Source organism: Rana temporaria, chromosome 10 (genome assembly GCF_905171775.1).
Source record: "Rana temporaria chromosome 10, aRanTem1.1, whole genome shotgun sequence".
Lineage (NCBI taxonomy): Eukaryota > Metazoa > Chordata > Amphibia > Anura > Ranidae > Rana > Rana temporaria.
In genome coordinates, this window is record NC_053498.1 from 104790473 (window position 1) to 105819229 (window position 1028757).

A 1028757-nucleotide genomic window follows, 5' to 3' on the forward strand; every position below is an offset into this window, starting at 1 on the left:
GGGGAGATGTTGTGTTTACACTGACATCTCCCCGTTCATCAGCTTCGTGACACGATTGCGGGACACCGGCGGACATCGAGTCCGCGGGTCACACAGGCACGTCACGGAGCTCGCGACAGGGTCGAGAGAACGCAGCCGTCGGCGTGCGCGACCACACGGCGGCAAGGGGACGTACCTTTACGCCCATTTTCCCAGCCGTGCCATTCTGTCGACGTAAATGATAGTGCGGCGGTTAAACAATATTTAGTAAGTGTAAATAAATTTGCACTTATATGTATATTTTCAAAGGATCATATGGGAAATTTTTAAATGTGGTATAATATGTGGAAGTCCTGGATCACCAGCCAGCCATGTTGGCAAAAGCAAACAGTCCTTTTATTTTTATTTTTAAATGGGCAAACAGGAAAAATTGCTTATCCTCAGCAAACACAAATAATCCATAAATTTTGATAAAAAATAAATAAAATAGAGTCATTTGTTTCTTAACAGGGCTTTTGAAAGTTGCTGTCTGCCTCAGGGGTTCCATATAGGAGGTCTCCACAGTTCAGCAACCGTGTCTCAACAACAAACTATCCCACCCTGCTTACTCCACACAACTCTCTGTTCTCTCTACCCCACCTCATAGACAGGGGCTGGCTGTTTCCTGTTCCTGTTCTGGACTCCTCTTTAGATGGTTTAACCCCTTCAGACTCAAAGTACTGTAATCAGGGTTTGGAGGTTCTTTTCAACCCAAAAGTCTCTTTCTGAACCTCTGAATTCCGGGTCTCAAAGGGACTTACTAATTCTAAATCAATCCTCTCCAAGTGGACTACTCCAGAACCCCCCACCCCATATGGGTGAGAGTACTCCAACTACATACAGGTTGTCCCCCTCAAAGAGAACACAACCCAAACAGAGGGGAAATACACCTGCCACCCAGGACACATCCCTGGGATCCTGTACAGTGGCTATAGTCATGTTTTAGTGAATTAGGACCCTCTCACTTATCAGTTAATTTGAAAAGGAACATGATTGGTAAGGCTTATTTTACTTTTTCAGAAACAAGTAAGGCTCTGCAATAAAGTCTTCAGAAATTCTTACACTTTGTATAGCTCACCTTGAGGGGATTCAAGGGGTTGTAAATGTTCGTTTTTTTTATTTTCTAAATAGGTTCCTTTAAGCTAGTGCATTGTTGGTTCACTTACCTTTTCATTTGATTTCCCTTCTAAATGTTTTTTTTTCTTTTTCTGAATGTCTCACTTCCTGTTTCTCCTCAGCTTGCCCCCATCATCCATGGGGGTTAGTCAGCCAGAAAAGCTTACTGAACAGATTACTGAGGAGGAACAGGAAGTGAGAAATTCAGACAAAGAAAACAAAGAAAAAAACATTTAGAAGGGAAATCGAAGGAAAAGGTAAGTGAATCAACAATGCACTAGCTTAAAGGAACCTATTTAGAAAATAAAAACAAACATTTACAACCCCTTTAACCACTTCCCGACCGCTGCATGTAAATGTACGTCCACAGAATGGCACGTACAGGCAAATGGGCGTACATGTACGTCCTTGCCTTCTAGCGGGTGGGGGGTCCGATCAGGACCCACCCCGCTACATGCGGCGGTCGGATTCCCGCGGGGAGCGATCCGGGACCACGGCGTGGCTATTTGTTTATAGCCGCTCCGTCGCGATCGCTCCCCGGAGCTGAAGAACGGGGAGAGTCGTATGTAAACACGGCTTCCCCGTGCTTCACTATGGCGCTGCATCGATCGAGTGATCCCTTATATAGGGAGACTCGATCGATGACGTCAGTCCTACAGCCACACCCCCCTACAGTTGTAAACACACACTAAGTGAACACTAACTCCTACAGCGCCCCCTGTGGTTAACTCCCAAACTGCAACTGTCATTTTCACAATAAACAATGCAATTTAAATGCATTTTTTGCTGTGAAAATGACAATGGTCCCAAAAATGTGTCAAAATTGTCCGAAGTGTCCGCCATAATGTCGCAGTCACGAAAAAAAATGCTGATCGCCGCCATTAGTAGTAAAAAAAAAAAAAATAATAAAAATGCAATAAAACTATCCCCTATTTTGTAAACGCTATAAATTTTGCGCAAACCAATCGATAAACGCCTATTGCGATTTTTTTTACCAAAAATAGGTAGAAGAATACGTATCGGCCTAAACTGAGGAAAAAAAACATTTTCATATATGTTTTTGGGGGATATTTATTATAGCAAAAAGTAAAAAATATTGAATTTTTTTCAAAATTGTCGCTCTATTTTTGTTTATAGCGCAAAAAATAAAAACGGCAGAGGTGATCAAATACCACCAAAAGAAAGCTCTATTTGTGGGGAAAAAAGGACGCCAATTTTGTTCGGGAGCCACGTCGCACGACCGCGCAATTGTCTGTTAAAGCAACGCAGTGCCGAATCGCAAAACCTGGCCTGGGAATTTAGCTGCCTAAAGGTCTGGGGCTTAAGTGGTTAAACTGTTTTCCAGGTTTTAATAACAGACACAACGATTTCAGGTGTAGGGATTTGAAATGAAGTACACCTGGGTTTCACACATGTGAGTAGAAAGTACAATTATTTTTTTGTTTAAAATTCTTCTGTGCCTGATGGAAGTTTTAGGAGCCCACAGGTGCACTCATATTCGCCCTCTTTATTAACTTAGTTTAGCAGACCCAGTTTCACTTCACTTCATCAGGTTCCTAGAGCAGATAAAGAATTTTGAAGTAATTTTTTTAAGAGATATATGTAATAATGGTTTGTACATTTGCTTGGAATGTTTCTTTAATATGTATAAGCTCCAGTAGTTTCTCAACACAGTTTTCAGAAATGTGAATACAAAAGGGCAACCACATGGGTTTGTACAGCGTATCAAGTTCTGATGTCTTGTTTAGACAAGAGGTGTAAGTGTTGTATGTATAGAGAGCTCCACAGTTCTAATTGTGTGTCTTGGGCTGAAATACTTACTGTGTAATATTTTCTTTATAATGTTTGACAACAGAAAAAGTTATGTCTTGATCAGCTAATTTGTCACTTGTGTCCAATTACAGCAGCCGGTAATAGGCATACATAATGGCAGTAATGTCTTGCGGCTTTGACGTTCATTATATTCACGCCGAATAAAGGACTGAACCCAGCAACAGATTATACTGTAAATAAATTGCATCATATTCTTAATTAAGCTTTTTTTCTTTCTTTCTTTTTTTTTTTTCTTTTTATGCACGGTAAAACTACAAGTAAACAAATTGTTTGTTTCCCTGCAAATGTTTCTGTAGCTAAGGTTACGGAGAAATTAAAATTTTAGTAGTAAGAATATCGCCCAATATAGGTATATATTCTGTAGATGCCCCTTTCCTGTACAGTAAAACCTTGGTTTGCAAGCATAATTCGTTCCAGAAACATGCTTGTAATCCAAAGCGCTTGTAGATCAAACTTTTTTTTACAGGGTATAAAAGAGAAGAGAGGCACCTCTAAGTGTAGCAATAAGTTACTAAATGTTGTACCTTCATTAAATGTAACCATATTGCTACACTTAGAGGCGCCTTTCTTTTTTATACTCAGGTGAGACGTGACGCTACTCTTATATCAAGACATTGCTTGTATATCAAGGCAATATGTATTAAAACATTTTGCTTGTCTTGCAAAATGCTCTCAAACCAAGTTACTCTCAAACCAAGGTTTTACTGTACAGTATATGTATGGGAGGATTTTTTTTTGCATGCAGCCAACATGTCCTAATATTTTGAACCCTATATTATCAAAATTTGGAAGTAATTAGTATCTGCTTTTGCAGGACAACATCCCTCTAATGTATGGAAACACAGCTTTCCCCTAGAGATGGTACTTTAAAGGCACATGAGTGAAACAAAAAATAGTATAAAATTAAAGTTTAATGGTATCAAAAAAGTATATATAGTAAGACAAGAATATAAAAAGACAATTGTGGAGCTAACACACAAAGGGGTAGCAATGTGAACCATGTATATCATAACATGAGGCAATATATAATAAAGGTCTGCATTCACAGTTCCAACGCGTTTCGGAGTGACCTTGACTCCTTCTTCCTCCTTCTTCTGTCCCTGAAGAAGTAGTCAAGGTCACTCTGAAATGCATTGGAACTGTGAATGCAGACCTTTATTATATAGTGCCTCATGTTATGATATACATGGTTTACTTTGCTACCCCTTTGTGTGTTAGCCCAGCACTTTCATTTTAAATTGTCTTTTTATATTTTTGTCTTACTATATGTACTTTTTTGATAACATTAAACTCAAATATTTTACTATTTTGTTACACGCCTGTGCCTTTAAAGTTCCATCTCTAGGGGAAAACAGTGTTTTCATACATTAGAGGGATGTTGGCCTGAAAAATAAAATAATTACCTTCAACTTTTGATAATATAGGGTTTAATAGGAGAAAACAGGGTTTTCAATATTTTAACACTGGAGCAATGTGATCTTAGGTTGAGCGAGGTTCTAAATATTAGAGGGAATCCTATGACACTCAGTTTTTGATCAATTTAGATCTTGTTTATCTCACAGTTGAATAAGAACATTTTTCCTCCCACCTATTAGACACGTGCATTCGTTTTCGTCCGAATTCATTTTCGTCCGAATTTCTGGTATTTTCTCGTTCGTTTTAACAAACGAAAACGAACGCTCAGAATCCGAAATCCAAAAGATTTGACATAAAAGATGCTTTATTTTCGTTTCGTTGCGACAACAGTTTGATATAGATAGAAGATTCGACATGACGGTGACAATAGCGATCTGTGTCTATTGAATCTGCGGTTGAATGTGCCTAACCTAACTCTTAGTCCAAGATTATTCTACACAGAGAGGAAAGATTTGACGTAAGAATAATTAATAAATATAATTATTACTAGTCATACAACATTAGAATTCTACTATAGCTTGTGGGCGGTGCATTTGACCGGAAATGTACGATTGCGGCGTTGTACAGTTTAGCTGCTTTATCGAATCTTCTTAGAACATTTGACAGACACCATAAGCCTTCAATTGTCAGATTCTACCTTAATTTGGATTTTTGGATGAATGCATTTTTTTAACAAAACAAAATACAGTGGAACCTTGGATTGCGAGTTACGCGGTTACCGAGCGTTTCGCAATACGAGCACTGTATTTTTAAAAATTCTAACTTGGTTTGCGAGTGTTGTCCTGGGGGGTGCCGGAGCCGGAAGGAGCCAAACGGCGTTCTGAGCCGTTCGGAAATGCTCGGAAAGACACAGTAATACTTCATTCCCGCGCCTTTCTGAGGTTTGCCAAGGTCAGCGGAGCTGTCCTCTAGCCTTTCCGGCTGTTTCCGAGGCTCTTCGGCACCCCCCACCTCTGGCCACATTTGGTATTGCATGCTATTGAAGTCATTGCGGAAAAAATAATTTTCGTTTCCATTGACTTCAATGGGGAAACTCGCTTTGATATGCGAGTACTTTGGATTACGAACGGATTATGCTTGTAATCCGAGGTTCCACTGTAAATTAAAACAAATTTCGGGAGTAATTAAATACATTTATTTTTCGGACGAAAACGAAATTCAAAAAAAAAAAAATTTCAGTGTGTACATGTCCACCACCTAATATTATTATTATTATACATGATTTATAAAGCGCCAACAGTTTACACAGCGCTTTACAATGTAGAGGAGGGACAGCACAATTACAATACAGTTCAATACAGAAGGCAAAGGAGGGCCCCTATCCCAGTCTAAAGGAAGGGGGAGGTGGTACAAAAGGTAAAGCTGGGGATGATCTGATGGAGATGACTCGTGTACAGTTCCTAGGTAGAGGTGGGGTTGCCTTCCCTGAATTAGTGAGTTTTCAGGGATCGTCTAAAGGCGCACAGGGTAGCGTCTGACCGGACATGTCTGGGCATGGAGTTCCAGAGGATGGGAGAGTAATCCTGGAGGCAAGCATGGGGAGAGTAACAAGGGAGCTAGAGAGCAGGTCTTGGAAGGAGCACAGAGGTTTGGGCAATATCTGCAGATGAGGTTGGTGATGTAGCTGGGGGCGATGTTGTGGATGGCCTTGTATGTTGTGGTTAATATTTCGCATTTTATACGGTAGGGTAGAGGAAGCCATTGAAGTGATTGGCAGAGAGGAGTAGCTGTCTGTCACGGATCGGTTAGTAACGTGTATTAGACTAGCAGCAGCATTCATAATAGACTGAAAGAGAATAGCCTGTGTAAATTTAGGCCAGTAAAGAGAGAGTTGCAGTAGTCAAGGTGGTAAATAACCAAGTTGTTTTAGGGTGTTGTGAAATTGCGTTTTTCCTTTTTTTTAATGCCTCATTTTTGAAGATGTGACCTTTGATATTTGTATGTACATGTTCTTCTGTGATGATTATTAGTAAAGAACAAAAAAAACACGTTGTGGTGCAAATAAGAGATCGGGGAAAGACATAAAGAAAATGTATATCATGCCAGTGTTCTATTGGTAATCTTTGATTCAGGCTGGTGGCAATGAGACTTTGGACATATCATTTTTTCACATAACTGAGACTAGAGCTATTGAATTCTATGGTAAAAATCTAATTTTTTGGCTTAAACAGTATATAAGTGCTTCAGTAAATGCATCATATAGTATTAACAATTGATTCATGTGTAGACTATGGTGATAATTCCCAATGAGAGCAGACATGGCACAAACATCTCCAAACGGCAAAACTCTGTTCATGATATAGAGAAAATTAACCAAGGACGTTGGTTTTCTTATGAAAAGGGCAAAAATGACTCATCAAATTCAGTTCATTATTCAGGGCTGGCTGAAAAACTATTTGAAAAAAGTAAATAAATAAAATTGACGAGATGTGTTATTTAACTGTTCTAAAAATACTGCATGGTATTATAACAGAATTTAAGGGTATATTCTAAATTTAAGATATAAAGAAGATCAAAGAACTTCACAGTCACAAAGATAACTTGTCATCTTCATAATGGTTGTATAAAATAGATGATTCTGACACCTTTTCCACACGCTAACTGCGAGGCACAAATATGTCTAGATTCCCAATCTTACGTGAAAGGAACACACTATACTGATCAGCATGCACTGCAGAACATGAGAAATAGGGTTAAAGGGGTTGTAAAGATTTGTTTTTTATTTTCTAAATAGGTTCCTTTAAGCTAGTGCATTGTTGGTTCACATACCCTTTCCTTCAATTTCCCTTCTAAATGTGTTTTTTCTTTGTCTGAATTTCTCACTTCCTGTTCCTCCTCAGTAAGCTTGCCCCCATCATCCAAGCCGTTCTGAGTGGGGGTTAGTCAGCGTGCTCGCCCCCTCCTTTGGGTCTACATCCATGCGGAGAGACGCCACAGCTGTAAAAAAAATTATTATCGTTTCTGTTAATAGATTTTGCAAATAAATAATATTTCTTTACAAATTTAGGCCAAAATGTATTCTGCTACATTTCTTTGGTGAAAATAACACAAATAAATGTTTATTATTTAGTCTGTAGGAAAGTTCATAAACTATGGTATATGTCTGATAATTGATCAATTCTGATATACTGGCGGCCTATGTCATTTCTTAAAGCGGAATTCAATCTAAAAGTGGAACTTCCACTCATCTGATTCCTCTCCACCTTTGGTGCCACATTTGGCACTTTTCCGGGTAGGGGGGAGGGGGGACAGGATACCTGTTTTTTATAGGTATCCTATCCCCACTACTGGGAGTCTGCGCCGCGGCCCTTGATGTCACCGCTCGGCTCCCTCCTCCTTCCCCTGCCACCAGGCCAATAGGAGAGAGAAGCGGAGCCTCACGCATGCGCAGTAGGTTTCCCGATGTGAAGCTGTAACGCTACACTGCCAGGTTCCCTTGCCCGCAATGGCAGTGGCAGCACCCGACAGCTGATGGAAACATCAGCTGCAGGTGCTGACATTGCTGGACTCTAGGACATGTAAGTGTCCTATTGTTAAAAGTCATCAGCAGTATGTGCAGCTGCTGCCTTTTAATTTTTGAAGCAGTGGGTGGACCTCCGCTTTAGGACCCAAAAATGTCTGGACAGTACAAATATCCCCCAAATGACCCCTTTTTGAATTTGTATTTTTTGTCATAATTTTTTGAAAAATTAAGATTTTTTTTTCACAATTGTATTTTTTACATACTGTCACCAGTGCAGTACAGAGTCATCATATAACTGATGTGGCAGTGAACAGGGACACTGGTGACAGTATGTAAAACATTTTTTTATACAAATGAATTTCATAATTTTTACGAAATGAAACAGATTAATTTAGTATGTATTGTTGTGATTAGCAGTGATTGGCCAAAGCTAATCACATGGTACATGTGGACTGTGATTGATAATGTCTGTTCCATGTGACCACTGTGACCAATCACATCTAGCAACACAATTGTACACAATGAATGGCAAAAAAAAATCCATATGGGCGCTGATACAGTCATCGGCTGTGTCCAGATTGGGCTGTTGCTTGTGTATTTATTTTTTATATTTAGCTTGGCTTAAAGTAATTACAAATGCTAGTCTCTTAGCTCTTGTTCTGGAATCCCTCGCTAGCACTCTCAGCTCCTTCTTCTTCATACATAGATCAGTCTGAATCAGTCTGAATCAGTAACCAACAGATGGACAATAGCAAAAGCTACATAATATTATGATTTGGAAGTAAACAATATTAGAGGACATTGCAATTTTACAATTATATTTTTTTCCAGAGAACAGGACATGATGAAACGGTGATCAGATCAGAAAAAAGCACTCTGAGCCCCTGGATTTCCTGTAAAGTGCCCACGGTCTTCATTGGCTGACCCTGGCATCATCATTTACAGTCTACCATCTACTGCATAAAGGAGTGGATCCCTATAGAATTTCCATTCTTTGCCTACCATCTTAACGGTTTGGAGTCCGGATACCGTCACCTCATAAGCCTATATGACTCATTAAGTATATGCTTATTTGAGTCTACGTTTTCCGGTAAGCCTCCCATCTTTATTTTGGTGGTGAATATGCTATCAATTTATTTCTCACATTAGTCACGTTTATTTGGACTTTCTGGATTTGGAATCATCATTGAGACTCATCCCTTACTTATTAATTAATTTCTGCACTTTATCACCATTTATGAACTTTGAACACTTGGTGTTATATTTATATGACTTTTTATATCGTTAAATATATTGACACATATTTTTAGCGCTACACTTTTTGCTGTTTTTGAGTGCATTATGTTTACTGTGGCGAATTCCCACATTATTTTGCAGGGTCCGCACACCTGAAACGTGCAGAATTGACTGTGAACCCATAGTAGCAGTAAACCCAAACTCCATCCCTAATCAGCAATGGCGGCTTCTATGTTAAGTAAAGGCTTTCTTGTACGGGCCTAGAGGGCCATAAAGAAAACTCCCAATTGTCTTCCATAGACTCTTTAAAATGAATCTGTTATTTTACACATTCAGGGCAAAGAATGAGGTTCTATTTATGACCCACTACCTCTGCTACTAGTAATTACCTTCTGTGTTCTAACCTGCTACCCTGATCATAAACTGTCAATAGTTGAAAGTCTTGTATAGACTCTGTGTTGGAGCTTACACATGGCCTTATTACAAGGATCTCCTTCGTGGCCCCCACATGACAGAGTTTGGTCCTCGGGGATAGCCTTTCCAACCTCATGCAGATCATAGAGGTAGAAGGAGGAGAAGGTCACATGCTGCCCTATAACCAAAAGTAGTACAGATGTTTCCAAGGGCTTTTGTTTAGTGATCAAGGTGTTGGGGGGAGGGGATAAGAGGAGTAAGACTGCAAAGAAGAGCAGTTAATTTACCCTGAATGGGTACATTTTAATGTTAACCTCCTGCCTTGTCAATTAAGATGATATTCATGGACTTTTTTTTACACTAACCACAGCATTTCAGGCTTTAACCAAACTGATATCATTAAAATATTTTCACAGGGTAGACTGGGGTCTCATGATTCAAACCCTGGAAACGATGGGCTTAGGACCTAGGATGTTACAATGGATTAAAACACTGTACCACCACCCAATGGCTAGGATACGAATAAATGATAGGCTATCCCCAGTATTTGAAATGGAAAACGGCCACTCTTGTTTGTGCTGTCTTTAGAGCCCCTTCTGGCCAGTATCCGTAATAGCCCAGACGTCAATGGGATTAAAGTGGATGAAGAGGAGCATAAATTATCCGCCTTTGCGGATGATGTATTGCTCTATATAGTCAACCCTACAACGTCAATCCCAAATTTATTAAAAATACTTAAACAGTATGGAGATACCTCAAATTTAAAAATTAATGTAACTAAGACCGAGATCCTAAATATAAATATTAGCAAGTCAGAAGAACGGCTCTTAAGGGCGGAGTTTGAGTTTCCTTGGCAGAAGGAACTTAAATATTTAGGAATTAAACTTGCCAATTTAATCAAGAAAATATACAAAATATACAACAGAAATAAATAGGATGTTAAACAGACCAATTTCTTGGATTGGTCGAAATAATATCCTGAAGATGGTCCTGCTCCCAAAAATTCTTTATAAATTTCAGATGATACCAATCGCATTGCCGCAGTCTTTCCGTCGAGTACTTAAAACTATGTTAATGAATTACATATGGAAAAATAAAAAACACAGAATCTCCTTCCTGGTTTTAAAACAGGAAAAAAAAACACAGAGGACTTGCGGTCCCGGACATTAGAAAATACTATAATGCAGTGGTCCTGTCTAGGGTTGTGGAGTGGGCCAGAGATAATAAGGAAAAAAGATGGGTAAAGATAGAAAAAGCACTGTCCAAGGCAAAAATGGGAAGCATAATTTGGAATCCCCCTCAGTATAGAGCACTGGATGTGAATACTCACGAGATAACACGTAATGCACTTAAAATATGGGACATATTGCACAAACAAATAGATAAGGAATATAATTCACCTCTTATAGAGTTAAAGGAAAACTAATATTTTTGCACCAGGGAAAAAAACAGTGGATGGGAATTGGATAAAAAAAAGAGAAAGCACAGTTAAGGGACATAATAAAAAAAGGGAAATTAATAACACTATAGGAGCTAAAACACAACGAGGAATTAATGGAAATTGATGAGTGGAGATGTAAGTTGTGCCACTTTGTCCAAAAGTTACCCCAACTATTAAGGTCAGGAGAACAGCTTACACCATTGGAAAGGTTATGTAGTATCGGTAAATCTAACGGCATTATATCAAGGCTCTATAAGATATTATTAGCAGTGGACGAACTGAAGATGCCTCCATTCATCAAAAAATGGGAACGGGAGATAGGAACACAAAAGGATAATATCACAGTAGGAAAAATTTTAAAACTGACCCACTCCTCGGCCGTGGACAATGGGACCGCAGAAATTAATTACAAGTGCATAAGGGGCTGGTATGTAACACCAGACAAATTGAGCAAATTTAAAGAGGGTCAGTCGGCCGAGTGTTGGCAGGGCTGCAAGTCCCTGGGCACAATGGCCCACCTATGGTGGAACTGCCCAAAAGTTAAAAAAATCTGGGAGAAAACTTTAGGTCTGATAAAAGACATCACCAGGAAGGAGATAAAAAACGATCCATGGATAGTATTATTCCATGGAGGCATGGAAGCGGTGAAACCCTATAAAGAATCCCTGATACCACATCTGTTAAATGCGGCCAAAAGGCTGATCTCAAAGAAATGGCAGGAGGTGGAGTGTCCATCTATTTGAGAGTGGATCGACTCGGTAGAAGAAATGTATAGTATGGAAGGACTAAAGAACAGCATAGAGAAGGGAAAAACAGGATACAAAGAGAAATGGCAAAAATGGAAGGAATTTAAGAAAACCTGGAGCTATGCGGAAAACCTAAGGATTAAGACTTGAATAGGGGCCAGGATAAGAAGGAACAATATTGTATGGTTGTAAGTGTAGCAACGTGGAGGTAGCAGGGGAAGGGATGGGGGGGGGGGGAGGGGGATAAAATAGGGAGCAGTTTATTTAATATTTGTTTTTTCTTCCCTAAATGTCTGTATATGGTTACATATTTGATATTTGTATACTTCGGAACCAAATGGGAGTGTTTACGACTACCAGGAAAAAAAAAAGAAAAGAAAAAAAGAGGAGAGGAGGAGGAAAAAAAAAGGGAGGAGAGAAAAAAAAAAAGCTATAAGGGGGAAAAAAAGGAATAACCACAAATGATGCGAAATAAAATGTTTGCAAGTCTCGTGTATCTTTTTGGTGGAGTCTGAAGTGGTTGAAAAAAAAAAAAAAAATATATATATATTTTCAATACTGCTTGTTGATTCCTTTTAATTACCCTAAACATGACCTTTCACTTGTAATAAATGAATATGACTTTAAGAAATGTTGTGATCCATAAGTGTATGTGGCGTGAGTGAAATCAGAGACTTATAGGGTACAATGCAATATATGTTCTTGATCCTAACAGCAGATGTGTTGGCCCACTCCTTAGAAGTGTCCACTACAATTAAGTTTGCATGGTGACATCAACATGCATTTATGTAATAATCCTGCCTTAACATGGAATGTTCTTGGTGATGGAGCAAAATGGTGAGCATACTGGCCAAATGCTGGCTGCAACTTCTGCAGCATTAATTCCCAGGAGTATGGTCCTGGGCCAATGTCCCAGAAATCACCTTTTCATATGTTTGGATGGCACACTTGCATTATTGGTCAAACTTTCACTTGAAAAGAAAAGCCTTCTACTCATAATCCAGGTTTTTATTGTCATTGACTGTCTGCGCACCATGGATGTATTGTCATGGGGGCTCGACACAAATATACAACAGTGATTATACCAGTTTGTAGTTATATTGGTGCTGAAAGAGATGAGTTAATTTACTCTAGACTCTGATTATTTCACTAGACTCCCAGACTTAAGTAGATTTATATTCCCACAGATACAATTCACTGAGCTGTTAACATTATGAGAATCTGTTGTTTGCATTCTCGTCTCTAGAATGGCATCCTGTTAGTAGCCGTCCAGTCATTGTAATAGAAAGCACAGACAGAAGGAAAAAGACGTGTTCTTACTTGCAATTATGATGAGGGATGTGACTCTGGTGGTGAGGAAGTGCTCTTCTCGGCACTAATCTGTGCTGTTTACCATGTTCCATTCCAGTCTTGCTTTCTCTACTAATGCGCTAGCCATGAGTTCCCCCAATAACAAGATGCTTGGAAATAATTCCCTTGTTTATACAGATATCAATGTTCCTGGATGAAATACGAGGACAGATTTTTCCCTACGTCCTCTTTTCATATAATGTTCTGAATGCTGCTTGACAATGTAGTGAACAATGTGGCAGGTGGGTGTGGAGGAGGAAGAGAAAACAGTTTGGAAGGGGGTGTTAAAGTATGGAATATCCACATGCAAATCAATAAAGAAGGGCTACTTGCTTAGCTTAATAAAACAAACTAACACTTTACCTTCTGGAATATTTAGAAGAGAAGAGATTCTAATACTATTAATGGGTCATTACTCCCAAAACTTACTATGCAGTATTTGGTAGATTTAAATGGTCCAACTGCAGAACACTACCAGGTGGTCCTATGTTCTTTCTTGTTTTTTTTTATTCATTTTATATTTGTCACACTCTTATGTAGGAATACCTCCAAAATGCATGTGGACCCACATACAGAGACTTTAGATGAAACAGTAAAATAACAAAAATGGTGCTGAGCTCTTAGAAGTGCCCTTTCTCACTGCCAGCTTCGAGGTGTCGGTGGTAAAGTGCTGATGCTCCCAACGCCTTTAGTTTTAGTGGTGCTTTACTGTAGTTTTTGCAGCTCTTTTCGGGCACTAGCGGAGCACTTTTAACACTCTGTAAGAGGCCAAATAAAGGGTTGAAAGCGCCCACAAAGCACTGCTCTTGAGACACTTTGAAGGTGCTTCAGCGGCTCTGCCCATTGATTTCACCACTCCTAAAGGGCCTTAAAGAAACTGCTTGTAGGACTTTTTTTGACGTCCTGCCAGCACAGTGCCCCAGTGTGAAAGCACTCGGGTTTTCACACTGGGATTGCAGATGAGGCTTTTTTCAGGCACTTTACAGGCGCTATTTTTAGCGCTAAAGCACCTGAAAAACGCCTCCAGTGTGAAAAGGGTCTTAATGTGGAAAGGTGAAGCAAACTTCAAATGTGAATAAGTATATAAAATAATACATGGCTAAAATATAGATGCCTGATGTGACATCTCACAAATATAGATCAACTACTAAATAAAGGAAGTATATCTATCCCTCCTACCATATGCAAATCTTAGGATGGAGAAAAACAACAACAAGAGCTGGTGATGAACATAAACAATGTGACTCAGTAAATAATCAGTGTAATAAATCCTAAGAAACAGTCCAATATAAATGATATCAGAGAAGTGCTTGGTGATGAAGCATGCAGAACAAAAAACAGGTTTATCCAGTGTCTCTTCTTTCAGACGTAATCAAAGTATCTCCCTCATTTGCATATTTGCAATGAGGCGGCCAGCGTAAATATGCGCCCACGATACGCCGGCATAGGAAAGTTCCGTTGGTCGAATGAAGCCTATTTCCAGGCGTATCTCGGATTGTGGGCACGGCGCATAGATACGATGGCGCATTGATAGACTTACGCGGCGTATATCGAGATACGTCTGCGTAAGTGCTTTGTGAATCCGGGCCTATTTCAGTGTCAATCAAATCTCATAATGTGAAAACACAATAAAACCATGGCTTCAATCAAATTGTTTAGCTACAAAAGGCAACCGACATACATTCTCTCTAAAAGTGCAACATCTAGCCCCACAATTAATTTTACTTGTTTATTTTGTTGAAATATAGAGTGGGGAAAATGATCAGAGCAGCTTTGCAATAGACAAGACTGTTGGACCTGACATTTCCCTTCAATAATGTTGAAATATTAGATTTAACCTTTTTATAGGTCCCTGTATTTGCCATGCAGAGTTTGTGAATTATTTGATATCAGCCCAGTTTTGTACATCCGTTTGTGAAAAACAAAAGTTTCCCTTTAAGGTCTAGCTGCAAACACTTCCTAACAGGAGCCATCGCTCCCCTGGGAGATGTTAGTGAGAAACTTTGCATCCTCGTCTCCTGGATTAGACCTAGTAATACGCCTCTAATTTCGATCTTACCATGGCCGTCTTCATTATGGTGCCTTCAGGAAGCTAATGAGATGTCTTGCTTTCTATCTCAGGGTATTCTAATGAGATATTTTCCCTATCTCCTGTGACAGATAAAAGATAACATCACAGCAAACCTCGCCCCTTTCACTACCATTAGGAGAACTATAGATTGTGACCTCGTTACGGTCAATCTATTTATGCATATATTTTTTGTTGTTTAAGTTGGAAGGATGTCGGTCCTTGCAAACCCTGCAATTATGTTTTTTTAATGAGAAACCTACCCAGAAATCTATCATTTGGCATTTATTTTTTTAGCTTCCCGTTCTTTGTTTGATACACAATGCCAAAATGGCATGCTTTTACTGCAAATAGTTTGATATACTATCAATTCACGGATTTGAAGATATCTTTGAGGGCATCTAGAAAGAGCTGGGGGTTTAGTATTTAAATGGCACATAATCAAGTGTAAAAAAGCGACAGGGAAATGTCCACTTAAAGTTGAACTCCAGACGAACAGCTACATACACACATATGTGTGATAAAATACATTTTTAGGGAGATTTTTAGCCATCCAGTTCTGATATTTTTTTAAATCAGATTTTAATTTGAGAATGGTATTTTTGCACTTTTGTAAACAACACAGAAACAACCTGCCACACATGGCAGAACAGACAGTAGTAAGCGATAAAGAAAGGAGAGGTCAGAATCTTACAGTTTCCACATACATAGTCAGATAAACAGAACTTAACAACTCCAACTAGCCTTTACAGGTGACTGTAAATTGAACCTTTAGTTCACAGTGGGTAAGTAACAAGTTTGTGTTACAGGAGAAACAAAACCCTGACAAATGCCATCACCCTGTACAGTGACAGTAACAGTTAAGTTTAATACTCAACCCTATGATTCTTTGATACGATTTTCGAAAAAGAAAATTCTTTCAAAATTCAAACCGTGTATGGCCGGCTTTAGACAGACTGCCCAAAACGAAGGAGAAGGGTAGTGGTAGAGGATGGTAGTAAAGGGGGCAGGGGAACAAAGGCAGGTTGCAGAATTAATATTACAGGAGGGACAGTCCTTTGAGATGTTCTTCTGCTGGCTACAGTTGGGACCCTTTAAGAGCATTGGTGTACAACAGTCCCAGTTAACATGCATGCAGTATAGGTACAGTAAAGGTATGGTATAGTCTCAGCACAGGTGCAAGGTAGATGTGGTTCAGATGTGGTAAAGTTTTAGTATAGGGTTGATGTAGGTGCAGTCTAGGAATAAGTGCAATATAGAGTGCAGTATGTGTGCAAAATTGATTAGGTACAGTTGGTGTCCTGCTCTCAGTGGCTTAGTCCCCAATAGCAATATCAGAAATAGGCAAATATCCCTCTCACCAGTCCCCAGGATGCTGAGGTGACCTTGTGCTGTAAAAAGAGGCATCCTCGGTCTCTCCCTTAAAGCTTCCAGTGATTAGTGGTGGGAAGCACAGGATGAGTGGACTCTCCAATCTCCCTGTGACAGTGGTGATGCGGGTGGTTCTGCACTGCTCCCCGGGTGTTCTTACTCTCAGTCTTAGATCTCCACTGGTGTGGTCTCCCGCTGGCAGGAGAATATGCAGAGAGAGACGCTCTCTCTCTAATTCTCAAGAGAAAGAATTTTCCCAGGCAGTTTTTTTTTTATCTCTTTACTCATACATCAAAGTGCCTATTGGAATCTGTACTGTAACTTTTATAGTGTAGCCATTTTATGGCTGCTGTCCCAAACTACAACTCATGCGATTCTCAGTGCTCTGCATAGAAGTCTATGGGTTTAGTTGGCTTTAGCCCTCCCCCTGCTGGCTGAAGGAGAATGGTGCAGCATAACATCGGTGTCTCAGTAGAGGGAGAGCAGAATAAAGGGCAAAATCTCCATCTCCATATTGTTGTAGCCCAGCACCTGGCTACACAAAGAAAAAAAAACACAATCCAGCAGTGAATTTCTAATACCCATGAAGGCCTAGTCTAACCTTGCACATGAATTTACTCATCTTTAATTAATATGTATGATATATAAAACTACAATACGTTAAATGGTTTGTATCCCAGCATCCCGAAAAACACAGTGTATCCCCCTGGGATCACCTATTACAGATATCACTATCAATATCTCTTTCCAGCAATAACTGAACATCTATATTAATTAACCCCAACCACCACAGACAAATGGATGGTAATTACATTAAATGTAAGCTGTCACTGTGCTGTTCTTACAACACTAGATTCAATCTATTCAAATATATTTAAATACATTCAAATGAACAATTAATTGTGAGATTAAAGAGCCATCATACACTGTAGCAGTAGAGTATTTTAGACCTCTTATTTATGGCACTGAGATCTTGTATTTAACATCTAGCTTTATATGAAATAGACATTATGTTCTATATAAGCATTTTTACACCTAATGAAATTTCCTGAATTTTTACTTATATGACCATTTGGGGTTATCTGTGCATATTTAATTTGTCTAAGGTGGTGTAGCTAAGAGCTCTTCAGCTATGAATAAAAATGTTATCACTTAAAGCCTAACTGAAGCCACGAAAGTAGATATGCAGGTAGAGCGATTTTGTACTACTAACCTCTTTTCATAAGGATAAGTTCACTTTAAAAAATAAATGTACATTTTTTTGCAGGTAAAAAAATGTGCGATTAGGAGCCTGGAAAGCATTGCACCAGCGATCAACAGATCCCTGATGCCATGCAGGTCTTCTGCAACTATTAGTGTAAGCTGTCTGGCCATACATTGTACAGTCAAGCAATTTCACACTGACTGGAAGACTTAGTGAACTACCACAGCACTCAACAGCACTGTGGTAATTAATTGAAAACTACAAGCCGACAACCGAAAAGAATGTTGGGACTTGTAGTTTATTCATACATAGAGCTCTGCACTATTTAAAAAAAATGACAGTTTGAACGGGGAACTTCTCCCCATACTGCTGTCACAGGTAGAGTAGGCATCGGTGGAACATGTAACATGTTACCAAAGGTGAACTTGTCCTTTAAAGCCACTTTCCTGTTCTGGCAGTTTTTCAGGATGTCTAAATCTGACTGTGCAGTCTGGCGCAACGCTGCTGTTTTTTTTTTGTCAAAGCTTAAAGTGGTTGTAAAGTCAGAAGGTTTTTTATCCTAATACATTCTATGCATTAATCACTTAAGTACCCCTTCACGCCGATATACGTCGGCAGAATGGCACGGCTGGGCACATCCACGTACATGTACGTGGCTCTTTAAGCCCAGCCGTGGGGTCGCTCACGCGCCGCCGGCATGCTCCCACGACCCGGTCCGAAGCTCCGTGACCACGGCCGCGGGACTCGCGGACCCGATCGTCGCTGGAGTCCTGCGATCGGTCCCCAAAGCTGAAGAACGGGGAGAGCTGTATGTAAACAAAGCTTCCCCGTTCTTCACTGTGGCGCTGTCATCGTTTGCGTGTTTCCTAATATAGGGACACACAATCAATGATGTCACACCTACAGCCACACCCCCCTACAGTTAGAAACACAGATGAGGTCATACATAACCCCTTCAGCGCCCCCTGTGATTAACTCCCAAACTGCAATTGTCATTTTCACAGTAAACAATGCATTTTAAATGCATTTTTTGCTGCAGTCACGAAAAAAATCGCTGATCGCCGCCATTAGTAGTAAAAATAATTAATAAAAATGCAATAAAACTATCCCCTATTTTGTAAACGCTATAAATTTTGCGCAAACCAACCGATAAACGCTTATTGCGATTTTTTTTACCAAAAATAGGTAGAAGAATACGTATCGGCCTAAACTGAGGAAAAAAAATGTATATGTTTTTGGGGGATATTTATTATAGCAAAAAATATTGCATTTTTTTCAAAATTGTCGCTCTATTTTTGTTTATAGCGCAAAAAATTAAAAACGCAGAGGTGATCAAATACCACCAAAAGAAAGCTCTATTTGTGGGAAAAAAAGGACGCCAATTTTGTTTGGGAGCCATGTCGCACGACCACGCAATTGTCAGTTAAAGCGACGCAGTGCCGAATCGCAAAAACTGGTCGGGTCCTTTAGCTGCCTAAAGGTTCGGATCTTAAGTGGTTAAGATAAAAAAAACTCTATGTGCAGCAGCCCCCCTCAGCCCCCCTAATACTTACCTGAGCCCACCTCGATCCAGCAATGTTGCAGGAGTGTCTCGGCTGCTGTCTCATTGGCCTGGGACAGCAGTGAAGCGCGATTGGCTCCTGTCAATCAAAGTCACTGAGCCAATGAGGAGAGAGAGGGGACGGGGCCAGGCCATGGGTCTCTGTGGCTGAATGGACACAGGGAGCTGTGGCTCGGCTTGGGTGCCCCCATAGCAAGCTGGTTGCTGTGGGGGGGGGCACTGAACAGAAGGGAGGGGCCAGGAGAGCTGAAGATGGACCAAAGAAGATGAGGATCTGGCTGCTCTGTGCAAAACCACTGTACAGAGCAGGTAAGTATAACATGTTTTTTATATATAAAAAAAAAAAAAACAAGACTTTAGTATCACTTTAACCACTTGCCGCCCGCCAATGACATATTGACGGCGGCAAAGTGGTTGTAGAATCCTGACTGGACGTCATATGACGTCCTCAGGATTCTGAGCCGCTGCGCGCCCCCGGGGGCGCGCATCGCGGCGATCGTTGTTGCGGGGTGTCAGTCTGACACCCCGCAACACCGATCAAGGTAAAGAGTCTCTCACGGAGACTCTTTACCACGTGATCAGCCGTGTCCAACCCCTGCTGATCACGATGTAAACAGGAAGAACCGTTGATGGCTCTTCCTCACTCGCGTCTGACAGACGCGAGTAGAGGAGAGCCGATCGGCGGCTCTCCTGACAGGTGGGGTTTGCGCTGATTGTTTATCAGCGCAGCCCCCCCTCGGATCGCCACATGGACCACCAGGGAAGAAAAAAAAAAAAAAAGGGTCTGAAAAAAAAAGATGCCAATCAGTGCCCACAAATGGGCACTGACTGGCAACATAAGTAAATCAGTGCCGCCCCATGGTGTCCATCAGTGCCGCCCCACAGTGTCCATCAGTGCCGCCCCACAGTGCCCATCTGTGCCACCCCACAGTGCCCATCTGTGCCACCCATAAGTGCCGCCCATGAGTGCCCATCTGTGCCGCCCATGAGTGCCCATCAGTGCCACCTATGTGTGCCCATCAGTGCCACCTATGTGTGCCCATCAGTGCCACCTATGAGTGCCCATCAGTGCCGCATAACAGCACCGCCAATCAGTGCCACCTCATCTGTATCAGTACTACCTCATCGATGTCCATCAGTGCCATCTCATCTGTGCCCATCAGTGCCGCCATATCAGTGCCCGTAATTGAAAGAGAAAACTTACTTATTTACAAAAAAATTACAGAAAAAAATAAAAACGTAATTTTTTTTCAAAATTTTCAGTCTTTTTTTAGTTGTTGCGCAAAAAAAAAAAATCGCAGAGGTGATCAAATACCACCAAAAGAAAGCTCTATTTGTGGGAAAAAAAGGATGCCAATTTTGTTTGGGTACAGTGTAGCATGACCGCGCAATTGCCATTCAAAGTGCGACAGTGCTGAAAGCTGAAAATTGGCTTGGGCGGGAAGGTGCGTAAGTGCCTGGTATGGAAGTGGTTAACTGAACAAGCTGAAGTTAGGAGCTCCCATGCAGAGCTGCACCAGATTTGCACCCTCCAGTTTTAGTAATTGAGCCCCAGGGCTCTCAGAGATTAGCACTTAGTAGTAGACCTGCTCTGGTCTGCCTCCTCTGCAAAGCAAATCTGTGAAAAGGAAGCTTTGGCCGAGAAGTGTGGCTGTTACTTAGCTCTGCCAACACAGAGCATTGAAGAGACAAAAAACAAACAAGAAGTGCAGAAAACAGTATGAGGTAAAGCATTTTAAAGCTAAAATCTGTTTGAAATCATAACATGCACAGGGCTAATAAACATAAAAAGTGCAAGACTTTAATTGGGCTTTAAAAAAGCTATAAGGTTGCTTAAAGCGGAGGTTCACCTCCGCTTTATTACCAATCAGTGACTTCATTGGACTAATTTTGCACTGCAGACATCGGAGGCAGGGCCATTCCTAAAAAAACTGAGCAGCCTAACAAAACCTCAAGAAAACATATTATGAGAAAATGTGGAGGCTGCCATTACTGTGATTCTTTGTGAAAATGCTATTTGCCTGGTTGTAAAGCTATTCCTCTTTCTTAAACAATTTCAGGCATTTTAAGCTGGTGGTTTTATATACTGTAACAGCATGACACCTAGCATTTTCATAAAGTGGTCAGCAGTGACAGAATATGTTTTTTAAGTGGTTGTAAATGCTCAAGGTTTTCTACCCTTATGCATTCTACACAAGAAAGTAAAACACCTTTGGTGCTCAGAAGCCCCCCCTTGTAATACTTAGCTGAGCCCCAACTTGATCCATCAATGTGCACAAGAGCAGCGGTTCTTGGGGGTCTCTGCCTCTTCATTGGCTGAAACAGTAGCAGGAGCCATTGGAGCCAACTCCTGTCAATCATAGCCAGTGAGCCTATAAGGATAGAGCAGGAACGGGACAAAACTGTGCTCTTTGTCTGTATGGTCAGACAGAACAGCGGCTTGGGAGCCAAAAAGTTGCTTACTAAGGGGGCGTTTTGTAGGAGGTAGGGCCCAGGAGCGCCAGCGGATCACCCGAGAAGAGGAGGATCGGGGCTGCTCTGTTCAAAGCACAAAGCAGGTAAGTATGACAAGTTTGTTATTTTTTTTTAAATATAAATCAACCTTTAACCCTTTCATGACTAAGCCTATTTATGACATTTGGTGTTTGCAAGTTAAAATTCATATTTTTTGCTAGAAAATTATGTAGAACCCCCAAACATTATATATATATATATATATATATATATATATATATATATATATATATATATATATATATTAGCAGAGAATCTAGAGAATAAAATGGCAATTGTTGCAATATTTTATCTCACGTGGTATTTGTGCAGCAGTGAGAGAATATACCGCTCTGAAAACTGGTGATCCCTTAACTTTGCTTCCGTCCCACTGAACCAAAAGGGTGCTGGCTGTGCACAGGTGCATTGGATAAAAAAGGTCCTGGACCGCCGCACTCCTTGATACGATGTCTTTATTTAGCAAAATAAGTAAAAAAAAAAACGTATTTTGCTAAATAAAGACATTGTTTCAAGGAGTGCGGCGGTCCAGGACCTTTTTTATCCAATGATTTGTGCAGCAGTGTTTTAAATGCAACATTTTGGGAAAAAGACACTTTCATGAATTAAAAAAAAATGAAACAGTAAAGTTAACCCAATTTTTTCATATAATGTGCAAGATGATGTTATGCAGAGTAAATAGATACCAAACATGTCTTGCTTTATAATTGCAAATTACGGTACCTAAAAATCACCATAGGCGACGCTTTAATTTTATTTTTACGGTTACCAGGAGTAACAGAGGAGGTCAAGAAGCTAGAATTATTGCTCTTGCTCTGAAGATCACGGCGATACCTCACATGTGTGATTTGAACACCATTTACATATGCGGGCGCGACTTCCGGATGCGTTTTCTTTCGAGGGGACGGGGGCGCTTTAAAGTTTTTATTCTTATTTATTTTATTTATTTTTATAATATTAAATTGTGTGCTTTTTTATTTGATCACTTTTATTGCTGTCACAAGGAATGTAAACATCCCTTGTGACAGTAATAGGTGGTGACAGGTACTCTTTATGGAGAGATCAGAGGGCTAAAAGACCCCAAATCCCTCATTTACACTTCAAAGTATTCAGATTGCCAAAAACAGTGATTCTGAACACTGTATATTTTTTTAAATCTGGCGCCATTGGCAGCCGAGTAAACCGGAAGTGACGTTGTGACGTCGCTTCCATGTTCACATTCAGGAGACTGGATCAAAGCCGCTTACATTCCAGTCTGTGGCTATGCACCGGAGGTGGCGCTACGTGGATCTGGTCTCCTGGTGGGACGGGAGGCCCGGTAAGACCGGCGGAGGCGGTGGGAGAGGGGGATGTCCCCTCCCGCTCCTCCAGTATAACAACTGAGTGGCTTTTAGCCGCATCGGTTGTTATGCCTGGATAGCCAATCGCCCGCTCTAAACAACGGTACTGGGATGAAGCCTGCAGCTGTGGGCATCATCCCGGTATAACCCCCAAAAGCCGAGGCCGCATATGTGCGTACGCCCAGCGGCAAGGGGTTAATATATCTTTAATTTCATGATAGGCTTAATTGGCCTTTACAATTAGCACATGGGCAATAAAACTAGTAATTGTAGGGGATTAGAGTGATCAAGACACAGATTCAAACCTCCCATATATCTTTTTGATTAAGTTCCCTTTAAGACAGTCCTGACTGGAATGCAACTCTCTAGTACAATCTATTGGAACCCACTCATGGCTAGACAGCAGCTTCAGCCAACCTACATTCCTAGTTTGGAATCTCTGGAGTCTGGTTACACCCCTGGAACATATTAAGAGATAGAGACCTAGGCAGAGTCCAGAATATGATTACATTCAATGTTTATACACTTCATTGTTTGAGGTCTCTGCAGCCAGTGCCTTTAATGGCTGACAAAATCTTACAGTGGTATTAAACCCCAAAACTAAAATGTAGACTATTACAGCTTACCAATCCTTAGGCTTCATGCATGCTGGACAGTTTACATCTTTGAAAAAAGAGGCTAAAAAACACAAATGCTTAAAAAAAGAAGCAGGAAATCACATTCTACAGCTGACGCTATGGGCACGAGGCCTTAGATGTGGGGCTGCTTTTTGTCTTTTTTTTCCATTTTATTTTACCTGGTTATCCTGCCAGCAACAATCATCTTGTCTTATGCCACGTACACACGATCAGAAAATCCGACAAGAAAACCGTGGATTTTTTCTGACGGAATGTTGGCTCAAACTTGTGTTGCATACACACGGTCACTCAAATCTTGTCGAAAATTCCAACTGTCAAGAACGCAGTGATGTACAAGATGTATGACGAGCCGAGATCAATGAAGTTCAATAGGCAGTTTGGCTGTTCTGCTTGATTCTGAGCATGCGTGTTTTTTTTTGCTTGTCGGAATTGCATACAGACGAGTGGATTTTCCGATAGGAACTTTTTCCGTCTGAAAAATAGAGAACATGCTATCAATCTTTTGTTGGCAACAATTCCGACAGAAAAGGTCCGATGGAGCATACACGCGGTCAGAATTTCTGACCAAAAGCTCACATCTGACTTTTCTTGTCGGAATTTCCGATTCTGTGTACACGGCATAAGTGTGTCTGCATTTGGGGTGAAGTAGTAAAGCAGATGGGGGGTGCATGCGCGAAGTCATCCCGACAAGACATGCTTGCTTAGAGCTCCGTGACTCCAGAGATAACACAGCCCAATAGCGGTGCTACCCGTCCCGCTGCTGGGTCTATTCAGCCAGCATGTGTAGCTTTAGTTTTCCATTCACAAGTTTTCCAGTATCTCTGTTCATCCTCTTTTATGGCAGTGACTGATTCCCATCAGATGGTTCCTTTAGAGGTTTAGAGATTTCAGTAAGAGACAGCTGTACGCTCCATAGTGCTCTGGGAATACTTTATCATAAAATGTTTGTAATATTTGTAAAACATTATACTTTATATACAGTATATATATATATTTTTTATTGAATCAAGCTTGCTCATCCATGTCTTTATTGACCTTGCTTTGTGCACTAAGCCATCCCCAAACTGTTCCCACAAAGTTGGGAGCATGGCATTTTCAAAATGTCCTGGTTTGCCAAGCCCAACCCCTGAAAAACAACTCCACACCATATTCCCTCCTTCACCAACTGATTTGGACCAGTGCACAAAGCAAGGTCCATAAAGACATGGATGAGCGAGTTTGGGGTGGAGGAACTTGACTGGCATGCACAGAGTCCTGACCTCAACCTGATAGAACACCTTTGAGATAAATTAGATTGGAGACTGCCAGCCAGGCCTTCTCGTCCAACATCTGTGCCTCACAAATGCGCTTCTGGAAGAATGGTCAAATATTTCCATAGACACACTCCTGAATCTTGTTGCTGTTATAGCTGCAAAGGGTGGGCCAACTCAATATTGAACCCTACGGACTAAGACTGGGATGACATTAAAGTTCATTTGCATGTGAAGGCAGGTGTCCTAATACTCTTGGTAATATAGTATATATATATATATATATATATAGATATATATATATATATATATATATATATATATATATATATTATACTATATATATATATAAAGTATATCTTTTTACAAATACAAATGTTTTATGATAAAGTATTCCCAGAGCACTATGGAATTCACAGCTGTTTCTCACTGAAACATCGAAAGGAACCATCTGATGGGAAAACCTGTGAAAGGAAGACTAAGTCCCCATTCACACCTAGGCGTTTTGTCGCCTGTAGTATGACGCCACTGCCGCCAGAGGGCTGGAAACACATTGCCCTCTATGGAGATGGTTCACATCTCCACGCCGAACGCCTGTCACCTGCCGCCTGAAAAAAGGTCCCGGACCTTTTTTTCAGGCGGCTTTCGGCGACATCTCCATAGAGGGGCACATCCTAGGGGCACATCTAGGCGGACAATCGCGGCGTTTTGTCGCCGCAAATCGCGGGACAAAGCGCCGCGATTTCGTCCGCCTAGATGTGAATGGAGCCTAAGGCTACACCTGCTGGCTGAATAGAACAATGCATAAATCAGCATTTAAAATGTCCTATTCGTGGTATTTAAATACTTTTTTTCTTAAACTATGTCAATTAAAGAATGTACAACATCACAATATGGTCCCTTTAACCACTTATGGACCAGAGCACACACATATACGTCAACAGAATGGCACGGACAGGTAAATGGGCGTACAGATATGTTCACTTTAATTTGCCGCAAGCTCTGTGACAGTGCACGGGAATGTCTGCCGGTGTCCCGCAATCGTGTCACAGAGCTGAAGAACGGGGAGATGTCAGTGTACACACAACATCTCCCCGTTCTTTCTAGTGACTTGTCACTGATCCTCTGTTCCCTGTCATCAGGAACAGCGATCAGTGACGTGTCACACGTAGCCACGCCCCCTTACAGTTAGAATAACTCAATAGGACACACTTAACCCCTTCGGCTCCCCCTACAGATTAACCACTTCACTGCCAGTGTCATTTTTACAGTAATCAGTGCATTTGTATAGCACTGATCGCCGTAAAAATGACAATGGTCACAAAATGGTGTCAAAAGTGTCCGATTTGTCCACCATAATGTCGCAGCCACAATTAAAATCGCTGACCGCCACCATTACTAGTAAAAAAAAAATATTAATAAAAATGCCATAAAACGAACCCCTATATTGTAGACCATATCATTTTTGCGCAAACCAATCAATAAACGCTTATTGCGATATTTACCTTTTACCAAAAATATGTAGAAGAATACGTATTGACCTAAACTGAGTAAAAAATTGCTTTTTATATATTTTTGGGGATATGTATTATAGCAAGGAAATAGATTTTTTTTTCATAATTTACACTCTATTTTTGTTTATAGCGCAAAAAATAAAAACCGCAGAGGTGATAAAATACCACCAAAAGAAAGCTCTATTTATGGGAAAAAAGTACGTCAATTTTGTTTGGGAGACACGTCGCACGACCGTGCAATTGTCTGTTAAAGCGACGCAGTGCCGAATCGCAAAAACTGGCCTGGTCCAGGGCTTAAGTGGTTAAATGAAAAAGTCCTATGTCTGTATGTGGCATGCATGCCATCATACATGAGGCCCACATTTCTATGCAGAGCCATGAATAAACAAATGAATTGATGAATAATGAATCATGAATGATAAATGATAAATGACTGTGGCGAAAGATGACAGAAAGAGGAATGAATATGTGAAAGAGAATAAATCAATTAATATAATGAAGACAATATTTTCATTATTACTCTATTTGAATCAGTACAATAATACCACAAATGGCATTCCTTTTACTTTGCTGTTTTTTGTGTTTTTTTTTTCTTCTGTCTTTGGTTCTTGGTTTTGTACTTAGCCATACATTTAGCTCCGAAGCACAAAGATGTATAAAGTGATTTACCAGAATCTTCGCAGCTCCTATTCTTACATGGATTGGCACAATAATTTCTGATTACTTTGACCATAAAAACAGTGATCCCTGGTCAAGGAGTGCAATGCAGTCACAAATCACTGCATTCAATTACCGCTGCTTAGTAAATCTGGCTCTTAAAACGAAAAGACTTGCTTTACAGGCGCAGAACATGTGACCTAATTCTAGATGGCCAGTGGATAGTTGTAAACTTGCCTCTCAGTGCTGAAGGGGAGAGCAAAAATCAATTCCTCTTTATTACAAGGACTTCACAGATTATCTGATTTGACTGTGATGTCCACTGCAAAGGAATGGCTGTTCCTTGTGATACTACATGAGAACCGTATCGCTATTAGAAGACGCTACAGGCAACACTGATGTCAGGGTAATAGGTTACCTGGCTCTGCTTGATGTGAACAAAATGGGTGCCTGAGGACCATTCCTACACTGCTAGAAATTGCTCCAGTATAATTTGTGTGCAAACCAGCAAGTGTTCAGTCTCACCTAATGTTCAGGCTTTGCTATAGCCAGCGTACCAGATTCAGCGCAAAGAGAAAATATGTAATAAAATAAAATAAATGCATATTTTGTATTATTTGCTGAATTTTTTCTCTGCTTGATTTTTGTTGATATACCGCTGAATGCTTTAAAAAAAGAACCAAATGCTTTTTTTTTTTAAAGGGGTTGTAAAGGTTCGTTTTTTATTTTCTAAATAGGTTCCTTTAGGCTAGTGCATTGTTGGTTCACTTACCTTTCCCTTCAATTTCCCTTCTAAATGTTTTTTTTTTCTTTGTATGAATTTCTCACTTCCTGTTTCTCCTCAGTAGGCTTGCCCCTATCGTCCATGGAGGTTATTCAGCCAGAACAGCTTACTGAGGAGGAACAGGAAGTAAGAAATTCAGACAAAGAAAACAAAGAAAAAAAACATTTAGAAGGGAAATTGAAGGAAAAGGTTAGTGAACCAACAATGCACTAGCTTAACCCCCCTGGCGGTATTCCCGAGTCTGGCTCGGGGTAAGATTTTTATACCAAAAGCGGTATCCCAGAGTCAGACTCGGGCTCGCCTCGCTGCAGCCACAGACAAAGTTACTTACCTTGTCCCTGGATCCAGCCATGCCACCGCGCTGTGTGAGCGAGCGGGACCTCGCTCGATTCACACAGTGTCCTCCTGTGCCGCCGATCTCCGTTCCCTGCGACGTTACGACGCACCGGAGCGGAGAACGGCGCCAAATTCAAAAAGGTAAACAAACACCTTACATACAGTATACTGTAATCTTATAGATTACAGTACTGTATGTAAAAAATACACCCCCCCCCCTTGTCCCTAGTGGTCTGCCCAGTTTTAGAGCAGCTAGAAAACAGCGATAATAAATTATAATCACTTGCAGAATTGAGCGATAGCGATTTGTGGGGAAATTCGTCATAAAAAAATAAAAGTAATGACAGCGACAATTCTGCAACTGAGCAAATTTCAGTGATTTTGAGTTGATTACATTATTGAATAATTTTTATCAGAATTATATTATTACTTGTTATAATTATTTATAATTTTGTTTTTAAAAAAATGTCATACCCGGGATGCCTACTAGACTCTTGTTTGGACAGATTTAAGTGAGTTATTCCTAAGAATTACAGGCCTACAGTATAAAACGCCAAATTTCCTTGCAAAATAATGGTACCGCTTTCAGCACCTTTTTTCTGAAATAATCATACCGCCAGGGAGGTTAAAGGAACCTATTTAGAAAATAAAAAAACAAACCTTTATAACCCCTTTAATTTTGGATAGTATAAAAGAGGTATTTATCCCTTTATTTGTAGATGTGCAGAACGGAAAAAATTGTTTTGTTTTGTTTCGTTTTGATTATTTACATAAATTTGTTTAGTTAAATTTGTTTAATTCTATTTCGCGAATTCGTTTTGTTTATTCGTTTTAGAATTGAAAAAGTTTTTCAATTTCGAATACTTGTTGATGCATGTTGAAATAAATGTTGAAATCTACATGTGCATGTGGATCTGCAATCCAAGCATTCCCTAACAATTTATTCTTGTCCTCTTTATGTCTAGAGCACAGGTGTCAAACACAAGGCCGCAAGCCGAATCCGGCCCTCCAGGCCATGTCATGTGGACCTCGCACCTCTCCTGCAGCTGCAGAAGAGCTCCAGCCCTCCTCTGGTCCTCCTTCAGACCCTTACTTTCTGCTTTCAAGCAATGCATCCAGCTTTGATGTAAAGGAGAGTAGGGGACTCAACTTCTGATGGTGGGTGGGCTCTTGACATCTAATGTAAGGGGAGGGGATGCACTGGACATCTAATCTTACAGATACAACGGGCCCTTTTGAGGACAATCATAATTCTGATGCGGCCCACGAGGAAATTGAGTTTGAAACCCCTGGTCTAGAGGAAAAGAGATTTAACCTCCACATAAGGACAGGATTTTTCACAGTAAGGCCTCGTACACACAACCGAAGAACTTGTCGGAAAAGACACATCGTTTTCCTCGACGAGTTCCTTGTTAGGCTTGTCGAGAAACTTGACAAGCTTTCTTTGCGTACACACAGTCAAGACCAAATCTCCTCGTTCTCAAACGCGGTGACGTACAACACATACAACGGCAGGGGAAGTTCGATTCCACTGGCACAACCCTTGGGGCTGCTTTTGTTAATCTCATGTTACTGCGTGTTAAGTAAAAGTTTGGTTAGAGACGATTTGCACTTTTCAGTCTGTTACAGCGTGACGAATGTGCTATCTCCATTACAAACGCTACTTTTACCGAAGGTGCGCTCCCATCTCATACTTTATTCAGAGCATGCGCGGGTTTCTAAGCATACACACGAACGTGTTTCTAGTCGAAAACCAGCCCGACGAGGAAATTGAGACTCCCGTCGAGGAAAAAGAGAACTTGTTCTCTTTTTTCCTCGTCGAGTTCCTCGACAGTTTTCTTGATGAAAAGCATACACATGACCGTTTTCCTCGGCAAAAAAGCTCTGCCACCAAGTTTCTTCATGGATTCTGTCAAGGAAAACGGTCGTGTGTATGAGGCCATAGAGCTGTGAAAATGTGGGATAGATTCCCTTAAGAACTTTTTCTGACCAGCACATTAGATTGCTTTAAAAAAAAAAAAACTGGATGCATTCCTACATGCCCAAAATATTAACATTTGTAGGTAAACAAAACAGAGGTTTTGGATCCAGGAAATATTTGACTGCCTTCTAGGTGATCAAAGGGATTTTTTTTTCTCTGCTGGAGCAAGTTGGCACATGCTTTATAGATTATTTACCTTTCTCTGGATCAACTGTGGGTATGGGATTCTGTATATGGTGGTTTTCTTCTTTATTTCTTGTAGTTGTTTATTTCTGTTGGTTGTTCTCGATGGTCTTTAAAAAAAAAAAATTAACCAGACTATCTATGTTACTATGTTGTCATTAATTTGCTTTAGTAAATCAAGCCTACGGTGTTGTGCCTCACAGTGCCATCACAGAGAGGTCTCACTACAAACAACAGGTGTGATATAGAACAGTTTCTATACAGTTGCCCATATGAACTCTAAAAGCCAGTAGGTCACATTAATAATAAAAGCTAGTAGGTCAAGTAAGCACAGTTTGTAAGACTAAAGGCCACTAGGTCACGTAAGTGAATTTGCGTTCCCAGGAAGCCTACTAAAATTGTGTCACACAAGCTAAAAACAGTTAATGAAACTGGTATTGTGTTCAGCACCATGGAAATGTAGAGGAAGTTATCAAGTTACTGTATTTATTACCATGATTTTTGATATGTATCCCCAAATGGTCCTATATATTTTACATTAAGTTTCTTGTCCTGCCCAGATGTTCCTTCATGGCCTGACTCCAAGAGGAGAATCCACATCTTTCTAAAACTTGCTTGCCGTTAGTTCCTGCCAAGTGGGATCTTTGGTAGATGGGATACAAACCTTGTAAAAAAAAAAAAGTTTTGCCGACTTTTCTGTCAATAATGACATTGTATGCTTGGAATCCTTCACTGCAGCTGTTCAATGATTTTGTAGCGAAATAATATATTTATCCAACACTATCTGAGCCAGCAATACATTGTGCCTTTGGCAGAGGAAAGAAAATATAATGCAAATGTAGAAAATAAGCCTGTCATAAATTTTATAACACCCCTTTTATTCTCTAAAGGATGTTTATATACTTACTGTCCTGTGTAGACTTCATGGAAGAAACCTAGATGGACAATATCACTCAAATAAATGTAGTATACATCATTTATCGATAGTGCTGTAATTGTTTTAAACATTTGTATAGCTAACAAATTACTTTATAATATAATATACAATTAAATGAAACAGTATCTTATCTATTAGGATAATAGAAACCACCTACAATTTACCATATCTCATTGGATTCTCTTGGTAAACTATCTATACTTGATTTTTCCTGTCTGCATACCTGCTATGGCTAGTTTGAGAGGTTTATTTTATATTGCAAAAATAGCAACAGGAGGTGCTAAAATACAATAAAACATGGGTAGAATGATCCAAGTCTCCCAGGTGAATAGATACAGAGGAACACACAAAGCCTGGGAATGACTCAAAAGCCACCATGTCTAACCATAAGTAAAATATCACTGTTGAGTGGACTAGCCTTTTAAGGTGTTAAAACATAATATGGGCACCCATATTACAATATGACTGTACACTGTCCTTTAGATTTATCCATATTCCATTCTGCTTTGTGTCCAATCAGGTAAGCCAGCTTAAGGAAAAGTGGCAAAGCACTTTCTCGATTGGAAATTACAGCTAGCAAGGCAAGTATGTATTTGGTGGTTTCCTGATTTCATTATGTATTTAGAATGAACTCAAGCATCCTTTGAGTTAAACTTTGAAAATCCCCCCATATTTTCTTTAATTTATGGTTAGGTTCTCCTCCCAGTCTCAGGAATCCTGGACATAACTCAGACATGAGATGGAGTCTTTGGGACATTGTCAACCAGCAGCATGTCATACACTAGAGATCATCAAGATCTAATCTTTTTATATCTGATTGCAGTCCAGGCCAAGCCCAAGTGCGACTGCCCAGCAATTTCAAAACTCTTGGCAGCTTTGCCATTGTTTGTCAATACATTGCCAAGCAACGCGCTAATCTAAGCCGGGCTCTTTCTGTGCACAGTTTCTCTGTAAAGGTCTCATAATTGCTACAGCTGATAAATGACTAGCATGCATGCTCACCCACAGCACACAAATACTTTAATTTCTAAATTATTAATGAAAGCAGATAATTGCATTAGAACATCAGATCATTTGGCCATGTGTGTTTTTTCTTTTAAGGTCAGTGGTTGGTAAATGAAAACAGAACTTCTCAAGAGACTTGACCTCAGCGTATCTCTGATGCACTACGCCGCCGTAACTTATAGCGTATTTTCCTTATCCTGAAAGAATTTGCGCTGTAAGTTACGGCGGCGTAGTGTAACTTTGGTGGCGTAAGGGCGCGCAATTCAAATGGATGAGATGGGGGCATGTTTTATGTTAATACGTCTTGACCCAACGTAAATTACGTTTTTTTTTAACAGCGCATGCGCCGCCCGTAGGGGTATCCCAGTGCGCATGCTCGAAATTAACAAGCCAATGCTTACGACGTGAACGTCATTCTACGCAAATCCCTATTCGCGAATGACAAAGGCCCCGTACACACGATAGAATCCATCCGCTGAAAAATCTCAGCGGATCGGTTTCAGCGGATAGATTCTATGGTGTGTACATTCCTGCGGATATTTATCCGCGGAAATTTCCCAATTCCAGCAGATAAAAATTTGTAGACATGTCTACAAATCTATCCGCTTGAATTGGCTCCCGCGAATCGATCCGGTGGTCTGTACAGACTCACCGGATCGATCCGTCCGAAGGGATCCCCCGCATGCGTCGTAATGATTCGACGCATGCGTGGAATTCCTTATATGACAGCGTCGAGCTCGTCACCGCGTCATCATCGCGGCGACGGCGCGACACGTCATCGCGAGGGGATTTCGGCGCGGATTTTGATCCGATGGTGAGTACACTCCATCGGATCCAAATCCGTGGAAATCCTCGAGAGGATTTATCCGCGGATACGGTCCGGTGGACCGTATCCGCGGATAAATCCTCTCGTGTGTACTAGGCCTTACGCAAACAACATAACATTTTCAAAATTTGACGCGGGAACGACGTCCATACTTAACATAGGATACGCCTCATATAGCAGGGGTAACTATACGCCGAAAAAAGCCTTACGGAAACTACGTAAAAAAATGCGCCGGCCGGACATACGTTTGTGGATTCGCGTATCTAGCTAATTTGCATACTCGACGTGGAAATCGACTTCTTTGAGCATCTGGCCCCTAGTCTTTTTACTATCAATAAAAGTTAATATTTTTAGGGGAATTTCTCTTACTCTCTTCAGCATTTTGAATTTTATATGTTTGCCAGCCTGATTTCCTGATTGCTAAGACACATATGCACTCAAATTAACACATACCTATGTATCTCTAATTGTAAGCCCTTGCCCTACTAACTACACAGACAATGTTAATGTTGTAAAGTCACAGCTTAATTCAAATAAAATAGATTACAATGAATGTCGCAACCAATAACCATTTTAATATAACTTTTTGTGCCAATCACAGCTAAACTGGGAGCACCAAATTATCACAAAAAGCCAAAACGCCACAAGTCTTAACCACAAGTTCCAGACAAATGTCTGACTAACCAAAATCCACAGGGACCATGGCAATGCAAAACAGGGACCATGGCAATCCTGGCAAGGTCGAAAGGCATGACAATAGCAAAAGACAAAAAGGGAGGATAGATGGCGGATATTTTAGATGGCTGCTCCATCTTCTAGTCGGTAGACCATCCCTAACTTTAATTCTATTGACTGAGGATCCTATCTCCAAATGCAGCCGCAGCCATTAGTGACCTGAATAAAGGTGCTAGGGACGACCTAAAACCAGCAATGTCTCCAGTAGTCAAGTCCTGTTATTTTAAAGTTGCAGCTTTATTGTATTCTTTGTAACTCTAAATAATGAAAGTGTTACTTCAGTTTTATGTTTAAATGCCCTTTTCTTAATGTTTATGGCTTTTAACAACAGAAGCAAATCACACAGATTTTGTTTTATCCTTTTAAAGGTATTGCCTAATGGAATAAATAGTGCAATGTGTTTACATAAAAGCAGTCTGAATCATTTTACTCTATGTTCTGTTTTTTCCTAATGTTTCCTCTCAATTTATGTTTTAAAGAGAAGCCATCCACATTTGGAAATTGGTCTCTTTTAAAATGAAGTGTTTTTGTCTTTCCAGCATGTTCTTGTTGTTTACAATTTAGATTAAATTAAATCATGTTATGTTCACTGCTGTCTAGATTTTCCTTTATATCAACATTAGTATTGAGTTCTGCATTGTTTGTGATTACCAGATCTAAGAAAGCTTCACTTGTACAAAATGTATAAAATAATTATTGAAAACATTTATACACTAATCTCAGGGTAGTTAAAATCTTCTTTTATTATTACTACCCCAGCTTGTGCATCCCTAAGGAGTCCCTACCTCATATATTTTTTTGGGGGACCAGTAACATACTCCTGTAATTAACTTAGCAGCTATCACATCCATTTGTAAATACATTCATAGGGCCAGATTCACAAAAGAGATACAACGGCGTATCTCCTGATACGCCGTCGTATCTCTGAGATACGATTGTCGTATCTATGCGCCTGATTCATAGAATAAGTGACTTACTGTACACCGTCGGATCTTAGGCCCCGTACACACGACCGAGGAACTCGACGTGCCAAATACATCGAGTTCCTCGTCGAGTTCAGTGTGGAAGCCGCCGAGGAACTCGGCGGGCCGACTTTTGCCATTGAACAACGAGGAAATAGAGAACGTGTTCTCTATTTCCTCGCCGAGGTCCTCGTCGGCTTCCTCGGCCGAAAGTGTACACACGGCCGGGTTTCTCGGCAGAATTCAGCTCTGAACCGAGTTTCTGGCTGAATTCTGCCGAGAAACTCGGTCGTGTGTACGGGGTCTCAGGCTGCAATTCTAGGCCGGCCGCTAGGTGGCGATTCCATTGCGGTCGGCGTAGAATATGCAAATGACTAGTTACGCCGATTCACGAACGTCCACTTTGCCCGTCGCTGTTAATTTACGTAGTTTCCGTAGAGATACGCCACGTAAAACTAAAGCTGCACTCTAGGTGGTCTAGCCAATGTTAAGTATGGCCGTCGTTCCCGCGTCGAAATTTGAAATTTCACGTCGTTTGCGTAAGTCGTCCGTGAATGGCGCTGGACGCCATTTACGTTAACGTCGAAACCAATGACGTACTTGCGATGTCATTTAGCACAATGCACGTCGGGAAATTTTAGGGACGGAGCATGCGCAGTACGTTCGGCGCAGGAACGCGCCTAATTTAAATGGTCCCCGCCCCATTTTAATTAGGCGGGCTTGCGCCGGGCGGATTAAGCTATGCCGCCGCAAGTTTACAGGCAAGTGCTTTGTGAATCAAGCACTTACGCTGAAAACTTGCGACGGTGTAACGTAAATGTAATACGTTACGCCGCCGCAGCGTAGGGCGATTCTACGTGAATCTGGCCCATAATGCCTAACCACCTTTGAACTCCCCATCAACAAGTCCATCTTTCACACTCCCTTCAAAAGAGGTTTTGAAGAAGCAGCTTTGTGCACTAGCTCTGAAATGCGTCACCGCCCCTTTCCTAATGTCACCTCCGGCATGCATTCCACCGTGGTACCGGAAAATGGTCGCCTTCTTGACTATCCTAACCTCCCTTTACAGCTGCTGGTCGGCACGGGGAGATGAAAAGACAGTGACAGGTTCCCCTCCAGGAACATATCACTATGATGAGCCTACCTTCTGCTTATTTCTTGTGTTTTTATACTGTGTTAAATAATAAACTGCTGGTATTCTGCACTCAGAGGCGCCTTATCTGTTTTTTTTTTCTGCCAGAGACGCTTCTACTCGAATGCCGCGTACACAAAGTTGGAATTCCGACAACAAATGTTTGATGTGAGCTGTCAGAATTTCTGACAACAAATGTTTGAGAGCTGGTTCTTAATCTTTCCGAAAACAAAAGTTCTTGTCGGAAATTCCAATAGTCCGTATGCAATTCCAACGCACAAAAATCCTATGCATGCTCTGAATCAATTTGACGCATGCTTGGAATTATTGAACTTCATTTTTCTCTGCTCGTCGTAGTGTTGTACGTCACCGCGTTCTTGACATTCGGAATTTCAGACAACATTTGTGTGACCGTGTGTATGCAACACAAGTTTGAGCCAACATTCCGTCCAAAAAAAAAATGGTTTTGTTGTCGGAAATTCTAATCGTGTGTATGCGGCATTAGATGAGCTGCCTTAGTGCTACTTCCAGCTGTGTGAACACTCATTGTTACTCATACTGAAAAGACCCATTAGGCAGAAGTGCCCTACTTTTCACTTTTCCTTTACTATTGTAAGCCCTCCTGCCAGTGTTTAATGGGATGCCTTAACTCTCAATTTTCCCCTTTTAATTCACAGTATTTTCTGTTAAAGAAAGTTGAAAAACAGACTTACTGGCAGGATCACAATTTGAAAATATTGGAAAATTCTAAAAAAAAGAATCCATGCAACGACCACATCTAAGGTTTGGAAAGCTGTAATATATTAATGTTTTGCTTTTGAGTTTAGACATCTTTGGGTTTAGATACAGATTGTACAATACCTATGAAGTCATAATGCCCTTCATTAAAAAATATGAATTGCCAACTGATTTCTCTTAAGAAACTGACACTTCTAGATCTGTTGATCTGTCGTCTACCCCCCGGTTCCTCCAGCTGACATCTACATCACTACTGCATCCTATAGTGATGTAGTGGTTGTAGGGGGAACTAATGTGGGCAGAAGGGCACCAAGTAGTGGCAACCAGTTCATTAGGGGCGCATGGACGCCGCTCCCTATCCATGTGTCCGGCCCCCTAATCTACATGCGGGGCGCCAGACGCATGGATTCAAATGGGCTCTAATAGGCTTCAAAAAAGGGTGGGCTCGAAAACGGGCCTTGAAAGCGATCCCCTATTGGCCGAGGTGGAGGGAGGAGACCCCCATGAAGCATGGGAAGCCGCCAGGGGGGTGCAGGTGACCAGACTGACTGGGGGGTGGCTGTGCATTGTTTGCTGCTAGTATACAGTAAAAAGAAAAGGAAATGTAACTTTAATGATTCTGGACTCAAAAGCATAAACACCCCCAGTCTAGAAGAGGTTAAACAAGTATGACACCTTTAAGGAACACTCATTTTACTATAAAAACAATATACTGTATATTTTTTAAGATACAAAGCAGATTGTATAATGGTATCTGCTTTGTTCAGTTATGACTCATGGCTAACAATAACCTGCTTCCAATTTAGCTCTACATGTCTAGTCGTGTATTTGCACAGATACTGTTCATTTGCAGCTGTAGATCTGGCAAAGCTTAGTTACAGTAATTCTTAGCATACAATTCAGTTATGAATTTCCAGAAATAATATCAATGCACTCACTTGACATTCTTATGCCGCGTACACACGATCGAAAAATCAGAGAATTCCGGCTCAAATTTGTGTTGCATACACACGGTCACACCAAATTCCTCCTGTCAAGAACGTGGTGATGTACAACACGTACGACGGCACTATAAAACGGAAATTCCATTCCGAGTCTGCCACCCTTTGGGCTCCTTCTTCTAATCTCGATTCGTGCTTTTCAGTCCATTACTGCTGTTCAGTTTGTGCTTGTGGGTTTGTATCTGTTTTTTAGTGCATGTAGTCAGTTCGTATCTGGTTTTCAGTGCGTTCTTGTCTGCTCATTTAAGATTTTCAGCTAGTTCTTCATAGGCCTTTCTGTTATTCAGTGCGTTATGTTAGTTCGTTCTGACCAGCCAACCGTTTCTAGCCATACTTGTCGTAGAGTTCGTGCTGTGCGGGGGTTTGGTGTTGGGGTTCTTGCTTTGACCCAAGCCTAGTCCATGAACAGGGTGGGGAGGAGATCATGGACGAAGAATTGGTTGCTCCAGCGTAACTAACTTTCGCATATGCCTTTGCTGCGAGAGATCCAGGAGAATAATCCCGATGATTTTATGAATTATCTCCGGATGACAGACCCCTATCTTCACTGTCTGTTGTCTTTGCTGTCTCCTTATATCATGAATCAGGACACCTGCATACGCCAGGCCATCGCGCTCCTGAGCAAAGGCTAGTCGCCACGTTGCGGTACTTGGCGACAGGGAGAAGTCTGCAGGACATCAAGTTCACAACAGGCATCTCCCCCAGGCTCTGGGGATCATTATTCAAGAGACCTCTTCTGCCATTATACAAGTCCTGCAGAAGGACAATATTAAGGTACGTTTTCTCCTTTAACAGCACATTCTATGTATTTAATGTATGCTAATATATTGTATTTCTTTCATCATTCCCTAATTACCATGATTGTAATAGGTTGTGAATATGCCCTTTGTAAGCTGTAATGCTCCTTTTTTGGCCTACATGCATATTTGCCTTCACTATCCTCTCCAGCATGTTATCCTGGGCCCATACACACCTAGCCTAGTCACTTAAAAATGTATTTTGTCAGCTTCATTGTAGTGCTTTACCCTAAACACCCCCTAAAATGTGTACAAATGTTATTGTTGTCATTAAATTCAGGCAGAGTGCCAGAGGCTTTTTTAGGGGGGTCCCAAACTCATTTAGAACCCCCCTAAATTTTTTACAATGGGCCATTAGAGGGGGTAAGGAATCTGATAAGTGGACCTTATAAAAGTACACCACCCCAATCGGGGTCATACTATTTTAACTATAATGGGTTTCATAGTATTGTGATGGTAGTGGTGGTGTCGGCAACATATGAGTTTTTATGTGTGGACGTGGGGAAGAATGGCCGGATGTCAGATGGTGAAGTCTTTGCCCAGACCAAGTTTTGCAGACAGTTCCAGAGTGGTGGCTTTAGATTGCCACCTGCTGAGGATAATGTGGCTGGACTGCCATTTGTCTTCGTCGTTGATGAAGCGTTTGGGCTGGGTGAACATGCTGTTTCATTAAAGTAGAACTTTAACAATAATAACTCTAAGGCCCTGTACACACGATCGGACCAAACCGATGAAAACGGACTGAAGTTCAGTTTCATCGGTCCAAACCGACTATGTGTGGGCCCCATCGGTCAGTTATCCTTCGGTCCAAAAATTTAGAACTTGCTTTAAAATTCAACCGATGGACGCCTAACTGATAGGTCAAAACTGATGGTTAGTACGCAAAAGCATCGGTTCCAAACCCACGCATGCTCAGAATCAAGTCGACGCATGCTTGGAAGCATTGAACTTCATTTTTCTCTGCACGTCGTTGTGTTTTACGTCACCGCGTTGGACTCGATCGGTTGGACTCGATTCGGAACGTTCTCATTGGATGGACCGACCGTGTGTATGCGGCCTAAAAGTGGGGAAAAAAGACCTTTCCCCAGATCTTAATTAAAATAAAAAAAGGAAAAAAGATGACTATTAAAACAATAAAAAAAAACATTATAATGGAGATCTGCCTTTAAAAATTAAAAAGATTATTCATGAGATCACGAGAAATAATAAAGAAATAAGTTTGTCAGAACTCTGTGTGAATATCAGCAGCAAAACAACTTGATTATTCTAGCATTATAAAGAAGAAAAGAATGTGCTGCATTAAAAGATGCTATCATTTGCAGCGTGACAAATGTGCTATCTCCATTGCGAACGCTAGTTTTACCAGACCGATCGCTTCTGGCTCGTACTTGCTTCAGAGCATGTGTGTTTTTTTGCGGGGCGGAATTGTATACAGACGATCGGAATTTCGTCCAATAATTTTTCCTGTCGGAAAAATTGAGAACCAGCTCTCAATTTTTTTTGGGCAGAAATTCTGATGGAGCCTACACATGGTCGGAATGTACGACCAAAAGCTCACATCTGACTTTTTCTTGGCGGAATTTACAATTGTGTGTACGTGGCATTAGAGAAAGACATATCACTCTGGTAACATTGTGAGCCCTTTTTCCTAGGACGGACTGACAAATCATGTCTTGTTGTTCTGTGCTGTATCAGGCATTTTACAGAGGAGCAGTACTTTCCTACTCTATGCCAGACCTGCCCTCCTGTTAATTGGCAATCTGATGACTAGTAAATTACTCATAAAGAAGCAGGAGGAAAGGTGGGGAAAGCACTGATTTAAAAAAAGACTTTCACTGCATATCTTCAGTTACAGCTTCCTCTCCAGCAAGCCCTCAAAAGAACTGCCAGAAAGATGTTAGTATGTAGTGGTGTAGTAATGATTATCAAGAATTTGAAGACTGTTTCATTAAAGTTGAACTTTAACGATAATAACTCTAATGCCGTGTACACACAATCAGTTTATCCGATCAAAAAAGTCAGTTTTCATCGGACAAACGATCGTGTGTGGGCCCCATTGGTCTTTTTTCCATCGGTGTAAAAAAATAGAACATGTTTTAAATTTTTCCAATGGATAAAAACCGATAGGAAATTCCGATTGTCTGTGTGGAACTCCATCGGAGAAAAATCCATGCATGCTCAGAATCAAGTCGACGCATGCTCAGAAGCATTGAACTTAATTTCTTTCGGCTCATCGTAGTGTTTTACGTCACCGCGTTTTGGCACGGTCGGAATTTAGTCTGATAGTGTGTATGCAAGACTGATGAAAGTCAGCTTCATCGGATATCCGACGAAATTCTATCAGAAATCCGATCGTGTGTACAAGGCTTTAGATTGGGGACAAAAGACCTTTCCTCGCTGTCTCATAAACTAGAAAAAAACATTTTGGCTAGAACTACTCTTTATCAACTAATCTGTTAGTATCAGGTTTCTGATAAAGTGGATGAGAGAGAAGGTACTTGGCACATACAGTTGGGATACATTTCAAAACTTGCATCAAAAGACTGTAGTTGTAACCCCTGGGAGAAATAATCAATGCTGAGCCCTCAGCTTCAGGCTCAATTTTGTACAAATTGTACATAATATACAGTTTATAAATGCAACATGAGCCATTTTGTAACTTATTGTAGTCATCACTTTTTCAAGGCTGGGTGACAATATTCTGACAATTTAAAAAAAGGATGCACATAATATTCAGTGTGTAAAAAACTGTCAGGGACTGAAAAGTGTGGATGGCTCAATGCTGTGGAATACTGATGGTCAGAGATTGTGGATATACTATTGTAGACAAAAGACTGTAGACATATTATTTTTGATCAGTGGTCTCCAAACTGGGGCTGGATGCAGCCCTTTGCATGCCTTATCAGCCATTGGGGCACCATTCCATCCAATGACACCAGCAATGGGGCACTATTCCTCCCACTAACGCCATCAAAAGGGAGAAAATCCTCCCACTGACACCAACGATGGGGCATGATTCATTCTATTGATACCATTGATGGGCCACTATTCCTCCCACTGAAGACATCTAAGATAGGGCATTATTTTCTCTCACTGGATGCCACAACATTTTCTACTCCCATTGGTCTTATGCTGGCCCCCTAAAGTCTGAAGGACAGTAAACTGGCCTTTTGTTTAGAAAGTTTGGAGAACCCTGCTGTAGATTGCCAGAAAATGTGGATATACTACTGTAGATAGAGACTGTGGATATTCTACTGTGAATAGTCAGAGACTGTAAACATACCACCCGTCCAATACTGTTAACATATTCTTGTATTTATTCAGAGACTGTGAACATACTGCAGATGGTCAGTGACTGTGGACATACTACCGTAAATGGTCAGAGACTCTGGACATACTACTGAAGATGGTCAGAAAAATGTGGACCTTCTTCCGTATGTGGACAGTGCTAAATGAATGGCATTAATTTAAAGGGACCAGGTATGACAATGTCTTCTAGGAAGGTTGCTCCTTAAAAAGGACCATTTAGGCTTACAATTGGACACCAGATAGAGGGATGTAATGAGAGAGTGGGTAACCGCTCAAAGAGAACCAGGTAATCTGATTCCTGTGGTCCGAGCCAAGGGTGCAGGCAGTGCAATCAAAATGCAGGTTAGGATGAAGGAAAAAAGCTGGGACAGCCGCACTCCAAAAAAACTCCTCCTTTAATTAAAAATCACAAAATACATGCCACAGCAAAAAACAGCACAACAAAAGAAAAGCTGACGTTTCGCACTATGCCTTAGTGCTTCTTCATAGCTCATGAAGAAGCACTAAGGCATAGTGCGAAACGTCAGCTTTTCTTTTGTCCCAGCTTTTTTCCTTCATCCTAACCTGCAGATAGAGGGATGTGCTGGTGATACAAGGGTGCAAGGAAGCACCATTCCAAATGCAAGCTGGGCAAGAGGGTCCTTGCCAAAACTCCAAGAACTGTTCAGGGGTACCCTGGGCCACTCTTATGTTGTCCCTGCTCCTCAAAAACCTCACCCTGCACTCCTCCTAACTTTCCCTAGCTAATGAATGTCTGCCCCTATCTCTCACCCCCCCCCATATTGCACTTTACCCAATATCCCAACATGACCCAGCAGGGCCTGTATATGGCATAGTAAACTGGGTTAATATGGCTGCCCAAATCTTGGGAAAACTCTGTGTACAATCAGACACAGACTCCCCCATGATGACCCCAGTTCAGAGAACATGTCAGTGCTCTGCAGGTTTACGCTAATGCCAGAGGTATGCAGCAATCTAGTGACTGCTGTGATCATTTCTGGCAGATAACCGGAAAGTGAGTAGGCAACATATGGCACAGCGCCTCACTCTCTGTGCTGGCACCTACACAAAGGGCATCATTGCTCAGTTTGAGACTGTGGACATAGTATTGTAGATAGTAAGATACTGTAAACATACTATGTAGATAGTCAGAAACCATGAATATACTACTAAAGAGTTTCAGAGATTTTGAATATACTACTGTAAATAGTCAGTAACTGTGGACATATTACTGTAGATGGTCAGGGCCTACTTACATATTGCAGTAGATGGTCAGATACTGTATACATACAAGTGTAGATGGTTGTAGACTGTGGAACTATTACTGTAGATGGTCAGAGACTGCGAACACCATACAGTTGGCAGTCAGAGACTGTGGACATACTACTGTAGATGGTCAAGACTGCATATTTAATACTATAGATTGTCATCTATACTGTGGATGTTTAGAAATTCTGGACAGAAAACAGTAGACGGTCAGATACCACAGATATGGTAAAGGTGTGGTTTGGGACTGAGGATTTACTGCAGGAGACAGACAGAGTCTGGAGATTGTTAGAGATCAATGCTAATAGAGAGGAAAGTTCCAGGAAGGCTGATCCTGGACTGGAGCATCCCAAAAGGGACGCTCCAATGAGTGACATTGTTGAAACCATTCAGGGACCAGCACTGCTGGAGCTGAGGGACTCTCCTAGCTGCCAGGGGAAGAACTCCTCCAGTGAGAGTGGGGGGAAACGAAGGGAAAGGATTGACAGATTTTGGTGTTAGGGGAAAGAAGGAAAGAGAGGGAAATCTGTTAAAAAGAACTGTATGCTGTCTACCGGGCGCTCGGGTTCGGCACATCACTGATCTGGTGGACAGATTACTGGGAGGAGCTGGAAAAGATCCAGCTGTCATGGTGCACGTTGGCACCAATGACAAAGTCAGAGACAGATAGAGTGTCCTAAAGAATGATTTTAGGGACTTAAATTGAGGAAAAGGACCTCCAATGTAGTGAGAAAAATATAAATCGCGCTACCTCTAAACCATGTGAAACAAATGTTTGAATCACAAAACACACGATCCTTAACAATGGGTTATTTTTTTACTGCATGTTAGTAAGTGCAATACATCTTTAAATCTTTTTTTACTCATTTAATACTCTATGTGGAGCTGTTATTGTTTTTTACATGATGGGCATTGATGTTGGTGAAGTTTAATCACTTGTGGATGAGACCCAATGTTAAGGATCATATCTGTCTAAACTGCAAGACTGGGAGTGACTACCTATTATATGCTGTTCATTATCCCCTGTCATAAGGGTTCATGGCAATTTGGTAAGGAGCCAATCTATAGTTCAGTGGAGGATACATCACTTTTCTTTGGACACGTTTTCAACTGATTTTGGAACTTGGCACAGAGCACGGGTGTTTTTTATTTCATGTGTTAAACATTTATGGACTTTATTGCTACAATATTTGTTTTATTTATATATGTCTATATATATATATTTTTATTTGATTAATATTTATTGATCTAATGATATGATCTAAAAAAAAAATTTTGATGTTCATTTATCACTGTTTCACTGTTATTGAGGGACTTGAGAGTGCTATATAGTGCCCTCTAGTGGCTATCAACCTCTCTTGTTTTTTGGTATATTAGTGATGTATATATACCATCATATATCACATAGTTTATGATTTATATCAACATATATCACATAGTTTTGTGTGTTTTGTGATTCAAACATTTGTTTCACATGGTTTAGAGGTAGCGCAATTTATATTTTTCTCACTGTTTGTTTTTTGTATCTATTGTTTACATGGTAATCGCAGCTCTCGGATTGAATAGACTGTGATTTCGTTGCAGTTTTTCTTTCTTTCTTTCTTTCTTGTTTGTTTAGTATTTAGCGCAGTTTCTTTTCAATTTTCCACCTCCAATGTAGTATTCTCAGGAATTCTACCGGTACCTCGAGCCACGCCAGAAAGGCAGAGGGAGATTAGGGAAGTAAACAAGTGGCTGAAGAGCTGGTATAGTAAGGAGGGGTTTGGGTTCCTGGAGAACTGGGCCGACTTCTCAGTCGGTCCCCAGTTCTATAGAAAGGACAGACTGCACCCAAATGAGGAGGGTGCAGATCTGATGGAAGTGAAAATGGACGAAAAGTTAGAGGGGTTTTTAAACTAGGCGAGGGGTAGGGGGTCCAGCGATAGAGATATTCAGTAATGAACATATTTCAGAGGGTAGTATTGGGGGCATTAAAGCACATAAACATGAGGTAAGTATAGTAACATGTCCAATTTGCAATTTCGGAACACCCAATAAGAGGACAATATGCAATGGGTCTAAACTATGTGGCATGTTCACCAATGCCAGAAGCCTGGCAGACAAGATGGGTGAACTAGAGATACTGTTGAATGTGTTGAATGAGGAGGATTTAGATTTTGTGGTAATTTCAGAGACCTGGTTCAACAGCTCTCATGATTGGCTGGCAACCATTTAAGGGTAATCCCCTTTTTACAGGGATAAAGAGAGTAAGAAAGGGGGAGGGGTATGCCTATATATCAAGAATAATGTGAATGTGAGAGATGACATCAATAAGGGAGCTAGGGAGGAGGTGGAATCCTTATGGGTAGAGCTCCAAAGGGATGAAGGGGGAAATTATACTGGGAGTATGCTATAGACCCCCTAACCCAAGGAAGGAGTGGGAGACGGACCTCCTATCACAATTTGGATTAGCAGCAAGGATGGGACGTGTTATCATAATGGTGAATTTTAATTATCCAGACATGGGCGGAGGGAACCATGCATTTGTCTAAGGCTTGCCAGTTCCTAAATGTCTTGCAGGACAATTTCATGGGTCAGATGGTAGACGCACCAACTATAAGCAAGGTGTTACTAGATCTACTGATTACCAACAATACAGACCTGATCACGGATGTGGAAATACCGGGCAATTTAGGAAACAGCGATCACAGGTCAATTGGCTTCAGTATAAATTACACAAATAAGAAACAAAAGGGGAACACAAAGACACTGAATTTCAAAAGAGACAATTTACCTAAACTACGAACCTTAGAAGATATAAATTGGGATAAAGTCTTTAGAAACAAAGAACATGGAGGATAGATGGGTTTGCTTTAAGAACATATTAAATAAGGGCATTAGCCAGTGCATCTCATTGGGAAATAAATTTAAAAGAGCGAACAAAAGTCCTGGATTGCTTAACTCCAATGTAAAAATGCATTTAAAAGCAACGGAGAAGGCCTTCAAAAAATACAAGGCTGAGGAATTATCATCAGCATTCAGACTTTACAAAGAATGCAACGAGATATGTAAGGGTGCAATTAGGCCAGCTAAGATAGAACACAAAAGACACATAGCGGAAGAGAGCAAAGAAAATACCATGAAATCCTAAGAAAGTATATACACAGTAATAAAGGGAAGACAGACCACATTGGCCCCATAAAGAATGAGGAAGGACATCTGGTTACAAAGGATGGGGCGATGGCGAAGGTGTTGGATTTATTCTTCTCCTCAGTCTTCACGAGGGAATCAGGGGGCTTCAGTAACCAAAACTGCAGTGTTTGTCCACATGGCACATCATAGGAAGCACCCTCAAGGCTAACAGAGGACAGAATTAGAAATATACTTGGGAAACGTAACATTAATAAATCACCAGGACCAGATGGCTTGCACCCGAGGGTACTTAGGGAACTCAGTCAAGTAATTTCCAGACCATTGTTCCTAATTTTTACTGACAGTCTACTTACTGGAATGTTCTGGCAGATTAGAGAAAAGTCAATGTAGCACCAATATTTAAAAAAATAACAAAATACATTCCTGGGATTTACAGACCAGTTAGCCTAACATCAATGTATGCAAGCTCTTGGAGGGGATGATAAGGGACTATATACAAGATTTTAGTAATGAAAAGGGTATCATTAGCAGTAATCAGCATGGATTTGTGAAGAATCCTTCTTGCCAAACCAATCAAATAACCTTCTATGAGGAGGTAAGCTGCCATCTAGATAAAGAAAGGCCCCTAGACGTGGTGTATCTGGATTTTTCAAAAGCATGTGACACAGTTCCCCATAAACGTTTACTGTACAAATAAAGGTCTGTTGGCATGGACCATAGGGTGAGTACCTGGATTGATAACTGGCTAAACGAGCGAGTTCAGAGGGTAGTGATCAATGGGGAATACTTGAAATGGTCAGGGGTGGGAAGTGGGGTCCCCCAGGGTTCTGTGCTGGAATCAATCCTGGTTAATTTGTTTATAAACGACCTGGAGGATGGGGTAAACAGTCCAATCTCTGTATTTGCGAACGACACTAAGCTAAGCAGGGCAATAACTTCTCTACAGAATGTGAAAACCTTGCAAGAAGATCTGAGCAATTTAATGGGGTGGGCAACTACATGGCAAATGAGGTTTAATGTAAACTAATGCATTTGGGTGGCAAAAATATATATGTGCAATCTACTCACTAGGGGGTGAACCTCTGGGGGAATCTAGGATGGAAAGGGACCTGGGGGTCCTTGTAGATGATAGGCTCAGCAATGGCATGCAATGCCAAGCTGCTGTTAACAAAGCAAACAGAATATTGGCATGTATTAAAAAGGGGATTAACTCCAGGGATATAGCGATAGTTCTCTCACTCTACAAGACTTTGGTCCGGCCTCACCTGGAGTATGCTGTCCAGTTCTGGGCACCAGTTCTTAGGAAGGATGTACTGGAAATGGAGTGAGTACAAAGAATGGCAACAAAGCTAATATAGGGTCTGGAGAATATTAGATATGAAGAAAGGTTGCAAGCACTGAAATTACTCTCTCTGGAGAAGAGACGCCTGAGAGGGGATATGATTTCAAGTTACAAATACCATACTGCCCACAATAGGGATAAAACTTTTTTGCGGAAGGGAGTTTAACAAGACATGTGGCCACTCATTAAAATTAGAAGAAAAGAGGTTTAACCTTAAACCGTGTAGAGGGTTCTTTACTGTAAGTGTGGCAAGTATGTGTAAGCAGTGGTTTCAGCGGGGGGGCATCGATAGTTTCAAAAGACTATTAGATAAACACCTGAACGACCGCAACATACAAGGATATACAATGTAATACTGACTTATATTCACAAACATAGGTTGGACTTGATGGACTAGTATCTTTTTTCAACCTCACCTACAATGTAACTATGTAGCTATGTATGAAGCCCCTATACAAATCATTGTTTTCACATTTGTGTTCTTTACAGCCCCCTAGAAAGTTACTAATGCCACATTTGATATTCTGCTTAGCAAGATCAGTTATAACAAATCAGATTAAAAATTTAAGAAAATAAACCAAACCACTTAACTAGCAGATGACAATTTAATGAGTATATATTCTTATATTCAAATAAGTTTCTGTTCTACCAGTTTCTGTGTCTAGTAAAAGAAGTGGGATTTTATTTATAAAACATATCATACATTTATCATTATGATAGTGCCAAAGTTCTAATTTTCATTTTCACTGTTTAAAAGAATTCCTCAATTTTGTAAACAGACTGGCAACAGTGATTGTGGGCAATTGACAGGTACGCTATGAATGGTGATTTCAACTGCTTTTAAAAGACAAGATCATTTTTTTGTGATAAAAATCTGACGCAACAGTATTAACCTTCTCTATAAATGTATCATTGACTCCTAATTTACTTCCTTGACTGCTCTGACAGTCATTTGATGCAGTCATTAGTACATCCCATTCTTAGTAACCTGTAATCAGAGGACACTGCTTTAAACTAGAATGAACTCTCCAACGACTTACTTTATGCTGTAGGTTTAATGTATCATTATTCTGGGTTAAAGCAGGTAGTGTGCAAATTCTTCATCCAGAAACATCCAAAATCATTTCTTGAAAACACAATATTTTGTTATTATTCAGTTAAGCCTGCAGGGCCATATTTAGACATCAAGACCTCTTCTGCACGTGGTTTACTTGGATTTTGCAAAAGCGTTCGATATAGTTCCCCACACACGGCTAATGTGTAAGGTAAAGTCTACCGATTTGGAAATATCAGTATGTAAATGGATAGAGAACTGTCTAAAAAACCGAATTCAGAGCGTAGTGGTTAATGTTTCCTACTCTGAATGGTCTAAGGTTATCAGTGGTGTACCCCAAGGTTCAGTGTCGGGACACTTACATTTTAATATCTTTAAAAATGATATAGGTTCTGGGATTAAAAGTACAATTTCTGTCTTTGCAGATGACACTAAGCTATGCAGTGGAATAACGTCATTACAGGATACATCCAATTTTCAAGCCGTCCTCAATACACAGTCTAATTGGGCAACTATGTGGTAGATGGGTTTTATTGTTGATGAATGTAAAGTTATTCACTTGGGGGCTAAGAATATGCATGCATCATACATACTAGGGGGAGTACAACTGGGGAGGATTTGTAGTGGGGGTATCTGGGGGTATTGGTAGATAAGCTTAATAATAGCATGCAATGCCAAGCTGCAGTTTCCAAAGCGAGCAAAGTCCTTTCTTTTATTAAGAGAGGTATGGACTCCAGAGAGAGAGATATCTTTTTGCCCCTGTACAAATCATTAGTAAGACCTCATCTGGAATATGCAGTTCAGTTTTGGGCACCAGTTCTCAAAAAGGATATCGGGGAACTGGAGAAAGTGCAGGAAAGGGCAACCAAACTGATAAGTAGCATGGCAGAACTCAGCTACTGTATGCGGATAGATTAGAGGAACTGAATTTATTCTCTCTTGAGAAGAGGAGATTAATGGGGGATATGATCAACATGTACAAATATATAAGGGACCATATAGTGAACTTGGGTACTAACATTTATAGGTAAAGTTGATCCAGGGAAAATCCAATTGCCTCTTGAGGGATCAGGAAGGATTTTTTTTGCATAATTCTGAAGTTCGGTGTCTAGTTTCTCACCATAGAGTAGTGTCATGAGGCCTTTCTTAACTGCAGATGGTAGGTGGATAGGAGGTAGTCTACACGTTTAAAATATTCTTACAGCCACAAAGAGGCAAAGGTGGGTCCATGGAGATATATAAATTCTGGGTTCATTAGGGCACAGCCGCTTGGGCAAACACTATGTTACACATAACAGTCAACCGGTAAGTTGGCCTCTTCGATCACTTTTTACTACTTAATTCTTAGCCTGGACTAATAATAACAGCTGTTCCACTGGACATTTTTTTATTTGTCCACACGTGATTGGATATAGATTCTTTAGCAGAAGCTATCAACTGAAAGACTGATGGTTGCTTTAAACATTTAGTCATCTGTAGAAAGCATTTCTGTTTTTAGCTGGTTGTGTCTAACGTTTAATATCTTGAAGCTATATACCCAGCAGACAGTCAGATATTTTATTTTTATTTTTCAACCACCCCCTAAAGGATGAAAAGGAGAATCTGGCAACCACGGACAACACAGACATTTCAGGCACTTTCATAAAGAAAGCTCCGTTACATTAGTTGCAACATGCTGTCAATGTAAGCCAAAATGTCTCTTTTCAACGTGAGGTATGTTTTTAGAAGGCCCTCCCAGTATCAGTGTTTCCTAATTTGTAAAACCGCTTGGGACATTTTCAGCATTGTAAATATATGTGGGTTTAATAAGCCACCTGTTTTCTTGTTTACATAGTGCTTTTTAATTAGATAGTTTTTGAACCATATAACATTCAGTTCTCAAGAGACTTGCCTTAAGGAATTGAATTTTTTGGTAATGTGCCGATTTTAGTAATTAAATTCTGAACAAAACTCAAGCCCATCAAATGCTAAGCTTGGCTGAGTACGATTCACATGGTTTTGTGTATTTATATATTTACTCTTTGCTGGTTCTTTTGTTGTATACCTAACACTGAAAATATACTTTGGTTGACAATAAAAAAAATGTAAACTTTTCGTTTGGTGACAGATTTGTCATTGCGAAAGCAATGCCATCTACCAGTTTTTAGAATAATATGTGTTTTATTTTGGGTGGTTTAACTTAAAGAGAATGTCTCACACAGTGAGTTATTATTTTTAATGTTAAAATGCACTAAAGACCTCAACACTTCTTTTTTTATTTTATTTTTATTTTTTTCCTAAAAAGAAAATCGAGTTGAGATTTCAGTGCTCTGCTTGGCTCTGCTGTCCCAAACAGATTAGAGGACACTTTAGAATCCTAAATGTCAGAAGTTCTCTACTTTGGAACTCCAGATGTAAGTCCCAGCTGCTGTTTCAGCAGTGGAGTTTTCAGGGATTGGTGAAACCATCCACACATAAAAAAATTAAATGACAATTTTTCTTTTTTTTTTAATAAGTAAAAATCTGTGTATTTTTTTTAAATAAACAAATAGTTTTATCTCAGTGGACCTGAACTTTAAAATGAAATATTTGCTATATAATTGGGGAAATTTAGAAATGTTAAGTAGCACCCTGAAAATGAACCATTTGTCTTAAATTAGGCTTCATGCACACAAGACGTTTTGCTAGCTCTCCTGGAAGCCTTTCCTCCTGACCAGGGGCGGACTGACAACTCATGGGGCCCCCGGGCAATAGGAGATTATGGAGCCCCCGGGCAATAGGAGATTATGGGGCCCCCAGGCAATAGGAGATTATGGGACCCCCAGGCAATAGATTATGGGACCACACAGTATGTACACACACACACACACAATATACACACAGTAAACACACACAGTATACATACACACAGAATACACATACAGACACACACACACAGTATACACTGAGAAGGTACTAGAGAGGCGAGGCAGATATAATATTGTGATTTTTAGACCAAAAGGATGTAGGTAAGGGACATTTCAGGGACAAATGTAAAAAAACACAGATTTTTACATACTTTATTTTACTAAGGCTGGCAACCGTGATGGGGCCCCCTAGTGGCATGGGGCCCTCGGGCAGTGCCCGAGTGCCTGACTGGTCAGTCCACCCCTGCTCCTGAAAGCAGCGTTTTGGCAGAATAAAAAGTCTACGCGTTATCTAATTTAGCCTAGCCTAGTTTACATGCGTTTAGAAGCGTCATACTTTTTTTCCAAAACTCTGCTGCTCTTGGACGCACGAGCAGTGGATTTTTTCCTGCCTCTATATGCCTCTGAAAAAAAATGCAGACAATCCTAGGAGTAGCTGAAAATAATCCAGTGTGTATGAGGCCTTACTTTTGAAAAATAGTAGTACATTTCCTGTGTCTTGATTGTTGGGCTTCTGCTTCATTAGTCCCCTGATCTTCATCTACTCTCATAATATTCCCTCATCTTTCTTGCATTTTTCTGAATACCCCCTTCATCACTAGTGATACCTAGGTATACGTTGTTCCCAAGCTCTGCACTTCTTCTTTTTTCCAAAAATGCTTTTATTGAAAGCGTGAATGGCAGTTTACAAAATATAGTCCAAATGAAATTTCTCATGGTATAATCAAAGATATAACAATCATAACAGCAGAAAGTTATACGAACAAAAGGTGGACATGTCTAAATAGATGTGCATTTCAACAAGAGGAGCTTCTAACTTGCCTAAAGGTTGAATTAAGTTATACGCCCAGTTACTTAACTATAAGGTATAAGTGGAAAAAAAGGTGCAATAGAAGGATGAGATGGAAAGAATGAAGGAGAAGGAAATGGAAGGAGGAGGGAAGGGAGAGGATAAGGGTAGAGAAAAAAAGAAAGGGAAAACGAATAAGGGAGGGGGTGCAAGGGCGTGGAAAGGAGTCTGTTTCACTAGAGAAGCATCTTGCCTCCCCCTCCACCATTCCTTATGACCTGGCAAGAGTGAATCACACGAGTATATCCCCATCACAACAGCTTCACTATAAGTTGGGAGGTCATCGGAGAAAAAATGTAGATACAGTATCTGTGAGTGATACCTTATCCGCATTCCTCGTATTTTTACGTTCCGTGGTTTTAAAATGGGACCAGCAAGACAATGTGACTGCAAATTTATGCAAGTGTTCATGTGAGATGTGTATGTGTTCTTCCATCTCTTCTATTCTATTTAGTCTAGCAAATCACTCATCTGTTGTTAGAACATGCGTTGATCTCCAATGAACTACAATACAGAGTTGTGCTGCATTTACCATATGCATAGCAAGAAACTTATTGTATTCCCATTTGGAGAGGGAAGTATGATGTAGTAGGTATTGGACAGGAGAAAAATCCAGGGGGTATGAGGTTACGTGAGATATGGTATCGTGGATAGTTTTTCAGTATGTTTGCAGGAGCTCACAGCTCCACCAAATATGTAACATGGTACCTTCCACTAGGCTACATCTTCAATACAGATTGGAACAGGCTGGGTAGCACTTATGTAGAAGGGTCGGAGTTCTGTACCATCTAGTTCTGATTTTATAAGAGTTTTCCTGTATTGCAAAATTGCAACATTCAAAGAACCTTTATGGACATATTTATTGACATTTTCCCAGTAATCGTCAAAAAGAGTAAGTTGTAGGCCATACCTTTGACTAGTGCTTTTTCTTTTGTATGCTTTTTATTGGTCACAATTCAGGTCCTCTGTAGTGTCCAGCAGAACAATGGACCCTGCCCAATTTCACTAAGTATGAATAAATATATATTGGGTGAAGCTGCACTTGAACAAAAAGTATAGGTAGCAGGATATGAGTAAAGTAGAACACTTAATAGAAGCATCCACGGATACTTACTAGAAGGTTCAACAATCACAAACAGTACGGATGTCATCTGGTGAATACTTTCTGGACTAAAATATTTGAGATATATAAGAAAGTATCGAGAGTAGAGAAGACTCCAAGTATAGAGATTTCATTGTTATCTCTGATGACAGAATCAATAAAAAAATGTTAAAATGGATATTCTTTACCACATGACAACGTGAACCAGAACAATAATAGCTCGGAAGTGGAATGGAACTAAAAGTCCTACAATAACAGAATGGATATGTGAAATGAACGAAATACAATATATGGAAAATCAAATAAGAGAAGAAGGATATATAAAGAATCAAATGCCAGGATTATGGCAAACATTGGATGAATTTCGGTTCTCTACGGATATGATAGAATACCTATAAACGGAAAACACTAGGTAACCCCGTATGGGGATATAAAATGAAAGAAGAAAGAAGAGGAAATAGGGAGACAATTTATAGAATTTCTTTTTTTGGTATGAATGGGTATAGTAGAGAGAAAGAATATGTGCGAGTGAATGATGTAGTTATTTATGAATAGAGAAGTTCATAGATACTAATCAAGGTTCTTTTTTAATGTACACTATAACAAGAACAAACAAATGTATATTGTAATGAACCTTGTATAATTGTAAATATTTTGTATAAATTAATAAAGAGAAATTGAAATACAATCACAAACAGTACTCAATTGAAGGTACAACAATCATTTTTTTTGTATATTTGCATAACAGTAATTAAGTAATTTTACAAAAAGAGAGAAAGGGAACGCCTACTAAATGTTGCATTAAAGTTATCCACTTTTTTAAATTGCAAATGTCGACTCACTGGGTAAACAGATAAAAGGCATATCTCCCAATGTTCTTCTTGTGCAGCCTCCATTCTCTATGTAGAAGGCCCAAGATTGCTGGAAACTGAAACAGCAAGTGCCAGTAACCATCCTGGAGTGCACAGGGGAGCAGGTGCAGAAGTAATGTCGTGAGTTGTCCTGTGGGCATGGCTACATGTTTCAGAAGTTCTTAAAACATGTAGCCATGCCTTCCACACAGAGCCTGGTGGCTGCACAAGCCAGATGAGACATTAGTGGTGATGACAGCATGTTCTGGGGAGATATGCCTTTTATCTTTTTTACCCAGTGAGTTGCCAATAGTATTTTAATAAAGTGGATGATATTAATGTTACAGTTAGTGAGCGCCCCCTTTCTCCCTCTTTGTTTCATTACAGAGGCTGCTTTCTACTCTGGGATGGCTGCCCTAAATGAGCCTGTAAATATTATTTCAAGACTATTTTTTTCAAATTGGACTTTTATGGACTTGGGCTGCTTGCCCTGTTAGTGCCATTTATCTCTCTCTCTTTTTTTTTTTTTTTTACAAAACCTGCAATAAAAACAAATAAGTATGGAAGTAGACATTTTGTAAGTAGACACATACTTACTGTAAAAGTAAAAAAGGTCGAAAAGCAAATTCTGTAATAACCATTTGGCAAATAATAACATAATAAAGCCATTTTTGCTGAATAAAAAAAACAAAAACAAATACAGTATTCAAAGATTAGTGACATGTTGATATTTTATGTCCTATCATATTGTTATTGGTGTTTTATATTCTTATGCATAATAATTTTCTCTTTACTCTGCTTTTACTATCACATGTGAAATATAATATACATTTATCAGCAATAGCTACTGGCAAATGCAAATTGTTTCTAGACCTTGTGCAATAAAAATGTTTTACTGTCACGAGTATTCAAGCAAGTGTGGCAACAGAACACCGGAGAAGCATTAGGAATGATGAAACAACTGTAAAAGAAATAGAAAACACATGCAGGACTGTGCCACAAAGGTTACCATACTAGTTTAAGGGCCCTTTCACACGGGGCGGATCAGTAATGATCCGCCTCCGTGTGTCGGTACAGCTCAGCGGGGATCCTTCGTAAAATCCCCGCTGAACCGTCGGCTGACAGGGCGGTCCCCGCACACTGGTCAGGGACTGCCCTGTCCTTCCTCCGCTCTCCCCTATGGGGGGATCGGATGAACACGGACCGTATGTCCGTGTTCACCCGATCCGCCAGACGGAAGAAAAATAGGATTTTCTTCCGTCCAAAAAATCGGAGCTTTGCGGAGGCGGGTGATTTTAATAATAATAATAATTAAAAATAGGTTTTCTTCCGTCTGCAAATGCGGATCTTTGCGGAGGCGGACAAATTACGGGTGTCAGCGGATGTTCATCCGCTGACACCCGTAATCACATAGGGACCTATGTATGTCCCGTTTTCATCCGCAAACGGACGGATGAAAATGCAGACATGCGGTGCGTACGGTTGAAAGGGCCCTTAGCATTTTTTTTACCGAAGACATGTAGCAGAATACACTTTGGCTTACATTTATGACAAAATTAGATTTTATTGGATCTCTTTTAAAATAGAAAGTAGAAAATATTGTTTTTTTTTTTCAAAATTTCTGCTCGCTTATATCACAAAAAAAAAAAAAAAAAAAATTCATGAATAAATACCACCAAAAGAAAGCTCTATTTGTGTGAACAAAATGCAAAAAAAACCATTTGGGTACAGCATTGCATTGTCATTGAAAGTGCGAGTGCGTTGAAAGCTGAAAATTGGCCTGGGAAGGAAGATGGCGAAAGTGGCCAGTATTGAAGTGGTTAAATTATTTTTGGCCAATGGAAAGTTAGGCATTAGGTATAACAAACATGTGGTATGTGCTGTCCCATTTATAACACAGTGCCCCTTTACATTACAGTGCCCCAAACAATCACAGTCCCCCGTCACAGTGCCCTTTGCATTCATGCCCCCCCCCCTTTTCTCACTAATCACAGTTCCCCCTTTTACTCTCTACAATGTACCCCTGCCCATTCACATAGGGTGGGTCTGGGATCTGGGGGTCTCCTTGTTAAAGGTGGACCTGAAGGGCCTGGTATTGATTTTGCCATTTTTCGGCAAACAAATGTTATTTGTTTTGTGAACTATTAGTCCCATAAATGTAATAGACCATGTAATAGAGATGGACAAAGGCAGACATGTTTGAAGTCCTTTCTGTGGGGTTGATTTACTAAATCTGGTACAGCTGTGCATGGTAGCCAAGCAGTTTCCAACTCCAGCTTGATCATTTAAGCTTTGACATTAAGCCCAGGTTCACACTGGGCTGCGGGAGTGAAGCCCTGCAAGTTCAGCTGAACACGCACGATTTCACTCCCGCTGGCAGTCCCGATTTCGGCCGCGATTTAAGAGACATTCTGCACAGATGTCAATGTAAATCGCAGCCCGAAATCGCAAAAAGTAGTACAGGAACTACTTTTTGAAATTGGTGCAGCGCCACAGATGCGGCGTCGCACCGATTAGGACGGTGTCATTGCCGACAATTGCCGGTTTGCTGCCGATTTGAGATGCGATTTGACATGTGAAATCGCATCTCAAATCGTACCAAATCGTACCCAGTGTGAACCTGGGCTAAAACCTAGAAGCTGATTGGTTTCTATGCAGAGCTTCACTATATTTTCCACTCTCCAGTTGTAGTAAATTAACTGCAGTATGACAACCAAGGATAGTTACATAGGGCCTAATCCACAAAAACCCAGCGCAACGTAATTTTTCCCATTTAAGTTACACCGCCGCAAAATCTCTACCTAAGTGCCCGATCCACAAAGCACTTACCTAGAAATTTTGAGCGGTGTAACTTAAATCCGTCCGGCGCAAGGCGTTCCTAATCTAATGGGGCGAGTCCCATTTAAATTAGGCGCGCTCCCGCGCCGGACGTACTGCGCGGGAATTTTTTTTTTTTAAAAAGACATTTGACAGCGTCGCGGGAAAGAAGGGTCTACTTTTACATGGTGTACTAACTTTACACTTTGTAAAAGCAGCCCTAATTTTGCGACAGCAAACTAATACTTACGGAGAAAAAACGAAGCGTAAAAGCTTTGTGGATCTCCGTAAGTGCTAATTTGCATACCCAAAGCGGCATTTCGACGAGAAATGCCCCCAGCGGCGGATGCGGTACAGCATCCTAAGATCCGACAGTGTAAGTCCCTTACACATGTCGGATCTTCTGCCTATCTATGTGAAACTGATTCTGTGGATCAGTTCCATAGATAGAAACAGGGATACGACGGCGTATCAGTAGATACGCCGGCGTATCCCTTTTGTGGATTAGGCCCATAGATATCATGGAAAATTAAGAGTGGACTTGGGACAGGAAGTGTGTTATTCGCAGTATTGACATAAAATAAAGGGAAAAACCCTTAAAAAAGTCAAAAAATGTCTCTGCATTGATAGGATTCAATATATTACATTTCTGTTTTTTGATTTAGATACACATTGTGCATAAAGTCTATAATTAAGATCTGGGCGAGTGAAAATATGGCTTTGTATGAACTCTTAGTATAATAAAGTTTTATCACAGGATTGAACTCCAAAATGCAGTCTCTGTAGTAGTGGATCAACCCTGCCTTCAACCAACATCGGGTTGAGTTCACATATGTATGAATTGGATGCAGATTTCACTGCATTCAATTCACATGACACGTGAGTGTGATCGGCTCTCAATGGTGCCGGTTCACACGTGTCTGGGGCAGCCGTGGTGCAATTTCCAAAATTCAGACCAAAATTCAGACCTAAATCGCACCTGAACCGGTGAACCGGACCTACACACCGGACCCGGGCTGAAAACTGTGGTTGCAAATATGTGAACCCGGTCTTATACTAATCACACTGCTTGCCTTGGAATCCATCATATTGAAGCATGTGAAGACTGTATACATGCTATAGATATTTATTGATGAAATGAGGGCAGAGCTATCAATTTGTTTTTACTCCTTGTAAGTTTAAAGCCTGTAAAAAAACAAACTGCAAATATTACATTTTTGAATGGAATTTTAAACTGTTTGTTTGTAGTAGGAAGTTCTATCAGGCGTCCAATCATAGCAGAGGAGGGGCGGGTAGGAGAACACCGCTCGCTGCCTGCCGCCATCACCTGCTGCCCACCTGAGACAAGGTACGTTTCGGGCAGATGGGGGCACAGTGGCAGAATTTGGGGCACAGTGGCAACATTTAATGGGAAAAGTGGCAGCATTTGGGGGACAGTGGCAATGTTTGATTGGCAAAGTGGCAGCATTTGGGGCACAGTGGCAGCGTTTGGGCACAGTGGCAGCATTTGGGGCACAGTAGCAATGTTTAATGGGCAAAGTGGCAGCATTTGGGGCAGAGTGGCAGCATTTGGGGTACAGTGGCAGCATTTGGGGCACAGTGGCAACGTTTGATGGGCAAAGTAGCTGCGTTTGATGGGCAAAGTGGCTGCGTTTGATGGGCACAGTGGCTGCATTTTATGGGCACAGTGGCTGCATTTTATGGGCACAGTAGCGGTGTTTGACGGCACAGTGGCTGTGTTTGATAGCACAGTGGCTGCGTTTGATAGCACAGTAGCAGAGTTTGATGGGCACAGTGGCTTCGCTTGATGATACAGTGGCTGCGTTTGGTACAGTGGCTGCGTTTGATGGGCACAGTGAGGCTGCAATTGATGTTTTTTTTTCGAATTTGCGCCCCCCAAGAATTTTGCGCACCAGCTGCCACTGACACTGAAAGTATTTTTCTTCTTGCTTCACTCCTATCAGCTTCTTTTTCCTTGGCACTTAGGTCCACCTCTCAGCCTGAGGATGGATCCTGTAGTCAGAACCTTGCTACATAGATTACCAGTAATTCTGATATAGTTTTAGAACATTTCCACGAGAGAATATCTATTTTGTATGTATTTTTCGTACCATTTTTTATAAATCTATGTAATAAAAAGTGTCAGTAAGGTGAAAGAACTAAGATTACATTAACACTCTGTTCAACAAAAGAAATTAATACAAGGCATCTGTAACCAGAAAAAAAGAGGAAAATATATAACTGAATAATATGTGGCAGATTACCAAGGGCATCGCTCCAAAGACTGCCATCTGGGGCATAAGGATGGAGCGAAGAGGGGGGATGGGGGGATGAGTGATGAGGAAGGGGGAGATGGCGGGGGATTGATAACATTATGGAATGTTTGGCACACTTAATTTGGAGCGCTTTCTGCAATGAGAGACTGGGCTGCTAAGAGACCGTGAATTAAGCTAGTGCCGTCACTGGCCAAGCTGATGGCTGTTTGCCAGTTATTCTACGCACACACGTAAAAAAAAAATTGTTTGCATTATTCATTTTTTTTAATATACAAGATGGCATATTTATATGACATCTTATGGTACAAGAAACATTTGCAAACAAACCACAACCTACTACTCCAATATAACTTGTTGAAATGCTTGTTTAAAGGTGAACTCCAGGCAAAAAACAAAATTTTCGAAAATGTAAAGTGGTAAGCTAGTTCAATGTGTATTTTTGTTGATGTGTGAACATTTTCTGTGATATCATCTTGCTTCTTTGTGTTCCAGACATCAACAAAGCTATCAGACGGATAAAAGTTTCAACCAGTATGGAAGCCACATAAACTACCACATAAAAGTATCATGGATCAGCTTTGTGATCTAACCTTAGCTGCTGCAGCTCATAGCTGGAAACCACCAAGTGCACATGGTAAACACTCACCTGCCACTTTATTGAGTACATTTTGCTAGAACCGGGTTGGACCTCCTTTTGCCTTCAGAACTGCATTAATTCTTTGTGGCATACAGTAGATTTAACTTGGTTTTGGAAACATTCCTCAGAGATTTTGGATACATTGACATGATAGCATCACACAGTTGCTGCAGATTTGTTGGCTGCATGTCCATGATGTGAATCTCCCATTCCATCAAATTCCAAAGGTGTTCTATTGGTTTGAGATCTGGTAACAGTGGGGGACATCGGAGTACAGTGAACCCATTGTCATGTTCAAGGAAAAAGGTTGAGATGATTTGAGTTTTGTGACAGTTCCCAATAACCCACCCATACCAGTGTTGCCACCACCCCAGATGGAAGAACAATATCCCCAAGAGTCAGTTCCATAGGATCCGACGCAATTGTACCAGAGATGAGTATTTCCAGACCCAAGGCCAATTCTTAACCGAAAAATTTCTGGACAAAGGATACTCCCCCCCCCTCTCGTACATAATGCTTTCCATCAGTATCAGGCTAAACCAACACTCAAAGCCAATATGCCAAAAGGGCCCCAGCCAACAGGGTTTACCACCAAGTTCCATGACCACTACAAACAAATGAAAACAATCTTCATCAAGAACTTGCCCATCCTGCTGAAAGATCCTTTTCTGGGTTCCACCCTAACATCAACAACTAGTTTCCTACCGCAAGGCCAAAAATATCAAGAGCCGAATTGTGCCAAGTAAAATTTGCAAACCCAAGCCAGATCCCACCATCCACACCCCCCTGATCCCACTGGTGGGCATGTTTCAATGCAAGAAAAAATTATGCATGATGTGTAAATTTGTCGAGCATGGGCAAAAAAGCTTCTCTACAAAAGGAAAAACGTAACCTTTAAAAGAGTTTCACAATTGCTCCAGTGATCATGTAGTATACTGTCTGACATGTCCTTGTGGCCGCCTATATGTTGGCAGAACCATCTGTCCCCTTCGCCAATGGTTTAGCAAGCACAGGCAGTTCATTGAATAGGAATGTGATGAGCACAGTGTGCCAAGACATTTTTTGACTGAACATCAAAAGTCCACCGAAGGCCTAAAGGTGTATGTCATAGAGGCCATCTCCAGAGGTTTGCCTGCTGCGAAGCGATTCAAACTACTCTGCCAGCAGGAGACTTTCTGGATATATTCCCTTAATTCCCTCTTGCCAGGGGGACTCAATGAGAAGTTAGACGCATACACCTTGTTATAACAGATCACACGCCCATTTGTGGTTTGTTTTTCCCCCTCCTTCCTCCCTTCCCCTTACCCCTGTCTCCCCCCCCCCAACTGGTCTGTCTCTGCTCTACCGGTCGAGAGTGGTAGAGTAAATTTATTGTTTACATATATATATATATATATATATATATATATATATATATATGTATATATATATATATATATATCCATCATTAGGTGCACCCCACTTGGTATCCACACCATGAGGGGACACACAAACATATACATCCCTTGTATACTAATTAGGGGGAACGCAGCACCAATTTTATTATTACTGTTCATTATTATTTTAACTCTTTACACTACTGCCTGTTCCCTCTCCCTCACCTCTTTATGCTTACATGCATACTAACCTCCCTTTTCTCCTTATTTACTTGCCTGGCCCTTCATACATCGTTAACCTCTTCAGTAGGCTTCTATACATATAGAAGAGAATTATGCTTCAAATATTTTCATGTTTATCAGTTTAATTTCTTTAGCCAATCTGAGACTGTTAACCCCTGCTTCACCTGTCCCTTGCTATAATTTTTTTCCCCTAAATTGTTTACTGATTGGTCTTCTGGTCGTTCTAGTTCCAGGGCTACGCCAACGTGCTCTCCATTGTGTATATATAGCTGTTCTCCTCTAGAGGGCAGAAGGCCAATAGAAGGAGCTTCCAGCTCAGAGTGCATAGCCTTCACCACTGCAGCCCTGATTGACAAGATTCCAGCTCTGCCTTGGTCCAATCAGACGCCAGTGACATCACTTCCTATTCCATGGTCCATGTTGGTCAGAACAGTAGTGGGACCCGCAGAGCCATGTGGAATGCCAAGACTGCACTTTACTTTGTTGAGCATTAATATTTTATCATCTTGTAAGTGTTTTTAATCTTATTAAAGTCATAATTTTATTACTACACTGAGGTCTACGTACGCCTCCCCCACCCTGTGATTTCATCCCACCACTGGGTCACTGTGACTTGCAGAGCTCTTGCTGTAGACTGACCACTGCAACTTTTCTTTTGCTAGAGACTTGCCATGAAAATGTGCTACAAATTGGAAAAGTGTCTAGAACTAGAACTTGTGCTTCAAGTGCTCTGAAAGTGTACAACTTGCGAGTAAAAATGTGCAGCATGTCAATAAGTCTTACAATTCAACACTGCCATAAATTGTTCACAAGTTAGCCTTGCTGTCTGGGTGGCTACCCTGCTGGTGCCTAGTTATAGTCAGCTGTGTATCTATTAAAGGGGACATTGGCTGGTGTCCTAAAGAGCTCTTTCCAGCTACTTTATTACTTAAAGAGACTTTGCTCTACCAGCTCTTCTTCTACTACTTTAGCTACAGGAAGATTAAGTCCTCAATTGTACATAGTTCTTATTTTTGCAGTATCCCACCAGTTTCCTCATCCCTATCATATTTCTCCAACAATAAAAAGAACAAAAACAACATCCCGTAGACTGGTCTTTGGAGAAAGAGTGAATGAGACCGATGTGTGCCTGGCTGCGGGGCTGAAGTTGGGAAGACCTGGACTAGTAATTCCTGTGGCTCCTACGGGAGTAGCGCTACATGACATTCACCAAGCCAGTACTGCAGGTGAACCTTATAGTTGTGTGTGTTTCAAATTACAGCATTTAATTCACCACCAGAGACTGTGAAAGTCACTTTTAATGCTATATAAATAAGCTGGTATGTAAAGTTACTGGTAAAGATCAGCATATTGATTTACATAAGCTGGGATCTGACCCTCTCAGTGGTTCTCACTCATGCAGCGTGAGGGGTTCCAGGGTGATCAGATTGAGAGGGAAAGTTGCCACTTTTCCAGGATTATTAAGTCTTTATATGGGACCTAGATTTTAGAGGATCAGAGAAATTTTTTGGTGGGAATAAGCCTCCAATACTGAATACAGGTTCTGTGCCCTTGATTGGATTAACCCGCCTGCAAAAGAGGGCTGAATAGGGCAGGAAGCAGTCAACCTGTAAGGTGTTGAATGAAACAGGATACAGTTGTATATGGTCTATTGATGCTGCCTTCGCTCCTGTGTCCTTTTTCCGGAACCTCAAAGCAGGAGGGAATCTTAAACCATGGTTTGGGACAAGTTGTACTGGCAGTGAGGTGTAGTTTTATTTTCTGTATACGAAAGTTAGGTTAGTTCATTTTTGTTTGGTATGCTGAAGAAAGCTGTGTTTGTTTGGATGTTTTTGGAACAAAAATAGACTTTGTTTTTTACAATCAGCGGATTGATGATCCAGAACACCATTATATAGCACTGCATTCAATATGTAAGCATTGCGTACTTTGCTACCTATGGCCCACTCCATGAATGAAAACACTGTTTTTAATAATGTATCCTTTGCTTCAGTAAAATACGCTATGCTTACTGCTAAGTGATTTTAGTACTAACCCTCATCCTCTTCAGTTACATCTCTAATACCTATCCGTGTTCTTGTCATATAAAGGTAAACCCTTCCATGCCACAATGATCCTCTTAAATTTGGAGGGCAGAAGTCATCCTTTTAGAAATTTGCTAGCGCAGATCTTCAGGATCTTCCACACAGGCTTACTTCTGCCTCATTGAAGTTGGCGGCAGCAATGGCAGTTACATTGTTGCACAGCTCCTAAGAAAAATCCTCTATGTTCTGTGCTTGGCTCCCAATGGACACAACAGTACAGACATTTCTTACAATTTTCCAAGTTGGCAAAAGGTCTTGGCACAGTCAGGAGTGTCTTCAACTGCTCAAACAAAATGTTTTCCTAACCGACTTCCAGAACACTGAATTGTAATTTCAAACAATATTATCAGCCTTTTTTGCTTACTTCTGTAAACTACAGAACAATTTGTAGGCAGGAAGTGATCTCTACTGCCTCAGCAGGAATTTAGGGATTAACTACATTCCTGGATTTTTATAGGCAGGTTTTTCTTGGGTTTGACCCTCTGGTCCTGTGTGCTATAAAAGGGACAAGGGCCCAGATCCTCAGGTTCCTAGAGCGTAGAAGGGACAGAGAGAGGGGGGAAACTTACACACACACAGTCTGTATGGGAGTAAAGATGCAGACAGCCAGCAAGATGTAGGATGATTGTGAGGACTTGAAGTCCTCCATGAGCCCACCAAAGTAGCGCCTTAATGGATTTTCCTGATCATGGACTCTGCCAAGTAGGGGCTCTTTCCTGTGCAGGTATGCTGGGGCAACCACAAGCTTTAGTTACCAAATAGGGTTTACTAGGGGATTGTCTGCACATTATTCTGAATTATTACCTGTGATAGTAAATTACCATGAAAACATGATGACAATTTAAGTAAATCTTTTGCAACTTTGTCCTTGCCTGGTCTGAAGTGACTAAAGTAGTGCAATGTAAGTAACCGGCACATATAGTTTACAGTTCGGGTCACTAAACAAATTGGGGAATGACGACATCAGTATAAAGCCCTGTACACACGATCAGTCCATCCGATGAGAACGGACTGAAGGACCGTTTCATCGGTTAACTGATGAAGCTGACTGATGGTCTGATGTGCCTACACACCATCAGTTAAAAAAATGATCGAGTCCAACGCGGTGACGTAAAACACAACGACGTGCTGAGAAAAATTAAGTTCAATGCTTCCAAGCATGCGTCGACTTGATTCTGAGCATGCACGGGTTTTTAACCGATGCTTTTGCATACTAACCGTCAGTTTTGACCTATCGGTTAGGCGTCCATCGGTTCAATTTTAAAGCAAGTTCTATTTTTTTGGACCGAAGGATAACTGACCGATGGGGCCCACACACGGTCGGTTTGGACTGATGAAACGGTCCTTTAGTCCGTTTTCATCAGTTTAGACTGATCGTGTGTACAAGGCCTTAGAGTTAATACAGTGTGCAGATAAAAGGTTACCAAGCTTAAAGGGTTTGTAAAGGATTTTTTTTTTATCTTAATAGCTTCCTTTACCTCAATGCAGTGCTGTTTTCATGTCCTCATTGTTCGTTTTTGCTCTCAAGTTGCTGTAATTCTTCTCTGATCTCCACACTTCCTGGTTGTCTGTTTCCTGATAACCACAGTGTCGGGAGCTTTCTCTCCGTGGTCACGAATCAAGGAGATGTGATTACTGTTTGTCTAAAACCCCACAGCACCTCCCCTTTGGATCAGTTTCATTTTCCAAACCATCACTGCTCTGTATGGCTCTGTGGCTCTGTATGCTCTGTACAGCAGAGAGGCAGGAAACAACATGCAGAAATGAAACTAGAAACTACAGGTACATTATATGATTGATTTTTATCTATTTTTAATCGGTGTTAAAAGAATTCAGTTAACTATTATGTCTCTATACCCTGTAAACAGTCATTTCAGCATAATTTTTTTTTTTATTTACAACTCCTTTAACAAAGGGTTTTCTAGCAACATGTACATGTAACGGGTAAAATAGCCTCTTGCAGCAAGGTAGATGTTGTTGGCACTCCTTCGCCAGTGATCTGGCGCCCATAGCTACGGGAGCAGATCTGCACCTTAAAATTCCTCAACCTGTCACAGGTAAGGAAGACAAAGAGTTAAGTGAAGTGCACGCATGGAGTTCGCACTAGGTGTATGACAGGATGTCATACCACTACTGAGAGTAAGGTACAGTAGTGGTGATACGCTGGACAGATGGAGAGGGCATTAGCTCAGTGTGTCCCTCCTGAATGCACAAGTAACCGTGGTAAAGTACATTACCTTAGGAGAGTTTAGTAGAGTTCATTCATGTTTGTCATCTACCAGGTTTTGAGTGTGGCTCAAGTAAAGGTTTCCCATGTGTACGGCAGTGACCATGTACAAAGCATAGCCCAGAAGAACCCACTCCGGGGTAAGCCTCTCATGTGACCCTTGCTTGACGCCCAACGAGAAGGGAGACATGGAGGATGTGATGACCACCCCGCGATCTTACCCCCTTCCCCCTTTACAACCTTGTTCTACATCAAAGAGCGATGTGAAGTGATGGAGATGTTTGGGGTCCAAATAAGTAGAGCAAAACGATTGTGCATCCATTGATTCAGTACAGTGAATAAGCATTGGTATGCTAAAGATGGCCATAGATGGTAAGTTACGGAAAAAAACAACAACAAATAAACAGATTCATCTATCCACACAGAGTGGATGGAGGAATCCCCCTGCTGGGACATTGCATTCTGATAGCAGAACCTTCTGCTCAAGAAAAAAAATATACCAACATTTCCCTTCGACAGAAATTGATCCAAACGACTTCTGTTGAGCAGAAACAGCAACACACTATTTGACTGATCCCTGCTGAAACAGCCATATTTTGATTTATCGATGGCCAGCTTAAGTGTGCTATACAGGATCTCCAAGTTAAAAAATAAATACATAAAAGCCTAAACAAGAAAGTTAATGAAGAAACTACATCTAAAAACTTGTAAACTATAAAATATTACATCTTGGAGGTTTATATTTGGGTTGTGTGTTCCTGAGTCTTTTCAGAAAAAAAGCTACAACGTATATCAGTATAAAGGACTGCATAACTGAGCTACATAATTCGCTCAATTTTTAGATTCAAGAAAATAAATTAGAATTTAGGTAAAGAGACAAGGGAGAAGACCAGGTGCAACGTTTATCCCTTTATGTGTGATACCTGTTTGGGGGACACTGTGTAGGAGGAACTGAAGAAAACTCAGGAAAACTGCGGGAAAAAAGAGAACATGTTTACTTTTTTCCCGCCAGGATTCCCGACTGACTTTTTCCCATCAGGAAAACCGGTCGTGTGTATGCCATTCCGAGGGTAGAAGAACTTGCATGCTCAGAATCAAGTATGAGATGGGAGCGCTCGTTCTGGTAAAACTAGTGTTTGTAATGGAGATAGCACATTCTTCACGCTGTAACGGACTGAAAAGCGCGAATCGTCTCTCACCAAACTTTTACTAACACGAGGATCAGCAGAAGCAGCCCAAAGGGTGGCGCCGTTTGAATGGAACTTCCCCTTTATAGTGCCGTCGTACGTGGTGTATGTCACTGCGCTTTGGATGGCCGGCATTTGGCCTGAACATGTGTATGCAAGGCAGGCTTGAGAGGGATCCCGTCGGGAAAAACATTTTTTTTTCGTTTTTTTTCCTGGCAAGAAAAATGGTAGTGTGTACAGGGCATTAGGCCTCGTACACACGACCATTTTCCTCGATATAATCCATCAAGAAACTTGGTGGGAGAGCTTTTTTGCCAAGGAAACCGGTCGTGTGTACATTTTTCATTGAGGAAACTGTCGAGGAATTTGACGAGGAAAGTCTAAATTTCCTTGTTGTGTTCCTCGTCGGGCTGGTTTTCGACGAGAAACGCGAGTGTGTGTATGCTAAGAAACCCGCGCATGCTCAGAATAAAGTATGAGACGGGAGCGCACCTTCGGTAAAAGTAGCATTTGTAATGGAGATAACACATTTTTCAAGCTGTAACAGACTGAAAAGTGCAAATCGTCTCTCACCAAACTTTTACTTAACACGCAGTAACATGAGATTAGCAAAAGCAGCCCCAAGGGTTGTGCCAGTGGAATCGAACTTCCCCTGCCGTTGTATGTCACCACGTTTGAGAACGAGGAGATTTTGTCTTGACCGTGTGTACCCAAAGCAAGCTTGTCGAGTTCCTCAACAAGCCTAACAAGGAACTCGTCAAGGAAAACGATGTGTCTTTTCCGACAAGTTCCTCGGTCGTGTGTACGAGGCCTAAGAGTATTGATGCTGACTGATCAGCATGACATCCAAGCAACTGGTATTTTCAAGAGAGGCCAGCAGATTCACATTGAAAGTCTTTGAACATAGATTTCTTTTAGGAAGAATTTTTTTTTCAACAATCATATATGGAGTAAATGAAGAGATAGTGCAGACATTTGTATTCCTGTGCAGCCCTTTTGTGTGATGAAGATGATGAATGTTCCAATTTGTTCATTGTATATGCAGGTCTCTGTCCTTAAAACTTTTGCAGTTTGATCACAGCCTGGGTTTGCAGAATAATACGTGGAATTACCAGCAGTGTTCAGAGTACTGTGATCAGATGCAATATCACGCAGGATTTCCAGGAAAATGTGCACCTGTTTTAAACTTTATGCACCTGTCAAGCAAAAGCCTTACCGTATTAAAGGATCTGATGGATAATTTAAGCTACTGGATGTGTCTGTAACACATTATTAACTCTTTATACTCACAAAGTAATTAAAGGAAACGTACAGTCCTTTGAGTTTTATTGATATCAATTTGCCTGTGATCAGCAGAAGATAAGTTATCTTATCAGCAAGTGTTAATATTTTAGAAATGTTTAGTTTGCAAAAATATACATACATACAACTTAGGCATGCTTAGTAGGGATGCACTATTATTAAAGGGCAAGAACAATTTTTACTACGAGCCTGTTTATTCTGCAAGAATTTGGTCATTTCTGAATTAAACAAAGAAATACATACATTGTTTTTTGGGGGTCAAACTAGGCTTTCTTTTTCCAATATTAAAACAAAAAAATTATTTTATTTTTCTATGTATTGTATAGACATAAGGGCATACAAAACTAAAAAAATATATACATTTTTCTTTCTGTTTGACCAGTGTTAAAGGGGTTGTAACGGTAAAAAATGTTTTCCCTAAATAGCTTCCTTTACCTTAGTGCAGTCCTCCTTCACTTACCTTATCCTTTGATTTTGCTTTTAAATGTACTTACAGTATTTCTTCTGAGAAATCCTCACTTCCTGTTCTTCTGTCTGTAACTCCACACAGTAATGGGAGGCTTTCTCCCTGGTGTGGAGAAAGCCGCTTGAGGGGGGAGGGGTTGACCAGGAGAGTCAGGACGCCCACTAACACACAGCTCCTTTCTCTATCTGCAAAGTAGAGAGCGTCCTGACCCTCCTGCCCCCTCAAGAGGCTTTCTCCACACCAGGGAGAAAGCCTCCCATTACTGTGTGGAGTTACAGACAGAAGAACATGAAGTGAGGATTTCTCAGAAGAAATAAGGACATTTAAAAGCAAAATCAAAGGTTGAGGTAAGTGAAGGAAGACTGCACTAAGGTAAAGGAAGCTATTTAGGGGAAACATTTTTTACCGTTACAACCCCTTTAACACTGGTCAAACAGAAAGAAAAATGTATATATTTTTTTAGTTTTGGAAGACTGCACTAAGGTAAAGGAAGCTATTTAGGGATTTTATGTTTTACCTTTACAAGCCATTTAATCTTAACATTAGTTTTACTGTAAATAAAAAAAAACTATACCTTTTATTCTATAATTTACAATTTAAAATAACACCGAAATTATGTTTCTGGTTACAAAGCATGACAAAGTTTTAAGCAGGCTGCCCCTTACCATACACATTATTATTATTATTTTTATATTATTATACACGATTTATACAGTTTGCGCAGCGTTTTACAACATGAGGGCAGACAGTACAGTTACAATAAAATTCAATACAAGAGGAATCAGAGGGCCCTGGTCATTAGAGCTTACAATCTAGAAGGGAGGGTCAAGTGTTACAAAAGGTAATAACTGTTGGGGATGATCTAATGGAGAAAGTAAAAGTACAGTTGTTAGGTGGGGGCCCGAATAGGCTTCTCTGAAGAGAAGGGTTTTCAGGGATTGTCTAAAAGCAAGCAGAGTAGACGCTAGTCTGACAGATTGGGGTAGGGAGTTCCAGAGGATGGGAGAGGCTCTGGAAAAGTCCTGGAGGCAAGCATGGGAGGAGGTGACAAGGAAACTAGAGAGTAGGAGATCTTGGGAGGAACGTAGAGAATGAGTAGGTTGGGGTTTTGAGACTAGTTTAGTGATGTAAGTAAGGGCAGAGTTGTGGGTGGCTTTGTAAGTTGTCATTAGAATTTTAAATTTAATTAGTTGGGTGAGTGGAAGCCAGTGGAGGGATTAACAGAGAGGGGTAGAAGACACTGAGCGGTTGATAAGGTGGATGAGCCTGGCAGCAGCATTCATGATGGACTGAAGGGGGGATAGCCTATGTAAAGATAATTCTGTCAGGAGGGAGTTGCAGCAGTTGAGGCGGGAGATAACCAGGGAGTGAATTAGTTTTGTGGTGTTATTGGTTAGGAAGGAGCATATTTTGGAGATGTTGCGTAGGTTGAGATGGCAAGATTTGGAAGGTGTTTGGATGTGGGACCGAAAGCATAGTGCAGAGTGCAGGGTTAAACCTTGGCATGCGGGGATGGGCTGATAGTAGTGTTACTGATTTTGAAAAATGAAAAAAAACTGCGCTAAAAATACTACACCTATAACACAAATTACAGTATATTAATTTCAATCTCAGCTGAGTCCGGTGTAACCCAAACAAAAACCGGACTCTGAGAGAGGACGCAGTACCGAGCTCGGGTGTTACGGCTGTAGAAGATAACAGGACTGCATGTGAGGACACCATAACCCAGCATGTGATGATCAACTTATTTAAAGGTTGTAGTAGCCTGAGCTGCATTGTGGAGATCGAGACTTCTAACTACACACGCTTAATGATCCCCTGTCATAAGGGATCAAGGCAAGTCGGTAAGGCGCCATCATTATTCACTGGTGGAGGATTGTTTGGACACGTTTTTTATTAGATTGTGGATCCTGACAGAATAGAAAAAAAATATAATCTATTCTATTCTAATCTTTTCTATTCCAATTCGATTTCATTCTATATGAAATTCAAATTTTGGAAAATGTGGTAGTTTTTTTCTAATTTTATTAGATTTTTTTCAAATGTGGTAGAATTTTTTCGAATGCAGTAGATTTTTTTTAATCTAATTAAATTTTTCAAATTTGATCGACTTTTTAGGAATTCGGTCAAATTTTTTTCAAATTCTAATATGAAACTAATCTTTTATAATCTTTTCTATTCAAATTCGATTTCATTCAATATGAAATTAGAATTTTGGATAAATGAATTCAAATTTGAATAGAAAAGATTAGAATGGAATAGAATGGAATAGAAAAGAAAAACAAGAGAATATAATAAAATATAATATATATTATAATTGATTCTATTCTGTTCTATTGTTTTTCTAGTTTATTAACTTTTCTATTATTTTCTATTCTATTCTAATCTTTTCTATTCCAATTCGATTTCATTCTATATGAAATTCGAATTTTGGAAAATGGTTATATGTAAAAAAAAATTGAATGTGGTAGTTTTTTCTAATTTAGTAGATTTTTTTTCAAATGCGGTATTTTTTTCTAATTGAGTAGATTTTTTTCAAATGCGGTAGAATTTTTTCGAATGCAGTAGATTTTTTCTAATCTAATAAAATTTTTCAAATTTGATCGACTTTTTAGGAATTCGGTAAAAAAAAATCAAATTCTAAACCGAAACTAATCTTTTATAATCTTTTCTTCAAATTCGATTTCATTCAATAAGAAATTCGAATTTCGTATAAAATGAATTCAAATTCGAATAGAAAAGATTAGAATGGAATAGAAAAGAAAAACAAGAGAATAAAATATAATATATATTATAATTGATTCTATTCTGTTCTATTGTTTTTCTATTCTTTTATATTTTAGTTTCCATAAATTTTTATTATTTTCCAATCTATTCTAGAATTTAAATTTATACTATCCAAATTTCGGAAGACTGTCATGTTCTATTTTATTACATTATATTAACTTCTATTCTATTCTTTTTGATTCTATTGCTTTATTGTTTTATATTCTATTTTATTGTAGTTTTTAGAAAATCGATTTCTATTTTTTCAAATTCGATTCTAATTTGTTTTCAAATTCGATTCTAATTTGTTTTCGAATTCGATTCGAATTCGAATTTCGTTCGCGTTTTTTCGAATTTGTTTAAATTTGTTAATTTTGTAATTCGGAAAATGTGTCCAAATTCATAACGAAACGAAATGCACATGTCTAATAATTAATAAAAATGCAATAAAACTATCCCCTATTTTGTAAACGCTATAAATTTTGCGCAAAGCAATCAATAAATGCTTATTGTGATTTTTTTTACCAAAAATAGCTAGAAGAATACGTATCGGCCTGAACTGAGGAAAATTTTTTTTTTAAATATATTTTTGGGGGATATTTATTATAGAAAAAAGTAAAAAATATTGCATTTTTTTCAAAATTGTCGCTCTATTTTTGTTTATAGTGCAAAAAATAAAAACCGCAGAGGTGATCAAATATCACCAAAATAAATCTCTATTTGTGGGAAAAAAAGGACGACAATTTTGTTTGGAAGCCACGTCGCACGACCGCGCAATTGTCAGTTAAAGCGACGCAGTGACGAATCGCAAAAACTGGCCAGGTCCTTTAGCTGCCTAAAGGTCCGGGTCTTAAGTGGTTAATGAATAACAAAAAACATACAGTAACATTAACCCAACTTTTTTGTACAATGTGAAAGATGATATTATGCAAAGTAACTAGATACCTAACATGACATGCTTTCAAATTTTGCACAAGATGGACAAAGTGGTTATTCCTGCACTACAGTGGAGACTATGGCCCAGATTCACAAAGCACTTACGCCGACGTATAACAAGTTACGCCGACGTAAGTGCAAATGTGCGCCGTCGTATCTGTGCGCCAGACCCACAAACAGATATGTGCCTAAAACCAGGCTACACCCGCCGACGTATCTTGCTTACGACGGCGTAGGGTGGGCGTGGATTTAGGCTGGGAGCATGATGCCGCTCCCATTGATTAGCCATTCAAACATGCAAATGAGGGAAATGCGGCGATTCACGAACCTGCGTGCGCCCGACGCAGGCTACGCGAGGTGCGCGGAAGTTGTACGTCCGGCGTAAAGTTATTCCCCATGAAGGAGGTGCAACCCAGCAGCAGACATGCAAAGGTCTGCACCAGGGAACACAAGCCGGCGTATTTTACGTTGGGCGTGTGTCTGGCTGATCGTACAGTAGGTGACCGCGATATTGTGTCAATCTCGCTCCCTTTCTCGGCGAGATTGACCACCTACGAGCCCCATCGCGGGAGCCAGCGATGAGCTGGCTTGCCGCGATGGTGATAAAGCCGTCATAGAAGCGACAGGAGATCCGACTTGGATTCCCGCCAATTCTAGCTGCGGCGTTTGGTATGAATCCTGAGAGGGAGAACTTCCACGCCAAATTTTAAATAAAAAAACGACATGGGTTCCCCCCCCAGGAGCATACCAGGCCCTTAGGTCTGATATGGGTTGTAAGGAGACCCCCCTACGCCGAACAACCGACTAGGGGGTCCCCCACAACCCATACCAGACCCGTATCCAAAGCACGCTACCCGGCCGGCCGGCCAGGAAAGGAGTGGTTAGGTACCACGTGGGTAGGTACCGGAGCATGATGGGACTGTGACATCACAAGCGAGGCCTATATAAATCACATCGTGCACCGGACACCCGGCATAACAGCGGGAAGAAGCGTTGTGTCAACATGGGAAGAAGAGAAGAAAGCAGAAGAAGACAGAAGAAGACAGAAGAAGAGTGGGCTGGCCGCTGCTAGTAATCGAGCTAACAAACGAAGATAGCGGCGGCCAGCCCTGAAGAAGAAGGCACCGGAGAGCGAGCGGGAGAAGAACCGGGGCCGAGATGACAGCGGAGAAGATAGGAGAAGACCCCCGGTGAGCGGAAGAAGACCCCCGGTGAGCGGAAGAAGACCCCCGGAGAGCGGAAGAAGAAGGCCCCCCCCCTGCTAAAAGAGTTAAAGAAGACAGGGGGGCCCCCCCGAAGCTGACTAATAAATTACTTTAAAAACCCTGTGTTGTGTGTTTTTTTCTTTTACACTTTGCCTCCAGGTAAATGGGTAGGGGTACGTTGTACCCCATATTCATTCACCTATGGGGGGGGCCGGTATCTGGGGGCCCCCTTATTAAAGGGGTCTCCCAGATTCCGATAAGCCCCCGCCCGCAGACCCCGACAACCAACGGCTAGGGTTGTTGGGAAGAGGCCCTGTCCTTATCAACATGGAGACATGGTGCTCTGGGGTGCGGGGGCCCCGCAGTGCGCCCCCCTGCCCCATAGCACCCAACCCCCCCATGTTGAGGGCATGCGGCCTGGTATGGCTCAGGAGGGGGGGCGCTCGCTCGTCCCCACTCCTTTCCTGGCCGGCCGGGTAGCGTGCTTTGGATACGGGTCTGGTATGGATTGTGGGGGGACCCCCACGTCGGTTGTTTGGCGTAGGGGGGTCTCCTTACAACCTATACCAGACCTAAGGGCCTGGTATGCTCCTGGGGGGGAACCCATGTTGGTTTTTTATTTAAAATTTGGCGTGGGAGTTCTCCCTCTCAGGATTCATACCAAATGCTGCAGCTAGAATTGGTGGGAATCCAAGTCGGATCTCCCGTCGCTTCTATGATGCACTCGCTGGAATGTGCTTTGTCTATTCCAGCGAGTGCGAGATGTCGGCACCCTGTCGCCGAGAATCAGCGCGCTGTCGTGCTGGAAACACATTCTCGGCAACAGGTACTGTAGGTTACGTTCACGCCGTACGCGGTGATCCGGCGTAGTTTAGGCAGTTGTTCTGACGTTGTTGTAAGCAGGCGCAGGGGGATGCGTCCACGTCACGGCGCATGCGCAGTTCGTGATACGTATCTGTCTGGCGCTCGGCCCATCATTTGCATGGGGTCACGCCTCATTTGCATGGGTCACACCCACTTCCACCTACGCCGCCCTGCGCCCTCGAAACCTACGCCACGCTGACGCAGCGTTGGAAGCAATAGCTTGCTGAATACATTGCTTGCCTCTCTGCGCTGCGTTGGCATAGCGTACATTGGTTACTCTACGGCAGCGTAATGTGCGCCTGCTCTCTGTGAATCTGGGCCTATGTATGCAAAGGTCAAAGGTGCGGCAACTACTGCATGGGTCAACTACTACCCACAATAAAATATGGTAAAAATCAAAAGATAGTGTTGCGCTTCAATTATAGTAAATGGTGTAAATAATAGAGTATTAAACAAATAATCAGATATTATGCATAAACGTAGGTAATGTAGTCCGATTGAGGGATAATGTGCAAACTTACAAATAGAGTGACTGGAATATATAAATACTAGAACACAGTCATCCTGAATCCAACAGTGAACTGGATAACAAGTGCAAGCAATGCAAATGAAGTGACTGCAGTGAAATAAAATAATAAGATCTATATAAAAGTAACTGCAGTGAAATAAGAATAATAAAATCACAGCATAGCAATGGTCTATGCAATATAAATGTCCAAGTATATAAAGGTGCAACTGGTGGAACTATGAATCTGTCCAGGAAGTAATGCTATCTTCCTAACCAGAAAAGTGCAACGTGCAGATCAAATAAGGGGTGCTGGCTGACATCAACAGGTGGCAAGGTGATTTTAGTGGCTCTTCGCTGTAAAATGACACCCGTGGGTGTCCTAACTTTTTTTACCTTACAGCTGCAAGGTAAGCAGCATTCAGTAAAACCAGTGGGGTCACTCTGGGGCAGAGGGGAGGTCTCCTTGCCGTTCTTCCACTGTGTGTGGCGTTTAGGGGGTTAAGGCTTTTTCTTCCAGGGCTGGATAAACAATAAGGTAGACACTCCCAACGCAGCAACCATATCGGTAGAGAAACACAAAGGAGGCTCTCTGGTGTAGTATGTTAACACTCAGTAATATTTATTCGACATAAAGCAAAAGAATGGCGTACTCACATTTAGATAAAATAGGCAGCAAGTCGGTAAGCTGATCAGTCATGAGCTGTGTCCTGTGTACAATGTTTGCAATGTACAGTCCTACTAAAAATCACTGATCGCCACCATTACTAGTAAAAATAATCCATAAATAGTTCCCATAGTTTGTAGACGCTATAACATTTGCGCATAACAATTAATATATGCCTGTTAGATTTTTTTTTTTACCAAAACGTAGCAGAATTCATATTGGCCTAAATTGATGAATAAATTTGATTTTTTAGAATTTTTTTGAATTATTGGATGTGTTTTACAGCAGAAAGTAATCTTTTTTAGTTTTTTCCGTATGGGGGTGGGGGGTTATTATTTATGTTATTAAGTTAGGAACATGCATGACAGAGTCCAGTGTTAATTTTGACATCAAATTTCTATTTAGTTTTAGTCTTATGCCTTGTACACACTATCGGGTTTCTCTGCGGTCAAAAGACCGCCGAGAAACCCAAGGGGAAAACCGAGAACCGTCTAGGTCACTTTTCCCCGTGTACACACGGCTGGTTTTCCCGACAGGAAAACTGCCTGAGAGCTTTGGTCGGGAAAACCAGTCGTGTGTATGCTCCAGAGCAGTGTTTCCCCATAGGAAAACTGCGGGGAAAAAAACGCTGTGATTCGCGACGGTAAAAAATAGAACATGTTCTAATTTTTTCCCCCGCAATTTTTCTGTCGGGAAAACTGCTAGGGAGCATACACACGGCCGGTTTTCCCGACCAAAAGAAAGCATGACAGTTTTCCCATCGGGAAAAGCCTCGTACACACGCACGGTTTTCTCGGCAAGAAAACTGCTGGCAGAGCTTTTTGCCGAGAAAACTGTTCGTGTGTATGGTTTCTCGTTGAGAAAACTGTTGTGAATCTCGAGGAGAAAAAGAGAGAACCTGCTCTCTATTTTGTCGTCGGGCGTCTCAATTTTCTCGTCGGACTGGTTTACGACAAGAAAAAACGTGTATGCTTTTCCTAGTCTTAAAAAAACACGCATGGTCAGAATCAAGTATGAGATGGAAGCGCACCTTCTGGTAAAACTAGCGTTCGTAATGGAGATAGCACATTCATCCCGCTGTAACGGACTGAAAAGCACGAAGACTGAAAAGCGTGAATCGTCTCTCACCAAACTTTTACTAACACGCAGTAACATAAGATTAGCAAAAGCAGCCCCAAGGGTGGCGCCAGTGGAATCAAACTTCCCCTTTATACTGCCGTTGTACGTGTTGTACGTCACCATGTTTTAGAACGACAAGATTTTGGCTTGACAGTGTGTATGCAAGGAAAGCTAGACAAGAATCCCGTCAAGCTTGACAAAAATCCCGTCAAGCTTGACAAGAATCCCGTCTAAAAAAACAATGTTTTTTTTTACGATGGGATTCTCGCCCGTGTGTACAGGGCTTTAGTCTTTTGACTAAAATGGCATTTTAGTTTTAGTCCCATTTTAATCTTTTGACTAAAATGACATTTTAGTTTTAGTCATATTTTAGTCATCTCAATTGTTTTCGTTTTAGTCATATTTTAGTCGACTAAAATGGTTTAAAGTTAGTCGACTAAAATATTTTAGTCAGTTTTAGTCGACAAAATTAACACTGGCCTGAACAAGGACCGTCATTGCAGGATCACCAGTTTTTCTTTGAGAGCCGGTTCACACTGGGGCGACTCGTCAGGCGGCTCAGCCACCTGACGAGTCGCGTCCCATTCAATGCAATGGAACCGTTCTAATAGGAGCGACGCAAGTCGCTCCGACTTAGAAAAAGGTTCTTGCATGACTTCGGGGGTGGCTCGGGGCGACCTGCATTGACTTCTACACAGAAGTCGTTTTGCAGGTCGCCTCTGAAGTCGTCTTCAGGACGACTTGCAGAGTCGCCCCCGAAGTCGTGCCGCGGAAGTGTGAACCGGCTCTTAATCAAAGCAGCAACTTCAAAAATATTGAAAATTCCATTTGAAATTACATCAACATGTTAAATCTTCTGAGATTTTATTGTTTGGGTTTGCATACAATATATTTTAAGATCATTATCACATCCAAAATGTTTTATAATACACAAGCTAGGGTTCAGTTTATCAATCACAAGGTAAATACACTTTAACTGTAATCCTTTAACAGATATTTTGCACATGCTTGTCCGCTTCCCGATGGCACCAGCTCTGCTCAGTTGTGTTAGAATAATCACAAACAGCCCCAGTAGGATACTTGTTCTGCTATTCCTGGCATAACATATGACCAAACTAATTGTCACCGATTAAACTAATGTTCTCTCGTTACTTTCTGCTGCCTCTGAGCTCAGAACAACATTTCTGCTATCGGGTGAAACTGTGCTTTTTTTTTTTTTCCTCGCTTTTAAGAGCGTCTTTTCAGGCTACGCACAAATTGCCTGCATACAAGCTGGAAGTGTGGACGTGCTGTTGACAGGAGCTTTGCATGTTTGTTTGAAACATATTCAATGCAGATTTGCAAGCGGTGTAGCAAATCAGAGTCATAATCACTTTAACCCATGCCCATCACATTTCAGTCACTTTTCTTTCATTCCGTCACTCCACGTTTGATGTTTTGCGATGGGAAGAAATATCAGAATTTCCTCTTCGGAGGGGAGAAAACAGATTTCTGTGCTCTTCAATTGTAAGAACACCAAGGACTTCTGAATGATTATGCCTTTTTATAAAAAAAAAAAAAAATGCTAGGACTGGTGTTCCCATATTCCTTTCTTTTCAAGACGAGGTGCTACCAATGTGCTATTTCAATCTGGGGGCAAACAATGAATCTCCATGGAAACACATATTTTTTTCTTTTCTTCCAGACAGCTGAAGTATATATGGTATCTGTATTTGCAAAGATCCAGTTATCTCTGGTGATCAGTCGCCCTGGGAAAGTGACAATAGCAATTACTGCTGGCCACACACATCCAGTAGGTGACAGGGAATGTTCGGAAGTGATGGTACTTGTTATCCTGTTTTCCAAATGGTTTCAAATGTCAAAAACCAGGGTGTGAACAATGTTTGGATTTTGTTATGCTGTCATGAAAACGAAATGAGAAAGTCTAAAGAATAAAAAAATTCATTACATCTAATTAGCATACATTACTGGCAAAGCATGCCGTTGTTAAATGTGGCGTTGCTATTTAAAAGCGGTGAATTTTGTATTAAAATGTGGAACTTTCATTTTCAGAATTTAAGGGTAAGTCTACTAATATTCAGTCTGGATGATACTGTGGTTTGGCAGAAAGCAGTCAGTTTAAATGGACTGTCCTTTCGAATGAAAAAAATTCTCAGTAGATTTAACCAAAATAAGTGAAGTAAAAGCTAAGGAGTTAGCAACACTTCTCTCCATACCTCCATTCTTAAAATCCATCTAATCAAAAGTGCTTCTAATGCTGCTTACACACGATCGGAATTTCCGACAAGAAAAGTTTGATGTGAGCTTTGGTCGGATATTCTGACTGTGTGTAGGCTCCATCAGACATTTGCTGTCAGAATTTCCGACAACAAATGTTTGAGAGCTGGTTCTCTATTTTTCCGACGGCAAAAGTTCCTGTCATCTGTATGCAATTCCAAAGCACAAAAATCCTACGCATGCTAGGAATCAATTTGACGCATTCTCGGAATCATTGGACTTAATTTTTCTCGGCTCGTAGCAGTGTTGTATGTGACTGCGTTCTTGGCGATCGGAATTTCCGACAACATTTGTGTGACCGTGTGTATGCAAGACACGTTTTAGCCAACATTCCGTCGAAAAAAATCCACGGTTTTGTTGTCGGAATGTCCGATCGTGTGTACGCGGCATTAGTGTGCTTTTTGCTCCAGTCCAGCACTAGAATTACAAATCGTGACTACGTAGTACATTTGAGTAAATTTACATTTTGTCTTGAATACTTCCTGAAAAGTAGAATTTATGGGCCAAATCCTCAAAAGGGATATGCAGGCGGATCTGCTGTTCAGCCTGCGTATCCCTGTGCCTATCTTTGGAACTGATCCTCAGAAGCAGTTTTCCAAAGATAGGCAGAAGATCCGACATCTGTAAGAGACTAACACTGTCGGATCTTAGGATGCAGTACCGCATCCGCCGCTGGGGGCATTTCGAGTCGAAATGCCGCTTCGCGTATGCAAATGAGGACTTACGGAGATCCACAAAGCTTTTCAGCTTTGTGTTTTCTGCGTAAGTTTACGTTTGCATACGTAAAATTAGTTCTGCTTTTACAAAGTGTAAACTAGTTACACCTTGTAAAAACAGACCTTTTTTTCAATCGCTGCGATTTTTTTTAAATTTTGAATTTTTTTTTACCCGACGCAACTTTATTGTCCCGTCGCAATCCACAAAGCCCGGCGTAACGTAATTTCGCGCGCTGCCCGTCGGGAAAATGATGTCACGAGCATGCACAGTACGGCCGGCGCGGGAGCGCGCCTCACTTAAATTGTCATCGCCCCCTGCAGAAGAGGACCGCCTTGCGCCGGAGACATTTAAGTTACACGGCCTGAAATTTCTAGGTAAGTGCTTTGTGGATCGGGCACTTTGGTAGAAATTTTAAGGCAGTGTAACTTAAATGGGAAAAGATAAGTTAGGCAGGATTTTTGAGGATTTGGCCCTAAATTCCTATGCTAGGCATTTCTGTGCCTTGAGTCTCATAGCTGTATATCTGCAGTGTGAAGATTATCTTCGGCCTCTGACTTTAGCTTCACCACTTTTTCAGTGAGATCTGATAAAGTCCTGCTTAAGCTGGCCATAGACAGATCGAAATTTGCCCAGTTCACCAGGAATTGGCTGATCTTTGATCCATGTATGGTCTGGTTGTTTACACTGAAGCTGATCTATTGATCAACTTCAGTACAACCAGCCTGTCAGGTTTTTTTATTCAATCACTGGTGGCAGCTATAGCTGCAAGTAGTGATCATTGAATTCTGATGGCTGGCAAACCTCCTGCTGTCAGAATACGCTGATATAATATAGTCAGAATAAAAAACGCTGATAATATAGTTTTTGTGCCGACTTGTAGTAGCGTTTTAGTAGCTTTCAGAAGCGTTTAGGTGTGTTTAGGAACATTTAGCGTTTTTTTGCCTGAAAAACACTTCCAAAAACGCTACAATTTTTTTTAATGCTCCTAAACGCTGAAGCTTGAAACATGCTTCTAAATTAAAACAGTGTGCATGGACAGTAACATAGGATAACACTATTAGCGTATAGTTGCACAAAACATGCTCATGATAGCTTCTAGGAGCTTAAAAAAAAAAACACTAGTGTCACTTGCTACAGACTCTCTTAATTCTTCAATTGACAGATGGAGCCCATGGGTAGATTGGTATGAGAACTATGTTCACAGCACAAGCTGATTATATTATAAATGACATGCTTTCGCTTTCTGATAGACATCCTCTGACTCATGTTATTTTACTTAATTTTATTTGCCTGCATATCTTTGTTAAGTTCTCTTTGTATGCTCTTGAATATTAACAATATATACCAGGCATGTCCAAAGTCCGGCCCGGGGGCCAATTGGTGCCCGCGTTTCGGTTTAATGTGGTAATTTGGATATATATATATCTTTCGTGTCCCCCAACGAATCGTTGGGGGGCCACAAAAGATATATACCGTATTTATCGTTCTTGCAGCCTCGGAGAGGACAGGTCAAGTGCCGTCAGATTACATACAGGAGAATCTCCTGTTTACTCGATGGCCTCTGTAATAGGAAGTCCCGTCTCCTGGGCTGGCATTGGACAACTGTTCTGTCCATCATAGGAGGCGGGACTTTGTATTAAAGAGGCCGCCGTGTAAACAGGAGATTCTCCTGTATGTAATATTTTGGCACTCATCTCGCCCCCCTCCCTGTCCCCTCCGAGGCTGCAAATGGGCATGGATCAGGCTGCATTCATCACAACGGTGAGGCTGCATTCAGAGGCTACATTCATGGCAATGGTGAGGCTGCATTCAGAGGCTGCATTCATGGCAATGGTGAGGCTGCATTCATGGCAATGGCGAGGATGCAGATGGGCACTCATAATGCTGCATTGATGGGCACTGACCCTTATTTTGCTTCACAGTTCTCTATTTAAAATGTTATATTTTTCCTGAAATTTGCCTCTTAAAGTGAAAGTGAGTGTTATACGCTGATAAATACAGTATATCCAAATAACACGCCTGAGCTCAACCTTGACCACACACAGCCACAAAGGCAAGAGAATTCTTGTTGGGCAGTGTATTAGTTAATTTGCATTTATTTTAATGGTTCGAATGTCAGGCAAAATGGTCGGCCCTCACGCGTGTTCACTTAATCAAATCTGGCCCTCTTTGAAAAAAGTTTGGAAACCCCTGATATATACAGTATAATGTCTTCCACATACGGGCCTTGGCCTATTTTTTGTGGTTATTTGGAAGCCTATGTACCAAACTAATGTCTTTACTATGTGTTAAACTCAATATAAATTATTAAAACTTAAAAACACTAGTGTGCATGGAGCCTGACTGTGTTGAAGGGGGGGATCAAGCAATTTTATTTCCTTCAACCCATGGTTGAAGGTAAAAAAAAAAGGGAATAACGTTTGGCTTGCCTTAGGGTTTCTGCTGAAAAGAAAGCTGTAGTTGAGGACCTGCAGTGCAAGAATCTCCCTGCTTCTGCTTTAATCATTTTGCAAATCTGTTCTTTCTTCACCTCACCTGCTGTTTCTTGAATATCCCCTAACATTTATAAGATCAATAGTCATTAGGGGGACAACTACAAGGAACCAAAGCCCTGCTCCTCTACCAAAATGACCATCTTCCCATGGAGACACAGAGATTTACTAAACCTGGTGCACTCAGAATCTGGTGCAGCTATGCATGATAGCCAATAGGCTTCTAACTTCAGATTTTTCAATTAAGCTTTGGCAATAAAACCTGGAAGCTGATTGGTTTCTATGTAGAGTTGTACCAGATTTTTCATTCTCCAGTTTTAGTAAATAACCCACAGGGTGCAGAACAAAGCATGGTAAGTCAGTGTAGCGACACCCCAGTTAAAGCCACTGGTGAATACAATCCTATTTCCCACCTTGGAGCACACACAGCCAGGCACAAAGCATTTTCTTAAATTTTCCACTGGCTCAGAAAACAGTTATTTTTAGGGTTTTATTGGGAATTTTGAACTGGGATAGGGAGAGGGAGTAAGGGATACCCCAAATATTGTAGAACTGGATAACTTGAGGAATCCTCAATTTCTGGCTGCACTGCACATAACTGCATACAAGCTGCTGAATGTCTCACATGATCTCTATGCTGTTGGTAACCTGTACTCTTTCTAGAGTGCAAAGCTACACAGAGTCACTTTCGTTTAGCACTGGGGGTCATCTACTCATTCGGTCACAGGATCATCGGTTGCCTCTTGCCAAAGTTCACCAGGCTCTTCCTAGTGAGGGAGATGTAGACTCACACCACCACAGGACAGCAGGACTCTTTCCCACCAACTTCCTTTTGGCTCTCTCCAGTGAGCTTCTCCAGACCCTAACTTGATCACTGGACACAGATCTACAAATAGGTCCCCCATGTAAGCCTATCTGGGACTTCACTGTCCTTCTAGAGGCTTTCTCTAGGATCCTACACAAGGGGAGCAGAGCCCCCTTACTGGGGTTTCCTCCTGCAGGACTGGTCCCAGGAACACTGCACCTACTGCTCAAGCCTCTGATTATTTATGGGCTCCATCACCACCTTCTGGGCACACCTTCCAAGGGATAAGCTGGAGTCCCAAAAATATTCAGGCTGCCTGATATGTTCTTCCTCCCACTACATGTCTAGAATCCTCTAGAAGATGGGAGGAAGTAACAGAACAGCAGCCTGTGAAAAACTGAGCAGCCCTAATAATCAATTCATGTTCCAGGGGAGCCAGGTTAAATGTACCTAGCAGCCTTCTGTCTCCTTAAAGACAAACTAAGGAGAAGTGCTAATGTTCACAATTTTTTTTACTTAGATATGGTGCACTGAGATGAATTTACATTTGGCAGCGTGTGGTGTTGAAGACATGTTGGAACATGCCAACGTTGCATTTTCTTATTTAGCACAGGAAATGGCATAGTCATAATAAAATTGCATCTGGCCCAAAGGGAAAGATAGCTGTTGAGCCAACTGCATGGGTGCAGACTGCCAGTAGGAATTGGTTGAGTGGGAGATATCAGCTTCTTAAAAGTTAGAATACTTGCTGACATCCCAGAACCAAGATGTATGATTTCATTGACAATGGTTAGTTTCTAGACACCTTTTAGTTGTTTTAATCTATTGTTAATAAAGGCAGCATGTTTCTCCAATCATACCTGGATATCTTTGCAAAGTATTATTTTCTACTTTTTTTTCCTAACTAGACTTTCAGACATTTATTTTGAATGCAAGCAGAGTAAAAACTTTAATCTAGTATCATCCTTTACTTTCAATCTTTTTATTGAAAAGATGTAGCTGTATAGAATATACAGGAATATAGCAAAATACAATCTTACGGGTGAAGAACATACCAGTAGGGCATACGGAACATTGCATAAATTGTATCAAGTAAGGTAAACAAGAAACTCTGGGTCATCAACTATATAAGTTGCTTTGAAGTGGATAAAAAAAAAACTGCATCAATTGTTGGAGGAAGAGATGAGAAAAGAATCACCATCATATATATCGACTTAAAAGACCCTTAATGCGGTACAATGACAACAAGGGTATGAGATAAACAAATTTTGTCTTGTCCCGATCGTAAAAACCTCAGGGGAGGACCAATGGAGTAGCTTCTCTAGGTTTAAGCTGATGGGGAAGTTGAGCCAATATTATAACCAGAATAAAGGCCACAGAAGAGAACAACCATCAGCAAAAGATCAATTTAGTAATTAGACGAGTAATGCTTATTGGGAAAAGTTCAAGACATCCTGAAATTGGTATCATCCTTTTGCAGCTCTTTGTACAGTAGCGCTCTGACTACGGGAGGGAGAAGCAGCACAAGTTGTCAACCAGTTGTGCAAAGAACATGCCGATAGGAGGAGAGAGCAGAATGACACAAGAATGAGCTTCTTCTCCTTTCACTGGCTGTCAAGTTTCTGATGTGAGGCCGGGTGGCAGAGGGGGCACCCCTTGCAGCTAAATGCAGTGCTCCCCTGGGAGTGATACAGGGGATACGGTGCCCAAAGGTGCACGGGTTGCCAGTAATGCTGCAAACAGGCTGGTAAGCAGGACGTGGCTGTGGTGCGTTGGGTAGCGATGTCAGTACCTGTGCAAGAAGAAGTCCTGAGTACGCGGTTGCATGATAAGTGTTAAAATAAATCCGCGCAAGTATATTTAAAAACACCAGTGACAGCAAAAGTATTTGGTATTGGACTAGGCATTACCGATCCTGACCTCCCTGGGGCCCTAAGCAAAATTACATGTCACATTAAAGTTGAAAAGTGGGGGGGGGGCACTGCCGACAGTGACATGTCACATTAAATATTAAAGTTGAGAAGCAGGGGGAGGGGGTGTTCTGCTATCGGAACTGACATCTTACATTAAAGTGAGAAGGCGGGGGTGCTGACTTCTTACCTCTTCTCCTATGCAGCCAGCAAGTTGAGAAGCGTGGTGAAGGGCCAAAAATGACTTCTCACCAGGCGGGGCCTCTAGTAATTTGGGCCCCTGTAGCTTTGCGGGGCCCTAAGCGGCTTGCATAGTGAGCCTATAGGGTGGATCGGCCCTGGGACTAGGTATGGTTGAAGGTGATCAGTGGACAGCTGCCTCTACTAATTGCTTTCACCTAAGTGGAGCAAGAAAGTGTTGAGAAGAAAAAGAAAGCAGAGTTGGCGCTGGTCCTGTGGAGCTAGATGCTCCATAAAAGAGGCTCTTGGTGTAAGGTGCAGTGTGCAAAATATACACAAGGTGCTAAATGATCCAAAGTGCCAAGTGCCTGTGTAAACTACTAGAATGATTCCATAGTATATATCATAAATGCAGCTATAAAAATAAATACAAAATGTAATAATTAAATAAAATATATATCACAGTGCTGTGCAAACTAAAGTGTTAAAGTGCCTGTGTAAACACTGCTATGTAAACAAAATGTGCAAAATGTAAAGTTCCTGTTCCATTAGGGTACCTATGTTAACCCTTTAAAAGATGTGCTGATAAACAGTGCAGTGCAATATAATGTCCTTATAGGAAGTAAACAAATCCAATTGCCAATTGCCAAGTGCTGAGTGATTCTAAAAGTGCTACATGCTCTTGTTGTAATCACTGCAACCCGTGCTCTTATACAGCCCACACTCACCAACGTTTTCACCCCTTCTTAGGGTCTGGTGCATTTACAGTATAGGCCACTGTGTAGCCCTCTGGCCAGGTTGCAGGATAAACCGGGAGCAGGGTTCGCAGCCAGGCCAGAGTTCATATACCGGGAGACAGTCCAAGAACAAACAGGAGCAAGCCGGGTCATAAACATTGGGCAGTGGATTGAAGAATAGTCAGCCAAGCCAAGGTCAGAGCGAGGAGATAATCAGGAGCACAGGTCAAGCCAGGAGCAGAGGTCAAGCCAGGAGCAGAGGTCAAGCCAGGGGTTTCAAGGTAAACAGGCAAAGGAACACAGGAAGCTAAGGATAATCCAGCAAGCTTGAAGTGTCAGTGGCAGGTTTAAATAGGCTGGGGGGTAGGGTGACCAGACATCCCCAGTTTCAGGGGACAGTCCCCTGATTGAGGACACTGTCACCAGACCAAGTCTGTCCCTGGTTTTGTCCCCAGATTGGATTTAATAGGGGGCAGGGGCAATTTCAAAGACAATCAGTGCAGAATTAAAATAAAAAAAATAGAATTACACCCCCCCGCTCCGCAGTGCCTACTAGCATAGGGGGTTGTATTTTTCCCATTATCTGTGCCCCTTTCTGATGATCATGTGCTGGTCGAAGCGGAGGGAATATTTCTTCAGTTTTGGGCGCATGCCCATTCAGCTCCGCTCGCATGTTCTTCTGCCTTGGCTCAAATCCTGGCCAGCCACCTGCCTATCTCCTTGCCCTCCCTGGCAGAGTGATCTTCCTCTGCTCCCCAGGCATCCAGTAGTAGTCGGGGCCCGAAGACTAAGACTTGAGAGGCTGTGAGGCGGGCAGGGACGGGCAGAGAGTCGCTGATTGTTGCCATTACTAGTAAAGAAAAAATATGTCCCCGGATCTCATTTTAAAAATCTGGTCACCTTACTGGGGGGTGCACCTACAATTGTCACGGCGTGCACGTTCGTCGGCGCGCTCCTGGATAGCTGTATTGCGCATCTATGGAAACATGTCTGGCGCCACCATGATGGTTACTGGCGGAATTTCCCACAACACGGCCATTTCCCTGACACTGGCCAATCACAGACTGGAGATGGGGAAGAGAGTTACTAAACAGCAGCAGAAAAAAATAGGTCTGCCCTGTCAGGTAAGGCTGTGCGGTGTGGCAGAGCAGCTGCTTAACACTTAGCTAAGGACAGAGGATTTAAGCTTTTGACACCTGACCCAATTATACATAATTTTTCAGCAATTCCAAACTTCTTATTCTTCTTCTTCAGCTGCTACAAAATGCTCAGTCTTTCTAGGTATGAGGGAGTATTTAACACTGTCACATGACTGGAAGCTCCCTGACAGCTGTAATTTTCCAACAGCTGCAACAGAAGAAGGAGTAGTGTGGGAATACCATGAAGGTGAAACAGAAGTAGGTTAGATGGTGGGCTGACAAGGTCCCTTTAACTGAACCAACATTAAAGTGATAATCTGATTAGTTTCTGTAGGTAACCACACTTGATTTGTCTTTATCCAACAAAACAAAACACGCCCTAGATTTAAAATGTAGGCCTGTAATAAAAAACAGTACGAAAGAGCTTCACCTTCACTTATGTTGTCATTCAATTAGTATGTCTCAACATTATATAAAATATACACTGTAATCTGTCGTCTCCATGCCACATGGGGGAATCATTTCTTCCTTGCACTCTTCACTTACAAAGTGATGTCTACGCAGACTTCTACTTTAAAAACTGCTAAGGGGATGAAAAGTAATGGGATCCAAGGCCGTAATTAGATTTATATTAACATGATACTGTACTCGTAATTTGCCCGATAGCAGAATTTGGAAAGGGCACTATACATCATTGCTTGAGATCTCTCCACGGTGTGATTTGTATAATTACATTTCTCAGGTGGTTGAATTTCTTCAGTCTTGAACTTCATGCTTCACGGCACACCTGAATCTAATCATAACACTGCAGTACAACACAGGCCTGATCATGCCCAGAAGCTATCATGACTTGCAGCCTCTTTACACTGAGTATGTGAGAGGAACAGACAGGTTGGCTGTGAAGCCCCTGATGGTCTTCCCGTACTGAGTGAATTTTTTTTTTTTTCATTTGGCTCACACCTGCGGATTTCTTACTAAGCTGGTGAAAACACCACAGAGTCTGTACAATGTCGTTGAGGTGACCTCAAGTAATGAAAACATGTGGGAAGAAGCCAGGAGCTTTGCTTCTGCCTGCTGTTTACTTTGCAAATGGAGTTGGCAATACTTGGAACAGTTGTACTACACACAGATACATTATTAAAAATTCTTGCTCCTATTGTACTGCACATAAAAAAAAGTAAAGGAGCACATTTGTTATTGTAATCAAAGTTTCTCCTATCCATTTTCAAAGGGGTAAAATCCATATATTTATGGAAAAGAGTTATAAAAACAGCAGTAGTGATATGGATCGTTCAAAGCACAAATGAAAATATTCCAGTGGAATTAATTACAATACTGAGGAATTTCTTATCGTATGTGAAAAACACAGGACTCAAAAAAAAATAAAAAAAAAATGTTCCACAAGTGAAAATAGAATTTTTCAAGTTATTGCTGTCTAGCATTTACATAAATAGTTACATAGTAGGCAAGGTTGAATAAAGACAATAGTCCATCCAGTTCAATCCATGTAGGTGCACATGTGTCAGTATCTATAATTATTTCTCATATCACTGTATGTTGCATTCATTAGGCTCCATTCACACCTAGGCGTTTTTACGCCCGACGCTATTGCAGCCTGAAATACGCTGGAGGGGTGATTTAACATTGTCGGCTATGGAGATGGTTCACATCTCCACGCCGAACGCCGAAACGCCGTACGCCTGAAGCTCAAAACAAGTCCCTGACCCTTTTTTTCAGGCGGCTTCGGCGTTCGGCCATAGCCGACAATGTGTAAATCACCCCTCCAGCAAAAACCGCGGTAAAAAACGCTGCGTTTTGTCACAGCAAATCGCGGGACAAAACGCTGCAATTTGTCGCTGCAAATCGCGGTACAATACGCCGCGTTCAGGTGTGAATGCAGCCTTAAAATGCACATCCAAGAGTCTCTTAAAAATATCCATACTCCCCTCAGCCACCACCAATTGTAGAAGAGAGTTCCACATTCATATTAGACAAAAAAAGTGTAGCGCTAATCAAATGTGAAATGACTAAGAACAAATGTGAATAAGTCTCAGAAGCATATATAAAATACACCAAAACGTGCTCAAAGTCCTTAAATGAGAATCACAATTTCACTGGAATGATAAAGTCCCATAGAAGATTCAAAAATTGAAAGAAGTCCAACAATTGTGATCTAATGTTGAAGACATAAAGTGACGATGTGCAAAAAGATCCACCACCAAGGTAAATTGGAGGCTTACCTGATAATGTGGACCCAAATAAGCGTATACTTAATGGGTCATGAAGGCTAGAAATAATGTTGTCCTAAATCCAGAGGCGTCTTGAGTGAGAGGCAGGAAGATGATTTCCACTACTAAATAGTGTATGATATCCAGAGGCAGGAATTATCTCAAAAACAGCCAATAGTAATGAGGGTTTGGGCCACCATTATGAAACAAAAATGCTCTGGCGCTGTGACTGGGCAGAACAGCGATGACGTCACTCCCACACATGCGTATGAGAGCTGTCAGGGACGGCACGATCCCATTCATTAACAGCACGCTCATTGCGCCTGCGCTGTTGTCTATGGCGTGCATGCGCCGTAGACATCGGTGCAGCCTTTTCTGCAAATATCTCCTTAACCATGTAGGTTATGGAGATATTTCGTGCACTTACAGGTAAGCCTTAATCTAGGCTTACCTGTAGAGCCAACTAGTCTGTAAAGGTTTACAACCACTTTAAATTGATCGCTGAGCTTAAATCAATGACAAAATCAAATAAAATAATTAGAAAAAATAAGGCAAAGGAGTTATTACCCAAAGGGCTAACAATCAGAATTAAAGTACAGGTTCCTAACTGACCCTGATCGCCCCTTATGCAGTAGGGAACAGTAGGCCTTTCTCTATGTTTTCCCCTTCAACAGCTTCCAATTAACTGACACTATGGGCTAGATTCACATAGCCCGCCCTAACTTTGCGGCGGCGTGGTGTATCGTCTTTACACTACGCCGGCATAGGTTAGCGAGGCAAGTACATGATTCACATAGTACTTGCCTGCTATGTTACGGCGGCGTAGCCTAAAGCGGGCGGGCGTAAGGGCGCCTAATTCAAAATAGGCTGAGGGGGCGTATTTAATGTTAATTTTGTTTGACCTGACGTGATTGACGTTTTTTTGGAACGCGCATGCGCCGTCCGCCTACATATCCCAGTGTGCATTGCGGCAACGTACGCCGCACGGGCCTATTGGTTTCGACGTGGACGTAAATGACGTAAATCCCTATTCACGGACGACTTACGCAAACGACGTAAAATTTTTGAATTTCGACGCGGGAACGGTGCCCATACTTAAGATTACTATTCCAGCTATTTGATGGAATATGTTTAGGCCTGATAATGCGTTACGTAAACAGCGTATCTGTACTGCGTCGGCCGGGCGTTCGTTCGTGAATAGGCGTATCTAGTGATTTACATATTCTACGCAGACCGTAATGGAAGCGCCACCTAGCGGCCAGCCTAAATATTGCACCCTAAGATAGGACGGCGCAAGCCGTCGTATCTTAGATAGGTTTAAGTGTATCTCTGTTTGAGAATAGACTTAAACTTAGGTCGGCGCAGATTCCGAGTTAGGTCGGCGTATCTACTGATACGCCAGCCTAACTCTATGTGAATCTAGCCCTATGGCTTCTCTCTGCCCTCCACAGAGGGAACTGTCCTAACCAAAAGTCCTCTTACTGTCATTTCCAAGCCTGCTGGTGATAGTTCAAAGGTCATGCAGTATATTATTATTAAAGTTTAACAAAATTCTGCAGAGAAAATCTGCACATAAATTTGCCAGGACTGCTAATCTTGAAACTCTAGGATTCTCCTTGGTAGCAGAAAACCTGAACTTAGCCCTACTGTTGCTTATCCAGAATTTCCTCTTGCTGAAGACTAAAGAGCCTTAGTATGTCAATATGATCCCTCAGGTAGCAATGAAAATACACTAACTATTATTATTATTATTATTATTATTATTCGGCCATGTTTTATGAAACCTACTTTGAATTTCAGAGCATGTGAATATCATAATGAGAGTCTGAACATAATTTGATATGCACAATTCTGCTCACCACTTTCACATTCTTTCCCTGCACAATACATACACACAGAGAATCCTGTATTTTCTTTACATCTTGCGGATGGTGAAAAGGTTCAATCAGCCACGATAAATTTGGGAACAAAAGTGAAGAAAAATAATGAGGAGAAAAATGAAACGTGCTGCTCAAGAAAAAAAAAGAGCAAAGCAGGAAGAGAATAGAGCAGAGTTACGGCGGAAGGGTTTACTATGCCTCATTTGTTATATAAATTGTGATGTATATTGTTCATTGGTCTAAACCCTTTGGATGATGGTCAATCATTTTAACTTGTGTCTAAAAAATATGCAGTCTATAGCTGATGAAAAAAAATTCTCTTCTAAAAGCTTCTAAACAATCTTTTTTTTTTTTTGGAATTCCTGTTTCAGCCAACCATTAACAAACTCAGTCAAACCAGAACTGGTATTTCAGTTTAGGTACATACAACCTGGTTTTAGGTACATGCAACCTGGTTTTAGGTACATGCAACCTGGTTGAATTATACTGCAGCTTTACCGTTATATATCTCGGAGGGACATCTTTTTTGTCAAGACCACTTGATGTGTCTATGACAAGAAGGTAGCCTAGTAAGAAGGTTGTCAAACTTCATACTAGGTGGTATCTGGCTCCCAGCAGGGTGCACCGGTTCTACCCACTGTTTCCAGATACCTGCTTTAGGGGTTGTCAGACAGCCGGAACATTGCTCCATAATTTTTAGAGCTGCCCGGCTCTCCAACCACTATGGTAGAAGGTACCCTCTAAGACAAGCCAAAAAGCTGGTTCCTTGGTGACGCTGACCGCTCCGATGTGCCTTCTCTTTGCGCAAGTGCAGGAGGTGGCAGGGCCAGCTCAGAAATTGGCCTACACGCTGTTTTGCGCAGTTATGTGGGCTATAGCACTGAATTGGAGGGCCCCTACGGTGCCGTGGCCTTAGGTATTGCAGAGAATAGAGGCCATTAGGCTTATGGAAAAGATACAACACACAATTTTGGACAAAATGCCGGTGTTTGATCGTAAATGGGTCCACTGGAATTCATTTGAGTGCAGCTAAGTTTTGGGAAACGTTTTTTTTTACCAGGATGTCCGCTGGGAACAAAGCGCATCTTCCTTTTTGTTTCTCTTCTGTTTTGATTTGACCCTGTTTTTATATATATATATACTTTGTTTTATGTTTCTGCTTTCTTTGTTTATTAAGTTATGTTCTTTACCACTATACCAATATGGTAGACTGAGTTTATTAGCGGTAATATGAGCATGTAACGGTCACCACCGTTTACGACCTTCCATCAACTACGAGCTTATTGGACACTCCAACCATCCAACAGTCATCAGACATCCCATTTCCCAGAATAACGAGACTTTCTCTGTGTTCTGGTTTCAAATGCAAGACAACTTTAATGGTTATCTCTCAAGTTTATATACAGTTCAAGCATAAAAGGAACAATCAAACTCTCCACCCACCCATCACACCCTGGGGGGCTTCAATACACCTTCAGATGGCTAATTGCTAAACATTCCAGACTTCTCGGCGCCGGTCTATAATTAACATGACCTAATCACTGCACCTGAGAAGTCACATTCCTTCATTAACAGAATTCAAACAAAACACCATCACACAATGTTTTCCTCTCAATCCACATCTTTAGACAGACGGTCTTCACACCTGAGCATCAATAGGCTTTAAACAGTGTTATCACACAATAAAAGGCCTTTCAAGAGCCAGCCTCGTTTAACAACTCACTAGCCTGGTCTAATCATTGAATGAGTCATTATTGACCGGTAGGATCAGAATATTCTTTGCAGACATTTAAGGAATATATGGTAGATTACTGTCTATGCTAAAACAATGATGATATTTATTAAATCAAAAAGTAAAATATTGTGTTTTTTTTTCAAAATTGTCGCTCTTCTTTTGTTTATAGCGCAAAAAATAAAAAAACACAGAGGTGATCAAATACCACCAAAAGAAAGCTCTATTTGTGGGAAAAAAAGGGTGTCAATTTTGTTTGGGAGCCACGTCGCACGACCGCGCAATTGTCATTCAAAATGCGACAGCGCTGAAAACTAAAAACTGGTCTGGGCAGGAAGGGGGTGAAAATGCCCTGTATGGAAGTGGTTAACTAGGGTGAAAAGATGAAAAGTGCCACCATCAATTGGGCAAGTGCCTTTTTATTCTCTCTATATTTTATGTTTTTTTTTATTTTTCTCTTTGCCCCCTTTCATTTTTCTTCCTAAACAAGTTTTATTACTCATTTATAATTTGAGTGTTACTCACCCCCAAGTAAAGATGATTTATCTGCCCCCTGTTTAACTTATACTACCAAACATGTATTGTCAAACACTTTCTGCCCAACACTAGAAGCTGACCTTTACAAAGAAAGACAAATTTTCTCTTTGTAGTTATTCAGTCCTCGAGAGTTACCACTCTGGTACTGTGTATAAGGTAGAAGCTGCAGGCCTGACACCCTGGGAATTTGCCTTGAGACCAGAGACCAGTGCTTCAAGTGCAAGGGCCAGAAATGCACCAGTACCAAGATTTGCTACAGATCTCTGTGTTGGGAATGGTGGAAGAGTAGGTCAGGCACTTGTGAAAATGTAAATATTCACTTTTATGTGGACTTAACCCTTGAGGTTAATTTGACAAAAAAAATAAAAAATACAGGGTTGTCCTTATGCCTTGTACACACGATCAAAATTTCTGATGAAAAAAGTCAGACGGAATTTTTTCATCGGATGTTCCGACCATGTGTGGGCCCTATCGGACTTTTTTCCGCCGGAGTTTAGACATTGAAAAAAATCCTATCGGAAATTTCGATCGTCTGTGTGGAACTCCGACGGAGAATCAAGTCGACGCATGCTCGGAAGCATTGAACTTCATTTTTCTCGGCTCGTCATAGTGTTTTACGTCACTGCGTTTTGGACGGTCGGAAATGGGTCTGACAATGTGTATGCAAGACAGCTTGAACGGAATTTCGATGGAAAATTCCATCAGGTTTTATCCCAGCGGAAATTCCAATCGTGTGTACAGGGCATTGCTGACATCTTTCTGAAAATTCTGGTTGACTGGCTGTTACACTGAACCATTTACTTATACGCTGAGTGATTGAATCAGAACAAGTTTGGAAACAGAAAATTCTGAGAACAGGCAGAAGTGGATATCTAGGTCAGTTATTTAAAGAGGGTTTGCATGAATGACTTTCAAAAGAAAGAACATCTCAGAAATTACAGATCCCATTTTTATTTTATGACATTCTTTTAAATGAATATTTGTACTATAGTCAGATCCTAACTCATGTGGCCATTGTGAAAATTACAGTCTGGAAACTTTTATGGGATGAAATATGGAGTGTGCGTTTGCAGCTAATCTCTTCTACATTTAAACAACAGAATCATTTAATTACTTTTAGGAATGGTTTCAATTGGCTTTGGGCTTGTGTTGTTGGGATCACTTTGACATATTTTTGAGCATTTGATGGATAATACAGCATTTACAGGTACATTTGACCTGCAGGACCTGCTTCTGACCTGCACTTGACCTGCTTCAAGTGGGTTTTGCATAGACTTGCATGTGAATGCAAAATTCCACTGAAGCGAATAGACATCCCTGACCAACCAGCCACTGAGTATATATATATATATATATATATATATATATATATATATATATATATATATATATATATTAAAGTGTATTCCTCTACGCGTTTCGAATACTTAGATTCGTCCTCAGGAAGGCTTCCTGAGGACGAATCTAAGTATTCGAAACGCGTCGAGGCGCTGGGGTACCACACATCTTTTTTCACGCCACACGATCCTTGACCCCTGGAACGATACCGCACAGGCATTTTCGTCCGCTGGAACGCATCACGGTTAAGGCTTGGAACGCACGCTGGGAAGGTAGCAGTGACGCTGGACAGGCTAGTGCCGGCTTGGGCACAGGAACATGTGAGTGTAAAATTCGTTTTTAATGTTTCATGAATAAAACTTGTTAAAACGTACTACACCATATGGGCCTTTTTTTTTTCTTCTTGGGAGTATAAGAGAACCCATAGAGAGTTGGAGCGCAGAGATTCGGGAACCAGAAGAGGAAACCGTACACTATATGATTATATGCAGTTTACCCTTTTTGAATCTTGTGAGAGCATAGCGCAATAGGAGGTGGTGGTGACACTATAAGGTGGCAAAGTCACAAATTTTTTTTTGCAGCAAGGCACAAATTCCTGCACTTACTGGAGGCACGCTTTTTGAGGACATTATATTAATGCACGATTGCACTGGACTATTTAGTGTATTTATAGTTCCGTATTTTGATTAATAGCGCAGACGCGCTTAAGAGTTTGCAGGGGAGAAGGGGTTCATATATTTTGTGTTTTATATAATTTTTACATTTTGTTTCTATATATGCGAATGTATCACAGATTTAGAGATAACGATTCACAAGAGCTGGTGTATGAATGTCACGGATATATACATATTCATTTATATTTTAAGGTCAGCGCAGGAGTACAAACTGTACGAATACACTTTAATATTTTGCACAACTGCACCACCTGGTTGAGTACACCACAACTGCAGCAGACCAAATAATTTAATTTATATTAACACGTAATATTTAATATTTATTTGCGCCGGTACAACCACTCACAACCATATATATATATAGCAGCAGGTTGGCTCCCCTGCACGGTACGGGTATGTCAGTCGGTGCATGTTAAACTGTGGGTACGCACCCGCTGCACACCGTGGGAAAACACCTGCGGGTCCCGAAGACTTGATGACCTTGATCGTGGTGAGTAGAGGCAGAATGTGGATCTGCCTATGTAAATAAGGTGGATCCCCGTCCTGTCAGGGGACAACTCTGAGATTTGCTGTTCCTAATGATCGGGAACAGTGATCTCTTTATTGTCCCAGGCAGCCCAGCCCCACACAGTTAGAACACACCCAGGGAACACAGTTAACCCCTTAGTATTAACCCCTTCCATGCCAGTGTCATTTATATATTGATCAGTGCATTTTTATAGCACTGATCAATGTAATAATGTCACTGGTCCCCAAAAAGTGTCACTTGGTGTCAGATTTGTCTGCCGCAATGTCACATTCCTGCTAAAAATCACAGATCGCTGCAATTACCAGTAAAAACATTAAAACAAAACATAAAAAAGTCCATAAATCTATCCCCTATTTTGTAGATGCTATAACTTTTGCGCAAACCAATCAATATACGCTTAATGTGATTTTTTTTTTTACCAAAAATATGTAGAAGAATACATATTGGCCTAAACTAATGAAAACATATTTTTTTTGGATATGTATTATACTGTAGCAAAAAGTAAAAAATATATATTTTTTCAAAATTGTCAGTCTTTTTTTGTTTATAGCACAAAAAATTAAAACCGCAGAGTCGGTCATATACCACCAAAAACAAAAGCTCTATTTGTGGTGAAAGAAAATGACATTAATTTTGTTTAGGTACAGCGTCGCACGCCCGGGCAATTGGCCTGGCCATTAGGGAGAACAACTTCCGGGGCTGAATTCTGCGAGGACAGAAATGCTACTATTGCCGATTAGTTTTTAAAGTGAACATGTACCCAATTTTCAATTTTTAAAAGTAAAATGTGCCATAAAATGGCTTTTATCTTTAGCCAGAAATGCTATTGTGTGCCCTCCTTTCATTTACCTTTGCATTGTTAATTAGGCCTGCTTTTATTGCTACGCTTCATTGAATGCCAATGAAAATTCTCATATAGGGCACTAAGGCTGACTGGAAAAAAACAAGTTGCCATTTCTTAGCCATGAAGTCAGGCAATGTCAACCTCCATTACAAAGTAGTGTCTGTCTTTAGGACATTGCTTTTAAACTTTAAGATGTATGTAGTATGGGCTCAATTTACAAGTTCAGGCTCCAGCACTGTTATCCTAATTCTAGTGAGTAAGTAGTAATGTGAAAAAATTTGAAAATCCGCCAGAGTTTGCTTTACAATGCACACTATACAGTATATGCTCAATGTAGCATGTATTGGTGAACTAGTAATGCAATCTGTTGATATTTGCTCATCCCAGAACATATTCACAATTTGTTCACTGTGGGCCAGATTCACAGAGAGAACCGACGGCGGATCTCCTGATCCGCGGTCGTATATCTCTGAGATCCGACGGTCGGATCTATGCGACTGATTCATAAGAATCAGATCCGCATAGATCTCCCTTAGATCCGAATGGTGTAAGTGACTTACACTGTCGGATCTTAGGCTGCAATCTCCCGCCGGCCGCTAGGTGTCGCCTCGGTATTTTACGTGTCGGATATGCAAATGAGGAGAACCGCCGATTCTGAAATGAACGCCCTGAAGAGTAAGACTTGAGAGGCTGTAAGGTGGGCGGCGACGGGCAGAGAGTCGCTGATTGTTGCCATTACTAGTAAAGAAAAAATATGTCCCCGGATTTCATTTTAAAAATCTGGTCACCGTATTCTCAAATAAATATGCAGGGCAGGAATTTAGATTTTTTTTGTACTTCTCTTGCTGAACACTTGTTCAGAGATAGCATCCCATCCAGGGCAATTATGACACTTGGCTCCTACATGTAAAAATCTACTTTTTTTGCTAGAAAATTACTTAGAACCCACAAACACTATATATAAATATATATATATATATATCATTTTTTTTTATCAGAGACCCTATAGAATAAAATGGTGGGTGCAATTTGTTTATGTTACACAGTATTTACACAGAGGTATTTAAAACACATTTTTTGGGGGGAAAAAACAAACACTTTCATGAATAAAAAAAAAAAAAAAACACTAAAGTTAGCCCAATTTTTTTGTATAATGTGAAAGATGTTACTCCGAGTAAATAGATAATACCTAACGTTCTTTAAAATTGCATCTGCCCATGGAATGGCGACAAACTACGGTGCCTAAAATCCTCCATAGGCGTCACTTTAAATGCCTTTACAGGTTACCAGTTTAGAGTTTAACTGGAGATCTGCTGCTAGAATTATTGTTTTCGCTCTGATGGTCACGACAATACCTCACATGTGTGGTGCAATCACCATTTACATATGTGTGCAGGAGTAACGTAATGCATATGCATTTGCGGGTAAGCATGGCAGGATGGGGGTGCTTTCCTTTTTATTTTACACTTTTTTTTTGTACTTACCTTATTGCTATCATAAGGGAGGAAAATAATCCCTTGTGACAACATGGGCCGTGTCAGGTCCTCTTTATAGAGAGATTTGGGGTCTATTAGACCCAAAATCTCTTCTCTGGCCTCCCATGCAGCCGATCAGACACAGATTTGTCTGATCGGCTCCTTTCCTTGCCACTGGTGGCCAGGTAAACAAAAAAGGCGGAATCCAGAAGTAATGAACTAGTCGTCGCTCCTGGTTTCGGACGTTACAGAGAGAGATTAATGATGTCAGTTCCTCTCTCACTGTTCAGGGCAGCCATCGCCAATGGTCACATCGCTCCTGGGATCCGCTATGGGACATTTGAGCCCAGGAAAAGTGGCGGTGGGTAGGACCCGCATTTGTCAACCGCAGAAGTGATCGAGTAGCTAATTAGCCACTTGGATCACTTCTGCCTTGAACTGAATCGTCAGCTGAAAAGATACATAGTAGGATGATGCCTGTAGGTGAAGGCATCAGCCCGGTATAACCACTTAAACCCGAACATGTCCATGGACATCCTATGGGCGTCAAGTAGTTAAAATGGCTAGCAATTTTACTTTAGCTACACTGACAATATTTTGCAGGTACTGTAGACAACATGTGATAGAAGAATTGTATTTATAACAAAATGGCAGTATTAGAACTTACGGTAGACCTACTTCCTTTCCCGCAGCCTTACTAAATTCTAGATACTAGATCATTGTTCAAATTACAGACAAGGTCACCAGCTGGGATTTAACACTCAATTCAATTATTTTATATTGTACCTTCAGGCTCTATTCCAAAGTGACTCTTAAAGAATAATCAGACTTACTCAATAGGCAATCAAAATGAAATCACTTTATGTATGTACAACAAGGTTACAGACAGACTTGGTAGAAGTCTGTAAAGCATACATTTCTAATCTTTTTCTTTTTTACCTGTTTCCATTAAAACTCATGCATATTTAAAAGGGATGATTGAAATTTTTTTAATCGTTTTTAAGTATTAAAGGAATTTAGAGAAAAGGTAGGGTTTCTGCAAAGAAGGTGTATGGATTGTAGACTTTGTAGAAACAGTGGTATTTTATATGCAAGTATATCGCATCACAGTATGTCACGCTACTGGTGGGCTGCAAGTCTAGTGCTGAAGAGCGACTATTTACTAATAGGGGGCAAGGTATGATTACCTGGAGGTCAGTACTAATGGTTTAAATTGCAGCATGCAGTGCTCATAAAAGCTTGTAGAAGTCATGGAAGACACAACCAGTATCAAAGAATTTTTTACATTTACAGTATTTGAGCAGAATGAAATGAACTTGCTCCAATTTACCAGACTGCCTGATCCGTTGTCTTCCACCCCCTTCTGCTTTGCTCCTTGTCACCCTGTTCATCTGTTGGAGTATAGTAAAAAAGACAAATCTTTAGCCTTCCTAGGGAAAAAAAAGGTTTTCTTTTTTTCACTAAAAATATTATATCCAATTGACATCAAATAGTGATGACCAGAGTTATTCTGCCACAATGTCCCATAATCTTCTGTTCTGCCATAATGGTCACTGGAGCAAACCTAGAGGGTGAATCTCCGCAGTGGAAACACAGACAGAAATAACAAAGTGAAAACGTTTTCAGCACCTCCCCCTCTCTCCAAAAACTGTAAATGCAACACATTGGGGTTAATTTACTAAAGGAAAATTTATTAGGAGGAATTACTAAAGGAAAATAGACTGTGCACTTTGCAAGTGCAGTTTTAAATATATTATATATATATATATATATATATATATATATATATATATATATATATATATATATATATATATATATATATATATATATATATATATATATATATATATATATATACTGCTCAAAAAAAAGGAACACTTTGAAAACATATCAGATCTCAACGGGCAAAAATCTCATGCTGGATATCTATACTGATATGGACTGGGTAATGTGTAAGGAATGAAAGGATGGCACATCATTTGATGGAAATGAAAATTATCCCCCTACAGAGGGCTAAATTAAAAAACAGCCCAAAAATCAAAGTGAAAGAATTATGCAGCAAGCTAGTCCATTTTACTGAAATTTCATTGCAACAACTCAAAATGGTCCTCAGTATGGAGTGCTTGTATGCATGCCTAACAACATCAGGGCATACTCCCAATGAGACGACAGATGGTGTCCAGGGGTATTTCCTCCCAGATCTGGACCAGAGCACCTGAACAGACTGAGGTGCAACCTGGCGGCACCAGATGGACCGAAACATAATGTCCCAGAGGTGTTCTTTTGGATTTAGGTCAGGTGAGCGTGGGGTATCAATTTTTTCATCCTCCAGGAACTGGCTGCATGCTCTCTCCCCATGAGGCTGGGCATTGTCGTGCTCCAGGAGGAACACAGCACCCATTGCACCAGCACCTAATACCCGATACCTAATGGCAGTCAGGTTGCCATTGTGTAGCCTGTGTGTCCCTCCATGGATATGCCTCCCCAGACCATCACTGACCCACCACCAAACTGGTCATGCTGAATGATGTTACAGGCAGCATAAAGTTCTCTGCGGCTTCTCCAGACCCTTTCAAATCTGTCACATATGCTCAGGGTGAACCTGCTCTCATCTGTGAAAAGCATGGGGCACCAGTGACGGACCTGCCAATTTTGGTGTTCAATGGAAAATGCCAATCGAGCTCCACAGTGTCCGGCAGTGAGCACAGAGCACACTAGAGGACGTCAGGCCCTCGGACCACCCCCATGAAGTCTGTTTCTGATTGTTTGGTCAGAGACATTCACACCAGTGGCCTGCTGGAGGTCATTTTGTAGGGCTCTGGCAGTGCTCATCCTGTTCCTCCTTGCACAAAGGAGCAGATACCGGTCCTGCTGATGGGTTAGGGACCTTCTACGGCTCTTTCCAGCTCTCCTAGAGTAACTGTCTGTCTCCTGGAATCTCCTCCATGCTCTTGAGACTGTGCTGGGAGACACGGTAAACCTTCTGGCAATGACACGTATAGATGTGCCATCCTGGAGGAATTGGATTGCCTGTGCAACCTTTAAAGGTCCAAGTATCGCCTTGTGCTACCAGTAGTGACACTGACCCTAGCCAAATGCAAAACTAATAAAAAAACAGTCAGAAAAGATGAGTAGGGAAAAAAATGACAGACACCTCCACCTGAAAAAACATTCCTGTTTTGGAGGTCATCTCATTGTTGCCCATCTAGTGCATCTGTTGTTAATTTCAATTAACAGCAAAGCAGCTGAAACTGATTAACAACCCCCTCTGTATACATCCCTCCCCCTCTGCTACTTCAGTGGTCGCAACCTTTCTTCATAATTAATATCCTCCAGATCCTTTATTAGCTTTGTTGCACTTCTTTGTACTCGCTCCATTTTCAGTAGTATCCTTCCTGGACAGCATACTCCAGGTGAGGCCGGACCAGAGTCTTGTAGAGTGGGAGAATTATCACTTTATCCCTGGAGTTAATCCCCTTTTTAATGCATGCCAATATTCTGTTTGAAGAAAAGGAAAAAAACTGTGCTAATATGTAAATACCTAAATCAAAAAAGGGGGGGGGGCAGCAGCTAGCATGCGATACACAGAAACAGAACTAAAAACAGAACAAAGCCGCACCACAAAATAAGTGTAAATCAGGATCTGATATGAGTCAAATCCTATGCATAGTCCATAAACCACAGTCCATAGAGAAACATAAAGTTGCTTTTTTCATAAGATGTAGTTCATACAGCTAAGGAATCCTAAAGGTTGATACCACCCAAGTGACATGTATCAATACAATAAGTGATCCCTTCACCGAAGATATGAGGCCGCTTACCAGAGGGCAAGCTTCTATGTGCAGTCGGCTATCGCCCAGCCGCGGCCTTTAAACTCACAAGATCGTTGGGGGAGACAGGTCCCGGGAGAAAACCGCCAGGCACACTCTCAGATTCATCCGATAGCAGGAATAGAAGAAAAGTTACACCATAGCATAATTCCATTTGAACAGGGACATTTATTAAAACGTAAATATATATTGATGCGTTTCGTCATCAATAGGAAGTTTTAAATGGGAATTGAAAGCGTCCTATTGATGACGAAACGCATCTGGTAGGACGTGCAGTGACGTCACCACGCAAGGGAGGAAGGGTTCCTAGTATCTGCCGGCCGGCACACTGTTTTTACATGCTGTTTTTAATCGTTTGTAAGTATATTTACATTTTAATAAATGCCCCTGTTCAAACGGAATTATGCTATGGTGCAACTTTTCTTCTATTTCTGCTATCAGAGTCTGAGAGTGTGCCTGGTGTTTTTCTCCCGGGACCTGTCTCCCCCAACGATCTTGTGAGTTTAAAGGCGGCGGCTGGGCTATAGCCGACTGCACATAGAAGCTTGCCCTCTGGTAAGCGGCCTCATATCTTCGGTGAAGGGATCACTTATTGTATTGATACATGTCACTTGGGTGGTGTCAACCTTCAGGATTCCTTAGCTGTATGAATTACATCTTATGAAAAAAGCAACTTATGTTTCTCTATGGACTGTGGTTTATGGACTATGCATAGGATTTGACTCATATCATTTCCTGATTTACACTTATTTTGTGGCGCGGCTTTGTTTTTAATATTCTGTTTGCTTTGTTAGCATCATCTACTTGGACCCCAAGGTAATTTTCCATCATAGATTCCCCCAGAGGTTCACCCCCTAGGTGAGTAGATTGCATTCATATTTTTGCCACCCAAATGCATTATTTTACATTTTTCTACACTAAACTTAATTATCCATGTAGTTGCCTATCCTATTAATTTGTTCAGATCTTCTTGCAAGGTTTCCACATCCTGTGGAAAAGTTATTGCCCTGCTTAGCTTAGTATCGTCTGCAAATACAGAGATTGAGCTGTTTACCCCATTCTCCAGGTCGTTTATGAACAAATTAAACAGGATTGGTTCCAGCACAGAACCCAGGGGGACCCCACTTCCCACCCCTGACCATTCTGAGTATTACTCATTTATCACCATACTCTGAACTCACCCTTGTAGCCAGTTTTCAATCCACGTATTCACCCTATGGTCCATGCCAATGGACCTTACTTTGTAAAGTAAATGTTTATGGGGAACTGTGTCAAATGCTTTTGCAAAATCCAGATACACTACATCTGCGGGCCTTCCTTTATCTAGATGGCAGCTCACCTCCTCATAGAAGGCTAAGAGATTGGTTTGGCAAGAACGATTCTTCATGAATCCATGCTGATTACTGCCAATGATACCGTTTTCATTACTAAAATGTTGTATATAGTTCCTTATCATCCCCTCCAAGAGCTTGCATACTATTGATGTTAGGTTAACTGATCTGTAATTCCTAGGGATGTATTTTGGCCTTTTTTTTTAATTGGTGCTACATTGGCTTTTCTTCAATCAGCTGTTACCATTCCAGTCACTAGACTGTCAGTAAAAATTAGGAACAATGGTCTGGCAATTATTTGACTGAGTTCCCTAAGTACACTCGGGTGCAAGCCATCTGGTCCCGGTGATGAGGATAAACATTGCAGTTTTGGTTACTGAAGCCCCCCCGATTCCCTCGTGAAGACTGAGGAGAAGAATACGTTCAATACCTTTCCCCATCCTTTGTAACCAGATGTTCCTCCTCATTATTTATGGGGCCAATATGGTCTGCCCTCCCTTTTTTTACTGTTTATATACTTAAATAATTTTTGGGGATTTTTTTAGCTCTCCTCCGCTGTGTGTCTTTTGTGTTCTATCGTAGCTGCCCTAATTGCACCCTTACATATCTTGTTGCATTCTTTGTAAAGTCTGAATTATGATGATGATTCCTCAGCATTGTATTTTTTGAAGGCCTTCTCCTTTGCTTTTATATGCATTTTTACATTAGAGTTAAGCCATCCAGGCCTCTTATTCGCTCTTTTAAATTTATTTCCCAATGGGATGCACTGGCTAATGCCCTTATTTAATATGCTCTCAAAGCAAACCCATCTCTCCTCCGTGTTCTTTGTTTCTAAGATTTTATCCCAATTTATATATTTTAGCAAGGTTTGTAGTTTAGGGAAGTTGGCTCTTTTGAAATTCAATGTCTTTGTGTTCCCCTTGTGTTTCCTATTTGTGTGTTTTACTGTATACTGGAACCAATTGACCTGTGATCACTGTTTCCTCAATTGTCCCATATTTCCACATCCGTGATCAGGTCTGTATTGTTGGTAATCAGTAGATCGAGCAATGCCTTGTTTCTAGTTGGTGCCTCTGTCATCTGACCCATGAAATTGTCCTGCAAGACATTTAGGAACTGGCGAGCCTTAGACGAATGCTCCAATGACTACCCCCTAATGAGAAGGGGGGTACTAGAAGACAAACTAAAGGGGTATTACCCCACAACAGTTCTACAACTTCCTCAAAACACATGTTAGTGGTAACTTTATACTAACCAGAATGACCTATAACAGATGCTCATGTGCCATCATCAATGTGAAAATGTACTTGACGGTGGGAGTTGGAATTCTCTTGGTATCTTGTAGACTTGTGTCCACTTCTTAAGGAGTTACACAAGGTATATGTATGATGAAAAAATATGTTCTAGTCAAAAACGTTGTATTAAAAACCAACATTATATTCCTTTATCAGGGCTACCCAGAAGGGAAAAATCCTATCAGTAGTGTTTAGAGCAGGGCTACAATGGTATTGAGTCCTCTGTTAGCACTCTCACCTAAGCTTCTGCATCTAGTGAGTGTCACCTTTTACTGTTAGACTATACTTTCATTTGCAACCCAAGATCCTGTTCAGATCATAATATGAGTTAAGCCCTCTTGTGGAGAGCAGTGTTCCAAACCATCCGTCCCTGGATGATCTCTTGACTAAGATCAATGCTTCTTCTTTCATCTCATCTGAGGGTATTTGTAATGTGGTATAGTTGTTAGTAATGCAGTAATATGACCTCATATGTTTAAGTGGTGTGGGGAGTTTTGTCTTGTTTTTTTCCCCTCTTTTGGAGATATTCATTGGAGCAATGTATGTTCTTTTAAGGATGTTACAATTTAATTGTATAAATGAATACAATATTGAACTTGAAAAGTTGGTACCAGTAAAGTCCAGAGGGGTTTTCTGGAATACATTCCTGTGTCTATGTTCTAACAAAGATTCTCTATCTAAAAACAATTACATCATGGCTGGAGTTAGACTTTAAGTGACTGTCAGAAGGAGTCTTCAGTGCAGCAGATGTCAGCCTGAACAAAATTTGTATGAATGGAATAGATGTGCATAGATGACCAACAGCAGTGACTACCGCAGTCAAACATGCCTCAGACCCAAATAGACAGTCCAACTGACCTCTATATTATTATTTTCTCCTGGTACTGTTACCAAGATGCTGTTCCAAAGAAAATAAATATTTTTTTTCTAAACCAAACAGTAAACTGTGCTGCTTACCATATTAAAAATACCGTACTCACTGATTAAACTACTGGTTGAATAAACACATACTGTATATGTGGAAGAGGTGCATACGATTCAGTGTAGGCTGGCAGTTGTTTTCAACCTTAACTAGAGTTTTCCTTTACTATTTGCAGACAGACCATCAGGTGTAGCCATACCTACATTCCTCACAGGTTTGGTAAGACAATACATTATACAAGTCATTATCTGACAATAAACTTGACAATATTAACAGAGACCTAAGCCAAACCCCCCATATAATAATGCTCCTTCAATGTGAAAGTGATGGATCATAGTGCTCCATCTATTGCCCCACATATTTATCAATTAAAATACACTTTTTGCAGGTTTAATTTACACGGGAACCTCTAATTGCTTCTTAAAATGTGGTGCTTTTGCCAGTTATGGTGATGGTACTTGGATTAAGTTTTTAAGTTATACAGTATTTCATATGGCTAAGATCCATAGCTGGCAAAACAACATCTTTTTACAATCAGCTCCCTTATGACTCCATTAAAACATCCCTGAAACTTTTGTTAACCAAAAAATATTTTAGCAAGTCCCTAGCACTGTATTCAATATTTTTAATTAGACACCCTAGTAGATGCTTTTTTAGCTCTAAAAAGGGTTACATATATGGGACTCAGCAGGAAACATTTCTTTCTCTGCTTTTCAATTGAACTAAGACAAAGAGTCACCCTATAAAAAAAAACACATTGCACAAACTCACAGATTACAGCCAATACCCATACTAGAAACCATTCTGGCATAGAATCATTGGTTCATTGTTCTGTAACTTATAACAACCAACACTCATCTACAGAAATATGTACTGTTATGTATGTCATAAACTCAGCAAAAAAAAGTAGAATGAATATCAATAAACCACCCAGTGCTGTGCTTCATTCCAAACCAGTGAGACACCAAAATTGATAGCATATGCTGTGTTTATCCATCATGAGCTATTGACTGCTGGTTCTCATTTTGTCTCACTACACAAATATAATAAATGTAATGTACTGATGCACAATTAGACGTAGGCTGTTCATGAAGTTCTATGAAATTATTGAGGAATTCTGATCATAATATTACATAGTGCTTAATTACAGATAATTGTTTTATACATAGGAAAGTATTACGCAGTAGGAGTGGCATTCACTGCAAGATACTGCTACCAGGCTAGCATAGATGTATGATGCTTTTGCTGCAGCAGTTTCTGTGGTACAAAACTGAAGGACTCAGCATAGAAACATAGAAGACTGAAATCAGAAGAAGACTAAGTGATCCATTATAGCTAATTCGTTTTTTTTTTGTTTTTTTTTTACATTTTGATCTGTGGATAAACATATGCTTATCTCCAGCTTTTAAAATGTTTTCATTATTACAAGATACAAGTTAATACTGAACTCTGGGCATAACTTTACTCTCCACTCCATGCCCGTCACCCTGCTCCCTAACTAAATGCTTGGTAACATAAAAGAAACAAAGTCAAAATGCCCAAAATACTCACCTAAATCCATGGTCTGGTCCAAAGTCTTCTGTCACTTTCTACTGACTGTCCAGGTCAGGTTCTTTGAAGATTGCTAATTGCATTGGGAAAGTTTGACTAGCATTAGAATGGGTTGGGGCTCATTGGAGCAGTGCTAATAAGGTAAATGGACAATGGAGTTAGGTGAAAATAAAAGAACATCTAAAAGTATTCATCAAATAAATAAATAAATAAATAAATAAATAAGACGTCTGCTCAGGGGCATGAGAAAGAGGTGGAAAAATGTATTTTCATGCCTTGAGATTGACTTTAAAAATAGTTTTCTTGTTTTTGATAGCTTGGGGAATAGTTAGAACATCTGTCAGGTTTTTATATTTGCCTGTGTCTCCATTTTGGAGATTTTTTCTCACTTTCTGTCATACAGGAGGTGAAAGGAAACCTCAAAGTTGGGGAATCCCATATTGAACATTATTTTAGGGCAATGTTGCAGAGAACAGTTTGATATGGTCATCATGATATAGCTATGACATGGTTACCTCTTGGAATCAAGTTGTTCTTCACCTTTGAATAAGACATTAGAAAACAGTATCTTATACAAAATTAAGAGTAGCTGAGGAGATATGCACACATATACATACAAATACAGAACAAAATAGAGACCACAGAAAATGGGACTTTTTAGACATGTGTGTTTTTATCGAACACACAAAATCGTATGTATGAGTAAATATTGTCTTTTATTAGAACATTTATTCAAAACAAATTAAAACCATTAGATAGTGTTAATCCAAACTAGTGTGTGAGCATACACACCCCCTGTACAGAGGTAGGGAGCCTCCAAAGTATTGACACTGGAACATACGTAATGAAACAAATACAATCACAGAGGACAAATAATATAACAGGGGGTCTATCTCTGTGGAGTGCTATCTCAACATGTTTCACATTGACAAATAACGCTTCTTCTGGAGTGTAAAGGGTTCTTTACAGTGTTAAACCCTGTTCAAGAGAAAACATAAACAGAGTTCAAAACAAAATTTTCAACAAATATATTACCATATTATATATATAAATAAACCTAAAGTACTTACAAGCAAAATGTGTGGACCACAAAAGAGCGAGGAACAAAGCCAGTGGCATATAAATACATTCATAGGAAGATAATATTGGCTTGACGCTGAATTTCAAGCATGAGATGTTGAAGGGCAAACAATTGCAGGTAAAGTATTTAATCCAGGTGTCTATCAAAATTATTATTATTTTTTTGCATTGGACTTTATCACTTGGTTCAAGTGTGGCCTTCATTTGATTTACAGTAACTATCTCACATACTTTAGACACATTTTCTTTACATACATTGGCACAGTAATAAAATCAATTACAGATTATTATTATTATTATGTTCTGGGTTAGAAAAAAATGGATGAAGTGGGGCTCTTTACATCTTAGTGTGATTATTCCCCAAAGTCCATGTTCTTTTTTACTTCATCATTCATTATAAGCATAAAACTTTCCAAATGCCAGAGAAAGCCACACCTAGTATTTCTGTACTGGATGTTTTGGCAAGAATGTATTGCTGCCTGAAAACAGCTTGCAATAACATTTTGATTTTCATACATACTGTATATGCTAAAATACAGTGCACATTATTTACAACGTTTTGAAATTTAGCCAAAGTTGACATATTCATTGCATTATTAGCTTACTTTTGAGCAGGCATCTCTGTTCACGCATTTCTTTTCATCTTTATTCTGTTAAGGGTCTGCAACAACTTCCTGGACTAGAATTGCCCGGCCTGTCTGGAGAGAAAAGCAGCTAAAAGCATTGACAGGAGCGTTCGATGATCTCTGTAAGGCGGGGTTCACACTAATGCTCCCGCTGATCCCAGCAAGGGGTCCGGTGCGTCCCTGTACACCAGCTCAGGTGCGAATCAGGTCTGAATTTTTACCTGAATTTGCACCTGAAACAGAGCCAAAGACGCACAGTACCCTTTTCCAATGAGGATGGCGGTCACCCCGGAGCTGTGTAAACTGGCTCCATTGAGTGGCGGTCACAGTCTCCTGTCATGTGAATTGGATGCTGGAAAACCTGCATCCAGTTTGCATAAGTGTGAATCCAACCTAAGAGGTAATAAATACTCGTATCCTCAAGCAGGGTATACACAGCCCGAAAACCGTCCGGTTCAGCAGTAACCAGCAGACTTTTGGTCTGTGCGTACCACTGTCTGTTCAATAGAAGCTGGTCTAACGACAGACTTCTGCATAGGTCACTGCTTTTCCAAATTCATGGACCAATGAGATAAAAAGAGAAAGGGAGGGAAAGATCGTTGTACCATAGCAGAGCCATTAAACCAATCTTGAATTAATAAAAACATTTATTTAAAAACATTTATTTAAACAGTCCAAGGTATACAGTGGACAAGGAACTTCAAATGAGCAGCATGGCTGACCCAAGTGTGTTACCTGGAAATGGATGCCACATGAGTGACCAGATGATGCTGGGATGATAGTTGGCTGGGAACAGGTTGAGCTGTCAGATGGAGTGCATGCAGCAGGGCTTCGGGGGGGGGGGTCAACGTTGCCTGGCTAAATGGATGAAGGGAGCCAAGGTAGTCATAATGCAGTAGTGGAGGAGCCAGCCAGGGACACCAGTGCGGATGGCTGGGGCATCTGGGATTGATGGTTGCTCCATGGGGGTAATCGCCCCTGTCAATTGAAAGAGGTTTTACAAAGTGATATCATGACTAGGTGTTGGGCTTCAAACTGTGGGTAACGCTCGAATTGGTGGGTGATCCGAGGCACACTAAAGCCAAAGGGGCATAATACAGGAACACAAGCCAGCAACTACAGACTACTTGTTTCGGGACTGGCCCCTTCTTTAGGTCATAAAGTGCTACTGGCAGGGATGTGTAAGTAGTTTATATACAGAGGGATGAGAATGGGGCAGGCTAGAGTTCATGTCAGTCATGCTGAACCACCCTGAGGACCATATTTGACATTTCAGAACAATTTTCAAAAGTAAAAACAAATACTCAAAACTATGGTCAAAGATGCATGAAAAGTAATGACATTAATGTAGGTTGGGTTATAATAAAGTGCTACTATCAACAAACATTAAGTAAATAAAAAAGAATTGAAAATGCACATTTGTATGTATCTTATATAATCATGAATGCGTCTGTGTAAACGCATTCCTCCACATATGCAGACTGGCTTCCTAATGCAAAGACCACAAATATGGGTTTCAAAGTAAAATGTAAACTAAAAAAAAAAATTAAGGAAAAATGAAAAGGCAGAGAGGCAGGGAGGAATGAACTATGTTAGAGCATTCAAATTCCCTTGTACCGCCGGGGGTCAAAGGATCACATTATTATGTTGACATCAAGCTCCTTGTTAAGGCCATGGGTATAGAAAGTATTGAGCTTATAAATCTAAAGGGTCTCCTTCCTGCATAACTGTAGGAATCTTTCATTGTCTGTCAGAGACCCCATGGGTATATGAGTTTGACTCGAACATTGGCCGTTCGCCCATTCGCCAAATAGTGAACAATTTGGGGTGTTCACGGCAAATTCGAAAGCCGTGGAACACCCTTTAAAAGTCTATGGGAGAAATCAAAAGTGCTTATTTTTAAAGGTTAATATGCAAGTTATTGTCATAAAAAGTGTTTGGGGACCTGGGTCCTGCCCCAGGGGACATGTATCAATGCATAAAAAAGTTTTAAAAACAGACGTTTTTTAGGGAGCAGTAATTTTAATAATGCTTAAAGTGTCAAAAAAAAGTGTCAAAATGTTAAAAACCAAAATAGATGACTTTTTTTCCTTTAGAAATGTCATTTTGTGCAGAGACTGTTATAAACACGGGAAACATGCGCTACTTTACAGGCATACTATAGACACCCCCAGGTACGAAATTTCACTTTTATTGTTTCACGTTAAGTTTTCACTGCTCCCGAAAAAACGTCAGTTTTTAAAACTTTCTTTTCTATTGATACATGTCCCCTGGCGCAGGACCCACATCCCCAAACACTTTTTATGACAATAACTTTCATATTAACCTTTAAAATTAGCACTTTTGATTCATGTTCGTGTCCCTTAGACATCAGAGGATGAGATAGTCCAATATTTTTTAATAACATGGGTGATGGCTCTAAAGTTACTGTTAAAGCCTGTGATAAACCTGACATTGAGTTTAGTAGCATCTTGATGTAAATATGTATTGTGAAGGTGATGAGATTGTTTGTCTGAGGCCCCGTACACACGACCGAACATGTCCGCTGAAACTGGTCCGCGGACCAGTTTCCGTGGACATGTCCGACCGTGTGTACGGCCTAGCGGACAGGTTTCCTGGCCTAGCGGACAGGTTTCCAGCGGACAAAAGTTTCTTAGCATGCTTAGAAACTTGTCCGCTGGAAACCTGTCCGTCGGACATGTCCGATGGTTAGTACGACTCATCGGACATGTCCGCTGGTTATGACGTATAACCAGCGGCCCGAAATCCAGCGCATGCGTCGAATTGATTCGATGCATGCGTGGAAGCATTGAACTTCCGTGTTAGAGAACGTCGGTGTCTTCTACGTCACCGCGTTCTCTGTCCGCTGGGATTTGGTCTGATGGTGTGTACACACATCAGACCAAAAGCTCCCAGCAGACATGTCTCCTCATGTGTACAAGGCCTAAGAAGGAATCAAAGGCTTTGAATTTTCCCAACAGGATTTGCCTCTGGGCGATGTACTCTTGATCCCAAGAGCAGTTCCTTCTGAGCCTAAGGAATTGGCCTTTGGGAATGTTCCTTTTCCAGGTAGGGTGGTGGTAGCTTCCAAAATGTAGGTAGGAGTTACCACCAACCAACTTGGAATGGTTGATGGCAATAATGGAACCATTCTCACGTGTGAGCTCTTAATCTAGGTATACCAACCGGTCAGGGTCTATGCCGTGTGTAAAAGTAAGGCCCAGATTATTGGCGTTGCAATGTGCAACAAATCCTAGAAAAACCCCAGTGTCCTCATCCCAGATGGGCACATTATCAGTGTTCATAGAAAATGATGTGTCTCATATATGGGTTATTGTTTCAGATGGCCTGTTCCTCCCAATATCCCATTGTTAGGTTGGCTTAACAAGGTGCAAAATTTGCGCCCATCGCTGTGCCTCTCGTTTGCATGTAAAAGTTATCAAGGAAAGTAAAATAAATATGCTTGAGACAGAACCGTGTCCCCTTCAACAAGAAATGAGCCTGCCTAAAATGATACTGTAAATCTTTAAACAAGAAATAATTTAGGGCCTCAAGACCTACTTTGTGCAGGATAGAAGTGTAAAGAAAACATATGTCCAAGAACGCCCAAAGATAGTGGCTTTCCCATCTGTAGTATTGAAGGATATCAATGACATGGCCAGAGTCACGTATATAGGGGGGTGCTGTTGGACCACCGGTTGTCTCCTCCACTGCTGCAGAAACCCCACCTTGGCTCCCTCCATCCCTCCACGATGAACCTCCCCCCTGGAGCCCTGCTTCATGCACTCCTTTTGATAGCTCAGCCTGTCCCCAACCAGCTATCATCCCAGCATCATCTGGTCACTCATGCTGCATCCACCTTCAGGTAACACACTTGGGTCAGTCACGCTGTTCATGCCTTGGACTGTTTAACTAAATAGACATGTTTTTATTCATTCAAGATATGGCTCTGCTCTGGTACAGCGCTCTTTCCCATTTGTGTTCTTCTTTCAAACAATCATGTGGTAAAACCAACATTGAAGCAGCACTTTTGTATGCACGGTATGGTCATTTAATCACTATGCTCAAATTTCAAGTAGGGTGGCTCTTTGTCCTTGGGCCTTGGATCCCTCCAGGTGTTTACTTGTGTTACCAGAGCTACCCTAACTTCACTGTGAAGGATGATGCCTATGAGTATATTTGCAATTAGCTGTGTTCTGAACTATTTTACTGAAGTAGTGTTTCTCAGCTTAAACTCTGTTGTTATCGAGTCTTATAGAGACTATGCTATACAGCCACATTACCCTGATTGAGCCACAGAGACATTGTTGTGAAGAATTTGTGTTTGTGCAGCTTTCATTATTTTGCAGTGCATGTTTGTTTTTTTTCTATACATGTGATAATAAGTGGGTTGAAAATGGCGTCTAGTGTAATGTTTTAAAACATAGCTGCCCCTTTAAGAAAGTGTAAACAATGAAACGTATAAAAAAAACAAATGTAAAGGTCTTGGCAAACACTGATGCCGCACCATCACTTTATGTGATGAAAAAAAACGACGTTTTTAAAAACGTCACTTTAAATGACCGTGTGTGGGGGAAAACGTTGTTTTATGTCTTCTGAAAATTTTATGTGTCGTTTTTCAAAAAGTAGTTTTTTACTTCACAGAAATTGACAGTGTGTAGCAAAAAACGTCGTTTAAAACGACGTTTTTACACCCGCGCATGCCCAGAAGCTAGTTATGAAGCGAGCTTCAATGGAAAAACGTGGTGAACGTAACCTCGCTTTGCTAGAACATTGTGAGAAAAACGATGGTGTGTAGGCAACTTCGTCTTTGAAAATTGAAGTTTCAAAAACGTTGTTTTTTACTTCACAGAAAATTTTGTTTTTTTTCATCACATAAAGTGTGTATGCGGCATTACTTTTGACATATCAAACCAATTTTCAATCAATCACCTATTCTATTAAAATTTAAAAAAAATAGTTACCTTTTCTAACTTACTGTAGGAAATATTACGTTCTTTTCAACTCAGCAGAGCTTTATAAAAATTGTGAGGATGAGGAATATAGCTAAAACAAAATCATGCAGAACATTATTATTTTCCAAATCTTTGTATTAGGTGTGTAAATTGGAAGTGTTATATGTTGGGCATACATTGCTAGATGAGGTTCACTTTCAATAACACCTCTGATATTCAGATACATGTTTACTGGCCAAGGAAGCCCCAAATAAGTGATGGTCACCACGGCATATAAGGTATAAGCCTTTGTACTTTCCTTGATGTAGGAGTAGTTTTATACAGTATCCCCATGAGAAATTGAGCCTTACTAGTTTTTATCTTAATTTAGCGAAAGCTTTCAAGACAAACTAAAAACCTACAAGCCTATCTCGACATGAGGCAACGTAATTTTATTCATCGAATAGCGTGACTCATTTTGGATGAAAGATTAATTGTATTACTTGTTTTTTTAATTAATTGCATTTGAAAATCTGTGGCTGCACTCCCCCACTATATAATTTTAGAAATGCGTCTATGATAATAATGACATTATTCTTGGGAATAAAATCTGGCATCTTGCTCGACGGAAACTGAAATTTTCATAAACGGGCAACAATGACAACAGGGCTACTTACAGTATATTGGAAGATTACTAGCTAGACAGGAATAAGAACCTGACACGTGAAATAATCTTTACAAGTTTCATTTTTTAAACGTGAATTTCAAAAAAAAATACCAAATTAAACAAGTTGGAGTACAACAATGGGAGCTGTTTTACCTAAATGTTGCTAAATGGTGTACTTTCATTAAATGTAACCATATTCCTACACTTATTCCTCTTCTCTTTTATACTCATGTATGTGACATGACACTACTTGTATATCAAGACATCAGTTGTATATTAAGTCAAAATTTATAAAACAATGTTGCTTGTCTTGCAAACGCTCTCAAACCAAGTTACTCTCAAACCAAGGTTTTACTGTATGTGTATACAAAGTGACATGCATAACTATGTCCAAATAAATTCCAAAAATATCATATCAACATCTAATGAATGCAATTAATAAAGTGATAGATGATGTGCGAAGTCCCAACTAGTTCTTTGTGAAATCCAATATATGGGATTCCTGCATGGATCACAAAAAGCTTGAGCAATAAACCCGAAGGAGAGGGAACACCACATGTGACAAGTAAAGTGTAGGTCCGCACTCTCCAGACATTGTTGAACCCCCGTCCCTTATGAAAAGAAGGATCAGACTTGTCTTTGGTGGTCTCTGAGACCTCCATATGTTCTCTGGCCAGTTCCTCAAATATCCTCCTCATGATGATCAAAACATTCCAGTATGAGATGTCAGTGAAAGCAAAAGAGAGAAAAAATGGAGAACAGACTCCTCATATTATAGAATCGTTGAGGTTACTTTGTTAAAAGCCTCAGAGGGCGATACATACAAAAAGATAAAAAAAAAAACTCCAGTGCAAACATCCGCACTGTGCAGTAGAGGCAATAGAAACAGTGAGACCCGCACGGTGTCAGCGTGTGTTCCACCTGTGAGAAATGCAACGTGAGTCCCAGCTGGATGAGTTTCGTCATTAATGTGACGTCTTTAGAAGCTTATGTCTAGATCGACTACTTTTCCCCAGCCTGTGACTGGACAGTGAATTATCAAAAGCAAACTAATATATTTATCTTTTATCTCCTCTGCATTTTCCATGTCAGCATATTTACTTGCTACTTCTGCTGCCCTTCTCTCCACCAAATTGTGTTCCACTTAAAGAAGGATATACAATCGCTTTATTTTTAAATTATTTGACTTTCTTTTTTTATTGAATACATAACTGCATTAATTTGTGATTTTTGCTACTGAGTTTAGCAATAAAGACTTCATTGAGTCAGATCTTTCTATTTTCAGATCAAATCAAGTGCAATTATTTGGAATTAAAGGTCATTGGATGAAGTTGACTTGTGGCCTTTACAAAACGTTTGCTTTGTGATGTTAAAGCAGAACTTTTCCGTAAGAAAAGCAAGGAACATACATTCCACATTAACAATTATGTCACCTAAATTAGTTTATGCTGTAAATTTCCTCCAGCCTTGCTCCTGTTTCTTCTTGCTGGAGGCTGCCATTTTGCTGAAGCCCGGAGCCCCTGAGCAAAAGTAAATCATAAAGGGAAACAAAACCCCTCGATTTAATGGTTTCAAAAAAGTTACATTCCTGGAAGGTCGGGATTGCTGTCATATTTGATTGTATCCTCAACCAAACTATCAATTGGCTGGTGTCATAACTGATTACATGTGCAGCTTCATGGCAGTTGAGATCAAACAGAAGCAGCTTCCTTGGATGTAAAGGATAAGAGGGTTTAATTAAACTTTAAGGCTGTCAGCAGATTGGCCTCTAGAAATTGGTCAGAGCCTAAAAGTGCCTAAAAATGGACAGCAACTGAGCATGTGCAGAGCAGGGGGAAATAGTGTTTTACTGGATCTTAAATAGACACTTATTTTTTAATGTTTTCATAGCTATACCTGCAAAATGGGCCAGCCTGAATCTAGCAGGGCCTAATTTTCTGACTAAAGTTCCACTTTAAGAACAGAAGAGTGTGGAAGAATATGTTAAAAGGTGCAATATTTAGTATTTTTGACACCTACCTATTATAATCTCTATTGTGTTTTTTTTTTATGCTCACTTGTATAGCACTGTTGCTGAAATCTATAGTGGCTTTTCTTGGCTCTGTAAACATTATATTGCTGAGATTGTGCAGCTTCGGAACAATTGTTAAATGATTGCAAAAATATTTCAGCATAAACTTTACATGCCTATACTTATATTTTTAAGTGTTTTTTTAATCCCCCAACAGTAAAATTAGTATTTATATGCAGTAAATCATGCTTGGTATACTAGCTATTTCTATAGTCTGTTTGATCCTGTCTTCTCTGATCCTCCCCTTTTCCCACAGCCCCAATCCATCTCCTGATAGAACAGAGTCGCGGGGGCACTCTGCACATGCTCAGTTTGGTGTGTATTGAAAGATTTTTTTTTTTTCTTGGGATGGTGCAAGTGATAAGCACAGGGCCAATCAGCACTGTTCTGACATAGGGTCAGGGGTCCTGCAACCTCACAGGATAGTCAGAGTAGAATGAAAACTCACCTTACATGCTTTAACCAGACACTCACAGAAGTCATAAGACTGCTATATAGTGGACTGCTGATGAGAAAAGATATTTAGCAATTTATATTTACTAAAATAATTGCATTTCTATGTTCTGTGTACTGTGGCAGACCATATATAGTAAATGCAGGGCCTTGGGTTAAGTAACAGTTTAAGCACTGCTTTCACATATGAGACCATCTTAAAAAGGAATTTGGAATGTTTATAATAGGACTTCTCTTATTGGTTATGGGCGCTAAACCTACTATTTAAAAGTCCCATGTATCATTGTGCTATTTTCCTGAGAACCCAGCTGACTGTCTACAAGTGGTTCAAAAACCTATGCAGCCTGATACTTAAAGCGGAAGTAAACCCATCGATTTTAAGTTTCAAAAAGCAGTTACATTTCCGGCATGCCAGGATTGCTAACTGTCCCATTGGTTGTGCTCTCAACCAAACAGTCAAACCATCCAATGGCTGGTGTCATAACTGATCACATGTGCAGGACCATGGCAGTTGAAGATTAAATATAGGCCAAGATGGCAGCTTACTTGGCTGAAAATGATAGGTGGGTTTACTTACACTTTAAAGATGAATGGAGAAATATTCCCATGAATATTAAATACATCTTCTCTTAGAGGACACTGAAAAGATTAACTAGTCATGACATTTAGCAACCTTAAAGTGTTTGTTATTGTTACCCCATCATTTCATATTCTTGATATGTGCCTGTTGAACCATGTACTTGTATGAAAAAAGTGTCCTGTTCTCTTTGTATTGCTTCCTTTGTGTGAAATCCCTGGTGTTCCTGCCAGTCCCTCTGTTTACTTATTAAAAGCTGACCACACTAAGCAGGAGAACTCACTGTGGTCAGTTCTCTAGCTATGCTGGGAGCCTGCTCTCCTTTAATGATTAGACTTGCTCTGACACAACTCCCCTGCACAACCTTTCAATGGGAAGATCAGTGTTCTGCTGTTTCTCCTCCCCCCAGCTTTTTTTGTTGCTGAGAACAGAGGACATGTGATTATTTATGAAAAAGGAAGAAAAAAAAACATATTTATAATGCTTTTATATCTATACACTAATGTTTTGCCTTTCATTTCTATTTGAAACAGTATGGGTTGTTTTACAAGGCGATTGTTTACATTAGGATCACAATGCTGATTGCTGCAACTTACATTTGATCCTGAACAGGTCATATTTCAGGGCTTAAAGGGAATAAACTTGGAACAATTTTATTTTAATATTTTCAAGGTTAAAATGTACTCTTTTTAAATCTTCTCTTTCTAATAATATAAAAGTATTATTTTACACTACCTTTAACGCACCTATGATACTAATATCACAATGAATAATGACATTTTTAAAGTAATAGCAAAGCAGAAGTTGTTTGACCCTGTCCCTAATCCCCCAGGGAGGAGAAGAAAGGCTGGTTGAATCATTCCTCTTTTGTGTACATTTAAGTATAAGCTATTGAACTCTGTAAGTGAGGAGCGTTAGCTTTTTTAAACAGAGCAGCTAAGAATTAAAGGGGTTGTAAACCCTAATTTTTTTTTTAACTAACAAACATGCCATACTTACCTCCACTGTGCAGTTTGTTTTGCACAGACTTCTGGGGTCCCCGGGCAGTGCTGGTGGTTCCCCCCTTGCATCGAGTGTCCACGTTGGAGAAAGCTCTCCTAAAGTGGAAACCCGCGCAGGCATGCTCCCGAGTCCTGCTTCTGTGTACATTCACACAGAATGCATGACTCAGCCCCGCCCCTGGTGCCCACATTATACAGTAAAAAGGAAATGTTAATAAACAATATTTCATGTTTACCTAATTAAAATATAAAAAAAATATATTTACTTTTTAGTTCTCATCATCATTAAAGAAAGAAATAATTAAAATAATATGTTTTCTTTTCTGGTCCGGAAGAATATCTTGAGACTGTGATTGGTTAGAGAAGTGTAGAGAAAGTAAGAAGTTTATATAGTTTGCCTAATTTAATTAACTTTTTTACTGAATTTACCTGATTTATTGGACAGGTCATATATGATACAATTTTCTTTCCAGCAACCAGGATGCAGGAAAGAAAATTGCATCACACCACTCAGTGTTGATGGAGGAATACTGACAATATAGAGTGAATTGCAGAAATACTGCACCCTGTACCAGTGGCGGCTGGTGAAGTTTTAGGATGGGGGGCGCCAGACCCCACCCCTCATTTTTTGACCCATCCCACTTCTCATAAGCACCTCCCCTTATAGAATCCACCCACTCCATCCCCTCTATTCCACTAGCTTTCACCCATAGAGTTAGGAGTATTTATCTCAGCATTACAGGACAGAGTATACAGCTCAGCATCACAGGACAGAGCATACAGGTCAGCATCACAGGACAGAGCATACAGGTCAGCATCACATGACAGAGCATACAGCCCCAGCATCACAGGACAGAGTATACAGCCCCAGCATCACAGGACAGAGTATACAGCCCCAGCATCACAGGACAGAGTATACAGCCCCAGCATCACAGGACAGAGTATACAGCCCCAGCATCACAGGACAGAGTATACAGCCCCAGCATCACAGGACAGAGTATACAGCCCCAGCATCACAGGACAGAGTATACAGCCCCAGCATCACAGAACAGAGTATACAGCCCCAGCATCACAGGACAGAGTATACAGCTCAGCATCACAGGACAGAGTATACAGCCCCAGCATCACAGGAAGGAGTACATACCTCCCAACTTTAGAACTTGAGACTGATGTAAGCATGCGGCACGTCACACCAAAAAGTGGGTGTGGCCAGACTGTTATCAGTGGAAAGGCCTTAAGGGGCATGGTTAAACAAAACCAACCCCCCTTCCACCATCCCTGTGTAGGGGGGTGTGTATGGTGGAGATGCAGGGAGGAGAGGTGTTTAGTGTGGAGAGGCAGGGAGGGGGGTGTTTAGGGTAGAGATGCAGGGATGGAGGTATTTATGGTGGGGAGGCAGGGAGGGGGATGTTTAGGGTAGAGATGCAGGGATGGGAGTATTTATTGTGGGGAGGCAGGGAGGGGGGTGTTTAGGATGGAGAGGCAGGGAGGGGGATGTTTAGGGTGGAGAAGCAGGGAGGGGGGTGTTTAGGGTTTAGTGCAGCCTCACCTTTGCCCATCAATGCAGCCTCACCTGTGCCCAACAAGGCAGCCTCACCTGTGCCCATCAGTGCAGCCACACCTGTGCCCAACAAAACAGCCTCACCTGTGCCCATCAATGCAACCTCACTTGTGCCCATCAATGCAGCCCCTGCCTGTGCCAAACAATGCAGCCTCACCTGTGCCAAACAATGCAGCCTCATGGCTGCAAGGTCATGTGGATAGCTAGAAGACTGGCTTCATGCTAAAGCTGCAAAGTTAAGTCCACTATATTTTAATACCCGTGGTTATGTAATAGGATGCTAATATTGTTTTGATGGATTGGTCAGGTATGCACAACTTGTGGCAATATATTGCATGTTATAGTATATTGTGAATCTGAATCTTGTGTAAAATGTAATTCCTACTAATGTTAGTGCCATCTGCACATCTAACATTGGCTGTTTATCATTATAGTAACGTGTTACTTTTGCTTATAAACATATAGTGATGAGAGGGGTTCAACAGCAGTTGACGGATCTGCTGTGGGCAAATAATAATACACAATTGATTCAGGTTAAAAATTCAGAACATCAAGCGCCACTTTGTAAGGGAAAGTTACAAAAGAGAAAAAAGCTTGCCTTCAAACTCATTTGTTTAGATGCAATGAGTTCTCCTAAAGACAGCATTCATTAGGCATCCCATTCAGATCACAAAGGGACATTGCAGAGTAAACTCCTTGGAGATGGGGAGACCAGTATACATGCAAAAAAAAAAAAACCCGCACACTGCTACAACTCAAGAATGTAAACAGCCTCATACGCAACGTTCTTATTATGTCTACAAAGTGATGATAATTTCCTTTTTGAAGAAGCTGCCAAAAAAACAGAGAGGCTGTGTGCAGTGCATCATCCAGCAGGACCATCAGGTGGCCCTGTATGTACAAGACATGCCAACTAGATTCTGCTGTTGTTACACTGCATACATAGGAAACAATATTATTGAGCAATGTTTGCACAGATGATGTTATAGTTTTTATGCCGGCCAAACCCAATGTCAGAACCGACGGTCATTTTTTATGAATCTGTCACTGCCATAGTGACGGGTTCTTAAAGTTGCAGTAGTAAGAATACCTACATTTGCCGCTTGTGTCGGTAATGTTACCAAAACTGGTGGAAATGCTTGTTTGAATTAGGCGCAGATAGTTTTCTGGATTGACCCAATCATCATAAATTTCCTATTCTATCTATTCTCAAATGAAAAAAATTATTTTTTGATTTACCAGGTCAAAGGGGCATAGCAAGAAAGAGGAGAATGCCAAAGCTTTTGCGCACAGCAGAATTGAGCATATCAGCCTGGGGTGAGAAATCTTCTGTGGCTTCCTCTAGCACAGCACTGCCAGAAAAGTAGCATAAATGCTTTACTGAATTCCCAAGATAATGGTCTAAGGTGCAGGCAGAACCCACAATGTAACTTATAACAAGACAGTGGATACATCTGACATTTTTACATTTGTCTCCAAGAATTTGGGACCAGATTCAGGTACAAATAGGTTACGCTGCGGCGGCGTAACGTATCCCATTTACGTTACACCGCCGCAGGTTTACAGCGTAAGTGCCTGATTCACAAAGCTCTTACCTGTAAACTTGCGGCGGTGTAACGTAAATCCGCTCGGCGCAAATGAGGAGGGCACCATTTAAATTAGGCGCGATCCCGCGCCGAACGTACTGCGCATGCTCCGTCCATCAAATTACCCGACGTGCATTTCGCTAAATGACGTCGCAAGGACGTCATTGGTTTCTACGTTAACGTAAATGGCGTCCAGCGATATTCACGGACGACTTACGCAAATGACGTGAATTTTAAAATTTCGACGCGGGAACGACGGCCATACTTAACATTGGTTACACCACCTAGAGGGCAGCCTTAGTTTTACGCAGCGTATCTCGAGGCAAACAACGTAAATTTAGAGCGACGGGTAAAGTGTATGTTCGTGAATCGCCGTAACTAGTCATTTGCATATTCTACGCCGACCGCAATGGAATCGCCACCTAGCGGCCGGCCTAGAATTGCATCCTAAGATCCGATGATGTAAGTCAATTACACCTGTTGGATCTTAGGGCTATCTATGCGTAACTGATTATATGAATCAGCCGCATAGTTACGACGGGCGGATCACAGAGATACGATGGCGTATCAGGAGATACGGTAACTAACAGAGTCTTTTTCATCCTAGTCTGTGTTGCCCTCCAACACCCAGTCTAGTCCAAGGATAGTTCCATTGGAGATTACTGAGTATTTGCCATGAAGAAGGAATAAACTGGGGCTTATTTTTGTAGTAAAACATGTCCATGGTGTATCTACTAATGTTAATGTTTCAGTACAGTAATGATTCCAAGCCTGATTCTAGATCACAATTTAATTGTAAATTTGGAATTTTTATGAAAATGGCAATTTAACTTCTCCGAATCTAAAGAATTCTTTATTTTTGTTTGTATCAATGTTGTGTGTGATTTAGTGGAGGGATGTGAACTCCAATTAGCACAATTGTATAGCCCAGGAGAAACTCAAGTGATAAGATTCCTCTGCTTTAACAAACATACTGATAGTGCGAAACAGCTGGTGCCAGAGGCAACTGATCTACCTCCCTTCTCAAATGATAACATATGCTAAGTTTTATGCACAAATCTGGCACTACTTGCTTTAAGAATAAAAAGGTAACACAAAACTGTACATTTCAACTAAGCTTACCATTTCTGTGCTGCAACATACATACCCTCATTAGTATGTGTGAATGATTTACAATCTTGGTGCAGCGTATACCCCCACAGGATCTCCTGGTGATGCCACCACTCTCTTAACCGCTCAGTCCCTGCTGATATACTTGGTCGTAGACCAAAAATCGTTTACACCTATGGACTTAAGGGTTAGCGGGCTACCACTATAGGAATGCACAGAAATAAGGCCACAAACATCTTGGGGTAAATTATTTGAATATATTATGGTAATTCAATGTAACATGGTGTAAATCAACAAATAGATAATTGCACAGACATAAGGGCACCATGATAGCAGAATGAGCAACAAACCACTATCTTACAATTAAAGGAACTATGGCAAGGTTAAACTAAACTATAACTGGGTGACTAGGGTCTCTAACTGGCATCATCCAAAACCAAGGAATGGAAAGGGTCCTGGTGTACAACTTGTGTATACAACCCCAATAGCAGGCAGGCATACTCATTTATAGTGTAGAGGTACCCCTGCCGCCTAGAAATTAATGTTAGTCAGTTTTCAGTGGGGCACTTCTTTAGGTGTTGCACTTCCCTTTAATGCCTCGTACACACGACCGGTTTTCCTTGCAAGAAAACTGCCATGACAGCTTTTGGTTGGGAATCCTGGCCGTATGTATGCTCCATCGCAGTCTTCCAGACAGGAAAACCGACAGGAATTCCCGGCGGTTTTCCCGGCGGACTTTTTACCACCGAGAAGACCGATCGTGTGTACAAGGCATAAGAGTGTTAGTGAGTAAAAAATGACAGATGGGCTGCTAGGTAGGAACAGTCTGTATTGGAGCTAGCAGTGTGTGGTGGGTGTTTGGGACATGTAGTTCAGCTCACCACTTCCTGACAAGTTATTAGTCTGGTCCCAAAGCCCTGGGGATAAGTAAGTTCTAGAAATCGGGTTTCAGATATTAAAAACGTATGCTGCAGTCTCTCAGCTCCAATCGTGAAGATGCAGCGAATCTCTCTCTATCTCTCTCTCTCTCTTAGACTTAATCTCTGTAGTCAGCTCTACCAGGTTCAGGTGCAGGTCTGTCCTCTCTCCTTGATGTGGGTGAACAGGAACAGCAACAAGTCCTCTTAGCTCATCTCTAATAGCTTTGGTCCATTGGATGTAGGGCACAGACCCTGACAGCAGGTCTGTATCTGTTGCTCTCCTCTTTGGACTCCTGAGATCTCAATCTGTTTGCCCTGGAAAAACAGTGAAGCTCTCCTCCTCCAGGGGCAGGGACTTATAGGATTTCTAGTAAACATTAACCTCCATAGACTTGCATGGTGCCTGCACAGTGAGTCCTTTCTGATGTTTTTATTGGTTGTTGCTCTCCTGCCCCCTGATTTGATTTGAACTACCTGCCAGAAGGAAAGGGGAGTGCATGATCATGGATTACACAGATCCATGCCTGTCAGCTGCTATAGGAGAAGTGGCACACAGGGCACACCAATAAAGAGTGGGGGGGGTGGTGAGCGGAGGATGCACCTGGCTACACACTCCCCCTACCAAAAAAACGTTGTCACCCCAATGGAAACACTCAGTCCAGTGCTGTTTAAATTGTCCATAACAATACTGTACATGCCTTTGAATATATAAGAGGAGGCAAAGTCAGCTTATTAAGCGTATGAATTCAACAGTCAACCCCCCCATCAGTTGGTGGAGGGAGAGGGGTTGCCTTGATCAAAGGCCGCTAATAATGCCTTTGTCATCGGGTGAGCCAGAGTAGCCCTCCACAGAAACTGCAGTGTTAGGGGTCTGCCTTCAGTGAAACAATTTCTGGTATCAGTTCCAACCCTGAACCTTTTTCCCGTGGATCATTCTCAAAAACAACATAAGGACTGCGCTGATTCCAATTCAACTTGACTGAAACCCGCAGACACATCACTTCCCCTAGCTGTAGAATTTTGTCTGTTTTACCTAGCTCTCACCCCTTCAAATGGGGCTTGCTGCTCTTGAGCCATGCACTGGTACACTGTCCACAACATGGGATGTATGCCTTCAGGGGTGGCTTGTTCCATAACATGAAGTGTCCCCATGTGTACCCGTAGGGGGAGGGGTGAGGGAAAAAGGTGGGGCGAACAACAGAAGCAGCACACAGGGTACACCAGTACAGAGTCCCAGTCCTGCACAGCCTCTTTGTCACTGCTCGCTCCTATCTTTGCTTATAGTGAGTGGGTGGGCAAGCAGGGGCTGGAGAACACAGATCTGCTCTCCACAGACCCTGCACAGATCCTGGTGGGGGTTTGAGAGGAGGATACGCGCACAGAGCTGGGTGCACCCAGCTACACAGGCATCCTATAATAGTAATAAAGAATAATTTTAAACATTACATTTTGTAGCAGTATTATTAAGTTATAGAGCTTACAACAGCGAATTTTACAATAGGCCTCTATGTTTCTCAACAAAGTGACTGTGATACACATCCACACACAAGGTGCTATACCGGAGGCCTTCTGTAAAAGCAGAATAGGTCAGAACCACTAGAAGCTCACCTCTCTTTTGGTTAAAGTTGATGTAAACCCACCGAGCATCCTTTATACACCAAAGGCACCATAGTAATATGCCGCATTTAGAAATGTCATGCATGTTTGTTTACCTTCAAAATATTACTCCCTTTGGCTGTATGAGCCATGCAAAACTCTCCAACCGGTGAGCGGGTCTCTTTGTTGGCGCTCGGGAGGCAGAGTTGTGACGTCACAGGACCCCCCATCTCTACCCTCCCCCTCGCCAGGCAGAGTCACACAGCATAACCTCATGCCCAGACATAAAAAAGTGTATACATGGCAGTCCTCACAGTGCACGCGCATCACACACAAAGCGTGTTCACAGCCCCATCGATATGTCAAAGCTACTCAGCGCCTGTGTTTTGGAGAATTCCTGGCGCCAGTAGCTTTGACAACTGATCATCTTCCAGAAAATAGCTCCATTAGAAGGATAAAGAGAGTGCTGGGATCTGCACTGCGCCATTTATGGCCTCCTCTGCCATGCTGAGCTTCTGCTGATCTCCTGGATGACTGCAGGATGGCAAAAACTATTGCCAGCTGGCTACGCCCCTTGATGAGTACCATCCAGTCAAAGTCAGGAAAGGCACCACATGTGTTCAGCATTCCAAATCATGCTGAGGTGTGGATCAGCCAATCCTGGGAGAGCTTGAGAATCATAGACACACTCCCTCTGCATGAGATGTCAGTCACAGCTGCGAGGGGGGGGGGGCTGGTGTAGTGATACAAATTTATCTGTGTGGATTTTTTATTTTTTTTATCCTAGCAAAAAAAGGTAAGAGGATTGCTCAGTGCTGGATTAACTCTTCATCTTCATGGTAAGACTGGGCACGGATGACTTGACATCCTCTATTGTACAAGGTAGAAGGTATTATTTAAAAAAAAATTGGTATACAACCACTTTAAATTCAGTCTTTTGCCTCTAGAACCCGATAGTTGCTGTTGCTGTGACAGCATATGCTCATGCTGTCACAGCATAACAATTGTAAATAAAAATGTAATAGAAAATAATAAGAAAATCAAAAAATGTAATATTTGCTCAGTTGGTCATCCTGCTTTGTACTTTGTTTGCAAGGTGCATTTTTATGGATCCGTTGTTATGATTCAAGTGTCAATGCTGTATTCCCCTTTTCCCTATTCTTTTGCACATGCATAAGATGTGCACAGATTGTGTAGTTTCATGGTGTCATTTGTTGCCCTGTTTTTCACAGTCTTTAACAGAGTAAATCTTCACATTCCTGTGTCATAAGTTTAAATTTGTGTTCAAACCTGAAGCATTTGGTTTGGCACTGCACAGAACAATGCATGACCTCTGTTTGTAGGTAAAGAACTGACGCTTTCTATGAAGAAAGTACATATCCCACAATGTTTTGGTCTTTCAGTCTAGTCTGGTGCAGGTGTGAGCTGCACCTGAAATAAATCTGACACAGACACAAGCAGCCAGAGCATTTACAGTCACAGAACACCCACATCTGCAAAAATTATTTGTACATTAGCACATTTGTGATGTGGGACAGAGTGCATGTCAATTCATACATTGGACACTGTGTGACCTGAAACAGGAGATTGCCTTATCCGAATAGGGACAAAATAGATGAATGAATACACTGACATTGGAAATCCATAAGCCATGATAACACAGACAGTAGTCATAACACGTGAGCCCATCAAGTTAAGCCAAACAGATAACACTGAAGATATAACTACACTAATACCTAGTTAACCACTTGACCTATGGCCAGGGCATTTTTGGCTATTTAGCACTGTACTGCTTTAACTGGTAATTATACTTTCATGCAACACTGTACACAAATGGAATGTATGTAATTTTTCCACACAAATAGAGCTTTCTTTTGATTGTATTTGATCACCTCTGGGTTTTTTATGTTTTATTATAACAAATATATATATATATATATATATATATATATATATATATATATATATATATATATATATATATATGTATTGCTTTCTGCTATAAAACATATCCAATAAAAAAAATAAAAATTGAATTTCTTTATAAATTTAGGCCAAAATGTATTCTGCTACATGTCTTTAGTAAGTGTAAATTGATTGGTTTGCATGAAAGGTATAGCGTCTACAAATGATGGTACTGTATATACAGTATATTGGAGTTTTTATTTATTTATTTATTTATTTATTTTATACTAGTAATGGCAGTGATCAGCGACTTAAAGTGGGCCTGTGCAGTGGACAGTCTGACACTGACTGGCACTGACATCACTACTGACACTTATACAGTGATCAGTGCTTATAATTTACACTATCACTGTACTGTGCTGCGAAGGGGTTTACATCTAGGGGCAATCAAGGTGTTAACTGTGTGCCCAAGAATGTGTAATGTGTGCAATGTGTGCATATTTTACTAAAAGATTTGGTTGTTTTTTCTTCCTGCTTTGCAAGGAGAAAAAAACACAGCCACGTTTCTGCAACATGTACAAAGCTCTGTGTTGTTAATAAGGGCTCTGTACTGTGATTAGCCGATCATTAGGTTCCACTCATAAATCATTGGCTGGGACCTGCGGAACGACTTGTGCTGTACCAAATCACAGTACAAATGGAGCAGCGGGCACGTGTGCACCCTCTTTCCAGAAATGCCAGATCATGTACTTATATGTGATCCAGCCCAGAGTGGCTGCTATGTCGCCGTATATGTGCATGGGGCAGTCCGCAAGTCCAGAAAACAACAAAAACATTTGAAAGTGTACACTGCCATTTATTTTCGATCTTGACTGAAGCCTTCCCTATGAGAGACATTGTCACATTACCCATTCAGGGAAAAATGACAGTGTCAGCTCATATACCACCCCCCAGCTATTTATATTTACCCACTCACCCTCTCTCTTCACCTCCCCACATTGCTGGACCCCTTGTTAACAGAGCTTTGTAGGGGGTGTGCATGTGACCTTACATATGCAAATGTTGGGCCCTGAGCAGCCAATTACCAGAACTGCCACATGATATCATTCTCCCATCTTATCTACAAGACCAGTTGACGCCAATATTTAGACACTTGAGGTGGGGTGGCAGAGTAAGTAAATATGTCTGGGGGATGGGCTATATGTAAGCACCTTTCCCTGAATGGGTCTGCCTGTGGCACAATGCAGTGTACACTTCTGGCTCATTGCCGGCATCTTAAAAATGCCATGAATACAGCCAAGCATGCCCAGAAGCTAAATCATTATTGGTCACCAAATGGCTGAAGAGGAAGTATGTGGAACCTGCAAAAAGTGTCGATGAAGATGAAATGGGCAACAAAGCTTTGGCAGCAAGCGTAGACCTGCCAGCATTGGAGGACAGCAGACTTATAGGTCAATTTACAAAAAAATTGCACATTATGGCAAGACCCCCCCCCCCCCCCCAAACACACCCACACACCAGAAACCATAAGGCAGTAAAGTTCCATGTTAATTGCAACTAGTTACCAAGCCACTTCTACCAAGTCACCCTTTAACACAATACCCATAAAGAAAACAAAAGATATGCAGTAAACTCCAGAGAGAAACCAAAAGAAGGAGAGTACTGAGAAAAGGTCAGAGACATGTACAAGAGAACCATTAAAGGAAGAAACCAGTAATAATGTGAAACAAAAGAAAGGTCGGCATGAAGGAGTTTCCAATTGCACAAGAAAAAAGCATATTTTAAGTTTGTCTCATATAGCATTATAGGATATAGCGGGACTCCTTTGAAAGTAATAAAGAGCTAGGCCATTAGAGCAGCCTTTAAGATTTCAAGCATTCCCACCTACACATAATAGTTGGATTTGTACTCTACTTCATTGTTTCACCACAAGTGCCACATTTTAATATAAACAGCTGACAATGATGGCTGGATTTACTCATAATCCCAGTATGAACTCTTTATACCTGGAGCACAAATTATTCAGACGCTCTTGTCCATAATCACAATTTAAACTACCTTGTTAAGTAATTTGCACTACTTAAGCGTCCTTCGTCAAGGACTAGTGAAAAACACACCTCTGCACTTTTGCAGATCTCTGTAGTAGGGCATTTACAATTAGTTATGATTATAGCATTGTAGCTACTGTAATGCTGAAGAGGTCATAAGCAATACATGAAAGAACACTGAAGTGGAAAGTCGTGTATCCAATTAATGCATCAATGTCCACTATATAAAAAAACAAAAAAATCAAAGGGTGGCTTATATAGACGTTTTTTGATAAGGTTTAAATATAGCATGCCCATGATTGCCCATGGGCAGGCTATCATGGGTCACCTGCCCATGATAGCATGGGCAGGCGACAGGAATTCTTTATGGAAGAATTTGATCTATTAGATCCCCAATGTCTCCCCTTCTCTCAACTGCAGCTGATCAAATACAGATTGGCTTGATTAGCTGCTTCCCTGGATACAATAGCTGGGGAGGACAGCTCTGAAACCAGAAGTGACAAAATCCTTGTTGCTTTTGGGATCATTAGTCACAGAGTAGATTGGAGAAGGGATGCTCATTGATCTTTTCTGTATCTAATTTGGGCAGTTTACCATAATCCTGGGCTCCCCAGAGGAACAGAAGAGCTCAGGGACCACAGCATGTGGCATGGAATGGGGGAGTCCCTTTTCACTACTGTAAGGCCTTATGCATAAGGGTGTACTAAAGTACTCCCATCTGTGCTGGACCTTTCTGCTAGGAGATGGCAGGAAAATCTATTGAAAAATAATGCATTTAAAGGCATAAAATATTATGCCTTTAAAGACATAAAAAAAATAATGCTCTAAGCCTTGTAGAGAGGTGAGCCCGTGTCACTGTGGTTATTAAAAGTTTAAGCCAGATTTTTGGAGAGGCAGGCATGCACAGGTGTGGGCTAAGTTCATATAAGGCTACTTTCACACTGGGACGCCCAGTCGTTAGCATTAAAGTGACGCTTTAGCGTTTTGCAGCGCTTTTCATCCAGTAGCGGTTTGCTTTTTACCCCCCAAAAAATTGTAAAAATTCCAGTTTTGTGGCGCTTTCAAAATGCTATTCAGGCGCTTTCAAGGGGCTGCCCATCCGTTGCAATGGGCAAGGCTTTTGGGAGCACTAAAAACAGTGCTCCCAACCTGCCTCAAAGATGTTGATTTCAAGACTTTTCGTAATGTCCTGCAAGCGCACTACCCTAGTGTGAAAAGACACACTGCAATGAGGAGGCACTTTTCAGAGGCTATTTCAAGCGCTAAAGCGCCTGAAAACCACCTCAGTGTTAAAGTAGCCTTATGCCGCGTACACACAATAATTTTTCGGCATGAAAAAAACGTTTTAAAAAATGTAATTTAAAATGATCGTGTGTGGGCTTCACATAATTTTTCATGTTCTGAAAAACTACAAAATTTTTTTTTCGAACATGCTGCATTTTTTAACGACATTTTAAACAATGTCGTTTTTCGGGTTGTAAAAAATGATCGTGTGTGGGCTAAAACAACGTTAAAAACCTGCGCATGCTCAGAAGCAAGTTATGAGACGGGAGCGCTCGTTCTGGTAAAATTACCGTTCATAATGGAGTAAGCACATTCATCAGGCTGTAACAGACAGAAAAGCGCAAATCGTCTTTTACTAACATGGAATCAGCTAAAGCAGCCCAAAGGGTGGCGTCATTTGCATTTCCCCTTTATAGTGCCGTCGTATGTGTTGTACGTCACCGCACTTTGCTAGAGCATTTTTTTTAAACGATGGTGTGTGGGCAACGTCGTTTTAATGATGAAGTTGGAAAAACATTGTTTTTTCTACATGCTGAAAAACATTGTTTTTTCTACATGCTGAAAAACATCGTTTTTTTCATGCTGAAAAAATGATCGTGTGTACGCGGCATAAGTCCTGGAGTTAGAGCTCAGGGCTCCCAGTTGGAGACGGCTCCACCCAAGAGAGGCAGGAGGTCTCCAGAAGTCAGAGGCTGCAGGTGGCAGCCAGAGCATGCATGCCTGCAGGAAGCAGACGTAGTCCACGACAGCCCAGCAAGAAGCCGATGCTGAGTAAGCTCTGAGAGAGCTTGATAGAAGGAAACCTTTGTGTTTGTCTGAGGAGCAGACCTAAGGCCTAGGTTTGATGCCTGAAGCAGCCGTGTGGCAAGTGAGAAAGCCAGGAGGCTGAAGTATTGTGCAAGGTACAGTAATAATAGGACCCACGGACTCGATGTCCAGTAATGGTACAGTAATAAAAGTATCACAAAAGACAGCGATTTCCCACGCAGGGGTTCCCCTGCGTGGGAAATTGCAGTCTTTTGTGAAACTTTTCCGTTCCTTAAAATAAAAGTGGGCTGCCATGCCCTTAAAAATGCAGTTCTGGACTGGCTCAACTTCTTAGGTATTAGGTTTAGGTAGTGGTAGAGCCACACAGATCAATTTTACTGATTGGACGTTCGTTTGTTGAAAAAATGACACAAAGCTCATGGCTGTAGCTGTGTTTGTTTTAACCAGTTCAAGTCCAAGACATTTTAAAATGTCTGAAGGACAGGAAGTGGTTAGTTAGGGGTGGGGCATTTGTTTAAAATGGTACTAAAAAAGACATATTGTTAAGCTATTATACAATTAGCTCAGGACTCTGTTACCCAGATTTATATATCATCAAACATGTATGCATCAATTAACCCTAAGGCCTCGTACAGACGGGCAAACATGTACGATGAAACCGGTCCGCCGGACCGTTTTCAGCGTACATGTCTGCCCAGAGATTTCTGTATGATGGCTGTACACACCATCATACAGAAATCCGCGCGTACTCGATACGCGGCGACGAGGCCGTGCCGTCGCCGTGACGATGACGCTGCGACGTGCGCGGCCCTGGCAGTTCAATGCTTTCACGCATGCGTCGAAGTCATTCGACGCATGCGAGGGATGGCGGCCGCTCGGACATGTTCGGTAGGTCTGTACAGACGACCGAACATGTCCGACGGACAGGATTCCAGCGGGCATGTTTCTAAACATGTTTAGAAATATTTGCCCGCTCGAAAAAGGCCCGGCGGGCAAATGTACGCTGGAATCCTGTCCGCTCGGCTGTACAGTCGACCGAACATGTCTGCTGAAACTGGTCCGCGGACCAGTTTCAGCAGACATGTTCGGTCGTCTGTACGGGGCCTAAGGGGACTGCATTGGAAACAGACAGCCTCCGTGATCAAAGAGTGGCCTCAGAATTCTGCACTTTAATTAACCTCTTCCCCATAGTTAGATTAAGCCATGGATGGAAAAAATTGAATATTTTTTTTTTCTTTGGATAAGGGAGGGTTATAACCCCTGTTAGTTTTTTTTTCCATCCATATCCCATTGGGGAGACATTGCATGTCTCATCTGCAATAAAATGTCTACCTGCTCACAGTGTATCATGGTGGTATTTTAGTTCCATTTTAACCACTTCAGCCCCGGACCATTTTGGTGGTATTTGATCATCTCTGCGGTTTTAATTTTTTGTGCTATAAACAAAAATAGAGCGACATTTCAAGATTTTTTACTTTTTGCTATAATAAATATGCCCCGAAATGATATATTAAAAAAATTATTTTTCCATCAGTTTAGGCTAATACGTATTCTTCTACATATTTTTGTTAAAAAATTGCAATAAGCGTTTATTGATTAGTTTGCGCAAGAGTTATAGCGTCTACAAAATAGGGGATAGTTTTATGGCTTTTTTTTATAAATATTTTTTTTTTACTAGTAATGTCAGTGAGCAGTGATTTTTACCGTGACTGTGACATTATGGCGGACACATCAGACACTTGTGACACCATTTTGGGACCATTGTCATTTATACAGCGATCAGTGCTAAAAAAAAATGCACTGATTACTGTAAAAATGACACTGGCAGTTAATCTGTAGGGGGCGCTAAGGGGGTTCGGTGTGTCCTAGGGAGTGATTCTAACTGCTAGGGGCGTGGCTATGAGTGAAACATCACTAATTGCTGTTCCCGATGACAGGAAACAGACAATCAGTGACATGTCACTAGGAAGAATGGGGAGATGTTTTGTTTACACTGACATCTCCCCATTCTTCAGCTCTGTGACCCGATCGTTGGACACCGGTGGACATCGAGTCCGCGGGTCCCGTGGGCACGGTCACGGAGCTCGTGTCAGGGTTGGGAGCGCGCACGCGCGACCACAGGGCAGAAAATTAAAGAGGATGTACCTGTAAGCCCATTAGCCCAGCCATGCCATTCTGTCGACGTAAATAGGCTGTGCTGTTTGGCAAGTGGTTAAAGAAGAATAAAGATACTGTAATTCTTAAAAATGCCCCCTCATCACCTATTCTGACTAACTTGTAGAGGAAAAGATCTGTATACTTACCTATTTTCAGGCCCGGTCACATGATCAATTCTCTTTTGTCAGATAGTGCCGGCTGAAGTGGGGAGAAAGGAAATCCAACAAAAAAATGGGCCTAGTAAGCCAATGGGTGACATTACCCCTCAGGCATTACCAGACATTGTTGAGAGATCGCTCCCCTGCAGTCACTGTTTGCTGACAGAAGGGAGCTGTTCGAGTGACTGGACAGGAGCTCGGCTGATAATTGGTAAGTATACAGATATTTTTTTTTTCCGCAGGTTAGTCAGAATAGGTGTTAGAAAGGGGGAGGTATCACTTTTAGGAGTAGTTAGGTTATGAAAGGAATTCCACTTTTTAGAAAACCGTATGCAGTGAGGCAATTTCCTTTGGTTTTGGGTTAACATACAATTTAGCATTTTATTTTTTATTTTATTTTTGTGATAGTTTAGTTATACTTTAACTATAACAGGGTAAATTTGTGTCATCTTGCAGCCCTGCAAAGTTAGAAATATTTGGGTTACAAAAGTAGTGAAACAGAATCACAAATATTTTGGCAGACAAAACTGTTTACATACTGTATGTGTCTTTTTAACTGCATATTTATGCAGATATTTGACTGGAATCCAGTTTTTATTTTTCTGTAAATTTTTCTGTTTCTAAATATATACATTAAATAACCTTTTTTTTTTTTTTTATTGATATCGCTCTCTTGAATAGTCCATGGAACAGTTAAATGACATGTACATGCTATTTATCATAACGTCATCTCTGCCTAATTAGGAGGCTTATTAGGAGAATTGTCAATTTACCTAATCCTTGCACATTATAGGTAATAAGCCCATAGTAAGCACAAACAGGGTTATTCATTTCCTGTAATTAGACTGCCATTAAAAGCCAGCTCTTGATCTAGCCTGCTAACATCTTCACTTTGCCTTCAAGCCATATGATCGGCTCATACAAAACTCAGTTTTTGCCATGTAGCTGTAATAATTAATAAAGGCTTCAGGAAAAATGCTAAAGGCCCAAAGGCTACATTGCCCTGATTGATTGTAGTTGTTGAATATATTAAAGGAGAAGTATACTATCAGCACAAGTGTATTTTTTTTCTGACTGGTCCCTGAAGCTCAACTAAAAAACTCAATAAGAAGGTGTATATGCAGTGCTGTTTGTTGCTTTCACACTATTCAGCTTTGTGTTTATGGATTTCCTTGCCTGCTCCTGACTGCCCCTAGAGGCAGCTGATGGGATAAGCGAGATGGATTGAGCAGCTTTTCTCTCAAAGTTGAAGTAAACTCTAGCTGAATCACATTTACCATGCCTATTTTATTTTTTTTACTTTGAGTTTTAATCTGTTTTACGATAAACAATACAATGGTATCCAATACAGAGATGTTGGGGTTATTTTTCCACAACATAAAATCATAAAATAACATACAAATAATGAGTATGGAATGAAATTGTAAGTAATAATGAAAACTAGGGTATCATGTATTGGTCATGTAGTTGGAAACCAATTTCAGCCCACCCCAATGGGAACTAACTGTAGGCGGGTCATGGCCTCTAATGGATGGATATATACACAGGGCTAAATGTAATTAATATAAGACAGTCTTTTAATAGCTCATATTAAATAGTTCTTAAGATAGTTGGATTATGTAGCCATTCTTGCCAATTATTTTTGTATTTATTAACAGATGAATTTTTGTATGCTAATAATCGTTCATATTGAAATTGCGTATTTAATCTAGCTACAATGTTTGTCAGGTTGGGCGATTCTGTCGATTTCCACTTGCTTGTAATAGTAAGCCTTGCGGCTGTTAGAGTATATGTTACTATTGTTCTAAAACATAATCAATAAATATCTAGGTTAATATCCAGTAAGGCCATTGCTGGTGTTAATTCTATTACTATACCTGTAAGGTCTGCTAGAAAGGAGGAGATATTGCTCCAGAAACGTGATAGATTTTTGCAGGTCCATAAAGTGTGCTGGAGATTGCCTGTTAGTTCATTATACCTCCAGCATACAGGGGATGCAGAGGGGAACATTTTAGATAATCTGTAAGGGGTCGAGTACCATCTATTTAATATTTTTTGTGAGATATCCCAATGTTCAATGCAGGGTGATGAAGTACTTGTGATTGATAGAGCTTTCTGCCATTGTTCCCATGTAAAATTTTGTGATAGGTCTTTTTCCCATGTAATCATATTGGCATTTTTATTATTTGAGTTGGAAGAAGAGAAGAAATTATAAAATAATGATATTCCTTTCTTTTTTTGGGAGTAATGGTATACAGTATAACATATTGCCATATTTCTGTTGGGATATCGATGTTATCAAAGTTTATATCATTACATCTTTTGTTTTCCACTATGTTCTTGAAATGTAATGGTCGCCCATTCTTTTGTTGTTAGCCGCATTTTACTGGTGACCATGCTTATATGGAATCACTCCCTAGCTAGCCTGGCCAGGAAGGTATTGTTCTAGGACATATTAAGGGAGTGGTTTTCTGGAAGCAAATTTAAGATTCTCATTTGTGATTCTGCGCTCAACTTTGTGTCACCAACAGCAGAATCAATTGTGTGAAATCCACTTTAGTTTTTTAAAGCAGGGTGCATCAAAAACAATTAAATAAGCAAATACAGACAGTCCCCGGGTTACAAAAAAGGTAGGTTCTGTAGGCATCTTAAAAAAAAATATATATATATATATATATATATATATATATATATATATATATATATATATATTGTTTTGGATAGCATAGGGAAGCATTAACATCCCATGTAACATTTGTTTTGCTGTCTGTACCCCTGTTCAGAAGATTTTACCTCACTTTCTGTCCCAATGACAATTGGATTTAGAAAAATTGGGGTTGCTGTGGAAACAAGGATTTGTGATAAACCTTCAGGAGAGACACCTTTTTCCCATGATAACTCTTACAGGAGTGAATTTTATCTTCCTAGGTTTAGATTTCTTCTTACTTCCTGTTGTCTCCCTACATTTATAATTAGGAGTCATATGTAAGTCGGATGTTTGTAACTTAGGGACTGGCTGTATTTGTTTTCAGGATGCCGCTTTCTAAAATTTCGTTGTCTATTGCTACTTACGAAGCTCTATTTGTTATATGCATCTCTTGAATAAGTTGTAGAAGATAAATTGTGTCATACGTAAAGGTCTAAGATGGACATCTTCAATCCTATCGGTATTCTCTGTCATTCTGCCCACCCCAGATATAAATGACCCCTGTAACATTTATCTCCAGATGTCAATGTTGTTTATAGTCTGGTTTGCCTGTACCCCTTGCAACCCCTTTTGTGGATGTGCTGGAGCAGAGTACTGATAGTTTATATTTTCAAATGCCTTCTAATTTTTATATGCAATAATAATGTACGTAACTGTGAATAAATACATTAGTGGATTTCATGTAACTGTTAATATAATGAGTATTTCAGATTCATTAATATATTTATGTCATTTTAGATATACTGTACCTCCAGCTTTGCCCTGAAGAAGCGGACACGGATCCATGAAACGCGTAGAGGAGATGATAGTTTTCCCAATCCTTCTTCATAATATCTTGGGGCATTACATTGGAAACCAATATATCCGATTATACTGAAGTGATTGCGGCTAGGACTACATTGACCTAAGATGGAAGGAATAGGGATAGAAGTCAGGAGGTCTATAACATCCTTAATGTTTTAGACATGTATTGTGTTGGGTTGTTCATTCTACTGATTTACATTTTTTTATCAAATAAAATGCCAATAAATTATACAAGATACATTTAAATGTAGTTTGAAGTTTTGTGGTATGTACAAAGTCTATTTCAACTTCTATTTGAAATTAGATTTTATTGATTTTAAATCTACTGTATTGTAGGCTTTGTAATGTTTAGTTGGTAACAGGGTGCTTCCTTGCGGAAATAAATTTGGAGTTTTTCATTTGAAATGGTAAGGGATCTAGTTTACTAACAGTGGACTGATTCCCCCATGAATTGGCAAATGGTGATCCGCAACAAACATTGCACAACATAAGTAGGTTCCACCTGTGTTGAATCTACACAGGTGGGTATATATAGCAATTCTTCAGTTCATCTCTTTGCACAAAGCTTTTTTTGCCTCCCAGCGTTATTTGCTAACTCTTTTGTGTCTAATTGTTTACCCTTAGGCGTATGTCACGCTAGTGATTTTATCTCTGATGACAACTTGACAGCGACAGAATCGCTAAAACTCACCTTCTTCTATGGTGTTACTCCCATACTGCTAATAGCAACAAGGTGTCACTAGAGATTGAGATTCTGTAGCATGTATGCCAGTGATTGAGGGAATTCCTTCAAGAAAAGTAGCAATTGCATGTCAATGATTCTGACTTAGCGAGATGTTGTCTGCAAGAAATGCCGCTGTAGACTAAAAATACATAAGCCATTTTGGATATTTCTTTAAATGTTTGATTCTTGGTCATCTAGTCCACCAGTTCATTTTTCACTACTGCTTCGTAAACACAGTCCTTTAACATGTGGACCTAATCCTATTTGCATTTTCCCTATGTAATTTTTCTCTGTCAACAGCCAGAAGATTAATTAAACTCTTTTAGAGAACCCATAAGAAGAATACTAGATAAGTTGCATAACATCATCAATTTCTTTTCATCACTACCCAGATAGTTTTGCGTTGTGAACAAACCTAGATATGGAAAATAATTTATATACTGTAAATTCGTCATTTAGGTGTTTTTTTCTTTTTTTAATAAGCATATATGCAATGCTGACCAGATTTTCTCAACTTTTCTTTAGAACTGTTTTAACAAGTTCACATATGTTGCATTTTACATGACTTATTATTTCAAGATGTGAAATCTGTTAATATTTGTGTTGTTATTTATTATATTGTATTGTATGTAACTGGGCTAAACATGCAGTACTGAGTGTTAGAAGATGGAATTGGAGGAATGCCCAAGAAAAATTTAAAGTTCACTCAGTCCCCATATTGTAAGTTGAATCCTACATTACTTATCTCTGATGGTAATAGGGGATCAGGACAAAGCATAGTGTTGCCATGACTGCAGAAACAGTTGCCCTAAGGAAGGGTAAACTAAAGGAGGACTCCTGGCAAATAAAAAAACTTTCAATTAAATATATTTCTCTATAGCCACAGGGTATACAAAGCTACTTTGTTTACCCCAACTGTCTTTGTAAATCCAGATGTTATTTTGCAAAGGTAACAGTGTTATCATCACTAGGCTGTACATAGCCTGTACAGAGAGCGGAGCTGTGGGTGGAACCCAGCAGGTCTCCCCACTGCCTGCAAAAAAAACTACAGGAGGGGGTGGATATAGGACCAGTCACCCTGCATAAGAAGAGAGAGCACCAGTGACTGTTTTTTTTTACAGGAAGCTCCGACATAGAGACAAATTCAGGATTTGTTAAAGGGTTTGTTAACCCATCTATATAAAAATATGCCAGCCCCTCTATTAGAGGCTGGCATAGCACAATGTGTCAGTCGTTTTAAAAACCGAGTGTTCTAAATACCTAATTCGAGCTGTCTTCAGGCCGGTCACATCACTTGCGGCCGCTTTACAGCTCTGATGGATTGCTTTTGCGGAAGAGGCCGTGATCTCCCTCTGATGTCAGCCGGGAGATCACATGGACACTCATCTCCTCTGCAGAAGCTTTACAGCTCTGAAAATATCAGAGCTGTAAAGCGGCCACAAGTCACATGACTGGACTGAAGACAGCTCAAATTAGGTATTTAGAACACTTGTTTTTTTTAAAACTACTGACATAGTGTGCTATGCCAGCCTCTAATAGAGGGACTGGCAGTGATAATTTTAAGTTTTTATGTTACAAGAATAACGACAGGGAGGCGGGGCTGGGCCGGAGACAGACACACAGGGAGATGACAGGCAGTAAGGAAGGGGTGAGGGGGGAGAGAGGAGAGCAGAGGGGACAAATACGTATGACAGAGGGATGTACTTTGACCACAGTGATTAGGGCAGAGCAGCCCTGATTTTCGTGGTCTGTTTGGAGAGGGCATACAGGAAGTGGCAGGTTCACGCTTTTTTATACAGTTTAGAGGGGGGCAGATTACACAGCACAAGCACTGTGCTGTGTAATCTGCTTTCAGGGACCAGGAGCAAGATTCAAGTAAGAATACAAATGCCTCTTTTATTTTAAATATATTTGTTTAATCAGTGGTTGATGCTCTGAATGCTCTTTGTGACTTGTTTCTACAGCTGGATCCATGAATGATGTTACTGGGAGTTATGGAGGATATGGAATCCAATAGATACTTGATAAATTGTTTTTTGCACTATATTATGTCCTTAGGAAACTATTTCTAAGATGGAAACAACCTTCTCCTCCTAATGTGCATAGTTGGAAGTCTGCGTTGAATGTAGTTTTGCCTTTGTATAAGATAACCTATGAAAGCAGAAACTCTGAAAAAGTTTTACAAAATATGGTCAGGAGGGCTTACATGACATTTTTACTCTTGATCTACCCTCTTCTTCATTGATCCCTCTCTTTAATTTTTTTATCCTTCTCCTACCACCCCTCCTCCACCCCCCCCACCCCTCCTTTTTTACGCACCTTCCAATATACCCCCCCCCCCCCCCCCCCACATACACACACTTAATTTATAGCCTTGAGTGGACAGCTATCCTGATGCCATGTCTGGACAGGGGGAATAATTTGGACGTACTTAATTGTGTTAAAGATGCTGCGTAGGTCTTGACATCCTACTATTATGTTAATCTGTATGTACAGTATCTCACAAAAGTGAGTACACACCTCACATTTTTGGAGATATTTTATTCTATCTTTTCACGTGACAACACTGAAGAAATTACACTTTGCTTCAATGTAAAGTAGTGAGTGTACAGCTTGTATTACAGTGTAAATTTGCTGTCCCCTCAAAATAACTCAACACACAGCCATTAATATCTAAACCGCTGGCAACTAAAGAGAGTACACCCCTAAGTGAAAATGTCCAAATTGGGCCCAAAGTGTCAATATTTTGTGTGACCACCATTATTTTCCAGCACTGCCTTAGAGCCGGTTCACACTGCATCCCATTTAATGCAATGGAACCGTTCTAATAGGAGCGACGCAAGTCGCTCCGACTTAGAAAAAGGTTCCTGCACGACTTCGGGGGTGGCTCGGGGCGACCTGCATTGACTTCTATACATAAGTCGTTTTGCTGGTCGCCTCTGAAGTCGTCCTCAGGACGACTTGCAGAGTCGCCCCCGAAGTCGTGCCGTGGGAGTGTGAACCGGCTCTTAACCCTCTTGGGCATGGAGTCACCAGAGCTTGACAGGTTGGCACAGATGCTCAATAGGGTTTAGACCTGAAGACATGCTTGGCCAGTCCATCACCTCTACCCTCAGCTTCTTTAGCAAGGCAGTGGTCATCCCGGAGGTGTGTTTTGGGTCGATATCATGAAATACTGCCCTGCAGCCCAGTTGAGGTCTGTGACCTAGTAAAGCCATGTGACTGATTGAGGTTTTCAAGAAAAAAATATTAACCACTTCCAGCCTTGCGGTGCCTTTATTCAGTCAGAATGCTGTTCTGAGGAGTGAGAGAGAGTTTCTCCCTGGCTGTCAGGCCTGAGGAAGGTGAAGCCAATGTCTAAAAACCCTGGGAGGAGGAGGGCAGAGCTATACAGATAGGGTGGACAGAGTGTCTGTCTCCACCTGCCACCCATTTATCAGGCAGAGACATGGGCAAAGGTATCTTATTGTGCTAAAGTTCAATTTGGCCACATGTGAGGCAGCCTGCTGCCTGCCAACAAGCAGAAGTCTTTGCAGATTATTATTGCAGTTTTTGTTGCTTTACCAAAAAGTAAGTTTAATTTAGCCTCTCGGCGGGTGGATCTTCAGTCGAGCAGCCGCTTATTTGTGTACCACATCACAAGCACAGCTGTGACCAGAGCACGTACCCTGTGCACTCGCTGCACAGTTATCCTCGGCTAACAGAAAACTTTTTGGATCATGTGATAACTTTGACAGCCAATTATGGCAGTCACATTATCATAAACCCTGCCTCCCGGCATCTGGAAATCCTTAAAGGCCGGACGGCTTCAGCTTTAAGGGGTTAACAGGGGGAAAACACTAATTAAAGTAGGCATTAGGCTAAAGCTAATATACGGTCTGCAGGTCTATAATGAAGGAGTGATGCCTTTTTCCTAGTGCTCAATCACTATCCCAAACTCTCTTTCTCTGGAAACATTTTATAGATTAGTGCAGCTGTCTATCTCTATCAGTTTAATACACCCCCCTGTAGGATCCCAACTCCAATTAACAATGCTTACACTCCCTGCTTATTGAGTAGAGTCATTGTGACTATGCAAGAAGTGTGTTGGATTGCTGTTCTCACACAGACCAGCATCACTCTTGACCTTTAGCATGCTGCCAAGGCATGGGAGATTTTTGGGATTATCTTATATTAATAATTATATTTTGTACTTTTATGTTTAAAAATAACACTGACCTATTGTGTATGCCTGTTGTTCCAGATGCAGGGTTCTTCTGAGTGTCCTAGTTTTCTGTAACTATAATGGATTAATGAAGTACACTAAAACGCTTTGTACTAACATGCTATTAGATGTCTTTTTAACACTCTTGGTGCCCCAAATATCAAGACAGTGTGATTTGTAAATGCAAATGCCTTCTCAAAGCACCAAGGACTGGCCAGCCACCTTCTGTCCGAGGGGGGGGGGGTCAGCTCTAATGGTATATGCAGGCACCGACATGTGCCGTCGTTGGAGTCCCGTAGCCAGGTTCATACCTTTGGCATAGTGACTGATTTCCTTTAAAGACACATTTTGCTTATCATTACTTACAGATAAACTGACCATATTTCTAACATGATATCAGTAAATAAAACAACCCTTTAAAAAAGCCTTATTTGATTAAAAAAAAAAAAACAGCTACCCATTCCTATAGGACAACTGTACAAGTTGTCCTTTAAGCCATGGACCTACTGCTTGAACTCAGCCTACATGGTCTGATACTAACCTTCTTCCTTAAAGGGGTTGTAAAGGTATAAAAATCTCTAAATAGCTTCCTTTACCTTAGTGCAGTCCTCCTTCACTTACCTCATCCTTTGATTTTGCTTTTAAATGTCCTTATTTCTTCTGAGAAATCCTCACATCCTGTTCTTCTGTCTGTAACTCCACACAGTAATGCAAGGCTTTCTCCCTGGTGTGGAGAAAGCCTCTTGAGGGGAAAGGGGGCGAGCAGGAGTGTCAGGACGCCCACTAACACACAGCTCCTTTCTCTATCTGCAAAGTAGAGAGTGTCCTGACTTTCCTGCTTACCCCCTCCCCCCTCAAGAGGCTTTCTCCACACCAGGGAGAAAGCCTTGCATTACTGTGTGTAGTTACAGACAGAAGAACAGGAAGTGAGGATTTCTCAGAAGAAATAAGGACATTTAAAAGCAAAATTGACGGATGAGGTAAGTGAAGGAGGACTGCACTAAGGTAAAGAAAGCTATTTAGGGATTTTTTTTTTTTACCTTTACAACCCCTTTAATCCAATGATCGTCACTATAGGCCTGGTCAGAACTGCACAGCCTTTATTTTTGGAAGGCATTTATACCAGGTCCTCTTCATCCTGCATATGTGCACCATAGTTCCATTGGTTCCTATAAAGAACTTTTTTCTTTGCAGTCTCCAGTGGTCCTGTAGAGTATGGCTTTTCCCCCAGGCTAAAAATGTATGAGACAATTGTACGCATATGCAGAATGAACAGGACCCAGTGAAAATGCTTTCTGAAGAAAGGATATGCAGCTCCATTGCAGCTTAGCAATGCAGGATTAAAGGCAAGTGTAATTTGTAGGTAGCTTCAAGGAGGAGAGAGCTACAGAACATAGGTTTAAAGTGGAAGGAAGGTTCCACTTTAATTTTAGGTAAAGTAAGCAAAAGTGTTAAAAAAAATAGATAGCTTGCCACTATAATTCTATGTTCTGTTTTTTCATTACGCCAGAGTTCTGTTTTAAATATCTTTGAAACTATCTGTCCTGAGTTTTATTCTATTTTTATTATTATTAATGAACTAGCACGTACTACACTGGCATCAAAGAGCATAAAGATGCAGGAGTCAATCCAAAAGACAAAGTGATTCCTCACTATCGCAGGAGTTGAAAACTGAGCCAGACAAGTAATTCAAACAGAATGCCTTTTGATAATGATAAGAACTGAACACAGTTTATATGTTGGCTAAAGATATGAGAAATGCTGAGATATGTGTCAGATTTACATCGTTCTCTTTGTATAAAAATGTACATAAATTCATGCTACTGACCCCTCCTCCGGCTTTGCATATCTTCAGTTCTTCAATCTTTCCTTTAGTCTTTGATTTCCATTGGGCTGTTTATAAATACTCCCTTGGAATTTGACTTAGAACTTTATTCCACCATTAACTTTTTTATAACTTTACCCAACTTGTACACACATACCCAATGTGTGTACCAAACCTTCACATACTCACCTATGAAAAATAGACCTTAGAACTTTGCTCCTTAAAGAGGAACTGAACTCTGAGGCCTTGTACACACAAGAGGATATCCGCTGGAAACGGTCCGCTGGATCTGATGACTGTACACACCATCAGATCGAAATCCCCGCGGAATACATCCGCGGTGACGTGGCCACACCGTCGCCGCGACGATGACGCGGCGACGTGCGCGACCCTGGAAGGTAAATACTTCCACGCATGCGTCGAATCATTACGACGCATGTGAGGGATGGGAGCGGACGGACTGATCCGGTGAGTCTGTACAGATGACTGGATCAGTCCGCTGGACTGGATTCCAGCGGATAGATTTCTTAGCATGCTAAGAAATTTTTATCCGCTGGGAATCCGTCGGCTGGATTTTTATCCGCCTGAAAATGTCCGCTAGGCCGTACACAGGACCGGATCTATCTGCTGGAACTGATCCGCGGATCAATCCCAGCGGATCGATACATGTCCCCAGGTCCCCAAACACTTTTTATGACAATAACTTACCTTTAAAATTATCACTTTTGATTTTTCACGTTCGTGTCCCATAGACTTTAACGTTTGCATGGTCGAACAAATTTTTTCCCTGTTCGCATGTTCCACTGCGAACCCAACCGGGGGGGGGGGGGGGTGTTCGGGATCAATACATGGCAGCTGATTTAGATAAGTAAAACAGGGCGTAAAAATTTTTTTTTTCTAAATAATGAAAAGCTAAGAAAGACCGCACAGTGTTACATTGTAATTTCATTTTTTCCCGTAGTTGGGTCTTAAGGCATAAATTTCTTTGTATGTCAACTAGATCAACTGTATCTAAACCAAAAATATAATACATTACAGCTTACCAATCCTTAAATGAAGTAGCTGCGTTTGTTTTCATTTTCTGACACATTTTCCTATATCATTGACTGATAATCCTGATGCCGCGTACACACGGACATTTTTAATGTCATGGAAAAAAAACGATGTTTTTCTCCACGTGACTCTTGTCAAGCCTGCCTTGCATACACACGATCGTGAAAAAAAAAGCTCGAGCAAAGCGCAGTGACGTACAACACGTACAACGGCACTATAAAGAGGAAGTTCGATTCAAATGGTGCCACCCTTTGGGCTGATTATGCAAATTTCCCTTCTCATAACTTGCTTCTGAGCATGCACGGTTTTTCCCCGTTGTTAAAGCCTATACACGACCATTTTTCACAACGTAAAAAAATGTCAAGAAAAAATAGAGCAGGTTCAAAATTTTTAATGGCCATTTTCTCGTTGATAAAAATGCTCTGGAGCCTACACACGATCGTTTTTAATGACCAGTTTAAAAAATTGCATTTTTCTCATCATGAAAAACGGTTGTGTGTACGCGGCATAAGAATAACACACTTTCTATTTGGGGGGGGTATGCTTATTCTTCTGCTGTATCCATGGAGGGAGCCATGGTTGCCCCCCAGGCTGGGCTATAAACACGTTTGCCACTTTGGTTGCAATTCAGCTCACAGGAAGTGACAAGTACACTGTATTTCCATCAGGATAAACTGGTATTTTCACTCTTACTAAAATTGTTGTTAGCCTCAAAAAAAGAAAACAAATGCAGCCACCACATCTAATTCCGCATACACATGACCGTTTTTCAGGTTCTAAAAAATGATGTTTTTTTTTATGTCTTCAGAGCATTTTTCGGGTTCTGAAAAATGGGCAAATTTTTTTTCAAACATGCTCTATTTTTTCACAAAGTTTTTAACGTTGTCGTTTTTCGGGTTGTAAAAAATGGTCGTGTGTGGGCTTTAACGACGTGAAAAATCCGTGCATGCTCAGAAGCAATTTATGAGAGGGAAGCGCTCGTTCTGGTAAAACTACCGTTCGTAATAGAGTAAGCACATTCATCACGCTGTAACAGACAGAAAAGAGCGAATCGTCTTTTACTAACATGAAATCAGCTAAAGCAGCCCAAGGGGTGGCGTCATCCCAATGGATTTTCCCCTTTATAGTGCCGTCGTATGTGTTTTACATCATCGCGCTTTGCTAGAGCATTTTTTTTTTCACGATCATGTGTTTTAATGATCAAATTGAAAAACTGTTGTTTTTTCTAGAGCCTGAAAAATGTTGTTTTTTTACAACCCGAAAAATTATCGCGTGTACGCGGCATAAGAACTGGTAAACTGGAATATCTTAAAATAAAATTCTTGGGTTTAGTTATTGTTCAAGTACATTTTATTCACTGTAAACAATAAACGGATGAAGCACAAAGGACTATGAAAATAATATAACCTCATGCTATTAAATGGATAGAATGTACTGTAAAAAAAACAAATATTGCTTTACAAAATGGTTTTCTCTATTTTGTTCGTTTACAGGTATTTTAGTCAACTTAGCAAGCAATGACATTTTCTGATTTAACTGTTAGAATTCTCAGTAGTTTCTAAATAATTGTATATTTCCTAAAAACGTCTGCATAAGTTATGCAAAATAGGATCAAAGAAAATCCACCTACTGAAAGTGCATACAGGTAAATTGTGTATGCTGAAAAGCAACTTCATGCCTCCTGCAGGTGTATAACACTATCCATGCTATGAATGTGTCCTTGTAACTCATTGTATGCATTGTCATGTAGCCATATTTGTTACTAGCAGTTGGCAGCATGGCACAGAGTAAACATGTAGAGTGCATGGCATACATCCCAGTCATTTACTTCACTCCAAGCCTCTGCTTAACTGCTGCCAGCCATTTCATAAATTTCCATTCAACATCAATTTCTGTTGAATTTCCAGTTTAGATTAGAAAAAAAGTCTGTACAAAATGAGCCTGCATAGCAGGAAAACATGTAAAAAAAACAGTCTAAATCCATAGAAACGCAAAACATGGCCAAAGGTCTTTTCGAGAAACAATCCAGATGTTTGACGCATGAAATTACAACATAACTGTGAGAATGTCACAAATATCAAATATTAGGTACAATTTGAAGGAATTTGAGTGCATCCTAAATCAAAGGGCCAGACTCCAAAGGGCGTGATTTAAACAGGGATGGTGACTTTGCACTATACACATTTATTAACAGATTTCTTCGATTTTTGAAGCAAAAATGTGGACAGGCTAATAACTATAAAATATTTATATATTTAACTATCTAGTAAGCTTTAAAACAAGACCTCAATGACCTCAAAAATCACAGCAAAAGCATCCTCAAATCTCAGCAGCTCAGCTCACACTCTTTATCCCTAACAACAGTGACAGTCTTCCAAGTTCCAACCTTCACATTTCTGATGTAAACATGAGCTGGGTGATCTACACTGCTGAGAGAATGCCTTAAAAGAGAAGTATGTTTTTTTTTTCCCCACAGTCATACTTACCTAGGTGGATGCAGCATCGATATGATGCTGCATCTGCCCCCTGCCTGCTCTATGACTGTGAACCAAGCGATCAAGCACTGCTGATCAAACATCTCCCCCCACACGCTCACTGGATCACTGTGCTGTGGAGTGGGTATGTTCAGCCAGCTCAGGCTCTCAGTGGCTCACTGAGGCCTCGTACAGACGAGAGGATATCCGCTGGAAACGGTCCGCCGGACCGTTTCCAGCGGATAAATCCTCTGGCGGATTTGGATCTGATGGCTGTACACACCATCAGATCGTAATCCCCGCGGAATACATCCGCGGTGACGTGGCCGCGCCGTCGCCGCGATGATGACGCGGCGATGTGCGCGACCCTGGAAGGTAAATACTTCCACGCATGCGTCGAATCATTACGACGCATGCGAGTGATGGGAGCGGACGGACTGATCCGGTGAGTCTGTACAGACGACCGGATCAGTCCGCAGGACTGGATTCCAGCGGATAGATTTCTTAGCATGCTAAGAAATTTGTATCCGCTGGGAATCCGTCGGCTGGATTTTTATCCGATGGGAAATGTCCGCTAGGCCGTACACACGACCGGATCTATCTGCTGGAACTGATCCGCGGATCAATCCCAGCGGATCGATCCGGTCGTGTGTACGGGGCCTAAGAGGCTGACCGGTTGCTGGTCCAGACATGTGAGTGGATCCTGACTTCAGGAGTGTCAGGACGCCCACTAACACACAGCTCCTTTCTCTATCTGCAAAGTAGAGAGTGTCCTGACCATCCTGCTCGCCCCCTCAAGAGGCTTTATCCACACCAGGGAGAAAGTGTTGCATTACTGTGTGGAGTTACAGACAGAAGAACAGGAAGTGAGTATTTCTCAGAAGAAATAAGGACATTTAAAAGCAAAATCGAAGGATGAGGTAAGTGAAGGAGGACTGCACTAAGGTAAAGGAAGCTATTTAGGGATTTTTTTTTTTACCTTTACAACCCCTTTAAGAGGTGAGTGCATTTCTGGCAGATCAACAGATATTTTGTGTACTTGCAGCAATGCAACATGGTGGTATGTATTGCAGAGATTATATATACAGTATATATATATATATATATATATATATATATATATATATATAGCCAGGTGCCAACTACTGCAGGATGAATCACGAGGACATAACTCATCATAACCATAGACTAGCTAGTTCACCTGTTTCTTCCTGTTTACAGAGGAGGGGAGTTCTTCTTCCTAGGCCAGAGCAAGCAAAGGATCTTGGGATTTGTAGTCCTGCATCTAACCATCACTGTATTTCAGAACCAATTCTGAACTACGCACCCCAGAAAGATGCCCAACTAAAGGATTGTGGGCGAGCCTATATATTTCACTATTACCGGCAGGCATTCACTCTTGGCCTGGGGACTTCAGGCACGTGTAACAGCACTGGTGAACGGAGTGAACCACAACTGCGGTTAGCAAGGACTTCAATGCGATTCTCTATACGACAACTCAGTATTAGGCCCCAGGCGTCACTCCTCGCAACAGGAGTTTTGGGAATCTATACATCATCTCTTTGTCACATAAAGAAAGGCGTTGAGCTACTAAGCATGGACGCATTCCATTATATGACCAGAGCTTAGCATTTAAAATTAGTTCAAGGACAATATCCCAATACAACACTACACGCAGGTGATTATCAGTAAGGGACCCCAGGTGTCTCTCCTCGTAACAGGAGCTTGGGGGTTCTCTACATCATATCACCTTGGCATGTAGGGATGTATTAAGGCCACTAGGTGAGATGCTATGAAATAACATCAACCCCTAGCATAGAAAAGTAAGAGCAAACAAGTTCAAAGAATTAGGACAAGGCCTACAAGGATTTGTACTCATGTCGGGAACGTAGTAATAGAGGTTGTATTAACAACTGTTGCTTGCATATAACAAGTACTTTAATTGGGTAGTAGTACTTGGTATAGTGATAAGCAAACGGCATATTTAGTAACACATTTGTAGCAGTTGAAACACTAGCAGTAGATCTTCTATAGGACTACAAGTGAAGGTTACTTATCCGTCTGTAGCTTCTTTAGATAGGAGACAGAGTTCCCATGAAGGAAGATGGTTGCCAAATGGCCTGAAGTTGGTTTACAGCAAGGCTGTATTGCAGAGAAGACATCAGCAGCAAAATAGTAGTGGTTTCCAGGAACGGTGTTGCAGCAGAGGGAGCTGGAGAAGCGGCATGTGTAACAAGGCCGCACTGCTGACAGGCGTCAGCTCATACTACGGCTGCCACTAGGGCTGGCAATAATAGAACTCCATCTGTTATTCAAATGTATGCCTTTATAGGCTGGAGATCAGCAGGCCCAGGTGCAATGCATACAGCACTGATTCAAATGACCGTCGTGTGTGACGCACTTCCGCGTTCCACGCTGGAATGCATCACGGTGCCGGGCGATGACGTCATCGTGAATGCGCCGTATGCGTTCCAGCATGGAACACAATACGGCACTGAAAGCGCCTGTTTCACAAGGACGAGGTGGCGCAATGGCGCCTGTTACAGCAGGATGGTTGAAGGCCAGTGGCAGTCCATCTATAGAGGGTGCTGGCGCGCCGCCCCCTCTGGCTCCGCACCGCCACTGAAATAACATACATTCATGCATTGCACCAGGGGTCCACAGCCACTTGCTGTCATCCAGCAATCCTTACATCTCTAATTTACTCATCCGCTACAGCTATTAATGTGCTTACAGCCTGCTGTGTGACCATGACTTTCTCCCAGAGGAGACCCAGGGACCAGCAAAGCTCGTCCAGCACTGTTGGAGAATGCATCTGTACCAGGATTTGTGAGTGGATTGCCCACTTTTCAGCACTCACTTGTATAGGGACACCACTAGTAAAATATGTAAATTGACTTGTAGGGGTCAGTCGGGAAATTTTATAGGTAGCACCCAAGGCCAGTGAAACCATGGCAACAACAAACACAAAACACCATTTACCCATTTGCATGCTCTATTTTAATAAAAAAAAAAAAAACTACTCTGGTATGTGGTAAAGACAATAAACTCAATGATAACCAGATGTTACCTTTTTAAAGCAAAGTTTTGTAAAGCTTATTATTCATGCCAACCCTTAATTTTTTCCCCACATAATATTTAAACTGCATTGCATTTTACTTTTGTCATCATTAAAATTCTCTTTTACACAATGGGAGGGGGGTTCCAGTCAAAGAAAAAATAACCATGAAATCCAGCAATTACTTTCTTCTTGACCTTACTAAGTGCATAAAAAAGAATGCAGAAAAAAAGGTAACAAAGTGCGTTTATGAATAACAAAGCAAAGACAGTTTTAAGAGCCTATACAAAAAGGTCATGTTTTTTATGATTGTGTTAACACATTGTTACAGCGATCTATATGCTATGTGCTAAAATGTCCTTCCTATCTCATAGCTAATTACAGCTCAGATATGTTGGCTGTGTCGTGTTTTTCTCTGTTATAATAAAGTTGCATCTAATCGCTTCGGAATTTCTGACTAAAGATAAGGATGGAGACATAATGAGAACAAAGGCATGCTAAGTTAATGGAAAAATATATTTCTGAGATTCACATTATAAACAGCTACCACTGCATTAGCTAACTTCTCTTTGCTGATGAATTAACATAAGAGTTATACAGTACAAGTGACAGGTCATGTTTTCATGGAGCTGATGTATAGAAGTTGCATGAAAGCGCATTCCCAGGTAAAAAAAAAAAAAAATCCACCCACCCACACAATGAAGATTTACTCCCTTTGCCGCCCCAAGGCCGGGTGCTTCAATACCGCCCTCCCACACACACACACACATACCATCACATAGGGGGCTTCTGAGCCCCCCCATGTGATAGAAATTAGGTAAAAATGTAATTACATTACGCCAAATTCTATTGTGAAATACAGTACTTAGAACGCTGTCTGACTCCGTCCATCTGATTGTTTACATGTTGAATGTTAAAAGCAGCGGATTTCTGTCAGATTAGCAAACCTGTGTAAAATTCAACATGTAAACAGTCAGACGGAGTTCTAAGTACTGTATTTCACTATAGAACCTCAGGTTACTGTAATAAATAAGTGTAACGTGTAAAACTCTGGGGGGTGTACAAAGATGTCCGCTTGTCCCCTTCTCACTGTAACCTTAGTGTGGAGGAGTGCGGAGTGTAGCAAGATGGTGGTGATTTGTCACATTCGGCTACCCATCACAGTTTTAGTGGGCTGTTTTGTCGTAAAAGTGTTGGAACGCATATGGCGGCGTTGCGCATGCGCAGTGTGAAATTTTTCAGCGGAACATCACTTCCAGAGCAAACTGTGATGGGTAGCTATATTATTATTATTATTATTATTATTATTATTATACAGGATTTATATAGCGCCAACAGTTTGCGCAGCGCTTTACATCAGGGAAGACAGTACAGTCACAATACAATTCAATACAGGAGGGATCAGAGGGCCCTGCTCGTTAGAGCTTACAATCTAGAAGGGAGGGTCAAGTGGAACAAAGGGTAGTAGCTGTGGGGGATGATCAGATGGACTCAAATGCAAATACAGTTGTTAGGTGTGGGTAGGATAGGCTTCTCTGAAGAGGAGGGTTTTCAGGGATCCTCTAAAAGCTAGTATGACATGTATATGTGACGAGACAAGGGGCGGATGCTTTTCTCAATACAGACCTGCCGATGAAGGTCCCCTCGGCGGATAAGTATCCCCCTGTTCTGCGCAGGCACAGCGCTTGCGCAGTACGAACCTCAACGGAGCCGACGAAAATAGCTAAAGATGTAGAGCTGAGAGTCATGGGGGTGAGTTTTGCAAAGTTGATGGGTGGGTTTTGCAATGGGGTTAAGTCATAAGCATAATAAGAATAAACTGTGACAAGTATTGAAATTGGCCATCAACATTGAACTACTCGCCTTTATCATCTCTGACACTCATTTTAAAATACTGCCTCTTTTGTGAGTTAAATAGTTTGTGCAAATCCACGCATCAACATTGCAAAACCCGCCCTTCATTTGTTTTAACACGCCCCCGCTAAGACGTGTACTTTATTGCTAAAATCATCCCCACCCCTTGCAGAGTAGAACTAGCATCGGGAGCGTGCAGCATGTTTCATAGTCATTGCGTAGGCGCTGTGAAGAGCTGACTTTCAGCTCTAAATCTTCGGCTATTTTCGGTGGCTCCACGCTGCGCCTGCTCAGTACAGGGGGTCCTTATCCGCCGGGGGACCTTTTTCGTCAGGTCACCGAGATGACAGGATTTTTTCACCCCCCCCCCCCCTATTGCTACAGCGCCGCCCCTGCACCCACTGCCCCCCCAGGCCTGGCCTCGGTGGCCTTGTCAGGAATCCGGCCCTGCGTATGATCTAAATTTTTAATTATTAATGACCGGTGGTCAGAAGTTCTCCTTTGTACCCTGTACGAGTCAGTCGATATATTTCATAATCCAGGCTTTAAACTGGATATAAACACTAACTAGATGACATTTAGTATGCTGCTGCATTGAGTATTGTAAAAATGCCATGGTGGGGAGGGGTGTTTAAGAGGGATTTATAGCTACAAAGTATAACAAAAATGTGCTGTCTGACCATCTGTACAAGTACCAAATCCAGTTATGTAATGCACAGGTAAACTAAACAATGTCCTCCTTTATCTGTGTCCCACTCGGTCCTCCTCCCAGACACTGCAGCTCATATTAGGAGGGTTTCAACACCAATGACAGTGCTGTCCATCCAGAAAGCAATGGGTTGGTGTGGCCAGGTGCAGATTAGTTGCAGTCCTCAGAACAGGATGCAGGAGCAGCTTGGCACCAGAGCAGGAGACAGAAGCAGGACCAGGAGACAAGCAGCAGTCTGCAACAATTGGGCAGTGAGGAACCGATTTAGCAGGCACAGCAAGTCCAGAAGGCAAGCAACAGCCGGGTAAAGCAGTACAAATTCAGCAGACAGGACAAGTCCAGTAAACAGGCTGATGTCAGAGTCGTTAGGTAACAGAGGTAGAGAAAGAGCAGAAGTGCAAAGTACAAAGGCAATCTGGGTCATAGCTTGGGAATACAGCAACTGCTCATAGTGATAGACCAGTTTAAATATGCCACTGGGCAGCAAGTGCTAATTGGTATGCGCATGAACATGCGTGCAATGAACTGGCACAATATATCTAAGATCACCCCTTCACTCACAAAATTAGCACGTGTGCAATGTGCACAATCATGAGCATACGCACAAATCCGCACTGGCTTTATGATGCTAGGAATCCTGTTTACTTTACACACTGGCTATAAACATCATAGAACCAAAGAATTATAGTGATTTACAGAGAGAAATAAGTATTCTTTACTCCGCAATATCTTTTCTTCTTGCTCTTTCTACTGAGGACACTTCCCGGCATCAGGCAGAAGCAAACAAGATAATGAACTATCGGAAATCTGAATAAAGAATACAGGAGAAATGAATACAGAACCAATAACAGTTGGCTACAACCTAGCTGCATCACTAAATTTAGAATAGAGCAGCCTTTCTCAACCAGAGTGCATTGGCACCCTGGGGTGCCTTCTGGGCTCTTAAGGGGTGCCTTGACAAAATGCCTAAAATTGACTCACATTGACAACAAGCCAGTGAGTGGATCAAGCTTGCCTTTTTGTTACATAAAGCCACTGGTTTTTATCATGCAGCATAATAATCTTGGGCACCTTGCAGGGCAGTCACTGGCATCCTAGCAACCAATGATGTCATTGGTTAATAAGAAGGATGTTGGGTGCCTGCACAACATTGTTTTTTGCCCCTCCCCTACCCCTCTCTGTCAGCACTGGTGTCACATTAGCAGAAATAGGGAGATTAACTAAAGGGAGAAGATAAACCACCCTAGAATGTGTATCAGTACAATTTTGCAGAGGTGAAGGACTAGATCACCTCTAATGTGGGGTGGCCCAGGTGTGTGGATGGAAAAGGAGGTTTGCCTAAGTTATTCGACCGTACTGTTTGTGGATGCCATCCCAAATACATATAGTAAAGGCACTTTTCCTCAAAGTGGGATTTTAAATGGACCACAAACAGTGGAGTATGAAACAAGTTTACAAGTCTTCTGACTCATGTTGGGAGCCACGCTATTTCCTCATGAGCATAAGGATACAACAGTACTGTTACTAGAGGATAGACCCGTTCCTCTGTAACTTGAATATTGGACAGATTAAGATCACTAGAGTCGAAGGGCAACATAGAGACGGTACAGAGACAGTACACTCCTGGACTAACACACCCTCCATGCTCTAGAAATAAGAGATATTGCCCATTTAACTTAATGGCTAAGGATATACCATATTCAATGCTCACTTCAACATTTGGGAACTCTCTTGGCTCATGAAGCTTTGATCTGTCTGTGCATGTGGTGGACGGACCACATTCCTCTTCTTTTTTTTCTTTTCTGTTTGAATTATCGTTTACTGGTCAGTGAAACGCTCACATTGGGGTTCTGAGTCACTACTGTGAAAATACCAAGCTCATTTTAGTCCCTGAAGAAGATCTAAACCATGTGTTATTTGAAACGCGTTGGATGCTCCGTTGGTTGACAGTTTCTGGGCTTCTTTCTCAGCTGGTTTTTATATATCCCCAATGATATGTGCTTGTTTTTATCTCAATCATCTTTGTGCTTGATGTTTCGTCAAATATTCAGTTTTTTTATGTTAATAAAATTGTAAACTTGTTTCATACTCTGCTGTTTGTGGTCCATTTAAAATCCCACTTTGAGGAACAGTGTCTTTACCGGGTGTGTGGATGCTGCTTCAATATGTAAAACTATAGTTTTGTTTTTTACATTTTAGAATGGGATGCCCATAGATTGTGCACAATTTTAAAGGCTGACTTGACTATAAAAAGGTTGAGAAACACTGGAAAAGAGACACCCCTGCCTAAGGCAGGGTCCCCACACATGTTTTCCATAGTTGTGGATCCTCCTGGTGGAGTGTGGATTTGGCATTGGCTGAGCAAAATAAGACATTCCAGCTACACCATGAAGATACTTTAACTAATTTACTGAAGTCCTGACAGTGGAATAACCACAACTTGCTTATCCCTAAATATGTTCTATTTTTTATTGGTCACAACACAAATGCCAGAACAGAAACTGTTATCACGTGGCATCTGTGCTCTCTAATGAAAATTGAGATGCCAATTGCATTTTGGAATTCCTCTTTAAAGGGGTTGTAAAGGAAAAAAAATGTTTCCCTAAATAGCTTCCTTTACCTTAGTGCAGTCATCCTTCACTTACCTCATCCTTCCATTTTGCTTTTAAATGTCCTTATTTCTTCTGAGAGATCCTCACTTTCTGTTCTTCTGTCTGTAACTCACCACCATAATGCGAGGCTTTCTCCCTGGTGTGGAGAACGCCTCTTGAGGGGGGAGGGGGCAAGCAGGGGCAAGCAGGAGGCTCAGGACGCCCACTAACACACAGCTCCTTTCTCTATCTGCAAAGTAGAGAGTGTCCTGACTTGCCTGCTCGCCCTCTCCCCCCTCAAGAGGCTTTCTCCACACCAGGGAGAAAGCCTTGCATTACGGTGGTGAGTTACAGACAGAAGAACAGGAAGTGAGGATTTCTCAGAAGAAATAAGGACATTTAAAAGCAAAATCGAAGGATGAGGTAAGTGAAGGAGGACTGCACTAAGGTAAAGGAAGCTATTTAGGAAAAAAAAATTCCTTTACAACCCCTTTAAAGTAAGGTGACCAGATTTTTAAAATGAAATCCGGGGACATATTTTTTTTTACTAGTAATGGCAATAATCAGCGACTCTCTGCCCGTCGACGCTTGCCTCACAGCCTCTCAAGTCTTACTCTGCGGGCCCCAGATACTACTGGATGGGGAGCGGAGGAAGATCACTCCACCAGGGAAGGCAAGAAGATAGGCAGGTGGCTGGCCAGGATTTGAGCCAAGGCAGAAGAACATGCGAGCGGAGCTGAATGGGCATGCGCCCAAAACTGAAGAAATATTCCCTCCGCTCCGACCAACACATGATCATCAGAAAGGGGCACAGATAGTGGAAAAAATACAACCCCTAAGCTAGTAGGCGTGGCGGAGCGGGGGGTGTAATTCTTTTTTTTTTTTATTCTGCACTGACAGTCCTTGAAATTGCCCCTGCCCCCTAATAAATCCAATCTGGGGACAAAACCAGGGACAGACTTGGTCCGGAGACAGTGTCCTCAATCAGGGGACTGTCCCCTGAAACTGGGGATGTCTGGTCACCCTACTTTAAAGGGGTTGTAAAGGTCCATCTTTTATTTTCTAAATTGGTTACTTTAAGCTAGTGCATTCTTGGTTCACTTACCATTTTCTTTGATTTCCCTTTCACTTACCTTTTTCTTCGATTTCCCTTTTTTTTCCTTTGTTTGAATTTCTCACTTCCTGTTTGTCCTCAGTAAGCTTTCCACCATCACCCGAGTTGTGGAAAGTCATTTAGAACAGCTTACTGAACACCTTACTGAGGAGGAACAGGAAGTGAGAAATTCAGACAACGAAAACAAAGAAAAAAAAACATTTAGAAGGGAAATTGAAGGAAAAGGTAAGTGAACCAACAATGCACTAGCTTAAAGTAACCTATTTAGAAAATAAAAAACGAACATTTACAACCCCTTTAACTGGATTAGACATTGCAATAACACTATAGAGTCTGTTTACCAATGTTTTTCCACAAGGCTCACACAACTTTTACCCAAGATGCACACATATTTCTAATTGCATCCTGTGTGAAAAATGTAGGAATCTTGAGTGAAAACATTAACAAATAGACCCCTATGGGTCCTATGCTACATATTAATTTGAGGATTTTTTTGTCAGGTGCAGCTATATTTTAAGCTTAATTGTAAACAAAAATTGCACACATGAAAGGTATTATCTCAGAGAAAGCAATGGAGAACCTTTTCATGATTTAAATTTAAGGAAAGTTAGCACACTTCACTACAAAAAAAAATTCATTGACTTTTTTCAGAAGATGAAAAAAATGTTTTGTTACTAAATAAACAAGAAAAGGTGTCTTATTCTGCACAATCTTGAACCTTTGAATATTGATTGCATGTAATGTTGTCAAACTGTTAGACAAGCCCAGTACTCTGCTTAATATATAGCACAGGAAGAAGACATAACTCGAGCAGCAGACTGAAATGGTTGCCTTTAATCTTACAACACAGAGCATTTGCGCGAGGACAGAAACCATAAATTCTCACTATTACAGACTTAAAAAGCATTTTGAGCACTTTATCTATCAGGAAAAGTCTAAAAATCCATGACAAATATTAAAGTGTGAGTTTTTTTTTGAAAGGGGAACTAATGTTCGGCCTATATTTCCTGCTGGGATATAACTCCAGGAGACACAGAGGGTAAAAGTTCACCAACCTAGAGATGCTATGGTACGTTTTCCTTATGTCACTGCGTTTTTAGAATAGGCAGCAGATTACTGGGGTAGTCAAGTATTGGGCTATGCCAGTATGGAGAAGAAGAGACACTACTGTGACCTATGACCTTTACGTTCACTTTTCTGTAATGCTCTAGCATCCTCTTTTGATCACTAGAGGAGGGACTACCACTGAATAAGAAGCAGAGAATTAGGGGACGTGTAGGATTGAATTCACCTTCTAACATTATATTATAGCCTGGTTAAACTGCAACTCCCAGGAAGCCTTGTGGCAGAAGAAGGATCAGGAGGCCCGTATAAGAAATTGTTGTAGGTGGGTTTGCTCTTTTGACTCTTCGTGGCCCATAATTCACTGCAGCATCGCAGTGCATTGCTGGCTGATGATTGGCCAAGCATGCACTATGACCCGCATGCTTTGGCCAATCACAGCGAGGAAAAAACGGAGAGCCATAATTGGCCAAAGCCAGGGTGGCTTTGGCCAATTATGTCTCAGGGGATTTAGTACAATCCCCACACTATATAAGGCCGCCTGCGTGGTGGCTTTGTGTAGTGTGTTGCGGTGGTGGTTAAAGACAGACAGAGAGAGAGAGAGACAGTGTCATTTATTTTGAGTTAGATAGAGCAGCCAGGCGAGTCAGTTAGCATCAGTTACAGTGTGTAGAGGATATATATGCATCCCAGGTGTTGTATATATATTTATACAGTACTATCATGACAGGCAGGCAGGTGATTGTGCTAGCTGCAGTATTTTCACTTAGTATACTGTGTCCTTTGCACAGTGTGCACCTAAAGCTTACCTGAATACAATTGCTGGTGTTCTCATACAAATACAGGCAGGGAGCTGCAGTAATTTGATTTAGTGTCCTTTGCACAGGACCAGATATTACAATAAAGCCGCAAGCAGTTTTAAATGACTTTTTTCATATATAAATGTCATTTTGTGCAGGGACAGTTCTAAACACGTGCCACTTCACAGGCATACTATAGACACCCAGGAATATTTTACTTTTTTTTTTCACTTTAAGCATCATTAAAATCACTGGTCCCGAAAAAAATTGCGTTTTTTAAACTTTTTTTGCATTGATACATGTCCCCTGGACCCGGGTCCCCAGACCCTTTTTAGCACAATAACTGGTATATTAGCCTTTAAAATTAGCACTTTTGATTTCGAACGTTCGAGTCCCATAGACTTTAATGGGGTTCTAAAGTTTTCACGAACGTTCGGTCTGTTCGCAGGTTCTGCTGCGAACCGAACCGGGGGGTGTTCGGCTCATCCCTATTGCTGTACAGTGGGATGAAAAAATGTTGCAGAGGTGTGGCTACCAGCATTATCACTGCTGATTCACAAGCCTGTAGCTTGTCAATCAGTACCTGGCCACATCCTGTCCTGCTCGCTTTTTGGTTGGACAGCACTACCTATGGGCCAGATTCACAGCCGAGATACGACGGAGTATCTCAGATACTCCGTCGTATCTCTCAGAGTATCTATGCGACTGATTCATAGATTCAGTTACGCATAGATATTCCTTAGATCCGACAGGTGTAATTGTTTTACACTGTCGGATCTTAGGATGCAATACCGCGGCCGCAGCTGGGGGGAGTTTGCGTCGCAAACCAGCGTTGGGTATGCAAATTAGTAGTTACGGCGATCCACAACGTTTTTTGGCGTTCGCTACGTCGCTGCTAGTCTAGTTTCCCATCGCAAAGTTAGTCGTCGTTTTAGGTGCCCTAACTTTACACAGCACACGTATGTGCTGTATAAAGTATGGCCGTCGTTCCCGCGTCGAAATTTAAAAAATGTTCCTTCTTGCGTAAGACGTCCGGGAATACGGAAGTACGCTACGCACGTCGCCGTTCGAAAAAATGACGTCACTTCGCGCAAAGCACGGCGGGAAATTCAAAGGGGAGCATGCGCAGTTGGTCCGGCGCGGGAGCGCGCCTAATTTAAATGGCACACGCCCCTTTGAATTACGCGGGCTTACGCCGGAGGCCGCCGGCGGAAGTTTTCTCGCAAGTGCTTTGTGAATCAGGCACTTGCAATGAAAAGTTGCGGCGGTGTAACGTATCTACGATACGTATCTACGATACGTATCTACGATACGTTACGCCGCCGTATCGTAGATACGTTACCCCCCCCTGTGAGCTGAAGTGTCTGAGAGGGGAGTGAGTGAAACTTAAATAAATATGAATTTGGATCATTCAGGATAAGCAAAGGAACTTTTTTTTTTCTTATTAGGCTTAAGCATCCATATTAACTGGAATTATTTTCCTTTCATGCAGAAGCCTTTCGTTGTAATGTAACACTTGCTTTTTTCTGCCTACTTGCAAGCATACAAGCACTGTGCCTTTAAAAGTATATGCAAAGGAATATAAATGACTGCTTTAGAGTAAATGAAAGCCATAGGTGTTGAAACATTTCACTATGTAGCCCTTAAGTTCAAGGATCCAATTATAAATATACAGTTGCTAATGCCAACAGCTGTCAATGGTGTTATATATCACGATATAATACTATAAGGTTACCAATGAATTCTACACAAAGTCTTCAATTTTACGACTTATACTGAGTTACCGCTATGGGTAAATGCGAGAATTACACCCATGAACACATTGCTATTTTATTTTTCATTTCCTCTGCCCTCTAATGCTCTGTGATATATGTTCATTTCTATGAAATGCAACAATTTAATTACAGGTATTAGAATTTGTCATTTACTGTGCAGTTATATTCTAAATGTATTTGTTTTTATACATTCATAGCTATGAGAACAAAGAATGGAGCCCTCTCACCCCCTCTGTAACAGATGAAAGATATTCCTTAGGAAGGTGTAAAATCTAAACGTATCGACTCATTTTAAAGAGGAAGTCCAGACCAGTTTAAATGCAGGATATGATTTTAGAATGAGGAATGAGGAACTGCTTAAATGGCTAAATACAGCCAATTAACATTTTTTAAGGATAACTTTATATTTGTACTAACATGATACGCATCAGTAAGACTTTGGCAGTCTGATGCCGCGTACACACGATCATTTTTCAGCATGTTGAAAAAACAATGTTTTTCCAAATTCATCATTAAAACGACGTTGCCCACACACCATCGTTTTAAAAAAATTATCTAGCAAAGCGCGGTGACGTACAACACTTTCGGACGGCACTATAAAGGGAAAGTTCCATTCGCCTTTGGGCTGCTTTAGCTGATTCCATGTTAGTAAAAGAAGATTCGCGCTTTTTTGTCTGTTACAGCGTGATGAATGTGCTTACTCCATTATGAATGGTAGTTTTACCAGAACGAGCGCTCCCGTCTCATAACTTTCTTCTGAGCATGCGCGGGTTTTTAACATCATTTTAGCCCACACACGATCATTTTTTACAACCCGAAAAACGACATCGTTTAAAACGACGTTAAAAAATGCAGCATGTTCGAATTTTTTTCTTTGTCATTTTTCAGAACCTGAAAAATTATGTGAAGCCCACACGCGATCATTTAAAATGACATTTTTTAAAAACAACGTTTTTTTCATGCCGAAAAATGATCATGTGTACGCGGCATGAGGCCAGTGTTTACATCTCCCAGCATGGCTTATACTGTAATAGTGCTGTGCTATGGTTACAGCTAAGCATAAATTTGCTTCTGGCGGCCTCATAGATTATGATGGGCAGTCTAAGGAAAATCACACCCACTTGTGTACAGCTTCAGAAACAGTTATGCTTCTTTTGGGGTTTGCTACATGCTCTCTGTCACTGTCATCCTTTAAAGCAGGGGTGTCAAATTCAACTACATCGTGGGCTGGATCAGCAGTATGGTTGCCCTCAAATGACCAGTTGTATATGGAGTGTGCTACATACAGAGTGCAGGGTTCAGGAGTGTGTTATGTACAGAATGCAGGGTTTAGAGGGTTGCTATGTACAGAGTAGGGATGAGCTGAACACCCCCCAGTTTGCTTTGCACCAGAACATGCAAACAGAGCAAAAATTTGCGCAAACATGCGGACACCATTAAAGTCATAGGACACGAATGTGAAAAGTGTAAAGTGTTCATTTTAAAGGCTTATAAAAGGGATGACACAATCGATGCTGCTGCCACAGTGAAGAACGGGGAAGCCGTGTTTACACACGGGTCTCTCCCCGTTCTTCAGCTTCGGGGACCAATCGCGGGACTCCAGCAGCGATCGGGTCCGCGAGTCCAGTCACGGAGCTTCATACCGGGTCGCGGGAGCGTGTCGCGGGAGCGCGCCCGCGACCCACGGCTGGGTACTAGTACAGGACGCACCTGTATGTGGATGTGCCCAGCCGTGCCATTCTGCCAACGTATATGTGCAGGAGGCGGTCCTTAACCACTTCCTTACTGGGCACGTATACCCCTTCCTGACCAGGTGAAATTTCAGCTTCTGGCACTGCGTCGCTTTAACTGACAATTGCGCGGTCGTGCGATGTGGCTCCCAAACAAAATTGGCGTCCTTTTTTCCCCACAAATAGAGCTTTCTTTTGGTGGTATTTGATCACCTCTGCGGTTTTTATTTTTTGCGCCATAAACAAAAGAAGAGCGACAATTTTGAAAAAAAGTCAATATTTTTTTCTTGTTACTATAATAAATATCCAATTTTTTTAAAAAAAAAATATTTTTTTTTTCTCAGTTTAGGCCGATACGAATTCTTCTACATATTTTTGGTAAAAAAAAAAAAATCGCAATAAGCGACTGGTTTGCGCAAAAGTTATAGCGCTTACAAAATAGGGGACAGAATTATTATTCATTTTTATTATAATTTTTTTTTACTAGTAATGGCGGCGATCTGCGATTTTTATTGGGACTGCGACGTTATGGCGGACACATCGGACACTTTTGACACATTTTTGGCGCCATTCACATTTATACTGCGATCAGTGCTATAAAAATGCACCGATTACTGTATAAATGTGACTGGCAGTGAAGGGGTTAACACTAGGGGGGCATGGAAGGGGTTAAATGTATTCCCTGGGTGTGTTCTAACTGTGGGGGGAGGGGGGTGACTGGGGGAGGTGACCGATGCTGTGACCCTCTGTACAAGAGACACAGATCGGTCTCCTCTCTCCCTGACAGGACGTGGAGCTCTGTGTTTACACACAGAGCTCCACGTCTTGTCCCTGTAGCCGCCGATCGCGAGTGCCTGGCGGACATCGCGGCCACCAGGCACGCGCATCGGTATCTCAGGAATGCGGCGGGCACGCGCGCACCACCGGCGGCGCTCGCGCGCCCTCTAGTGGCCTGGAAGAGCGGAGGACGCATATATGCGTCCTGTTAGAGATTTAGAACCACCCTGCGGCCGCACATATTCGTACGGCCGTCGGGAAGTGGTTAAGTGGTTAAAATGACAACAAACTATGATACTTTCCATCGGCGACATGTAATTTTACAGGTTACCTGTTTAGAGTTACAGAGGAGGTCTAGCGGTAGAATTATTGCTCTTTCTCTAATGCTCGTGGCACAATATGGATGGTGCGAACACCTTTTATTATATGCGTGCATGACTTTTGTATGCGTTCACTTCTGCAAGTAAGCACAGAACAATTACATATTAAATTAAGATTTTCTTAAACTTTTTTATATATGTTCCAAATATTGAATATAGTAGGAACTGGAAAACCAATAAAGTGTAGGTAAAAGATACCACAATGATGTAAAACTTTGAAGGAGACAGAAAATGAAAGCACAGTTGAATAAGCCCCCCGAAAGTAATTGCTCACGCGGTAAATAAAAAAAGAAGATAAACATCCCTTGTAATAGAAATAACGAATGACAGGTCCTCCTTATAGAGTGATCTGGGTTCTCTCTACCTTTAAAGAAAAAGATAAATAAAAGATCTTTTGCTTTAAAAAAAAAATAGTTCACTTCCGTCCTAGCCCAAAAGTGACGTCATGACGTCGCTCCAGTTCTCCAAGATATAGAGGTGATCGGAAACGATCTGGTCTTTGTTCACCTCTACGGCCAGCCATGCGAACCGTTGAATCCCTTCTTGAACTCGCCAATAAAAGCAAGCAGTGGGGGGGGGGGGGGGTAATCCAGTGGCTAATTAGCCGCTTGGACTGCTTTTATGAAAAAGACAATTGTCGGCTGAAAAAAAAAATAACAGGGTTATGGCTGATAGCTTCAGCCATAACCCCGGTAAGCCACTTGCAAGCCGCAACGTATATATACTGTACGTATTACGGTGGACAAGTGATTAATATTGCTGATATTCCATTGGCTTTATGGAAGCTTGCATACCTGTTGTACATTGTTTAGTTCCCTGGGTTGGAGACTGTTGGAAGCCAGTATGCTGAGACTGAATTAATTATTTAAACGTGGTCTTACATATTTGTAGACTCTTTGACTTTTTATTTGTTTAAAAATGACATCCCGTTCTCTTTGGCAGGCCTGTATTTGCATAAAAAGCTGCCCTAGGCACACAGAAATGATGAAGCTCCTTCTATCACGTAATTATTTTAGTAAGAATTACTGCTGATATGTGGTATTAGAGGAAGCATGCTGTCTAAATAATATTTGCAGCTACTTTTTATACTGCACAGACAAAACAAACTAAATAAATAAGAAATGGTTTCTCCTGCAAAAGCTCATTTGCTGAATTTAAGGTAGCCCTACTTTTACAGGGGTAAACAGAAAGAGAGAACAAAAAAAATAAACACATTTTCATAGTTTGCAAATAGATTTAAGCAGCACCGTCTAAAGCCCTGTACACACGGCCAGGAATCCCGTCAGGAAAAAAAACTCCGGTTTTCCTGACGGGATTCCTGCCAAGCTTGCCTTGTATACAGACGGCCATTCAAAATAACTTTTGAATGGCGAGAATGCGGTGACGTCATCAACTACAACGAACCGGCATCTTGTCACATTCAATTCCGTCGCCGCCATCTTGCTACATCCCACACTAACTTTGTATGCTACCGCGCATGCTTCGAAGTGTTATCGAGCATGCACGGTTTCTATACTCAGGTAAGCATACAGATGACCGGTTTTCTCGGCAGGAAACACTCTGCCGGGAAACCCAACAAGAAAATAGAGAGCAGGGTTCTCTATTTTCCCGTTGGGATTCCTGGCTGTTTTCCTACCGGGAAAACTGCTAGGGAGCATACACACGGCCAGGATTCCTGGCCAAATGCTCTCCTGGCAGTTTTCCTGCCGGGAAAACCGGTCGTGTGTACAAGGCTTTACCCTTCTCCCTTAAACACTGCACACAAGTGACCCTATGGTACTGATAACTCTAATAACAGATACCCTTAAAGTGGAACTACACTAAATCTGAGCACCGCAAGCCAAAAAATATGCTATTTAACCACTTGTCTACTGTGCACTTTTACCCAGGCCAATTTTCAGCTTTTGTCGCTGTCAGTGCTGTTATCTATAGGAATGGAAACTCATTTGGGGACAAAATAGTTAAGAAAATATTAGACCCTCCAATTAAACCCCTAATGTTTTGGAATAGGGCTGTCTTTTATTCCTGTCGTAGGTGTCTATCTTGTAGACAGGTGAACACACATATACAGTAAGAGGGATGACCAAATTCAGTTCAACTGCCAGTGACAAAACGTTTAAAATTAAAGACTTTATTACATGATATTCGACCAATGTAGTTACGCATTACAGTGCCCATGTGGTTTGTTGTACATAGGGCGCACAAAACGCACAGTGGGAAAAAGGGTATCAGAACATATAAATAATATCAAGATAGGCTTTAAGGACCATAGTGTATCAATGCACTTTAGGTGCAAACACAATAGAGACATTTTGGGGCATAGAAATATCTAAATCTACTTGGAGAAAAGAAAATAAAGTATGCAAGCTCTCAAAGTGTGAAACCAAGTGGATTTATCTTACATATACTTTACACCCCAAGGGGATGAACGTTGAGCTGAATCTTAATTGTTTTATCAGTGATTATTAGCCCTTTTAAAAATAAATGTATTACATTATTATAATATCTCTTTGTTTATACATTGATATTACCTTTTATTGCCGTTCTTATATATTATACATACATATATATATATATATATATATATATATATATATATATATATATATATATATATATATATATATATTCTTACATTTTTTAGAAGGATTTTTAAGATGAACTTTTTTGGAAGACTTTGTTTTAGTTAAAGGGTCACTAAAGGATTTTTTTTTAAGCTAAATAGCTTCCTTTACCTTACTGCAGTCCTGGTTTCATGTCCTCATTGTTCGTTTTTGCTCTAATCCTTCTCTGTTCTGAATACTTCCTGGTTGTCTGTTTCCTGATGAAAAAAGTCATGGGAGCTTTCTCACTGTGGTCACTAATCAAGGAGGTGTGATTACTGTGTGTCTAAAACCCCTCAACACCAATCAGTTTCGTTTTCCAAACCATCACTGCCCTGTATTGGCTCTGTGCAGCAGAGAAGCAGGAAACATGCAAAAACGAAACTGAAACTGTAGGTACATTATATGATTGATTTGTATCTATTTTTAATAATTTTTAAAAGTACTCAGTTAACTATTATGTCTCTATACCCTGTAAACAGTAATTTTAGCAAAAATAATTTTTCCTTCACAACTCCTTTAATTCCACAAAATTTTGATTGTTTAAAAACTTCAATCTGTTTTAATATAAATTATGCTATATAACATTATTCTATATGAGAATTGACTTTTAGTGTTATCTTTATATATGGGAAGATGTTTGTCTATAAATATGGAATACTATATAAATATTCAGTACCATATGTGGAGGCACCCATGCTATTTATCCCATATCATGTTTTATTATTATTATTTTCATCTTATATTTTCTATAGATGTATATTAGTTTGATTAATTTAACTGTATTGGATTGTAATACACAACACAATCGATTGATATCGGGATTGGTTGATTGTAAGAATACAACCCTTCTTTATAGTGATTTTAGATGGAAATTCATTATACACGCTGTCCTGGGAGGGTCGGTGTAATACTATGATTAAATATTGATGTTTCAACAATTTTGTATATTGCAGGATGAGTCTTTGCTTAGGTGCATTCTCAATTACAATGTAACACGTTGTGGAGTGTGGAGATGGACGAAGGAGACGATCCCCCACCAGCACATACACTCTAAGTAAAGGATAGCTTTGTTTGATGTGAAGGAAGATGGGTTAAATACCCGTCCCCTCACGAGTATTTATTGGATGAGCTGCGCTGTGTGGCCACGCCCTCTGAAGAAGTGATTACGACACGCACGTCATGACGTGACCACGCAGCCATCCAGCCTGTTCATCAACGATCAGCTTAACCCGGGTATGCCGCCGTGTGAGTGATCCCTCTGGCGTAAGAGCTGAAATTGATTTTGACAGGACTGCCTATATTTAAATGCTTGTATACAACATTTCTCTTGTGAGTGCAACTTGTAGGGGGGGGGGGGGGGGGGTTTTTTTTAAATATTAAAATATTTTAGTGTTTACGGAATTACGCTATGTGTACATGTGTTTTCTTGTCATGAGTGACACATAGATGGAAGGACCTGTACCTGCTGTTCCATTAAACGATCATCCTACGGGCTCATATCTATCTACTTTTGGGTAAGTGCAAGACCATAGGGGTGATAAGGCATGAGGTGTGGTGACGGCTGGAATACAGGATACAGATCGGGTTGAAACACACTGATGAACTATAACTTTGTCTAAGATTGAACTATATGATCATTCGGATGTTCATTGATAAAAAATTCTCCTATTGGAACTTTAGCGCCACTAATGCTGGAATCTTTTTCAATATATTTGTTTGATGTTTTTTGTATTATAGGGGCAGCTGGACTATTTACAAATCAGTTATTTTTTTCCATTAAGCGCTAGGAGTATTTAGGTGCGCTTACAAATTTTTTTGTATTCTCATTATCTCACATATTTGATATAGTCAAGTAAAAAAAAGACAAAAGTCCATCGATTAAACCAATAGGAAAAAAAAACAGTATATTAAACCTGATGCATATTGCCAATATAAGCCATATAAGCCAATCCTATAGTAATAATACAATCCTATATATGCCAATTTTTACAGCCTGTGTTGACAGGCTTTGTTCATATCAAAAAGGTTTTGTGCAAGCCTATGGTAATGCAAAACCAGTGTGAATCGGGTCAATTACAGGTTAGAAAAAGGCCAAATGCGAGCCAAATGCACTTGTCAATAAATTCTGAATGAGCTCAGAAGCATCTGAAAATGGTGCCATCAAAGCAAGTCCAAAGCCAGTCAACAAAGACCCTTATGCCGCGTACACACGATCGGTTTGTCTGATGAAAACGGTCTGATGGACCGTTTTCATCAGACTAAAGCGATCGTGTGTGGGCCCCATCGGTTATTTATCCATTGGTTAAAAAATTAGGAACTTGTTTTAAAATTATTTGATGGATAAAAAACCTATAGAAAAGAACAATCGTCAGTAGGCACGTCCATCGGTTAAAAATCCACGCATGCTCAGAATCAAGTCGAAGCAATCGTTGGAAGCATTGAACTTCATTTTTTTCAGCACGTCGTTGTGTTTTACGTCACCACGTTCTGACACGATCGTTTTTTTAACTGATGGTGTGTAGGCACGACTGATCATCAGTCAGCTTCATCGGATAACTGATGGAAAAATCCATCAGACCGTTTTCATCGGATGGACCAATCGTGTGTACAGGGCATAAGTTGTATTTCTTCAATGGTAGACATCCTATCCTATACTCTGCAATACAACAGTGTCTACTCCTGTTATGGCAAAGTAGTCTAAAAATTGTCTGCTTATAATTTGCTTTCTTTGGTCAGTTGTCCAATAAAATTATGTTTGGTAACCTTGACATAAAGCGATGATGAATTTCTCTGTTCAGTGCCTTTTTTGTACTTTTGAAAATGTTTACTGCGCATAATGCTAAAATAAGGGCTAAACAAGCGGTATGACTTTATTCCCTATTTTCTACCTCTGCATTAATACATATTTTTGCAGCATTTCTCTAATTGATTTCACCCATCCTCCATACTCTTTACAGCTTTCTTCACAAAACACATTTTACAAATTTAGGTCGCCCACAACATGGTGTTTTTCATTGCTTCTGAATGCCACCAAGTGCCGCTCGCTGCTGCAATTATGGCATTAGTTTACATTCAACTCCCATCCTTTCAATTTATGCAAAGCTGTAAGCTGCTGTGAAGACGGAATTTTCATAACATAAACACCCTTGACAAGTAGCAAAAATATTGGTAAGCAAGAAATTGGCTGACACTGTATGTTGATGCCTGAGGTAGTTTAAACCTGAGAACTGGATGAATATGGAGAGGCAGCTTCCACCTGGCTTGAGAACGTAAAGAACTAAATAATTAGCTTCAAATAATATGACTAACCCTTTCGCTGCCTAAATAGCAGGCTTAAGAAGATGAGTCAAAGGGCTTTATGGAAATGGGCCAAAGTTATTAGGAATATAGCGCTAAGAACATGAGCCAGAAAAGATTAGACAGAAGGGTGGGAAATATAGGGTGGTGGTGTAATTGATAAAGTACTTTCTGTACATCTGTAAAACCTTAAGGCGCATCCAGACACCAGAATCAAGGCATAGTTCAGTGAAAATTCTCCTTTTGGGCAAATTGAAAATATTCATCTATAAATATGAATTGTTAAAGAACCATAAAATCCTTTTTCTAAAATCAGGTCACATGTTCCTGCTAGTCTGGTTTCTATTTGACAAGATACCGCCTAGGTGGAGGAATTGCTGTAGAAGCCTTAGTTGGTAATGTGACAGTCAAATGAAACTGGAAGGGAATTTGCATAGTAAAAGAATATTAGATCGGTATAATGTTATTAGTTATCATCCATGGGGAGAAGCAAGGCTAAAAAGTACTGTAATTACTGAAGGGATCCACCAGCAGTAAACATTCTAGTCCCCTGTGGCATTGAAAGTGACAAAATCACTATTTGGTATTTAGTGCCCGACATTATTACTATTACTATTTTTAACTTAGTACAGTATTGACAATTGTGCGTTATATCCAACTTAAAAGCGCTTACAATCTAATATCCCTATCTAACATGTATACATACCCCATACTCAGGGCAGGACTTAGGGTGGTGGGGACCCCTGGGCTTGAGTCACTTTCGGGCCCTACCTTCTATACATTACTTTAAATTAGGGCTGGGGAAATTAAAGATTAATTCCTTGATTAATCTTTAATTTTTTTGATCGATCAAAATCCTTTTGATCGATCAAAATTCTTGACGTCACTGGACAGCCTGGACAGTGAGACTTACCCTGCTGGATACAAGCAAACTGCACCCATTGGATTGAGGTACCTTTGCATCTGTGGAGCAGGAGGATGCATCTGGCTGCATCAGGGGAAGGGGGCAAAAAAACCCATAGTTTTCCTGTCCTAAGCAGTTTTGTGCAGACAATTCTTTGTGTATCGGCAACATCTGTTCCGTGCGAAAGACTGTTCAGTTCTTCAGGGTATATTGTCAATAAAATGCGATCATGTCTGCTTCCAGAAAATATAAACACTCTGGTATGTCTGCGTGACTGGCTAAAGTGATGCCTACTTACCTACTATAAAGTGACTGACAGTCAATATACTAGATACAATTTAAAATTAAAGTTAAACTAACTTTCTACGTTTTTCTTAAAGTTTAATAAGAAAAAATCACTTACGTCAGTGCTACAATTTGAATTTAAAACGTATTTGTGTTAACTGTTAAGTTAAGTCATGGATTGTGGAAACTAACTAGTGTCGGGTGATTGTATATAGTGTATACCACATTTACCACTGACTAATGCAGAGTTGCAATTCAAGGAGATCGGTTTAAAGTAGTTGGATCTGTATGTGCGTTATAATTAATCGAAATTAGTCGATTAATTGATTAAAAATAAAATCGATTAATCGAACACGAAAATTTTAATCAGTAACAGCCCTACTTTAAATAGAACAAAATTATACATACACAAGCTTTGTATTAGAGCTACACAATTCTGGATACATTGAGAATAAAAATAGAGATCACGATTCTGAAGTAAACCTCGGGACAATTTTTGCAGTTTTTCAATTGATAAGTTATAACAGCTCAACGCAATGCAATACATATATATATATCCCCCAAAAGCTAGGCCTGCAAATACCTTTTTTAGGATGGTTTCGTTCTCTGTATTTCCGGGTATCTCAAGCGCCATTCGTACTGCTGTTATGTAATTCAAATTATGATGTCGCTTCCGCCCTTAATCTGTCCCTGTCGGTAATCTCGCGCATGCGCCGTTGCGCCGTTACCATTCGTTGCTGTGTCTGCGGCTGTTGTTTTCTTTCACTCCCCTTTTGTGATGTCTTCTTTAGTCACATGGGGGAGTATCAGGAGGAGTGGAAGGAGCTAAACACCGCAAGACTTCTAATCTGTGCCAGACAGAGGGGAAGTTCTCACAGACTGTATTCCGGCAAGCTTTAAATGCTGGTTTAGAGGGGCTAATGTGCACAAGCGCGGTAACGTCATGCAAATGATCAGCTGCCTGTGTTATGGGCTATTTTTTAAGACAATGATATGTCCGAGGGTTTACATTACAACCACGTTAAATGACTGGCATATTATTGAAACAACTTAAACGTAAGGGGCCCTCTATTGGGTGGGGCCCATGGGCTTGAGCCCAGTCAAGCCCAATGGTAAGTCTGGCCCTGCCCATACTTATGCTAGAGACAGTTTAGAAAGGATCAAAATAAAATAACCTACCAGCATGTCTTTAGAGTGTGGGAGGTAAAGCATGCAAACTCTTCGAACTGGGGACTCTAGCACTGCAAGACAGCAGTGCTAACCACTAAGTATTGGGAATGAGTGATGTGCTTGTGAAAATTATTCAACTGATTTTGAAAATTCATATAGTAACAGGCACAGGTATTGTAAAAGCAAACTCTTATACCAAAGATGTGAAAATAACACAACAAATAATCAAATACACAATGAACAGTAAGAAACTGCATCAAAATAAATGAAAAAAGTCCTTAAAGTGGTTGTAAACCACTGGCTTTTTTTTAAACCTGCAAGACAATGTTATAATGTGCTAGTATGCATTGCATACTAACACATTTTGTTAAACGTACCTTACAACAAAGTCCTCCAGCAGCTCACTGTCACCACTGAAGGCGCTTCTATCTTAACCAGGTTTTCCTTCTAGGTTCGATGTATGAATGCACATAGGAGCCACTGTTTACAGCACGGTGCACGTTTACGAGACATTTAGAGTATCTATAGGTAAGCCTTATTATAGGCTTTCCTATAGATAAAAATCATGCATGGGAGTTTACTCCCACTTTAACATAAACAGTGCACTGGGTGAAAACCAGTAGAGCACAGGATGGGTGACACAAATCCTCTACCAAATTCTCCAACGGTCTACTCTCACCTGGTAGATTGGACCTCACTACAAAGATTCACATTCTGCCACATAATCCCCATTTCTTCCAGAGGGATTTAATCATCATATAGCATGCCGTTAAGGATTTCTCTCCCCAGCATCTCTTCATAGATAACTTAACCTTTGGAACATGTTACATGTTCCATCCATATTTAGGGTGGAACATGTAACATGTTCAAGCTCCTGCCTCCTCTGCTCCCGCACTACCCCCTTCCTGTGGCAGAAGGCAAGGAAACTGTCAGAATTTAAAACAGCGTGGATTTGTGGGTCTCCACCCATTCATTCACAGAGTTTTGTGAATGAATGAAATGTAGTTCTCAATGAACTGTGAGGGCGCTGGTGAGACCTGTCATAGTCCATTGATTCTTCCTGCTACTCAGTAACTGCCTTCCCATATCAGAGTTATAGGCAGACAGTGTACTAAGGATCTGCAGGGTCCAGACATTGCACCCACGATCTGCTGTTTGCTGGTACACCGCCTTACACCGACTGCAGAGTAAAAAAAAAACATTTTTTTTACTCGCAAAAAGATGTGTATTTATTTTATTTTTTATAAAATGTGAGCTTAGCCCTTAACCCCTTCCTTACCGGGCCATAGAAATATGACGCGGGCAGGAACCCTCCCTTCATTCGGGTGGACGTCATATGACATCTTTTCTTCCTGCCCATCTAGGGCACGCGTGGCACCGTTCGTGATCCGGTGCACGTGCCTGGCGGCCGCGATGTCTACCGGGCACCTGCGATTGCCGGCGATCAGGGCAGGAGTGTGGATCTGTGTGTGTGTAAACACACAGATCCACCTCCTGTCAGAGGTGAGGAGACCGATGTGTTCTCCCAGTACAGAGGAACACACATCAGTCTCCTCCCCTTGTGAGTCCCCCTCCCCAGGGCTCAAGTCCTACGGGAACGCGTGGGAACGGAGTCCCTGCACTTTTTTCAGAGCAGGAACGCAGTTCCCTTTGCAGGACTAGAGCAGCTGAGAGCAGCCGAGCCGCCTGAGCCAATCCTTTACTAAGTGGCGATGCCCAGCTCGAGTCACTGTCAGGAGCAGGCGAACCTTAGTAATCCTTTAAGCAAGTTCTTTCTAAATCCCGCGATAACTCGCGGCAGACCTCCGCAATGTCTCCTGGGAACAATGACAAAAGCTCCCAGGAGACATTGCGGCATCGAGGAAGTGACGGAATACCCGCACACTACCCGATGAATCCATATACAGGAAGCGGCCAGTAACATAAAGGATTACTAAGGTACAGTGGATCGAAAAAAAACATGCGGTTTAGTAATTATACATATGAGCGTATCATTTTTTTTTTGGTGGCGGAGTGGATCTTGGGTGGGAGTTCCCACACTTTTTTCCCCAGGACTTGACCCCTGCCCCTTCCCCTACAGTAAGAATCACTCCCAGGGAACATATTAACCCCTTCAGCGGCCCCTAGTGTTAACCCCTTCCCTGCCAGTCACATTTAATCAGTGCAGTTTTATAGCACTAATCGCTGTATCGCTGTATAAATGTGAATGGTCCCAAAAACTTGTCAAAAGTGTCCGATATGTCTGCCGCAATGTCACGGTCACAATAAAAATCCCAGATCGCCGCCATTACTAGTAAAAAAAATAAAATACATAAAAATTCCATAAATCTATCCCCTATTTTGTAGACGCTATAACTTTTGCGCAAACCAATCAATATACGCTTATTGCGGGTTTTTTTACCAAAAATATGTAGAAGAATACGTATCGGTCAAAACTGAGGATTTTTTTTTTATATAATTGTGATATTTATTAAATCAAAAAGGAAAAAATATTGTTTTTTTCAAAATTGTCGCTCTTCTTTTGTTTATAGTGCAAAAAATAAAAACTGTAGAGATGATCAAATACCACCAAATGAAAGCTCTATTTGTGGGGTAAAAAAAACATAAAGATTTAATTTGGGTAAAGTGTAGCATGACCGCGCAATTGTCATTCAAAGTACAAAAGAGCTGAAAACTAAAAGTTGGTCTGGGCAGGAAGGGGTCGAAAATGCCCTGTATGGAAGTGGTTAATGATCAGTAGCTTGATAACTGTCTCAGCATACTGGATGGTGATGGATGTAGAATAGCTCTGCCTCCAGATGTTTCTGCACTAATAGCACTTCTTAAGGGAACAGTCAAAAGGGAACATAGCACACTGAGGCTCCTCTCTAGCCTGTATGCTTATTTTCCGGTCTTCTCCTGTGTGTCTGTCTTTGTCCACTGCAACCTTGCAGCATATAATGATCAGATTAGACTAGCAAATCAACCAGGGAATGGCTCAAAAAGAAGAGATAGAGAGTTATGGACTACCATAGCCAAATCTCTGAATTGATTTTCATTGAAAACCTGTAGGAGGGTTTTGAAATGGGAGGGCAGTTAGTGCAGGGAAACCTGCAAAAATCTTGCAACTAAGAACTGGATGAATACAAATAGGTAGATTCAAAAAGAATTAGGCCGGCTTATCAGTAGATAAGCCGACCTAACTCTGAATCTATGCCGGCGTTTGTTTAAGCGTATGCTCAAACAGAGATACGCTTAAACAAAGCTAAGATAGGCCGGCTTGCGCCGTTCTATCTTAGCTTGCAATGTTTCTGATGGCCGCTAGACGGCGCTTCCATTGCGGCCGGCGTAGATTATGTAAATGAGGGGATACGCCGATTCACGAACGTACGCCAGGCCTACGCCGTCGAATTACGTTGTTTCCGTAAGGGATAGGCCGCCTAAAGTTAGAGCTATGCTCTAGTGGCCTAGCCAATGTTAAGTATGGACGCCGTTCCCGCCGCGAAATTCGAAATGTTAACGTTGTTTGCGTAAGTTGTCCGCGAATTGGGATTTACGTCGTTTACATCCACGTCGAAATCAATAGGCCCGTACGGCATACTTAGCCGCAATGCGCACTGGGAAATGTAGTCGCCCGGCGCATGCACAGTGTCAAAAAACGTCAAAAAACGTGAGGTCAAGCCTCATTTCCATACAACATGCCCCCCTTCAACCAATTTGAATTAGGCGCCCTTACGCCCGCTCGTTTGAGGCTACACCACCGTAAATTAGCAGGTAAGTAGATTGTGAATCACTACTAGCCTAGTTAATTTACGGCGGTGTAGCCTAAACAGGCTAGGCTGCGCCGTCCTAAATTTAATCCCATCTCTCTGAATCTACCTAAAAATGCCTACAAGAAGTGATTTTGACTAAAGGGGGCAATACCAACTTGTTATGCCTAGGGTGTAGTTACTTTTTCGACAGTACTCCATTACATCTATTGATATTTGTCGATCAAATGATTGAAAAGGTACATTTATTTCATGTCTTCATTTTCAAGTATATCGCCTTTATCTGTACACCCTGTTTGAATAAATTCCAATGCTTGCCTTCTCCAATGTGTTGAAAAAGTTCACAATTCACATGGGATGTACCATACTTAAAGGAATATTATTTTTTTGTAAAAAAGAAACAAATGATAATTTGACAGCGTCTGTGTCCACAGGCAAAGGTGGACGTGGTCCACCCTCAGCAAGGGCACGTTTTTCTCTTCTTAGTGATGTTGCCTGTGCTATCCAGCCACGCTATGCAGGGGAGGCGGTGGACTGGCTTACTAAACCATCCTCAATCACAATTACTGTATTTATCGGGGTATTGCGCGCTCCGACGTATAGCGCGCACCCCTAAAGTGGACCCGCATTCCTGTAAAAAAAACATTTTAGTACTTACAGTTTTGGTGTCTTGCGCGGCATCCATCGGCAGCCTCGTCGGGTCTGGCGTCCGTCTGCGGCTTCGGTGGTGTCCTCTTCGTCGGGTCCGGCGTCCTTCTGCGGTGTCCTCCCCGCTCAATCCCCGATTCCCGTGCTGAGTTTGAAACACTGCGCCGGCATATACCGAGCGCAGTACACTCGTGTTTAGTCGGGCAGGCTCGGCTCCTCTCGCGATCACGTCCTGTGCGTCCTGTACGTCCAGGACATGACCGTCAGAGGAGCCGAGCCTGCCTGACTATACCCGAGTGTACTGCGCTCGGTATATGCCAGCGCAGTAGTTCAAACTCGGCGCGGGAAGCGGGTATCGGCGTATATCGTGCACCCACGATTTTGCCCTGAATTTCAGGGCAAAAAAGTGCGCGGTATACGCCGATAAATACGATATTTGAACACAGTGTCAGTCACTTGCTTTGTGATGCACAGGCATTACTTGATTCTGATGTTGGTTATGAGGTTGAGTAAGGGAGTAACATGAACCTACAAAGAGGGTGGAACACTGGTAAACAACAAATTGGCAGTCATGTTCCCCCAGCCACAGCGTATTGCCAAGTTGGCTCCAGTGATGATGAGGATCAAGGGGGTGATGATGGGGCTTATTCCTCTCCCCCTAGGCTTACTGATCCCACTACAAGGATATTTTTTTCTGTGGGATGGGGTTGGGCTTTAAGCTGTTTTGAAAGTGTGTACATCTCTAATTACTAATGTGTTTCAGATAGTTATTGTGATTACAAAATGTAAATGATATTTTAGTTGATATGCTAATTTTATATGCATTATTTTCAAAGGTCTATTTCTTATATTAAAATCAAAACAGAAACATAAAACATGTTTCAGGTTCTTTCGGTATCTTCAGCTTACATCGTGACAATTTTAGTGTGGAGATTGTTCTCCTGCATGAAAGACATTATCTTGTAATTACTAAGAAAAATGACTCCATTTTCACAACTGTATAAGATCTTTCCAATAACAGCTCTTTAAAAGGTCATCACTCTCCCTATGGAGCGGCTCAACTTTAAGATCTCGCCATGCTGTGGCTTGTCCTGGGTCACAGCTGTGTCCTGTAACGTAAGCAACAAATGGCTGTGGCGTTAAGGTTTCTCTGGGAAGAGACACAACACTAAACATATGGAGAGCACAGGAACCATTTTATTTAAATTTCAGAAGGTCTGAGCATTCCACAACAGAAAGACACATGAAATGATTACAACTGGTCTGCAGAGTTATTTATTCACTTAAACCAGATAACAAAGGTTGTATGGAGTGATTAATATTTTTTAAATTCTAGATGGAAGCTATAGGTATGAACAAATCTAAATCAAGGACCCAAGGTCATGCTCTAGATCAGTGGTGGTCAACGTTAGTGATATGGGGGTCTAGAGTGTGACTGCTGGCATCACCAAAGGGCCACACATAAAATGATGTGAATATTCAGTGTCAAAGACAGCAGGCACAGAACAGGATATAGTTAAAGATGATGGGCTTGATACAAGAGTTGGTCAGAGACTGTGGACATGATACAGGAGATGGGAAGAGACTGTGGACATGATATCAGAGATATCAGAGATTGTTAGAGACTGTGGGCATGAAGCAAGAGATGATCAGAATTTAAATACATGATACAAGAGATTTTTAGAGACTGTGAACATGTTGTCTTTTGTGGTTTTTACTTTTTGACACTTTTATTTTCAAGGCCAATGCACCCTCCCCATGTTGAGGGCATGTGGCCTGGTATGGTTCGGGGGGTCTTGCTCTCCCCCATCCTGTCCTCCACGCTGCATGCTCGGTTAAGGGTCGGTATGGATTTTGGGGGGAACCCATGCTGTTTTAAAAAAATATGTTTTTGCATTGATATATGTCCCCTGGGGCAGTACCCAGGTCCCCATATACTTTTTATGGCATATAAGCCTTTAAAATTAGCACTTTTGATTTTTCATGTTCGTGTCCTATAGATTTTAATAGGATTCGCATGAATTGTTCTGGTGCAAACCAAACCTGGGGGTGTTCGGCCCATCCCTATCTAAATGCATTATATTCTCTGTACAAACCACTTTTCAGATCCTGCATGTGGTGAAAGAATAAGGTTTGCACTTCTTTGTAAATTGCAATATGAAAGTATGGCAATACCAGTCAACTTGTTTATTTCACATCTATCAGCAACATAAAGTTACTCTTAAAAATGTGCAGAGTTACCTCTTGACAAGTTCTTCCTTTCAGTACAGGAGCAGTTTGGCATGCGTAAAACTATAATAATTTATGCAAGTCTTTGTGCGGCATTGCTTCTCCTGGCTCTCTAATCAGCAACAATTAGTAAGTACCTTTTATACTTATTTGCCTAGAGTGAGTTGAGATCTAATGTGAAAGTCAGTGGTAATATATATATATATATATATATATATATATATATATATATATACTGTATATATATATATATATATATATATATATATATATACAGTGCTGTAAAAAATCGCCCCTCCCATGCTGAATCATTAATGAACTGTGATTAGCCACAATTTTTGGGAAAGCTGAGTTAAATTTCACTCATAAATAGAAGCTGACTGACAATCCAGTTGAAATGCGGTATTATGACCTTACACAGGCTGGAAAACCCTCCAATGTGGCTGAATTAGAACAATTCTGCAAAGAAGAGTGGGCCAAAATTGCTCCACAGCAATGTGAAAGACTCATGGCCAATTATCGCAAATGCTTGATTGCAGTTGTTGCCACCAAGGGGGGCACAACCAGTTATTAGGTTTAGGAGGCAATTACTTTTTAACATAAAGCCAGGCATATTTGGACAGATTCTTTGCCTTAATACACGAAACCATCATTTAAAAACTGCATTTTGTATTAACTCAGGTTATCTTTGTGTAATAATAAAATAATAAAAATCAGAAAGGGGCAAATACTTTTTCACATCATTGTATATATAAACTGTATTTTATGCAAATTATAGAATCAGCAGGTTTGTTAAAAACACATACTATATAAACTAGTCTACCTTCTAAAAGATCTATAATTCTCAAGCCGGTCTTGTGAGTCTGACACCCCTGCCAGAGAGCATGAACAGGTGAGTGACTTCACTTTACATACTGTACATAAAGAAAATGTGTGATAGCAGTAGGGGTCATTCAGAACTCTCTTATTCTTCAGCCATCTTGGTTACAGAACAAGGGAGATATTTGTTTAGTTAACAACAGAGCAGCTAGAACAAAAGATGATATGACTATGATAATAGGTTAAAGATGTGTACAAACATAGACCAGGGAATGTGAATCAAGAGAGGCATGATACCTTAATTGAAATGTTTATTTTGGTTTTCTTTAAGCCCAACTCTAGCTTAAACTTGACTGGTGGCATTAGAAAATGTGTCAACTTTTTATGGTTGTCTGTGTTTATGTTGGGGGATTTAATTCCACTTCCTGTTCAAATAACTGGGTGTCAGAATGACAGGAAGTGATGAGATGTCCCTTTAAAGCAGACAGAATCAGTAATAATAGAACATTTATTTGTCTGGCAGGTTTAGAACATCTGTCAGTTTTTTTTTGCACTTCATGACCTCCAGTCCTGGAGACTCTTTCACCTTCATTTTTTGATGTCACGGATATGATGTAGGGGAAATCTCAAACAGCCACCACTAAATACTCCACTGTAAAAGTAATGACCCTTTTCCACAAAAAAAATAAAAACTAAAAAAATAAGTTATGAGCTTTAAATTTTAGCTAGAGTAGGGAAAGTTTAGAACTTGTGTTGGGTTTTTATTGCCTTCTGTGTCCATATTGGTGGTATTTCCCTTCTCTGTCTTTATTTAAAAAAAAGGAAATAATGGGAAATTCAATAATTTACTGTCATCGCCAGGACAGGAGGTGAAGGATAAAATGTTCCAGTGACCACTTTTAAGAGGAAATTTACCTTTATTTTGGAAACATTTTAACTCTTAACTTTAAAAAAAAGTCACCAGGAGTTCTAACCATTCCGTACTCTATCCAACACTAAACAAAATTAGCTTCATCCCCTCACTAAGCTCTATGGCAGATTCCTTTGAAAAATGCAACTTCCCTTGGAAAGTGAACAGCCTTTGAGTAAATCACCCCTTTTAAGTCTTAGAAAATAGGACCAACTGTCATGTACCTTGTGGCAGAGCCTGACGTGTAGAGGGAGGCCTCTCATACAGCCTCAGCTCTGAGACTACTGATGTTGCGACAGTGGCCGTGAGAGTGTGGCGAGGCATGAGTGTCTGTAAGATGTTCTGTTAGCTGCAGCAGCAGGTAGCAAGTATGTTGCCAGGAGCAGGTCCGATCACTGGAACAGCGTATGGCAGTAGATCCCGGACTAGGAAGATAGCAGGCAGCAGATGCTTGATGGGCAGAAAGCAGATGGCTGGTGTGGCAGGATTGGTAACACTCAGCAGGTGGAGAACCAGTAGGGACCAGGGAGCATGCAGAGCAGGAGAATAACTGGATGCAATGTCAGACAAATCAAGTAAGCAACAGACAGACCATCAGATACAGGCATAGATGGCAGAAAGAGAACCATCTGGGTACAAGCAGGAGTCAGCAACTTTGATAAACAGCAAATCCAGTGATAGGCCAAGGTCAGAGCAGGAAGCATTCAAGCAAGGTCAAGGCAAGCTGAGTCAATTTACTGTCCAATCACAGGCTAGGGAAACAGGTGACCTAGTTATATTGTTTAACTGCAGCAGTGAAAAGTCAGGTTAGTGAAATGGTTGTGCTCTGTGGTAGGACTGTGTAAATCTGAGGACTGAATTAACAGAAATACCAATGGTAAAGTAGGTAAAACTCATATATACTGTATATACAGTATTTATGTTTTATTGTGTATTTAGAAGGTTAAAATAGCCAGTTAGGTGCTGACCCAACCAGGAGGGTAGGCATTAACTACCTTTCTTGGTTCTTTGGTCTTTTGGCGGGTCATTCTCTGGGCCTGGCCCACTAATCCAGTAATCCAGGCACAGTAGTGTAGTAAGGGAGGTGAGAGACAGAGGCTTAGCCACCGAGAGAGGACCCCAGATGACTAGGAAGTTTGGAGCCCAGAGTCCTGGAGGGAGCCAGCTAAGTTTGGTTCAGGTTCGAGCAATCTCCAACAGCATGTTCCCAACAAAGGCCTAGTAGCAAGCTAAGACCAGTGTCCGTAAGGGAGAGAGACAGCGAAGGAAACCCATAAGGAGCAGAAGGATGTCACTCATCACTGCCTGGATGTAAAGTCATCAAAACCTGGGGTTCACCCCAAAGAGTGCCTGTGATGGACTTTTTACTGCACAAATACTACCTTTGAATGTTGGACTCTGCAATTGCCTTTGCCCTTTTCTAAGTAAAGCATTTGAAACATTGTCCCTGCCTGGTCTGAAGTTACTGAAAAGGGTGTAAAGCAAGTAGCCGGCACACACATAGGGGCAGATCCACAAAAGAATTACGCCGGCGTATCTATTGATACGCCAGCGTAATTTAAAATTTCCTGCGTCGTATCTTTGTTTTGTATCTTCAAAACAAGATACGACGGCATCTGGTTTAGATCCGACAGGCGTACGTCTTAGTACGCCGTCGGATCTAAGAAGCAATTTTTCGTCGGCCGCTGGGTGGCGTTTTACGTCGTTTGCGTTCGGCTTTTTCCGGCGTATAGTTAAAGCTACTGTTATGAGGCGTACTCAATGTTAAGTTTGGCCGTCGTTCCCGCGTAGAAATTTGAAATTTTTACGTCGTTTGCATAAGTCGTTGGCGAATAGGGATTTGCGTAGAATGACGTCACCGTCGGAAGCATTGGCTTGTTCCAGGTTAATTTCGAGCATGCGCACTGGGATACCCCCACGGACAGCGCATGCGCAGTTAAAAAAAAACGTCGTTTACGTCGGGTCACGACGTATTAACATAAAACACACCTCCATCACAGAGATTTGAATGCCGCTCCATTACGCCGCCAAAGATACACTACGCCGCCGTAACTTACGGCTTGAATTCTTTGAGGATTCGAAAAAAAAGGTAAGTTACGGCGGCGTAGTGTATCTTAGATACGCTACGCCGGGCGCAATAATGCGCCGCTGTACGTGGATCTACCCCATAGTCTTCAGATTGGGTCTTATACACTTAGGGGCAGAGTGGAGTGGAGCAGTTTGAAGACACATGTGGTTACCTAGGGTAGCTGAAGTTTTACAGCAGCCCTTTCATAAGGTCCGTGCAGAGTGCACGGTGGAGCCCACTCCACTACAGGGGAATCATAGTGCAAAACTCTGGACATGTGGATGTGGACAGGGTTCGGCATATCCCTCCTAAATGCAGATTACAGAGAAGGTGTGCATTGTCACAGGGAACTGAGAGTTAACTGGAGTAGAGGCCCGATTTAAGGTTGAGTATTCACCCCACGGCAGCCTTAGCCTTGTCCCTGGGCATTGATGGAAACAGCACAAAGCAAAGGTACCTCATGTGTAGTGAAGTGACCCTGTACAAGGTGCCTTGCATAGCCAAGAAGAATTTACTCCAGGGGAGGCCTATGTGACCCATACTTGGTGCACAACGAGGAGGGGAACATGGAGGGGGAAGCACCCACCTACCCTTATATGTTTTTATGGCGTTAAGCCTTTAGTCAATATCCAACTAAATGTATTTAATTTTAACCTTACAGTTACAGTAACAAATCTGCGCCCTTCCTTCTCTCTGCACCTTTCTGAGGTCTTTATGCTAATATGATGTAAAGTACATCAAAGTGTATTGAGAAAACTCACTATCTGAGTCTGACTGTGTAAGTAATCTCTGTTTATGTCGAGACATTCTTTGGATATTTCATGTTCATTTTATGAAAACACTTTCGGTTTAAGCAATTTTCCTTTCCTCTTACAGGGTGAAGCGATGGCTTACATCTGGACAGAGGAAGTTCCTTTGCTAGACAGCTGGCTTTTATCGCTGAGAGGCCCCACTGTGCGCCCTTCTTCGGATTACAAGTGAGGGGCCATTGGATGATTGCTTATCTTAAGGATAAGTTGTGGCTTGATACATTTCTAAGGGGGAAGAATGTTTATGGGAATCCTGTAGGATTTTTTTCACATCTCGTTTTCATTTGCATGCTGGAGAGTTTGTTCAGAGCTATTAGTTTTGCATACCTTTCATTATTCTGTGAATAAAGGGAAAAAGGGAAACTCCTTACAGCATAAATACTTAGGAAACAGCAGCTCAACTAAAAATCGCAGGACCAAATGCAAAACTTCAATGGGGCTCCCACCAGGGACAAATAACCTATAATATAACCCTAATTACACCCCTTTAACATTGGATAGCTAGTAATCAGTGGTATATAATGAACCTCTTTCTACAAATTCTTAGCCTGGTTATCAGAGGTTGGCAGGCTATAATGCACCTCTATAGGGCTTCTACTCATACCCTGGAGGGCACAGTAATGGAACACTAAGGCCCAGATTCACATATAATTACGTTGCTCCTGGGCAGCGTAACGTATGTGATTTACGTTACACCGCCGCAGGTTAACTGCGTAAGTGCCTGATTCTCAGAACACTTACCTGTAAACTTGCGGCGGTGTATCGTAAAAGCGCTCGGCGCAAGCCCGCCCAATTCAAATGGGGCGGGCACCATTTAAATTAGGCGCGTTCCCGCGCCGAGCGTACTGCGCATGCTCTGTCGGGTAAATTACCCGACGTGCATTGCGCTAAATGACATCGCACCGACGTCATTTGCTTAGACGTTAACGTAAATGGCGTCCAGCGCCATTCACGGACGTCTTACGCAAACTACGTAGATTTTTTAAATTTCGACGTGGGAACGACGGCCATACTTAACATTGGCTGCGCCTCATAGACCCAGGGGCAACTTTACGTGTCGCAAAGGCTACGGAAACGTCATAAATTCTCTGCGTCGAACGCGCATACGTTCGGGAATCGTCGTAATTTGCTAATTTACATAAGCGACGGGGAAAACGACGTCGGCGACCCCTAGCGGCGGGAAAAAAATTGCATTTAACATCTGACAGCGTAAGAGCCTTACGCCTGTCAGATCTAATGGGTATCTATGCGTAACTGATTCTAAGAATCATTCGCATAGATACCCGGGGCCAGATTAGGACTTACGACGGCGCAAATGGTGTTGCGCCGTCGTAAAGCCTTTGAGAATCTGGGCCTAAATACGTAGTTGTAGTAAGAATCAGTAGCGGGACAAGGTCAGCTAGTGCCCAGGGCGAATAAGCCAAATTGTGCCCCCCCCCAAGCAGGAATCCCCCCAACACAGGTGTCAGTGGAAGTAAAAACCCCCACCATTGATGTCAGTGAACGTAATAATAACCTGCAGCATTGGAGTCAATGGACATAATAATAACCCCCAGCACAGGTGTTGGTTCATGAAATAACTCCCAGCATTGGTGTTAGTGGACGCAATAGTTCCCAGCATTGATGTCAGTGGATGCATTAATAATCCCTAGCACAGGCGTCAGAGGAAGCAATAATAACTCCCGGCATTGGTGTCACTAAACGCAATAAATCCCAGCATTAATGCCAGTAGACACAATAGTACCTCCCAGCACAGGTGTCAGTATTATTAACCCCCTCTCCAACATTGATGGCCAGTGGCATTGAAATGTAACCACTCCTATGACCCTTATGAGGATCAATGCAAAGGGGTAGGATGAGGGGTTACCATTCACAGCCACTGACCACCAAAGCAGGGGGGGTGTCAATGGCAGTAAAAGTTAACACTCCATTTGCATTCAATTCCAGCCTCCTCTAGTCCCAATTTGCCTACTTCATGTGCTCTGGTGATGGACAGGGAGCAGCAGCAATGTCATCAAAAATCACTGGCTGAGCTCACCTCAGCACACACTCGGTCCTCCTCAGTTCATATCTCCCTCTTCCATTTGGACCAGCGGGCAAGTGTGCAGGATCTGAGGCCAACTGTATCCCCATCATGCCCACACAAGAAGCAGCAATAGCCTGCAAAGAGGAGTCTCAGCCTCAGGGTTGTCCTGCACCAGAGTGCCTGAAACTGCTGGAGGAGGTAAAGGGAGGAGATCCAGTCCCGCAGTTGGAGGGAGGATTTTGTTATTGCAGCCCTGCACTGTTCTGAATGGCATTCAGGTAGCTGAAGAGGGGAGGGTTCGTCGGCTCTCAGCGACCCTTCTCCAAATAGTGCCTCTGCACCCAGGGCAGGTGGCCCTTCTGCCCACTCCTTTTCCGTGTCCTGGTCAGAATATGTCAGGAAAAAAAACAAAGCATACTACAAATACAACTTGCATAAAGCTGAAATTTAATCTGTTTACATTTTTATTTATTGATTTTCCCTTTCCTCAATTATCAACATGCTAATGAAATTAATAAATTAACTCTTTTAATTTTCATGACATATATTATTTTAGACTCCGAACCTCGGCCAGCATCCAGGGCGACATGGAATTTGAGGAAAGTGGCCATTCGCCCTCACGTCCTCGCTTCGCTCGGACGGTTCGCTCCGCTCGCTCGGCCACAAGGATGTTAAGGAGTGGGCCTGGATGCCAGCCGAGGTTCGGAGATTTCCGTCGGCAAGGATTGCGCCTGCGCAGTCCTTACAGGAACCATCTCGATAGGGGAACCTTAACGACAAGTCACCGGCAGATCATGGCTGGTGGGAGATGTTATCAAGGTGCTGTACATAGCTTCAAAAACGTGACCGAGAGCCTCCATGATTAAAAACTGAAAACCAATGACTAAAAGGGGTGGGCCAAGGACAATCAGGTTGGAGAGGAAATAACTTGATGATACTGGAAGTCCTCTTGCCAGGTAATGAGGTGGGCTCTGTCTGACTTGCTTCAATTTCTAAAACACACTGTAAGAAGCTTACAGTATGCAAATAAATTAGAAGCAAGAGTAAGCAATTTCAGCACAGTATACAGTAAGAGCCTGTATAATTGTGCAAGAATAAAGGTAAGGCTGGGGTTCAACTTTAATCACAAGCTTCTTTTCACCACTACCTATAATGTACAATTGACATAATATACAGTTATGATTATTACAATGATAATTTTACGATTGTTTGTGGGGTGTTTTGACCCAATTTCTATCACCTCTGTTATACAATAAAATGTTGTGATTTTATATTTTTATGTTAAGTTACCATATGTCATATCTACATCTGATTTCCTGGGTGGCATCTTAGACAATTCTACATTTCTTATACTGCTTGTTTACATTTATTTATGTTGCCATTCGTCTTAAGTGCAGAGTGAACTTACACAGAGGAGTAAAAGCCCTTTCACATGGGTGGACTGATCTGGATTGCCTGTCAGTTTTTCAGGCAGACCCGATCAAACCCTCCAGTCTCCTCTGCATAAGCGGAGCAAACACGAACCAGCCACCCACCAGCTCAGCGGGGATCGGTGGACAAATTCCTAGCTGAGCAGGCAGAGACCAACAGAGCCCCCCGTGTAAGGGGCCTTATGTTCTAATTGTTGGAAATGTCCTGCTACTGTGAGCTGTCACCTGCATGCTTACATCCATATTTAATTAACCCTCTTGCCTATAGCACAGACATTTTCACATAATAAAAATGATTTACCAATAATGTATTGAAGATTAAAGAAAAAAAAATGTATATGTGTATGTGTGAAAATGTGAAGAAACTATTAGGCCCCATTTAAAACCTGAGCATTTTGTAGCTCAAAGCTCCAAGACGATCAACATCCAAAATCTCATGGTTTTCAGTTGTGCTTGTTCACACCCGAGTGTAGTATTGTTTAAAGCTTGCAGCATTAAATAAGCACAAGACTTTCTGTTGAGCTACAAGCTTAAAACCTTTTGGCCCCATTAGACTTCAATGGAAGTGCCCAAAAAACAAGCGCAAAAAAATAAGTTTGGAAATGCACATATCGCACATATTACCAAGATATACCAAGTATTCTTGGTTGTAGGGGTAGTATTTAGCTATGCAGAGATACATTTCTGTCCTGTAATGTTGCAGAATGTTGCTTTCTTTTTTCAGCCAACGACTGTAAAATAACAGGTTGCACTCTATAAAGTTTCTATGCTACAAAGTCCTATACATATGCACATGTATTTTTTGGAGCTGCAGCAATACCCATGCTCTATCTGCTTGGCCATTCTTCTCCTAATGACAAATAATCATCCCAGCCTCACAGTATATGAGTTGCATACTTTGGGCCAGATTCAGGTAGATCGGCGCATCTTTGTTCCGGCGTAGCGCATCTCATATGCGCTACGCCGACGTATCTCAGATAGGCAAGCTGAGTATTCACAAAGCACTCGCTCCCTACGTTGCGCCAGCGTAACGTAAATCATTCAGCGTAAGCCCGCCTAATTCAAAGTAGGTGGACGGTGGGCGTGATTCATTTAAATGAACCGCAAACCCATGCAAATGATGGTCCGAACGAACGGCGCATGCGCGCGCATGCACGCGCATGCTCAGAATCATGTCGAACATACTCCCTAAGATACGACGGCTCAATGCCTACGACGTTAACGTAACCTACGCCCAGCCCCATTCACGTACTACTACATAAACGGCGTATACTACTGCGACGGGCGCAAGTACGTTTGTGAATCGGCGTATCTCGGTCATTTGCATATTCGATGCGTAAATCAATGGAAGCGCCCCTTGCGGCCAGCGTAAATACGTGCCCAGGCTCCTACGGCATAGGAAACTTACGTTGGTCGGATGAAGCCAAATTTCAGGCGTATCTTTTTTTAAGAATCAGGCGCATAGATACGACGGCGCATCCGTGCACTTACGCGGCGTATCAGTAGATACGTCGGCGTAAGTGCTTTAAGAATCCGGGCCTTTATATATATATATATATATATATATATATACACATATACAGTATATATTATACTGGATAATCATGTTAAATATTTGTATGTTTTTTATCCAACAGCCATACAAGGTAAACTGGCTTATCTGATATATCTATGTGTATGTGAATATAGTAAGTTCATATGCAAAATACGTAATATTTACCAAATACCCATCTTTCTCCAGACTGTGGATGCCAAGGAACCAGATCAAACAGCGAAAGACTTATATTTGGACAGTACTTGGCTCATCATTAATGTTCACTTCATACAATGTGTCTCTTACCACTAAAATAGATGTTAGACTAGATGGAGCCAAAATACGGATCCTATTAACATTTTCATAAAATCACGTGGTTAAAAATAGTCACAAACTACATACAAGAAGCTTGTTCTCCCCAGACTTGAAGAGCCAAAACCAATTCATAACCTAGAATGCACTTTCTTCTTGGTTTTAGACAAATAAGGACTGTTTAATAATCCGTGACTGGGAGAATTACATGAAATCTCTGTTCCCTGTAGTCCAAGTCTAAGAAATAGGACCTCCATTAAATTTATTTGACTAAATCTGATTTTTTCTGACATTCTTAGACATGAGAAAACAAAGACATTTAAAAAAAAATAAGAAAAGGACTTTCCCCAACTGAGACAGATCAAATGTATTTATGTTATATCATTTTATTTAACGCTGATCCTTAGGCGAATAGTTCAGTACACTTTTGAAAACATATATCTGAGAATGGTTACAACCACCAAACTTTTTCGAACTATGTTCATCCACTCTTGTGACCTAGGCAATCTTGTCAGAATGTATTGCTAAGGTTTTGACTGTGCTATTCTCCAGGCTGCTGTTTGGACAACAAGGAGCAGCAGTACACCTATGGGATTATCCCACCGTACTACTCTTATATAACCATGTTCTGTATAAAAGAAGGACAACACTACAGAATGCAGGTAAACACACTATATTGTGGAGCAAGCTGTCAGACAATATATTTTGTTTGTGTCAAGTTTTCATATATTTAATTATTTAATTATATTTTCCATACACACATATATTTCAGTTGATTATCTTATGTATTGTTTTGCATTTCCTGTTGCAACAAAAAGTCAAATTTTAATATTAATAATATTTATTTATTGTTTGAGCTTTTTAGGTCACTTCCTAGGCATGCTGTGCCTTATGGTCCAGCCTGGTAATTCTCTCTATTTAGTATATAGAGATGACTCCTTTACCAGTGAGATAGGCTTGAGAAAGAGATGGAGAGGCATTGAAGCATGTAGCCATCACACAGGACTTTCCTCTCAGGCCTCGTACACACGACCAAGTTTCTCGGCAAAAACCAGCAAGAAACTTGCTGGGAGATATTTTTTTGCCGAGGAAACCGGTCGTGTGTACATTTTTGTTGAGGAAACTGTCGAAGAAAATCGACGAGCCAAAAAGAAAGCATGTTCTCTATTTCCTTGACCGGAATGGAGAAAATTGGCTTGTCGAGTTTCTCGACGGCTTCACAAGGAACTCAACGAGCAAAGCGATGTGTTTCGCCCGTCGAGTTTCTCGGTCGTGTGTATGAGGCCTAAGTGTCTGACTGACTCACATGGCTCCCTGAGTATTTCCTGGCTGTTGGAAGCACAAAGCTTCTGGACGGGATTACCTTTGCTATGTGCTGTGGTGATCTTGATGACAAACCCCAGTGGATAAAGTTCATATGCTAGGCGCTTGACTCCTTATCAAATGTGAGTTGCCAGTTGTTGTTTTTATCAATAACATTTTGTTTTTTTTACTGCACTTGTTTTTTTTTTTTCATTATTTAATGCAGGTAAGCCTAATTAGCTTTAGTGCTTCCCTGGATTCCAGAGGACTTCTGTGTAAGGGATGAATGAAGACTAATGTCAAGATTCAGGCACCTATATTGTGTAAAGATTCCATTAATAACTACTCATACATTCGTCATTGGTTTCAATCAAATTATATCTGCTTGGGGTTTAAAATTCTAATGCCGCGTACAAACACGGCCATTTTTCATGTCATGGAAAAAAACAAAGTTTTTCTGTACGTGATTCCTCTCAAGCCTGCCTTGCATACACACGATCGTGAAAAAGAAATGCTCGAGCAAAGCCCCGGTGACGTACAACACGTACAACGGCACTATAAAGGGGATGTTCCATTCGAATGGCGCCACCCTTTGGGCTTGATTATGCAAATTTCACTTCTCATAACTTGCTTCTGGGCATGCGCGTTTTTTTCCCCGTCGTTAAAGCCTACACACAATCTTTTTTCATGATGAGAAAAACGACGACATGAAAAACGTAGAGAAAAAATAGAGCAGGTTCTAAATTTTTAATAGCCATTTTTCTCGTTAAAAACGGTCATGTTTTTACGTGGCATAAGTCTTTGTTTGTGAAAAATAATGGCTTTACTATATATAAGACCTTTGCAATTTGCGATCCCAGGGCCACACCCGGCTTCTTGGCTGTCACTCTATGCCTCCACTGTCAGTATCCCTCTCTGAGCCTGTGAGGAAGTTGACAGGCTCAAAGAGGCATGCTGGAAGATGTCTGTGTGGAGAGCTGCAAGAACTGCAAGGAGAGAGCCTGAAGCCTCGTACACACGACCGAGGAACTCGACGGGCGAAACACATAGTTTTCCTCGTCGAGTTCTTTGTTAGGCTGTCGAGGAAGGCAGGTTTCTCCATTCCCGTTGAGGAAATAGAGAACTTGCTCTCTTTTTGGCTCGTCAAGTTGCTCGACAGTTTCCTCGACGAAAATGTACACACGACCGGTTTCCTCGGCAAAAAAATATCTCCCAGCAAGTTTCTTGCTGGTTTTTGCTGAGAAACTCTGTCGTGTGTGTATGAGGCCTGAGAAGCTTACTGGTACAGTGGAGAGGTTCTGGTGGGAGAACGTTGCCTATCTGACATCCTAATGCACTCTGCAAACGCCAGGAGCCGTGCACCTATTCCTTACTCCAGGTCAGGATCTGCAGTCTATACTGCTGCACTACTGCACTGCAATCACTAGACATGTGCACACTGAAATATTTTGTTTCGTAATTTCGTTTTCGTCCGAAAAATAAATTTATTTAGTTACTCCCGAAATTCGCTTTTATTTATTTAGTTTTTCGTAAAAAAAAATGCATTCGTCCGAAAATCCAAATTAAGGTTGAATCTGTCATTGAAGGCTTATGGTGTCTGTCGAATGTTCTAAGAAAAAAAAAGAAGATTCAACAAAATCTTAAAAAAAAAAAAAATTTGACTCTTCATGTCTCTCTTTTGTCGAATCTTCATGTCTCTCTATGTCGAATCTTCATGTCTCTCTATGTCAAATCTTCATGTCTCTCTATGTCGAATCTTCATGTCTCTCTATGTCGAATCTTTTCTCTCTATGTCGAATCTTTTCTCTTTATGTAGAACAATATTGGACTAATAGAGTTAAGGTTAGGCACATTCGACCGCTACGAAAACGAAAATAAAGCATTTGTTTATGTCGGATCTTTCGGTTTTCGTTTTCTGTGCTTTCGTTATCGTTTGTTAAAACGATAACAAAAATACCAGAAATTCGGACGAAAATGCATTAGAACGAAAACGAATGCACATGTCTAGCAATCACATGCATTTCACGCAGTGGCAGCAACGCCCTATTGAACTCAATGTTGGTGTGTGTTGGATACGTTTAGGGAGAGCTGACAATGGAGTTAGTCTTTATACAGTGCTATAGTGTGCTATATTGCACTAAATTACTGTGAATTGCAGTGTGGTGAGCTTCATATTCTTGTGCACCAATCCTGCCCCTTCCTCTTCCTTTCTTGGATTCAAATTTTAGAAACTCAACAATCCTTTTTAGGACTACCTTTAGGACTAACAAGGACAACAACACACTTGTCATGGCCTGATCTGACACTGAAGGCACAGAAGCAGGAGAAAGAGAAGTTGTTGATGTTTCAGGGTCAGCAGCAGTGGGGGGGGCGCAAACAAACTGAAAAAAAACATCAATTGCTGCCACTGTGCCCATTAAACGCAGCCAATGTGCCCATCAAACGCTGCCAGTTTGTCCCCTCAAATGCAGCCAGTTTGTCCCCTCAAATGCAGCCAGTTTGTGCCCCCAATTTCCGCCAGTTTGTGCCCCCAATTCCCACCAGTTTGTGCCCGCAAATGCAGCCAGTTTCCCACCAGCCCAGCACTTACCTTTCTTACCTTCCTTCCAATGCATGAAGCTATGAATTGTTGATTGATGGGTGCAGAGGAGAGAGGGGGCGGTGTTCCTGCGCCCACTATGGACACACCACCACTGGTCAGCAGGACCCTTTGACTACTGTCTCCATCCCTGTGGGCAGAGGCAGCAGGAGGCAGAGGAGGAATATAAGAAATAGGAAGGGTTGCTGGCAGTGAGGAGCAGGAGGAAATGGGATAGGCTTCAAGGGGACATTTTAGCCCTTCCAATCAACAAACTAATCCCTATGTGGGTGCTTGTTGATTAATCTGCCTAGCACAGGGTAAATGAGAACAAGTCTCGTGGGACATATAAGCACAGATGGTTTCTGATCAAAGTAATAAGCAAGATAGCAAGGATAACTTGCCAAAAAAGTGTTGAATTGTAAGTCTTGTTAACTTGCTGCACATTTTCACTGGCAAGTTATACACTTGCAGAGCCCTTACAGCACAAGTTATAGTTGACACTTTTCCAAATTGTAGCAAATTTGCGTGGCAAGTCTCTTGCAAGAGCAAAGTTGCAGTGGTGAGACTACAGCAAGAGCTCTGCAAGTCACAGTGACCCCAGTGGTGGGATGACTATTCTAAATCTAGCAAGTCTAGCAACAGCTTAGCAAGTAATTTTCAAATGTGCAGCATAATTGCTTGCTATATGGGAAATGCTATTTTAAAGCTCCTGTTTAGGCAGGCAGAAAAGTGACAATTGGAAGCTCAGAGGCACTGCAGATAAATAAGATTATTGTGTAAAGTATTCATATGCCATTTGTGATTATAAATATTTTTTGGAGTTAAATATAACGTTAAGTATTAGGTAGCTATCACTTTTACATAGCTGAATTGTTTATTCTGTATTAATAAATATCCACCAAGTGTGAAATCATTATTTTTCTCTATGGTGGCTGGGGGCATTAAAACGAACAGCCTTTTTTAGAAGTGGTATCTCACCATTGAAATACCAAAGAGAGTAAGAAAAACATGACTCAGACAACCACAAAGAAATGAAACATCAGTTTAAGTAAAGTTGGCCTTTAAGGGTTTGTTCGCACCATAACACGCATTATAATAAACATTATGGGCCAGATTCAGGTACATTGGCGTATCTTTGTGCCAGCGTAGCGCATATGAACGGTGCATGCGCACGCATGCTCAGAATCACGTTGCATATATTCCCTAAGATACGACGGCTCAATGCGTACGACGTGAACGTAACTTACACCCAGCCCCATTCACGTACGACTTACATAAACAACGTAAAATACGGCGGCTGTTCCGTTGTTTCCGACGTCCATACCTTTACATGACTTACTCCTGCTTTATGAGGGGTAAACTTACACCGGACGTACGCCTTACATAAATGGTGTCGATTACTGTGACGGGCTTAACTACGTACGTGAATCAGCGTATCTTGCTCATTTACATATTCGACGCGTAAATCATTGGAAGCGCCCCTAGCGGCCAGCGTAAATATGCACCCAAGATACGACGGCGTAGGAGACTTACGTCGGTTGTAGGAAGTCAAAATTCAGGCGTATCTTGTACTGTGAATTAGGCGCATAGATACGACGGCGCATCCGTGGACTTATTTGGCGTATCATTAGATACGTCGGCGTAAGGTCGGCGTAAGTCTTTCTGAATCCGGGCCTATGACATTTTATAATGCCAAAATACACATCATGCATTGACCGTAGATATGCATTGCATTGTGTTGATATTAAAAATGAATTGCATCACAATCCTCACCTACAGTGCAATGCAATGCCCCCACATAATGGCGCGCCACAATGTACATATAGAGAAGTTCTGTGCATTGCTCTGCAGTGTTTGGAATTGCTGGTTTTATGTGAGCATTCTCCATAACAGATAAATATGTGAATGGTCCAGCAACTTTCTTGATCCCACTCTAGGTGATTAGATATTGAACTTAATGCCACTATACAGCATTCACTGCCCTTGCCACCCTGAAGTGCAGGGCACTCTAGCATGCAATATTGACCTGGCCCTCCAACCTGCTGCAGTGCATTATTGGGCCATTGAGGCTTGCTAGGGCCCATTTTAGAGGGAGCATTTACTGTGGAATTGAGAGGTGAACAAAGACGTTAATTGCTCTCTTTGGTTTTCTATATTATTTATGTTTCCTATTTAGGAACAATCCTCAAACATTTGGACATCTCTTTATTATATAGTATCACAGAAAGATTGTATGAATGCACTGCTAGGAAGAAGGTCATGGATAGACATGACTTTGCATGCTGACGTATTTACTTCACTTTTTTAAGTGCTTTATAGTTGTTTTATTCAATAAAGGAATACAAAGGACAATAAATGGTGATAGCCAAGGGACAATACTACAAACAAGTAGCGTTAATAGTGTCATTAATAATGGAGGCAATATTTTGTTTTAGGATTGTTATTTGCTTCTAGAAGTTACAGCCTACATGTAAAATACAAGCAGCCCAAAATGTTGCCACAAGAGCAATGTTGAGACAGCTGGGCTACTTGTGTTGATTTTAATTGTATCCAAGGTGCGTCCACAGCGTAATATTTGGCTTTGATGGTTCATAAATTGCTTAGTCCTTTGAAAGACCGACTCACACCTGCTAAACCATCAGACATGAAACTTTAATGCTTAGTTTACACAAGTGAGAAAATCTCCAGACTGTGCTATTTCGTAATAACGTAGTTTATTGAGTGATATACTTATTGGTGGTGTTTAAAATAAGGCCATTATTATGTCACTCTAAATAAGCTGTTAACTAAGTAAAAAGGCAATGTTTTATTTTAGAAGTAAATAAATTGTAGGGTTTAGAAGAGGTGATGAAATTAAGCTTACTTTCCTTGCCACTTTTTAGGATTTTTTTAAACATGCTTCCCAGTATATAGTATGCTCTATTTCATTCAAATTTGAGTACATTTGGTTTCCATGCTTATAATTAATGATAGTCAGAGGGTGTAAAAAAGCAAGGAAGCTTATAGACTGGCCCATCTGTAATTATAAATACAAAACTGACATGGGCTTGTGATGGACACAGCATTAGATCCCAACCACCCTCATCCACTTGTGACAAAGGCTGGTCAAACTCACTTTGTACTGTCACTGGTATCCAACAATGTCACTCTCAGCCTCACCCTGCACAAAGATTTTCCAGCTTGCAGGACCACAATCTAATTCCCAGCACACTGAGGGCGATCTACATTGGGTTTAGATTTATCACACTGCCACCAGATAGAGTTCGGCCTATCAACTGTTCACAATAGTAGCAATAACACGTCTGATTTATGACAAACATCTGTAACACACACTGTACTCCATTCACAGAATCAGATTGCATGCTGTATTTACCAGTAGATGTTTTCCCAAATACAGCATTCAATTAATTAAAATGTCAATTCACTTTTGCTTTATGCAGTATTTACCGCATAAGGCAAAAACGCTCAGTAAAAGAGGGGTAAGAAACAATTCACAAAAAAAAAAAAAAAAATGCATGCAGTAAATAAGTAGTGGTTCCCATGCAATATTTAATGAACGGCAGCCACCTGCATCCTTAACAACCAATAAACCACCTGGTTGTTAAGGAGTGGGTGGTCACCGTGTTCTTAACAACCGATGACTTGAATGTACTGAATGTTAAAAATCATTTTTAAAAAAATAGCGTGAGGTCCCCCCAAATCCTTACCGGGAATTTCAGGTTTAGATCCATTGTCAATCAAGACCACCACCAACCCAGAAAAATAAATAAAAATCTGCTTGCCGCCAAAGCATCCTGCTATCTGCCAATACTGTCATCTGCCAGTCCTTAAATAACTAATGTGCGGGGCCACCAGGTGATATCACTGGGTGAACCCACCTCCTTGTGTAGTGATCAGCCAGGAACATGCTGGGTTGATGATGTCACGGGATGGCCCCGTCCCAAACAGCTGCCTGCGCCTTAACAACTAGCTAGTGACAGCCTGTGGTAAGGACGCCGGCTACCATTACTACTATATTTTAGCAGCATTTTTTAGTGAATGCTAAAAAAAATTGAAAAATGCGCTATGCGGTATCTTACCGCTTACTCGGATGCAGTAAGATACAGCTTTGTAAGTGGAGCTCACTGTCACCACATGCAGGTATAGCCAAAGATTTACACTATAGTGCTCTCTTCAGAGAGATTCTTTAAATTCTGCATTAGTGCATTACAGACAATATTAACGCTTTTCTGAATATTGTTTAATAATAGAAGGTAGAAAGGTACAAACAAAATATGTGAATAAAAAGAGCATTCCGAAGGAAAAAAGACAATGATGCAACAGTAAAACAAAAAGGTATTAAGATGAAAAATAATTACCAGAATCCTGGCTCTCTGCAGTCTTCTTTTAGGCCCCATACACACAGGAGGATTTATCCGCGGATACGGTCCAGCGGACCGTTTCCACGGATAAATCCTCTCGAGGATTTCCGCGGATTTCTATGCGATGGCGTGTACACACCATCGCATTAAAATCCGCGCCGAAATCCTCTGGCGATGACGTGTCGCGCCGTCGCCGCGATTATGACGCGGCGACGTGCGCGACGCTGTCATATAAGGAATTCCATGCATGCGTCGAATCATTACGACGCATGTGGGGGATCCCTTCGGACGGATGGATCCGGTGAGTCTATACAGACCAGCGGATCCATCCGTTGGGATGGATTCCAGCAGATGGATTTGTTTGGCATGTCAGCAAATATTCGATCTGCTGGAATCCATCCCAGGGGAGAAATATCCGCGGAAACAGATCCGCTGGAGTGTACACACCATAGGATCTATCCGCTGAAACCCATTTGCTGGGATTTTTCAGCGGATGGATTCTATCGTGTGTACGGGGCCTAAGAGTCCAATCAATAAGCATAAGATAGGTCAGTAGCTCTGAGGTTCCTTGTTAAAAGAGAGCTCCAGACTGCTGATGCAACCCCTCTTTTCTGGCCCATGAGGAAGGTGTTGACAGAAAATATCTGAAGTGGTCTGAGAAGTGGCCAAAAGGAGGTCACTGGTTTGACCATGCAACTGCCCTTCCACAGATACAGTTTTCTCTAGGTATTAATATCTTTGAATACCTACAGGTTACTGTCTGGTAACTTGTTATTATTGTCAAGCGTGAAATTACTTTTTGAAAGAATACAAATATTATGGGCATCTAATGGCTATTTCACCTGGGAGAGGCAATGGGACTAATCTGCTTCTGGTACCTCCAAAGAAAGTGGTCATTGGGCTTAACATGCGATTAATTAACTGATACAAGTAAATATGCACTGATTCTGGTTGTACAATTATCAGCTCAGGAGTTATGAAATACACTGCAGTTTAGATTCTTTGGCTAATAACAGCCAGTCAGGAATGCGTTTCCAGGCATTCCATCATCTGAGATATTTATGACAGGTGATGAGTCTAATACCAGGACTAGGGATGAGCTTTATGTTCGGGTCGAACACGAGTTTGACGCGAACATTGACTGTTCGCTGAATAGCAAACAATTTGGCAATTCAAAAGCTGCGGAACACCCTTTAAAAGTCTATTGAAGAACTCAAAGGTGCTAATTTTAAAGGTTAATATTTAAGTTATGGTCATAAAAAGTGTTGTGCGACCTTGGTCCTGCCCCAGGGGACATGTATCAATGCAAAAAAAGTTTTAAAAACTGCATTTTTTTCGGGAGCAGTGATTTTAATAATGCTTAAAGTGAAACAATAAAAGTGAAATATTCCTTTAAATTTCGCACCTGGGGGGGGTGTCTATAGTATGTCTGTAAAGTAGTGCAGGTTTCCCATGTTTATAACGAGCGTTTGCAATTTTAAAGTGTGACATGTTAGGTATCTATTTACTCAGAGTAACATCACTTTCATATTATACAAAAAACTGAGAATTCATTAAAATGTATTTTTTCCCCCCAAAATTGCGTTTGACAAACCTCTGCGCAAATACCATATAACAAAAAAAATTGCAACTATCGCCATTTTATCCCTAGGGTCTCTGCTAAAAAAAATATATAATGTTTGGGGGTTATAAGTAATTTTCTTGCAAAAAATACTGATTTAAACTCGTAAACAAAAAGTGCCAGAAAAGGTTGGGTCTGCAAGTGATTAAGGCTGCATTCACACCTTGGCGTACAAAATCGCGGCGTTTTGTCCCGCGATTTGCGGCGATTGTGAATGCAGCCTGGATCCTGGAGGGATGATTTAACATGCACCTCTATGGAGATGGTTTACATCTCCTATGCTGAACGCCGAAAGCCGCCTGAAAAAAAGGTCCGGGACTTGTTTTCAGGTGGCAGGCGTACGGCGTTCGGCGTACGGCGTGGAGATGTGAACCATCTCCATAGAGGTGCATGTAAAATCATCCCTCCAGCGTCTCGGGGCTGCAGCGGCGTCGCACTACAGGCGCATAAACGCCTAGGTGTGAATGGACCCTAATGGTGTTGATGGTATTGAGAGGGTCCCTGCTTCATAGTGACTGACTCCCCTCAGATAAACAAGATGGTGTCCTTGGCTCTTTTTCCCCCCAGAGCATGCTGGGCCCTGAGGTTCCATGCCCCTACAGGTCTATGGGACCATTTAGGTAGAGAAGTACATGTCCCAAAAACCGTTGCTGCTGCTGGCTGCTAATTGGATCTCTCCCCTTGCCAATGAGGATGCAGGGGAGGGAGCAGAACAGACGGCTCTAACAGTGTGCGCGAGCGCCGTTTGCATAAGGAAGGAGTCAGTGAGGAGAAGGAAGGGTCGAAATACTCTGCAGGAGATGACAGGCATGATCTGCCCCAGCGAGAGCCCCAGCCAGCCCGGCATGGCTGTGGGAGATGCGAGCCCCAGTCAGCCCGGCATGGCTGTGGGAGACGCAGGGCCCCCCGCTACATTATTGTGATAATATATAATATTTAAAAAAAAAAGTAGTTGAGTGTGTAATTGGTTTATGTTTTATCGGGTTTTGCTGTTGGGGTGAGTAGCCCTGTGATGATAATGCAAACTAGGCACCCCAAAAAGCTTTGCAAGAGCGCCAAGGGCAGCTAATTTGTTTGAAAATCATAGTCAGCCATAAAATGTATTTTCTAGTAGCAGTGACCCCCTCCTTCAGGACCTGGCTACATTAGGACTTCATCTTACGCAATTAACAAACTTTTACCTGAATTCCAAGACATCCTTATTAGTCCATTGAGAGGATGCAGCAGACCCTCTCAATACCATCAACACCATCAATCACTTGAAGACCCAACCTTTTCTGGCACTTTTTGTTTACGAGTTTAAATAAGTATTTTTTGCAAGAAAATTACTTATAACCCCCAAACATTATATATATATTTTTTAGCAGAGACCCTAGGGATAAAATGGCGATAGTTGCAAATTTTTTTGTTATACGGTATTTGTGCAGAGGTTTGTCAAACGCAATTTTTGGGGAAAAAAATCATTTTAATGAATTCTCAGTTTTTTGTATAATATGAAAGTGATGTTACTCTGAGTAAATAGATACCTAACATGTCACACTTAAAAATTGCAAACACTCGTTGAATGGTGACAAACTACGGTACTCAAAAATTTCCATAGGCAATGATTTAAACACCTTTAAAGTCTACCTGTTTAGAGTTACAGAGAAGGTTCTAGAATTGTTGCTCTCACTCTAATGTGATACCTCACACAGTTTACATATGCGTGCGTGTATTACGCATGCGTTCGCCTCTGCACATGAGCACAAAGGAATGGGGATGCTCAGTTTATACAACTGTACCCCATTTATTCATTGAGTCCTTAAAAGGGTTGTAACAGTACAATTTATTTTCCTAAATGGCTTCCTTTACATTAGTGCAGTCCTCCTTCACTTACCTCATCCTTCCATTTTGCTTTTAAATGTCCTTATTTCTTCTGAGAAATCCTCACTTCCTGTTCTTCTGTCTGTAACTCCACACAGTAATGGAAAGCTTTCTCCCTGGTGTGGAGTGTCGTGCTCGCCCCCTCTCTTGGACTACAGGAGAGTCAGGATGCTCTCTACATTGCAGATAGAGAAAGGAGCTGTGTGTTTGTGGGCATCCTGACTCTCCTGTAGTCCAAGGGAGGGGGCGAGCACAACACTCCACACCAGGGAGAAAGCTTTTCATTACTGTGTGGAGTCACAGACAGAAGAACAGGAAGTGAGGATTTCTCAGAAGAAATAAGGACATTTAAAAGCAAAATCAAAGGATGAGGTAAGTGAAGGAGGACTGCACTAATGTAAAGGAAGCTATTTAGGGGAAAAAAATTGTACCTTTACAACCCCTTTAATATTTATAAGGTTTATGTCCTTTGAATTGTTTTCTACTTGTGGAGGCCTTGGAGGGATCCTGGTGCTCTTGCGTGCAAGTGTTCTCTGCCATATGTAGTAAATTGCCTTACTTGATACATTTTCCTATATACATGTTTTTATTTGCATTTATATGTGTTTATGACATTTATCGCTATTTATATTTTTAGACAGTTGTTCAATCTTTTGCTCTTAAAAACCTCCAGACGAAGACCCTTGGTACCCACGATTTTTGTAGAGATTTTCCTTGTATCATCCTTTGCAAATTTTGCATTTACTGTTGCATGTATTTTATTAGTGTCTTAAGATTGTATTTAATAAAAATATATTTGAATTTTTATATATATTTGTCATAGTTGTGCCTTTCCAAATGTCCCTTCCATAAACCTCTTTTCTGTATATACTCAGTTATTGGTCTTATGTTAATTAATTTGAAAATATACTGTTACTGTCTGTTACATTTCCCACAGAAACCTTACAGTAAAGATGATTTCTATGTTTTATCTTAACGTGCGTGGGTTTGGTCTTTGCACTTACACTATTGCCAGTGTGCAAGACTTTTCTTGGGGTTGAGAGGCAGAATATGGAACCAAACATACTCAAGCGGCTCCTTGGTCGGTAGCGCTGCAATAATAAAAATACTAACAAATGAATGGACCGATCGTGTGTACAGGGCTTAAGAGTAGTATTTGCTATTGCTAACCTGCTATCTCCTGTTTACATATGTGATCTTTCATCAGTAGGAAAGACAGAACTAGTGGAATAATGATTGTCCTTAATGATTGATGTAGACTGAAGATGCAGGGGTCTTGGGAACCTGGTTCCATGAGTATATTGGATTTCTAATCATCACACAACATTTATACTCTGAGGTTTTACACCTGAGAAGTCCAATTGCGCAGCAGGTAAATGTTCTTGATGTATTTCTTATACCGAAAGCCTACTGCATTGTGTTGAATGAAATCACTTTATGCATGAATAATTTTCTATATCTAGTTGTGCAGACAGAAAAAAAAAAACATGTTTTGTGTATTGTCTTTAAAGAACTCAGGGCCAGATTCACGTAGAGGAGCGGCGGCGTAACGTATCGTAGATACGTTACACCGCCACAATTTTTCATCGCAAGTGCCTGATTCACCAAGCACTTGCGATGAAAACCTACGCCAGGCCAATTTAAATGGGCGTGTGCCATTTAAATTAGGCGCGCTCCTGCGCCGGACCTACCGCGCATGCTCCGTTTCCGAACTCCCCTGTGCTTTGCGCAAAGTGACGTAATTTTTTCGAACGGCGACGCGCGTAGCGTAATTACGTATTCCCGGACGGCTTACGCAAACAACGTTATTTTTTAAATTTCGACGCGGGAACGACGGCCATACTTTATACAGCAATACGATTGCTGTGTAAAGTTAAGGCACCAAAAAAAACGACTAACTTTGCGACGGGAAACTAGACTAGCGGCGACGTAGCGAACGCGAAAAAACTTTGGGAATCGCCGTAACTCCTAATTTGCATACCCGACGCTGGTTTACGACGCAAACTCCCCCCAGCGGCGGCCGCAGTATTGCATCCTAAGATCCGACAGTGTAAAACAATTACACCTGTCCGATCTTTTGGCTATCAATGCGTAACTGATTCTATGAATCAGTCGCATAGATAGAACAACAGATACAACGGCGTATCAGGAGATACGCCGTTGTATCTGCTCTGTGAATCTGGCCCATAAAGAATAATGAAATAACTGTAGTTTTGGTTAAAGTAGAACAATAGGCCATTTTTTTTCTTTTTGGGAGTAATGGAGATTTTTTTTTTTTTTTGCCATCTGTGCCCCATTGTGAAGATGTGCATTCATTTCCTGTCCTATAGCCAAACAGGAAGGGAGAGGAAATCCTTACAAATTAAGGGAATTCCTTGGGGACCCACGGGTCATCAGAACTAATGTCCCCATTGGGAGAGGAGAACTCTATTACTTTTCTGGGGACAACCCAAAATTTGGGATTATCTTTTACAATCACTTTCAATGAAAATGGCAAACAGGACAAATAGAGAGGGCAAACCTCCTAAACAGGGGCACAGACAGCAATAAAAACTGACAAGCATTGTAATCCCTCCCCACTTTACCCAAAGCTAAAAAAATAAAAAATAAATAAAAACAGTTTTGCCTTTAGTTACATTTAAATGTTCTATGGAAAGATAATTGTCAAGTTTTTTCTTCTGTAGCAATTGTGCAGACCATGGTAAAGGGAATGTATAGTGTTTTATATTTTTGTAAAGTTTTTAATTATTAACTGTTCTGCACTAAAAAAAAAAAGTCTCAGAAAGTTTGTATTTCTATTTAACCATTTATAATGAAATACTACAACTTTTATTCTTAAAATTATACATAGTAGGAAATCCGATTACACAGATTGTCAAATAATTAGGTGGGGGAAACACACAAGCAGGCACTGGAGGCTGAACATCTTCTCAGGGAAATGATTTATCAGACAGCATAAAACCAATTGCAGCATTTGGTCTGGTTTCATGATATCACAGGTCCTCTTCCTCTGGACCCTTTGGTGGTGGATAGGTGAATGCAGAGTAGAGAACAGATCCAAGTAATCATATCTCTGCAGCAATCTTCTGTAAGCCCACAGCAACTTTCCCATGTACCCCTAGGGGGCAAGTGATTGACAATCTGGACTCAGAGAAAGTTGGACTTACGTTAGATCACAGAATGGTGAGTTTGTGATTGTGTCTGATGATATTGTAAGAGGGTACTAAGAGTTCCCCTTTACCATCTTAGCATCTTATTTTCAGGAAAATCCAAAAATTCCTTCTCTCCGATTGAGCAACATGGATTGTTAGGCATGGGCAGCGAGCATGTTATTTAAGGTTATTCAAAACAGAATAAAGATTCCACGGGCCAGATTCACAAAGGAGATCTAAAGGAGTATCTCAGATACTCCGTCGTATCTCTCAGAGTATCTATGCGGCTGATTCATAGAACCAGTTACGCATAGATATCCCTAAGATCCGACAGGTGTAATTGTTTTACACTGTCGGATCTTAGGATGCAGTACCGCGGCCGCCGCTGGTGGGAGTTCGCGTCGTAAACCAGCATCGGATATGCAAATTAGGAGTTGCGGCGATCCACAACGGTTTTTCGCGTTCGCTACGCCGCTGCTAGTCTAGTTTCCCGTCGCAAAGTTAGTCGTCGTTTTGGGTGCCCTAACTTTACACAGCACACGTATGTGCTGTATAAAGTATGGCCGTCGTTCCCGCGTCGAAATTTAAAAATTCACGTTGTTTGCGTAAGACGTCCGGGAATACGAAAATACGCTACTCACATCGCCGTTCGAAAAAATGACGTCACGTCGCGCAAAGCACAGCGGGTAATTTAAAAGGGAGCATGCGCAGTAGGTCCGGCGCGGGAGCGTGCCTAATTTAAATGGCACACACCCCTTTGAATTACGAGGGCTTACGCCGGAGGCCGCCGGCATAGTTTTCATCGCAAGTGCTTTGTGAATCAGGCACTTGCGATGAAAACTTGCGGCGGTGTAACGTATCTACGATACGTTACGCCGCCGCACTTCTACCTGAATCTGGCCCCATGTGCTTAAAGGGGTGGTTTGGGCAAAAAAAATAAAAATTAAAAGCCAGCAGCTACACATACTGCAGCTGCTGGCTTTTAATAAATGGAGATTTACCTGTCCTGGTGGCACCGCAGCTGATGTTTCCCATTGCGGGTAAGGGAACCCGGCAGTGTAGCCTTTTGGCTTCACGCCGGGAACCCTACTGCGCATGCGCGAGGCCCGCTCCTCTCTCCTATTAGCCCGGCGGCCAGGGGAGGAGGAGGAGGTAGCCCCGCGGTGACGTCACGGCCATGGTCGGACTCCCGGAATTGGGGAAGGATACCTGTCTTTGACAGGTATCCTGTCCCCCCTCCCCCCGAAAGGTGCCAATTGTGGCACCGGAGGGGGGGGGAGGAATCGGATGAGCTGAAGTTCCACTTTAGGGTGGAACTCCGCTTTAATGTACAAATTACAACACAAATATCTGAATACTAGATAGCAAAACATACTGTATTTCTCACTATATAGGTTCTATTCATATGACTGTGGATACATCAACATTGTATTAGTAATGAAATTAGTGCAAACATATGAAGATAATTAAGAATAAACACAATCAAAGATCAATAAAATGTCCATATATGTAAAATAGAGTACCTAAAAAAACAAAGTTGACAATATTGAACTGTGAATCAATCCAAATGATAAGTGCTCTCAAAGTGAATGACACCAGTGCTCACAGTCCTTACCAGATGGAGAGATCTCAATAAACAATTGCGCTTTGCTCTGATACAGACACAATGGGGGTTATTTACGAAAGGCAAATCCACTTTGCGACTGCACTTCCAAGTGCACTTTCAGTGCAATTTCAAGTGCACTTTCCACTTGTAGTTTGCACTTGGATTTGCCTTTCGTAAATAACCCCCACTATCCCCAACAGCTCCACAAAAAAGAAAAGACTGTAACCTGTAGAGATCATATGTGCTTCGTGGGGACTCGGTCTGCTATGACTTCATTCATATGGCATATGAGATAAAGGCAGGAAAAGGGGGCAAACTCAGAAACCATAAAAAAATGTATAGCAGTAATTCACTCACATGTGAGACATCACAAGTCTCGACTCCCTCCAACATGTTTCCACCACACATTCATTATCAGGGAAGGAGAATTTCCATCTTGGAATCTTTTTTTCTGAAAAATTCCTTCTTTCTGGTTGGGCAACATTGTTGGGCATGGTCAGCAATGGACTTGGTCAGCGGCTCAGGAGCGAGCACACATGAGTGCTCCATTGCAAACAGATATCTATAGGGACACTTGACAAGGGGGAGGGGCCAGGAGCACAATAGAGTAGCAGAGAAAAACTGACTTGCCACCATATAACTATTTTTCAAACTTGTTTTTTACAAGTTAAAATCATTTTTTTTTTGCTAGAAAATTACTTAGAACCCCCGAACATTATATATTTTTCACAGCAGTGAAGTTAGCCCAAATTATTTTTATTTTGTGAAAGATGATGTTACGCTGAATAAATTGAAACCCAACATGTCATACTTCAAAATTGCGACTGCTCGTGAACACCTTTTTATTTTATTGGGGGGCCTCTCTCGCCGCCGATAAAGGTGATCTTGCGTCGAAAACAGAAGCCAGGGTTTGAATGCCAGAGCGGGTAATCAGACAAGCCTGGTTCAGGAAAACAGAAGTCAGCGTAGTCAGGAGCAAAAATCAGGAACAGGAATTGGAAGGAAAGTCAGCTAGGCCAAGTCATACACAGGATCAGCTTCTGAGAACTGAAAGAAAAGAGGAATCGGAAGGGACCTGTTTTCGCCGCAAGATCACTTTTATAGGTGGCAGGAGTGGCCCCCTCCCACGGTGCTCCGGTGCCCTCCGTTGCTTACTGCAGCTGCCAGCAGCAGCGGAGGCGATCTGGTCCTCTTTTGTGATAGGTATGGAGCGAGTGAGGGGAAGATGGCTCCACCCAGCTCCATACCACTGCAGGGGGAAGCAACGTCAAAACATCGCTTCCGCCCATAGCTCTTAAAGAGACTTTTTTTGTTCAAACAACATTTTTTTTTCCCGTTAAGTATTAGGATCCCAGCCCTGACATTCTGAAGGCTAGCATGAGCTTTAATGGGCATGCATTTACCCTACATATATTTCATCACTTTTATACAGAAACTGTATAAAAATGTTGCTGCTTTGTTGTACTTAGTAAGCTTTATTCATGCAGAGATGTGGTCTGAAATGATTGCATGCCAAGTCTAACTTTTAGTCCCACACAGGCCATAAATCTATATCATTAACACACTAGACAACAAATATCCCCTAAAGCAGGGGTGTCAAACTCAATTTAATTGTGGGCCGCATCAGCATTATAATTGTCCTCAAAAGGGCCGGTTGTATCTGTAAGATTAGATGTCCAGCGCATCTTCCCTTCTCCCCTTACATTAGATGTCAACAGCCACCCCACCATCAGAAGTTGAGTCCCCTACTCTCCCTTACACCACAGTGCACCCCATTTCCTTATGCTGCTGCTAGGAAGAAGCTGGATGCATTGCTTGAAAGCAGACAGTAGGGGTCTGGAGGAGGACCAGAGGAGGGCTGGAGCTCTCCTGTAGCTGCAGGAGAGGTGCGAGGGCCACATAAAATGGCCCGGAGGGCCAGATTCAACCCGCAGGCCTTGTGTTTGCCACCTATGCTCTAAAGGAAAGGATTCAGTATTGCTAAGAATAGATCCAAATATTATGTCAGAGAAATAGTCAAATTGTGTTCACTTTATTGAACCACTCCTGAAGAAGCGGCAGGGGGCCACAATATGTGCAGAGCTATTCTTTCCATCATTCAAGTTGTATGGAAGTTCATCTGTGGAATTACCCAAGGGAGGCACCAAGTTTGGGTCTTACAGCATACTATAGGTAAACTTGAGGATTTAAATATGTAATATATGCAGTACATATTAGTACTTTGGCCCACAGTCATATATACAGGGCTTTTTTTCAGCGGGAACGAGGGGGAACGCAGTTCCTGCACCTTCAGCACTAGGGGTCTATTGTTGCTGAAGAGGTCTACTGTTTCTGGTGGGGGATCTATTGTTGCTTGGGTGGGTCTTATATTGCTGGGGGTCAGTTGTTGCTGGGAGAGATCTACTGTTGAGGGAGGGGTCTATTGATGCTGGCTGTGAGAGATCTGTTGTTGATGACAGGAGTCTCCTGGGGTTCTATTGTTACTGGTTGCAGGGGATCTATTTTAGTGCTTTTCTTGTTATCATTACCAAATTCCATAATAATACTTGGTTCTGTATTATCGTAAAAGGCAGTACTGGGAGGTGGGTAAGGGGTGAAACCAAGGAATGGTGCTCGTAGGTGGGTAGAGGCGGAGAAAAGTGGTGACTCAGAAAGGGGGAGTTCCTGCACCTATTCTCTAAGAAAAAAAACCCTGCATATATATGTTGGGACCTATTCATTGTGTTTGGGGTCATTTTAAAACATTTTAGTTATGTTTATGTGTGTATATAGCTGTGTTGGCTTTGAGACAAATATATATATTTTTTTCAATTAAATGAACTATAGATTTAACTATTTATATTATATTTGGATGTATTCTTGGCAGTGCAGATTTTTTTTAGAAGGACATTTTGGTTGTGTGTTTGTGTATTTTGTCCCTGTTTCTTTTAAGCTTCATTGGTGCAGGTTCTTTGTTTCTTTGTTGTTCATAATTATAAATCCACATTACACTCCTGTCATTTCAGATGGTATAGCTATAATATAAACTTTTAATTCTCTACGAAGGATGTCTCACCTTATCTCGACAGTGTCGTACAAAGGTCGTGGGACCAAATCCCCACAGAGGAGCTTCACATGTGTATTGATAGACTCATTAGGTGTAATATCTCTGGATTATACTGTGTTAATGTAAAAAAAAAAAAGTGCTTTCTACCATAGCTAGTTCCCATCAAGAAGACGGTTGTAAGAACACTGTGCACTTATTAATAGGGTTACCTTGCTAGGGCACAATATTGCTCCTCACACAATGGAACTTATTTTTCAGATGACGATCCTCACTCTAATCCTCTGAGCTGGATGTTTGACGGAACACCGTCTTGTAATCGCTGACGGAAATGTCCTTTGATGTCCTTTTTTTTGTCTGCAAATCTTAAATGACATCATTTCAGTCTCATAAGCACAATGATACGCCAACATCAAATGCCCTACCAGACAGCCCAAAAGACTGGGCAATAGAGATCACACCATTATCAAGGGGTTTATTTTTCGGAGGAGAAAGGAATGAGAGTAAAAGATGAAGACTTTTAAATGGGAAAATTCTCGCAGCCTTCAGATATTTGAGTTTCTGTTACATCCAAATGAAATTTACATACAAATACACTGTTTAATTGTGCACAATCTCTCAAAGCATGGGCTGTGGTTTAATGTTCTAAGCCTTTTTTTTCCACAGCTTTTCAACATGCATTATATTTATATGTAAATCAGATCTGGAAGAGCTTTAGAATACGCCAACCCACAATCCGGCACAACAAGATTTCAGTCTCTTTTTATTGATTCCTACAGAATTCCTGGAGGTTTAGAGTGAATATTATTACTTAGTCTACATACCAGTGCCAGAGACTATAGAGAAGTCTGCAATGAGATACTAGTAGAGTGAAAAAGACAGCATGCAGTGCTTCTGTATCTAGCCACTGTGATTATGTGAGCATTGTATATGCTTTATGTGGCTGCTCTGTATAGTGTGAGTTTTATCGGGTTTGTGTACAAAGTGATCAGACAGACAGAATAAGGTTGCAATTCAAATAACGTTTCGGGAAAGAAAATTTTATAATAATGTGCTTAAAGTGATCCTGTCACCAGACCATTGATTCTAACAATAAGATGTTATGTGCATTTACCATTTGAGCTCTGGAAGGTTTTATCTTCTTCATAACCAGGCCATTTTTTTGCTATTAGGCACTGGGCTACTTTAACCTCCCTGGCGGTATGATAATTTCAGAAAAAAGGTGCTGAAAGCGGTACCATTATTTGCAAGGAAATTTGGCGTTTTATACTGTAGGCCTGTAATTCTTAGGAATAACTCACTTAAATCTGACCAAACAAGAGTCTAGTAGGCATCCCGGGTATGAATTAAAAAAAAATTATAAATTATAATATAATAAATAATTATAAATAATTATAACAAATAATAATATAATTAATAATAATAATATAATTAAAATAACAATTATTCAATAATGTCATCAATTCAAAATCGCTGAAATTTGCTCAGTTGCAGAATTGTCGCTGTCATTACTTTTATTTTTTATGACCAATTTCCCCACAAATCGCTATCACACAATTCTGCAAGTGATTATAATTTATTATCGCTGTTTTCTAGCTGCTCTAAAACCATTTTTTACATAAAGGGACACTTTTGGTTGCTATGGACAATCTACAGTTTGCAGGCAGAAAGAACAGTTTTTATTATATAAAAGTACATGTAGGGCACTGGGCAGACCACTAGGGACAAGGGGTGTGTATTTTTTACATACAGTACTGTAATCTATAAGATTGTAATCAATGTGTTTGTTTACCTTTTTGAATTTGGCGCCGTTCTCCGCTCCCATGCGTCGTAACGTCGCAGGGAACGGAGATCGGCGGCACACAGAGGCACTGTGTGAATCGAGCGAGATCCCGCTCGCTCACACAGCGCGGTGGCATCGCTGGATCCAGGGACAAGGTAAGTGAACCAAGCCTATGGATGCTGCGAGGCAAGCCCGAGTCTGACTCGGGGTTACCGATCCTAGCAAAAAACATTTTTTTTAAATAACAAACATGTTATCAACACGTTGTCAACACTACACAGTTGCCGTCACGCTGTGCTCCCAGGAATTACTGCGGCGATCGCAGCCGAAGCGACACGCCCACTCCTGCGGGACTCAAACCAGGAAGTGCCTGGTTCAGAAGACTAAACAAAGGTATGGAAGCGATTTTTATTTTTTTAGACAGCGAACTGTTAAAACATACACTAAACCCTTGTGTTTAACACAGACTTGCAGGTTAGGGTGAACCTCCACTTTAACAACTTATGAGTCATCAGCTTTCAATGGGCTTCCCCGCTGACAGCTGAGTAAAAAAAAAAATGTCGGTTAAAATAAAAACAGTGTGGAGAGAACCCAGTCCATACCACACCAATTTTTTTTTAAATGGCGTGGAGTCCCCCCAAAATCCATATCAGACCCTTATTTGGGCATGCAGCTTGGCAGGTCAGGAAAAGGGGAGACAAGTGCCCCCCTCCTGAAACCATACCAGCCCACATGCCCTCAACATGGGAGCGTGAGTGCTTTGGGGCAAGGGGCTTTTATTACTTTTTGACACTTTTTTCTCAAGGCATTACTCAAAACAGAGTCCCTTTAATAAGTAAATAGATGGTACCCAATTCTACGCCCCCTGCGTGTCATGGATTTGCACTAATGTTTGTCTGTCAGCTTACCTCTTCATGTATTCAGCTTGAGAATCCAGCCGCCCTTCCCCTGGTTGCTTAAAGTGTTATTAAAGGTTTGTTATAAAAAAATAACAATCACACTTACCTCCGCTGTGCAGCTCATTTTTCACAGAGTGGCCCTAATCCTCGTCTTCTGGGGTCCCTCATCGACTGTCTCAGCTCCTCCCCACATCAGCTAACCCCCCTGGGAAGCGGTTTCCCGAGGGGGCTACCTTGCGGACGCGCTACCGAGTCCAGCATTTGCATCCATAGACACAAATGCCGTACTCGGCCCCGCCCCCGCATCATAGGATTTGATTGACAGCAGTGCGAGTCATTGGCTGCGTTACTATCAATCTATCCAATGAAGAGCCGAGAAGACCGGGCCGAAATCGAGGGCGTTCTCGACGCTGGACTTTCTAAGGCTCAAGTAAACAGGGGCGCAGGGGTGGGCGATAAGCATTGGATGTTTTTTCACCTTAATGCATCCTATGCATTAAGGTGAAAAGGCCTGAACCTTTACAACCCCTTTAAGTAATCTCTCCTCAAAGCATGGCTCCACCCCAGGCCCTATCAGGGAACACTATATTAACCTGTGACCTGCAAGCCAGTACTGCTGATCAATATTGTGTGTTTGGCTTCCATGTGCTCCTTTCTGTGTGTTCTATGTCTTATTCTAATTACCGATCTTGGCTTGTTCTTGACTGTCCTTGTCTGCTTTATATCCCGACCTTGGCGTGTTCCTTGACTATCCTTACCTGCTTGTTGCCCCGACTTTTGTCTCCTGACTATTCTTTGTTGTCGCAGTCTGCTGCTTCCTCTCTACCTTCCTGTACTCTACCATGAGCGTGAGCAGGGAGGCCCTGGGGATCGCGACCTGGAGCCAGACTGCAGCTAAATCCATCCCCACCATTAGGGGCCTCTGGTGAACACCCACTGGCTCTTAGATTCCGTGCCCTGGGAAATCTCATGCTCTACTGTAGCTCCCAATGTGCTGGTGGTCCAGAATACCTGCGCTTGTGAATAACCTAGAGCTCCATCTGCAGCAGTCAGCTGTAGGGTCCACTACCTTGCAGTGCACTCCTGACCCCAACGGGGTGCATCTGTCACCTGGACTCAGGTGACCTGACACGGTAAGTGCTATAGTTGTTCCAACTGCTGTGAATGTTCTAGTTTGTCCGAACACCTGTCACTGTCACATTTCCAGGTCAGCCTGGTCTGCGTGGTCAAAACGATAATAATTACCTGTGAAATTTGAAAAGAAAAGTGAAAGGAAACATGGAGACTATGATTGCAGAGATCTACATGTAGGGCATGGCCTACACTAAACACATACAGATTGTTAAAGTTAGGTTCCCCCTAGTGACTAGAATACATCATAATTGCAACCACCCCTTTCAGCAGGCTTGTCCATTCCTGAGGCTCCATGCACACTGGGCTTAAAACAAGTCTGTTCTCTCGGGAGTAAAAAACTTGTATATAGAAATTTTTTTGTACAAAGTTTAAATGAGTTTATGAGAGTTTTACGTTTTTTTTTATGCCTCCAAGCTCCAATCAGAAATGCGAAACAGAAGGTTTTTTTTCTGCCTCTAAACTCAAAATATGCCTCTTAACGTCCTAATGTGCATGGACACATAGGATAACATTAGAAAATGGGAAGTTCCCCGTTGGGCTTTTTCGGCTGCCTAAAAGCCCAACGGGGAACTTCCCATTTTCTATTATCCTACAGGGTGAGCAGCTTTACCATCTCTATAGTATGTGTCATTCCCATTTCGCACATAGGATAACATTAAGCTGCTTCTACAGGCAGAACACAAAACTCCAGTAGAAGCAACATTTTTTAAGCCAGTGTGCATGGAGCCTAAGAATTATGCACGAGACTTGCAAAAAGGTTCAGCTATGGGAGGGTGTTTACCCAGAGAATATCTGTGGCTCACTATTGTACATCAGCATCAGAGGGGGAATTTCTTGACTTGAGAGGCCTCTATATTCCCAGTAGCTTCATGCACTGTACAAAGGGATGGCACTCCATCAGGCCAGTAGGACACTAAAGGTTTGTCCACCTCAACATATCAGAGGCCCAAGGGCTTTACTCAATCACAGTACCTGCCCTTGTACAGGACAACTAGTTCCCTGCACAGCACATTAACAGTTTTGCTTACTCTTCATACCAACACAATACAGACACAGAATGTCCAGTTAGGTTCAGATTGAATTTTAACAGTTTTACTTCAAAACTTGTACACTAAATTGATTTCCTCTTTCCTAAAGGGGAAAGACAACATGAGGAATTTGCCAGTGCTCAACAGTGTCCTGCATACTTTTTAATTGAACAGTCCCATGCCCAGAAAGGGTGCCCACATTGAAAAAATCTCTCTACTCACATGATGTTGCTGTTCTTTGTGCACTTCCCATCAAGGACTCCCCTTCTGTAATGCAGTACATGATATTTATCTAGGGCTGTTACTGATCAAAATGTTTGTGTTCGATTAATCGATTTTTTTTAAATCGATTAATCGACTAATTTATAATAACGCACGTACAGATCCAACTACTTTTAGCTGATCTCCTTGCAGGCTGATTCCCAGTGCAGCTACCAACCACTGAAAAAATGGATAGCAGGATACAAAAAACACACAAAGGCAGCGCTCGATGGGAATAGCATTGAAACTTTTATAGTCTTCAAGTAGGTAACAAAATAAATATTGCACTGGAGATAAAATCGATGTAGCTACATAATGCAGGTATATTGCACTGGAGATAAATATTGCACTGGAGATAAAATCGATGTAGCTACATAAACTGTAAAAATGGTGTGAGTTATACCAAACGGTAGCAAAAGCAGTCATAAAAACATGTAGCCAAGTATAATACTGGTATAAAAATGTGTACAACGATGCCACTGCTGAATCCAGATGAGGAGCGGTTAACATCAGTCCGTCGGCATGTAGATGTCCCATGAAGGGAACTATCACAACTCCCAGTGGATGGCTGTAGAATTCCAGGTTGATGGAGGGAAGTGATAGAGGGAAGTGTAACAGCCCTTGCGTGTGGCAGATATTAAGGTCCCGCTGGCATGCAGATATGAAGACACAGCTAAGGAGCCCTTCAGATGGACACGGCAAGCCCCGCCGGTGTCCGTGACGTCACTGGATCTCCGACGGAACTCCCCGAAGGCCCGGAAGCCAGCGGAATCGATGAATTAATAGTTAATTTCCACAGCCCTATATTTATCCAATCTCCATGATCAAATGTCATGGGAAGGATGTATCTTGAGAGACACAGTCATCCCCAAGATGGCTGCCTGAAGCTCACTGAACAAGATAAGGCATCTGTCTGTAGGGTTCCCTCTAGTGCTCATACGGTCACGTGATCACTCTGTTGTCTGTATACCAGACGATAGGTGGGACACTGTCTTGTCCGATATTATTTTCTTAGCACTTCAGGGTGGAGGGGTGCAACAAAAAGTGTAGCACCTGAGCCCCCGGAACACCCTGCTAAATACTTCCTAAAATGCCAATTGTTTGAATGTCATGCTGATGTTGCTGATTTAATATTAAGTTAAAGTGGAGGTTCACCCTCAAAAAAAATTCTGACGTCACACGGAGTCGAGCCATCCTACCGACAGAATGCCGGTGGTTTGTTTTTTTCTCAGCACATACCTCGTTATGTGCGATTTTCACCTCACGGCAATCCCGCGGGAGTGGGCGTTCCCAAGCACTGCCTGTGATTGACAGGCTTCCGAACGGCGCATACTGCGCGTCACAGGTTGCCAAAAAAAAACGAACGGCGGTGCGGCTCTATACGGCGCCTGCGCACCGGCGTTCGGGTTCTGTCAGCAACCTGTGACGCGCAGTATGCGCCGTTCGGAAGCCTGTCAATCACAGGCAGTGCTTGGGAACGCCCACTCCCGCGGGATTGCCGTGAGGTGAAAATCCTCATAACGAGGTATGTGCTGAGAGAAAAAAAAAAAAACACCGGCATTCTGTCGGTAGGATGGCTCGACTCCGTGTGATGTCAGAAATTTTTTTAAAGGGTGAACCTCCACTTTAATGACAGAGAAAAGTATGTAGATAAGCACATATGCTCTGACCTTCTTCCATAATGAGTTGCTTGGGCCAAGAATCAATCACTTGGCCAAACAAGTTCGTGTGATGGAGAGGGTGACATTGTCAACTCTGTGTAAGCTGTAATACCATCCTACACTGTGATTAGGATGCTGAGGTCGTGGCATGAGATCACAGGGGAGGTGACTACAAGTGAGTTGGAAGTTGGGCATTCCATTTATTCAAAGCAAAGTGGGAGAGCCTCTTTAAAATATTAATTGATATAGCATAATTGACATTATTTGATTAATTTATTTCAATATTTAAATTACGTTGATTTCATAAAGTTAGAGTTAAAAAAAAAAATATGGATGGATTTAAAATGAAGTAATATTTTTATGTTTAGTGTGGCTCGCTGCCTGTGTTTATACTTGTTTGAGGTTCCTGAGTTGATAAATGTTGTGGATGTCCACATTACCAGCTTGAATATGGCTGCATCTCTCTATTTTATTGTACAGGTAATCTGTTTTGCTAAAAAAAAAAGTATTCTAATTTGGCAAATGCGTCAAACTGTATTTTCCCTGAAACACAAAAACTGTTTCTTGAACGTGACTAAGAGCCAAAATATTGTATTCATCGCCATATGGCTTTAAGCTGAGAGGCAGCAGGAGATAGGCGGCACAAACAGAAAATATGTAGTATTTATCACATCCTACAGAGATGCAATGCACTTTGAGCATACTCTGATTACACGATAATAAGTAAAGATATTCATGCGATATTTATGAATGCTTCACCAGAAAAATGATAGGGGGAATATATGTATTGCATACTCTTAGGGCCAGATTCTCGTATCCTGGCGTAAAACTATGCGGGCGTAACGTATCTCGTTTACACTACGCGGCCGCAAGTTTTACGGGCAAGTGCTTGATTCACAAAGCACTTGCATGTAAAGTTGCCGCGGCGTAGCGTAAATCCTCCGGCGCAAGCCTGCCTAATTCAAATGATCCAGGTAGGGGGCGTGGATCATTTAAATTAGGAGTGTTCCCGCGCCGATCGTACTGCGCATGCGCCGTCCCTAAAATTTCCCGACGTGCATTGCGCTAAATGAGGACGTCATTGGTTTAGACGTTAACGTAAATGGCGTCCAGCGCCATTCACGGACGACTTACGCAAACGACGTACATTTTTTAATTTCGACGCGGGAACGACGGCCATACTTAACATTGGTTGCCCCTCATATAGCAGGGGCAACTTTACGCGTCGCAAATGCTACGGAAACGTTGTAAATTCACTGCGCCGACCGTGCGTACGTTTGGGAATCTCGCGTAAATAGCTAATTTGCATAGACGACGGGGAAAACGACGTCGGCGACACCTAGCGGCGGGAAAAAAATTGCATCTAAGATCTGACAGCGTAAGAGCCTTACGCCTGTCAGATCTAATGGATATCTATGCGTAACTGATTCTAAGAATCAGTCGCATAGATATGCCGGGCCAGATTAGGACTTACGACGGCGCAAATGGCGTTGCGCCGTCGTAAGCCCTTTGAGAATCTGGCCCATAGTTGTTAGCTTTCATAAGCATGCACATACAGCTCCAACCTGAATCTGGTGACACCCCCAAACCCTGCTCTGTGTGTGAATAGACATATAGAGCGGGGCTGGGTAGGGAGCCTGCTCGAATGCCACCATGGCAAGAGGCTTAAAATTGAGGGTACTTGGCAAGGGAGACGAGCCAGGACCACCAGGAGGGAGGGGACACAAAAAGAAGAGGATTGGGTTGCTCTGTGAAAAATCATTGCACGGAGCAGGTAAGTATAACATGCTTGGTATTTTTGTAAAAAAAAATTCCTTTAAAATCACTTTTTTTCCTACAAATAGAGCTTTTTTGGGGTGGTATTTGATCACCTCTTCGTTTTTTTGTTTTTTTTTGCGTTATAAACAAAAAAGACAGATTTAATAAAAAAATACTATATTTTTTACTTTCTACCAAAAAACATATCCAATAAAAAAACGTAAAAAAATTATTTCTTCATCAGTTTAGGCCAATATGTATTCTGCTACATATTTATGGTAAAAAAAAAAACAATAATCATATATTGATTTGTTTGCGCAAAAGTTATAGAGCCTAATTTTAAGGGGAAAATAGTGCGCGATATACGCCGATAAATACGGTAGGTCCCATTGAATAAAAAAATTACCTGTTTGGAATAGACATTTTTATTGAGCTTGTATGTTCATGCCTGGAAAAAATGATGGGTTATGGAACAAGTGTGAGAGCGATTTTGTACAGGAGATTAGGGAATTGTCTTTGTGTAATGTGTCACACAGGGAAAAGGATTTTTTTTTTTTTATTGTTATTTCTCATTATTATGGTTTCACTTTAAGCATCAGTAAATCATTGCTCAATTAAAAATGATGTTTTTTACAAACGTATTTTATTGATACATGTCCCCCAGGGCACTACCCCCATAACCATTGTATGCCCAATTACTTGCATTTAAGCTTTCAAAATGGGCACTTTTGATTTTTCCATTTTGGATCCCATAGAATTCAATGGGGTTTGGTATTCGGTTCTGAATGTTTGGGATGTTCGAAAGTTCTGCCACAAAACAAACAGGGGGTCGTTCAGAGCCATCTCTATTATATATGATCGCACATACACTAGCTTGTCCCCATAGGGGGAAAAGGAGCCACCCGGAGAACAGCAGCTCTAGAATCAAAAGGAAGAAAGAAAATGCATACATCATATCATAACTCATTATAACAGCATTAGAAGAAGAAAGAAAAAAAAATGAGACTTTAATATTACTTTAATCAAACAGATTGTCACTTTGTTCTAAATGGGTCAAGCCCTTCTGTGAGTTGTTTAGTGTGGTTTTCATATATCCAGCTTAGCACCTCCTACACAGGTTAGCCAGCGAGAAGAGAAGAAATTCATAGTATTACCGGTGAATGATGTTGTAATAAATATTGCAAGCTATGAGGCTAATTGTACTCAAAAGTACACTTGTTGGTGTGTTCAGGCACCAAACAAACTGATTAAAACAAATCTATCTTTTGCAGACATCTGAAAAGACATATAGCTTTTAAAGGAATTCTTACTTCTTATGTTATGCCAATTCCCTGCACACTTGCATTGCACATTTAGGTCAAACAAAGTACCAAACAATAAATAAAAATGAACATAAAGAGAACCTATGCCTAGACTATATTAGCCAGATTCAGAGAGACGGGTGCATCTTTAGTTAGGCGTAGCGCATCTCATATGCGCTACGCCAACGTAACATTGAGAGGCAAGTACTGTATTCACAAAGCACTTGCTCCCATATGTACGCCGGCGTAACAAAAATGGGCCGGCGTAAGCCCGCGTAATTCAAAGTAGCAAGGCAGTGGGCATGTTGTATTCAAATAAATCGTGACCCCATGTGAATGCATATCACGTCGCAAATACTCCCTACGATACGACGTCACAATGCGTACGACGTGAAGCCACCCCAGAGATATGTGAACCGGCTCCATAGAGAGCCAGTCACAATCTCCTGTCATGCGAATTGGATGTGGTGAAGTCGCATCCAATTCGCACTAGTATGAACCCAGCCTTAAGCTCCAAGGGGGCGGAGTGAAAAGGGATGGGCATGGCCTGGCTGGAGTCAAGGCTGAGGCTGCCACTCATCTAACTGTATGCACATGGGTCTGCTTCATGATGTGGGACTTGAAAATGGATATAATTGTTTTTCAAGATTCTCCTATTGACTTTAATGAGGTTCACATTAAAAGTATAGTTTGCAGATTCGCCCCTTCACTATTAGCCAGTACCCCTTCTCTAACAAAAAATCTTGGCAGTGACTCAAAAATTGACACTAAAATGAAAACGACAATAAAAGAGTTTTGTTCAAAGAAGATGGTAAGTACCTTTGCTGAACCCAACTCTAATGGAGAGAAATTATCACCTGAAATCTTTTCAGAAGCTGACTCCTCTGTGAGTATCTGATGCCCAATCTCCCACTGAGCTTAATGGTTCCCCCACAGACATCCACGCCACCACAGGACATGGTAGTGAACTAGATGATGGTAAGGAAGACCCAATGCAGTTGTTCCAGAGCTTAGTAAATAAGGGGAAGCTTTTCTGACTTCCATCATCCAGTTGTGTGCAAGAATACTGTTTTTAATGTTCCCTACATTTGATTAGATATTTTTATAAAGTGAAGCTTTGCCTCATTTATTAAAGTGGAGGTCCACCCTAAAAAAAAAAATGTCACCAAAATTCAACTTCAAAAGAATTTTTTTTTTTTTACTTACCAGAAATTGCGGTTGCTATGCGGATCCTCCTAATCTGCCTCTTCCTAGTCTGCGGCTGTGTGTATCTCAGAGAGCAGCCGTCCATTCATACAGCGCCGCGAGACTTGCGCATGCGCAGGAGGAAACGTGCAGTGATGCCGCAAGGCTCCACTGCATGTTACCCTTAGTGAGCATGGCGGCGCTGGGAGCTGCAACCATCGAGGGATCGGCCTCGGGGGCCGACATCGTGGGCACCTAGGACAGGTAGGTGTCCTTATTAAAAGTCAGCAGCTAAAGTGTTTGTAACTGCTGACTTTAAAAAAAAAAATTGTGGGTGGAACCCCACTTTAAGCTCTAGAGCAACTGGGACTTGCAAAGTGCACAGTGTATTTGCCTTTAGTAAATCAATCCCAATACGTACTTTAGGGGACCAGGAAACTGACACTACCAAAAGTGATGGCTTCTGAAGAGACTTTAGGTGGCCATTTCTCTTTATTAAAGCAGCAATAGAGATAAGTAGTTACTTTCTTTTTTGTTACTTTAATTTTTGTTCCAGAGCCACTTTAACCACTTAACCCCCGGACCATATTGCTGGTCAAAGACCAGAGCACTTTTTGCAATTCGGCACTGTGTCACTTTAACTGACAATTGCGCGGTCGTGCGACGTGGCTCCCAAACAAAATTGGCGTCCTTTTTTCCCCACAAATAGAGCTTTCTTTTGGTGGTATTTGATCACCTCTCAGTTTTTAATTTTTGCGCTATAAACAAAAATAGAGCGACAATTTTGAAAAAAAATAATATTTTTTACTTTTTGCTATAATAAATATCCCCCAAAAATATATAAAAAAAACATTTTTTTTCCTCAGTTTAGGCCGATACGTATTCTTCTACATATTTTTCGTAAAAAAAAAACGCAATAAGTGTTTATTGATTGGTTTGCGCAAAAGTTATAGCGTTTACAAAATAGGGGGTATTTTTATGGCATTTTTATTATTATTTTTGTTTTACTAGTAATGTCGGCGATCAGAGATTTTTTTTTCGGTACTGCGACATTATGGAGGACACTTTGGACACTTTTGATAAATTTTTGGGACCATTGGTATTTTTATAGCGATCAGTACTATGAAAATGCATTGGATTACTATAAAAATGCCACTGGCAGTGAAGGGGTTAACACTAGGGGGCGGGGAAGGGATTAAGTATGTTCCCTGGGTGTGTTCTAACTGTAGGGGGGGGGTTGCCTCACTAGGGAAAAAGACTGATCTTCTGTTCATACAATGTACAATGTATGAACAGAAGAGCAGTCATTTCCCCTAGTGAGGCCCCCCCTACAGTTAGAACACACCCAGGGAACATACTTAACCCCTTCCCCGCCCCCTAGTGTTAACCCCTTCACTGCCAGTGGCATTTTTATAGTAATCCAATGCCTAGTGGCCTGCGCAAGAGCCGACGTTATATTACGTGCTCTCGCGCAGGGGAGCCGACCTGCCGCCGTAAAACGACGGCGGCTGGTTGGCAAGTGGTTAAAATGCCATAACCAACTTTATTTATTTGGTATTTTAAAGGGCAGGTATAAACTGATTAGTAACAAGTGGATCAGATGCATTTTAAAGAATTGAAAGTGGAGGTTCCATCAAAAAACTATTTTGCTTTAAACTGTAGCTTACGACTAAAAAAGAAAAAGAAAAACATTTTTTTCTTCATCTGGAAATGCCTGTTGCTATGCGGTCCCACCTAGGATTCTGACATCATCTCCCTCTAATGCTCCTGGGAAATGTGTGTCATCATTTCCCAGGATGCAGTGCGCTGTCCAATTATCACTCCCCATCCAAGACTTCCAGGAAGTAATGGGTAGATTCACATACAAATGCCTATTATTAGGACGGCCTAGCCTAGTCTTTTTAGGCTACACCGCCGTAAATTATTTAGGTTATTAGTGATTCTCAAACCACTTACCTTCAAATTTTCGGCGGCGTAGCCTAGAACGAGCGGGCGTAAGCGCGCCTAATTCAAATGACTGGGAGGGGGGCGTGTAGTATGGAAATGAGGCTTGACCTCACGTTTTTTGACGTTTTTTTACACTGCGCATGCGCCGGGCGACTACATTTCCCAGTGCGCATTGCAGCTAAGTAGGCCGTACGGGCCTATTGATTTTGACGCGTACGTAAACGACGTAAATCCTGATTCGCAGGCGACTTGCGCAAACGACGTAAAAAATTCGAACCTCGCGGCGGGAATGGCGGCCATACTTAACATTGTTATTCCACCTCATTGGTGGAATAACTTTAGGCAGCCTATCACGTACGGAAACGACGTAATGCGGCGGTGTAGGCCCGGCGTACGCTCGTGAATCGTCGTATCCCCTCATTTACATAATCTAGGCCGGCCGCAATGTAAGCGCCACCTAGCGGTAAGCCAAAACATTGCAATCTAAGATAGGACGGCGCAAGCCGTCCTATCTTAGATATGTTTAAGTGTATCTCTGTTAGAGAATACACTTAACCATAGGTCGGCTTAGATTCAGAGTTAGGTCGGCTTATCTGTAGATAAGCTGGTCTAACTCTTTGTGAATCTACCTATAAGTGCCTGTAGGCTTCACAATGCCCACAAGCAAAATGACAACGGTGTAGATATAGTTTTATAAACTATCTTTTTTGAATATCTATGCGGATCGGCGGCGGATTGTAAAATAGTAAGTGACCGGATTTATATTATAAAAACGCAGGATGAAAAGACATACATTTAAAAAATGCTAATTGTGGTTGGAACTCCGCTTTAACTCACAAATCTCAACTTCTAAACATTTTATCTAATATGTTATGTAATATATTATATATCTAATAATAAAAAGATGTTATATAATATGCATCTGATTAAATAGAAATGAGCAAAGAATCTTACAATCCCTTAATCCTTACTGCCTGGATATTCATGCATTTGAAAACGTATGATTCACTAGATCCCTATTAGCGAACCGTTGCACGACCAAGGGCCCTTTTAGGGACAGATTACCTTTAATAAATAATATCAGGCTTTCTGAGTTACTTTATTGCTAAAAGGACTTAGAAAAAAAGACCTATTACTTCTTTGGGCCTAGGCTGATAAGTCTGGTTTTGGAGGGTGCCCTAAAGGAATATGCTTGTTTTAAATAAACTCGTAAAGCCTTGAAATAAAACAAGATGTTTTAAAATTGCAGCGATTCATTTCCAAAACTTCAAAGTGCTATTAATGCAAGGCTTGGCTGAGATTTCCTGCTCAGGCAGTTCCCCCGGAGCCATGGTTTAAGAATACGCCTTGTTTTAAAGCTGGCATTTACTGCAGCTGCAGATCGGGAGTTCTTCTCTCTCTATTTTTTTTTCTTTTTTTATCCCCCTAGTGCTGGAACGTTATCCAACAATTAAACTGCATCCCACAAACAATTGAACATCTGTTTGGAGACAGCCGGCTGTGACATCTTCCAGCTAGGTCTAACCCTTTCTGCACTAGCGTCTGTATTCTTTTTGCTGTTTTCTTGGATGGAAACCTTCTTTATTGTTATTGCAGTTTCACCTGGGGAAACAGTGTTTCATGAGCTGTCAGCATTCCTGCTTTAAAATTGTACGCAAGAAAAGAAATTAAGCCTCATGCCATTGGCAGACATCCCACGTACGCGGCAAAAGGATACACGCTGTATAATAACATGCCCTCTCTATATTTAGGCACTCATAAACAAAAGCACTTAAGGGGATATATAGCAAAATGTTGCAGAGACCAACATGAAAAACTATCAAAGAGGGACATGTATCAATATCAACAATTTTCCCATTGAGTGAAAATATATAAAAGAAAATGGGGGTGGGGGGGATGAAAAATTGTGTCTTCTCTTACTGAACATACTTAGGTTTTTTTATTTGCTTCTGATAACATAATACTGGCTTAGTCAACAGGGGAGTTCAAAAAGCAGTGATAATGTACAAAGTGCAGCAAATGCAGGATTCCTAGGAGTTAGTCAAATTTCAGTTTACTGAAGGCATACCAATGAAAGATGGGATTGATTTGCTAAAAGCAACAAGGCGGTTCACTTTGTAAGGAAAGTTTCCCCAGAGCAAAGTGAATGAAGTGAAGCTCTGCTGACTTCCATCATGCAATCATGTACAAGTTCTGGGGAAACTTCCCTTTGCAAAATGTGTCTTTTTGATTTTTAGTAAATCAACCCAATTCGCTGCAACATAGCATTGATCTTTGCAGTGTGTGTGTGTAGATGTAGACCAGGGGCTCTCAACCTTTTGAAGGGTGAGGGCTACTTAAAGTGGAGTTCCAAACACAATTAGCATTTTTTAAATGTATGTCCTTTCATCCTGCATTTTTATAATATAAATCCGGTCACTTACTATTTTACAATCCGCCACCGATCCGCATAGATATTCAAAAAAGATAGTTTATAAAACTATGTCTACACCATTGACATTTTTCTTGTGGGCATTGTGAAGCCTACCAGTACTTACTTCCTAGAAGTCTTGGATGGGGAGTGATAATTGGACAGCGCACTGCATCCTGGGAAATGATGACACACATTTCCCAGGAGCATTAGAGGGAGATGATGTCAGAATCCTAGGTGATTTCAAAGGCAGATTTCATGGGACCGCATAGCAACAGGCATTTCCAGATTAGTAAAAAAAAATGTTTTATTTTTTTTACTTTTTTAGGTCTAATGAGCACAATAATGAAAAAAAAATTGGGATGGAAACTCCACTTTAAAGGGGGGTTGTAAAGGCAGAAAGTTTATTATCTTAATGCTTTCTATGCATTAAGATAAAAAGCCTTCTGTGTGCAGCAGCCCCCTAATACTTACCTGAGGTCCCTCTCTGTCCAGTGATGTCCACGAGTGTCTCAGCCTTTCGAGATTCTCCCTTCTGATTAGCTGAGACACAGCAGCGCTGCCATTGGCTGTCGCTGCTGTCAATCATAGTCAGCTAACCAATCAGGGGAGAAGGGGGGGGGGACAGGGCCGGGCCGGGGATCCATGTCTGAATGAACACAGGGAGCTGTAACTCGGCTTGGATGCCCCCATAGCAAGCTGCTTGCTGTGGGGGGGTCACTGTACAGGAGGGAGGGGCCAGGATCACAGAAGAGGGACCGGGGAAGATCCGGACTGCTCTGTGCAAATCCACTGAGCAGGTAGGTATAACATGTTTGTTATTTTTATTACTTAAGTGATTTGGTAACCAATAGCGGGCCACAATGAAATTAAATGGTTCAGAATATCAAACTTTTTATTTTGAACAACATTTGGAAGATTTTAAATAGCAGTCAGGATGATCATTTTCTGTGGACGAATCCCTCTTGAATGTTTACCCACTATTACATCTTACAATCAGTCTCTAACTTCAGCTCATTAAAATAAACTTTGACAAACAAAAAAACCTAGCAGATGATTGGTTCTATGCAGAGCTGCACCAGATTTTGCATTCTCCAGTTTTAGTGGATAAATCCCTTTGGCTTAGTGCAGCCAACACGCAAAAAAGCCACAGGTACACTGCGCTGCACCTGCGGATCAGTGTGAAAGCAGCCTAATAGTTGTTATCCCTTTTATAGGTGCTAATATGTCGATTGCAAAAGCTATTATGACCCGTGTATGTTGTGCTTAATACACTGACCTTTCTTTTTACACTGACCTTAAAAAGCCATATTGTCAAGACAATTGCAGTTTAAAGTTTCTCATCAGAAGTACTGTGGAAAAACTGATGAGAAGGCAGAAATATTGTACAATATTTAAAGGAGAAGTGGGATATATAATAAAAACAAACATCTATAATAAGGTGACCAGATTTTTAAAATGAAATCCGGAGAAATATTTTTTCTTTACTAGTAATGGCAACAATCAGCGACTTTCTGCCCGTCGCCACCCGCCTCACAAGTCTTACTCTTCGGGGCCCCCGGCTACTGCTGGATGGGTAACGGAGGAAGATCACTCCGCCAGGCAAGTCAAGGAGATAGGCAGGTGGCTGGCCAGGATTTGAGCCAAGGCAGAAGAACATTCGAGTGGAGCTGAATGGGCATGCGCCCGAAACTGAAGAAATATTCCCTCTGCTTCGACCAGCACATGATCATCAGAAGGGGGCACAGATAATGGGAAAAATACAACCCCCCCTATGCTAGTAGGCACGGTGGTGCGGGGGTGTGAAATTCTATTTTTTTTGTTTTAATTCTGCACTGACTATCTTTAAAATTGCCCCTGTCCCCTACTAAATCCAATCTGGGGACAAAACCAGGGACAGACTTGGTCCGGGGACAGTGTCCTCAATCAGGGTACTGTCCCCTGGATGTCTGGTCACCCTAATCTATACTTACCTATGTGGCTGCAGCATCGATCCCATGCTGCCTTCCCTGGCTCTAAGACCGAGAACTGGGTGATCACATAAGCGCTAATTGCTCAGTTCTTGGTTTTCACTGAGCAGAGAGTGTTGATAATCAGTCACCGTTTCTATGCTCTACTGTTGCTGTGCCTGTTCACCCCTAACAGGGAGAAAGGATGGACCTGCATATGAGTCTGCCAGAGCTGCCTTAAGAGACTGAATTTGAGAGAGAGTCGCTGCGTCTTCAGGATTAGAGCTGAGAGACTGCAGCCTGTGTGGTGAACCAAGACCTGGGTTCTGGAACCTGCTGTTTACCAAGTCATTGGGACCAGACTAGTAGTCTGCCAGGAAGTGGCGAGTTGAACTACACATGCCACCACACACTGTTAGCCCAAATAGAGACTGCTTCTACTTAGCAGCATATCCCCCTTTGTCTACAGACACTCTTAAAGGGACAGTGCACCACCTAAAAACGGGCCCCACTGAGAGATGGCCAACTTTAATTACTAGGCACCAGGTAGTTTCTACCACCTCAAGGGGTACCCCCCACACTATAGAGTGGTAGCCTGCTAACCCTTAAGTCTACACGTGGAAACTGCTTTTAGTCTGCGACCAAGTTTGTCAGTGAGGACTGAGCAGTGAAGAGAGTCATGGCAGACCAAAGGACCCATCATTACCAGCAGGTTCTGTGTGGGTAAGCTCTACACTACAATCTATTGGAATGTCTTGTTGTGGGAATTGGCCAGGGCACATGAAGACACTAGACATGTGCATTCGCTTTCGTCCGAATGCATTTTCATCCGAATTTCGGGTATTTTAACAAATGAAAACGAACGCACAGAATCCAAAATCTAAAAGATTCGACATAAAAAAATGCTTTATTTTCATTTTCGTTGCTACAACAGTTCAATTTAGTTATGAGATTCGACATGACGCTGACAATAGCAATCTGTGTCTATTGAATCTGCGGTCGAATGTGTCTAACCTTAACTCTATTAGTACAAGATTATTCTACATAGAGAGGAAAGATTTGACATAGAGAGAAAAGATGCGACAATATAGAGAAAGTGTTGGGGTAGACGATTCGACATGAATGACCAAGATTCGACGAAGCAACGAAAAACATACAAACGTCGAATCTGTCATTGAAGGCTTATAGTGTCTGTCGAAAGTTCTAAGACGATTTGACAAGCAGCTAAACTGTACGATGCCTCAATCATACATTTCTGTTCAAATGCTCAGCCCATAGGCTATAGAAGAATTCTAATGTTGGTTGACTAGTAATAATAATTTATAAATATAATTATTACTAGTGTCATACAACATTAGAATTCTTCTATAGCTTGTAGGTGAAACATTCGATCGGAAATGTACAAGTGCGGCATCGTACAGTTTAGCTGCTCCGTCAAATCTTCTTAGAACATTCGACAGACACCATAAGCCTTCAATGACAGATTCGACTTTAATTAATTCAGATTTTCGGACTAATGCATTTTTTGATGCAACAAAATAAATAAAAACGAATTTCGGGAGTAACTAAATAAATTAATTTTTTTAGACAAAACGAAATCCTGAAACAAAATATTTCAGTATGCACATGTCTAGAAGACACTAGAACTATGGAATGAAAAGCACTCCTTTACTTAAGACCTCACAAGAGAACTAAGGTTAGTCTGTACAAAACTTACAGCAACATCACACACGATAATATCTATGAACAAGATGCCTACAGCTGTCTGGGGCTTAAAGTGGCAACTATGTATACTACAGGGGTTAACCCTACATGTGTATGGTAAGTAGATAATGGTGGATGGTAGATAAGGAGGAAGTCTTCAATAAGATGGCGCTCATGATGTAAAGAATAAGATAGAGTAAGTAAAGCTGCAACAATATGGAGAAGTCTACAACAAAATGGGGCTGTATTCTGGGACTATATAGGACAGTGTAATATCATCCAATCTCAATTCCCATGGGAAAATCACATGACTTTTTGATGAAACGTGTAGCGTGGGGCATAATTGGATTCTTTGATCATGTACCCAAGAGGTATTTGACATAGATAACTGGAGTGAAATAATGGTGATTTCTATATACATTGATACTTGTGATTGGTGGTGCAATGTTGAACATTTTAATGTGAGTTTTATTTTTTGGAGTGTGTGAATAAAAAAATAAAAAATGGTGAAGCGCTATGGGGTGTTCCCTTTTGTATGATGCTGAGTGTAGAAGCTGAGTAAAAGAGCCAGATACACAGGAGGTCATTAGGGATGAGCTTCGAGTTCGAGTCGAACTCATGTTCCCGGCAAATTCGAAAAGCCACGGAACACCCTGTTAAAGTCTATGGGAGAAATCTAAAGTGTTAATTTTAAAGGCTAATATGCAATTTATTGTCCTAAAAAGTGTTTGGGGACCTGGGTCCTGTCCCAGGAAACATGTATCAATGCAACATTTTTTATTAAAAACGGCCGTTTTTTCAGGAGCAGTGAATTTAATAATGCTAAAAGTGAAACAATAAAAGAGTAATATTACTTTAAATTTTTTACCTGGGGGGGTGTAAAGTCAGCATGTGAAAAAGCGCATGTTTCCCGTACATAGAACTGTCCTCTGACGCACCCTCGTACGTCACTGGGAAAGACCCTGAAAGACCGGGCTTTCCCAGTGACGTACGAGGGTGCGTCAGAGGGGGCGGGGTCACGTGACGGGTGGCCGCTTCCCCTATATAAGAAATGTCACAGCTCCAGCGCGTCATTCCGCTGGGCTGTGTCCAGCGGAGAGTGGAGCTCCCCTGCTGCGCTCTGGACAGATGGATCTTCTGCATCGCTGGACCGGACCGCTGATCATCCGTCACTGGAGAGATCATCCATCACTGGATAGGAGACAGTGGATTCACATCGCTGGATTTTTTTTTTTTTTAGCATTATTAAATTCACTGCTCCTGAAAAAACGGCCGTTTTTTAAAAAAAAAATTGCATTGATACATGTTTCCTGGGACAGGACCCAGGTCCCCAAACACTTTTTAGGACAATAACTTGCATATTAGCCTTTAAAATTAACACTTTAAATTTCAAATGTTCGAGTACCATAGACTTTAACGGGGTTCTAATGTTCACACGAACATTTGGTGTGTTCGCAAGTTCTGATGCGAACCGAACAGGGGGGTGTTCGGCTCATCCTTAGAGGTCATCATAAAAGGAAATTGGTGCTGAAATTTCCAGAGAGTTCATTGCCATTATTAATTGCATGAGGAGGGTTCCAGTTTTGAAGAATTGTTGGTAGCTGTGTGGAGTATATAAACATTTGATTTAAAGGGGGCCTAAACCTTATAAGGTGAGAGCATATCTGGTGGAAGTGGTAGAGTGCACACATTTTGGTAGAAATAGGTAATATACAGCAAGAGACTTTTGCACGAGGGACATTATCTCTCATAAGTTATATATGCATTAGGTGAAAAATACATCATAATAGTATTCATAAGTTTGATATTTGGTAAATAAGCGCTACACCATTTTTTATTATTTTGTTTAAAAAAGGTCTGTCTTTTTGCTCTAGACACTTCACTATTTGACCTATTAACAAAAGGCCTATAAAATATTATTTAAAATGTTCAACACAAATAAGTAAAAAGTATTTTTCAAACTTCCACCAACAACCTCAACTTAAATTTTTTTCCATCAACTATCTGGTCAGCGGAGTGCTTTGCTGTATACTCTGTTAACTGAGGCAGATTGATTTCTATTAACTAGGACAGATGCAAAATAATGTTTAATATATCCTCCATTTCCTTGTCATTTGTGCCTAATGCCTTGAAATAATTCCCCAAAGGCCTGTTCTGTTCTTTCATAATTTGCCTAAAAGCTTTCCTCCTTCGTATTCATGCTATGTGTTACTTACAGCGATCTTCCCTCTAACCCAGCTTCTCCGCACAAGAATGAATCAGTAATTCCGTAATTCAAATGTCCCATCTTTGTGACTCCTAGCGCTTTATCTCTCTGATACATGTTGCTTTTTATAATCTATGAACTATAACAAGGAAATCCTGTGTTACCATAGCGGCATTTTTAATGGTTTGACTATTTCTTTCAGTATTATAAATAAAATATATATTAAATAAAAACAAGTAATTCAGTGCCAAATAAATATATTGCATTTTACAGCACAAGTGCTTTTTAGTGGCTCAGTTTCAATGATGAATTACTCACTTTGCTAGGTTATTCTAGAAACAGAAATACCTGTCTCTTTTATATCATGCAAGTGAGACCTGCCACATTATAATTAAAGCAAAACTATACTCTCCTCTCCTCCAATGTTCAGATGTCTGTGAGCTCCCTTGATGCCAGTGACTTTAGCTTCACCAAGGATCGGGATGTTTGGTCATCTTGATTGGCTGGGTTGCTATGATGTAACTATTTCATGTCAACAATATACAGTAAAACCTTGAATTGCGAGCACAATTCATTCCAGAGCACTCAAATATTAAAGCAAATTCCCCCATAAGAAAAAATGGAATCTCAGATGAGTCGTTCCACAACCATTTATTTTTAAGTTCTTCAGTTTATAGTCCATATAAAAAGATTATAGCAATGTGATAGGTTGTGTAACCATAAAATGTCCATCAACAAATGGAAGCCTCCACAAGAGGATTAGAAGCAAAATCCAGCAGGGGCTAGAGTATAAAAGAGAAGAGAGGCACCCCTAATTGTAGAAATATGGTTACATGTATCTTGTTTATCAAGTCAAAATTTAGAAAAAAAATGTTTCTTGTCTTGCAAAACACTCTCAAACCAAGTTACTCTCAATCCAAGGTTATACTGTATACAGCACCTTTCAATAATGAATACCTGTAAGCATATTAGAACCAGGACAATGTTGTCTACACAGTATACACAATAGAATTGCTGCACCACCAGGCCGTTTCGGTTCGTACCAGAACATGCAATAAGGCAAAAAATGTGTGCGAACATGCAAACACTGTTAAAGTCTATGAGACACGAGCATGAAAAATCAAAAGTGCTATTTTTAAAGGCATGTATGCAAGTTATTTCCATAAAAAGTATATGGGGACATGGGTACTGCCCCAGGGGACATGTATCAATGCAAAAAAAAAGTTTTAAAAACAACCATTTATTTCAGGAGCAGTGATTTTAAGAATGCTTAAAGTGAAACAATAAAAATAAAATATTCTTTTAAATATCGTACCTAGAGGGTCTCCTTAGTCTGCCTGTAAAGTAGCGCATCTGTTTGATGTGTTTTTAAGTCCCACAGCAAAATTTAATTTCTAAAGGAAAAAATGTAATTTAAACTTGCTTGCGGCTGTAATGTATTGCCGGCTCCCGGTAATATAGATAACAATCAAGGAAAAAAACGACATGGGTTCCCCCCTCCCAGTCAACACCAGGCCCTTTGGGTCTGGTATGGATATTAAGGGGAACTCCACGCCAAAAAAAAAAACAGCGTTGGGTCCCCCCCAAAATCCATACCGGGCCCTTCTGGTCTGGTATGGATTTTAAGGGGAACTCCACACCAAACTAAAAGAAAAATTGGTGTGAGGTCCCCCCAAAATCCATATCAGACCCTTATCCGAGCATGCAGCCTAGAGGACAGGATAGAAGTGAGCGAACACCCCCTCTCCGCAACCATACCAGGCCAAATGCCCTCAACATGGGGAGGGTGCTTTGGGGTCCCGTTGACATAACCGGATGACCCCCCTCTGATGGCACATGATGTCTGAAGGGGCGGGTCACTCAGTTACATTACCGGGTGGCCCTGCCCTTGCCTATATAACAGCTGTCACACAAAAAGACTGCAGTCGGCGGGACGCCTCCCGTCAAGACAGAGCTTTTTTTTTTCTATTTTTTGGGTCCCTCTGCACTGTGATTGTAGAAGGATGGACATTGCAGTGTCTCCTTTCCCAGTAGATGCCTTTTACAGAGAAACGCAAGGTTGGGCGGAGCTGAAGATCCTGACGTCACCACACTCCAGCTGGCTGGCTTGAGCCGCAGGTGTGTTTATGTCGTTTTGAAAACTTTGCTGCTATGAACTTTTTATGATGTCAGTTACCCAGGATAATGAATAAAGTGTTTTTTTTTAAGAATATACTGCACTATTAAGTATTCCTTTCCTCTTCCATACCCCCTGTCTCATCGCGCTCTATGAGCGACCCTATATGCACTGATACCAGGAAGGAGATTGGTTTGAATCCCTAGACGGTCAATGAAGGATTTTTGAGTATCAGCTGGATCTTTCTGTTCGCTGCTTGCCAGAGGGATTTCTGTTTGGTGTGGAGCCTTTAAGATCTCTGTGATAGAGATCAAACAGATCCGGTAAGCGGCTTATTTACATATTTATTCCTCCTCCGCTGAGTGAGATACCAGAGGAAGTTTTTTCATACCTATCTCTGCTGCTTGGAATACAGGAATAACATCTGATGTGGCTATTTTGATATGGACTTTTTGTTATGTTTTATTTATCATCATATTGATATATGTATCTTTTTGCATGGACTAATTTCTTTGTGATTTTTTTTTTGCACTTTGTTTGCTTCATTTTAAGGTTGCGCATTTATTTCCATTTGTGAACATATTTACCCTAGCTGATTATTTAAAGCCATATTTTATTTGCAGCACCTATCACTCACACTTCAGGATCACTTTTACGGTTAGATTTTTATATCTATCCTATATATTTATGCACGTTTGTGGTTAGCGCGGATTACTTATGCTTTATAAGTTGTCTCTTTTAAAATGGAATGTCATATCAATGTTCATTCCGTCAGCCTCTGCCTCTTCACCTCAAGTATTCACGGACGCTGCAGTCTCCACAGGCAATTTTTGGCCATCGTTGGTTTGCAGGGCCATGGCCATCAGCAATCCTCTTGATTCCCACGTTCAATCAATCCTCCTCTTTGTTCGAGCTCTACCCCATTGTTGCAGCAGCTCAAGTCTGGGGCAGCACCAGAGCAGGAAAAACAGTGACGTCTGCCAAGCCACGGCCAGTATCATAAATAAAGTCGCTGGCCATCATGTCCTTCCTGTGCAGGCTGGTGAAACTATCCATACAGCACCAATTTAATATCCTCTGTGTCTACATCCCGGGCAAATGCAATACCTTGGCTGACGCACCATACTGTCTTAACATTGCGTCATTCTTTTCACAGGAACCTGGAGCCGACCCGACTGTGTCTTTTATCCCACATTGGTCACAACTAACCTTGTATTAAAACAACACCTTCAAGATGCTACCTGACTAATAATCTATCATTGTCTTGCATGAGTGCCTTTGTGTGACTGTGTGTATAAGTTTGACCCAACATTTTGTCGGAAAAAAATCCACGGTTTTCTTGTCAGAAATTCAAATCGTGTGTATGCGGCATGAGTGGGAAGGAGGAAGGAGGAAGGCAAAATCGGCAGCTACATGGAACAGCAGGGTTTTCATAAACTGCGTTTCAACTCTATAACAATCAAGCAGAAAAAAAAGAGATGATGCTGCCGTAGACATTTAGGAATAATATAAAGACAAGGGATTGCTAAACTGCCTGTTCAACTTTATTATGTGACATGCAATGTAGCTCAAAGATTCAGATGGAGCCAGCTACTCTTTAGACTATTCTTGACAACCAACAGATTAACATTCCCAGTGTGAGTTATATGAGTGTTATACAATGTTATACTATTGGCATTTGGCTATTTCCACTATGAGTTTCAGCTATATATTTAGACGTTGGAGCAGCTCTTTAACCAGTTCCCGTCAGTCAGACGACTTTCTACGGCCGCAATGTGGATGTTAATTGCCTCCGGCCTCCAGACACTCAGGTGCCGATGCGCGTGCCTGGCGGCCGCGATGCCCACCAGGCACCCGCGATCGGCAGTCACAGAGACAAGGACATGGATCTCTGTGTGTAAACTGTCAGGGAGAGGAGACCGATGGTGTGTCCCTTGTTTACAGGGATAACCATCGGTCACCTCCCCCAGTCACTTCCCTCCCCCCACAGATAGAAACACTATGCAGGGCACACATTAACCCCTTCCTCGCCCCCTATTGTTAACCCCTTCCCTGCCAGTCACACGTGTCCATGTCGTAGATCGCCGCCATTACTAGTAAACAAAAAAATAATAAAAAATATTTGCCCAGTAAGCAAGTGGTTAACAAAAGTAGGTCAGAAAAAAATGAAAAAAATAAAGTAACAAGTGATTTCTGCATTCTGCTGTTGTTCGCTATTTGCATACTACAGTATTATATCAGCTTGTAATAACCTGTAACATAATATTATTTCAAATTATTTACAGTAAAAATAAACAAATAAAAGAAATGGCTCATAAAATGTTGCATATAAAAAGCATGGCCGTTCTAGGAAAAGACAAAGAAAAAAAGAAACCCCAATTGAGGGATTCTAATTATATAGAATAAGACTTAACGCGTACTGTGCTAGCACTATTTCATCATGAAATATCAAATTAAGCAGATCGTGTGCTTAACATCTCATCAAAGACTATGTCATTATGGATTTATGGAATAGATGTCTCATATAAAACTGCACTTTACAATATTGACAAGTATGCATACTGTTTGCTTAAATTACCGGTAATTATTCTGCTACATCATTTTGACATGAAAGACATAAAGTACTATGTTATATTTTATTATTATTTCTATAAAGCTACAATTTGCATTAGAAGAGGGGGTGGAATTTGAATTTAGTCTTGAGGTGTAACAGGTATGAATATCCAAGGCCTCCACTCCCTCAATCCAGTTTTCTTTGGCCATCATTTAATGTTCATTCACCTTTATACAAGTGTATGAAGGTCACATTAGATGTCAAATCAGAGACAAAATGCAGCTGCGTTTATGGATACCCAACGACAGCCATCAATGGTGATCAAAGTCAAACTGGGAAATAAGAACGTGAAGATCAGAGTGTTCCAAGTAAATTTAAAATATGCATATTTAAAAAAAATGGGAGCTTTTCAACCATGCCTGGAAGGCCTGAACTGTGGAAGTTGTATTCGAAAAAGAAATGAAGGGGACACCAGTCACCAGTAGGAGGACAAGTCTGCAGTATTGCATGTAGGCTACCTGCAGCAAATTTTTTCCATGTTTTTGACTTACAGTGCCTTTTTCCATGTTGTGTTGAGGTGGGCAACTTTGTAGAGGATGGCCTCCAATGATCTGTTGATTTATGGAAAAATATTTAAAGTATTACTAAACCCACAACAGTAACATCAGTCTGTATAGGCAGTAAAGCATGCCTATTTTACTCACTGTGGAACCTAAGGGGTTAATCGTTTGCATTGTGTAAAAAGACTGTTTGATCCTACCTTGTCTGATTCCCCCCTTTTTTTTACTGTCCACAATCTATCTGCTGATAGAACAGAGTCTTAGGAGGCACTCTGCACATGCACTTTTTTTTTGGGGGGGGGGGGTGCATGTGATCAGCACTGTGCAGACAGAAAGTCAGGGGTCATGCAGCCTCATAGAACAGTCAAGGAAAATCAAAGCTCCTCCCACAAGCATTAAAGGAGAAGTCCAGCTTGAGCTTTTTAGGCTGAGCTTCTCCAATGGGAGAAGTCTTAAGTCTACTCTCCGCTGACGTCACTGCCATCAGTCAGAACAGCGCATCATCACAACTTCCAAGTCGGGATCCGCCAGTTGTCCTAATTGATGGCAGTGTCAGCGAGCCGCTGAGACATTCTCTCCCCACCCCTACACAGCTCAGCGCTAAATTGGCGTGAAGTTGCATACTGACAGTCAGCAGCTTTCCTCTGGGAGATCTGTGAGAACCGAGCCATTGGCGGCTTTCGGTGGCTTGGTTCTCAGTGGAGAGACAGCGGGGGACTGATGCTCCAACCACCGAGGTAACTATGAATCCAAAAAAAAAAATCAAAACCCATTATTCTGACTCTGAATGTTGTGAAGCGATCTATCCCTTGTGAGACCTCTATGCCTGGCCTGTATAAGCAGATATAATCACTGAGGACAATCCTCATCAGATAGCTTGAACTCACCAAGTACCGATTTTATTCCCAGAGGTGCTTTTATTCCGAACATCGGGTTACAGCAGATGACAGGAGACAACAGATGAATAGGTTGTGGTACTTATGCGGTCAAAAGATGATATTGTCTGTAGCTTACTATGCAGAATACATGTGCCCTGTTAGATGTGGCCTGTTAACTGCCTCCATTACACAGGAAGTACAATCACAGGAAGAAGTACAATCACCCTTTGTTTGGATGAGCCAACTTAGGTGCTCTTGATCAAGGTCATCTTCTGATCTGAGAACTGTAGTGGGGACTTTTAAAGGCAACTCTAATCACAGGTAGTGTTACTCACTGTGTCACCGACTTTGTGATTTCTCGTAGCAGTGACACCTATGCTGGTCTCCTCCAGCCCCTCCCACTTCACATTCCTCACCAGTCAGCTGACCTCTAGTCCCTGCCCCCCAGCTATGTGGTAAACTATATGGGCAGCTGTGAAGAGGCTGAGTGGGTGGCCGCAGGCTTCAGGAACAGCCCAGGCTTTGGTGACCCCTGGCAAATCCTCATTTGACCCCCAAATGGGTCCCGACCCCCAGGTTGAGAACCACTGCTCTAAGTGTATCAATATGGTTAATAAAGGTACAACATTTAGCAACTTATTGCTACACTTAGAGGTGCCTCTCTTCTCTTTTATACCCTGTAAAAAAAATGCTTTGATATACAAGTGCTTTGGATTAGAAGCATGTTTCTTGAACAAATTATGCTCGCAAACCAAGGTTTTACTGTAAAGAAAAATATTTAAAATTAATAACCCTACAATGTAAATAAACAGCTATGTGGGTGTAGGAATATGAGTCCCTTAACATGGGAAGAACGTAGGGCCAGATTCTCGTCCAGCGGCGTAATTTTGTGCAGGCGTAACGTATCGCTTTACGTTACGCCACCGCAACTTAGACGGGCAAGTGCTGTATTCTCAAAGCACTTGCTCCGTAAGTTGCGGCGGCGTAGCGTAAATCGGCCGGCGTAAGCCCGCCTAATTCAAATTTGGATCAGGGGGGCATGTTTTGTGTAAATGTACTGTGACCCGACGTGATTGACGTTTTTCCCAAACGGCGCATGCGCCGTCCGTGGAATTTTCCAGTGTGCATTGCTCCAAAGTACGCCGCAAGGACGTCATTGGTTTTGACGTGAACGTAAATGACGTCCAGCCCCATTCACGGACGACTTACCTAAACAATGTAACTTTTTCAAATTTAGACGCGGGAACGACGGCCATACTTAACATTGATACGCCGCACTTATGCCACCATATAGCAGGGATAACTATACGCCGGGAAAAGCCTAACGTAAACGGCGCAACTTTACTGCGTCGGCCGTGCGTACGTTCGGGAATTCGCGTATCTAGCTAATTTGCATACTCAACGCGTAATTCTACTGAAGCGCCACCTAGCGGCCAGCGTAAAAATGCCGTTACGATCCGATGGCGTAAAAGACTTACGCCTGTCGGATCTAACAGATATCTATGCGTAACTGATTCTAAGAATCAGGCGCATAGATACGACAGCACAACGCAGAGATACGACGGCGTATCTGGAGATACGCCGTCGTATCTCCACTGAGAATCCGGGCCATTGTTTTTTTTTTTTCAGTAAAATTCAAGGTACATTTTTCAGGGTACTGCTTGGGCACAATTAACATTTCTAGATGTTTCCTAGAAGATAGAAAATCTTTATTTTCAATTCAGGTTGACAGAAAAGGCACAGAAAAGGCACAGAAGATGTAGACATGTCTGTAAACTGATATTAAGCAAATGTTGCAATTTCATCTTCTGAGTCCTATCCAAATCCAACCCCGGCAAACAAAGGGTTGTGCAGCTGTGACTGAATCTACAAGAAACTTCCTCTATTGTCCAGCTGCCCTGACACTCACTGTTACTTTACTGGATAATTCACAGGCCTTAATGCAGACAATGCATGCTTTCTATCAGGAAATCAGATATTGAACTTTACTGGAAAGGCAGCTGGGCCCATCATGTTGACTCTGGCATTAGCACAAATTATAAAGTGTATATATATATATATATATATATATATATATATATATATATATATATATATATATTCTGTGTATCTTCATTGCATTCAGCTCAGGTTAAATTACATAAATATACAGATATACAGAGACATATATGTTTATATGACTAGAAAAGGATATATCATTACAAAACGCAGGTAATGGATACAAGCAAACTAAATACACAATGACCCCATCAACACTGTATGCCTGTGCCCAGGCCTAGGGCAGCACTTTGCAGGGGGGCAGCACGGAAACAGTCCCTGCCGGCTTGCGTTACACTGTTAGTGTAGCGCCAGTCTTATGGGGTGGACTGGGCTGAGAGGCAAATTAGTCTAACTCCCCATAAAGCTTTCGGTATGCAGGCGGCAGGTATTCCGAAACTGTGGGGGGGGGGGGGGGCGTTGCTTCTAATTTTGGCTGTCCTATCATGCTGGACCACAAACCTTCCTTAATGTGTTATATGTTCTTAGTCCTCTCCATCAAATTATCAGAAATTTGTGCTTAACCACCGCGACCCGGTCCGAAGCTCCGAGACCGGGACCGCGGGACCCGCGGACCCGATCGCCGCTAGGGTCCCACGATTGGTCCCCGGAGCTGAAGAACGGGGAGAGCCGCGTGTAAACACGGCTTCCCCGTTCTTCACTGTGGCGGCTGCATCAATCGAGTGATCCCTTTTATAGGGAGACACAATCGATGACTTCATGCCTACAGCCACACCCCCCTACAGTTGTAAACACACACTAGGTGAAACATAACTCCTTCAGCGCCCCCTGTGGTTAACTCCCAAACTGCAACTGTCATTTCCACAGTAATCAGTGCATTTTAAATGCATTTTTTGCTGTGAAAAAGACAATGGTCCCAAAAATGTGTCAGAATTGTCCGAAGTGTCCGCCATAATGTTGCAGTCACGAAAAAAATTGCTGATCGCTGCCGTAGTAGTAAAAAAATAAATTTAAAAAAATGCAATAAAACTATCCCCTATTTTGTAAACGCTATAAATTTTGCGCAAACCAATCGATAAACGCTTATTGCGATTTTTTTTACCAAAAATAGGTAGAAGAATACGTATCGGCTTAAACTGAGAAAAAAAATATTTTATATATGTTTTTGGGAGATATTTATTATAGCAAAAAGTAAAAAATATTGCATTCTTTTCAAAATTGTCACTCTGTTTTTGTTTATAGGGCAAAAAATAAAAACCGCAGAGGTGATCATATACCACCAAAAGAAAGCTCTATTTGTGGGAAAAAAAAGGATGCCAATTTTTTTTGGGACCCACGTCGCACGACCGCGCAATTGTCAGTTAAAGCGACGCAGTGCCGAATCACAAAAAGGGGCCTGGTCTTTTACCTGCATTTTGGTCCGGGTCTTAAGTGGTTAAAGTAGAACTATAGACAACACTTTTTTTTTTTTGGATAGAGTATGGGAGGGTTATATCCCCTGTCAGTTATTTTTTTACCATCCCTGTCCCATTGCAGAGATTTCCCTTTACTTTCTGCCCCATAGCCAAACAGGAAGTGAGAGGAAATATATGCAAATTAAGGGAATCTATTGCTCCCCTAAGGCCCTCAGAACTAGTGTCCCCACTAAAAAATGTCAGGGCGGGTCTTAAACAGAAAGGGGTGTGACCTTGTCAGGAAGGGGTGGATCATATTTAAATTAGGGGTGCACGAGTTTAGTCAGGCCTAGGGCAGCACAAAACCTAAATACACTACTGGACCCCATGTCCACAGAAATTAAAATACCTGTGTCCAGGTGCATTTGGAGCCCTTTTCTAAACACAACTGGAAGAATGTAATGCTTTGCTATGACTGAATACACATCTTAGATGTTCAGCAGCGTCTAGGTGCATTTGCACAAACAAGAATTTTCTGCATTCCAGCGCTGTTTAGTACAGTCTTACATAGCTAAATTAAAGGAGAAATACAGCATACCTGCCAACATTTGACATTACCAATGAGGTACAATCTGAAAGGTAAAAAGATGCAGTGTGCTTAGGGCACTGCAGGGAGGAGTGGGTGTGGTTAAACTGCATTGGATATCAGCCAAGCTTATTTTCAGAGTTCAGCACTGTTATGCACATGCCCGTTTTTTCATGACAAGAAAAATAAAAAAATTTAAGTTGGTCATTAAAAACGATTGTGTGTGGGCTCCAGAACATTTTTCTTGACGTGAAAAATGGGCATTAAAAGTTTAGAACATGCTCTAATTTTTATCATCGTTTTTCACGTCGTGAAAAACGGTCGTGTGTAGGCTTTAACGATGGGAACAAACGCGCAATCTCAGAAGCAAGTTATGAGATGGGAGCACTCATTCTGGTAAAACTAGCGTTTGTAATGGAGATAGCACATTCGTCACGCTGTAACAGACAGAAAAGCACAAAGTGAACCTGCCGGAGCGCTCCTCATACAATCCTTGGTATATATATAAAACTACTTAAAGTGCCATATACAATACACACATATAAACTCAAGAGTGTCTTAAACCAAATGAATGTGTAACATAAATCATCCAAATGACAATCTTATGTGAAAACCATATGCAATCAAATATTATAGTGAATTAAATAAAAACACCAATCCCCAACTATAATGAATGGTTAGTCCATATATTGTGATGGTGATATGAATCTGTTCCAATCACCCTAACTCAAGCAAATCCTTATTCCGGGGTGCAATCCGGTATCAATCGATCTATGAGTTTGGGGAGGAAAATTAGTCCATATAACATATACACGGATATATTCCTCCGCTATAGACCCCAATGGGATGTTCAGGAATGCGATCCTCCAATAGTTACAACATCATATGAATATGGTACCCTTACCAGATAAGGTGGACCCACTATTCACCACAATGTGTGTATTGTATATGGCACTTTAAGTAGTTTTATATATATATATATACCAAGGATTGTATGAGGAGCGCTCCGGCAGGTTCACTACTGCAGTTGGAGCTATCCATTACAGTTGTGGTTTTATTCACTAATCCACATATTATGGTCACTGTTAATTTTGTTAATTTTGTATAATTATCACTCAGACCTTCCGATTATATATCGGAAGGCTTATAGCTGACCCTCCATAACAGGTGGGTCTGTATTGACGCTACACTTTAATTTTATATTTTCTACAACTGTCCTTTTGTTGTGTTGGCAGCCTAAATTTTGCTTATTTTCAGTTTTGCGCAATATTTTTGTATATATAGAAAAGCACGAAGACTGAAAAGCGCAAATCGTCTCTCTCACCAAACTTTTACTAACACGAAATCAGCAAAAGCAGCCCAAAGGGTGGCGCCATCCGAATGGAACTTCCCCTTTATAGTGCCGTTGTACGTGTTGTACATTGCCGCGCTTTGCTCGAGCATTTATATTTTCACGATCGTGTGTATGCAAGGCAGGCTTGACAAGAATCACGTTGAGAAAAACTTTGTTTTTTTCCATGACATTAAAAATGGCCGTGTGTATCAGTCCCAGTATTTTTTACATAGACAGCCCAGCTATTGCTGAATGCATCATAATGCTATGCAAATTACCAGCTAATTAATAAAAAAATGTATTTATTATTTTTCAGTAAGAAGGGGGGGGGGGCTGTCATCTTGATAGCTATCTGCATTACAGTTGTTGTTCCCTAGTTAGCCATTCTTCATTTTAAATAGGTAGCTGAATGACATATTTATCAAACAAAAAAAATTATATCTATTTTTCATACAGTAGAAATAAAAAGATTTTACAGCTGAGAACAACGTAACCCCTGTCTTCTCAACTGTCTAGAGATTGATAAGACATGTCTAATTGCTTGCATGGCCTTCTGTAGCTGAAGAGGAGACTTGAGAATATCTAGTTAGTGAGAAGCACATTATGATGCTAATTGCCGACTCTGAGACAAATATTAACAAAGGATGTGATGTTCAAACAGGCTAGTAAACAGACTGTGGGATAAAAGCAGCCCTACAAAGCAGACATACAAGTAAACATTTTATATTCAAAATGTAATTTCTTTTAGTCAAAGATAGCTGGAGTAACTAGGATTACGTTATCACTGACCCGGATCTGCATTACACTCAGGGCAAATGGCAATTGGTCCATTCTCCTAAATGCTCATGTTCACACATTCCAAGTTTAATCACATTATTCATAAATCTTTGGGATTCATATGCTGTACAATCCACAACTGATCAGGTGATCTGGGCATAAAACCGTAAAATCACAAATAATTCATAGAGTATCTGATTCACCCAATTAGCATTCAGTTGATTCACTCATCATTAGTATCTGTTATTTCTTAAGAGGTAGTAAAGATAAATGTAGCACCTTGCTCATTAAAGGAATTATTTACATCCCGTTGATGAATAAGTCTCTCAAATATCATTGAAGGTCAACACGATCAGTGTTGCCAACCATCAGTATTTTTACCAGCAGCCAGTAAAAAATGGGCACATTTCCCCTGCCAGTAAATGCCAGTGACAGGAAAAGGTTGCCAGTAAAACATACTGGCGGGGGGCCAGAGGTGGTGGAGGTGCCTGATCGTGTCGTGTGATGTCATTGTGCAAGGGACCTGAGTAAAGAGGCCAGAGCCTTGTGTGTGGGTCTGATGGACAGGAGCAAAGCAAACCTGCAGTGGGACTGTCAGTGCTGTTTGGACTGGAGTGGACTGAAGGGACTGCCTGGCATGGAGAGAGACAGTCACTGTGTCTCAGGAGGGGACGTGTCATGTCGGTGAGGTGTCAACATCATCATTTGTGCTGCTGCATACTGCTGTCACTGTGAGAGTCAATTTAACCACTTCAATACCGGGCTTTTATACCCACCTCAATACCGGGCCTATTCTGGTACTTCTCTCCTACATGTACAAATCATCATTCTTTTGCTAGAAAATTACGCAGAACCCCCAAACATTTTATATGTTTTTTAGCAGACACCCTAGGGAATAAAACGGCGGTCATTGCAACGTTTTATCTTGCACTGTATTTGCGCAATAATTTTTCAAACGCCTAATTTTTGGAAAAAAATTGTTACATGAATTAAAAAAATAATAAAACAGTAAAGTTAGCCAAATTATTTTGTAATGTATGAAAGATTATGTTACACCGAGTAAATAGACACCTAACATGTCACGCTTTAAAATTGCGCACACTTATGGAATGGCGCCAAACTTCGGCCGTGTGTATGCTCCTCGCAGTTTTTCCGACTGGAAAACAGCCGAAAATCCGCCAGACAAAAAAAGAGAACCAGTTCTCTTTTTTCCCGCCGCAAAATCTGGGGGACTTTTGTCCAGCGGTTTTGGCAGTTTTCCTATGGGAAAAACTGTGATGGAGCGTACACACAGCTGGGATTCCTGGCCAAAGCTCTATCGCAGTTTTCCTGTCATGAAAACCGGCCTTTTGTAGGGGAAAAGACTGAACTAGCCGGTTCTCAGCTTTCCCCTCAGGTTTCCCGGTGGTAAAAAGTCTGCCAGGAAACTCGATCGTGTGCACGAGGCAATAGAGACTGCAAGCTCTGTGTATGCCTGTGGCTGGTTTACAAGAAAACTCTACAGGAATAACATGGGTCAGCATTGCATTCTGCACTCCCAGACAGAAGAGTGCATGCGTGATGCTGACATTGCTAGCACAACATTAGGAACCACTATAGTGGCCTCTCTCCTATTGGCCCAGCGGCCATGGGAGGAGCACGGCTCCGCAGCAGGGACTCCTGAAAGGTGCCAATTGGTGCACCGGAGGGGGGGGGGGAATAAGATGAGCGGAAGTTCCACTTTTGGGTGGAATTCCGCTTTAAGATCGGACGGAGGAAAGTCAGCTCCTTTTTTTTAACAGGCTGCACACAGTCTTAATGGATGGAGAGGGACAGTTGAATAGCATGGTATGGAGTGGTATGTAATGTGCAGGAGGATGCTTGAATGCATGGGGTACATTATCGGAAAAGTCCATTAAAGGTGAACTAACCCTAAACTCTGCATACCAGGAACATAATTCTAGTAAGGGGATAAAATGCAGGTTTTTTTTTTTACCTTTAGTGAGTTATAAAGTGCTTTGATTCTCAGACAGAAGTAAAAACTCTGGTTATAAAAATGTTAACGAAACCTTTAAGGCAACTTCTAGTTTAAAGATCTTGCAACACCTTTCCATCAAGTTTTCAGTGGGCCAAAACATGGTAATCTTAGGACCAGTAAACAGTGGCTGGTATATCTGCACCTTGTGCCAGTCTGGCCATTGTATGTACAGATATGCAAGTTCCATCCGTCTCAGCTCAGGACATCATCAACTTATACCTTGGCTCAGCATGGTATTTAACCAATTGCTAATTTTTTCTTATTTTCTGAAGCTTGGAGAGTTGAAAATATACTAAATTTCTTTTCCAAGATAATTTGTTTCGATGTCTGTGAATTTGGGGTCCATGGACCTCTCAGCAGTGGCAGTTTGAAATTATTGACAGTGATAGAAAAAAGATGGAGTGCTCAATCAAGTCTGTTCTATTTTTTTTCCTTTTTTTTTATTTAACTTCTTTCTTTGTGTTGCCTCAAGCATGTTTGAATCTACTTACTGTTGACTGACTTACTACTTCTGCTGGAATTCAATTTCCAACCATCAGCCACTCTTTCAGGAAAATAGATTTGTTTTGAACTTTCCTCTTGCTAGTTTAAGGTCGTGTCCCCCCAAGTGAGTTCTGAAGAACTGGACACAGTATTCTAAATAGGCTTCTATGGTATCCCACTAGTGATGCATCCTAGAATTATATTTACTTTTCCCACTGCCTGGCCGTATTGTTTGCTCATTTTGCAATCATCTCAAATAAGTACCCCAAATCTTTTTCCTATGTTGTTCTTGGCAACTACATTCTGATCTACAGGAAGTAGATGGAGCCTGCTAACAGCAGATAAGGTATGTTTATTATGTATTTTATTTTATATTATATATGCAAACACCAACCTATTTGTAGGAGAGGTGCAGTCTATTTTCTCCACTGATGGTGGTCTTCATCCTTAGCGGCAATGCAGGTGAAGGAGGAAATCGAGAGGAGCCTCATTCCTTTATGATCTCCTCAGTCACAGAGAGGCAGCATCTGATTGGATACTGGCATTCCATGTGACTTTGCCGGCAATCTTGGGTCAGACAGAGTCTATTCAAGACCCTGGCTCCCAGTTTGGCACACATTTTGCATGTGGATAGAGTAGGGACCGGTCACCTGTCAAGTAGAGAATTGCAGGGACACACAATCCCTCCTCGAAGCCTCCCCACTCAGGTATGGACTGGCCAGGCTGCACCCCCCCCCCCCAGAGACAGATGCACACCTGAGACCTGCTGCTACCACTCATCACTGTACATCCTATGACTAGTTGGGTTGTCTTCCCACCAGGCTTGTTGTGCATTACTGAACTTCAATCTCAATACAGTTCTGTTTTCTGCAAATGAGCTCTGGGTGTTTACTGTTGTCGCCCCATGCTGTACCTATCAACATATAGGACAAGTGTTAGAATACATTCCTCAGGGGTACCAAGGCTCCAGCATCTTTTTGTTATAGTGAATATTATAAAAGTGTAAATAAAGCCAATATGCGTTTTTTTAGTTCTGAATAGAGTAGGGAAGGGTAGGTTTTTGTTGCCAATCGTGTGATACAGTATGCTCAAGCTCTGATCACAGCCTTGTAACAGAAGCATGTGTGACGTGAGCAATAAAGTGTACTGTATGTATAAGTAAAAGGTGTAGGTTTGGCTCGAGTAAGGAAGGTTTAGAACCTATATCAGGTTTTGTATTGCAGTCTGTGTCCCCATGGGTAGATTCACTCTCTCTGTTTGTCCTGGCAGCCATTGTCGCTGAGACAGAAATTAGGAAAAATCCCAAATGTATGCTTGTACCTGGAAGAGAAAAGGTCTTCTCATCGACCCCAAACACATCTCCAAGTCAACCACTGCCTTGCTAAAGAGGCTGAGGGTAAAGGTGATGGACTTCCCAAGCATTTCTCCAGACCTAAACTCTATTGAGCATCTGTGTGGCATCCTAAAATGGAAGGTGGATGTCATCATGGAGGAGTGGCAGAGGACTCCAGTGGAAATCTGTGAAGCTCTGGTGAACTCCATGCTCAAGAGGGTTAAGGCAGTGCTGGAAAAGAATGGTGACCACACAAAATAGTGACACTTTTGGCCCAATTTCCCTTAGGGGTGTACTCACCTTTGTTGCCAGCGGTTTAGACACTAATGGATGTGTGTTGAGTTATTTTGAGGGGACAGCAAATTTACACTGTTATACGAGTTGTACACTGATGTCAGAAACCATGAATCAGACCGAGACAGAAGTACAGTTAAATCACACTTGTTTATTAATAATAATAATAATAATAATAATAATAATAATAATAAAAAGATAAACGGATTAAGCATAGTCAAAACATAGCCAGAGTTCAGGAACCAGTATGGATAGTCAGCCGAGCCAAATGTCATAGAGCCAGAGAAGAACGTAGTAGAACAGCAAGCAGGATCAGGAGCCAGAAGGGATGTGTCAGCCAAGCAAGTCTTCAATAGGAACGCAGGAGTCTCTGTGATGTTGACCAAGGCGAAAGCAGAGAGCAAGTGCACTGGAAGGCTTAAGTAGGCAGGACTGACGAGCCGGATCATCAACAGGTGAGTCACTGTGGAGAGATAGGAGCTGGCAATTAGCCGACAGCTGAGCAGCCAGCTCAGAAAAGGAAGGGCTGAGCCCAGTCCTGACAATTCACTACTTCACATTGTAGCAAAGTGTAATTTCTTCAATGTTGTCACATGAAAAGATATAATAAAAAATTTACAAAAATGTGAGGGGTGTACTCACTTTTGTGAGATACTGTATATACTTTATTCAACTGCATCACAAAATATACTATAATATATGTGCCACTGTTACTACTGTAATACTGACATATAATCACACACATGGATTGGACTTGATGGACTTGTGTCTCTTTTCAACCTCACCTACTATGTAACTATGTAAATAATATGCATTACAATAATGCTTCCATATTGCAAAGAAGGAGTAAGAAATGAGAATTCATGTAACATGATCGGTGCTAGGATTCTTAGTGCCAAGTGTCGAGATCCTGGTACAGGTTGCCATCTCTGTTGCATTGCCACTGATCTAGAAGAAGTAGTAAGAAACAAAAGTAATGTTACGAAACCTTACTACAGCATTTCATTAAACACATGCCTTACAATCTGGCTGATGTCTTAGTTGCAAGTCTGGAATTGAGGAATGAAAAGACATGTTTTGAATTGACTAAATCCAAAGACTTATTTCCCCCTCAGAATAGGCTTACAACCAAATGCCATGCCTGTGGTGTAAGTTGTGTTTCCAATTTAACATTGATATGTGTCTTAAACAGATCCAGGATTCCCTCCTCATCTGTGGCCATGACTGCCTTTGTTTCACAATATGCAACTCTGACAGGATTTGGGGCCTAAACCCTTGGATGTCACATGTAGTTTGTGTTATTAATCAGAAACCTACACATTGCTATGTTACATACTCCATTTCCTTAATGCTTCATTGAACTTTTAAGTGATGAAAACAAAAGAAGACAATTTTATCTTTTACATAGTATAAAACCTAAATTAGTTGCTCAGTATTGTTGTTTATTATGCAGTATATTAGCAAAGTGTATCCCTTTCTGTCATTTTATATACAAAAAAACAAAGGGCTATAAAAAAATGTCTGCGGTGAGAACAGTTTTATACTCAGAAGAAAAGTGATGGTAGCTACTGGTGTAAATAAAAAAAACATGGACAGTATTCAACTGTGTTTTTCCATCTGCCATTTTAAAGGAATTGAGTACCATAGGCAATGCAGAGTTCTTTCAAAAAGTTTATGTGCAGCTATAGCCAAAATGTTTATGTTTGGGGTAGGGAATGGTTAGAGCTTCTGTCATTTTTTATTACTGTCTGTGTCCCATTGGGAGGCGGTATTTCCTTTTATATCCTGCTACAGAGACACAACAGGATGTCAGACAAAATGTCTTGAAAGTGAGGCTGAATCATTCATAGACTGTTGTAATCAGAACAAATATCCACAATGGAAGATTTCCCTTTTAGCTTGTTTTCTGATGAATGGTACAATGTGGATTTCACATTACTTAATGTCTCTGTGAAAATGGTCAACAAGACAAATAAAAAGGGTTAAATCTCCCCAGCAGGGATAGACAGCAATACAACCCTGATAGAGCTGCTAACGCCTCTGTAAGGTAAACCTGATCCCCAGCACTAGAAAATCAGTGCAGGCTTCTGCTCATATTCAGTGTGCATTGCTCACTTCCTCATACTTCTGGGCAAAGAGGCAATATATGTACTATTGCAGTTCATTGTGCTCGCATTCGTGCGCGCACTCAAGCACATACAGGCGCATAAGAATTAGCATGCATACTTGGCGCCCAGTGGCCTAGTTAAGATGGTATGTCACCTTGGATTAGTTGCTGAATGGTCTTCAACTTGTACCTGCATTCCTGAGACTCAACCCATTGAACCTGCTTACCTGTGTATGACCCAGGGCTCCCCTGGATTTTGCCTTTGCTTCTGAATTAACCTTGTTCATCTGATCGCTCTGACCTCATCCTGATTACTGGACTTGTCTTTGCCTGCTGATTCTGTACTTCTCTGTCTGGCTGTTACCGACCTTGGCCTGCTTCCTGGACTTGCTCTGCCTGCTGATTTGGTGCCTTGTTGCCTGGCTGCCGCTGGTCTCTGCCAGCATACCAGGTGTTCTACCATCTCCTGCTCTGGTGCCAAGCTGCTTCAGTATTCTGTTCTGAAGACTGCAACCCCCAGCTTCATCCCCCTAAAGAGCGGACTTTGCCAGCCAGCTGCTCCTGAACTCCTGCCACTCCATGCCCTCACACTCTCTGTCTCCACCTCCATAAATGTTGGGCAGGAGGTGCAAGAGAGGCCTCTACAACATTTCAGTCATCACCAGGTACAGGATAGCCTCCCTATCCAATAACTAAAAGTTATAGTTTTAGGCATGCATTAAAGGAGAACTAAAGGCAAAGCGTTTTGTATAGAGTAAGGGAGGGTTATAACCCCCTGTAAGGTCTTTTTCCATAGAGGAAGATTTCTCTTCACTTCCTGTCCCATAACCAAAACAGGAAGTGAATGAAAATTCAATTAAAATGAGGGAATCCCTGGTTATCACCAGCACCTTCTGAACAAGTGTCCCCATTGAAAGGTTTCCTCTCTATTACTGTTCTGGGGATAACCCAAAATTTAGGAATTTTCTTTTACTTTCACTTTGGATAATAACAGTAAATGGGATAAATAAACTGGGTGAATCTCCTTAACGGGGGACACAGACAGAAATAAAAACCTAATAGGTGTTCTTATCCGTCTATACTCTATCCAAAACTGTCCTCTCTAAAAAGACACATTCTAAAAAACAGACAGCTATGAGCAAGGGCGTTGTAAGTGGTGACCAATCAGATGAAAGTTTACACTATTTAGTGCAGGTTGGATAAAAACATCTATATATGAGGTACCTTTATAGGTCACAGTATAAAAAACAGCTTAGGATGCCAAATGTCTTTCTTTTAAACATTGGTTAAAAGAAAATATCGGTTTGTATCCTAAGGAAGTGACAAACGAATTTTCAAGGAAATCCTGTAGTTGGCAACCGTAGAAGACTGGCTGGCTGGTTAACAAATGGGCTTTTTTGATGACCAGTTGTCTACAAAAACTGGGGTAAAATAAGTGTGCTGGACCTCAGCTTGATGTTCAAAAATGATTTTCCCCCCAATGTACAGTATGTAAAAATACAGTACATTTGTCATGCAAATGAAATAAAGGTTTTGATTTTGAGTTACCGTGTTACATGCGCAATTGATGTTAGGGTCAGGCCTCGTACTCACGACCAAACATGTCTGCTGAAACTGGTCCGCGGACCAGTTTCAGCGGACATGTTCGTTCGTGTGTAGGCAGTAACGTACAGAATTCCAGCAAACAATCGTCGGCCAGACCGTTTTCCAACGAACAACTGTTTCCTGGTCTTGCTTTAAAACAGTCTGCTGGAATCGTGTCCGTCAGACATGTTCGGTCGTCTGTACACAAAAGCAGCGTACAAAAACCCCGCGCATGCTCAGTCCAAATGAGGAGACGGGAGCGCTCGTTCAGGTAAAACTCGCGTTTGTTTGGGATATGGCACATTCGTCATTAGAAACCTTTTATTCTAGCAAGAGAACAATGTCTTAAAAAGGCGCACTAAACCACATTTTAAAGCCTCGTTTTATTAATTCTTCTCTTGCTAGAATAACCCCGTTCTCTTGCTGATGCAATTTCAATAGAGTTGTCCCATACTGAAATGTCACATTTCTTGCTTGTGATGTAACCCTTTAATAATGTTTTCTATGCCAGACGTGTGTTTTGGTTGGTGGTCCTCCATAATTTAGAGTAGTCATTTTTGTAAAGGAATGTGCATTTTTTTAATTTTTTTTTTTGTTTCTAGTTATGTCACCATTTAAACTATTTTTTTTTTACATGTTTTTTTCATTATTTTTTTTTTTTTTTTGGTGTTTCATTAGAGAATATTAAACCATGTTGGCACACCAAATGTCCCCCCCCCCCCCCCAAGGAGTGTGTCCTTTGTAAATTACCCATTGTATATTTATTAAAGGTTTGCTGCCTAATAATCCCCACAGTATATCAAACAATAGACATGTTTTCAAATGAAAGCAAAAAGCCTTTTATTCAGGCAAATGTCATCACAAAAAATAAAAAGAACGGCAGCACTAGAATAGATAGCAAACTATATGCAAACTTGCATTTCCAACATGGTGAAGGATAAACTTCCAAGCCTCAGGAGCCAAACACAAAAATATGAAGCAGCAGCACACAAACAAAGGAACCCAAACTGTGGTAGTACAAACAAGATGTCCTTTATGTGGAAGGAAATGGAAGGCAGAAAATCAACGTTTCCTCCTCTTTCCAGCCTTCCCTCCAGGCAGCCTTCCAGCGGATCGAACACGGGGTCTTGCAGGTGGGGTTGATGTGGCAGCAGGAGGATGGTGTTCCGCAAGCCGGGCCGGGTCACATAGCCCAGTGTCTGGGGTCAGCAGGCCCCTCTGCATCCACCAAAGGACCTGGTTCATCAGGGCCTTTGCCAGTCTTCTCTGGTCCTCCTCCCCTTCATTTAAATCATGGGCCAATGAGGCACTGAAGGCCTCTGTGGGGTTGAGGGGGGCCCTCATGATGGCGCTTGCCTCCTGGATCATGCGGAGGCTTGCCTCCTCCACAGGCCTCAACTGCCTCCTTCGGCCTGATGGCCTCACCTGGGGGGGAGAAGACTGGCTGGTGGTGGTTCTCCTGGCCGGGTGGACCTGCTGCAGGCCACTGGGCCCAGCCTCCTCCTGGCTGCCACTGACCCCGGCCTCCTCCTGGCTGCCACTGACCCCGGCCTCCTCCTGGCTGCCACTGACCCCGGCCTCCTCCTGGCTGACAGACACCTGAGGATCTGCCACCTCCTGGCTGATCTCTTCTTCCTGTGTGGAAAAAAAAGGAATTTTTTTACAATTTCGCTAAATAAAACCACACTCATTTTCATGTTTTTCGTTTAGTATTTTCTGTTCATTATTACTTGAATACACTCTACTTCTGACCCCTGCAGTTGTCATCCCTGACACCTATTTGTCTGTACACCTTTTTGTTTGCTTTTTCCCAGCTTGGTTTTTTTTTTACAATATCTAATCATTAATCCACCAAGAATTATTTACGCCATAAATATAGAGGAAACTACTATACCTCCTCATCGAAGGGTGGCAGATCTGCATCTCTGTCAGCCAGGCCCTCTTCCTCCGACTCTGCAGGGCTGTGGTCATCTGGGTATGGTCCGCTGGAAGGTAGCATGGAGGAAAGGTTGGAAGAAAGACTGGACATCGTTTTCCTGCCTTCCATTTCGTCCCGCAAAAAAGCCATCTGTTTATAATACCACAGTTTGGGTTCCTTTGCTTGTCTTGCTGCTGCTCCCGATTTTTGGCTTTTATTAGCTTTGTATGCTCTCCTGTATGTGCTTCTGAGGTTGGCAAGTTTATCCTTCACCATGTTGGCAGTGCATCCTGGCACCCAAGTTTGCATATAATTTGCTAGCTCTTCTAGTGCTGCCGCTCGTACCTCTTTATTGCAATATAAAGAGTGCTTTGAATTCCACAGGATGGGCGTGTCCTGGTATTTTTGAAGTAAGGCCTCTATAGATTCCTTGCTTTGTAGGAGGTCCATTGTAATTTTTGCAAAATTATATTTCTTTTTGAGTCTAGATTACAAAAACATAAACCACAGAAAAATAAATATTCCAAAGGATCAGCGTTGACCTTGATCTAATATGTGTCTTCAAATTTATTACCTATATCTAATTCCAAACACAGTCTCTCTTGTTTAAACAATGATTGGCAGCTCGGCCGCATTGCTTGTACCAAACATTGATTTGCTAGATGCAGAGCCATTGTTCACATTGCAGTAAATATTTTAAATATATAAAATTAAACAATGCTTACAAATGACAGTTTTCATCTAGGCACTCTTTCATGTGTAAATCTCATGCCCCTGACAATGGATGACATAAAAGACACTTCCTAATGACCTCTGTACAACCAACACTTGAACAATACTTTGCCTGATCTGAATACACCATTCAAAAACTTGTCAATGAGGTACAGCATTGTTCACATCTCTATTTTGTGAGGTGTCCAAAAGCATTTGGATACCAAAATAACATTGTGGTACCCCATAGACAGAATAGCTTAAAAAGGGTGCAACCAACAGCCCAAACCCCCATCCCATGTGTCTACATTTTCAAGGCCTCTGCTGATCACATTTTTAATTTCCTTACCTTCCTGTCTCTCGCTCCTCGTTTCTCACGCTCGCCTAATTACCGCGTAAGATGCGTAATCACGGCGTAAACCTTTTAAACACTCCGCGTATTTATGAAACCCCGCCCTCGTCACCTTTGCGAGGCCCCTAATCAATGAGTTTAGGAAATATGGCGTTAACTGTGTATGTTCTGGATGCGCTCGAAGATTCTCCGCGTAACGGACGTAAACACGTTGTTTGCATTCTCTACACTCCGCGTATGTATTAAACGCCGCCCTCTTCTCCGCCCATGGCGTAACAATTCATCTTTTCCACGCCCATAATCACTGTGGGAAAGGAAAGATGGCGATGTCACACGAGCGGGCACGATGCTCTCATGCCACAAGTGAAGGGACAGAGGCAGGGACGTCCCGATCAAGGAAAAGAAGATATAAAGCCACTAATATGCGGTTCCAGGAAATGGTGGAGTTAGTTTACATCATGCGAAAGAAGGACTATGATGGTGAATTAGGGCCATACAAGACCCCTAACCGCCGAAAGGCACATATTATGGACAAGGTGGCGAGGAGAATGCAGAGGATGTTTGGGATCACCAGGTCCAAGGAACAGCTGAGGAAACGATGGTCAGACTTAAAATTGAGGGAGCCACATCAGATGAAGAAAATACTTAAAATTCTGCGTAAAAGTAAGTAAATATATATTGGGGTTGGGGGGGGGGGGGTGATTGTCTGCAATAATGTGTTGCCATGTATATTTCACCATCTGCCTCCTTGGCCTGCTTGTAATTTTAAAGACATGTTGTCATTTATTTTTTAGGACATAAATAACTACATATTTACAAATAGTGTTCTTAGTAAACAACGTAACATCACATAGTTTATCAGAAAGGCTCGGTTATTCCAGGAACAACACACCTGGACATGGCTCACTGGCCAAAAACTTTGTTTGTAAACATTGTGTAAAAGCTAGTTCTAGAAAAAAAAAGTATGAGAATGGGAAAGGCAAACAGGATTCATTCTAAAAACAGTGGTAATAAAGCAGATGTTTTCACATCTGCAATGCAGAGCACCTGTGTCTCCCCAAATCAAAAATGGGTTTTGGTAGGGTCTCCCAGAAATACAGTTTAGGGGGGACATCCATGTGTGTCACTTTGCTAAAAAGGGGCAGGATCAGAGCTTGCCATCTAGAAGTAATTGCAAAATGTAGGTTTGGTGAAAGATAAAAGTAACTAAATGAAAGCATCTTCTAAGCAATGTGTGCGATTTATGCTCTCCAATATCTGTGTGCTGATGAGTCTACATTTTTTTTGGTTTATTTCAGGGGAAAGAAGTCGCCAGCATTTGGAGGAGGCAGAGAGGGCCAGACAAGGCCAAAATCTGCCATCTCAACATGTGGAGGAGGAGGAGGATGTGGAAGGAGAAGAGGATGTGGAAGGAGAAGAGGATGTGGAAGGAGAGGAGGATGTGGAAGGAGAGGAGGATGTGGAAGGAGAGGAGGAAGGAAGAAAGGAGGAAGGAAGAGAGGAGGAAGAAGTAATTTTGGACTTAGAAGTCATAGCAGATGAAGGGCAAGTGGCGGAAGAACAATTTGGCGAATTGAAAGAAGGTGGATTGATGGATGAAGGAGGAGTCCAAGATGATGGGGAAGTGGTGGAAGAAGGAGGAGTGATTGAAGATGATGGGGAGGTGGTGGAAGAAGGAGGAGTGATAGAAGATGTCGAAGAGGTGGAAAGGAGAAGCCCATCAGGTCAGTGTCACCCTAGCTTGATTCAAAAAAACATATGTAGATAGGCCTCATCGATAAATAATGTTGTAAATGCCAATTTTTTTTTTTGTTTTAGGGGAGGAGGATGGTGTGCCAATATTTTCACGTGCAAGTGCTGCTATAATTATTCAGCAGGTAATGGAGTGCAGCACTGAAATGCACAATATGCGTGAAAGGATGTTTCTCATGGAACAGAATGTAACAAATGTCCTTTTGGAATGCAGCACGGAAATGGACAATATGCGGCAAAGAATGATGGTCATCGAATCTAATTTTAAGAACATTATTGACATGATGGGCCGTGTCAAAGACTGAAACACCCCCCGCCCATCCCCCGCCCCCACAAACATTTTTACAGTTTGAATAATGAATACGCCAAAATTTGAAGATACACACACAGTGTGCCAACATGTGCTATCTGCCATCACAGAATATCTAGTGTCTGTGCTTTGTGGGTCCAACCCCCTCCTCCATCCTCAAGTAGTTGAGAGGAAGGGTTTGCTCCCACAAAACACAGACATTGATCACCCATGATGTCAGATAGCACATGTGGCCATTTGTCTGTTGAACCAATGACATTTGGCGAGTTTGCACTGAATGTGTGTATCTTCCAATTTTGGCGTGTTCCAGTGTGAAAGCACACCATGACTGACTGCTGTTGTGAGTTTTTAGATTTTTGGAATTGGATTTTGTTACTTTTTGACCATGTTGAACATTTTGGGATACTATAAAGTTTAGACCATAAAGAATAAACAACGCCAAAAAATTTAAAAAATATATATATAGAATTATAAATCTCTCTAATCACTGAATTTAGTGAAGTAGAGATTTGACTCCAAATTCTCACCTAAAAATTTACTTTTAGATAAACACACCAAAAACAAAAAAAATGGTTAAAAAATTATTGTTTTTTGTGCATAAAAAATATGCCCCAAAAAAATATTAAGGCGGTAAACACCCCACCAAAAATAATCTATATATATATATATATATATGTAAACAATAAATCTAACTATATTTGAGAAAAAAAAAAGTGAACTTGTTAATAAATGTATAATCTGCATAATATTTTTGGTTGAATTACCTGTAAAAAAAAAAAAAGTATAAAAAAATTTTCTAGACTCCTAAGTACAAAAGCAGGGAGTAATGAAAAAACTATAAAATTATTTTTGGGGTCATGAACAAGCAAAAATTAAAAAACTTGACCTCAAAATTTACAAATGGAGTTGCTTCTTATTTCTAGACTCAATACCCTGTTTGTAGATGAGTGAATACTGTGCAAAATGTGGTTAGTTACTAAAAGTGGAGAAATCAATTATGCATTACAATTGAAGAAGTTAGTTAGAGAACCAGGAAGACAGAAAAAGAGAAAAAGCATTAATGACAAACAACTGTATAAAGTCCAATGGTCTAATTATTTATTATTTTTTAGAATATTCCTTTCTTTGGGGGCCGAATTAGAAAGAAATATGATCTGGCATAGCAATGGCCCCCCGACCCATGAAGTACTCAACATATTTGTCGCGTACCTCACGAGCTGATTGGGGGGCCAAGCCAGCGCGACCAGTGTCCAGCCCGGGAAGGGGATCTGAGGGTAGTCTTGCCTCAGAACCGATGTCGGGTAGGTACGTCTGGGAGTGCCTGCGTAAAAAGTTGTGCAAAATGCAGCAGGCAAATACAACGGTGTCCAATTTATATTCCGCCAGATGTATCGATGTCCTGAACAGGCGGAACCGGTTGGTGAGTATCCCAAAGGCATTCTCGACTACCCTCCGAGCCCTGGCCAACCGAAAATTAAACACACTCCTCTCTGAGGTGAGGGTCCTCTGGGGAAAAGGCCGCATGAGGTGAGGACCAAGCCCGAAAGCCTCGTCCGCTAGGAACACAAACGGAAGTCCTTCCACATTATCTTCATCTGGTGGCAATGCCAGACCACCAGCTTGGAGACGATCATAGAAATCAGTCCGTGCGAACACTCCCCCATCAGACATCCGGCCGTTCTTCCCCACGTCCACATATAGAAACTCATACTGTGCCGACACCACCGCCATCAACACAATACTATGATAACCCTTGTAATTATAATAGTACGACCCCGAGCGGGGTGGGGGCACAATGCGGACGTGTTTCCCATCTATTGCTCCACCGCAGTTTGGAAAATCACACCGCTGGGCAAATTGGGAAGCCACAGACTGCCATTCCTGTGGTGTGGAGGGTAGCTGTGGGGACAAACAAAATTAGAGATTTAGTACTTTGTAACAAATACATCCTACAAGCATCCTTGTGACAGTTCACAGTATTAAAATTGCATTAGAAAAATGTGCATGGAGAATTTGGGAAATGAAATATATAGGGCCACTTCATTAAGAGACTCCACAGCCCTCTGATGGGGACAATAAAAGTTTGAAGGGGGGGGACACAAAAACCAAAAAGTCCTGTTTGAAAAAATGGCAAGGTGGGTTTGTCCCTAGGATAGCATGCTGGACAGGTTAATATTGGGTAAGGGACAAATATGCAGGTAGGCCAAGAATAAAACATGTAAAGCTGATATCAACATGCATAGGGAGAAAAGGTAACGTTAGTTAAACACACAGCATATCTGGGAAAATAAAAATAAAGTTAGTTGGCCACATTATTAGAGCCAGGAAACTTACCTTAATATACTCCTCATGCATAACTTTGATGATGGCAGCACACGTGTCCGGTATGATGACCCCAAGCGCCTGCGGAGAGATGCCTGTCGAGAACTTGAGGTCCTGCAGGCTCCTCCCAGTCGCCAGGTACCGCAACGTGGCAATAAGCCTCTGCTCGGCCGTGATGGCTTGGCGCATCACAGTGTCCTGCCTCGTGATATAGGGGGACAGAAGATCCAGCAGACGGTTGAATACGGGGTCCGTCATGCGGAGAAAATTCCTAAAGTCATTAGGATTATTCTCCTGGAGTTCCCTAAGCAGAGGCATATGTGAGAACTGGTCACGCTGGCGCAACCAATTCTTGGTCCAGAAACGCCTCCGCCCCCTGTTTCTGGCCAAAGTACTGGACAAATGAACATATCCAGCAGCCATCCCATAAACAGCACCAACTCGCGAAAATTGACGCTGCTGCTCCATCATGGCTTCAAACCGGCTGGCTGGTCAGTCAAGAACACACTGAAACAGAAAGCACTCGCAAATCCAGCACTACCTGCGACAAATGCGTGACAAACAGATACGAGCGCACAGGATGCAACTGCTAAAGCAGAAACAACCTGCTTGCCTATAGCCGAATGACAACTACGTTACCGCAAGCACACGCACTGAACCCGTGAATACACGCTGTCAAAGCCTGGAGACCGAGAAGCGCGAATCAGCTCTAACCAAACCTTCACTAACACGAGCAAACCCGTAACTAGCAAAAGAGGAACAGAGGGCGGCGCCATTAACTTTGGTCTTCCCCTTTATAGTGACGTCGTACGTAGTTTACGTGCACGCGTTCCGGTACGACGGGAATTTGGTCCGCTGGTGTGTACACGCCAGCGGAACAAAACACAAATCAGCCTTGTACGCCGGAAACTGTCGGGCAGACAGTTTCCAGCGCACAGATCCGGTCGTGAGTACAAGGCCTCAGTGTTACAGAAAAGGGTTAGGCCCTGTACACACGATCAGTCCATCTGATGAGAACGGACCGTTGTCATTGGTTAACCGATGAAGCTGACTGATGGTCTGATGTGCATACACACCATCAGTTAAAAAAACGATCAAGTCCAACGCGGTGACGAAAAACACAACGAAGTGCAGAGAAAAATTAAGTTCAATACTTCCAAGCATGCGTCGACTTGATTCTGAGCATGCGCTGGTTTTTAACCAATGCTTTTGCGTACTAACCATCGGTTTTGACCTATCGGTTAGGTGTCCATCGGTTAAATTTTAAAGCAAGTTCTCTTTTTTTGACCGAAGGATAACTGACCGATGGCGACCATGTGTACGAGGCCTTATGCCCCGTACACACCATCACTTTATGTGATGAAAAAAAACGACACTTTCTGTGAAGTAAAAAATGACGTTTTTGAAACTTCAATTTTCAAAGACGAAGTTGCCTACACACCATCGTTTTCTCACAATGATCTTGCAAAGTGAGGTTACGTTCTCACCACGTTTTTCCATTAGTAGCTTCTGGGCATGCGTGGATGAAAAAACGTCTTAGAAAACAACATTTTTTGCTACACACGGTCAATTTCTGTGAAGTAAAAAGTGCACTTTTGAAAAACGACACATAAAATTGAAGCATGCTTCAATTTTTTTTGGTCGTTTTTTACAAGACATAAAACGACGTTTTCACCCACACACAGTCAATTAAAGTGACGTTTTTAAAAACGTAATTTTTTTTCATCACATAAAGTGATGGTGTGTACGGGGCATAAGTGTTAAAGATAAAGGGAGGGGAGGATAAGGGTTACAGAGAGAACACAACTGCACACAACTGCTGTCAAGGGCAGCTACTGGTGAGAATTGCTAGATTTTCGCTGGTTGCTTTGAAGACTGCCTGCACATACGTACTGTGTGTGAACAGCGGTAATTGTCAGATTTGTACTCTGTACTAATCAATGGCTGACATTACCATTGCTCTCATGCAGGGCTTTTTTTCAGCAGGAACTAGATGGAACTTAGTTCCACCACCTCTGGCTCAGGTCTTCTGCTCCCTGCTCACCACTATCACTTGGTAACACAGAAGTCCAGCTTCTGCATTTACAAGTGATAGATTATCTCCCAGTAGCTCCCATAGGGCAGATCTCCTGAGTAGATCTCACTGAATGCAGGACAGGGACAAGGGTGATACAGAATAGGTGCCCAGGATTTAGTGCAATCAGGGGCGGGAGAGGGATCGTGGAAGTTTGCACCCTCTGTGGTCTCCATTTTTTCCCTGGTGACCAGTTGTTGATGCTCCTACTGCACGATCTCCCTTGTAAGTGACTGTAGTATAGTATAGTATTCTGGGAGGTACTACAGCCGGATGGGTGCTTCAGCTTAATATTGCAACAAAGGTCAGACACGTGGCAGATGGTGGAGCTTTTAGAGAGGGAGGGGAGAAGATAAGGGCAGTGGATGGAGGGGTTGTATGCAGAGGGAAAAGCTACTATTTGATGCCATTTGGCAGGTATATATGTGTGTGTGGCTAGCATGGTTGAGTTCCTGCACCTATTCTCTGAGAAAAAAAAGCCCTGCTCTCATGTAACTGCTAATGTGAGACAAGGATGAGGCCATGAGTGACTTGATACTTTACTTAACATCTCAACAGGTTAAAAACTGTCCACATGTTGGCATAACATTCAGTATACAGAGTATATACAAGTTCTGGACACTGGTAGAAGATTATAATACAAATGTAATCCAAGTTTAGGCATTCAAAGTAACTAGTCAGAAGGGGGTGATGTAGGTTGTAGGCCCCCACATTTCAGCCCCCAATGCTCCCAGGGGGAGAGTTTCTCCTTAGAATTCCATCATGTCTCTCTCTGTTGCAGGTGAAGAAGACCTGGACTGGTCAGGCTAGGTCTGGGCCAATACAGACGACACACCTCCATGGGGGAGTGCTCACAGGTTGAAGGGGTAGGGTACAGGGAGGGTAAGAATTAGGATTGGTGTTATGGAATGAGTTACAAGAAGAGTTAGAGTTATACAGTAGTTATGATTAGAGTTATGATTGAGATTACAAGGTTACGATCAGGCTTTTGCCCGGCCAAATCACATCGGAATTCTATCGGAAAAAAATAGAACATGTTCTATACCTAAACTCCGATGGAATTCAGATGGGGCTACACATGATCAAAAAATGAGATGGAAAAAGTACATCAGACTTTTTCCATCGGACATTCTGATCGTGTGTATGGGGCATTAGTGTTTTGGGCACAGTAGGAGTTAGAGTAAAGTGAGAACCTGAGGTAAAGTGAGGTCCCACTTAAAAAAAAACTATTAAAAGCCAGCAGCTACAAATACATCAGCTGCTGACTTTTAATATATGGACACTTACCTGTCCATGGTGCCCGCGATGTCAGCAGCTGAGGCCGATCAATCGCTCGGCTCTTGGCTGCCCCCACCGCCATCCTCGGTGAAGGAATCAGGAAATGAAGCGTTGCAGCTTCACTTCCCAGGTTCCCTACTGCGCCAATACGCGAGTAGCGCTGCGAGTCTTCACTGGTCCCTGCTGTGTTCTGGGAGCTGTGTGTCTTCGGCCCCATACACACGGGAGGATTTATCCGCGGATACGGTCCAGCGGACCGTTTCCGCGGATAAATCCTCTCGAGGATTTCTGCAGATTTTAATGCGATGGAGTGTACTCACCATCGCATTGAAATCCGCGCCGAAATCCTCTGGCGATGACGTGTCGCGCCGTCGCCGCGATTATGACGCGGCGACGTGCGCGACGCTGTCATATAAGGAATTCCACGCATGCGTCGAATCATTACAACGCATGCGGGGGATCCCTTCGGACGGATGGATCCGGTGAGTCTGTACAGACCAGCGGATCCATCCGTTGGGATGGACTCCAGCAGATGGATATGTTCTGCATGTCAGCAAATATTCGATCTGCTGGAATCCATCCCAGGGGAGATATATCTGTGGAAAAAGATCCGCTGGCGTGTACACACCATAGGATCTATACGCTGAAACCCATTTGCTGGGATTTATCTGCGGATGGATTCTATGGTGTGTACGGGGCCTTCCAGAAGACAGCGGGGGCACAGAGTAGGCGCCGGAAGTGGCGTAGATCACCAAGGTGATCTATGCCAGGAAGTGGGAGCTAATACCTGTATTAGAAAGGTACAGGTTCCAAAAAGTAAAAGTTCCATTTTTGGGTGGAACTTCACTTTAAACACACTAATACGTAAAAAAAAAAAAAGAAAAAAAAAAGTTGTGGTGCCCCTAGCTACAGTATCCAATTATAATACTGGAATAAGGAAATAAAAGCATTTCCTATGGGGAACATGTTGGAATTTTCACTATTATAACACAATAAATTACAGGATAGACTGTACCAGAAAATAAAACATTGCATATAGTAAATTATTTACAGTATATAAATCTACAGCATCAAATGTAAAAGAGCATTTATTCTGAAGGATAGAGATAGCGGCTTCCAAAGAGGAAATGTCCCTCCAAAAAGTGGTAACTGAGAACTATTGCGGAATCCCAAGCTGATATAACCATTTTTCTATGACAACGCTCCACACAAACTATTGAAACAAGCCCCAGAGAAAAGAAATCTGCACTCATTTGAATATTGAATCCTGGATGTATTAAACTCACATACATACAAATAAAAAAGCTTATTTTCCCCTAAGAGGACTAAATACATCCACATCAATGTTAACCTTTTCTCATCTTTTCTCCAATAAAACTAACAAAAGAAGTGTATAGCAGGCATCTACAAGTACCTGTGATAACTATGCACATGTCCTTCCTTCCTTGTGTATGCATGGGTACTGTCTTGATCTTCCTGACAGGTGCTTTAAGCACTCAAGCCAGTGAAATTGTAAATTCTTTAGACTGGGCTCTGGTAGTTAAATGGCTTAGGTTATTTCTTTTTTATTATCCCATTATATTCCTGATCTGTCTGTCTCCTTTTATGTTTCTTTATTCCTCTAATCTTATGGAAAAGATCTTGCCGACTGCCGAGAGAAATATCAAATGTGCCACAGGCAATTTTAGAGGGCTATAGGAAGCACAAATGTAAAATAAAATGATTTGGAAATGGGCTGTAATGCATCTATGACTTTTTCTCTCTGTAATTTTTTTTTTTGGGGGGGGGGGGCTTCGGTAGGAGTGGGATTTACGTAGAATGACGTCACCGTCGTAAGCATTGGCTTGTTCCGGTTTAATTTCGAGCATGCGCACTGGGCTACCCCCACGGACGACGCATGCGCAGTAGAAAAAAACGTCATTTACGTCGGGTCACAACGTATTTACATAAAACACACCCCATCACATCGATTTGAATTGCGCGCCCTTACACCGCCAAAATTACACTACGCCGCCGTAACTTACGGCACAACTTCTTTGAGCATAAGGAAAATACGCTGTAAGTTACGGCGGCGTAGTGTATCAGAGATACGCAACGCCGGCAGCAACAATGCGCCGATGTACGTGGATCTGCCCCTATATGTCCGCAATGGACATTCAAGGACAGATGCAAAAAGTACGGATTTTACAAACTGTTCGTAAACTTACTGAAAGTTGGCAACCCTAAGGCCCCGTACACACGACCGAGTTTCTCGGCAGAATTCAGCCAGAAACTCGGTCGGAGCTGGATTCTGCCGAGAAACTCGGTCGTGTGTACACTTTTCAGCGAGGAACCCGACGAGGAATTCGTCGGGCCGAAAAGAGAACATGTTCTCTATTTCCTCATTGTTCAATGAGGAAAGTCGGCCCGCCGAGATCTCGGCGGCTTCCACACTGAACTTGACGAGGAACTCGATGTGTTTGGCACGTCGAATTCCTCGGACGTGTGTACGGGGCCTTACCCCTCCCTTTAGGCGATCTCCAAGGACACGCGGACAGGGTCCCAAGAGATCGCCTGTCCATTCATAGAGCGCAGCGCGACTCGCGCATGCACAGTGAGTGCCCGGCCGTGAAGCCACAAGCTGTCACGGCCAGGTGCCCACACTATGAATGGAGGCGCCTGCCAGAGAGAGGGGGGGAGCGGAGCGGAGCTCCGGGCGGCTGCGTCGCTGGACCGTGGAGCAGGTAAGTGTCTGTTTATTAAAAAGTCAGCAGCTACACTTTTTGTAGCTGCTGACTTTTAATAAACACTAAAAGGCTGGAACTCCCGTTTTAATGGCAAAGAGTTTTCTTTTTCGGTCTAGTTTTATTATATATTTTTTTTATGGAAAATGTTTTTTGGTCATTTTGAAATTGCCTTGGGTTTTTTTATATAATCAGTAGAGACTCAAATGATACATAACAGAAATCTGTGCAAAAGCAACAATGTTATAGAAAAAGTTTACATTTCTGGATAGGTTTCCTTAAATTGTTCTGTTAGTCCAGCTGTGTGTGTTTTTTTTTTTTTTTTTTACTTTGTAGTGTAATGAGCGTTCACAGTTTGTATTGCGCTCCTGTATGTGAGAGTAAGATAGTTGACACATTAAGTTACAGCAACACCTCATTAACAGAATCTGTTCACTTGCGTAGATACTGCTATTCGCAGTTTTTAGAATGGCTTATGCGGGTAGTTCACTTTCAGCACGTATTCACAGGAGAATAGGTGGAGACCACCAAGTTGTTTCCAACCCCAGGCCGAGCCAAGACTTAATTCCAGGCCTTATCTGGCTAAAGCCCTTGATTAGAAACTGGGATGCCTAAGAAAGGTCATCCAAACATGTGTGCCACTAATTTATTATAATTATATGAAACTGAAGAATTCCAGAATTCCTAAAAGAATGCCCCGTGTACTGTGTTATGATTATCTGACCTCTGCTCCAGAATTCTGTATTTTAATAATAATCAGCCTATGATATTAACTGTTTGACCGAATTTGCTTATTCACTTGTTCAGTAGGCTTTAATAAACACTAATGATTAGACACTGAAAGTGAACCTATAATTAAATAGGTACAATAATTTTATGTTGATACATGAATGTAGACTCCTTCCTTTGAAGCAATGACATAAAGATCACTGTGTGATCGAGAATAGCATAGCCAGTTTTTTTTTTTTTAAAGAATGTCCTGTCTTCCTTAGAGTTCTAAGAATTGAAGAAGAAGCTTCTTATAAAGATATAGGAACTATACATGACCTGATTTAAGGACTTTCTTAGCACATATACATATATATTTTTTATTTTTATATTCTTTTCGTATACAATACATGTTTCTTGCTTTCTTGGGGCACATTCAATCTGTGGATTGTAACAGTAGCATATTTGAAATCTTTTTGGATTTATTTCACATTTTTTGATGGATTGAGAGATTCATATGTTATAGTTTGGCACAGGGCACTGTATTGGTATTTATTGCACACTATTTGTTGATTGTTTGCACATTAATTAATAATCATAGACACATGTATATACTTTTTGTTTTTTCAGTAACAAGTTCACAGGATCAGTCGTGGTAAAATGTTTATATAAATATAAGTTAGCGCAATTTTCTTCACTAATACACAAATCTAAACCCAACCTTTGAGGTTGCATTTTTATTGCAGCAAGACTTAGTAAGAATATTGATATCATCTTGGCGCCGGTAACACACAAAACTTTTTATAAATCCACTTTTTACTTTTTTAAGTAGAACACTTTTACGGGGAGCAGAGAATGGAGTTTTTTTTTTTTCATTTTTGGCCAATAGCAGGCTGGATTTGGGGGGAACTTTTTTTGAGAATTTTGACAAAACCACAGCAGTGAACTTAGAGCAAGGGTTTAAGAACCTAAAAAATGCTATGGATAAACAAATAAGAGTGTGGTGAGACATCATGACAATGTTTTTAATAGATTTCTGGGTCCACCTGAACGAGATTACAGCCAAAGCATTGGGAGTGATTTCTGACAAACCTGAGAGAGGGAGTGGTTATTCAAAGATTTTGAATACTTTAGGGCCAAACTTGTATGTTTTACAATGTTTTTAATAGTGTTTTTTAATAGTCTTTTAACAATTAATTGTGAGAGCGATCCAGCTGTACAAAGGGGTAACTCGGTACACGCTTAAGGATAACTGAGTGGGTGAATGCATTAGAATGATTGTGGAAGTCTCCATAACAACAGGGGGGGGTTGCCAGCAGGTTTACACTTGGGGCAATACACACCCACCAGTTGTTAAAATAGAGGTTGTATCACTTCCAGGAATGAGGAGTGCAGCCTTCTAAGTATAATGAGAATATAAAACCAATAGAACTAAAGCGGGAGAGGGGGAGCTATGTAAAATGTCAAAAAATGTAATAAAATGTTGCCAGCAGATTCGCACCAGCGGCAGTGAATAAAAGCCAGTAACTTATGTAAAAAACAGTGTAGCGCTAGAAATTGAATCAAAATGAGTAAAACAATAAACGTAAAAAATTTAAAATATGTGACATTCAAAAACCTTCAGAAAAACAATGAAGTGAAAATCTTAGGATATATGCAATTGACATACAGTATAATATATTCAAATGATGAGTGATCAGTGAAAACAATGAGTCCAATGAATCAGCAGATGGAAATCCAAAAAGGAAAGTTTAAAATTCAAAAGCTATGAACATCCAGTGTGTATTGAGTAGTTCCAGATAAACGTGAAATCAGCCCATCACCTGATAGTAAAATGGAAGGCTTACCAGAAAGCCTGTGACCGCCCTTCTCAGCGGGGCCAAAACAGGCTTATATGATGAAGTTATCCTGCAGAGCAGCTAAGAAGATCCTCCGTCTCTCACACCTTCTATGGCTCCAACCACGGCTCACAGGTCCTTCCAGGAGTATCACAGATGTGTGTGTATAGTGTTGAATACACACTCAAAGTGGGGGTGGGTGTGCCGCAATGGGAAAAAAAACAGAAAAAGAGTTCCATAGTGCAGGCATTTAAAAATCAAGAGGGTTTATTGTGGGTATAAAATACAAACTCTTGTGTTCAGCGTGAGGTGATAAAATATCCTTGCAAGGAATTATAAAACAAAGTAGCTCCGTTTGGCGTCAAGCCGCCTATGGGGAAGAAAAACGCGCATGTGCAATGCGCGTGCGTGTCGCCCTGATCAAGGTTTTAGTGTCTAGCTGCAGGATCCCTCAGGGATTATTAATATTACCCTCAGGGACTATTAATACATTTTGCACTTTATTTCACTTATTCTTTACCAAGCGCAAATTTTCCTCTTTCCCTTTCCCCTTTTACACAATAGCCAGTAACTAAAATGGTGGCCATTTCACTTCCGGTAAAATGGAGTTTGGACTTCCGGCCGGAGGTTGTAGTAGTCAGGGAATTACCAGTAGTCAAAATGGCGGCTGTGGTGCTTCCGGTTGTACGAAGCAGATGATAGGATAAATAATAGTATTATAGTCGCGCTAAAATTATATATCTGAAAATACTGTGAATATAAAATCCATACTAATGATACTGAAATTCACCTTAGCGTAATATACAATCAAAAATTCAAAATGAGTGCACAAAAAAAATAGTAGTATATAGTGATACACAATAATATAAATATCTTGTATCCTCTATAAACGTAACCAATGCAAATATTGGTTACACATCAACAGTGCCAATAAATATGTAACACAGTGTGTCAAAAAGCCATAATGTCCGCAAGAAGATTTAGATGAAAAATCCAGTCCCACAGGCAAAGATGGAAGAGGGGGTGAAGAGTGTAGGGAATGAATCAGCCATCTGCCACCACCACAGTAGATTCCTCCTCGTGTTCCACACACAGGTGAGATTCCAGATTCGTTGGACCTCAGGTGACAAGGTCGTATAGGCTTTAGTAGGTATACCTCTGCAAGGTTGGAGATCACTGGGCTCCTCCTATTCTCATAGATGTCAAAAAATTTGAGGGGGACACTCTCTCCAAAATAGACCGATCCGTAGATAATATGGAAATTAATAAAATAAAAGTTGCAATAGTGCATTAACTTTAAAAAGCACTGAGTCGTTTATTGCTACGTGCATGCAATAAAAACGATACAGGCAAAAGAAGGGAATATAACATTCAAAACAGCCGGCACAGCTAAACATCCGTACACCCGTGCTTCCGGGGTCACATGGGGACTTGGTGAATTTGCTTATTCACTTGTTCAGTAGGCTTTAATAAACACTAATGATTAGACACTTAAAGTGAACCTATAATTAAATAGGTACATTGATTTTATGTTGGTACATGAATGTAGACTCCTTCCTTTGAAGCAATGACATAAAGATCACGGTGTGATCTACTAGCATAGCCAGTTTTTTTAAAGAATGTCCTGTCTTCCTTAGAGTTCTAAGAATTGAAGAAGAAGCTTCTTATAAGGATATAACTATACATGACCTGATTTTGACCAATTCAGCAGCCAATTATGATACTTGAACATGGTTTAGACAGTTTAGGGCTGCAAAAGGAGGACATAAAATTTCCTTTTGACTGTAAGGAATGCTTTTTATGGCACAAATAATTTTTCCATTCTTTTTCTTCTTTGATTGACCTGGCCAAGTTGCAGGGTGGAGCACTGCAATTCTTGGTGCTTTCAGGAAAAAATATAATATAAAACCTCCTTGTATGATGCTTTTTTTAAGTACAGTACTACTATATCCAATTGGCCTCGGGGGCTGGAGGTATAAATCTAGTTGGCCTCGGGGACTGGAGGTATAAATCTAGTTGGTCCAAGGGGCAGGAGGTATAAATCTAGTTTGTAAAGTGCTTAATATGGTACTGTTGTTACCTGTGTTAATTATATTTCTGGGTTAAATGTATTTTCTGCTGTGTTATTCCACCCTCCCTTCGGTGTCACAATTGCCACCTTTTCGGGGGGAGGGGGGAACCCACTTTAACACTGATAGCCAGGCTTTACCATTTTTTTCTGAGAGGTGCAGCCCTCTGCTGGACAAAATATACATTATAAAAGGGGAAATTGTACATGGGTCTGTGGCTGTTGCTCTCTTCATGGACAGGGAAGGAGGGTGCTGCTGAGAATGTAATTGCCACATTGCTACTTTGCCACCCCTTGTGCGAGTCCAGTCAGGGTTCCAAGGGATATGGACTTTGCTGCTAAATGGACTAAAAGACTTTCTCCCCTAATTCAGGTATGACTACTCCATGGAACACCAGGGGCACACTAAAAGGGCACCTAAAAGACTTTGTACAGGATTGTTTATTAAAGATATTTCTGAGAACTGTTGATTTGTCACATTTAACTACTTCAATAAAAAACCTTTGTTGTTTCCTAAAATGTCTGGTCTAAATTCACTAAAGGGGTGTGCATGCATGGCGTATTAAAGACCTAGGGCTTAAAACAGGGAATGAGAGGAGTGAAGGAAGGATCTGTATCCATGTTTAACAGGTGGGAAGCTGTCTCCCCTGTTCCCTATATTAGGGAACCCAGGCTTCATACCAGGTACAGCAGGAGCAGTTTTTAATAAATTAAAACAAAGGGGTAAAGTACAGGTATCACATTTTCTGCAAACTGGTATGTGGCCATCATTGGAGGCCCTAACAAAGAGAGGAGGGAATTATGAGTTATCCTTTTGGCAAGCATTTCAAATAAGCAACTTTTTAAGATCCCTGGGACAACCATCTAATTTTCGGCGACAACTAACAAAATTTGAACAATACTGCGATGAGGAGGAACCAATACAAAGAGTGAGCTCAAAGATGTATAGACTATTGAATTCCCCTCAGGAGGATTTTGAGTTGCCGGGACTGGGGAAATGGGAAAGAGATCTGGGGAGAAATTTCTCACAGACTCAACGTAAACACATAATTCACTTAGCACTAAACTCCTCAATATCTACGCGAATACAGGAATCCAATTATAAATTATTGCTCCAATGGTATTATACACCAGTAAGGTTACATAAATTTTCTAAAGGCTACTCAGAGTATTGTTGGAGATGTGGTGTGGAGCAGGGAACTTTGCTGCATATATTTTGGTCCTGTGCAAAAGTAAGAGATTACTGGAAGGAAGTCCAGAGAATTGTTCAAAAATTTACGGAGCACCAGATTCAGGAGGATCCAGCTTTTTTTCTGCTCCATTGCTCACAAATCCCAGTGCGAGAGTACAAAAAGATGGTGATATGTCACATGATAAATACTGCCAGAAATGGAATAACATTACAATGGAGAGACAGTAGATCACCCTCTATTGCGAGATGGCTCAATAGAGTGAGAGAGACTGGAGCTATAGAAGACCTGATCCTCTCAGCCCGGAACAAAAGGGAACAGTATGTAGAAACTTGGACAGGTTGGAATCAGTTTATGAGTACGGAAGAGGGGAAGAGATTACTGGTGGAATAGATAGGGGAGAGAAGATTCCTTTTTGGGTAGAAGTGAAAAGGGAGAGGCCGAAGGGTTGAAGTAAGGGAGGATCCGTCCGTCTCCGGCGAGGTAGGGGAGGGAGAGGAGGGGAGGGGGTTGGCGGGGTTTTCTCTTTTTTTTTTTTTGGTTGTTGTTTCGTTGAGGATTATGTTGATTCTAGGTTTAAGGGGGGGTTAGGTGGGGTATAGGAATGGACAAGGGAACAGAGGGGAGGAAGAAGTGTGAGGTCAATACAGTGGTACTAGGAAACGGGAAAAGAAGTTACTGATAAAAGGCAGGCGGGCTTGGGAATAGAGCAAGAGGTCCGGGGAGGTACTGCTTTTGGTTTATTCTTCTTAAGTTTCTGAATCCCCACCTGTTTATCTGCTAGCCCATCATAAGTGTGTAGTGATAAGAACTATATGATTATGTATCTATTGTATAAGATATGTTAACCTTCTGTGAACCTTACCATAAAAGAAAAATAAAATAAAAGATTTAAATATGAAAAAAAAAAAACAGGTGGGAAGCTATCCAAGGGAAGCTGCAGAACCACTGCTAATGACGGCCGGAATAGGCAGGAAGACTGTGACATGGCCCAGGTGATGGGTACCCTGGTAGCAAAGAAGCTTGTGAGCTTGTCTCCTTCCCTAGCAATGGTACTCCACATACTGTGTTTAATAACAGGACACAAGGCACTCTAGGGATCCGTTCTGTATGTCATAGAGGGGTAAGACCCCTTTCACACTAAAGCGTTTTTACAGCGTTTTAGCATAAAAATAACCCTATTAAAACGCTCTCCATGCATCTCAATGGACCCTTTCACACTGAGTCCTGCAAGCAGCATCTTTGGAGCAGCCTTTGGGCGCTGAAAAAAACGCTCCAAAAAGGCCCCTCTCCATTGAAATGAATTGAAAGCACTGTAAAAACGCCTTACCCTTTTACACTGAGGCGTTGCACTGGCGGAGCGTTGAAAAAAGTCCTGCAAGCAGCATCTTTGGAGCAGCTTTTAGGCGCTGAAAAAAAAACGCCCCTCTCCATTGAAATGAATTGAAAGCGCTGTAAAAACGCCTTACCCTTTCACACTGAGGCACTGCAAAAACGCCCTAAAACTTTAGGGTCTTAGCGGTGCTTTACCAGCACATTGGGATTGCAGATGAGGCTTTGCTCGAATAACGCTTGAATAATGCTCGAATAACGCTCAAAAAACGCCCCAGTGTAAAGGGGCCTTAAGGAGTAAAGACTCAGGGGTTAACATAAACTTGTATGTGAAGTAAGAACAGCTTGCTGGTGTCCAAGAATATTGTGGACCAAGGTGACCAGAATCTGCGCTGGTGGGTTGGATGCAGGCTCTGTGGCCCCAACCAAGAAATGCTACATCAATCAAGGGAACATCTGTGTGGAGGTTCAGAGCATAAGAGGAATATTGTGCTTTGTCGGATTCTCTCTTTTAAGATATAGTGCTGCCTTAACATTGCTATCACATGACAGTAGGCTCAGCCTGCCACTTGGGGAACTAGTGATAGCTCGGTCTAGTTTCCCCAATTGGGTGTGTTAAGCTCCGCCCACAAGTTGGTCTCATTGAGCAGGAGGTATAAATCCAGCTGATTTGTGTACTACCTGTTTAGAGCCTGCAAATGTACTGGTGCTTTGAAACTTGTGAATGCTGTGTAGCTGACACAATGAACCACAGGGATAGGAAGTGCCATAATGCAGAGTTCAGTGTTTAAATGCCAAGGGCAGATGAGCTTGCAATATTCAAATGCAAATTTACAGAAGGAATAATTAGAAACTGGGTTACATCAGTAGAACCGCTGCTTTGAAATTGCTTAGTGCTCTGGAGCTAACTGATCCAGTACACAAGGAATGAAAAGCATCACAAAAGTCAGGGCCTAGTGTTAGAGGGTCATATTACAGGCAGGCTCCGTAATCTTCAGCCCAGGGGGTTAGTGTATGACCTCCAAGGCAGTGCTGACGATACACTGATCCAGAGAGCTGTGTGTGTGTAGAGAACCGCGCAAACAGCTTAATAATGTCTTAATTAATGGGGAAAAAATCCACAAAGTCCTGAGAATGTTAATAGAAAAGAAAAAAAGAAAAATACAGATAGATTAAAGGAGAATTTTGAATAAACTGAGGAATGATGGTAGGAGTTGGGGTCATATAGTGGGCTGTCTTAATATTTTCTGTTTTGCCAGTGACCCTAGCTTCTGAAGGCTGCAGAATAACCAATTTGTATATGATTTCTACTGTTCCTCAATCACTCAATGGATGATACTGTAAAAGCTGGCCACAAAAAAAGAGGGTGTTTGGGACTTTAAATGAGGTAAGTACTTGTGGCTAAGAGATGAATCAATGTTTAAAAAACAAGTTTTATTCAATGAGAAATATGACACAATAACATGGTATATGCAAAGATGAATGAGCTTGTCAATCACATGTTATAGACCATATATGCATGATGCCGCGTACACACGAATGAATTTTCCATCGGAAAAACTGTGATGAGAGCTTTTTGTCAGTTATCCCAGCAGTGTGTATGCTCCTTCACAGTTTTTCCGATGGGAAAATTGCCGGAAAAAAAAGAGAGCAGGATAAAATCCTAGCGGAAAAAACGCTTGTCTGTATGCTTTTCCGAGGAAAAAAAAAGCGCATGGTTGGAAACAATTTGATGTATGCTCGGAAGCATAGAACTTAATTCTGTCGGCTCGTCGTAGTCTTTTACGTCACCGCGTTCTTGGCAGTCAAAAGTTCACTGGACTTTTGTGTGACCCTGTGTATGCAAGGCAGGTTTGAGAGGAATTCCGTTGGGAAAAACATTCAGTTTTTTATCTGACGGAAAAACGGTCGTGTGTACCAGGCATTAGGATAGTTCTAGCTGGATATACACTCAGGGCCACCATCAGGGGGGTTAAGGCAGTACACCTGTAAGGGGCCTGGTGGTCCCCAGAGGCCCGGATAGCATCCCCCTTTTGTTTATTAATATTTTTATTTCATCCCTCTTTATCCCCCCCCCTTTCTCTGCTCCAGGGGGCCTGAAGATGTGTAAGGGGCCCCAAAATTCCTGATGGCAGCCCTGCATACACTAGTCAAATTTTGTTCAACATTTTTAGAATAAAATTTTGGTTATATAAAATTTTTAGTGGGGTCAAATCGGCATTCATTTTTGACATGTGACAACAGAAGCAGGCCATTCACTAATAGATTTTCAAATTAATGTTTGTACAAACCTCTGTACAAAAATTCTTAGTACACGCAATGACTTGGCAATTGCCTTTCCAAAGTACTTGAAAATGTATTTTGCTTTTAGCATTCAATTTTGGAATGAATGGACTTTCCCCAAAGGAAAATAACATACACTGTCAGGCCCCATACACACGATAGAATTTATCCGCAGATACGGTTCAGCGGACCGTATCCGCGGATAAATCCTCTCTAAGATTTCAGAGGATTTCAATGCGATGGCGTGTACACACCATCGCATTGAAATCCGCGCTGAAATCCTCTGCCGATGACGTGTCGCGCCGTCGCCGCTATTATGACGCGGCGACGGGCGCGACACTGTCATATAAGGAATTCCACGCATGCGTCTATTCATTACGGCGCGTGCGGGGAATCCCTTTGGACGGATGGATCCGGTAAGTCTGTACAGACGAGCGGATCCATCCGTTGGAATGGATTCCAGCAGATAGATATTCTGTGCATGTCGACAAATATTTATCTGCTGGAAATCCATTCCAGGGGAGATTTATCTGCGGATAGATATCCGACGGAGTGTACACACCATAGGATCTATCCGCAGAAACCCATTTGATGGGATTTATCTGCGGATAGATTCTATGGTGTGTATGGGGCCTCAGACATTTTTTCACTTGAGGAAAATTTCTGTCCTGCTCCTTTGAATTTTCTTGTCACTGCGGTCAAAAATGAGTGCCAATTTGAACCCCACAAATAATTAGGAAAATAAAAGATAATTCTAAAATAAAAACATTTTGACTAAATTTCACTAGTATGTGGCAGCTAAAGAAATAAAAGTCTAGTAAAGACAAAAATCCAATTAGCCTAGTGAGCAGAAAATATAAATATAGTTGGGCTGTGGGGTAGGAGGTATAAATCCAAACCTACGCAATTTTTTTACAATTTCAACTGACAATGAGTATCATTTAATAAGATGGGGAAATCGATCAAATAAAAAAATAAAAAACAGGTTAAACAAAAAGTAATATCATTTTACAATTCTTTATTTTTTGTTTGCTTATTCTGCATTTACCATTACAACCTAACTCAAAGGTGGTTTGCACATTAAGGATGCAAAATTGCCCACCCATGCTCAAGACCTACACGTGAGCCCAACAAAATCAACTTTACTACAAACATTACTTCATCTAGTTACTGCAAAAGATTAAATATGGCCTCTTGAAAGACTGGCTGAGGTTTCTTAGCACATATACATTAAGCCTCTCCCCCTTAAGATCTTTAAAATCTCATTATCCTTTTTTTCCCAGGATTGCGAAGAATGTCAGAAATAAATCTGCATTGCAGCACGGAAGATTTCTATTTCCAATTTTTTTTTAAACTGTTAATCTTTTATTATGACATGTTTTGGAATACAAAAGTATCCAGGGTTTCTTTTTTACAACAACGTACTGAAGTCATGGTCATGGTCGGATTGCTGGTTTTATGATATAGATCCATATGTTAACAATAACTTGGGTTTTATGTGTTTTCTTGCTTGAGCCCAGCTGTTCTGCGTTTTTCTTACAGCCTTCACCCTGTGAAATCCAGTACATGCAAAAAGCAGATTGCATTGTGAATATACTGTGTATGAGATTCTCACACAGATACTCTGAATTATTTACAATGGTCACACATTCAAACGCACTGAATGATGTATAGATACAATTAGTCGCTGTAGCTAATATTCCCTATACTGTGAGGAGATGCAGGTTATGTGGTGGGCTGTCTGTCAGGGTACACACAACTGCAACTTGATGGATCGCTCTGAGTGAGTTATATACATTTAAATGATACAAACACACTGACCTACATAAACAGAACAAGACAGACTTGCATTACACATTTAGAAGTGCACAGACGTACTCGCTTAACTAGACAACACAACGCATAACTTTTAACATGTGTATAGCAGACGTCCTTAGGGGAATTTAGAATGTGTACAAACAATATGCAGCGCTTTTTAGATAATGACCGAAAATTAAAGGGGAAGGATTTTTTTTAGATTGGGAAAGATAGTAGTTAAGGGAATATGTAGAACTATTTCAGAACTAAAAACAACTGTCTACAACATACAGTTGAGAAAATAATTATTAGCAGATTTTATAAGCATGCCCACTTTCAAAGAATGAAGGGTCTATAATTTTAATTATAGGTGTATTTTAAATGATAGACAGAATATCAATCAAAAATCCAGAAAAAAAAACACATGATACAATTATTTTAATTTGAGTTGCAGTTCAGTGAGTAAAAAAAGTATCTGATCCCGAAAGCAAAACATGATTTAGTACTTGGTGAAGAACCCCTTGTTGGCAAGCACAGAGTTAAGACATTTTTTGAAAATAGTGGCCCGGTTTGCACACATATCAAGAGTGATTTTGGTCCATTCTTCTTCACAGATCTTCTCTAAATCCTTAAGGTTTCTTGGCTGCTGCTTGGCATCTCAAAGTTTCAGCTCCCTCCATAAATTTTATTTTCCAATATTTTTTATTCAGAATTTATCATTGTCATAGAAAGTAATTGTATAGGAACAAATCGGTTATGATTCGGTTGCATCACTGACAATCTTATATATATGTGAAGCTTAATGTATCCTCATCCACATAGTAGATTTACATGTAAAGGTCAAACCTACACAGATGAACTCCAATGTGTAGCACGGTGAACCATAAGGGGCCAATCCCTCTGCTACTGCTACAAGAAGCAACCTCTTAGCTTAACTTCCTAGTGGTCCCAGTGGACATAGTTGGCCCAGGGGCCCACTTGAGGCGAATTCAGATTGAGAGAGGAGAGAAAGAGAAAAGAGATGACTGAAGGAAGGGTAGAGGAAAGTGGAGGGGGATGCACTCTGGCCCTGAAGAAAAGCACTCCCGAGCCAGTCTCATCTCATTATGTAGTTGAAAGGTAGTTAATCCAGGGGTCCCATATTTTGTCGAAAAAAGCAAACTTATAGTTTAGTATTGCCGAGAGTTGTTCATTCACCATTATCCTTCTCCACTGACCAGCAATCTCAAGTGATCACTAATCAAGGGGGATGCTTATCCACTGACCAACAATTTAAGCGCGCCCTCTCTACTGACAACTAATCTAAAGTGAGAAGTGGCTAAACAAGAGAGAAAACACTGATCCAGGTCCACCAGCCACACACTGCTGCAATAGCACTGAACAGTTGCTGGTCCAGCTCGAAGCTGATGATGGGAAAAGGCTACACTACTGTGGAAATCACCTTTATTTAGAAAGTTGCCAAACGGGCAACAGCAGCGAAGCAGCAGGGGGACCCTTTGACTTGTTTCACTGCTATTTCCACCACTGTCAGACACAGTCATATAAAATACTCAGTATCTCATCCACAGGTGAAACTGACAGGGCCTATCAGGACAAAGGGGGAAAGAAAAAAAAAACGACCCCCCCCCCATGTACAGTATGTCCTAGAACTAAAATATTAAAAAGATGTGTAAGTGTTAGTGTAGCACAAAATCCCCCTCCCTGGTCACCCTCCTCTTCCGCTGCTATTCTTTGATGCTTTTACCCTGTTTGGCAAGTTTCTTAATAAAGGTGATTTATGCAGTACTGTGGCTGTCCAGACTTCCTTTTTTCTTCTAAAGGGACCCCTTTCCACTTACTAGCAAAGTAGAGGCCCTTCTTCACTAACCGATAACGTAAGGAAACATTTCACAGACCACCTGTGTAAAGAGGTAATTCACTCACCACTAATGTAAAGAAACATAAACATTTGCTGTCTCCATTTCTTTTTGCTCTTTATTATAATTTCACTTTATGGCTATAACTGAAAATATATGTGATATAGAGTGAGTGTCAAGTACACAAAGTATGCCATATTCCTTATTTTTATTTATTTTTGCATGCAAGACACACCTTCTCTACCAGAGTAACCATCACCCTTACCATGTCACCCATTTCCTGGCTGTTTGGTTGCCACCAACCTAATTGCTTGCTGCCTTCACTGGCATGTAAATTTAGCTGCGAATGCGCAACGCAGCTTACACCATCCATCTGGTCTCTGTGTGTTGGGATGACTGAGTGTGCATGAGCATGAGTAACGTCATCCTTTGCCGGCCAATGAAGATGGCTGAAGCCTGGCACGTCAGCAGAAGATGCTGGCACCACCTAGGGATGGGACCATTGGAGTGAAGATAAGGTTAGTTTTGCTGTAAATAGACCTGACTAATTAAAACTGATCTTGAGCTGACATTTGTGAAGCAGTTATAGCAAGTTTTAAAAAGTATATACTTTAGGGATAAAGGTTTTACATTAATAAATACAAGCTGATCATTGTAAATGCCCCTGTCAGTGTTAAATTGTTTATCTATATCCCTCTAACTGCCACTTTTGCAAGGAAGTCGAACAATAACAGGAAGTCGAACAATAACAGACATATTGGCCAGATCATCAGGTGAAAATAAAGGGGAAAAAAAAGCTCTAAAAAAATAAAAACACCACATCTGAGAAATAGTAAGGTGCAACATACTTTTTGGGATTTTGGGTTGAATACTTTTTTATTTGCCTGGCATCTAATTTTAGGCCAAAAAAAAAGATTTTTACTTTATTGATCAGATGAAAAATACAAACTTTCTTCAGCTCTAATGAGTCATATGTATGCCAGTCACCAGGCATTTCTAAACTAAGGGAAATGCAAAAGAGCACAAAAAGAGACTGAATTAACAAAGGATGCAAATGAAAACCTGATTTCAAATGCCAAATACCCAGACCTGGAAAAAATTCTCAAATATGTAAATTGTAAGAAGATGAAGGAGAGGATTGGGTCTTTGAAAACTAAGATGACTCAGATCATTATCTTACCCGGCTCACCTTTCAAGGGCTCAAGACGGGGATAAAGAGAATGCAGAAGTATTACATTATTATATTCACTATAAGGAGGAACCAGATGGCATACACCCGAGAGTACTGTACTTAGGCAACTTAGTTCAGTGACAGGCAGAAGACTATTTTTATTTTTAATCTTCAGGAACTCAACTTATTCTGCTGCAGTGCCATAGGATTAACAGAAAACAGATGTAGTGGGGGTATTTAAAAGGGAAATTAGATTTCAGCTGAAGAATGGCATACCTGTGAGCATGACAATGATAGCCAGATTGGAGAAAATGAGGACTGTTTGTAGTAAAATGTATATATTTTTTAACAGAACAGTAGTTTAAAGAGACCCTGTCATAAAAAAAACTGCTGCAGGTAAAACGCATGTCTGTTACGTTACGGCAGCTCAATTTTGTGACGTAAGTCCCGTATCCACAGAGTATTAGCGCCTAAATTTGCGCCAGCGTAACGTAAATTCCGAGGCGTAAGGCGGGGTAATTGAAAGTGGGAAGGAAGTGGGCGCGCTCCATTGAAATGATTATGCACCTCACTGGGCATGCTCAGAACTCGGCCCGGCGCAATCAGTGAGATAGGAACTAGGCCCGGCGTACTTAGTGAGATACGCCCTGTGTATAAATAGGCCCAGACAAACGCCCTTCCATTGCAAAAGTACATCCATGTGTTTCCCTTCCTGAAGCAAGGTGCTTTTGTTCTGTTGTTTGTGGCTGTTTGTTGGTTAGTGTAGTAGTGTTATAGTAAAGATGTATTGGAGTAGGAGATTGTATTAGCTGTTTGTTTTTTCTGAGTGTTTTTTGTGTCTGTTTTTTCTGTGTGTTTTTTGGAGTCTGTATTAGCTGTTTGTTTGTGCTGTTTGATTTTGGTGTCTTGTTTGTGTTGTTAGATTTTGGTGTCTGGTTTTTGCTGTCTGATTTTTGTGTCTGTTTGTTCTGTGTCTTTTTGAGTCTGTTTGTTCTGTCTGATTTTTGTGTCTGTTTGGTGTTGAGTGTTGTGTGGTGATATGGCACCAAAGAGGAGAAAGCTCAACTTCTCGGTTCGGGAGAAGCAAATACTTGCTAGGGCAATCACCCGACATGGGCGATTTTTGCATGGCCCTGAGAGCCGGGACATCACCCTGGCCAGGAAGAAGGCGATCCTCCAGCAGATTACTGATGAGATCAATGCGGGGGGTGGGAGACGAGGACCGCCAATGGGATCGCAAAGAAGATCAATGATCTGAGGAGCTTGGTCCATGATAAGCTGGCCAAGATTACTGCACATGCCAGGGGCACTGGCGGGGGACCACCTTGCACCATCAGGAGCGTGCAGTGGCCCAGTGCTTCCACAGCCAGCAAGTGGTGGGCCTGCCTGGCTTTGACTCCGATGAGGCCGTGAGGACAGGTACGTTTTTTTTTTCTATCTGGCGATTAGCATGTGTGGGGGGGGAGGGAATATGTGCCAAGTATGTGGATCCTCCAACCTGTGTATGTTTTGTGTCATCCACAGATGGCCAGGAGAGTGCTGGGCCATCTGGCCAGTCTGCTCCATCCCCCGGACATCAGGCTGCTGAAGAGCCCCAAGAAAGGCAGGAGTCCTCAGGGCAGGGGAGTGGCCACAACTCACCTCATCAGGAGGTAGGAAGGCTGCTGCTCCAGGTGAGCACACTAGAACAATCAATGTCCACTCAGAAACCAATGGGTGCAGGCAATGCACGGGATATGCAAAAGAGGAAAGATATGGACAGCCGCACTCCGATTTCTTAAAAAGACGTGCCCTTTATTGGGTAAAGGAAAAATGCACTACAGGTATCAGCACACAGTGGGAAAAAACAGCTAATAGCTGATGTGTGTGCTGATACCTGTAGTGCATTTTTCCTTTACCCAATAAAGGGCACTTCTTTTTTTTAGAAATCGGAGTGCGGCTGTCCATATCTTTCCTCTTTTGCATATCACCTCATGAGGAGGTTGAGGGGGAGGAGGATGAGGGGGGGAGGTTGAGGAGGATCAGATGGACATTGCCAGTGAAATACTTTGGCTTTTGGATGAGGCTCCCCCTGTGCCTGGCAGCAGTCAGGCCTCCATCAGGGGTAGCCCCTCCCACTCCTCCCCCAACAGGGCTCCCCCCAAGGGTCTCTCTCTCCCCTCCTCCCAGGCCACAAGCCTCATCTGCAGGCAGGAAGGCCACCCAGAAGACCAGGGGGGTGGCCGAGTTTCTGCCTGCAAATCTTAGGAGGGACCAGGCCCGTCAGACCCACCATCTGGGTCAGGTCACCCGGACTTTGGCCCAGATGGAGGACAGCCTGGTCTCCATAAAAGACTCCGTCAATGATGTGGGCACGAACTCATTGGCGTACATAACTTGCCTTTGCGACCTGCAGACGGCCACAGCAGGCGTGGCCCTGGAGGTGAATGCCCTGACCCAGGCTGTCCAGGCCAATAACCAGGCTGTCCAGGCCAATACGGCAGCCCTCACTGTGGGCCTGAACAGAATAGCCGTGGCCTTGGAGGGCAGGCCAGCAGGTGGACAGACACCAGGGGAGGCTCCTCCTTCCCCTGCTTCCCCCCATGAGTCTCCCCTGAGGGGCCGTGGCCGGCCCAGGCGTAGATCACGTCGTCGGTATTTTTGGATGTTCTTTTGATTTTCTTTTTTTATTATTTTTTAGGGATTTGTACTGTGATTATGATTTGTTTTATGTGTGTGAATAATGTATGAATGTGGGGGTGACATTCCTGCCAGAAAAGGGGTGTCACCTCACCCTCATTTTTGGTGAAGTAGGGATCCCCAGGACCAGGGAGAAGTGATCCCAGGTCCATGTGAAAGGTGTATGAATGTACAGTGACATAATTGTAGCCTTGGCGGGCGTTGTTACTCCCTAGTACCGTGCGGTGTACTTCGGTCTAATCCAATTCGATGTGGATGTGGGGTGTGTGTGCTAGGGACCACAGTGGTGCGCATGCATGCATTCTCATTGTGCTATGATTAATGTGTGTGTTTACTGTGCAAAGATGCCTTCTGCGAGGCGTCTCCTGGCTGCTGTTCCCTCAGTAGACCGGGTAAAGTTGGTCAGGGGGGGATTGTCTGGTTCGGGGGTCAGGTCCTCACGTATGTCAATCTCCAGGCCCCTTCTCACTGCGAAGTTGTGCAGCATGCAACATGCACCGATGATCTGGCACACAAAGTTTGGGGAATACAACAGGGTACCCCCAGACTTATCCAGGCATCGGAAACGGGACTTCAGGAGGCCAAATGTGCGTTCCACCACTGCACGGGTACGTGCGTGTGCAGCATTGTAGTTTTCCTCTCCTGGGGTTTGGGGGTTCCGGAATGGAGTCATGAGATGGGGTCCAACTGCATATGCAGAGTCACCTGGAAGGGAAAAGACAGGAGGATGTTAGTCGTGCATGTGCCCCTCGTGATGTCTGCATCATGGGGGGGGGCAGTCATGCCTGACACCCATGTCACTCACCAACCAGCCAGCTGTCCCCATACACGTTCTGTTCAAATTCTCTTGGGATGTTGCTTTGACGGAATATGTAGCTGTCATGGCTGGATCCTGGATGTTTGGCACGGACATGCCATATGAGGTACTGGGCATCGGCTATCACCTATACATTGATTGAATGCCAATGCTTCCGATTGCGGTAATGTGCTCTGTCTCATGGGGGGGCTGTAGTGCCACATGTGTGCAATCAATGGCCCCCACGGTGCATGGGAATCTGGCAATTCTATAGACATCTGTCATTGTCTTCATCCGCAGGTCTTCCTGGGTGGGTTTGATGATTTGGTTGGCCATGCGTTTCAGGATTGCAAGGACAACCTGGTGCACACATCTGCTAATGGAGGATTGTGCCATCCCAGCCACCACTCCACTTGTGCGCTGAAAAGAGCCAGTGGCAAGGAAATGGAGTGTTGCTATCACCTTGACCAGTGGCTCCAGTGCATTTGAGCGGTGTGTTGGGCTGGTGATGTAATCTTTCAGGGTTGTGGTTAATTCCATGATGGCTTCAGGGCTGAATCTGAAGTTGCGATACACCTCAGAAGCAGGCATGCCAAAGACATCTAGGCGTGTGTGGTATATCCTCTCCTGTGCCCTCCTCCTCCTCCGTTCCCTCCTCCTTCTGCGTGCCTCTAAAGTCACTAGTATAGCTATGAGCATGGATGCCCCAGGCATGTTGGCATACCGATTGTTGTCCTGCAAGTGTGTGTGCTCAGCTCGTCCCTAACGGTGTTGCTTTAGCTGACCTGCACACGTCTGGTGTAAAGTTAAGGCAGCTTTTATAAGGTGTAACTTTCCGCCGGGAAAACAGCAGATGCGCACACGGCGTAGCCTGTGCTGCACAAGCGTACTTTTGTGGATCTCCCTCATTTGCATCTTTGCCTAGCAAAACAATGGTGCGTCTAGCGTATTTTGCGCTCCAAGATGCGCCGGTGTAATCGTTTTACGTCGGACGGAAAAAAATGTTTTTCAGACGTATCTCGTTTTGAGGATACGGCGCATAGATACGCACGGCGCATTTTTCAATTAAGCCGCGCATCTCTAGATACGCCGGCGTAAGTGCTTTGTGAATCTGGCCCAAAGTGTTTACCAAGTAACTATAGACAAGTTAGTTCAACCTCTATAGTTGGGAAGATAATGGAGAGTTTAATAAAAGACCACATAGATGCATTCTTGACGTTGACGGCATGTGGCCTGGTACGGTTCAGGAGTGGGGCGCTTTCTCATCTCCCCTCTTTTCCTGCTGCCTTCCAGATTGCGTGCTCGGATAAGGGTCTAGTATGGATTTTTGAGGTGACCCCTACACCATTTTTTTTTATTTAGCGTGAGTTCCCCTCAATAAACATACCAGACCTTTTGGTTCGGGGCTTTTTCAATTACCTTTGTCTGTATTGCCGGGACCTGACAATTCATTATAGCCACGAGTAGTTTTAAATTACTTTTTTTCCTTTAGAAATGTAATTTTGTGCAGGGACTGTTCTAAACATGGGAAACGTGCTACTTTACAGGCATACTATAGACACCCCCCAGGTACGAAATTTAAAGGAATTTTTCACTTTTATTTTTTTGCTTTAAGCATTATTAAAATCACTGCTCCCGAAAAAACGTCTGTTTTTAAAAAAAAAATTGTATTGATACATGTTCCCTGGGGCAGGAGCCAGGTCCCCAAACACTTTTTATGACAATTACTTGGATATTAACCTTTAAAATTAGCACTTTTGATTTTTCATGTTCGTGTCCCATATACTTTAACGGTTTTCGCATGTTTGAACAAATTCTTTGCCTGTTCACATGTTCTGCTGCGAAATAAACCGGGAAGTGTTCAGCTCATCCCTAGCCAAAAGCTATCATATGGGGATTTGTCACTAACTGAATGAGAGAGGCAAATCAAAAAAATATTTGGTAGACTTCTTCTCATCTCTGACATGATTAAAAAAAAACTAACATTATAATTAAATTATTGTACTAGTTTTAGTAAACAATCCAAAGCCTATTCTACCCACAGTAAATGTATATGTTCCTATGACTTGTGAGCAATTCTAAAGCTAAGCAGTTTTTACTATTTAGTTGCATATCATCTAGACATGATTAATGTCTATAAACTGTTTATTTCTATTTGTATGTTTCAGAGGAGAAAGTTCCCAGAACCAATACCACCCATGGATTAATTAGAACAAATTGCTTTAAAGGCGGATATAGAAATGAAAGAAAATGCATTTGGTCTGCTAATAAAAAGTTTCTTCTGTTCATTTCATAAATTCAGAAAAGTTTTCTCTGCTTTCCAAGTGTCACACTGAAATTTTGGCAGTGCTAGTGGGCTGGGAAGAAAAGCATGACTCATGTTTTATATAACTACGTACTAAATAATGTATCACATTGTCATAATTATTTTGTAGTTTCTTAACTAAAGCTAAAATGCAAACTTGTTCTTCTAGTGTTTCCAGAACATTCCTGACTAAAGTACATTGCCCAAAGTTAAACGAAGTCTGTTTTGAGAATAACATGGAAGCTGCCACTGACAATCTCTTTACAAAAATTATACTTTTTTTGGTTGGCATACTTGTTTTGAATGCAAGAAGTAAAGATGGGTGATTTGTTGCTGATGTTTGTGATGTGCATAGTCATTCTGGGTCAACAACTCAAAATATAAGGAAGGCAGAAGCAAATTTTTAGAATATGGCAGCAATGGCTATTTTCCGAATGCTCTTGGGTTAATGTTTAGGTCAAACTACAGCCAAATAATTTCTATCTTTGAATGTGTGAAAGAGTTAAAACTTAGGTCAGATTTTTATTATTGATTGCCACAAGGGAGTTTTTTTCATCCCTTCCTGTCCTTGTAAAACCAACATCAGAAATGAAGGAAATGGGTGCCACTGGGATAAGAAGACAGATATAGCAATTAAAACCTTACAGGGTTTCTAACACTAAATATTACCTATCAACAAGGGTTATGTTGAGGGCTTTGTCCACACTGGAGAGAACTCATTTGACTTTCCCTCTCTGGGACATACAATATAATAACGTGCTGCAATCATTATTTCAACTAAATATTGGGTAAGGTATATGTATATCAGCTCTCATTGCTGGCAGCTTTTTAACACATTTATTTTAGTGTTGACTGGATATGTCTTTTGGTTTCCCTGTAATACTAGCCCTCACTGTTACCCCAACCATAACTTTCCCTGTAACCCTAACACTAATCCTGTGTGATTAAGGGGTCCTGCGAGGCTCCACCTTCCTATTGCATCCACCTTCCCATTTTTGGATCCTTCACAAAACGTGATATGAAATTGAAATCTTAAAAAAATGCCCTTTTGGCCTGCTGAGGACTCAGATGTTTAAAGGACCTTAAGTACTTAGGGTTCTTGTGGTCCATGAAAAATACTAGGACAAGGTATCCTATCCAGTAGTTATCCCCACTCCCAAGGGCTGATTTGATTGGGAGTAACTCCCTGTCACCCATATCATAATTTCTTTTGGATTGGCTCAACTTTCAGAAGGAGGCTACAGGATGCAGACCTTTGTCCCTTGCCACTGCAACAACACAGCTCCCGTTGCTGTTTCCAAGGCATCAACTTTAAACATGTAAGGCAGGACTGAATAAGGATGCTAAAGAACTGGGACCAAGATGAATAGTATTTTCAATTTGTCAAAGGCAGATTCAGACTCAGGGGTCCAATGGAACCGTATGTGTTGATGGGTACGTTTTGTAATAGGGACAATGATGGCAGAGTAACCTTTTATGAAATTGTGGTAAAAGTTGGCACAAATCTCTGAACCCCTTCTTGTCCCTGGCCAATTAAGAATGAAAGATATCCATTGTTATCCATTGTTGAGATCAACAACCCCAGAAACTGAATGGTCTGTTTTAGAAATTATTTTTTTCTGCTTTTGCAGTCCCTGTAATCTCAAGGTAGTCAAGACTTTCTCTACATGAGTACAGTATACCTCCAGGGAAGGAGAGAAGATCAGGATGTCCTCAAGGTAAACGACTAAGATGACATTCACAAAATGTTGAAACATAGTAGGGACATTACACAGGCCAAAAGGCATCACCAAGTACACAAAATGGCTAATATAAATTTGAAAAGTTGTCTTCCACTCTCTCCCCCCCCCCAGCCTCTTATGTGCACCAAGCTGATTGGACCCTTTGGAAGAGTTCAGGAAATGGGGGCGGGGGGCAGGTAGGGATTCTTAACTGTAATTTTGTTGAGTTCTCAATATTCTTTGTACAAAGAATATTTTGCCCCCTGCTGGTGAAGATAATGGGCAGTTGAAAACTTTTTGGAGATTTTACTCAATATATTGTAGGACAGCCTCTAATTCCAGTTCAAAAAGGGGGAAGATGGAATTTCCACTGCCGGGAGCAGCTTGATTGGGCAGTTATATGACTAATGTGGTGGAAAGGTTTCTGCACCCCTCTTGTCAAAAGTGTAAAGACAATTATGGTATACTGGGGTTACAAGTAGGCAGAGATTAGAATCTGGTTGATTGCTGAGACCCAATATAGGGTTGATGAGATTTGTGCTAAGACAATGCTGCTGACAGTAGGCTGACTGAAAAGCTAAAGTTCCTTTACCCCAATCCACTAGGGTTATTATTGGAAACATTAGGGAAGTCAAAGTGTAAAATTTCTTGGTTTCCATAACTGCTGTTGTTTAGGATAGGAATAGTCTGTTGGGTGATGAGCCCAAATTTTGGATGCGTTCCATCCACAAGATGGATGTTAGACTGTTGTCTGTTTGGCACTAGAGAAATCTATAAGTCTCTATAAGAGTAAGGTTGATATCAATTAAACAGCTACAAACCCCTGAGTCAATGATGGACTGAAAGCTGTTTTCCCTTCCAGCCACTTGCAATGAAACATGAAGAACAATGTGAGCTAATCATGTTCCTGAGACTTGAAGACAAGTAGACTTACTTTGCTGGATGGGACAGTTGACTAAGAGATGTGAGAGCTCCCCACAATACAGGCATAGGTTGGATTGGCTCGAGCATAGTTTCTCCTTAGGTGACAGATCAGGACCAAGGAAACTTGCATTAGTTTGACATCAGAGGCATGTGTCAGCTAGATTGGTAGGATTGTAGATGTGGCAGGTTGAACTTTGTGCATCATCCATGTTGGTCTGAAAGAACTGCTCTTTTCTGATCATCTCTCTTGAAGTCGATGAACCAATTGGACAGCACGTTGTACCAGATCCTCCAGAGAATCAGGTGCCTCAACCTGGGCAAGCTAATCTTTGAGAGTCTCTGATAGGTCCAAATGATACTGGTATTTCAGAGGCTAGTCTGGCACTTTCTCAACACACCAGCTGATCCCGCACACCGCTGCAATTGAACAACGCGCCTCTTCACACAGCAACCCACACAGCTGAGGGTCCTGTTAGACGCATGCAGTCCTAGTGCCGGGCAGGCACTCTCCAAGTAAGGGGCCAATCAGCTTTTTATGTTATGTGATTTTAAAATAAACGGTAATGCACTATAGCTTTTTTCTCTGTTAATGTTTTTGGATGGAATCCTGATCATCACTGGCATTGAATCTGCAGTCTGCACGTTATCATCAGTGTGCAGGCACTAACACCTGTTCAGCTTATCTGACCCAATTCATATGAAAGGGGTCCACTGCCTTTGGTAAGCCTCCCTTTTAGCAAGATCACTTTGGGTGCAAATGTATTAATGGTGGTGGCTGTAGCAACACTCAAGATCCGTTTTTGCATGCTCCAATGATCGTTTGGATTTGTCAATAAGCACACATGGACTGTTTTATTTAATTTTGCATATGGTTTTGAGTACCGCAATAAGACGCACTATTTGGATAGTGTTTTTTTGGACTTTCACTGAGGTCACCAGTGTGTGTGCTATATTAGCACAGTGATTGCATATGGTCAAATCGAGATTTTTTGTTATAATTGTTTAGACATTAGAGTGTACCATATACACATATCCCACATATACCATTTGGGATCACGTTTTCAACACCCCATTAGAGGTATTTTTTACTAGCGCCCTCTTCCCCCATTAGTTTCTCCTTAGGTGACAGATCAGGACCAAGGAAACTTGCATTAGTTTGACATCAGAGGCATGTGTCAGCTAGTCTGGTAGGATTGTAGATGTGGCAGGTTGAACTTTGTGCATCATCCATGTTGGTCTGAAAGAACTGCTCTTTTCTGATCATCGCTCTTGAAGTCGATGAACCAATTGGACAGCACGTTGTACCAGATCCTCCAGAGAATCAGGTGCCTCAACCTGGGCAAGCTAATCTTTGAGAGTCTCTGATAGGTCCAAATGATACTGGTATTTCAGAGTAGCATTATTCCAGTCTGCTGCCCATCCATGAATCTTACTGGTATAGTCCTCCATTGGACACCGATCCTGATGAAAAGCAGGCAGGGTAGCCTCTGTGGTAGCTGTGCGTTGGGGGTCATTGTAAAGTTGTGCCATTGATTTCAAAAGTAATGTCAATGAATTGAGGACAGGGCTACATTGCTCCAGGTGGTGATGTGCCCAAAGCTGGGGTTCATCGGTCAGCAGGGATATGATGAAACCCTTTTGCCCTGCATTTCCTCCAATGACTTGAAAATCATTCAGGGGTTGGCACCCGAGGATCTGGTGGTGGTATTATGATAGAAAGAGTTACTGACTGGAATTCCCAGAAGTAGGACCTGGTGCAGGCACACTCCCTGATGGGCCAGGAACTGAAGAGGTGATTGTGGCAGAAATGTTCTGTATCTGCTTCTCAAGCTAAAAGTAACAATTCTGCAGATTCTTCATGGCTTGGGTAAAGGATGTAATCTGTTGGAACAAAGTCTCTAATGAGGTAGCACCTCTTACGGCTGTGGACATGGCAGGATGATTCTGTCACATACCTTGGTTGGAGGCCAAAGTTACGAGAGGGCTCCCCTTTCAGATCTAGTATCAGCACACTTGAATGTGAAGACAGAGGAGCAAGGCACAAAGTAGCACGGGTGCCGGTAGACCAGGTAGAAAGTAAAAGAGATATTTGAACTATAGCCCGAAGTGGTGGAAAATAACTAGGAGAAACTGCAGTTGGCAGGCACTGTAGCACAGAGTGGCTCTTAGGAAAAGGACCTTGAGCGCACGGTATGGATACTGTGAAAAAGTCCAATGAGAAGCATGGTTAGGAGGCGAGCCAGGGTCAGCATGGTCGGTAGCCAGGCCAGGGTCATACACAGAGGAATGAGAGGAGTCATGGTCAAGCAACCTGCTGAGGTATCAGAAATGCAGAAATGCATGGCCAAGGTCAAGCTGAGGTTAGAATCAGAAATCACAGAGCTTGGTCAAGAGCAAGCCGGGTCAGTAATGGAAGGTCAGATAACAGGAACAGGAATACAGGAACACAGGACACAAGGGAGCTGAAGATCATCCAGCAATTACCAGACATTAGTCCTTCCCTTAAATAAGGCACTTGGCGCCAATTCTGGGCTTGGGTCTGCGCAGCCGTGCTCCAATACACATAAACATGTATACGCTGGTTACTGGCAGGAGTTCCTCAGCTGCATGCTGGCGCATTTGTACATTTGTTAGCTTCTTGACGCTCCTGTTCTATATATCTACAGTATAAATTTAAGGTACTGTTGCCTGCGACTGCTAGTCCCAAAAGATTTAGATTAGACTTTGCTAAGGTCACTACCATACCTTCTTCTAAACACCAGATCATCAGTAATATTTAAAGAGGTCACTGCTGTTCCTTCTCTCAAACATCAGATCACCGGTCTTCAGAGGGCTGATTCTGACATGAGAAAGCAAAGCCTGCCTGTACAAAGATGGCAAAGACAGAGTGTGGAACAATGAATTGTAGGTGAGTACAGTAGTGAGGAAAATATAAGTTGTAGGAAGCCTACGTGCAATGTTAATGAATGGTACCTTGCCATCTGCTTCCTTGCTTGCCTTTCTTGTGACTAGCTTTTAAGAGTACAGGTCCTCTTTAATTAAATTCTATTGTTTTGCTCTACATTAGCAAAGCACATGTTTACTTTAAGGGGAACTCTGAGTTAAGATTTGCGCGTTGCTTAGTCAGGAAGCATACAAATGGTATATAGCTTGGTAAAAAATGCTACATAGAGTATCACTTAATTAAAATTTTGTTTTCCTTCTCTGGGCTTAACAGAGCTGGAAAATATATCTGCTAAGCTCATTTGTCACTTGCATGACTGCTACCTTCATTTTATTTAACTGTGGGGAAATGCAGGAGGTTTACCAAGTGGGTATAATAGACCCAGAAAGCCACAAAACTGTTTTACAAAGACAATTAGCCCTATTTAATTTCATAACCACTTTCCAGACCTCCATTCCAATGGTTTTGTAGAGCATTTGACTGCCTTTCTTGCTTCCAAGATTCAATTAGAAATCCTATTGTTTACATGACGAGAACAAATGCAGTACATACAGAGGGATTACAAAGCAATACATTAAATAATATGCAAATATGTCAGTTTACGGATAAGTCGGACTCTATTCATCTCGATTTTCCCAGGAGGCCACATTCTCAGTCCATTACTGATTGAAAAGACTTGACAAATTAGGTGTCTTGATTAACATCTTGATGTCTCTCTACTCTAATCTCTTCGCTATGCAGCCTAATTTCTTAAATCAGTTTCTGGGTGGTAACAGTGGCATGAAAAACGCATTTTAAGCAAATGATATGCAATGCAAATGAATCACACATCATCTTACAACAAGTCTGTGGGCAACAGAGATTAATAAGACAGTGGTGTGAACACAGAAATGTGAGGATAAGTGTATGGAATGTAAGGCCCGCTGGCATCTCCAGTTACATAGGCCTATACTAGAAATTAAATAATTTTGCAGAAAGGGCAAATTGGTTAAGAGGCAAAACCATTTAAAAGATAAGAAAGTATTATTTTTAGATTGTATGTATTATCCATTAACCTCTTCAGCCCCGGAGGGATTTACCCCCTTAATGACCAGGCTATTTTTTGCAATATGGCACTGATGCTTTAACTGACAATTGTGCGATTGTGCAACGTTGTACCCAAACAAAATCTATGTTATTTTTTTTCCCACAAATAGAGCTTTCTTTTGGTGGCACCGTGCGCGCACCCACTGTATATATTGCACGAAGTGCCGTACACCTTGTGCAATAGAGTCAGCCTGCTGCAGTATAACTACGGCGGCTGGCCAGCAAGTGATTAAAGTGTGCATGCAGTCCATTTTTTCAGTAATGGTTAAAGTGATTGTAAAGTCTTGTTTTAAAAAACAAACGAAAAAAAAAAAACACGTTATACTTACCTCCTCTGTGTAGTTGATTTTGCACAGAGCAGCCCAGATACTCCTCTTCTCAGGACACTCTTTGCTGCTACTGGCCCCTCCCTCCTATCGAGTGCCCCTTCAGCCAGCAACTTTCTATCGTGGCACCAGAGCCAAGTCAGAGCTCTGTGTATCTACTTAGATAAGGAGCCCCAACCTGGCCCTGCGCCCTTTCTCCCCTTACTGGCTGACTGATTTTGATTGACAGCCAATCAGGAGGAGTGTCCAGGATGGCTTAGACATTCGTGGACATCACTGGAGAGAGAAGGGGCTCAGGCTAGTATTTAGGGGGTACTGGGGAGGCTGCTACACACAGAAGGTTTTTTATCTTAACCACTTACCCCCCGGAACATATTGCTGCCTAAAGACCAGAGTACTTTTTGCGATTCGGGACTGCGTCGCTTTAACAGACAATTGCGCGGTCGTGCGACGTGGCTCCCAAACAAAATTGGCGTCCTTTTTTTCCCACAAATAGAGCTTTCTTTTGGTGGTATTTGATCACCTCTGCGTTTTTTATTTTTTGCGCTATAAACAAAAATAGAGCGACAATTTTGAAAAAAATGAATATTTTTTACTTTTTGCTGTAATAAATATCCCCCAAAAATATATAAAAAAACATTTTTTTTCCTCAGTTTAGGCCGATACGTATTCTTCTACATATTTTTCGTAAAAAAAATCGCAATAAGCGTTTATTGATTGGTTTGCGCAAAAGTTATAGCGTTTACAAAATAGGGGGTATTTTTATGGCATTTTTATTAATATTTTTTTTACTAGTAATGGCGGCGATCAGCGATTTTTTTTTCGGTATTGCGACATTATGGCGGACACTTCGGACATTTTTGACACATTTTTGGGACCATTGGCATTTTTATAGCGATCAGTGCTATAAAAATGCATTAGATTACTATAAAAATGCCACTGGCAGTGAAGGGGTTAACACTAGGGGGCGGGGAAGGGGTTAAGTATGCCTGGGTGTGTTCTTACTGTGGGGGGGGGGGTGGCCTCACTAGGGGAAACACTGATTTTCTGTTCATACATTGTATGAACAGAAAATCAGCATTTCCCCTGCTGACAGGAACGAGAGCTGTGTGTTTACACACACAGCTCCCGTTCCCCGCTCTGTACCGAGCGATCGCGTGTGCCCGGCGGCGATCGCGCCCGCCGGGCACACGCACGGGAGTCGGGGGCGAGCGGGGAGCGCGCGCGCGCGCCTCCGGCGGCGCGCACGCGCCCCCTAGTGGCGGCTATACGATAGGACGTATAGCTACGGGCTCTCGCCCAGGAGAGCCGACCTGCCGCCGTATAATGACGGTGGCTGGTCGGCTACTAGTTAATGCAATCCTATCTGTTTGCGCCAGAACTTTTGAACATTGCAAAAGTTTGGACACGAACGACAAACCCCATTGAAGTCTATGGCACCTGAACAGGAAACATTTTTAACCTCTGTCTGCCCTCCCGCCATACGTTATATGATGTCCTTGACTTTGAGCTGTACAGACATCATTTAGATATCTTCTTTTTCAGCCAATGTTTCCCTACCACGTAAGAATGATCATAGCAGCTGTTCAGCCGCTTGATCATTCTTATGGGTGGCAAGAGGGGACGTCCCCCTCCCGCCGCCCTCCGCTGCTTCTCTGGGCTTGCCGCTGCCATCGACAAACCGGAGAAGGGATTCGCCACCCCCGGATGCTGACCATAGAAATTTACTCTATGATCGTTCGGAGGTCTGGTGCGATGTTATGAAAAAATGGTGTTGCCTCGGCTGGGAAGCTGAGATCATTGATTTTTTTAGACTACACAGCCTAGAGATGAGATGTGGGGACTGTTTGACCCCATATCTAACTGTAAAGATGGCCTGTTACGCTTATTCCTATTACAAGGGATGTTTACATTCCTTGTAATTGGAATAAAAGTGATAAACAAAAATGTATTAAAAAAAAGTGTCAAACTAGAAAATTAAAAGTACAATTAACAATAAAAAAAAAAAAAAAAAAAAAAAAAAATTGAAAGTGCCCCTGTTCCCATGTTTAAACGGTTTTCAAATCACACATGGGAGATATCGCTGCGAACGTTAGAGTGAGCGCAATAATTCTAGCCCTAGACAACCGCCATTTGACAAGCGTGTGCAATTTTGAAGCGTGACATGTATCTATTTACCTTACTATTTACAATTGGGCTAATTTTACTGTTTTTTTAAAGTATGAAACTGTTATTTTTATAATGCATTTGAAAAATGTCTGTACAAATACTGTGTGCGATAAAACGTTGCAACGGCTGCCATTTTATTCTCTATGGTCTCTGCTAAAATATATATATATATATATATATATATATATATATATATATATATATATATATATATATAAAATGTTTGGGGGTTCTAAGTAATTTTCTAGCAAAAAAAAATATGATTTTTACATGTAGGAAAGAAATGTCAATTGTAGGCAAGTGGTTAAAGACCCCATTTCATATGCAAGTTATTGGCCAAATAACTGGTATGGGGGCATGGGTACTACCCTGGGAAACAAGTACCAATGCAATTTTTTTTTTTTTTTAAATATTGTTTTTAAAGGAGCAGTGATTTTAATGATGCTTAAAATGAAACAATAAAAAATGAAAATTCCTTCAAATATAGTGCATTTAGTCTGCCTGTAAAGTAATGCACCTGTATCGTGTATAGAACCTGTTGCAGCAAAACTGACATTTTTAAAGAAAAAAAATTACATGTAGATTTCCCTGCAAGCTTTCTTTATTTAGTAAATGGCTTGCGGTCACAACTTAGTACACTCGGAACAAGATTTGAGATGTTTTGGATATTCGTTCACCCAACACTAATAATCACTGCTACACATAGGGTTGCCACCTGTCCGGGATTTACCCGGACAGTACGGGTTTTGAAACACGTGCCCGGGTCTCTGCCTGCCTCAGACCCGGGCACATTATTCAGACCCGCCAGTGGCTCCCTGTGCCTGTGCCCGAAGCTGTGCTGCCACCGCCCGTGTAGTGTGAGTCTCGAGTTTGGTCCGGTGGATTTCTGCTCCTGCTGCCTGACTGAGTGCGACTACGAGCTCCCCCCCAGCCCCCCGCACTGTTATCAAACCTCCGTCTGCTCTGTGTGCTGCAGACAGGACACAGACAGAGGCGGAGGCAGAGCCTCCATGTTGCCGGGTACTCTCCTCTGGTTGGCTGCAGAAGGGACAAGGAGGTGGGGTTGAAGGCGGATCCTACTCATTCCCTGCTGCTCTGTTGGAAAGTGTGCACAGTGCAGAGATCGTGCTAAGACTGGAGCTCAGCATGTAAGGTCAGTTTTTGCCAAGTTAGTATGTCAGTACTCTCACCTCCCCCCACCATACACTATACATACAGTTCTGCCCCATATACACACCATCCATATATACAGTCCCCCACCCCCATTCAGTTCTCCCCCCATACACCATCCATATATACAGTCCCCCCCATACAGTTCTCCCCCCATACACCATCCATATATACAGCCCCCCATATACACAGTTACCCCCCCATATGTACAGTTCTCCCCCCCATACACCATCCATATATACAGTCCCCCCCATATATACAGTTTTCCCCTCATACACCATCCATATATACAGCCCCCCATATACACAGTTCTCTCCCCCCCATATATACAGTTCTCCCCCCCATATATACAGTTCTCCCCTCATACACCATCCATATATACAGCCCCCATATATACAGTTCTCCCCCATATACACAGTTACCCCCCCCCCATATGTACAGTTCTCCCCCCATACACTATCCATTTATACAGTCTCCCCCATACACCATCCATATATACAGTCCCCCCCCATATATTATTCTCCCCCCATACACCATCCATATATACAGTCCCCCCCATATATTATTCTCCCCCCATACACCATCCATATATACAGTCCCCCCATATATTATTCTCCTCCCATACACAATCCATATATACAGTCCCCCCCATATATAATTCTCCCCCCATCCATATGTACAGTCCCCCATATATACAGTTCTCCCCCCATATATACAGTTCTCCCCCGATACACCATCCATATATACAGTCGGGGGGGTGGTATTGGGGGGCAATACACCATACATATATACAGCTCTCACCGGGTGACACTCTCCTCTGCTCTACTGACACCGTCCTCTACTCTACTAATGCCTTCCACTGATCGTCTGACACCGTCCACTGCTCTACTGGCTAACAGTGTCCACTTTAAAGGTAGGCTTTTCATATTTTTACTGACATTACTTTTATTAATCTAATCATATTTTATGGGTACACTAATGCTTTTTTTTTAGTTAACCAAGCTCCTTTAAGTCCCCCCCCCACCTGTTGCAATGCAATGCAATTCGCCCACAGCTACTGTTCACCTTAGCACACCTCATTATTACTCTCTTTGGGTAAACCAAAAGGTGTCCCAGGTATTTTATATTCCTATAGCGTGCACTACAAAAAAATTGCTGTGTGCCGCAAAAATGTTCGGGTTTGGATTGAAGAAAAGGTGACAACCCTAGCTACACACCAACTCTTCTAGGAAATGAATTTCCTATCTCGGTGCTCCCAAGAAATATTGTGGTGGATTATAGAGTCTGAGTTGGACAGCTGTAGTCACATACCTGATAGGAGACCAAAATTACAAGGTTTGTCTCTCTTATATCCCTGGCCTAAGTGCCACTGGAAGTGTAGCAGATAGTGCCAAGGGGCAAGAGAAACATAAGTGCTGGTAGTTGTTGATGGCAAAACATTGGGATGAAGATGCAGACTCGGAAGATACTGGTTTGGAACAGCAGCACTGCGAGAAGAAACAGTTGATTTTAAGGGGAACGCCAATTACACAGCAGAATCAGAGTCTGTTATTGCACCCAGCAAACTTGTGAGTGACTAGCGCTGATACTGGATGCAGCCCATGCAGACACAGTAATAGCATGGAGCCAAACCAGAGGCAAAGCATAGTCACTTAGAAAGCCAAGGTCAGCAATGAGTGGGCAGCAGAGTGCAAAATCATAAGCTGAACCATAATCATGGATGAAGACAAGGTAAGGAATTGATAGGCCATGGTGCAAGCAGAATCCAAGATCATGTCAGGAACAAGCCTGGTCGGTATCAGGAATCATATACGCGACACAATCAGAGCACAGGATACAGCTGGAGACCAGTCAGGATACAGCAAGAGTTTTTTTTTTTAGACATCACTAGACCTGTTTCATTCCACAGACAGAGCTGGAAGTTCCCTGAGCCAAGATTTGGTCTTTAAATTTGTTTTTAAAATTATGACAGCACAATGTTGCAGGAAAGATATTTGCTTGATTCCCCCTCAACACAGATAGTGTGTCTTCTCTCAGCGGGGGGCAGGGAGGGTGGGGAAAGCCGGAAGAAGACAGTGATTATTGCTAGTGGCTATAACAGTCGCTAGCGATAATCGCAGGTAAAACCCGGCATACTAGTTGTATCCAGGTTGATTGATCGATCAACTTGGTACATTCAGCCTGCCCATATACTTGACAATACGGCCCATACACGTGACAGCCTGCCTATACACATTGTCCTCGTTTACACCCATCAACATCCAATCCGATCAGCTAAAAACAGATGGATGGGGTCCTATTCCCAATCGGATCCCTTTCCCATCTGTCTATCTGATCAGATGGCAGCTGGGTGTATACAGACATGTGATCCATTTACATCTGACCGCCCATAGATGAAGCATAAGCTAAGCAGACACAGACCAGTCATCTGCCAGTTCACTGGAGATCAGCAGACAGATTCCCTGATAAGCAGGCAGGAGTCCATGCCATGTACTAAAGATCTGAAAAAAGGAAGAATACCATAAGACTATAAAATATTTAATTTGCAGAAAATGAGGGTTAATGTAAATTGTATCTAAATACAAAAACATTAAACATTTTAATAGTTTGCAGCATTCCAGTGCTTGGATGTGGGGGAATACGTTTTATTTTTTCAGGCTATTATTAATTTATTTTTAGCTGGTAACACACTTCCTGTGCTTGGGTTACAACGCTCTCTCCTTACACTGTATCTATGGAGGACAACCTAGGACAGGAAGTGTGTTAAACAGCAAGTGTACTTTCTTCAAAATCATGTTAAATGTACTTACTCTTTCTCTGTACTTGCATAAAGTGTACTTAGTCTGAAAAAAATGCAGCAATTACACCTAAGGGCTGATAATCTTCAATAAAATATATTTTTGCTCTTTGATTTACATTAATTAATTAACAGGTGTTAACCTACTGACTGTTTTTACAGATTGACTTATTGCTCAGACCTTTTGATCCAAACATCACAGTACAAAAGTGTAAGTCCATGCCACCTAAATTAATATTCAAGCGATGGCAAGACAAAGATTGATGATGTGGGCAAATGTCTGTATAATTTTCAAAACATTCCCATTAAAACAATTGGACTCTCAAATTTCCAAGCCTCCTGCCAAATTTGATGGGGACATCTGCATAACATGAGCTAAACTGAGGATGTTTGGATAGACGAACAAGTGACCTGGAGGTAAAGAAAACATTGCAGGCTTTTTCTTTCTCGGAAATATTTTAGACACATTACATTAGGAAAAAGAAACTCTTGCTTGGGCTGGCTTTGAAGCCGTCAAGGGAAAGATAACATTCACAATGTATTAGTTACATTTCCAACCAGTTAAAAATATTGTATGTCCTTCAAGCTTTCCTCCAGAGGCGAGACAAAATCGCTTGCACATGTATCTGTCTCAACCTTCTACCTAACATTTGGCATGCCAACTTTTGAGCTTGGACACAGTCAGATACTTTTCATGAAGACGGTGATAAAAACCGTGAAAACCCACATGTTAAGTTTACTTTTAATTACGTCTTAGGGACTCGTGGGTCATCCCTCTACAGAGAAAGTAAACCTGAGGAAGTCAAGTGATTTTGTAGCTTTCAAAGGTAAATCATCATGTGTGACATGGAAAAGTATCAGAGAGAGACATTATTAAGTTAGGGAAGTGAATTTCGTATACTACAGAGAGTAGTCAAGGTCTTTTCTCATGGGTCAAACTTAGTCCGTCCTTTTCACTACCCCGTCTGCATAATTTAAAGTTTAATGTAAATATGTCCAGGCAAAACACAGAGGGATTTTTTCCTACAACAACAATATTTTTCATGTCAGCTTCTCACATCTGCTCTTACTTTGGGTACGCCAATTCCCAGCTAAGCACTTAGTCTTGTACGTTCCACACTTTTCTGCCCTGTTCAAGAATCGAGCAGACAGACACTGAGACAGTTCACACACTCATACCTGGACTGGAGTTATACAGCTTTGTAGACATCTATATCCTCAACCATCATGGGAGGTCACATTTCATGAAACACGAGCAAAAAGGACACTATCACTAAAATAATTAAAAGATAGTTTACATTTACTTGCCCCTATAATTGCTTTCCCATATCTACAGATCTATTTACCACTTTATAACAGATTTTAAAGAACAATTTAAGCAACCATGAAAAACAGTCACTGAACTGCTAGTTCTTTTTTTAAAGTGATTAAACTTTAATTACACTGAACATGACCTGGCCTAAAAAGGTCACAAGGACCTGTGTCAACAGGCTTTAATTGGGCTAATATAACATGCTTTTCATGACATTAGTTTAAGATGCTTCTGAGATTATTCAGAATATGTTGTAGGTGTGTTTGGCCTGCAGCTGCTTTGCTTTGAACGGCTTTCCCATAGACTTGTATAAGGAGACAGGCAGGTCTGCTGCTAACAAAAGCCCATCCACACTGGCCCCAAGGTAGCAACTGCGCTAAAATACAAGTACCTTGTGGCATCTGTATATACCTGTATTAGTGTTCTAATTGATCCTCTTATCCCGGTGGGATCTTTTTGAATCTGAGGATCCAGGCTGTACATAAGGCCATCATTGATGCCTAGAGTACTCATCCTGGTACTAAGCTTCCTGTCATTTTAGTGTTAAATGCCAGAGCCTCTACTGTCTACTGAGGTCCTAGTATTTGGCAGTTGAAAGATGTGGGGGCAGGGTTAATATTGGCTTATGCAGAAAGTAAGGCATCATGTACAAAATGGTTCAAGGCCATACGTCCCAACTTCGAAGCAAAGTCCCTCTGTCCTCCTCATGTGTCCCTCATTTTTATCTAATATTTATAGTTGTATATAAAATTCACTTTTTATTTTTCAAAAAAAATTTTCCCAGTGCTAAACCTTTTATTCATGAATGAATGAATGAACGAATGAGTGACTTGTATAGTTCTACACATGCAAACTGAACCGCCTCTAGGCGCTTTTTGCAGCCAGTGTCTTCCTGACTGGTGCGGTCTGTCAGGTCACCTGTGGCCAGGTGACAAGTGCACCCTGTAGGGGTCAGGGATGCACCGCAGGGAAGTGAACCCTATAGCCGACTACTGCTGGCAGGGAGGAAGCGTGACCCAAGATCACCCAGGGCGCGGAGTCTAAGACCCAGTTTTGTATTCACCAGAGCCCTTGGTGGTAGGGATGGTCTTGGCCGCAACTGGGTCCAGGTCGCGTTCCCGGGATTCCTCAGGTCACACTCCGCAGGGAGAAGGGGGAAGCAGCCAGCAGAACAAACAGTGGTGATGGACAGGCCGAGGTCAGGGCAACAGGCAGACAAGGATAACCGTGGAACATGCAAATAGTCAGGGGCACAGGCAGACAGGGAAGTCGGGGACAAGCCAAAACGGTACACGGAAGATGATCGTAGCACTCTGCAACCAGGAACTAGCAATACACTGCAGACAGGAACTGAGCATTGGAACACTGTTGAACAGCACTGCAGACCTGTAGAGCAAAGGTTAATATAGGCTTCCTGGGATGGACTAGGGTGGAGCCATACAGGAAGAGGAAGTGATAAGAAGGGAAACCAGAACAGGATCTGCCTCTAATGAAGACATGGAGATCAGGTAGGCAAACAGACATGATGCATATTCATGACAGTACCCTCCCTCTTACGAGGCCTCCCCCTTCCCTGCCTGGGTCCGGGTTTAGAGGGAAACTTCAGATGAAAATTCTTCAATAGACGAGGTGCAAAGACCTCTGATGCAGGAACCCAAGACCTCTCCTCAGGACCAAAGCCTTTCCAATGGACAAGGTACTGAAGAGCGCCTCTACAGAGTCGGGAATCCAGTACTTGACTGACCTCATATTCCTGATTCTCCTCAGAGACTGGTGCCGTGGTGGGGAGAGGACGAGAGAACCTATTAAGGACTAAAGGCTTCAGAAGGGAAACATGGAAGGAGTTAGAGATTTTGAGGTTTTTGGGAATCTGAAGCTTGAAACAAACTGGATTCAGCTTAGCCATTATGGTGTATGGACCAATGAATCTTGGAGCAAACTTCAGAGAAGGAACTCGGAGCTTGATGTTTCTGGTGGAGAGCCAGACTTTGTCCCCTGGTTGAAGAGAAGGCGGTTTACGCCTGCGGCGGTCAGCAAAGCCTTTGAATTTGTTGGCAGCTGCCCGGAGGGAATCATGGACGTCGCTCCAGATGGAATTGAATGACTCTTGAGCTGAAGCCAAAGCTGGGATATCCAGAGAACAGGTCATGGGAAGTGGAAGTTGAGGATGTCTTCCATAAACTGAGAAAAAGGGTGTTCTCTGCGAACTGGTATTCACATGATTGTTATGGGAAAATTCCGCCCATGGAAGTAGAGAGGACCAATCGTCATGATGAGCGGAGACTAAGGTACGAAGAAAAACCTCTAACTCCTGATTAACCCTCTCCGTCTGCCCATTGGATTGAGGATGGTAAGAAGAGGAAAAATCCAAAGCAATATTGAAGGATTTGCAAAAGGCTCTCCAAAAACGAGACGTGAATTGAACACCCCTGTCCGAAACAATATGAGAAGGAACCCCATGAAGACGGAAAATCTCTCGAACAAAAATGGGGACCAAAGCAGGAGCAGAAGGCAGACCAGGAAGGGGAACAAAATGTGCCATTTTGGAGAACCAATCGATTACCACCCAAATGACCGTATTACCGTCAGACAGTGGAAGATCGGTGATAAAATCCATGGCGATGTGAGCCCAGGGCTCCTTGGGAATGGGCAAGGGCATGAGGAGACCAGCAGGAGCTTGTGTGGAGGATTTGAACTGAGCACAGACATGACAAGCCTTGACATAGTCTTTAACCTCTGAGCGGAGATTTGGCCACCAATAGTGACGACTAATGAGTAGGAAGGACCGGAGGAAACCAGCATGGCCCGCCACCTTGGAATCATGTCCCCAACGAAGGATCTTGGCTCTTAGCTCAGTGGGGACAAAGGTCTTACCAGGAGGAATTTTTGAGTCCAGGGTGGTAGAATGGGCAACAATGCATGAAGTTGGAATGATCGGCTCAGGTTCAAGAGTGAGATCTTCGTCCAAGGTGTCAAAGGATCTAGAAAGCGCATCAGCCCGACCGTTGCAGGAACCAGGTTTGTATGTAATCGTGAAACTGAAACGGGAAAAGAAGAGACTCCACCTGGCCTGTCTGGGATTCAGACGTTTAGCATTCTGTAAGTACTGTAGATTCTTGTGATCGGTGAAGATCGTTATGGAGTGAGGAGAACCCTCCAAAAGATGACGCCACTCTTCTAGCGCTAATTTAATTGCGAGAAGTTCCCGGTCACCGATGGCATAATTTCTCTCTGCCTGAGAAATTTTTTTGGAAAAGAACGCACATGGTTGACGTCTCTTCTCAAAAAGTTGAAGAAGCACCGCTCCCACTCCCACAGAGGAAGCGTCCACTTCAATAAAGAATGCCTCCTCAGGGTTTGGTCTCCTCAAAAGAGGTCCAGAGACGAAGGCCTGTTTCAGATCGTGAAACGCAGAGACAGCTTCGGGAGGCCAGTCTTTGGCATTAGCACCCTTCTTGGTCAAAGCGATAATAGGCGCGGCAATGGAAGAATAATTCCTGATGAACTGCCTATAATAATTTGTGAAACCAAGAAAGCGCTGTGTGGCCTTGAGGCTAGCAGGAAGAGGCCAATTGGTAATGGCTAAGACCTTCCCAGGATCCATACGAAGGCCCAAGCTTGAAACAAAGCATCCTAGAAACAGGACCTCAGAACATTCAAAGGAGCATTTCTCCAGTTTGGCATAGAGATTATTCTCTCTGAGGCGCTGGAGTACAGTGCGAACATGGTTCCTGTGGACATGCAGATTTTCCGAAAAGATTAGAATGTCATCCAGATAGATGACAACAAACTGGTACAGCAGGTCCCTGAAGATTTCGTTGACAAAGTTTTGAAACACGGCTGGGGCATTACATAACCCGAAAGGCATGACCAGATACTCATAATGGCCATCTCGAGTGTTAAACGCAGTCTTCCACTCATCGCCTTCTCGTATTCGAATGAGGTTGTACGCCCCCCTGAGATCCAACTTAGTGAAGATGGAGGCACCCCTCAACCTATCGAACAATTCAGATATCAAGGGTAAGGGGTAACGATTCTTAATAGTAACAGCGTTTAATCCTCGATAATCAATACAGGGTCTCAAGGTACCATCCTTCTTGGCAACAAAAAAGAACCCTGCTCCTGCAGGCGATGACGATTTCCGAATGAAACCTCTGTCAAGGTTTTCTGCGACATACTCAGACATGGCCTGGGTCTCTGGGATGGACAAAGGGTATGTGCGACCCCTGGGCAGAATTGCTCCAGGAACAAGGTCAATGGCACAGTCAAAAGATCTGTGGGGAGGAAGCACCTCGGCTGATTTCTTACAGAACACATCCCGGTAATCGCTGTAAGCAGTGGGAAGATCCGAAGATACTGATGTGGTAGCAACCGGAAGTTCCCCCTTAGGAGTCACCTTGGAAAGACATGACGAGAAACATGAAGGACCCCAAGCCAGAATCTGCCCAGAAGCCCAGTCCACATGGGGAGAGTGGAGCTGTAGCCAAGGAAGACCCAATACAATGGGAGTGGAGGCTTTAGGTAGGATGAGAAAGGATATCCACTCCTGGTGAAGAATCCCTATCGACATCCTAATGGGTAGTGTCTGGAAGCGAATAAGACCCCCTGGGAGAATAGTGCCATCAATTGCCGAGACTACCAGCGGCGTAGTGAGGGGTGAAAGGGTAAGCTTCATAGAAGAAGCAGTTCTCCAGTCCATAAAGTTGCCGGCAGCCCCGGAATCCAGATATGCAAAGATCAATAGGGGAGAAGTGCCTACATGAAGGGACACCGGAAGGAGCAGACGGGAAGGTGATGTTTCTGGGTCCAATACTCCACCTTCTAAACGTATTAGACCTGAGCGTTTCCCGGGCGAAGCGGGCAGGAGGCACGAAGATGGCCCTTGCCTCCACAATAGAGGCACAAGCCCAGAGTTCTGCGTCTAGCACGTTCTTCGGGTGTTAGTCTGGTCCGGCCCAACTGCATAGGTTCCTCAGCAGGCAGGGGGTGGTCTACGGAACGAAGTGAGGGAAGCACAGACTGACTACGACCTAGGGAGTGCTGGTGTCTTTTCTCATTGGACCTCTCCTGAAAACGAATATCGATCTGATTGCACAGGGAGATGACATCGTCCAGACCGACGGGGATGGTTCTTCCGGCTAATTCGTCCTTCACTCGGTCAGAGAGGCCATGTAAAAAGGTAGCGACCAGGGCCTCATTGTTCCAGCTCAATTCAGCAGAGAGTATACGGAACTGAAGAGCATATTGACCCACTGAACGAGATTCTTGGCGGAGACGTAGCAGAGCACTGGCTGCTGAAGAGGCCCGAGCCGGCTCTTCAAAGATGTTCCGAAAGAGCTTTAGGAAGTTGAACAGGCTGGAAACTACCGGATCATTCCTCTCCCACATAGGGGCAGCCCAGGCTAAAGCTTCACCGGAAAGGAGGGAAATAATATAGGCTACCTTTGCCCGATCAGACAAGAAGTTTTGAGGCTGTAGTTCAAAATGGATGGTGCACTGGCTAAGAAACCCCCTGCAGGCCTTGGAGTCTCCAGAAAAACGGACTGGAGGTGGTAGCTTCAGTGAATGCGACTCTGCGACTGGTGCGACGGGCGCAGCCGCTGCCGCTGGTTGTACTTGGGGTTGTAGATTCGGGGCTCCCAACGAGGTCTGAAGCTGATCAAAGCGGGAAGCCAGATCCTGAAGGAAACGCATCAACTGAGCCTGATTAGCTTCATGCGTCTCGAGTCTGTGAACAACGCCCTGTAATGGGTCATCTGCAGGAAGCGGCACGTCGGTCGGGTTCATGGCTGTTCAAACTGTCAGGTCACCTGTGGCCAGGTGACAAGTGCACCCTGTAGGGGTCAGGGATGCACCGCAGGGAAGTGAACCCTATAGCCGACTACTGCTGGCAGGGAGGAAGCGTGACCCAAGATCACCCAGGGCGCGGAGTCTAAGACCCAGTTTTGTATTCACCAGAGCCCTTGGTGGTAGGGATGGTCTTGGCCGCAACTGGGTCCAGGTCGCGTTCCCGGGATTCCTCAGGTCACACTCCGCAGGGAGAAGGGGGAAGCAGCCAGCAGAACAAACAGTGGTGATGGACAGGCCGAGGTCAGGGCAACAGGCAGACAAGGATAACCGTGGAACATGCAAATAGTCAGGGGCACAGGCAGACAGGGAAGTCGGGGACAAGCCAAAACGGTACACGGAAGATGATCGTAGCACTCTGCAACCAGGAACTAGCAATACACTGCAGACAGGAACTGAGCATTGGAACACTGTTGAACAGCACTGCAGACCTGTAGAGCAAAGGTTAATATAGGCTTCCTGGGATGGACTAGGGTGGAGCCATACAGGAAGAGGAAGTGATAAGAAGGGAAACCAGAACAGGATCTGCCTCTAATGAAGACATGGAGATCAGGTAGGCAAACAGACATGATGCATATTCATGACACGGTCATTTACCCCGTAGGATCTCGACACACTTGGGACACACAGTTGTACACACATACAGTATATACTGGGCCAATTTGGACAGGATCCAATTAACCTACCAGCATGTCTTTGGAGTTCATGTTCTAAATTGATGCATTTGTAAATTTCAAAGGGCAGTATAGAGGAAAAGTAGTGGTAAAAAAAAAAAGCACTTATGGGTTTACCTAATCATTTATTTTGTATAATTCTCCTTTAAAGGGATGTGGTGGGGGGTCCGGTTGCAAACCTACTTATGCTAATAGGTGTCCCTCATTCCCATCCCAAAAAGTTGGGGGGTATGTCCTAGGCTCCAAGGAAGCGCCATTAACTTGAAGACTAACACAGGTACTATCGGGCACTATAAGATACCTGTACTTCAGCACAGGTGTTGCTTTTGAAATGTATTAAGCCAAGTTCAGGCTAAACCTGCATCCTATTATCACATAAGGCTTTGTACTGTGTACAAGGTAAATGTGGGCTCAAGTGCTCATTCCAGTCTAGTTCCTCCACCCCAAACTCTCCCACCCATATCTTTATGGACCTTGCTTACTGTACTGGTGCGCAGTCATGTTGGAACAGGAAGGGGACATCTCCAAACTGTACCCACAAAGTTGGGAGCATGAAACTTCCAACTCCCAACTGGCATTGTACAAAATGTCTTGGTATGCCGACGCCTTAAGAGTTCCCTTCACTGGAACTAAGGGACCAAGCCCAACCCCTGAAAAACAACCCCACACCATAATCCCCCTTCCATTTAAGGATTTGGACCAGTGCACAAAGCAAGGTCCATAATGACAAGAATGAGCGAGTTTGGGGTAGAGGAACTTGACTGGCCTGCACAGAGTCCTGACCTCAACCCGATAGAACACCTTTGGGAAAAATTAGAGTGTGGATTACGAGCCAGGCCTCCTCCTCCACATCTGTGCCTGACCTGACAAATGTGTTTCTGGAAGAATGGTCAAACATTTCCTTAGAAACACTACTAAACCTTGTGGACAGCCTTCCTAGAGGAGTTGAAGTTATTACCTTACGGACTAAGACTGGGATACCATTAAAGTTCATGTGCGTGTAAAGGCAGGCATCCCAATACTTTTGGTAATATACTGTAGGTATGGAGGAGTATATAACTCTTTAGCCTATCTCTCATATTGGTGAGAGTTGGTGATTGATAATTGGCCCAGTGACAAAGGAAGCCTCACACAGGGCTTCCTTTCACTGCTCATAAGAAATGCAAATATGTTCTGTGGGTAAGGGGAACAATAAAGAAAATCTGTTGCTTTACCTTGTTTGGGCAATGAACAGGCTTTCTTTAAAGCTGAACTCCAAAAACTAGGCACAATGTACCCTTGCAGTAGGGCCTCCCTCACTGCAAGGACTAACTACTTATTAAGTCCAAGGGTGCTGGAATCAGAAGTAACATTTACCTTACTCCCTACTCTGGCCATGTGACCAAAGAGCCATCAATCTATGTGGCCATTCTCATACTGCCTCCCCTCTAAAGCCCAAAGCACCAGGGAGAAGAGGAGAAGGCCAGAGCCGGCCAGATAAGTAATACATTCTCTTCATCTTCCCCTCAGACATAACACTTGCATTGGGGGGGGGGGGTGTTACATTACAAGAGTACATTTAGCCCGATTCCCCAGGTTCAGCTTTTAGGCTTGTGGAAATGTGTGTTGTACACCTTTTATAACATACTGGACTTCCCTTTGATACCAGAATCCTAAAAAATACAATTGTAAAACTATTTCATAAGTGAATGTTTACACTTATTTTGAAGGTTTCTCTATATGTGTTGGAAGTGCAGCAGGCAAGCTGGATGACAGCGTTCTCCACAGCCAGATAGTTAATTTAACACGTAAGCTGCCATCCAGACTTTAATTGACATGGAAGTGCCGTATATTTCAATTGGCTCATAGCGGGGATGAAAAGTTGGATTGGAATTTGCCCTGTCGGAATCAGTTAACACATTTTTATTAAAAGGAACATTGAACTATCCACACCCAAAAATTCTTTAGAGGGAGTGTTACAGCCTAGACACTGCTAACTTAAACTGAACATGTCAGAACAAAAATATGGAGCTGCCATCACTATTTTTTAAGGGGCAAGCTTGCTGTGTAACTGACTTTAGTAAATTATGTGTACATCTAGCATTGGGACAAGTAGGGAAAGGTTAGAACATCTGTCCAATTGGAAACACTTCATGCCTTCCCATCTAGAACAACATAAGAAGTGAGGGAAAATCCCTCCAATTTCCCCACACCTCACCAAGAGGTGATTTGATTTCACATGACCTTAGAAGTCTCTGCGTGGCCTTCCTGCCTCCCACATTTTCTTGATGAACAGCCTCAAAGCCAAAAAAAAGAGATTCAGGTGGTGGAAAAGAGTAGGTCAGATCAAAACTAATCAGGAATTGTTGAGAATTATTGTCATTTTTCAGTGCATGAAAAAAGTAAGTTCACATTAAGGCACAGAGGACAAAAGTGGAGACTACAAGGGGGAGATCTGATTACCAGAATCCTCAAAAATCAGGAGATTTCACTTAATTTCATTTTTAGAAACTTGGGGGTTTTTGAAGCAACAAATCTTTACATTTTTGGACTGTTCTGAAAAAGACTTTATAATTTACTGAACATCAAAAAAAAGTAGCTGCCCCGACATAACTATAAAACCATATCCATAAAATTCTGTATGTGCAACCAAATGGATTAAAGCTAATAGCAGTCTCAGAAATGTTTGTTTAAAGGCATACATTTTCTTTGTTAGTTTCACAGTGACTTGTTCTTAATTAAAACGCTGTTAAAATTCTGTCTAATTAGGGCTGCCTGCTAATATAGGGCCAGATGTTTGGCGTCTCGCATAAACCAACCCGAGTAAAGGATTAATTTATAACACAGGAATCTGTCAATAAAGTAAGGGGAATGAGTTTTAAATAGTGTTTTAGATCTCTTTCCCTCGCCAAATAGGTTGTAAGCAAGTTCACGGCCAGGAGCCCAGAGGATTTGCTCTGAGTGAGGCCTAGTGAACCATTAATAAAGGATGAGGGGAGTCGTCAGCCACAAAAACGTGCCCATTAGATGACTAGCCAAGTAGAAGGTTTTGGTATTCAGCTTGGGATCCTTTGTGGGTGTGAAGATGCAATTACATGGACGAGGATTAAGGAACAAGTGAGTAAAATATAATGAGATACTTCAAAATGCAACCTTAAAAATACTTCACAAAAAGCACCTTAAATAAAATCTGCATTTCAATAAACTATGAACACACTTTCTCATTCTATAGAAATCACTTCCCTCAAAATTCCTGAATGAAAATAACAGTTTTAAAAAAATATTTCAGCAAAAAAATATTTGATTAGGTATACAAAAAGTCTTGATTTTGCTGGACAAAAGTAGCTTAGTTTTAGGTCATTTACATTTTTTGTTAATGCGGATACAACTAATGTAGTCTAATGTAGACCAATGGTCAGCACTGATTTTGTTCTGTTGGAATGTCCTTGTCTTTCCTACAAGCTGCTTGTAACATCACTTTCGAGGCTCTGCAGAAAGTCTCATGTATTGAAATTTTGGTCAACCAGGCCAAAAAGGAGATATCGGGGTGTGGTAAGTAAAGATAACATTTTTATTGAAAAAAAACAAGATGAACAGTATACAAAAAAGGAGCTCACCTTGAGAGGTTTAATTACTAATGGCAAATAGGATATTCACTTTGCAAAGGAATTTTCCCCAGAGTTTAGAGAATGTGGTGAAGCTCTGCTTACTTCCATCATGCAATTATTTTCAACCACAAATGGTTTTAATTTTAATTTTCATTGCATGTGATTGGTATACACCATGCCACCTTGATAAAATAACAGCTCACCACACACCTAACACACATAATTGGGTAATCTTTGTAAAGAAAAACTTCAACACATTCACTAAGTTTTGGGCAAATTCCCTTGCTAAATCAACTCCTAAGCATGTAGCACCCCCTAGCATTGCTAGAGTAGGATGTTTTGTGTTAGTGTAGGTAAATTTTATCTTTCTGGGTCGGTTCATTGATGCAGATAGGCTGGATGACTCCCTGCTTGATGGAAACTTGGAGAAGGTTCCAGAAGCAGTTAGGAGGGGTCTAGGAGGCGCTAGCTGGAGTATTCAGAGGGCCCTGATCAATCCCCAAGAGAAGGGTTGTCAGGGGGCAGGCCCCCTCAAATACTCAGGGTCAGCCCAGATGGGGCAGAGTGTAGTTTGGGTGGAGGATGGAGTGTTAGGTGGCCAGGGCTTTGGGAGTATCTCCCTATCAACATGGGGACAGGGTGCTTTTGTGGATGGGTGCAGGCCCCCCTGCCCCAATGCATCCAACCTCCCATGTTGAGGGCATGTGTTCTGGTATAGCCCAAGAGGGGGGTCATTCCCTCTTCCCCCTTCCCCGCTCTTCCCCCCTTTCCTGACCTGCCATCTGCATGCTTGGATATGGGTCTGGATTTTTGGGGGACCCCCACGCCATTTTTTTGGGCCGTGGGGGTTCCCCTTGAAATCTATACCAGACCAAAGGGTCTGGTATGGATCTTGGGGGACCCCACACCAGTTTTTTTCTTCATTTTGGCGTGGGGTTCCTCTTCAAAATCCTCAGCGCACAAGTCGCACTGCAAGTCACGTCATCATAGGGAACCATTCATTTTGACATGTAAAAAAAAACATGCTTCTGATCGCAAAAGCTGAATTTTTTTTTTCTACTGCCCGAGGCTTAATGTACACAGGACGATTGAAAACCTCTCCTGAACAATTTACCTTGACAGGTAATAACTGACGTTTAAAATGTCAGTTTTGCCGCGTTTACATGCTGTTACAGGCATTTGGCATATCAAATGCCTCTGAACTTCCGTACTTAACGAAATTTTTTGCTTGTCTAAAAATGCTTCTAAAAAATGCTTCTAAACTTAACTACCTAGAAACGACTATAAACGACCCTGTGTACATTTGCTGATAAGATAACATAGAGGAGAGTTCAGGGGCAGCTGAAAAAATGTTCTTAAACATCTGTTTACCAGCAGTGGTGTACACATAAACGCTTATGCCTCCAAATGCCTCTGATACTTTATGTGTGCATGAACACATAGGCTAATATGGTGGTGTAAAAGTAGGAAAATATGGCGCAAACAGTAAAGCCCTGTACACACGATCGGTTTGTCCGCTGAAAACTGACCAATGGACTGTTTTCATCGGACAAACGGATCGTGTGTGGGCCCCATCGGTTTGATTTCCATTGGTGTAAAAAAATAGAACATGTTTTACATTTTTCCTACGGATAAAAAACCGATAGAAAAATCTGATCGTCTGTATGGAAATCCGTTGGACAAAAATTCACGCATGCTCAGAATCAAGTCGACGCATGCTTGGAAGCATTGAACTTCATTTTTTTCGGCTCGTCGTAGTGTTGTACGTCCCCGCGTTTGGACACGATCAGATTTTTGACTGATGGTGTGTAGGCAAGACTGATGAAAGTCAGCTTTATCTGATATCCAACGAAAAAATCCATCGGCTTAGATTCCAGCAGATATTTGATTGTGTGTACGAGGCTTAAGAAATAGTGAACCAAAAATGAAAAAATAATAGTGAAGCTGCTACGTATGAATGTGACAAATATTCTAATATGATGGTGGATGTGATGTAGCACTAAGCTTTATGTGACGTGAAAGTGCACACAAAAAAAAGGGGGGAACATTCAAATGATCATTCAAATAGACACCAGAATACAAAGTCCAACTTGTCCATAATCATTCAAAAAAATTAACATGAAAGTCTGGCAAAGTGTGAAAATAAGAGGCAAATCTAATCCCAAAGCGGAATCTTGGAAAGAGGAATGGAAGGTGAGTCCACAACAATGAAGTAGTACGCCTCAAAGCTATGCATATAACAGGGCCAGTATGCAAAATATCCAGAGCTCAAAAGGGATCTTCTCTAAAATAATAGGAGTGAATACCCTTACCGCAATTGATGGACCCGTATGTCAGCGACAGCGGATCATATGAGCATGGATGGCCGGATGGTGAGTAGCCCAGACAGTGAGGAAGACCAAGAAACTAAAATGGGGAACTCCCAAATGGACCTCGTGGCACTCCAACCGAACTGCAGCCCAGATGATGGGAAAGACCCAGAATCTCCAATGGAAAATTCCCCTTAGTGCCCCGACAAGACTGGAAGAGTAGGGTGGCTTGATGGAATCGCCACACTGGCTGCGACCCCAGCACGGTATATGGAAAGAAAGAAGAAAGGGGACTCCAATGGTGTAGGTCAAAAAAAATGGGTTTATTTAAAACCAACATACAAAAAGATAAAAGTGATCACATAAATAAAGCAATGTGGGGAGCAATGAACCTCCCTGATGCGTTTCATCCTCGGGGACATCTACAGGGGCAGCAGGGCAAGGTTCATCGCTCCCCACATTGCTTTATTTATGTGATCACTTTTATTTTTCTGTATGTTGGTTTTAAATAAACCCATTTGTTTTTGACCTACACCATTGAAGCCCCCTTCTTCTTTTTTTTCTATATCCTGTGCTGGTGTCACAGCCAGTGTGGCGATTCTATCTAGCCACCCTACCCTTCCAGTCCTGTCGGGGCACTAAGGGGAAGTTTCCATTGGAGATTCTGGGTCTTTTCCATCATCTGGGCTGCAGTTCGGTTGGAGTGCCACGAGGTCCGTTTGGAGTTCCCCATTGGAGATTCCGGGTCTTCCTCACTGTCTGGGCTACACACCGTTCCGGCCATCCATGCTCATATGATCCGCTGTTGCTGACATACGGATCCATCAATTGCGGTACTGGCCCTGTTATATGCATTGGTTTGAGGCGTACTACTTCATTGTCGTGGACTCACCTTCCATTCCTCTTTCCAAGTTTGCGCTTTGGGATTAGATTTGCCTCTTATTTTCACACTTCACCAGACTTTCATGTTAATTTTTTGAATGACTATGGACAAGTTGGACTTTGTATTTTGGTGTATATTCGAATGATCATTTGAATGTTCCCCCTTTTTTTTGTGTGCACTTTCACTTCACATAAAGCTTACTGCTACATCACATCCACTAACATGGAGGTGTATTTAGAAGCAGACGCCCTTGAAAGGCAGCTGTAAAAACATCCTGTGTTAAAAATCACTTAGGCTTTATGTATACGTGACATTTTAAAACCTCCCCTGGACGATAGAACTTGACAGCCATTAACCAATGGTTAAAAACGTTTGTTGTGCCACGTTTAAATGCCATGTTTAGCTGCATTTGTTTAGAAGGTTGTTTTTGCATTGTAAATGGTCAGAAATGTATCTCCATTACAAATGCCTATAAACGAAATGCGTCTAAACGTGAGTTACCGCGTTTAGGCGCGTTTGCACCCTGTTATAAGCATTTGTTTTTTTAAATGCCAATAAACTTCTGTCCTGAACGCATTTTTTTGTTTTAAAAAAATGCCACTAAACTCAATTGCCTCTAATCGACTATAAACTACTCAGTGTACATGGACAGATAAGATAACAGTATAGAGTTCTGGGGCTGCTGAAAAAAAAAAAACGCCCACCTGCCCCTAAATGACTGTTTATCAGCAGCAGTGTACATGAGGTCTTACAAGAAACCTTCTTGTTTATAGCATATAAATAATGTGTAAAATCCACAGCGGTAGATCGTCTCCTCACTGTTGCTTCCGGGTCCCGGAGACACTGGCAATTACGTCACTGGCTCCAACGCATTGCATCACTAGCTAGGTGACATCTTCAGGTGACTAGTGACGCAACAAGATCTCCATCATGAATTCTTCAACACTGACCACGTACCGTATCCATTTTTATGAAACCTAACTGTGCCTATTGAATTATCATTTATTTCTCATCATGAAGACTACAGTAATGGCATTTTTAATGCTGCTGTTACAACAGTTAAGCTCTTATGCTTTTGAGTGTGTTGTGGGGACAAAACTCTGGGAAGGATATTTTGCCTATAGAGTCACTGATTGCTGCAACAAGTCAATTCAAGCCTTTACTATCCACCTCTATTTAACGTATAAAATGTGCATGGGCTGGCCAATAGCATTTATTTAATGTGTATATATATATATATATATTTTTTGGATGTCACTATTCAAAGAGAAGCAAATAAACTAAAGACTAAAGTCTTTTTCAAGCCAACTGATCGTAACAGTTATTTGTCCATTAATAGTGGACACCACCCAGCATGGATTAAAAATATCCCTAAGGGGCAATTTTTAAGAGTTCGTCGCAATTGCTCAGATGCCAACGATTATCTCTCACAAGCACAAACACTGAAGAATAAATTTGTTCAGAAGGGATATGATGAGCCAGCTCTGAACACAATGATTGAAGAAATTGCTGCTATCCCTAGAGAAAAATGCTTAGAGAAGAAGGTAGAACAGCCAAATAATAACCAACACCAATGGGGCTTCCTGTCTGGGTTTCATGCCCAATACAGGGAGGTAGAGGCTATCATCAAGAATCACTGGCACATCCTGGGGAAGGACAGACACTTTGCCGAAATACTTCCGAGTCAACCACGATTCATCTATAGGAGGGCTCCTAATTTCGGCGACAAGGTGGTCCGCAAGATTCTAGATCCCCCAGATCAGCAGGCCCTCAGAATAGATTTCAAGGGGTTCTACTCGTGCAGGAAATGCATTTGTTGCAGAACTGTGCAGATAAGCAATAGAGGAAAACAACAGGTCACGAGCAGTGATGGGAAGATTTTCTCTATTAAAGAATTTATCACCTGCAACTCTTCTCATGTAGTATATTTGATTTGGTGCCCATGTGGACTACTTTATGTAGGAAGAACTAAGAGGTTATTGCGGATACGAGTGGCTGAACACCTGGCAAACATAAAGAAGGGCTTTGATTACCACAGTGTGTCAGTCCACTTTAAGGAAAAACATAACCAAGATCCTTCGTTAGCTCAGTTCTGTGGCATTGACTGCGTACACCCTTCATGGAGAGGTTCAAACAGGGTGAGAGATTTATCGCAGCGAGAAACTCAATGGATCTTTCTTTTAAAAAGTCAATTTCCGAGGGGCCTTAACATAGAGTTGGACGTGAACTGCTTCATCAGTAATGTTTAGACTAGGAGCAGGTTTTAAGGTGTACATATATATAGTATGGTCATGAATTATGTTGTTACAAGGGGGCCAGACAACTGGGCCACCCACTATGATCATGGGCTCTGTATGACTATATAATTACATTTTTGTTATGCCATGCATATGGAGATGAAGTTCACCCACTTTAATTTGAACCATTGCATGTCTAAATTTGCCCATATTTATGTATATCTCGTTCAAAGTACATGCCCCAGTGTAAAATCGTTTTCCAGTTTATAAAATCTTTTTTAAAAATAATAATTTTTATGTATATATATATATATATATATATATATATATATATATATATGTATGTATATATATATATATAAGAAAATATAAAATTCATTTTGATTACCACCATTTTATTGAAATTTTATGATGGATAATAATATATGCAACTCTTCAATATAATTTTAGGAATACCGCCTATACTATATGTATTTAATTCAGTTTTATATATATTTATGGTTGATAATGTGTTTTTAGATTATGGAATAATATATATTCTTTTTTAGATTCATATAACCATGTAGTATGCTCTCACTTTAGATTAATGAGAGATATTGTACTTTGTGTTTCTGACTTTACACTGTTAGATCGTGTTTATATAGACCTGGAGGTGACTCGTGGTCATGGGGACACCCGAATGGCTGTTAGTTATTTCTTAGAGGGATATCCCCCTTCTTTCAGTTTGCAGTACACTCTATGCTTGATGGGTGTCATACACCAGTTTCACCACTGGGGTTAGACACTGTATCGAATATAGGCAGTGGGAATGGGTGTCATACACCAGTTTCACCACTGGGGTTAGACACTGTATCGAATATAGGCAGTGGGAATGGGTGTCATACACCAGTTTGACCACTGGTGATGGACACCTCATTGAATACAGGCAGTGTGATTAGGTGTAGTACACCAACGTCACCACTGGGGGCCTCCACCTCGCACACATGATTATGCTGCTCTGTTTGGTCAGAGCTGCACACTTGCATGCCAGCACAGCTGAGTGGGACGTTTGTCCACACAGCTGATGCTTGTAATGAACGGAAGGCGTGCACCAATGTGCAAGTGAGGGGGGGAACTTGGCAGCTACATATAGCGGCATGTGACATCTGGTAAGCATCCCCATGATTAAATCAGTATGATGAAACATGTCGGGGCGTGGGTACTAAGTTACAACCGCATACCTTAAACTGAACTGGTCGGGCGTGGAACGGTCCATCTGTCACCAATATAGTCATCTGAAGAGCGACTCCAGTACACCTTCATAGGGCTGTGAGTAAACCTGGGCTATTTGTTGGTCCGCCGTGACCACTGGTTCACCTGGAGGAAAATTTTCGTTTGTGTTTACACCGTGTGATGTTTGGATTTAATCACTGCTTATGACAAGAGTCATTTTTGTGAGTGCATCTATTGGGAGATTTTTAGTGTTTTTATTAAAAGTTGTGTTGCAATATCACACTATTGTGCTCTCTCTCTTCATTATACATGTGGCTGTCATCTTGGAGTTTTTCCTTTTTCCAACGGATCTCCATTTATTTAACTGAGTGCTCCAGTTTCCAAAGAGGGAGTTCCATCAATTAAACTGAGTGGTTCAGTTAAAAAGCCTGTGTGCCTTAACACGAGAGTGTCAGGCCATTTATTGTGGTGAGTTTGCATTCTGATGGGTGGTGGAATCACGCAGTCACTGTGGTGTGGTGAAAGCACTGTCTGAAGATCGTGAAGGGACTTCTTCTGTTCTCCATTTATGAACTTCATTTACGTTCACACAATCAGTTTATGGATTTTTTTTTGCCAACCTGTTATTTTGGGTGTATTATTGACACCTATTTTTTGACACTGATATATTGTTTCACATAGAGGGTGGATCACTCATTATTTTTCACTTAATAGTCTAGCAATATTATATGTGTGTTTTTTTTTATTTTATTCTCTTGAGCGCTGCTTAATATCACATTTGATACCTTTTTTCACATCAGGTAGCACTGTATTTGCATATTACATTTTGAATATATATATATATATATATATATATATATATATATATATATATATAAGCGCAACATGTTATGAATTGAACATGTTTCCTCTATATACTTCAGGCAGGAACACAAATTAACTCTTTGACTTCCCAGGGCCACATTTACTACAATGTCAACAATTGAAGAGCCAAAGAGCACTGTTGCTATCCCAGTTTGTGTATAGTGAGTTATTTCCATAGTCTAGAACCACATTGTAAAAGACAGCAGGGCTCATATCCTGTTTACCTTATTGAATGATCCTTGGTCTCTACAGTATATGGTCAAATTAGATTTGAACTTCAGATGCACTCCCAAAAGCAGTAACATGCAGGAGCAGAGGGCCACTTTATCCATCCTCCACCCCTCTTTGTGGGGTTCTGAAAAGATTTGGGACTTCCACTGCAATTTCACCTTTAAGATAACTAGTTTTGCTCTTAATGACTTGTGTATGACATTGACTTTGCTTGAAATGTCTCTCTGCACTCAGCACTGGTATCTTGCCAGCACTTCCCAGGAACTTTTAGATACTTATACAGTAAGTATATGGTCTGCAAATTACACTTAAAATAGCCATATCTGTCCGAGGGAGAAGGATCAATGGACATTCTCTGAGTAAAAGATCCAACATAGAATTCCCACTGTTTCACACATATACAGATAAGCTGTAAATATACTTTGTGCAATCATAGAAGGAATGCTAAACCGCAAATGTCTTTTTTTTTTTTAACATCCACACCCTGCAAAGCCATTAATTTCCATGGCAACCTGTTGTAGGTGCATTTATTGCCAATCATTCTGAATTAGTGATAATAACCAGCACGGTTGTAGGAAGCAAGATCTTCTACAGTCTCCTTAGCAAGAGACACTCGATTGCCAAATTACAGATTGAATGGAAAAAAAGAATACAAATCTGCTTGCACAATGTTTGGGAAAACCATTCTATTAACATAAAGTATATTGGCATTTTCCCCAAACATAGCATTATGTCCACATTACCTCATGCTCCTAGAGAAACAGGCTAACTATAGTGCTAGGGGCATTTTGAATGTCAGATAAAATTTGCGTTCTTTATATTTTTTTAAGGTTTGAAAGTATACCTGTCACAATGTACTATATAATGCTGCCACATTACATTTTCAACAGCAGTATGTCACACGATCTGTAGATTCAGCTATGTAGTGTGTACTACTGGAGTCTGCTAAGAGTGTCCTCCAAATTTTGCTGCTATTAATCGACTCTGACAAACCTGTTGACTCTTAAGCCCTGTACACACGAACGAGAATCCCGTCGTAAAAAAAAACATTGTTTTTCTCGACGGGATTCTTGTCAAGCTTGACGGGATTCTTGTCTAGCTTTCCTTGCATACACACTGTCAAGCCAAAATCGCGTTGTTCTAAAACGTGGTGACGTATAACACGTATGACAGCAGTATAAAGGAGAAGTTCGATTCCAATGGCGCCACCCCTTTGGGCTGCTTTTGCTAATCTCATGTTACTGCACGTTTTTAAAAGTTTGGTAAGAGACGATTCGCGCTTTTCAACGAATGTGCTATCTCCATTACGAACTCTAGTTTTACCAGAAGGTGCGCTCCCGTCTCATACTTTATTCTGACCATGTACGTTTTTTAAAGACTCGGAAAAGCATATACACGAACGGTTTTCTCGTCGTAAACCAGTCCGACGAGAATCACGACGAGAGAATTGGGACTCCCGACGAGAAAACAGAGAGCAGGTTTTCTATTTTTCTCGTCGAGATTCACGGCAGTTTTCTCGACGAGAAACCATACACAAAAAACGGTTTTCTCTGCAAAAAGCTCTGCCAGCAGTTTACTTTACTACCGAGAAAACCGTGCGTGTGTACGAGGCTTTAGTCTCCTCTACATTCTTTAGATAAAGATGAACGCTGTCAGAATTGTTAAAGTTTGCAAACAGCAGTCAAATGAACTGTGAGTAGCTTAAGAACACAATACTCTTTAGTACAAAGGACATTTACAGATATATCTGATATACATTGAGCTAATTCTCATAAACAAAATATGGAATCCACAAAATGTAATTTTTTTTTTGATGAGGACAGACAGAAAACTACGAAGGCCAACCATCCTCTACTAAGCCACCATCTGTAAAGAACCAGTCTACAATCTCTGCTCTCCAGATCTAGGCCCACTCAAGCACCCATAACAATGAAATAAGACTAATGCCACGTACAGACGATCTGACATTCCGTCATCAAAACCGTGGATTTTTTTTGACGAATGTTCGCTCAAACTTGTCACGCGGTCACACAAATGTTGTCGGAAATTCCGAACGTTAAAAACGCGGTGATGTACAACACTACGACGAGCCGAGAAAAATTAAGTTCAATGACTCTGAGCATGTGTTGAATTGATTCCGATCATACGTAGAATTTTTGTGCGTTGAATTGTGTACACACAGTTGGAATTTCCGACAACAACTTTTGTTGACGGATAATTTTGAGAACCAGCTCTCAAATTTTTGTTGCCGGAAATTTCCGACAGCAAATGTCCGATGGAGCAAACACACGATCGGATTTTCCGACAACGAGCTTACATTTGTTGTCGGAAATTCCGACCGTGTTTACGCGGCATAAGTCTGATTCTCACTTGTACAATTGTTTAGCTGGAGATCTGAACTGACTCAGTGACTATGTCATCCTGTTAACATATGGGGGGACACTGATGCAGGAATGATGACAACCCCACCATAAGCACTTTTGATGTATTGTCAGCCCTTTGAGGAAAGTGCTGCAGAGAGGGACATATCAGCAGGGTCAACAGGTAAGAAGTTTGGCATGGTGGGGAACAGACAACTGGGGATTGATGTATTGTCTTGATGAAGAGGGCAGGTTATGGGTTTGGCTTACACATCAATTACACCTTCTCAGTAAATCTGGTACAGTGCAAAGTATGTGAGATTTTTCAGACTTAAACAGTCATTCCCTGACTTCTTGGCTGCATATTAGTATGGATGTCGTAAAGTGCTGCACAAACTGTTGGCACTATATAAATCCTGTATAATAGTAATGTCACTCAAAATGTGGTTAATCATGTTTGACATTATTGTTCCAATATGAGTATGTGGTCTGAGAGTCTGAGAATGGAAGCAACCATCTAGGACTTCTAACAAAAATCAGGTCAGGTTTGCTTTAAGATTCCTTTTAATTCTGATTTATATTTATGAGCTAGCATAATGATTACAGGAGAAAAAGAAGCTGGAAACTTTCACCAAAGTGGAAACTGGAAACATCAGCACTGAGAAGGAGATGCACAAAGTCTCACCCCCATCCCTCCCAGCTTGCAACCCCTTTCAGTAGGCAACTTTTTTTTCTAGAAGCCTTCTTAAAGCTTCAAGAATCACGCAATCCTAGTTCAGGACTCGGTGCATGGAACAGCTTTCACAAGATACCAGGGACCTTGCAGGTCTATTAAGTGGCTCATTTGAAAAGCATTCTCGCTTTTGTCAGACACAGCATATGTTAACTGCATGCTGCTCTATTCAGTAATAAACACTGTGAAAAATGCCCCTATAAACTCCCAAACAAATGGGTTTTGTATGTAATAATGAACATCTATTGTAAAATATTCCCCAAACTATATTCCTGCAACCATAGTAAAACTCCCCAGTGCAGCAGAGAATTGTTGGTGGAATGGGAAAAATAGAGACGTTATTATGACCACCCCATTCAGAGCAGTCAGTTAAATTCATTAGGAAAAAGTTACACTTTGCTTCCAGCGTGGCTGAAGGCAGGCATCCCAAGGCACGTATGTCCACCTATAAATCCAATGCTTGGAGGGGCTGCCAAAGGTGGAAATAGCACTGGAAGATTTTATTAACCTTGAAAAGTGAGTAGAATTAAGATCATAACTTTTCTGCTGTGTATTTGTCATAATGTCATAGAGGGCTTAGTAGCTGCTTGTACCTGAAATGTGCTTATAACTTACTGACAAAGCTCCAGATATGCAGTAATTGGGGGGGGGGGGGGGATACCCTGAAAAACAGAAGGCGTTTAGTTATAGAAAATAAAAATCTAGCTGTCATCCATGCATTTATAATATAGCCTCAAGCAGTGGCCCTGGGATACATGCATCCCAACATTTGCCAAGTGCCCTGGGTCTCAGGCATGTGACTGCCAACCTTAAAAAGATTCCTATATTGATAAAAAGATGTATTCAACTGCCACCACTTACCCTCCCCATGAAATATATAGACCCCATAACAGATCAATAGCAGTGGCCCTCTCTGAGAGGCATTCAAGTCATCAGTACTGCTCATCATGCACACCATTTACTTCAAAGACCCTTTGAGAAGCCATCTCCCTGCAGATGTGTCATTACATTGCTTTTTCGTTTTAAAAGAACATGTGAGTGCAGTACAGCATGGCCCACTGGATAGATGGATTATGGGGGGGGGGGGCAGGGTTGGAGGGGGAACTGGCTTATTACAGGCCACTGCTTGTCTATGTCTAGGTCATCTGATAATCTGCTGTCTGTGATAGGTGCTATAAATTACACGGGAAGACCGGGGGGGCAGTTGGGGTAAGTATAGCCACTTAAAACTACTTAAAACTCTGTACTTGATGGTTATTACAGGTACATCAAAAGTATGTTTTGGACACCTATTACTACCCTAGTAGATAACACATCTGTAGCACTACCCCCGAAGGAGCTGCTGGTTTGTTTTGGATCTACGCTCTGTTGGTCAACCCTTGAAATTGGCTTAAAACCCTCCCTTGGCACAACTGGTATAGTGGGAATTGTGGACCCCAATAACTTGTTGGTGGGCACAATATCCTGTCACACCACAGCAAATTAATGGTTACCTTGAGTTGTATGGATCCCACAGGGTGACAGAAAAACTGTACACAAATTTCAGCTTAACCAATGTAACTCTTTACTTGGTAGAATAAAGCAAAAGGAACAAAGGTAAAAGACTGGTTGCAGAGCCCTGCAAGAGTCAGAAACAGAAATAACAAATAAATACACGCTAACTTATAATGGCTATGCAGACCTGTGTAAGCACACAGCAAGGGGATTCCCTCAATAAGACATCCACATTGAAGCACCTCCTTGCCAAGCCTCACGCAGCTCTCACTACTACACTATCACAAGTGCAATAGAACAGATTACTCGATAATTGAGTATGGAAATGGATATCAACAGTTTACAGCAACTAAATAGGCAGTCTTTAAATAGTATAACTAACTAACGTGGTTTGGTTGATCAGACCAAATCTCGGTTCAACTTATCCCAAAAGTCTGTGCACTGATGCGTAGGCATGCGGTGGCGCGCAAGGGGTAAATTGTAATCCAACAGGGTAATAACTAAAACTGGTGGGGAAGGCCCAAATAGTCAAACCACAATGACTAATGTGAATGATCCACCCTCCTGATAGGCAGTCAGTATGCTTGGGCAGGTGCCCGTCTCACCCAACCAGTTCAGGCCTTGTCCTTCGGAAACACTCCGTCCGCGATCTCCAATCACAGTCCTTCAAGATAACAGCCTCCGGTTCTCAGACAAGTCGCCGGGGTACTGGAAGCCCGTCCGATCACTCCGTCCGAGGTTCTGTCTCTCCTTCTCAATAATGGCGCTCCGCCCGGACGTAGATAGGCCACAACTCCAGCCTTGGTTTCCGGGAAGACACCTCACACAGGTGTCCTCCTGGGTTGAAGAGGCGGTCCAGAGAAAGCACACCAAACATGTCCTCCCCCTTAAATTACCTCTCCCAGCAGGCTGTGCTGGGAGAAAAGCATTCTGGGATTGTACAGTTACTCTCTGGGTAATGTAGTCTATAACAAGCCAGGGAAAATGGAGTCCCCTTTCTCCCTGTACTCAATTTCCCAACCTTCCCAGCGGTATTAAGACAAAAAGTAAGCAGCAGGTGGTTATAACACAATTTGGCCACAGGAGGGAGCTGAGATCCTTCTTGATCAGTAGAGAGTAGTCTTTTATATCACACAAAAAAGGTGATATCCTGCTACACATCTGATTGGTCACTTTTATGGGAATAAGAGAACAGGCCAGTTTACCTTTAAAAGGAAACCAGATTTTTGTGGCTCATCCTGTACTGTTGCTCATCCTCTGACCTTGCCCCAAGTTCTCTTTCCTGGATCTGCCAAAAACGAATTTGTCTCCATAGATCTGACCATTCACTTGTTTCCATACTCTGAGGCCCCATACACACCATAGAATCCATCCGCAGATAAATCCCAGCAAATGGGTTTCAGCGGATAGATCCTATGGTGTGTACACGCCAGCGGATCTTTTTCCGCGGATAAATCTCCCCTGGGATGGATTTCCAGCAGATGAATATTTGCTGACATGCACAACATATCCATCTGCTGAAGTCCATCCCAACGGATGGATCCGCTGGTCTGTACAGACTCACCGAATCCATCCGTCTGAAGGGATCCCCCGCATGCGTCGCAATGATTCAACGCATGCGTGGAATTCCTTATATGACAGCGTCTCGCCCGTCGCCGCGTCATAATCGCGGCGACGGCGCGACACGTCATCGCCAGAGGATTTCGGCGCGGATTTCAATGCGATGGTGAGTACACTCCATCGCATTAAAATCTGCTGAAATCCTCGAGAGGATTTATCCGTGGAAACAGTCCGCTGGACCGTATCCGCGGATAAATCCTCCCGTGTGTATGGGGCCTGAGTGTTTTCTACATGCCCCTAATCTTTGCTAACATCCTTAACTCCTGTCCTGCTTTCCTGTTAATTTAGGGACGTCCTAGTGCTGACTAAGGATATGGTTCAGATTCACTCCAACCATGGATTTGCAGTGAATCCACCAAATTTAAGTTTACCTGCACCTGAAAATTAATGTGCGATTTCACCAGGTCAAACCTTCTTAAAACTGTAATACACGGCATGGCCTTAAAACCATGGTCAGCATGTTTGGACAGGCCAATAAATAGAGGAATTGGATAAGCAACCCCTACTCAAAATAAAAAGAGAGGCTCACAGTAGCCATTTTGTCAGTGTTTGTTGAGGATAGAGAAGGCTCCCAGTCTGTACAGGAACAGCATAAGGAGATCTCTACTTATCTATAGTAGTATACTGTATGCTGTGGATTTCATCGCTGGGCTACAGTGATCTTGTGCATTTTGTTTTTCTTTGTGTTTAATTTAAAGGTAGAACTTTCTGTCAACCCAGCCTGGGTGCTTGCACCAAGATACAGCTTTCTCCACTCTGGAACCAGGAACCAGGTATTATACAGTAGCTGAGCATTGCACCCAAGAACTAGACAATACTAGCTTAGGTGCAAACTGGAACTAAAAATTCACACAGAATATATACCACACAAAATTAAGTAAGAGCTTGATCACATTTCCCCAAACAATGCAAACTGTAAACAATAATCTCATCAGTACATCTAACAGTACATCTAATGAACAGCCAACATAAACATAAACAATTATTTAAATAAACTGTAAGCTAATTGACAATCACTCCCATCGATTTTGGGGGTCACAGACCCAAGAGGTGTTTTTTTACTTTTTTTTTGCTTTTAGTTATACTTTAAGCTCCATGATTCAGAAGTGTTTTGAGAGTGTCTGTGCTTCCCACAGAAAACAGAAAGCATGAAGTTGATGATTTAGTTGGCCGGTCTGGCACTTTGGCCATGAGGCATTTATATTAGCAATTGGATCCTGGCATTTTATTCCCCAAAGATCTGAAGCTATATCTATATCTTTTTTTCCAAGGTATTTTGTATTAGGCTGAATAGAGATGGATCGAAATAAGACCGGTTTAGCAGAAGTGGATTGTTAGGTCACCCTGGAAAATTTCATTGATCAGAGGATGCAGCCACTGAGCAGTGTTTTCTGACAGCAGAGAGTCCTGGCAGGGGGGTACCTCCAATCACCTTGTTTGTGTGGATAGGGAATCCATTTGTTTTTTGAACCTTTTATACCCAGCCTTAGTTTATTTTCTAAGCAATAAGATTATAAATGTTGCTTTTAAATAAGCATAGTTATAAAAAATACATTCTTACCAGGGTCAGATTTGAAGTTCAATATAATATTTGACTATGGAAACAAGAAGCGATAGAAAAAAAAAAGCATGCTAAATAGACTGTAAAACAAACAAAATGCATAAAAAAACTACAAGTCAAATGGGTAAAGAAAGGTGTTGTATATCATTCAGCATGTTATTATTAAGATGTTCACTTCAAAGCCAAAATTAAGCTCACACCTCACCAGATATAGATATATGTGATTTATATGCCTTTTTAAAATGGTAACATTTAAGTATGGCGGGTTTTACATTTTTCCCGTTGGAAAAACTGCAAGGGAGCATACACATGGCAGGGATTCCCGGCCAAAAGCTTGGAAAACCTGGTCGTGTGTACGAGGCATAAGAGTTATTATGGGAAAAAGGTGTCTCCACTGATGCTTTATCACCAATCCTTATTTTGTGCAATAGTCATCCCACCACAGGGGTCACTGTGGCTGAATTTTCATGCTGTAGACTTGCAGAGCTCTTGCTGTGGACTCACCACTGCAACGTTGCTCTTGCTAGAAACTTGCCACGCAAATTTTCTACAAATTGGAAAAGTGTCAACAAGAACTTGTGCTTCAAGTGCTCTGAAATTTGTGCAAGTTATCCTTTTTATCTGGAAAAACAGCATGAGCAACAACAATGCCTAACCAGTTTGTTGCTGCTCCATCACTAGCCAATCAGCAGGTTGGAGGAGTGTCCTAGACTCTCACTTCACCTCAGCAGGGCCACCATCAGGAATTTTGGTGCCCCTTACACAGCTTCAGGCATGGGTACTCTGGAGAAAAGAGGGGGGGCACCGCAAATTAAGAAGCGTGGGGGGGTGCCGCCGCTAATTGAGAATGGGGGGTGCCACAAATTGAGAAGCAGGGGGGTGCCGTGAATTTAGAAGCGGGGGTGCCACAAATTGAGAAGCGTGCTGCCGCTGTGAATTGAGGTTGGGGGTGCTTGGGGAGCTGACGAAAAAAATAAAAAAAAATAAAAGGGGGGGGGGTGACGGCCGGGCCCCTGGGGACCATCTGGCCCCTTACTGCCTGTACCCCCTGATGGCGGCCCTGCACCTCAGTAGAGGTCCAAAACCTTGCTATGCTGTATTGCAGTGTTTCTCAACTCCAGTCCTCAGCCACTCCATTAGAAAATGTCCCCACTGTAAATGGAAGTCCTCCAAAACCAAGCACTTACATATGATTGAATAAAGAATTAATAATATTACGTACCACTAATGACGTGTATCCCACATCCTGCTGATTGCTCCCTCTTCCTCAGCTCTAACATTGCAATACATTGAAGAAGTCCCAACACCCACCTATCTCTTTATGTCCTTTCCTTGTTCCCTTCCCCACTCATGTACTATTTATAGGAGAGTGGCGGATGAATGATAGGATCCTCTCCCCTATTCGCAGAATGTTTTTCATTCTTTGAAAAAAATACAAATACTTTTCTGAATGGAGGAAATTACAGAAAGGGATGAGCGACTGTCCAGACTTCCCTGACATATGTAATGTTAGAGCCGAGGAGGTTAACCCTTGTAGTGCAAGAAATTCTGTGATGTGAAGAGGACTTGTCATCGCTGCAGGGGACATACTATATCTACACTAAAGAGCAATCAGCAGGACATGAGATACACTTCATTAGGGGTAGGTAATGTTGCTGAACCTACAGTATATCCCAGAAAAAAATTGTAACTAAAATTCAGCCTAAAGCTGAACAGCAGGGACATATCAATTTAATGAATCTTGGGCTGTGGGGGGCTGTAGTGAACCATAGGTGGTATTATCAAAGCAGTTAGCATGCTGTTTTTAACAGCAACTGCACAGGCCATCCTGACAACACGTTGTCTACAAATGGACAATTCTAACAATACATAGGCAACAAACAGGTAACCATCAGAATACCTAGGCAACAGCATTTATTGCCAAGTAATACATAGGCAACAAAGGGGTAATCATTACAATAAACAATCAACAAGTGGATATTTATAACAACCCAAGCAATACAATCCAGATACCTATGCATCCTTCAACTTTAATCCACCTGGGCCTCTGAGCTGTTTGCCCATCTCACTCTGGCCACACAAATCTTCAGTGGCTTAAAGAAAGACCTGGAGATGGAGAGAGCTCAGCCCACACCTCTTCCCAGCTCTCTTTTCCTCTACACCAGCCACTGCAACATTGGAGTCATTACTCTGGCCAGCCTTTCAGTTCCTTTTCCTTTAGAAAACAGTTTTTTTTCCCAGTCACTTTAATAAATAGGACTAGTATGAAAAATCGTGCCTCCTTGGTCCCATGATGTACAGGTGCCATAGCTTATTACCTCTGTATCCTGTCTGCCTCTGTCTTTGTTGACGGAGACCCCTACGCTACTATTTTAATATAACGTTATTGAGGCTGGGACCTGCATGCTATGGACCCCCAGAATATTAGTGGTAAATACGATTTCAGATATAGTGCTAACTGTTGAACGTTTGGGTTTTTAGTATTCATAGGGTCTATGACCCTCCAATTCCCCCTTCCTCGTTTCCCTATCTCCTCTCTTTGACCTTTCTCCCATTTCCTATACCCTCACTTCCATTTTTCTCATTCCAGATCACAATAGGTTCATAGTTTACAGTAATGTATATGGGTGCATAAGTATAACCCCCACATTGTTTGGGTGTAAAAAAGGAGGAGTCATATGATGTTTGCAACTGTTTGCAAAGAACTTTCTGAAACTAATGTGGCAGGTTTGTTATCCATGTTCCATGTTTTATTTATTTTTTTCATGCTTTTTTTTTTTTTTTGATATTATTACTTACTTACTGAATGTCATCCCTTTCTTTTTGAAAATTAAATTAAAGATTATGTAGCACTACCCCCGGAGGAGCTGCTGGTTGTTTTGGGTGGCACGATTACCTCTGGCTCTTCCGAATTCCTAGGGGTGCATGATGCATTTAGTAGAAGTAAAGGAATGTCCACAACAGGTGCTCTTTGCTGTGCTCTTTATTCTTAATAGCAAATTCAGGCATAATGATAGGGAAACAGTCCTGCTCCCAAGCGTAACGCTTCTCTGCGCCACTCCTGCCAGAGTGGGATTAGCGTACCCGGACAGGCCTCTCTCACTGACCTGACAGCCGGAGTATCACTCGAACATTTGTAGGATAAAGTCCCTGCCACAGACCCTCCTTGGTGAACTTGAACTTGAGGAAAAGTCTCTGCCACAGACCCTCCTTGGTGAACGTCAGGGAGACACCTCTGCCACAGGCCCTCTCTGATTGTAATTACGGAGGAGATCCTCCTTAGGTGAATTACGCCTGGGTCTCCTTCAACTTGTCGCTCAGGTACCGACTGACAGGTGATCAATCCTTCAGTGTCCGGCTACCATGATCCCCGGTGGTTTGTCAAAGGCCCTTTTGGAATACCAGCCTCTCAATGACGCTCCTCAGACGGACTCCCCACTGAACAGCAATACCGCTTGGGATCCTCAAAGGTGGGAACCCAGTCGATTACTGGGTCCCGGTCGCTGCTCAAATGCTCCAGGCCAACATGGCCCCGGAACCAGGAACACCGCGTGGCACGCACACCCCGGCCAGGAAGGCCATAACGCCGGGGAGCCCTGATGTGGCCACCCTAAAGGTGGGTGCCACACTGGACGAAGAAGAACCCAGAACCAATGGTGTCTGTCCCATAAATACCCTCCCCCAGCATGCACAGCAAGGCCAAACCCCCCTGATTGGCTGCTGGGGAAGAGCACCCAAACCTTGACTCCACTGCTGCCACCTACTGCACAGGGGTGAGAAGAACACCCCAGCACAACAGAATAAGCCCACAGCACAGCCAAGCTAAGACAGAGACTCTGTTTTGCACATAACGATTTGGATCAGAGTTTAACTACACTCTGATCTCCCTCTAAATTTAAATAGCACCGGAACCTAAAGTAACCAGGCACTACAATTATATAAAAAAAAAAGAGGGAAATAGAGATTGTGAGTGGTTGAGAAGACAGAAACAGTTTTTTTTCCCTGTCACTTTAATAAATAGGACTAGTATGACAAATCTTCTGTTTGCCTGCCATACCACACTATAGGTATAGTTTTATCAATGAGCATATATATGGGACAGGTGTTACTGGCGCAAATGGAAAAAGTTTTTTTTTATATTGTATGGTTTGCTGCAATCAAAAGGGTGCAAGTCACTCTATGGTGTCTTGCCCAAAATGTAGTTAGTATAGTATATGGATTGCGCTACTCTGGTAGGTGACCTGTATCTACCTAATCATGTGCCATAAACTAAAATTAGCACCTGTAAGTATCACCTTGTGCTATTCCACCACAAGTTTACTAATAAATGACAATCCACCAAAAATTTAGCAATTTTTCTTTTATGAGAACTATGTATGTATATATGGAAAAGACACAAACAAAATTGTGCACTACCCTATTACGTGTTCACAAAAAATATTACATAAATATTATGTTACTAGACCACAAATATGGTGAAAATAATAAATATTGATACAAGATATATATAAAGGAGAATTCCTAAGTGAATCCTCTTCTCTTTAATAGAAAAGTCCAAATGTGATAACCAGGTGCTCCCAAACAATGGATATTCTTCCTGTGAAGTGTTCAAATACAACGTGATTTCACCACTTCCGTGATCTTCCCATCACCGTTAAAAATGGCCACTCACCAGATCGGTATGGTGACGCAACATACTTTGCGAAACGCGTAGAGGCTGCTGACACCCACGGGACACCATACCGATCGAAAGAAAGGCCCTGGGAGAACAGAATAGAGGAACGCATATTCCCTCATATGCTTACATACGCGGCTGGAGATGCTTGGTGTCGACATACAGGCACACCAAAATGTGAGTGCAATATATGCTTTGTATTTTAAACCAATAAATTATTTTACCTACTACACTATGGTGGGCATCCTTTCCCTGTGAGCTTTTATAGAGAAGGAGTGGCCATAATAACATATCCGATATACCTGACAGCTGTGGTGACGCATAATAGGAGTGGTTATCCTGGGAATGAACCAAAGGCATTTTTATTGAAAAGGATCTGGTGAGTGGCCATTTTTAACGGTGATGGGAAGATCACGGAAGTGGTGAAATCATGTTGTATTTGAACACTTCACAGGTAGTGTTGAGCAGAATACGCCATATTCGATTTCGCAATATATCACGAATATATAGCCGAATATTCGAGAAATATTCGCTAAATTTGAATATTCGTGATATTTTATCGAAATGAAATGTTTGCGAAATTTCGCTATTGCGAATGCGAAAATAATTGCGAAATTTCGACAACTGCGGTAGGAGCACTCTGATTGGCTCAGAATATTCGTGATATTTTATCGAAATTTCGCAAAATGCGAATGCGATATTTATTGCGGAATTTCGACAACTGCGGTAGGAGCCCTCTGATTGGCTCAGAATATTCGTGATATTTTATCGAAATTTCGCAAAATGCGAATGCGATATTTATTGCGGAATTTCGACAACTGTGGTAGGAGCCCTCTGATTGGCTCAGAATATTCGTGATATTTCATCGAAATTTCGAAAAATGCGAATGCGATATTTATTGCGGAATTTCGACAACTGTGGTAGGAGAACTCTGAATGGCTCTGATGCAAAAGAAGGGCGGAGAAAATAATCGCGCGATATTCCGATTGCCGAATAATCGCATTGCGATTTTTCGGCAAGATAAAATGAACGCTTCAGCTACTCGGCCCAAGGTCTCTAATCATACCAGCAATGCTTTTAGACGTTGATGGAGATCTCTAGGATGTGATCTGTTCTAAAAATAAAATTGAAAAAAATTGAATATTCGGAATAGCGAATATTCACCGCGAAATTCGAAATATATCGCGAATACTCGAATATGCCATATTCGAGCTGAATATTCGCAATACGAATATTCGTGAGCAACACTATTCACAGGAAGAATATCCATTGTTTAGGAGCACCTGGTTATCACATTGGGACTTTTCTATTAAAGAGAAGAGGATTCACTTAGGAATTCTCCTTTATATATATCTTGTATCAATATTTATTATTTTTACCATATTTGTGGTCTAGTAACATAATATTTATTTACTTTTTTTGTGAACACGTAATAGGGTAGTGCACATGTTTAAAAAGCACACATTTTTTGTGTCTTTTCCATATATACATAACATACATGGGGCAGATCCACGTACATCGGCGCATTGTTGCGGCCGGCGTAGCGTATCTCTGATACACTACGCCGCCGTAACTTACAGCGTAATTTCCTTATCCTCAAAGAATTTGCGCCATAAGTTACGATGGCGTAGTGTATCTTTGGCGGCGTAAGGGCGCGCAATTCAAATCAATGTGATGGGGGCGTGTTTTATGTAAATACGTTGTGACGTGAAAGTAAATGACGTTTTTTTTTGAACGGCGCATGCGCCCGTCCGTGGGGGTATTCCAGTGCGCATGCTCGAAATTAACCCGGAACAAGCCAATGCTTACGACGGTGATGTCATTCTACGCAAATCCCTATTCGCTAACGACTTACGCAAACGACGTAAAAAATTCAAAATTCGACGTGGGAACGACGGCCATACTTAACATTGAGTACGCCTCATATAGCAGGGGTAACTATACGCCGAAAAAGCTGAACGCAAACTACGTAAAAAAAAGCGCTGGCCGGACGTACGTCCGTGGATCACCGTATCTAGCTAATTTGCATACTCGATGCGGAATTCAACGGAAACGCCACCTAGCGGCCGGCGGAAAAATGCACCTACGATCCGACGGCGTACTAAGTAGTATGCCTGTCGGATCGAGCACAGATGCAGTTGTATCTTGTTTTGTAGATACAAAACAAAGATACGACGTGGGAACTTTGAAATTACGTGGCGTATCAATAATTGCATAATTTTTGGTGGATTGTCATTTATTAGTAAACTTATGGTGGAATAGCACAAGGTGATACGTACAGGTGCTAATTTTAGTTTATGGCACATGATTAGGTAGATACAGGTGACCAGGGCAGGACTTAGGGTGGTGGGGGCCCCTGGGCTTGAGTGTTGAAGGGGCCCCCTGGAGCCGAGAATTGGGGGGGATCGAAGTTGTTGAGCGGGGGGGAGCGCATTAAAGTTGTTGAGCGGGGGGGGCGAATTGAAGTTGTTGAGCGGGGGGGAGCGCATTAAAGTTGTTGAGCGGGGGGGGATTTTGCAGTTGTTGAGCGGGGGGGGCTCTCACCTGTGCCAACAGCCGGGGCCACAGACTGTCATTAGCCCGGCTCTCGGCTTTCTTCCCTTCAGCAGCCACAGTCCTCCACACACCACTCCGGTTCCTCCTGCTTCCGTGCTGCCTCCTCTTGCAGTGCGGGAAAATTAACCCTTTTGCGGGACTGCGGGAAGAAGCTGTCTGTGCGGGAAAGTCCCGCAGAATCCGTGCGTGTTGGGAGGTATGCGCAGGGCCGCCATCAGAAATTTTGGGGCCCCTTGCACAGCTTAAGGCATGGGCCCCCTGAAGCAGAGAACCTAGGGGGGGTGGGGGTGCTGCCGCCTGAAATTGAGAAGCGTGGGGGCTGCCGCAAATTGAGAAGCGGGGGGGCCTTTACAAAAAAAAGAAGAAATAAAGAAGAAAACAAATATATATAAATATATGTAGCCATCCGGGGCCCTGGGGACCTCTGGGCCTTTTAATAAAAAGAAAAAATAAACCTCTGGGCCCTTTAATAATAAAAAAAAAAAACATTTATAAAAAATACATAAAAAAAGGGAGGTTGCCAAACCCGGGGGCCCTGGGGACCTCTGGGCCCCTGGGAACCTCTGGGCCTTTTAATAAAAAATAAAAAAATAAACAAAAATAAAAAAATAAACATTTATAAAAAAAATAAAAAGGGGGGGGTTGCCACATGGGGCCCTGGGGACCTCTGAGCCCTTTAATAAAAATATATATATAAAAAAAAATTAATTTTTTTTATAAAAAAAAAAAAAAAGGGGGGTTGCCGTCCGGGGCCCTGGGGACCTCCGGACCCCTAAAAAAAAAAAAAAAATTTTTTTTTTTTTTTTTAAAGGGGGCCCCCTATTGGGTGGGGCCCCTGGGCTTGAGCCCAGTCAAGGCCAATGGTAAGTCCGGCCCTGCAGGTGACCTACCAGGGTAGCGCAATCCATATACTATACTAATGAGCATATATAACTTAAACATTAAAAAGTTTCCATTCACCGCTACAACACCTATCTGAATTTCAGTAAAATCAAGGTTTGTAAACTGAATATATAAATATACTGAATATTCTATATAGCCAGCTATACATTAACCACTTACCCCCCGGACCATATTGCTGCCCAAAGACCAGAGTACTTTTTGCGATTCGGGACTGCGTCGCTTTAACAGACAATTGCGCGGTCGTGCGACGTGGCTCCCAAACAAAATTGGCGTCCTTTTTTTCCCACAAATAGAGCTTTCTTTTGGTGGTATTTGATCACCTCTGCGGTTTTTATTTTTTGCGCTATAAACAAAAATAGAACGACAATTTTGAAAAAAATGAATATTTTTTACTTTTTGCTGTAATAAATATCCCCCAAAAATATATAAAAAAACATTTTTTTTCCTCAGTTTAGGCCGATACGTATTCTTCTACATATTTTTCGTAAAAAAAAATCGCAATAAGCGTTTATTGATTGGTTTGCGCAAAAGTTATAGCGTTTACAAAATAGGGGGTATTTTTATGGCATTTTTATTAATATTTTTTTTACTAGTAATGGCGGCGATCAGCGATTTTTTTTTTGGTATTGCGACATTATGGCGGACACTTCGGACATTTTTGACACATTTTTGGGACCATTGGCATTTTTATAGCGATCAGTGCTATAAAAATGCATTAGATTACTATAAAAATGCCACTGGCAGTGAAGGGGTTAACACTAGGGGGCGGGGAAGGGGTTAAGTATGCCTGGGTGTGTTCTTACTGTGGGGGGGGGGGGGTGGCCTCACTAGGGGAAACACTGATCCTCGGTTCATACAGTGTATGAACCGAAGAAAAGCATTTCCCCTGCTGACAGGAACGAGAGCTGTGTGTTTACACACACAGCTCCCGTTCCCCGCTCTGTACCGAGCGATCGCGTGTGCCCGGCGGCGATCGCGCCCGCCGGGCACACGCACGGGAGTCGGGGGCGAGCGGGGGGCGCGTGCGCGCGCCTCCGGCGGCGCGCGTGCGCCCCTAGTGGCGGCTAAAGGGTAGGACGTCATAATACGTGATCTCGCCTAGGAGAGCCACCTTGTGGACGTATTATGACGGTGCGGCGACGGCAAGTAGTTAAAGAGGGTAATTTCTTGAGGAAACATAAAAAAATGAGAAGCCAGCAAGCACAAGTTGACTTTTCCATGGTGCCAATTAAATGACACAATGCAATTCATCCCTATAGAGCAACACAACAATTGTTCAACAAAATATCCCAGCAATTATTAAAGATGATCTTGCGACTAGAGTAAAAATAAAACCCCACGCTGTTAGAGTCCCAAAATGACAAAAATCATTTACATACACCAGTTTTATAGTGCCTGCAGAACTAATTTGCTCTCATTTTTGTCATCATGGGACCAGGGAGTCTGTTGCCTAGCAACCCTGTGTTGTCTGGGGCCTAGAAACATAGTTCACTTCATGTCTGACAATCCAAAGCAACAATAACAGTGCAAATGACAATCCTGTGAGATCGGCAGTGAACCAAATCCCCGATTTCCTGCCTCATTCCTGACTATTAAAATAATGAGATGACGTATTTAAATACTTGGGACAATATTAGCATTTTTAAAACCATTCCACTGTTTCTAATCAGTCGTGTGTAGCAATACTGAACAGTACAAAAATTCCGTCTGTGATTTTTTTTTTCCTGAAAACATTGGATATCTCTTAATCGTTAAAAAAATATATATTCCTTTATTAAACCCATCTGTCTAGCAACTGTGACACACAATACATTTTTTCCCATTTTCCCCCAATTATCCTGGTGTAGCTGTGTGATGTAAGCCATACAGTTTGAATAATTATGAAACCTTATATTTTACTGAAAATGGTTCCCTGACATTCTATGGAAATAAGCCTACATCCCCCTCCTGGGGAAATGGGAGGGGAGAACAGTGGTTATTGACTATTTATGGAAAAAAATGATAATTTTGTAGGAAAGAAAACTCCTTTCATTTTTTTTAGCTAGAAGATACTTAAGATATAACCGAAGGTAAAACTTTTTTTTGTTTTTGATGGAGTGGAGAGGGATTAGAACACCTGTCGGGTTAATATTGCAGTTTGTGCCCCATTAGAGAAATTCACCCTCTCTATTTGACACAACATCACTGAAAGTAAAAGAAAATATCAAATTTGGGGTTTTCATCACAACAGGAATAGATGAGAAATCCTCCAATGGGGACACAAGTGCTGGTGATTCTGGTGATAACCAGCCATTTCCTTATTTTGGAGGGATTTCCTCTCACTTCCTGTTTTGGCTACGGGACAGGAAGTGAAGGGAAATCTCCCCAATGTGAAATAGATGGCAAAAAAAAAAAAACATGACCTGACAGCTCCATAACTCTATCCAAAATGAAACAAAAGGTTTCAATTTAGTTCTACAGTAAAACCTTGGTTTGAGAGTAACTTGGTTTGAGAGCGTTTTGCAAGATGAGCAAAATGTTTTAATACATTTTGCCTGTCTTGATATACAAGCGATGTCTTGATATAAGAGTAACGTCATGTCACAACTGAGTATAAAAGAGAAGATAGGAGCTTCTAAGGGTAGCAATATGGTTACATTTAATAAAGGTAAACTTTGCCCTGTGAATCGACTTTGAACGAAACATTGAAAATACAAATCATTTAAAGAATCTGTGAGTGCTTGTTGAGAAATGTAACTTGGGCTAGTTTTACAGTGTATAGAATCCACACAAAGATAAATACATCAAGTGAGACAGTACGCCTGTTAAATTTGGTGCCAGGTGCGGGGGTCTCCAGTGATGAGAAATCAGAGTGAGTTAAAGCTGGTCTGTATCAGCAGAAGGTGCCCCCCTCCTTCCATTCACAGAGCCCACTGAGGCAAATTTGGTTGGTATATTGGAAGATATGTTTTGAAGTTCAGAGCTAGGATAGTGGCAGAAGAAGAAACTAGGGATGCTCACACTGCATACATCCAAAACTGGAATAGTTTCCTTAACAAATAAATAATTGAAAGACACACTCTGCATTTTTCTCACAACGTACTGCGTGGCAAGAATGTGGTCATTTGAAAAATAATGTATATTTCATTAGTCTTGCGTTTTGCCAGTAGTGTAAATTGCAGCAGAGCATATACGAGGCACCACCACTTTGGATTTGTTTGAAGACGACTAGGCAAGTATTAGGAAAGTAACGTTTCATGAGAATTTTTTTTTTATAATCACATTCTTTTCCCTTATTGTAACAAATTTTAACATACAACATAAAAATACACATTGAGAAATACATTTAAAATGAATCACATACAGTATCTTCAAGAGTGTTTGAAGTGTCAAAATCCACACGCTGACCCAGTCATCTTTTGTGGCTTTGTCGCCAAGCATTTTGACAAGAAGCATTTGATACTATAAAAAAATTACTCACCATAATACATCACCAAGGCCATTTATCAAGAACCACTATACAACATTATACAGGTGCTTGTTTATGTTATTTTTACATCATACCCAAAATGGATAGAATCATTTGATACACTATTTGTTAAGTATTTTTGAGATTTGATGCCACATTGTCGAGAATAAAATATGGTCAGTTTTTAAATATCAAGGCCCAGATCCACAAAGATCTGCCTATCTTTAAGGCAGGTGTAGCGTATCTCAGATACACTACGCCGCCGTAATTTACAGCATATTTTCCGTATCCACAAAGAATTTGCGCCGTAAGTTACGGCGGCGTAGTGTAAATGTGTCGGCGTAAGGGCGCGGAATTCAAATGACTAGGATGTGGGTGTGTTTTATGTCAATTCAACTTTACCCCATGTAAATGAAGTTTTTTTGGAACGGCGATTCGAAATCATGTCGCAAATAGTCAATGCTTTCGACGTGAATGTAATTTACGCAAAGCCCTATTCGCGAACGTTTTACGCAAACAACGGAAAATTTGACGCTGGCCCGACGTCCATACTTAACATTGCGTACACCTCATAGAGCAGGGGTAACGTTACGCCGGAAAAAGCCTTACGTAAACTACGTAAAAAAATGCATACTCTACGCGGAAATCAATGGAAGCGCCACCTAGCGGCCAGCGTAAATATGCACCTAAAATCCGACGGCGTACTAAGACGTACGTCAGTCGAATCGAGCCCACATTCAGTCGTATCTTGTTTTGTGGATACAAAACAAAGATACGACGGGGCATCTTAGAACTTACGCGGCGTATCAATAGATACACCAGCGTAAGTTCTTTGTGGATCTGGGCCCAAATGTTTATTATGTGTTTTTTTTTTCTGTGTACTATTACAGGATTTAATTGATTCTGAGGCCCTGACAAAGTGAGTCAGCCTGCGGAATGAGTTGGCAATACAAGTTGGATCCTAAACCCAGGACAACATCACCCTGAATTATCAGTGTAACAAACCTATTTTTAGAAATTGGATAATACGTTGAACAAAGTTATTTGAATTTTTTTATAATTTTGGTCAGTGTTTCATCAGACCCAAGGAGATACATTTAAAGTCCCAGACATTTATGTACCGTAATATTCACTTTTATGGAGATGGTATCTCCTTATGCCCCGTACACATGATCGGAAATTCCGACAAGAAAACCGTGGATTTTTTTCAAATGAATTTTGGCTCAACTTGAGTTGCATACACACGGTCACACAAAATTCCAACCGTCAAGAACGCGGTGACGTACAACACTACGACAAGCCGAGAAAAATTAAGTTCAATGCTTCCGAGCATGCGTCGACTTGATTCCAAGCATGCATGTTTTTTTTGAGCGTCGGAAGTGCATACCGATGATCGAATTTCCGACAAGAACTTTTCCCATCTGAAAATTTGAGAACCGGGGGCGTGGCTTGGCGCGCAACGAACATGGACGCTTGTTGAGGGAGCTCTGATACACACACAGCCTGCACTCGCCTGAACACCCGATCCGCAGCTCCCAGATGCCGGGCAAAAAGCTTTACGGCACCCCGCACTCCCGCTCGAGAAAAGGAGCCTCTGCCTCCGCGTCCCGGGACATTTCTGACCTATTTAAAGCCACGGCGGGGACCCGCAGCAGCGTGGGGAAAGTTAAGATGGCGCTGGAGCGTCATGAGGACGACTTCAGCGAGGACTCTCAGTCGGCACCTGAGGACTCAGGTAGGGGGATCACTCGCTCAGATCAGCCCCTCACACTCGCGGCTATGTCTGTGATAGCTGCGGACATAAAGTCCACGTTTTCAGCTGCCATCACTGACCTGAAGTCCAACCTGGTGGCCCTGAATGACAAGATGGCCGCGACGGAGGCTGCAGGCAAACACAGGGACAGGGCCATACGCAGACTTGAGAAAGTTTCTACCTCTCACAATCATCGTTTCATTGAAATGAATAGGCACCTGGAGGATTTGGACAATCGCAGCAGGAGGTGCAATATTCGTGTGAGGGGCATCCCAGAATCTGTGGAACCTGCTCAGATTGTGCCGGCCCTTCAGAGAATGTTTAACAGCCTGCTTGACAGGCAGGAAGACACGGTGATTGATTTTGTCAGGGCTCACAGAGCTCTCAGGCCTAAGGGACCGGACACTGCTCCTCCACGGGACATTGTTTGCTGCCTACAGAGCTTCACTCTCAAAGAAGAGATTATGCGCAATGCCAGAAGGAATGATCAAGTGGTTTTTAATGGGGCAAACATTATGCTGTTCCAGGACCTATCTCAGATCACACTAAAGAACAGGAGGGCACTGCGTCCCCTGCTGGAAGCTTTGAGAGAGAAAGATCTGAGATATACATGGAGGTTCCCTTTCGCTCTGACTGTGACTCTCAATGGTCACCAACATGTCTTGCGTGACCCTGATGGCTTGCCAGAGTTCTGCTCTGCCATGGGACTCGAACAGATCTCTCTGCCAGAATGGTACGCTGAATTCCAGGACCCTCACCGGGAACGATCACCTTCGAGATCCCCGTTATCCACCCCTGAGAAGTCGGCAAAAAAGCAGAGGCCTAATCGTACCGGGAACTTTAAAGCTGGAACCCCGAGATCCTCCAGAGATGACCGCAGAGACCAGGAAGAAGACTAGCCTAGATCTGCTGGGCTCCTGATTAATATCGCTGTCCTCCATGATGTTTTATTTTTCCTTTTGCTGTTCCCTTCCTTTTTTCTCCCCCATCTCAGATGCTCACACTCCCCATGCAGGCTATTTTGGTAACTTAATCCGCTGACTTCTTGGCACTTTTATCTGGTGATCCCTCCCCCCCCCCCCCCCCCCCTTTTTTTTTTTTTTTTTTTTACGTTAATTTAGGGGAGGCTTTACTTGATTCTGCAATGAACATTTGCCATTCATACATCTGTGCACACGGCGGCTGCTGTGGTTGCCAGGCCTAAGAAAATTTGAGAACCAGCTCTCAAATTTTTCTTGCCGGAAATTCCAACAGAAAAATTCCGATGGAGCCTATACACGGAATTTCCGACCAAAAACTCACATCGGACTTTTCTTGTCGGAATTTCCGAACGTGTGTACGCGGCATAAGGGTAAGAATTGCATTACACTCTATCCCACTTTTTTATTCACCATATTAGAAAACCTCACCCTGTCAGCTTTCTTCCAAATGGCCAGATTCAATACTAAAGATACGAATGCAGAGCAGATACGTTCAAGATTTGAAAATATTTTCATTTTGGCAGCTAGGGGAGTACATCCTTACATACTGGATTGAATCACATCCATCTTACCTGAACAAAAGAATTTCCTGCGTGTTATTATTATTATTATACAGGATTTATATAGCGCCAACAGTTTACACAGCGCTTTACAACATCAGGAAAGACATTATAGTTACAATACAATTCAATACAGGAAGGATCAGAGGGCCCTGCTCGTTAGAGCTTACAATCTAGAAGGGAGGGTCAAGTGGAACAGAGGGTAGTAGATGTGGGGGGTGATCAGATGGACAAAATTAAAATGCAGTTGTTAGATGTGGGTAGGATAGGCTTCTCTGAAGAGGAGGGTTTTCAGGGATCCTCTAAAAGCTAATAGAGAAGGAGATAGACGGATAGTTTGGGGTAAGGAGTTCCATAGGCTTGGAGAGGCTCTGGAAAAGTCCTGTAGACGAGCATGGGAGGAGGTGATGAGAGAGCTAGAGAGCAGGAGGTCTTGAGAAGAACGAAGAGAACGATTAGGTTGGTATTTAGAGACTAGGTCAGTGATGTAGCTGGGGGCAGAAATGTGGATGGCTTTGTAGGTCGTAGTTAGTATTTTGAATTGAATTCGTTGGGCGAGCGGAAGCCAGTGGAGGGATTAACAGAGAGGAGTAGCAGAGACAGAGCGGTTGGTAAGGTGGATAAGTCTGGCCGTGTGTTCTTCAGAAACTTATGTGTCTTGATAAATTAGACATTGTTTGTTCCAAGCAGCCCATAACTAAATTCTTTAAAACATGGACCCTATTGCTTTTTAATTACACCCCTATATACATTAAATTCAGACTTTACTGAAGTCCCATGACTGTCCCCTTGGTTGGTTGTTGCCACATTATCTTAGTTTATTGATACACATTAAACTATATTATGAATTACTATATGGTAAATACGTATTTAAAAAAAAAATGAAAATGTTTAGGAGATACAGACCGCTAAATTAGGATGCATTATATTCTTCTATATTTGTTGGATTCCTTTTTGATAAACCTACCGGTATACTATTTTCTTGCTTTTGTCATGTATCAGGAATGTTGTCATCTCATTCTGATGTGATATGTCTGTACGTGTTCTATATTATTACCATGATATTCCTGTATGTTTTGTATCTTGTTCCCCAAGTAAAAAAAATAAAAAAAAATAGCGGCAACAAGTCCCGAAAAATACACTGGCATTGCAACACAAACAGATAGAATAATGTCTAAGAGCCGGTTCACACTGGGGCGACACGACTTCGGGGGCGACTCGGCAAGGCATTCTGAAGACGACTTCAGGGGCGACTTGCAAAATGACTTCTGTATAGAAGTCGCCCCGAGTTGCCCCCAAAGTCGTACAAGAACCTTTTTCTAAGTCGGAGCGACTTGCGTCACTCCTATTAGAACGGTTCTATTGAATAGAATGGGACGCGACTTGTCAGGCGGCTGAGTCGCCTGACGAGTCGCCCCAGTGTGAACCGGCTCTTAGTATACAGTACACTGTACTTGTAAAATCTATATGCTGTTTGATGTATGCGGTATGATTAAGCCCTAAGCAATGTCACCACACCATCATACAATAATATGCTTGTAATATATTATTTTTATTTCTGAATTTTTTTTTAAACTACTCTTGAAAACTTTTTTTTTAAATGGCATTTTGTTGATGTATTTTTGCAATTTCGACAATAAAAGTAAACATTCAAGCAACACACCCCTGTTGAACTTTTGTACTACTGCTATTATTGCATGTACTTAAACAAACATACACTAGTCATTTCACCAATAGGTTACCTATGTCTTTGTGTGCTTGCAGACTGAGTCTACTAATGCATGGCACCATCCTATTCAAAATAAAGAAAACAAGTACAGAATGTATAGATGGGAAATGTTTGTTAGTTATATATACTGGGGATAATAATAGGTTGTAGATCATTTTTTATTAGGTTGATGCATCCCAGTAAGTCAAATGGGTTTTTCACCTTAATGCATTCTATGCATTAAGGTTTAACCGCTTGAGGCCCGCGCTATAGCCGAATGACGGCTTCAGCGCGGACCTGAAAATCCAGGAGGACGTCATTTTAAGTCCTCCCATTTGCTCGTTTCCCCGCGCACGCTTCTGAGCGCGCAGCGGGGAAATTCTGTGCTGGCCGTGTCCCTTGGACACAGCCAATCACAGATCGCAGTGAACGGCCAATCAGAGTGGCCGTTTGCTATGCGATCTGTGCGGCCAATGAGAGATGATCTCAAATGTAAACAAATGAGATCATCTCTCATTGCCGCCTCTCCCTCCTCACACAGAGACAGCGTGTGCGGAGGGAGAATAATAGGTTGGTACAGTGAGATATGTGACTGTTACAGTTTTACTTACAAAGTGTGAATACACAAGACTACAGTGCCCATACAGTGCCATCCCAGTGCCCATAGGGATCTGTGCCACCTCATCAGTGCCCACCTGTGCAACCAATCAGTGCCCACCTGTGCCGCCAATCAGTGCCCACCTGTGCCAATCAGTGCCCACCTGTGCCGCCAATCAGTGCCCACCTGTGTCGCCAATCAGTGCCCACCCAGTGCCATCCCAGTGCCCATACAGTGCCCATAGGGATCTGTGTCCACCTGTGCTAATCTTCGCAGTGCCCACCTGTGCCACCTCATCAGTGCCCACCTGTGCTGCCAATCAGTGCCCACATGTGCCGCCAATCAGTGCCCACCTGTGCCAATCAGTGTCCACCTGTGCCGCCAATCAGTGCCCACCTGTGCCGCCAGTCAGTGCCCACCTGTGTCGCCAATCAGTGCCCATAGGGATCTGTGTCCACCTGTGCTTATCTGCACAGTGCCCACCTGTGCCACCTCATCAGTGCCCACCTGTGCCGCCAATCAGTGCCCACCTGTGCCGCCAATCAGTGCCCATATGTGCCGCCTCATTTGTGCCGCCTCATCAGTGCCACCTCAGTGCCCACCTGTGCCAATCAGTGCCCATCTGTGCCGTCTCATCAGTGCACAGCTGTGCAACTAGTTAGATGTGCAATTTATGCTCCTAAAACCCCTGATGGCGCTCCCTGCATGTTGGGCCTCCGTATGTGGCCAGGCAGTGAAAAAGTCTCACAGATGGGGTATCGTTCTACTCAGGAGGAGTAGCAGAATGTATTTTGGGGTGTCATTTGTGGTATGCACATGCCATGTGAGAGAAATAAACTATTACAATGACAATTATGAGAACATTTTTAAATAAAAAATAAAAATCTAAATTTATGAAGAAAAATTTATAATTTGCAAAATTTTATCACAGAAACTAAGAAAAAATATTTATTTTTTAAAATTTTCGGTCATTTTTCATTAATAGCGCAACAAATAAAAAACCCAGTGGTGATCAAATACCACAAAAAGAAATCTATATTTGTATGAAAAAAAGGACAAAAAAATCATTTGGGTACAGTGTTGCATGTGTCATTCAAAGTGTGAGAGCGCTGAAAGCTAAAAATTGCTCTGGGCAGGAGGGGTGTTTAAGTGCCCAGTAAGCAAGTGGTTAAAACCTCCAGTGGTGCAGAAGCCCCCCATAGCCCCCCTTTTACTTACCTTAACCCGGTCTTTCCAGCGACTGTGACAAGCACACCAGCTCCAGCTGGTGTCTTGGGTCCTGATTGGATAGATTGATAGCAGTGCAGCCGCTGCTGTCAATCTAATCCAATGACACGGGAGGGGGGCGGGGCCGAGTCCTGTTGTCTGTATCAATGGACGCAGCAGCAGGACACAGGAGTGCCCCGAGGGAAAGCGGCTCTCCAATGGGGCACTCGAAAAGAGGAGGAGCACTGCTGAGGGACCCTAGAAGAGGGTCCAACTGCATAGAGGAGGTAAGTATGACATGTTTATTTTTTTTTAAAACAAACCTTTACATATCTTTTAAGTTTGGTAGTCATGTGTTGGGTTATAGTGGTTACATTCAGTTCATAGTCATTTTAGATTACAATCCCTATGTTTTTGAATTTGTCAACCAGTGAAACATGGTGTCTGATGGGAACACTTCCAGATGTGCTGGAATCATTGATCTTCCAGGTTGACTTTTAAGGGTATTGAATTCTTCCACTAACCTGAGCAATAAATTAATTGTGTGACTTTGTTGTTCCATTTAGTTATATTAAGGTATCGTCTACTCTACGTAAAGAGAAATATTATCCCCAGGTTTGGGCTGGGTAAGCCCTTAATTCTTATTGAATTAGCAAATAGCTCTTGGTCAATGAAAATAGGAACGGGGATAAAGGGCATCTTTGTTTTATTCCCCGTTTAAGTTAGATAGATGAAGAATTAAGGTTGTTTGTGCACACTGTAACTAATGGATTGATATTTGCATCTATTTTATAAATCAAGGTCTAAATCTTATTCTGGTGAAAACCATCAAAAGTTTCCACAGAATAATAAAAAGAAGAAAAAGAAAGGCAGCAGCCTAGTGTATTACCGTTGACAATTTAATAAATAGATAAGATAAAATATAACTACTCCCAAACGAAATGGTATAAAAGGCTTGTCAACAACGATATGATGATAAATACCCCTCGAGCCACACTCCCGGATAGGGGGGAAAAGAGGTGTGTCACTGCCGGCTGACGCGTTTCAAGGCAACAGAGGCCTCTTCATCAGAGCTCAGCAGTACAGGCCCTTCCATAGGCATCCCCTAGATATACCTACACATATGCACAAACCACGCCTACCCCCAGCCATAGGGGACCTCCCAGGGGCCACCAGGACTCCTCCCAACCAATGATGGGCTGTCCCGGATACTAAGAAACAATAAGTGAAAAATGACAAAAATGTTATGTTTCTGTTTTTATTAAGAGTGGATGCATGGTTGTTAGAAAATCCATTCATAGTTCTGATCTCTGAAGTGAGTACAGTGGTCAGTCACCATTGTCCTCACTTAAGCTTTGCACATTCATATGAATGGCTTTGTTCACCTTGAATTCCATTCAAACATAATCAATAGGTATAAATGTATTCAAAGCCATTCATAACCTCAGAGGTTGATGTTAGATCTAGGCAGCACTGAGGACAGTGCTGTTGGCTTCTACAGTATATACATTTGAACTAAGAGATCAGGATTTTTCAGGGTTTTCTTTCCAGCCCCCCATGTACAATTTCTGCTACCAGTGTGGCGAGGAGGTAGGCAGGCCGAGGATAACAGAAGAAATATGTGGGTGGGGGGTGGGTAAACAAACCCTGCAAAGTTCCAAGCTGGCAGTGCACCTGCACTGCACTGACTGGAGAATAGGCGGGCGTGAGGATGGGTGGTGGGAACCCAAGAGGTAGGGAACGATAAACAGGGCCCCGGTTTAAAAGGAAATATATTATCAAGAACGTTCTGTTTTTTTGAGGGTAGGTAAATTTAGGCAGGCCTAGCTGAAGGCTAGGCCTGTTTGTTTTGATCAGTGGGGCTAGGAATAGCTTAGGGTAGGCTGGTGACTCACACCTAGTTTCATCTTTTGTTTACCTCCCTTTTGCTTCTAGAGGTTTCTAAAGGAAGGTGGGGAAGAAGGGTAGAGCTGTCTGGAGTGTTCTAAGGAGCCCTGACCAATCCCCAAAATACCTAGAGTCAGCCCAGCTGGGGAGGAGTGGTTCAGATGGAATAACTGAAGATGGAGTATTAGGCTGTCGAGGCCTTGGAGGTAGCCCCCCAGTCTGGGGGGGGGGGGGTGAACTTGGGCCAGTGTCTCGAAGCTGAAAAGGAACCCCACACAACTCAATGGGTGCACAGGAGCAGGAGATGAAAGCGGGGAATACTGCTGGGCACGTCCCCAGGAGGGATCCATCAGGTGTCAGTGAGTGACAGGCACAATCGGGTGAGCTGGGAGAGGCATGCAGGAGTGTACTGGGAGTGCGCAGTTGGAGATGGATGTAGAGCCAGCGAGAGAGACTGTGATGTTACTGGCAGTGAAGTCAGCTGCTGAAGCTGAGAGGGCTGTCAGGGTCTGCAATGAGCTGACTGGGATCAGTATTCAAATAAAGAGGTCAGCTAGCACCAGGACTTCCTTTGCTACACCATAGAGGCCCACAGTCTCTGCCTGTAATAAGGTACTTTTGTTAAGGCCTGGCTGAAACAGAAGTTCCTGGCTGAAACAGAAGAACTGTGCTGGAGGGAGAGAGAGAGATAATCTGCAGCAAGTTGTGCAGGAAGAGAATATCTAAATTGTCCCAAACCATGCAAGAATCTTTTTCCTGGGCATCCCATGAATTCCTTAACCCCGTCCTATTTTTAATCCCTCAATAAACTACAAAACCTAAGCTGATGGACTTGTTCATTGTCTTGGAGTGACTGGAAGTGAATGCCAGGCTGGACAGGGTGACACGTGAGCCACAATAACTCAGCAGCCCCTACGGGGGTCGTGCTACGCAACCATACTGTAACAAAGTTTGTGCAGAGGCTTAAACTGTCAGAAACACTCACAGATGACATTGCAGTAGTTTCAGAGAGTGATGCTCAAGAACCGACAGCACCTGACATAGGAGGCCGCTAGCAGGCAGTATGTAATACAAGAACTAGAAGCGGAAAGATTCCACATGGCAGTGATATAGAACAGTCCCTATACTGTCCCTCCTCCTCTGGGAACTTTTCCTGCACTATGCACACTCTCACTATACAGTGGGTTGTTGTCCATAGCCTATTCAAATGCAAATCGAGTGTCAACTGCTGTGAGCCAGTGCTTTTTATAAGAACTGCCCCCACTAGATGGCCACTGAGGCAGAGGAATCCAATTGGACAGCTGGTCACCTGATTAAATCTGTGAAGGCCTGAGAGGAACATGAGTTCTTCCTGTCCTCTAACCTCCCGGCATCGTGGTTGCAGACAACGCCACCTGTGTATGTTGGTCAATCTACACCTGCCTACAGGAGAGCGGAGCTGAAGGCAAAGAGAGAACACAGCCTCCTGGCTCTCTCCTCCACTCCTTGTTCTCTCCTCCTCTCCTGGCTCTTTCCTGGACACTTCTGTGGTCGACTGTGGGCTGTGTTTCCTCTCTCCCTCTTCCTTCCTGCTGGCTTGTAAATACAGGTGCGCTGCACTGGCAGAAAAGAGGAGGCGACAAGAGAACACAGCCACACTGCCTCCTAGCTCTCTCCTTTTCTCCTCGCTGCTCCCAGCGCTGGGCTGACAGAAGTAGTGATGCGCTGTCACTACTCCTCTCAGCCTTGAAACAGAAGGAAGGCACCCCCATCCCTATAGTAAACTATTGCACCCAGGGCAGACGCCGCTCCTGCCCACCCCTTGCCCCATCCCTGGACAAACATCCCTTTATATGCAAATACCTCTGTGTCCTTTTCCATTTTCTATACCTAATTGTTACAGATCAGAGGTAGGCCACCCATAAATCCAACATGGGTCCAGGAAGCTCTAGTTTTTAAATTCAGAATAAAAACTGAATAGGCGCAGATTTAACAAAAGTGACATAGAATCGATCAGCTCTGATTCAGCAGGGGATATGATGGAATGGACAGCACCTTTGTGAAAGGAGTCCAAATCATCTCCATTTGTATGGTATAAAGATTCGACAGGCCTCAAGTTGTTACTTGAGATTTATGCCACATTGAAGCATTTGATAAACACTTTTTATTAGACAATGATATGTTGCGTAAGGTACTATGGCAACAACAACTTCAACAAATGCTTTGTACTTTGCCCTCTACCAAACATAGCTGACGCACACACAAGAAAACAGCTTGTACAGAAAAATATGATATTCTATAAAAATAAGCAATCTACGAGTTATCCAGCTCACAGTGGAGTTTATATGTGTTTGTTAGGTATTTTGCCATATTTCTGTAATGTCATATAGGGTGAGGGCTGTCACAGACTTATGCAGACCCAGACTTCGATAATGTTGGAAGCCTTATTGAAGACCATGAACAGAGAATTAAAACTCAGGCAAGTATAGCAAAACATACAATTGGATCATGCTTTTGCTGTTTTTTTTTTTTTTTTCCTTCCACTGGATCAAATGTGGGTATGGGATTGTGTATTGTATATAGGATTGTAAATCATTTTTTTTCCTTTTTATCAGTAGAACTAGATGGACTTAGCTCCCAACTGTCCCTGATTTAGAGAGATTGTCCCTGATTTGTCCCCTCATTCCTCCTCATTTGTCCCTCATTTTGGTCTGTTCTATATAGATGTATATAAAATGCACTTTTTATCTATCAAAAAGTGTTTCCCAGTGCTAAAACTTTCATCTGATCTAAAAATTGCTGCATTTGTAAATTCCGAAAGCCAATATAAAGGAATAGTAGTGGTAAAAAGGCACTTGTGGATTTAAAGGCAAAGATGTATTTATTGCTTTTCAACAGATTGATATTAAACATACAAACGTCAGATGTCCACAATACAAGAAGGTACATAACAAAACATACCATCTGGGATAGTGTATAATATGAGCCCATCACGAGTCCAACAAATTCGCCTCCCTTGTCGGATGGCTAACAATGTGCGATATGGAAAAACAAGGAGGGCTAATGAGATAAAGGTCAGTAGGACAGCATCTGAGCACTTGTGGATTTAACCATTCTTGTTTTTTTTTGTACAATTCTCCTTTAACCACTTGCCGACGGCGCACCGTCATTATACGTCCACAAGGTGGCTCTGCTGGGCGAGAGCACGTAATATGACATCCTCTCTCCCAGCCGCCACGCCCCCGCGCACCCCCGACTCCCGTGCGTGTGCCCGGCGGGCGTGATCGCCGCCGGGCACACGCGATCGCTCGGTACAGAGCGGGGACCGGGAGCTGTGTGTGTAAACACACAGCTCCCGGTCCTGTCAGCAGGGGAAATGCTGATCTTCGGTTCATACAATGTATGAACCGAGGATCAGTGTTTCCCCTAGTGAGGCCACCCCCCCCCCCACAGTAAGAACACACCCAGGCATACTTAACCCCTTCCCCGCCCCCTAGTGTTAACCCCTTCACTGCCAGTGGCATTTTTATAGTAATCCAATGCATTTTTATAGCACTGATCGCTATAAAAATGCCAATGGTTCCAAAAATGTGTCAAAAGTGTCCGAAGTGTCCGCCATAAAGTCGCAGTACCGGAAAAAAAAATCGCTGATCGCCGCCATTACTAGTAAAAAAAATATAATAAAAATGACATAAAAATACCCCCTATTTTGTAAACGCTATAACTTTTGCGCAAACCAATCAATAAACACCTATTGCGATTTTTTTTTACGAAAAATATGTAGAAGAAAACGTATCGGCCTAAACTGAGGGAAAAAAAACGTTTTTTTATATATTTTTGGGGGATATTTATTATAGCAAAATGTAAAAAATATTCATTTTTTTCAAAATTGTCGCTCTATTTTTGTTTATAGCGCAAAAACTAAAAACCGCAGAGGTGATCAAATACCACCAAAAGAAAGCTCTATTTGTGGGAAAAAAAGGACGCCAATTTTGTTTGGGAGCCACGTCGCACGACCGCGCAATTGTCTGTTAAAGCGACGCAGTCCCGAATCGCAAAAAGTACTCTGGTCTTTGGGCAGCAATATGGTCCGGGGGGTAAGTGGTTAAGGGGGCGTGACATGGGGGTGTATCCTATGCCTGCATACTTTTGCTAATAGGTGTCCCTGATTCCCATCTCAAAAAGTTGGGTGGTATGCTTGTGTCTTTTTTCAACCACTCTAACTATGTAATTTCAACAAGTATTTGCAGGGATCTTAACAAACAAAAAAGTCTTGGCGCTAGCAGATAGAGGTGGGTGCACAGTTCGAGCCAAGCAAAAGTTTGTCACGAACATCGCCTGTTCACCTATTCAGCGAACACTCGAATTTGCGGGACGCTTGGCTTGCTGAGTGCCTCACAATGCATTGTGCACTGCACAGTGTATTCTAAGCCCTGATTGGGTAAACCTTTGTCCAATCAGGGCACAGTGAATAGCTGTTTTTTAAGGAGTGGGCCAGGAAGGCGGCTGCGATGTCCTTAACAACGGATGAGTCATCAGCTGTCAATGGGCTTCCTCACTGACAGCTGAATAAAAAAAAAAAACATTGCCAGCAATAGCAAAATGTTTAAAAGAAAACGGCGTGGGGGACCCCTCCCAATCCATATCAGGCCCTTTGGGGGAACCCCTATGCCAAAATTTACCCTTATCAGAGCATGCAGCATGGCAGGCCAGGCAAGGGGGGCCAGCAAACTTTACCCCCCACCCCAAAGCACATTGTCCCCATGTTGATGGGGACAATGGCCTCTTCCCCACAACCCTATGCTGTTGTTGTGGGAGTCTGCGGGCAGGGGGCTTATCGGAATCTGGAATCCCCCTTTAACAAGGGGGCCCCCAGATCCCACCCCTCCCGCATGTGAATGAGTATGGGGTACATTGTACCCCTAGCCATTCACCCAAAAAAGTGTCAAAAAGAAATAAAAACACAGACATGATTTTTTACAATTCCTTTATTAAAGAAAAAAAAAACAATGTCCACCAATGTAGATCCATCATCAATAACAATGCTCGCCGCCACCGACAGACTCGAAAAAATAAGTAATAAAGTTCCACTTGCAAAAAAAAAGCTATTTGCTGACTGCTGGCTCCGCCGTTTGACAGTTCTTTTATAGGTCAGGTGTGGAGCCATCTGGCAACGTCATCTTGTGGCACATCACATGGGGGCGGTGCCCGTGGTCGCTGCTACCATGGGTTTGAGGAGATTCCTGTCGGTTCAAAATTCTCAATCCTGGCAAATTCATAAGCAGATTAACCCCAGGAGATTTAAAAAATCATATTGCGCTGCATGGCCTTTGAACTATAGCCACAGAAGAAAAAAATATTGGTCTCTTAGTTCTCACAGTAAAAACAATTGTCATTTTCTAGCATTGGTACAGCTGCTTATGCTACTGTGAACAGTCTTTGAAATTTAGACACCCAAGCTTGGCTAGAGTCTTAAAGAATATCTAAACCTAAGAACAACCATGGGAAATATTGCAGCTCACAAGCCTTTAGATTTGGTGGCTAAATTTGTTTCTTTTTTTTTTTTACTTTTTACTTTTTTTACTTGGTAATGCTGCCAGCAACACGCTTTCTATCCTAGGGTGAAAACGCTTATTCACTGTATCCATGGAAGAGCATTGTAACTTTTGGACAGAAAGTATGTTATGGCCACAGAACATCCCCCTCTCTAGTTATCTCCATTATGTGTGTGTTTGTGTGTGTGGTTCTTTTGCCTATGGGGCGTGGGGGGAAAAAAGCAGAGCCGGCTTGAGCCTGTCATTATGCCATACTCACATGGATATATACTGTGTTAAACTTACAGTAACGCACTGATATATACTGCGTTAAACTTACAGTAACGCACTGATATATACTGCGTTAAACGTGCAGTAATGCACTGACATATACTGCAGAAAACCTGTCCTGACAAATTAAACTGACACGAAAGTAAAAATGAATGGTCACACTACACTCACACTGAACTATCACTAGATTCACACTAAACTGTTATTCTACACTGACAACAGAATCAGCATAGCACACTATAGCACATTAACTCGCTAACAGCACTTAACAGAGCCCTGTTCTATCTCTCTCCACGCCAATATCATACCGCAAATGGCCACCATTGGGGAGAATATTTTTATAGTGTGGGGCGGGACTAAGAGCAGTAAGCCATGATTGGATAGAGTCATCATTACTTTCGCCAATCATGGCTCTAAAAGTTCTCTGTGGTCTGAATGGGCAAAGCTTTTACTGCTTCAGCCAATCAGGGCTTCTAATGTGCACTGTGCGGTGGCGCAGTGCATTGTGGTGATTCGGCGGGCCGAACAAATGATCGAACGCCCCGATAATTCAGGGTTTTTGTTGACTGGACGAACACCCAATGTTTGGCCCCAACTCATGCTCGGGCAAAACCCTTCGCCCAACTCTAGTAAAGACAATAGAGACTATGAAATATACATATGTGAGAAACTATTAAAAAAAAAATTCTTAGGGTAACATACACTTTATTTTATAGAGAGTTGCAATAAAATGTGTCTGTAATACAGAAGTATACAGTTCTCTTTTTGCAAACATGTATTGCAGGACTGAACACAACAAACAAGTGCATATGGATAGTTTATCAAAGCACATAAATTACTTGTTTTCCTAGCCAAAAGGTTTTAATTCAGCCCATTTTTCACTGTTTGGTGGAAGTATAAACACTCTATCTGCAAGAGACATTTTCTGGGCATTCCTATCTTTTGGAACACATTATGTGGGAGAGGAGATATGAAGTGTTTGGCAAAGAAATCATAAAATAGAATAGGCACATTTTTCTTACTAGAAAGGAACCTTCCCCACACCTTCCCCAGAAATGCATTACGGGCTTCTCCAGAGAGAAGATGCAATCAATGTATATTTAATCTAGGGAAAGCACACAGCACACACTACTTACACTTTGCTAAGTTGTCATTTTATATTGAAAACTTGTGATATTGTAAAGCTATTCATGCATTGGAAGTTTATCATCTAATTTTTGTAATCTTAAAAGCAGACTTTCTCAACTTCTTAGCACAAATAAACTCTTGAAATAACGTTAAGGTGTCAGTCAACCTCCCCCTCCAACCCCTGAAGCATTAGCACTAAGTTGTATATACATATACAGTATAAGAATAGTTAGAAGGAATGTAGAGTATTTAGGGCTATACAACTATATTATTTTCAGCAGGGCTTTTTTTCAGCGGGAACGCGGGGGAACGCAGTTCCGGCACCTCCTGAACTGACTGTATGTAGTGTGCTGCAGGGTATTGATGCTCACTGCTGAGGATCTATTTTTGCAGGGGGGTCTATTGTTGCTGGTGGGGGGCCTATTGTTGCTGGGGGGTCAGTTGTTGCTGAAAGAGATCTACTGTTGGGGGAGGGGTCTATTGTTGATGGCTGCCAGGAAGTCTATTAATGCTGGCTGTGCGGAGATCTGTTGATGCTGCCATGAGTCTATTGTTGCTGGGGGGGATTTTGTTGTGGGTGGTCCATTGTTGTCAGGGGGGATCTATTGTTGCTGGGGGGGGGGGGTTTTGTTGTGGGTGGTCCATTGTTGTTGGGGGGATCTATTGTTGCTGGCTGGAGGGGATCTATTTTACTGCTTTTCTTGATATCATTACCAAATTCCATACAAATTACTTAGCACCAAAAATATATACTTTGTTCTAGATTGTCTAAAAGGGGCGGTACTGGGAGTTGGGTAGAGGGCAGAGAAAAGAGGAGACCCGGAAAGGGGGAGTTCCTGCACCTATTGTCTGAGAAAAAAAAGCCCTGATTTTCAGTAATAATAATGAAATAAAACAATTGATAATAATGGCAAAAAGAGTAACACAGTAAAAATTGCAGTGTTCTCTCGCAGAAAAGTGACCCCTGACATTGGTGGCCATGGGATAAGTGTCCCCTTACATTGCTGATGACCAGCAATGTAAGGGGACACTTATCCCATTCGTGACCAGTGCCCCTTTCCATTCGTGACCAGTGGAAAGAATACCCTTTACACTGGCGATCAGTGGGAAGAATGTTCCTTACGTTGTTGGTCAATGTGAAGACAGAACTTTACATTGGTGATCAGTAGTAAGAATACATCTTATGTTGGTGGTCAATGAGAAAAATGCACTTTACTTTGGTGGTCAGTGAGAAGAATACACCTTACATTGTTGGTCATTGAGAAAAATATATCTTCTATTGGTGGTCAGTGTGAAGAATACACCTTATATTGGTGGTTAGTGGAAATAATTAGCCTTGCATTGTTAGTCAGTGGGAAGAATGCTCCCCTTACTTATACTAGAAAATATTATCGCTGTCAGTGGTAGCTTTTCCGAGAGGCAGAAATTACGCTTTGCTCAAGAACGAGGGGGAGATGGATCTCCTATCACAATTTGGATTAGAAGCAAGGATGGGAAGTGTTATCATAATGGGGGATTTTATTTATCCAGACATAGACTGGGTAGAGGGAACCCTGCATTCATCTAAGGCTCACCAGTTCCTAAATGTCTTGCAGGACAATTTCATGGTTCAGATGGTAGATGCACCAACTAGAAATAAAGCATTACTGGATCTACTGATTACCAACAATACAGACCTGATCACGGATGTGGAAATACGGGGCAATTTAGGAAACAGCAATCACAGGTCAATTGGCTTCAGTATAAATCACACAAATAGGAAACACAAGGGGAATACAAAAACACTGAATTTCAAAAGAGCCAACTTCCCTAAACTGATGAACCTTGCTAGAAGGCATAAACTGGGATTTAGCCCAGGTTCACACTGGGTACGATTTGGTTCGATTTGAGATGCGATTTCATTTGTGAAATCGCATCTCAAATCAGCGGCATTTGCCGGCAATTGTCAGCAATGACACCGTCCTAATCGGTGCGATGCCGCATCTGCGGCGCTGCACCGATTTCAAAAAGTAGTTCCTGTACTACTTTTTGTGATTTAGGGCCGCGATTTACATAGACATCTGTGCAGAAACCTGCACAGATGTCTCTTAAATCACGGCCGAAATCGGGACTGCCAGCGGGAGTGAAATTGTGCGAGTTCAGCTGAACTTGCACAGCTTCACTCCCGCAGCCCAGTGTGAACCAGGGCCCAATCTTAGAAAAAAAGAAAACAGAGGAGAGATGGGTTTGCTTTAAAGGAGTTGTAAAGGAAAAAAAAATTGCTCAAAATTAAAGCGGGAGTTCACCCGAAAAACAATTTTTAACATTAGATTGAGGCTCGTTTTGTCAAGGGGAATCGAAGCAGTACTTACCATTTTAGAGATAGATCTTCTCTGCCGCTTCCGGGTATGGTCTTCGGGACTGGGCGTTCCTATTTGATTGACAGGCTTCCGACAGACTTCCGACGGTCGCATACATCGCGTCAGGAGTAGCCGAAAGAAGCCGAACGTCGGTGCGGCTCTATACGGCGCCTGCGCACTGACGTTCGGCTACTTTCGGAAAATCGTTACACGCTGTATGCAACTGTCGGAAGCCTGTCGGAAGCCTGTCGAAAGCCTGTCAATCAAATAGGAAGGCCCAGTCCCGCAGCCCACACCCGGAAGCGGCGGAGAACATCGCTCTCTAAAACGGTAAGTACTGCTTCGATTAAAAAAAAAAAAAAAAAGATTCCCCTTCACAAAACGAGCCTCAATCTAATGTTAAAAATTTAGTTTTTGGGTGAACCTCCACTTTAATGTCTGCAAGGTAGACAGACAGAATAGTGTAATGATTCTGTTAAGAAACAAGTAAATACCTATTAAATTCCTTCATCTATATCACTTCCGGCGTTCTAGTTTCTGTTCTGTCATTCACTTCCTGGTTTGCGGCGCTCGTTCATGTAAGAACTACATTTCCCAGTATGCATTGCGGCACACCCAGTAATTCCAGTAATTCACACCAGTAATTCACACCTCCTTGAAGTCTCTAAGGCCTTGTACACACGATCAGTCCAAACTGATAAAAACAGTTTCATCAGTCCAAACCTACCGTGTGTATGCCCCATCGAACTTTTGTCCTTCAGACCAAAGTTTTAGAACTTGCTTTAAAATCAAACTGATGGATGCCTGACCGTCGGTCAAAACCGATGGTTAGTACACAAAAGCATTGGTTCAAAACCCGCGCATGCTCAGAATCAAGTTGACGCATGCTTGGAAGCATTGAACTTTTTTTTCAGCACGTTGTGTGTTTTACGCCACTGCGTTCTGACCCAATCGGTTTTTGAACTGATGGTGTGTAGGCACATCAGACCATCAGACTTCAGCCTTCAGTCCGTTTTCATCGTGTGTACAGGGCCTAACACATAGAGAGCGTCCTGCCGCACAGATGTAGTTCCCAGGAGGGGGCAAGCACGTCACTGACCACCGCGGTGGTGAGTAACAATCAGACAAGCAGGAAGTGAACAGAACAGAGAAGAAATAGAGCAACTTCTGAGCAAAAACGAACAATGAGGAAGTGAAAAGAGGAATGTCTGCAGGTAAAGGATGCTTATTATGAAAAAAAAATCCTTTACAACCCCTTTAAGAGCATATTAAATAAGGCATTAGCCAAAACATCCCATTGGGTAATACATTTAACCACTTAAGGACCGCCTCCTGCACATTTACGTCGGCAGAATGGCACGGGTGGGCACATGCACGTATAGGTACGTCCTGTGTTAGTACCCAGCCGTGGGTCGCGGGCACGCGCCCGCGACCCGGTCCGAAGTGCCGGGACAGCAGGACCCGTGGACCCGATCGCCGCTGGAGTCCCGCAATCGGTCCCTGGAGCTGAAGAACGGGGAGAGCTGTGTGTAAACATCTATCGTGTGATCCTTTTATAGGGATACACAATCGATGACGTCACACCTACAGCCACACCCCCTACAGTTGTAAACACACATGAGGTCACACATAACCCCATCAGCGCCCCCTTGTGGTTAACTCCCAAACTGCAATTGTCATTTTCACAGTAAACAATGCATTTTAAATTCATTTTTTCGCTGTGAAAATGACAATGGTCCCAAAAATGTGCCAAAATTGTCCGATGTGTCCGCCATAATGTCACAGTCACGAAAAAAATCACTGATCGCCGCCATTAGTAGTAAAAAAAAAGAAATTAATAAAAATGCAATAAAACTATCCCCTATTTTGTAAACGCTATAAATTTTGCGCAAACCAACCGATAAACGCTTATTGCGATTTCTTTTACCAAAAATATGTAGAAGAATACGTATCGGCCTAAACTGAGGGAAAAAAAAGTTTTTCTATATATTTTTGGGGGATATTTATTATAGCTCTATTTTTGTTCATAGCACAAAAAAATAAAAACCGCAGAGGTGATCAAATACCACCAAAAGAAAGCTCTATTTGTGGGAAAAAAAGGACGCCAATTTTGTTTGGGATCCACGTCGCACGACCGCGCAATTGTCAGTTAAAGCGACGCAGTGCCGAATTGCAAAAAGTGGCAAGGTCCTTTAGCTGCATTTTGGTCCGGGTCTTAAGTGGTTAAAAATAACAAACATGTTATACTTACCTCCTCTGTACAGTGGTTTTGCACAGAGCAGGGAAGATCCTCGTCTTCTCGGGTTCCTCGCCAGTGCTCTTGGCCTCTCCCTTCTGCCTAGTGCCCTACAGCAAGCAGCTTGCTCTGAGGGCACCTGAGCTGAGCTGCTGCTCTGTGTGTCCATTCAGACACTGAGCCATTGGCTCACTTGCTGTGATTGACAGCAGCAGGAGCCAATGGTGCATGCTTTGTGTCTCAGACATTCAGGAGGGAAGCCCTGGCCGGGAATCGCGTCAGGAAAAAAACATTGGTTTTCCTGACGAGATTCCTTGCAAGCTTTCCTGATCGCCCGGTGTACACACGGGCCATTCAAAAGAACCGCCGTTCTTTTGAATGGCAAGAACGTGGTGACGTCATCTACTACAACGAGCATGTGCTCGTCACATTCGATGCCGTCGCCGCCATCTTGCTACACCGTACACTGCCCTTGTAAGCTACCGCGCATGTGGTCGAAGTCTAATCAAGTATGCACAGGCTTACTGTGGACAGGTAAGCATATACAGACACGCTCGGTTTTCTCAGCAGAAAAACACTGCCAAGAATCCCAACGCGAAAATAGAGAACAGGTTCTCTATTTTTCTCGTCGAGATTCCCGGCAGTTTTCCCAGCGAGAAACCATACACACGCACGGTTTTCTCTTCCAGCAGCTTTTTCTTGCCAAGGAAACTGTACAAGTGTACAAGGCCGGAAAGTCCCAGCCAGCCGAGTCTCTTGTGCAAAACCACTGGATAGAGATGGGGCTCAGGTAAGTATTAGGGGGGCTTCTGCACATATACTTTTTATTTTATCTTACTGCATAGAATGCAGTAAGATGAAAAAAAAAACTTCTGCCTCTAGAGCCACTTTAATTCACCTTTGCTAAAAATCTCAACCAGTTTTAGTAAGGCCCCTTAGTAAGGCGGGAGGTGCGGTGATGGTAAAGCGTTGCTATTTTTAGTGGCACTTTACTGTCGGAATTGCGGCGGTATTTGGCCGCTAGCGGTGCGGTTTTACCTTCGCTAGCAGCCAAAAAAGGGCTAATACCACCGGCAATGCGCCTCTGCAGAGGCGCATTGCCAGCAGTATAGCCGTGGTTTCCCATTGGTTTCAATGGGAAGGAGCGGTGGAGAAGCCGTAAACACACCGCCCCAAAGATGCGGCTAGCAGGACTTTTGGAGCGGTCCTGCTAGCACACCGCTCCAGTGTAAAAGCCCTCGGGCTTTCACTCTGAAGAAACAGCAGGTGCTGTTTCAGGTCGGTTTGCAGGTGCTATTTTTAGCACAATAGCGCCTGCAAACCACCCCAGTGTGAAAGGGGTCTAAGGTAATACAGAAATGTCACTCCCCTTCCCCAGACTACTGATTGGATAGTGAAGGAACAACATGAGACTGATAAGGCATCAACTCTGCTTTCTCTTCCTGTCACCACAAATGCAGGCAACAGTGTATGACTGGCCTCTAGAGTTGCCTTTCCCACTTTTTGAAAAATGTTTCGATATTTATGCAATATGTAAAAAAAGAAAATTGAATTGTTCTAAAAAAAAATAGTCAAGTGCAATAAATCCTGTTTTTTACATGTGCCTGGTGTTCAGCTTTACAAGAAAAAAAAAGTGATAATTTCCTGTTCCAGAACACATCTGCGGTTTTACTTGCAAAGATATTGAAAAAATTCTAAAAAGTGCAAAAAATAAAATAAAAACACATCTGTCCCTTATTTCTTATCCAAAGTTACATCTATTCAACTATTATATGGCAGCTCTTAAGCAAATTTTACAGCATCTTCAGCCTTGCTAAAACAACAGTTTACCCAGAAGTTCATACAAAAAAAGCATGGAGGTTTAGCACATTAGAAAGCCCAGGTTGTAGTTTGGTAATAAAACATACAATAAGTTACATGGCAAGGCATAAAAAGAAGCATTTATGAAAAGTTTAATATTTCACAATAAAGTGTATTCCACTCTGTGCTTTTTCGTTTCTTCGTACAGAGTTTTAATAAAGCCTTGTGTGAAATCTCAGAATCAAATGTGTTATGATTTTTGGGATCTATGTCGAACAATCCAAACTTTTAAAAGGATCTGGAAATACCATTACCAAGGCTGGGATGTGATTCTCACACCTCTGCCTGGGAAAAGAACCACAAAGCAGAGATGTAGTCTTAGAACCTGCTAAGCTCGGATTACATATTCTTTCTCCAGTGACACAAATCGCAGAATACGTTGGCTGGAATTCTATAAGAAAGAAAGAGAAAAAAAAAGGTGGACCAAAAAATCTGTTTACTTTCTTGGCTGTTCTCATGGCTGGAGAATTCCCCAACCGTGGAAAAGTTACACTCAAGCAGAGGAAACTATGGTGATCTTTCAGTCCAGATGTTTGTAAAGTGGTGCTGAAAGGAGGAGGCCTCAATCCAAGCGGGAGAAGTAGATACTAACCCAAAGGCCCGCCTAAAGTTGGCCACTGGCCAGGTATCCCTCAGCATGGACAGCAGTCCCACTTAACCTTTTTTTCGCAATGTAATTAGTGGTATGTTTATGTTTATGTTTAGGCTCATCTCCAGAAAGATTTCTTGGCATGGTCTAACAGAAATCTTTCTTGATATAGGGCTTGGTGCAAAAATATAGGATTTATTGAGGCTTAAAGTAAACCTGTCACAAACATAGGCAATTTAAAAATGCATTAGAAGACGTTAAAAAAAATCACATGTCAAAACACACAGCAGATTTAAAAATAAAAGTAATATGCACATCTTTCCAGAAAAAATCTAGTGGGGCACTAGAGTTGGCTTAGAGAGGCCACATAATTAAAAGGAAGGGTACAAGGGGTGGAGCTCTTTCTTGCTGCTCTCCACAATGCAAAAGCAAATAAGAATTTTTTTTGGCTTGGCTGCAATGGGGAAGAGGGGGAAAGGAGTTGGAGAATTTGAGTTGTGTATGCAGTGTGAACCCAGGGTTAGAGAACCCCTCAAGCTGCATAAATAAATATTTTGAAGTGCTGCAGACATATGCAGGTATCTAATAATGCCTACACTTAAAGTGTATCTAAACCCAAAAACTAAAATGTCATATATTGCAGCTTCCTAATTAGGGATGAGCCAAACACCCCCCGTTCGGTTCGCACCAGAACCTTTGAACGGACCGACCGTTCGCACGAACATTTAGAACCCCATTGACCTCTATGGGACTCGAACGTTCAAATGCAAAAGTGCTAATTTTAAAGCCTAATATGCAAGTTATTGTCGTAAAACGTCTTTGAGAACCCGGGTCTTGCCCCAGGGAACATGTATCAATGGAAAAAAAGTTTTAAAAACTGTAGTTTTTTCTGGAGCAGTGATTTTAATGATGCTTAAAGTGAAAAAAAAATATGAAAAATTCCTTTAAATATCGTACCTGCTAGCCTGTGAAGTGGCACATGTTTAGAACTGTCCCTGCACAAAATGAGATTACTATAAGAAAAAAGTAATTTAAAACTGCTTGCGGCTTTAATGTAATGTCTGGTACCTGCAATATGGATGAAAATCATTGAGAAAAATAGCACAGACACAGACAGTACACACACCACGTGGCTTTAGGTGCACACTGCAGAGGACATGGGCAGTACACACACCACATAGCTTTAGGTGCACACTGCAGAGGACATGAGCAGTACACACACCACGTAGCTTTAGGTGCACACTGCAGAGGACACGGGCAGTACACACACCACATAGCTTTAGGTGCACACTGCAGAGGACACATGCAGTACACACCACGTAGCTTTAGGTGCACACTGCAGAGGACACAGGCAGTACACACCACATAGCTTTAGGTGCACACTGCAGAGGACATGGGCAGTACACACACCATGTAGCTTTAGGTGCACACTGCAGAGGACATGGGCAGTACACACCACGTAGCTTTAGGTGCACACTGCAGAGGACACAGGCAGTACACACAATGTAGCTTTAGGTGCATACTGCAGAGAACATGGGCAGTACACACACCATGTAGCTTTAGGTGCACACTGCAGAGGACATGGGCAGTACACACACCACGTAGCTTTAGGAGCACACTGCAGAGGACACGGGCAGTACACACACCATGTAGCTTTAGGTGAACACTGCAGAGGACACAGGCAGTACACACCACGTAGCTTTAGGTGCACACTGCAGAGGACATGGGCAGTACACACCACGTAGCTTTAGGTGCACACTGCAGAGGACACAGGCAGTACACACACCACGTAGCTTTAGGTGCACACTGCAGAGGACATGGGCAGTACACACACCACGTAGCTTTAGGTGCACACTGCAGAGGACACAGGCAGTACACACCACGTAGCTTTAGGTGCACACTGCAGAGGAAAAAGGCAGTACACACCATGTAGCTTTAGGTGCACACTGCAGAGGACACAGGCAGTACACACCACATAGCTTTAGGTGCACACTGCAGAGGACACGGGCAGTACACACACCACGTAGCTTTAGGTGCACACTACAGAGGACACAGGTAGTACACACCATGTGGCTTTAGGTGCACACTGCAGAGGACACAGACAGTACACACCACGTAGCTTTAGGTGCACACTTTAAATATCGTACCTGCTGGGTGTTTATAGTATGCCTGTGAAGTGGCACGTGTTTAGAACTGTCCCTGCACAAAATTAGATTACTATAAGAAAAAAGTAATTTAAAACTGCTTGCAGCTTTAATGTAATGTCTGGTCCCTGCAATATGGATGAAAATCATTGAGAAAAATAGCACAGACACAGACAGTACACACACCACGTAGCTTTAGGTGCACACTGCAGAGGACACAGGCAGTACACACACCACGTAGCTTTAGGTGCACACTGCAGAGGACACAGGCAGTACACACCACTATCTCAAATTAGCTTTCTTAACATATTACTAATAGTTATCTTATTATATTATATTTAATTATATCCAATTTATCTATAAAATGAAAAATACTCTAAACTAATAGATTTCCCTGAATGCACTACTCCGGTTGCTAAACGATCTGATATCCTCACTTGCCAGTGCCACCCTGGTGGATCTGGCTTCCACCAGGTTAATAGCCACAGGGGTGACTCCAGTTATGGTGATACCTGTGCGATGATGTGTTTTAGTCGCCCGATAGTACAAAAGAACTCCTCCAGTTGTACATTGGTTCCATCCCAAAAGGGGAGGACATCATCTATATACCTAGCCCAAAATAGCAAGTTCAGGTTTCGGTCCTTATATACTGTATGACGTCCTCCTCCCACTTGGCCATGAATAGATTTGCCAAGCTAGGGGCATACTTGGCCCCCATAGCTACTCCGCGTTGCTGCCGGTAGTATTGGTTGTCAAACCAGAAATAATTATGGTTTGCTGCATATTCTAGCAAATCCATAATAAACAACTGTTGTTTTTTGGGTACATCAGAATGGACACTTAATAGTGTGCAACCGCTGCAATACCCAAATTATGGGGTATAATTGTGTACAATGAGGTGACATCTGCAGTCACCATCATTGTGTGCTCACCAGGTTTGATGTTTGACAAAAGATTGATGACATGCCTGGTGTCCTTCAGATATGAAGGTATTTTCTGCACCAGTGGTTGAAGGGAATGGTCAATGTACTTGCCCACCCGGGATGTGATGGAATCAATCCCACTGATGATGGGTCGTCCCGGGGGCAAGTTAGACTTTTATGTATTTTGGGTAGGCAGTAGAGTACTGGCACCCTCGGTGCCTTGGGTATCAAAAACAAACTTTCTTTTTCATTAAGTATGCATGATTTAACCCCTTTCTCCACCAAGGATTTCAAAGTATGTTTGTACTTGATGACAGGGTTATTAACCAAAGGGACATATGTATCCCTGTCATTTACCACATACACTTGCTGGAGATAGTCTTTTCGATCAAGAGTTACAATCCTAGAATATGCAGCAAACCATAATTATTTCTGGTTTGACAACCAATACTACCAGCAGCATTGCAGTAGCTATGGGGGCCAAGTATGCCCCTAGCTTGGCAAATCTATTCATGGCCAAGTGGGAGGAGGACGTCATATATAAGGACCGAAACCCGAACTTGCTATTTTAGGCTAGGTATATAGATGACGTCCTCCTTCTATGGGATGGAACCAATGTACAACTGTGGAGGGCAATTTTAAAAAAATTTGTTTTTCAAACAAACGGATCGGAATGCCTTTAGACCAATGGGAAGCTGTAATCATAGTCCGTGGCTCAGGTCTGTGCCTAAAAGCCAATTCATTTGAATGAGGCGCAATTGCACAGACAAGAGCGACTTCAGACTACAGGCAGGAGTCTTGAAAAATAGATTGGAGGAAAAAGGATATGACTCAGAATCTCTGAATAAAACTTTGGAAGAAGTTGCTATAATTGATAGAGCAACGCTCTTGAAGGAGGGTCCTAAGAAAATAAGAGAGGGGTCTATCATTCCATTCATAACTACGTTTTCGAACCAACATTATCTGGTTAAGAAAATGCTCAAAAAACACTGGCATTTATTAGGGAATGACAGAATTATTAAAGGAGTTCTCTGACCTAAAACTTTTAACCCCCGCTGTGCCCGGGCTGTAAAACTATACAAAATAAACTTTCACTTACCTGCTTACAATCCCCCGTTGTTCCGATATCGCCGTCCCGTTCTCCGGTCCCGGTCTCTTCCACTTCCTGCGGGTCGGTGACTCACAGTGCGCTCAGCCTATCAGCGGCCGCGACGGGACATTGCTGCGGCCGCTGATAGGCTGAGCGCACTGTGAGTCACCGACCCGCAGGAAGTGGAAGAGACCGGGACCGGAGAACGGGACGGCGATATCGGAACAACGGGGGATCGTAGGCAGGTAAGTGAAAGTTTATTTTGTATAGTTTTACAGCCCGGGCACAGCGGGGGTTAAAAGTTTTAGGTCAGAGAACTCCTTTAAAACCTTGCTACCATCTAACCCGCAAATAATTTTTAGGGGAGTTCCTTCTCTAAGGAATAGGATTGCCCCAAATGTGGTCAATCCTTCCCCTAAAAAAGTCACATTTTTCCAAACTATGTCAGGATACCACCAGTGTCGCAAATGTCAGAAATGCGCATTAAACAAAACCAAAAACAGGAAAACAGAATCTTTTACTTCAACAAGCACAAGTAAAGAACACAAAAAAGAACCTTTCATTACGTGCAGCTCAAAGGGCATTGTATATCTTTTACAGTGTCCATGTGGGCTGCAATATATTGGCAAGACTAAGCGATCGATGCAAGTTCGCCTGGGCGAACACATCACTAATATAAAATGTGGTCATAGATTTCATTCAGTGTCTAAATAAAATGTGGTCATAGATTTCATTCAGTGTCTAAACATTATGCCATTCACCACAATCGCAATCCTGCTAATACCCTTTTTCTGGGAATTGACAAATATACCGCATATTGGAGGGGAGGATCTCCTGTTAGACGCGTTCATTGACAATGGTTAGGATCTATGTATGTGTACTAGCTCTGACATCCTGGCTGACCAAACGGTGGGTAGGACGAAGGAATAGAATAATGGAAACCTCTACACTATAAGTTAGGGGTAGTTCGCCCCATAATTGAGGCCTTTTGAACCATTAGTTTGTTTTTTCTGTCGAATAGAGGTGACTCTATTTAACACCACACTAAACAATAAATTTATACCCCTGTTCCAATATGTAAGATACATTTAGAGTTGAGGAATCAGCAATATCTATGTATATATATATATATATATATATATACGCACTGATTGGACTTTTTTTCCTTTTGAACTTTTTGATTGATTTTTTATTACTATATATGAGAACACATAATCTATTTTCATGTGTATGTAATATAGTTTATAACTACTATTATGTCCTGGTGATCTATAGTCACATTATGAAATTGAATTCAAACATACTGTTGACCTCCAATTAGACATATAAAGCATACATTGGCTTTGTAGGAGATATTCCTTTGAGCTATACTGACCCCCGCAATTCCGCTGCTAGCCTCTAGAAGGTGATGGTGCATGGCGTGGACGGATGCTTTTTTTCCTGCTCAATAGATTTAAATTTTTAGTTTTAATTTTATATTCTAATCATTTACAGACACACAATAATGTCAATATAATGATGGTAACGAGGGGTATTGGCAATATACCTTCGTTTTAGGCTATGCACCTAGGGTATGTGCCAATAATCAAGATGGCGATACTTTAGCTGGAACAACCAGGAAGTCAGAGCTGGGCGTTACCTATTGCATTGAATGAAATTTAAGGCGGTGAGTCAGTACGCCGCCCGTGCCCCTGGAAGACGTCCATTAAGACGAAATAGCGTAGGTTAGCGGCGTGCTGATGTTATCGCGTACCATGCCAGTCCCGCAAGCTACAGGCTGTGATCGAGAGCCGGCCGGCTCGTGTTACAAATTGTATCGCCTATATACATTCACCTAATTGTAAGTGCAATTTTAATCTTTTAATAGAAACATTTTGTATGGGTTACACTATGGAAGTGTTTTCTTGTTCCACATGGGCCATCTGAATACCTGCTGAGGTGGACGTGAGAGCTGAATATTAGTGATAATCCTTTCCACTGAGATGCAAAGACCCAGGGCTGGGAAACAAGCCATAAAGCATGTGTGATCTCCCTTAATCAGGAGATCATACAGTCTGGTAAGCGGCTAATACCTCGAGGTGGTGGATTCCTTTACTCATTCACTCTTTCCTGGGTGTTATTAATCTGTCACCGTGGACTTTTTTTATATGAAATTTACATCTTGGGAGATTCCCTTATGTTTGGAACTTCTCCTTTGCTGTGGACATTTCAACGTGTTTATATCATTTTGGGGCAATTTGCCTGCAATTGTAATCACATATATATTTTAAGAGTGTATAGTGAGCACAAGGTATTATACAGGTGTGTGCGAATATTCACTGAAGTTCTGTGGAGGAGACAGGAGATAGTTTCTCCACTTGAATTTCAACAAATTTTTGTATATACATATATACACCATCACATTTTTTTCCTTGGGCAGCTTTATATATTTTCTTTACTATTCTGGTGTGTGTGTCTCACTTGAAAGTTGCAGCATCATATATTTTATTTATTTTTTGAGGTACAGCGCAGTAAACACCCATTTTTCCATTTTGTGATGAGGCTGACCTTAACCTCTGGCCACGCTACACACCTAGAAGAAGAAATGTGAGGGCTGTGTGCATTCCAGAAAAAACAGAGGGGTAGGACCTATAGAACGCTGGCTTGTGAAAGCTTTTGGCCGGGAAGAGTTTTCTCCTATGTTTGCAGTTGAGAGGGTGCATTGTATACCTGGGAGGCCTCCTTACCCTGGGGAACCTCCAAGGCCTTTTCTGTTTAAGCTCCTGAATTTCAAGGATCGTGATGCTATCCTATACCAGGCCAGAATCAAGGGTGAGGCGATGAAAATAGATAATGTCCAGATCTCTTTCTATCCAGATTTCTCTGCAATGTAGGAGGGCTAAGTTCACTGATGTCAAGAAAAGATTACGCTGTTATGATGTTTCTTATGCAATGATCTATCCTGTGAAATTGAGGGTAACAGCAAATGAACACCCACTTTTTTGAACATCCTGCTGCTGCATCTGACTGGCTGGATCAAGGGGAACATACCCTGCGGTTATGCAAGTTGGGTATATTCGTTCTATTACCTATACCCCTTTAAGGTGATAAAGTTTTCCTACAGTTTATGTATTTGATACTGCTCTTCACCACGTGGAACTGGCAAGTCCCTTTGGATCTACAGGATTAAGTGACATAGGGGCCCCTGTCCCGTGTGGACATACCGCTCATGTTTGACCCCATCTATTTTTGGGGACTATGCCTGTTTTTTTTAATATTTTGAGTTCTTTGGCTTCCTGCCCCCTGCTGGGAGTTAAGTTGGTCTACACTGGTCCCTTGCAAAGTTTGCTGAAATGTGTGCCTACTGCATCGTTGAAGTGACTGCCTCGCAATCAGCTACTCTGACTATGTGCGCCCCAATTTTCCTCCCTTTTTTTGGAATGCTTACCAATTGCCTGGCCCCTCTCCCGGTACCATAATGAGGCCTATGACTGGTTCAGTGCCATTATGACGGTTGACTGTAATATTATCTCATGTGCGGGGTCTGGGTGAAGGCTGATTTGTGAGCTTGGCTTGAGAGATGTGTGGAGGGACAGATATCCAGAAAGGAAGTGTTATTCATGCTATTCTGCCTAGAGCATTGTCCCACATTGACTTTTGTTTATGCAACCCTTTGGCCATGCCCAAAGTTACTCTGATTAAATATGCCCCTCAAAGAATTTCTGACTATTGTCTCCTACAGGCATTGATTTCTGTCCCCAGTGTTCCTGGGCTTAGAATATGGAAAGTCAATCCCTTCTGGTTCCAACTATTTCCTGCTGATGATCACCTACCTAGAGCACTTACCACCTTTAATAGATGCAATAAGGGTACTGCAGCTCCTGGTGTTGTCTGGGACGCCCCAAAGGTGCATGTCGGAGGCCTTCTCATAAAACAAATATCTGCTATCAAGTCTAATACTAGGGAGTGGGAGACTCTGGTGTCTGCTGAAGCTTGGAAAGCTTCACCAGAATCTAAATTAAGCTGTTTGGATGCCCATGCTCCCTATCAACAAGCTGTTACCACTGCTGCAGACAAGAAACAGCTGTATTTTGAAGAGGGTGAAAATACTGCTAGCGGTGATAGCTCTGGCACAACGGGCAAAGTTGCAGATTGATGTCATTCAAACCCCTGCAGGTGCAATTGTTCATGTCTCAGATCGGGTGGCATCAGTTTTTGGGGACTATTTTGAAGATATGATCAGTGCCCTTTTCCAGCTCTGTCTGTGAGTGGTTGTAAGACATTAAACATTCTCATTATACTTGAGAAACTTACTGAAGCAGTAGCTTCTATGGCTAACAGTAAATCCCCGGGTACAGATGGCCTCCCAGCTGAGATTTATAAAAGATATAGTGAGTGAGTGAAAAACGTATACAGCACAGCACATGCGAACTGAATCGACTCTGGGCGCAGTAGCCATTCCATGGGTAAAACCCTTTGACCTCAGAAGAGATGTTTTTTAATCTTTCTCCGGTTTTAAAGGTGATGGACTGGCCAAGCATGTCTTCAGACCTACAGTAAACCCTTTTGAGCATCTGTGGGGCATTCTCAAACGGAAGGTGGAGGAGCGCAAAGTCTCTAACATCCACAAGCTCTGTGATGTTGTCATGGAGGAGTGGAAGAGAACTCCAGTGGCAACTCTGCCAGCTCTGGTGAACTCCATACCTAAGAGGATTAAGGCAGTGCTGGAAAATATGAAGTGTTGGGGCATGTCACATTCAGATACTTGTTCTAGACCTGTAACCCACCAGATGCCCAAGCAAAAATTAGGACAGCGGCCCCAAAGGTTGCAAATTCAAAATGGCAACATTATTTATTCTGTTCTGAAAGGCTTTTTATAAAGTAAGTACCCTTCACAATAATCTTGTTGTATGCTGGGACACTGTAAAACTACACCCACAACACTAATTTTTTTGTTTTTCTCTATTTGCAACCACACAAGTTCATTAATCATGTCTCTAACAATTAGTGTTGAGCAGAATACGCCATATTCGATTTTGCGATATATCTCAAATATATAGTCGAATATTCGAGATATATTCGCTAAATTCGAATATTCGTGATATTTTATCGAAATGAAATGATTGCGAATTTTCGCTATTGCGAATGCGAAAATAATTGCGAAATTTCGATAACTGCGGTAGGAGCACTCTGATTGGCTCAGAATATTCTTGATATTTTTTCGAAATTTCGCAAAATGCGAATGCGATATTTACTGCGCAATTTCGACAAATGCTGTAGGAGCACTCTGATTGGCTCAGAATATTTGTGATATTTTATCGAAATTTCGCAAAATGCGAATGCGATATTGATGGCGAAATTTCGACAACAGTGCTAGGAGCACTCTGATTGGCTCAGAATATTCGTGATATTTTACAATACAAAATAATTGCGAATATTCGGCAAATGCGGAAGGAGCACTCTGATTGGCTCAGAATATTCTTGATATTTTACAATACAAAATAATTGCGAATATTTGGCAAATGCGGAAGGAGCACTCTGATTGGCTCAGAATATTCGTGATATTTTACAATAGAAAATAAAAAGTGTTTTGCATTGGTGGTGATTCTTTACTCTATCCATCTGTCACAGCCGTTTGTCAATCAAACACCTTGAAGATTGAACACGTTCATGCTGCATGCTTTGGACTTTTTTTCACTTCACATATCAAAGACATTTTTATGAAAGATTATTTTTCTATTATTGGGACTATATTTCTTTATATATTTGTTTCACTGTGTATTTCACAAGTTATTTGCGCTTGCTTATTTTATAATTTGCCCACATGTCTTGTCACTAGACATATTTTTTATTCTTGTAGAGCGACTCCATTTTCTGTCTTGTATTAATTTATGTTGTATAACATTTTTGAGTTGCTGCTGTATTCTCCCCTTTTTTTAAGGTATGCGCAATTTTTTCCTTCTTACAAAAAAAAATAATATCAAACATACAAATATTCATAACAGAAACATACACAAAGCCCCCCCCCCTTTTGCATCAGAGACAATCAGAGTTCTCCTACCACAGTTATCGAAAATTCGCAATCATTTTCGCATTCGCATTAGCAAAAATTCGCATTTTTTTTTTTTTATATTCGGCAACATAAAAGGATCGCCTCAGCTTAGCTACTCGGCCCAAGGTCTCTAATCATACCAGCAATGCTTTTAGACGTCGATAGGATGTGATCTGTTTTAAAAATAAAATTGAAAAAATGCGAATATTCGGAATAGCGAATATTCACCGCGAAATTCGAAATATATCGCGAATACTCGAATATGCCATATTCGAGCCGAATATTCGCAATACGAATATTCGTGAGCAACACTACTAACAACTGCATTTGAACTTTTTCTCTGAATAATTTTATGTTGTAACACAAATTATATAACAACAACTTTCATTTGAAACTGTTTTGGATTTTCAGTTGGTAAAGCTTTTAGCATACAGTACAAATGAAAAAGCATTAATACTCTTGGAAAGATCAGCAACAGAATGTTAAGTTGGTGGTCATATCTGTCAAGCCTTTATTCTTAAAGTGTTCAATTCATGAACCACCAAATCCCTCCAATTCCCAGATAATAATTAAAAAATTATGTTCACATTAATGAATTAATTCTAGACAAGAAGCCTTTTTTTCTTCCTTGGAAAAAATATTCCATATTTAAAAGCACTTGCTACTGTTTATGTTGAAATTCTCAGCCAAACTGATGTCGCGCTGTAAATTGCTTGTAAACAATTCTGTTCTACATTAGAGAAATGGAAGCTGCTGTAGAAAAATAATCAGAAGAGAATAGGACTTGTAATAATTATTATTATTAATGGGGTTTCTACAAAGGTTACTAACTCATTACAGACACACCGAAGAGTTAAACCAGCAAGTGTTTTAAAACTGTGCTATATATACAGATTCGTATGTGACATTTACAGTTCATGGGAATGTAACAAACTTTCTCTAAAAACGTATTTGTCTATTTTTTCTTTTAGGTGCAGCAGTTCAGTTGTGCAAATATAGGCACTACTAAGGAATTAAAGTGGAATTAAACCCAATAGAAAAAATGTAACATATTGCAACATTAGTGTAGAATTCTGCTCTAGTCGGGTTAATTGCTGTTTCTGGTTCTGCTGTACTCAGTGGAGCAGCAATCTATTTTCTATGTCTGGCCAGGTTTCCCTAAGCTCATGGTTTATTGCTCCTGACTGCTTCTGAAAGAAGCTTCCAGAAAATAGAGTAAAAGGGTCAACCACTGAGCTATGAATATTTATTTGGCAATCCCTGCCAGGGGGTACCCAGAAGGTGGCTGGGGAGAGGATAAATATTAGTTTAATATTAGAATGTTCTTGTCCTAGTGCTGCTGCTGAAGGAAAGTGAGTGCCGAGGGTTACTATATGGACTAAAACCGTTTTTATAGAAACCTAAAATTACTGGCCATTCCCTGTCACCTCCAGTCAAGGCTGTTGCTACAAAATTTGTGCTAAGAAGTTTGTCCTCCTATTGATTTCTGTTTTTTTTTTTTTGGAGTATGCTGCACCCTGATCCCACTCCTGCTCAAGTTTTCTGCAAATAAAATTCACATAAAGACATCCCCTAGACTTAGCCTGTGTGTCAGTGTGCTCAGAACGGTGTCTGTGGCAGTCAGACTTTGTACTACTTTAGAATAACCTGTCTATTCCCAGTGTCCCCTTTGGGGGTGAGCACTACATTTGTTTTCTTTTCAGGATTTTTTTCCTTTATTTTTACCTGAAGATCCAGCCAGTGTGTGCATATGTATGACAACAGTACACATACTTTCCACAGTCATTTTTTGCTATATTTGCTGGAGCTCTGCATTAATACAAATATTTGTTTGGAATGGGTTGCCACTATGGAAGCTTCACTTCTGACAGTACGGACCTAAAACCTAAAACGCTAAGTGGGTAATGTAGAAAGAGTTGTAAAAGCTGATGACTAAAAACCTACTCAGTGGGTGGAAAATCCTTTAATGACCCTTGTTTTGTTTTTTCTACATATTTAATTTTGTCACATTTGCAGTTTATTCTCTATTTATAGAATTCTCAACCTAAACACAAATCATTTCATGCGGTTCTGTATGAAATATGTTCTTGTGTATCTCAACATTCCATCGTAGTGACACGTTGCTTATACCTTCATCTGCTGATATCTCCACTGTGTCAACAGCTGGGAACTTCAAAACTATAAAGGTTATTTACTGAATTCCCCCAGCTATATAAACCTAGAAGAACAGAGGCTTGGATTTATCAAAAGAATGGAATCCCGCTGAAAGCTGTTGGAGGCTGTCCTTTAATAAATTTCACAATTTTTCCTGATCCTTAGACGGGGAGGGGGACTGATACAGGTTCTAGTACCTGGTACAGATGTACTCATGTTTTATTAATTTTATAATCACAATATAAAAACTTCACTCTACTGGGATTATTTGTATAGGCTGGAAGATAATATAATATATTTTGTAACACAAATCATTACTCTATCTAATATTCTACTACAGCTCCCTTGTGATGGAGGGCCATGCAATCTAAGGCTAAATTTAAAGAGACCCTGTTATCAGAACATTCATTTCAAGAAAAATCTTCCCATTGGATTATATAGTATGTACATCTAAAAAAAATCATAGATGAGATTTACCTCTAAGACCCTCCCAGAGGGTCTTAGAGGTCAAAAGCCCCAAGTCTGCTGATGGGAAGTAATTTCAGCAGCCCCAGCACACTGAAAGCTATCATTCAAGTGACAGTCTATAGCATTCCTCTCCCATTAAATTGTACATATAATTACAATTCAAATAAATTCTTTACACATAACATTTCTGTCTGATTCATATCAATATCTATTTCTTTTACCCCGTATTTCCAAATATACAAGGGTATAGTCAGGCCTCGTACACATGACCGAGGAACTCGTCGGAAAAGACACATCGTTTTCCTCGACGAGTTCCTTGTCAGGCTTGTCGAGAAACTTGACAAGCTTGCTTTGCGTACACACGGTCAAGACCAAATCTCCTCGTTCTCAAACGCGGTGACGTACAATACATACAACGGCAGGGGAAGTTCGATTCCACTGGCACAACCCTTGGGGCTGCTTTTGCTAATCTCATGTTACTGCGTGTTAAGTAAAAGTTTGGTAAGAGACGATTTGCACTTTTTAGACTGTTACAGCGTGACAAATGTGCTATCACCATTACAAACGCTACTTTTACCAAAGGTGCGCTCCCATCTCATACTTTATTCTGAGCATGCGCGGGTTTCTTAGCATACACACGAACGTGTTTCTGTTGAGACTCCCGCCGAGGAAAAAGAGAACTTGTTCTCTTTTTTTCTCGTCGAGTTCCTCGACAGTTTCCTCGATGAAAAACATACACACGACCGTTTTTGCAAAAAAGCTCTGCCTCCAAGTTTCTTGATGGATTCTGTCGAGGAAAACTGTCGTGTGTACGAGGCCTTAGGCCGAGTACTCACGAGCAGACATGTCCGATGAAACCGGTCCGCGGACCGTTTTCATTGGACATGTCTGCCCGGGGACTTCTGTTCGATGGCTGTACACACCATCGAACAGAGGTCCGCGCGTAAACAATACGCGGGGCGTGTCCGCGGTGTCGCCGCGACAATGACGCGGCGACGTGGGCGGCCTGCCTTTAAAATGCTTCCACGCATGCGTCGAAGTCATTCGACGCATGCGAGGGATGGCGGGCGGCCGGACATGTACGGTAGGTCTTTACAGACGACCGTACATGTCGGGGGGACAGGTTTCCAGCGGACTGTTTTAAAGCAAGTCCAGGAAACAGTTGTCCGCTGGAAACCTGTCCGATCCGCCCGAAAATGGTCCGCTCGGGCCTACACACGGCCAAACATGTCTGCTGAAACTGGTCTGCGGACCAGTTTCAGCAGACATGTTTGGTCGTGAGTACGGGGCCTTACAGTTGTGAAAGCAAAGGCTTTTGAAATTCTTAAATTGGAATGGACTGACACATTTCAAAGCACCTTCTTCATCAGGGGTTGGAGGTAAATGACACACTGTACCTATCAGCCAAAAGGTACATGTTAAAGCCATGCTCTGGTAGTGGACTGTCCCTCTACATCCTCAAGCCCAATGTCCCACTACAAGAGAGAATTTTCTAGTTTCTTGGAATTCAGCATCAAAGCCCATTAAACCATCAAAACCTTCTTAATTTTGCCTACCTAGTGAAAAATTGGTGACCCTGCCCCCTCTTACGCATCATGGGGGTTTTGTTCCTTGCTGGAGAATGAGTAGAGACTGCAGCATCGCTGGAGAAAATGATCATAGTTGGACATCGAGAGACGAAATTACATCGCTGGAATTTACTTTGTATTTTTTTATTTTTAAATAAAGGACTTGTGTCTGTGTGTTTTTTAAAAAATGTTACACTTTCTTGGTGAAATGGTTGGGGTACAATGTACGCCATTACCAATTCACATAGGGGGGACGGGATCTGGAGTTCCCCTTTGATAAAGGGGGCTTCCAGATTTCGATAAGCCCCCGCCTGCAGACCCCCACAACCACCGGGCAAGGGTTGTGGGGATGAGGCCTTGTCCCCATCAACATGGGGACATCCTCCCCATGTTGAGGGCATGTGGCCTAGTACGTTCAGGAGGGGGGGGCGCTCTCTTGTCACCCTGTCTTTTCCTGCAGCCTGCCAGGTTGCGTGTTGGATAAGGGTCTGGTATGGATTTTTGGGGGAGCCCCACACCATTTAAAAAAAAATTATCCATTCCAGACCTAAAGGGCCTGATATGGAATTTGGGGGGAACCCCCACGCTTTTTTTTTCGGTTCGCCGTTTACCGTTTTCTTTCAAAGACTTTGATTTGTATTGCCGGGACCTGATGATTCATAAATAGCCGCGAGTAGTTTTAAATGTCTTTTTTCCTTTAGAAATGACATTTTGTGCAGGGACAGTTATAAACACGGGAAACATGCCCTATTTTACAGGCATACTATGCACACACCCCAGGTACGAAATTTAAAGGAATATTTCACTTTTATTGTTTCACTTTAAGCAATATTAAAATCACTGCTCCCAAAAAAACTTCAGTTTTTAAAACTTTTTTTGCATTGATACATGTCTCCTGGGGCAGGACCCAGGTCTTCAAACACTTTTTATGACAATAACTTGCATATTAACCTTTAAAATGAGCACTTTTGATTTTTCACGTTCGTGTCCCATAGACTTTAACGGTGTTCGCATGTTCGAACAAATTATTTGCCTGTTCGCACGTTCTAGTGTGAACCAAACTGGGGGGTGTTCGGCTCATCCCTACTCACCAGTATTTCCACCAAATATATTTTATATATCAAGATCTCTCGGTTTAATGTTCTGAGGTGTTATATTTAGGAATATCTTCATGTAAGGACGTTCTGATGCTTATGCTCAGTTTCGCTTTTATAAGCTTTCTTGTTCATTGATTATACTTTCTAAGAAATTGTCTTGTTACTTGAATAATAGAAATATTGAAAGTTAAAGAAAACACGTCCCAACTGGCCTTGCACAAAAATCGTAATATTTTGACTTAATTTGTTATATTCATCTAGCCGGATTCAGGTAGAGCGGCGTATGTTTAAGCCGGCATAGCGCATCTCATATAGAGAGGCAAGTACAGTATTCACAAAGCACTTGCTCCGTAAATTATGTCGGCGTAGCGCAAATGGGCTGGCGTAACCCCGCCTAATTCAAAGTAGGCATGTAGTGGGCGGGCTACATTTAAATTAACCGTGACCCCATGTGAATGAGGGCCGTTTGAACGGCGCATGCGCGCGCATGCTCAGAATCACGTCGCAAATACTCCCTACGAAACAACGTCGGCTCAATGCTTTCGTCGTGAACGTAACCTACGCCCAGCCCCATTCACGTACGCTTACGCAAACGACATAAAATACGACTGCTGTTCTGTCGTCCATACTTTGCACGGGCTGCGCCATCTTTTTGGTGGTTTATCTTTATGCCGGCGTATGTCTTACGTAAACGGCGTAGCTTACTGCGACGGGCATACGTACGTTCGTGAATCAGCGTATCTTGCTCATTTACATATTCAACGTGTAAATCCACGTACACGCCCCTAGCGGCCAGCGTAAATATGCACATAAGATACGACGGCGTAGGAGACTTACGTCGGTCGTATATTAGCAACAGTGAGGCGTATCTCATTTTAAGAATGCGCGCGAAGATACGACGGAGCGCATTCGGACTTACGACGGCGTATCTACTGATACGCCGTCGTAAGTCTTTCTGAATCCGGCTAATAGTGTCTATTGAAAAATAGAAGGTTCCAGAGAGCTCTGTCTTGGATGACATGACATCAGCATTATTCACTTTTACGGAAGACTTTACAGTATTGACAACAGCAATGCACAATTACCTTGGCATCGGGACACATGATCTGAAACCAGAGCACCATGAAACCCCTGCTATTTCTCCCCAATGTCTCTGTAGCCAATTTAAATTGTAGCTTTAGATCCATTTTGGGCTTATTTATCACAAGGTACAGTAGGCATGTGCCTAAAGCAAATTGGTGACTTTTGCCGTACAGTTACAATGGCCATCTTATATGTGCTAATGTACACATTTCCTAAAGAAATAGAGGCTGTTTACTTTGCAAAATGAAAATGTTGGTCAATAGTTAAGCCACATTATCTGCTAGATCTGATAGATAATGTGGTACAGCGCTAACCTCCACTATTGTGTCCTGGCATGTAGAAATTTGATTATAATTGCTTTCCTGCAAATTGTATATCTCTATCCAGCCTTTACTTGGGAGTGACAACACAACTGCAGCTGTAGTGTCGGAGACTGTAGCCTTTGCTGTAGTTTTGGGATTTTAAAGGCAAACATTCAACCATCTGGGATATATTAAGTTTATTTATCCTGCTGCTGAGCAATTGCTTTTACAATCTACATATATTGCTAGGGCTTGCATTAAAAATCTAAACAATGGTCCAGCCAAGAAAGCTGACTGTTGGTATTACTTCCACTGTTGGGAAGTGTTTTAGTTTATTTAAAACCAATGAAAGTTTTTATATAAACAATCTAGATTTGATTATGACCTATATGTCTGGATTATTTGTATCAGTTGTTCGGTTTACATTATGTAAGTGATTGTTTGGCCCAATCAATCAGTAAGGGACTATGTAGATGGTGTAGATGTTCAACATAAAGAATGTGGATTTTGCAGTAGGGTAAGGCAATGTTTGGATCTCAAACCTATTTAGTTGTCTTAAATGGTCAGTCCACTGAAAATGTACAATTTCAGTATCTGTTAATGCTAGACATGTGCAGACTGGAATATTTTGTTTCGTTTTTTCGTTTTCGTTTGGAAAATACATTTATTTAGTTACTCCCGAAAATCGTTTTGATCTATTTCGTTTTTCGTTGGGGAGTAGCTTTCGTCCGAAAATCCAATAATACTTGGTTTCTGTCGAATGGTCAAAAGAATATTCGATGGAACGTCGAAACTTTACGTTGAATCGTACATTTCCGTTCGAATATTCCGCCTACAAGAATTCTAATGTTGTATGACTAGTAATAATGTCAAATCTATTCTCTATAATGTCGAATCTATTTTCTCATAAATCGAAATCTATTCTCTGTAATGTCGAATCTATTATTTCTATAGTGTCGAATCTTTTCTCAAGGACCACGGCTCTGGAATGCTCTACCCACGACCATCCGCTTGGAAGAAAACCATCGGGCATTCAGGAAAAAGCTAAAGACCCACCTCTTCTGAAAGATCTGTACTACTCTGGATGACAAGCGCCTTGAGGCGATTAAGTTCGCATTTGCTGCGCTATACAAGTTACTCACTCACTCACTCACTCTGATGTCAAATCTTTTCTCTATGATGTCGAATCTTTTCTCTATGATGTCAAATCTTTTCTCTATAATGTCGAATCTCTCTATATCGAATTTTTACCGCAACGAAAATAAAGCATTTTTTATGTCGGATCTTTCGGTTTTCGTTCCTTGCGCTTTCGTTATCGTTTGTTAAAACGATAACGGAAAAACACGATTTTCGGACGAAAATGCATTCTAACGAAAACGAATGCACATGTCTAGTTAATGCTAGAAAGTTAAACTACCTGACAGTTTCTTAACTCTCTCATTGAGTCTATTGGTGGGTGATGAGGAAGTCTTGCTAACCCTGTTTGAATTTTTATTTATATTATACTATGGAGAACTATGAATGTGGAAAAAAAGGTGGTGGTGAGACATCTAAAACTCCCAGGTAAACAGGAACAGTCAGGATCTACGGTAGGGTGAGCTCACAGGGATTATGCTTTATTTAATTACATTTTCTTCTCCCAGTCAGAGCTTATGAGTAAATATAGAGCTCTGTTGAAAGTGACTTTGCCCTTCAACAAGTCCTTTTTATTTCAGGCTACACACAATATGAAAAATAATAAACTGTCTGTGTGGCATATCTTTTAATTAACCACTTTCTGCTGGGAGGACATCCATGGACGTCCTCAGGTTTCAGTGGTGCACCTACAGGCATCTTCCCAGCATGTATCTTTTCAGTCGGCGATTCCCTTTCAGGCAGAAGTGACCAGAGTGGCTAATTAGCTACTTGATCACTTCTATGGTGTCGCCTTTCCTGGGCTCCACAGTCCCATTGTGGAGCCCGGGAGCAATGTGGCCAGCAAGGATTGCTGCCCTGAACAGAGTGAGAGTGAGGAACAGACATTGTTCCTCTCTCCCTGTAACCCTGGAAACTGGGAGCGATGAGTAATTTTTCACTTTCAGTTCTGCCTCTTTGTTGCCAACAGCCAGGAAAAGTCTGGTGCATAGGAGGCTAGAGGAGAGATTTGGGATTTAATAGACCTCAGGTATCTTCATAAAAAAGACCATGTTGCTCATCACTTGTGATAGCAATAAAAGTAATCCAAAAAAATAAAAAAGTGTAAAAAAATAAATAAATAAATATAAATAGGAAAAATTGTTTGGGACTTTAAATGAGACAGACAACTTATTGAAATGAAATATTGAAATATTTTATTCTGTAAATAATGAAATAGCATAAAACGTTGCACTGAATACATATATGTATATTAAAGCGGAGATCCACCCATTTTTTTTTTAAAAGCCAGCAGCTTCAAATACGGCAGCTGCTGACTTTTAAAAAATGGACACTTACCTGTCCAGCGCGCCAGCAATGTCGGCAGCCAAGGCTGAGCAATCGCTCGTCTCTCGACTGCCCTCACCGCCATCCTCGGTGAGAGAATCAGGAAGTAAAGCGAGCGGCGAGACCCGTCCTCACTGTTCCCAGGTGTCTCCTGGGACCAGTGTGTTTCCCAGAAGACAGCGGGGTGAACGGGAGGGGGCGTGACTCCCGCGGGAGTTTATTCCCAGAAGTGAGTGCAAATACCTGTATTATACAGGTATCTGCACACCCCTCCCCCCTGAAAGGTGCCAAATGTGACACCGGAGGGGGGAGGGTTCCGAAAAGCGGAGGTTCACTTTTTGTGTGGACCTCCGCTTTAATAATAATATTAATTAATAGTAATATTAATTAGTACATACTGATACAAAAATTGCCAACTGTAATTCATATATATCTATAAACATAGTAATAATGTGAGGCAACTGTACTCCACATAACAAAATCAATGAAGAGGCACAGTCAGTCCAAAAAATACATGGGCAATGATGATTTCATGTATATATACACACAAGGAGTAACCAATTTAAGACAAAATATACTTCAGGTCCTGGGATAAAAAGATGTTGAAAAATAGGTGTAATAGACAAATAGATCATGAATTAACGGCGTAACGGCATCCAAAAAGCTTACCGCGTTTTGTGGATTTGCGTCACTTCTTCCGAAGCGGATGTACAATCTGTCTGCAAAAAAAGCATATAGGTACCCAAATGTTGTAATAATTCACCCAAATAACAGGGAGAAAAATTAAAAAGGAAGACAAAAATTGTCCATCCCTATAATACATACATATTAGATAAAGTTCATGACATGCAGTACTGTGATCTAAGGGCGCTGGAAGTGTCTGCAATGGGAGCTGTGGTGGTAAACCCTGCAGAGAGACCGGGCACACACATAAAAATCACCAGAGAAATAGAAGCTTTGCAAGAAGCCATGTGGGGAACACAGCAAACATGTGGAAGAAGGTGCTCTCGTCAGATGAGACCAGAATTTAACTTTTAGGCCTAAAAGCAAAACGCTATGTGTGACGGAAAACGAACACTGTACATCACCCTGAACACACCATCCCCACCGTGAAACATGGTGGTGGCAGCATCATGTTGTGGGGTCGCTTTGCTTGAGCAAGGACAGGGGAGCTGGTCAGAGTTAATGGGAAGATGGATGGAGCTGAATACAGGGCAGTCTTAAAAGGAAACCTGTTAGAGTCTACAAAAGACTAGAGAATGGGGTGGAGATTCACCTTCCAGAAGGATAACGATCCTAAACATACAGCCAGATCTACAATGGAATGGTTTAGATCAGGAATAAGCAATTAGCAGACCTCCAACTGTTGCAAAACTACAGGTCCCATTGTGCCTCTGCCTCTGGGTGTCATGCTTGTGGCTGTCAAAGTCTTGCTATGCCTCATGGGACTTGTAGTTATAAAACAGCTGGAGGTCCGCTAATTGCATATCTTGTTTCGATCAAAGCATATTCATGTGTTAGAATGGCCCAGTCAAAGTCCAGACCTAAATGCATTTGAGAATCTGTGGCAAGACTTGAAAATTGCTGTTCACAGACACTCCCCATTCAGTCTGACAGAGCTTGAGCTAGTTTACAAAGACGAATAGACAAAATGCCACTCTCTAGATGTGAAAAGCTGGTAGAGACAGACCCAAAAAGACTTGCAGTTGTAATTGCAAAGAAAGGTGGTTCTACAAAGTATTGACTCAGGGGGGCTAAATACAAATGGATACCACACTTTTCATATATTTATAAAAAAAAATTGAAAACCATTTACCATTTTCCTTTCCCTTCACAATTATGTCTTTGTTCTTGGAATTATAATAATACATTGCCTGTCCTTGAGGGCCTTGAAAAGCAGTATTTCAAATTTTTTGTTAAACTTGACTTGTCCTATTTTACCAAACTGCAGCAACATAATGCACCTTCCCCCAACCTTAACCGGTCAAGTCAAGGCTGAAGCATGCTACACTAACTAGGAAATAAAGCCTTTTGTGTTGGGTGCCTATCCTGCATTCCAATGTATCTATTGAAAGGTTAGAAAAGAGCATTGTGGCAGATGCCCTATGTGTTTAGTGTCTGTGAAGTAGAAATCGTCATTCAGTGACATTTTATTCACATACAAAAGGGCTAAAGAATATCAAGGTGGAGAAGTTAGATGACAGCCTGGCAAAATACAATGCACAGACCTGTCAATATTCTGCGGTTCAACAGTGAAATGAAATACTTTGCTTTCAAAAGAAACGCTAATCAAGAGAAAATAAATTTGGACTGGGTATTTAAAAAGATACACAAGGGTTGTAGTTTAAGTAAAACCTTTTATTGGTCAACCTAAAGAGTACGTAAAGGCAACATTTTTCTTTTTTAGTTTTGAATAGAATGCGCTATAAACAAAAAAAAGAAATATTTTTACTTTTTGCTATAGTATATATCCCCAAAAAAGATATAAAAAAATGTTTTTTCCTCAGTTTAGGCCGTTATGTATTCTTCTACATTTTTCTGCAAAAAAAAAATTGCAATAAGCATATATTGATTAGTTTGCGCAAAAGTTATAACGTCTACAAAATTGGGGATAGATTTTACATAGTTACATAGTTAGTCAGGTTGAAAAAAGACACAAGTCCATCCAGTTCAACCACAAAAAATAAAAAAAACAAAATAAAAAACACAGTAAAATCCTATACACCCAACTCCATACCCACAGTTGATCCAGAGGAAGGCAAAAAACCCCAGCAGAGCATGATCCAATTTGCTACAGCAGGGGAAAAAATTCCTTCCTGATCCCCCGAGAGGCAATCGGATTTACCCCGGATCAACTTTACCTACAAATCTTAGTACTCAGTTATATTCTGTACATTTAGGAAAGAATCCAGGCCCTTCTTAAAGCAATCTACTGAGCTGGCCAGAACCACCTCTGGAGGGAGTCTGTTCCACATTTTCACAGCTCTTACTGTGAAAAAACCTTTCCGTATTTGGAGGTAAAATCTCTTTTCCTCTAGACGTAAAGAGTGCCCCCTTGTCCTCAGTGTTGACCGTAAAGTGAATAACTCAACACCAAGTTCACTGTATGGACCTCTTATATATTTGTACATGTTGATCATATCCCCCCTTATTCTCCTCTTCTCAAGAGTGAATAAATTTAGTTCTTCTAATCTTTCCTCATAGCTGAGCTCCTCCATGCCTCTTATCAGTTTGGTTGCCCTTCTCTGCACTTTCTCCAGTTCTCCGATGTCCTTTTTGAGAACTGGTGCCCAAAACTGAACTGCATATTCCAGATGAGGTCTTACTAATGATTTGTACAGGGGCAAAATTATATCTCTGTCTCTGGAGTCCATACCTCTCTTAATACAAGAAAGGACTTTGCTCACTTTGGAAACCGCAGCTTGGCATTGCATGCCATTATTGAGCTTATGATCAACTAAAACCCCCAGATCCTTCTCCACTACAGATCCCCCCAGTTGTACTCCCCCTAGTATGTATGATGCATGCATATTCTTAGCCCCCAAGTGCATAACTTTACATTTATCTACATTAAACCTCATCTGCCACTTAGTCGCCCAATTAGACAGAGCATTGAGGTCGGCTTGTAAATTGGAGACATCCTGCAAGGACGTTATTCCACTGCATAGCTTGGTGTCATCTGCAAAGACAGAAATGTTACTTTTGATCTCAGACCCAATATCATTTATAAATATATTGAAAAGTAAGGGTCCCAGCACTGAACCTTGGGGTACACCACTGATAACATTGGACCATTCAGAGTAAGAATCATTAACCACGACTCTCTGAATTCTGTCTTTCAGCCAGTTTTCTATCCATTTACAAACTGATATATCCAATCCTGTAGACCTTACCTTACACATGAGCCGTGTGTGCGGAACTGTATCGAACGCTTTTGCAAAATCCAAATATATCACGTCCACAGCCACTCCTCTGTCCAGGGTTTTACTTACCTCTTCATAAAAGGAAATCAGGTTTGTCTGACAACTTCTGTCTTTCATGAATCCATGTTGTCTGCTGCTCAAATAGTTTTTTTCCAGCAAGAACTCATCCATGTGGTCTTTTATTAAACGTTCCAGTATCTTCCCAACTATAGAAGTTAAACTAACAGGTCTATAGTTACTTGGTAAAGACTTTGTTCCCTTTTTAAATATGGGCACCACATTGGCCCTGCGCCAATCCAGTGGTACTATTCCTGTCTTTAATGAGTCCCTAAATATTAGATACAGTGGCTTTGAAATGACAGAGCTCAACTCACCTAGGATCCGTGGATGGATGCCATCAGGTCCAGGTGCTTTATCCACCTTTATTCTGTCTAAATATTTCTGGACCATATCACTTTTGAGCCATTGTAGATTTGGGGCTGTTTCACTCCCACCCCCATTTTGGACATGAGCTCCCCCATGCTCCATTGTATACACAGAGCTGAAGAAAACATTTAATAAATTTGCCTTCTCTTTGTCCCCAGTCACCCACTCTAGATTATTTTGTAAGGGGCCTACATGCTCAGACTTCAACTTTTTACTATTAATATATTTAAAGAATTTTTTGGGGTTTGTCCTACTATCTTTTGCAATCTGTCATTCGTTTTGAATTTTTGCATCCTTGATTTCCTTTTTGCATATCCTGTTATATTCTTTGTAACATTTAAACAACACTAGTGTTCCTTCATTTTTATATTTTTTAAAAGCTACTTTCTTATTGTTTATAGCTTTTTTAACTTTAAACCGTGAGCCACATAGGTTTTATTTTTAGCCTTTTAAACTTATTGCCCATGGGAACATACTTTGCAGTGAGGTTCCACACAGTCTTTTTGAAGAATTCCCATTTCTGTTCTGTGTTCATCTGTGCCAATAGTCCCTCCCAGTCCAAGTCCTGGAGAGCAGCCCTCATCCTTGGAAAATTTGCTCTCTTAAAATTTAGTGTTTTAATATTTCCTGTATGTATTTCTTGCTTATAGTTAACATTAAATGAAATCATGTTATGATCACTGCTACCCAGGTGTTCCTTTATCTGAACATTAGTAATAAGCTCTGCATGGTTTGAGATTATCAGGTCCAACAGGGCATCATTCCTAGTTGGGGCCTCAATAAACTGCACCATAAAATTGTCCTGCAATAGGTTTTTAAATTTTTGTCCTTTAACTGTCCCAGAAGTGCCATTAATCCAGTCAATTTCTGGGTAGTTAAAATCCCCCATTATTATCACCGTCCCAGACCTTGCAGCCCTTTCCATCTGTGCAAGGAGCTGAGTCTCCACCTCCTCATTAACATTGGGTGGTTTATAACAAACTCCAATGATTAATTTTGAACTACGCACATCTGTATGCAGTTCCACCCATAATGCTTCAGCCTCATCACACTCTCCATCAACCAGGTTCTCTTTCACGCTTGCTTTGAGGTCACTTCTCACATAGAGACAGACCCCTCCACCTTTCCTTTTTACCCTGTCTTTCCGAAAGAGAGCATAGCCAGGAATATTAATAGCCCAGTCATGTGAGGATTGAAGCCAAGTTTCAGCAATACCGATTACATCATAGCTCTCCTCATGCACCAGAGCTTCCAGCTCACCTGTTTTGCTTGGCAGACTTCTGGCATTGGTGAACAAACACTTAAATGTATTGTTACATTTTTCTCTGGTGTTTTTCATATAATTTATAGTAGTACAAATGGCACTATTATTTCCAATGGCTGTTTGCAACATGGGAACTTTCTTGTCACCTGCCATAACCCTCCCCCCATCTATCCCCATTCCACTCTCCATTAATGTCTGACCACTAACTGACCTGTCTGCTCGATGTAATTCTAATTCACCCTCCCCCCTCAATCCTAGTTTAAATACTCCTCCAGCATTCCCATAAACCTCTCCCCCAGCACAGCAGACCCCCTTCCATTCAAGTGCAAACCGTCTTTAGCATTTTTATGGCATTTTATGGCATTTTTATTAATATTTTTTTTTTTACCAGTAATGGCGGCGATCAGCGATTTTAATCGTAACTTCGACATTTTGGCGGACACATCGGACACTTTTGATGCTATTTTGGGACCATTTATACAGCGATTAGTGCTATAAAAATGCACTAATTACTGTGTAAATGACACGGACAGGGAAGGGGTTAACCACTAGGGGGTGAGGGAGGGGTTAAGTGTGTCCTAGGGAGTGCTTCTAACTGTAGGGGGATGGGCTATGTGTGACATGACACTGTTCACCGCTCCCGATTACAGGGAGCGGTGATCAGTGTCCTGTCACTAGGAAGAATGGGGAAATGCTTGTTTACATCAGCATTTCCCCGTTCTTCCTCTCTGTGAGGACCCACGGTAAAACTCACAGAGCGCACGCACCCACAATGCAACATCTTAAAGGGCTGTGCCATTGTGCCCAAGTATATAGTCGTGCACTGGTCCTTATGCGGTTAAGGTAATTAAAATTCAAGCCCCTTGCTCAGACATTGTACAGTTCTGAAAATGGTTCTGAAATCCACATATGGTATGTCCCTAAAGCCTGCATCTTAATAACTTAGGTTAGCCAAATGTATCAATAAAAACTTTTTTCATTGATCGATGGCTAACACTATTTCCCACATTAGGAAATTGTCTAAGGAACTTCACATTTTTAAAGGAAATGCAAAATATTAACAGCGAATATCCATTATACTTACCTAGCTATTCCTGCAACATGGTGCACCTGGACTGAAATTTTGCTCCTGTATTCAAAACTTCTTATAACACATTATTAGTTACTGTTGTATTCCCTAATGAGTCTACTCCATAGAGACCCCCCAACTTCTCACTAAACTCTACTTGCCACTGCAGGGTACGTATATAATAAATAAATTAAGATATATATTCTTCTTACCTTTATCTTGTAATGTATCATTTATGGAATACCCCACTATAGTATACACTTTGAATCTGATAAACATCCTATGCATCTGTCTCTGAATTTTTTCTATTGGCAAAGGGGAAGTACTTGGTTTTCATAGAGTTCCACCCCCATTTTGAAATTTGCACCTGTCGGTTCATTATTGCTTTGTAATACAGTTTGTAAAGGGTAATTGCTCCTTTTCCGGTGTACCTCACCGCGGCGAGGTACATCATTTCTGGCCTCCACATTGCTCCTGGGATATGAGTTTTAGCAATCTTAGTAGTCAATTGGCATCCTCCGCTGGTGGCATTGCGTTATTTCCAAACAGGAAATGATGCAATGCAAGGCAACAACGAATGTGCCGTGCTTTGTAGTTCATGCACATGCGCAAGATCAGGAGGTGCATGCTGGGCAGCCAGCAGTGCCATTTCCCAGAAGAAGATATCAGTGGGTTTCAATGGTTTAGTGAATCCTGTTTGAGCTTTGGCAAATCTGAACTTAGGTATGAATCCCACTAAAGTCTATAGGGGTTGAATGCTGTTTGTATATTCTGGACATATCTGGGTCTAATAGGCAAACTACAGTACTGCAAAAAAATAAAATAAAATGTTTTTAATGTTTCTTCAACCAGCAGGGAGAGGGCCTTTGCATGTGGCTTTGATGGCAACATTAAAAATACTCACATTTTTTGAATAATGGGCTTGGGGAATGCCTTAAAGTTGTACAAGTTCTTAAGAACAGTATAATTTTCATGGACATTCACAGTGACACTGTACACTGGCAGTGCATTTTTGCCTGTGGCAGTGATTTGTTTAGTTTCCAATTAGTTTGGCTTATTTACAGCAAAGGGACTCAATATGGTCCAATTCAATGTGAAAAAAATGTATTTTCTCCAGGTATTTTTAGCAGCAACTCATGAATTTTCATCAAACAGAAATAAACTTGCAGATAGAGATGGCCAGTAGTCACTAAGGCTGTCCCTGTTCTTGCTGCTGCAAAACTGTCCTACTGTTGGCCCGTTTCCATCAAACTATCATTAAGCAAGAAGAGAACACAGGTAATCAAGCAGCGTAAAATTTGTCAACTGCAGGACATTTTTAAAAAGAGACAGGGCCAGATTCTGGTACATTTACGGCGGCGTAACATATCGCATTTACGTTACACCGACGCAAGTTTTACGGGCAAGTGCTTGATTCACAAAGCACTTGCCTGTAAAGTTGCGGCAGCGTAGCGTAAATCCCTCCGGCGCAAGCCCGCTTAATTCAAATGATCGGGTAGGGGGCGTGGATCATTTAAATTAGGCGCGTTCCCACGCCAAATGTACTGCGCATGCTCCGTTTTGAAATTTCGTCGCACCAACGTCATTTTTTGAACGTAGACGTGAGTTACGTCCTTTCCTATTCACGGACGACTTACGCAAAAAAAAAATGTAAAATTCAACGCGGGAACGACGGCCATACTTTAACATGGCACGTCTATCTATAGGCCACGAAATAGCAGCTATAACTATACACCAGGAAAAGCCGACTAGTGACGACGTAAGAGAATGCGACGGCCGCGCGTACCTTCGTGAATCGCCGGAAAAAGCTAATTAGCATACCCGACGCGGAAAACGGCGTGAACTCCACCCAGCGGGCGCCAAAGTATTACACCTACGATCCGAAGGCGTACGAAGCCGTACGCCTGTCGGATCGAAGCCAAAAGCCGGCGTATCTTGGTTTGAGGATTCAAACTAAAGACACAACGCGGCAAATTTGAAAGTACGCCGGAGTATCAGTAGATACTCCGGCATACTTCTTCTGTGAATCTGGCCCAAAATGTACTAGAGAAAAAAATAACAGGTGTTCTACTACAAGGCATAATAGGCCGCAGATGATACAGCAGAGTAAAGTTTTGGCAAATTTAAATAGCAATGCTAGATCGAAATTTCCTACAGACAAAGGGGTTGATTATTTAAAAGCAAATAGATTGTGCACTTTGCAAGTGCAAATACACTCTGCAAGGGCATTTGCTCCAGAGCTTGATAAATGAGGGGAAACTCTGCTGGCTTTCATAAACCAATTATGTGCAAGCAAAAATACTGTTACAATGCACAGTTTTTTTCTATTTTCCTTTCATGTGATTGTATATTCTTTGCAAAGCGAAGCTTCACCTAATTTACTAATCTCTGGAGCAAATGCCTTTGCAGATGGCATCTGCATTTGCAAAGTGCACAATCTATCCAATCAACCCAATTGCACACAGGCTGGAGTTTTACTACATAAATTCAAGATATTGCAGAGAGTAGAGTGTGTAAAATTATTGGCCAAGAACAGGCCAATTTTTTTTAATGGATAATAGGCCTAACCGGTGTATGGATAACTTTTATCTATAGGGTGGGGTTGCAGTGAATGTGAATAATAAAATGTGATGTGATTTCAGTGCACATTTTTTGCATTCAGTATTTTTGCAGTAGTGTGATATAAACAAAAGGCAGCTCCAAGAACAGATGGTCTGTACACGAGTCAATACTGCATTTTAATCACCTTTAGCTTAGAAAAAGTCCCTATAAACATTAAAATTAAAATGAAGAAAAAAAGACAAAAATACATTAAACCCTCAAATGCTACCCCTGAAACAAGGAAGCACTGCAGCAACAAAAAAAAAAAAGTTTGTATGAGCAGGAGAGCAGCTAAAAATTAACCACTGATCTCCAATCACCCACAAATTAAAGCAAAAGACAACAAAAGCTCAAAATAATAAAAACAAAAAAAAGGGATCAAAGGGGTTAATTGTCCAAAGATCTAGCAATCAGTGTGGAAGTACAGTTTTCTAACTGATCATAATCTCTCCCTTTGCAGTTTGTCAACCTACCCTATTATTTTTTCTACATCGGTTTTCAATACAGTGACATTATGGCTGTCCTGTGGCCCTTTTATACAGAGGGTGCTGTCTTATCCAAAAGCCCACTTGTTAGCCTTTCTGATATACTCCCAAGTGAATCAGCACATATATTTACCAGTACCACAAATCTGGAACTCGCAGGCAGGGTTGCCATCCGTTCATAAATTTACAGACAGTCCATTAATTTTAATCATTTACAGCCTGCCCCTAAACGCCCAATTACAGATAGTGGTCATCCATAAAAAAAAATGGCCTTTGGCCTACTTAACAACTGTGCATGTGAGCAGTTTTGAAGCCGGACCGGGAGACAGGAAAGCCACCCGCAGGTGCCAGGAGTCTCTCGGGGCAGGGGACTGTCTGTCAGTGGCAGTGCCAGAGAAGAGGAACTACATGTTTCTGCACAGGAGAGGAGGCATGGGCACAGCAACCAAACAAAGGCAGTGGTGACTGACTGGTGGTGACATTTTAACCGTTTCATGTTGTTCACAGCCTCTAACCATCTCCTGTACCATGTCCGTAGCCTCTAAAATATCCTGTATCATGTCTACAGCTTCTAATCATCTCCTGTACCATGTCCACAGCCTCTAAACATCTCCTATACCATGTCCACAGTCTCTAACCATCTCCTGTATAATGCCCACAGCCTTTCGCCATTTCCAGTACCATGTCCGCAGCCTCTAACAATCTCCTGTATCATGTCCGCAGTCTCTAACCATCTTCTGTATCATGTCCGCAGTCTCTAACCATCTTCTGTATCATGTCCGCAGCCTCTAAACATCTCCTGTACCATGTTCACAGCCTCTAAACATCTCCTGTACCACGCCATAGCCTCTAATCATCTTCTTTATCACTACCATAACTATTTACCATTTCTACTACCATGTCCACAGCCTCTAACCATCTCCTGTATCTTGCCTACAACCTTTCAACATTTACTGTACCATGCCCGCAGCCTCTAACCATCTCCTGTATCATGTCCACAGTCTAACCATCTCCTGTATCATGCCTGCAGCCTTTAACCATCTTCTGTACAATATCATATTATGTCAATCTCTAACCATCTATTGCATGGGTGCTCAACCTGTGGCTCTCCAGCTTTTGCAGAACTTCCAGTCCCATCATGCCTCTGCCTTTGGGAGTCATGCTTGTAACAGTCAGTAGCTTGCAATGCCTCATGGGAATTGTAGTTCTGAAACAGCTGGAGAGCCACAGGTTGAGCACCCATGATCTATTGCATCATGTCCACAAACTCTAACCATCTCTTGTACCATGTATGCAGGCTCTGACCATCTCTTGTATCATGTCTGCAGTCTCTGAGGGGAAGCCTGGAGAGGATGAGATGCAGAAGTCTGTGGAGAGGAAAATATAGCATAAAACTAGAGCTGCCAAGCTCTGGAGCCTGGAGATAACCGTCTTACTGAGCCTTGCATGGTGCACCTGAGAGGAGAACAATGAGAGTGCTGCCAGGCCAGTGTGCGGGGAGGGTCATTGGTGTTAGGGGGGAGTTAGCACAGTAAGATAAGGAGGGCACTGATATAAAGGTTCTCCCTTGTATTAGTAACCCCCTTAACTTAGTGTGTTTACTCTGTGGAAGTCAGTCTGTTGCAGCAGTTTTTACTAGAACAGGTGGTAAGGGGAAACATACAAATGGGGACACCTGTTCCAGTGAAAACAGCTTTACTTCTAAAAATATTGGTTACAGTTATGGTCACTCCGGGCCCAAATGGTTTTCTATGAACTGTATCTCCTTTAGTAGTTTTGGATAAATATAATTTTTTACTTTTCCTATTATAACTTAAACACATTGTTAATAACACTGGCCCCATATGTTTATAGCTTAAATATTGATATTTGCACGGTTTTGCACGTAAAACGGCCATGTAATGGTATGGCCCGTGGGACCCAGATGCTCTTGAAGGATGTGGGGTACTCCTGTGTCAGCTTCACCAAAGACTATTGCGTCTAGGGTCATCCTATGTCCACTAGGGGCATAGGATGACTGAGAACTGATATCATGGATTACATGAGATGGGACAGTAATGATAATTCACGTATTGCAGGATATCTTGAAATATTACAAGTTGTTCATTCTGAACACAACAGGTCAATAGAGTGTCTCCTTCAATGTGGAACATATACTGTTAAGATGTTAATTGATGTTAATCACCTCCAGCTACCTGGCTGTAGTGATGAAAGCTTGCTGTGATTGCATTCTATTGTGTTAATTAGGCCTGGCTCCTAAGATATTTCATGGTGCTATGCTAACTAACCCTGTATTTTGTGAAAGTTCTATTGATGCTAATATGTGTTATGAGTTAACACACTCTAAAGGTCAGACGTCTGACTTATGTTCACTAAAGGAATGTGTATTGTGTAGCAGGTGAGAATAGCTTATCGCGGAGTCAGAAAGTCTGTCTAAGATGTGGATTGAGGGGGACTCGTTAGCACCCATTGTGTGATGTTGTGGGTGGAGTGTGCCATTGTCCCTTTTCTTACTGCAGCATGCTTTCTAACTGTATATGAGAAACCTGAGTTTACCATTAAAGTCTATCTGTTTGCAACCAGAGAACAGAGCTGTGTCTCGTTATTCTGGGGGAAATCCAATGGGTCCTGTCTGCTGGATTGTGGAGTGTCGGAAGCTGTCTTGGGTTGGTGGAATGGAATATCGTAACAACGTTAACCCCTGACCGTTACAGGCCATTTTATGTATTCTTTGAAAATGTGGCTCTATCAGTAAATTTCATGAGTTCTGTCAGTAATAAATTAGATTGTGGCGGCTGCATTTGTTTTCTTTTTTTATGCTTTTTCTCTCTGTTTTCACCTGGTGGTGTGGCAAGTAACTTTGGGGTTGTTTTACTAAAATTGGAGAGTGCAGTTAGAGAACCCCTCAGAGGCATGTAGCACTCTAAACATAAATATATATATATATATATATATATATATATATATATATATATATATATATAACAGCATACCCATATAGCCAAAAAAGACTCAAAGTAACCAAGTCTGATAGTGACCAATAATAACAATCAGCTCCCCTTCTTTGTTATACATGGCTATGCTGTTGAACAAACCTGTGTAAATCTATGGAGTGGATGGGCTGAAATACAAAATAGCTCCCATGTATTTTATGCCATCTGTGTATTTACTTATTTGCCTGGAGTTAAATTTTAAAATACTTTTTTGGGGTTTTTATAGGCCATTATAAAAAATATATTTGTTTTTAGAATGTAAGTGATGTTATATTGAGATAAAGAAAAAAAAACATTCAACAGTTGTAGTACATAACTGTCTGGCTGTATATTTGGTTTATGTCGGTGACTTACTGTTAAAGCCAAAAAATTTGCTTGACGGGCAAACAACTGGCATTTATCTATCATGACAGTTTTTAAAGCTGAGCTTTCCTTTTAATGTGAACTAAATAGTGCCCCTGGGGTTACTTTAAACTAAACCATTCGTGGTCCTTCGGCCATCACAGAAAAGTTCCAGCTATTAAAACTTTAGGAAAGTCATTGTGAAGCTGCTTCTGCGACATCAATTTAATTTTACTCATCCAAAAGAAGCCCCCTTCCCACTAAAGCAAACGTAGCTTATCACTGAAAAGGTTAACAGCCCCATTATATAACCAATATGTTTCCAGTTGTTCTCCATTTAAACACAGTAACGTGTCACATACTGAATTCTAAGTCGAGTTATGGGAAGGATACTTTAATTCCTGGACTCTCCACTTCATTAAGAGGGAACATTTTCCATCTCCATCTGGACAATAAATTCTCTTCAGTATAATGCAGCCTGTGTAAAATCCAATTCTTCAAGTTTTAGCTCAGAGGTCTTTAATGCACCATCCCAGCAAAACAGGCCACTGCAGTCTGTACAGTGAGAAACCAGTTTAAAGAAAATCTGACGACTTGAAAAATTAAAACAGAGCACAGCCTGCAAAAGAAGACTTTAGAATTCTACAGTTCTGCCTCCTGTTCTTCACATTTTTCCTTTCTTGCTGAGGATCTCCATCAGCCAAATCTTCTGCATCTGATATACTTCTTGAATATTATAAATTAGCCTCAATTATTACCGAAACTACCAATAAAATTGAAGGGCGACATCACCCAGGAAAAGTTAAATATGAAACGGACAGAAGGGGAGTAGGGACAGTTGCTTACGCTGTCCTCTAACTTTTTCCATCGGAAATTCCGATCGTGTGTATGCCCCATCGGAGTAATTCCGATGAATTGCATCAGAGTTTAGATAGAGAGCGTGTTCTCTTTTACTCCAATGGAATTCTGTCGGAATTCCAATGTGAGTTTGGTCGGACAAAGGTCTGATCGTGTGTACGGGGCTTAAGGCTTCCAAAGAGGAAAAATGGACTATCTCTGCACCAACCACAGAGTTTAATTATGATAAAATATTCATTTATTACATATATAAAAATATATCACAACATTAAATATAAAAACAATAAAGGAAGATTGATACAGCAATAAAATACTTGTAGACTTCCAGACTGATTACTGGTTAAAGAGTTTGTTCACAGATTTATGCAATCCTCAACAGTTTCGCAAGGACTGCTTCTTTAGGAGGATAAATCTATAAGGTATATGGTATAGATCAAACAATCATAACAAATGTACAAATCTCATATAGTATATCAGACAGTATATACAAAAACTATAAAAAGCAGCAAACAGGCATAACTGCTTACCAATGACTCTATGACCATGCAGATACATCAGCCACCAAAGGTTCCCCTCGTGGCTAACATGGGGGATTTATGCAGAGAGTGATTAATCTGGTAAATATATATATATATATATATATATATGTGTGTGTGTGTGTAATAAGAGGTATATACTTCTTGGTGTGTTTGATGCCTGTGTCCCCCTCTACCTACTGTGGTTCCATCTAGAGTCAGCGGGTGGAACCACAACACGCAGTGGGGGACCAGGTGTCTGACTTACCCAGAACGAGCTACCCAAGGTTCTGCTGGCTGATTTTATCTGCAAGGATTCTGGGGACAAAAGGTGGAACAGGTAAGTATAGTTTTTCTTTGCAGACTGTATTCTGTTTTATTATACACAACATTTCTGTGTTGCCAACCGTCAGTATTTTTACTGGCAGCCAGTAAAAAATGGGTACTTTTCTCCTGCCAGTAAATGCCAGTAGAACCCTGTACACACGGCCGGGAATCTCGTCAGGAAGAAAACGTTGTTTTTCCTGACGAGATTCCTGGCAAGCTTTCTTGCTCACCGAGTGTACACACAGGCCATTCAAAAGAACTGCCGTTCTTTTGAATGGCAAGAACACGGTGACATCATCAAATACGATGAGCATGCGCTAGTCACATTCGATGCCGTCGCCGCCATCTTGCTACACCCTACACTATGCCTTAGAAGCTAATGCGCATGCACCGAAGTTTCATCAAGCATGCACGGGTTTCCATGGAGGCAGGTAAGTATACAGACGCTTGGGTTTCTCGGCAGGAAAACAGAGAGCAGGTTCTCTATTTTTTTCGTCGAGATTCCAGGCAGTTTTCTCAATGAGAAACCATACACACGCACGGTTTTCTCGGAAAAAAGCTCTCCCAGCAGATTTTTTGCAGAGAAAACCATGTGTGTGTACAAGACTTAAGAGGCAAATATGGATGTTAAACTCGGCTCGGAACTGCACATGCGCAGTTTGGGTCTGGAGGCGGCCAAGACCGTTCAAGTGCCTGCTACAGTGTGTTCAGTCAGTGCCAGCAGGGGATGGGACTGGTGTAGGTGGTGTTTGAGAGTGTCGTGTGAAGTCATGGTGCAAGGGAGCCAAGTGGAGTGGCCGGAGCCTTGTGTGTGGGTCTGAGGGACAGGAGCAAAGCAAGTCAGAAGCAGGACTGTCAATGCTGTTTGAAGTGGAGGGACCACCTGGTGTGGACAGAAACGGTCACTGACTCCGGAGGGGACGTGGTGTGTCGGTGATCCGTGCTGCTGCTTACTTCTGTCAGTGTCGCGGCCTTTTTGATGTGGTGGGTCACCTTTCATGTGAAAGGGGGACAGTTAAAATTTCTGTTATGGTTGTAATTCAATTTGAGCTGTAATAGCTGAATGGAAAATGGTCGTTTATATTTAGTTAAGTTTGATTTAAAATTCTTATGCTGAATTTTAGGTGAAATGTTTATAATTAATAAAACCAATTAATTAAGGCCGCGGCCATATATTTGTTCCAAATAATTTGAGTGTTGTCATTTCTTTAATGCATGTCTGGTGGTCATGGTAAATAATTGCTGCCTGTTGTCCCATAAAGCTGTGTGAGTTCACTCCCGCATGTCAGTCCCGATTTCGGCGGTGATTTCACAGACATCTGTGCAGGTTTCTGCACAGATGTCACAGGAAATCATACACCGAAATCGCAAAAAGTAGTACAGGAACTATTTTTTTAAATCGATGAGGCGCCGCAAATGCAGCGTCACACTAATAAGGACTGTGCCATTGCCATGTCAAATTGCATGTCAAAACGCACCAATGTGAACCAGGGCTAAATCACATTACTAATTGCATATTGTACTTGTAGCCTAAATACTGAAATTTGTACTTAAAACTGTAATTTTGTAACTTTTAGAAATGCCAGTAAAAACTTGGATGTGCCAGTAAATTTTGGGTGTTGTGTCAGTAAATTTCAATATAGTAGGTTGGCAACACTGCAACATTTACATTTTATACTATTTATATTATGGGATTTATTTTCAAAATCTGGAGAGTGCAAAATCTGGTGCAGCTCTGCATAGAAACCAATCAGCTCCCAGTTTTCTTTGTCAAAGCCTAATTGAACAAGCTGAAGTTAGAAGCTAATTGGCTACCTGCACCAGATTTTGCACTCTCTAGTTTTAGTAAATCAACCCCACATGTTCATAATCAGATTTCATTTATTTTATTTTTTTACAGTTGGACTGTCTGTTGGATACCTTTGTGTTACCCAGAGCAGTGGTTGTTTTTATTAAAGATCTCATGTGAAAAATAAAACAGAAGTATTGTTCTCCAGTTGTCGTCTGTTTCAACAAAATTAAAGAAAATAAATCGGTTGCTGGGGGTAACAAAATGTTTCTGTTCAATCCGATTTTTTGTTTTGCATTCATACTATATGTGAAAACTTAATAGTCACTATGTTGGACGACAACTCCAGTTTTGAACTCATTTTAATTTTGCCAGTTTTTGGACCCATTTACTTCTCTGTAGAGTGTTAATGTGTGTTAAAATGTGTTGTATTAAGTAGTCCATTGAGATTAATGGGATGCCAACAAACCCTAACATGCCAAAAAACAGATGTGACCCTTTTTTTGTAATGCAACACACTACCATACTGCAATGCAGATGCATTGCCTTACAGTGTTGGAGTGAATTTCAAATTGAATGGCACCACAAAGTAGAAATGCATGTTATCTGTGTTATCATGTGTTGCAGAAATGCATGCATTACCACAAAGTAAATGGGGTCTAAGCCGCACTGTTTGCATCATGAGATGATATGGTTTCACTCAGTCATATGCACATAAACTGTCTTGACAGCACTTATTCACCATTCTCATTAGGCCCTATCCCAGGGGAAAAAATTAGGCTGGTCATAGACAATTCAATAAAAACAATAAAGCATTGTAGAGCATCGAATCAGGCAATAAAAATCAGCTCAGAATTGTCAAAGGCCCTTATTTTTTTGCATGGGTAGATTTTAAAGCCTCTCATCTGCTTTGAGATATAGTGAGACAAACTGTTTTCCGGCACTGCTGCCTTCCTTAACGTGCTGCCTTAGACTTGACCCACAAGTGACTTGGCCTTGTAAAAGCATGCCATCCTAAACACTGATCCCACTAAATCAGCTCAGACAAACTTGTGGTTGGATCAGAGCTTTGGAATGTATACACATGACGGAGCCACCTGGAAACTAAAGCTCATCAATTCTGAGGAGGATTTGACAAACTTACAAGAAAATTGGTTCGTTCTATGTGCAAAAAATGATAGTATAACGGACGATAAACTGGCAAATGACCAACTTGCTGATTTTTTAACAGAACACAAAATATTATTTTTATTGTGGGCATTTGAGTTTTATGCGATTGTGTAGCTCTTAAGCCTCATACACACGACCGAGTTTCTCAGCAAAAACCAGCAAGAAACTTGTTGGGAGATATTTTTTTGCCGAGGAAACCGGTCGTGTGTACATTTCCGTCAAGGAAACTGTCGAGAAACTCGACGAGCCAAAAAGAGAGCAAGTTCTCTATTTCCTCGATGGGAATGGAGAAACTTGGCTTGTCGAGTTTCTCGACAGCCTAACAAGGAACTCGACGAGGAAAACGATGTGTTTCGCCCGTCGAGTTCCTCGGTCGTGTGTACGAGGCCTTCTTGGATAAAAGTTTGTCTTGCAATAGGATTCAGTTTGAAAAAGTTTGCAGTCATAATGGGGTGCTTCCTCTAAAAGTAGCCAAGCTAAAATGTTGACTCCTGTAAAGTGACCAATGGCCTGTATTCATACTTTGGTGTGATCGTGTTTTTGCAATTTTGTACTTTTTTTCAGGCGTTTTATAGGCTTGAGCATTTTTGTTTTAGCCAATGGAAAACTAGTTACTAGTTGGAGACAAATGCTTGGTACATAATCACATGAAGACTGTGATATACAGTATGCACATTTTTCAGGAACTCCAATCAAAGTCCATTGGAGCCAAAACATACATGATCATGCCCCAATGCTTGTTGTGAGCATTGAGTGACAGCACATTGCTCAGATGTGATTTAACACAACAAAATAAATGTAATACTTGATAATAAGTGCTGAATTGATTCTTAAAACATGCTTCAAAACATTCAGGTGTGAATAGGGACTCAGAGCAGAAAATGTTTGGTGTATTACATATGGGTCATTGTGACATATGTCTGCAAATCATTTTTCCATGGTACAGATCACCAAACATGAGAACGAGAATATATGAGAGTATGTCCTGAACTATAAAGAGACTTCTGACCCCTCTGTACCCTCTTTCTCTTTTCTTCTGAATTTAGCCACCAGCATCAAGAAATAGTCAAAAAGGAAAAACAAAATAAGGATAAGGTATCACTAATTGTGCGGTTGAGGCTTTGGTGTCCTCTCTCTCTATCTCTGATGCCTTGGCACTGCCTGGTCAGAGCCATTGTGGTGCTCACAGTCCCATTTATTCAAAATGTTAAAAAAATGTATTGACTGAGGGACTTTGTTTTACATACTGTAGTTCCACCATGAAAAGCATTGCCACTGTTTACTACTATAGAAAATCTAGCGCAGATAGAGTGAGTGAGTGAATAACTTGTATAGCGCTGCAAATGCGAAGTAAATCGCCTCAATGAGCTTTTTCCATCCAATGTCATCCTTATAGACTTTTGAGATCAGTTAAGGATACTGTAGGTGAACTTTAAAACAATGTGCATTATTCTTTTTATCTCTCCTAAGTCTATGGAAATGCAATATGCAGGTATGCCCAGGACACTTAAGACTTGCGGCACACAAAATAAAGAAATAAATGAGTGTACTTTGATCTAAATTACACCTATTTTGTACGTTAAGATTGTGTTTTGCCTTTAAATGTGAAATGCATTGCAAACCTAAAGAAACCCATGGTAGTCACATGCTAAATACAATTGTATACATTAGCACTTATAGTAGGAAATATTTGCAGGCTTATCCAGTTCACTCAGTTCTGCAGTTTTAGATCTTATGAACTGATGTTATGCAACGTTCTGTTCCAGGCTATTCGAAAATAATTTCTACCTTCAACTAAAGGAAATTAGTAATAAGCAGAGTAACCAGCTATACAAGACAAATGCCCGTGTATGGACCCCACTCTTGGCTGCTGTGTTCCTGATATATCGCCCTGCCAAATGTTAAGCTACACTGTATTATATAGAGTAGTGATGTGTTTTTATGGTTTAGTCAGGTTTCACTAAACTATCCTTTGTGTCCTCTACAATCTATACTTAAATATCCTCTACCCAGTGGTCATGTTCCTCATGGGGAAGGGCTTGAGTAGTTGTTCTTCCAATGTGAACGCATCGTCTGCCACAAAGACAAAGTTCATACCTTCCAAGGTTTCGTTGCAGGTCTAAAGGAGCTGGTAAGACGTGGTGTGCTCTATCACACTTGCATCAGACTTGCATCCTTGGTTACCAATGTCCAGATTCATAAACTCGTAATTGGCATTCACAATGGCTAGCATTATTATACTAAAAAGGCCTTCATAGTTATAGAAATATGACCCAAACGTTGGGGGTCATGCTATCCTAACGTGCTTCCCATTGATGGCTGCACCATCGTTTAGGAAAAAAGAGAGAGATAGTGAATAATTACTGTATGCTACTCTAAGCAAATAATATATGTGTTGCTTTTACAGTTGTAACTCACAATTTTAGTAGTATGGAAGCATTATGTGTAAATGAGAAAGAGTGTTTTGACAAAAAAGTAAACATTATCCATTTCTAGTAAAAGGGACTCTACCTTTAGGCCCCTTTCACAACTGCAGACTGTATGTCTGCTTTTCATCCATCCGTTTGCGGATGAAAAAGGGACATACATTGGTCCCTATGAGATCGCAGATGTCAGCGGATGAACATCCGTTGACACCTGATCTCACCCACCTCCGCAATGATCCGAGTCTGCAGACGGAAGAAAACCTTATTTTTCCTTCCGTCTGCGGATCGGATCTCCCATAGGGGAGAGCGGAGAAAAGACAGGGCGGTCCCTGCACAGTGTGAGGGGACCGCCCTGTCATCCGCCGGCTCAGCGGGGATCAATGGAGCGATCCCCGCTGAGCAAGTAGAGGTTTACGGGGCGGATCATTACTGATCCGCCCCGTGTGAAAGGGGCCTTATATATTTATTCTTTAGCATCAAGATGAGAGCCTTGCAAGTGTCTGAGATGATCTTTCCATGTGCCTGTGGGGAAATTCCAGTAGTAAATTTTCAAGTCCTGCAGGCTTCGCCCAGTCACCAAATAACGTAGGGTGGCTATGAGCCTTTGCTCTGGACTAATAGCCTCATCATGCATTACAGTGTCCTGTTTCTGTATATGAAGTGTAAATACAGTTAGCAGTTTCTGGAAGCACTCATCACTCATTCTCAAATAATTGCAAAAATAATCCAGGTTGTTTTACTTGTGGTATGGAGAGATCCATCGTTACAGAATGCATTTGGAACAAATAAATGTGGCAAACGCGTGAGGGACATGACAACTCTCCAGAACTATGATCGTGTATGCTGCAGGCGTGGCGAGAGGGGGTCACATGTAGATTACATCACTTTCTAATTGCGTAACGTCATTTTGTACGGAAATGTTCTTATAGCAAGTAACCTATTCAGTTTTGAAATGGTAACAAGTGAAAAAAGTTGGAAATCTTTTGATCGTGTCCACCAACCATTTAATGCTTCTAAATAACTAGGCCATCAAGAAGGGGTACTGCAGGCCCCTGGCCTATCACTCAGCAAATTCAACAACCACCGGGGATTATTCAGAGTGATCCCTGGTGCAGTCCAAGATGATGGGGCGGAAAGACTAAGTCCTCGTACACACGACCGAGAAACTCGACGGGCGAAACACATCGTTTTGCTCGTCGAGTTCCTTGTTAGGCTGTCGAGGATCTCGGCGAGGCAAATTTCCCCATTCCCGTCGAGGAAAAATAAGACATGCTCTCCTCGTCGAAAAGTGTACACACGACCGGTTTCCTCGGCAAAAAAAAAAACCCAGCAAGTTTCTTGCTGGTTTTTGCCGAGAAACTCGGTCGTGTGTACGAGGTCTAACATTGTGCCAGAGAAGTTTGTGCAGGAGGGAGAAGAGTCCTGGGAGTAACAGTCGGCAGGAGTCTGTGCAGAGGAGAATGTAAATTTGAGACTGTCAGGGTTAGAACCCATCATTTCTTTTTGTATGCGCTCTATCTGAGATATGCAAAGCGCAACAGATACAACAATTCATCAAGTGAATATGGCAAAGTGATCTGTTCTATGGGCAACTCATACCCTTTTCCGAAACCAAGTTATATCCCCCAAATAAACAAAAACAAAAAAAAAAGCAAATGACTGGTCATTGTCTACTAGAGAGTGATATATGGAGGTCTGGCAGCAGGGTGAACATGGTGGGTGATAGTAACTAGTAGCAACCATCCGCTACATAATTTTCCAGTGGGCCACCACTAATTTAAATCTATTTTAAATATCATTCTTGTAACTGTCCACATTATTTGATTTATTTTTCTATAAATGTTTGTAGCGGTTGGTTGCTACTAGTTACTATCATCCACACATATTCACTCTGCTGCCAGACTTCCGTGCATTACTCTCCAGTAGACAATAAACAGTCATTTGCATTGTTTTTTTTTTTTTGTTTGTTTATTTGGGGGGATATGACTTCATTGGGGAAAGGGTATAGGATGCCCATAGAACAGATTACATTTGCCATGTTATAGTAGTTGCGCTTTAAACTGGAAATGGTCATTGTGACTTTGCATATTCTGAATAGAGCACTTCAGCAGAAGTAAATGCTGCCTTTAGCACCCCTACTTGACGGCCTAGCTATTTTATCAGAAATAAATGGTTAATGGACTACTGATCCCAGCCAGTCCAACTTGCAAACCCTGTGCCCTCAGGCCACAATGATTTGTCACAGTCTCTCCTCTCGCCTTGCACCCAGCTCCCCTCCCACCCAGCATGCCTCTTCCAGATATCCACTGTGCCTCACTCACCAAGCTTCTTCTGCCCTGAGTCCTTCTTAAAGAATTTACCCAGACCGTGCATACCGACTGCTTCTCTAGCTCCTGTTCCAGGACACCTCTCCATGACCCTGTAAGGAGAGGTTCCCTCCCAGCTCCAGATCTCCTCCGCTGAGACCTGCACCCCCCCCCCCCAGATGGGGTTGGGCCTCCTGCTGCAGTCTAGCACTCCATTCTTCAATTTTTCCAGCCGACAACTCCCCTCCAGTGGGCTGGACCTGAGTTTATGTAGGGGGCCTGCCCCCTGCCAATCATAGTTGGGGATTGGTCAGGGCTCCTCAGATGAACTCCCTGTCACTCCAATTCCCAGTCCTGCCCCTCTTCCAGAACATTCTTCCTGGAAGCAGGGGAGGCACCCAAGAACTGAAATACAGGTAGTCACACCCACTGCTACACTAACCACTCCCTGCCCCCCAGATCAGAACAAGTGGGCCTAGCATGCAACATAGGCCTGCCTAAATTTACCTGCCTGGCAGCTATCACCCAAAATACCTTACCTCTAGCACCTACCTATGGTAGTAACATAATTAATATACCAAACATATTTAATCTTTTTACAACAGCAATGCGCATGAATGTCACAACAGGGCAGGGGGGCCTTACTGCCCAGCATGAGCTCTCTGTGATGTCAGCATTGTACAGCCAATCACAGTACCTAATGACTAGTAGTCCCTTCTACCTACCTTTGGCCATCCTGGGTCATTTGCTCCAAGCGCTCGCAGACGTAAAGTGGTTATTAATCCATTGCTGTGTTGTGTGACAAGCAGTGATGTCACTCCCAGTGCTTTATGAAAGATGTATAAGAACAGCATTGGGGATTTTCTGAGACCCTGAAGGAATATTGTCAGAAATTGTATATTTGTACCCAGGAACATTTAAGTGGTAAAGAGAGGGAAGAATCTGCACAGGAGAAAACGCTGCCATAAATTAGAACGAATGGAACATGGCTGCTTGTTACTTTTTTTAAAGCAGAATATTTGTCACACTGTGATCTTAATGTCTATTTTATAGCTGTTGCTCATTTTTTAGTGCGTCAAGGGATATATTGGCAGAATGATTAATTGCTTGCTCACTGGCTCCATAGACTGTGTTGTAGGGTACTTTGTGTTATCAGTGCAGCAAGTTGCAGTAACTAAGTGAATATTAATGATACAGTTGTAGGTTTCCTGCACTTGAATGATACTCGTGAAAACAAATGGATCTTAATTGCCATCAACTATTTTAGCGCCTGCCGCGTGGGTAATGGGGGTGTTTCATTGCCTCCTGTGGGTGGACACTTGAAGTTCTTACTTTTTTCTAAATCAGGTACGTGTTATGGAAGTTATATCTGTTTCATAGCATCTTATTCCATTCTGAAAGTCATTTTATAAGTAAGCTCTGATACAAATGATAGCAATGCTTAAACAATGAGAATGAAGCCATCTTAAAGCTGAACTCCAGGCAAACAGCTGAATGCACTAGTAAAATACATATATGGAAGCTGTTTATCTTTATATATGGTCTGTATTTCTATCCAGTCCTGTGGTCTATACAGCTGTGCTACCCAGCAAGCCCTCTCTAGCAGGGCAGAATATGTCATGTTTCTCTGCTGAAGTAGCTCTAATAGGTCTACTCCATCCCCCAGCCTGTGATTGATCAGGGAAAGTAGAAACATTAGACTGAGGAGAATGGGCCAGATTCTGGTAGATCCTGCGGCGGCGTCGCGTAAGCTATTTACACTACGCCGCCCCAACTTACAGGAGCAAGTGCTGTATTCCCCAAACACTTGCTCCGTAATTTGCGGCGGCGTAGTGTAATTGGCCCGGCGTATTCCCGCGCAATTCCAAGGGGGCGGCTTGTATTTAAATTAAGCGCGCCCCCGTGCTGATCGAACTGCGCATGCGCCGGGCTTAAAATAGCCCAGTGCGCATGCTCCAGTTCTCGACGGAAAGCGTCAATATTGCTGACGTGTGCGTCATTGACGTAAAGTCGTATTCAAGAACGACTTAGGAAAACGACGTACCCGACGGGAAACCAGATGGTGTGAGTTTGCCAGCATTTTGAAACCAGTTGTAAGTTGATTATGTAGGTAGGTGTTGATAGTGTATCTGCAGGATGTCCTGTGGCCACCAGGAAGGCAACCAGAACCAGCGTGGAATACACGGAAATGATGTCACAGACAGCTGGATAACATCTGGGGGAGCTGTTACAATGAAGGAAGATGGGCTGCTAACAAGAAAGAAACCTATGATGAATATCAATACATGAGTGATATTTCGCTAGAATCACATAGGTAACACCTTTCCATGGAACCTATATACATCCCATGGAGATGACCACCTAAATCTGGATTAACTGTGCTACTAACTCAACGCGTTTCACGAGAAAATTCCAAAAAACTTTTGTGCAAACTACGCAACTACTATCAATATACGCTTTTTGGGATTTTTGTAACCAAAAACATGTAGCAGAATACATATTGGCCTAAATTGATGAAGAAACTTGATTTTAATTTTTTTTATTATATATGTTTTATAGCAAAGAGTAAAAAATATATATATATATATTTATTTATTTATTTATTTATTTATTTTTTCAAAATCGTCTGCATTTATTTGTTTAGTGCAACAAAAATTAAAACTGCAGAGGTGATGAAATACTACCAAAACAAAGCTTGATTTGTGGGAAATATATTGACTGTGATTGTTGGCCACTGAATGCTGAACAGTAGGAAATAAACGCAGTACATTATTTCAGTGCATGGGTCAGGGCAGGTAGCGGGCAAAACCAGAGTCTGAGGCCCTGTACACACGATCAGTCCATCCGATGAGAACGGTCCGAAGGACCGTTTTCATCGGTTCATCAATGAAGCACACTGATTGTCTGATATGCCTACACACCATCGGTTCCAAAACCGATCGAGTCCAACGCGGTCACGTAAAACACAACGACGTGCTGAGAAAAATTAAGGTCAATGCTTCCAAGCATGCGTCGACTTGATTCTGAGCATGCGCAGGCTTTTAACCGATGCTTTTGCATACTAACCGTCGGTTTTGACCTATCGGTTCTAAAATTTTTGACCGAAGGATAACGGACCGATGGGGCCCACACACGGTCGGTTTGGACCGATGAAACTGAACTTCAGTCCGTTTTCATCGGTTTGGACCGACCGTGTGTACAAGGCCTTAAGGGAAGTCCAAGTCTGTAATAAAAAAAAACAGTGAAAGCCAGGTAGGTAGCAAGGCTCACTGATGGATAAGGCATTGACTAAATGTTCTGAAGTCCACCAAAGTGGAACTGGGAGGGGGCATCATTTCCAACAAAATGCAAAATTACCTCTGAATTTGTATTTTCCCCCCATTTGTAGCTCTATACTCTCTTTTATGCAGCTGCACAGCCCCTGGTGCCACCTACCTGAAAGCTCTCCTGCTTTATAAGGCCAGTCGGTGATGATGCAACTCCCATACAAGCACAATAGAAGTGCACTATTCCAGTCCTCCATGGGCACAGCACAGGTTCATTTATCATTTGTTTGCCTAACTTTTTTACAAGATTTAAAGAAATCTCCAGCTTGGTTACAAAACAAAATAATACTAATATTGTTTTGTGAGTTATTGTTTTTAATGGGAAACTGTCACAATCCTGAAAAAAAATATTGGTAGCTTGCTTCAGAAATAATGGCTTTATGCAAATCTCAATTTTTCAGGTAAAAGTTGAGCTGTGTACACCCCTGGAACACGGGGGGGACCTCACTCTTTGTGTCTGCTACACAGGTCTGTGTCAGATCATATACTCGTTGATAGTTTTTGGGTATAACATATCTGCAAATTAACCCGCCGCCCCCACAAGTATCTTTAATTACCTAATATACTGGGTCCTTTTATTACCCCCTATGGCTGAGCACTGCCTCTTACATGACTCCGTAATTTTGGATTTTTATTCCACACTCCATGTGGGATTCCACATGTTGATTTCCTCCAGCTCCGGCTGAGTAAAGAGCTGGCTGTTTAAAAATTCGTGGTCGCAGTGTATCCCCCTGAGGAAGCCAAGTTGGCGAAATATATAGGGAAGTGACATCATACCTGACCACCGGTATACTCTAATCTGGGAATACCAGCGACCCATACAGTCCAGTATACTGTACTTGTATTGAATATACATGTTTTTAATGAATTGTTTCTATCATGCAGTTTGTGCAATAATTTCATGATATTTTAATAAACAATTAAAATCTATTGTGATGTTGATACTTTGATATTTGAGCACCGATATAATCCCATCATCCTTCTTCTCTACATATATACTTATCTGGGATGAGGTGCGTCTCTTTTTGAAACTTCCCGGATCCTTCTCACCTATCGAATGCTAAATACCTTTGCTCATCAGCAGTATATAGCAGTCTTGTGACTTCTATTGGTGTCTGGTAAAGCTTTTAGGAGGATTTTTTCATTCTCCTCTAACTGTCCTGTGAGGCTGCAGGACCCCTGACCCTCTGTGTGGACAATGCTGATTGGCCCTGTGCTGATCACATGCATGGGTACAGAAAGATAATAATAGTGATTCAGCGCTGGAAAAATATAAAAAAATTAAACTAAATTGCAAGCCAGCACTGCAGATATAATCCAAAAATATCTCGAAGTGAATAAATAAATAAATAGTGCAGCGCAAATAAATCTAAAATATATAAATAATCAAAAAATCAAAAAACATAAAGTCCATAAAGTGCAAAGTGATAAAGGTGCTCCAAAAATACAATGGTGATATAAAGTGCAAAAATCTTCATCAGATCTGTGACCCATAGGACAGGATAATCCTCCACCAAGGCTAATGGATGGCCTCTCACCTCAGCGATTCGACCTGTGGCTAGGTCAAAAAGCAATAATCATATCCTCCAAAGTGGCAAGCAGCTTTCAGGGCTCAACTCCAAAAACGTCCACCAGATGGAACCAGCAAGCAATATACAAATACTCCCATAGATCAATATTGTAGTGCACTCTAAACCGAGTGCAAGGATAACGGCTTGTACCGCAGCTCGGAGGCCCGGTTCAGTGTAAACAGCGTGTGATGGTCTCAGTGAGGCAAACGTGGGTGACGTCGTCGTAGCTCCTCCCCCTCGTACGCGTTACGTCCTCAATGTGGGCGGGACTTCATCAGCATGGGGCGGGGATCAACGCAGACGTCCCACAGCACTATATATACACTACGGTTGCCATAGCAGCACCAAAGGAGCCAATTAACTAGCGCCATCTAGTGTTTGCAAAGCAACACGCCAGGCAAAGGTAAAAATCAAAACCATATATTTAAAAAATATAATAGCCTAAGAATAGCGCCATCTTGTGTATAAACACAAGACTGAGGATACTTAAATCCTAAAGGACAATATTCATTCTGGCAATCAGGTTAAAAACAGCCCAATGGCTTGTATAAAAATTATAAAAATTATAAAAATATAAAATTACAGACGTCATCCGCATCTACCTCACCTAAGACCAAAAATCTTACATTACAAGTTCACAATATATAACTGCATCAACATTAGTGATATAGGAGCAGTTCAAGCTAAAATAGCAAGTAGAATATAAAATGTTAGAATATGCAATAAAAATTATATAGTAGCACCCAAATATAATTCGGATAACTAAAATGAAAACAACATACCACTATAACACAATCCCCAAAATACTTCTCAACGATTAGATATAAAGCAGTTAAGATCGAACTCAACGTTCAATCCCAACGGCACGGAAACCTTCATCTCGTATATCCAGAACGATTCTCGTTTACTCAATTGCCGAATATAATGACCTCCTCTCCAATGTCTGGTGACTTTCTTTATACCCCAGAATTTAAGACATTTGGGGTCCCTCTGATGATGGTCTCTAAAGTGTCTGGATACGCTGTGGGTCTTAATGCCACGCTTAATGTTGCTCACATGCTCACCCACTCTCACGTGTAATTCACGTGAGGTGCGCCCAATGTACTGTAACCCGCAGTCGCACTCGAGCATATATACTACGCCCTCTGTTGCACAGGTGATCAACTGCTTTATCGGATACTCTACATGGGTAACATTGGAAACAAAAGATTTGCGTTTTTTAATATTCCGTTTTGCATGTTTGCATGTGGCACACCTACCACAGGCATAGAACCCAGACAGAAAATTAAAAAGCCTAGGACAAGGAATGACAGGTGGATCAGTGACTCCAGGTGCCAATCGGTCTCTAAGTGAAGGTGCCTTTTTATAAATGAATTGTGGGCGCTCAGGAAGGACAGGACCAAGGATTAGATCTCCCTTTAATATCGGCCAATATTTGGCGACAATTTTCTCGAATGATTTATGTTGGACATTAAAATCCAATAGCATCTTGAAACTAGTTGTTCCTACATCATCTTTGGTAGGATTGTCCTGTATCATCAAATTTCTGTCTGATGTCCTAACTTTTTCTATTTCTTGTTCTATCAAGGGTTTGGAATATCCCTTTGCAACAAATCTAGTGGCCAGCTCACGGGACTGCACAAGGAAATCAAATTCTCCGCAGTCTCACAAATTGGCCACGGGGTATGTTGCACAACCACAATCTGTGGTGACAACTAGTTAATGGAATATATCCATTCCTGTCCACCGACTTAAAATGGTTCTTAGTCACCAATCTAGATTCAGACTTGGATATCTCCAAGTCGAGAAAAGTCACCTGTTCCGTAGAAACGGTCCAGGTCAGGACTATACCCAATTGATTGGCATTCAACCTTGTCATAAAGGCATTTAAAGATGGCATATCACCTTCCCAAATGAGCACCAAATCATCTATATACCTTCGATAGCAACAGAGCTGGGGTGGCATGTCATGGAAGATCGCATCTTGCTCCCAGTGGGCCATAAATATATTGGCCACACTGGGAGCAAAACGAGCCCCCATTGCCACTCCACAGCGCTGTAGAAAAAACTGTTTATCAAACCAAAAATAATTTTTGAGTAGACAGAATTCCAAACTATCCAAAAGGAAACGTACATGCTCAGGGTCCATATTAGTGGACTCCAGAGTCCATGCAACCGATGTAAGGGCTGCATCGTGCCCTATGATGGTGTACAAAGACCCCACATCGGCTGTCACAAGTATCGTTCCGGGTGTACATGTGATGGTATTCAAAATTTGGATAATTTGCTTAGTATCTCGTAGATACGCAGGCAACTTACAGACTAACGGCTGCAAGAACACATCCAAATACTGCCCTAATCGAGAACTGACTGAATCGATCCCGTTCACGATCGGGCGGCCTGGGGGCCGTTCTGCGTTTTTATGCAGCTTAGGCAAGAAGTAAATAATCAGGGTCCGACAATAGTAAGGATCTAAATACGCAGCTTCCTTCTTATTAAGGATCCCCGATCCTTTACCTCTCTCAATCAAAACATGGAGATCATTTTTAAAATCCATTGGATCGCCTCGCAGCAGGAGGTAAGTATCCTGGTCCCCAAGCAACCTACTCATTTCTTCAAAATAATAGGTCTTGCTGAGGACCACCAACCCACCCCCCTTATCTGCGGGGCGGATAACGATCTCATTGCGTTTTTCCAGGGAGGTAATACCCCTCTGGATGCACTGCGAATCTTTCACTTTCTTAATTCGCAAACTATCAAGATCTTTGCACACTAAATTCCGAAACACATCCAAGTGTTTAGTATCGGTGTGTTGGGGATTGAAAACAGATTTATTTCTTAATGTAGAGTGATTAGAAGGTTTAGGAGCAACAGCTGGGGCATTATATTGGCCGATATTAAAGGGAGATCTAATCCTTGGTCCTGTCCTTCCTGAGCGCCCACAATTCATTTATAAAAAGGCACCTTCACTTAGAGACCGATTGGCACCTGGAGTCACTGATCCACCTGTCATTCCTCGTCCTAGGCTTTTTAATTTTCTGTCTGGGTTCTATGCCTGTGGTAGGTGTGCCACATGCAAACATGCAAAACGGAATATTAAAAAACGCAAATCTTTTGTTTCCAATGTTACCCATGTAGAGTATCCGATAAAGCAGTTGATCACCTGTGCAACAGAGGGCGTAGTATATATGCTCGAGTGCGACTGCGGGTTACAGTACATTGGGCGCACCTCACGTGAATTACACGTGAGAGTGGGTGAGCATGTGAGCAACATTAAGCGTGGCATTAAAACCCACAGCGTATCCAGACACTTTAGAGACCATCATCAGAGGGACCCCAAATGTCTTAAATTCTGGGGTATAGAGAAAGTCACCAGACATTGGAGAGGAGGTCATTATATTCGGCAATTGAGTAAACGAGAATCGTTCTGGATATACGAGATGAAGGTTTCCGTGCCGTTGGGATTGAACGTTGAGTTCGATCTTAACTGCTTTATATCTAATATGCAGTATTTTGGGGATTGTGTTATAGTGGTATGTTATGTTTTCATTTTAGTTATCCGAATTATATTTGGGTGCTACTATATAATTTTTATTGCATATTCTAAAATTTTATATTCTACTTGCTATTTTAGCTTGAACTGCTCCTATATCACTAATGTTGATGCAGTTATATATTGTGAACTTGTAATGTAAGATTTTTGGTCTTAGGTGAGGTAGATGCGGATGACGTCTGTAATTTTATATTTTTATAATTTTTATACAAGCCATTGGGCTGTTTTTAACCTGATTGCCAGAATGAATATTGTCCTTTAGGATTTAAGTATCCTCAGTCTTGTGTTTATACACAAGATGGCGCTATTCTTAGGCTATTATATTTTTTAAATATATGGTTTTGATTTTTACCTTTGCCTGGCGTGTTGCTTTGCAAACACTAGATGGCGCTAGTTAATTGGCTCCTTTGGTGCTGCTATGGCAACCGTAGTGTATATATAGTGCTGTGGGACGTCTGCGTTGATCCCCGCCCCACGCTGATGAAGTCCCGCCCACATTGAGGACGTAACGCGTACGAGGGGGAGGAGCTACGACGACGTCACCCACGTTTGCCTCACTGAGACCATCACACGCTGTTTACACTGAACCGGGCCTCCGAGCTGCGGTACAAGCCGTTATCCTTGCACTCGGTTTAGAGTGCACTACAATATTGATCTATGGGAGTATTTGTATATTGCTTGCTGGTTCCATCTGGTGGAAGTTTTTGGAGTTGAGCCCTGAAAGCTGCTTGCCACTTTGGAGGATATGATTATTGCTTTTTGACCTAGCCACAGGTCGAATCGCTGAGGTGAGAGGCCATCCATTAGCCTTGGTGGAGGATTATCCTGTCCTATGGGTCACAGATCTGATGAAGATTTTTGCACTTTATATCACCATTGTATTTTTGGAGCACCTTTATCACTTTGCACTTTATGGACTTTATGTTTTTTGATTTTTTGATTATTTATATATTTTAGATTTATTTGCGCTGCACTATTTATTTATTTATTTGATCACATGCATGTGCAGAGTGACTCCAAAGGCTCTGTCTTATCAGGAGATGTATTGGGGACAATGGAAGAAGGGGAGGATCAGAGAAGATAGGATCGAACAGCCTTCTTACACAATGTGGAGGATTAAACCCCTTAGGCCCCATACACACGAGAGGATCGATCCGCTGGAATTGATCCGCGGACCGGCTCCAGCGGATAGATCCCCTGGTGTGTACGATCCAGCGGATCTGTTTCCGCGGATTTTTGTCCCCGGGGATGGATTTCCAGCGGATCAAAATTTCTTGACATGCTAAGAAATCGATCCGCTGGAATCCATTCCAACGGATTGATCCGCTGGTCTGTACAGACTCACCGGATCAATCCGTCCGAATCCATCCCCCGCATGCGTCGTAATGATTCGACGCATGCGTGGAATTCCTTATATGACAGCGTCGCGCACGTCGCCGGGTCATCATCGTGGCGACAGCGCGACACGTCACCGCGGACGGAATTCCGCGGGGATTTTGATCTCATGGTTAGTACCTGGCCTTAGGTTCCAAAGTGAGTATAACAAGCATGATTTCCTTATTATATACTAATTTTACTGTTGTGGGTTTTGTAATACTTTAAATCTACAGATCATTTAGACTGCTGTATTTCAATAAAGGGGTGCTGAAGTATCTCCATCATATACTCAGTTTGAATTGCCCAGGCAGCTGGATTGTGGCAGTTTTAGTGCACCAACCATAATTCTCTAAAACAATCAAACATGTCAAATGTATCTTTTTTTATAATCAAGGCAAGAGTATTCCGTCTGTAGACAGGATTTTCCATTCTCCTGCTCTTGTACTTGACTTACCTGCTGAATAAATCCCAATAGGTACTGGAATTGATCATGTGGTTCTTGGAACCCTTCAAGCCTAAAGCCCTGTAAACACGCTCGGTTTTCTCTGCGGTAAAATGTCCGCCGAAAAAAACGAGGGGAAAGCCGAGAACCCGGCAGGAAAACCGCCATGGAGCTTTGGCCGGGAATCCCGGCCTTGTATATGCTCCATCGACACTGCCTCGCAGTGTTTCCCATAGGTAAGTAGTAGATCTGGTGGGAAAAAAACCACTGGGAATCCCGACGGCAAAATAGAGAGCAGGTTCTCTATTTTCCCGCCGGGATTCCCGGCTGTTTTCCTGACTGGAAAACTGCGAGGAAGCATACACACGTCCGGTTTTCCCGACCAAAAGCTCTCCTGTCAGTTTTCCTGCTGGGAAAACCGGTCGTGTGCACGAGACTTAACTCTTACCTTTTTGCCATAAGGCTGCCATTGCTGACCTCTTTATTAAAATTATAATTTCTTGGCTGTTTTTGTAACCCACTGACTTAAATTCACTAACCTGCAACAGGTATGCAAATGTAAGAAGAGGAAGGAATTTTTTTAACATAACTGGAACTTGAATTTTAATGACCCATTCTGATCTAATGTCCCATAATTTCAACATATTTATAAATCAAAACAATAAGTTACACTCATTGCCTCTCTTTTTAAAATGAATGCACCAAAAAAGTATATATTGAAAATAACTCTTTAGCCATCCTCAATGTGTACAGTATGTTAGGGCATAAAAGAGAGATGGCTTCTGTTCTCCATGCTGGCACCACTCTACCCACTATGAAAAATCCTCTGTTTGCCGATAGTCTTGTGTTCTGGCAACAGCTAATGCCAAGCCTGTGACTCTGGAGTCCAGGAATTCTCTAAACCCTTCAGAGTTTCACTGTAGTCTAGTTGTACATTCCATTGATGCAATCAAGTTATGCTTATTTATGACTGTTCTAACTCTGTTAAATAGGGAAGATACACTAGAGACCCAACCCCATCCAGGTTAGGAAATGGTAAAGTCAGGTTTAAACTTCACAGGCTCCTAAGAGACTTAGGGATGGTTTGCACCAGATGCAATGTAGTAGTTTTTTTTTTCTGTATCAAAAACTCATGGACAGTAGGTTACATGGATTTTAATGGCACACCATTGCAGTGCGTTCCAGTACAGTCAACAAAAGTAAAACATTCTGCATGTTCTCTGCAATGAACTGCACTGGAAGGTGGTAAAACACAAAAACAATGCACCAGAATGCCTCTAAATGTATCAAAAATGCACTACAGCAAAAAAAAAAAAATGAAACATGGGGAAAAATGCACTTATTAAATATACTTCTTCTTTAAATAGATGCACTATAGGCTCTTGAAGAAGTGACTAGGTCGCAAAACATGAAGCGCTATCCAAGATGGTTAGTAGAACCCCAGCATCCAGAGGAATCTGAATTAGATCGTCTACATGCACACAAGCCTCCATGTGTGTTGTATACATTTAACTAGGGGATTACACCATGCCTGGGATATGTACTGTCTAGCAGCAGTTTAGAAGTATTGCTATTTGCTGGAAATGTTTTTTTTTACGATGATGTTAACAATAGAAATTAATTAATTTAAAGTTTTGATTGCTTTGTATGCGATTCTAAAGTCCATATGTCTGACATTAAATATATTGATCTTCCCGAGACAAAAAAGTCAGAGAAATGGTGTCTCCCCATTGTGTGCAATGTGTGAGGGCACAGTGGGCCCCCCTTCCCTTTGAGCTCATGTGTACCACACATATGGATAATACGCCACTGCCAGGGCTGGATTCCCGACAAGGCCACCAAGGCAAGGCCTCGGGATGGCAGTGGGTGCAAGGGCAGCGCCGGTTGTAACACACAGCGGGAGACTGTGTCATGGAGCTCACTGTGAAAAGTTTGGGCGTGCTGTGATAAAAGTCCTGCCCTCCTCCTAGACCAGCTTGTGTGATAGAGGCAGTGTTCTGTCTATCACAAGAGCTGGTCTAGGAGGAGGGCAGGACATTTATCACAGCGCGCCCAAACTTTTCACAGTGAGCTCTGTGACACAGCATGAGCAGGAGATGCCTGATGTCCAAAATGCACACACTGACTGGTGAGGCTACATTGTTTGGCACAGTAAGACTGCAATGATGGTGAAGGGGCTGTAATGATGGTGAGAGGGGCTGTATTGATGGTGAGGGAGGATGCAATGAGAGCACAGTAAGGCAGCAGTGATGGTGAGCCTGCAATGAGGGCTCGGTAAGGCTGCAATGATAGTGAGGCGGCAATGATGGGCACGGTGAGGCGGCAATGATGGGCACGGGTTTGGGGACTTTCAGGTTTTTTTTTGGTGGGGGGGTGGCCCTAAAGGACCCGGCCTTGGGGCGGCAAAGGGAGTAAATCCGGGCCTAGCCACTGCATTAATACTTTCCATATAAATGTTAGAATGCTTTAATCATATACTGCACATTAGCATGAATGAAGATAAGAGAAGATACACATTTATATAAACAGTTATACCTAACTCATCTTCGTGGCTATAATTTTCCTCTTAGCTGTTTCTTTGTCGGTTTCCTAAAGCTTTGGCATCATTCATTACGGCTTGAGTGCTCAACTTTTATTTTTTGAAAATCACTCAGTCTAATCGGGAAGTGTCACTCGCAAAGTGATGGGGTGTTTTCTCCACGTCTTGAATGATCAAGAAGCAGATCAGACAAATATTTTCATTCAGTATCTGTTCAGCTACATTTCCTGCACATGATGTGGCGCGTCAGCCTCATTTTGTTTGAAGAGCTGTTCGTTTGAAATGTCCCTGGATGACAAATAAAGATTTAGTTTGTGTGACACGGTACAAAAGCCAGGGTTACTTTGCTGTGTTTTTTTAAGATTTCCTGTCTGCACATTTCCCAGTTAATTTAATGTAATTCCTAAGGGTTACGGAGTATATGGGAAATTTTACTTAGAACAATAGTTAAGGCTTTATTGGGTCTTTATTAAACACAGATACATTTTATGTGCTTATAATAAGAAAGCAATGCATGTATGCTAAAACAACAGTCAAAACGAAATTATAAACACACAATCCGTTAAACACCAATTTAAAGGTAGACAATGGGAGAGGCCATTCAAGAACCGGTCCTTGCCTAATACCAACTATTGCTAATTTTTGTATTAAGAGCAGAGGTCTGGTTTGCAAATCTTTGTGAAAGCCACACTCCAGCATAAAGACACTTGTGCACTTTAGACTCAATTCAATAATTGATAACTCCTAAAGATAGATTCGTATCCCTCGGAATCTTTGAGTTCATATATAATTTTTGATTTATGGGATATTAACAAATATGGTTATCTGTAAACAGAGGTTGATTTCCAATAAGCTATTCTCATTCATTGATATAGGGCCAGATTCACAGTTATCTGCGGCGGCGTAACGTATCCCCTTTACGTTACACCGCCGCAAGTTTTCAGCGCAAGTGCCTGATTCACCAAGCACTTGCGTGTAAAGTTACGGCGGTGTAACGTAAAGCCGTCCGGCGCACGCCCGCCTAATTCAAATGGGGCGTGTATCATTTAAATTTGGCGCGTTCCCGCGCCGAATGTTCTGCGCATGCTCCGTTAGGAAATTTCCCGACGTGCTTTGCGCGAAATTACGGCGCCCCGACGTATTGTTTGAACGGCAAAGTGCGTTTACGTCGTTTCGTATACCCGGACGTCTTACGCAAAAAAAAATTAGAAATTCAACGCGGGTAACGACGGCCATACTTTAACATGGCTGTTCTAAAGATAAGCCATGAAAAAGCAGGCCTAAGTTTGCGACGGGAAAAACCGAGTAGCGACAACGTAAGAGATTGCGACAAACGCGCGTATCTTCGTGGATCGCCGTAATCAGCTAATTTGCATACCCGACGCTGGAAAACGACGCAAACTCCACCCAGCGGCCGCCGGAAAATTACACCTAGGATCCGAAGGCGTACGAAGCCGTACGCCTGTCGGATCTTAGCCAAAAGCCGTCGTATCTTTTTTGTGAATTACAAATAAAGATACGACGCGGCAAATTTGAAAATAAGCCGGAGTATCAGCAGATACTCCGGCGTATTTCCTCTGTGAATCTGGCCCATAGTCTTTGGTTTTTTCTCTTTTTGGATTTAACTATTAGGGTCTGTATTAATGTTTTTATTTTATTTATTAATTTCAAGTATTAACTATTTTTCTTTATTATATATATTTTTTTGGTTTATATGTCCAATTTCCTATATCCAATTTGAGTGCAACATATATCAGCAAGATATATTGTATAGGAATCTGGCATTTAGGCCGCTTCTACTTTTTCTGACCACTAGATGGCCGGATAGAGTATATGGCCATTTCTAATTTGAATTTGACATTTATTTTGATTTATAATTGAATTACGTATCTGCATATCTATTTGATTAATATATTATTCCTCATAGATGGAATTGAGAGCTTATTGGATTGGGACGCCTGTTCAAATGTAATTTAGATTATTCGTTTACATATGTGGTGATAGGCAGGACGTTCCATGTTTAATATTCTGGTGAGCAAGGATCGTGGGTGGATGACTTAGAGGTGGCTGGAATTATACAGGTTTCGTTCTGTGTCACTGTGTTGATATGATGCTTCCGGTGTCTCCGTCCCCCGATCCTAGTTCCCAGAGAGAGGTGTGGTTTAACATCATTGATGGCCGCAATACGAGAGCGAGGCTTGGTGCTCTCGTGTGTGTATATGAGAGGTGAGCGTTCAGTGCGTCTCCTGGCGTGCCCACAGAGAGGGCTCGGCGTGCCGTCTGTGGCACGCGTGCCACAGGTTTGCCATCACTGCAATAGAGATTAGCTAGCAATTCTAGCACATATGGGCTGATAAACATGATTACTTTTCATGGCAGAAACTGTTGTGTGTCACTTGCGATGGCTTTGGTGATATCAGGAACTAAAATATATGAATACTCCTCTCATAATCGATGCACCAATTGAACCCAATCTATTCCCAGTTGGGTGATTTTACATTTATTCCAGATAGTGCATGCATCATCTTTTTGGTATATTCTCTGTTTTTGTTATTGCTATTGATTTCTGTAGCACCTGGACAATATTTTGCGATTTCACACACAGTAGAATAATTGGACTTTCTTTAAAGTAATACAAAAAATCTCTGCAAGCAGAAAGTATTTTCACTGCCCTGAATTCAAAAAATATGCGTAGCAGGGATGCCGAAGGTGTACCCCTGGAAAAAATTATTTCCCTGATATAAAAAATTTTTATAACCGCTTTAGCCCCCCGGAAGAATTGGCTGCCCAATGACCGGGCCATTTTTTACGATACGGCACTGCATCGCTTTAACTGACAATTTTTTCCCCCAAAAAAGAGAGAAATTTGAAAAAAAATCAATATCTTTTACTTTTTGCTATAGTAAATATCCCAATAAAAAAAAAATTAAATAAACCATTTTTTCCCCAGTTTAGGCCGATATGTATTATTCTACATATTTTTGGTTAAAAAAAAATCTCAATAAGCGTATATCGATTGGTTTGCGCAAAAGTTATAGCGTCTACAAACTATGGGAAAGATTTATGGCATTTATATGGCTTTTTTATTAAAACATTTTTTTTACTAGTAGTGGTGGTGATCTGCGATTTTTTGCAGTATTGCGACATTGCGGCGGACAGGTCGGACGCTTGTGATACATTTTTGGGACCATTGACTTTCTAAATAAATACTATACACTATAAATATGCTCTGATTACTATGTAAATGTCACTGGCAGGGAAGGGGTTAACACTACGGGGTGATCGAGGGGTTCCCAGCTGAATGTAACAAAAAGAATTGACAGCAAAAAAGAATCTGGGGAAAGAATACTACGTGGGGTCCCCCCTCAAATCCATACCAGGCCCCTTGGGTCTAGAATGGATTTGGAGGGGAATACCACTCAAAAAAAAAAGCATTCAGCCCAAAGGCCGAAGGGCCTGGTATATATGGGGGGGGGGGGGGGGACCTCACGCTGTTTTTTCCCATTTTTTTCCGGCAACGCTTTTTTAACATTTAGCCATTAGCAGGGAACCCCGCTGACAGCTGATGGCTCATCGTCTGTTAAGAATGTGGCAGCCGGCTTTCCGGCCCACTCCTTAACAACCAGCAATACACAGTGTGCTTAACCACTTCAGTGCCGGATGGATTTACCCTCTTCCTGACCGAGCCATTTTTTGGCGATACGGCACTGCGTCACTTTAACGTACGATGCTGTACCCAAACAAAATTGACGTCATTTTTTTCCACAAATAGAGCTTTCTTTTGGTGTATTTTATCACCTCTGCGGTTTTTATTTTTTGCGCTATAAATAAAAAAAGGCGACATTTTTGAAAAAAAAGCAATATTTTTTAATTTTTGCAATAATAAATATCCCCCAAAAATGTATATATATATAAAAAAAAAAAAAATCCTCATTTTAGGCCGATATGTATTCTTCTACATATTTTTGGTAAGAAAATGCAATAAGCGCATATTGATTGGTTTGTACAAAAGTTATAGGGGCAGATCCTCAAAGAAATTACGCCGGCGTATCTCTTGATACGACGCGTAATTTCAAATTGTGCGCGTCGTATCTTTGTTTTGTTATCCACAAAACAAGATACGATGGCATCTGTGTTAGATCCGAAAGGCGTACGCATTAGTACGCCGTCGGATCTTAAATGCAATTTTCCGGTGGCCGCTAGGTGGCGTTTCCGCGTCGAGTATGCAAATTAGCTATTTCCAACGATCCACGAATGTACGCGCGGCCGTCGCATTTTTTTACGTCGTTATCGTTCGGCTTTTTACGGCGTATAGTTAAAGCTGCTATCTGGTGGCGTACTCAATGTTAAGTATGGCCGTAGCGTAACCTCACATCTGCGCCGGGCGCAGCGTAGGTATGTGGATCTGCCCCATAGTGTCTACAAAATCGGGGATAGATTTATGTTTTTTTTTTTTTTTTTACTAGTAATGGTGGTGATCTGCAATTTTTATCGGGAATGCGACATTGTGGCGGACAGATCGGACACTTTTGACACTAGTTTGGGACCATTGACATTTATACAGCGATCATCGTGTAAATGTCGTGTAAATGTCACTGGCAGGGAAGGGGTTACACTAGGGGGTGATCAAGGTGTTAACCACTTAAGGACCACCTCCTGCACATTTACGTCGGCCCCGTTCTTCAGCTCCTGTGACCGATCGCGGGACACCGGCGGCGATCGGGTCCGCGGGTCACGCGGCCGCGGTCACGAAGCTTCGGACCGGGTCGCGGGTGCGCGCCTGCAACCCACGGCTGGGCACTTAAAGGGGACGTACAGGTACGTGCCTGTGTCCAGCCGTGGGTCACGGGCGCACACCTGCGACCCGGTCCGAAGCTTCGTGATCGCGACCGAAGGACCCGCGGATCCGATCCACGCCGGTGTCCCGCGATCGGTCACAGGAGCTGAAGAACGGGGAGAGGTGTGTGTAAACACTCCTTCCCCGTTCTTCACAGTGGCAATGTCACTGATCGTCTGTTCCCTGATATAGGGAAAGGCGATCAGTGACATCACATGTCCAGCCCCACCCCCCACAGTTAGAAACACATATGAGGTCACACAACCCCTACAGCGCCCCCTAGTGGTTAACTCCTAAACTGCAATTGTCATTTTCCCAGTAAACAATGCATTTCTATAGCATTTTTTGCTGTGAAAATGACAAGGGTCCCAAAAATGTGTAAAAATTGTCTGATTTGTCTGCCATAATGTCGCAGTCACAAAAAAAATTGCTGATCTCCGCCATTAGTAGTAAAAAAATAAATATTAATAAAAATGCCATAAAACTATCCCCTATTTTGTAAACGCTATAAATTTTGCGCAAACCAATCGTTAAACACTTATTGCGATTTTTTTTCCAAAAATATGTAGAAGAATATGTTTTATATGTTCTGTCCTTCTCAGGGGCAATGGAGGGTAGCCACTGGCCATCGTGGCCGCCGATCACGCGCATTGGCTCCTACGTCACGCGGCGGGCGCGCACCCGCGCCCCCTACGCCCCTTAAAGTCACAGCCGTACAGCTTCGCCAATTCACGCAGGAGTGCGATTCTGCAGCTGTCAATTGATGGCAGGTGGACGGCAAGGGGTTAAAAAAAAAAAAAACGACAAAAAGGATAAAAACTACATGCAAAACACATAAAAAACATGGCCCGGATTCAGAGAGCAATTGCGCCTGCGTAACCATAGTTACGCAGCGCAATTGATTGCTTGCACCGGCGTTATGAATGCTCCTGATTCAGGAACATCGTAACGCCGACTGCAGCCTAAAATCTGCGTGGCATAAGGCTCTTATGCCACGCAGATTTTAGGCTGCATTCTTGCGATGACCTCTAGGGGGCGCTCCCATTGTGCTCAGTGTATAGTATGCAAATTGCATACTAACACCGATTCACAATGTTGCGCGGGCCCTGCGTACGCAAGTTACGGAGTTTCCGTACGGCGTCTTTAGCGTAAGGCTGCCCCTTCTAATAGTAGGGGCAGCTAATGCTAAAGTATACCCGCCGTTCCCGCGTCGTGAAATTTGAATTTCACGTTGTTTGCGTAAGTGATTCATGAATGGCGCTGGACGCCATTCACGTTCACTTTGAAGCAAATGACGTCCTTGCGACGTCATTTGCCGCAATGCACGTCGGGAAAGTTTCCCGACGGCGCATGCGCTTTACGATCGGCGCGGGAACGCGCCTAATTTAAATGATTCCCGCCCCCTGCGGGATCATTTAAATTGCGCGCGCTTACGCCGGGCAATTTTGCCGGCGCGTCCTCGCAATTTACGGAGCTACTGCTCTGTGAATCGAGGGCAGCGGCGCAAATTTGCGGGGGCGCAGGGCAAAATCGTTGCCCTGTGCCTCCGTAATTTATACGCAATTCTTACTGAATCTGGCCCCATGGGTTTAAAAATAAAAAATGCAACACAAAACGCACCTGCAAACCGCATCAACCATAATAGTATAGGGATGTCGGAGTGACAAGTGTGTGCATGGGTTTAGGTGGAAGGGCATGCAGGAGGTGTAGGTAGGGTGACCACATTTCCAAACTACCATTCAGGGACACCCTCCCTTCCCAAAAATCAGCTTGTGCTGTAACGAATCACAGCACAGTGATTGGACACAAGAGGCGGGATTTATAATTTCTCCAATCACAAGCAGGGGGCGGGATTGTGCTCCTCCAGGCATTCCCAGCCAGGACAAGTACTGTCAGTGAGTAAAGCGGTGATGTGGTGGCATCAGATTTGCGGGGGGGGGGGTGGCTGTGCCAGTTTCATTCGGGGACACTGTATTGTCCTGGAATTAATGTGCCCGGGACAGACCTGCAAAATGCAGGACTGTTCCGGTCAATCCGGGACACGTGGTCACCCTAGGTGTAGGGGATGTGTATGCAGGAGGTTTAAGGGAATTGTGTGCAGGGGAATGTTAGTAAAGTCAGAAGAAAAAAAAGAAAAAGAAAAAAGATTCTCTTTTGTCATGATCTGCACAGTCAGAAACTCGCTTCCGTTGTTGTCAGCGTAGAATATGCTAATTTCCTAGATACGCCGATTCACAAACGTACGTGCGCCCGGCGTTCGTTTTTTACGTCGTTTGCGTTAAGGCTTTTTCGGCGTAAGGCTGCTCCTGCTATTAGGAGGCGCAGCCAATGATAAGTATGGACGTCGTTCCCGCTTCGAAATTTGAATAATTTACGTCATTTGCGTAAGTTGTTCGCGAATAGGGCTGGACGTAATTTACGTTCACGTCGAAACCAATACGTCGTTACGCCGTACTTGGAAGCAATGCACACTGGGATATGTACACGGACGGCGCATGCGCCGTTCGTAAATCACGTCAATCACGTCAGGTCATCACATATTACCATAAAACACGCCCCCCCTTCCCCATTTGAATTACGCGTATTTACGCCGGCCCCATTTACACTACGCCGCCGCGACTACGGAGCAAGTGCTTTGTGAATACTGCACTTGCTCCTGTAAGTTGCGGAGGCGTAGCTTAAATACACTATGCTGCGCTGCCGTAACTTATAGCGTAGCTAACTGAATCAACCCCACTGAGTCCAAATACAGTCTGGGGTGGACATGTCAGTGAAATACTTTGAAAGAAACAAGGGGCTTAACGTAAATCTACTAATATAACAAATAATATAACTAATATAACAACAATTCATCTCTGTTTTCCCTATTATGTCTCGTTATGAAGTTTTCTGTGACTTTTTCCCCTTTCTACCAACTCTTCAATAAAAAAGCCCATCACTTGTTTCCTGTTTCTCTGTAATGAAATTGGCCATTCCTGAAAAGTCATCCAAGTTTGGAACCCAATACCGAAAGTGATACTCCTTGGCACCCTCCACACAAGGCCCAACAGATTCCAATAATATCAGTGGAAAGGCAATGGGAGCGGTCAAACATGCTCAGTTAACGTTTATGCATCAGTTTATGAGATTTCTATTTTCCAATGAAATTCAATGGTTCTTACAGTAATTCCGCTAAAGTCACATAAGGAAAATATTCAGCATGAGCTGTGCAGGTTTTAGACTGGATAAAGAGGTTGAAGACTGTATATTGCTTTACTATTTATAGGTTTTTGAAAAACATGTTCTTTCCATGGCAACCCAACATCCATCTGGTGTGTACCTAAATACAATGGCACATGTGAAAAGAGAAAAAAGTGTTTTTCATCAACTTTGCTCATTTATTGCTTACAATAGACTCCTCTGAGTCTTATTTGTGTGTTATATGTATAGAGCAATATTTAATAAAGAGTGTGCTATATTTTACTCAGAGAAAAGGACTTCACGAAGTGCAGTTCAGGGGAAGGTAACAATAGTGTGTTAAAGCACAACTCCAGGCTACTTTGTAATACTCCCCCAGCAGGTTTTAAAGCAAGCACAGCAGCTCTCGCTGAAGCACTAACCTTCAATCTGGAGCTGACTTCCTGCAGTTAAGTTTCTCTACTACAAGATGTCGTTAGTCTTCCAGGTTAAATGATACCCAGTGCCCCCATTGGAAGATGTCAAAAGAAAAATTCCAAGCTCAACTTACCAGCCAGCCAGCAACATACTGAATTGTCCTGTTTAACAGTTCACGTTAAAGACCGATGTTTAGTTTACACACTTGCAAAAACATGTACTGGGCCGGATTCAGATACCTGAGCGTATCTGTCTGGCCGGCGTAATGTATCCTAGATACGTTACGCCGCTGTAACTTTGGGCGCAAGTTCCGTATTCAGAAAGAACTTGCGCCCTAAGTTACGGCGGCGTAACGTATGTGGGCCGGCGTAAGCCCGCCTAATTCAAATGGGGATGTTGGGGGCGTGTTTTATTCAAATTTGGTTTGACCCCGAGTATTTTACGTTTTATTTTGTGAAAACATGTGTGCATGCTCGAAAATCCGCCGCAAAACGTCATTGCTTTCGACGTGAACGTAAATTACGTCCAGCCCTATTCGCGAACGACTTACGCAAACAACGTAAAATTTCAAAACTCGGCACGGGAACGACGGCCATACTTAACATTAGCTACGCCTCATATAGCAGGGGTAACTATACGCCGGAAAAAGCTGAATGCAAACGACGTAAAAAAAAAGCGCCGGGCGGTCGTTCGTTTCCGAATCGGCGTAAATACTAATTTGCATATTCCTCGCGTAAAAATACGGAAGCGCCACCTAGCGGCCAGCCTGAAATTGGAGCCTAAGATACGACGGTGTAAGACACTTACACCTGTCGGTTCTTAGGAATATCTATGCGTAACTGATTCTCTGAATCAGGCGCATAGATACGACCGAGCGCACTCAGAGATACGACGGCGTAGCAGGAGATACGCCGTCGTATCTCTTTCTGAATCTGGCCCACTGTATGCAAATAGAAAGACAGCACTCACATTGCCAACATCCGTAAATAATATGTTAGGGGAAAAAAAGGGAAACTTAAAAGTGACCCCTCTTCGGACTTTAACGGCACAGTAAACAATAGAGATACATAAAAATTATTTGTAATAGAAAAAGACACATACATGAAATAAAAGGACAGTACTGTTGTTAAAAATCATACATATGACTACATATTATATGATGAGAACCCGAATGTATCAATGCGTTTTCGCCAATGGGCTTCCTCAGGACGCAGTGATTGCAAAAGCAAAAACAAGAGGGAAAACTCACTATATAAAAACAGAAACATAAATTTGTAATTACAATCATAGCACATCCATATCTTGAAAGCAATGAATGATCCAACCAGACACCCAAAGGCATGCAAAGATATATATATATATATATTTTTTCCCTGTTTTCCATATCTTTGCATGCCTTTGGGTGTCTTTTATATAGTGAGTTTTCCCTCCTGTTTTTGTTTTTGCAATCACAGCATCCTGAACTGCGTCCTGAGGAAGCACATTGGCGAAACGCGTTGATGAATTCGAGTTTTCATCATCTAATATGTAGTCATATGTATGATTTTTAACAACTGTACTGTCCTTTTATTTCATGTATGTGTCTTTTTCTATTAAAAATTATTTTTATGTATCTCTATTGTTTACTTTGCTGTTAAAGTCCGAAGAGGGGTCGCTTTTGGGTTCCCCCTTTTTTTCCCCTTTTTTCCTAATGTACTGTATGCACTCATGTATTTGAAAATATGTGAAAGCTAAACACCTGTTTTTAACGTGAACTGTTAAACAGGACAATTTGGTTTGTTGCAGGCTGGTTAGTAAGTTGAGCTTAGAATCTATCTTTGTTTTTGTTTAACATGCATCGCCCTTCCATTCGCTCCTTGCTGTTAAGGCCAGTTATACTGTAGGTTGAAAATTTGATGAGAGAGTGCACTGGACACCTTCACTGTCATTGTGCTATTGGCTGGGTGTTCAGTGCTCTCCTGTGCCTTTAAGGAGGAGTGGGCTCCCTCGAGGCATACCTGCCCTCAATCTATCCATTATTATACATGCGCTCCTACTATGGAGGCTCTCACAATATATAGAGTTAGGACCGCTGATAATCTTTAGAATGTTTGCCTTAGGGTGTTATATAAAGTGCAAAAAAGTGTAATTTATATAAATTCGAGTGATATTGTAAAGTGCAGTTAATCAATTAATATAATCCATAATATAAAGTGTGATCCACAGTTCACCTATCATGTTACTATTTTCCTAAAAATCTCTTGAGTGTGATCCAAGTTCTCTGCTTCAAACATCATACAGCTGTATAAATTTCAAATGCTCTCAATCCCTTTTCCACAAGTATATTTTAAGGCACTGAAAACTATAATATCAAGGTTTATATGGCAGAATAAAAAAACTAGAATATGTTTTGTGGTTTTAAATAAAGATAAAACGCAAGGGGGGCTGGGGGTATCAGCAATTAAAAAAAAAATCTTATAATGTAATTCTATTATCACGGGTCTTAGAATGGGTAAAAAGGAAAAAAAGAAAAAAGATGGGTTAAACTAGAAAACACTATCAGTCATGCCACGTACACACGATCGGTCCATCCGATGAGAAAGGACCGATGGACCGTTTTCATCGAATAACCGATGAAGCTGACTGATGGTCTGTCACGCCTACACACCATCGGTTAAAAAAACGATCGTGTTGCAGTGACGTAAAACACAACGACGTGCTGAAAAAAATGAAGTTCGATGCTTCCAAGCATGCGTCGACTTGATTCTGAGCATGCGTGGATTTTTAACCGATGGTCGTGCCTACTAACAATCGTTTTTTTCCCATCGGTTAGGAATCCATCGGTTAAATTTAAAAGTTGGCTTTTTTTTAACCGATGGTTAAATAACCGATGGCGCCCACACACGATCGGTTTGGACCGATGAAAACGGTCCATCAGACCATTCTCATCGGTTTAACCAATCGTGTGTACGCGGCATAAGGCACTATTGGGTAAGATTATATGGATACCACCACAGTATAGAGAGTTGGATGAGAATACACATGAACTGACACGTAATATATTTAAAGCCTGGGATTTAATTTGTACACAAGAAAAAGGGAAATATAATTCACCACTAATACCACTTAGGCCTTGTACACACGATCAGTCCAAACTGATGAAAACGGACAGAAGTTCAGTTTCATCAGTCCAAACCTACCGTGTGTACGCCCCATCAGACTTTTGTCCTTCAGACCAAAGTTTTAGAACTTGCTTAAGGTAAGGTTTACTAAGGTAAAGAAAGCTATTTAGGGGAAAAACATTTTTTACCTTTACAACCCCTTTAAGTAGCTAGGAAAAGTAAACAGCTAAGCCATGCAATGTGGAAGGGGACCCACTGCAAGGGTAAATGTTTTTGGCCCTGGAGTTCAGCTTTAACATTTTGATGCAGTCATAATGTCAGTACTTACATTCTAGGAGGATGTAACAGTATTGCAGTACTTAGAACGAAAGAGACTGCCAACATAAAATCTGTTTCGGAACACATAAGACATCATACTTTCACACTCTACTTAAAGACATTAAGTTGCAAACTTTTATAGCATAATTATTTCCCATTTCCACATTATTAGATCGCACTAAATGACTGCAATTTTCATAAATTTCAGAAAAGTGCATGTTTTTATTTTTCCAAGTTAGTCATCACTCTGCTTGACACTACTTATCACAAGTAGGATTTTTGAAGCACTTCACTTTTTTTTATACTCTTATACCTCTAGTTATGATATTTTCTGAGTATTTCAACTTCCTCCATATCGGACAGTGAATCAATGCCATCACCTCTGTCCGGTGAGCAGGAACCAGACCCAGGAAGCAGCAGATTGAATCTACTGACCAGAAGAGGAGTGGATATGACTAGGGATAAGATCATGCATCGACCAAACTCATCTTTATCCAAATGTCCAATTTGTGCTATTTTTTTATTTTAATTGGCTGAGGATGAGGTCTTTCCCTGCCCCGTAACAAACAAGGCAGAGATTCTACTGACTAGAAGAAGAGTGTGTATTACTTGAGATGAGCGCATTCGTTCTCCAAATTCATCTCTATCCGAACTTCCAAATAAATCTAGCCGCATAGAATGCAGGTTGGGTTATTCCCTTTTCTACAAAGAAAGGGGTAGGATTCTGACGATATCAGTACCCTTATGCTGCGTACACACAATCGCTCAAACCGATGAGAACGGTCTGATGAACCGTTTTCATCAGACCAAACCGATCGTGTGTAGGCCCCATCGGTTATTTATCCATCGGTTAAAAAAATTCAATCTTGTTTTAAATTTAATCGATGGATACCTAACCGATAGAAAAAAAACGATCGTTTGTAGGCACATCCATCGGTTAAAAACCCACACATGCTCAGACTAAATTAGGGGATGGGAGCGCTCGTTCTGTTAAAAATAGCGTTTGTTATGGAGATAGCACATTCATCACGCTGTAACAGACAGAAAATCGCGAATCGTCTTTTACTAACACAAAATCAGCAAAAGCAGCCCCAAGGGTGGTGCCATTGGATTTGAACTTCCCCTTTATAGTGCCGTCGTACGTGGTTTACGTGACCGCGTTCTGACACATTCGTTTTTTTAACCGATGGTGTGTAGGCACGACTGACCATCAGTCAGCTTCATCGGTTAACCGATGGAAAAATCCATCAGACCGTTTTCATCGGATGGACCGATCGTGTGTACGCGGCATAAGGCTACATTCAGGACCAGTGCAAGGATTTTTGTCTACACAGGTGAAGGTGCATATTGGTGCTCCCCCCAATCCTTCCCACCCCCCAATCCTTCCTCCCACCCCCCCTTGATGACTGCGGTGCCCAGGATACATAGCATGTTGCAGTGTTGTCAAAAAGGTATAACAAAAGTCAAAAAACATATTTCTCAATTTACATGAAGGTCAGGTTAATATAACCCAGCACAGAGTTCCCCCTTACAATGTTAAAGGGAACTCTGTGGACCATGATGTAAAGGACAACTCTAAGGTAAAAGTGAGATGGCCAGAGACAAGGGACGTGGCCCAAGGGATGGTCAGAGACTGCGGACATTGCACAAGGAATGGTCAGAGACTGTGGCATATGCCACAAGGGATGGTCAGAGACTGCCGCTGTGGCACAAGGGATGGCAATGGTAAAAGGGATAGCCAGAGACTGCATATATGGCACAAGAGATGACCTGAGACTGTGGGCATGGCACAAGGGACAGTCAGAGACTGCAGACATGGCACAAGGGATGGTCAGAGACTGCAGACATGACACAAGGGAAGGTCAGAGATTGCAGACATGGCACAAGGGATGGTCAGAGACTGCAGACATGGCACAAGGGAAGGTCAGAGATTGCTGACATGGCACAAGGGAAGGTCAGAGACTGAAGACATGGCACAAGGGATGGTCAGCGACTTCAGGCATGGCACAAGGGATGGCCAGAGACTGCATATATGCCACAAGGGATGGCCAGAGCCTGCAGGCATGGCACAAGGGATGGCCAGAGCCTGCAGGCATGGCACAAAGGATGGCCAGAGCCTGTGGGCATGCCACAAAGGAACGGTCAGAGGCTGCGGGCATGGCACAAGGGCATAAGGGATGGTCAGCGACTGTGGGCATGGCACAAGGGACGGCCAGAGACTGTGAGTATGGCACAATGGATGATCAAAGACTGTGGGCATGGCACAAGGGATGGCCAGAGACTATGAGTATAGCACAATGGATGATCAGAGACTGTGGACATGGCACAAGTGATGTCCAGAGACTGAGAGTATGGCACAAGGGATGGCCAGAGACTGTCAGGAGACCTATTGCTATAGCCTGGACAGACCATAACAACCCTGGATGCTCAGCACAGATTACAATAGCAAGGCTTCTATTGCTATAGGTCTCCCCGCCATGCTTCATATGGGGTGCAGGCATTATGATCAATGTCCTGGACAGGTGATGACAGCACCATGACAGGCTCCCATTCATACTGATCCCATTGCTGTTTTCTGGATAAAGGATACCTGCTCTAGATCCTCAGCACAGATTACAATGCCAGGCTACAATTCATAGTGATGTCTTAGTCCTTACAGCATATTGCTGTGTCAGGGCCATTAGATGACAGTCCTATGTGCTGATCACAGATCATACCTGGCTCCCATTGACAGTGATGATCCATTCATCTACTGTACATGCCCATTGCATTTGTGAAGAAGGCTTCAGGGTGCCCAAGAAAGTCCAGCAAGCGCCAGGACCGTCTCCTAAAGAGGATTCAGCTGCGGGATCAGAGTGCCACCAGTGCAGAGCTTGCTCAGGAATGGCAGCAGGCAGGTGTGAGTGCATCTGCACGCACAGTGAGGCGAAGACTTTTGGAAGATGGCCTGGTGTCAAGAAGGGCATCAAAGAAGCCACTTCTCTCCAAAAAAAACATCAGGGACAGATTGATCTTCTGCAGAAAATATGGTGAATGGACTGCTGAGGACTGGGGCAAAGTCATATTCTCCGATGAAGCCTCTTTTCGATTGTTTGGGGCATCAGGAAAAAGGCTTGTCCGGAGAAGAAAAGGTGAGTGCTACCATCAGTCCTGTGTCATGCCAACAGTAAAGCATCCTGAGATCATTCATGTGTGGGGTTGCTTCTCATCCAAGGGAGTGGGCTCACTCACAATTTTTCCCAAAAACACAGCCATGAATAAAGAATGGTACCAAAACACCCTCCAACAGCAACTTCTTCCAACAATCCAACAACAGTTTGGTGAAGAACAATGCATTTTCCAGCACGATGGAGCACCGTGCCATAAGGCAAAAGTGATAACTAAGTGGCTCGGGGACCAAAACGTTGAAATTTTGGGTCCATGGCCTGGAAACTCCCCAGATCTTAATCCCATTGAGAACTTGTGGTCAATCCTCAAGAGGCGGGTGGACAAACAAAAACCCACTAATTCTGACAAACTCCAAGAAGTGATTATAAAAGAATGGGTTGCTATCAGTCAGGAATTGGCCCAGAAGTTGATTGAGAGCATGCCCAGTCGAATTGCAGAGGTCCAGAAAAAGAAGGGCCAACACTGCAAATACTGACTCTTTGCATAAATGTCATGTACAGTAATTGTCGATAAAAGCCTTTGAAACGTATGAAGTGCGGTAATTATATTTCACTACATCACAGAAACAACTGAAACAAAGATCTAAAAGCAGTTTAGCAGCAAACTTTGTGAAAACTAATATTTGTGTCATTCTCAAAACTTTTGGCCACAACTGTACACTGAACTGTGTGATCCATTCATTAACCCAGTGTCACATTTATTGTGATATAGGGTCCTTACACGGACTTTATATATATTTTGTTTATATTCACTTTTGTGCCTTTATAACCACTGTGCACATCATTTAGCGCTGCACTATTGTTCTACCATTTTCTCCACTTTGTTTGTTTGTGTGCTAGCTGCTTTTTCTCACATATATGTTTGGTTTAGCACAGTTTTTTTCCCTTGTTTCACATTCGTCTATATATAGCCCCCCTTGGAATGCCCCCCCTTTTTGTAAAGGTCCGATGCTGCCATGATGCTCCATGTACATAATCGTGCTCCTTCCCAGTGTCCTCCTGCCGCGCAGGTGTTGGACTCCGCTCATTCTGCCGGTCAAGTGATGTGCTCGGTCCTGCACAGATCCTGCACAAATGGACAGAGGTCTATTTTGATGTGGGTCTCTGTGTACTGTGGGTATACATGCTGCCTGATGGCCCTGGTCCACCAGACTCCAGTCGGTAGTGGCGAGCGATTGAGCTTCTGCGGGTGTGCAAGTCAGTGGCTGAAGTTAACAGCGCCCAGCCCGGTGCCCAATGGGAAGTTGTCCTGTCCTCTTAGCAGAAAAACACCCCCAAAGCATAATGTTTCCACCTCCATGTTTGACAGTGGAGATGGTGTTCTTGGTGTCATAGCCAGCATTACTGCTCCTCCAAAAACAGCAAGTTGAGTTGATGCCAAAGAGCTTGATTTTGGTCTCATCTGACCACAACACTTTCACCCAGTTCTCCTCTGAATCATTCAGATGTTCATTAGCAAACTTCAGACGGGCATGTACATGTGTGTTCTTGAACAGTGGGACCTTGCGGGCCCTACAGGATTTCAGTACTTCATGGTGTGGTGTGTTACCAATTGTTTTCTTGGTGACTAGCTGCCTTGAGATCATTGATAAGATTCTCCTGTGTAGTTCTAAACTGATTCCTTACCGTTCTCATGATCATTGTAACTCCATGTGGTGAGATCTTGCATGAAGCCCCAGACCGAGGGAGATTGACAGTTATTTTGTGTTTCTTCCAGTTGCGAATAATCACAGCAACTGTTGTCACTTTGTTACCAAGCTGCTTGGCGATGGTCTTGTAGCCCATTCCAGCCTTGTGTAGCTCTACAATCTTGTCCCTGACATCTTCGGGCTGTTCTTTGGTCTTGGCCATAGTGGAGAGATTGGAATCTGATTGATTGCTTCTGTGGACAGGTGTCTTTTATACAGGTAAAAGGCTGAGATTAGGAGCACTCCCTTTAAAAGAGAGTTCCTAATCTCAACTAGTTACCTGTATAGAAGACACCTGGGAGCTAGAATTCTTGCTGATTGATAGGGGATCATATACTTATTTTTTAAATGCATTTTTCTGTATATTATTGTTGTTAACTGTATCTCCCTGTTAAAATAAACCTACCATTAAAATTATAGACTGATCATTTCTTTGTCAGTGGGCAAACGTACAAAATCAGAAGGGGATTAAATGCCTTTTTTCCCCTCACTGTAAATGTCATTGACTATTGACTCATATAATGGCGCATACACACGTTCTGACTTTTGACCGGGCAAAACTCTGTTGGAATTTTTCGAAAGAAAAATAGAGAACCTGCTCACTATCTAAATCCATCGGAAATTCAGACGGAAAAAGTCAGATGGGGCATACACACGGTCGGAATATCCAATGAAAAGCTCCCATCTGATCTTTTTCCATTGGAAATTCCGTCCGTGTGTACGACGCTTAAGGGTACTGATATCACCAGCCCAGACTAAATCAAAACTACATTTTGACAAAGCAGAGGTAGAGGTGATCAAGGTGAAATTTTTCCTAGCAGTCACAAAAGTACAGAATTGTATCTGCTGTGTGTGGCCACTCTTTTTCCTCAGCATGTTACAAGGGAGCAAGGAAACAAGGAGATCCTCAGGAGAAAGGAATTTTCCTTGACTTGCTCCTGCATGTGCAATCAATCATTTCGGAAGCCAGTTATTTGTTCTGACAAAGTGCCCAACACTTTTAGTTGCTTTGACCAAAATCTGAAATTCCTTCACTTGAAGCTACAGTCTAAACTCACCTCACTGAAACATGCTTACTCTGTACTGAAAGAAATTCATAGAAAGCCATTGTTGAGCGCCTCCTAAAAAAACGCTACTTCCTAGGTCATTATGCTAATGGCTTCCATTTTTTTACTTCTTTATGTAGGTTGTCACATTGCCAACACAGGCATGAACATGATACACATACATAGAGTGTGACAAATTTCAAAAACTTTACAGTGAGAAGGTATACAAAACTGCACAAACAATATCAGGAATAATCTAAAATTAGACTTATGCCCTGTACACACGGTCAGAATTTCCGATAGAAAAATACTTTTCCGACGGACTTAGATGGAGAATATGGGGCCATATTCACAGAGAATTACGTTACTCCGCGGCGGCGTAACGTATCCCATTTACGTTACACCGACGCAGGTTTACAGCGTAAGTGCCGGATTCACAAAGCTCTTACCTGTAAACTTGCGGCGGTTTAACGTAAATGCGCTCGGCGCAAGCCCGCCTAATTCAAATGGGGCGGGCACCATTTAAATTAGGCGCGTTCCCGTGCCGAACGTTCTGCGCATGCTCCGTTAGGAAATTTCCCGACGTGCTTTGCGCGAAATGACGACGCCCCGACAGTTTTTTTTTTAAATGCGACGTGCGTTACGGCGTTTCGTATTCCCGGACGTCTTACGCAAAAAAAAATTGAAATTCGACGCGTGCTTTGCGCGAAATGACGACGCCCCGACAGTTTTTTTTTTAAATGCGACGTGCGTTACGGCGTTTCGTATTCCCGGACGTCTTACGCAAAAAAAAATGTGAAATTCGACGCGTCGAATTTCAAATTTTTTTTTGCGTAAGACGTCCGGGAATACGAAACGCCGTAACGCACGTCGCATTTAAAAAAAAAACTGTCGGGGCGTCGTCATTTCGCGCAAAGCACGCGTCGAATTTCAATTTTTTTTTTGCGTAAGACGTCCGGGAATACGAAACGCCGTAACGCACGTCGCATTTAAAAAAAAAACTTTAACATGGCTGATCTAAAGATAAGCCATGTTAAAGCAGGTGTAACTTTGCGGCATGAGTGTAAACGATTCACAAGAATGTGTCATATATGAAGTTCAACAAATGCAATACCAGCAACAAGTGTGAGGTTTACCAACTACTGGATGGAATAGGGGGGCTTGTTCAGCAGAGATATAATAGGGGTAAAGATGAGCTGCTTATAACCCAAGTTAACGTGGGACTAATGAGTTGTGTAGAAGTGGAAGTGTGCATGAAGGATGAACAATAAGGGAATAGGGGCCTAATGGCTAGGGAGGTGTCAAGGAAGGGATAGGGAGGGGACACTGTTAGCTGCATCCCGAAAAGTCCCAAGGAGGAAAGAAAATGTAATGCTGCCTTGATGTGTATGAGTGGATGTGTAGATTACAGTCATGCTTTTATGACTTTTTTATTGATGGGTTTGAGGCAGATGCCATTACTTTTAGGTATGGAGCCATGGACGTGAAGAGGCTCCAAGGTCTCTATGTCTGAATGAAATATAAAATTGTGCTGCTCTAATGAATCAATCTAGACCTGTGTGGTCGTGATGTGGACATGTACAAAAAATGGTGCAACCAAATGTACACAAAATATGTGAAGGAAAATGGTGTATAAACAGTATAAATGCGGCAGCAGATATATATGCGTATAAGACCAAGTGACAGTGAATATAGTCCAATACTAAAAAATATTAATACAAATAGTCATGAGTCAGTTCAGGAGAGGGTCCATGTAAATGGTTGCCGATGTTAATCAAAAACGATCCTCGCAAACAATGTGAGATGTGGGACATGGAACAATACTGGTAAACTTGATAGTAGAAACCAATAAAGATATAAACATGAAACCAAAAAGATATAAGATGGGCACTCTTACCATGTGGCGTGGACCCAGAACCCCTCAGGAATGGGTCAAGTAGGCAAAGGTAAGAGTGATGGTATCTCTAGCACCTCCAAAGATCATCTCTGGTACAATCTGGAAGTTCCTCCCATCTGTTCACCGATATATTCAAGAGATCAGGAAGCTCCAAACACGATCACTGGTTCCCAGCAGCTCGATGGTGTAAACAGCAAAAGGCAGAAATGGAAATATCCCTCCGGGGATTTACGGCATGGCATAAAAAGGAACAAGAAAAACAGGCCTCCACATGGTGCAGGTCAGAAAGTAAACCCGAAAGGGATTTTTATTAAAAAATAATGTACAAAAGGCAAAAAATACAAAAATAAAAATGATAAAATAAAAATAATTGTAAAAATCCTGCGATGGTTACAATGGTGATCACTGATAAAAAAGGCGCAGAATAAGCAACAAGCATAAAACTCAAATTCTGCGCCTTTTTTATCAGTGTTTTTCTTGTTCCTTTTTATGCCATGGCGTACATCTCCGGAGGGATATTTCCATTTCTGCCTTTTGCTGTTTACACCATCGAGCTGCTGGGAACCAGTGATCGTGTTTGGAGCTTCCTAATCTCTTAAATATATCGGTGAACAGATGGAAGGAACTTCCGGATTGTACCAGAGATGACCTTTGGAGGTGCTAGAGATACCATCCCTCTTACCTTTGCCTACTTGACCCATTCCTGAGGGGTTCTGGGTCCACGCCACATGGTAAGAGTACCCATCTTATACCTTTTTGGTTTCATGTTTATATCTTTATTGGAGATACCATCACTCTTACCGTTGCCTACTTGCCTAATTGCATACAGACAACTTTTGTTGTCGGAAAAATTGAGAACAGCTCTCAAACATTTGTTGTCGGAAATTCCGACAGCAAATGTCCGATGGAGCCTACACAGGGTCGGAATATCCAACCAAAAGCTCACATCGAACATTTGTTTGTCGGAAATTCCGATTGTGTGTACGAGGCATTAGTCATTTTTGTATGTGGCAATTTTTTGAGGTCCTGGATAACTTTGTAGTGCCTTGAATATTTTGGTCATCTTGTACGGAAAATAGAAGTGGCTTTAGGGTGAGGAGGAAGATCAAGATCAAGGGGGAAAGGGGGCACCTCTGACACTTTCCTTTTAAGATAACGCATAGCATGGCCAAGATTAGGGGGCGGAGATCTGTCTGCACATGCCGACTCCCAATGTGTTGCAGGGTGGCTGGAAGAAAGCTCAAATCGACCTCATCAAATGCTTTCTCCTCAACCATCAAAAGTAACACTGCAACCCCAGGGGGCGGTTTTGTCATCTGACTGGCAGTCAGATTAGTATTTGTATTTGATGCAATGGTGGTGTTGTCCTTTGCTTCTGAGGGTACAAAGCCCACTTGGTCTGTATGCACCCATTTCTATATATGGGGAAGTAGGCTATTTGCCAGGGGTGGACTGACAAATCATGGGGCCCCCGGGCAATAGAAGATTATGGGGCCCCCGGGCTTACAGATGGCCAGGAGGCAGTGCAGAGGTGGGGCAGCTAAAATCTCAGGATTTTCACATCAAAAGCATGTTGATTTTGGACATATCAGGGACAGATTTAAAAAAAACATAGATTTTTACATACTGTCCCTGGTTTTACTGAGCCTGGCAACCCTGATGGGGCCCCCTAGTGGCATGGGGCCCTCGGGCAGTGCCTCAATGATCAGTCCGCCCCTGCTATTTGCAATGATGTTCGCAAACAGTTTAAAAATTGGAGTTCAAGAGTGCAATGGGATGGTAGCTACCACTTTGGGCAGGGTCCTTGTCTTACTTTGGTATGCGGGAAATGTGTGCACGTAAGGAGTCTGTGGGGAGAGTATTGTGCTTGAGAATGGAATTGCATGTGGATATAAATTAAGGTAACAAAAGTGACTGAAAATGCTTATAGTACTTCAGGGAGGGCTAGGACTTTCCCTGTGTGAGTTTGCTTGATTGTCGACTCCAATTTCTATTATTGAGGATTCTAGCCGTAGGCTTCCTTCAGAAGAAATGGTAGGCATGCTGGACATCGAGATGTATGATACTGCAGTCTAAAGGCCTCTGAGGAATTCGCAGGCATTTGGGCTGATATGAAATTATAGCGCCTCTGGTAGAATTTGCAGAAAATCTAGCTGCCATGGCATGAGACAACTTGAGTTCAGAGCCCAGAGTGGAGGCCAATATTGGCTTCAATGTTTTTTGAGTCAGATGTAAAACTTATGCCGCGTACACACGACCATTTTTAATAGTCTAGAAAAAACAACGTTTTTTTAAACCCGATAATTGTTAAACAGGCCTTGCCTACACACGATCATGAAAAAAAAATGCTCTAGCAAAGCGTGGTGACGTACAACACATACGACGGCACTATAAAGGGGAAGTTCCATTCAGATGGCTCCACCCTTGGGGCTGCTTTTGCTGATTTTGTGTTAGTAAAAGACGATTTGCGCTTTTCAGTCTGTTACAGCGTGATGAATGTGCTATCTCCATTAAGAACGCTAGTTTTACCAGAAAGAGCGCCCCGTCTCATAACTTGCTTCTGAGCATGCACGTTTTTTTCACGTCGTTAAACAACACACACGACCATTTTTCTACGACGTTAAAAACGACGTGAACATGTAGAGCATGTACTAAATTTTTAATTGCCATTTTGTACGTCGTGAAAAAAGCTCTGGAGCCCACACACGATCGTTTTTAATGACATTAAAAAAAAAAAAAAATTTACATCCCGAAAAACGGATTGTGTGTTCGCGGCATTAAGCTCATGTATTGATGAAGATATTTTCATGTAAAGAGGGATGATTAAATATCAGCATATTTTTGAACTTCAATTTCAGCTCTAATGTACAATGGCCATGCTGCTGCATAAAAAGAAAAAAAATCACCATATTCTTTCTTAAAGCGCAATGCTGCTTTGGGCTTGTGTCGATGGCATAAGCTTGACATCAGATTGAGGCACTTTAGAGATTATTCAGAATTCATTGACAGGCGCATTTGACCTACAGTTGTCTTCCTTCTGGTCTGCATTTGACATGCTTAAAGCACATTTTGCATCCTCATAGACTTGTATAAGAATGCAAAAGCCATTGGAAGCAAACAAAAGCCCATCAACACGCCGTTACAAAGGCGCATTACCCTCTGCTGGCTTTAGGATTTTAAATGGAAGGAAAGTCTGAAAACATTAAGAGAGCCCAATCACGTGACATGACTTGTCCTCCAGACACAGAGCTCTATCTGCTGAATTAAGCAATGATAACTATGATGGGGCACCACAGCCTCCATTATGCAGTCAGTATTTTATGAAAGGGTTGTAATATGCAGGCTGCAGTGTCCAAAGTATATGATAGTGATATCTACTTTCCATTATAAACGTGCCCTTTTGTCATTTTCAATAGCGTATCCAAATAGTAATAAACAACTCAATGAAAAGTTGGGGAGATCAACTAAAGTAGTCCAAGGGAGGGGGCGAGCACGGCACTCCACAACAGGTAGAAAGCCTCGCATTACTGTGGTGAGTTACAGACAGAAGAACAGGAAGTGAGGATTTCTCAGAAGAAATAAGGACATTTAAAAGCAAAATGGAAGGATGAGGTAAGTGAAGGAGGACTGCACTAAGGTAAAGGAAGCTATTTAGGGAAAAAAAATGTACCTTTACAACCCCTTTAACCACTTCCCGACCGCCGCATGTACATATACGCCGGCAGAATGGCACGTACAGGCACATTGGCGTACGTCCCTGCCTTTCCGCGGGTCGGGGGTCCGATCGGGGGACCCCCCCCCCCCCGCGACATGCGGCGGTCGGGTTCCCGCGGGGAGCGATTCGGGACGACGGTGCGGCTATTCGTTTATAGTCGCGATCGCTCCCCGGAGCTGAAGAACGGGGAAAGCCGTGTGTAAACACGGCTTCCCCGTGCTTCACTGTGGCGGCTGCATCGATCGAGTGATCCCTTTTATTAGAGAGACTCGATCGATGATGTCAGTCCTACAGCCACACCCCCCTACAGTTGTAAACACACACTAGGTGAACCCTAAATGTTACAGCGCCCCCTGTGTTTAACTCCCAAACTGCAACTGTCATTTTCACAATAAACAATGCAATTTAAATGCATTTTTTGCTGTGAAAATGAGAATGGTCCCAAAAATGTGTCAAAATTGTCCAAAGTGTCCGCCATAATGTCGCAGTCACGAAAAAAATCCCTTGATCGCCGCCATTAGTAGTAAAAAAATAAAAAAAATAAAAATGCAATAAAACTATCCCCTATTTTGTAAACGCTATAAATTTTGCGCAAACCAACCGATAAACGATTATTGCGATTTTTTTTACCAAAAATAGGTAGAAGAATACGTATCGGCCTAAACTGAGAAAAAAAAATGTTTATATATGTTTTTGGGGGATATTTATTATAGCAAAAAGTAAAAAATATTGCATTTTTTTCAAAATTGTCGCTCTATTTTTGTTTATAGCGCAAAAACTAAAAACCGCAGAGGTGATCAAATACCACCAAAAGAAAGCTCTATTTGTGGGGAAAAAAGGACGCCAATTTTGTTTGGGAGCCACGTCGCACGACCGCGCAATTGTCTGTTAAAGCGACGCAGTCCCAAACTGTAAAAACACCTTTGGTCTTTAGTTAGCATATTGGTCCGGTCCTTAAGTGGTTAAGGGGCAGAGAGGGCATCTAGGGGTCCCTGACACAAAAAAGAAGATAAGGTGGCTGGAAGTGTGAACCAAAACTGTAATATACTGTAGATTACCAGCCCTTAGACATGTCTGCGTTAGTTTTCTTTTTTTTTCAAGCTTTTTCCCATGATTTTCATCTGGTGATTCTCCTAGGATTAAACATGCTTTCACACCGAGGATTACAGCTCAGCCATCGGTATTAATACAACAGGAATAAGAAAGGACTATGGAACTACAGCCCTCTCACATTCTCCATAACATAGAGGGGTGTAGGTGTAGGTTTGTAGTCCTTAGAGATATCTTTTATGAACATTACCAGTCTAAATGGAGGCAGAGATGACAGGAAGTTATTGGTTTACAAGATTTCTGGCAAAATTTACAGGAAGTTTTGGGTGAAAATAAAGTAACAAAATGTTTTCAATTAAAAAAAATGTTTTTAAATTGTATATTTAAAATGAACTGAAGTACAAACCCAAAACATTGTGAACAGGCGGGATCCTTACTGCGAAAGAGACAAGCATTGCCTCTTCTGTAATAAGCCAAACTTACACGCCTGCTCGAGGTCTTCTTTAGAATGTAGACTGAACTGCACTAGCATGAGCTCCGTGCCGTGGCATCACTAGGGTTGGTGTCACCCGGTGCAGTAAAACATGGTATCTCCCCAAAGGCACTAAGCAGGCTAGTGCTTTGGCACGGCTCCCCTTTTACCTGCCACAATGGATGGAATAGGACTGGGGAATGGATGGAGCCGGAATGGGATTGCGAGAATAAATGGAGCCGGAATGGGATTGGGGGAATAATGTAACTTTAATGTAACATGCAAGCCTTGTCACCTCTAGGGATTTAAAGTGTATATTTAATCCCAAAACCAAAAATGTAATATAATGTAGCTTATTACTTCTTGGTGTGGTGGCTGCATTTGTTTTCATTTTTTTGAGTTTCTTATGTTTTGTTTCACCTGGAAATCCTGAAAATAACACTCTTCCTGCCTTGGGGTGGCTGTGTCACTCCTCCACTGTATCTATGGAAGAAACAATGGCTGTTATCCTAGACTGCTCTCGTTATATGGACTACACACATGCCCATATCCAGGGCAGGACTTAGGGTGGTGAGGGCCACTGGGCTTGAGTGTTGATTGAGGGGCCCCCTGGAGCCGTGAAGCGGGGGGGGTCGAAGTTGTTGAGCGGGCGGTAGGGGGGGGGGGTGCCGCCGAGATCGAAGTTGTTGGGGGGGTTTGTGCCGCCGAGATCGAAGCTGTTGAGCGGAGGGGTGCCGCCGAGATCAAAGCTGATTGAAGTTGTTGAGCGGGGGGGGGGCCGCCGAGATCGAAGCTGATCGAGGTTGTTGAGCGGGGGGGGCGCTGAGATCGAAGCAAGTTGTTGAGCGGGGGGGCTGCCACCGATCCGGGTTGTTCAGCAGGGGGGGTCGCCGATATTGATCAAAGTTGTTGAGGGGGGGCGCCGATCGTAGTTGTTGATCGGGGGGTGAAGGGTACTTACCTCTTCATCAGCAGCGGCATGGCTCTTCCTGCTTCCTCCTCCCGGGGGCCCCCTTTTGGGCGGGGCCCATGGGCTTAAACCCGGTCAAGCCCAATGGTAAGTCCGGCCCTGCCCATATCTCTTTATCTCTATTGTATGGGGGAAGGGCAATTGGCCGATTACAGAAAATAGCTAAGAAGAAAGATATTCTGCAGCTCACAGAAAGTGACAAGGACACTGCAATTCTGGCAATATCAATGAGTATTTTCTGTATTTGCTAAAAACCTGCTTAGCTATGAAGACGAAGAAAAAGAAAACGAATACAGCTGCCACATGTAAGGACTTTGGATTCTGTATAATTATCCGTAATCTGACATATTTGGCATAATCACAGATTTCATCCTCACTCACACCATCTAGTGTAATATTATTCAGTAAGCTGGTATGTATGTACTATCCAGAGAAAATAAAGATAAAAGTTCTCCAGAACTTCTTGCCAGTGTGAAAATAATAAAAATGACTGGCCGGTCTAAAATTCCTAATGAAGATAAACTTTTACAGTGGATTGGAAATAGAACCTTAGATAACATGCCAGTTCTGATAATGAGAGCCACATAGACTTATTTATTACAGTAACTGACAAGCTGCCTTTTCATACATGGTGAAGGGAAATGTACAAAGCACAGCTAGTAACTCATAACAGTCAAAATCCACACTCTTCTACCCTACACTGATATAGATGTGATCTCATAGGATAGGTAGAAATATTTGCCAGCACACCATGGAACGACATAAATAGCGTACAAACGGATGTTTTATTGCATGATCACAACACAAAGAAAGTGCAACGTTTCGGAGCCACGTAGGGCCCCTTCGTCAGGCATGTGACATGCCCAGTGGCGGAACTACCGCCATAGCAACCCATGCAGGCGCTATGGGGCCCGCAGCCGAGTGAGGATCAGGGGGGCCCGGTGAAGTGAAGAGAGAGGAGAGGAAGAGGCGAGCTGAGGGCCCCATGGCCACTAGGGGGCCCCATCAGGGTTGGCAGCCTTGGTAAAAGCAGGGACAGTTTGTTGGAGTCAGTGTTTTCTGACATCTATCACTGAATTGGCCACTACCGACATCATTTTGATGTACAAATCTCGAGATTGTAGCTGCCCCGCCTCTTCACTGCCTTCTCAGCCAATGGGAGCACAGTGTACACGCCCCCTTCTCCAGCGCGGCTTTTTTGACATACGAGCAGGAGATGCCGACTGCTGGAGAGATGAGAGGGAGGAGGGGATAGCCTGCAGTGTGGGGTGGATTGCTGCCTGATAAAAGGTAAGCTGGAAGAATTGTATCACTCAGTGCTTACCTATCCTGGTGAGGAGGGGGAGGGGGAGGGGGGAGGCTGTGTAGCAGCAGGGCTTCTCTTGCTGTTAGATCGTTTATCTGTGTGTGAGAAGTGCCATGCTTCTGTGCTGAACTTCTCCAATCTCTGCTACATCTCCCTACTCATCACCTGCCCACCAATACACAGGCACAGCCTCCTCTCCTGTACTACCACATGTGAGCTGCTGGGGCACTACAAGTACCAGCATGGCAGAAGGGGCAGGAGCAGTGTGTTCTATCAGGATGATTTTTGGAAAAAAAAGTGCTGGTGTGTGTATATATCGATAAATATATATCTATATATACACACACCAGCACTTTTTTTTTCCAAAAATCATCCTGATAGAACACACTGCTCCTGCCCCTTCTGCCATGCTGGTACTTGTAGTGCCCCAGCAGCTCACATGTGGTAGTACAGGAGAGGAGGCTGTGCCTGTGTATTGGTGGGCAGGTGATGAGTAGGGAGATGTAGCAGAGATTGGAGAAGTTCAGCACAGAAGCATGGCACTTCTCACTATATATATATATATATATATATATATATATATATATATATATATATATATATATATATATATATATATATATATACACTGTGTATGTATACAGTGCATGTGTGTGTGTGTGTGTATACCAGGGGGCGGTCCATCCATTAAGGGCACCACCCCCTCTATGTAGAATGTATAGATTCATGCATTGCATGAATCTATCCATGGCCACCCCCAATTCAGGTGTCCATCCCCTTTTAGGACGCTGGGTGCCTAAATTGCGGGGGGGGGGGGGGGTTGAAGCATCTGATTAGAGCCCTAGGCTCTAATAGGCTTCACATTAGGGTGGGCTTGGAGCGCAGAGCACTCAGAGCCCATCCAGGTGGGTTTAGAAAAGAAAATTAATGTTTGCTTTTCTAACAATGAACCGGCTCTCCGCCAATCAGGAAGTGCGGGTATGATACCCATCATGTGATTGGCTGAAAGGACAGGCGCTCCTATTGGACGCCTAGCAGGAGAAAAGAAGAGGTGCAGGGAGTAAGCAGCTCGCCGCTGCCCGTCCCACATCTCACCGCCGTCACCCACTGCCTGACCTGCCACCAAGATGGGGCAAGTGTTGGTCAGACAACGGGGGGGGGGGTCACAGTGGCTGCATTTAATGGCACGGTGGCTGCATCTGTGCCCCATCAAATGCAGCCAACTGTGCCCCATGTGGGGGGGGGGAGCTGAGGGTCACAATGGCTGCATTTGATGGGGCACAGTTGGCGGCATTTGATGGGGCACAGTTGGCGGCATTTGATGGGGCACAGTTGGCTGCATTTGATGGGGCACAGTTGGCTGCATTTGATGGACCACAGTTGGCTGCATTTGATGGACCACAGTTGGCTGCATTTGATGGACCACAGTTGGCTGCATTTGATGGACCACAGTTGGCTGCATTTGATGGACCACAGTTGGCTGCATTTGATGGGGCACAGTTGGCTGCATTTGATGGGGCACTGTGGCTGCATTTGATGGGGCACTGTGGCTGCATTTGATGGAGCACAGTGGCTGCATTTAATGGGGCACAGTGAGGCTGCAATTGTTTGCCCATGAGAGGTTTCTGGTGAATTTAGTGGGTCACCAACTCTAAGCCACTCAGCATGTCACGGAGCTTGGTGCCTCTCCGCATGGGTTTGCCCACATTCATGTTGCATAAAAAAAAAGATGGTGGCCATCTCTAAGCCTGGGGGCCCCATAATCTCCTATTGCCCGGGGGCCCCATGAGTTGTCAGTCCGCCCCTGACTGTCCGTATCAGCAGAGAGCGGAATTGCCCGCTGTAATAGCTTTCATTTGGACTTCCAGTGTTCCCGGGGCTCATGTCACATAGCTCCACCTCTTGGTCCGGCACCTTTGATCGACAGAACGCCGGTCCAGTGTCGGACATGTGACGTCATCAAAGGCGTTGGGCTAAGAGGTGGGGCTATGTGACGATGAGCCCCGTGAAGTCGGGAAATTCAAATGAAAGCTATTACAGCGGGCAATCCCGCTCTCTGCTGATCCGGCCGGCTTGCCTCTTCCTCTGCACATGTGAGGCTGTATTGGGCACAGGCAGGCCAGGCTGTATTGGGCACAGGCAATGCTGTATTGGGCACAGGTCACGCTATATGGGGCACAGGCAGTTCAGACTGTATTGGGCACAGGCAGGCCAGGCTGTATTGGGCACAGGTCACGCTATATGGGGCACAGGTCACGCTATATGGGGCACAGGCAGTTCAGACTGTATTGGGCACAGGCAGGCCAGGCTGTATTGGGCACAGGTCACGCTATATGGGGCACAGGTCACGCTATATGGGGCACAGGCAGTTCAGACTGTATTGGGCACAGGCAGGCCAGGCTGTATTGGGCACAGGTCACGCTATATGGGGCACAGGTCACGCTATATGGGGCACAGGCAGTTCAGACTGTATTGGGCACAGGCAGGCCAGGCTGTATTGGGCACAGGTCACGCTGTATGGGGCACAGGTCACGCTGCATTGACACTAGGGCGGCTCTGGGGGGCCCCATACAACATTTTGCTATGGGGCCCTGTGATTTCTAGTTACGCCCCTGGACATGCCCCTTCGTCAGGAATGTCATCACATGCCTGACAAAGGGGCCCTACGCGGCTCCGAAACTTTGCACTTTCTTTGTGTTGTGATCATGCAATAAAACATCTGTTTGGACGCTATTTACGTAGTTCCATGGTGTGCTGGCAAATATTTCTACTGTAACGTGTATCAATACCAAGCTGGTTGTTGCTACAAGCACCCAAACCCAAGAGCGGATCCAGGAAAGTGTGCAATGGGAATATGAAGTATGACTCATAGGATAGGTGACTATAGAGTTATGTACCCATATTAAAGGAGCTCGTTTGGCTGTACTTCTCCTATGGATCACAGATCAGCCTGAGAACTCCTGACATATTTTTTGACTTTTTAGACAAAAGCCGCCCAAATCTTTTGTCAAATGAGGTTTCTAAAATAAAGTAGCAGAGAGCAGCTCCTATTACAAAACAGCTCTGAGAGTCTCTGCCTATGAGGAGAGGGGGTGTGTGCCTTTCCTCCAATCAGCAATGTTAGCTATCTTGGCTGTATGCCCAGACATCACACTCTGCATTAACCGGGAAGAGAAAATCTCCTAACAAAATCTCAACTTTCTAAACAGTATAAATGTGAAGACAGCAGATATACATATAAGGCTTCATTTCCATGGACGTTTTTACAGACACTTTTCTGAGCGTTTTTTGCAGCTTAAAAACATCTCTCCATGCTAGTCTATGGCCTTATGCCCACCATGACGTTTTTGAGCTGTAGATGGCTGAGCCGTTTTTAAGCTGCAAAAAAAAAAAACAGGACCAGTGCGTTCTGAAGCTCCAGCGTTAGAGCTGTAAAAACGCCAGACGTTAAAAACGCGCAAAAACGCTACCACTGTGTTTTTGAGCTCCAGCTCAAAAAAACAAAAAAAACATGGACAGGCGTTTTTAAGCTGTAAAAAAGGCTAAAAAAAGTGGCTGTAAAAACGTCCATGGAAATGAAGCCTTAAACCTTCGTAGGGAGATTTGGTTAATCTCTGTGTATCATCTGAGGCTGTTCACTTCACTGGGTACATCCACTTTAACCACTTCAATACTGGGCACTTTCACCCCCTTCCTGCCCAAGCCATTTTTCAGCTTTCAGCGCTGTCACAATTTGAATGACAATTGCACGGTCATGCAACACTCTACCCAAATTCAATTTTAATAATTTTTCCCCACAAATGGAGCTTTCTTTTGGTGGTATTTGATCACCTCTGCGGTTTTTATTTTTTTCGCTATAAACAAAAGAAGAGCGACATTTTAAAAAAAAAAACAATATTTTTAACTTTTTGCTATAATAAATATCCCCAAAAATATATAAAAAAAAACACATTTTTGCTCAGTTTAGGGCGATACGTATTCTTCTACATATTTTTGGTAAAAAAAATCGCAATAAGCGTATATCGATTGGTTTGCTCAAAAGTTATAGCGGCTACAAAATAGGGGATAAATTCATAGCATTTTTATTATTATTTATTTTTTTACTAGTAATGGCTGCGATCAGTGATTTTTATCGTGACTGCGATATTGCGGCGGACACATCGGACACTTTTGACACTATTTTGGGACCATTCACATTTATACAGCGAACAGTGCTATAAATATGCACTGATTACTGTGTAAATGTGACTGGCAGTGAAGGGGTTAACACTAGGGGGCGATCAAAGGGTTAAATGTGAATCCTAGTGAGTGATTCTAACTGTAGGGGAAGGGGACTGACTGGGGGAGGTGACCGATCTGTGTCCCTATGTACAAGGGACACAGCATCGGTCTCCTCTCCCTGACAGGATGTGGATCTCAGTGTTTACACACAGAGATCCATGGTCCTGCTCAGTTACTGGGCAATCGCTGGTGCCCGGCGGCCATCGCGGCCGGTAGGCACGCGCATCGGGTTCCCAGTAACGCGACGGGAGCACGCACGCCCCCTTGTGGCTCTGCAAGGCGAGGACGTCATATGACGTCCTCCCAGAACAAGAGCACTATCGTGCCTCGGTCAATTGACGGCGGCAGGTAGTAAAGTGGTTAAAGGGGTTGTAAAGTCAGAAGGTTTTTTTTATCTTAATGCATTCAATGCATTACCTGAGGTCCATCTCTGTCCAGTGATGTCCATAAGTGTCTCGGCCGTCCCTCTGCTGTCAATCAAAGTCAGTTAGCCAATCTGATAGTTAGCCAGATAGGTGACTAGTTAGGTTCATATATTAATGGCCCACATTTTTCTTTTTTACTTCACCAACCCCCTACACCCAAAAAAAAAAAAAGAGAGGGTAACCAAAAAAGAGGTTGACAGGCTGCCAGGTAATACGTCACCGCACATTATAGTTATTCTGCAAGTATGAAAACTTTTATTTCAAAGGCAGCAGAAATATGAAAAGATCTCCTGTTTTATGTTGGTAGATATGCTGGTTGCAATATATTTTTTGTATCTTTCTGACCACACCACTTTAAGTTGTTGTGCATGCTTAGACACAGGGGTCATCCAATCTGTGCAGATTCAATCTTCCCTGGGAATGACCGGCTGACCTTTTCCCTGTCTAATCAGCCCACCTGTGGAATAGAAGAGAAGAGTGCTGCATTATCCATTTCACTGACATGTGTCACTTCTCAGGTGGTCTGCATTGCTTTCTTGTATTACTCCAAAATTGTACTGCCAATGACCTTTCCTGATGACCTCATTGCTTTCTACTTACCTACTCATTGCATCAGAATAGCCATAATCCATATCAAGCTAAAATATTGCTAGCATATCACATGTTCAGAGATCACACTGGCAAAAATATGTTATAAATCTACTTAGCTTCAACTATAGAGAGAGCAGGGGCAGACTGACAACTCATGGGGCCCCCGTGCAATAGGAGATTATGGGGCCCCCGGGCAATTGGAGATTATGAGGTCCCTGGGCAATAGGAGATTATGGGGCCCCCAGGCAATAGATTATGGGGCCACACAGTATACACATACAGTATACATATACCAGGGGTGTCCAAACTTTTTTTTAAAGAGGGCCAGATTTGATGAAGTGAACATGGGTGAGGGCCGAACATTTTGCCTGCCATTCTTTGAACCATTAAAATTCGGTCTAAGTGTGTTTGTTCGAGCACTAATACACCGCCCAACAAGAATTCTCTTGCCTTTGTCGCACTCATTCCCGACACACAGACGACTGCTCCCAGAGAGCCCTCCCTTACATCAGGGTCCCCAAAGAGCCTCCTCCACTTACATCAGGGTCCCCAGAGAGCCTCCCCCTATAAATCAGGGTCCCAAAGAGAGCCTCCCCCATACATCAGGGTCCCCAGAGAGCCCCCCCTTACATCAGGGTCCCCAGAGAGCCCCCCCTTACATCAGGGTCCCCAGAGAGCCCCCCTTACATCAGGGTCCCCAGAGAGCCCCCCTTACATCAGGGTCCCCAGAGAGCCCCCCTATACATCAGGGTGCACCACAGAGAGCCCCTCATACATCAGGGTGCACAGAGAGAGCCCCCCCCCATACATCAGGGTGCACAGAGAGCCCCCCCATACATCAGGGTGCACAGAGAGAGCTCCCTATACATCAGGGTGCACAGAGAGCCCCCCCCATACATCAGGGTGCACAGAGAGCCCCCCATACATCAGGGTGCACAGAGCGAGCCCCCCCATACATCAGGGTGCACAGAGAGAGCCCCCCATACATCAGGGTGCACAGAGAACCCCCCTCCCCATACATCAGGGTGCACAGAGAGCCCCTACATACATCAGGGTGCACAGAGAGAGCCCCCCATACATCAGGGTGCACAGAGAGAGCCCCCCATACATCAGGGTGCACAGAGAGAGCCCCCCATACATCAGGGTGCACAGAGAGAGCCCCCCGTACATCAGGGTGCACAGAGAGCCCCTCCCCATACATCAGGGTGCACAGAGAGAGCCCCCCATACATCAGGGTGCACAGAGAGCCCCCCATACATCAGGGTGCACAGAGAGCCCCCCGTACATCAGGGTGCACAGAGAGAGCCCCCCATACATCAGGGTGCACAGAGAGCCCCCCCATACATAAGGGTGCACAGAGAGCCCCCCCGTACATCAGGGTGCACAGAGAGAGCCCCCCATACATCAGGGTGCACAGAGAGCTTGAACAGCCACTCACCAGCTTGTCTTTGGGGTGCATGCCCGACTCCTGCTACACTGTGGTCCCACAGGTCAAAGTGCACTCCCTCTATGCGCTGTCCACCTGGCTTCTACGCGTTTCGCAAATATGCATCATCAGTAAGCTGTTCTGGCTGACTAACCACGGCTCAGATGACGGTGGCAAGTTTACTGAGGAGAAGCAGGAAGTGAGAAATTCAGACAAAGAAAAAAAAACTTTAGAAGGGAAATCAAAGGAAAAGATAAGTGAACCAACAATGCACTAGCTTAAAGGAAACTATTTAGAAAATAAATAACAAACCTTTACAACCCCTTTAATGTATTTTCCCCTACTGACAGACTAGGAATTAGTGATATTTCTGTAGGCACTCTTAGGCCGCGTACACACGGTCGATCCATCCGATGAGAATGGTCCGACGGACCGTTTTCATTGGTTCACCGCTGAAGCAGACTGATGGTCTGATGTGCGTACACACCATCAGTTAAAAAAAACAATCGGGTCAGAACACGGTGACAAAAAACAAACGACGTGCTGAAAAAAACGAAGTTCAATGCTTCCAAGCATGCGTCGACTTGATTCTGAGCATGCGCAGGTTTTTAACCGATGCTTTTGTGTACTAACCATCGGTTTGGACCTATCGGTCGGCGGTCCATCGGTTCGTTTTTAAAGCGAGTTCTTGAATTTTTGTCCGAAGGACAAAAGACCGATGGGGCGTACACACGGACAGTTTGGACCGATGTAACTGAACTTCGGTCCGTTTTCATTGGTTTGGACCGATGGTGTGTACGCGGCCTAAAACTTTACCAATTACTCTCTAGCCAGGATTTTTCAGCCACATTTGATAACATACACAGGATCCAGTGATGTCTGGTAGAACTCCCCCTCCTGCTCTATAGGCAGGTAGGACAGTTTAAAAAAAAAAAAAAATCTCATTCTAGTTACACTCTAGAAGGGTTAAATGGACATCTCTTCTGCCATGGAATAACTTTTTTATTTGTCATCCAAGCTAATGTTTCCTGTTTGTTCTGGCAGATCCAAAGCTGCATGTAAAACTCTTATTTTAGAACCTTGTCATTTCTAATATTTACTGGCATTAGCTTCGAACAATGTTCTTGTTTAAATGAGCAATGCCAAAACTTGAAATTTGTATGTAAAAACGTACGTTTTAAAAAATGAATTATTTTGTCACATTTTACTCATAATTGCTTTTAGGAAACTAAAATGTGTTTTCAGCGAGTACACATTTAAAGTTATTATAAAATTGACATCAAATCAGTTGTGATGTAGCTCAGGTTTTTATTTGCTGGTCCATGGTTTCGTGATCATGCACCATACACAGATGTGTAGACTCTCCCTCTCTTGGCTATCTGACCAGTCCAATTACCACAGAACTTATGAGTATAGCATAATGGACTAGGGTTAAACACTATACTGAATACATTTGTAACGTAACCAAGGATATTTGGAATCGCCATCATGTCATGGGTTGAAATTTGGAACTCTAATTATTATGATAAGGGATACTTTTTTGTTACATTTTTTTCTACCTCACTAGTTAACTATGATATTAAAGCTGACGTTTAGAATGGCAATTGTTATATTGGTCCAGTTTAAACCAAGGTAAGTATGTATGCCTTATACGTGGAAGCTAGGAATCACTGTAGTAGTTACAGCCAGGGCCGGCGCTATCATTAGGCAAACTAGGCAGCGGCCTAGGGCACACTGCTGCCTAGGGCGCCTGGCTGCTGGTGTTTCTACTCTCTTCTCTGTGCAGCAAGCATCTAAAGCCTCATACACACGATCCGATTTCCATCGGACAAATCCGTGGAATTTTGTGCAAGCATTATGGTTAGCATTGGTTCGCTGGCTGCAACTAAAAATTCAAGTTTAAGTACTGAACTGTTGCCTTAAGCAGGGGGCAACATGAATCATTACAGATGACAGGCCGTGCTATGTTCACTTCAGACAGCACCCTCTCCCATTACAACAGACTACTAGATTTGTATAGAAAACTGTTGTGTTGGTTGCAGTTTCTAATTTTTTTGTGATATTTTAGGTAGATTCAGGTACGTTGGCGTAACTTTGCGGTGGCGTAGCTTAAGGAATTTAAGCTACGCCGCCGTAAGTTAGCGAGGCAAGTACATGATTCACAATGTACTTGCCTGCTAAGTTACATCGGCGTAGCCTAAATCGGCGGGCATAAGGGCGCCTAATTCAAATGTGTTTGAGGGGGGCGTGTTTTATGTTAAGGGCGCTTGACCTCACGTTTTTTACGTGTTTTGCGAACTGCGCATGCGCCGGGCGCCTACATTTCCCAGCGTGCACTGCGGCTAAGTACGCTGCATGGGCCTATTGATTTTGATGTGGACGTAAACGACGTAAATCCCGATTCACGGACGACTTACGCAAACGACGTAAAAATTTCGAATTTCGACACAGGAACGGCGGCCATACTTGACATTACTATTCCAATAGGGCCTAGCTCTAACTTTACGCGGCCTATCTCTTACGTAAACGGCGTAAAAGTACTGCGTTGGCCGGGCGTACGTTCGTGAATCGGCGTATCTTCTCATTTCAGATTCATCAAGAGATACGACGGCGGATCTCCTGATCCGCCGTCGTATCTCTGAGATCCGACGGTCGGATCTATGCGACTGATTCATAGGAATCAGTTCCGCATAGATCTCCCTTAGATCCAACTGGTGTAAGTGACTTACACCGTCGGATCTTAGGCTGCAATCTCCCGCCGGCCGCTAGGTGTCGCCTCGGTCTTTTACGCGTCGGATATGCAAATGAGGAGACCCGCCGATTCAGAAACGAACGCCCGCCCGTCGCTTTTTTTTTACGTCGTTTGCGTTCTGCTTTTTCCGGCGGATAGTTACCCCTGCTATATGAGGGGTAGCTAATGTTAAGTATGGCCGTCGTTCCCGTGCCGAGTTTCAAATTTGTACGTCGTTTGCATAGGTCGGTCTGGAATACGGATGGCCACAATTTACGTTGCCGCCGAAAACAATGACGTCCTAGCGACGTCATTTGGAGCATGCGCACTGGGAAATTTCGCCAGCGGCGCATGCGCAGTTAAATCGGTGCGGGAACGCGCCTGATTTAAATTGTACACTTCCCCTAGCCGCGGAATTTGAATTCCGCCGGGGGAGTAACGATCCGCTGGGGGCAAGTTTCGAGGTAAGTGCTTTGTGAATACTGCACTAGCCTCGCAAAATTGCACCGGCGGATCGTAAATCACATAGATTACGCGGATCTAAAGATCCGCTAATCTATATGAATCTAGCCCACTGTGTCAGTTCATCGCACACATATTTCTGAGCGAGAGCGCACACAGTGTGCATACCAATTAGAGCATGTGTGCATACCAATTAGTAATTGCCACCCAGTGGCCTGTTTAAACTGGTCTATCACTATGAGTAGGTGCTGAATGGTCTTCAGCTTGTTCCTGTGTTCCCGAGACCTGATCTGCTGTACCTGATTACCCATGTTTGACCCAGCTTGCCTTTGGACTTCGCTTCTGCTTTCACTCTAATTCTCTTACCTAACTACTCTGACCTTAGCTTGTTTACTGCACTTGATCTGCCTCTGTACCACTTGCCCAGCTGTTACCGATCTTGGCCTGCCTCCTGGACTTGCTTTGCCCACTGATTTGGTTTCCTCGCTGCTGCTGACTGCTGCTCGTCTTCTGGTTCTGCTTCCATTTCTCGCTTTGGTGGCAAGCTGCTACTGCATCCTGTTGTGAGGACTTCGACTACCAGCTCTACCTACAAAATGGACATCACCAGCCAGCTACTATGGCAATCATGCCACTCCATGTCCTCACACTCTCTGTCTCCACCTTCAGGAGTATTGGGTGGGAGGTTCAAGAGAAGCTTCCACAACATTCCAGTCTATACCAGGTATGTGATAGTTTGATACCATCCCCCATTAAATTGTAATAGACAAAAAAATGGGAAAAGAACCCCACATCTCCGAAAAGGGAGATTGGAGTAGGGGGATGTATATGACACTTTTGTTATCTATTTGAATATATATCATAGCTAAATGTTTGGGGAGGCCTGAGCAGAGTTCTCTCTTTCCTCTGCTAGGAGGATTTCACTTTTCCTGGGACTGTTGCTCCTGGGAGGGAGCTAGTGTGAGAAAAGAGTTGCAGTTTGGGCCTTGATTGGTGTTGAGCTGAGGACCTGAAGAAGATTGCTAACATAATCTGCTGGAATACATTGTTTTATGATTCCTGGTCTGGAGAAGGGTCTTTTTGTCTCCCTTACTGAAGAGTGTCATGTGGAAGCTGGGGGGCAGACAGCTCCTGCAACATAGTGAGTAAGACTTGAGCTTGGAAAAAGTGTTACGAAGTTTGTCCTCCTCTTGGATTTTCAATATTGTTTTGAAGTATTCTGCACCTTTATCCCTCTCATATTCATGTTTTCTGCAAGTAAAATATACAAAAGGCCATCCCCTAGACTGAGCCTGTGTGTCGCTTTACTTGAAACTGTGTCTGTCAGGCAGCCTCTGTACTAGCAAGGGAGATCGGGACAGCTTCTCAGTGGCCCCTCTGGGGGGTGAGCGCTTCAGCAGTTTTTAACATTTGGCTTCAATTGGGTTCGAATTCAGCTTCTGAATTTCAGTAATGTTCAACATACTTGCCCAAAATCAACCCTGGTATGTTTGGATCAACATTAGTGTTACTTTGGTGTCCCAGTACAGGTATTTGCTGTAGGCCCTGTCAGATTGAGGCCCTCGGCTTGTCTTGTGGGGTCTCCCCTGCAGGGACTCAGCTAGTGATGTGATTTATACTGTTATGGTTGATAATACGTTTATTAGGTGTGTATAGCTTTAAGAGGTTTAGTCAGCCATCTCATGTTCAGTCAGAGTGTATTACCATCTCATGTTCAGTCAGAGTGTATTAGAGTCGGGAGGACTAAGTGCTAGACAAGACCTTATTGTGTTGTGTTATACTACAGGTCAGTCTCTATGATCCACAGCTCTCAACCAATGGGCTTCAGTCTGATCAGGCCCTTATAAGGGATTGTACTTCCTGTTTAAGCCAGTCTAGACTATACACAGTTCCTGGCAGAACAGAGCAAAACACAGTCAGAGAAGAAGTGCAGGCCAGAAGCCTCCAGTTCAGGAGAAAATACAGCAAAGAGTGGAGTATCCCTAAACATTACAGAACCAGTACTTCAGCTCATTTATCGGATCAATCCGTTATTCCGGCGAAAAGCCTCAAGTCTACAGACACTTCAGTAAGTGTATCTATTTTTCAGCCTAGTTAAGCATAGGCCCTGAATTACTAATCCGGCTTTTGCAGCTGAGTATATATATATATATATGATCAGCTAAGCTCAAGCATTATCAGCCGTGTGATCCAGAGACTGCCTGCAGAACATTTTGACACTCTGTTTAAACGCTGTGAAGATTTTGACACCTGCCTTCATGCCAGTAAAGCCTTCGTTGTTTTAACCCCTGTTGTGGACTGTGTTATTACCATCCTAACTAGCGGGGAGACGGAGGCCCCCGGAGCTGTAGTTTCCCGGGGTATTCCAAGACTACAGTGGCGTCACGTGACAGAGAGGGTTAATACCATCTGGCCCTCACTAAGGGTTAATACCACCTGACCCTGGGCTCCTAGCCCCAAGAACCAAGTAGCTAACCATCAAGCGCATGTGTGTGGCCATGGGGCTCACCCTCCCCGGTCACCACATCGTCACCATATTTTTATTATGAACTATTTAATGTTATAAAAAAAAATTTAGCACTTCAATCTGCAGCAAACTACGTTTTTCCAAAACCCCCCAAAATAAAGTCAAACGTTGCATCTTCCCAGTGGGGCAGCTTATAGGTCTTCTGTACACAGTTTATAATCAAACTCTCACGGAAATATTATTGCCAAGTGCCAACTAGTTTGATTAGCTCATTGTTTTCCTCAGATCTCTGCACAGAAGTCAAATATCAGACTTTCCCTGAAACAGGATTTTTGCTTTTGATTAACCCTTTGTATTTATTAGTGTAATGCAGTCCATATACAGTAATTAATACACTGCTTTTTTTTCTTTAACTTCTAAATGCTGCAGCAAGGATTCAAAGGCTGCATTCACACCTAAACGTGGCGTATTGTACCGCGATTTGCCGCGACAAATTGCGGCGTTTTGTCCCGCGATTTGCCGCGACAAAACGCGTCGTTTTTAGCCCACAATACGCTGGAGGGGTGATTGAAACATTGTCGGCTATGCCGAACGCCGAAAGCCACCTGAAAAAAAGGGTCCGGGACTTGTTTTGAGCTTCAGGCGTACGGCGTTTCGGCGTTCGGCGTGGAGATGTGAACCATCTCCATAGCCGACAATGTTAAATCTCCCCTCCAGCATATTGCAGGCTGCAATAGTGTCGGGCTTCAGGAGTTAAAACGCCTAGGTGTGAATGGAGCCAAACACTTTGTGTTGGCAGCACCTTGGAGAGTCAGACCACTGCTCTCCCACACAAGCAGCGATTTGCTAGTGGCCCAACACCCACCACTTCCACCCCCTCCCTGCACACTGCTCCAATCAACCATGTTCTAGCTCCCTGCCAGTGCCCAGGACCTGGGCCAAAGTTTGTTTGTCAGACTCTACAAAATGGTGCTAGCACAGGTTGTTTCAACCCTTGCTGCAGCATTAGGAATAAAAAAAATAAAAATAAAAACATAACAAGCAGTGTTTTTATTACAGTATTAATTACTTTATTACAGTAAAAGTATTATGCAACCTGACCACATTACAGTAATAAATACTAAGGGTTCAAATGGACTTTAGTTTGTAAGACTCTTCGACACCTCCCACGCATAGTGTTGTCATCCTCAGTTTCATGCTACAATTTGAGACTCTAAAATGAGATGCTGATGCTAAGTGCATTGACACGTATAGCCTCAGAAACAGTATCTCCTCCATAATGCCTGCACGCTACACATATAGCGCAAAGGACCATGTAGTCTCTAAGCCACGCTGTAATTCAGCAGATACTTCCTTCAAGGTGTTCTTTGTGATGGGAACTTGAAAAAAAAATATACAGTACCGTAAATTTCAAAAGCAGCAACGAAAAAAATTAAAATAAATGAAAAATCGGTGAAGATGTATAACTAGTAGGGATATAGTAAACAATGAAGCTTAAGGGGGGTGGGGGGTTCAGACATACTTTAAGCATGTGTGCAATGTTTCCACAATGATGTTAACAGTTCATTGAATGGCTTTACCTGTTGCCCAGAGTTGCTTTTATTCAAACCACCACAAAGATGCTTGGAGACAGAGGAGAATGAGAATAACAGTCTATTCCCGATATTAAGCTCATGTATTTTTCTAGTTAGAAAATTGTAGTGCTCAGGGTTGTCCTGAGATTGCTGTAAAACTGCATCAGAGGGAGCCAAGAAGTAAATCTGAACAGAATTCAATACAGAACAGATGTTTTAATCAAAGCTCTCCTTATGGAATACCATTTAAAACCATTGTATGTATTTCCTCTATAAAATGTTCCCACGTTACATGCGCTAACATGGGCATTTAATGAGGTCCGGATTAATAAGGGAGATGAGACAGCTTCAGTTCTTCAAATCTATATAGGTTTCCCTGCTTTGTACCTTAGTGAAGAGTGTTACCTTCTCTGGCCACCTACAGTAAATACATCAGGGTTTGCTGAGCTTTGTGGGAGAATTGTAGGATGGATAGGTCACTGTTTAGCTTCACAGCAGCGGCGGCTGGTCCATCAGGGGCGCCGCTCCCCTAATCTTCATGCGCCCAATATTGAAAATCCAAGAGGAGGACAAACTTTGTAACACTTTTTCCAAGCTCAAGTCTTACTCACTATGTTCCCCATGCGGGGTGCCAGACGCATAGATTTCTACTAGTTTATTTTTTATTTTTGAAGCACATGATTAGAGCCTGAGGCTCTAATCTGCCTCAAAAAGGTTGGGCTCAGGGCACAGAGCATTGCACCCCGAGCCTACCCACTTGTGACATTAGGGAATCAACATTCGCTATTGTCTAACTGATTCTCCTCCCAACCAATCAGAACAGGAAGCAGGTCGGTAGGAGAAGCGACCAGATTGACCAGCAGATAAAGAAGCCAAAGCCGCACACAACCTGGATGGGGTAAGTGCGGGGCTGGAGGGTGGGGAGGGGTTGTTTACTGCCCCTCCAAATAAAATGGAGCATCAGCCACCACTGCTTCACAGAGATGAAGAGTTTTGTGGGGGGAAACACTGAACCATGTATATTTACAGAGATTTCTTCCCAGCCATCCTCTGCACTCCTTGCAGGTGATATCACAGAGACTCAGGGCAGGAGATGGTCAGAGGCTCAGGGCAGGAGATGGTCAGAGGCTCAGGGCAGGAGAGCGTCAGAGGCTGCGGGCAGGAGATGATCAGAGGCTGAGGGCAGGAGATGGTCAGAGGCTGCAGGCAAGAGATGGTCAAAGGCTGTGGGCAGGAGATGGTCAAAGGCTGCAGACAGAAGATGGTCAGAGATGGTCAGAGGCTGTGGGCAGAATTTAGGCGATGGTCAGAGGCTGCGGGCAGGAGATGGCCTCCTCTACAGTGTCCTCCTCTACCTTGCCGGCTATGCCCGTCACAATGCTTCTCTCTACACCGTTGCAATCCCCCTGCGGAACCGCCGAGAACTTAGAACGAGTGGCAGGTGGCTCCCATTTAAAAATGGCGCCAGGCGGCGACATTACGTTACTGCGCAGTTGCATGGCCGGCCCGCAGCCATCTTTTTTACGGGCACCTCGAAATTCACGGACACCTCGAAAATGGGAAAAAAGTTACAGGCTGCCCGTAAATTTACGGGCGGTTGGCTACACTGAATTGAAAGTGCAGTCGCTGTAAATCTGAGGGGAAGATCTGAAATAAGTGGAAGCTCTGCTGGATTTTATCATCCAATCATTTAGAAGCAAAAATGCAATTTTTTTATTTTCCTTGCATGTCCCCCTCAGATCTGCAGCAACTGCACTTCAAAGTGTACGTCCAAGTGCACTTGCAGTGCACTTGTAGTGCAAAGTGGATTTGCCTTTAGTAAATAAACCCCATAGAGAATAAGAAATATACAGTTACTCATAGCCTTGACCCTTTATGGTTTACTCATTCATACTACTGAAATACAATTAGGAGACTGTCAAATTTGTATATGTTATTCGTTCGTTGTTACATTAACACTTTACATTTTCAAATACGGGGATGACTTAAAGATGTGCCTACATTTTCTATTTAGTCAGAAGGCCTGAAAGGTCCACCTTAAATCTTGAATTCAGGCCTTAGAACCCTTAATCCAGCTCAACATTTAAACCTTTTTCAGTCCATAGCAACCTCTCATAATTTATTGGTGACTTCACAACTCGAATAGTGGGAGCAAGGATCCAGTTCCCGTAAGACATAACATACACCCTGTTGTTGATTAGAAGGATGTCTGACGGCACAGACAAGTTCCGTGACTGTCGTAATGGCCCGCGGCTTTCCAGCAACTCTGGATATGGAACTCGTTACTGACTCCAAACGTCTTGAAATCTTTAGTTAATTATCTCATATATCTAAATCCAAGGTTATTTTAATTGTAATCATGAGTAATGACAAGCAAGGAAAAATAAAGTAAAGGTAAAAAAAAAAAAAAAAAAGAAAGAAAGAAGAAAGAAAGTTAACCAGTCCCGTGATGTGGTGCTTATATTATTATTCTTTTTTGAGACTTTTTACCTTTATTTTCATCTAGTGGTTCTGCCAGGACCATACTTCCTGACCTAGGGTGACAGCACTTGCTCACTGTCTGCACTTTTTATTTAGAAAAGCTGCGTTGTCACCCAAAGACAAACATACAGAACACCTCCCTCTCTCTTCTCCTCCATAAATAAGGGGGAGGTGTTTTGATGCCCTCAGAGATTGCTGTGAACTATGGTAACTGATAACAGCACAAGTACAGAGCACAGGACATTATCAGGTCAGAAAAATACTTGGAGGTTCAACAGATATTTGTGTACTATAGGATCTGAACCTAAATAACAAAACACTTTCAATTATATTTTTAACAAACCAAAGGGGATCAAGTAAGAGAAATAAAGTGGTGCTAAGGGCATAAGGTTTTTCACCTTGTGCATTCTCTGCATTGAGGTAAAAACCTTCCAATATCATCTCCCCCCAGCTCCCCTTTAAACACTTGCCTGACTCTCATACACATACAGTATCTCACAAAAGTCAATACACCCCTCACATTTTTGTAAATATTTTAATATATCTTTTAATCTGACAACTCTGAAGAAATTACACTTTGCTACAATGTAAAGTAGTGAGTGTACAGCTTGTATAACAGTGTACATTTTCTGTCCCCTCAAAATAACTCAACACACAGCCATTAATGTCTAAACCACTGGCAACAAAAGTGAGTAGACCCCTAAGTGAAAAGCATTCAGGCCTGGGTACATGCTTGGCCAGTCCATCACCTTTACCCTCAGCTTCTTTAGCATGGCAGTGGTCGTCTTGAAGGTGTGTTTGGGGTCGTTATCATGTTGGAATACTGTCCTGCGGTCCAGTCTCCGAAGAAAGGGGATCATGATGTGCTTCAGTATGTCACAGTACATGTTGGCATTCATGGTTCCCCCAATGAACTGTAGCTTCCCAGTGTTGGCAGCACTCATGCAACCCCAGACCATGACACCCCCGCCACCATGCTTGACTGTAGGCAAGACACACTTGTCTTTGTACTCCTCACTAGGGATGAGCTTCGAGTTCGAGTCGAATTCATGTTCCACTCGAACATTGCCTGTTCACCTGTTCGGCGAACAACGAACAATTTGGGGTGTTCGCGGCAAATTCGAAAAGCCACGGAACACCCTGTTAAAGTGGAGTTCCACCCATGAATATAACATTACATCAGTAGTTTTAAAAAAATGTCATTAGTCCTTTACAAAATTTTTTTTTTTTTTTTTAGATGCCTTCAAAGTGTTGTTGCTAGGCAGAATAGTTAATCTTCCCACTTCCTGCACCTAGGTGCTTAATACACCGCACAGACTCCTGGGAATGTAGTGGGTGTAACTTTGCAGGAGTCTGTGCATTCCCCAGTCTCAAAGAATCATGTGACTTGGACAGCACAGGTGCTGAAACCTGATCTGACACTGCTTGTGCAGCACTGAGCATGTGCGAGATTTGCAAGGCTGAAATCCAGGAAGTCATACAGTCTGGCTTCATGATGCCCACACTTAAGATGGCCCCAGTCAATTTCTATTTTATAAAGTGTCTAAATGTTGTAACAACCTAACAAAACGGACCTTAGTTTACAGACTAACTTTACTAGAATACATTAAGCTTGTGTATTACAGGGGTATTTATATTTAAAAAGTGAAATTGTGGCCGGAACTCCGCTTTAAAGTCTATGGGAGAAATCTAAAGTGCTAATTTTAAAGGCTAATATGCAAGTTATTGTCCTAAAAAGTGTTTGGGGACCTGGGTCCTGCCCAGGGGACATGTATCAATGCAAAAAAAAGTTTTAAAAACGGCCGTTTTTTTTGGAGCAGTGAATTTATTAATGCTAAAAGTGAAACAATAAAAGTGAAATATTCCTTTAAATTTCGTACCTAGGGGGGGGGGGGGGGGGTAAAGTTAGCATGTGAAATAGCGCATGTTTCCTGTACTTAGAACTGTCACTGCACAAAGTGTCATCTCTGAAAGAAAAAAATACATTTAAAACTGACTTGCGGCTATAATGGATTGTCGGCTCCCGGCAATTCAGAGCGAATTCATTCATAAAAAAAAAGCGTGGGGGTCCACCCAAATTCAATTACCAGGCCCTTCAGGTCTGGAATGGATATTAAGGGGAACCCCACCGTCAATTTTTTAAAAAAATGACGTGGGGTTCCCCCCAAATATCTATTACAGACCTTTCAGGTCTGGTGTGGATTTTAAGGGGAACTCCACCCCAAATTTAAAAAAAAAATGGCGTGGAGTTCCCCCAAAAATCCACACCAGACCCCTTATCCGAGCTCGTTAACCTGGCCGGCCGCAGAAAAGGGGGGGGGACAGAGTTCGGCGATGGGTGATCTCCTCTCTGGTCCAGCGATGAGAAGATCTTCCCGCATCCAGAGCTCCAGAGCACAGCATCGGAGGCTGCCTCTTTCCGCCGGACACAGCCCAGCGGAATGAATCACATGACACCGGGGAGGGAATATGGCTAATTGGGACACATTTGGACATTTTCGCTTAGGGGTGTACTCACTTTTATTGTCAGTGGTTTAGACATTAATGGCTGTGTGTTGAGTTATTTTGAGGAGACAGCAAATTTACACTGTTATACAAGCTGTACAGTCACTACTGTACATAGTAGCAAAGTGTCATTTCTTCAGTGTTGTCACATAAAAATATATAATAAAATATTTACAAAAATGTAAGGAGTTTACTCACTTATGTGAGATACTGTAATTGTGAAGTGGAAGGAAAATGAAAAATGGCTTTCAATTTTATTTTTTTACAAATAAATATCTGAAAGGTGTGGCATGCATTTGTCAATACTTTGTAGAATCCATTTTCACTGCAATTACAGCTGCAAGTATTTTTGGGGATGTCTCTACCAGCTTTACACATCTAGAGAGTGAATTTGTTGCCCATTCTTTTTTGCAAAATAGCTCAAGCTCTGTCAGATTGGATGGAGAGCGTCTGTGAACAGCAATTTTCAAGTCCTGCCACAAATTTTCAATTGGATTAAGGTCTGGGCTTTGACTGGGCCATTCTAACACATGAATAGGATTTGATCTAAACCATTCTATTGTAGTTCTGGCTGGATGTTTAGGGTCGTTGTCATGCTGGAAGTTGAACCTCTGCTCTGTCTCAAGTCTTTTTCAGAATCTTAAAAAGCTTTCTTCTAAGATATCCCTGTATTTGGCTCCATCCACCCTCCCATCAACTTTGATTAGCTTCCCTGTCCCTGCTGAAGAAAAGCATCCCCACAACAGGATGCTGCCACCACCATGTTTCACGGTGGGGATGGTGCATTCAGGGTGAAGTGCAGTGTTAGTTTTCTGCCACACATAGCGTTTTGCTTTTAGGCCAAGAAGTTCAATTTTGGTCTCATCTGACCAGAGCACCTTCTTCACATGTTTGCTGTGTCCTCAACATGGCTTCTCTTAAACTGCAAACAGGACTTCACTCTTCTGTAAAGGCCAGATTTGTGGAGTGCACGACTAATAGTTGTCCTGTGGACAGATTCTCCCACCTGAGCTGTGGATCTCTGCAGCTCCTCCAGAGTTACCATGGGCCTCTTGGCTGCTTTTTTGAATATTGCTTTCCTTGCCGGGCTTGTTCGTTTAGGTGGATGGCTATGTCTTGGTAGGTTTGCAGTTGTGCCATACTCTTTCTTTTTTCGGTAGATGGATTGAACAGTGCTCTCTGAGATGTACTGTTTCTATGTCCTGTGTCCCCAATGCAGCCATGTGTCCCCAATGCAGCTATTTGTCCCCAATGCAGCCTGTGTCCCCAATGCCGCCTGTGTCCCCAATGCAGCCATGTGTCCCCAATGCAGCCATGTGTCCCCAATGCAGCCATGTGTCCCCCATGCAGCCATGTGTCCCCAATGCAGCCATGTGTCCCCAATGCAGCCATGTGTCCCCAATGCAGTCATGTGTCCCCAATGCAGCGTTGTGTCCCCAATTCAACTATGTGTCCCCAATGCAGCCATGTGTCCCCAATGCAGCTTTGTGTCCCCAATGCAACTATGTGTCTCCAATGCAGCCTGTGTCCCCAATGCAGCTATGTGTCCCCAATGCAGCCATGTGTCCCCAATGCAGCCTACCTGTGTAGGGGAAGAGAGAGGAGAGCTTCCCCTATGATCGTTCCCATACAACCCAGGCTGCAGGTGGCGATCGCCCCCTCCTCTCCCAGGCAGCCCTCAAAATCCACTCGCAAAATGCGAGCAGGCGAGTGAAATTTTTGAGGGCTGCCTGTACGTCCCTTTGTTGCGGCTAGTGGGCGCGTGCGCCACGTACCGTGTGACTGTGCCCGCGGGTCCCGTGAAGCGATGTTCACTGGTGTCCTGCGATTGTGGCACGGAGCGGCAGAACGGGGAGATGCCTATGTAAACAAGGCATTTCCCTGTTCTTCCTAGCATCATGACAGGGATCTACTGCTCTCTGTCACCGGAAGCAGTGATCTCTGTCATGCTGTTGTGAGACTTTCCCCCCTACAGTTAAAATCACTCCCTAGGACACACTTGATCTTTTTGGGGGGATATTTATTGTAGCAAAAAGTAAAAAATATTGCTTTTTTCCCCCCAAATTGTCGCTCTTTTTTTTGGTGAGGTGATCAAATACCACTAAAAGAAAGCTCTATTTGTGGGGAAAAAAGGACGTCAATTTTGTTTGGGTGCAACATCGCACGATTTCCGTCAAAACAATTGTCCGTCAAAACGACACAGTGCCGTATCGCAAAAAGTGCTCTGGTCAGAAAGAGGTAAATCCTTCCGAGCCTGAAGTGGTTAAACGCCTCCACAACTTTATTCAGAGCTCTGCCTAAAAGTCTATAGGCTTGCTTGCCTTAAACTCTCCCCCTGCTGGCCAGAAGAGCATTATGCAGTATAACATTAATATGTAGTAGAGGAAGAAGCTACAATTCCAATGAGTTTTTATTTAAATCATTTTAATAATATGAATATTTTAATAAATGTTTATTTTTTTAAATCCTGAACATAAAAAATATTTAAAAACTTTATACATTTTTATCTACATTTTTAAAACTGTATTTTATTTATTTTGTTTACCGATTTAATATTTAATTTTTGTTTACCTATTTATTATTTAATTTTTAATGGTTTTAGCAGCCTGTTGCCATTATTTCACAGCACCTTTGTGGCGTGCAGTGTCCATGGCTCCCATAGCTGGTATGGATTAGGCTGGCCGCTGTCCAATGCATTGCTATGTAGAATAGATCTATATGCCTGTTCCATGATTAACAGTGTTTCTTTGTGCTAAGACTGCTAATTCCAGCCAAGTTCAGCTACACAGCGGAGGTGAGAAAGTGAATGTTAATGGAGGTGGATAGAGTCCATGGGTTAACATGAAGGATGGCTGTGTCCCCCCCTTCGTGGAAACAAAGGTGCTTTATAAACATCTGTTCTATTTTTACAGCAGCGTTCCCATTGCTTTGTTGTAGCACCCTACTCAGACCTTTCAACGTTAGACTAAACTGTTGTTTAATGCTGTACATATTTTTTTTTTTTAAATGAATCGACTTTTCAAAGGAAACTTCTGTTCCTGAATTTCGAAAACCTTCTATTAAAAAATTCATTACATAAATGGAAGGAAATTAAAACTGAAGTAAAAAAAAAACTTGTAGCCAGAAGAAAAAAAAGTAAAAAATCTTCTGGCCTTTCCAAACAGATGATGAAAGACAATTTTGAGGTTTTAATAATATAATCACAGTGCTTTTGTATTGTGTACTAGCAGATTATAAATGGCTGCTAGACTGACATTTAAACAGCTATTTTGCTAAAGCTAACATTTCTAGAAGGCGTAGACTAGAGTGTATTGAAATGTATATTAGAGGGGGCCGGGAAGCCGGCCGCCGCGTCCTTAACAATCGATGAGTCATCAGCTGTCAGCGGGATTCCTGCTGAATGTAAAAAAAAAAGAATTGCCGGGTAAAAATAAAATGTGAAAAAAAAACAGTGTGGGGTCCCCCCCCCCCAGGTCCATACCAGGCCCTTGGGTCTAGTATGGATTCAGAGGAGACCCCCATTCCAAACTTTAAAAAAAAATGGGGGTCCCCCCAAAATCCATACAAGACCTTTATCCGAGCATGCAGCCCGGCAGGTCAGAAAAGGGAGGGGACGAGCGAGTGCCCCCCCCTCCTGAACTATACCTCAACATGGGGGGATGGGTGCTCTGCGCCCCCCACCCCAAAGCACTTTGCCCATGATCATGGACAAGGGCCTCTTCCCGGAAACCAAAATAAAAAAAATTTGTGGGGTTCCCCAAAATTCAATTACTAGGCCCTTCAGGTCTGGTATGGATATTAAGGGGGGCCCTGCACCTACTAAAAAATGGCGTAGGGGTCCCCCTCAAAATCCATACCAAAGCCTCCCTCAAAGTCCCACACACATTTTAACCACTTCCAGACCGCTGTACGACTATATACGGCCTAACTTTAAAGATACATATCTCGGTAACGGCAGCAGCTGCTGCCACAACCGAGGTATCTATCTTTACTGTCAGCGGTTCTGGTAACGATAACGGCAGTCTCCGCGGCGGATTCGCCGCGAGATCGGCGTTATCGGTGGCGGGAGAGGGGCCTCCCCCCTCCCGCCGCTCTCCGCCGCTTACCGGAGCCGTCGGTAGCGGCGGAGGAGATCGCGACCGTTCGGGAGCTGAGCGGGGACGAGACTGAAGGAAAAATCTCCTTCACCCGTCCCCATAGCTCGGCTGGGCGGAAGTGACGTTAAAACGTCAGTCCCGCCCAGCCTCTTAAAGAAACATTTTTTTTTTTGTCATTTGAAAAAATGACATTTTCCAATTTTTTTTTTTTTTTTTGCATTTTAGTCTAAATATAAGATCTGAGGTCTTTTTGACCCCAGATCTCATATTTAAGAGGACCTGTCATGCTTTTTTCTATTACAAGGGATGTTTACATTCCTTGTAATAGGAATAAAAGTGATCATTTTTTTTTTTTTCCAGTGTAAAAAATAATAAAATAAATAAAAATAAATAAGAAAAAAAAAAAAAAAATTTTAAAGCGCCCCGTCCCGACGAGCTCGTGCGCAGAAGCGAACGCATACGTGAGTAGCGCCCACATATGAAAACGGTGTTCAAACGACACAAGTGAGGTATCGCCGCGATCGTTAGAGCGAGAGCAATAATTATAGCCCTAGGCCTACTCTGTAACTCAAAAAATGCAATCTCTAGAATTTTTTAAACGTCGCCTATCGAGATTTTTAAGGGTAAAAGTTTGACGCCATGCCACGAGCGGGCGCAATTTGTAAGCGTGACATGTTGGGTACCATTTTACTCGGCGTAACATTATCTTTCACAATATATAAAAAAATTGGGCCAAATTTATTGCTGTCTTATTTTTTAATTAAAAAAAGTGATTTTTTTCCAAAAAAAGTGCGCTTGTAGGACCGCTGCGCAAATATGGTGTGACAAAAAGTATTGCAATGATCGCCATTTTATTCTCTAGGGTATTAGAAAAAAATAAATATATAATGTTTGTGGGTTTTAAGTAATTTTCTGTTTTAGTCTTGTAAACACCAAATCTGAAAAACACCCAAAGTAGAGAAGTGGTTATGGGGAACCCCGCACCTCCTTCTGAGTTTACATATGTGAGCAGGACTTACATGTGTGTTCACTTCTGAGTGCGAGCTACCGGGGACAGGGGTGTTTAATTTTTTTTTTTTTTTACACTTTCTTTTACATTTTATTCATTTTTTGATCACTTTAATTCCTATTACAAGGAATGTAAACACCCCCTGTAATAGGAATTTATTGTGACAGGTCCTCTTTATGGAGAGATGTGGGATCAATAAGACCCCACATCTCTCCTCCAGGCTGGAAATGAGATCAACTGTCATAGAGATGACTGGTGACCATCTGATCACCGGAAATCTCTATGGTCGTCATCCAGCGGTGGCCGATTCTTTCTCCAGGTCCCCGATGGCACGAGAGAGCGGCGGGAGGGTCAGGGATGTTCCCTCCCGTTGCCTGTAAGAACGGTCAAGCAGCCGAACTGGTGCACAGAATCGCCGGCAGAAAATAATGATATCTGAATGATGCCTGTAGCTGCAGGGATCATTCACATATCCCCCCTGAAAGTCAAGGACGTCATATGACGTACTGTGGGTGGAAAGTGGTTAAAGCGGAGGCCCAGCTTTAAAAAAAAATTTTTTTTAAAGTCAGCAGCTACAAACACTGTAGCTTCTGACTTTTAATAAGCACACTTACCATTGATCATGCCGCCCCGTCGATCATGGCAGGTCCCGGCGCCGCCATCCTCACTAAGGGAAACAGGCAGTGGCGCCTTGTGGCTTCACTGCCTGTTTCCTACTGCGCATGTGCGAATCGCGCAGGCCTTTGTAAATGGACGGCTGACTTCTGGGAGACACACAGTTCCCAGAAGTCAGCACGCCCCATTCCCCAAAAGACAACATGAGGAGGAGGAGACCGAGGAGCATTGCAAACAAGGAAGGGGCAGATAAGGAAGATTTGCCTAGTAACAGCCATTTCTGGTAAGTATAAAAAACAATTTTTTTTTGCCTTTTTGACATTTTTTTTTAAAGGAGCATACTGATAGCAGGAGAGAGCAGAGTGACGCAGAGATGAGCTCATCAATCAGCTGCTTGTTTTTTTTACTGTCTAGTCGAAAGCTGGGGGAGGGACAAGACCTGTAAGTGTAACAAGTGCAGTCTCTTGCCCTGCCAGACTGGGCTGGGCTTTGTGTCGGAGATGTGTATATCTTAGAACTGGATAGACAGAAATATCAATCCTTTGAGAAGTAAAACAGATCCCTTTATGATGTATGCATTTCATCTGTGCATTTAGCTGTTTGGCTGGAGTTGCACTTTAAGGCCTCGTACACACGATAGGTTAACCAGAGGACAACGGTCTGATGGACCGTTTTCATCGGTCCAAACCGATCGTGTGTGGGCCCCATCGGTTATTTAACCTTAGGTTGAAAAAAAAGCCAACTTGCTTTAACCACCTGGCGCCCGCGCTATAGCCGAATGATGGCTACAGCGCGGACCTGAAAATCCAAGTGGACGTCAATTGACGTCCGCTCCTTTTGGCGTTCCCGGCGCGCGCTCCCGAGCGCGCAGCAGGGAAACTCTGTGTTGGCCGTGTCCCTTTGACACAGCCAATCACAGATCGCAGCGAACGGCCAATCAGAGTGGCCGTTTGCTATGCGATCTGTGCGGCCAATGAGAGATGATCTCAAATGTAAACATTTGAGATCATCTCTCATTGCCGGCTCACACAGAGACAGCGTCCTGTCTCTGGAGAGGAGACCGATCTGTGTCTCTTGTACATAGGAACATAGATCGATCACCTCCCCCAGTCACCCCCCTTCCCTCACAGTTAGAACACTATATAGGGAACATATTTAACCCCTTCCTCACCCCCTAGTGTTAACCCCTTTAATGCCAGTCACATTTATACAGTAATTAGTGCATATTTATAGCACTGATCGCAGTAAAAATGTGAATGGCGCCAAAAATGTGTCCGATGTGTCCGCCATAATGTCACCGTCCCAATAAAAATCGCAGATCGCCGCCATTACTAGTAAAAAAAAAACAATTCTGTCCCCTATTTTGTAGGCGCTATAACTTTTGCGCAAACCAGTCGCTTATTGCGATTTTTTTTTTTTTTTTACCAAAAATATGTAGAATACGTATTGGCCTAAACTGAGAATTTTTTTTTTTTTTTTTTTTTTTTTTTTGGGCTATTTATTATAGCAACAAGTAAAAAATATTGTATTTTTTTTCAAAATTGTCGCTCTTTTTTGTTTATAGCGCAAAAAATTAAAACCGCACAGGCGATCAAATACCACCGAAAGAAAGCTCTTCTTGTGGGGAAAAAAGGACGCCAATTTTGTTTGGGAGCCACGTCGCACGACCGCGCAATTGTCAGTTAAAGCGACGCAGTGCCGGAAGCTGAAATTTCACCTGGAGGGGGGTATATGTGCCCAGTAAGCAAGTGGTTAAAATTAACCAATGGTTTCCTAACCGATGGGAAAAAAACTATCGTTAGTAGGCACGTCCATCGGTTAAAAACCCGCGCATGCTCAGAATCAAGTCGACGCATGCTTGGAAGCATTGAACTTCGTTTTTTTCAGCACGTCGTTGTGTTTTACGTCACCGCGTTCTGACACGATCGTTTTTTTAACTGATGGTGTGTACGCACGATGGACCATCAGTCAGCTTCATAGGTTAACCTATAACAACGGTCCTTCAGACTGTTGTCCTCTGGTTAACCTATGGTGTGTACGAGGCCTAAGTCTATGTCAAGGTTCATCTCTGCTGTGTAATATTGAAGAACAGTGGACGTCTATGACTATTTGTGGGTTATATTTTCCTAGGTAGTCACCCTCCCTGTACTTATTCCTGTCACAGGCAGCTGCCAGCCAGTAAGGTTCATGACGCCACTATTCTGCCAAAAGACAGCAGCAACTGGTGGACACTTGTCAGCCACGACCCTGAGAAGCAAACCCAAGAGAATTCCCAGGAATGCAGAGTGCTATGAAAAGCTCCGTGGAAAGGCCATACCAGGTCAGGTTCAGCCAGAGACTTCTCTCACTGCAAGGATCTTTATATCACTGGAAACTAGGGATAGTTAGATAACACCTCCAGGAATAACACATCCACAAATATCCCGCATCACACTATTTACAGAGACCAAAGAGTCTCGAGTTTTAAGTGGACCTGTCAGACATGTACAGCGTTTCATCATCAAGTATGGATCTTTCTGGATCAAGGTGGATTAAAAGAAGCTATACATTATGCGCACTTACCATGTCCATCATCTTCTTTTTTTAAAGTATTAGTAGTGCTGGATCTCTCCGTGTTTTCAGTTGCCGATATCACTTGCCTATTTGTCAAGATGGTAGCCTTGTTTGATGGTAGAATTGTTTTAATTACTGTAGTTTGTGTTGTCTTAAAATGACTGGTCCAGTTTACACCTGCCATAGTATCTGACAATTTAAGAGTTATGCGGCATACACGATGGGCCAGATTCAGAAAGGAGATACGGCGGCGTATCTCCAGATACAACGCCGTAATTTAAAATGTGCCCCGTCGCATCTTTACGCCGATTCAGAAAGCTAGATACACCTGAAAACATGGCTTCAGCCGTCCGACGTAACTTGCCTACGCCGGCGTATCGTGGGCGCATAATTACGCTGGACGCATTCGGCGTTCCCATTAAAACATTTTCAAATGAGTAAGATACGCCGATTCACGAACGTAGTTGCGCCCGGCGTATCAATATACGTCGTTTACGTAAGGCATCTGACCGATGTAAAGTTACCCAGGCTATATGAGGCACAGCCAATGTTAAGTATGGACGTCGGAACAGCGTTGAATTTTTCACGTTTTACGTCGTTTGCGTAAGTCGTCCGTGAATGGGGCTGGGCGTAGGTTACGTTCACGTCGACTAAGCATTGAGCGGGCGTAATTCACAGAGAAAATTTGACGCGATACTGCGCATGCGCTGTTCGTAAAGCTCGTCATTTACGTGGGGTCACGAATCATTTACATACAACACGCCCACTACCAGCCTAGTTTGAATTAGGCAGGCTCATGCCGGCCCATTTACACTACGCCGCCGTAACTTAGAGCGCAAGTTTTTTCTGAATATGGGACCTGCCGCTCTAAGTTACAGCGGCGTAGTGTATCTGAGATACGCTACGCCCGCCTAAAGATAGGCGATTCTTTCTGAATCTGGCCCGATTGGTTTATCTGATGAAAAACGGTCTGATGGACCGTTTTCATCAGACCAAACCGATCGTGTGTGGGCCCCATCGGTTTTTTAACCATCGGTTAAAAAAAAAGGAACTTGTTTTAAAATTATCTAAAGGTTAACTAACCGATAGAAAAAAAAAACGATCGTCTGTAGGCACGTCCATCGGTTAAAAATCCACGCATGCTCAGACTAAATTAGGGGACGGGAGCGCTCGTTCTGGTAAAACTAGCGTTCGTTATGGAGATAGCACATTCATCACGCTGTAACAGATAGAAAAGCACGAATCGTCTTTTACTAACAAGGAATCAGCTAAAAGCAGCCCAAGGCGAATGGAACTTCCCCTTTAGAGTGCCGTTGTACGTGTTGTACGTCACCGCGCTTTGTTCATCATTTTTCAAAAACGATGGTGTGTGGGCAACGTCGTTTTAAATGATGAAGTTGGAAAAACTTCATTTTTTGGACATTCTGAAAAACGTAGTTTTTTTCCATGCCAAAAAACGATCGTGTGTACGCGGCATGAGTGTTATACGCCAATAAAAACAGTAACTAATTTCAATGGGCAGCATAAATTATTTATTTTGGCCAATGAAATTAATTAATACCCAAGCGCTTGATGCTACTAAGCGCAGCTAAAAGCAATACACGTGTTTACCAGTGTCCAACATTTTTCTGCTGCCAAGAAAAAGGCATCTATGGAGCATCCAGTGTGCATGAACCTTAATGCCGCGTACACACGACCGTTTTTCGGGTTCTAAAAAATTACGTTTTTTTATGTCATTAAAAACGATCATGTGTGGGCTCCAGAGCACTTTTCACGATGTAAAAAATGGCCATTAAAAATTTCAAACATGTTCAAATTTTTCACATAGTTTTTAACGTTGTTGTTTTTTACGTCGTAAAAAATGGTCGTGTGTGGGTTTTAACGACGTGAAAAAAACGTGCATGCTCAGAAGCAAGTTATGAGACGGGAGCGCTCGTTCTGGTAAAACTAGCGTTCGTAATGGAGTAAGCACATTCATCACGCTGTAACAGACTGAAAAGCGCGAATCGTCTTTTACTAACTCAAAATCAGCTAAAGCAGCCCAAAGAGTGGCGTCATCCACATAGAACTTCCCTTTTATAGTGCCGTTGTATGTGTTGTACGCCACCATACTTTGCTAGAGCATTTTTTTTTTCACGATTGTGTGTAGGCAAGGCCGTTTTAATGATCGGATTGAAAAAAAAATTGTTTTTTCTAGACCCTTAAAAACGTAATTTTTTAGAACCCGAAAAACGGTCGTGTGTCCACGTCATGAGGCTTGGTTCACATATATGCGTATCAGATGCATTTTTACCTGCATCTGATTCGCATAACATGTGAACTGGATGGGTTTTCAATAGAGTCGGTTCACACATGTCCAGGGGAGCCAAGATACATTTAAAAAAAGGGTCCTGTGCAATTTTGGGTCCGGTTTAGGTGAAAATTTGCATCTAAACCGGTGAACAAAACTGCACCGAACTTCAAACCGCAGCCGCACATGTGTGAACCTAGCACACGGGTTTACATACACAGCTCTGCAAGAATGATTATGTCAAATGAGTAGGCTTGAAATAGGCATCTTTCTAAGTGCCGCACTGCACAATGCGTTTTTTTGTGCAGGTTTCAACACAGTTTCCTAAAGACTTTCTATTATGTCCCACATTTTGTGTTTTCTAAAAAACGCACCAAAAACACTGGACATAATGGAAAATCGATGGGAAACCGCGGGTAACACACACAAAAAGACACATCCATGCTGCACCCGCACAGTGGCAAAACTGCAGCGCAGCCATTTTAAAGCGGCCTCTGATATTATTACAGGCATTATGAATTGTGTACATTTGATTATGCAAAGAAAAAGAAAAAAAGGTATAACAAATGTTTATTTAAATGCATTTATATATAATAAATATAACCAAATGAAAACAGAAGACTATTTCATGAGTTAGGAACAGTAAGCATATCTGACTTCCGGTTATTCTTTCCTTTGCCGTTATCAGGAATAAGTCGGACAGGTTTGAAGGCTGTTTGGAGGGTATGACCCAGGAATGGCGGACTGGTGATGTCTTCAACCATGATCACATATTCTCCTAGTGAAAAAGAAACATCAAGAACTTGAACTGGAAATGCATCTATAAATTGTATCCAAAACCAAGAACAAGAATGTAATACATTACAGTACATGATATCAGTCATTAGATATGGTGGCTGCATTAGAAGTCTTTTTGTTTATTTTCACCTGGTGAACCTGCCAGACGTTTTGCCACAGGGTGACAATGCTTACTAACGCTACTGTATCTATGGGGAAGCAGTGTTGTCACACTAGGCTGCTCACTGCTGATTTGAACAACACAACTCTTTTCCTCTCCATAAGATTGAGGGCAAAAGTTCTGTAGTTTGTAAAGTTGAACTGGGCGGGGAAGATTTCAGGGAAGAATTTCAGTGCAGCCCAGGAAGAGTGCACATATGTAAACTCTAACAATGAACTTGTCTTGTTTTTGTTTCTTTGGTAATCATATTTACCTGGGTGGATGCATTGGTCCAATGCTGCATCTGTCTCCCGCTGGCTCTAAGGCCTCCTACACACGGACGGACTGTCCAATGAAAACGGTCCGCCGGACCGTTTTCATCGGACATGTCCGCTGCCGGATTTTGGTCTGATGGTTGTACACACCATCAAACCAAAATCCCTGCGTACAGGATATGCGGTGACATGGCCGCGCCGTCGCCGCGACGATGACGCTGCAACGTGTGCGGGACCCTGGAAGGTCAATGCTTCCACGCATGCGTCGAATCACTTCGATGCATGCGAGGGCTTTCGGCCGAGCGGACATGTCCGGTGAGTCATACAGACGACCGAACATGTCCGACGGACAGGCTTCCAGCTGACATGTTTCTTAGCATGTTAAGAAACATTTGTCCGCTGAAAACTGTCCGATCCGCCGGAAAATTGTCCGGTCGGACGTACAGACTACTGAACATGTCCGCTGAAACTGGTCTGCGGACCAGTTTCAGCAGACATGTTCAGTCGTGTGTACGAGGCCTAAGACTGAGAACTGAGCGATCAAAGACCACTGATCGCTCAGTTCTCAGAGCTCCATGAGCAGAGAGCTGGTGCCTGTCAGTCATTGGCTCTCTGCTCTGCCCCCCACATTCACTGGAGCTGAGGAGGGGGCAGGAGCGTCTTCCTCAGGCTCTGGCTGAGAGGGTGAGCCAGACCATATGGTCGTGATCTTTCTTAAGCCTGGACCAGCTCTGTGATTTCAGCTGACAGCAGGCTTCAGCCCACTGTCGGCTAAAAATGGGTCACAAGAGTGCAGTTCGTTCTGCAAACAAGCTTTGGCTTTACTTCTCCTTAACCCTTCAGGGCATTGCACTGTCACCAACACTTTAGGGTGTGATCATAGTAATGTACACTTTCTAATATGCATGTTGCTATAATAGTTGGAGAAAGGGGTACGGCTGTCGGAAAGCAGGAATAGACAAATACATTTGTGTAATGGCCCGTACACACGATTGGAAATTCCGACAGCAAAAGTCCGATGTGAGCTTTTGAACGGAAATTCCGACCGTGTGTACGCTCCATCGGACTTTTGCTGTTGGAATTTCCGCCAGCAAAAGATTGAGAGCTGGTTCTCAAATTTTCAGACGGAAAAAAATCCTATTTCCGATCATCTGTAGCAATTCCGACGTGGAAAATTTTGACGCATGCTCGGAAACAATTCGATGTATGCTCGGAAGCATTGAACTTAATTTTCTCGGCTCGTTGTAGTGTTGTACATCACGTGTTCTTGACGGCTGAAAGTTCAGAGAACTTTTGTGTGACCGTGTGTATGAAAGCCAAACTTGAGCAGAATTCTGTCGGAAAAACCATCCAAAGTTTTTCCGACAGAAAATCCGATTGTGTGTACGGGGCATAAGAACTTGTAGATTATCTAAGGCCCAGTACACACGTCCGAGGAACTCGACAGGCAAAACACATCGTTTTGCTCGTCAAGTTCCTTGTGAAGCCGCCGCCGATCTCGGCGAGCCAAGTTTCCCCGTTGACTAACGAGGAAATAGAGAACATGTTCTCTATTTGGCCCGACGAGATCCTCGTCGGTTTCCTCAGCCGAAAGTGCACACACGGCCGGGTTTCTCGGCAGAATACAGCTCCGATCGAGTTTCTGGCTGAATTCTGCCGAGAAACTCGGTCGTGGGTACGGGGCCTTACAGTTTGCTGGGAAGCAGCAATTAATTTCACTGGTGAACTTGATTTGTGAATTTGTCCAAAGGACCTTTTACTAGTTCATTATTGAATGTAGAGTGTGCTGCTGCCTCCAAAATAGGAATCCCAGTGGGAAGCAATCATATGTGGAATACACCCCATTTGTGTCGCTGGTTGCTATGGTAATAAGAATGTATGGTGAGCAACTGCTTCTGAAATAGGAATCCTAGTAGAAACCAATGGCGATCCAACTTTTAAAACTGCTCCTTTATTAGGACTGAGCATGCCATACAGTTTAGGCTTCCAGTTTGGTATGCTCTGCATTCAATATTGAAATGGTAAATAGCCATCTTGACTACTTTTTACTTTTGAACCATATTTAAGAAGTGAAAAAAAAAAACAACATGTTCCATTAAGCCCTGTTGGATTCATAGGTTTTTGCAATGGAGTTTGGAGAAAGTGACGAGAAGGTTGAAGGGACTGCAGAGAAACATTTGTATCTCAGCCAGTTCTTTCCCCAGTTTTCTTCAGTATACTTGTAGCTTGAAGCCTGAAGCTACAAAACGCTGGAGGGGAAAAAATCAATTATTCTCTATGGAGATGGTTCACATCTCCACTACAAAACGCCTGAAGCCAGAAGTTCAAAAACACCTGAAGCTCAAACAAGTTCTGGGACTTTTTTTGGGGGCGTATTTGGGCGTTTTTCTGCTTTTAACATTGGTGACCTGTCTCAGGCTGCATTCACACCTGAGCGCCAGTCGTTCGGTCGTTTTTTCCGGCGTTTTTTTCCGGTGTTTTGTCGTGCGTATTCATGCTTATTTGCGCGTTTGCATACAGCGTCGTCCGACGTTTTTGTACTTCGGCGTTTTTTATTTTAGCCAATAGGAAAATTTTTCATCTTTTCATCACTTGTTGCTATGTTGGTAGATTTTTTTAATCTTCTACCTGGGTGAAAAGTTCTATTGATTAAAGCGACGAAACGCCCGTAACAAACGCTCTTTGTCGTGCAAGTCGCTTGAATCGAGTGTTTCCATTACTTTCTATGGGAAATGGAAACGCTCAAATACGCCCAAACAGCCCGATACGCGCGGAACTTGTTTGAGCTTCAGTCGTTCAGGGTCAGGCGTATCGGCGTGCAGATGTGAACCATCTTCATAGGGTATAATGTATTTTTTCCCCTCTAGCGTATTTGAGCGACGCACTTCAGGCGACAAAACGCTCAGGTGTGAATCCAGCCTAAAATCGTGGTAAAAAACGCCGCAAAAATCGCAGCAAATCGCGGTAAAAAAACGCTGCAAATATCGCGGCAAATCGCTGTAAAAAACGCCGCAAAACGCTACACTCAGGTGTGAATGCAGCCTTAAAGCGGAGGTTCACCCTAAAAAACATCTATATACCATTAAATCCAGCATACTTCCGACATGTACAGTATGCTGGTATTTCTATTTATTTTTTCGCTGCACATACCGTCTTATAGTTCTTTTTCACCCGGCTTCCGGGTTCTCACTCCCGCGGGGAATAGGCGTTCCTATAAAGAGGAGTAGATGATTGACGTGCGGATAAGGCGCGTCACACGTTCTGAAAATATCCGAACTGGGACTCGGCTCTATACGGCGCTTGCGTACAGACTAGGAGCCGTGTAGAGCTGACTGCGCAGGCGCCGTATAGAGCCGAGTCCCAGTTCGGCTATTTTTGGAACGCGTGACGCGCCTTATCCGCACGTCAATCATCTACGCCTCTTCATAGGAACGCCTACTCCCGGCGGTAGTAAGAACCCAGAAGCCGGGTGAAAAAGAACTATAAGACGGTATGTACAGCGAAAAATAAAAATACCATCATACTGTACATGTCGGAAGTATGCTGGATTTAATGGTATATAGATGTTTTAGGGGGAACCTCCGCTTTAAAGAAAATAAATCAGTTGCTGCCTTTTCTCGCATTTCATAACATGCTCTGAATTGTATGTTTGCGTTTAGGGTTACTTGCTATTTTTATGATTGGGTTGCAATGTTAGGAAAGAAGAAAAGTGTCTGGAAGAATAATTGAGTTGCAGTTGTGCCTGGAAGAAACTTGTCTTGTGTTATAGCAACTGGCTTCCCCTGTTTATGTTCTTGAAATATTTATTTGGTTGCTTTGATTATGCAACTCAGGCAGTTTTTTCAGATCCATTTATAATACAAATTTAGCGTTTTGGCTTCAGCTATACATAGTGTGACGCTGATTTATGATAAGAGTGAAAGAGTGAAGATGTTCAGCATAGTAGCCTAGGGCATAACTTTGGGAGGTGAAGGAAGTAAACGATGTAAAGGGTTGGTAGGTTCCCTTAGAACTACTTGTCTTGGATATTAGGGGCAGATTCCCAGGTGTATAGGAACCCTCTCTGCTTTAGATTGGATTTGGCTGCCTTGATGGAATTGATACATGGGCTCTCAGCACGAGTAAACACCAGCAATGCAAGTCTGAAAGTGGCATATAAAAGTCATCTGTTTCACTCAGCATGTTGGCTCAGCGTGGGAAGAGAAATTCAGTGCCTCTAATGCCTTGTACACACGGTCGGACTTTTGACCGTGCAAAAGTCCGCTGTGAGTCCGTCGGAAGTCCGACGGAAGGAAAGAGAACAGGTTCTCTATCTAAGGTCCGTCGGACTTCTGAGAAAAAAAGTCAGATGGAGGCTACACACGGCCGGACTTTCCGAGGAAAAAAAGCCTGTCCGACCGTGTGTACGAGGCATAAGAGTATCATGGAAAGTATTGGCACTCCAGATGGTGCAAGGAGACCACCTATGACTATAGGCACTGCCCATCTATGCATTCAGATTGGCGCTTGTGTTATAAAAGGTACAATATATGGCCAAACGCCTGTAGATACCTGACTATTACTCATATACTATAAGGCAATAAGCCTGCGGATACCCCTCTCAATTATTGAGTAGGCCAGGATGGTCTAAAAAAAAGTCTTGAATTCTGTTACTATGTGACACACAAGCTTCACAAAGTAAACCAAACAAAAAAGGTTCCTTTACCATCCTGGCCTGCCAAAAAAAAGAAAAAATAGCCAAAAAGGCCACAAAAAAAAAAATATATTTTTTTATACTTACCAGAAGTGGCTGTTAATAGGCAAATCGTCCTAATATGCCACTTCCTCGTCCACTGTGGTCTTCTTTCTTCTCCTCCTCGCGCTTCCTCCTGGGAAATGGGAAGCGGCGTCTTCTGGGACCTTGTGTGTGTCCAAGGAGACATCCGCGCCATACATAGCGCCGTGCAACTCGCACATGCGCAGTAGGGAACCGGAAGTGAAGCCGCAACACTTCACTTCCTGATTTCCTCACCAAGGATGGTGGCAGAGCAGCTGAGACCCGAGCAATTGCTCAGCTTCGGCTGCCGACATCGCGGGCACCCTGGACAGGAAAGTGTCCTTATTAAAAATCAACAGCTACAGTGGGCCAGATTCACAAAGAGATACGACGGCGGATCTCCTGATCCGCCGTCGTATCTCTGAGATCCGACGGTCGGATCTATGCGACTGATTCATAAGAATCAGTTCCGCATAGATCTCCCTTAGATCCGACTGGTGTAAGTGACTTACACCGTCGGATCTTAGGTTGCAATCTCCCGCCGGCCGCTAGGTGTCGCCTCGGTCTTTTTTTTACGTCGTTTGCGTTCAGCTTTTTCCGGCGGATAGTTACCCCTGCTATATGAGGGGTAGCTAATGTTAAGTATGGCCGTCGTTCCCGCGCCGAGTTTCAAATTTTTACGTCATTTGCGTAAGTCGGTCTGGAATACGGATGGCCGCAATTGACGTTGCCGCCGAAAACAATGATGTCCTAGCGACGTCATTTGGAGCATGCGCACTGGGAAATTTTGCCGGCGGCGCATGCGCAGTTAAATCGGCACGGGAACGCGCCTGATTTAAATTGTACACTCCACCTAGCTGCGGAATTTGAATTCCGCCGGGGGAGTTACGATCCGACGGTGCAATTTTCGAGGTAAGTGCTTTGTGAATACTGCACTAGCCTCGCTAAATTGCACCGGCTGATCGTAAATCACATAGATTACGCGGATCTAAAGATCCGCTAATCTATGTGAATCTAGCCCAGTGTTTGTAGCTGCTGACTTTTAATTTATTTTTATTTTTTAACGACGGACCTCCGCTTTAATACATTATAGAAATGTTACTGGCTTATCTAAAGAGAGCACAGTAGAGGCGTTTTCCTTGTAGCAACAATGTCCATCATTGAAACCTTAGATGGATCTGTATGGAAAAGAATCACTGGTCTGCATCACTGCTTTGCACGTGTGTACATTTCTGCTTGAGCTATTCAGTTCTGCAACTACAGGCTTTTCGCAATGAGAGGTAAAAAGAAATATAAAACACATCTGAAAATAAGTCTGTTTTATTTATTTTTTAGTCCTGACTATAGTAAGAAAAAAAAGGTTAAAAAACACTTGCATTATCCTTTACCCATCACTGAAGGGATAATGCGTGGGTCCCTGAAGTTTCAGACGCGTCCCTTTCCAATGAGTTGCCAATAACGTTTCCGGGGCTTTCAGTTAGCTTAGCTTCTAAGAAAATAATTCTCCTTTTCATATATTTAATCTTCAGCATGACTACTATTTTAAATGTCTTCTTATCAGAGCTATTTTTAGGATCTAATGTTTAACAAATGAATTGAAATTAGAGCGGATTCTCAACAAACAACCAGGTGTCATCCTTTAAATAACAAACGCCAAATGGTTGCCAATGGAAACAGCTCCGTGGTCACATCAGTTTGTGTACATCAGCCCCCTTGGCTCACAAACACAGTGTAGAAGTATTTGACATTCAGCACACCGTTCCTTTCATGCAGCAGATTTAATAAGCGCTAAATTAGAATAAATAGCTAGGAAGGGGTGCGGCAGTTCCAAACTCCGTAATTGGTCCATTCTACAAGAGGCATAAGTAATGAGAAGACAGATGTCCCTGATATGTAGGCACAATGCTAATCAAACACCTGTGATTAGGAGAAGTAGAAGAAGCCTCTCTATTAATGCTAATCAGCACTAATCACACTATATTAAGAGCAGAGCAAACAGGGTCCGTTATTAGCATAGAAGAATCTCATGTGCACCCTGAATCTCTAGTGTTTATATTTTGCTTATTACTAAACAAAATGTTTTCAATTACCTGAATCAATTCACTCCAGCACAATGGGCGCCATCTTTGCAGCATCTTATGTGAATACAAATGTGCCTCTAAGGGAGTGAATTGCAATTCACAACAGTAACTTTGCATTTATTTATAGTTTAAATTTGCAAATACCGTATATACTCGAGTATAAGCCGAGTTTTTCAGCAAATTTTTTTGTGCTGAAAATGCCCCCCTCGGCTTATACTCGAGTCACCTTTTTGCACCTGATCTCCCGGACTTTGGGGACCGAGTACCGGCCGGCCATAGGTCCCCTGGACCCCAAACTTGGCACACATGTACCCCACTCTTCCTCTACAACTTTGTTGTCCAAGGGACCTACGGCCAGGGAGCACCAATTTTTCAAACTCGGGTACCCCTTCCATAGACTCCCATATTAAACGGTAATTTCTCCGGTGACTTTGGGGACCCGGTACCGGCCGGTCGTAGGTACCCTGGACCCGGTACTTGGCACACATGTAGCCCCACTCTACAAGTGTGCAAATGTTGTTGTCTGGGGGACCTACAGCTGGGAAACACAGATTTTTTAAAGCCGGCCACCCCTTCCATAAAGTCCCATGTTACACGTCAGTCTAGTCATGGACACAGTGAGGCAAGGGCATAGTGAGGCATGAGCACAGACAGGCATGAACACAGTGAGGCATGGACAAAGTGTGGCATGGGCATAGTGAGGCATGGGCACAGTAAGGCATGGACACAGTGAGGTATGGACACAGTGAGGTATGGACACAGTGAGGTATGGACACAGTGAGGTATGGACACAGTGAGTTATGGACAAAGTGTGGCATGGGCACAGTAAGGCATGGACATAGTGAGGCATGGACATAGTGAGGCATGCACATGGACACAGTGAGGCAAAGTGAGGCAAAGTGAGGCATGCAGATGGACACCCTAGGCTTATACTCGAGTCAATACGTTTTCCCAGTTTTTTGTAGTAAAATTAGGTGCCTCGGATTATATTCGGATCAGCTTATACTCGAGTATATACGGTAATTCTGTGGAGTTACAATGCAGCGTTTTCAGTTGTTGTCACGAAGAAGTGCATTTTTTTTCATAGAGACCTTTTTGTGGCTTCATATTGGTTAGATAAAAATGGTTTTAAAAGATGATTGCTGACATTAAAGGGTAATTCCATCTTCAAAAGAAGCAGTCAGAATAGTATTGTGGGAGGTGTCAGTGCTGGAGCAATTAGAGGGTCAGAAGTCACCACAATTCTGACAGCTGCTAGTGGACACAGTGACATGGCTTTACCAGAAAGGAAATGAGGGAAAATCAGGGACACGGCTTTAAAAAATGTTATGCTTGTGCTGCTACTGGAAAATGTTTGAATAAGGGGAAATTTCTCACATTAGGTAATAGACAGCAGTAATAATTCAACAGATTTTTAATACAATCATTCCTACTAGCACCCCCCCCCCCCCCAAAAAAAAATTCTCCTCCTAGTACAAATCCTCTACACCTTTTCTAGCACAAATTCCCCTGAATCACCACTGCTAACACACACACAAATGTCCCCTTCTAGAACAATTCTTACCCCCTGCTGCCCCCCAAATTCTTCCTCCCAACACAAATCGCCTCCCCTATCAATCTCCTCGCAGTGCCCCCACCTCACAAGATACCATTGTGCCCAGGGCAGCTTCCCCTCATGCCCCTTGTACAGTATGGCAGTGTTTCTCAACTCCAGTCCTCAAGGCGCACCAACAGGTCATGTTTTCAGGATTTCCCTCAATTGAAACGGCTGTGGTAATTACTAAGGCAGTGAAACTGATCGAATCACCTGTGCAAAATAATGGAAAGCCTGAAAACATGACCTGTTGGGGCACCTTGAGGACTGGAGTTGAGAAACACTGCATTATGGGACACAGGATAATATTCTGGAATATTAGGTTATATTGCCACCTTCGAGAGAACTAGACACAGGCAAAGCAAAGCTGTAAAGGAAGCCTAGTTTCCAGTACCAGACTCATGATCAACCAGGTCAAGGCAAGTATGGTTTTGGTGGTCAAGCAGATGATATTGGGCATATGGGACAGCCTCAAAGGAGGCCACCATCAAGCAAAAGCGCAAGGTTGGTGAGTCTCTGAAATCCTGGAACATATCCTGGAACAGTCCCAGATACTCCAAGCAATAAGATGGTTAAAGCACGTATTTATGGGGATTTAGGATCCATCCAAGCCTATATAGAATCTGCACAGTCTATTAAACATTGGCTGAAAAAACTTGCACCAATTGTTGCCTCGGAAAATGGTGGTCCAAATATCGCACAATGAGGATGCCCTGAGATTGAAGTAGAGCATGGTCTGGGGCTAGAACTATGGTGAAAACTCAAGGTGCATTAGACAGGCCAAAGACGAGGGTCGCAGATAAGGAATATTGCATGCCTATTCCGAAAACCCAGGTAGTATTAATGCACTGGAAAAATAGGGAAGATTTGTGTTCCCATTTACACAGTATACCAAATGTATAATTATATTTTATTTCATATTTCTTACCCTTTTGTTGTTTCTCAGGAGGAAGTGTTATGGCTGAGTGAGTATGTCCCAATGCAAGATGCCTAGGCCCTAAACCTGTAACTGTTTGCTAAGACAAACGGTGTTCAAATCTAGTTACAATTGATGCATTTGATGGGCACAGTGGCAGCAATTGATGGGCACACTGGCAGCAATTGATGGACACAGTAGCGGCAATTGATAGGCACACTGGCAGCAATTGATGGGCACAGTGGCAGCAATTGATGGGCACATTAACGACAATTGATGGGCACAGTGGCAGAGTTTTCTGGCCACAGTGGCAGCGTTTGATGGGCACAGTGGCAACGTTTGTTTGGGATAGTGGTGGCAACTGATGGGTACAGTAGGTGCTTTTGATTGCACAGTGGCGGCAATTTATGGGTACAGTAGCTGTATTTGATGGGCACAGTGGCTACATTTGATGGACACAGTGGCTACAATTGAAGTTTTTTTTTAAGTTTGTTTGTGCCCACCAAAAAATTTTGAGCACCAGCCGCCACTGGTATAGGTGTAAGTCACCTAGGGGCACTTTCAATAACACTTTAGAGTAAGGTTAGTAGTATTTTGTGACCGTCTTTGAAGACAGCAGAAAGCCCAGAAAATAGGATTGCTGGTACAACAGTTGGTGAGGAGAAGGCAGGGTGACTGAGCCAAGTCCCTGCATGTGTCCCAACTCAGAAGGAGTTTGTGCAGGCTCAGTGATGGTGCCTGGCTGAAAGCCCAGCAAGACATAAAACACTAGATTTAAAATGAAAAATTGTTCTCTCTTGCAGGGGCGGACTGAACATTCAGGCACTCGGGGCACTGCCCAAGGGCCCCATGCCCACAGGGGGCCCCATCAAAGTTGCCAGCCTCAGTAATACCAGGTAAAGTATGTAAAAATCTGTGTTTTTTAAAAAAAATCCCAAGATCATAGCTGCCTGCCTCTCCAGTACCTTTTCATTGTGTGTATGTGTATTCTGTGTGCATGTATACTGTGGGCCAGATTCAGAAAGAGATACGACGGCGTATCTCCTGATACGCCGTTGTATCTCTGAGTGCGCTTGGTCGTATCTATGCGCCTGATTCAGAGAATCAGTTCCGCATAGATATCCCTAAGATTCGACAGGTATAAGTGTCTTACACCGTCGTATCTTAGGGTGCATATTTACGCTTGCCGCTAGGTGGCGCTTCCATCGATTTCAGCGAGGAATATGCAAATTAGGTAGATACGCCGATTCACAAACGTACGTCTGCCCGGCGCATTTTTTTACGTCGTTTACGTTAGGCTTTTTCCGGCGTATAGTTACCCCTGGGTCTATGAGGTGCAGCCAATGTTAAGTATGGCCGTCGTTCCCGCGACTAAATTTGAATTTTTTACGTCGTTTGCGTAAGTCGTTCGCGAATAGGGCTGGACGTAATTTACGTTCACGTCGAATCCAATACGTCCTTGCGGCGTACTTTGGAGCAATGCACACTGGGATATTCCACGGACGGCGCATGCGCCGTTTGTAAAATACGTCAAATACACGGGGTCACAGTTAATATACATAAAACACGCCCACATCATCCCCATTTGAATTAGGCGGGCTTACGCCGGACCAAATACGTTACGCCGCCGTAACTAAGGGCGCAAGTTCTTTCTGAATACGGAACTTGCGCCCAAATTTACGGCGGCGTAACGTATCACAGATACGTTACGCCAGCAGATAGATAGACAAATCCACCTGAATCCGGCCCTCTGTGTGTATATTGTGTGTATCCTGTGTATTTATACTGTATGTGTGTGTATACTGAGTAGCCCCATAATCTTTTGCCCAGGGGCCCCATAATCTCCTATTGCCCAGGGGCCCCATGAGTTTCCAGTCCGCCCCTGCTTTCCTGCTGAATGTAGCAGAATACTATCAATAAGCATGCATTACATCTTCCTACCTGGATGTGCAAGTTTTTCTTAAATTCTGACAGGTATGGGGGCTGGTTTCACTCTGTTGTAGTGCGGTAATGTTTGTGTGGGTTATGTCGCACATTAGCGTTTGAATGGGTTACTTAAAGCACAAAAAAAGGGCAGCCACTACTTTTTATATCATAGCTCACCACAATGCCTAGCTGTGTGTTACCTTGCTTTGTGGTGCAACTTCAATGCAGGCACATTGGAAAGATGCATTAGGGTACCAGTAAGAATGAATGGCACCCCAGAGCACTAACAAAAATAATGCACATTGTTGTGCGTTATGGTAACATATGCATTACCACAACACATAAGTGTGAATCCAGCTTTAAAGCAGCACTATACACACACAGCATGTTTATAAAAGGCTTTAAAATGTTAGTCTGATTTTTTTTTCTGATTTTTTTTTTCCTGTTTAAAGGTTCTACCTACTTATAAAAGGTTGTTTGAAGGTCAAGCTCAATATTCCCATTCATTACTTCAGCACGTTTTAAAGCAATTTCCATGTATTTTATTGAAATTTTCAATATTTATAAAGTTGTAAAATTGGAATTTGAGAAAACATCTTGCAGGATTAATACGGCAGTATAGCAGTGTCATAATTGCTTGTAACACAAGTCCCCCCTTTTCTTTTGTATAAGATCAGCAGCTTTATCCTGTTTGGCCTCTTTTATTCTAGTTTGCCAGTTTTGCACACCAATTTGGGCACAAATCCAGCAATTTTTTACTTTTAAAAGACCGTTCTATGGTTTTGTCTGCATATTGCTCTTTGGAATTTCCTGGGAAAGCAGTGGGTGGATTTAACAAAAAGAAAAAGATGACTAAAAGGTTTCAAACCTGATTCAGTTCAATACTACTTTGTAGACAGGCCCCGAACATAGGAATATTTGAAAGCAGGATGCCTCTGGTTCCATTCATCCTTCTAGAGCTCTCAAGCGTGAGTGCCTAAATAGTATGCAAACCCAACTCTCAGCCTGGCAACCTGAACTCTGCCAACCCCTCCTCTCTTAGCTGGCTAGAAACACCCAGAACATTGCACCATGAGCATCATGAATTATGGGGCCCCTTACACAGCTTCAGGCATGGGCCCCCTGGAGCAAAGAACTGGGGGGGTGCCTGAAACTAAGAAGCTGGGGGGGGGGGGGGCTGACGCGAATTAAGAAGCGGGGGGGCCCTTTACAAAAAAAAGAAGAACTAAAGAAAACTATATATAAAAAAAGGGGGTAGCCATCCGGGGCCTTGGGGACCTCTGGGCCCTTTAATAAAATAAAAAAGAAACCTCTGCGCCCTTTAATAAAAAATAAATAAAAACAAATATATATATAAAAAAAATAAACATTTATAAAAAAAAAAAGGGGGGAGTTTCCATCCAGGGCCCTTTAAAAAATATATATATATATATATATATATATATATACATATATATATAAACAAAAATAAAAAAATAAACATTTATAAAAAAAAATAGGGGGTTTGCCACATGGGGCCCTGGGGACCTCTGAGCCCTTTAATAAAAAAAATATAATATATATATATATATATATATATATATATATATATATATATATATATATATATATTATATATATATATATTATATATATATAAAAAAGAACTAAAAAGAAAAAAAAAAGAAATAAAATTCTAAAAAAAAAAAAAAATTCTAAAAAAAAGGGGGGGTTGCCATCCGGGGCCTTGGGGACCTCTGGGCCCTTTAATAATATATATATATATATATATATATATATATATATATATATATATATATATATATATATATATATAAAATAAATAAATACAAAATATATATATTTTTTTATAAAAAAAGGGGGTTGTCCGGGCCCCTGGGGACCTCCGGACCCCTAAAAAAGAAATTGGCCCTTTAATAAAAAATAAAATAAAAATGTATTAAAAATGTATTTATTTTTTTATAAAAAAAAGGGGGGGGTTGCCATCCAGGGCCCTGGGGACCTCCGGACCTCTAAAAAAAAAAAATTGTCCTTTTAATAAAAAAAACAATATATAAAAAAAAGGGGGTTGCCATCTGAGGCCCTTGGGGACCTCCGGTACCTGCCTGTACCCCCCTGATGGCGGCCCTGACCATGAGATGCTGAAATGGGACAAACAAAGATCCCATTTCTAAACTGATGGCTACCAATGAACATTAAACATCCTGGTTTTGGGGGCTTCCAGGTGCTGTGAAAGACGAATGGATGTGCATGCTGGATGCCTGTCATCACATCGGACAATAAATGAATTTGTTGAAAGTGAGTAATGGTTAACCACAGATTCATAATTCCCCTCTTGTGCACTGCATTGCCAGATGATTTAGTACACAATTTTCATAATACAAGGTGGGAGGAAGTAATACCTTCCCATACTGGTTACTTGGCATTGTGTCATTTTGGTGAAGAAGGTTCTTGAGCAGGAGAAGAATCAGCACTCCATCTGTGTTGGTGTGGATTCACAGTAGAGAATGTCTATGCTTATATAGTGCCTGGTTACTTCAAAGTACCGGTGCTATTTAAATTTAGAAAGAGATCAGTGTAGTTAAACTCTGATCTGGTTGAAATGTTCAAATTGGTTCTCTGTCTCAGCTTGCCTGTGCTGTGGGCTCATTCTGTTGTACTGGGGTGTTCTTCCCACCCCGACGGCGTAAGAGACTTACGCCTGTCGGATCTAATAGATATCTATGCGTAACTGATTCTAAGAATCAGGCGCATAGATACGACCGGCCGGACGCAGAGATACGACGGCGTATCTGGAGATACGCCGTCGTATCTCCTCTAAGAATCTGGCTTCTTCTAAAATATGAAGAAAGCTGAAGACAGCAGATATACAAATAATGCTTATGTAGGGATATTTGTTTCACCCCTGTGTATCATCTGAGGCTATACACTTCACTGGGTATAGGAGAGGGTTTACATACACTTTAACCACTTGAGCCCCAGGCCATCGTCAAATGACGGCTTCACGGTGGCTCTGAATATCCAACAGGATGTCAATTGACGTCCTGGATTCCTCCGGCCACTGGGGAGCGCGCCCGGCACGTCCCCGAGATGCCGATGCGCGTGCCTGGCGGTCGCGATGTCCGCCAGGTACCCGCGATCGGTAATGACAGAGCAGGGACGTGGAGCTCTGTGTGTAAACACAGAGCTCCACGTCCTGTCAGGGGAGAGAGGAGACCGATCTGTGTCCCTTATACATAGGGAGATAGATCGGTCACCTCCCCCAGTCACCCCCCCTCCACACACAGTGAGAACACAATACAGGCACACATTTAACCCCTTCCTCACCCCCTTGTGTTAACCCCTTGAATGCCAGTCACATTTATACAGTAATTAGTGCATATTTATCGCACTGATCGCTGTATAAATGTGAATGGCGCCAAAAATGTGTCAAAAGTGTCCGATGTGTCCGCCATAATGTCGCAGTCCCAATAAAAAAAATCGCAGATCGCCGCCATTACTAGTAAAAAAAAAATAAAAAAAAATAATAATAATAATAATAATAATTCTGTCCAATATTTTGTAAGCGCTTATTGTGATTTTTTTTTTTTTTTTTTTACCAAAAATATGTAGAAGAATACGTATCGACCTAAACTGAGAAAAAAAAAATTTTGGAAAAAAAAATTGGGCTATTTATTATAGCAACAAGTAAAAAATATTGATTTTTTTTTCAAAATTGTTGCTTTTTTTTTGTTTATAGCACAAAAAATAAAAAACGCAGAGGTGATCAAATACCACCAAAAGAAAGCTCTATTTGTGGGGGAAAAAGGACGTCAATTTTGTTTGGGAGCCACGTCGCACGACCGCGCAATTGTCAGTTAAAGCGACGCAGTGCCGGAAGCTGAAATTTCACCTGGGCAGGAGGGGGGTATATGTGCCCGGTAAGCAAGTGGTTAAAGTACTGGGTCACAACTGCATCCTGTACCAAATGTTTATTTGTAAAATAAAGATTTTTTATATCCTTTTTTAAAGGATAGATAAAGGATAGATAAAAAAGGTATAAATTATCAAATGAAATAAAACTCACCCAAAACCATTATACTCTGCCTTTAAACAATTTCTTGTTTTTGTTTTATCTTCCTCTTGCGGTATAGTATATTTACATGCTGCATACGGTGGCCCAAACCTTTCACGTTATATGTTATATAGGCCAGGCAGTGCTAATGGGATTTTAGAGAGCATATTGTGTATCATATGTTTGAAGTTTCACAGAAAATCATAAACATATGTTTCCCTCTAAACTTTGACACTGCCTTTGCTCTCCATACTTTACATGGATCAAGTTCTTTCAATTTAAAAGAGTATTAAACTTATAAGCATACATTTAATATTTTGCAACTTTTATGTGATATAAATTCTTAGATGTCTGCATTCATTTCCTTTTGTTAGGCTTTCTTTCTTTTATTTTTAAGTGTTGATCCTGCCAGTAAGTCTGCTGTTTTTCAACAGAACAAGCTCTTCTGCAAAGGTAGCTGTTACAGAGATAAGACACACTATTTAACAGGGGTGCTTACAACAATCAGATTTAATAAGTTATGTAAAACTTTTATCCAAAAAGGAGAAAAACTTTGCTGTGACTGCTTATAAAGTATCAGCAGGAGTTAGGCCTCAATTTGTTAGTGTATCTAAATGTGCTAGTACATCTAACACTCCCCTCCCCCTGGACTGACAATGCCCCCTGTGCTCCTTCATCCAGAGTGGGGAACTCTAATACAGGAGGTGTGTTACTGGCCAGATCACCAGGTGAACACAGAGAAGAAAAGGCTAAAAAGTGATTGGTTAGCTTCAATATGATACATTGTTGGTTTGGGGTTTAATATTGCTTTAACCACTTAACGCCCGCCGCACGACTATTTACGTCCGCAAAATGGCACGGACAGGCAGAAGGGCGTATATATACGTCCTTGCCTTCTAGCGGGTGGGGGGTCCGATCGAGGCCCCCCCCCCCGCTGCGTGCGGCGGGCGGATTCCCGTGGGGAGCGATCCGGGACGACGGCGCGGCTATTTGTTTCTAGCCGCCCCCTCACGATCGCTCCCTGGAGCTGAAGAACGGGGAGAGCCGTGTGTAAACACGGCTTCCCCGTGCTTCACTGTGGCGGCTGCATCGATCGAGTGATCCCTTATATAAGGAAGACTCGATCGATGACGTCGGTCCTACAGCCACACCCCCCTACAGTTGTAAACACACACTAGGTGAACCCTAACTCCTACAGCGCCCCCTGTGGTTAACTCCCAAACTGCAACTGTCATTTTCACAATAAACAATGCAATTTAAATGCATTTTTTGCTGTGAAAATGACAATGGTCCCAAAAATGTGTCAGAATTGTCCGAAGTGTCCGCCATAATGTCGCAGTCACGAAAAAAATCGCTGATCGCCGCCATTTGTAGTAAAACATTTTTTTTTATAAAAATTCAAAAAAACTATCCCCTATTTTGTAAACGCTATAAATTTTGCGCAAACCAATCGATAAACACTTATTGCGATTTTTTTTAGCAAAAATAGGTAAACGAATACGTATCGGCCTAAACTGAGGAAAAAAAATGTTTTTATATATGTTTTTGGGAGATATTTATTATAGCAAAAAGTAAAAAATATTGCATTTTTTTCAAAATTGTCGCTCTATTTTTGTTTATAGCGCAAAAAATAAAAACCACAGAGGTGATCAAATACCACCAAAAGAAAGCTCTATTTGTGGGGAAAAAAGGACGCCAATTTTGTTTGGGAGCCACGTCACACGACCGCGCAATTGTCTGTTAAAGCGACGCAGTGCCGAATTGTAAAAACGCCTTTGGGCATTTAGCAGCATATTGGTCCGGGGCTTAAGTGGTTAAAGTGGTTGTAAACCCAATTCATGAAATTTGACCTCGGCACAAATATCTGTAGTCAGGGGCGGACTGACAACTCATGGGGAGATTATGGGGCCCCTGGGCAATAGGAAATTATGGGCCCCCCCCCGGGCAATAGGAGATTATGGGCCCCCCGAGCGAAAGGAGATTATGGGGCCCCCAGTCAATAGGAGATTATGGGGCCCCTGGGCAATAGGACATTATGGGGCCCCCAGGCAATAGATTATGGGGCGACACAGTATATACACACACAGACACACAATATACAAACACAGTATACATACACACACTGAAAAGGTACTAGAGAGGCGGGGCAGCTATAATCTTGGGATTTAAAAAAAAAACACAGATTTTTACATACTGTCCCTGGTTGTCCCAGGCTGGCAACCCTGATGGGGCCCCTAGTGGCATGGGGCCCTCGGGCAGTGCCCGAGTGCCCGAATGGTCAGTCCGCCCCTGTCTGTAGTGTTTACTTATGTCTCTCCAAAGCGCTGTCTCGTGTGTTTCTGCTGTTTCGCTCCTCTGTTACCAGCATGATAACGTCTGACAAGTTCTCAGAGATGGGAGATTAAAGCAGCCTGACATTTGTGTTGGGGTCAGTGCTATAAATAGTTTAGCAGAGAGCTTGTCTTGTCACAGCACAGCTCTAAAAGTATCTTCACTCTTCTGCCTATGTGGAGGGGGGGGGGTGCTTTTCCTCCAGTCAACTGTCACACAAGACAAGGCTGCACAGCCAGTGCTGAATGAGGAAGTAAAAATTCTAACATGATGTGCACTTTCTAAAGAATATAGCAAGCTGAAGACAGATATATAAACTTATGTAGGGAGATTTGTTCAATCCCTGTGTATGATCTGAGACTGTTCACTTCACTGGGTATAGGAGATGGTTTATATCCAGTTTAAAGTGGTTGTAAACCCTTGCATTCTCTATAACCAGTGAAGTGATTGGCCTCAGGTGATACACAGAGATAAAAAAAAAAAACTCCTACTTAAGTTGTACCTGTTTATCTGTAGTTTTCTCGTCTCTGCATCTGCTTAAATTGACAAATTTATACAGCTTGTCTCAGCCGTCAGAAAAAAGAAGTGGAGAGCTGAATTTACACTCGACAGAGCTCAATGAGGAGAGCTCTGAGAGCTGATTGGAGGGAAGAGACACACCCCCTTCACACAGAACACAGAAACAAAGCTGAGGCTGACAATCAGCTCAAGGTTCCTCCCCTGTCACCTTTTTTCTCTTGGTGTTGTGAAAACTGTCAGAAGTAATTCATGTTGACAGCAGAGGAAAGAAGCAGCAGACAGAAATTACACTTACTGCTCTGGATTTAGACACTATAGAGCAGGGATCTCCAAACTACGACCCTCCAGCTGCACGTCTTATGAGGCATTGTACATTTCTGACATTCTCAGGCATGACTAGGCATGATGGGAATTGTAGTCCCTGAACAACTGGAGGGCCATAGTTTGGAGACCCCTGCGAGGGATATGCTTTGTTTATATTTCATCGCTGAGATTTACAACCACTTTAACTTCCTAATAAATATGGCTTTACCATCTTTGGTGGGGTCATTTAGTCAAGAGAAAATATGTGGTAACAAAGGAAAGACGCCGTTCAAGTGGATATCTATTCTAAAGCCTGAAGAGTATATTTAGTATTTACAGCTAGCCTTATTTCGCCTGTCTGCTGTGGAATGCTCTGTCTTCTAACATGCATACAAATGTTGATAATCAGATATCCATTCCCCCTTTCAGTACAAAAACGATCCTGATGACTGGTGTTTCTTGGATACAACCTTGCTCACCATTGGCACATGTAAGTTCTAATGTAACGGTTTGTGCCATACAGGCAGCAATATGGTTGAACCCTCATGGCAGACTTTATAGGCAGCACAATACAAGAATTTCACCTTGCTGTGTGGCCCTTTCACAGCGGACACCAAGGTAATATGAGATTCATAGGTGTGTGCAGCCTATAGCATTAGGGTGTGCACCCCAAAGGTCAATCCCACTCACTTTTGAGACAAAGAAAGGGACTGAGAACAGAGATTCCCCAGTCCCTTTCTCTGTAGCTTCAGCTGCACTGGACAGCCTTCCTGTTCATTCACAAACTGAAGCATAGTAGTAGTTTACTATGCTTTAGTTATGAATGAACACAGTGAGTGATCGTTCCCAATCACTCGTTGTGTTTATTTAGAAAAGGAATTGGCTGGTAAATTACATATTTACAAGCCTCTTCCACCGCTCTACATGCTGAAATAATCGGCCGCAAGAGAGGAGAGGAGGGAAACCAGCAGGACTACAGGGGGGCATAAGGGGGTTTTCCAGGAAGAAAGGGCAATCTGCGCCACACTGGCTGATTAGAGTTTGCTCACACCTATGCTAAGATTTGGGATACAATATCTGCATCTTTCATTGTTCCTCCAATATCCATAACAAGGGAATGGCCTGGGCACTGCCACGGCCATCAGCAGAAAATCAGCAACAAGTAAATACTGCGCTTTAAGCACCCCAAACTTAAAAAAAAGATCTATAAATATTAGACATGTGCATTCGTTTTCGTCCGAATGCATTTTCGTCCGAATTTCGGGTATTTTCAAATGCGCAGAATACGAAATCCGAAAGATCCGACATAAGAAAAAGGCTTTATTTTCCTTTTTGTTGCTACAACAGTTCAATATAGATAGGAGATTCGACATGACGTTGACAATAGCAATCTGTGTCTATGGAACCTGTGATCGAATGTGCCTAACCTTAACTCTATTAGTCCAAGGTTATTCTACATAGAGAGAAAAGATGCAACATTATAGAGACAGTGGAGGGGTAGACCATTCGATATGAAGATTCGACGAAGCAGCGAAAAACATACAAGCGTTGAATCTGTCATTGAAGGCTTATGGCAGGGGTGTCCAAACTTTTTTCAAAGAGGGCCACATTTGATGAAGTGAACATGCTCGAGGGCCGACCATTTTGCCTGACATTCTTTGAACATTTAAAACGTTTTCGTCCGATCACTAATACACTGCCCAACAAGAATTATCTTGCCTTTGTGGCTGTGTGTGGTGAAGAGATGAGCTCAGGCGATAAACAGAACAGTCATCCAATGGCATCCCAGGAAACGGAACTTCCTATAAGGCCTTGTACACACAACCGAACATGTCCGCTGAAACTGGTCCGTCGGACCAGTTTCCGCGGACATGTTCGGTCGTGTGTAGGGCCGACCGAACAGTTTCCCGGCCTAGCGGACAGGTTTCCAGCAGACAAAAGTTTCTTAGCATGCTAAGAAACTTGTCCGCTGGAAGCCTGTCCGTCGGACATGTCCGATGGTTCAGTACGACTCATCGGACATGTCCGCTGGCCCGAAATCCCACGCATGCGTCGAAGTGATTTGATGCATGTGTGGAAGCATTGAACTTCTTGGTGCGCGCACGTCGCAGCGTCATCGTCGCCGCCACGTCACCGCGTATTCTGTCCGCGGGGAATTTGGTCTGATGGTATGTACACACATTAGACCAAATGATCCCAGCGGACATGTCCGATGAAAACAGTCCGCGGACCGTTTTCATCGGACATGTTGGGTGGTGTGTACGAGGCCTTACAGACGCCGCCGAGTAAACAGGAGATGCTCTTTATGTAATATGACAACGCTCGTCCTGTGCCCTCGAGGTAGCGCCGAAAAATACGGTATATATCTTTTGTGGCCCCCAGGGCACGTGAGGCTGCAATGGCTATATATATCCAAATCCCCAGGGGGGGCCATATTAAATCACCAGGGGGGCCGCAATTGGCCCCCGGGCCGGACTTTGGACATGCCTGGCTTATGGTGTTTGTCGAAAGTTCTAAGAAGATTCAACAAGCAACTAAACTGTACGACGCCGCAATCGTACATTTCCGGTCAAATGCTCCGCCCATAGGCTATAGAAGAATTCTAATGTTGGTTGACTAGTAATAATAATTTATAAATATAATTATTAATAGTGTCATACAACATTCAAATTCTTCTATAGCTTGTAGGCGAAACATTCGATCGGAAATGTACGATTGCGGCGTCGTACAGTTTAGCTGCTCCATCGAATCTTCTTAGAACATTCGACAGACACCATAAGCCTTCAATGACAGATTCAACCTTAATTTATTCGGATTTTCAGACGAATTTCGGGAGTAACTAAATAAAAAAAAATTTGGATGAAAACAAATTTCCGAAACAAAATATTTCATTGAGCACATGTCTAATAAATATATAAACTAAATAAAATTAAAAATAATATAAAGACCCAAACACCACCACCACAAAAAAATAGCACTTGCAGCAGTAAAAAGGTTGGGGTTATAAGAAGATTTAACAAAATGAATATAATCAACATCAAAAAATAAATAAAAAAATCTACAAAAAGGCAAACATCCTAAAAATACACATTTAAAAGGTGATAAACCTATGTGAAGACAACCCAGATGATTCCTCCCAGTGCAAAAGTGAGCCAAGCACAAAGGCTATCTATCTTGGAGAAATGCTTTACAGTCACATGTTTTATTAAATGAGCATAGAAAAATGATTCTTCTACTTTCACAACAGGTGGGCAGAGGTATTCCCCCATTATAAAAAGCCTTTAATGCAGGATTATAAATGAACTGTCTGTGCTATGTAATGAAATGTAGCCTAGTCTGAGCTGGGATAACTGTGCTGGGGTAATGCTGGGATTCCTCAGACTGCTAATCTGTCTGATCCTATCTGCAAAACAGGAGAACTTTTGTTAGAAGGATTCTGTACTAGGGGGCAAATTTATCTTTTTTTTTTTACATAGAAAGCATTTTTTCTTTACACATCACAGATATTGGGAGTCAACACTTTCCACATGGATCATGTCTAAAAGGAAAGCTATTTGTGATGAGTTTTGTTCCTTGTGTTATTCATTTTCAAATAGAAAACAGCAGCTCTTACCTCGATCGGTGCATTCTTTACAAAAAAATAAATGGGAACTCCACCTTTACGTCAGTTTTGTAACAAGATCTTTACCTGTATAAATGGACACTTTTAACACCAGTATTTAAAGCCCAACTCCAGTTTTTGTTTTTGTTTTGTTTTTTGTAGCACCCTCTAGTGTGTGCTACTAGAAGTGTAGTGCAGGTAAAAACATATAGGTGGATTCACAAAGAGTTAGGCCGGCTTATCAGTAGATAAGCCGACCTAACTCTGAATCTACACCGGCGTTTGTTTAAGCGTATGCTCAAACAGAGATACGCTTAACCAAAGCTAAGATAGGCCGGCTTGCACCGTTCTATCTTAGCTTGCAATGTTTCTGATGGCCGCTAGATGGCGCTTCCATTGCGGCCGGCGTAGATTATGTAAATGAGGGGATACGCCGATTCACGAACGTACGCCAGGCCTACGCCGTTGAATTACGTTGTTTCCGTAAGGCCTTTGGCGGCCTAAAATTATTCCACCTATGAGGTGGAATAACAATGTAAAAGTATGGCCGCCGTTTCGCCGCGAGGTTCGAAATGTTTGCGTCGTTTGCGTAAGTCGTCCGCGAATCGGGAGTTACGTCGTTTACGTCCACGTCGAAATCAATAGGCCCGTATGGCGTACTTAGCCGCAATGCGCACTGGGAAATGTAGTCGCCCGGCGCATGCGCAGTGTCAAAAAACTTCAAAAAACGTGAGGTCAAGCCTCATTTCCATACAACACGCCCCCCTACAAGCAATTTGAATTAGGCGCCCTTATGCCCGCTTGTTTTAGGCTACGCCGCCGTAGATTAGCAGGTAAGTAGATTGTGAATCACTACTAGCCTAACTAATTTACGGCGGTGTAGCCTAAACAGGCTAGGCTAGGCCGCCCTAAAGTTAGGCCAATGTGTGTGAATCTACCTAATAGCCTGGCTCTGAGATAAACCTGAGTCATTGAATCTGGGTCAGGGTTATTAGAGGCCAGGGCTGGATGACTCATCCTGGCAGCTCTCTGGTGCTCCCCCTATTTCTAGAATGTTGAAGAACGTTCTAGAAAATAGTGGGCGGAGGCTAGAAGGTGTTGCCCTGAATATTTATGGGTCTTTGGCCAATCCCCAGGTTGGGAAACTGCAGGGAGCCAAGGAAGCCCTTAAATAGACATGAGCCAGCAGGGAAGTTGTGGGTGGAAGATGAGGGAGGAGTGCTGAGGGAGGCTATCAGTGGGGCCCTTGAGGGATCCTTACCGGGGGGGGGGGGGTTTTACCTCAAGCCTACACTCAGAAGGCTGGCCTGGAAGGATCATAACACAGGAGGCAGTTGGAGAGATTCAAGCCAGAGAGGCAGCGGAGAAAGCAAGGAGAGACAGTGAGATCAGCACGGTGCAGCGACAGACCACAGTGTGCCAAATCTTCATCGAACCTTGCCCTGGGGAATCCCCATGTGTGTGTCAGTCAGGAGGACTGGGGAGAGGTGCAGCCAGGTGTGGTGAGGTTGGAATTCTGCAAGTAATGGAACTGGGATTAGTGGCCACAGGCAAGCAGGAGGGTATGTGATATGCTGTGTGAGTGAGTGAGTGAGTGAGTGAGTGAGTGAGAAACATATAGCGCAACACTTGCAAACTGAATCGCCTCTGGGAGCTTGGTATCCATTCCCTGGGCCATTTAGAAGAGATGGGTCTTGATCTTGCTCCTGAAGGCCAGGTGGTTTACCTCCAATTGGATGGCGGTTGGTAGAGCGTTCCATAGTCTGGGTCCTTGGACCGCAAATCTTCGTTCTCCTTTGGACTTGGGCTTTGGGTATCTGGGGTAGATTTTGGTTGGTGGATTGCAGAATCCGATTGGTGTTGTGAGCTTTTAGTTTCTCGCATAGATATTGGGGGGCATTTCCCAGAATACACTTATGCGTTAGACAGAGTGCTTTGAAAGTGATTCTGTCTTTTTTACGGGCAACCAATGAAGGGATCTCAATGGAGGTGAGATTGATTCCCATGGTTTTTTCCCAGTCACAAGTCGAGCGGCTGTATTTTAAACGACTTGTAGACGAGTGATTTGGTATTTTGGGAGTCCAAGATAGAGGGCATTTGCATAGTCTGGAGTTGATAAGTGTCCCCACCACGACTGCTATGTCTTTTTTTGGGATAAAGGGAGTGAGTGTGTCACTCACTATGTGCTGCTTTTCAAGGGACTGAGAATTCCTGCCTGCAATAGGCTTTTGCTGAACTGACAAAAAGCCTGTCAGTTGCCTCGGGAGTGAATCAGCATGGGCTGTACAAATATGAACAAAGTTTGTGCAGGTGGAAGGAAGAAGAGGAGTCTGTAAATAGGGAGGAAGTGTCCCTACAGTTGAATTGTTGTCACACTGGGCATCCCATAATCCCTTACCCCATCCAAGTTTTCATGCCCTAACTGCTGCAGTGGGGAACCATTTCATTGGCAGCCCCTATGGGGGTAGTGCTACATTTTTATAAAAGAGTCACCTGGAAGTAAAAAAGGTCTTCCAATATTCCTCACCCCTTCCAATGTTCAACACAGCAGTAATAACGTTCTGCCAATAAATGACCTCAGCCCTTTGGGTTGAAGGGTTCCCAGGATCATTCAAACTGGAAGACTGAAGGCATCCTGTAAGCACAGGGTTTAAAAAAAAAAACGCCCCCTCAGGGGGGCATCACCAGGGTACACTAAAAATGATGCAGACAGTAATTCTGACATCATCATGTTAATGCTGCTCTCTGCATTATAGAGGAATGCACACTAGAGGATCTGAAAAACAAGAGGACCCTTGCGTGAGCCAGGAAGAGGCTTTAATTATTAAATGCAGTAACCCAAACTTACCAACCAGAATTCACCCTGTCCTGGTCCGATGCCAGCAGATTAAACTATAATTGGCTTTTCACCTAAGATCTAGTGCTTAATTAAGAACTCTTTGGGCCATATTCTGAGTAAAGTTACGATGGAGTATCTCAGGATACTCCATCGTATCTCTCTTTTTTGGCCAGTGTATCTATGCGAGTGATTCTTAGAATCATTTTCGCATAGATACACTGAAGATCCGACATGTGTAAGTCACTTACACTGTCGGATCTTAAATGTAATTACTCCGCCGGCCGCTAGGTGGCGTTTACGTTCAGGTCTCATTTGTTTATGCAAATGAGCCTGATACGCCAATTCCCGAACGAACTCGCGTCGCGTAACCGTCGATTACGTCTTTTGCGTAGGCGTAAGGTTACCCCTGCTATATGAGGGGTAACCTTACGCCAGTCCCACGTAGGCCATGTTAAGTATGGCATCGGGTCCGCGTCGTGTTTTCCCGTCGGGTACGTCGTTTTACTAAGTTGTTCTTGAATACGACTTTACGTCAATGACGCACACGTCGGCGTCATTGACGTTACGTCGGCGTCATTGACGTTTTACGCCGAGAACTGGAGCATGCGCACTGGGCTATTTTAAGCCCGGCGCATGCGCAGTTCGTTAGAATCGGGGGTGCGCTTAATTTAAATACAAGCCGCCCCCTTGGAGATACGCGGGGATACGCCGGGCCAAATACACTATGCCGCCCCAAACTACGGAGCAAGTGTTTGGGGAATACAGCACTTGCTCCTGTAGGTTGGGGCGGCGGAGTGTAAATGGCTTACGCGCCACCCGCCGGAAATCTACGAGAATATGGCCCTTTATGTACCAAGAACAAAAAAAACTACTATGGATTTTTTTTAACTCACAAAGTGATTTTGTCTATGGATCAATTCATTCTAGCATAGAGCTTTGGCAATATTTTTGTAGTACAACAATTTGGGACCCTGTAAATAGTCAGCAAACATGCATTGTCTAGTAATTACACCACTCATCTCACTATAATAGTATTAGGTCAGCATTAGAAAGAGGATTTTAATGCCGCATACACACAATCGGAAATGTGAGCTTTTGCTGTCGGAAATTCCGCCAACAAAAGATTGAGAGCTGGTTCTCTATTTTTCCGCGCAAAAAAACACGCATGCTCAGAATCAAGCAGAAGAGTCAAACTGCCTATTGAACTTCATTGATCTCAGCTTGTCGTACGTCTTGTACGTCACCGTGTTTTTGATGGTTGAAATTTCCGACAAGATTTGTGTGACCGTGTGTATGCAAGTTTGAGCCAACATTCCGTCAGAAAAAAGCCACGGTTTTCTTGTCAGAATTTTCGATCGTGTGTACGCGGCATAGGTGTTATATTTATGGGTTAGAATGAAAAATTGGAAATCTAACCGAATTTTTTTTTTTTTAAAAGAGATGGAAGCAGAAGAGAGATGGGCCTTCATGTCAATACAACTAACATGAATTTAATGTTGCTTGACATTTCACTCCCTCTGGGGGATCCAGGATCCTGTGATGTGCCTTCTCCTGAGTCTTCTATCTCCTGTAATTCAGAATAGTGTCAACGTTGCAACCTGGGTGATGTGAACACTTACCACTGGAGACCCAGCAGCCAGGATCCTTCCAGCCTCCAGAAGACTGCAGTTATGTGAAAATGGGCAGCAACAGGACAGCTTGACAGCAGGCCCTGGACAGCTTTTCTGAAAGTGGAGCTGTGGAGGGTCACGTGACGATGAAATCCGGTCAGTATAGAAAAGCATTGGAGGTTTTTTATTTTATTTTATGTGAATAGGTCATGGGGTGGGCTTTTCAAACAACTCCAAAAGCATTGCAGCCAGACACAGCCAGGCACTTAGCAATATTCGGAGGCGACCACCAGTAACTGCATTTTTCTCATGACATGAGTACTTTAAACCCTTCCTTATGCCTCGTACACACGACCAGTTTTCCGACGGGAAAACTGCGAGGAGAGCTTTTGGCCTGGAATCCCGGCTGTGTGTATTGCTCCCTCGCAGTTTTTCCGACGGAAAAACTACCAAAATCCGCCGGCAAAAAAAAAAAAAGAGAACTAGCTCTATTTTTTCCCGTTGCGGTTCCCGACTGACTTTTTCCTGATGGAAATCCTGAGTGTGTGTACGAGGCATTACAACTATACATTGCCATACTGTGGCAGAGCGAGGCTCTGTCCCAATGAAAATGGTGTTGAAATGGACAGAGTCTGCATATTGCCAGATTGCAGAGCTGCAGAGCTTAAATTTAAAGACAGAGAAAACTGCTCTGGCAGTTTTCTTTGATTTAATTATTTCTACATGGGGCTCTATGGCTTGGAGATCCTTCAGAGATATGGGCGGGACGGGATCTCCAACCCTGTGTCCAGATCTCTAGATAGCCTGCAGGGTGTGTGCCCAGGTGCACACAGCCCATATAATGAAGAGCTGGGCAGAGCAGAAGTGAGAGGAAGGTGGAGTTGGAGCAGTGGCTGCTTGTGAGCATCTCTGTGTGAAGATGGATGCTGTGTGTGTCCAAAAAGCTCAAAGCTGTGTGCGTTGAAGGGCTTGAAGCTGTGTGCGACCAAGAAGCCAGAAGCTGTGTGCATTGAGGGGCTTGCAGCTGTGTGAGACCAAGAAGCCAGAAGCTGTGTGCATTGAGGGGCTTGCAGCTGTGTGAGACCAAGAAGCCAGAAGCTGTGTGCATTGAGGGGCTTGCAGCTGTGTGCGTTAAAGGAGCCCAAAGACTGTACGCATCCAAGACTGTTGGACTGGAAGATCTGATGGTTTGGTACCAGTGCTGTTGAAGAGTAGCCAGGTGGGCTAGTATTTTTAGTTACTTTCTGAACAACGTTTAAACCCCTGCGTGGGACTCCTGAGTGGACTTTTGTTTTGTTTTTTTCCTTATTTAATAAACGTGGGCTACCAGGCCCTTAAAGCGGAGGTTCAACCTCAAACTGAACTTTCGAACTATCATTTATGCAGCCTTAATAAATGTCTGTAGCATTGTCATTTTTTTTTAAATCGGTACCCTTACCTGTATTCAGCCGCACTTCCGGGTCTTCTTCCCTGCGGGGAGTGGGCGTGTCGCTCCTTTTCCCCGACGACTCGAGGAGTAATGGTCGCAAGGTCTTCTGGGAGTGAAGTTTCAACACTCACAGGAGACCATTCGGAATAGCTAGGCGTGTATTCTTGCGCTAGATCGAGTGTCACGTGGCGCAGGAAGCAGGTCACATGACTCGCAAAGCGCGTCATGTGTCAAGGAATCCAGGAAGTGTTTGCTTGTGGGCAGGGCTCAAGTCCTGCGGGAATGCGTGGGAACGGAGTCCCTGCACTTTTTTCGCAGCAGGAACGCAGTTCCCTTTGCAGGATGAGAGCAGCCGAGCCGCCTGAGCCAATCCTTCACAAAGCGGCGATGCCCAGATCAAGTCACTTTCAGGGGCAGGCGAACCTTAGTAATCCTTTATGTTACTGGCCGCTTCCTGTATATGGATTCATCAGATAGTGTGCGGGTATTCTGTCACTTCCTCGATGCCGCAATGTCTCCTGGGAGCTTTTGTCATTGTTCCCAGGAGACATTGTGGAGGTCTGCCGCAAATTATTTAGATAACGCTATAGAAAGGGAGAGGATCTTGGGTGGGAGTTCCCACACTTTTTTCCCCAGGACTTGACCCCTGCTTGTGGGATTCAAAATGCCCACAAGCAAGATGGAAAAGCACAGGTGTATTTTTTTTAAGTTCTTATTTTTTACGAAAACGGAGCGGATGGACGTACGAGCGGCTAGCAGGTGAGTAGTACCTAGCTAGCTATATTACCATGCATTGTACATTTAAAAAAAAAAAGCAAAACCCGCGGAACCTCCGCTTTAACAATATATGCCTGTTTGGTGTGGACTCACTACAAGAAAATGCATCTCCCACGAGAGCTAACAACCCCCAATGTCACACATACATACATACCATACATTTACTGTCACGCTTATGAGAAATGAATGCCAACGTACCAATAAAGTACTTCTGCTTTTAGGCATTTTTGGGTACTGGCCCAGTGCTGCTCCCCAGTGCAAATACCCTGTTTCCCTGAAAATATGCCCTACCCCGAAAATAAGACCTAGCGCTATTTTTGGGGATGGCTGCAATATAAGCCCTACCCCGAAAATAAACCCTAGTTAAAGTCGTCGTAAAAACGTAATCCGATTTGTAAAACGATTATATAATGTGCAGTGTGTCTCCTTTTTGTAACTTTGTTTTGGAAAATACCTTGCTTACAGTGCCGCTGGGCGCTCACGGTAGTATGGTAAACATTATTGGGCTTCCCAACCTTTAGGCACATACCCTAATACGAATGTATAATTATAAATTTGTTACCTGTCCTGGTATTGCTGTTATTGTCCAGAATATTGGTCTCTTTCTTAATCCTGCGTTCTTTATTGATGGCATCCATTCTGAAATACAGAGACAAGAGCTGTCAGATTTGAACAGAAGAAGATAACATTCAGATAAACACATGAGAAGACTTCTAGTGTAATAAAAAGCAGGATGTTGCTTTAAAATAGGAGCTGAAAACAACTAAAAATAACGAATTAAAAGGATATACGGTCAGGACAGAAACATGGGAAAGGCCATGGCTTGCTTGTTTTACAAGGCACAAGCTTCAGGGCAATTTTTACTCAATGCATAATGAGTCACAGACCTGGAAGAAGCATACAGCCACTGGAGTTATGGATCCTGGCCTGCATACTGTATGGGGTCAGTGATTCAGTAATTGCCTAAGAATAGTAGCCCTACCATTTCTATCCTGACAGGATTCATTTCTTTTTCAATAGGAGAGAATCAAATAAGAAAAAAGCAGCCCCCCATAATTTTTTAAATCGAACCCATGGCCAGTCTGTGTGCCCCCACAATTTTCAATGTCCTAACACAATTTCCAAGTAAAAATGATATTGTGTGGAGTGCTAGCCTGTTCTTCCAATTGTGTTTGAAGGCACCACTGGTTCATGAGGTATGAAAGCAGGTTGTTCACATATGACACAGTACAAGTGGAAACGCAAGATCTTAGGAAAGAGGTATGGTATCTATTATTCTATCCTGGCTCTCCAAGAGGTATTAACCACTTAAGGACCGGACCAATATGCTGCCTAAAGACCCAAGGTGTTTTTACAGTTCTGGACTGCGTCGCTTTAACAGACAATTGCGCGGTCGTGCGACGTGGCTCCCAAACAAAATTGGTGTCCTTTTTTCCCCACAAATAGAGCTTTCTTTTGGTGGTATTTGATCACCTCTGCGGTTTTTATTTTTTGCGCTATAAACAAAAATAAAGCATCAATTTTGAAAAAAATTCAATATTTTTTACTTTTTGCTATAATAAATATCCCCCAAAAACATATATAAAAATGTATTTTTTTCTCAGTTTAGGCCGATACGTATTCTTGTACCTATTTTTGGTAAAAAAAAATCGCAATAAGCGTTTATCGATTGGTTTGCGCAAAATGTATAGCGTTTACAAAATAGGGGATAGTTTTATTGCATTTTTATTAATTTTTTTTTTTTTACTACTAATGGCGGCGATCAGCGATTTTTTTCGTGACTGCGACATTATGGCGGACACTTCGGACAATTTTGACACATTTTTGGGACCATTGTAATTTTCACAGCAAAAAATGCATTTAAATTGCATTCTTTATTGTGAAAATGACAGTTGCAGTTTGGGAGTTAACCACAGGTGGCACTGTAGGATTTAGTGTACACTTAGTGTATGTTTACAACTGTAGGGGGGTGTGGCTGTAGGAATGACGTCATCGATCGAGTCTCCCCTATAAAGGGGATCACTCGATCGATGCAGCGCCATAGTGAAGCACGGGGAAGCCGTGTTTACATACGGCTCTCCCCGTTCTTCAGCTCCGGGGAGCGATCGCGACGGAGCGGCTATAAACAAATAGCCGCGCCGTCGTCCCGGATCGCTCCCCGAGGGAACCCGACCGCCGCGTGTAGCGGGGGGGGTCCCGATCGGACCCCCGACCCACGTCTAGGCAGGGACGTACAGGTACGCCAATGTGCCTGTACGTGCCATTCTGCCGACGTATATGTACATGCGGCGGTCGGGAAGTGGTTAAAGATGGCAGCACCCACGGACATTCCCGTTTGCGCGCTCCAGGGGGCGCGCGGGAGCGCGATTCTGGGGGGACGTCCATGGACGTCCTCCCAGAGTTAAGGAACCGCCTTGTAGACGTCTTTCGTCTATAGGGCGGTGATTAAGTGGTTAAAGGGGTTGTAAAGGTACAATTTTTTTTTCCTAAATAGCTTCCTTTACCTTAGTGCAGTCCTCCTTCACTTACCTCATCCTTCCATTTTGCTTTTAAATGTCCTTATTTCTTATGAGAAATCCTCACTTCCTGTTCTTCTGTCTGTAAGTTCACAAAGTAATGCAAGGCTTTCTCTCTGGTGTGGAGTGTCGTGCTCACCCCCTCCCTTGGACTACAGGAGGGTCAGGACGCTCTCTACGTTGCAGATAGAGAAAGGAGCTGTGTGTTAGTGGGCGTCCTGACACTCCTGTAGTCCAAGGGAGGGGGTGAGCATGACACTCCACACCAGGGAGAAAGCCTTGCATTACTGTGTGGAGTTACAGACAGAAGAACAGGAAGTGAGGATTTCTCAGAAGAAATAAGGACATTTAAAAGCAAAATGGAAGGATGAGGTAAGTGAAGGAGGACTGCACTAAGGTAAAGGAAGCTATTTAGGGGAAAAATTGTACCTTTACAACCCCTTTAAACTAGTGCATTGTTGGTTGACTAACCTTTTCCTTCGATTTCCCTTCTAAATGTTTTTTTTCTTGTCTGAATTTCTCACTTCCTGTTCCTCCTCAGTAAGCTGTTCTGGCTGACTAACCCCCATCCAGAACGGCTCGGATGATGGGGGCAAGCTTACTGAGGAGAAACAGGAAGTGAGAAATTCAGACAAAGAAAATAAAAACTTTAGAAGGGAAATCGAAGGAAAAGGTAAGTGAACTAACAATGCACTAGCTTAAAGGAACCTATTTAGAAAATAAAAAACAAACCTTTACAACCCCTTTAAGAAAGCACCAACATGCTGATTACAATCTGCAGGAGTCGTGCAATGGACAGCATGCCCCTCAGATTTCCTGCCCCCTGGGTCACAGATTGGGCACCAGGGTGTTACATTGTCATTTTGGCTACAATTTTCTCGTCTTTCTTGCATAATTAAGAGCTCAATGATATTTACTGAAGACCATTAAATGTCAATCAGAAGAAACGAAAAAAAAAGCAAAAATAACTGGCAAGATCTAATTATAGACAATGATTTGACAGTAATTAACTTCGAATTCCCTTGTGTACTTTATAGCAAACCAAACGGAATCGGTACTAACCTTTTCAGACCCTGCCTGGGGCACTCTGCTTCTTTTCTGCAAGAGCCCAATGTACTAATCCTCCCCACAGACTCTACATTGTCATCTCCTCCCTGAATGTGCAAATCTTTGCTTCGTATGTTTTACATTCTCTACCCAACCTTTTGCGATGAAGACACTTTCTCTGTATGAAGAGTTTCACATGACATCTCAATCTGTGTTGACCTGGAACGCTGGGTGTGTATTCAATTTTCATTGGTGATATGTAGGGTGACCACCATTCAGGGACACCCTCCCTTCACAAAAATCAGCTTGTGCTGTAACGAATCACCGCACAGTGATTGGACACAAGAGGCGGCATCAGATTGGCCCAGGGGGCGGCTGTGTCAGTTTCATTTCAGGACACTGTATTGTCCTGGAATGAATGTGTCCTGGACAGATCTGCAAAATGCGGGACTGTCCCGGGCAATCCGGGACACGTGGTCACCCTAGTGATATGGCCAATTGGGGTTGATTTACTAAAGGCAGAATTACTGTGCACTTTACAATGCAGTTGCACTAATTTTACCCAGAGCTTAGCGAATGTGTTGAAGCTCTGCTAATTTATATCATCCAATCACGTGCAAGGAAAAATGTTTTTTTTCTCATTGGGTATTCTTTACAAAGTGATGTTTTACCACATTAAAGCGGAGCTCCACCCTAATGTGGAACTCCCGCTGATCGGAACCCTCCCCCTCTCCGGTGTCACATTTGACACCTTTCAGGGGGGAGGGGGGGTGCAGATACCTGTCTAAAGACAGGTATTTGCACCCACTTTCGGCCACACAGTCTCGGGCAGACTGCGGGCATGACGTCACCTCTCTTCCGCCCCCCGTTGTGTTCTGGGAACACTAGGCTCCCAGTACACAGCAAGAGCCAGTCAGACGGCGCAGCGCGACTCGTGCATGCGCCGTAGGGAACCGGGCAGTGAAGCCAGAGCACTTCACTTCCTGGTTCCCTCACCGAGGATGGCGAGGGGGGGGGGGGGGCAGCAGAGCGACGAGCGATAAAATAAGGGACAGAATTATTATTTTTTATTTTTATTTTTTTACTAGTAATGGCGGCGATCTGCGATTTTTATTGCGACTGCGACATTATGGCGGACACATCGGACACTTTTGACACATTTTTGGCACCATTCACATTTATACTGCAATCAGTGCTATAAATATGCACTAATTACTGTATAAATGTGACTGGCAGGGAAGGGGTTAACACTAGGGGGTGAGGAAGGGGTTAAATGTATTCCCTATATAGTGTTCTAACTGTGGGGGAAGGGGGGTGACTGGGGGAGATGACCGATCTGTGTCCTTATGTACAAGAGACACAGATCGGTCTCCTCTCTCCCTGACAGCACTGCTGTCTGTGAGACCCGGCAATGATCATCTCTCATTGGCCGCACAGATCGCCTAGCAAACGGCCACTCCGATTGGCCGTTCACGGCGATCTGTGATTGGCTGTGTCCAAGGGACATGGCCAGCACAGAAGTTCCCCGCTGCGCGCTCGGGAGCGCGCGCGGGGAACGCGGAAAGGGGCGGACGTCAAATGACGGCGCCCCAGAGAAGTAGAATCACCCTGCGGCCGTATATAGTCGTACGGCCGTCGGGAAGTGATTAATTTGTGTGATTTCTATACAATATTAATTGATATTAGCAATAGTAGCAGGTTTGAGTTATATAGCCACTTCTCATCCGCGCTATAGACGAATGACGGCTACAGCGCGGATCTACTTTGCCGGGAGGCTGTCAATAACGTCCTCCTCTTTGCACGCTCCCTGCGCGCTGTAATCACCAAGTCACTGAGACTCGGGTGATCACAGAGTCGAGTATTGGGCCGGTCCCGGCCCCTTACCACGTGATCAGCTGTCAGCCAATGACGGCTGATCATGTGATGTAAACAAAAGCTCGGTGATCGTTTTTCTTTTCTCCTCACACTCGTAGCATGAGAAGAAAAAAAGCCAATTACCGGCTTTTGTGCAAGGGACATCGGTCCCGAAGAGGAAGAGGCACATCCAGGGGCGGACTGACCATTGAGTCACTCGAGCACTGCCCGAGGGTCCCATGCCACTAGGGGGCCCCATCAGGGTTGCCAGGCTCAGTAAAACCAGGGACAGTATGTAAAAATCTGTGTTATTTTTACATCTGTCCCTGATATGTCCGAAACCGACATGCTTTTGATATGAAAATCCCAAGATTTTAGCTGCCCCGCCTCTGCACTGCCTCCTGGCATGGTGAACATCTGTAAGCCCGGGGGCCCCATAATCTTCTATTGCCCGGGGGCCCCATGAGTTGTCAGTCCGCCCCTGGGCACATCCGCCTCATCAGTGCCCACAAGAACCGCCTGCCAATGCCCTCTGGCAGTGCCACCTGCCAGTGGCCACAGTGCAAAACAGTGCCACCTATCAATACCTACCAGTGGTGCCAGTGCTTCATCAGTGCCACCTAGCAGTGCTGCCTATCAGTGTCACCTGCCAGTGCTGATCAGTGCCCATCATTGCCACCCATCAGTGCCACCTATTAGTGCCAATTCTCAGTGCCCACCAGGGCCACCTATCAATGCCCTTCAGTGCCACCCATATAACAAAAGGATTAAAACATAAAAGAAAAATAGACTGCTGCACACCCTGAAGAGTTAACTACAAATTTATTAGGATAAATATCAAAAAGAACACACGTATGTAAGGCATAAAAAACACAGGTCACCTAATAATGGGTGAACCTACCCAACGAATTCCCCATGGGTACCCACTCAAAATGACGGCATATACCAGTAACTAATGAAAAAAGCACTCGATCATCCACAAGGGAGATCAGAGTCTATAGGTAGCGCACCCACCCTCAAGTGCCACCTCTCAGTGCCCACCAGTGCCGACTTATCGGTGCCCATTAGTGCAGCCTCATCAGCGTACATCAATGAAGGAGAAAAATTACCTGTTTGCAAAATGTTATAACAAAATATAAAACAGTTTTGTATTTTTTTTAATTCGGTCTTTTTTTATTTTTTTAACAAAAAAAAACTGCAGAGATGATCAAATACCGCCAAAAGAAAGCTCTATTTGTGGAGGAAAAAATGATAAAAATGTCATTTGGGTACAGTGTTGTATGACCGCGCAATTGTCATTCAAAGTGTGAGAGCGCCGAAAGCTGAAAATTGGTGCCCAGTAAGCTAGGGGTTAGAAAAAAAATATAAATCAGCCAACCTATTAGTCTGAAAATATATATATATAAGCCCAGTACCAGTATATGTTTAGTCTTGAAAAGAACAGCGTGTTTCTTTATTTTAGTCCCTTTTTCTTTTGTTTTGCTGCTCTCTGCCTTTTAATAGCCGACGGCAGCTTCAAACACCCCATTCTGCCACGCGCAGTCAATTGGTTCATTGGCATTTCAGACAGATTGTTAGTAGGGAAAGCTTATCCCACCTCTACCTGACAGGACTTAAAAGAAGAGGGAAAAAATGCAGAGAGGTGCAGAATTCCACGTACAACATTAAAGTGTGTGAAATGGTTTAGTTTTTCACATTCCTCAATCCACAGGCTGGAACATATGGTGCAATATTAGAGTACGGTGTTTCAATACACTGACACCAAACATGATTAAACAATGTGCTTTCTTGCCGCCGTTCCCTGCTACGTACCATTCACAGATTCTCTGGGAGGCTCATTAATTTGGAGCCCATCTCCTAGACAGATGTCAGTTCCAGCATCAGCACTTATATTTATGTCTCGAAATAGAACTTTTTTCTTCCAGAGTTGAATGCCATCCATCTCCAGACAAAATAGAACAACATTGCTTATGCTGTCTGCCCCCCTGACTCTGTAAATATCTCCTACTGTTAGTAATAAATACAGGGCCGATCCTAGGCAGGGTGCTTTGCTCCCAGGCGCCTGCAGAGGTGGGGGCGCCAAAGTGGCTTCTTCTCTCCTTGTTTGTGTCCATCCAGTACTATAGGTAGATTCACAGAGAGCGCCGCAACTTTAAGGCGGCGTAGCATATCGTATTTATGCTACGCCGCCTTAAGTCAGAGAGGCAATGTGACGGTAGTAGAATGATATCCCCGTCAAACATTCCCTTCTTCCCATAAAGAAAATCGCCCAGTATTCCACGAGGAGGAATATTCCTGGGATCGCCCAATAATCCACACATGAGCCAAAGCTTACTGCTGGAACAAGAGAGACTTTAATGGTACAACGCCTAGCTTATATGTAGTTACAAAACTGTTACAATGACAATCTCCGCCCCCCCCTCACACAGTGGGGGCTCCCATACAGATTAAAGGCAGACACTTTGGAGCCGACCCTGTAGACACATTTCTTAAGGGTAAACACAGGTCTTCTTCACACACACAATAGATCAATTACCCTTTAAAATAGGGAGATGGCTGGGGAAGGGACATTAACATTTCAACAGTCTGTTACACAGAGGAATGAGTCACACATGAAATCACCTTTTACCTCTAACACACACAGCATTACTAGCAGGGAGAATTAAACTTAAGCATATAGGCAAAAAAGTCCTTCACAGGCAAGTACTGTCTCCTAACTTAAGGCGGCATAGCGTAAATGCGGCGGGCGCAAGCGCGCCTAATTCAAAATAGGCTGAAGGGGCGTGTTTTATTATAATTTTGTTTGACCTGACTTGATTGATGTTTTTTTTTACCCGCGCATGCGCCGTCTGCCTACATTTCCCAGTGTGCATTGCGGCAACGTACGCCGCACGGGCCTATTGATTTCGACGTGGACGTAAATGACGTAAATCCCTATTCACGGACGACTTACGCAAACGACGTAAAATTTTCGAATTTCGAAGCGGGAACGGCGGCCATACTTTAACATTACTATTCCAACTATTTGTTGGAATAACTTTAGGCCTGATAAAGCGTTACATAAACGGCGTATCTGTACTGCGTCGGCCGGACGTACGTTCGTGAATAGGCGTATCTAGTGATTTACATATTCTACGCCGACCGCAATGGAAGCGCCACCTAGCGGCCAGCCTAAATATTGCACCCTAAGATAGGACGGCGCAAGCCGTTGTATCTTAAATAGGTTTAAGTGTATCTCTGTTTGAGAAAACACTTAAACTTAGGTCGGCGCAGATTCTGAGTTAGGTCGGCGTATCTACTGAATCTAGCTACTAGTGTTCTGAGCATAGGTGTATGTCCGTCCAGAACTGATGTGTCTCTGACCATCTCCTTTACTATGTCTGTAGTCTCTGACCATCTCCTGTACTATGTCTGTAGTCTCTGACCATCTCCTTTATTATGTCTGCAGTCTCTGACCATCTCCTGTACTGTGTCTGCCATCTCTGACCATCTTCTGTATTATGTCTGCAGTCTCTGACCATCTCCTGTATTATGTCTGCAGTCTCTGACCATCTCCTGTACTGTGTCTGCAGTCTCTGACCATCTCCTGTTTCATGTCTGTAGTATGTCTGGGGGCTCTTTCTAACAGACTCTCTAGCAGAAGCCCTCTCTGTGTCCATCAGAGAGGCCCCCTCCAGGTCCCAATAAAGTATTTTGCTTCTCTTCCTGTATTTTGTTTATTGTTAACAGATCATGTAAGCATCCCAGGGTAATGAAGACTTTGTGGGGGAGTCATTGCCATAGAAACATTTGTACAGGGGAGGGGTTAGTAAAATGACCACGCCCATGTGGGGGCGCCAGAAATATTTCTGCACCCAGGAGCCTGTGACCCTAGGATCGGCCCTGAATAAATAAATAAAAAATCCCCACAATGTAAATCCAACCTTCGATCACATTGAAATTTAGATCTATTGTCAATCACAACGTCTCACCGATATGAACATGATGACCCGTACTGGATCTTCTCCCATTGGACTCTGAACCCCAAGGGTCCTTCTCTGTACCATGCTGCCAGGGGACAGGCTTTTCCTCTCAACCTGTGACTTCTAACTGTAATGCCGTGTACACACGACCGTTTTTCGGGTTGTAAAAAATGGCGTTTTTTTTTTTAATGTCATTAAAAACAATCGTGTGTGGGCTCAAGAGCATTTTTCACGATGTAAAAAATGGGCATTAAAAATTTCAAACATGCTCTAATTTTTCACGTCATTTTTATACGCCGGTACCTGTGTGCAGATTCTCAGTCAGATTGCGGGCGTCCATTGTTCAAAAGCCGCGCCTCCTCCTCATGCTGTTCCGTGATAGACGGAACACTCCGTTTCCCAGCAGAGCCTCTGTTCAGTGTTCCGCCTATCAGGGATGTCTTCTCATCCTTGGCCTCGGACGAGAGGACATCCGTGATAGGCGGAACACTGAACACAGGTTCTGCTGGGAAACTGAGTGTTCCGCCTATCACAGAACAGCAGGAGGAGGAGGTGCGGCTTTTGAACAATGGACGCCCGCAATCTGACTGAGACTCTGCATGTCAGGGATAAGGTATGTGAGGTATGCAATGGCACAGTGAGGCATGCAATGGCACAGTGAGGCGTGCAATGGCACAGTGAGGCATCCAATGGCACAGTGAGGCATGTAATGGCACAGTGAGGCATGCAATGGCATAGTGAGGCATCCAATGGCACAGTGAGGCATCCAATGGCACAGTGAGGCATGTAATGGCACAGTGAGGCATGCAATGGCACAGTGAGGCATGCAATGGCACAGTGAGGCATGCAATGGCACAGTGAGGCATGCAATGGCACAGTGAGGCATCCAATGGCACAGTGAGGCATGCAATGGCACAGTGAGTCATGCAATGGTACAATGAGGCATCCAATGGCACAGTGAGGCATGTAATGGCACAGTGAGGCATGCAATGGCATAGTGAGGCATCCAATGGCACAGTGAGGCATCCAATGGCACAGTGAGGCATGTAATGGCACAGTGAGGCATGCAATGGCACAGTGAGGCATGCAATGGCACAGTGAGGCATGCAATGGCACAGTGAGGCATGCAATGGCACAGTGAGGCATGCAATGGTACAGTGAGGCATGTAATGGTACAATGAGGCATCCAATGGCACAGTGAGATTTAAAAAAAACTGTCAGCAGTTGTTCCTGTCAGCGGTTGTTCCGGCTACCCCTCAGCTTCCAGACGGACTAGTAGGAAGGGGGTCGTCTTATACGGCGAGTATATCCCAAAACCAACATTTTAGCTGGAAAAATAGGGGTGGTCTTATACGCCCAGTCGCCATATACGCCGGCAAATACGCTATAATCAGGAAAAAAAAAACACAGAATTCCTTTAAATCTTAAAATATATATTTTTTCTTACTTAAGTAAAACATTTTTTGGGTGGAAATCTTTTATTTACAGAACAATCAAGCTCTGTAATAATGTTCTTTGCATAGAGTGCAGTAAAGACGTATTAGGATTTACAAGCTCCTCTAACACTAAATGATTGAAATGAAAGAAAGGAGAGACTGGGTTAAGAAAAGGTCAACCAAATATCATATTTAATGTAGTCTTCTGGCTGAGCTCACTGAGTGCCTTTATACCAGCATTTTACCACTCTCCTTAAAAGCAAAGCCATTTCCAAGGTCCTAGAAATAATAGCAGTAGCCTTGAAAATATATTGATTTCCCCCCTTAAAAATGTCAAGGAAAAAAAAAAAATGCATCAGCATTCAAATGATCAAAAAATGGAATAAAAGATATATGGTGCAGAAACAAAAATGGAATAGGGGTCTGCGTATTGACAGCAAGGTTTAGAGTTTATAGATTGGTGGAAAACTTGGCTGCTGACAAGAAGTGCGATCTCCTATAGAATAATGTAAAGCCGAAATGCAATAAAACAGCTGAATGCATAAAAAAAAACAAAAAAACATTAAGGGCTAGATTCAGAAACAACTTACGATGGCGTATCTCCAGATACGCCGTCATAAGTCTGAGTCTGAGGCGTTGTATCTTGGCGCCTGATTCAAAGAATCAGATACGCCTCACGGTTGCCAAGATACGAGCGGCGTAAGTCTCCTACGCCGTCGTATCTTGGGGTGCATATTTATGCTGGCCGCTAGGTGGTGCTTCCATTGATTTCCGTGTAGAATATGCAAATGAGCTAGATACGCCGATTCAGAAACGTACGTGCGCCCGGCGGATTTTTTTACCTCGTTTACGTAAGGCTTTTTCCGGCATAAAGTTACCCCCTGCTATATGAGGCGTAGCCAATGTTAAGTATGGACGTCGGGACAGTGTAGAATTTTCCGTCATTTGCGTAAGTCGTACGCGAATAGGGCTGTGCGTAAGTTACGTTCACGTCTAAAGCATTGACTATTTGCAACGTGATTTCGAGCATGCGCACTGGGATACCTTCACGGACGGCGCATGCATTACGTGGGGTCAAGGCTCATTTTAATACAACACGCCCACTGCCTGGACAATTTGAATTAGGCGGGCTTACGCCGGCCCATTTACACTACGCCGCCGTAACTTAGAGCGCAAGTTCTTTCTGAATACAGGACCTGCCGCTCTAAGTTACGGCGGCGTAGTGTATCTGAGATACGCTACGCCCGCCTAAAGATAGGCAGATCTTTCTGAATCTAGCCCTATAGGTAGATGTTTTACCTGCTAAAGGATTTGAATTTCTGGGGGTCTTGTTCTCCCCCCAGTCTGTAAGTGGACAGTGAAAGGGAGAAGCAACAAACGGCTCATCTCTCTGTCATTCTGGAGGAGATTTACTAAGACGACCAAAGATTCTCAGCTCAAATGTAAATGGAACGTATGGTGTACCCCAACCAAAATGGAAAATGAAATCTGGAGATGCACACAGGGAGCATAACCTACCGTCTCAGTACATCAGCTCACCCAGGCACTGTTACAGTGAACAAGTCTACTCTAGTCCCTTGAGAATTGGGAACCCCTGTTAGTGATGATGGAGAAGAATTTCCAAACAAATTGTTGATCTCATTTTCAGAAAACCTAAGGGCTCAGTCACACAGTTGGCAGACCTTTTTTTCCGTGTGATCCCAAGGAGGTTTTTACCATTGAAATACCGCATTACAACCACATGCCAAGCATTTGGCACACACCGTTGCAGCATGGTGTCATTGAGTTTGGGATGCTTGAGTTTGGCACTTTTACATTTGGCACATTCAATGCAACACAGTGTAAAAGTTGTGCGTTCTAGAACGATCTGCATTTGTTGTACAAGTTGCGTCAGATCCAAAAGTGACACAGATGCTTCATGAATTTGACGCAACACATTAACAAGAAGGATGAATGACAAAAAAGTGGCACATCAGCAGCTCACCAACAGGGATGAGCTAAGGTTCAGATCGAACTCAGTTCGCCCAACCTGCGGAAAACGGTCATAGGATAGCAGGCCGCTAGCTTAATCAGCTGCAGCCCTGGAGTTCCTTGCCTCTCGGCTGCATATAAGAAAGGGGAGGGCATGTTGGTGGCATCATTAACCTGTAATGGGCACATGCCTGTATCTTACCACCTCCCCACCCCCCTTTCTATTGATCAAAATTGGCTTCCAGTAGGAGCATTGCTGTTTAAACTGCAGCACACACAGATGGTGAATGGACTTCCCACTTTCATGAGGCTTACCTGTAGGTACCAGCGGCAGTGTGTCCATAGTGGACGCAGGAGCGCCGCCCCCTCTCTCCTGCATTGCATGAATCTATGTATTGTCGCCGCTGCCATCCACTATTCAGCTGGCCGGCCCCCTGTTGTGCGCCGGCCTTCTGAATAACAGCGGTGGGTGTGTTTTGGAAGTGTCTATCAGACAGCGGCTTTTGGAAGTGTCTATCAGAGTTCACCGAGTCTGGTTACCGGTCACCTGATTGGCTGAAGCAACATCGAGGGCAGGAGAAGACATCAAGGGACTGTGGAGGAGGATGGATGACCCGAGAAAGGTGAGTGCCGGGTGGGGGGCAATCTGGTGGTATTTTATGGGGCAAACTGGCAGCATTTTACGGGGCAAACTGGCAGCATTTTATGGGGCAAACTGGCAGTATTTGAGGGGGCAAACTGGCAGCAATTGATGGGCACAGTGGCGACAATTGATGGCACAGTGGCGACAATTGATGGCACAGTGGCGATAATTGATGGCACAGAGGCTGCGTTTGAACAGTGGCAACAATTGATGGCACAGTGGCGACAATTAATGGCACAGTGGCTGCGGTTTATGGCACAGTGGCTGCGTTTGATGGCACAGTGGCGACAATTGATGGAACAGTGGCAAAAATGGCACAGTGGCTGCGTTTGATGGCACAGTGGCGACAATTGATGGCACAGTGGCGACGTTTGATGGCACAGTGGCTGCGTTTGATGGCACAGTGGCGACAATTGATGGCACAGTGGCGACAATTGATGGTACAGTAGCGACAATTAATGGGCATGGTGGCTGCATTTGATGGCACAGTGGCGACAATTGATGGGCACAGTGAGGCTGCAAATGATGGGGTTTTTTCGCTTGTTTGCGCCCCCCCCAAAAATTTGGAGCACCAGCCGCCACATGTAGGTACTGTAAATATCTCCTAAACCTGCATCATTTAGGAGTTATTTACTTGTGTAGCAGCCGGCGATGTCAGCGGGGCATGCACACTGCCCTCTCAATGGACAGCATGTGCTGTGTCTGTGACGCCCATGTGCATGCGCAGGAGTGATATCATTGCAGGTCAGTAAATCAGACGATCAGAGTCCTCGAACCTAGAAGCAAGATCGGGTGAAGATAGAACTAATAGACTGACTCCAGACTGCGCTGTCCACTGCTACAAATTTCCTGTGAACACCAGAAGTTCAAAGAAGCAGTACTAAGAGAGCAGAAACCAGCATTGAAATTTATAATCTGAAAGTGCTGGGGTAAGAATTTTAACAAATCGTTTAATGGGGAATGTTTATTTTAATGTGCTCAATGTGTTAGGTTAAAAACATTGAGGATTTAATAATACTTTACCTGCTACATGGCCCAGATATTGCAAACAATGCTTCAAGTTGTCTTCTAATTTACAAGTATTACGTATTGGAAGTATTAAGTATAGTACATTATGACAGCTTTGTGACAGGTGGCTGAGCTTTCACAAGGCAAATATTGCGTTCTGTAAAGTGTTTGACTGCAGCTGGAAGTGTTTTTTAGATTGTAGCACATTGTTGGCACCTGTACGTAAATGAAATGAACACACACGTGCTTTCTCACCCTCCTGGCACATTACATGTACATCAGATGACATGCTGGTCCCTCAAAGGTGCACACAGCAGCCCTGTTGACACTAACGAACATACCTGCATGGCTGCCTTGGAACAGCGGGTGTGCTGTGTAGATATGCAGTATGGATTTTAGAGACAGGTTCACACTTCATTCTTAAACCTGAGCTTCAAGCAGATCTTGAAAATCCATTTATGCACTCTATAAAGATTCCCAGAGTGCAGGTTCAGCGAAGAATTGTGGGCAAAATATACAATCATTGATACCCCAGTAGTAGGGTGACCAGACATCCCCGGTCTCCGGGGACAGTCCCCGGATTGAGGACACTATCCCCAGAGCCAGTCTGTCCCTGGATTTGTCCCCGGATTGCAGTGGCATGGAAGGGGGGCATCTGGTACTCTCTCCCAGGGTGCAACATTTGGGGGGAGTGCAAACTCATTACGGTGCCCTCCAAGTGTGCTGTGTTGCCCCTCCGCCCAGGGACTCCCGTAGTCCAACCTGTCCCCCATGATCCCTCTAGTGTGGGCGGCCCGTGTGTGTGTGAGAACAGCGGAGAGGAGGGGTGGTGAAGAGCGTATGGTGGCTATTGGAGAAGCTCTTGACAGGGGATACTGAGGAGTGGCTGGGTGTCAGGAACATTACCTGGTGCTGGGGAGAGCCCTGCTCCGATAGATTATCATGGAGGCCATGGAGAGGTGAGCAAAATCAACCTATCTACACTGTTCATGTTTGGGGGGGGGGGGGGGTTGTGAGTAGTGCAGGAATCAGTGTAGTGGTCAGTAAAGAAATCAGGTAGGTCAGTGTAGGAATCAGGTAGTTTAGTATAGTGGTCAGTATAGGAATCAGGTAGGTCAGTTTATTGGTCAGTGTAGGGATCAGGTCAGTGTAGGAATCAGGTAGGTTAGTGTAGTGGTCAGTGTAGGAATCAGGTAGGTCAGTGTAGGCATAAGGTAGGTCAGTGTAGTGGTCAGGTAAATCAGTGTAGTGGTCAGTGTAGGAATCAGGTATGTCTGTGTAATGGTCAGGTAGGTCAGTGTAGTGGTCAGGTAAATCAGTGTAGTGGTCAGTGTAGGAATCAGGTATGTCCGTGTAATGGTCAGGTAGGTCAGTGTAGTGGTCAAGTAGGTCAGTGTAGTGGCCAGTATAGGAATCGGGTAGGTCAGTGTAGTAGTCAGTATAGGAATTGGGTAGGTCAGTGTAGTGGTCAGTATAGGAATCGGGTAGGTCAGTGTAGTAGTCAGTATAGGAATTGGGTAGGTCAGTGTAGTGGTCATTGTAGGAATCAGATAGGTTAGCGCAGTGGTCAAGTAGGTCAGTTTTGGAATCAAGTTGGTTCGTACTACTGTACTAGTGGAAGTGGACTCAGGGAGTGCTGAAAGCCTGGCGTGGGGGTAAAAATTTCTTGCCTTGTCCCAGGTGCTGACAACCCACGCTACACCACTGACTGCATACTGTATATGATTTGAGGAAAATATGCGTATATAATAGTTTACCATTGGCCAATAAAAAACAATATGTCCCCGGATTTCATTTAAAAAATCTGGTCACCTTACCCAGTAGGCCTTTGAAAAATGCAGCACAAGCTGCTATACTCACCTGATCTTTGGTGCTGTCCCCCTCAGGTTCGCCCGCACACCAATTCAGCACCAGGTTCCATACTGGCTTCACTCTACCCACTTCCTGTTAGCGCATAGTGCCAAGACTTCGCCCCCTGGCAGAACACACAGGAGAATGCTGTAGAGAGCAGAACCATACCATTATACCATTGCTCTCTAAAGTATTTGGAAACTGTACACCACTGGAAAAGAATTCGAGTTTTCGCTGTGATAAACAAGTGCTTTGGATTACAAGCATGTTTCCGGAACAAATTATGCTCGCAATCCAAGGATTTACTGTACTGTGTTTTCTGAATGCATCATATCCTATTGGGGATGTTCATGCATTGCAGGCTAGGAGGGGTAGTACTCTAAGCCAATCAATATTGTTGGTGAACAAGGTTATAGCAGGGGAAAGGGCAGGGATGGCATCATCAGCGTATGCCTGTTGTTGGGCTTTATAGATTTCTTTTATATTTTTTAGATATATTTGTAAATTTGATCAACATAATGTAAAGATTATCTACTGTTAGGCTTCATTTCCATGGACGTTTTTACAGCCACTTTTCTGAGCGTTTTTTGCAGCTTAAAAACAGCTCTTCATGTTAGTCTATGGTCTCATGCCCACCATGACGTTTTTGAGCTGTAGATAGCTGAGCCGTTTTTAAGCTGCAAAAAAAAACCAGGACCAGTGCGTTCTGAAGCTCCAGAGTAGAGCTGTAAAAACTCCAGACGTTAAAAAACGCTTTAAAAACGCTTAAAAAACGATCAAAAACGCTTAAAAACGCTTAAAAACTCTACTGCAGCGTTGTTGAGCTCCAGCTCAAAAAAAAAAAAAAAGACTAAAGAAAGTGGCTGTAAAAACGTCCATGGAAATGAAGCCTTATGGTTTTGGGAAAAAGACAAGATGCTGTTTGTAATAGGTACATAAGAGAATGTGATGACCTCCTACACGTTATAGAATTATCTGAAGCTGGTACATTATTGGGAAAGAGCTGTCAACACACTCTAAATCAACATTCCTAGGGACCCCCCTTACTTGCATTCTAGGTTGCACTGAGTATCGTTCATAAGAATCTTATTTACGCAAAGTGATTTTGAGGGTAATGTTCCAGGCTCATAAGCTAATCCATATGTGCCGGACTTCTCCAATACTATTCACGGCTGCAGAAAACGCGGTGACGTACAACACATACAACGGCAGGGGAAGTTCGATTCCACGGGCTAAACTCTCGGGGCTGCTTTTGCTAATCTCATGTGTTTGCGTGTTAACCCCCTTGGCGGTAAACCCGAGCGTGACTCGGGGTTCGTTTTTCATGTTAGGATCGGTAACCCCGAGTCACGCTCGGGCTGGACGTGCAGAGTGTGCAGCGGCACGGCTTACCTTCTCGCTGGATCCACAGGCAAATTACTCACCTTGTCCCTGGATCCAGCGATGCCACCCCGCTGTGTGAGCGAGCGGGACCTCCTCGCTCGATTCACAATGTCCCCGTGTGCCGCCGATCTCCGTTCCCTGCGACGTTACGACGCACGGGAGCGGAGAACGGCGCCAAATTCAAAAAAGTAAACAAACACTTTACATACAGTATACTGTAATCTTATAGATTACAGTACTGTATGTAAAAAATACCCCCCCCCCCTTGTCCCTAGTGGTCTGCCCAGTGCCCTACATGTACTTTTATATAATAAAAAATGTTCTTTCTGCCTAAAAACTGTAGATTGTCCAAAAGTGTCCCTTTATGTCAAAAATGGTTTTAGATCAGCTAGAAAACAACGATAATAAATTATAATCACTTGCAGAAATGTGCGATAGCGATTTGTGGGGAAATTCGTCATAAAAAAAAAAAAATAATGACAGCGACAATTCTGCAACTGAGCAAATTTCAGTGATTTTTAGTTGATTACATTATTGAATAATTTTTATTATAATTATATTATTATTTGTTATAATTAATTATAATTATTTATTATATTATAATTTATAATTTTGTTTTAAAAAAAAAATCATACCCGGTATGCCTACAAGACTCTTGCTTGGTCAGATTTAAGTAGAGTTATTTCTAAAAATTACAGGCCTACAGTATAAAACGCCAAATTTCCTTGCAAAATAATTGTACCGCTTTTGGTACGTAATTCCAGACAGAATCATACCTCCAGGGAGGTTAAGTAAAAGTTTGGTAAAAGACGATTTGCACTTTTCAGTCTGTTACAGCTTGAAAAATGTGTTATCGTTAGGGTTGTCCAGGTACGGATACCAGTATCGGTATCGGGACCGATACCGAGTATTTGCGGGAGTACTCGTACTCGCGCAAATACCCCCGATACCTAAATAGAATACTTCCCCCCCCCTTTCCCCCCCCCGCCGCTGCCTCCGCATCGCGCCGCCGCATCGAGGGACATGGCTAGAGGGACATTGCTGCATATGTGAGGGACATGGCTAGAGGGACATTGCTGCATATGTGATGGACATGGCTGCATATGTGAGGGACATGGCTAAAGGGACATGGCTGCATATGTGAGGGACATGGCTAGAGGGACATTGCTGCATATGTGAGGGACATGGCTGCATATGTGAGGGACATGGCTAGAGGGACATTGCTGCATATGTGAGGGACATGGCTAGAGGGACATTGCTGCATATGTGAGGGACATGGCTGCATATGTGAGGGACATGGCTAAAGGGACATGGCTGCATATGTGAGGGACATGGCTAGAGGGACATTGCTGCATATGTGAGGGACATGGCTGCATATGTGAGGGACATGGCTAGAGGGACATTGCTGCATATGTGAGGGACATGGCTAGAGGGACATTGCTGCATATGTGAGGGACATGGCTAGAGGGACATTGCTGCATATGTGAGGGACATGGCTAGAGGGACATGGCTGCATATGTGAGGGACATGGCTAGAGGGACATGGCTGCATATGTGAGGGACATGGCTAGAGGGACATGGCTGCATATGTGGGGGACATGGCTGCATATGGGGGGGACATGGCTGCATTTGGGGACACATTTAAAAAAAGTATCGGTATTCGGTATCGGCGACTACTTGAAAAAAGTATCGGTACTTGTACTCGGTCCTAAAAAAGTGGTATCGGGACAACCCTAGTTATCGTCATTACAAATGCTACTTTTACTCCCGTCTCATACAGTAGGTGTTTGTGATATTGTGCTTTTAGCAGGACAGCGTCGCGCTGATACTCGGCGACAGGGTGCCGAGATCTCGCCGACATCTCACACTCACTGGAATAGTGACAGCACATCCCAGCAAGCGCGTCATAGAAGCGACGGGAGATCCGACTTGGATTCCCGCCAATTCTACACGCGTGCGGCGTTTGTTATGAATCCTGAGGGGGAAGTCCCCGCCCATGTTGAGGGCATGCAGCCTGGTACGGCTCAGGAGGGGGGGGGGGCGCTCGCTCGTCCCCACTCCCTTCCTGGCTGGCCGGGTAGCATGCTTTGGATACGGGTCTGGTATGGATTGTAGGGGGACCCCCTACGCCGTTTTTTTCGGCGTAGGGGGGCTCTCCTTACAACCCATAACAGACCTAAGGGCCCGGTATGCTCCTGAGGGGGGGACCCATGCCGGATTTTTATTTAAAATCCGGCGGGGACTTCCCCCTCAGGATTCATAACAAACGCCGCACGCGTGTAGAATTGGCGGGAATCCAAGTCGGATCTCCCGTCGCTTCTATGACGGCTCTGTCTCCATCGCGGCAAGCCAGCTCGGCGCTGGCTCCCGCGATGGGGCTCGTAGGTGCTCAATCTCGCCGAGAAAGAGAGCGAGATTGACACAAAATCGGGTTCACCTACTGTACTTTATTCTGAGCAAGCGTGGGTTTCTTAGCATACACACGCTCGAGTTTCTCGTCGGAAACCAGCCCGACCAGGAACTCGACGAGCCAATTTGAGACTCCCGTCGAGGAAATAGAGAACTTGCTCTCTTTTTGGCTCGTCGAGTTTCTCGACAGTGTCCTTGACGAAAATGTACACACAACCGGTTTCCTCGGCAAAAAAATATCTCCCAGCAAGTTTCTTGCTGTTTTTTGCCGAGAAACTCAGTCGTGTGTACGAGGCCTGAGAGGATGCTCCGTTCTCCCTGTGGCAATGGTGCAGATGTGATCTATGTGATCCGTGCTGCACTGCCCCAGGTTTTTTCAACTCAAAGTCATAGCCTCTACCTCTGCTAACTCGCTCCGTGGAGAATCCGTGTGAGCCAGGACTAATATGCTCTGTTTGGGCTCCTGCTCTGATGAAGAGGTTTCCAGTGCAGTCTGGTAAAAGTTGTTCCACCACTGTCCTTCCTCCTTAGCATTCTATGGAAACTGTATTGCAAAGATCCATAAGTCCCATTCTGTGATTGATGTTTCAAACTACAATTCCCATGATCCTTAGCATTCTGCACAGAAGGCCATTGGCTGTTCTGGCTATAGTTCAGCAGAAAGTGAAAGTAAATTGACTGTAAACAGGGAAATGTCTCCCTCTCCATGTTCATAAAATATTTACAGGGAAAGGTACTGTAGTTCAAATTAAAAGAGAGACAATAATGCAATAGAAAAACAAAATGGGTTTAAAAATTAAAACAATTAACAATGTCCTGGTTCTGTGCATTCGGCAAAAGTCAATCAACGAGCATAAGATGGATCAGTGCATCTGATACTGTAGATCTTGGCTGATGTTTCTTGTTTGATGGTAAAAGAGCTCCAAACTGCTAATGAAGCCCCTCTTTTCTGGTACTTGAGGAAGACAGAAAATATCTCACCAATGAGAAGGTCTCAGGAGTGGCTGATAGGATGTCATTGTGTTATGACCATGTAGAGGCCGCTCCCTAAGATATTTTATCCAGGTATTAATACATTTGAATAATTGCAGATTGCATTCTGGTAACGTACATATTATTGTCCAAAATGGGAATACCATTTGGATGGATACAAATATGATGGGTATTGAATAGACATGAGCACACTGAAATATTTTGTTTCGTCACATTCGATGACGAGGCGCACCTGGGGCGGGGCCGAGTGATACAGGCTATGCCCACCGCTGTATCACGGGAGCGCGCCTGCATGAAGGTGGAAATCTCTTGTGGAGAGGGAGCCATGACAGCCGCCGAGGGACCCCAGAAGACGTGGATCGGGGCACTGTGTGCAAAACGAGCCACACAGTGAAGGTAAGTATAACATGTTTGTTATTTAAAAAAAACAAATTATCTTTAGTGTCGCTTTAAGCTGCATAGGGGGTTTTTCACTGTCAGGAGCGGTAAGGATGTGGAAATCTCTAAAAAATACATTTAATTTCCGTATTTATCGGCGTATAACACGCACCCTAATTTTAAGAGGGAAGTTTCAGGAAAAAAACATATTTTAAATAAACAACTTTGAAGCAAATTAAGGGTCAGTACCCATGAATGTCCATCTGCAGCCTGATCAATGTCCTCAATGCAGCCTGATCATGGTCCTCAATGCAGCCTGATCAATGTCCCCAATGCAGCCTGATCAATGTCCCCAATGCAGCCTGATCAATGTCCCCAATGCAGCCTGATCAATGTCCCCAATGCAGCCTGATCAATGTCCCCAATGCAGCCTGATCAATGTCCCCAATGCAGCCTGATTAATGCTCTTTTTTTACCTTATCAAAGTAGCCTGAACTTCAGGAAATCACAGAGCTGTCATCTTCTGTTTACTCGGCTCTCACACACGCTCCTGTGATAGACAGAACCCTGGTCCAATGCGAGTGGCCGAGGTGGGACTGTATGTGTGTGACACGTGAGAGCCGACCGAGAGCCGAGTTACATAGAGCCTAGTAAACAGCAGATGGTGGCTTGTAGATTCCAGCGGCGCTCGTCCCTCTCCGAGGTACACTGTCGGCGTATAACACGCACCTTTGATTTTCCCCTGATTTCCAAAGGAAATAAGTGCGTGTTATACGGTATGTATTATTGATCATAGGAACTGCATTCAATTGTACTTTTTTTTATATCTAATTGAGGTTCAGCTTTAATGCAAAAAATGATTACACATCTTTGCAGTCTTTATTCAAGTGAACTGAATGTTTAGTTGAGAAAATTATCATTATGTAAGATAATAATTACAGTTCAAATATCTCATACTCTTCAGTGAAATGACACCAATATTTGTTATTCCTTATAACTGCTTTCTACGTGTGTTCCTATAAAACAACTGTCTGACCCTGATGTACATTCTCTGGTTTACCAATGTTCACTCACAATGCATCTCTCTTTTCTCCCTTCATCAGTCTGCCCTTCCATGCTTAGCAATTAACCCCATTTATATTTTGCCATGACCTTTTCCGTAATAATCGCATTAACTTATTTACTGATCATTGACTATCTTTACTGAGGTAGAGAGTTATTACTGTGTCATTCTCATTTTCTGCATGACATGTCTCAGCCCTCTCTGCTGTAAAAAAAAAAAAATATTGCATATCCTAAAGATGCTAACTTAAAATAATATATTCATCAATACTTACTGTATGCATTGCTTTCCAGTCCATCCAAAGTTAGTTTAAAGGCTAGGGGCCAGATTCAGGTACAAATGCGGCTGGGTAACGTATCGTCTTTACGTTACACCGCCGCAAGTTTTTCTTGTAAGTGCTTGATCCACAAAGCACTTGAGTATAAACTTGCGGTGGAGTAACGTAAAGACGTCCGGCGCAAGCTCGCCTAATTCAAATGGGGCGTGTACCATTTAAATTAGGCGTGCTCCCGCGCCGAACGTTCTGCGCATGCTCCGGTAGTAAATTTCCGGATGTGCTTTGCGCAAAATTACGGCGCCCCGACGTGTTTATGAATGGCGACGTGCGTAACGTCACCATACTTTAACATGGCTGGTGTAAAGTTAAGCCATGAAAAAGATTGCTTAACTTTGCGACGGGAAAAAACGACGTTACGCACGCGAGTAGCTTCATGGATCGCCGTAAAAGCTAATTTGCATACCCGACGCTGGAAAACGACGCAAACTCCACCCAGCGGCGGCCGAAGTATTGCAGCCTAAGATCCGAAGGCGTACGAAGCCGTAAGCCTGTCGGATCTTAGCCAAAAGCCGTCGTATCTTGTTTGTGAATCACAAATTAAGATACGACGCGGCAAATTTGAAAATACGCCGGAGTATCAGTAGATACTCCGGCGTATTTGTTCTGTGAATCTGGCCCTAGGTTTTCATTTTTTCCCCAGAAAATAGCCTATGCAGTCAAGAGTCCCCAATAGATATTAAAAACTGTGCAGTTTTGGAAAATGTTAATTATTTTTTTGTTGTCGTAACTGTTGGCCGTTTGCGCACCCACCTGGAAGCCTGGCTAAAAAACCTCCAACATAAAAAAACCTTGGGCACCCACTTCCAGCATGTTGGTTTTAGCTCCTGTAATGCTGGGAGTAAGCTTTCAAAAATATTCACATCCTAACAACAAATCGGGATGTCAGGATTTCTACCTGGGAGCCGGGCCTCCGGGGGGCCAACTGGCCTACAGGTATGACAATAAAAGATTGAGCATTTTACAGTTTCCTAATATCTGTTTTCTGAAAAGGTGAACTTAGCCTCTAAAATAGCAGGTTAAACCTCAAACTACCTTTACCACTTCAATACCAGCACTTTCACCCCCTTCCTGTCCAGGCCAATTTTCAGCTTTCAGATCTGTCACACTTTGAATGACAATTGTGCAGTCACGCAACGCTGTACACATTTGACAAAGAGAAATAGATTTAAAAAAATCTTAGTTCCTGTTAAAAAAAACTGCAAATAAGTATTTTTTCTTCTTCACTGATGTGCACTGATGAAGCGGCACTGATGAGGCAGCACTAATGGGCACTGAAAGGTGGCACTGATGGTCACTGATAGGCTACAATGATGGCACTGATAACCTGATAACTGATCTACACTGAATGGCACTGATAGGGCTGCATGGATGACCAGTGCCCTGATTATCAGTGCAAACACGGTACTGTCAGCCTTGTCGGTTAATCGGAAATTCTTTCCTCACACAGAGACGCCAGACATTTGATGGTTTGACAATTTGGTTAAGGACACAAGCAAATGTGACAGTTAGCAATCCCAGCATTCCAGGAATGTAACTGTGAAATCGATGGGTTTAGTTCCACTTTATAATTTACTGCTGTTCAGGGGCTCTGGGCTTCAGGAAAAATGACAGCCTCCCGCAGGAAGAATCATGATCAATACTGTAGGCAATTTACAGCACACACTAATTTTGGTCACATCATTTTTAAGGCGGAATTTACAGTATGTTCCTTTCCAAAGAACTTAATTTTTTAGCAAGTTGTTATGGGTAAATTTCCACTTTAAAGTGGAACTAAACCCACTGATTTAATGTTTTCCCAATACAGTCACATTAAAGGCATGCCTCTGGTGCTAACTGTCACAGCTGCCAGTTGCCTATATTAACTCTTAAAGAGGAAGACTTCGGCTCTGTGACTGGCCGGAGCCGTGTGACGTCACTCCCGCGCATGCACATGGGTGTCATCAGTTACGGCACTTGCGAGTGAGGAAGCGGCATTTCTTTACAGTGCATGTGCTGATAACATCATTGGCGCACTACAACCTATGGGTATATTTCCACAACCTATAGGTATGCCTTTTTCTAGGCTTACCTATAGGTAAAACTCAAAATTTGCTGAAAGCCTTTTAGCAGGGGTGTCCAAACTTTTTTCAAAGAGGGCCAGATTTGATGAAGTGAACATGCTTGAGGGCCGACCATTTTGCCTGACATTCTTTGAACCATTAAAATTTGGTCGAAATGTGTTCGGTCAAGCACTAATACATTGCCCAACACAAATTATCCTGCCTTTGTGGCTGTGTGTGGTGAAGAGATGAGCTTAGGCGTGTTATTTGGATATACCGTATTTATTGGCTTAAAACACGCACCTTAACTTTAAAAAGAAAGTTTCAGGAAGAAATATTACATTTTAAATAAAGAACTGTGAAGCAAAATAAGGGTCAGTGCCCATCAATGCAGCCTAATCAGTGCCCATCTGCAGCCTCACATGTGCCATGAATGCAGCACCCACCGTATTGCCATGAATGCAGCACCCACCATATTGCCATGAATGCAGCACCCATCGTATTGGCATGAATGCAGAACCCACCGTATTGGCATGAATGCAGCACCCACCATATTGGCATGAATGCAGCACCCACCATATTGGCATGAATGCAGCACCCACCATATTGGCATGAATGCAGCACCCACCATATTGGCATGAATGCAGCACCCACCATATTGGCATGAATGCAGCACCCACCGTATTGGCATGAATGCAGCACCCACCGTATTGCCATGAATGCCACACTCCATTGCCATTAATGCAGCATCCACCGTATTGCCATGAATGCAGCACCCACCGTATTGCCATGAATGCCACACTCCATTGCCATGAATGCAGCACCCACCATATTGCCATTAATGCAGCACCCACATTGACATGAATACAGACTCACTATTGTCATCAGTGCAGCCTGATTTATGTTCATCTGCAGCCTTGATGAGACAGGGAGGGGGCGGGACGAGCGCCAACAGACATACAGGAGAAACTCCTGTTTTCTCGGCTGCCTTCTTAATTGAAAGTCCCGCCTCCTGTGATGGACAGAACAGTTGTCCAATGGCAGCGCATGAGGGGGAGACTTTCTTTTACACAGGATGCCGTGTAAACAGGAAATACTCCTGTATCCTGTACGGCACTTGTCCCGTCTTCTCCAAGGCAGCAAGCATTTATATCTTTTGTGGCCCCCGGAGCTCGGGGATTCGTTGGGGGCCACAAAAGATATATATGTCAAAATTACCAGACGTACCGTCCAAAACCGGATCGCGGGCCACGATTGGCATGCGGGCCAGACTTTGTACATGCCTGCCTTTTAACAACTTGTTTAAAGTGACATTCAGCAATACCATTAGTATATGTGTTTACCACCCCTAAACTGAGTTAAAAGCTGCTTTAAATGCTTTAAGAAACCTGCTGGAAGATTTATAAATGTTTGCTGTATAAACGTCTCTTGTTCGAGATAAAGTTGGTGTGTACTCAAGGCTTTCATGAATTAAAAACATAGGGCCAGATCCACAGCCCGGCAGCGCAACGTAACTTTTTAGATTTAAGTTACACTGCCGCAAATTTACTAAGTTAGGTACCGATCCACAAAACACTTACCTGGAAATTTGCGGCGGTGTAACTCAAATCCGTCCGGCGCAAGGCGGGCCAATTCAAATGGGGCGAGTCCCATTTAAATTAGGCGCACTCCCGCGCCGGACGTACTGTGCATGCTCCCGACGCTTTTTTCCCGACGTGCATTGCGCGACGTGACGTAATTTTTTGAACTGCGGGGCGCGTAGTGTATTTCCGTATTCCCGTACGGCTTACGCAAACAACGTAAAATTAAAAATTTGACGCGGGAAGGACGGCCATACTTTACACAGCAGTACGCCTGCTGTGTAAAAGTAGGGCTGCCTAACAAAAGTGTAACTAAGCGACGGGAAACTAACGTAGCGGCGACGTAGCGAATGCGAAAAAGCTTTGAGGATCGACGTAACTCCTCATTTGCATACCCGACGCTGGATTTCGACAAGAAATGCCCCCAGCGGCGGCCGCGGTACTGCATCCTAAGATCCGGCAGTGTAAAACAATTACACCTGCCGGATCTAAGGAATATCTATGCGCAACTGATTCTGTGAATCAGTCGCATAGATAGAAACAGGGATACGACGGCGTATCAGTAGATACGCCGGCGTATCCCTTTTGTGGATCTGGCCCATAATTTTCAATAGTAAATACTAGCAAATAATATATTTAATGGCACTGGCAGCTGACACCAAAGTATGAATGCCCTTCAATAAGGTTGTCTTGCATCTAGATCCCAAACCTTTCAGCAGTAATGATGATAAGTATTACCAGTGAGAAGCATCTCAGACTTTGGGAAACACGATTTTAAATTTTGCATACACATGCAAAGTCCTACTGTGGAAACCTTTGTAGGTGTAACGTGTATAGGAACAGAGTCAAGGCAGCACATTTGATGCCACCACTGTGTGGTGTGGAGACCCTGCGATGAGAAAACGGTTAACTTTAAAGATGTTGTAAAGGTTTGTTTTTTATTTTTTAAATAGGTTCCTTTAACCCCCCCTGTCGGTATTCCCGAGTCTGACTCGGGGTTACATTTTTGTGCTAGGATCGGTAACCCCGAGTCAGACTCGGGCTCGCCTCGCAGAATCCACAGGCTTGGTTTACTTACCTTGTCCCTGGATCCAGCGATGCCACCGCGCTGTGTGAGCGAGCGGGACCTCGCTTGATTCACACAGTGCCTCTGTGTGCCGCAAATCTCCGTTCCCTGCGCCATTACGACGCACGGGGGCGGAGAACGGCGCGAAATTCAAAAAGGTAAACAAGCACCTTACATACAGTATACTGTAATCTTATAGATTACAGTACTGTATGTAAAAAATACACGCCCCCCTTGTCCCTAGTGGTCTGCCCAGTGCCCTGCATGTACTTTTATATAATAAAAACTGTTCTTTCTGCCTGCAAACTGTAGATTGTCCATAGCAACCAAAAGTGTCCCTTTATGTCAAACATGGTTTTAGAGCAGCTAGAAAACAGCCATAATAAATTATAATCACTTGCAGAATTGTGCGATAGCAATTTGTGGGGAAATTCGTCATAAAAAAATAAAAGTAATGACAGCGACAATTCTGCAACTGAGCAAATTTCAGTGATTTTGAGTTGATTACATTATTGAATCATTTTTATTATAATTATATTATTATTTGTTATAATTATTTATAATTATTTATTATATTATAATTTATAATTTTGTTTTTAAAAAAATTCATACCCGGGATGCCTACTAGACTCTTGTTTGGTCAGATTTAAGTGAGTTATTTCTAAAAATTACAGGCCTACAGTATAAAACGCCAAATTTCCTTGCAAATAATGGTACTGCTTTCAGCACCTTTTTTCTGAAATAATCATACCGCCAGGGAGGTTAAACTAGTGCATTGTTGGTTCACTTACCTTTTCCTTCCATTTCCCTTCTAAATGTTTTTTTTTTTTTGGTTTTCATTGTCTGAATTTCTCACTTCCTGTTCCTCCTCAGTAAGCTGTTCTGGCTGACTAACCCCCAGCCAGAACAGCTCAGATGATGGGGGCAAGCTTACTGAGGAGAAACAGGAAGTGAGAAATTCAGACAAAGAAAAAAAACATTTAAAGGGGAAATCGAAGGAAAGGGAAAATTAACCAACAATGCACTAGCTTAAAGGAACCTATTTAGAAAATAAAAAACAAACCTTTACAACCCCTTTAATACTATGCACCGAACATGGCGCTGAGAGTGCATTTGTTTGTAAGTATACCATTTTAGATTTTATTAAGTTGTTTTAAAACATATGGAGAGCACTATGGGTTTTATTCCTTTTACATAAGATTACATGTCACATGTCTATGCGTCGGTGCCTGTGATTGTTACTGGGAGCCAGGAGCCTGTTGGAATATAGCCCTAGAGGGGCAAAAGTGCATTTGACCTTGACTATTGTGTAAGGTCCAGCCCAGGAGGTGAGTGCATATGGTTCACTGGGTGTTATGCATGTGACAGGTGGGTGATCTGGGATATCTGGAATTCACTGGTGGTTGGCCACACTTTCATATTAAAGGACATTTTTGTTTCAGTATTTGGGAATCATTTATTTAAGAGACACTGTTTAAGTTGAGCCGCATCAATATTTGTATCATATTTTGGAGGGGTGGAGTGAAAATGCCTAACGGTGCTGGGCAGCAAATGAGAAATCACAGATCTGTGGACACGTTGATTTGCTTGTGATTTATGTACACTAGGGCCCAGATTCTCGTAGGAGTTACGCCGGCGTATCTCCAGATACGCCTTCGTAACTCTGAGTTTGAGGCATCGTATCTATGCGCCCGATTCTTAGAATCAGTTACGCAAAGATTTGTCTTAGATCCGACCGGCGTAAGTCTCTTACGCCGTCGTATCTAAGTTGCATATTTACGCTGGCCGGTAGGTGCCGCTTCCATTGATTTACGCGTCGAATATGGTAATTAGCTAGATACGCCGATTCTCAAAACATACGTGCGGCCGGCGCTTTTTTGTTTACGTCGTTTACGTTAAGCTTTTTTGGGCGTAAAGTTACCCCTGCTCTATGAGGCGTAGATGAGGCGTACCAATGTTAGGTATGGACTTCGGAACAGCGCCAAATTTTTCACGTTTTACGTTGTTTGCGTAAGTCGTCCGTAAATGGGGCTGGACGTAAGTTACGTTCACTTCGACTAGGCATTGAGCGGGCGCAATTTAATTTGAAAATTCTACGTGATACTGAGCATGCGCCGTTCGAAAAAAGCGTCAATTACGTGGGGTCACGATTCATTTCCATAAAACACGCCCACCACTTTCCACATTTGAATTAGGCGGGCTTACGCCGGCCCAGTTACACTACGCCGGCGTAACTTAAAGCGCAAGTTCTTTGAGAATACGGGACATGCCGCTCTAAGTTACGGCGGCGTAGTGTATCTCAGATGCGCTACGCCCGCCTAAAGATAGGCGATTCTACGAGAATCTGGGTCTAGGTTTATATGTCCTAGATAGTTTATGGTATTTTGCATGAATAGTGTCTGTGTTGATTGTCTTTCACTTTTCAGTAATGATGATACGTATTTCCAGCGAGAAGCATCTCAGACTTTGGGAAACACAGTTTAAAATCTTGCGTACACACATGTGCCATTTTTAATAAAGGACATCAATGGCTTTCAGTAAGAGAGCAGCTCTCATATATTCAGTGGACAATTATGCAGTCAGACCACACGTAACCAATGACAAGACATACAAAAAGACTAAATAAAATGCAATATAAAACAATGAACAAAAACCAATGGTTGTAGCTAAGAGAATAAAAAAGTCCTGCAGACTAATATACACAGGCCTTCAGAATTGCCACCGCTTTTGTATATTGCCTTGGTAGTACGCAAAACTATGCGGCTGTGAGTATGAGACGTATAGACATATGTAAAGCAGAGAAATCTATGGGGGATAGCGCATAAAAGAGAAGAAAAGAGGCTATACCATAGCTAATGTACCAAAAGAGACCACCGTGGTGGACTGATTCAAAGCAAAGCCTCATTGTGATGACCAGCCCCTAAGCCGAGCTATAATTAATGATATTAGAAAAACAAAGACTGATTGTGGAATAAGTGTCCCTGTTTGTATGAGTAGTATTACATGCAGACGAGTTGTTTATTGGTTCCAAAAGCTCAATATATTCTCCTGAAATTGACCTTCTTCCCGACTGCAAGCAAAATAACTAGAAAAGCTGTAACAATATATACACATTGTAAGCAATAAGATATGCAAGGGTACATACTCTGGCATTTAATACAAAGATTGAAAGAAGGAAAATAACTGTAGATTAAAGCAGTATGGCTATGCTCCACTTTTACCCCAAATTCACAGGCCAACATTGTCATGAAGTTGAACTTTATGTCTTACGTGATCATTTATGTCTAGGTTTTAGTTACCTTATACTCTGCTGCTGCAGGTTCCTTCGCACTGCAAAACTGGTCCCTGCCATCTCTTCTCCCCTATGCCTTGGAGGTCAGATGTCCTTTGAACTCAAAACTCATCAAAACTCAAGCAGAGCCCCTAGTCAAGCACTGAATGTGAGACCGCTGATAAACAGTCCACTGCTAAAGTTTAGAGGAGCGCCGTCTACTGGCAGAGCAGATGCTTGGGTAAGTAACCCTGCTTTTCCTGTATCTCAGACCTGAACGATCATTTAACCCTTGCATTGCAGGGGGGGGAAAAAAGGAAGGATTTTTACGTTTCCTGGAGGTGGGCTGAGTGACGCTTCTTTTGTTACTTAAAATAATAAAGCTAAGACAATGGCCCGGATTCAGAAAGACTTACGACGGGCGTATCAGTAGATACGCCGTCGTAAGTCCGAATCCACGCCGTCGCAACTTTAAGCGTATGCTCAAACTGAGATACGCTTAAATGTTGCTAAGATACGACCGGCGTAAGTCTCCTACGCCGTCGTATCTTAAAGGGGAGTTCCAGCCAATGTTTATGTGTATTAAAAGTCAGCAGCTACAAAAAGTGTAGCTGCTGGCTTTTAATAAACAGACACTTACCTGCTCCAGCGTTCCAGCGACACGCCGGCCGGGGCTCCGCTCCTCTCCCCCCCTCCCCGGCCGGCGTCTTCATTGTCACTGTGGGCACCCGGCCGTGACAGCTTTCGGCTTCACGGCCGGGCACCCACTACGCATGCGCGAGCGGCACTGCGCTGTTTGATTAGACAGGCGATCGCCTAGGACCTGTCACGTGTCCTAGGCGATAGCCTACAGGGAGGGGCTGCCAAAAGGCGATTAAGCTTAATCGCCTTTGCAGCCCCTCGACGGAAGGAGGAAGTGGGACAGGAAGTCCCCTTTTCCTGAAGCCCCCACTCCCCCCCCAAAAAAATTACACGCCAAATGTGGCATGTAAGGGGGTGAGGAGTGGGATAAGCGGAAGTTCCATTTTTGGGTGGAACTCCACTTTAACTGCATATTTACGCTGGTCGCTAGGGGCATGTACGCTGATTTACGCCTAGAATATGTAAATCAGCTAGATACGCCTATTCACGAACATACGCCCGGCCGTCGCAGTACAGATACGCCGTTTACGTAAGGTTTTCTCCGGCGTAAAGTTACCCCTGCTATATGGGGCGCAGTCAATGTTAAGTATGGACGTCGGGCCAGCGTCGAATTTTCCATCGATTACGTCCTTTGCGTAAGTCATTCGCGAATAGGGCTGTGCGTAATTTCCGTTCACGTCGAAAGCATTGACTTTTTGCGGGTTAATTTGGAGCATGCGCACTGGGATACTTTCACGGACAGCGCATGCGCCGTTCGTAAAAAGCGTCATTTACGCGGGGTCTTGATGATTTTACATAAAACACGCCCACATCTTACACATTTGAATTAGGCGGGCTTACGCCGGCCAATTTACGCTACGCTGCCGCAACTTACGGAGCAAGTGCTTTGTGAATAATGCACTTGCCTGTCAAAGTTGCGGAGGCGTAGCGTAAATAGGATACGCTACGCCCGCACAGAGTTACGCGCTCCCTACCTGAATCTGGCCCAATATATATAATTAATAGACAGCTACATATGGACACATACGTACCCACCTCCACGAAAGAGGCTTCTTCTGTTTCCACCACAAGCTTTTTAAATCTGATACGTCCGGGCAATCACCAGGGGCATGTGAGCCACCCTATGGCTATGATGTAATGTTGAACTTGGTGCCCAACATAACGTATCTTGGTGTTTGTAATGTTGTTATATTTGACATGATGTTATACCCCATGACCTGTCAATAAGTTATTACCTTACCTTGTGTGTTATCTGTATCATGTCGGCCCGTGTGGGCCTTGTCCCTGTTATAAATTTAAAAAAATTTATAAAAAATTAATACACAGGCTTGAAGGTCTAAAACTGGGGGAGAATTTTGAGTCATCGTCTGAACAAGAAGAGAAGAAAAATCTTGCAACGGAGACACTTTTTTTGTGAAAATTTGGTAAAATCTTCCAATGGGACACAATTGGCAAAATAAACAGTTTTAGCCTTCCCCTATCCAATACAAAATTAAAAATCAAATGTAACTTTACATATAATTTAATTCAGTTATGTATTAATTAAATATTATTTCAGTGTCTTGTAAATATAGGTGAAATTAACTGAATTCTGTCTTAATGTCAGCTTTGTGTGATCTAATGCAAAGCGTGGTGCACAGTGGTGTAGGAGGGCTGACTGTATTGTACAAAGGGATACAGTTACAGTGTGATTGATTCACAGGAGACTCACTTACAGGAGAGATGAGTGCCAGAAAGAACTAACGAATATGCTGTTGCTCCCTCATTGTTTAATCACTTAAGCCTTGGACCATTATGCAGCTAAAGGGCCTGGCCCCTTTTTGCGATTCGGCACTGCGTCGCTTTTACTGACAATTGCGTGGTTCTGCGACGTGGCTCCCAAACAAATTGGCATCTTTTTTTCCCACAAATAGAGCTTTCTTTTGGTGGTATTTGATCACCTCTGCGGTTGAATTTTTTTGCGCTATAAACAAAAATAGAGCGACAATTTTGAAAAAAATCTATATTGTTTACTTTTCGCTATAATAAATATCCCCCAAAAATATTAAAAAATATATTTTTTCCCCTCAATTTAGACCGATACTTATTCTTCTGCATATTTTTGGTAAAAAAAGAAAATCGCAATAAGCGTTTATTGATTGGTTTGCGCAAAATTTATAGCGTCTACCAAATAGGGGATAGTTTTAATGCAGTTTTATTAATAATTATTTTTTTCTAGTAATGGCGGCGATCGGGGATTTTTATCATGACTGCGACATTATGGCGGACACATCGGACACTATTTTGGGACCATTGTCATTTTTACAGCGAACAGTGCTATAAAGATGCACTGGTTACTGTAGAAATGACACTGGCAGTGAAGGGGTTAACCAGGAGGGGGCGCTGTAGGGTTAAGTGTGCCCTAAGGGAGTGATTCTTACTGTGGGGGGGACGTGGCTGTGTGTATGACATCCCTGATCGATGTTCCCTATGACAGGGAACAGACGATCAGTGACAGCCACACTAGGAAGCACAAGGAGAGGTTTGTTTACACTTACCTCTCCCCGTTCTTCCTCTCTGTGACCCGATCACGGGACATCGGCGGCGATCGGGTCCGCTGTTCCCGCGGGGACAGTCAATGGAGAAGAGGACTGGGTTGCGAGCGTGCCGTCTGCGGCACGCTCCTGACCCACGGCTGGGATCTTAAAGGGGACGTACATGTACGCCCTTGTGCCCAGCTGTGACATTTTGTCGACGTATATCGTCGTGCGGCGGTCCTCTAGCGGTTAAATCTGGACCAAGCGGTACTGCCTAACTGCACTAGAAATCAGGAACTTGGGTATTATGTCTAGTAGAGGTAGAGGAATATGTTCATACAACTGGTTGAATAGAATTCCAATTGTTTTGGCAGCTAAAGCAGTTACCAAGTAGTGTTGTCAGCTGTATTGTAAAGCTGAACTCCAAGCACAAAAATGTTATTTAAAAAGGTGTTAAACCCAAAACTAAAATGTAATCTATTGCAGTTTACCAGTCCTTAAATTTGGTGACATGCTTACTGTCTTATGCAGGCCATAAATGGGTCGAAATTCCCAAACATTTTCTTTAGAAAATCATACATTTTGTGCATTTTGTGATCCGATGGTCCCCGCCATTGCTTTCCAAATTCCAAGCCTTCAACTTCACTTCATGTTGCTACAGAAAATAATTTTTGTGGTCAGGAATCTTTTTTTTTCTTTCCAGGTCACAGCTCATACGCATTTCTTTTTAGATTATATTTCTCACTAGATTCTCCCATCATTGGTTAGAAATGTGTTTTTCCCAAAAATTTCCAACATGCCTGATCACTCAAATTCGATGACCACAAAAAAAAAAAACATTCATTGCTGCAGTCCACTAATGGTGCAAAATTAGAATGAAAATACTTAGTTATAAAAATGTGTTCAGAATGCGACCCATGTTTTTTCGGCTGTTTTCATTCTGGATGGAGCAGCAGTGGAGACACCATTGGACATCAGCATTGTCAGTATGGGAAGAGGATTATGTTAGATGAACTAACAGATTTAGGTGGACTTGACTAACGAAAAAGAGAACTGAACTCCAGCTAGCATTTTTTTAAGCAGTCAAAGTAAGAGCCGGTTCACACAGGGGCGACCTGGGATCCGACTTGAAGTTGCCCCAAGTCGTGTGGTTGAGAAAATCAATGGAAGTGAATGGAGCCGTCTTAATACACACTACTGAAGTCGCTCCGACTTCAGAAAAGGTTCCTGTACTACTTCAATCCGACTTGTAGGCAACTTGTAGGCAACTTGCACCCATTGATTTCAATGGAAGTTGCCTCAGAAGTCGGATCACTGTCTTAACTGAAGCAACAATACAGGAAGAGAACATACATTTCTCAGGCAAACCCCTCCCTCTCCCTCCCTCCCACAGAGCCGATTGTTGTTTGATTGGCCACTGGAAAGCCTCCTGTCCTGGAGGCGACTTGAAGTTGCCTTGTACTGTCCTGGAGGCAACTTGAAGTTGCCTTGTAAGTTGCCTGATGATTCATACTCAAGTCGTGTCCAAGTTGCCTCCCAAAGTCATGCTGGAAGTCGTGTTGCCCCTGTGTGAACCGGCTCTCACAGTTTATTTATTTTTTGGGTGAGGGGGGAATAAATAAATACAATTTGGCCATTGTTAGCACTACTATCAGTGTTAAATGGTTTGTCTCAAATTTCTAACTGATACTTTTGTTGAACACCATGGCCTGCTTAAGGAACTTGAAAAAATAACAATCTTACTGACAAGAACAGGTGGAAGCTAATGCAGCCACCATAGCTACAAGAACTTGTAAGCTGAACAAAAAAATGCGACAGCTCAAGAGGAGCCGCTGTATTAACTATATGATGATGGTGCAGCAAACTCCCCTGCTGTTCTATTGTGTTTTGACGGGAGGAAACTCCCCCCCCCCCTAGAACACACTGGTCCACGCTCTCAGAGATTGCTGATCAAGAGGCAATCAGCAGTCATTTTTTCGGCCATGCCCCTTCGACAGAAGCCGGCCGAATGGCCAGCATATGTCGGACCGACTCCAGTACACATGGGTCGAAAGTCTATTGAACTATTTCTATTGAACCGGCTGATGCCGCCCTGACATTCGACCTGTGTGTACTAGGCTTTAGAAACAAAACTCATAAAAGGCCAAAGGATACCAGTACATGGTCACATACGTTAGTTCAGAATGAATGAGTATGCATAGTATGTACAACTGTCGGACAGTTTAGAGATGTGGAAAGATCCAATTAAAGCATAATAGTAGGATAAACAGTGCTTAAAACTTGTTGGGAAAGTTTGATCACTTTGGTTTGCTGAAAGATTAGCATGTTCCCTTTACAAAGTACATTTTTACTTTGCAAGGGAAGTTTCCCTGTGCTTGGCCAATTATGTACAAGGAAAATTATTTAAAAAAATGTTGCTTACAGAGCTTTAAGCCACTTACAAAGCTAAAGCTTGCAAAGTGAACGGCTTAATACCAATTTAGTAAATCAACACCATTGACTGGGCATTGTATAGGAAAATCTACTGCAACTAATATAGCTTTTCATGAAATGTGCTTGATCAAGGAGACTGATGAAAGATGTCAGAAGAGCTTGTTACTATCTTGCTGTTGATGTTACAGTTGGTTTATGATAACATTGGTAACCATCACTGTTACTGCTACAGTATATATACAAAAGGCAAGCAGTCACTTCCAGTGCTGAGAGGTCTTCTGTGGTAAAAGGCAGCAAGGTCAATAGTATACTGGAACTGGGTAGATGCAGCTCTCCTCAGATGGGGTAATCTAAAAGATACTACAAAAACAAGACAAAATGGAAGGCGCACCTAGTGCATTACCAAAAAACATTTGTTTAATAATAAAATTGGAAAAAGTGTACCGTTCATATTCGGGGTATCAGAAAGATTGAATCTCTTATCAAGTTTGAATCTCTTTGGCATAAACAGCCCAATGACAGGGGTCCATTATCTATTTCCTATAAATTATTGAACAGAAGTGACGTCACCACAGGTCTCACATTCCTTAGGGAATCTTTACAGATTACAGATTTCCATAAACGTAATATGTTAAGACTGACACATACCTCTTCGATATGTACCAAAATATAGGAGGCTGATTTTTAACTCATGTCCAGGTGGCATAGGGTCCGAAGATGTTGGCTGTTGCAAATCCCTCAATATGAGATAGATGCTGGTGGGGCTACAGGGTTTTCATACAGGGGCGGACTGACCATTCGACCCAGTCAGACAGTAGGGGACTCTATGAGAGACCCTATATATATATATATATATATATATATATATATATATATATATATATATATATATATATACAGTGGGGATCTAAAGTTTGGGCACCCCAGGTAAAAATTTGTATTAATGTGCATAACGAAGCCAAGGAAAGATGGAAAAATCTCCAAAAGGCATCAAATTACAGATTAGACATTCTTATAATATGTAAAAAAAAGTTTGATTTTATTTCCATCATTTACACTTTCAAAATTACAGAAAACAAAAAAATGGCATCTGCAAAAGTTTGGGCACCCTGCAGAGTTAATATCTTGTACTGCCCCCTTTGGCAAGTATAAGCTTGTAAATGCTTTTTGTAGCCAGCCAAGAGTCTTTCAATTCTTGTTTGAGGGATCTTTGCCCATTCTTCCTTACAAAAGTCTTCCAGTTCTTTGAGATTTCTGGGCTGTCTGTCACTCACTGCTCTTTTAAGGTCTACCCATAGATTTTCAATTATGTTGAGGTCAGGAGATTGTGAATGCCATGGCAAAATCTTCCGTTTATGCCTCTTGATGTAATCCCCCGTGGATTTTGAGGTGTGTTTAGGATCATTATCCATTTGTAGAAGCCATCCTCTCTTTAACTTCAGCTTTTTCACAGATGGCATCAAGTTACCATCCAAAATTTTCTGAAATTTTATTGAATCCATTTTTCCTTCTACTCGTGAAATGTTCCCTGTGCCACTGGCTGCAATACAATCCCAAAGCATGATTGATCCACCCCCATGCTTAACAGTTGGACAGAGGTTCTTTTCATTAAATTCTGTGCCCTTTCTTCTCCAAACGTACCTTTGCTCATTCCGGCCAAAAAGTTATATTTTAACCTCATCGTTCCACAGAACTTGTTTCCAAAATGCATCAGGCTTGTCTATATGTTCATTTGCAAAGTTCAAACGCAGATTTTTGTGGTGAGGACGTAGAAGAGGTTTTCTTCTGATGACTCTTCCATGAAGACCATATTTGTACAAGTATCTCTTTATAGTGGAATAGTGTACCACAACTCCAGTGTCTGCCAGATCTTTCTGGAGGGATCATGCAGTCAAACGTGGGTTTTGAATTGCTTTTCTCACAATCCTGCGAGCTGTTCTGTCTGATATTTTTCTTGGTCTTCCAGATCTTGCTTTAACTTCCACTGTTCCTGATGACTGCCATTTCTTAATTACATTCTGAACAGAGAATATTGACACCTGAAAACGCTTTGCTATCTTGTTAAAGCCTTCTCCAGCTTTGTGAGCGTCTACTATTTTCAGTTTCAGTTTTCTAGACAACTGCTTAGAAGAACCCATGTTGCTGATTGTTGGGGCAAGGTCAGATGAGTCTGGGCATTTAAAACCTTTGAGATTGACATCACCTGGTCTTCCCAGACGATGATTGAGAACAATCCATGACACTGGCAGGTCTCAGCTTTGCAAAGGGGGCAGTGCATGCTATAAATTCTGCAGGGTGCCCAAACTTTTGCAGACGCCATTTTTTGTTTTTCTGTAATTTTGAAAGTATAAATGATGGAAATAAAATCTAACTTTTTTTGACATATTATAAGAATGTCTAATCTGTAATTTGATGTCTTTTGGAGATTTTTCCATCTTTCCTTGGCTTCGTTATGCACATTAATACAAATTTTTACCTGGGGTGCCCAAACTTTCGATCCCCACTGTATATATATATATCGGATAATAAACATATATATATATATATATTGGATAATAAACATTGGTGTCATTGCAGTGTGTACCTTGCAGTCAGCTTGGCAGGAGGAGAGGGTTGGAGGGGAGATGGAGCAGATCGGCTGTCTCCTCTTCCATCCGTGCTAAAGAGGAAGGAGGGGGAGGAAGAACTATCAGTGCCAGCTCTGAGATGCATGAGAGACGCTCTCAGCTCAGAGCCCGTTTGAGGAGGCATAGGCGGCATTCATGAGCACTGATAGGAGGCACTAATGGGCAATGAACACTGATAGGGGGACTGATGAACATTGAGCACTGAGAGGCTGCAGTGATGAGGAGGCACTGATAAGCTTCACTGATGAACATTGAGCACTGATAGGTGGCATTGATAAACGGCACTGATGAGCAATGATAGGCAACACTGATAGGCGGCATTGGTGAGCACTGATGGGCATTGAGCACTGGTAAGTGGCACTGATAGACGCCATTAATGAACACTGATAGGTGGCACTGATGGGCGGCATTGATGAGCACTGATAGCCAGCATCGATAGGCACTAATAGCTGGCATTGATGAGCACTTATAGGTGGCACTGTTAGGCTGCACTGATGATCAGGGCACTACTTATCCGTGAAAAATATTTACGGACATTTGTAAAAAGTTGTGTGGACTAAATGTTGTATGATATCTGACCACAATACCAAATGGTTGTACAATTGGTTTTTAACAATCATGTTTACATACATATTGAGATTTTAAACTTTATATATAATTCTTTGTTGTACCATGTGATTGAGCACCTTAAACATCAACTATCCCTTCCTACTTTTTAAATTTATCATCATTGTTGCCAGTTAATGGTTCTCCTTTCCTCACACAAACACAGCGTGGGAGTAAAGGGCTGCAGATAACCAGTAAGTCTGTTTACATGTGATTAGCTGATCACATGGTAAAGGGCTACTATGATTGCGCTGGATGCACGCCCTAGGGGACATCTGGAAAGCAGGGTTCTGGGAGGATGTAAACGGACGCCCTCCCAAAATTGGAAGCTCTGGGCTTGGATGGAAGGGGGGGGGGTCAGGGGGGCCCATCGTGGTTTCTTGCACCAGAGCCCTGAGGGTTCTAGTTATGCCTCTGCATCTGACCTCACCTCTCCATCCTTCACTCCAGGGAAGAATGTGAGGACCAATGGAGCTCTTCCTCTCCAGTGCTCAGGATCATCCTCCCCAGGTTGCAGCACTAAGGACGGTGAAGGACTAGGAGCTCCTCCAATTTTCAAGGCTGCTTTCACAGTGACGCGCTTTGGTTTACCCATACTAAGGGTGCAGTGCAGTACACCTGTGGGTTAGCTGCACTTTGCTATAGGATTCGATTATATTCTGCAGGGGTGGTGCACTTTCTGAAGTGTACCAAACCCTCAGGTAATAACAGAAGTCTGGCTGTTGCTGTCACAGGCAGAGTGCATTTGGTATCACTCCGCCTGTGCCAGGAGCCGCCGCTATACAGGAAGCATCGGCTTATGTGGCTCTGCTCCACAGCCACTTGCTTCCTCTACCCTTGGTTTCATTCACAACACTGATTGCTCTGGGGGGGGGGGGGGGCAACCAACAATCTGGGCTTGCCAACCCGCCATCCCAGAGCAGGAGGTCATGGGCAACATCAGAGGGCTCCACGGGCCACATGTGGCCCCTGGACCACTGGTTGGGCACCCCTGCTTTAGATAATGGTAAACAAAGCCTTGCACACAAACTGGGCTAACACAAATGACATTGAGGAGAACTGATGGAAATGACCTTCACAACTACCAACTGAAAGTCAGAACAGTTCTGGCTATGTTGGGGTATCTAAGCCTAAGAGGTCTTACAGCTGGAGCTCTGAAGATAAGTCACGACTACAACAATTCCTACACTTTAGCTTTGCTTGGACATAAAAATACTGAATAAGCTTCACTCTACCAGAAAAGTGGTGCTTAACCTGATATTTAATAGCCTAAATTGAGAAATGACTCTTGAGAGACCCAAAAAATGAGATACCTGAACGTCTGTCCAGTAGAACAAGGATTGCTTTTGACTTTAAAATCGGGATTCATTCAGCATGGACCATGGCAGTGCAGCAGCAGCTGAAAGTTTATCATTACACAAAATTATAGGTAAAATGCAAAGATAGTCATTCCCCCTCCTGCTCTCCTAAAATAAAGCTGTACTGAAATAACTATTTATATGGGCAAGTGAGATCAATTAAACAGCTGCATACAGTGACCATCCGTTCCTCTGTTGACTGATTATGTTCAGCACAAAAGGAGGCCCTCTAAACGTCAGTGCCACCCATCATTTGTAAAAACAAGCATGACCCGGGGCAGCTGCCCTTTTGCCAGTCCCCCTCAGGGTCAGGGACAATAGCTCACTGACATATGGGGGTCACAAAAAAAATGTTGACCACCACTGTGCAAGCGTGTGCATTATCTAGCCAACAATTGACAGAATGGCGATTATACTACTTACAAACTTGACCCTTTGGGCCCAATTTGCACATTTCACAAAAGGTCTTTTATATATGGTATTATCTATTAATTAACATAGACATAAAATGGCCAGATTTAACATATTGCTACAGCTGCTTCATAGACAGTTTTGGAAAATATTTTGTTGCCATAAGATTCACTAGGCAATGCATTTGGAACCCTAGGAGCTTTCCATTGGAAATTCTAGCGCATGCAGTTACTACGTACAAAGCATCCAGCAATGTATATCTAATTAGCATATCACTAGACAGAGCTATTTAAAAGCATATTATCATCAAAACAGTAATGCCCTTGTACTTGGCCTTGAATGTGTGAATTGCAGCTCTTCTGACAATATGGAGTATATAGGAAGGGTATGTATGTCGTGAATGGAGGGGAGAGATCATGTGGAAAATATATGCAAGAAGCGAGTGGGTTCACAGCTTCCCCCGTACAAAAAAAACATTTACGACTAAATTAATGCTCTGAAGAAGATGCAAAACAGAGACAAAAGGAAACTGATTCAGCAAAATACCATTCCCGGGAGACAGATGAAAAAAAAGATATTTCATATTAAAAAGACAAAAGTCACAACAACATCAAACAATAAAAATCCTTGAGGCAAGAAAGTAGAAAAGGTGGCTGAAATATTTCCAAGCACTTCATCTAAGTCCTTAATTGTTTTCTAAAACAGGTAGCAGGCCGTTAATGATCCGACAACAATCAAAGTTTGTATGTGTAATATGCACACTAAACAGTTGACGTAAAAAATAAAATGTCTCTGTTTTTTAAATGGGAAAAAAACCTTGGATCTCTCCCAGGAGCCAAGTTAAAGATTTAGAAGTCAGGGCTGGGAGGGGAATATAGATAAATAATTTAGCGTAGAGAATAACGAAAAAAAAAAAAAAAAAAAGCTGTCAGTCTGCCAGCTAGAAGAGGAATAAAAGGGTTTACAAGAATCCTAAGAGTTTCTACAGAACCCCCAGGGCTTTAGAAAATAAATCTAGAAAGAGAAAAAGAGTTCAAAAGTATTGTGCTTGAGTAGATTCGAAAGGCGCTGATTAAAATGCGGGAACAATGGAAGGTACATTAGCAGAAAAAGATGCTGGAGCGTCAGGCCGTCTCTTAAACGTGTATCGCTAATTCACTGGCAGCTTTAAAAAGAGGAGCATTTGGTTATCAAGATATTTCTCTTTCAAAGATAAATAATACTTTACACTCTACTGCAGCCTACTTTGTATTTTGCAGCTCGAGCGCACTTAAAGACAAATAATACCGTACATAGACATACAGGGGCTGTGTGGCATTACGGCGAGTGCTTATTTTTTAAAGTGCAAATGGGTAAGATGATATTATTATAAAGTGAAATGCCTCCACCCAACGTGAAGACATCTTGGAAAAAAAATGGAGATGGTATATTACAGTATAAGCTAGTTTTCAGGATGAATAGGTCGTAGACACAAAGTCACATTTTTTTTGCCAGGTGTTTGTGATTTCTGTTTTCTGTTCAGCGATGACTGGTAAAAAAAAAAAGGAAACATACAAAACTAAATTTATTCTCAAAGGAATTGAGGGCTTACGACTCTTAATGGAAGTCTATAAAGTAACTGGTTTGCTGGATAGATGGCTTCCTGTGCAGTTGCTAATTAGGTCCCTACATTCTCCAACACCATGTTTGCTTGCTTGAGTAGCAAAAACTTGAAACTTCCAGGTATAGCGGAAGCAAATGACTCTCTTCATTAACATCCATAATGCAGTTCTGAATGCCTGACTATCCAATCACCAGGCCTGAACATTGTAATTGAGGAAAGTGGGGGGGGGGATCTTAAAGAGGACCTTTCCAGTAAAATGCCAGGTCTACTTGCACTGCTTGGTTTCCCACTTGTACAGCTGACCCAGAACTGACACGGGGACATTGTAAGAGACTTCAGCAATTCAATGAGCAGGAGAGGGAGCAAATGAAAGGTAATTAGCAACAGCAGAGGGAACAAGTTACTCAGTGAAAATTGTTTTGCCCTGAATTAGCAAAGTACAGGTTATGCTCCGTACACACGCTCGGGATTTCCGAAAAAGGAGAGCTGGTTCTCTTTTTTTTGCCGGCGGGTTTGCCAGTTTTCTCGGAAAACTTGGTCGTGTGTACAGGGCATTAGAGTTAAAGACTAAACATTCAATGATTATAATTCAGTTTTGGGGGAGGACTCCAAGACTTATTCAGAAAGAACAGACAAAGCAGCGCCAATCTAAGTGTAGTATTAAGAGTAGCAGACTTTAATCACAAAATATATACACTCACTAGAAAGTGGTTGTAAATGGGCACATCATGAATAAAGCAGCATTGTCCGATTTTAACAGGAGTCCAGGGTAGCTCTGTTGTAATGCGATCCTATCAGGCCTGGCGGCGCCGGTGGGTTCCGGGCTAAATATGGAGGGCGCAGGGGAGATTCGTCAGCTGGACGTCACTGGATCAGGAGGTTGCTGCTGGTGGGTGGTTGGTGATGACGCACGCGTTCGGAGCATGCATGCTCCTTCATCAGGCATCATGCATGCTCTGAACGCGTGCGTCATCACCAACCGCCCACCAGCAGCAACCTCCTGATCCAGTGACATCCAGCTGACGAATCTCCCCTGCTCCCTCCACATCTAGCCCTGGACACCGGAACCCACCGGCACCACCGAGCCTGATAGGATCGCATTACAACAGAGCTACCCTGGACTCCTGTTAAAATCAGACAACGCTGCTTTATTCATAATGTGCCCATTTACAACCACTTTCTAGTGAGTGTATATATTTTGTGCTTAAAGTCTGTTACTCTTAATACTACACTTAGATTGGCGCTGCTTTGTCTGTTCTTTCTGTTTCCACTACCAGAGTAACTTCTGCTTTACAGCTAGCTGCCTTTCTAGTGTGGCTTTCCAGATCATCATCAGTCCTGAGGTTTTTAGCCAGGACACATGGACTCTTTTATCTGGACTATTTTTAATTATTTATGTTCTAATCCTTGCCTTGGTTTGAATGATTTTCAATATTTCCTTGATGCTTAAACCAGAGTTACACCATCTCCTTACCATCTTTTTCCTTGTACACACAATCCGTATTTATATGGTCTAAGGATTGAATCACCCATAGTTATACCACCGCCTATTTGGGCGTGCCTTGGCGCGTCAAATAATATTGTTTGTTTCTCCTAGAATTATTTAACCACCCCACCATATGTATGAATGTTCCCAGTGGTCAAAGCTTTGTGCAGTAGTCTGCATCTTTGCTAGGTGCAACAAGGCCATGTGGTAGGTGTCATACTCCTATAGCTGGATGCTCCAGTTATTCTAGATTATGGAGAATTTACCATCTACCCTTTGTAATGACCACAAGAATTCTGTTGTGATATTTTGCCACTAGGATGTCTGTAAGATGTAGACCAAGCCTGAAGGTAATTCAGCTTGGCACTATAGCATGCAGTGCTGATTATATTTTTGGTAAAGTTTTCTTATTGAAAAACAACTACAGTTTTATTTGAAAAAATAAAAAAACCTATATAGCTAAAATAAATGTAAACCCAATCACTTAAATCTCATATAAGAATTAACATGTTAATATAATTTCCAAAGCAATTTTCAATATTAATAAATCTGCAGCTGTTATTAACAAATAAACTGGTGATCCTGCCATGAAGGTCCTTGTTCAACACTCCAAATTGTGTTTCTTGGTTTAGAGATGTAACTAGAACCTTCAGGGCCCTGGTGCAAAAATACATAAAGAGCCCCCCTAATCCCGGACCAGCCGCCCCCCCCCCCCCCATGGTGGCAAAACGCCAGGGCCTGGTTGGGGTTGCAACCTTTGCGACGCTGGAAGGTTCAACCTCTGGTGTCTGTAGTTTTTATTTTTGCTATTTTATTTTTTATTATATTTTACTGTTTTATGTTATATATATATATTTTTTTTTTTACAATTTTCCTAGGAGCCTTTTAGGGGCATTGGTAAATTATCAGAGGTCTCGACAGACCTCTGATGTTTCACCTTTGAGACACAGAAAGGAGACTAAGGATACAGCCCTCAATTCAGTTTACTACAATGTTAAGGTTTTTATAATAAAAACTTTGCATTTCAGTTTGTAGCAAGCCATTATTTTAATAAAACGTCCATAAACAAATGTAACTATGGCAACACGGGGGTGCGCTGTTCACTGTATACTACAGGGCGGTAGGGGTGACCTGCTTGTCCCCTATGGTTCCATGTGTGACCTCTGCTGCCTCTTTTCTAATGCCATTTCTCAACAGCCTATTGTTATCAGACTAAAGGAGCTCATGTGCGCATGGCTGTGATAGGTTAAAGGCATCTATTGCTCTTTGTACTACATACCCAAACATGTCTGAGAGCTGTGCTTTCAATGCATACAATACAATAGCTAGAAAAGTCTTTGCTTACTGTCCTTGAACATCTATATATTCTTTTTATCATTTAAATTCTGTATATGTTTTAGCCAATAACCTATCCACCGTACACGTGCTGAGAGCAGCCCCTTGGGGTTGCATCACTTGCTTTATGCTCTGCCTAAGTGACATGTTTTCTTTGGGGCTTTAATTGAAGCGATCACCTTAATTGCCAGCTTTATGAAGGACATACCACATGCTGTGCACTATGCACCTGGCATTTATCTTCTGTATATTCACTGCCAACATGAATGCAAATAGAACCAGTCAGCACTTTTGAAAAACTATGTCCCTAAAGATGCAAGTGTCGACTGCCCTCATCCTGTATGACATGACTACGTAAACAGTCATATGAGGAATAATATATTGTTGGATATGTAGCAAGGTCCCAGGCCCCCTTTAGGCCTAATTGTGACCTCCAAAGTCAGGGACAGCTGACATCCTTCTGTGTACATGGGTTGCAAGGCATGGTGGGTATAATGCAAAATTAAACAGTGGGCACCAGACACTTTTAGAATGCAAAGAGATTTATTGTCTCTTAAACAGAACTGGGGGAGAGAGGATTAGGGCCAGGACACCCTGAAGTCGATGCAATGTTAATTGGCAGACCCAAAGACTTCTATAGGCAGACAGCTATACAGGTGAAGGCCTCCAGCTGGACACCACTTCTGTATAGGTAGGACGCTGTCTCCTATGGCAACGGTCTTGTAGAGGTTACTAACTGTAATTGTATCCAACTATTTGCAACACAAACAGTTCTCAGCATACCCCACACTTACTCACTGTGGGTCTTCACTCCATGAGCTCCCAGTCTATCTCACTAGACTTCAGATCAAATAGGCACTAGATCCCCTGAGCTCTAACACTGTTAGCACTGTTATCTAAAAGGGCCGGCATTTATCTGAAACAAGGGGTACTGAACGCTAGTGTGGGTATGTGCACTTCTTAATGTCAGGCCGCGTACACACGGTCGATCCATCCAATGAGAATGGTCCGACGGACTGTTTTCATCGGTTCACGGCTGAAGCAGACCGAAGGTCTGATGTGTGTACACACCATCAGTTCAAAACCCGATCGGGTCAGAACGCAGTGACGTAAAACACACGACATGCTGAAAAAAGTTCAATGCTTCCAAGCATGCGTCGACTTGATTCTGAGCATGCGCGGTTTTGAACCGATGCTTTTGTGTACTGACCATCGGTTTTGACCGATGGTCAGCCGTCCATCAGTTCGATTTTAAAGCAAGTTCTATAATTTTTGTCCGAAGGACAACAGACCGATGGGCCGTTCACACGGCCGGTTTGGACCGATGAAACTGGACTTCAGGCCGTTTTCATTGGTTTGGACCGACCGTGTGTACGCGGCCTAAGTGTCACTTTAAAGAAGACCCCAAAAAAAATCTTATGGTTTCTAATGGGAGATATGTTTCGATTTTTTATCTATGTCTCAGATTCTGATACAGGGATAATTGTTAATATGCAATTGATCTTTTTACCCAGACACAGTGCAGGGTTTAGGGGTGTATTATGTACACAGTGCAGAGTTTAGAGGTGTGCTATGTACAACGTGCAAGGTTTAGGGGTGCGTACATCTGCCTCCACACCTCCAAGGCTCTCATTAACCCCCCCCCAAACCACCCCCCTAAAGCTTCCTCGCATGTCTACTAGATTCCCTCCATGTGTATTGGGCTCTAGTACCTGTGTAGGCAAATCTGTATATTCAATTAATGAAAAATAAGCACAGCTCTGTTAATCCCTCTTGTAAAAAAATATATATAGTGATATTGAATAAACTATAAATGAATACAATCTATATAATAAGTACTATTAAAGTTCATATATGTAAAAAACAACTTCTGTGCTTAATTGTTGTGAATTCCTAATTCAAAAATCTTCCATCAATGTGCTCCTTACGTCTGCTGCAGTTAATGATACAATGTGCACACCATCACCAGCCGTTATACCTGCTCACCCGATATGCGAGTCAGGTAGGCTCAGATACAGTTCCTTTACTTTCAGCTATGGTCTCCTCTCTTTCACATCTGACCTGCTACTCTGTATCCACTCTTAAATCAGTAGTTTCCCAGGGGGATCATGTAGACCACAATCATATATACAGCCCCACTGCTTATCTCCTTCCTCCACACCAATAATATCGCTTGGGATTTCTTTTAGAATATGGCTCCACAATCATGCAACAATAAATAGAGGATACATAGTGCTTTCAGTTTGTAACATTTATTAAAATGCCCCAATTAAAAACACGCTTACAAGATATTCAATAAAAACTGGCTCAATACAATTCAATCAGCGTCCGCCTGCTCACCACACTTGGCTCCTCCCTTCTACGTGCGCATCGCCCTCTGGCTTTCTAAATAGATCAGTGTATTCAGCTCCAGCACTAGTGAATTCACTTCTGCCACCTTGCAGGGAGATCCTTCTGTCAGATCTGTCCCGGCCGTGCCCCTCTGTGCCCCACCCTGAGTGCCCGCAGGGTAACAGGAACCACTGAGAGCATAGCTGTCAATGAACACAGAAAGCTTCTTTGATTACAAGTGACAGTGGGAAGTGCAGGTGAGAGCAGGAGGTGATGGCCTGCAGCTGCTGCGAGGCCAGATGTGGCCCACTGGCCTTGCCTTAGCCACATATATTTTAAGGTGTACATGACCTCTCTTAAAAAGGGACTATGATAATAACAGCGCTTATGTGTAGGCACCATGTACTATCTGCAAATGTACATTTTCTAGTTCATCCCTGTGTATGCTAAGCCTTGACTTTTCTCCAAGTCATTTATAAGTCCTTTTCCTTCCCAATGCTATGCTTTCCCCTCCCATTTCTGAGCATTCAACTATTATATTCAAGAGCCTCTACTGTCCACTGGATCCAGAAAAAAATGATAAAAGTCCCCTGTCAGTTCATTTTCTGTCTTATCAGTGAGATGTGCCTTTACTTACTGTCCCAGACACACAGGAGGGAGAAGAAGTACATATCTCCAAGCCAAAACAATATTCCCTCTAAAACAGCTGTCAGCAACACAGGTTTCTTAATTGCAAAGATCTCCCTTTACTTCTTGTTATAGTTTCCCATCCATTTCTGTACCAAGGACAATGGTCACCAAGGCAAAAAAAGGGGGTGGAATCCCCAGTAGGGACACACACAGCACCACACTGACAGAGCTTTTACTCTTTCTCATTATTTCCAAAAGTAAGGAAAATTGGCTTAGCATACATTTTAACAAGCAGTATAAGAATTTCACAACAAGCCATCACTGACCTCTATAGTTCCAGGCACTGTAAAGTAAATCATTCTCAAGTTTTTCCTGTACAGTATAAGCACTGAAGTTTTCTAAATCAATATCTCAGTAGAGCACCGTAGCATCCATCAACTGCTACTGATTTTATTGTGAACCTGATGTTGCCTAAAATATATTGATGCTGTAGAAAGAAAGCCCCCGTAGCTGAACAGGAACAGGGTCAGTGGAGGGGGTAACATGACAGGGTGGTAAGGGTAGCCAGGTAACCAATGGGTTAAGTTAGTTATTAGTTTTTAAATATGGTCAGCCTGATTAGTCAATTATGAGGTCCTGGGGGGAGCCAGGGAGATATTAGTTCTGTAAAGGGGGTGGGGCTCCAACAGTTTATCTTGGTAGCCAGGGTAGAACATCCCTCCCTCCTACCCGTTTTATGTGGTTAGGTTTTATGTGTGTTATGGTGTGGCGGTTTGGGGTCCTTGGCGGTGGTATAATTGGGTTAATTTGGGTAAGCGGTGGGGAACCATCTCAGGTATGGTATCCTCGAGTGGGAATGATCCACTGGTTAATGAACGGAAAGCGTTAAAGACCCTGGGTGGCTGAGGTCAGTTGGGTTTTGGCCCTGAGTCTATAAGTAGCGACTGGGGTGGCAACTCAGCTAGCTGGTGCCTCTGACACAATAAAAGGGTATGGTTAGACTGGTACCGTCAAGGACCTCAAAATCATTATGGGCCATATTCTCAGAAGAGTTACGACGGTGTATCTCAGGAAACACCGTCGTATCTCTGTTTTTTGACCCGCGTATCTATGCGAGTGATTCCTAGAATCATTTTCGCATAGATATGCTGTAGATCCGACAGGTGTAAGTCAATTACACTGTCGGATCTTAAATGTAATTCTCCGCCGGCCGCTAGGTGGCGTTTACGTTCAGGTCTCATTTGTTTATGCAAATGAGCCTGATACGCCGATTCCCGAACTAATTCGCGTCGCGTAGCTTACGTCGTTCGCGTAAGTGTAAGGTTACCCCTGCTATATGAGGGGTAACCTTACGCCAGTCCGCCGTATGCCATGTTAAGTATGGCGTCGGGTCCGCGTCGTCTTTTCCCGTCGGGTACGTCGTTTTCCTAAGTCGTTCTTGAATACGACTTTACGTCAATGACGCACACGTCGGCGTCATTGACGTTTTCCGTCGAGAACTGGAGCATGCGCACTGGGCTATTTTAAGCCCGGCACATGCGCAGTTCGATCGGCAAGGGGGCGCGCTTAATTTAAATACAAGCAGCCCCCTTTGAATTACGCGGGGATACGCCGGGCCTTTTACACTACGCCGCCGCAAACTACGGAGCAAGTGCTTGAGGAATACGGCACTTGCTCCAGTAAGTTGCGGCGGCGTAGTGTAAATGGCTTACGCTACGCCCGCGGCAAAACTACGAGAATCTGGCCCCCTGTCTGTTTTTTGTTCATTTGAAATGTTATGTTTGGTTAATTTAATAATTGGGTTGTTAATAAAAGGCCGGGTTCGGACATTTAACCCCAAAATCAAGTTGGTGTGGTCTTTTATTCAAGGAAAGGGGTGGGGGATGGAAGGAGCAAGTAAGTGGTAATTTGTAAGTGGTATGGTTAGCTCTTAGCTACCCTAGTCAAGGAAAACTCAACTAGAACTTCATTAAAACAGAGCCTCCTTGTTCACATTTGCTTAGCTATGGTTCCAAATATTTTAATTCTTCCATTTGCAGTTTAGAGGCACGAGGACCCCATATAAACTATGCAACAGAAAGCTTGGACGTTTTTTCCAAAGTTACATAGTAATATAAGGTTGATTTTTCTTTAAGTCTTCATTTTACAGATGGGAAGCTTTTAAGAGCATCACAAGCTATGATGTCACAAACTACCTTGAGAAACTACATACAGTATACATTGTTCTGTCCTGGCGAAAAAAGGGATGATTATGAAAAACAAACTTGACAGTATAAATAAGATTAACATGGTGTCATTTAGCAGTTAAGCTAGGCAATTATTTGATTGACATGTTAATACCTTTTGATAGTTAAACCTGTAAGTTTAGTTCCTGTTTCTGTCAGAGCTCCGTGTCTCCATGCCGTGGATCATGTATAGCTTTAGGATGTTTACATCACAGAAAGGGCATGAAGAACAATAATAACGATACCAATATATAAGCCAAAGCATGAAAGCTATTTTCATTCTTTACACACATAATGCTGAGCGATTTCTGTTGCAGCATACAACAAACTAAGGGTTGACTGATTATCGGAGCAGCCGATTATTAGGGGACGGTATTCAAATATTTCAAATAATCAGTATCGGTCAGAAACTTACTGATATTAACAATATTGTATTGACAAGCTGCATATGGGTGGCAGGTGACAATGGCAAGTGACATGCTGCATCTGGGTGACTGGTGACAATGGCAAGTGACACGCTGCATCTGGGTGACTGGTGACAATGGCAAGTGACACGCTGCATCTGGGTGACTGGTGACAATGGCAAGTGACACGCTGCATATGGGTGGCAGGTGACAGTGGCAAGTGACAAGCTGCATATGGGTGAGAGGTGACAATGGCAAGTGACACGCTGCATATGGGTGGCAGGTGACAATGGCAAGTGACACGCTGCATCTGGGTGAGTGGTGACAATGGCAAGTGACATGCTGCATCTGGGTGACTGGTGACAATGGCAAGTGACATGCTGCATCTGGGTGACTGGTGACAATGGCAAGTGACACGCTGCATCTGGGTGGCAGGTGATGATGATGTACAGAATAGCAGCACCTGATATCGGCTATCGGCCTGAAAAAAACGATATCGCTTGACCTCTACAACAGACCAGGCCTAGTTAGATGTACTGACACTGACTATACTACAGTATCTCACAAAAGTGAGTACACCCCTCACATTTTTGTAAATATTTTATTCTATCTTTTCATGTGACAACACTGAAGAAATTACACTTTGCTACAATGTAAAGTAGTGAGTGTACAGCTTGTATAACAGTGTAAATTAGCTGTCCCCTCAAAATAACTCAACACACAGAAATTAATGTCTAAACCACTGGGAACCAAAGTGAGTACACCCCTAAGTAAAAAGGTCCAAATTGGGCCCAATTAGCAATTTTCCCTCCCAGTGTCATTTGACTCGTTAGTGTTACAAGGTCTGGGGTGTGAATGGGGAGAAGGTGTGTCAAATTTGGTGTTATCGCTCTCACTCTCTCATACTGATCACTGGAAGTTCAACATGGCACCTCATGGCAAAGAACTCTTTGAGGATCTAAAAAGAGAATTTTTGGTCTACATAAAGATGGCCTAGGCTATAGGAAGATTGCCAAGACCCTGAATCTGAGCTTCAACATGGTGGCCAAGACCATACAGCAGTTTAACATGACAGGTTCCACTCAGAATAGGCCTCGCCATGGTTGACCAAAGAAGTTGAGTGCACATGCTCAGCGTTATATCCAGAGGTTGTCTTTGGAAAATAGACGTATGAGTGCTGCCAGCATTGCTGCAAAGGTTGAAGGGGTGGGGGGGTCAGCCTTTCAGTGTTCAGACCATAGGCCACACACTGCATCAAATTGGTCTGCATGGCTGTTGTCCCAGAAGGAAGCCTCTTCTAAAGATGATGCACAAGAAAGCCTGCAAAGAGTTTGCTGAAGACAAGCAAACTAAGGACATGGATTACAGGAACCATATCCTGTGGTCTAATGAGACCAAGATAAACTTATTTGGTTTGGATGGTGTCAATCGTGTGTGGGGGCAACCAGGTGAGGAGTGCAAAGACAAGTGTGTCTTGCCTACACCTTTGTGAGATACTGTATCAATATCGTATAATACAGAGCTGTATCCAGTACTAGGGACATTTTGTAAGCCATATCTCCTGCCAAGGCTATGTTGGAATAATAATCATTGATGGAATAATTCAATGTATAGTACACTAAAAACCTCTACAACCTCAATTCCAAAAATGTTGGAATGCTGTGTAAGATCTACATGAAACAGAATGCAATAATTTACACAGCTCATAACCCATTTTTTATTCACAATAGAAAATGTATAAAATGTTTAAATTGAGAAAATCTAAAATTTTAAGAAAAAAACAAGGTAATTTTAAAATAAATGGCAGCAACATGCAGTGGTGTATTTTGGTTTTGTGCTGCCCTAGGCCTGACTAAACTTGTGCACCCCTAATTTAAATATGACCCACCCCTTCCTGTCAAGGCCACACCCCTTTCTGTTTAAAACCCACGCTGACATTTTCGAGTGGGGAGACTAGTTCTCAATGCCTGGGTGGGGGGAATGGAGTCCCTTAATTTGCATAGATTTCCTATCACTTCCTGTTTAGCTATGGGGTACTCCATCCAAAATGAAAAAAAAAAGTGTTTCCTATAGTTCTACTTCAAGCACAAATTTCTGATAATTTTATGGAGAGGACTAAGAAGATATAACCATGCCAATGGTGCAGCAGAAAACACAGTGAGGAAGGTTTGTGGTCTATGATGATAGGACAGTCAAAATTAGAAACAGCTTGCGTTACACCAACTGTGTAGCACAAGCCAGCAGGGACACTTTCTGTGCTGCCCCCCTGCAAAGTGCTGCCCTAGGCCTGGGCCTTGTTGGCCTAGGCCAGGATACAGCGTTGGCAACATGTCTCCAAAAAGTTGGGAGAGGGCCATGTTTACCAGGTATGCCTATGTCATTACATAGGCACCCCAGAGCACAAACACACATGTGTATATCAGCAGAGCAGTGGATGGTGTCAGTAGAGCAGAGATTGTTGTCAGTAATTTCAATTTATTTTTCTTACAACTTTATTTTAAATTTTTACACTATAATTTTTTTTTTTTTTTTAGGAGCCTTGTTGGGGGGCTTTGGTGAAAACAGTCTAAACAGACCCCTGATGTCTCATTTTTGAGACTGTAATACATTTAAAATTTCTATAAGTACTGAAAAATACCTGTACCTCCTGGCAGAAATCCAATGAGCTCCTAACTTTCTGCTGTGGGTTAACAACACTTCCATTGGTGCACTGAAAATCCCAAACAGTGTTACCTTACCTGCTGGACCCCAAAATTCTCTGTTACTATCTACATGCCCCACTTTGATTTCTTACCTAGCAAAACAATGCTTCTGCATTGAGACCCAAGATTCTGCCTACACACTGTGTGGACTTTTGGGAGATGTCGATTACGGGGCATGGTAAGTCAGTAGGAACTGAAATAGGGCACCCTGATGATACTTCCTCACAGCAGCTGTAACAATAAGTGCTTCTTGGTATTGGAACGATGAAAAAGAAAAAAATGAATCCTGTGACATGTACTACATGGGGAAAGTGAGGTTTGGGATAAATTTGGGTAATGCCTATACTATTTCAGGTATAGATTTTATTGCCTAGTCACAATGGTCCTGTTTGGACCAATGTAAGTTTGTATATGGCATACCTTTGGAATCCCTGTGGAAGTGGAGAATCACTGTAGTGGTCAGTGCTACTACAATGATACCTGCTGCATCCTATGCCGAGCGGTAGCCTTGCTGCAACCACAAGGGGTTGCTTGCTCTGAACATGCACAATTCACAGAACGCCTTGCATGATTGCGCTAGAAAGTGGATATCTGCACGACTGGAACAGAGAAGTAACTTTGCAGGACTGATCATCTGTTGGTGAAGAAGCCTACAAAAGCATAGAAATAAGTATGTTTTTTGGCCTATCTCTTACCCCCTAGACCAGGTGTGTCAAACTCAATTTCATTGTTGGCCGCATCAGCATTATGATTGCCCTCAAAAGGGCCAGTTGTATCTGTAAGATTAGATGTTCAGCGCATCCCCTCCCCTTACATTAGATGTCAAGAGCCAACCCACCATCAGAAGTTGAGTCCCCCACTCTCCCTTACATCCCAGTGCACCCCCTTTCCTTATGCTGGGAAGAAGTTGGATGCATTGCTTGAAAGCAGAAAGTAAGGGTCTGGAGTAGGACCAGAGGAGGGCTGAAGCTCTCCAGCTGCAGGAGAGGTGCGAGGGCCACATGAAATAGCCTGAAGGGCCAGATTCGGCCCACGGGCCTTGTGTTTGACACCTGTGCCCTAGACTAAACAAGCCTTTAACCTATACTTCCCAAACATATTTATATTTAATTGCTGGCCGGAATTCAGGTCTTATTGTTAGTTAAGAAAGCTTCTTTCGTCTCCCCTTTTGATCCCTACAGCAGCCAGAGCAGAGGCTTTTTAAAAACAGAAACTGCTTTTATGTTGGACTTTCACAATACTGTTTTTTTATTGGCAAGTATGCATACCGATACTTCCAAGTACTCGCCGATACTTTGCGGTGCGATTTGCATCAATATCAAATAAATGGTGCAAATGGCACTGCAAAGAATCGAATGCAATTTGAACAGGAATGCGATGCGATTCCTGCCCGAATCACATGCCATTTCCCCTACTGCTTGTGTGTGTGTGTATAGAAAGGGAAACGCGCCATCTAGTGGGCAGTTTATAAAAAAAATTTAGAACTCACATTAAAGACGTGGTTTAAAAAAAGAAAAAAAAACTCCCATTGGAATCCATACTTTCGGCGTCCCGCAAGTAGATTAAGGGGCCGGACGCATAGATAGGGCCCCTGCGCCCCTAATGGACGAGGCCTCCACTGGGTACGGCACTCTATACATTCCAAGTTTTTAAGGTTTGGGGGAAACTTTCCGTCATTTCACGATGAGAGAAGGATAAATCCCCCAGTGGTGACACAAACAATGAAAACCGAACTGCATTAAATAAGACAGTAGGAGTGGCCTGAACGACCCCTTATCTGGTTCGCACCAGAACTTTTGAACATTGCGAAAGTTCGGAACTGAATAACGAACCCCATGTGACTCGAACTGGAAAAAATCAAAAGTGCCCATTTAAAGGGTTACAGTGCCTTGAAAAAGTATTCATACCCCTTTAAATTTTACACATTTTGTCACGTTACAACCAAAAACGTAAATGTATTTTATTGGGATTTTATATGATAGACCAACACAAGTGGCACATAACTGTGAAGTGGAAGGAAAATGATCAATGGTTTTAATTTTTTTTTACAAATAAATATGTAAAAAGTGTGGTGTGCATTTGTATTCAGTCCCCTTTACTCTGATACCCCTAACTAAAATCTTGTGGAACAAATTGCCTTCAGAAGTCACCTAATTAGTAAATAGAGTCAACCTGTGTGTAATTGAATCTCAGTATAAATACAGCTGTTCTGCGAAGTCCTCATAGGTTTGTTAGAGAATCTTAGTGAACAAACAGCATCATGCAGGCCAAGGAACACACCAGACAGGTCAAGGATAAAGTTCTGGGGATGTTTAAAACAGGTTAGGTTATAGAAAAATATCCCAAGCTTTGAACATCTCACAGAGCACTGTTCAATCCATCATCCGAAAATGGAAAGAGTATGGCACAACTGCAAACCTACCAAGACATGGCCATCCACCTAAACTGATAGACCGGGCAAGGTGAGCATTAATCAGAGAAGTAGCCAAGATGCCCATAGTAACTCTGGAGGAGCTGCAGAGATCCACAGCTCAGGTGGGAGAATCTGTCCACAGGACAACTATTATGCCGCGTACACACAACCATTTTTAATGGTCTAGAAAAAACTATGGGCCAGATTCACAGAAGAAGTACGTCGGAGATTTCAAATTTGCCGCGTCGTATCTTTAGTTTGAATCCTCAAACCAAGATACGACGGCTTTTGGCTTTGATCCGACAGGCGTACGGCTTCGTACGCCTTTGGATCGTAGGTGTAATACTTCAGCGCCCGCTGGGTGGAGTTTGCGTCGTTTTCCGCGTCGGGTATGCTAATTAGCATTTTCCGTCGATCCACGAAGGTACGCGCGGCCGTCGCATTCTCTTACGTCGTCGCTAGTCGGCTTTTCCCGGCGTATAGTTAGAGATGCTATTTTGTGGCCTATATTTAGACTTGCCAAGTTAAAGTATGGCCGTCGTTCCCGCGTCGAATTTTTTTTTTTTTTTTTGCGTAAGTCGTCCGTGAATAGGAAAGGACGTAACTCACGTCGACGTTCAAAAAATGACGTTGGTGCAACGTCATCGACTACAACGAGCATGCGCTCGTCACTTTCGATGCTGTCACCGCCATCTTGCTACACCCTACACTGCCCTTGTAAGCTACCGTGCATGTGTGGAAGTCTAATCGAGCATGCGCGGGCTTACCGGGGACAGGTAAGCATGTACACGCGCTCGGTTTTCTCGGCAGGAAAAGACTGCCGAGAATCCCATCGAGAAAATAGAGAGCAGGTTCTCTATTTTTCTCGTCGAGATACGGCAGTTTTCCCATACACACGCACGGTTTTCGATGCAAAAAGCTCTCCCAGTAGCTCTCTTGCCAAGAAAACCATGCGTGTGTACAAGGCTGTACTCTTGATGAAAGCAAGAATTGGTCTTGCTGTCAAAAATTTAAATGACATGCACCTGTCAAACAGATGTTGAAAAATTGGTCTTTGGGTATTAACTGTGCCCAAAAAACCTACAACAAAATAAATCTTCCAGATAAAATCAACACCCAAAATGCTAGGCAGCCTAGATTCCACAACCCAAAACACTTAAATCAGCGACATTGGCATCAGGGGCTTCATAGCTGTTGGTAATCCAGGACTGATTCATTTTCATAAATGTTAGACGGTCCACAGAGTCTGTGGACAGACGCGTTCTATTATCAGTAACAAAACCTCCAGCAATACTGAATACCCGTTCAGAAAGCATGCTGGATGCAGGGCAGCCCAGCAGCGCAATTGCATATTGGGCAAGTTCTGGCCAGTGGTCTATTCTCATGACTCAGTAAGCCAGTGGATCGTCAACTGGAAAGTTCTCCAATGCCATCTCTGTTTTGGCCCCTAGATAATCATCCACCATTTGACACAGACGCTGCTGATGGTATGTGGAAGCTAACAGCCCTGGGCGGCGAGGACTAAAAAAAATGTGAAATGCATTACTTAGGCGGCCATCTTCTCCCCTGCTCCCCTCTTGACCAACAGAAGCCTCAAAACTAAGTTTTTCACGACACTGTAACCTACCAGAGGCGGAAAAAAGTGTTAAAAAAACTCCTCTTTAAGGTGTGCTCGAGAGATTTCATCTTCTGCACTCTCTTTGGGGACGGGATGAGTGCTGAGACTTTCCCCTTGTATCGGTGGTCAAGGAGGGTTTGCTAACCCTCCAATGTGGCGCAGTGCATTGTGGTTGTTTGGCGGGCCGAACAAACGGTCGAATGCCGTGATAATTCAGGGGTTCGTCGAACAGGCAAACAGACAATGTTCGGCCCGGACTCATGCTCGGGCCGAACCATTTGCCCATCCCTACCAGACAGCAATGAAAACCTAAAATTGGTTCTAAGCTTTCTGCACTCTATCCAAAATAAAGGTTTAACTGGAGTGTGGTTTTAAAAGAATACACCTTTCTTATACTTGAACGTTATTTTATTTCACACTACAGTACATGGAGAAGTTCTAGCGTCTGGTAGAGAGGCAACTGCATAAATGCAAATCATACACTGATTTATTGATCCCATGTTGGAAAGTGGATATAAAAATGAATAAGTACTTAGGCAATACTTTACATGGAAGCAGTGTGCTGGCTGATTTATCTGTCTTGTAGGTTTAATTAAAAACAGAGATAAATGCGAAGGTAAAGAGTAAGCGAGATGAATTTAATGGTGGAATTCAGAGATATTACTGCAACAACTCTATGCCATGGCATTAAAAGGTGAACTGCCCTTCTATGTAAATGTAACAAGCTCTCCCAATTCAGTTTTTACAATGATCCACAGACTTTCCCTCATGCACCAATAAAATTTCCAGATGTACTATTACATTTTAGAGAAAATAAAAAATAGTAAAATTCCAATGGGGCATGAATAAATTGCCAAATTGAGATATTCATGCTATCCATCATACAGCCTGCTATCTAAACAGCAGTTTGGAGAAAAGGGATGTTTGCTACATCGTTCAGATTCTGTATATACACTAAATTGTCAAAAGTATTGGGACACCTGTCTTTACATGCACAAACTCTAATGACATCCCAGTCTTAGTTTGTAAGGTTCAATATTAAGTTTGCCCACCGTTTGCAGCTATAACAGCAACTTGTCGTGTTCGGAGAAGAGAGAATGCTGAGTTGCAACCAAAGAACACCATACCTACTGTGAAGCATGAGGGTGGCAACATCATGCTTTGGGGCTGTTTCTCTGTAAAGGGAACATGACGACTGATCCGTGTACATGAAGGAATGAATGGGGCTATGTATCCTGAGATTTTGAGTGCAAACCTCCTCCCATCAGCAAGGGCATTGAAGATGAAATGTGGCTGGGTCTTTCAGCATGACAATGACCCCAAACACACCGCCCAGGCAATGAAGGAGTGGCTTCTTAAGAAGCATTTCAAGGTCCTGGAGTGGCCTAGCCAGTCTCCAGATCTCAACCCCATAGAAAACCTTTGGAGGGAGTTGAAAGTCTGTGTTGCCCAGCGACAGCCCCAAAACATCACTGCTCTAGAGGAGATCTGCATGGAGGAATGGGCCAACATACCAGCAACCTTGGGAAGACGTACAGAAAATATTTGACCTCTGTCATTGCCAACAAAGGATATATAACAAAGTATTGAGATTAACTTTTGATATTGACCAAATACTTATTTTCCATCATAATTTGCAAATAAATTCTTTCCAAATCAGACAATATGGTTGTCTGGATTTGTTTCCACATTTTGTCTCTCATAGTTGATGTATACCTATGATGACAATTACAGGCCTCTTTCATCTTTTTAAGTGGGAGAACTTGCACAATTGGTGGCTGACTAAATACTTTTTTTGCCCCACTTCTTTTTAAATTCTGCAAAACAAAACTTTCATTTAAATATATTCCTGAAATATATTCCTAAATTCACTTTATCTATATTAAAATGTCTTTGAAAACCTATATGTTACCTTGTAAATTAGCAGCAACATCATCACTGTGCTGTGCATAGCTTGTGCAGAGAGCAGAGTTGTGGGAGGAGCCCAGCAGGCACCACCCACGGCAGGCTGCCTGCAGAAAGCAACAGGAGGGGAGGAGACAAGACCAGTCACCCTGCACAAGGAGAGAGAGCAGCAGTGATCGGTCTTTATTACAGGAAGCTTCTGCACAGAGGCAACGATTCATATTGGATTACAGATCTGGAACAAATACACAAAGCACACCAATCTTCAATAAGAACACACTTGTATTTAGACAATAATTGCTTTTCCTGGAATTTATCTACAATGACATTGATCTCATTTGCACGTAAAGTTGTTTACTTTTCCCTACAGGTTCGCCTATAAAAAGGCTTACCTGTAGGAACTGGAAATATCTCCTAAACCTCTAGGGTTTAGGAGATATTCACCATATATGCCAGCACCGTCATAATCGGCACATGTGCACTGAAGAAAGGGCACGATCGGTGCCCTTTCTTTAGTGCTTGTGCCGTGACCATCGGCTCCCTCGCGCATGCACGGGAGTGAGGTCACGCGACTCCAGCCAATAGCAGAGCCGGAGTCCACAGCCCTAGAAGGAAGAGGGGTTGAAGATGGACGCGAATAGACAGCGGGGACAGTGTTGACGTCACAGGCTTCTTCTGCAGGTAAGTGCCACCTAATGGGTTATTATGAGATGCATACTAGCCCATTATGCTTTTACTTTGCAGGGAACAAAGAGGAAGTGAAATCCATCAGGGTTTACTTCCTCTAATATAGTCTAACACTTCTGTAAGTAATAAGTCATCAGTGAGAGCAACAAATGTAGAAATACCAACTAAATACCAACCTGTACGTTCTCTTTGTTCTTCTCAAGACCTCCTACTCTCTAGCTCTCTCATCACCTGCTCCCATGCTCGTCTCCAGGACTTTTCTAGAGCCTCTCCATGCCTATGGAACTCCTTACCCCAATCTATCCATCTATCTCCTTCTCTATCAGCTTTTAGAGGATCCCTGAAAACCCTTCTCTTCAGAGAAGCCTACCCTTCCCACACATAACTGTATTTTCATTTGAGTCCATCTGATCATACCCCACAGCTAACTACCCTTTGTTCCACTTGACCCTCCCTTCTAGATTGTAAGCTCTAACGAGCAGGGCCCTCTGATCCCTCCTGTATTGATTGTATTGTGACTGTACTGTCTTCCCTGATGTAAAGCGCTGCGCAAACTGTTGGCGCTATATAAATCCTGTATAATAATAATAATAATAATAATAATAATAATAGAAGCGTTACAGTGTAGAGCTTGTCAATCAGGGTAAGCTGTGAAAGCAGAGAAATTAAAATAAAATCAGACTGTGTATTTATGTTTATTTAGAGTATATCAACTTATTTTGGCCACAACTACGAGAGATAATAAAAGTACAAATTTTAACACTATTCTTCAATATCATTCATTCTACATCAGACATCGAAAAGTATAACAAATTTAGATTTAAGGGCCTAACAAACTCTTTTCACACTCATACTATTGTTTCCAAAATTTTAGGGAAATTAAACCTCTCTATTTCACTCATCCCTATACAGTCAAGCACAGAGGTGGAAACATTATGCTTTAGGGTTGTTTCTTTGCTAGTATAGGCCAAATTTTTCAAATTTAGAGGCCAGAGGACGGGGCCATGTATTGTAAAATCTTGGATGAGAACCTTCCCTCAGCCAGGACACTGTAGACCCCCCGCTTATCATCTCGTGGCAGGAGAGAAGAGGGCCCCCCGTTCTCTGCTCCAGGGGGGCCCTGCCTAAAACTGTGTAAGGGGCCCCAAAATTAAATTTGTGATGGCTGTCCTGCCTATCAGCATGTTATATACACTGCAGGATAACAGGTTGGTTTTTTGTGCTTGTCAATCCCCCAGCATTAATTGTGCTGAACAGGGACTGCAAGAGGCTGATAGGCCAGGTATGTACACTGCTTGCATACAAAAAAATACATTTAACAATGTACTGTATTAATCAATACAGCATTGCATTACTTTGGTCCTTTATATTTTCTTCTAGTTCTGGGTTTATGTTAGCAGCAGTAGTTTATGTTGGCAGCAGCTGGTAGAGTCCCACCTGTATGTGGAAGGCCCAGAATGTCTTTTCCCTTTCTTGCCTGCAGACCATAAATTATTGAGTACACCAATAATGCTATTACCGTATATACTTTTTTTTCTAGAGACATTTCTCCTGTGATCTTTGGGACCCGGTACCGGCCAGTCGTATGCCATTCGTTCCATAGACCCCCATGTTAAACGTCTGTCTAGTCATGGACACAGTGAGGCATGGGCATAGTGAGGCATGGACACAGTGAGGCATGGGAACAGTGCGGCATGGGCACAGTGAGGCATACACATGGACACAGTGAGGCACAGTGAGGCATGCGGATGGTCACCTAGGCTTATACTCGAGTCAATATGTGGTAAAATTAGGTGCCTCGGCTTATATTCGGGTCGGCTTATACTCGAATATATATGGTACACGTAAATATATATGAAATACACTACGCAGAGAAAAAACAATCATACCATTCATCAAAAAAATTTGAAACTGCCAGCTTTGCCCATGGAATATTACAGTGTATAGATCATGATAAAGTAAACGTTCTCCCTTAAGAAACTGGGGAGTGGGGAGCAATAAAGCACCTCCCTCCCCACTTTATTTTTATACCATTTTTATTGTTCAATAATTTAACCAACTTTCAAATTCATGATGTGTCCAAAATGAATCACAGGAATATTAAAAGTGGGTAGACGCAGAACATAAAAGAAGAGTAAATTTATAAGAGCCGTTAACACGCAGGCAACAATAAACAACACGCTTTATTCCAAGACATGGAAATGTTGCAACATCCTGCTTCTATCAAGGTTTTAATATATTATATGAACGGGGATATAATATTCTTCTAGCTGACTTCGTAAGCTCCATATTTCCTGATATCAGAATGTAATTACTTTAATTTTGTATCCCCAACCTTGAATTAAAAAAAAAAAAAAATTTAATCATTTTTCTATCATACATTATAGAAAGCAATAGTCAACAAGCTTTTTTAATCTGATATTCAGTTTTCCCGACTCAGCACTTTAATGCAATGGTTTAAAGGGAGATGTGTTTATCAGGATAGAGGCATTTATGGAACACATGCAAAGCGCCTCAAATGGTTTAAATAAATATCTTCTACAGAACAGCAACATAGAATTGTAAATCTATTTTAAAGCAAACCAGTACTGGTGAGGAATGTTTGTCCCTGTGAATGCAAAGTTGCCTGTCTGCCTCTAAATCCAGTGAATCTTACACAGAGAAAGAATGCGGCAAGTGAAGTCTGCTCTGCATAATTGTTCCAGATCAGTGACTGTATAGTATACACTCACCAAACACTTTATTAGATTCACCTGGTCAATTGCTTGACAACACAAATTGCTAATCAGCCAATTACGTGGCAGCAACTCAATGCATTTAGGCAGCTAGACGTAGTGAAGACAACTGAGCATCAGAATGGGGAAGAAAGGGGGTTTAAGTGACTTTGAACATGGCATGGTTTTGGGTGCCAGACAGCTGGTCTGAACAGGGCCAGATTAAGAACATCATGGGCCTGGTGCTGAGGATTTTGGTGGGGCCTTTTAGGCTGCATTCACACCTCCGCGACAAGTAACGCCGCGTACGCGGCGTATTTTGCAGCGAATAGTGTAACTTTTTTTTTACAAATCCTTCCTATTGCTTTGTATGGCCGAACGCCAATGCCGCCTGAAAAAAAGGGTCCGGGACTTTTTTTCATGCCGCAGGTGTACGCCGTCTGAGATGTGAACCATCTCATAGACAGCCATGGGAATTCTCCCCTCCAGCGGCACGAGCGGCCGGCGTCGGGCGTTTTGTCGCGGAGGTGTGAATGGGGTGTAATAAATAATAAATAAATAAGTGGGAATGACATGAACGCAGCCCAGCCAAGGCAAGTGACCAAAGGCACAGAACCCAGAAGGAAGATCGGGTGAAGATGGAAGTGTCCAGGCCCCGCCTGATTCATCGCAGCACTGGAGGGCTCAGTCTGAAAATTGAAGTGTACACTAATGTGCTAATATGCTGTGCATACTTGTACGTTGTGGCATAACCTACCCCAGGGCCTCTAAAAAGTAGTATGTCAGGAAAGTTTACTACCGCTTTATTATCACAGGATCCGAGGAGCCTCTCATGGGGCCCCTACTGACCGGGTGGACGGTGGCCCTTGGGCAGTGCCTAAGTGCACAGTTGCCAACATTTAAAAAATATTTTCAGGGCCACTTTTTTATATAAGTGCTATATTTAGAGTAGCTGAGATCCCCGATGTTCCTCTATACATCATAGTAGTAATCACAAAATTAAAGGAGTACTAATAATGGGGCAGAACAAATATGAGAACTGAGATTTCCTTTAGTTGAACTAACAAAAGTGTGTCCATTCTAGAGCTGGTAACATTGAGGATATTCAGTATAATTTTAAAGAACTGTTTTTGTGGGTAAGCGACATAGGGGAGGAGTATGGACGGTATATAAGTGGGAAGTATGTGCAGGTGAGGGAGAGGAATGTGGAGGGTCTAACAGTGGGCACTATGTACAGGAGAGGAGTACAAAGGGTACGGAAAAAGGCACTATGTACAGGAGAGGAGTGTGAAGGGTATGACAATGGGCAGTATATACAGGAAGAGTGAGGGGGTATGACAGAGGGTAGTACGTACCAGAGAGAAGTGTGGAGGGTATGATGGGGCAGTATGTACAGGAGAGGAGTGTGGAGGGTATGACAGTGGGCAGTATGTACAGGAGAGGAATGTAGACGGTATGATAGTGGGCTCTATGTATAGGAGAGGAGTGTGGAGGGTATGACAGTGAACACTATGTATAGGAGAGGAGTGTGGAGGGTATGACAGTGGGCACTATGTATAGGAGAGGAGTGTGGAGGGTATGACAGTGAGCAGTATGTACAGGAGAGGAGTGTGGAGGGTGCGACAGTGGGCACTAAGTACAGGAGAGAAGTGTATGACAGCAGGCACTATGTACAGGAGAGGAGTGTGAAGGGTATGACAGTGGGCGCTATGTATAGGAGAGGAGTGTGGAGGGTATGACAGTGGGCACTATGTACAGGAGAGGAGTGTGTAGGGTATGACAGTGGGTACTATGTATAGGAGAGAAGTGTGGAGAGTATGACAGTGGGCACTATGTACAGGAGAGGAGTGTGGAGAGTATGACAGTGAGCACTATGTACAGAAGTGGAAGGATATTTAGGGACTGCTTAGTGGTTAAGCGGGTCATACATGGATTGAAATTACGCCAATTATGCAGAGACCAGCCATAGTCAATCTATGTATGGGCTAGCTGGTTTTACACAAGTCAATCTATTAATCAACTTGAGTACAACCAGCCTGTTTTTTTTTCTTAAAACAATCAGTGCTGCCAGCTAAAGTTAGCAACACTGATCATTGTACGCACTGGCAGAACACAATAACACTGCAGGAGTGATTCCCCCATCCACAGGTCAGCAGGTGAGAGGGTGTGTGGGGACAGGCTGGGGAGAGATACTAGTCAGTGGCTGGGTAGGCCAGATACACACAGGTTACATACGCCACGATCGTTAGAGCGAGAACAATAATTCTAGTACTAGACCTACTCTGTAACTCTAAACATGTAACCTAAAAAAATGTAAAGCATCACTTAGGATACCAAAAAAAATTGTGCTAACTTAACTAACTAACTGTTTTTTTAATGAATGAAACATTTTTTTACAAAAAAACATGTTTGAAAAATTGCTAATTAATCGTTAAAAAAATCGTGATCTCGATTCAACCCCCCTGACGATCTTCAATGCAGAGTTTGCTGATTCTTTCATATAACAAGTGGAGAGACTTTCAGCTGTCAAAAGAAAATATCTGGGCAGTCTGCCAAGTTTTTAACAGGAAACATTGTAACTGACACTTCCTTCTTAGATCAAAGGGATACACTTCTGTGTGTAAAGAACAAATCTGGGCAGTCTGCGAAGTTTGTAAACAAAATGAAACATTATAACTAACTAACATTGTATCTAAATTTAACCACTTAAAGTCCAACACTTGTTTCTTAAGTTAGAAAGCAATATTATTTGCTAGAAAATTACTTGGAACTGCCAAACATTATATATATTTTAGCAGAGACTCTAGGGAATACAATGGCTATTGCTGCAATATTTTATGTCACACTGCATTTTCCCACTTCAATGAATAATAAAAACCATAAAAACAAAACGGTGAAGTTAGCCCATTTTTTTTATTTTTTTATGTGAAAGATGATGTTACGCTGCAACAATCATGAGAGAATCGTGATCTATCTTCTAAGCAAAAAAATTGCAATTCTCATTTTAGCCAGAATCGTGCAGCTCTATACCTTGCAACATAAAAAGCGCAAAGACCACCATAGAGTAATTTTCTAGCAAAAAACAAATGATGATTTTTACATGTAGTAGAGAAGTGTCAGAATTGGCCTGGGTGGCAAGGGGTTAATTACCATGAGTAATATACAAATAATTATTATAAGCCCTGTGATCCTATCAGTCTGCTGTAGTGTGTCAGCTTGTATTTATATTGGCCGCTCTGAATGTAGCTTCTGACAGGCTGTGCAAGCAGGCCCGTATCTCCGGAACCATAAATGATAGCCGTCCCATATTTTAACCAGTTGTGGGGTAGCTCTTCCCATGCCTCCCCCCAAATGTGGGGTTTCTGTGACCTCTGGTCATCGAGCTACAACCCCCCAAATTCGATCTTAAAAAAAAAAATCCTTAAAAAAAATAAATGTTTTTTTTTTTTTTTTTTTGGGCAAATGGGCCTATCTTGAGAAAGGGGCCTGGAGCTGCAGCTCCATCAGCCCCATTGTTAATCCGGCCCTGGGTCTGAATATTTAAAAAAACTGCTGATCTCATGGGATTTTCATGCACAAATATCTCTGGGGTTTACAGAGAATGGTCTGAAAAAGAGAAAATATTCAGTGAGCGGCGGTTGTGTGGATAAACATGCCTTGTCGATGACAGAGGAGAATGGGCAGACTGGTTTGAGATGATAGAAAAGGCAACAGTAACGCAAATAGCCACTCGTTACAATCAAGGTATGCAGAATATCATCTCTGAATGCACAACACATCAAGCCTTTAGGCTAGGTTCACACTGCTGCAAATTCTATTGCGAATTTGATCCATTGCGATTACTTAAATTCGCAGGTCATTTTACTAACATAGTTTTACATGAGTGCCGTTCACATCAATGCGTTGCGAATCTAAGCTGCGTTAAAAAAGGGTCCTGTGCGAGTTTGATCTGTGTGCGATGCGAATTCAGCTCTATAGACTGGCATTACCTGAAATCGCATCAAAATCGCAGCTAAATTGCGGCCGTGACATTGCGGTAAAATCGCGCGATTTTGAAGACGCAGCTGTGTGAACCAGGCCTTAAAGTGGAGTTCCACCCATAAATATAACATTACATCAGTAGTTTTAAAAAAATGTCATTAGTTCTTTAAGAAAATTTTTTTTTTTTTTAGATGCCTGTTGTTGCTAGGCAGAATAGTTAATCGTCCCTCTTCCTGCACCTAGGTGCTTAATGCTTCCTAACCTACACCGCACAGACTCCTGGGAATGTAGTGGGTGTAACTTTCCAGGAGTCTGTGCACTCCCCAGTCTCGAAGAATCATGCGACTTGGACAGTACAGGTGCTGAAACCTGATCTGAAACCTATTACACTGCTTGTGCAGCACTGAGCATGTGCGAGATCTGCAAGGCTGAAATCCAGGAAGTCATACAGTCTGGCTTCATGATGCCCACACTTAAGATGGCCCCAGTCAATTTCTATTTTAGAAAGTGTCTAAATGCTGTAACAACCTAACAAAACGGACCTTAGTTTACAGACTAACTTTACTAGAATACATTAAGCTTGTGTATTACAGGGGTATTTATATTTAAAAAGTGAAATTGTGGCCGGAACTCCGCTTTAAGGACAACCATTGTTGCCTTCCTTGTGCCAAAAACAAGGTGCCATAACATCAACTGTACTACTTCTGTGGTTTAAACAACTATGACTTTCTTATTGTTTATACATATAAAGCTTGCATGTGCATGTGAAAGCAGACGTGCCTACCTTGGTATTATTGTTCCAAGTGTGCATAATTCTTCTATGATATAACAATGCTTGTACTATATGTTTCTAAGCTCTGTAAGTATACATTGTTGCACAACCCACAAATTCTTTCTTCTTTTTACAGAAATAAACAATATTGATGTAAAGTGCAAATAAACAATCACGTAAAACATGTATTCTCATTCATTATGTGCACCATTACTGACTGCTGATTGGAATGCTGTTCCTATGCTGTATTTAGACTGTAATATACAGTATAACATGTTTACAGCTAAAGTGTAGTTTAAAGTGAACCTGTGGCCAGGCTATCAGCATTCAAGTATATATACGTTTCTGTGTGAAGTGTGTGTGTGTGTGTTTCCCTTCCCTCCAATCAGCTCTCACAGCTCTCCTCACCATGTTCTGCAATGTGTAATTTCAGCTCTCTGCCCCCTGTTTTTTGACAGCTCATGCCCTGTACACACGATCGGTTCGTCTGATGAAAACGGACCAATGGATATCCGATGAAGCTGACTTTCATCAGTCTTGCCTACACACCATCAGTTAAAAATCTGATCGTGTTCAACGCGGTGACGTAAAACACTACGACGTGCTGAGAAAAATTAAGTTCAATGCTTCCGAGCATGCGCCGACCATGCATGGATTTTTGACTGATGGATTTCCCCACAGACGATCGTATTTTTAACCATAAGAAAATTTTAAAACAGATTCTATTTTTTTTCACCGATGGAAAACAAACCGATGGGGTCCACACACAATCGGTTCGTCCGATGAAAACGGTCCGTTTTCATCAGACGAACCGATCGTGTGTACAGGGCATCAGAGAACGTTTATAAATTCTGAACTTTGAACAGATGCAGAGAAGGAGAGAGATATAGAGCATGAATATAGATATTATGTTGGAGGATTGGTTTTATCTCTGTGTATCACTGGAGGCCAGTCATTTCACTGGGTATATGTAAGGGTTTACAACCACTTTAATAGCTAGATTCACATAGAGTTAGGCCGGCGTATCAGTAGATACGCCGACCTAACTCGGAATCTGCGCCGACCTAAGTTTAAGTGTATTCTCAAACAGAGATACACTTAAACCTATCTAAGATACGACGGCTTGCGCCGTCCTATCTTAGGGTGCAATATTTAGGCTGGCCCCTAGGTGGCGCTTCCATTGCGGTCAGCGTAAAATATGTAAATCACTAGATACGCCTATTCACGAACGTACGCCCGGCCGACGCAGTACAGATACGCCGTTTACGTAACGCATTATCAGGCCTAAAGATATTCCATCAAATAGTTGGAATAGTAATGTTAAAGTATGGCCGCTGTTCCCGCGTCGAAATTCGAAAGTCGTCCGTGAATAGGGATTTACGTCATTTACGTCCACGTCGAAACCAATAGGCCCGTGCGGTGTACGTTGCCGCAATGCACACTGGCATATGTAGGCGGACGGCGCATGCGCCGTTCCAAAAAACGTCAATCACGTCAGGTCAAACAAAATTAATATTAAACACGCCCCCTCAGCCTATTTTGAATTAGGCGCCCTTACGCCCGCCCGCTTTAGGCTATGCCGCCGTAACTTAGCAGGCAAGTACTATGTGAATCATGTACTTGCCTCGCTAACTTACGGCGGCATAGTGTAAAGACGATACACTACGCCGCCGCAAAGTTAGGGCGGGCTATGTAAATCTAGCCCTAAGTTGTTAAAAGGGTTGAAGCTTAATTTCACTTTTGCACACTGAGACAGAAAAAAATGTATTAAAGCAAATCATGCACCCAAAAAGCAAGGGGGTAGATTCAGCAAGCAATTACGCCTGCGTATCCATAGATACGCAGCGTAATTGCTAAGTAGCGCCGGCGTATCAACTTTCTGTATTCAGAAAGCTCGATACGCCGACTGTAGCCAAGATACCACTGGCATAAGGCTCTTATGCCGTCGTATCTTAGGGTGCATTCTGACGCTGGGCACTAGGTGGCGCACCCGTAGTTGTCAGCGTAGAGTATGCAAATTGCATACTAACGCCGATTCACAAACGTACGCACGGCCGGCGCTCGTTTTTTACGTCGTTTGCGTATGTCGTTTTCGCCGTAAGGCTGCTCCTGCTATTAGGAGGCGCAGCCAATGGTAAGTATGGACGTCATTCCCGCGTCGCGATTTTCAAAATTTGCGTCGTTTGCGTAACTCGTTCGTGAATGCCGCTGGACGCCATTTACGTTCACGTCGAAGCCAATGACGTCCTTGCGACGTCATTTACCGCAATGCACGTCTGGAAATTTTCCCGACGGAGCATGCGCAGTACGTTCGGCGCGGGAACGCGCCTAATTTAAATGATCCGCGCCCCCTACGGGATCATTTAAATTACGCGTGATTACACCGGCCCCTTTTACGAAACCCCGCCGCAAATTACGGAGCAAATGCTTTGTGAATGAAGCGTAGCTCCAGTAATTTACGGAGGCGTAGCGTAAAAATGGTACGCTGCGCCGCCGTATCAGTGCGCGCACCTAGCTGAATCTACCCCACGGTCTGCTTATTTAGAGTGGTCCCCTACCCCTTCCTAAAATGCTGCATTATCGCATAAACAAAACAAAAAAAAAACATGTGGGGGATATTGTATTTACTGCCCCCTGATATTAGGCCCGCAGGGCATAGGTAGGGATGATGCCATCATCCTTCTGGCAAGATCTGGGTAATATAGAGTAGCCCAAATCTTGCTAAGATACTCCAATCACTGTACTGCAGCATCGTGATTTCACTCCCCAAACCATAGAAGCCAATAGAAAAGGTAAGGATATTATCTAATACCTCAACACAGTTCTTTGCCAGTTTAATGCAGCATTTTGGAAAGGGGGCTCCACCACACAAAGAGACTTTTCTTGGAGTGCAAGGGCCACTTTAACCTTTAGGCCTGGTTCACGTCTTCAAATTTTTATGTGAGCTTTGGGACACACGAAAACACATTTAATAAAAATACATTGAAACCAATTAGCCTCTCATTTGTGCGCCAAGTTGGGGTGTGTTTGTAAAAATGAAACATGTATAATTTTATATGCATTTTCTGGCTCACTGAAGAGCACAAAAACACATGGAAACTCATATTGTTTGTTTCCGTGTGGTTTAAAGCATTTCCAATGTGTTGTGGGTGGGGACATGGACACTTCCCCTGGATTCTTGCCCCATGCTCACCCCTAAGTCTAGAAAGATGGCTGCAACTTTTACATTCCTATCAAATTTTGTTTCCTTAGCAGCTCAAGCGAAGCAGTTTCTATGGCCAAAATGTAAAATCATCATACTGTATTCATTTCCACATTGTGTTTCAATTATTTTGATCTTAAAGTTTGTAAACTGACTTTTTGAAGCTCCCGATATATTTATCTCCTTGAATTCTGTGACATGTATTCACTATGCCCTGTGGGTAGGTACTGCTGTGTCACACATTCCACAGAGCCTGCCATCTGAACTACAGAGGGGCTCAGAGGAGGAGTTTCAGGAGGCAGAATCAGTACGGGAATCACTGCTTTCAAGCAACAAAGTACCATGGGACATATAGTTGTTGCAACTTGAAAGTAAACCAAAGGAATCATTAGAGAGATACTAAAAAGCATGCAGGGAATACAGAAAGTCACGGAGAGATGACCAGCAAACAGGCAGCACTCACAGAAATATAAAAGTGCAGGCTGTCTTATGCTTAAAGGGGTTGTAAAGGTACAATTTTTTTTCCCTAAATAGCTTCTTTTACCTTAGTGCAGTCCTCCTTCACTTACCCCACCCTTCGATTTTGCTTTTAAATGTGCTTATTTCTTCTGAGAAATCCTCACTTCCTGTTCTTCTGTCTGTAACTCCCACACAGTAATGCAAGGCTTTCCCCTGCTGGTGTCAGGGCCTGGACTTGAACCTGGGACTTCTGCTGTGTCTGGTGATGACTCTTCTCGCTGAGCTACCCGAGATGCTGAGCAGGGCCCTGTCTGATTGATTGGACAACCCCGCCGTGTGCCTTGACTTCTGCTGAACCTTGAACTCTTTGCTCCTCCCATGAACTTTCTGATTTAAGCCATGTCTCTGCACTTCCTGTTTGCCAGATTATTGTGCTCTCTTCAGCCAGGATCTCTCTCTCTAGTCTGTTGCAGTCCATATTGTGCTACCACTCGTTATCGACCCTTGACTTGTTCCTTGACTATGCTGCTGCCTGATCCCAACCTGCAACTATTTGTTACTGACGTTTGCCTTGTTTTACTGACTACACTTCTGTTTGATCCTTACCTGCAAATCTGCTTCTGGACCCCAGCTTGCTCACCTCCTGGTGGGGAGATCCTGAGAACCGTGACCTAGTACTAACATGCAGAAAAACCCATACCCACCATCAGGAGCTCTGGTGAACACCAGTTAGTACTAAGACTCTGCAACCCCAGTTGAGCCCATGTCATCCGCCAGGGTGACCTGCTTGTATACATATGCTGCTGGTTGGTGGTAGTCTCGCTACTGCTATGACAACTGGTCTTCAAACCTGATGGGATGATTTTATTAGATCATGCTTTGATGGTTTTTTTTGCCATCCTCTGGATGTGGGTATAGGATTGTGTATATAGGATTGTATAATTTATTTATTTTTTCCCTTTTATTGGTTGAACTAGATGAACTTTTTCAGCCAGACTAACCATGTATGTAACTATGTATTATCTAATGTCCCTAGCTAAAAATGAGACATATCTTTAGCATCAGTCCAGGGTGTTTGAATGGCACTTCCCTAACCCTAAGGCAGTGTTTCTCAATTCCAGTCCTCAGGCCCCCCCAACAGGTCAGGTTTTCAGGATTTCCATTATTTTGCACAGGTGATTTGATCAGTTTCACTGCCTTAGTAATCACCACAGCCTTTTCATCTGAGGGAAATCCTGAAAACCTGACCTGTTGGGGGGGCCTGAGGACTGGAATTGAGAAACACTGCCCTAAGGGGACATTTAAAGTAGAGTTACATCCAAAAGCTATACTTACGTTTTAAGCACTCCTCGTCCCCCCATGTCATTTTTTGAGGGGGGAGTGGGTGACTAGTTTTGAGTGGGACTTCATGTCCCACTTTCTACTCGACTCCTCCTCTCCCCCTAGGCGGCCCCTCCCTCTCGGCAATCTTCTGGGACACATCACAGGTCCCAGAAGATTGGCTGTCCACTCGGAAGAGGGCAGCGCAACTCACGCATGAGCAGTGCACACCCTGTGAAGCCACAAGCTGTCACGGCCGGGTGCAAACAGTTTCAATGGAGGTGCCACGGAGAGGGGGGGGGGCAGATTAGCGAGGCTCCATTGTTCATGGGACAGGTGAGTGTCTGTTTTTTGAAAGTCTGGAGCTACACTTTTTGAAGCTGCTGACTTTTAATAAATGGAAAAAAAAACCTGGAACTCGCTTTAAACCCCACTGCGCCCTTAAAAACTACCAAACAAGAGCTTTTTTTAATGAACAAGGCCGTCATGGCTGAGACACATTACAATCTGTTGTACCAACCTGTCTTTTATGGATAATCAATACATTTGAAAAGATTTAAGAGCATATATGGAGTTGTGGATCATCTTCTATTAAGACCTTGACTTTGCCTTGCCTAAAGCTCAATGCTAACATTATAATAATCTGAATTTTGATATTTTACCAAAGCGATTTCACTGAAATAAACTTGGGCCCGGATTCACAGAGAGCGGGCGCACATTACGCCGCCGTAGCGCAAATAATATACGCTACGCCGACGCAGCGCAGAAAGGCAACCATAGAATTCACAAAGCCAATGCTGCCAAAACTGCGCTGGGTTTCGAAGGCGTAAGTCAGCGTAGGTGGAAGTGGGCGTGAGCCATGCAAACCCATGCAAATGAGGCGTGACCCCATGCAAATGATGGTCCGAGTGCCAGACAAGTACGTTTAACGAACTGCGCATGCGTTGTGCCGTGGACGCATCCCCCTGCGCATGCTCACAACCACGTCGGAACAACTGCCTAAGATACGCCGGATCACTGCCTACGCCATGAACGTATCCTACGCCCAGCCAGACTCACGTCCAACGTAAACTACGTAAAATACGCCGGCTTGTATTCCTTGGTGCAGACCTTTGCATATCTGCTGCTGGGTTACACCTCTTTTATGGGGCTTAACTTTACGCCGGACGTACAACTTACACGCACCAGTCGTAGCCTGCGTCGGGCAAACTTACGTTCCTGAATCGCTGTATTTTCCTCATTTGCTTATTTGAATGGCTGATCAATGGGAGCGCCACCATGCGTCCAGCCTAAATATGCGCCCAGGCTATGCCGGCGTAGGCAAGTTATGTCGGCTGGATGAAGCCTATTTTTAGGCGTATTTTAGTTTGTGGGTCTGGCGCACAGATATTTTTATTTTTATATTTATTTTTATTTTTATTATTTTTCTTTCATTATTCTTTTTCATTTGTTTTATTTTTTCCACTTTTTTCATTTTTTTTATATAATTTTTTCCATTTTTTATTGTTTTTTCATTTTCTTTTTCTTTCTTTCTTTACTGGTTTTCTTTTTTCTTTTTCTGCAATACTCATTTTGTTTATTTATTACTTTATTTTTTTCATTCGTTTTGACCTGTTAGTCTTCTTTTCCTGGATGAGCTTGCTGCACGTTTCCTGTTGATTTGTTTGTATCTTCCTCCCTGGTGTCCCCGTTGCTACGGTAAGGGCGGCTTGCACTCCAAGCCTCGCTGTCATTTCCCCTAGTTGGTCAGAGTTAGGCCGTGGTGCGGCGCGCATACGGCATGTGTTACCATGACGATGGGGGCCGCGCATCTGCGTCCTCAAGGTTCTGACTCTGGACTCCAGACGCATGCGCGGGATACGTAGCACATTTTAATTGGCTGAAGGTGTTCCTATGGCCTCAGCACAATGTAACGGCGGCTGATAACTGGGGCGATCGTTCACACAGCGGGGTGAGTACTGGGGTAAATCTACTGCTTGTTTATGGAACCCGCAATCGTGCACAGTCACTAGCAATTGTGGGTAAGTGACTCTTATCCACTTGCTCTGTTCCCTTTTGTCAACTGCAGTTCCCCATGTTGTGGGAGGGGAGGGGGAGGAGGAAGTTGGGGTGGGTGGTTCTTTTCCTTTTTTTCTATTTTCACATGGTTTCATTGGTGACTGTTTCCTATATATATCATTATGTTGCACTATATATGTATCACTTGCCTGACGAAGAGGCCCTGCGCGACCTCGAAACGTTGCTTTTTTGTGATCGTTTCCTTGCATTAAAAACTTTTTGGGCGTTCTTTTAAAACGATCCTTGGTGTGCTGGTGAATATGTTCACACGGCGCACAGATACGACGGCGCATATTTGCACTTATCTTGAGATACGTCGGCGCAAGTGCTTTGTGAAGCCTTAATTTTTTTATGATATTCCAGTGAAATTAAATCTCCTCATTTTGCTCACCCCTAGTTGTTAGGGGTTGTAAGCTAAACACAACAGTGACTGATTAGAGGTTAGGCCAGTGGGGCGGATTAACAAAAAGGAGGATTGTGTCAAAGGTTTGGGGTCATTTAAAATAAGTGTTTGTTTCAAACAACCCCAACTCTGTTAGAGGGATTCTATCTCAGCCCTGGAGCACCATCTTCATTATTGTCATGAATGTGAAGCAGAGACGTATCAACCACATAAATTAGTAAAGAGTGCTTTTCCTGCGTCCACTTCCCTTACATTTCAAGTAATCGTTTCCTTTTAATGTCAATTTCTCATAAATCACATTGTGTGCCTCCATACTTACTTTCTCATACGGGAGATGAAAATAGTTGATAGAAATATTGCACAACTAGTATGTAGCAACAATAAAAATATGTTACATTTAGCCCTCTGCTGCAATGCTGTTTAACTGAAAAGGCTGACTTTTTCGTAAAGCCTTCATAACCCTTGTGCATCATGGGAGGTAAATGTAGCACTGCACCCTCTAAGGGGAACACGGCAACTAATCGGTTAATCTCGGGCTTTACCATGATAGTCCTCGATGTCTTAAAGACTCCTCCATATGCTGCACTCCATTTTATTACTTCTGCATTGCGTCAGAAAGGAAATATTCACGCTGAACCGCAGGGATTAAAGAGTGAAGCTCCGGAGAAGTCAGCTCACATCCGTCCTTTCCAGCTGTTTTCAATTCCAAGCCTTCACACCTGCTTTTATTTATTATTTTTCGCAGAGACAAGGCAGGACTCATTTTTCAAATGTAAATCTTTAGGTGGAATGGACGAAGAATGCTGTCCTCTGATTGGCCAAAGCGTGCGCCTATTAGGAAAGTACTGGTTCATGGCCAGGAGGGTCTCATTATTGATGGCACGTCGGGTAATCAGACAAAACATAATTATTCTTGCAAGTCAATAGTTAGAAATTGGGTGCAATGTAATAAAGAGCCAAGCACTCCAGATCCAATTCTTCTTAAAGGTCCCCAAAAGTTCCACCCATGTTACCACATCTTGCTTGCCATAAGAATATTATTCACAATTGCGGCACACTTCAAATCTTTTTTTTTAACAAGGAATCTAAATAAGTAAAGCTAAACATTATGCAGATATAAAATACACATATTAATGCAGATCTGTATTTATAAAACATTATTACCGTATATACTTGAGTATAAGCCAACCAGAATATAAGCCGGGGTACCTTATTTGTACCACAAAAAATGGGAAAACGTATTGACTCGAGTATAAGGCTCCATGCACACTGAAGCTGATAAAAGCTATACAAAAACGGCAGTAGCTTTGCAGGGAGCCTTTCAACGTTTTTTAGCGTTTTTGCAATAGCTTTCATCAGCGTTTTTCAGTGTAGCTTTTTTTTATATGGATTAAAGATGCAACAAAAAAAACTGGCACCAGCGTTTTTGAGCGTTTTTCTGCGTTTTTGAGCGTTTTTCTTTGTTTTTCAGCAGTTTGCATTTTTGAGTGTTTTTTCCCGCCAAAAACTGCACTTTGAACGCAAATTTCGGGCGTTCAGAAAAAAGCCAATAAACTCCAAAGCTCATTAACACTAAAAAACGCCCAGGTGTACATGGGCACATAGGCTAACATAGAGTTCAGTTTATGGGCTTTAAAAAAAAAGCCAAAACGCCAATAAACTGCAGTTTATCAGCTTCAGTGTGCATGGAGCCTTAGCCTAGGGTGTCCATCTGCATGCCGCACTGTGCCTCACTGTGTCCATGTGCATGCCTCACTGTGTCCATGCCTCACTGTGTCCATGTGCATGCCTCATTGTGTCCATGCCTACTTGCCCGCTATAAGGTGGGACATCTTATCTACACTGGTCAAGAAAGTACTGAAAGAGAAAGCAAAAGCAATTTTTTTTTATTTTATTTCCAGGGCTGTTTATTTTCTACTTAAAGGGGTGTTCCACTCATTTTTAATGTTTATTAAAAGTCAGCAGCTACAAAAAGTGTAGCTGCTGGCTTTTAATAAACATACACTCACCTGCTTCACGTTCCAGCGACGTGCGGGCCGGGGCTCCGCTCCTCTCCCCCCCTCTCCAGCCGGAGTCTTCATTCCAAGTGTGGGCACCCGGCCATGATAGCTTTCGGCTTCACGGCCGGGCACCCATTGCGCATGCGTGAGTGGCGCTGCGCCATCCGATTGGACAGGCGATCGCCTGGGAGGTGTCACGTGTCCCTGGCGATCGCTTACAGGGAGGGGCTGCCAAAAGGCGATAATCTAATCGCCTTTGCAGCCCCTCGGCGGAAGGAGGAAGTGGGACAGGAAGTCCCACTCCTCCTGAAGCCCCCACTCCCCCCCCCCCCCCAAAAAAATGACATGTCAAATGTGGCATGTAAGGCGGCGAGGAGTGGATTAAGCGGAAGTTCCATTTTTTAATCTGCTTTAGGTAGTATGGGTAAGAATATTGTCATTTACTTTTTTTTATTATTATTATTTTTTTCTTTCCTTGGCACTGACAAATTTCATATTTTCTTTATAGGTTTTGAATTTATGCAATAATAGCACGATGTTCCCTAAGTAAAGCACATTCAGAGAAGATTAGTAATGCATGTCAGGGCAAAGCTGATGGCTCTCTACTTCTGGAGCAACACAGCTTCAAGAAAACATCAAACATTTCTGCTTCCTGACCCTTTGACAAAGACAGACCTTTCAGAGGAACCATTTTTGCATTTGGTTTTGGAGGACTCCTGCAGCGTATGCACACATTTTTAACATTACATAGTTTAAAAGGCTGGTAAGGCTGTCCGTGAGAGAATTCCAATGTGAAATTCCTCTTTATGGGATTGCTCTGTAACCATTTATATTGTTCTTCTAAATTGGTGACTGTAATCGCTTATGTATTCTGATGTACGTCCTGTCACTGTGGCATGTGATGCACGCCAGAACAGAATGTTCTGTTCCCCACCGGTTTTCATAGAAATCAATAAAGAACCAGCAACATCAATACCCGGAAAATTTTATTGCGCAAAGGAGATCTACAGTCAGGATAAATCTTTTCAAAACCATATATAATATCAGATTATGGGCAACATATGCAATACAGCTCTGCAGTACATCTGTGCAATACATGCACATTTCCCCATCTTATAAAATGCAGGTACAGAAAAATACCCGGTAGTCCGCCAGAAATCCCAGGGAGGGTACAACTTTCTGTGCACTTTCCCCTTGCTGCACTAAAATCCAAGCAGTGTCATCAACTCTGCCCTGTTTTCCAGGGGTCAAGTCCTGGGGAAAAAGGTGTGGGAACTCCCACCAAAAATCCACTCCCCCACCAAAAAAAAATAATAATAATACGCTCATATGCATAATTACTAAACCGCATGGTTTTTTTCTTTCGATCCACTGTATCTTAGTAATCCTTTATGTTACTGGCCGCTTCCTGTATATGGATTCATTGGGTAGTGTGCGGGTATTCCGTCACTTCCTTGATGCCGCAATGTCTCCTGGGAGCTTTTGTCATTGTTCCCAGGAGACATTGCGGAGGTCTGCCGCGAGTTATCGCGGGATTTAGAAAGAAGCAAGTTCATAAAGCGGCCAGTAACATAAAGGATTACTAAGGTTCGCCTGCCCCTGACAGTGACTCGAGCTGGGCATCGCCACTTAGTGAAGGATTGGCTCGGGCGGCTCGGCTGCTCTAGTCCTGCAAAGGGAACTGTGGGCCAGATTCACAAAAGACATACGACGGCGTATCTCCTGATACGCCGTCGTATCTCTGTGATCCGCCCGTCGTAACTATGCGACTGATTCATAGAATCAGTTACGCATAGATAGCCATAAGATCCGACAGGTGTAATTGACTTACACTGTCGGATCTTAGGATGCAATTCTATGCCGGCCGCTTGGTGGCGATTCCATTGCGGTTGGCGTAGAATATGCAAATGACTAGTTACGGCGATCCACGAAGATCCGCGCGTTTGTCGCAATCCGGTATGTCGTCGCTAGTCGTTTTTACCCGTCGCAAAGTTACACCTGCTTTAACATGGCTTATCTTTAGATCAGCCATGTTAAAGTATGGCCGTCGTTCCCGCGTAGAATTTCGTTTTTTTTTTGCGTAAGACGTCTGGGAATACAAAACGCCGTAACGCACGTCGCATTTAAAAAAAAACGTTGGGGCGCCATAATTTCGCGACAAAGCACGTTCGGAAAATTAAACACGGAGCATGCGCAGAACGTTCGGCGCGGGAACGCGCCTAATTTAAATGGTGCCCGCCCCATTTGAATTAGGCGGGCTTGCGCCGAGCGCATGTACGTTACACCGCCGCAAGTTTACAGGTAAGAGCTTTGTGAATCAGGCACTTACGCTGTAAACCTGCTGCGGTGTAACGTAAATCAGATACGTTACGCCGCTCGGGAGCAACGTAATTGTACCTGAATCTGGCCCTGAGTTCCTGCTGTGAAAAAAGTGCAGGAACTCCGTTCCCACGTGTCCCCGCAGGACTTGAGCCCTGCTGTTTTCCCTTTTTGACTACATAACACCACGCCTCCCTATGGAGACGAGGGCAGAGGGAGGTGTTCTTTAGCACAGTGGAAGAAATCTGGGCAGGGCTGACAACACTGTGTGGGCATTGTGTTGTCAGCTCAAAGAGGGAGTTGGGTGTACCTTGAATTTTATAGCATATCAACAGGTATTTACCTGTAGTTGCAGCATTTTTAAGGGAATAAAACGTGGGAAAATGTGCATGTATAGCAGAGATTTTATTTTATCATTTTATTATTTTGTTCAAACATACATTTTGAAGCCCAACTGCGGGAAACTTGAAAATGATACGTTGCAAAGTAGCTGCACCTGTACAACAAGCGTTACTGGTTTGTTTACTTTTGGGAAAAGTAAAAGTGGACCTCTGCTCCCCTATGCTCTGGCCATGGACTGTGGGCTATAGACCCTGCAATGGTCTTGATTAGGCTGGCCATACATTTTACAATTTTCTTCTATAGATTTCCTTTACATTTACCAAAACCATATAATAGAAGGTAAAATCTAAACACTTTCAATTAGTATGCAATCAGGCAGGCTCTTCTACTACACAGTTGAAGGTAAATCGAAAGGAAATTGAATAAAAAAATTGTATGGTGTATGGCCAGCTTTATGTTGGGTCTCAAACCACTGCAACATGGTAGAGAAGAGGCTGCATAGACCATTCTAGCAACATGGAGGAGCAGTTGATCAGGTAAGTATGTAGGCAGGTGCAGTCAATTTTTTCCATTGCAGGAGGCAGTGCAGAGGGAGAGAAACTCAAGAGTAAACTGGTTCCTCTATGGTTTCTTGGGTCACTGGAACAATGATCCGGTTGGATGTGGGAAGCCCATGTGACATGTGGCGGCCATCTTGGGTCAGGCAGCATTTATTTAAGCCCCTGGCTCCTGAGCTCCTGAGTTTGGCATGCATTTTAGCATGTGGGTGGTAAATCCGCTTGTCAGGGATAGTAATAGCGGCTGGGAAATGTTCAAGATGAGTAGGGAAAGCCTAGAGATCCGCCACGCCTCCTGGAAACCTCCCTGCTTGGGTATGGACCATCCAGGTCGCATTGCACCCTCAAGACAGACACTGTCAGTTTAGCTGAGAACTGCTCTGCTACAATCTGCTGTTTATCTGTGAGGCCTCGTACAGACGAGCGGACATGTCCGATGGGATCATTTGGTTTGATGGCTGTACACACCATCAGACCAAATTCCCGCGGACAGACGACGCGGTGACGTGGTGGCGATGTGGCGGCGACGATGACGCGGCGACGTGCGCGAACCCGGAAGTTCAATGCTTCTACGCATGCGTCAAATCACTTTGACGCCATGCGCGGGTTCTCGGGCCAGCGGACATGTTCGATGAGTCGTACTGACCATCGGACATGTCCGACGGACAGGCTTCCAGCGGACATGTTTCTTAGCATGCTAAGAAACATTTGTCCGCTGGAAACCTGTCCACTAGGCCGGAAAACTGTCCGGTCGGCCCTACACACGGTCGGACATGTCCGCGGAAACTGGTCTGACGGACCAGTTTCAGCGGACATGTTCGGTCGTGTGTACGAGGCCTGAGTGTTCCTGGTTGGGCTGCCTTCCCAATGGGCTTGATGTGAACTGCTATACTCTGACTACAATACAAGTCCTTTCTATTGCATCTGGACTGAGTGTGTGTTACTGCAGCTATACCACTCTGCACCCATCCACAGGTAAACCTACTTTAACATAGACAGATACACTGTACATTGAAGGGCACATGCATTAATGTGTGAGCATAGGTTTAAATAAAGCCTATGAAAATGTCACCATGAAAACTATCAAGAAATATGGATAAATTGATTAAAGGGATAAAGTGTTACTAAACCCAGTACCCTGCATTTACTATATCTGGTCTCCCACAGTACACAGAACATGGAAATGCAATTATTTTTAGAAACTACAAACTGCTAAACACCTTTTCTTATCAGCAGTATATGACAGTCTTGTGATTTCTATCAGTGTCTGGCCGAGCACTGGCTAAAGCTTGTAGGAGTTTTCATTCTCTTCTGACTGTCCTATGAGGCTGCAGGAACCCTGACCCTCTGTCTGGACAGTGCTAATTGGCCCTGTGTCGATCACATGCGCCCCCCTCAAAAAAAGAAACTTTAGCAATACACACTAAACTGAGCATGTTCAGATTGCCTTATAGGGCTCTGTACTATCAGCAGATGGACTGGGGACTTCGGAAGAAGGGGGAGATCACAAAAGACAGTATCAAACATCCTTTTTACACAATGCGGAGGATAAACTCCTTAGGTTCCACAGTGAGTATAAAAAGCATGCTTTACTGCATGGGTCTTCAAACTACGGCCCTCCAGTTGTTCAGGAACTACAATTCCCATCATGCCTAGTCATGTCTGTTAATGTCAGTGTGTTACAATGCCTCATGGGATGTGTAGTTCTACAACAGCTGGCCGTAGTTTGAGGATCCCTGCGCATATACAGACTGATTTTACCGTTGTGGGTTTAGTAACACGTTAACCAATACTGGCCTGTCTCAATATCTACAGAACATCAGCAAGCAAAGATAAGCAGCAAATATTGGCAATATATTTAAAGGGACCCATTTTAGACTACTGTATTGCTGTAATGTGCATATCACAGCATGCGCCAACGCACATTACATGCATTGCTGTATTGTAGTACCAGTCTTGAATGGCACCCCAACACACATGCATTGAAGCTGACTTTAACAAATGACAAGACACCATAGTTGTTTTTGTGATATGTCCAAATTTCGGGACAATTTGGTGCATCGGCAGCCCAGTATTTTCAATATAACAAAAATGTAAATTGAAGCGCTACACCTAAAAGGTTCAGAAATGCTTTATTCCAATAAAGGTTAGCAGGACAAACCAAAGTTACCAGAGCCGCTAATGTTTTTCGGGGGTCCAAACATGCTCCCTTCAGATTGAACACTGTGGCCCGGATTCATGTACAGCGGTGTATCTTTGAGCGGGCGTAACGTATCCTATTTACGTTACGCCTCCACAACTTAGACGGGCAAGTGCAGTATTCTCAAAGCACTTGCTCCGTAAGTTCCGGCGGCGTAGCATAAATAGGCCGGCGTAAGCCCACCTAATTCAAATGTGGAAGATGTGGGCGTGTGTTATGTAAATGTTATGTGACCCCACGTAAATGACGCTTTTTACAAACGGCGCATGCGCCGTCCGTGGACATATCCCAGTGTGCATTGCTCCAAAGTACACCGCAAGGACGTATTGGTTTCGACGTGAACGTAAATTACGTCCAGCCCCATTCACGGACGACTTACGCAAACGACGTAAATTTTTTAAAATTCGACGTGGGAACGACATCCATACTTAACATTTGTACACCGCATGTACGCCTCATATAGCAGGGGTAACTTTACGCCGGGAAAAGCCTAACGTAAACGGCGTATCTGTACTGCGTCGGCCGGGCGTACGTTCGTGAATTTGCGTATCTAGCTGATTTACATATTCCTAGGCGTAAATCAGCGTACACGCCCCTAGCGGCCAGCGTAAATATGCAGTTAAGATCCGACGGCGTAAGAGACTTACGCCGGTCGGATCTAATACAAATCTATGCGTAACTGATTCTAAGAATCAGGCGCATAGATACGACCGCTCAGACTCAGAGATACGCCGTCGTATCTCCTTTGAGAATCTGGGCCTGTGTGAATGGACTAGAAGTGGACTGGACCTTTAATGGTATTTTCCCAGTGTGATTACAGGCATAGGTCTTGTCAGCAGCTGGTTCGGTAGCCATTATTTCCCTTGGCTGCCTTAACATGACATTAATGTACCACAAAAAAGGAAAAGGGACTCTAAATAGCTGCTAGATAGTGGAGTTCCACTTTAAGTAAATTTAAAGTGACAGCCATAATAGAAAAAAGAGAGCTGTACGCTCGGAGACACCACAAAGCTTGTCTCCTGATTCCACTCTACCCCCTCATTCCTCCCCCGGCTTCATTAATCAATGGCGCTGTATCCAATCATTATGTATTACTTGCCTCTCTTACCTTCAATCCTGCCATTGTTTTAGCGTGTATTGAGGTCTATCCAGCTACTGAAATGTAATCTAATTCTTTCCATTGTGTCTTTGCAATTTAGACAGGTTTTTTCTTAGGTGGTGACCTGAATGATGTTTTGGAAGCAATTTCGAAGGGCGGGTGAGTTTAGCGTGGATACGAATTTAAGAGACAAGAACGCCTTTTCAGAGGTCCAAATGTGCTTTCTTATCTGGAAGTAATTCCTGTTTTACAAGGAACCTCCTCATTAAGACATCTTTCAGGTTCACTTATATGAATCTAATTGGTCTCAAACATCCTAAAATCACTTAAAACTTTGTGACTGCGGCTAAATAATGCGATTTAAGCAAAGTGCGAGCCTGTCAGCCCCTTAATCAGTGAGGTAATTATTAAGCTATTTAGGCCCAGCTGCTTCTGATTGTGTGTGTTTGCTAGATGACATGAAAAGCTTCTGTATTCTTTCACACATGTCATCAGATGTTGAGGTGTATGTATACAAACTGGAGGGGGAAAAAAAGCCACTGTTGCCCTTGGCGACCAATTAGATCTTAGCTTTCATTGATAACTGACCATCAAAAGATGATGACGGATATGTGGTTACTATCAGCAACAAAGTCACTCTTATGCCGCGTACACACGACCATTTTTAATGGTCTAGAAAAAAACTATGGGCCAGATCCACAGACATTTACACTTGCGCCGCGTATCAGAGATACGTTACGCCGCCGTACCTTACCTGGCGTACTTTCAAATCCTCAAAGATTTTGCGCCGTAAGTTACGGCGGCGTAGTGTATTTCTGGCCGCGGAATTCAAACCGGCGGGTAGGGGGCGTGATTCATTTAAATGCGCGAAATGACGTTGCAATGACGTAATTTTTTTAACTTAGATGTGACTTACGTCCATCCCTATTCACGGACAACTTACGCAAAAAAAAAAAAAAAAATTAAAATTTCGACACGGGAACGACAGCCATACTTTAACATGGCAAGTCTATCTATACGCCGAAAAAAAGCAGACTAGAGACGACGTAAGAGAATGCGAGGGCCGCGCATACATTCGTGGATCTTCGGAAAAAGCTCATTTGCATACCCGACGCGGAAAACGACGCAAACTCCACCCAGCGGGCGCAGAAGTATTGCACCTACGATCCGAAGGCGTACAAAGCCGTACGCCTGTCGGATCGAACCCAGAAGCCGTCGTATCTTGGTTTGAGGATTCAAACTAAAAATACGACGCGGGTAATTTGAAAGTAAGCCGGCGTATCAGTAGATACGCCGGCGTACTCCCTATGTGGATCTGGCCCTACGTTTTTTTCAACCCGATTCTTGTCAAGCCTGTCTTGCCTACACACGATTGTGAAAAAAAAAAAATGCTCTAGCAAAGCGCGGTGACATACAACACGTACGACGGCACTATAAAGGGGAAGTTCCATTCGGATGGCGCCACCCTTGGGGCTGCTTTTGCTGAATTTGTGTTAGTAAAAGTTTGGTGAGGGACGATTCTCGCTTTTCAGTCTTCGTGCGTATTCTCGCTTTTCAGTCTTTTAATGCGTATTTTTCACGTCATGAAAAATGCTCTGGAGCCCACACACGATCGTTTTTAATGACAAAAAAATAAAAAATAAAAATTTCACGTCATGAAAAACGGTCGTTACTATATGAAGATTATTGGGCTTTCTAGGAGGAAGCAGTATGGTTAAAAAAGAAGCATGACTTTAGAATTAGGCTAAGAAAAAAAAAAAAACTGTGTAAAGTGTCTATAAATATGTTCATTTACACATACAGTATCTCACAAAAGTGAGTACACCCCTCACATTTTTGTAAATATTTTATTATATCTTTTCATGTGACAACACTGAAGAAATTACACTTTGCTACAATGTGCAGTAGTGAGTGTACAGCTTCTAAAACAGTGGAAATTTGCTGTTCCCTCAAAAAAACTCAACAAAGCCATTAATGTCTAAACCACTGGCAACTAAAGTGAGTACACCCATAAGTGAAAGAGTCCAAATTGGGCTCAATTAGCCATTTTTCCTTCCCGATGTCATGTAACTCACTAGTATTACAAGGTCTCAGGTGTGAATGTGGAGCAGGTGTGTTAAATTTGGTGTTATCGCTCTCACTCTCTCATACTGGTCACAGGAAGTTCAACATGGCATCTCATGGCAAAGAACTATGAGGATCTGAAAAAAATAATTGTTGCTCTACCTAAAGATGGCCTAGGCCAGTGATGGCAAACCTTTTTGAGCCAGAGTGCCCAAACTGACATAAAACCAACTCATTTATTTTAAAGTGCCAACACTGCAATTAAATGTGAATACTGAGGTTTCACTTTAGAAAACTGTTTTGTAACCACCTTTGACTGTGCTGTGTATGTTTGACAGTGGAACACGTGTGTATGGTGCCTGGGCCCTTGAGTGTGTTTTTTTAGGATGACAACATTGTTAATCCTTTTTTATATGGTATTTGAAGGATTGTTATAATACATAGCTATAATCAGATCACTGCTCCTCATCATGACACAGCCCCATGTTCATCCCCAGACATCACAGCACACTCTCATCAAGTTCTGTATATTCTCACTAGGAGTCCAGAAGTTTGGCAGTCTCCTCGGGGTTGACACTCTGCTGTCAGATAAAGTCAATCTGGTGCTCAGCTTTATCACATCATCCTCCTTCACCTGCTTCTTCATAGCCGCTTTCTTGGCTTTGTTCTTGATTAGCCTTTACCATCTTGTCTCTGGGTTGTTGTCCTTGTCCCCCCCCCCCCAGCAAGGACAATAGGAAGCCCTGGCGAAGTACTCACTCTTCCCTCCCGGTCTGTCTTCGCCCCGGAGATCGAAGGCTGCCAGGGGCGGATCGGGCACAGGACAGCGGTGAAGACACTTTTTGCGGATAAAACTTTTTCGCTGAAGGGAGTTTAACAAGACATGTGACCACTCATTAAAATTAGAAGAAAATAGGTTAAACCTTAAACTACGTAGAGTGTTCTTTACTGTAAGATCGGCAAGGATGTCTAATTCCCTTCTACAAACTGTGGTCTCAGCAGGGGTTTTAATAGTTTCAAAAACCGATAAGATAAGCACCTGAACGGCTGCAACATACAGGGATATACAAGGTAATACTGACCTATAATCACACACATAGGTTGGACTTTTTTAAGCCTCACCTACTATGTAACTATGTATATAGGATTTTGAGGGAGGTAATGTAAAAGCGATGGCTGGTCAGTGTGTGTTTGCGTGCCCAAAGAGAGGGCTCTGCGTGCCAGTCGTGGCACATGTGTCATAGGTTCACCATCACTGGCCTAGACTATAAGAAGATTGCCAAGACCCTGAAACTGAGCTGTAGCACGGTTGCCAAGACCATACAGCAGTTTAACAGGACAGGTTCCACTCAAAACAGGCCTCGCCATGGTCGGCCAAAGAGGTTGAGTGCATGTGCTCAGCGTCATATCCAGAGCACTGCATCAAATTGGTCTGCAAGGCTGTTGTCCCAGAAGGAAGCCTCTTTTAAAGATGATGCACAGGATAGTCCGAAAACAGTTTCCTGAAGCTCAAGCAGACTAAGGACATGGATTATTGGAACCATGTCCTATGGTCTAATGAGACCAAGATAAATGTATTTGGTTCAGATGGTGTCAAGCGTGTGTGGCGGCAACCAGGTGAGGAGTACAAAGACAAGTGTGTCTTGCCTACAGTCAAGCATGGTGGTTGGAGTGTCATGGTTTGGGGCTGCATGAGTGCTGCCGGCACTGGGAAGCTACAGTTCATTGAGGGAACCATGAATGCCAACATGTACTGTGACATACTGAAGCAGTATCCCCTCATCCCCTCCCTTCGTAGACTGGGCCACAGAGCAGTATTCAGACATGATAACAACCCCAAACACAGCTTCAAGACAACCACTGCCTTGCTAAAGAAGCTGGGGGTAAAGGTGATGGACTGGCCAAGCATGTCTCCAGACCTAAACCCTATTGAGCATCTGTGGGGCATCCTCAAATGGAAGGTGGAGGAGCGCAAGGTCTCTAACATACACCAGCTCTGTGATGTCATCATGGAGGAATGGAAGAGGATTCCAATGGCAACCTGTGAAGCTCTGGTAAACTTCATGGCCAAGAGGGTCAAGACAGTGCTGGAAAATAATGGTGGCCACACAAAATATTGAGACTTTGGGCCATATTTGGACATTTTCACTTAGGGGTGTACTAACATCACAGGTCCCAGAAGGCTGTGGAACCATTAACTAAGCACATGATGGCACTGGAAACCCAGTGACTGTTGAAGAATCAATTCGGGTGAGGACGGTGCTGGACTCCTAGACAGGTGGGTGTCCTTTTATTAAACGTCAGCAGCTACAGTATTTGTAGTATGTGTATTTGTAGCTGCTGACTTTTAATGTTTTTTTTTTTCAGACTGAAGAACCATAACTGCAGCAGAAAAAAATAGGTCTCCTGCCTTACTAGATAGGGCTGTGCTGTGTGACACAGTTGTGTAAATCTCGAAACTAGGTGGACAAAAATACAATTCTTTTGGCAGGTAAGAAAACAACCTTATATATATTTAATTTATGTGTTTAGCTGTTTGCCTTGAGTTTAGCTTTAAAGGAAACCTGTATTGAGGAAGCATAGAAGCTGCCACTGCTGGTCTTTGGAAAATGTTAGTTCCCAGTGTGTTATTGTGCTCCATTGGCTATCATTCTTTCCGATTTACCTGGAGCAAGCATGCAGATGAGAAGTTTTGACCTTCTTCTGACTTTGCTGGTCAATAGCTCAGAGGTCACAGAAGCAGCATTACTGCCAGGTAAAGAGCATATTCTCAGGGTGAATAGCAGTGGCATTCTTCTGGTTACTCTCAGCACATATTTCCTTTGTATAATATTACCACATATAGAAATCCAGTTGGTATAACAAATGGTCTCAAATGTAGATGCGTATCGTAATGTGATACTCAATGATCTTAGCATCCTGCCACTGACCACTAATGTAAGGTGCCATTTTACCACGGACTACCAATGTAAGGGGGCACTTTACCACTGCCCACTAATAAAAGGGAGCCCTTTAGCCCTATCCACCAAAGTAAAAGAGGACCTTTCCATTGACCACCAATATAATAGGATACATTTTCTACTGACTGCTAATGTAAGAGGGCACGCTAACCCTAACCACCAATGTAGAGGACCAAAAATGTAAGGGGTACCTTATCACTTATCACGAATGTAAGAAGGCATTTTACCACTGACCACCTATGTAAGGAGGGCACTAATGTAAGGGAGCACTTTACCACAAATTTTCAATGTTAAGGAATTGGAATATCCTCAAGTCCAGATGCCACTCTGCGGAAACCCAAGAAGTGAGAGTCCTGGATTTGGGTTTTGATATACCGTATTTATTGGGGTATAGCGCGCTCCCGCGTATAGCGCGCACCCCTAAAGTTGCCCCGAATTCCTGTGGAAAAAAGTTTTTTTGTACTTATAGTTTTGGTGTCTTGCGCGGCGTCCATCGGCGGCCTCGTCGGGTCCGGCATCCGCCTGCGGCTTCGGGTGTCCTCTTCGTTGGGTATGATTTTCAGGGCAAAAAAGTGCGCGGTATACGCCGATAAATACGGTAGTTACTGTATATGATAACTGGATCATAAAAGAGTTGGAGCCTCTGGCAAAAGGGCATTATCATTTAACTGTGCCTAGCAGGGCCGACCCTACCATGGGACCCGATGGTACCATTGTACCAGGCAGCACTTTAAGGGGGGCAGCAAATTGCCGCCCGCCATCCCATTCCACCAGCTCCGCTCTCCACTCCACTCCACTGTGGGGCTAATTGCCGCCCGGCCGCTCCTCCCGTTCTGCTCTCCGCTCCACTGTGGGGCTAATTGCATGAATAGAGCCATAACAGGTCCTTTTTATACTCCTATACATGTAAACAACCATAACAGGTCCTCTTTATACTCCTATATACATGTATAGAGCCATGATAGGTCCACTTTAGTTATCATGATATAAAATAATGGATGTGTGGGCATTTTGGTGGGTGTATTTTTTTTGTTGGGGGGGGGGGGGTTGCATTTCATTCTTGGTACCAGGCAGCACAATGTCTTGGGCCGGCACTGGTGCCTAGGACAGCACAATAGCAAAATATAGCTTGGATTAAGAAATATATTTATGAAATGGTATACGGCTGAAGCTGGATGAGGGCTGCAGTTAAAGAATAATGACTCCGGCCTATTCTGCAAGCAGAAGACATAAGAGGTGTCTGAAAACAGTAAAGCCGATTATTAAGCCCTTATTTCTAACGGCTAAGAAATTCCTAGAACTTTGCAGGCTACTAAAGTCAACATATAATGAAAGTGTGAAATAAACTTCTGGTGACCTAACAATGCCTGAATACAGCACTCCACTTGATGCAGGGTAATTATTTTTTACATGAAACTGTATAAAGCAAGAAGTATAATGTCACAACGTAAAACTATACATCCCCGAGCAACTATAAAAAGGTGTGGAAACCTTTAAGCAGGCTCAGCCTGACCTGCTAATAAGGGGCTACAGCTTAACAGCACCAGAAAAAAATACATTCTATAAGAAGGTCAGCTGCCTTACGGCTCCCCATAGGGAGAGTCATTGAGTTTGCTCCTTGCTAATGAGTACCCCACAAAATGATTTTATACAGCCCGATTCTGCTCTTAGAAGGGTCTGGGTGTGTCTATTGACATTGTATGAGCAAACCCTGTTATGGCAACTAGATAATACACAGCATTCCTATCACAATGTGTAAGCACATAGTGGAACTCGGCAAGCTCCTGCTACAAGTCTCCTGATAGATGATGCATCATGGCAAGTGGTCAACCACTGGACAATTAGAAGAACTTTACATACCACTTGCTTATCTCACATTGCAATCATTTGTTACATATTCCTATCATGCTTCTATCGTAGCAACACATGGCTTAACAAACAGGCTGTAATACAAACAGCTTTAGAAGACTGCTTTTCATTTAGAATGGAAAGCTGATAGGTATACTTTTTTAGAGTGATGAGATTCTGTTTGTAGACAGATTTCTTTAAAGGAGAATTTCAGTCAAGACAAAATCTGCTAGTGATTCTGTCACTTTAAAGTACAGATATCTAGAATGTCGAGCCGTTATGAATGGGCAAAGCCACTTCCATTGGTTGATGAAGTTTGCCTGTCTGCCATTGAATTCTACTGGCCTGGAAGGCAGCCTGTCTTAGTAGCGGCCCAATTGGAATGCATGGAAGTCATAGCGAGCAGTCAAGCTCTGGCACTACCTAGAAGTGTGAAAGTTTTGTCATTTCAGAACTGCTTGACAATCGAGAGTAGAAGCAGTGGCGTCACTAGGGTTGGTGTCACCCCCCCTCTGTCTAGGCTGCCCAGCACCAAGCAGGCAGCGCACGGGCACGGGGCGCACCCCAAACCAGCCCCTGTAAATGATAGTATAGGGCAGTATAGTGGCAGGTGGCAGGTTGGTGTAGTGGGGTGGTATAGGACAGGTTAAGGTGGTATAGGGCATGTTGGGGTGATATAGGGTAGTTTGGGGTGGTATAGGGCAAGTTAGGGTTGCATAGGGCAGGTTGGGGTGGTATAGGGTAAGTTAGGGTGGTACAGGGCAGGTTGGGGTGGTATAGTGCAAGTTAGGGTGGCATAGGGCAAGTTGGGATGGCATGGGAAAGGTTGGGGTGGTACAGGGCAAGTTAGGGTGGCATTGGGCAGGTTGGGGTGGTATAGGACAAGTTATGGTGCCATAGGGCAGATTGGGGTGGTACAGGGCAAGTTAGGGTGGCACAGGGCAAGTTGGGGTGGCATGGGAAAGTTTGGGTGGTACAGGGCAGGCTGTGGTGGCACAGGGCATGCTGGGTGGTACAGGGCAGGCTGGGGTGGTACAGGGCAGGCTGGGGTGGTACAGGGCTGTTTGGGGTGGCACAGAGCAGGCTGGGGTGGTACAGGGCAGGCTGGGATTGCACAGGGCAGGCTGGGCATGTCAGCTAAAAAAAACAAAAAAAAAACACGGGATGGTATCACCCTCTACCGGGTGTCACCCGGGTGCGGACCGCACCCCCCGCACCTCCCTAACAACGCCTCTGAGTAGAAGGAAAAATGAAAGCTGTTGCAAGTAACTGCAGGTACCTCTAAGACCCCTTTCACACTGGGTCATTTTGCAGGCGCAATTGCGCTAAAAAATAGCGCCTGCAAACCGACCTGAAACAGCTGCTGCTGTGCCTCCAGTGTGAAAGCCCAGAGGGTTTTCAAACTGGAGCGGTGCGCTAGCAGGACAATAAAAAAAAGTCCTGTGTATGCGGTGTATACCGCTCCTCCACCACTCCTGTCCATTGAAATCAATGGGCGCCGTGGCTATACCGCCGGCAATGCGCCTCTGCAGAGGGGCTTTGCGGTGTTTTTTTAACCCTTTCTCGGCCACTAGCAGGGGTAAAACTGCCCCACAGCGAAATTGGCAGTAAAGTGCCGTTAAAAATATTGGCGCTTTAGAGCTGACGCCGCCCCCACCCCAGTTTGAAAGGGGGTTTATTTAAGCCCCTTTCACACTGAGGTGCTTCTAAAATGCCAGTAAAACAATGAGTGCTTTTGAAGAGATTTTCAGGCGTTTTTAAGAGCTTTCCGATGGAGAGAGGCATTTTTTCATCGCCCTACCAGCACACTGCCCCAGTGTGAAAGCATTCATTTGAATGGAAATTCAGCCTTGGTTTAAAGCTCTCCATAAAGTAGGGTTCCTCCCAATCAAGGGGAGACACCGGTTTTGATTAATCAATGTGTATTCCAACCAAAAGAAGTGCCTAACAAACACATGCGATGAGAGTCTGAGAGCATAATAGCAGGAATCAAATGCGTTTTGGGAGCTAAACATCCCTCTTCATTGTAGCCTGGATAAAGGGGGATATTTTGGTCCCAAAATGCATTGGCTTCTTGTGGTCATAAATTGTGGGATGGAACATTGATTGGGCAGCTTAGAAAATCTCTCTTGTTTGCTATTGCTCTTTCCCAAGAAAAGCAGCACCTGCCTGCATTACTCACCGCCTCCACTTCCTTCCTTTGTTAATATGGATCTGCTAGCTTGTTACAGACAATTTTGTAAGTTTATGATGTGTTCCGAAGTACTCATTAGATATGCTGCCCTGAGAAATGTTGAACCATGCACATGTGCTGGCACAGTAGTGAGGTGGGCTGTACTGGAAATTCCAAAGAGTATGAAGACTGTGGGCTTCTTAGAGACTGCTTTGCAGTATGGGACTAGTCTGTATATAATTATTGCTCCAGAGAAAGATCATCCCGCCTGGTTACAAAACTGCATCCTATCTTGTTTCAAATTCAATACATTTATTTGAAGATCACATCACAATGCAGCATTTATGTTCCGTGCAGGACCCCTTCATCAGGGATAAGTGACATCCCATATGCTTGATGAAGGGGTCCTGTGTGGCTCCAAAATTTTGGAATATAATGTGATCTTTCAATAAACATTTAGGCCCAGATTCTCAAAGGCGTTATGCCGGGGCACCTTGATTTGCGCGGCGCAATTGAACAGATGCGCCGTCGTATCGGTGCGCCGTACCCACAGAACCAGGTACACCAGAAATTTGTCTTGTTTCGATCGGCGCAACGTTTGTGCGCCGGCGTAGCGTAGGCGCACATTTACGCCGAGAACGCCCAGCGCTCCCATTGATTTCATAATCAAATATGCAAATGAGGGATATACCGAGATTCCCGAACGTACGACCGCCCGACGCAGGCTACGAGCGGTGCGCGTAAGCTGTTCGTCCGGTGTAAACTTGCCCCTCATAAAAGCAGGGGCAACTTTGCACCAGACGTGTGCAGGTCAGCTGGAGAGCAGCTTTAGCAGCACCCTTACGGACGAGCTGAGCAACCACACTTGCAGGACAAGACTTCTGTATGCCAACATGCCAGGGGCAGGCATGGTCATAGCACAACTAGTGTGCGCCCAGGCGCTTCGAATGAGAAGGAGAAGGAGGAGGGCACGGCAGCGTTTTTACCGAACGCCATTAGACGTCTTGGCCATCGGGGAAGCAGAGGTGTATCGCCTCTTCAGATTTAATACTCAAGCCATCCAGGAAATAACCACAATCCTGCAGGATGACCTTACAAGCCCAACACACCGCTCACATGCAGTGCAGCCACTGATCAAGGTCCTGTCAACACTCCACTTCCTGGCCACTGGATCTTTTCAGCGCACAAGTGGAGGTGTGGCTGGGATGTCACAAACCAGCATGAGCAGATGTGTGCACCAGGTTGTACCCGCAATCCTGAGACACATGTCCAACCAAATCGTCAGACCCACCCAGGAGGTCCAGCGGAATAAGGCAAGGGCAGATTTTGTCAGAATTGCAGGATTCCCACGCACCATCGGGGCAATTGATTGCACCCATGTGGCACTACAGCCCCCCCGTGACACAGAGCACCTATTCCGCAATCGGAAGCAATGGCATTCTATCAATGTCCAGGTTATCGTGGATGCCCATGGCCTCATATGGCACGTCCGTGCCAAACACCCCGGATCCTCTCATGACAGCTTCATCTACCGCCAAAGCGACATCCCAATGGAGTTTGACCAGAATGTGTACGGGGACAGCTGGCTGGTTGGTGAGTGACATGGGTGTCAGGTATGACTGTCCCCCCCATGACGCAGACATTACGAGGGACACATGCATGACTAACCTCCTCCTGTCTTTTCTCTTCCAGGTGACTCTGCATATGCACTTGGACCTCATCTAATGACCCCATTCCGGAACCCACAAACCCCAGGAGAGGAAAACTACAATGCTGCACACATAAGTACCCGTGCAGTGGTGGAACGAACCTTTGGCCAACTGAAGTCCCGTTTCCGATGCCTGGATAAGTCTGGGGGGACCCTGTTGTATTCCCCAGACTTTGTGTGCCAGATCATCGGGGCATGTTGCATTCTGCACAACTTCGCAGTGAGAAAGGGCCTGGAGGTTGAACTACGTGATGACCTGAGCCCCCAACCCGACAATCCCCCCCTGCCTGAGGGTACCCCGTCTGCTGAGGGATCAGCAATCAGGAGATGCCTCGTTGAACGTCTCTTTGAACGTTAAACACACACATGAAAAATGGCACAATGTGAATGCACACGTGCACACCACTGTGGTCCCTAGCACACACCCCCCACATGCACATCGAATTGGATTAGACCCAATCAAACCACATTGTTTTAGGGAGCAGTAACGCCGCGCCAAGGCTCCAATTATGTTACTGTACATTCATACACCTTTCACACGGCAGAGGGTGACACCCCTTTGCTGGCAGGAGTGTCAACCCCCCCCCCATTCTCACACCAGTCACACTATTCTGCACGCCTCACCGTGTGCATTTGTCAACACTAACTTAAAAAACTCTTTACCAGAGCAATACTTTGAAAAATAAATAAAAAAACTCTTTACCAGAGCAATACTTTGAAAAATAAATAAAAAAACTCTTTACCAGAGCAATACTTTGAAAAATAAATAAAAAAACTCTTTACCAGAGCAATACTTTGAAAAATAAATAAAAAAACTCTTTACCAGAGCAATAATCAACACGAAAAACTAATTGGCCTGCCTTCGGCCACGGCCCCGGCCCCGGCTCCTCAACTGCCTGGTTGAGGGGGGGGGGGGGTTTCATCAGGCAGAGGAGCATCCACCGGGGCTGGAGGCCTGCCCTCTAATGCCACCGCTATCCTCCTCAGGAGGTTATTGGTCTCGGTTTGAACACCAACAATGGCAGCTGTGTGCCCCTGGACGGACTCATTTAGGGTCTGCACCTCTTTCACCAGGCTTGCTGTGGTGGTTTCGAGATCCCGCAAACATGTGATAATTGCAGTGGTGTTGCCTGCAATGTCCTGAATCACATCGGTGACATGTCCCCTCTCCCCTAGGCTGTCAGCCACTCGAGTGAAGTCCTGGCCCATCGCACCCATAAGGCGGGTCTGGTCTTCCTGCGCAGTGGTCAGGGTCACAGACAGCAACTCGGGTACCCCCCTGGTTCTCGGCGTTGACCTCCTTGGTCCACGAGAGGCTTCAGGCCTGGCATAGGGTGAGGGATTAGATGGAGGGGGTGGGTTGGAGATGGAGACAGAGGGAGTGGCTGGGTTGGAGATGGAGTCCGAGGATATGGAGGATCGTGGGCTTGAGGTCCGGGATGGACCAGCCAAGCTTCCCAAATCCTCCAAGAAAAGGGACAGTGACACCTCCTCCCCCAAATGCTCCGCATCCTGCAGAACCTCCTCAATGGAGGCGTGGCCACCACTCTCCTCCACCAATGCCGCTTGCCTTCCCTGGGGGTCAGGGGCATCTTCATCAGATGAAGATGGTGTGTGACGGGCAGGGACATCAGCATCAGGGGATGGTGTGGGACGGGCAGGGACATCATCATCAGGGGATGGTGTGGGACGGGCAGGGACATCATCATCAGGGGATGGTGTGGGACGGGCAGGGGCACGAGACGGGCCAGCTTCATCCTGGACACCTGTGGATGACACAAAACATTCACATGTTGGTGGACCCACAAACTTGTCACATAGTCCCTACCTCCCCCCACACACATGCTACACACCAGATAGTTGAAATAAACACTTACCTGTCCTCAAGGGCGGATGAACAGAATCATAGCCCGGCATTCCCTCAACTTGAACCCTGGTAAGGCACCGGGCAACTACCTCCTCATCTGGTGTCAGACGGATCCTTGAGGCAGGTCCCCCACCAGTGCCCCTGGCATGCCTCGCCATGAGGGCCATCTTGTCCTTGACCCTCCTCCTAAGATCATTAATTTTTTTGCCTATATGATGGGGCCTCCTCGCCTCATTGCCCACAGCATTCACTTGATCCGTTATCCTCTGCAGGATCTCATCCCTTCGCCCCTTGCTTGTGGTTTTACTCCTGGACCCATGGAGGCGGTCATAGTGCCTCTCCATGCCTGCGAGAATGATGGCCCTCTCATCATGAGAGAAATTCTTTTTCCTTCTACTTGTACGCTCAGCAGACATGGCAAAGCACTGCAAAAGTAAGCTCACCACCAACAGTAAACTAACAGGTGTACTTTTGCACATGATGGGCGCATGTCTGGGCGTATTTATGCACTTGTTTTGAGCAACTCGCCAATCGCGTTGTGCGCATGCGCATAGGGGCAGGGGACACCCGGTCACGTGACGGCGCATGCGCCGTCCGTTCAGACCATCATTTGCATAAGGTCACGGTTCATTTAAATGTATCACGCCCACTTCCTTCCTACTTTCACTTACGCCCACATACGCCCACGAATTTGCACTACGCCGGCGCAAATTTGAACGCCGGTGCTTCGGGAATACGGAGCTTACCTCTCTAAGTTAGGAAGGCGTAGCGCATCTTGGATGCGCTACGACCGCATAAGGATGCGCCGATGTACGAGAATCTGGGCCTTAGACTTTGCAACAAGATCTAAGGTGTGCCAATAACATATGTTACTTATTTTACGTGCAATGCCCCTTGACAATTGTTACAGTCCCCTAACCTACGAGGTCTATAGAGTAAAATGGGAATCTATTGATTATTCAAATTCTAGTTGAGGCTTGTAGTAAGATCCATCAAAGCACATTTGCTTTGTTCATCCCTGTTCCTCCCCATACAGAACACGACAGCCTTGTTTACAATACAAGCAATTCCAGGAATTGTGTTGCTTTTTTTCAGCAATGGTAAACTCCTTCGATGTGAGAAAATGCATTTCAACAGTGTCTGTTCACACCAAGGCAAATTTGTAAGCAGTAAAAAAAACTATGCAGCGCACTCCAGCGCCTCCAGCTAGAGACTATAGTCTCTAGCAACATGTCTAGTTACACCAACACTCTTAAAACACTTACAAAACAAAAACACCTCACAAAAAAAGGGACATATACAACAAATCCTTGCCATGCTTGCAAGAGACAAGGGGCTAGATTCAGGTAGCATTTACGGCGGCGTATCTCCAGATACGCCGCCGTAATTTCAAATCTGTGCTGGTGTATCTTTACGAAAAAATAGTCTTCCTCCGCCGACGTAACTTGAATGCGGCGGCGTATAATTGTGTGCATTCTTACGCTGGCCGCTAGGGGTGCTTCGGTTGTTTTCGGCATAGAGTATGCAAATTACCTAGTTACGCCGATTCACAAACGTACGTACTTGCGACCGGCGGTAGTTTTTTACGTCGTTTGCGTAAGGCATTTTTCGGCGTAACGTTGCTCCTGCTATTAGGTGGCGCAGCCAATGTTAAGTATGGACGTCGTTCCCGCTTCGAAATTTTTATTTTTTTACGTCGTTTGCGTAAGTCGTTCGCGAATAGGGCTGGACGTAATTTACGTTCACGTCGAAACCAAAACGTTGTTTCGGCATACTTGGGAGCAATGCACACTGGTATATGTACACGGACGGCGCATGCGCGCCCCTACCTGAATCTAGCCCAATGTTTTAAAAACAATTGTCAGTGCTCCTTTTTGGGCATCTAATATAATGTCGACAGAGCTTTTTTTCTCAGAAAATAGGTGCAGGAACTCAACCACGACCCCGTTCAGATTTCAAAAACAGTAGAAGGGGCTTAAAGGGGGAATTAAATACCATTATTGCATTACATACAGAGTGCAGAGTTCAGGGGGTTACACACAGAGTGCAGAGCTGTCACTTGCAAACACAGAAACCAGACTTCTGTGTTTACAAGTGATTGTGGTGAGCAGGCACCAAAGGGTCTGAGCCAGAGGTGGTGGAACTGAGTTCCCCCAAGTTCCCCCTGAAAAAAGGCCCTGAATGTCGAACATTTTCAAGGGTCATTGGTACAAATGAGTTTTGGATAGAGCTAGCATTTAAGAATGACTAAAATGTCTCCTATTGATGAAATTTCCCCTCACTTCCTGTTCTGTTTAGCATCTGTCACTCAGATTACCCACTACCAGGGGCGGACTGAAAACTCATGGGGCCCCCGGGTAATAGGAGATTATGGGGCCCCTGGGCAATAGGAGATCATGGGACCCCCGGCAATAGGAGATTATGGAGCCCCCAGGCAATACATTATGGGGCCACACAGTATACACACACACAGATACAGTATACATACACAGACACACAGTATACATACACACAGAATACACATACACACACTGAAAAGGTACTGGAGAGGCGGGGCAGCTATAATCTTGGGATTTAAAAAAATATATACGATTTTTACATACTGTCCCTGGTTTAACTGAGGCTGGCAACCCTGATGGGGCCCCCTAGTGGCATGGGGCCCTCGGGCAGTGCCGAGTGCCCGAATGACCAGTCCGCCCCTGCCCACTACACCGCACTGCCATGAAGTGTAACTAAATTAAGCCCTGTGTTGCTCTAGATAGCACTCATACAGAGCTGAAGACTTCCTCCATGTTACAGCGCTGGGCAAATCAACAAACACTGTCACATGAGAGGAGGAGGAGGAGGGACACACATATCCTCCCATGTCCAGAGGTAGCAGGTAATGTCTTCACTATCGGCAGGTTAATGTAGCGACACATGAACCAATAAAAGGTCATGAGCTGCTGGGGAGGGAAGCATTAAAGTAGAATTCCAGCCAAAGCCTAACTAGTCTTAAAAATGCCACATCGTCCCTCCTAAGAACCCTTTCACACAGGGCCCGCGGCCGCGTTAGAGCTAAAGTGCCACTCGTTTTATCAGCACTTTAGTGATGTTTAAACGGCGCTTTTTTTTCCGACTACTAGCGGGGCTCTTTTAACCCCAAGGAAGGGGAAAAACTTTATTTTTCTCAGCACGTCGTCGTTTTTTACGTCACCGCGTTGGGCACGATCGGATTTTTAACCGATGGTGTGTAGCCAAGACTGGTGAAAGTCAGCTTCATCAGATATCTGATGAAAAAATCCATCGGTCCGTTTTCATCAGACGAACCGATCGTGTACAGGGCATTAGTGGGATCTTTTATCAAACATATGTAGCAGAATACATTTAGCAGAATTCGTTTTGGCAAAAACGTATAAAGAAATGTACGGTAATTGTTTTTATTGGATATGTTTTATAGCATAATGTAAAAAATATTGTGTTTTTTTTTTTCAAAAATGTCAGTCTTTTTTGGTGTATATCGCAAAACATAAAAAAAAACAGTGGTGATCAAATATTACCAAAAGAAAGCTCTATTTGTGTGAAAAAATTATGCATATTTCATTTGGGTACAGCGTTGCATGACCATGCAGTTACCAGGTAAAGTAGCAGAGTGCTGAATAGCAAAAAATGGCCCGGTCATGAAGGGGGTAAAATCAAGTGGCTAAGATTAGATTTCAGTTTTGACTGGAGTGTATCTTTAACTGAGCCAAATTTGACCTTGAAAGCACCGGTGGAAAATCAAAGTATTTCTTTCTTTATGTATCAACAACTTATCAGATGGGATTCTGTTCACCGTCATTCTAATTAATCAATGTCGAATGATGTCCTGGTGATTGTGAAAATTGTTATAATTAGTATTCAGAGTCAACTACTTACCAAGAGCAAAGGGAATTAAGACTACCAGCTGGGCGCCATTTACACCTTCCCAGAACATGCCTTTACTGGACCGTTAGAGATATCTTTCTTGATGCCTCTGCCCCAGCATCAACTAATCACACATTTACAGCTTCAGCAATGTTTTCTATTAAAGGTGATGAAGTTCACATGCTTTCAGAAGTCTATACACCTTACCAGATTCACACGTTATTTAAACTCACAGAAAGGCCACCATAGAATTAGAGGAATTTAAACACTGGCACAAGCCCTCTGTCCAGGAAAAGTTGTTCTAAACCAACAAAACCCGTTACAGCTCTGGTATGTGCAAATCAAACATCTTCTGCCATCCATGATGACCATAGCCGTCTTTACCGCAGGGCAAACGGGGCAGCTGCCCAGGGCCCTGTCACTGTTGGGGGCCCAAAGCAGAGCTGCCCGTTATGCCCGCGTGCTGCCCGCAAATCGGCGCTGAAAATCATCAGCGGTGTGCAGCCAGTGCCATTGCTGCTTTCTTTTTAGATCGAGTAGCGGCCCTGGCCATGGGTGGGTGGGGCCTTGAATTCCACTGACGCTATGGCCCGCAACTTGCTATGCGTGCAGTGTTTAGTGACCAGTGTACCACGGAGGAGCAGGGGAGGAGTGAGACCGCGGAATGGAGAGGAGTGCTGCCTGGTTCCTGCTTTGTCAAGTGAAACTAGGCAGCGGCTAGCAGTGTGTGTGGACTGTGGAGAATTGTTTAGATCAGAGGCTGGAGCTGAGCTTGCCAGGACAAGGTAAGGTCTTCTTTCTCCGTCCCTGGCTCCCTATCCCCATGCCATGCCATGCCATGTGTAAAATAGAGGAACTTTTTAAAACACTGACCAGACCTGCAGTCCAGGCTGAGTGAGGCCTCAGAGGACACAGCATAATTTACAGCACATGGTATTACTGTCTATATTTAACTGCTTGATGGGCTTATTTTGGGCCTGGCTGGTTCACATGTATGTGTTTTGGCGGCCCACATTTGCGCAGGCACAGCAGCCCATTCATTTGAATGGGCCGCCATGCCTACATTTCTTGTAATATTGTCATGTAATAGGCTGCGCACACGGCACACCTATGCCCATCAATCAATGAAATACAACACTGTCTGTCCATTCTGCTGTGACTTATCTGCAGTTCCCGCACTGTCAAACTTGCTGCATTTTTAGACGTTTAGGTCACGCTTTTAAAAACCCAGTGCGTTTGTGTGTTCAAGAACTGCAGGTAAGTAGCATGGTGCAAAAGCAGAATGGATTTCAAGGCAAATATATTTTTAAAATGCTGAATGCACCTTTTTTTCTGCAGGAAACAAAGGCATGGAAGCCCATTCAAATCAATGGGCTGCTGTACCTGCACAAATGAGGGCCGCCAAAACACATACAGTACATGTGAACCAGCCAGGCCCAAAATAAGCTGGAGGGGGGCCCAACATTTTTTTTGCCCAGGGCCCAAACCATATTAAAGACGGCCCTGATGATGACTGCACTGGCCATCCACAAGGACACAGAGCCAACGCAATGTAAAAACACAGAAAGAGCAAAAGGTTAAGTGTTTTGGCATGTTTGCCTTGCAACCCTCGGGTCCTAGGTTCAATTTCCACCCACATACACTGTATGCATGAAATTTTTTTAAATTTCCCTGGGTTAAACGGCTTGTAGCAAAGTATTTGAGAACTCCTAATTAAAATGTATTCATTCAAAGTAAACCTTTCACAACATGGGTAATTTAAACTGCGCATGTTAGGAAAAAAGAGCAGAGGTTACTGTCCATACAGTCCATGAAAGCCAAATGATCCAGAGACATAAGCAGTTAAAGTAATATGCATCGTTGGGAACTCTCTGGCTTTTGCCCATAGACTGCAGCTTATCGGTTGGGTCTCCAGGCTACCAGGAGTTCCTACTGACTTTGCTGTGGATACACTGACAGGAGTAGAGGCCAGGGTAGCAGCCAATGCTGGAGAGAGGAAAAAAAGACCCAGGAGGAAGTACAAGCTGTGCTTTGTCCTCCTCCAGCCTTTTCCTCTGGTCAATAAAGGTAAGTGAAATTAGAGATGGGGATCACGACCATCACCACCTAAAGCTTTTTGGATATCTGCAATGAAGGTAAGAGAATGCGATAGCAGACTGGGCTCCAGTTATTGTCACTGTCAGCATATTTTCACAATCGCCCACATATAATGTTTGTTTGTTGCCCACGTATTGCAATGGCTGCTTTATGTTGCTCACATATTGTAATGACTGCCCGTTTGTTGATGATTTTTTCTTACAATTGCCTATTTATTGTCAATGCATTGTCCCAAGTGCCTGTTTTTTTTCCTGTGTGTTAAAATGTACAGTTTTCTCCCTTATATTGTATTGATTAGCCAGTTGTAGTCTTTGTATATTCAGTATTACCTACATATTGTCAAGTCAGTACTGTTTGTTTTAAAGACCTTATTACTAAAATGTGACTAATGGACGCCAAATTAATGACTCGGGAGTGCAAGGTAACCCCCCCCCCCGCGGGAGAGCGCTTCTCCTAGGAGGTTACCTGATAAGAGGACGAGCCGCGAGAGCCACAGAGGGAACCCGGAGGAGGATGTTCGGGGCCACTCTGCGCAAAACGAGTTGCACAGTGGAGGTAAGTATGACATGTTTGTTATTTAAAAAAACAAAAAAAAACAAAGCTTTATAACCACTTTATGTGAATTATAAACACGGTAGTTGAAACACCTGAACCTATAGCACCACTCCAAATCACCTCCTTTACCTTAACCATGGGCTGACAGAGTGCTTGCTTAAAGCGGAGGTTCACCCTAAATCACATCTAATGTTTAATCGGACCATCTTGGTGTGTATATCAACTAATCGCTATCATTTTTTTCCCATATCAATCATAAACCTTGTATATGCAGTGTCTATCTCACTTCCTGGTTCTCCTCCCGCGGGAGGGGGCGTGTCCCTTGGTCTCTCTACGCCGCAGTGCTTCTTGGGACGATTTAGCAATGTCTCCTGGGAGCTCAGCATCAGGCTTGCCAGGAGACGATTCAGACGGCACATTGAGCAAATCTCGCATGATTTTGATCGTCGCGTCCATCAATTATTTTTATAAATTCACTTTTGAATAAGTAGTTTCAGTAGTGTTTTATAAAACTCATTTTATTAAGCCCATATATAGGTTGTTCCTATTTAAAATATTAGCCCCTATACCTGACACATTGCATAGCCATAGCAGATAGCCTTTTAATCTTTATTATAGTTATTAGAAAAAACATAATTAATACATAATTATTGCGATCCTTTCCTGTGTGTCATGTACCAACATAAATTAAGCAAAACACACACATCAAGGTATATTACAGTGAAGGTAAAACAATGTAATTCTCTATAACGCAAAATAATGACAGAGATCTTTTTAACAATTGCAGTAGCATTAAATGTGTGTTCAAGTGTAAAGATAAAAAAAATAAAATAATTGACTCCATCTGTATCTGCCTAATGACTGATTTAATGACAGCACACTTAATTAAAAAGCATTTTATGCAGTGCAAGGAGAAAAGAAAACTTCTTTAACACTTTCCTACCTGGAAACCTTATTCATGGAATGTAATGCATTGCATACCAGCTCGTTATGAAAGACTTACCTTAGAACGAAGCCGTCCAGTGGCGCCCGCACACCGCTGAGACAACTGACATCTTCTCTGCTGTTTCTTCCAGGTTTGCGGGCTTCGCCGTTGTGAGTCACTGGAGCCGCAAGGTCGTCACTCCTGAGCATGCTCACGGGAGCCACCGTTTACGGCACGGGCTATGAAGGTCTGGCACGGTAAGCCTGACCTTCAGAGCATATTCAGTGATGATGTCATCAGCTGCATGCACTCCGATTATCTCCTAAACTGTGCAAGTTTAGGAGATATTCACAGTTACTACAGGTAATCCCTTTTTATAGGCTTACCTGTAGGTACAATTAAAAAATAAGACCTCTTTAAAAGAAACAGGTGGAAAGCAGCCACACTGAGATGCAAAATACGACGTAGGACAATTAAAAAGTTGAAACAATATTTTATGAACAAGATAGCATTCTTTTGTATTATTCCATGCTGTAAAGCAGTTGTAAACCGCGGCTGTTGTAAACAAAACCAAACACCTGCAAGGCAATGGCATAATGTGCTGGCATGTATCGCATACAAGCGCATTATGAAATACTTACCTTAGAACAAAGTCCTCCAGTGCTGTACTGTCACTGCTGAGAGGGCTGACATCTTTCCCTGGTCTTTCTTCCGGGTGTGCCTGCTTCGGCTATGTGATTGGCTGGAGCTGTGATGACATCACTCCCACGCATGTGCACAGGTGCCCTTGGTTCCGGCACAAAGCTCTGAAGGTCTTGCAAGGTATGCCGGACCTTCAGAGCACATGTGCTTGTGACCAAACTGGCTGCATTCAGGGTGAATATCTCCTAAACAGTATGTAGCACTACTCCCGAAGGAGCTGCTGGTTTGATTTGGGTGGCACGTTACCTCTATCTTTCCGCTGTCTAGGGTACTGGATGAGAGGTGTAATAAAGTTAATGTCCACACTGCCGGTGTCTTTTCTGTGCTTTATTACCCAATGGGGTAAAATGGTAAAAATAGTAATAGGAGAAGGGATAGGAGAAATGGAAGATGGCAGATTCAGGGTTAAAGCGGTGGTTCACCCTAAAAACTACATTTTCTTATTCCACTGCCCCCCCACATTACAATCGAATTAAGGCTCTTATTATTTTTTTCATGCTGTACATACCTTAGTACAGCATATTCACCCGTGCATCCGGGTTGCGAGTCCCGCGGGAGTGGGCGTTCCTCACATGCCGGTGATTGACATTTTGCCCAAAAACGAGCTCCCCCCCGTCGCGTAAGCCGCGTCACGATTGGCGAAAGGAGCCGAACGGCGATGCGCATGCGCAGTATAGCGCCGACTCGCCGTTCGGCTCCTTTTGCCAACCGTGACGCGGCTTACGCGACGGGGGGAGCTCGTTTTTGGGCAAAACGTCAATCACCGGCATGTGAGGAACGCCCACTCCCGTGGGACTCGCAACCCGGATGCACAGGTGAATATGCTGTACTAAGGTATGTACAGCATGAAAAAAATAATAAGAGCCTTAATTCGATTGTAATGTGGGGGGGCAGTGGAATAAGAAAATTTAGTTTTTAGGGTGAACCACCCCTTTAACTGGTTTCTGGAAACAGTCTTGCTTCCTCTGACAACTTTCTTCGCCACTCTAGCCAGAGTGGGTACAGCGCACCTGGATAGGCCTCTTTCACCAGCCTAGCAGCCAGAGGGTCACTCAGAGCTTTAGCAAAGTCCCTGCCACGGACCTTCCCAAAGAGTGGAGATATTCTTGGTCTGAAATCCTTCTCAAACTGGATTTAGCACCCGGATCTCCTTCAAACAGCTTTAGTGATTTCGGGACTGATAGGCGACCATCATTCAGCCTCTCAGAACGATGTGTCCTTTGATAAGGCAACAGGCCTCTCCTGAGATACCAGCCTCGTGCTCGATATTCGTGCCGAATCGCAAAAACTGGCCGGGTCCTTTACCTGCATTTTGGTCTGGGTCTTAAGTGGTTAAATCATTGAAGTCTATGGAACCAAAAAACAGAAAAAAGTCCCTGGCCCTTTCCATAAAATGCATAGATTTGAACCACATCCATAGGAAACCATGTTAAATGGACTGTAGTGTGTTTCTTCAAAACTGAAAATGCACTAAAAAATGTATAGGTGTGAATTGGGCATATAGCATAGCTGTAAATTGATGAAGGGAAGATAAGGAAGGCTTTTCCAGCCTAGTGATTAGATTACACACATGGATCTGCCAGGCAATCCATCAGCTGATAACGGTATGAAGTGATAAGCTTTGTTTTAACACTGTTTCTCCTCTATTTTAGCTGAGTGAGCATTACAAGTTCACTTACTAAAGTACAGACTGGACCTTCATGACATACAACGGTATGTAAGAGGTAGACTACAGCTCACATATTTATCAAAGCCTCCTCATAATCAATACTTGTTACACTGACTAATGTGCTACTATGGTGTATGAGGCTCCGTTCTCTAAAAAGAATGAGTTATTTTACAACGGTTGTAAAGGTTCGTTTTTTATTTTCTAAATAGGTTCCTTTAAGCTAGTGCATTGTTGGTTCACTTACCTTTTCCTTAAATTTCCCTTCTAATAGCTGGATTCAGATAGCTTTACGCCGGCGTATCAGTAGATACGCCGACGTAACTCTGAATCTACGCAGTCCTAAATTTAAGCGTATTCTGGAAACCAGATACGCTTAAATTAGGCTAAGATACGAGCGGCGCAAGTCTCCTACGCCATCGTATCTTAGGGTGCAATGTTTACGTTGGCCGCTAGGTGGCGCTTCCGTTGGGTTCGGCGTAGAATATGCAAATGAGTAGATACGCCGATTCAGAAACGTACGTGCGCCTGGCGCATTTTTTTTACGTTGTTTACGTACGGCTTTTTCCGGCGTAAAGTTAGTCGAACAAATAGCTGGCCTAGTCAATGTTAAGTATGGCCGTTGAAATTTGAAATGTTTACGTAGTTTGCGTAAGTCGTCTGAATGGGGCTGGACGTAATTTACGTTCACGTCAAAACCAATACGTCCTTGCGGCGTACTTTGGAACAATGCACACTGGTATATGTACATGGACGGCGCATGCGCCGTTTGTTAAAAACGTCAATCACGTCGGGTCACCAATCATTTACATAAAACACGCCCCCTCATCCTCATTTGAATTAGGCGCGCTTACGCTGGCCCCATTTACCCTACGCCCCCGTAACTTAGGGGGGGCAGGAGGTCAGAGGCTGTGGAGGGGGGGCACAGGAGGTCAGAGGCTGCGGAGGGGGTCAGGAGGTCAGAGGCTGCAGGGAGGGGACAGGTCAGAGGCTGCAGAGGGGGGGGGGCAGGAGGTCAGAGGCTGCGGAGGTCAAAGGCTGCGGAGGGGGGGCAGGAGGTCAGAGGCTGCGGGGAGGGGACAAGTCAGAGGTTGCAGGGGGGGGACAGGAGGTCAGAGGCTGCGGAGGGGGGGACGGGAGGTCAGAGGCTGTGGAGGGGGGGACGGGAGGTCAGAGGCTGCGGAGGGGGGGACAGGAGGTCAGAGGCTGCGGAGGGGGGGACAGGAGGTCAGAGGCTGCGGAGGGGGGGACAGGAGGTCAGAGGCTGCGGAGGGGGCAGGAGGTCAGAGGCTGCAGAGGGGGGGGCAGGAGGTCAGAGGCTGTGGAGGTCAAAGCCTGCGGAGGGGGACAGGAGGTCAGAGGCTGCAGAGGGGGTGGATTTTCCATCATTCAGTGGCTGTATAATCAATATCTCTAGGCAGCTTTAGCCATTCCCAACATATCGATTCCAATAGCCAAATCATTGCAGCAGCTCTATCTACTGCCACTGCCACACAGACGCTGCAGGGAGGGAACGTAGGAAGAGGCACAGCACACGCCAGACGAGACCTACCTCACCTCACTGAGCGGTGCCGGCGATCTCGGAGCTGCTGCTTAAATGTAAAAAATGGCGCCGCTCGGCGACGTCGTGTCACTGCGCATGCGCCCGCCTTTCCGAAACTTGCCGAGCGTGTACAGGCTTTCCCGAGCGCGGCTAGTTTCGGGAACTGCGCTGGCACATGCGCAGTTGCATGTCGGTCAGCCCGGCCGCAGCCATTTTTTTCAGGAGCCGCTGCCCTTACAGCGGCCTCAAGGAGCAGCCAATTTTCCCGCTATACCGGTGGGCCAGTCCGGCCCTGTACACACGGTACGATTGTTGGCCAAACGAGCATCTGATTTTTGTCAAAAGGGCGTGTGACAGGATCTTGTCTTGCATACTAATGTTACACAAATTGTCGTGCCACAAACATGAGCGTAGTGACGTACTATAAGGAATTTCAGCTCTTGAGCGCCACCCTTTGGGCCCCTTCTTCTAATTTTGTGTTTGGTAAGCATTGATGCCAAGCATGCGTGTTTGTCCTTTCAACTTTTGTGTGATGGATTGGTGTACTCACCATACGAAAATCGGACGTGGAGCTGTAATCCACCGAAAATTTACTAGCCTGTCATCCAACATTTGTTTGTCGAAAATTGGACAACAATTATCAAAAGGAGCGTACTAACGGTAAGATTTTAGGACAACAGTCTGTCAACAGACAATCCCCTTCAAACAATCGTACCGTGTGTACAAGGCTTAAGAGGTGTTTTTTTTTTCTGCAAAATATAAATATTTAACTACAGACAAAATGATTTTGGTTTTGATTAGAATGGAGAAAGTGTACAAGGGAAATATCCCAATCAATAAAATCCTAAAAAAGGATTCTAATTCTTCCCCACTGTTTCCAAAACGTATAAAAAAAGATTTGGCTGGAGTTAGGCTTTAAAGTTTAGTTTAAACTTAAGAGTGCACTCACATTAGTGCCTTTAACCAGTCCTGGTGTGGTTCAGCCCCTTGGAACGGTTCTTTGTGTAGTTCCAGTTCTCTGAACCACGCCCAGGATCAGTTAAGCGCCCCATGAGCCATTGGTGTAGCATTGGGGGTCGCAATTGCGACCCGGCCACATGCTCCAGTGCTGCCCCTGCCCTCCTGTCCAGGTTACTTGTTTCCTGCTACCCCCGGGCTCGTGTGTGGTCCCCCCACCCGGCATGCTGACGGTTTCCCCCCGTCCCTCTCCCACCAGCTGCTGTGGGCGATGTTCTAGGATGGAGAGTGGGGGTAGGGGCTGGTAAATGTTTTATTTATCAATCCCTTCCTTTTCTGAATGGACACAGTGAGTAATTGATACTGATCGCTCCTGTGTCCATTCATAACTAAAGCATAGTAAACTGTGTTTACTGTGCTTCAGTTTGTGAACGAATGGGAAGCTCTCTACAGAGATATTGCTGTTTGTTCATTCTGTGTCTCTCCAAGGTTGCCTACCCCCAGGAATGTCAAAATGTAGATGGTTTCTCACAAATGTTTTAAATTACCATCTCAATATGTAAATAAAGATCTGAAATAACCCTTTAGGCTCCTGGAGTAACTGGTGCATGGTGGGAGAATATTGGCACACAGTGGAAGTGGCGGATGGTAGTGGGGGGGCCCCAGGTCAACTTTTGCATCAAGCCCACAAGTTTCAAGTTACCCCTCTGCCAGGAGCCGGCCACCTTATGATACGGAATGGTTTGCTGCAGTGTGAGTGGAAACCATCAATAGAGAATTGTGTAGTAAAACAAACAGAGATTGCTGATCTGGTTAGTAAGGAAGTATGCCTTCCTTACAAACCAGGGGATCAAACTTGGGCACAGTCCAGATAAACCTGTGTGTGAGTATACCCTAAATAGTTAATTTACTGGTCTAAACAAACAATTTCCTTCTCTAACACATGCATGGCTGTCAGTGCTGTATGAAATACATGTATCATTAGCTACATACAGTACACACAAAGGACAAAAGCATAGTAGCACGGGAGCCTCATTAGCAAAGTAAGAAACATTTATTGAATAATTAAAATAGCACACTTACATGTAGGATTCTTGACATTCAGCACAAGGACTGGATGTGGACACTACAAAGCTGTTTTTTAATGTGCATCTGTAGCTTTACCTTTCCAAGCTGGCGTAGGGAAACAGATTTGACGGCTGTAAACAGGCCGCCAATACCCGCTATCCTACAGCGCTATCCACTGCCCTCTGGCAACCCCTACATGATACTAAAAAAGGGAGTGGTGCAGGGGGGCCGTAATGCATTTTAAAGGAACAATCCCTCTTTGTCTTCAACAAGCTCATAAAGTAAAAGGCTAGGACGAGCTTGAGGGGTAGACACTGGCACCACATTACCCATCAGGATCCTTGTACCAACTGGTAACTTGAAGTCACTGCTTCTGGTTTAATTTTATTACTTTTCCCAAAAATGTGTCAAAAGTGTCCGAAGTGTCCGCCATAATGTCGCAGTACCGATAAAAATCACTGATCGCCGCCATTACTAGTAAAAAAAAATATTAATAAAAATGCCATAAAACTATGCCCTATTTTGTAAACGCTATAACTTTTGCGCAAACCAATCAATAAACGCTTTTTGCGTTTTTTTTTTTGTTATGAAAAATATTTAGAAGAAAACGTATCAGCCTAAACTGAGGAAAAAAATTGTTATTTTATATATTTTTGGGGGATATTTATTACAGCAAAAATTAAAAAATATTCCTTTTTTTTCAAAATTGTCGCTCTATTTTTGTTTACAGCGCAAAAACTAAAAAGCGCAGAGGTGATCAAATACCACCAAAAGAAAGCTCTATTAGTGGGGAAAAAAAAGGACGCCAATTTTGTTTGGGAGCCACGTCGCACGACCGCTCAATTGTCAGTTAAAGCGACGCAGTGCCGAATCGCAAAAAAGTGGCCTGGTCTTTGACCAGCAATATGGTCCGGGGCTTAAGTGGTTAATGAAAGAGCAAAAAAAATAAAAAATTCACCAGGCCTGCCAATATAAGTAGAGTATGGGTACAAGGGGTGCGCATGGTCAGATCACGTGACCAAAGTGTCAGGAAAGGTGTTATTTGTAAAACATATGTATTTTTTTTTGCAGTACCTTCATATCAGAACCTATTGAATTGGGGTAGTTCCTACATCACTGTACAAATTATAAATGTACAGTCAGACCCAATAAAAATGTCTATTTTTCTTTTTCCAAACATGTTGAACGTTGCAGTTGTTAAAATAGGCAGATATTGAGTATAGTACAGTTTGGCCCGGATTCACAAAGCACTTGCGCCGACGTATCTCGAGATACGCCGCGTAAGTGCAAATATGCGCCGTCGTATCTGTGCACCATACCCACAAACTAAGATACGCCTAAAAACAGGCTTCATCCGACCGACGTAACTTGCCTACGCCGGCGTAGAGTGGGCGCATATTTACGCTGGACGCATTTGGCGCTCCCATTGATTTTCTATTAAAAAATGCAAATGAGGGAGATACGCCGATTCACGATCGTACATGCGCCCGACGCAGGCTACGGCTGGTGTGCGTAAGTTATACATCTGGCGTAAAGTTAAGCCCCATAAAGCAGGTGTAACTCAGCAGCAGACATGAAAAGGTCTGCATCAGGGAACTCAAGCCCGCGTATTTTACGTAGTTCACATTGTACGTGAATATGACTAGGCGTAGGTTACGTTCACGCCGTAGGCAGTGATCCGGCGTATCTTAGGCAGTTGTTCCGACGTGATTGTGAGCATGCGCACTGGGATGCGTCCACGGGACGACGCATGCGCCGTTCGTTATACGTATCTGTCTGGCGCTCGGCCCTTCATTTGCATGGGGTCACGCCTCATTTGCATGGCTCACGCCTACTTCCACTTACGCCGACTTACGCCTTGGAAACCCAGCGCAGTTTTGGGAGGAAGTGCTTTGTGAATTCAATGCTTGCCTCCGTGCGCTGCGTCGGCGTAGCGTATCAGAGATACGCTACGGCGGCATAAATGTGCGCCAGCAGCTGTGAATCCGGGCCATTGTGTGTGCCACATCAAAGGTAGCCAAAAGACCAATGTGGGTCCAATGCTCCTAACTAGGATCTTCCGCTTTATGTTTCATTTTCCTCCTTGAATTCTTAAGCAGGTTAAAAAAAGATGTTATACAAATGGAACATAGCAGCATTTGTCATGTATTACCAACCTACGAACAAGTAATTACAGGGAAGGCTGATGTTGCAGGCATTGCGTATAAATCACCAGACTGGCTGGATTGTTTTTCACTGAATTTTGCAATGGAACATGTTTTCTTCATCAAAACCAGGCAATTAAGATTACTGAAAAGCAGCAATAAAAAGCCTGAGAGCGTGAGACAAGTCTGAAGATTGCTGTTCTACCTTTGTGTTGTAGAGAACCCAGGCCGAGTCTCAGGAAATCCAGTCTACCTCAAGCAGCTGACTACATTTAGGTCTGACATCCATCTCTGGCACATTGTAAAAGCCAGCAATATGCAAGGAATTTTCATCTCCCTTAACCCACTGACCTGGAAAACCAGCAATGAATGATCAGATACATCATTTATTTACTCAAGATTGTAGGTTTGTCTTGAGTTGTAGACTTCTCTGTTGTTATTGTGTTTAATCATAAATTTTTGAATGAAAAGCATAGTTTAACCACTTAAGACCCGGACCTTTAGGCAGCTAAAGGACCCGGACAGTTTTTGCGATTCGGGACTGCGTCAATTTAACTGACAATTGCGCGGTCGTGCGACGTGGCTCCCAAACAAAATTGGCGTCCTTTTTTCCCCACAAATAGAGCTTTCTTTTGGTGGTATTTGATCACCTCTGTGGTTTTTATTCTTTGCGCTATAAACAAAAATAGAGCGACAATTTTGAAAAAAAAAATGCAATATTTTTTACTTTTTGCTGTAATAAATATCCCCCAAAAATATATTAAAACATTTTTTTCCTCAGTTTAGGCCGATACGTATTCTTCTACCTATTTTTGGTAAAAAAAAAAATCGCAATAAGTTGGTTTGCACAAAATTTATAGCGTTTACAAAATAGGGGATAGTTTTATTGCATTTTTATAAAAAAATAATTTCTTTTACTACTAATGGCGGTGATCAGCGATTTTTTTTCGTGACTGCGACATTATGGCGGACACTTCGGACAATTTTGACACATTTTTAGGACCATTGTCATTTTCATAGCAAAAAATGCATTAAAAATGCATTGTTTACTGTGAAAATGTCAATTGCAGTTTGGGAGTTAACCACAAGGGGGCGCTGAAGGGGTTAAGTGTGACCTAATTTGTGTTTCTAACTGTAGGGGGTGTGGCTGTAGGTGTGACGTCATTGATTGTGTTTCCCTATAAAAGGGAACACACGATCAATGACGGCGTCACAGTGAAGAACGGGGAAGCTGTGTTTACACTGTGTTTGTGTTTCGATCATCCCGGCACCATGGTTGATATGGTGTCAGGATGATTGAAGCGCATAATTTCCATTATTACATTGTAATAAAAAAAAAATAGTTCAACTAACCATAATGCAGAATCAGTGGGAGCCCCGAGTGTGTCACTTGCCACCGTCGTCTACCACCAGATACAGCGTGTCTTTTGCCACCATCGCCTGCTACCAAATTCAGCTTGCCACTGTCGCCTGCCAACAGATGCAGATTGTCACTTGCCACCGTTGCCTGCCAACAGATGCGGCTTGTCACTTGCCAACAGATGTGGCTTGTCATTTGCCAGGTGCGGCTTGTCATTTGCCAGGTGCGGCTTGTCACTTGCCAGGTGTGGCTTGTCACTTGCCAGGTGTGGCTTGTCACTTGCCAGGTGCAGTTCGTCACTTGCCAGTGAGGGTGGAACTGCCCAAACTCAGTGTAGTGTTCGCGGCCGGCTGTAAGCACTGGACGGTGGTGATGTGGGCGGGCGGTGAGAGATGACGTCATCTCTCTGCTCGCACGCAGCACCTCAGACAATGTTGTGTTCGTGGCCGGCTGTGAGGGTGGAACAGCTGTGATGCGTGGCGTGCGGCGAGAGATGAATGTCATCTCTCTGCTCGCACGCAGCACCTCAGACAATGGTGTGTTCGCGGCTGGCTGTGAGGGCAGAACAGCTGAGATGTGTGGCGGGCGGCGAGAGATGTCATCTCTCTGCTCGCCCGCCACCGCCGAACCCCTGAAAGTGCAGCCTTGTCGGCGGCCCGGCTGCAAACAGGCTACGGCCCGGGGGTTGGGGACCCCTGCTCAAACAGACAGAAACCTATAGGGCACCCTGGATAATGAAAGCCACCTTGCAAGTACACAAAGCTAGGTACAGAGCAGGAGTGTGGTCAGATGGCCAAGGCAGGTTGAACACAGAATCGGGGTCTAGAACATGTGCATGGTCACACAAATGTGAATCAAGAACATCCATACTCATATCCCACCATCCCAGTTCGTACTTATTTAAAGCACTTTTCCATTAACAATCAAGACCTTTTAAACAGTTAACAATGCTATCCTTTTAAACTTTCACCGTTTCTCCTCTTTCACTCATCTTTACAGTAGTTTCTCTCCAAAACACGGAATACAGCCATTAGGCAGCAGACAAGTTGGCGTCACATGATGAAGTGTAGTTCCGACATACCAAATTAAACTAAATCACACCCGCTCTTCTCTTTTAAACAGATTAATGGGCACTAATGACAGCACAATCCTTCATGGTTTCTATTCCTGAAAATGTAATTTTAATGCGGGAAGAAGCTTCTTTATGCACTTGTTAAGTTCCTCCTAAGCTGGCATACCGCTATTTATAAATGGCAATCTCCATACTATCCAAAAACAGAGGATATCGTTTACTAGAGCAATTAACATTTGTAAAAGTAAGCAGATTGGTGTGAGCGAGATGAATTGCCTGAGTGCTTAGTGAAATTATCTCCGCAGTATATTGGCTGCATACGGGAATAAGCAACGCACAGACCAAATGCATCTCTGCATCGAAAATCATTTCTTATACCCAAACAACAACCTAGACTTTAAACAACAGAACCCACCAATTTCATTAACCACTTCAGCCCCGGACCATATTGCTGGTCAAAGACCAGGCCGCTTTATGCGACGTGGCTCCCAAACAAAATTGGCGTACTTTTTTTCCCACAAATAGAGCTTTCTTTTGGTGGTATTTGATCACCTCTGCGTTTTTTTTTTTTTTTAACAATAAGGTTGGTCTTTATTGAAGAAAAAAACATATCATACATTAAAGCACTCATACACAAATCAGGGAAAATTGAATAAACGGATACAAAATATTTTCAGGTGTAGCAAAATGAATATACAATTATAATATCAGAAAGAAGGGCACACAGCCAATGAAAACATACAGAGTTCCATCCCAACAGAAGAAATCCTGACAATACAGGGAAAGGGAGAACAGCCATCCCTTCCAAAATGGATGCTGGGCTCTGATCCTTGGGCCTACTGCCCCCCAGAAAACCAGAAACCCCCCCCCCTACAGTTGCTAGATCCAAGTCAGCCATAGGCGGTCAAATTTCTGGGGACAGCCCCTGCTGATATACGTCAACTTATAAAGGGGTAATAGAGCATTAACAGATGAGTCCCAGGATTCGACCGTGGGGGGAGAGAGGGATGTCCACCTGAGTAAAATCTCCTTCTTAGCATACAATAGGACATATGAAATAAGCATCTTAGTGTATCGAGGTCACTGATCATCGTCCTGAATGCCCAACAGGGCCAGTCCAGGCAATATTGGAAGAGACAGCTGCAGGCGAACGTTGATACACTCAAAAACTGTGGCCCAGTACCCAGCCAGGGAGGGACAAGACCAAAACATATGTAGGTATGTGCTATCTGAAGAATGGCACCTGGGGCACTCCTGGGATTCCTGTGGGTAGATCTTGTGCAGCCGGTATGGAGTGTAATATACTCGGTGGATAAATTTAGTGTGCATTAACTTGTCCCTAGAAGAAATCATTAATCTAGAACAGTGGTTCTCAACCTGGGGGTCGGGACCCCCTCGGGGGTCAAATTATGATTTGCCAGGGGTCACCAAACTCTGGGCTGTTCCCAAAGCCTGCACTGTTCTCCCAGGAAGGGAGATGATAAAAGGGGGAGGAACAAAGAAAAAGGGAGCGAACGGAAAAAAAGAGAGAGCAAAAAAGACAGTTAGAGAGAGGGATGGGGGGGGAAAAACAAGGAATTAGGATAGAGAGAGATGAAAGGGAAAGAAAGGAGAACCAAGAGAAAGAGTGGTACATCCTAAAATGTACTATAGGGGGTTTTAATACTGTACGAGTGGAAGGCACTCAGGGAGCGCTAAATGTCTGTGGGTTAGGGGCGCAAATTACTTGTTTTGGGTGCTGACAAACCACACTATGAAAATAGTTTTACTGTCAGGGGTCCCCACAACTTGGGAAATTTTATCAAGGGGTCACGGCAAGGTTGAGAACCACTGATCTAGAACCAGTCTCAAAGCATTCTTCCCAGGTCTCCCTATCCAAACTAGGGATGTCAGTCTGCCACCTCTCCCACAAGGCCTCAATCCTTCATGATTCTACTCCAAGGAGGACACCTATTCGGTTTTTAGTTTTTGCGCTATAAACAAAAATAGAGAGACAATTTTGAAAAAAAATAATATTTTTTACTTTTTGCTGTAATAAATATCCCCAGTTGACATATTTTTCGTAAAAAAAATCGCAATAAGCGTTTATTGATTGGTTTGAGCAAAAGTTATAGCGTTTACAAAATAGGGGATAGTTTTATGGCATTTTTATTAATATTTTTTTTTACTAGTATAGGCGGCGATCAGCGATTTTTATCGGTACTGCGACATCGCAGATCACCGCCATTACTAGTAAAAAAATATATATATTAAAATGCCATAAATCTTTCCCATAGTTTGTAGATGCTATAGCATTTGCGCAAACTAATCAATATAAGGCTTATTGCGATTTTGTTTTACCAAAAATATGTAGAAGAATATATATTGGCCCAAACTGATGAAGAAATTAGTTTTAGTTCTTTTTTATTTGGGGGAAATTTATTATAGCAAAAAGTTAAAAATATAGTTTTTTTTCCAAATTGTCACTCTATTTTTGATTATAGCGCACAAAAAAAAATTCATATATTCATATATAAAGTAAAATCTAGCTATTGACATATTTTAAAATCACATTTGTATCCCATAGGACTGGTGATGATCATTAATTCAATAGTCTAGAGCAGCCTTTTTCAGCAAGGGTGCCTTGCGGTTTCTTTAGGGTTGCCTTGGCAAAATGCCTAGAAATTGCCCCAAAATTGTATACAAGTCGGTAGGTGGGAGAAACCTGTCTTTAGGCTACACAAAGCCACAGGTTATTGTACACCATTACAAACTTCTATCTGCCAACCTCCTAACGACCAATGATATCATCATATCCTCCTTGTTTGACCCTACCTTTCCTCTCTCCATCAGCTTTGGGGTCTCATTAGCTAAGTGATGGAGAAAAACTAAGAAAAGAAACATTGGAATACTAGTCAGTACCAGTTTGCAAAAATGTATTTGCTTTGAAAGAATAAAACACCTCTAACGTTGAGTGTCCTATGTGTATTAATGTTGCTTCATTATGTAAAACTATCAGAAGAGTTTTTACATTTTAGAATGGGGTGCCTCATGACTGTCCAAAGTTCTGTCCAAAATTTTGGAGGTTACCTCCAAGATTGTCCATAATTTTATAGGGTGCCTTGACTGAAAAAAGGTTGAGAAACACTGGTTTAGAGTAGGGTATATGGGGAGATGTTGGCCAATCTATTTGTAATTGGACAATGCATTTAAAGCCTCCAGATTGGGGAAGAAGTAGATCTTCAGATCTTTGTCTTTGTCCCCAATGGAGAAAATCACTCTCTATATTTGTTCTAGTGACCATTGCCACTTGAACTGAAAGTGCGGAAAAGTCTTAAATTCTGAGTCACTAGAACAGAAATTGAGGCAAAATCTCCCAATAGGGATACTTGTTGCAGTAACTACAGCAACCAGATTTACCACTAGGCCACGTAGGCAGATTACAACTGAGGATTTCCTTCAAATTTGGAGAGATTGTTTTTATTTCCTAAAGGAATTGAAGAAAATCTCCCAAATGAGAGCAAAAATAATTTGTTAGGATTTTAACCTGTCCCCACTCTATCCAAAACAAACAAAAAAAGTTTGGGAGCCCCTACCCTAATATTAGTTATTCCTTTTGTAGCACACCTTGTCCAAAATAGCCAATTCATTGAGATCTCCAATTATGTCACTTGTTACTGTAAACCAGGGGTGCCTAACCAGTTGTGAGGGGGCCACATATGGTCTGCAGAGCACTCTGATGTGGACCGCAACATCCTGCTCTGGCATGGCGGGTCAGCAAGCCCAGATCAGTGTTGTGAATAAAGCCGGCGGTAGAGGAAGCAAGCGGTATCGATACCAAATGAATTCTGCCTGGGACAGCAACTGCCGGCGAAACCGTATTTGAAGACTGTTATTAAAGGTAATTTTTATGTATTACTTATTTTATGTATTACTAAAATGGCAGTGTAAATATGGCAAAACTCTGCAGTGGTTACTGGGCTGCTTTCAAACTGATCCACAGGTGAAGCACAGTGCAGTGCAGCTTATCTACACTTCTGTTTTTACCTCCTGGTTTTGTGCGCATTCTGAAAGTGCACCACACCTGCAGGATATAATTGAAGTCTATGGCAAAGTGTAGCTAACCCGCATAAAAGTCACAGGTGCTTCACCCACGGTGCAGGTAAATCACAGCGCATCAGTGTGAAAGAAGCCTTAGCTTAGGCCACTTTCACATAAGTCCGACCAAATCGGACTCCCCATTCATCTCTATAGAGCAGCAGATGTAAAGAGACTTGTGTCCATTTACACCTGCCTACCTCCAATTTGATCAGATAAAAGAAAAAAACAGAAAGGGGAACTGTCCCCCTCCATCTGGGTGGATTGGGTCGGAGGGAGGGCCCATAGAGTAGAGCAGGCTGTGTCCATGTCCATTCTACATATGCAAAGTGGACATGAAGCTGTCATCCGCCCGCTCCACTCATTTACGTTACCAAGCCGTTTAAGTTGGCCCTCGCTCTTCAAAAGGTTGGGCACCCCTGCTGTAAACCATCAGTAATTGGAGATTTCGACAACTTGCTGTTTTGACACAACACCTGCAACTTCAGGCCTTCAGGAAAAAACTTAAGACTCACCTCTTCTGAAGGATCAGGACGACACTGGATGGAAATAAGCGCCTTTTTTTTTTTTTTTTTAATTTCTGTTTATTAAAGGTTTTTTATATATATATAACAAAACATTTCTTGGCACTCCGCCAAGCTTAACTATCGGCCAACATGACCGGGAACATAAACCGTGCCATCGCAGATGGCATAATCTACAAACCCCCCCCTCCCCCCTACACACCCCCCCTCCCCCCCACACACCCCTGCTCAGTTCCCCATCCCCATCGAACCATAGCTGAGGACTCATTAAGTAACTGCACTCCTCCTCAGTAGTAAGTCACAAATCCTTATTCCAGACGCACCCTAAATCTGTTCTCATTACATTTTAGCACAGACAACAATAAATTTCAATCATCCTTCACCCTACCCAACCGTTTGGTCGGATTCATACCAGGCCCTCCACACCTTTTCGAACTTCCCCACGCATCCCCGAGATAAGTATGTTGCCTTATAATATGGGAGCATTGCGTTTACCAAACCTTTCCAGAAAGCAACCTCCGGGGCCCCCGAACTCCTCCATTTAAGCAAAATAGCTTTCTTCCCATAGAACAACAGGATACTTAGTAATGTTCTGTGGGCCCTAGACGGGACCACCTCCTCCACCAGTCCCAGTAAGCAGACACTAATTTCTCGCGGGACAGGAACCCCCAGGAAATAAGCGCCTTGAGGCGATATAGTTTTCATTTGTAGCTCTACACAAGTTATTCACTCACTCACTCTGTACACACTCAGGTACACAAAGACTTTGCCGTTTTGACACAACAGCGGCTAATGAGGAAAAAGCTGTTGCCACCTTTGAGGTGGCCATTTTGTTTGTTAGTATCAGAGTGGACTAACAATGTCTGCTCATATAGTGTACCGGAGTGTATATGGTTGCCGGTGTTGTGTCAGAACAGCAAGTCGTCAAAATCTCCAATTACTGATGGTTTACAGTAAGGCCTCGTACACACGACCGAACATGTCTGCTGAAACTGGTCCGCGTACCAGTTTCAGCAGACATGTTCGGTCGTGTGTACGGCCGACCGGACAATTTTCCGGCGGATCGGACAGGTTTCCAGTGGACGAATGTTTCTTAGCATGCTAAGAAACATGTCCACTGGAAGCCTGTCCGTCGGACATGTTCGGTCGTCTGTACGACTTACCGGACATGTCCGCTCGGCCAAAAGCCCTCGCATGCGTCGAAGTGATTCGACGCATGCATGGAAGCATTGACCTTCCAGGGTCGCGCACGTCGCCGCGTCATCGTCGCGGCGACAGCACGGCCACGTCACCGCGTATCCTGTCCGCGCGGATTTCGGTTTGATGGTGTGTACAACCATCAGACCGAAATCTCCCAGCGGACATGTCCGATGAAAACGGTCCGCGGACCGTTTTCATCGGACATGTCCCCTCGTGTGTACGAGGCCTAACAGGACAGGATGTAATTGGAGATCGATGAATTGGGAGCACCACAGCCCTACAGTTCTGCTCTGATCCTCCAGAAAAGCGATTTACTGATCCACTGTATAAGGGGGTAACATAAATAAACTGGTTACGTTTATTGGTTTCAATAATCCTAAAAGCCCACTTTTCAACAACACTGGACTTTTTAAAAATAAAAAAATGAAACATGGATTTGAATAGTGATACAAAGCCCCTTTTAAAAAGAAACGACACATTCTGAACTGAAGGGAATACATAAAGGGAAAATACAATCCCCAGCTGAATGTGATTTTGTGTAAAACAACATTTCTTTTACAGAGACTATTGGAATCAAACAGGGACATCTTGAGTGGTAAATAGGCCAATTTTTCATTTGCATGCAAGTTGTTCCCTATGATCCGGGGTTGTTAATCAAGCATGCCACACATAGATTGTCTGCCTTCCTGCCAAGGAGAGGAGGTTTTGTTGTATAAATTCTCACACCCAGCTAGAAATACAAAGCTTTCAGGCAAGCAGGCTGCAATTTTAGCATCGCTAATAGGCCATTTATGAGAGTGTGTTTCAATGTGGTACCACATGAATGTGCAACTGTAGAGCAACATTCCATACCCCCTAAAAGGATTGCTTTTGCCCTATAACTGAAAAAAACGCCATAAAAGAGATTTATTTCAAGTGAATTATGCATTTTGATATTGTGCAAAGTGGGTTGATACAAAGGATTTAAAAACACCACTTTAATGGCTTTACAAATCGTGCACACAAAAATAATATATTTGTTTCTAAAAACCATACAATAACGCAGCAGTCATTGTAGTTTTAGGTTAAAGGGAAAAAAACGGTCTTTTGATAAAGGCTGTTTATTTTCTTTCCAATTATGTATAAACATGCAGTAAACATTGTATATGTAAAATCGACAATAAATGTATTTAAACTACTTCAGTCTATTGAAACAAGCAGGAGATCGTTTTAAAATGAGAAGTTGCTGAAATAATTAAATGCTGCCAATTAAAGTAGACTGAAAATTCCTCCCTATCTTGACTGTACTGCTGATTTAACCAGGTATTACCACCTTTACGACCAGGCCATTTTTTGCGATACGCCCCTGCATGGCTTTAACTGACAATTGCGCGGTCCTGAGACACTGTACCCAAACAAAATTGACGTCCTTTTTTTCCCACAAATTTCTTCATCAGTTTAGGCCAATATGTATTCTTCTACATATTTCTGGTAAACAAAATCTCAATAAGCGTATATTGATTGATTTGCACAAAATGTATAGCATCTACAAAATAGGAGATAGGTTTATGGCATTTTTTTTATTAGAATATTTTTTTTACTGGTAATGGTGGTGATCAGCGTTTTTTTTTTTTTTTGCGAGACTGCAACATTGCGGCAGACAGATCAGACACTTTTTAAACTTTGTTGGCACCAATGACATTTATGCAGCGATCAGTGCTAAAAATAGCCACTTATTACTGTATAAATGGCACTGGCAGGGAAGGGGTTAACACTAGGGGGCGATCAATTGGTTAAGTGTTCCCTAGGGAGGTGTTTCTAACTGTGGGGGGAAGTGTCCTGAGTGGGGAGTGGAGATCGCTGTTCCTAATCACTAGGAACAGCAGATCTCTCTCTCCTCCCCTGTCAGAATGGGGATTTGTTTACACCGACGGATCCCCCGTTCTGGCTCTCGGTGGAGTGATCGCTGTACTGGTATGGTATTTGTGCAGCTATGCCATTCTGCTGCAGTATAACTGCGGTTGCTGGTCAGCAAGCAGTTAAAGGACTCTGTCACGTGCAGCCGTGGGTTCGTGCCTGGGGTCCGCTGCGTGCCTGTTCACTGGTTCAGCTCCAAATTTTTGCCTGACACTGCACCTGAACCAGACCCAAACACGCACCAGACCGTTTTTCAATCTGGACCACTGCCTCCATTGAGAGTCATCACACTTGCCTGTCATGTGAATTGGGTTAACTCGCATCCAATTCGCATCTGTGTAAGCCCAGCCTTAAGGCTCATACACACTATAAGAAAATTGGGCAAATATTTTCGGCCAAAGAATTTTCGTATGATTTTCGTATAGAATAGATCTTTGGACAGCCAATTCCAAATTTTTGTACGAAAATTAACGAAGGGACAAACTCTAAAAATATTCTCATACGGGAACAGAATAAACAATTTTACGTTTAATGTGTACCATTTTCGTACAATTTTCGTACAAGAAAAATCAGAAAAGAAAGACTGTGCATGATCAGAAACAAAAAAACAACAAAAGAAGCCTTTGTCATGCAAAAATATTTGTAAGAATGTTCGTACAAATTTTCTTTCATCGGTTCCCATTTGCTGTGAAACATCGAGAAAAATCAGATGAAAGTTCTCTCGATTTTTTTATAGTGTGTACCCCACTTTTGTCTACTTTTTGTATAAAACAGCCCACGCAGTCAAGGGATCCCAATAAACGCACGTGTTGTAAAGAAATCTCTTGCTTAATTTAAATTAATATCTATAGATTATGTTGGCCCCCCGAAGCCTGTGGAAAAAACAAATTTAATTGCAGCTTCCCTCCTTCCTGTCCTACTTCCAAGAAACTACAGCCACTGAACGCCTGCTCCTCATCATCACAGGAGCGAGCGCCTTGCTATTGAAAGGTCACGCATCCAAAGTACATGCTTAAGCGTCGTACACAGGATGAGAATATTGGACGAATGATCGTATTTTTTTTGCATGCTAGACTCATATCGAAAAAGAAGAGGTTACTGATGTTGCGAAAATTTTCATACGATACAATATAACTGATGTAATGTATTGTATGTATTTATGTGTTTATCCCTTCAGATAATTTTGCATGAACTGTTGTGATCAGCTCTCGAAAGTTGTGTTCCAATGATCAGATTATTGTACAATCTCTTAAATCCTTTCCAAAAATCTCTTCACGTCCTTGGTTTGGGCTTTTTGACAGAGTACTGGCTACCTGGACGTTGTCCACACCAACCTGGGACTTAAGTCTTGAACTTGTCAGGGTGAAAACCAGTTCCTTCTCATTCCAGGACTTCAAAAAATGCATGTGGTAGATTTGGTAAGCCTTCTTCTTCCCTTAGTCATAAACCCTGTAGTTCAACTCCTCCACAGCTACAATGTCAAATGAGCCTTGCCACCTGGCCAAAAACGTGCTTGCTACAGTGGGGACCACTACGACTGCCACTTGATCCCCCATTTGAAAGTACCTTTTTTTTATACAACCCGTTATAGTGTTGGGCACTTTTGCATATGTTCCCTTACCAGTGGCATCACTATTGCATCTGGGAGACAAGCTCTAGAACACTCTTGTAAGAGTTGGACTAACTCTCTTTGTTCCCTCACCAGGTCAAGCAATCCTCAGGATTTCTCCATACCAGCTCAAAAGGATCAAAACCCATGGAGGCCTGAAGCACCTTACAGGATTGCTAGCAAAAGTTGGTGCCAGGCTTTCCGATCTTTTTTTCGCCAATTAGGTCGCCCTATTTGTCTCAGAGACACCCTTTTTCTGCTTTCTCAAAAGTTGTCATTAATGCCTCCACATGATTTGTAGGTGTCATAAATGGCTTGCTCTGGTTGTTGCCTAGTTGCTATGTGTAATGACACTGCTATCTGAGTACTAAATTAATAGTGTTGGATCACAGCTGCAGAGGCTTCTCAGGTCTAACCACCAGCACACTCTCTATTTAATCAGAAAGTTCGGGGTTAAATCATCACGTCCTCAATCCGAAACCAACATAAAGCTAGCTTATTGTCTCATAAGCTAAACTAGGAAAGGAAAACCCTGTGATAGTGTCTCAGGTAATATGGAGCAATCCTCTGTATTTAACATAGACAGTATTCAGCAGATTGTTATGTTTGGGCGACAGTTCTTAATATAGTCCAACTATAATGTTACGTCACATTGATAGTCTTAATACAGAGATAAGCATAGTCCTTCTTAAGTATCTGAGCACATAGTGAAAACGATAATTGCACTGTCAAATCCAAGCAAATAATATCTAGATTGGTTATGATATTAAAGTGGTATGATACTTGCGGTTCTGCTGAGTCATGTAGTACACAGAATGAGGGCTGCACTTGGAGAGTAGAGAAGTCCCAGGTTCCTGGATGCTGGAACAATCTGTGTGAAACAGACAGGGTGCAATGGGTTGCAGTAGTGAGTCTTGTTGGAAACCAGGAGAGAGGCAGACCTTGGGCAGGATACAGGTAGGGTGAGGTCTCTGGAGCTCCGGGGGTTGTAGGACCAGACAGGGTGTTCCCAGGTGACGGCAGGCATCCGACACAATAACGGAACACCCTACCGTCATCTCTGGGACATTTAAATAGCCCCGAATTCGCGGGGAAAATGCGGAAGGACGCTGGGGCGCACTTCCGCGTTCCAGTGTGGAACGCATACGTCCGCGCACCGGAAGTGACGCGGACGTCTTGCAGAACGGAGCGCAGCTGTCTGAACAAGGCACAGCTGTACTCGTTCTGCAGAGAGGAAGCTGAAAAGGAACATCAGAGATGTTCGTAACATCAGAGATGTTACATACTCCCCTCCTCAAGGGGGCACCACCAGTGCTCCCAGAAAGGGAGGGCCGGTTAGGATACCTTTGATGGAATTGTCTAACCAGGCGAGGGGCGTGTATATCTGTAGAATTTTCCCAAGAGTCATCAAATTGGTCATAACCTTTCCAACGTATCAGGTACTGAAGAGTAGAACCACGTTTCCTGGAGTCTAGGATCTTTTCAACTTCATATTCGGTTTCACCTAGTACTTCGACAGGAGGAGGAGGGCATGGCTTCCTGTTAGGAAATGGGTTAGAAATAAAAGGTTTAATGAGAGAAACATGAAATGAAGAATGTATCTTCCAATCTGAGGGTAAAAGTAACTTAACGGCATTCGGATTGATTAATTGTGTTATTTTGAATGGTCCAGTGAATTGGGTGCCTAATTTTTTTGATGGAATCTTAAGGTGAAGATTTCGGGTGGAGAGCCAAACCAAATCCCCGACTTTATATACAGGAGGTATCGACCTATGAGCATCATAATATTGCTTTTGTCTTTGTTGAGCATTATCTAAGTTGGAACGTAGAATGGCCAATGTATCCTTTAGAGTAGAGAGATAATGATCAACTGCTGGAACACTATTTGGGGGGTAAGTGGTTGGTAAACTGTTGGGGTGAAAACCATAATTTGCAAAGAATGGTGTGAATCTAGACGAAGAACTAGTAGAATTATTGTAAGAAAATTCAGCAAGGGGAAGTAGTTGATACCAATCATCTTGAAGATATGTACAATAACATCGTAGGTATTGTTCGAGAATTTGGTTGACACGTTCTGTCTGTCCATTTGTCTGAGGGTGATATGCAGTAGACATGCGGTGGTCGATTTGTAAAGCATTACACAGGATTTTCCAAAATCTAGAAACAAATTGGCTTCCGCGATCCGAAATGATTTGAGAAGGTAGTCCATGTAGTTTGAGAATATTGGCAATAAAAGTTTTTGCTGTCTCAAAGGAAGTTGGTAACTTCTTCAGGGGAATGAAGTGTGCCATCTTTGTTAAAAGGTCTACCGTGACCATGATGGTATTGGCACCGTTAGACCTGGGAAGATCTACTATAAAGTCCATAGACACAACTTCCCAAGGTCTGTGAGGTACTGGAATGGGGAGTAAACCAAAAGGGGGCTTCCTAGAATGTTTGTTGCGAGCACAAATTTCACATGTACTAACATATTCATGAATGGTTTTAGATAGATTGGGCCACCAATAATCTCTTTTAACGAGATGAGTAGTTTTGTTGATCCCAGGGTGGCCAGCTAAAGGTGAGTCATGAAGATGTCGAAGTAGTAAGAGTTGTAAATTGGGGGGAACATAAATCTTGTTGTTATAAGTGTAAACACCATCTGATAGCCTAGTAAGATCCTTTGGTAAGGAGGAGTGATCTTTGGAGAGTGACTGAGAGACTAACTGCCTGAAGGAGGTGGACACACCGATGAAACGATTTGATGGGATAATAGAAAGAGGAGGAATCTCATTGTCTTGGTCCTCATGCATTCGTGACAGAGAGTCCGCCTTGATGTTTTGTGAACCAGGCCTATAGGATATGTAAAAATCAAACCTATCAAAGAATAGACTCCACCTGACCTGGCGGGCTGAGAGTGTCTTACATGCTTTTAGATGTTGTAAATTTCGGTGATCCGTGAGGATGGTAATTGGGTGTGTGGAACCCTCTAGTAAATGCCTCCAATTTTCTAGAGCATCTTTGATTGCAAGAAGTTCTTTTTCTCCAATAGGATAATTCTTTTCAGCTGGGGATAGTGTCCTGGAGTAAAATGCAACGGGATGTAGTGGTTCAGAGAGAGTTGGGCGTTGTGAAAGTATAGCACCTAAAGCATAATGGGAGGCATCTACTTCTACAGTGAAATGATATTGAAGGTTGGGCAGTTGTAGAATGGGTGCTGTAGTGTAACAAAGTTTAAGAGAGTCAAAGGATCTCTGGGCTTCGTCTGACCAGGAGAAAGGTATCTTCGTACTGGTGAGGGCACTCAATGGTTTGACAATGGCTGAGAAATTTTTGATAAATTTACGATAATAGTTGGAGAAACCAAGGAAGCGTTGAAGAGCTTTCCTTGAGTGGGGAATTGGCCAGGAAATAATACAATCCACCTTAGAACGATCCATCTGGACACCATCAGGTGTAATTTGATACCCTAGGAATGAAATTCTAGACTGGCTGAAAACACATTTCTCAAGCTTGGCATATAAAGAATGTGTTCTGAGCCTGGCCAGAACCCAATGAACATGTTTAGTGTGTTCCTCAATAGTATCAGAGTAAATCAGTATGTCATCCAGGTATATTACCACACAGATGTCAAGCAGATCTCGGAAGATGTCATTTATGAACCACTGGAATGTCGCGGGTGCGTTGCATAAACCGAATGGCATTACAGTGTATTCATAGAGTCCATAGCGAGTTTTAAAAGCGGTTTTCCACTCATCTCCTGGTCGAATCCTGATTAAGTTGTAAGCTCCCCTGAGGTCTAATTTTGTGAAGACTTTTGAGGTTTGAAGACGTTCAATGAGTTCTGGAATGAGAGGCAGTGGGTAGCGGTTCTTTACAGTGATACGGTTAAGAGCTCTGTAATCAATGATAGGGCGTAGGGAGCCATCCTTATTTTTGACAAAGAACATGGCAGCACTTGCTGGAGAAGTGGAAGGTCTAATAAAGCCCTTCTTCAAATTTTCATCTAAGTAGACTTTAAGATGTACCAGTTCCGGTTGTGACAGTGGATAGATACGTGCAGTTGGGATTGGACTGTCAGGAATTAATTCAATAGGGCAATCATATATACGATGAGGGGGAAGGAGGTCGGCATTAGTTTTACTGAAAACATCTAAGAAATCTTGTATGTAAGTAGGTAGATCACTACAGTAAACTTCTGTGGAGAGGATCGTACATATGGGGTAACAAGTACTCTGGCAGAAAGTGGAATTTAAATTGAGTGAGTGGTTTGACCAAAGGAAGGTTGGTTGATGAAGTAGTAACCAGGGTAGTCCGAGAACTATCGGGAATATTGGAGATGGAATGACGTCAAAGACAAGAGTCTCTGTATGGTTATTCCCACAAGTGACCAGAAGGGGTGAGGTTTGAGAGGAGATTGGGCCAGAAGAAGAACTAGAACCGTCAATAAAAGTGACAGAGAGAGGATTATGTTTAACCACACACGGAATTTTATTTGTATTCACAATTTGCAAATCAATAAAGTTGCCACAGGCACCGGTGTCGACCATTGCGTCGATGGTAATTCTATCTTGGTCCCACTGTAAGGTAAGAGTGACATAAATGAAACGATTAGTGGTAGTACCAGGTGGAATGGTCTTACATATGTTAGATATGTTACCTTCAGAATTCCTCTTAAGGAGTGGACAGGTAGAGACAATGTGATCAGGAGCTGAACAATAAAGGCAAAGGTTTTGAGCTCTGCGGCGTTGTTTCTCGGCCTGTGACAAGGGGCCTTTGACAGCACCAAGTTCCATGGGGACATCTTTTGGTGGTGATTTAGACCTTCTGAATTGTGGAGGAAGATAAGTGTTGACACGTTCGGCCTTCCTTTCTCTGAGGCGACGATCTATGGTGAGTGAAAGATGCATAAGATCTTCTAAAGTGGGAGGAAGTTCTACACGTGCAATCTCATCTTTCATTGGTTCAGATAAACCAAGTCTGAATTGGTTTCTCAAGGCAATATCAGTCCACTGGGTCTCCCGGCTCCAACATTTAAATTCTGATATGAAATCCTCTACTGGTCTTTTCCCTTGTTTAAGGCTTCTAATAGTATTTTCAGCAGTAAGCTGCTTATTAGGATCTTCGTATAAAAGTGACATCTCATCCAAGAAAGTATCAAATGCACCAAGTAAATCACCATGTTCTTGCACATAAGCATCAGCCCAGACTCTAGGTTCTCCTTTTAAATAGGAAATAAGGGTGAGAATTCGAACCCTGTCTGAATAATAGGTGCGGGGGCGCAGTTCAAACATGAGGCGGCAAGAACTGATGAACTGACGAAAAATCTTTCGGTCTCCTGAAAAGGGTTCTGGGGGGCAAACCTTAGGTTCAGGTCTGTCCCTAGCTTGGACAAAATTTTGGTTGCGTAAAGCATCATTTTCTACACGAAGTTCATTCATAGTGGCAGTGAGGTTATCCACTCTTTGTGAAAGTCCAACAAGGTGGTTTGCAAGCTCTGCTGGATCCATTTACAATTTCTTATAAAGGGTTCCGTTATTATGTAATGACACTGCTATCTGAGTACTAAATTAATAGTGTTGGATCACAGCTGCAGAGGCTTCTCAGGTCTAACCACCAGCACACTCTCTATTTAATCAGAAAGTTCGGGGTTAAATCATCACATCCTCAATCCGAAACCAACATAAAGCTAGCTTATTGTCTCATAAGCTAAACTAGGAAAGGAAAACCCTGTGATAGTGTCTCAGGTAATATGGAGCAATCCTCTGTATTTAACATAGACAGTATTCAGCAGATTGTTATGTTTGGGCGACAGTTCTTAATATAGTCCAACTATAATGTTACGTCACATTGATAGTCTTAATACAGAGATAAGCATAGTCCTTCTTAAGTATCTGAGCACATAGTGAAAACGATAATTGCACTGTCAAATCCAAGCAAATAATATCTAGATTGGTTATGATATTAAAGTGGTATGATACTTGCGGTTCTGCTGAGTCATGTAGTACACAGAATGAGGGCTGCACTTGGAGAGTAGAGAAGTCCCAGGTTCCTGGATGCTGGAACAATCTGTGTGAAACAGACAGGGTGCAATGGGTTGCAGTAGTGAGTCTTGTTGGAAACCAGGAGAGAGGCAGACCTTGGGCAGGATACAGGTAGGGTGAGGTCTCTGGAGCTCCGGGGGTTGTAGGACCAGACAGGGTGTTCCCAGGTGACGGCAGGCATCCGACACAATAACGGAACACCCTACCATCATCTCTGGGACATTTAAATAGCCCCGAATTCGCGGGGAAAATGCGGAAGGACGCTGGGGCGCACTTCCGCGTTCCAGCGTGGAACGCATACGTCCGCGCACCGGAAGTGACGCGGACGTCTTGCAGAACGGAGCGCAGCTGTCTGAACAAGGCACAGCTGTACTCGTTCTGCAGAGAGGAAGCTGAAAAGGAACATCAGAGATGTTACACTATGGCAACAACCAATGGTTTACAGCTTTAAGAAAGTGATTTTACTGCCTCAGAATGAGTTTTTATTTGTGCTGCTGTAGTTATCAAGGTGGTTGTCTGGGTCTCTGTATTTATTTGCTGAGCCTCCATATTACACTGCTACACTGGTCAGGCATTTTTATGCATTAGCCTGCTACTGTGCAACATTAGCCACTAGCAATTTCCTCAATATTTCCTTATTTTCTGGATCAAATGGAGGTTACAGTCATTTCAATTGTCAGTTTTCTCTTTTTTTTCAAAGCTTGTCTGCATCAGGTATGACTATTGGGAGTCGGTGGGATCGCAGGACACAGGCTTCTTAAAACAGGATAGACGTATTATTAAGGGCACGGGAATTGAAGTAAATGTAGGTATCAGCAAATGGCAGCTTGCTTTTTCAAGAGAAATACTCCCTTTATGGGCACAATTACAGTTATTTCATTATAAAATTAGACTCTAATTAATCTTTTCTATTGCATACTTCTCAGGTCACCTGTGGCCAGGTGACAAGTGCACCCCGTTAGGGTCAGGGATGCACCACAGGGTAGTGAACCCTATAGCCGACTGCTGCGAACAGAGAGGAAGCGTGAACCCAAGATTCCCCAGGGCGCAGAGTCCAAGACCCAGCTTGGTGTTCATCAGAGCCTCTGGTGGTGAGGATGGCCTTCGCTGCAGCTGGATCCAGGTCATGACCCCCGGGGTCCCCTAAGTCACGCTCTGCAGGGCGAGAGGGGAAGCAGCAACTAGGACAAGTGATAGTGATGGGTAAGCCGAGGTCAGGGCAACAGGCAGACAAGGGTAACCGAGGGACAGGCAAAAGGTCAGGGAAACCGGCAAACAGGGGTGGTCAGATACAAGCCAAAATCAGTACACAGGAAGGTAAACTTAGCACACAGCAGACAGGAAATTAAGCTACAAACAAAGGTTGAACAGCAAAGCAGACTAGCAGTGCAGTGGTTAATATAGGCTTCCTGGGATGGCCTGGGGTGGAGCCATACAGGGAAGAAGGTGATAAAAGACAGCCAGGAAGAGAGTCAGGCCTCTAATGAACACATGGAGACAGGTAAGCTGCCATACTTTATTGCATATCCATGACAATACTTTTTTCCTAGGTCCCTATGATGTCTTGTGACTTAACAAGACCGCTTATTTTACTTCTTTATTTGGCATTGTGTAGGTTCTGAATGCTTCAGAGGCACGCACAACACAATAATGCCGGCTTGATGGTACATCCCCAGGGTGTGTTTTCCAGATGCCCTGGACACAGAAAGTGGGCTGAACGATGCTGGGTGCCATTCAGCCTTGAGGACTGGCTCTGACTTACAGGGTGATGAGCCTGCAGGGGACATTGTAAGACATACGGCGAGAACAGCTGCTTTTTTTCTTTTCCTCAAGAGCAGCGGATTTTTTATTTTTTAATAACCCTGGAGTTGAGCTTTAACCCATATGCTATAGAATGACTGACTTCTTTCTGTTGCAGTAGTCTAAGTGCAGAGAGCATGTACAGTATATAGAGAAACAGACATTAGGCTATATATATGCACTCTGAATATTTTCCATGCCAGGAGCTGTTGAATTTATAGTATACACATGGGTACAGAACTGTTGAAACTGCATTCTAATGCAAATGTAAATAGTGAAATGTCAGGATAACAGCAGCATGCTGACTGCAGACAACAGGGAAACAGAGATCATAAACAGTGTCTTCAGTCAATGAGGAACACGCTGGAGAGAGAACATGCATATGGAGCGTTGCTCTCAATAAGTGACTGATGACAGTACATGTCCAGTGATTTGCATGGGCTCTGAATGCTTTACTTTATCCTGATATCTTTTCAATAAGTATTCTTTTTATTGTTGCATTTTCATCAACCTTCTGAACTCAGCAAGGAAATGTAAAGAAAACACCTATAAATATATATGACATCTTACAGCATACTACAGCAGATTTTTTTTTAAAGGCCCACGATAGTAAATTAAAATCTTGTACTTCAAAAAATCTGAATAATTCTCTCTTTTTAATTTCACATGCATTTATATTTTTTGCACGTTTACTTATAGCTCAAGCTATTCAGCATAAATGTTAGTTACCGTGGTTGGTACTAACCATGCAATACTTCCAGGGATGCTTACAATGGTCAACTTTTTGTTCATGTGGTTTTCAAAAAAAACAAACAATCATACTTACCTAGGTGGATGCAGCATTGGTGCAATGCTGTAACTTACCCCCATGACCTCTAAGACCGAGAAGCATGCCATCAAAGACCTCTGATCGCTTGGTTCTCCGTTCACTCCCACCAACTTTAAACAACAAAGGGGTGTGGTCACCTGCTGAAGTCACCAGGTGGCCCCCGCCCCTGTATGATGTCATCAGCCAGGGGCATTTGGGGGGGGGGGGTGGGCCACCCAGAGTAGTCAGCGGGTAACCCATTTGTTGTTTAAGAACTGCCAGACGATGGAGCTGGCAAATTGCTGGAGCAGACTGTTTTCTTTTCTTGGGTCGGCGGTGGCAGTGGGCATCATGACTGACAATAGATCTACATCCGAGGACATTGTTTTATATTTTAGTTTTTTTATTTTAGTTTTTGTATATAGGACTTGTCTACTGTCATTTTTTACACTACACTTTTTTTGTTTGGTGAATTAGTAGGGTTACCATGTACCCCATACTCACTCACATGGGGGGCTGGATCTGGGGGCCCAGATTTCGATAAGCCCCCACCAACAGACCCCCACAACCTCCAGCCAGGGTTGTAGGGAACAGGCCCTTGACAGCAAAGCACACCCCCCCCTCCACTCCATTTCGAGGGTATGTGGCCTGGTATGGTTTAGAAGGGTGGGGTGGGGTTTAGAATAGTTGTATTTTAAGCTGTCCCTTTTTTTTGGAACTAGACTGAATGTGAGATCTGAACAATCACCCACCCCCCCTTGAGCAAAAGCTCATCTCACTGAATTGACCCCACGACAAAGATCAATATACGTGATACATATATCACAAGTTGTATGGGACTACAGCAGCACTTAGTCTGGGAATGGATGGGGCAGCACTTGGATCCAATCGGGATGACTTTGTCAGACTGCTGCTGCTTTTTCTTTGTACAGTTGGCAGGCTGCTGGTGAGGAGATGACACCATTGTATTCTAAGGCCGGCCATAGAATCAGCAGGAACCGGACAAGATTCGAACCGTGTATGGGCAGGCTGAATGTACCAGGTTGATCAATAGATCAACTTGAGTTTAACCAGCTAGCTGGAATTTACTTGTGATTATCGCTATAGCCACTAGCAATAATCAATGCCTTCTCCCAAAGGGGAAAGTACTATACACCTTGTGTAATTAGAGGTTATGGGATTTTTTAGGTGCATGCTCAATAAATCATGAAATTAGTATTAAAATCTCTAAATGTTATTAGTAACCATTAAAAGGTAAGTGTTTCATAAAAACAATGCAGTGCATTACAAAAGACTCTACAGTACAGTCCTTGTGGGTACAGCATGGTTCCCAACATGTTTCACCCTATAACTGGGGCTTCCTCAGGGGATGCGGTCCACTTGAGTAACAGAGTCTTCCCAGAATATATCGCTTGCAATTAATGGTGGTTCAGAGAGTTAAATAGACACCATATGACCAAACACCAGGCAACCACAGGAGGCATTAAAGGACAAGGGAGAAAAGTTTGCAGAAAAAGGACACTCAGAATCTGAGCTAGAGAAATATCCAAGGTCCTGTATGGAATTTATATCTCCTATAGTGGCAGCTATAGCCACTAGGAAAAAAAATTACTGCCTTTTCCCATTGGGGACAGCCCCCCCCCCCCCACACACACACACACACACACCATGAGAATACAATGGCTCAGCAGGAGAGATTACCACATCCACACTGTCTGTGTTGACGGGGGAATCAAGCTAATTTATTTCCTGCAACCCCTGCAGGAAAGAAATTTGCAAAGTTTATGGCCAACCTAAGCTGTAACAGAAAAAACAGTGCCATCCACTTGGCTCTTCTATCTGACAGTATGTGTAAATCTCAGGGCTGAAAGGACAGAAATACAAATCATTTCACTAAGTAACATGCATTGATGTACGTCAGCATGCAGCACAACGCAATTGCCGATGCATGAATTAACATAGCCTGACCAGTTTTATGGGCCTCAAGGTTAAAATGCGTATGCAATTTGGTTCAAGTTTTCACGGAAATCAAAGCTATTTACAACACCGAAACATTTTGAGTATTTGACATTCTGTGGAACAGAAATACATATAAAAAAATAAAGGCAGCAGCAGAATATATAAGTAACACATAGTAAGATCTGGCCCTGCACTCATATTCAATGCATGAATAATTGTAAGCGATGTTAATATTTTATACCGAACACAAAGCAATACACAGTGCTGTGTGCTGACTTGTGTACAGGGATAAATAATCATCCCCTAATAATAACAAGAAAGAAGATAAGACATGACATGGCCGGCGCTGCAGGGGATTGCTCTTCTAAGAAACGAATGAATGGCAGCCTGCTGCAGGTTAGAAGGATGTCCTGCTCCAGACAGCACTGAAGATCAATGCATCAGACAGCTGCAAGTGCATTAGATGACCTAATTGTCTGGAACTCCAGCAGATTCTGTGTGTTCACACAGTGCATCGATTATATACTGTGTGCTTCTTCTTCTAACACAAAGACAGTAGCCAAAGTAAATAACGTCACATTCATCGTATAGCCGGGTTTACAGTGATCCAAAATATGTTAAAAAAAATGAAAGGTGCCCTCTGTTAAAACCGCATCAAAGAGCACTATTGAGCATCAATCACCACCTTGGCCGTGCAACCAATTCCTAAATGTTGGTTCCTGTATCATAAATGGTGATGGGCAATGACTTATAAAGTTGGAATGTACTGCCAGGTTTTGGAGGTGTGTTGCGATCACATGCAAAATGCTGTTTTATGAAGGAGACATCGCTAAGTATTGTAGGAGACCATAACAGGGTCCTCCAGGACAAGAGTATGGTTCTGATGTGGTTGGTTTGTGTTCCCTGTCCAGAGTAGTGATAGAGATGCAAGAATGACTTGAGTGTGGTGGGCAGCTGTTTGGGCTGGCTTTGACAGGTGTTTGTGTTAGAACTACTTCTCTCCCAATGGAAATGGTAAAAGTAGCTTGTAGAAAGTTGATGTAGATCAGAAGCAGGTCAAATGGAGCTGTACTTCAAGTCAAAGCACATGTCCATCCATACATTCTGTATAACCTCAGAAGCATCTTAAACAGTGGAGGCTGGTGCTCAAAATTTTTGGGGCAGTGCAAAAAAAAACAACAATTGCAGCCTCACTGTACCCATCAAATGCAGCCACTGTGCCATCAATTGTCACCACTGTGCCATGCCATCAAACGCAGCCACTGTGCCATGCCATCAAACGCAGCCATTGTGCCATCAATTGTCACCACTATGCCATGCCATCAAATGCAGTCACTGTGCCATGCCATCAAACGAAGCCACTGTGCCATCAATTGTCACCACTGTGCCATGCCATCAAACGCAGCCACTGTGCCATGCCATCAAACGCAGCCACTGTGCCATCAATTGTCACCACTATGCCATGCCCTCAAACGCAGCCACTGCGCCATCAATTGTCACCACTGTGCCATGCCATCAAACGCAATCACTGCGCCATGCCAATCAAACACAGCCACTGTGTCATGCCATCAAACACAGCCACTGTGCCCATCAATTGTCGCCACTGTGCCAATTGTCGCCACTGTGCCCTTTAATTGTCACCACTGTGCCCTTTAATTGTCGTCACTGTGCCAATTGATGCCACCATGCCCTTTGTCGCCACTGTGCCCATTGTCGCCACTGTGCCCATTGATGCCACTGTGCCCTTTAATTGTCGCCACTGTGCCCATTGTCGCCACTGTGCCCATTGATGCCACTGTGCCTATTGTCGCCGCTGTGCCCTGTAAAATGCCTCTCCCCCCTTGCCCGGCACTTACCTTTCTGGGGGTCAGCCATCCTCCTTCCACGTCCCTCGATGTCTTCTCCCGCCCTCGATGACGCTTCAGCCAATCAGGTTACCGGTAACCAGAACCAGTGAACCTGATTGGCTGAGACGCCTGTCAGTCTTATCCAAGGAACACACGGGGGGGGGGGTGTTCCTTGGATAAGCATTCGGAAGCCGACTACAGCCTGAGTGCTGTACTCAGAAAAGCCTGACTCTGATAGGCACTTCCACACAGCCAACCAGCTGCCGTTATTCAGGTGGCCGGCGCTCGCCATCTGGCCATCTGAATAGTCAGTGGCGAAAATACATAGATTCATGCAATGCATGAATCTATGTATTTCAGTGGCTGTGCGAAAGCCAGAGGGGGGGGGGGGTTTCAGCGCTCCGGCGCCCTCTATGGACGAACCGCCACTGATCTTAAAAATAGTCAAAAGCAAGCTGAATTTGCCCATCAACACAAAACCAAAGCCTTTGGATAGCAAACCTTGCCAATTAAACTTTTTAGCAACTTTACTTGTCTCTAGGCTACTTTCTAAAATTAAACATGCATATAATACAAATGCAAAAAAAGCAACTTTAAAAATAAAAGTATAGCCACAAATACTACTTTATGTAATGGTTGGAGCGCTTTTAATTCTCCTAGCTTACAAATAAATGTATTTCTTACTATACCTCTGTACCTCTCCAATTTGTATTCTACAAGGCACAGGGGTTTATTGTCAAATCCTAATTGAGGAAGCTAAAGTTAAAAGCTGATTAGCTACCATGCACAGCTTCGCCCGATTTTACACTCTCCAGTTTTGGTAAGTCAACCCCACAGTATCTTAGACCCATGTAGGTAAATAAATGGAACGAAACCCATTGATATAATCGTTCCCCAAAACAGTTACATTCAATCTTAGATTGTAAGCTTCAACAAGCAGGGCCCTCTTGATTCCTCTCGTATTGAAATGTATTGTAAACTGCACTGTCTGCCCTCATGTTGTAAAGTGATACACAAACTGTTGACCAGGGTCGTTGCTAGGTGGCAAAAAGACCAGGGGCTTCAGCCTGAAGTCCAAGGCCGGAAACCGGGAGAGGGGGTGGTTTATGTGATGCAGGGTTTTGTTATTGGCTGGCCCGTGACCTACTTGACCTACATACACTGACGGTAGTGACCTACATATACTGACGGTAGTGACCTACATACACTGACGGTCGTGACCTACATACACTGACGGTAGTGACCTGCATACACTGACGGTAGTGACCTACATACACTGACAGTATTGACCTACATACACTGACGGTAGTGACCTACATACACTGACGGTAGTGACCTACATATACTGACAATAGTGACCTACATACACTGACAGTAGTGACCTACATATACTGACGGTAGTGACCTACATACACTGACGGTAGTGACCTACATGCACTAACCTACATACACTGACGGTAGTGACCTACATACACTGACCTACCTACATTGACGGTAGTGACCTATATACCCTGACCTACATACACTGATGGTAGTGACCTACATACACTGATGGTCAGTAGTGTATTTAGGTTTTGCGCAGCCCTAGGCCTGACTAAAAACTCATGCACCCCATCGTCCCCATCGAGACGAAACATTGGGAGGCGACGTTCTGACGTCACCGCATCACGTGATCAGACCCGGAAGATACGGGCTGCACTTTCTGGAAGCCGGCCAGCTCAATTTCTAAATGCTCCTTGATTTTATGGATGATGTAAGTGTACATCTGTTTTTACCTTATTAAATGTCTTATGGTTTTACACTATGCAAGTCCCTCTTCTCTCTATATATACCTCCGATTGTGGCACTGTTTGAGGAAATCCAATTGGTGTGACCAGCTCGGATCTGGTGTTATTACTGGAGGAGTCCATGTGTTTATGCTGTTTTTGATCTCTATTGAGATCAATTCTTCCGGTAAGAGTCAGTGTTTACTGTGGTGGAGGTGCTCCTGTCCTCACTCTGTCTGGATCGTCTGTGGATCAATTTCTCACTGAGGCTATCATCAATCACTATTATATGTTCATGATTGGACTCTTTATATAGATTTTTGCTTTTTATTGGTGCTATTCACTTATCACTGTTATTTCCATATTTCTACTGTGGTTAGTTTGACCTATCCTCATTGCAGTGATCACTTCACAGTGGTTTACCCCATTGGGCACATTACCTTTAGCGTGATTCCTTTTTCTTTATTTAGTAGTGTATTTAGGTTTTGTGCAGCCCTAGGCCTGACTAAAAACCCATGCAGCCCCTAATTTAAATATGACACACACCCTCCACCACTAGTTCTGGGGGCCGGGGGGGGGCAATGGATTCCCTTGATTTGCATAGATTTTCTGTCACTTCCTGTTTGGCTATGGGGCAGGAAGTGAAGGCAATTCACTTCAATGGGACAGGGATGGTAAAAAAATAAACAGACAGAGGTTATAACCCTTCCTTACTCTATCCAAAATTTAAAAAAAAGTGTTGCCTGTAGTTCTACTTTAAGCACAAATTTCTGATAATTTTATGGAGAGAACTAAGAAGATATAACCATGCCAATGGTGTAGCAGAAAATACATAGCACATTGAGGAACGTTTGTGGTCCAGGATGATAGGACAGTCAAAACAGCCCCCCCCCCCCCCCAATAGTTGCTGAATGCTGGCCGCCTGCATACAGGAAGCAGCACAATGCATCAGCAGCTGCATCATTGGTGGCCAGATAATAGGAAATGTGGGAGTAATGGGCAGATAGAGAGAGATCTGACCATGCTGAATAGAAATTTGGCAGAAAGTTTGGGTAACTAATAGTGAGCACAGTGCAGGAGGTGCATTACTTATTGGTAAGCAGAAGGGAGGGGAGCAGTAGCTGCAGATGGGCAGAGTTCAGATGGAAGCCATTTGGGGAGAAAAATGGGTAGGGCTGTGTGGGAAGAAAAATTGATGATTTGAAGCCATGGCAATGGTATCGCTTCACTCGTGGGTTAAAAATCGCCATCAAAGAGGCATATGAGAAGGGCTGGTACTTAAAGTGGTTGCTAAGGCATAAGTTTTTTTATCTTAATGCATTCTATGCATTAAGATAAAAAGCCTTCTATGTGCAGCAGCCCTGCCCTGCACTGTTTTTTCCATGTTGACTCAAAGTATACCTTATCTTTTGTTGCCCAAGCACTTTATCCAGTGAAGATTCGGCTGAAGAGACCATAGATGGGATGGAACAGCACTTTGCAGTGGAATCATTCCCATCATTTCTGCTTTGCATTCTTGCAGCTGTTTTTTGTTCTCTACATATTCATCCATCTTTCCATTCCTTCATCACTTCTCTTGCATCCATCCCTCCCTCTGTCCCTAGCCCCAGTTCTAGATTTATAGCCAGATTCACAAAGAGTTACGCCGGCGTATCAGTAGATACGCCAACGTAACTCGGAATCTAAGCCGTCGTAAGTTTAAGTGTATGCTCAAACTGAGATACACTTAAACCTAGCTAAGATACGACGGCCTGCGCCGTCGTATCTTAGCTGTCTAGTTCCGCCGGCCGCTAGGGGCGTGAACGCTGATTCACGAACGTACGTGCGCCCGTTGCAGTAAAGATACGCCGTTTACGTAAGGCGTTTTCAGGCGTAAAGTTAGTCGAACAAATAGCTGGCCTAGTCAATGTTAAGTATGGCCGTCGTTCCCGCATCGAAATGTGAAAAATTTACGTCGTTTGCGTAAGTCGTCCGTGAATGGGGCTGGACGTCATTTACGTTCACGTCGAAACCAATACGTTCTTGCGGCGTACTTTGGAGCAATGCACACTGGGATATGTCCACGGACGGCGCATGCGCCGTTCGTAAAAAACGTCAATCACGTCGGGTCACGAGTAATTTACATAAAACACGCCCCCTCATCCTCATTTGAATTAGGCGCGCTTACGCCGGCCCATTTACGCTCCGCCGCCGTAACTTAGGAGGCAAGTGCTTTGTGAATACAGCACTTGCCTCTCTGACTTACGGCGGCGTATCGTAAATACGATATGCTACGCCGCCTCAAAGATGCGCCCGGCTACCTGAAATTAAATTATAGGACAGCTGAAAATTGATAAACCACATGTGTTCTAAAAAAATATGTTAGGTTCCGACTGTCATGCATCACAGTTATGCATCACACTACAATATATACAAAAAGTTTTTCTTCCTGAACTTAGCATTTCGGCCATAAATGGCTCATCAGGCACCGTCCAAGGATCAATCTATCTATGGGTAAGCTGGCTGTACCCAAGTGGATCCATCGACTCCCAATCTGTCAGATTTTTGCATGCAATTACTGCTGATGGCTATAGCCGCTAGCAGTAATCACTGTGTTCTGCCAACCGGGAAGGTTCCCAATGCCCCCATTCCTCACCGGCAGAACACAATAGTGCTCCGAAAGGCATACCCTCATTAACACAGACTGTGTTGATGAGGGAATCAAGCAATTTTTTATTTATTTTTTCCTTTCACCCATGATGGGGTAAAGGAGTAAAAGTAGCAGCAAGCCCTTTATCGTGTAATAAAATTGCCTGCTGATATGAAATGAAACACGGCCAGAGCTTGGCAAAGCCTGCAAACTGGACAATTTCCTCAACAAACAAACTACTGAAGCCTTAAGGGAAAAAAAAGTTTATTTTTTTTTATAAAGGAAGTCTGGGGACACCTCTGGCAGAGCGGCCCAGGCCAATTTCCCCTTTTGCCCCTTTATATATCTAGCACTGACTACTGCAGCTCCATCTGTCTATCTGTTCATTTATTCCGTTTTCCCATACCTCAATCTTATCCAAGCTGACACACAACATTGTAGAGAACATCTGAAACCTTTTTCATCTTTTTAATTAGCCATAAACCTTTTTAATCAACTATAAAGAAGGACACCAGGATACAGAGCAAACCTTTTACACTGTGCAATGGAAGCCTGTAAATTCATGACTAACATACAGCTAATATTCATTTGACACATATGATATTCCATTTTTGTTACAGCAGACTTTAATGCCTGACTAAGGCAAACAGATAAATATACAAATAAAATAAATATATATGAAAGGCATTTTACATGCCAAAGGATTCATATGTCTACCCATCTGGTTAGAAAAATTACACAGCTCTGCCACATAGTGCAGTCCTGTCTGCCTCGAGTTATCGTGGGATTTAGAAAGAAGCAAGTTCTTTCTAAATCCCTCGATAACTCGCGGCAGACCTCCGCAATGTCTCCTGGGAACAATGACAAAAGCTCCCAGGAGACATTGCGGCATCGAGGAAGTGACGGAATACCCGCATACACTACCCGATGAATCCATATACAGGAAGCGGCCAGTAACATAAAGGATTACTAAGCTTCGCCTGCCCCCGACAGTGACTCGAGCTGGGCATCGCCGCTTAGTGAAGGATTGGCTCGGGCTGCTCGGCTGCTCTAGTCCTGCAAAGGGAACTGCGTTCCTGCTGTGAAAAAAGTGCAGGAACTCTGTTCCCACGCGTTCCCGCAGGACTTGAGCCCTGCTGGGGACCCCATAAACTCCTATTGCCCAGGGGCCCCAAAAACTCCTATTGCCCGGGGGCCCCATAATCTCCTATTGCCCGAGGGCCCCATGAGTTGTCAGTCCGCCACTGGATTGCCAATAGCAAGCCAAATTCCGACTCTTATACAGTCCTTGCTGTTGTGGTGTACCTACTGTGTAACAAAATTGATGCTATTACATTATTCCACCGTAAAGTGATGGGTAAAGTGATGCTTACATGGCAGAAGAATAAAAGAACACTAAAACACTTGAGTATTTAGGATCATAGCTCAAAATAGTGAGAACAGTAAGATTGGTAATGCTGGCATGTTGAGAGTTTTTATGTGTTTTTTATGAATAGGGATTGGCAAACCTGGGTTCCATTTGCCAAAGGTTTGGCGAGTCCTGTTTGAAATTCAGCAAACCCCAAGTTAGAGGTGAATCCCACAGCCTATGAGAGGTGAATTATTATTATTATTATTATTATTTTCATTAAAAATTATTATTAAATATCCATTTTTAGAGCTAATAAGAAAATTACTATATATACTGTAAAAAAAAGGCATGGGAAGCTGAAAACTGCAATTGGGAACATGTACTTTACAAAAAAAAAAAAACTGGGGAGTCTTTTCATACGACTTGGAGGATAACATTGAAAATACACAAATTCTTGTACATACTAGCCCGTACTGTAAAACGCAGTGGTTTACCACACAGGCCATGTCTGTGTGAGGTCCAGCAGGGTGCAGTTGTTTACTTTTTTTTTACTTTATTTAAAGCGACCCTACATTCATGTCTCTGCAGATCAGCATCATGTCTACATTTTATTTTATATATGGGGATGGAGGGGTATGGTGAATGTGAGTGATATAATGTGAGGTGGTTTAAGTGCACACTGTTTATGCACTTCGCTTTTTTTTTTTCATATGATGCAGCGGTATTCTGCAAACAAGAGGCAGCCGGATGGTCAGTAACAAGTGAATGCTGCGCTTTTAGTACACCAAACCTAAAAAGGACCTATCAATATGAAATAAAAAAAAATAAAAAGATTAAAACCCCAACATGCCACATCTGAAACAAAAGCTCCCAATTAAGCTGCTTGCCTGACAATCCACTTTAATGCTGCACAAATGAAACCTCTATTATTGATAGCAACTGAATTTCAGCCTTTTGGGAGTAATATACACTATATTACCAAAAGTATTGGGACGCCTGCCTTTACACCCACATGAACTTCCGTGGATTCCCAGGTCTTAAGCCTCGTACACACGGTACGATTGTTGGCCAACCAAGCATCTGATTTTTGTCAAAAGAGCGTGTGCCAGTATCTTGCCTTGCATACTAATGGTACACAATTATTGTGCCATAAACACGAATGCAGTGATGTACTATGAGGAATTTCAGCTCTTGAGTGCCACCCTTCTGCAAATTTTCTGTTTGGTGAGCATTGATTCCAAGGAAGCGTGTTTGTACTTTCGACTTTTGTGTGACAGATTTATGTACTGACCATACGAAAATCAAACATGCAGCAGTTGTCCGCCAAAAATTTACTAGTCTGTCATCCAACATTTGTTAGCTAAAAGTTGGACAACAATTGACAAAAGGAGCGTACTAATGGTAAGATTTTAGGACAACAGTCTGTCAACAGACAATCCCCTACCAACAATCGTATCATGTGTACGAGGCTTTAGTCCGGAGGGTTCAATATTGAGTTGGCCCACCCTTTGCAGCTATAACAACTCTTCTGGGAAGGCTGTCCACAAGGTTTAGGAGTGTGTCTATGGGAATGTTTGACCATTCTTCCAGAAACACATTTGTGAGGTCAGGCACTGATGTTGAAGAGAAGGTTTTGCATTGCAGTCTGCATACTAATTCATCCCAAAGGTGTTTTATCGGGTTGAGGTCAGGAATCTGTGAAGGCCAGTCAAGTTCCTCCACCCCAAGCTCGCTCATCCATCTCTTTCTAACCCTTGTTTTGTGCACTGGTGTGTAGTCATGTTGGAACAGGAAGGGGCCACCCCCAAATTGTTCCCACAAAGTCAAGAGCATGAAATTGTCCAAAATATCTTGGTATGCTGATGCCTTAAGCGTTCCCTTCACTGGAACTAAAGGGCCAAGCCCAACCCCTGAAAAACAACCCCACACCATAATCCCCCCTCCACCATATAATTTGGACCAGTCCATAAAGTAAAGTTCATAAAGACATGGATGAGTGAGGTGCACTGCAGTCAATTAATTTTGAATGAACCGCATAACACTATGGGCCCAGATTCTGAAAGGGCTTACGACGGCGCAACGCAATGTGCGCCGTCGTAAGTCCTAATCTGGGCCGTCGTATCTATGCGACTGATTTTTAGAATCAGTTACGCATAGATAACCATTAGATCCGACAGCGTAAGAGCCTTACGCCTGTCGGATCTAATGGTTATCTATGCGTAACTGATTCTAAAAATCAGTCGCATAGATACGACGGGCAAGATGCAATTTTTTTTTCCGCCGCTAGGTGTCACCTCCGTCGTTTTTCCCCGTCGGGTATGCAAATTTGCAAAATACGCGAATTCCCGAACGTACGCTCGGCCGACGCAGTGAAGTTACGACATTTACGTTCGATTTGCGACGCGTAAAGTTGCCCCTGCTATATGAGGGGCAACCAATGTTAAGTATGGCCGTCGTTCCCGCGTCGAATAGGGCTGGACGCCTTTTACGTTAACGTCAAAACCATTCTACGAGAATCTGGCCCTATAAGTCTTACTATGTGCATTGCGGCAAAATGCAATGAGATGTGAAAGGGTCCTTAGAGATTTTGTTTTAACAAAAGTAAATAGGTAAAAAAATAAAAATATTTAAATCTTAAAGTAGCGATATAGCACTGTCCATGCTCTGGGTTCTAAAAATAATTGCCCTTTAATTCTAGTGGAAAATGATGTCATGCCACTAGCAGTGAATCCTCATTGATGCAGAACTCTGGATCATATAATAATGCTGTATTTTTTTTTATGCCTTATTTCAGAGAATTCTTTTCACTGCGGTCTCCCAGACAGGATGACATGCTAGCAGGATGGTTGTCATGCTGAGCTCCTTAGTACAAGACACAATGGGTGCTGGTCTGCTATTAGCGCACAGACAGATTATAGGATGAATGATTGAGTCAGAGGTCAGGATGACATTTCCCTGGTGCTTTTCAGTGGCAGACCTGAAAGTCTCAGTGATAATGTGTCCACAGACAGCGTGATCATTCTAGAGCATAACATTTCAAGCTGCCTGACAGAAGCTTGCAGGTGTTGTTTTCTGATGGGAGGAAAAAAATGTATCATACGCTGAGCAGAAATTGGATTACATAGCCAGACAAAGGCTTATACAACAGCACAATCATCTGAAATATATATTTGTATTTTAAAGCAAGTAAAGAACTTGAGACTGATCAAAAAGACATTTCAGGAAAAAAAAGAAGAAAATAAATTGATTCTGCTAGCATCATTCTTTGTATAAAAAAAATCGCCCAGCTAAAGTAAAAAAAGCAGATGTTTCTGCAATACTAATGTTCAATCCAAGGTTGTTCTGTATAGTACTTCTTCTCAACCACTGGATGCCACCAGTCTGGGTTAAATGATGGCCAGCATCAAAAAAATCATTTTGCAGCTTGAGCTTAATGCACTACTGTACTAAACAATACTCAAACACCAACATTACTTGAGCCATGCTGAGTCCAGAAGGAAAGACTGCTCACTGCCACTGCTGGAGAAGACAAAAGACCCATGGCAACCCTAGACAGGCCATAGGAACCTGAGTAGAAAACGTTTAGTGTATATATTTTTAAACTGATGTGTTTTTAGTATAGGTTTTTTTTTGCACAAAAATTTAAATAAAACACATTGCAAAGGATTCCCAAAGCACTACGGGCTAAAGAGATAGCATAGAAGGAGCAGCCTGTCTTGAAGCTGACTTTGACTAAAATATAAGAATGAGCCATCTTATAAGGGATAAATCATTACAATGAGTCATTTGGTTCTATGTGTAAATTGCAGCATAACAGATTTGAACTTGAAAGGAGACTTAACATCCACCACAAGTATAAAAAATGCAAAATAATAATGAGCAATATTTCATATTTAGCTTACAAAAAAAAAAAAATGTATTCTTGACAATACCATTATAAAGAAAATATGTAGAAGATTTGCAGAACTTGCATTGGTTGAACTGGCTCACTAGGGTGGAAAATATGTTATTTTTCAGCATTAAGTGGCTTATGGATAATAGGTTAGGCTCAGGTTGAGCCTAAAAGGTTATGTTTTACAGTTCGAAAGAGCCCCCCTGCCCCAAAGCATGCCCCTCTAGCCCCCAGCTTTTGACAATTCCTTTATTTAAAAAAAGTATCCCGCGATGTCCATCCTTCTTCAATCACGGGGCGGACGGACTTGAAAAATAGGAAGCTCTGCCTCGATGGGAAGCGTCCCGCCAACTGCTGTCTTGTCGCCGTCACTGCTGTTTTATTTCCAAGGGTGAGCGCTATGTGATGTCAGAGGGGTGCGGGGTCACCCATTTACATCACTGGGTGGCCCCGCACCTGCCTATATAACAGCTGTCAAATCGAAAAAGACGGCAGTCGGTGGGACACCTCCCCTTTTTCTTTTTTCGGGACCGCCGGACGGCATGATTGATGATTGATTTACATTGTGGGACACTTTTTTTTATAAAAGAATTGTCAAAAACTGTGGCCGGGATCTGGGGGCCACCTTGTTAAAGGGGGCTTCCAGATTCCGGTAAGCCCCCACCTCCAGACCCACAAAACCAACGCCCAGGGTTGTGGGCTAAGGTCCTTGTTCCCATCAACATGGGGACAAGGTACTTTGGGGGGGACCCCAAAAGCACCCTCCTCATGTTAAGGTCATGTGGGCTAGTATGGTTCAGGAGTGGGGGAGCGCTCGCTAATCCCCCCCTTTCTTGGCCTGCAGGGCAGCATGCTCGGATAAGGGTCTGTTATGGATTTTGTGGGAACCCATGCCACTTTTTTTTATTGTGGCATGGGGTTCCTCTTAAAATCCATACAAATCCATACCAGAACTGAGGGGCCTGGTATGGTTAAGGGGGACCCATGCTGTTTTTTTTTTTCATTGTCGACATTATCTTCACACACAAGTCGCATGTATATCATGCAAGTGTGACTTTTGAGGGTTTTCCTTCAAAGTCTATGGCCTCAAGTCACATGAAAGTCAGACCAAAGTAGTGCAGGAACTACTTTAAAGTTGCTGCGATTTTAAGTCACACAGATATGAATGGTACTCATTGGAAAAAACATGGGGTGTAACCTGTCATGTAACTTTGGGGTCCAACATGTGAAAACCCCTCCCCTTCCTCTTTCCCTGTTGTGGCAGATGCAAAGATCTGTTTCACTGTATGTTTTTTCATATATAATGTACGTGTAAGGTAAGTGTGAACTCCTAAATGTACTAATAATAATACTTCACACATGGCCTCAAACATCAATGAAATGAGAAAAAAATGGCACCAAGTGGGCCAAAGAAAAATAAAAAAACGGTAGAGCTTTTCTAAATCACTAATGCCACGTACACACGATTGGTCAAACCGATGAGAACGGTCTGATGGACCGTTTTCATCGGACCAAACCGATCGTGTGTGGGCCCCATCGGTTATTTATCCATAGGTTAAAAAAAAGCAATCTCAGGCATGCTCAGAATCAAGTCGACGCATGCTTGGAAGCATTGAACTTTTTTTTTCAGCACGTCATTGTGTTTTACGTCACTGCGTTCTGACACGATCGTTTTTTTAACCAATGGTGTATAGGCACGACTGACCATCAGTCAGCTTCATCAGTTAACTGATGAAAACGGTCCATCAGACCGTTCTCTTCGGTTTGACCGATCGTGTGTACGCGGCATAACACTAACATCCATTCTGGCAGCGATTCGAAGAAATACCTATTGTTATAAAAACGCAGCTCCTTCCCAGATAATAGTAGAGAAATTCAAAAATGTCAAAGAACAGAAAAGTTTGAAGAGACAAAAAGTAAATGTAGGTCAGTACAGAAACAAGTTACAAAATTCCAAATGGGTTTTATATTTAACCACAGAGAACTGTCCTAAATATCAGCATGCTGCTTATATTAGGAACAGCACAGCAGTGCTAAGGTTTTTATAGACATCAGTAGGCTTGACAGCACAGCGAAATTTTGTATTTAAAGCATCATTCCACCTTTTCCCAAAATGTGGTATGGTAAGCAAGAGCAATAAAATAATCAATTTTGTAAAACATATTCTTTACCTGTTTTGTTTTATTATGCCTGCAGAGGCTGTTGAAATATTCCTTGTGCCCAGTAAGAAATGTTTAGATTTTACCGGTTATCACAGAACACAGTCGTATCAGTAGGAATAAGCAGAATGATTTCGGCATAAATGATTTAGTGAAACTTGACAATATTTTTATATCAAAAAAATTAGCTTGAAGAAAGTCTACTCTTTGGGCCAGATCCACAGAGAGAGTACTTTCAAATTTCCTGCATCGTATCTTTAGTTTAAATCCTCAAACCAAGATATGACGGCATCTGGGTTAGATCCGACAGGCGTACGCCTTCGGATCGTAGATGCAATACTTCGGCGTCCGCTGGGTGGAGTTCGCGTAGTTTTCCGCGTCGGGTATGCAAATTAGCTATTTCCGACGATCCACGAACGTACGCGTGGCTGTCGCATTTTCTTAGGTCGTCTCTAGTCGGCTTTTTCCGGCGTATAGTTAAAGCTGGTATTTTGCGGCGTATAGTTAGACTTGCCATGTTAAGTATGGCCGTCGTTCCCGCGTCGAAATTTGATTTTTTTTTGCGCAAGTCGTCCGTGAATAGGGATGGATGTAATTCACGTCTAAGTTAAAAAAATGGCGTTGTTGCGACGTCATTTAGCGCAATGCACGGCAGGAAATTTAGGGACGGCTCATGCGCAGTTCATTCGGCGCGGGGACGCGCTTCATTTAAATGAAACACGCCCCCTACTCTCCGATTTGAATTACGCGCCGAGAGGTATACTACGCCGCCGTAACTTTGGATTCAAAGATTTAAAAAGTAAGTTACAGCGGCGTAGCGTATGTCACATACGCTGCGCCTTTCTAATTGTATGTGGATCTGGCCCTTTATCTTTATTTATATTACATATTTGTGGAAGGATACATTTAGGGTAGCAAATGTACTGTTCTTTGTATTTGTGCTTGATCACTACTTGTAAACTGTCTGTTTTATTTTACCTTTTCACTGTGTTTGCTTTCATTGTGTGAAAAAAAAAAAATTACAATAATGAGGATCATGTGGGGGTTATTTTTTGCCAGGAGAACTGGTCTAATATAGTTTGAATCAGCTAAACTATCAGAGGTCAACTGAACCTTAAAAACCAACAAAACACCCTAATTTTGCCTTTCCTATTGATGTCACTGCATTTCATCAAGATACCCAAATGTCCTGTTTTTTGCCAAACACTTTAGGAAAAAAAAAATGAATCTCAAATGTACTCCAAATTATAATTAAAACTATAATTAAAAATATAATAAAAATCCAAAATCAGCAGTTTCTATGGAATATCTGTAAACCTACAAAAAGTGTCAATTTGTAAAATCTTTCCACTCAAGATTCACACAGCTTTTACCAACTAAATAAAAATATGAAAAATATAATCTGCCGGCTGACACGTTTCGAGGCGTCAAGGACCTCTTCATCAGAGCTGCTCTGATGAAGAGGTTCTTGACACCTCGAAACACATCAGCCGGCAGTGACACACCTCTACATCCCCCCTATTTTGGAGTGCGGTTCGAGGGGTATCCACCACAACGTTGCTGATAAGCTTACCATTTCAGTTCTCTTGTGAGTAATTTTCTACTATCATTTTATTTTATTAAACCTGTCAACGGTAACACACTAGGCTGGTGCGCCAATCTTTCTTTGCTTTTTGTTCACAATAGATACCCCAAAAGTCTGTACAAACATCACATGACAACACTAAACAAAATACAACTTTTTCAGAAATTTGGAGTCCTGACATGCTCTGCAATACAAAATAGACCAGAAAATCTGAAACTGGATTTTAAACATTCTTCTGAAATATACTTGATTAATTATGTTCCTTATTACTGTAATATCAAATAATCTGATTTGAAATTCACCCTTGTCATGCCAGGGGGGTTCCCAAGTAGGTAATACAAGGGAGATCTGATTAGTTCTAGGAAGGACACGCTGTTATTTCCCAGAATAGAAGTCTCAGTGAGGAGTCTGTCTTGCTTGAGGGAAAGTAAGCACGGCATAAGAGGGGAAGCGTACCCAGCTGAGCGACAGAAATACTGATTCGCACCTACCTGCTGTCTTCAATCTTTTCTTGTGAGACTGTCATTTTCTCAGTTTTTTCTGCAGATAGCTTTCCACTTGCTTTCTTCCTGCTTTGCGGCTGAAAATATGAAAAGTATAACGGTGTATATACAGTATGTGTAAAACATCTGTCCACATGTGAACAAAGTGAGAAATACTTCTATTTAACCAAGGACATTATCTACAATAAATTTATATTGGCTTTTGTATTATTCAGCTATAATAATCTACCTTTCTACTATCTATCTATCTATACACTATATTGTCAAAAGTATTGGGACACCTGCCTTTACACACACATGAACTTTAATGGCATCCCAGTCTTAGTCCATAGGGTTCAATATTAAGTTGGCCCGCCTGTTGCAGCTATAACAGCTTCAACTCCTCTGGGAAGGCTGTCCACAAGGTTTAGGAGTGTGTCCAAGTTTATGTGCGTGTAAAGGCAAGCATCCCAATACTACTTGGTAATTTAGTGTATTATATTTCTCTACCTAACTCTAAATATCTTAAGTATCTTTCTATCTACATCTATTTTATCTATCTCTCTCCCACTCACTTAGGCTGGGTTCACACTATTGCGGGCCATGTAGCCAGTGCTTGCTTGGGCACAGCAGCCTATTCTTTTAAATGGGCTACTGTGCCACGTGAACCGCAGAAAAAAAGGTGTTTGCACCTTTTTAAAAACACGGCTGCAGGGAAAAAGGCGTCTCATTACCAAGGTGTCACATAAGAAACATCTCATGATGGGTAAAAGCAAAAACTTCTCTCAAGACCTTAACAACCTTGTTTTTGCACAACATACTGATGCCATTGGTAAAGAAGAGTCTCTAATCTTCTGAATGTTCTAGTGAGCACTGTCAGGGCCATAATCTGGAAGTGATAAGAACATAATTTCACCATAAACCAGCAAGGACCAGGTGCTCCTCGCAAGATTTCTGACAGAAGAGTTAAAAGAGTCATCAGAAGAGTTGTCCAAGGACCACTGGGGGAATTAGCTGGTGCAATTATTTCAAAGAAAACACTAAGTAATGCACTCATCCCATGGCCTGTATGCACTCAATTGCTGAAGAAAAAGCATGTTGGAGCTCATTTAATGTTTGCTGCACAACATTTAGACAAGCCTGTGAAAAACTGGGAGAATATAGTCTGGTCAGATGAGACAAAAATTTAACTCTTTGGATGCCATAATACACACCATGCTGGGAGGTCAAATGGCACTACACATCACCCCAAAAACACCCCCATGCCAACAGTGAAGTTTGGAGGTGGGAACATCATGGTGTGGTGCTGTTTTTCAGCATACGGTACTGGCAAACTTCATATCACTGAAGGAAGGATGAATGGAAAAATGTACCAAGATATTATTGATTAAATCTGCTGCCATCTACCAGGATGATGAAGATGAAACGAGGGTGGACATTTCAGCAAGACAATGATCCCAAACACAAAGCCAAGGAAACTCTCAATTGGTTTCAAAGAAAGAACATAAAGCTGCTAGTATGACCCAAGCAATCATCTGACTTGAATCCAATAGAAAATCTATGGAAAGAACTAAAGATCAGAGTTCATAGAAGAGGTCCACAGAACCTTCAGGATTTAAGACTGTTTGTGTGGAAGAATGGGCCAAAATCACACCAGAGCAACGCATGAGACTAGTTTCTCCATACAGGAGAGGTCCTGAAGCTGTCTTTACCAACAAAGGATTTTGTACAAAGTATTAAATACATTTCAGTTAGTGTGTGCAATACTCTTTCCCTTTTTAATTCCATATTATTACACATAACTTTATTTCTAAACGTATTTGTTTTGGTTTCTTTGTATGTATGGGTTGTTACCGACATGTGGTGAACATTTAATGTCAATAGCACCTTTATAAATATATTTACCTAGCAAAATAGTGACTTGTTCGATACTTATTGTACCAACTGTATTTCTGTAAGACTGGGTAAATTGTAAGCTACTTAGGAGTATGGGAGTAAATCTTAAGATAAAATTTAATAATATCAATCTGTCTACATCTGATCTTTTTAAAGGCTGTGGCTCTTTGTGTTCATTGGCCGGTTTACAAGCTTTTTTTTCTCCATTTCAGTGGCCATGTACAGACAGATTATTTCCCAATATGAACAATTCTATTAAGTCTTACCATATAAGTAAAGCAGGCAGATGCAAAAGAAGATCAGCAGTAGTGCTTCAGGGTTGGTCATCACCACCAACAATACAACAGGTTCTAATGCCGCATACACACCATCACTTTATGTGATGAAAAAAAACGACACTTTCTGTGAAGTAAAAAATTACGTTTTTGAAACTTCAATTTTCAAAGACGAAGTTGCCTACACACCATCGTTTTTCTCACAATGTTCTTGCAAAGTGAGGTTACGTTCCACCACGTTTTACCATTGAAGCTTGCTTCATAAGTAGCTTCTGGGCATGCGTGGATGAAAAAACGTAGAAAACTACGTTTTTTGCTACACACGGTAAATTTCTGTGAAGTAAAAAGTGCACTTTTGAAAAACGACACATAAAATTGAAGCATGCTTCAATTTTTTTTTGGTTGTTTTTTACAAGACATAAAACGACGTTTTCCCCCACACACAGTCAATTAAAGTGACGTTTTTAAAAACGTCATTTTTTTTCATCACATAAAGTGATGGTGTGTACGCGGCATAAAAGTGCTTGCCAGGCAACATGTGATATTTTCATAGTATCGCAATAATGCTCTTTTCATAACCTTACAAAAAGAGCAACTGCAAGTTAAGGGACAAAGTGTTAGCACAAAAGCTTATCAAGCCTTGTTGCACAAACACCAACAATCTGATGGTATATTTGTATCTCCTGCGTTCTCAGTTGTGGTCCATGAACCATGATGACTAGAAGGCATTACATAGGATTCAAAGGAGCACAAATTGTATCAGCTTGTGATAACACGGTTTTGAAAGAAGTCGATATAGTTAAGGATGATAGCTGAAATTCGATGAATGTATCATGCGTTCCATTGTTGTTATCAGCCCATTAAGTGATGCTCTGTTTATTTCAATGTCGTTTCTTGTATTGTATTTTATTTTTTTAAGAATACGCTTTATTGGGTTTCAAAGTGTATCAAGACATGTAGGCAAAGTCAACAAATATCACATAAAGAAGAAGGTACAGCAGTACAACAGAGAAATACTGCAAAATTGAAAGTACATCAAGGACCCAAAAGTGCTTAGGAAACTTTAGAGGATACTGTTGGGCTGCCTCAGGCACAATTAAATAATGTGTCTGTCTTTGGCTTTCCTGTCTGTCTTTGGCACTCTGGGGTTGAGCTGTGCTGTGCCTCCCATGGGTTTTGTTTAATCCGGGGGCTGCGACGCGCACTGCTTGCGCTCCCCTTCCCCTGCCCTTTTTGTGCGGGGGACAGGTGTGCAGGCACTGCATGTCGATGTCTCACCTCTCATGCCGGACACGGGGCATTGCTCCTTGTGGCCCCGCTTTGCCTTTGCAGTTTTCACCTACAAGCAGTATGGGTGGTGATTTTGGCGCCAAACTACCAGGCTGCTCTATTACATTGGTGTAGGCGCCTCCTCTCCCCAGGCACTTGGCTACTTCCCACTTCACAGGACAACACACTTCACATGCCTCTCAGCTCGGTTAGCAGGTAGCATTCCCCACTTCACGCATTGCCCTTCCTTTCACCCATCCCTCTATCCCGTTGATTCTACTGGCGGTTTTTCTTATGATTTATCTCACATGTGATTTCATTGGTCAGTTTTGGTTTAGCCTCACTTGCCACTTTTTTCATTCTCACATACTACCTTCACTAATTTGACAGGAACTGCAACATATCCTGGGTTGAATATTCCACTATTTTACAGCCACAGTCTGCCACTTATATCATGTCCACACACACTAATCATTGCCTGGTGCTTGTCCATCCTGGGTGGAGCCTGTGGGGGCTGTCCGCCGCAAAGAACTCTGTCTCAGTCCCCGGGTGGAATGTTCCCCACACATGGGGGTACGCACAGCCCGACTGCCATTCCATCACTACATGGATACCTTGTAGGTACCAGCTGGGACTTTGATCCCTCGTTTTTGTTCCTAATGTGTAAATGGACCAATTTGAAATGTATCTATGTTATTGCAGAGACACAATACACGCTTTCTCCTGACGAGTGACAATAAGTCGCGAAACGCGTATGGCCAACAGATTTTGCATTTCAATTATGTGTCCTATCAACAGTTCTCATATTGCACCAACTGTTTTCTGGCTATATATCTTGGATTCCATTACTATTATTTTGTGTTTACCCATTGTATGGACTGTTCTGAATTATGCATTTCCTTGTACAATAAAGCTGTCAATTAAAAATTTTGTACATTTTTGTAATTTTTAATCATGCAGGAATCTATTTAAGTGTATATACAGTATTTTCCGGGGTATAAGACAAACTTTGGCATCTAAAATAATGCCCCAAAAGTCGGGGGTACCTGTGTGTCAGACGGTGGCCATCCATTATTCAAAAGCCGCACCTCCTTCTCAGACTGTTCTGTGATAGGTGGAACACTAATTTTCCCAGCAGTTCAGTGTTCCGCCTATCACGGATGCCTTCTCATCCTCGGCCTCGCCTATCACGGAACAGCCTGAGGAGGAGGCGCGGCTTTTGAATAATGGATGGCCGCCGTCTGACAGGAGAAAGTAGGGAGATCTTCAAGGCAGGGAATGGAGGGTACAGTGAGGTCGGCAATGGCACAGTGAGGCATGTAATAATTGCACAGTGAGGCATGTAATAATTTCACAGTGAGGCATGTAATAATTCCACAGTGAGGCATGTAATGATGGCACAGTGAGACCTGTATAATGGCACAGTGAGGCACGTATAATGGCACAGTGTGGAATGTAATAATGGCACAGTGAGGAATGTAATAAAGGCACAGTGAGGTATGTATAATGGCACATTGAGGCATGTAATAATGGTACAGTGAGGCATGTATAATGGCACAGTGAGGCATGTATAATGGCACAGTGAGGCATGTATAATGGCACAGTGAGGGGTCGTCTTATACGGTAAATATATCCCAAAACCAAAATTTTAGCTGGAAAATTAGGGGGTCGTCTTATACGCCGGTAAATACGGTATATGAGTCTTATTGAACAATAGAATATAGTTACTTACTAATCAATTATGTGTTACTAGATAGAATATAATATATACTCTATACCATAGATATGTCCCGCCCCTCTTGCTCTCTCTTTTAATATGAATCTCAGTAGTCACAACATTAGGAGGCAAAGATGCATAGGCTTTCCCATCCTGACTGGGTGGCTTTTGCTTTCCCATTACATGACATCCTGTCAGGAAGCAGCGATCACACAACCGCAAGACACAGCCCATGACTGATCAGTGTACTGGCTCACTGCACAGTACCGTGTGACCGCCATGATGCATCACAGCAGGTCACATGACAGTTGCACACAATGGATGGCTTCCTTTCATGCCATTCATTGTGTACAATTGTATTTCTAGCTGTGATTGGTCAATTTGATCACATGGTACAGACAGGGCCAATCACAGCACATGCGTACCATGTGCTTTAAACCAATCACAGCTAATCACAACAAAACAAACTGAATGAATCAGTTTCATTCAGTAAAATGCTTGCTCACAGCAATGTAGTTCAATGCTTTAAGCAAAGATAATGTGTAAAAAAAAAAAAACGTAAACATTTTCCCAGAATAGTACAATGTTTTTTTAACGCTCTGGTCACAGTGTGTTAAAAAAAATTGAAAAAATAAAATAAAAAAGTAATAAAAAATAAAGAAAGTTATATTTTAGAATTATATATAAAAAAAAAAATCCATACTGTCACCAGTGTCCATTAGACATGTGCAGACTGGAATATTTTGTTTTGTTTTTCCGTTTTTGTTTGGAAAATAAATGTATTTAGTTACTCCCGAAAATCGTTATGATTTATTTTGTTTTTCGTTGGGGAATAGCTTTCTTCCGAAAATCCAATAATACTTGGTTTCTGTCAAAAGAATATTCGCCGGAACGTCGAATCTTTGTTGGTTACGTCTAATGGTCAAAAATATTCGACGGAACGTCGAATCTTTACGTCGAATCGTACATTTCCGTTCGAATATTCCGCCTACAAGAATTCTAATATTGTATGACTAGTAATAATGTTGAATCTATTCTCTATAATGTCGAATCTATTTTCTCATAAATCGAAATCTATTCTCTGTAATGTCGAATCTATTATTTCTATAGTGTCGAATCTTTTCTCTATGATGTCGAATCTTTTCTCTATGATGTCGAATCTTTTCCCTATAATGTCGAATCTCTCTATATCGAATTTTTACCGCAACGAAAACGAAAATAAAGCATTTTTTATGTCGGATCTTTCGGTTTTCGTTTCTTGCACTTTCGTTATCGTTTGTTAAAACGATAACGAAAAAAAAAGATTTTCGGACGAAAATGCATTCTAACGAAAACGAATGCACATGTCTAGTGTCCATGATCACCACCCCACCAGTTCTATGATGACACTGTACTGCACTGGTGACAGTACACTGTATGTAAAAAAAATTACTTTTTTTATTTCTTAATTTTCCAAAAAGGGGTCATTTAGGGGGTTTTTAGGGCCTCAAGAAATTAGATAGGCTCATCAGGATTGATCAATTTTCAAATATATATCCCATAGTTTGTGGACTGATTTGGGTTATTTTCACCAAAGAAATGTAGCAGAATACCTTTTAGGCTAAATTTATGAAGAACAGATATTTATTTGCTAAATTCTATAACATAAATGAAAATCTTGTTTTTTTCTCCAAAGTGTTATTTTTTCATTTATTTAGCAAAAAAAAAACAAAAAAACATTGTGGATTAAATACCACCAAAAGAAAGCTCTAGTTGTTTGAACAAAATTATGAAAATAAAATCCAGCAGCAACTGGGTGAGATTCGAACCGTTAATGGGCAGGCTGAATGTACCAAGTTGATCGATCAACTTGGGTACAACCAGCCTGCAGAATTCTCTTGCGATTATCATTAGCAACTGCTATAGCCAAAAGCCATAATTACCGTCTTCTCCCAGTGGGGGTGGCTTCCCCTGCCCTGAGAAGACAATGGTCCAACAGGAGGGATTCCTATGTCAGCACTGTCTGTGTGGATGTGAGAGACGGGCAAATTTCTCTCCTGCAACCCGTGGTTGCAGGAAATAAATTTTCTCTGTGTATGGCAGGCCTAAGAGGGGAATTCCCTTAGTTTAGAAGATTTCCTTTGACTTTCTGTTGCGCCTTTGGCACATGAAGGGAACAGAAATTTCCCCAATGGTACTCAGACAGGAAATGTACCTGAAAAAAGTTTTGGTTCTACTTACGCTTTAACCGGTTCCGGTTTATTGTAAAATGATGTCGGCAGGAACCTTCCCTCCCTCCGGGTGGACTTCATAAGACATCCTGGGTTTCCCAGCCATTTAGGGGGTGCGACCGCCGCATCGCTCGGGACCCAGTGTGCGTGCCTGGTGGCCGCGATGTCCACCGGGCACCCGCGATTGCCTGTGATCACGGCAGGAACGTGGATCACACAGATCCATGTCCTGTCAGAGGAGACCGATGTGTGTTCCCAGTACAGAGGAACACAGATCGGTCTCCTCCCCTTGTGAGTCCCCTCCCCCTACAGTTAGAATCACTCCCTAGGGAACATATTAACCCCTTGATCGCCCCCTAGTGTTAACCCCTTCCATACCAGTCACATTTACACAGTAATCAGTGCAGTTCTATAGCACTAATCGCTGTATAAGTGTGAATGGTCCAGAAAACGTGTCAGATCACCGCCATTACTAGTAAAAAAAAAAATGCCATAAATCTATCCCCTATTTTGTAGACGCTATGGGCCAGATTCACAAAGATCTGCCTATATTTAGGCAGGCGTAGCGTATCTAAGATACACTACGCCGCCGTAACTTAGAGCGCAGTTTCCGTATCCTGAAAGAATTTGCGCCGTAAGTTACGGCGGCGTAGTGTAAATGTGGCGGCGTAAGGGCACGCAATTCAAATGGCTAAGATGTGGGCATGTTTTATGGTAATTCATGTTGACCTCACGTCGCAAATAGTCAATGCTTTCGACGTGAACGTAATTTACGCAAAGCCCTATTCGCGAACGTTTTACGCAAACGACGGAAAATTCGACGCTGGTCCGACGTCCATACTTAACATTGCGTACGCCTCACTATAGCAGGGGTAACGTTACGCTGAAAAAAGCCTTACGTAAACAACGTAAAATAATGCGCCGGCCGGACATACGTTCTGAGAATCGGTGTATCTAACTAATTTTCATACTCTACGCGGAAATCAACGGAAGCGCCACCTAGCGGCCAGCGTAAATATGCACCTAAGATCCGACGGCGTACTAAGACGTACGTCAGTCGGATCTAAAAGTGGATACAAAACAAAGATACGATGGGGCATCCTAGAAGTTACGCGGTGTATCAATAGATCAATAGATACGCCAACGTAACTTCTTTGTGGATCTGGCCCTATAACTTTTGCGCAAACCAATCACTATACGCTTATTGCGTTTTTTTGTTTTTTTTTACCAAAAATATGTAGAAGAATACATATCGGCCTAAGTCAGGAAAAAAAAAAAATGATATATATATTAAATATAAAAGTAAAAAATATTGTGTTTTTTTTCAAAATTGTCGCTCTTTTTTTGTTTATATAAAAACCGCAGAGGTGATCAAATAACACCAAACGAAAGCTCTATTTGTGGGGGAAAAAACAGAGATTTAAATTTGGGTGTAGTGTTGCATGACCACGCAATCGTCATTCAAAGTGCGACAGCGCTGAAAACTAAAAATTGGTCTGGGCAGGAAGGGGGTGAAAATGCCCTGTATTGAAGTGGTTAAATGACTGGACCATATCTCAATGACCAGTCTATCCTTCTATCAAAATCTAAATACAATATTGTGCAATGTGTAATGGAAGTTCCTGGTGTATGACTGATTAAGAGACACAGTAAGCGCACTGTAGTTTGCAGTACAATAATCATCACATACATTCACTACAGCCCTTTCTAAGGGTAATTAATCATAAATAATGAGCATAATCAAAGTTTGTGGGGGAATAAAATCCCTGGGGAAGTGGTATGAAACATTTCAAGATAGGGTGGGGGGCTTTTAGCAGGTTTTTATCAGAAACAAGCTCTCTCCTGAATGGGATGTAGATTCCAGTATATTAGAGATAATACATGTGGTACCAGCAGGTATTCACCACAACTTTTATATGTAGATAACAAAAACTGTGTAAGAAATATAATATATTTTAACAACTGTGTATTGGACATAAAAGTGTAGCGCTAAACTTTTTATGTCCAATACACAGTTTTTAAAACATGGTCATTTTCTCATTTGATTTTATTTATATCTTGTATCAAGATATAGTGCTAGCTGCTACGTCTTTGTAAAAAGGGAAAGGGTTGTGCGAATTTCCTTACTGCTAACAATTGTGTATTGCAGTGAAACTGATTTCTGGTTAATGAGGCACAGTTCTTTATCTATATCCATGAAACAGAAAAAGTATTTTATTTATGAAAAAAAGATGGAAACCAATTAGACTGAATTCTGAACTTGATTAGCTGTTAAGGGTAACATTTCTACGTATGCTCCTATTTTCCAGACCAGGGAATGCTACTTAACCACTTCATTACTGGGCACTTAAACCCCCTTCGTGCCCAGAACAATTTTCAGCTTTCAGCGCCGACGTATTTTGAATGACAATTGCGCGGTCATACAACACTGTACCCAAATTATATTTTTATCATTTTTTCCCCACAAATAGAGCTTTCTTTTGGTGGTATTTGATCACCTCTGCGATTTTTATTTTTTGCGCTATAAACATAAAAAAACTGAAAATGTGGCAAAAAAAAACACAATATTCTTAACTTTTTGTTATAATAATATCCCAATTTAAAAAAAAAAAAAATTTTCCCTCGGTTTAGGCCGATACGTATTCTTCTACATATTTTTGTTAAAAAAATCGCAATAAGCGTATATTGATTGGTTTGCGCAAAAGTTATAGCGCCTACAAAATAGGGGATAGATTTATGATTTTTTTTTTTTTACTAGTAATGGCGGCGATTTTTTTGTCAGGCCTGCGATATTGCGGCGGACGTATCGAACACTTTTGACACAATTTTGGGACCATTCACATTTATACAGCGATCGGTGCTATAAAAATGCACTAATTACTGTATAAATGTGACTGGCAGTGAAGGGGTTAACACTAGGGGGTGAGGAAAGGGTTAAATGTATTCCCTGGGTGTGTTCTTACTGTGTGGGGGGAGGGGACTGACTGGGGGAGGTGACCGATGCTGTGTCCCTATGTAAAGGGACACAGATCGGTCTCCTCTCTCCCTGGCAGCTCTGCTGTGTCACCGACGATCGCGGGTGTCTGACGGACATCGCGCCCGCCAGGCACACGCATCGGCTCCCGAGCGATGCGCCGGGCACGTTGTTTCCTCGCTGCGCGCCCCCAGTGGCACGCACGGGGAACAACAACAACAGGACGTCCAGACAGTTCTTTCACCGCTCCAGGTGAGCCTCGTAGATCATCAAGGGTTGTTGAACCACCAGGGTGCTGGCAATGCTGATTGTAGCACATGAACGAAAAAACTCTGGATAGCCGCACTCCAAGATAACTTAAAATAAAGTTGGTCTTTTTAAATGCATGTGCATTTGAAAATAAAAAGACCAACTTTATTTTAAGTTATCTTGGAGTGCGGCTATCCAGAGTTTTTTCGTTCATGTGCAACAGGACGTCCAGGGACGTCCACCCGGCACTTGAGAGCCGCGCTGTGGACGTCTTTTGTCCATAGCGCGGATCCCAAGTGGTTAAAGTGACTGTAAAGGCAGAAAGTTTTTTATCTTAATGCATTCTATGCATTAAGATAAAAAAAAAACTTCTGTATGCAGCAACACCCCTCAGCCAGCCCTCAAATACTTACCAGAGCCGATCACTATCCAGTGATGTTGCAGGAGAGATTTGCTGATACAGCAGCGGAGCGCTATTGGCTCTCCCTGCTGTCAATCAAAATCAGTGAGCCAATGAGGAGCTCCGTGTCTGAATGGACACACGGAGCTGCGGCTCGGCTTGGGTGCCCATATAGCAAGCTGCTTTGTGTGGGGCACTCATCAGGAGGGAGGGGCCAGGAGCACCAAAAAGGGACCCGAACAGAGGAAGATCTGGGCTGCTCTGTGCAAAACCTGCCGCACAGAGCAGGTAAGTATAACATGTTTGTCATTTTTAAGCAAAAAAAATTAAAAAATACAAGACTTTATGCTCACTTTAAAGCTGAACTCCAGGTGTGGATTTTTTGCATAGTTACCAAATTGGACCAATGTAAGATAGCATATGCAATACCCGAGGGACTGCTGTGTAAGTTGAGTGTCAGTGTAATAATCTCTACTGTCATTCAAGTCCAGTGCTATTTACAGAATGCCTGGCATTTTTTAAAATTCATGCAAGATGTTCTCTGAATGGCACCTGTACCAGCGAGTGATTTAATTAATTAAGCAGCAAAGCAGCCCCTTGGCATGGGACCCAGAATCAATCATCAAATTTACAGCTTCTATGGAGATTGTTTAGGTATAGCACTTGCATTCTTACTTTGGTCCAAGTTGGACCAATGTAACTTTGCAAAAATATCTATACCTAAGCTTTAGCTTTACAAGGATCAACCCAAAGACATACAATAGCCATTTGAAGAAAAGTGTGACCAAAATAAATGACAAGATGAAGACAAGCAACGGCAAGAGGAATGCAGAGTCATGCCGCGTACACACGATCATTTTTCGGCTTGTAAAAAACAATGTTTTTCAGCCTCTAGAAAAAACAAAGTTTTTTCCAACATCATCATTAAAACGACGTTGCCCACACACGATCGTTAAAAAAAAAAGGCTCTAGCAAAGCGCGGTGACGTACAACACATACAACGGCACTATAAAGGGGAAGTTCCATGCGGATGACGCCACCCTTTGGGCTGCTTTTGCTGATTTTGTGTTTGTAAAAGACGATTTGCGCTTTTCTGTCTGTTACAGCGTGATGAATGTGCTTACTCCATTACGAACGCTAGTTTTACCAGAACGAGCGCTCCCGTCTCATAACTTGCTTCTGAGCATGCACAGGTTTTTCACGTCGTTAAAGCCCACACACGATCATTTTTTACAACCCGAAAAACGATATTGTTTAAAAATAGAGCCTGTTGGAATTTTTTTTTTTTGTCGTTTTTCAGAACCCGAAAAATGATGTGAAGCCCACACACGATCATTTTAAATTACATTTTTTAAAAACGTAGTTTTTTACAAGCCCAAAAATGATCGTGTGTACGCGGCATCAGTCTCTGCATTCATCTTGCCGTCACTTGTCTTGGGAAAGTGCTCACAGCTGACACAAGCTGCAGCTACATATCAGCCATGTCCTTCATCCATGGATGTTGTTGGATCAGTTGAGTCAAGAGGGGAGGAAGTAAGACCTCATGACTAGGCTTAGAAAGCTGGTAGGTTAAATGGCTACTGTCCAAAGTGACTCATGTGTGGGGGGGGGAGGGGGGGGTCTAATTATCCCAATTACAGCCACCTATGCTAGACTCTGGTAACACTTTGAGTTGTGGTTATTGCAGAATTGGTACGCATTTTAGGCATAAAACCATAGAAAGGGTAAGGTTAGACGTAGATCCAAGATCGCAAAGCAGTTAGGTACTAGACAATGGAATGGTCTGTTAATTTCTGTTCTTTACTGCAATTTTTTATTTCTTTTTGCTGGAGTTCTGCTTTGCGATAACTGAATGATCATAACCTAATGCAAGCATATTTACATTACCTGAAAGCATCAGTTCAATATTATTTGGCACCACTGCATATGTATTTTATGTTCAGCAAAGAAAATTGTTAATTTTTATGGAATTAATTTCTGGAGACCATTCACAAGTTGGATGAGCACCACCCTTTGTCTCTGTGTTGCCTTAAAGCCACTATGAATGTCAGAGATTTGGGTCCAAACCTTTGAAAAAAGTCAGGAAGGTGTCTCATTAATGTAAAATGGAAAATATAATAACCCCCCCTGTATGGAGTACTTTTCTTAAATACATATAATATTGTTCTTTTTGCTTCCTTTTTCATTCGGCTAATATAGAGGAAATATCCACGCTAGTGAAATGTGTCTTTTTTGCTGTTATACAAAGAAGCAGGGATAGTGAATTCGTCTTTGTTCTCATTCAGTCAATTATCAGTTTTTTGACACCTGCCAACTGCTGTGGTGATGTGTCTGCTGTTTATTATCTGAATAATCCTTTGTAGGTAACAGGACAAAAAAACAACCGTGTTGTTTCACATAGACCTCCTTCAAAGTACAATTCTTTTTTCCTCTTGAAGACACATGCTTTCTGATACGTGGTCGGGGGAAGGGGGGGGGGGTATTTATAAATAATTGTGAGAGCTGTACTCAGCCGTACAAAAGCTTATATTTTATTCAGGAGAATGCTGCTTTCCACGAATATGTTCATTCCAGTTTGAAAAATGATAAGGCATGTAGCCTATTTATCATTATTGCTTACCTTGTCAGCATCTTCGAAAAGATGGAGGAATCGTGATGGTGGTGGTCCAAACACGACATCTTCAAATACAGCATGGCCCTTTTCAACTCTTTTATTTGGAGGAGGTAAAGAGATGTCCTCTTCGCTTTTGGAGATTTTGGGGTATTCTTGAGAAAAACAGAACCATGAAAAAATTAAGTTTATGCCATCTTTAGGGACAAGAACACACCACGTCATAATCATGATTATAATAATTATTTAACCTCCCTGGCGGTATGATTATTTCAGAAAAAAAGGTGCTGAAAGTGGTACCATTATTTGCAAGGAAATTTGGCGTTTTATACTGTAGGCCTGTAATTCTTAGGAATAACTCACTTAAATCTGACCAAACAAGAGTCTAGTAGGCATACCGGGTATGACATTTTTTTAAAAACAAAATTATAAATTATAATATAATAAATAATTATAAATATAACAAATAATAATATAATTATAATAAACATTATTCAATAATGTAATCAACTCAAAATCACTGAAATTTGCTCAGTTGCAGAATTGTCGCTGTCATTACTTACTTATTTTTTTATGACGAATTTCCCCACAAATCGCTATCGCACAATTCTGCAAGTGATTATAATTTATTATCGCTGTTTTCTAGTTGTGGATTCAGCGAGGTGAGCCCGAGTCTGACTCGGGGTTACCGATCGCAGCACAGAAATGTAACCCCGAGTCAGACTCGGGAATACCGCCAGGGGGGTTAAAGTAATTCCTAACTGGATGGCTTTTTTTTTATTTAAAGAAAGCAGTACACCTCATATACCTCACTTTACAGAAAAACTGAGTACAAATCAAATTATTCAGAAAGAATAGAGCAAGAAGTACTGTACAATAATTGTGCAGGTTAGAAGGCATTTCTTCAATTAAACAGCTCAATGCAATCTGAACTTCCACATATATTATAGTACAAAAAAATTAAACAAAGATACTGTATATTCCCAGTGTGTAGGTGTCTCCCAATTTTTATTTGAGACATAAAAAAAAAACATAGCAGAAGGAATAGATGTTAGTAAAAAGGTGGAGGAAGAATAAAACAGTCTTGCGGTCACGGTCCACAGCCCAGGGGGTTCAGTTGGTCAAGGGAGAGGGGATTTTTGATACTCCTGTGTGTCCTTTCCAGAAGCCTTTTTGAAATCCAAACCACCAAAAACACACTGGGCCAGATTCACATACAAATGCACAGGCGCAGCGTATCAGAGATACACTACGCCACCATATCTTACCTGGCTTTAAGTCAAATCCTCAACGATTTCGCGCCGTAGTGTATTTCTGGCGTAGTGTATTTCTGGCGGCGAAATTCAAATTGGCGAGTAGGGGCGTGATTCATTGAAATGAAGCGCGTCCCCGCGCCAAATAAACTGCGCATGCTCCTTTTCGAAATTTCCCTCCGTGCTTTGCGCAAAATGACGTCGCACCAACATAATTTTTTGAACTTAGACGTGAGTTACGTCCTTTCCTATTCACGGACGACTTACGCGAAAGAAAAAAAAACAAATTTCGACGCGGGAACGACGGCCATACTTAACATGGCAAGTCTATCTATATACCACAAAATAGCAGCTTTAACTATACGCTGGGAAAAGCCGACTAGCGACGACGTAAGAGAATGCGACGACCGCGCGTATGTTCGTGGAACGTCGGAAAAAGCTCATTTGCATACCCGACGGTGAAAACTACGCAAACTCCACCCAGCGGGCGCCGAAGTATTGCATCTAAGATCCGAAGGCGTACGAAGCCGTACGCCTGTCGGATCTTACCCAAATGCCGTCGTATCTTGGTTTGAGGATTCAAACTAAAGATACGATGCGGGAAATTTGAAAGTACGCCGGGGTATCAGTAGATACGCCGGCGTACTTGCTCTGTGAATCTGCCCCCCAGTGTGTAGGTGTCTCCCAATTTTTATTTGAGACTTAAAAAAAAACATAGCAGAAGGAATAGATGTTAGTAAAAAGATGGAGGAAGAATAAAACAGTCTTGCGGTCACGGTCCACAGCCCAGGGGGTTCAGTTGGTCAAGGGCAGGGCCGGATTAACAATGGGGCTGATGGAGCTGCAGCTCCAGGCCCCTTTCCCAAGATAGGCCCATTTGCCCAAAAAAAAAAAAAAAAAAAAAAAATTCTTTTTTTTAAGAATTTTTTTTTCTAAGATCGAATTTTGGGGTTTGTAGCTCGATGACCAGAGGTCACAGAAACCCTACATTTGGGGGTAGGCATGGGAAGAGCTACCCCACAACTGGTTAAAATATGGGACGGCTATCATTTATGGTTCCGGAGATACGGGCCTGCTTGCACAGCCTGTCAGAAGCTACATTCAGAGTGGCCAATATAAATACAAGCTGACACACTGCAGCAGACTGATATATCACAGTGCTTATAATAATTATTTGTATATTACTCATGGTAATTAACCCCTTGCTACCCAGGCCAATTCTGACACTTCTCTACTACATGTAAAAATCATCATTTGTTTTTTGCTAGAAAATGACTCTATGGTGGTCTTTGCACTTTTTATGTTGCAAGGTGTAGAACTGCACGATTCTGGCTAAAATGAGAATTGCAATTTTTTTGCTTAGAATTTTTTCTTGCTCTCTCACGATTGTTGCGGCGTAACATCATCTTTCACATTAAAAAAAAAAAATGGGCTAACTTCACTGTTTTGTTTTTATTGTTTTTTTTATTCATTGAAGTGGGAAAATGCAGTGTGACATAAAATATTGCAGCAATAGCCATTGTATTCCCTAGAGTCTCTGCTAAAATATATATAATGTTTGGCAGTTCCAAGTAATTTTCTAGCAAATAATATTGCTTTCTAACTTAAGAAACAAGTGTTGGACTTTAAGTGGTTACATTTAGTTACAATGTTAGTTAGTTACAATGTTTCATTTTGTTTACAAACTTCGCAGACTGACCAGATTTGTTCTTTACACACAGAAGTGTATCCCTTTGATCTAAGAAGGAAGTGTCAGTTACAATGTTTCCTGTTAAAAACTTGGCAGACTGCCCAGATATTTTCTTTTGACAGCTGAAAGTCTTTCCACTTGTTATATGAAAGAATCAGCAAACTCTGCATTGAAGATCGTCAGGGGGGTTGAATCGAGATCACAATTTTTTTAACGATTAATTGTGCAACTCTAGCACGGTATTTGCGCAGCAATTTTTCAAACATTTTTTTTGGAAAAAAATGTTTCATTCATTAAAAAAACAGTTAGTTAGTTAAGTTAGCACAATTTTTTTTGGTATCCTAAGCGATGCTTTACATTTTTTTAGGTTACATGTTTAGAGTTACAGAGGAGATCTAGTACTAGAATTATTGTTCTCGCTCCAACGATCGTGGCGTATGTAACCTGTGTGTATCTGGCTCTGATACTACCAGTGCCTACCCAGCCACTGACTAGTATCTCTCCCCAGCCTGTCCCCACACACCCTCTCACCTGCTGACCTGTGGATGGGGGAATCACTCCTGCAGTGTTATTGTGTTCTGCCAGTGCGTACAATGATCAGTGTTGCTAACTTTAGCTGGCAGCACTGATTGTTTTAAGAAAAAAAAACAGGCTGGTTGTACTCAAGTTAATTAATAGATTGACTTGTGTAAAACCAGCTAGCCCATACATAGATTGACTATGGCTGGTCTCTGCATAATTGGCATAATTTCAATCCATATATGACCCGCTTAACCACTACTCAGTCCCTAAATATCCTTCCACTCCTGTACATAGTGCACACTGTCATACTCTCCACACTCCTCTCCTGTACATAGTGCCCACTGTCATACTCTCCACACTTCTCTCCTATACATAGCGTTCACTGTCATACCCTCCACACTCCTCTCCTATACAGAGCGCCCACTGTCATACCCTCCACACTCCTCTCCTATACATAGCGCCCACTGTCATACTCTCCACACTTCTCTCCTATACATAGTACCCACTGTCATACCCTACACACTCCTCTCCTGTACATAGTGCCCACTGTCATACCCTCCACACTCCTCTGCTATACATAGCGCCCACTGTCATACCCTTCACACTCCTCTCCTGTACATAGTGCCTGCTGTCATACACTTCTCTCCTGTACATAGTGTTCACTGTCATACCCTCCACACTCCTCTCCTATACATAGAGCCCACTATCATACCGTCTACATTCCTCTCCTGTACATACTGCCCACTGTCATACCCTCCACACTCCTCTCCTGTACATACTGCCCCATCATACCCTCCACACTTCTCTCTGGTACGTACTACCCTCTGTCATACCCCCTCACTCTTCCTGTACATACTGCCCATTGTCATACCCTTCACACTCCTCTCCTGTACATAGTGCTTTTTTCCGTACCCTTTGTACTCCTCTCCTGTACATAGTGCCCACTGTTAGACCCTCCACATTCCTCTCCCTCATCTGCACATACTTCCCACTTATATACCGTCCATACTCCTCCCCTATGTCGCTCACCCACAAAAACAGTTCTTTAAAATTATACTGAATATCCTCAATGTTACCAGCTCTAGAATGGAGACACTTTTGTTAGTTCAACTAAAGGAAATATCAGTTCTCATATTTGTTCTGCCCCATTATTAGTACTCATTTAATTTTGTGATTACTACTATGATGTATAGAGGAACATCGGGGATCTCAGCTACTCTAAATATAGCACTTATATAAAAAAGTGGCCCTGAAAATATTTTTTAAATGTTGGCAACTGTGCACTTAGGCACTGCTCAAGGGCCACCGTCCACCGGGTCAGTAGGGGGCCACATGAGAGGCTCCTGGGATCCTGTGATAATAAAGCGGTAGTAAACTTTCCTGACATTACTACTTTTTAGAGGCCCTGGGGTAGGTTATGCCACAACGTACAAGTATACACAGCATATTAGCACATTAGTGTACACTTACATTTTCAGACTGAGCCCTCCAGTGCTGCGATGAATCAGGTGGGGCCTGGACACTTCCAACTTCACCCGGTCTTCCTTCTGGGTTCTGTGCCTTTGGTCACTTGCCTTGGCTGGGCTGCGTTCATGTCATTCCCACGCATTTATTTATTATTTATTACACCCCATTCACACCTCCGTGACAAAACGCCCGACGCCGGCCGCTCGTGCCGCTGGAGGGGAGAATTCCCATTGCTGTCTATGAGATGGTTCACCTGCGGCATGAAAAAAAGTCCCGGACCCTTTTTTTCAGGCGGCATTGGCGTTCGGCCATACAAAGCAATAGGAAGGATTTGTAAAAAAAAAGTTACACTATTCGCGGCAAAATACGCCGCGTACGCGGCGTTACTTGTCGCGGAGGTGTGAATGCAGCCTTAAAGGCCCCACCAAAATCCTCAGCACCAGGCCCATGATGTTCTTAATATGGCCCTGGTCAAGGGAGAGGGGAGAAAAGAGAAAAAAAAGGGGGGGATTTTTGATACTCCTCTGTGTCCTTTCCAGAAGCCTTTTTGAAATCCAAATCACCAAAAACACACTGAAATTCATATTTGGCCAAATTTATTTTCATCCAAAATTCAGAATCAACTCTAGCCACCATGCTCACTTTGACTAGCTGACCAATAAGCAGCTCAACAGAAAGAGGCATAATGGTATTGTACAAATACTGCAATGTCCTCAAATGGAAAATGTATTTGTACAGCTCATATAAAAAGAAAAAGAAGGGTTTTTGCCATCCAAAGCAACCTAATTCCAGGTTTAATTTTTCTAGCGCAAGCTACAAACAAAATCTTAAACCTGAATGGTTTCTTTGGCCAAAACTACTCCCTTTTGTTTTACTCTATTGGTAAACCAGATCAGCGTGACCTTTTGCATCATTATGCTGACTCTAGCCCTTTGTGCCAATACAAACTGAAATTAAAACAGACAGTTGACGTTAAATATCATACTATCCAATTTTCTCCTTTTTAGTGTGTGAAAAATACAGCAGAGTGCATAACACTTGATAATGTTATTGCTATAATAACAAATCCTTAGGGCAGTTAACAGATTTACTGCACGTGGGTATAAAGGTATGTGAAAAATGTAAAAACCTGTTATCATTTGATAAAAAGATTAATTGTACAGTGTATACAAAAAATATGCTTAAGCTGAACTCTAGCAAACAGCTAAATACATATTTGAAATCCATGCATGCCAGTCCCTTTATATGCCAAATAATTCAAAATACTTTTAAGCCAGTGTGTGATCTGGGCACCCTGCATCATTGCACAGCCATGTCCTGGACCTGCCTGCAGGCAATGGGCCAACACCAGCTTGTGAATGGACAATATAAGAGCAGCAGTAAATAAAGTGGTCACCCCCCCTGCTCCCCCCTCTAATAAGCGTGTTCCCTGTAAGCAAGATGTCCCTCATTGGTTTGTAATGTTGTCCTTCTATTTTACAGTATCAGTGTTGCTGTGCAGGGAATTACAGAGCCAATATGAAGACAGATTCGGGTACTTATGTAAAAATATACTTTTAATAAATGCGCAGCTGGATTAAATGATGTCTTTACATCTCCCCACAGGAAAACTAGACAAAGTAGCTTTAACTCAAATCTTTCACCAGTCAGCAAAGAAGAGAAGAGGGAACCATAAAAAATGGATTGTGATCACCCATAACTGTGCAACCTCCATTTTTTAAATCGATTGAGGGGGCATGCGTTCAGAACCAAAGAATGCTTAAAGTGGAGGTTCACCCTATAAAAAATTTCTAACAGTACATCTGGTCACCAGTCATCTCTATGCTTCCTATCCAGCGCAGGGCGATCCTTTCTCCGGGCCCCCAATGGCACAGGGGAGCCCAGAGAAGCACCCGATGGCGGCGGGAGGGGGGTGTCGCCTATAAGAACGATCAATCGGTGAAACTGCCACTATGATCGTTCTTATGGTGCGCAGGATCGCCGCCGGAACACAATGATATCTGTATGATGCCTCTAGCTGCAGGCATCATTTAGATATAGATGCACAAAGTCCAGGACATCATATGATGTCCACCCAGGATAGGAGATCCCCTTTGTGGACATCATATGACGGTGTGCGGTATTGAAGAGGATAAAGCCTACACACGACCGTTTTTCACAACGTGAAAAAACGATAATGTGAAAAACAATGCAAAAAATTAGAGCAGGTTCTAATTTTTTTTTTTTTCACGTCGAGAAAAATGCTCTGGAGCCTACACAAGATCGTTTTTAATGACCAATTAAAAAAATTGCATTTTCACGTCATGAAAAACGGTCATGTGTACGCGGCATAATACAGATTTTTTTTTTCAGTTTCGTATGTGTGTGTTTTTTACCTGCCAAAGATTTGAAAATTGGTCCAGTCAATTTTTTCAAGCTGGGAAACCTTGTCAAGTAGCAGTCCACACAACTTAAGAACAAAAACTTAGGGCCAGATTCACAGTACAAGTACACCGGCGTACTTTCAAATTTGCCGCTTCGTATCTTTAGTTTGAATCCTCAAACCAAGATACAACGGCTTTTGGCTTCGATCCGACAGGCTTACGGCTTCGTACGCCTTCGGATCGTAGGTGCAATACTTCGGCGCCCGCTGGGTGGAGTTTGTGTCGTTTTTCACGTCGGGTATGCTAATTAGCTTTTTCCGGCGATCCACGAAGGTACGCGCGGCCGTCGCATTCTCTTACGTCGTCGCTAGTCGGCTTTTCCCGACGTATAGTTAAAGCTGCTATTTCGTGGCATATAGATAAACCTGCCATGTTAAAGTATGGCCGTCGTTCCCGCGTCGAATTTTGATTTTATTTTTTTGCGTAAGTCGTCCGTGAATAGGAAAGGACGTAACTCATGCTACGTTCAAAAAATGACGTCGGTGCAACGTCATTTCGCGCAAAGCAGGGCTGGAAATTTCTAAACGGAGCATGCGCATTTCAAACGGCGCAGGGACGCGCTTAATTTAAATGAATCACGCCCCCTACCCGCCCAATTTGAAATACACGCAGAGAAATACACTACGCCGCCGTAACTTACGGCGCAAAATCTTCCTGGATTCGAAGTTCCGCCAGGTAAGATACGGCGGCGTAGCGTATCTCTGATACGCTACGCCAGGGTAAAGGTCTTAATATATTGCAGCTTACTAGTCTGCATTTGTTTTCTTTTCTCAGGCTAATGATATTCTCAGGAAGTATAGCAAAATGTCTCTTGATCTCGCCAGAAATACAGTGTCCTTGTCACTTCCTGTGAGCTTAACAAAAAACGTTATCTTCTTTCTGTGAACTAATAAACTTCCCTTGACCCATGTAATAAAGATAAACAAATGCAGACATGTTTGAAGTTCACTGCTCCCCCCCATAGATGCAGTGGAGATGTTATTGTAGCCACCCCAGGACACTTACTGTCTCTGCGTGGCTGCAGTCACTCCTCCACTGCATCCAGGTGAAGTGTGTTATTTTTTAGAATAACAGTGGTTTATAAAAGGGAAAAAAATAAAACAAATCCATACACCTCATCTGAGGTCTGGTAAGCTGCAATATTTTTAATTTTTGCTTCTCACTTTAGATTTTAGATGTGGTTGAATCTTTACTGTAGCAGCAACACAGCTTGATCAGAAAAAATAGTTAACATCCCCCTTCCTACCTCCCCATCACTATGCCTGTAGCCTGCTTGTTGGGCAATGAAGCACCCTGCTGCTCATCCATCTGTCATTATTTGCCATATCTGTATGTGAACACTCCTACAGAGTCTGATCAGCTTCTAGTGCTGGCCTTGCCTCTCCTAGTACTATGTGTGCAGTGCAGGGGGTTACAGGAGGCTAATATTAGCACAAGTTTAAGTGCTTACACTAGGTGATTTTAAAATAGGGTGATCAGATATCCCCAATTTCCGTGGAGAGTTCCCAATTTTAGGTGGCTATCCCCAGTATAACATGTCCCCGGATTTGTCCTGGTTTTTCAAATGATATTTCCGGCCCATTAGCTGTGGGGTAGTTTGGCTGGCAACATTTTCTTGCGTTATTTACTACTGACCTCTGCACTATTTACAATTGACCTCTGCAGTCTGATTACTACTGATCCCTGCACTCTGCAATATTTACTACTGTACTCTTTTTTTCCTTACTATTGATCCCTGCACTGTGTTGCATAATACTGACCTCCAAATTCAGTATTGCTCACTACTGACCCCTGCACTTAAATCCCCCTCCTCACACCTGACCTGTCCACAGTGAGTCCCCAGGGGGCCATGGTGCATCATCACAAACCCCAATCTTTTTTGTTTAACTGCACATTGTCATAATTGCTTGTTTAGTGTTCATGTATGGTCATGATTACCTATTTGTTGCCCAAGTATTTCAACAGTTGCAGCATAAGTGATGTACAAAAAAAAAAAGTGGGTGGTGATAGCATCGGGACCTGGGGAACTCACTAGCAGATGCAACTAAACTCCAAGGTCCAGTGAGTACAATTCAGGGAGGAAAGGGGGAACTTTTGCTGTTGGTGGTGTTCCATTGGGAAACGGGGGAATTTTTGCTTGGGAAGCACCCTGTACTTTGCTTACTTTTGACATCTACACCATGGCCCAGATTCTCAAAGGACTTACGACGGCGCAGCGCCATTGTACGCCGTCGTAAGTCCTAATCTGACCTGTCGTATCTATTAGACATGTGCACAGAATTTTTTTTCGTTTTTTTTCGTATTCCGATCGTTTCGTATTTTGGTTACCGTTTTATTTTCGTACATGAGGGATGGTTCGTTATTCTGTTTAATTCATGTTCGTTACTTGTTAGACAATCATTTTCGTGAATTTTCGTCGTTTTGTACTTTCGTAAATATATCGCGGGATTCGCGGCACTTTCAACACGCGGCTCATCCATATTAACTATTGTTAAGCCCCATACACTTGGTCAGACTTTTTTAACAACAAACATAGAAACGATCGTTTTACCGAACGTTCGTTCGTTTTTAAACTCCATCAGAAAACCATTTTTGGGTTCCAGGTTCAAAAGTCTGGCCAACTGATCTCCCTTCAGACGAAAATCCACAGAAAAGTTTATTTGGCTTTACTGTACTCAGCACAAAAGAGAAGCTGCTTCACTAACTAACTACACTCACTGTCCATTCAAAAAAACGAAAATGACATCTTATAACAAAAGATTTGCATTCTGTATTTTGAAACCAAATTACGAACAGAAAGAAGGAATTCAGAATACAGAATACAAATCGTTTGTTATAGATGTCATATGAACATACGAACAGAAAAAGGATTCAAACAAAATACAGAATGAAAATCTTTTGTTAGATGTCATATGAACATACGACTGAAAATCAAAATACAAACAGAACAAGGATTCAAACAAAATACAGAATGCAAGTCTTTTGTTATAGATGTCATATTCGTTCTTTTGTTGTTTTCGTTTTGTTGTATTTTCGTCGGATCGTTCGTTCGTATTTGCGGTTGTTCGTTATGCGGCTCATTCGTAATCCCGTTGTTTTCGTATTTTGGTGCTTTAATTTTTTCGTATGTACACATTATTCTGCGGGTACGAAAATGAACATTTTCGTACGAAAATAACATTCGTACGAACGGGAATGCACATATCTAGTATCTATGCGACTGATTCTTAGAATCAGTTACGCATAGATATCCATTAGATCTGACAGGCGTAAGTCTCTTACGCCGTCGGATCTAAACTGCAATTTTTTTTTGCCCGCTAGGTGGCGCTTCCGTCGAATTCCGCGTTGAGTATGCAAATTAGCTAGATACACAAATTCCCGAATGTACGCGCGGCTGACGCAGTAAAGTTACGACATTTACGTTAGGCTTTTCCCGGCGTAAAGTTGCCCCTGCTATATGAGGCGCAGCCAATGTTAAAGCGGTGGTTCACCCTCCTTAACAACAGTGCAGCATTACATTCGGCATCGTAGCGCGAGCTACAGTATGCCGGTCTTACATTTTTTATCTCCGTACTCACTGTGCTATTGTACATTCAAGATTCCGACTCCCGCGGGGAATGGGCGTGCCTATGGAGAGGGAGGATGATTGACGGCCGGCTCTGGCACGTCACGCTCCCCGAAGACAGCCGGAGTAGGTCTCGGCTCTTCACGGCGCCTGCGCACAGGCTATGCGCAGGCGCCGTGAAGAGCCAAGCGTATTTCGGCTATTTCCGGAGAAGCGTGACGTGCCAGGGCCGGCTGTCAATCACCTTCTCTCTCCATAGGAACGCCCATTCCCCGGAATCTTCAATGTACAATAGCACAGTGAGTACGGGGATAAAAAATGTAAGACCGGCATACTGTAACTCGCGCTACGATGCCGAATTTTATGCTAGAATAAAAAAAAATGTTTTTTTTTTTTTTAATAGGGTGAACCCCCGCTTTAAGTATGGCCGTCGTTCCCGCGTGGAAATTTTAAAAAAAGTTACGCCGTTTGCGTAAGTGGTCCGTGAATGGGGCTGGACGTCATTTACGTTCACGTCAAAACCAATGACGTCCTTGCGACGTCATTTGGAGCAATGCACACTGGGATATTTTATGGACGGCGCATGCGCAGTTCGTTTGGCGCGGGGACGCGCTTCATTTAAATGATACATGCCCCCTACCCGCCAAATTTTAATTCCGCCGGGTGATTTACGCTACGCCGCCGCAACTTTACAGGCAAGTGCTTTGTAAATAAAGCACTTGCCAGAAAAACTTGCAGGGGCGTAACGTAAATCGGATACGTTACGCCGCCGCAGAGATACGCCCAGTGTACAAGAATCTGGGCCTATATGCACTATTTAATCCGGACCCCTGCACTCTGTTTACTCCTGGCTTCTGCACTTTGTGTATTACCCACGCCTGTCCCCTACACTCATCACTGCATTACTGAGGCCGCGTACACACGATCAGTCCATCCGATGAGAACGGTCCGAAGGACCGTTGTCATCGGTTAACCGATGAAGCTGACTGATGGTCTGATGTGCTTACACACCATCAGTTAAAAAAACGATCGAGTCCAACGTGGTGACGTAAAACACAACAAAGTGCAGAGAAAAATGAAGTTCAATGCTTCCAAGCATGCGTCGACTTGATTCTGAGCATGCGCAGGTTTTTAACCGATGCTTTTGCATACTAAGCATCGGTTTTGACCTATCGGTTAGGCGTCCATCGGTTCAAGTTTAAAGCAAGTTCTAAATTTTTGGACTGAAGGATAACTGACCGATGGGGCCCACACACAGTCGGTTTGGACCGATGAAAAGGTCCTTCAGTCCGTTTCCATCGGTTTTGACCGACCGTGTGTACGCGACCTCACTCTGCTCCCTAAGTGATACACACTCCTGACCCCTGCATTATGCATTCCTGACGTTTACTATTTAATAAATATATAACTGGTGTATTTTAAATCTGCCTGGAGTTCATTTTAAAACATATAAACGTGAAATGAAAAAACTGCAATGTAAAGTTAAGGAACCATTCTCTCTACATAGACTTGTTGCAGCATATGATCATGAGGTTTAAATATTCACAGCAGAAAAGAACCTTAAATTATAGTACCGTGTTTCATTACAATCAGATATCATCTTTCTCCATGAAAGGTCTTTATTTTCTAATTGCAATGCATTAGAAAAGAGTTAAGCATTTTACAACTACAAGGACATTCTATTCCACCATTAGCTTTAGCTGAGGTAGCACTATTAATGCTCTGGGCAATGACTAGGAACCAAATTGCCAGTGGCATAATTGCAATGTCCTAATGCACTCCAAAATCCAAGTAGGTTTTACCATTTCTTTCTAGTGATAAAAAAGTTGGGAACATTAAAACGATCTTTATATTGTTACCAAATAGAGTACATTATGTTTGATTCCTAAAATAGTTCTACAGATGGTTGCTGTTTTTTTTTTTTCAAGGTTGTTTCAAAATATGTTCTTTGCTGCTATTTAGATGTCCTTAAAAACCGCAATGTTTGAAAAACAGAAATTATTGTATTTCATTTTTTTGTCATGATGCCTACACTTAAAGACATGTTCAGTAGTATACAATAGAGAAATGCATCTTCCTATAATAAAGAAAGGCTTCTCCAAGAGAGAACATTACCGAAACTGGATGGGGAAATCATATATTTATCAAGCTTGTTAAAACTCCCAGCCTTTCGATCTCTAGAGGAAAATTAGATAAACCAGCTTAGAAAACCTTTCCCTAAATGGCAGCATTTACAGCTTCCCTTATCCGTTGACTAAACACTTGGATTTGTAGCCAAAGGTTTTTGAGGGGTATAAAGCCTCCCCTGTCTTTTGGGCTAAAGCAGTCAAGGTTAAAATGATCACACTAGAATGCACAGGGACCTGTACTAACACTTAAAGGCACTGAAGGTGGCCAGCTGAAGTGCATTTATAGGTGCTAGTCTTCATTAGGGTAATACAGGTCCCTGTATATTCCATTGTTATTCTATTACCATTGACTGCTCAAGCCCTGAAGAAATGGGGGTGGGGGGCCTTCAAACTGTGTTGGCTGTATTTGATGATCTTAAACACCATCATACACAGGAATGCTGAGTTGAATGTTCCTGTTTGAAGCATATGTAAACCCGAACGACAAACTTCAAGAGAGAAAGAGAGGGTTAGGCCCGGTACACACGAGCAAACATGTACGATGAAAGCGGTCCATCGGACCGTTTTCACCGTACATGCCTGCCAGAGGGCTTCTGTATGATGGTTGTACTAACCATCGTACAGAAGTCCGCGCGTAAACACTACGTGGGGCGTGTCCGCGTCGTCGCCGCGACGATGACGCGGCGACGTGGGCGGGCCTGCCATTTAAAGGCTTCCACGCATGCGTCTAAGTCATTCGACGCATGCGAGGGACGGCGGGCGCTCGGACATGTACGGTAGGTCTGTACTGACGACCGTACATGTCCGAGCGGGCAGGATTCCAGCGGACGGTTTTAAAACACGTCCAGGAATATTTGTCTGCTGGGAAAAGGCCCGGCGGGCAAATGTTTGCTGGAATTCGGCCCGCTCGCGCCTACACACGACCGAACATGTATGCTGAAACTGGCCCGCGGACCAGTTTCAGCATACATGTTTGGTTGTGTGTACGGGGCCTTAGTCCAAAATTTTGGGTTGCCAACAGAACAAGAATAGAGAGAAATCTTCCAATGAAGACGCTTGTTCCCATGCCAACTGTCTAGGAGGGACTATATCTTAACATTGAAAAAAATCAACTTCTAGTTCATTCTACAAGACAGAAAATTGAGGGAAACCTCCTAATTAAGACAGATGGCAAAAAAAAAAAACACAAAAAAAAAATAGTTGTGGCTCTAAATCTACTTTTAGGCCTCGTACACACGACCGAGTTTCTCGGCAAAAACCATCAAGAAACTTGCTGGGAGATATTTTTTTGCAGAGGAAACCGGTCGTGTGTGCATTTTCGTCGAGGAAACTGTCGAGAAACTCAACAAGCCAAAAAGAGAGCATGTTCTCTATTTCCTTGACGGGAATGGAGAAAATTGGCTTGTCGAGTTCCTCGACAGCCTAACAAGGAACTCGACGAGGAAAACGATGTGTTTCGCCCGTCGAGTTCCTCGGTCGTGTGTACGAGGCTTCAAGCTTAATTCTGTCCATTTTTTTGCATTGGGTAGATTTACCTTCACTTCTTGTCCCTGTGATACCAGTACAAGAAATGGGAGGAGTGGTAATCACCAGTACATCGTCCAAGGCATACGGCTGTTCTAAATGCACAGAATATAACTGGCTATTAAAATGTATAAGTAACAATGGTGTAAGTTGACCAAGGCTCGGTTCACATATAAGCCGCATGAGGCTCACAGCAGGGGTTCAAGGCGTGCTGGTTCTACATTTCAGGACCATTTTTAACCCGAATTTTGGGCTGAATTCGGGCCTGAAATGGACCAAAAGACGCACAGTGTTTTTCTGCAAAACGCACCGGACCCGCAGTGGAGATATGTGAATCCGCTCCATAGAGAGTCGGTCAAAATCTCCTGCTATTGTGAATTGGATGCAGGGATACCGCAATGGTGTAAACCCAGCCTTAGGGATCAGAAAATAATTGTCATAGTAAACTGGAGCACAAGTGGGACACCTGCGGATATCGAGTCTGCGGGTCCCGCAGGCATATTGACGAAGCAAGCGGCGGGCGTGCATGCCCACTATGCCGCGATTTAAAGGGGATGTACAGGTACGTCCCTTTGCATAGCCGTGCCATTCTGCCGACATATATCGTCATGCAGCGGCAAGCAGTTAATTTCATCCAAATACAATAACTAATCAACATATAGATGACCAAGCAACTTACTGTATTGCTACTAAAATATGTCTGAACACCTATATTTTTTTTGCTTTACACAAATTTAAAAACAGACAACACTCTGTAATATACATTCATATTCATTTAATTTGAAGGGAAATTACTACATCATTAACTATGTTATGCCTATTAAGACAGTGTTGCAAAAGTACCATAATTGGACCATTATTTTTTTAATGACTGAGTAAATTGGTCTCTCTTGATATCTGTATAGAGATCTTTACACAAAGAAATTATATTACTCTGTAATTTTCTTTATATGCTATTATGGCAGTGAATGCATCCTTTCATGGTTAGCAATGGTCCACTTTATCAGTGGGACTGTATTGAAATATTGTTGCACACTTGTTTCCTGACTCTTCAGTATGGGTCCCCATGAACAGGAACAGCATGCATCTCAACTCAGGAAGTTCCTTAAAATAACAGAAGTAGCATTGGGTTGCTCAAATGGGATAAATTCAATAAACTGGTGCTAAGGGCAATGATGATAGGAAAAGTGCAAAAATCCAACACCTTTGGACAGCAGCACTACCAGTCTAGGGAAAAGCAGTGTTAGATACACTAGAAGATTTAGATGGACTTGACTAAGCTGAACTTCATCTGAAGCCTCGTACACACGACCGAGGAACTCGACGGGCGAAACACATCGCTTTCCTCGTTGAGTTCCTTGTCAGGCTGTCGAGGAACTCCACAAGGCAAGTTTCTCCATTCCTGTTGAGGAAATAGAGAACTTGCTCTCTTTTTGGCTCGTCGAGTTTCTCAACAGTTTCGTCGACGAAAATGTACACACGACCGGTTTCCTCTGCAAAAAATATCTCCCAGCAAGTTTCTTGCTGATTTTTGCCGAGAAACTCGGTCGTGTGTACGAGGCCTGAGACTTTATAAGCAGTTAGAGAAAACATTTTTTTCCTATTGGGATAAAGGTTTTACATAACTGAATAAAATCTGATCATTGTAACCACCCCTGTCAGTGGTAAACAGTTTGCCTCAACCCTCTAAATGCCACTTTTTTGCTGGACAGCTTGGTCAGTTAAGTAAGTTGAAAGACAACTGACTAGATCACCAAATTTAAATAAAGTAAAAAAAAAAAAAAAAAAAACGCAACTACTGTATATCTAAAATGTGTACTGCAAGTTAAAAGTGTGGGGTTTTGAGGTCTAATGCAGGGACCTGAAGTGTGCTTTCCTCACATCCTCCAACCCAATGTAGGATGAAATGTCGCCATGCCCTGTCAATACATTGTGGTATACAGAGACTGTTATGCTCTGACTTTTAGGGTGTAAGTATTTCATAGAAGGTTTTTAAGTAGTTTTGAAGGTCCAGGATGAAAGTTATTCAGTGGAACTTTAAGTTGTCTGCTCTTCTGTTCACATCTTGGTTTCAGGTTTTTAATCATGACAGGTTTGCGTTAAGAGAGGTTTGTGTTACAGCAAATGTTTAGACAGACAGGTACTAAGAACCAGCTGAGAAACTATTACAAGCAACATCAAAGCTACCAAAAAAATATAGGTACCTCCTGAACCACTGGTTCAAGACCCATGCTGTATATAATTATTTTTGCTTTACTGAATGTTTAATAAACTTAAAAAGCGAAGCCTTGCTTAAAACATATTATTTCCCTTCCTGATTACAATCTAGTTTGGTCATGAAGTGAAGCTTGGTTCAAGAACATGTGTCCTATTCTCTTCCCTCTCCGTTAACATTCTATTAAATTTCATTACTCTTGTGAGTCAACAGACAGCAAGTAGCTCTTGATCTTGTAGCACAGGCTGTGGGCAATGTGTGCACTTTCTCTATAATTCAACAGATAGACAAGGCCTTAACAAGAGAGCAACAAATTAAACTAGAATAAAGCGAAGACTTCAAAAACTTTTATGACAGGCAGAGTTTTAAGAACTCATAGAACACACAGTGAGGGTCATCCATCCATCAAGTTGGTGTGCTATATTTTAGTTCTTGCAATAAGTAACCCACTGGTCACTCATTATCCATGCTCTGCTCCATGCCCTTAATGTTTATTTCATGCACCGACAAGGTTTCAGAAGCCTAAAACCAAATGATGCTAGTAGAACATATAGCCATAGGAACACAGAAAGCAGTTCCAGATGTACAGTTGGATATTAAGCCATGAATTAATGTTTTTATGATTTTTCCCACTGCTCTTAAAGCTGAGCACCAGGCAGATATAAAATACACATAAATAAAATGTATTTTTTACATGCAAGAAGTGTAAGTACCCAAGTTTGACTTGGTATTATCCCCTTTGTATCCCCGGTACAGCAGGGTTTGAGTGTGAGATGAAGTAGCAGTGTTAGGTAAAGGTAATAACCAAATGATCAGACGAACAGTAATGTGCAACTTGAAGTTTACTGCATGAATGCAAGGTAGATGGACAATGCCAATACATGGTACAGGCAGTACCCAAGTTACATACATGTGACTTACATACGACTCATACTTACAAATGGAGGGAGACAACAAGAAGTGAGAGGAAATCTATCCCTAGGAAGAAAAATTCACTCCTGTAAGAGTTATTATGAGAAAAAAGTATCTCTACTGAACCGATACTCGGTTTTACGCCAATCCAAAATGTTCAAAATCTAATTAGCACAGGAACAGAAAGTGAGGTGAAATCTTCTGAACAGGGGAACATACAACAAAAGAAATGTTACAGGAGTGTTAACCCTTCCATATTCAATCCAAAACGTAAAAAAAAAACTGATTCGGCTGGAGTTACACCTAAAAATTTACCTGTTCCAACTTACATACAAATTCAACATAAGAACAAACCTATAAAACCTTGTTTGTAACCTCAGGACTGCCTGTAAATGGGTAAAAAAACTAGCATAAGGCAAGAATAACAGGCACTGAATCTACTATATACATGGCTGCCCAGGGGTAGTTCTCACAATGACCACTAGGTAGCAGCACACTATATATAGGAAAAGTAATTGCACAGTTCAGTCGAGTGCAGGGAAGGGGGGTCTCTCTCTCACACAGAGGCTGGCTGAAGCTGGCAGTCCCAGTGGTCAACCAGGTGGAAGGAGTCTTTTGGTCTAGATGTCCAAGTAGTGGCAGAAACCCTGGGAATGTGTGTACAAGGAGGCAGCTGAAGATACAGTGCCACTCCACAGAAAGGCAGTATTCTGGGGCCAGCTAACACAGTTCCCACTACAGTGACTGAGGCCTAATATGCAGCTGTGCGCTTTTTCACTCTCATCCCGCAGGTCACATGCCAGAAATAACAAAGAAGAATGCCCACCTTGCTCACAGCTAATGAGCTCAATCACTGTTTTTTCATCAGGCACCATCTCTCTAAATGCTTGAGATCAGCAAACAGTGAAATTTATACCTCTTGAGTGTGTCCCGGGGATTGTGGGTGCCCACTGGATTATAAGAAAAGGAATTAGAGGAACCTGCACACACTGCTGGGAAAAGTGGGTAAAAAGGGTCTCCACTACAGCAGCACAAGGAACCAATAATTTCATGTGCTGACCAAAAGGATGATGATAGGAAGAGAAAACAGCGAGAGATGGTCACATCATTGTGCTGCTTTACCTTCACTGTCTACTCACAGCCTTGGTTAAGTCCAGCATGACCTGGGCTTACAGATGTTGGTTGAATAAATCTGGTCATCAAACTGAGGTCATCTAGTGCCAAAAGCAGTACTACACGTGAGATCTCTGCATCAAATCTGAATACTACAGCAAAAGCCAGCTTTTGTTCTTTAGATGGGCTATTTTTTTTTCCATTTTTTTTGGGCTGGAGTTCTGCTTTAAAGTATAACTAAAGCCATTTCTTTTTTAAATTTGGATAATGTAGGGAAAGTTAAAACCCATCCAGGATAATGAGAGAACTTGATAAATCACTAGATTACCAGAGTGATCACACCGCTACCAAATGCCAATGGTCCACAAACAAGCAGACCTCACATAGACTTCATTCTTACGTTGTCTTAGGAGACGAAACACGTCGGGAAGGACTCTACTGACGCCACATACATGATAATTTAAAGTGCTTGTTTGATCTACCAAATGTAAGTGTTATAGATTCATTAAACTTTTTTTACTGCATACGGAATTACGCTATGTGGCACTTTTTTGTTCTCCCTTCTCCAACATCCTCACTACCTCCATGAAATCTTGACCATTGTCCCCTATGAAATCATCGTGCAAAAAAATTGCCATCCCACGGATAGTCGGGTGACCCCAGTCCAGTCATTTGGAGATTTCAAGTTGCCATTCTGTTGTTTAAACAACACAAATTAGTTTGACCTCTAGAACGTATGTTCTTTTAGTTTCAAACCTTCCGGTAAGCCTTCATCCTATCGGTGGTGGTTCCCTTCACTTCAGTCATTTGTTTGTGTTCACTGTTTGGATGTCAGCATGAAGTTTTGAACTTTCAGTTTATTCTTTTTTTCACATATTGGCCTATAATGGACATTTAATTGTTGCACAGATTATTATTCCTGACTCAGGTGACAATGAGAATTGAAAAACTGTAAAGGGATCATTCACTTTTCTATGGAGCCATATTAAAACATTCTGCCTTTGAAACAACGAGAAACTTTAGTTTTTGCAAGGACTCATTATTGCTCACAAGGAAGCCCCATACAGCACCACATTATCATAAGTGATATTTGAATCATTCAACGCACTCATAAAAGGATGTATTGCCCCCCTTACACCACCCATTTACGTCACACTCATTATAGCTCACTTGTGCATTTGTACCATAAAGTTTTCGCTACTTCATTAGAACTAGCTTTAGTTCTTTCAGAAAAAACACAAATAACAGAACAAAAGAGGAGCTAATTTGTAGATGTAAGTATAAAAAATGGCATTGTGGCTGATGACAATAACTAACCATTCACGCAATAGGCAGTGGGAGAAAGACTTGACTGATAAGTAGCACTCAGAATCAGAAGTAAACTACAAGCGAGAAAATTATTCGGAACAATGAATCAGCAGCCTTATTGTTTTTGCGCTCCAGTCAAACAAAGCCACAGCAAATAATTACAATCCTCAATGTCCAGACGCATCAGCGACGACACTTCAGCGGGAAAGCATATGTTACATGCTGCCGTCCACCCAACGCTAGATCCCATAGGGTGAAACAACGGCATCCAATTAAAACAATTTACTGCAATTATCCCTGTCCATTTCAGACGTAGCCTGTAATTTGAAAGCTAGACATTGAGCACTGTGCTCTCTCCATCAGACACATATATAACAGTTGTTTGCCTTGTCACATGAATAGATACACAGATGAATATGAAGGCGATTTACAATGTAACTTTCAACTCACAAAACCGACAATTTCCTGCTGTTGCAGGGTGTGATTATACCATTGGAATAACCAACCACTACTTTTTTTCCATTGGCATTTAAGGGGAGATTTAATCACTTTGTATAAATATATAAATGGTTCATATAGTAAACTTTGTGAAAATTGTTCACTTTAAGGTCATTACAAAAGTCTAATTTTCACCAGGAGGAAAAGAGATTTAACCTTCACATACGAAAAGCATTCCTTTTGCTTCCGATTCCCATGGGTCCCCTAATGTTAGCTGTTATTCTGCTATACCTGGGGTATAAATTAAGAAACTTAATGAACTGTTAGGCCTTTTACACACGACCGGTCCATCCGATGATAATGGGTCCGACGGACCGCTTTCATCGGTTCACCGCTGAAGTGGCCTGATGGTCTGATGGGCGTACACACCATCAGTTCAAAATCCGATCGGGTCAGAACGCGGTGACGTAAAACACACGACGTGCTGAAAAAAACGAAGTTCAATGCTTCCAAGCATGTGTTGACTTGATTCTGAGCATGCGTGGGTTTTGAACCGATGCTTTTGTGTACTAACCATCCGTTTGGCCCGATCGGTCAGTGGTCCATCGGTTCAAATTTAAAGCATGTTTTAAAATTTTAGACCGAAGGACAACAGACCGATGGGCTATACACACGGTCGGTTTGGACCGATGAAACTGAACCTCGGTCCATTCTCATCGGTTTTGTTTGACTGTGTGTACGCGGCCTAAGTATCATTACAGATAGTATATTTTCAGTGCACATCTGAAATAAATTTTATGAGCCCAGTATTATTTCCCCTTGTGGGCCCAGACGAAACTCCTAGCACAAACCTTAATTTTGCGCTGCCTAAACACCCTGACACTTTATCACCGTGTGTGAAACAACAAACTGGGCCTGCAATAGCTGAAACATGGGCTTTCCAGAAAGTCTGTTTACAATTCATTGTGGTAATGTGTAACTCTAGACAAGGATACACATTGGTATTTTATCATAACAGTATTGCAGATTTGTCACTTTATTTGGTGTCAAGAAACAAACTGACAGTAAGAAGGGGAGGGTCTGCCTATATTATCACCACCTGAACCATCTCAATATTGTAACAAGAAAAGGAGCAGCTTGCAGCTTTTGGCTTACATTAACATAATACATGCTGATCTTATCATAAAGGTCTTTGTTTAGTTACTTCCCGTTAAGGGCAACAATGTTCTGTCCTTGCTTCCCGTTGTGCTGCCGATTTGTCACCCTGTCAAATAGGGCATCTGATGTGGCCATTCCAACACACATTACAAAGTGTTGGTGCCATATAAGTCCTGAATAATAACAACAATAATAATCTTTAAAAATACATCTATCCCCTAAAATAATCCTAAAAATTAACTAACCCATGGCATTTTACCTGATTGCAACACTTAACCTCACCCCTCTATTCTAATTAAACCCAGTTTCCGCCTGCGCTATAGCTAAAAGATGGCTACAGCGCAGGCTTACAGGGAGTGCAGAATTATTAGGCAAGTTGTATTTTTGAGGATTAATTTTATTATTGAACAACAACCATGTTCTCAATGAACCCAAAAAACTCATTAATATCAAAGCTGAATATTTTTGGAAGTAGTTTTTAGTTTGTTTTTAGTTTTAGCTATTTTAGGGGGATATCTGTGTGTGCAGGTGACTATTACTGTGCATAATTATTAGGCAACTTAACAAAAAACAAATATATACCCATTTCAATTATTTATTTTTACCAGTGAAACCAATATAACATCTCAACATTCACAAATATACATTTCTGACATTCAAAAACAAAACAAAAACAAATCAGTGACCAATATAGCCACCTTTCTTTGCAAGGACACTCAAAAGCCTGCCATCCATGGATTCTGTCAGTGTTTTGATCTGTTCACCATCAACATTTCGTGCAGCAGCAACCACAGCCTCCCAGACACTGTTCAGAGAGGTGTACTGTTTTCCCTCCTTGTAAATCTCACATTTGATGATGGACCACAGGTTCTCAATGGGGTTCAGATCAGGTGAACAAGGAGGCCATGTCATTAGTTTTTCTTCTTTTATACCCTTTCTTGCCAGCCACGCTGTGGAGTACTTGGACGCGTGTGATGGAGCATTGTCCTGCATGAAAATCATGTTTTTCTTGAAGGATGCAGACTTCTTCCTGTACCACTGCTTGAAGAAGGTGTCTTCCAGAAACTGGCAGTAGGACTGGGAGTTGAGCTTGACTCCATCCTCAACCCGAAAAGGCCCCACAAGCTCATCTTTGATGATACCAGCCCAAACCAGTACTCCACCTCCACCTTGCTGGTGTCTGAGTCGGACTGGAGCTCTCTGCCCTTTACCAATCCAGCCACGGGGCCATCCATCTGGCCCATCAAGACTCACTCTCATTTCATCAGTCCATAAAACCTTAGAAAAATCAGTCTTGAGATATTTCTTGGCCCAGTCTTGACGTTTCAGCTTGTGTGTCTTGTTCAGTGGTGGTCGCCTTTCAGCCTTTCTTACCTTGGCCATGTCTCTGAGTATTTCACACCTTGTGCTTTTGGGCACTCCAGTGATGTTGCAGCTCTGAAATATGGACAAACTGGTGGCAAGTGGCATCTTGGCAGCTGCACGCTTGACTTTTCTCAGTTCATGGGCAGTTATTTTGCGCCTTGGTTTTTCCACACGCTTCTTGCGACCCTGTTGACTATTTTGAATGAAACGCTTGATTGTTCGATGATCACGCTTCAGAAGCTTTGCAATTTTAAGAGTGCTGCATCCCTCTGCAAGATATCTCACTATTTTTTACTTTTCTGAGCCTGTCAAGTCCTTCTTTTGACCCATTTTGCCAAAGGAAAGGAAGTTGCCTAATAATTATGCACACCTGATATAGGGTGTTGATGTCATTAGACCACACCCCTTCTCATTACAGAGATGCACATCACCTAATATGCTTAATTGGTAGTAGGCTTTCGAGCCTATACAGCTTGGAGTAGGACAACATGCATAAAGAGGATGATGTGGTCAAAATACTCATTTGCCTAATAATTCTGCACTCCCTGTACTTTGCCAGGAGGGAGTACATGGATGTCCTTCCATGATCGCTCTGCACATGCGCCCCCTACAGCGAGTGGATGGCGTGCTCTGTGATTGCCAAGTCCTTCGGACTCAGCTGATCACAGATCGGGGTAAAAGACCAACCACCGCAGCCCTTTGCCACGTGATCAGCTGTGTCCAATGACAGCAGATCACGGATGTAAACACAAATCTGTTAGCAGATTTTCTTTCCTCATGCTAACAGCATGAGGAGAGAAGAGAGCCAATAACTGGCTTGTGTTGGAGGGACATTGACACTTTCAGTGTTCTGATTATAAGTGCAGTCCCAGCAGTGCCCACCAGTGCTGCCAATCAGTGCCTCCTCATCAGCTTCACCTATCAGTGCCCATCAGTGCCACCTACCACTGCCCACCAGTGCCACCTATCAGTGCAGCCTCATCAGTGCCTTCTCATCAGTGATCACCAGTGCCACCTCGTCAGTGCCGCCACCTATAAGTGCCCAGAAGTACCAACTATCAGTGCTCATCAGTGTCGCCTATCAGTGTCACCTCATCAGTGCCCATCAGCGCAGTCTCATCAGCACACTTCAGTGAAGGAGAGAAATTAAGTTTGCATAATTTTATAACAAACTAAGAAAAAAAATAGTTTTGGTTTGTTTAGCAAAAAATAAAAAAAACACAGCGTTGATCAAATATCACCAAAAGAAAGCTCTATTTTTGTGAAAAAATAAAAAAAAATTAATATGGGTACAGTGACCAAGCAATTGTCATTCAAAGTGCGACAGCGCTGAAAGCTGAAAACTGGCCTGGACAGGGAGGGGGTAAAAGTGTAGGCAAGCAGTTAAACTGTATCCCAACACTTAAAGCACAACTGAACCCTGTCCTGGCCGACTTAGGAGACCTTTATATATATATATATATTTTTTTTATATATATATATATATATATATCTATATATATATATATATAGACTATGCACAGTACATGTTCACTCTATAGACAGAAAAAGCTTGTATAACATGAAACTAATCACAATCATTTGTTAAACGATGTAAAATACTATAGTTTCTCTTTAGACATCTCAATACATGAGTTGGGGGTAACATGTAGGAACCCTGTAGCATTCCCTACTATTGCTACTCTTGTTGCTAAGTCACTTCCAGTTCTTTCACTGATTAGATGTATGAACCAAATAGAGGATTCATAGAGAAACTTACAAAGAAGCATTGTAATCCTATATCTCGCCAGAAAATTTGCATCATTATCTATTATTAAAAACAATGAAGTATGGATACCAACATAGGGAAAACCCCTCATACTTTGAGTGAGTGTGCTTTATCATGATAACCTTCTTTCTGTGAACTAGAAAAAAAATGATATAGATATAGAACATAATCCTTATAAATGCCTGAAAATTTCCCAGACTTTCCATAGGGGAGACAACACTGTGATACATTCCATAGTGTCAGTGTTTCCCCCACAGCATACCAGAGTTTTAGGCTGTCAAGCAATACTTTTAACATTATTGAAGATTCCTAATGGGATCTATCAACAGGATTCCAGATTAAGATAGTTCATATACTGTAGAATAGGTCTGTTTAATTTAAATGGAGATTTAAGTTATAGAATTTTTACTATTACATTCACCTTATTCTACTTTAAAGATTACAATACAATAGTAAAAAAGTGATTGCACTTTAAAATGTATAATAGAAAATCCTATCTTCAGACCTTTCTTCTTATATTTTCAAAACTGCTTTACTGTAAGACTAACATCTTGTAATGATGTTCTAAATAGGTTAGGGAAGAAGAGCAGCACAGCATAAATGCAGGCTGTAAAGTCAACCTTTGCTTTGCACACACAGGTTGACCCTAATTTAGTCATCCCCAGTAGCAGGGTTGATCCTGGGCGGGTGCACAGGGTGCACCTCGCCCAGGCGTCATGAACTGTGGGAGAGGGGGAGTGCCAAAGCTCAAGTGACACTTGCTTACATTTAGCAACAGTGGCTCTAATTAACTCATAGTTCTTCAGTATTTGTTCTGGCTGGCTGATACCCTTTTTTTCACCGCTGCCCTCTACTGCCCGCACTGGTTGCTAGGATTGCCTGCTGCCTAGTGTCTAGCAACCAGTGACGTCACGAGGAGGAGAGCGAGGTCGAGGCTGAGGTCCCAGCATTCAGAGTGGAGGAGGATTTAACTTCTTCCTCCTCTGCGCTTAGTGAATCTTCTCCAGAACGGCTGCATGCGCCTCTCAGAGCCTGAAGGAAGGGAGATTAGAGCACTTCTGAAGAGTCGATCTGCAACTGCCTGAGGTGAGGAGGATGAATTTAATCATGTGTGTGTGTCATTAGGGAGCATAAGCCGGCAGCAGATGACACCCGCAGAGGGATGGGAAGAGGAGGTCTCAGGGATTTGTGCTGGGACTTGTAGTCCCTCATTTTTGGGGATGTGACCCCCAAAAGTGAAGGACTACAGGTCCCAGCATGAGCCCCTCATAGCTGAGGTTGTATCACACCCAGCCTCCCCAACTACTGAAGGACTGCAGGTCCCACTGTCCCAGCATAACCCCTCAGAGCTAAAGAGGAGTCCTTCAGGCCCCCCAACTAGTGAAAGACTACAGGTCACAGCATGAACCCATGAGAGCTAAGGGGTCACATCCTTAGATCTCAGGGGTTCTTGCTGAAACTTGTAGTCCTTCACTTTTGGGGGGGAATTACATTCTTAAATCTCAGGGGGCTCATGTTTGGACTTGTCATCCACTAGTTGGGGGGTTAAGGCTCTGAGGGATTAAAGCTGGGACTTGTAGTCTGTAGTCTTTTGGGGGATGTGAAGGATTGCAAGTCCCAGCATGAACCCCTCAGAGCGTAGGATGTGGCACCCACCCCCACCTCCAACTAGTGGAGGACAACAAGTCCTAATAAGCGCATATTGATTGATTACAAACTATGGGATTTTTTTTCCTAGTAGGCGATCAGGGACTTATAGTGGGACTCGTTGCCATAGAAACATTTGTAAAGTGAAGGAGTTAGTACGATAACCACACCAATGTGGGGGCATCAGAAATATTTCTGCACCCAGGTGTCTGTGACCCTAGAATCAGCTCTGCCCAGCAGTACATACAGTACTTATCTGTTGTTTTGCTCTCCTACACCCCCATTTAGAGTATGTTTTAGATTACACAGAGCTATGTACTCCCAATATAATGCTGATTTACCCAAAGCTGTTACATGGAGTCACATGTGCCTCAATACCCAGAACTACCTGATAATTGCATTTAGCTACCAGCCCTAAACAATGCACCAGGGAAGTGAGGAAAGGAAGTATATGCTGGGAAAGATGGGGTTTAAAGTAAACCTGTTGTTTTGAACCTCCAATTAAATATTTGGTCGGAGCCAGCAGTTCATTTCTATCATCTAGAAAATATCTGCCCACCCATAGTAGCCCTTAACCCAATCTATTCACCCAATTGTAGGACTGAGACTAGCCTGAAAAAGCCACTAGAGCTAAACTCCACAATACTTACCTCTCTTCAATGGTCCAATGTCTCTCGCTGGCATCTTCTACAGGGTGTCTTCTGGGCGCTGGGCAGTGGCAGCACTCCTGCGTACGCGTAAGAGTCCAGTCATCACGGCAGGTGCTATGCCAGAATGTGGATTGAGCTATGCTTGCACATTTCAGTGTACATTCTGTAGAAGGCAGCAAGCAGACAGGTAGGTTTATTTTATTTCAGAGGAGACATTGCATGTTTCTTCTGCAATAAAGAGCCTGTCTGCTCCCATTTTTAAATGCAGGACTTCATTTCCACTTTAAATGTAAAGTAGATTGAATCTTTAAGTAAATTTCATTAATTTAAAAGTAAAATTTGCAATTACATCAACATGTCAAAGTTGTACTTCCAAATCCACCCTCTTGTTTTTGCAGACATTCCTTGAGCCACAATCCTTTGGGACTGTAGGCAGAGCTGTGATTTATGGGCATTGACAGGTGATGGTGACAAGGATAGACCAGGTGATACACAGACTGGATCCAATCACTTAAGGCGGGACTGCCAAGCTAGTAGAGAGAGCAATGGGAACTGGCGGCTATCACTACAGGAACCTGAAACCATGAGGTTTGAGGAGGATTTAAAAATAAAAGACAGCACAATTTAAATAAGACATAAATCATTTTGCCAAGGCAAGGAATTGTTTTTTCATCAGCCGTTTGTTCTGACGGAGTTTAGTTTAAAGCTTATACATAAAGTATATGTAAACCCAGGCACTAAAGTTAACACTTAAAAATGAAATAAACCGTTAATCATTGCCAGAAACAGGAATGTCTGCTCCCCTCCTTCACAGCTTTATGTTTGCAACATGACAGGTGAGCTATAAAATGACAAAATCAGTCTGTCATAAGTACAATTGAATAGTCATTTGATTTCAGTACACGTAAATCATCTTCTACCTGGAAGTTGTGAATAATCTGGTTAATATATCGGATGATCTGCTGGAGGCAGAATAGAAAATACAACAGGTTGCATGTAGCACAAATACTGAAATTCTTCCAACTTATATTACAGATTGTTGCCAGAAGGTACCCATGTAATTGTCTGAAAATCTCATATCTACAAGGTTATATCTTGCATGCTCTCAAAGCATTTAAATCCTGTTCTCCAACGCAACTGTTTTATCTGAACAGTTCTTTAAAATATATCCTAGCAACACACAGTTTGGCAGATGCACAGTACACATGTTTTTATAAATGGAATTAATAGAGAAGTTATGAAGCAATGGTGTTCTAAATTTAAAAGGGACACCCAAAATTGATAATTCAGTTTTAGGTAGAGAATGCGGTCTTCTTATGCCCTGTACACACGATCGGACCTTTGTCTGACCAAATTCACATCGGAATTCCATCGGAGGAAAAGAGAACAGGTTGTAAACTCTGATGGAATTCATCGGAATTTCCATTGGAATTACTCCTATTGGGCATACACACGGTCGGAAATTCCAATCGTGTGTACGGGACATAAGGAACAGTTCAGGAATCTTTCACCATTATTAACAAATTAAAAAGTAAACTAGGAGGGTGTAATAACAACCTATTGGTGGGGAAAAACCTGAAAACTCCAGGCCATTAAGGGGAAATTGTGATTCTGGAGTCCCCGGGGTATATAAGACAAAGTTACTGTATATGGTTCAACCTTTACCTTTTTATGATATTTATGGTAGGGTACCATTGATGGAGAAAAAGTAACCATTTACTACACATTGATATGACCACTGAAGCCTTTTTGTGACAAGGGTTGAAAACAATTCTTTAACCACTTGACCACTGGGCACTTAAACCCCCTTAATAACCAGACCAATTTTCAGCTTTCGGTGCTCTCACAATTCGAATGACAATTACTCAGTCATACAACATTGTACCCAAATGAAATTTTCGTCCTTTTTTTCACACAAATAGAGCTTTCTTTTGGTGGTATTTAATCACCGTTGTGTTTTTAATTTTTTTCACTATAAGAGAAAAAAGACTGAAAATTTGGTAAAAAAAATGAATTTTTCTTTGTTTCTGTTATAAAATTTAGCAAATTTGTATTTTTGCTTCATAAACTTTGGCCAACATTTATACTGCTACATATCTTTGGTAAAAATAAGTACAAATTGGTGTATTTTATTTGGTCTTTGTGAAAGTTATAGAGTCCACAAGCTATGGTGCCAATATCTGAAAATTGATCACACCTGAAGTACTGATGGCCTATCTCATTTCTTGAGACCCCAACATGCCAGAAAAGTACAAATACCCCCCAAATGACCCCTTTTTGGAAAGAAGACATCCCAAGGTATTTAGAAAGAGGCATTGTGAGTTTTTTGAAGTTGTCATTTTTTCCCACAGTTCTTTGCAAAATCAAGATTTTTTTTCTTTTATTTTTTTTTCCACAAAATGTTCATATTCGCAGGTTTTTTCTCACACCCAGCATATGCATACCACAAATTACACCCCAAAACACATTCTGCTATTCCTCCCGATTATGGCGATACCACACATGTGTGAGACTTTTACACAGTGTGGCCACATACAGAGACCCAACATGCAGGGAGCACCTTCAGGCGTTCTAGAGCACCCAGGCCAATTCTGACATTTCTCTCCTACATTTAAAAATCATCATTTATTTGCTAGAAAATGACATAGAACACCAAAACATTATATATGTTTTTTTAGCAAAGACCTTAGAGAATACAATGGCGGTCGTTGCAACTTTTTTATCTCGCACTGTATTTGCGCAGCAATTTTTCTAATGTGTTTTTTACAAAAAAATGTTTTGTGCTTAAAAAATAAATAAAAAAATCAGCCCAATTTTATTTTGCATAATGTGAAAGATGAAGTTAAGCCGAGTAAATAGATACCCAACATGTCCGCTTCAAAATTGTACACGCTCCTGGAATAGCACCAAACTTCGCTACTTAAAAATCCCCATAGGAGACGCTTTAAATATTTTTACTGGTTATATGTTTTTAGGTACAGAAGAGGTCTAGGGCCAAAATTATTGCTCTCGCTCTAACGTTCATAGCGATACCTCACATGTGTGGCTTGAACACTGTTTTAATATGTGGGCGGGACTTACGTGTGCTTTCGCTTCTGCATGCGAGCACACGGGGACAGGGGCGCTTTACTTTACTTTATTTTAGGTTGACACGTTTTTCCGCAAAAAAAAAAAAAAAAAAACGATCACCTTTATTCCTATTACAAGGAATGTAAACATCCCTTGTAATAGGAATATGGCATGACAGGTCCTCTTTACAGTGAGATATGGGGTCAATAAGACCCCACATCTCACCTCTAGGCTGGGAAGCCTGAAAAAAAAAAACAATCCTGGCTTTGATCGTAGCATTGAGTCGGTAGAAGCAGGAGGGGGGCGTATTGCGGGGTATTGAAGAGTATTGCGGGGTATTGAAGAGTATTGCAGGGTATTGCAGAGTATTGCAGAGTATTGTGGGGTATTGCAGAGTATTGTGGGGTGCATGAATGCACGTCACTGTGGTCCCTAGCACAGACACATCACATGCACATCGAATTTGATTAGATCCAAGTACCCCCCCCCCTTTGGTACTTGGGAGCAGTAACGCCCCGCCACGGCTCCAATTATGTCACTGTGCATTCATACACCATTCAGGAACCTAGGATGACTTCTCCCTGGTCCTGGGGATCCATACTCCACCAAAACTGAGGGTGACACCCTTATGTTTTCAGGAATGACACCCCCCCACATTCACACATCATTCACACACATAAATCAAATCATAAGTACAGTAGCAAAAAAAAAAATCAAAAGTACCCCTGCAACTCAAGGATGTTGCCGAGTGCTCCTTCCTGTGATTCTGGAAGGCGTTATTTAACGACCTCCCAGAGTTAAGCAACCGCCCTGTAGCCGTACTTTGGCTATGGGGTGGTTGTCAAGTGGTTAACAAAAGGGTTATAAAAAGTATTGCAGTAGTCAAACTAGTCAAACTTTTGGGCTAAGATCTGTTACTGCTTAACATTTGTTTAAAATGTTTCTCAACCTTTTCAGGAAGATGTAAGCTCATTAGGACCACCAGTGACTGGCCATTTCATGGTGTTGCCTTATGAGTTTATGTGAAATCTCAATTAATAGCTGTAAAATATTGTAATTATGAATATATTTAATTTAGATTTGTATAAATATGGGTGGGTTAGATGACTTTTGCAAAGTGTAGGGATTGGAGATGTAGCCAATCCTTAAAGCGGAGGTCCACACAAAAATGGAACTTCCGCTGTCCGGATTCCTCCCCCCTCCGGTGTCACATTTGGCACCATTCAGGGGGGAACAGATACCTGTCTAAGACAGGTATTTGCACCCACTTCCAGGCATAGATAGCCGCATTATCTGCGGGCATCTACGCCACATCCAGCGCCCCTCCGCTGTCTTCTGGGAAACACACAGATCCCAGAAGACAGCAGGGACCATTCAGATCACGCAGCGTGACTCACACATGCACAGTAGGGAACCAGGAAGTGAAGCCGCATACATTAAGCTGACTAATTTCATATATGCGTGTCTAAAAATCCTTACTCCTTAAAAAAAAAAAATATATATATATATATATATACACGCGCACACACACACACAGTGGGGGTTATTTACGAAAGGCAAATCCACTTTTCACTACAAGTGCACTGCAAGTACAACTGAAAATGCACTTGCAGTGCACTTGGAAGAGCAGTCGCTGTAAATCTGAGGCCCCGTACTCACGACCAAACATGTCTGCTGAAACTGGTCCGCAGACCAGTTTCAGCAGACATGTTTGGCCGTGTGTTGGCCCGAGCGGACCATTTTGGGACGGATCGGACAGGTTTCCAGCGGACAACTGTTTCCCGGACTTGTTTTAAAACAGTCCGCTGGAAACCTGTCCGCCCGGACATGTACGGTCGTCTGTACAGACCTACCGTACATGTCCTGCCGCCCGCATCCCTCGCATGCGTCGAATGACTTCGACGCATGCGTGGAAGCATATTTAAGGCGGCCCGCCCACGTCGCCGCGTCATTGTCGCGGCGACACCGCGTCATCGACGCGGCGACACCGCGGACACGCCCCGCGTAATGTTTACGCGCGGGCTTCTGTTCGATGGTGTGTATAGCCATCGAACAGAAGTCCCCGGGCAGTCCCCGGCCAGACATGTCCGATGGAAACGGTCTGCAGACCGTTTTCATCGGACATGTCCTGCCGTGAGTACAAGGCCTGAGGGGTAGATCTGAAATGAGGGGAAGCTCTGCTGATTTTATCATCCAATCATGTGCAAGCTAAAATACTGTTTTTTATTTTCTTTGCATGTCCCCCTCGGATCTACAGCAACTGCACTTGAAAATGCACTTTCAGGTGCACTTGCAGTGCACTTTTAGGGCAAAGTGGATTTGCCTTTAGTAAATGACCCCCAGTATCTCACACAAGTGAGTACACCCCTTACATTTTTGTAAATATTTGATTATATATTTTTGTGCGACAACACTGAAGAAATGACACTTTGCTACAATGTAATGTAGTTAGTGTACAGCTTGTATAACAGTGTAAATTTGCTGTCCTCTCAAAATAACAACACACAACTATTAATGTCTAAACCGCTGGCAACAAGAATGAGTATACCCCTAAGCGAAAATGTCCAAATTGGACCCAACGTGTCAATATTTTGTGTGGCCACCATTATTTTCCAGTACTGCCTTAACCCTCTTGGGAATGGAGTTCAGAGGTTGCCAGCGGAGTCCTCTTCCACCCCTCCATGATGACATCAAGGAGCTGGTGGATGTTAGAGACCTTGCGCTCCTCCATCTTCCATTTGAGGATGTCCCACAGATGCTCAATAGGGTTTAGGTCTTGAGACATTATTGGCCAGTCCATCACCTTTACCCACACCCTCTTAAGCAAGGCAGTGGTCACCTTGGAGGTGTGTTTGAGATTGTTATTATGTTGGAATACTGCCCTGCGGCCCAGTCTCCAAAGGGAGAGGATAATGCTCTGCATCAGTATGTCACAGTACATGTTGGCATTCATGCCTGTTTTTCTGTTATGTCCTGTTATACCGCTGTATGGTCTTGGCCATAGAAGTGAGTACACCCCCTCACATTTTTTTAAAATATTTTATTATATCTTTTCATAACACTAAAGAAATTACACTTTGCTGCAATGTAAAGTAGTGAGTGTACAGCTTGTATAACAGTGTAAATTTGCGGTCCCCTCAAAATAACCTAACACACAGCCATGAATGTCTCAAATGTTGGCAACAAAAGTGAGTACACACCCATGTCCAAATTTTGCCCAATGAGCCATTTTACCTCCCCGATGTTATGCGACTCATCAGTGTTACAAGGTCTTAGGTGTGAAGGGGGACCAAGTGTGTTAAATTTGAGTATACTGGATATTTAATGTAAATATGATTGCTCTGCTATGTTCTGGTTTAGCACTACTGCTTTCTGGATTGGAGGTAGGAAGTTGATAAAGGAAGCGAAATTGCTTCATCAGTAACTATGGGCCAAATTCTCAAAAGAGATACGCAGACTTAACTCAAGTTTTCTAAATTTACACGGCGCGTATATTTGCGCACGATCGTCAAAACGAGTTAAGCAAAGATTTCCGTATTTTCAGACGTACTTAAATTAGTTACACCTGCGCATCCCCGGGCGCAAATTACGCTAGGCTCGCCGCTGTTTTTGATAGGCAAAGATGCAAATGAGGGAGTTAGGGCGATTCTCAAAATTAAGTGTGTGCGCCGTATTTTCCGCCCTGTGCGCACCTGTTAGTTTTTCTGACTAAATTTCCACATTATAAAACCAGCCCTAATTTTACACATGCTGTGGAAGGGTTTGCTGTAGGTAGTGACTAGAGCTTAGAGCTATAGTTGAGAAGGATCTTTGTGTAAAAATGCCAGGGCCAGCTATGATTCTGACGGCACTTGCTGCCTTACAGGCACAAAGGAGGAGGAGGGCACAGAGGAGGAGGATGAGGGCACAGGCGAGAGTTTATCGTCCACGGCGTGATCTTTTGCAAATGCCAGATTATGAGGTGTATGGCAACTACAGGTTTGATAGGGAGGCCATTCTGGAGATCACCCAACTACTTCATGAGGATCTTATCACCCCAACCAGACGCTCCCATGCCCTGACACCTCTTCATAAAGTGATGGCAACCCTCCATTTTTTAGCCAGTGGCTCATTCCAGCGTGCATCTGGAGGTCTGGCTGGGATGGTGCAGTCAACAATGAGCAAATGTGTCCATCAGGTGGTCCCTGCCATACTGCGGCGCATGACCAACCAGTTTGTGATGCCCACCCAGGAGGAGCAGCGTCTGCAAGCCATGACAGACTTCTACAGCATTGCTGGCTTCCCAAGGACCATCGGGGCGATAGACTGCACCCATGTGGCACTACAGCCCCCCCATGAAACTGAACACCTGTTCAGAAACAGGAAAGGCTGGCATTCGATCAATGTCCAGGTGATCGTAGATGCCCATGGCCTCATCTGGCACGTTTGTGCCAAGTTTCCAGGGTCGTGCCACGACAGTTACATCCTACGGCAGACCAAGATCTACCAAGACTTGGAGCAGAATGTGTATGGAGACAGCTGGCTGATTGGTGAGTGACATTGGTGTCAGGTATGCCCCCCCCGTGATGCAGACATCACAAGGGGCACATGCATGACTAATATCCTCCTGTCTTTTCCCTTACAGGTGACTCTGGATATGCGTTGGGACCCCACCTGATGACCCCCTTTAGGAACCCCCAAACACCCGGAGAACGCAAATTCAACGAGGTGCACATCCAGACCCGGGCAATAGTAGAGCGGACATTTGGCCTTCTCAAGTCCAGATTTAGATGCCTTGACAAGACTGGGGGTACACTCTTGTATTCCCCAGACTTTGTCTGCCAAATTATTGGGGCATGTTGCATCCTCCATAATTATGCTGTGAGAAGGGGCCTGCATGTTGATATATGTCCTGACCTAACCCCCCACCCAGGCAATCCCCCCCCCCCAAACCCCTCTACCCGGACTGCTGAGGGCCAGGTAATAAGGAGACAACTGGCTGAAGGCATCTTTGCCCAGTAAATGGACCCTAATTATCTTTATTTTTTTGCTTTGCCCAGAATAAATCACAGAGATTATGTGACCTTTAAACATTTTCTTTGCACATAAAATGCACATTACTTATATGACAATGAGAATGTTTTTTTTTTGGTACAAAACACACATTAATTATCTCACAATGAGAATGCATGAATGCACGTCACTGTGGTCCCTAGCACAGACACATCACATGCACATCGAATTGGATTAGATCCAAGTACCCCCCCCTTTGGTACTTGGGAGCAGTAACGCCCCGCCACGGCTCCAATTATGTCACTGTGCATTCATACACCATTCAGGAACCTAGGATGACTTCTCCCTGGTCCTGGGGATCCATACTCCACCAAAACTGAGGGTGACACCCTTATGTTTTCAGGAATGACACCCCCCCACATTCACACATCATTCACACACATAAATCAAATCATAAGTACAGTAGCAAAAAAAAAAAATCAAAAGTACCCCTGCAACTCAAGGATGTTGCCGAGTGCTCCTTCTGGGCTGCCCACGGGCACGGGCACGGCCACGGGGACGGCCACGGCCGACTGGGGGATCTTCACGGGGGGGGGGGTCTGTGCAGGGGAGGGAGTATTTTCAGGGGGGGGTCTGTGCAGGGGAGGGAGTATTTTCAGGGGGGGGTCTGTGCAGGGGAGGGAGTATTTTCAGGGGGGGGTCTGTGCAGGGGAGGGAGTATTTTCAGGGGGGGGGGTCTGTGCAGGGGAAGAAGGAGCCTCCCCTGGTGTCTGTCCTCCTGCTGGCCTTCCCTCCAAGGCAACGGCTATCCTTGTCAGACAGGAAGTAATGTCAGCCGTATTAGCCTGGCCAGCCCGGGTATTGGCCTGCACAGCCCGGGTATTGGCCTGCACAGCCTGGGTGAGGGCAGTCACCTCCTGGGCCACGCCTGTTGTTGCGTTTTTCAGGTCCCACAAACACGTGATGACCCCCACTGAGTTGGTGGCCACCTCACCCAGTGACTCCCTCATTGCACCCAGGCTGTGCTCCACCTTGGTCATAGTTTTTTGGATTGCAGACAGACTGCGGGTCTGCCGGACATTGTCCCTCAACAGACTGACCGGCAGACGCACCAACCCCCCCCCTGTTTTCCGGGGTCGGCCTCCTACTTGCCCCTGAGGCTTGTGGCCTTGGAGGAGGAGTTGGAGTGAGCCATGGGTGCTGCTGCATGTTGGAGGAGGGTTGGAAGGGGCGACCCATGATGGTGGCCTGACTGCTGGGCGCCTGTGGGGTTCCCTCAGGGGATGACTCAAAGGTCATATCTTGGCCCATCATGATTTGCTGCCCAATCTCAATATTGTCATCTTCCTCCCCCTCATCCTCCTCCCACTCAACATCCAAATTAGGGGAGTTGTGGGCACTCCCCTCCCATGGCGAATCCTGCCCTTCTTGGGACTCTGCATCAGCCTGTCTTGGGGGTGGTGCAGCAGCCTGCCCTGATGGGCCAGCAACCTCCTGACCTGATGGGCCAGCAACCTCCTGCCCTGATGGGGCTGCCACCTCCTGACCTGATGGGGCTGCCACCTCCTGACCTGATGGGGCTGCCACCTCCTGACCTGATGGGGCTGCCACCTCCTGACCTGATGGGGCTGCCACCTCCTGACCTGATGGGGCTGCCACCTCCTGGGCTGATGGGGCTGCCACCTCCTGGGCTGATGGGGCTGCCACCTCCTGCCCTGATGGGGCTGCAACCTCCTGGCCATCTGGGGAGGACACAAAACAATCACAGGTTGTTGGATCCACACACTTGGCACATCTTCCCTTCCCCCACCCACACATGCTAATCACCAGATAGAAATTCAAAAAAATTACCTGTCCTCATAAGAGGATCATTGTCAAAGCCAGGCAGGCCCACCACCTGCTGTGGGTGGAAACACTGGGCCACTGCCCATTCCTCCTCACTCATCCTGACTGGGCAGGGTCCCCCTCCTCCAGTGCCCCTGGTATGGGCATGCAGCTTTGCCAGCTTGTTCCGGGACACGCTCCTCAAGTCATTTATTTTTTTTTGAACTCCAGCGATGGTCCTGGTCTCTCCCCCCCCCCCGCCGCATTGATCCGATCGGTAATATTTTTAAGGATCTCCTTCCTCCTGGCCGGGGTGGTGTTGTGGCTCTCAGGGCCATGGAGAAATCTCCCATATTTAATGAGGCCCTGAGCAAGTATATGCTTCTCTGCCAGTGTAAAATTAAGCTTCCTGCGCTTGGGAGCCATGACAGACAACACCCAGCAACAGGGAACTCACCCAAAAAACAAACAACAATACACACACACAACAAAGAAAATAAAAACAAGCAAAAAAAAAAAAAAATACAGACAGCTACTATAAATTCAAAAACAAACAGGCAAAAAAGGAAAACAAAAAACAATCACACACCAAAAAAGAAACACTTATCAAAAACAAACAGGCAAACAATCAAAACAAAAAACAATCACACACCAAAAAAGAAACACTTATCAAAAACAAACAGGCAAACAATCAAAACAAAGAACAAATTAGCAAAAACAAACACCAACTATACCCTCCAACTCCACAAACACTTTTCTCACAAACAAATCTTACCAACAAACACTGACAAACGTTCAAAGCAGAAGCAACTTGCTTTAGGAAGGGAACACAGGGAAATACTTTTGCAATAGAAGTCTGTTTGACTGGGGCTATTTAGACACAGGGCGATCTTCAAACTAAGTACGCTTGGCCTTTTACCTATCTCACTGATTGCGATGACCAAAGTTCTGCACATGCGCAGTGAGGTCCAGATTCGTGCGCGCATGCGCAGTACGGCCGGCACTTAATTTGCATGGGGTCACGGCTCATTACAATGAGGCACGCCCACTTCATTCCCACTTGCCATAACCACGCCTTACGCATTGAAACTTAGGTTAAGGATGGCGCAATTTTGAACGCAAATGCGCTGAGAATACGGTACTTACGACACCAACTTAGGGCGCCGTAACTTAAATGACATAAGTTAGATAATCCTAAATTTACACAGGTTTTTGAGAATTTGGCCCTATGTGTGTCACCTGCCTGGCAGTGCATCATGGAAGATGTGCATGAGTGCAGAATTAAAAATCCTTTGGCAGGTAAAACAGTAAACATGCAATATATGTATTTCAACTGAGTATTTAGTTGATTTGCCTGGAGTTTTCCTTTAAACAAAATCCCATTTTGAAGCTACCCATCTTATCTATCTATCTAATTTAGGAGGTATGACTTCTGTCCACTAATTAATAGTTCCTTTTAATAACAGTCCCATATAGGTATATCAGAACTGAGAGTCTGTTTGACATAAAAAAAAAGCTGCAAAGCTTCTTTAGAATCAGTCATTGAATTACGCGTTAAATCCTGTCATGTCTGTTTTAATGAGAACAATTATGACATGATCAGCAAGATAAAGGTCGTACTGTTACCATAGGGAGTGAAAGGCAGCGGGATGACGGGGCTTAAAACCAAGAAAGGCCAGACAGATTTCTCAGCAAGCAAAATGTCAATTAATTATCTTTTTACAACCAACTCAATTACACTGCACTAATCAGCTGTGTAGGACATCAAGGTGCAAGTCGAGTTGAGGGGGGAGGAGGAAAACCCTAGGAATAAGCAGATCTAACTACCAGAATGAATTAGTTCCATCATAAAATCACAAATGTGAGCCTTAATAATAGGCAGTAAATAGATATTCTGTTTATAACTCAGTCTATGCGCTGTAATACTTTCGCCTATCTGAGAAACCATTTTTATCTTCATAATAACGTGTTATAAGTCCTGGGGGTAATACACACAGTGTAATAGATTTCTCTTTTTAAAAGGTGACCAGACACAGCACATTAGTCTTTAAAGCCAGACTCAATTAGCCACAAAGCCACTTATATTGAAGTAAAGATGGAAAGATTACAATTTAATACACATTGTCGGGGAGAACTCAGGACAGCATAGACATCACCTGCAATTATGTAATGAGCGCAATTAATGTAGTACAGTGGAATTTAGAGGTTAGACAATGGAAAGTTAAACATAACTGTCGAATATTTTCAATTTGAAAGATAAGTGAAGGGTGGAAAGATGGAGGATAAAGCAAAGTCAAGCTCATCCTAATTCAAACTTAAGCTAAGTACAAGATGAAAGATGCTGCGGAAAGAAATTAGCATAGCTAGGAAATTGGGTATTGTAAAGTACTAAGATAAAATTTAGAAGGAGCATTTAGAAATAGGTTCAAGTACTTTATAGTTAAATTAATTTTTTATTCTCTATGCTAAAGAGAGTTGTGGTGAACACCTCTGCAGCTCTAGCGTTTAACAGCAATGACAGACTGAAGCATTGGAAATGTTTAATTAAGATTTAAATTGAGCATAAAATTTTATAGAGAAGTGTAGCATATTTTCAGTGAGTGCATACTTTAAGTTATTTTTGCAGTGTTTACCAGTATCCCTGCAAATACAGAAAAATATATTTTGCTCTGCCAAAATTGCATTTAGCTTCCAAGTTCCTGTTGTGAGATGACAACACACAGGATTCTGTAAACTGAAATCACAAGAAATGTTGTCAACCTCTCCCAGTTGTCTTTCGCTAATCTATTTTATCCCTCCCCCTATCTCAATGCCACAAGATAGAGCATAACAGTTTTATAGTCCAAGATAAGAACTGGGAGGGCTGAAAAAAGATCCTACGATCTTGAAAAAAGATCCTACGATCTTGAAAAAGCATGTCCTTTGCAACATTTATTGACAGGATGCGTTTTAATTTATTTTTAGCTTTTGAAATGAATGGTTAAATAAAGAAGAGTGACATGCTGTGAGTGCCTTGGATTTTGTATTCTTGGGTTGCTGTTTTGGACACTTACTGACCAGGAGCACCTGCTGCTGTGATTTTACAGAGTTCCGAAGAGTGGTATATCTAAAGCCCGAATGTTGGGCGGTATCGGCTAGTTCAATAGAAACTGACCAACATTTGGCCCGTGTGGACTGCATTTGGTCTGACAGAAGTCAGACAATGGCTGAGAGCACTGACCAGAGGGTTCTTGCGGGGTCATCCCCCTGTCAGAACACAATAGCACAGCGGGGGAGATCACTGTACAAACATCGGTCTGTTCAGTACAGCGCCTCCGACCTGAGCTGTCAGTTGTTGTTTTTTGCTCAGTCTGCTTGGTTGAAGAAAAGAAACTAGCAGTATGTACTAGGCTTAAGGGCAATCTCTTCAATATGCACTAGTCTAAAGCTGGTCATAGATAGATGAAATTTTTTGTGAGAATTCTTAGGAAAAGTCTTAGCAAAGTCTTTATGAAAATTCTCAAAACATTCAAAAGATTTTTTTTTTCTTTTAACCGTTGATTTTGGAATGAATTCACTTTACCAAATGAAAGCCACATACATTTTTAGAAATTTGTTCTTTTGGGAAAATGTTTCCATCCTGCTCCTTCAAATTTCTTTCAGTGGTTGAGAATTAACATTGATTTAATTTGAATGATTAAAAAAAATTAACACATTTTCTTAGAACATTTTTTTTCTAAGAATGTTTGTTCAATGTTCTACCCATCTGTGGCCAGCTATAGCTCTCTCCAGAGTTATTAATGGCGAGTGACATACATCCATTTTGCTTAGATTGTTAGAGTCAACAGGACGCAGGACAGCATTACATTTAAAGTTCAACAAGGTTTTTTTTTCATGTATCAAGTAGATATAAAAACACTTCCAATTGTATCCGTAACAAAACAAAAGAGACTAAACAAGAAACATTAATCGCTAAGGTTGACATGTACTTTTCAAAAGTTCCCCTGGAATACATTTCTGACATGTATTAACAGTAGAAAAGTCTTTAAAAATCCATACATTGTATTATTAAAAAGCAGTCATTGAGCTCCAGTCGGTGTCTAGATTATAACAGGAATCCTAATTGATTTTGAGTAGTGTTGAGCAAATGTTTTTGCCCATATTGGAATTTGTTGTAAATTATCCTAACACAATATCAACCATGGTGCTGTAATGACTGAAACGCTAACACCAGCCACTGCCCTGACAAATTGCCTTCGAAAAACTGCATAACCCACCCCCATTGTAGTATGGGTCAGGATGCTATTTCAGTCATGCAAATGGTCGAAAGAAGAAATTTGCATGTAAGCTTAGCCTCCTCTCTCAGATTAGCTAGACAGGGGGAACTGGTGTCCAATAATTCTTTAGTAAGCAGCAGAAAATCCATCAGAAACCAGCTTTTCCCCCCATTTTAAAGGATCTTAACGTCTTGCTGGACTTCAAGTATGGGAATTTTCCAACAAATGTTTAGAAGAATCTGACAGTGTTGGAAGGTTGGGTTTGGCAAAAAAAATGCCTTTTTGAAGTCCCAAGGTTTGTGTCGCTAATATAAATGAGCCAGATGATTTTAGAAAACTATTCGGATTTTAACTGGATTCAACATGAGATGTACGGAACCTGTATGCAAATTATAGGGTGTGTGTTTGTGGAACCTATGGTTCTAAGTCTGGTGTGCAAGAGAGTATCAGGCTCAATACCTTTTAGGTAGAACGTATGCCCTGTTCAGCAAGTTTCTTGTTACCCCAGATACATTAAGCATAGGTTTAGTTCAGTTTTCAAGCTAAATACCTTGGTCTGATTAACAGTAGAGGGATCATTCTGATCATTTTGGGAAGTCGCAAAAAAGGTTATCTTCTAAATAAATGTTATAATTTGGAAGAACCGGAACTCTGGAATCCATCCAAATGCTTTTTTATTAGATAAAACCAAGTTATAAAGGTAACTGCTTCTAAATGTTTACTGCAACCTTCACTACATTTTTTCTTTTGGAAGGCTAGTTGTTAAGTTTTCACAAATGGTGAATGTGTGGGTTTCCCAAACGATAGTGGAAGAAGTTATAGAAGATTTATTAAAATAAAAGCATTCTGATGCCTGCATACAGTAGAAACTTGTACAGAGTTCAAGGGTACAACATCAAATAAGGTCCAATGCAACAACAAAAATCAAATAAGGCTGTACAAAACAGCAATTGGATCAACTGGAAATCTTTCATTTAGTCTCAGAAGATTGTGTGGTTAAAGTGATTGTAGCTGTACTAGTGTAATTGAAACAAAACAGTTGATTACTGTCTGTGATACTTTTTTTATTCGTACTCAATTTTTCAGGACAAATACTGCTTGAACTGAGAAGAAGGTGGTAGACTGTATGTGGTGTAATAGACAGGTTTATATAGTAGTTATTGGAAATATACAAACAGAATATTTGTGTCTCATGGTTAATTTTATAATATATGACAATTGTGTCTAGTTGTACAATCTTTAATACTACCTATGGTCATATTAAATTATATTATCTAACATGGAACAGCTTAACATTAACTGTAGTGGCTTAGAATTAGAGTATAAATCTAGTGATTGCTGTTGTCCCGTATTATGCATGTACGAAGCTTCTCTTTCTACTTATTGGTTAAAATTCACAGTGTGTAAAACAGTTACTAATTTTTCTAACGAATGATCTCAAATAAATACTAAATATGGAATGACTGCAACATCTGTGTCTCCATTGAATAGTAATAAGTCCCTTGAAAAGCAAGTATTCAGAAAAAAACAATATTTACATTTATGGTCAAATTTAATATTCTTTTTGTATTTTTTTTATCTGGACCTATATGAAATGTCTTCGAATATCAGTAGGATGTCTTGAGTGTGCTCAATCAAGACATTTAAAAATACATATAATTACAAATCAGAAATAAAGACCATTACCTTGATGTAAATTACTAAATGCTTTATGGTGTTCCACTGTGCATCTGGTGCTTGAGTTAATTGAGAAATTAGATGCTCTTCCAAGTGTTGATAAACATATCATATGCAAACCTAGTTTCCCTTTACACATTCAACTCATTCAACTTGCTAAACCAAAGTAATACAAAATAAAAAAAAAGGCAACAATATGCAAATAACAGGGATCAAAAAGCAACAAGAACTGGGCTTTTCATGGCAAGTTTTTTTTTCACATATCTAAAAGAAGAACTATTCTTAGGAGAACTAAGAATATGTGTACATGAAGATACATTTATCAGACCTCAATATAAGGATTCTTGGATAGGATAAAAAGGCAGGGAGTTCATTATAAACACAGACAGAAATGGCCATCACTTGATGCAGTTTTTCATCCTTCCTCTTCACGTCACACAAGTGGATTTTGAACAGGTCAATCAAACAAATAGTACTGTGTGCACACTGTCCCAGGCAGCAGGTGGGCATATTTAGAAATGTTGAGACTCACAGAATGCACAAGCCCATTGATAGGATCAAAGCAGAGTATCCAACTCTGAACAGAAGCACAGAGACCTAGGCGATGGGTGCAAGCGCTCAGGTCAGAGACTAGTGTAGAGGTTGAGAATATGAACAGATAGCACTGGCACTGGAGGGTTGAGTGGGAACAAGATTAGATCAAAACCAAGAAACAAGCCAAACTAAGTAATCAAACCTCAGGCAAAATAGCTCAAATAAAAACAAAAACATACAAATAACATACAAATAAAACAAAAAGGTATGAGTACGAAAGGAACTAAATGCTGAGGTGAAGAAAACAAAGTCTAAAAATAAGCATCGGAACGATGCTGCATCCACATAGGTAAGTATTTTTCAAAACATACTTCTCTCTTAATAATAGCATGCAATGCCAAGATGCAGTTTCTAAAGCAAGCAAAATACTTTCTTGTATTAAAAGAGGTATAAAATCCAGAGAGAAACAAATGTTTTTGCCCCTGTACAAATCATTAATAAGACCTCATCTGGAATATGCAGTTCAGTTTTGGGCACCAGTTCTCAAAAAAGATATCAGAGAACTGGAGAAAGCACAGAAATGGCAACCAAACTGATAAGAGGTGTGGAGGATCTCAGTAATGAAGAAAGATTAGCTGAACTGAATTCATTATCTTTTGAGAAGAGTTGATTAAGTGGGGATATGATCAACATTTATATATACATAAGTGGTCCATAAAGTGAACTTGGTGTCGAGTTATTTACTTTCAGGTCATTACAATGCACAAGGGGGCACTCTTTATGTCTGAAGGAAAAGAGAAAGGCCTCTTCACAGTAAAGCCCTGTACACACAGCCGGGAATCCCGTCAGGAAAAAAACTATGGTTTTCCTGACGGGATTCCTGGCAAGCTTGCCGTGCATACAGACGGCCATTCAAAAGAACCTCCGTTCTTTTGAATGGCAAGAACACGGTGACGTCATCGACTACGACGAGCTGGCGCTTGTCACATTCGATGCCGTCGCCACCATCTTGCTACACCCTACACTACCCTTGTATGCTACTGCGCATGCGTCAAAGTCTCATCGAGCATGCACGGGTTTACCTGGGGACAGGTAAGCATACTGACGAATGGTTTTCTCGTCAGGAAACACTCTGCCGAGAATCCCAGCGAGAAAATAGAGAGCAGGTTCTCTATTTTTCTCGTTGAGATTCCCGGCAGTTTTCTCGACGGGAAAGCATACACACGAACGCTTTTCACAGCAAAAGGCTCTTCCAGCAGCTTTCTTGCCGATAAAAACGGTCGTGTGTACGAGGCTTTAGAGTTGTGAAAGTGTGGAATAGACTCCCTCAACAACTAGTTCTGGCCAGCTCAAGGAATTGGACAATGCTTTATTATTTTTTGCCTTCCTCTGGATCAACTATGGGAGGGGATAGCGTAAAACGAGGTTTTCTATTTGTGCGTGTGTTTTATTTTTTATTTTTTTGGTTGAACTAGATGGACTAGTGTCTTTTTTCAGCCTGAAACTGACTATGTAACTATGGGGGTTATTTGCAAAAGGCAAATCCACTTTGCACTACAAGTGCAAACTACAAGGGCAAAGTGCACTTGAAATTGCACTGAAATTGCACTTGGAAGTGCAGTCGCTGTAAATCTGAGGGGTAGATCTGAAATGGGGGAAAGCTCTGCTGATTTGTAGCCTTGTACACACGGGCCAGAATCTCATCAGGAAAAAACTTTGTTTTTCCTGATGAGATTCTTGGCAAGAATCTCTTGCCGCCCGTACAGACTCTCCTTTCAAAAGAACCATGGTTCTCTTGAAAGGCAAGAACGTGGTGACGTCATCGCATACAACGAGCATGCTTTTGTCACATTCCATGCCGTCGCTGCCATCTTGCTGCACCCTACCTATGCCTAGGAAGCTACCGCGCATGCGTCAAAGTCATTTCGAGCTTGCACGGGTTTCCACGGCGACCAGGTAAGTATACACACTGTCGGGTTTCTCGGCAGGAAAACTGCAGAGAATCTCACGACGAGAAAATAGAGAACATGTTCTCTATTTTTCTCATCTAGATTCTGGGCAGTTTTCTTGTTGAGAAACCTGAAAGCCTCGTACACACGCTCGGTATACTCGGCAAGAAAGCTCTGCCAGCAGTTTTCTTGCTGGTTCTTGCTGAGAAAACTGAGCGTGTGTACGAGGCTCATGTGCAAGCTAAAATGCTGTTTTTTATTTTCCTTGCATTCCCCCCTTGGATCTACAGTGACTAAATTTACAAGTGCACTTTCAGTGCAATTTCAAGTGTACTTTGCACTTGTAGTGCAAAGTGGATTTGCCTTTAGTAAAATATGTGTTGGAAAATGGCATCCACTTGGCATGAGAGATTTAAAAATGACCTGAACTGTGGGAAAAAAGGCAAGCAAAGAATAAAGAGCTAAACACCAGTGTTGCCTGTAGGCTACCTGCAACTGATCTTTTCACCATTGCTGACTTACTATTCCTGGTTTTGCACTGTGTATCTGTGTGGAAGAAGCCATCTTGGTAGAGGAGCAGGGTTTTGCTTCTCTTATGTCAGAGCTGTTTCCTGATAACTGTTGGGGTGTTGACCAAGAAGCCGTGTCTACAAAGCACAGATCGATGGAATGAATGCAGGTCCTCAGGAACATTTTTCATTTTCCCCAGGGAGAATAGTGAGAAGTGCAATAGTTCCATCACCAAATCACACTCCAAATCTCATAAGACTAGCAGTCACAGATAGCAAAGCCTTAGATATTCTCACACTACTGATACAGAGACTATAATGCTACTGCCAAGAAGTGCCTTACTGTTTTTTTAGGAAGAATTAAAGACAAAATTGCATTTCTCATTGCACTGTTTAGGCACGATTAACATTTCTAGATGTTACCCATAAGACAGCAAATCTTTTCTTTTTGAGTTCAGGTCCACTTCCACAATGAAGGGAGTCCCATGCAGTGAGATGTGTTGGAGTGTGTAAGACAAATAAGTTTAAAGAGTGCCAAATACTTTCAACAGCAGCAAATTATCCAATCATTTTCAAAACCAACAAATGTCTGTAGGTGTTTTAATGAAAATGAAAGTGTTTCTGTCTTTGAATGACAGCAAACATATGTTTTGTAGGCATATAAGCCAATATACCACCACTCACAACAGGACAATGTGGCATTAGGTTCTCAGCAAGAGCAAGTGCCCTAGCAGGTTCCTGACTATGTGTGAAGGTGAATAATACACCTAAGGCACCTAAGGCTCATGCTATCTTCACAGCCAGGAAAACGACTGCACACACCAGCCTAGGAACAACAGCAGGTAAGGATGTAAGCAGATGCTGTCAGGCTGGATCCCCTGAGTGAGACCATGATTAAAAAGCAAACATGTTATGGTACTCCACTGTGCATCTGGTGCTTGACTGTTAATTGAGAAGCAAGATGCTCTTCCAAAATGATGATGCACATTATCAAATGCAAACCTGGTTTTCATTATTAAGCTCACAAAAAAACAAAAACAAACAAAATAAAAGAAAGCTGTAGTTTAATTGGTTCAAAAACGTACTCTTTACTAAGAAAATATGGAAGCCTCCAGTAATGACCTATATTTTCTGAAATTGTTAATTGCATGGCAATCATGTTAATTCAATGGTTTCAATAATTCCTGAGTCACTACCTGGAACAGGTATACATATCAGGATTTTTGACTTCATTCTGACCTTCCAATTTGGCAGGCAGATACTTATCCATCATGCCATACCAGCATGGAGGTGTGTGATTGACCCCAAATGTATTCTGCAGCAGAACATTGACCCTAAACATACAGTCAAAGTCATTAAGAACTATCTTCAGCGTAAAGAAGAACAAGGAGGCCTAAAAGTGATGGTTTGGCCCCCACAGAGCCCTAATCTCAAAATCACCAAGTCTGTATGGGATTACGTGAAGAGACAGTAGGATTTGAGGCATCCTACATCCACAGAAGATCTGTGGTTATTTCTCCATGATATTTGGAACAACCTAACTGCCAAGTTCCTTCAAAATATGCGTGCAAGTGTACCTAGAAGAATTGATGCTGGTTTAAAGCCAAAGGGTGGTCACACCAAATGCTTATTTGATTTAGATTTATCTTTATCACTTTGTGTTTTGTAAATGATTAAAATTAAAACATATATTTTTGAAAGCACCCTTACTTTACAGCTTTTCTTCACACCTGCTTAAAATGTACTGTATATATATACACACATACATATATATATATATATACACACACACTCTCACACATAGTGTGTGTATATATATATATATATATATATATATATATACACACACACATATATATATATATAGGGAGGAGAAGGCTCAGAATTCCTATTACAGTAAAATCTTGGTTTGAGAGTAACTTGGTTTGAGAGCATTTCATTTTGCAAGACAAGCAAAATGTCTTCATAAATTTTGACTTGATATACAAGTGATATCTTGATATACAAGTACAGTGGAACCTAGGATTGCGAGTAACATGGTTAACAAGCATTTCACAATACGGGCAATTTCTTTTTTTAGATCCTAACTCGGTTTGTGAGTGCTGTCTCACAAAACGAGCAGGATTCAAGCCGCTGCGGAGGTGCGGGTGACACTCTGTTCGAGTGTATCCAAGCCTTTACCAGGGTTTCCGAGTGTAGCCGAGCGGTTTCCGAGTCTCTCGGGCGTCCCACCTCTGGCCACATGCGGTATTGCATGCCATAGAAGTCAATGTGGAACAAATTATCTTCATTTCCATTGACTTCTATGGGGAAACTAACTTTGATATGCAAGTGCTTTGGATTACAAGCATTCTCCTGGAACGGATTATGCTAATAATCCAAGGTTCCACTGTACTACATAGAAAGGGGTAAAAATCGAGATTAGGAAACTGGGATTAGGTTTACGTATTTTTAAGAGTTAATGACTGAGAAGGAGAAATACCCAGATGAATATGTTGATATGAAAGAATATATATATTGTTGAATAAATTAGCTCTACCCAGTAGGATAGGAACGAATTGATATCATTGCTAAGAAATGCAAGTTATAGTTTAGAGAAAAAAAAAAAAAATATATATATATATATATATATATATATATATATATATATATATATATATAAAAGTAATAACAAATTATTGCTGAATCAATGAGCACATTGTGGTCCATAGGCAATGTCTGAAGTGGTTAATCTTTATGTAGATCTATGTCTACTGTACCTCATTTGCAGCTTCTTCATTATTCCTTCATTAGTCATAAGATCAGCAGTCATCATAGAGGTATCTCTGACATGGACCTGAACTCAAAAAGTAAATATTTGCTCTCTTATAGGAAACTGAAAACGATAATTATGCCTAAGCAATATCCAGAAAAAAAAATATTTTATTTGTACTAGCTTCCTCCTGAAAACAGCAACACGCTTAATGTGCCTTAGACCTTTTAAATAAATGTATACAGTATATGTAATGTGAGATAATTTAAAAAGAGTACCTCTACTTTTGTTGAGAAACAAATATTCCACTCTGGGTGATCTATGCAGATTGCAAGGGTTGCTGATTTCTACCTTTTATTATTCTGGAGAAATAGCTGTTTGTTTGTCTGTGTCCATGTGCTAAGTGAATCTATATGGCAGTGGTTTTATAATTATTAAATCAGTTGCTGCACCTGCAGGGCTCTAATGAGGAAAATTGCAGGGTCTGCATTCCTTTAGATCAAGAATGGCAATTTTGTTGCAGGGGATGCCAAAAATCTGATTTGTAGCTTGGTGCAGACTTCTGGAAAAATCAATCACACAAGCAGGAAAGGACATACCTGGGGGGTATTCTATATACACCATCTGTGTACAGAACACCTCCAGGTAGCCATATTGCATTACATTTTGCTGAAAATTAAAGCTCTGCAGGTTGAAAAGGAAAGGTAATTTTTAATAACATTCCATTACAATATGACATGTATCGCAATTGTATAAACTATTTTTTTAATTGCTAATTTTTCCCCCCAAAGTTGAGTTGAGTTATCCTTTAGGGCACTGCCCTCTTACTGCTAGTTGCACCAGAATTAGAGTGAGATTTGGTGATGTTACTACTGTGCTGATCACTGTTTCCTTGCTGCACAGAAAGCTGTACCTGAGCAGCTCCAGTGCTAAGACCTCCCTGCTTCTTTCTTTATCTATGATTCTGCACCTCATATGCTGCTTTTTGACTATTCCTCCATTAGTCGTCAGATCACCAGTCATCATGGAAGCAGCACTGAAATTAGAATACAAAGCTGTGCCACTAGCAAGATGCCCATGCAGAGGCACAGTATAAAACAAGGCATGGCAAGTCAGTAATAGGGGAAAGATAAGCCGCAAGCAGAACACAATCAATATTGGGGCGGAGCCCCTGTTTGTGACATCACATCCACACAAGGTTTTACCACACGCCGACTCCTGGGTAAACATTACGGAGCACGGGGCTCCCTCTAGAGGTACATGTAGGTTAATACAGGGGCCAGGATTTAGGCACTAGTCTTGTGAGTGAGCATTTGTAGTTATCTATTTGGGGGATTTTAACTAAAACGCGTTTTTAACTTTTTTGGTTGTTTTTTCCATGTTATCCAATGGTGGTATGAGTAGAAGTGATGGATGACGTTTATATCTGGAGTTTTTTATCCTGGGGAAGCAAGTGGCTGATACAAGAAGAAAAAGACTCTCATACAAAAAAGCGCTTGTTTACCTTCTTAGCTGTAGAAGGTCATGTTATTCCAATGAGTGATTCACTTAATGGGGTGGGGGGGGGGTACTTGAGCACTGAGGATTGGCACTGAAGGGATGTAAAAAAAATTGGGCCACAATTTCCTACTTTATTCACAGTTAGCATATAGACTTGATATTAATCACTTGACCTCCAGAAGACTTGCGCGGTCATGCAACACTGTACCCAAATAAAATCTATGTCATTTTATCCCACAAAGCTTTCTTTTGGTGTTATTTGATCACTCCTGCATTTTTTTTCCCGCACTATAAACAAAAAAAAAGTTGACAATTTTGAAAAAAAAAACACAACAATATTTTTCACTTTCTGCTGTAAAACATATCCAATAAAAAAAAATCTTCATAAATGTAGGGCAATTTGTATTCTGCTACGTTTTTGGTAAAAAATAATCATAATAAGGGTATTACTGATTGTAAATAGTGAGACCAAGTGGGTAGAATCAAAAAGGGCTGCTTGAGGCCGATTAGTAATTCATACCACAGATCAAAGGGGAAAAAAATGGGATTGGGATTTTCGAGGCACTGATAGGGAAACAAGGTTTATAAAAATATATGAATATTTATTTGACAATATACAAAAATACAAAGATAAAAGTCATTTGGGACAAACCCCACAAATCAGATGGGTAGCAAGACCATTGTTATCTAATCGGTGGAGCCATTGATCTATGGCTCCACCGATTAGATAACAATGGTCTTGCTATCTTTGTATTTTTGTATATTGTCAAATAAATATTCATATATTTTTATAAACCTTGTTTCCCTATCAGTGCCTCGAAAATCCCAATCCCATTTTTTTCCCCTTTGATCTGTGGTATGAATTACTAATCGGCCTCAAGCAGCCCTTTTTGATTCTACCCACTTGGTCTCACTATTTACAAATAACCGGGATGCTGGCACATCTGATTGATTTTACCAATAGCCTAATAGAGGCAATACTCTCTCTTTCCAGGTATTACTGATTGGTTTACACCAGGGATGCCCAACCTCTGATGTGGCCCGCCACCTCCTGCTCTGGGATGGTGGGTCGGAAAGCCCAGATCACGGGTTCCTGACCTGCCATCCCTGTGCATCAGTGTAAAGAATGGAGCCAGCACTAGAGGAAGCAAAGCCGATGTTTCCTGTATAGTGCCGGCTCCTGTCACAGGTGAAGTGATACCAAATGTACTCTGCCTGTGACAGGAGCGACACAGGAAGCATCGGCTCTGCTCTCTACTGCAGCCACATACTTCCTCCACCGCTGGGTCTTGTCACACTGATGGGATGGTGGGTTGGGAACCAACCAACAGTACCATCCAGCAGTACCCACCAGCAGTACCAACAAGCAGTACCAGCCAGCAGTACCCAGCAACAGTACCCACCAGCAGTACCAGCCAACAGTACCCACTAGCAGTACCAGCCAACAGTACCTACTAGCAGTACCAGCCAACAGTACCCACCAGCAGTACCAGCCAACAGTACCCACTAGCAGTACCAGTACCAGCCAACAGTACCCACCATCAGTACCAGCCAGCAGTACCCACCAGCAGTTCCAGCCAGCAGTACCCACCAGCAGTACCAACCATCAGTACCAGTTAGCAGTATACACCAGCAATACCATCTAGCAGTACCAGCCAGCATTACCCACCAGCAGTAACTGCTAGTAGTACCAGCCAGCAGGACATACCAGCAATACCAGCCAGCAGGACTCACCAGCAGTACCCAGAAGAAGCCACCAGTCATTCCTACCTGGTAGACAGCAGCAGCCAGTGATACCTAGGAAGGGAATCATGCCCCAGCTCTTTGATTGATTCCTGCAGGTGTATGTAAGCTGTGTGTATGGCTGTGGTGGCCACCTGTCCTGTTTAGACTAACGTCTAATTTTACTAGTGCTGTGGAGATACTGGCACCTCTGTGTAATTTAATGTGTTTTTTATGTGGATAATTAATAAATTGCAGTCCTATTTATCCGTATTCCTTTCTGACCAATTCTTTCTCTCCCATTTTTGATAGCCAGTGATACCTGCAAGAATCCTGAAGATTGAGATCAGTTGAGGTGAAGGTACAGAAGTGCATCAGTGTGAAAGCAGCTTTAGGCCCCTTTCACACGATTGGTCTAATCAAGTCCGCCTGTCTGTTTTTCAGGTAGACCCAATCGGCCCATCCATTCCCCTCTATAGAGCGGCAGATGTAAACAGACTTGTGTCCATTTACACTCACCTATCTCCAATCTGCCCCCTTCTATCTGGGTGGATCGGATCAGAGCCCATAGAGTAAAGCAGGATGTGTCTGTGACCTCCTTTCATGGAGCGGCTGCTCCCTTCCCTGCTTCCCAACGCCCGCTTCTCCCCGCACTTCTCCATTGAGCGGGCACACCGTATGCCGGCGACCAGAGGCCCGCAGGGAGCACCACCGCGCACCTTCATCTTTAAGCTCCTCCATTACCGGGACAGGGACACGGCCCTCCACACGGCCCGCCTGCCAGGTGAGCTGAAGTTTGAGAACACCAGGCTCCTTATCTTCCCGGACTACTTGGTGGAGACACAACAACGTTTCTTTTACGACGAGATTCTCGGTCGTGTGTACAAGGCCTCACACAGATATTTTTGTTGCAAAAAGATATTTAAAGTGGCGGTTCACCGTAATTTTTTTTTTTAAAGCCAGCAGCTACAAATACTGCAGCTGCTGACTTTTAAAAAAATGGATACTTACCTGTCCAGGTCACGCCCGACGTCGGCAGCCGAAGCCGAGCTACCGCTCGGCTCTGGGTTTCCCCCGCCGCCATCCTGGGTGAGGGAATCGAGAAGTGAAGTGCTGCAGCTTCACTGACCGGTTCTCTACTGTGCATGTGCGAGTCACGCTGCGCCGTCCTCACTGGTCCCTGCTGTGTTCTGGGAGCCATGTGTTTCCCAGAACACAACGGGGGGCGACGCGAAGGGGCGGGACTCCCGCGGGAGTCTAGACCCAGAAGTGGGGCAAATACCTGCCAAATGTGACACCGGGGGGGAGGGTTCCGAAAAGCGGAGGTTCACTTTTGGGTGAACCTCCACTTTAATGTACAAAGGTGGACACATGTTTATAAAAGGTATGAGGTTGTTTGAACTTCAGAGTTCATTTTGGCAGCTCTGCTATTTTATTTACTAATAATTTGGGCAACTAGTCCTATGCCCACTGCTTGGTTTGGGGCACAGATTCCACGGTTCAGGTTGAAAAATTCCATCAATATTACGTTTTACAGTTTTTTACAAGGCTTATGTTCTACATATAGACATGCCATCCCTTTCACAACCACCGAGTAATGTGACACAAGGCAAAGTACAATACTTAGACTTTCTTAAAGTGTCCCCAGGTGGTTTATGCCATAATGTGCAGGTATGTCCCACATACTAGCACATTATCAAAGACTTACCTGTCATAACTGCGCTGTCACGATCCCATGGTCCTGGGCACTTCAAACTTTTCCCAGTTTTCCTTCCGGGTTTCGACTGCTTGACTGGCTAGGTTGCGATGACAGCGCTGCCACGCATGCACATGGAAGTTACATTGTCTTGGCACAGATCAGGTGCCATAAATGTACACTGTGTTGTATGTGCGGCTCAGTGTACATAACAGATGTAAGGCAGGTAAAATCGTTTATGACAAGAGAGAACGATAGAGTGTCTTCTGTCATAAAAACCCTACCGGTCAGTTTTTTTTTTTTTAAATGGCTTTAATTACACTTTTTTTTGGGGGGTTTTATTTTATTTTTTAAATGGCTTTAAACCCAGCAGCATTTGTGCACAAGTTCCACAGTACAGGTTCTCTTTAACTAAAATATGTCATTGGTGTACATTAAAAAGACAATTTACATAACCCAATCACATACACATCTACAGCATTTCAAAATAGAATAAATCCCCTTTAAATTGGTGAAACTACAACAAATATTGAATGTATTTTCACTAATGAATATTAACTGATTAAACAGCTTAAGCATTTACGTTAATAACAACAGGATAAACAATTATCTCCGATTATGCCATTGTATTCCTGATATTCCAAGTGCGAGTATCATCAGTGTCGTCTGTTTCAATAATGGAGCTCCGTTAGCATATTTGCAAGTGCGATCTAAAAATAAATAGCATAAAAACGCAGCCAATCTGTCAATAATAAAGGCGTTCTGCAATTATCAGCACCTGCATTATGATGCAATGGGTTTAAATTACGGAGGGGCCCTGGCAGAACCCCCACTGACAACAATTAGCATAAAAAGTCCTACAATTTGTAGCTGTGGGAGGGAATTATCAAAGGTTAACAGACTAAATATAACTATCGTTTTGTCCATAAAATCAATGCGCTTTGTTACTAAATCTACATTCTGTAATTTAACTGATAATAGTATTATGAAATCTGGAAGGGATCCACCTTGGGAAGATGGGCTTGTTTGCATTGTTTATTAGAAATGATTTGATCTTAAGTGAAAATTAAGTACAATTTAAGTATCACATGTCAACAAAAGGAGTTTGTGCTGCTGAATGAGGAGTACATTTGCAATTATCTAAGCACAAAACAACATGAATGGAAGAAACAATAACAATATAGACTTTCTTTTTTAGTTACTGTAATGCTGTCTGTTAAAGAATTCCACATTACGCCTCCATATAGAGCATATGTATATGTACTGATCATTTACATAAACAATTGTTCTATCTCTCACTATAGGAAAACATAAAAAAAACATCCTTTAATCCAAATATATGTATTAAAAACCATGAAATGTATTTGGAAATGCAGATAGTGCTAATAAAGCGTCAAGAAATGGTTTGTAAATTCTTTAGCATTACTTCAAGATCAGCATAGATGGCTCCTAAAATCTGGTCTTTCTTTAACCTACAGTAGATCACCATAATCAGTTACCGTGATAAATCAACCACTTACCGGGCACTTTTACCCCCTTCCTGCCCTGGACAATTTTCAGCTTTCAGCGCTGTCGCACTTTGAATGACAATTGCGCAGTCGCCCCCCCAGGCTTTAAAATAGGAGAAGATATGTGAGGTGGGGAGTAGAGGAGGAAGCAGTACTTTTAGTAGTTTTGTTATTATTATATATAAAAAAAAAACTCTTTTGCTTCCCCCCTCACAACTATCTGGATGATTACTGTGACCCAGATTAGGAGCTGCACTAGCCCCCCCCCCCCCCCGGGCCCTGAGGGGATATTATTCTAGGAGGATGGAATTGTCGTGAAGGGTGGAAATTGAATGTATCAATTTAATATTTGTAATTTGAATAAAGAACAGGATGATAGATATTTAGTTTGTACGAGGGTGATCTATCGACTCTATTTTTTGTATATGTTAATGAGATTTGGTTTCCGGTATAAATGAAAAAGTGAAAAATAAAGAAATTGAAAAAAAAAAGACAATTGCGCAGTCATGCAACACTGTACCCCAAACAATTTTTTTTATCATTTTGTTCACATAACTAGAGCTTTCCTTTGGTGGTATTTAATCACCCCTGGGTGTTTTTTTGCTAAATAAATAAAAAAAAATGAAATAAAAATAAAAAGTTTTTCTTTGTGAAAATTGATCAATCCTGATGTTCTAATTTCTTGAGGCCCTACAATGCCAGGACAGTACAAATACCCCCTAAATTACCCCTTTTTGAAAAGTAGACAATCCAAGGTATTTAATAAGAGGCATGCCTGTTTTCTTCAAAGTGTAATCTTTTTGTCATAATTTTTAGGAAAATAAGAAATTATATAAAAAAAAAATGTTGTACATATGGTCACCAGTGCAGTACAGAGTCATCATAGAACTGCTGTGGTGATGATGAGGGACACCAATTGGCGACAGTACAAAAAAAAAGGTTATAAATTTGTTTTACAATACTTTTTTTTTTTTTTTTTACAATTTTTTTTAACACACTGTGACCAGAGCAATATAATATTACCATAGTAACATTGTACTACTCTGGTTAAGTGATCAGGCTTTTTACATTTTTGCTTATAGCAATGAATTACATTCAAGCATGAAATTTATTAATTTGGTTTGTTTAGCTGTAATTAGCTGTGATTGGTCAAAGATAATCACATGGTACGGATGGGCTGTGATTGGCCCTGTCTGTACCATGTGATCAAATTGACCAATCACAGCTAGCAACACAATTGTACACAAGGATGTTCCCTAGCAAGAAAGCCTTTCATTATATACACCTGTCATGTGATCTGTTGTGATTGGTCACGGCGGTCACATGGTACTGGCAGCGAGCCGATACACTGATTAGTCATCGGCTGTATCCCGTGGACACAGCTGGTGACAGATCATGCTGCTGCGGCCATCATAAGACGTCCAGTCAGAATGGGAGAGCCACCGCCCGGCCATCATTCTGTTATAGGCCAGGCAGGAAGGTGTTAAAGTGGAGCTTCACCCAAAAGGGGAAGTTCTACTTGTCTGCTTCCTCCATCCCATTTAAGTTTTGGTACTTTTTTTTGGGGGGGGGATTGGAAGTTTAACCCCCTTCTTCACCCGCAGCCTTCTGGAACATTGCACAAGTCTCAGAAAGCTGTGGGACCATTCAAAGTGCAGCATGGCTCGTGCATACGCAGTGGGAAGTCAGCTGTGAGGCTGCAAGGAGTCACAGCCGGCTTCTTAAAGTAGACATGGCGCCTGGACCTGAAGAGCTGGCTTGGGTGAGGACCACACTGGATCCCCGGACAGGTAAGTGTCCTGTTATTAAAAGCCAGTAGCCACAGTATTTGTAGGTGCTGACTGAATTTTTTATGTCTAAGCTGAAGAACCGCTTTAAGCATAATAAACAAACATAATCTAGACAAACTAATAATTTACAAAAATGATGTCCTTTAGAGAAGTTTGAGGTACTTAAAAAACAAAAAAACATACACACTTCTCGCTGCAGCAACTGATGCTGCAGCTGTCCCCCACCAGCTCGAAAGCCGCGTACACACAACCATTTTTCATGTCATGGAAAAAAAACGACGTTTTTCTTGATGTAATTCTTGTCAAGCCTGCCTTGCATACACATGATCGTGAAAAAGCGCAGTGACGTACAATACGTACGATGGCACTATAAAGGGGAAGTTCCATTCGATTGGCGACACCCTTTGGGCTCATTATGCAAATTTCCCTTCTCATAACCTGCTTCTGAGCATGCGTGTTTTTTTCCCTGTCGTTAAAGCCTACAAACGACCGTTTTTCACGACGTGAAAAAGGACGAGAAATAATAGAGCATGTTCTAAATTTTTAATACCCATTTTTCACGTCAAGAAAAATGCTCTGGAGCCTACACACGACCGTTTTTAATGACCAATTTAAAAAATTTAATTTTTCTCTTCATGAAAAACAGTCGTGTGTACGTGGCATAAGGTCAAAAACTGAGCAATCACATGGCCGCTGAAAGATTTTCAAATCCCTCATCACTGTATCCAAAACGAAAAAAAAAATGTTGTCTTTAGTTGTACTTTAAATTACAGTTTGGCTTTAAATGCTTGCATGCTAAGTAATACATTATTGTAGCTGTTTTCATTATTTCTGACACAGACTCTCTTTTCATTATATCTGACAGTACTCCCCCTGACAAAGCCCTCATCTGATTTTTTTTTTTTCTTCAGAAGGAAGACACCATCTTTGTTCAGACATCATCCAGAGTTGGCATCTATGGTACGTCCTGGACTAAGATGCTAGCTCGGAAATAACACAGTCATGTAAAATCCTGGTGCATGTTGCAGTTCCTTATGGCTTTCTGCAAAGTTACAATGTACAGTTTGATTACTGGGGAAGGGGAGACAAAGACAATGCTCCTGCCTGCAGCAGACTAGCCAGAAAATCTCACCCAAAGTAAAGTCACGTGACTAAAGTTTAAGGTCTGCTTTTTAATGATAACATTTTTATATTGTATATTGGGCTGTCAGGGATCTATTATGCAGACTTGTAAAGTTACTGAATGGTTAACTTTAGCAGGTTATATATAACAATTGGGAGATGCATCACTTCCGTTAAACAGGGTTTATTTTTACATTTCAAATTCAATTATTCTCATCACTTGCACACTATGGACCTTGAAAACTATAGAAAACAAATTGTGAAGCCCTTGAAATCTACAAATACTAGTCAAAGGAATTTTTTTTTATTGATTTGAAGTTTGAGAATTTTTCCTGGATTTTGTAATTGTAATTCGAAAGGTCTGCAATCAGGTTTTTTTTATATTGTATATTGGGCTGTCAGGGATCTATTACGCAGACTTGTAAAGTTACTGAATGGTTAGCAGGTGATATATAACAATTGGGAGATGCATCGCTTCCGTTAAACGGGGTTTATTTTTACATTTCAAATTAAATTATTCTCATCACTTGCACACTATGGACCTTGAAAACTATAGAAAACAAATTGTGAAGTCCTTGAAATCTACAAATACTAGTCAAAGGAATTGTTTTTATTGATTAGAAGTTTGAGAATTTTTCCTGGATTTTGTAATTGTAATTCGAAAGGTCTGCAATCAGGTCCGCAATTAAGATTTCTTTTATTATCTTTTATTTAGTCTGACAAGTGATTAAAAGTCGTAAATAAAATGAAGGTAGATATATAAAACGTTAAGAGAAAATAATTGGATAATATTAGGTTTCTTTACATGTCACGGTGCTTGCAGAATGAGATATATTACAACATGTGAAAACAAAGCAATTTCAATTTATTGCTTCATTTTGGCAAATTTACATTTTCCCACAGAACTTTACAGAGAATACTGAACCATTTGCACTGGTCTCTGTACACAAAGAACACACAGCAATCTGTATGAAAGCCAATGGACTTATTACTGTTGAGTGCTCCAACATAAAACCCATACCTTGGTAGGCAGCACTACAAGCCAAGAGTGATAACAATTTATTTATTCAAATTAGTGCAATGTAATACAATACAGAAAGAACATATGCTATACAGCTCTGCAATATATGCATCCTTCCCCACATTTTGTCTCCTTCAAAAAAGGCATTCCTCCCACTGACTTCTGACACTGGTTCCTCCCTATGACTGCCAGGACATTCTTTCTTCCACTGAGGCCGCGTACACACGGTCGGTCCAAACCGATGAAAACGGCCTGAAGTCCAGTTTCATCGGTCCAAACAGACCGTGTGTACGGCCCATCGGTCCGTTGTCCTTCGGTCAAAAATGTTAGAACTTGCTTTAAAATCGAACCGATGGACCGCTGCCCGATAGGTCCAAACCAATGGTTAGTACACAAAAGCATCGGTTCAAAACCCGCGCATGCTCAGAATCAAGTCGACGCATGCTTGGAAGCATTGAACTTTGTTTTTTTCAGCACGTCGTGTGTTTTACGTCACCGCGTTCTGACCCGATCGGTTTTTGAACTGATGGTGTGTACGCACATCAGACCATCAGGCCACTTCAGAGGTGAACCGATGAAAACGGTCCGTCGGACCATTCTCATCGGTTTGGATCGACCGTGTGTATGCGGCCTGGCTGTTGACACTGGGGCAAGCTACCTTCCACTGACTGCTGAAACTGGGACGTTCTTTCTCCTGCTGACTGTTGGCACTGGGGCATTCTTCCTCCTACTGATTGTTGGCACTGGGGCATTCTTCTTCCCGCTGACTGCTGGTTCGCATTCTCTTTCTCCCACTGACTGCCATCCATTTTTCCTTCTGCTGACTGCAAAGGTATATTTTCTTCTGCTGACCTCTGGGGCATTGTTTGTCCCTTTGACTGCTGGAGCATTCTTCTTCACTTTGACCTCCAGGGAATTCTTCTTTACACTGACCACCAGGGCACTTTTCCTCTCTGACCACCAAGCCATTTTTCTGACGAATGTCACTGGGGCATTTTTCCTCCCACTGCCTGCTTATACTAGAACATTTTCCTTCCTACTGCCAACACTGGGGCAGTTTTTCCCTTAATTCCCTTTTGTAGCCTCTGTATGAACTTCCTGTGCACATATGCATGCTCCTGAGACCTTCACTGATTTAGTGCAGTGAGTATGATGGGATATGCTGTCAGATTGTATGGGCACAGCTGTTTGTAATCCAACTTGAGAGCATGTAGGAATAAGTAAAACCCTGCAGCTAAGCTAGGTTAAAGGGGTTATAAAGGTTCGTCTTTTATTTTCTAAATTGGTTCCTTTAAGCTAGTGCATTGTTGGTTCACTTACCTTTTCCTTCGATTTCCCTTCTAAATGTTGTTTTTCTTTGCTTGAATTTCTCACTTCCTGTTTCTCCTCAGTAAGCTTTCCACCATCATCCGAGTGGTGAAAAGTAATTTTGAACAGCTTACTGAACACCTTACTGAGGAGGAACAGGAAGTGAGAAATTCAGACAAAGAAAACAAAGAAACAAAACATTTAGAAGGGAAATTGAAGGAAAAGGTAAGTGAACCAACAATGCACTAGCTTAAAGTAACCTATTTAGAAAATAAAAAACAAACCTTTATAACCCCTTTAACATTGACACCCTAGAAAAGGAAGTGTTTGTGGGTACACCTTGCTGGTAGGATCCCAAAGTGTGATTTGATTGAAAGCAAGATAAATAAAAAAGGATTAAACTTTTCCAAACTACAGCGAAAAGTGCGACAATTTAGTTTTTAAAGCTGAAAAAAAAGAAAAGTACATTGGAGCTCACCCCATATAGCATGTATTAATGTGGTACAAAAGCCTATTTTTTTCTTATCAAATAATTCAGTATTGACAATAAGCAGACATCAAGCAAGACATGGTGGCAATTTGCAGACAACAAATGAATGCCATCATTGTCCATTGTCAGTGGGAGGAAGAATGCCCCTCCATCAGTGGTCAGCGAGAGTAAAAATCTTCTTAGGTTGGTAAACTTTACATTGATGTCAGTAGGGGGGGGGGGGCATATTGTTCCTTTAAATTTTTTCCAGTTGTGGGGACAAGGCGTAGATAACTAATAATACAAATTACCTGTTCACAGCAATATTGGAGGAGCACGCTTCGTCAGACTACACCACACTTCCAGCAGGAAGACAACAGATATCTGTGCTCTGCTATTTGATACAGCTGCATTTGAGGTGTGGAGGCGGGGCAACTACACTGATTCTACTGCCAGGTTATGGAACGCTTATATTCCAGTGCCCACTGCTGCTTTGCAATAGCGGCTATGGGCAGTTACTCAGTATGCCCATGTCCTTAACGCTTGGCCATGGATGAAATAGTGAGGGTGCTACAGGGATGCTTAAGGAAATGTTGGCCGTGCTAATATTCAAATGGCCAAGGTTTTTGACAGGTTTTAATTGAAATAACCCTGGAAACATTTTAGTGTAAAAGTGAAACCAAAGTCAAAAAATAAAAAAATTGTTAGCAAACTAATGTCAAACCAGGATTTGTTTTATCTGTTGTACACTGACTACAAATGCAGAAAGGTAAAGGCTAAGTGCCAGAGCAATGTGACCTAGTACACATTAGTGGGATTTAGGTAATCCATGACTGACTATTGGCTGAAGACAGAAGATTCTAGACCCAGAAGAAGACCAGAAGAAGTTGACAGTGGAGAAGCAACGAGGGGGAATGCAAACTTTGCATCACGGGAGAAAGGAGCAGTAGGAGGTAAGTGTGCCATAATGTGCAAGTATGTACAGCATACTCTGGGGCCCCACAGTGGCACAGTTCCATTTTAAAGACTTCGGCATTCCATTCTATAAAATCTGGCTGTAAATTTCAATGGAACATACAATTTTCTGTAGACCAGCTACAATATCCATGGCTTGTTAAAGCTGAAAGAGACTATTTTTCTGTGTAGGATCTACATATTGTTAAGTTCTCGGTTTGATTGATGATGCTTTGTGTATTTTTTTCTTTTTTAGGGTGGATGTATGGCGAGTATGCCACCCAAAATCCAGGATAAAAAGTGTGACACTGACCCCTCTTGTCTAAGAAGCTTGCCATCATTAATCATCCCAAAGCTCATGAGATTAATTCAATTATGGGAAATGGTTGCCAGCTATCTAGGGCCATATAAGGTGACTTGACACTTTGTCTTATCCCTGAGCCTAGTTAGATAATGAGAATAGTTTTCCTTTCTTATGTCATCTGCCCAAAAAAATATAAAAATCAAAAAACTCTTTAAATGATCTGCAAACACATTTTACAAAATTAATATAAGAGATTTATTGGAGAACTTTTCTGGAAACACTCGATGAAAGAAAAACTTCAGCCAAACTTATATTTTTAAAAATCACTTAATACAACCAAATCAAAACGTACAATACTTTATTTGTCATGACACAGCAGCTAATATGCTGGTCAGAAAATATCACCCAAAAAAATGTCTCTGTGCCAAACCTCTGCACTAAATCTTCCATTTGTTCCCAATTTGGGATTTCTTTTTTTTTAACTTTAAAGATTTTTGCTTTCCTTAAATGAGACCTGTCTCAAAAATAAAACCCAAAGTTGCAGGTTAGGGGGGGCGCAAATTACTTGCCTTGCCCCAGGCACTGACAACCCACGCTACGCCAGTGGTTTAGGACCATTGTCTTGCTGAAATGTCCACCATTGTTTCATCATCAGATTTTTATTAAGAGTATCTTGGTACATTTTTCCATTCATCCTTCCTTCAATGACATGAAAATTAGCCAGTACCATATGCTGAAAAACAGCCCCACACTATGATGTTCCCACCTCCAAACTTCACTGTTGGTATGGGGGTGTTTTTGAGGTGATGTGCAGTGCCATTTGACCTCCAAACATGGTGTGTATTATGGCATCCAAAGAGTTCAAATTTGAGTTCAATATGTACAGCTATTAAACACGCTTCAAAAAGGTCCGGGACAGGAGTACTTTCTGAAGTAAATAGAGCTATAAAAATTAGGTACGGTTCTAAAGGGTAGCAATACAAAAATTCCATGGCAAAGCACAAAATGTCTAATTAAATAGTTCCATCATTTTAGGTCAAAGCAGCCAAAAACAACAAGATAAAAAATAACATAGACCAATAAGAGATAAAAGAAAGTTAGCCTATGCTTGAAAATTCACCTTCAATCCAGAGATTTCCTCCACAGTTCTTTTTTGTTTTTTTTTGTCATTACAGGCGCAAGTCTGATGGTCAGCATCTTTCAGCCCACTTCCTCTGTGCCCAGGTCATCCTGGACCTGCCCCATGACTGGACAGTAGATAGGGAAAACTGCCGCTCCAGGTGAGCACACCTAGGCAATCACTGTCCACTCAAGAACCAACGGGTGCCGGCAATGCACGAAGCATGCAAAGGAAGGCGAATGTATGGACAGCCGCACTCCAATGTCTAAAAAAGACGTGCCCTTTATTGGGTAAAAAGAAAATGCACTACAAAAAACAGCATACAGTGGGAAAAAACAGCTGACGCGTTTCACATTGAACCTCAATGCTTAGTCATAGCCTATGACTAAGCATTGAGGTTCAATGTGAAACGCGTCAGCTGTTTTTTCCCACTGTATGCTGTTTTTTGCAGTGCATTTTCTTTTTACCCAATAAAGGGCACGTCTTTTTTAGACATTGGAGTGCGGCTGTCCATACATTCTCCTTCCTTTCCATGACTGGACAGTGATGAGCTCATCTCTCTGTTACTCTTGCTTTCTCCTTCTATCAGCATGCATCTTGTCAGCACATGAACCGATTGGCTCATTGTGCTGCTTTTTGTTTTTTACACTCCAGCTCTGCTATTCAGGGACTGCGAGAGGCTGATGCCAGATCAAATTTAGATACTTACATTGTTTGCATTTAATGCTGTATTAGAGATTATGAGATTGCAATAATTGGTGTAATTTTTGCCTAGAGGTCAGTTTTAGAAACATAGGTTTTTGTTGCATAGAGGTGCACATACAGTATATGTGAAGCCACACCACTGTAGTGCTAGCTGTTTTAGTATGAGGCAGTACATCCTTCGCTATAAATGAGCCCTGTGCCTAACTTGGGATCACTTCCCTTACTGCCTGCATGCGGTTCTGTTGGGAGCATTTCTTCTTCTATGACTTTTCTACAATTTATTTTGTGAAAAGGTATTGATAAGTGTAACATTAAAAGCCATTTGGGTACTGGTGTTTTAGCGTGGTGATTTCTTATACAATTTACTGTTTGTCGAAAGTTGGAGTGACTTTCTCACACTTGCAGCTCAATGTGTTTGGAACGGTTTCCTAACCACTTTTCGTAATTTTGTACTCTAGAGAACTGCCAACCCCCAAAAAATGTATACTTAAACAAGACATCTAATCCAAACCAGGGATCTAACACTCCATTTCTCCATCTGACCTCTTTATACTTGGCAGGCTCAGATTTAGAGGCATGGAAAGGTGAAGATATTGACAACTATAAGTTTTTAGTCATCTAATTAACTAGATGCAGATGATCCCAGGGTGCACCTTCAATGCCCTCAATCGTGACTAATGTAGTTAAGATGTAACCAACTCTAAAGCCGTGTACACACGGTCGACTGTTTTCATCAGACAAACCGATCGTGTGTGGGCCCCATCGGTTTTATTTCCATCGGTGTAAAAAAAAAATAGAACATGTTTTAAATTTTTCCTATGGATAAAAAAACTATAGAAAAATCTGATCGTCTGTATGGAACTCCATCGGTCAAAAATCAATGCATGCTCAGAATCAAGTCGACGCATGCTTGGAAGCATTGAACTTCATTTTTTTCGGCTCGTCGTAGTGTTGTACGTCACCCTATTTTGCACCGATTGGATTTTTGACTGATGGTGTGTAGGCAAGACTGATGAAAGTCAGCTTCATCGAATACCCGATGAAAGAATCCATCGGATTAGATTCCATCAGATATCCGATTGTGTGTACAGGGCTTAACTCTATGTTAACCATCTCAATACCGCTGTATGTACTGTATATGCTGTATGCAGCCTTGTATTGAGGTGGTTGTACCAGGATCATGGTTGAGGCTACAGCCATGATCCCAGTACTGTTTTTTTTTCAGCCGGCGATTCTCTCTCATGTAAAACCAATCCAAGCGGCTACACAGCCGCTGAATCACTTTTATAGGCGGCAGAAGGAGGTTCCTCCCACTGCTGCCTTGGGACTGATCTGACCAGCAGAATTGGCTTCCCTGCACACAGTGAGAGGAACTGTGGCGGTATCCAAATCTCTTTTCCTAACCGTGAGTTATTTGAACAGCTTTCTAATCTCACCCATCTTTTCTCTCTTTTATCTCTGACCCAATCAACCACCCGTGCCATGTGAATAGCCATATAATATGTATAAATATCAGGTACCCCCAAACCACCATGTTCCTTATCTCTAATTAACACCTCCATACTAATGCGCATTTTTTTGTTCCGCCATATAAACCTATTTAATAACTGTTTTAGTATTTTGAAGTAAGCACCCGGTAGTGCGATTGGTAACATTTGAATTATATATAATATCTTAGGGAGAGTAAACATCTTAAAACAGTTTATTCTCCCTAGTAGGGATCTTTGTCTCAATGCAATTCTCTTTAAATCTTTTTTAATATCATTTAATAGTGGTATATAATTCTGTAGATAGATTAGGTCAGGGGAAGATGTGATATTAACTCCCAAATATTTTATCTCGGTATCTTTCCAAATAAATGGAAACTCTTGCTTATATCTCCGTACGTCCTGTGCTTTCACATTTATATTGAGGATTTCTGATTTTAGAGGATTGATTTTAAAATTAGATACATCTCCATACAATTTGAGGGTTTTTAATAGATTCGGGAGTGTTATAGTTGGATTCGTTATGAATAATAAAATATCGTCGGCGAACGCTGCGAGTTTATGTTCCCCATCATTTGTTTGAATCCCCCTGATATCGGGGTTATTTCTAATCCCGGCCAGCAATGGTTCCAGGGTTAAAATAAATAAAAGGGGCGAGAGGGGGCACCCCTGTCTAGTCCCATTGAACATTTCAAATGTCCCTGACAATGTCCCGTTTACCTTAACTCTTGCCGTTGGGTGTTTATACAAAGCGCTTATCCACCCCATCATTTTTGGACCGATCCCGATAAACTCCAATGTGTTCAATAGAAATCCCCAGTCTACCCTGTCGAAAGCCTTTTCGGCGTCTATCGACAGGAGTAGACCTGGGGATTTACTATATTTTATTATCTGTGTCAACAGAAGTGTTCTGATGCCATTGTCCCTGCCTTCCCTCCCGGGGACAAAGCCTACTTGGTCAGTATGTACTAAATCTTTCATGATTGTTTTCATTCTCCCTGCTAAGATTTTGGCGAACAGTTTTACATCTGCATTTAATAGCGAGATGGGTCTAAAACTAGAACATAAGGAGGGATCTTTACCTATCTTAGGGATTACTGTAATTGCAGCCTCGAATGCCTCTTGACGAATATCCCAATTTAAACCAATACCGTTTATATAAGAACACATCCTGGGGATCAGAATGTCACTGAACTTTTGGTAATATGCAATTGTTAACCCATCGGGGCCTGGACTTTTCCCCTTTGGTGACTCCTTTAAATTATTGCGAATTTCCAATTCCGTTATAGGTTCTTCTAAAAAACTAATTTTGTCGTCTGATATTTTATTTAGACATGTGTTACTTAAAATTTTTTTTATATTAACGCTTCTCCTTTTGGTTTTTTCGGGGGTGTCCCCTTGCGATATAGAATACAGCTTCCCATAGTATTCTTGAAATACTCTTGCAATTTCTGATGATGTATGTACTTTGCTCCCTTTGCCTGTTTGAATACTTTCTATAAAATTACCCTTAAATTTGTTTTGAAACCCTTTTGCTAGGTATTTGCCCGACAAGTCACCCCATTGATAATTCTCTTTCTTACGTCTGTAAGATGCCGCTCTATTTTCATATTCAATAAGATCTCTTAATTCCTCTCTTTTTAAGATAACGGTACGCTCTGCTTCATGCTCTCCTGTTAGTTTATGGGTCTGTTCAAGGTCCAAGATGGTTTTATATAACTCATCATATTTCTTCTTAGTTTCTTTTTTTTTTGCTGATCCTATTGCGATCAGTATGCCCCTGATATAGGCCTTGTGAGCCTCCCAAACTATTGATTCCGACACGTGTTCGGAGCAATTTGTCTTGAAATACCATTCTAATTCCTGTTTTATCCTTTTTACAACCTCTTCATCCTGTATTAAATCCTCATTAAGTCTCCATTTGGTGTTACTTTTGGGAGCTCCCTCAATTTTTAAATTAATTGAAACTGGCGCATGATCCGACAGGGTAGTTATCCCAATTCCCGAACTTGTCACTACGTCCAATGAGCTATGATCCACTAAAAAAAAGTCGATCCTAGAGTACGTCCCGTGTACAGCGGAGTAGAATGAGTAATCACGTATTTTCGGATGCTGTATTCTCCAAACATCTATCAATTGGAGTTGATGTAATTTTTTTTTAAGTAATTTTCTTTGTGCATCTCCAGTCCGCTGTGCACGGGACGTACAATCGAGATCCAGATCCAGACAGAGGTTCATATCACCCGCCACAACTACCCTGCCAATCCTGAAGTCCATAAACATCTCAATGACCCCCTTAAGAAATCTCATGGAGTTCTTATTTGGACAATAAATATTTGCAATAGAATAATCCACTTCATTTATTTTTCCTCTAAGTAGAAGATACCGCCCCTCGGGATCTGCTTTTCTCTCTACCAGAACAAATCTAACTTCCTTGGCAAACCCTATGGCAACCCCCTTTGCCAATTTAGTCGGTGAGTCTCCGTAGTACCATAATGGGTATTCCGGTGAGCTTATTTTAAGATTTGACTCCTGCGAGATATGTGTCTCTTGTATGAGTACTATATCTGCTTTAAGATGTCTAATTTCTCTTAAAATATTACCCCTTTTTAGCGGGGAATTTAATCCCCTTACATTATATGAGAGTATTTTTAAGGTTCCCATAATATCTACTAGATAGTCGCTTGCCCCCCGACCACTCCCGTTACATTGTTATTATTATATTCGGTCGCAATAAATTGAGTCATAAAACTCGACATCTTGCATAGGCAGAATTTCCAATATGCATCAAGGCAAAACCACGACAGGCAGCTTATTTCTGAAACTGATAACCGGAGAAACTCCCCCCCAAACCCTCTCCCACACCCCCCCACCTCCCCCCATTTACTCTGTACTATGACCCCTCCCATCACCCAAACCCTCCCCCCCTCCCTCCCTTCCCCCACCAGTAGGGGCATTACGGCCTTAAATAGGCACCTGGATCCGTGTTCCACCTACTCCACCCGGCCCACGGTTCTCGCCCCAGAGGTTGAGCTCTGCGAGTGTGACTACGTCCCGAACCGCCACCGCCCTCCCCCCCATCCGAAGGATGGGGGTGGGTGAGTAGCCCCAGGACCCCAGGACTCCCCGGGCTCCCCCCAGCCCGCCCCCCCCCCCCCCCCCCCCCCCCCCCCCCCCCCCCCAGCCCCCCACATCATCATCTCCGTTTTTGTTATTTGTCTTGTGTGGATTTTTTCTTAATTATTTTCCTCTTTTATTTCCTGGGATAAGGCTCCATGTCTGATGGCCCGGTATAGGTGATATCTTCTCTTGAGGTTCATTCCAACCAGGTATCTCTATCAATGGGATGTCCAGTCTCTTGCAGAACTTAGTCATCTCTTCGGGGAACCTTAAGGTCGCGGATCTGCCCTCCTTCTTCCCGATTAAACACGCTGGATAACCCCAAGAATATTGGATACCATGTATTTTTAAATGTTCGAGTAACGGTTTTAATAATCTCCTTCTAGAAAGGGTCTCGGTGGCAAGGTCCGGAAAAATCTGTAATTCAGTCTCATCAAATGTTACCGGCCTAATGGTTTTAAGACGCTGCCAAATCTGTTCTTTATCTTGAAAATTGTGAAATCTTGCGATCACGTCTCTGGGTATTCCCGCTGCCAATTCCGCCGGTTTTCTAATCCGATGAATTCTTTCGAATTTGATTTTTTCCGTTTCTATTTTACCCAAAATGTGGCCGAATAGTTTATCGAGTTTTACTTGGAGGTCTTCTCCTTCCAGGTCAGGTAAACCACGGATCCTCAAGTTTTTCCTTCGGTTCCGATTTTCTTGATCTTCCATTCGGTACCTCAAGTTCCTTTGTTCTATTTGTAATTCCTTCATTTGCATTTTTAACTCTGACACCTCAGCAGCTTGACTATCCAGTTTTTCTTCAGTTTCTTCCACTCTTCTCAGTAAATGACTCATGTCTTCGTGTACAATCGTTATCTCATTTTTTAACGAGACCTCCATTCGTGAGATTGATAATTCTAGTCGCGAAAACATCTCTAATAGCTCTGTTTTTGATGGAGGTAAATCTTTATGGGTGGCACCGTGTGGTTCCGCAACATCCACCTCAGACTCTCTGGTTGTCACTGTTTCAGAGTACCTTCTCCGTCCATTTTTTTGTTGGCCCATTGATAGTCTGCTTTTGGCCCCAGATGTTTCACTAGGGCAGTCTTTGGAAGTGTCTTGTGTCATGTATTTTTTTATAGTTCCAGGGCTGGCACTTATTTTGGGGGCGTTGGCCACAGCACCCCTAACTGGGCGGCCTCTCATTTCTTATATTCTGTTAGTCACAAAAAAAAAAAAAAAAAAATAATAATAAAAAAAAAAAAAAAAAAAATGATCGAGAGACCCCCCAAATACTCTTGACACGGCCGATTTGATCGACTATGGGGGCTTTCAATTCAGAATGGTTGTGCCTCTATTGACCCCTCAGGCAGCTCAACAGATAAAAAGCGGATAAGTAGTGGGGCTGTTATTTCCCCTCAGTTGGTGTGCCTCTGAAGGTAAGAAGGTGTCCTCTGATATCCTTATTATTATTTTTTTTTCCCCTTCTTCTCCTTTATCTCATGTCTCCTGCTCCGGCATCTCACAACCTTTAATATTTAAAGTGTATTGACTACCAGCGAACTGTGGGGGGCAATGTGAGCTGGTAGGTGAGCTTGCGCTGGAGGGTGAAAGGGGGCATGGAAAGAAAGCCACGCTTCCCCACGCACTAATCTGTCACACTATTCCCCACACACCCCACACCCCTTGTAATTACTTAAAGTGGCAGTCCACAATCCGCTTCGGTTTCTGCTTCAACCTCGCTCACTAAAGTGCACTGTAGTGCGCTGTGTCCTGACACGCTAGTCACAGCTCAATCCCCTAAATTTGTAATCATTTATAGTAATTTATAGTTACTTATAGTTGCATGCAGTTGCTATATAATTAGCTTATGGTTAGCTAATAGTTAATATTTATTTAGCATTTAGTAAGTGACAGTCTTCAATCAGCAATCCGCTTCATCACTTAGCATCGCTCGCTGAAATGCAATTTTATGATTGACTGATGGTTAGCGTTTAGATAGCATTTAGATAGCATTGGGTCGGTGACAATCCTCTATCAATCCTCCTCTATCAGCAATCCGCTACAGCCACAACCACATTCACCCTGCAGAGGAGGGAGGGGCCTGATGAGAGGACTCGTCGGAACGTGCTGCTGCTAGCTCTGAGAAGCTCCACGGACTCTATGGATCCCGCGGGCGTGCACTAGGCTGTGTCTCCTCCCTCCCCCCGCTGTGCCTCTTCCCCCCGCTCCCCCCGCCCTGCTACCTTGACACCGCGCTGTGGAGTGTGGATGTGGGGTTCTCCTGGAGACGCAGAGTTGTGGAGTCCCGGCTGTTGGCAGGCGTTGGAGGAGCTGAAGGGCTACGGTTCCGTGTGCTGGGCACGCTGTACCGTGCGGTGATGAGGAGCTGTGTGGAAGTGCAGTCCGATTCGTCTGACTCGTCTGTCTCGGTGGCGTGAGTAATCAATGTGTCAGTGTGTCAGCATGGCTCAATATGGATCAGCGTGCAGCGTATATCAGTGAGGGAAGCTGCAGCTGACTACCGACAGTGGACTGATAGGAAGATTGTGACTATCAATGATGAAACCTTAACGTAATGTAATGTAATGCTATCTGAATGTTAATCACCAGCTAACTATTCCAAGGGATGTTGTTTATCCCTTGTGAAAGCAATAAAGTAGATTAAAAATAAATAAATTAATAAATAAAAATCTAAAGCGCCCCCGACCTCTGTGCTTACACGCAATGGTGAACACGTACATAGAATCCACATGCATTTGTAAATGGCAATCGCACCACACATGTGAGGTACGAACTTCACAGCGAGAGCAAAAATTTGCAGGCCAGACCTCCTGTGTAACTCTAAACTGGTTACCTGTAAAGGTTGTTAAAGCTTTGCCTATGGACAATTTAATATACCATAGTTTGTCGCCATTCCACAGGCATGTGCAATTTTAAAGCATGACACGTTTTAGTATCTATTTACTCGACATAACATCATCTTGTATATTTTACCAAAAGTATGGCATTATATTGTGTTCACTAAAATTCATTAAAGTTTTTTTTTTTCAAAAAACATTTGCGCAAATATCATGTGAAAAAAAAAATTACGACACCCACCATTTTATTTTCTAGAGTCTCTGCTTAAATATATATAGATATAGGTAGATTCAGTAAGAGTTAGGCCGGCTTATCTACAGATAAGCCGACCTAACTCTGAATCTGCACCGACCTATGTTTAAGTGTATTCTCTAACAGAGATACACTGAAACATATCTAAGATAGGACGGCTTGCGCCGTCCTATCTTAGATTGCAATGTTTTGACTGACCGCTAGGTGGCGATTCCATTGCGGCCGGCGTAGATTATGTAAATGAGCTTGTACGCCGATTCACGAACGTAAGCGCCGCAGTCGAATTACGTCGTTTCCGTAAGGCCTTAGGCGGCCTAAAGTTATTCCACCTATGAAGTGGAATAACAATGTTAAAGTATGGCCGCCGTTCCCGCCGCGAGGTTCAAAATTTTTACGTCGTTTGCGCAAGTCGTCCGCGAATCGGGAGTTACGTCGTTTACGTACACGTCGAAATCAATAGGTCCGTACGGCGTCCTTAGCCGCAATGCGCACTGGGAAATGTAGGCGCCCGGCGCATGCGCAGTAGCGGCAAAAATCGTCAAAAAACGTGAGGTCAAGCCTCATTTCCATACAACACGCCCCCCTCCAAACAATTTGAATTAGGCGCCCTTACGCCCGCTCGTTTGAGGCTACGCCGCCGTAGATTAGCAGGTTAGTAGATTGAAAATCACTACCAGCCTAGTTAATTTACGGCGGTGTAGCCTAAACAGGCTAGGCTGGGCCGCCCTAAAGTTAGTCCAATCTCTCTGAATCTACCTAATAATGTTTGGGATTCTATGTAATTTTCTAGCAAAAAAAAATCAGACTTTTACATGTTTGAAAGAAATTCCTGAATTGGCATAGGGGCAAAGAGACCACGCCTGAATAGATTTAAATGGCCTTACCAACCGTTTATAATAAAGCACTTCTAAACAGTGTAAAAACAGATTTACTTAAAGGGGTTGTAAAGGTTTGTTTTTTATTTTCTAATTAATTTATTTTTCTAGTGCTTAAACCTTTTTCCTTACCTTTTCCTTCGATTTCCCTTCTAAATGTTTTTTTCTTTGTCTGAATTTCTCACTTTCCTTTTCTCCTCAGTAAGCTTGCCCCCATCATCTGAGCAGTTCTGGCTGGGGGTTAGTCAGCATGCTACATCCCTGCGTGTTCTCCCGGGTGGCAGGGTGGGCCTGGGGAACTGTCCTTGCTGGGAGAGCACAATGACTATTGCTAGTATAAATAAGCCGCTGGCAATATTCTTATCCTAGAAATCCTGAACATAGATGGATTGAATCTCGGCCAGTCACTGTTGAACCAGGTGAGATTCGAACCATCTATGGCCGCACTCAATTCAGGATGCCACACCAAAGATGTTTTCCTAGCCCTTTTACACCACAATCAACTTTACCATCTCCAAAAACCCTAAACCTTATGGCAAATGCAGAGATTTTATAACTTATGAACCATATTCCGTAATCCTGCAGATTTCCAATTTGACCACCCTTAGAGCCCCCTTCCAGCCAGCTCCCATCCAACTAATCACGTAAGAGACGTCTAGGTGTCCCACTTTCTCACTTTTGTAATCTTTTGGCTTTCTGATTCTCCACCTACTCATGTAGGCCCTGTACTTATTTGTTTTTTATCCTGTTGCTTACTGCTTGTCTTTAACCACTTAAGGACCGCCTCCTGCACATTTACGTCGGCAGAATGGCACGACTGGGCACAGGCACGCACCTGTACGTCCCCTTTAAGTGCCCAGCCGGGGGTCGTGGGCGAACCCGATCGCCGCCGGTGTCCCACGATCGGTCATAGGAGCTGAAGAACGGGGAGAAGTGTGTGTAAACACACCTTTCCCGTTCTTCACAGTGGCAATGTCACTGATCGTCTGTTCCCTGATATAGGGAAAGGCAATCAGTGACATCACACTTCCAGCCCTGCCCCCCTACAGTTAGAAACACATATGAGGTCACGCATAACCCCTACATCGCCCCCTAGTGGTTAACACCTAAACTGCAATTTTCACAGTAAACAATGCATTTTTTTTGTTTACAAACGAATTTTATTATGAAAAAGTCAAGGTATATAAAAACAATTGCAATAGTGGTACAGGTATGAAAGTAAACAATGCATTTTTATAGCACTTTTTGCTGTGAAAATGACAATGGTCCCAAAAATCTGTCAAAATTGTCCGATGTGTTCGCCATAATGCCGCAGTCATGAAAAAGCCGCCATTAGTAGTAAAAAAATAAATATTAATAAAAATGCCATAAAACTATCCCCTATTTTGTAAACTATAACTATAAATTTTGCGCAAACCAATCGTTAAATGCTTATTGCGATTTTTTTTTTACCAAAAATATGTAGAAGAATACGTATCGGCCTAAACTGAGGAAGAAAAAATAGTTTTATATATCTTTTTTGGGGGTATTTATTGAAGGCAAAAAGTAAAAAATATAGTTTTTTTTTCTAAATTGTCGCTCTATTTTTGTTTATAGCGCAAAAAATAAAAAACGCAGAGGTGATCAAATACCACCAAAAGAAAGCTCTATTTGTGGGAAAAAAAGGACGCCAATTTTGTTTGGGAGCCACGTCGCATGATCGCGCAATTGTCAGTTAAAGCGACGCAGTGCAGAATTGCAAAAACTGGCCAGGTCCTTTACCTGCATAATGGTCCGGGTCTTAAGTGGTTACAGGTCCTTTCAAGGTGTAGATTTTACATGTTTAATCATAGTGTACCCTTTAGCCAAAAACAGAGTCTACTATATCTGGTCCCAGAATGCCACCTGAAAAAATTACATGCTTCATATTACAGAATTAACAACAAAGCTAGTTGGAAAACCCCATGAAATTACTTTTTGTCACACTTGAGTGCCCCAAGTGTTCCTTGTCAGACTAATAAAAACAGCAGTCTCAAGGTGCGTTTTAATTGCTAAATCTGCAAACACATAAATCACCATTTTATAGCTGTGTTGTTTCCGGCCATATATAACATTACATAACGTTATTAGAGGCCGCAGACAGGAAACGTCTTTCAGCTGCTTTACATAGTACGTCATACCGCTCCAATCAATGCGTTAAAAGTGTTTATTAACCATTTTTCACATTCGTTTGCCTTACTGACATACATCAGGTCGTGAAATGTTAAAGAAGCGTTCAACTTTAACACAAATGTGGACCCCTAACCTCTCTAAAGCAACTCAAAAAGAACATTTGGGGGTTTATTTATTAAAAGTGGAACGTGCAAAATCTGGTGCAGTTCTGCACAGAAACCAGGTTCCAGGTTTTTTTTTGTCAAAGCTTAACAAAATAAGCTGAAGTTAGAAGCTGATCGGCTACCATTCACAACTGCACCAAATTATGCACTCTCCTGTTTTTGGAAGTCTACCCCATGGTCTATATTTTTACATGCCTGGGTTTAACCACTTAAGGACCCCTTCACGCCGATATACGTGGGCAGAATGGCATGGCTGGGCACAAGCACATACCTGGACGTGTCTGTTTAAGGCCCAGCTGTGGGGTCGCGAGCGTGCTGCCGGCAGCGTGCCCGCGACCCGGTCCGAAGCTCCGTGACCGCGCCCGCGGGACCCGTGGACCTGATCGCCGCCGGTTTCCCACAATCGGTCACTGGAGCTGAAGAACGGGGAGAGGTGTGTGTAAACAACGATCACTGACGTCACACATCCAGCCCCGCCCCCCCTACAGTTAGAATTGCATATGGGGTCACACTTAACCCCTACAGCATCCCCTAGTGGTTAACTCCTAAACTGCAATTGTAATTTTCACAGTAATCAGTGCATTTTTATAGCACTTTTCGCTGTGAAAATAACAATGGTCCCAAAAATGTGTCTTTCCTTACACTGAATTCTGCTATGATCACTAACAGTCAAAATCCAGAAAAGTAACCACATGACTTCAGAAAAGAAGAGGGGGTGGGAATTAAAAAGAATGCCTGTCTCCAGGCTAGTGCATGAGATATGTAAATAACCTGTCATTCACAGCAAGGGGGCGGAACGGACTAAGGTTTTTCTCTATAAGTCTGTTTTATTTCACTGAACAATAAAAGTGGATTGCTCAGAGCTGGATTAACTCTGTGTGGCAAGACTGGGCACAGATGATAGGACATCTTATACTGTACATTGTGACATCAAAAACACAAAAAAATTCAGGTATGCATCCTGTGGGCGGGCTGAAACGCGTTAAGGGGCATGGTCAAGGATGAACTGAGGCCCTTTCCATCTACCATCACACACTGAGCTGTTGTTGTGAGGCATCCCTATATTGTATGGCTAATACCAATCTTGCTGTTTGTCTACAAAACTGCATCCAGCACCCCCAGAAAAAATATCTATCATTTGCAAATCTAGTTCTATCCAACACATCTGTGTTTGCCCCTGCTAGGGACTGTGGTTCCTCCTACCCGCTATTACTTCACTACTGTGATCTGTAGTGATGGAGTGGCCAGCAGGAGAAACACGGCACACACAGCAGTGGACACTTTTGCCTGTGTTGGATAGCAGCAAAGCTCTGAATACAGAGAAGGGTTCCTTCGTCGCCTGCTTCAGAGTAGAGCTGCACGATTCTGGTCAAAATGAGAATCACGATTCTTTTGCTTAGACTAAAGATCACGATTCTCTCACGATTCTCAAAAACTGAATGCCAGAACCCCCCCCCCCCCAAATAAATAAACCTGTGATTTATCTGAAAATATGAATATATAAAAAACAGACCAGTGATATGTCTATAATGTTAAAGACCATACAACTCCTATGAAAAAAGCAAACTTTGATTCTGCTTTTTTCATAGGAGTAATATGGTCTTTAACATTATAGACCTATCACTGGTCTCTTTTTTATACATCAGAAGCAGTACCGCCAGCAACCGTTGGGTGGCGCATGGATACACACAGTTGTACAGAACTGTGAGAAAGATTAATACATCAGAAGCAGTACCGCCGGCAACCACTGGGTGGCGCATGGATACACACTACAGTTGTACAGATCTGCAAGAGAAGCCCAGGCATCCATCCAGCGGCGCAGGCTGCTGACATCGGTTCCGATATCGGCGCCATTTGCGTTCCACGTTGGTTACGTGGAACCGGACGTGAAACAGAAGAATCGCGGGTCATCCCACAGGGGAGATCGTGGGCGGGGAGAATCGAGATCGCAATTCTCTCCGCGATTAATCGTGCAGCTCTACTTCAGAGGCAATCATTTTTTTTTTATTATTTTGCTGGGAGTGCTGGCTGCATTTTTTTTTTTTTTTTTAGACAGTGTCGCTGAAACAAAGAAGCATCTATTATCACAGCTGCTAGATAGGATGGTAAGGTGCTTAAGAAGTGACACACAAGTATGTTACAGTTTATTTTTCACATGAAAACATGTGTCTCTCTACACTTTCCAATGTGTAAAAAGCAAGCCATGGGTGATAGCTACAGAAATGATAACCTGCAAAGTAAATGTCATTTTTTTTCCTCTGAAATCACAGATGGTACAACTATACAATTTGCCGATATTCACCTCGGTGGGAAATAAGTGCCTGCAAACTTCCATCTGCATTACTTCCATAGAATGGAATATATTAAGCGCAGGAAAATATTTTCTGAATGAGATGCTGCGAGTGCTGGTATTTCAGATAAACATTTTAAACATAGTAGATAATAACGGCCAAAGCCTCTCTGTATATGAAATCTGCAATAGTATCATCTGATGCATTGTCTGTGCTCAGTGCAGGATTCTGCCGGTGCTGTGATGGGTCATAGTGATTCACAATGTGATCAGGACCTGCTATACAGCAGCCCCATAGCACTGGAAGCTTAAGTTATTCCCAACTTGAAATTCAAAGCTGTGAGTCAGCCTGTGAGTAGGTAGGTCTCGCTGTGACTCAGACAAAATGTCTGGCGTGGAGGAGGCATAGCAAATGAGGGAGCTGGTTAAGGAATATATTTTAAAAATGAAAAGAATGTATTTCTGGAAGACGGTGCCCCACCATGAAAAAGTGATATTTCCCGGTGAATTGAAGCTGAACTCCAGGTAAACCTCAAAGCTCACTTCAGGCATGCACAAAAGATAAACATTAATGTAGCTTTGTACCCAGATGTCATTAACCACTTCAGCCCCGGAAGGATTTACCCCCTTAAAGTGGAGGTTCACCCGAAAAGTACATTTTTAACCTTAGATTGCTGCTCATTTTGTCTAGGGGAATCGGGTAGTTTTTTTAAAATCGAAGCCGTACTTACCGTTTTATAGAGCGATCTTCTCCGCAGCTTCCGGGTATGGGCTGCGGGACTGGGCGTTCCTATTTGATTGACAGGCTTCCGTCGGTCGCATCTATCGCGTCGCGATTTTCCGAAAGTAGCCGAACGTCGGTGCGCAGGCGCCGTATAGAGTCGCACCGACGTTCGGCTTCTTTCAGCTACTCGTGACGCGATGTATGCGACCGTCGGAAGCCTGTCAATCAAATAGGAACGCCCAGTCCCGAAGACCATACCCGGAAGCGGCGGAGAAGATCACTCTCTAAAACGGTAAGTACAGCTTCGATTTTAAAAAAACTACCCGATTCCCCTTGACAAAATGAGCATCAATCTAAGGTTAAAAAAAAAATTTCGGGTGAACTCCCGCTTTAATGACCAGGCTATTTTTTGCGATAATGCACTGCATCGCTTTAACTGACAATTACGCGGTCATGCGACGTTGTATACAAACAAAATGTATGTCCTTTTCCCCCACAAATAGAGCTTTCTTTTGGTGGTATTTAATCACCTCTGCGGTTTTTCTTTTTTGCGCAATAAACAAAAATAGAGCGATCATTTTGAAAAAAACAACAACAATATTTTTTACTTTTTGCTATACCCCAAAAAATAAAAAATTCTTCATCAGTTTAGGCCAATATGTATTCTTCTACATATTTTTGGTAAAAAAAATCAATAAAAAATCGCAATAAGTGTATATTGATTGGGTCGCGCAAAAGTTATCGCATCTACTAAATAGGGGATATATTTATGGCACAATACAAAAACATCAGGTGCACCTGGCAGCGGCAGTGCTGTCATTTGTGGGCCTTTCATTGTTATTCGGAGTTACCAAGCGACTTCCTGACAGATACTATTAGGACCTGAGATTGATTGCCATGCTTTGTGACCTTTTGAAGGTCGAATTTATGAGGTGAGAGGCCATCTTTACTTCTTGGTGGAGGATCTCTATCTGGTCACCTGTTCTGAACCTGCACCATTTAATGAAATTCACATGTATTTCTCCTTCACTTATTCACATATGGACTATTTCTATTTTGTATTATTTTAATAATTGTGCGCTGCACTGTTTCACTATATTTGATATATTTATGTCATTTTTTTTTTTTAAATCTTTTTATTGAGTATAAAACATACAAACAAACAACAGCAAACCCTCCACAGCATTGGGACTAGACCCACGCAGGAGTCAGTACTAGCCGGCCATAGGCTGCTTCCATCATTAGTAACATACAGCCTTAGCAGGTTTACAAGAAGAGAACAAACAACCTAGTGCTGTAGCGGCTCCTGCTCAATTGAAATTTCTAATGCCGCGTACACACGATCATTTTTAGGCATGAAAAAAACGATGTTTTTCGGCATGTAGAAAAAACAAAGTTTTTCCAACTTCATCATTAAAATGACGGTGCCCACACACCTTCGTTTAAAAAAAAATCTCTAGCAAAGCGCGGTGACGTACAACACGTACGACGGCACTTTAAAAGGGAAGTTCCATGCGGATGACGCCACCCTTGGGGCTGCTTTAGCTGATTCCGTGTTAGTAAAAGACGATTCGCGCTTTTCTATCTGTTACAGCGTGATAAATGTGCTTACTCCATTACGAATGGTAGTTTTACCAGAACGAGCGCTCCCATCTCATAACTTGCTTCTGAGCATGCGCGGGTTTTTAACGTCGTTTTAGCCCACACACGATAATTTTTTACAACCTGAAAAACGACATTGTTTAAAACGTCGTTAAAAAATGCAGCATGTTCGAAAAAAAATGTTGTCGTTTTTCAGAACCTGAAAAATTATGTGAAGCCCACACACGATCATTTTAAATGACATTTTTTAAAAACAACTGAAAAATGCTGAAAAATGATCGTGTGTACGCGGCATAAGGATCATTTCAGTCGAGACCCAAGGGACAATAAAATATATCCAGTAAACCCATAACAGAGATTATAATACAGAGAAAAAAAAAAAAAAAAACAGTGTATCAGAATCACATCCACCCGTGGAGTGGTATAATGTACACGCTCAGTCAGTCTGCGGTCACTGTGGAGGCCTCTGCTAGCCATTTGGCCCACACTCTATCATATTTTTTGGGGCATCCTCTATTTTGGTAGGTTCCCTCATAGAGTGCTAGTACTTTATTGACATGTGTTTTCCATAGCAATATGGATGGCGGAGCATGTTTTTTCCAGCAGAGAATGATCAGGCAGGCATAGGAACGCCCAGTCCCGGAGTCATCAGAATGCGGAAGCCCTGGACAAAATCAGAATATCAAGGTATGTACGGAGAAAAAAAAAAAATGACCTGCTGAAAGTAAATGTCCTTAGTATGCTGGCTCTAATGTTAAAAATGTGTTTTTAGGCTGAACCCCCGCTTTAATTACTGGGCAGGACCAGAAGATGTGTATAAAGTTGCCCGGATCCCCAGTACACCTCCAGCACTCCGCGGACAGGGAGGTTCTCATTTTATGCATCCTATATGGGGTAATATAAGCCCGGTGCAGAATTTTGTATTGTATTAGACAGTCTCAAAGTGAGACCAGGATTTTGAAGGGGAAGTCCCACATGTCCACCCAATCTATGGAGTCCAGTCCCGGGATGTCCTGTGTCCATCGCTGACGGAGCTTAGACAAATCTGGAGAGGAAACTTTAAGGAGATGTGCGTGGAGGACCGAGGTCAGTTTCCTGGTGCATTCATATCGAATGACCCTCTCTAGATCAGACTGCACTTTTTGCGTGACGCTTGGTGTTATTTGGGCTTTAAACGCATAAGACAGTTGCATATAGCGAAATAGATGCGAGGGAGGCACATTGTTGTGGCATACTAGATAAATTAAGGGGCGTATAGCCGTGCTGGTGGTGAGGTCAGATAACAGTTTAATACCGCATTTGGCCCATATTTTGGGGTCTGGTAGCGTGTCTAGATGGGGCAGTGTAGGGTTGTTCCATAGGGGGGCATGTGGGGAGACTGCATTCCCACTGGCTTCTTCCCATAGTGCATCTTGGTGCCATCTCTTTCCCAGGTAAGCGACACACACCCGAGCATCCACATGATGGAAAACATGACCTTTTTTCCACTGCTCCATGGTCCAGTTCTGATGCTTATGTTCCTATTATAGTCACTTTGGCTGTGGACAAAGGTCGGCATGGGCACCCTATGCAGCTCCATACACAGCAAACTGTGAAATGTGTGTTCTGACACCTTTCTATTGGAACCATTAACTTGTTTAGCAATTGGAGCTACAGTATTTTGAGGGACTGTCCCCAATGTGGAACAAAGTCCCTCAGTCCCTCTTTCCTCCTTATTTGTCCCTCATTTTGGTCGGATCTATATATATCTTGTATATAAAATGCACTTTTTATCTATCAAAAGATGTTTTTCAATGCTAAACCTTTCATCCAAATTCTAAATTGCTGCATTCGTAAATTCCAAAAGCCAATATAAAGGAAAAGCAGTGGTAAAAAAGCACTTGAGGGTTTAACCAATCATTTTTTTTTGGGTGGGCATGGCAGGGGTGTGTCCTATGCCTACATACTTTTTCTAAAAGGTGTCCCTCATTCCCATCTCAGAAATTTGGGAGGTATGTAATGAGCCTTGGCCGTCCATGACCCTGTCGCCGGTTTTCCTTCCTTGGCCCACTTTTGCTAGGTCCTAAGCACTGCAGACTGGAAACATCCCACATGAGCTTCAGTTTTGGAGTTGCTCTGACTCAGTCGTCTAGTCATTACAATTTGGCCCGTGTCAAAATCACTCAAATAGTTACGCTTGCCCATCTTTTCTGCTTTCAACACATCAACTTCAGGGACATATCCCATCCACTTTCAGGTGCTATTGTAGATTAGATGATCAGTGCTATTCAATTTACCTGTCAATGGTAATAATGTTATGGTTGATCAAGATATTTTATAAATGCAAGTTGTGTAAGTAGCCAATCATGACTTGGCTACATACACACTATCAGTTTTCCTTGAGCTTTTTCTCTTCATGCTGTTTACTTTCAGTATCTAAGGACTACATATCCCATGGTACCTTACTGCATGCAAGCAGTGATTCTTGTACTGACTCTGTCTGATGAACTCCTCCTTTCAGCACCTCTGTAGTTCAGAAGGCAGGTGTTCCATCAGATATGGCAAACTGTCAGAATTGGTAACGGTAAGTGACGTTCCGTTGCCGCCATCTTGCTACACCCCACACTCCTCTACAGTAAGCATACACCGAGAAGGGGGCAAATGGACATCTTGTTACACCCAACAGAGTTTTGCATTTCACAGTTATTTTTAACAGTAAACAGAGCTTATATGGTGAAATACAGTATTTGGAAATCCATCGGACTGTTTACATGCTGAATTATAAAAGCAGCGGTGTTCTGTCTGTTTAGCAAACCTGTGAGAGCAGCAGGTTTGACGTTGCTTTTAAAATTCAACATCTAAATAGTACGTCGGATTTCAAAATACTGACCTTATAAGCTCAGTTTACTGTTAAAAATAAGTGTGAAATGCAAAACTCCGGTGGGTGTAACAAGATGTCCGCTTGCCCCCTCCTAGGTGTATCGTTACTATGGAGGAGTGTGGGGTGTAGCAAGATGGCATGTAATTTTTTGGGGGGGTGGGGGCTTCAGGAGGAGTGGGACTTCCTGTCCCACTTCCTCCTTCTGCCTAGGCGATACGTCATATCGCTTACGGTGGCCCCTCCCTGTAGGCGATCGCCTGGGACACGTGACAGGTCCCAGGCGATCTCCTGTCCAATCAGGTAGTGCAGCGCCGCTCGCGCATGCGCAGTGAGTGCCTGCCCGTGAAGCCCACAGTTAGTATGGAGGCGCTGGCGGAGAGGAGCGGAGCTCTGGGCGTCGCGTCGCTAGTCAGTGGAGCAGGTGAGTGTCTGTTTATTAAAAGCCAGCAGCTATGCTTTTTGTTGCTGCTGACTTTTAATAAACATAAAAAAAAGCTGGAACTCTGCTTTAATAGTTGTGTTGCAATACCTATGTTTTCCAGCTGGTGGCACTGTATAAAAATCTGCATCTATAGTTCACCATTCTGGTAAAACCCAGGAGTTACAAAAATACTTAAAGGGGTTGTAAAGGAAAAAAAAAATTCCCCTAAATAGCTTTCTTTACCTTAGTGCAGTCCTCCTTTACTTACCTCATCCTTCCATTTTGCTTTTAAATGTCCTTATTTCTTCTGAGAAATCCTCACTTCCTGTTCTTCTGTCTGTAACCCCACACCGTAATGCGAGGCTCTCTCCCTGGTGTGGAGAAAGCCTCTTAAGGGGGGGTAAGGGGGGGGGGGGGCGAGCAGGAGTGTCAGGACACCCACTAACACACAGCTCCTTTCTCTATCTGCAAAGTAGAGAGTGTCCTGACACTCCTGCTTGCCCCCTCCCCCCTCAGGAGGCTTTCTCCACACTAGGGAGAGAGCCTTGCATTACTGTGTGTAGTTACAGACAGAAGAACAGGAAGTGAGGATTTCTCAGAGGAAATAAGGACATTTAAAAGCAAAATGGAAGGATGAGGTAAGTGAAGGAGGACTGCACTAAGGTAAAGAAAGCTATTTAGGGATTTTTTTTTTTTACCTTTACAACCCCTTTAACTGTTATAACAGAAAAGTATCATAAATAAAGAGTTAATATTCTTTTGGTATTCCCCTTAAATATAATTAAAAACTAGGAAATCTAAGGAGGCAACAGAATACATATTGATCACGTCAATGTTATATGTCCAATTATCTGCATGTTGTCAGGAATTGACCCAGGATCATCACTTTGTACATTGGAAATCAGCATCGGAACAGCAGCATTCTTTATTAATTCCCTGTGTTCTTCAGCGGAACAAAATAAAACCAACCCGCAGCACCATCAGTTCCTAATATTATTTGGTCCGGGCAATTAAAATGTTTGCCTTTCCTCCCCAGAAACAAATTTGTTTGTTTTCAATTTCAGCTGGCAATATATTATTCATATATACACCTCTTCCTCGTGTTCTCCGGCAGAGAACTCCAGGGACTTCAACTATTATTCATTCTACCAGAAGTTCAAGTGCTAATATACCTAGGGGATGGGGTATTTTGAATCATAATATTGAGATTTACCTTTTCGTGCAATCTGCTAAATAAATAATACATTAAACACATTAGAGCACTGGAGCCGATGCCTAGAACACAGCCGGAATGTCATTACCTTTTAAAGATCTCTGAATAGTCTTTTCGAATGGGTGTTTCCCAGTTGCAGAAGAAATGACAAGGCAACAAATAAAGAAAGAAAAAAGGGTATTTGTATTGGAAACAGCCACACAACCCACAAAAGAAAAGCATATTTTTTAGCCATTTCGATTTTTTTTAATGCCGCCCCGGTACCAGAATAATATAGGCACTGGATTTGCATCAACAAAGGCCACCCAGAGGATCAAGAAAGAAGGCACTAGGCCAGAAAAAGAAAGGAAGTTGAGAGCAGTGGCAGAGAGCATGGGGATGTCTTTAACCACTTCCATACCAGGCACTTACGCACCTTCCCGCCCAAGCCAATTTTCAGCTTTCAGCACTGTCGCACTTTGAATGGCAATTGCGCGGTCATGCTACACTGTACCCAAACAAAATTGGCGTCCTTTTTTCCCCACAAATAGAGCTTTCTTTTGGTGGTATTTGATCACCTCTGCGATTTTTTTTTGCGCAACAACTAAAAAAAGACTGACATTTTTGAAAAAAAAATAAGTTTTTATTTTTTTCTGTTAATTTTTTTGTAAATAAGTAAGTTTTCTCTTTCAATTACGGGCACTGATATGGCGGCACTGATGGGCACCAATGAGATGGCACTGATGGGCACCGATGAGATGGCACTGATGGGCATCGATGAGGTAGTACTGATGGGCACAGATGAGGTGGCACTGATGGGCACACATAGGCGGCACTGATGGGCACTCATGGGCGGCACTGATGGGCACTCATGGGCGGCACTGGGCACTCATAGGCGGCACAGATGGGCACTCATGGGCGGCACTTATGGGTGGCACTGATGGATACTTATGGGTGGCACAGATGGGCACTGATAGGTGGGCACTGGGCATGGATGGGCACTGTGGGGTGGCACTGATGGACACTGTGGGGTGGCACTGATGGACACTGTGGGGCAGTACTGATTTACCCATGTTGCCAGTCAGTGCCCATGTGTGGGCACTGATTGGCATCTTTTTTATTTTTTAATGATTTTTTTCCCCCCCCCCCTTTTTTTTTGTTTTCCCTTCCCTGGTGGTCCAGGGTAGGCTTCCCTGGTGGTCCAGTGTGGCGATCCGAGGGGGGGCTGCGCTGATAAACAATCAGCGCGAACCCCCTCTGTCAGGAGAGCCGCCGATCGGCTCTCCTCTACTCGCGTCTGTCAGACGCGAGTGAGGAAGAGCCATCAACGGCTCTTCCTGTTTACATCATGATCAGCCGTGGACGTCCAGTCAGGATTTCAAAACCACATCCCGGACGTAAATCAGCTATAGGCCGGGCGGGAAGTGGTTAAAGGATCACTAAAGTGAATTTTTTTTTTTTAAATAACAAACATGTTATACCTACCGTATTTATTGGCGTATAACGCACACTTTTTCCCCCTTAAAATCAGGGGAAAATCGTGGGTGCGCGATATACGCCGTTACTGCTGTTCCCGGGCGCCGCCGAAATAGACCGAGCCGAGCCTAGTGTACTGCGCACTCGGCTCGGCTCCGCCCGCAGGACCACGAAAGAAGCCGCGAGGAGCCGAACAGACAGGAAATCCGGCTCTGTACAGCTCGGCTGAGGCGCCAAACTCAAAAATACACGCTGGGCAAGACAGCAGATGGACACCTCCAAGCAAGTCCGCAGACGGAAACCGGACAAGGCCGCCGATGGACGCCGTTCAAGGCCGCCGAGAGGAGCGGGGCAAGCCGCAGATGGACACCCACAAGGCTGGATGGACTCTACGCAAGTCCGCAGACGGACGCCGGACAAGGCTGCCGATGGACTCCTGGCAAGACAGCAGACGGACACCGACAAGGCCGCACCGACGAGCATTCAAAATGTAAGTTTTTTTTTTCATGTACGTTTTTTTTTGCTTAAAACTTCCCTTAAGCTTGGGCTGCGCGTTATACGCCGGCGCGCGGTATACGCAGATAAATACGGTACCTCCACTGTGCAGCTCGTTTTCCACAGAGTGGCCTTGAACCTGGTCTTCTGGGGTCCCTCGGCGGTTGTCTCAGCTCCCCCCTGCAAGAACTTTCCACCTTCATGCGAGCGAGCTCACATGGTGGAAAGCTCTTCTGGGCGCGCTCCCATGATACAGCCGGTGGCTATAGCTGCTCACTGTATCACTCGGCCCCGCCCCCGGCGCACTGCATCATTGGATATGATTGACAGCAGCGCTGCTATCAATATCCAATGATGAGCCGACTCAAGCTGGAGGAAACCGTCAAGGGAACGAGCCCACGTAGTTTCGGGGATTAGGTAAGTAAAACCGGAGGGCTGGGGGGGGCCGTCATTGCCAGGTTTAATGCATAGGATGCATTAAGGTAAAAAACAAACCTTTACAACCCCTTTAAGGAGGGAAAACCGAAAGGTAGGTCTACCATAGTGTGCAGGTCAGGTATGCCGTGGATTGAAATTGCCACAACATTGTCTGAGCTCATGGTCAGCATACCATTCTGGCAGGTCACAAGCTCAGGGCAGCCATCACAAATTTTGGGGCCCCTTACACAGCTTTAGGCAGGGCCCCCCTGGAGCAGAGAACCAGGGGGGGGGGGCCTTCTCTTTCCTGTCGCGAGATGATAAGCGGAGGGGGGTTGTGGTACCAAAAGTGTAATCTCTGTTCTTCTCTCTCCTGCCGAGATGATAAGCGGGGCAGGGGGGTTGGTTTGTGCTGACGAACAAAACAAAGTCAAGTCTTCTCTTCTCTCTCCTGACGCTAATTGCTGAAGTCAGAGGAGTTGCTAACGGTGGGGGGTCAGACAAAAAAAAAACATGGGGGGGGCCCCCGGGCCCCTTACAGGTGTAATTCCTGTACCCCCCCTGATAACGGGGCCCTCCTTGCACAAGCTATCTGGCTTTAACAAGAGCTGCAACAGACAAATCTCAGCATGAAGAGGTCATTAACTCACCATGCTGTCCTCCAGGGGGATCTCCTGCAATCTCGGAGAGAGGTTCACTTTCATCCACTGACATCTGGGCACTAGATAATTCTAGTCCGGGCTGAGTAGATATGGCATTACAGTCCTCCTGCATCAACTTCTCATGGGTCATACATGACAAAGGATAGTTCACACATTCATAGCCACTGCAAACACAGACAACTGCTATGTAACATTTATGTATCTTAAATAAAACAATAAAAATACTACCATACATTTTTAAAACTGAAAACATCAGAAACTCCTAATTTGTCCCAATGGACCTTATATATAAAGTTTTTGGAAGAAAAACTGTCAAACTTCCAGATTCAATAAATATTTCTTATACACTAATGTGGTCTCATGTCACCTTCATTGCTTTGTAAGTTTCAAAAGGTAGGGGAACGTGTGAATCCTGCCTACTGGGACCTACGGCTGTACTTCATTCAAGTAATCCAATGATACATCAACCGATACCGTTATGTATTCATTATGAATTCAATTTAAAAAGTGTAAATTACCAAAATCTGTTTGGGTATTACCCTCCTGTAATCCTGTGCACTCTAGGGGCCAGATTCACAAAGAGATACGACGGTGTATCTCCAGATACACCATCGTATCTCTGACTTACACTGGTCCTATCTATGCGCCTGATTCATAGAATCAGATACGCATAGATAGGGCTAAGATCTGACAGTGTAACACTGTCGGATCTTTTTTTCAATTTAAAAATGGCGCCGGTATATACGATAAATAATATGTAAATCAACGAGATACGCAAATTCACGAACGTACGCGGACCCGTCGCAGTGTTCTTACGTCGTTTCCGTAGCGGTTTTCCCGTCGTATACTTACCCCTGTTTTTAGCAGGTGCAGCCAATGTTAAGTATAGCTGGCGTTCCCGCGTCGAATTTGAATTTTCCAACGTCGTTTGCGTACGCCGATTCACGAACACGCACGTCGCAAGTCCCGCTCACGTCGAAACCACTGACGTCCTAGTGACGTCAGTGGGAGCAATGCACGCCGGGAAATTCCCCGGACGGCGCATGCGCATTTAAATCGGCGCGGGAACGCGCCTGATTTAAATAGTACACTCCCCTAGCCGCGGAATTAGAATTCCGCCGGGGGATTTAGGATCCGCCGTCGCAAGTTTGGAGGTAAGTGGTTTGTGATTTAGCCACTTGCCTCCTAAACTTGCGGGAGCGGATCTTAATTCACGTAGATCGAGCGGATCTATAGATCCGCTGAGCTACGTGAATCTGGCCCTAGGACTCAGAATAGGAAAGGAAGGGGTGGTCAATACTACATACAATGGGGCTCTACTGCAGTACATAGATACTCATGCCGCGTACACACGGTCGTTTTTTGGCATGCAAAAAAATGAAATTTTTCAGCATGTCCAAAAAACGAAGTTTTTCCAACTTCATCATTAAAAACGTTTTAAAAAAATGATGAACAAAGCGCGGTGATGTACAACACGTACGATGGCACTCTGAAGGGGAAGTTCTATTCGCCTTTGGGCTGCTTTAGCTGATTCCGTGTCAGTAAAAGACGATTCACGCTTTTTTGTCTGTTACAGCGTAATGAATGCTTACTCCATTATGAACGGTAGTTTTACCTGAACGAGCGCTCCCGTCTCATAACTTGCTTCTGAGCATGCGCGGGTTTAAAACGTTGTTTTAGCTCACACACGATCATTTTTTACAACCCGAAAAACGACATTTTAAAAAACGACGTTAAACTTTTCAGAAGCCGAAAAACGATGTGAAGCCCACACACGATGATTTTAAATGACGTTTGTAAAAACGTTGTTTTTTTTTAATGCCGAAAAACGACCGTGTGTACGCGGCATTATAGTATGAAAACATTCTAAATAAAATTTAACATAACTCCCCTAACTGTCCAATTAGCAGGCTGAGGTGTATTTGAAACCAAGCCATGCTGCAGTTACAATGGAGACTGAGGATCTGGCTATGCTGTCAGGTATAGGTGTCTGGAATACAGATCTGATGCCGCGTACACACGATCGGAATTTCCGACAACAAAACCGTGGATTTTTTTTTTCGACTGAATTCTGGCTCAAACTTGTGTTGCATACACACGCAAATTCCGAACGTCAAGAACGCGGTGAAATACAACACTACAACGAGCCGAGAAAAATGAAGTTCAATGATTCCGAGCATGCATAGGATTTTGGTGTGTCGGAATTGCATACAGACGATCAGAAGTTCCGACAAGAACTTGTGCTGTCGGAAAAATTGAGAACCGGCTCTCAAATTTTTCTTGTCGGAAATTCCGACAGCAAATGTCCGATGGAGCCTACACACGGTCGGAATATCCGACAAAAAGCTCACATCCAACATTTGCTGTCGGAATTTTTGATCGTGTGTACGTGGCATAAGAGGAGAGTTGATGGCCCTGACTCTCAAATGAAAAGAGTTTGCATGATGTTGAATATCTTAGAATATCATAAGCATTGAGCGGGCAGTAGCCACCTGTACTGAAGTTTCTTCAAGAAAACTTCAGATAGGAATAAAACAAATAAGAATGGAGAGCCACATCAAAATGAGAGTCCAAATATAAGTTTTATTCCATTATAGTATATGTGAACACCTACCTTGTAAAACAACCAATCCAGTTTACGCCATTACGTTACTGCGCATGCGCCGCCCGGCCAAACACTTACGATCTTTCCCGAGCCCGGCCGGCTTCGGAACGGCGCATGCGCAGTTTTATGGTCGGCTCGCGGCCATCTTTTTTACGGGCACCCGATGCCCATAGCGGACTTTAACGGACAGCCCGAAAAGGGGTTAAATTTACGGGCTGTCCATAAATATATGTACGCTTGGCAACACTGAGCTAGTTGCAGCAGACTACAACAACCAGCCACTCTGAAGCCTGCCTAACGGCAACCGTCAAACAGTTATAAGGATTGCGACACAGAACTACTCTGCAGAGAATTTCACCAATGTCATGCTTTGTGTGTGTAATCAAAACCATTGAGACCTTTGCTCTTAGAACACCAAACAATTCGGGTTTTATGGTTACAGATGCCCCAGATAACTGACCAATGACAAATTGCCCTCTTTAGAACTATGGCCAATCTTTATTTTTACCACTTGTACTAACCCCTGCTGATCATGTATAGTGCATGAAATACAACCTAGAGGGCATTGATAAAGCAGGATAAAAGATAGCCTATAGAAATAAAATCGAGCCCTACAAAAGTGGTGTTTATATTATTATGACCATATGTATCAAATATGGAAAAGGGCTACTGTGAGATACTTACAAAGGAGTTTGAAAGGGCTTGTCTTCAAAATCTTCAATCAATTCCAGAATATTAGTGCTTGGTGGTTTAGCAGGTGGTGTGTATTTTATTCCGGCCCTTATTCTTAAAACACGCCCATTTTCCTCTGTTATGTAAAATAAAATAAAGATTTTAAAATGCAATAAATAAATTAATAAAATGGGCTACTTACATATACTATATACAGTTTTCAACATATTTGAACAGGGAAATATTTGAACTGTTACTCAAACAGTGTCTACATATAAAGATGAAAATACTTGAAAAGAACACAAGGAAAAGTTGCTTTTTCAATCATTGAATCAACAAAAATATTATTAGATGTAATGGTGCATTGTGGAAAAAGTAAGTACACTCTTGGCATCACAAGTTGGATTTCCCCTGTAGCAGAAACATATTTTTGTAGATATTTTGTATAACTGGCCACCACCACGTGAAGTGAAATGGTTGACTATTTCTCCATGCAAAAATTCTTTCAGCTGTAAGACGTTTGTAGGTTCCCTTGAAAAGATAGCCTACTTCAATATTCTCTACAAAATTTTAATGGGAATCAAAATTGTGGCTTTGACTAGGGTAGTCCCAATGCTGTATCCTGGCCTAGGCCAACAAGGTCCAGGCCTAGGGCAGCACTTAGCAGGGGGGCAGCACGAAACAAGTCCCCACCAGCTTGCGCTACACCGTTAGGCAAATTAGTCTAGCGCCCCCATAAAGTGGCTGCACTGCTTCCGGTATGCAGGCGACCTATCATCCTGGACTACAAACCTTCCTCACTGTGCTATGTATTCTGCTGCACCATTGGCATAATTATATATTCTTAGTCCTCTCCATAAAATTATCAGAAATTTGTGCTTAAAGTAGAGCTATAGGCAACACTTTTTTTTTTCATTTTGGATAGAGTGAGGGAGGGTTATAGCCCCTGCCGGATTATTTTTTACCATCCCTGTCCCATTGCAGAGATTTCCCTTCACTTCCTGCCCCATAGCCAAACAGGAAGTGAGAGGAAATCTATTCAAATTAAGGGAATCCATTACCCCCCCCCCCTAGGCCCTCAAAACTAGTGTCCCCACTTGAAATTTCAGGGGGGGTCTTAAACAGCAAAGGGGTGTGGCCTTGACAGGAAGGGGTGGGTCATATTTAAATTAGGGGTGCACAAGTTTAGTCAGGCCTAAATACACTACTGGGTAGTCCATAAACCCAATTTCTCCTTTCTGAGTTAATCCTTGGTGGATTTGCTAGTGTGCGCCAAGAAGAAAATAAGAGAAGTCCATATATTTTACTTTATATATATATATATATATATATATATATATATATATATATATATATATATATATATATATATATGTGTGTAGTTGGCTGTTTGGTTTAAGTTCAGCATTAAATGAAGGACAACCTAATACATTCAGATGCCTGCTTCTGTATCTATATTAATCATGTCTGGTGTTAATGATCTATCTTCAGATGTGGCCTGCCCCATCGGAAAGACCCAAGGGTGCTAATTAATGGTCCCATGGAATTACAAAGTGGTACAAGGCACATTAAGATTTATTTTGGGCTTTTCCCACTGGGCATACATTAGAAAACCATATCAAACCATGTCTGACTCTGGCACACCAGAATAAAATCAACAATCCCCTGTAATTTATCACTTCATAGAACAATTACGCATTTATGGTTTTTGTTCTTATTTTATTACGTAATGCAAAACAGACATGTTTAGTCAACTTGATAAATTGAAAAGGAGCCCATTTAGGAGAGGCTTGTTCTTGTTGTATTCTGTGTTTATGTACCAAAAAGAAATGAAAAGATAAAAATATAAAAAAAGAATCCTACTTTTAAAGCTGTCATAAAGGCCAACTACCGATACACAAAAACACTTTATTCTTCCATGCAGCCATTTCTTGGTTCTCTTACGCCCCGTAACACATGTACGGGTTTCCCAGCTGACTTTTTACTGCCGGGGAACCCGAGGGGAAATCCGAGAATCGGCTCGGCAGCTTTTTCCTCCTACCCGGCCGTGTGTATGCTCCACCGCAAGCTTTCTCCATAGGAAAACTGGCAGGTTACAAACCACCGGGAATCCCGGGGGGGGAAAAAGGAAACATGTTCTAATTTTTCCCGCCACGATTCCCCGCAGTTTCCCGGTCGGGAAAACTGCCATGGAGCATACACATGGCCAGTTTTCCCACCCAAAAGCTGTCATATCAGTTTTCCCAATGGGAAAACTGGTCATGTGTACAAGGCTTCAGAGTTATCCCTAATCCGAGATCTGAACTATGGTTGTTTCTACTGTCTCTTAGACACATGTCTGAGCTGCTTAACCACTTGCCAACCGCTTCATGCACTTATATGTCGGCAGAATGGCTTGGCTGGGAAAGCCTGTACGATGCTTTAAATAAGCCCGCCGTACAGGCGCCTGCCGCGAGCCTCATGACCGTGCTTGTGGGACCCGATGTCCGCTGCTGTCCCGCGATCGTGTCACGGAGCTGCAGGTGCCTGTGAAAAACAAGGCATTTTCCCGTTCTGCCTAGTGACAGGACGCTGATCTAGTGCTCCCTGTCATTAGGAGCAGCGGTCAATGTCATGTCATGTCACTGGTAGCCCACCCCCCCCCCACAGTTAATACAATGACTCCCTAGGACTCCCTAGGATATGCTTAACCTCTTCCTCGCCCCCCAGTGGTTAACCCCTTCCCTGCCAGTATCATTTACACAGTAATCAGTATATTTTTATAGCACTGATCGCTGTATAAATGACAATGGTCCCAAAATATTGTCAAAAGTGTCCGATGTGTCCGCCATAATATCGCAGTCACAATAAAAATCGCAGATCGCCGCTATTTCTAATAAAAATGTCATAAAACTATCCCCTATTTTATAGACACTAGAACTTTTGCGCAAACCAATCAATCTATGCTTATTGCGATTTTTTTACCAAAAGTATGTAGAAGAATATGTATCGGCCTAAACTGAGGAAAAAAATGTATATATATTTTTTGGGGATATTTATTATAGCAAAAAGTAAAAAATATTGCTTTTTTTCAAAATTGTCGCTCTTTTTTTGTTTATAGCGCAAAAAATAAAAACCACAGAGGTGATCAAATACCACCAAAAGAAAGCTCTATTTGTGGGAAAAAGAGGACGTCAATTTTGTTTGGGAGCCACGTCGCACGACCGCGCAATTGTCAGTTAAATCGGCACGGTCCCGAATCGCAAAAAATGGTGCAATCATTGGGCAGCCAAATCCTCCGGGGCTGAAGTGGCAACTCTTCCACAGAATTCCACTGCATTAAATTTGGAACTGCTTCAGCTACGGATATGTGAGACTGCGAGTAACATTTTATTCTAACAACCTATGCCCCATCTCTTGATTTGACTCCAACTTCTTCCTCCCTTCCATTTTCCAATGCAGCACCTCAATTAATAAATAAAGTGGTTTGAAACGCAAAAGTTTTTTTTTTTTTTTACATTAATGTGTTCTTTGCATTAAGGTAAAAAACTTCCAATACCTACCCTGTCCATTCTTAAATACTTACCTGAGTCTTCTCACACCAAGGCTGTCCTGTTCTCTCTTCCTGGTCTCAAAGGAGACTCTAAGGGCCACAGGCTCCTCAGTCAAATCCTGTGATGAGGGAGCAGGTGGTGTGGCCAAGTCTCTGGACACACAGAGCCCAGCTCGGGAGCATGCCCACACAGGTGCCTCCTCCACAAGCTGTGTGCTATGGAGGCGTGCTCCTGAGCTGGACTGTGTGCATCCAGGAAGAAGGAGCAGGTAGCAATGGCAGAGGACTGCAGAAGAGGTGGTAAGGGGCCTAATACCTAACAATATCACTTTAAGAGACACCCCTTTGGACAACAAATGGGTGGTGTTGAGGGAAGGAGGGTGGTCCATGGTCAGCCTTCAAATTTAATGGCTGAAACAAAGACCATGAGGGGCAATCTGCTTCACGTGCATTATGTAGCTACATCTTTTTTATCTCCAGTGCAATATTTATTTTGTTACCTACTTGAAGACTATAAAAGTTTTAATGCTATTCCCATCGAGCGCTGCCTTTGTGTGTTTTTTGTATCCTGCTATCCATTTTTCCAGTGGTTGGTAGCTGCACTGGGAATCAGCCTGCAAGGAGATCAGCTAAAAGTAGTTGGATCTGTACGTGCATTATAATTAATCGAAATTAGTCGATTAATTGATAAAAAAAAACAAAAAACGATTAATCGAACACGAAAAATTTCATTAGTAACAACCCTAAAAAATATACAATAATAAGTAGTGCTCATGGAAAATGTGTTATCCTTTCCCTTTATTGCAGTGAATAGAAGTTGTTTTGCATTTCACTAAAATTAATTAGCTACCCTTAAATAAATTTAGTTTACATTTTTTTAACTGCATTTTCTGAAATACTAATAGATTTAGTAAATAAAATGCATGTCATCCTTTTAAAATCTGAATTTTTGTGCCAGTATCCATTGACCTTTCAACTATTGTCATCATGTTCAAAAGATGAAAACCTGCGCAAGAACGATGATTATGGCCCAGGTTCTCAAAGGAGATACGACGGCGTATCTCCAGATACGCCGTCGTATCTCTGAGTCTGGGCAGTCGTATCTATGCGCCTGATTCTTAGAATCAGTTACGCATAGATTTCTATTAGATGCGACCGGCGTAAGTCTGTTACGCCGTCGGATCTTAACTGCATATTTACGCTGGCCGCTAGGGGCATGTACGCTGATTTACCCCTAAAAATATGTAAATCAGCTAGATACGCGAATTCACGAACGTACGCCCGGCCAACGCAGTACAGATACGCCGTTTACGTTAGGCTTTTCCCGGCGTAAAGTTACGTCGTTTGCGTAAGTCGTCCGTCACGTCGAAACCAATACCTCCTTGCGGCGTACTTTGGAGCAATGCACACTGGGATATGCACACGTCAATCACGTCGGGTCACAAGTTATTTACATAAAACACGCCCCCCTGTTCCACATTTGAATTAGGCGGGCTTACGCCAGCCTATTTACGCTACGACCCTGCAACTTACTGAGCAAGTGCTTTGAGAATACAGCACTTGCCCGTCTAAGTTGCGGAGGCGTAGCGTAAATAGGATACGCTACGCCCGAACAAAGATACGCCGATCTACGAGAATCTGGCTCTATATATTCAACAGTGCATTAAAAAACCTATTCACACTCTCTGCCTATACATTGTATGGTTCAGGCATTCTTCCATCCACTGGAATTGTAAATCTCTGGGTTATTTATGTACAGGTTGCTGTAGCTGGCTGTTCTCTTTAAGCACCAAAGATGATTTAGATTTTGTCGTCTCAAAATAGCATCAGAGCACAAATTTTGGTAGAGTCCGAGAAACATATTTCGAAACAGTTTATTTATAGCTGGGGGCTGCACGGCTAGAGGAAGCAGTAGTAAAACTATATTTATGTCAAATCAGAAACGAAAGGAGCTCTGATGTAATTCTCTTCCCAGTTGCCATTGTAGAACAGGTGCAGGATATATACCGTAATAGTATATCTCAGAGACAGCATTGTGTTTATGGTGTTTCCCAAGGCACCTACCCAAACATATTGCACTTACAATATCTTAAAAGATATAGCTTAAGATATTGTAAGTGCAACAAATTAATTGTTTTTATGAATTATTGCCAGTCTGTAATACTTTTTTTGGATTTGCCACCTTGCATTGTGTAAGGAGGGTTTGAAGAAGGTGCTGATGAGCTTGAGTGCCCCAAGGGCAGGTCATATTAGAGCTGAGACCATCCGATGATCTAGCCAGGACACCGCTGGGAGATTCCTCCACAAGAACAGGCACCAATCAAGGATAGTAGACTTCCTTTTCTTTTACAAAGATTTAGTAGCAATTTAGCCAACATTAACAGGAATACCGATAGACGGATACAAAATCTAGCGAACAATAGACATAGGAAAAAAAAAACATAAAATAGTACTGATCCTATCAAAAGCAATCCTATCTACCAGACAGGGATATGCAATCAATACAGTGAGCAAGATATACTGGTACAAAAGGAAGCAACCAAGTAAAAAAAAAAAAGCAGCCTGTGGGTATAGTTTTAATGCAATAATGGGTATAAGATAGGGTGACCAGACAACCCCAGTTTCAGGGGACAGTCCCCTGATTGAGGACACTGTCCCCGGACCAAGTCTGTTCCTGGTTTTGTCCCCAGATTGGATTTAATAGGGGGCAGGGGCAATTTCAAAGACAGTCAGTGCAGAATTAAAATAAAAAAATCTGAATTACACCCCCGCCCCCCCCCCCCCGCTCCGCCGTGCCTACTAGCATAGGGGGGTTGTATTTTTTCCATTATCTGTGCCCCTTTCTGATGATCATGTGCTGGTCGGAGCGGAGGGAATATTTCTTCAGATTCGGGCGCATGCCCATTCAGCTCCCCTCACATGTTCTTTTGCATTTGGTTTAAATCCTGGCCAGCCACCTGCCTATCTCCTTGCCTTCCCTGGTGGAGTGATCTTCCTCCGCTCCCAATCCAGTAGTTGCTGGGGCCCAAAGAGTAAGACTTGAGAGACTGTGAGGCGGGCGGCGACGGGCAGAGAGTGCTGATTGTTGCCATTACTAGTAAAGAAAAAATATGTTCCCGGATTTCATTTTAAAAATCTGGTCACCCTATTATAAGATGGACTATTTTCTCTCATATAATATCCTACAGGCAATACCATATGGAACTCTTCATACAATTTAGGTGTGGTTAAGTGCACCTAAAGTGCACAAGCATGAGTAGGCCCTTAAATGTAAAATGTTGATGTTTTTGAACAGAACAAAGCGAAGAATTATGAATAAGGGCAGAAAAAAAAGTAGATAAAACATAATGGAAAAAATAAAGCATGCACCACAAATCTGCTACAGCTAGAAAATGTGAAAAAGGTGAGGTTAGCTTTCAGTTTGTTATATACATGATGGCTTGTGAGAGTTTATGTGCAATTTATAGAGCCAAGAAAGCCACGCATCCAAGTGAAGATTTAAAAGGTGACAAATATTTGTATCCGTCCAGCAGAGCAAGGCAAGGCAAGCGCCCACAAAGGAAAGCACCAAACGCGTCTCAAAGATGCATAATGAAAATGCATTCCGACTCTCCCCTCTAATCTCTGTTTATAAATAACCTTGTGAAATTCAAAGAAAAAGCCTGTATTTTTTGCATTTGATTTTCATGCCTCGGTCCTCGTTTTAAATCTTACTTTGCTGCTCGAGGAAACCTTGACTGAATAAGAATGCTTTTAAGAAGGTGAGAAGGATGAAGTTCTTGCTGTGCAGAGAAAAATGTCAATTTTCTATATGTGAAAGTTAACATTTTCACTGCTGGATCCGGATCCCTGCTGTTGTGATCAACACATCCATTAGCAGACACAAATGCACTAAATGAAATTATATATATAAAAAAAATGCTATTAGATGACCATGTGTATTTTGTAGCACACCTCCTGCATTGAAAACAGACTTATTTTGACTGTTTGACTTTATTACCGAACTCCGGGCAAACAGTTAAATACAAAGATGAAGTACAGGTTTAATTGCTTAAATACAGTATTTGGAGCTCTGTTCAGTATTGTGATCCAGGAACCCCTACAACACAGCACAGGCAAGTCTTGGACCAAAGCCTACACTGAAATTAAGTGATAAAGACCTCTCCCAGCCTATGACAAGAAAATAAAAAGCTTCACACATTTTTAAGTCATTTATTAGGTCATCATTATGCTGTACTATCTTGAACCATGTTCAATGTATTACAATTATGATTGCAATGTCCTGTATTTCTAAGTTACCCTCTGTGTCTTAGGGACAGATTCAGGTACAAATACGTTACGCTGCGGCGGCGTAACGTATCCCATTTACGTTACACCGCCGCAGGTTTACAGCGTAAGTGCCTGATTCACAAAACTCTTACCTGTAAACTTGCGGCGGTGTAACGTAAATCCGCTCGGCGCAAGCCCACCTAATTCAAATGGGGCGGGCACCATTTAAATTAGGCGCGTTCCCGCGCCGAACGTACTGCGCATGCTCCGTCCGTCAAATTACCCGACGTGCATTGCGCTAAATGACGTCGCAAGGACGTCATTGGTTTCGACGTTAACGTAAATGACGTCCAGTGCCATTCACGGACGACTTACGCAAACAACGTGAATTTTAAAATTTTGACGCGGGAACGATGGCCATACTTAACATGGGTTACACCACCTAGAGGGCAGCCTTAGTTTTACGCGGTGTATCTCGACGGAAACAACGTAAATTTAGAGCGACAGGTAAAGCGTACGTTCGTGAATCGCCGTAACTAGTCATTTGCATATTCTACACCAATGGAATCGCCACCTGGCAGTCGGCCTAGAATTGCATCCTAAGATCCGACGGTGTAAGTCAATTACACCTGTCGGATCTTAGAGCTATCTATGCGTAACTGATTCTATGAATCAGCCACATTGTTATGACGGGCGGATCACCGTCGTATCTCTTTTGTGAATCTGGCCCTTAGATCGTTTGAATACACAGTGCCCCATATCGTACTTTTCCCTACAGTTCCTGTATCATAGCTCTCTGTTATACACTATGCAACTATATAAAACCCAGTGCCTCTTACCTCTCTATTACACATAGTGCCTCATACCTGAATATTACATAAAAAAATTAAATAAAGCCTCTCTATTACACACAGTGCTATAGGACATGCCTCATTACATGTAATGCCTTAAAACTGTCTTCTACGCACAATAAGGGGAATTCAATAAAGCCCTAACAACACTTTTCTGGTGGTATGTCCCTTTAAAATGGCCTGCGGAAGATTAAAAAATCCCTGCCGCCCAATTCGGTAGGTTCATTTGCATGTGCAACAGACTCAGGTGATTCCTAATAGCGCCAATTTTACAAAGTGGCTCTATTACGGCATCAAATAAAAAATACAAAGATAAAACCTCCAGTACGTAGATAACAAAACTAGCGGTAATTAAGTGCGAGTATCAAAATATATGAACACAGTTCTTAGTGAAGTGCTACAATCAGGGCAGCTGATAAGCCAGTACAACCGGCCCTGTTGTAATGGGCCCAGCATACCTCAGCTATGCAGGGGGGGGGGGGCCCCAAGCAACCTCACAGACAGTGCAGAATTTTTAAAAATTGGGATTTCTAAATGACACCCCTGCTCAGCCGCTACCTCTAGCTTAAGGGGTGTATTATTGCTATTTCCTGGGCCCCTCTCTGACTAATTTTGGGCGCATGCGCAGTGCATTTCACATCTGCTCTACATGTTTTAGCTGCTTAACCACTTCAGCCCTGGACCCTTTGGGTGGTCAAAGACCAGGCCACTTTTTGCGATTTGGCACTATGTGTTGCTTTAACTGACAATTGCGTGGTTGTGCGACGTGGCTTCCAAACAAAATTGACGTCCTTTTTTCCCACAAATAGAGCTTTCTTTTGATGGTATTTGATCACCTCTGCACTTTTTATTTTTTGCGCCATAAACAAAAATAGAGCGTAAATTTTGAAATAATTCAATATTTTTTACTTTTTGCTATAATAAATATCCCCCAAAAATATATATAAAAAAAATGTTTTCCTCAGTTTAGGCTGATATGTATTCTTCTACATATTTTTGGTAAAAAAAAAAAAAAAAAATCGCAATAAGCATTTATTGCTTGGTTTGCGCAAAAGTTATAGCATCTACAAAATAGGGGATAGTTTTATGGCATTTTTATAATTTTTAATTTTTTTTACTAGTAATGGCGGCCATCAGTGAATTTTTCATGACTGCAAAATTATGGCGGACACATCGGACACTTTTGACACATTTTTGGGACCATTGTCATTTTCACAGCGAAGAGTGCTATAAAAATGCACTGATTACTCTGAAAATTACACGGGCAGTGAAGGGGTTAACCACTAGGTGGCCTGTAGGGGTGGCACTGACACTGATCTCCGCTCTGAGTACACGGAGCCGAGATCAGTGTCATTGTCACTAGTCAGAGAAGGGAGATGCTTGTTTACACAAGCATCTCCCCACTCTATACCTCCGTGAGACGATTGCGGGGATCCCCGCGGGGATGGAATCCACGGGACCCGCGGTCCAACTCACGGGGAAGGCGGCAGAGTCACGAGCGTGCCGCCGGTGGCGTGCTCGTGACCACATGGCAGGCATTTAAAGGGCCACATACAGGTACATAATTATGCCTGTCCGTGCCATTCTGCCAGGGTATATCTACATGGGCCGGACTTCAAGTGTTAAAGTCCCAGCCATCTGCCGTTGCAGCTGCCCATTTTTATTCTCTGGCGGAGTGATCTTCCTTCACTCAGCTCCCCACTCAGTAATCGGACTGAGAGAGATGGAGAGCGAGATAGCAACCCTTGTGACTGTCTCCCAGTTTTGTTTGAGTTGGTGGTTCTTTATGTGGGCCATGTAGAGGCATCAATCTGCACATTTTAACCTACATGCCAGTTGTACCCTCTGGTCCCTGTATGCCATATATTTGGATATCGTTTTTATGAATATACATTATATATCAGAAAATATACCACATATGCCCGAAAGAAGAGAACTGCTTTAAACACGTTGGGTTTCTCCAAATGAACCATGTCATGTTTAATCAAGACACATTTACATATTTTGCAACACGTGGAAAACATAGTGGTATATTGTTTTGTAAGCAATGTTTATAGGGACTGGAAACGTGTTCTGGTCAGCCATGATATTTTTATGTTTTTATAATAAAGCATTTTCTTTATTGTGCATCACGGGACATAGAGCACCACAGTAATTATTGTATGGGTTATACGCCCACCTTCAGGTGATGGACACTGGCATAATCAAGACAGGAAGTCCTCCCCCTATATAACCCCTCCCATACCGGAAGTACCTTCGTTTTTTTCTGTGTCTAAGGTGCTGGTCACGGTTAATACTTTGCTAAAGAATGCTCAGGTTCTGAGAGCTACGCTATCGGATCCATTCAAAAAGTCTAAAAAAACAAAAGACAAAAGTGGATGATACCCGAGCCCCGGTATGGAAGAACCAGGTTTTACCTACAAAGAGAGTTGGGCCCTGGGATCCAGCACCTTGGTCACATTGCTATACCACAGGTTTGCTCTGGCAGGGCGCTATACAGGTCCAAGGCAGTGGACCCTACGTATAGAGGGGACTCCATTCTTTAAGGTCTGGCACGGCACAAACCCGCTGTGATAGGTGAAGATTGGGTCACTGTGATATTCCAGTTTGTACCCTGTGGCAGGAAGGGTAAGTTAAGAAGAACCTGGGTATCCTATGGTCTTATTTTTGTATTAAATAGAACAGGTCTTGCCTTTTTTGTCCACTAGAGGATGTAAAGCTATAACATACCTGTGTGTTGACAGCCACACTGTAAACCTTTGGGTATCAGCAGCCTCTTGTGTAAGTTTTCTGCCTCCCCTGTTGTCAGCTAACCAGAAGGGGGGCGCTGCATTGTCAGTATGGCTATGGACACCAATGTAGGCACGTTTTTATCTTTCACTGACACCAATGCTGGGTGTGCTCAGCAGGCGTCTTCCTCCTCCTCTCCCTCCATCCCTCCGTCCATCCGTCTGTGACTCCTGTTGTGGATGCCGCGCAAGAGAGCTTCTCCCTTCTATAACGGAGATGACGTCACGAGTAGGGGCGGGACTCAGCGCCGCCGACGTACACGTGTTTTCGGCATGCGCGCATCTACAGGCACAGGCGTGGGCTAGTAGGCTTGCTTTAAAAGTACAACTTCTACAAATGAGACGGTGGTTGACGGGGGGACACAGATAAGCTATCCAAGGGCATGTAAGCTATGTGTTGGCTACAGCCATTGTCAAGAATCATCTATTTAAACATCTGGCTGTTGCTATTGAAAGCGGCATATTAACCATTGCTAGACCTAACTCAGCAATAGATGTGTATATTAGTACCTCTGCTTTGTGGTTAGGACTATGTATTACCGTAAGAGAGGAACAAGAACAGGGAGAAGGGGAGCAAGGGCACCGCGGTCGGGTCCTGGGAATCCTAGCCGTGTCCCCACTGTGTCACCCTCCCCTGAGAGACATGGAGCGGCTGACCAAACTGAGCCAGAAGACATGTCAGGTATTGTGGCTACCTCCAACATTACAGCCTCTGCGTATGTCACAAAAGATGACTTGGCTACGGCTCTGGCTGGTTTAGAGGGGAAGATAGTTTCTTCCCGGGCTGGGAAGAGGCTGCGAACAAACACAACAGGTCCCATTCTCCTATCCTTGATACGTGTTCTGCAGATCAGGAGTGGATCGGCGATTCTGAGGCACCCTTTGAGGACTCTGCAGGAGCACAGGAGGACTCAGTCCCAGAGCAAGTCTTGGTGGCTTCATAGGCTCAAAGACTATTAGTCCAATCCCTCACCGAGATGGTGCGTTTTGGATATAAGCTACCCCTTGCTGAGATGGCTGAAGCACCTTTTCTTCTCTGGGTTCTTTAAAGCCTCCACAAGGGTTCGCACACACTTTTCCTATGCATCCGTTGCTGGAACAGCACCTTTATGCTGACTGAGAGCACACAGGCATTTCATTCCTCCTAAGAGATTTTCTCAACTCTATCCTATGGAGGAGAAGTTTTCTAAGAGGTGGAAAGCTCCGGCAGTGGATGCTGCAGTCTCTTCCCTGAATAAAAGTCTTACTTGTCCGGTGGACAATGTTCATTTGTTTGAGGATCCAGCGGATAAAAAGCTGGAGTCATTGCTTAAAGCCTCATTTTCTATGGCTGGTGCTTTTGCCCAGCCTGCAGTCGCAGCAATTGGCATCGGTCAATCCCTTAGAGATAAGGTGAAGCATTTTGTTAAAGGGAAAGTGGTCCCGGACCCAGCAGATTTGCCTAAGGCTCTTTGTTTTGCGGTAGACGCGATTAAGGACTTTATCCAACAAATGTCCCGTCTGGCCCTCATGTTAGTTCACATGCGGAGGGTCCTCTGGCTTAAGCATTGGTCAGCAGAATTACCTTGTAAGAAGCTGCTGACTGGGTTACAGTACCTTCTCATGGGGAATGACTTTTTGGGGATTACTTACATAAGTACATCCAGAAAATCTCAGATGGAAAAAGTACCCTTCTTCCAGTTAAAACAAGGAGTAGGCATCCTTCATTTAAACGTTCCTCTTCTCTGTCTCCCAGGGCAACAGCCTCCAGGCAGTCTCGACAGCCTCCACCGTCAGCCCCAAGAGGAAGGCCTCAAAACCAAGCTCAGGGCCAGAAAAAGTCCTTGAGGCAAAAGTCTGCAAAGCAGGGCCCCAAGGCCTCCCTATGAAGGGGCGCCCCCGCTTGATCGAGAGGGGGGGAAGGCTTCTGCAGTTTGCAAAAGTCTGGCAGAAGGAAATCAAGGACAGATGATTCATCTACGCAATATCTCTAGGATACAAACTAGAGTTTCGAAGGTTTCCTCCACCTCATTTCCCAAGATCGAGCGTTCCCAAGGATCCTATAAAGAAGGGATCTTTATTCCAGGCACTAGACCTTCTGCTGTCTCAAGGGGAGATCATAGAGACTCCCTTGGAAGAGCAGGGGAGAGGGGTTTATTCAAATCTCTTCACAGTGCCAAAGCCAAACGGGGATGTCAGACCTATTCTAGATCTCAAATGTCTGAACCAATTTCTAAACATCCGCTCATTTAGAATGGAACCGATCCGGTCGGTGGTAGCCACCCTTCAGGGAGGAGAACTCCATAGACATCAAGGATGCATATCTCCATGTCCCAATATTCCCCGCTCATCAGAAACTTCTGCTGTGTTCGCAATAGAACAGCAGCATTTTCAGTTTTTCAGGCCACATATAGGACAAGGTGGTGTTCCGTCTTTTTTACCGAAGGTATTGTCTGATATTCTTTTGAAGCAGGATATTTCATTACCTTCGTTTTTTCCAGAGCCATGCTCTGCAGAGGATATATTATTGCACTCTCTAGATGTAGTGAGGGCGGTCAATTTCTATCTGAAGGCTACTGCCCAGTTTCGAAAAATTGACACTTTGCTTGTTTTACCAGAGGGCCCCGGAAAGGGGCAAGCAGCATCAAAGTTCACCGTTTCTAGTTGGATTTGTCAAATTATTACTCAAGGCTTAGGAGTTAAAGGGGAAGATTCCGCATTTTCGTCCTACAGTGCACTCTACTAGGGCAGTTAGTACTTCTTGGGCAGTTCCTCACAAAGCCTCTGTGGCTCAGGTTTGCAAGGCCGCAACATGGTCATCAGAACATACATTCACAAAATTTTACCAGGTGGATGTAGGTCAGCCTTTGGTCACAGTGTTCTGCAGGCGGCAGTATAGATCCTCATGTCTGACAGTGGTTTGCTTGCTTGTGTGTCTCACTCCCCTCAGGAGGCATTGCTACGGGACATCCCATACAGTAATTACTGTGGTGCTCTGTATCCTGTGATGTACGATAAAGAAAATAGGATTTTTATAACAGCTTACCTGTAAAATCCTTTTCTTGGAGACACAGAGGTCCCTCCCCTCTTATTTGGGATATTTATATATTGCTTTTCTACAAAACTCAGGTACTCCCGGTATGGGAGGGGTTATATAGGGTGGAGGACTTCCTGTCTTGATAATGCCAGTGTCCATCACCTGAAGGTGGGCGTATAGGTTTACTGTGGTGCTCTTTGTTCCGTGATGTACTCCAAGAAAAGGATTTTACAGATAAGCTGTTATAAAAATCAAATTTTTTTGTGATTTTAAGATGTTGTAATCATTTACCATATGTCTAGGTGCCTTTAAAGTCCCAGCCATAAGTTACCAATAAGCACACATGTAACGGCTACCCAGGCTAGTGAGAGGGTATCAGCCGTTGGAGAAGTCCTTTTCCCTGGCAAGCTGCGATATGCAGGTACCGCCGGTATATCCCATCGAACGCCCTTTCAAGAAACGAGACGGGCTACGTTTGCAGAGTCAAGCAGGACTGATTTTTAATGGTTCACTCTGAGATTTTATACAGTATTCAAGGCACATGAACAATCAAACTGTCCCCACCCACACATCACACCGTGGGGAAGCTTCAATCACCTTCTTTGAGCTAATTATAAACATTTCTTCATTACCAGAACTCAAACACAATGATCTCCTTGAATCAATCAGTCTCTAGACGTTCCGGCACCGAGATCTACTTAACATGACCTGGCCGGGCACATTCCTTTCTCAATAGAATTCAATTAACCTTTAGAACAATATACACTCACAGATCATCACGTTAGCATACACCTGGCAGGAGGCTGTTACTACACAAAGGAGAGTCCATTAGCTATGCAAAGGGAATATTAGCATTCAGCAGTGGAAAAAGTCACTCTACAATTAACCCTTTGAGCTCAGAATAGTTCATAGGTCCGTTACACTACTCCCCTTTTGTGGAACACTCCGGCAGACCCGGATTGATCCTTTTCGGGTCAACTTGGGGATGTCCGGTCTGCTGTTAAGGTAAAAGTTCAGTTTGCCTGGACAGTCCGTCGGCCTTCCCATTGGCTTACCAGGTCGGTAGCTGATGGTGACGGTGAATAATAGCATTCAGTTCTGGAACAGTCACTTGCTTTGCTCTCTCAATGGCTCCCAAAACCTGTTGCTGATGCTCTTGGGAGAGATAGGGCACCACCTGGATGCAAATCCCATTTAATCTTTTGACAATTTCCGCCTGTTTGTGTATTTCAATGTTCAAGCCACGGGACATCTCATAATACATGACATAGTGTCGTTGCATCTCTGATTTCTCGCTGGCCAACTTGTCACATTCCCATTTTAGACTTTGATATTGTGCCGGATCTACAGTACATGTCGGGGAAGGTAGTCTTACCCGGTTCTCAGCAGCAAGCGGGTTGATTCCAGCAACACGGGTGGTCCCGGGCCAAGCAGCAGCAGGTGTAGGTAAATAAGCCGAAAGTCAGAGGGCCAATGTCGTTGCCCAGCACCACCTCGGCAGGTAGGTTGTCCATGATACCAACTGTGGTCTTTCCTGACCCGGCTCCCCAGTCTAAGTGCACCCGGGCGGTGGGTACGCGAAATACAGCACCCCCTGCGACCCGGACTGCAACTGTGCGAGTGGACACGTTCTCTGGCTTTACCAGATGTTTTTGAATCAGAGTGATAGTAGTCCCGGAATCTCTTAGGCCTTGTGCTACTTGTCCATTCACTCGTACCTCCTGTTGGTGATGCTGACGGTTATCCGGAGAGGCCGCTTGTATTGGGTCTGCCTCATACCAAATTCCCAGACATTCCTCAGGGCCCCCCTCGGTCTCCAGGCAGTGGGCCGCAGAGGGACGTGATGGAGTGACCTCTGTGTTGGGTGTTGTACGTCTCCAGTTGTTATTTGTAGCTCTCAGAGGGCAATAACGAGCAATATGTCCCGTGTTGCTGCAGTGATGGCACGTCACCCTAGACGAATCCCGGGGGTAGTTGTTAGGCCCCTGAGGACGTGGTGGTCCTGGTGGGACTGGAGCCTGAAACTCTGGGCGTGGGGTGACGGTTGGAGTACGCGGTTCTACCTTCTGAGCCAGCCGCGTAGTACCCTGGCTTACTTTCCTTGTTTCCGCATACTCATCTGCTAGCCGAGCCGCCTCGTTTAAGTTAGCGGGACGGCGATCTCATACCCAGTCTTGTATGTCTGCGGTCAGGTCTTGGAAGAAATGTTCCATTAAGAACAGCTGTAATACTTCCTCCCCGGTGTTGGCCTTGCACCCTTGGACCCAATGGGATGCCACCCTTTGTAACTGGTTTGCCCATTCCATGTGGGAGTCCACAGCCTTCTTCTTGGACTCCCGGAAGCGACGGCGGTAGGCTTCTGGAGTTACGGCGTATCGGGTTAGCAGCGCCTTTTTAACTTGCTGGTATTGTAGAATATCCTCTGGAGCGAGAGCCCGAAAGGCTTCATTGGCTTTGCCCGACAATTTCCCCAACAAAATAGTGACCCATTGGTCTGGTGGTACCTGGTGTAGTGAGCACTGCCTCTCAAAATCCGCCAAATATCCATCGATTTCCTCCTCACTTTCTACAAAAGGTATAAATGCAGTGAACGGTATTTTCTATCCTGTAGCTGTCTCGCTGTGACCAGTTCCAGTTCTTGTCCCCTCTTCGTTTGTATCTCCTCCCTTGCTTCCCGGAACAGCTGGTTGATTAGTTCCATGGACGTTTCTGGATACAAGGATAATCTCCACTGTACAATCCCAGTAATTACATCTTCCTCGCTGACAGGTGCAAGGGGCTCCGTTCCTTCCATGGATTCATACATTTCGTCCAGCTCCAGCAGGTCAGCTATCAGCTCCCTCCGTGGTCTGTTGCTGGCGCTCCTACCACGACTCTCCAATAGATCTTTTAGTGTGGGTCTTTTCAGCCTGGTGTACTGCGACTCCATTCAGCACTTGCTCTTTGGATAAAAGGACCATCCCAGTGCTGCCAACCAATGTAACGGCTACCCAGGCTAGTGAGAGGGTATCAGCCGTTGGAGAAGTCCTTTTCCCTGGCAAGCTGCGATATGCAGGTACCGCCGGTATATCCCATCGAACGCCCTTTCAAGAAACGAGACGGGCTACGTTTGCAGAGTCAAGCAGGACTGATTTTTAATGGTTCACTCTGAGATTTTATACAGTATTCAAGGCACATGAACAATCAAACTGTCCCCACCCACACATCACACTGTGGGGAAGCTTCAATCACCTTCTTTGAGCTAATTATAAACATTTCTTCATTACCAGAACTCAAACACAATGATCTCCTTGAATCAATCAGTCTCTAGACGTTCCGGCACCGAGATCTACTTAACATGACCTGGCCGGGCACATTCCTTTCTCAATAGAATTCAATTAACCTTTAGAACAATATACACTCACAGATCATCACGTTAGCATACACCTGGCAGGAGGCTGTTACTACACAAAGGAGAGTCCATTAGCTATGCAAAGGGAATATTAGCATTCAGCAGTGGAAAAAGTCACTCTACAATTAACCCTTTGAGCTCAGAATAGTTCATAGGTCCGTTACAACACACATAAGCCCACTGATGCTCCTAAACACACCAACCCCTGTGGCATATGCTTTAATAGGTAAGATTGCCAGCCTGGCTCTGAATACGTGCAGAGGCAGGCAATTTATGAGTTTTTCCAAAGCATGATGGGATTAGTACACTGCTACTGACATTTCCTTGCATAGTGCTAAAGCTGTATTTCTCTTCAATGCAAGTGTAGAGTTAACAGAACTGAAAAGCTCTTTATTAATATTCAGTGTATGAGAAAAATATTAGGCCTACATATGAGGCTTTTGTTTCTAAGTTGGATCTGATCATTCTTTGTGAACCTCTAGAATTCAATGCCATTGTAGCCTTAACCAAGGACAGCTGTGACTAGGATTCCCATCCACAAGTATTCCAAGGACAGATCTTGTCTATGAAAGACATTATTCATCTTTCACATATAGTTCTAAATCAGTTTGTGGGGGTCAATAATATCATAGTATCATATCTTAGCATGGTACATTTCTGCATTACAGGCTGGTGAATCGTGTTCTGCACCCTTTTCAATAGAACCAGCCGATTCTTAGTTTCTCATTTACGTGATGCAATGTCTCTTCTCAATACCTCTTTGTTTACTTACATGAAGTGAAAAGCTCAGCCTTGAGAAGAAGTGCCATAGAAGTGGAAGAACTTATGATCAGTGTAAGGAAGCTGGTTAGATGATAGGCACAACCACTGGCTCCATTACATGCTCTGTTTTGGAGCACACTGTGACATGTGTTGGTTGGTCTGAATTGCATAAATATCCATTGCTGGGGGGCTCTTCAGGACCCCCAAAGCCTATGTACCTGCAGTATGCAGCTTTCATTTTTTTCTAAGCTTAATGCTGAAGACTGCCTCTGGGGCAAAGCAATGTGGGATCTATTAAGAGGTGCCAGACATCATCAGTGCCAACATATGTGGAACACAGAAATGCCATACTGGTTTCCTACAATAATTTTTTTTAGACCAATCGATAGAATCTAAATTGCAGCTCTCCACTACCCAAAGCTCCCTCTGCAGTATCCATGCCACTATAATGACCTTACCCCCAGGAAGTACACATCACTCCCCAGCATTCATGGCATCCATGAGATCTTAATTGCAACACTCCATAATACCAAGCTCCCTCTCTAGTATCCATGTAAAAAGAGTGACCTTACAGAACCCCACCTCACTCCCCAGCATCCATGATATCAATGAGTATCTAAATTGTAGCATACAGTACACAACTCACTGTCTCTTATCCATGCCCACACAAAAATGCCTCATTCTCCTCATTCAGAAGAAGCAGCCCCCTCACAATATTCCCTCTCACCATAATCCCCATACTCAACAGTTACTTTGCCGACTCCAAAAACCTTCAGATTTCTGGAATCTATAGTTTCCCAGGACCTAAAGTGGACATCCAACATCAACACAATCCCTAAAAAATACCAGAAAAAGGAGGCATTTCATCCGTATGCTCAGGAACAAATGTGCCCTAAAAGTCATTTTGAAACTTTAAACCAAAGACAAATTGTATGGTTGTAAATATTTTTTTTTCTATTACATGTGTAGCGCTATGCTCCCAATGAGTATGCGCTATGTGTTAAATTTTAGTTGCCTGAGTTGTAGTTTAGCTCAGGAGGATCTGTTACATCCAGTGCCTCATGCCTCTTTTTTACACTAAGAGCTTCTTATCTTCGGATAATCTGCACATGGTGTCATACAGTGTGCATGTAATATTGTGATATAAGATTACCAATGCATTTGTAAAAGTGTGAATGCACCCGCAAAATTAATACTACAAACAGCATCCTAATACACTTTGTATTATTTTCTCCAATTTTTCTAATGTAATCACACAAACAACTAGGAAACCCTAAGGCCCCATACACACGAGAGAATTTATCCGCGGATACGGTCCAGCGGACCGTTTCCACGGATAAATCCTCTCAAAGATTTCCGCAGATTTCGATGCGATGGAGTGTACACACCATCGCATTGAAATCCGCGCGGAAATCCTCTGGCGATGACGTGTCGCGCCGTCGCCGCGATTATGACGCGGCGACGCTGTCATATAAGGAATTCCACGCATGCGTCAAATCATTACGACGCGTGCGGGGAATCCCTTTGGACGGATGGATCCGGTAAGTCTGTACAGACGAGCGGATCCATCCGTTGGAATGGATTCCAGCAGATGGATTTGTTGTGCATGTCAGCAAATATCCGATCTGCTGGAATCCATCCCAGAGGAGATTTCTCCGCGGAAACAGATCCGCTGGCGTGTACACACCATAGAATCTATCCGCAGAAACCCATTTGCTGGGATTTATCTGCGGATGGATTCTATCGTGTGTATGGGGCCTAAGACAACGGTTGTTAGGATATAAAAGGATACTTTTTTTATTTTATTTATTAAACAGTTCTCAGTTGGGTTGTTTTAATGCAGCTTGCCATTTGTCATTTTTGATTATCTCTAGCCTATAGTGAAGGATCACAGAAAACGTTACTGTCGCTTGTCATTTTAAAACTACGTGTACAGTATTTGGATTTCACAAATTCCATTGCACTGAGGACAATGTGCAGGTGGATAATGTACATTTATCAACTGTATCTGAAACCTCTCAAGGGCCTAATATGGAGGGCCAGGCATATCCTCCATGGTAATCTACAATTACATGAAATGTATACTACTACATGAGCCATTCAATATGTGGGAAATTAAACAACTTAAGTGCACGCTGAGAAAATTAAGACTTTGCCTCTTTTTAATTTCTTCTATTTAATAAAGTGGATGTGAAGATTATAAATGGTGTGTGAGGACAATGTGAAGAATGTTAAATGTTGATATCAATTGGCAGATCTGAAACACAATCGAGCATGCCGGCATTTATGACACTAAAGTTATAATGTAGGTTTTACGTTTTACAGCGCTCTATTATCCACTCAAAGAAAAATGTCATAAATGAAAGTAATGTGAAATTTTAAAGTTCGGTTACCTTGTGTGCATTAGGGAGGAACAAAAGTGCGCTGGGAAGCACAAATGATACATGGATAATAGATTTCACTGAAGCTGCCATAAAAGATGAGGTTTTATTTTACTATGTACATTTTAGAAATAGTTATATCATGGCATTAATAACTCAGGTTACAACAGACTCCACTGCAGGCAGCTCTCATACCTATTAGGCCTTATGTACAATAAGAGCATGAACAGGTGCAGCTTAACCACTTGCTGACCAGCTAACACAGATTTACTGTGGCAGGTTGGCAGCGGTGTGCAAATCGCCGTACCTGTCTGGCGGCTCGTGCAGACACAGTTGAGGGAGGAAGGAAGGGAGCATGCTCGCAGGTCGGGCAAACATGTCCCACGATCGTTGTATAGAGAGGCAGAATGGGGATCTGCCTGCGTAAACAAGGCGGATCACTGATCTGACAGGGGACATGTTAGAGATCTACTGCTCCCAGTGATCAGGAACAGTGATCTCTGTCATGTCCCAGCGAGCCCACCCCCTACAGTTAGAACACGCAGGGGGGAACACACATAACCCCTTGATCGCTCTTGATTTTTACATTGATCAGTGCATTTTTATAGCACTGATCAATGCAATAATGTCACTGGTCCCCAAAAAGTGTAATTTGGGGTCAGATTTGTCTACCGCAATATTGCAGTCCCACTAAAAATTGCAGATCGCCGCCATTACTAGTAAAAACAATAAAAGTTCCTAAGGCTTCATGTACATGGGAGGTTGTTCAAACCCTCCTAAACAATTTAACTTGACAGCTAGAAACCAGTGCATCTAGAAGCATTTGAAAAAAAAAATGTTTTGTTAAAATAAAAAACTTCTGTAACCCGAAACGCTGCTAAACACGAATTGCCGAGTTTGGCTACGTTTAGCCACGTTTAGCGCTTTGACTGCCTCTAAATGCTTCTGAACGCATTTTTTGGAGTTCAAGAAAAAGCCTCTAGAAACGACTATAAATAACATAGAGGAGAGTACAGGAACAGTTGATGAAAATGCCCAACTGCTCCTAAGGCCCCGTACACACGTCCGAGGAACTCGACGGGCAAAACACATCGTTTTGCTCGTCGAGTTCCTTGTGAAGCCGCCGAGGATCTCGGCGAGCCAAGTTTCCCCATTGACTAACGAGGAAATAGAGAACATGTTCTCTATTTGGCTCGACGAGTTCCTCGTCGGCTTCCTCGGCCAAAAGTGTACACACGACCGGGTTTCTCGGCAGAATGCGGCTCCGATCGAGTTTCTGGCTGAATTCTGACGAGAAACTCGGTCGTGTGTACGGGGCCTCAATGTCCATTTACCAGAAGCAGTGTACATGAGGCTTAAATCTATCCCATAGTTTGTAGACGCGATAACTTTTGCGCAAACCAATCAATATACGCCTACTGCGATTTTGTTTTACCAAAAATATGTAGAAAGAATATAAATCGGCCTAAATTAATGAACAAATGTTTTTTTTATATTTATTTTTTTTCAAAATTGCTGCTCTTTGTTGGTTTATAGCACTAAAAATAAAAACCGCAGAGGTTATCAAAAATCGCCAAAAGAAAGCTCTATGACGTCAGTTTTGTTTGGGTAGAGCATTGCATGACCGCGCAATTGTAAGTTAAAGCGACGCAGTGTGTATCACAAAAAATGGCCTGGTCATTAAGGGGGCAAATCCTTCCGGGGCTGAAGTGGTTAATTCAGAGTTTTCACTTTACACAAATTTCCTTCTATGACTCTACAGCTGTAATGCTGCATAACATTTCATACAGCTAAAGCTACATTCACACTGGCAATTTAGGCGGGTACAAAATATAGCGGCAGGAATTTTCTGGCTTCTTCATTGCACTTCTGGCTAGTGGTATGGTACCGCTACTAGCCCCATTGACCTGCAGTGATCGCTGGCTGTGCGGACAGCCATGAATACCTGTGCTCGTCTGCAACTTGTCATTATAGTGAACGGGGCCAGAAACTGCACCTAGCCGCTCAGAGCCGCAGATTCCTGCTGCTACAATTTGCAGCGGCCTAAATCACCAGTGTAAGGTGAATAAAATCTACTTATTTGCTGTATTTATAGCATAAGTGCACCTTTGTGATAAATAAAAAAAAAGGTACAATGTTGCCCCTCATGTCTCCTTTATTCAATGATGTTGTTTTTTCTTATTCTCGGATTCTGCCCCCATTCATGCTGGTGTGACTTGTCAAGAGATTGGACAGTTCCAAATCGCACCCTATTGTCGGCAATGGAACTGTTCAAATAAGTGCGACTCCGACTTTGTGGTGCAGCACCAATTTGAAAAAAGGTTCCTGCACTATTTTTTACGATTTCAGGTGCGACTTGCATAGACATCTGTGCATGAAGTCACACAGATGTCAGGCAAGTCACACCTGAAATCGCAGTGACCTGTGGCTTTGAAACAAAGTAGTTCTATTCCAAAGTTGCATTGCGAACGGGGGCTCTAGGAAACATCAAGTCGCACCACTTGGAGGAAGTAGCCAGTGCAGACTAGATACCAGTGGTGGTCACCACTTTCTATATATAGGAGGCCTAGAACACATCCCTTGGCATCTCCAAAGGGGCACACAGAATATTTTGTAGATGTACTGATATAGGAAGATGTCAGCAACTAAAGGCTACAAGAGATGTCAACCTTGCTATAGAGGTGGTTAGAGACATGCTTAAAGTGGATGTAAACCCGATTCATGAAATTTGAGCTGGGTACATATATCTGCAGTATTTTGTTATCTCTTTTCAATGAGCCAAGTCTTAGGCCTCGTACACATGATCAGTCCAAACCGATGAAAATGAACTGAAGTTCAGTTTCATCAGTCCAAACCGACCGTGTGTACGCCCCATCGGTCTGTAGTGCTTCAGTCCAGAAACAGAGAACTTGCTTTAAAATTGGACCGATGGACGCCTGACCGATAGGTAAAAAACGATGGTTAGTACGAAAAAGCATCGGTTCCAAACCCGGGCATGCTCAGAATCAAGTCGACGCATGCTTGGAGGCATTGAACTTCATTTTTCTCAGCACGTCGTTGTGTTTTACGTCACCGCGTTGGACTCGATCGGTTTTTGAACTGATGGTGTGTAGGCACATTATACCATCAGTCTGCTTCATCGGTGAAACGATGAAACTGAACTTCAGTCCGTTTTCATCGGTTTGGACTGATCGTGTGTACAGGGCCTAATAGCTCTCTTCTGAATGGTTCCTCTGTTATCAGCCTGAGAACTCCTGACATATTTTTTTACTTTTTAGACAAGCAGCCAGAATCTTTTGTCAAAGGAGGTTGCTAAAATAGATTAGCAGAGAGCAGCTACAGTAGGTGAACCCGATTTTGTGTCAATCTCGCTCTCTTTCTCGGCGAGATTGAGCACCTACGAGCCCCATCGCGGGAGCCAGCGCCGAGCTGGCTTGCCGCGATGGAGACAGAGCCGTCATAGAAGCGACGGGAGATCCGACTTGGATTCCCGCCAATTCTACACGTGTGCGGCGTTTGTTATGAATCCTGAGGGGGAAGTCCCCGCCGGATTTTAAATAAAAATCCGGCATGGGTCCCCCCCTCAGGAGCATACCGGGCCCTTAGGTCTGTTATGGGTTGTAAGGAGAGCCCCCCTACGCCGAAAAAAACGGCGTAGGGGGGTCCCCCTACAATCCATACCAGACCCGTATCCAAAGCACGCTACCCCGGCCAGCCAGGAAGGGAGTGGGGACGAGCGAGCGCCCCCCCCCCCCCTCCTGAGCCGTACCAGGCTGCATGCCCTCAACATGGGGGGGTTGGGTGCTCTGGGGCAGGGGGGCGCACTGCGGCCCCCCCACCTCAGAGCACCCTGTCCCCATGTTGATGAGGACAGGGCCCCTTCCCGACAACCCTGGCCGTTGGTTGTCGGGGTATGCGGGCGGGAGGCTTATCGGAATCTGGGAGCCCCCTTTAATAAGGGGGCCCCCAGATACCGGCCCCCCACCCTAAGTGAATGAGTATGGGGTACATCGTACCCCTACCCATTCACCTGCAAGAAAAGTGGTAAAAACACAAATAAACCACACAGGGTATTAAAATATTTTATTTTTCTGCTCCGGAGGCCTCCCCTGTCTTCTTTATTAGCTCTTTTACCAGGGGAGGCTTCTTCTTTGACGTCTTCGGGTGGGTGGGGGCCGCCGTCTGGTTCTCTTCCACCGCCGGGGGGGGTCGCTTTTAAAAAAGCCCCCACCCCCCGGCGGGTTTCCTCCGGCGTCTTCGGCGGGGCTCTTCTTCTTCCGCTATCCCGACGGGTCTTCTCAACTCTCCGGGGGTCTCCTTCTGTCTTCGCCGCTCTTGACTCGGCGCACCCCGGTTCTTCGTCTCGCTGTCCGGTGTCTTCTTCCGTGCTTTACGTCTTCTCCTTCCGTGCTGTGATGAGTTCTTCTTCCGCGCTGTGACGTCATGTTCTTCACTTCTCTCCTTCTCCCGGTGTTGACACGTCGCCGGCTCCTCTCTGCAATGACGGGTGCGCGGGTGCATCGGACCTATATAGGCCTCACAGTCCCATCATGCTCTGTACCTACCCATGTGATACCTACCACGTAGGTAGGTATCACATGGGTAGGTACAGAGCATGATGGGATTGTGAGGCCTATATAGGTCCGATGCAAGGCGCGCATCCGTCATTTCAGCGAGGAGGACCGGCGAGTCAACATCGGGAGAAGAAGAGAAGTGAAGAACATGACGTCACAGCGCGGAAGAAGAACTCATCACAGCACGGAAGGAGAAGACGTACAGCACGGAGAAGACACCGGACAGCGAGACGAAGAACCGGGGTGCGCCGAGTCAAGAGCGGAGAGCGGCGAAGACAGAAGGAGACCCCCGGAGAGTTGAGAAGACCCGTCGGGATAGCGGAAGAAGAAGAGCCCCGCCGAAGACGCCGGAGGAAACCCGCCGGGGGGTGGGGGCTTTTTTAAAAGCGACCCCCCCCGGCGGTGGAAGAGAACCAGACGGCGGCCCCCACCCACCCGAAGACGTCAAAGAAGAAGCCTCCCCTGGTAAAAGAGCTAATAAAGAAGACAGGGGAGGCCTCCGGAGCAGAAAAATAAAATATTTTAATACCTTGTGTGGTTTATTTGTGTTTTTACCACTTTTCTTGCAGGTGAATGGGTAGGGGTACGATGTACCCCATACTCATTCACTTAGGGTGGGGGGCCGGTATCTGGGGGCCCCCTTATTAAAGGGGGCTCCCAGATTCCGATAAGCCTCCCGCCCGCATACCCCGACAACCAACGGCCAGGGTTGTCGGGAAGGGGCCCTGTCCTCATCAACATGGGGACAGGGTGCTCTGAGGTGGGGGGGCCGCAGTGCGCCCCCCTGCCCCAGAGCACCCAACCCCCCCATGTTGAGGGCATGCAGCCTGGTACGGCTCAGGAGGGGGGGGGGGCGCTCGCTCGTCCCCACTCCCTTCCTGGCTGGCCGGGTAGCGTGCTTTGGATACGGGTCTGGTATGGATTGTAGGGGGACCCCCCTACGCCGTTTTTTTCGGCGTAGGGGGGCTCTCCTTACAACCCATAACAGACCTAAGGGCCCGGTATGCTCCTGAGGGGGGGACCCATGCCGGATTTTTATTTAAAATCCGGCGGGGACTTCCCCCTCAGGATTCATAACAAACGCCGCACACGTGTAGAATTGGCGGGAATCCAAGTCGGATCTCCCGTCGCTTCTATGACGCGCTTGCTGGGATGTGCTGTCACTATTCCAGTGAGTGTGAGATGTCGGCGAGATCTCGGCACCCTGTCGCCGAGTATCAGCGCGACGCTGTCGTGCTAAAAGCACAATATCACAAACACCTACTGTACTATTACAAAACAACTCTGAGGCCTTGTGCACACGGTCGGACCAAACCGATGTGATTGGCCGTCGGACCGTTTTCATCGGTTCACCTCTGAAGTGGCCGTACGGCCTGATATGTGTACACACCCTCAGTCCAAAATACGATAGGGTCAGAACGCGGTGACGTCAAACACACAACGTGCTGAATAAAACAAAGTTCAATGCTTCCAAGCATGCGTCGACTTGATTCTGAGCATGCGCGGGTTTTGAACCAATGCTTTTTTGTACTAAACATCGGTTTGGTCCGATGGGGCAGCGGTCCATCGGTTCGGTTTTGAAGCATGTTTTAAAATTTTGGACCGAAGGAAAACAAACCGATGGCCTATACACACGGTCAGTTTGGTCCGATAAAACTGAACTTCGGTTCATTCTCATCGGTTTGGTCCGACCGCGTGTACGGGGCCTGAGAGTCTCTGCCTATGAGGAGAGGGGGTGTGTGCCTTTCCTCCAATCAGCAATGTTAGCTATTTTGGCTGTATGCCCAGACATCACACTCTGTGTTAACCAGGAAGAGAAAATCTCCTAACAAAATCTAAACTTTCTAAACTGTATATAAATGTGAACACAGCAGATATACATATAAAACCAATGTAGGGAGATTTGGTTAATCTCTGTGTATCATCTGAGGCTGTTCACTTCACTCGGTGTATGGGGGGTTTACATCCACTTTAAAGAGACAGTCTAATGCCGCGTACACACCATCACTTTATGTGATGAAAAAAAACGACACTTTCTGTGAAGTAAAAAACGACGTTTTTGAAACTTCAATTTTCAAAGACGAAGTTGCCTACACACCATCGTTTTCTCACAATGATCTTGCAAAGTGAGGTTACGTTCACCACGTTTTTCCATTGAAGCTTGCTTCATAAGTAGCTTCTGGGCATGCGTGGATGAAAAAACGTCTTAGAAAACAACGTTTTTTGCTACACACGGTCAATTTCTGTGAAGTAAAAAGTGCACTTTTGAAAAACGACACATAAAATTGAAGCATGCTTCAATTTTTTTTGCTCGTTTTTTACAAGACATAAAACGACGTTTTCCCCCACACCCAGTCAATTAAAGTGACGTTTTTAAAAACGTCATTTTTTTTCATCACATAAAGTGATGGTGTGTACGCGGCATTAGACTGGAGACACATTACATGAGACTGTAATCAGTGCCCCTTTACAAATCAATGATTTCACATTTCTGCTCCCTTTAGCCTTCCTAACCACTCGTCCACCAGCGCAGATTATAAATGGCGGCTGGTAGAATAGGATTTTAAACAGATTCCTGGCTGCTACAGCACTAAAAGTGTTTATTGGAACATGTTAAGAACACATTCCATAAAATTTAAGGTGCTCAAGCTCATTCACACCAAAATTCATACTGTCACACTTATTTTGCTGATGTCACCTAAGCCGTAGACCCTTCAAAGTGATTGAAAGGTCGATATAATATGTCTATTGCACATGGGGAAATCTCCAATTTCTCTTTCTAAAAATCTCCATAGGGAAAAGTCATTCATAATGTTATTGCTCATGTAATATCCAGAAAGCAACTCTAATGTAATTGCAATGCTAGGTATTCTGGGATATATAGGGGGTATATAGGGGATGATTGTTGGTTTATTCAACGATAGTAGTTCAAGTAAGATTATAGCTACAGTAAATAGCATATTGTAATCCTTAAATAAGGTATCTGAAAACAAATACAAATGTGCTAAGAGGCAAGGAAAGCAATGTTTTATACTTAGATTAGGGAAAGTATCTTGGGGTTTCCCTTTGTGATTATTTAATTATTTTCCTTTGGGATATTCCTAATCTGAATATTTATTTAGATGAGCATGTTCCTTAAAATGTTTTTTAAAGTTAATTTATTTTTATTTTTTTATTTTAACGCATTCACTGCATTAAAGGTAACAAACACACCCCACTAGCTTTCCTACCACCGCCCTCCTATCCCCCCCAATTACCGTATTTATCGCGGTATAACGCGCTCCCGCGTATACCGCGCACCCCCAAAGTGGCCCGAATTTTTTTTTGTACTTACAGTTTTGGTGTCTTGCGCGGCGTCCATCGGCGGCCTCGTCGGGTCCGGCGTCCTTCTGCGGCTTCGGGTGTCCTCTTCGGTGGGTCCGGTGTCCTTCTGCGGCGGGTCCGGTGTCCTCTTCGGCGGGTCCGGTGTCCTCTTCGGCGGGTCCGGCGTCCTCTTCGGCGGGTCCGGCGTCCTCTTCGGCGGGTCCGGCGTCCTTCTGCGGCGTCCTCGCGGCCTCCTCGCGTCCTTCCCGCCACGAGTTTGAATACTGCGCTCGCATATACCGAGCGCAGTACACTCGTGAAGCTTCGGGCAGGCTCGGCAACTGTCGCGCTGGAGTCCTGTACGTATAGGACGTCAGTGCGAGAGGCGCCGAGACTGCCCGAAGATTCACGAGTGTACTGCGCTCGGTATATGCGAGCGCAGTATTCAAACTCGTGGCGGGAAAGCGGGTATCGGCGTATATCGCGCACCCACGATTTTGCCCTGATTTTCAGGGCAAAATAGTGCGCGGTATACGCCGATAAATACGGTACTAAACACTTACCTGGCTCCTTGGTTTCAGCGCCATTCTCTTCCCTTCATGGAGACACTGAGAGAAGTGGGAGCCATAGACTCCTGCTGCTGTCATTTAAGCTCCTTAGAAGGGGGAGTTGGGGCGTGGCTTACTGGCACTATGTGTCTGTGTATGCACACAGCCCGGATCAGAAGGTCATGTGCATGGGTGTCCCCATGATACATGGCTTGCTAAGGGGGAACCGTGAAAAAGAAGGTGTGGACAGTGTTGGCAGGGGACTGCCAAAGAGGAGGTAACGGACTGCTCTGTGCAATATCATTTTAGAGGCGCCTCTCTTCTCTTTTATACTCAGTTGTTTATCAGGAAATCGCTCTTTTATCAAGTCCAAAATGTATTTAAATAATTTGCTTGTCTTGAAAAAACTCTCAGACCAGGTTACTCTCAATCCAAGGTTTTACTGTATATCTAAAAAAAAATTACCTAGTATAATTTTCAATGGAATGCTTCTGATCCATATCCTGGCTGTGATTCTAGTGTGTAAGCACAGACATCAATATGAAGAAGCTGCCAGATAGATGGAAAAAAATCAGTGAGCCTTGGTAAAACAATCTTGGTAAGTATGGAGCTTTGAGGGTGGAGGGTGGGCTAGTTCTGTTATGGGGGCCAAAAGATATTCTCTTCCTGGTTAACACAGAGTGTGATGTCTGGGCATACAGGCAAGATAGCCAACATTGCTGATTGGTGGAAAGGCACACACCCCCTCTCCTCATAGGCAGAGACTCTCAGAGCTGTTTTGTAATAGGACCTGCTCCCTGCCAATCTATTTTAGCAACCTCTTTTGACAAAAGATTCAGGCTGCTTTTGTCTAAAAAGTAAAAAAATATGTCAGGAGTTCTCAGGCTGATAACAGAGGAACCGTTCAGAAGAGAGCTATAAAGCCTCGTACACACGTCTGAGGAACTCGACGGGCGAAACACATCGTTTTGCTCGTCGAGTTCCTTGTGAAGCCGCCGAGGATCTCGGCGAGCCAAATTTTCCCATTCCCGTAGAGGAAAAAGAAGACATGCTTTCTTTTTGGCCTGACAAGATCCTCGGCGGTTTCCTCGTCGAAAAGTGTACACACGACCGGTTTCCTCTGCAAAAATAAACAACCCAGCAAGCTTCTTGCTGGTTTTTGCCAAGAAACTTGGTCGTGTGTACGAGGCCTGAGACTTGGCTCATTGAAAAGAGATAACAAAATACTGCAGATATATGTGCCCGGCTCAAATTTCATGAATCGGGTTTACATCCACTTTAAGCATTTTGTAATATTATCTATATATAAAGGGGAAGCCAAAAAAACAGCAAATAGAAATTAGCACTGTAAGTCTGCTTGAAGAAAAGGAAGATATGTTTATACAATACTATATATACTAGTGCCAGTGGCGGAACTACCGCCATAGCGACCCACGCGGGCGCTATGGGGCCCGCAGCCGAGTGCGGCCCGGCAGAGCCGGCCCTACCATGGGACCCTTTGGAGTAGACTACTCGGACTCCCTAGGAGCCACCCGGAATAATAGATCAGTAAGCAGGGGCAGAGCAGAGCGAATGCTTGTCGGCGGTGCGCTGCCTCCTGCACTGGTTGCCAGCAAAGCTTGCCGACCAGCGTCTAGCAACCATTGACATCAGAGGACACGGCCGCCCCAGCATTCAGAGTTTCAACCTCCGCGCCAATAAGTTGCTCCGCCCACCTCCTTCATCTTCCAGCTTGAGATCTGTTAGGAGTGTCAGCCCTGAGCCTGTGACAGTGTGAGCCAAGCCTGAGCCAGGGGTGGATCAGAGCGGGGGATGCAGACCCCCCCCATCAGCCGTTGCTGACAGGCTCTGTAAAGGGAGAGAGCCGCAGCTGCGGGGGATTTCCACCCCTCCTTCTCTTTGAGCCGAGCAGCTGGGAAAGAAGAGCGCATTATGGGATAGACAGTACATGATACCAGCAGGCCTAGGATGCAGCCCTGCAGCCCGCAATATGCCGAGCAGGAGGAGAGAGGCAGACTGTGAGAACTTGTGAAGAGAAGAGGAACCATGAGGCTGTAGGGTGGAGGGAGCCAGAGAGAAAGTGACAGTGATTTTACTCGGCAAGGTAAGAACTTAACTGGGGGGGTGCAGGCTTCCATAGAGGTACAGGACTTTATCACTGGCTGCTCCCACTCTGTCCTCCACTCCACCTGGCTGCTCCCACTCTGTCCTCCACTCCACCTGGCCGTTCCCACTCTGTCCTCCACTCCACCTGGCCGTTCCCACTCTGTCCTCCACTCCACCTGGCCGTTCCCACTCTGTCCTCCACTCCACCCGGCTGTTCCCACTCTGTCCTCCCCACCCGGCCGTTCCCACTCTGTCCTCCCCACCTGGCCGTTCCCACTCTGTCCTCCACTCCACCCGGCTGTTCCCACTCTGTCCTCCCCACCCGGCTGTTCCCACTCTGTCCTCCCCACCCGGCTGTTCCCACTCTGTCCTCCCCACCTGGCTGTTCCCACTCTGTCCTCCACTCCACCCGGCTGTTCCCACTCTGTCCTCCACTCCACCCGGCTGTTCCCACTCTGTCCTCCCCACCCGGCTGTTCCCACTCTGTCCTCCCCACCTGGCCGTTCCCACTCTGTCCTCCACTCCACCCGGCTGCTCCCACTCTGTCCTCCACTCCACCCGGCCGCTCCCACTCTGTCCTCCACTCCACCCGGCCGCTCCCACTCTGTCCTCCTGTTACGGAACCATGAACCAGACGTACAACAAGAGATAAGTGAAAATAAGAAGGCTTTATTGAAAATCAAGCTGTAAAGCAAAAGTCCAACGGATGGTGAAACCAGAGGTCAGGAACCAGAAGAGTAGTCAGACGAAGCCAGGATCAGGAACCAGCAGGGAAGTCAGACGAAGCCAGGATCAGGAACCAGCAGGGAAGTCAGACGAGGCCAGGATCAGGAACCAGCAGCAGTCTTAGAAGCATGTGCACACAGGAGGACCAAGCAAGGTACTGAAGTCACAGACCTCCTATATATGTGAGCCAGGTATCCAGCTCCTCCCAGTGGGAAGGAGGAGCCGCAGGGTGGGAGGCTACAAGAGACCTAGAAACCAAGATGGACGCCAGCACATGTCAAACGAAGGAGACAGGAGAGAGGTAAGACCATGACAGTACCTCCCCCTCAAGGGCCCCTCCTCCGCGGTGCAAAAAATGGTTTCTGAGGGAAGCGTGCGTGGAAGGCTCGGAGCAAGGCAGGAGCATGGACATCTGCGGAGGGAACCCAGGAACGCTCCTCAGGACCATAACCACGCCAGTGGACCAAAAACTGCACCCGACCGCGAACCAGGCGTGAGTCCAGGATATTGCTCACCTCATACTCCTCGTGATTGCCCACTTGGACCGGACGAGGCCGAGGAACCGAGGAAGTGAAGCGATTGCACACCAGTGGCTTCAACAGGGAGACATGAAACACGTTGGAGATCCGCATGCCAGGTGGAAGCGCAAGGGCATAGGCTACCGGGTTTACCCTGCGAAGCACTCGGAAGGGACCAACAAAGCGAGGAGCCAGCTTGGGAGTGGGCACTCGAAGGTTGAGGTTGCGGGTGGACAACCATACACGGTCTCCGACCTGGTAGGAAGGAGCAGGCGCTCGTCTGCGATCAGCCTGGAGTTTCTGGCGCTGCGCAGAGACCTCAAGGGACCTCTGGATCTGTACCCAAGAAGCACGTAGAGCAGAAAGGTGATCCTCCACAGCCGGAATATCCTGGGGAGAGAATGCCTCCGGTAACACGGCAGGTTGGAACCCATAATTGGCCATGAAGGGAGACGTCCCAGAGGAAGAGTTCACAGCCGTGTTCCTGGCAAACTCAGCCCAAGGCAGGAGGTCAACCCAATTGTCCTGGTGATCGGAGACATAGCAACGAAGGAATTGCTCCAAGGCCTGATTGGATCGTTCTGCGGCCCCATTGGACTGAGGGTGGTAGGCCGAGGAGAAGGAGAGATGAATCCCCAACTGGGAGCAAAAGGCGCGCCAGAACCTGGACACAAACTGACTCCCCCGATCCGACACTATCTCTTTGGGCAAACCGTGCAACCGGAAGACCTCCCGGGCAAAAATCGTGGCCAACTCTTGTGCAGAGGGTAACTTCTTGAGAGGAACACAGTGGCACATTTTGGAAAACCGATCCACAATCATGAGAATGACCGTATGGCCTCGGGATGTAGGGAGGTCCACAATGAAATCCATCCCCAGGTGTGACCATGGGCGCTCCCCGGTGGCTATGGGTTGCAGCAGGCCCAACGGAAGGTGCCGAGGGGACTTACTTTGGGCACAAACGGAGCATGCCGCTACATATGCGGCGATGTCGGAACGTAGGGAAGGCCACCAGAACAGACGTGAAACAGCCCAGGACAGCTGATTCTTACCAGGATGCCCCGCGGTCTTGGAGTTATGGTAGGTTCGCAACAACCGAGTGCGCAACTCCTCAGGCACAAAACATCTGCCGTTGGGTGTCCCAGAGGGAGCACCAGACTGAGCCGCCAAAATCTGCTCACCAAGGGGAGAGGTCAGGCTGGTGCGAATGGCGGCCAGGATCTGATTCGGAGGTATGACCGAAGTCGGTATAGATTCCTCCCTGGACAGCTCGGAGTACTGCCGTGATAAGGCATCCGCCCTGATGTTCTTGGAACCAGGTAGGTAGGAGACCACGTAATTAAAACGTGACAAGAACAGAGCCCATCTGGCCTGACGTGGTGTCAATCAAAATCAGGAAAGAAATAAGAGCCTCGAGCTCCACTGGTAGGTCCTTAGCTGCAACCTCATCCTTCAAGGCATCCGAGAGACCATGAGAGAAAGCAGCGACCAGGGCCTCATTATTCCAACCTACCTCTGCTGCCAGGGTACGAAACTCAATGGCGTATTCGGCTACGGATCGTGAACCCTGTCTGACGGACATAAGGAGCTTCGCAGCAGAGGCGGCGCGAGCCGGCACATCGAATACCTTCCGAAGAGAAGCAACAAAACCGGAAAACTCGGCAACCACCGGATTGTTGTTCTCCCATAAAGGACTGGCCCAGGCCAAGGCCTTGTCAGAGAGCAGCGAGATCAAGAACCCCACCTTTGATCTCTCAGTGGGAAAGGCATGTGGCAGCAACTCGAAATAAATGCCCACTTGGTTAAGGAAACCTCGGCACTGAGTTGGCTCTCCCCCAAATCGCTGTGGAAGGGGGGCAGAACCGGACATACCCCGAAACACCGCAGGCGCAACAACAGGTGTCGAGGTAGACTCTGGCGCAACAGTCGGATCGGCCGTAGGAGCGGGCCCAGGAGCGACGACCGACCCATCGGCAACGGGAGCGAAATGAGCCGTGCGTTCAAGCAGGGTTTGCAACGCCACGGCGAACTGACCCAACAGGGACTCCAGCTGATCAAGTCTGGCAACCAGCGTGGGTAGCGAGGATGGCTCTGTACCGTCAAAATTCATGGCTTGGTCCTAATGTTACGGAACCATGAACCAGACGTACAACAAGAGATAAGTGAAAATAAGAAGGCTTTATTGAAAATCAAGCTGTAAAGCAAAAGTCCAACGGATGGTGAAACCAGAGGTCAGGAACCAGAAGAGTAGTCAGACGAAGCCAGGATCAGGAACCAGCAGGGAAGTCAGACGAAGCCAGGATCAGGAACCAGCAGGGAAGTCAGACGAGGCCAGGATCAGGAACCAGCAGCAGTCTTAGAAGCATGTGCACACAGGAGGACCAAGCAAGGAACTGAAGTCACAGACCTCCTATATATGTGAGCCAGGTATCCAGCTCCTCCCAGTGGGAAGGAGGAGCCGCAGGGTGGGAGGCTACAAGAGACCTAGAAACCAAGATGGACGCCAGCACATGTCAAACGAAGGAGACAGGAGAGAGGTAAGACCATGACACCTCCACTCCACCCGGCCGTTCCCACTCTGTCCTCCACTCCACCCGGCCGTTCCCACTCTGTCCTCCACTCCACCCGGCTGCTCCCACTCTGTCCTCCACTCCACCTGGCTGCTCCCACTCTGTCCTCCACTCCACCCGGCCGTTCCCACTCTGTCCTCCACTCCACCCGGCCGTTCCCACTCTGTCCTCCCCACCTGGCCGTTCCCACTCTGTCCTCCCCACCCGGCTGTTCCCACTCTGTCCTCCACTCCACCCGGCTGTTCCCACTCTGTCCTCCCCACCTGGCCGTTCCCACTCTGTCCTCCACTCCACCCGGCTGTTCCCACTCTGTCCTCCCCACCTGGCCGTTCCCACTCTGTCCTCCACTCCACCCGGCTGTTCCCACTCTGTCCTCCCCACCTGGCCATTCCCACTCTGTCCTCCACTCCACCCGGCTGTTCCCACTCTGTCCTCCCCACCTGGCCGTTCCCACTCTGTCCTCCACTCCACCCGGCTGTTCCCACTCTGTCCTCCACTCCACCCGGCTGCTCCCACTCTGTCCTCCACTCCACCCGGCTGCTCCCACTCTGTCCTCCACTCCACCCGGCTGCTCCCACTCTGTCCTACCCACCTGGCCGTTCCCACTCTGTCCTCCACTCCACCCGGCTGTTCCCACTCTGTCCTCCACTCCACCCGGCTGTTCCCACTCTGTCCTCCACTCCACCCGGCTGTTCCCACTCTGTCCTCCACTCCACCCGGCTGCTCCCACTCTGTCCTCCCCACCTGGCCGTTCCCACTCTGTCCTCCACTCCACCCGGCTGTTCCCACTCTGTCCTCCACTCCACCCGGCTGTTCCCACTCTGTCCTCCACTCCACCCGGCTGTTCCCACTCTGTCCTCCACTCCACCCGGCTGTTCCCACTCTGTCCTCCACTCCACCCGGCTGTTCCCACTCTGTCCTCCACTCCACCCGGCTGTTCCCACTCTGTCCTCCACTCCACCTGGCCTGTGAGTGTCAGCCCTGAGCCTGTGACAGTGTGAGCCAAGCCTGAGCCAGGGGTGGATCAGAGCGGGGGATGCAGATCCCCCCCCATCAGCCGTTGCTGACAGGCTCTGTAAAGGGAGAGAGCCGCAGCTGCGGGGGATTTCCACCCCTCCTTCTCTTTGAGCCGAGCAGCTGGGAAAGAAGAGCGCATTATGGGATAGACAGTACATGATACCAGCAGGCCTAGGATGCAGCCCTGCAGCCCCCAACATGCCGAGCAGGAGGAGAGAGGCAGACTGTGAGAACTTGTGAAGAGAAGAGGAACCATGAGGCTGTAGGGTGGAGGGAGCCAGAGAGAAAGTGACAGTGATTTTACTCGGCAAGGTAAGAACTTAACTGGGGGGGTGCAGGCTTCCATAGAGGTACAGGACTTTATCACTGGCTGCTCCCACTCTGTCCTCCACTCCACCTGGCTGCTCCCACTCTGTCCTCCACTCCACCTGGCTGCTCCCACTCTGTCCTCCACTCCACCTGGCCGTTCCCACTCTGTCCTCCACTCCACCCGGCTGTTCCCACTCTGTCCTCCCCACCCGGCTGTTCCCACTCTGTCCTCCCCACCCGGCTGTTCCCACTCTGTCCTCCCCACCTGGCCGTTCCCACTCTGTCCTCCACTCCACCCGGCTGTTCCCACTCTGTCCTCCCCACCCGGCTGTTCCCACTCTGTCCTCCCCACCTGGCTGTTCCCACTCTGTCCTCCACTCCACCCGGCTGTTCCCACTCTGTCCTCCACTCCACCCGGCTGTTCCCACTCTGTCCTCCCCACCCGGCTGTTCCCACTCTGTCCTCCCCACCTGGCCGTTCCCACTCTGTCCTCCACTCCACCCGGCTGCTCCCACTCTGTCCTCCACTCCACCCGGCTGCTCCCACTCTGTCCTCCACTCCACCCGGCCGCTCCCACTCTGTCCTCCACTCCACCCGGCCGTTCCCACTCTGTCCTCCACTCCACCCGGCCGTTCCCACTCTGTCCTCCACTCCACCCGGCTGCTCCCACTCTGTCCTCCACTCCACCTGGCTGCTCCCACTCTGTCCTCCACTCCACCCGGCCGTTCCCACTCTGTCCTCCCCACCTGGCCGTTCCCACTCTGTCCTCCCCACCCGGCTGTTCCCACTCTGTCCTCCACTCCACCCGGCTGTTCCCACTCTGTCCTCCCCACCTGGCCGTTCCCACTCTGTCCTCCACTCCACCCGGCTGTTCCCACTCTGTCCTCCCCACCTGGCCGTTCCCACTCTGTCCTCCACTCCACCCGGCTGTTCCCACTCTGTCCTCCCCACCTGGCCATTCCCACTCTGTCCTCCACTCCACCCGGCTGTTCCCACTCTGTCCTCCCCACCTGGCCGTTCCCACTCTGTCCTCCACTCCACCCGGCCGCTCCCACTCTGTCCTCCACTCCACCCGGCTGCTCCCACTCTGTCCTCCACTCCACCCGGCTGCTCCCACTCTGTCCTCCCCACCTGGCCGTTCCCACTCTGTCCTCCACTCCACCCGGCTGTTCCCACTCTGTCCTCCACTCCACCCGGCTGTTCCCACTCTGTCCTCCACTCCACCCGGCTGTTCCCACTCTGTCCTCCACTCCACCCGACTGCTCCCACTCTGTCCTCCCCACCTGGCCGTTCCCACTCTGTCCTCCACTCCACCCGGCTGTTCCCACTCTGTCCTCCACTCCACCCGGCTGTTCCCACTCTGTCCTCCACTCCACCCGGCTGTTCCCACTCTGTCCTCCACTCCACCCGGCTGTTCCCACTCTGTCCTCCACTCCACCCGGCTGTTCCCACTCTGTCCTCCACTCCACCCGGCTGTTCCCACTCTGTCCTCCACTCCACCCGGCTGTTCCCACTCTGTCCTCCACTCCACCTGGCCTGTGAGTGTCAGCCCTGAGCCTGTGACAGTGTGAGCCAAGCCTGAGCCAGGGGTGGATCAGAGCGGGGGATGCAGATCCCCCCCCATCAGCCGTTGCTGACAGGCTCTGTAAAGGGAGAGAGCCGCAGCTGCGGGGGATTTCCACCCCTCCTTCTCTTTGAGCCGAGCAGCTGGGAAAGAAGAGCGCATTATGGGATAGACAGTACATGATACCAGCAGGCCTAGGATGCAGCCCTGCAGCCCCCAACATGCCGAGCAGGAGGAGAGAGGCAGACTGTGAGAACTTGTGAAGAGAAGAGGAACCATGAGGCTGTAGGGTGGAGGGAGCCAGAGAGAAAGTGACAGTGATTTTACTCGGCAAGGTAAGAACTTAACTGGGGGGGTGCAGGCTTCCATAGAGGTACAGGACTTTATCACTGGCTGCTCCCACTCTGTCCTCCACTCCACCTGGCTGCTCCCACTCTGTCCTCCACTCCACCTGGCTGCTCCCACTCTGTCCTCCACTCCACCTGGCCGTTCCCACTCTGTCCTCCACTCCACCCGGCTGTTCCCACTCTGTCCTCCCCACCCGGCTGTTCCCACTCTATCCTCCCCACCCGGCTGTTCCCACTCTGTCCTCCCCACCTGGCCGTTCCCACTCTGTCCTCCACTCCACCCGGCTGTTCCCACTCTGTCCTCCCCACCCGGCTGTTCCCACTCTGTCCTCCCCACCTGGCTGTTCCCACTCTGTCCTCCACTCCACCCGGCTGTTCCCACTCTGTCCTCCACTCCACCCGGCTGTTCCCACTCTGTCCTCCCCACCCGGCTGTTCCCACTCTGTCCTCCCCACCTGGCCGTTCCCACTCTGTCCTCCACTCCACCCGGCTGCTCCCACTCTGTCCTCCACTCCACCCGGCTGCTCCCACTCTGTCCTCCACTCCACCCGGCCGCTCCCACTCTGTCCTCCACTCCACCCGGCCGTTCCCACTCTGTCCTCCACTCCACCCGGCCGTTCCCACTCTGTCCTCCACTCCACCCGGCTGCTCCCACTCTGTCCTCCACTCCACCTGGCTGCTCCCACTCTGTCCTCCACTCCACCCGGCTGTTCCCACTCTGTCCTCCCCACCTGGCCGTTCCCACTCTGTCCTCCACTCCACCCGGCTGTTCCCACTCTGTCCTCCCCACCTGGCCGTTCCCACTCTGTCCTCCACTCCACCCGGCTGTTCCCACTCTGTCCTCCCCACCTGGCCATTCCCACTCTGTCCTCCACTCCACCCGGCTGTTCCCACTCTGTCCTCCCCACCTGGCCGTTCCCACTCTGTCCTCCCCACCTGGCCGTTCCCACTCTGTCCTCCACTCCACCCGGCTGTTCCCACTCTGTCCTCCACTCCACCCGGCTGTTCCCACTCTGTCCTCCACTCCACCCGGCTGTTCCCACTCTGTCCTCCACTCCACCCGGCTGCTCCCACTCTGTCCTCCCCACCTGGCCGTTCCCACTCTGTCCTCCACTCCACCCGGCTGTTCCCACTCTGTCCTCCACTCCACCCGGCTGTTCCCACTCTGTCCTCCACTCCACCCGGCTGTTCCCACTCTGTCCTCCACTCCACCCGGCTGTTCCCACTCTGTCCTCCACTCCACCCGGCTGTTCCCACTCTGTCCTCCACTCCACCCGGCTGTTCCCACTCTGTCCTCCACTCCACCCGGCTGTTCCCACTCTGTCCTCCACTCCACCCGGCTGTTCCCACTCTGTCCTCCACTCCACCCGGCTGTTCCCACTCTGTCCTCCACTCCACCCGGCTGCTCCCACTCTGTCCTCCACTCCACCCGGCTGTTCCCACTCTGTCCTCCACTCGGCTGCTCCCACTCTGTCCTCCACTCCACCCGGCTGCTCCCACTCTGTCCTCCACTCCACCCGGCTGCTCCCACTCTGTCCTCCACTCCACCCGGCTGCTCCCACTCTGTCCTCCACTCCACCTGGCTGTTCCCACTCTGTCCTCCCCACCTGGCCGTTCCCACTCTGTCCTCCACTCCACCCGGCTGTTCCCACTCTGTCCTCCCCACCTGGCCGTTCCCACTCTGTCCTCCACTCCACCCGGCTGTTCCCACTCTGTCCTCCACTCCACCCGGCTGTTCCCACTCTGTCGTTCCCACTCTGTCCTCCACTCCACCTGGCTGTTCCCACTCTGTCCTCCCCACCTGGCCGTTCCCACTCTGTCCTCCACTCCACCCGGCTGTTCCCACTCTGTCCTCCACTCCACCCGGCTGTTCCCACTCTGTCCTCCACTCCACCCGGCTGTTCCCACTCTGTCCTCCACTCCACCCGGCTGTTCCCACTCTGTCCTCCACTCCACCCGGCTGCTCCCACTCTGTCCTCCACTCCACCCGGCTGTTCCCACTCTGTCCTCCACTCGGCTGCTCCCACTCTGTCCTCCACTCCACCCGGCTGCTCCCACTCTGTCCTCCACTCCACCCGGCTGCTCCCACTCTGTCCTCCACTCCACCCGGCTGCTCCCACTCTGTCCTCCACTCCACCTGGCTGTTCCCACTCTGTCCTCCCCACCTGGCCGTTCCCACTCTGTCCTCCACTCCACCCGGCTGTTCCCACTCTGTCCTCCCCACCTGGCCGTTCCCACTCTGTCCTCCACTCCACCCGGCTGTTCCCACTCTGTCCTCCACTCCACCCGGCTGTTCCCACTCTGTCGTTCCCACTCTGTCCTCCACTCCACCTGGCTGTTCCCACTCTGTCCTCCCCACCTGGCCGTTCCCACTCTGTCCTCCACTCCACCCGGCTGTTCCCACTCTGTCCTCCACTCCACCTGGCTGCTCCCACTCTGTCCTCCACTCCACCTGGCCGTTCCCACACTGTCCTCCACTCCACCCGGCTGTTCCCACTCTGTCCTCCCCACCCGGCTGTTCCCACTCTGTCCTCCCCACCCGGCTGTTCCCACTCTGTCCTCCCCACCCGGCCGTTCCCACTCTGTCCTCCACTCCACCCGGCTGTTCCCACTCTGTCCTCCCCACCCGGCTGTTCCCACTCTGTCCTCCCCACCTGGCTGTTCCCACTCTGTCCTCCACTCCACCCGGCTGTTCCCACTCTGTCCTCCACTCCACCCGGCTGTTCCCACTCTGTCCTCCCCACCCGGCTGTTCCCACTCTGTCCTCCCCACCTGGCCGTTCCCACTCTGTCCTCCACTCCACCCGGCTGCTCCCACTCTGTCCTCCACTCCACCCGGCTGCTCCCACTCTGTCCTCCACTCCACCCGGCCGCTCCCACTCTGTCCTCCACTCCACCCGGCCGTTCCCACTCTGTCCTCCACTCCACCCGGCCGTTCCCACTCTGTCCTCCACTCCACCCGGCTGCTCCCACTCTGTCCTCCACTCCACCTGGCTGCTCCCACTCTGTCCTCCACTCCACCCGGCTGTTCCCACTCTGTCCTCCCCACCTGGCCGTTCCCACTCTGTCCTCCCCACCCGGCTGTTCCCACTCTGTCCTCCACTCCACCCGGCTGTTCCCACTCTGTCCTCCCCACCTGGCCATTCCCACTCTGTCCTCCACTCCACCCGGCTGTTCCCACTCTGTCCTCCCCACCTGGCCGTTCCCACTCTGTCCTCCACTCCACCCGGCTGTTCCCACTCTGTCCTCCACTCCACCCGGCTGCTCCCACTCTGTCCTCCACTCCACCCGGCTGCTCCCACTCTGTCCTCCCCACCTGGCTGTTCCCACTCTGTCCTCCACTCCACCCGGCTGTTCCCACTCTGTCCTCCACTCCACCCGGCTGTTCCCACTCTGTCCTCCACTCCACCCGGCTGCTCCCACTCTGTCCTCCCCACCTGGCCGTTCCCACTCTGTCCTCCACTCCACCCGGCTGTTCCCACTCTGTCCTCCACTCCACCCGGCTGTTCCCACTCTGTCCTCCACTCCACCCGGCTGTTCCCACTCTGTCCTCCACTCCACCCGGCTGTTCCCACTCTGTCCTCCACTCCACCCGGCTGTTCCCACTCTGTCCTCCACTCCACCCGGCTGTTCCCACTCTGTCCTCCACTCCACCCGGCTGCTCCCACTCTGTCCTCCACTCCACCCGGCTGTTCCCACTCTGTCCTCCACTCGGCTGCTCCCACTCTGTCCTCCACTCCACCCGGCTGCTCCCACTCTGTCCTCCACTCCACCCGGCTGCTCCCACTCTGTCCTCCACTCCACCCGGCTGCTCCCACTCTGTCCTCCACTCCACCTGGCTGTTCCCACTCTGTCCTCCCCACCTGGCCGTTCCCACTCTGTCCTCCACTCCACCCGGCTGTTCCCACTCTGTCGTTCCCACTCTGTCCTCCACTCCACCCGGCTGCTCCCACTCTGTCCTCCACTCCACCTGGCTGCTCCCACTCCGTCCTCCACTCCACCCGGCTGTTCCCACTCTGTCCTCCCCACCTGGCCGTTCCCACTCTGTCCTCCCCACCCGGCTGTTCCCACTCTGTCCTCCCCACCTGGCCATTCCCACTCTGTCCTCCACTCCACCCGGCTGTTCCCACTCTGTCCTCCCCACCTGGCCGTTCCCACTCTGTCCTCCACTCCACCCGGCTGTTCCCACTCGGTCCTCCACTCCACCCGGCTGCTCCCACTCTGTCCTCCACTCCACCCGGCTGCTCCCACTCTGTCCTCCCCACCTGGCCGTTCCCACTCTGTCCTCCACTCCACCCGGCTGTTCCCACTCTGTCCTCCACTCCACCCGGCTGTTCCCACTCTGTCCTCCACTCCACCCGGCTGTTCCCACTCTGTCCTCCACTCCACCCGGCTGCTCCCACTCTGTCCTCCCCACCTGGCCGTTCCCACTCTGTCCTCCACTCCACCCGGCTGTTCCCACTCTGTCCTCCACTCCACCCGGCTGTTCCCACTCTGTCCTCCACTCCACCCGGCTGTTCCCACTCTGTCCTCCACTCCACCCGGCTGTTCCCACTCTGTCCTCCACTCCACCCGACTGTTCCCACTCTGTCCTCCACTCCACCCGGCTGTTCCCACTCTGTCCTCCACTCCACCCGGCTGCTCCCACTCTGTCCTCCACTCCACCCGGCTGCTCCCACTCTGTCCTCCACTCCACCCGGCTGTTCCCACTCTGTCCTCCACTCGGCTGCTCCCACTCTGTCCTCCACTCCACCCGGCTGCTCCCACTCTGTCCTCCACTCCTCCCGGCTGCTCCCACTCTGTCCTCCACTCCACCCGGCTGCTCCCACTCTGTCCTCCACTCCACCTGGCTGTTCCCACTCTGTCCTCCCCACCTGGCCGTTCCCACTCTGTCCTCCACTCCACCCGGCTGTTCCCACTCTGTCCTCCCCACCTGGCCGTTCCCACTCTGTCCTCCACTCCACCCGGCTGTTCCCACTCTGTCCTCCACTCCACCCGGCTGTTCCCACTCTGTCGTTCCCACTCTGTCCTCCACTCCACCTGGCTGTTCCCACTCTGTCCTCCCCACCTGGCCGTTCCCACTCTGTCCTCCACTCCACCCGGCCGTTCCCACTCTGTCCTCCACTCCACCCGGCTGTTCCCACTCTGTCCTCCACTCCACCCGGCTGTTCCCACTCTGTCCTCCACTCCACCCGGCTGTTCCCACTCTGTCCTCCACTCCACCCGGCTGCTCCCACTCTGTCCTCCACTCCACCCGGCTGTTCCCACTCTGTCCTCCACTCGGCTGTTCCCACTCTGTCCTCCACTCCACCCGGCTGCTCCCACTCTGTCCTCCACTCCACCCGGCTTCTCCCACTCTGTCCTCCACTCCACCCGGCTGCTCCCACTCTGTCCTCCACTCCACCTGGCTGTTCCCACTCTGTCCTCCCCACCTGGCCGTTCCCACTCTGTCCTCCACTCCACCCGGCTGTTCCCACTCTGTCCTCCACTCCACCCGGCTGTTCCCACTCTGTCCTCCACTCCACCCGGCTGTTCCCACTCTGTCCTCCACTCCACCCGGCTGCTCCCACTCTGTCCTCCCCACCTGGCCGTTCCCACTCTGTCCTCCACTCCACCCGGCTGTTCCCACTCTGTCCTCCACTCCACCCGGCTGTTCCCACTCTGTCCTCCACTCCACCCGGCTGTTCCCACTCTGTCCTCCACTCCACCCGGCTGTTCCCACTCTGTCCTCCACTCCACCCGGCTGTTCCCACTCTGTCCTCCACTCCACCCGGCTGTTCCCACTCTGTCCTCCACTCCACCCGGCTGCTCCCACTCTGTCCTCCACTCCACCCGGCTGTTCCCACTCTGTCCTCCACTCCACCCGGCTGTTCCCACTCTGTCCTCCACTCCACCCGGCTGTTCCCACTCTGTCCTCCACTCCACCCGGCTGTTCCCACTCTGTCCTCCACTCCACCCGGCTGCTCCCACTCTGTCCTCCACTCCACCTGGCTGTTCCCACTCTGTCCTCCCCACCTGGCCGTTCCCACTCTGTCCTCCACTCCACCCGGCTGTTCCCACTCTGTCCTCCACTCCACCCGGCTGTTCCCACTCTGTCCTCCACTCCACCCGGCTGTTCCCACTCTGTCCTCCACTCCACCCGGCTGTTCCCACTCTGTCCTCCACTCCACCCGGCTGTTCCCACTCTGTCCTCCACTCCACCCGGCTGTTCCCACTCTGTCCTCCACTCCACCCGGCTGTTCCCACTCTGTCCTCCACTCCACCCGGCTGTTCCCACTCTGTCCTCCACTCCACCCGGCTGCTCCCACTCTGTCCTCCACTCCACCCGGCTGTTCCCACTCTGTCCTCCACTCGGCTGCTCCCACTCTGTCCTCCACTCCACCCGGCTGCTCCCACTCTGTCCTCCACTCCACCCGGCTGCTCCCACTCTGTCCTCCACTCCACCCGGCTGCTCCCACTCTGTCCTCCACTCCACCTGGCTGTTCCCACTCTGTCCTCCCCACCTGGCCGTTCCCACTCTGTCCTCCACTCCACCCGGCTGTTCCCACTCTGTCGTTCCCACTCTGTCCTCCACTCCACCCGGCTGCTCCCACTCTGTCCTCCACTCCACCTGGCTGCTCCCACTCCGTCCTCCACTCCACCCGGCTGTTCCCACTCTGTCCTCCCCACCTGGCCGTTCCCACTCTGTCCTCCCCACCCGGCTGTTCCCACTCTGTCCTCCACTCCACCCGGCTGTTCCCACTCTGTCCTCCCCACCTGGCCATTCCCACTCTGTCCTCCACTCCACCCGGCTGTTCCCACTCTGTCCTCCCCACCTGGCCGTTCCCACTCTGTCCTCCACTCCACCCGGCTGTTCCCACTCTGTCCTCCACTCCACCCGGCTGCTCCCACTCTGTCCTCCACTCCACCCAGCTGCTCCCACTCTGTCCTCCCCACCTGGCCGTTCCCACTCTGTCCTCCACTCCACCCGGCTGTTCCCACTCTGTCCTCCACTCCACCCGGCTGTTCCCACTCTGTCCTCCACTCCACCCGGCTGTTCCCACTCTGTCCTCCACTCCACCCGGCTGCTCCCACTCTGTCCTCCCCACCTGGCCGTTCCCACTCTGTCCTCCACTCCACCCGGCTGTTCCCACTCTGTCCTCCACTCCACCCGGCTGTTCCCACTCTGTCCTCCACTCCACCCGGCTGTTCCCACTCTGTCCTCCACTCCACCCGGCTGTTCCCACTCTGTCCTCCACTCCACCCGGCTGTTCCCACTCTGTCCTCCACTCCACCCGGCTGTTCCCACTCTGTCCTCCACTCCACCCGGCTGCTCCCACTCTGTCCTCCACTCCACCCGGCTGCTCCCACTCTGTCCTCCACTCCACCCGGCTGTTCCCACTCTGTCCTCCACTCGGCTGCTCCCACTCTGTCCTCCACTCCACCCGGCTGCTCCCACTCTGTCCTCCACTCCTCCCGGCTGCTCCCACTCTGTCCTCCACTCCACCCGGCTGCTCCCACTCTGTCCTCCACTCCACCTGGCTGTTCCCACTCTGTCCTCCCCACCTGGCCGTTCCCACTCTGTCCTCCACTCCACCCGGCTGTTCCCACTCTGTCCTCCCCACCTGGCCGTTCCCACTCTGTCCTCCACTCCACCCGGCTGTTCCCACTCTGTCCTCCACTCCACCCGGCTGTTCCCACTCTGTCGTTCCCACTCTGTCCTCCACTCCACCTGGCTGTTCCCACTCTGTCCTCCCCACCTGGCCGTTCCCACTCTGTCCTCCACTCCACCCGGCCGTTCCCACTCTGTCCTCCACTCCACCCGGCTGTTCCCACTCTGTCCTCCACTCCACCCGGCTGTTCCCACTCTGTCCTCCACTCCACCCGGCTGTTCCCACTCTGTCCTCCACTCCACCCGGCTGCTCCCACTCTGTCCTCCACTCCACCCGGCTGTTCCCACTCTGTCCTCCACTCGGCTGTTCCCACTCTGTCCTCCACTCCACCCGGCTGCTCCCACTCTGTCCTCCACTCCACCCGGCTTCTCCCACTCTGTCCTCCACTCCACCCGGCTGCTCCCACTCTGTCCTCCACTCCACCTGGCTGTTCCCACTCTGTCCTCCCCACCTGGCCGTTCCCACTCTGTCCTCCACTCCACCCGGCTGTTCCCACTCTGTCCTCCCCACCTGGCCGTTCCCACTCTGTCCTCCACTCCACCCGGCTGTTCCCACTCTGTCCTCCACTCCACCCGGCTGTTCCCACTCTGTCGTTCCCACTCTGTCCTCCACTCCACCTGGCTGTTCCCACTCTGTCCTCCCCACCTGGCCGTTCCCACTCTGTCCTCCACTCCATCCGGCTGTTCCCACTCTGTCCTCCACTCCACCCGGCTGTTCCCACTCTGTCCTCCACTCCACACGGCCGCTCCCACTCTGTCCTCCACTCCACCCGGCCGCTCCCACTCTGTCCTCTACTCCACCCGGCTGTTCCCACTCTGTCCTCCCCACCTGGCCGTTCCCACTCTGTCCTCCACCCGGCCGTTCCCACTCTGTCCTCCACTCCACCCGGCTGTTCCCACTCTGTCCTCCACTCCACCCGGCTGTTCCCACTCTGTCCTCCACTCCACCCGGCTGCTCCCACTCTGTCCTCCACTCCACCCGGCTGTTCCCACTCTGTCCTCCACTCGGCTGCTCCCACTCTGTCCTCCACTCCACCCGGCTGCTCCCACTCTGTCCTCCACTCCACCCGGCTGCTCCCACTCTGTCCTCCACTCCACACGGCCGCTCCCACTCTGTCCTCCACTCCACCCGGCCGCTCCCACTCTGTCCTCCCCACCTGGCCGTTCCCACTCTGTCCTCCACTCCATCCGGCCGTTCCCACTCTGTCCTCCACTCCACCCGGCCGTTCCCACTCTATCCTCCACTCCACCCGGCCGTTCCCACTCTGTCCTCCACTCCACCCGGCTGTTCCCACTCTGTCCTCCCCACCCGGCTGTTCCCACTCTGTCCTCCCCACCCGGCTGTTCCCACTCTGTCCTCCACTCCACCCGGCTGTTCCCACTCTGTCCTCCCCACCTGGCCGTTCCCACTCTGTCCTCCACTCCACCCGGCCGTTCCCACTCTGTCCTCCACTCCACCCGGCCGTTCCCACTCTATCCTCCACTCCACCCGGCCGTTCCCACTCTGTCCTCCACTCCACCCGGCTGTTCCCACTCTGTCCTCCCCACCTGGCCGTTCCCACTCTGTCCTCCACTCCACCCGGCTGCTCCCACTCTGTCCTCCACTCCACCCGGCTGCTCCCACTCTGTCCTCCACTCCACCCGGCTGCTCCCACTCTGTCCTCCACTCCACCCGGCTGCTCCCACTCTGTCCTCCACTCCACCCGGCTGCTCCCACTCTGTCCTCCACTCCACCCGGCTGCTCCCACTCTGTCCTCCACTCCACCCGGCTGCTCCCACTCTGTCCTCCACTCCACCCGGCTGCTCCCACTCTGTCCTCCACTCCACCCGGCTGCTCCCACTCTGTCCTCCACTCCACCCGGCTGCTCCCACTCTGTCCTCCACTCCACCCAGCTGCTCCCACTCTGTCCTCCACTCCACCCGGCTGCTCCCACTCTGTCCTCCACTCCACCCGGCTGCTCCCACTCTGTCCTCCACTCCACCCGGCTGTTCCCACTCTGTCCTCCACTCCACCCGGCTGCTCCCACTCTGTCCTCCACTCCACCTGGCTGCTCCCACTCTGTCCTCCCCACTCTGTCCTCCACTCCACCTGGCTGCTCCCACTCTGTCCTCCCCACCTGGCCGTTCCCACTCTGTCCTCCACTCCACCAGGCTGTTCCCACTCTGTCCTCCACTCCACCCGGCTGCTCCCACTCTGTCCTCCACTCCACCCGGCTGCTCCCTCTCTGTCCTCCCCCCCACATGGCTGCTCCCACTCTGTCCTCCCCTCAACCCTGCTTCTGCCAATCTGTCCTCCCCCCACCCGGCTTCTCCCACTCTTTCCTCCACTCCACCTGGCTGCTCACACTCTGTCCTCCACTCCACCTGGCTGCTCCCACTCTGTCCTCCCCTCCACCTGGCTGCTCCCACTCTGTCCTCCCCTCCACCTGGCTGCTCCCACTCTTTTTTTGGGGGGGCAGCATTTCATTCTTGGTACCAGGCAGCACAATGTCTTGAGCCGGCACTGGGGCCCGGTGAGGATGAAGAAAAAGCCCCAAGTGTTTGCTGCATCCGAGCACATTTTTAGCCCAGAGCGTCTGGGAGTCAGGACCATCTGATGCCGTCAGCGCCGAGTGCGGCCGAGTGCCGTCAGCGCCGAGTGTCGGCCGTACTCGGCGCAGACGGCACTCGGCCACTTTCGGCATCAGATGGTCCTGACTCCCAGACGCTCGGGGCTAAAAATGTGCTCGGATGCTGCCCCACCTTCTGGAGTCTGCAGCGCCAATGGCGGGACGTGTGACGTCCATCAGAGGCGCTGCAGGCTCCACGGCGGGAAATACAATTCGGCCACCACACGGCTCTCCTCGACTCCTCTCACTGCCAGTGCCTGCCCTGCTGTGACCGCACACCAACTTAAGGCTGAGGCTGCTAAGGTAGTTGACTCAGTGTGCTGTGGAGAGCCCTTACTGATCTTCAGCTGCAATACTGTTCACAATAAGAAATTGTTGTTCACAGAATTACAGGTTTGTGATTAGATTGCTAACATTTCCAGTTTGATGTATCCGTAAGGTGTCCTGTGGGGGGAGAAAAACCCTGTATTTGAGTGAGAATTTTTATTTTTGTCCTTGTAGAAAAAATGGCAAAAAATAAAATAAAAAAATCTGCAGTAATAGCAATAGTGGCAATGGTAAACGTCATACATTTGTAGTCAGCGTCTTCGAGTAAGAACTGCGATGACCCTAACAACCAAGGCCTGAGGTGTGCCTTGGCCTAGCTGGTCGGTATGCCTGAGAAGAGGGCATACCCTGAATGTAAGAATAAGAAAATGTACAAGAGAAATAGTGTGTATGAAGCTGGGGGAAACGGGTGGGTGGGAAACCTGAAAAGGCACCAACACCAGGACCCGACGGTGGAGGAGTATTATATACTCAGCAGACTCCGCCTACAAATTCAGGCTAGCCTTCGGCCAGCCTTATACTTGTAGTCAGCGTCTTCGAGTAAGAACTGCGATGACCCTAACAACCAAGGCCTGAGGTGTGCCTTGGCCTAGCTGGTCGGTATGCCTGAGAAGAGGGCAAAAGATACCTATTTAGGTGAAGAAGGGTAGATAACAATCCGTCCAGTGGAGTAGCGTGCGCCTGGAAAGCAACCGTATACGTATCCGGTAAGTATCCGCCAAGACAGGCGAAACCCATCGAGCCATGATTGCGATAGAAGGAACCCCCTACAGAACCTGCGAATCCGGTCAGAACTCAATAATCCATGGAGATGGATTGAGCCTGATGCCCGAGACAACCCCACCATAAGCATGAACAGCTTGTGCCAAGAGGATGCATGGGGGAAATGGAGCAAGGGCCAAGCGGATCGAAATCCTTCAACCGGAGACGAGAAGAGGCTCTGTGAAATCCCCCCAACCCCTGTCCTACCCATGCAGATATGGGGAAGTGAGAGGGTAAGTTGCAAAAAGGACAACTAGCAGGAGAGTAAGTGCCAGCTACCTGGAGAAGGCGGATAAGGCCAATGCACCAGGCAATAGCATGACACATGGAACCAAGATCAGGAACATAAACCAGCAAACGTGACAACAGACATGAAAACAACAACACCCCTCTGCACCTACCTAAGTATGAGAACATGAGCAGAACCGTCAAGACCACTGCGCGTGGCTGAACATGAAGACAGCCCCCCACCCTGGTGTGAGTGGTAAATGAGCCCGAGTGACCTGCAGCGCAGACACAGGCCATTAACTGAACACTCAAGGCTAGTGTACCCACGAAGCGTGGTGGGTGGTCGTATAGGTGTAAGAATGAACGTGCAACGTATGATGTATGGTATACAGGCGAGAAGATTGTGGCCAACAATCATTAAAAACGAAACCTCAGCCCGTATGGATCTGTAGACGTGACAGATCCCGAAATGCGAGTACTAGCTAACTAACCCAGGTTGCAACATGACAAAGAACAATGAGACATTATGACCAACGAACTACAACCACGCCATGACAGACAGACGCTATGACCGGCATGCTGGGGCAGAAATGACAGAAACGTGAAACTGGAACGCTGGGCCAGAAACGCAGAGACTGGAACGCTGGGCCAGAAACGCAGAGACTGGAACGCTGGGCCAGAAAGGCAGAGACTGGAACGCTGGGCCAGAAAGGCAGAGACTGGAACGCTGGGCCAGAAACGCAGAGACTGGAACGCTGGGCCAGAAACGCAGAGACTGGAACGCTGGGCCAGAAACGCAGAGACTGGAACGCTGGGCCAGAAACGCAGAGACTGGAACGCTGGGCCAGAAACGCAGAGACTGGAACGCTGGGCCAGAAACGCAGAGACTGGAACGCTGGGCCAGAAACGCAGAGACTGGAACGCTGGGCCAGAAACGCAGAGACCGGAACGCTGGGCCAGAAACGCTGGGCCAGAAACGCAGAGACTGGAACGCTGGGCCAGAAACGCAGAGACTGGAACGCTGGGCCAAAAAACTGGGCTAGAAACGCATGACAGAAATGCTGAGACAAACGCAGAGCCAGAAATTCTGGGCCAGAACGCAGAGCCAGGAATGCCGGGGAAGAACAAAGAGACAGAATGCTGCGACTGAACGCTGAGATGGAAACGCATGACAGAACTGCTGGCTGAAAACGGAGAGACAGAAATGCTGCAACTGAATGCAGAAACAGAAACGTATGACAGAAATGCTGCAACTGAATGCAGAAACAGAAACGTATGACAGAAATGCTGCGACTGAATGCAGAAACATAACAGAAATGCCGGGCCCGAAACGCAGAGACAGAACTACTGTGACGCAGAAAGAGAGCGCGAGACTGAAAACGCAGAGAGAGAGCGCGAGACTGAAAACGCAGAGAGAGAGCGCGAGACTGAAAACGCAGAGAGAGAGAGCGCGAGACTGAAAACGCAGAGAGAGAGCGCGAGACTGAAAACGCAGAGAGAGAGCGCGAGACTGAAAACGCAGAGAGAGAGAGCGAGACTAAAAACGCAGAGAGAGAGCGAGACTGAAAACGCAGAGAGAGAGCGCGAGACTGAAAACGCAGAGAGAGAGCGCGAGACTGAAAACGCAGAGAGAGAGAAACTGAAAACGCAGAGAGAGAGAGAGAAACTGAAAACGCAGAGAGAGAGAAACTGAAAACGCAGAGAGAGAGAGAACTGAAAACGCAGAGAGAGAGAGAACTGAAAACGCAGAGAGAGAGAAACTGAAAACGCAGAGAGAGAGACTGAAACGCAGAGAGAGAAACTGAAAACGCAGAGAGAGAGACTGAAACGCAGAGAGAGACTGAAACGCAGAGAGAGACTGAAACGCAGAGAGAGAGAGAGAGAGAGACTGAAACGCAGAGAGAGAGAGACTGAAACGCAGAGAGAGAGAGACTGAAACGCAGAGAGAGAGACTGAAAACGCAGAGAGAGAGACTGAAAACGCAGAGAGAGAGAGACTGAAAACGCAGAGAGAGAGAGACTGAAAACGCAGAGAGAGAGACTGAAAACGCAGAGAGAGAGACTGAAAACGCAGAGAGAGACTGAAACGCGGAGAGGATGCTAAGACGACTGCGCACTGCGACAGAACGCAGGGGCAGAAATGCTGTGACAGAAAGGCTATGACCGCTATGACAGAACGCAGGGGCAGAAACGCTATGACAGAACGCAGGGGCAGAAACGCTATGACAGAACGCAGGGCAGAAACGCTGCAACAGACACGCTATCACAAAACGCAGGGGCGGAATTGCTACGACAGAAACGCTATTACAGAACGCAGGGCATAAACGCTGCAACAGACACGCTATCACAGAACGCAGGGGCAGAAGTGTTATGACAGAACCGCAACGACAGAAACGCTAGCAGGGAGAAACACCAAGACAGAAAGATGCATCGACTGGAAACGTAGAGCGACAGACAATGCAGAGATAGTTGCTATGCCAAATTGCAGCAATGTAAGGCAACTACCAGTGTGACCCATGGGAGGACAGCCCCCCCCCCCCCCAAGCTGCCAGCTGATCCCTGAGGAAATGGGTGGACGGACCCCCTCCCCCCCTCATGAACTGACAGGGAGGAGGAGTGGGTGGATGGCCCCCCCTCGTGCAGCAGCGTGCACCCGTAGAAGTGTGCCCCCCCCCATGTGTTGAGAACCGGGAAGCATGCGGGCGTCCCCTCCATGACGCACGTGGTCCCAGTCAGTGAGGAGAACCTGCGAGTGCACGGACGATCCCCCCCAGTTTGAGCGCCGGGTGGCCCCCACCCTGCCAGAAGGAACACAGGGATGGCAGGGAGAAGCGGGCAGCGCCCCCCCCCACCATGGGGGATTGAGCCCAGCAAAGGATGGATGGCCAGACGACCTCCTCCCCCTCCAGCACCGCGGGAAGCAGCGGTAGCTCCCTGAAGCACTGGAGAGAGAGGGTGAGCGGCGGATGGAGGCCCCCCCGCTTCCAGCCCGGCATGAGCGCCGGGAGAAGCGGGCGGGCGGCTCCCTGAAGCACTGGAGAGAGAGGGTGAGCGGCGGATGGACGGACGGAGGCCCCCCCGCTCCCAGCCCGGCATGAGCGCCGGGAGAAGCGGGCGGCTCCCTGACGCTCTGGATAACGAGGGTGAGTGGCGGATGGATGGCCTCCCGGCTCCCACCCCGGCTTGAGCGCCGGGGTGGGAGCCCGATGCTAAGAGGAACCCAGGGGTAAAAAAGGGGGGGGCGGAGCGGGCAGGAGGTCCCCCCGATGGAGCCTGGGAGAGGAACATGTGCTGCGGCCAAACCGCCGCTCAGACTGGAAACCGGAAGTGACGAACGCCGGCCGTGTCATCCCCTGAAAAGGCGCCAACACCAGGACCCGACGGTGGAGGAGTATTATATACTCAGCAGACTCCGCCTACAAATTCAGGCTAGCCTTCGGCCAGCCTTATACTTATCTCTCTACAAACGTATTGAAGATTTCAAATACTGTCATTCCCACTATGTGAATCATATGTACGGTATTTGTCAGGATTTACTGAAGTATGCTAGCCTAGTCATTTTAACCACTTCAGCCCCAGAAGAATCCCCCCCCCCCCTTCCTGACCAGAGCACGTTTTACGATTCGGCACTGCGTCGCTTTAACTGACAATTGTGCAGTCGTGGGACGTTGCACCCAAACAATTTTTTTTTTATTTATTATATGGTTATTTAAATTGTTGTTTTGCTGTTCAAAATTAATATAAGCTGTTGCTTGGGTACTGTGCCACATGAGTGTAGTAATGTGTTGTTCAATGGCATTAGTTCATTTTTTTTGGAGGGGGGGCCCCATACAACATTTTGTTATGGGGCCCTGTGATTTCTAGTTACGCCCCTGACTAGTGCTGTACAAATGATACCACTACTAGTGCTGCTAGTACAAATAATAATAGCAACAATAAAAATAGAGGAAAAAGGAATTGTCTTACTTTCTGCAATATCACCATCTTCTGTCTGTAGCTGTACATGGAATGTTACAGATATCCCTTGGACAACATCAATGATATCTCCTCCCAGTATAACTATCTTCTTTGCAATGTCTGAAATAAAACCAATAATGAGTAACATAATGAATTATAAAAGGTGATAAAGCTGTATATCATATAGTGGAGAAGATACTTCATTGCCTAGTCTTCAAGAGAATGACTTTCATCAGCCAAAGAAATTACACAGTATTGGTATCATAGATTTAAAAGGTAAGTACTGAGGATACAGAGGTCCAACTTCTACAGGACCATAAGGTCACAAACCTGGTAATTACTAAAGCCCCATGATTTACTAACACTCTGCTCACATGAAATTTTGTACAAAAAACTTAATTTTTCTTACTTTTGTGTTTCTTTTTTTATTATTACATGTCATTTGAACCTTTAGTAAGCTTATTGAAAAGATCCATCTACATCTCATGTTATTAAATGTTGGAAGGAGGCCATTGAAAGTTATTTTTTAAAGATCTGAGAGCATCCTGTTAAGAGTCTGCACCAGGACCCTGAGGCTTTTAGGTGTCAGGCCTCGTACACACGACCGAGGAACTCGTCGGAAAAGACACATCGTTTTCCTCATCGAGTTCCTTGTTTGGCTTGTCGAGGAACTCGACAAGCTTGCTTTGCGTACACACTGTCAAGACAAAATCTCCTCGTTCTCAAACACGGTGACGTACAACACATACAATGGCAGGGGAAGTTCGATGTGCTATCTCCATTACAAACGCTACTTTTACCGAAGGTGCGCTCCCGTCTCATACTTTATTCTGAGCATGCGCAGGTTTCTTAGCATACACACGCTCGCGTTTCTCGTCGAAAACCAGCCCGACGAGGAACACGACGAGGAAATTGAGACTCCCGTCGAGGAAAAAGAAAACTTGTTCTCTTTTTTCCTCGTCAATTTCCTCGACAGTTTCCTCAATGAAAAACATACACACGATCGTTTTCCTTGGCAAAAAAGCTCTCTCACCAAGTTTTTTGATGGATTCTGTTGAGGAAAATGGTCATGTGTACGAGGCCTCACTCTCTAAATGGCCACATCTCTTTTTCTTAATAATACTGTGTAAGGTGCACCTTAAAATTTAAATACCACGACAGAAATATGTGAACTGCCATTGATGACTTTCTTTTAAAGATTAATGTTTCAGAGTTGTCATTCTAAGAATTTTGTGCGTCATTGATTAAGAATGAGTATATGTAAAACAGGTGTCCTGACACTGACATTGTCCAGGGCAGTAACTCAACAATTAAAGCGGAGTTCCACCCAAAAATTGAACTTCCGCTTTAAGTAACGGTGATCCCCTGACATGCCACTTATTTTATGGCCATCCAGCTACCATTTCCTCCTGGTGCTCCGTGGCACCGGAAGGAAGTTCACCTCTCCCCTCTCTCTGTGCAATCTTCTGGAACACGTCACAGATCCCAGAAGATTGCCTGGTCAATCGCAGAGCGGCTCGCGCATGTGCAGTGCGTGCCCGGCTGTGAAGCCACAGCTGGGCGCCCACAGTAACAATGCCGGCGCAGAGGAGAGGAAGGGGAGAGGAGCAGAGTTTTGTGCGCCCGTGGGACAGGTAAGTGTCCAATTATTATTACACTTTTTGTAGCTGCTGACTGTTATATGGGTGGAATTCAGATTTAAAAAAAAAGTGTATGCAGGTTACAGCTCTGGAGCAAGTAAGGTCCTCAGTAAGGCCCTTTTCACACAAGTGGACCATTCCGGTCTGTCTGTCAGTTTTTAGGCGGACCTGAACGGACGCTCCATACAGTTCTATGGAGCGACAGATGTCTGCGGTAACATGTCTGCCGACATCCAATCCGCTCCACTAAATTCAGATGAATGTAAACCCTATTTTCCATCCGTCTGGCAGATCGGATCAGATGAAAATGGACAGGCGGATCCCCCATAGAAAAGAGCGAAGATCTGACAGGTCCGTCTCTCCACAGTGAGCAGAGACAGACCTGTCATCCTCCGGCTCAGCAGGGATCAATGGAGCGATCCCCGCTGAGCAAACGGAGTCCATGAAAACAGACAAAAATGTGTTAAAGGGGCCTAAGGCTGCATTCACACCTGAGCATTTTGTTTTCAGGCAGAAACGCACACTTTTTTACCGTGATTTTGCCGCGATTTTGTACAGTTTAGAAGATCACCAATGTAAAAAGCAAAAAAAACGCCTGTAATCTGCCCAAAAAGAAGCTTGTGTATTTTTTTGAGGTCCAGGCTTTTTTCTTCAGGCTACAAAACGCTCAGATGTGAACAGGGGCCATTTAAATGAATAGAATTTTGCTTGTTGGGCGTTTTTCGGGTGTTTTACAAGCTGAAAACGCTCAGGTGTGAATGAGGCCTATGGCAGATCTTGTTTTAAAGTGTATGTCCACTAGGCATGCAAAAGATTCAAAATAAACATGCAATACATGTCCCCATGTTATAAAAAAACAAAACAATGAAAGCACTAAAAAACAACAAGTGATCATGCCAGAAAACAAGAGAGCTCCTATTCTTCTGTGCACGCTGCCCCCGCTGCACCAAAATCCTAAGCAGTGTTGGCAGCCTTGCTTGAGTTCCCTACTGTACTACAGAACTCCATCTGTCCCTCTCCACGTGTATACATTGATTTATTTCCCTGCAAAACAATGCTATGCGTTCATTTCCAACAGCCTGCTCATATACTATCTGTAGAGTAAGTGGGGGTTTCTAAATCCTAGGTAGTTCTGGGATGGGGGGCTACATCATTATAAACTGACCAAGGATACTGTGCTTATCGCTCCTCCCAGACGCTGCCCTGGAAGAATTCTACAAAACCGTTGATGATGTTGCAAGGGTTAAAAAAAAGCTCTTTATTGTTACAGCAATGAGGAAAATAATAACATGAATTTTGAAAAATGCTCTAGAGCGGAAACAGGAAGTTTGCTGATAAATTTGCGTTAGGTCTAAAGAAGTCCTTGAACTTTTTAACTTATGTCCATACATTTTCATTTTGTATGTGGTCATTCCTTCTACTCAGCATAGAAATCTGATGTAAAACAAAACATATACACTATATTGTCAAAAGTATTGGGACACCTACCTTTACACACATGAACTTTAATGTCATCCCAGTCTTAGTCCATAGAGTTCAATATTGAGTTGGCCCACCCTTTGCAGCTATAACAGCTTCAACTCTTCTGGGAAGGCTGCCCACAAGGTTAACTAGTGTGTCTATGGGAATGTTTGACTATTCTTCCAGAAGTGCATTTGTGGGGTCAGGCACTGATGTGGACGAGAAGACCTGGCTTGCAGTCTCTGCTCTAATTCATACCAAAGTTGTTCTACCTGTGCAGGCCAGTCAAGTTCCTCCACCCCAAACTCGCTCATCCATGTCTTTATGGACCTTGCTTTGTGCACTGGTCCAAATCATTTGGTGGAGGGGGGATTATGGTGTGAGGTTGTTCTTCAGGGGTTGAGCTTGGTCCCTTAGTTCCAGTGAAGGAAACTCTTAAGGCATCAGCATACCAAGACATTTTGGACAATTTCATGCTCCCAACCTCGTGGGAACAGTTTGGGGATGGCCTCTTCCTGTTCCAACATGACTGTGCACCAGTGCACAAATCAAGGTCCACAAAGACATGAATGAGCGAGTTTGGGGTGAAGGAACTTGACTGGCCTGCACCTCAACCTGATAAAACACCTTTGGAATGAATTAGAGCAGAGACTGCGAGCCAGGCTTTCTTGTCCACCTCAGTGCCTGACCTCGCAAATGCTCTTCTGGAAGAATGGTCAAACATTCCCATAGACACACTCCTAAACCTTGTGGACAGCCTTCCCAGAAGAGCTGAAGCTGTTATAGCTCCAAAGAGTGAGCCAACTCAAACCCAAGACTTTTGACAATTTATGATAGTTGTACAATAGCTGTCTTTGCTCAGCTCTCAATAAGGCCCCTTTCACATTGGAGCGGTATAGCGGTGGCGGTATAGCGGTGCTATACCGCCGGGATTGTCGCGGGAATCGGCCGCTAGTGGTGCGGTATTAACCCCCGCTAGTGGGCGATAAAGGGTTAATACCGCCCGCAATGCGCCTCTGCAGAGGCGCATTGCAGGCGATATTGCCGTGGTTTCCCATTGTTTTAAATGGGAAGGAGCGGTGAAGGAGCGGTATACATACCACTCCTCTCACCGCTCCAAAGATGCTGCTAACAGGAGATTTTCTTCTCTCCCGCCAGCGCATCGCCTCAGTGTGAAAGCCCTTTGGCTTTCACATTGAGTAGGCAGTGAAGGAGTTTTTCAGGCGGTATAGCAGCGCTATTTTCTAAGCATATTGATAATCTGCATGGAGGGGTGGGCACAGACACAGGGAGTAAACAGTTGATACGTTTTTGTAATTTTCATATTAACAGTCTCCCCATAATAAGGAAATGTCTAAGTGCTATTTACCGTATATACTTGAGTATAAGCCAAATTTTTCAGCACATTTTTTGTGCCCCCCTCGGCTTATACTCGAGTCACCTTTTTGCGCCTGATCTCCCGGAACTGGTTATCCGGGGGACCTACGGTCGGGGAGCACCGTTTTTTCAAAGCCGGACACCCCTTCCATAGACTCCTATGTTAAACGGTCATTTCTCTGATGAAATTGGGGAACTGGTATCAGCCAGTCAAAGGTCCTCTGGACCCAGAACTTGACACATATGTAGCCCCATTTCTCCCCTACAAGTGTGCAAAGTTTGTTGTCTGGGGGACCTACAGCTGGGGAGCACCAATTTTTCAAAGCCAGGCACCCTTTCTATAGACTCCAATGTTAAACATCAGTCTAGTCATGGGCACAGTGAGGCATGGGCACAGTGAGACATGGGCACAGTGAGACATGGGCACAGTGAGACATGGGCACAGTGAGACATGAACACAGTGAGGCATGCACATAAACACAGTGAGGCAAAGTGAGGCACAGTGAGGCATGCAGATGGACACCCTAGGCTTATACTCGAGTCAATAAGATTTCCCATTTTTTTGTGGTAAAATTAGGTGCCTCGGCTTATATTCGGGTCGGCTTATGCTCGAGTATATACGGTAAATGTATCTGGTAGTTTCAACAGCTTTTCATTTGAAAGAAGTATCCTGCATTTTATTAGACCAAAGTCCTTCTTTACAATATAACCATACTCCAGCAGGGTTGAGTTTCTGGGGGCCAGCAATCATAACCTTTCATGAGTTTCCCACAGAGGATGTTAAACATATTATTGAACTTCATAGCTGTCATAACCAGAAGTATGTAGAATGTCATCCCCAGCGTACTTCCCGCACAGCCTCTCAGATAGACTGCAGATAACTGACATTCCCAGCCACAGTACATCTTGTGCTCTTCCAGTCAGTCAAAAAATGGCTCCCAAATTTAGATTCCGAGTACGGTCTTCTTTGGCACATTGACAATGTGCACATGGTACATAATAATTACAGTCTCTGAGGGACTAGTACTGTCTAGCACCAGGAAATATTCCACATCTGGTGATGAGCATAAGTCACATTTAGAGGAAGCATCACCAAATTGCTGCCTACAGTTCAACAAAAATACATTGTGCAAGTTGGACTTCTATAGCCGTGACGTGATTTACAGACCTCGGGCAGGGAAAGAATGATGTCAAGAAAAGGGAATGATTTATATTCTTCATTGCTGTCTGTTTATAAAAAACAGAAACTGCTACATTTTGTAAGGTTTTAGTTAAGGTAGGGTCATTTACTAAGGGTTTACGAGAGTGCTTTTCCCCATGCTTCAGTTTGCCTGGTTTTGCTGCTATGCACAGAACTTTATTAGTGGACATAAAATGCACCCATTACGAAAACTGAAGTCTGCTGTTATTGTTTTTTTTTTTTACCTCTCCTCTGCAGATGTGCGGAGGATGCTTAAAGGGGTTGTAAAGGTACAATTTTTTTTCCTAAATAGCATCCTTTACCTTAGTGCAGTCCTCCTTCACTTACCTCATCCTTCCATTTTGATTTTAAATGTCCTTATTTCTTCTGAGAAATCCTCACTTCCTGTTCTTCTGTCTGTAACACCACACAGTAATACAAGGCTTTCTCCCTGGTGTGGAGTGTCGTGCTCGCCCCCTCCCTTGGACTACAGGAGAGTCAGGATGCCCACTAACACACAGCTCGTTTCTCTATCTGCAACAAAGAGAGCGTCCTGACTCTCCTGTAGTCCAAGGGAGGGGGCAAGCACGACAATCCACACCAGGGAGAAAGCCTTGGAGTTACAGACAGAAGAACAGGAAGTGAGCATTTCTCAGAAGAAATAAAGGACATTTAAAAACAAAATCGAAGGATGAGGTAAGTGAAGGAGGACTGCACTAAGGTAAAGGAAGCTATTTAGGAAACAAATATTGTACCTTTACAACCCCTTTAAATGCTAAGAACTTACAATAACTGTAGCTGGCCAGCTAGAACCTGTCCTAGGTAGATAATATAACCTACATGTATATACAGCTAAACCTGCTAAGAACCTAAATGTAATGCACATGTTTATATGTGAGAGACAAAAGCAAAGTTATTCACTGTGATTTTATGCTTGAATGTCATATAACAGTTGTATGTTGTGTTCACAGAAGCAAAAGAAAAATATGCCTTTAAGAGTCATTTATTTATATGACAGTAGAAGGTAAGCTCAAATAACACAGTAGAATTCATGCCAGAAAGCATAGAGTTAAGCTTTTGTGACTCATCAGGAGCCTTGGCCAATCACAGCTAATCTCACATTGAGCAGAGTCTTGACCTATCACAGCTACCTTTGCATCCATTCTGTCTGGGAGGTTCCTAATACTGTACATGTGCTGTAAATTCATTCCACATGAAGACAGAGAGCAGAGCAGACATACAGAGTTCAGTTTTATGGAAGCAAGGGCCTAAATAGGTACGTTACACAAGTTATATATATGTTATTATTGTAAATAGTGTGATCAGAACTGTATACTGATCTAGTTGTGTGTTAACTTGTAGTTCCACCAAACAAAGTCATCTAACTGCCCTAACTGTAGTTCCACCGAACTAAGTCACATCCATCCATCCACTTTAACAAGCTAACCGAACTAAAGCAACCCTGCAAACCAAGTTGCAAACCACAGTTATACCTTTCAGAGAAATCTGAAAATGCTTTGATAACTTACACAGAGAGAGAGAGAGAGAGAGAGAGAGAGTATAAATACTGAAGAAAGAAATATATCCACCATTTTATGTTGAAGGACCTTAGATTGTAAGCTCCTTGAGAGTAGGGACAGATGTGAATGTACATTGTATAGGTAAAGCGCTGCATACATTTAAGTATATAAGTACCTAAAAAAATAATATTAAAGAACACAGCCATGAATAAAGAATGGTACAAAAACATCCTGCCTTTTCCAGCATGATGAATCACCTTTCCCATAAGACAAAAGTGATAACTACGTGGTTTGGGGAACAAAACATCATAATTTTGTCAGGAAACTCCCCAGACCCCAATACCATTGAGAATTTAGGGTCAATCCTCAAGAGGCGGGTCAAACAAAACAAAAAAAAAATACACAAATTCTGCCATCAGTCAGGATGCTGCCCTGAAGTTGATTGACAGCATGCCAGGGTGAATTGCAGAGGTCTTGAAAAAGAAGGGTCAACACAGCAAACATTGACTCTTTGCATAAATTTAATGTAATTTTCAATAAAAGCCTTTGACACTTATGAAATGCTTGTAATTATACTTCAGATTACCATAATAACATTTGACAAAAAGCTCTAAAAACACTAAAACACTAACTTGCTTCTGAGCATGCGCGTTTTTCCCCATCGTTAAAGCGTACACACGACCGTTTTTCACGTTGAGAAAAACGACGAGAAAAAATAGAGCATGTTCGAAATTTGTAGTGCCCATTTTTCTCGACGAGAAAGCCTGGAACCTACACACGACCGTTTTTAACGACTAATTAAAAAAATTGCATTTTTCACGTCATGAAAAACGGTCGTGTGTACGCGGCTTTAGGATGCGTGTTATACGCCGATAAATACGGTAATTCTGTTACCATATGTGAAAAACATGTTCATGCTTGTCCCTTTGGATATTTTCGCATGAACTATCGCTCTTGAAAGAGCTGTACGAGCAAAATGATTATTGGATGATCATTTCAAATGCGTTTTTTTTTTCGTCAGATATGCTTATCGTGTGTACGGGCCTTAAGGCTTTCCTTTTTCACCACAGATCCTCTACGTGAAATCAGTTTCTCAGTTGAGCCCCGGGCTGTGTCTTTGTAGTGCTGACAACAGGTCCCATATGAACAAATCGTGCACAGTGTGTTCAGGTTTCTTTCAGAAATACATTGTAACAATATTTTGATTAGCTTTTTTTAACTGTATATCAAAAGGTGTCTCCTTACTTCTGCCGATATCAGAATAAATAGAGTGCTCTGACGCTTGCCAACATCCCTACTATCAAATACAGAAAAAGGAAAAACCCCTCTTTGTTTTGGGACTTTTTAGCTCATGCTGCTTTTTTTTGCACAATAACAGCCGCAATTCAATCTTTTTAAACATATCTTAATACTTTTTTTTATATCAACAAAGATTAACATGTTTATTTGATAGCACAGTTGCATTATTAGTGGGAATGCTCAGTAGCATTCCCACTATTGTTATTTGTTTTTTTTTAGTTATTCTTCTTATTCCGTAAGTTTTTTGGCTCAGCGTAACTTCTGCATACTTTCAGCTATAAAAACCATTCAACTTTTAAAATGTTAAGCTCTCTCAGCTAATGATGCGACCTCAACTTTTTTTTCTACTATTTATACTTTTTAAAATATTAAGCTTTTTAACACTTTTTTTTAACATTGAAGTGAATGAGAGCATGCTTCATATCCTTAAAATCTTCTTCCGCTCCCAAAAGTTTCAGCTCCTTCATACTTTCACCTACAGAAACCAAACTTTAACCACTTGCTTACTGGGCACATAAACCCCCTTCGTTCCCAGGCGAAATTTCAGCTTACGGCACTGCGTCGCTTTAACTGACATTTGCGCGGTCGTGCGACATGGCTCCCAAACAAAATTGACGTCCTTTTTTCCCCACAAATAGAGCTTTATTTTGGTGGTATTTGATCACCTCTGCGGTTTTTATTTTTTGCGCTATAAACAAAAAAAGAGCGACAGTTTTAAAAAAATATATATATTTTTTACTTGTTGCTATAATAAATATCCCAATTTTTTTGTCAGTTAAGGCCGATACGCATTTTTCGACGTATTTTTGTAAAAGAAAAAAAAACGCAATAAGCGACTGGTTTGCGCAAAAGTTATAGCGCCTACAAAATAGGGGACAGAATTATGATTTTTTTTTATTTTTTTTTTTTTACTAGTAATGGCGGCGATCTACGATTTTTATTGGGACTGCGATATTGCGACGGACGTATCGGACACTTTTGACACAAATTTGGTGCCATTCACATTTATACAGCGATCAGTGCTATAAAAATGCACTAATTACTGTATAAATGTGACTGGCAGTGAAGGGGTTAACACTAGGGGGTGAGGAAGGGGTTAAATGTGTAGCCTGGGTGTGTTCTAACTGTGTGGGGGGAGGGGGGTGACTGGGGGAGGTGACCGATGCTGTGTCTCTATGTTCAAGAGACACAGATTGGTCTCCTCTCCTCTGACAGCACGTGGAGCTCTGTGTTTACACACAGAGCTCCACGTCCCTGCTGTCTTACCGACGATCGCGTGTACCTGGCGGACATCGCGGCTGCCAGGTACACGCATCGGGTCCCCAGCTATGCGCCGGGACAGTGTTTACCCGCTGCGAGCCCCCTCCAGTGGCGCGCGCGGGTAATGCTTTCAAATGACGTCCAAAGACGTCCAGTTGGCACCTAAGAGCCGCGCTGTTGACGTCTTTTGTCAATAGCGCGGGTCTCAAGTGGTTAAAATGTTCACAAAATATTCAGCTATCTGGCTATATATTTTCAGTTTGATATCTTTTACAGTTTTGGTTAAAAAGCTGTTTAAGTTTAGTGATCATTTCAGGAAATGTTATTGATTAAACAGAGTGTGTATTGGGCTGCTTAAAGTGGATGGTGTCATAGCTAGAGCACAGAGCCTTAAAAAAAATTATCTTAGTTCCTTCTCTATAAATTGCTCTCACACCCACAAGATCTACTTGCCATACACAATTTATACATCAAAACGTAGGTATTTTTGTCTAGTTTCAGGCAATGTTTCGGTTTTGTGATACGCCTTTTACTTTTGGCTGGTTGAGCTTCCAAATGACAAGAGTTCTACACTTTCTTCCATTGACTGTCCTGTATAAAATTCTTCACATTTCCCAGCAAAACGCACAGCAAACTTATTTTTTTAAATCGCTGACATGCCCACATTTTTAAGTTTATCAACATAAATTTTATACCGATACGTTCACAAAGGCTGTGTGTCTCTAAAGGTGAAGTCGCTGTTTCGATAGCATGTACTGTTGTGGATTTATTGAAGGCTTGTTTGAAGGGTTCTTTCATACTGTCTCTCACTCATTAGGTGTGGGGATTAATGATCAAAAAGTTTTTTAAAAAAACTTTAAATATTCCACATCTTTCATACATTAGTGGTGGTGTTAAACTTTTTTAATGAAATTTATGTTTATTTTAAAACCATTCCTACTTTTCCAACTATTCTCACTTCAACTTTTTCTTACGGATTTAAGCTATTCATCCAGTTAGCTTTAGCAATTAGCTATTCGGCATTCCCACACATTTTCTGCAGGAAATGCATTTTCTAGTTTGCCTATAAAGTCCAAAAATAAAGAGGGGTTCTTCCATTTTCTGTACTTCTGCCCTTAAGGTTAGTTCCAGAAAAACTGCAAGTGCAAAATAAATGTATTTTTTTAGAAAAGTTTTTCCATATTTAAACCTTTAATTAAAATAAATTATTTAAGCTGACTTTCTTTTAAAAAACATTATTTAAAATTTTCTTTTCCATTTCTGTGTTTTCTTTCATAATTTTTTTGTAGTGTTGCATTAAAAAGAAATTCCAACAACTGGTCAGCGTGGAGATGAACATCATATCTGGTGGTCCTGACCCCACCTTGTGGGATTTTGGTCAAGGGTATTTGGTCTTCTGTTCACTCTCTTCCACGTGTCTACCTTTAAGGATGCCAAGTTGGCCTTACTTCACTGTCCGATCCCAGGCCTCTTCTATCAGCAGAAATTGGCCACCTATTTATTTATCACCGCCAAGCATGCAATAGCGAGGGCCTGGAAAAAGCTGGCTGTCTCGTTTACAGAGGTGAAGAGCATCTTAATGACTCTCATGATTAATGAGAAGATGACTAGTATTCTCCACGACTCCCCCGCTAAATTCCTCAAGGTGTGGGGTCCATGGTGGTCTTATGCCGCATAAACACATGATCAGTCAAACCGATGAGAACGGTCTGATGGACCGTTTTCATGGGCCCCATCGGTTATTTATCCATCGGTTAAAAAAATTCAATCTTGTTTTAAATTCAACCGATGGATACCTAACCGATAGAAAAAAAACGAATCGTTTGTAGGCACATCCATCCGTTAAAAATCCATGCATGCTCAGAATCAAGTCGATGCATGCTTGGAAGCATTGAACTTCGTTTTTTTCAGCATGTCGTTGTGTTTTACGTCACCGCGTTCTGACACGATCGTTTTTTTAACCGATGGTGTGTAGGCACGACTGACCATCAGTCAGCTTCATCGGTTAACCGATGGAAAAATCCATCAGACTGTTTTCATTGGATGGACCGATCGTGAGTATGTGGCATAACGCTCCTCCAACTCTGCATCTCACCAGCCTGGGTCTCTCTAACTGACCTCCTTTTTCCCCCTCCTTTTTGTTCTTATGAGTTCGAGTAAAAAATGTTTTTAATTTTGTGGGTCGCTCCACACCCAAGCCCCTTGAGCAATTTAGCTCAGACACCCTGTGTTGACCTGTGTTCTAAATGTGTATTTTCATGTTGCATTATGTGTTAGGCCTCGTACACATGACCGAGTTTCTCGGCAAAAACCAGCAAGAAACTTGCTGTTTTGTTTTTTTTTGCCGAGGAAACCGTTGAGGATCCCGTCGAGCCAAAAAGAGAGCATGTCTTCTTTTTTCTCTACGGGAATGGAAAAATTTGGCTCGCCGAGATCCTCGACAGCCTAACAAGGAACTCAAGGGAATAGTAGCTGAAGCTAAACCCATCGTTACCCACTCAGAACCTGCCAGGATATGGTTCTTTGGGGGCATACACATACACACATATGGGTATGACTATACACATATATTCTTGTTTACATCTAGATTTCCACGATCTATTATCCCCCTGTTTACGGCGGGGGGAACCCCCCTGGGCCGCTTGGTTCCGTGCATTAACAATTGACCCATCGGGTAAGCCTATATTATGAATTATGTTGAATTATATTTTGTTTGCTGATGTATATTACATGTTTTTTATTGTACTATTTACTATATAGATTGGCTGTCCTGACGAAGCGGCATCCCCGCAAAACTAGTCGACCTCGACCAATCATGGATTTGTACAGTTGTTCTGTTTTGCAATTTTATATTTCAATACATTTTTTATATTCATGTTTATTGTATTTTATCAGTACCGAGATAGTCCCCTCAAACCTACTGAGTGGGTAACGATGGGTTTAGCTTCAGCTACTATTCCCTTGCTTTCCCTCTCACCCCCTTTTTTCTACTGTAACTGGGATGATGGTACATTTTTATTTATACTGTTTATTTCTATATGAGGCTACACTCCCCTTTTTTGTTCATTTTTGCTAACAAGGAACTCGACAAGCAAAACGATGTGTTTCGCCCGTCGAGTTTCTCGGTCGTGTGTACGAGGCCTTATGCTTACTGCTCATATCCCATGCCTGGGATTACAGCTATATTTTTTTCTCATACAGTATTTAAATAAAAAATATTGTACCAGAAAAAAAATCCAACAATTGTAAATAACTTTACAGTAAATAATTATATAATGATACCAAACAGGTAGAATGTTAGCATTTACTATCACCATTAAAATGTTTATTGGGCTCAGTTACACCTGAAACATTAGGATTGATTTACTAAAGGGAGCAACTGCACTTGTAGAGGGCAAATGCACTTTGCAAAGTGCACAGTCTATTTGCTTTTTAGCAAATAAACCCTATCTACAAGCAGTTTGTATGTTCTTCTTGTTTGTTGGGTTTCCTTCTCCTGTTTCTGCCCACATACCATACATAGATGAACTTCTTTATCGCTATACTGGAGTGCCTGAGGTCTGTGATCATCAGGTTGTGACATCCCTTAGGAAAGGAAATGATGAGAAAGCTTTGGTGGGGTAAGTGCTGCAGAAAAGGTTATTATGCATGCAGGAAAAGGTCATTCCAAGTAAGTACAGTGCAAGCAATGTCCATAACCCAGACACCTAGGGATGTTTATAAAACACGTGAAGCACCTGGTGGCAAGCATACACCTATATTACCATTACCTGTGTTATTAATAGTTAATTTATAGCCTGCTTTCAGCTGCCCTCCACTAACACGTAATGGGCTTTTCTCCAAGCTTACTTTAACTTTAGCTTGCCCTATGGAAAGACAATGACTAACTCACAGATGTCACATAGAGCTGTTCCAACACTCTGACACTTTCACCATTATAGAAATTATTGTGCCATTACATCACTTATCAGTACCATTATATCATTCAGATATGTCATATGTCATTCACCCTTGCCATTATGTCATTCGCTTACAGCACTGTCACCTAGCTACTAAACTTATGCCGTTTCATCTCGTTGCCAGATTGAAGATCATGTATTTGTCTAGAACATATTTTTTGCATATGTTGCTAAAGACATCTCTTAACCTTAAAAAATAAAAATATATTTAGCATATCAAGAAAAATTTAAAATGACAGCTATTTAAAACAGTTAGGCTGCTTTCACACTGCAGCTGCCCGAGCGTTAGCGAAAAAGCGCCACTCGTTTTAGGCCGGGCGTTAGCGGGTCAATTTAACCCCGAAGAAGGGCTTAAAAATGCCGGTGTTTCCGAAGCGATTTTCAGTCACTTCAGAAGCGTTGTCCATTCATTCCAATGGGCAGGGATGGTCTGGGAGCAGTGTATACTTTCAGGACTTTTTGTAATGTCCTGTAAGCACACCGCCCCAGCAAAAAGCACTGGAGGCAGTTTTCAGGCGATTTAAAGTCGCTATTTCTAACGCTAAAACGCCTGAAAACTGCCCCAGTGTAAAAGGGGGCTTAGGGCTACTTTGAGGATCATTAGGATGCATAACCACATGGGTGATAACCTGTGGCATTTCGCACTTTCCATACATCATTGATAAAGCAACCCATTTATTCTGAATGGTTGGACTTTTTAACCACTTTATCTGCCGACGATTTACCCCCCTTAATGACTGACAATTGTGCAGTCATGCAATGCTTTACTAAAAAAAAAGTATGTAATTTTATCCCCAAAAATAGTGCTTTCTTTTGGTGGCATTTTATCACCACTGAGCTGGATTCAGGTACGACTTGCGCCCTCTTACGGAGGCGCAGCGTACCGTTTTTACGCTGCGCCTCCGTAAATTACGTGCGCTACGCTTCATTCACGAAGCAGTAGCTCCGTAATTTGCGTGTGCGCTCCCTATAACTGCCCGGCATAAGGGCGCGTAATTTAAATGATCCCGTAGGGGGCGTGGATCATTTAAATTAGGCACGTTCCCGAGCCGAACGTAGTGCGCATGCTCCGTCGGGAAACTTTCCCGACGTGTTTTGCGGCAACTGACGTCGCAAGGACGTCATTTGCTTCAACGTGAACGTAAATGGCGTCCAGCGCCATTCACTTACGCAAACGACGTAATTTTCAAACATCGCAACGCGGGAACGACAGGTATACTTAGCATTGGCTGCCCCTGCTAATAGCAAGAGCAGCCTTACGCGGAACCCGACGAACGCAAACGACGTAAAATGCGTACGCAGGGCGCACGTAGGGTTGTGAATCGGCGTGAGTATGCAATTTGCATACTCTACGCTGACCACTACGGGAACGCCACGTAGCGGCCATCGTAAGAATGCAGCCTACGATACGACGGCATAAGAGCCTTATGCCAGTCATATCTTAGGCTGCAGTCGGCGTAACGAGCTTTCTGAATACAGAAAGGAGGTCTAAATTATGGTAAAAATTAGGACCTGAAACAAAGGCAAAGGCGCACAGGACCCTTCTGCTGTGCGCTCCGCGGCCACCCCAGGGATGTGTGAACTGACTCCATTGAGAGCCGAGAACAATCTCCTGTCATGTGAATTGGATGCGAGGAAACCCACATACAATTTGCATAAGTGTGAACCCAGACTAATACAGTGATCAGTGCTAAAAATATGCACTGCCACTGTACTAATGACACTGGCTGGGAAGGTGTTAAACATCTAGGGGGTTTAAAGGGTAACATTTGTGCCTAGCCAGCCTTTGTGTTTAATATGTATGCTGCTTTAACTAGGGGAAGAGATGGATTTGAGTCCCTGGAACACAAAATTCACCCCTTCCCCCTGTCAGAATGGAACTCTGCCTTGTTTACATAAGCATAGCTTCATTTTGAGTCTCTGAAGGTGTCAGTGGACATTGAGTACCCGGCACCCAAAGATTGGCTTCTGCTGTGAATTATTACAGCAGAAGTGGCGCGCTGGCTCGCGCCCCCTGCAGGTGGAAGTGCGGGATCATGTAAATGTATCTGATTCTGCGCACAGCTGCTGCCTGTAGCAGTAAAACTGCTATAGGGCAGTCAGCAAATGGTTAAGAAATGCACCATAACACACTCCATCTGCCTTGCAGCATGGGCCAGTTGGCTCCTACTTCACTTTTACACTGAGGTACCATTTTAAATACACGGCACTGCAATGCACCACACAAACTGCCATGCAATATAATTATTGACTGTAAAATGTACACTGCAATGCAGAAGTCTGAAAAAAAACTAAAACTACAGCCAAACCTTTTTTTCTATTTACAGTATTTGTTAAAGCTTTGGAAATAATTGAGCAGATAATCTCTCATATTTTATTTTTTGTGTGTCTCCATTTGGGAGAAATTCCATCAGGTCTTTTTCCAATGACAGGATGTCACAGAGACACAAAGGACCAGGAAATCTTCCTAATAGGACATTGACAGAAACAAAAACACTTTAATACAATAAGGAAAAACCTCTCTCAGGATTTTATTTCTGTCTGTAACCTCCTAATTTGTTAAACCCAATTCCACTAATTTCTTGCTCTGGTGTCACAGGAAATAAAAGTGAGGAATATAGCCAAACAGCAATAAAAAAAATTAAAATTCTAACTCTTCTTCGCTGTTTAGAAAATAAAGAAAAAAATTGCTGCAATTGTGTTTTAATAGTAAATATCCCACCAAGGAGCAGGCAACCCTACTCTCTTTGGACTTTAGATGGACTGGGTCTAGCTGCAATGGGTAGTGTTTCGAAGGAAAGGGTAAGTGAACCAACAATGCACTAGCTTAAAGGAACCTATTTAGAAACTAAAAAACAAACCTTTATAACCCCTTTAAAAATAACAAGTTATACTTACCTGCTCTGTACAGTGGTTTTGCACAAAGCAGCCTAGATCCTCCTCTTCTCTGGTCCTTCACTGGCGCTCCTGGCCCCTCCCTCATGCCAAGTGCCCCCACAGCAAGCAAGCTTGCTGTGGGGGCACCCAAGCCTCATTGGCTTACTGGCTTTAATTGAAAGAATCGGGAGCCAATGGCGTCCCGCTGCTGTCTTAGCCAATGAGCAGGGGGAGTCCGGGGCGACCGAGACTCTCGTGCAACATCGCTGGATCGAGATGGACTCAGGTAAGTATTAGTGGGGCTGAGAGGGGCTGCAGCACACAGAAGGTTTTTATCTTTATGTATATGCATTAAGATAAAAAACCCTCTGACTTTACAACCACTTTAAAGGTAAAAACAGATTATAAGTAACAAAAAAATGTTTTATTTAAAAATATGTGTGAAGATTAAGATTGTTTATCAATGTTTTATAATTCCACCTTGATGTTATTGTTACTTCAAAAATCTGCACCATGTTTGTTTGAATTTTTATTATTCCAAAAAATTATGATTTTTTTTTTTTTTATAATAAAAATGTATATAAATATATATATATATATATATATATATATATATATATATATATACACACACACATACATACATATACACATACACACACACACAAAAGGAAGTTAGAAGCGGATTGGTTACCATGCACAGCTGCACCAGATTTTGGACTCTCTCGTTTTAGTAAATACACCCCTGTTTGTTTGGAACAACCAATTAGATCTAAATTAGAACTAAGGGGCATTTTGAATAGAGTAAAGGAGGGTTTCAAACCCTGTAAAAAAATTCTATCTGTGTCCCATTTTTGGGGATAACGGTAAACATGGCAAATAGAGAGGATGAATCTCCCAAATGGGGGCACAGACAGCACTAAAAACCCAACAGGTGTTCTAATCTTTCTCCAAAATGTAAAACAAAATGTTTTGGCTTTAGTTATACTTCAATTTTTTTATATTCCTGTGCTGGTTGGAAAGTAGAACATGCAACTAACTGCCAAAGGGATGTTTTTCCCTTAGGCCCCTTTCACACTGGGGCGGGAGGCGTGGTGGCGGTCTAGCGCCGCTAAAAATAGCGGCGCTATAACGTCGGATTTGCCGCGGGATTCGGCCGATAACGGTATTAACCCCTGCTGGCGGCCGATAAAGGGTTAATACCGCAGAGGCGCATTGCGGACGGTATTACCGCGGTTTCCCATTGTTTTAAATAGGAAGGAGCGGTGAAGGAGAAGGAGATCCTCGACAGGCTGATTTTCGACGAGAAACTCGGACGTCTGTATGCTAAGAAACCCGCGCTTGCTCAGATTAAAGTATGAGACGGGAGTAAAAGTAGCATTTGTAATGGAGATAACACATTTTTAAAGCTGTAACAGACTGAAAAGTGCAAATCGTCTTTTACCAAACTTTTATTTAACACGCAAACACATGAGATTAGCAAAAGCAGCCCCAAGAGTTTAGCCAGTGGAATCGAACTTCCCCTGCCGTTGTATGTGTTGTATGTCACCGCGTTTGAGAGCGAGGAGATTTTGGCTTGACTGTGTGTACGCAAAGCAAGCTTGACGAGTTCCTCTACAAGCCTAACAAGGAACTCGACGAGGAAAACTATGTGTTTCGCCTGTTGAGTTTCTCGGTCGTGTGTACGAGGCCTGAGATTTATAACACTTTCTGAACTGCCAATTTCTAAATGGTGGCAGCTCTGTAGATAGTCTTTAGGGAAATTACAATTCCGCTTACAGACTTTTTCTTTTTGGATCATTATATTTAAAATAGCAGATTGAACAAGACCACTGAAGGATTAGGTTTGTCATAACCAAAGCGATATATAGTTTCCTTGACTGTTTGCAATTAGGCATAACGGTACATAATCCATCAGATTTCTGTGACTTATGAATAAATTGCAATACAAGCCTGTACCTTAGCGTGTACCAGGGACTATATGTGGTTAACAACTGGTTTTCATATTCCCAGCCCCCCCTGTCAAGAATTAAAGAGGGAAAGGAAAGATCTTACTCCTGCCAACATATCGTAAGGTTTTACTGCCAAATTAGAGAAAACTTTTCTTTCCATTTATGATAAGCTCACCAAAGCTTGGGCATTAATCCTTGTATTGTTTTCCATTTTCCCATGGTCCGTTTGCACTGTTTATTTAATCTGTTTGCATTTGACATGTTTTATACAACCACTTTTCAGAAAGCTTGCTGCTGTGCCCGCAAAACATTCAATTATGTACAGTGACGTGCCAGTGTTATTACACATCTGACTTCTACTATAGTTAATACGTATGTGGACTGAAAAAATCCTACCAAATAATTTGATAAAGCTGTATTTACAAGGGCCTTCCTTTGGCTTTTTAGGGATTTTAGGCTGATACGGTCTCTGACATCAGCCTCTTACAAAAGATAATCAGAATTTACATGAAGCATAGACTTTTTATCTCAAGATAGAAATATGGAAACTACCACTGCTATTTTTTAAGGAGACCTGGCTTTTTAAAGTGGAGTTCCAGTCCCCAAATTTATTTTTTTAAATGCTTCCCCGGCATTGTTAAGACTTCTACTTTACCATTTGGATAATGTCACTAATGTGTTCCTTTTTGTTTGTTTGAAATCATTTTAAAATAACCTGATCTTGAAAGCAGGCAAGGTCCATTGTGGCTGTGGGCAACTGAAGCCTGCTTGTCTTTATTTCTGGTATTCGGTGCAGCAGACTACCTAGTATGCACCTCCCGATCTCGTGCCTGCGCAGTAGTGCCACTGCGTACTGGCATGGTCCTGAGCAGAGAGGCTCCACTTTTTTCCCGGCAGATACTCTTCTTGAAAGATGGCGCCTAATTCCTCCTGATTGTCATTTTCAGTCTGGAAATCACGCAGGATTTCAGTATTAGGCAATTCCCATGGACCAAGGTAATCGCCTTATGACATTATCGCCTAGGAGACTGGAAGTGACGCATAAACTCATTGGCCCGGATTCAGAAACGATTTACGGCGGCGTATCTCCAGATACTCCGCCGGAATTTCAAATGTGCGCCGTCGCATCTTTACGCCGATTCACAAAGAGAGATACACCTGAAAACATGGCTTCAGCCGTCCGACGTAACTTGCCTACGCCGGCGTATCGTGGGCGCACAGTTACGCTGGACGCATTTGGCGTTCCCATTAAAAATATGCAAATGAGTGAGATACGCCGATTTACGAAAGTACTTGCGCCCGGGGTATCAATATACGTCGTTTACATAAGGCGTATGACCGGCGTAAAGTTACCCCTGCTATATGAGGCACAGCCAATGTTAAGTATGGACGTCGGAACAGCGTCAAATTTTACGTGGTTTACGTTGTTTGCGTAATTCGTGCGTGAATGGGGCTGGGCGTAGTTTACGCTCACGTCAAAAGCATTGAGTATTTGTGACGTGATTCTGCACATGCGCACTGGGATACGTCCACGGACGGCGCATTCGCAGTTCGTTTGGCCCCTCATTTGCATGGGGTCACGGTTCATTTTAATAAAACACGCCCACTGACAACCTACTTTGAATTACGCGGACTTACGCCGGCCCATATACGCTACGCCGCCGTAACTTGGGACGCAAGTTGTTTCTGAATACGGGACATGCCTCTTTAAGTTACGGCGGCGTAGTGTATATGAGATACGCTACGCCTGCCCAACCTTACGCGATTCTTTCTGAATCCGGGCCATTGCAATAAAGGTATTTAGAAAAAATAGCCATTACCAATTGCAATGCAGATGGACATGTGTATTATAGTACATTTAAAAATGGGTGAAAATCTGCTTTAATGAGACTTGGTCCCATTGCCAATAAATGGCGAACTGACAAAGTCTCTTGAAAGCCAACCCCTGCCACCTTCACCTTGCTCCAATGCTGCTTTGTTCCCCCATCAGAGCTGGAAGTCAAGCCCTATGGAAGAACTGTCAAATGTTGTCAGAGCTTACACAGGGCTGACAACTTTCTCATTCTCCTCATCTAACAGTGCTCCGGCCTGGTGGTTGGCTAAACAGACCACAACACTATATCCTCGGAGACAATCACATGATCCTCCATACCCTGAAATACCAAACATTTTGTGTGGGCTCTAATGAAGCAACTGACTGGTAGGGGAGTGTGGCGGGACGGACAGTATAAGTCGGTCAGGGGGTGAGTTTTCAAAAGATTTGGACACTTTGTTCTGAATGTCCTGTTGGGCATCCCATTCCAAAACAATGGACATAAGGATGGAGTCTCACTTTGGTTTGCTGCCATAACAGCTTCCACTCTTCCGGTAAGGCTTTTCATTTTAGAGTGTCTCCATTCAGCTAAAAGAGCATTTGTGAGCTCATGTACTTATGCAGGATAAGAAGATCTGTTTAGCAATCAGTATTACAATTTATCCAAAGGGTGTTCAGTAGGGTTGAGATCAGGGCTCTCTGCAGACTCCTATGAAGAAAAAGCATCCAAGAGGTGATGGGATTTTGATGCCAGTTCATACAAAGTAGTAAGAAGGCAAACATATTGGAAGAGCTCACTGTCTCAGGTTAGGCTGTTTACAAGAGACAAGGCTACCCTCCAGTGGGTACCCCAGCAGGTTATCGGAAAATTCCCCCTTCATCAGGGCTTCAGTTAAAATAAGAACCATTGAATGGAATCAGTGGGCCTTAAATAGAGCTTGCCTGTGTGAATCTTGCAGGGAAGTGAATTGCTGGATCAAGAGATACTGGGCAGTAGTATCTGGTGAGAAATCAAGAAAGAACCTTTTTGTTCAGGGTTCCCTGCAGGACATTTCCTAAATGGTTGTTACAAGATTGGAAGTGTACAATTGTCCAAAAAGGCTTTGTGTGCTGTAGCAATAATTGCATTCTTCATTGGAGGACCCTGCACCCATTAATTGGGAGTGGTCCACGTAGTTTTGACCATATAGGCAGCTGTGGTGGCTAGGTGTCTACAAACATTTAGCCATATAGTTTATTTTGTATAGCTAATACTATTAAAACTATTTCACTAAATACTTTTCTGCTAATTATCCTCACCACAGGGACTCAAAAATATGCATAGGTTTTGATACTTACCTTTGTGGTGTATGGTCTATAAACAAGTGCGTCTCTTTTAGATATGCTGCTGCCAGAAAAAGCTTGGTCACAGACTTAGGCCTCGTACACACGACCGTTTTCCTCGATAGAATCCATCAAGAAACTTGGTGGGAGAGCTTTTTTGCCGAGGAAACCGGTCGTGTGTACGTTTTTCATCGAGAAAACTGTTGAGAAACTCGACGAGGAAAAAAGAGAACAAGTTCTCTTTTTCCTTGACGGAAGTCCCAATTTCCTCGTCGTGTTCCTCGTCGGGCTGATTTTCGACGAGAAACACGATCGTGTGTATGATAAGAAACCCGCGCATGCTCAGAATAAAGTATGAGACGGGAGCGCACCTTCGGTAAAAGTATAGTTTGTAATGGAGATAACACATTTTTCACGCTGTAACAGACTGAAAAGTGCAAATCGTCTCTTATCAAACTTTTACTTAACACGCAGTAACATGAGATTAACAAAAGCAGCCCCAAGGGTTGTGCCAGTGGAATCGAACTTCCCCTGCCATTGTATGTGTTGTACGTCACAGCGTTTGAGAACGAGGAGATTTTGTCTTGACCGTGTGTACGCAAAGCAAGCTTGTCGAGTTCCTCGACAAGCCTAACAAGGAACTCGTCAAGGAAAACGATGTGTCTTTTCCGACGAGTTCCTTGGTCGTGTGTACAAGGCCTTAAGCCGGCCATAGATGGTTCGAATCTCAGCTGGTTCAGCAGGGACTGGACATAATTTGATTCATCTATGGGCAGAATGATTCAACCCAAGTCGATCCATCCAGCATGTCCGATTTTAGGCATGAGACTATGTTCTCTACGGATAGACAGCACCCTGCTTCCCCCCCCCCCCCCCCCTGCTGGGAAAATACAATAGCTCTGCAGGTGGGATTCCCCTATAACCACTGAGTGTGTCGATAGGGGAATTGTACAGTATTATTTTCGGCAACTGTTGGTTGCAGGAGAGAAAAATCGCATAATCTATGGCCTGCCTTAGCTGTGTGCACAGTAGTGTGCTTCTAACACTGGAAGCTGTCCTTAGAACTTAATTATTCAGACTGCAGAAGCCTAGACATTATTCAGGAAATGCTGGTCACAGATGACCACAAGAGGGAGCAGTTATAAATCTGTATGCAAAATTACAATAATCAAAAATATGAAACAGCAAGCAAGAATGATGTGAGCCCCATTTAAAAAAAAATTAAAAGCAAGCCTTATAATAAAAGCTCAAAATATGCACTTACTGAAAATAGACTACAGTTTTCTTTTAACATAACAAATTAAGTCTAGAAATGCATCCATATATCTTTATGTGCTTCCACTTCATACTAGTTTTCTATTATCTAAATTATTTGAAAGGAAAAAAAAAAACTGTATGGTTGGTTTTAATCTTATTTTTTACACACCTGGCATTTACACACAAATAACAGAAGAGAAATAATATATATTATTATGGAACAATCAATTTCTCTTAGTCTGCTCTAATCCTGTACACCCACAACAGATGCTTGGGATTTGAAACTGGATGCAACAAAAGCACAAATGCCTTTGAAATAAAACTAAAAAGCGTTGCTTGTCACTCTCTCTTTTCTTTCTTGGCGAGTCTAATTTTGCTCTATTTTCGTTTTTTGGTTTTCTGTTTTTTTTTTTTTCTTTTTCTTAAGAGGCTGAAGCTCGAGTTGCTGTCATATTACTGGTCTTGGTTCTATTGAAGAAATGGTGGCACACACCAAAGACAGCCCCCCTAATAATCAATGGAATGGTGCCAATGTAGTAAGTTTGCTGTGTTTTCTTAGTCATAATTGGATAGCATAATAAAGTGCGTACCAGCAGGATGGCCATTGATCCATGGGCCGTCATAAATTACTCCCGAGCAATGAATCATAGTTCCTTGTCCACTGAAGACGTCATTTCTCCACTGTCCCTGAAAAAAAAAAAAATGTTTCTGCATTAGGATTGCTGGGCCTGCTGTTTCATAAAGAGGGGATTACTTCTGTGACTTCTCAATAGCAAACTGGGTGGGCCTAGAAAATGAACAACTTGATAGAAATACTCGGAGATCCTGAATGGCGGACCACACAATATTCAAAGATTATGCAACGGGCACCCCTTAAAAAAGAATTAGGATAGAAGAAAAAAAAACAGGTTTCCTGGCAAGACAAATGTTTCACCTTATAAGCAAATATCTTGCCTCAAAGCAATCACCGTAATTGGTTGCCTTTTCTTGCCTGTTTTGTTGCAGAGCAGCTGCTGTTGAATTTTACACCAAGAATTGCTTTGCAATTTGAATCTCGCAACAATAAGTATTCATACGCCTGTCAAGTGTGAAACATATTCTGTAAAAAAGATAAAAAAAAAAAAAACACCTGCAAAATTTGGGGACACGATCTTGTATATAATGTGCAGACGTCTGCAGAAAATAAGGATGTTGCCAAGTCTAGTTTCCTTTATCCGCAATACAAAGGGCAGGGGAGTCTTCCACTAATTAAATAGAGAAGCAGGTGAAATCCTTAATTATTTTAATTGACATTTATAAGCTGACCACAGACATTTGACCAGCGGTGCCCTACTAGCCTGGGGACATCATTGGTTCCTTTGGCTCACCCCTATGTAGGGTTGCCACCTCATCCCTTTAAAAGGGAAAACATATTAATTACACAGGTTCTCTGGCTGATTAAGGTGCTGCTAATTAAAATCACTTGGTGCCTTATTGACATTAAATTAGCCCCAGAACCTGTGTAATTACTATGTGTTCGGGTTTAAAGGGATGAGGTGGCAACCCTACCCCTATGGTGTTTGTAAATTTCAGACAAAGATATAAAGCCAGGCAAAACGATATTTTGGGAAATAAAATTCTTTGATTTTATTCATTTTTATCTAATTTTAGTTTGGAGATGTTATCTCCAAAAGACACACCTTTCTAACCAATAAAACCACAAAGTTCCTAATTCACTTCCTGGTTATCTCCCGCCTCAACTACTGCAACTCCTTCCTCATTGGCTTACTCTTACATAGAGTATCCCCTATTCAGTACATCATGAATGCCACTGCCAGACTTATCCACCTTACAAACCGCTCTGTGACTGCTACCCCTCTCTGTCAATCCCTCCATTGGCTGCCACTCACCCAATTAAATTAAATTCAAAATACTAACAATAAGAGCCGGTTCACACTGGGGCGGCACGACTTTGGGGGCGACTCTGCAAGTCGTCCTGAAGCCGACTTCAGAGGCGACTTGCAAAATGACTTTTGTATAGAAGTCAATGCAAGTCGCCCCGAGTAGCCCCCAAAGTCGTACAAGAACCTTTTTCTAAGTCGGAGCGACTTGCGTCGCTCCTATTAGAACGGTTCTGGTGAATAGAATGGGGCGCGACTTGTCAGGCGGCTGAGTCACCTGACGAGTCGCCCCAGTGTGAACCGGCTCTCACTTAAAAAGCCATCCACAACTTGGTCCCCAGCTACATGACTAACCTAGTCTCAAAATATCATCAAATCTTTCTCTTCGTTCCCCCCAAGACCTCCGGCTCTCTACCTCCTCTTGTCACCTGCTCCCATGCTCGCCTCTTCTATCCTTTGGCATTCCTAATCTGTCCATCTGTCTCAAACTCTATCCATTTCTAGGCGATTCCTAAAAACTTTTCTCTTCAGAGAAGCCTATCCTGCCTCCACCTAACTGTACCTTAATTTCCTTCATCAGCTCATCCGCCACAGTTATTACCTTTTGTATCACTTGACCCTCCCTTTTAGATTGTAAGCTCTAACAAGCAGGGCCCTCTGATTCCTCCTGTATTGAATTGTATTGTAACTGTACCGTTTGCCCCAATGCTGTAAAGTGCTGTGCAAACTGTTGGCGCTATATAAATCCTGTATAATGGTAATAATAATTCATCTTTTATAATGGAGAGATAAAAAATGATATGGTGGAAAAGGACTTTGCACTGAGTATTAAAGTGTATATATAGCCAATATATATATATATATATATATATATATATATATATATATATATTATATTTAAATAGAGTACTAGGGACTGGTTATAACCCCATGTTAGCTTGTTTTTTGCTATTTGCATGATTAGTCATTGGAGATATCACTTTACTTCCTGTTCTACCGATACAACAGCAAGTGAAAAGGGAATCTTTGGAAAATGAGGGAATTTCTCCTCTTAGATCAGGGGTGTCAAACTGGCGGCCCTACAGCTGTTCTGAAACTACAAGTCCCATCATGCCTCTGCCTGTGAGAGGCATGCTTGTAACTGTTAGCCTTGCAATGCCTCATGGGACTTGTAGTTTTGCAACAGCTGGAGGGCCGCCAGTTTGACACCCCTGTCTTAGATGGTTGTTAATGGAACCGATGCTCCCACTGGAAAATCTCCCATCAACTCCTGATCAATAAAATGTTGGACTTTCCATTGGTTTCTCTCTTGTTAGCTGGCCAGGTTAATAGGAAAGTGCTGCAGTGCACCATTCCCAGTTAAGGGCTCCTCCAACCTCATTGTGATGAACAGAGGAGTTTCTGCCCAGTCAGTCCCATTGCATATCCCCCAGGAGTTCGAAAATTGTATGTTTGGGAACGGGCATGAATCTGACAGATCCAGTATGCCGAGACCTACTCTGACATGAACTTCTGCACATCCCCACTTCCATGCCTATCTCGTTGCTAAGCTTGACAAGGACTTGCAGCTACAAATCAAATAAGGATAGTCTGCTGCCTATAAGGATATCCATTGTGACTTTCTGGTCACATAGGCATGCAGAGCACTCATCACATTAACAATCTAATTGTTATATCTTTTGTTATTCCTCCTATCCATTATAAACTATTGTTATACACTACTGGGTATTTTGTCTGGCATTCTAATTGCAGTTCCTAATTTTGTTAATGAGAGTTGGCCAAATGGAAAAAGTCCTTGGCTATCCTCTCACCAGCAGGGATTTTGGCCAGGTTTGGAAATGAGGCCTCGTACACACAACCGTTTGACAACAAAATCCATCAAGAAACTTGGTGGCAGAGCTTTTTTTGCCGAGGAAAACGGTCGTGTGTATGTTTTTCGTCGAGAAAACTGTCGTGGTTCTCGACGAGAAAAAAAGAGAACAAGTTGGCCTCGTACACACAACCGTTTTCCTCGACAAAATCCATCAAGAAATATGGTGGCAGAGCTTTTTTGCCGAGGAAAACAGCCGTGTGTATGTTTTTCGTCGAGAAAACTGTTGTGGTTCTCAACGAGAAAAAAAAGAGAACAAGTTCTCTTTTTTCTCATCTGGAGTCTCAATTTCCTTGTCGTGTTTGTCGTCGGGCTGGTTTACAACGAGAAACACGTTCGTGTGTATGCTTAGAAACCCGCGCATGCTTAGAATAAAGTATGAGACGGGAGCGCACCTTCGGTAAAAGTATCGTTTGTAATGAAGATAGCACATTCGTCACTCTGTAACAGACTGAAAAGCGCGAATCGTCTCATACCAAACTTTTACTTGAAATTAGCAAAAGCAGCCCCCAGGGTTGTGCCAGTGGAATCGAACTTCCCCTTTATAGTGCCGTTGTACGTGTTGTACGTCACCACGTTTAAGAACGATGAGATTTTGTCTCGACAGTGTGTACGCAAAGAAAGCTTGACAAGATTCTCGACAAGCCTGACAAGGAACTCGTCGAGGAAAACTATGTTTCTTTTACGACAAGTTTTTCGGTCGTGTGTACGAGGCCTAAGGGAAAGCACATAAGGACTTTCCAACTAATGCCAACTAATTGCTTTCTTGTTGTAATGCCCTGTGCACGTGACCAGTTTTCCTGTCGGAAAAACTGCGATGAGAGCTTTTGAACGGGAATTCCGACCGTGTGTATGCTCCATTGCAGTTTTTCCGACAGAAAAACTGCCGGAAAAAAAAACAGCAGGATCTTTTTTTTCCTGTCAGGCAAAATCCTAGCAGGAAAACCAATCGTCTGTATGCTTTTCCGACTGGAAAAAAAAGACACATGCTCAAAAACAATTCGACACATGCTCGGAAGCATAGAACTTAATTTTGTCGGCTCATCGTAGTCTTTTACGTCACTGCGTTCTTGGCAGTCAAAAGTTCACCGGACTTTTATGTGACCGTGCGTATGCAAGGCAGGTTTGAGAGGAATTCAGTCGGGAAAACCAACATTTTTTTTTTTCAATGGGAAAACCAGTTGTGTGTACGAAGCATTAGAAGTAGATGCATGCTATATGCAAGGCTGTATTCCCTTTCATTTTCAATTTCTGGGGTTCAATGTGAAGATTTAGACTTTTATACAAACAATAAATATCTAACCAATTCCCAATATATAGAATAATGTGTTGCTGCTAACAAAAAGTGAGCTTATTTCAAAATTGTTCTTCTCAACTTGTAGTTTCTCAACAGCTGGAGAGCCATAAGTTGCCTAATCGGGATATGGAGTAATGAATGCTGTTGGATAAGAATTTGGCAATTGTACAAAATCTGTGTTATTTTGTAAGCCACTATTTTTGGACAATACAACAATAAACTAGAGATGACGGTAGAAATGTGCACAGAAGGAATGCCATTCAGCATCACACCTGTTGAGCATGATTAGCAGTTTGCCTAAAGAGCAGAACATCCTCCCTAAACACACAGGAAGGAAGTACAGTAACGGAGATGGGACTAAGCTGAACTTGTACAAAAGCCAGAAGCCTATAGCAAGTTGGGGATTCATTTCACATACGATTACATGGGAACAAAATTGCACTGCAAACCATATAGCTAGGGATTATGGAGAAAACATTCTTAGCAAACATATCTACAGACAAACAGTTAAACAAACGGAAGAAGTCTGAATGCAATAAAACAACAACTACAACTGTCCTTCTTTTAGATCCAAATCCCCCTGTCCCTCTTCCTCCCATCACTGAACCTATTTTTGGCTTGATGTATAGCTCTCCATATAAAAAAAGGGTTCACCGACACCATATGCATTGTCATGTATTTCCAAAACAATTAGAGTAAATTTGTTGCCTCTTTAAAAATAAGGAAATGCTAAACTCTTTCATTTAGGTAGAATAAGTACCCCCCTATCCTATATTGTAGTGCTCCATATCTTAATGACCCATCGCTAGGTCCAAGCAATGACACATGGGAGACTAGGGTGGTTGCATATGCAAATAGCATCTTTAAGAAAGTCAATATTTGCATCAAAGCTTCAGAAACTCCACAAACGTTCTGCGGGTGGTCTGCCAGATAAAAGTATTATGTGGTACCTTTTAGTGCCTGCTGTATAAATTGAGCTTCAGGCAGGCCATACACAATTCAAATCTTCAAGCCTTTTCCTGTACGAACCGTTAATGGGCAGGATGAATATACAAAGTTGATTGATTGATCAACTTAGGTAAAACCAGCCTGCCAGATTCTCTTGCGATTATTGCTAGTGTCTGTTATAGTCGCTAGCAATGATTCCTGTCTTCTTCCAGCAGGGGTGGCTTCCCCCACCGAGAGAAGACAATGGCCAGGCAGGAGGGATTTCCGCATCAACACTGTCTGTGTTGATGGGGGGATCAAGCTAATTTCTTTCCTGCAACTCATGGTTGCTGGAAAGAAATTTGCTTTGTGTATGGCTGGCCTTAGTGTATATGACAGGGGTCTCCAAACTTTTCAGTACAAGGACCTCAGCATATATTTTACAAATATTTTCAGACCCCAATAAAATATATCCACATTATAGTTCCCCCTTACATCAGGGTCCCCATCAGAGTCTCTCTTACATTAGGGTCTCAATCACAGTCTCCCCTTACATCCCATCAGGGTCCCCATCAGTGTCCTCTCTATATTAGTTTCTCTATCAAAGTACACCTTAGTGAGTGAGTGAGTGAGTGAGTGAGTGAGTGAGTGAGTGAGTGAGTGAGTGAGTGAAAAACATATATAGCGCAACACATGCGAAATGAATCACCTCTGGGCGCTGTATCCATTTCCGGTAAAACCCTTTGACCTTAGAAGAGATGGGTTTTAATCTTTCTCCTGAAGGCCAAGTGGTCCAACTCCAATCGGATGGTGGTTGGAAGCGCGTTCCACAGCCGAGGTCCCTGGACTGCAAATCTTCGATCTCCTTTGGACTTGTATCTGGCGTAGGTTTTGATATGCGTATCTAGGTTCCAGAATACCATGCATAGATACGACGGTGCATCTTTTAACTTACGCGGCGTATCAATAGATACGCCGGCGTAAAAGCTTTCTGAATCTGGCCCTCTGTCTTTTACTGGCAACCAATGAAGGGATCTTAGTGAACACCTTACATCAGAGTCCACTGTTACATAGGGGGCAGGGGCTGAGGCACAGACCATAGGCAGCCTCTGCAGACCTAATCCTCAATCCTTGGACATTAAAGCCAGACATAGATTGGTGTTGATGGGGGGAATCCCCCCAGCAGAGCCATAGTGTTCTCCCGGCTAAAGCTGCTGGAAAAAAAGTAAAGAATATAATAGGCTGCCCATACATGGTTTGAGTCGCAGGTGTTCCATGCTAAACTGACTGCGATTCTAACCTTCCATGGCGGACTATAAGATACACAATTTACCCTAGCTGCAGGCCAGATAAAATCTGCTAGCAGGCTGGATGTGGCCCACAGGCTTTAATTTGGAGACCTCTGGTCAGTGGCAGCCACTCCATTAGGGGCACCGGAGACATGGATTTCAATGGGTTTTTGTTTTTGTTTTTAGAAGCACATGATTCGAGCTAGAGGTTCCAACTGGCTTCAAAAAGGGTGGGCTTGGGGCACAGAGCACTGCGCCCGGAGCCCACCCACTTGTGTGACATGAATTAATTAATATTCGCTATTGTCTTCCTGTTTCTTCTCCCAGGCAACCAGGAAGCGGGTCTTAAGACCCGATTGGCCGGAAGGAGACATGACTGTCCGGTCTCCAGAATGCCCTCTGCTCCTGGTGACTGGTTGGGCTCAGTGTCCCCCCATCACCTGGTCCGAGCTAACTTCTTCTATCTGGGCACTTCCTATCTGCCCCTTCCTCTGGGGAACAGAGCCCGGCAACTTCCCTATTCCCTAGTCACCGGATGGACACTGAGCTGAGACTGCCCAGGGGAACAGGAGAATGACGACCCTGCAGACTACCCTGAGCCACTGTACCTTCTACCTTCTATACCGGGCTGGGGGGGACTGGGATTATACCTCACCATAGGCCCTATCTCAGGCTAGCAACATTGGGGGTGGCTTTTTTGCCGCCCCCACCCAAAAAATGGAGCACCAGCCACCACCACCTCTGGTATACTGTCAAAAACTGCTCTACCACTCATATGCAGACGACACGCAACTATATTTCCGCATTTGCAATAAAAAGGATCATCACCTCAATCTAGAGACATGCCTCTCTTTGATAGAGGACTGGATGACAAAGAGTTATCTTAAACTTAACGGAGAGAAAACAGAACTTCTCCTGTTTCACGCCAAGCGTATGAATCAACCTACAACAACTTGGACCCCCCCGCCCATTCTGGGCAAAATCATCACCCCTAGCGCCAAAGTCAAAAGTCTCGGGGTCATCTTTAACTCTCACATGACATTGGACGCACAAATAGGGTCAGTAGTCAGCAGATCTCACCATATGCTGCGCCTACTACGCAGACTTACTCCTTTTATACCCAAGGAAGACATAGCGGTCGTGGTGGGAGCTATTGTAAACTCAAGATTGGACTATGCAAATGCCCTTTACCTCGGACTCCCCAAGTACCAAATCGCTCGTCTACAAGTCGTTCAAAATACGGCCACTAGACTTGTGACTGGGAAAAAACCTTGGGAATCAATCTCACCTTCACTGAGAACCCTTCACTGGTTACCAGTAAAAGACAGAATCACTTTTAAAGCACTCTGTCTAACGCATAGATGTATCTATGGGAATGCTCCCCATTATCTATGCGAAAAAATAAAAGCTCATAATCCCAATCGCGTTCTGCGATCCACCAATCAAAATCTCCTCCAGATACCCAAAGCCAGATACAAGTCCAAAGGAGAAAGGAGATTCGCGGTCCAAGGGCCTAGACTATGGAACGCTTTACCAACCAGCATTCGGTTGGAGGAGAACCACTTGACGTTCAGGAGAAAGATCAAGACTCATCTCTTTTGATACCAAAGGAGACAGGAACAACAAGCGCCCAGAGGCGATTAAGTTCGCATGTGCTGCGCTATATAAGTTTTCATTCATTCATTCATTCAAAAGATTACACATCTGCAACCTTGCTGCATATTAGTTGCAGCTGATACAGGTTTACTTTTTTTTTAATCAAACACCTCAGATCTACCATTGCTTCCCCATTCCAGCAGCTACTTCAGTCATATTCACTACCAGCCTAATTTGTAGATTCAGCCGGTGTACAGATAAGGATAAATTAACATGGAGTGAAGATGGTGGATTAAAAGATTATTTTATCAATTGCTCAGCAAATAAACATACAGTATGGATCACATTTTTGATTTACATTAAATTTGTTTTGCAGTTCTTTAAAAGCAAACCCCTGTATAATAAAACACAGCTTTCCTCTAGGAATACTCCTCTGTGTCCTAATACACAGACTGGATTAGAATTCCAGCATTTATTGCTTTCTATAGTTTATAGCTAGGTGATTACTATAAATCCATGAAATACGACAGACAAAATATAACCTGGAGTTATCTGCACTCCCATCTGTCCGGCTGTCTCATGTGCTGCACTGTCAGGAGGAACGGATAGCCAGCATTGGTATTGCTCCACAGGGGTAATCTTTTTCTTTGATTTTTATTGCCATCTCTAATTCAATTATATCAAACACTTCTTTGGTCACTGAGACCTTTTGACCGGGCTAGATCACAACGACCGACACAGAAATTAAAAGGAACCCCATTACTTTTACCTTCTAGCTTTCATTGTTTACCATATAGATTGTTAAAGGGACAGAATGATTAAAATAGGGAAAAAAACAACATTTTCGATTATAGTTACCTTCTCATAGCTGCATAAGAGAATGTCTTAAAGGAAAAACTATTGTGGTTTTTGGCCAACTGTATTTTTGTTCCAATAGTTTTTATTATTTTCCAAAATAGCATACAGTAGATTATACGCAAACATTCATCATAAGATTGTTGAAACAGGGATGCAAAATACATCGTGCTCCATGGCTCTTATCACATACTTAATAACAAAACCTTCTCTCCATCATTATGGTGTAGCCGAACCATCATCTAAAAGTCGAGGGAGTGGAGAGACCAAAAACATAAACAATACCAAAACACAAAATAAAACCAAGAGAAAAAAATAAATAAATAAATGAATAAAACAAAAAGGGGGGGGGGAGTGAGGAATTAGGCTGCATTCACACCTAGGCGTAGGCGATTTGCGGCATTTTTTACCGCGATTTGCCGCGACAAATTGCAGCGTTTTTTACCGCGATTTGCCGTGACAAAACGCAGCGTTTTTAACCGCGGATTTGTATAGGTCATTGTCGGATATGGAGAACGCCGAAGCCGCCCGGAATATGCCGCAACAAAAAAGGGTCAGGGACTTGTTTGAGCTTCAGGCGTTCGGCGTTTCGGCGTTCGGCGTGGAGATGTGAACCATCTCCATAGAGAATCATGTTATTTCTCCCCTCCAGCGTATTGTAGCGTCGCGCTTCAGGCGTTTTGTCGCCTAGGTGTGAATGCAGCCTTATGCCGCATACACACCATCACTTTATGTGATGAAAAAAAAACGACATTTTCTGTGAAGTAAAAAATGACGTTTTTGAAACTTCAATTTTCAAAGACGAAGTTGCCTACACACCATCGTTTTTCTCACAATGTTCTTGCAAAGTGAGGTTACGTTCACCACGTTTTACCATTGAAGCTTGCTTCATAAGTAGCTTCTGGGCATGCGTGGATGAAAAAACGTCTTAGAAAACGACGTTTTTGCTACACACGGTCAATTTCTGTGAAGTAAAAAGTGCACTTTTGAAAAACGACACATAAAATTGAAGCATGCTTCAATTTTTTTTGGTCGTTTTTTACAAGACATAAAACGACGTTTTCCCCCACACACAGTCAATTAAAGTGACATTTTTAAAAACTTCATTTTTTTTCATCACATAAAGTGATGGTGTGTACGCGGCATTAGAGTAGAACAGAGTGGGGTGGGTCCCCCGGGTCCCGGCCCCTCAGCACAAACAACCCAGTTTTCAGGGAGCTTGGAGATAAGCAATCCAGGGCTTCAAGACCCTCTCAAACCTAGCTTGCCTATCTTGTCTTATACGGCCAACTGTATTTTAAAGTGACGCTAAACACTATCCTTATTCTTCAAAAACAAACTATACACATTCACTACTTAAAGTTGTAAAGGTTCATTTTTTTTTTAAATAACAAACATGTCATACACATCTCCACTGTGCAGTTTGTTTTGCACAGAGTGGCCTCGATCCTCCTGTTCTGGGGTCCCTCGGTGGCTGTCTCGGCTAATCCCCGCAATAGCTAACCCCCTCTGGGAAGCTCTCTCCCGAGGGGGTTACCTTGTGGGCGCTCTCCCGTGTCATACACTCTGCATCCATAGACATGGAGTGTATGACCCAGTCCCGCCCCCCGGCGGCCGCGTCATTGGATTTGATTGACAGCAGCGGAAGCAAATGGCTGCGCTGCTGAGACAGGCATTATTTTTTAACTCCCACCCCCACTCCTTTTCTGAAGTCATGTGGTTAGTTTTCTGGGATTTGACTGGATGTAAGGCCCCATACACACGGGAGGATTTATCCGCGGATACGGTCCAGCGGACCGCTTCCGCGGATAAATCCTCTCGAGGATTTCAGCAGATTTTAATGCGATGGAGTGTACTCACCATCGCATTGAAATCCGTGCCGAAATCCTCTGGCGATGACGTGTCGCGCCGTCGCCGCGATTATGACGCGGCGACGTGCGCGACGCTGTCATATAAGGAATTCCACGCATGCGTCGAATCATTACGATGCATGCGGGGGATCCCTTCGGACGGATGGATCCGGTGAGTCTATACAGACCAGCGGATCCATCCGTTGGGATGGATTCCAGCAGATGGATTTGCTTGGCATGTCAGCAAATATTCGATCTGCTGGAATCCATCCCAGGGGATAAATATCCGCGGGAACAGATCCGCTGGCGTGTACACACCATATGATCTATCCGCTGAAACCCATTTGCTGGGATTTTTCAGCGGATGGATTCTGTCGTGTGTAAGGGGCCTTAGTGATCATAGCAGATTTTAGTGTAAGAAATACACAGGGGAAAATGCATGCGGACAAGGGGAGTGTAGAGGAGGGTGGGAAGTATACTGACATCACAACTCCACCCACCAAGCTCCAGGCAACAGGCCCACCCACAGAATCTGCAGTTTTTCAGTTCTTATAACAGACAGAGGGGAGACATTTGCCAGGTAAAGATACATGCAGGAGGCGTCTATATCCTTATAGATCAGCGCTATGGCAGTAGTTTAGAAAGGATGAGAGTGGGTTTACATCCACTTTAATGTGTATGCATTGCTTATGCAGCAGCCAATCATCAACAGTAAAAAGTCACTAGCTTTACTCAGATACAATTTTCTGTATTGTATTGCAAAATTATATGCCACATTAAAAAAAAAAAAAGGTTCAAGGTAGCATTTACCATGAGACCCTTAGGATGTGTAGGTCATCAGAGAAAGTACAATTCTGGCTCCTTGTGAAAAGATAATCAATGTCTACTGAGAACAGTGACCCGTACTAGACTACACTATACTACACTACACAAAAGCTCTCTTGCTTTCATCTTGGGAGGACAGAAAGCCCAGTCCACTCAATATATTCCTAAGAGACCTAACCTCTGGTCCTACAGAACACAATATACATCTGATAACAGAAAGAAGACGCTATGCTGTGCAACATAGGGTGAAGAGGCTGAAAGTATAGGATTTTATACAAAAAGTAAAAAACACATGGGAGTGTGGAGAAAATCTAAAAAACTTTGTCATTGGTACAAAAAATTGAGGCCCAGATTCTGGTAGAATGGCGTAAAACTGCGGCTGCGTAACGTATGTCATTTACGTTACGCCGCCGAAAGTTTACAGGCAAGTGCTTTATTCTCAAAGAACTTGCCTGTAAAGTTGCGGCGGCGTAGCGTAAATCCCCCGGCGCAAGCCCGCCTAATTCAAATGATCCGGGTAGGGGGCGTGGATCATTTAAATTAGGCGCGTTCCCGCTCCGAACGTACTGCGCATGCGCCGTCCCTAAAATTTCCCGACTTACGCAAACGACGTAAATTTTTAAATTTCGACGCGGGAACGACGGCCATACTTAACATTGGTTGCCCCTCATATAGCAGGGGCAACTTTACGTGAACGTAAATGGCATCCAGCCCCATTCACGGACGACTTACGCAAACGACGTAAATTTTTAAATTTCGACGCGGGAACGACGGCCATACTTAACATTGGTTGCCCCTCATATAGCAGGGGCAACTTTACGTGTCGCAAATCTAACGTAAACGTCGTATGTTCACTGCGTCGACCGCGCGTACGTTCGGGAATTCGCGTATTTTGCTCATTTGCATACTCGATCGGGAAAACAGCGGAGGCGACACCTAGCGGCGAAAAAAAAAATTGCATTTAAGATCCGACAGCGTAAGAGCTTTATGCCTGTCGGATCTAATGGTTATCTATGAGTAACTGATTCTTAGAATAGATACGACGGCCCAGATTAGGACTTACGACGGCGCACATTGCGTTGCGCTGTCGTAAGCCCTTTGAGAATCTGGGCCTAAGGCTTTTTTGTCAGAGGATAGGTACAAGGACTCCCCCCCGAGAGGAGTGTAATAAAGAGGCGCACTGTGAATGGTGGAACTAACTACAGTTCCTTAAAAAAAGTATTCATACCCCTTGCAATTTTCCACATTTTGTCATGTTATAACCAAAAATGTAAATGTATTTTATTGGGATTTTATGTGATAGACCAAAACAAAGTGGCACATAATTGTAATGGTTTTAAAAAAAATTCACAAATAAATATCTGAAAAGTGTGGCATGTATTTGTATTTGTACCCTGAGTCAATACTTTGTAGAACCTCCTTTCACTGCAATTACATCTGCAAGTCTTTTTGGGGATGTCTCTACCAGCTTTACACATCTAGAGAGAGTGACATTTTTGCCCATTCTTGTTTGCAAAATAGCCCAAGCTCTGTCAGACTGGATGGGGAGTTCTGTAAACAGCAATTTTCAAGTTCTGCCACAGATTTTCAATTTAATTTAGGTCTGGACTTTGACTGGACCATTCTAACACATGAATATACTTTTATCTAAACCATTCCATTGTAACTCTGGCTGTATGTTTAGGGTCGTTGCCCGGCTAGAAGGTGAACCTCCACTAGAGCTACACGATTTTGGCTAAAATGAGAATCATGATTTTTTTGCTTAGAAGATAGATCACGATTCTCGCGGCGTAACATCATCTTTCACATTAAAACAAAAAAAAAATTGGACTAACTTTACTGTTTCGTTTTTTTTTTTTTATTCATTGAAGTGTATTTTTTCCCAAAAAATTGCATTTGAAAGGCAACTGGGCAAATACAGTGTGACATAAAATATTGCAGCAATTGCCATTTTATTCCCTAGGGTCTCTGCTAAAATATATATAATCTTTGGGGGTTCCACGTAATTTTCTAGCAAAATAAATAAATATTGGTTTTAACTTAAGAAACAAGTGTCAGAAAAAGATTTAGACTTTAAGGCCCCTTTCACACAGGGCGGATCAGTAATGATCCACCGCCGCCGTATGCTCAGCGGGGATCGCTCCGTCGATCCCCGCTGAGCTGGTGGATGACAGGGCGGTCTCCGTACACTGTGCAGGGACCACCCTGTCTTTTCTCCGCTCTCCCCTATGGGGGAGAAAAGAAAAGAAAAATAGGGTTTTCTTTCGTCTGCAGAATCAGACCATTACGGACGAGATCGGGTGTCAGCGGATGTTCATCCGCTGACACCCGCAATCTCATAGGGACCAATGTATGTCCCTTTTTTATCCGCAAACGGATGGATGAAAAAGCGGACATATGGTGTGAAAGGGGCCTCAGTGGTTAAACTTCCTGCATTTACATGCAGAAGTTAGAAGGAAGCGTTTGTTACAATGTTTCATGTTGTTACAAACTTGGCAGACTGCCTGGACTTTTTCTTTACACACAGAAGTTTATCCCTTTGATCTAAGAAGGAAGCATTAGTTACAATGTTTCCTGTTAAAAACTTGGCAGACTGCCCGGATATTTTCTTTTAACAGCTGGATAAGTCTCTCCACTTGTTATATGAAAGAATCGGCAAACTCTGCATTGGAGATGGTCAGGGGGGTTGAATCGAGATCACGATTTTTTAACGATTAATTGTGCAGGTCTAACCTCCACCCCAGTCTCAAGTAATTTGCAGGCTCTAACAGATTTTCTTCTAAGATTGCCCTGCATTTGACTCCATCCATTTTCCCATCAACACTGGCCAGATTCCCCTTACCTGCCGAAGAAAAGCATCCTCACAACATGATGCTGCCACCACCATGTTTCACGGTGGGGATGGTGTATTATGGGGGTTGCGCAGTGTTTGTTTTCTGCCACACATAGCGTTTTGATTTTTGGTTAAAAAGTTCAATATTTCTTCAGTTTCGAGTGCATGCCCATTCAGCTCCACTCGCATTTTCTTCTGCTTTGGCTCAAGTCCTGGCCAGCCGCCGCCGCCTGTTTATCTCCTTGTCTTCCCTGGTGGAGTGATTTTCTTCTGCTCCCAACCCAATAGTAGCCAAGCCCGGGGAATAAGACTTGACAGGCTGTGTGAGGAGGGCGGCGACGGGCAGAGAGTCGCCGATTGCCACTATTACTAGTAAAAAAAAAAAAAAATATGTCCCCGGATTTCATTTAAAAAATCTGGTCACCTTAATGTATAGCTCTTCTGTGCATCCCATGCAGGCAGTCCCAATTATGTCATTGCTTCCAATTTGACATCAGTGTGGATGCACGGCTGCAAATGCAACCAGGTGTTCAGCGACATGCACCTGTACCCACACCCACACAGTTGTCCGATTGGGAGCAGCTGCTGTGCCTGTGCAGCTGCTGCTTTGCTATTGACATCAAGGAGACTCCTTGCACGGGGATGCACAGAGTACCTATGCGAGGAAACATAGCCTCCACATGGGCATACATTGTAGCAAGCCCTGTGTGAACAAAACCCAGTGGCGGCCCCCGTCCAGGCGCTACATTGGCAGTCAAAAAATGCCTTTGTGGTGGAGCCCATCGCGCTGTGCATACATAGTGCCGACATCAGGAAGTGACATTGGCACTCTGAAGCCATCAGCCATTAATCTACAGGTAAAGAAGCCGCCCCCCCCCCCCCCCCCGCTTAATACACTTTATTTTTTATATGGTCGGCAAAATAGCAGCACAAACCCCCCCCCCCCTCGCTTATTTACTTTTATTTAAAAAAATAATTATGTTCGTCACCAACGGCAATCCCCCACGCCCCCAGCTTATTAACTTTTTTTTATTATTGAAAAGTTGTGCGAAAATAGCGGCCCCTCGGCGGCACACCAACCAAAACGGCACCACAAACCCCTCCCCCCCCCCGATTATTAACAGTTTTTTTTTTTATTTCATGAAAATAGTGAAAGGTAACCAATTGCAAGCCCCCTCCCCCCAGCCACTTATTAAGATTTTTTTATGTTCGGCGCCAATAGCGCCCGTATCACCTCCCCAATGCAGTATGACCGCAGCCTCTGTTAATCTCTGTTAATCTCGTGCAGTATGTCCGCAGTCTCTGGTAATCTCGTGCAGTATGTCCGCAGTCTGTATGTACACAGTCTCTGGTAATCTTGTGCAGTATGTCCGCAGTCTCTGGTAATCTCGTGCAGTATGACCGCAGCTTCTGTTAATCTTGTGCAGTATGTCCACAGTCTCTGGTAATCTTGTGCAGTATGTCCACAGTCTCTGGTAATCTCGTGCAGTATGTCCGCAGTCTCTGGTAATCTTGTGCAGTATGTCCGCAGTCTCTGGTAATCTCGTGCAGTATGTCCGCAGTCTCTGGTAATCTCGTGCAGTATGTTCGCAGTCTCTGGTAATCTCGTGCAGTATGTCCACAGTCTCTGGTAATCTCGTGCAGTATGTCGTTACTAACAGTGTAATTTTTTAGTTTGTTTGTGCTGATCTGTAAGGCTGCGCTATATACTATGATTTGTGATGCTGGGGCTGGAGTGGGTAGGTTCTATAAGGCCCCATACACACGAGAGGATCCATCCGCTGGAATTGATCCGCGGACCGGCTCCAGTGGATAGATCCCCTGGTGTGTACAATCCAGTGGATCCGTTTCTGCTGATTTTTATCCCCTGGGATGGATTTCCAGCGGATAAAAATTTGAAGACATGCTTTCAAATCTATCCGCTTGAATCCATCCCAACGGATTGATCCGCTGGTCTGTACAGACTCACCGGATCAATCCGTCCGAATCAATCCCCCGCATGCGTCGTAATGATTCGACGCATGCGTGGAATTCCTTATATGACAGCATCGCGCACGTCGCCGCGTCGGCGTGACACGTAATCGCGATGGGATTTCGTCGCGGATTTCGATCCGATGGTGAGTACACTCCATCGGATCAAAATCCTCGAAAATCCTCGAGAGGATTTATCCGCGGAAACGGTCCGGTGGACCGTATACGCGGATAAATCCTCTCGTGTGTATGGGGCCTTAGAGGTGTGGCTTATGAGAAGTGGGAGGGACCAAACGTGAAGGGGCGTGGTCTGGCACCCCCCATCCGAAAACTTCACCAGCCGCCACTGACAAAACCTAAAAATAGATATAAACCCAGATGGCATAGTGTGGTAAAGAACTGTGTATGATAAACTAATGACATGTTTTATATTTAGAAAATACTGTTTTGACTTTTTTTAATCCTTTGCATCCCAGTGCTTCTGATTTCTTACCGTCTCTGTGCAGCTTCTCACTGTCTACATACATGCATGTATTACAGCAACAGCTGCATATAATTGCTCAGGGCTGGCTTTCTGATGTTAAAATGGTGGAATATTCCTGAACAATGGGCATTAGCATTGTGACCTATATAGGGCTTCTGTTAAAAATCACGGGCCCCATACTGCCTACCTGGCAGGGCCATGCTCCCCAAACCGACCGTGTGTAGGCTCCATCGGTCATTTGCTGTTGGAATTTCCGACAACAAAAATTTGAGCGCTGGTTCTCAAACTTTCCGACAACAAAATCCATTCTCGTAAATTCAGATCGTGTGTGGACAATTCCAATGCACAAAATTCCACGCATGCTCTGAATCAAGTCTGGTAAAACTAGCGTTCGTAATGATAGCACATTCGTCATGCTGTAACGGACTAAAAAGCACGAGGCCGAAAATCGCGAATCGTCTCTCACCAAACTTTTACTAACACGACTGGTATTGAACTTCCCTTTCATAGGCGTTCGGAATTTCCGACATTTGTGTGACCGTGTGTGTGCAAGACAAGTTTGAGCCAACATGCGTCGGAAAAAAAAACACGGTTTTGTTGTGGGAATTTCCGATCGTCTGTACGCTGCATTATTCTAAATGTTTTACAGCAGCAATGAAGTGAGATTGCTTGGCAGGCCAAAAAGACTAGAACTTAGGCCTTGTACACACGACCGAACATGTCCGCTGAAACTGGTCCGTCGGACCAGTTTCCGCGGACATGTTCGGTCGTGTGTAGGGCCGACCGGACAGTTTCCCTGCCTAGCGGACAGGTTTCCAGCGGACAAAAGTTTCTTAGCATGCTAAGAAACTTGTCCGCTGGAAGCCTGTCCGTCGGACATATCCGATGGTCAGTACGACTCATCGGACATGTCCGCTGGCCCGAAATCCCACGCATGCGTCGAAGTGATTCGACGCATGCTGGGAAGCTTTGAACTTCCTGGTGCGCGCTCGTCGCGGCGTCATCGTCGCCGTCACGTCACCGCGTATTCTGTCCGCGGGGAATTTGGTCTGATGGTGTGTACACACATCAGACCAAATTCAGCCAGCAGACATGTCCGATGAAAACGGTCCGCGGACCGTTTTCATCGGACATGTCTGGTCGTGTGTACGAGGCCTAAGGTTTGGGGGCTAAGGGTGTTTGCCATCATCTGATCATATCTATATAAAAAATAGATCCATATTTTAAGATTTATGGTAAAATTGACAGGCAGACACAGGACAATGTTTAGCTATGCACAGTATATATATAAAACATAATATATTTTCTTTATTTAGTGATCATATCCATTAGTTAGTGTTCACTGTCTGGCCCATGGTCAGGTGTAATTACATCTAGAAATGTAATTTATTTTTACTGTAGACACATGTAATGGGAACGGCTCTGCAGAAGATGCTTTTTTTTGTTAGGTTCTCAGTGTTGAGCCTGGGGTTGATGACACAGCTGCTGAACTCTTGTAGTAACCTTGCGATGTCCTTTGATGGAGTCTCGCCCTGGTATGTCGGTGAAAATGCATTATTGCTTATCTTCTGTGCAGGTGCTGTATGGTTCCTGCTATTTTCAGAAATTGTCTTTATTAGCTTTTACTGGTAATGCACCCTGACTGTGGAATCCTTTTACAGTGCTTTTCTTAATACAGGCACTCAAGTCCTTACAATAAAAGACTCAACTATTGACTGGTCTTAATCATTCATGTCTTTACTGGTCCCAGTAAGAACACCCTAGAGTGTCCTATTAAAATGTCTTGTTTTCTACTAAATGCATTATTGTTAAATGAAAAAATAAAAGAATAGAATAAAAATACCGTTATAGCATAAAAAGTAAAAGTGCAAAAGGTGTAATATGTAGCATTATACAATGGTAGACTCATGCTGACCATAGATTTGAAACTGTTTGCCAACACAACAAAATAGTTTTCCAATAGTGACAGTGCACCCTGTATTGGCCTAAATGTATTTCTCATGCCACGTACACACGATCGGAATTTCTGATGGAAACAGTTTGACAGACTTTTTCCATCGGAAATTCCAACCGTGTGTATGCCCCATTGGATTATTTCCATCGGTTTAGATAGAGAACATGTCCTCTTTTACTCCGATGAAATTCCGTCGGAATTCCAATGTGATTTTGGTCAGACAGACAAAGGTCCGACCGTGTGTACGAGGCTTTAGAATTAGAGGCCCATGAAATATTTCCCTGTTATGAAATGTTACTCTGAAATCAATTTATATCAAAAATTCCACCCAGTTACCAGTTACTTTATTTTGTGAGTGATGAAGAAAGTAGGCAGAACAGGGAAATGCCTTGTTTACATAGGCATTTCCCCTTTCTGCCTCTTTGTGAGACGATCGCGGGCACCCGGCGGACATCGAGTTCACGGGACCTGCAGGCAGGGTCCCGCGCGCTCGCTCGAACGGCGGCAAATTCAAAGCAACGTACGAGTACTTTGCTTTGCGCAGCCGTGCCATTCTGCTGACGTATAAGTACAGGCGGCGGTCGGCAAGTGGTTAATTTATGAAAACGGTATCAGCAGTAATCAGCATGGATTCATGAATAATCGTTCTTGCCAAACCAATCTATTAACCTTGATGAAGAAAGGCCTGTGAATGTGGTGTATCTGGATTTTGCAAAGGCATTCGATTCACTTCCCCATAAATGTTTACTTTACAAACTGAGGTCTGTTGGCATGGAACAAAAAAGAAGAAAAAGAAAGGCGCACCAGCCTAGTGTGTTACCGTTGACAATTTATTAATTAAAAAAGGTAATAAAAAACTACTCACAAGAGAAATGGTAAAATAGGCTTGTCAACAACGATATGATGAATACCCCTCGAACTACACTCCAGAATAGGGGGGATAGAGGTGTGTCACTGCCGGCTGACGCGTTTCGAGGTGACAAGGACCTCTTCATCAGTGCCCAGCAGTGACCATCATATGGTTGTTGACAAGCCTATTTTACCATTTCTCTAGTAGTTTTTTATCACCTTATTTAATTAGTAAATTGTCAACGGTAACACACTAGGCTGGTGCGCCTTTCTTTTTCTTCTTTTTTGTTCTCTGCTAGGATATTCCCCATCCATGAAGGGCAGCAAGGCCACTGTTACCATTTCTGACATTTGTGGAAATTTCCATGCGGAACACTGATTTATTGTTGGACAATCCACTCGTGCGCAGGAGTTTGTTGTCTTTTCTGTTGGCATGGACCATAGGGTGAGTACATGGATTAAAAACTGGCTACAGGGGTGAGTCCAAAGGGTGGGGATAAATGGCGAGTACTTGGAAAGGTCTGGTGTGGAAAGTGGGGTCCCCCAAGGATCTGCCCTGGGACTATTCCTGTTTAATTTATTCATCAACAATCTGGAGGATGGGAAAAACAGCTCAATCTCAGTATTTTCGGATGATACATAGCCAAGCAGGGTAATAACATCTATGCAGCGTGTGGAAACCTTCCAAGAAGAGCTAAACAAATTAATGGGGTGGGCGACTACATGGCATTTAACTAAATGAGGTTTAATGCTGAAAAATGTAAGGTAATGCATTAGGGTGCCAAAAATGTGAATGCAACTTACTCGCTAGAGGGAGATTCCCCCAATCTAGGATGGAAAAGGACCTGGGGGTCCTAGGAGATGACTGGCTCAGCAATGGCATGCAATGCAAAGCCAACAGAATATTGGCATGCATTAAAAGGGGGATTCACTCCAGAGATAAAACGATAAGTCTAATGCCGCATACACACCATCACTTTATGTGATGAAAAAAAATGACATTTTTAAAAACGTCACTTTAATTGACCATGTGTGGGGGAAAACGTCGTTTTATGTCTTGTAAAAAACAACCAAAAAAAATTGAAGCATGCTTCAATTTTATGTGTCGTTTTTCAAAACGTTGTTTTTTACTTCACAGAAATTGACCGTGTGTAGCAAAAAACGTTGTTTAAAAAGACGTTTTTACACCCGCGCATGCCCAGAAGCTAGTTATGAAGCGAGCTTCAATGGAAAAACGTGGTGGAACGTAACCTCGCTTTGCTAGAACATTGTGAGAAAAACGATGGTGTGTAGGCAACTTCATCTTTGAAAATTGAAGTTTCAAAAAGGTCATTTTTTACTTCACAGAAAATTTCGTTTTTTTTCATCACATAAAGTGATGGTGTTTGCGGCATAAGTCTCCCACTTTACAAGACTCTGGTCCGGCCGCAGCTGGAGTATGCCGCCAAGTTCTGGGCACCAGTCCTCAGGAGCTGGAGAGAGTCCAGAGAAGACCAAAAAAGCTAATAAAACAACTGGAGGACCTCAGCTATGGTGAAAGGCTACAAGCCTTGAACTTATTCTCTCTAGAGAGGAGACACTTGAGAGGGAATATGATATCAATGTACAAATACCATACTGGTGACCCTAGCATAGGGGAAAAAAAAAATTCAGTGAAAGGGAATTTAAAAAGACAAGCGGCCATTCACAAAAATTAGAAGAGAAGTTGTTTAACCTTAAACTGCGTAGAGGGTTCTTTAGTGTCAGAGCGGTAAGGATGTGGAATTCTCTTCCACAAGCGGTGGTATCAGCAGGGAGCATCAATAATTAAAAAAATATAATTAAATAGGCACCTTAATGACCACAACATACAGAAACATACGATCGTAAAAAAAAATGCTCTAGCAAAGCGCGGTGACGTACAACACGTACGACGGCACTATAAAGTGGAAGTTCCATTCGGATGACGCCACCCTTTGGGCTGCTTTAGCTGATTTTGTGTTAGTAAAAGACGATTTGCGCTTTTCTGTCTGTTACAGCGTGATGAATGTGCTTACTCCATTACGAACGGTAGTTTTACCAGAACGAGCGCTCTTGCCTCATATCTTGCTTCTGAGCATGCGCAGGTTTTTAACGTCGTTTTAGCCCACACACGGCCATTTTTTACAACCCGAAAAACGACATTGTTTAAAACGTCGTTAAAAAATGCAGCATGTTCGGATTTTTTTTTTGCCGTTTTTCAGAACTGAAAAATAATGTGAAGCCCACACACGATCATTTTAAATACGTCGTTTTTTACATGCTGAAAAATGATCGTGTGTACGCGGCATAAGCCCCCCAATGAAGAAGACAGCATAAAGAGCATAGTGTGTCACAGTAGTGTCCTCTGCGGGTGTGCTAATCAGCTACTTCATTCACACTGTACCAGCGATCCACTGATTACGGGTGCAATGATCTGCAGGCTCCTAAGAAAAAATATAATAAATGCACATTTTTTTATTATCTGCAAAAATATGTGCATTTATTTAAAAAGAAAATCAAAAAGTGAACTTAGCTATTAAAATTTCATCCAGACCTGCTATTTGAATGGAATCCCAGGTGCATTAACCAGGTTTCATTACAACATGCATTCCAATGGTCAGAATAAATACATTTTACACCTACAGAATGCCGTTTGCTTATTACACTGCATTTTGCATTTTTGCACATGCGTTTTGGATGCATTTTGTGCTCGTTTGACGTGTTTTGCATTTTTATTTTTTTGGGGGTTTTTACGGCCAATTTGTTCCTGGGTGGATATAAAAATGCAAATTGTGGCAAAAATGCACTACATGCTTTTCTGCAGCTTCTCCATTGAAGTCTATTAAACCAAAAAAATAGCAGTTTGTAGAACTGCACGATTCTGGCCAAAATGAGAATCACGATTTTTTTGCTTAGGATGAAGATCACGATTCTCTCACTATTCTCACGGCGTAAAATATTTTACATTTATACAAAAAAAAAATGGGCTAACTTGCATTTAAAAAGACTGCTGCGCAAATACAGTGCAACATAAAATATTGCAACAACCGCCATTTAATTCTCTAGGGTCTCTACTAAAAAAATATATAATGTTTGGGGGTTCTAAGTAATTTTCTAGCAAAAAAATAATGATTTTAACTTGAAAAGAGCTGTCAGAAAAAGGTTTGGTGTTTAAAGCGGGAGTTCCATTTCTGTTTTTTTTCCTCTTTTCCCCATAGCTGGATGCTCGTTTTGTCTAGGGGAATCGGCTATTTGTTTTAAAATATGACCTGTACTTACCCGTTTTCGAGATGCATCCTCTCCGTCGCTTCCGGGTATGGGTCTTCGGGAGCGGGCGTTCCTTCTTGATTGACAGTCTTCCGAGAGGCTTCCGACGGTCGCATCCATCGCGTCACTAGTAGCCGAAAGAAGCCGAACGTCGGTGCGGCTCTGTACTGCGCCTGCACACCGACGTTCGGCTTCTTTCGGAAAATCGTGACGCGATGGATGCGACCGTCGGAAGCCTCTCGGAAGACTGTCAATCAAGAAGGAACGCCCGCTCCCGCAGCCCATACCCGGAAGCGACGGAGGAGATGCATCTCGTAAACGGTAAGTACGGATCATATTTTAAAACAAATAGCCGATTCCCCTAGACAAAACGAGCAGGAATCTAAGGGGAAAAAGTGTTCTCCATGGGTGAACCTCCGCTTTAAGTGGTTAAACGTTCCCTAATTTACATACAGAAGTTTATTCCTTTGAAGTGATACAATGTTTAGACTTAACTTTACACTGATAAAGAATGTTTTTAAAACTTGGCAGGCTGCCCAGACTGACTTTTGGCAGCTGAGAGCAGAGAGGAAATTCTTTGCATACCAAAGTGCAGAGAGAGAATTATTTTCATGTCAAAGATCGCAAAACCCTGTGTCAAGAATTGCAACGGGAAAAAAATCGCGATAACGATTCTTGACGATTAATCATGCAGCTCTAGCAGTTTGCTTTAAAAAAAAGTCCTTGATCCTTTCCAAAAACGCCGGCATATCAGTAGATACGCCGGCGTACTCTCTCTCTGGATCTGGCCCCCCATATGCATGAGACCGGGGGATAAAACATGGGGAAATGTGCATGTATTGCACAGATGTTTTACACTTTTTTCTCGGACATTGACAAAGTGGACCCGTCAGGGGGAAAGCACAGATTTGCATTAAACCTCATCTATCAAAGTTAAAAAAAAAATACGTATAAATAAATTTTTTTTCCTTCATTTTTTTTTTTTTTTTTTTACAAATTCATAAAATGTAATTAGTCATTTTATAGTTTATCTTTTAGCAAGGAAATAAAAAATAAATAAAAAATGACCTCTCAGTAATGTTGCCATATTACCACCGCATTAGCTGCTCTTTGGTTGATTATAGCCCATATGTCAAGAAATAACGCTTTTATTACCCCTGCAGAGGTTCTGAACTGTAAAGCCGATGAAATAACAAGGTAGAAGCTGCACAGATGTTCCATAACCCACAGCTAGTCATACATTCGTTTAGATTAATCAACAGCAAGTTAAATTAATGAATGCAAATTGGTTGCTATGGGTTCCAACAGATTTTTGCATTTACCGCAAATGACTAAATACGTCTTTTGTGTATACAGGCTGTCCCTCAATTATGTTTTTACTGCAAAGCTATAAAATCAGAGCACTTTACTAGAAAGCTATCAGGGCGTTTTAGTAAAATACGTCGTTATTTTTCCAAAGATTACCTGAAAATTATTATTTGATGTGCTATTTGCATATTTATATTTATTTGTGTTCCATACCGTATCCAGTGAAACGTTTTCCAGCTTATTTGATTGTTTTTCAGAAGATATGACTAGATAATTGCAACTGTATTATATTGTGCGTGTCCTCGCATGCGGTAGGATCACAGTAAGACTTTAACCACTTAAGGACCGGAAGGATTTGTCCCCTTAATGACTAGGCCATTTTTTGTGATACGACACTGCGTCGCTTTAACTGACAATTGTGCGGCCGTGCGACGCTGTACCCAAACAAAATTGACGTCCTTTTTCCCCCCCACAAACAGAGAATTCTTTTGGTGGTATTTGATCACCTCTGCGTTTTTTCTTTTTTGCGCTATAAAACAAAAAAAGAGCGACAATTTGGGGAAAAAAAACAATATTTTTTACTTTTTGCTATAATACATATTCAAAACAAATTATAAAAAAAAAAAAAATCAGTTTAGGCCAATATGTATTCTTCTACAGATTTTTGGTAAATTACATACAAAACATAATCTAGAAAATTGAAATCCCATATAGCAAAACAATATTAAAAGCTTAAAAAAATAAAAAAAGACTATTCTTTCCAACGTTTTGAAAGTCAATATCAATATCAATATCTTACCACCCATTCATAAGAGGCATCTGTACCTAAATTACCATGCAACTAATGTAAATGGCTGACAAGTTCTCTATAAAGAAAGAGCTGGTTCAAGAATCAGACCAGTGCTGGGTCTTGTGGTCTCTGCTGCAGTATTACGCAGGACTGGCATATTTTGTAGGACTCGGCATTTAAAGTCACAGAAGAAAAGTACAGTTTTAGGGCCTCTAATTTAACTACTGGCCAAAAACAAATACCATATTTATCGGCGTATAACACGCGCCGGGGTATAACGCGCACCCCAATTTTAAGAGGGAATTTTCTGGAAAAACGAATACTATCATTTATTTTACAATCAAGCCTGGTCTAGCAGAATACAAGAGAATGAGTAAGAGATATAGGGCCTGATCCTCAAAAGGGATACGCCGGCGTAAATGCCGCCTCGGGTATGCAAATTAGCACTTACGGAGATCCACAAAGCTTTTCAGCTTCGTTTTTTCTCCGTAAGTTTTAGTTTGCAAACGCAAAATTAGGGCTGCTTTTACAAAGTGTAAACTGTTTACACCATGTAAAAGCAGACCCTTCTGTCCAGCGACGCAATTTTTTTTTTTTTGCCGTATCTTTTTTTTTTCCCGACGCAACTTTATTGACCCGTCGCGATCCACACAGCTTGGCGTAACGTAATTTTGCACTATGCACGTCGGGAAAATGACGTCACGAGCATGCGCAGTACGGCCGGCGCGGGAGCGCGCCTAATTTAAATGGGAATCGACCCCATTAAAGAGGAACGCCTTGCGCCGGCGGAATTTAAGTTACACAGCCAAAAATTTCTAGGTAAGTGCTTTGTGGATCGGGCACTTAGGTAGAAATTTTAAGGCTGTGTAACTTAAATGGGAAAATTTACGTTACGCCAGATCTTTGTGGATTACCCCCTAAGAGTATGAGAATAGGTTCCATGCAAGGCAGTCCAAAATGCATGGCAGAGCAAAGGATGACTTTGTTTGTGAGTCAATTGAGGCCGATATACAGGCAGAGTAGGTTGTGGAGGAACCTACATCTGTCTCATGTTACAAGTTGTTTGGGTACAGCTTAGTTAAGTAAAGGTAAAAGGATTGAACCTACCCTTAAACGCGGGCAGCGCGGCAGCGCTGGCCGAGACTGTAGCGGTACCTATGGCATACCTCGGAGGGGAAGGAGGGGAACAAGCGCCCGCCAGAAATCACCGCCGGAAATCACCGAGCCATCATCTCCACTCGGCTGTCACGTCACAAACGCACAGTCCCACCTCCACCATCTGCATTGGACCATCTCCTGTGACAGACAAAACACTGGTCCAATGCTGGTGGCGGAGGCGGGACTGTGCGTGTGTGACGTGACAGCCAAGAGGAGATGACGGCTTGGTGATTTCCGTGGGCGCTCGTTTCCCTCCTTCCCCTCCGAGGTATGCTATCGGCGTATAGTGCGCACCCGTGATTTTCCCCCTATTTTCAGGGGAAAAAAGTGTGCGTTATACGCCAATAAACAAGGTACTTACTGTGCATAGACAGATAACAAATACCAACCTGTAGGGGGGTTCAGGCAGCATGAAGAATACCTTCCGACAATCACCTGCTCTAGAAGTGAGCAATGTTTTGATCTACATGGCATGAGAAAAGGATCCCATCTGTCCCACATCTAGTATATAGGGCCCCCTGGATATCACAGGGCCCTAGTGTAGTTGCACAGTCTGCACAAATGGTTAGTTTGCTGGTGTATATTAATCATATTGTATAAGATTTAGTGCTCCATTGATAAGGTAAGGGTTAGATATTCTATTAGTTTACTATATACTATAAGTATATATATATATATATATATATATATATACACATACATATACATACACACAATGCTATATATAAATGTATATATTTTATACTTTGTTCACTCCTGAACTGAACGGTGATCACCCCCTAAGCAGAGATCAGGTGACAAATGCCTCGGCACAGACGTCAGCAGTCTACAGTCAAAGCGAAAGAAGACATTAAGAAGGGGAATCCACAACACAGAGCTACTGCAGATCAAGTAACCAAATGGCGAAACTAGGTTGGATCTTTTGGAACCGGAGTGTTAAGGCTCTGTCTTAGTGTATAATCGCATGAGTGTTACCCTCTGAAGAGTGATCTGCTTTTCAGAGGAATACGACAGGCGGCGAGGAGGTGATACAGTATGTTGCCTCCTCACTGTCTGATTTAACCCTATAAATGCAGCACTTGGTTTGCGAGGTGGTTGCAGCACAGCCCCTTAGACCTGCATTAGACACATTCAGCGTCAGCATGTATACAGTGAATTTCAGTGTTCAGGCGGCCGGTCAGGTGCAATAAAACCATGGCTCAACCACTTGGTTTTACTGCACCTCAGCCACATGCATGAATGAAGCCTAATGCCTTGTACACACAATCGGTTTATCCAGCGGTAAAAAATTTGCCGGGAAAACCTGCTCGGTAGCTTTTTCCCCCTACACACAGCCGGGTTTCCCGTCAGGAAAACTGCCATGAGAGCTTTGGTCGGGAAACCCGGCTGTGTGTGTGCTCCATCGCAGGTTTTCCCCATAGGGAAACTACTGGCTTAAAAGGGGAGTTCCAGCCTTTTTTTTTATGTTTATTAAAAGCCAGCAGCTACAAAAAGTGTAGCTGCTGGCTTTTAATAAACAGAGACTTAGGCCTCATTCACACTGGGCCGTTCGGGTCCGTCTGTCACGGACCTGAACGGCTGCTCCATGCATTGCTATAGAGCGTCGGATGTCAGCGGAGACATGTCCGCTGACATCCGACCCGCTAAAAACAGACGTATGGGGGCCACGTCCCCATCCGTCCATGCGGATCGGATCGGGTAAGATCTGATGAAAACGGACATGCTGCCCGTTTTCATCAGATCGCTCCATAGGACACAGCAGTGCCCGACAAGCCCCTCCCCGCTCAGTGAGCAGAGAGGAGCTTGTCATCCGTCGGCTCAGGGGAGATCTGTGGACTGATCTCCGCTGAGCCGACGGGAGCAGGGGGACTCCGTAGCGACGAAGTTCCACTGTTCCACTGTCCATCGACGCGGCCGCCCGCAGCTTCACTCCTCTCCCCCCCTCTTCGCCGGCGCATCCATTCTAACTGTGGGCACCTGGCTGTGACAGCTTTCGGCTTCACGGCCAGGTACTCACTGCGCATGCGCGAGCGGCGCTCCTTGAGTGGACAGGCGATCGCCTGGGACCTGTCACGTGTCCCAGGCGATCGCCTACAGGGAGGGGCCGCCAAAAGGCGATATGACGACGAGTCCCCTAAGCGGTCCCTAGGCGGAAGAAGGAAGTGGGACAGGAAGTCCCACTCCTACTGAAGCCCCCACTCCCCCCCGCCCAAAAAAAATTACATGCCAAATGTGCAGAGCATTCCCATGTAGTTGAATGGGTTGCGTGTTTTACTCTCTGAAGAATGATCATTATTTTAAATGCTTTTCATAGACAGCGAGGAAGTGTTATATCTTTTAACCCCTTCAATCTCAGTTATATCTCTTCCTCACTGCCAGCTTTAACCCCTTAAATCCCGCACTAGCGCATCACAACCACTTGCATTGCATGGGGTTGCAACGCACTTGTAGAGCAGCCCCGGATCCCTTATTGGGTCATGTTTGGTGGCTTCTACGGCTGCTGGCTGATAGTGATGGGATTTGGGGGGGGGGGTGTCAACCCTTTTAACCCGCCCCCCCCCCCTCCAACCTTACAAGCCCCATGTCTTTCATATATTTTCCTTTACCATGAATACAGTACAGAGGAAGAGACTTCATTGGTAAGATTGGTCTGGTGGAGTCCCGGTGGGATATAAGGAACCAGTGTTTGGGCCGTCCCACGAGAACCCGCCCGTACTCCATTGTTACGCTCCTATGGAAGTCTATTCAGTGGCTCTCTATGTCTTCTTACAAACGATGAACTCACACGTCTCTAGTTTTCCCTATTTTATGCAGCCAAGCTCAGTATTATTCCACCCTAAAGGGAGCCATTCCCATCGACATACTGAGCCAGAAAACATAATCTTTACACTTTATTGCTCGCCCCTTCCACCTTCAGGAGTTTATAAAACATAGTCGGACGTCATTCCGAGTCCCACGAAACCAACTTGTAGATAATGCGAAAATAAATTTTACAAATGTACGGTTAAAGCACACGAGTGTCTACAGGGAACGAGGGGAAGAAAGAAAGAAAAAAAAAAGAAAAAGTAAAAAAAAAAAAAATTGCTAATCATAAGACGTGCGCTGTTCTTCACATTGAGCGCGGTGCTTTCTATTGTACGCTGTTATTTCTGCATTTATTGCTGGATTTCGGGGAAAAAAAGAGCCAGTGCGTGCTCTACCATTCTACGGATCTGCTTGAGTACTTAGCATTGTTGGTTGGTGGTGTTGTTGGATATTGTTCCCAGCGAGAAATTGTTCCACCTTTAAGCATATTTCTATTGAAAATGTAACTGTAGTGGTAAACATTTACAACCCAGCGGGGAGCTGTGCTAGCGTCTAACCTCTCACACTGCTTTATAGGAAGCTATAGAGAAATCATAGAGTGCCACCTAGTGGTCCTAGAATCAAATAGTCTGCATTATTTAAACCTGACTACAAAAAATACCTAGAGACATAGGAGAGGGCCTGCCGGGTCGGACCACTCATGGTCACAGTGCACATAATACAATGATTGTTCCTGAGAAGGATTGTTCAGTGGATCTGTTCCCGGCTTTTGGACACTTTCTCGTGTCTGTAGTGTGTAAAGCTACAATTTCCACTACAAATAAAGAGCAGAGTAGACCCGTCCTAAAACAAAATCATTCGTTCAAAATCAAGGGATGTATTTTTATTTAAAGCTGAATTCCAGGCAAACAACTAAGGGCCAGATTCACAGTGGAGATACGACGGCGTATCTCTGTTTCTATCTATGCGACTGATTCATAGAATCAGTTACGCATAGATATCCATAAGATCCGACAGGTGCAATTGTTTTACATTGTCGGATCTTAGGATGCAGTACCGCGGCCGCCGCTGGGGGGAGTTTGCGTCGTAAACCAGCGTCGGGTATGCAAATTAGGAGTTACGGCGATTCACAACAGATTTTCGCGTTCGCTACGTCGCCGCTAGTCTAGTTTCCCGTCGCAAAGTTAGTCGTCGTTTTAGCTGCACTAACTTTCGCTTCCAATAGTTTTTATTACATTTTCAAGACAAAAAAAAAAATAGGGTGTACAGAAATAAAAAAGGAGAGGGGGAGGGGGAAAAACGATCATAGCCTCTATTCAGAGGACTAGCATAGATACAAATTTTTACAGGTCAAAAAAAGATCATTAACTCAACTTTTAGTGCTCCTACTGCAATTATCTATCAGGACGGATAACTTAGACCCAGCTGCACTAACTTTAGTCAGCAAGTGTATTGCTGTCTAAAGTATGGCCGTCGTTCCCGCGTCGAAATTTAAAAATCAACGTCGTTTGCGTAAGCCGTCCGGGTATACAGAATTACGCTACGCGCGTCGCCGTTCGAAAAAATGATGTCACGGCGCACAATGCACGACGGTAGTTCGGAAACGGAGCATGCGCGGTAGGTCCGGCGCGGGAGCGCGCCTAATTTAAATGGCACACGCCCATTTAAATTGGCCCGCCTTGCGCCGGAGGCCGCCGGCGTAGGTTTTCATCGCAAGTGCTTGGTGAATCAGTCACTTGCGATGAAAAATTGCGGCGGTGTAACGTATCTACGATACGTTACGCCGCCGCTCTCCTATGTGAATCTGGCCCTAAATACCCAGGTACTGTTTGTAGTGTCCATCCAGTCCTGAGATTTTCACAGCTCTCCGACACACAGCACAGCCCTGTCTGGCAGAACAGAAGATATGATGTTTCCCTACTGCAGTGTTTTTATTTATTTTTTTAAGATTTTTTTATTAGCATAAAATAAGGATCACATAGAAAATGCCATATTAATTCAAAACAATGCATAAGAACAGTAAAACCTTGGTTTGAGAGTAACTTGGTTTGAGAGCGTTGTGAAAGACAAGCAAAACTTTAATACGTTTTGACTTGATATACAAGTAGCGTCACAACTAAGTATAAAAGAGAAGAGTAAAGATGTCCACATAGACCATCCTTTTCACCGCATTGACGTCGTCCTTTCCATGCTGCGCTCCATGAGCGGTTCAAGCCTCGCTTTCAGATCGCTCTACTGCAGGGTAGTCTTCCCGGTCACGATTGCAGGCAGCTTACCCCAGATGCCTGCATACTAGGGTTGTCCCGATACCACTTTTTTAGGACCGAGTACAAGTCATGCCACCCCCCTCTGTGTAGTATGGCTAGATTAATGCATTGCATGAATCTATCTATCGCCACCATCACCCTCTATTCAGGCATCCGGCCCCTTTTCGGATGTCGGGCGCCCGAATTCCAGCAGCAGGGTATTGGTTTGAAGCACCTGATTAGAGCCATAGGCTCGAATAGGCTTCCAAAAAAGGTGGACTCGTGGCACAGAGCATTGCGCTGTGAGCCCACCCAGGTGTGTTAGAAAGGCGAATGAATATCAGGAGGAGGTGCGGATCTAATACCCCTCACCAGATTGGCTGAAGGCATCGTTGCTGTGATTGGATGCCTTGCAGAAGGCGAGACAAATGGAGGACACCAGAGCCGCCGCCGCCGCCGTCATCCACTGCTCATCCCACAGCTCGCTGCCTGACCCGCTGCGAACGGGCAAGCGGGGGGCACAGTGGCGGCATTTTAAGGGCGTAGTGGCTGCCTTTGATGGGCACAGTGGCTGCATTTGATGGGCACAGTGGCTGCATTTGACGGGCACAGTGGCGGCATTTGACGGGCACAGTGGCGGCATTTGACGGGCACAGTGGCAGCATTTGATGGGGCACAGTGGCGGAATTTGATGGGGCACAGTGGTGACATTTGACGGGCACAGTGGCGGCATTTGATGGCACAGTGGCGGCATTTGGAGGGCACAGTGACTGCATTTGACGGGCACAGTGGCGGCATTTGACGGGCACAGTGGCAGCATTTGACGGGCACAGTGGCGGAATTTGATGGGGCACAGTGGCAACATTTGACGGGCACAGTGGCGGCATTTGATGGCACAGTGGCGGCATTTGGAGGGCACAGTGGCTGCATTTGATGGTTTTTTTTCAGTATTTTTCTGAATTTTGCGCCCCCCACAAAAATTTGGAGCACCAGCCGCTACTGCACTAGCCCATTCCCTGAAAAGGGATAGTTTTTCAGAGTGCGACTAAGCAGCACCTGTCAGGAGTTCAGGAGGCAATCCTACCACCTCCTGAATGCTTGTTTTTTTTTTTTTTATGTTAAACAACAACTTAAAATGGGACTAATGTACGGAAACCGTAAGCCGTAGATTTGGCTTGTGGCTGCAGCACGGCCCCATTGACTGTAAGGCCAAACTTACCAGGGGGTGCCGTCTGCCAACTCGACATGCTTGCATTAAATTTGATGCAACGTAAAGCATTTCGGCCATGATATGTGAACAGCCCTCTCCGGTTGAATTGTGGACTTTAGGATGGGCAGTGGGATGGAGTCTATGAAAGACAAAGAGGCCTTGATGACAAAGATCTGCATTCATTTGTGTCTTAGAGACCCTTTTCACATTGAAGGTGGTTTTCACAGCGGTACAGCGCCGCTAAAACTAGTGGCAGTTTACCGCAAATCATTCCGTTTTGCCCCGTGCATCCAGAATATCCTTTATACATCACAGGTACGGCCTAATAATCTAAAGCCGTGTATTCCAAAGAGATTACAGCTTGTTCTGGCTTGTTGGGCGTCATCAGTGTAAAGGCCCGTACACACGATCGGATAATCCGACGGGAATTGTGTGATGGCAGGCTGTTGTCAGATAACCCGACCGTTTGTATGCTCCATCGGACAATTGTTGTCTGATTTTCCGACAACAAATGTGGGATAGCATGCTTTAAAATTGTCTGCCAACAAATATGTGTTGTCGGATTATCTGATCGGACAAAACTCCAAAGTACAAACACGCACGTTCAGAAGCAATGCTAACCATAACACAGCATTAGCAGAAGTTGCCCAAAGGGTGGCGCTAAAGAGCTTAAAAATCACATGTTTGTTGGCCGACTAGTCTTTGCAGGTTGTATGCAATACAAGTTCACAGCCAATGCCCTTCCGTCAAAAGTCCAAGGCTTTGTCCGCAGAAAGTCCGATCGTGTGTACCAGGCTTATTGCATAGAAACTCAGGATTGCGGACCAAAAAGAAAATGTTATAGTAAGGTGCATTAAATGGACTGTCTGATTACAGCTTAATTAAAGGGAAATATTTGTTGCTGTCACTCTCATTTTGAAATTCCTAGTTGCTCGGCTGTCTTGCTTCTATTCTGTCCCATTGAGGGTTCTCTATGGCTGCATACCTGCAGTGCATCAGGAACTCTCTAAAGTAATGAGGGCTGAAGATTTAACTTGAGATGCATCTAATGTTTTTTTTAAAGGAGGCTGGAAATAGTACAGATCAGATGTGATCCTCGTGGATACAAAGGGAATCATTATGGAAGCGGTGGGATATTTGCCATTAATTTGCCTTTTGAGCTGCAAAGCCCCTTTGTACTGACTCAGAGCGCTGCTGCCGCAAACCTGCCAGTGGGATTCCACCCCTCTGGATTTATAGGAAATAGAAAAACAGCAGCAAAATAAATATTTTAAAGATTGGATTTATTTGTACATTGTATCAGTAGGATTATGAAGAATACATATTAATAAGGGGAAAAAACAAATTGCCCTCCTGCCACCCCTCTCTTCTCAGTATAAGTGCACTGCTGGGACCCTCTGCTACAATTGAGTATCTGATGCCATTTCCAGCCCTTCTATTTAAATGCTAGTTACTGGGCAGTCACACTGAAGAGTGCAACATCTGGTGCAGCTGTGCATGGTAGCCAATCAGCTTTTTGCTTCTGATTGCTCAGAAGCAAAAACCATCCGCTGACACCCGTAATTTGTCCGCCTCCGCAAAGATCCGCATTTTCGGACGGAAGAAAACCCTATTTTTCTTCCGTCTGCCGGATCGGATGAACACGGACATACGGTCCGTGTTCATCCGATTCCCCATAGGGGAGAGCGGAGGAAAGACAGGGCGGTCCCTGCACAGTGTGCGGGGACCGCCCTGTCAGCTGCCAGATCAGCGGGGATTTACGGAGGATCCCCGCTGAGTGTACGGACACACGGAGGTGGATCATTACTGATTCGCCCCGTGTGAAAGGGCCCTTAGGCCTAGTACACACGAGAGGATTTATCCGCGGATACGGTCCAACGGACCGTTTCCGCGGATAAATCCTCTCGAGGATTTCCGCGGATTTGGATCCGATGGAGTATACTCACCATAGGATCGAAATCCGCGCCGAAATCCCATCGCAATGACGTGTCGCGCCGTCGCCGCGGCGACGTGCGCGACGCTGTCATATAAGGAATTCCACGCATGCGTCGAATCATTACGACGCATGCGGGGGATCCATTCGGACGGATTGATTCGGTGAGTCTGTACAGACCAGCGGATCAATCCGTTGGGATGGATTCAAGCGGATAGATTTTAAAGCATGTCTTCAAATTTTTATCCGCTTGAAATCGATCCCAGGGGATAAAAATCCGCGGAAACAGATCCGCTGGATTGTACACACCAGGGGATCTATCCGCTGGAGCCGGTCCGCGGATCAATTCCAGCGGATGGATCCTCTCGTGTGTACGGGGCCTTAGGCTCGGTTAACACTATATGCAACGCAAATTCGCAACACATCTAAAATCGCAAACCTGTTTTTTTTTGTGTCCGCTGTGGTGTGAAACTTAGAACAAAAAACCTGTAAGTGAACAAAAAATGTGCATGTGAAACACACACTAAAAAGTGGCATAAGGGTGTGCTTTAGTCCACCCCCTGAAGGAGTAGGACCTCTACCCTGACCCCCCTGGTGTAGATCCATCATCAATCATGACGCCTGGATCAGCGGTGGAATTTATGATTGACGATGGATCTACATACCAGACCTGAAGGGATCAATATGGATTGGGGGAGGGGGCGCACACATTTTTTTTTTCCACTTTTGTTTTACTGCCGGCAATTCTTTTTTTTTTTACATTCAGCTGTCAGCGGGGAACCAAGGGAGAGCCCGGGGAAGCACCGGATGGCGGCGGGAGGGGGCGTCCCCTCCCGCCGCCTATAAGAACGATCAAGCGGTGGAACTGCCGCTTTGATCATTCTTATAGTGCACAGAATCGGCGGCTGAGGACGGTGATATCTGAATGATGCCTGTAGCTGCAGGCATCATTCAGATATCACTGCACAAAGCCGAGGACGTTAAAAGACGGCCTGCGGTTGTAAAATGGTTAAAATTAGCACTTTTGATTTCTCCCATAGACTTTTAAAGAGTGTTCTGCGGTATTCGAATTTACCGTGAAAACCCCAAATTGTTCGCTATGCGGCAAACAGGCGAAAACTTACGTTTGACTCGAACATTGGGCTCATCCCTACTGCCAATCAGTGCAACATAATCAATCATTTTCTGCCCTAGCTGGTCAACACAGTCTGATCGAATTTAAAGTGGTTGTACACCTCAAACATGAAATATGAACAAAGAATATTCCTCTATAGTGTGTTCTTGTGTCAATTAAAAGCACTAAGTGTCATTTCTGTCTGCTGCCTCGTTCCTCTGCTTTTAGCATGAGTTGCTTCTGACAAGTTCTCCTGACACCAAGAGAAAAATAGTGACAGAGAAGGGACCTCCAGCTGATTGACAGCCTCAGCTGTGTTCCTGTGTGCTGTGTGAAGGGGGTGTGTCCCTTCCCTCCAATCAGCCCTCAGAGCTCTCCTCACTGAGTACTGCAGAATGTAACTTATGAACCTTTGATTTTTTTTAGTGCTGTCAAGCGATTACAATTTCTAATCGCGATTAATCGCATTAATGTCATAGTTAACTCACGATTAATCGCGCGATTAAGGAGGTTCACCTTTTAAAAAAATTTTTTGGTGTTTTCTTATTTATTTTTTTTTTTTTTTATAATATTAAATTGTGTTTTTTTATTTTTTTACATTTTGATCACTTTTATTGCTGTCACAAGGAATGTAAACATCCCTTGTGACAGCAATAGGTGGTGACAGGTACTCTTTTGCACTTTAAAGTATTCAGATCGCCGAAAACGGCGATTCTGAATACTGTGTACTTTTTTAAATCCGGCGCCATTGTCAGCCGAGAAACCCGGACGTGACGTCATGACGCCGCTTCCGTGGTTTCAATGCGGAGACTGAATCAAAGCCGTTTACGGCTTAGTGTCAGTCTCCGCCTGAACACAGAACGCGGCGGATGGAGGATCGGGTCTCCCGGTGGGACGGGAGGCCCGGTCAGAGCGGCGAAAGGCGGCGGGAGGGGGGATGTCCCCTCCCGCTCCTCCGGCATAACAACCGAGCGGCTTTTAGCCGCATCGGTTGTTATGTTTGGATAGGCGATCGCCCGCTCTAAACAACGGTACCGGGATGATGCCTGCGGCTGCAGGCATCATCCCGGTATAACCCCCGAACGCCGAGGACGCATATATGCGTCCCGTCGGCGTGAAAGGGTTTTTAAGAGGTACGTGCTGACAAAAAAAAAATGTTTTAAAGGGTGAACCTCGTTAATCGCGCGATAAAAAAATTGACGGCATTAAAATGGGTTTGTGTTAACGCCGTTAATAACGCGTTTAACTGACAGCACTAATTTTTTTAAATAAAAAATAACAAACATGTCTATACTTACCCGCTCTGTGCAATAGTTTTGCACAGAGCAGCCCTGATCCTCTTGTTCTGGGGTCCCCCGTCAGTGCTCCAGGCTCCTCCGCTTCATCAGGTGCCCTCACAGAAAGCCGCTTTCCATGCGGGCACATGTTTAGGCTCGCTCCCGAGCCCCGTTGCTGCGTCGATTGACACAGACAAAAGGACTCGGCACCACCCTCTGCTCCAGTGTCAAACAAGGTGAAAAACCTTGAGACTTTACAACCACTTTAAGCTCTCCGCCCCTTTTTTTCAGACAGCTCAGACAACCTTAATAAATTCTGCACTTTGGCTGGATATAGAGAAGAAAATACTTCAGATAAACAGGTACAACTTATGAAGGAGGATTTATTTCATCTCTGTGTATCACCTGAGGCAATTCACTTCACTGGGTATATGAAAGAGTTTATAACCACTTTAATCTAAATCAATTAGAAGGAAAGCTATGCCTATTCGAATGTTTGATAAAATCACACATTGATCGGACAATTAAAGTGTTACTAAACCCAGAAATATGTAAATAGTTCCCCCCCCCCCCCCCACAGTCCACAGTGCCCACAGCTTATAAATCTTCTTTTTACATTAGAATACTGTCACTATATACCTTTTTTGCTCATCTGTATACCACAGTCACATGATAAAGTGCAGAGTTTGTCCAGTGCGGAGTTTTCAGGTAGGAGGAGATTTCCACTACAGCCTGTATACACACCCACATGTGTGATCTCAATATCATGTGACCTGAACAGTTTAACTGAAACAGGAAATGTAATAGAGACTAAATTGAGCATGTGCAGGACGGCTCCCCTCACTGTACTATATGGCCTTGCCAAGATAGACAGTGCAGGAGGGAAGGATCTGTCCATATAGTGTCAAAGAGCCTTTTTACACAATGCAGAAGATTAACCCCTTAAGTTCCACAGTGAGTATACCAAGCATGCTATGCTGCATATACAGACTGATTTTAGTGTTATGTGTTTAGTAACACTTTTAGTAACACTTTAAATGAAAGCATATGTTGTGGTCACCAGCATACCTCCCAACTGTCCCTGATTTTGAGGGACTGTCCCTGATTTGGAACAATGTCCCTCTGTCCTTCATTCCTCCTTGTGTGTCCCTCATTTTGGTCTGATATATTAATGTGTATATAAAATGCACTTTTTATCTATCTAAATTGCTGCATTTGTAAATTCCAAAAGCCAATATAAAGGAATAGTAGTGGTAAAATAAGCAGTTGTGGGTTTAACCAATCTCATTTTTTTGTACAATTCTCCATTAAGGGGGTGTGGCAAAAGGTGTGTCCTTTGCCTACATACTTTTTCTCATAGGTGTCCCTCTTTTCCATCTCAGAAAGTTGGGAGGTATGGTCACCAGGGCTTTTTTTTTTCGGGTGGTCCTCAGTTCCACCACCTCTGGCTCAGATCCTTTGGTGCCTGCTGACCACAATCAGGGCCGATCCGCCCTATAGGCTCACTATGCAAGCCGCTTAGGGCCCGCAAAGCTGCGGAGGGCCCCCTAAATTACTAGAGGCCCCGCCTGGTAAGAAGTCATTTCCCCCCCCCCCACACACACTTTAATCTTTAATATGACAGCTTCTCAACTTTAATGTGACATTTCATTTTGCTTAAGACCCCAGGGAGGTCAGGGTCGGCACTGACCACAATCACTTGTAAACAAAGAAGTCCGGTTTCTGTGTTTACAAGTGACAGCTCTACACTCTGTGTGTAACCCCCCCCCCCCCCTGAACTCTGTACTCTCTATGTAATGCAATCCTGGTATTTAATGCCCCTTTAAGACCCTCCTACTGTTTGTGAAATCTGACCACACCCACTATTTGATGGGATTTATAGGGTGTGTGGGGAGGGGTTTTGGGGGTGTTGTGGTGAGTTCCAGCACCTTTTGTTTGAGAAAGAAAGCCCTGGTGGTCACCATTAGGTCCTCATATGACAATGATTTGGTATATCCAAAGTTGATTGTACAGCTAATATATGGTCAGATTGTGGTATATATGGTGACCCTAGTCATGATCCCTTCCAATAACAATTTGCTGGACACCTGTATAAGGAAATTCGCACCACTGATTACTAATAAAGCGGAGTTGCTTAGTTTTACACTTTATAGGACATGATATGAAATGAGATGATACCAATTATTCCAATAGGAAATGATGAGAAGAAGTATGAGAAGAGGAGAGGTACCTATAATGAGAACTGCAGGCCAAGGTGCTGAAAAAACGCATTAGCAGTCCAAAGACTATACACATCTGTTAGCCAGATTCAGGTAGAGCCGCCTATCTTCAGGTCGGCGTAGCGCATCCCATTTGCACTACGCCGATGTAAGATAGTGAGGCAAGTACTGTATTCACAAAGCACTTGCCTCCTAAGTTACGTCGGCGTAGCGCAAATGGCCCGGCGTAACCCCGCCTAATTCAAAATAGGCAGGTAGGGGGCGTGTTGTATGGTAATGAATTCACGATTCATTACATACATGTAAATGAAGCGCCGATCGTACAGCGCATGCGTGCGCATGCTCAGTATCACGTCGCAAATACTCCTTGCTTTCGACGTGAACGTAACCTACGCCCAGCCCCATTCTGAATCGGCTTACGCAAACTACGTAAACAACGTGAAATTCGACGGCTGTCCCGACGTCCACACTTAACATTGGCTGCGCCATCTTTTTGGTGGTTTATCTTTATGCCTGAAAACGCCTTACATAAACGGCGTATCTTACTGCGACGGGCGTGCGTACGTTCGTGAATAGGCGTATCTTGCTCATTTGCATATTCTCTGCGTAAACCGCTGTACATGCCCCTAGCGGCCAGCGTAAATATGCAGCTAAGATACGACGGCGTAGGAGACTTACGCCAGTCGTATCTTGGCAACAGAGAAGCGTATCTCAATTTGAGCATACCGCTTAAAGATACGACGGCACGGATTCGGACTTACGACGGCGTATCTACTGATACGCCGTCGTAAGTCTTTGTGAATCTAGCTATGTATGTTTTTCTACAACTCCACCCAATAATATGCAATAGAGGCAGAACAAATCTTCTGACACATGACAGTGTTGTAAAATGCCCCTTTCTTGCAGGAACCTTGATTGATAGCAGGCTATTGAAGAAACGTGTATAGGACTCACCATATAAACAGCTCATCTGCAATAGCAGACTTGATTCCGTAATCTGTTTTCATTGTCGACTACTAAAGTACCAGTAATAATGCAGCTCCCAAGGTATTGTGGGAACGGAATTCATTCCTTTCATCACTAATCACCTGGTATATGTTGAGTAGAAAAGCTGCTCTACATACATTCTGGGCCCCATTCACACTGGCAGTGTCAAAGCCGCATTTATATGTATAGAAGACATTTCTAAATGCATTTAATGATTTTTCTTGGGGGCCATTCACACTTTGGGGTTGATTTACTAAAACTGGAGAGTGCAAAATCTGGTGCAGCTCTGCACTGTAGCCAATCAGCTTCCAGCTTTAGCTTGTTTCACAAAAACAACTGGAAGCCGATTGGTTTCTATGCAGAGCTGCGACAGATTTTGCGCTTTTCAGTTTTAGTAAACCAACCCCTGTGCGTTTATGTACGGCCAGTTTAGCTTTCTGTGGATTGAATTAGACACTAACTATGACAACATCTTCCTTGCAACAGAATCACTAACTTCAGTAACTACTCATGTTATCTGACGTAAGTCCCACCCGCTTATGAAAACGCTGTACAAACCATGCATGTGAGGCGTATAACACGCACCTTCATTTTAAGAGGGAAATTTCAGGAAAAAAACGTACATTTTAAATAAAGAACTTTGAAGCAAAATAAGGGTCAGTGCCCATCAATGCAGCCAGATCAATGCCCATCTGCAGCCTCAAAATTGCCCATCAATGCAGCTTGATCAATGCCCATCTGCAGCCTCACCTATGCCATGAATGCAACCTGATCATTGCCTATCTCAGGGAGGGATGAGCGGGATGAGCGCCGTCAGATTACACACAGCGAGAGTCTCCTGTTTACTCGGCGGCCTCTACAAATACAAAGTCCCGCCTCCTGGACCAGTTTCTATGATAGACAGAACACTGGTCCAATGCCGGCCCAGGAGACGGGACTTCCTATTACAGAGGCCGCTGAGTAAACAGGAGATTCTCGCTGTATGACGACGCTTGTCCCGCCCCCCTCCCTGTTCTCTCCGAGGCAGCCCAAATTGCAGTATAGGTGTATAACACGCACTGGATTTGCAGGGTGAAAAAGTGAGTGTTATACGCCAATAAATACAGTATATAAGGGGTTAACACTAGGGGGCGATCAAGGGGTTAAATGTGTTTCCTAGGGAGTGACTCTAACTGTGGTGGGAGGAGACTGACTGGGGGAGGTGGCCGATCAGTGTCCCTATGTGTCTCCTATGGGGCCCTGACAGATCCACGTCCCTGCTCTGTGACGACCAATCACGGGTGCCCAGCGGACATCGCGGCCGCCGGGCACGCGCATCGGGTCCCCAGTGATACGGCGAGTGCGCACACACTCTCCACACTGCAGGGAATCCCAGGACATCATATGATGTCCGCTTGGAGGGATGAAGGGTTCCTGCAGACGTCACATGACTATACACTGGTGGGGAAGAGGTTAATAAACATAAACAGTCTGGAACTCCGCTTTAATTCACTGGACTTCCTTCCTCTCAGGAGAAAGGACCGGATCATCTCCGCCGCTTTGTAGCTGCATAGATACGCATTGTAGTAAGCTACAGCAGCAACTTTATATCCAGCTAGTGGCTAGAATATTCATTTTCATACATCATTCTGTGTGCTGCAGCCTTCCTCAGCCCCCCTAATACTGACCTGAGCTCCATCTAGATCCAGCGATGTTGCAGGAGTGTCTGGGCTGCCCAGGACCCCTCCTCATTGGCTGAGACTGCAGCCCAGCGCCATTGGCTCCCGCTGCTGTCAATCAAACTCAGTCAGCCAATGAGGACAGAAAGGGGGCTGAGTCTGAATGGACACAGGGAGCCCCCAGCTGCTTGCTATGGGGGCACTCAACAGGAGGGAGGGGCCAAAAGCACCATAGAGGGACCCGAGAATAGAAGGATCTGGGCTGCTCTGTGCAAAACCACTGCACAGAGCAGGTAAGTAGAACATGTTTGTTATTTTTAATTAAAAAATAAAAAACAAGACTTTAGTATCACTTTAATTTTTCACTCTTCCCATGAGCATCCTGATTTCGACCATATCTTTGCACTTCCTGTTTACCATATTATTGTGCCCTTTCCAGCCAATATCTTGCTCTTGCCACTTACCTGTATCTTCGCTACCACTCTTTACTGACATTTGACTTGTTTCTCAGCTATGCTTTTGCTTGATCCCAGACAGCAACCACCCATTACTGACCATTGACTTGTTTACTGGTGATGCCTTTGCTTGATCCCTACTTGCTATATCTGCTACTGGCCCCCGGCTTGCTCGACTCCTGGTGGGGAGATCCTGAGGGCCAAGACTTGGTTCTAACATGCAGTAAAACCCAAATCCACCATTAGGAGCTCTGGTAAACACCGGTTAGCACTTAGACTCTGCACCTCAGGTGCCCATGTCATCCTCCATGGTGACCCACTTCTGTATTCATCCAGCTGGTCGGTAGGTGCTTCTCTACTGCTATAGCTACTGGCCTCCAAGCCTGACTCCAGACCATGACAAACTGTTTATTATATAAGATGAAAAGTTATTGTAGTTTATGATTCTGTTGTAAGGACATTTTTTTCAAAAGAGATTTCAGCAGGCAAATATGTACCCAACTGCTCTGTAAAGAGTCACTGCCACCTCGCCCTTCAAGAAAGAACATCCCCCAACCCTGACCATACCTGTACTCTCTATCAGCCCCTTGCTTCTCCACAGCTGGGGACACTACCCAGTATTTCCAACTATGGAGAAATACCGTATATACTCGAGTATAAGCCAAGTTTTTCAGCACATTTTTTTGTGCTGAAAATTCCCCCCTCGGTTTATATACTCGAGTCAGCTTTTTGAGCCTGATCTCCTGGACTTTGGGGACCCAGTACTGGCTGGTCATAGGGCCCCTGGACCCCACTCTTCCTCTACAAGTGTGTAAAGTTTGTTGTCCGGGGGATCCACGGTCGGGGAGCACCGATTTTTCAAAGCCGGGCACCCCTTCCATAGACTGCCATGTTAAACGGTAATTTCTCCAGTGACTTTGGGGACCTGGTACCGATCAGTCATAGGTACCCTGGACCCGGAATTTGGAACACATGTAGCCCCATTTCTCATCTACAAGTATGCAAAGTTTGTTGTCTGGGGGACCTATGGCTAGAGAGAGCAGATTTTTCAAAGCTGTGCACCCCTTCCATAGACTCTCATGTTAAACATCAGTCTAGTCATGGACACAGTGAGGCATGGGCACAGCGAGGCATGCATATGGACACAGCGAGGCAAAGTGAGGAACAGTGAGGCATGCAGATGGACACCCTAGGCTTATACTCAAGTCAATAAGTTTTCCCATTTTTTTGTGGTAAAATTAGGTGCCTCGGTTATATTCGGGTCGGCTTATACTTGAGTATATACAGTGGGGTGGATTCAGTAAGCAATTGCTTCTGTGTATCCATAGTTACGCAGCGCAATTGCTTAGTTGCACCGGCGTAACGACTTTTCTGTATTCAGAAAGCTCGTTACGCCGACTGCAGCCTAAGATATGACTGGCATAAGGCTCTTATGCCGTCGTATCGTAGGCTGCATTCTTATGATGGCCGCTAGATGGCGTTCCGGTAGTGGTCAGCGTAGAGTATGCAAATTGCATACTCACGCCGATTCACAACCCTACGCGCGCCCTGCGTACGCATTTTACGTCGTTTGCGTTCGTCGGTTTCTGCGGAAGGCTGCCCATGCTATTAGCAGGGGCAGCCAATGCTACGTATACCCGTCGTTCCCGCGTCGCGATTTTTAAAATCTACGTTGTTTGCGTAAGTGAATCGTGAATGGCGCTGGATGCCATTTACGTTGACGTTAAATCAAATGACGTCCTTGCGACATCATTTGCCGCAATGCACGTCGGGAAACTTTCCCGACGGAGCATGCGCACTACGTTCGGCGCGGGAACGCGCCTAATTTAAATGATCCACGACCCCTACAGGATCATTTAAATTACGCGCGCTTACGCCGGCCACTTTTACGGAATGCCTCCGCAAATTACGGTGCTACTGCTTCCTGAATCAAGCGTAGCGCAAGTAATTTACGGAGGCGTAGCGTAAAAACGTAACGCTGCGCCTCCGTAAGAGTGCGCAGCAGTACCTGAATCTACCCCAGTATGTGATTTGCACCTCCGAGCAGCCAATTGCTAGGCCTGAACACTGCCACATGACCTGGAAAATGACAGTATTGCTCTTCTGCGTTTCCAAGACAGATGATCTCAGTGCCAGCTGCAGCGAAGCAAGGAGCTGTGAGGGAGGGCAAGTAAGGTAATTAAACAGGGGCTTTAGGGCATGCCCTTTTTTAGAGACGCTGTCACCTTTCCGATCATGGTCAAGGCCACACTGTCTCTTTACCACCTTTACCCAGCTGGTAAAAAATGTGCCCTCTCCTCTACAAATGCTGCAGGCCAGTCTGTAAAACATTCTCCCTAACAAGGCAGCAAACAGACAAAGTAAACGAATCATCCGCTGCCTGGAAGATCATGGATTTACACTCCACCATTGTCTCTATCGACAGCCACAGAGCTGTGTGCTAATTGAGATATAATGGAGGATAATTACAACCAATATTAGTACATTACACATTAGCATAGTTTTAGTGATAGATTCCTAGTTTGGAAATAATGAATGTTTAATTCATAAGGATCACGAATACAATTAGCATAAAATGGATTAAAGAAGAAGACACTTAATGGATCTGGAGAGCTACAAAATAAGTTGGGAGTCTGAAGTGAGCTTAAGTGTAAAATAATGGTGTTCATTTACTAAGTTATGTTGCCGTTATTGAATCACTTACTGGATTAGTAAACTCAAATTACAATGGATTTTATATAAAAACTGCTAAAATATTCACATTGTGATACTCTGTGGGGTTTCAAAGGAATGGCACACATACTGTTTAGTAAAGCTGCAGTTGTCTTATGTCTGTGGGCACTCAGTATCAACTTCCGAGCTGTAAATAGGGGCAGATCCATACAAAGAGTTGGTTTACATTCCCAAGGACAGTCACACATTTTTAAAATGCATGACACGTCATTCTGTGCTTATTTGTGTACACACGCACACACACACACACACACACACAAGCAAGCAATCATAGTGCATTTGTTTTTAAAATCAATGCAATATAACAGTCTAGTATTCATTGGTGAAAAAAATATTGTGCTTATTCAGTAAGTATTAAGCAAGCAACTAAAAGTGTTATACTACACCAAAAGACATATAGGAAAAAAAAAAAAAGCTGTGCTGATAAAGTGGAAAATAATATAAAGATAACCTATATATAAATACAAGATAAATTGAATAACAAGTGCTGAACTTATAATGAGACACTCTCCATATAAAAAGAGAGTGACTATATGAACATATGTGAAATATAAAATGAAATAACCCAGTGACAAGTGAAATCATCCAAAGTCCAAATAATGAACAATCCATGCACATATAGTCCAAATGAATATGTTCAAACTGCAATCGTCAAGTGAAAAAATCCACAGCATCCGGAAACGTGAAAATAGAAAAGCACCTCCACCTTAGGCAATTACTGCCTCTTACCAGCTAAAAAGATCTCTTGTTAAGGAGATCAAAATCGCATGTAAGCTGATAACTTCCAAACGCATCTCCACCAGGAAAAGCCTTATTGCAGGTAATCTCATTCAGTGTGTATTGAGATGTGCCATATAAGAGAAAAGAACTTGCATAGTATAAAATCCAAGATACATTTATTGTAGAACTTAAAAATGCGCACTTACAATGATTTCCAATGTTAGAAGCATAAATAAATCGAGCTGGCTGGCTCCTCGATCTGCCTGCCTGTGTCTTCCGGGTTCGGCTGGTAACGCGGTGGCGTCAGAACGTCGCCTGCCCAACGTTTCGTCTCAAAGGGGACGTGGTCACGGGATAGTATACATGTTTACAAATGATGCCCATGTTTGCATAGAAGGGGCCCCTTGTGTCAGGGGACCCAGGGCAGTTGGCCCTTTTCCATTCTTATAAATCCAGTCGTACTGAAATCGTGTCTATATTATTTAGGTACGATTTGCATGCTACTTGAGGGTTTACCATTGAGGTCTATGGACATCAACTTGCATGGAAGTTGGACCAAAGTAGTGCAGGGACTACTTTGATGTCGGCACGACTTAAAAGTTGTGCCAATATGAATGGAAGTCATTGAAATGACTTGGAAGCAATGGGCACAAAGGCTTAACACAATCAACCCAACCCTTTACTTATTGACCCACTTGGTGCAGACCCCCTTTAACACTATAAAATATAGGCAGGGCATTGAAAGAAGAAAAAATTAATCTACAGTACATTTGCATAACTCCTTTCTTTTCAAATCTTTTAATAGTGAATCACACGGTAACATTTTCCAGAAGATATTTTTGAACTATTACTGAAAAGCATTATCCAGAGTAATGAGATCAAGAATGGGACTACTAATACGAGCCACCAGGACATTTTAGAAGAAGGATGGAATCTCACAGAACGAGTCTCGAAATATAATATAGCATTACTGTACCTCATAAATGGTTCCATCTAAACAGTGCAGCACTCCATGTCCTTGACGTTGGTCCAGCACCCAGTTTCCTTCATAATGATCTCCATTCCTGTAATAAAACAAATGTCATGCTTTTTAGCTTACACTTGCCTGTGTACAGTTCGCATTGCCCAAGTAGACAAATGCCGCGTACACACGTTCAGGACTTCCGACAACAAATGTTTGATGGGAGCTTTATGTCGGAAATTCCAACCATGTGTAGGCTATATCGGACATTTGCTGTTAGAATTTCCGACAACAAAAATTTAAGAGCTGGTTCTCAAATTTTTCGACAAAATCCGTTTTCGTAAATTCCGATAATGTGTGGACAATTCCGACGCACAAAATTCCATGCATGCTCTGAATCAAGTACGAGACAGAAGCGCTCGGGCTGGTAAAACTAGCGTTCGTAATGGAGATAGCACATTCGTCACGCTGTAATGGACTGAAAAGCACGAGGCTGAAAAGTGCGAATCGTCTCTCACCAAACTTCTACCAACACGACTGGTATTGAACTTCCCTTTAATAGTGCCGTCGTACGTCTTGTACGTCACAGCGTTCTTGGCGTTCGGAATTTCCGACAACATTTGTGTGACCGTGTGTATGCAAGACAAGTTTGAGCCAACATTCGTCTGAAAAAAATCCACGGTTTTGTTGTCGGAATGTCGGATCGTCTGTACGCGGCATTATAGTAGAAAATGCCATTTCTTTACAACAATACAATGATTTTCATACAGAGAGAGCCATTATGATTTAGACTGTGAAACTGAGGAGAAGGGGGCAAGCTACTACAGGAATGGAGTGTAAGAAATTGGAGGTTCACGTGCCTGCTGCGGTCTTTCAAACCTTCCTGTCAGAGCTGAACCTCAGGTTGGCCCAACAGAAAAGATAACGCCGATAAGCTTTCGCGACAATTATGCATTCCTATTGGCCAGTATGGTTGGCCATCATAGAAATGAACCAATAGGAACCAGATGGAGTGGGGCTTAGCAGCTTCGCCTAAAACATAAGATTTAACTCTCATAGACTCGCCTAAACTCGCCTAAACTTTCATTTTGCGTCTTTTATGCCACGTTTTTCAAGCTAAAAACTTTGACGTTTTTTCTGCTCCTAGTGTGCATGGAGCCTAAAACTAATTTTAGTTGTCTAAAATATAATGGGTGTAATTAAATTGTAATGCATTAGTTAACAGTTCTCTACAATTTCCAAACTCATTATATACTGCCGGAAGAATCGAAGAATCAAATGTTATTAATTATGGTATTGAGGTATGAACATGCACTACAGACCAATTTGAATTTGAAATCATATTTCAATTTAGTTTTAGTCTTATGCCGCGGACACACAACTGTTTTTCGGGTTGTAAAAAATGACGTTTTAAGGGTCTAGAAAAACAAAGTTTTTTTCAACCCGATCATTAAAACGGCCTTGCCTACACACGATCGTGAAAAAAAAATGCTCTAGCAAAGCGTGGTGACGTACAACACGTATGACGGCACTATAAAGGGGAAGTTCCAAGCGGATGACGCCACCCTTTGGGCTGCTTTTGCTGATTTAGTGTTAGTAAAACACGATTCGCGCTTTTCAGTCTGTTACAGCGTGATGAATGTGCTTACTCCATTACGAACGCTACTTTTACCAGAACGAGCGCTCCTGTCCCATAACTTGTTTCTGAGTATGCACGTTTTTTTTTCACGTCGTTAAAGCCCACACACGACCATTTTTTACGACGTAAAAAACAACAACGTTAAAAAAGAGATTTTTAATACAGCTTACCTGTAAAATCTTTTTCTTGGAGTACATCACGGGACACAGAGCGGCATATTCATTACTATATGGGTTATATGGAGTACCTTCAGGTGATGGACACTGGCAATCTCAAACAGGAAGTGCCCCTCCCTATATAACCCCCTCCCATAGGAGGAGTACCTCAGTTTTGTAGCAAGCAGTATGCCTCCCAAAATGGTCCCCAAAAGAGGGGTGGGAGCTCTGTGTCCCGTGATGTACTCCAAGAAAAAGATTTTACAGGTAAGCTGTATTAAAAATCTCTTTTTCTTTATCGTACATCACGGGACACAGAGCGGCATATTCATTACTATATGGGATGTCCCAAAGCAATGCTTACAATGAGGGGAGGGAGAACATCTTCCCAAGACAAAAGGATTTAATTTAGAGATATACTCAAATCATATTAAATCCAACTTAGTTGAGAAAATAATTTTAAATTTAACTCAAAAGGGAGCCCCCGGAATCCGAGGGTCTCAAACTGCAGCCTGCAGCACTGCCTGCCCAAAGGCTGTATCAGTATTCCTTCTTACGTCCAACTGGTAGAATTTTGTAAACGTGTGGACAGAAGACCAGGTTGCCGCCTTGCAAACTTGAGCCATAGAGATCTGGTGGTGTGCTGCCCAGGAGGCGCCCATGGCCCTAGTAGAATGAGCCTTTAATGATAACGGAGGAGCCAACCCCTTCAAGCCGTAGGCCTGAGTGATTAACTGTTTAATCCACCTCGAGATGGTGGATTTTGCAGCTGCCTGCCCCTTCTTGGGCCCATCCGGTAAAATGAACAACACATCTGTTTTCCGGATCTTCTCTGTAGCTTTAAGATAGGCCTTCATGGCCCTGACAATATCCAAGGTATGCAGCAACCCTTCCTTTCTGGAAGTAGGTTTAGGAAAGAAGGATGGTAATACCAAATCCTGGTTTAGATGAAAACTGGATATAACCTTTGGTAGGAAGGAAGGATGAGGGCGGAGAACGACCTTGTCCTTATGAAAAATAAGATATGGTTCCTTACAGGATAAGGCTGCCAGTTCCGATACTCTTCTGGCGGAAACTATGGCAACCAAAAATACTAACTTCCTTGTCAGTAAAACCAAAGGAATTTCAGCCAACGGCTCAAAAGGTTGTTTCTTTAAACTTGACAGAACAAGATTTAAATCCCACGGACAAAGCGGGGATTTAACTGGAGGATTAATACGTAAGACCCCTTGAATGAAGGTCTTAACTAGCGGCCGCTGAAACCACACTGACAAAGCTGAAATCTGTCCCTTGATTGTGCTTAATGCCAGTCCTTTATCCACTCCTAGCTGGAGAAAACTTAATACTCTATCGATGGTAAATTTGCGAGAAAGCCATCGCTTGGACTCACACCAGCCTACATAGGCCTTCCAGACCCTGTAGTAAATCACCCTAGAGACCGGTTTCCTGGCTCTGATTAGGGTAGAGATTACTTTCTGAGACAGACCTCTACCCCTGAGAATCAGGGATTCAGCCTCCAGGCCGTCTAATTTAGATGCCGTAAGGCAGGGTGGAGGATCGGACCTTGCGATAGCAGGTCTGGCCGTAGAGGAAGAGTCCAAGGGTCTCCCACTACCATCTTCAGGATTAGTGAATACCATGCCCTTCTGGGCCATGCTGGAGCTACCAGGATAACCGGTATGTGCTCCACCCTGATCCTGCGCAGCAGGCGGGGTAGTAACTGGAGCGGGGGAAATGCATAAAGAAGTTTGAACTGATACCAAGGGCAAACCAGCGCATCGGTTCCGCAGGCCATCGGATCCCTTGAGCGGGATATGAACCTGTCTAGCTTCTTGTTGAGTCTCGATGCCATGACGTCCACGTCCGGCACTCCCCATCTTTGGCAGAGTGTCTGAAAGACCTGTGGATGTAGAGACCATTCCCCCGGCAACAGAGTCTGGCGACTTAAGAAGTCCGCCTGAAGGTTGTCCACTCCTGGAATGAATATTGCCGATATGCAGGGCACATGAGCCTCTGCCCACAGGAGAATCAAGCTCACCTCTCTCTGAGCGGCTTGACTCTTGGTTCCCCCTTGGTGATTTATGTATGCCACGGCCGTGGCATTGTCTGATTGAATTCTCACCGGGAACCCCTGCAATTTGGACGTCCAAGCCCTGAGGGCTAGTCGAGCAGCTCTGAGCTCCAAGATGTTGATGGGCAACTGCTTCTCTGGCTTTGCCCAAGTACCCTGGCGAGTGCAACCGTCCAAAATTGCTCCCCAGCCTGTCAGGCTGGCGTCTGTGGTTACTATCTTCCAAGCCACTGGGCTGAAAGACTTCCCCTTCAGTAGATTCTGAGGGTCTAACCACCAACACAGACTTTGTCGGACTCTTGATGAGAGCGGCAAAGGGATATCCAAGGCCTGTGGCCTCCTGCTCCATGCTGACAGGATGGCTGCCTGCAGGATGCGAGTGTGGCTCTGGGCGTACGGTACCGCCTCGAATGTGGCCACCATCTTGCCTAGTAACCGCATACATAGGCGAATAGTTGGTTCTCTCTTGCTTAGAACCAATAGGATTAACTCCTTGATGGCTTCGACCTTTATCAGAGGTAGAAACACCCTTTGTTGTTCTGTGTCTAACCTCATGCCAAGATATTCCAACTGCCTTGTGGGCTGGAATACTGACTTTTCTCGATTTAGGACCCAGCCGAACCTCTCGAGGTATTGAACCGTGAGGGCCACTGCTCGTTCCAGGCCAGGAGACGAGTGATCTATGACTAGGAGGTCGTCCAGGTACGCTAGGATCGTGACCCCTTGGATCCTGTGAACACCCGGGGGGCCGTAGCCAACCCAAAAGGAAGCGCCACAAATTGGTAATGACGCGAAGCCACCATAAAGCGTAGAAATCTTTGATGTGGCTGATATATTGGAACATGAAGATAGGCATCCTTTATGTCTATGGATGCCATGAAGTCGTCCTTCTGGAGTGGGGCAGCTGCTGACCGCACGGATTCCATCCGAAATGAGCGGACCTTTAGGTATGCATTTACCATTTTTAAGTCCAAGATTGGCCTGACATCGCCGTTGGGCTTTGGGATGATAAATAGGTTGGAGTAGAAACCCAGCCCTTGTTCTTGGACTGGTACCTCTACTATTACCTCCTGGGAGAGTAGAAGATTCAATGCCGCCATTAATGCGGCTCCCTTCCCCGGATCGTTTGGTACCCTTGACTCCTGGAAATGAGGAGGAGGAAACTTTAGGAAGTCTAGTTTGTTTAGCCTGTAGCCACGGAAGACCGTACCCATCTGTCGGGAATGCTGGCCTCCCAAACCTCTGAAAAGAGACGCAGCCTTCCCCCCACCCTCGGGGGTGGGGGCGCCCCTTCATAAGGCCGGCTTGGGGGCTGGTTTTGCTGGTTTGCGAAACCACTGCTTCTTGCCTCCGGCGGCCTGTCCCTGCGATTTGTTGTTAAAGTTAAAGTTTGATCTTGCAGGAGGCCGTCGATACTGTTTGGTATTAGAGGGCCCCTGCCCAGGGGAGTACTGTCGTTTAAACGCAGGTCCTCGAAACTTTTTCTTGGTTGGCAAAAGAGTACTTTTGCCGCTTGAAATGGTCTGAATGTATTTATCCAGGTCTTCTCCGAAGAGTCGTTCTCCATGGAAGGGGAACCCTACCAGGAGCTTCTTGCATGGGGGTTCTGCCTCCCAGCTCTTTAACCATAAGAGTCTTCTCATATGGATAAGGGATAACGATAAACGTGACGCTTGCTGGATAGAATCCTTAATTGCGTCTACCGTAAAGCGTAGGGACATCCGAAAATTCTTCTGCCTGCTGGGCAGGAATAAGTTTAAGCATCTGCTTAGTTTGATCCGATAATGCTTGTGCAACCCCAATCGCAGCCACAGCTGGATGCACTACTGCCCCTGCAGTGGTGAAGGAGTTTTTTAGTAGCGTTTCCAAGCGTTTATCAACCGGATCCTTGAACACCTGTATGTTTTCTACAGGGCATGTTAAAGATTTGTTAACACATGAGATGGCTGCATCCACCGCCGGGGTTGCCCATCTCTTGGAAAATTTCTTTTCCATAGGATATAAGGCAGAGAATCTTTTAGGTGGTAAAAAGATTCTATCTGGCTTGGTCCAATCTTGGAACATAACTTCCTCTAGTAGAGGATGGATCGGAAAAACTGCGTTGTTTTGAGGCGCTCTTAGTGAGCCCAAAGCTGAAACCGTTGATACTTGGAGATCTGGTACTGGCAAGTTAAATGCTCTATGGACCAAGTCCGTTAAGGCTTGAACCCACCAGCTCTCCCCTTGGGAGGCTGCCCCAGACTCCTCCGTATCCGGGTCCTCGATCCCCGAACCTGCTTGGTCCTTGTCCAAGAGGTCATCCAATTCCCCTGCGGAAAGGACCTCCTCCTCTGAGGGTCCACGCTCGGGCGACGGAGATCTATTCCGTTTTCTGCCCCGCATAGCCTTGGCTATCATTTTTTCCATTCTCTTTTCCATCTCCTTTAAGGAGGTGGACAGTACCTCGTCCGTGACCACTCTAGGGTTGGACTGACCCGTGCCAGCACCAGCCCCAGATCCCGATGGTCCCACCAAGGCTCCCTCTCGGGAAAGCAGCGGCATAACTTTGTCCGAGACCTCAGACTCTCTGGGGGAATCCCCACCTCTTGTACCCTCAGAACCAGATGCCATGGTACAATACCGAGGTACGCCCGCTAACTTAACGGTGTTTGGAATTTATAAATAAATTATTACCCAAAAACCCTTTTGGAGGATAAAAAATGCCTTCTCTGCTTTTAAGTTTTCTTTTTTTTTTTTTTTTTTAAACCAAAGAGAGAAAAAACATTCTGTCCCCCTTAGTAGTATTGCCAAAGAAAAAACTGCTGAGAAAAAGAGAACAGCCTAGCTCTAGGCTTCAGGACAGTCTTTAAGGCTGTAGTATTCCTTTTTGGCCACTGTGTGTCCTCGGCGCCCCGTGCTGCCGCTCTGGTCTCTTCCTCTCTCAGTTCCAGCATACACTGAGCTGGGAACGAATGGAAGGGCCGCCCCTTCCTTAAACCTACTGGCCCGCCCTTCCCCCCTCAGCTAACGGCGCGAAATTGCGCCCTTAACACGGGGACGCGCGCGCGCCCGCCGACGGGGGGGGGGGTGGTGGGGGTAAAGTTTGCCACACGAGGAGGCCAGCGTTTGCCTGTCATCCAGGCTAGGAGGAAGAACCTATGCAGCAATCGCCTGGAGGCTTGCAGGTAAGCACAGCTCTCTTGAACACACACACAGCCTCTCTATGCTTTTCAATACTACCAGGGAGGTCACCTTTTATGGGGAAATAACACATAAAGCCATCCTATCTATAAGACATGTGACTTACTTTGCCAGATGCAGCGCATAACCTTAGGCATGTCCCCTGTGAACCCCCCAGAAAAACCTGCTAAGAACCAAGTTCCGCAAGTTTCCCCTCACTTACCTGCTCCATGCCGCAGGACTTTGCAAAGCAAGAGGCCCAATCTTCCCCCATCTCCGTGGGGCATTGACCTTCAGGCCCTGGGTTCCTATGAAGGATCCACTGTCCTGGGCCCATATAGCACTCTGGCAACAGAAACATTAGGCCCCCAAAGGTTTCTAAGTTCTGGGCCCAGGGTCCAGCTCTCTAAAAGGAAAGCATTATGGGCTATACCCCATTGGTTTGGGGTCCGGTTACTGACCACTTTAGCGCTGAGGCCTTTGGACAGAACCGGTTAGCCCACCTTAATCCCAAGGATGTGGAGGCAAGCTAAACCATGACCAACACCTAAGACACTGGCGTAAAAACTGAGGTACTCCTCCTATGGGAGGGGGTTATATAGGGAGGGGCACTTCCTGTTTGAGATTGCCAGTGTCCATCACCTGAAGGTACTCCATATAACCCATATAGTAATGAATATGCCGCTCTGTGTCCCGTGATGTACGATAAAGAAAACAGCGTGAAAAATTAGAGCATGTTCTAAATTTTTAATGCCCATTTTTTACATCGTGTATCATGCTCTGGAGCCCACACACGATCGTTTTTAATGACATTAAAATAAAAACGTCATTTTTTACAACCCGAAAAAGGGTCGTGTGTACGCCGCATAAGTCTTTTGACTAAAATGCCATTTTAGTTTTAGTCGTATTTTAGTCATCTCAATTGTTTTAGTCGTATTTTAGTCAACTAAAATAGTATTCATTTAGTCAACTAAAATGTTTTAGTCGACTAAATTAACACTGCACTGTACCAATGATCCAAGGTTAGTAGAGCGATCTCCCCCGCTGAGCTGCTGTGTTCTGACAGGGGGACGCCCCCCTGCCAGAACACTCTGATCAGCACTCTCCGCCACCAGCAGAGAGCGCTGATCAGGAGCTGGTCTGCTGACGATTTTCCAGCATGCACGTCTGATAGATTACACATGAGTCGAATGTCAGTCGGTTTTTATTGAGCCTAGGTACTTACCTTATTAGTGCAAAAACCTAACAAACCATTAGTGGAAGTTATCATTGCCCACAAACTGACAAGGCTGATACAGTTTATCAATCTGATAGACTATCGAGACATCCAAAAGCTACAAATTAGCACTTGCATAGAAATGTCCAAATATTTATGTATATATTTTGTTTTTTAGATCATGCAGTATTGATTTAATGCTGTACAACAAATGTACTTTCTCAAGTGTGCCCCTTGTGCTATTTTCATAACTTTGTGTAGATTTTGCTTTAAAAAAAAAAATGACATAGTACAATATATTAATATTAAAACCTAACCTAAGACCGCCTCAATCCATATGTTCTATACATTACCCTAACAGAACACACATGAGAGAAAGTTTATGTGATTTACAACCTGGTTTCCACATTCCAAACTTTATTGGTATCCCCTTCGGCTTACTTTTATGCTTTGTGGTTAAAAGCAATGAAGGGTTGTGGGCAACACCTCACAATATAATGTCCATTTCAGTTAGAAGTGAAATGTAACCCTCAAAATATATTTAGTGGAACAAAATCTAAATGAGTAAAAAGTCATGTAGTAAATAATTTTCCTATTGTGTATACCCTGCAGTTGTGAAAATAGAGGACAATAAATGCATGCATTAAATTATACAGATTTTCTCTGTATGTTCCAGGAAGCCTTTGGATATATACATAGGAAAACACATTCACATTGTCTGTTACCTTTTTTTACATGCCGTATTTTTCGGCGTATACCGCGCACTTTCTTGCCCTGAAAATCAGGGCAAAATCTTGGGTGCGCCATGTACGCCGATACCCGCTTCCCGCGCTGTGTTTGAACCACTGCGCCGGCATATACCGAGCACAGTACACTCGGGTATAGTCGGGCAGGCTCTGCTCCTCTCGCGGTCACCTCCTGTGCGTCCTGTACGTCCTTTACGCTCCTCTCGCGGTCACCTCCTGTGCGTCCTGTACGTCCTTTACGCGAGAGGAGCTGAGCCTGCCCGACTATACCCGAGTGTACTGCGCTCGGTATATGCCGGCGCAGTGGTTCAAACTCAGCGCGGGAAGCGGGGATCGAGCGGGGAGGACACCACGATGGCCGCAGAAGGACGCCGGACTGGACGCGATGGACGACGGGCAAGACACCGACGAGGGGCATCCAAACTGTAAGTATTTTTTTTTACAGGAATTTTTCTCCAAGTTCAGGGGTGCGCGCTATACGCCGGGGCGAACAATAGGCCGATAAATACGGTATATATTTTTTTTGCTTTAAATGGTAGTCCATTCAAAATTGATATTTTAGTTTTGCGGAGATACCAGTGGGGATTCCTAACAAAGTTCAGTGGTAATACAGTAAAACCTTGGTTTGAGTGTAACTTGGTTTGAGAGCATTTTGCAAGACAAGAAAAATGTTTTAATACATTTTGCCTTGATATACAAGCGATGTCTTGATATAAGAGTAGTGTCATGTCACAACTGAGTATAAAAAAAAAGAAGAGAGGAGCCTCTAAGTGTAGCAATATGGTTACATTTAATGAAGGTACAACGTTTAGCAACTTATTGCTACACTTAGGCCCTGTACACACGATCAGTCCAAACGGATGAAAACGGACTGAAGTTCAGTTTCATAGGTTAACCGATGAAGCTGACTGATGGTCTGATGTGCCTACACACCATCAGTTCAAAAAACGATCAAGCCCAACGCGGTGGCGTAAAACACAACGACGTGCTGAGAAAAATGAAGTTCAATGCTTCCAAGCATGCGTCGACTTGATTCTGAGCATGCCCAGGTTTGGAACCGATGCTTTTGCGTACTAACCATCGGTTTTGACCTATCAGTTACCAGTCCATCAGTTCAATTTTAAAGCAAGTTCTAAATTTCTGAACCGAAGGATAACAGACTGATGGGGCCCACACACGGTCGGTTTGGACCGATGAAACTGAACTTCAGTCCGTTTTCATCAGTTTGGACTGATCGTGTGTACAGGGCCCTCCAAGGTTTTTCTGTATCTCTGCAGTGGTGAGGGGTCTACATCCAAAGCTGCTGTTAGAAATGACAGCCTTCCTGAAAGCTATTTTAGCTAAAGATACACTAAAATCATTATTAGTTGACACAAACACATCACAACTTACAAGTTCCTGCAAAATCTAAAAGATAAAATTGTGATGATAGCATAGGGGAGCCTGGGCAACAGAGGGAAGATGATGCACAGGGAGGGTGTCTGGAACTGATCAGTTGTATGGCTCTCTACAGCTGAAGGCAGGCTGGGGGAGGGGGGGAGGTGTAGAAGGGGATCGGTTCCAGCAATTGGCCCCATGTCACACTGTCAAATCGCATGTCAAAATGCACCAATGTGAACCAGGGCTTAGACCCCTTTCACACTGAGGCGCTTCACACTAAAAATAGCGCCTGCAAAGTGCCCTGAAAGGAGTGGCTCCATTAACACACATATGTATTCATTAAAACATCATCAAATGTACAGTGTCTTGAAAAAGTATTCATGTCCCTTGAAATTTTCCACATTTTGTCATGTTACAACCAAAAACGTAAATATATTTTATTGGGATTTTATGTGATAGACCAACACAAAGTGGCACATAATTTTGAAGTGGAAGGAAAATGATAAATGATTTTCAATTTTTTTACAAATAAATATCTGAAAAGTGTTGCATGTATTTGTATTCAGCCCCCTTTACTCTACTACTCCTTACTAAAATCTAGTGGAACCAATTGCCTTCAGACAGCACCAAATTAGTAAATAGAGTAGACCTGTGTGTAATTTAATCTTAGTATAAATACAGCTGTTCTGTGAAGCCCTCAGAGATTTGTTAGAGAACTTTAGTGAACAAACAGAATCACGAAGGCCAAGGAACACACCAGACAGGTCAAGGGTAAAGTTGTGGAGAAGTTTAAAGCTGGGTTAGATTATTAAAAAAAAAAAAAACTTTTAACATCTTACAGAGCACTGTTCAATCCATCATCCGAAAAAATGGAAAGAATATGGCACAACTGCAAACCTACCAAGACATGGCCGTCCACCTAAACTGACAGGCCGGGCAAGGAGAGCATTAATCAGAGAAGCAGCCAAGATGCCCATGGTAGCTCTGGAGGAGCTGCAGAGATCCACAGCTCAGGTGGGAGAATCTGTCCACAGAACAACGAATAGACGTGCACTCCACAAATCTGGCTTTTATGGAAGAGTGGCAAGAAGAAAGCGGCTGTTGAAAGAAAGCCATAAAAAGTCCAGTTTGCCGTTTGCGAGAAGACATGTTGGGGACACAGCAAACCTGTGGAAGAAGGTGCTCGTTAAAGGAGACCAAAATTTTACTTTTTGGCCCAAAAGCAAAATGCTATGTGTGGCAGAAAACTAACACTGCACATTACCCTGAACACACCATCCTCACTGTGAAACATGGTGGTGGCAATATCATGTTGTGGGGATGCTTTTCTTCAGCAGGGACAATGAAGTTGGTCAGAGTTGATGGGAAGATGGATGGAGCCAAATACAGGGCAATCTTATAAGAAAACCTGTTAGAGTCTGCAAAAGACTTGAGACTGGGGCAGAGATTCACCTTCCAGCAGGACAATGACCCAAAGCATACAGCCAGAGCTACAATGGAATGCTTTAGATCAAAGCATATTCATGTGTTAGAATGGCCCAGTCAAATGCCTTGTACACACGACCGGTTCTCCATAGGGGAAAACTGCTGTGTTTTCCTTTGGCTGGGAAAACCGGCCATGTGTATGCTCCTCATCAGCTTTCCCGACAGGAAAACTGCGGTTAAAAAAAAATGTTCTCTTTTTTCTCGCCGCAAATCGTGACGTTTTTCCCTCCGCAGTTTTCCTATGGGGAAACACTGCTGTGGAGCATACACACGGACGGTTTTCCCAACCAAAGCTCTCAGGTAGTTTTCCTGTCAGGAAAATCGGACGTGTGTACACAGGGAAAAGTGATCAAGCCGGTTCTTGGTTTTCCCCCTCGGATTTTGACCGCCGAGAAACCCGATCGTGTTTACAAGGCATAAGTCTAGTTGAGAATCTGTGGCAAGACTTGAAAATTGCTGTTCACAGACGCTCTCCGTCCAATCTGACAGAGCTTTAGCTATTTTGCAAAGAAGAATGGGCAAAAATCTCAGGCCTCGTACACACCAACGAGGAACTCGTCGTAAATGAAACATCGTTTTCCTCGACGAGTTCCTTGTCAGGCTTGTGGAGAAACTTGACAAGCTTTATTTGCGTACACACTGTCAAGACCAAATCTCCTCGTTCTCAAACGCGGTGACGTACAACACATACAACGGCAGGGGAAGCTCGATTCCAATGGCACAACCCTTGGGGCTGCTTTTGCTAATCTCATGTTACTGCCTGTTAAGTAAAAGTTTGGTAAGAGACGATTTGCACTTTTCAGACTGTTACAGCGTGACAAATGTGCTATCTCCATTACAAACGCTACTTTTACCGAAGGTGCGCTCCCGTCTCAACACACGAACGTGTTTCTCGTCGAAAACCAACACGACGAGGAAATTTAGACTCCCGTCGAGGAAAAAGAGAACTTGTTCACTTTTTTTCTCGTCGAGTTCCTCAACAGTTTTCTCGATGAAAAACATAGGCCTCGTACACACAACTGTTTTCCTCGACAGAATCCATCAAGAAACTTGCTGGCAGAGCTTTTTTGCCGAGGAAAACGGCCGTGTGTATGTTTTTCATCGAGAAAACTGTCGAGGAACTCGATGAGAAAAAAAGAGAACAAGTTCTCTTTTTCCTCGAGGGGAGTCTCAATTTCCTCGTCGTGTTCCTCGTCAGGCTGTTTTTTCCACGAGAAACACGTTCTAGTGTATGCCAAGAAACCCGCGCATGCTCAGAATAAAGTATGAGATGGGAGCGCACCTTCGGTAAAAGTAGCGTTTGTAATGGAGCTAGCACATTTGTCACGCTGTAACAGTCTGAAAAGTGCAAATCGTCTCCTACCAAACTTTTACTTAACACGCAGTAACATGAGATTAGCAAAAGCAGCCCCAAGGGTTGTGCCAGTGGAATCGAACTTCCCCTGCCGTTGTACGTCACCGCGTTTGAGAACGACGAGATTTGGTCTTGACAGTGTGTAAGCAAAGAAAGTTTGTCAAGTTTCTCCACAAGTCTGACAAGGAACTCGTCGAGGAAAACGATGTGTCTTTTCCGACGAGTTCCTCGGTCGTGTGTACGAGGCCATACACACAACCGTTTTCCTCGGCAAAAAAGCTCTGCCACCAAGTTTCTTGATGGTTTCTGTCGAGGAAAACGGTCGTGTGTACGAGGCCTCACTCTCTAGATGTGCAAAGCTGGTAGAGAGACATCTCCAAAAAGACTCGCAGCTGTGATTACAGTGAAAGATGGTTCTACAAAGTATCCTTTTCTTTCCACTTCAAAATTATGTGCCATAAAATCTCAATAAAAACACATTTACGTTTTTGGTTTTAAGGCTTCATTTCCACTGGCGTTTTTACAGACACTTTTTTTTAGCCTTTTTTACAGTTTAAAAAACACCTGTCCATGTTTATATTGTAAAAAAAATATATATATATATTTTTTTTGTGAGCTGGAGCTCAAAAACGCCGCGGTAGCGTTTTTGAGCGTTTCTGCGCGTTTTTTAATGTCTGGCGTTTTTACAGCTCTATTGCTGGAGCCACAGAACGCCCTGGTCCCGCATTTTTTTACAGCTCGAAAACGCCTATGCCATTTGCAGCTAAAAAACGCCTATGTGGGCATGATGCCATAGAATAACATGGACAGGCGTTTTTAAGCTGTAAAAAACGCTCAGAAAAGTGGCTGTAAAAACGCCAGTGGAAATGAAGCCTAACATGACAAAATGTGGAAAATTTCAGGGGGTATGAATACTTATTCAAGGAACTGTATTTTGCGGTTAGTGTAAGTGCCTGAATTTGATTTACAACAGCCATTATGAGCCAGTCAGGTGTCCTGCATGGTTATGAGCCAACAAGGAGCATGCTGCAATCAGGAGAGAGCAGAGGGATGAGCATCCTGTTATGCCGCATACACACCATCACTTTATGTGATGAAAAAAAACGAAATTTTCTGTGAAGTAAAAAACGACGTTTTTGAAACTTCAATTTTCAAAGACGAAGTTGCCTACACACCATCGTTTTTCTCACAATGTTCTAGCAAAGCGAGGTTACGTTCTCACCACTTTTTCCATTGAAGCTTGCTTCTGGGCATGCGCGGGTGTAAAAACGTCTTTTTAAACAACGTTTTTTGCTAAAAACGGTCAATTTCTGTGAAGTAAAAAACAACGTTTTGAAAAACGACACATAAAATTGAAGCATGCTTCAATTTTTTTGGGTCGTTTTTTACAAGACATAAAACGACGTTTTCCCCCACACACGGTCAATTAAAGTGACGTTTTTAAAAACGTCGTTTTTTTTCATCACATAAAGTGATGGTGTGTACGGGGCATTACATTACGAGTATCCTTCTGCTCCTTCAGCTTCTACGTACAGGCAGGGTGCAGGAGGATGACCAGGGTTTATTGCCTAACTGCAGCAGAAAAAAAAAAAGTCAGGTCACCTCACGGATGAGGCTTTATAAATCTAAGGACTGGATGAAGTGAATTGCAAACCTTTGGTAGGTAAAACAGCTGCCACGTATGCCTTTCATCTATGTCTTTAGCTGTTTGCCAGGAGTTCCTCTCTAAACCCTCAGGCACCAAAATAGTAAGGCACACCCTTGCTGCCTCTATTTACATTACACCAAACACAAAATCTTCAGGGACAAAACAAGAGTGGAAAAAAAAATCTCATCACAAGAATATTGCGATGGTTACAAAAGAAAACACACCCATCGTATCCTCTCTTTAGGCCAAATTCCGCAAGTATGTACTAGCCTTATGGAGTCCTTTGTGATTGCTTTGGAGGGGAGCCCAGTAAACTCATACAACATTCTAGCCTATGTATCTGAGACACTCTGCGTGGTTTTCTGTGGGATATCCCTTTTCTAAGATAACAATGTCACATGGGTGCCACTTGCCTTTACTAGAACTGAGTGCACCTGCTGCCCAAGAGGTGCCAGTCCAACGTCGTTGGGTAGCCAGGCAAAGTAAACATGTGTACAAAGGTTTGTGCCAGAGAGCCAGCTAGCATTACACAGGGAGCCTTAGAAACACATTTGGAATGCATGACGTCAAAACATGTGTTTCTTCAGATTACAGGCCGCGCGCGCACAGTGTGACGATATCCCGCTGGCAGACACATGTAGCGTTAGATGACATACAGCACAAGCTGAGTGTTTACAGACGAAAAGTCTCACTTGCTGAACACAGGTGCAGATCTTCCGTGAAGCAAGTATCGCATTATACCCCGTCGTCTCTCCAAGTATGAGGTTTTCTGCTTTGCACAGGAATAATGAACTAATGTTCCTTGGGACTGAAGAAAAATGTGACCACTGAAATGTAAACTCTGAGGAATGTAATGACGTATGCCTTCATACATGTGTTATTCAGGAAAGTACCACAAGGCCGTGTTCCTCAAGGTATAAGACAGGTACCACTGGTGGGACACACAGGACTGTGGGGAGTACTCAACAGGGTTCAAGATTTAAATCCCAACTCCCACCAAAAAAAAAACCTTTTATAGTGTTGGATACACCAGGGAAAAGTAAATATTTCTGTCAAAATATTGACCCGTGGATATTTCACCCCATTTCCTGTTCCTGTCTTGATAGCAAGACAAGAAATAAGAGGAGTGGTTATCACAGGAACAGGAAGTAACGGGCAGTGAGAATAACCTGACAGAGGTCTACTCCGTCACTTGTTTTCTGAAAAATAATGTTTTAGGTATTTTTGTAACCTGTACCCCCATGGAGGAATTCTCATGAGTGAGTGAGTGAAAAACGTATATAGCGCTACACATCCGAACTGAATCGCCTCTGGGCGCTTGTTTGACCTTTTCTCCTTTGAGCTCAAAAGACGTGGGTTTTGATCTTTATCCTAGAGGCCAAGTGGTTCTCCTCCAACCGAAAGGAGGTTGGTAAAGTGTTCCAAAGTCGAGGGCCTTGGACAGCAAATCTTCTTTCTCCTTTGGACTTGTATCTGGTTTTGGGGATTTGGAGTAAATTTTGGTTGGAGGATCGCAAAGCGCGATTGGGGTTGTAGGCTTAATAGTCTTAGTAACAAGGACCATTATGATTAAAGAAAACAAATACTCACTGGTAACTCATCTGTCCTTCTCCATACTTTTTGTTGTTGTGAAAAGCTCCTGAGAACGTTTGTCCATCTTGGTCCTTCAACAAACCATGCCCTACACCAAAAATAAAGCAACTAGTCAAATAAAGAGATCAATTCTTTACAGTTAACCACCTCAATACCAGGCACTTAAACCCCCTTCCTGCCCAAGCCATTTTTCATCTTTCAGCGCTGTCACACTTTAAATGACAATTGTGCAACATTGTACCCAAATTAGATTTTGATAAAAAAAAGAAGAGTGACATGTTTGAAAAAAAAAAAAAAAAAAAAAAACCACACAATATTTTTTAATTTTTGCTATAATAAATATCCAATTTTTATTTATTTTTTAAAACAAATTTCTTCCTCAGTTTATGTATTCTTCTACATATTTTGGTAAAAAAAAAAAAATCTCAATAAGCGTATATTGGGGCAGATCCACAAAGATCTGCCCCGGCGCAGCGTATCAGAGATACGCTATGCCGCCATACATTACTTGTGTTATCTCCGAATCCTTAAAGATTTTGCGCCGTAAATTACGGCGGCGTAGTCGATCTCTGGTGGCGGAATTCAAATCGGCGATTAGGGGGTGTGTTTCATTTAAATGAAGCGCGTCCCTGCGCCGAATTAACTGCGCATGCGCCGTCCCTAAATTTCCCTCCGTGCATTGCGCTAAATGACGTCGCTAGGACGTCATTTTTTTTAACATAGACGTGAATTACGTTCATTCCGATTCACGGACGACTTACGAAAAAAAAAAAAAAAATTCAAATTAAACGTGGGAACGACGGCCATACTTAACATGGCAAGTCTAACTATACGCCGCAAAACAGCAGCTTTAACTATACGCCGGAAAAAGCCGACTAGAGACGACATAAAAGAATGTGACGGCCACGCGTACGTTCGTGGATCGTCGGAAATAGCTAATTTGCATACCCGACGCGGAAAACGACGCGAACTCCGTCCAGCGGACGCCGAAGTATTGCATCTAAGATCCGAAGGCGTACGAAGCCGTACGCCTGTCAGATCTAACCCAGATGCCGTCGTATCTTGGTTTGAGGATTCAAACTAAAGATACGATGCGGGAAATTTGAAAGTACACCGGTGTATCAGTAGATACGCCGGCGTACTCTCTCTGTGGATCTGCCCCATTGATTGGTTTGCGCAAAAGTTGTAGCGTCTACAAAATAGTGTATAGAATTATGGCATTTTTATTATTTTACTACGATTTTTATCGTGACACTTTTGACACTATTTTGGGACCATTCACATTTATACAGCGATCAGAGCTATAAAAATGCACTGGTTACTGTATAAATGTGACTGACAGTGAATAGGTTAACACTAGGGGGCAATCAAGGGGTTAAATGTGTGTCCTAAGGAGTGACTCTAACTGTAGGGGGCGGAGACTGACAAGGGATCTGTGTTTCTCTGTACTGGGAACACACCATCGGTCTCCTCTCACCTGACAGGACATGGATCTGTGTGTTAACCTCTGTTTAGCTGTGTTTAGCTCTGTTACCGGCCAATCACGGATGCCCCACAGACATCGCGGCCACCGGGCACGCGCATCTGTACCCGAGTGACGTGGCGGGTGCGCTCCCCCTGGAGGACCGAGAAGCCGAGGACGTCATATGACGCCTGGCCAGAGCGAGAGTCACACCGCCGGCCGGCAAGCGGTTAAGTAGATATATTGAGAATTGTAAATATTGGACATGTGCACTGCCGAAAAATGTGTTAGTTTTAGTTTCATTCGTTATTTTTTTCTGTTTTTTTTTTTCTGGTCATTCGTTATGATCGCAATTCAAAAATGTGAAAAAAATCTGAAATTCGAAAAAAAATTGCAAACTCCAAAACATAAAAAAAAAAAAAAATCTGAAATTCAAAAAAAATTTGAGAAAAAATATGAAATTTGGAGATTTAAATAAAATCAGAAATTCAAAATAAATTGGAAACATCAAAAAAGTAAAAAAAAAAAAAAAAATTAAATTTGGAAATTTGAAAAAAAAAAATAAAATATCGGAAATTAGAAAAAAATTGGAAACCAAAAAAAAAAAAGAAGAAATGTAAAAAAAAATTGAATATTTGAAAAAAATAAATATTCTGAATTTCCGAATATGTATTTTTTTTTTTAATTAAATTTTTCTTCAAATTTCGGAATTTTAATATTTATAGGACACCTTTTCTTTTTTCAGCAAGCCAATGCCAAGCCCTCATCCTTGCAACTTTGCTACTTTTTTCTGTATTCCTTTATTGGAACAACTCCTTCTTATTAGGCCCCTTTCACACATGCGGACCGTATGTCCGCTTTTTCATCCAATCCGTTTACAGATGAAAAAGGGACATACATTGATCCCTATGAGATTGCGGGTGTCAGTGGATGAACATCCTCCGATTCTGCAGACGGAGGAAAACCCTATTTTCCATCCGTCTGCGGATCGGGTGGACACGGACAGTCGGTCCGTGTTCATCTGATCCCCCCCATAGGGGAGAGAAGAGATCTGACAGGGCGGTCATCCGCCAGCTCAGCGGGGTTCAGCAGAGTGATCCCCGCTGAGCAAGCGGAGGTTCATGGGGCGGATCATCACGGATCTGTCCCGTGTGAAAGGGCCCTTATTTCCCACCAATGTCTACAATATTTGTCCAATCCATAACTCAGTTTTATAGTTCCATCAGAGGGGGGGGGGGCTAGGTATTTATTATATTGCAGCTTGCCAATTCTTAGATGTGATGACTGCATTTGTTTTGTTTTTAGGCTTTATTTCATTTAATTTCCTCTATTGATCCTGCTTGTAGATCAGTTGTTTTTCAACAGAACAAGCTATCCTGAAAATGTAGCACTTGTTGCTGTAACTGCTTAAAACGTATTAGCTAGAGTGCAGCTTCAATTTGTTAGTGTATCTAAATGTGATAGTACATCTAACACTACCCTCCTCCCAGACTGACAATCCTGCTGCCCAAAGGTGTCTCTGTTGCTCTTTCATCCAGTGTGTAGGCACTCTAATACAGGAGGTGTGTTACTGGCAAGATCACAAGGTGAAAACACAGGGAAAAAAAACCCAAAATAGAAAACTAATGCAGCCAGCAAAGCATTGGGAACAAATTTGCTACAAAACTCACCTTCTCTTATTCCAAAAACAAACTCTCCTTCATAGTGCCCACCGTCTTTGTATTGCATGACACCATGTCCATGAAGTTCCCCCTCTTGGACTTCACCAGAATATTTGTTTCCTGTGGAAAAAAAAGCAGATTGTTTTATTAATAATAAAATACAAACACTCTGGGTGGTTTATATGAAACTATTTTTCCAAAAGAAAAAAAGAAAATCAAGAGATTTTATATAAATTTAAAGCACGGGCATCAGCAACTCCCAGCATGCGTGCCCAAGCAAGTATGTAATGCCTTGGCTTAGGCAATACAGCTCACAAGACTGTTAATTAAATAGCCTGGCCTGCCCACGGCCCACCCACCTCCTTTACATCAGTGATGTCACTGTAAGCTACACTATTTTGCCAAAAGTATTGGGACGCCTGCCTTTAAACACACATGAACTTTGGCCTGGATTCAAGAAGCAATTGCGCCTGTGTAACCATAGGTTACACAGCGCAATTGCTTACTTTCCCCGGCGTAACGAATGCTCCTGATTCAGGAACCTCGTTACGCCGACTGCAGCCTAAGATATGCGCGGCATAAGGCTCTTATGCCCGCATATCTTAGGCTGCATTCTTGCGATGGCCTCTAGGTGTCATTTCTGTTGTGCTCAGCGTATAGTATGCAAATTGCATACTAACGCCGATTCACAACGTTGCGCGAGCCCTGCGTACGCAATTTACATCGTTTCCGTACGTCGGTTTTTGCGTAAGGCTGCCCCTGCTATTAGCAGGGGCAGCCAATGTTACGTATACCCGTCGTTCCCGCGTCGCAAAATTAGAAATTTACGTTGTTTGCGTAAGTGAATCGTCAATGGCGCTGGACGCCATTCACGTTCACTTTGAAGCAAATGACGTCCTTGCGATGTCATTTGCCGCAATGCACGTCGGGAAAGTTTCTACGATCGGCGCGGGAACGCGCCTAATTTAAATGATTCCCGCCCCCTACGGGATCATTTAAATTTTGCCGGCGCGCCCACGCAATTTACGGAGCTTCTGCTCCGTGAATCAGGGGCAGCGCCAAAAAATTGTGGGGGCGCAGGGCCTCCGTAAAAAAAGCGCAATTGTTACTGAATCCGGGCCTTTAATGGCATCCCAAGTCTAACGCCACGTACACACAATCGGAAATTCCAAAAACAAGTGTTCGATGTGAGCTATTGGTCGGAAATTACGACCGTGTTTAGGTTCCATCGGACATTTGCTGTCAAAATTTGCGACCACAAAAATTTGAGAGCTGGTTCTCAAATTTTCCGACAACAAAAGTTTTTGTCGGAAATTCCGATTGCCTTTATGCAATTCCAACGCACAAAAAACCTTCGCATGCTCGGAATCATTGAACTTAATTTTTCTCGGAATTTGGTCGGAATTTCCGTCAACATTTGTGTGACCGTGTGTGTGCAACACAAGTTTGAGCCAACATGCCGTCGAAAAAAAAAACACGGTTTTGTTGTTGTAATTTTCGATTGTGTGTACGCGGCATTAGTCCGTAGGGTTCAATATCGAGTTGGCCCACCCTTCACAGCTATAACATCTACAACTCTTCTGGGAAGGCTGTCCACAAGGTTTAGGAGTGTGTCTACTATGGGAATGTTTGATCATTCTTCCAGAAACACATTTGTGAGGTCAGGCACTGATGTAGATGAGAAGGCCTGGCTCACAGTCTCCGCTCTAATTCATCCCAAAGGTGTTCTATTAGGTTGAGGTCAGGTCTCTGTACAGGAGCGGTCAAGTTCCTCCACCCCAAACTCGCACATCAATGTCTTTATAGACCTTGGTTTGTGCACTGGTCCAAATCATTTGGTGGAGGGGGAATTATGGTGTGGAGTTGTTTTTCAGGGGTTGGGCTTGGCCCCCTAGTTCCAGTGAAAGCGGTTGTATACCGCTGGATGTTTTTTTTTCTTCTTGCAAGGTAAAGTCATAGGGCCAGATTCTCGTAGAATGGCGTATCTATGTGGCGGCGTAACGTATCCGATTTACGTTACGCCGCCGCAAGTTTTTCAGGCAAGTGCTTTATTCACAAAGCACTTGCCTGTAAAGTTGCGGCGGCGTAGCGTAAATCACCTGGCGGAATTCAAATTCGGCAGGTAGGGGGCGTGTATCATTTAAATGAAGCGCGTCCCCGCGCCGAACGAACGGCGCATGCGCCGTCCGTAAAATATCCCAGTGTGCATTGCTCCAAATGACGTCACAAGGACGTCATTGGTTTCGACGTGAACGTAAATGACGTCCAGCCCCATTTACGGACGACTTACGCAAACGACATAACTTTTTAAAATTTCGACGTGGCAACGACGGCCATACTTAACATTGTTGCGCCTCACTTATGCCACATTATGCCGGGAAAAGCCTAACGTAAACGTCGTAACTTTACTGCGTCGGCCGCGCGTACGTTCGAGAATTCGCGTATCTAGCTAATTTGCATCCTCAACGCGGAAATTGACGGAAGCGCCACCTAGCGGGCAAAAAAATAATTGCAGTTACGATCCGACGGCGTAAGAGACTTACGCCTGTCGGATCTAATGGATATCTATGCGTAACTGATTCTAAGAATTAGGCGCATTGATACGACCGGCCAGATAAGGACTTACGACGGCGTACATGGTGCTGCGCCGTCGTAAGTCCTTTGAGAATCTGGGCCATAATGTGCCACTAATGCATACACATGTGGACTTAAGACATTATCGATGTTCAACTGTGTTTACGAATGTGGAATGTATGTGGGGAGATAAGATCTCCTTTCATGATTAAGTGGTTGTAAAAGTGAAAATCTCTGCAGTAAAAGTGTGGGAATAAGACAAAATAAACATACATACTTACCTAGGTGAATGAAATCGTCCGATGATGCCTCTGCCCCAGCTACTTCTACACCAAGAACTGAGCGATCAGCGGTCTTTAGTGAGCAGAGAGCCGGTGACTGTCAGTCATCGGCTCTCTGCTCTGTTTTCCCAGTCCCCAATGGAGCACTAGGCTGTGAAGGGAGCACCAAGAGGCTGAGCTAGCTGTTGGTCCAGGCATCTGGGTAGATCCCGTCCCGACACTAAAAATCGGGAACTCTCCAAAGCCTGGACTGGCTGAGTGATGCCAGCTGACAGTGAGCTGATCAGCTCTCCCCCAGCCCCACCTAAATACTTAGGCCCCTTTCACATTGGAGCGGGAGCCGCGGTGGCGGTATAGCGCCGCTAAAAATAGTGGCGCTATACCGCCGGAATTGCCGCGGGAATCGGCTGCTAGCGGTGCGGTATTAACCTCCGCTAGCAGCCGATAAAGGGTTAATACCACCCGCAATGCGCCTCTGCTAGGGTGACCACATTTCCAGACTGCCATTCAGGGACACCCTGCCCCCCCTTCACCTTCCCCAAAAAAAGATGAGGGGGGGCAGGGGGAAATGAAGTCTCGGGGTTGATGGGGAATTTGTCAGCTGAATGTGCCACTTGCCACCAGATGCAATGCCGCTTGCCACCCATAGCCTGCTGCCAGATGCAGTGCTGCTGTCACTCCCTCTGCATGAGCCCTGTGCATTGAAGTGGAGTCACTATCTGGAGAGTGAAGATCAGACCAGTCCCTGCTGGGTGCCGGAGAAGGAGGAGGTGCCGAGGTGGGCGTGGGATAGCAGTGCTGCACTAGGCGCAGGCCTCGCTCCCGGCCTCACTATCTGAGAGTAAATTGTCACTGGTTGCAGGACGCCAGGCAGCGCCAGCCCTAGCAACCAGTTCCGGAAATGCAGTTACTAGTTAGTAGGGGGTGACTGTGTCCTCTATTTCATTCCGGGACACTGTATTGTCCCGGAATGAAGGTGCCCGGGACCAGGGACAGACATGTCAATTGCGGGACAGTCCCGGGGAATCCGGGACACGTGGGCACCCATTTCGGGCGGTATTGCCGCGGTTTCCCATTGTTTTAAATGGGAAGGAGCGGTGAAGGAGCTGTATACATGCCGCTCCTCTCACCGCTCCAAAGATGCTGCTGACAGGAGATTTTTTTCTCTCCCGCCAGCGCATCGCCTCAGTGTGAAAGCCCTCAGGCTTTCACATTGAGTAGGCAGTGAAGGAGTTTTTCAGGCGGTATAGCAGCGCTATTTTTAGCGCTGTACCGCCTGAAAAACTCCTCAGTGTGAAAGGGGTCTAACTCAAGCCCGATCTCAATCCAGCATTGTGCCCAAAAGCAGCAGTTTCTCCTTTCATTGCCCAGTCACAGTCTTTGGGTAGGAAGGAGACATGTCCAGCTGGGCATAAACACCTCATATTTCCACCAATCAATGCTGAAGAGGCTGAAATTAGAGTCACGAGTGGCCCTGCAAGCACCACCAAGCTTGACAAAAGTCCAACAAAACATTGAATGGGCTGGGTAAAAATTGATCAACCAGTCATTGCATCATGTCAGATGGAGTCACTGCTCATTAGCGCAATTGTATTTAGGCAGCCATTGGTTCCGCAGCTGCCTGAATACAATGGAGATTCCTCTATCCGCACTCTGCACACAGCTGGGTACACACTAGAAGAAAATTTCCGTACCAGGAACAATCGTTCGATTTTCATATTGTCTGTACACAACTTTTTACATCCGAATGAAAAATTTCTGAAGGAACAAACTCCAAAAATGTTTCTTGTACGTGAACAAAGCGAATGATTTTCGTTTAATGTGTACTGTTTTCGTACAAGAAAAATCAGATACGAAAGACTATGCATGATCAGAAACGATAAACAACAATAATCTACACTATAACGTTTCTACGTCAAACAAAAAAAAGCCTTTGTTCAAGAATTTTCATACAAATAGTACCACCCTGCAACGCTGTATCCTGACCTAGGCCAACAAGGCCCAGGCCTAGGGCAGCACTTTGCAGGGGGGCAGCACGAAACAAGTCCCCACCGGCTTGCGCTACACTGTTAGGCAAATTAGTCTAGCGCCCCCATAAAGCGGCCGCACTGCTTCCGATATGTGAGCGACCTATCATCCTGGACTACAAACCTTCCTCACTGTGCTATGTATCTGCTGCACCATTGGCATAATTATATCTTCTTAGTCCTCTCCATAAAATTATCAGAAATTTGTGCTTAAATTAGAGCTACAGGCAAACTTTTTTTTTATCTTCATTTTGGATAGAGTAAGCGAGGGTTATAACCTCTGTCAGTTTATCTTTTACCATCCTTGTCCCATTGCAGAGATTTCCCTTCACTTCCTGCTCCATAGCCAAACAGGAAGTGAGGGGAAATCTATGCAAATTAAGGGAATCCATTGCCCCCCCGCCCTCAAAACTAGTGTTCCCACTTGAAATTTCAGGGCGGGTCTTAACCACTTCCCGACCTCCTCATGTAGATATACGTCAGCAGAATGGCACGGACAGGCACATGTACGTACCTGTACGTCCTCTGCTAGACGTGGGTGGGGGGTCCGATCGGGACCCCCCCGGTACATGCGGAGGTCGGGTCCGCTCGGGGAGCGATCCGGGACGACGGCGCGGCTATTTGTTTTTAGCCGCTCCGTCGCGATCGCTCCCCGGAGCTGAAGAACGGGGAGAGCCGCGTGTAAACACGGCTTCCCTGTGCTTCACTGTGGCGGCGCATCGATCGAGTGATCCCTTATATAGGGAAGACTCGATCGATGATGTCAATCCTACAGCCACACCCCCCTACACTAGTAAACACACACACAGTGATCCCTAAATGTTACAGCGCCCCCTGTGTTTAACTCCCAAACTGCAACTGTCATTTTCACAATAAAGAATGCAATTTAAATGCATTTTTTTGCTGTGAAAATGACAATTGTCCCAAAAATGTGTCAAAATTGTCCGAAGTGTCCGCCATAATGTCGCAGTCACGAAAAAAATCGCTGATCGCCGCCATTAGTAGTAAAAAAAAATAAAAAAAATAAAAATGCAAAAAAACTATCCCCTATTTTGTAAACGCTATAAATTTTGCGCAAACCAACCGATAAACGATTATTGCGTTTTTTTTTTACCAAAAATAGGTAGAAGAATACGTATCGGCCTAAACTGAGGAAAAAAAAAATGTATATATGTTTTTGGGGGATATTTATTACAGCAAAAAGTAAAAAATATTGCATTTTTTTCAAAATTGTCGCTCTATTTTTGTTTATAGCGCAAAAAATTAAAACCGCAGAGGTGATCAAATACCACCAAAAGAAAGCTCTATTTGTGGGGAAAAAAGTACGCCAATTTTGTTTGGGAGCCATGTCGCACGACCGCGCAATTGTCTGTTAAAGCGACGTAGTCCCAAACTGTAAAAACCCCTTGGGTCTTTAGGCAGCAATATGGTCCGGGGCTTAAGTGGTTAAACAGCAAAGGGGTGTGGCCTTGACAGGAAGGGGTGGGTCATATTTAAATTAGGGGGTGCACAAGTTTAGTCAGGCCTAGGGCAGCACAAAACCTAAATACACTACTGCCACCCTGTCTTGACTTTATGTAATTTACCGGCCCCTTCCCTTTCTGAATGAACACTGTGAGTGATCGGCAGTGTGTGTTTGGGCTTTGAGGTGCACACCCTAATGCGCACACCTATGGTCTTATGGAACTGCAACATAGCAAACTCAGGTCTCCTGCTTTACCAGCCAGGGGCTGTGCTGTCTAGAAGAGCTGCATGGGTCTCAGAAATGAGATTAGCAGAAATACAAACCCTTTGACAGGTTAAACAGTTCTCATATGTGTATCTTTTCCATTGTATTGCCTGGAGTTGAGCTTTAAGGAAAGGTCCTATAAAACTGCATCTATTAAAACATCAATGGCCTATTGTAATGAAAAATTGATGGTGCAACGGCTTCACCTAGTGTTTGTTTTTGGATATGGATTTTCAGATCCCCCTCCTGGACCGTCAGAGGCTGCCAGATCATCAGGATTCAGTTAACGGCTCAGAACAATTAGATTTCCTTTCCAAGAATCCTCGCCATCAAATTATTACTGAATAGTATGCAACTCTCAGCAGCTAACAGATGAAAGCGTCTGCGCCGGATTCATGTGTTGTCAAGCAGCAGAAAAAAATAAAAAATAGAAAAAAGATCATTTATTCCGCTCCGGGGATAGGGCAGCACTGTTACTTAGAGGATGTGCATTAAGAATATATTTTTCTCTTCTAGTTATCTTTTTCCTCCGCGCAAATAAAAAAAAGAAAAAAAATAGTTAGTAAATTGAATCTTTTCTGAGACTGGGTATAGAAAAAAAAATTCACCAAAAATAAATGAGAGAAATTACTAATGTATAACTTGGCAGATAGCGAGGAATGTCATAACGTGTCAAAAAATAATGATTTGGATTAGAGACCCCATCACCACATCCTACTCCCATGTCTGAGCATGTGCGACGCTTCTGATGTGATTAGTCACAGCAGAAGCCGATCAGCGAGTGCCGATCAATGGATGACCGCTGGATCATTGAGGAGAGACACAGGATGGAGCTCTGCATGTGTAAACAATGCAGAGATCTGTCCTGTCAGCGCGGACGTGGTGGGTTTTGTTTCCCTGCAAAGCAGGGAATACAATCCAACACATCCCTTAGTAAAAACAGCACACTGGGGGAGATTCAGATAGAGATACGACGGCGTATTTCCTGATACGCCGTCGTATCTCTGAGATCCGACGGTCGGATCTATGCGGCTGATTCATAGAATCAGGTTCCGCATAGATCTCCCTAAGATCCGACAGGTGTAAGTGACTTACACCGTCGGATCTTAGGCTGCAATCTCCCGCTGGCCGCTAGGTGGCGCTTCCATTTGTATACGCGACGAATATGCAAATGAGGAGATCCGCCGATTCAGAAACGAACGCCCGCCGCTTTTTTTTTTACGTCGTTTGCGTTCGGCTTTTTCCGGCGGATAGTTACCCCTGCTATATGCGGCGTATCCTATGTTAAGTATGGCCGTCGTTCCCGCGCCGAGTTTTGAATTTTTACGTCGTTTGCGTAAGGCGAATACGGATGGACGTAATTTACGTACACGTCGAAACCAATGACGTCCTAGCGACGTCATTTGGAGCAATGCACGCTGGGAAATTTAGCCGGCGGCAAATGCGCAGTATGATCAGCACGGAGACGCGCCATGATTTAAATAGTAAACTCCTCCTAGCCGCGGAATTTGAATTCTGCCGGGGGATTTACGATCCGCCGGCGCAACTTTAGAGGCAAGTGCTTTCTGAATACAGCACTTGCCTCAAAAACTTGCGCTGGCGGATCGTAAATAAGATAGATTACGCGGATCTAAAGATCCGCTGATCTATCTGAATCTACCCCACTGTGTAGACAAAAACACTGGTTAGGCACACCTTTTCACACTGGGGTGATTTACAGGTGCTTAAGCGCAAAAAAAAAAAAAAAAACGCCTGAAAGAAGCCTCATCTGCAATCCCAATGTGAAAGCCTGAGTGCTTTCAGAACTCTTTCACGCTGCAAGAGCCCGAAAAAAGCTGGTAAAGCTCCGCTAAGACCCCTTTCACACTGGGCGTTTTCCAGGTGCTTTGGCGTTAAAAAAAAGCGCCTCAATGGAAAGGGGCGCTTTAGGAGCGGTGTATTCAACGCTCCTAAATCGCTACAAAGAAGCTGTTTGTAGGACTTTTTTGGACGCCCTGCCAGCGCAGTGTCTCAGTGTGAAAGCACTCGGGCTTTCACATTGGGATTGCAATTGAGGCTTCTTTCAGGCACTTTACAGGCATTTTTTTAATTTTTTAGGAAGATATTTTTATGCAGAATTGCAGAGTGTATGCCATTCACTCCTGGACACTGCAGCGGATGGGTCTGCTATTAGACCATCCAGCTACTTCTGGTCATTTCTGCCTGATCTTCCAATTCATGGTCATTTGGCATACACTCTGTAATTCTGCATAAAAATATCTTCCTGGGATAAACTTCTTGGAAATTGATTTTTCTTATGGCATGTGTTTAGAATGAACTTTTGTTTATTCACTCTGGGCCAAATCCTCAAAAGAGATACGACGGAGTAACTGCTGTTACGCCGTCGTATCCCTGGTCCTAACTATGGAACTGATCCACAGAATCAGTTTTCCATAGTTAGGGAGAAGATCCGGCATGTGTAATTGAATTACACTGTCAGATCTTAAGGATGCAATTCTAGGCCGGCCGCTAGGTGGCGAGGCCATTGCGGCCGGCCTAGAATATGCAAATGAACACTTACGGCGATCCACGAACGTTCCGACGGGCCCGTCTTGCTAATTCTACGTCGTTTACGTCGAGTTACGCCGCGTAAAACTAGGGCTCAGCCCTAGCTCTCTTAAGCCATGTTAAGTATGGCCGTCGTTCCCGCGTCGAAATTGAAATTCTACGTCGTTTGTGTAAGACGTTCGTGAATGGCGCTGGACGCCATTTACGTTAAAGTCTAAGCAAAAGACCAAGCCGGGACCTTTTGGAGGAGGGGGATGGATCTCTTTTCTTTTAGATGACAGACGCATGCACCTGAACACTGTTTTTCTTTTTCCTGGGGAAGACATCGAGTGTAAACTCACTAGTCGAAACGCGTCGAAATAAAACAGTCTTCTGCATTTTCCCTTCACCCCTATTGGGTTTACGAGGTTCAATACATCATTCATCTTCTGCATTTATGTACGGTCATTTTTTGTATATGTTTTTATTCAGGATCTGTATGGTCCACACATTATATAAACTAATTTGTTACAGCGATTGTTACAATTGTAAAACCTTTTGCATAACTTTTGTAAAGTAAATTAAATATTATATTTTTCTATATTTACTTATACTTTTTTGTATATTATTTTCATTGCCCTTAAAATCCCATTTCTTTGAGGTATTCATTTTTCTATATACTCGGGATGGTGGCAATGCTCATGTCAGTTTGTTGGGAGTAAACCTTTTTCATAGATCTGAGTACTGTATCACAGTTTCAAATATTATAGCATATTATCACATACTGCTTTTTTTTTTTTTTTTTTTTCATGCTTATTTGTCTATTTTTTCTGCATGTCTTCTTAAATGAGTGTGCTTTATTATTGTTTCACAACATTATCCCATATTATCGCATGTTACTGCATTTTTGCCTTTTTTTTACTGCATAGTTACTTGAATTAGCGCACCATTTTTTATTATCATTTTTAATCATCATTTTTTGTTGACATTACTTTCTAATGGTTGCAGCTTTTTTATGCGTATTTTTTTATTTATAAGGGTGATTACCGGTATATTATTATTTGGTATTTATTTTGTACTGTATATTAGTTTTGGTTGGTTGTTCATAGCAGCGCACAAATACCGGTACTTCATATTTAACCAGTTCCCGACCTCCTCATGTACATTTACGTCAGCAGAATGGCACGGACAGGCACATCCACGTACCTGTACGTCCTCTGCTAGACGTGGGTGGGGGGTCCGATCGGGACCCCCCCCCCCCGGTACATGCGGAGGTCGGGTCCACTCGGGGAGCGATCCGGGACGACGGCGCGGCTATTTGTTTTTAGCCGCTCCGTCGCGATCGCTCGCCGGAGCTGAAGAACGGGGAGAGTCGTATGTAAACACGGCTTCCCTGTGCTTCACTGTGGCGGCGCATCGATCGAGTGATCCCTTATATAGGGAAGACTCGATCGATGGTGTCAGTCCTACAGCCACACCCCCCTACACTAGTAAACACACACTAGGTGATCCCTAAATGTTACAGCGCCCCCTGTGTTTAACTCCCAAACTGCAACTGTCATTTTCACAATAAAGAATGCAATTTAAATGCATTTTTCGCTGTGAAAATGACAATGGTCCCAAAAATGTGTCAAAATTGTCCGAAGTGTCCGCCATAATGTCGCAATCACGAAAAAAATTGCTGATCGCCGCCATTACTAGTAAAAAAAATAAAAAAAATAAAAATGCAAAAAAACTATCCCCTATTTTGTAAACGCTATAAATTTTGCGCAAACCAACCGATAAACGATTATTGCGATTTTTTTTACCAAAAATAGGTAGAAGAATACGTATCGGCCTAAACTGAGGAAAACAATTTTTTTATATATGTTTTTGGGGGATATTTATTACAGCAAAAAGTTAAAAATATTGCATTTTTTTTTAAATTGTCGCTCTATTTTTGTTTATAGCGCAAAAAATAAAAACCGCAGAGGTTATCAAATACCACCAAAAGAAAGCTCTATTTGTGGGGAAAAAAGGACGCCAATTTTGTTTGGGAGCCACGTCGCACGACCACGCAATTGTCTGTTAAAGCGACGCAGTCCCGAACTGTAAAAACCCCTTGGGTCTTTAGCCAGCATATTGGTCCGGGGCTTAAGTGGTTAAAATGTTACACTTTCAGGTATAAAATTTTGTAGTTTACGGAATGGTTTCACTTGCTGTCTGGAAGTGCTTTTGAATAAGTCAAAGAGAAAAAGAATTAACCTGATGTTGCCCAGTAACGCAGTCCGTTTCCAGTAATTTCTCCGTGCACAAACTCCCCTTCATAGTAACTTCCATCTCTAAATAAAAGCTTCCCGTGACCTGCAATAAAAAGGGATAAGTGCTACTCATTACTGCCTCTAATGACTTGCTCTTGTTTATATGTTAAAATGTATTGATTATTCAATTTGCCATATGTTTTTCCACTTGTCTTGTGATGCACAGCATTTTTATGAAGTGGGCAGCTGTATAGTTCAAACAGAGGATATATTCCCTGAAGGCCTGTAATTAAAATTATTATTACCTAATGAGCTTATGGAATCGATCGATGAAACTATGGCAAGCATTGAACCTTCAGGTGCCCAAATTAAGTAAGATCCCCCCCCCCCTCAGCATGATTGACTCTGGGAACAATCACAAGACTGTGGAAGGGATCACATGACTATCATTTTGTGTCATAGGAATGAGTGATTGATTTAAAGTGTCACTAAGCCCACATCATAAAAAACGATCAATAAATGCAATACATCAATACATGCTGTACATACTCACTCAGTCACTATTGGATTCTCTCTTTAGTCTGCAAAGAACCTGATCGATCCTGCTGCTCTATCTCCACTTTCTGTTCATGTCCCTAATCAAGCTAGGAATTATGCGGCTATGGTGACAACTCTGCACATGCTCAGTTTTCAGTGAGTTTCCATGCTGAGCATTTCCCCACTATTACATATAAGCAGCCCATGTGACTAGAGTCACACATGTTGGCGTATAGACAGTGGTAAATGACAGCCCACTCCTCCATGCCCACTAACCAACTAAACACAGTGGGGTAGATTCAGGTACAGCTGCGCGCTCCTTACGGAGGCGTAGTGTACCATTTTTACCCTGCGCCTACGCAAATTATTTGCGCTACGCTTCATTCATGAAGCAGTAGCCACGTAATTTGCGTGGGCGCTCTTCAAAAATGCCCTGCGTAAGGGCGCCTAATGTAAATGATCCCGTAGGGGGCTGGAATCATTTAAATTAGGCGCGTTCCCGCGCCGAGCGTAGAGCGCATGCTCCGTCAGGAAACTTTCCCGACGTGCATTGCGGTAAATGACGTCGGAAGGACGTCATTTGCTTCAAAGTGAACGTGAATGGCGTCCAGCGCCATTCACGATTCACTTATGCAAACTACGTAAATTTCAAACCTTGCGACGCGGGAACGACGGGTATCCTTAGCATTGGCTGCCCCTGCTTTTAGCATGTGCAGCCTTACGCAAAACCCGACGTACGCAAACTGCGTACGCAGGGCTCGCGTAATGTTGTGAATCGGCGTTAGTATGCAATTTGCATACTATACGCTGACCACAACGGGAACGCCACCTAGCGGCCAACGTAAGAATGCAGCCTAAGATATGAGGGCATAAGAGCCTTATGCCACGCATATCTTAGGCTGCAGTCGGCGTAACGAGCTCTCTGAATCAGGAGAACTCGTTACGCCGGGGCAAGTAAGCAATTGCGCTGCGTAACTATGGTTACGCAGACGCAATTGCTCTCTGAATCTGGGCCAGTGGTGGTGGGATATTACACGTAGATTAATGGAGGCTTCGCCTCCCTCTTATTCTAAGACACAGGCTGGAGCGTTGTGACACAAAGAAAGAAACTGTGAGCGCAACCACCCGTGTACATATATAAATACAATAGGCGATATATATGACAGCTTGTAAGGTTCACTGATACTTGATTCCGGTTAGTGTGTAACCAGTCAGGAATTAGTTATATGCTACTACATACTATGGGCCAGATCCACAAACGAATTACGCCGGCGTATCTATTGATACGCCGCGTAATTTTAAAGTTCCCGCGTTGTATCTTTGTTTTGTATCCACAAAACAAGATACGACTGCATCTGGGCTCGATCCGACAGGTGTAAGTCTTAGTACGCCGTCGGATTTTAGGTGCATTTTTCCGCTGGCCGCTAGGTGGCGTTTCCGTCGAAATCCGCGTGGAGTATGCAAATTAGCTAGATACGGCAATCCACGAACGTACGTCCGGCGCATTTTTTTACGTCGTTTGCGTTCGGCTTTTTTACAGCGTATAGTTACCCCTGCTATATGAGGCGCAGCCAATGTCAAGTATGGCCGTCGTTCCCGCGTCTAATTTTAAAAATGTTACGTCGTTTGCGTAAGTCGTTCGCGAATAGGGCTTTGCGTAGAATGACGTCACCGTCGTAAACATTGGCTTGTTCCGGTTTAATTTGGAGCATGCGCACTGGGAAACCCCCACGGACGGCGCATGCGCAGTTGAAAAAAACATTGTTTACGTCGGGTCACGACGTATTTACATAATAAAACACGCCCCCATCACATCGCACCGCCCGCCGCAGGAATACATTGGCTGTTTAAAGAGGGATACCGTTGTTATGGTAGCAGCTATCTACCATAACCCCGGTATCCTCTTCTTCAGCGGGCGGTCCTCTTCCAGATAAAAGTGGTCTCTGCAGCGGATACCCCACAAGGTCACATTTATCGGCGGCGGAAGAGGGCTCCCGCCGCTCTCCTGTGCCCTCCTCCGCTTACCGGATGCCAATGGCGTCTGCCCCCTGCCTGGGTATGGAGACGAGTGAGGGGGAAGATGGCCCCCACCCGTCTACATATCACTGCAGGGCGGAAGCAACGTCAAAACTTCCACCCAATTCTCTTAAAGGGCAATTTTTTAATTTTTTTAGAATGACATAAAAAAAATGTTTTATTGCATTGTAGTCTAAATATGAGATCTGAGGTCTTTTTGACCCCAGATCTCATATTTAAGAGGACCTGTCAGGCTTTTTTCTATTACAAGGGATAATAGGTTAGAAGAATAAAAGTGACCCAAATTATAATTGTTTTTAAAAACAGTGTAAAAAAAAAAGAAAGTAAAATAAATAAGAAAACATTATTTTTTTTAAGTGCCCTGTCCTAATAAGTTTGCGCGCAGAAGCGAATGCATACGTGAGTAGTGCCCGCATATGAAAACGGTGTTCAAACCACACATGTGAGGTATAGCCGCGATCGTTGGAGGAAGAGCAATAATTCTAGCCCTAGACCTCCTCTGTAACTCAAAACATGCAACCTGTAGAATTTTTTAAATGTCGCCTATGGAGATTTTTAAGGGTAAAAGTTTGTCGCCATTCCACGAGCGGGCGCAACTTTGAAGCGTGACATGTTGGATATCAATTTACTCGGCGTAACATTATCTTTCATAATATAAAAAAAAAATTGAACTTTACTGTTGTCTTATTTTTTTAAATTTAAAAAAAAAAAATTTTTTCCAAAAGGGCTCAGATATTACCTATACTTTAAATTTTCAACTATTTAAAATGGCAGAATTACCTCAAATAATGGTTTGATAAAATAAAAAAATAAAAACACATTGTCCTGGAGCAAAATAGCAACAGCGCTGTAGGCACTGCGTTTTATTTAATATAATTAATTGTAGTAGTTCTGCATCATTAGTATTTATTGGATTTTTCTTAGCAGCACTTTCATCAAGCTGGTATCGCATTCTCCACAAATTGTATACTCTTTGGGAAAATTCAAAAGGACACACATTTGGCTTGTTTAAAAATGAAAAGAAAATGTTAAAATTAGTAAAGAATAAATAAAATAAAATGCAAAAGTTTAATAAAATAATAGCAAAAAAAATAAATAAAGCTTACCGTGTTTTTTACCATCTTTCCATTCTCCTTCATAGCGGAAAAATGAATTTGTGTAAACGTAAATTCCATATCCTAAAAACATAAAATATTGACGATTAATTAAAATTGCAGTGGCATAAATAACTAAATTTTTGCTGAGAAAACAACAATCTCTATGTAATGACATCTTTGAGACGTTGGGGATTATTTACTAAAGGCAAAACCACTTTGCACTACAAGTGCAAACTACAAGTGCACTTGGAAGTACAGTCGCTGTAAATCCGAGGGGGACATGCAAGGAAAATAAAAAACAGCATTTTAGCTTGCACGTGATTGGATGATAAAATCAACAGAGCTTCCCCTCATTTCAGATCCACTCTTCAGTTTTACAGCAACTGCACTTCCAAGTGCAATTTCAAGTACACTTTGCACTTGTAGCTTGCACTTGTAGTGCAAAGTGGATTTGCCTTTTATAAATAACCCTCATTGTCCTGTGAGCCCAGACCAGTGTGACGATACCGTTTGCCCCGAGGGGGTGGTTCAACGTCATGCCTAGTCTAGAGGGAGGGTCCATGACAGCCTGAGCCCACAGGAAGTGGGTTGAACAATGAGGTTATAATGCAAAAGTGAAGACAAGCAGCACTGGACCTTGGAGTTTCTGTAGGGAACATCTCCAGATAAGAGGTGAGTATTGTATCAAGAGCTGTTTTTTTAACCACTTCAATACCGCACATAGACATATGACGTCCACAAAGGAGATCTCCTATCCCGGGTGGACGTCATATGACGTCCTGTACTTTGTGCGGTGATATCTGAATGATGCCTGCACCTAGAGGCATCATTCAGATATCATTGTGTTCCGGTGGCGAGCCTGCGCACCATTAGAATGATCATAGCGGCGGTTCTGCCACTAGATCATTCTTATAGGCGGCGGGAGGGGACATCCCCCCCTCCCGCCACCATCCGGGCTCTCCTGTGCCATCGTGGACCCAGAGAAAGAATCCCCCAGTGCCGGATAGGAAGCATAGAGATGACTGGTGAGCAGATGCTCACCAGTCATCTCTATGACAGTCGGAGGCCCGGGCGCGATGTGATGACGTCACACCCGGGTACCCAGAAGTAAACAAAGCCGCAATTGCGGCTAGTAAGCATTAAATCGGTGATTTTTTTTTTCATGATCTCATGCTTTCCAGCCTGGAGGAGAGATGTGGGGTCTTATTGACCCTGCATCTCTCCTTAAAGAGGACCTGTCACACACATTTCCTATTACAAGGGATGTTTACATTCCTTGTAATAAGAAAAAAAGTGATCAAAATAAAAATGTAAAAAAAGTGTAAAAAAAAAAAAAAAAGGTAAAATGCCCCTGTTCCCCGTAGCTTGGATTTAGAAGCGAACGCACACATAAGTCCCGCCCACGTATGTAAACGTCATTCAAACCACATATGTGAGATATCGTCGCGTGCGTTAGAGCGCCAGCAACAATTCTAGCGCTAGACCTCCTCTGTAACTCTAAATTGGTAACCTGTACATTTTTTCAAAGTGTCGCCTATGGAGATTTTCAAGTAATGAAGTTTGGCGCCATTCCATGAGTGTGCCCAATTTAAAGCGTGACATGTTAGGTATCTATTTACTCGGCGTAACATCGTCTTTCATATTTTACAAAAAAAATGGGCTAACTTTACGGTTTTGTTATTTTTTTATTAACAAAATTGATTTTATTCCAAAAAAAAAAGGCGTTTGAAAAATGATTGCGCAAATACCGTGCAAGATAAAAAGTTGCAATGACCGCCATTTTATTCCCTAGGGTGTCTGCTAAAAAAGCATATATAATGTTTGGGGGTTCTGAGTAATTTTCTAGCAAAATAATGATGATTTGTACATGTAGGAGAGAAGTGACAGAATAGGCCCGGTGTGGAGGTGGGTATAAAAGCCCTGTATTGAAGGGGTTAAAAAGTAGACAACATAATATTATATTTTACTATAAACTAGAGTTTTTACATAATAAAGTTTTATTGAGTAGACATATTCAGGGCTTTTTTTCAGGTGGAACTGAGAACCAAAAGGATGCATAGGAGGCATTTAAGCAACGATGACCTCTATGACTAAGCCCATTCAGGTTGAAATGCGTCAGTAGGGTGTGGCTAAGATGTATTCGAAGCCTCTGTTAGCTTATCAGCGGATGTGGTTAATCGGTGTGTTGTGTGTTCCTTAATTTTACCATTATGATTGTTCCATGGGTGAAGACATGCTCCTAGAGAGGGGCTGGCACCCATTGTGGGAGAACCAAAAGCATGAATGGTAGGCATTGAAGCAACGCTATTTTTTTTTACATGTGGTCACCTGGGAATCTAGTCACAGGAATCTCCTGGTCTCTTGCTGCAGCTGGAGTTAAATTGAGACCTTAAAGCGGAGCTCCACCCTAAAGTGGAACTTCCGCTCATCGGATTCCTTCCCCCCTCCGGTGCCAGGATACCTGTCGGCAGTGACGCGGCAGTGACATCACCTCTGGGCTCCCTCCTACTCCTCCCCTAGCCACCGGGCTAATAGGAAAGAGGAGCGGGGCCTGGCGCATGCGCAGTAGGGTTCCTGGCCTTTCGGCTTCACGCCGGGAACCGTACTGCTGACATCGAGGGACAGCAGGACAGGTAAGTGTCCATTTATTAAAAGCCAGCAGCTGCAGTATGTGTAGCTACTGACTTTTAATATTTTTTTCCCCCCCGACCTCCTCTTTAAATATTGAACACCTTTTGTTTTGATGCAATTTATTGGAATATTTTTTGCTGCTTTTAAAATAAAAGTGCATTCGGGCTCTAATTTAGAACACTAATGTCGCGTACACACGATCAGTCCATCCGATGAAGCTGACTGATGGTCCGTTGCGCCTACACACCATTGGTTAAAAAAAACGATCGTGTCAGAACGCGGTGACGTAAAACACAACGACGTGCTGAAAAGAACGAAGTTCAATGCTTTCAAGCATGCGTCGACTTGATTCTGAGCATGCCTGGATTTTTAATTTTTTAATTGTGTCCTATCGGTTAGGAATCCATCGGTTAATTTTAAAACAAGTTTAAGCGGTGGTTCACCCTAAAAAACAAATTTCTACCATGAAATCCAGCATACTAGCGTGAGCTACAGTATGCCTTTATTTTTATTTTTTGCGCCGTACTCACAGTTTAATCCCGTAGTTAAGTTTCAGATTCCCCGCGGAGAGTAGGCGTTCCTATGCAGAGGGGAACATGATTGACGGCCGGCTATGGCGCGTCACGCTTCCCGAAAATAGCCGGAGTAGGACCCGGCTCTTCACGGCGCTATACGGCGCCTGCGCACAGACTAGGAGCTGACTGCGCAGGCGCCGTGAAGAGCCAAGTCCTATTTCGGCTATTTTCGGGAAGCGTGACGCGCCATAGCCGGCCGTCAATCATGTTCCCCTCTGCATAGGAACGCCTACTCCCCGCGGGGAGTCTGAAACTTAACTACGGGATTAAACTGTGGGTACGGTGCAAAAAAATAAAATATATACTGTAGCTCGCGCTAGTATGCTGGATGGCACCCACACACGATCGGTTTTGACCGATGAAAACGGTCCATCAGACCATTCTCATCGGTTTAACCGATCGTGTGTACGCGGCATAATATTGACGAACAGAGTCGACCACCTTCCTAACCTAATGCAACAACCTTATTTTAAAAGTCAATGGTCCCATGAAGTCTGTTAAAATGATACGCAAGCCTCAGCATGCCGAATATCAATGGTAATGTTTTAGCAAAAGATCTTTATAATGGTAGTTTGCAGTTTTTTTTTTGCGAGAAATGACACTAGCGTGATATTAGGCGGTGGGCCGTTCTTCAAACCAAAAGCCAGTTTCAGCCCCTGCCAAGACAAAGACGGACTGTTTACATCATGCTGTCTTAAAAGGTTATTTTTTGTTTCAAGTCACTGTATCAGATGGCGATATATTAAACTGGCGTATGAAGTCAGCCTAGCAAGCAGGTACATGGAAATCAGAATTCACGGGACTCTGTGGAGTTGGAGGACAAAGAGCTCTCTGAGTCATCATTATTTCTTTTGGACTGGGCTAAAACAAGGCAGCAGCTGCTGTGTAAAGTTTAGCTTGGACCGCGGCTCTGGATGCTAGAACCTTTTATTTCAATACGAATCATTCTGGGTACATAACTATAGAGTACAATCACAGCCTTTCTTTGATATTACAAAGAATATAAATACATTGCCCTCGGGATCCATTCTTTATTCGGAGAGGTTAGAAGATTTGTAATTTTACCGACTCAGTGTTCTAACTGGTACTTGTATATACATACTATATATACACATTTAGGTTTATGTATAGGGTTTATTTGAACACACACAGGGAGGATTACAGGGGGGGGGGGGTTCAACTGTTATTTTACTCCTACAAAAGGCAAAGGGTACCTATTATTAGGCTGATGTAGTGGTGGACCTACATCATGCGATCAGCATAAATTTGGGTTAATAGAATTACTCCTGGAAAAATAAATAATATTAGATAAAGATATCATTCCAGTAACGCCACGTACACACGATTGGAAATTCCGACTAGAAAAGTCAGATGTGAGTGTAGCGCCCCCCTTACTTTCAGTGCGGGTGCTACACTAAAGTTAGTGGGGAATGGAAGGGTTAGTTTTACTCCCATTCGTGATTTATAGAAACTCAGGCTGCTGCCCACTTCAGAAACGGTCCTGTAGGTCAGTCTGCGCTCCAGGGGTATGTTATCACCCCTGGGTGGCAGTTGGCGCTAGAGGGGTTCTGACAGACCCACCTTCTCCCAGCAGCCCATCAGAGGAGTTCTTCCCTCGTTGGGCGTGCTGGGAGGGGGATATATCTGGGGCAGCCGCTTTTGGCGGGTTGTTGTATGTGGGGCCCGAGTTCCAGGTGCGGTACCCACCTTCAGGGCACGCGCATCCATGGGCCCCGCCACCGTGGCCTGCTTCGCTGAGGTTGTCCACCATGCAGAGCCTCATCCTGACATTGAGAGGGGCCCCAGCGACTTGCTGGGTCCCAACCTTCTGTTGAGAGGATCCTAAGCTGGAGGCTGTGCGATGGGGGATTGGCTCGGGGGAACCTAGAACTAGAGGTTGTCCAGGAGGCCTAGACGAACCATCGGGGATCCGGTCACCACACCATATGACAGGTATGCTCAAGCTGTCAGTGGGTGACACTGATTGAACTAACTGGGAGGATTTGCTCAAATTGATCTCACAAATCCCAAGTTGTCCGGCCTGTGGCAGAGGTCTGTTTCCTCCCAGTGATCCACAAGTAACGCTCAGGCTGCCAGACCTGAGATAACCGCCTGTCCGAGGGCACTTTACCCACCCTGATTGGGGTGGCGACGGATTGAGCTATATCATTGCTGAGAGCAGGCTTGCTCTCTCTTCATATCCAAGGCCTAATACTAAAGTTTCTCTACGCTCATCAACCTTTTTCTGTCGTGTGCCATGTTGATGTTGGCCATGTTGGGCCTTGGAATAAAGCATTGAAAACTGAATTGATGTCTGGACACTTGTAGCTAGATTCAGAGAGATTGCCGCAACTTTGCGGCGGCGTAGCTTAGCGTGTTTAGGCTACGCCGCCGTAAGTTAGTGAGGCAAGTACTTGATTCTCAAAGTACTTGCCTGCTAAATTACGGTGGCGTAGCCTAAAGCGGGCAGGCGTAAGGGCGCCTAATTCAAATTTGTCTGAGGGGGCGTGTTTTATGGTAATGAGGCTTGACCCAACGTGATTGATGTTTCTTTTGAACTGCGCATGCGCCAGGCGCCTACATTTCCCAGTATGCATTGCGGCTACGTCTGCCGCACAGGCCTATTGATTTCGACGTGGACGTAAACGACGTAAATCCCTATTCACGGACGACTTACGCAAAATTATCGAATTTCGACGCGGGAACGGCGGCCATACTTAACATTACTATTCCATCTATTTGATGGAATAACTTTAGACGGCCTATCTCTTACCTAAACGGCGTAAATGTACTGCGTCGGCCGGGCGTACGTTCGTGAATCGGTGTATCTACTAATTTACATATTCTACGCCGACCGCAATGGAAGCGCCACCTAGCGGCCAGCCTGAATATTGCAACCTAAGATAGGACAGCGCAAGCCATCGTATCTTAGATATGTTTAAGCGTATCTCTGTTTGAGAATACACTTAAACATAGGTCGGCGCAGATTCTGAGTTAGGTCGGCGTTTCTACTGATACGCCTGCCTAACTCTACCTGAATTTAGCTATTGCTCTTTATTCACACTCACAGAAATCACCCCTAGACCAAGTCAAGAAGGTAACTCAGTAAGCCGATCCCAAACTAATCAGCGGCTCCTTCGGGGGTGAGCGCTACACAAGCTTTTGGTCGAAAATTTCGACCGTGTGTAGGCTCCATTGGAATTTTTCTGTCGGAATTTCCGTCAAGAAAAAATTGAGAGCTGGTTCTCAATTTTTCCGACGGGAAAAGTTCTTGACGGAAATTCTGATCGTCTGTATGCAATTCCGACGGAGAAAAATCCTACGCATGCTCGGAATCAAGTCGACACATGCTCGGAAGCATTGAACTGTAGTTTTCTCGGCTCATCATAGTGTTGTATGTCACCGCGTTCTTGACGGTCGGAATTTGGTGTGACCGTGTGTATGCAAGACAAGTTTGAGCCAAAATTCCGTCTGAAAAAAATCCATGGATTTCTTGTTGGATTTTACGATCGTGTGTAGGCAGCATAAGAGTTTCCCTGCTTCACTGCAGGTCACAAGACTAATGCTATGGCATTGACCATGTAATCTCTGCTTAAAGCGGAGTTCCACCCAAAAGTGGAACTTTTGCTTTAAAGGTATACTGATCCCCCCCGACGTACCTAGTTTTGATAGCTATCCAGCTCCCACTTCCGCCGTGCCACCTAGGTGACTCCTCCACTCCCCCTCCCTCCCTATAATCTTTAGGTCCCAGAAGATTGCCCGCCCATTCAGGACGTGCATCGCATCTCGTGCATGTGCAGTGTGCACCCAGCTGTGAAGCCGCAAGCTGTCACAGCCGGGTGCCCACACTTGCAATGCCGGCGCCATGGACAGGCGGGAGAGAGAACAGAGGCTTCTGGCGGCCGCATTGCTGGACCTTGGGACAAGCGAGTGTGTGTTTATTATAAGTCAGCAGCTACACTTTTTGGAGCTGCTGACTTTTAATAAACATGATCAAGCTGCAGCTCCGCTTTAAAGTGTTTGTTAAGGCACAAGTATAAGCCTATGCCAGCCCCGCTATGATACTCAGGCATAGCACACTGTATATGTGTTTTCTAAAAACAAGGCTTGTAAATACCTATTTAAAGCCATCTTTAGGCCGCTCACGTGACTCGCAGACTCTTTTCAGCTCTGATGGATGGCTTCTGCAGGAGTGGCCGAGATCTCCCTCGGACGTCAGCCGGGGAGATCACATGGCAACGCAACCCCTCTTGCAGAAGCCTTTTTTGGCACTGTAAAGCGTCAGCGAGTCATGTGAACGGCCTGAAGATGGCTCTAAATAGGTATTTACAGGCCTAATTGTAAAAACATATATAGTGTGCTATGCCTGAGTATCATAGAGGTGTTGCCAGTGACCATTTAAAGGTTTGGGATTTGTACTAATAGCGGCAGGGGGCGGAGACAGAGACACGCAACAAGAGCTGACAGGCAGAGAGGAGGGGGTGAGGGATTAACAAACACTTTAAGGAGAGAAGATGTGTGCAGGCACAGCTGCTTATTGGTTGGCTTTGTTTCTAAATTGCTTTGGCAGAGATCATATAAACAAAGCCACAAAATATAGTCAGTGCAGGCCTCTACCAGGAAATTCTAGAGCACTTCATGCTTCCCTCTGCTGACCAGCTTTATGGAGATGCTGATTTCATTTTCCAGCAGGACTTGGCAAAACTGCCAAAAATACCAATACGTGGTTTTAATAATCATGGTATCACTGTGCCTGATTGGTCAGCAAACTCGCCTGACCTAAACCCCATAGAAAATCTGTGGGGTATTGTCAAGAGGAAGATGAGAGATACCAAACCCAACAATGCAGATGAGCTAAAGCCTGCTATCAGTAAGTAACCCGGGCTTCCACAACACCTCAGCAGTGCCACCAGCTAATCCCATCCATGCCACGCCGCATTGATGCAGTCATTCATGCAAAAGGAGCCCGATCAACTATTGACTTATTGAGTGCATAATATACTGTACATGAACATACTTTTCAGTAAGCCAACATTTCTATATTAAAAATCTTATTTTATTGGTCTTATGTAATATAAAACATTTCTGAGATACTGAATTCAGGTTTTCACTAGCTGTAAGCCATAATCATCAAAAAAAAATGCTTTAAATATATCACTCTGTGTAATAAATCTATATAATATATGTTGTTTCACTTTTTGAATTGAATTACTGAAATAAAGTAACTTTTTGATGATATTCACATGTTTGGAGATGCACCACTGTTTAACATAGCAGTCTGGGCCAGATTTTGCAGGAAACAGGCACACTAATGATGCGGGGCGTGTTCTGGGTTTATGTTAGGCCCCTTCCTGCTGGGGCCGCCCGAGCGTTAGCGGTAAAGCACCGCCGCTAGTTTTAGCGGTGCTTTACCATTGTTTTAGCGGCGCTTTTTGCCCGCTAGCGGGGCACTTTTAACCCCCACTAGCAGCAGAAGAAAGGGTTAAAAGCACCACTGGGGTAGATTCAGTAAGCAATTGCGTCTGCGTAACCATAGTTACGCAGCGCAATTGCTTAGTTGCGCCGGCGTATCGACTGCTCCCGATTCAGGAAGCTTGATACGCCGACTGCAGCCTAAGATATGACTAGCATAAGGCTTTTATGCCGTCGTATCGTAGGCTGCATTCTTACGATGGCCGCTAGGTGGCGTTCCCGTAGTGGTCAGCGTAGAGTATGCAAATTGCATACTAACGCCGATTCACAACCCTACGCGCGCCCTGCGTACGCATTTTACGTCGTTTGCGTTCGTCAGGTTTCGCGTAAGGCTGCTCCTGCTATAAGCAGGGGCAGCCAATGCTAAGTATACCCGTCGTTCCAGCGTCGCGATTTAAAAAAATTACGTTGTTTGCGTAAGTGAATTGTGAATGGCGCTGGACGCCATTCACGTTCACGTTAAAGCAAATGACGTCCTTGCGACGTCATTTGCCGCAATGCACGTCGGAAAAGTTTCCCGACGGAGCATGCGCACTACGTTCGGCGCGGGAACGCGCCTAATTTAAACGATCCACGCCCCCTACGGGATCATTTAAATTACGCGCCCTTACGCCGGGCATTTTTAAGGAGCGCCCGCGCAAATTACGTAGCTACTGCTTCATGAATGAAGCGTAGCGCAGTTAATTTACGGAGGCGCAGTGTTAAAACGGTACGCTGCGCCTCCGTAAGAGGGCGCAATTCGTACCTGAATCTACCCCACTGTGTTTTGGCACTTCCGAAGTGCTGCCCATTAATTTCAATGTGCGGGGGCGGTTTGGGAGCGCTGTATACAGCGCTCCCAAACCGTCCCAAAGATGCTGCTTGCAGGACTTTTTTTCCCGTCCTGCAAGTGCACCGCCCCAATGTGAAAGCACTCAGGCTTTAATATTGGGGAGGCATAAGAGGCAGGTTTTAGGTGCTATTTTTAGTGCTAAACCGCCTGAAAAACGCATTCAGTGTGAAAGTAGCCTCAGAGACAGAGTTAGAGGTCAGTGCCAAACCCTCCTGAGGGGGTTAGTGTGTGAAGGGAGCTGTGAGGGGTCCATGTTGCCCCGTACTGTCCAGGTCAGGACAGACAAAGGCCCGAGCCTGTGAGAAATAGAGCAGCGGGTAGCTGCAGGATAATAAGCCAAGCTGACAAAGGTACAGCATTGTGTGCACAAGCACTGGGACTGTGTGTTATGGAATGGAGGACCTAGGCATGCGACCTGAGCGGTAGAGCTGCGAAAAAGAGCCATGAGGCTGAATTCTACATTTTGTCATATTGATCATGAGAACCCCTTGCATTGGATGAGTATCATTTATGAACTTGGCTTTCTTTTAAACAACAGTGGGCAGAAAAAGCTCTGAAAAGACACTTCTGGTGTGGAGTAAACTCACTGTTTTGCACTACCAATAAGCTAAGCAACCCCCAACCTGTCACAACACACACAGATGGGGATTTACTAAAAGCAAATAGACTGTGCACTTCAAGTCTGAGGGGAAGCTCTGAAATGAGGGGGAAGCTCTGCTGATTTCTAATCATCCAATGATGTAAAAGCAAATGAAGCTTTACCTTGTTTGCTAAGCTCTGTAGCAAATTTACACATGTAAACCCAATCACCCAAATCTCATATAAGTTTTTAACATCTTATTGTAATTTCCAAAGTATTTTTTAATTACTGGAAGCTCCTATTCCACACTGGATTACTGCACCGATCTGGAACAAACACACAACAAAGCAGTGGCGGTGCGTCCATAGAGGGCGCAGGAGCGCCGCCCACTCTCGCTCCTGCACCGCCACTGAAAACAATACATAGATTCATGCATTGCATGAATCTATGTATTGCTGCCGCTGCCGCCCACTATTCAGATGGACAGCCCCCTGGAGAGCGCCGGCCATAACGGCAGCTGGTTGGCTGTGGAAGTGTCTATCAGAGCCAGCGGCTCTGATAGTTAACATGGGGACGCAAAGGGTGTGCATTCCTTGGTTAACACTGACACCCATTTCTGCCAATCAGGTTCACCGGTGAACTGGTTTAAACTGGCAGCAATTGATGGGCACAATGGCGACAATGGCATGGCACAGTGGCTGCGTTTGGCATGGCACAGTGGCGACAATTGATGGGCACAGTGGCGACAATGGCATGGCACAGTGGCTGCGTTTGGCATGGCACAGTGGCGACAATTGATGGCACAGTGGCGACAATTGATGGCACAGTGGCGACAATTGATGGCATGGCACAGTGGCGACAATTGATGGCATGGCACAGTGGCGACAATTGATGGCATGGCACAGTGGTGACAATTGATGGCATGGAACAGTGGTTGCGTTTGATGGCACAGTGGCAAAAAATTTATGGCACAGTATCTGCGTTTGATGGGCACAGTGGCTTTGTTTTGTTGGGCACAGTGGCGGCAATTGATGGACACAGTGGCGGCAATTGATGGGCACAGTGAGGCTGCAATTGATGTTTTTTTGTTTTTTTTTGTTTGCGCCCCCCCCAAAAATGTTGAACACCAGCCGCCACTGCAACAAAGCACACCAAGATCCATATAAGAATACACATGGCAAATATATTTAGACAATATTTGCATATCTTAGGAGTTCAGCTTTAAAATGATTTTTTATTGCAAGCTGAGGAAGCACCTGCATTTGACTTTGTTTCAGGTCACTGTACAGCAGAGCTCAGAGTGGCAGAAGAAAAATTGCACACAAAGCTAAATCAACTCTACTGACAACAAGGCAAAAATAATAATAAAAAAAAAAAAAAAAAAACACAACGTTATCTTTTAATGTTTAATGTTTTTTTTTGTTTGTTTTTGTTTTCTGGAATTCAGATTTAATTAGCTTGTGTGTTGCCTGTTATTGTATTCATCAGAACATCAGACCTCATATTAGGAGCCATTTGTGCTGACAAATCAGTAACATAATTTGTTACAAAAAGAAAATAATAGAGCATCAAAATGTCTCACAAGTAAAGATCAGACGACATTGCATTAAAAACTGGCATGATTCTGTGATGGACATCACTTCATGGGCTCGGGAATACTTCCAAAAAAAAACACTGTCTGTGAACAGTTTGCCATGCCATCCAAAATGCGAGGTAAAGCTCCATCATGCAAAAAAGAAGCATCTGAACATGATCCAGAAACGGTGCCGTTTTATCTGGTCAAAAAGCTCATTTATTTATTTATTAAAATTCTTAAAAGTACAAAAAAAAGTACAAAACGCAGTCAGTTACCCGTAGGCCTCGATGCGCCGAGAACAACAATACAGCAACAACCAAAAAAAACACACACAGGCAGCGGAACAGATCAAATTTAAAATAGTAGCAGATCAAGAACTATAAAAACCTATGTAATTCCATAGGCTAGACTGAAAAGCTCAGTTTTTAAGCTTCCTGAACTTAAAAAGATCATTCTCAAGCCTTAATTTTAGAGGCAGGGAGTTCCAAAACTGTGCTCCCTGGACCGCACTCGTCCTCCCTCCGCATTTTTTCTTACGAAATTTAGGAATCACCAAAGTTTAGGCTTGGTTTACACTATGAACTGCATGCGAATCGCATTCCTGTTCAATTCACATGTAATTCAGTGCGGTACGATTTGAGCCCATTCATTTTGAATGGGTTAAAATTAGGGCTGTGCAAATTAACTTTTAATTAATCGATTAATCTTTAATTTTTTTGATCGATCAAAATATTTTTGATCGATTAAAATTCTTTTGATTGGTACTCACCTCTCCGCCGGCTTCTGGGCCTTCAGGGAGTACCATCGGAGATCCAGTAACGTCACGGACACCGGCGGGGCTTGCTGTGTCCATCTGAAGCGCTCCTTTGCTGTGCCTTCATATCTGCATGCCGGCGGGACCTCACTATCTGCCACACGCAAGGGCCGTTACACTTCCCTCTATCACTTCCCTCTATCAACCTGGGATTCTACAACCATCCACTGGGAGTTGTGATAGTTCCCTTCATGGGACATCTACATGCCGACTGACTGATGTTAACCTCTCCTCATCTGGATTCAGCAGTGGTATCGTTGTACACATTTTTATACCAGTATCATACTTGGCTACATGTTTTATTGTCTGCTTTTGATACCGTTTGGTATTACTCGCACCATTTTTACAGTTTATGTATGCAGCTACATCGATATTATCTCCAGTGCAATATTTATTTGGTTACCTACTTGAAGACTATAAAAGTGTTAATGCTATTCCCATCGAGCGCTGCCTTTGTGTGTTTTGTGTATCCTGCTATCCATTTTTCCAGTTGTTGGTAGCTGCACTGGGAATCAGCCTGCAAGGAGATCAGCTAAAAGTAGTTGGATCTGTATGTACGTTATAATTAATCGAAATTAGTCGATTAATCGATTTAAAAAAAAAACGATTAATCGAACAGAAAAATTTTGATCAGTAACAGCCCTAGTTAAAATCACACCAAAGACGTGTATGCAGCAATTTTAAAACTGCACTGCAACCGAAAACCCTTGGTCGCTTTGCATGCGATCTGGTGCGGGCAAACACATTGTGTTTGCAACCTGCGTTTGGGATGTCCTTTCAGATTGCACTGACACCCGCTGCGGATCGCAAGGGCAGTGCGATTCAAATGCAAATTCAATTTTTTTTTATCTTCTGCCTGGGTGAAATGTTCTATTGATTAAAGCGACAAAACGCCCGTAGCAAACGCTCGTTGGCGCGCATGAATCGAGCGTTTCCATTACTTTCTATGGGAAATACAAGCGCTCAAAAACGCCCAATTTGCGCGACAAAAAAGAGCCCGGAACTTGTTTGAGCTTCAGGCGTTCGGCGTCAGGCGTTTTGGAGTGGAGATGTGAACCATCTCCATTGAGAATAATGTATTTTTTCCCCTCTAGCTTTTTGGAGCGTCGCGCTTCAGGCGACAAAACGCTCAGGTGTGAATGGGCACTAAATCACATACTACATCTATAATAACAGCATGGCTTCGTAGTAGAAGAGTCCTGGTGCTTAACTGGCCTGTCTGCAGTCCAGACCTTTTACCAAATTGAAAATAATTGGTACATCTTGAAGCAGAAAATACAGCAAAGAAGACCCAGGACTGTTGAGCAGTTAGAATTCTATATCAGGCAAGAATGGGACAAGATTCCTTCCCCGAAACTCCAGCAACTTGTCTCCTCAGTTCCCAGATGTTTACAGGGTTGTTATTGCAAAATTTCCAAAATATTTTTCTCAAAATTGTATATTTCGTCAGTTTAAACATTATGGGCCAGATTCTCGTACATCCGCCGTCGTAAGCCCATCTAATTCAAATGTGGGACGTGTTTTATGTTAATGTTCTGTGACCCGACGTGATTGACGTTTTTCACGAACGGCGCATGCGCCGTTTGTGGAAATCTCCCACTGTGCATTGCTCCCAATACGCCGCAAGAACGAATTGGTTTTGACTTGAACGTAAATTACGTCCAGCCCCAATCACGGACGAGTTACGCAAACAACGTAAAATTTTAAAATGTTGTCGCGGGGAACGATGGCCATACTTAACATTGGTACGCCGCACTTACGCCACCAAATAGCAGGGGTAACTTTACGCCGGGAAAAGCCTAACGTAAACAGCGTAACTGTACTGCGTCGGCCAGGCGTACGTTCTCAAATTCGCGTATCTAGCTGATTTACATATTTCGACGCGTAAATCAGCGTACACGCCCCTAGCGGCCAACGTAAATATGCAGTTACGATCCGACGGCGTAAGAGACTTACGCCTGTCGGATCTAAGGGAAATCTATGCGTAACTGATTCTAAGAATCAGGCGCATAGATACGACGGCGCAACTCAGAGATACGACGGCGTATCTGGAGATACGCCGTCGTATCTCTTTTGAGAATCTGGCCCTATATATGTTTTCTATTGGGAATAATAAATATGGGTTTATGAGATTTGCAAATCATAGCATTCTTTTTTTTTTTTTTATGTAGATTTTACACAGTATCCCAACCTTTTTGTAATTGGGGTTGTGTCAACCATACTTGCTTAATACAATTGCATGATGTGCTTTCTTTTTAGAAATGCTGCCCAGCTATTGTGCTTTACTGCTCCCCTAATAGCTCAGATTGACTGAAATCTGTATACTGTCTAGAGCAGGGGTTCTCAACTCCTGTCCTCAGGACCCACCAACAGGTCAAATTTTATGTATTACCTTGGGGAGATGCAGACTAGAATATTGCAATCGCTGAGCAGCAAATTATCTCACCTGTAATGTATTTCAGTTATCTTGCAAACCTGGCCTGTTAGTGAGTCCTGAGGACAGGAGGTGAGAACCACTAGCCTGGAGAGCACAGTAGTATGAAAATGTGCTGGGTCCAGAGGCGGCTCTAGGCTTCGTGAAGCCTTATGCCACGTACAGACGGTCGTTTTTTGTGATGGAAAAAAACGACGTTTTTGAAAACGTCATTTAAAATGATCGTGTGTGGGGGAAAACGTTGTTTTATGTCTTCTGAAAAACGACAAAAAAAAATTCGAACATGCTCAAATTTTTTGTGTCGTTTTTCAAAACGTCGTTTTTTGTTTCACAGAAATTGACCGTGTGTAGCAAAAAACGATGTTTAAAATGAAGTTTTTAAACCCGCGCATGCCCAGAAGCTAGTTTCAATGGAAAAAAAGTGGTGAAACGTAACCTCGCTTTGCTAGAGCATTGTGAAAAAACGATGGTGTGTAGGCAACGTCGTTTTTGAAAATGATGTTTCAAAAACGTTGTTTTATTTCATGATTTAAAACGTCGCTTTTTTTTCATCACAAAAAAACGACCGTCTGTACGCGGCATTAAGCAAAATTTAAACATGAGGCCCCACTCACGCCCTTTGCAGGGGTTAAGGAAGAACCCCCGAACCAGAGCATGTTATTACTGCTGTTGCTTGTGTGGTTCAGGGATGTGTACTGCGCCAATCACATGGGATAAATAGGAGAGGAGGGTCAGCAGGGACGATGTTATTTCTCCCAGGTTCCTCCTCGTGTGGTCTGTCATTAGACACGTCAGAGCCAAGGAGGCGCCTGGGAAAAGCGCCCTTGGCTCTGTTACTCTGGGCTGGCAGGCAACAACTGTCATGGCGTGGGAGATGCTGTGGGCGCCAGCAACTTGCAAGTAAAGTGTCTGGATGGATGCCTGGCACTAGTGAAGGGAGAGTTCAGTGCGACCACCCGGAGAGTTGTGCTGTCACTTCTGCAGAAGCCAGGCTTCTGTATTCAGAAGTGACAGTGATGATCAGAAAGCATAGGACAGCACCGGAAATAGTGGAACGCCACCCTGGTGATTGACCACAGGTAAATTAGGTGGCTGCGAGGCCCCTGTGAGTGCGAGGCCTTAGGCGACCGCCTAATTAAAGAGCCGCCTTTGGCTGGGTCTTATGCCCTGTACACAGGATCAGGCTTTTACCCAGCCAAACTCACATCGGAATTCCGACTGAATGTTCTCGATCTAAACTCCGATGGAATTCTTCGGAACAAAGTCAGATGGAGCATACACATGGTCAGAATTTCCGATGGAAAAACTCCATCTGACCTTTTCCATCGGAAATTCCGTTTGTGTACGGGGCTTAAGACCCCTTTCACTGGGTCGCTTTGCAGGCACTATAACACTAAAAATAGCGCCTGCAAAGCGACCTGAAACAGCCGCTGCTGTCTCTCCAGTGTGAAAGCCCTGATGGCTTTCACACTGGAATGGTACGCTAGCAGGACAGTAAAAAAAGTCCTGCTAGCAGCATCTTTGGAGCGGTGTGTATACCGCTCCTCTACCGCTCCCACCCATTGAAATCAATGGGCACCACGGCTATACCACTGGCAAAGCGCCTCTGCAGAGGCGCTTTGCAGTGTTTCTTAACCCTTAGCCCCGCTAGCAGCCGAATAGCGCCGCAAAATTGACGGTAAAGCGCCGCTAAAAATAGCGGCGCTTTACCGCCGACGCCGCCCCAGTGTGAAAGGGACCCTACACCTGGGATTTTACTACAAACAGCCCATTTAGATGCAACAGTATCAAATGTTTTAAGAAGCCCTAGAAGCGATGAGAAGATCTCGCTGAGAATTTCATGCGATAATGTTGTGGTGCCTGCCTAATGTGCGCCAAAACCATCAAACAAAGCTGCACTGAAATCTCAATGACAAAATCAAATAAGAGGAGATGAAGCACAAGAGACCTTTCAATTTAAAAGTCATATTAAATATTACTATCAGCTCTGCAATAACTGAAAATATGCAATTTGTGAAAATACAATATATAGTTTCCTTGGTGAACGTGCCTGAAAAAGTCTTCAGGTCTGCAAGGAACACTGCTTTCTGTCTTTCTACCACTAGATGGCGAGCCATTACTGATCCACACTGTTCCCTTTGGGTGACTCCAGCAGAGGGCTTACTTCTCTCATTCCAAGATCCAGACAAACTGGGTCATTTTCCTGGAAAGTGATCTGCAGTCAGAAGATGCCATCCACTGTTGTGGCAGGTTTGACATTTTTACTGTTATCTGTGATGTCAAACAACCTCCCCGGGATCATGCAGGCTGGAAATGATCAGACAATGATCCATTATAATCAGATGGCAGCACAGGGTTATACTTGTAGGATATCACATGAGAAGCTGCTGAAATCTTTATGGTCTGAATTAAAATCTTGCGAGCCTTTGGCTTTTCCTTTTTCTGTATTACTCCTCTGCAACTCACACACACCTATAGGTCTCCTTTTGAAAATGCTAGTTGCCTGGCTCTCCTGGAATCCTGAACACGAACTCAGTGGCTAACTCAGGTCAAAGCAAAGTCAGATCTCCAGGTCTGCTCCGCGTGCTTGTTCCGGGTCTGTGTCTCAAAGTATTGAAGCCAGAGAGACCCAGGCAGCTAGCATTTTCAGACCAGGGATCAGCAACGGCAGCCTCTACATTGCCGTCAGTACAGCAGAACACTGCAGTCTCTGGAGTTTTGGAGAGGCAAGTGTGCTGTAAACTGCACTTTCCTTCATGGTTGTTATCCAGGATTTTCTAAAATGTTTAGTGTACTGGAGCCCTTCACTGAAGGATAGTTCATCCCATTGACCACCTGTGTACTCTGGCCCTTCACTGAGCCCCATTGTATGGAGAGTTCTTCCCATTGACCACCTGTGTATTCTGGCCCTTCACCGAGCCCCATTGTATGAAGAGATCTTCTAACTGACCACCTGTGTACTCTGGCCCTTCACTGAGCCCCAGTGTATGGAGAGTTCTTCCCATTGACCACCTGTGTATTCTGGCCCTTCACCGAGCCCCATTGTGTGGAGAGTTCTTTCCATTGACCACCTGTGTACTCTGGCCCTTCACTGAGCCCCATTGTATGGAGAGATCTTCTAACTGACCACCTGTGTACTCTGGCCCTTCACTGAGCCCCATTGTATGGAGAGTTCTTCCCATTGACCACCTGTGTACTCTGGCCCTTCACTGAGCCCCATTGTATGGAGAGTTCTTCTCACTGACCACCTGTGTACTCTGGCCCTTCACTGAGCCCCATTGTATGGAGAGTTCTTCCCATTGACCACCTGTGTACTCTGGCCCTTCACTGAGCCCCATTGTATGGAGAGTTCTTCCCATTGACCACCTGTGTACTCTGGCCCTTCACTGAGCCCCATTGTATGGAGAGTTCTTCCCATTGACCACCTGTGTACTCTGGCCCTTCACTGAGCCCCATTGTATGGAGAGTTCTTCCCATTGACCACCTGTGTACTCTGGCCCTTCACTGAGCCCCATTGTATGGAGAGTTCTTCCCATTGACCACCTGTGTACTCTGGCCCTTCACTGAGCCCCATTGTATGGAGAGTTCTTCCCATTGACCACCTGTGTACTCTGGCCCTTCACTGAGCCCCATTGTATGGAGAGTTCTTCCAATTGACCACCTGTGTATTCTGGCCCTTCACTGAGCCCCATTGTATGGAGAGTTCTTCCCATTGACCACCTGTGTACTCTGGCCCTTCACTGAGCCCCATTTTACGGAGAGTTCTTCTCACTGACCACCAGTGTACTCTGGCCCTTCACTGAGCCCCATTGTATGGAGAGTTCTTCCCATTGACCACCTGTGTACTCTGGCCCTTCACTGAGCCCCATTGTACGGAGAGTTCTTCCCATTGACCACCTGTGTAATCTGGCCCTTCACTGAGCCCCATTGTACGGAGAGTTCTTCCCATTACCACCTGTGTACTCTGGCCCTTCACTGAGCCCCATTGTATGGAGAGTTCTTCCCATTGACCACCTGTGTACCCTGGCCCTTCACTGAGCCCCATTGTATGGAGAGTTCTTCTTATTGGCCACCTGTGTACCCTGGCTCTTCACTGAGCACCATTGTATGGAGAGTTCTTCTTATTGGCCACCTGTGTACTCTGGCCCTTCACTGAGCCCCATTGTACGGAGAGTTCTTCCCATTACCACCTGTGTACTCTGGCCCTTCACTGAGCCCCATTGTATGGAGAGTTCTTCCCATTGACCACCTGTGTACCCTGGCCCTTCACTGAGCACCATTGTATGGAGAGTTCTTCTTATTGGCCACCTGTGTACTCTGGCCCTTCACTGAGCCCCATTGTATGGAGACTTCTTCTCACTGACCCCCTGTGTAATCTGGCCCTTCACTGAGCCCCACTGTATGGAGAGTTCTTCCCATTGACCACCTGTGTACTCTGGCCCTTCACTGAGCCCCATTGTATGGAGAGTTCTTCCCATTGACCACCTGTGTAATCTGGCCCTTCACTGAGCACCATTGTATGGAGAGTTCTACCCATTGACCACCTGTGTACTCTGGCACTTCACTGAGCCCCATTGTACGGAGAGTTCTTACCATTGACCACCTGTGTATATTGGCCCTTCACTGAGCCCCATTGTATGGAGAGTTCTTCCCATTGACCACCTGTGTACTCTGGCCCTTCACTGAGCCCCATTGTATGGAGAGTTCTTCTCATTGACCACCTGTGTACTCTGGCCCTTCACTGAGCCCCATTGTACAGAGAGTTCTTTCCATTGACCACCTGTGTACTCTGGCCCTTCACTGAGCCCCATTGTACGGAGAGTTCTTCCCATTGACCACCTGTGTACTCTGGCCCTTCACCGAGCCCCATTGTATGGAGAGTTCTTCCCATTGACCACCTGTGTAATCTGGCCCTTCACTGAGCCCCATTGTATGGAGAGTTCTTTCCATTGACCACCTGTGTACTCTGGCCCTTCACTGAGCCCCATTGTACGGAGAGTTCTTCCCATTGACCACCTGTGTAATCTGGCCCTTCACTGAGCACCATTGTATGGAGAGTTCTTCTCACTGATCACCTGTGTACTCTGGCCCTTCACTGAGCCCCATTGTATGGAGAGTTATTCCCATTGACCACCTGTGTACTCTGGCCCTTCAATGAGCCCCATTGTACGGAGAGTTCCTCCCATTGACCACCTGTGTACTCTGGCCCTTCACTGAGCCCCATTGTATGGAGAGTTCTTCCCATTGACCACCTGTGTACTCTGGCCCTTCACTGAGCACCATTGTATGGAGAGTTCTTCCCATTACCACCTGTGTAATCTGGCCCTTCACTGAGCCCCATTGTATGGAGAGTTCTTCCCATTACCACCTGTGTATTCTGGCCCTTCACTGAGCCCCATTGTATGGAGAGTTCTTCCCATTGACCACCTGTGTACTCTGGCCCTTCACTGAGCCCCATTGTATGGAGAGTTCTTCCCATTGACCACCTGTGTACTCTGGCCCTTCACTGAGCCCCATTGTACGGAGAGTTCTTCCCATTGACCACCTGTGTACTTTGGCCCTTCACTGAGCCCCATTGTATGGAGAGTTCTTCTCATTACCACCTGTGTACTCTGGCCCTTCACTGAGTCCCATTGTAAGGAGAGTTCTTCTCAATGACCACCAGTTTACTGGACACTGACCACCAAAATTAGAAGTGTTCTTTTCATTGACTACCAGTGTACTGTGGCCCTACACTGACCACCAATATAAGAAGTGTTCTTCTCATTGACTACCAGTGTATTGTGGCCCTACACTGACCACCAATATAAGAAGTGTTCTTCTCATTGACCACCAGTATACTGGAAACCTTCACTGACCACCAATGTAAGGAAGGTTCTTCTCATTGACCAGCAGTGTACTGGAGACCTTCACTGACCACCAATATTAGAAGAGTTCTTCTCATTGACTACCAGTGTATTGTGGCCCTTTACTGACCACCAATGTAAGGAGAGTTCTTCTTATTGACCACCACTAAAATCCATAGGGACCTGGGACAACTGCAAGGAGCCGAACAGCACTAAAAATAGCCGAATAACATTTACTAATCACAAATGTAAGGAAAATTCTTCTTATTGCCCACCGGTGTACTGGGACCCCTTCGCTGACCACCAATGTATGGAGAGCTCTTCACATTGACCAGCAGTGTACTGGAACCCTTCATTGACCACCAATGTAAGTAGAGTTCCCTTCACTGATAACAAATTTATAGAGAATTCTTATTGACCACCACTGTACTTCATGGGGACCCGGAGCAACTGCCAGGAGCTGAATAGCACTAAAAATAGTCTAATATTATTTACAGTAAAACCTTGGATTGCGAGCATAATTCGTTCCAGAAACATGCTTATAATCCAAAGCACTTGTATAGCAAAGCATTTTTACAGGGTATAAAAGAGAAGTGTAGCAATAAGTTGCTAAATGTTGTACCTTCATTAACCACTTCCATACTGGGCACTTAAACACCTTCCTGCCTAGGCCAATTTTCAGCTTTCATCGCTGTCGCTGTTCAAATGACAATTGCGCGGTCATGCTACACTGTACCCAAACAAAAGTTTTATAATTTTGTTCCCACAAATAGAGCTTTCTTTTGGTGGTATTTGATCAACTCTGCGTTTTTTAATTTTTTGCAAAAAAAAGAGACCCAAAAGAAAAAGGTTTTTCGTTTGTTTTGGTTATAAAATGTTGTAAATAAGTATGGTTTCTCCTTCAACTGATGGGCACTCATAAGGCGGCACTGACAGGCACTGATAAGACGACACCAATTAGGTGGCACTGACGATGGGCACTGATAGGCGGCACTGATGGGCACTCATGGGTGGCACTGGTGAGCACCGAAAAGGCTGCACTGATGGGTACTTATGGGTGGCACTGATGGGCACTGATATATGGCACTGGTAGGCATCCCTGGTGGCACTGGCGGTGGTAGGCATTGTGGGTGGGCACTGATTGACAGATGCCTGGGCATTGACTGGCAGCTGCCTGGGCACAGATTGGCATTCCTTGGTGACCTAGGGGGGGGGCATACCTGGTGGTCTTGGGCGGCTTCCCTGGTGGTCCTGGGTGGGATCCAAAAGGGGGGGCTGCGCTGATAGACAGCACAGACGCCCCCTTTCAGGAGAGCAGTCGATCGGCTCTCCTCTACTCGCGTTTGTCAGACGCGAGTGAGGAAAAGCCGATCAACGTCTCTTCCTGGTTACATCGTGATCAGCCATGATTGGATCATCAGCACACGGCAACACAGATCGCTGAGATGCGCGCCCCCGGGGGCGCGCAGCAGCTTCATATCCTGCCGACGTCATATGACGTCCAGTCAGGATATCGCAACCACTTTGACGCCGTAATTTTGCTATATGGTGGGCATTAAAGAGGTTAAATGTAACCATATTGCTACACTTAGAGGCTCCTCTATTTTAGACTCAGTTGTGACACGATACTCTTATATCAAGACATCGCTTGTATATCAAGTCAGAATTTTGTCTTTTTTAGCACCTGTTAGATAAAGATATCTGTATATATTGTATATAAACAGTCATTAAGAAATCTATACTATGTTCTCTGTTCAGGGAGAAAACTAAGATTGTCTTCATATTGCGGATCATTACAGGATACATATTGCTATTATACTGTATGTTGCTATGGCTCAATTCAAACACTCCAATAACAGTTATATAGAAAGTCCCAGAGGATACAATTAGCTAACAGCTTGTGACCAGTACAATGGCAATAAACAAAACAATATGCAATAGGTGAAGAACAAACTACTGACAACTTACTAATATTAGTGAGCAAATCTAATACAATCTACTCCACTGGAGATTTAGATACTCTGCCTACCATGATAGGAATTAGTAAAGAGTAAAAGTTCCCAGTGCCCAACTGTCCCTCGTTGGAAAGGTCTGTCCCTCGCTGGAAAGGTCTGTCCCTCATTGGAAAGGTCTGTCCCTCGTTGGAAAGGTCTGTCCCTCGTTGGAAAGGACTGTCCCTCGTTGGAAAGGTCTGTCCCTCGTTGGAAAGGTCTGTCCCTCGTTGGAAAGGTCTGTCCCTCGTTGGAAAGGTCTGTCCCTCGTTGGAAAGGACTGTCCCTCGTTGGAAAGGACTGTCCCTCGTTGGAAAGGTCTGTCCCTCATTGCAAAGGACTGTCCCTCGTTGGAAAGGACTGTCCCTCGTTGGAAAGGACTGTCCCTCGTTGGAAAGGACTGTCCCTCGTTGGAAAGGACTGTCCCTCGTTGGAAAGGACTGTCCCTCGCTGGAAAGGTCTGTCCCTCGCTGGAAAGGTCTGTCCCTCGTTGGAAAGGTCTGTCCCTCGTTGGAAAGGTCTGTCCCTCGTTGGAAAGGACTGTCCCTCGTTGGAAAGGACTGTCCCTCGCTGGAAAGGTCTGTCCCTCGTTGGAAAGGTCTGTCCCTCGTTGGAAAGGACTGTCCCTCGCTGGAAAGGTCTGTCCCTCGTTGGAAAGGTCTGTCCCTCGTTGGAAAGGTCTGTCCCTCGTTGGAATGGTCTGTCCCTCGTTGGAATGGTCTGTCCCTCGTTGGAAAGGACTGTCCCTCGTTGGAAAGGACTGTCCCTCGTTGGAAAGATCTGTCCCTCGTTGGAAAGGACTGTCCCTCGTTGCAAAGGACTGTCCCTCGTTGCAAAGGACTGTCCCTCGTTGCAAAGGACTGTCCCTCATTGCAAAGGACTGTCCCTCATTGCAAAGGACTGTCCCTCTTTGGAAAGGACTGTCCCTCGTTGGAAAGGACTGTCCCTCGCTGGAAAGGTCTGTCCCTCGCTGGAAAGGTCTGTCCCTCGCTGGAAAGGTCTGTCCCTCGCTGGAAAGGACTGTCCCTCGTTGGAAAGGACTGTCCCTCGTTGGAAAGGTCTGTCCCTCGTTGGAAAGGTCTGTCCCTCGTTGGAAAGGTCTGTCCCTCGTTGGAAAGGACTGTCCCTCGTTGGAAAGGACTGTCCCTCGTTGGAAAGGACTGTCCCTCGCTGGAAAGCACTGTCCCTCGCTGGAAAGGACTGTCCCTCGCTGGAAAGGACTGTCCCTCGCTGGAAAGGACTGTCCCTCGTTGGAAAGGACTGTCCCTCGTTGGAAAGGACTGTCCCTCGTTGGAAAGGACTGTCCCTCTTTGGAAAGGAATGTCCCTCATTGGAAAGGACTGTCCCTCGTTGGAAAAGACTGTCCCTCGTTGGAAAGGTCTGTCCAGGACTATTATTGCCTTATCCAGAATCTGGTAGGGATATTTTCTATGATCCTTTTTGAAGGTTTGGAGCAATATGACATAGATTGGAGGACATGGTTACATGCTGGAGGGATTGTTGTTTGATGGTATATTCTTATTGAAGTAGGATTGGGAGAGAAGTTAAGGGATGTCCTGTAAAAAATACTCACCATCTATTTACATAGAGACTTGTGGATACATTCAATGGCATATTAAGGAGTGGATTTGACCTTATGTGATCTGGTATATGAATCATGAATGGCTAACACTTTGTTGGATGCATGTCACAAGCATTCTTCAAGGCTGCACAAATTTTACCCCACATTTTCTCTAACTTCCTAACTTTTCTCTAACTTCCTATTATTAGCAGCTCCATCAAATGGGCAGAATGTGAAATATTGTTCTGAAATAACTCAGAAAATATACCACATTTTGGCCACTAGATGGAGCAGAAGATCATATAAAGTCAAGTGTTATATTGGGAGCAGTGGTTGTGTCTGTGCAATAGACAACAATGGAAGTACCACAACGGGGATGCATGCAACATTTGTGCATCCCTGTGTCGGTAAACACAGCCCTCCATGGGGCATAGATAATCACCCTGTATGAATTGGGGGAAATTTGTGCAGCCTGGTCGAATGCTTGTGACAAGTGTAATGCCTCGTACACACAATCGCGATTTCCGACAAGAAAAGCATGTTTTTTTTTCAGCAGGAAAACGGCTGAAATTTGTCTTGCATACACACGGTCACACTAATCTTGGACGAAATTCCAACCGTCAAGAACGTGGTGACGTTCAACACGTACGACGAGCCGAGATCAATGAAGTTCAATAGGCAGTGTGGCTCTTCTGCTTGATTCTGAGCATGCGCTGTTTTTTTTGCGTCGTTATTGCATACAGACGATCACGATTTTTGATAGGAATTTTTCCTGTCACAAAAATTGAGATCCTGCTCTCAATCTTTTCTTGGCCGGAATTCTCACGCAAAAAAGTGCAATGGAGCATATACACGGTCAGAATTCGTGACAAAAAGCTCACATTGCACTTTTCTCTTTGGAAATCGTGATCGTGTGTACGAGGCATAAGCCATTCACTTACTAGATCAGGTAAGGTCAAATCCAATTTACCGTATTTATCGCGGTATAACGCCCTCCCGCGTATACCGCGCACCCCTAATGTTGCCCCCGAAATTCCTGTAAAAAAAAAAGTTATATGATTTTATTACTTACAGTTTTGGTGTCTTCCCAGCGTCCATCGTCCGGTCCGGCGTCCGTCTGCGGCCTCGATGGTGTCCTGCCGGCTTCTCCAGCGCGCGCCTCACGTCGAGTCCCCGCTTCCCGCGCTCAGTTCGAACGCCTCCGCCGACATATACCGAGTGCAGTACACTCGGGTACATTCGGCAAGGCTCGGCTTAGCTCGCGCTCACGCTCTGTGACGTTTATGCGTGAGCACGAGCGAAGCCGAGCCTTGCCGAATGTACCCGAGTGTACTGCACTCGGTATATGTCGGCGCAGGATTTCAAACTGAGCGCGGGAAGCGGCTATCGGCGTATATCGCTCACCCACGATTTTCCCCTTATTTTAAGGGGAAAAAAGTACGCGATATACGCTGATAAATACGGTATTATTATTATTAGTAGTAGTATGCAGGATTTATTTAGCACCAACAATGTATGCAGCACTTTACAAGATAAGGAAAGACAGTACAATAAAAATACAATTTTAATAATCTTCTGTAATTTTCTTTTCAGTTACAACTAAAAACCTCTGAAGAAGACCCTTATGGTCGAAACGCGTTAGAATTTTTATATATCCGATGTTCACTGTATCCAGCTGTATAATAACCTGCTGTATGCTGTTAATTATATGAAAATAATTTATAACGTCCGTTGTCTATACCGCAACTCATATCTTATTTATACTCCCCATTCCCGTTTGGTGTATGTGACATTCCCTAATAAACCTTTTTACAATTTTACATATTGCATCTAATTCTTTATTTGTCGTACAATAAAAATACAATTTAACCACTTGCTTTACTGGGCATACTTCTTTCCTGTTTAGGCCAATTTTCAGCTGTCACGCTTTGAATGACAATTGCGCAGCCATGCAACACTGTTCCCATATGAAAGGTTTATCATTTTTTTCACATAAATAGAGCTTTATTTTGGTAGTATTTAATCGCCACTGGGGTTTTTATTTTTTGCTAAACAAACAAACAAAAAAAAAAGCTGTAATAGTTTGTTATAAAAGTTTGCAAACATGTATTTTTTCTCCTTCATTGATGTGTGCTGATGAGGCGGCACCGATAGATGGCACTGATGGGCTCTGATAATGAGGCACTGATGGGCACTGATTGGTGGCACTGCTTAGCAGCAGTGACAGTCAGTGTGCAGGACCAATGTCCCATTTGCACAAGCCAGTAATCGGCTTATTACCTTTTAGAGGAAGAGTGGGGTTATATGTGTGCCAAGGCCGGCCAGTACCGGGCCCCCAAAGTCAGGGAGATCAGGCGCAAAAAGATGACTCGAGTATAAGCCGAGGGGGGCATTTTCAGCACACAAAAAATGTGCTGAAAAACTCGGCTTATACTCGAATATATACGGTTTATTATTCAGTTTACAATTTCTTTATGTGCAGGATCTGCAATATATTAGCTTAGTCCCACAATGGGTTTTGTTTTGTTGGAATTTCAAATACAGAAAGTAACTCTCTCTAGTCAACAATAAAAACGTGGCAAATGATATGATATAAATGATATAATAATAACCCTCCCCCTACATTAACTAAACCTACTACTTCCTGGTAAAGGAACGAGGACAGATTAATAATCTGTGGTGAGCAGTCACATGATGCAACCAGACCATATCTAGGTCAGATTACCATATAGATGAACAGGTCCTCACCTTGGTCACGATATTACAGAACTAAACATAAAGCTTTCAGCTCTGATGCCCGTTTAGGACCATGACACGTTCTGCTACTAATGACACCCAACACCAAAGTGCAACTTCCACCTTCTGTATAGATTTTGCTCCCTAGCTGCATTACACTGTAGGATCTCAATGGGTAGAAGGGGAGAAGGAAAAAAGAGACAGCTAGCTGGTTTGGGCAGGGAGGGAATTATTATATAGTAAAAGGTGAGGAAAAGGTGAGTTGACTTTTATGCCGCGTACACGCGATCGGTTTTCCCATTAGAATAAACTCCGGCTGGTTTTTCCGATGGAATTCCGCTCAAGCTGTCTTGCATACACACGGACACACCAAATTCCGACCGTCAAAAACGCGGTGACGTACAACACTACGATGAGCTTAGAAAAATGAAGTTCAGTGCTTCCGAGCATGCGTGTTTTTTTCTCTGACGGAATTCCATACAGACAAACCTAATTTCAGATATAATTTTTTTATATATATATTTTTTATATTTTTAAAAGAGAGCATGTTCTCTTTCTAAGTCTGTCGGAATTTCCAAAGGATAAAGTCCGATGGGGCATACACACGGTCGGAATACCCTATGAAAAAATTCCGTCTTTTTCCATCGGAAATTCCGATCGTGTGTACCCGGCATTAGCTTTTCTGAATACTTCCCAGTGACATAATCACCAGTGTCACATAAGTCTGCTACTCATTATATACTTATTTTTAAAGAAGTACTCCAGACAAAACAAATGTTTCTCCCAACCAGAGGAGCCAATTTTTTTTCATGGGCATTTCAGAGCAGAGATATACTTACCTAATCCACCAATTCTCTGAGCGCAAGACTGGTCCCTGCCCCCCGCCCCCCGACATGCTAGTGGTCTTGTAAGTGGACTGTTCTTGACGTCATCATGCCCATAGACCGGCTCTGGATGGGAGGACAGCAGGAACAGTCTATTGATGGATGTGGGGGAGCACAGTTTTCCAGAGAATGGAAAGATTGGGTAAATAAAGCCTTTTAGTGCGCCTCTAGACAAAACAAGCAGTTAACCCATGCAATGTGGGCATAGCCCCACTGCATAGAAGATTTTTTTATTTTTTTTCTATGGAGTTATGCTTTAAATAATACAAATGTACCAATATGGCTAAGTAAATAGACCTGATGCAAAGCTGTCAATAAAATACAGATTCCCGACCTCATCCTGGCCAATGGGGCTGATCTACAGCTGATTCTTTTTAATGGAGAAGCTCAAAGCTTAAAGCGGAGGTTCACCCAAATAACATCTATATCAGACCGACTTCTTTATACTTCTAACATGTACAGTCTGCATTTTTTTTTTTTTGACTCTGTACATACCGTATAATCTATATTTGCAATCTGGCTTCCGGGTACTTCTCCCCGTGGGAGTAGGTGTTTCTATGCTGAGGAGGAATGTCCTCTGGGAGGACGCCCAGATGATTGACGCCCTTTCAGAAAAAGTTCCCCCCGGCGGATAAGGCCCCGCCCCCGTATTGCGTAGGGGGGATAAAGATCACCACAGTGCATTAGAAGCAAAAAATAAAATAAAAAAGTGTAGTTTGACAGTGACAGCCCTGTAGGAGAGGGGAGGGGCTAATTCTAGTATTATGGTCCCAAAAACAGAGGCGACTTGGTCCCAGACTCTCAGAGATGGCATTGTAGCGCTAAATTGTGACAATATACAGGCAATAATTGTGCGATAATTATAATGGACAACAAACAGGCAGTCCTGCCAATATGTGGGCAACAAATGGGCAATGATGGAAATAAAATTCACAGGCAATATTTTGAGTCAACTCAGTAATTCCATTCTTATTACCGCCACTCTCCTGTCACCGCTAGTGGTCTCCCCCCCACAAACGCACCCCCTCTTAGTTTCTGTCAGTCAATTTTTCTCCCTCACTGATGTGCGCTGATGGTGCTACACTTGTAGGCTGTACTGATGAGGTAGCACCAAAATGGCGCACTGATGGGCACTGATAGGCGGCACTGACTGGCATCACTTATGGGCACTGATTGGTTTCACTGATGGGCACTGCTGGGGGTTTACTGTAATCAGGGCACTGATGATCCATGCCCTGATTACCTACCCTGGTCTCCCCTGCGAGGAGATGCCATGGATCAGTTCTCCTCGCCTCACAGTTCCTGGAGTTCTGCTTTAACATACACTTACCCTCCCCCCACGTCCACCTGCATGCGAGGGTGACATCTCCATTCTTTCAATGAGATTAGGTGACGGGCGAGTATCCCAAATCTCAATAACGTGAGGGTCCCCCAATGTACACGGGGTGTGTGTTGTGTTCAGGGACTCAGGTATTGCTTTAGATTTTTGTGCACAGAATAGAAAGGGGGAGGGGTCCTTACCAAATAAAAGCAGACTTCAGATGGATTGTAAGGGCCAATTTAAATTAAAATAAAATAAACTTTCTAAACAAAGCTTAAAAACAATTCTAAGTTTCGTGAACATACTAATTATTAAGATTGTTAAAGATATTCAGCCATTCCCAGTAATATGCAACGTAAAAAACAATCTTCTATTTAAACCTTTTCCTAGTACAGTACGGTCCCGTCCTACGTTACATCTCCCCTCATGTATTACCGTGCCGGAGCTGCTTCTTCACATCACCCGCGTATTGCTTGGACATCCTGAGTGCTTTCCTGGAGGCCGCCATCTTTCCTGCAGTGTTTACATAGCAACCAATCCACGCTCGCACGGGAGCTGTCACTAAGGGGTGGGGCTAAAGAGGAAAGGCTGGCCAATAAACGTCGGGCACCTGGCAAAGCTTTCGCGCGGCTAGTGCGCATGTGCCTGCTCAGATTTGACAGCTGGTCTCGTGGGCGGAGTTTATGATCGGTGATCACAGTGACAATGTGTATAGGAAGCTGTGTGTGATGTCCACATGATGACATTACCAGTGACAAGTGACGTGCCTCATAGTGACCTTTATACTTGCCAAGAGGGAGATATTTCCATCTGTTTCTCGGTGCACCACCCTTTAAAGAGACCCTGTCACCAAATCCTTCAGCTCAACCACAGTCTATCCATATATTACTGTATACATAGATCCCAACTGTCCCTGATTTCGAGAGACTATCCCTGATTTGGAACCAAGTCCCTCTTTTCTCCTCATTTTGGTCTGATCAATAAAGTTTTATATAAAATGCACTTTTTATCTTTCAAAAACGTTTTTCCCAGCGCTAAACCTTTCATCCAAATTCTAAATTGCTGCGTTTGTAAGTTTCAAAAGCCAATATAAAGTAATAGTAGTGGTTAAAATTTTTTAAAAAAAAGCGGTTCAGGTTTAAATTGAGATGCCATTCAAATGAATATAATTTCTAATGTGCTTTCTGCCATTTGTCATTCACACCTCAGTACTTTGAAATCGCAGGCAGAATGGCAGGACATCTTCCCGCGATTCCAAAACGCAGAGATGGGAATGCAGCCTAAGTGGTTAGCACTTCTGCCTAGCAGTACTACGGTTGTGTGTTTGAACCCCAACCATGGCACTCCCTGCCTGGAGTGTGCATGTTCTCCCTGTACCTGCGTGGGTTTCCTGCCACACTCCAAAGTCATGCTGATAGGTTAACTGGCTCCTGTCTAAATAGGCCCCAGTATGTGTAATTTGTATGAATGTGCGTTAGGGACCTTAGATGGTAAGCGCCTTGAGTGCAGGGACTGATGTGAATGTACAATGTATATGTGTGAAGTGCTGTGTATATTGATGGCGCTATATAAGTGGCAGTATTAAATAAATACAATTTCCCCATTTGAGACAGGAAGCCAACATTATCCAAGGCCCTAAGGGCTCGTTTAAGCCAGATACAGAGAATGGGCCAGATCCTCAAAGAAGTTACGCTGGCGTATCTATTGATACGCCGCGTAACTTCTAGTTTGCTCCAGTGTATCTTTGTTTTGTATCCACAAAACAAGATACGCCTAAAGCTGGGCTAGATCTGACTGGCGTACGTCTTAGTACGCCGTCGGATCTATGGTGCATATTTCCGCTGGCCGATAGGTGGCGTTTCCGTCGATTTCCGCGTAGAGTATGCAAATTAGCTAGATACGGCGATCCATGAACGTACGTCCGGCCGGCGCATTTTTTTATGTCGTTTCCGTAAGGCTTTTTTCGGCGTATAGTTACCCCTGCTATATGAGGCGTATCCTATGTTAAAGCGGTGGTTCACCCTCCTTCACATCATTAGACCATTACATTCGGCATCGTAGCGCGAGCTACGGTATGCCGGTCTTAAATTTTTAATCCCCGTACTCACTGTGCTATCGATGATTGAAGAATCCGACTCCCGCGGGGAATGGGCGTGCCTATGGAGAGGGAGGATGATTGACGGCCGGCTCTGGCACGTCACGCTCCCCGAAGACAGCCGGAGTAGGTCTCGGCTATTCACGGCGCCTGCGCACAGGCTATGCGCAGGCGCCGTGAATAGCCAAGCCTATTTCGGCTATTTTCGGAGAAGCGTGACGTGCCAGGGCCGGCCGTCAATCACCTTCTCTCACCATAGGAACGCCCATTCCCCGGATTCTTCAATCATCGATAGCACAGTGAGTACGGGGATAAAAAATGTAAGACCGGCATACCGTAGCTCGCGCTACGATGCCGAATGTAATGGTCTAATAAAAAAAAACATATTTTTTTTTTTAACAGGGTGAACCCCCGCTTTAAGCATGGACGTCGTTCCCGCGTCGAATTTTGAAAAATGTACGTCGTTTGCGTAAGTCGTTCGCGAATAGGGCTTTGCGTAGAATGACGTTCAAGTCGTAAGCATTGGCTTGTTGCGGGTTAATTTCGAGCATGCGCACTGGGATACCCCCACGGACGGCGCATGCGCCGTTAAAAAAAACGTCATTTACATCGGGTCAAGACGTATTAACATAAAACACGCCCCCATCACATCCATTTGAATTGCGTGCCCTTACGCCGCCAAAGTTACACTACGCCGCCGTAACTTACGGTGCAAATTCTTTCAGGATAAGGAAAATACGCTGTAAGTTACAACGGCGTAGTGAATCAGAGATATGCTACGCCGGACGCAACAATGCGCCACGCTACGTGGATCTGGCCCTATGAGTTGTTTTTTTTCTTCAACACAGTGGGCTGAATGTAAAAAAAAATAGAGATCGCCATAGTGTGGCACTCTCCCCATCGTGCCTTTTTAACTTATACGTGTCAAGTTTTCTGCAGTGTTTCATGGAGCTGTGCTATATGGAGGATCATACATTGAACTTCATATTTGTGGTACGAGTCATGTTATCTAACCATTAAAGTCACTCTTGTGTAGACATCCTAAATTCCTGAGATTGCCATCTTGGATGTCAGTCCTAGAGCTGCCAATCAGGTGACACTTTATAGCAGGGGTCTCCGACTAGCGGCCCTCCAGCTGTTGCGAAACTACAAGTCCCATCATGCCTCTGTCTGTGAAGGCCATGCTTGTGACTGTCAGCCTTGTAATGCCTCATGGGACTTGTAGTCATGCAACAGCTGGAGGGCTGATAGTTTGAGACCCCTGCTTTATAGTATTGCCCCTTGGCCCTCTCCAGCAGCTACATGAAAGGTGATTTAAGGAGGTGAGGGTCACCAGAACCAGGTAGATTGTGACAACCCCAAAAACTGACAAATAGAGAGGGTGAATCTCCCTAGCATGAACTTTGACTTCAATAAAAACCTGACAGGTGTTCTAATCCCTCTCCATTCTATACAAAGCTATAGGATGAACAGGGAAGTGGTGTATAACAGAATAGACATACTAGGTCGCTTTTACAATAAAGCATTCTTACCTGCCTGTTCACCTTTTATAGTGCACACTGAGTTGTGTATGCGCAGCCAGGGCCGCCATCAGGAATTATGGGGCCCCTTACACAGCTTCAGGCATGGGCCCCCTGGAGCAGAGGGGGGGGGGGGGTGCTGCCACCTCAAATTGAGAAGCAGGGGTGCCGCCGCTAATTGAGAAGCGGGGGGGGGCTGTGAATTAAGAATCTGGGGGGGGGGGTGCTGCCACAGCAAATTTTGGGTGCTGATGAAAAAAATAACAATTACAAAAAAGAAAGAAATTAAGAAATGTATATATATATATAAAAAAAAAAATGGGTAGCCACTCGGGCCCCTGGGGACCTCTGGGCCAGGGGGTGCCGCCGCTAATTGAGAAGCAGGTGGGCCGTGAATTAAGAAGCGGGGGGTGCCACGTATTTAGAAGCGGGGGGGTGCCGCCGCTAATTGAGAAGCGGGGGGGGCCGTGAATTAAGAATCTGGGGGGGGGGGGAGCTGCCACAGCAAATTTTGGGTGCTGATGAAAAAAAAAAACAATTACAAAAAAGAAAGAAATTAAGAAATATATATATATATATACCTCTGGGCCCTTTTAATAAAAACAAAAAAAATAAAAAATAAATATATATAAGAGAAAAAAATAAAAAATAAAAATTATAAAAAAAAATAAAAAAGCGGGTTGCCATCCGGGGCCCTGGGGACCTATGTGTCCTTTAATAAAAACAAAAACAATTAAAATATATATATATATATATATATATATATATATATATATATATATATATATAAAATAATTTTTTTTTTTAAAAATTATAAAAAAAAGGGGGGTTGCCATCCGGGCCCCTTACAGGTGTACTGTCTGTACCCCCCTGATGGCGGCCCTATGCGCAGCTCAGTGTACAATGTCTGTACCTGCAGGGATAAATGAACCCTAGTGCATGTCTGGGAGTTGCGTTCATCCTGGCATGGCCAATCAAAATGATTGTAGATCCTAAACATGGAAGAAGACTGAGCAAGGCCAATTAATACGAGCATAGATTCCAAACCCGGAAGAAGATTGGGAGAACTTAAGTTATCAGTGCTGGAGAGGGATCTTGCAAATGCCACTTCGCTAGAAGGGAGGGGAGTATAGTTTCACTTTAGGCCCCTTTCACACATGCGGATCGTTCGTTTCCACAGTTCGCTCACTTTTTTTCAAAGAATAAATGGATGAAGTTTACATCCATTTTTCGTCCGTTTTCATCCGTTTTTTACATTTGCCAGCTCGAGTCCTTAACCACTTGAGTCCCGGAGCCATTTTTTCATGCAAAAACTGACCATTTGTCCATTTACATGCGTTTTTCGTCTGATCTGTTTTTCTAAAAGAAGAAAAATAGGGCTTTGATCCATTAAAAAATGTTGACAAAAGCGGGTGTAGAAGATGATCATCCATTTACATCCGTTTTTCCATAGAGATGCATTGATGTCTGTTTTTCATCGTTTAGCAGATGGATGAAAAACTGAAAAATGGTCTGCATGTATGAAAGATGTCTTAAAGTCAGGGGCGTCTCTAAGGTTCTAAAGGATTTGGGGCCGCCCTGGAAAACTAGCCTGAAATGTTTTGGGGCCTGTAGCTTATTAAGGTCACCCTCAGGCTCATGTATACTCACCTGCGCCACACTCCCCCTTTGTTTTACTCCTTTATTGAGGGAGCACCTGACCTTCTTCCATGGTGCAGTGCTAAAGCCTGATTGCCAAGTCCAAATTTCACATTGGCAGGATAATATCATCAACCCTGTGTAAGCTCCAACACCATTAGACACAGAGCTTACACAAGGCTAGGACTGCAGAGCAGTCCTTGGCAGGGTGACACAGAGAACATGGGTTTATATAAGTAGGGTGGGTGAGGCTTCTAAAAGTACATTGCAATTCCATTGCTTCCCCCATATTTCATTTACCCAGTTAAACCATATAGATAGAAAAAAAAGCATATACTTTCAACTACAAGTTAATAAAATTAAAAGTAAAAAAATAATTACATACATTAAAGGTGTAACTCAACTTTTGTAAGGATTTTAACAAACTTTGTTGCAGATTCCTACCTGAAGAAATCCCCTGTGTGTCTGCCTGTGTCCTTGTGGTAAGTGAGTCTAATGGCAAGTACACACGATCGGAAATTCCGACAAGAAAACCGTGGATTTTTTTCCAATTGAATCTTGGCTCAAACTTGAGTTGCATACACACGGTCACACAAAATTCCGACTGTCAAGAACACAGTGACTACAACACTACGACGAGCTGAGAAAAATTAAGTTCAATGCTTCCGAGCATGTGTCAACTTCATTCCGAGCATGCTTGTTTTTTTTGCGTGTCAGAATTGCACACAGACAACAACTTTTCCAGTCGGAAAATTTGAGAACCAGCTCTCGAATTTTTGCTGTCGGAAATTCCGACAGAAAAAGTCAGATGCGGTTTACACACACTCGGAATTTCCGACCAAAGGCTCACATCGAACTTTTCTTGTCAGAGATTCTGATCGTGTGCACCATAATGGGCGTGGATTCATAATTATCAATCAGCTGCTGCACCTGCAGGGCTCTAATGAGAAAAACTGCAGATTCTGCATCCATTTAGATGTGATTTCCTATTGGAACTATCGCAACAAAAAAATTACATTTTTGTTGCAGAGAATGCCTGAAATCTGATTTGTATCTTAGTGTCGACTTTTGGGAAAATCAATGAGCCAATCACATAAGCAGGAAATTATGTTTCTGGGGGGCGTTCTGTTCACAACACCTTCAGGTAGCCATATTGCATTTTACAGAAAAATTACAGAGCTGCAGATTGAAAAGGAAAGGTCATTTTTAATAATATGCAATTACAATATAACTTGTGTCGCAATTGTATATGATATATTATTATTTTTTATTTGTTTGTTTTTTTTCCCCATGAAAGTGGAGTTACCCTTTAATCATTTACATCAAGCTGATCTTTTTTACAAGTATATGTAAATATATATATATATATATATATATATATATATATATATATATATACATATACATATAGTGTCCCAAAAGTAGCCATAAAATATAATGCAAAATAAATTATTAATGTGTTACTTTGTCCTATGTATAGAGACTTTGGCACACATACTTTTTAAAAAAAATGTACTTGAAAAAAGAAAAAAAGGGGTCAGCTTGATGTAAATGATTAATGCTTAAAAATGATTAAAATGTACAACTTTTAGTTGATGTTCCATTCATCTGAAGCCTTTTGCATCAGCAGATCAGGAGCCATTCAGCTAGAACAGCCCAAACCAATTCATGTCTGGATGCGCTCAGTGCTCGGCTGCTCACGCCTGTCTGCCGGTGGGCGGGACCAGTGACGTGTAGCTTCGGGAGCTCTTGGCAGTGCCGAGTCGGGCAGGAGAAGGCAGGTAAGAGCCGTTTGGGCCTTTCCCGGTCACCGAGCACACACCGACCCTCGCTGTACACGTCACACATAGAGCAGAGCCGTTATATCACGTTTTTCTCCGTATGGCTACTTCCTGTCACCCCGTTCCAGCGACCCTCGCCCCTGCCTCGTCGGCGTCTATTGAGAGAGAGAGGCGGAAGTGAGTTGGTCAGCGGCAAGGCATGCTGGGAGGTGTAGTCAGGACGCAGCCTACTTTCATTTGAAGGTAGTACGAGTGGACTACATGTCCCAGCCTCACCAGGGCCTGTAGAAGAAGGGCCAGGAAGCTCGTATTGTGTGCGGTGTGTGTCCTCGGTAAGGCTGAGCTCTGTGTCATGTGTTCTTGCAGTGTGTGCTTTGCCCTCTAGCAGCAGTACCTGGAGTCCCATGATTCAGGGTGGAGGTGTCACATGGGGGAAGGGGCCTGCATTGTGCCATGGAACTGCTGCAGTCCCTCTTCCCCCTATGGGCCCTTCTATAGGAGTAGAGGAGATGGGGGGTGGGGGCTCTGTGTGCCCTTGTGCTGTCATCTCATTATAGTACACCAGACTGACATTTTAATCAGTGGGTCTAAACCCAACAATTTCCCAAAACAGGCCTCATTCACCCGGCTTGTACATAACCATACGCCTGCCCAAGGCTGTGTTTACCATACCAGGAGCAATGGTGTTCCATGCAGGCAATCCCACTTCTGTATAAGAGGAATCGGGAGCAATGGCGGCACCGACACAGCCGCTGCTCCCACTGTGACATCCATGCGGCTCTGGTGTTCCATGCAGGCAATCCCACTGCTGTATAAGAGGAATCAGGAGCAATGGCGGCACAGACACAGCCGCTGCTCCCACTGTGACATCCATGCGGGTGTCCCTGAGCGTATCCTGGTTGTGTTTATGGCTGCACACCCAAAGGGATGTCACATTGTGTCCGTGCAGATGCTGCATCCCAGTTGACAGCAATGGGACTACCTGTGCGTCCTCGTAAGGGTAAACGCAGTCCTCCACAGGTATACAGTAAGGATGAGCTCCAGTGTATTCACATAGTACACGTGCAGAGCCCGCCAGGAAGTCGGCACCCGCGCTGCGCTAATCACAGCCGGGCAGACATTTCCCGATCTCTGCAGCCGAGCATCGGGAAATGTCTGCCTGGCTGTGATTAGCGCAGCGCGGGTGCCGACTTCCTGGCGGGCTCCACACGTGTTCAATGCGAACACGCCGGAGCTCATCCTTAGTATACAGTTATGTACGCCCAAAGTAGGGATGCCACCTCACCCCTTTAAAACACATATGATTTACACAGGTTCTGAGGCTAATTGAATGCAGATCAGTGAGTCTAATTACCAACTTAAAGCGGAGTATCCAGTTACCCCCCTCTGATGTCAAATTTGGCACCGTTCGGGGGGGGGGGGGGGAGCAGATACCTGTCTAATACAGGTATTTGCTCCCACTTCCGGCGATAGATCGCCACAGAATCTGGGGCACTCTACAGCATGTCCGCCCCTCCCCCTGTCTTCTGAGAGACACACAGGTCCCAGAAGACAGCAGGGACCAGTCCGGATGCGCAGCACAACCCTTGCATGCACAGTAGGGAACCACGCTGTGGACCAGCAAGGCTTCACTTCCTGATTCCCTTGCTGAAGATGCCGGCGCCTCCACCCGGGAGCCGAGGGATGGGGCGGCTTTGGGTGAGGACATCACGGGCACCCTGGACAGGTAAGTGTCCTTATTTTAAAAGTCAGCAGCTGCAGTGTTTGTAGCTGCTGACTTTTATTTTTATTTGTTCGGCAGAACTCCGCTTTAATCAGCCACAGAACCTGTGTAATTAATGTGTTCTCTTTAGAAGGGATGAGGTGGCAACCCTAACCCCAAGGCACATTGTGAGTGATAACTGTCACAGTTGCTTGTGCTCTCAACTGAAGTGTCAAGCCATCAAATGGCTGGTGTAATAACTGAGCACATGTGCAGCACCATGGCAACTGCAGGTCAAACAGAGGCTAAGATGGCAGCTTTCTTGGCTGTAAAGCATAGGAGTGTTTTAGTTTCACTTTTCAGGGATGGGCAGCCCTAGGCATGCGTCCCAGGGTGGGTACATGATGTAATTTCAGCGGCACCCAGAAGATTGTCGCATGGAGCGCATGTAGGCTGGGACTGGAGGATGCCCCTGTGGGTCACCGCTCCTTACAAATCAACCACTGCCTTAGGCCGGCCCCACACGGTTCAAATCTCGGCTGGTTCAGCAAACCGGGCAAGATTCTCGCTATTAATGGTCAGGCTGAATGTGCCAAGTTCATCGATCAACTTGGGAGCAGCCACCTTGCCAGATTCGCTTCTAATTATTGCAAGGGGCTGCTAGTGATAATTAGTGTCTTCTGCTGGCGGGGTCAAAGGAACAGACAGTAGCTCGGCAGGAGAGATTCCCCTGTCGGCACTGTCTGTGCGGATGGAGCAATTAAGAAAATTTCTTTCCCGGAAGCCGTGGCTGCAGGAAAGAAATTCATACCGTCTACAGCCTAAGGCTGTAATTCACAGTGCACTAGACTTTCCATTACAAAGCTGGTCCCGCTGCACATCTGGGCTCGTGGTCCATGCACCTCCATGGTGTTTTGGAAAAGTCCATGCTTAATCACTGATGTTCAGGTACCACCTACCTTCCAGTACCAGCATAGGCCCTCCTGCACTGCGGACGTAGTTGCAGCAAGAGGCCCACCCAAGTATTTGCTTCATTCTCATAGTGGAACGACCAGCTACAGCGTATATAGATGTAAGAACCCTGCATTTTGGAAGTTACAAGACTTGGGGCTGAGCTGATGTTTACACCCCACTATTATTCACTGTCATTCCGGCTCTCTAAAGATTGTAAATTGACACTTAAAGCGGACCTTCACAGCTAAATTCCACCGTACATTGTTGTAATCGTCCCTCCACCTGCAATCTGAAAAAGCTTTTTTTTTTGCATAATTACTTTTTTATATTTTGTTGCTACATGGCCCACCCCTGCCACTATTCTTGCTTAGGCGATAATGAAGTAACTGCTCCTAAGGCATTCATACTTGGTGCATACTGTCTGAGGATCAGCTGCTAGAACCTGGGAAAGACAAATGGCTTCCTATGATGTCAGAGCGGAAGATGGCATCGCAGGACGTGACTTTCAGCGGGACAACGCTGGATTTGCTGGTCGCGCATATATGGTAATTGAGGGGAAACTCAATATAAAGGGTAAGAATGAGGGGAGAGGTTTCTGACCTCCTGATTTAAAGCTGAACTTAAAGAGGAGATCCAGGCTTCTTCAGAAAAAATTAAGTCGGCAAAAATGAACGTAGTACACTTCGCTGGCAAGGGATCCCGTGATGTCCTCACCTGAGCCGATTCTTCAATTGGCTTTGGGGTGCAGGCGCAAGCATCTGTAGTAAGGGTAACAGGAAGTGAATCCTTTCGTCTTCACAGCCTTCCCACTGTGCACGCACGAGTCGCGATGTGCCTTGTGAATGGTCCTGTACTTTTCTGGGACCTCTGATGTGTCCCAGAAGACTGCAGGAGGAGGAGGGGGACTGAACTTCTGGCTTAGGGTACCAAAGAAAAGTTTTTTTTATTTTTCGTGCTCCACTCTTTCAGGCTGGCATTCACAGCCTCTTCTCCCCTACGCTCATTTGGTCACATGCCCTCTGACATCGTCAAGTTCCGTGCAGGACCCATATCGCATCCTAGCGTTTTGGCTTGGATCACATGTAGTGTCTGTTCTTATCAGTGTCCAGTAGGGGTGCTCTGCTATCATTCTAGCTGGCTGCCTCGGATGGCTGCCTGTGTATTATCCCTGCTGGTATGATGGGGTCCTGAGGGATCTTCCTCACAAAAAGGAATCTAAATTAAGCAGCCAGTGGGTAAGGTGGAGGCCTTGGTGTAAAGTATCATTATGGGTTTAGGACCCCACTGTAAAAATGAGCACTAGGTCTCAACACCACCTGCTTTTTTTCTGTACCTTGTTTCATGGGCTGTGCTTTTTGTCTGAAACCAGGGCAAGGCTTAGCCATTGTGTTTTTCCCACCTATTTGTTTTTCTCTCCATGTGTGTCACCTGCACTTTTTATATGTGTGTTTTCTTTCATTTCCGGATGGTATAGTATGAGTCTCCAGGTCTACCCTTGAGTCTAGGGGAAAAGCTATGTGGCCCTTAGGTTCCTTCCTCCCCTGCTTTGGGGGGAGGGGTGTCTCTTTTCAGGAGAGCCCCTCACCTAGTACTTTTTGGTCAGCTTTGGCTGATCATACCGCCAGGGTCTTTTGGATAGGTGGACCGGAGCAGGTTTTACCCCTGTTGGGAGTCTTTTTCCCCTGAGGGGGGTGTTAGGGACAGGGCTGCAACTCCGACTCCTACTAAATTTAGATTGTCGAAACATTTATCTACCGACTCCACAGCCCTGGTTAGGGAAGGGTCCTTCCTCTTAGGGAGGGAACCATATGACACACCCCTAAATGCACTTTTTTTGTGTGTATTTTCACATATCCTTTTTCACGTTTTTGCACAGCACAAGCTTGATTTAAAGTAATTGTAAAGGTTTTGTTTTTTAAAAAAATATACAAAATAACAAACGTGTTAAACTTGCCTCCTCTGAGCAAGGGTTTTGCACAGAGCGGCCCGGATCCTCCTTTTATGAGGTCCCCCAGCAATGCTCCTGGCTTCTCCTCCGCATCAAGTGCCCACCCGAAGAGCCGCTTTCCATGGGGCACTCCCATGTTGCTGAATTTGATTGCCAGCGGCGGGAGCCAATGGCCCCTGCTGCTATCAATCTATCTGATGAGGACTCGAGACAGTGGCTGGAGCTGCTGGGTTCGTTCTCGTTGCTGGAAAGATCGGGTTCAGGTAAGTAAAAGGGGGGTTGTGGGGGGCAGCTGCACTACAAAAGGTTGTTCACCTTGATGCATGGAATCATCAAGGTGAAAAACACTGAAGACTTTACAGCTCCTTTAAAAAAAAAAAAAAAAAAGGCACATAGCTCTGTGTTAGATGTGACGGTTCTAAGTGACAGTCCACAAGCCAGATTGTAGAGGAGAGTGTTGGCTGCTGGTGATCAGGTATATAAAACTGCTTTTTCTGGTACCCTAGATGTAAACAAGCATTTAACCCTTGCAGTTCAGAGGCAGCCCCACTGTAAGAAAGGATTTTGGTTTTCCCCATTAAACTTCCTAGAACATATACCACAAGGTACTACTTGCTATTCTCTTTGCTAGCTAGGAAAATTCTTCTACTCCACTGCACCCCAGAAGGAGGCTTCACTTTAAAGTGTTTGACTTCCTTGATTTTGCCTTGGAATCTGTAAAAAGAATACAATACCTTTTTAATGAATGAGGGGAGAGTGAACAATACAATCCTTCACTGTACTGTAGACGGAGCTGTCCATCACAGTGCCATAAGTAGAGTGCTGTGTGTGGTTTCTTGAATGAATGAAACTATTATTTGTACAGTACAGAGCAACACTGTGAAAACAGAATACTAATCGTTAGAGGTAATCTCCTGTCGTGCAGTTTTCAAAAAAAATAATAATTCTATAACGAACATCACAGGACACAGAGCATCTTCATATCTAGTACTATAAGGTTATGGTGTCACCTTCAGGTGATTGGACATTGGCAAAAAAAAAAAAACAGATGAGACAGGAAGTCCCCTCCTAGGCATAACTCCTCCCCATTAGGCAGGGCTTCAAGGGGATGTAAACACTCAAGCTCCCCTTTTACTTACCTTGACCCAATCATTACAGGGATGAGCACAGTAGCTCCAGCTGCTGTCTCGGGTCCTGATTGGAGAGATTGATAGCAGCAGGAGCCATTGGCTCTGCTTCTGTCAATCAAATCCTTATGCAGTTTTCCTTTAGGGCACTCAAGAAGAGGAGGAGCCAAGAGCGCCGCTGAGGGACCCCAGGAGAGGAGGATTGGGGCCGCTCTGTGCAAAAGCCTTACACAAAGGAGGTAAGTATACCATGTTTGTTATTTTGAAAAAAAGATATATATATATATATATATATATATATATATATATATATATATATATATATATATATATATATATATATATATATTTAAAGAAAAAAAACTGGTACCCGTATCCTGCACCGGAATGCCTACAGTTCAACAACCTGCTGCTTCTACTGTTAGTGCCACCTTCGATCACAAAAGACTCATCATGCATCTACAAGTGCAGAAGTTTTGGGTTGAATCCGGTGGTCAGTGGTGGCTTCTCCATCGGGGAGTTTTCTTGACATCAGTGGATATCACAGATGCTTACCTTCACATTCTGACCTTGCCACCTCACCAAAGTTGTGTGCGGTTTGTGGTGAAGGTTTGCTACCTTCAGATTTGTGGCCTTGCTGTTTGGCCTGTCTATAGCTCCCTAAGTGCACAAGGGTTCTGGCTATGGTTCTGGGTCTACTGCACACCATATTCCTTTTGTAGGATACTTGGACAATTACTTCTGAGGGAGCAATCCACTTTGCTGCTGGAGATCAATGTCTCACTTGGTGAACACTCTGGCAGGGTTAGGATGGGCTTGTCACTGCATACTGTCCAGGCGAGAGTAATCCTTCATCTGGACAAATGTCTTGTGCTCAGGTGGCGTTGCTCAGGACTCTAACAAATCACCAAATTCACTTTTGCATGAGGGTTATGGGAAAGATGGTAGCCTCCCTCAAGGCAGTGCCTTTTATCCAGTTTTCATTCCACATTCCCACAATGAAATGTCTTAGCAGTATCTAATTAGACAACGCAGTTGTCGGATCCCTTGATGTTGTTTAACCACTTCCATACCGGGCACTTACGCACCTTCCTGCCCAAGCCAATTTTCAGCTTTCAGCACTGTCGCACTTTGAATGATAATTGCACGGTCGTGCTACACTGTACCCAAACAATTTTTTTTATCATTTTGTTCCCACAAATAGAGCTTTCTTTTGGTGGTATTTGATCACCTCTGCGGTTTTTATTTTTTGCGCTATAAACAAAAGAAGAGTGACAATTAAAAAAAAACACTATTTTTTACTTTTTTATTTAATAAATATCACAATTTTTTTAAAAAAATCTTTTTTTCCCTCAGTTTAGGCCGATACGTATTCTTCTACATATTTTTGGTAAAAAAAATCGCAATGATCATATATTGATTGGTTTGCGCAAAAGTTAGAGCGTTTACAAAATAGGTGATAGATTTATGGCATTTTTATTTCATTAATTTTTTTACTAGTATTGGCGGCGATTTGCGATTTTTTTTTTTTTTTTACTGTCACCGTGACATTGCGGCGAACACATCGGACACTTTTGACACGTTTTTGGCGCCATTCACATTTATACAGCGATTAATGCGATAAATATGTACTAATTACTGTATAAATGTGACTGGCATTCAAGGGGTTAACACTAGGGGGTGAGGGAGGGGTTAATATGTATACCTGTATTGTGTTCTAACTGTGGGGGAAGGAGGGTGACTGGGGGAGGTGACCGATCTGTGTCCCTATGTACAAGAGACACAGATCGGTCTCCTCTGTCCCCTGACAGGACGTGGAGCTCTGTGTTTACACACAGAGCTCCACGTCACTGCTCTTTCGTTACCGATCGTTGGTACCTGGCGGACATCGCGACCGCCAGGCACGCGCATCGGCATCTCGGGGGCGCGCTCGCACGCCCCCAGTGGCCGGAGGAATACAGGACGTCAATAGACGTCCTGTTGAGTTTTCAGAGTCACCGTGGAGCCGTCATTTGACGATGGCCCGGTACTCTAGTGGTTAAAACCCAGCACAAGGCTGTCCCTCTATGCTGGAGAGTCATGACAACAAATACCAGCCTAACGGGCTGTTGTGGAATGCTGGACTATGCCTAGATCCAGGGAATCCTGTTTGGGTGGAACTCGGTGTTATGCTGTCCACATTCCATGGATCCTTCTGCCTTACAGGTTTAATGCAAACCTAGACGGGTGCGACTCCGAGACCAGGGATCCTCAAATTTTGCGGGGGATGCCCTGGTGACACCATGAGACCAGTTCTTCCTAATTTATGGCTTTCTGTCACTGCAGTTTATACCTCAACAGCTTCACAGGTTTTAATGGACAGATCTCCAATCATTCGAATTGCCCTGGTCTGGCCCAGGAGAACATGTGAACATGTCAATGGTCGACCCTTGAATCCTTCCAGATCAACCACAAGGTCTGTTCTTCCATCCTTTCTTACAGTTGCATGGCTGTTGAAGTCAGGGGAGTTTCTGATTGGTCATTCCTACCCTACTTAAAGGGGAGTTCCAGCCTTTTTTTAGGTTTATTAAAAGTCAGCAGCTACAAAAAGTGTAGCTGATGTCTTTTAATAAACATACACTTACCTGCTCCATGGTCCAGCGACGCACCGCCTGGAGAGTCGCTCCTCTCCCCCCCCCCCTCCCCTTCTCCGCCGGCGCCTCCATTGCAACTGTGGGCACCCGGCCGCATGCAGTGTCACATGTCCCAGGTGATCGCCTACAAGAAGGGGCCGCCGTAGGCGATATGACATATGGCCTAAGCGGTCACTGGGCTGAAGGAGGAAGTGGGACAGGAAGTCCCACTCCTCTTCTGTGCCTGCCCCCGTAGAAAGCTCTTCATATGGGGACAGACGGGCTCGATCCAGAGTCATGTTGCGTATGTCCATTGACAGGCACAGCCTGGCTTGGTCCTGCCCGCTTAACAGGATTTGACTGGCAGGAGCCAATGGCTCCTGCTGCTCTCAGCCAAGCTTGTGAGTGGGAAGAGAGAAGACTGGCAGGCAGACAGCGCTGGATTGATACAGGCAAGTATTGGGGTGGGGGGAATGAAGGGCACCTCCGATGGCAAAATGTTTTTTTCCGATACTAAATCGAGAAGTGTTAATTACCATAATTCATTCACATAAATCGTATAGATTATGCCACTGTATTTTGTTTTTTAAAATTCTTTTAGGCCGCATTCACACCTGAGCGTATCATTTCAGGCGTAAAGTCACGCAATTTTTACTGCAATTTTTTACAGGACAAAAGGTCACCAGTGTAAAAAAACGCCTGTAATCTACCCAAATAGAAGCTTGTGTACTTTTTTGAGCTTCGGGCATTTTGCTTCAGGTGACCGAATGCTTAGATGTGAATAGGGGCCATTTAAATAAATGGGATTTCGGTTTTTGGGCGTTTTTGAACTTTTGAGATGAGCGTTTTACGAGCTGAAAACGCTCAGGTGTGAATGCAGCCTTAAAGCGGTAGTTCACCCACAATCCCATGATTTTACCATCGAGACAGGCATTGTAGCGCGAGCTACAGTATGCCTGTCCCGATTTTTTTAACCCCGTACTCACCTTGTAGTCGTCCATCGTAGATTTCGGCTCCCGCGGGGAATGGGCGTGCCTATGGAGAGGGAGGATGATTGACGGCTGGCACGTCACTCTCCCCGAAGACAGCCGGAGTAGGTCTCGGTTCTTCACGGCGCCTGCGCACAGGCTATGCGCACGCGTCGTGAAGACCAAGCCTATTTCGGCTATTTCCGGAGAAGCGTGACGCGCCAGAGCCGGCCGTCAATCATCCTCCGTCTCCAGAGGCACGCCCATTCCCCGGTATCTTCGATGGACGACTACAAGGTGAGTATGGGGCTAAAAAAAACGGGACAGGCATACTGTAGCTCGCGCTACAATGCCTGATTTTAAGGTAAAAAAAATAAAAAAAAATTTTTCCCGTCGATAGGGTGAACCCCCGCTTTAAGTAATTTATTCCCATTGTTTGGTCACATGATCTTTCCCTGTTCTTTGGCAATCTACAGGGAAAAAATCTTTGGGAGGGGCATCTGTTACTTTGCTGATGTATGCTCTCTACAGTGTGAGTCTGTGTTTGGCCAGCCCTGATTGGTGCTGTGCCAGTTGCATGACTGGCATTTTTATTTGATAAACTAAACTTTAATATTTTAATACCGATTTATTTTTTTTTTTTTTTTTTTTTTTTTTTTTTTTTTTATTATTATTATTATTATTATTATTATTATTATATTAAAACTAAGCTTTTTGTAAGTTTCTTAGTGAATATAATCAATCGGCATACTATAATCCCACCCCCATAGTGATTAACTATATGATTACATGGAGGAGGGAGTGTCATTTGCTACTGTATATACGCCCACAAATGTGACTCGGTAGTGATGTGGGCTATATAGATGAGCAAAAGGAAGAAATAAAGGGCTTAGAAGGGGAACTGAAAAATAGGAATGCTCAGTAGAGGACACTATATGGGCTACACAATCTCAGGCTGCAGTGGTGGACACAGAAAAGTATATGTATTTCACTCTGCACAAAACTAATGCATTAGTGGCTTTGCGAGTATGAACACTCTGCTATATAGCATGTAATGAGTTTTTGCGTAGTCTGGGTTGAACGACAATTTAGGGTAAAAAAATGTTCTACCCTTTTAGAACCATTTTTAAAGAGGGGCTTCAGTCTCCCCCAAAAACTACAAATACTGTAACCTTAGCCCTTTTGGGTGAGGTTCCGCTGTAAGCGTTTAAGTGCCTTTTTATTGCATATAACGAATAATATATGATTTTTGTGTTCATGTTTTTTCGTGCTGTTTGACTTTGCTCTTGCATCTTTGAAAAGTTGCTTATTTGGAAGGACACAGCAGTTTAACCAATACCAGCCACAGGACAGAAGCAGTGCATCTGAATACCAATTTTGATCTTCTTCTTTTTTTTTTTTTAAATGAGGAACGCCCATGCTTAACTTCCCACTGCTAATCACAAGGGATTTCCTGTTTGAATGCCCAGTGCATCTGATGTTTTAACTGAGCAACCAAGCAGTACAAAGGCTGTCGCTACTTTTTTAGGCAGTCTATGGCCTCCTATGGAAACCTATTTCTTTTCAATTGTCTTCCAAATCTTAGCTGTAACTGCTTTGGAAGCCAGTGCTCCTCTGAGGATGGGCTGTAAAAATCCAGGGACAGTTGGGCAGCTTTTTTAAATCACTTAGACTCCATTCACACCTGAGCGACAGCCGCGTTCGGCGGTAGCGGCGTATTTTGCCGCGAGTGTGAAACTTTCAATTTTTTTTTTTTTTCAAAGTCTTCCCATTGCTGTCAATGGGCAAACGCCAATGTCGCCTGAAAAAAAGGGTCCGGGACTTTTTTTCAGGCGTTCGGCGTCTATGAGATGTGAACCATCTCCATAGACAGCAATGGAAATTCTCCCCTCTAGCGGCAGAAGCGTCCGGCGTCGGGCATTTTGTCGCTCAGGTGTGAATGCAGCCTTAGGCTCCAAGCTGATTGGAGGGAGAAAGGAACAGAAGACCCCTACACCTTAAAGCAGAATTTTCCCTATAATTTGATAAAAAAATTATGTTCTTTTGCATTAATATTTGATACCAACATGAGTGTGTGTGTGCTGTAATTTTGCCCCCAGCATCTCAGCCATGTATTCTTGCTGGAGACTGGCATTTTGCCGGAGCCCCTGAGCAGCAATAAAACATAAAGTGGAACTAAACCCTTCGATTTAATGTGTTTTTTTTTTTTTAAAACATTCCTGGAATGGTGGGATTATGCTTACTGTCAATTTGCTTGTGTCCTCAACCAAACTGTCAAACCAACAAATGGCTGGTGTCATAACTGATCGCAGTTGCAGATCAAACAGAAGCAGCTTCCTTGGCTGTAAAGGATAGGAAGGTTTAATTCCGCCTTAAGACTGTCAGCAGATCGGCCTCTACACACTTGTCAGTTTTTAAAAATGGAGAGCGTGTCTGAGTAGTTTAAACTGGTCATATGGTAAAAACATGAATAAGCCAAACCTTTTTTTTAAAGTGTTTGCCTTACCTAAAAATTTGAAAAATGTATATAATGGGGAAGGATTGGAAACCTTGTTGGGTTTCACTGTGCAATGGTTTTGCACAGAGCAGCCCCTAACCTCCTTTTCTGGGGTCCCCTTCCGGCGCTCCAAGCCCCTCCTCGTTGGTGAGTGCCCCCATGGAGAGCAATTTTCCATGGGGGCACCTGTGTGCACTCTAAAGCGACACTTCTCTGCGTCTACTCTATTCACACAGCCTGGGCAACTTGGCCCCGCTCCCTTGTCACAGCTTTTGATTGCTATCAATCTGCCCAATGAGGAGGGAGACGTCACTGGATCGGATTGGGCTCAGGAGGTAAGAATAAGAGGGGGCTGGGGGGATTCCTGCAGCACAGGTTTTTTTTTTTAACAGAATACATTGAGGTAAAAAACCTTGAGGCTTTAGAACCACTTTAACTTAATTTAATCTATTTTGTGTCATCTTTCAGCTATAAAATGCCATCTATTATCTGTCACAACTCAATCTTTGATTTTACACAGAAACAGAATGTCAGAAGGAGACAGTATCGGTGACTCAGTTCATGGCAAGCCCTCACTGGTATATCGCTTCTTCTCAAGGTTAGGGCAGGTAAGTGCAAAGTAAATGCTAGACTTGTATACTGCAACATAACACTTTTATTTTATTTTTTTCTCCTTTTTTTTTTTTTTGCTATGCCTTTGCTCTCTATATTAATAGTGTGTGTGTGTGTGTGTGTGTGTGTGTGTGTATCTCTTTATCTCTGTTGCTAGATATATAAATCTATATCCTTGAGTTTTGGTTAGCAGGAAGCCGTGGGTGTGGACGATTTCACTGATAAAAATAAATGAAATTTCCTCTTAATTCTTATTACCCTCTGACTCTGAAAATTGAGCTGGGTTATGCAGTTTTTCGGTTTGCCACGTGTCTACTTTTTCTGAAACCTTAATGTACCCGCGTAAGATCTGGAGCATTAATGATTCCACTCCTATTTGAAAAGCATGTTTGCTCAGGGGAATATAATAACCACATGTCATATTTCTGCCAACGGTTAATTTCACGGAACTGATTATGAAACGTCTTTATTAGGTATGATCCGATGAATGGATTTGGAGATAAATAGATTTTTGTTTGGGGGGTATAAAAAAAAAAAAAAAAAAAAAAAACGGTATATAAAGAAGTGCTGAATAAATCCGGGGATTCTAAAAGTTTACAATCTGAGCCTAACTTTATTTTTTTTTATTTTTGTTTAAACTTTCCTATTGCTTAAAGGAAGCCCCCCCCCCTGACTTTTTAAAGCGGAGTTCTTCCCAAAAGTGGAACTTCCACTTTAAGTACTCCTCCAGATTTGGCATGTAATTTTTGGGGGGGGAGTGGATTCTTTGTTTTGAAGGACTCCTCCTCTCCCCCCTAGGTGGCCCCTCCCTCTAGGCGATCTCCTAGGACACGTGACAGGTTCCAAAAGATCGCCTATCCACTCGGAGAGCACAGTGCGTGCCCGGCCATGAAGCCACAAGCTGTCACGGCCAGGTGCCCACAGTTCCAATGGTGGCGCCGCGTAGAGGAGGGGGAAAGGAGCGGCCTCCATGCGGCCGCATCACTGGACCGTGGGGCAGGTCAGTGGCTGTTGACTTTTAATAAACGAAACATGGCTTTAAAGTGGAAGTGTACTGTGGAAGCTGTACCCAAAAAAGGCAGGCAGAGGGCAAAAGACCAGTCATCATTATGGCCTATGGGCTCCCTGTAGCTAACAAAACATGCCTTATTCTTCACTGTCTCTCTGTATAAAGGTGTCTTGGTAGTGGCAGTGTTTTGCTGCTTCATATAAGAGCTGATCCCCTGATGAATAGTAATCTGATGGAGAAACATTATAGAAGTGGTCCAATTGCAATGTAAGACTTAATAGGGTAGTAGGCAAGCTTCAAAACTGCCCGTATCTGCTTGCCGACCACATAACTGAGTTATAAGGAGGCAGAGCGGCTCTCCTGTGCCAGATCACTTACCTAGTAAGTGATCCGGCAGTTCCAGCTAGGGGGCACGCTGCCACGGCTGTGCTGTAAATAGACCCAGCACAAGCCGATCAGAGGGTGCCAGCCAATGGATGTCCGCCGGGACATGCTAATTGATGAGGAGAAACACAGAACAGAGCTCTTCCTATGTAAACCAGGCAGGGCTCTGTTCTGTCAGCAGGGATGTGATACATTTTCTTTCCCTGCAATGCAGTGACAGTGCATATTTGTAGCATTGATCACTGTATTGGTGTGACTGGTTTCCATAAAGTGTCCTGTCGGACTGTCTGCCGCTTTAAATCACTGATCGCCGCCATTACTAGTATGTATGTACATACATATGCGACCAAAAAAAAAACCTTTTTTTTTTTTTTTCTTTTTTCTTTCTTTTAACTGCTTCAAGTACACCCTATAGCAGTTTTTTTTACTGCTACATGGCAACACATGTGGCAGATTGCGTATATACGTGATCTTACACTTCCAGGTAGGAGGCACGCATGCACCCCGCTGGCAGCTCGCTTTGGCTGTGATTACACACTGTGGAAGCTGATCGAGGGGTGCACAGGGTACCTGCCAATTGTTCAGCAGAGAGCTGTTCTGACCGGAGAGAAGGGAGTAGATTGGTGTCCCTGCTAAGCGGGGAATAATTTTCATCTCTGCCCCCTAGTAATATCGCCCCCAACAGTTCACATAATCACTGGCTAAGCACACAGTTAACCCTTTGATCGCCCCTGATGTTAACCTTTCCCCAGCCAGTGTCATTAGTACATTGACCATGCATATTTGTTTAGCGCTGGTCACTGTATTAGTGTTAGAATGTCCGCTGCAATATCGCAGTCCCGATTATAAGTCACTGGTCGCCGCCATTACTAGTAAAAAAAAAAAAAAAGTCCTGCAAGCAGCATCTTTGGGGCATTGCGGGAGCGGTGAATACACCTCTCCTAAAACGCCCCGCTAGCGGGGATTAAAATCGCCCTGCTAGTGGCCGAAAGGCACAGCTAAAACGACAGTAAAGCAATGTAAAAATAGTGGCGCTTTACCGCCTACGCCACAGTGTGAAAGTGCCACTTGAGGACTAGTGACACCAATACAGTGATCAGTGCTAAACATGCACAGTGACTGTAAAAATCACACTGGCGGGGAAGGGGTTAATAGGAGCAATTAAAGGGTTAAATGTGTTCCCTAGAAGTGCTTTCTAACTGTAGGGGGAGTGCTTTGACTAAGGGAAAACAGAGACCTGTGTTCCTGCTTACCCTCTGACAGAATGTCAGTCTGACTTTTTTACCGCCATTCTGCCTCTCTACGAACAATCGCTGGGTTCTCGGTAGACAGTGTCCGCCAGACCCGCTGATTGGCTCCCACTGTGTTCAATTGCATCGGGAACGGGGCTCCAGGGGAGCGTGCCCCAGAGCTGCAGAACATTGCTTACATGTAAGTGATTTTGTGCTTAAAGGGGTTGTAAAGGAATTTTTATTTATTTTTTTCATAATAAGCATCCTTTACCTGCAGCATATTGGTGTGAACTGAACTCCTGGGGCTCGAGGTAAATAGTCTATGAATTAGAACTGTGACGGGAAAGGTTGCCCAGTGCAGCCCCATGCATTTGGTGTGAATGGGCTTTTAAAGGTAGTGGAAATAAAGATATACAGTACTGGCAGGATTTACTGGTAACAAACTATGTTAAGAGGGAACTCAAAGCAAAATACTGATGTGTTGATTTTGACAGACTGCATAAAATGTTTTAGATTTTTTTTTTTTTTTTGCACTTGGTTTAATTTTTTTTTTTTTTTTTTAATAGGTTGAACATTTGTTTATTGCTAAAAATGCCTTTTCTTGTGTGTTTGGTGATTGAAGCACTTTAAAAAAATCCCATGTGAAGAATTTATTTTGGCCTTGAGTGATGGAGGGACCTGTTGGATGCATTCCTTCCATCTGATGTTTTAATCTTAGTGTTTTTTCTTTGATTGCAACACGCTTCTATATTACAACATTAATTTTTCTTTTATTTTTCTCTTTTCAGATTTACCAGTCGTGGCTAGACAAATCCACACCTTACGCAGCAGTGCGATGGCTGATGACTATAGGCCTAAGCATTCTCTACATGATAAGGGTTTATATACTACAGGTAGGTTTTGTTACCTGTTATAGGAGGCTTTGTTGAAGATGCGTTATGCACTTCACAGGGATTGTTATAATTGTAATATAATATGCACCAGTTGGCCATTTTGGATACAAACCGAGATTAGTAGATAAAGAATAATTGCTATTTAAAAAATATAATAATAATTAAACCCTGTAGCCAAAAACTCTGCAGTGCGCACAGTACTTTTGTCCAGTATCTAACCTAAGAGGGGCCAGCACAGTGTTTTACTATCTCTGGCACTTCATCGCTTTCACAATTTATTATGTGCCAAGCTGGAAGTGATGTTTCTGGCAGCCTGGCCTTTGAGCCAGAGCCAGCCTCCCTTCTCTGCATCTGTGACCAGTTTGGGAGTCATTGAACTAGTAAATACTACTAGGCAGGTCAGGTAGGGTTAACACTGTCAGATCAGATTTACTGGGTTAATATTAGGGGTGTCCCGATACCAAGCATTTCCCAGAGTACTTGTACTCAGGGGGGGGGGGGGGGGGGCGATGCTCCGATGCTTCACCCAGTCAGGGGTGATCGGTGCGGCAGGGGAGTTGCAAGCACTGATCTGCCCCCTTTTCAGCTGCTTTAGTTAAAGTTATACAGCGGTGATCAGTGCTTGTAACACCCCAACCCCCCACCCCACCAAAGCTGCACCGATCACCGCTAACTGTTCCTGTGTCCCCCCAACAACCCCCCCCCCCCCCGTGTTTACGATGCTTCAATTAGCTGAGGCTGCAGAGAAAGGGACTGGGGAATCTGTGTCCTTGGTCCCTTTCTCTGTCTCAAAGGGGAGATGTAAAAAATTGTACAAAAAAAATACTGACACATGACATAAAAAAAAGTATCGATATTTGTACTTGGTCTTAAATTGGTATCGGGACAACCCTAGTTAATATATTGGATGACTTATTAAGGGGTTTAAAGCTGAGCACCCCCCTTGTATAATAAGAATGTTTATACTTGGCTATTTGGTGAGTGGTGGGAATAATGTATTTTGAAGAGCTACATTTGACATTTCTGGGTGTGTCAGTGGCCGCAACACCGATCTAGGCAAGGAGCCTCTGACGAAGACTCCTTACTCACAGCGTGAACCAGGAAGTGCTGGTAAAGGCCTTTCTCGGTTTGTGCTGACAGGTAGAGCTAATCAGCGGCTCTCCCTGCCAGAGGGGGGGTCTGTGCTGACAATCGGCACATTGATTATCAGCACAGCCCTCATCAGATGTGCCACAACAATGCCAGTCGATGCCCATCAGTAATGCCCGTCAATACCACCTCATCAGTGCTGCCTATCGGTGCCCATCAATTCTACATCTCAGTGCCCATAAGTGCAGCCTCATCCGTGTCCGTCAGTGAAGGAGAAAACTAAATTTTATAACAAACCAAGAAGAAAATAAAATGTATTTTAGAATTTCATTCATTTTTAGTTTTGTTCAGCAAAAAATAAAAACCCCAGTGGTGATTAAATATCACCAAAAGAAAGCTCTATTTGTGGGGGGATTTTTTTTTTTTTAGTTTGGGTACAGTGTTGTATGACCGCGCATCTGTCATTCAAAATGTGACAGCGCTGAAAAATGTCCTGGGCAGGAAAGGGGGAAGTGCCCGGTATTGAAGTGGTTAAGTCAGGGAGACTAGCGGTGTAAGATCCTCTCCATTGTCATCCTTCTGTCCCCTTTGCACATAGGCTATTGCTCCCTATGCTGCTTTCTCTATAATTTAGAAATGAAAACCCAGTAGTGAGAGTGCAGCTTTTCGCTAAAGGTTGCAGAAAGACACTGAACATAAGGACTTAGGTGCAAAACTGTAGCTGCTGGAATATGTGTAGTATACAAAATCTGTAGACTGACACATTAAAGTGGTTCTAAAACCGTAAGGTTTTTCACCTTTATGTATTGTATGCATTAAGCTGAAAAACCTTCTGTGCTGCAGAACCATGTCCACTCTTTTTTTTATTTTTTATTTTTTTTATTTTTTTTTACCCAATGCTATCTAGCGATGTGCGTGAGAGAATTGCTCTTTCCCTCCCTGCGCAGATTGATGGCAGCGGGAGCTATTGGCCAAATGCTGTGCCAAACGTGTGGGGGGGCGGGGCCGAGCCGCCTGCTCTGTGTCAATAGACAGAGCGGGCGGCTTGGAAGCGAGCCTGCACAGGTACCCCCATGGAAAGCAGAGGAGGATCGGGCTGCTTTGTGCAGGCAAGTATGACATGTTTGTGTTATTAAAAATAAATAAAAAAATTAAGCTTTAATGTGACTTTAAGTTTAATTTGGTTGTTCACAATTTTTTATTTCCAAATGTTTTCCAAGATTTATATATTGTATTTTTTTTGTTTTTGCAGGGTTGGTATATAGTAACGTATGCCTTGGGTATCTACCACCTAAATCTCTTCATAGCATTCTTATCCCCAAAGGTAGACCCATCCTTAATGGAAGATTCAGGTACATTTATTGTTTATTTTAACTGGAATGTTAATTTCTGTGTAAAGGTGGTATTTTCGGTGTAACCATATCCTCGCAAATATCTCCCAGAAATCTTTTACTATACTTTAAAGGGTCACTAAAGGAAAACCTTTTTTTTTGCTGAAATGACTGTTTACAGGGTATAGAGACATACAAGTTAACTGATTCCTTTTAAAAATGATTAAAAATAGATTAAATGTAATCATATAATGTGCCTCTAGTTTCACTTTCGGTTTTAAACTGGTTTCATGTTTCTGTGAAGTAAAGAGACCCACAGAACAAAAACAAACAAATCCAGGGCAGTGTTTTGTTTTTAAAATGAATCTGATTGGTTCTGAGGAGTTTTAGACACACAGTAATGACAGCTTAGACCATCGTGAAAAGCTCCCAGTACCATGGTTATAAGGAAACAGGCAACCAGGAAGTGTGGAGATCACGGCAGAATTACAGCCACTTCAAAGCAAAAACGAAACAAGGACATGAAACCAGTACTGCAGTAAGGTAAAGTAAGCTATTTAGCTTAAAAAAATAAATTCCTTTAAAGGCTCAAGGTTTTTGACCTTCATGCATTGTACGCTGGCACGCATGTGCGCGCCTCCGGTGGCGCGCGTGTGCCCCTATTGCCTGCTCTGCGAGATGACGTATAGCTACGTGATCTTGCCCAGCAGAGCCGACCTGCCACCGTATAACTGCGGCGGCTGGTCGGCAAGCAGTTAAAACATCGCCTATGGAGATTAAGTACCATAGTTTGTTGCCATTCTACAAGCAATTTTAAAGTATAACATAATGGGTATGTGTTTACTCTGCGTAACATCAATCTTATCGTACAAAAAAATTGCCTTTTTTACATTTTTGTGTTTGTTTTTTAATGCATTAAAATTATTTTTTCCCCTAAAAATTGCACTTGAAAACCTGCTGTGCAAATACCGTGTGCCATAAAAAAAATTGCGATGGCCATTTTATTCCCTAGGTCAGTGATGGCCAACCTTGGCACCCCAGATGTTTTGGATTTCCCATGATGCTTATGCACTCTGCAGTGTAGTTAAGCATCATGGGAAATGTAGTTCCAAAACATCTGGGGTGCCAAGGTTCGCCATCACTGCCTTTATTGTCTGCTTTAAATAATAAAGTGTGTGTGTGTGTAAAATATATATATATATATATATATATATATATATATATATATATATATATATATATATATATATATAAAATGTGTGTGTGTGTGTGTGTGTGTGTATGTATATATGTGTGTATATATATATATATATATATATATATATATATACATACACACACAATATATATATATACACACACACACACACACACACACACACACACACACACACACACACACACACACACATACATACACACACACATATATATATATATATATATATATATATGTGTGTGTGTGTGTGTGTGTGTGTGTATATATATATATATATATATATATATATATATATATATATATATATATATATATATATATATATATATATATATATATATATATATATATATTCTGCTTTATTATTTAAAGCAGAGACAAAGGCAGTGATGGCGAACCTTGGCACCCCAGATGTTTTGGATATATATAAATGCATATTCTTACAAACGCTTGACTGGTTGGTTTAAATATATTGGTTATGCTGTATTTAAAGACAACTGCCCATCAAACTGCTGATTCTGTTTCCATATGGGTATTTATATATAATGTGTGTGTGTTTGTTTGTTTGTTTTTTTTCCTTCTAGATGAGGGTCCGTCATTACCGACAAAACAAAATGAAGAATTCCGTCCATTTATTAGACGGCTTCCAGAATTTAAGTTTTGGTGCGTTTGTCTGCAGTTGCAATAGTTCTAATATCTTTGTGTTTTTTTCTTTACATTGTCCTGTTTATGGTCCTTGTCCTGTTTTGTAGTAGGGAGTGGTGTGTTCGGTACTGTAGTAGAGCTGCATGATTCTGGCCAAAATGAGAATCACAATTTTTGCTCAGAATAAAGATCACGATTCTCACGGCGTAAAATCTTTCACATTATACAAAAAAAATTTGACTAACTTTACTGGTTACTACTTCTTTCTCCTTCCTTCTTTTTTTTTTTTTTTTTTTTATTCATTACCATCTCCCGCCCAAGGTACATATATGGACGTTCTTGACTTTGAGTGGGGATATCTGAATGATGCCTGCAGCTACAGGCATCATTCAGATATCATTTTTTAGAGCCGGCGATTCTGTGCAGCGTAAGAACAATCTTAGCGGCTGTTCCACAGCTTGATCGTTCTTACGGGTGGCCAGAGGGGACTCTGCCGCTCTCCGGTGCTTCTACCGACTCACCGATGCGATCGGTGAGTCGGAGAACGGATCCGCCGGCCCCGGATTTTTTTTAAAGTGTCAAAGTTAAAAGTAGAATTAACAATATTTTTTAAGTACCCCTGTCCCTGGTAGCTCGCACGCAGAAGCGAGCGCATGCATAAGTCCCGCCCACATATGAAAATGGTGTTCAGGCCACACATGTAAGTTATAACCGCGAATGTCAGAGCGAGACCATTAATTCTAGAACTAGACCTCCTCTGTAACTTAAAACGCGTAACCAGTAAAAAAAAATGTAAAGCATCGCCCATGAGATTTTTTAGGTACCGAAGTTTGGCACCATTCCACGAGTGTGCAATTTTGAAGGGTGACATGTTGGGTATCTATTTACTCGGCGTAACATCATCTTTCACATTATGCAAAAAAATTGGGCTAACTTTAATGTTTTTTAAGCATGAAACTGTTTTTTTTTTTTTTTTCTCAAAAAAAGTGTTTGAAAAATTGGATGAACTACCCCAGCTTATCAGTACCTATACTAACTGTAACCTGTACACCAGATTTTCCTCTTGAGACCATGTCTGCTTTTACTGTTTAGATTATGTAGCATCTGCTCTTTATAATACTCTGCTTACTCATTTTAATCCCTTGCAGTAAAAGGATGGCTCTACACCAGCCCTCAAAATTTCCACTCGCCTGCTAGCATTTGGCGAGTGGATTTAAGCTGGGGGCGAGTGATGACAGGGCTGCATGACCAATCTCCCTCCAATCTGTGCTTACACTTAGAGCCCCGATGCGATTGGCGGTCGAAGAGGAAAGGTGCATGCTCGGGAAAAGTAGTCTGGTTAGCCGCGCACAGGCAGAGCAGTACACAGGTGCTCTCCTTACAATTCTCATTAAGCCATGGGACCTAACAGTATGACCTCTCTGAGCCTGCCCCCCTCCCCCAACCAATGTAGCTGGAGAGCAGGGAAGTAATGAGTCAGGTGGTGAATTGCAAAAATTACCACTCCGGGTGTCCCAGGTAGGCAGTGCAGCGCTCACTGAAAGTTGCCCTGACATGAGAGCGGCAGCCTTCTAGTTTGTGCAGTTTTCTTCTCCTTGTGTTCTATGTAGGTGTCCAGGAGTTCAGCCTGAGCACTGTGAACAGACTGGTCTCAATGTGCGCTGTGCTATGGTGTCAATGGCTGTGCAGTTGTGTGGATCTCGGCGCTGGATTGTACTCCCTCCCGCTGTGCTGCAGCTCCTCTCCTCACTGTCTGCCTGAATAAAAGGGGGAAGTGGGGACATGCAAGCGTGGAGCCGCACACACAGGCTCCTGATGATGAGATGAATAGGAGAGGGGGAGAGGATGGATGGGAGTTGCAGAGGAGACAGCAAGAGAATGGGGAGGAGATCCAGTTCTACTGCCCTGTCCCTCTGGTCTGCCCCCAGTGCCCTGTCCCATTTTGTTAAAGTTGTTTTTGGTAATATTAAATTGTGTAACTTGATTCTGCATAAAACATTTAACAGTGTCATTCCATTAGATAATCTACGAGGGTGTGTATGAATTAGGTGGGGCAACAGGTGGCGAGTAACTCTTGAGGCCTGGCTAGTAGCTCAGGGCTTGAAATTTTGAGCCCTGCTCTACACAATCTTTTAATTCATGGGCAAATATAAAGGTGTATCAGAGTCCTGAGCGGTCTGATGTGAGATGCACATTCTCCCAGATGATCAAATCAAGCATGCCCCTTATGGCATGGTCTGCATACTGTAGGATAATCTGCTGTCCAATTGCTCGGATATGCGGGTGGTTACAGGAACTCTTGTTTTCATATAGGTGCATACGGTTACAAAATGTCAGCAGCAGGTGGCGCAGTAGATAAGCTGGGTCAGGGGAAAGTGCATGATTTTTGTGGGTCGTCACCACTAGAGGATGTCAGTGTATAGGATCATCATCATAAAAATATACGAAAGGCACATGTAACAATTCTTTTTCTTTTTTTTCTAGGCACTCTGCCACTAAAGGAATCGTCGTTGCCATGGTGTGCACTTTCTTTGATGCGTTCAATGTCCCTGTATTTTGGCCTATCCTTGTCATGTATTTTATCATGCTCTTCTGCATAACCATGAAGAGACAAATAAAGGTAAGTTTTTAAGCAGTAATAGACCCAAAATTTAATGTTGCAGATTAGCAATCATTAGATGTAGTGCCTGCATCAGTTTTCTTTGGCTCCCCCCCCCCCCCTCTGTTTTCACCGGGTGATCTGGCCAGTAACACTTCTCCTGTATTAGAGTGCCCCCACTCTGGTTGAATGAGCACAGGGACCTTTGGACAACAGTGTAAAGTGAGTGTACAGCTTGTATAACAGTGTCAATTTGCTGTCCCCTCAAAATAACTCAACACCAGGCTATTAATGTCTAAATTGCCTGCAACAAAAGTGAGTAAACCCCTAAGTGAAAATATCCAAATTGGGCCCGAAGTGACAATATTTTGTGTGGCCATCATTATTTTCCAGCACTGCCTTAACCCTCTTGGGCATGGAGTTCACCAGAGCTTCACAGATTGCCACTGGAGTCTTCTTCACCTCTTTCATGAACATCACAGAGCTGATGGATGTTGGAGACCTTGCACTCTTCCACCTTCCGTTTGAGGATGCCCCACAGATGCTCAATAGGTTTTAGGTCTGGATTCATGCTTGCCCAGTCTATCACCTTTACTCTCAACTTCTTTAGCAAGGCATTAGTCGTCTTGGAGGTGTTTGGGGTCATTATCATGTTGGAATACTGCCCTGGGGCCCAGTCTCCGAAATGAAGGGGATCATGGTCTGCTTCAGTATGTCACAGTACATGTTGGCATTCATGGTTCCCTCAATGAACTGTAGCGCCCCAGACCATGACACTCCCACTACCATGCTTGACTGTAGGCAAGACACTTGTCTTTGTTGTACTCAACTTTAGTAGAGACTTCCTTCTAGGGCGACAGCCATGCAGACCAATTTGACGCATTGTTTTGCGTATGGTCTGAGCACTGACATGCTGACCCCAACCCCTTCAGCAATGCTGGCAGCACCCATACGTCCATTTCCTTCTTTGGACGACCATGGTGAGACCCGTTCTGAGTGGAACCTTTGCGGTTAAACTGCGGTATGGTCTTTGCCACTGTGCTGCAGCTCAGTTTCAGTGTCTTGGCAATCTTCTTATAGCCTAGGCCATCTTTATGTAGAGCAACAATCCTTTTTTTTTTTTTTTTTTTTTTTTTTTTCCAGAGTTCTTTGCCATGAGGTGCCATGTTGAACTTCCAGTGACCAGTATGAGAGAGTGAGAGCGATAACCCCAAATGTAACACACCTGCTACCCATTTACACCTGAGACCTTGTAACACTAACGAGTCGCATGACATCGGGGAGAGAGAATGGCTAGTTGGGCCCAATTTGTACATTTGTGTACTCATGTTTGTTGCCAGCGGTTTAGACACCAATGGCTGTGTTGAGTTATTTTGAGGGGACAGTAAATTTGACACTGTTATACAAGCTGTACATTCACTACATTGTAGCAAAGTAATTTCTTCAGTGTTGTCACATGAAAAGATATAAAATATTTACAAAAATGTGAGGAGTGTGCTCACTTTTGTGAGATACTGTACAACATACTTGCGAGGATGGAATTTTGTATCCTTACACCTGGCCACATAGGTTTTCTAGGTCCTATAAGTAAGTCTTCCTAGAAGTAGCCTTTATTGCTGTCATAAGCATGGGAACCGCTGCATCAGATACTCACCCGTATTTGAGGATTCTGGCTTTAATAGCCAAACTGTTAAAGCCAGTGACCATAAAAGAAGTTGGAAGGATTAGACTTTGTGAGAGGTTGTGACAAACTGGAAAAGTTGAAGGATTGGCTTACTGACATGTTTGCCATGTTGGAATACCTCATCAGGCCAGGCTGTAGCAACCAGAATTATCAGCTCTGCTTTTCTGGCAACAAAATCTGCACCTTCTAGTAGGGGACTTGTGTCTTTTTCCCAGTGTCCAATTGCCTGTAGATCGCACATAACCTTGTGAATACCTCCCAGGCCATCCGTCCTCAAGCTTCAGTAGTCTTCGGTTGACCCTTTAAGAAGATTCTACCATGTGGATATAGATCCGATGTTTGACGTCCCCTTCACACTCCTCATCAATTTTGCCTTTTCCACCTCAGATGAATAGGAAATGAGCTTTCACTGACTTTGTGCACCTGGCATTGTTAATCTCCATTGGGCATCCAATGCACCATCATAGAGATGAGTTATCCTCTATAGCTCTGGCTGGTGCATGTCTGTTCATTTCACAAGCGGACAAAGAGGAGATAAAAATGATGCCACTTTTATTGGACAGGGCAGTGGCATTGGTGAGGTCCGAAAGTTAGCTGGGCTGGGCCCCAGTAACAAAATGACACTAATTTCTGACCTAACGAGAAGAGTTTTTTTGGTTAACAAAGGTATTTGCAGTCATCTTGTGGTGCCTGTTTCCATGCCAGATTTTTACATTTTAAAATGTATTTAATTATTTTTTTTGGATAGTAGGTAAGTGTTACAACTCCTATGGTTTTTTTTTAACTGCTGTCTGTGTCCTGGTGATGTTTCAATTTAATAGATAATAATGGGAAGCTTTTTCAACTTTTACTGGAACAGGAGGTGAGAGTCTTTCAGTACGGACATCTGTACCATGGTGAACCATGTAATTGGTTGTCCTTCACTTTAGAGAGATTACTTATGTTTGTGAAGTAAAGAGAGCACTCCCCAATGCACACCCAGCAAAAAAAAAAACTGATACATTTTGTTATAAACTCAAAAACCCCTGTTGTGTTTTTTTTGTCTTCTAGCACATGATCAAATACAGATACATCCCCTTCACACACGGGAAACGAAAGTACAAAGGAAAGGAAGAAACCGGCAAGCCATTCTCCAGTTAAAAGAAACTGTCACCTTCTTTTTGACTTTCTTATGTAAAAATTAAACCTACAAAAAAAAAATGAAAAACAGTTTTGAGCCATTGTAACAATGCCTTTTTATCCACATAAGCATCGATGTTTTTAAACAATGGCAGTGCACCTTTTCTTTCTAAAGATGTACTTGCTGTTCAGTTGCACAGAGTGGTATCTCAGAGTTCTGCTGAGTGTATGTGCACAGATCAGTGCTGAAGTGGAAAAGATGACTCGATACGCTCAGATTTTATAGTGAACCGGTCACTTAGCAGTAGACTGTAACAGAGCCTGTAAAAAAACACATGTGTAAAGCCTTGGATATGAGCGGCCTTTCTCTTCCCGACTGTATACTGGTTCTGGGGTGGTAAGGCTAAAAGTGATCTTGTTACAGCTAAAACGAATATTAAAAAAAAAAGTCTCCGCAAAAGATCAGTAATATTTACCTGTCAGTTGGGTGGGGAGCCATACCTATGTCCTCTTGCAGAGCTGGGTGCATTGGATGCCTAAAAACCTGTTTGCCGTGTTTACTCTAGCAATGTAGGGGCCATTGGATGGAACCACACAGCATCTGATGTTTGCATAAGAGCCCTTTCACACTGGGGCAATGGGGGCATCGGCGGTAAAGCAGTGCTTTATCGTTGTTTTAGCGGCGCTATTTGGCCGTTAGTGGGGTGCTTTTAACCCCTGCTAGCGGCTGAAAAAGGGTTCGGCAGCGCTGCCCATTGATTTTAATGGGCAGGGGCGCTGTAGGAGCGGTGTATTCACCGCTCCTACAGCGCCTCAAAGATGCGGCTAGCAGGACTATTTTTACTGTCCTGCCAGTGCACTGCTTCAGTGTGAAAGCCTTCAGGCTTTCCTACTGGAGTGAATGGAGCTGCTTTTGCAGGTGCCATTTTTAGCGTTGTAGCGCCTGCAAAGCGCCTCAATGTGAAAGGGGTCTTAGTGTGTCGTTTGGAGTTTCTTTAGTCGCCATTGCAGATGCTATGCAAGTGAGCAAAGTTAGGGCTCCCCTGCTGCCTGACAGGTATGTAGTATTGATTATTTTATTTGAATTTTTTTTTTAGCAGGGAACTTTCTTTTTAATATTTTATTTAGTGGCGACAGTGTAATATTATTGCCTAGAATATGCAGGCCAAGCATAATTGCTTCATCCGAGGCTTAGCACATGAATAGTTTGCTTTGAATGATGCATAGATAGAGGTTGGGAAGGGATAGATATGGCTTTCCAGTTATGAACATTTTAGTGTATGCGTGAAGTTCAGCACCACGACTTTTTGTGTGCATGGAACTATAGCCGTTCCGGGAGTGTGGCTTACGTCTGCTGGCACTGCCATTCTCAGAAGGAATGATCAGATGCAGATCGAAAGCTAGAGGGAAGCGCAAAGGAAAGAGTCCAAGCCAAATTTCTCTCATTCTCCCTCTTTCCTCATACCAGCCTCCCAAGTGTAAATTTCATATACAATTTCCACGGCTGCTACTGCTAAACTTTTACATCTAAAAATGCTTCATAACGGTTTCCCTACCCCTTGCCAGCATGATATTTTGTACTGCAAAGTGACCGGTACTTTTTTGCTTATTACTCACACACAGTAAATGCAGCCATCATTGGGTGTTCAAACCCGGCGGTGTCCCTAGTTTCTTAAAAACGAATGCTTTTATGCTAAGAAGATTGGATCAGAGCGGCTGCCTTCACTGTATGTATCTGGATGGTTTGCTTCAAGCAAAATGGGGAACACCTTTTTATTTTATATTCCTGTTTAATATTTCTAATTTGACAAGTGCTTATTTAGTTGTTCATTGGGCATGGAGTAACCATTGGACATGACATTCCTGCTGTTCTCCTGGATTTGGCATTTCCATAAGACTTTCCCTATGGGGGTGTCCAGTGTAGACTGATTTCACATGGTTTATTGCCTGTACTCTCTCTAGGAGTTTATTGATCATATTTGATTAACTTCTCACTGAAGAAAACCTCTATAGTAGTAATACTGAAACTGCTGTGATGTTTTTTCTTTTCTTCCATGCTTTTAAATGATCTCATTTGGAATGCCTCCATCATCGGATATATTTATTTGAATGTCCCTGTACACAAGAGCTTAAAGCAGCAGACCTATACTCTGATGTCAAAGCTATGTCCTCCGTCTTGCTGTAACAGATATTTAAAAAAAAAAAGTATTGAAATCCTAAATTTTGCTTAAGAAAGCAGCACTCCAGGAACCCTCTTGCAGGCAGTTATGTAATTATTGCCCAAGTACAGGGCATGCGATGAGGGATTGTTGTTCAGCTAAAGATGGCCAAATAAGAATTCTGCTTGAACTTCTGTCCACCTAGCGCCTTTTCCAGAAGCAACGTGATCAGTGTGTTGGCTTGACTGTCATCGAGGGAACCGCGGAGCTGCACTTTTTCAAGCAAAAATGTTTTTCAACTCCTAGGCTATTTTTATACTGCAGTCAGGCTGTTGACATATCTTTACTGTATGCTGGTATATGTCTGCTCTTAAGGAGAACGCAAATGAAAACCTAAATATACAAAGAGAAAAGCTATTTACCTGTGTCTGTTTTTTTATTTTTTGGAGTCGTTGTTGGAACATAAAAACTATTTTCTATAAAGGGTTTGGCTGGTAGCAGGAAATGATGCTCATCTCTGGTGATGGCCTCCTTTTGTGGACTTTAGATAACATGTTGGCCATAAACACAATGCTTGATTTATAGTATCCTGAAGCAGGCCTTGTTATTATAGCCATTTTCAGTACTTTAGGAGATTATTGGGTGATTTCTTGGGGATAAATTGTAATACCGGCTTCACAGAAGCAGAGAGACTTCCTAGCAATGTAGTAAATTTGCAATTGCCTGCATTCCCAATTAAGTTAATGAAAACTATGAATTGCATTTGGCCTGACGAAGACATAAGATGGTACTTGCCAGATATGTGGCGGATTCCTTACACGAAAGTTCTCCACTTAACTTTCTCTACCAGAAAAAAATATGTTTTGGAAAGTACATGTGATCTTGTCAGAAAATATCAAACTGATGCCTCCAGGTAAAGAGAATATGCATTCAAAATAAATGGTACTCTTCGTCTAATAAATAATTGTGAATACCTTGGATGCAGGCTTCTCCCTTTTTACACTGGCTTTGTCTGTCCAGGGCTGGGACGTGTTTCACCTATAATGTGCCTATCAAGAGTAAACTAGCTTGCCAATCTATTGGAACAGCATATTCCTTAAAGTAGTTGTAAACCTCAGACATGAAAAATTAACAAAGAATATCCCTCTATAGTGTGTACACTTCTATCACGTTTTCCTGACACCAAGAGAAAAATTCTGACATGGGAGGGATCTCCAGAAGATTGACAGCCTCATCTCTGTTCCTGTGGGGTGTTCCCTCCCTTCTTCAGCTGTCGGGGCTCTCCTCACTGAGCTTTACAGAGTGTAACTTCAGCTCTCTGCCCCCTTTTTGTCCTGAACTCGGACAAGCTGCATAAATTCAGCACCTTGAGCGAAGACTGCAGATAGACGGATACAACTTATGTAGGAGGATTTGTTTCATCTCTGTGTAGCACGTGAGGCCAGTCACTTCACTGAGTGTATATAAGGGTTTAAAGTGAGGGAAAAAATTTGACCCCCCTGCTGATTTTGTATGCCCACTGACAAATTATCAGTCTCATTTTTTTTAAGGTAGGTTTATTTTAACAGTGAGAGACAGAATAACAACAAAAACAATACTGAAAAACTCCTTTCAAAAAAGTTATAAATTAATTTGCATTTATATGAGTGAAATAAGTATTTTAACCCCTTCACAAAGCATAACTTGGTGCCGAAACCCTTGTTGGCAATCACAGAGGTCATATGTCCATCGTCCCTTTGATGCAGTGAAGTTGCCCTGTCCCCTTGGCAGAAAAACGCCCCCAAAACATAATGTTTCCACCTCCATGTTTGATGGTGGGGGGTGGTGTTCTTGAGGGGGTCATAGGAAGCATTCCTCTTCCTCCAAACACGACGAGTTAAGTGGATGTCAAAGAGCTGGATTTTGGTCTCATGTGACCACAACACTTTCACCCAGTTCTCCTCTGAATCATTCAGATGTTCATTAGCAAACGTCAGACTGGCCTGTACATGTGCTTTCTTGAGCAGTGGGACTTTGACGGTGATGCAGGATTTCAGTTCTTCACGGCGTAGTGTGTTACCAATTTGTTTTCTTGATGACTATGGTTCCCAGCTGCCTTGAGATTATTGACAAGATTCTCCTGTGTAGTTCTGGGCTGATTCCTCACCATTCTCATCATTGAAACCTGTGAGGTTAGATCTAGCATGGTGCCCAAGACCGAGGGAGATTGACAGTTATTTTGTTTCTGGCATTTGCAAATAATCATACCAACTGTTGTCACCCTCTCACCAAGTTGCTTGGCGGTGGTCTTACAGCCCATTCCTGCCTTGTGTAGGTCTACAATATTGTCCCTGACATCCTTGGACAGCTCTTTGGGCTTGGCCATGGTGGAGAGCTTGGAATCTGATGTATTAATTGCTTCAGTGGAAAGGTGTCTTTTATACAGGTAACAAGCTGAGATTAGGAACAATCCCTTTTAAGATGGTACTCCTAATCTCAGCTCGTTACCTGTATGGAAGACACCTGGGAGCCAGAAATCTTGTTGATTGATAGGGGATCGAATACTTATTTCACTCATTAAAATGCAAAGCAATTTATAACTTTTTTTTTTTTTTAAATGCGTCTTTCTGAATATTTTTTGTTGTTCTGTCTCACCATTAAAATTATAGACTGATCATGTTTTTGCCAGTGGGCAAATGTACAAAATCGGCAGGGGATCAAATACTCCTCCCCCCCCCCTCACTGTATAAGCTTTAAGACAACTATTATATGTCCATTTGTTGCATGAACTCTCTTCTGTGAGCCCCAAAACCTTCCATTCAATTGTTTTGTACCACATTTGATGGTTCAGTCACAAGTAGACCAGTAGGTGTCAGTAGCTTGTAACATAAACATATGCAATAATTGTCTACTAGTCAGAAACTGAGCTATTTAGTAGGGCTTATGCACGCCATGTACATTGAGCTGTTACTCAGTGCAGGGACACACAGAAAGCTTCTGTTTTCCATGTGCCCAGTTCACACCATACGTATGTAATGCATATAAATTCAGCATGGCAGCTTTTTTATGCAACGCACTTCAGCGCATGTTACTGCAACACGCTTATCCAAGTACAGGGGCTTCCAAACAAAGGGCCAGTTTACTGTTCTTCAGACTTAACGGGCTGGACTGTGAGTAGAAAATGTCCTAATATCAGTAAGAAGAAACCATGCCCTATCTTTGTTGTCATTGGGAGAAATGGTGTTCCGTCATTGGGAGGAATTACATCTCATTGTTGGTATTCATGGATAAAAATAGTGCCCCAAGGGCTAGATAAAAGCAATCAAAGGGCCGCAGTTTGGAGACCACTGTCCTAGTACAATTAAAAAAAATTGAATTTTGACCCTTCGTAGGGCCTGTACACATTTTTTTTTTTTTTTAAGAAATGCGTTAACATTAAAACACATGTCAATGTGCATGCATTCTGTGTGTTTTGGTGTGAACAAGTTGTAATGCTTCTACAGGTATAACATGCAATATGGTATACTGTATACAAACCATTCTGTTAAGTCACAAAGTGAAAGGAAGTTGCTGTTTTCTGACTTGTATTTTCTGCATTTTGCTATATACACTTAGTTTTCCAATTTAAAGCATGTATGTGCTGTGTCCCATTGTGCTGCACTTCCAGTAAATCCTAGCCTGCTGGGCGGAACAAAAAAAAAAAACTGACGGCTCCAGTCAGAGCTGTTTTTCTAACAATCTGATGTTAGTACAGCGATCTCCCCTGCTGTTCTATTGTGTTCTGGTGGGGGCTATGAGTGCACATCTACCCCCATAGAAAGTAGCTTGCTATGGGACAAACACAGAAAAAGAGGAGCCCAGAGTGCCAGTGGGGAACCCCAGAAGAGGAGGCTCAGGGCTACTCTGTGCAGTACCATTGCACAGAGCAGGGAAGTATAGCATTTATTATTTGAATATTCAAAAAAAAAAAAACGTTAGAAATAACCTCAATACAATAACTTTATTGCATTGAGGTTATTTCTAAGGGGGTTGGCGCCCATCACAAGCTGACTTTTGTCAGATCAATTTGGGTAAAATGTTATGCCTTCCTGCCCCATTTATCTTACATTTTAGTCCCTCTGCCTTGCCCCAAGGTTGCCCAGGTTTTCAGAATAAACATTGATTGTCTGTGGAGCTTTTAAGAGCTATGTTGGCTTGACCATGTTCACATGCTCATTTAAATGCCTACTGGTGATGTCAAAGGTTGTGAGGATTCTGTCACATACCCTATGAAAATGGTGACCAGTGGATACAATTTTACTAGTGAAATCTGCCAGAGATTTGCAAAGCTTTTTTTTTTCTTTTCATTTTTAAATGGTTCAAAACAATGTTTTTCTTTTATATAATGACTTTGAAAATTTAAATATATATATTTACAGTTTTAATAGTTTGAGATTATTTTGAAGTATTTTTCTTTTCTTGATGTTTTGTTACCTCCACTTTAACATAACCCGTACTCACTGTGCAATGTATGAATAGGGCTGGAGGCAACATCTGTCATATATGTTAAATTTTTACTTTTATTATTTTTCGGTATGAAATGCTGATTTGCACTTTTTTTTTTATTATTCTTGTAATGCTGCAATTTCATAGAGAATTTCCTTGTTAGCCCCCAATCTCCACACCTGCTGCAGTAAGGATCAATCTTTTGGCTTATTGCCACTGGACTGGGCAACTCAATTTGTAATAAATGGGATTTGGCTAGATATTCTGTCATGATTCATGATTACTTCTCTAAAGGCATTGGATGTCGATACATCCTTCAATAAATGGATCTTCTGTTTTAAGTCTCATTATTCAAGCCTCAAATAAAATTATATGTTGAATCATCAGCAAATAGGTTCAGGGCGTTAGTGATTGTCTTTATGTTCAACTGGAGCTAAACGTATAAGTGAAAATTATTGTATTTAAAAAAACATTTTGCATTTATGCATTTACGACACAATTATTTTCTTCGAGCCCATTGACGGACACTGGCATTCAAAAACAGTCCAGTTATACTGCTTCCTACAGTAAGCTGGTAAAAGGGGTGGGTGGAGCAATTTATTGTAGGCAGTGCGCTGTTAAACTTTCTGGGTAACAAGGGACACTGACTACTGCCAGCCATCCCTACATCACTGCATAGCTGCACCTGCTTGCAAAGACGTGCCAAGTGCGCTCCTGCACCCTGGTACAAGCAAAGGACCCAGTCTTCACTTTCCTGTCAGGTGAAGTAGTCTTTCCGCCTGACAGGCACTTCTGAGGGGAAGCTTCTCCTTGAAGGGCCTATGGTCCTCATCAGCTAAAGACTGTAGGACCAACCAACAACCCACCAAAGTCAAGTGGAAGAGGCACCCTATCTGAATTTGAAGAAACTAGACCAAATGAGATGTGGTTAATGGGGAAAATTCACTGGGCCAGCCTCAGGAAAAACAGGTTAATAACGGGACTAACAAAAACAAGTCCAAAAATGGAGAACAGATGGTCAACAACAGAAGGCTTAAGCCTTGCATTCCTTAAGCTGGGTACAGACGGATTGAAATTCTGAATAAAAATAAATGAAATCAGCGCAAAAATGACAAGAGGACCCCCCGTAAAGCAGCTAAACACCAGGGTCAATAATCACAAAATCCCTAAGAAGAAACAAATACAGATAGTGCAGCGCTCAAATAAAATAAAGAAATAAAAAAAGTCCATAAAAATGCAGTACACCTCCAGTGAGTGCCAATGTAGATAGACAGATGACTGTGTAGATGACTTCATACGTGCTTAACACAAATCCACCACCACATGAAATGGCCTCTCACCACCTGGACCCATTGGTTATATAGAGCAGTGTTTCCCAACTCCAGTCCTCAAGGCACACCAACAGGTCATGTTTTCAGGCTTTCCATTATTTTGCACAGGTGATTTGATCAGTTTCACTGCCTTAGTAATTACCACAGCCGTTTCATCTGAGGGAAATCCTGAAAACATGACCTGTTGGTGTGCCTTGAGGACTGGAGTTGTGAAACACTGATATAGAGGGTCAAAAGCGCTTAAGTATGGATATCCGCAAAACCAGCAGTAGTAGAGATGTCACAGGAAAAACGATCAGTCATCCCAGGTTATGTAATCAACAAATGCCAAAACATAGTGCTCTCCGTATATATAAACGATTTATTTGTAATAAATAAGTAAAAACGCTCACAAAGAAAGCACCACGATCGGTGCCGATATGCACAGCGTGTGTGATGAGCAAAGTGATAGCCGCGGGTGACGTCACGACGCTCCTTCCGTACACGTTACAACCTCTGTAGGCGGGGAGTTCTTCAGCGGTGAAGGAGACGTGGAGAACATCCGCTATTTGTATGTATGAGTTGCCATAGGAACCCAGCGTGTTACTACATGGGGAGTCCAGCATATTCAGCAGGGAACAGCAACATTTTGATCTATGTGTAGCTTTCCCTGTTGACAGAAGCTAAGTGTTAGATCGGCTTCTGTTGAATGGGACTGATGGAAAATTTTCATTCAATCAGAGTATGCTGACAGTGGAGAGTTCCCGCTGTCAGATTACAATGTGCCCTCTGGGATTTTTGCATCCACCTTTCTTGTGTGAATGCAAGAATCAGTTTTTTTTTTTTTCTTATCTTTCAGCCCCCTGGCTGAATGAAGAAAAATTATGTGTCTGAAAAACAAGTGACTGAACCTTAGTCAAACTACTATGAAAACTTGCCTAACGCAGGGACAGGAAAGCATAAGGATGCGTAAGCGTCTTCTGAAAAAAGGCTGCAGTTCAGTCTCAGAAGTTTGTATCCCTTGATGGTTAGCTCCTATGAAAGCATCCAAAATAACACCATCACCCTTTAGGGGGCCCAGTGTGTTCTGCCTTTTGACTGTTTAGGGTAGTACAGGACCATCCACCATCTTGCAGGAAAGGCGAGGCACTTAAGTACTGAATTCTCACCACTCATTGTGGAGACCACCCATTGAGTGGATGCTTGAGGGCAATGTCTTGTCTCGTGTAGGCAGAGATGGTATATTTTGCACTGTCCAGCATAAGGACCAGGTCACTTAACCTATCACATGGAGAGTTCCCAAACCTTCTCAGAAGTGAAGGTCCTGCAGAGCTCAGGAATAATCCAATGGAGATCAGATCAAAATACTGACCCACAGAAGAAGCCTGTGACAAAAAGGGAACCATCTATTTTGGGGAATTGCACAGAAGTCACAAGTATTAGGAAAGCCCCTTTAGAGAAGTCCTCTCAGGGCAGGGAGAAGGAACCATACCACCACTTGCCAGAGACTTACACAATGCGCCTGGGACATTTTGGTTCAAGGAAACCATTTGAATGTCTTGCCTAGAGTTCAGGCTCCAAAACATAGTGGTAGGCTAAAGTAAGAAAAAAGAAAAACTGACAACTCTATAAGACAGTTGTGATCCCGGAAAAATCAATAAAATGATCAATATAAAAGTCCAAATAAATGTCCTAGTAAGGCAAAAAAATGCAGCAGGGATGATTCAGCTGGAATCTGACAACACCGCAGTGAAGGGCATGCTTAATCAGTGAAACCACCACCACATAGATAGCCTCTTACCAGATTGATAAGAGGGAATAGCCTTAAGCAAATACACTGCTCTGTAATGACACCAGATCCAAGGGAATCCTGATCAGATCCTCCAAGGGAGAGAAGCCAGCTGCCCAGGAAATCATCCAATCCTCCACAAAGGAAATATCAGCCCTTTCACTCAGAAGTCCTGTAGGTCCCCAGAACAGAAACAAACTATAGTGTGATACCGTTTGGGGGTGTTTATTTAAGTATAAAAGGTTGTACTTACAATCTGCATAAAATCGTAAAGCGTTAAAAACATATGCCGGCCGGCAACGAGAGCCCTTCCTCATTCAAAATGAGCACGGTAGCGTCACTGAATGCATGTCCCAGACACGTTTCGTCATAGGTTGACGTTATCAATGGGGATGGGCTAGACAGTGACACACCGCTATAAATACCAAACCTCGATCTGACATGCAAGGAGAGGCCTGAACCAAAGCCGCCATCTTTAATAAGGGAAAAGCAGCAATACTATCCCACACCAGACGCATACAGTGATGATCCGTAACTAAGTTCACAGTGGGTATACATACTAAAAAGTATACATATAAAAAGTAGTGTATAGGCATCCAAGATATATATATATCGCAACGCTCGGAGCTGTACACTCAAGGAAAAAATAATAAATAAAGAACCTAAACTAGTTTATTGAAACCGGTTATGAAAAACGACCAAAAATATATTTGATGTGAAATATGATATCACATATACAATGATGAGTGACCCCTAGTGGACAACACCAAAAACTTCATTAAGGAATCTGAAAATAGATTCGATCCATGAAAAATACACATTATTAGTGCAAATAAATGTGAATGAAAAAAAGAAAAACATGTCATAACCCAATGCCAATCAAACAAAGATTCCATTGGAACACAACATTTGATAATTGTGAAACAGTGTGTTGATGGCCAAAATTAAGTAGCCACCACTACAATTGTATGTATAAATATGCAAAAAGAATTATATTTACATATAAAAATATATTTATATAAAAAATTCATTAGTGGAAAAAAAAGCCGTTAGGCCTTGTAAGTTACCGTGACAAAAAACCTCAAAAAGTGCGGTGAGGAAATTTCATTCTAAACCGGCTTTCCAAAAAATTATAAGTGAAAAACAAAAACAAATGTGTATATAAACCATAATGGAAACATGTCCATATACATCTAAAAGGTTTTAAAATCAAGATAAAAATGAAAAATAAACAAAAAAGGAATATATTAAATGAATACATATTCATTCAAGAAAGACCTGTTATTTTTTGCTAAAAAACGGCCAATCCCTGCATGTCACAACTAGGTAAAAAACCAAACATTGCAACAAATAAAGAATGAGTCAAGCATTGTTTATAAAAGCATTCACGTCAGTGTCTATATTGAGACCATGGGGGGGGGGGGTGTATGTTTTCAATCTGTGTATACAGGCCATTTCACATTTTGAAATTTCCCTCACCAAGGAGCTACCCCGCCAATTGGGTTTATATTTATCAATCCCTAGAAATAGGGTCCCCTTGGGATCTTGGTCATACTTCAGGAGATAGTGCTTAGACACTGAGTGATTTTTAAAACCAGTAAGAATATTAGTAATGTGCTCATTGAGACATATTTTGAGTGGACGTTTAGTCCGGCCCACGTACTGTAGGCCGCATGGGCACTGCAGTAAATAGACAACTCCCTCAGTGGCACAGGTGATAAGGGGCTTTATAGTATGTGTTTTTTGAGTGGCAGTACACACAAAAGACATAGATCTCCTATTCCTGCAGGAATTGATGGAACACACTCTGCACCTCCTGCACTGGTAAAAACTCGAAAGTTGGTAAAAAAAAAACCTAGTGGAGACTGGGGGATTGAGGACATTAGGTGCAACAAGCCCTCGTAGAGCAGGAATCCCTTTAAAAATGACTCTGGGTTTTTCAGGTAACAATTCCTTTAACACCACATCATTCCTAGCGATGTGCTATTAATTAGGTGTTTAATGCTCCTGTGTTGGATGGAGTATGAAGTGATAAACGGCACACCCACTGGGAACAAGGCTCGATCTTGGGGGCTCTTCTCAATCAACAACTCCTCAGTGGTAGGCTGAAAAGGACTGAAAGTCCACATGAGAAGCAGAAACCATACTAGAATAACATCACCCAAGTGCCCCACAAACACGAAGCGGGATGATAGAAAATTCTGTGACAGATACAGAAGGTGTCAAAGGTCCACAGGGAGTAGATGTCCTTGGCAAAAGGCCTAAATTGCAAATCCTTGCTTGTAGGTTACTCAAGGATACTAGTGCTAAACATTTGGGAAGCCGTATCTAGCTGAGGTCTGCAAATCAAGGAACCCAGACTGCAGGAGTGTAGAAAATGAACCCTCTTCTGAGAGAGAGAGTCTCCTGAGCGTTCCACAATGAGGATGTCATGAGCAAGAAATAAGGTAAGCATAGGGTCAAGTGCTGTAAGAAGGGATTGGTTATCACTGAAAGACACTGAAGGGTTAGGTCCTTACTAGGGAGGTAAACAGTATAAACTGGTGGTCTTTGTAAGTGAAGAGGGATAAGAATAAGGAGGATTGAGTATCGCAATGGCTACCATCATTTCTGAGAAACAAGAAATCCCCTATAGGAAGGCGTGCAAATCTAATTGGTCTACCACTCCTTCCAACACAGTCCCCTACTTTCTCATGCACAAGGCTGACCAAAAGGGTTAGATGACCTCTGCCTATGAATCCTACAGCCTGAGTGGGAGGTAGGGTCTGAGTTCATAATGTATGTGCCAACACTGCTGTAGTAGATAAAGGAGGATGGGGTTCTTCAACTTCTTTCTTCTGAAGAAGGGTAACTGATTCAAATTACCGTATCATCGATCAATTCTAGGCACAAAGTCTAAGTGCTCTGTCCATGTAAATGGACATTGGCCTCATGCAAGACACAAGTTTAGATGCTTGTAACAAACCATTACAATACACATCAAGGGGTAGATTCACGTAGATTTTGGCCGGCGTAGCGTATCTCAGATACACTACGCCGCCGTAAGTTTGAGCCGCAGGTCCTGTATTCACAAAGAACTTGTGCTGAAACGTACGGCGGCGCAGTGTAACTTGGCCGGCGTAAGCCCGCCTAATTCAAAATAGGCTGGTTAGGGGCGTGTTCTATGTAAAATACTAATGACCCCATGTATTTTACGTTTTTAACGAACGGCGCATGCGCCGTCCGTGGACGTATCCCAGTGCACATGCTCCAAATGACGTTGGCAAATCGGCATGCTTTCGACGTGAACGTAAATTACGGCCAGCCCCATTCACGGATGAGTTACGCAAACGCCGAAAAATTTGACGCGGTTCTGATGTCCATATTTAACATTGGCTGCACCATGTTTTTGGTGGTTTATCTTTACGCCGGAAAAAGCCTAACGTAAACGGCGTATCTGTACTGAGACGGCCGGGCGTACGTTCGTGAATTGGCGTATCTAGCTGATTTACATATTTATAGGCGTAAATCAGCGTACACGCCCCCAGCGGCCAGCGTAAATATGCAGTTAAGATACGACGGCGTAGGAGACTTACGCCGGTCGTATCTTAGCAATTTTTAAGCGTATCTCAGTTTGAGAATACGCTTAAATATATGACGGCGGGGATTCGGACTTACGACGGCGTATCTAGTGATACGCCCGTCGTAAGTCTTAGTGAATCTACCCCCAAGTCTCCAGATATTGCTCCAAACCCTCTAAAAACAAGGGCCTTCCTCAGTGATGGAGAAGTCCCCTCTATGGGATTTTACCCATTCTGACACAATATGACATATTAAAGTCACTGTTTACACAGGACCGCTAGCCATTCAAGTAAACTTCTTCCCTCCAGCCATATGCATATGCGTAGCCTCTATGTGGATGGGCTTTAACCACTTCAGACATTAATTAAAATGGTAATTGAGCATAGGCAAATTTTATTCTCAAAGCTACTAGGTTCTGCCTTCTCCACAATTATTTCTCTTTTTGAAGGCAACTATTCTCTTTCACAGCTATGAGGGCTAATTTGACCCCCAACTATGCCAATTTGATTATGGGGTTCTGGGAGGCTCATGCCATCTGATGTAATAACCCTTTTCTGCCCTCATCGTTTTCTGTGGGTGTTATATAGATAATGCAGTCATTATTTGGGTTGGCCTTGAGTCTGATATTACTGCTTTTGTGTCTTATTGTAACACCAAAAAATTTGGGCGCTCATTTACATCCGTATGCAACGACCAATTCCTGGCGTTTTTGGACCTTACTTTGAGTCATGATGGTGATAAAATCTATGCCACCAATTATACTAAACCAACAGCAGGTAATTAATTTCTTTATTTTTCTAACTGTCATCATTCATGGTGATTAAAAAAAAAAAGCTACGGCTACGTAACAATTGTACCAGAACTCAGGAGGTTTGATTTTTACCATTACTGAACAACCTAAGATGGCCTATAGCACAGCTCCTAAAATCAAGAATAGCGTTGCTCCCAGTAAACTTAAATGTAGCACTGCTTTTATTACTATAAACGTGATTTTATTCTTACTTCATGCTTTTGTTCATTTTAAATAAAACCTGTCACGGTTTAATTTGACCTGCACCAATTGGAGCATCTTTTTCTTTTCTCTCACAATTTTTGCCCTGTGAGCCCACTGGGGCTCTTCATATGCCCTGCATTGGAAGTCGCATCCGTCCGGTTTCTGTGATTGATGGTATTCGTCTCATCAGGATCTATACAGCCATCGCCGTGCGGGGAGGCCGTCCATGCAGATTCAGGTCCGTCGAGACCACTACGCCTTTAAGACTTACTGTTATCACAAACAGCTGAGTCCACGCCCTCTGATAAGAGTATTTATTATACTTACCTTTTCTACTTGATACCTTGGTGATTGCTTCAGGCAACTGTATACTCAACGTTGATATATCCACTCATCACCTTTTTTTGGAATTTGAATGTATTCATTTATTGGTGTGATTTATTGATTCACTCAGCGTCACTATTTTTGAGACTCAAGGTTCTCACATGGACTTAGATAGATATATATATATCATTTGTGTGTTCATTATTATAGTACATTAATCAGGTGCTGGGATAGTATTAGGCTGTTTTTACAGGTGTAAATCAATTTCAAATTTTTATGTTAATTTTATTATTTAGAATTTCCACTTTTCCTTATTGACCCATTCCTGGTCTGATTACTATTCTGAGCAGTTTCTGGCATTATTAAAGTGATATCCATTGGACGCAGCTTCCCATGGGAATGCGTTTCATTCAAAAGTATTGCTCTACCCCTTGATGACGCTCTTTTGAATAAAGCATGTCAGAAAGAGCTACAGTGGTGACGTCATCACGCCTGCCGGGGTGTTGCACGTGTAAGACTACTATATGTGAACTTATTCCTGCCTGTTGCAAGTAGTTTAAACCTTCATTAAATACTTGAACCTTTAATACACTATGGAGTTCCTCCTTTGTCTCCCTCCTCACTGAGTGTATTGCGGATCATCTTGGTTGCATGGTAATTCATCCTGGCTCTTGACATCCATCCCATGGGGATACTGTGATAAGGTGCAGCCAGACCTCCATCTTGGGGTCATAGTAGTTTTTAAGCGGCTTGTGAATAGTGTGTGCACTTTTGGGTGTAAATATTTTTTTTACTCACATTGGAGGATGGGATCCTGATAACACTCAAGTGTTTATATGAACTTTTTTGCACAAGAGCACTTTCATTATTCTGATGAACTTAAGACTATATATTAATTCTTTCAATTACATTTTCATTTGCACATATGGTCTTTGATATATATAAAACTTTCTTCACTTGATTGTATGATGACTTTATACTATATATAGCATTTTATTAGCTTACACAGACAGTGTGCAGGAGTCCTGCATGACACCTGCGATCTGCTGATCATGAGTGTAATGCTTTGCAGGCTCATAGTAAAAAAAAAAAAAATTCACAACGGTGAACTTATCCTTTAAAGCAGTGGTTCTCAACCTTCTAGCGCCGTGACCCCTTGATAAAATGTCCCAAGTTGTAGGGACCCCTACCAGTAAAATAATTTTTGTAGGGGAGGTTATCGGCACCCAAGGCAAGACAAGTAATTTGCGCCCCTAACCCATGGACATTTATCAATACTATAGCCCGGTGGGATAGATTCCCCCATCAACACTGTCAGCACTCTGGAGATCTAGACTGTTGTGTGCGCAACCACCTTGATCCCCAGCAGTCCAACACCCCTGTACAGTCAAAAACTTCTGTTCTGCAATCAATAATGCTTTGTTCACTAGGCAGGCATTTTCATTGGATCACTGTGCAGGGGGCACTGTACAGGGAGTCTGGCATCAGGTATGCTGCATTAGAACATTAAAAAATAAGCTTTGCAAATCAGTATGATGTTTGAACACGTGATCAGCATGACAGCCATTCAAAGGAGCATTTCTCTGTGTACAGATTTTCTTTCAGATGCTCACATTGAGAAGCAAATATTTTATTTAAAATACAAGTTAAACACACACAAATTAACATCATTCAAGAATTGTATTTTTAATAGCAAAACAAGAATTTAATTAAATAGTTATTACAGAAAACAATTTAGAGATATGCAATGCTGGTTTTCTTTTAAATAAAAACTCTACCATAAAGATATTGTCATCGCGCACTAAAATATATATATTAATCAAACAGTACAATAACAAATCCAAATTCTCACTAAACAAAACTACTAGGAACACTAAAACACTGCTGATGAAGGAGGGACTTACAGCACTCGAATGTGGATTTCTGAAAATTGGAGCCTGTCAGGATAGAAATAAAGAAGTGGACATTGCAGACTTAATTTTTGAAAGTGCAAGCAGCTATTATGATGGCCTCCCTACTCACTGAGTCAGCGGCCTGGAAGAAGCAAGCATCAGGGTAGTGCGAGGACACCCAACATGCACATACATACTTACTGTATGTGTTCCAAATCACTGACTTGACCAGCAGGGAACAATAAATAAGAGCAGCAGCCACAGAGCTAGGACTTTCAAAAAACAAGTCAATAATGGCAGCTTCCATGTTTATGGATTAGTTTCCCTTTAAAGCAACTGCCATTTAAATAAATATTCAAAAGAAGCGGCTACCTCAAGGCCTCGTTCATACCATGTGCAGAGATATGAGATTTTCTTCACGGGTACAAAAAAAACAATTGTTCTCTATGTGCCCTGTTCACGCCTCAGCACTAGGGATGAGCTCCGGCGCGTTCGCACAGTCCACGTGCAGAGCCCGCCAGGAAGTCTGCACAGCGCTGCGCTAACCACAGGCAGGGAGACATTTTCCGATCTCTCCAGCCGAGCATCAGAACAATGTCTCCCTGCCTGTGATTAGCGCAGCGCAGTGCAGACTTCCTGGCGGGCTCTGCACGTGGACTGTGCGAACGCGCCGGAGCTCATCCCTACTCAGCACTGGTATCACTTGCAGATTTTTTCGGTGCAGGAATCTGCAAAGTGTATACAGTTTTGAGGACAGAAAATAAATCGACAGGATAAACAATGTGGTGTGAACAGGACACATAACTAATGCACATGAAAACCGACGTCAACATGCATAAAAACCTTCACTGAAAACGCCCATAAACGTTGATAGAAACTCGTCTCTGCAAGGGAAAGCAGTGTGTTTTTCCCTCAGTTTTCATGCACATATGGTATGAACAAGCCCTTAAAGAAGCAACTATATAACTTTCCAACCCCCCTGCTCTGTTGAACAGCCACTGAGCAGCGCCATTGCAGAGAATTTATCCACAAAATATGCTGGGAAGCCAATCTCAATCTCCTGAATTATCTGCGAACGCTCAGTAGTGCCTCCCGTCTACCTTCCATGTTTGAAACGGTGTCCTGTAATGACATGGAGAACGTGGAATGTTGCAGAAGACACAGGAGATGGACACTACCAAAAATATCAGGTTCTGCACAGGCATGAGAGGATGACTTTACTGCAACCGAGCTGTAGTCGGGAGCGTGGGCAGCTGGAAAGGAGTGTTGCCTACAGCTTTACAGGGAACCTCTCTATCTAAAGTTAAAGCAAAATAATAGGTTTAAAGATTAACACAATCATCTGACAGTTTGGCCTTAAAGGGGTTGTAAAGGTAAATGTTTTCACCTTTATGCATTAAGGTGAAAAACATCCGAGTATTAGCACCCCCCCCGATTTACTTACCTGACCACTAGAAAGCCTGCGCCGTGAATGCGCAGCCTTCTCGGCCGTCTTCCCAGCTCATTCATGGTTGATTGAAAGCAGCACAGCCATTGGCTGCCGCTGCTGTCAATCACATTCAATGACGCAGCACGCTGGGGGGCAGGGCCGAGTGATACAGTGAGCGGCTATGGCCACCGGCTGTATCACGGGAGCGCGCCCGCAAGCACTCAACACAATGCAAGCTTGCTCACATTAAAAAGGTGTTGAGTCCTTGTAGGGGGGAGTCAAGACAGCCACCGAGGGACCCCAGAAGATCAGGTTCAGGGCCACTCTGTGCAAAACGAGCTGCACAGTGGAGGTACGTATAACATGTTTGTTATTTAAAAAAAAAAAAAAAAGTGATCCTTTAAATGAGCAGACCATGCTCAAAGTAAAGGCTCTGAAAATTAGATTGAAGAAATCTTATAGATATGGCACAGTGGGTTCATTCAGAAAACTGACATCTTGTCTTCTGGCATTACTTAGCAAAGCATGAGATTGTGGTTCATTGCAAATGCAACTTCATAAAAGGTACTGTCATTCACAAAAATAAAAGCAATCTTCTGATACGTATGGTCTATCTAAATCATACCGTACAGAACACAGGCTGGATATAGCTGGATCCTGGGTTATGGACGGATACCTTCAGGGGCAGGGGTCTAGGACTATATCACCTGTGTTCTGTACTCAAAAGATACCAAATTTACAGGAAAGTCAAATCCCATTATTTCCCCGTTATTTAGTCCCCCCCTAACAACATTGAAATGTCTGGTCACTGCTACGCAGTATTCAGTCAATGATATGCAATACTGTCTATGCATATTTAAAAAAGGTCTATTGTGCCCACATACAGCCCGACTATTGGCCAAGAAAACTGATTTAGCACCGTTAGCGATACGGCTGTACACTGGATGCCCCCGTTTTCTGAGATCTAAAAATATCTGCACCACTAAGATGACAATTGAAATCTAAAGCCCATTAAACATGGGCCGAATGATGGGCGGCATCAGCCGGTTCAATAGAAACTGGCCGCCATTCCTCCCGCATGTATTGCAACTGGTCCGACAGAAGCCGGCATGGCCGAATAAAGGTCTTTAGACCGGAGTGTTCGGGGGGTGGGTGTTTGGAGGTGCACCCCCCCCCCGTCAGAACACAATAGAACAGCAGGGGAGATCGTTGTACTAACATCAGATTATTGGTAGTGCAGCTCCGACCTGGGCTGAACATTATATATATATATATATATATATATATATATATATATATATATATAGTGTGCAATTAAGCTTTAATGAGAATATACAGCAAATAATTCACTTATTTTCAATCAATCATTCCTAAACAGGGTCTATTTTTTGATTTATAGCCTTCAAAAAACAAACAAAAAAAAAACGTACCCCAGATAAAAAAATTACCAGTAAACCAGAGTTTTTCTTATTATAAACCATAGCAATAACTGCACCCTAAACACTGCAAATCCATTCATAGCAGATGAGTGCAATCAAAGGAAGAACATGAAATTAAAATCAATGTTGAATTAAAGTGCACTGTGTCTAATGGCTACTATGCCCCCCAATATTTATGTGGGAAAATAAAATACCACAACCCCAATCGCGTCCTCCGATCAGCCAACAAAAATCTACTACAAATCCCCAAGGCATGCTACAAGAGCAAAGGAGAACGAAGATTTGCAGTCCAAGGACCCCGACTGTGGAACTCATTACCAACTCATTTACGAAAGGAAGAGAATCAACAGGCCTTCAAAAAAAAAAAAAAAAAAACTCAAGACCCACCTTTTCTGAAGACTAAATAGAAGGAAAAATGGATGCCAAGCGCCTTGAGGCGATTCAGTTCGCATTTGTAGCGCTATACAAGTTATTCACTCACTCAATTCATAACTCACAAGCAGGTCAGGGCCTAAAATAGCATTACGTTCTGCTGTAGGTTCACATCCTTGCAGATTATTTATTTCTAACATTAACTACAGAAACACATAACTATTGCAGGTAAATGGCTTTTCACTTTACCTTTTGTAATCACGTCCAAAACGAGCAAGACAGCCAATGCGTTTCAGGTGCCAGAACATCTCCCTGCATCAGGACCTAACGTAGTTGTTACCACAATGATATAATTCACTGCCAGCCCCTCTATTATAACTAGTTATAACACACAGGGTAAATGTTTTATGAAAACCAAGCTTGTAAATACCGTTTTATAGAGATCTTCAGGCCAGCTGGTCTCCTATCATGATCGCAGGCTACAGCAGGAGGAGCCAAGATCTCCCTCTGACATCAGCCAGGGAGGTCATATGGCTGCTCAGCCCATCCCACTGTAAATCGGGAGCCAGCCAGGAGTCACGTGACCAGCCTGAAGATGGCTGCAATACAGCATTTACATGCTTCGCTTTCATAAAACACTAACCATGTGTGTTATGACTAATTATAATAGAGGCAATTTCTAAAATTTTATTTTTGCCAATTGCGGCAGAAGGGGGAACGGAGAAACAGGCAGGGAGGTGGTGAGGGGACCAAGGATGACAGAGGGACGTAAACTGGACACGGTGGTCAGGGCTCAGCAGCCATGATTATTGTGGTCAGTACAGAGAGGGGGGACACAGGAAGTGGCAGGATCAGCCAAGTTTTTGCTGTTTAAGCTGCTATAAGGGAACAGGATCTTTTTTTTTTTTTTAAGGGTTGCAAAACACTTTAAAATAGTAAAAGGAGTGTTTTGTAGACTCTTTTTCATCACCTTGCTACCAACACTAGCGGTCTCATGTACTGTCTGTTCTGGGTAATCTTTGCTACAGTTCTGTCAGCCCAGAAGTAATTTTGAATCTTTAAAAACACTCCTCATTACAGGGAGTCCGAGTTACGAACTTCTGATTTGGGAACGATGCCTACTTACGAACGGGAGGCTGTGTGGCCACTTTGACGGCGAGCACATTCAATGGAACATCGGAAAACAACGTATCTGCCGTTCTGCGCATGCTGCTCCGACTTACGAAAATATTCGACTTAACAAACCTACAGTCCCTAACCCATTCTTAACTCTGGAACTGCATGTACTATGTTTAGGCCCAGATGACGGGGGATGTTCTTGCCAGCGAATCACATTGGCTGCCTTTTGCAATCGATTACATGTGGATTTCTCAGTCATAGCGACTCCGGTCCTCCAGGGGCCCCAGTTTCAAGTGCACTAATGTAGCTTCAATCACCTCAAGCATGTGTGGAGCTCTCAAACCTTAGTGAACAGAATCAATAAAAGACACTGGACTCCCAAAGCATTTTTATGGTGCTCCTTTTGGCTCAATTACGCATGGGATTTATTAGGCTGGATAACCTCGTTTTCCAGGGGTCCCCATTTGGTGGATAGCTGCGGAAACCAGATTGATCAGACTCTAGGAATTACTTTCATGGTCCGAATTTCTTTTTATCCCGTGTCTTACTTTTACTGCTCTTTAATGTTAACCGGTTCCCGACTGGCTCATGTACGTATACGTCAGGAGAATGGCACGGCTGGGCAGAGTAACGTATATATATATATATATATATATATATATATATATATATATATATATACATATACATACACACACACGTCACTTTAAAAGTTCTGCCGTGCAGGCGCGCGCCCTTGCCGCGAGCTCCGAGACCGCGATCGGGTCCCAGAGCTGCAGAACGGGGAGAGGCAAGTGTAAACATGCATCTCTCCATTTTTCCTAGTGACACCGTCACTGATTGTCTGCTCCCTCTCATCAGGAGCAGCGATCAGTGACATGTCACTTAAAGCCACGCCCCGTAACAGTTAGAAGCACTCCCTAGGACACACTTAACCCCTTCAGCGCCCCCTACATGTTAACCCCTTCACTGCCAGTGTCATTTTTACAGTAATCGGTGCATTTTTATAGCACCGATCGCTGTAAAAATGACAATGGTCCCAAAAGTGTCCACGCTAATGTCGCAGTCACGATTAAAAAAAAAAGGCATAACCCCCTATTTTGTAGACGCTATAACTTTTGCGCAAACCAATCAATGAACGCTTATTGTGATTTTTTTTTACCAAAAATATGTAGAAGAATACGTATCGGCCTAAACATTTTTTTTTTTTTTTATAGATTTTTTGGGGATATTTATTATAGCAAAAAGTAAAAATATTGCATTTTTTTTCAAAATTGACGATCTATTTTTGTTTATAGCGCAAAAAATAAAAACCGCAGATGTGATCAAATACCACCAAAAGAAAGCGCCATTTGTGGGGAAAAAAGGATGTCAATTTTGTTTGGGAGCCACAGCGCACAACTGTCCGTTAAAGCGGCACAGTGCCAAATCGAAAAAAGTCCTCTGGTCTTTGGCCAGCCATATGGTCCGGGGGTTAAGTGGTTAAACAACCAAAAAAACCAAAGAGAGCAGGTTTGTGTAAATTTGAACCCAACCATGACGTGCTGCTACGAACACTATATACATTTTGGCAAGCAATCTCAACTTGATTTCAGCTATGGGCTCAGACTTCACACAGCCCTAAGATTTTCTCTGGAAGTTACAGTGGAATTATAATCAAAAAGTGAAGTCCCGCTGGTTTGCTCCATCCCTCCAGCCTGTAGCCAAGTTACAGGTCCTTTGGGGGAGGAGGGAGCGAGTACCAATTTTCATCAGCACCCACTCCCACAAGCCTTACCTAGGCAAGGATGGTGTCCCTTGCTCAACCCCTCCCCCTCAGCTTCCCCGGACACATCATCAGCTGTGGTTCCTCTGGAAGCCACAGCTGGTTAACATATTCAAGATGGCAGCGCTGGGGACCCGCAGCAGTAAGAAGAATAAGCTGTGGGAAGACCGCGCTGGACCCCAGGCACTGGTAAGTACCTAATTGGTAAATGTTAGCAGCTACAGCATTTGTATCTGTGATAAAAAAAAAAAAAAAAAAACTGAAGTTCCTCTCCAAACAACTGGGGGTTGTGAATCACTTACCAGACCCCCCCCCCCTTCCTGGAGTTTAATAACCAGCATTCCTCTTCAAACTGAACTATATACAATTCAAAGATGTTGCTAATCTTTTTGCAACTTCTTGTTCCTGTGAAAATCTCTGGACCTGTGCTGAAGAAAAATCTGTAATGTGAGCTTACACAGGACCCCCTCCTCGCACATGTGACAGCGCTGACCAATTAGAATGCTCAAACATGTACCTCCTGACGAGGTAAGTTCTAGACATTCAGCTCGGGGGGGATTTCCAAGCCCCAGACTCCTGGCGTGGATATACCAGGGCTTAGAACGGGAGATTGCCGTGGCCAGGTCAGCGGGAGAAAGGAAATTACCACTCAAGGCAAAGTGATGAACCTCTTTACCAAATCTGAAGCCACGGGTGCTGGCAATGCATATAATAATGCAACATGAAGGAAAAATATCTGGACAGCTGCACTCCAAAAATGTTGCTTTTATTGTAAAAATAAAATCACAGCGTACATGTCACAGCAAACAGGATACCAGCTGACGCATTTCGCACCAAAACTTAGTGATTAATCATAGCTAATGATGATCACTAAGTTTTGGTGCGAAACGCGTCAGCTGGTATCCTGTTTGCTGTGACATGTATGCTGTGATTTTATTTTTACAATAAAAGCAACATTTTTGGAGTGCAGCTGTCCAGATATGTTTCCTTTATTTTGCCAGGTCAGCGGGACCGGTGGGTTGGGGGTGATGGTTGGGGCGAGGAGGGGGTTCTGTGTGAGTTCACCTTACAGTTTTTTCTGTAAAGGTGAATTTACCCTTTAAACAGAATCGCATACATTTGAATTTTGAAAACACTCAACAGAAGAGCTGTTCAAATGAAGCAAAGAAAAAAAAAAAAAAAAAGGGAAGCGGCTGCACCCCACCATCGATCCAATGTCGATTTATTCTTGCCATCATGACTGCCACCAAGACAAAGGACACAGAAGAGGCAGCACGTTTCACACTTAAAGCAGAGTTCTGCGGCGATCTTTTGTGCTGGAAGTGGGCACAAATACCTGTATCAGACATGTGATACCGGAGAGGGGGGGTTGGAATCCAGGACAGCAGAAGTTGCATTTTTGGGTGGAACTCCGCTTTAACTAGTGTTTTGAAGAAGCATGAGTGAAGTGTGAAACGCGTCATCTCTTTGTTCTTTGTCTTAATGGCAGTCGTGACGGCGTGAATAAATCAACACTGGATCTGTGGTGGTGAGCAGCCGCATCTTTTTTCTTTCCTTACTCTGGTGGCGAGCCGGGGCTAGCACCCAGCCCATTTGATCCATCAGATTGCAATGACCTGGAGCAGTGTTACCTTTCTTTGTTTTTTCCCCAATCTAGGCAACAGCTTCCCTATTCTTTGGTCAGGCTTCCATCACCAACAATGACACACGTGGTTCCTTCAAGCAGTATTAAACTCAAACGCAAACATTTATTATATTGCGATTTCCAGTTGTTAGATGTTTGCGGCTGTATTCATTTTTTTTTTTTACTTTTCTTTATTTTCATCTGATGATCCAGCCAGTAAGTCTGTTTTTCAACAGAACAAGCTCTACTGCAAATGTAGCAGTTCGTGTTGAGACAAAACTGCTGTCTAAAGTAGGGCCGAAACAACTAATCGATTAATCGACAACTAATCGATTATGAAATTAATCGATTACAATTTTCATAATCGATTAATCGGCCAGTAACATAATGGGGTTAAAACAACAAAAATTTGCCCTTTATAGTACAAAAAAGCAAATCGCTACTGTTACTTTCACTGTCCCAGGACCCACAGTAAAAAAATGAACCCCTTACAGTAGCGATTATTTGCTCTTTTTGTACTTTTTTGTTTTTTTAACCCCATTATGTTACTAAACATCTCAGGCCTGGGGTCACACCTCTGTTTTTTGGTGCTTTTTGCAGAAACACACTACAGTTCATTTACATGTTTTCCTATGGGACACGTTCACATCCATGATTTTTTTCAGCTGCTGCGTATTTGGAAAGAGCAAAGACTTTTTAATGCAAAACGGTGCTTTTTTTTTTTTTTTTTTTGGTTCAATATACTTCAATGGAGAAGCTGCAGAAAAGCATGTAATGTGTTTTTGTGGCAATTTGTGTTTTGTAATCTGCCCAACAACAAATTGACCCAAAAAAATTAAACAGTTTTTCTTTTTTTAAGGCTATTATCCGATTAATCAAAACAATAATCGGCCAACTAATCGATTATAAAAATAATCGTTAGTTGCAGCCCTAGTCTAAAGGTGCCCCTGTACTCCTTCATCCAGAGCGTAGGCACTCTAATACAAGTGCGTTACTGGTCAGATCACCAAATGAAAACAGAGGGGGGAAAAAACCCTATAAAAAGAAAACAAATACAGCCATCACATCTAAGGATCGGTGCGCTGCAAAATATTAAATTTTTGGGTTTAATATCACTTTAATGCAATGGTTCCCAACCTCAATCCTCACGTACCCCAGAACAGGTCATGTTTTCAGCATTTCCTTTACCTTGTGCTTTAAATCAATGTCAATGGTTTGGTATAACCAGGGCTGTGGAGTCGGAGTCGAGGAGTCGGAGGAAATTTTGGGTACCTGGAGTCGGAGTCGGCAAACAATGCACCGACTCCGACTCCTACTAAATTTAGATTGGAATAAAAATTAAAAAAAAGCAAGTTTAAATGTCCCAATTCACAAAAAGTTATAATTAATGACTTCTATACTGTAAGAATAAAGACCAATGCATGCAGTGCCTCACGCAACCGCAAAACGAACAGGTTAAGTGACCGTGAAGAAGCATGCTTTTCATGTGCTTCACTATATGGCACGCAACGCACAATTAGGAGCTGCAATACTTATACTTTCCATAGTGTTGTGTTCTGCTTTTACAGGGAACGCAGCGCCCATGTGTAACCTAGCCTCTCACTGATAAGGGATTAAATAAATATGTTTTTTGCAGGACTAGAAAGTGAGACACTTGTATAAGTGAATGGAATGGAGGGCCAATAGTTCAAGACTGAAGCTGTAAACCATTGGAAAAACTGCTGTCATTTAGCTAAGGCTATAAAAACGTGTAAACTCCGATTGTTAGCTTAAACTTTAAACATGACTATGGGAAAAAAAAATGAATAAAACTTGGTTTTCATTGTGTTTGTCTTTTGCTTAAACTGTGCAATACAGTACACTGTTTGCTTCCCAGCCAGTAGTCCTGTGGTAGTTTGCGTTTCTTTCCCTCAAGGAATGTATAAAATACATTCGCATATTAATACAGAGGAGTCGGAGAGTCGGAGTCGGAAGTACATAAAACTGAGGAGTCGGAACATTTATCTACCGACTCCACAGCCCTGGGTATAACAGCTATTTTATCTAAGGGAAATTCCCAAACCATGGCCTGTTGGGGGTACTAGGTACTAAACTCCAATCTGAATTTGTATTGCCTCTTTTAAAAAGCAATCTCCGAATGTAACTGAATCTCACACACACACACAATCCCAATTCTCGGAATTGATGTCCAGCACATCAGAAATCCTTCCTCCGTGCAGCCCGGCCTTGATGAAAGGATTAGGAGCATAGACACTGCAAACTAAAATGATTTTTTGGGCAATTTAAATGAACATTTGGAACAGATGTTTTCAATGGAAATTCAGTTAAAGTGGGGGTTCACCCAAAAAATTTTTTTTTAACATTACATTCAGCCGAGTTGCCAGAATAACAGCCGAGTTGTCAGAATGACAATCGGCTGTTTTTTTTTTTTATCCCCGTACATACCGTATTTTCACTGCCGCTTCCGGATATGTCTTCTGCGGGACTGGGCGTTCCTAATTGATTGACAGGCTTCCGACCGTCGCATACTACGCGTCACGAGTTGCCGAAAAGCCAAACGTCGGTGAGCAGGCGCCGTATAGAGCCGACTCGCAGTCCGGGTTCTTTCGGCAACTCGTGACGCGCTGTATGCGACGGTCGGAAGCCTGTCCATCAATTAGGAACGCCCAGTCCCGCAGAAGACATACCCGGAAGAGGCGGTGAAAATACGGTATGTACGGGGATAAAATAAAAACAAACTGCCGATTGTCATTCTGACAACTCGGCTGAATGTAATGTTAAAAAATTTTTTGGGTGAACCCCCGCTTTAACCCTAGAATTGTGCTTGAATTATAAGATGTACTGATATGTATAAGACCTAAATAATCACATTTGTGGCCCAGAGGAAGTTCTGAAATTTCTTCTGTCTGGTTATTGTTGCTGGGTAGTGGCAGAAGCTGCAGATTCAAAAAGAATCAGACCAAAAAAGCTTTTTATCACACTTTTAGCTAAACCTAAAGCTAAAAAGGCGTGGTTGCCTGCAGGGGGCACCAGAGAGCCAATTATTTTTCTATGCTAAAGACCGAGATATACAGGTTTTGGACAAAAATATGGAAACACTAAATGATTTGCAGGTGTGAAAGCGTCATGTTTCACATTGAAAGCGGTAGTGATGTAACATTCTTTTGCTTGCGCTGTGCGACACCGAGCCAGCAGGTAGGAAGCCTCACTTTCGACGTTCACTGCGTGTGCCGCTAAGAATATGAAGTGATGAGCTTACAGAGTTTAAACAAGGGCAAATTGTATGTACCCACTTCGCTGGTGCCTCTGTGACTGAGGTTGCCAATTTGTGGTGTCACGAGGTACAGTATCAAAGGTTATGATGGGATATACAGTTGCCAGGAAAACGGCATCTGATAAACATAAGTGCGGTCAACTGACCAAAAGAGACGAAAAGGACATTGCGCAGGATTTTTGCATGAAGAGTGGTATCAGATTCCATTATCCACCATCCAAGACTTATATTTGTCAATTGAAGATTTTCACCGCTCCAGGTGAGCCCTATAGACAATCAGGGACGGTCGGATTACCAAGGTGCTGGCAATGCACGTAGCAATAGGAGAAAGGAGATGGACAGCGGCACTCCGAAATAACTTTTCAAAAAAGTTGTCTTTTATTTTTCAAGCAGGAACATGCATAATCACCACAACCATAAACCAGGACAGCCGACTAGTTTCGCACTCTTGCTAGTGCTTAATCATGGCTCATGATTAAAGCACTAGCAAGAGTGCGAAACTAGTCGGCTGTCCTGGTTTATGGTTGTGGTGATTATGCATGTTCCTGCTTGAAAAATAAAAGACAAACTTTTTTGAGAAGTTATTTCGGAGTGCGGCTGTCCATCTCCTTTCTCCTATTGCTACTATATTTGTCAATTCCCAGTAGAATTCAGGCCACCTTGGATGCCAAAAGCGGTTTAACTCCATGCTAGTTAACGATTTCCTTCTTCTGCCATACATGTTTCCAGAATTTTGCCCAACCCCTGTACAATGAATTACAGTAAAGTGCAAGTGGTGTTTGGTTACTCGTCCTAATTATACAGATTGCCCGAAGTGATCACATCTATGTACAGCCTAGTAGTGTAAAAATGTTAGTACTATAGTAGTGTGCACTGGATGAGGCATCGGTCACTTCAGTATACACACGGCACATGGTACAGCTTGTAAATACAAAGGTTTGGCTGCATACATTGTGTAAACATCAAAGTTAGTTTGGCCTGGAGTCTCACTTCTCCAGTTAGAACACTTCAGCTGTATGAGAGGTGCAGCGGCTGCTTGTAAAGACACCTTGTGGAGCCCTTGGTCTGAAGAAAACGGTCACCAAGTCATCGGTAGTGCCGCAGGTACACCAGCCTCTGTGGATTGAATTTTTCTCGGCACAGTGGGCATTCAGCCTGAAATTGAGATTTGAAATTTTAATAACATTGATGTGAATTCCATAATGACCAACAGCACATATCTTGTTCAGCTTAAAGTGGAGGTAAACCCAATTCATGAAATTTGTGCTGGGCACATATCTACAGTGTTTTCTTATCTCTCTTCAAAGCACCAAGTCCAGTATGTGTCCCCTGCTCCGTTCTTCTGTTATCGGCCCGATAACTCCTGACAAGTTCTCCGTCACATATGATAAAAGCAGCTCGAGTTTTGCGTTGGGGAGGATGCTATAGATTAGCAGAGCCCTGAACTAGTCAACAATCAGAGCTGAAAGTCTCTACCTATGAGGAGAGGGGGTGTGTGCGTGCCTTTCCTCCAATCAGCTGTATGCTAAACCTTCACTGCAGCGCTAACCAGGAGGAGAAAATCTCCTAAGGCCCCTTTCACACGGGCGATTCGATCAGGTTCGTCTGAGTTTTTCAGGCGGACCTGATCAGATATTCACAGATATTCGATCCGTGAAATCAAGACGGATGGAAACCCTATTTTCCATCCGTCTGAAAGATCGGATCTAATGAAAATCAAAAGACGGTCCGCTTTAATCCGATCTCCCATAGAGCAAAGCGGGGCTCTGATGGGTCCCTCTCTACACAGCGAGCGGAGACAAACCTATCACCCGCCTGCTCAGCAGGGATCAACGGCTCGATCTCCCGCTAAGCAAAACAGAGTCCATCGTGCGGAAAGCCTGTGTGAAAGGACCTCAACATGCTGTGCACTTTCGAAACAGTAGATAAAGCTGAAGACAGCAGATATACATGGAAAACTTATGTAGGGAAATTTTTTTCATCTCTGTGTATGGGTGTATGCGAGGGTTTACATCCACTTTACTTGGTCTGAAAAAGACCAATGCAGCCATCACAAAGGACTGGTAAATAGTAATATATTAGGTTTTTATTCTTAAGTTTAAATATGCTTTAACCGCTTTGGTTCTTTTAGATCAAAGGGATGAACTTCGGTCTGTAAATAAGGTCAGTTTAACCACTTTGAGACTAAGCCTTTTTCTGGCATTTGTTACAAGTTTTTTTTTCTAGAAAGTTACTTAGAACCCCCAAACATTATATATATTTTTTTCAGCAGAGACTCTAGGAGAATAAAATGGCGGTTGTTGCAATATTTTAATACACACGGTATTTGCGCAGTGGTCTTTCAAATGCATTTTTTTGGTGGGGAAAAAAAAACAAAAACAGTTAAGAATACAGAATCGTGCAGCTCTAAAATTAGTTCTATGCACAGTACAATTTATTACACTTTCCAGCCGTTGAGAGCTGGCTGTAAAACTGAAGGTACATTCCCAGTCTATCAGAATGATCACATAATTGAAGTCTGCCCCACTGTCTCTTGATACAAGTGACCAGGAGCCAATGGAACGTGCTCCCAGAAAAGAACACCACCACCAGCTGTATGCATACGTGTGGCAGGTTGGTGTTGAGGCCCACAGCTGGGTTGCCACATATATGCGTATGGCCAGCAAGAAGGGGTTAATATAAAAGCAAAAGTAAAAACACACAAAGAGCCCTCACCTTGGTGTTACACCATTCGGTGATGCACTCCCAGCAGAAGAGGTGACCACATGGCGTGGCTGTAGTGTGCTTACGGTGTTCTAAACACAACGTGCACTTAGAGGGTCGCTGGTAGGATTTCTCATGTGGAGGAGCCCTACAAAACACAGAACAGGAGATAATTACAGTATAACATAGCTTGGTTATGGAATAACTTAACATCTCTACTATTGTTTGCTGTTCATGCTCACCAACTGTCTGACAATAACGGATTATCCGAGCTTGTGTACACAAGTCCGACAGACTAAAATCTAAAGTACAAACACGCATGCTCAGAACCAATGCTAAACATTAAGACAACATTAGCAGAAGTTGCCCAAAGGGTGGCGCTAAAGAGCAGAAAAAAAAAAAACATATTTAGATTTTGTTGGCTGAAAATGTTGTGCCGTCTGTATGCATACCAAATTCACGGCCAACGCCCTTCAGACCAAAATCTACAGTTTTGGCCAACGGATATCCGATCGTGTGTACGAGGCTTTAGGCTACTCACACTGGGGCGGGGTGCGTTCGCAGTAAGGCGACGATAGTTTTAGCTAGAGGTCGACCGATATATCGGCCGATTATTTTGTAAAAAAAAAACAAAAAAAACACGATTGAAATGGGATCCCCCTGGCCGCCCACCGTCTATTCTAAACAGCTGCAATCACGGCCGCTGCCTGCTGCCGACTTTCTCCACTGGGAAAAAAAGATGGCAGCAGGCAGCGGTTACTGGCCGCGCTGCATTCTGGGGTTAGTAGTCTGGAGGCAGGGTGCACAGCACGTCAGGGGACGAATGGAGCTGCCTTTGGCCAGGCGAGGGAACGGAGCCGGGAGCGCTCCGCTGGTGGGCACTGATGAGGTGGCAGTTAATTACATTGAGCTGTACTTCTGGGCACTGATGAGATGTGCTGGTGGGCACTGATGAACTGTGCTAGTGGGCACTAATAGGCTGCACCCCACCTCTCCACCCTAAACAATAACCTCCTCCCCACCGTAGAAAAATCGCCCCAAAATATCGGCCACAAAGATCAGGAACATATATATCGGCCACCCCAATTTCTAAATATCGGCATCGGCCAGAGAAAAACCCATATCGGTCGACCTCTAGTTTTAGCAATGCTTTTCAGCAGGGAGCTTTTAACCCCCGCTAGCGGCCAAAGAAAGGGTTAAAAATGACCCGCGATGTAGCGCTTTGGCAGCGCTACCCATTCATTTTTGGGCAGGCCGTTTTGGGGAGGTCCCGCACCACCCCAAAGATTCTGCTTGCAGGACTTTTCCCGTCCTGCAAGCGCACCACCCCAGTGTGAAAGCACTCGGACTGTCACACTGGGGGAGGCATGACATGCGCTATTTTTAGCGCTAAAACACCTGAAAAGTGTCCCAGTGTGAAAAGGGTTTTAGGCTGTAGAATATTTTACTGTACGAGGTAGTATTGAAAAAACTATCATGGAATCTTACAAGACACTGGAGGATTTCTTCTGGACTGCCATCACTGGAGCTTGTGAGCACACAGCCTTTGGTGTCAAAGCAACACCCCTCAGCTAGGACATGTTCTTGTTTACCAGACTTAGGCTTCATGTACACTAGCCTACACTCGCAGCTCCTAAACTAAGCTCCATAAAAGCCTATGGGCCGGATTCTGATACATCAGCGCATATTTCTGCCGGCATAGCGCATCTCATATGCGCTACGCCGACGTAACAGAGAGGCGAGCAGAGTATTCACAAAGCACTTGCTCCCAACGTTGCGCCAGCGTAACGTAAATTCGTCGGCCTAATTCAAAGTAGGTGGAAGTGGGCGTGATCCATTTAAATGAACCGTGACCCCATGCAAATGATGGGCTGAGCGAACGGCGCATGCGCCGTCCCGTGGACGCTTCCCAATGCGCATGCTCAGAATCACGTCGGAACGAACGCCTAGGATACGTCGAATCACTGCCTACGACGTGAACGTAACCTACGCCCACCCCTATTCACATACTACTACGTAAACAACGTAAAACACGCCGGCTGTTCCCTGGTCCATACCTTAACATGACTTACACCTGCTTTATGAGGCTTAACTTTACGCCGGACGTATGACTTATGTAAACCGCGTATATTAATACGCCGGGCGCAAGTACGTTCGTGAAGCGCCGTATCTCACTCATTTGCATATTTGAATCGTAAATTAATGGGAGCGCCCCTTGCAGCCAGCGTAAATATGCGCCCACGATACAACGGCGTAGGAAATTAACGTCGGTCGGATGAAGCCTATTTACAGGCGTATAGATACCTCGAGATACGCCAGCGTAAGTGCTACGAGAATCCAGGCCTATGTGTCCAAGTACTGAACGCACAGGCTTTTAGCAGAGTTTAGAAGCTGGCGTGTTTAGGTGAGCTTCAACCTCCCTCTCCTGAACGCAGAAGAATCGCGTTCAGGATAGTAACGTTTTGACCGCTGAGCCTAATGTCGAGTACACACGATCATTTTTCGGGTTGTAAAAAACAAAGTTTTTCAGGCTCTAGAAAAAAATATATTTTTTTCAACTTAATCATTAAAACGGCCTTGCCCACACACAAGCGCTAAAAAAAAATGCTCTAGCAATGCGCGGTGACGTACGACAGCGCTATAAAGGGGAAGTTCCATTCGGATGACGCCATCCGAATGGAACTAAGTAAAAGACGATTTTCTGTTTCTGTTACAGCGTGATGAATGTGCTTACTCCATTATGAACGGTGGTTTTACCAGAATGAGCGCTCCCATCTCATAACTTGCTTCTGAGCATGCGTGGGTTTTTCATGTCGTTAAAGCCCACACACGATAATTTTCTACAACCCGAAAAACGTCATTGTTTAAAACGTCGTGAAAAAAATAGAGCATGTTCGAATTTTTTTTTTTTTCGTTTTTCAGAACCCGAAAAATGCTCTGAAGCCCACACACGATCGTTTTAAATGACATTTTTATAAAACTTAGTTTTTTACAACCTGAAAAATGATCGTGTGTACGCGGCATTAGAGTAGAATATTTTGAGAACGTAAAATGTAAAGCAGTTCACGCCGCAAAAAGAAAAATTAAAAGAAGTCAGCAGCTACAAATCCTATAGCTGTTGACTTTAAATAAAAGGACTCGGTGCCGTCCTCACGCAGGCAAGTTCTTCACTAGCCTTCAGGTTTCCGGTGCCAGCATCCTAAGTGTGGGCAGAAAGCTATGCCGCTTTTGGTTTTACAGCCAACTGCCCCCTGCGCGAGCCATTGCGTGGTTTGTGAATGCTTGTGCAACCTTCTGGGACCTGTGATGTGTCCCAGAAGACTGAGGAGAGGGGAGGATGGAGGAGAACTTCAGCTCGGATCACTCAGTTGATCCGAGTGGATGTGGGAGCAGGTACCCCCTCCCCCCCAAAAAATGATATGCCAAATGAGGCGGAGGATTTAAAGCAGAACTTCCCCTTTAGGGTGAAGTTCCACTTTAAACAGGCCTTTAACTAATATTTTTTACAGGGTCTAATTTGCCTCACATCACTTTTTTTTTTTTTTTTCTTGTTTAGTAAATACCTTCTTTCATGTACAGCATCACCCACAGCCTCCTGGGATATCCAGAACACTCAAGGGTGTGTCTGCTCTGAAAGACTAGCTATGTGGCCGCTTGTCTCCAATCACATAGCCCTTCATAGTAGGTACGCAGGAAAAGGGGACAGAGCACTACATATGTACTTGGCCCCCTATAGGACAGAACACCATCCTAAAAAATAAAGAGACTATCTTTAATCTGATTACCTCTGGTAGGACATTCTGCGGTGTAGCTTGAATTTCTGCTGGGCTTCCTGCTTTTGCTGAAAATTATTTAGCTGGACATACAGCAGCAACATAAGATGAACCAGCGACACTGCACCAAGGAGACTGTAACCCCGACGCACAATATTATCATCTCTAAGTGATCCACGGACACGCAGCTAGAAGAGATTCAGGAGATTAAAAACATTAGAAGACAATATCCTTTTATGTACTGGCAGCACTCATCTACATGCAAGATACATTTTCCAGGGATAACAGGGCTTCATGAAAAGAAAATAAAACTGAATAACTGTAATCAACTTTGTAAGATTGATGACTGGACCGCTCAGAATACTGTAGGAGCAATACACAAACTTGCAGCGGAACTCTGGGCTAGTTACTATTCATTACCCTACACTTTCTGTTCTTAAAACACATCTATATATTTATTGGCCAAGCAGTCTACTCCGAGAAACCTACCTTCCTCCTGTTTGTAACGTCATTGTTACCATTCACTAATTGCAGCTATGCCCAGACGACGAAGCAGTAGTAGATCAGCGCCAATAAGTGTGCATGGTCTCTCTAGCAAAATACTACTCCCATCATGCCACGAGATTTGAAGCAACAATGGGTGGTAATTTGGGCAGGTTGTGGAACAATAGTTTGCCTGTCAAAGCCTTTTGGATACACCCAGAGACCTGGATTTTCCTGGCCTATTAAACAAAACGAACTTAAAAGCAGTTGTTACATTTTTTTCCCCCCCTAAAACAAAACACGATATACCTACCTGCTCTGTACAACAGTTTTGCACAGAGCAGCCCTGAACCTTCTCCTCTGCGGTCCCCCACTAGCGCTTTCAGCTCCTCCTCTTCTCCTTGTGCCACCTTAGGAAGCCACTTCCTATGGTGACACTCATGTGGTCTTACTCCCAAGCTGGGCTGTGTGCATCCATTGACATACATAGTGAACCCCCCCCACCAATCCCTCCTCACTGGATTTGACTGATATTGGCAGAAGCCAATGGCTCCCGCTGCTCTCAGCCAAACCTGTGAGAAAGGAGAGGAGAGAGAGCTTCACTGCAGCGCTGGATTGATAAAGCACTCAGGCAAGTATTTGGGAGAAGGGGGGGGCTTTATAACTTGCCTTAGACAGATCAACATTTTACCGAATTTCAATCAGTGTGTGGCTGTCCCTACTCAACAAAAAGTTTATAATTTCATCGACATCTGATGAACAGAAACACCAGAAAATGTTCTCTTCCTTTAGTGGAAAAAGAGCAGCCAGATCTTCATGATGGGCGAGTTCGATGTCGCCACCTGCAGGAGCAGGACACTAGGTGCAATCAAAACAAAAGAACGCCCTATGGAAGGTTCCCAAACCCCCCACCTGCAAAACACAGCACAGTTTTGTTTTTTTTGCCTAGCGCTTAGTAGTCAAGACCCCCTCTATCGCCCTGGGAATTTGATTTTGCTGGCCTTACAAAAGCCTCCTTTTGAAAACATCCATTATATCCTCCTGATCACACAAAGTGGCCTTTCTTGCAGCAATCACTTTGCATTTTAGGTGCCCCACCCCCTTTTTAAGTAAATCACTTGAAAAAAAAGCGCAGGCGGTACCCCTTAAAGTGGAGGTTCACCCTAAAACCTTTTTTTTAACATTAGATTGAGATTAGATTAGATTAAATCGAAGCAGTACTTACCGTTTTAGAGATAGATCTTCTCCGCCGCTTCCGGGTATGGTCTTCGGGACTGGGCGTTCCTATTTGATTGACAGGCTTCCGACGGTCGCATACATCTGCGTCACGATTTTCCGAAAGTAGCCGAACGTCGGTGCACAGGCGCCGTATAGAGCCGCACCGATGTTCGCCTTCTTTCGGCTACTCGTGACGCAGATGTATGCGACCGTCGGAAGCCTGTCAATCAAATAGGAACGCCCAGTCCCGCAGCCCATACCCGGAAGCGGCGGAGAAGATCTCTCTCTAAAACGGTAAGTACTGCTTCGATTTAAAAAAAAAAAAAAAAATACCCGATTCCCCTTGACAAAATGAACATCAATCTACTGTTAAAAATGTTTTTTCGGGTGAACTCCCGCTTTAAGCACAGTGTCCACCACTATCTTCATTAGTGTCTGCTGCATGTGGAGAGGAGGCTGACAGACGCGCTGCGCTACCTGAGTGGATAGGCGATCGCCTGGGACCCGTCACATGTCCCAGGTGATCGCCTACAGGGAGGGGCCACCAAAAGGCAATATGACGTGTCGCCTAAGCGGTCCCTGGGGAGGGGGGGGGGGTAGGAGTAGGAAGTGGGACAGGAAGTCCCACTCCTACTGAAGCCCCCCTTCCCCCCCCCCAAAAAAATTACATGCTAAATGTGGCATGTAAGGGGGCGAGGAGTGGTTTAAGTGGAAGTTCCACTTTTGGGTGGAACTCTGCTTTAAGCTTTGTTTTTTCATATCCAGCAATGGCTCCTTGGGGAGAGCACTGCAGATATAGTAAAACACATACAGGCTCATAACAAGTAACAGGCCACTTACATAGGTGATGCCAGTGATGCGTTTGGCAATGTGGTAGAATATTCCATTCCAATAGAACATGGCCAGATGCAACCTTCTAAGAAAGGTGATACTCTGCCTGATGACATACACCGTTTTGACCAGAGTCTTTTTCTGTTGCTCTGGGAGAGAAGCGATCTTTCTGTGCATCCACTTCCACATCCATGAGCGGTGGTGACTACCGGAAGACAAGCTGTGTGAAACCCGGACTCCATCAATCTCTATCTGGAGCTCTTGTTCTAGGCGAGCGAGTTCTTTATCCAGGAAATAAGGTAACAAGGTGTGGCAGCAGATGAGTAGAGAGCGCTGCAGAATGGATGGAACCTTCCTCTTTGAATAATCCACCTGGACAATATTAACATATTCTTCTCCCAAGGTTTGGTAACCTACAAAAATAAAAAATTGATATTATAATTGTTTTCAATTTATTTGAATTATTAATAATGATGAGAAGCTTTCTGTGCTCCAATGAATGTTACACAACAAAGCTTTCCAGATGTACATGTATATGAATTCCATCACTTTAAATGTAAATTACATTTCTAGAGTATGACCACTTAAAGGAGAAGTTCACTTTAACAAAAAAAAAGATAAATGCCCATTTTTGCCAGTTTTTTTACCGGTGAGAACGAGTACTAGAGGTCGACCAATATGGGTTTTTCTCTGGCCAACGCCGATATTTAGAAATTGGGGGTGGCCGATATTTTAGGCAGATTTTTTTGGGGGGGGTTTTCTTTGTTTTTTTCCCCCATCTCAGAAAATCTAGGGTGGGGAGGAGGTTATTGTTTAGGGTGGAGAGGTGCAGCCTATCAGTGTCCACGAGTGCCACCTCATAATTATTAAAAAAGAAAAAAAAAATACAATCTTAGTCATTTTAATAGAGGGGTGTACAGAGAGAGGTGGTTGTGGAGGAGGGGGTACAGAGAGTTGGTTGTGGAGCCACCTCTCTGTACCCCCCCCCCCCATCTCCTGCACAGCCACCTCTTTGTACCCCCCCTCTCCTCCACAGCCACCTCTCTGTGTACCCCCCTCCTCCACAGCCACCTCTCTGTGTACCCCCCCCCCCTCCACAGCCACCTCTGTGTACCCCCCCCTCCACAGCCACCTCTGTGTACCCCCCCCTCCACCTCTCTGGGTACCCCCCTCCTCCTCTCTGGGTACCCCCCTCCTCCTCTCTGGGTACCCCCTCTGTGTACCCCCCCTCCACCTCTCTGTGTACCCCTCCTCCTCCTCCACCTCTCCTCCTCCACAGCCACCCATCTGTGCCCCCCCCTCCTCCACAGCCACCCATCTGTGCCCCCCCTCCTCCACAGCCACCCATCTGTGCCCCCCCTCCTCCACCCATCTGTGCCCCCCCCCTCCTCCACAGCCACCCATCTGTGCCCCCCCCCCCTCCTCCACAGCCACCCATCTGTGCCCCCCCCCCCTCCTCCACAGCCACCCATCTGTGCCCCCCCCCCCCTCCTCCACAGCCACCCATCTGTGCCCCCCCCTCCTCCACAGCCACCCATCTGTACACACACACAAATGGTGAAGAGTTGCCTCAGAGGTCCAGTCGCCACTGCAGGATTGTAGATTACGGAAAGTTACAAAAATGTCATATGGGTACAGTGTTGTAGACAAATTATCAATTATTGCAATTATCAAAGTGTGATGGTGTTGAAAGCTGAAAATTAGCCTGGGCAGGAAAGGGGTAAAAGTGAGTTGTATTAAAGTGGTTAAAATTCTGACAGGGGGTGTGGGGAGGAGATCCCCTGCCCACTGTCACATAGGGGGGGGGGAGACTGGAGCATGTTACACAGGTGAACCCATCCTTTAGTAGGAGGGAAGGATGAAGTAGAACATGGTTGCTGCTTATATAGGAGGGGGAGGTATAACTAGGGTGAGGAAAGGGTCCTCCCTCCTCTGCCTGATTAGCTGTTCTCTCTGACAGCAGATAGGGGTGATCTCCTGAACATGAAATTGTCACTAGAAACACCCAGAGGGGACATCTAAAGTGTATGGGTAGTGCAAGTAAAGAAGTGACACCATGACACATTCCATAGATCTGACCTGAAAAGGTGGTGAGAGTGTAGTAGGTGAGATCACACAGCAGCTCGATCTCTTTCCTCCACTGCAGCCATTTTTTGGCACCTATAATAAAAACAGACAGGTCAGGTACAGTGCATTGTGGGTAGGTAAACGGACAACGAGCATCAGAGTACAGAGCTCAGCTCCTCTCCTTCCTTATACATCCCTCAGCCCTTTCCCCGCCCACCTTACATGGACAATACAGCGCCTAATCACAACACACATACATGAGAAGCACGCGTGTCCCTGACTACCTACCTGTGTCCAGGCACACTCACCGGTAAAAGCCTGACAGGCCTCATGAGCCTGGCCCTTCAGACAGCCCTGGAACTGCACATCTTTCTGGCAGCTCCGGATCAGCTCAGGCTGGTTTGCTGCGATAAAAGGCATATCAGCGGAGCTGCCCCACAGCCTCGGCCCGACTTCCCGAGCTAGCCAAACAATCACAACAAGCAGCTTCCTATCCCACTTCCGGGTGTACACTGCGTGCGCCGGCGTAGGAGGCGGGGCTTCCGTACGTCAGTCCTTGTTACCGCAGCGTTCTATCTGTCAGAGGGATGAGATGGTGTGCAGTGTGTACTACAGCTGGGAGCTCAGTGCAGTCACTGGGCAGACAATGAAAAATACATTCTATCTTTAATAAACTTCTTTTAAAATAAAAAAAAATAAAAATACATTCTATGCCGCTGTGTTTAATTTATTACATTTATAGCTAGCTGGTTTAACCGCTTCAATACCAGGCACTTATACACCTTCCTGCCCAAGCCAATTATCAGCGCTGCTGCACTTTGAATGACAATTGCGCGGTCATGCTACACTGTACCCAAACAAATTTTTTATCATTTTGTTCCCACAAATGGAGCTTTCCTTTTGGTGGTATTTGATCACCTCTGCGGTTTTTATTTTTTGTGAAAAAAATAAAAAAAGACTGAAAATTAAAAAAAAAAAAAAATTTTTTGTGTTTCTGTTCTTTTTTTTGTAAATAAGTAAGTTTACTACTTGAATGACAGGCACTGATATGGCTGCACTGACGAGCACTGATAAGGCGTCACCGATGGGCACCAATGAGGTGGCACTGATGATGGGCACTGATGGGCACTCATAGGTGGCACTGATGGGCACCAATAGGCGGCATGGAATTAGCGAATTAGCCTGTCCCCGACACAGTTTGTGCCCATAGGGGGGTGTCGGGACTGGCAATAGAATTAAGTGCACTTATAGGGGATACCTGCTTTTATGTAATTGTTAGCATACGAAGTGGGTGGGTGACCTGGGTTTTTTTTTTCCTCTAAAGATGGTCGTTTATCTGACATGAATACTTTGACAAGCATTGTACGTATTTAATACTGGCCCCAGAATGTGCTGGCGGCAATAACGTGTACTGTACTGCTCTTCAATAAATTTATTTTAAACTGAAAAAAAAGAAAAAAAAAAAAATTGTTACCCGTAGATTGAGGCTCATTTCGTCTAGGGGAATGGGCTAGTTGTTTTAAAATCCGAGCAGTACTTACCGTTGTAGAGAGCGATTTTCTCCGCCGCTTCCAGGTATAGTCTTCGGGACTGGGCGTTCCTATTTTGATTGACAGTCTTCCGACGGGCTTCCGATGGTCGCATCAATCGCGTCATGAGTAGCCGAAAGAAGCCGAACGTCGGTGCGGCTCTATACGGCGCCTGCGCACCGACGTTCGGCTGCTTTCGGAAAATCGTGACACGATGGATGCGACCGTCGGAAGCCTGTCGGAAGACTGTCAATCAAAATAGGAACGCCCAGTCCCGCAGCCCATACCCGGAAGCGGCGGAGAAGATCGCTCTCTAAAACGGTAAGTACTGCTTCGATTTTAAAACAACTAGCCGATTCCCCTAGACTAAATGAGCTTCACTCTAAGGGGAAAATTTGGTAATTCCGGGTGAACCTCCACTTTAAGGTGTTTCAAAATGGTGCCAATCAGTGCCCATTCGTGGGCACTGATTGGCACATATTTGGCATAAATTTGCATATGTGGATGGCCATGGGGAATGTACCTTGCCATCCACATGCTTGGGGCTTCCCTGGTGGTCCTGGCAGCTTCCCTGGTGGTCCAGTGTGGGCATCCGTGGGGGGGGGGGGGGCTGCACTTTCTGCCAACAAATGTTGGATGACAGGCTAGTAAACTTTTGTCGGATGATGGTTGCTTGTCAGATTTTCTGATGGTCAGTACACATGTCTGTCACACAAAAGTTGAAAGTACAAACACGCATGCTCGGAATCAATGCTCACCAAATACAAAATTAGCAGAAGGGGCCCAAAGGGTGGCGCTCAAGAGCTGAAATTCCTTGTAGTACGTCACTACGTTTGTGTTTGTTACGCGAAAATTGTGTAACGACAAGATCCTGGCACACACCCTTAAGACACAAATCTGATCCTCGGTTGGCCAACGATTGGATCGTGTGTACGAGGCTTTAGAATTGATGCCAAAGGATAGTCACAGCAAATACTGATTTGATTTCGATTTTTCTTCCGTTCTCCATCTTTGCATTTTGTAAATTGATAAAAAAAAAAAAAAATTAAAACATATATTGTTTTTTAAAACATTCTTACTTTACAGCATTTCTTCACACCTTTCTAAAACTTTTGCACAGTAGTGTAGGTGCCCTTTAAAGCGGAGTTCCTACTAAAAAAATAAATATGAAAAGTCAGCAGCTACAAATACTGCAGCTGCTGACTTTTAACCACTTAAGACCCGGACCAAAATGCAGGTAAAGGACCAGGCCCCTTTTTGCGATTCGGCACTGCGTCGCTTTAACTGACAATTGCGCGGTCGTGCGACGTGGCTCCAAACAAAATTGACGTCCTTTTTCCCACAAATAGAGCTTTCTTTTGGTGGTATTTGATCAACTCTGCGTTTTTTATTTTTTGCGCGAAAAAAAAAATAGAGCGACAATTTTGAAAAAAATTCAATATTTTTTACTTGTTGCTATAAAAAAATATCCCCAAAAAATATATAAAAAAACATTTTTTTTCCTCAGTTTAGGCCGATACGTATTCTTCTACCTATTTTCGGTAAAAAAAATCGCAATAAGAGTTTATCGATTGGTTTGCGCAAAATTTATAGCGTTTACAAAATAGGGGATAGTTTTATTGCATTTTTATAAAAAAAAATGTTTTACTACTAATGGCAGTGATTAGCGATTTTTTTCGTGACTGCGACATTATGGCGGACACTTCGGACAATTTTGACACATTTTTGGGACCATTGTCATTTTCACTGCAAAAGATGCTATAAAAATGCATTGTTTACTGTGAAAATGACAATTGCAGTTTGGGAGTTAACCACAAGGGGGCGCTGAAGGGGTTAAGTGTGACCTCATCTGTGCTTCTAACTGTAGGGGGGTGTGGCTGTAGGTCTGACGTCATTGATTGTGGTTCCCTATATCAGGGAACACACGATCGATGACGGCACCACAGTGAAGAACGGGAAGCTGTGTTTACACACGGCTCTCCCCGTTCTTCAGCTCCGGGGACCGATCGCGGGACTCCAGTGGCGATCGGGTCCGCGAGTCCCGCGGTCACGGAGCTTCGGACCAGGTCGCGGGCACACGCCCGCGACCCACGGCTGGGCATTTAACAATCATGTACAGGTACGTGATTGTGCCCAGCCGTGCCATTCTGCCGACGTATATCGGCGTTAGGTGGCCCTTAAGTGGTTAAAGCGGAGTTCCTACAAAAAAAAATGAAAAGTCAGCAGCTACAAATACTGCAGCTGCTGACTTTTAATAATCGGACACTTACCTGTCCCAGGGTCCAGCGATGTGGGGGAATGAAGCCCCGCTCGTCTCCCCCTCCCCTCCGCGGCACTGGCATTGTCACTGTGGGCGCCCAGCTGTGGCTTCACCGCCAGGCACACATTATGCATGTGCAAGTCGCGCTGCGCACTGTGACTGGCTGAGCTGATGTTTGCCGAGAGAGAGGGGGGAGAGGAGAACTTCCTTCCGGCGCCGCGGTTCCCAGGAAGGAAGTGGGAGCTGGAACCCTCTAAAAAGAGGGTTTCCGCTCCCCCCAAAAAATGACATGCCAAATGTGGCATGTCAGGGGGTCACCTTCCCTTAAAGGGTCACTAAAGGAATTTTTTTTTGTTAGCTAAATGGCTTCCTTTACCTTACTGCAGTCCTGGTTTCATGTCCTCATTGTTCGTTTTTGCTTTGATGTTGCTGTAATTCCTCTCTGATCTCCACACTTCCTGCTTGTCTGGCTCATTATGAAACAAACTAATGGGAGCTTCTCACTGTGGTCCAAGATCAAGGAGGTGTGATTACTGTGTTGCCGCGTACAGACGGTCGTTTTTTGTGATGAAAAAAACCGACGTTTTAAAAAACATCATTTAAAATGATCGTGTGTGGGCAAAACGTCGTTTTATGTCTTCAAAAAAACGACCAAAAAAAAATTCGAACGTGCTCGAATTTTTTGTGTCGTTTTTCAAAACGTCGTTTTTGTTTCACAGAAATTGACTGTGTGTAGCAAAAAACGACGTATAAAACGACGTTTTTAAACCCGCGCATGCCCAGAAGTTAGTTATGAAGTGAGCTTCAATGGAAAAAAGTGGTGAAACGTAACCTCGCTTTGCTAGAGCATTGTGAAAAAACGATGGTCTGTATGCTACGTCGTTTTTGAAAATGAAGTTTCAAAAACGTCGTTTTTTACATCACATAAAACGTCGTTTTTTTTCCATCGCAAAAAAACGACCGTCTGTACGCGGCATGTGTCTAAAACTCCTCAGAACCAATCAGATTCATTTTAAAAACTAACACTGCCCTGTGTTTGTTTGTTTTTGTTCTGTGTGTCTCTTTACTTCACAGAAACATGAAACTAGTTTAAAAACAAAACTAAACTACAGGTACATTATATGATTGATTTTTATCTATTTTTAATCTATTTTAAAAGGAATCAGTTAACTATTATGTCTCTATACCCTGTAAACAGTCATTTCAGCAAAAAAAGTTTTTCCTTTACTGCTCCTTTAAAGTCCAAGTTCCATTTTTGTGTGGAACTCCGCTTTAAGTAAAGTATTAAGAGGAACCCCAGGAGGGGGAGCATGTGAGACACAAATGAAGTATTTAGCTGTCAGAGAAGGTAAAGGAAATTCTTTGTTTTCTTTATGAGACTTGTGCATCACAAAGTAACAGAATTTAGACCGTCATACCGCTTAGTTATCCTTTAACAAAAAAATTGCAGTTAGCAGTATAAATTGTATTTCACTACTTTAGCCACTAGGTGGTGTCTGGACACTACCTTTATACCTGCAATGAAGAAATCTATATGAAGTCATGCAGGCAGTTTATAGGCTAAACTGCGCAAATTATGCAACAACTATTGAACTGCTTTTTTTTTTTTTGCATAATTGCTTCCTTAAGCAGATAATATTATAATATATATTATTATATATTAATATTATATAATAAAGATAATATTACGTGATAATGCACAGAAAACTCAGGACCAACTACAACATTCTGTTTTACCTTTTACCTTACCCTGCAAAGCAAATTTCCTTGTTTTTTGGGGACACACAGAAGTAAATGATAGTACATTTTCACATACTATTATGTAATTTCATGGTAATTTCAACCGCTTTCAACTGGCTTTTGAGCTCCAAAAAATCGAAAAGATCAAAGCTGCCTTCCTTTTTAAATGAATGGCACCGCAACGCAAGATGTGCGATTTGAAGACCGCCAGCACTGCGCTCCCAGCGCTGAAAACACATGTTCTGCCATAGTCGCCTCCAATCATAGGCAAAACTTTGTGCCTTTTTTTTGTACCTTATCAGTAAACTTTTCCTGAATAATAATAATAAAAAAAGCAGCCTGCAGATGTTTCCAGTGATATTTCAGCCTTGCAGAGTACGGTGCAATTCATTACTATCGCTATAACACAAATATCTGAAAACAGCACTTTATAGTTCTCACTGCTTGGCATATTTCAATAATGCATGGTCCACTGAAGGCTGATTTCTCAGATCTGTCAGCATTTCCCTCACAATACTGCATGTCATACAGATGCGGAAAAAGACGGATTTGTGAATGTGTAGAAATGTATTTTGTAAGCAAAATGTAAAGTGGGCTTCTCTGTTTTAATGTATTTGGATAGAGGACTTTCTGCCTTGAATCCTGGTGGGAAATCTCATGGTAGCCTGGGGCAACTGTGCAACATAGAATCGCTGAAAAGCCAATTTGCTTGTTGTTACTAAAAGGAGACATTTAGGGCCAGATTCACAGAATAGATACGACGGCGTGTCTCCTGATACGCCGTCGTATCTCTTGTCGTATCTATGCGGCTGATTCATAGAATCAGTTCCGCATAGATAGCCCTAAGATCCGACAGGTGTAATTGACTTACACCGTCGGATCTTAGGATGCAGTACCTCGGCGGCCGCTGGGTGGAGTTTGCGTTGTTTTCCAGCGTCGGGGATGCAAATTAGCAGTTCCACGAAGGTTTTCGCGTTCGCTACGTCGGCGCAAGTCTTTTTTTCCCATCGCAAAGTTAGGTGTGCTATTAACATGGTGTAAAATTACTCCACCATGTTAAAGTATGGCCGTCGTTCCCGCGTTGATTTTGAATTTTTTTTTTTCGGCGTAAGTACGTTACGCACGTCGCGATTCACAAACACGTCGCGCTGCCGTAATTTCGTGCAAAGCACGTTGGGAAAATTGCGAATGGAGCATGCGCAGAACGTCCGACGCGGGAGCGCGCCTAATTTAAATGGTACACGCCCCCATTTGAATTGGGCGGGCTTGCGCCGGACGTGTTTACGATACACTGCCGCAAGTTTACAGGTAAGTGCTTTGTGGATCAGGCACTTACACTGAAAACTTGCGGTGGTGTAACGTAAACGGGTTACGTTGCGCCGCCGCAATTGTACCTGAATCTGGCCCTTACTAACTAGAGTATCTAAAAAGGGCATGTATTGGAGCAGGGGTCTTTAACTTTTTCCACATCGGGGGGTGTATTTATAAATAAAATTGCATAGCTATTTATCCAATGAAAGTTCCGGCCACAATTTCACTTTTTAAATATAAATACCCCTGTAATACACAAGCTTAATGTATTCTAGTAAAGTTAGTCTGTAAACCAAGGTCCGTTTTGTTAGGTTGTTACAGCATTTAGACACTTTATAAAATAGAAATTGACTGAGGCCATCTTAAGTGTGGGTATCATGAAGCCAGACTGTATGACTTCCTGGATTTCAGCCTTGCAGATCTCGCACATGCTCAGTGCTGCACAAGCAGTGTCAGATCAGGTTTCAGCACCTGTGCTGTCCAAGTCACATGATTCTTTGAGACTGGGGAGTGCACAGACTCCTGGAAAGTTACACCCAATACATTCCCAGGAGTCTGTGCGGTGTAGATTAGGAAGCTTAAGCACCTGGGTGCAGGAAGTGGGAAGATTAACTATTCTGCCTAGCAACAACACTTTGACGACATCTAAAAAGAAAAAAATTCGTAAAAGACTAATGACATTTCTTTAAAACTACTGATGTAATGTTATATTTATGGGTGGAACTCCACTTTAATGTACATTTTTTCTATGAAAATGGGGTAAAAAAAAAAAGTTGTTAGGCTATTTTCTGTGCTGGTTGGATGCTTTAAAGCAAAATTAACCGGTTCCCGACCGGATCACGCAGATATACTGTGGCAGAATGGCTCCCATAGGCAAATTTCTGTATATATAGAGCCACCAAAGGGCGCGTGAGCGTCGCCAGAGGAGCGCACCCCCTGCACGGCAGGGAACCTAATGCGTGTGGGTGGCGGGCGGGCGCGATCACGTGCACGAGCGGGAGCAGGGGGGTTTGTGTGTGTAAACTAACAATACCCATGCTGTCTGAGAAGAGGAAGACAGATCGTGTCTTTCTACAAAGTAGAAAACACAAACTATTATCTCCTATAGTCAGTCCCCTTCCCCCCACAGTTAGAACACAAAATAGGTAACACATTTAACCCCTTGATCGCCCCCTAGTGTTAACCCCTTCCCTGCCAGTGACATTCTGTAGATGCCAGTGATCGCTCTGTAGATGTCAATGGTCCCAAAAATGTGTCAAAAGTGTCCGACCTGTCCGCCGCAATGTCGCAATATCGCAAAAATCGCAGATCAGCACCATTATTAGTAAAAAATGCCATAAATCTTTACCATAGTTTGTAGACGCTATAACTTTTGTGCACAACAATCAATATACGCTTATTTATAAAGTGTCATCGGCGCAAAAATATATACCGGTATTTTTTAAATTAAATACTAAGGATCTGCTGCAATACTGTGTACACTTCTACGAAGTGTAAAAGAATATATAAGCAAAAATGTGTTACTGCGCCAATCCTATCATAATAAAAGTAAATTATAATAAAGTGCTGTGAACTCAAACCTGTGAAAAAATTTCCCCCAGTAAATATACAATGTATACAAAATATATATAAATAGATATAAATATAAAGTATAAAACGTCTCTGGAAAATGTGCCAAAAAATCTAAATTGAAATAAATAAGGGAAACCAAATGATTTCCAATTTAAATAAAGATGAAAAAGTCCAATACTCTTGGTGCTCCTTGTAGTGAATACATGAATAAACATGCGATTATTCTTTCGCCAACCAAATCGTGCCATCGTCACCAACTGTTAGAATGGACACTCACCAGACTCAGATTTTTAAACGCCTCAAATGACTCCTTTCCTTACAGCCACTAGCGCAATCCTCCTCCTCCCTTGTATTCACAAGGTTCCTGATAGTATCTCAAAAACAAGGGGCTCCTCATAGTGCAATAAAGCCGAAACCAATTTATTAATACATTTGAAAAGTCAAAGGCTCACTCACAATTGTAGTGCCTCCAGACCGGCACCCAGTCCTTCTAGCAGTACCGAGAGCAGAAGCCGCTCGCCAGTGTGTGAATCCTCCTCAGTCGTTGTTTGTTCCATGCCTCCGTTTCCTTGCGGTTCAGCGGCAGGGGATGACGTGTGACGTACTTCCTCCCAACGTGCAACCCAGAAGCCTCTACGCGTTTCGCAATCGTTTTGGAAAGCTTCCTGACGATGCAAGGTTGATTGCGAAACGCGTAGTGGCCTTTCTTGGTAGCACGTTGGGCGGAAGTACGTCACACGTCATCCCCTGCCGCTGAACAGCAAGGAAACGGAGGCGTGGAATGCACACTTCCTGAAGACGTGGCAACACCAAACGTACGTCAAGGCGCCTGGTTACGCACTATCACGCACTTCTGGTCCCGCTGGCTCTCCGGATCCGAGAGTTGGAACGCATGCCAGCTTCCCCAGCGTGGAACACTTTCCCCATACATTGCAACGCTCCTTAGCCTCAGTGCCGGGACTAAGGCACCAACAAAAGTAAGGGGCCATTTGGCGATGTTATGCTTTTTAAACTTTTTTACAATAAACGGTATTACACTATGGTGGTCTCTTCTTCTCTCTGTTTGGTACTGTGACATTTGGAGTCTGGCTGTATCAAGGGAACTAGAGCCGCGCATGGAGTTCTGAAGTACCGGGTTTTGTGATCTAAATTAATTAAAAAGGTCAACACCTTGTGGTAAGGAGCCATCCTTTTGTGCACATTTGGGGTGAATTCTGGTCTTGGTGGAGGTGGAAACCCCTATTACTGAACCTCAAGCATTTTCTTTGAGCACTAACACTATTGAATACGGACATATGTGAATGGACTTTATTGATTTGTTCATATTGTTTATTGGTAGTGACCCTCACTACCTCTATCACTGGTTTATTATTAATATTGTTATTTTATCATATCAATTTATTTTATAATCGTGTGTTCACTCAATGTTGGTTTATCACTTTTAATTGTATATATTTATTTAATCATTTCACTCTAGCGCCCCCACCTTTCACTTTGTTCACTGCCGCAGTAAATGTACAGACTAAACAGACTTTAAAACATAAAATACTTTATTTGGCCACTAGATGGCACTAAGTATAAAGGCAATTCTTATCATAGGTATTGTTTATCTAGTGGCCAAATGTAGTATTTTTAACTTTAAAAGCTAGGTTTGCCTATTACAAAAAATAATAATAATCATTAATGCACATATATTTACAGAAAAAAAAGTGCATTTTTTTTTTTGTAAATCAGCCCACAAAGATGTGGATGGAAGTCCCCAATCAGTGGATGGTGGGTGCAATGCCAGGCTCCTGCAGACTCTGGGGCAGATCCACGTAGCGCGGCACATTCCTCCGTCCGGTGTAGCGTATCTCTGATACGCTACGCCGCCGTAACTTACAGGTTTTTTTTGGTATCCTGAAAGAATTTCCGCCGTAGTAGGCGGCGTAAGGGCGCGCAATTCAAATGTATGTGATGGGGGGCGTGTTTTATGTTAATACGTCTTGACCCAACGTAAATTACGTTTTTTTTAACTGCGCATGCGCCGTCCGTGGGGGTATCCCAGTGCGCATGCTCGAAATTAACCCGCAACAAGCCAATGCTTACGACGGTGACGTCATTCTACGCAAAGCCCTATTCGCGAACGACTTATGCAAACGACGTAACATTTTCAAAATTTGACGCGGGAACGACGGCCATACTTAACATAGGATACGCCTCATATAGCAGGGTTAACTATACGCCGAAAAAAGCCTTACGGAAACAACGTAAAAAAATGCTCCAGCCGGATGTACGTTCGTGGATCGCCGTATCTAGCTAATTTGCATACTCGACGCGGAAATCGATGGAAACGCCACCTAGCGGCCAGCGTAAATATGCACCTACGATCCGAAGGTGTACTAAGACGTACGCCAGTCGGATCGATCCCTCATTCAGTCGTAACAAAGATACGACGGGGGAACTTTGAAATTACGCGGCGTATCAATAGATACGCCGGCGTAATTCGTTTGTGGATCTGGCCCTCTATCTCCAACTCTATTTCTGTACCAAGATACAGGCTTTCAGTTGGAAACCTGGAGCAAATGTCAATTATTATTGGCTACAAGTGGGATGAGCCCCGCAAGAGAACGTCAAGTCCATCTGCAGTAGTGGCAGACGGGGATTCTAATTCAATCAGAACAAAAGATTACAGCGAGCAAATAGACAAATGACATTTAAATCCTGCAAGGCTATCTAAAGCACCTGAACATATTAAGCAAAATATGGGGATTTGGTCACACCACTATTAATTGGGGTACTTTGACCCAGCAGTGGGCTTAAAGTGGTTGTAATCCCTTTACAACCACTTTTGACTACAGGAAAGCCTATAATAAGGCTTACCTGTAGCTACCCCAGATATATTGTAAACCTGCATAGTTTAGGAGATAGCCCCTGTATCAGCATGTGTTGACATCATCCACACATGCGCACTGAAGCAACGGCATGTATGTGCCGTTGCTTCAGTTAGTGTGCCGTTACGGCGCCTCGATGGGTGAGTGGGCGGGCAGCTGAGTGGCTCAGTGGGTGAGCGGGCGGCTCGGTGGATGAGCGGTCGGCTGGCCAATCAGTGGACTGGCCATCAGGGGAGCAGAGAGATGACATAATCTCTCACTGCCTGGTGCCCACCCTGCATCCCTGCAGTTCCACCTGCACTGTGCAGGCAGCCACGGGCAGCAGAGAGAATACATCATCTCTCGGCTACCTGACTTCACTCTGGGATACAGCTAGAGACAATCCCCACCTTAGCAGGAAAGTGACACAGCAAGTGACAATTGTAGCAGGCAAGTGACAATCCGCAACGTGTGGCAGGTGATGTGGCAAGTGACAATCCGAACATGTGGCATGTGACGTGGCAAGTGACAATCTGCATCTGGTGACAGGCGACGTGGCAAGTGACAATCCACAACTTGTGGCAGGTGATGTGGCAAGTGACAATCCGCAACTTGTGGCAGGTGATGTGGCAAGTGACAATCCGCAACTTGTGGCAGGTGATGTGGCAAGTGACAATCCACAACGGGTGGCATGTAACCTGGCAAGTGACAATCTGCATCTGGTGACAGGCGACGTGGCAAGTGACAATATGCATCTGGTGCTGGCGACACGGCAAGTGACAATCCGCATCTGGTGGCAGGCGATGGTGGCAAGTGACACACTCAGGCTCCTACTGATTCGGCATTATGGTGAGTTGAACTATTTCATTTTATATAACAATGTAATAATAGAAATAATGCCCTTCAATCATCCTGACACCATAACAACCATGGTGCCAGGATGATTGAAGCGGCAATTCCAGCCATTTCCCCGATACATTGTTTGCAAAAAAAACATATTTTCTGGCAGTGCTCATCCTGAGACTAGACTCTGGATCCGCCCCTGGTATGAATTACTTGTGAAGTGAATACGAATGTGCTCCCACTGTGAATGAGAATGAAGTGTAAACTTTCATGTCAAACTTCAGGGTAATAGGGAGTTATAAAAAAAATGGGAATGAGGAGCAGCCAGATCAGGAGATGAGGTGACGGTAGCTGGTGACGGGTAGAGGTTGATAAATGCTGTATGTTCTACACTTCTACGCAGCAGGATCCCTACACTAGCACCCGTAACAGAGCCCTTCAAAGGACTGGGCCTGGACCACAGGAGTGCAAGTATACAGTACAACAGCTTTCCTCCTTGCCTTCCGGCTGAAGCAAGTAGAGTGTAGAGTGTGATATGAGTAAAAGAACTGGTGGAGGTAAATCAGTATTCTAATCTATTTCCCTCAAAATGACAAAATGTAGTTGGCACTGGTACAGGTAACACTGGCTAGTGAAAAGATGTTATCCTTCTGGTGTCGGCCCAGTGAAGTAATTTGGCCTCCAACCATGAGGGGTGCTGACTCAGGCTGGGCGTACAGCTATCACTATACTCCCTGCACTCTGTCAGTAGAGATGCAGATGATGCGTGACTGCCCGTCCCTCCCTTCTGCTGTCCATTCACAGAAGGCTTTGCATTTTGTGAATAGGTTCACATACAAAGTATTCCATAACTGAGCAACAGAGGAGGGGTGGGCAGAGCAACTGCACAGGACTCTAAAGCTGCTTTATCTGACACCCGAAGGTCCAGTGTCTGAGCAGCGGAAGTATAGTGATAGCTGTACCCCCGGCGCTCAGTAAAACTGTTAATTGTAAAACAAAGAGTTAAGTCCACGTCCTGACATACATCTTGTTGGACTTAATCTACTGTAAACCAGCACATTTGAAATATCAAGGTCATTCCTGAAGTTCTTTTTCTTCTTAAACGTAAGCCAGAATGAAATCTTTATTGCTGTGTGTGTGTATATATGAAAAAGGAGAAAGATTACATTATAATTAAAATAAAAGAGAAACTTCACCCTTATCATAAAAAATTCACAACAAAGGCACCTTTAGAAATGGCAATCTACAAACAGATACCGTACTTATAGATAATTGCAGGCTTTTTAGTCGTTGTATACCTTATTTTTAGCTTCCTCCCATTCTTCTTACGGTGGCCATTTTTACTGAGGGCAGATACAGGTGATACTCGAAAAATTAGAATATCGTGCCAAAGTTAATAATATTTCACTAATGCAACTTAAAAGGTGAAACTAATATATGAGATAGACTCATTACGTGCAAAGCCGTGATTTGTCATAATTGTGATGATTATGGCTTACAGCTCATGAAAACCCCATGAGAAGCATGGAAGCGATCAGCCTGTGGCACTGCTGAGTTGTTATGGAAGATCAGGAGGCTTCAATAGCGGCCTTCAGCTCTTCTTCATTATTCGGTCTCATGTCTCTCATCTTTCTCTTGGCAATGCCCTATAGATTCTCTATGGGGTTCAGGTCAGGTAAGTTTGCTGGCCAATCAAGCACAATAATCCCATGGCGGTGTGGGCAGGTGCCAAGTCCTGCTGGAAAATGAGGTTAGCATCCCCAGCTCATCTGTGGAAGGAAGCATGAAGTGCTCCAAAATCTCCTGGTAGAAGGCTGCATTGACTTAATGAAGCACAGAGGACCAACACCAGCAGATGACATGGCTCCCCAAATCAACACAGACTGCTGAAACTTCACACTGGACTTAAAGCATCTTGCAGTGTGTGCCTCTCCATTCTTCCTCCATACTCCGGCTCCTTGGTTTACAAATGAGATGCAAAATTTGCTCTCATCAGAAAAGAGGACTTCAGACCACTGAGCAACAGACCAGGTGTGTTTTTCTTTAGCCCAGATACGACACTTCTGACGTTGTTTGTTGTTCAGGAGCGGCTTGACAAGAGGAATATAACATTTGAAGTCCATGTCCAGGATCCGTCTGTGTGTGGTGGCTCTTGATGCACTGACTCCAGCCTCAGTCCACTCCTTGTGAAAGTCCCCAACACTTTTGAATGGCCTATTCCCGACAATCCTCTCCAGGCTGCGGTCATCCCTGCTGCTTGTGCACCTTTTTCTTCCACACTTTTCTTTTCCACATAACTTTCTATTAACCACTTGAGATCCGCGCTATAGACAAAATACGTCCGCAGCGCGGCTCTCAAGTGCCAAGTGGCCGTTTAAACACGGCCTTTTATGTGCATTACCCGCGCGCGCCACTGGGTGGCGGGCGGCGGGTAAACACTGTCCCGGCGCATCGCCGAAGACCCGATGCGTGTACCTGGCGGCCGCGATGTCCGCCGGGTACACGCGATCGTCGATGACACGGCAGGTGACAGCAGGGACGTGGAGCTCTGTGTGTAAACACAGAGCTCCACGTGCTGTCAGAGGAGAGGAGACCGATCTGTGTCTCTTGTACATAGAGACACAGCATCGGTCACCTCCCCCAGTCACCCCCCTCCCCCAACACAGTTAGAACACTCCCAGGCTACACAGTTAACCCCTTCCTCACCCCCTAGTGTTAACCCCTTCCCTGCCAGTCACATTTATACAGTAATTAGTGCATTTTTATAGCACTGATCGCTGTATAAATGTGAATGGCGCCAAATTTGTGTCAAAAGTGTCCGATACGTCCGCCGCAATATCCCAGTCCCAATAAAAATCGCAGATCGCCGCCATTACTAGTAAAAAAAAAAATAATAAAACAAATCATAATTCTGTTCCCCATTTTGTAGGCGCTATAACTTTTGCGCAAACCAGTCGCTTATTGCGATTTTTTTTTTTATAAAAATACGTCGAAAAATACGTATCGGCCTTAACTGAGAAAAAAAATAGTTTTAAAAAAAAAAAAATGGGATATTTATTATAGCAACAAGTAAAAAAATATATATATATTTTTTAAATTGTTGCTCTTTTTTTGTTTATAGCGCAAAAAATAAAAACAGCAGAGGTGATCAAATACCACCAAAAGAAAGCTCTATTTGTGGGGAAAAAAGGACGCCAATTTTGTTTGGGAGCCACGTCGCACGACAGCGCAATTGTCAGTTAAAGCGACGCAGTGCCGGAAGCTGAAATTTCGCCTGGGAACGAAGGGGGTTTATGTGCCCAGTAAGCAAGTGGTTAATGTGCTTTGATACAGCACTTTGGGAACATCCAACCTCTTTTGCAATTACCTTTTGAGGCTTTCCCTCCTTATGGAGGGTGTCAATGATGGTTTTCTTCCCCAATGTCAGGTCAGCAGTCTTTCCCATGATTGTGATTCCTACTGAACCAGACTGAGAGACCATTTAAAGGTTTAGGAACCCCTTTCAAGTGTTATGGCTTAATTAGCTGATTAGAGTGGGACACTTTGGGCCAGATTCACAGATGAAATACGCCGGCGTATCTACTGATACGCCTGCGTATTTTCACATTTCCCGCGTCTTATCTTTAGTTTAAATCCTCAAACCAAGATACGACGGCATTTGGGTAAGATCCGACAGGCGTACGGCTTTGTATGCCTTCGGATCTTAGGATGCAATACTTTGGCGCCCGCCGGGTGGAGTTTGCGACGTTTTCTGCGTCGGGTATGCTAATTAGCTGTTTACGGCGATCCACGAAGCTACGCGCGCTCGTCGCATTCTCTTACGTCGGCTTTTCCCATCGTAAAGTTACGGATGCTATTTCAATGGCTTATATTTAGACTAGCCATGCTAAAGTATGGCCGTCGTTCCCGCGTCAAATTTAGATTTTTTTTTTTTTTTTTTGCGTAAGTCGTCCGGGAATAGGAAAGGACGTAACGCACGTCGCCGTTCAAAAAATTACGTCGGTGCGACGTCATTTCGCGCAAAGCGCGGCGGGAAATTACAAAACGGAGCATGCGCAGTACGTTCGGCGTGGGAACGCGCCTAATTTAAATGATACACGCCCCATTTGAATTAGGCGGGCTTGCGCCGGACGGATTTACGCTACGCCGCCGCAAGTTTACAGGCAAGTGCTTTGTGAATCAAGCACTTGCGCTGAAAACTTGCGGCGGTGTAACGTAAATGGTATACGTTACGCCGCCGGAATTGTACATGAATCTGGCCCTTTGAGCCTGGAATATTGCACCTTTTCACAATATTCTAATTATCTGAGATTGTGGATTTGGGGTTTTCATGAGCTGTAAGCCATAATCATCACAATTATGACAAATCACGGCTTGAACTTTCTTGCTTTGCATGTAATGAGTCTATTTCATATATTAGTTTCACCTTTTAAGTTGCATTAGTAAAAATAAATGAACTTTTGCACGATATTCCAATTTTTCGAGATTCACCTGTAAATCCAACTCGGTTTACTTCCTGGAACTGTGGGTCTGCCACTGGGAACACATAACAGGAATTTCCCAGGATACAGTGAGGCCAGGGTTATATAACCAGTGCCTTACAGAAATTGTGAGTAAAAGTAATATTTTTTTTTTTTTTAAACTAATGAATATAAGATGTCATGTTAAGCATGCAGAGCTGTATATTGCTGTGATTTTTAATGAAAGGGGGTGAAAGGTCCACTTGAATACCTAACCATACAACTAGGCACATTTTCTATGAACTCATGTCTAAATTACCACCTGTTGTCACTGTTCCTTTCTGTATATACAGTGCCTTGAAAA

The 1028757-nt window shown here is 43.3% G+C and overlaps 3 protein-coding genes across 5 annotated transcripts; 1 reads left to right on the forward strand and 2 right to left on the reverse strand.

Annotated features, from left to right (window-relative positions):
* Nucleotides 1-468793: 468793 nt before the first annotated feature.
* Nucleotides 468794-941136, reverse strand: MORN1 (MORN repeat containing 1). The gene is made up of 14 exons (XM_040325902.1): nt 941014-941136; nt 911335-911406; nt 907659-907757; nt 896287-896397; nt 893152-893242; nt 876724-876811; nt 829978-830074; nt 806479-806589; nt 752377-752500; nt 749076-749251; nt 662134-662279; nt 648533-648621; nt 498721-498797; nt 468794-468988 (listed from the first exon to the last, which is right to left on the reverse strand). Exons 1-14 carry the CDS (start codon nt 941084-941086, stop codon nt 468837-468839), a joined length of 1506 nt encoding a protein of 501 aa, XP_040181836.1. The 5' UTR covers nt 941087-941136; the 3' UTR covers nt 468794-468836.
* Nucleotides 941137-947504: 6368 nt separating this feature from the next.
* Nucleotides 947505-973837, forward strand: RER1 (retention in endoplasmic reticulum sorting receptor 1). Of its 3 annotated transcripts, none has more exons than XM_040325903.1 (7): nt 947505-947612; nt 959941-960028; nt 963446-963550; nt 965892-965991; nt 967774-967852; nt 970319-970454; nt 973168-973837. In XM_040325903.1, exons 2-7 carry the CDS (start codon nt 959948-959950, stop codon nt 973255-973257), a joined length of 591 nt encoding a protein of 196 aa, XP_040181837.1. In that variant the 5' UTR covers nt 947505-947612; nt 959941-959947; the 3' UTR covers nt 973258-973837. The 3 variants fall into 3 exon arrangements, with proteins under 3 accessions (XP_040181837.1, XP_040181840.1, XP_040181839.1); XM_040325906.1 differs by having other exon boundaries at nt 947522-947608; XM_040325905.1 differs by lacking the exon at nt 947505-947612 and adding an exon at nt 947661-947944.
* Nucleotides 973838-1001615: 27778 nt separating this feature from the next.
* On the reverse strand, nt 1001616-1012380 carry PEX10 (peroxisomal biogenesis factor 10). Its single transcript, XM_040325907.1, has 6 exons — nt 1012135-1012380; nt 1011839-1011919; nt 1009769-1010172; nt 1007240-1007415; nt 1003467-1003602; nt 1001616-1001906 (listed from the first exon to the last, which is right to left on the reverse strand). The coding sequence occupies exons 1-6, from the start codon at nt 1012244-1012246 to the stop codon at nt 1001838-1001840; spliced, it is 978 nt and encodes a 325-aa protein (XP_040181841.1). The 5' UTR covers nt 1012247-1012380; the 3' UTR covers nt 1001616-1001837.
* Nucleotides 1012381-1028757: the final 16377 nt, after the last annotated feature.

Excerpts from the sequence above, each read along its gene's own strand:
- MORN1 (XM_040325902.1), bottom strand. The coding sequence starts at position 941,086 with ATGGCGGCCTCCAGGAAAGCACTCAGGATGTCCAAGCAATACGCGGGT. Across the intron at positions 896,398-907,658 it reads GCGTTACTGGGCAACATCAG|GAAACAAATATTCTGGTGAA; the intron begins GTTAATTCTTTT and ends TTTTTTCCACAG. Across the intron at positions 662,280-749,075 it reads TCCCCCTGGAGGACAGCATG|AATACCCCAAAATCTCCAAA; the intron begins GTGAGTTAATGA and ends GTTTTTCTCAAG.
- RER1 (XM_040325903.1), top strand. The coding sequence starts at position 959,948 with ATGTCAGAAGGAGACAGTATCGGTGACTCAGTTCATGGCAAGCCCTCA. Across the intron at positions 960,029-963,445 it reads TCTTCTCAAGGTTAGGGCAG|ATTTACCAGTCGTGGCTAGA; the intron begins GTAAGTGCAAAG and ends TTCTCTTTTCAG. Across the intron at positions 970,455-973,167 it reads CCATGAAGAGACAAATAAAG|CACATGATCAAATACAGATA; the intron begins GTAAGTTTTTAA and ends TTTGTCTTCTAG.
- PEX10 (XM_040325907.1), bottom strand. The coding sequence starts at position 1,012,246 with ATGCCTTTTATCGCAGCAAACCAGCCTGAGCTGATCCGGAGCTGCCAG. Across the intron at positions 1,011,920-1,012,134 it reads GGCCTGTCAGGCTTTTACCG|GTGCCAAAAAATGGCTGCAG; the intron begins GTGAGTGTGCCT and ends TTTTTATTATAG. Across the intron at positions 1,001,907-1,003,466 it reads CCGAATGGTGTAACACCAAG|GCTGAATGCCCACTGTGCCG; the intron begins GTGAGGGCTCTT and ends TCTCAATTTCAG.